Source organism: Lemur catta, chromosome 5 (genome assembly GCF_020740605.2).
Source record: "Lemur catta isolate mLemCat1 chromosome 5, mLemCat1.pri, whole genome shotgun sequence".
NCBI classification, from domain to species: Eukaryota; Metazoa; Chordata; class Mammalia; order Primates; family Lemuridae; genus Lemur; species Lemur catta.
Window position 1 is genome coordinate 83,936,229 of NC_059132.1, and position 1,153,433 is coordinate 85,089,661.

Below are 1,153,433 nucleotides of genomic sequence, written 5' to 3' on the forward strand. Positions count from 1 at the left end.
TCCCCGCGCGCTCCTCCTCCGCCGCCTCCCCCACCCGGGGCGCGCGGCGGGTTCTGGGCGGCCCGGCCCCTGGCCCGGATCCCTCCCTCTCCCGGCCCCTGGGCTCCCTTCTCCTCCCTCTCCTCCTCCCCTTCCCACGTTCGGGCCCGGCTCCGGTTTCTGCCCAGACTTTCTCTGAAACTCCGCCGGAGCGCTTCCAGCCAAAACAACAAGGGCTGGGGGAGGAGGAGACGGACGGAGGGAGGGAGCGAGGGAGGGACGGAGCGGGAGTCCGAGGGGCACCCTGGGATCTGTAGTTCGGGAAGCGGGAAGGGTCCTCCCGCGGCCCCCAGCCAGCTCCCTGCTCGGGAAGGCGGCGGAGGCCTTGGCCAGGGCAGCGCCGCCGGGGCTCGGGAGCGGGGAGGAGCGAGGGACGTTCGAATATTCAGTCCAGGATTTGCCATCTTGACTCAGCCTGGGCGTCAGTTCGGAGTTTGTACTGTGCACAAAATCAGGAGTTTCGGGGCCTTTCTCTGTTTTGACAGCCGGAACTGCAAAACGGCGTAGAGGGAGACCACGAACCCTCTGGTCCCGCTGCGCGAGACCGAAGGGCTGGGACCAGCAGGGCGCGGGCGCGGGGCAGCGCTATGGCGACCAGCCTGGAGGGAGGACACGGGGGACCCACTAGGGTTGGCGTGGGCTGGTCCCCGGAGCAGTCCTGCGAGAGTGGTGGCAGCGCATAGTGGGGCCAAAGGATGTGATTGGGTCTATCTCTGGGACATTTTAAAGTCTCACACTGCCTCTATTTGTTGCCTACTTCCTCCACTTCGTATTTGTTTAAAGTCTACCCTTGGGATGTTGGACTTAAAAGGGTAACTAACTGGATGCCCTAGTTCTATTTGGCTAGTCATGTGTTTTTCAATTATTATACCTGGTCCTGAGTTTTAACATGATTCTGTAATAGAAATAAATATCTTTTCCAATTTATTTATGAAAAACAAAGCCCCAAAATAAATTTTAGGAGATAATATAAACAATCAGATAAAAGTGCTAAAAATATGAGGAGATAAATGAGCATTTCTGGAAAAAATAACCTCAGGCATTTTCTTGCTGACACAACATTCATATTCTAGAGTTCCTCAGAGTTTGAAAATGTTACATAATTGTAGTATGAGATCTGATGCTGGGTGGTGACAAAACAAAGGTCCCTGAAAGCAGGGAGGTGGTGGTGGCATAGGATAGTAAGCAAAGAAAAGGTCAACAAAACTACAGATGGTGAGAAATGTGTGCCTTGAGGGAAATCAACACAGTGAGGTGAAAGAATAATTGGGGAGGAGGAGTAGGCTCTTCTTTGAGGAGGTATGTAGCCACAGCCTGGAAAGAGCTCGTAAAGCAAAAGAAGAGAATAAGACTTGTTTTGCCGATGGATAAAGGAAGTAACCATAAGAACTGAAAGTAAGAAGCAGCAAGAAGGTCCCTTCATGGTGAGCCCAAATAGAGACCCCTGGGAACCTGGAGGTAGTTAGGGAAGAGCCATTAGGAGAGTAGTGGGGGTTGCTGAATTGTGCATGCTCCAGTCCCTAAGTAAGGACATTGGTAAGAGACACTGCACTATTATGAATGGGCTTCATCATTCAGTACCTCTCCATTAGGTTACTATCTCCATTATTCTTGTCAGTGTCAGAGAATACCTTGAAAATAGAAGTAATTTATTTAAGTAACCCAGTAATTTATTATCACAAAATAAAGCTGGTAATCTAATGCTATCTTCAGCTTATGTAAAGAGCATCAGTAATAGAAAATACACCCTAAAAAGAAAAAAAAACCTGGCTCCCACTGGGGTTTAGAGACCTTCATCTTTTGGCAGGTATCACAAAGGCTGAGCTTCTTCCACATATGGATTCATTTCTCAGGTCATCGATTTAGTAGTTATGATCTTGGGCAAATAACACAATGTCTTTGAGTTACAGATTCCTGATGTGTGAAAGGGGAATGATAATACTGATTTTGCACAATTTTAATGAAAATTAGCAATGATAAAATTTCAAATGTCAGGCACATATAAGATGCTGGAGGATTTTGCTGTTCATTGTTTTCTTAATTTTTAAGGCTTTTTAGAAAATAAGCAAGTGTAATTTTTATGGCAGCTAACAATCCAAAGCAATTCTTTTTAAGTATGTGAACATAGATCATACCACAAGTCCTCCAAATGAAAATAAATCATCAAATTTGTTTTCCAGTTCTTCCATAGGCAGCGTGTGCCTACACTGAATCAAAGGTATTTATAATTACCATTAGTAAGACTAGTCCAGTGTTGAGGAGTTAACTGTTGACTTTAGCAAATTTACCACTCTGCACTCTTGTTATAAAGTCCTTTTGAAATGGAAAATTATCATATATCTTGTATTATTTTACTTTTGGAATTTTCAATAATTTTTTTCTTTATTTCAAATGAGGCATTAAGTTATCCATTTCTGTATAAGAAATCTTTAAGTATTTTTCTTAACTTCTGTGTTGTTTTAGACTTGTGTTTCTAGAGATCAAATCAAGGTCTTGAGGAGAGATTGAAGATAAATATATCTCCTTGTATATATTTTAGAAATGAAATTTGCCTTATTTTTACATTATATGTCATTTGTAGGCGATCTGTTAAATCGCATTTTATATCTTTATGCAGTAAAAGGCATGCTGCAAAAACCTATTATACATAAGTATCTTAAATTTTATTCATGTAATAAATATTTATGGAATGCCTAGTATATGCAAGTCCCTGAGGACTTGGGACACAATAGAGATGAAAGCCAGACCTGTTCCTGCAACATCTTTCCTGGAGAAAAACTTCTACATATAATTAACAACCCCATAACTTCTATAATACAGTTGATAAATGCTATGGAAGGAAAATATAGAGTCTTGTTTAGGTATATAATAGAAAATCAACCCCCTAGGAGTAGGGTGGGTAGGTTGGGAAAGACTTTCCTAAGGAAAAGACTTTAAACTAAGATCCTTAGGAAAAACAGAAGTTGGCCCAGCAGAAGTAGTGGAGAAGAGTATTCCAGACAAAAGAGAAGTTACTTGGTGTGCAGGTCCTCAGGCTGGAAGGAACTTCTAAGGAGTTGAATGAAAGCAATAGTGAGGTGAATATAGAGACTTGGCACTGGGTGAGGTTACAGAGGCAGGCAAGGGACAGATTGTGTGGGTCCATAGAGACCATCTTAGGGTTTAGACTTATTTTTAAAGAAAATGGCAATGTCATCTCCTGTGATCCTCAGATTACGTCAAACAATCACCCTTGTGGACTTTGTTATTCACTTCCAGCATCCCACTTTTGCCACACATATTCCAACTTGATCTTTCAAGTTCCCCCTATGTAATCATTCCTTCTTCTCAGCAGCTGTTCTAGTCTATTGATACCTCTGCTTTCTCATGCTCTATCAGACCTCTCCTTTCTTCACTCTCCCTGCCCCCTTTAAGTTTAAATTCTGTCATCCACATTTCCAATAAATGCTCCTGTCTCACAAACCTCCAAATCTGGACAAACCTGATTCTACTTTCTTCTGCACTGAAGCAGCCAAGTGCTATTGCAACAAGTCACACAACAGAATGAGTGACATCATTATAAAGTTGTGTCAGTAACCTCAAATAGATACTCAACTATCTGCAGGGGCAGATCTTGGTTTGCTAGGACTTGAAGTTTATACAGTCAGGGGAGTCCTTTTAAAGAAAAAACTATGCATTTATAAATACAAAATTAGGATGAGTGTATATTTAGAATGAATAACTAAATTGCCAACAAGTTGCTGAAGGCTTGGACGTGCAGATGCCTTTTTTCTAAGATTTATAGGTGATTTACCAGAATCCCAGTGTTCCCTCCCACTTGGGACACTCTACCTCTCCCAGCAGCTCCCTATTCTCATAAACGGCCTGTACAATGTGAGGCCCTGAGCTGAAGCTTCATTGGCCTCATGGATGTCTTTGCTACCAAATGTTTTAGTCTATTCAGGCTGCTATAACAAAATACCTCAGACTGGGTAATATATAAACAACAGACATTTATTGCTTACAGTTTGGGAGGCTGCAAAGCCCAAGGTCAAGGCACTAGTAGATTTGATGTCTGGTGACATAGATGGTGACTTCTTGCTATGTCTTCATGTGGCAGAGGGACAAATAAGCTCCCTCAGGCCTCTTTTATTAATATAAGGGCTATAATCCTATTCATGAGGGCAGAATCCTCATGATCTAATTATCCCCCAAAAGTCCTACCCCTTAATACCATCACCTTGAGGGTTAGGTTTCAAACATACGAATTTGGGGGGACACAAACATTCAGACCATAGTGTTCCACCCCTGATGCCCAAAATTCGTGTTTTTCACACATGCAAAATATATTCATTCCATCCCAATATCCCTAAAAGTCTTAACTTGTTCTAGCATCAACTTTAAAGTCTAATTCAAAGTCTTATCTAAATGTCATCTAAATCAAAGATGGGTGAGACTCAAGGTAGGATTCATTTTCAAGCAAATTTCCCTCCAGCTATAAGCCTATGAAATCAAAGTATGTACTTCCAAAATGCAATGGTGAGACAGGCATAGGATAGACATTCTCATTTCAAAAGGGAGCAACAAGAAAGAAGAAAGGAGCAAGTCCAAAATGCAACAGGGCAAAGAACATTAAATCTTAAGGCTTGAGAATAATCTCCTTTGACTCTGTGTCCCACCTCTAGACATACTGAGGTAGGGGTTGGGTCCCTAAGGCCCCTAATATTGTTGGGCACAGACCACACTGCCACTCTCATAGTTTTGGAGTCACATACCTTTTAGCTCTTCTGGGCTGGAATGGCATGCTGGTCACTCTACCATTCTAGGCCCTCAGGGGGTGGCTTCAATGCCACAGCTCTGCTAGGCAGTGCCCTAGTGAGGGCTATCTGAGGTGGTCCTGCTCCTGTGGCTGTTCTCTGCCTGGGCCCCAATGCTCCCTGGGGCATCGTTTGATATCCAGGGGAGACAGCCCTGCCCCCATAGCTCATGCACTCTGTGCACCCATGGAGAGGGCACTGCATGGATGCTGCCTAGGTTTACTGCCTGTACACTTTAGAGACATGGCCCATGCCACACCTGGGTTCACTTGAGCCACACCTGGGGCATCTGAAGAGTGCCAGAATGTGGGGAGTAGAGATTTGAGGTGGCTCAGGGCAGCAAGTACCAAGGTACCTCAGGTGCCAGAGGCCCTTCTTTTGACATCACTCTTGAGACTTTGAGCCAGTGATGAAAACAGCAGGGTCCATGATCTCCAAAATGCCTTTAGGGTCATTCTTCCATTATCTTGATGAGTAACATCTGGCTTCCTTCTACCCATACTAATCTCCTTATCAAATGTTCACTTGGCCACGCCCTTCATGTTCTCTCCTGAACACTCCTTTTCATTCTTTACAACATGGCCAGGCACAGAAATTTCCAAATTTTTAAGTTCTACTTCCCTTTTGTTTATAAGTTTCATCTTTAAATTGTTTCTGTCCTTGCATTTTACTATAAACAGCCAAGAGAAGCCATGGTGCTCCTTCAACACTTTGGTTAGAGATTTCTTCCATCAAATAGAGACAGTTCCAGACTTACAATGGTATGACTTACTATTTTCGACTTTACAATGGGTTTATTGGGATGTAATCCCATCATAAGTTGAGAAGCGTAAGTATCCTATTTCATCACTCACAATGTTCCTCCTTCTGCAAAACACTAGGATACAAATAGTTCAGCCAAGTTCTTTGCCACTTTATAACAGCTAGTTTGGGGAGCTTGGATGTCTCTCCAAGTTGAGAAGACAGATCAGGGGGTTTGGGAATGCTACTGCATCAGAGGGAGCAGGATAGATTAACAAACAGGAAAGAGCTACAGAGAGAGAGCTCTGGAGATCTCTGGAGATCTCTACTCAAATAGTCCCCAAGTCTTCAGTTGAATACTGATCAGCAGATGCAGGTGAAGAATCTACCTGATGCTAAAGAAAAAACCACTGGGAAGGATTAGGGAAAAAAACAGTGGGAATCACACAATGTGGAAATAGTTTCTCTTTTCCCTAGCCAGAGCAGAAAATACCATAATTCCCAGGGCATTGTAGAGTTCTCTGAAGGATTTTGTCTTAGTACAAGTGCAAAATTAGCCATAGACCAACTGCTACTGTGGTCTTGCCTAAGAAAACTTAACTGCAAAACCATATAAGATCAAACTGTTTCCAAGTAACTATGTCCCATAACAAAGCTCAATATGTTTATAGGAAAACAAAAGTACCCCACATCCAACAAGATAACATTTATAATGTGTGACATCTAATCGGAAATTACAAAGAAGCAGGTAAATATGGCTCAAAATGAAAGGATGAAATCAATAAATTGAAGCCAACCTAAAAATTACACAGATAAAAGTAGTGGACAAAAACATTAGAACAGTTGGAGTAGCTATGTCCCATATGTTCAGGAAGCTAGAGGAATGCTTTAGCATGTTAAATAGAGACATTGAAGATATAAAGACCCAAATCAAATTTCTAGAGATGAAGAATATAATGACTAACATGAAAAATGTGCTGCATTCAGTTAACAGTAGATTAGACATTGAAGAATAGTAGTTAATTTGAATACATAGCCATACGAAACATAGGAAAAAAGATTGAAAAAAAATGAACACAGCGTTAATAAAAATATGGCCACTTCTAGCAGCCTAATATATATGTAATTGGAGTTCTTAAAGGAGAAGGATGTTAAAAAATATTTGAAGAGATAATGGCCCTAAATTATCCAAGTTTATTGGCAACTGTAAACCCATAGATTCAAGAGACAACATTGCTGAAAGAAATTAAAGAGAACCTGAGTAAGATATACTGAGTTGATGAATCAAAAGTCAATGTTATTAAGTTGTAAATTTTCCTCCAGATCTAAAAATTTAAGACAATCTCAATCAATACCCCAGCATCCCAGCCTGCAACCTTTTTGGTTTTTGTTTTTGTGCAAAATTGACAAACTGATTATAAAATTCATTTGGAAATTCAAAGGAACTAGAATGGCTATAACAACTTTGAAAAATAGCAAACTTAGAGAATTTATACTACCTGACTTTAAGACTTATTATAAAGGCACAATAATGAAGACAGGCAAATGGATTAATGGAACAGAATAGAGAGTCAAGAAGTAGATCCACATACATATGATCAATTGATTTTTTGAGGAAGGTACACAGGCAATTCAAAAGACAAAGGACAGTTTTTTCAATAATTGATGCTGAAACAATTGGATGTCCAAATGCAAAAATAAACAAACCAAAACTTTGATCTAGATCTTGTAGCACATGCACAAATGTACTCACAATAGATCACAGACCTAAATGTAAAACCTGAGAAAAAAACTTCTAGAAGTAAACATAGGAGAAAATCTGTGTGACATTGTGCTATGGTTAAATGCGTTCCCCAAAGTCCATGTGTTTGAAATTTAATCCCCAATGCAATAGTGTTGAGAAGTGGGACTTTTAAGAGGTAATTAGATCATAAGGGCTCTGCCCTAATGCATGAATTAATGGTGTTATTGTGTGAATGGGTTAATGATTGCAAGAGCAGATTCGTGATAAAGGGCTGAGTTTAGCCCTCCTTCTCTCACTCTGGTTCTCTCTTGCCCTTATGCCTTCTACCATGAAGGCCCCCACCAGATGCTTGTGTCATGCTCTTGGACTTCCCAGCCTCCAGAACTGTGAGCCAAATAAATTTCTGTTTATTATAAATTACCCAGTCTGTGATATTCTGTTATAACAACACAAAATGGAAAAAGACACATTGAATTAGGTAAATATCTGTTAGATACGGCACTCAAAGCATAACTTATAAAAGGAAAAATGATAAAGTGGACTCTCTCAATATTAAGAATCTCTGCTCTTTGAAAAGACATTGTTGAGGGAATGAAAAAAAGTCACAAACAGTGAAAAAACATTTGCAAATCACATCTGATAAAGGACTTGTATCCAGAATATATAAAGAATTATAAACAATAATAAGAAAATAAACAGTCCAATTTAAAAATACGCATATTTGCACAGCCACTTAACCAAAAAAGGAATACAGATGACAAATAAGCACATCAAAAGATGGACCCCAAATCACTAGTCAATAAGAAAATGCAATTCAAATCACAATGAGTTGCCATCATACATATATAGAATGTCTAAAATTAAAAAGGAATGATTATATCAAGTGTTAGTGAGAGGACTGAGCAACTAAAACTCTCATACACTGTTTTTGGGAATGTAAAATGGAAGGCATTTCAGCAGTTCTTATAAAGGTAAACATACACCTATCATATGATCTAGATATTCTATCCTGAAATATTAAATATTTGCCCAAGATAAATTAAAGCATATGTCCATAAAAGGCTTGTGCACAATGTTCTGTTCCTAGCAGCTTTATTTAAAATCAGTCCAAACTGTAACCCAAATGCCCATTGACAGGTTAATGGATAAACAAAGTGTGGTATATCCATACAATGGAATGCTACTCAGTAATAAAAATGAATAAACTAGTATCACATGTCATAATATGAATGAATCTCAAAATCATTATGCTGAATGAAAGAAGCGTGACAAAAACAAGGACATACTGTAGGCTTCCATTTATTTAACATACTAGAAAATACAAACCAATCTGTAATGACAGAAGATAGATCAGTTTTTGCCTGGGGTTGAGAGGGATGGATATGTTCACTATATTGATTGTGGTGATGGTTTCATGGTATGTACATCTGCCAAAATGTATCAAATTGTACACTTTAAATACCTGCACTTTATTGCAGGTCAACTATCCCTCAATAAAGTTGCTTTAAAAAGTAAAAAGATAGTCAACCTAATTTTAAAAAAGCCCAAAAGGCAAAAGACTTAAACAGGAATTTTAGGGAAAGCTAATCTATGCGAGTCTGGAGAATGGTTACCTCAGTTACGTATGTGTGGAAGGGGGATTGCTTCTAGTAGGGTGGTAATGTTGATACCTTGATCTGGGTTCTGGTTACATGGATGTGTTTATTTTTGGAAATTCACACAGCTGAATACTTATAATTTGTGCACATTTCTGTATTTTTTATACTTTAATAAACAGCTTATTTATAATGAAAATAATTATCCTACATACATCTGTGATTATGGCGCAGAATTTCACAACACGTTGTCAGCTCTGTTTCAGGGTGAAGCCTCTGCCACTCCTGTTCTGGGAGATGAAGCCTCTCACTGTGCTTTTCCAGGTGGTAGAAAAATTTCTTCAGAAGTTTCTCAGAAAGCTGTTTATTATTTTTAAAGTGAAGGATGTGCCTATTTTAGCTTCAAAGAAATCAGCAACCTCTTCCAGACAGGAAATTGCTTGGGAAATGCAATTAGATTGTTCAGAATGTTAATGCAGTTAGATTCCAGAGGGGTGGTGCCTTGGCACGCTAGCCAGTTTGCTTTTTCAGCCCATATGTTTCTTCCCTGAGAACTGCCTCCTTTCCCAAGCCCACCAGGGTGGACTGTGTTAGTGGTTTCACTCTCTGATACTGCTGTCTCTGGTGACAGCTTATGATATCACGTGAAATATGGGAAAACAATTGATAAACTGTGCGGAGACAATCGGATTTGTTTTTTAAGAATTTAGAATTGGAACAGAAACTCTAGTGATAGGCCTGGGAGCTGAGAGGCAGCTGTCCAGTAGGGAGAAATGAGGTCCCTCTTTCTGAGGGAAAGCAATGAATGCTCACAAGGCAACAGAGAGACTAAGAAGCTATCCTGATTTCAGCCCCTCAAGGGACTTCATCGGAATTCCTGCCCTTAGAGTCCATGAGATTTCACGTGTTCAATTAGAACCTTTTTTTTTTTTTCACAATAGGGTTCACCTTTGTTGCCCCTGTCATCATAGCTCACAGCAGCCTCAAACTCCTGGTTTCACGCAATCCTCCTGGCTCAGCCTCCCGAGTAGCTGGGACTGCAGGTGTGCACCACCACACCTGGCTTATTTTTCTATTTTTCGTAGAGACAAAGTCTCAGGCTGGTCTCCAACTCCTGGCCTCAAGGGATCCTTCCACCTTGGTCTCCCAAAGTGCTAACAAAGTACTGGGATTACATAGCTGAGAGCCACCACACCTGGCCTAAAAACTCTTTTTATTTAATATGATCTGAGTGGTTTCTCTTCCTTGCACCCAAATATTTTCTATCTAAGACACTTGGCAAGTAATAAATCTAAGTAAGTAAAAATATGGGTGATGGTGGCAGAAGAGAAGAGTCCTATCTTAGATTTGCAATAAAACTTCAAATTCATTCAAACCAAATTTCTCCTCATTTCAGGAATTCCTTCTCTGTGAAAGCATCTCCTTCTCTGCTTGACAACTTCAGGTCTTCTTTCCCTCCCTCTTTCCTTTCCTCTGTTCTCCTCGCTTACCCTCCTTTTCTCTCTCCTTCCCTCCAACAAATGTCCATTCAGTGTTTACTATTAGTCAGGCACTGTGCTGGGTGCTTAGCCTTAAGCAAATCAGACAAAAAATTTAAAAAGACAAATCCTCTGCCTTCATGGGGCTTATACACAAATGAGGAGAAACAGATAATAAACAAGAGCATACAAAAGCTGTGTTCTTGTCAATTTCATCCACTGCTCTAAACTTTGTCTGAAGCAGTTGAAAATTTTTAATTACTTTTACATTTTAAAAAATATTTTATCTGATTATAAAAGTAACTGTATATGTTTCTAGTAGGATAACTGGAAAACACACAAAAAAGAATTATTTGTTATAATATGGCCAGAGAGAACTATAATACACTTTTATTTTTACATAACATTCTACTCTTTTTTACTATGCATACATTTACATATATTAATCCCCTTCCCCAATAATTTTTCAGCTATTTGACAGCATATAATATTTTCTCCCATAAGTATTTCAGTCTCTAGGTCAGGGTTTCTTATTCTGGGATCAATCGATACATTACAAGTTTCTAGGAACCTCTTGAAAGCATAAACAAAATTGTATTAATATGTGTGTGTGTTTGTGGAGAGGAAGGCATAAGGTTCTCTCACTTCTCAAAGGGGCCTATGACATCAAAGAAGATTAAGAAATGGATATAAAAAGTTTTAGGGTATTTGCCTACCACAGAATGATCACATTAAGTATTCCCTTCATTCTATCAGCCAAGTTTGTCTAAGATAATGCATCTACTTGGCCACAGTTGATAAGAGGCAGAGGTGGGTATTTGACTCATGCTACATCAAGCAAAATCCCTTCCTTTGGGAATTTACAACCAGGATTAGGAGAAAGTCAGTTTCTGACAAGTCTCCTAGGGTCTAGAGAAAGATGTTTCCCATGGACAAAGAAGAATGAAATGGGGTTGGGGTGTGCAAAGGGTGGGGGGAATAGAAGCAGAGAGTCAATACTGCCAGCCTTCCCAGTGACACCCCATTTCCTGGCTCTAGCCCTTACTAAAGCTCAGCTGTATTCCTACCCTTGGATTCTATGAGACACTCTTGTTTCCAGGGGTGATATTCAAAATATTTAAAACCAGTACTCTATGGGAACCAAAGAATCAGAGCAGATGCCAGAGATAAACAACTAGTTCAGCCAAACCTGTGCATCTCATCTGAATGGCAGCCCTGTCTATATCATTAGGATTCATAACTTCTCACTGCCTAAAACCATCTGAGTTTTATCTGTTGAACCAAAAGAGTTTTAATTAACATAGAGCCACTGCTCTGGCTAAACAGTTGTTCCAACAGTTCCTTGTGCAATGAAGAGCCTAGACCTCTCTTGTCCTGGTCTGCTTCCCCTGAGTTGCCTGTGCTTGTTAATGACCCTTGTGTAGAATGGAGGTCACATCTGAGTACTCAGCTGTTGCCTGACCAGTTCAAGGTGAGTATATTGAGATTATTGCCTTGCGTGATTTGGACACAATTCTATTAATGCAGCCCACAAGAGGATTAGCTTTTAGAGCAACTAAGTCACATCACACCGAACTTATGATCAACAAAAACATCCAGGTCTTTCCATATAAAATAGTCAAGCCATTTTTTCCATTCTGTGTATTTGAGATGGTATTTGGAACCCAAAGTCTCAGGGTTGTGAAATTTCATTCTGTTTGTTGCTCTTGAACCAGCCTTCCAAACTCTCAAAAGCTTTTAAAAGTCTCCATCACATTAGCCATCTCTTCTAGCTTCGTGTCATCCACAAATCTGAACACTTTGTTCTATTACACCCTCGCATTATTAGACCTGTTTGAAACCCAATCTGGGGTTATGCTCAGTCAGCGACTGAAGTCCCAACTGGGTATCAGATCTTATCCAACATCTGGAAGGCTAGGTTGTGGTCAGACAGCTGAGCTGGCAACAGGTATTCTTGTGAAAGGCACTGAAATGGGATTTAGGAGGTATCAGAAATATGTAGCAAGGAGCAAAACTGAATTGCAAACCAAATGGGGCGGTGGGTATTGGGGGCAATGGCAGATATAAATTTCAGTAGCCCAGGAGGAAGGATGGGGAACCTTATTATACTGATAGAGGTCTTGGCCCAGAACTGTTCTTGTCTACTTGAGTGGGTGACCTCTGTCACCTCACTGTCCTCAGTAACCTGGTCACCATGGCCAGAGCAACCCTCTCCTGGAGCATGGGGTGCACCCTCCTTGACCTTCCTCCAAGTCATTTGCTACAAATGCTGATCAGGACAGTGCCAAAGACAAAGCCACCAAAGACCTGGTTATTGCTGGACCTATAAATCTACGGAGTTAAGGTCAGGAAGCATGAGAGAAAATGAGATGTCCAATCTCAGTAGGAGTGAGAATCCAAAGGGCAGAATGAGAATGCGGAATGCCCACAGGAGATCCTGCCAGCATTTGCTGCGGTGGAGATGCTTGTGAGTGGCAGGTCTTTCACTTTAGACTTTCAAATCCTCCTGGTTTAAAAAGTATGGTTTCCTAAACCCAAAAAGTGTAGCTATGATTAATTCCTTATTTATTTATTTATTTATTTATTTACTTACTTACTTACTTACTTACTTACTTATTTTGACACAGAGTCTCACTCTGTTGCCCAGGCTAGAGTGCCATGGTATCAGCCTAGCTCACAGCAACCTCAAACTCCTGGACTTAAGCCATCCTCCTGCCTCAGCCTCCCAAGTAGCTGGGACTACAGCCATGTGCCACCATGCCCGGCTAATTTTTTCTATTTTTAGTAGAGATGGGATCTCACTCTTGCTCAGGCTGGTCTCAAACTCCTGACCTCAAGCAGTCCTCCTGCCTCGGCCTTCCAGAGTGCTAGGATTACAGGCGTGAGCCACCATGTCCAGCCAAGATGGTCTTTTTAAAGGAGTAACAAATAACCTATGGACAGATTAGACAGGCTCTATGCTAAGCACCTGAAATGCATTAACAATAATGAGTCAATCCTTATTATCTTCATCTTATAACTAAAGAAACAGAGACTATGGAACTTGCCTAAGGTTACACAGGCATTAAGTGGTGGAGCTGTGATTCCAGCTCAGTTCTATGGGACTGCAGAGCTCATGCTTTTAATCACCATAACCAGGGTATGCTAACTACGATTACCCTGATGACTCTATAAGTCATCCAGATCATAACATGGTTCACCTTGTCTCAATTCACTTTTATTTAGAGGCGGGCTACTTTTCTTTAGAGATGATCTGAGTATTTCAGTATGCTTGGCAATTATATTTCTTGTTGCAAACTAAGTAGGTCCCTTGATTAGTCATTTAGTTTCAAGATTATGCTTACCTGATCATGTCAAGTGTTTACTGTGTGGACCGCTGAGGTCCAGCCCCTGGATCTGTTGTGATCAAGCCAATGAACCACATCTGAGAAGTCCTGAGTTAAAGAAAAGGCCCCCCAGCCTTTCTTCTCTTTCTGCCCCTGAACTGTAACACCTAGATCTTCTTGCTGTTCTTTTGTATAGCCAGAGCACAAAGTAGTAGGCATAAGTCTAAATAGCAACCTAAACCCCAGGATTAAACATTATGATAGGGAAATGAAATGGAGAACATTTCTCTTCCAGAACTCCAGGAGCTTTCAGGAAGGCAGACAAGGTCCAGCCCACACCTCCCAGGAAGCTTCCTCTAGTGCGAGGTGTCCCTGGGGGTGGAGTGGGAGGGAGAGGCGGTGGGAAGGCAGAAGGCTGCAGTGTGGAGGTTGTGCAGTCACTGCCCTTGGTAATCCTAAGTAATAAGCTCGGGAGAGGCCTGACATGAACAGATTTCCTGGTGCCCCCTAGGCAGGGGTGGAGCTTTGAGCCCAGGCCAGTAGGGTACGTGTATTAGTTTCCTAGGGCTGCTGTAACAAGGTGCCGAAAACTAGATGCCTTAAAACAAGAGAAACGTATCGTCTCACAGCTCTGGAGGCTGGAAGCCTGAAATCAAGGTATTGGCTGGGCCATTCTTCCTTTGAAGATCCTAGGGAAAGATCTCTCTGAGCTTCTGATAACCTCAGGCATTCCTTGATTTATAGATGGCAGTCTTTTCCCTGTGTCTCTTCACTTATCTTCCCTCTGTGTGTATCTGTCTCTGTGTCCCAATTTCCCCTTTTGTAGGCACACCAGTCATTATAGATTAGGGCTCACCATAATAACTTCATCCTAATTGATCACTTCCAAATAACGTCACAGTAGGAGGTTCTGGGGGGCTAGGACTTTAATACACCTTTCTTGGAGGACACAATTCAATCCTTAATAGGACAAAACCCAGTTCACAGAAGCAGACACAGCAGCAAAGATAGCGGGAACCATGAAGTTTAAAGGCCAGGAATTCTTGGAAACATATAAAGGGACCCTGGACTCACACAAGCTGCCACTCTGGGAGTTCAAACCAAGTTTACCTAAATCTCGAAGGGTCAGGGAAGTTTTCAGATGAGATGTGGGCTGCAGAAGAACAGGAAGAGGCAGGGACAGTGCCTCCCGGAAAGGAACACCCTCTTTGATGGAGCTGTGAGAATCCTCACCCTGTGGGGTGGATTCTCTGTCCACAGGAAGCCCATCTCACAATGCATTTTCCAAGTGTTTTTAATACTGATATTAAGCTGCCTTTCCAGCTGCCACCAGGAAACAACCTAAAATATAATCTTGCATCATGTTACAACAACATCATTAAGGTACAGAATAGGCAAGAGGAGTGTAGCTGATGTATTTGTACTTACACAAATAGAAGGGAATCTTGAAAGAAGAGAGTTGAAATATAATTGGTTTTTCCTTGGTACTATCAAAGGTAGGGGGTGGTGATTCTAGAGCAACAGTCTCAATTACTTCCAAGTGGAAATAGTTTCTTCGGCAGCCTGGTGTTCATTCCCTGCCTGTACTGAACCCGGGGACTCTCAGATGAGCTGCTGGTGTCCCCACATGTGGCTCAGTTCCATCACTTGCCAAAACATTCCGACTTGGGGCGGAGATCGTTTCCATTGCTCTGGGTTCCCTTCAGACTGCTGAAGGCTTATTATTTAACTCTCTTACAGGTTTATCCCAAATATAATACACAAGCTCTGGCTCTGTGCTGCAAATCCGTATTGGCCACTAGGTTTCCCTGATTTGTAGTCTGTTCATCTGTGGTTCTCTCATCCTAATTATGGGGTTCTTGCCTACAGTTTTTGAATTTACATGCACAAACACACAGTCACCTTTGCCCATCCCCTTGTTCGGAAGCCCACTTGGAAGAACCGTGCACCTACCTTGGCTTTCATTTTGAGATCCCCTCCAGTTCGTCTGTTCACTCCTGTAATCCTGCTGTGAGTTCTGGGATCTAGCCTTGGCCGGGTGATTTCCTTCTTCCTAGTAGTTATGGCCATGTGAGTTCTCGGATGCCTGTGGCCTTGTGCCTAGATTTTAGTGCATATTTGTTTTTTTATCCCCTTGCTGGGTTGGCCCAGCTTAGGGATCAGAAAAGTTTTTCTGTGAAGGTCTAGACAGCAAGAATTTAGGCTTTGCAAGCCATATGGTCTCTGTTGTAGCACACAAGCAACCATAGACAATGCATAAACCAATGGGCATCAATATGTACCAATAGATCTTTATTTAAAAAAGGCAACAGGCTGGATTTGGCCCAAGGACTATAGTTTGCTGACCCCCTGGTCTAGACTGTAACCTCTCATTTTCCACTCACTTACGCCCATCTCCTCCAACTTCATGCCCTTCCCTTACATTGCTGAGAGTAAAGCACCATGCTTTAATATAAAATCCCAAGATAAGATACTAATAACCACTGGATAAACCAACAAAAATTAGTCTGTGTACTTGAGTAACAAGCCTAAATTTCAATGTCCATGGGGCTTCTTAGAAGATGCACACAGGTTATAGTCCAAGATGGTTAATCAGATGCTGTTTAGACAATTTACGCTGTTCCTTCCCTAGGAATTAGAACCCTGCCTTGACTCTTTGATAGATGTCGGGTATTAGTCACCCTTAGCTGCCTTATCCAATGCTATTTCTTCCTTATTCCTTGTGTAAGAACCCTGGCTTGTTCAGCTAGGGCAGCAGTGTGCACAGGGAAGACATAGCCCTCCCAAGTGCAGGGAATGAATTTTTGTCTGGAATTTGTATTGCATTATGTCTGGGACTCAGTTCTGGGAAATGGAATCTGGGGGAAGTCTCCTTGGGGCTTCTAGGAAAGAATTTTTCCCTGCGATAGGAAAGAGAAACATGAGAAGAAACCCTGGCACCTCTCTTTCTGCTCCTGATTGTCATCGAGTGAGAGCGATATTCCTGTCGCTCACATCCCCGACTTGGGACCATGAAGGGAGACATGATCAACACTTTAATATTGGCAGAAGGAAATAATGGAAAGTTCATTTAATAATGAGGTGCTGCCTCATTTTCTCTTTGGTGTAGAGTATATATGCCCCATACTAACTTTTTGAAAACCTGAGAGATTCCAAATTCTGAAACACATCTGGAATCAAGGATTTTGAAAAACAGACCTTGGACCTGTATTATAATTGATGTCTTGTGTTGGGTAATAAAATCCTACTTCTAGGGTGAATGGTACCCCATGCTCCAGGAAAGCATATTTTCCATATACCAACAAAGAGGCCATCCTATATCTAGCACCTCCCAGAGTCTCTGCCTCACTGAGTTCAGTCTACAGGTGAAAATAAATCATCAGCTACTACTTATGAGAATTCAGTGATAGTTTCTCCTTTGGTATACATTGTTTTTATAAAGAACACCCCATAAAAGGGTACAGCTAGCCCAGAGTCTTTTTCCTCCTTCAAAATACTGTGGTGGAATGCAATGAAGCAACATGGGGACACAGAGATCAATTCTCTGCTGTTGTGATCCCGTGTGCAAATGCACACTAAAATATGCCGTGATCATATGTGATTTATCATTTCTCATCTCACCAAACTTCCCCATTTTATAATAAAAACCACTCTGCTTGGCTGATAAAATCTGTTTTAATAAGGCCTATGTACTTTGGGTGGCCCACAAGGAACCTCCAAGGGCAGTAAATTGCATCTTGGAAATGCAGGCTTTTGGAAATGTGTCTGCATCAGGACTCTGGGGGATTTAAATGCAGAGGGATTTGCAAGGTTTGCATTTTTCATTCATTAAGGCAGTGCTGCTGCCAAACTTCTCTTCCTGTTAGTCATGCAGGGAGGCGGGCTCAACACAGCGGGCTGGTCATAAATTACCGTAAGCCTTAGAGCAGCCCGAATATATTATAATACCAAGGGAATCATAGATCTTGGCGCAAGTTTTGTGCACAGTTTCTGAGAAATCCAAATGTATTGAAAAATCACGTTTCCAGAGGAATGAAAAAAACTAAGCCTATCTTTAAGTTCCACAGGCCAAGAATAAAGTTTGTCCTTTATCTAAACCAGTGTGAGAAACCCAAAATTAGATGACTGTAAATAGTCTACTTTAGAAAAATTACTATAATTAAATGGCTCTTTAGTCTTGATCTGTGATTCTTAAACTTTTTAAAAAAAATCCTTTTGTGAATCTTAAGAAAGCTCTGAACCTTCAGACCAGAAATTGTCCACAAATACACACACAATTGCATATACAATTTCTGGAGGTTCATTTGTCCTCCAAGGTTCATCCACATCTACAATCCTCAGGTTGAGAATCTCCACTCTTCATACTAGAAGCTCCTTGATAGTAACAATTATGTCTAATCATCATGTCTAATTATGTCTAATCTGCATAGCATCACTCCTGTTTGTGCCTAATGCCCCATGACATACTTAGAAATTTTAGTTAGTGTTTCCTAACATGAACTTAAAGAAAAAAGTTCCTTTCAAAAAAGTCCAAGGTGTTTATTTGGTTACAAATGCAAGTTTCTGCTTTAATTAAGTTATGCAATGTATCATTAAACTTCCTTGATATAGTAAAAAATAATTGAAACAAGTTTTCTGCTCTCTTACTTCAGAATTGCCCTGAACCAAATTTCTGCTCAGGCATATTTGAAAAAGTAATGGCTGCCTCTGAGAATTGCCCACTAGCTGTCTAACTTCTACTTCATGTGGACTTTTAAAGGTCCTCATCTTTACTTACATCTTCCCAGAGCTGTGGGATAAAAGCTCCCTGCAGGTGTTGAGCTGAGCATTTCCAGGGGGCACCAGTAACACTTACAACCACCTGGACCTGAGTCTTCACGCAGTACTGGTAATGACTGCCATTGTGGAGTCCTTACTGTGCTAGAACATGTAGGGACACATATTATCTTCACGGTAGCTGGCAAGTTAGATGTTTTCTCCTTTCAGATGTTATTCACTTGAAGAAACGAAGGCCAAGAAAGCCTTCGTAAATATGCTCACAGCCATAAAACTAGTCAGTTACAGAGTCACAGTCTGAACTCAGACTTGTCCGACTTACAACCCTGCACTTAGCTACCACACTAACCCTGTTAATGTTGGGTTTGCAAATTTGGCAAATAAAGTCAGATTAGAGAAATGGGCAGAGAAGAGATCTATTAACCTTTCTCTTATGCCAGGGAAAAATTTTCAGGAGATATGTCTGAGGAGCTTCAGGGAATTGACATCACATCACATTAGCCAGTGTTCCCACTGAGGTGCGTGGGAGGGTACCTGGGTGCACAGCTTTTATTACTGGAGGAGAGTTGAAGATGAACTGGTGAGAAGTACGTAGCATGGCCCCAGGAGACACTGTGAAGCAGGCGGGCATTGTCTTGGGTTCCCTCCCCACCAAGCTTCTCTTTCTTCCTCTCACAAAAAAGTGGATGGTGCCACTTTTTTCACACGTGAGAGTACACAGATGTGCAGGGTTGGGTGTTTTCTCACTGACCTGTAAGAAAGTGGCAGCAGCTTGCTGTTTTGGCTTTCATTGCCAGGTCTCAAAGGGAGGGACATGTGAGAAAGGACATTGAGGCTGCGAAGTTCAGAATCTGATAAGGGTATGTGTGTATGATGGGGTGGGAGATGAAGGAGAGGCATGCGCAAGCTAGCTGGAAAGGAATCTCTTTTTCTTTCTTTCTTTTTTTTTTTTCGAAACAGGGTCTTGCTCTGTCACCCAGGCTGGAGCACAGTGGTGCAATCACAGATCACTGCAGCCTTAAACTCTTGTGCTCAAGGGATCCTCCCACTTCAGCTTTCAGAGTAGGTGGGACTACAGGTGCACGCCACCACCTGTGGCTAATTTTTTAAGAAAATTTTTTGTAGAGAAGGGGTCTCACTATATTGCCCATACTGGTCTTGAACTCCTGGTCTCCATCAGTTCTCCTGCCTAGACCTCCCAAAGTGCTAGGATTACATGTGAGCCACCTCACCCAATCCCTCTTTCTCTTTTCACAGGTCTGATTCAGCCAGGAGGTGTCCCCAAGGACTCCATATCATCTAGGTCTCCCAACTCTGCTCTTTGAGCCTCTAACTGGCCTGTTCCCAGGGAAACCAAGAGGTTGTAGGCAATGACAAAATCTAGACTGCATAGTGAAGAAGCCGAAGCTGAAGAAGAAACAGGTTCTATTCAGTCGTATACTTCCTAGCTAGACCTTAATATGGAAAACAGATTACTGAGACTACCCTGGAGTTTATCCCCTAACAAAAGAGGACTGCAAGAGAGTTAGCTGGCTGGAGCCAAGGTAGGCAGGGTGCACAGGGCGGGGGGTGGTGTAGGAAAGGAAGGGGAGGGAGGATATCTTGGAACACCCTGCCTGGCAATGTCCAAGGCAGAAGCACAGGAGCCCAGGGCAAGCCTTTCCTTCACCTCACACCACCCCTGGCAAGGAGTCAAAGTCTCCTGGAAACGGACCAAATGGACTCTCCTTGTCAGCAGTGCGGGCCACTTGGGAGCACTCTCCTTCTGTGCACAGAAGGCTGGGCCCCTGACCGCTGATGGGCAGTGTGGTGTGGACAAAAGGGCCTCAGCAGCAGTACTTGGACAAGGCTGGCTGGTGGGAAAAATACCCTTGCTATAGAGCAAACTACTAAGTTACTTAGTAAAATTCAAATGCCCCAATGGCATTTGCACAACATTTAAAAAGTTAGCATGGAGAGTCTTTCCTGATTGCTACCAAAACCCACTTTTTGATTGGGGTTAAAAAAATCAGTTGGTCTATGCCATTTCCCAGAGGGGACTGTGAAGCCCCAGGACACTGGACCCTGTTGTTGGCAGTCTCTCCAGATGTGAAAAAAGTCATAAACTAACTATAATTTTTTTGGACTAGATATAAAGCCTTAATATAGAGATTGACCTACAAAGCCACCAAGGAAGTCAGCGTGGGAGATGAATAAACAAGCCTGGGTGCCTGAGTTCTGGTGTCCTGTTACTTCTCTTTCTGCATGGTGAGCAATGAGCCTTTCTCATCCCGCTAGATGAGTATTCTCATCTCTGAGCAGGATCGCAACTAATTGAAGGGAAAGCATGAGAACAAGAAACTGAATTTCATATTCAAAGCAAAGCAGGGAGAAGTCCTGGAAGAGAAGAAGAATCTGAAAGTTTCCCTTCTCTCCCTTTTCCAAGGGAGAAAGAAGGGAATATTCTAGGATTATTTCTCTTCTCTACCCGTCTACAATTGTCCTCACATGTCCGTTGAAAAACATTTATCGAACATCTCCTGTCCTCAAGACACTGTACTCAGCCTCACTAAAAGCATAAGCATTGACAAGCCATGGTTCCTTCTCTGGTAGGAGGGGGAACGTGTTACAGGAAACAAATAACGATCACACAAGGCCCATTCAGTAATACAAAGCCAGAGCCTCAGTGGCTCTGACAAGGAGAAATGTGCTGCTCCTGGGAAGGATCCAGAACGATACCTTGAAGAAAGTAATGTTAGAAATGGGCCTTGAGAAATGAATGGCATTTAATCCATGGGAGAGAGATTGAGAGTCGGGTCAGTGCGTGCTTGGAGAAGGAAACGGCTTGAGCAAAGGCCCAGGGACAGAAGGGCCACGGGGATGACTGAGAAATAGCCAGGTGGCCCGTCGGCCTGAAATGACGGCTCCTAAGGAACAGCCTGTAATAATTAGCTCTTCTGTTATCACAGACATAGCCCATACCCTATAGCAGATGCCCTAAAAGTGGTGATTGGAAAGAATATAGATTAGGTTGTAATGAAGAGTTAACAGAGTTTTCAAGGCCTCACCTACTTTTTTCTTTTTTCTACTATTCATATTTCCCTCTCCTTCATCTATTTTAGGAAGTAAGGTTGGCCTTCCACACCAGTAAGGGATTCACTATCCACTCAGCTTTGGAAAATATAGCTTTGGATTTTTAAAGACACTGGAAAGTTTTTCCTTAATAATAAGTAAAAGACATTTTATGTAACGTTTTCTTTGAAAGTAAACATCACATTTAACATTTCAGTTTCTCAAAATTGCTATGGCTATAGCTGTATATACTCTGATGCTAAGCAAGACAGGACTTACCAGCTATTCAACAATTCTAAGCAACTAGCATGTCTGAACAAAGAATATTTTGACTACTGTGCATTAAAAATTTTTTTTAAGTTTTTCAGTATTAATATTTAATGACATAATTTTGGAGAAATTACACCATTCAGTTCTAGAATTTGTGCAAGTCACATGGGTCTTTGAACTCTGATGGGTTTTTTTTTTTTTTTGGCATTATTCCATTCCTAGGTGAAGATTATTTACAAAGACATTAAATCTCTTTATTTGGAAGAAACCACAGCAACAGAAAGGCTGACAAAGTCAAAACCTGATCATGTAAGATCAGACTTTGGCAAACTTTTACATGGAGGCACCAAGTCCCTGACTGCTACTTGATTGATTGGGGAATGAGAGTGATAAGTGATAGCGTAAGGAAGGAACACATTAGAGAAACCTCCCAGCTCATAAAAATTTCCACATACCATTCAAAATTCATTAAAAGCTCTTCCTCTAATATACAGATATCTCTTTGATTTGTTGAACCCATTTGTCATTCAAGTGGTGCAAATTACTTTACTCAGAGAGCATTTTACTCTCATTTCACAAATTGAGCCCAGCTCTGTGGAAGCATGGGATGTATTGATAAGAGGATGGTGGTAAGAGGGGAAGGCTTAATTTTTAAGCAAGGGGTGTTTGCCTCTAAGACTTATTATGAAATGGGTTTCTTCTTGTACAAAAGAGCTCTCCTCTGTATACGCTAGTACAATTGCTTGGTTTTTATGACATTGGGTGGGAGACCACATCAGGATTCTGGAAAACTCCTAGGTGCAAGAAGAAAGCTCTGATAGAGGGGATGATGTAGGCCTGGGGTGGTAGAAGGGTACAGAAGGAGTAGGAGAGGGAGGTTGGGAGATGGGAAGCTTGTAGACCCAACATCACCTACTTCACAATGTTGCAATGTTGCCCAGGGAACAGGTGGTGGGAATCACTCCTTTGCATTAGAAAAAATCTGCAAACTACTTATTCCCCACTTAGTGTCTGAATGGCTTAAAGTAAATAGTATAGAGCTCTTTTGAATTTTCTCCCTTACTGTAGTTAATTGGAGGAATCTGGTGAGAAGATGGTTACTTCGAAATGAAAAAGGCTCTGGTCCCTATCCTGGTCCTGCCACTAACATGTTATGTAATGTGGGGCATATGGCTTAACCTCCCTGATCACCCTCTTTTCTCCCATGTATTACAGAAGAAGCCATCATCCCTGTCTTGCAGGTTTAATGCGAGAACTAAATAAAATATTGTATGTTTAAAAAGCTCAGCAGGATACTTGCAGTCAGTACTTTCTTTTCCGTAATGCTTTATTCCATTTTGGAATTCTGGAAGGACAGGCTCACAGTGCAGCGTAGAACATCGGGCCATTCCTGACAAGGTCCTCTGGGTCTCCTCAGTAGCAGCCCACACCTCCAGGGCTCTGAAGCTGACTCATCCTCTCAGGGGATCTGGGAGCAGAAGAAGAAATGGACTTTGGTTTACTGCCAACTAGAGCAGAGCCCTTCCAGAGCTCTCCCAAGCCCAAGGCGTTTCCCTGGAACCAGACCAGCCATGGATGGAAGAGGCCTGGCTTCCCTTCCCTGTGTTTGGCTTGCTTTGGAGTTTCCAAAGAACCCTGCCAGGGTCCTGCCAGACGTGAGATACTGTTCCCTTTTTCCTCAACGCTGTTTATGTTAATTAATCCAGGCATTTTGGAGAAGAAAGTCTTCATGTAGTGGATGTTTCCCACAAATATTCCAGCCTGTAACATATCTTTCAAGCTAAAAATATTTTATGTGTTCTAACCCCTAAAACCTTATAAATTACCATTCAAGTTGTAAGCAGTGATGATTTGTAACATGTTCCATAATTGAATGTCATTTGAGGTGAAAAAAATCAATAGTTATCCCAGCAACCATCTAATGCATTATAAAATTAACTCCAGCCTCTCTAATTTGCATGGTTAAAAGCACTTTCAGAAACCATAGGTCTAAGGAGGAAAAATAATTGGGAATTTACTATGTACTGATGTGTGGATCACTTTTGTGAATGTTTCTCTAGAATGGTCAAATAAAATTTCTGTAATGATGTTTTTAGTGGATGTGTCAATTCCTTTATTCTATGGCAAATATTTTTGCCAAATGTAGTTCATCTGGCAAAGCATGTGACTATAAACCTTGTTAATGGCACATCTAAGCTTAACCCTACTCTTCCACGAAAAGGAAGATCAATCAATAACTAGGTCATCATGACAGGGAATGGAGTTTCTAGGGGAGGAGCAAGGAGGTTAACTTTTTTTTTTTTCCCCTACTGCTTGGAATACCCTTTAGAGGGAAGTGAGCCTTATTTTGCTTTTCAGATTGTCCTTTCAATTTTGTTTTTCTTTTTTTCCCTTGTGTCTGGTGCAATGAGAAATGAGCCTAAGGTAGCCTGTCAGTTGGGAGGGGCCCCGGACCTTTAGAAGTCCTAGGAGGATTCAAGTAGGGCTCTGGGAAAAGGAGGCATTGGCCAGCTGTTCTTCCCCTTGTGTAGAAGTGCTCTTACTTGTCTCCTCCTGTTTCTGGAGATATAGGACCCTGGGGACAAGTCCTGAGTGTGGGTGCATAACAGTGATTCTCTAAGTGTGGTCCGAAGACCAGCTACATCATGAGAAAACTTGTAAGAAATGCAAATTTTTGGGCCCCACCCTAGATCCACTGAATCAAAACCTCAGGGGATGGGGCTCAGCTGTCCAGGTTTTAACAACTCCTTGAGGCGATTCTAACGCAGGCTCAAGTTGGGGAGCCACTGGCCTAAGAAAATTCAGCCTACTTCTAGGCTAAGGCTTAAGTAGGCTGGAGGGGCTGTGTGTACCCAGCTCAACAGAGGAGGAGAAATTTAGGGTCAAAACCTCGGGGAAGAACAAAGTATGTGGGTGTGGGGATGACTCTGCATTGCCCTTTTGAGACCTGTAGCAAGTGTCTGACTGAGGAAATCAGGATTTTGACTCAATTTGTTTCTTGACGACCCAATTTAGACACTAGCCTTATCTTCTGAATAGATTTTTGTATTAGCAGCTGGGCACTCTGAGCTCTAATACCAGATTAACCACTGCTTTGTTAAAGGATCGTATACAAGCATTCTCCATGCATCAGCTGGGGCGTGCCCCCAGCCAGGACAAGCCTAGGTGATGCTCTTGGGCTTATCACTGAGACTGAGGCCGTTTTCTACTTCTCCAGTGCCCTCATGTTGCTACTAGTATCCTGAGACCTCTTTTGAATGTCTCTAAGGACTTTTTCTCCAAGTTAATTTGTTATTAAGCTCTCTATCCCAGCTTGCTGTCACATTTAACTAGTTATTCCGATTAGCTAACTGAAAGTATGACAATTTTGAGCACTGAATCCAGTGGCAAAGCTTTCTGGGTGCTGAATCGATTTGGATTTCTCAGTCTTGTGACTTTCCACCATCTAGTATTTATGAGGGACTGAGAAGTCATCATATGGAGAGTTATCCATACAAATAACTCTTTGCTGTAGATGTTAGTGAAGTAGGAAAACTGCAGGCTTGTAAGTGAGAAAAACCTAGGTTTGATTTTAGGTTCTAGCACTTACTAGGCCAGCGGCCTTGAGCAAGTTGCTTGGTTTTAGTTTTTTCAACTTGATATAGGAATAATAATTTCAACTTTCTAAATTAGAGCTAACATAGTAATTGCTTAATGGTAACCTTTATTGTTGATTTTAGTAAGATGATAGATCCAAACTTAGATCTGAAGTTGAAGTTTTTTGTTTGACTTGGAATGAACTGTACATGTTTTTTAAAAAATTAAATTAAATTAAATTTTATTTAGAGATGGGGTCTCACTATGTTGGGCCAAGCTGGACTGGAACTCCTGGGCTCAAAGGATCATCCTGCTGCAGCCTCCTGAGTAGCTGAGACTACAGGCACAGACCACTGTGCCTGACTCTTGAATCATGTATCTTGATATTGTTTTCGCACTTTGGTTTTATCTTTGCAATGCCATGTTGTCTGGGCTAATATTAATATTATTCTTTAGTCACTAAGCCCATATATTAATAGGGACCTGAAAGTTACTGGATATAAGCAAGAGGCCAGAATGAAATAAAACATTCACCATAGGTAGTTGACAAAATGTAAGGCTGGATAATTGAGCCAAAAATTTTAACTGCTTTTAATCATGCTTTTAAAGAGAAGGAGTGTTTTCCCTTCATTTCACCCTGCTGTTTGTTTTAGTGGGAGGGGAGTGCCTTATGAAAGGTGAATGAGGTTGAAGAGCCTCAGTTCTGGCACCTACGAGCTGTAAGGCCTGAGGCAAGTTGCTTAACCTCTGAGACTCATTTTCATCATCTATAAAAATAGACTAATACCTAGCTTTCAGCCGTGTTGTAAGGTTACAGATTCAGGTAACCCCAATTATCTGCCTTAATGGAGGAGAGTAAGAGATAATTCAAAGAGAAGGAGTTTCTCTTTGGCTTTGGAGACTCTTATGATTCCTTTTTTCCTACAGATTTATCTTGCTAATTCTTTGTGTAGGTGAAGATGAAAATTCCCTTACATTGGAGGAATTATTCCTCTGTAGTGTAGGAACTCACCTATGTGGCAGCAGTTTGCCAAGGAGATGTGCAAGCCTTTTGCAGATCATCAAGTTGATGGTGAAACATTGGTTGATTCAAAGGTCACAGGCTACTGGAAACACCTCCAGTGCTAGCTTCTGGCCCAGCTGGTGTTCCTTCTTTGTGCCAGGCGGATGGTGTGCAGAGAGATGTAGAGCAGACTGAGTGGGGAGCAAATCTGTGCTCAGGGAACAAAGCTGGACTAGTGGGACCAGAGAGGACACCATCTCATTGTGAAAGTGGCCAGTTCTCATAAAATAACACAAATGACTACTCCAGAGACACCTTGGGAAAAATAAAAGGGCCATTGCACCTCAATTTTCTCATCTGCAAAATAGTGATATAGCATATATCTCACATTATTGTCTTAAGGATTAAACGAGCTAGCTGAATGCAGCCAGCCCATAATAGATTATTTCATGAGGGAGTCTCTTTAAATCCTTTTTGGCCTTAAATACTTTCCATGACTCTATATCTCTATATTCTCTCCCAGAAAAGCAATGTTTTCAGTCTGTAGAGTATAAAAATCGATTATTTCCACCTGATAAGTTGCACTATGACCTGCCAAAAAGAAAATATCATTTCTTGAGGAGAGCTAGCTAATTCTTTTCTTTCCTTTCTATCCTGGATAGAGCTGTAGCCTGGTCTTTTCTTTCATTCTATTGTAAGAGAGGTGCTGCTTGTTCAAATGTGAACTCAGAGAAGCTCCTAAGGGTTTCAGGCCCTCAGTCTGCTCAAGTGTGGAAACTCGCCAGTTCAAAGAAAGGGTAGGACCTCTGTAAGCATCCTCATACCTATTTTTTGTCTCAAATTCTAAGTTACTTTGTCTCATTTTCTTAAGAATCCTACTGAAGAATACTTGTATTTGTTCTATTTTTTTATTCTTAAAATATGGCAAATCAATGCTATTTTTCTTGATGGTTCTTTTATCAATCTCCATATTAAATGGGTGCCATGTTAACTTGTTTATTCATAATTTTTTGTCCTTTTATGCAAAATTGAGACTATGGTGAAATGGTAGCATGGTGATACAGAAATTATGCATGCTTTTGAGGGCAATAGGTGTCAGTTCAATAGACTCAATAGAGTCTTGTTGAATGCTAGTTTGTAACTTCAGACAAATCACTTAACCTCCTGGGCAACAATGTCTTTATCTATAAAAGTGCAATAATGATGCCTATTTCATAGGATTATTGTGTAGGTTAAAGATAATATATTAAAAGACTGCACAAATAAGCAGGTAACAAAAAGTATAGCTATGATTGATTCTTTATTTTTTTATTTTATTTTATTTTTTGAGACAGAGTCTCACTCTGTTGCCCAGGCTAGAGTGCCATGGCATCAGCCTTGCTCACAGCAACCTCAAACTCCTGGACTCAAGCGATCCTCCTGCCTCAGCCTCCCAAAGTGCTGAGATTAAAGGTGTGAGCCACTGCACCTGGTCCCAGAGTTCAAGTTTTAAAAATAAGTTATTACACCTGTCTCTCTTCCCAAAATGCTTGAGGTGGTTCATTGCTCAGATGACTCTGTACCTGCCTTCACTGACTCATTTGGAGGGATCAACAAGTTCACACGATGATGTGGATAAAGAAGAGGGAAGGGACAGGCATTTTATAATTTATCAAGAGACAAGTACTGACATATCAAAAAATTTGTATGCAAAGGAGATGCTCTGTTTAAATAAATCAATTAACGAAAAGTATATGTTGCAACCATTTCCAAGAACTGCTCTGTGAAAATTAATGTAGTTAAGGGACTTACCAGGTAACAAAATCTAAAATTGTTCATCCTGTGGGCTCCTTGTCTCACCCCATTCTGCGCCACCAGCAGTCCTTTACTTAGTAAAGGCTTTAAGCTATAAATGATTCTACAGGTACAATCGCAAGGTTGCTTCTGGACTATTTCATGCTACACAGACTTGCCCCCTTTGAGAAAGAAGTTAGGGTCAGAATTCACTTAAGTGACCTCCTAGAGACTAATCCCAATCAAATATACTCAACACAGCCAACCATTCAGTGCAGTATGAAGGAAAATTTATATACTCACAACGAAGTCCTAGTGGATGTGTTTTCAGAACTAACTAACCTCAGGAATAAGTGAGTGACTCAGGGGTGGTCTGAGAGATGCCTTTCCACCAAGGTAGGGAGCAGTGGTAGTATGGGTCACATGCTTGGGCCTCGGGAGTTGTCATTTTCTTCTTCCAGTTTTGCCACTGCCTTTTGGCTGGACGTCATCGTATAATTCCATTGACTGCTCTGTGCCTCGGTGTGCGCATTTAGAACAGTGTCTCTCAACTGGGGGTAATTTCGCCCCCATCCCACCACCCCCCTGTGGGACACTAGCAATGTCTGGAGATATGTTTGTTTGTCACAACAAAGGAGGACGGTATGTGGGGAGGTGGTGCTGCAAGCGTCTAGTGAGTAGAGCTCAGGAATGCTGCTTAAACATCCTACGTTGCACAGGGCAGCCCCCACAACAAAGAATGGGGCTCAAAATGTCAGCAGTGCAGAGGAAGCCCCGATATAAAGAGACAGTGGTAATATCCTGAACCTAATCCCTCCAACAGAATGTTAGCTAATTTTACTTTTGTAGAATACTTTGCGGTCTTTGGCTAAAAGTTGCTGTGTAAGTCTGGAAAAAAAAAAAAAAAAGTCATGTTGCTACAAGTCCCCAGGTCTCAGGGAAGCTTGCTGACAGAGTCTGACTCAGCTCCTTCCCACATTTTTAAAGGGTTAGCTTTGCTCTCATTGGGGTTTGCCTTTTTTAAAAGCTTGTTTTTCTTTCTAAAGTATTTTGACTTTTAGAAGTTTTGGTCCAAACCACCTAATTATCTAAGTCATTTCTGGCATATTATTAAGATTCTTACATAAAACTTTCAGACTAGTCTTGGTTTTGGACTAGAGGGTACTCATTTTCCTGAGATCAAGGAATCAGGTGAGACTCTACAGTGATTCCATGGCTGGCCCATCTGACAGCTCGCTGATGTGAATAAGTTGTTAAGAGCAAACTGAGTTTTTCATTGGCCCTTCTTTTCCTTTAGCTCCTGGAAAATTCTCGTTAGTAGCCCTTTGGGATCACACAGAAAATGACAAAGAAGGGAAAAACAATTTCTAAAGTAGACACTCTCAAGAATCATATTTATTTTTTCTGGAACCATCTAGGAAAAAAATAACAACCACACAGACAAGACAATTTTAAATCAAGCCTGTTTCTGATTTAAGTCATTTCCTTTCTGCTAGCCTGTCAAAATTCAATGGCATCATATCTAGTTGGTCCAAAAACCAGATTGGTGCGTGTTGTATTTTAGAAACTCTTTTGACTTTGGCAGACCCTAGAAAATATCAAATGTGTTAGAAATTTGGGAGGCCAGGAGAATGGAGAAATGGAGTTTATTTTCATGGAAATCAGTTGTGTACTTAAGGTGGCCGGGAATATTTTCCCTATGAAAAGATGATTGCTGAAAAGAAAAATTAAACCACTGGAGATCATGCAAAGAAATAGAATTTCTATCTACGAAAATTTATTTTGGCTTAGAAACCTCTACCTCATTATCCACAGAAGAGCATTCTGCCAGCCCTATTAATAATATTTCATATTAGTTCCATGAATTCCTTTAGCGGATAGTAAAAGTCATAAAAAATATCACAAGCTCACTGGAAGGACCTGGAGGAATATCTAAGTAGGCTGTTCTGAGAGTTAGGAAGAAAGAGCTAGAGAAGAAACAGGCTACTCACAGTCATTGCGAATGGCAGCATTGCTCTCAGCCTTACCTTTGATGTCCCTGGGATGGACATTTCTCTAGAGTTTTCTTCCTTCCACTGTTTGAAGGGAATTATGCAAATACAATTGGCTCATAGTGATGACATTAGCATTATGAATAATGCTTGGGGGCTATACCCAAAATGCTGAGAACTGACTGTTGGATTCCCAGAACACTTGACATAATGATGTCTGGCATGCCAGGTCAGCACAATGACTGCAGAAATTCATTGGAAAGAGAGGTTAGAAACTAGATATTTAGACAGAGTTTTGCAATACCTTATTTTGTTTGCATTGTGGTGTGGTGGTGTTTACTTTGCCATAATTTTGTTATTCTTTATTCATAGAATTATATAGTTTGAAAAAGTATTCTTTTGCTGCTACTTGAGTGTGATCTTTCTCTTGGTTTCTTATGGTTCCTATAATCAGTCATGGCAGAAGTCTATGACTTATCAAGAAACCAACAGCCACATCTGTGTTCTGGTTTAGATTTTTCTCTTCCGTGGGGGTTAAGTGGAGGACTGCAATTAAGTTTAAGAAAATTGTAATGATCTGATTAGTGAAAACTTAAAGTAAGAATAAGATTTCTCTTATAGTTTAGAGGTGCAAACAGGGAGATTTAGCTTTTGTAGGAGAAACCTGAACAGATGGGGTTCAGGAGTGTATATCTAAAGTGGGAAAAGAAAGCCATTAAAGCTGGGATTTTTTTTTTAAATGATACTTTAAAAATTGCCACTATCAAATTAGGAGGCAAGGTGGCATAGAGCAGAGTTTGGCAAACTTTATCTTAAAAGGCCAAACAGTAAATATTGTAGGCTTGTGGGAACGTATGGTCTCTGCAGAAACTGCCCAAATCTGCTCTAGTAGTATGAAAGCAGCTGTAGATAGTATGAATGGGGGTGGCTGTATTCCAATAAAACTTTATGTATGGACACTGAAATCTGAATTTCATGTAGTTTGCACATGTCACAAAATAATTTCTTCTTTTGACTTTTTTCAACCATTTAAAAATGTGAGAACCAGCTGGGAATGGTGGCTCACTCCTGTAATCCCAGCACTTTGGGAGGCTGAGGTGGGAAGAAAGCTCGAGGCCAGGAGTTCAAGACTACCCTGGGCAACATAGTGAGACCACCCCCCCCACACACAAAATAAAACAACAACAAAACCACGTGATAACAAGATAATAAAAACTATTGTTATTAATGACACGTACCAAATTTCTGAGTCACCCACATCTGCAGTAGGAACATGTCATTATACGTTTCTTTGACAGGCAATTTAAAATCAGGTTTTCTCAGGTCTGTCATCTTTCAGTTTTATTTCACAAAGCTTTTCTTTATCCAAATGTGTTTCTGTAGTCTCCTGCTAGAGTCTACAGATCCAGACTCACAATGAATTCATGTCTATATATCCTTTCCCACATGAACAGATAAATGAACATTCGAAACGTGTTTTTACAAACCTTCTTACCCTGCTCCAGGGAGGAGCTTGTCAGGTTCAAATTGCAGTGTATACCTGGGAGCTGCTCTGACAAGAGTCTTGGGTGTCATCTCAGGGGCTTGTAACTGTGACGGAGCAAGAGATAATCACGAGAATAGTGCTTGTGCGGCTTAGATCATGTAAATGAGCACCCAGAAGAAAATTTATTCAGAATAAGCCTTCACATCTAATTCTTCAAGGTATAAGCATTTCTCCAACCTCATAATTTGTGAAAATATTAGTAGCTTCCCAAGAGATCTTCCAGCCTCAAAAATCTATATTTACCTGAACCCAGATCCTTAGTTGGACTTCCCATTTGAAAGAAATACCTCTATTTCTCCCTCACTTATTCTGACGATACAACATCAAATTTTGAAGAAAAGTATGATCAATGGGGCCAAGACTAGGGTGACGTAAGTGAGGCACTCACCTTGCCTGCAAAATTTAAGGGGCACCAAAAAACTCAGTGATCAAGATAAATGGTATTTTAATGGAATATCTTTAGAAATCAAAATTCATGCAAAAAAAATCCATGAAGAACAAAATTTCAAAATCTTAAATAAAGACAGGGTCAGTAACAGTCCTGGTCAAGGCAAATTGGAGCCTAAGGCAAAAGGCAAAATCAGTAATACTGATCAAATAGGTCTTACCTAGACTCCTTGGTAAACTACTTCTCCCTTGGAGGCTGTGCTTCCAATTGTTACTGTAATTAAGGACACTGGGTTAGAAATTGAGTTGGTTCAATTGCACTATTTCCCCCTCTTCATTGCTTGCTTTCTTTCCACATTCTCTTTGTTCTCTCCTTTTTTTTCTGTTATAACTTACATTTCTTTTTGCTACTTTCTTTCTGCACATCAGCTTTGACCCATTTGCGTTGCCTCACAGTTTGCAAGGAAAACGATCAAAGAGCTCTTTTATTTATGATAACTGAGTGGTTTCCTATAAGTCAATACTAACTCTAAGGCTTAAATGCCTTTAGTTGATGTTGGTTTATGTCCTCTTGGCTTGACGCCGACATAGTGACCTCTTCAACAATTCTCATGATTCCCTGAGCTATGGACGTCTCCAGTCTGGGAAACATCGCTCTACACGAAAGCTGATGAACCACACAGTAAGGTCTAGGGATTTCCCTTTAATCCGTCAGTGGCAATCTTAGAGTTAGTGCTCGTGAGTGTAGTGGGCCACTCCTCTGTGATTCCTGACAGTTACCAGCACATTCTTTAGAGAGGAGGGTTTGAAAACCAAATGTTTGAAGTAAGCACCGTTGGGATCTGCAGAGCTGTTAACGTGGTAGCATCTGGCATTTATAATCTGATCAAAAGCTCCCTTCCTCTTTCTTAATCTTTATCCCAGATGGGAGCATGGCTCAGTACCAAGAAAGTTTTCAGTTTTTCTTCCCAGGGAAAGCTAAGCCAGAAGTACAGAATGCCACAGGGAAACGACCATGGGAACAGGGGTCAGAGCTTTCATATATCCCGTGCAGCATCTAGAGCATCATGGGGACATAATTCTGATGAGCAATTTTTAAATGCAAGCAATTATATTAATGGTGATTAGATCCAACCCTGTGGTTCTATAGCAGATAATCAGGCAGAATCATGATTTGGGAGAATTTCTACTATTATCCGGTGTTTAAAAAAGGGGGTTGGCTCCTTTGATGCCAGAGAGTGCATCTATATTATAGTTCCTTTAGTGCAGAAGTTTAAGCTCTAAAATAGTAAAACAAACATGTCACATGTTTATTCACATACTGTCCAAACACACACCAAGTGCTTTTTGTGGTTGGTTTGAAGTTTTGATTTTGGTTTTCTGTATTTGTTTATTTTTCTCTTGACAGACAATGTGAATATCCTGTGTTGGGATAGGGTTCGAGTTGGGGGAGGTGGCTCTTTCCAGATGATGGGAGAAACTGAGGTTAGTTCCTCCAGGCTTGGAAAGCTTCCTGCATTAAGTAGAATTAGAAATGAGCTTGAACAAGATAAAAAAGACAGTTCTCTGAGGAGATGAGGTGAAGACTTTTTCAGGCAGATGGGAACTGTGGCTTTCTGAGATAAACCCAAGGTAAGTATAGAGCAGTGGTTCTCACACTTGAGTGTGCAGCGGAATCACCCTGAGGGCTTGTGAAAACAAGTTGCAGTGCTCACCCCCAGAGTTTTTGATTCAGTAGGTCAAGGGGTTGCTTGAACATTTGTGTTTTTTAAGAAGATCCCAGGTGATGTTGCTGCTGCCAGCATATAGACCATGCTTTGAGAAACACTGCTCGTGTTTTTTTTTTTTAATTTCTAACATTTTAATGAAAAATTTTGAACACACAGAAAAGTTGTAAGACTTTATTGTGAACATATATTTAAATTCACCACCTGGATTCTAATTCTTTTTTTTGTTGTTGCAGTAAGGCCATTTAACACATTTTTAAGTGTTCAGTACAGTATTATTAACTATAGGCATGATGTCTGGAAGATCTATAGAACTTATTTATTTTGCATAACTGAAACTTTATATCTGTTGAATAAGTAACTCTCCATTTCCACCTCCTGTAACCCCTGACAACCATCTCTGCTTCTATGAGTTTCACTATTTTAGATAGTGTTCTGGTTTCGATTTTTCTCTTCCTTGGGGGTTAAGTGGAGGACTGCAACTAAGTTAAAGAAAATTGTAACGATTTGATTAGTCAAAACTTAAAGTAAGAATAAGATTTCTCTTACAGTTTAGAGGTGCAAAGAGGAAGATTTAGCTCTTGTAGGAGAAACATGAACAGATGGAGTTCACGAGTGTGTATCTAAAGTGGGGGAAAAAAGCCATTAAAGCTGGGATTTTTTTTTTTTAAATGATACTTAAAAAATTGCCACTACCAAATTAGGAGGCAAGGTGGCATAGAGCAGAGTTTGGCAAACTTTATCTTAAAAGGCCAAATAGTAAATATTGTAGGCTTGTGGGAACGTATGACATCTCATCTTTGAAAAAGCAGACACTGGGGGAAAAAAATTCCCTATTCATCAAATGGTGCTGGAGAAATTGGATAGCCACATGCAGAAGAATGAAACAGGATCTGGACCTACCACCACTCACAAAAATTAACTCATGATGGATAACAGACTTAAACCTAAGGCATGAAACTATAAGAATTCTAGAAGAAGAGGTCGGAAAAGCTTTTCTAGATATTGGCCTACAGAAAGAATTTATGAAGACCCCAACGGTAATCACAGCAACAACAAAAATAAATAAATGGGATTTGATCAAATTAAAAAGTTTCTGCACAGCCAAGGAAACAAGCAATTGAATGAATAGACAACCTACAGCATGGGTGAAAATATTTGCATGGTATCTATCTGATAAAGGGCTGATAACAAGAATTTACAAAGAACTCAAGTAAATCAGCAAGATAAAAAAATCAAACGACCCCATTAAAAAGTGGGCAAAAGACATGAACAGAAATTTTTCAAAAGAAGATAAACTAAGGGCCAAGGAACATATGAAAAAATGGTCAATGTCTCTAACCATCAGGGAAATGCAAATCAAAGCCACAATGAGATATCACTTAACTCTAGTGAGAATGGCTTTTATCAGAAGGTCCCAAAACAACAAATGCTGGCATGGATATGGAGAGATAGGGACACTCATACACTGTTGGTGGGACTGCAAACTAGTATAACCTCTGTGGAAAGTAATATGGAGATACCTCAAAGAACTAAAAATAGAACTATCATTTGATCCAGTAATCGCGCTGCCGGGTATTTACATAAAGGAAAAAAATACTTTTTATAAAAAAGACACATGAACTTGAATGTTTATAGCAGCACAATACACAATTGCAAAGATTGTGGAAACAACCCAAGTGTCCATCAATACATGAGTGGATTAATAAAATGTGTTATATGTATATAACGGAATACTACTCAGCCTTAAAAAAAACTGGTGAACTAATACTTTTTGTATTAACCTGGATGGAACTGGAGACCATTCTTCTGAGTGAAGTATCACAAGAATGGAAAAACAGCATATGTACTCAGCATTAAATTGGAACTAATCATTCAATGCTTATGTGCACATACGGAAATAATACTCATCAGAAATCAAGCAGATGGGAGTGAGAAGCAGGGTATGGGGAAATTCACACCTAATGGGTACAATGCATACTATTTGGTTGATGGGCATGCTTATAACTTTGACTCAAATGCTACAACAGCAATTTATGTAACCAAAATGTTTGTATCCCCATAATATTCTGAAATAAAATTTTAAAAATTGCTATTGGAATTTCATTAGGGATTGCATTGAATCTGTAGATCACTTTGGGTAACATGGACATTTTAATAATATTGGGACTCCATCTGCACAGGATGCCTTTTCATTTATTTTTATTTTCTTTAGTTTCTTTCATTAATGTTTTATGCCTTCAGTGTATATCTTTCATTTCTTTTGTTAAATTTATTCCTAAATATTTTATTCTTTTTGATGCTATTATAAATGAAATTGTTTTCTTAATTTCCATTCTGGATGGTTCATTGTTAGTGTATAGAAACACAGCTGATTTTTGCATGTTGATTTTGTATAATGCACCTTTACCAAATTCTTTTATTGCTTATTTTTAATGTGTTTTTCATTTGCCCAATTTTCTCGTGTTCTCCCATTATTTATTAATTACATAGTGTTTTTATGTATTCCAAATATTAGCCTTTTGTGCTTTTATGCATTGAAATACCTCTTCACATTTTGTGGTTTGCCTTTTCACTCTTTTTCGTAATGGCTTTTGAGGAATTCTTAATTTTAATTAAACTGGATTTATCAACTTTTCCTTTAAAATTGTCAATGAAGAAAATTCCTTAAAAAAATCTTTCATTGCCTTCAAGGTCATGGAGATACTCTCCTTTGTTATATTCTTAAAGCTTTATTCTTTTGCCTTTCACATTTTTAGATCTTTACTAAGTGGTGCATTGAACTGAATAATTACTTTGCACTGAACTGCAATACCAACTTGGTCATTTATCAAATGGGTGTATGTGCATAGATCTTCATTCTCCTCCATAGCTTGTTTGTCTATTCATGCGCCAAAACGACATTATGTTAATTACAATAACTCTACAATAAATTTGACAACTGGTAGGGCAAGTTCCTACCTTCTTCTTTCTCAAGAGTGTCTTGGCTCTTATTGACCCCTTGCACTTTCATTACGTCTTAGAAATGCATTGTCAAGTACCATAAAAGCATTTTGGAATTTTTATTTGCATTGTACTAAATCTCTAGATAATTTTGAGAATTGACACTTTTACAATAAACAATTCTCTAATCTAGGAATATGATATATTAATAGATGTCCATTTATTTAGGCCTTCGTTATATGTTTCAAAATGCTTTATTATTTTCTCCCTGAAAGTTTTCCACATCTTTTGTTAGATTTATCTCAGGTACATATTTTTATATTACTGAAGATGGCCTTTAAAAAATTTATTTTATCTATTTGTTACTCATATATAAAAATGTAACTTATTTTTGAATGTTAACTTTATATCCAGCTATGTTACTAAACTCTTATTAATTTTAGTAATTTACCCATAGATTCTTTTGTATTTTCTGTGTATGCAGCCATGCCATCTGTAATAACGATAGTTTTGTTTCTCTCTTTTGAATCTCTATACTTTCATTTTTCTTTTTATATTATAACACTGACTAGAACTGTCAGTATAATGTTGAATACCAGTGGTGATAATGGGAATCCTCATCTCAATCCTAATCGCAAAGAAAGTATTTTCAGCATTTCACTGTTATATATGTTAAGCAGCTTACCTTCTGACCATCTTTCTGAGTTCTCCTTTGTTTGTCCCTCGTGTCTTTCCCCAGAGTTTATAGTTGAGAAGAAAAAAATGTCTCTAGGCAATTTTTTTCCAGATTGGAAATCTCTATGTGTTTATGTCTTCTGTTGTGTTTCTTTGAGAAGTTGGGCTGGGATATGAAGACAGAAAGCTGTTTGATGCAGCAGGCACACATTAGTTGAAATAATGGAAGAGGCCAGGCATGGTAGCTCATGCCTGTAATCCTAGTACTCTGGGAGGTCAAGGTGGGAGGATTGCTTGAGCCCAGGAGTTTGAGACCAGCCTGAGCAACATAGTGAGATCCTGTCTCTAAATAAATAAATAAGTACATAAATAAAATTAGCTGGGCATGGTGGTGCATGCCTCTGGTCCTAGCTACTTGGGAGACTGAGGCAGGAGGATTGGCTTGAGCCCAGAAGTTTCAGGTTACAGTGAGCTATGATGATGTCATTGCACTCCAGCCTAGGCAATAGCACAAGACCCTGTTTTCTCCCCCCATACCCCCAAAAAAGAAATAATGGAAGAATTATTTCTCATTGGCTTAGAATTTGATAATTCACTTCTTATAAGTTTATAACTTGAAGATTGCCACTTCATTTGTCTCAAAATGTTATTTTTCTCAACAACCCCTTTGGCTCTTGCACAGGTTTGTACAACTGGAAGAGTATTTTTTCCGCTCACTATATGCCAGATGTCCAGGATGTACCAAACAGTGAGAATTAACTTTTCTATCTTGTCCTTCTTCACCTTCACCTACAATTTATTCAAGCTGGAGGTAAAGTTTCAGTATTTACCGGATTTAACAATTCCCAAACTGTAACGTAACCACAGATATCGTAGTTGTAAATTCACATACCTGTAATAAGTCATCAGTAATCATCAGCTGAATGAATGAATCAATTGCCATTTATACTTTTATGTTCCTAGTATATCTGAATACCTGTCTTAGTCTGTTTGTGTTGCTATAAAGGATTCCTGAAGCTGGTAATTTATAAAGAAAGTTTTATTTGGGTCATGATTCGCTGGCTGGAAGTCTAGGCATCTGGTGAAAGCATCAGGCTGCTTCCACTCATGGTGGAAGGCAAAGTGTGTGCAGAGATCACGTGGTGAGAGAGGACATGAGAGACTTGGGGAGGTGTCAGGTTCTTTTTAACAACCAGCTGTCCCTCCAACCCCAGGGAGGGGATTAATCTATTCATGAGGAATCCATCCCCATAACCCAAACATCTCCCATTAGGCCCCACCTCCATAACTGGCAATCAAATTTCAACATGAGGTTTTGGGGGACAAATATCTAAACTATAGCACCCCCTTTTCTCAAGCTTAGATAATCTTTTATTCATAATTCACTTGAATGTGTGTTGAAACTAGGTTATGTGCTCTGCCTTTGTGTTTCCATAGTTTCCTGTACTCCCCTCCATGCAAGGGACATCTATAGGCACAGTTCGTTGAACTCTTCATGAATGATGAAGCTCACATAGGTGTTAGAATAAGCAGGCAATTGACTTTAGGACTATGTAGAAAGTCATTGATTAAAAGCAACAGTCAGCAAAGCTGGGGAGTTGGAGGAAGCTAGAGTTTCCTCCTCTCCACCCAAAGCCTCACATGATTCTTATCAAAGACTAGAAACTGACACCTAAACTTACGCAGCTTCCCAAGAATTCATATTCAACCTCAAACAGAATAGTATTGAACAAATGCATCACACTTCATTTTAGTTGTGGAATCCTGCCCTTGAGGCACTCAGTGTAGGCAGGCAATTGACATGAACCCTCACCAAACACGTTGACTCCTATCATAGCACATAGGGTATGTTGCTGTTATTGTTTATCTAATCATAATTCTTACCCATTCTAGACTATAGGCAAAAGGCAAAAAGAACTGTGCTAATTTTCCTATCCCTTCTCTCTCCAGCCCCTACCACAGTACTTGACACACAGTAGGAGTTATTATTTAATAATTAGCTTCCAGACACTGGTGAGGGTAAGGAGGAGTAAAAAATGCGAAAGAAAGGGTTGTTTCACCAAGAACTTACAACTTTGGTGAGGAAGATTAATGGGTAAATAACTACATATAAGGTAAATAAGTCATTCAAATAAATGCTAGGAAGATTCAAATTATCAGCCCCAGCAGTCTTCAACACAGAGAAGTTAACTGCTAATTTATGGGATCAAGGAAGGCTTTACTAAGGAAGAGATTTTCAGCTGCATGTGGAAATAATGCAGTCTAATATATGGGAAATAATTTCTCTAGAGTGCATTCCTCTTTTCTTGACTTCCATTCTTTTTTCCCCCAAAAAAGAAATGTTTACACAGTTTTCCTATTATGAATAGTAAGGGTCTGCTTCCTATGGAAAGTCCTGAATATCGTTTAATGATTTTAAAACAATAACCTCTATATGATAATAATGGATTCCAATCTGGGTACTTACATTGGGAAGAAAAATAATCAAATTTTCAGCCCAAATACTATTCCAGGGCTTTTGGGAGTCTCTTTGTTTTGGTTTAAGCAATTTGTTTTTGGCTCATAAGTAATCTCAGATGGTAGCAGCATTTCCAATTAGATCTTAGTACTGCTGACAGTAATTCATTTAAGGGTGTGAACAATTTTTAAAAAAAATTAGATTTCTAGTGTTATTGAATTCTCCAATGACCAAGAGAAATTATATAGGGCTCAGTGATTGGATTTTCCAACTGAAGAGCTATTAACTCTCTCAAAAAGGGAGAATATGTAACAAATCCATTTTTGCAATAGGACTGCACGTTTTTATAAAATATTTTGCAAAATACTACCAACATTTTCTCTTTTTAAATTTCAGAATATAATGGGGGTACAAACATTTTGGTTACGTATATTGCCTTTGCATGGCCCAAGCCAGAGCTACAAGCATGCCCATCTCCTAGACAGTGCGCTCCATACCCATTAGCTCTGAGTTTACCCACCCCCTCTAGTCCCCTCCCACCTGTCCGGCACCCAATGAATATTACTTCCATGTGTGCACCTAAGTGTTGGTCAGTTAGTACCAATTTGATGGTGAGTACATATGGTGCTTGTTTTTCCATTCTTGTGGTAGTTCACTTCAAAGAATGGGCTCTAGCTCCACTACCAAGTTTTTTTGGGGGATGATCTCACTAATCTTCCTTAGAAACCTGGTTGAAAAGGTGGAAAAGAGACTAATCATATTATTTTTCCTTAAATAATTTATTCAGTATGGAAAGTAACTTGTTTATCACCCAGCAGATGAGTAGCAAAATATTAACTGTATCCTATATTGTGTGCTTGTTTTGTGGCTATAAAAGAGGTTTGAAAACCTTTGCTACTAATACTAGTTAGATTTTTCATTAACCACTCTGAAAACGAGGGCATGGGGTGGGGATCAATGAGTTCAAATGAATGTCCTGAAAAAGGCAAGAGAAGGTTGGGAAGAGGAAAGTTGCCTGAGGGAAGAAGAATTTCTAAGCAACCTCTAAGCCCATATAGTTGGCCCACACCACCAAAATGGCCCACCTCAGCAGTGGCTATGACTGGGGCGTGTGGTGACTAAGAACAAGTTGTGGCACAGCTGATTATTCAAGGCTTTGTTGAATGGATTAAACATTGCCAGGCCTTTCCTGCACCTGAAACAGTTTATGTACCATTATCTTCAACGAAGCTTGTTAGGGTTGAGGCATTTATTGTCTGTACCTTACAATTAGCTCTCAAGCTCTCATCTACTCTTTGTGGTGTTATTACATCAGGCATCTTCTTAAGTAGATTATAGTCTCTTTAGGGGCAAGGACCGAAGCTTACAGGTTGTCAGGATTTGGTACAATTCTTTACACAAGTTAAGAAGTCAATAAATATCTTCTGATGGTATTTCACTTAACTTAAATGTAAGGGATGTCTGTTGTGTTTTTTCTCTGGCTCAAGATAATTCCCATGTTTTGAGGACTGATGCTGTTTCATTTCCCACACATGGGTCACCAGAGGAGGCACCGGAAGCCATGCCTCTACTTTGCGATTCTCCCTGATAGGCCATGCAGATCCAATAAGACTCTTTCTCTTAGACATTTGGAATTTTGACCTAAGAAAAAAGAGATTTGAGTCTGTTGCTCCTGAAAACCCACTAATAGAAGAGAGGAACCTCCCTGGTTCCATTTGTGGAACACTCTGTGGCTGCCTAACAAGAGGCATAGCCTCCATTCTTACTCACTATCAAACACCACACTTTCCATCTGGTAGAAGCTGAAGATTTCTTGATCTCATGGAAAATGGGCCCAACTTCTAGTCTAGGCATAGTCATAAAGCCACAACCCAGTTTTACCTAATGATAATCATAAACTAATGATTATCAGAAACCTGGTTCTTTTGTTTAATGCCTACATTTTTTTTTTTAAGAGTGAGACTCTGTTGCCCAGGCTGGAGTGCTGTGGTACGATCATAGCTCATTGCAGCCTCTAACTCCTGGGCTCAAGTTATCCTCCTGCCTTAGCCTCCCTAGTAGCTGAGATTACAGGCATGTGACACCACACCTGGCCTCAGTTCTATCTAAAGAGACATGATAGGAAGTCTGCTGAGGGTCTTCTAGGAAATATTTATTGCTCCTTGAAAAAAAAAGAGAGAAAAATAATGAGAACTTTCTCTCTGCCCTAGCCACTACCCCTCCTCCTTGTTTTCTACCGTTGAATAGGGTGCCTGGTGTTAAGGCAGCCATATTGTAGCCATGAGGACACCAACCACAAGAATGACTGACACACTGAGGCTGGTTAAATGAAAGGATGGAAAGAGTCTGGCTCCTTTGTGACATTGCTCAGTGGCAGAACCAGCCTTGGAATATCTGGAATGTTATTTTTCCAGATAATTAAATCTCTATTTGTCAGATTTTTTATTATTGGCAATAAAACATATCCTAAATGATAGACCATATGATCCAGGTCTTTTTCCTTATATTCTTTTAGGTTCACTAATATATTCTCTATAAATTATTTTTCCTCTTTGGGTAACTAGATTTCTATTTTGTGTAGCCACAGGATCATTAACTTATTCTTCTTTCTTCTTCCTTCTTCTTTCTTTCTTCTCCTCCTCCTCCTTCTCCTTCTTCTTCATTTTTTGAGATTGAGTCTTGCTCCATCTCCCCCAGTAGAGTGCAGTGGCATCATCACAGCTCACTGCAACCTCAACTTCCTGGGCTCAAGCAATTCTCCTGTCTCAGCCTCCTGAGTAGCTAGGACTACAGGTGTGTACCACTATGCCAGGCTAATTTTTCTATTTTTGGTAGAGGTGGAGTCTCAGTCTTGCTCAGGCTGGTCTCACACTCCTGACCTCAAGCAATCCTCCCGCCTGGGCCTTCCAAAGTGCTAGGACTATAGGCATGAGCCACTGTGACTGGCCATGTTAAACTTATTATATAGGCTTTTCATAAAATATTTGAGATTTTTTTCTTTATGACACAGGAGGAAGTCAAGCAAATATTTATCCAAATACAAAGAGTAAGTGATACTTTGTCTTACTTGAATATTTTCCTCTTCAATTGGACTTAACGGTAGATGAAGGCAATAATAATTCAAGAACTGCTGTTACACTCTCAGCTTTGCAAAAGAAATGCGAAAGAGAGATGAGAGAATTGGAGCATAGCTTAACCAAAGGAAGGTGCTCTTGCCAGTAACCAAAGAAATGCAATTCAGAGTTACCATTTTATGTTACCTGAGGTGAGGGTAAAACTTGAATACAATATGTAGCAAGGAGCATTTCAAATTGGCATATCCCCTTTTTAAAGGGATAAGATAACATTTAGCAGAAACTACAAAGACATTCATGTCCTTTGACCAAGTAACACTACTCTAGAGAATTTTTCCTAAGGAAATATTTTGACAGATGTAGGACAGATGTTTCTATCTGTAATAGAAAAAAAAATTGAAAGAGAAAAAATGTAAATATTCAAAAATAAGAGAATAACAGTAAATTGTAGCATATCAACAAGAGGGACTACAATACAACCATTAAATTTAATAATTATGTAAGCAAGTTTAAGAATATAGAAAATTTTTGTGATTTTTTTAAAAGCATAATACATAATGATATGTGAACTATGATTGCAATGTAGATAAGATCTGAAAGGTAAAGGAAAAAATAAAAAGTAGTTTTAAGATCTAAGTGGGATTGTGGGTGACTGTTTTTTTTTCATTTTTTGCAATGTCATTCTAATGTGTTTTGTTGCTCATACCAAGCATTGTGTTGTGCCAAGGTCATAACCTGTGCATTGAAAGAAACCAAGGTCATAACCTGTGCATAGAAAGAAAAGTCTTCTCTCTCTCCAAATATCATGTGGAATTAAGAATTTGCTTATTTTATGTTCTTACGCTGAATAATCTGAGTGATGGAAAATTCTTGAGGAGTAATAGCTGAAAACTGATAGGACCATTATCACAAGGGACACAAATATTCAAAACATAGCTGACCAAGGCCTTAGCAGGACCGATGAGATGTGGTCTAAGTGCATTAGGGTGGCCTACATTCTTCCTAATCCATGATTTCTCCCTGTTGTCTACTGGGTGGCTATTTATCTTGTCTTCTTGGAAAGATTCCTGAGCCTAAGAAGTCCTATTCTGGGCCTTCTGAAGTTGACCCAATGGATGGACACACCAGGTATATTGCCAGGAAAAGATCTGAATGAATAAAATTAGTTTCTCTCACTAGAATTAACAGTTCTTTTCTTGAGGAGAATTTAATTGGTACAATAGCAATGTCTGGAAAATACTTTCATTTGTACTTTCAGATGAGGAAGTGCTGGGATACCGGAAGGGGTGAACTGAGACAATCTGGCAGTGAACTTGTAGGTGAAGCAAACACACTGAATTCTACTTTTATATTGTTTGTATCCTAACCACCCCCCCCCAAAAAAAACCCCTAATAAAACAAAAAACCAAAAAAGAAGAAATAAACAAAAAAACCCATATTTGTTTGATAAAACACTAAATGGTTATATACCTTAAATGTATACAATTAAAAAAAAAAAAAAGCAAACACTAAATAGCAGTGTTCAGGTTTAATGGTAAGAATGGACCCAGCTTCAGAAGGAACCCTGCCTTGAACAGGGATGAACACATCCTTGGAAAAAAATCCGCATTATGAGTAAGAAATCTAGTGTCCCAGCCACAAGAAGTGTAAATTGCCTTCTGGGGCTTTGGGAGACAGCAGTTTTCCATACAGAAACATGCATTTGAGGTATAGTGGTTCTCAACTGCATGAATACCACCCCCCCATAGGCATTCGGGAGTTGTTACTCAATTTAGTGAGCAAGGGCCAGGAATGCTAAATTTGTACAATGTTGGAGACTGTCCTGAACAATGAAGAATCATCCTCTATAAAATTTCAATAGATCCTCTGTTGGAAAACATTATGTAGAAAATCAAAGCTGGGAAGAATCTTGAAATTATCATTAAAAATGGAAGAAATAGGGGACTGCAGAAGAAAAACCTATTTCTCTGAACGTGAACTTTTGTTTTGATGGTAATGATTCAACAGTTCAGAAATGCATCTGGTATATCAGGAAAGGCTTTATTGGAGACTCTTACATAACACTGTTCTGGGTAATTCTCAGGAAAACCCAGCTGTTTTGAAATTCTCTAGTTAGATGCATTCTGAAAGTGGTGACATTGAGATTTATTTAAGAGAGGAGATGTAAAAATATCAGGTCTCAGCGGGCGTGGTGGCTCACGCCTGTAATCCTAGCACTCTGGGAGGCCGAGGTGGGAGGACTGCTTGAGCTCAGGAGTTTGAGACCAGCCTGAGAAAGAGCGAGACCCCATCTCTACTAAAAATATAAAGAAATTAGCCAAACAACTAAAAAAATAGAAAAAAATTAGCCGGGCATGGTGGCACATACCTGTAGTCCCAGCTACTCAGGAGGCTGAGTCAGGAGGATTGCTTGAGCCCAGGAGTTTGAGGTTGCTGTGAGCTAGGCTGATGCCACTGCACTCTAGCCTGGGCAACAGAGTGAGACTCTGTCTCAAAAAAAAAAAAAAAAAGAAAAAGAAAAAGAAAGAAAAAAGAAAACTCATTAAAAGAAAAAAAAAATCAGTTCTCCAAAATATATCTGCTGGAATTTTTACTAGTCTTTGCCATTTTTTGAGGCTTCATAATTTCTTTTTTTTTTTTTTGTCAGTAGATTTAGGGGGCACAAGTAGATTTTTGATACATGGATGAATTGCATAGTGGTGAAGTTAGGGCTTTTAGAATAACTATCACTCAAATAGTTATATTTATTACTGTGAAGAAAGGCTAATATTATGCTTACTTCACTTAGGATAATGGTTTCCAGTTCCATCCAAATTGCTGTGAAAGACATTATTTCATTCTTTCTAATGGCGAGTAGGTAAATATCATTACTCCATGGTGTGTGTGTGTGTGTGTGTGTGTGTGTGTGTGTGTATAGTTTCTTTATCCACTCATCAGTTGCTGGGCTCTTAGATTGATTCCGTATCTTTGTAATTGTAAATCATGCTGTCCTAAACATACAAGAGTGGATGTGTCTTTTTGATATGACTTCTTTTCCTTTGGGTAGATACCTAGTAGTGGCATTGCTGGATTGAATGGTAGGTCTACCTTTAGTTCTTTGAAGAATCTCCATATTGTTTTCCATAGAGGTTGTACAAATTTACATTCCCACCCATAGTGAATAAGCATTCCCTTTTCACTGCATCCATGCCAACATATATTGTTTTTTGACTTATTTAATGGCCATTCTGACAGGGGTAAGTTGATATCTCATTGTGGTTTTAATTTACATTTCCCTGATGATTAGTGATGTTGAGCATTTTTTATACATTTTTTGGCCATTTGTACATCTTCTTTTGAAAAATGCCTGTTCATGTCTTTTGCCCACTTTTTAATGGGATTGTTATTTTTCTTGTTGATTTGATTGAATTCCTTATATATTCTGGATATCAGTCCTTTGTTGGACGTATAGTTTGCAAATATTTTCTCCCATTCTGTAGGTTGTCTGTTTACCATGTTGGTTTTTTCTTTTGCTGTGTAGAAACTTTTCACCTTAATTATGTTCCATTTATTTATTTTTGTTTTTATTGTATTTGCTTTTGGGATCTTAGTCATAAACTCTTTGCCTAGGCCAATGTATGGAAGAGGTTTTCCTATATTTTTTTCTAGCATTTTTATGGTGTTGGGTCTTACATTTAAGTCTTAACACACCTTGAGTTAATTTTTGTATATGGTGAGAGATAGAGATCCAGTTTGATTCTTTTGCATATGGCTATTCAATTTTCCCAGCACCATTTAAAGAACAGTGTTCTTTCTCCAGTGTATGTTTTTATCTACTTTGTCAAAAATCAGTTGGTTGTAGGTGTATGGTTTTATTTCTGGGTTCTCTATTCTGTTCATTGATCTATGTGCCTATTTTTATACAAGAACCATGCTATTTTGATTTTCATAGCTTTGTAGTATAATTTGAAATCGGATAATGTGATGCCTCCATATTTGGTTTTTGTGCTTAGGAATGTTTTGACTATTTGGGCTCTTTTTTATTTTATATGAAATTTAGCATTGTTTTTTCTAATTCTGTGAAAAATGATATTGGTATTTTGATGAGGACTGCATTGAATCTTGCAAACCATGAGCATGGGATGTTTTTCCATTTGTTTGTACCATTAATGATTTCTTTCATCAGTGTTTTCTAGTTCTCCTTGTAGAGATCTTTCACCTCCTTGGTTAAGTATATTCCTAGGTATTTTATTTTTTTTGCAGCTATTGTAAATGGTATTAACTTCTTGATTTGATTCTCATAGGGGGCTTCTGTTAGTGTACAGAAATGCTACTGATTTATGTACATTAATTTTACAAACTGAGACTCTGGTAAATTTATTTATCAATTCCAGGAGTCTTTTGGAGGAGTCTTTAGGGTTTTCCAGATGTAAGATCATATCATTGGGAAATAGGAATAGTTTGACCTCCTCTTTTCCAATTTGGATGTTAGACTTTATAATGTCATGTAGGCTTCTGGGATACTAAATGTGATGGCAGAGAGTACCAGTCAGTTAAAGAGATATAGAAACAATACTTCTTATTTACATTTATCATTTTTAGTCTAATTCTTACTTAAAATAACTCCATAGTTTTAGTTCTCATACATTTTTTTCCAATTTGGGGTAGTTGGGTTTATATTAATATAGTTAGCCACACAGCATGATAGACTTTTAGTGAAAACTATTGTGTGATGAACTGACCTGATATAAAAGAAGTCTCTGTAACACATACTCATTTATTAGATTCATGGAAAAGTATTCCTGCAGTCACGTAACTGTGGTTATGTTTGCTCAACCTGTAGTTTTAGTCTTTTAATTTTAATCCCCTTTTCCCTATGACCGATTATTCATTATTATAGAGGATTAATATAAGGGGAAGATTAGTCCAGTAATGGTCCTTCCTTAATTACATTCTACATTTATAATGGGAATAAGTGTAAATTGAAGTGTACCACTCTTCTGGCTGGGAAAATGAATACACTGAAAAGAGCAATGTAATCAACTTGTTTTCAGTCTTTTCCATATGCTGAATGTATCTGAAAGTGTATGCAACTCTAAATTTTCCTCATATTAGAGATTTTAGGTTTGCTTGAAAAACATTAAAGTTCTCCCCCCTCCACCTCCAACATCCTTGCCTTAACATAAGGATCCCAGTGCTGTGTCTCATTCTCAATGTGTTTTTGTTCTCCAAGTGTTTATCTTCACTTACCTCGAGAAAGGGAACTTAGTGAAGAAGCAGCAACTTAAAAATCTTAATGTACTTTCTCACCCCTTCGCTTCTCTCTCTGCACAACCTCTGCCATGTTGCTTTTGGCTAAGCCCTCTTCTGTTGGGGAGAAGGGGCCGTGGATTCTTGGGCTGGCCATGGGTCATCTTCCTAGGTGGCTTTTTGGAGCCTGAATTTCCATTGCACTTGCAGGCAAAAAACTCTCTAAGGACTGGAGAGAAAAAGATAAAAGAGTATTTTTCTTAGTTTAGAGATCAAAATAAGAACCTGATACTTGTTCTTGATTTGCAGCACTCCCTGTTTTCCCAAGGAAAACAGAAGAGGGAGGGCAGGGCACTTCTCTGCACATATGCGGCCATGATCCTGTTCCCAAAAGCATTCCCTCCAGAGTGGAACACTGCTCACAGCCTGGGTGGCCAGGCGAGCTCCCTCCTGGAAAGATGAACCCAGGGCAAGGGAGTGGCCAGAGCCTGAGAGGAGGTGAGGTGGTTTGTACTTACTCTTTCTTTACACTGCCCAGGGGTCCTCAATTGGGAGTCTCCAGTTGGGAGGGCTGATGGAAACTATTCCTTTGTTTTGTGTTGTTTTAAATGAGAGGAATATGACTACAGTGTATTATCCTACTCTCTGTCTTCTCTTTAGCCCTACTTCTAGAGTATGCCATCCAGTACACAACAGATGTCACCAACCAAAAAGAGGGTTTGTAATGAAGGTCTCTTAAGCAGATTCAGGAAAACATGTAAAGTTGCCCAGAGATACATTTCCCCCATTCTGTTAAATTCTAGTAGAGGCTTATCGCATGCTGTTTCCATTGCCTTGATTGCCACCTGCTGTCTTGTTTTTTTGGAAGATCTACTAAATTGTCAACCCAACTCTGTAAAACCTTCCCTGAGAATGTCCACTTTTTCCTCCTGAGGTTGTCATGCTCTCCCAGAACATTAAGCAACACACCCTGCTGGTACTAAAGCTTTATTAAAACACCATTCTCTAAGAAGTTCGCAGGCAAACTGCTTACTAGGTTTTGTCCATTCTGGAGCAAGAAAATGTAGTCAGTAGGGTCTGCCCAGTGCATATATCTTTCTGTGACGAGACCAGAGATATTCTTGAACATGAGTTTTAGGAAGACAACAACAACAAAACTACAAAAAGAGAATGAATGAGTCCATATGATGATGAAAAGCATTTACATTTGACTATAGACTTAATTTAAATCTTTGTGCTGGATATCTGTTGGGATCTTAGCAACAGTCCTACTCCCATCTATTAATATTTTCTCCCCAGATTGCAGGGTCTGGAAGCCTGGAAACTACATTTTCCAAACTGCTTTTTCACAAGGTTTCTAATTCAGGTTCCATGAATGGGGGGGCACTAGTTCAGATTTAGAATAGAACAAACAGAAGGCAAAAGAGGAGAAGCCATCATTGACTCAGCAGCTGTGGACAAGCATATAAACTTTGGCAAAGCGCAGACATGAGGTAGAGATTTTAGGTATCCTTCTGGAAATCATCCACTTTGGTGCTGCAGGAAGTTGAGATCATTGGCAGAGGTTTCTTCTGATCTTTGAACTTTCTGATTTATTGAAAGCTATGAGAGCTTCTCTAATTTTTATTCTCCTAGCCCATATAGTGGGCTTGTGTAACGTCTTTAATTCTCTGTATTAGATTCTTTCCTTCTTGAAATACCTAGAGTGGTTTGTGTTTTCTTGACCAAACCTTGACTAATACAACCTATATAACCAAGTAGAAAAAATATTAAGGGCTGAGGGGTAGATTTTTGATGTGAGCTTCTAGTTACTACTCATCAAGACCCAGATAGTTAAAACAAGGGTCATTTCTTTTTTCTTTGTGGCATCCAAACTCTGCTCATCCTCTTTTGTGTGTTTCAGTTCTGTTTTGCCTCATACTTGTGAGTTACTTTTCAGATCGGAGCACATACTCTTATATGTTACAATGGTCTGCACATGGTAGGTCCACAACACTTATTTGTTAAATTTTTTAAAAAACGTGAACTGTGCTTATGTTCTTGCTTTAAATACATTTTTGATTTAATATTTGGTAGCTGAATAGCACACAAAGGAGGTTATTACATTTCTAAAACATTTTGTAAAATGTTTGATACTTACAGGTACAAAGAAATAGTTCTGTCAGTGTGAATAATGTTGAGTCATTGCCTATTCATTCATGCATATAATCATCCATCCAATAAATATTTATTGATCACCTACTATGTTCAGGCAATGTTATAAGCACTCAGGACACGTCACTTGACAAAACATGCAAAAATCTCTGCCCTATTCATCTCGCTGCTTTGATTTGATCATGAAACCTGAGACTGGATGCAGTTTCCTTTGTTCCTTTGTGTTTCGTGCCTCACTGTTACTAAGGCAATTATTCTTAGTGGGAAAATAAGTATCCTGATTACAAATCCAAATGGAAAACTGATTGCCCTTATCAGGAAGAAGCATATGAGTCCAAGGCCCTGTCTATAGAATTCATCTTTCTGGGATGCTTAATATAAGGATGACACTCTCTGTCTTCCTTACTGCCTGATGTCACATATGGGCAACATTGTTTCCTGTGTGAAAATCCCAACTCCTTCCTCTTGATCAGTAACAGTAGCAGTTAGTCAGTTTCTCCCCAAGCCTTGGCAAGTTGTTGTTTTACTGTGATGGATGACATTTACTAGCACTCTCATTCAAGTTCCTTCTTGTCTACAGTTTATAATATTTCTCTTATTGTTTATATTTAGACATAAAATAGCCTGGAGTGGTTTCTTATTCTATATATTATTTTTGGCATATTTCCGTGAAGAAGGCCTCATTATCTTTGTTCATACAGCACCTCTTTGTGATTTCTGGGATGAGACTGACTCATCATTTATGACTAAGTTTGGTACATTTCCTTTTAAAAGGATAACCCTACAGTTAATCCTCATACATTATAAATATTCCAAAATATTAAGCAATATAGTTGTGGTAAACAATGGCAATATATTGCCCTCATGTATATATTTTGTCCTCCTTAGTAAATTAAATATGTGGGAAGGAGAATTCACTCAAATATCATTTAGGATAGTTTTGCTTCTATTCATGAATAAAGGAGGCTGAAGCAGTTTCAATACTCCTGATGGCCTTGAAGAATGGCCAGAAGGAAACCAGGGACCATTAGTGGTTCTGGTTGATGAAGAGTCAAAGCTCACCAAGATACTGCCTTGGTCTGTATTCCCCTGTTCAGGCTTTATTTCCTGCCTTAGACTCACAGAGAAGGGTAGAGCTGGGAGTGAGTGTGGGAAGATCTGCTGATCCGCACCAGAAGAGCAAGGATAATCCAGGCAATGGCGCTGTCCATGTCCAACCTAAAAGACTCTGCAGCAGCTGGGATTTGGCTCTATTCAAAGAACCTGTGATTAAAGTATAACACAGGACAACTGAATTCATTTAAAATATTTAGGCTAGTCAGTACAGCATGGATTTATTTTTGTTCAGAAGATGGAAAACCTATACTTTCAGATTTTTATTCTCTATGTCCAAGCATTAGATAGACAATAACAAGTCAGGCCAAATGTATTTTACAGTTTGTATCCCGTTGGCTGCCTGGATACAAAAGCAGACTGAGCTAAGTAGAAGAAAGGTCAAAAAATTGGAAAAAGAATCGGAAGGAAAAAAGTGAGCAAGGTAGTAGGGAGAATATTATCAGAAAAAAAAAAAAAAAAAAAACCAAAAAAAAAAACAAGGGAAAAAATACTGGGAGCTTAAATAATGCCTACAAATTGTCTTAAATTAGCAAAAACAAAACAAAACAAAACAAAACCTGGGAAAATGAAGAACTAATTTTAATATCTTTCCACCCAAGCCTGTTTAAAGTGTTTCAAGCCTGTGGCACAGCTGGGAGAAGCAGAAAGATGACACTTAATGGTTGCCCTCCCTTTTGTAGTCTATTTCCAATTTAATCCTATATAATGTCTATACCATTCTGTGAGGTGTTTATTTAAGTAGGGAAAGGAATGTAAATATATTCCGCGTAGAAAGACATAGCTGGAGATGTTCCAGGTTTGAATATGTGGCAGGTGACAAGCAGCGGAGCACCCCCAGGCAGCATGTTCCAGTTCTGCTGTCTTACCAAGGGGCAATACTGAAAAGGGACCCTGAGCAAATATTTTTTCAGTTAATGGGCGCAATTACTGAAATTTCACACAACACTTCAATCTTGCACTGCATGCAGTTCAATTTCCCTTCCACATTCAATATCCAACCTTTAAGAACACACATTAGCAGAGTAAAATTTGCTTTAGTAAGCTTTTAAAAGTCCTATGAATGGATGGAAACATGGTTTGGCTTGGTTCGGGCTGTGAATTTCTTCTCTTTTCCACTTCTTCCTCCCCTCCTTCCCACATTTTCCTATTCTAGCTTAGGGAGGGTGTTGACAGTAAGGAAGCAGGTGGTGTTTGGAGGCAGGAATAGGGAAGGAGGATTTATGTTTACTACTTGGTGTATCTTTTCTTAGGATGAGACCTCCTTAGGGGCAGCCACAACTTTTTACATGACAGTTGACATATATTTCCTTTAGTATCTGTACTCAATTATCTTCTTTATTTCTACCAAGAAAGATTTGAAGACATTATATTTAAAACCATATACAATAAATGGGATAATAAAACTGGGAGGTAAAATTAAAAGCCATGTCATGCAGGCAGAGAAAATACAATGGACTGTTAATTATATTCAGATCTTTATGGTAACCAAAAAAAGAAATCTAAGCATGTACTTACTGAGTGAAGTCTTACAGCTGTGTCCAGCTCTGTATTAGGACACAGAAAAGCTCTGGTAATAATGCATAAAAATGTCTAATTACAGCATCTTAGCATACTCCAAAGTTTGCCATGTTGGCATGCTGTGTACTTTGAACTAAAGGAGATTGGAAGGCCTCAGAAGAAGCCTCAGAATCAAGGCCTTTCTGACCTGTCCTGCCCTCCTGTTTCCCACCATGCTTTCTCCCTTGAAGTGAATCATACAAAGCAGAATTCCTCTTCCCCAAGGTAGATCACAGAAACTAGAACTTTTCTCTCCCAAATAAGCCATAAAACCTATAACTATTACTCTAACCTTCCTCCCCTTTCTGTGTAGGAGCTGGCCATAAAGAAAGTCCCTGACCTACTTTGTCTGATTGTAGGTGATAAGACCCTTGTTCCAGAAGCATTCTGCTCTGTACCCAGGACGAAAGAATGGAATGCTACACAGAGAAGTCAAGAAGAATCTGAACAGACAGGACTTGCTGGGTCTTTCCAGTCTATTGCCATTAGATCATACCCTTTCTGTTCCATCACGTTTCTACACGGCTGTCCATTCTTCATTGAACCTAAGCATAAAAATAGAAAGTTTTCCCTCGATCTTTGGGTCTTCATTTCTGAAGTCTCCCATGTCATGTAAAACTTTGAAATAAATTAGTTATGTTTTTCTCTTGCTGTAGGAGTATCAGCCAGGACCCTTAGGATGGGTGAGGCATTCCTAGTCCAAATACCTCCTTTCAGAGCTCTCTTTATCAAGGTGCTTTCCCCCACTGACTTAGCGTTCAATACTTTTCCACTCCTTGTCCCTGACCCTCCCCAATCCTACTAGGCAGTGAGACAACCCCCAATCTGCGTTGACACCTCTGCCCCTTGCCTGGAGCTGTTCTGTGGGGAACTGCAGCTTACGAAGGGCACTGATGCTTTTGCTGATGCTTTTTCTCATTTGTCCTCTTGCTTATACAATTGCAGTGAGGGAATAAAGGCATCATTGTTACTTTCAGTTTGGCTTGTCTTAATCGACCACATTAACACCTGTCTGCTCAGCTCTCTCCAACTCAGCTCTTGACAGTAATTAGTGGATTCAAGGTAGCATCATTGTTTGTCATAGTAAAATATTATAAATTACCTAAATGTTTATGAACAGAGGTCTGGTTAAATAAATTGTGATGCATGTTTACAACAGAATATTAGCTATCTATAAAAAACTGAGAAAGTTCTTTTTGTTTTAATATGAAAAAACCAACCAAACAAAACAGAGGTTTTGTAACAGAGGTTACAAAAATGTGTCATTCTAAAGGTCAAAGAATCCATGAATTAAATATTAATAAATACCAAAAAGAATCCACAGGAATTTAAACTAAAATTACTAAGCAAAATAATCTTCCCCTATGTTTTTTGACTCTGCTTTATAATTAAGTAGAATAAGGTGCAATTGAATAAAATATTTTTCTCTCAAAAACCTGATGCCTACTCTCCACAAATTGAAATTTTCACACATTACCTTATTCTGCCATTTCCAAGTGCTATAGCCTTAAAATTCCAATATATATTTCTTAAATTATTTGCTACCCACTTTGGGAATCAAAAACTATTAGAACTGATGGAGATTTCTTTCCAGAGTTTTTATTACATAATGAAAGAAAATACAAAAATGATCATTTAAAAAATCACAGGGTTATCATTGGGTTCCGAAAAGTCTCCCATCAAGAGCATACTCTGGGCCCCAAACATTTTTTTTTTCTCAAGGGAGGTATCCAAATATTTTGTTTTATGACCCTGCCTTAGTTTCACAAGTGCATTATCTTGCTAAATGACTCTCTCTCCTGCCCATGCTCTCTGTCTAGCATAAGGATACTATTAATACATCATCATAATAAATCTGCTGTCGTTCCATCATGTGCAATCTGCTTTGCAGCAGGGGCATTGCCTGCAGCCGACTCTGACGTGTCTCTAGTGCCAGTATGTGGTTTTATAGAAGGTCAATCTTAAATTTGTGTTTTCATTGACTTCATACAGTAGGGAGGTCACCACCAGGAGCAAGAGACCTAAAAGCACTCATGCTTGGCATTTGTATTAAGATGAAAATTCATTAAAACAAACTCTAATGCTGCCTTAAAAAAGAGAGGAAGACATAGAAGAGAAGCACAGACCAGGTGTCTCTGGAGTTAACCATACATATACCTGTACAAAGGGATTTTGAGAGCTTGTTACTCAACTTGGAGAAAGGGACAGGTGGGAAAAGCGGGATGAAGTGATTTTCTAAGAGGATTCCATGTATTTATATGATCCTCGTGTAATTTTTTTTTCTATTGCTAGCTGTGAGAGTAGCTGTTTAACTCTGGCCAACTTATTTTAATTCTCCTAGCCTCAATTATGTGGTATGTAAAATAGGAATAATGAAACCTATCTGTTAGGGTGATTCTGAGTGTTGTAAGATAATAAATGTAAACTAGCTAGCTGACTGTTTTAGTTAGAGTTCTCTTGGGGCAAAGATTAGAAACTCATTGAAATGATTTCAGAGAAAATAAAGGTTTATCAAAGAATACAAATATGTGGGAACCAAGGAAACACTGCACAATCAGCAAGGAGAGGAACTGACATGGCTACAAGGATTAACCGTTCTCTCCATATCTCTTTTGCTTGTTTTAAGCTCTGCCTCTCTCTACACTTCTGCTCTATTCTCTTTCTGTTGACCAGCTTCCTTATTTTACAAATTATTCAAATGGTCTCTCTAATCCCTGACCAACAGAGTCACCTGGAACCAGCACCTACCACTAGCAAATAATTCTCTATGTCTTTTTATTTAACTTGCTGAGATATTCCCTATTGTCCCAATTTAATTTTTAGAGCAAAGAAATTAGTCCCGGCTTGTAGGTCAGGCTCTGGATGGATTGTCCTAGAAGCCCACATTTTCTGATTCAGTAAGCAGGGGAAGGCCGGTACAGCTGTGCAGCATTTGGCGGGCTGCTTGCTAGAGAATGCTCTCTGAATGGGGCGGGCAGTGATAAGTAACTCTACATGGGTGTTCAGTTGGCACTCCCTAATGTTTGTTCTCCTTACTGCCCTGCCCTTTCCCTCTCCCCTGAGTCTCTTTCTTCCTAGCACCAAGGCCCTAAGGACGGAATTATAGGCTCAGGATTTCTGCTGACAGATGCCTGGGACATAGGCCCCGGTAGAGTACTTACGCTTCATTTTCTATGCCGGCAGAAGAGGCTGGTGGTAAAATGACGAGCAGTCATTATGCACTTTTTGCCACATGACAGCCAGAATGAATTTATCTCATTTTAGGTAATTTTTTGCAAAGTGGTAGGAAGCAGCTGTGACTAATACATTGAAAACAGAACATAAATATTACAAAAGATATCAAGTCACCATGACAAGATGTCTCTTGAAATCCAGTGAAATGTATAATTAACTTATTAGGCTTCTAGGACCCCTTCAGACGTTTGCTCTTGCCAGGCATAAGCGTAGCGCCTCACGTTCCTCCCATTACTGTTATTGCTGTTCTGATTATTTTCCTTCCCTGCCAGACTCTGCACTTCACAATGGGGGGCACTGGGCCCACTGTGTTCAACTTCATAACCTCAGCATAGTACCCGGCCCATATTAGATGCTAATAAATATTCTCTTAGTTATAAACAAACTTATGTAAGAGACTTCACAAGCAGCTGGTTTCCCTGAGAGAATCACTGAATCATTTATGCACTTACAAACTGTATTTTGCACTACAAAACACAAAGCTCATAATTACTATATTTGCCTTCCATAAACCTCAAGTAAGCACTACTGGGGTCTCTCCTGAGCTTCTCAATTTTGGGAACTGGCCCTTCAGAACAATAGTGTACATTGTATAAATTCTGCCCTAAGAACGGACACCCAGATGAAGGTGCTTGAGAAATTCAGCCCTTGGGAAATGCAATCTCGAGACCCATCAAGCCTACTGGTACAGACTTCATCAGCTCAGGGCAAGGGATGTTTGTTTCTGTTTAGTCTGTCCAAATGGGGTGGGTGCCTTTTTCTAATTGTCATACAGGCACTATCTGCACTAGGATGGCCTGGCCTACTGCACCATGATGATGAACTCTTGATAGCTGGGTTGCCTGGAAAATGGAGATATGGATTGTTTAGGGCACTTATTCTGAGTCATTAGCAGATCTAAGAAGAGAATGTATTTGACAAATGGCAGCCAATTTATTATTTTCTACTGTTTAACACAAACTTAGCTCTTTATGTAAGTGCCTAACCATGATGGCTTAATCATGATGTTCCAACAAGGGATAGTGGAATATTCAATAAACAGTTCCAGACAATTGCTGACTTGTTTGTTCTGGCAGGCAGTGTCCTCCCCGAAGACAAAACAGAGTATTCTGGGCGATCACTTCCCAAAGCAAGATTCTAAGTTTAGCTTGGAATGTTTCCTCTAGTCCAGGGCAGTGGAGACTGAGAGGCAAGGTTTGTATTATTATTATTATCATTATTTTACTTTTCGTTTTGTGTTCCTCTTAGCCGTGGGTGAGGGAAGGAACAAACTTGTGTGTGACTATTGGCTAATCTGCTTATACAATTGGTTCTGCTATTACTGAAAGCCAAGAGGGTGGAAATTATCCAAGGCAAGAAATTATTCAGCAGAGAACCTGCAGAGGTGTACCACTGATTTCAACAGCAAATTACTTTTCCACGTTCTGAGCCTAGATTTCAATATTTTCCTCATTAACTCTGAACCATGGTTTGAGAACAAACTGCTCCAAACAGAACCAAATTAAGGTCAAGTCTGTCTTTCACACCTGAAAATGAAGTTCTCTGGAAACATAAGCTGTTAAAAATACAGCATGAATAGTATTTATAAACATGTGTCTTGGACTTAGCCAAGTACAGAACATTCTGGAGAAATTAAATGTCAGTAGTGCTAGTGCTCTGTATTGGAATGTGATTTTGATATCAAGACCACAAAAACCACAAGACAGACATCCTGAAAAATATTCACCTCTGTTACTGTCCGCTGCAAGAAACTAGGGTCAGTGCTAGGAAATGGAGGACAGACTATAACCCAAGACCCAAGGAATAAAAATAAACTTAAAAAGAAGACAAGGCATTTTAACAGGGTCAAGCAAACATTATGAGCTATAGCTGTGGACAGATTGGTTAATAAGTTGTCAACAGCAGCAGCATTAAAAAATAAGTTTATTGGACTATTGCCTTAATCATGGGGAAAACACACCTCTTGTATTATCCTGGACAGAACTGGAGCCCATTCTACTAAGTGAAGTATTACAAGAATGGAAAAACAAGCACCACATGTACTCACCATCAAATTGGTATTGACTGATCAACACTTAAGTGCACATATAGTAGTAACATTCATCGGGTGTCGGGCAGATGGGAAGGGGAGGAGGGGATGGGTATATACATACCTAATGGGTACAGTGCGTACCGGCTGGGGGATGGACACGCTTGATGCTCTGACTCAGGTGGGGCAAAGGCAATATATGTAACCTAAACATTTGTACCCCTGTAATAAGCTGAAATAAAAAAAATAATGGGGAATACATTAATATTATTATAAGTTCCTTTATCAGAAGTCACATATGGTCCATTTTCTAAATAGAATTGAGCCTGAAATTTCCAGGAAGGTAGGAAATTTTTTTCTTATGCATGTTCATTTATTTCATAATTAGAGAATAGATATGTATTTAATTTTCTAAAGGGTACCCAGATAATGCATAAGATGGGAAGGAGGCATAAAATGACAAAATGTAGTTTGTTACCACTATGGTCCATCGCCATTATCTAGAGTTGTGTTGTCCATTATGGTGGCCATGAGCCACATGGACTATTGTCCACTTAAAAATAGATACTCAATTTGGATATATGGAAACAATCCATTTTCATCCTCTCCAATTAGGCCTATCACCCATCACTGGGGGTCCTGCAGCAGCTTAACGACTATCCTGCCTCTAGCCTATCACTCTGGGAGGCCACACTCAAAAGAACTGCCAGTTATAATTGAATGTTTGAACTTTTTTTAAAGTGTAAAAGACATACAGAAAAGAACAAAATTATAAGTATATACAGCTCCATTTATTATCACAAAATGAACACAACCCAGTTAGCAAAGAACTGGGTAAAAAATGCATTAATCACATCATAAAAGTTTTCTCATTCATGATCCCTTCTTCTCTTTTTTGGCTCCCTTTTCTCCAAAGGTAACATTATCCTTACTTCTAATACCACAAATTAGCTCTGCTTGTTTTGTATAAATGGAATCATTACCATGTGCATTCCTTTGTGTCTGGTTTGTTTCCCTCAATATTACGGTTGTGGAGTTCATCCATGTTGTGATGTGTTATCTGAAGTTCATTCCTTTTCACTGCTGTAAAGGAATTTAATATATGAATATCCACAATTTATTCTTCTGTTCTATTCTTCATGAACACTTTGGTTGTTTCAAGTGCTTTGAATATTTAAACAATGTGGTTTTGTGCACACATTAGACCCTGTCTCAAAAAAATGTATTTTGTGCACACATTTCTGTAGGATCTATTTCTAGCTATGGAGTTATTGGATAATACAGTATGTATATGTTCAGTTTTAGAAGACACTGCCAGACCATTTTCCAAAGTAGTTTTATCAACTCACACTCCTATAAATAGTATATGAGTTAACATTCTATATCCTCACCAATATTTGGTATTATCTTTTTAAGTTTACTTATTCTATGGATATTTAATGGTGTATCAGTGTGGTTTTATATAGAACTCTTGATATTAATGAAGTTCATCACCTTTTCGTATGTTCGTTAGAAATTTGTTGTCTTTTGAAGTGCCTGCTCAAGTCTTTTGCTCATTTTTCCATGAATTGTTTTTATTGATTTGCAGCAATTCTTTATATATTCACTTATATGCACTGCAAATATGTTCTACTCCATGGCTTTGTTTTTTATTCTTAATGGAGTCTTTGATCAACAGAAGTTTTTCATCTTAACATAGTCCATTTTATCAGTTTTCATGACCAAGGCTTTTTTGGTTCTGTTTAAGAAATCTTTCCATATCCCTAGATTTTGAGGTTACTCTATTAAGTAATCTCTTACAAGTGTTGTTTTGTCTTTCAATTTAGATTTACAACCAATTTAGATGTAGAATCCACGTGAAATATATTTTTTATATATAATGTGAGATAAGAGCTAAGTTTCTTTTATTTTACATGATTACCAGTTACATGATTTTCTATTAAAATTCATGGAAAAGACCATCCTTACCACACTGCTCTGAAGTGCAACCTTTGCCTAGGGTATTCAACTTATTGCAGTTTGCCTGGGACTTGCCTGATTTTAGCTCTGAAATTTCTATGTCCTGGAAACAGCCTCAGTCTCAAACAAACAGGGATGCATGGTCACCTTACTTTTGTCATAAATCACATGGTGTATGTATGTGTGTACATATGGACCTATTTCTGAATTCTCTTTTCTGAACAGAATAAGAAGCCTATGTGGTCTTAATTATTTTAGTTTTATAATAAGCCCTGTTATCCTGTAAAGAAATTTGTCCTTCATTTCCAAGAGTTTTAACCATTTTTGGAATTTTTCCATTTCCATTGTAGAATCAGCTCTTCAATTAATACCAAAAAAAATTCCAAAATTGGGATGGCATTGATTCTATAGATCAGTTTGAAGAAAAATTAGGTTATTTATAATATTGAGTCTTCTAAGCCATGATTTATTTACGACTTCTTTAATTTCTTAAATAATGTTTTGTAGTATTCTGTGTGGAGGTCTCATGCATCTTTTATTTCTAAAAAAAATTGGATTTCTAGATTTCTAAAAAGTTGACTTTTATATTAAATAATTTTTAAAATTTATATGTTAGTATTTGTCCTTGGTGTGTAGATACACCCTTAAATTTTGTGCATCGATTTTGTATTCAGGGAACTTGCTAAACTCACTTATTAATTTTAAAAATTGATAGGTAAGTTAAGCATTCTTATATTATTTTGGATTTTCTACATAATCAGGTGGCTGGCTCATAGGCTGTAGGTTGCCAACTCTTGCTTTCGTCCATGTTTACACTTTCCCAGGGAGTCTTTGTCTGTATAGAGTGAGCTCATGAGCTCCAGGCATCTGGCTACAACAGGAGGTCCAAATTGCTGCTCATGGGCACAGTATGAGTCTTGAGCTTTCCAAAGCTGTCCCTCCCTACCTGGATATCCTGTAAATTGAGTCAATGGTGCCAAATTCATTTCCAGCACTCTTCTTTTCTTTGTGTAGGTCCAAGTTTCCATCTGGATCCTTTTACTTCAGCCTGAAAAATTTTAACATTATCTTGTAGTGCAAATATTCAAGAAAAAAATTCTCTCAGTTTTTGTCTAAAAATACCTAATATATCACTGGATATATTGAATATTCACTAGGTTGACGGTTTCTATCCTCCTTCAACACTTTTCAGATGTCATTGCACTGTTTTCTAGCTTACGTATTTTCTGCTTTCTTTTCTCTGTATCAAGGGTCACAGACTTTTTCTGTAACGTTCTCTAGTAAATATTTTAGACTTTGCAGGCCATATGATCTCTGTCACAACTACTTACCTCTGCCATTGTAGTGTGAAAACAGCCATAGACAATATGTAAGTGTTTCAATAAAACTTTATGAAAAAAAGGACACAGGATAGATTTGGCCTATGCGCTGTATATAGTTCGTTGACCTTGTATTCTTTTCCTCTAGATGCTTTGAAGAGTTTCTCTCTTTATTACTGTTTTTAATAAATAATTTGATGATGATGTGCTGTGGTATAGTCTTCTTTGTTTATTCTGCTAGGGGTTGGTTCAACTCTTGAGTCTTCCACTTCTTACCTGTTCATGTTTTTCTTTACATTCCTTTTAACCTTATAGTTAGCAAATTCCTTTCTTTCCATACTTTCTGAATCTGTTTCTATTGACTGGTTTTTCTCCTGGATGTTATATTTTCTTCCTTCTTTGCATGTCTGATAATTTTTGATCGAATTCTAGATATTATAAGTTTTACCCTCTTAAATGCTGGGCTTATTGTACTCCTTTAAAGAGGATTGGACTTTGTTTTGTATGCAGTTAAGTTACTTACAGAATTTACCAGAATTTGATCTTTTCAAGGCTGCTTTTAATTTTGTTGGGGATAAACAATTAGACTTTAGGGCTAATCTGCTTCCACTACTAAGCCATGGCCTTTTCAAAGGGAAACACAAGATATAATCCAGGATAAAAGGGGAGACGGTTTGCGAGGTCGGTATGAGAAGAGTGAAAAGTGAGCAGAAATGAGTCAATTGAAAGCTGGAAGGAGTAAGTAGGAGAGGGGAATGATATGCTATACTGAGATGAGCACGAGCAAAGGTCTAGAAATGTCAAGTATATGATGTCTGAACAAAAAATGATGTAAGATCCACTATGATTGAGGGAGGATAGGAAGGCAAGAAGAAATGAGTATAGTAAACAGAGACTAGGCAAGCGTAGCAAATGCATGTGCTAAGAACCTCATTCCTCAACCCCTTAGATTACCACATACACACAGGTTTTAACAAAGCAGATCTTTTTTTTTTTTTTTTTTTAGGAATAATGTTTGGAGTGCAAAAGGATAAGTAAAATACACTATAGAAATTTTATTTTATAAAATTTATTGTAAGCCTTTAATATGTGCTTAAGCCTTTTGCTCACATTTTTCTCCTACTTGTTACTGTCCCTCCATTGGAGCACTGACTTTGGAGTTCTGAAGACTTGGGTTAAAAATCTCAGTTTCTGCATGATGTTGAACAAGTCCTTTAATCTGAGTCTTCATTTTATCCATAAAAGGGTGAGGGAGGACATGGGTATGAACCCACTTACGGTGTTGGTATAAGTTAAAAAGATGTTTAATATCTGACAGTGTCCAGGATATGCAGACATTCATTGGATTCCTTTGGAATAAAAGCTCCTTGCATAACCACGGGAAAAAAAATTCCTTTTCTAGCCCAGTTTTCAACCCAGGCTGCACAATAAAATCACATGAAAAACTTCACAAAATGTTGATGCCCGGCCCTCACATAATGTAATTGATCTGGGATGAGGCCTGAGCATGGTATTAATATTATTTTTTAAGTGCTATGTGATTTTAGCATGAATGCAAGGTTGAAAACTACTGATCTAGCCAGGAAAGGCTAACCATTTTATCCCTTTGAAATCTAGGTAGAGGTGTGAGTGTGCGTGTGTGTGTGTGTGTACCACACAAAGCAAAACATGAAAACATGAGATCTATTAAGAGAAAAACAACTGCAGGCCATAACAGACATTGAGGAGAGCTGGCAATACACTTGGCTGACTTCTTAGATTCTATTTTTAATGTTAAATCCACACTGGTTATGCAACATTGAGGCTAAAGGTTTTACATAACATCTTTTTGAATCTGTGAAACCTTGACCGCTGATTTTATAAAAATCTTGGTTCTCATTTCTTTAAAAATTATTTCTACATCAATTTCTTTTCATATGGGAAAGCTGCATTTTTTTAACAAGCTATTTTTTTTAAAGCCGTGTTTACTTTGAATTCATTTTGAGATTCACTCACTTCCAAAACAGGACTTGGTAAGAAAATTGACTCAAAACAAAATAAGGCTAACACTGAATATATATGATAGTTTGATAAATGTTTGAGAATATATATATATTTTAGAATTTTTTGAAGTTTCTTTGGGAAAAATGTTAATTCAAGTTTCCTTGCTGTTGCACTTTAACCTCTTAGTTTACAGGATCACATTAACCAAGAGTTAACCTTAGTCCTCCAGATGATGTTCCTGAGTTATTAATAATGATCAGGTAACATTTCCTAATACATTTTTATAAAACATGAATAACTTATCCTTCTCTACTTCAGAAATATTTAGTTTTAGAAATCTAAACTCATTAGAAAATACAGATGGTGAAAGGATATATAAAGTATACCATTCTTCTGAGAAAAGACACTATAAATAAATGTCTAGTATTTTTCCATTAAAATATCCATTTAAAAAGTGTTCTTCATATTGGGTGTATTATGTGATACACACAATCATAGGAAAAGATATACTTAGAATTAAGACCTGGAACAAAATACACAACATCAAAATGGCGATTTCCAGTAACTGGACAGACTATATCAATTATTTTTTTCCTAAACTGTGCTGGGCACACAAAAAGCATCCAACTTCCACTTACAAGAGAATAACTTTAAAGAAAAAGTATGTGAAAAGAAGACAACCACTTTTGTAAGTAACATTATCACAGAAAAAAACAGAACTAAATGAGAACAGCACATTATCGATTTGAGCTTAAGATTTAGATTTGAAATAGTTTTGTTCTTTCCAGATGAGTTCATAGGCTGTGAATCTGTCACAGGACTCCCAATATCTTCAGACATCATGAGGGATCTTTATCTTTACAAAGGATTCTATTGGCATCTTAAGGTATGGAGACAAAAGTCGGGGATCTCTAGTTCTCTACTGCCCTGCTTCTCTGATTATTCAGGTGGAAGAGAGGCAGTAGAAAGATACTCGAATGGATAATGAGCTAGAATTCTCCCTCCCACGTGAGATATGTTAATGTCACAAGTCAAGAGTTGCATAGGCCCCTGCTTTGTGGGCAGATAACGGGCTTGCGTGACCATACTTTTCTCAATGTTTCTACATCCCTTTTTTTTTTCCCAACATCCATCTTTGAAAGAAATAGACTCAGATTTCCAGTTTTTCACTTTTGATAGTAAGGAAGCCTAATGATTTTAAGCAGCAATGAGCAACTTCATTTAAACTGATTACCTTAGGCTGAACTAAAGACAAATAGCCATAGTACTCTGGTAAGTCTTCAGAGTCAGGCATCATAACATTTCCAAGAGGTGGAAGAAAGTACGAGGGTTAGGAGTATGGGAGAAAGGCAAGACCTCATATGACAGTTAAAAAAATCAGTAATTAAGTGAGATCTGTTAGGATCACAGCAATCCTAAATGTTATCTTATTTAAAATGTTTAGTTGGATAGGCTTTTGAATGAAGCTTTTGACTATTCTTATTCCAAATATATCAAATTCAGCAAATAATTAATATTACTATATTATTAATATTACTATATTCCAATCTTACAGTAAGTCTTCAAGTTTTTGGTAATGAAATGAAGTTATAATTTCAATAGTCTCACTATTGTTATCTTCCATTGGACATCTGTATCTGTGGGTTCTTCATCTGCAGATTCAAACAACTGCAGAAAGAATATATTAGAAAAAAAGCAATAACTATACAATACAAATAATACAAATAAAATACAGTATAGCAACTATTTACATAGCATTTACATTGTATTAGGTATTACAAATAATCTAGAGATGATTTCAAATATTTGGGATGTTGTACATAGGTTATATGCAAATACTATGCCATTTTATATAAGGGATTTAAGCATCTGCAGATTTTGGTGGGAGAGGCGTTCTGGAACCAGTCCTCTGCAGATACCGAGGGAAGACTATAACTAGAGTTTCATCTTTTGTTATCATTTTGAAAATTCAATACATATCTTAAAACATAAAATCCTTGAAAGACTTGATATTCATAGATAAAACTGTATAGGTCTAATTGCCTTTATGGAAGTTCCTAGAAGCTTCCTAGACCAAGATCAATGTACCAAATATTTAAATGACTTTACCAATTTCAATAAATGCCAAGACTGATACAATCTGATTATAATCGCTAGCTAGTGCATAACTGAACACATCAGGTAGCTCAAAAATTCACTAGTAGAATAAGAGGAAGACCACAGGAAAGCATGATAAAAATCTTTCTGGTTCATTCATTTATAATCTTGAGTAATTCTGCAAAGAATTTCCAGTTTTTAATCCAATATGTTTTCCTAATCTTCCTGGGGACTAAAAACAGGTTAGGAGTGGGAGGGAGTGGAAAGAAGATGAGGAGTTCTGTTTTTTAGCCACTGCCATAAAGCTCAGGAAAAAGAGAAACCCCAAATCACTAAAGAACATTATTTCCTTAAAATGTTTTCAAAATGAATATGAGACCAATCTTCAGAACAATGTACAACCATGGATAAGTTAAAACCTTTAGGAAGGGGGATAATTGGGATAACTCTTGAATACTGTATAATCAAGACCTAGGAGAATTGACATGTTTCCAGTTTGCTGGCAAAAGAAAATATGGGGAGGTTGGGACTGGCATTGTAACATTTTATATGAAACTATGAAATAGAAACAACTGTGCAAGACACATGACTCAGACAAACAAACACCCCAAATGTACAACTCTAAAAATATGTGATCAATGTTTAATATACTGAGTATTAAGTCACAAAATGAAGAAAGATTTTTTACTTAGCTATGTTCATTTCCTCTGAATTCTTCTAAGAATTAAAAATGAACTATCACATTTATTGATTTAGAACCATCATATTTTTACTTCTGGAAAATCTAATACCTTTCAAAAAGTTATATTTTTAATGTTAGCACAAAAATTACTTCCTAACATTTCATTTTTAAAAAAACTTTTTCGCAGCCAAAGATTCCTATTTTTGAATTACAGTACTGCAAGGCACATACAGAACTCACTTTCTTCAAAACACACAGAAGAGATACTCCCTGAAATAGACTTTTAAAATCCTTGAACAATTAGAAATACTATAAAGTTAGCAATTTTTAGGTAAAAATGTTGCTCCTACAGGATCATGCACCTTTCTTAAAATCAACTCAGCACATATGCATAAATAATCCTTTTTTAAAACATTTGTACTTGCAATGCAAATACAGTGATGCTGAAAACAGCACTAAACGAAATCCTGAAATCCTATAGCTTGATAAAATTTTATGTTATTGCCTTTATTAGAGACTGTATCATCTCTGGTATTTTCAAAGACTTGAATAATGGGGTAACTACATAGAAAATAAAGAATTTTTTGAAAACAATATTTTGTTTACCTCTACCATCAATTTTTTAAAATAAAGAATACTAAATGAATTATATTTTTATGTAGTAAAACTGAAGATAGACCATTGAAGTGCTTCTACCAAATTTAATGCAGCTTAATTAGGGACCAGGTACATATTTTCCTCTGAACATTTTTGGTCAAGCGTGTCTAACCATAAAAGCAAATAGAATTTTAAGAGGTAGATTTTTTTCCCCATGATGCATTTTGTTAATAAATGTATTGTCAAAGAAATAAAAATAAGGACTGAATGTGTTTTCTTAAAGTATAAGGGTCCAAAAGAAAAATAAAAGATAGATATGATATTTGTTACAGTCTGACATTTTAACAGTCATAGTATTGGATGCTTTGTGATCAGTGCATTTTGGACTCTCTCAGAATCAAAATACAAGTCTGCCAACTGTATTAAATCCTCCTCCGCCCCCTCCACCAGTTGGTCCACAGCTTCCTGGTGGGTCATTGTCATCAAATCCATTGGGCCGAAATGAACAGGAGGCAGATGCAGCTTGTAGGGCCCGGGCTCGAGCATTTAACTCCTGTTCCTAAAATTGAAAATAATTTTTATGAAATTAAAATGCTAAATATAATACACGGTATAGCATCTATACAAATATTTTAAAAGTATCTTAATCCTTAGCATCCTTGAAATCTCAATAACTTTAAAAATACTGACCACATCAAATCTTTATCAAACTCTTACCAAATGATATGAAGTACATAATCATCTTTGGAGCAAACTAGGCAGACAGCAAAGTCCTGGTGCAACTCCACAGAACAACAGATCCTAAAAGCCATTCATTCTGTTTCAATAGCTCACTTTACAAGAGAGGAAACTAACACCCCTAGGTCATAAAATTTCTCTACAGAAAACATTACAGCTCTTGCAACATTCTCTAATACACATTGGAATAGATTTTTTTCTAATATACAGAATGTAGAATTCAAAGGTTATCACAATGGATTATCCACTCTCTATCAACTGGAGCTATTCTGGAAGTGGGTGATTACAGTAAAAGGTATAACTATGGGAAGAAGCCTGAATTTTTTCTACCCCTTCCTTAAAACTATTTCTCAATAAATTTGTAAGACAGGTCTCAAAAACCAAAGATAAGTACAATGAAACCTATCTCCTTACATTAATACTTAAAACTTTTCTCTACCAGATTAACAGAACTTTCATCAGAAATCAGTCATATTCATCTAAATGTCAGGGACATATTAGACTATAACACTATTAGGCATTTAGCTTTAAATAGAGCAAATGAGAATAAATAACAGCAAATTCATTTGGCATGGTGTAAAACTGGATTCCAAAACTAGGGGCCCACAAACTCTTTGGAAGAATATGCAAAATATTCTGGTGCCCATTTTTCTGTGAGAGGGTCTATAGCTTTCAAGTGGGGTGGCTAACAATATGGTCTAAAAGCCACTGGTAACAGTATAACCCTTAATTTGTTAGCATAATCATCCTGAAGAACTTTTAAAATACAGTTACCAACAATAACAAAAACTGTATTATTTCCAATTTTTCAAATTAAATCACAATGACTTTGTTCCATCTGCCCAGGTAATACTATGTTATAATTTCTAGATAAATTTATTTAACTATTCTTTTCCCTTCACAAGATGCTCAATTTTTCACTATGAAGAAAAAAATCCAGGCTTACCCTGTTATCTATCCCTCACATTATAGACACCTTATTTCTCAGCAGCATACAGTGCCCGCTGTGTGACTCCCAATACACAAGAATCACATATTTTTAGGGCTGAAAGAGACCTTCAATAAGAAACTCCTGCAACAGAATGACCTAATTAACCTGTCTCTGAAAAAGCTTTTAAAATTTAATTTGCAGCATATCTTACAAACTTTTTGCATCTACTGTGTCATTTATGACATTTATAATTGCTGTCTCCTCTATATAATGTCTACCCACACAGTTATTTTTGAGGTGATACATATTAATTTATTCTTCAATCTGTAAAATTAAAGAATTACAAATGTTTTACAGATAGAAAATAAAAGCCATAGATAGATACAGCAGAAAAGGACACAAAAATAAAAACCAAAATCCTCCTTGCTCTAGCTCTATAACCAATTAAACTATGCAAACAAGCAATGAAACTATGACTCTGTATCTAAGAAATAACATTTGATTTCAGATATAGATATGTTCCCTAATGAGTTAAAACTGAATGAATATGTAAGGTAGAGTTCAAGAAGTTCTGTTCCCAAAAGACACAGCAAATTTTGCCTATACTTTGTTATAAAGTGATTCCCTCCCAGAAACTACGTGGAAGGACACATAAAACATAAAATTAATAACTCCAGTGCTTTCTGACATCTACAAAACCTATTATTTTATTTCAAGACACAGGTTCCCAAAAGAGTAGTATTTCTTTTTTGCTTTGTTATCTGTTTATATAAATATATGGCTGACTGAGAAAAATGTGTGATATTGTTTTCTGAAGATAAGCTTAAACAATGAATAGAAGTAGGAAAAACTGTCTTTCTTCTTACTTAATATAGATAAGAACACTGTGTACAATGTCAAAATTATGATTCTCATAGAATATATAATTTATGCCATAAATTTTATCAAGTATTAAAATTAATTCTAATTTCAATAGTGGACTACACATTTAGTCACAGAAAGTTATTATTGCTTTGGGACAAGTAACTTTCAGTATATTTAGATCTCTCATTCAAGTAAAATTGTTGACATTAAATTAATTCGTTTTTCTTTAAACTGTACACATATATTGTATACTCTTCTGTATATATGTTAAAAAAAATTAAGAAATTAAACTACCACCTCAACCAAAGAAACAAAGGAAAGAAACAAAGCAAGAGAAGACAGAAAGCTGTCTGTGGTGGACGTGGGACAGACGGGGTGGTAATCTTCACGATGCAACCGTGGTGGTACTTACACAATCTTTCTCTCACTGGATCCTAACCAAAGGCATAGTTTTTGTAATCTAGACACTAAAAAAATGCAGATATTCCAAATGGAAGTTGGACTGAAGGAAAAGAAATATATGAAGAGAAAAGCCTGTTCCAAAATTTACTTCGAGATCCACATTTGCATTATTTTCCTATGTGTCAGGCTTGCATACATAGAATACAAAATGGTTTGTCATGTAGGATTTTCTGCCTGGGCTTTTCAAAACCATTAATCCTGCCAATACTAGAAAGAGCAACATTTTTTTCTAACACTTGAAAATCTGGTGTAGCTAGATTTAAATTTAAATGGGGAATCCTAAAATTGAAAAATGAAATCCTAAAAAAAGTAAAATTATCATAAGGTGAGTTTTTAATGTGATTATGAACCCTGCTATGTACTAAAATGGTAAGTTCATTTGTAGTATTGCTTAAGAGCAAAGGAACTCAAAATGTTCACTCCACATCCTTACTTTTACGATTTAAGTTTTTACAGTTGTTTTATAAATCAGTTTAATACCATTTCTTAAAGTTAAAGTTGTGTTCTAATCGAGACATAGTAATCTATTATAAAGCATGACATTTTATAATATAAAGCATTAGCTATGAAATGGACATAAATTTTGAACCATACTTCAAAAATGGATGTAAAAAAAAAAATGGGAATAAGAACAAAAACCCACACATACATGCTCCATGTGTTCGAAATGATAGCTGAAAACTTCTGTATACAAAATCTCAACATGATTTCCCACTGCCTGGCATTTATGAGCATGTTTCATCAGTACAACAGAATAAACATAGAATCTCTTAACACAAATTTAAAATACCAGAATAATTTGGTTAAATGGTATGCTAAAGCTTAAAATTCAAGCCTTTATCAATCACATTACTGTACTTAAAAGTAAATAATCGCAATCTAAATATACTTAAGTTCCTAATTAAGAATGAATATTTATTACTGTGCTTTAAAAAGGCACTTGGATAATGAAGCTTTAATAGCCAGTCTTAATATAGGTAAATAAATACCTTATTGTAAAATTTTGCAATATTGTTTTTTGCATTAAACAACCTTCCAATAAGAAACTTAAGATGGAATTAAAAATGTAAAACACTGAAAAACTGAATTTACAAAATACATAAAGCTTTTTCTTTATACTAACATAAGAGCCTTAAAATAATAATGAAAACAATGACTCCTCATGCTCAAATACTGTATAATCAGAAAGTAATGAAGGAAATGGCAAGGTAGTTAAACTGGAAAATCATTTAGAGCTAGGTTGTAATGTAAGTAGCTGTTACGGCCATAAAAGCATTAGGCATTACAATCTCAGAAATTAGAGTAGTTTCTTATCTTTCGAAACCCACATTTCTCCTTTGATAAATATATTTCACCCAATCACTGATAACACAAACATTTCTAAAAGTCAAGATTGCACTAGGTCTTATTGTCTATATTTTACATTACAGAAATTTTCTATTTCAACTTAACCCTCTTCCCCTCATTCCACCTCTCTAATCTTCAAGAATCACAATTAATTACTAGTGCTTACAGGATATCCAGTAAGAAGGACATAGTTGAACACATTCTATTTTTATTACCTTAATCACAGGCCATCTGACTGGATGTCAGATGAGTCTTTGGTAGTGCATCAGTTCTAACAAATATTCTGAATTTCCATTTTTTTTCTGTAAAGTTTATTGTTTTTGTGTTACTCTATAATACTGCTGTACTTTTTTAAATAAAAATGTATCATGCATCATTATTTGAGTATTTTATAATGTATATTTGAAAGCTTTTGAGAAAATTTTCCTCTAAACATCAATACTATAGTGGCCCATTTCTTCTCTTATTCTATCTGTATCTTTTAGGAATTTTCCGACTTTCAAACACAAAATTTTTAGAAATTTACTCATTTAAACTCAAAATCACTTGGGACTACTCAATATACCTACAATTTCCCCCATAACTTACTACTGATCTTTTATGTTGAGAGCAAGTTGGCTGGTTTCAAAGAAAAAACTTTCAGAAAGACTTTTATTAACTTTAAAGTAATAAAATCACTAACTCCTTAAAAAAGTGTATTTATCAATAAATTCATCTCATGAAACTTTTATTCCATGGCTTTTATTAATTGTTCTGTTATCTCCTTGGTTTTACTGACCAGGTCCTCAAAAAATACAAATATCCTTTCTTTATACTACCTTTTAGTGTTCTTTATCTTATCCACTTGAATGTCAATAAATAGCCCTTAAAATATTTACACAAAGATCTTTCAGGAATAAATACCAAATTTAGCAGTTGTTTCTCCTCAGGTGAGACTAAGGGGAAGAAGGAGGATACTTCCATTCTATCAAACTTTGTATATTTCTGTGTGATATGATTTTATAATGAACACGTTTGTAAATAAAAATAAATAAGGTCTTCTATATTGCATCTAATTGCCACTTTTAATAATTAATTCACAATATTAGAAAGTAAGACAGTTTTATTATACAGGTTCAGCTCATTTCATATAAATCCAGACTCAAGTTTCAGAGTTCCTTGAAAACATTTAAGTTAGGTTTCAAAATTAGGGTACTCATTTAACCAACTGCCAATTATTTAATATTTTCCACAAATACTAAAGCTTGTATTTCCAACTTACCTGTAAATATAGTTTATTATCTTTCGTTATAGCATCCATAAGTTCTTTCTGTAGAGGTGGGTCTCCATTTATCCAGAGTCCACTGGTTGGATTATTACCACTTAACCCATTAGTGCTGTTCTGTTTTTTATACAAAAGAACATAAGCTGTGTCCTTTGGAAATCTACTCGTAATTTTCTGGACTGACTGAAATGAAGTAAATGTCACTCTACTGTCATTAAATAAAAACCATTCTTTTGACATTTCCTTATTTTCCAAATCCTGTTCAATAATTGCACTGGGACTATCTCTCCCTAGTAAATGACTCTGGGAGGATGCTAATGCCAGAGTTTCAGACTGATGGCACATCTGGTATGAAGACTCTGTACCTGTGACATTTCTGGCATAAGAATAGTAATGCCCACTTTCAGAGGATATACCAGAGTGAACGACAACAGAACTTAACAGATAGGGCACCAATTTTGGGCAGCAAGCTTCTTCAGTCCCAGAAGGCTTTAATTTTTTAGCTAGGTTCTCACTAATATCAGTGAAGCCAACATCTACAGACCAACGTTCTGACAATGAAGAGAAAGAAGTAGTTCTTTTAACTGGCAACTCCAAAACCAGTGGCAGTGACACGTTGTCTAAAATTTTTCTTCTCACATGATACTTCTGATCATAAGAAAATCTCAGGAGAGTAAGAATAAGGTATTCAGGTTCCTCCGTGATTTGCATAGTTTTCTCAGCATTCTGCAGAGAGGCACAGTTTTCACAATAATATTGGTTGTCACCAGTAAGAATCTCTGGAGCCAAAAAATAATTTAGTAAGTCAGTTACTGAAGGTGTGGTTTCACCTCCTGGTTTCTGAGGTACATCTTTATTAACAAGAATCTTGTTAGATTCATTAGGGACAGAAGTGTTTTCAGTACAGTAAAACTCATCAGGAGGACTGCCTATTGTTCTTTCATTCACAACCGAGTCACAGATAAAGGCAGCTGTTGCAGGATTATAAACTACTGGTTCTTCTGAAGGACCCGGTACAGTGGCTTGCATTAGACCACCATCTTGTGTATTGGGTGATGATGCTGGACCTTGGAAAGACAAGTTTTCCATAGAAGAGGAAGGACAAAAGGCAAGTGAGAGATCTGTAAAGGCTTCTACTTTTTGTGAGGTACTCCTGCAGTTCAAACAACATATGTGAGTCTGTAGTTTTCCTCCAAACATTTTTTCTATTAAAGTCTTCTCACCGTCACTTGTGCAAGGGGTCTCTGTTAGTACAGCTGCTTTATTATCGACTTCCTGTAAAGAAGTTTCACTGTATCCCAGACTTCCAGGAGGCTTATGTGAGGACTGAACTTTCAAGATCTTTTCTTCTTCATGGAGCCTGCAGGAGAATATATCATTATATAGCTACTTCATTTAAGTTTAAATGTCATTTCTATTTAAAAATATTGCTGGTTTATATAAATAGCCAAGTTATTTTCATTACATATAATGCTTAATTTAAAAAAATGAAGTTTTTCCTCTTTTAATCAAAAAGAGTGTTTAATAGTTCAAGAATGCAGAAGAGAAGTTAGGGGGCTATTACTACTCTATATTCTCATTAAACCTTCTTCATACTGCTATTTTATGGCACTTATTACATTATAGTTATTATATTTCTGTCTGCCTGGCATATCATAGTAAGTCTAGCACAAAGAAACCACCAAATAGATCCTGTGTTGAAAGGAAGGAAGGCTGCACATGGTGAGCCCAACTAACTTCACTAGTCATACAACAGAAGAGAGCAAAGACAGAGAGGTACAAGAAGATAATAGTTTTATTAACTAAGTGGTTAGGAGCCAGTAAAATATACCAAACCCATATAGCTATGTACTTGTCTAAAGGAATGACTTAACTTTTTTGGTCCCGGGACTCCTTTATACTCTTAAAAATAACTAAAAAAAACACAAGAACTTTATGTGGGTTATATCTATCAACATTTACTGTACTCAAAAACTGAGAATAAAACCAATAACATATTAACACATTTAGAAAAATAATGAATCCATTTCATGTTAATATAAATAACATTTTGAAAATGAAACATAGTTATATTTTCTAAAACCAAAAACAAATAAGAAGAATGGCAGTGTTTTACATTTTGCAAATATTTTAAGTATCTGGCTTAATTGGAGACAGCTAGATCCTCATATTTTCTCTGCATTCTATCTACTGTTATATGTTTTTTTGGATGAAGCATATAAAGGAAATCTGGCCTCACACAGATATTTAGTTGAAAAAGCGAAGGCCTCACAGACTCCTAAAAGTGTTTTGGGAATCCTTAGGGGTCCTTGTATCACACTTTGAGAACAGATGGATAAAGAAAGAAAACCCAAAACAGAAACCAAATAAAAAACAAAAGAAATCTTAAAAAACATACAATAAATACAGGAATATTTTAAAGATTAACACTTGAAATATGTTTTAAAAGGTAGAGACAATACTAAGCAGAAATAAACTGTTATGAAATGATACAATTCAAATCATAATTTTAAAAATACTTTTTACCTGTCTAGCAGAAACCTGAGGTATTCAGAACAATCTTGCTGTGACCTGGGAGTAAACCATGGAGGTCTGGAAGCCTCAAAGAATATCCGAGGTGCATATGCTTCTCTCTTTTGACAGCAGTAGAGAAAATACAAGATACACACCATGAAATAAGTAACTGAAATCTTAATATACAATGTTTAGTGAAGATCACTTAAAATTACATTGTACTCAGCCTTTACTAAAAAGTGCCAGACATGGCGGCAACTAAGGAGCAGATAAAATGAGTTAGAAATAAATTTAGTTAACCTTTGGTCCTAACTTCTCACTCTGAAGAGAATACAGAGCTAGAAAAATTATGTGACTTGTCCAAGGTCAGACAGCTACATGAATGGTACAGGGGATTACATTAGAACCTAAGTCACTAATACTTGATGTAATGTTCCTGTCATTATCCCTCTATGACACTCATGTGACTGAGTTCACAATTTTTAAAAAAATCAAATCAGAAAAAGATATGTTAAAGAATATATATCTTCAACAAAGTAATAAGGGGAATACTCTATAGAGTCATGCATATGTACTTGAGGTGAAAATTTCCTTGACGGGGGGGTACACGTCAGAAATGTGCAGAATGTAAGCACACCAGTTAGGGACCTTGCTGATTTTTTTTCTTTTAAGTAGAGAGGCAGTTTAGACTAGTAGTTGATCATATATTCTGGAGTAAGCTAGGTTCAAATCCTAAATTTTGCCATGACAAACGAAAAAAAAAGAAAACCTGAAAAGGTATCTGAAAAGATGTGATTATAATTTGAAACTTTGGATTTCTCCCAACCCTTTTTTTTTTTAAATTTCAGCATATTATGGGGGTACAAAAGTTTAGATTACGTATATCGCCCTTGCCCCCACCTCTCCCCCATCAGAGCTTTAAGCGTGTCCATCCCCTAGATGATGCGCATCACACTCATTATGTATGTATACACCCATCCCCTCCTCCTCCACATCTGCCCCACACCCAATTAATGTTATTCCTAAATGTGCTCTTAGGTGATGATCAGTGAAACCAATTTGATGGTGAGTACATGTGGTGCTTATTTTTCCATTTTTGGGATACTTCACTTAGTAGAATGTCTCCCAACACTTTGAATATTTATGGCATATGACAATGGAGTCCTCAGTTAAGGAAAATTTTACCCAAGTTAGGGGTGTTTATAGCATTTTGAAGAAAGTTTAGCATACTGGTTGAGCATGGGCTTCAGAGCCATTTGGTTCATATCCCAATCCTGCTACTTGTGTGCATGACCCTGAGCAGATAACTTAAGCCTAGTTTCTTCATTTGTAAAAGGGGGATATACCTTATAAATTGCCTGATAGCTTGGTTTTAAAGATTAAAAGATAAAAGACTTAGCAAAGGGGCTAAAAAATTTCAAATGCTCAACAAATGTTAGCTTTATTAATTATAAGAAAAAAAAGACTTTTCAATTATATAGGGAAATCTACCTACCTAAAATAATCCCTGTCAGTCTGTTACCAGAGAGGGTCTCAGTTGTGGCAGAACTTGAATTAGGCTCCTGTTAATGTCTATTCTTTTCTTGGGAGCAGGGAAACCTCCCCTAAGGTTTTATTCCTAGTAGCTCTGATTTAGTAAGTTAATATAGTTTGGATAGCTGTATAAATATATATAACATATGTATTATATAGTAAATACAAACCAGTGATAAAGCAAGTACAGAAATCAATTTACTAAGCAACAATGGGGGAGTGAGGAAAGGAGGTAGTTTTCACTGTTTTCATTTTCCTTGTTCCTAAAATGTTAAATTTAATTTGTGAACACATTTCCCCCCAGGTAAAGAATAATAAAATTATCTCTTTGAGTAAATTACTACTCATAAACCATCATTATCATCCCATATGTCAATCCTGGCTCAATTCTTTCCATTTAAGAAGTTGTACTTGAGGTATTTCTCAGCTTATGGATAGAAAACAAGGCATTCCCATCAACTGAATCCTGTCAATTCTGAATCTCTCTTCTCTTTTAGCCCTAACGACTGCTCATGTAGACCTCTGTGAGACAAAGGCAATCAGAATAAAACCAGAAAATAATAATAATATATATTATATATAAATGATATATAATATTCATGTGTATAGGCTCAAAACCTAACCCCTAAGTTCGCCGTACGTGAGGATTCCTCTTTGAATGTTTATCAAGAGACTACATAAAGTGTCTCTCAATAAATGTCTTTTGAGTGAATATTTACTATACGTGACCTTCTTTGCCCTTAGCATAAATTAATCTCCTTAGATTATTTTGTGGACATAAAAGATCACAAAATTTTAACCTCTATAACTTAAGATAAACGGAACTACAGAGATCTTTAGTCATAATGAAAGGGTATATACAAGAAAAGAGAGAAAAAGGAAGTCTAGGTACTACAAAATTATTTTAGTTACTCATTATTGCACAAATCTATTAATTTAGTATCTGTAAGCTATTAAAGATGCATTTAAAAAGAATTCTTCCTGAAGAAGCTTTATTTGTTGGATAGGAAATCAGATCTTATTTGCATTAATTTTTAGAACAATGGGTCTGAATAATATTCATCTATAAGAATGGGAAGCAGAGGGAAAAAATAAAAACTTAGGGCATATGCCGATATCTAGATATTTTAGGCAGCACCTCTTTAGCACTTCTAAGTAGATTTGTTGTGTTAGGTGAGATGTGTGATAGATATATTTGTTCATCAGTTAAAAAAGTTCAGTATAATGTAAAGTATAAAAAATATTACCAATGCAGTTAACATAAACATACTACACACATATATACTCACCTGTGTATGAGCCAAAAAGGCAAAAAGATGCTGTAATTTTTTCATTAATGAATTGCATCCATTTAAATTTAACGATAATACTTGTCTCCTGAAACTGAAAGAGAATAAAATATAATGATTTATGTATATATGTGTATACACACATGCATTTTTGAAAAGACTTTTTAAAAGCTAAAAGGAAGTTAGTTCAAGAACTTACTATCCTCCAAGTAAAACTTCACTTACTTGATGGCCCTTTACCTAATAAAGTTACCACCTATAATACAGTAAAGAAGGAAGCAGAGAACGACGATAAGTGAACACTTACTATATGGCCTGGCACTGGCCTATGTGCTGTCACATATTATGCCTATTTTCTAGCAAACAGAAATAGGTTAAGCTATTAATTTATAGCTTAAGTAACTTATAAATTCTTTCAAATCTGCATGAAATAAAAAATATGCTATCATAAAAAAGCACTATGAAGTTAAAGTGATTTAAAGAGTGTGACAGTAGTACAGCATGAGAAAAGGATAAATTATTCAAAAAATAGTAAAGGAACAATTGGGTATCCATTTGGGAAAAAATGGAGCTAGATAAGATTTTATGTCCTTATAGATGCCAAAGGAATAATTCACTAAATGTAAAACACAAAACTACTGAAGTATTTAAAATAAAAAAGAGGAAAAACTTTAGAGGGTGAAGGCTTTTTAAAATCCAGACACTGTAAATGAAAAGTGGCAGATTAAACTACATAAAATAAAAAATTATAAATAAAATACTCCATGAATTTGAGCCACATGACTAGAAGGAAGCATGTTAACAACAAAGGATTATCATCCAGAATATATATAAATCAACATGAAAATGAAAAAGACCCAACAAAAAGATGTACAAAGAAAAGGTTATTTAGAAGAGAAACACAAATCAATTAAACAAAAACAGAGAGGGAAAAACACTATAATGGTCAGCCATATGCAAATTAAAACAAAAAAACATTTTTCCCCAGATTAGGAAAAATTTAAAAGGTTGATTTGCTGGTAGAGATATGTGGTCATAGGTACAATAATATATTAGCATATGAGTTTAAAATGCTATAGCCTTTTTGGAAGGCAATTTGTGTCTAATCAAAGAAAATCCTCTATATCTGCATATGGGCAGAAGATTTTAATTACAAACAAAACAACCTATTATTCATCAACAGGAATATGATTAAATACATCATGGCATAACCATTTACTCAGAATGACACATCTATGTTGCCTTAAAATGGGAATATTTCCAGCACAAATTATTAAATGATAAAAGCAAGTAGCTAGAAAAGAATATAAAAATAAAATTCTCTGCAAATTTTTTTTTAAAAAGCAATGCATTTGTTTTTATATTAGGTACAAACTCATAACTGTACAAAAAAAAGATCTGGAACAATGAACACAAAACTGTTAAGAAATTACCTTTGAGAATGGGAGTGTCTGATTTTTATCCTATATACGTCTAAATTTAATTTTTTTAAAAACCATAAAAAATTCACATATTACTTAAGAAATAAAATATGCTGTCTTCTTATTTAATAATACTATGCTGTATTATTGGCCACTTTTCAGTAAGAAGTGCTCTTTTATTTGCTCTTGCCAGTTACAATTGCTTTGGGTCTCTGTTTTCTCTGTCATCTGTAAAATGAGATGTCTGGACTAGATGACCTCTGGTGATAAGATATGGATTCTTTCAGTCTTCTGCCTGGTATCACTTACATATAAGAGTATACACCTTTTCTTTAAAAAAAAAAAAAATTCCAAATACAAACAGACCAAAAAAGAAAACAAAACACTAAACCAAACCCAAACTACCTGAGTACTGATATTATAATCTAAGGCCAAAAAATAAAGCTAACTCTACATTTCATTGTTTATGATTCCTCTAGGCAGGCATGACAACTTGCAAAAGTTTATTATTTGTAAACAAACATCTTTGGGCAAGTTCCATGAATACTTTGTTGGTAATGAGAAAAAAATTCAACCATGTTTTTGGCTTTCAAGAAGTTTATCATTATTTTGTACCTTCACAAACAGCATTCACATAACTAACAACCTTTGATTCTCTGGTTGCAAAAAAAAAATGGATTTTAAAATAAATCCATAAGAAGGCAAAGAAACTTGCTGGTTTAGATATCTATTCAGTAACTATTGTCTTGGGGTGGGAAGCAGAGCTTAAATTTCTTAAATATCAAAAAAGAAGTTGTTTATCTGATAAACAACAAAACATCTACAAGCAGATAAAACTAAAAATGATCTCAAAAGATATATAGGTTAAAAAAAAAATACACTGTCCTATGGGATAACAGCAAAGTATTCCAGGATACTTAAACTTTTTGGAAGAGGCTTGCTTAATTCCTCTGTGACACTATTAAATATCAAGTCAGAGTAATTAAAAAATAGTGGGATTCTAAATGCAATGCACAATATAAATCGTGAAGAAGAATTTATATAAGTTAATATTTTAATAGTTTCTGAGCACTAAAAGCCATTTCATTTCTCAATAAGGCAATATAAGAAATGTTAACACATTTGTGCTACTGATAAGAAATAATGTGTAGATAATTCCACCATCATACATTTCATTAGTATGTATCAATTTCTACAGTTAAAATCAAAATACTCAAATTTAAACTTACTCTGTGGCCATAAACAATGCCTGTATAACACTGTTCATATAACATGTATTTCCTAGGTTAATTAAACCAGTTTTCCCAGTTTCAGATTTTCCAGAAAGTCTAGACAAGCAAGATGCCAAAGAATTGGATTGAGAAGTCCAGGCACTTTGATTGAGAATCAACTTAATCTTCTCTTCACTGGGCTTAGGGAAATCCTATAGATAATAAAGAGGAAAAACTGTTTAAAAGGTAAAAACTATTTTTATTATTAAATTAATTAACACCATAAAGAAGATTCTTATATTGACATTTGAACTTTCTTTTCTCCCACTTAGTTTTGAAATCACTAATAGTATTTGGCAAGTCATCAAAAAATCAAATTACACTGCATAGCAAAAATAAATATTTCCTAGTGGCAGAGTTTATCAAATTGAAGAACATTTAAAAATCAGGAATTCTAGTCATATCTGAACAATTTATGTTCCTTATTTGCCAGCAAAATGTTCACAAAATACAACTCAGAGATCAGAGAGTATACTGCAGTGCTATGCAAAGGCAGCTGAATAAAGACTTAAATTAGCACACAATTGAATAAGCTAAACAGTAAATAATTTACTTTCAAATTTTGTAATAAAAATGTCCCCTTTTCATTCATTATTTATATTTACTCAGGATTAACACTTAGGAATAAAAGCCCAAAGTAATTAGGGGATGAAAAATGAAAGCATCTAAGCACAATGACCTCTAACTTTGAAAAAGAAAATTCAATCTCATGTTTAACCATATAGAAAATTATTACAACATACAGATTCTTCTTATCCACTCTGTGAAGTATGAGATAAAATTTTAAGTGTAAATGATTTCAAGCATGAGTGGAGCACTGGAAAATAAGGAAAGCAGGCAAAATCATTAGTGCCTTTTTGGACTGCCATAACCATTTGGTCTTAGAAAACAAATATTTTCTGAAGTAATTTTAATCTAATTTTTTCTTTGTTTACAGCTAAGAGAAAGTGCTCTCCTCAGGCTAAGGGTGAGTCCTTTGCTTCTTCTGAGCCTATATAAGTTATCAGAATTTTCAACATGAAAAGCACTGAAAAGCTGAAGAATGGCAATCAATTCACAAGTGTAACAGCTCAGCTTTCTTCTGTGGGCAGTGACGCTATAGAAAGAGATTGACATTACTATCAAATCCATGACAGAATGCTCCTGTCCATAATTTACTTCTGAAGTGTCAAAGTGTCATACCAGTGGTACATACTGATTGTTTAACAGTCTTGTGTTCCAGGGTCAACCATAACCAGTTTGATTTAGATATACAGTAAAAAGATTTCTATTAATAATAACTCATGATTAAGTCTGGCTAAGTTCTCTAGTTCTTTTGTTATACCCTTATTATACAGTAAGTTTACTAAGAGGAAGGTGTGGTTACTGTGACCCTTTTTTTTTTTTTTTTGGAGACGGAGTCTCACTCTGTTGCCCAGGCTAGAGTGCCGTGGTGTCAGCCTAGCTCACAGCAACCTCAAACTCCTGGGCTCAAGCAATCCTCCTGCCTCAGCCTCCTGAGTAGCTGGGACTACAGGCATGCGCCACCATGCCTGGCTAATTTTTTCTATATATATTTTTAGTTGTCCATATAATTTCTTTCTATTTTTAGTAGAGATGGGGTCTCGCTCTTGCTCAGGCTGGTCTCGAACTCCTGTGCTCAAAGGATCCACCTGCCTCGGCCTCCCAGAGTGCTAGGATTACAGGCGTGAGCCACCGCGCCCGGCCATGTGACCCATTTTTTAACACAAACAGAATAAGTGCATTTTGGATCCACTGTCTATACAAAGTTGAAAAACAGGGCAACTCCACAAATAATTCAACTAAAGATTCTATGAAATATGGATATTCATAAACAGTCTATAGCAAAAATTAAAAATGGTAAGAAATCAAAGTCAAATCTTTTATTGAACTGTATTTCCTTGATTCTAAGATATGCTTTATATATTTTAACATGTCTGACATTGGCATGCAAATTTGATGTTTGTACTCATTTAATGTACCATTTCTTTTTAATAAAATTTCCCCAAAGCTGTTATAAATTTAAAGATATGCCTTATAATTGATGGTATTGTAGAAATGAAAAAATATGGTTATTAATTTACAATGATAGCAAGCAAGAAAGAACTCCCTAAACATGAATGAAACCTGATTCTAATTGTATTTCTCAAACAAAAACCATATTACCATAAAATGGTAAATTGGATAGATGGTTATAGGAATGTTTTACTATGTTCATCTATTACATCATAGTCTACAACTCCACAAATATTTAACTATCATCATACCTTTATTGCCTCCAGAATAGGTTCATAGAGATCTGGAAATCCAGAATAATGATACATCATACAGTGTATCAAATCGGTTAATTGTATTAAGAAGGCTGTACTGGAAGGCAGACCATCACTTTTGAAAGAATGAACCAAATTAACTACATGAGGAACAATCTAAAAAGAAAAAAAGACAAATAGTCCTTAATTTATACAAATTGGCAACAAATTTCTAGCCTACAAATAGAATGCAAATGTTATATTATCAGCAAATACTTTTCTCTATGTTCAGTCACAGACTTTTTCTTAAAAAGTTATGAAATTAAAAATTTCTAGAAGAGCAAGGTAAATCTATTACTAGTTTTCACAGTCACATATGATTGTAATGCCTTGGGTTGAAAAATGTTAGGGTTATTAAATTATATTTACCAGATCATTCAATAGGAACAAATTTTTGAAAAAATAAAGCTAGAATTAGCTAAAGAGCTCCATCTAGTGTGAATTTTAAATTTTCCACTTGAAAGAATTATACATTGCACATTAAAGTCTATTTCAAGAAAGTCTTTGAAATAACTTATCTATGTAACTAAAATTAAAGCTCAGGTAACAAGATTATGTTCAGGATAAGCACAGAGATATGTCTTATGTTAGAGTGGCTATCCTTACTCACAAACTCCATTTCCCATCTCCCCAAAAGAGGAGATGGTTCTAAAAATAAAAAGAATCAAAAACTTCTACTATTTTTAAGGAATTGGGGCTAAAAATAAAAGGAAAATATAAAATGCTCATTGCTCATAAACATGAAGAAAACTGTTAATATTGATAATCAACACAACATTCTTTCATTGTAAAATAAGAATAAAAAGTCAACTGATACAAAGCCAATCACATATATAAGAGGTTATTTAAAAAATAAAACAAATTCTATTTTACAGAAATGGCTCATTCCATTAGCACTATAGCGTATTAGCACATTCCATGGCACTATACTTTTTCCAATTAATTATAAACTATAACCTGATACTACATATTTATGCTTCTTATGGTATTATTAAAAGACATCTTATTATGTTCTATTTGTAGAACATTTTTTTGGTTGCTAACTCATGGTAAAAATGAAGTTACAGCTCTATTAGAATCATATCATCAAATAAGAATAACAGCAATTACAGTAATACCCTAATCAACTCCCTTTCCTTCCTGCAAAAACAACCATATTCTTAAATTAACACTGTTATTTTCATTCTGTTCCATCTAGCTTTACTTTTATGCTTGAGGTCTTAAAGCATCTTTTAGCTTTTACACTACCTTCTTTTTTTTTTTTTTTGAGACAGCGCCTCGCTTTCTTGCCTGGGCTAGAGTGAGTGCCGTGGCGTTAGCCTAGCTCACAGCAACCTCAAACTCCTGGGCTTAAGCGATCCTACTGCCTCAGCCTCGAGAGTAGCTGGGACTACAGGCATGCGCCACCATGCCCGGCTAATTTTTGCTATATATATTTTAGTTGGCCAGAAAATTTCTTTCCATTTCTTTCCATTTTTTTAGTAGAGATGGGGTCTCGCTCTTGCTCAGGCTGGTCTCGAACTCCTGACCTTGCGCGATCCACCCGCCTCGGCCTCCCAGAATGCTAGTATTACAGGCGTGAGCCACCGCGCCCAGCCTACACTACCTTCTTATAATCTTACCTCCGTCACAGGTATTGATGTGACCATGAAACTACCAGTTCCTAGTGAGTTCACTCTATTGCTATCATCTCTACATTTCTAAGTAAATCTAAATTATAACTGTCCCATAAAGCCACATCTATCAGATATTCTCCTGCTAAAATACTCAGAAATCCAAAATTAGTTTCCTCAGAGGTGAAGGGAGAGAAAGAGACAGAAGAAGAAAGAATTTTAGAAATGAGTAAATTTATAATTCCAAATCTACCAAAGGCTTTTCCAGTGTAGATTTGGTCTTTGCAATCAGGTTATATGGTTGTCTACTAAATGGTCAATATTATCCCTGACAGGGAAATAAGACTTAGTTCTTCACAGTTATATAGACACACTTCAGAGCAGGCTGTTACTTTCTAAATGCTTGCAAGTTGATTTTTTGAATAAGTGAAACTAAATGTTTCTAAACATTATGATAGTACTCACTAAACTTCAGTTACTTTTTGAGGAAGTATATAAAACATTAGAAGGTTTGATTTTTTTCTGTCTCCATTATTACTGTCTGCCATAGCATCTGTTTAAAATAAATTTTTCCATGTAGTAAAAAGCATATGAGAAGCTGCCTAAGCCATGACAACATATAATATCAATCTCAGTTTGCCCTAAAATATTTAAATATTTAATATAATGAATTATGATGATGTTGATTCCAGATTATTGCTCACTTAAACCCCTAAACCTGTGTCCTTTGCTGAGTTATTTAGAGTTATAGGTGATTCAACTACCACATGATCCACTACTACATGTCCAAGTTATTTTTAGTTGAGTAGAGAATCAGGCTTTACCACTCTTTAAGCAGTATTTAGGTCTTTGCTTTTAGGCTTTAGTAAGCCAGATCACAATTTTCAATTTAAGAGCTAACTATTTTTTAATAAATTATTGAATACTTGTTTATTTCAGTAAGCCAAATATTTCAAATTCAAATACTTGTTATTTCAACTACTTTTTCCAGAAAAAAAGCAATACAAGGTAAGAAGATATCTTCTGTCTTTTAAAAAACTGTAAGCACAGAAATAAGTTTAGAGTATAACATAAGTGACTGATCACAGAAATTAAGGAATGTCCTCAATGTGAAGATCAATAAACATTAGAATGAAAGATAAAGTTATGTTAGAAAATCTCTTTCCTAGAAACACTGAAAACAAAGCCTTTTCTCAAATGGCTAACACACAATTGTGCCTAAAAGACAGGTACAAATAATTCAAATAATTGATGTTTTTTGCCTTCAAAGACCTTGCTGGTACACTTGCTGTACTGGTTCAAGTTTGAGTTTTGTTTGTATAACAAACAGATATAAGGTTATTGCTTCATGATCAAACTGCCAAAATTAGAGCAATTAACTGCAAAAATCACTCATCCTAAGTGATAACGTATAATGTGGTAACCTGTTCGTAAGTTTTACATAGTACAAAGCCTGTGGATTTTCCTTTAGTGGAAATGAGGCACTAAGCAGCCTATGTGAGTATACGGTTTCCTGAGGCTAGTTATATTTCTAGCTAAAAATTAACAGTTGAAATTCTGCACTTATTCATTAGTCTCCTCTAAATTTTGTTATGGGGAATCAACATCCCTAAGATTTTTACACTGTGATTGTACTGACAGTAAGTTTCTAATTCTATAAAATTGAGAATCAGACTTTAGATAAAGTAGGTAACCAACACTAAGATTCTACTTTCCTGTGATGCCCTAGATAGGTAAATGGATAGGTTCCCGAAACAACATTTTGCCATTCCTCACCTGCAATAATTGATAATCAAATCAAATCAAATCAAATCAAAGCCAGTGATGTAGCTGGCTTACAGTGGTAGGATAGTAGATATATTTTAAAGGTGGAGTCAATAGGATTTGTAGGATATGGGCTGAGAGAGAACGAAAAGCCCTAATATTGGGTTTATGAGGCAAGGACTGGCTTTTCATGACTTTGAAATCCTAAAGCAGTCAATAGCTTTCAACCATTTTAATCCTTCTACACTGTTCATACGTGCAGCAGATAGCCATCAGTGACATCTCCCATGCAGAGGAGTAACTTTCAATTGCCAGTAGTTGTTCCACGTGAGGCAGTTTTGGTGAGAAACAAAACATTCTGAAAATACATTCCTTGAAGGGAAATCCCACAATCTCAATTTTCTAAATCATAAAGCAACATGAGAATTGTTAGATTTAGGACTAACCTACAATTTTTTCACTGTATACAAATGTGACTCAATGTTAACCTAAATTTTAAAAATGAGCTTTTTCTATGTAGAAAGCTGTATCATAACTTACCAAATGGAATGCCTCTGGAGAGTGCTGAAAACTAAGCAGCATGTGAGAAAGAACTGCAAGAGCACCAGGTCTCACAAGGGGAAACCAAAGTCGATTAAAAACCTTCAAAACAAGACAAGACACCCACCTTAAGAGTTTGTAGGAAAATAAGTAACCCAGTTAGTAGTTACTTTCCTAGGGCTAAATATTATTTATGTGAATGTCCCTCTTCCTGGAAAGTTCTACCATAATGTATGTTAATAATAAACTTTGGGAGAAGAAGAAAGCTAGCAAATAACAGCACGACAGAGATCAAGGGGAATGTAATAGCCTAAACAATTCATAAAACTCCCTGATCAAAAGAAAATCTGTCAAACTATGTTTACACAGTGACAGCTCCCTGGTCCACTATTCATTCAATTCACTCAACAATACTTGGTGAGCAACTACTATTGCTTGACACTGTTCTAGGCACTGGGGACAAAACAGTGGATCAAAAAAAAATCTCCATTTTACAGGGCTTACTGTCTAGAGGGTGGATACGACAATAAAAAGTAACACATGGTTATATGTGCTGCACAGAAATATAAAGCAGGGTATGATAAACAGGGAATGCTGGATTGCAAAGGGGTCCGTTATTTTATATACGGTATTAAAAAAATGCCTTGTGAAAAAGGTGACATCTGACTGTAAAGCTGAAGGGAATGAGATAAGCCTGGCAGATACCTGGGAGAAGAGCATTGTAAGCAGGGCCAAAACACTGCACAGGCCCCGAGGCCCATAGGCTAGTGTGCTACAGATATAGCAAGGACAGAGTAAGTAAAACAAGACCGAGGCAAGAGCAATGGGAGATGGGATTAGAGAAGCAGCAGTGGGGCAGATCATGTAGGACCTTGTGACACTTATAGGGACCAAGGGCAGGAGCAGGGAGGCTACTGCAATCAGTGCAGAGAGGATGATGAAGTTGGATAAAGGTGGTAGTGAAGTAACTCATTCAAAGTGGTAGGATTCTGAATATATTTTAAAGGTGGAGTTAGTAGGATTTATAGGATATGGGCTGAGAGAACAACATCTCAGAGATAAGGATAGCTTCAAAGTGTTTGGCCTGAACAAATGAAAGGATGGAGTAGCCATTTATTAAGATGGGGAAGACTAGATTTGAAAGGGAATAATCAGGAGTTAGATTGTGGATAAGGTGAATTTGAGATTTAAGTATAGACAGCTGGATACATGAATATGGAGTTCAAGGGAGAACAATGAACTAAAAATATAAATTTGGCAGTCATTAAATTAGAGATGTTATTTAAAACCATGGGACACCTATGCTATTAGTATAGATTGAGAAGAAAGTGGATCAAAGACTGAATTCTAAGGCACACTAAAAGTCAGAAAGAGCAATTATAGGAGATTGATATGCCAGTGAAGTTGGACAAAAACCAGGGGAGTATGTCCTAGAAACAAGAGGGCAAAATCAACTGTGTCAAATGCTTGTTGACAGGTCAAATGAGAAGAGGTCTGAGAAATGACCCCTGAGTTTAGCAACATTGCAAAGCACTGGTATCAAAGGTAATTTTGGTTGAGTAATGGTGGTAAAGCTTGATTAGTTGGATTCAAGAGAAAATGGGAGGAATATGTTTTCACACTGGATATTTGAAAACAATTATTTTCATTACCTATACTTAAATGGTATTTTTAAAATTTCTAAAGCCTATTCAAAATAAAAACAAGAACATATTCAAAATTAGATGCTTTCAAGGAGATAACCAAAGACAAAAATAGATTATATGAGGCTATACATTCCAATAGATTTATATACTCCCACTTACCAGTTCTATTTTCAGCAAAGTAACATCTATCAAAATAGTAAACTTCTGGACAGCTGCCAGTCCTTTTAGGAGTGCAATTACCCAGGTATCCACATGTTGAGCCAATGGCCAGGACAGCCAGTCAATCATTCTGAAAATCGAAGAAAAACAAAACTGTCAGTATTAAAAATATTTTCAACATTATTTAGTTAGGAATAACAAGAGTTACAGTAGATAAACACTCATTTTGTGAATAAATAAAATTTATGTTATATAGTGGTATAGGCTGACTATTCCTTATCCGAAATGTTTGGGACTAGAAGTGTTTTGGATTATTGATTTTTTTGGATTTTGGAATATTTGCATTATATACTCACTGGTTGCATACCCCAAATCTAAAAATATGAAATCTGAAATGCTCCAACAACCATTTCCTTTGTCAGTATCATGCTGACACTTAGAAAGTTTCAGATTTTGGAGCATTTCAGATTTGGGATGCTCAACCTATATCAAGAATTAATTAGGCAAATTAACTCTAAGAAGAGCAGTTGAAATGTTGATATCTTAACAAGACATATGGATATGAACCCAGATTTCTCCTTCCTGGTGAGTACAGTCTATAAAATACACTGCTAAAAAAGACTATTTTGAATTGTGAAATAGTTATCTTCATCCCTTCCAAAATCCTGCTATACGTAGACAACAAAGGGAAACTTAAAATACATATATAAGGGCACTGAGTGTGCAAATATCCTAATGGTCTCATTTTGCATTATGAATGCTTTTTTTCTTGAATACCAACACAGTTTAATGGAAAAAAGACAAAGTAATATAGGGTCTTATGGAGAAACTCCCTAAAGTTAGTCATCAAACATAATGAAGACTATATAACTCTGTAAAGCAACTGGACCAAATGTTTATATAATTTGACCCAGTAATCCAATTTGGGGTGGTTATATACTTAGGAAAAAGTAGAGGGGAAAAAGGGTTTTTGAAGTCAGTGACTGGTTTAGAAATCTCAATACCATTTATTAGCTGAGGGACCCTAAATATCTCATGTAAATTAATCTCTCTGTGTCTCAGTTTCCTCATCTGAAGATTACAGATAAAAATGCTTACTTTATAGAGCTGCTATGAAGGTTAAATGAATTAATATATAACAGTGGAAATATTCCTTGTGAATGCTTCTCTTCTACCACATATTAACACATGTGGCAATAAATAAAAAATACCTTGATTGTACAAATGTCAAATAAAAATACTAAGGACATAAATATGTAACTAAAAGAGCAAGTACCATGTCAAAAAGACTGACATCTAAATTGATAGTTATTTTCACAATAGCTGTTATATAACTATCTACATTAACACTGGAGTGTTATCTTTATTAAGGTTTTTGTTTTTAAAATTAAAATGTCCCATCAGATATTAAGAGTGGTCTCAAAGTCCAAATGCATGTTAACTACAAGTTATCTGTATATTTCGTCCATTAGCTACATAAATTTTATTTCCTTTCTTGTTTTTCTGGCTTTTTCCAACAGTGATGGTTATAAGTCATTAAAGTAGTCCTTGACAGCTATTCCACATTTTCCAACTACTGTTAGGCTGATTCTCATAAAATTTTGTGGACATTCTACAAATATGGAGTAGGAAAGCAGAAACATACTTACAGTTGGGTATAAAGAGGGTATTCACTATTGCACTGTTGTTTAAAAACCATTTTTGTTTACAAGAAAATCATATGAATATATATATGCAAATATGCACATAGAAAATGATGTAGTCTAGAGGCAGGGTATGTGTGAGCACATCTCCTTTGCTCTGTGGATTCTTTGCCTCATGGGAAGTCACATTCCCAGGGTAGAACCAGAAAGGGTTCTCTAAAATACAGGGTTCAAGGCCAGAACTCCCTTTAGCTCGGTCTAAGGAGAGTACTGGTAAAGTACTGGGGAGACTGGGTGGAGAGTAGAAAACTCCACTTGGCCTTAGCTTTTCATTATCCTAATTACTTAGTCAGCCTTTTTCTCTATCCTCCCCACTTCTGGCTTCCCATCTCATAAGCCTCTACTCTTTACCTTATCCTATGTGTACTAAGCTGGACATCCTGAAATAAACTTCACATTAGAAATTATACAAATTAGAAGCTGCTATAGTGTGAATTGTTTGTGTCTCTCCAAAACTCATGTGTTGAAATCTAATCCCCAGTGTGTTGGTATTAAGAGGTGGGAACTTTGGGAGGTGACTAGTCATGGGAGTGGGCCCTCATGAATGAGATTAGTGCCCTTATAAAAGAGGCTGAAGGGAGCATCCTTGCCTTTTCTGCCATATGAGACACATAGAAGGCACCAACTATGAGGTACAAGCCCTCACCAGACACTAAATCTGCTGATACCTTGATTTTGGACTTCCTAGCCTCCAGAACTATGAGAAGTAAATTTCCATTGTTTATAAATTGCCCAATCTAAGGTATTTTGTTATAGCAACCCAAAAGACTGAGAAAGATGCCATTCATGAAACACATTTGAGTGTGTATTATATAGCAGATACTGTGTTATGTACTGAGAATATAATATTAAGATGTGATGTATGTCTCCCAATTGGAAAGAAAAGTTGAGAAATATGTCAACAAAATTACACAATTATCAAATGATGGTGCTGGTATCTGAACTAAGCTCTGCTGGCATATAATGCAAATTTTTTTGCTCCATTTTAATGATACTCCAATTCTGCTTCAATTTGATTGGACTTGCATATGCCCAGATCTTCTCAGTATAGGCACTGTGGGATGAGTTATTTTTATGTTTAACTACAGTAATCTTATCCACCATGTATCAGTTACTACCAATTTGAATTCTAAGGATACTTTAACCTTGATACACTGATTTAATTTTTTACTATTTAAAGAACATTTAACTATAGTTGTCATTTACATACTCAAAAGTGTTGTCTTCTCTGTTAGACTGTGAGCTTGAGAGCAGTGATCTCAGTTTTTTTTTTTAATCATATATATCTTTGGATTCCCAGTACTTAGCACAATGCCTGGCACTGTGCTCAAATTAGTTAAATAAATGAAACCATTTCTTTCTATAGCTAAAAAAATAAATATAATTTTCAAACCTTAACATTAAAACTACTGATATTATAAAAGGGCAACAAACTACATTTAATCGTGATTTATGGAGAATAAATCCAACTTTCACCTTTACATGGCAGCTCAAGGGCTATTTCCAGCCTTCACTTTTATTTGTTCCAATGTTTTAAAAATTGAGAAACGTCACACAGAAAACTGGATTTCAGGCTTCTTTTGAAAAATCAGGTCAAGCAAGACTGGATTCAAATTTCCTTGTGGCAACAGACAACTGGAGTTGAAGATCAGCTCTCTCCTTTTAGAAGGTACTTGTGTACTCCATTCCCTGTCATTTCACTTACACCTGTCCTACTTCATACTTTAATGTTACCTGTCTGGTCCTAGTATGGTATTTGCACTTGCATTTCTCTGGATTATAGAAAATGTCTGTGAAGCATGATCCAGTTGGGGAAGTATAGAGCATGGGGAACTGTAAGATGGGAGAGTATGGTATAAACAAATATCAGTATTCATTTCTGTTAAATTTTCTATATAAGAATAATTATTTGGGGTAGATTATGGGTTAAATAGGATCATGTAGACAAAACTGGAGATGTAATACAAAAATTGGATGACTACTTCCCATAAAAACAAATACGTAAAAATTAATTTCTGAATACATTTTGAAAATAAAATAAATTCTTAAGTTGGGTACCGTGATTATTTTTGAAGAGGTTGAAAAATTAAGACTAAGAATACAGAATGCCCAGAAGTAGAATTTGCACTTGATTTAGTAAGTTGTGGAAGTCACTGTAGCATCTTGATTGGAAGGGAAAAATTGGTAAGTCTGGATGATTTAGAGAAGAAAAATGAGTCACTGCTGGAAAAAGACCAGCTAGAAGACTGTGCAATAAAGAAGGCCTGATTTCCTCAAGGTGGTGGGGATAGAAAAAGTGTGACTCTAAGAAATGTCCTAAAAAAAAAAAAAAAATCCAGAGGACTTATTAGTTATGCTAATCAAAAAGAATTAAAGTAAGGATGGAGTTGAAAATTGCTTATACGTTTGTGATCAGACACCTAGGACAATTAGTATCAATTGGAGTAAAAACAGAAAAAGAACAAAAATAAAAACCAACATCAGGCCATGATGATAGTTCTGCCTCTAACTGAATGGCCCTAAGTGAGAAACTTGACTATTCTGGGTTTGTTTCCTCATTGGTGACTATATAGTATGATAACTCTTGAGCAAGATATAAGTTCGAATACCAGACCCACCATTTATATATTTTCTGAGTGAGCTTGGGTAAATTATTTAGCCTCTCAGTGTTTTACACTATGATATGGGGCCAATAACAGTACCTAGCACAAAAGGTGATAGTGAACATTAAATAACTTATGTCATATAAAGAAAAATGCTGGCTATTATTACCTATATAATCAAAATGTTAAACCAACTAATGTCTAATTTCCCTTTTAGCTGTGAAATCTATAATTCTCTGAATCTTTCTATTTTACTAAGAAGATAATATAATTTGAGATATATTCATCCCAAAGAAAAAGAGATTTTAGTGCTGTTATAGTCACACTGACAAAGGCATGTTGCTTCTAAATAGGACACAGAAGGAGTTTCATTACACATATAAGGATGAGATAAGAGTGTTTCTTAAAAGTAAATGAACAATAAGAACTTTACAGAAAGACTTGGAAGTCAACCACATATAGGTCAGAATTGACAAAGTGGTAAGAATAAAGGAGGAAAATAAAAAGAACAGATAGAAGAAGAAATTTCTAACAGCATGGTGTCACAGGACTAGAATTTCAAGAACAATGAATATGCAGATATCAAGAAGATGAGGAAAAAAACATAGATTAAATATGGCAAGGGGGGGTCACCATAAATTAAAAGCAGTGGGGGTAGTAGTCATACAACAGGAACAATATTTACATAGACTTTTCTCAAATATACAAAGCAATTTCACAAACCTCTAAAAGTTAAAGAGAGAATGAGCAATAACAAATTGGAAGTAAAAGTTACAGATAAATCGATTCAATTACTTTTAAGAGCACAAGGAAGAAAGAATAAATGTTAGAAAAAAAAGGCCTTCTTAAACAATGGAATGAAAAGGGGGAGAAGGTAAGAAAATCAAAGTCCCCAGAGTTTGTGTTATAGAGAATGAGATTAGTACACATGTAGTTTTTTGAGAACTCATGAAATAATTGAATCTAATTGAACTGAACACAAATAATTCAGTTTATATGTTACCTCAGACTATAAATTTATAACAGGGCACAGAAACCGTTTTGTTCCAAATCTTTACATTCCATTTAAATATGCTAATACATACATATACACATATAGGAAAAAGTAGAAAAAAAAATTAAAAAAACAAAAATAGGCAGGTATAAAACAAGAACAAGCAGATAGAAACAGTTCAATTAGAAAAAAAGTCATTGAAATAAAGAAACTCAATAGCTGGAATAAACTCTACAGATGAGCACCTTTGAAGAGAACATTAGTGAACTGCAAGCGAGTACTGATACTTTTCCCCCTCAGATACCCACAAGTTTGCTTCCTTACTTCCCCACCTCAGTGAAACCTTCCTCATTTACCAATATCTTATTTAAAATTGCAAACCACTCCTCAACAACCTATCCCTGCTTCTTGTCTGCTTTTTTCCCCAAAACACTTACCACTATCTAACATCCTAAATTATTTTACTTCGTACATTTAATAAAATCTAAAACAAAATCAATTTTAAGATGCATAATTAGCTTATGTACCATTAAAGAAAGAAAAGTCATGCCAATTTAACTAGGACACCAATGAGTGGGCATTTCCACATTTGAATATCTTTGAAATTAAAAGGCATAGTGGAATCAGTGAAATATGTTATTAGTTTATTATCTACCTCCCCATTTAGCCAATGAAGGTAGATATTTTTATCAGTTTGTTATAGGATTTTTTGAACACTGCCTGGCACTCATGGTAAGGGCTGAAATAAATGTGATTTGAATAAATGAATGACTGAAGAAAAGAACAAAAGTTATACCTAGAAATATAAAACTGTAAGGCATTAAGGATAAAAACAGAAAAGTTACCAGAAAAGCCTGACTACTCAAAAAAGAATGACAATCAGAATGACAGATAAATTCTCATCAGTAAAAATAGATATTCAAAGACAATGCAGTATTATTTTCAAAATGCTAAGAGAAAACAGCCATCAAATTGCAGTTCTGTATCTTGCCAAATCATCTATTTAAGACTAGAAGACCAAAAAAAAAAAAAACTTCAAATAGACAAAGGTGAAGAGTGTATTACCCACTGTGCCTGGCTGAAAAAGAAAGTAAAGTATATACTTACTAAGAAAAAAAAAAACAAACAAAACTCAGAAAGAAGAAACGGGTTGCAGGAAACAATAATGAGCAAAGAAATTAGTAAAATACTGTACACTGATAATCAAACCAACTTCTGACTGTACAGTAAGTGTATATGTATGTATATTTTGGAAATTAAAAAAAAGTAAATGGCTTTGTGAATTACTGGTAGGCCTGTAGAGGCTATAAGGTAAATAATTCATTCCAATTAATTTGGAGAACACATATTTAATTCCATGACTTTAGTTTTAAACACATCTGTAATTTTTCATTACTCACAAAATACAACAAAATACTTCCTCTTCCCAAATCTACAATTACCATCTATAGTGTCATGAAGAAGTACCTGCAAAGGGCCTGGGTCATACTTGCATCTTTTACATTTGGATCCGTAGTAAGGCTCCTGATGAGAACTGTAATCATCTGAAGAGGAATATGCTGCACAAGGCTTGCCAATGCTACAGAAGGTTCAAATGACGCATCTATTTTTTTAATTAAAAAGAAAAAGGAATATGGCAAGAAGGTTCAAGTGAAGTATTTAAGGAGAACAACACTTTACCACAAAAAAAAAAAAAGGAATTGCAGCAAAGGTGTTAATCAGGAAGCAGTTGTTATGCTATACCTCATGGGCCTCTAATGTACAAGAAATGTTAAATTTCAGAAATGAAAGATTAAGCGTGAATAGCAATGATCACTCATTCTATAGACAGAATACTGAAATATAAAAACTGTTATTTACTATGGCCATATTTAGCCCATAAGTTACTTTAAGTTTTCACAATTTACTAATATCAAGTTATATAGTTGTGATAAAATAGTCATTCGAAAAGCCGTAGTTAGAGAAGAAACACAAGGTAGCATTTTGATTCAGATCTTCCAAAATAACTTAGCACTATTATAGGAGTCATTACATTGCTCTAAAGAAGATTTTAAAAATCTCGTAAAGAAGTAGAAATTAAGTGAATTTGGGGGGACATTGCTTAAAACTATATCAAAATTCATCAAGTCCAAGATGAGCACCTTTACTGCTACAGTTGAAAAAGTTGGAGGGAACCTAACAACTATGACAACACAGGCAGCACAGCTAAAATTACAATAAGGGAAAAAACCCAACTTAGATACTGCAAACATATAGTTGGTAATTCTTTCACAAATGTATTAAACGCATCAGAATGTATAGAGTTTGTTAAAACTCTACTCTTATTTCTGGTTCTTAAGATAAAAGGAGGACACCTCCTTCACAAGTTCAATTTCAAATAGCCAGAGTCCCCACTGCGGGTATAATTAGGGAGAATGGTTTCAAGTAGAGAGGAAGTAAACTCAGTTTTGAGCCTATTATCTCACAACCTACAGACTTCAAAGCTCCAAGGCACAACAAGGAATACAGAGGCACTAGTAAAATTCTTGGGCAAGAAAGCATTTTCTAGCCAAGTTATCTCTTGACCCTTCCCTGTTTTCTGAGGATGCAGTTCATGGGCATAAAAACATCTACATATTTAAGTCCTCACACTCTCCCTTCCCTCATTCTACCTGTAGCCCCTCTCACACACAGTATTGTAGACAGAAAATGCCAATATTTAGAAACTACATAGTTAACTCAGTAATAAATTCAGTAATAAAACAAACTGCACAATCCAAGAATTCAAAAATGGGGGTAAAACTCATTACAATAAAATGATAGGGACATGTACAACAACAACATGGTAAACATTATGATACCATTAGTCACTATTGAATAGAAGCTTTATATAGTAGCCGTCATCCTCAAAGCATTCCAAATAACTGGAGCAAAGGCTAGGTAATTAAGCAACTTGTTTGGTGCTAAAGGTCTTAGACCTAGACGTTCTCAACCTTTAAAATAGGAAAGCTGCCTGTTTTTAAGGTACAAAGTGACATCCTGAACAAGGCTGTGGATGTGAATAAATTTTGGATGAGGGTATTAGGATTTGCTCTCACTTAAGAATGTTTACAGAGCAGAAAGCAAACATGGTGTGTGTGTGAGAGGGAGAGAGAGACAGAGACACACACACACACATATTCGATTTCCATGAGATAGTTTCCTTAAATATAACGATCCTTACCCGTGGAAGAAATGCTTGCAAAAACTTCTTGCAGGGAAGGCAGCAGTGTGGCAGGCTCAGCCTTCCAGATGTTCTGAAGCAAGTTACTCACTTTTGTCACCTGAGAGACATATTCCCGCAGCTCTCTCTCCTGGGTGGACACGCACTGGAAGTGGCCTATGGTTCGAACCAGCTGTTGACAGAAAGTGATGGACAATTTCCCTTTGGGGATGCATTGCACGAAGTCGGTCAGAAGGTCGCTCAGTCGGGCACAGAGCTGCGGCTCCGGCCTCTCACATACAATGCGTAGCACCTCTACCTGCAGCAGGCTGAAGAGGTCCAGCACCGACGGACAGCTCATAATCAGCTTCAGGCCATTGTGAATGTAGTCCAGGATGGCTACGTCCCTTCTGTCCAGCGAGTGGTAGCCCTGCTGAAGGAGGCCCAACACGAAGGTCTTGTTGAAGAAGGCCTCGAACTCTGGCCGGTGGTACCGTGCGTAGGCTTCCAGCACTTGGTGCCCCACCTGCCGCTGGAAAGGGTCTTGGCCCTCCAGAATGAGCCGGGTCGTCAGGTCAAACATGGCCTCGCACTGCGCCTCGTCTAGCCAATGTTCCGCCGATTCCACCACCTTCCGCACAATCACCCGCTTTAGCGGCAGCGGATGCGAAGAACTCACCAGGCCCTCCAGGATCTTGTCCATTGTCGCCACGCTGCAAGGCTAGGGCCAGGGGGTGAGGAGCGGACGGCGGCAGCCCCCAGCTGGAGCAGGAGAGCCCCGGCGCGGAGATGAACTTGGAGCGCAGCAGCAGCGTGACCGGCCACCGCCACTGCCGCTTCAGCAGCCACATTTATCGGGTAGGAGGGCCCATCCAAGCCGGCGCGGGAGCTGGCGAGCCCGGGGAGCGTAAGAACCGACACCCCCCACGGCTGGCCTACGGCGCCTGAGGCCTGTATTCCGCCGCCGTCCCGGGCCCTCGATCCCTCTCAGCATCAGCGCCGAGGGGCCCGCGGGAGCACCTCCGGCAGCGTCTGCGGGCGCTTAGGGCCCGGGGCTGCGAGCCAGGAGGTGGAGGACGCGCGCCTTCGTGCTCCTGGGCAGCTGCGGGCGTCCAGGCTCCAGCAAGTCGTGAGAAGGAACCGGCCCTGGGCTGAGTCAGGAGGCGCTGTCACGAAGGGTGCGGGCTTTAGCCGGGGAGGAGAGACCGAAGCGAATACCCATGACCCGGATTCAGAAGCGCCGGGAAACAGGAAGTGAAGAGCATAGGAACCTCCCGGAAAGCCCGCCCCTTCCCGCTCCCTCCCTCCGTCCCTCCCTCCCTGCTCTTGCTCTTGCACCCGGCTGGGAGACTCCTTCCCCTCTGCGCTCGGACCCCGACTCCCGCCCGCCCTGCCCATTCGTGCCGGGCGCGGCCGCCTCCAGTCGAGCTGCGCGGTGACGCTGGCGTCACTGGAGAGCGTGTGTCGAGTCACAGGCGGCCTTCCCGACCGAGCGGCCCTCGGGGACGCCGTGCGGGTGGTTGGGACTCGAGGGTTCTTCCCTTCAGCTGATCTGCGTGGTTTTTGTCTGGGTCAGGTTACTCGTGAAAACTCGAGAAAGTGCTGTTTATGTAAAGTCCAGGGAAAAGGGCATTTGAGGAGAAAGAAAGGAAAACTCAAAATTTGGATTGAGAAGTCATTTAATGTCCTGGCTCGTTCTTCAAGAAATGCGCTAGAGTGCCTGCTTTTCTCCTGCGATGTGATTATTAAAGTAAGAACTGCACTGGCGGCGTCGACGTTTAGAGACGATCAATGTCAGTAGCAGGCCTCTAGCGGAGAACCAGTTAGTGAGCTTTGTTGTATCATATCGAAAGTTTATAAGCTGTCAAAAGAAATGGGAGGGAGGCAAGGAAAATGTCAGGTGAGAAAGAATGAAAGTATTTTTATGCCTGCATTGTATAAAGGAGTACTTTGAAAATAGCCAGGTGAAGATATCGAAATGTAATGTATGTGTATGCTAACATTGAAGATGGTTTACAACAAGGAAGAACAGATGCAGTCATTATACTCGTACTCTTTCATTAGAGAGTTAAATTCCAGATTCACAACAAGAATTTAAACTGTAATCAGGAGGTCTTTACACAGGAAAATATTGCGTAATTATGGCCTCATTTGGGCTTGGTTAATGTAGTTGTGAGATCAGATGTTAATGGCCTGTAGTACAGATACAACTTTAAAGAAATAGCTCATTTAAAATGTCCAATAGAAAAATGAGCAAAATTTTAAGTTGTTCGAGTTTACTAGTTTTTTTTTTTTTTACCAAGTTACAAACTTACCAATATATATAACACATTGATTAGGGTAATGGTAAGAAGAATAGCAATTCAGAGGAGATAGGAGCTAGGTAAAGGAGAAGTTGAGACTGAGTTGATTTGGAGAAAGGAATGAAGGTAAAAGAGAAGTAAGGTAATTGATGGATCTAAAAGATAGTCATGTTTGAGGACAGGAATGACTTTGGAACTTTCCTTTTTCAAATAGGTAGAAGGTAAAGCTACAGAGAAGTTTGACTTGGAATAGTGCAGCATTGGAAGACAAAAATAATGGAGAAGGTAAAGTATTAGAAAGGAATGGTAGGATTGTGGATTTGAGGTAGAGTGGAGAAGATTTGGAATTAGCCTTTGTGCTAGGGAACCAAGGATGAATAGAAATTGTTGAATAGTAGCAGTGGATTCCTCCAAAGCAGACAGAAAAAAATATTGGTTAGTTAAAAACTCAGTAGTTTACTTTGAATTATGCATAACATTTTCCCCTTTCTGCTAATGTTAGATCTTGAGAAATAGAATGCTGTAAAATAAGATGTCTGACAGAACATAATGTTCTCTTTTCAGTCTGTACAATACAGATAACATAATTTTATACTATTAGACTTCCACAGGTGCCATGATTCTGTATTTTTGAAGTACGTCTTGGGTGATAGATGCATGAAATAAAATAGTAGGTTTTTATGCCAAAGTATTCAAAGCATATTGCCATTGGTAAAAAAGTATATAATATGCTCTTCCATGCTTATGAGATTTCAATTGAAAGTGGCCAACTTTATATAATTTATTGTATAGCATAAATAAAAGTTTCAGAGGTCTTTGAAAGAGTTCTGTTGCATTGAGCCATGCCATTAATCATTGCATTAGTGAGTGCTATTGCTATGGGGTTTAAGATTTTTGTATATTTAGCCTAAGGCCCCTGCTGCTAATTAAATGGTTTTATAAATATTTTAGATCTGAGAATGGGAGCTGAGAATGGGATGAAAGAGAAAAGGCAAAAGATCGGAAATTATCATTTATTTAGCACCCCCAAAGTGTCTGAAACTCAACATATTATACTTTAAGTTCTCAAAACAGACTTTTGGAAGTAGATGTTAATAGCTGCATTTTATAAGACTAACTCCATGAGAGATTAAATAAATATTCAAGTCTGATTCTAGAGGCTCTATTAATTCCACCATGCCATTAAGATGGAAAGTGTGTTTGTGTGTTTGTGATAAGCAAAGAGAAAAGGCAGTTCCAACAGCAGTGGCTGGAGTTGGCCAACTGCAATAGCTTTATTATGAGGTTAACTTCCCCCTAGGAAATTTATATCACCTTATAGAATCACAAGCACACACATTGTATAGAGAGAGCTGTGATCAATAACCCATCATATGAAGTAATTGCAAATAATCGTTGCCTTTTATCTATGCAGTTTATGTACATATACATTTTTTTAAATTGTAAAGTAAAAAACTGCCAAGAAATACACCCAACAGCTTTGATACGGTGGGGTTTTTTTTGAATGACTTATAGTGAATACCATGCTAATCTCACTATCCTATTTTAAATCATCCAGCACTTCTCATTTTATTTAGAATAAAAAGCAAATGGCTACCACTGACTTTGAGGCCCTACATAAAGTTGCTCCTTTGTCTTTTCCTACCACTCTTCTCCTACAGGCCTTCTTACGGTTCCTTCTCAGGTCAGACTCTTTCAGATTTTAGGACTTTTGTACTTACTGAAACTTTCTTTTCTGACTCCTGAAATTTAAATATCTGCTCAGTACTTATCTCCTCTGGGGGTCAGTTCTAGACTATCTACCACTCTGTTAAGTTGTTCTGTTTATTTCTTTATAGTACTTAACCACTATATGAAATTTATTTATTTATTAATTAATTGCTTACAGCCTTTTTCTGTCCTCTAGAAGCTAAACTTCATGAGGTCAAAAAACTTAATTTTCTTTTTTTTTTTTTTTTTTTAGGATATGGTCTTATTTATTATTTAACTCAAAAAGTCTTAATTTTGGCTGGACTCAGACTTAGAAGTAGATGCTCTCAGAGAGGACAGCCTACGTCTCTTGGCAATCTGTTCCTGGTGCTTTTCTTTGTCCTCCTTCATTCTCTTGGCCAAAAGTTTAGCATATTCTGCAGCCTCTTCCTTATTTTTCTTAGTACGCTGCTTCTTCAGAGCAATACGCCAACGTTTATGTTGCAGGACGCGTGGAGTTACAAGTCGCTGAATCTTGGGTGCTTTGGTCCTAGGTTTCTTACCTTCTTTGTTTAAGGGCTTCCTTACAACATATTGGCGAACATCATCTTCTTTAGACAGATTGAAAAGTTTGCGGATTCTGCTAGCTCTTTTGGGCCCCAGACGACGAGGTACTGTAGTATCAGTCAGTCCAGGAATATCCTTCTCTCCTTTTTTTACAATAACCAAGTTGAGAATGCTCAGGTTGGCATCCACAATACAACCCCGAACAGATTTGCGTTTTCTTTCTCCAGTTCTCCTTGGTCTGTAACAGGAATGCCCCTTACTCAGTAGCAGGCGAACACGGCCATGGGTCAAGACACCCTGCTTCATGGGGAAACCTTGCTTGTCATTCCCACCACTGATTCGGACCACGTAACCCTTCCATTCTTCACCCAGAGCGTCGGCAGCAACTTCCGTGGCCATACGCTTCTCATAGAAAGTACAAAGTTTGCGTTCATCGTCCACTTCAATGAGTTTCTGGCAGCCAGTGGCTGGGAAGGAGATATTCAGCTTCATGTTGAAGCCGCTGATCACCTCTGAGGAGCCACGAAAAAAAGAAACTTAATTTTCTTAATCACTTACATTTCTAGCAATTAGAACACTATTTGACATACAATAAACTATTAATAACAATTTTTTGAATGAATGAACCTTTTTTTAAATGAAATGAAAAACGTTTAAAAAATCCCAAGGAATCTACAAAATAATTTCCAGAACTAATAAGTGAATTCAGCAAGGTCTCAGGATATAAGATAATAGACAAAAATCAATTGTACTTTTATATACTAGCAACAAATACATGAAAACCAAAATTAAAATTGGTAATTGCTTAAAATCAAAACTACTTAGGTGTAAATCTAACAGAACATGTACAGGATTCATGCTGAAAGTAACAAAACACTGATGAAAGAAATCAAAGAAGATCTAAATAAATGACCACGTTCATGGATTGGCAGACTCACTATATAGTAGAGATGTTAATTATCCCTGAATTGATACACAGGCTTAACACAATTTCTGCTAAAATCCCAGCAAAGTTTCTTTTTTTATTTTTATTTTTTTGTGAGAACTAAACCTCCAGCTGACTGAACTGACCCCTTCTTTGCCAAGGGGACCCCAGAGAAACCTTAAAAACTGAGTTCTTGGCCATGATGGGACAGGAGGTCAGACATGCTTCATTGTACTCCCTCTCTTTTATGATTAGACACAACAACTGACCAGTATTAATGTTAAAATAGAGATCATAAGACTGACAGAACATACTGTGTCAATAAGATACCAAATTACAAATAAGATCTAAGGTCATGTGAGGCAAGGGTTAAGTCATACACCTGTATAGGTAAAAAGAAACTATATTCTAGCTGCCACAAGGTTTTTCTTTTTTCTCTAGCAGCTAAACAAGCACTGGCCTCAAGATATGTAATATGAAAACAATTGCAGCTTATTCATGGTCTGCTGCTGATTAAGTAATCCCCTTATTTCACAAGCCATAACTATAGGTTCAAAGTTCAATAACTTTCTCCTGATCAGAGACCACTGACCATGGAGTGGTTCTGGCTGATTTATAGAAGCTGCACATTTGAGTAACTTCATTTCCCTGCTTGACCTTGTGATGTATAGGACTTAATTGTAATACATCAAAATATTAAGTCTCCACCCCAAAGTGAACACGGAATGTTTATTCAGTATGCATGTGGTAGGACCCCCATCATGAATATTCATAGCTCTTCCTGTAACCTGTTGAATGTGTATACTTGGCCAAGGCATTCAGTATAAATTCCTTTTCATCCTCCCCCTCTTGAAGTGCTTGCCTTTCAGTCTCTGCCATAGGCCTGTTTCTCAGCCTGTCAGAATGGCCACCTTGCAGGCTATAACCCTTTATAAGAAGCAAAACTTCCCTTTCTAAATTTATAGATCTCATGATTTTTAGTTGATGTTAGATACAGGCAAAATTATTCTAAAATTTATATGGAAAAACAAAGAAACCAGAATAGCTGCAACAATTTTGAAAAGGAAGAACTAAGTGGGAGGGATTGCTCTACCCAAATTTAATACTTCTTATATACCACAGGAATTAAGACAATGTGGTATTGGTAGAGAGATAGACAGGTAGATCAGTGAAGATTCAAGTACCCAGAAATAGACCCACGCAAATATATCCAGCTGTTTTTTGGCAAAGATGCAAAAGCCGTTCAATGGAGGAAGAGTATTCTTTTTAACAAATGGTGCTGGAGCAACTGGCTATCCATAGGGAAAAAAGAAACTTTGACATAAACCTCATATTGTTTGCAAAAACTCAAAATGGATCCTATATTTATCTATAAAACATAAAACCATGACACTTTAGAAGAAAACATAGGAAAAAATCTTTGCTACCTAGGGCTTGGAAAGAGTTCAACAAAAGCAAATGAATAAATTGGACTTCATCAAAATTAAAGACTTTGCTACTAAGAGAATGAAAAAACAAGATACAGACTGGGAGAAAATATTTGTAAACCATGTCTCTATCTGACAAAGGACTTGTATCTAGAATAAAGAACTCTCAAAACTCAAAAGCAAAAAAACAAAAACAAAAAGCCCCTTTGTACTTCAAAGCATAATGTCAAGAATGTGAAAAGACAATCCATAGAATGGGAGAAAATATCTGCAAAGCATATATCTAATATATCTGATAAAGGATTATACTAGATATGTAAGGAACTTCTACACCTCAACAACAAAAACCCAATTCAGAAATGAGCAAAGGACTTGAATAGACATTTCTTCAAAGAAGATATACATACCTCACAAATCTAGATCTTTGCAAAAAAAGAAAGAAAAAGAAACAAAAAACAAAGAAAATATACAAAGCACGTGAAAAGATATTCAACATCAAAACCGCAATGAGATACAACTTTACATGCATTAGGATGGCAATTATTAAAAAATAAAACAAAACACAAATAATAGAAAACAGCAAGTGTTGACAAGAATGTGGAAAAATCATGCATTGCTGATGGTTATGTAAAATTATGTAGCTGCTGTGGGAAACAGTTTAGTGGTTCATCAAAAAGTTAAACATAGAATTACCATATGATCTTGTAATTCCACTTCTAGGTATACATCTGAAAGAATTGAAAGCAGGGACTCAAACAGATATGTGTACACCAATGTTCACAGCAGTTATTATTCACAATAGCCAAAAGGTGGAAACAACCAAATTGTCCCAAAGAGATGAATGGATAAATAAAATGTGACATAGAAATATAAACGAATATTATTCATCCTCAAAAGAATAAAATTCTGATACATGCTACAACATGGATGAGCCTTAAAAACATTATGCTAAGTGAAATAAGCCATTCATAAGAGCACAAATATTATATGATTCCACTTATATGAGATGCCTAAAATAGTCAAATTAGAGGTTTCCAGAGGTTGGGGGGAAGACAAATGGGGAGTTGTTGTTTAACAGGTACAGAGTTTGTTTGGAAGGATGAAAATTGTTGGAAATGAGTAGTGGTGATGATTGCACAACAATGTGAATGTACTTAATGTCACTGAACTGTATGTTTTAAAATGGTAAATTTTGTGTTGTATCTGTTTTACCACAATAAAAAATTAAAATGAACAGTAAAAAAGTCATGCAATCCAATGGACTTTCAGAGACAAGATAATGTTGCAAGGCAGTGTTACTTGGGATTAGGAATAAGAACTCAACTGGGGAGTTAGATCACCTCGGTTTAAAATTCAGTGCCATAATTTATGAGTTATATAATCTTGGGAAAATTAAATAATCCACAGGCTTCAGGCTTCTCATATACAATGTTAATAACCATAGAACATACGGCTTTTGGATGATTAAATGAGATAATCCTTGGAAGGCACTTAGCATAAGTACCTGTCACATGATATTCACTCTATAAGTGAGTTCTTTTTGTTCCTTTGGATTATAATAATAGGTTAATAATAGCAATATTTAATGAGTACTTACTATGAGCTTGGCACTATTTTGAGCATTTTCCCAAGTATTAACTCATTTTGTCCTCAAACAATCCTCTGATCATAAATACACAAAGAATTCTATTGTCAAACAAGATACACAAAAATTAGAGATTTTTACCCTGTATCAAGCTTTGCTAATATTCAGTACAAGGAATCACAAGGTATAGGCTTGGTAGGGAGGGTTCCAGGACCACCAACACTGTTCCCCATGTCCTTTCTGGCTCTATCAGGATTCACTCTGGCACAGATTAACATATGCGGTCTTTAAATAAGTAATGCATCTGGCTACATTACTTATACAAAAGGGAGTTTTTTTCAGTAATAACACTTTCCATTTTATACTCAGATAATTACTAGTTTACATGATCCTAATCTTTCCATAGATTAGGATCTCTCCACCAGAAAATACAATCAATATGTTTGCCATTACAATGTTCATAAGGAGATTTAACTAGATCACCTTCTTTCTTTCTGGGGGGCCTCCCTCTTTTAAAGAGAGAGGATGGATTGCAGGCACACTGCTAAGCAGTTTCCTCCCAGGCAAGTACTAGTACTATTCACATTTTAAGGTTGAAGAAATTGGAACACAGAAAGGTTAAGTTAGTGGTGTAAAGTTAACTAGCTAGTAAATGGTGGAGCCTAGATAAAAAATATTACGGTTTATTGCATACCCACATACACTAAATTGCATAAAAAATCCTTAACTGGACTCACATTTAATCTCTCAATAACTTAACATTTGAAAGATGATATTCCAATAGATACGTAAAATATACGCATATATAGCAGTACATTGATAGAGAATATTATACAAACATTGTTTTCTTCTTGTGTTACCTTTTCAGGAATAGCACCACCATCTGGTTATGCAAACCAGAAATATAGGAGTTGGCCACGAAACTTTCCTCTTCTTCACCCCCATATCCAACACCCTGAGAAGAAATCCTGTCATTTCTATCTCCTAAATAACTCTGTAAGTGATTTATTTTTGCTTTACTTCTTCCCTATCCTCTAATCCAATTACTATCTTCTCTCTCTGGAACTACTGCAATAACAAATTTCCAGATTAGAAAAATAGCCTAAATGGCATATTCTTAAAATTTAATCACCATACCAATTGCAAAATGATCTCTTCAAAATGCAAGTCTGATCATGTCATTCTCCTATTTAAAAAATGTTAAGAATTCCCATTCTTAAGAGCAGAAACCTTTATCACAGTGTACAAGGCACAGTGTGGTCTAACTCCCAACTATATTTCTAGCCTTGATTCACACTATGCTCCCTCTTGTTCTCTGTACTCCAGCCACACTGGCCTTTTTGCAACCGTGGTAATTTCGGTGCTTTCTCTTTCCAAATGGCCTTTGCATATGCTGTTCCCTTTGCTTAGACATTTTTTCCTTTCTCTTTTGCCTGGTTGTTTATGTATGCTTCTGACTTCAGTTTAGTTATTTCAGTGAAGCGTTCCCTCACCTGTCTGACGAGGCCAACTTCCCCAGTTATAGGCTCTCAACACATTGGCTCTAGGTAATTTCACTGATAAATGGTTAACAGAGAGTCAATTCCATAAATGACCAATTTGCTGAAAACAAATTTGGCAGTAGATGATTTGCAGAAGATCATTTCATCCCTTGGTCTAGGATGGTTCTCTGCAGCTGTCTTTTTGGCAGTGGCAGAGATAGGCAGAAGCCTAAGTCTGAAGACAGTAAACTGCATTTAAGGAGAAGCCCACCACTTGCTTATGTTGAAGTTCGGGATCACTGGGCATTCGAGAAGGGCTTGGCATTTGGAATCTGAAAACACAGAATTGATATTAAGCCCAGACACAGTCAAATTTAGGGTTAAAGAGCTATCATGAAAGGCTTACGCATCAAAACTACTGGGAAATGAAGACTTCAAAAAAAATTCTCAATAATTCAGTGAATTGCTCATTTGGTGAAATGATGATTTGGCAGACTACTTTTCATCAAATTGATTTTCTAGAAATTGGCTTTTGGCAAACTAGCTTTCAGTGAATTGTCTGTTAGGGAATTCAGTGAATTAGTCATTTGGAAAATTGACTTTTGGCAAATTGACTTTCTGAAAATTGATTTTTGGTATATCGGCCTTCTTATAGCATCACATACCTCACCTTGTAGCATTTATTTTGGAGCTAATGTTTTCCATTTGTTTTATGATTATTGGATTGGGGGTGCTCTCTCCCACTGTATGTAAGCATCACAATGGGAGGGCTAATATCAGTTTTTATTCACCATTGTGTTCTCAGCTCTCAGCACAGTGTCTGCACATAGTAAGCACTTGGTAAATATTTGTAGAATGAATGAAGAAAATCACTTTGCTACAGATCAAAATGGAATAAAAATGGATTTGAGACATCACTGAGCAGGGCTTAGTTACCAAATATTTAGAGGACCTGATTATGAGGCAGTTGCTTATAGATAAGTAGCCTATATGAATGCTGCATATATGTAAGATGGTACCATTTTAACCTTAGTAATGATAATAATAGTTGACCTTTATATATCACGTACTTTGCACCAGTTATTTATTTTTTTTGAGAGAAAATCTCACTCCATTGCCCAGGCTAGAGTGCAGTGGCATGATCTAGCTCACTGCAGCCTTGAAGTCCTGGGCTTAGGTGATCCTCTCGCCTCAGCCCCCCAAGTAGCTTAGCCTGGCTAAGTTTTTTTTTTGTTGTTGTTGTTGTTATTGTTTTCATTTTTTAAACAGAGAAGGTCTTGCTATGTTTATTGCCCAGGCTGGTCTGGAACTCCAGGCCTCCAGTGATCCTCCTGTCTCAGCCTCCGGAGTCACTGGGATTACAGTCGTGAGCCACTACATCCGATTTATGCCAGGTATGAACTCTTTTAATCCTCACAACAATCCTATGGGGTAGATTACTACTGATATCCTCATTTTACAGATGAAGAAGCAGAGGTGCAAATGGGATAAGGAACTTGCCCCAGGTCATACAACTGCCTAAACACAAGCAGTCTGGCTCCAGCATTAACCAGTGTATGCAGCTCTGCTGATGCAAGAAAACTGAAATTTTGGCCAAAATTATGTGATGGGGAATGAGCAGTTTATAACTTTTAATTTCTCTTAGGGGAGATATTATAGAGGAGGAAATGGGCTATGAGAAAGGAAGAGCATAGGTATAGACACTGAGTAATCTCGGAATGTAGTTTTGAGAAGTGTGATGGTGTATAACGATCAATGATGGTCTAAAAAGATGCCTGGAGATGACCCAAAAGGGGGATTTTAAGGTCCTTTGTATCTCCATTAGCCTGCTGAAAAGCTACTCCCAAAACATACAATAAAGAAACAGGGTATTTGCTTTGTAAGCACAACATCAACGCAAAAGTTCCTCTATTTACACTGGAACTAAAAACAGTGCCCTTGCTGTGCAAATTCAGTGTTATGACAATCTTCCTAATGTCTCCCTACCAAATTGTTGCTCCAAATGCCTTCTGTATAGAAATTCTGGTGCTGACACTTGTTCTCGTAGGATCACCAGAAAGGGAATGAAAGTAAGAGAGGTGGGAAATATATCAGGGTAACTATGGATAGTGGAGTTTGACTACATAGCTTACTGGAGACTTGTTAGCATAATTAAAATAGTACCTTACTATGCAGAAAGATAGAGATCAAAAAGAGAAAACGAGAACTTATTGCTTTAATGTAAGCCTTTGTTTTATCATTTAACATTTACTTTCTATATGTACCACATCTAATTTTTACAACAACTTGCAAGTAGGTTGATTCTTCCTACTTCACAGGTAATGGAACAGACTCAGGGTAAGTGATTTCTCCATGGTCACATATCTAGTGAGTGATCTTGTGATTATAACCAAGATCTGTCTTATTTCAAAGCCTATGCAATTTTTACTACACCATACCCTTCTTGTTGGATATTGTAAATGGCAAGGACAATAATGACAGTGTTGAAAATTGGATGTTTGATCTCAAGCACATATTGCACAGAATGAGAAGAAAAGCACAGTTTGTACTAAGCAATGAGTGTTGGTGAATGATACAAAAAGACCTCTGGTATGACAAGATGTTATAGGCTTATCTTGCACTTTTCCTGCCCCACCTCTGGAAGTAGCTATTTCTCCAAATTTATCTTTGTTCTTTTTGTAAGAAGTAGTATTTAGTGACTACATTCTGGATATTACCAAATTTCCTTGTTTCTATTGTTTCTGGACCATTTCAAAGTCAGAGCTTTCTTCTTCTCTCTTTCTCTCTCAATAGATAAATATATTGATTTTTAAAAATAAAATCCATCATGAGTTTATACTTATATTTCCAATTCAGATTCAGAACTATAGGATTTTTATTTAACTTCACTGATCATAAATCTGCTTGTGTCCTTTCAAAGATTATAAACAATTGTCAACAATATAAACATAATTACTCATTTGACTATCATACAATACGTATAAAATAATCCCCCCCAAGCAATATAATGTATAGATTTGGGCTCCAAATACTTTAGGGAGAATCCAATGCATTATTCACTAACAAATATTTTTTTGAAATAAGATTTTTTTAAAAGGGAGGCAGGATTTTGAAAATTACCTTTCTTTTTAAAGTTTTCTGTAATCCTTATAGCCATTCAAAAAAATCTCTGAACAAATTCCATTCTCAATCCTCCAAAGGCACGCACACAATGACATAAATTTGTGACCAGGATTTGTTGTATGATAATATGGAAACTGTGCTTTTAGAGATCTTTTTGTGTAATAGTAGTAAAAGTTGTATATTTCCTTCCATTTCTGTATGAATAATGCTGCTTCATTGAGTTTTTGGTTTCATCTGTGAAGAAACTATTCTTGATCTTCCAATCTCTATCTTTTACAACTTTTTAATAAGGTAGTCCAAGATAAGATCATATGACAGACGAAATTACTTCCAAAGGAACTAGCAATAAAGACATTAGTTATTCCATAAGGTTTGGTATACTGCAGAATCATTTCAACCACAGAGCTGATTCAACTATGAAAAATAAGGTGTTCTTTTTCCTCTAGCTCTTTTGAGTTGATAATCAGTAAAGTAATATTGCTTCATTTGTTTTTTTAAAGGGTGAATAAAATTAATTTTTCTGTTTGACTAAAAATATGATTCAATAAATGGTTGAGAAAATGCTACTTCATGTAATTAATTTTTTTCAGAACATGATTAAAAGGTTGATAAAAATTTTTAGCCTGCTGAAAAGCTACTCCCAAAACATACACATTTTCAGGTTAATTCTTTTGCTTTCCCAAGCTCACTAAGCCATACTTTTCTTGGGGAGTTATTTTTCCAATCTGAGTAATTTAAAGAAGGACAGGTTGATTAAATTTCAGCCAAACCAAGATAAAGTTTACTGGCAGTAGACAATAAGAGGTAGATTAACATCTAATATGTCAGTATTTATGGGTATAAATAAAATTAGCTGGTTCCAGCCTATCAGGTTAAAAAGAATTCTTCCTTAACTCTTGCTGCAAGATTTCTCTCCTTTAGAATAAGAATATAGGATTCAGTGGTGTAATTTTTTGCTTTTTAACAGGTTTTCCATATAATATCAAATGATATTTATCAACATGATTTAACCTTACCAAGACTTTATGGTTGAGTTCTTACGTTAAAATAATAAATTATCAACTAAATCATCTTTTTATGCTACATCCCTTTCAACCCCCAAAGTTCTCCATGTTGTTGACAATTCAGAATTTTAAATATTTAAAAATTCAGTAATACCCAGCTATTCTTCCTAATAAACTTCCTTCAGTATTTATGATAGTTATAAACATTAATCTCCTTTATGTTGTGGACAGTCAACAAAGAAGCAGGAACTGAGGCCTTGTAATAATGATAATAAATGATTTTAACCACTTGCTTTGGTCAGGCCAGGCTTAATGGATATGAATAGCATCTGCTGTGGAAGAAGTTGGCCAATAGTTGGGAAATGTGATTTGTGTCTAAAAGTTGAATGTAGTTCTTTGACTTTACCACTGCCCTAATACCAATTTTTGGGTATATCCAAGTTGGGGGGAATACATTTTGCCTCCATGTGTGATTAATTAAGAGTCTATAAACTGTTAGCTTCATAGTGTGTTGCATTTCTATTTTATGTTAATGTGTTTTAGATCAGATTTTTGGGACAGTGATATGATGAATGGGCTGATGAAGGACAAGATTGGACACAAGAACACCAATTAGGATGGTAGCCAAGAAAGGACAGAGGCTTGAACTAGTATAATGTCAGTGGGGATTCTGTTCATGAAATAATGTATATTTATTCAATGCTTACTATGTGTTAGGCACAGTGCTATGTGCTATACATGGATTGTTCCATTTAATACTCATCACATCCCTCTATAATAGATTCCATCCCTATTTTACATAGAAGAAAAATGAGAACTAGAGACGATTAACAACTTATGTATAATGTTATACAGTTGCTTAATGTTAAGTAGTGTAGCTGAGATTTGACTCCACAGTCTGGGCACTCAACCGCCACATAACAGGCAGAAATATTTCAGGGTAGAATTTAGCACCTGATTAGAAGCAGGGATGAGAATGAAGAGCTCAGGCATGACTCTAAGATTCTGGTTTGGGCACCCTGGTGAATGATAATGCTTGTTTCTGGGTCAGGGAATACAGAATGAGGAATATGTTTGGAGTATTGGGGAGGAATACACTTAGTTCTGGATATCCCGAATTTGAGGTAAATGGATAGAGAAGTCAGATTATGTGGATCTGGCAGGAGAATGGGCCAGAGTGCTTGGCATGATGCCTGGCACAGAATAACTCTCAATGAATATTTGTTGGATGAAATGAGACATGGAGAGAAAGAAGGCAGGTGGGGAGAGAGAGAGAGAGTGAGAGAGAGAGAGAGAAGGAAAGAATTGGTAATTGGTGCTATGGGATTAGATAATATTTCCCAAAGACGGTATGTTAAATGAAAAGGGATGAGAACCCAGAGTAACTCTGGAGCACATCAGTACTTAAGAGTCAGTTAAAGGAAGAGGAACTTGAGGAGATAATAGAGACGTGCAAGACTTTAAGTGAATGCTATCACAGAAGCCAAGGGAATTGAAGGTTTCAAGGGGGACATTACTAACAATATTAAGTGCCATAGAAACAGATCCAATAAAATTATGATAATAGATAGCTAACATTCATATGGCACTTACTGTGTGTTAGGCAATGCTTTAAGTACTTTATATGTATTAGCTCTTCAAGACAAATCTGTGATATAGGTATTTTTATTCACTATGCTTTATGGATAAGAAAACACAGAGATGAAATAAATTGCCTAAGGTAAGTGGCAGAGCCGGGATTGTGAACTCAGAGAGACTACAAAGTTCATGTCTTTGAATGAGTGTTGTATACTTGCTCACAAAAGCAGAAGGCAAAATAGATCTATCAGGTGTGGCAGTGACTAGGTCGTTTGTGACTTGGAGCTTTGGTGGGATAGTGCAAGCTGAAGCAGAGTGCTGTGGGGGATGAGGAAGGCAAGAGTGCAGTAGGCTTCTCTTCCTGAGAGCTGGGCTGTAAAGGAGAAAAGAAAGGGTTTGCCAAAGGGATACTGGGGCGATAGGAATTATTTTTAGCATGGGAGATATTTTGGCACTTTTATATGGTGAGATAAAGATTCCTTGGGGAGAGGTTTTGGAAGATACTGGAGAGACGTGGTAAATGAAGAGATTGGCACTCTGAGGTGCTTTAGGAGATATTCCACCTGGGCAGGAGAGGGGAACATCTATTTTATAAAAGAGAGAAGAGCTATGCATGGGTAGAGATGCATATGGGTTTTTTTTTTGACTGAGTGAATAGTATGTTGATGGACTTCAGGCTTAATCTTCCTGCTTCCTCTATGAAGATTATAGTCATGTCGCTGAACGATGGGGATAAATTCTGCGAAATGCACCATTAGGCAATTTTGTTCTTGGGCTAACATCGTGGAATATGTACACAAACCTAGATGGTATAGCCTACTACACACCTAGGCTATAGTCTATTACTCCTGGGCTACACACCTGTACAGCATGCTACTGTCCGGAATACTTTAGGCAATTGTAACACATCCAGTAAGTATTTGTTTATCTAAACATAGAAAGGTACAGTAAAAATATGATATAAAAAGATAAAAAATGGTATACCTCTATAGGGCACTTACCGGGAATGGAACTGCAGGACTGGAAGTTGTTCTGGGTGAGTCAGTGAGTGAGCAGTGAGTGAATGTGTAGGCCAAGGACATTACTGTACACTATAGACTTTATAAACACTGTATGCTTAAGCTACACTAAATTTACAAAAAAGTTTTCTTCTTTCAATGATAAATTAACATTAGCTTACTGTAACTGTTTTGCTTTATAAACTTTTAAATTTTTTAAACATTTTTGACTCTTTTGCACTAACACTTAGCTTAACACACATTGTATAGCTGTTCAAAAATATTTTCTTTCTTTATATTCTTATTCTATAAGCTTTTTTCTGTTTAAAAAATTCTGTATTATTTTTTATTTTTTTATATTTTATTTTTTTACACTTTTTTAAAATTAAAAACTAAGACACGAGCACACACCTTAGCCTAGGCCTACACGGTGTCAAGATCATCAATATTACTGTCTTCCACCTCCATATCTTGTCCCACTGGAAGGTCTTCAGGGGCAGTAACACACATGAAGTTGTCATCTCCTATGTTAACAATGTCTTCTTCTGAAATACCTTCCTGAAGGACCTGCTTACTGTGAAGCCTTTTTTTTTCCTTATAAGTAGAAGAAGTATACTCTAAAATAACAATAAAAAGTATAAATAGTAAATATCAGGCAATAGGAATTTTTTAGTTTCGTTATAATCCTATGACTCATCGTTGACTGAAACATCATTATACGGTGCATAACTGTACTTGTTACTTTTTTTGTTCCTTCTGAGCAGCAACCCTTCCTTTGTTGGAGCAATTCCCATCCTACCCCACACTCATAGTAATTTTGTGAGTTTCTCCAATAATTAGATTTTGTTCCCTGCCCTCCATGCGACCAAAGCTAGACTAACCAGTTTTTATTCTTTAAACCTGTGTAAAGACTCAGAGGGACAGGAGGTGGTTGGAGCTGAGTAATTTGATGGTAATGATGTTATGAGCTGGTTGGGTTTTTGCTCTTTCTGAGATGCTACCTGTTCAGATTTTCCTTCAGTTTCAAGATCTCTAATAAATCCTCTTTTTTTTGTTCCAATAATGTCTCTTTTTCTTAAATCACTTGTAATAAATACTCTGGTAAAATCTCTTGAGAGAACTTGAGGAATGTGGCATGGAATAAAGAACTTAGAGTTCTGAGTTAGCACTGATGGAAAAACCAAAACAGGATCCAAATAGAGACAGATGAAAGGATTGCCTAGAAACACAGAGGCCCTACTGATGCAGAAAATCATTCCTTTCATTTGTAATTGCTTTTTAGTGATATTGTTCTTATCATTACAACCTACTATAGAACATAGGATGTAGGGAGTAAGGAGATGGCTCTTTAAAAATAATTATATAAGCTTTTTGGAATCATTGCATTTTAGTTAGGTGACCTAATTAAAAATAGTTTTTAAGGCAAGTTTCATCGTATTTATTTAAAAAAAAAACTTGTAAGAATTTTTAAGTTAAGAATTGCCAGAGGGCAAAATTAACAAAATTTGATTTATTTGGAATTATTTAAATGCCGAACAAAATCTTAACCTGCTGCCAAATTCTTCATCATAGATCATTCACACTCTTAAGGGCATTTCCCCAAGTAAATTTGTGAGTGCTAAATGTACTGTAGACATTCTCCATAATTTCACAATTAAATGACTAGCTTATCAAAAATAGAATCTGACCCCAGGACATATTGTATTCAGAATGATCATCAGTATGAAATGATCATTTGTTGTCTGCCGTTCCCTGTAAATAATTTTTTATGATTTTGTAGACTTTTACAGCTTATGCATCCTTTTGCTGTTGATAATTTTTCACATATTGGGAATGTGTAATTTATCTTATGATTGACACTAAATTATAGAACACTAATAAAAAATATGTTCATGGAATGAATAGCAAAGTAGAAATATGCTACCGAGAGATGGTTTAATGAATAACTCTTCCAATTTCACTTTGAACAAGATTAAATTTCAGAAGAAGGAATTTATATTAGACACTTAAAAAATTCTTTGACACCTAGAATTGGATTTTTCATATTCAAGAAAAATTGAATATCTTTTTTGATGCTGTGTGGGAGTAGAAAACATGTACAAAACTTCTTTTTACTCACAGTGTGCTCTTGAGTGAGTTATTTAACATGGTTTTCTCATCTGTAAAGTAGGATAGTGCTACGTCATAGTGTTATCATAAATGTAATCCAGGTGACCCCAAATAAAACATTCATACAAATTCACTTAAGCTTTTGTTTTCTACTGTAAGTGATCCAACACTTCGACCGATATTCTAAGAGATTCCCAGCAAGCTTTAAATAGTTTTAAAATTTTTTTCCTGTAAGTCCTCAGAGGTGTTTCAGGGGTTCTGCAAACATTTAATTTAAACATCAAATTCAAATCATCTTAAAATTAAGTTTTATTTATCACACACAAATGTGCACATTGGGCTTTTAACAGAAGTGGCAGTTCTGTTCTCCATTCTCCCTAATCCTAACCCTCTCCCAACCACTTTCAACTGTTTAGTTTGTTTCTTCTGTTATTTCTACCATATTTCTATATATTACTCTTTCTTGATTTTTAAATTTTTGGCTTTCTTTCTGTTAACTTCCTACTGTGGAAGATGAGGGTACAGCTCTCTCATCTCCCTCTCCTACCACTGCCTACCCATCCACAGACATACATATCACCTCTCCTTCTACGCTTCCCATACACCCAATCATAATTTTTGGTTAAATGAACAGTAATTGTGTATAGTTATAAATATGTAAATATTGTTCATAGCTAAGCCATGTTTACATTTCCTTTCATGTACAATGTTTGTTTTTCATGGAGTTAACAATTGCTTCATTTTAAAATTTCTTTGTTTTCTATATTCTTTTTATTAATTCATCACCCAAATTTCACATGGAGCTCTGAAATTCTTCTCAGTGTCGTCACACATTGGTAATTTGTCAGTTTTATGTTTTTCCTGAAGACAGCCCTCTCAGAGCCCATGTCGGTCCCCAATTGGGATTGACAGGTCTCTGGGCCTGTTGGGACTTGACCATCATCTGGAAATCTCTCTGCCTCTACCCGGTGTGGATTCTTCTGTGTCCTACTTTCCCTGTCTTCCTCTTTCTTGGTTTATCCCCTTAATTTGGTGGAGTAGGTTCTCCAGTAGCTACCTAAGAAATGATGAATTGAAGGTAAATTATTGAGACTTTATATATCATAAATTATCTTTTCTACCCTCGTCCTTACATCATAGAGGGGTTGGGTATAGCATTATAGGTAGAAAATAATTTTCTCTCAATTATTTGAAGAAATGTCTCTCATGCCTCTCTTGTCTTTTCACTTTAGTACACACTACTTCTCTCCGCAATGTATATGCTGAATGAAAAATGGACTTAGATTTAGTCGCATGCTTTCATGGAGCTCAAAGTCTAGGGTGGGTAAAATTTAGAAAAAAAGAATATTTGTATGTTTACCATATGTCAGGCAATGAGTAATATAATAAATGATTTAATTTTCTATGATATTTAATTTTATGGTAAAGCAACTGAGGCTTAGAAAACTTAGTAATGTGCCCAAGATCACCCAGATGGAGATTTAAATTCATGTATAGTAGACATTAAAGCCCATGTTTTTCCCATTCTCTAAGGCTACCATGCAACTGCACCAGTAATATCTTATTTTACTCCATTAAGCAGTTTGGTATAGTAGTGCTTAGGAGTGTGAATCCTCATTTCATATCTGCCTCTTTGTAGATGAATCATGAGTTAATGTGTGTAAAATTCTTAGGGAAGTATGGTAGGTACTGTATAATGTTAGCTGTTATAATTATTAAAATTGATTTGGCAAGTTGCTTCTTTTGGGTCCTGCTGTCCCTCTCTCCCACTCTATTTTCCTAGTAAACTTCTCATTTTTAAAGTCATTAGCTCCAGTTTCACTTCTCCAGTTAAGCCATCCCAACTAGATAAAGCCTTACCACTTCCAAAACTATGTAAGTTTTCACCCCGCTCTTACATTGTAAACTTACGGAACTCACTACTTTTCTTTCATATCACGATTAGTACTTATGTGTTTTTGAATTTGTTTCAAATCTATTTTCCCCATGGAAGACTAAGGTCTAGGCTGTTTTTGTCACTTTTATACCCACAGAACGTTAGCAAATACTTGGCATATAGGTATTATATAAAGTTATTGTTGAAATATTAGTTTAATAAATGAATATTGAGTGCAGGAAAATCTAAATATATGTCTTTCTTCTTACTGCAATGCTATACATTATTAGGAAGTTGATAACAAACAACTGTTACCATTTTTTCAGTGTTTTTTATGTATCTAAGTGCAGGGAAAAGGTGTTCTCCCTATATGCCTGCCTCAGCAAATGTTGTAGGTTGCGGGTCATTAGTGGGCTGTGAAATCATTTTAGGGAGTTGTGACCAGCTTTAAAAAAATGATATAAAATAGAAGAGAAGATATCAGAGTGCATCACATATGGTAAGGTATAAATATTATTTCATGAAACATTTGTTTCGGATTACATTGCTTAAAGTATATGTATGATTATGTGAGGAGGATCACATTATAAAGAATATTTTTTACTGTGAGTATAGTCAAAAAGTGTTGCCAAGCCAATTGCTCTAGGGCAGTGATTGGCAAACCTTTTCTGTAAAGAGCTAGATAGTAAATATTTTCCATTTTGTGGGCCATATGGTCTTTGTCACAGCTACTCAACTCTGCCATTCTAGCATGAAAGCAGCCATAGACAATAAATAAATGAATGGACATGGTTGTTTTCCAAAACAACTTTACAAAAACACAAGGCTGGGTAGATTTGACCCAAAGGCCACAGTTTGCTCACCTGTGCTGTAGGAAAACAGAGTTTTTAGCTGTGTATAATAAGAAGCTTTCATCTCTCTCTTTACCTTGTTAGTTGGAGGAGATAATGTGATTAGTTTTGGATCATCTGGTAATTCTGATTAACCTGATGGTTCTTGCTTAGTGGATGGGAGAATAAGGAAATAGGCCACTTCCTGAGTGGAGGTAGTTCAGACACTTATTCTTTTCATTTCCAGCACATTCTATAGGTTGAAAAAATTCAGAAGATCAGATCAGATTCAAGGAATTGGGAAAGAGACCCAACCTCTTGATGAAAGGAGCTAATATGAATTTGTGGCCATATTCAATCTACCATAGTCCACTCTCTGGCCATAGTTATTGTTGACCCATGAACAACATGGGTTTTAACTATGTGGGTCCACTAATATGTGGATTTTCTTTTGCTTCATCCACCCCTGAGACAGCAAAACCAATTCCTCCTCTTCCTCCTCCACCTTAGCCTACTCAACATGGAGATCATGAGGATGAAGACTTTTATGGTGATCTACTTCTACTTAATGAATTCTTAAATCCTGCTGTAAGAATTTTTTTTGCTGGGGAGGCTTGGGATAAGAAACAATTTTCTGTTCAAACTCAGTAAATCCTGGGCCCTCTAAATTTCGTGTATATTCTGTTTTCAAACTAAGAGATTCCTTCTTTATTTAATCTCTCTTGTCTCATACCTTCTTGTACACAGCTAAAGGAAGACAATTGACACCTTCAACATTCTGCCTGACAACTCATTAGCTGGATCCAAAAGTTCTTTAGGTATATTATCTAGCTTCCAAGTTACTTCAGGTAACAGTTTTACCAATTATTCTGCAACTACATACCTTGGGTTACCATTTTTCCAGATTCTAATAACAATCATCACTGCCTCTTAGGCCCACTAATGGTTTGTTCACCATACCTCTAGTCATCCTTGCTGCTCTTCCAGCAACTGCTCACTACATAGTCCCGAATCCAGTGACACATATTTTATGTTTCTGTTAAGTCAGCACCCCACTTTTAGGTATAAATTTCTTTATCAATTATTATTTTGCTGCATAACAAAGCACCCCAAAACTTACTAGCTTAAAACAACAACCCATTTGCTTCCTCATGATTGTGCCATTTGGTTGAGTTCATCTGGGTGGTTCTTCTGCTGGTCTTTGGTGAGGTTACATATGTGGCTGCAGTAATCTGGCTGCTGCACTGGGAGTATGTCTAGTTCAGGGGTTGGGAACCTACAGCCTCAAGGCTACATGTGGCCCTCCAGATCCCCAAGTGGGGCTCCTTGACTGAATCCACACTACAAAGAACAAATCACTTTATTTAAAAGGATTTGTTCTGTAAAATTTGGATCCAGTCAAAACAACTAGACTCTGGTTGTTAGCTGGGGCTATTGGATGGGAACTTTTCCTTATCTGTAGGTTGTCTCTTGCAGGATAATCTGTGTTTTTTTATATAAAGCAGAGCTTCAAAACTGTAAAAATAGAGTTCTAAAGGTTGAGTCCAACATTCAGAAATCACATAGCATTACTTTGACAGATTCTATTAGTCATAACACCAGCCCTGATTGGGAAATAGACTCTACCTCTTTTTTTTTTTTTTTTTTTTTTTTTTTTTTTTTTTTTTGAGACAGAGTCTCACTTTGTTGCCCGGGCTAGAGTGAGTGCCGTGGCGTCAGCCTAGCTCACAGCAACCTCAGACTCCTGGGCTCAAGCAATCCTCCTGCCTCAGCCTCCCGAGTAGCTGGGACTACAGGCATGAGCCACCATGCCCGGCTAATTTTTTTGTATATATATTTTTAGTTGGCCAGATAATTTCTTTCTATTTTTAGTAGAGACGGGGTCTCACTCTTGCTCAGGCTGGTCTCGAACTCCTGACCTCGAGCGATCCACCCGCCTCGGCCTCCCAGAGCTAGGATTACAGGCGTGAGCCACCGCGCCCGGCCGACTCTACCTCTTGATGAGAGAAACTTAAAAGAATTCATGGCCAAATTAAATTTGTACATTTAAAAATATTAAGTGCAAACTCTTTTTTGGTTAGCTCTCTTTTGATATCTTCTCCAGGCAATTCATATACATCTATTCCTTCATTAACTTCTTTACTCACTTATTCAATGTAAATTTAACAAATATTCATGGGGTACCTAATATGTATCAGACATTGTGACAAGCATTGGAGATTAAAAGATCTATACTTTAGACACTGATAAAATTGTAAAGCTCTTCTAAAATTGTAAAATTCTGAGAGCTTTATATAATTTTTTCCTTCTTGAGTTTAAAAAGTTTTATCATTGTGAAAAGCTTATAACTTATGATTCAATTGAGTTACTCAGTTACAAACAAAACCTATAAAAGCTGAATGAAATGTCCAGATGAACAATGCCTTTCTGTGAATGAATTTTTCTAACTTCATTTTCAGAATAGCTTGGTTTCAGACCATATAAATTATTAATAATAAAAAGAAAACAAGTATTTGTTTTTCTTAAAAAAAGATGGCGCTTTTTGTTTGTTTGCTTTGTTTTAAGGGGTGAACTTTCTTCTTTTTTCTTTTCTTAATGTTTAAGAAATGCCCTGTGGAAATCCAGGCACCTGTATCTGCTATAGAGCCAGCCTTGATGGGCCATGAATGGAGGTTTTATGTTTCTAGAGGGGGAATTCTCATCAAACAAAAGGACTCCAGGCTCAGCTCAAACATAATTTCCTTCAAAGGATTGCCTGGTCTTGTCCCCCCCTTACCCCCCAGGAGTTAGTTGCTCTCCCGTTGTGCATTATACCAAGTGGCATAGAACTCTGATATGTGATATGCATGGCATGTTGTGAACTATTTGTTTGGCATATATAACTTTCTTTAACTCTGATCTTCTCAAGAGTAGGGATTTATATTAGCATTCTCTGGATCTAACACAGTGCCTCACACGGTAGACATCTAATATCTTTGTTAAATACATGAATAAATGATATAGCTTAGTATGCATGAACCATGATACAGTTAGAAATTATTCCACTTGCTTTGTAAATTGCTGGAGCATCAGACCTACTTGTTAAAGCCATGAAAATTCAGAGTTAGAAAAGGCTTTTGAGTTAATCAGGTCAATATTTTTTCTTTTTTAAGTAAACAGAATCAGAGGATATAAGAGATTGCCTAAGGAGACATAACTAGTTAATTGTAAAATAAGCACAAAATCAGAGTATTTGATCCCCAATTAAGTGTTTTTTCACTATACTAATATGTTCTCTCGTCCCGGGATTTCTGAATTTTAAGTCTCTCATTTTTAATTGGGCAGGATCTTCTCCAGAGCTGCCTAGACTGACTGTAGCTGACCTGCTTAGAAGAACATGAATATGTTCTTGTCGCACAGACTGTCTCTAATTGATTAGTTAGCTCCCAAATCACCATCTCTGCTTTAGACACTCTGTTAAGTTTTTGGGGACAGAGGTCTAGTATTTCAGCGTGATATATCTCTCTCATTCTTAGCCTGCCGTAGTCTTGGTATAAAGCTAAACAAATATATTTTTCCAACTTTATATTTCTGAGGTATAACTAGATTTTAAAAAGCTAGGAGTAAAAGTGTGTAAGTGAGAAGGAACAGGCCTTATACACGTGATTGTCCAGGTTTGTAATGACGGAAAATAAGATTAGGAAGGTGCTTTGGACTGAATGTTTGTGTCCCCTCCAATTCATAAATTGAAGTCCTAACCCTCAATGTGGTGGTATTAGGAGGTGGGGCCTTTGAGAGGCAATTATGTTTAGATGAGGTCATGAGGGTGGAGGCTCTACAATGGTATTAGTACTCTTGTAAGAAGAGGAAGAGACCAAAACACTCTCTCTCTCTTATTGTCATAAGAGGATACAGTGAGAAGGCTGCCATCTGCAAGCCTGGAAGAGGGCCCTTGCCAAGAACCAAATCTGCTAGAACTTTAATCTTGGATTTCCCAGCCTCCAGGACTATGAGAAACACATGTTTGTGGTTAAAGCCACCCAGTCTATGATATTTTGTTACAGCAACCTGAGCTAAGACAAATGATATTTAGCCAGATTATGAAAAACATTGAATGAAGATAAAATTGTTAGAACATTGGATTGTTTTTACCTATTGTAAATGGTCATAGACTATTGGGCTTTTCGTGTTGGGTTAAAGAGAATGTAATTTTTTTTTTTTACAAGGGATTAGTATGAACAAAGTAATACATTACTAAGACTAATTTGTCAATGTTTAAAGAGATACGGATAGTCAGATACCAATACACACACACACACACACACACACACACACACACGATTTTATTGTAATAGTCTGAGTGTGGGGTCATGAAGATATAGTCTGAGATAGTAGTAAAAATGTAGGATAAAGCACAAATCTCAAATTAATTTAATTATTTTCCAGTTGTCCTACTGTTTTTTAGAAATACTTTATTTTTTTACTCAGTTTTTGCTTTGAAATACTAATTTCTGAGGGATGAATCTATGTAGGAAACTACGCCTATTCCAAAGTAGTAGAGGAAAAGTAGGTACTGAAACCCACATAGGCAAAATTGATTTATACTTGTTTTCATCATTGCTGAAATTTGTTCATCTTTTCTCTAATATTGGGCATATTGGGAGACTTTCTTAGTCTTTTTTTCACCCTGTGTGTCCAAAAAAGAAGAAAAGAAAAGAAGAATGAGAAAAGCAAAGGGTATGTATATGTTTGAGGAGTGGGGAATGGGCTTGGGGCTACACAAGCTCATGGAGGAGGACCAAAAATTATGGATATAGGTTAGATATTTTTTCATATTCACTTTTTACTTTTAATTTTTCCCTATTAGAGCTCAAGAGTCCTAGAGAGAGGAAGGGCTTTCATTGGATTATAGTGAGCATTCTTGTGTCCTGAATCACTTGACTCAGCACTCCAGGAAGTAGAATGTGTGGTTTTTTTGTGATCACATATCTATCTGTAGGTTTTCAGTCCTGAATAAACCACTCCCTGGAGAATATGGAAGGAAAGCCTTACTTTATCTGCTCTTAAATCTTCCATTTTTTTCTGTTCTCTCTGACAAGCCTGGAGCTGCCCTCCAATTGCCCTGTGATTTGGGCTACCTTTTTTTGCTCTCCAAGTGTATCATTCATGAAAATGATACATGAATGATATATTTAAGACTTTTCATTTATTTAGAAAATGAGAATGATTGGTTTGTAAACAGATTCTTCACTTGATGAAGGAATTAACCATTAGTTGACTGTAAGCATAAAGTCTCACAGTGCATTTAAAGTATCATATTAATACTTCTATTTATACTCTAGGTTATCCAAAGATGACATAGAATGCATAAGGGTTGGCAACTGATTCCCTCAGTGGCATGTTACCAGCTGGCAGCATCTCTATAGCTCACCACATTCAGCTTTGCTGGTCCAAAAATGGAATGCAGTTTGTTTACCTTGACGTGGTAAGCCTCATACTGACCCAGCTTACAAGAGGTTGATTTCTCCACTACTTCATTGAAACTGCTCATGTTGATGTCAGCATTTAGCCCCTTTTTCCAAAATCTGGTGGCTCATTTCTTCCCCTTATGTTATCCACATACTCAGCAATATTTGACTCAGCAATATTTGCTCTCTTCTTAAAATTTGCTATATTTGGCTTCTAGGACACTACAGTTCTCTAGCTTTCTTCAGACATCAGTGGCTTTTTTTCAGTCTCCTTTGCTTGCATACATTCTCTGCTTGATCTGTCTGTCTTAGGGTTTGCAGGGTTCAGTCCTCAGCCCACTATTTATGCTCTGCTCAGACAATCTAATCCAGTCCCATTACTTTAAGTACTGTCTATAAGTTGGTGACTCTCAACGTTTTTATCTACATTCCTGCCCTCTCCATGTGCTACAGACTTGTATATTTAACTGCCTGCTTGTTGCCTCAAATTTGATGTCAAATGAGCATCTCAAATTTAACCAGTCTGAAACTGAACATTTGATTTCCAGCATCTACCACCCCATTGCCAGATGGTTCTTCCCATCATCTTCCCCATCTCAATGAATTATTGATTCCTTTCTCTCCCTTGTCCCCCAGATCTAGTCCATCAGCAAGTCCTGTCAGCTCCACTTTCAAAATATACCCTAAATTCAAGTGATTCTCCTCTGTTCTCAGCTTCTTGGCTACCATCTAAATCTGAGGATGTTTTGTTAGGTACATTTACATTTACGATTTATGTCTTTTTTATTGTTCTTTTCCCCCATGTTATGTCTTTCTTTCCTCATTTTACATATATGTATATTCATACTGTGTATATTTAGGCATATGTATAATGTACACAGGTATTGTATACATATATGTATATATACCTAAATATATACATGTATATAACTTTTTTTTGCTGAAATTACATTTGTCACTAAAGGAAAAAGAGTGTTTCAGTACTCACAGCACTTCTGACACTAAATGTGTGGGCTTTCCACACATCACAATTTTCCAGTTGTCTGCAGACACCAGCTGGATATCCTATAATTTAACTCAGTTCTGACACTGATTACCCAGAGTTAGCGCAGACCCCACTGCCTAAGGGCTCAGTGCCATAAGACTACTCCCACTTTAGATGCCAACTGTAAGTAGTGGGTCCTCAGGTTATCCAACTTTGTCTGGCTTGACAGCCAATCAGAGGTTTCCACGACCCCCTTATCTATTCAGGACACAGTATTCAGTTTCCCCATAGATGTCTCCTGCGGATTTTGTGATTGCTGCTAATACATGGAATCTATGATTTGGGGTGAGAAAGCCAGCAGCCCATGCTAATTTCCCATATGGAAAAAGTATAATTTAAATTTGATGGGGTCAAAACCCATTTACTGTCATGCAAATCTTGAATAATCAAATCAATCTTTTTTTTTTTTTAAATGAGCTTTTTTTTATGCTTCTGTCTTTGACCTAAGGAATAGTTCATAGGGGACACAAAAACCCAGTGAAGCTTAAGATTTAGAAAAAAATTACTTACCAGCCTGTGAAACACTCCAACCTCTCTGTTTCATAGCTTTTATAAGGACAAATGTGGGTCTTTAAAAAATCATTACACCTTTCTTTATATACTAGATAGAAAACCAGATTTAATATCAAATACTGTGACTTTCTAGCTGTTTAAATTTGGACAGATCCCTTAAACTTCTAGAATAAAAATATCTTATCTAAAATTGAAACAGTTGGAGTTTATGACCCATGAGATCCCTTTCTGCTGTATAATTTTAAACTATAATTGTGTGGAGTTTTCGATAATTTATTTTAAAGGAATTTTCTAAAAAGTCTTACTGTGTGAAATTTTTGTCTATCATTGATGAAAAGTCACAAAATTTTGCAGGTAAATAGTATGTAGTGCTAAGAAAAGCAAACAGCCTGCTGGATTAGCTGTTGGCATACAAAGTCAAGTAATCTGTTACAAGTTTACTGCTAATCTGGAAGGCTAGTAGTTTTAGTGAATAGCTTTCAAACTTAGGTGCACATAGGAATCACAGGAAGTTTGAAAAAATATAAATGTATTTGAAAAATACATTGCTGCCTGGGCCTCATTTTGAATAATTAAATCAGAATCTCTAGGTGTGTGGACTAGGCCAAGATAGCTTTTAAAAGCTCCTCTGGGTTTTCTAATTTGCAAGGAAGGTTGAAAGTAATTAAAGGCTAATCGGCTAAAAATAATTGAAGTGGCAAAAGTGAAAGAGGTTCAGTTCAAACAAGGTCAAAATATACACAGCAATTTTGGAGCAAATATAAAACAAATTTGATAGCAACTCGACTGAATTCTGGAAATCCATAATTTGAAAATAATTTTTAAAAAGAAAATTACTACTAAAACATGAATTAAAGTCCCTCTTGTAGTTCAAGTTTTGACATATTTTAAAGAAGATATTGGATATAATGATTTTTGTTTCTCTTCAGACTTGTTTGGGAATCAAAGGAAACATCTTAAGTCTGAGGCATTTTTCTCATTTGATCTCTGAAATAATTTTATTTCTATTAATAAATACAGGTAAATGTACTCAAGCAAAGCTTCAGAAGGCAAGATGCTCATTGGACTAAAGTACATATAAGAGGTACTCATTATCTAAGGATTAGTAATGATTGATAATAGGTATATTAGTTTCCTAGGGCTACTCTGACAGGTTACCGCAAACATGGTGGCGTAAAACAACAGAAATTTATCCTCTCGCAGTTCTGGAGGACAGCTGTCAGCAGGGTCATCCTCCCTCTGAAGCCTCTAGGAGAGAATCCTTCCTTGCCTCTTCCGGTTTCTGGTGGCTCCTGGCATTCTTTGGTTTCTGGCAACGTAACTTCAATCTCTGCCTCTGTCTTTACGTGGCCGCCTCTGCGTGTCCTTTTCTGTCTTGTATAAAGACGTTTTATTGGATTTAGGGACCACCCTAATCCAGTGTAAGCTCATCCCCAGTGTAAGCTCATCCTGAATTACTTCTTCAAAGATCCTGTTTCCAAATAAGGTCACATTCGGAGGTTCTGGGTGGATGTGAATTTTCAGGGGCAGTATTCAGCCCACTACACCAGGCAAACCCCATCTCTGGTGGGTGTAGTAAATGTGGGGACCAAATTTTTATGGCAAATAGCATATGTATGTATGGGGGGAGGGGAAATTTAAGGGAATTTCCTTGAAAAACGAAATGAAAAGAAATTTTACATGATATTGGCTATAATTGCAAATGTGCTAATTCTTAGTATTTATGTGTGTGTATAGAAAGAGAGAGAGAAGAGAGAGTGCTTTATGGAGGCTCATATTTGCAGAAACATTGGTGAACTTCATTTATTTTTCAAAAGGCCTCTATTAATCATTTTTATATTCAAATCACTTCTAGTGCATTTCCTAATCACCTGTGTCTGTGGCAAGATTTTTCAGTGTTAGTTTGCAACTAATTTGCAATGCATTACCAGATGTTTAAAACTAGTCAATCCAATTCACCTGTCCATCATTGTGTCAGACAGATGCTAGACATCATGACACAGGGATGAGTAAGAGACTCTTTTTGTTATCAAGTAGCCCACAGTCCAGCTGACAAGGTGGGCACTTGAATAAGTTAGAACAGTGTAATGTGATTCATGTTGGTAAGAAATGCTCAGGCTGGTAACATACAGGAAGAAGTAATTAATGATTTAAGGGAAGTGGTGTCAGAGAAGGCTTCCCCAAGGAAATGATATATGAACTAATCTTGAAGATTGAGTAGGAATTTACCATTTAAAAAATTTAAATTGTAGATATAACATTTTCACTCTAGGAAATGCTCTTTCAATCTAGAATAAAGGCAATATCAGGAAGAGGTCACTCTACCTTTGTAAATAAAACACAAGACAAAAAAAAAAAAGAAAAAGAAAAGGTCATTCTAAGATGTGATTGAAATGTGTATGTGTAGCGAAGGAGACTTACTGATAAGGTGTTTATGACCTAATTAACTGTTTTTATGCTTTAATATTCTGCCATGATCAGAATAAGAAAATAAACAGCTAAGTACTAATATGATATAAAACTTAGGAGCTATATACTTCAGAGAAAGGAAATATTAGTGTGGTGTTGAATATTCTGACAGTCTCTAGAAGAAATGATACTTGAAACTCAGCTGTGAAGATGAGGAGTTGGGTAGAGAAAGTGTATTTATCACAATAGTGCCACATGTGCCCTGGAAGGAAAAACAGAATCAAATGTCACGGAACCTGTATTAGTCAGGGTTCTCCAGAGAAACAGACCCAGAGGACACATACACACCCTGCCCTCCCCCCACACATATGAGCTGGAGCACCAGGAAAGACCATGGGGTAATTTGGTCTGAGTCTGAAGGCCAGAGAATCAGAAACTCCGATGTCATGAAGGAGAAGAAGATGGAAGTCTCAGATCAAGAAGAGAGTGTGAATTTGTCCTTCCTCCACCTTTTTGTTCTATTTGAGCCCTCAGGAGGTTGAATACTTGCCCACATTGGTAAGAGGGATTTTTCTTTACCTAGGCCGTTGGTTCAAATGCTAATCTCTTCCATATTCAACATCACATACTCACTCAGAAATAACGTTTTACCAGCTATCTGGGCATCCCTTATTCCAGTCAAGGTGACATAAAATTAGCCATCACAGAGCCCAAATAGGAAAAGACTGAAACAAGACTAACCACTAGGAGAGCATTGGTGATGTTTCCAGAACAGGTTTGGGTTGAGGGAGTGGCTGCTCAGGATAAGCAGTATGCACTGAGTGAGAGAATGAATGGGGAGTATAGTGAGAGAGATACCCTGGGTCCTGCATTCGGATGCCTTGGCTTGTTTACTAGGGAGCAGTGGTTTTAAGTGATAGATTAAGGAATTATCAATGGCTGAACAATGAAAGGAAAAGAGCTTTTTTTCTCAATTGAATTTTTAAAATTTGAGAGGAAAGCTCATGATATGTCTGAGGCTCAAGATGCTTTCCCACAGCTGATGGAGAGTTTGACAAAGGATTTGAGCCACTTGGAGGTACTGGCATATCTACATTGGTGAATTTCAAAGCTTTTGACGGTGACCCTCAGTAATAAAGAGATTTTATATTGTGATCAGTACACGCACATATGCACAAATACGTATAACTGAAACAGAAGTTTCCAAAAACTATGCCACTTCTTTAACTACAAGGGAAACACTGATATTTCCTCTTCAATTTCATTTTGAATAATTGATAATCATGACTTCTGTTATGCAGTCAGCTTTGGCCTCTTTCAATTTGAGTTTTGGTTGCCTAAAATTGGTTTTTCACTGTTTAAAGGATTGTATATTTTAAAAATATTTTTAAATATTTTAGATATTTCTAAAACTTTTCTTAATTGTTTATTTAACTTACAACTTATGTTTTAAAGTTGCTAAGTCTCATAATTTTTATGTAAAATAAAAATAACCCTCTTTTAGAGGTCTTCTGATATATGGTCATTTAATCAAGCTGAATAGACTAAATTCGCTCCAGCAATAAATCCTATATACAAATTTAACAACATTTTCTGAAATATTTTAAACTACATTTAATAAATTTAATATGCTGTATTTTATTTTCCTTTTAAGTTCTGCAAATACCTGACTAGGCAAGCTACGACTTTAACCAGCGAAAGTCCCTTAAGTATTTACGTCTGGTAAGTCTAACAGATTAAACTTGGAGCAAATCTCAGGTTCTTCTAAACATGTTCATGATGTGAAAAGAATAATTCCCAAACTTAGTTATGTAGTCTACGAACCTCTCTGAAAAATAATTAATATTTCTGATTAAATGCTTGAGTAATTTACCTGATAGATTTAAGAGCCTCTTTTGGGAAACCTACTCTGATTGTGAATCATGGGAGGACTCCAACAACTTTTAACCAGTCTTGCAAAGAGTTTAATGACCTTTTAATTAGCTATTCTTTGTCCTATATCAAAATGACTACGTAACTACCCTTTTTTTTTTAATCCGATAAAATATCCTAACAGGACACTAATCTTTGAATTGGCTCTCTTAAAGAGTCTTCTCCATAGCAAATTTGAAATAAAATTTATAAAAAAGAATCTGTAACATGCTCATGTTAAAGGGTAATTTGTTCACAAGAGGCAAAATCAGGGCTCTTGTACAACATAAAATGAATATGTATTAGACATTTTATTCAATTAATAAGGAAACCAGTAATATGCAAAACAAAACCAAATAGCAATCAGGAATTCTGGAATGAAGTTGCTAGTAGATACAAAATAGAGTTCTTTCTTGGAGTAGGGGTGATAGTGGTAGTGAAATCAATTGTACCTCTGCTGGACAAAATTCATTTGTATCTCTATAGGTAAGAATTAGTTGCATTGCTATTAGTTTTTTATAGTTTACACAGTTGTATCATAGTTCAGCTAGAAATAATAAAAGGGAAAGACTCCTATGAATCACATAATCTGGAACCATGAACAAGACAATGCGTTATCATTCCACTGAAAGGATTAATTTTCTTTCCTCATTCTGAAGTCTTTTATAATTTTTTTCGTGCAATTTTCCCACCTGATAATTTTAAAAATTTCAAAGATTATTCTTAATCACACACAAAAAAATGGGCTGGTCTCATTGGATTTGGCCTAGTTATTTAAATAGGTACAGTATTAAGTGTTAATAATGTCTCCTTCAGTTTGCTTTGCAAATCTACTCATACCTCATATATCCAAAATATGAAACACTTATAAAGAAACAATTTTCTAAACACAGAACTACAATAAAATTTGCCACATCAATTCATTCTGTTCTAAGTAATTCTTGTTCTACTGGATCTTGAGTTAGGAATCTACTTTCATGAAGCCATTTGCTTCATGAAAAAAAGTCTTGGAAATCCTGACTCAGTCCGCTTGTAGTTGTCTAAGCAGTATCAGCTCAGAAACCTGTACTCAAGAGTCAACTGTTTGAAGTGTCAGTAGTTTAAAGTACCATTTAGAGCCCTTCCCCATGAGGCTCTGAGACTTTACTTCTTGTCAAAGAAGACCTGTAGCTCTGTTCTTCAGGTTTTTTCCTCTTAAATAATCAGAGATGTAATATAGCCAACATGATGCACAGAAATTATTATAGTAAGATACAGAAGTCTAGCACATTTAAAGTATTAAAAGTTCAATTTCCTTATTGTCTCAGAATTTTAGAAATATTTGATTTACATACAAGTGCTTATTTATCTCTGCAAGCTAATCAAAACAGAGATCCTTTAAGAGACTTTATATTAAATAATTTAATTTATCGGTACCCTCTAGAGATACAATCATTCAATGAGGAGTAAAATCTTTTGACCTAAGTTAAAGTCTCATATCTTTCAACTTTAAACTCACAAACTGCTTTTGCAGTTGTACGGGTATTTCTTCCTCAGCAACAGGTATGTCATATTCTATGTAAATAGGGCCCTGAAAGTCCACACACTTAGATGGGTCAGGTTTCACAAACTATTTCTCCTAGGTTAATGTTATAGCCTTATTAAACTCTTTCTTTTCATTTGAAAAGGAAAAAGTCTGCACACCTACCAAAGCTGCAGGTAACATCTTTTACATCTTGATGAGAATCTGCATTTCTGGAACTGTTATACAATATTTTAATGTATTAAATTATTTTATGATAATGTAATCTGCTCTAAAGATACTTTGTTGACATACCATTGGATCTTAATTATCTCACATACTTTTGGCTGAGATAACTTTAAAGTCATCCAATGATATCTCAACCTTACATATCCTGACATCTTGGTGCTTATACAAATAAAAACAAACACTAAAACCAAACCAGCTCAACCAACCAACTAAACAATAACAACAACAAAAAGCTGATTACAACCATTTATTCTTAAATGAACATATCCTTTGAGAGTCTCATGTCTCTCTCTCCAATCTGCTTTTTAGAATATCTATATGAGAAGACTTGTTGAACTAGCTCTGAGGAGGATAAAATTTTCTGTATGCCTTTACAGGGAAGAATTTTATTGCCTCTCTATCCCACTAAAATTACCAACAGAGTCTACTGAAAATGATACCCATTCCAAACATGATATAACTTTTAAATGAGAAAACTCAGAATAAAAACACATTATGTACAACTGAAATATGTACCTTCCTCTAACATTCTTAATTTTCTACATTTCTCTACCCTGATCAGAAAATAACCTTCTCCTCCACATAGACCCATTTTCTTTGTGTTTCTTCAACATACTAAGTCATACTAAGTCTATTCAAGTTCCATGTCCACCTCCACTCGTTCTCTCAGGAGCACTCTCCTTACCCAGAATCATCTCCCTGAGGATTTCCTGAACTCAAGCTATCCACTCAGGCTCAGTTCAAGTTCTCGAGTAAGACTTTTTGGATTATTCCATCCATCAGTGATCTCTCTCCCTCTCTCTCTCTGAAATCTTATGGCATAAATAATCCATTTCAACCAAATTGGCATAGTATTAAAAATATTAATTTCCATTTCCCCAACTAGAGTCAAATTTCTTTAGGTAAAGAACCTGGCATACCTGCTGATTACCAGCAGGGCTTAGCATAGTGCTAAGGACATAAAAGGATAGAAGCCCCATTGTAGTCAAGATCCTCAGGGGTAGGAAATGTATCTTTTACCACTTAGCCGCAGCACCTAGCAGGGGACTTGATGCTCTTTAATTGTTAGTTGAATGAAACAAATGATTCTCAGGAAATACTTTCTAATTAAAAGGTTATTATGGACAGTGCTTAAGTAAAAATATAAAGTGTATGTGTGTGTTGATGTTGAGTAGGGCAGGGAAGAGGGAGGAGGTGGAATGGATGGGGCAGAGACAGATATAGGTAAAGCTAATAGAGAGAGTAGAATAGGAAATACAATTAGTTTAGCTTTAGTGGATAACATTTACATGATTTGTAGTCGTTTCTACATGGTTATTGTTTGCTATCCTAGTGTAGGAATGGGATCTAAGAATAACCCTACCACCTGCCATGTCAACTAACCCACTGTTATGATATGAAGGTGCATGACCAGAGGTCTTTTGGTAATATATGTGTGTCTTATGAGACCAGGAATAGAAGTTACTAGTGGATAAGAAACAAGGAATAAATGGATGGAGTCAGAAGCTAGTCCATGGGAAAATTTTCCAAATCTTTCATTTTATAATGAAAGAAACTTGATAGAGATTTTTAAAATTTGACAACAATTCTAAAAATTTACAAGGCATTTCTTACAATGATTTGTAAAACTGAAAGACACTTTTCTAAACTAACAATAGTTAAAAAACCAAATTCCTTTTAATCATGCTAGAGGAAAGAATGAATTGTTTTTTATTCTCTTTATACAAAATATTACAAAATTTTTGTAATATTAAGAGGTGATCAAAGAGAATGAAGCCAAAAATATAGAAAAAACATTATAAAGGAGTGTCAGGTAGCTAATTAATAAACTTATTATTTTACTGGCTTTTGTGAATTTTGTAGTATTGATCAGCCTTTTAAAATTTGTAACTTGTGCTTTTTCTCATTCAAAATAATATTCATATATGAATTTGTAAGCATGATCTTTTTGGCAATCAAAATATTTATTGAGTAATAAATGAGCATGGAGCCTATGTACAACTCCTCCCAATGGCATTTGGAGATTGTTCACAAAATCATTTCTACTCCTGTTTTTCATATTGGTCGATGGCATCATCAAGTTGCCCAAGCCAGAAACCCAGCAAATGCCCTAAATTCCTCTCATTCCTTCCCTACTTTGTCACCAACTTACCTACTTATCTCCATTCTTACTGTCATCATCCTGAGCCAGGCCCCTTGGAAATTACAAACTTGCCTGGAATACTGTTATATTAATACCAACATATTCTCACAGCCTGACACACCTCTGTACGTTCTTCTGTATTCAATCCCTATACTACAGTGTGACCTTTTAAAAAGTCCTAGTCACCTATTTATACCTGTCAGTGGCTTTCTGTTGCGTTTAGAAATAAATCCAAACTCTGAAGCATAATTTATAATAGAGTCCTTCACAAATGACCTTTAGTTGACTAACTTCTCTTTACCCTTCAGGTCCCAGGTTTTCTATTACTTCCTCTGAGATCCTTCTCTGGTGCTCAAGTCTGGGTTAAGTCACCTTCAGATTTTCTCCTGAGGCATTGTGTAGTTTCTTGTTATAGAACAAAACACATTGCATTGTAATTGTTTGTTTAATTGTCTGTCTGAGCAGTCTAACACTGTGAGGGCAAGAACCATGTCTTCATTAACTGGAGACACACTGGGAGGGGAACATAGTTCCTGTTGTAAAGGTACTTGCAGCATGATGAGAGAAACTGACATTTTTCAAATAATGACTCAAATATAAGCGATAGGATCCTGTTTGGAGATTTTCAACTGAAGTTCTCTTCTACCCTTTGCTGAAATTATTGTTTGTGTCTTATAGTTCTTCATCCATTCGTTGATTTAGGAGGAAGGCAAAGACAGGCTAGAATAACGAGGTCACTGGTCAGTTTTGAATTTCATAATCCACAGTGAGACAACAATCTTGAACATCAGGCTGTCAGTTGCAAAAGTTAGTCAGCCCAAGGAGAAAAGAGTTTCCTGAATTCCAAAAGCTTTCCTTTAATAATCAATAGCTTGGAAGACTAGGGTAGACTTTCATGGTGAGCTTCAGAGTAAGGAGAATACAGGCTATGATACCTAGGGAGAAGACGAAAGCCTTCTTTGGTCTTGGCAGAGGAGCCTAGAACAAGAAGGAGAGGAGAACAAAAGAGTTCCCTTTCCTTCTTCCCTTTCCATAACTCAGGAAGGTGAGAGCCTCTTAGAGAAGCCCTGGGTTCATCATGATGCTGGTGCAACATGGCACCTTGATGGTTGATAGCAGTTGCTGAGGCAGGTGATGACGTGGATGGGCTTAATGCCAGGAGAGAAATCTAGGGTTCCATAGCCCTTTAGATAGGGAGGATTGATGGAAAAGAAATATGTTGTAGGAACTGACAGAAGATCTCGTTTATGACTGTATCTCAAGCATCTAGTACAATTTTACTGGCACATAGCAGCAGTTAATAAATGTTTGTTGAATAAATTGAATGAATGAGGAGTGGAATAACAGGGAAGAAAGTGAGTTTTTGTTTATTTAAAAGGAATTTGTGAAGGAAATTGTCATGCTGACATTTGACATAAAGCCTCTTAAATTGGGAATTGATCTTAATTCTTTAATAGGGAATTGTAGGGAGAGCAACCTTACTACAGAGTGATCTGAAGGAACTCAAAATCCTTGTGTTCTTGGTTCATCCCCACCTGGCTCCAGAATCCATTGACTGTCTTGATAAAACTATGACAGCTTACTTGATCTGATCTTTCTACAGCCTGTTTCATTTCTGATATTAATTTCTGGTACTACTGTTGCTGTCTGGTGCCTAGCACAGTGTGTGGTGCTTGGTCAATACCCAACACATATTCATTGACTGGATTGCTGAAGAATTCATCTAATCTCCAGATCTGAAAACTCTGGAGGAAAGAAATGTCCCCTCCTCTCTTAAATCATATTTGTACTAATTTTCTGCAAAGTATCTGGTGTAAGGTAGGTTCTCAAAAATGTTTGTTGAAGGCATTGAATGAATGAAGAGGAAAAGAAGAGGAAGAAAATTTTATCTCATCTTGCACACTTCTACCACAGAGATCTTTCCAAAGAACCTATGCCATGCTTAAAATATGCTCTCTCTCCATTGCCTTCAAGATTATTTTAAATTTGCTTTTGCCATGAAACCCTATGTTCAATCTTGTGGACATATAAATGTTATAAAAGGATATATTTTAAAACTAATTAGCTTTTTCCAATTTTTTTCTTTTATCCTGTTACAGGGGGATAGACTCTTAGGAATAAACTTTGTTTTGCTGAATGAGATATGTGGGGGCATAAGTTGTAGAAGCAAGTGAAGGCTGTAGTCTGTACTTAAGGGGTAGAGAGATGCAAGAACAGACCCAGCGTACATGGCATCTTTAGGTGTGGGCGGCTGCTATCTATTGAGGCATGCTTGATGTGTTCTAATTCTTGGATTCTACTAGAGTCCACTACAGACCTCTCTGATGGGTAAACTTGTGCTTTACTTTTTCTGAGCTTGGTCAAGATCTGATTCTGATTGCCCCTTCCTGTTAACTTGGCTTCTCTTTAGCCTTTCATAGCATCAAGACCCTTTTGAGTCCCTGCTACATCCTCCATTTGACCTTGGCCAAGAATGCTCACCCTGCAACAGAGGCAATAGAGGTTAGCTTTGCCCCTGCTATAGCAGACCCCACAATTGGCCTGTGGGTTCTCATCCCAGCATTTCTGTCACACAGGAATAGAGGGACAATGGCTTTCTCTGCCTATGGTTGACCATGCCTCTCCACTGTCTCAGCCATACTGGGTATGGCCATTTGTTGGTCAAGGGCCACTCTGCATAATGACATCCTCTCAGAGCCTCAGATGGAGACTGCTCCCCCAAGTCTCGTACAACCTCCTCTTCCCACAGAGCCTTGGAGCTAGGAGGTTGGGGCACACATCTGATTGCTTACCTCCCCATGTCTGTTCCCATTTTCTCCCTCAAACCATCAGGTTGGAAAAAATGGGCTTTCCCTTTCCTTTTCCCTTTCCCTTTCCCTTTCCTTTTCCATTTTCCCTTTTCCTTTTTGTGTCTTATTGAAATTTCTATTTTGTATCATTCACTTCCTTAAAAGACTTTTGTGTTTCCATTTCCTTAAAACTTTATTGGGAGTGGGCACAGGGAAAGAGATAACCTGCTTGCCAGGAGGGGACATACATAGGAAGCTACTTTAAAAATATTATTCTACTTGGTACACTCTGAGAACAGGTGATTCAGATGAAAGCAAGGCATACCTGGGTTTCTGGGGTTCACTAGGTTAAGAAAACCTGTACCACATCCTCATGAAGTGGCAGACCAGAAATTAATATTTAACCCAGCCTCAAATGATATATGATTTCTTTAGTGATCAGAGTTATTCCTGGAAGTGCAGAAATAGCAGTTGCATTCTGAGTTCTGGGGACACTTAACTCTGGTATAGTAACTTAGGTTCATACCTTTGTATAACAACACTTAACTATTTTATTGTAATATCTCTGCCTAAAAATCTGTCGCCTTTAGATTTACATGAATTCAGAGCAGGGACCTTGTTTTTTGGGTTTGGTTGTTTTTTAATTTTTTTTTATTACATTTTATTTCACTCCCAACAGTCAGCATAATACCTGGAACACAGTAGGACAATAAATGCTCAAAAGTTGTTTGTTGAATACAAAATACCGTTTAAACCTGTGGTTAACACGTTATATTTCACTTTAGAAGTGGCAATATTATAAAAGGCCACAAGGTGGGCTCATTACGCTGTGAAAGTTTGTGAACATTCTTGAATCATGACATTAACATTTCTTTCTGCAAAAAACAAGGAAGATCTGACATATATTTCTGTATCTTAAGGTGGAATTAAAACACTTTTGGTGACAAATCGTGGCAACATTCAGTGATTTCTTTATTCATCTAAAGAACTGTATTAAAAGAAAAATCATATCACTATTTAATTATCCTTCCCTCTTCTAGCTTTGGAAAACATCACAATTTTATCTTTATTGCTCTTCCCATATTTTCCTTACCATAAAACTGAAATATGAGTCTAGATGTTTATGGAACAACAAATTATATTTCTTGTTCTTAGATTTCAGAATGGTGGTTGCCACTTTTTTTTGCATCCAAAAGAGTCAGTTTCACTAAATCGAATAGCCCTTTTTACTAAACAAATGTCTTTTGAAACCTGACTCTATATCAGGAGAGTCTACATTGTTGTTATCTCACTTGATGTTTATGAATCAAATGAGGAAACTGAGGCTCAGAGTATAAGACTTACCAAAGTCACCTAAGTGTTCCACAGCAAAGATGGTACTTAAGCTCAGTTCTATTGACCACGGCTCTCAACAATTTCATTCCTTCAGCCAAACATTTAATGAGTGCCCTGCTGGTGCCTGTCACATGCCAGGGGCTCGAGACAGGAAACTGAGTAAGGTACTGTCTCTGCCTGGAGGGCCTCATGCTCTGGATTGCAGGAAACTCTCCCGCCACCCAGAGCATGCCAGGTGGTGTGTGTGATATCCCAGTAGGGGCTGAAAGAATACCTGTTGGGGTTGGGGGATGCAGGGGGAAGGACACTAGCTGGCTAGTAAGTCTGCTGTTCTGTCTGCCTGCTAGAGCTGGATTCCCCGGCCTTGCTCAGGTACTGTGACATTGTCTATTGAATGCGTCCCATCACCTTACCTTCGACATATTTATTCATTTATTGAACAGTATTTATTAAACATATGTTGTGAACATACACTATGTTCTAGAAATGGGACACAGAGGTGAAGAAGGAAGAAAAGGTCCCTTCTCTCAAAGGGCTAAACTTTAGTGCAAAGAATGATGATAAACAAACCAAAATGAACTATAGAAATGATCCTGAAAGTATAGTCTTTAAACAAACTAAAACAAAAGCAAACACCAAATCGAAGCAGCAAGAGAATATGAGCTAGTCATAAAACACAGTAATGAGATAAAGAGAGGTACTACTTTAGATTGGATGGCCTCTTTCAGGAGGTGACATTTGAGCTAAGCCAAAAATGATAAGAAGGAGCCAGCCTTGCAAAATTCTGGGAGAGAGCATTCCAAGCAAAGAGAACAGCTGGCACAAAGGCCCAAGGGGGGAAGAGGTTATTGCTCTCAGTTTGGAAAGAAGGAGACAGAAGCTGTGTGGCACTAAAAGATTCAAATGATATCACTATCATGTCATTGAAGCGGTGGATATTAGACATCTAATGTCTGGGCTTCCCTTGGAGATAAGCAGCTGCTGGTGTGTGTCTTTATAACACCCACAGGGATTCTTGCTCATTTTAAGCAACTGGCTTGCACTGCCAGGCAAAAGGAAGAAGTATTCTGGAATTGGCTGTTCTTCAGCTGAGGAAATTCAGAATCATATTCTCTTAGGATGACTTCAAGCCAAACAAGACATCCTGGGACCTGCTGAAGTCACCATAGAATTGGAATGCTCTTCATATATTCAATATGTTTGCATAAAGTGTCCACTGTCAGGCACTGAGTGTAAAGGAATGAACAAATAAAGTCCCTGCCCTCAAGGAGCTTGTATTTGATAACATCATGGCCAGGTGTGGCAGAATGGCTTATGTAATTTGCATACAGCTTACTTCAATTCTCTTTAGTTTGTCCACTGTTTGACATTTGACTCTATTTAGAACTTTTTTATTTGTTGGGTATTTGAACAAAGAAGGAAGTGGCACCAGTTTTTAGGATTGTTATTCTACCACAACATGTCCCAGTTGAGTTCTTTTAGAGTGGGAATTCTTCTCCTGACTATAGATTTGATTTCAATTATTCCTGCCTCCAATCATCGCATTAATTCTGGCATCATTGAAATCTGCAGAAAGAATGGCTTATTTCTACAGTTCTGGTCTATAATGCAGATGCAGACCCACACATTCCTCACCCTCTGCTTAGCTTCTGTCTCTCAGGTCAGGAAGGGAGACAGAAATTGTGTGGCGAACCCCCTTTCTTCATGGTTCCTGTCTCCGTAAATGTGTTTTATGAGAAACAGAGCCATATCACTCACTGGCTAAAATCTCCTAAAGCCAAGTGAAATCTTTCCTTAACATAGGCTACCTGGAAGAAAAAGGCAGGAAAGAAAAAAAACCAAACTACATCTGTATGCTGACCTTTTGACATAAGGCACTACATCACCTACTGTGAACATGGTGTAACTTATGCCCTCTCATCTCACTCATTCATTGGAAAATCCTCCGAATAGACTTCGAAAGCCCCCTAGCACACCTATTTTACAATTTTTACTCCTTATCGGAAGCCAATAATATTAACAGACTATGTGTTGTGTATGGTCTATTGTTCTTAATCAAATTTTGTAAATAGTTTCATATCACCTTATATTGGTTGTTTATTGCTGCAATAGCAAATTACTACAAACTTAGTGTGATAAAAAAACACACACTTATTAAAGCTAACAAGAACAGTTCTGTAGGCCAGAAGTCTGACAACAGGTCTCGCTGGGCTAAAGTTAAGATGTCAACAGGGCCAGGTTCCTTTGTAAGGCTCTGGGAAGAATCTGTTTCCTGGCCTTTTCCAGCTTCTAGTGGTCATCTGTACTGTTTAACTCCTGGTCCCTTTCTTTCATCTTCAGAGCAAGTAACATCACATCTCTATGACTTTTCTTCCATTAAGTCTCTCTTTAACCATAGCCAGGAGAGAGTCTCCACTTTTAATTATTGGGTCATTAGGTATGAAATGTCTGATTTCCTTAAGTACTAAGTTTGACAGTTGCTATCTTTGACATTTCACTTTGACACTTCTTGTTTAAATTTTATTATGAAGGTACATCCTCAGTCTTTCAAACACACATTTTGGCTTATGATTATCTTTCAGAATTTTTAGAACAATTTTTGTGAAACCATGAATTAGTAAAAAATTTGTGTTATTTGTGAATATGAGTTCCGTCATGGAACCAATGCTGGGCACATAGCTGAAAATATCAACTAAGTATTTGGGAAGGATATGGCTAATGAATGCACAGTACATCGATGGTTGGAGAAATTCCATCCTGGTGATTTTAATCTTGAAAATGAGCCACATGGGCGACTTGAGCCTAAAGTGGATACTAATGAGCTGAAAGTTGTAGTGGAAGAAAATCCATCTCAACCTATGTGTGAATTAGTAACAAGGTTTGATGTTACTATTTCAACAATCTTGGACCATTTGAAACAAATGAGCAAAGTAAAGAAGTTGGATAGATGGATTCTGCATGAATTAAATGAGTGTCAGCAGAGAAATCATCTCAAAGCTTGCCTTTCTTTGCTGTCATGACATAAAGGCAAACCATTTCTATACCATATTATGATGTATAATGAAAAATGGATTCTTTTTGATAATCACAAGCATTCGGCACAATGGTTGGATAAAGACGAAGTGCCAAAACACAGTCCTAAACCAAATATTCATCGAAAAAAGCTAATGGTGTCTGTTTGGTGGTCCAGCTCTGCTATTATCCACTACAGCTTCATGAAACCTGGTCAATCAATTATAGTGGCTGTCTACTGTGACCAACTGGATGAAATGATGAGGATGCTTGTGAAGAAGCAGCCAACATTGGTCAACAGAGACAGGCCAATCCTCTTGCAAGACAACGCTGGACTACATGTCCCACAAACAATGCTACTCAAACTACAGAAGCTGGACTTGGAAACTCTGTCATCCATCGTCACCAGACCTTGCACTGACTACTACTTTTCCAGGCTTTGGACCACTTCTTGCAAGGAAAAATATTCAATTTCCCACAAGCTGTGGAAAACTTATGTGAAAATTTATATCTTTATTTTCTATCACAAATAAAGTGAAGAAAAGTTGTGATTAAGTAATCTTGACTTCAAAACTCCACTCTTCTCTTCTGTTTGGGATGGATATAGAAAGTGAGATGAATATTTGTGCTTTTGTCTACATAGCTTCTCTTCTCCTCTTCCTGTAACAACAATGTCCACCTCTGAGCCTTTGGCAGGGGAAGTGAGGGTTCTTTTTTTCTTTTCTCCTGATATTCTGGTGGAGTTTCCAATCATAGTACTCCTCCATCTCCTTGCCTCGGGGCTGTGCACACAACCCAACCATATCTAATTAGATTATCATATCCCCTGGGCATTGTGATTGGTTCAGTACTGGACTTTTAACCCAAGCTGAGCCAATCAGAATAGTCTACTAAGATTTTTTTTTTTCCTAAATGGCTCTCTGGGGAAAAATTTATCTTTCATTGTTGCAAGAAAGCTGAAAGTATAAAATTCAGAGCTGCTGGTTCTATGCCTCTCCCCACTTGGAGAAACTGAGACTGAAGAGAGGCAAAGAGAGATGATCCTAGGAGTTACTCCTTGAGGTCTTCAAAAATCCTTTGTTTCTTCTTTGGTTTTACGAGTTATACAATTTTGTTTCCAATTAATCTCCCTTTTGGTTAACCTAGTTTGTGTTGAGAGTTACATCTTGCTAGTAAAAGAGCCCCCCAACTATATAGGTGGTTTTCCTCTCCTCATGCGTATTTTCCCTGACTTTGCTATTGATCCTGTTAATCCATTGGGTTTAAAAGCCAAATCTGAAGTCAGGGATTCTCTCTTGGAAAAAAAGATCAAGAAATAATTAGAGGAGATTCTAAAATGGGTCCACATGGCATTACTTATGCTAATTCTTAGGGCACGCTCTCTGGAAAAATTCACCCCCTATTTTACAAACCTATTTAGATTATGCAATTTAGCTAATTAGAGAGGATTATGTACAGATGCCAGTAATCCTATTAATACAATGCAGTAATATGAAAACTTGAAATATGAATACTTTCTGTTTCAATTATCAAGTTTTTACAGTGAAACTAAAATCCTTAAAATAAAATCTCCCTTCTCATTTCTTTTAATTTTGTTTCTGGAACTAATATATTCCCAACAAATCCTCAAAGGCAAATTATTCTAAACTCAAATCTCTCATGCATCCCTTTTTCTAAAGTTTTATAAGTTGCATAAGAACATTTCCACTGCAATTCCATACCCAGAACATTCTGATCCAAATATAAGAAATGCCAATTTTGCTATATAATTTGGATCTTCTCAACAGCATAGTTCTGAGACTCAAAAATGGCTGTCCTTTGGCATATGTTCCCTACATACAAGTCGAGGCCCAGCATATACTTCCCAATGCATTACAAAGTACAGTCACAGACAGGAATTGGTGATTAGAAGAATAGCTAACCAGGATATGAGGTCAAGCTACTCACTTCATGTTAAGTTGTACAATGACCAACAAGTAGAGTTGCTTAACTACATTTACTAAACAATACATCTTTTCTGTATACTGTTTAAGTATGAAAATAATTCTGAATCTCTAACCTAGGGAGACTACCATCACAAAACAAATTTAGCTTGGTTCTCAGAAGCGTATGGTAGCACTCGTACCTGCTGCTGAATTGAGGATTTGTCTCAGTTCCCCTGGATGAGTCACATTTCATGTAGTGAATCAGAACCAGAGCTGCCTATCCCCCCTGGTAAGTGTAGACAGTATATGTCAGCACAGACATTTTAATTAATTTATTTATGTGGTTGTTCACCATGTATTTGTTGAGCATAAACTAGGTACTTGATATATAAAGGTGAACAGAACAGACCTGATTCCTCTCATTGAGCTCATAGTCTAATGGGAGATACAGATGCCAAATAATTAATAAATAAAACTATAATTAAAAATTTTCCTACATACTATAGAGGAAAGGGACAGATTGCTATGAGAGAGAATAACAGTAGGGACATATTTTAAGTTGGGTAGCTAGAATGACCTCTAGAATGAGGTGACATTTAATATGAGATCTGAATTTCAAGGAAGAAAATGAACTAATCAAGAGAAAACTATAAAGAAGAGGCTTCTAGGCAGCAGGAGGAGCATCCAGTGAAGAAGAAATAACAATTATAGAGGTTCTTATGCAGTATATAAATTGCAGTTCTTGAAGAACCTTATGTATGCTGTGATCTGGAGGTTGGCAAGTGATGGAGAGAGAAGAAAGAATGTATATGTATTTGAAAAAGAGGTAGGGAGGACAGACAAATTATACAGGGCTTAGTTTGCCTTAAATCAGGTTAATAATTATGAATTTTATTCTAGGTATGAGGAGTTATTGAAGTATTTTGAAAATGGGAGAGTCATAATCTAATTAATATTTTAAAAAGATCACATATGCACCTGTTTGAAGAATGGCTTGGACCAGTCCTGGTCCAACTAAGGAGACTAGTTAGGAGACTATTACAATATGCTATACAGGAGATGAAGTGGCTTCCATTAGAGTCTTGGCAACAGAGATAGAGATAATCAAATGGATTTGAGATATATATTTGCAAATAGGTTCAACAGATTTTAATGACAGATTGGGTATGGGGAATGATGTCAAGATATCTGCTTTGAGTGACTGGATAGGTACGGGTGGCATTTAGTAATCTGGAAAAGACTTTTGAAAGAAGAGATTTTGAAGATAGGGCAAGAGTTCAATTTTAGAAATGTTAAGCTTGAAATGCCTATGATACATCTCAGTGGAGACATCAATCAGGCAGAAGGATAGAATAATACAGTCTAGTCTCCATTCTGCAAGAAGCTCTTACTGTTCCATAATTTTAATGAGAAAACTGAAGGGAGGATTTTTAGCCCCCTTGGATGGAGGAGCAGGCGTGGCCGTGCAGTCTGCTCCAGGTGTGTCCCTTCCCCCTACGCTGGTGATTGCTGGTTGCTTGGGAGCCTCTTCTCCATCCCTGTCTTGGGTCTTGAGTAGTAAATGACTCTATTCTCTCTTTCTTGGCTGAGGTTGTCTGAGGATGCTTTTAATCCGTGTGTGGAAGAAGGGAAATTGCCCTGACTAGTCTAGCCTTGTGGTTAAAAAAAAAATCTATAATAAAAATCAAGTTTTACCATGCTAAGGGTGATTGGTTCTTAGTAGTACCCCTGGCTGTTATTCTGTTAAAGGAGTCTCTATCTCTTTACTCCTATTTGCATTATATTACAAAAGGTCCCCTCTGCAATTCCTTGAGCACAGACCAGGTCTCTAAAGGAAGGTGCTGAGGGCTGATTAAAAACCCTGCAGTGCTGCATATGGTGTGCTCCGTGGTGTGTGGTGAGATACTTGGCACACAGTAATGACATCTTTGCTAGTGGTGGGTGCTTGTGGCAGGGCTGGCTGGTAACAGAGCTTCTCAACAATATCGCTACTGCCAGGATATTCCTTAACTTTGCAATTCTAGAAACAGGAATTTCTCAGTATATCCAGAGATCATTAGTTGCTCCATTGCAGACTCATGTTGACTAACTTCCTACAATTTTGATAGGTAAATCGGAGCACTATCTAATTAACTTATAATGGAGTATAACTGTTTGTAGTAGCTAGACTATTTGTAATTCCCTCTCCAAGACACCCTCCTTCCTAATATTGAGGAATCTGAAAAACTGAATTATTAATTGGAGTATACATGGAATCAAAACAAGAAATTTAGAGTCAATATTTGGGAGAAATATTTTATCTAAGCATTAGGAAATAAAAACAAAAAATATCAATAGCCTATTTCTTTACTGAAAGTTTCCTTACTGATTGCAGTTAATTAAGATAATTAGTGCCCATGTGAAAATTGGAAGCAGGAAGCAGATAAAGAGTGATTAAAGAGGAAGCTTACAACTGTGAGAAAAATCATAGCATGACAATTTTATTAGTGATTGAAATCCAGATATCCAAGACTTTTCTAAGAGCCCAAAGAAAAAGAATTATAAGTTAGCAATAGAATTTTGAAAAATTCTGCCTAGGTCTCAGATTTAAGATATGAAAAATGCTTATTCAAAGAAATATTGTGAATAGAAATAGTGTTACAAGAAACTGCTTAAGTATTAATATTACAAATGTGAAGAATTTTAAAAAGTGGTACAACCAAAAAAACATGACGTATAAAACTCTTTCATTACTTTTTTTTTTTTTTTACAAAAATAGGGACTATTGCAAATGAGCCTGTGCCAAATTTGTTTAAAACACCTACTTAAACAAGTAGGAATGCCAGAGTGCCTGTAATTACTGTCTCCGAATTTCCTGTGGAATCTATTTTTCAATACTTTGTTTGGAAGCCTTTTACCCCAGTTTGTGCAGAGATAAGGGAAAAAAGTAAATAGGCATAAAAAAGAAAAGAATTTAAAATGTAAGAATAAGGAATCTGAATTGCACAAACACCCAAGATTATTAACATATGTAAAAGTTCTGTGTCAAAGGAAGGTAACATCTGAGCAGGTAAATAATGCAATCATTTTCTTTTTTTGGTCTGAACATGAAATAATTATCTAGACATTTAGCCAAGCTGTAGATGAAAAAAGAAGGAGGTAAAGCAAGAAAAAAAAAATCAAAATAGGCACCATAATCTTGGGAAAGAGGAACTGTGTACACATCGACAAATTTGGATCTGCTATTACATTGGGTTTTTTAGATATTACGTATATTGAGTGAAATGTCTAGTTTCTTTGGTTCCTTGTCTATGAAAACGGGAATAAGCATATTTTTGGAATGTGGAGACTGTGTCATATTCCATATTGTATACTTAGCACCTAGAATGACATGTGGCACCAAACAGGCCTGCCATGAATATTTCTTAACTAAATGAAAAATTCTAGCAGTGAGTCTCACCTGACATCTTTAGAAGCATGTCAGGATCATTAAGCTATATATGCCCAGAAGGGTGTGCAATTATCAAAATTGTATGAAGGAATTTCAAATTTGCAAACAGCATGTAAATGAGGAGCTTTATTAGAGACAAGCTGTGGTTCAATGGGAAGGGAATTTGTCTATACACAGCAACGCTGGGCAGCGCAGGAACTGACCATGAGAAAAATGTCTAGGCAGAGAGGTCATTGGAAGCTCTTCACACACAAGTTGTAGGGAGACTAGATTTCTGTTCATACTGCACACATGTTTTAAGGACATGACAGTGATTTTTTTTTTTCTAGGAACAGAAATAGAAGTTAGCACTCACGATTTAAAAAAGCAAACAAACACCACCTCTGTATTCATGGTTGTCAAAGAGAAACTTATGCATGTTACAATATTAATGTTATTTTCATTGCTATAACATGGACAAAGCTTAGTACTGGTTTTGAAGTAGCAATATAACAAGAGCAAAGTGGTTTTATTTATTTATTTTTGGATGTATGCTAAGGATATTTTTATCCTTAGTCAGGGACTAATTTAAAAGCATATTATTTGGTATGAGGGTGGTATGAAATAAAGAGAAAACTAGAAGTTTCTATTCATTCAGTTAAACATTAGGGACAGACAAAAATATCATAGGTACTACAGTTATAGCTATTGGAAATTTAAGAAGAAAATAAATATCTAGGGAATGGATAGGAAGAAACTACATGAGAAGAAAGAAGGGGAATAAAAATGCTCACAGGGAGCAAACTTCCATCCTGAGTGGGCCTGGCACATAGCATCTGCAGTAGATCTGGCTGGCTGGAGGCTGAGGAGATGGGGCATGTGGCTCTGTCTAGAGTGATAGAAGCCACTCAATACCAGCTCTTTGTTCCCAAAGGTCCAGGGCCTTGTATTGCCACATCTTCAGTTTGTTTTCGAGAGGTACCTGAAATACGGAACGTTAAGTCTTCTTATTTCTAAATGTTGACATCTATTTTAGATTTTTAGAAACCAAGAGTACTCCATAGAAAATTATGTCTTGGAGGGTTGAATTCTTTAAGGCAAAGAGAGAATGATGGAGAAAGGCACAGGAATTTTGAGGTGAGAAGGGGAAGTGGAAGATAGCTGGGCAAGGAAAAGTAGACATGAGAAAGAGGGAGAGACTAGTGAGAAACAAAGGCCTTTATCTCTTGCCCACCCTTCCTAGTATCCATCTCAACACACCTACACAAAAACCCAGGCAGGATAAGCCCTGTCCAAAGCCTCAGCTCCTTAAATCAGCTCGAGCACCTGCTCATTTGGGGCATTTCCCTCTTCCTCACCAAGCTCTTGGGTGAAATTGGACACCATGACCTTTAAGTGATCCCACCAATTTACAGGTAGTGTCCTGAATTCTGCTAATGGTTTTGGACATTCTTTCCGAAGTTCCACCCAATTCTTTTTCAATCTGCCTGATTTCTGGTTTGTACCTGACCTGACATACTTCCTAGGTTTCCCTGCTCTTTTTGGTTGAGCTAGCTTTCTAATCTTTGGAAGATTCTTTTCTTTCCTCTTCTTTCCCTCCCTTTCTTTTTTCCCTTCCTTTCAACCTCCCTTCCTCCCTCCCTTCCATTCATTCATCCTTTCTTCTCCTACTTAAAACAATTTCTTTTAAAAACAGCTCTCTTAAATGGAAAAGTTTGCTTCCATATTCCATTAACCTTGCTTGGGAAAACACACACACACACACACACACGCACACACACACGCTTGGCATTTTAAATTTGACATGCATTTATCTTGCGTTGTCAATGAACTGTTCAGAGTGTTTTTCAGCTTCTTGTGGGTTATTGAATTTTTAAATACTATCATTCAATTTTTTTCGTAACTAATCTTTACAGATTTTTCAGTTTCTTTTTCTAAAATTGAATAACTGGGATGGATTTTTGTTTTATTTTGCTTCCTGTCTTCCACTGGTATCATGAATTTAATTGGCATCATCACAAATATTTATCTAGGGCTCACACTGTAATGCACTGTGCAAGGGAATGGAGATTCAAAGCATATGGTATGTTCTTGTTCTCAAGTTACTTATAATCAAGATGGGGACACACATGAAAGGCAAATGGTGACAGAAAGTCATGCGACCTTCACATTTTGCTCTATGTACTGTGTTATTTGAATTTTAATATAAAAGTTTATTATTTTATGAATAAAATAAGACAAAAATTGCTCACACTTTTTATAGGCTTGTTGTAAGGCTCAATTAATATAATAGTTATAAAGATTTTAAGGAGAAGTGCTAAATATGTATGAGATATTTTTATTATGGCAAACCTCTTCAAATATCTCTTGCTGAGATATTTGTTTAGATTTCTGACCAAGCTATAATTTTTTGTACCATAGGAACATCTTTCAAAGTGGTAGGTTGCTAGGCTGTCTCAGCTGCTTACTAAAGAATCACCGTGGTTACAATTTGAGATGCCTCTTGTCCTCTCATGATTTTTGCCTCACTTTTCTCCTCTCCCACTCAGTTCTCCTAGAGATCATATATTATTGGAGGGAGGCGAACTGTTCTCTTTCCGTTGAGAGTTGCACAGAAACTTTTCCCCAGTTACATAGAAAGATTCATAAATAGGATGAAGAGGTGCCCACGTGGTTTTTAGTTGTCAGCTTTGGAAAGAGAAGTAGTAAATGATGAGGATGTAGTGATGTCAGAAGAGCAACAGATATTTCTAGTTGACAGGGAGACGTGAAGGCAAATGGAGGTTGTCTCTTGAATGGGAATTAATTTAAAGGCATTTGGTAAGTACCCATAGTGTAGACATAAGTGAAAGTCTCCCATGAGGAGAATCCGGGGGAAGCAGCATGATCATGCATCAGGACTGGCCTGGGTGTGGATCTTGCTTTAGCTAATTACAGCATGTACTATTGGGTAGGATGAAATGTTTTTCAGCCTTACCTAGGACAGTGTCTGATGCCTGTGAGGCACTCCATTAATGATTTTTAAAAATAACTTTTAAGAACAGATTTTTGAAGAGCACTGCACATAAAAATTATTTTTTCTATCATTGCTCTGCTAAACAACTCAAATTGATGTTTTGTGAGTATTGTTCTATTGTGTAGCTAATTTTAGTTTGGAGGAAATCTTAGGATACGAGAGGAGGAGAAGGGAGCACTTGTGTCCCCAAGCAAGAGCTTTAGGTGAAGGTGAGTGGCAGGACAGCCAGTTCTAAGCTCTATACAAAAAGTGCAGCTCATTTCCCTCCCTTCTCAGATAGGTATTGTTTTTCTAGCTGGCCCAACCTAGGAATTTCAGCTCCTGGGTCTCTACGTCGCTGGATCTGTTAGGTAGATAGCAAGGGATTCTGGCCCCACTACAGATGAAAGTGGGTGCCTTGCCTTGGTGCTGCCTCAAGCAATTGCTCCACCTGGAAAGAAGGACAAGAGTGGGTCCCAGGGCCTGGGCTTGGTGCTGCCCCACGTTGATCCTGCCCCAAGCAACTGCTGCATGTGGGGAAGGAGGGAAGGCTCTACCAGTCTACCAATCAGAACTTAGCTCGCTAACTGCAGAAGAATTCAGTGGACTCTCTAGCCCATGGGCCAAGTGGCAGAGGTACAATAGAGCCTGGAAGGTGACTAAGGACAACCTAAGGCTGATTATCATGTCATTAGCTTAAATCTATGTTGCGGTTCACCCCTGAAATGGACTTTCAGAGAGGCTCACGGGAGAGCCGCCTGTGCAGAAAGACTCAGGTCACACAACTCCCAGTTGTCCATCAAACTGGTTCCATGGCGATGTTTGAACCATGGGGAAATCTGTATCCAGACACTATAGAACAAGACCTGGACCATAACCAAGGTCTCTTTTGCTACAACCAGGGGTTTGGTTGTCATCTGTGGTGTATGTAAACCTCTATCTTGCTCTTGCTCTATAATCCTGTCTTGCTCCCTCTTAATAAATTTCACCGTGTGCTTGCTTTACTTTGGTGTGTCTGGTTATTCTTTGGCCAAGAGCACACCAAGAACTGAAAACACAGAATGAGATTGCCAAACTCGACAGATCCACAGTCAGTGGCCACCAGCACCCACTCAGAGTTTAAAAAATTTTGAATGACAAAAGCAACACAAGCTACAAAAAATCTCTAGGACATAGCAAAAGCAATGCTAAGAGGTAAGTTCATAGCACTAAATGCCTATATCACAAAGATGGAAAGACCACAAATTTACAATCTAATGTCAAACCTCAAGGAACTAGAAAAAGAACAAATCAAACCCAAAGCTAGCAGAAGAAAAAGAATAACAATAAATGAAATAGAAAACAAACAAATAATACAAAAGACCAAAAATACAAAAAGTTGGTTCTGTGAAAAAATAAACAAAATTTATAGACCGCTAGCTAGATAAACCAGGAATAGAAGGGAAAGAATTCAAATAAGCTCAGTCAGAAATGAAAAAGGAGACATTGCAACTGATATAATAGAATACAAAATATCATCTGAGACTACTATGAAAATCTCTACACACACAAAGTAAAAAATTTAGAGGAATTGGATAAATTTTTGGAAACACACAACATCCAAAGCTTGAATCAGGAAGAAATTGAAATCCTGAACTGAATAATAATGATTAGCAAGATTGAATCAGTAATAAAAAATCTCCCCCTCAAAAATTGTCCATGACCAGATGGATTCACAGTCAAATTCTACCAGACCAAATATTAATAGTAGCAAATAGAATCAAACCACACATCAAAAAGATAATTTGCCACGATCAAGTGGGTTTCATCCCAGGGATGCAAAGATGGTTTAACATATGCAAATCCATAAATGTGATTCACCACATAAACAATTGAAAACAAAAACTGTATGATCATCTCAATAGATGCAGAAAAAGCATTCAATAAAATCTACACCCCATTATGATAAAAACCCTCAACAAATAGCATAAAAGGAACATAATTCAAAATAATAAGTGTCATATTTGACAAACCTATAGCCAACATCATCATGAACAGGGTATAGTTGAAAGCATTCCCCCTAAGTACAGGAACAAGACAAGGATGCTCACTGTCACCACTTCTATTCAACATAGAAAGATCTCTACAAGGAGAACTACAAAACACTGATGAAAGAAATCGTGGATGAAAAAACAAATGAAAAAATGTCTCAGGCTTATGGATTGGAAGAATCAATATTGTTAAAATGTCCACACTGCTGAAAGTGATCTACTGATTCAATGCAATTCGCATAAAAATACCAATGTCCTTTTTCACAGAACTAGAAAAAATAATCCTAAATTTCATACGGAATCAAAAAAGAGCCCAAATAGCCAAAACAATCCTAAGCAAAAAGAAATCTGAAAGCATCGTATTATCGGGCTTCACATTATACTATTAATACAAGGCTATAGTAACCAAAACAGCATTGTACTGGTATAAAGGTAGACACATATATGAATGGAACAGAATAGAGAACCCAGAAATAAAACCATATTGATTTAACCAATTGATCTTTGACGCAGCAGGCAAAAATATACACTGGGAAAGGAATGCCCTATGCAATAAATGGTGCTGGGAAAATTGGAGAGCCACATGCAGAAGAATGAAACTGGATCCCTATTTCTCAGTGTACACAAAAATTAACTGAAGATGGATTAAAAACTTAAATGTAAGACCTGACACCATAAAAATTCTAGAAAAAAAACACAGGAAAAACTCTTTTGGACATTGGCCAAGGCAAAGAATTTATGACTAAGTCCCTCAAAGCAAATAAGGCAATAATAAAAGTAAATAAATGGGACTTAATTAAACTAAAGTTTCTGTAAAGTAAAGGAAATAACCAACAGAGTAAATAGATAACCTACAGAATGGAAAAAAATATTTGCAAACCATACATCTGACAAAGGACTCATACTCAGAATATACCTAAAACTCAAACAAATCAGCAAGACAAAAACAACCCCAAGAAAAAGTGGACAAAAGACATGAACAGATTTTTTTCCAGAAGACGATAGACAAATGGCCAAGAAATATATGAAAAAAATACTCAACATCACTAATCATCAGGGAAATGCAAATTAACCCACAATGAGATACTCTCTTACCTCTGTGAGAATGGCCATTATTTATATAAGTCAAAAACAACAGATGTTGGCATGCATGTGATGAAAAGGGAACATATACATTTTTGGTGAGAATGTAAATTAACGGAACCTCTGTGGAAAACAGTATCAAGATTTCTCACAGAATTAACAGTAGACTTACCATTTGATCCAGCAATCACACTACTAAGTATCTACCCAAAGGAAAAGAAGTCATTATATCAAAAAGTCACATGCACTTATCTGTTTATCACAGCACAATTCATAATTGTAAAGATATGGAATCAATCTAAGTGCCTATCAACTGATCAATGGATAAGGAAAATGTGGTATGAAATATGAATGAAATGTCTTTTGCAGCAACTTGAATGGACCAGGAAGACATTATCCTAAGTGAAGTATCTTAGGAACAGAAAAACAAATATTGCATGTACTCACTTATAAGTGGGAGCTGAGTAATGGGTATACATGGTCATAGATAGTGGTATAATAAACTTTGGAGACTCGGAAATGGGGAGTTTGGGAGCAGGGTGAGGGATCTAAATTACCTATCGGGTATGATCTATACTATTTGGGTGATAGTACACTAAAAGCCCTGATATCACCACTATGCAATTCATCCATGTATCAAAAAGCCACTTGTATCCCCTAAATCTATTGCAGTAAAATATTAATAAATAAAAAACAAAAACAAGCAAAAGAAAACAATGGAGGAGAGAACAGGAAGAAGAGGGGTGGAGGAAGAAGAGGGTAGAATAATGTGAAGCAGGAAGGGAGGAGAAAGGTAAATGTGATTAAAGCCAGTTTTATTTGTGCCTTTAGAACACAGAAAAGGTTTTTTCCCAATGAGATAATAGGATTCAATTCTTTCCCTTTTTAATGTTAATTTTTTTAATGACAGCTTTTACTTCCACATTGTCTGATTAGTGATAACTTGTTCCCAGAAGTTATCTATCAGTAGTATTGTCTTTACTGCCACCTATTTTATTAAAAGCAAAATCTTTTATTGTCCAGGCATTGATACTGTAACCACATAGAAATATCTATGTATTAATATTTTGTGCTAGAAAGTTTAGAAAAGGTGTGGTTCAAACGTATTGATATATTGATAAGTAGAAATTAGTGAAATTATTAAAATATTAAATTTAAATTTGTACTGTTGGAGTTGCTAGTCACAGAATATACAGATCTTATGGATCAACTTGATTCTCCATGGTTTGTAATTTGTAGGTTGCATTGATTTTTTTTCTCTTTGTTTTATCAGTGCCCCCAAATATACAATGACTATTTGTGTGTATGTGTGTGTGTGTGTGTGTGTATTTCGTTAATAATAATAATTGTGACATTTACCATTGCTACTTTATGCATTTATGTATATTAATTAAATGTTCAAGAAATTTCTGTACGCTGCCCAACTTGATCTTGCAAGTGATGATTACTGGTAGATAGTAAAAGTCTGATTGTATAACTTATAAATTCTTTCCACATATGTAAGAGAAGTATACATAATTACTCTTCATTAGTTTAGTTAGAGTTAGAAATATTAATAATTATCACATTTAAAAATATTATAAATAAAAGACAATTTAAAGAAGTAAACCTGTAAGTTCAATTGGGGACCGTTCTTGGTGACCATCACTATGGGACACCATTTGGTGTGAAATTTAAATTTCTATCTTAGAGTCAAAAAATTTTCTTGATTAGAATGCATCTGCAGGGCCAATTAACATATTGTAGAATGAATAAACAAAAGGAAAATTATTACCACTGAGAGTGCCAGTTCTTTCCTTTGTAAAATAAGGGTCATAGTATGAGCCGTATCAGCACATAACGGTATTGAGAAGGTCAAGTAAGAAAATGTGTGTGAAAATACTTTGCAAATGTAAGGCATTATTATAAGAATTGATAAAACAGGGTGATGGAAGATATTTCTGATGGCCTATTGGCAACTCAGAAGCATTCTTTCTTCTAGAATCTTTCCTATATTGTGGATGCCTGGAAACTAAATTCTTAGAATCCTGGCCAGCCGGATTCTGGGTTAGATTCTGTCAATAAGAGGCACCTGTATTTGATTTGAAAGACTGAAAAGAAGCTTCTATTTTCTTGCTACTTCAGCAGCAGTGGGCAGATGCATGAGGAGCAATTTGAGATTTTTTCAGAGGCCTGTAGGTGTTTACTTGAAAATCACCCAGTATGGTGCAAGAGCAGCTGTGTTCATTGCTCTCTATATCCTGCGATGCTAATAACTTTATACATTTCTGAATGCCACTGGTGACTCTGTGAGTTAGTGTTGGCTTTTTCTTTATTCCACCAGTCCTTCCACTGATTTTGTAATAATTTAATTTACTGTATATAACATCCTATTGCTTGAAATGTGTAGAATGAGTTTTGCTTTTCTGACTGAATCCTGGTTGATTCTGGAAACAAGCTTTAAAATCAACTAAATAGCTATTTCATCATGTGCCCTCAAGCTCTGTTTCAAATGATAGTGCCCATCAACGCCTATCTACTTTCTAACTTCCAACATCAGCATATCAGTATAATGCAGGCAAAATGAGGTTCAACCATAGTCAAGCTTCATGGATATGATCTCGTTCCTCTTTCTTTCTTTCCAAGGAGAAGTGCCTTCCCCTTTTATACTTGGGGTGATTGACAGTGAATATATCAAATTACAGTCTTGCTTTTATATTTGGGAAGTTGAGAAATGGACCTCTTTTCTACTCTAAAATAGACAAAGTGGCAAGCAGTCAAGAATTCCTACGATGTAGTAGAATTATTGTAAACATTTAAATTTTTTTCCTATTAACTTTAAAACATTTATCATATCTAGAACTATTTCTATTGACTTTTTTTTTCTTCCTGGTTATGAGTCAATTTTCTCTCATCCTTGTACATCTAGTAATTTTTATTGTATGGTAGACATTGTAAAGGTCACGTTTTTCCTTACAAAGTGTTGATTTTTGTTTTGGTAGGAAGCTAATTGATGACTCCATTTAGTTCTTTTGAGGCATTGTTTTCAGCTTTGTTTGCATAGGTCTACAGTAGTCTCTATATTACAGCTAAGACATGCTCATTTCTAAGTTGGGACCTTTCTGGGGTCACATAGGGAAATGGTTAAGAAGATATTGAATGTCTAGAAAGTTGGATGAGGTTTATGGGTGGTCAGAATCCCAGTATCATGTGATCATTGGAATCTGCATTCAGTTTATAGACTCCTAGTAGTTGATCCTTGTCAGGCCTTGCAGAATTTCATCCTGTGCATGCACAACTAAGTGTCTGGCTGAAGACTCAAGATAACTTCTAATAGAGTTATGTGCTTCCTTTTTTGCATAGCTTCTTCCTCTCTGGTCAATCCTTACTATCTCAGCAATCCCAAACTCAAATATTTATATTATACACCCAGTAAGACTGATTCAGGCTATACCTCTCTCTGAGGTAGTTTGGAAGCGTGTATAGGACAAAAGCCAGGATAAAAGTAGAGCTTGTGTTATGTGTTTCTCTTCTCTCAAATATTACATTCCCATACTTTCTTTTTTCTAATGCTCAAAAACATCCACCTCATATATTTGTCCTGCTTTATGGCTATTTCTGCAGGAGAGTAATCTGATACCTACAACCCTTTATGGCTGAACTTCCAATTTCTAAAAGTAAATCATTACTTTTCCTTGTGCCATTCTCATGTGTGATACAGGAACTTCTGTACCTTGTTACTAGTGTGGAGGTAAAGAAAAAACCTGGAAGAGGTCAAGACCAAAAGAAATTGAGCTAAAATACTGGATCAAGACAACTTTGATGAACATCTTGTCTCCAGATTTCTAGTTATGTGAAGATATGTCTTCATTGTTAAATTTAATTTGAATTACATTTTCTGTTACTTGCAGGCAAATCATTTTCACTGATATAAGCCCACACATACATTTTCCAAATTATAAATTAAATCATGTTCTAATGCACTGTGAAAAAATATTCAGATTATTTTTTATACTGAGTTTTTTATGTGTCAAACATTATATGAAATAAATGCTCCATTGGCTGGGGCTGAATACGATAGAGATTTTTCATGAAGTCACATTTCCACTAATTAATTACTAAATGCTTTTAACATTCCATAAATACTTATTTAATACTCTGCTAAATGGTGAAAAAAAATCAAAATAATGCATGAGTTTGTGTCTGTAAGCACTTACACATATGCCTAGAGAAACATCTAAAAAGATTGAAAGAAAATGTCAAAAAGTTTGACATGGGTGGTAGGATTATATATTTTTACTTTTCTTTTTATAATTTTCTCTACTGTTTGAATTTTTAAAAAGCTGATACTTATAATACTTTGTATCCAGCAGTGTGAAAATGACACATATTAATTTTATTTTTTAATTTTCCCAACAAAAGATAGGAATTATATTATTCTTATTTTACTGATGATGAAATTAAAGCTTTGATGTTAAGTAAATAGTCCAAGATGAAACAGTGGTGGAGATATTATGTTTATAATTAGAAAACAATGGGAAAGTTAATTCTCCTTAAGAAAAAATAATGATGTAGGAATGCATTTAATGACATGGAAAGATGCTTATGATATGTTAAGTGACAAAAAGCTAGCTGCAATACAACTGCCTCAGAAGTTTCTCTTACTATCCTGGTTACAGACTGGGGAGATTTTTGACACTAGACATGTGACAAATCTTTCTTCTTCTGGGAAAAAACATGGGACCAATGAATTGACATCAGCTTTCCTAAGATCAGTATCACAATTGTTTAAGAGAACACACAGTGTTTAAAAGATCTGTATTAGAGCCCTTTCTTCTGGAACTAAGTTTTATATGAATAGTTCTTTTACTGATTTTATTAGGGAACAAAAAATCTGCTGCTTAATGTTTCAAAGGAGCCGAAGAAAAGAAGTTGTAATTGGATGGTGATATTATCCTACTTTGAAGAAATTTCCAGGTTGTACTCACAAAGCTGGGCTATAAGAAACCCCGTTTTTGCCCAAATATTTATCCTGGAAAGGGTCCCAGTGATTTGCATATTTGAAAGAGAAAATTTCATCAGCAGATCGTTGAGAAGCAATTTAGGTAACATCTGAACTATCCTTAGCATGATCTTGGGTAGAAAATAGATGAATAAATCTCAGATTGGGCTCTGTCTCTTAGTATCCTGAAACCTCTGTCTCATTGTTTTGAAAAGAAATTGGCAGAAAAGATAGCCCTGATTTTAGCAAAAATCATGTTATGTTGTTTCTGCCAATCTATGTTTGTAATTTTTCTCTAACGAATATAGATTACAATGTAATAAGAAAATGCATTATTTAAAAATTTTAAAGTTGTATTGAGTCTTTGAGTTCAAATGCTTTTTCCCTTTTACAGTTGAGTACACTGAAGCCAGTTGAGGGTAAATGTCTGTCTTTCATGGAAGTGTACTGATTAGCGGTGGTACTGATTAGCAGTGCTTTGCTAAAGGTTTTGGCTGATAAATTCTCTAAAAATTTGTTTATTTATTGCATAGCACTTTTTTTGCATCCTGATTGGAGAGCTTCTTTAGATTTCTTTTTTTAACATAGGAGGAATTTGAACAATTCGCAAGTGGGTGAGAAATCTTTAGGACTTGTAAAAGCATTTTCATTTTTTAAAACTGTATGGGATTTCACTGTCAGATATTTAATGTGAATATTTTGTATTATTTTTTTCTTGCTATTTAAAACATTGCTGCTATAATCTCTAGCCCATGCAGAGATAAACCTGGTGGCTTTTTCACTGTTGGAGATTGTACTGAAGTGTTCTTTCTATTCTCTTTTGTGAATGAGATCTTCCTAATGTAAGGACTGTTTCTTCTGAAAGGGAATTTGTCTGAGTGGTTTACAAACTCTTAAAAACTTTGCAGATATTCACTTATGAAGGTCAAGTACCCTTTGTGAAAATGGCATTTCATTAAATGAGACCTTTGTTAACTTTATTAAGTATTCCTTTTGTTTTTGATTCCTCTTAGCATCTTGATCATGATATACAGCATAGCTGTCTGCTTAGGAGGGTCTAATTTACAGCATTTGCCTGTGGATTCTTTTCTCCAAGAAGATTTTCTAAATTTAAAAAGTATTTGTTTCACTATCTAATTTTTCATCTTCTATATGTGTATTATTCAGGATTTTGTTTGATTGCAAGAAACAAAAAACCTGGTCAAGAGTTGCTTAAAATATGGGTTTATTTTTATCATATACAAGAAATCTGGAAGCAGTTGTCCACGTAAGTTCAATTACTACGGCATGATATCAAACATAATACTTTGGTCTTTCCTGTATTTTCACTTCACCAACATTAGTTGGTTGGCTTCTTCTTCATGGTTGCAGGATAATTGCTGAATAAACTCTATCTAAAACTGAGTGAAATTTTTGGATTTTTGATTCATTACTCCTTTAAGAAAACAACGAACATTCAATAAAGTGGTGGATAGATTTCAGAGGAGCCTGTTTTGAAAAGGTGTGTGAGGGGTTGTAGAGTTGGTGAGAACTTTCTCCTTTCTTCCATTCATCCTTTCACTTTTTGTTTCAATCCAAGCCTGACCTTTGGGCCCCAGCTCCCTGTCAGAAAGCAGGACACTAACCTCTGAAATATGGATGTCCACTGTAAGGCTGCAAATAGCAAGTTTGGACCTGAATCAAGCCATTAAAGGGGACATTTTGGGTCCAGACTGCGTAATAATGAATAAAATAAATACATCTCACAAAATCTTATAATATTCATGTTATCTGGAGTCCCCTACGCTTTAGAGATCTGGCTCAACATGTCCTGAACCCCAAGTTTTATAGCTTGTGAAAATCCTCCCTGATTTCTGTGAATTCCTGTGAATTCTTAATTTTACCTCTTTTTGCCTTCTTTGCTTCATTGCCCTTGAGTTTATGCTTCTGCTCTTTTTCTTTTAAACTTCAGATTTAAAGATGAAGTGAAATCTTTTATAGTTTTCAGAAAAAATCCAATTCAATGCTTTATGAGTTCAATATCTTTACCAAAGTTATTAGGGGCCCTAAAATGTGATTTTACAAAGTTGTTCTTTAAAGAGTTAACTATTTCATAAGACATAGCAAAGAGACAATGCGTTTTACCATGTGGAAGCCCTTTTCTTTTTTTGCTGTTGTTTTATTTTCACATTAGTTTTATTACAAAATTTTGCAGTCAGTGGTATAAAATATTTATAAATTCTTAAACCTTCCACTCCTTTTTTTAACTTGTAGAAAATTATGACATATTTGAATACAATTATGAATTATGTGTGTAGCACAATCAATTCTATTTCTATGTTATAAGTTTTTAATTTAGTAGGAACATTGTTTTGACTATGATGACAGTTTCCATCAAAATTTGTAATATATATTATTACTGGAAAACAAACTTTTTTTTCAATGACATTCACAATAATGTCAGCTGTTTTACTTCAGTGGAATGAATTCCCAAATTTTGATTCTGTAAGTTTCATGAAAAAATAAATGATTATTAGTATTAACTCATTTTCCAATTGAAGAATCTGATGACACAGATATGAAGCTGGCATAATGAACCCTGTGTGATGTTGTGCTTTTGCTAATGGAGCCAACATATTAGCTATCACTTCACTCTGCGTACAAGTCTAATAAAATGTGGAATAGAAAATAAGCTAAATTAATACGGACGCATTGTTATTTGATTTAAGAAAATAAACCAAGAATATCCTGGACAAACTGGAATATATGGTCACCTTACTTACCTTCTCAGAAACTGCAAAACTTCCTTGTATCTTTTGCCTATGTCCTCTTTCATCTTGCAACTTCCCATTATCAGGGACAATTATTAATACTTCACATTTTCTAACATTTTTATTTTCTTTTTGGAATTCACTGCTCTATTTTTAAATATGTGCAAACTGTTCTCATGATTTTTAACTTTTTAGACAGTGTCTATTGGCTTCTTGTCAGAGTAGATGAGATTTTTTTCCTCTATCCTTTTCCTGCTCTCTAATAAAGTAAATGTCACAATTTTTGTTAAATCCATTTCTAGCATTTTCATTATTATGAATGTGTGCGTGTGTATATGTGCATGTGTATGAATATATTTTCTTTTTCACTGCTGAGCTCAAGCACTGTAGCATAATTATAGTTTCTGGTCAGACCTTTTCCCTCTGGATTTGCTAATTGCTCTGCCCCCACCCCATTTACCTTGTTTTCTTTAAATCAAAAGCTTTCTATAACCTCTAACAGCTCTGTAAAATATCTCTGAATATACTTTTTGATGAACTTAAATTTCTCAGATAATCTAGTAACTTTATCACCGCCTTTTTTTTTTTTTATTTAATAAAAACATTCTTTCTGGAATCTTCCATGTTTCTGTTGCATGATGGTTTTCAGTGTAGGCTTCCTGTGTGGCTCTCAGCTTGAGATTTCTTTTTGACAAGTTCATACAAATTTCCTTCACCGCTTTCCTATGTTGAACCCCCTATTTCCTGGATTTCATGCTGTCTTTCTTCCTTCATTACTTCATTTTAGTGTAGCACACCTTTTAATCACTTTCTCAGAAATTGTGCCTGAAATGTTAAATTTTTGAGACACTGATTTTTCGTGTGAACTGTGAAGACATTGGACCATTTTTTCTAACATCCAGTGTTGCTGTTGGGAAATCCAATGCTGTTTATATTCCTGGATTGGTGGAAATTAGTAGTAAGCAACATTCTAATAACTATTTAACATGTGTACGTTGATACATATGTAGTCTAGGTATTACCTGGTCATGTTATAAATAAAAAGAGAGAAAGTTCTTGTGTTTTTGTTACAGACAGTAGTTTTTTTTTTCAGTAGGTTCAATAGTATGTAAATATTCCATCTTTACCTGTATGTTTTTAATCAAAGTACCCAGAGATATGCACAATATGCTTAAATTATCAAATGAGATTTGATTTCATGATGATTATACCTAACATTTTGTAGAAAGAAACTTTTGATTTTATTTGAGCTTAATTAGAATATTTTCTAAGTAGAAAACACATACTAGCAATGATCATCAAGAAATATATTGTTTGTGCCAACTTTATAATTGCAATATCTCTCAGTCCAGAACAAAAGTAAAATCATTGAAGATGACAAAATAATAACAAAATCTCACACAACTGAGTGGTATTGCAATAGTAAGAGTGAGTTATATTTAAAACCATAATTAAAACAATGAAAAGTACATTGCATTGATGTAAACACTCATAGGTGAAATATAATTAAAGGGAACAAACATTTTTTTCTTCACATCAGGTTGGCAGAGATAAGGACTCTTTGTGATTTCAAGTTATTAATATTAAAGTCAATATTATTTCAAAGAGCCTCAAATAAAGAAACCTTGCAATGAGAAGAAACGCTAGTTAGAATAGAGTTCTCAAAACTTGAGCTAGAAAATAATATGTACCCAAATATCTGCTTGTGATAAATTGAACTTCAATGACATTGCAAGAATATCTGAACACTAATTAATATACTGGTTGTTAAGACACCTTATCCTCACAATAACAGACGTTTGTCTTAAATATTTTAACAATAAAAATTCGCAGTTCTGCCCAAGGTTTTTAAATACTGTTAATCTTTTTAAGTGCAATGAGGGATTTCATAGAGTAAGTGGCATAGAAATTTCTGTGTTCTAGCAAATATCCCATATAGGATAATGTGTATAAATATGGATATAAAATAATGGCTTAAGTACATGTATATTACAGTGAGAACATTTAGCATTCCTTTATGCATATTAACCTATCAGGAATTATGAGAAAAATTAAAACTAATAATAATAATTCCTACTCCTTGAAGTAGCAAAGGACTTAGAATCTGACGAAGCCCAAGAAATAAATTTGAATCTGGTTGTTTTCAGTATAGGCAAATAATATGATATTAAGGGTAAGGGAATAAAGTCATTCATTTTATAAATGAATGTCATACATAACTATTCAAATCTCACTGCTGAATGGTATTTCTGGGAAGTATGTTCTGATTAGATTCTTAAAGAAATAATATTGGTTCACCATAACAACCTCTAGCTACTGTGGATAGTTATAGGATATTTCCTTCCCTCTTGGTCTTCCAAAGTACTCCATTCACTATAGTTATATTTTACAGGGAGTAATATTGCTGGCTGCAAAACTTATTTGCTGATTGTTAATGAATTTTGAATGCTTTATCATTTATAAATGCCACGCCAGTGTAAAAATCTTATTTGTTCATTCATTATAAGAAATATCAGCTCATTAAGAAATATTAAGCTCTTTTCAGCCAAATTTATAAAGTGTTTTCAGTACTTTTGTGAATGGAAAATATATTCACTTTATTAGGTCACTGGCTTTTTGTATTCTGGTGATCCATTCTGCACCCAATTCTCCAAATGGGAACAAAGAGACACCGTACCAGACAACATTATGCCCCATTTTGTTTGTGTATTTGTGTCTTCAGCTGAGAATATCCAAGTATCTCATTTTCTTTTCTTTATTGCTGATTTGCATGAGCTGAGCATTTCAGTTTTTTTTCTCACAATAACAGTCACGTCTTTTTCCTGTTCTGTGTTTGATGATAGTCCCAGTCAGAATGTCTCTACTGGCTTGATTTCTTCTTTCTGGACTAATTATTTTACAAGGCACACCAGCAAATAAAATGAACTGTTAGTCTAAACATTTACTGTAGGTTCTATTACCTTTTTTTCTTTTTCAATAAAAACAAATACAACATTTCCTTAACAACAAAATCTAACAGAAATTGTCAGATCACATTGCATATTTTCATGCTTGGAACACTTCAGACTATCTCTATATTAGCTATTTATTCTTTTTAGTGAAAACTTGTGGGATTGCTTGCCCCATAATTTGTCTTGGAGCACTCATGACCTCCCCCCCACCACTAAGTTAATCTACATTGTTATAGTGAGAATAACCATGTTCATACAACAGAATTAGCCTCCTCAGAGCCACTCTAGGAATTTGAAATTCATCTATTAAGTTTTGATCTTCTCTTGGTCTTTTGAATTTTGAAAATTTTTTTTTTTTTTTGAGACAGAGTCTCACTCTGTTGCCCAGGCTAGAGTGCCGTGGTGTCAGCCTAGCTCACAGCAACCTCAAACTCCTGGGCTCAAGCAATCCTTCTGCCTCAGCCTCCTGAGTTGCTGGGATTACAGGCATGTGTGGCTAATTTTTTCTGTATATATATATATTTTTAGTTATCCAGCTAATTTCTTTCTATTTTTAGTAGAGACAGGGTCTCACTCTTGCTCAGCCTGGTCTCGAACTCCTGAGCTCGAGCGATCCTCCCACCTTGGCCTCCCAGAGTGCTAGGATTATAGGCTTGAGCCACTGCACCCGGCCTTGAATTTTGAACTCTCAGGTTATTGTTGGCTATGTGCTCTACTGTATAGATTAGAAAAGCAGAGAAAGACTGGCTGCAGGGATATACAGAAGACTGGAGTTGACTTATACTAACGTGGAGTGGCAAAATATGGAGAAAGAATCATAATAGCCTTTGAACTCCTGGCAAAACATTTTGATTGTATTGTGATCCTCACTTTCTTTATAAGTCATAAAAATTTAAGCAGCCATATTAATTTTATTCCTTCTCTTCTTATTTAGTAGAATTCTAATTGAAACAACAATACTTTTCCAAAGGCTTTCAGGAAACATAAACCTTTTTATGTAATTAAAAAGAAGTTTCTTAGTGACATCACCAAAATGGCAGATTAGGAAGTCTCAGACCCTCCTTCCATCACAGAGGCACTGACTCAACAATACACGAACAATTTGTGAGATATCTACAAACCAGTTAAGCACCTCCTGTACTCCAGGTGACTGCAAAACCAGTTGCATCAAATCCAGTAGGAAAATTTGTGGCACTCATTTGCCATAGTCCCTCCTCTGGCTCAGTGTAGAACAATTAGGAGAAAACTTCCAGCTCCTGGTTTCTTTCTGGGTAGGGAAAAAGAAGACTAAAACATATAACCAATGTTTAGACATTTTAGGGCAGTTTCTAAAGGACCAGTTTCTGTCTTGCCTCAATCTAAGTGGTGACAAGAAAAGGTACCAGACTGAGTATTTCTGAGAACAGAAGCAATAGATTGGGCTACCATGTATTCACTTGCCATATTTCTTCCCCTCACTTAGTGTGAAATGATCTGGAGAAATGCCAATGCCTGGCTTCTCTATAATGAGAAAAAGAGTTGGAGAGTTCTTTCAATATTCTGACTTTTCAGGAGACTTTCCAAGGTATTAGTTTCTGTCTTACTTATCTGAGAATACTTATGAGACCTGGAATACTCTAGAAACCTGTGGGCTGCTGAAGGAAAAAGAGGGCTGGGAAGCTTGCAGCAGGTCAGGGAACCTGCAGAACCAAACACAAACATCAGAAGGAGCAAAAGATTATAAATTCTTGAAAAAAGAAACCAACATCTTTTCAATAGAGGTCGCATACACAGAAAAGGTTTGAGAGGCTCCCAAAATCTCTAGCCAGGGTGACTGGTGAAGGTCTTTCTCTGTACCAAATCAATCCATAAAACCTGGGAAGAGTAGCTGTTTTTTCAAATGCACTGATCCCAGCACAAAGTCACAAAACACATAAAGAAAAAGGAAACAAGATCTAATCAAAAGAGCAAAATAAATCTCCAGAAAGTGACCCTAAAGAAATGGAGGCATATGTATTACCTGACAAATAATTCAAAATAACATGCTAAAGATGCTCAATGAGTTCAGAAAAATGATGCATGAACAAAATGAGAGTATCAATATAGAGATGGAAAGTATAAAAAAGGAATCAAACAGAAATCAACCTTACTGTAAAAGAATACAATAATTTCACTAAAAAATAAGCTAGAGGGGATCAACAGTAGATCTTATCAAGCAGAAGAAAGAATTAGCTACCTTGAAGACAGACTACTTGAAAGTATCAAGTCAGTGGAACAAACAGAAAAAGGAATGAAAAAGAAAGAAGAAAGCCTAAAATACTTATGAGATACCCATCAAACAGACCAATATATGCATAACTGAAGTTATAAAAGGAGAAGAGAGTGAAAGAGAAGAAAATTTATTTGAAGAAATAATGACTGACAACTTCCTAAGTCTGGGGAAGCAAATGGATATTGAGACTCTTAAGCCCAATATATTTCAACTAGGATGAAACTAAAGAAGTCTATATTGAAACACATAATCAAATTGTCAAAAGTCTAAGACAAAAAGAATTCTGAAAGAAGCAAGAGAAAAGTGATCATAGTGTCCAAGGGAGCCTCCATAAGATGACAAGAAGAGTTCTCAGCTGACACCATGCAGGCCAGCAGGGATGGGGAAAATATATTCAAAATGCTGGAAGGAAAAAAAAAAACAAAAACCTGACAACCAAGAATGCTATACTCCACAAAATGATCCTTCAAAAATGAAAGAGAGATAAAGACATTCCCAAGCAAATAAAAGTTGAGAGAGTTTACCACTGGTAGATCTGCTGCATAAGAAAAGCTAAAGGGAGTCCTTTGAGTTGAAACAAAAGGACACCAGACAGCAGCACAAAAACATATGGAAGTGTAAAGCTCACTGGTAAAAGTAAATACATAGTCAAATACAGAATATTATAATACTGCAATGATGGTGAGTTAATAACTTTTAATTGTGATGTAGAAGTTAAAAGACAAAATTACTTAAAAAGCTATATTTATAAAATTATAATGGATTTATAATGTTAATGGATACACAATATACAAAGATGTAATTTGTGACATCAATAACATAAAGGGTGTGGGCGAGTAGTAAAAGGTATAGTTTTGTATGCAATTGAAGTTAAATTTTTATCAGCAAAAAATAACTATAAGGTGTTTTACATAAGTCTGATGGTAACCACAAAGAAAATACCTATTGAAGATACATGAAATAAAATGAGAAGAAATCAAAGCATATCCTATAAAAAATAAATGAACACAAAGGAAGACAGCAAGAGAGGAAAAGAGGGACAAAAAAGCCATAAGACATACAGTAAACCCTAGACAAAATTGCAATAGTAAGTATAATACTATTCTCTCAGTAGTTACTTTAAGTGGAAATGGATTAACTCTCAATCAAAAGACAGAGTGGGTGAATAAATTAAAAACAAAAAAGATCCACCTATATACTGTGTATAAGAAACTTAATTTAGACTTAAGAACACATAGAAACTGAAATTGAAAAGGTGGAAAAATACTCCAAAGAAATGGTAACTAATGGAGAGAAGGGGTGGCCATACTTATATTAGAAAAAATAAACTAAGTTAAAACTGTCAAATGATAAAGATGGACATTATACGATGATAAAAGGGTCAAATAACCAAGAATTTGTAACAATCATAAATGTATATGCACTCAACATCAGAGAAACCCAATATATGAAGCAAACATTGCCAGAACTGAAAAGAAAAATAGGCTGCAACACAATAATAGTAGGAGATTTTTCCATTTTCAATAATGGATAGAATTCAGAGAGATTAATCAGGAAACAGAGGACATCAACAATAATAGAGACTTAATGGACCTAACAGATACCGAACATTCAACCCAACAACAGCACAATACACATTTTTTTCAAGAGTACATGGAATATTCTCCAGGATAGATCACATTAGGTCAAAAAACAAATCTTAACAAATTTAAGAGGATTTAAATCATATCAAATGTCTTTTCATACCACAATGGAATGAAGCTAGAAATTAATAGCAGAAAAAACTGAAAATTAAAAATATGTGGAAATGAAACAACACACTCTGGAAAACCAGTGGGTCAAAGAAGTACTTAAAAGAGATATCAGAAATATTTTGAGATAAAAGTGAAAATACAGCATAACAAAACATGGGATGCAGCAAAAGCAGTACTAAGAGTAAAGTTTATAGTAATAAATGCCTACATTAAGAGAGAACAAAGGTCTCAAATACACAACCTAATTTTACACCTCAAAAATCCAGAAAAGAACAAACTAAGCTGAAAGTTGGCAGAAAGAAGGAAACAATAAAGATTAGAGCAAAAATAAATGAAATTGAGAATTAAAAAAATCAACAAAACTAAGAATTGTTTTTCAAAAAGATCAAAATTGACAAAATTTTAGCTAGGCTATTCATTCTTTGTTGTCTCAACTCCATCTCAGTTTGGGCGGTGGTTTTTCTATACTGTTCTGGGATTTTTCTGAAACACCTGTCAGCATCCAGATTAAGCCAGGCAGAAGTAAGTACCCCAGGCAAACCCCATAACTTTGGATGCGTGGTCCAGACCTTTCCTTGCATCCCCAAGGAAAAAACTGGGAACTGGGGGTTTCCTCCTGATCCTGTGGCACTGTGCTGGGGGAGAGGTCACAATGACAGGGAACCCTGAATTTTGCTTACCATTTTCAATGAGACTCATTTCCCTGTTGCCTGGGGTTCAGGAGCCTCTTAATTGGTTTCTGGATTTCTCATAAAGGGAATTGGTCCATGTAATGTTGTTGAAGCTGTGTGTCCATGGGGAAAAGAAGGTTAACAGCTTTATATTCTTCCATCTTTCTGATGTCACTTGTTTTGCGTTTATTTTTGCAAATACCTGCAAAATAATTGCATTTATTAATTTGCTACTGCATGCTAGAGATTGCACTAAACTCTGGCGATTCTGAGCTTAAGTTTCATCATACAAACTTACGTGGATGTTTTATTCTTGTAATTCTATTTTTTCCCTGTATTTATTGGTTTTCAGAATTATGCTTTGTTTCTTTAGCATTCTCCCATGGTGAAAATTGGTTCCTTTTCCTTTTGTTTTTTAAAGCACTGAAGACTTTAACATATTTGATGTGTTTCAAACTGTTAAAATCAATATCCATATTGATCTCCATTTATTCCATTTATGAGCAGTGGTACCCTTTTGAAGTTGGCTCTTAAATTCTTTTGAAACAATCCTAGTAGTTTTTGATAATTTCTTGTTTTTTAGACAAGAATGCTCCAAATTCATCTTGTACATTTCTTCCCCAGCCCTGGGGTCAGTCATTACTTCAAAAATTTCTGACTGAAGGAGCACCATGGCAAAAGGGAGACTATTGAAAAACTGATTGCAAAATCCAGGAAGAAGATGACAGTGGTTTGGACCAGGCCTTCTATTAGGTTCTGATCGTCTCTATTCCTCCTCTTTGAGGACATTTGTTTCAGAGCCCATGGCTTTCAAGTCACTCTCAGATATAAGAACAGGTAGGTGTGTTATTGGTAACTACTGCTACTATCTTCAGGCATTCAGTATGCTGCTCTAATTCTATATCAAATTCAAAGTTCTTCTCCCTCTGACCCTCTCCGCAGCCCAATCCTAGGGAGGACCTGGGGCTGGAGACTGGCAGCGAGCGCCACAGCACAGTCTGTTATTTTACTGCTCCCCACCCTGGCTTGTCCCCTTCCTCTCCCTCTGTCTGCTGTTCTTGGCTCCTGCAGGGTTGGGATGGGATGCAGAGGGACTAGAGGAGAGTGGCAAAAGTCTCACGACTTCACTGTTGTCACTGATGTCTTTGTGGACACCAGGCTACTGGTGTTAATTCTTTGGAGCACTGTGGGGACTTCTTTGCCACCCTGGCTATGCACCTGAAGTCTGTAACAGCGGGGTCCTCAGGCTGCCGTCTTGCAGCATCCCTTCACGGTCACAACACCTGCTCGAAATGGTCCAAGTGAAGGCACTCCTCTGCTGCTCTCCGTCCTTGTCCTGCTCTTGCCAACTGCTCAAGTCAGCTACAGGTAATACGTACCAGGTTCCGCCAAGAGCTCTCTTGCCGCAGTCTGCTCTGCACTGGGCAGGACCAAGGTCCATGTGTTCCAAACAGAGAAGAGAATGCCAGTCTCCTCTTCTTTTAGGCACTCTTGATCTCTATGACAGGTCCTCTTGGAGGCTTTCCTTAATTAGACTGAAGTGGAAAAATAGAGGGGGAAATCTGCAAACATGCTTCTCTGTAGTCTGAAAGCTCACATCTCAGATCCATTCTGCAGTACATTAACTTTCTTTAGCAATGCTTTCTTTTTAAAGAAGGTGGATGTGGGTAAATAGGGGGGAAGGGATCAGGTCTCATTCTGATTTCTTTTAATAAGCCCCAGAGTGGATATTTCGCAGTTCCTTGGTATTCCCTTTAAAGTGGAGTTTCTTTGTACGTTTATTCTAAATTCCCAGACCACAGAAAAGTCTAATTCAAATCCCTATTTCCTAAGTTTTCTATTTCTTTATTTAACTTTTAAAATATTTATTTTCTTAGAAAATTATGTATCATCTGAGTTTTTGATTCATAGTCATGTTAATTATTTAGTAGATCCAATATATTTTGGTTTCAGCTCTTCACAACTGGCCTCTAATAGCCATGACATAAGGAACTTGAAATTTTGCTGAGATAAGAATTTGGACTAAGCAAGCCTGGGTCTGAGTCCAGCGCTTTTATCTCTTTGTGGCTTTGTTGTTCTTCACTTGTCCACAGTAACTCTTTAAGTGATGAAATGTGTGTTTCTTTGAGCAAAATGGCCATTAAGTAAGAGAAAACTTTAGCACAGCTTGAAAAGGCAGTTAAATTGCTGGGTGAGGATGTGCTAGGAATCACATGGCTTTTTACTAAGGTGAGATTTAAAGGAAAGCTGAGCTAATATTTCAGTATTTATCATTTTGGAGATTGAGTCACACCTCATAATATTACTAGAGCAAAAGTTGATGCTCTATGCTGTACCATATATTCATTTATTTTTTAAAAGTTTCTCTGATGTTTGCTGTTATAGTCTCTTATAGTTGTATTTTTAGGGGCATGCTTTCTTATTTATTTCTTGCTAATATTTTTCAGAGGTGTGTACTCAACTTTCCCAAAGAATCAGCTCTCGGTTCACTGATTTACCAATATGTGCAGTTTTTTCATCAGTCTTCCACCAGACATTTGCTTGTCTTGCTCACTTGTTTCTTTCAAATCTCTTTCATATGTCACCTCTTCAGATAAGCCTTTTGTGACTATTTTATCTAAAACAGCATTTTATACTTCCCACCCATTTCAGTCTCTAACTCCTTATCTTACTATATTTTTCTCTATAGCATTGCTCTTTATATAACATTGTTATATAATTACTTGTTTATGTGTTTATTTATTTACTTATATATTGCTTACTAAAATGTAAGTTCCCTGTATCCCTGGTGCCTAGAACAGTGCCTGGAACACAATAGGCCTTTGTCAAAATATTTGTTGAATGAATGATTGAATAAAGAGTGAATGACTTTACTCATCTTGGTTTTTTTGGGGGGGGCGGGTAATAACACTAGGCAGAGAACTTTATTGCCCAATAAACATTTGTCCCAGGTATGTCATAAAGCACAGATATGAAGGCAACAATTCCCCCTAAATTGTCTGTTTTCCACAATTGTGTTCCTATTTTTCAACATTGAAAGTGATGAAGTTTTATATAATCCACTATTTGTATCTCTGGTCATAACAAACACTGAGATACCTTGCTAAAGTCTGAATGATTTCACTTCCCCAGGATATTTAATGTTAGGAAAGACTGATGAAGGGACCTAACATTTCTTGAGCACCTACTATGTAACTAGCTCTGTGAGAGCTGATGCATGTTAGAGGGAAGTGATGGCAAGGTAAGCTAACTTGGATTTGGTTCCTTGGTCACACAAGCTGTATGACTTTAGGCCATGTGTCCTCTCTCTCATTACCTCTTTTTTATATTCTCACTTGTAAATTGCAGATAATAATACAATCTGCCTTAAAGGATTTTGGAGACTTAGTATATGTAAAATCCTGGTGCAGAGATGTCAGCTATTATTTATTTGCAATATATTAACACAGGCCATCCTTAAAAGAGCTCTGTCAATTAGGTATGTTCCACCCAGATTTTATAAAAATCAAAAGTGAAACTGAAAAAAGTTAAGAAATGTGCTCAAGTGAGAAATATGGCAGGATTTGAGTAGGGTTTTTCTGGTGTCCCCATCTGGGCTCTTTTCATCTACTATGGAATTGTAGAATAATATTATTAATATAAAACATATACATATTATATGATATATGCTATATGACACGTTAATATAATACAAATGTTATATGTATATTTAATCCAGCACCTTTTATCTGAAAATATTAGCTTCACTTATGTCTTCCTTAAAGCCCAAGGTTTTGATGTTTAAGTGAACCAGTAATTTCTCTCTTAATTATGTTTATTTCTTTGTGAGAAGAATTCACACTACTCTGACGCTGTGAGAAAGGGTAAAAAGTTCAACAACCACCAATTTGGTTTATGTGTCAGACCTCATAGGGATCATTGTATTGTATGAACCAAAAGGTGAATCTTTGAAACAAATTGCAAAGAGCTGGCAAATTAATAAGGTACTCAGCTAGATGGCAAGTATTATTTGGATCAATTTTTGAGAAATTGATATAATATCTATAAAATTTTATCATTAGTATTAAATTTATGATTGTTTTATATTATTTCTTGCATGGCAAAATTGTAACCAGTTCTGAATAGCAATCAGTTTTCAAATATAAGAAAAATGTGGATTAGGTAAATTAATTTCACTAAAGAAATAAATTACATACTGAATTTTATGAAATAGAAAAAAATACAAAGTATTTATTTATTTATTTTTAAATCTTTATGTTCCTTTATTGGAGCAAGATTCCTGATTGGTATACAGTGATGTATTTACTAAACAGAGACCTGTGCAGAAATTACATACTATCCATCTAGACAGGTTTTTGTTACACTTTGCCTATTGATGGAATAGTTCCATTTATAAAGTTTTATACATCAAAAAGCTCTGAATTTGACCAGGCTGTCCATTAATTCACCTCTGAAAAAGTGGCATTTAATTTCAGCTACTATATTTTACAGCATTAAAAAGCTTATGCATTAGGGAGCTTCTCTGCACAATGGCATTGAGCAGACAGAGTCCATCACACCACCCAGATTCACAGTCAGAGAGCTTTATGCTGGAGAGAGCTGGGACTTACAAAGTGACTCCTAACCACCAACATGGCCTTCTTACTCTGACAGCCCATCTTCTTGACCACATTTTACAGGGCCAGTGAAGACATGCCAGTAACTGCCCCATGCATAACTTGGCATTAGAGCACCAGGTCTGTTTGATGGTGGTGGCAGGCACTATTTTATATCCAGCTAAAAGGCCCATTTTAAAAACTGTCAATTGGAGATAAAAATCAAGGGCACAACATATTCAGAACCAAGTTTTGAGCAATCTGGTAACCCAAATATTTTCAGAAACCAATGCGATTGTATCCACGTTGCCTAGCCATGGACACATTTAATACATTGATTCAAATCCCTTTACTCAATCCACATAGCCCTGAGGTCATCCTGCAAAGTGCGTATCAAAAAATATGAAGTTAGGGTGACAAAGTTTGACAATGATGCTATACAAGTCAAACTTGGAAGATCATAGACAGTACATCTATTCTGAGAGAAAAGCATCAAATCCTTTGTGTACACATTTAGTTTTATTGTAACAAAGCAACTTGTACACATTTAACGTTTAAAACTGAGCATCATCTTTCCTTTCCAGTGAAACAAAAAGAAAATTTAAAAATAAACAGGAACAAAATTACAATAGAGAATGTCAATTCCAAATAAGATCCTACAGGTTCTGCTGATTCTCCCATCAGGTGGCAGGGCTCAAGTCATCATTAGGAGAGAATTTATTTTAAAAGTGTCATCTTAAACTGCAAGGATGTCCGTTAAACATCACAATTAAACATGCCAAGGAGAAGCCATGTTGTCAAAATGCCGACTTAACCCACCCAAACATCTCAAATCCACCCTTTGCTGACCTTCTATAACCCCATTTTTTAAAGTTTTTTTTTCTTTTTTTAAACAAGAGAAAGTAGACAGATACATGTTGGTAAATGCTAACTGTCCATATTCACATAGAGACACAGTGTACTCTCTGAGCCCGATATACAGAGAAAGGAGGAAAAAAGCTAGAATTCTATGACACAGGGGCCTAGCACCCTCCAGCTTCCAGCAGAGCGAAGGGAGCAGGTTTTTCTTTTTTCCCACAGAGCTCGGTGGTGTTGATCCATACAGTTTGTGAGACAGGAAGGGATAAAAATGAATTTGGAACAGAAAGGGGTAGAGATTCTTTTCCCATTGTATTCTGCAAGGTATTTCCCCCCCAAATAAGTTGAGAACCATGGTGTAGAGAAAAGAGACCTGAAGAACAGGGCCACTGAGCACAAGAGGAAAAAAAAAAAAAAAGAGAAAAGAAAAAGAAAAAGACTGAAACTTGCTCCCAGGGACTGGAGAAAATTTTAAAAAAGGAAGGTTGAACTCCATCAGTGTTCTGTTAGTCATCTTCTCCTTCATCCTCCTCTCCTTCCTCCCGTTCATCATCGTCTTCATCTTCTTCACCTTCATCCTCATCCCCTTCTTCATCAATATCTTCCAAACCTTCTTCTTCCTCATCGTCATCGTCATCTTCTTCTCCTTCCCCCTCTTCATCATCCATATCGGGAACCAAGTAGTACTGTAATGGATTTGGCCAAATATCATCTTTGATGACTTCTCCTAATTCATCTGCACCTGCATCAGAATGGTCAGTAAACCAGGTAAAGAAGCTCTCTGGTTCCTCATGCTGCCTCTTCCTGCTGGTTTTATTCTGTGTTTGACTGGAACGTTTCGTTAAGTCCTTTCCAGATTTCCATTTGATTTCAGTGGATTTTGAAGACGGGTCACCACTCTCATTCAGATGAAATTCTTTGGAGAGAACTTTATTTTCAAAGTAAGGATTTTCATCAAAATAAAAATCTATTCTGTAACCTGATTTAATATCTTCAAATTCTGTCACTTCAACTCTGGTCAAATAATGCAGTGCCTCTTCGTCCTCCTCCCCAAGCAGTGTGGACACTTGTGGATGGTTGACGAATGTTGTTACCCAAAAATTTGGGATTTTGGCGATCAATTCTGACCTCTTCTGAAAAAATGGTTGGCGGAGTTTGTTGTATTTCTGTTCTACTTTCAAAATCTCCTCACTGGCTTGTTCATTAAGTCTGTCTATTTCATTTTGTGCTTCATCAATATGTTCAATTGCTTCCTGCTGCTCTTTTTCTTTCTTCTTCGGTAGGCCCGCAGAGGCCAAGGCGTCCTCTGGCCTCGGGGCAGTAGGCAGTCTTGGTTTCTTCTTCTGAGGTGGGGACGGAGACTGGCGTTTGGGGGCCATGCTGCCAGGAAACGTGGAGAAGCAGACCACTGTCTGCCTGCTGGGCTGGAGGAAGCTCAGAAAACTCCAAAGTATTTAAAAATATACTATCATATATGGGTCTTTGGGCTTTCTTAATTGGTAAAATAAAAAACTATTACTTATTTTTAAAGACAATTTCAAAAAATTGAAAAAAATTTTTTCACTTTTGAAATTGACTGCAAATTGAGTATAAGAATATCAGTTTTATTTAATTTCAATATTGTGCTTGAGAGAAAAAAATAAATGAATAGCACATGGAACACTGCCATATTTTGATTATGTAAATTAAAAATTTTGATGTAGAGTTATTAAGCAATTTCGTCAGATGCTAATGTTTAGCAGAGCAATGCTAATTTTATCTTGTTTTGACTAATTAATGCTACCTTTATGGAATTTTTAAAAGACTCTTGCTTAAACTTTAATGAAGCTAGTTAGTCCCCAGAAGAGTAATAAGATATGAGTTGTTGGAAGGTAAATAACATGATTAGTTATTTAAAAAAGGGAACCCATTTCTCATACATGGACACTAAAGATAGTGGAAAACCAACTTTTGAGGGTGGGGTGGGAAGGCAAGTTAATGTGTGAAAAAGATTTTTAAGGTGGTGACTAAGATTAAAAAGCAAAATCATATATATTGTAAATTTACCTACCTTGTGCAAATGCAATAAAATAAGAGCAATAATAAATGTTTATCTTTTTTTGCTTTCTAGAAAAAGCCCAATAAATTTCAATACTTCAAAAATTTTTTTCCAAAAAGGAAAGAATGGAACAGTTCATATAGTAGTTATATTTCCTATAAGAAAAAAATTATGTAAATTAAGTACACAAAATACAGGCATACTGACCTATTTTTGAAAAACAAAACAAAACAAAACCCACCACACTGGAATTATAAACCAGAAGTTAAAATATAAAACTATAGGAAGCAGGAGGAAGTAAAAATAATAATCCATCACAACCAAATGGGCTTCATCCCAGAGATGCAGGGATGGTTCAACATACACATATCTATAAATACAATTCACCACATAAATAGAAGCAAAAACAAAGACCATGTGATCCTCTCAATAGACACAGAAAAAACATTCGCCAAAATTCAGCACACTTTTGTAACAAGAACGCTTAACAAAATAGGCATAGACAGGATCTACCTCAAAAGGATAAAAGCCATATATGACAAACCCTCAACCAATATCATATTGAACAGGGAAAAATTGGAAGCATTCCCACTTGAAACTGGAACCAGACAAGGTTGCCCTCCATAACCACTTCTATCCAACATAGTGCTGGAAGTCCTAGCCAGAACAATCAGACAAGAGAAAGAAATCAAGAGTATCCAAAAGGGGGGGCAGAGATCAAACTATTTCTCTTTGCTGATGATATGGTTTTATATTTAGAAAACCCCAAAGATTCTGCCGAGAGACTACTGGAATTGATAATAAATTCAGCAAAGTTGCAGGTTACAAAATCAAGGTACACAAATCAGTAGCATTCCTATATGCCAACAACAGTCAAACTGAGAACCAAATCAAAGGCTCAATACCATTCACGATAACAACAAAGAAAATAAAATACCTAGGAATATATTTAACTAAGGAGGTAAAAGACCTCCATAGGGAGAATTATGAAATATTGAGGAAAGAAAGAGCACAGGATATAAACAGATGGAAAATCATACCATGCTCATCGATTGGTAGAATCAACATTGTTAAAATGTCTCTACTACCCAAAGTGATCTACAGATTCAATGCAATCCCTATTAAAATACCAACATCATATTTTGCAGATATAGAAAAAATAATTCTATACTTCATATGGAACCACAGAGACAACCCTGTATAGCCAAAACAACCTTAAGCAAAAATAAATTGAGAGGCATCAATTTACCAGACTTCAAGCTATACTATGAGGCTATAGTAACCAAAAACAGCATGCTACTGGCACAAGAACAGAGACATAGACCAATAGATCAGAACAGAGAACCCAGATATAAAATCATCCTTATGTTGCCATCTGATCTTTGACAAAGCAGACAAAAATATACACTGGGGGAAAGAATCCCTATTCAATAAATGGTGCTGGGAAAATTGGATAGCCACATGTAGAAGGCTGAAACAGGATCTGCACCTCTCAACTCTCACAAAAGTCAACTAAGGATGGTTAATAGACTTAAACCTAAGGGATGAAATCATAAGAATTCTATCAATAGAACAAAATGTTGGGAAAACTCTTAGCAGCCTAGGCAAAGAATTTATGAACAAGAGCCCAAAAGCAACCACAACAACAACAAAAATTAATAAATAAGACCTGATCATATTAAAAAGCCTCTATACAGCCAAGGAAACTATCGTTAGAGCAAATAGACAACTTACAGAATGGGAGAAAATATTTGCATGCTATATATCCAATAAGGTGCTGATAACTAGCATCTATATAGAACTCAAGCAAATCAGCAAGAAAAAAATCAAACAACCCCATTAAAAAGTGGGCCAAGGATATGAACAGAAACGTTTCAAAAGAAGATAGACTAATGGCCAGCAAACATATGAAAAAATGCTCAACATCTCTGATCACCAGGGAAATGCAAATCAAAACCACAATGAGATATCACTTAACTCCCATGAGAATGGCTTTTATCAAAAAGTCCCAAAACAACAAATGTTGGTGTGGATGTGGAGAGATAGGAAAACTCATCCACTGCTGGTGGGACTGCTAACTAGTACAACCTCTATGGAAAGTAGTATGGACATACCTCAAAGAACTAAAAGTAGAACTACCATTTGACTCAGCAATCCCACTACTTGGTATCTACTCAAACGAAAAAAGAAATTCTATAAAAAAGACATCTGCACTCAAATGTTTATAGCAGCACAATGCACAATTGTAAAGATACGGAAAAATCCAAGTGCCCATCAATACATGAGTGGATTAATAAAATGTGGTATATGTATACCATGGAGTACTACTCATCCATAAAAAATGGTGAACTACCTATTGTATTATCCTGGATGGAGCTGGAGCCCATTCTTCTAAGTGAAGTATCACAAAAAAGTATCACATGTGCTCAGCATTAAATTGGCACTAATTGATCAACACTAAGGTGCACATATGGGAAGTAACATCCATAGGGTATCAAGTAGGTGGGAGGTGGGAGGAGGGGATGGATAAATCCACACTTAACATATGCAGTGCACACTCTATGGGGGATGGGCACGTTTGTAGCTTTGACTTCGGTGGTGCAAAGTCAATTTATGTAACCAAAGCATTTGTACCCCCATAACACCCTGAAAAAAAATTGAATAGGAGAAAAGAAACTGACATTATTAAATGTACGCCCAGAGAAATTCTCTTTACTAGATGTATAGTATTCTTTTTAATCCTCTAAGCAACCCTGTAAGGTAAATATTATCTTTGATTTGTATGTGAAGAAGCTTATATTCACAGATTAATAAATCACCCAGGTTCACATGGGAAGTAAAAACAACAACAACAACAAAGAACAACTTGTGGAACTCTTATGAAACAAATCATGAGGACAGCATGAATACTGCTGGAAGAAATTTGAGGAGCATCAAATTTCTGTGAACTGATTCATGGTGGAGCTAGAAATTTACTGGTACACTTCACTAATATAATTATAATTACCTCTTTATTCAGAGATGAATATTATTTGGTCAAATTTTTTCTGTGCTGTGGCTTCCTTGTCTGGGCTCGTCTCCTCTTCCTTGTCTGCTCTGGTCTCCTCTTCTTCATCTGTTCTGGTCTCCTCTTCCTCGTCTGGTCCGGTCTCCTGTTTCTCACCTGGTCTGGTCTCCTGTTCCTCATCTGGTCTTCTCTCCTCTTCTACTCTAGTCTCCTCTTTTTCATTCGGTCTCATCTCCTGTTCTAGTCTGGTCTCCTCTTCCTCGTCCAGTCTCCTCTCCTCTTCTGGTCTTGTCTCCTCCTCCGGTCTGGTCTCCTTTTCCTCTTCCATTCTGGCCTCTTCTTCCTTGTCCTGTCAGGTCTCCTCCTCCTCATCTGGTCTCCTCTCCTGTTCACTCATCTTGTTTTCTTCAGATCTTTTCCTCTAATCATTTGGAGTTGAACTGTGAGTTCATTTACTTCTATTTTTATTTAATAACCAGAGCATTTAATTTAAAAAATACATTATGATTGCAGTTTTAATTTTTCCATTCATCCTGGAGTTATTAAGCCCTGGACATTTTTATATTTCCAAGTAATTTGGTTTTTTAAAAAAATTTTTGTTGTTGATTACCAGTTTTCATTTGCAGTTGGAGAATGTGAGCTGTATAACATATTGTTTCTTGGCATTTATTGAGATTATTTTCATAAACTACTATATAATAATATTTTTGCGAATGTTCTCTGTAAAATTAAGTTCACTTTGTCTAATAAAAACCTTAATAATTGTACTATTCAAACGCTTTTAAGGCCTTGGTCAGTCTTCCTTTTTTAAAAGAAAGAATTGTTTTAAATTCTTACAACAAAAATAATTTTCCATAAGTATTTGACTTTTACTTCCAGTATAGCAGTTCATGACTGTTTAATCTTTACTGTAAAGGAAGTTGATTATTAACACAAATGGCTATTTTTTAATGGTTTATGACATTCAATTTTATTTTGTTGTAATTTATACTACTAGTTGCTTTCCTTTGGTCTGATTTTGCCTAGTAAATCTTTCTGTTTCCTTTTGTTTTTAGCATTTATTTTGGCATCCTTTTGTTAGGTGTGAGTCTTGAAGTTGAACATTATTAAATTTCCTTTCATAGGAGAGTTCAGTTATTTTTTGTCTAAACTCTCTCAGGTAATCTTATTTATATCTTTCTGTTTTCATTTAAAATCTTTCTTTGCTATTGGAATTTTTTTTCTCTGCTTCTCCTTTTACTTTTTCTAGTGATTGAAAGATAAACATCTTTTAACTTCAAACAGAAATTAATCTTAAAAAAGCTTAAACCTAAATTTTCTCTAGTTAAATAGATTTAAGAATAAGAATTTTTGAATCTTTTATAAAATAAAGAATTCAGCATATTTTCTTTTTCATCACCTCATCTTGATTCTCTAATGTAATTTAGAGGTATAAACATTAATTATTTTTATTTGGTTACAGATTTCAACTTTATGTTTCTCTTTCATGCCTCAGTTTTGCTTTTTGCTTTTAATTTTGTAATCATATGTGGCAAAGACAGTAGTTAGCAAATTGAACTCCAGTATCTGTTATCGTCAGCTTGTTTTTTTTTTTTTAAAATAGGCCTCTCCCCCCACATACACACAAATGCAATCTGAGTTTTAATTAATCACATGTCCACTCAACTAGAGACTCTAGTTTCCAATCTTCCTGAGGCTAGGCGAGAGCTAGGTGGAGATCATGTGGCTAAGTGTTGCCCAATTGGATGTGAGCGAAGTGATGTGTCCAATTTCCAAGGAAACTGTTTGCTTTTTACGTCCTCTAATTTCCAGTTTTCGTGGCCTATAGACATGATTATCCATGCCAGCTCTCACCCTATACATGAAGAGAACACTTTAAGAGATGACAGGGCAATCAGGTAGGAGGAGTTTGGGTCCTTACATGACCTAATGGCCTGTTTGCCTCCCTACCAGAAACTACTCCCACCTCCCATCTCTCTCTAGACTCTTAGGAAACTGCAGGTTTTTTTTCCCTTTCATTTTTCCATCCCTTCCTTCCTTTTTCCCTGCCTCCATCCTTTCCTCCCCTCCGCTCCCCCCCTCTCTGTTCCCTTCCCCTCCCCTCCCCACCCCCCCCACCCCTCCCCTCCCCTTCCCTTCCCTTCCCTTCCTGTATTCCACGCTACAGAAACTGAAGTTTTGTTTCAGCTACTGTATTTTGCAGTCTTTTGTTTTAGCTTCTCAATCTGCTTCCTAACCAGTATACCATATCTGTAGGTATTTGATATTTTAAATTGCTTGACATAGTCCTTTTATACTTTTAGTTTCTCATTCTTTTCATCTTTCTCTCAATACTCTGAAGAAAATTTTTTGTTTAATTTTTCAGGTATATATATTTGGGTAATATATTCCCTGAGCCATTTGCTCAGGTTTTCTTGTCTGGGTATAAAATAATTACCACATCTTTTTTCTCCCCCAATTCTGAAGATAATTCCAGTGTTCTGGGTTCAATGAGACAGGCCTGACTTTTTTTATTCTCTAAAAGTAATCTATTTCTGTTGTCTGCCTGAATTTTTATAAAATATTGTATTGAAATTTTAAAATTTGTGTAGTTTATATTTAACTTTGCCTATTTAAAATTAATTTTGCTTAGAATTTGGAAAGTCTTTTTGATCTATCAATTTCTATGCTTTTATTTTTTTTCCACTTTAGGGCATTATTAGTTTTTCCTACTGATATATCTTTGATGATTACTCCTCATTTCTTCTGATTTCTTTCTCAGTGGTGGTGATTATTCACATGTTGAATTTTCTCTTTCACTGTATCATTTTTTTTAAGGAATTTTTCTAGGTAGTTACGGATGAAATTTTTGCAATCTTAAATCTGTCCTTTACAGTGCTCTAATGTATATTTTAACTATTCTATATTTTGTTGTACTTCTCTGGGGGTTTCTCTGTATTTTTTTCTTTGCTAGATCAATTTTCATCTTGTGTTTTATCTCTTACTTCACTGAGTGTATGATTAGTTATATTTCATTAAGAAAATCAAACCAGAAAGAATATAAACTTTTATTTCTTGAATAAATATTATTTAAAGGTAGAAATTTGTATTTGCAGGGTAATAGTGAAGTTTTTTCTTACGTATCACAGAGAGTTTTTTATTTTAAAGGTCCCCTTTTTCCCATTTCTTTCTGATATCTCAAACTTGAATGAGGAATTATTTCCCTGGGCCTGGTATTTGTCAAACAATGTGATAGTTTCATTCTTTTTGAGTTTATATATTATCTACACCTTTATTGCTAGAATTCCCATATCAGCTCTTAAGCTGGCAATCAACTTCATGAGCACAACCTCCAGCAAATTTCTGATGTATAGCAGACATTTATTTAGGATGGCTTTGTGGATAGAGTGAGAAATTTCTTGTGCTTTCAGGTTTTGGTTCTTAATGTGAGAAGTAAATTTATTTTGGGATATTTTGAAATTTGGATAATGTCTTATAGATGGCTCTTTAGTATAATCTCTAGAGAGCATGCTTCACTCTGCTCTTACTGAAGATTGAATTTCCCATTAAGAAGCAATGCACCACCACTTATTCTCTTCTTAGTATTTAGCACTAGAAGTTATTGCCTCCTGAATGAATGTAGAAAGACAGGTGAAGATGAATGTGATGGGACAATCTGCATTATTAAGTACCCAAGCGATATGTTATGGCCTTTTTCAATTCTTCCTCATAAAACTGAAATGCTGTTTCAGAGGTCCTGTCAATGATTATTTTATAAGCTGTGGAAACTATAATTAGGAGTAGACAACTGATCAATAATTGATTTTTTACATGTTTCTATTGCTCTTACAAATCTCATCACTTTTCTTTTTTCCTTTTCATGGGCAGATCAGAGAATGTCAGTTTCATTTAGTTAGCATCCTCATGACCTAAATCTTCTAATATTTCACCTCAGTTTTCTTTTAAGCCTTCTTATCCTTTAGGGAGAATAGTGGTTATTTATTTTTTTTTTGAACTAAACAAAAAATGAATAGATTTGAACTTCAAGTTCAAAACCATGTAGAATGGTCATTGACTTTTCCAAAGGTGTTGAATTGCCTGTGGGAAAGACTTTGATTTGAAAATCCTCTGAGTGTTCATAAAAATTTACAGAAGTCCATTTTGGATCTCACTCTGAGTAGTGGGACGGTTTCTCAGGCTTCTCCAGAATGTGTGGAAATGGTCATTTAGAGTGTTTTAAACAAAAGCAAAAATGCATTAGAAGCTTGTGAAGAATTCAAACATTTCTAGCAGTTTAGTGCGTATCCATTCTCTATCTCAAACTTTAAAATGCACAAATGTTCTCAGGCATAAACCTCCTACAGGATTTGCAGAGGGGTTTCCAGGGACTGAGAAGCTGTATTCATTCTGGCTTTGGATATCACATTTAACAAGATTAATCTATTTAGCATTTTTCAGATGGGAATTACCTTTGGTTTTTAGGTCCTGGGCTATCACCTTGTGGAACTGATTGTTCTAGAAGGAAATGTCAGAGGTGACCTCATTGGTCTGGTTCTAGTTTACTCCTTCTCATCTTGGTCTCTCATATTCTCATAGCTCCTAGTTTTCAATGTACTGGCTTGTCTTAATCTTTGGCAACTACATTCTCTATAATCCTTGATTATTTGTCTAGCTTTTGATCTCTAATTCCAATGCTGTTATCAGTTTCCAACCTTTTCCAGTACCTGACCTCTAACTTTTGTCCAAATCGTACCTTTGGTTGCCTGAATTTGGTTCCATTCTTAAATCTGTGATCTCCACTGCTGAAAGTCTTAAAATAACAAAACCACAGGCAAATTCACATTTGAAGTTTGTGTGTATTTAGGTGTATGAATGTGATTATATCACAATTTAACAAAGTGTAGATGTTGTAAAACTTCCTAAACTGTGTCTAAAAAATAATTGCCATTTAAATCAATAAAACAAAACAGGAGTAATTTTTCTGACATGCCCTCCTCTCTGTGACTTCCAAATAGTAAGTAAATTTTTTAAAGACATCAGGATTGCAAAAATAGAAGATTCTGCATTTCTGACTGTTTGGGTTCCCTCAGGATCTAACCCAAGACCACACAGTTATGTATCTCCTTCTTCAAGTTAGGGATAATTAAAGGATATTTTATCTTTGCTATATTATACCCCCCCATAATATATTGCCTGAGAAGTAATTAAAACTATCATGAAGTAGAAGGAGAAGGGTAGGAAAGAAAGGGATTAGCAGGTGTTAAATTTATTCTTGGGAAACTGATGTATTAAAGAAATTATGTTCTTACCTTGGTAAGCTTATCCCATTCTTTAAAATAAAAAGGTTAACCTAGCTTAGATGTCTCTGGGTACTAATGACAGGGCTTTTTTTAGATAACTTACTAATAATTTCTATCTTCATAACATTTTTTACTCCCATGAAAAAAATATATAAAATCATATTGTCCTTGCATAATATATATATTTTTGAAATGTTAATAATCTATTCTAGGGAGCAAATGAGTCATGAGGGTGCAGGTGTATGGCATTTAAAAATAGAGCAACTTTATCTTGCACAGTCAGCATTTATTATAAAACAAAAAGGTAAAAAAGGAAGAGTAGGGAATTTCTTAACCCAGGTAAGAGTAATAGTGACTAATGGCTAATGATGAGTCTAAAAGGTAACTGCTGCTGTAATTTAATTCAAATACACCTTAACATATTTACAGGGTAATTTTTAGACTCTTCTGCATTTTGCTTTAAATAAAATTCAAACTCTTCCTTTCTTTGTGTATATTAAAGCACTTCTATATTGTGCAGAATTTTTTTTAGCCAAAATATGGGAACAAGTTTATCTATTTATTTTTATAAAACCATTATGTTGAGAATGGAACAAAAAGATTATTAGTTATTATGCTAATGTGGCAATCTTCTAGACTTGAGATCTTTTAGACCTTTAGATCTTTTAAACATTATGAATGTGTTATTAGAACATCTTTCTGTCTTCATTGGTTCAAATCACATAGGTTTGGATATGCAGCTATAAAAGTATTTTGCAGAATCTTAAGTAAAAAGAACAAATTGTAAGGTATCAGTCTACGAGACTTCAAGCTGTACTACAAGGCTATAGTAACTAAAACAGTATGGTACTGGCACAAGAACAGGGATATAGACCTTTGGAACGGGACTGAGAATCCAGAGATGAAAACATCTGCATATGGTAATCTAATCTTTGACAAAGCAGACAAAAATATACACTGGGGAAAAGAATCTCTTTTCAATAAATGGTGCTGGATAGCTACATGCAGAAGATTGAAATTAGATCCCCACCTCTCACCTCTTACAAAAATCATTTCAAGATGGATGATAGACTTAAACCTAAGGCATGAAACCTTAAGAATCCTAGAAGAAGATGTAGGGAAGACCCTTTCAGACATTGGCCTAGGCAAAGAATTTTTGAAGAAGACCCCAAAGCAATCACAACAGCAACAAAAATAAATAAATGGGACCTGATCAAATTAAAAAGCTTTTTGCACAGCTAAGGAAACTATCATTAGAACAAATAGACAGCCTACAGAATGGGAGAAAATATTTGCTCTCTACACATCCGATAAAGGGCTGATAACAAGAATCTATCTAGAACTTAAAAAAATCAACAAGAAAAAATCAAACAACCCCATCAATAAATGGGCAAAGGACATGAACAGAAACTTTTCAAGAGAAGACGGTATAATGGCCAGCAAACATATAAAAAAATGCTCAACATCTCTAATTATTAGAGAAATGCAAATCAAAACCACAATGAGATATCACCTAACCACAGTGAGATTGGCCTGTATCAAAAAATCCCAAAACAACACATGCTGGCGAGGATGTGGAGAGACAGGAACACTCTTACACTGCTGATGGTACTGCAAATTAGTGCAACCTCTGTGGAAAAGAATTTGGAGATAGCTCAAAGAGCTAAAAACAGAAATACCATTCAATTCAGCAATAGCACTATTAGGCATCTACCCAAAAGACCAAAAGTCATTCTATAATAAAGATATCTGCACCCAAATGTTTATGGCAGCACAATTCACTATTGTAAGGATGTGGAAACAACCCAAGTGCCCATCAACTCATGAGTGGATTATTAGAATTTGGTATATGTATACAATGGAATATTACTCAATTATAAGACATGACGGTGATCTAGCACCTCTTACATTTTCCTGGATAGAGCTTGAGCCCATCCTCTGAAGTGAGGTATCACAAGAATGGAAGAATAGTCTCCACATGTACTCACCATCAAATTGGCACTAACTGATCAACACTATGGTGCTCACACAATAGTAATATTCTCCAGGGATTAAGGGGATGGGGGTGGGTAAACTCGCAACTAATGGATGCGGTGAGTGTTGTAGGGGGGAACAGGCACACCCCCAAATCATGGTTTGGGTGTGACAAAGTCATAACATTATCTAAAATGTTTGTACCCCCATAATATCCTGAAATAAATAAAAAAAAAGTATTTTGCAGAAATATTATTCTTCCTGGTCTATGTTTGGAACTTCTTGGTGTTTTATTTTAATAACTTAGCTAATTTCTGTTCCATCAGCTTTTAGTTATTTACATTATAAAATTATCATTTTGCTTTAGGGTTTTTTTTTCATTTTGTTTTTGCTTAGTTTGCCCTATTTTCTCAGTTATTGTAATTTTATCTTTTTATGTTTTATCTTTTCCCAGTTATTGTGATTTTATTCATTTAAATTAACTTATTGATCTCTTAACTTTATTACTGTCATTCATTATTATTATAGTGCTGTGGATACACCTTTGTACTCTGTATGGTTGTTAAATACAAATAAGATGGGTCATTGCTTGGGGTAGAGCTTTCTACCTCAGAATAGGAGATTTCCATAGTACCTGCGATACCTGAATAGCTAGGACAATTATGCAATGTCAAAGGTGAAACCTTTCATGGTAGACAGCAAGTATGATGAGGTCACAAAGTACCCATCTCATGCCCTGGTGATAAGAATACTGAGCCTAACAGTAATTATAGAGAAGAAGGGATATGCCTTCTAATATTTTAAAGTTTTATGTTAGTGTGCAATGGTAGGCACAGGGAAACATATTTATAAACTCATATATTTCCTCACCAAGTAATAGGGTGGTCAAAGGAAAAATCATTATAACTCAAAACCCTGGGGACAGCCAGTAAAAGAAACATAATATTCGATTTGCAGAAGGCGTCCAAGCTTGCTTCTGTGTACAGTAAAATGTTTTACTGAGCAAAGTAGATCAATAAGGATTAAGAAACAGAATGTGTGATAGAATACATATACTTAAAATTCTTTTTTTTTTTTCACATGTGGTTTATTGGCTGGTTAAGATGTTCTTCAGTATGTCACAGGATCAGACAAAACTAAAATGATCTAATTAGTATTACTCTCTATAATTTGTTTGAAAAAAATTAACAATTCAAATTTTAGTTCAGAATTGAATTAAGGTATCTATACATGGCTACAGTCTCAATATTCTCCTGAGAGAGCAAATAAAGTCACAAAATCAACCCACGGAGTCATCATGCAGCCAAGCTGTTGCCAAGCAATTTGGCTGAGACTTTCCCCTTCCTTAAGTAGCTGGAACTCTTATAATTTTAAATCTGAGATTTAAAAAAAAATAACATTTGGAACTCTTCCTACGGTGTGAAGTTTCTTGATTTCCCCGCCATTATCTCTGCCCAGTAATCCTAGAGTTTGCTACTGTAACCTTGGGGCATGGTGAGAGGAAGCCATTAAATCAAGGCCTAATCCTTGTTTTGTAGGGAAGGCTGGTCGGCAATCAGCTCAGGTCTAAAAGATCACCACATTAGCATAATAACTAATGATCTTTTTGTTCCATTCTCAACATAATGGTTTTAAATTTAATATATTCAACTCGTAGTCTCATTAGAGGCTGTTAGTATAACAGGGGTGTTTGCGGAGAATAATTAAACTCTGATTTAATCATAACATACTGTAATACATGCAGTAAGGGGTTGGGCACATTAAGTAGTTTCAGGAGCAAAAGAGAGACTTATAGAACCCTTAATTTTGTAAATTTAGGGAGCATTTTGGGGGCAAAGTTTTAAATTAATTCATTAATTTCCTAAATTCTAATTTCAGGCTCCAAGAGGCCCAGTTTTACTCCAGTCCTGAGCATCACGAAGATTGGTTGGTTTTTCCTGGGCACACCTGAGGCTGGCCACGGACACAGTTCTTCTTCCCTGGCTACTGGTGTGGTCTACTTCACATGCTTGAGGTACAAAGGTATTCATATCTATTTTATTTTTCAAATTGACACTGGCCTGAGCATTAATATACCCAAATTGCTAGAAAGTCCAGTATGTTATATTCAGAATTTCTTTTCCTTTCCATCAAATTAAAACCATCATAACCCTTGGGTTCTTACTCAGTTCAAAGTGATAGTCATACTTCTAAATGGTCATTGTCTTCTGCTGATTTTGTTTCTGTCACTGCCATACGTTGCTGCTAAAAACAGAAGGTCTTGCAATTTTCTCTGCCTTCAATTCGCTATCGTGATGCCATGACTGCATTCTTAGTAGTAGTTTTCCAATGCAAGGAGAGATTGTTCTAGAGGTTTCTCTCTATACTGTTAAGCTAGACCGTGTTCTTATTACACTGGACTCCCAATACTAAGAATGCTTTGAACCATGAGAGGTGGAGCAGATGCCTAGAGGCTGCAGAGGGCCTTCTAGAGAAGATAATCTCACTCCCTCACTCTGATGCTTTGCAAAGGTGCTCCACACTTGGGCTGCCAGGTCAACTCTGGTTCACACTCACATGTTCAGCTACATGGACACCCATCAGGGAGCTGACTCAGCAATGAAGTCCATCCACGGGCATTGCTCTGCTGCAGTCAGCCCTTCTACCATGAACATTGGTCTTGGCTCTGAGCAAACTCACCGGTCCAGATGCCTCTCCTCTAATGGTGAAGTACTCCTTGGGGACTATTGGAAGTCATTTTTGCATGTGGGACTATATTGATCAATAAGAAAGTTTATAATAACCATAATCTCAAAAAAGAGTCAAGATCTCAATGTCTGTATTCTCAGGGGCTTTTTAGTCTTTAACTCCTAAGTAATTGTGCTCAGTTCCTCCACAGAGAACAGCTCTCCACACCAAGGGTTATTATTAGTAGAAATGGCTTTCATCTGGTCACAAAACTGTTATGCTGCACCCTTCCCCCAAGGCTTGGAGTAACTACTTGCCTTGTATCTACATTACTAAGAAGTTCACTCAATAAACAAGATATGTTTCAAGTCCGTTTATATGTTTATTAAAAAGGAAATCCATGCACTGGATTCAACTTTCAGTGTCCAAAGGGGTTTACTTTGAAAAGTCAATCTTTTTCTCATCCTGTCCCCTGATCATCTAGTTCCCCTCTCCAGATGTATATATGTTTTTTAATAATTCTATATGCATATATATACATATACATATTTAGAAACATGCTACCACCTCTTACATAAGATTCTATACTATGTTCACTTTAAAATTTCAGGTCCAAATCAGTATATATGAAAAGTCGCCTTACTGTTTTTAAATGTAACATATATTCTATCATATGCTTGGAGTATAATTTATTTAGTCATACTTCTATTAATAGACATTTAAATTATTGCCAATCTTTTGCTGTTATAGATAATGCTGGAATGTGTATCTTTTACATGTATCATTTAGTACACGTATAACATATCTATAGGAAAAACTTCCAGACATGGAATGGTGGGCCAGAGAATAATTCAGTAATTGTGATTTGCAATTTTGTATACATAATGTGAAATCCTTCTCCATAGATGGTGAAGCAATTTACACTCCCTGCCACAATTTACAAGAGTGCCTGTCCCACCATACTTTTAGAAACTCTGTAGGTTAGGAATTTTTTGATCTTTACTAATTTTTCAGTGAAAAATGGAATCTAATTATAGTTTTTATTTGTGTTTCACTTATTAAGAGTGAAGTAGAGCATTTTTACATATGTTTAAGAATCATATTTCTTTTTCTGTGAACTATTTATAGTTTCCCACTTTTCAATCAAATTATTGGGCTTCAAATATTAATCATTTTCACCACCCACTCCCCAAAAAATATTCTGTGAAGACTGATAGCATGTAGCATAGTTCTGATGATTGTGTGCTCTAGGTCTAAGCATCTATGGACTTCCAGCATGGAAAGGAGCCCCTTGCTACATTCCGTGGGACAGCCTGAGAGACTTCAGGGAGAAAGGAGGTTGTGCTGGATCCCTGACGTTTATATCCTACGAGTGAAGACACATGCCTGTGGAGCTTGGTTTTACTCATTTTAGGTGAAAATTTTAGGGAATCCATTTTGGTTTGAGATATAAGAGATTGAGCCAAAATACTACTGGTCACCCTAGACTGTAGGACCCTAGAAACGACAAATTGAACCAGTTTAGAAAGTAGAAAATGGGTTATCTAAGTCACCTGTGTCTGTCTGGAGTCAACCTGAGAAAGAGATCTTACCTCTTTGATGTCCTTCATATTAAGGGTTACTCTGGAATAAATTGTGTCCCTCCTACCCCTAAATTCATATATTGAAACCCTAACCCCCAGTGTGATGGCATTTGGAGATGGGGCCTTTGGGAGGTAATTAGGTTCAGAGGAGGTCATTAGGGTGGGTCTCTCACGATGGGTTTAGTGCTCTTATAAGAGTTTTCCCTCTCTTTCTCTTCACTATGTGCTGATACAGCAAGAAGGAACTGTTAGACAGGAAGAGGGCCCTCACCAGAACCCGACCATGCTGGCACCCTAATCTTGGACGTCCAGCCTGCAGAACTGTGAGAAAGTAAATTTCCATTATATAAACCACCCAGTCTATGGCATTTTGTTATGGCAGACTCAGCAGACTAATATAAGGGTTAATTACAAGTTAAACAAACCTCTTGGAGAGGACCCTCAGCATTTCCTGATACAAATTCACAATTCACCCTGCCAAAGCCTAAACTGGCCTCTGAGTGGGCAATGAACAAACATTGTTTATTGACAGGTGCTAATGAGATAACAGAACTCTTCTAAATACATTTTAATTACTCTTTTGATAGTGAAGTTAACACCTCAGGTCCTGCAAAGTTTGATGAAAATGAGAGCTTTGATGTTTAGAGCTTTCATGGCTTGAGTTAAGGTAGCAGTTCAATAGTGAGGACACATTAAGGCAAGACTCTTATTTGTCTCTGTTAAATAAAATTATCTAGTCCAGTTCCCCCAAATTTACAGACACATTCCTGAATAGAAAAAAAAGATGAGAGAGCAAGAATAGGGGAGACAACAGAATGCACACTGTGGAGCTGTGAAGGAACACGGCACCCATGCTTCTCATATGTAAGAAATGCCAGGTATTTTTTAAGACAAAAATACTTGGGAAGCCCCAATGTTGGCTTCAATTACTATTTATATAATTTTACTTAGCTAAGTACACATATGTCTTATTTTTACCAAAATCAAAACTAAAAGTTTAAAAGTCTCTCAGAAAATCATTAGACTCATAGAAACATGCTCATTTATTCTCAGGGGTCTGTGGACTTCCATTTGAGAAATACTGGTTTAAAATAGAGCATTTGAATAAACGTTTAACAGGTGATATTTGACCTAGTAAAATTTTTGTTTATTATTATTTAAAAAAAAATAAATTATAGCCAGGTTTGCCATTCATGGTGCTACTCTCCTTACACTCCCTCAGACTTGCCACCTTAATTTTTGACCTTTCTGTTCCCTTCATTCACTCTGTCCTTTTCTTCTCCCTTTGTCTTTCCTCCCCCTCCCCCTTCCTCCCTCTCTGTCCTCTTCCTTCTCTCCTTTTCTCTCTCCTTCCTTCCTTCCTCTTAGATGCTATGTACCAGACACTATTCCAAGTGCTTTAATGGAGCTTTCATAGTAATGGGGTGATTTTGACAATAAACCAATAAATAAGCAAATAGAAAATGTGTCAGGTAGTGATTAACAATGAAGAAATACAAAGCAGGGTAAATGGGGGTAGGGAGTGCTAGGCATATCTTTTTATAAAAAATTATTTTATATATGATGGTCTGGGACAATGTCTTGGTTAAGGTAACATTAGACCAGAGACACAACTGAATAGGGTGAGCATAGTCGATATTCAGAAGAAGAATATTCCAAGTGTGAGTCAAGGTAGGAGCATACTTGGCATTTTAAGGAACAGCAGGGCTGGAGCTGAGTGGGTAGGGGATGAAACTAATAGAGAGCAGAGGGTAACACCATGTAGGAACTTGCAGGGCTGTACAGGAGTTTGGCTTTTACTATGAATGAGATGAGAAACTATTAGAGGGCTTTAAGCAGAGGAGTGATTGTTGGGACAACATTTTCTATGGGTCCTTCACATTTCTGCACATCTTCAAAGGCATTAGCAGATAATTTGCTCTGAACTTTCTTTTTAAGGATGTTTGCATAACAATCAGCCTTGGAAAACAGAGTTGTTTCCCTCTCTGGAGCAGATTTATTCACATTTCAGAGTAATACAGATAGAGATATCTCCATCTGGAAGAAAGGAAAGGCAGGTTTGTCAGCAGCTACTTACATAACATCAGGGCTTCCTCACATTGGTGCTCCTTTCCTGTAACACACCTGACTGCATGTGCTACAGTACCTGTCCCTACACTGTCCTGTGAGAATTGTGGCTTAGGGAACTGGCACAACAATGTTATACTGACTACTATTACTGTGAGTAATAAATTATCTTTTATCTCTGACTCAGTAGTCTTGTGTCTCCTGCCAGTATCTGTGAAACTGCAGCTGACTAACTTATTAGCTTGCTAGTAGGGCAAGTTCTCACAGCTCTCACAGTTCCTGTCCTGACAGTGATCTGATCTGAATTACATTTGAAGGCACCATCCTGGCTGACGTATGAAAAGTATGGTGTAGGAGGACAATGGTGGAAACTGGGAGACTGGTAGGTTCCTGCAGTAATCTTGGGGAGATAATGGTGGCTTGAACAAAATGCATTGGTTGAAGGGTACAAGAGAAATAGAAGCACTAAGGATGATTCCAAGGTTCTTGGTTGGAGCAACAGGAAGAATGGATGGGGAAGACTGCAGAAATCTTGGGGTAGGGGAATTAGGAAATCCATTTTGGTCATGCTAATTTTAAAATGACTGACATTCAGTTAAAATGTAAATATCCCATGTTTATATACATATTGCTAACCCAATAACAAACATGCAAGAAGGAATTGTGATGTATGGTGGTTGCACTTGTGGGTTTGGAGTTCAGAGGAAAGGTCTGGGGGAAAAGTAAGATACGTTTGGCAGTTACCCATGTTTAGATGATTTTTAAAACCACTGGACTAGATTTTGGAAGAGTAATAAAAGAGGGAAGGGGATCTGAACCCTGAGTCCCCATAATATTTATAGGCTGGTGTGGATGAAAAGAAAAAGTGAAAGAGACCCACAGTGAAGTAGAAGAAGAACCAAGAAGCAGTGGTATTCTGGAAGTCTTGTGAAGAAATGTTCAAAGGAGGAGTGATCAGTTGTGTCAGTTGCTGATGATCATCAAATGAGATGAGGACTAAGAATTTACTATTGCGTACAACAGTGATGTGGCAATTTCTGACCCTACAAGCACAGTCTCTGTTAAGTGGTAAAGGGAAAAGCCTCTGTGGAGTAGGTTAAAACAAGAATGACATTCAGCACAGAAAATTAGGTTTATCTGTAAAGTGGAATGAGGTAATAACTGAAGAAGAATATGGCAGCAAGGCAACATTTTTAAAAGATTGTATAATATGTTCGTATGCTAATGGTAATAATCTAGGAGAGAGGAATTATTACATAAAAAAAGAGGAGTGATCAACGTTGGAGTGATGTCTTTCAGTAGGTATAAGAGGGGATCAGATCTAGAGTACAAGAGAAGGGGTCAAACCTAGACAAGAGCACGAGTCATTGATTCCCAGTAACGAGAAGAGAGGCAGATATGAAGGTAAGTATGGCAACCAGAGTTTGAAATTTTCTCTTTTGATCTCACTGTCTTTTCAGAGAAATAGAATACAAGATCATGAGCTGAGGGGAGATGGTGTTGGAAATTTGAGGACAGAGAAGTCATGAAAGAATTATCTATGCAACTGGGAGAGTGAATGAACCAGGCAAACAGGCCCTCTTGAGGTTAGGGATTATGAAATCAAAGGGAGACAGGTGTGTGTGGCTGTTTGTTTTTTTTTTTGGCCCCATTCAGTTGTCCAGTTGTCCAGGTGCAAGGCTGGAGGGGGTGGAGAGTTGAGCTTAATGAGCACTAGAATTGAGCCAAGTGCGTCTAATGGAAGGACAGAGGGGTAAGGGAGTTGCGGGTGTGTGATAGGAGTGATTATAATGATGAACTCTGGAATTTAATTTGTGTAAGCAAGGAATTGAGGACATATGGAGATGAGGAACAATAAAAAAAGTTGTTGGGATCAATAGATTACAGGCAAAGGATTGATGGAATATCTAGAGTGAGAGAATAAAAGTTGGACATTTTGGTTGAAGAGTTTATGGAAGACAAGCAGATCTGAGTGCAAATCTGTTTTATTTAATCCATTTTGAATTCTATGTCCTCATCTTTTTACACACATAGCCCAATCTGGATGCTCAGTTGCCTCATGCCTGAATTCTTTTTATTGTCTTCTCTGATCTGGAAACTATGCTGCTCATATAGCAGTAAGAAGCATCTTTCTAAGGAATCCATTTGATTTTGCTACTCAAATTTTTGTAAAAGTCTATAATGATTCTGGTCCATTTTTAAATCAAATTTTAATGTACTTTACAAATAATATTCCCTATAATTTCTTCTTACTGTGGCCTTTTCTACTCCATTATAATTTTTTTCAATTTTGTACATATAAATACAGCATATTTCCCAGGAGCTCTCTAAATAAAAAAGGAACCATTTTTCCCCTTTATCTCTACAAATTTATTGTTTCAAGAAAAAAAGAGAAGCTTAGTCCTAATGTTTCTTTTTTGGTGTTCTATGACTGTAGTATCTTTTCACCACCTCTCCAGAGTAATTGCAATACAATCCCAGACCTTGATCTCTTAATTTTGATTTATTTCTTCCTGTGATATCTTATAGGCTGAAAGCATAGTCAGGTAGTTTTTTTATCCAAATATGTGGTAAGAGTCAGCAAGACAGGCTTCAGACACGGAATGGGCTCTGTCCTTTCCACTCCCTCTGGCGATCTGAGTGCTGGTGACCCACTTTGATGTCCTATCAAGTAGCTCCAGATGGATCCCTCAGCGCTGTGTTTGCTTTCATTACTGTACATTGCTCCAGGCTCAGTGTTCTAATTGGTGTCTTTCTTTCTAAAGAGACATGTATTAGGGCCTTAAGCTATTAGATTTTTTTTCTCTACCAACTGGTTATTCCAAGTGATTTGTTCTCATTCCCATTTGAATGACCTCTTCTGTGGAACATTGGGACTAATGGGACTTGGGTGATTTTTTTATATAATGAATTTTGAAGATGCTTTTTTCTCATGTCCGCTCCCCATCAGTTTTTCAGGGTTTTCAGATGAACCATTACTCTGTTTACAATGACAGTTTAAGAAATATTTTTTCCTGGTGTTTCCAGAGAGAGGTGAAGGCTCAACAAAGCTAAGTTCTGGTAGAAAATGGTACTTATGATTTTTGGATTATCCTTATGATGCCGAATATAGGAAGCATCCCTTAGTCACAGGACTTGGGTCCCTCATGTCCTTTTGGTGAGTGTACTAGTTTGCTAGGGCTGCCGTAGCAAAGCACCACATAAAACACCAGACATTTGTTCCCTCACAGTTCTGGAGGCCAGAAGCCCAAAATCAAGGTGTTCACAGAGCCATGCTCCCTTGGAAGTTTGTAGGGGAGGATTCTTCCTTGCCTCTTCCAGCTTCTGAGAGCCCCAGGTGTCCCTTGGCTTGTGATAACAGAACTTCCATCTCTGCCTCTGTCTTCACATGGCTGCCTTCCCTCCGTATCTGTGTCTGTGTCGGATTTTCTGTCTTTACCAGTTATATTGGGTGGGGGCCCACCCTAATCCAGTATGACTTCATCCTAACTGAGTACATCTGTAAAAACCCTATTTCCAAACAAGGTCAAATTCTGAAGCTCTGGCTGGACATGTATCTTGGGGGGACATCGTTCAACCTGGTATAGTGGTTGCAGAAAACAGACCTATACAAATTGTATTGTAATCTGTAGGAAGGTGAGTGCTTCCAAATGGCACTGTGCAATTTGGAACCCCTGTCACCACTACCGTCATCGCCACTTATTCCTTTTATGCATAGAGCTGACATTAAGGAGTAGACTCGTTTCAGTCATTTAGATGCTTTTCTGTGAAAATTTTCTCCAAGCACTAGAAAAATGAATGCTTTGAGGAGGAAAATTGACTTGGTAAAGTATTATTAAAGTGGAAACATGAAGAAATAATGTCCTTTACTGGATGAATGCCCTTTACCTGTGAAAGAAAAAAAAAACAAACTATGAACATCTTTTCAAGGCTTTAATTTTATCCATTTTGCCTCCCTTTAGTAGATGACCTAACTATTACTTTGCTAAAAAGCCGGCTTCAGTGAGCTCCTTCAGCATGCAGAGTTGCCTTTGGGCTCTTCCTTCCTCCATCCCCTTCCTCCTCTCTGTTTCTCTCATTTCCATCCCTGAGGAAAGTGCACGTATCCTCCTGGCAGAGGCTGATCTTTCCACCTATGCTCTTGATCTAAACCCTTTTCCTTCCACTGAGATTTTATTCTTTCAATTTTTCTCTTTTTCCCTTGTAAATTTAATCTTTCTTTCTACTAGCTCTCTCCTATATGTTAAACACATTTAGGCTTCTGTCTCCTGACAAACAGCATTTTCTTGACTCTGCTGCTAAAATCAATACTATTTTCTTCAGGTCTCAACTTTTGTTTATACTCTCAGAAGCATTTGACATCATGACCATCTCCTCTTTAATTCTCCCTTTCCCTCATCCTGCATTTCTTCTTATCTCACTAATATTTCCTTCTCTCTCCTTCTTTGGGTCCCCTTTCTCCTACTGTGTTTTAAAACGGAAGTATTTTCAAGGTTCTCTCCTCAAAACGTTTTTCTTTTCTTTTATGATTACATCAACTCTCCCATCTTCAGTTAATATCTTTCAAACTTCTACCTTTTGTTTCTAATTTATCAAGTGTCCGGGAGAAACAGCAGTAGCAACAATAACAGTATTAGCTACTGTTTTGTGTCTACTATGCGCTATCCATGGTGCTAGGTGCTTTTACTTTCTTTTTTTTTAAAAAATAGTACCTTATTTAATCCTCACATAAAGTCTATGAGTTGGATGATGATATTCCTATTTTCAGAGAAGAAAACAGGTTTAGAGACATGAGGCTATTTTTTCAAAGTCTTATAGTAAGTCAGTGATACCGAGAAAGCAAAGGTTCTCTGCATAAACTCCAGAAAATTCTCAATAAGCCTAGTGCATCCTCCTTACCTCCTATGTTTTGTTTACGATAACAGCTGACTCCCTACTGTGTTAATTTTAGGGCTCAGGTTCTAAACCTTAGGGCTCTCCACCATCTTTATTTCACAGGACTCTTCACACAATCACATAATTACTTGCCAAGTTCTTCATAATGTCTTAAATCCAGACTCTCTTTTGAAACAGTTTTCAGTCTCAATGCTGCCGCACTCGTTCAAGCCTCCATCTCACTTCTTATCTATTACAAAAATATACTCCCTTGTGCATCTTATATTGCACACTCCTACATGATTAGCCTTCCTGAAGTCCAGCTGGAGAGTGTCATTCACTTTTTTGTAGTTCTTCAAAACTTTCATTGACTGCTGAATTAGAGAATACACCTCAGACTAGAAATAGTATATGAAAGATTAGAATTTATTCTGAGGATAAACTGAGAAAGTACATATAAAGCACTTAGCACAATGCTTGCATATAGAAAGAGCTTAATAAATATTTTATAATTATGATAATTTGTTGCTCTTCACAGCATGGTCTAAACTTACTTATTCAGCTCGTGTGTTCCAAGGCCCTTCCCTGGTACCCTCTATTCTAACAGGACAAACTAACATGTATCCATTTTTCTGCTGTAGTGCTTTTTTTCATACTGTTTTCTTTCCTTAAGTGTCCCTGCTTTCCTGTCATTGTTTACTTCTGCCTTTGAAATCCTACCAGTTAAATGTCCTTCTCAAAGGCCATCTTCATGAAGATTTAGTTTACTGCATGAAGAATTCCTGGTCCAAGCTGATGGAATCATTTTCTCCTATAACTCCATAACACCTTGTTTATAACTCTCAGGTGACAAGCAATGTGGAGTATATAGTAATGTAATTATTTGGGTACTTGTCTCATATTTTTTGAATTATAAAGCTTCTAAGGGCAGAACTTGCTTCTAATTCATTCTGCATCTTTGTAGAGCCTAACCCAGTAACTTCACCCAATATTTGCACTCAATATAGGTTTGAGTTTAATTTCTATTATCTTCTTTAAATTTATTAAGATAATAGGAGGCTGCTACAACAAAAAAAAAAAAACCCCAAAAATTGCCGAGGCACCAATGGGTGAGAAGTTAATGGCCTTGAGGAAGGCGTGGATCCAGGGGAGGAAGGACACTATGCTCCCTCCACAAGCTGACCTGGAGATAGGACCCGGTTTCCTCTGTCTTTTGTTGGGTCATTTGCTTGGTTGTTGCCTCATCTCCATGGTAGAAGCTAGCGTACGTACTTCATAGTCTCAATACAGCTTGTGGGGAGACAAAGAAAAAGTGGAAGAAAAGCAATTTTCTTATAAGGAAGCACCACAGAAGTTACACAACAGATTTCCATTCACATTTCAGTGATGAGAGTTTAGTCACATGGCCCCACCGAGCTGCAAGGGAGGTAGGTGTATGCAGTCTCCCAGTGAACATGCAGTCACGTCCCCATATACTCAGGATATTTCTGTTTCCCCAAAGAGGTCCTGAAGAATGAAAACTGGAGGATAATTAGCAGTCTTCGCCACACCGCCTCGTAAAATGATTTGCTGTTATGTTGTTTTTACTTGCATTATCTTCTTAAAACAAGGTCACTTAAAGACTGAATCATTCTGAATAACTGAGGTTTTTTTTATTTTGTTTATTTCTTTTTGGGTTTTTCTGGGGGTGGAATTTGTATCCGTTAAGGCACCAAAACTTTTTATTCAGCTCTTTTGAACAGAAATCATCCAAAATATGTTTCTTCTTCAATTTAATTATTGAGCCTTTTAAAATCATTTCTTTAATAATCTGGGTCATCTTTATAAACATCAACTATTTTACTTAGCTGAAATAGTGTCATGTCCTTGAATGTGATGGTTCAGGTTCCTCTTTATAAACTTCCCCCACTCTATTGTGATGTAATAGAGTGATGCCTTTGTACAATCCCCAGGCTTCTGTTCCTATGCTCAATGTCCCCAATTCTTGTGTTTGTGTTTAAACAATGCCTCCCCTGCCCCCATGAGAATTGTAGTTGATACTGCTGGCTGGTGTCCCAGACATTGCCTATACAAACCCTACTCCCTCTTCTTTCTTGCCATTTACAGTATTTTAGGATCTTAGAAATCTAACAAAAACTATATGCCTGGCACCGTTATAGATGTCTTACATATTTTTTTTTAAATTTCAGAATTTTATGGGGGTACACACGTTTTGGTTACATAATTTGCTTTCGTACAGTTTGAGTCAAAGTTCTAAGTGTGCCCTTTACCCAGTTAGTGTGCATTGTACCCATTAGGTGTGAATTTACCCATCCCCCTCCTTTTCATTTTTACAAGCCTATAAAAGGTATTATTATTTTTCCCATCTTATGAACAATCCACCAGAGCACTGAGTTTAAGTAACTTGCCCCAGGTCACAGAGCTAGTAAACTGCAGAGCCAGGATTCAACTCAGTCTAACTCCAGAGCCTGTGCTCCTAATAATTACACCTCACTGCCTTTAGGCTTCTTTGAACTCAGTTCAAACTAAGAATAAATAGATTCTGAAAGAGAATGAGAGGCACCTTTATGTAAATGGCATTTTTGGCCCTCGGAGCACTCTCTCCTTGCTCTATTCTGCACAGATTGAATTGCAAGATAGACAAGTTCCACATAGGTCAGATGATCTGGCAACTTTAGTTGTTTGGGCAGTTATGTCAGAAAGCAGTGAGAGAGCTTATTCTGTGCTACGAAAAGTAGGTCAGTTACAAAGCAGAGGTGAAATCAATTGTGTCTTTTCTTCCACATTGGAGGTCGCTGCCATTGGAAGCTGATTTATTCTCTTTTTCACAGAGGCCGAAGAGTAGCTTGCTTGATGGCCCTTGATTTGAAACACACACTTGGACTGCTGTTGGTGGAGTAAATATTGACCATTCATGTCTTCAGCATGCCAGAAGGAAAGTTCCAGAAGAAGAAAAAGTCTAGGGAATGTCACCTGTGTTCTTCTTTGTTGCTGTAATATAGAAGCTTGTTTCCAAACATGACTTATTTAAAGAAAAAAAAGATTGTTTCTTGGTCAAGGAAAAAGGTGTGTACCTTATGTGGAAAGTTGGTACTCTGGAAGGAAATAGACTGAGAAATAATCCGAGAAATGCAACATAAAATGTCTGGACAGTGCTTCTAACTTAAAGTACAAATGTGGCACAGAACATGTTAGAGTGAGAAGACACTAGCTGGGAGCAATGCCAAAACCCAAGAAAATTAGTGAAGCGAAAAAATGTTCTGTAAATGCTGACTGTAGAGTAGGCGCTATCTAAGATTGTTATAATCTCCACAAGACTGATATTTTTCAAATGGCTTTGAGGCTTTGCTAGTTTATTTTGATGACTAACATCAGTTTTTGGAGTGTTTCTTGGGTATTTACTTATTTTTCTGCTTCAAAAAGGACCCAGAGCATTTTCTTTATAGCAGAGGTGACCGTTGCTGATTGAAAAGAAAGAATTCTCTTCTCTTAGTTATTGCTGTGAATGGTTTTATTTTAAGACAGCAGCACATCTTGGAGGTCCACAATTTGGTTTATTACAAAACAAGTGTGATAGTAGAACTTCGTATCAAATCACATACTTCTAGCATTTTGCAGTCCTGCACCTCATTAGCCTGTCAAAATGAGTAGTGACATTCATTTTTTTATATAACAACACATATAATTACAAGTTATAAAACTTGGACTGAAGTCTATAAAAGAAATAAACTGTCCTATACAGCATCAAAAGGAGTATGAAGGGTACAGTGGCCTAGTGGTAAGAAATTTTATATTTCTAAAACCTGATATTGGCAGACATTAATATTTCTACTTCAGACCGTTAGACATCCCTATCTCCTTCTACTGCTTCCTTTCTCAGCTATGAGAAGACAAGTGTACCTTAAGCAACATGGAGTCCCTTGGAAAAAAAGGAATATATTGAAGTTAATTGTTGGCCTATTGCCAAAGTGTCTGTTAGGTAATACAGACTTTCTTAAATTCCAGTGATATGGGCCAGCACCTATTTTCAAGGCTGTGCTTAGCTTCTGAGTATTTAAACCTTTTTAGAGATTACATCACTATTCTAAATGGATGTGAGAAGAGATTGACCAAGATCAAACCTGAATTGGTTGCATTCCTGTTAGAATTTTAAGTTGTTTTATTTAGCCTTGCCTCTTTGTATTTGGAAGAGAGTAATGTATATTGTATGGTCTTGAGCACTTGATTTTATAACTTTGGTTTTATCTTTTGGACAGGATTGTTGTTCCTCTGATCTGATCATCTGAATCAAATTACCTGGCAGAGGATGCGGTCCTGCTTCAGTTGTCATAGTCCTGTACGGGGAGGCTAAATGCTTTCCCTGCCACACGTGATTGTGACTATAAACCCAGATGCCAGCTGTTGCCTCGTGCTCTGGCTTTCATGCCTGCACATTTTGTCTAATTTTTCACCCCAGGTAAAGCTACATTTTAAATTCCATCATTTCACTGCATCTCAAGAACAAAAATATCCAGTCACACCAAGCTTTAACAAATTTCCTAGCACTTGATTGAAGATTTGAAAGTCATGGGGTGAGCGCATTGTCATGGGCCCGTTTGTCTCATTTTCTTTTTATTTCTTTCCGTGCCTCACTCTTTTTCTATTATTTTGCCTTGGAATTCTCCAAACTCTGTTTATCTATTGTATGGAGTATCTCTCTGCTCTCTCCAAGCTTTCATTGGTTTATATCTAGGCCCTGGGGAGCTTCACTTTTATTCTAAGTACCTCTCATAATACTTTTCCAGCAAAGAGTTTTCTCCTCAGAAGAATTACAAAGTCAGCTGTTATAACCTTTAAATGTCCTGTTGTAGGTAATAGCTCAATAACTTCATTGATTGCTTTCCTCCTTACAGCTCTCCCTTCCTGTTTCTTCTTCCTCCCTTTTCCTTTAATCATCTCTCTCTCTCTTCCTCCATTTCTTCCTTTCTTCTTTTCTTTTCTTCCTTCCTCCTTTGTGCACCTGATATGTCCTAGATACTCTTCTAGGTACAGAGATAAGGAGGATGTACAAGACATGTGTTTACTTTCAAGAAGCATCTGCATAGAAGGGAAGACAAAAAAAAATATACAATGTGGGAGGCAGAGAGGGAGGGGCAGATCTAAAGGTCATTTCATGGTTGCTAACTTGGAGGATCACTTCAGTGGAAATGCCATTCATAGAAAACACTAGAGAAGGAGAAGGATTTAGGCAGAAAAGATAAATTTGGTTTTCAACATGATGAAATTTTATGTGCCTGCAAGACAACTCTGAGAGAAATTTAGTTTGGAGCTCAGGAAAGAGATTAAAGCTGGACTATAATTTTAGGAGTCAGCAGTATATGTGGGTGAGATTGCCCAGGGAAGAAAAAGAGAATAAAAAGAAAAAGGCACCAAAAAGATATAATCTTTAAAAACACCCACATTTTATAGGTAGTAAGAAGATGCAGAGCCACTAAAAGTAAAAGCAAAAGTAAAAAATAAAAGGAAAAAAGATTACGTGGCTAGAGTTTGGAAATGGATCTTTCCCATCCATTTTCAAACTCTTGCCCTCTTATAACCTTGAGATCATGGACACCATGGATACAAAAAGAGTGATCGGGAAGGTAGGATAAGAACAGAGAGTCATACCTTAGAAGAGAGAAGAGGCTTTTCACCAACGAGGGAGTAATAGACTATGTACCATGTCTCAGAACATTGAGTTCACTGAAGACTGAAAAGGGGCACAGAGTGAGTCTCATGTCTTACATAACCCATTGTTGTAGACCATTCCTTCTTGTTCCATTTCCAGTGAAGATGGAGGGCAGACGTTTACCACCTTTGTCCCTTTTCTTGCCTACTATTTCTTCAATGTTTCCCATTCAGTTCCATTCCTTAAGTATTATTTTGTGAGCCTTCTCAGAAATATGTCTGTTTTTTACTTCTATGAAATCTCTATTGAACCTTTCTCTTGACAGAGTCCCACTAGTTGAATTGAGCTAATGCTCCATTTAACCTCTCTATGCTTTTATTAATTCATTCCTCAGTAGCATTTGCTTTTTTAGAAGCAGGCTGAATTCCTGGACTTGTATCCTGTGATCACTGGATTTCTTTTGTTTACATTTCTACATAGGCCAAAGTTAGTAGATCTTAGCATATCATAATAGCAACTGGTTTCAAATGATATGATTAGAGCAAACATGCAGGGTTTTTTTTGGCTGGGGGGATAGAGTCCAAGTAAATATAATTGAAAAGATAAGACAAAGACAATTATTAAAAAGATTTTTCAGTTAACAGAACTCATACTGAAGGTTTCTATAAGCATGGTCACTTATCAGTAGTCTTTTCAGATTGGCAATAATAAAATGGCTTTCCAGTCCCACAAGGGCACAGAAGTTGAAGAGATTAAATGCTTATAGATAGCAGAACGTTGTTTTTTCTTAAGTGATAAACTTCTTTGCATCTGACATCTCACAAAAAGTGATTTTATTCTTCTATTTTCTATAAAATATGTGATTGGTTTTATGGTCGTTTTACATTATTTTATTACTTTTATAAAGATCCTTGCAATAAATTTCAGTATATTTTTTTACAAGGAGAACAAAAAGATAAAATTGCAGTGAGGCTGAAATAATTCTTTCTTCTTAACATCTAAACATTCATGTATATGAGTTTATGTAAAACTCTGTGAACACAAGACCTAAACTTTGTGAGTACAAGTCTAAAGATTTATTTATATTCCATCTTTCTGGGGGTAAATATATTTCTATTCTTCTTAAAGTTGGATGCTAGGGTTCCTATGACCAAGACTCCAGTCCAACCCTGAACCAAGTTAGCGGTGACAGGGAGGAAGCTGCTGGGGACCCTTTCCCCAATACTTTAGCACCTGGAAGTTTTTCTTCAGACTCATCCTTCTGGAGAAGATGCACCTGGTAGTGAAGGGCTTATCAGGAAGGGTGGGTATGAGATGCTGGGTTTTTAAAAAAACATTTTATTATAATATTTTCCAAACATACAGCAAAGTTGAAAGAATTTTACAGAGAAAAATATATAACCACACTATAATTCTAGCATTTACATTGTCCTATAGGTGCTCTTTCACCTACCTATGTATTACTTTATTCATCCATTAATCCATTTTATCTTTGTCATGCATTTCAATGTAAATTTCAGACATCAGTGCACATCCCCATAAATATTTCAGTATGTATATTATTAACGAGAATTAAATATTAGCTTACTGTTTTTCTTTGTTGTAAAATATATGTATAATAAAATGTATAAATATTATCAGCACATTCACTGAGTTTTGACCAATGTATACACTTGTTGAAAGCAAGTCCATATGAAGATATAGAATATTATCTCACTCAGAAAAGTTTCCTCAGGGCCTTCCCCAGTCAAACCCTACCCCTATCCCCACAGGAAAATACCATCCTTATTTTTTCCACCATAGAAAATTAGTTTTTTCTATTCTAGAATGTCATATAACATAATAATAAAATATGTCGTCTTTTGTATCTGGCTTTTTTTCACTTAGTATAATGCTTCTGAGATCCATGCAAGTTGTGTGTATTGATAGTTCATTCCTTTCTATTACTGAATAGTATTCCATTGTATGGATATGCCACAGGTTGCTCATTCATTCTTTTATTGATGGGCCCCAGACTTTTCCAGTTTTGAGTCATTATGAATAAGTTTGCTATGAATATTGTTGAACAAGTCTTTTTTTTGTTGTTGTAAATATGCACAAATTCACAGAGAAATGGCATTCCCACAATTGGCTAGGGTGGAAGTCAGGACCTGACCAAAAGGCCAGGTCTCCAGGACTGGTCCTCACGGTCCCTTGGAAAAGATGGGATTGGTAATACAGGGGACTGGGGAGAGCATGGGCAGAAGATTTGCTGTGCTACTATTGATCACAGAATCCCTGGATGTTGCTAATTAAAAATGAAACATGTCACAGAAGGGCAGTGTAACTGATATTTACCATTTTTTGAAGTAACAGCTATAACCTTATCCATATACATATACAATATGTATAAGGTCATTTATTCATTCAACAAATATTTACCGATGGCCCACTATGTTCCAGGCAGTGTTCTAGGGGTTAGAGGTACATCAGTGAACAGAACAGAAAAAAGAAGAGCTTCCATTTTGATCGGTGGAGACAGAAAATGAAGAACATGAAGGGGCAATTGTTTAATGTGTTATGAGGTGATATGTGTTATGGAGAAAATAATACATGGTGTGGGTGAAATTTTAAAGCTTTTGAGCAAATATTTGAAAAAGGTAGGAAATAAACCATGTGGAAATCTGAGGTAAGAGTGTCACAGGCAGAGGGTCAAGTGCCCGGTGGGTGCACCGCAGGAGCGGCAAGGGGACAACAAATGAGGCTGAACAAAGCGAATGAAGCAGGGAGCAGGGAATGAGGGCAGAAAGGTGGTGGGGACCACATCCTACAGGACCCCTGTCTGCTGTTTTAAAGATTTTGGAACTTATTCTGAGTGAGCTATTGATTCTGTGGAGCCATTGGAGGAGTGACGTGATTGATTAGACATTTCTAGCATGGATCATTCTGGCTCTTGGTTGGGAATAAACCGAAGTGAAGCAAGAGAGTAAGTGCAGAGAGCAGTTGAGAGTATTTTTTAGTAGTCAAGGCTATAGATGAGTGTAGTTTGGGGAATTTATTCAAATTTTCTGAGCCTCAATTTCCCCACCTATGAAATTAGGCTAATATTAGCACTCTTTACCTAATAGGATTATGGGAATTTGGTGTGGAAGTTAGGTGAAACCATGCATGCAAATTGCTTATCATCGTGCATTTCTTATGGTAAGCACTGAACAAGGTCTCACCGTTTTATTAGTGGCTGAGGCTTCTGCAGGGGCTGAGATTGCTGCAAGAGCAGTAATATAATTGAAAATGAAATGCTATGTCATGACAACGTTCTTTTATGTTGGCTGAATTAAGATCAAGATAAAGTATTTTGAAAAAAATGTTGACATGTTGAGTTGGGGTGTGTGTGTGTGTGTGTGTGTGTGTGTGTGAGAGAGAGAGAGAGAGAGAGAGAGAGAGAGAGAGAGAGAGAGATACAGAGAGAGAGAGAGAGAGAGAGAGAGAGAGAGAGAGAGACTGGTATTTCATGTTGGAGGATGTTTGAATTTTATGGTTAGATCTGATTATACCTTGGCTCTAAATTTGAGCATGAATAAAACCTTTGGGGTATAGTATAGATGTAATGGGACAAAAGGGAAGCTACCCCGGAAAAGGGACAACTCAGAATTCTTTTGTGGAAAGACTATATAGTGTTTGTGCCTGCCACAGTTGTTAGTGGGTGTTTTCTGAGTCTTTCATGCTTTTATGCATTGTGAATTTATCTTTGCCCCTTGAAATTCTACTCTTTGAAGTTTTGTCTGTACTTCATAAGTAACTTTTCTTTCTTCAGTTATATCTGGTAGCTTATCTCAGTGAATATTTGCCCAACTGTCTCTGTATAAATATTGTAACTCTGCTCAAGGACAAAAGCTTCCCAGAAAACAAATAATAATGAACCCAGGAAGGTATTATGTTAGGAGCTCCTTCACAAGTAATGGGCTAGACAATCTCAGGAGTATCATATTTAGAAGAATATGAGTCAATAGAAATTAACTAAGTGTTTAAAATAGTAAATATTTTATGTCTATGACAAATTGGATTTTAAAAGTCATCAAGACCATGGAATTGAAGCAAATAATAAGGTGGTTCATTCTTTGCTATCAGAGTATAAGAAGAACATGAAGATTTCAGGAAAAATGAATTAGGTAGACAGGAAAAATTGCTCATTAGTGTTAGCTAATCCTGAGTTGTATTATATGAATAAAGATGATCAAACCAATAGGAACAGAAGCTCAAAGAAATTGTATAAGTATGAATTTAACTTTCCACAAATTTAGGAATTCAAAAATATGATTTTATTTTCCTACAACTGAAATTAATTTCTGTTCTGTCCCATTCTGTCTACTGGCACAAATTTAATTATTGTCAGTTTAAGATAAACTTAGTCAATTCAAGAATTTCTTGACCCATTCAGGACTTTGCCCTTCCCATCCTCCCTGAGAGTGTGTATATATTCTGGGGGCTTTTTCCAGTGCCCGGCACCAGAGGGGTAGGGTGTCTACCCCTCAGCCGTCAACTGTTCCTGCTGGTATCTCTTGCCACCTTACAGCAACTGATTCTCAGTTGTTGGTACCCATCCTCAGGGGAAAGCTAAAATATGACTTATTTGTTCGTTATATACTTTGTAATTCTTCTCCTGATGCAGCGTATGCTACTAACTTAGTATGAAGAATGTCTTGAAAATGATGGGGTATAATAGTACGTCTCTGAGATGGTTGGCATCACTTCCGTCCTTTCCTACACATGTGTACTATTTCCTTGTAAGCGATAGTCTATTTCACTCTCCTCCCGTTGGAGCTGGGTTGGCCCAGTTGGCTTTCTTGACCAATAGAATGAGCAATTCTGTGTTCTGAGACTTCCAAGCCTAGGTCATAGGAAATACCACAGCTTCTCCATGGACCTCTTGGAAGGCCGCTTTCTAGAACACTGTTAATTTTAGTTAAGTCTAATTTATCAATCTTTTCCTTTATACTTAGTGCTTTTCTGCATCCTAAAATCTTTGCCTACCCCAAAGTCATTGTTTTAGTTTTCTATTTGTTGCTGAATAAACTTACATCTATCTTTTCTTTACATTTGTATGTGAATACATATATTTGTGCTTGAATTAATAAACAATGAAAATTCCCTTGCATGTTACATATACTTTTGTTATTTTATTTGTGTAAAATTTTCTACAGTTAGTTATGTTCTCTTTGGATATAAACCTATAATGTACTAATTATATTTAATTTGACTTATTTTCAAATATATATAGGCACTATTAATCAGTATAAATAATTTGAATTATGGGAATTTTGCTATACATTTTTTGGTGTGTGGTGTTTTAGTATAATTGCATCCAGAATATAAAAAGTTGTGAACTCAAAAACTTGATCTGAAGTTTTTAAACATAAGGGGGACAGCTTTATTATTTTTTAAAGCATTATATTAATATATGTTTTAATTACATCTGAAGTTTTTAAACATAAGGGGGACAGCTTTATTATTTTTTAAAGCATTATATTAACATATGTTTTAATTACAGATCATAAAAAATAATTAGTAGGGGTAGAGAGAGTAGCTTCTGAAGCCCAGATGCACCCTTGGTAAAAAGAATGTGAATTGTAGTATATGGTTACGTGTTAGAACAGGCTATTATTTCCTAAGAATTTCTAAAACTTTTTGCCACCATTTTTGTCCAAGGAAACATATGGAGCAACCTATGTGTCTAGATTTATTTGGTTAGCTAAGGAATCAGGGATATGATTCATACTTTCTATTTTTAGAACTAATTATTTTAACTTTAGCACTTTCCTTGTCATATTGATAGGCATTTTACACAACATGAGCTATTAATGGCTACTATGGAAAAGAGAGGATTGGTGGTCAAATCAATGTGGGATTCTTTTGATACTATCTCCCTCTATTAGAGATTCACCACATGCATGAACATATTAAGGCTTCAGGAAGTCTGAAAGTTAAGAAATATGTTCATTTCTGGGTTAGGTTTCTTCCAAACTTTTGGGATGATGAAGCAGTTTGTTTCCCCTGTAGAACACTTATAGGATGAAGTACTCCCGTGTTCCAAGGAAAAAAACTTAGGGAACAGCTATTTAAATCCATAATTTATTACCCTATTGTTGCTCAGAATTGGCTCTTTCTGTTTCTGACATTTCTAATCAAGATAGTTGTATTTATTTCTATCATTTCTTATAGACTTCTAGAGCTGGTTTTCTACCTGGATAAGTTGGGGAAAGAAATTAATTTTTCTCTGTGTGTTTATTCTAGCTTAGTTGAAGACATTCTAGAAAAATTACACTTTGTATTTTTATCAGAAACTTAAAAAAGTGTGTTGACAGAAAAATGTATCATTTCAGGAAGTGTATTGATTTGTAGTGGCTTAGTTCATACTGCATAGACCTTTTCATGTTTATTGCTTTAAAATTTGTATAAGTAATCTATGATAATATGCTCATTACTAAAAAATTAAATAGCTATTTTTAGAATAAATAAAAATTTTCCATTCACTAAAGATAATTTCTGTTATGAGTTTGAATTCTTTAGGGGCCTTTTAAAAATGTATTTAAAAATATTTACTTCATGGCTTTTGAGTTTTATGACATATGTAGAAATGCTTCACTTATCCTATGGTTTTAAATAAAATAATCACATACTTTCACTTTAAAAAAGGTGGCCAGGAAGTCTAGAAGAACAAGTAAATGTGCATAATAAATGGCATATTGATATTATAATAAATATGTTCAATGACATTGCATGATATGTTCAATATGTTGTCCCTCATTAATGCCACATAGTTCAGTGCACTACCAAGTTGCAACAAATGTGTACATTGACATGGTGTTTCCATCAGTTCCTGAACATGCATCTGTAATGTGCTGACTTATGTCTCTGATTTTTAATGAATAAACCTGTGCCTTTAGTATATCTCAGAAGATAATTATCAAAGAGTTTCAATCTGTTTATCTATCTATCTATCATCTCCAAACTTTATAACACTATGTACTTTAGTAGAAAAACTTTTTTTTTAACATTGTTTTCTTTATCTAGAATTCAGTTTTGTACCTAGGATGAAGATAGAATCTACATTTACTTTTTTCCCAAATGAATGGTCAGTTGTTCTAATACCTTTTATGAAGCATTTCACGTAGTATCTGTGTAAGCCCATTTTAGGGTAGAAGATAAAGATTTTTGAGTCATCCTCAAAGAAATGAAAGTTGAAGATGTGAAGGAGGAAGAGAGTAGACACAGGGAGGGACAAAGCATGGTATACTGAACTTCAGGATATATCCACATTTTGAGGAGGAGAGCAAGAAAAGGAGTCATCCAAGAGATAGAAGAACCCAGAATGGTGCCATGGGAGTATGCATCAGGGAAGCTTTGAGAGTAGGTAGGGCAGCAGTAACCAGTGGGGAAGCAAGACTCTGGGCTGAAATGGGTAAAACAGAACATTTGACACATTAGTTGTGCAGTTAATGAGTTCTGTGGTACTACTGTGATATTACCAGCTTTTGGATTATTTTAGATTATCTACGATTTATTCCATTGTTTCCATCCACGGACATGAGTAATTTTGAGTTAACTCTGGATATGGTCTCTTTCTGGGTAGTAAAGTGAAATTTTCTGAGCAACACATTTTATTTATTTATTTATTTATTTTTAGCAGCCTGGGTCTCATTTATTCGGAGATTACAAACAAGAAATGAATACATTTTTGTAAGGCCATTTCTTAATCTGAGTATGTAAGCAACACAGAACATGTAATTTTATTAAATTTTTATTTATATGGTACATTTGAAAAATATTTTCAATGAAAACCAAGTGAACATACAGTGATACAATGTATATAAAAGAGCTTTCCAACTAAACAAACTATAACTGTAAAAGATGTGATTTGTATATGTAGATGTGGTGGCTAATTCCTTATCCACTTGGTTAAAATGCAGTGCACACTTGGGCAGCCCTCTTAGAATCAACATGTTTGTCGGCACCACAATAATGCTACGCAAGACGTTTTAAGCTTCCTAATTCTGTGTTTTCGTAAACTAGTCATTTCTAACGCTTATTCATGACTCACTTTTTCCTACCTCCCTCCTGAAAAGGAGGTTGAGGGGGTAGTGAATTCATCCTGATTTGGTTTGGACAAACTGTTTGATCAGCCTGTAGCCGTGCCACAAAGGTGATAATCACTGTATAAATACATAGCAACACAGCACCGCGCTGGCCCTTACCAGCTGTCCTGGAAGGCAGCCAGGCTGCAAACGGCGCCGCGTGTGCTGCTCTGCCCGGCTGCGCTGGCGGAGGACGGACGCTCAGGACCCCGGAGCAGCTGCCCGATGGCAAGATGTGCGAAGAAACCTCCACGGAGGCATTCACCGAGAAGCCCATCCGGAAATGTTGACATGACACGGAGGGGACTGCCACTGGTGATGAATGAGGGGGACTGTCATGGGCTGACACGGTGCACGGCAGTGCGACAGAGGTGGCTCATTTTGATACAAGGTATTGAGCAGCATGCGAGGCTAGGAAAATCAGCGACAGTCGCAGGCCCTGCATTGGTACATGCAGTCAGAAAGCCGGCTTGACCAGCTAAGCTCTGTTTGGAGCAGTTTGCAGATTTTTTTGTTTTTCTAAAGCTATATCCATAAATATGGAAAGTAACATTGCCAACATCGTTAAAATCATGTATGAAGGGAGATGAGGCATGCCCATAAATCAAACTAATAAATACTAGTTAATGGTTATGCACCGGATGCTGTCCTTAAATGTCTTCCAGTCAATCTCTATCCCCTAATCCTGATTTATTTTCTTCATAGCCTCATCTTTGCTAGATATTTTATTACATATATTTATTTTGTTAGAGGTTATTTCCTTCCTATCCCCTACCAAATGGAGGTTACGGGGGGTAGGGTCTTGAATAGTCTTGTTTCCTGCTGTGTCCCCAGCATCAGGAATAGTGCCTGAACATAGGAAGCCCTCAATATATATTTACTGAAAAAAAATTAAAAGTTTAGTATATTTCTAGTGATATCCCAAAATATTAGATGCTGAAAACACCAATTTAGAATTAAAAATGTGCTCATTTAATAATAATTTTCTTTAAAGAGATTCCTGAATAGCTGACTTTTATAGTATTCAAAATATATAATGCCCTATTGTATATAGCCATATTTCTGATGGATTTATCAGTTAGCATTAAAAATTTAGTCAATTAGTTGTTTTGTGTGTGCGCTGCCAAATAACAGGTTTTAACTAGATTTTCCTCCTCCCTGTCCATTCCTCCCATCTTGCCGTGGAGAGGATGTTGTCACAACACGAAAGCCTGCCTCCAAGTCGCTGTTAATACACTGATAGCAGGAACGGAGTTATCTACTTCTTTTCATAGATTGGGTATGTTTGTGCGCAAAAGATGAATGAGAAAAATATGTTTTTCTAGGTAGAGAAAATAAAATATTTAGTAGTTTGGGCTTGGCTGGGAGGTGTTCAAGCAGAGATGGGCTAAACTCTGTCAGGGAAAGTGAGGGTGGCAGCTGCTCCTAAGCAGGCCTGGGAATCGGCATCATCTGGGGAACATTAATAAACAAGCAAACAGCCTCCCCCACCAACACACAATATGGAGATACATAGAAAGAGATTTATTATGGGATCAGCTCACTCCATTAGGGGAGGCTGAGAAATCCCACAGTCTGCTGTCTGCAAGCTGAAGGCCCAGGAAAGCCTGTAGTTCCAGTCTAAGCCCAAAAACCTGAAAACGAGGGGAACCAATGGTGTAAATCCCAGTCTGAGCCTGAAGGACCAAGAACTAGGAGCATTGTTGTCTCAGGGAAAGAGAAGATTGATGTCCCAGCTGAAGAAGAGAGAGCAAATTTGTACTTCATTGACCCTTTTTCTGTTTGAGTCCTCAACGGATTGGATGATGTCTACTCACATTGGTGAGGGCAGATAGTCTTATCTCATTCTATCAATTCAAATGAATCTCTTCCGGAAACACCCTCTCAGACACGCCTCGTAATAATGTTTCACCAGCTTACTGGGCACCTCTTAGCCCAGTCACATTGACATAAAATGAACCATCACATCCCCTATTCTGGAGATTCTAACTGAGTACATCTGTGGAATAAGCACTGGATTCAATATTGAAAGCAAAATAAAATAATGCACCAGGTGATTTTGATGCACATAAAGTATTAGGAACCGTATAAGGCTGAGATTCAAACTTCAGATGGAAAGTTGGCCTAGATCAGCGTTTCTCAGGTATCACTTTTGAGAGCACTTGTAACTATTTGGTCAAGGTTTCTCCCATGGGGAATTCTATTTCGGGTTATTGAGTTGGGACCCCATAACCTCTGTCAGTTTATAATTTTTAAAAATTTTTAACAAGGTTCCAGATGATTCTGAGTTTCAGGCACATTTGAGAAACAGTAATCTAAAAGACTTTGAGATCTCATTCAGTCCTCAGATTCTATGATTATTCAAAAATTCTCTACCTTATCTGTGTGTAGACCAGCCTTTAAATGATTTTTTGAGGGGTATAGGGAGTCATATAACTAAATAGACAGTAGCTTATAAATTGGGCAGTTTATGCCTGGCTTAAAAACACATGAGCAAATAAAGAGTGCTCATTGCATGCAAACTTCACTGTGGAATGACATGCCCTATGGATCACTGGGCCCAGCAATGTTTTTCATTTGTTTTCGAGCACGCTCTATGGTCCTGCGGTCTGTGGTGTGCAAAGGTTAAACTCAACAGCTAGAAAAATGATGACAGTAACAAAGTTTAAATAACAAAAAAGCCTAGTGCATGAAAACCAATCTTCAAATCCTATAAAACTACCAGTGCCAATTCCTCATTATATTTTTAACTACATCATGATTATACAACTCGAACTACCCTGCAAGTTGAAAAACAAATAGCCAGAACTTAGGGCAGTGTTTTCCAACAACTGTTCTGCTTTGAATTTTCATCTTATTTATTTCTTTTTTTCTACGTATTTCAAGTGAATTAAATAGAGGATTTTAATTAAGAAAACAGTGTTCAGAGCCCTATTCGCTTCTCAGATGCTGTACTCCATGGTCTAGTAAGTACTTTAATGAGTTGTGACACTGCAAGATGTTTCCAGGTCCTTTACATCCCGGACTCAATCAGCATATATTTCTGCCAGACTTTCAAAATGGATTCCATTTCCCCAAAATTGATATTTTTAAAAAGAGCTTAGTGAAAGAGTTTATTCCTATTCTACTTTTTTAAAGTGCCTAATTTAAGGGATAAGCTATTCTTAACTCCAAGTAGGACTGAACTAATTTTTTCCCCAGCTATTTTACATAGATATTCATACTGCAGAAGTGTCTTTAGATAACTATTTTATCTTAATTTTAGGTTTCCAGATACTGCAGACAATAATTACAGGAATATGGAATTTTGGAATTTGAAAGGATTTTCAATGTAATTTATTATAGCATTCTCAATGTTCAGGTGTGAGAATGAGATTCTAAAGGACTGAGTGACTTTCTCAAGGCCATTTTGCTTCACGGGAAGCCAATGCTAGCACCTGGGAATTCAGAAGCCAGGCTCTAAGTTATTCCCCACTCATGTATTCACTTTAAGTACTTTCACCCTAGCAAGACCTGTTGCTTCTGAATTATTCTTTTAAACTATTCAAAAAGACCATTACCAGTTATTTTGGAAACAAGGTAATTTTGCTTATATGCTATGTGCAAATATATTTTTATGTACAGCATAGTAATAATATCCATCTCAACACTCATATGCATGTAGTAATAAAACAACTCTGCAGACCCAGGCTTAGGGATGATTTGCTTCAAGAAATATGTGCCTTTTGTGTTCTCTCTTTTCCATTTCCTCTCCAATTTTTATATCTCAGTTCAAGCGTCACTTCTTCAGGGAGTCTTTCTTTGAACTCTCTTAGCAGGTCAGGAATGATTGTTTTATGTTTGCATAGTACTTTTTAACCTTCCGTTGCAGCACTTCTAATGACTGATTTTATGTTTATTTGTGTTATTACTTAACTAATGCCTACCTCTACCCCAGTCTAGACCGACTCTAACCATGTGAGCGCTGGGCACCTGCTGTTGCCTACAGTTGCCACCCCGAGCCCCAATGCCTGGCTCAGCACCCAGAACTGTGCATTCTTAGCATATGTAGAATGAATGAAGAAATGAGTGAAATATCCTTTCTCTAAAATTGATGAGTGCTTCACATCATTTTTCTATTTCCTTCCTTCTTCTAGTATAACATTTATGAAAATTAATTTTGATTTGTAGTTCTTACTTCTCCCCCTCCAATCTGCTGCAAATAGGCTTTATTCTAAGCATTTTCAAGTGGTCCCTGGCTGGGACTCTCCTTAGTGGGGTGTGCCAGGGCAGGCTGATTTGCGGGAATACCAAAGTTTCCTGGTGTTCTGGAACTAAAGAGAAGGTGGGAGGGGACCACTCTTGATAGCAAGCGTGAGAAGCTCCACAATACTCCTAGCAGAACTTTAGCCAGTAATGAGAGCTCATCATTGCTCAGGATGGATCCTCAACATTTATTCCAGTCTGGAGGGGCTGTGCCCAACATTTAAAGATGAGAGTTCTTGAGGTTTTTCTTATGTACTCACAAAATGAAAATACTTGCCATTTTGTCTTGGCTTTGGGGAGATGACCATTTCCTCAGAGGGTTGGGGACACTCCACAGGAACTAATGAGATAAGTCACAGTGATCCCTTCAGCAGAGAGAGGTGGATGGGTCCCTGGAAAGGGACTGAGGAAGCCAGCCTGATAACTAGGTGAGTGAGGAAAGGTAGAGGGAAGGGCTGGTGCCACCTAATCAAGGGTTGGCAGATGATACTACTCTACACATTCTGGTCCCAAAGCAAGGACCAGAGGAAGGTGAGTAAAGAGCATCGTTAGAAACAGTAGGTGTCCCTTTTTGCTTGGGGAACTGAGAAACCTCTACCTGTCTGGCTGCATATGCACACTTCCTGGAATGTCAGGAAGAAATGCCACTCACTTTCCAGGTAGTGTTGCCTGTGAAATACCCTCTTGGGGCCCTGCCCTTAGTCCACATGTGCTTTGGATAAAAGACTGAGTTCCTACATTCCAGGAGAAGATTAATGGAGAGGGGTATCCATCTCTGCAAGGGATTGCAGAGATTTTACTGAGAAGATGAATCATGGGCTGGAGGGCAGGTATGACCCTTCTTCATTTTGGGGCTATGAAAGTTGGGCCTGGATTCCACAGCCTAGACCCACAAGCTGCCCCTGCCATGTGTAGACTGTGAAATCTTAGGAGGGATTTTGAACGCAAGGTGGCTTCCTGGGCCCTGAGGGCAGCTGCATCAGGAAATAAGTTATACTTTTGGTCTGTGTTAGACTGTTGGTCATCTACACACTCTCTGTGAAGCCTTGTGAGAGGTTATAGCCTGATAACTGTGCTGTGGAGAAGTAAAGGAAGGTCCACTTTCCTGACTGAGTAAGGTGGGGCGGGTAGCCCTGCCCCTTCCCCAGGGTTGGGGCAACAGCCACTTCAGTTGAGGTTTTTGGGACCCAGCAGCGTAGTCCCCAAAGGACGCTCACTGACAGCAGTGTTGGCATCATGAGGCCTGACCAGCACAAAAGCACTGAGAGATAACAGGGCACAGATGGGCTCCAGAAACGAGTCATTATGTGTGTATTAAGTAAGAATGTGACATCCTTGGGCTGACTGGCCAGTGAAGAATAGACATTCTACTTACACGTGAAAAGACTGAAGCTCAAGCCATATGAATTAATATATCTGACACACAGTGTCAAGAGCAGTGTGTCACACTTTATTTATAATAGTAACTAACATTAATTTAGCACCTACTAGGTGCCAGGCACTACTCTAATGGCTCCATTAAATTGCAATCTTCACAGATGGGTGCTTTTATAATGCCCACTCTGCAGATGGCACTCTCTTGCTCGAGTAAGTAAGTAAATACATCAGAATAGGAACCTAGGGGGTCTGACTCCAGCACGGTGCTCTCGGTCATTACCTATACTTCCTTTCTACATTGACCTGAATATGACAGCATGAGCCACTTCCACAGACATAGTGACAATCTCCGTTTTGGCTTGGGTGTTTATTTAAATAGCCCACTCAAAACCAGACCCTCTCTTTGACATGCTGGTACCATCTGGCACATATGGAAGAGTTTCCATCCTAGGCCACTCATCTCTCACTATGCTAATTGCTCAACAACTGTAAGCACAGCACAGCACAGCACTGGTCAACACCCACATGGGTACGGCATGCAGGTACACACCTGCCCACTCTCTCTTTTAAACACCTTGAAAATCCTCCTCACTCATTCTGTGTCCTTGTCTCTGTTTTCTCAGCCACTTTCACTCCCAAATGGTACCATTCTCTCTTGGAGTTCCTTATGTGGCTTTGCAGACTTTTATCAGTCTGTTTCATGGACTCCCTTCCCTCCTCCTCTTCCTGCCTTTCACATGTTGGTGTCCCAGGATTCTGTCCTCTTTCTACCTTTCTTGTCACTGTCTAAGCTCTCTTTTGGTGACCTCAGTCACTCCCATGGTTTCAGCTGTGACCAGGATGTCAAAAATCCCAGCTTTCTCTCTCCTCTCACACCTTTTTTCCTGTTCTGGGGTTTACTGAGATTTTACTAAAAAAGACATGTGAAATGTGATCTTTTCCCTCCAAGATATTTTAACTTAGTTGCTACAGATTCCATATATCAATGGGAAACAAATATTGCCCTTAGGTCTGTGTTTAACTGTTCAAAGTCTTTTGAATTTTGGTTGACTTTAGTAATAATAGTAATGTAGTAATGATAATAAATATTTTGTATTGTATTTAAATCATAATTATGTTAGATATTTAATGTGCACATTTAATTTTTATTGGTAATAAAAGTCATAATACTGAAGTAAGAATTAAAAGCCACTTCAGGGGATATAGAAATATTAATAATATTTTAGTTACTTATATTTAATAGAATTATTCTTTGAAATTACCTTGTCACAAAAATTAAAGCATGAAATGAACTTACAGATATGTAGCTTTTAAAGCACATTTATACATAGAAAAAATATAGCCATTTACATAGGCACAAACTTTGCTTATATGGAAAACAAATATTTCCTCAATAGCCATCTGTAAGTATAGTTACCAATGGAAAATGAAAAAACCGTCCTTTTTTTAGCCTCTAGACACATATAGAGGATTTTCTTTCTTTTTTAAAATATAAGTTAATGCTCCTCAGAATTTTGTTTCAATAGTTTACCCCTCTGAAGCTAAACTGTTAAAGTGACTATAGAATTATTCAGATAATTTAGGAAAATCTCATTTCCATACAAAATACTTAGTTTAAACCATACACATTTGGGCTTCATTTTTTCTCAGGGTTCAACCTTATTTTTTTTGTTTTTGTTTTTGTTATTTACAGATGATTGGGGCATAGAAGACAACCGAAGGACAAGGCCCAGGATATAAGCCAACCATTCCCACTTGGCATCACCATGTGCCAAAACGTAAGACTACAGGTCTTGAAACATTCAAGTCACGATCTATGGCGTCTTTATAAATTACAATAAATAAGACAACACTAAGCATTGCACAAATATGCAAAATAGCACCGTTCTGGCTTCCTGTAATCAGTGAGGCAAATCTGTTTTCGCTCCAGGCGTCCACATGATCACAGCAAGGGCCTTGCAAGCAGGTAGTGATGTGGCAGAGCCATCTGCGCAGCGCTGCAGACCAGCACAGAGGTCCGCCGAAAGGGAGGAGCCCGAGGCAAGCCCACCGCGCACGGACACAGCCGTAGCCCCAGCCATGCTTACTCTTTCTGAATCAAGACTTACTTCTATCTGACACATCTGGATGCCTTTCTCAGCCAAACCTACAGGAAAAGGATTTCGGAGATGTTTAGATGGCTCAGTTGTTCAGAGCGGCTGTGAAGTCAGCTGTGACCAAAGACATCTCAGAGCAGGTGCAAATATTGCTGAGAAAACGAGGCTCGACGGTAACAGTAAGTGGAATGTGATTGGCTGGTGTGCTTGACGGTAACAGTAAGTGGAATGTGATTGGCTGGTGTGCTTGACGGTAACAGTAAGTGGAATGTGATTGGCTGCTTTGCTCAGCAGTAACGGCAACTGTGATTGGTTGCATTGCTCACAGAAGTGTTGTCTTCATTGGCTGACGGGCTATACCAAGGCTAGGAAAGAAAAGAAGGAAGAAGAGAACAGGAAGAAAAAGCCAGAGAAAAGTAATCCTAGAAGAGGTGAAGAACCTCCGTCGAAAGGAGTTCTTAGAAGCTGCAAGAGTGGAAAGAAGAAACATTTCTAAAGCAGAGAAGTGAAGTGGTTATGAGCTTGGTGTACGAAGCTAGACCGCCTGGTTTCAAATTCCAGCCCGAGCACCCACTGGTTTATGACCTTGGGTAAGTTATTTATCCTGTCTTTGCCTCAGTTTCCTCATCTATAAAATGGTAATGATAATAGTCTTTACCTACTAAGGTTGTTGTGGGATTAAATGCTCTGAGGAAATCACCACATTTTTGTAGTATGTAAACTAGAAATTAGAAAGCTACATTTTTAATGTCAGAAAATCTAAATTTAACAGTTACAAATAAGAGTTTATAAACAGTGGAGCTTTGTTTCCTGTATCTGCTATTTTTAAAAATTTCTTTAATTTAATTATTATTATTATTTTTTAAAGAGATGAGGGCTTGCTTTGTTGCCCAGGCTGGTCTCAAACTCCTGGGCTCAAGCGAGTCTCTCACCTCAGTCTCCCAAAGTGCTGGGATTACAGGTGTGAGCCATCGCGCCCAGCTGTTTCCTGTATCTGAACTCCTCCCTTTCTTCCTGTTAATGGTAGGGTATGATAAACACCTTGCACCTGTCAACTAAAAGGAACTCAGTATCTTCTAACGTATAACAGCCTTTTTTTTGGTGAATATTCACTTAATTCAAAGCTCAAGCTTCCTATAAAAATTGCTCTCATCCTGTCAAAAGTTTTCCTCCCCCTCTGCTTCCCCAGACAGGAAGCTTGAGTATCCTCAGGGTGGTGAGGCAGCAGCTATTTTCCCTGATGACTACCTCTGGATGGGATATGTAGAGGGTCTTCCTCTTCGCATGACCAAGGTTAGTGCTTCCAGCTTGCGGAATGAGCCTCCTCCTTGTTCTCCTAATGTTGCTGACTTTCTGCGGCATGGTCAGGGATGTTATTTAATGTCTCAGCAGTTTGCCCAGAGCATCTGCCCTAGATTGCTTTATTCTTCAAAATGGGATCCCCCACCCTCACCCCCATAGCAAGAGTGCCAGTTAGCATCCTCAGTGATTTTCTTCCTCTTCCTCACAGTTGTGGAAAATTCTGCATCTATGATCCACCACTAGGATGGTGGGGGCTCTACAGGCACTCACCTCAGCTATTTCTACACTTTTGTTAGGAAGCCATGTTGGGAGCTGCACCATGAAGAAACTGGAGTGTTCCAAGAGGCTTATACAGCAGGGGAAGCAAAAATGCCTTGTGCTCTGGGAGGTCCCACAACTCGTGTATGTGTTTCCCTTCACACAAGGACTCCCTTCACACAAGGACTTTTTCTGCAGAGAGTGGGTTTGGTCCCCGTTGTAGGGGAGGAGGGCAGGAAGTCCCTTCAAAATTATTTCCCCTACATTTCTTTCTTTTCTCTCCCTTTTTGTTAAAGAGAAGCTTAGCCATTGGGGGAATTTTCCATAGTAATATCTTCTCTTCTGTGTTTGATAATCTACATAAAAATTCTCCAAACTTTGGTTCTTGATATTGGAAGAGAAGTTTTTGAAACTTAAGGGGCATGTGTATGTGTGTGTGTTTGTGCATGCATGTAGGGCTGGGGGTGTGGGTAGGGATGCTCTTGCTCAAGGAAACTAGGCTTTTAAGGCTATTTTCTCTCCATGAATTTAACAAATCTAATTTAACTCTCAAATATGAACAATTTCTTTTTTCTAGGTGTTATGGATTCTACGCAAAAGCAATGAAAATACTTGATTTACTGCCTGAGAGAGCCATAGGGAATTAAAAATACATGGTTATTATTTTCAAAATATTATAGTCGTTACATATATACCTAATTTAAAGTTACTTTCTGAGTAGATTTCCTTTTTGTGATCTTCAACTTTTGTAAAATTTTTCTTTAACTGTTTCAGTGTGATTTCAGCTATGATTTGGACCGCAGGGTTTGAATGATAGCATTAAATGGGGGAACAACAATATTTTCTACCTCAGCCCAGAATGGTGGTAGCCTTGGAATTAAGAAAAGGAGGAGGTGATTCCAGAGAGAACAGAGGATGGATGTGATGTCCAGCTGCTGTCCTTACATGAATCTTTTTCCAGTCCCAGCCATGAATATTCTGGGATTTATTTTGTTAATAAAGCAGGTGATTTGTATCCAGAAAGATTTAATATCTGGCAATACTTTTACTATTTTTCTGACTGCCAGTGTTCTCCCTGTGTGTTACACTGGCTGTGTAATGCAAAATATGCACTATTACACAGAATAGAGGATATTGTTATAGAGGAGATTTCATATGAAGGTTGATCTATCATGTAGACATTCTACAGGATTTTAAATCTTATTATATTGTTAAAGATGACATTTCATTGTGGCTTCTGCCTGGCATTCGGTTAAAAATCAAACATTAATGAGAACTTGGAGAAAATTGTAGCCTGTTATGTTTGCAGAAGTGTGTTTTTCTGTTGATGAAAGGAAATTTGGAGATCTTCGTGTAAGCTGTCTCCAAAATGCTATAGCTTGTGTCTTTGTGATAGTCTTCCTTACCCATACCCTCTCGTGCCTCATTTCCACTTGTCACCACTCCTGACCTAGTAGGGGAGGGGAAGGGTGTTGTTTTCCCTTTTCCCTTTGACTCAAATAGACACACACTGTTTTCCTGAATTCACCATAATGAAATTGTGAAAGAACATTTAGATAAGAATTTTCTATGGCCTAAGGCAGTAACTTGCTTTCAAGCTATGGCTTCCTTCTGTTCAGCCTGGCTTCTGAGTTTCCTTGTCTCATTTGCACACTAGAAATTAACTTAAGAAATCTTAAAATAGTCTTCCAATCTAATGAGAAAATGGGAAGAATTCATTGAAATGGATGGCAGCCAACCAGGACAGCTTCTGAGATATGTACTAGGACACACCCATTATTTCACTTTAGTTGCACTTTTAAGACTAATAGATGAGAAAGGGGATGAGAAAGGATATCAAGGAGAAGTGAGGTCAACATGACAAGGAATGGGGGTGTCAAAGAGGGAAGCTGGCGTGTAATGATCAAGAAAGTGAGCCAGTAAGTATAGTTCTGTATTTATAGTATACAAAAATTCTAAAACTTTCGTAATGTCCCTATGTTTATAAATTTTGTTAATCCCTATTGTCCAACATTAGTCTGTACCTTTAGATCAATTAAAACCACCATGTATCTAGAGCCAATAAGTGTAAACCCTGGGGCTTCTCCATATTGTTCATATTTAATGTTTCAGATTCTTTCTTTTAGAAGGTTCTCATATTTCTGTCCCATTCATATCCTGCTCCTACATTTATCTGGATACTACCTTATTTTTTGTTTTATTTCCTATGCTCTTCCATTGGACCTGACCAGTAGTTCAGCTTCTTGACTTCTGAACGTTGCGTTGCCTTTTCCAGTTTGCCTTTGTCCTTTTTCTGTAGTGACTTCTGTCTGTATAGTACCCAAGGTGCAATGATGGTCATTGGTGTGGATGCTGTAGCTAGACTGCCTAGTTTATTTACCAGCTTTGATTTGTTGGTGGGTAAACTCAAATATCTTTTAACTATCTCTAAGTGAATTAGAATTCTATCAGGAAAAGGTGGCACATTCAAATTGAGTAATTTGATGAATGTACTGGTTTGCAATGATGGTCTGAATTCTTCATTCTGCTCCCCTTATCCCCTATTATATGTGACTTTGCAGAGTTTTTCTTGCCATATATCCCCACTCCCTTCTTCTTTTGGTACTGGGTTCAACCCTGTGATTTTCTTTGGCCAATGCAAAATTGCAGAAGGAATACAAGAAGAAACCTAACATGGACTTGTGCATGGGGCTGCCTTTTTTGTGCCTCTTCCAACACCATGGGAGCATGCCTAGAATAACCTCCTGGAGGTTGAGAGGCATGGGGAACAGAGCTGAGGTGGTCTTAGAGCAGATATCAACTAAGTGTCAGACATAAATGAGTGAACTTGACCAAAGGTTGACTAGCTGACTGTCCAGCTGGTACCAAGACATTCAAGCAATAAATGCTTATTGTTAGAAGCTGTGTTAGTACTGAAGTTGTGTGAGTTTTGTTATATAGAATTGTGACTATAACATGAGAATTTAATTTGGGGACTTTTACAAAGGTATGTGGATAGAGTTTAGATAAGCCTGAGTGTAGGAGTAGTAATGGCAATATATACTTACCATGCCTATGTCTGCAGGGGCAAGGGGAAAAAGCAGTTACTGGAACTTGGAGAAAGAGAAATGTGTATGGAGACCAGAGCTGTAAACTTCAGTTAAGGGAGGGTGGGAGTTGGGGGAATAAATACCCTAATCTCATTCTCCCCACTGGGCCCACTGGATCAATTGTTAAAGGAACTTGGGCCAAGACTTCATAAAAGTCCTTTCTGAGCAGTGGTGGTATTTCAGTAATTAGCAGCAGATTATAATCAAGCTCTAATAAGCCTCAGAAGGTCCGAGTGTTTTCCTTTCCTTAGTGCACAGTCAACGTGGTAAAATGGCCACAGGTACCTCTGGGAAGGACTGGGTACACTCCAGCTGTGTCATATGGTCCTTCCTCAAGGGTCCCAGCTTCTCCCTCAGTCGAGGAAGGGCCTCTGAATTTGTGAATTGGATTAAGTCTGGTTGGGTAAGGGACCATAAATCCCTACTATGGTGATTTAAGTTTCTGATGACCAGATCTGGAATATTCCTGCCAATACATGTACAGAAATACTTTAATTTTTGGCCCATCTGCTTCATATCTAAGGGCTCCCTTGAACGATTCACCATCCCACAAATCTCTCTGGGCCCAAATAATCTGGCTTCATTTTTTTCCAGAGGCTTCTTGTTTAATTGCATGCACCTTATTGCTGATGGTTAGTGCCAACACCCAGCTTCTCCCTGCTGGGATCCCATTATTTTCACTGAGATCAGGAAAGCAAATTTTAATGCAGTATCATTATCTCTGACTTGCATAGGACAGCCAACAGAGAGTTTTTCAACCTCTTGGTGCCATTATCATCAATGCCTTGGTGACGGAAGCATTCTCTGGGCAGCCCATGGGCTATGGTTAGGGGTGGTGAGCAAATTACTTATAATCGCCTCATCGTAACCTCCCATTTACCACTGGGGCTTCTTCCTCTCTAATAACTCTTGAGTGTTCCAGTATTTTGACCTCAATGATGTAGATTAAGGGTCAGCAAACTTTTTCAGTAAAGGGCTGAACAGTAAATATCTTAGGCTATGAGAATTAAATGGTCTCTGTCTCAACTGCTCAACTTTGCCATTGCAGCTCAAAAGCAATCTCAGATAATATGGAAATAAGTGAATTTAGTTGTGTTCCTAAAAAACTTAAAACTTTATTTAGAAAAATAGATGGTGAAGCGGATTTGGCTAATGGGCCATAGCTGACCCCTGACCATTGACATAGATAACGTTTATATTTAGCTTCAGTTAGCCAACTTAGCAGACTGTTAACACCACTGTCATGTTTATGATCCAATACATTATTTCTGAATTTCTTGTTGATTAATTGAGCTGGGTCAAGCCTCATGGTTCATTCTTCTTGATCTAATATTCTTAGAATATACTTCTATTCATGCTTCCCTGTCCTGCCAGCATATGTTCTATCTCCTTTGATGGTGGATTATCTCCTTTGGTATTGGCCTTATATTATCCTGTCCGAACCACATAGGGCTCTGATTCTTGTTAGAGTCAATGAGAAGCGGCTGGGGTAGATCCTGAGAATAGGCATTATTTTGTGAGGAGGCAACTTTCCCTGCTCAGTCATTTAAAGCCTTTTATTCAAGATTAAGCTAGTTTCCTCGGAGAGTAGGTAGAAGGATGCTCTTGAATAAGAGAACTCCTGAACTCTGCGAAGTATGTTCAGAGGGTTGTGGGTTCAGAATGCTCAGCTTCATCTATAGCTGTTTCAAATGTCCTGTCCTATATCTTGAAGTCCTATTCATTTCCCTTACGTTAGGGCCTTGCTTTTAGAAGTGTTGATTATTTAATTGCCACCATGGTTCTGCAAACCTTAAGATCAGGTTTACAGTTGGGCAATTTAAAGAGCATTTAAAAAGGGATCGTTTAAGGATCGGGTAGGGTGTAGAGAAAACACTAAAGATAGCGCACCAATCCAAGGCTAATCCCAGAGGGGCATTTTTCCCATCCTAGGCCTAAAGTGCTCAGGAGACGGTGCAGAGAAAGCTATATAGCATGGCCACCTGTCAAGTGCTATGCCCTTTTGTTGAAAAGGCATCTAGTGCACAGCAAACCAGCAGGGAGGGCTTCAGGGGGATAAATACCACAACCCCATTCTCTTTTCCTTTCACCTCTTTATAGTGTTCTCCATTAACTGAAATCAATGTGGAGCCAGACAATAAGGAGATCATTGATGGAGTCCGTAATGTACCACCCAGTGCAAGTAGCAGGAAGGAGAAGGGTGGAGAATGGATTTGGAAGAAGAAATGCGAGACTTTATCCTCTTTATCCAGCACACTAAAGCTCAGTTTCCTGGGGCTATGTAATGAGGAGAATAACTGTCTACCTCATAGATTTGTTGTGGGAATAAATTTTTGATAACATGTAGAATATTTAGAACAGTGCTTTATCCCTCTTGATCTGTCCTTGGGCCCCATATCTTGCCCTAGTATAAGAGTGTGAGCTCAAGCTCCCATTTTTGTCTCATGGGGTTCCCTTTTGTATTTATCAATAATAATTTACAGATTCCCATTTCTTCGGTAAAAGAGGCTTTTGCATTAAGGAAGGGGAAGAGCTGGGGACACTTTGTCAATGGGGATAGTAACTCCATGAAATATGATGGCACTGAAGGAAAGAAGAAGAATGTAAGGAAGGAAAAGTAATATGAAAAGCTGACCTGACCTATATCTTATATATATTTATTATGGGCTTTTGAGGAATGGGGAGAGGAACTTGACCAACTGGGAAGTTGGAGATGGTGATTGGATGTAATCAGGCATGGGAAGAGATTGCTCTAAAGACATATATTCCAGAATTACAGAATCAAGTGCAAATTAATCAAAAGGAGAACATATGATTTTATATAATTTCAAACATTCAGGAAAGTTAGAAGAATTGTACAAGAAATAGCAGTATACCCTTAACCTTGACCCAGATTTGCCAGTTGTTAACTTTTAGCTCCATCTGTTCTATCATTCATTCTCTTTCTATCTCTCCCCATTCCTTATATATATATATGTATATTTTTTCTTTGTAAATTTTTTTCTGAAACATTTGAGAGTATATTGAGGGATTTTACCTCTTTATCCTTAAATAATTTAGTATATATTTCTTAAGAAAAAGAACATCATTATTATGAAAATTAGAAAATTTAATATTGACACTATATTACTATCTAATCTGCCTATTCAAATGTCATCAATTTTCCCATCAATGTCCTTGGTAGCTTTTTTGCCCTTGGTCTAAGGTCTAATCTAGGAGCATGATAAATTTTTATGTCTCTTTAGTTTCACTCCACCTACAACAGTTCCTCAGCCTGCCTTTGTTTTTCATGACTTTGACAATTTTGTTATTATTTGGTAGAATGACATTTAATTTGGGGTTACTTGGTATTTCCTTATTTTAGATATTTTTTGTATTTAGACAAGAAAGCAACCAATGAGATGCTGTCTACATCTTAGGCCATTGTACCCAGAGGCACATGATGTCAGTTTGCTCTAATATTAGTGGTACTGGTTTTTTTCCAATGTAACTTTACTATTTGTTGTAATTAATAAGTAACTTCTAGGAAGACATTATGTGAATACATAAAAATATCGTTCCTCAGCAAGCTTTCACTCCCTAGTTTCAGCATCCACTGATGATTTTTATCCTCCATCTTTTCTTTCTTTGTTAGTTGTTATACTATAAGGAAGAGATTTTCCTTTTCTCTCTTTAATTATTTATTTATTTGTGTCAGAATGAACTCATAGGTTATTATTTTATTCTATTATTCATTGGGTTATTGTCCATTACCATCATCAGTTTGCTGCTCAAACTGTCCCCGATTTGGCCAGTGTGACTCTGTTTAAGCTGGCTTTGACCTTGTGATGTGGCCCCATGATTCTGTCAACACTTCTTAACTTTCTGGAACAAGAAGATGTTTCAGGCTTGTCCTGTATTTTGTCTGAAGCAGTGCTGAAATCAGTCATTTCTGCAAAGGATCTCTGGCTTATTTTAGTAAAGAATGGTATTTAGAAAGCAAGAACTTGGCATGAGATTGCTCATTGCTACTATGAGTCACTGTTTTTAGACCCTCTCCGTAGACGGCGATAGGAAATACATGCATACTATATGTGCATAAATGTGTGTAGGGTCTTTAGCATCTTAGACATAGTTAAGGCAGTTATAGCAAATAATTTTCTATTTTGAAGGTAAACCTTGAGATGGTCGTCCCAGGTACTGGGGTAACTCTTAGGAGTGTTAGCTCCTACAGTTCATACAGACACACAAAGTTGATATGACTTGGTTTAAATAATAAAAAAAATATGCATCAGGAAACTACTATATTCTCTCTTCCAAGATTCAGTATTAATAAAAAAAATCACCTAGTGATCTTAAGATGGATGGAGAAGTACTGCAGAGAACACACGCACATGGTTGAGGTTCCAGAATACAGTTGAGGTGACCAGAGTAAATAATTTCTATCATATCTTTAAAGAAAACTCTCAAACCTAACATGAGATGTGAAGGTTTGCCTGAAAAGAATTTTATTTCTGTTTCACTTTAAAATTAAAAGACTTTTTTCTGCTTCTAGTTTTCATTCTTGAATTTTTCCTGTTGTATAATATTTTGTTGTCTGATTATATAACTTTATAAAAAATCCATTCTTTCAATAACATTGAGTTTATGGGTTTTTTTCTATTGTGAACAATATCACTGTGAATATTTATCTATGTATTTCCTGGAGTTTCTCTATGAGCTATATATACCTTACAAATACTTTAATGCCAAATTGTTTTCTAAGAACCATGTTTCCATTTATATCTTTACTACAAGTATATGTATAAGAATCCTCATTGCTAGTTTCTCCAACATGTATTATTATCAGACTTATTTATTTTGAGGCAAGGTCTCACTCTGTCGCCTGGGCTAGAGTGCAGTGGCATCATCATAGCTCACTGCAACCTCAAACTCCTGTGCTCAAGCAATCCTCCTGCCTCAGCCTTCCCAGTAGCTGGTTTCTCCAACATGTATTATTATCAGACTTATTTATTTATTTTGAGGCAGGGTCTCACTCTGTTGCCTGGGCTAGAGTGCAGTGACATCATCATAGCTCACAGCAACCTCAAACTCCTGTGCTCAAGCAATCCTCCTGCCTCAGCCTCCCCAGTAGCTGGGACTACAGGCACATGCCACCACACATGGCTAATTTTTAAATTTTTTGTAGAGACGGGGTCTCACTCTTTCTTAGGATGGTCTTGAACTCCTGGCCTCAAGCAATCCTCCCGCCTTGGCATCCCAAAGTGCTAGGATTACAGGCGTGAGCCACGACACCTGCCCCAGACTTATTTTTTTTAATTAATTAAGTTTTTGTTAAATCTGGAAGTTATGAAGTATTATTTCTTAGTGGCTTTAATTTATATTTCTTCCAGAGAGGTTTTTGTTTGTTCTGTTCAGTCTTTGGGAAGCTCTTGATGCGGAGCCACCAGAGCCCCTTTGTGGAGCCAAGCAGGACTCTGGCTCAGCTCTTCCACCTTGAGGACGCCTAAAACTAGATTCCTGACCCTGAGCTATTACAGATTTACACTGGCTTCAGAATAACATTGGCTCTGTGTTTGCTCGTTGCTGACATTTCTAACCTTATTTCACTTTTTTCCCCAATAGATTTCCCTTTCTTTCTTGCACTCCAATGAATTACAGTATTTTATCTGGCACCTAGTTATACTGTAGTAAAAGAGAGCTCAGAGAATCTAATCCATTTTATTTCCAGAAGCTGAAGATATGATGTACATTTTTTCTTAGCAATATACATAAAAATCACAAAACACTCCTTTCTCCTAGTCCAAACTTTCATAATCTGCTTTGAATTTCATCCCCTTCCAACTCAGAGCTGCATCTACTCATATTGAATGCTAGGAGAGTGGAGTAAACATTGTCAAGATAGACGAAGGAGATTTTGCTTGTTATTTCAGCCTTTGCTATTTGCTCAGAAGCTTCTGGCGTCTTGTGGCCTCTGGACTTGAGGATTGAAAGATTCAGGCTTTACTAGTCATCGTTAGATTACTCCCTCTTCAAGGTCAACAGGAAAATGTCCTGAATCACATTGTTCCGAAAGGGTAGGAGGTAGAGATAATTGGAGCAGGGGGGAGTGAGCTCTGTTGAAGGTATAAGAGAATTCAGGCTGCGTATTCCCTGGTGCACAGTAAGGGACTCTAGGATATTTTTCTATTTCTAATGAAGCCACCTTCACAAAGGAAGCCCAAATTGACTCCTTTGGCCTCATGTCCCACCCTGCCCCAAAGCACTCAATGCCTTTAACCACACTGAATCCTTTCTCTTCACCTGGTACAGAACACATTCCCCACCTTCTGTTCTGTTCTGCTCCTGCCCTTTGCATGGACGGCTCTCTCACTCTTTCTGGTAAATGCCAAATTTCCTTCCTGGTCCAAATTAGACTTGTTTTTCTTTAAAATCTTTTTCTTGCTTCCATGGCACTTTTAGTACATTGAATTATGTCTCCCTAGCTTGAAAGTACATCATAAAGCCTGGGAATGTGCCTTCTCAGTGCCCAACACAGCACTGAGTGCAAGGCAATCACTTGACAGATGTTAAATGAGTTAAAAAAAAAAGCAAAGGAACAAATAAATGGCCAGGTTCTTTCAGTTTCTGGAGGGGATTTTGAGGTCAGGTTGAAGCCCTCCAGAAGGATCAGAAGAATGAGGACCATCCTCAAAACTTCCTTAATGAGACCTTTGGAGTGAGGAGAATAAGCTTCTCTGGTTCTTCAACAGCCATGAGTCCAGCTGGACAGTGTCACTGTTTTGCAATCCAGAAAGTGAAGGGTTGAGAGCTAAGTGGGTGACTGCTCTGATGCAGCACAAGGATGCACATCCAGCAGGTTCGCCAGGGTACTCTCCCAGGAAACATGAACAAACACATAAGAGAGAGGGGCTGTGTTGCAGAGGGAACTCCAGGAACTGAAGTCCCCTGCTGGCAGGTGAGAAGAGTGACCTGCAACCCCTCCCACCTGCATCTGGTTAGGTCTTGTCCTTTACATTCAAACATTTTTCTGTGAGTTAGCTCCTACTCAGATTCAAAGACAAAGAATATTTAAGAACATTCCCCCAGAAATTTACCACTTATTTTCCAGAAGGAAACCGATGACCACTGTCTGTCTGAGTTTATGAGCAACATGTTTTGGATATCAGGGTCTCATCAACTTCCCATCAAATTTCAGTGACCCAGAACCTCTGTGCCCCTTTTATACGCTCATGCTGGAGCTTTTCCCACCCCTCTTTCAGAAACTCTGAGTGATGCCATCTTCACCATGGGGGTGGGTGGAAGTGAGGCCGGGAATGAGTCCTGTAGGTTGGCCCAGCTTCGCCTTCCTCTCACTGCTAGGCTCCTTCTGAGTCTGCCAGGAATGAGGAGGAGGGCATGGGGCAGAAGAAATGATTTAATAATTAGAACGCATACTGGCATCAGGCACTGGAAAGCTGCATTGGGTTTGTCTGTGTGTACTACCTGCATGGCTCTGCTGGGGAGGCCTTTGGTGTGAAAGTCAACAACTGAATTCTTCATCAAAAAATTTTTCTTGCTAGTTTGGCATGTTCTTAGCTGTTGTCTTAAATGTTTTCATGATGTTCTTCATTTCTTTAAGACAAAAGTTTTCCTTTCATGAACCAAAGGGAAAATTATTTTCATTCTTGAGTCCCTATGGCCAAAAATTAAGCTGAAATTCAACCACTTATGAAGTGCTAATACTGAGATGGATTCATCCCAGTTAGAAGGTGATATTCTGGTCATCAACTTAGTCAGCAAATATTTACAGATCATTATCCCTCCCTCCCTCCTTCCTTCCCTCTTTCTCTCCCCCACTTTCTTCCTCCGTCTCTTCCTCCTCTTCCTCCTCTCTCTCTCTCTCCTTTTCCTTTCCCTTCTCTTTCCTTCCCTTCCCTTCCCCCCTTCTCCCTTCCTCCCTTCCTCCCTTCTCTTGATCGAATGTTTAGTGAATTCCAGGTGATTAATGCAAACTTCCAAGTTATCACTGACAACTTAATTCTAACGGTGAGGTGGCTGGAAAGTACTTTCTGGGACCGGACATTCCATGCTACTGCAGATTGACTCTAGTTTCCTACGTTTTAAGATTTCAGTGTTTTAAATTTCTAGTGTGGATGCTACTAATATTTGTTAGAATTGAGTGATTTAGAAAATCCCTTCTTTCAGCCATGTTGGTTTCAGAGTTTGGGCATTCATCTCTCAAAAAAGAATAGTTCTTCACCAATGTTCTGTTTGGTACACTGAATAAAATCATAGGCTGTAAGTCTCATTATATGTTGTAGTATTGATCTGTGTTTCTCAAATGCATCAGAATGACCTGGAATGCTTAATAAAGCACAGATTTTTCAGACCTCACTACTAGAATTTCTGAATCAGTAGGTATTGTATTAAGTCCAAAAATTTTTATTTCTAACAAATTCCGAAATGTTGCTGATGTTGCTGGTTCTGGGAACATCCTTGGAAAACCACTGGCTTATGACCTTGAGACTTGTTTAATCCACCCTCTGTGTGATGATGTGATGCGTCATTAGGATACAGGCCACGCTGCTGCAACTAAAGGACCCCAAATACGCTAACTCAGTCAAAGGAGAAGTTTATTTCTTCTTAATGTAACCATCTATCGGTGAGTGGTTTATTGCTGATAGGAATGCTCTGACTTTCTCAGTCTGTGGCTTCCAGTGTTGTACAGTCATCTCCATGTCTAGGGAATGAATGATAAGTGGTAAGGAGAAGATACCAGGCAAGCAGCGTTCACTCTAAGGAGTTGACCTGCATGTGGCATATATCAGTTCAGCTCCTACCTCATCTGCCAAACTGTCACTAGCCACACCTCGCTTCAAGGAGGCTGGACATGTAGCTACTATCTGGCTAGTCATGCCAAGCAGAAATGTCATGGATTTTATTACCAAAAGGAAGAAAAGGGAGAACATATAGTGGCTGAAAATTTGTTGTTGCTTCCTTAAATTAGATGTTTTAGGTAGATATCTAGCAGGTAAGACCTGTAAGAACAGATGAAAGGTGTGTGATGATGGCATGGGACCCACAAATCTTGTATGCTTTGGGGAATTGATTTCTGGGCTGAATTTGGAAGTTGGTTCATGAATTCATTTGGTTTAGGATTTTGATGCGAATATTAGATAACCTAGATTCATTTGTTGATCAGAGAGAAATTATATAGTGAGTGCTATTCTTTGGTTTTTGAAACTCATTATGATGCTCGAAATGTATTTTTCTTAATATGGGTCTCTTGTCCAGTCATTATTTATTTTTGTGAGCTTATCTTACATTTCTACTAGCCTTTTCAATTAAGATTTTCACTGATGGAAAAACAAAAAGTCTAGAGGGCTTATTGGTATTTGACAACTGTATTTTACGTCACTCAATGTGGGTAACATTTTCAAGCTCTGAAAAGAACTTTGTTATGTACTTATTATAAAGGTCTCAAAGCCTCATATTTTTCCTTTAATCAGATAGTGGGGAAATATATTTACTGTCATTCATGCAAATCTAAATGCTGTTGGTGGTAATTCACAATAATTTGATAAGAATTTGAAATGAAGGCAATATTAAAAATACAGTGTGCGTGATAATAAAAAGTGCAATGGTGGTTTTGACATTACCATTTCTGGCTGATGTTAGAATTGGTGCCAAAAAGAGATTATTTTGACACTTGAAATATTATAAGAATGATGAATTACATCTACTTGACATTATCATTTCTGATGATGACTATCTCCCTTAATTTTAATTCTGAAGGGTAAGATAAAAGGTTAGTCTTTTTTAGAAGATGAAACCACATTTTTAATCTTATTTCCCTAGGCTAAGTAGATTGACGATGTGAGCAGTTACGTGGAAAAGTCAGCAATATTTTTAGATTACTTTATCATGGACATAGTGCTAACTTATTTACCTTTCATGTGGTATCTTGGGGCATCATTATTATTTTCCTTTCACAGAGGAATGAAGTGAAGTTCAGAAATATTAAGTACAGTAACTCATTCAATAGCAAACATTCACTTGGTAAAAAAACAAGGGGTAAAGCAACTTCTGTCCTCAACTCTCATGTACTTTCTGCTGCACCACATTGCCTGTCATTATAATGGACAGATAGATGTGATCATTTGTATTTTAAAATACACTCTATTATCTGGCAAACATCACCTTATTTTCTATTGTGTATTTCCAAAGAGTGAGCTTGGAATGCCTAACTTCTTAGATTTAGCTTCCTCTAATTGTTATTAAATGTGCTCATGCCCTGACCCATGTTGAATGCTGTCCATTGTGACTCTTGGGTTTCAGCTTTGGAAAAGATTAATGTGCTCAAGAGTTGCAGGTACAGCTGAGGCTGCTGCTCCAGGGATATTTCTCAAGTCGTAGTACCTGTGTTGACTTAGGGACCATTCAACATGAGAGACTAGAGCCCACCAATTTTTGGTAACTTAAAAAAAAAAACTCCATTAAAATTTTTTAAATTAAATTTAAAAAAAAAATTTTAAATTTTTTAAAAATCAAACTAAATATGAGACATATTTAGAATTTCTAAATTTATAATAGCTTCATCTCAGTGAGAAGATTATACTGCTTTTAGCTTTGCCTAGAATAACAACTTCTGATTCAGTGATGAATACTTTGAACCCCTGGTCAGGATTCACATCCATGTTCTTCTGCTTTGTTTCTTTAGAAAACCCGAACGTAGAGGGATTTGACAAACATGTTAACAGTTCTAGATTCCTGGAGAAAACGCATATCTAGTGATTTTATAGATTTTTCCTACTGAAGACAACATTCAGCACTTCATCAGATACAGTTATAGGCAGATCACATTCAGAAGCTGGAAGATCTAGTAAATGTCTTATTTTGGGAGATGAGATCATTGAACCTCTAAATTCACTTTGGAGTTTCATTTAACTCTGTTCTCTTTCAGAATTCACACATGATACTGAAATGTTTTGTAACATAAAATAATGTTGTCCGTTTCTGTTTCTTGATGTGAAGAAAATAAAGTGTTATAAAAGTTAGACTCTTAGAGATAAGCCATTTGTATTATAATTTTTTTTTTTTTAAAGAAACCCTGGTATCTTGTCTTTAACAATATGTGGCAGTGTAGTCTCCTGTTCTTGCTGACTGTTTCTTGATATAGCATGCTGAAAATAAAGTTCTCAGCCTCTCTGTGTTTTAGACATTGGTTACGTTTTGTCTTCCTAGCCCCCTGCTTTATGGCACTTGGATTTGATGAATGAAATATAATCTGGTGAGACTCTCATCAGGGTGGCCTTTTTGTCTATCCAAGGTGGAGTGTGTGAGTCTTGTGCAGAGGAAAAAGAGAGTTAAACAGGTGGCCTTCTATCTCATCCCAGTGGCAGGTTTCTATCACCTGATCCTGGAAAACACAATTGCCAGAGTTCCCAGTTCTTAGCCTTTAGAGCTGATTTCACTCCTACTCATTTCCAAGCCTGTTTCTCTGACTTGCCTTCAATTTTTGAGCCCTTGTTACCATTTTAATAAGTTTACTTTTATTTAAGTCAGTCAGAAATTTATTTGGTTATTTGTAACAAAAGAACTTTGACGTGATTATATTAAAAATGATTGCTATTTTCTGAAACATTGAATCAACCACAAATTGTTTTCTGTGAATAAAGCATGGTGTTTAACTGATATTTTGGTGCAAAAACTGACTTAGTAACACCCTTTCTTGCTGCACAGCTAGTGAGTGCTGCTTAAGTACTGACCCCAACACACCATTTCTAGACTACATCATGACTCAAAAAAATTGTAGTTAATAGCCTTTTCTGTGCTAAATGTGATAGGAAATCTCAGTGCTAAATGTGATAGGAAATCATCACTTTTCCCTCATACATCATTGATTTGTCTAATTTTTAATTTTTTAAATTTAATTTTGAAAAATTTGTAATTATAACTGAATTTTTAAACTTACCATATTATAAGAACTGATTTATAACATACATCAGTGGTTTCATCCAAATGGAAGATATGATACACATATGTTTGTAATTCTACATTTTGTGCTGTTGATCCTAGGTGACATCCAGGACGTTCATTTGATCAAAGGAATTTTGTCAATGGTGTGTTCTGTTTTCTTTTTGGCACAAAACTTATTAACTTTCGAGACTCTTGTCAATGATATGATTTCCATTTTTCCACTAGAAGGAGTACAATAATGAATAATGCTTCTGTAGTTTTGTCTCTTCTGCTTGTATAGTAATAAAACCAAATTTCTTCTTCAGAAACATTATTTTGTAATTGTTCTGGAAAAACATGATTGGTTTACAAGAGACCATGTGCTTTGTTCAAAAATAAAGCAGAAGGCTTGCCAGGGTTTCACTGAAACTGTCATGAGGACCAGAAATAAATGGACCTCAGGTCCAATAAAATTCACTATCAAGTTTTATGCAGATAACCACAGCTGCAGTTGCAATTGTTCCAGCCTATTCTGCATATCATGTGTTTTATGACATTATCTAAGTTGCACTATTTAGGTTAGTATTTTCTTTAGTACTACTGTGCTTCAATAAATCATCTCTAAACCATAATCTGTTTTCATGGTTTAGCAATTTGACATTAGACAAACATAGTGATAAAGTGCAATAGAAACAATGAAACACAAATATAGCAAATATAAGTAATAAGCACACAAATGATACAAAAATATGTTAGTTGAGATGAACTACACTTTGTTAACTCGATGTTAGCTATGATGAATAATCGATATAATCCTCATAGCATATATGCACACTTTAAGGGTATAGTGATTGGCAAGAGCTTAAAAGTATTACCATGGAATTAATAGACAGTATTGCATTTAATATTTGAGAAGTTTATGCAAATAGATTTGTCTTATTTTTCCTTGGAAATCACAAAATCACCTGTAGAACATATGGTAAACCACAAGGGCATTTTGAAGACATTGGTTTATAACAGTGTTTTCCATAGTTATACACCATTTTTAGTGAAATCTTATGTATTAATGATAGATTATATACATTTACTTCTCTCCCAAAATATGTCCATTTAAAGCCTACAAAAAGTGCAAGTTAACAAAGACAAATGAAATTATGTTTTAGTAATTTTTCATTAATGACACAAAATTATCTTCTAGTATTAATATTTATATATACTATTTTAGTAAAATCTTTGTTAAATATACTTCATTATTTTTGAAAACCATAGTCAACCCTTTGTGATGTAATGATTAAAGGGATCAGTTCTAATTATAGTTGTTTATTCATTTTTACATTATAATTTTATTTATTTTTTAAAATTAATAAAATATATATATTTATGATGTACAATATGATTTAATATATTTATATGTTGTGGAAGAGCTAAATCAAGCTATTTAACATATACATTACCTCATATATCTTTTTTCATGGTAATGATACTTAAAATCTACTTTCATAGCAATTTTTAATTATATAATACATTGTTATTAACTATAGTCCCCATGGTGTTCAATAGATCTCTTGAACTTATTCCTTCTGTATAACGAAAATTTTTTGTCCTTTGACCAACATCTCCCCAATCCCCTCAGCTCCCAACCTCTGATACTCAGTATTCTGCTCTCTACTTCTGTGAGTTCAACTTTTTTAGATTATGCATAAGTATTTATCTTTCTGTACCTGGCTTATTTCACAGGTTCATTCACATTCACAAATGACAAGATCTCCTCCTTTTTAAAGGCTGAATAGTATTTCATTGTGTATATGTACGTTTTCCTTATCTGTTCATCTGTTGATGGACATTTAGGTTGATCCCATATTTTGGCTCTTGTGGATAATGCTGCAGTGAGAAAAGGAGTGCTGATATCTCTTTGACGAACTGGTTTTCGTTTCTTTATTAATGTTACCTTTAATCTCTGGTTTTCTTGCAGGAATTTTCTCAAGATACTTGTTTTGTGAAGGTTAGTTTTTTTAGATTTATATAATCTGTGAAATCATTTAACCAGTCCCTCACGAATTGCAATACATTATGCAATACTTAATCCCTTCACTCTTATCTCAGAAGGTCATGTGATTCAAAATCAGTATGAAACCACATGTTAATTATCAGTAAAGCTTAGTTTCTTTTTATTTTTAGATGAACAAAAGAATGATTCTATTATATTCTTTATACACTATTATGTATCATTGTGCAAACTCCTGGCATATCCACACACTCATTTTGGAGACTACTTCCTTTATCTATACCTACTGCTGCATCCTGGGAGCCATTTAGGCCCTGGAACTAGCTGTCCATAGTAGCCAATGCTAGGTAAGTAGTAGGAGAAAAAGGTTATCAATTGTCAATTTTCCCTTCTTTTTTTATTAATAGAACCTAGCATGATTTTTAGCTGGACATGTGGTCCACCCATCTGCTTTGCAACAAGGTATGACTGTAAGAGTAAGATCTGGCCAATGAGAAGTAAGTGGAAGTGATATGTGCAACTTCAAGGTCATAGACTTAGGGAAAAAAGCCTCTTTGCACTCCACTTGTTTTTTTCCCCTTCCTCGTGAGTTGCAAATGGCAATATCAGAATATCTAATCTGGAGCAGGAGATGGGAATTACTTGTTAAAAATGGCAGAGCTACCCAGTGAAGGGCTGTTGTGTGAAAGAGAAATAAACTTCTGTTTTATTTGAGCCATTGTATTTTGGGTTTTCTTGTTGTAGCAGCTTAGCCTATTTACCCAAATGTGGATCCACATTTGTCTGGATAGCAGAAGAATTCCAAAGGGATATTGGTTGGTAGTTTTCTCACTAGCACCAAGAACAAAATGCAGGTGAATTTTAACTCACTTATTCTAACTTGACCACAGATGATAGAAGCAGAACAAAAGAGCAGCATATATTTAGATAATTTCAAAGCAATACAGTAATAGCTACTTCCATTCATCAAGTACTTATTAATGTTAGGCATTTTCAATATGTTCTTTTATTTTTAATACTTAAACAACTTTATGAATTTAGAATTATTTCTATTTCTAGGTAAAATGTGTTTGTCCAGGGAGTTTGAAGACAAAATCTAAGAATCCAAGTGTGATGGTTAATTTTTTTGTGTCGATTTAACTGGATTAAGGGATACCCAAATAGCTGGTGAAAGATTATTTCTGAATGTATCTATGAGGGTGTTTCTGGAAAAGATTAGAATCTGAATCAGTAGACCCAGGAAAGAAGATCTTCCCTCACCAATGTGGGCAGGCATCATCCAGTCCATTAAGGGCTTAGAGAGAACAAAAGGCAAAAGGGCGGCAAACTCACTCTCTTTGGGAGCTGGGACATTGGCTTCCTGGGTTGTCAGGCCTTCAGACTCAGGCTGAATTACACCACTGTCTTTCCTGCTTCTCTACCTTGCAGATGGCATATTGTGGGATTTCTTGGCCTCCACAATCCTGTGAGCCAATTCCCATGATAAATCTACACACACACACACACACACACACACACACACACACACACACACACACTGTATTTGGTTGGTTTCTCAGGAGAACCCTGACTACTAATACACCAAGGTCTCTGGTCTCTTCCCATTCTGACTCTGCCTTTCTAAGTTCTGTTTTAAAAGTACACAAAGCTATAGCTTGGTGGGTTGGAGGTACCCTAAGGTTACACCAAATATTTTAACAGAGGAGATTTCAGACATTTTGTAGATACTGGAACCATGGTTATGAATATACCCCACAAAGATATGGGAAGTCAGAATGGTTTGGCATATGTAGGCCATTTATTCCATCAAGAATCACTGTATTTGTCTCGATGTCCTTGTTTGATATGACCTGCTGTTGAGATCACCATCACAAATATGTCAGAAGAAGGAATACAAAAGGAAACTTGAATTTATGTCAACTGAATCAATTCTTACAGGATTGGATGATTAAAAGGACTCATGAGACTCTCCATGCTATACTCACTTAAGCTTAAATAAAGGGAAAGAATATAGTAGAGCAGGGGAAAGTAGGTGCAAATACCACAGAGGCACAAGACTTTCTGGCACAGCCCCCAGGCTCATTTGTTAGTCACATAGGACTTGCTTTGTCTTTGGATTGAGTCACCAATATCTATGCAAGTTGCCTTGATCTCTGGGAAACCAAATGCTATGTGAGAAGATATCTGTTATACACCTCTGGTCATATAGTCCAAACCAGGCTTTATGACAAGGATCAATAACAGAAACCAAGAGAGCAAACAGAAAACAGGTGCAAACCATCAATTTGTACTTTTTCTATAAACAATGCTGCTAAACTGGCACAGGTTGCCCCCTAGTCTGTCTTGGATCCTAGCTCAGGACGACATTCATAACTAGTTAGTACATTTCATTCAGATTTGGCCAAAAATCAGCACTATGACTCAAAACATCTCTGGAGATAAAGTTGCAATAGATCAGCTGGCACTACCCTGTGCTCATATCAATTCCCCTGACCCATAGTCAAACTTTCTTAATTAGAAATTGGTCATCATTCTTCTTTCTGCATTTTTTATGACATTTATAGAACAGCAAAATCAGGAAGATAAATGCCAAACTACTAATCATTTGTATTATTCAAGGAAGTATAGGTATTATTTTAAAAGTTTCAGCTTTTCAAAAATATTCCAGCATAAAATTGTTCATAATCACGTACAAGCTTGAAAACACTTTTTTTTGCCTCCACCAAAAAAAAAAAAAAACATTATGAGTAGAGTTATTAGACTATAGTGACTGGGGAAGTAGTGAGAAGGTCCAGGTTAGGGTATACAACAAATTTTACTGTGGGATTATCCTAGTTGATAAATGGAGCATGATGACGTGGAGTCTAAAAGAGGTAATGGGAAGAAAATCAACATTTGTTTGGCACAAGGAGGTGAGGAAGCAGGTGGGGAAAGTACTCAACCGGGGAACCAAAGTTCAGAAGCAGAGCTCTTATTGATAGGACCACTGCAGAGCAAGGCAGGACCTCAGGAAGTCAGGCATCATATCAAGACTCACTAACGTGAATTCAGTTACAAGAAGAGCTTGGTGCCTAGAGCTCAACAAGGACATCAGAGAATCCAACAGTTCTTTCACTTACTTGTTCATCCATTTTTACTCATTTAATATATATTTATTGATTACTCACTATGCATCAAAAATTAGCTACAAAATACATAGAGCTGAGCAAGACAGACAAAATTCCTGTTCTCAAAATTTATATTCTGGTTAGCAACTAAGGAAAAGGTTACCTTGATTTTAGGCTGGTGAGCTCCTGACGTAAAGCTGCTTTAATTCTTCTCAAATAGAAACAACATTGGTTTGAGGGTATAAGGCAGTAAGGATGCTGAAAGAGAAGGCTTAGCATTTTAAACTCTGGGCTTCGGAGAAATGTGCAGGTGAGACTCAAGCAGATCATTTCACTTCCTATCTCTTCAGAATAGGAGCTAAGAAATTAGAGTTTGTATTGAAACTCTAAATTCATGTAGGAAATTCAGGCTTCCAAATCTTCTTTTATTGCCATGATGTAATTGTGTCTGGATGTAACTAGCTGTTTCAACATTCCACTTGATGTTGTTATTATAGACCTGGACTAAAATGAAGTACAGACTGAGAAAATATATAAGCTTTTGCTCCATTGATGGCTGTTTTGAAAGTAGATGTTTAACAAAGGCTCTGTACAGGCATTGCAGATCTGGTATAATGGTCAAACTTTTAATATCATCCTTCGGCCTCATCATTCAATATGATAAGTACTATATTCAAGTTCTACAGGTTAAGAGAGTCAAATTTAAATATCTTCTATCAACTGCAGAAATGTAGCCTTCGTGTTATCCTGCTTCCTGTAGCTTTCAGAAGAAGATTTATTTATTTCACTTTACCTTACTTTTAATGCTAAAATAGTGAGCACCAATTCATGTAGTTACACTTGATAACAGTACAATCAGAAACTTCACTAGCCAATCAAACTTCTCATTGCTTAATGGTAAGGGGAAAAGCCTTTATTTCCATTTCATTAAAACGTTGACTGCTCCTTTACTCTCTTAAAGAAATAAAATAAATTTTCATGGAATTAGCTGGCAGTTTTTACGACTTATGCAAATTGGTAGCAGAGCTTAAGCAGTTATAAAAGAAGCTGATAACTATGGAAAATATGAAAAGCTGGAGTGCTTTTACTTATATACACATATGTGGCTGCATTTAAAGGTTTAACACAAACCAATAGCTTTGTTAGGAAAAAAATGAGGTTTCTGAAGTATGTGTAGTGAGCAGAATGAAATCAGAATATTTGAGAAGAAAATTTAAGTGGAGAAAAGGCCAAAGAAATATACTGGGTCCTTAGAAAAAAACTGTAACAATATGTTGTCATATAACAATCAGAATATGAAGAGTTAAAAAAAGGCATCAAGTGAGAAACAGCGTACCCATGACAACTTGGATTGTTACTGGTTTCCTTTGTTAGGGACAATGGATCTCCCCACCATGCTCGAATCTATAATAATAGCTCCTTGTCACAAGAAAGCCATTCTGGATTTGTATTCTGGTTTATATATTTATATGCCATTTGTCTTTTGATGAATGACCTATCTATATTTCAGAAATGTAGATCTTATTTTCAAAAACTATTCTTAAATAGTATTTCGAAAAGCAATAATATATTTTGAGGAAAAAAACACAAAAAACAAATCATGGCTTTGCTAACTTTAGAATTCTTGGCTCATTTTTTATTTGTTTCAATTATAGAATCTAATTAAACAATAATTCCTGCACATTTCATTATAAGAAAGACTATGTAGCAGATGCCAAGGTTAATTATTGGACAATTGAGTCTACCACTGAATCGAAATGTTGTAATTAGATTCGTATAAAAAAGTGTAAATTTGCACTTTTTGTGATGTGTGAAGCCATATCAGAAATGCATATGGCTACAAATAAACAATGAGGAGTGGAAAGTTCTGCATTCAGTATCTTTAGATGGGCTTGGCCTGCCAGTTGGTTCACAAGGAGAAAGTTTGGTTGGGATGTCTTAATGCTGGATTGAGGTCTATATTTAGGTGTGAACTCTCATTCCTCTCATTCCTAGGAAATTAGTATCCAGACAGTGAAGAAGAACCTACAATATAAAGCACAAATTTACCATAGGGAATAAGGAGAAGCCTGAATTTGAAATCAAATGAACCTGGCTTAGTTGTGTAAAGTTTGGTATGCTCTGCAATTTTTCTGGACCTTGGTTTCTATAAAATGGAGAAATTATGTTCAATGATCTATAGAGCTTTCCTTAACTCTAACTTGTCCAATGTGCTTCTAAATTCTTTCTGGCCAATTCTTTTAATTATGAAAGCAAAATCAGATTTAACTTTTGGTCACTGGTATTTAGTATGAGTTAGACAGATTTTGGATCCTGATACTACTGTATTTTGAGCATTTAACTTTAAACTTTGAAAGAATTGGTTCCATTTCTACTAATATTAAATTTCAATATCAGAGAGTGATGTCAGCAATATGGTAGAATAGAAGATCTTCTGGCATCACTCTGCCTAAAAAAATGCAACTAGAAACTATTCAAAGATAAGAATACCACCCTGCATATACCACAACTTAGGGGAGAAGTGAGGAAACCCCTGGGCCCACAAGATCAAGAGAAGCTGTGGCTGTTAAGAGAAACAGTAATTTCAGACTGTGCTACCCCCTTCCCCAAGACAGCATAATGCCATTCACAGAGAATTTTCCTAGACAACATGATTGCCCAAGTGAGAGGAGAGAATTGGATGTGGATGTTCAGTCTCCCCACTGGTCCCAGAGAAACCACTGGGAATGCAGAGAGGGCTGAACCACCTCAGGTGATTGGGAGCAAAAAGTGGGACACTGGTTGAGTGACTGGTGTGTGGATCTTGGTGGGTACTGTGATCAGCAGGGATGCCACAATGAAGAGACTGGCCAGTGCCGTAGTACTGCAGGGGGCACAATCCACAGGAAAGCTCAAATCCCTAGCCAGATTTTCCGTAAAGCCCAGGTGTTTGCAGAGAGCCTTCCCTTGGCCCAGAAACAACTAAAAGGTTGGGATTAGTGCCTGCTTGAATTCTCCCCAGACTGGGAGACAGCTTCTGGCCAGCAGTATAGTTATAGGTCAGTGTTTAAGCCCTACTGTTCACTCTGTCTTCCCCAGACCAGGAAACAATGACAGGGCAATAAGTTAGTTCCAGTGCAGTGTTTTAATTTGGGCGCTCACTATGAGTCCTCCCCCAAATGGGAAGCAACAATAGGCCAGTGTTTAAGTTTTGATACCAGCAAGTAAAGGTCTAACACCGCCAAAGAACACCTGCAAAAACTGGAAGAGTTGGTTGCCTCCTTAAATGTGCAGGCACCAATGTAAAATGCAAGAATTGTGAAAACTCAGGAAAATGTGACATCACCAAAAAAAACCCCAACAGTACTCCACCAGTAGACCTGGAAGAAATGAGGATCTATAAAATATATAGCAGAGAATTGAGAATAATTCTCTTAAATAAGTTCAGGGAATCACAAGAACATACAGATAGAAAATAAAACTAAATTTGGAAAATAATCCAGGAACAGACTAGCCTGAATAAGAGAGAGACCCCATCTCTACAAAAAAATAGAAAAATTAGCCAAGCTTGGTGGCACATGCAGTAGTCCCAGCTACTCAGGAGGCTGAGGCAGGAGGTTCAGTCGAGCCCAGGAATTGGAGGTTGCAGTGAGCTATGAAAACTGATGATGCCAATGCACTCTAGCTTGGGTGACAGAGCAAGACCGTGTCAAAAAAAAAGGAAAGGAAGAAGGAAATGGACACTAGTGGAGGTATAACATTCACTGGTAAGAGTAGGGAAACAGATATATTCAGAATACTCTAATACTATAATTGTAAGTAAGCCACTTATATCTTAAGTATGAAGATGAAAAGACAAAACTCTTAAAACCAACAATAACTACAACAATCAGTTAAGGGATAGGTGACATAAAAAGAGGCAAATGGAAACATGAAAAATTCAAAATGTTGGAAGGAGTGATGTTAAAATATGGAGTTTGTTTTTGATACTTTTCTTTGCAATCAAAGTTAGGCCATTATCAATTTAAAAATAAACTGTTATGACTATATTTTTTGTAAGCCTCACAGTGAGCACAAAACATAAATGTGTAATAGACTAAAAATAAATAGCATGGAATGAAAACACACTACTAGAGAAAATCACTTAACTGCAAAGGAAAATAGTAAGAGGGGAGAAAAAGGAAGAAAGGATCTACAAAATAACCAGAAAATGAGTAAAAAAATGGCAGTGCTAAACTCCCAGCCTGAACACCCATGTTTATTGACTATAGTCACAATATATTCACAATAGTCAAGATATGCAATCAACCTAAGTGTTCATCAATGGATGAATGAATAAAGAATGTGGTATTTATACATAATGGAATACTATTCAGCCAAAAAAAGTGAACTCTTGTCAGTTGCAGCAACATGGATAGAACTAGAGGTAATTATGTTAAATGAAATAAGCCAGGCACAGGAAGACAAATGTAACATGTTCTCATTCCTATGTGGGAGCTAAAAATGTTGATCTCATGGAGGTAGAAAGTAGAATGATAATTGGCAGAGGCTAGGAAGGGGAGGGAGTAGAGGGAAATGAAGAGAGGTTTGTTAATGGGTACAAAAATACAGTTAGATAGAAGTTCTAGTGTTTGATAGCACAGTAGGGTGACTATAGTTAACAGTAACTTATTGTGTATTTCAAAATAGCTAGAAGAGAAGATTTGGAATGTTCTCAACACAAAGAAATGATAAATGTTTGAAGTGATAAATATTTTAATTACTCTGATTTGATCATTACACATTGTATACATATATCAAAATATCACATATACTCCATAAATGTTTGATTATTATGTACCAATAAAAAAATTGAAAAAAATGTCCATATCGTCTGAGTATTTTGAAACAATACAATTTATCAATGTATAAATCATCTTCCTCATGCTGTGGGTTTCCTGAATAATGAGACATTGTAAACTACAGCATCATTTCAGGAGTACCTCTCGAGGGATCGCCACTCAATTATGATTTAATTAATGGTTACTTTAAGTAGCCAGAGTCTGACTTTGTAAGGAAGTTGAGTGCAACCCTTTAGAAAACAAAATAAAACAGATCAGAAGAGCAGCAACAGCAACAGCAACACAAAAACCGCAGCTCATTGAAACTATATATTTGATGGTCTTAAGATGTCCAGCTTGAATCATTTCCACCACTACTGAATTTCAATTAAGAAATGATTGTTGAATAGATAAATGTTGAAGGAATAATTTTATTGGCAACTAAAAAAATCATATACCTTTTCAAGAACATTTTATAAAGATATATATATTTAATTGAACTGCCACAGGGGACTGTGGGAGCATTTTTCCAGATAGAATGTGATGGGTATATGTATATATTTCCTGAATAAGTTAGAGTTTTTTTCTTGTTGTTTTACATTTGATGGCGAATCTAAAAGTAATAGTTATTTAAACAATATAGAAGTGGATTCCTCTTTTGGGTAAAATTCTATAGGAGACAGTGTGTATGGTAAGTTTTTTTTTTTTGGTCAGGCTTTATCTAGCTTTTTGTACTACCATACTGACTTCTATTCCAAGATCTATTCCTCTCCAAGATGGCTATTGCAGCTCCAGCAATTTTATTTGCATTATAGACAACAAGGAGGAGGAAAGGAGAAGACAAGTATATTTCCCTTCTAAGGACATTTCCTGGAAACTATGAACATCATCTCTACTTGCACTGGCCAGAATTTGGTCACTTGGCAATATCAAATTGCAGTCTGGGTTGAAAAATATCATTATTTGGGGTAGTCATGTACTCAGATAAAAATTAAGAGTGCTAGTAGGAAGGTACAGTGGCAGACTAGCTATTAGGGGACACTGCCTATTAACTAAATAAAAAGCAGAAACTACAAAATATGGAAAGTGAGTTTTTTTCTCAAGTTAGCTAGTAGCTTGACAAAAATTAACAAAGTGGATAGATAAACTGCTAGCTATCTTAAGAAAAAAAGTGAGAAAACACAAATGCACAAAATAAGAAATGGCAAAGTGAGAAAGCACAAATATGTAAAATAAGAAATGGCAAGATGGGATAACTTTTATAGGAGTAAAAAACAAAAAATGTAAGAGATTTCTTTGCAGATCTCTCAAAACATATTTGAAAACATAAATTAAACGATTAATTTTCTTTGAAAATATTTTTACTAATCATGTTCCCATTTAGATAGAAAGCGTAAATAGATCAATTTTTATGGACGAATTAGACTAAGTTGTAGAGGAATTGCCCCACAAGAAAACATTGGGCCCAGATGGTTTCACAGGGAAATTCTATCAAAATTTCAAAGACCAGATAGTTCTATTGCCATATAAATTATTTCAAAAGACAGAAATAGGTTAAAAATTTTGCATTCTTTTTTACAAGTAAAATATTGATATTTGACCCTAATAAAATAGTACAAAAGAAAAACATCACAGACTAATATCTCTGATGTTGATGCAAAAATCCTACTATTATTAGTGAAGTAAGTCCACAACACATTTAGAAAATAATGTTCCAGGGCCAAATGGGATTTATTCCAAGAATGCCAGGTAGATTCAAAATTAGAAGATCCATTAATATAATATGTCATATAGAGTTCTAAAAAGAAAAAAATCTTATGATTATTTCAATAGATGTTGAAAAACCTTTGACAAAGCTCAACCCCTATTCTAGATAAAAACAGAAAATTATAAAAATATAGGAATTAGTGGATTCTTATTTAACAAATTTATTTGTAATTATATATATTACCTTATGTGATATATAAATTATATACATGCAGTATATAGTTTTATATCTACCTATTGATTGATCAATTTTTTTTTTTTTTTTTTGAGACAGAGTCTCGCTCTGTTGCCCAGGCTAGAGTGAGTGCCGTGGTGTCAGCCTAGTTCACAGCAACCTCAAACTCCTGGGCTTAAGCGATCCTACTGCCTCAGCCTCCTGAGTAGCTGGGACTACAGGCATGTGCCACCATGCCTGGCTAATTTTTTCTATATATATATTTTTAGTTGGCCAGATAATTTCTTTCTATTTTTAGTAGAGACGGGGTCTTGCTCTTGCTCAGGCTGGTCTCGAACTCCTGACCTCGAGCAATCCACTGGCCTCGGCCTCCCAGAGTGCTTGGATTACAGGCCTGAGCCACTGTACCCGGCCTTGATTGATCAATTGATTCATCTATTGCTACATCTATTATTCCTAAAGCTAGTATCTTACCTCATGGTGAAGCACTAAAGGCATTTCCACTAAAAATATGAAGACAAGGATACCCACTATATCCATTATTATTTAACACTGTACTGGATATATTAGTCAATGTAATTAGATAAGAGAAATCAATTAGTGACATAAAAATTAGAAAAGTAAAACTATTAATATTTTATTTCTATTTGCACATAATATGGCAATATACCTGAAAAATAACTAGAGAATCAATGATAAAACTCAACTTTTGTGATAATGATCAATGATACCTAAATCAATCAAAAAATTCATAAATGTAGCAAGATATAAAATATGCATACAGAAATCAGTAGTTTTCACACACACCAATTATAACCAGTGTAGGATATAATGGTTGAGAAACCCTGTTCACAAAAAAGAACAAAAGAATAGTGAAGAATAAACCTTACAAGAATATGTAAAATTTATATGCAAAAAACTCTAAAACATTTTTGAAAGACACACTTGTATAAATGGGAAAACATTTTTTGTTTTAGGACAGGATGACTCAGCATCATTAAGATGTTATTTCTCCATAATTAATTTATTAATTTAATGTAATTCTAACCAAAAAACCCACCTTTTTTTTCTGAAGGTAGACGATGCCAAAGTTTCTGTAGAAAAATAAACATAGAAGAATAGTTAAGAAAATAACTGAAATAGAAAAGTTATGGAGGTGTGGGTCTAGACTTCTACTCCAGATACTAAAATATAAAATTATAAAGCTTCTATAATTAAAGAAGTAAATTACTGGCACATAAAGAGGTTGGCAGAATCAAACAGACAGCTCAGAATCACATACACATGGAAATAATGGATATGATAATGGTGGCATCTCAAATCACTGGAGCAAAAATGGACTTTTTAGCTAATGTTGCTGGGACAGCTGGATAGTCATCTGGGAAAAGATAAAGTTTGATTTATGTCACACCAGAAAAAACTCCAAGTGGATGGAAGATCTAAGTATTTTTAAAAAATGAAACCATGCAAACACTAAAAGAAAGCATGGGTGAATTCCTCTATAACCTGGGTATAAGAAAAGGCTAATTGTGGTTCAAAATTTAGATGCCATAGAGAAAAGATTGATACATTTTATTACCTAAAAACAAAAAGAAAATTTTGGCCTGGTAAAAAACATCATTAACAAAGTAAAGAAACAAATAATAAACAAGGAGATAATATTGAATAAGAACTAATATCTCTAATTTGAAAAAAATTTTAAATTTGAAAGAGACACTTTACATTTACTAGAATGACTATAACAAAAAAGACAGACAATAAAAAGTGTTGGTGTGGGTGTAGAGAAACTGGAATCCTCTTACATTGCTGGTGTGAATGTAAAATGGTACAGCACTTTAGAAAATTGTTTAGCACTTCTTTATGGTTTGACTGTCCCTTCCAAAACTTATGTTGAACTTAATCCCCAATATAACAGTATTAAGAGGTGGGGTCATTAACTGATGACTGGATCACAAGGGTTCTGCCCTCATGAGTGGAATAATCCATTTATTATGGGTTAATAAATTAATGTGTTATCATGAGAGAGGTCTGACATAAATGCCAGTTTGGCCGTCCCATGGCCCTCTTGCCATGTGATACCCTGCTTTGCCTTGAGACTCTGCAGAGAGTTCTCACCAGCATGAAGGCCCTCACAAGATGCAGCCCCTCAGCCTTGGACTTCCCAACCTCCAACCTGTAGGAAATAAATTTCTTTTCTTTATAAATTACCCAGTCTCAGGTATTTTGTTATAGCAACACCAACTGGACTAAGAGCAGTTCTTCAAAAAGTTCAACCACATGACCCAGCAATTTCACTCCTAGTTATATATTAGTTATATACTGTACAAAATTGGAAACATATGCCCATTGAAAACCTTGCAAACAAGTGTTCATTGCAGCATTATTCATTACAGCCAAAATGTGGAAACGGCCCACCCAAATGTTCATCAACTCATGAATGAATAAACAATGATATATCCAAACAATGTATAATATTTGGCAATAAAAGGATTAACTTACAATACATACCTACAACATGGATTAACTTTGAAAACATGCTCTGTGAAAGAAGCCACATACAAAAAGCCACATATTGTATGATGCCATTTCTATGACATTTCTGTGTCTTAGTGTTGTTTAGGCTGCTATAACAGAATGCCATAGATTGAATTGCTTATAAACAACAGAAATTTATTTCTCACAGTTTTAGAGCTGAAAAGTCCAAGGTCAGAGCACCAGCAGATTCAGTGTCTGGTGTGGGCTCATTTCCTGATACATCGACTGTCATCGTCTCACCATAACTTCACATGGCAGAAGGGGCAAGGGCACTGATCCCATTCATGAAGGATCTGTTCTCATAACCTGATCACTGCCTAAAGATTCCCATAATTACCTTGGGGGTTAGGATTCCAACATATGAATTTTAGGGGAAAATAAACATTCAGTCTACTGCATCCAGAATAAGCAAATCCAAACAGATAGAAAGTAAGTTCGTGGTTGCCAGGAGCTGGGAGGAGAGGGCTTTGGAGAGTAACTTCTAAGGCACAGGAATTTTTCAGAGTGACAAAAATTTGGAATTATGTTATCTATCTGGAGTTAGATAGTGGTGAAGTTTGCACAGTTTTGTGAACACTCTAAAAGCCACCAAATTGGACACTTTAAAAAAGGTGAATTTTATGGTATGTGAATTATAGCGCAACAACACCAAAAAAATTTAAATGAGGAGAAGCCCAAAAGCCAGATAACAAAATCTGCAAATAACACAAGATAATTCATTTTAAAAGGCAATTAACAATATTTTTCTCAATGCTAATAATCTGTTTAGATTTATTTATCTTTTGGAATTCATTTTGGATCCTTATATATTTCATTTTCTGGAAAAAGAGCTAAGTCATCCAGGTTTTCAAACTTATTTGAATAGGCTTGAGCTCCTATTTCTTCTGTGATATATTCTGAAATCTTTGGTTTTGTTTTTCCTCCTTGACTCAGGGTTAAGACTACCAACTCAAAGTTGGTCCTTAAACCAGAAGCAGATCTGGAATTTGGTTAGCAATGCAGAAGCCCAGACCCCACTTGCTATCTGTCTACTCCAGCTCTTAACTTTAATGTGATCTCCAGCATGTCTTCTCTGTGGCTCAGTATAGGTACGGTTTTATAAGTTTCCCTAGATATGTAGGAAGAGAGTGTTGACTCTTCAAATACTGTTGAATATTTGTCTATTAGAGCTATTTTATTTATAGTTATTTAGAGTCTGTACATCTTTACTTTTTTTTCTTCTTGATCTGGGATGGGAAAGTTAAAATCCTTCCATTCTGTTTCTAAATTTCTTGTGTTTTCTATAGTTTTTGCTGTATTACTTTTGGTGCTATATATATTTTTTGATGCACAAACTTATGATAGTTCATTGTTTATTGTACCTTTTATCATTGCAAACTGTCTACCATGCCTTGTTTAATACTATGTAGTCACACAAATTCAATATTCACATACAGTCCTTTTTCATTGGTTCCTCCATCCATCACGCGTTTGCTTGGATTTTATTATCAAGTAGTGTTTTCAGGAATGGGTCATGGTGCTATATTCCTCAAATTCTTTATGTTAAAATTATCTGCCTTTATAAAATTTTTGGTGTTATGTCTTATTTCTCTGTCAACTTGATTGAATGAATATAGAATCCCTATATTCAGCTATTACTGTTCCTATGAATAATTTTAAGGCCAATCTAATTTTCTCCCTTAAAAGTGAGTTGAGTCTTTTGCTTATATGCCTAGAAGTTTGCCATAGATAGTTGAACCTGCTGCCCTGGGATCCTGTCTGTTCTTTTTTCATTTGCCTTAGATTTCCTATTTTTTTAAATAAAGTATTTTATAAATAATTTCATTTCAATAAACCTGGATGAATTTTATAGACCTTCACTCTGTGCTTCCTGCCTGCACCTTGAAACTTTTGCATGTGCAGTGAGCAGAGTTAACATGCAAGTAAATCTGACAGCTGACAGGCAATAACCCATTTCACTTATCTTGACTCTTTCCATAGACAACTTAACAAAACACCTCCCTTTCATGTTCAGTATGTGGGGTGCGTGCTGAGTACACACAAACACAAACAGTAAGGATAGCTAACTCCATTGGTCTCTGGTGGTGGGAAAAATACTTTGCTGCTGCCTCTGCTTGTTTATTTGTTGTACCAGTCAGTTGTACTGTAGCCTGTGCCATTGCCTCTGAGCTATATAAACCAGCTTTGAGAAGTTCCTTGTTCTGGTAGCTCAGAGCAAAGGCAGAGGCTCTGCTGGATAAATTGAGATTACAGGCTGCGTTGCCCAGAACTCAAAGAGAAGCCTGAATGTCCCAGGTCTTTTACGTCATTGGCATTACTCTCCTCCAGCAGCTACATTCATGATTGCCATCTCCTTTCTCTCTCCCCTCCATCCTACCACATCTGCTTCCTGCAAATGTGGTATGGCTGTCTGGTTGCTTGCTTAGCTGTGCCTCTTCTGCCACTCTGGACTGTTGAATTGGGTTCAGGGATTTTCATGTAGTCTTCTCATATTCCTAGCTACAAGCAAGGGTCATTGGCTCACTTCTTTTTCATGGTTTGCCACTTAATTTTGGAGAGCTCCTTAGGCTGTCTGCAATTTGCATAGAAATATGTTGAAAAATTACCTCTGGGGTACAATGTACATTACTTGGGTAATGGATACACCAAAAGCCGAGACTCCACCACTGTACAATATATACATGTAACAAAATTCAACTTGTACCCTCTAAATCTATTAAAATAAAAAATAAAATTACATTGGAACTCAAAAATAAAAGAAATATGTTCCTTTTCAAAATCTTTTCTTGACTTGGTTTTAAATTAGTAGGTATTTTTAAACATATTATGAGTTGGGGCAGTGGTGTTTTCTGGTATCAACAAAAATTATTCTTCTCTCTGTTTTTAATCTTTGTTGTTTTTCTCCAGGTTTCAGTGAGTGAAAGGGAGAGAAAAGCACCTTTATAACTTTGTTTTAGCCCTGTTTCGGCCCTCCAGTGGCACTTTTGGTGACTGACTTCCGCTCCTGTATATAGAACTGGTCTAGCCTACTACCTTCTTTTCCTCTGGATTCATTTTCTCTGTTTCTCTGTCTCTGTCTCTTTCTCTGGCTAACATAGTATATGCGTACTCAGACATATGTACTCACTCTAGTCTGAGATCAGAGTAGAAAGTGTTTCTTGTTTAGTATGAGGTAAGTAGTAAGTACTTGCAGGTTAACAGTGAAGAACTCTGTGATTTGGTGGTGAAACAGAATAAGAGGAAATAAATGGCACAAAAAAATTGCTGAGATTGACTTAAATAATGCTTTTTGAACTCTGTCAGCTGAAGTAGGCTTTTTTCTTCTCTCTAAATCTCTGTTCCAGCTGATTACCTTGCAATTCTGCTGTTGCCTAAATAAGGAACAGATTCTAGGAGCCTGTATAAATGGACTCACAATATCCTTCAAAAGACACCGAACTATGATATCTCAAGGAATTCCTAAAATAGAATAGATCCATTTCTATTCAACTGCTCTGATATTGCCATTCAGAAAATATAAATTAAAAAGAAGATATACTGGATCTATGCTAAATGATTCTATGTTTATTGGCTTCTTTTTTAATGTGAGATAAATTTTTTAAAAAGTACTGTAAATACTAAACTCATAGGATGTGTTTTAAGACAGACCATATTTCACCCAAACCATATGGAGGATTATGAACCATTGGAAGGACTCTGACATTTAGTGTGAGTGAAATTGGGAGCAACTGTGGGGTTTTGATGAGTGACATGATCTGACCTAACAGGGTCACTCTCGTTGCTGTGTGCAGAAAAGACAGTGAGTGCCCAAACTGGGAGATCCATTAGGAGGCTACTGACATAACTCTGATGAGGAATGTTGCTGGCTTTGGCCAGCGTGGTGGTGGTGGGAGTGGTTAAGAAGCAGTAAAGTTAGGAACATATTTTGAAACAGGATTTGCTGATGGACAAGATGTGGGATGTGAGAAAGAGAGGGAAGTGAAAAATGAGACCGAGGTTTTTGTCCTGAGAAACTACAGGAGGGAAGTTACAGCTCTCTGACATAGGGAAGACTGTAGGAGGAGTGGATCATGAGGAAAATAATAGGAACTCACTTTTAGACATGTTTTATCTGAGATGTTTATTAGGCACCCAAATAGAGAGGTAAATAAGGCAGTAAGGACATAGGGATCTAGAGTTCAATGAAGAGGTTTGGATTGGAGGCATAATTTGGGCATCATTAGCATATAGATAGCATTTAAAGCCATGAGTCTGGGTGAGATCATAGCTATGGAGTGAATGTAGAAGGAACAGAAAAATTCTTGGGCACACCCACCTTTAGAGTTTGGTAGGTAAGGAGGAACCATCTAAGGAAATGAAGAAAGGCCAAGGCTAGGGGATGTGAGATCTTCCTTTAAGGAATAAAGAGTGATCAACTGTGTCAAATGCTGTTGATAGGTCAAGTAAGACAAAGACTGAGAATTAAGCATTAGATTTAAAAATGTGGAAATTCTTAGAGACCTCGAGAAAGAGCTGTTTATATGTGTGTATTTTTAATTAACTTCTGGAATATCCAAGTACCACAAAACAGACACTATATCTTCTTTGCTTACCAGAATATCCATCACTTAATGTAATAAGTATTTGTAAATATTTGTTAAGTAAATGAGTTCACTAAAAAAGATGACCAAATTTTAATCTTTGTCTTAGACCTACTTCTGAGCTTCTAAATCATATATTAAATATTCACAGGGAGTTCTTTCCCTGGATTTACCACAATCAAATTATTAAGTGACTACTGTGGGCCAAACTCTGAGCTTGCTCTTGGGGTTACAAAAAATAAATTAGATGAAATCACTCTCCTTAAGAAATTTGTCATCACTGGGGAGATGGACACATGAATGGACAATTAAAATGCCCTGGATAAATGTAGTATGAAAATGAGGGAACTTCGGGAAGATGTAGAAGGAGTGCCAGGTGGGCCTGGGGCTGAGGGGAATGGGAGTGTGGGAAGGTGAAGAATTCTCAGGGGCCATATCTTTGAGCCTGGTTAGTAGGTACCATCCAGGGGAAGGCATATGGGAAAGGCAAACCACAGAGAAGCATACGCCAGGTATGTGGGCGAGAGCAGACATATCCTACATACAAACAGATACATATATTAGTATTTCTTCCCTGCTTTTTTTGATATGAACCCCCTCCCATCCCCATGCCTCCCATCTTCTCTAACGCCATTCTAGGTTTTTTATTCCTGGACTGTTTTACTTCTTTTCTTTTGTTCCCTCCGTTCCACCTCCGTATTTGTGGCTGACCCTTCTGTCCAACATAGTGCTTTTTCTGATTTCCTATATAGAAATTTGCATCTTTGATTTAACCTTGAGTCCAGTCTGATCAGCTTCCTCCCTCTGCAGTCCTGAGTGGCACTGCCCGGACTCTTATTCTTTCTCCGTTTCTTCCTTTCACTCTAGAGGGACCTGAGACTCATATCCTTTCTCTTTTCCCCTCCTCAGAACCTTATTTTCCAGCAAAGCCCAATTACCTAAAGTTTCCTAAAGATACCATCCTATTTAACACCTCTGAAAGTCTCCTAATCCCACCCTGAGCTTCCTCCCCAGCACACACTGCCCTCCTCTGGTGACTTACTCGCATTTACTCTGCATGACAATTTACACATCATCTGGGTTGCAATGCATTATCAGGATAAGGCCAAGTTAGGCTACAGTAACAAACACTACCAAAATCTGTGACTTAACAAGACAGAAGTTTATTTCTTGCATTTGCAAGATCCTGCATGGGTCTGAGAGACCATCTGGGGATGCCGTCCTTTTTGTAGAAGCTCAGCATTGCTGGATCTTTCTATCTTGCAGCAACTCCACATCAACAATGGGAGCAGGTTCCCATGGGAGCAGGTAAAGACCATGGCCACTGGGACAGGTAAAGAGAGCATAGAGAACTGTGCATTGGTTGTTAAAAGCTTCCAGAAATGACACATGTCACTTCTGATTAGATTTCATTGGCAGGTGTCCATGCATGTGTTCAAAGAAGAATATGCCCCGAAGGGAAGGAGAACCAGAAATCTTGGTGATTACCAGTATGTCTACGTTGTGGGATATATTGGTAAATATTATTGCTGAGGACAGCAGAGGAAATCTTGCTGCTATGAGTTATATTCAGTAAATTATTTACTCCATATATTATGAACTTTCTTCTGCCTTTGTTTCCTCAGCTCTAAAATAGGGATAATAAGAGCATCTATCTTAAAAAGTTCATTGTGAAAGAACAGCACCTGGTGCAAATTAAGTTATCAATAAATCATTATCAAATTTTACTGTGAAGTCTTCCTTGAGATGCCTGCCTCATCTCCCCGCCTTGCAGAGTGGGGCTTTTTCTCCTCTCTGGGTTTAGTCTTCCTTCCTGCAGCCATAAATGGTTGCCTTTATCTCACAATTTATTATTTGTTTGCGATGAGATTGTGAGTTTCTTGAACTCACAAATTTTGCCTGTTCAACGTTGTACCCTGAAATCTAGCACAGTGCCTGCCGTATACTAGGCACTCAGTGTATTTCACATGTGTGAGTGAATAAATGAACAAAAGAATAAGCTATACACTGGGGAATGATAATGTCTAGTCTTGTAAATGCCTCCTGTCTTTTGCTCCTGGAGTTCCACTATTTGATGGTATTCTAACTCCTAAACTGTGTGTATACAGTATGCTGAAAGAATAAAAGTCCTTGGTGTGGATATTTTCATGCTTGCAGGTATGTTTTCCTCCTGAACATAGAACTCAACTATGCTACTGTGTGTGGTCTGCCAACTAGCAGTGTTAGCGTCACCTGGGTGCTTGTTAGAATAGAATCTGAGATCCCACCCCAGACATACGGAATCAGAATCTGCATTTTAACAAGATCCCAGATGATTCCTACACTGCAGTTCGAGAAGCACTGCTCTACAACACTTACTCAAGTTGCCAGAATGAGCTCACGTGCCACCCCATGCATGTAGCCATGAGCTAGGGATTGAGAGAATGCGGATATACTCAAGATTTTTTTGGTTGCCTTTGTTCATTCTGGTTGATTTATTACTGAAGGAAAAAATACTTGCTTCTAATAGACCTACTATGAGGAGAATATGTTTTATATGTTTAGTATTTGCAGTATTATGGATTTAGAAATGCTTTTTTTTTTTGGAAGTTAAAGGGTTTGCCAGTTAACTTAATTAGTGTAAATTGGCTTATTACTGTATTTTTTGTCACTGAACATAAAAAGCAGAGAATACCTGAGAGACTGGGGGGTAGGAAGTTATGGAAATGACAAGTGGCTTTTGCCAGATGGTTTTATGACATGTAAAGTTGAGCTGTTTCTTCTGTAAATTAGCTGATCCTCATATTGTAGAAGACATTATAAAGGTTCTCTTATCAATTAGCTGATCCTTATATTGTAGAAGACTTTATGTAGGTTCTTCTATAAATTAGTGTATCTTTATATAGGATCTGCGAAAGAACTCAAGCAGCTTGACTTCACGTACGTCCATAAAGTGAATAGTAATGTTTATCCTGAATAAAGACCTAAAAAACATTTTTAAAAAGTACTCACAAAGTTACCCCCTGCTGTAAGCATTTTTCATGTGAACGATTGATGGTGATGACTGATATCTGCAATGATTCAAGGCAGAGAAGGGACATGCCACAACTAGCTCACATACACGAGTGAGGAGCAATGGGGAAGGCAATAGAATCTAGTCAAGGAGTGATTTGGTGCTGTTTAAAAGTTTCCATTTTAGGAACTGTCAAATGACAAATTTTACCCAGAAAGTCTTACTTTATGGCCTGCCTTGAAACTCCATGTAGAAGGAAATCTCACATCATCTCTCATAATAAGTAATACAGTTCGGCATAGTAAATGTTAGTGGAGGGTTATGTGGGAAATTTCCTATGTGAAAAATAGCCAGAAAATTTCACACATCTTCAGGATGCTTTTGGTTATAGAAGGGAGTGCAGGATACTGATAGAGTTGTGAATAAATGTGGTTCGTAGTTTTTAATAACAGACTCTACCCAAGAATCATCACACTATGTTTCATTCCAAAAATTGCTATCTTGTTCTTAGTAGCTGTACAGTTCTGGGATGCTGAGATTGAGATACTCATTTTGTTTTTACACACAGATAAAAAAGCCATTAAAGATTTATTGGATAATATATTCATAAGCAAGTGGTAAATGTTCAATATTATCTATCAAATGAAAAAAACACATGCCGATTGTTATCGTAGTTTTTGTTGATTCCTTAGCATATTTCCTAGAAAATGTATGAAACATAAAAGAAACATATTTACCAAGAGATACTGCTGCATCTTTTTAGCAATCATAACAAACAGTTTGCACAGCTATTTTAACTTGTTTTGATGGATTAATTGGTACTTATGACAAAGATTTCTTATGTAGTTGAATATTTTGCAATGTTATTATGAATAATATATAAAAAACATCTTTGTGCTATGAGAAAGATCAGGAATTAATGATGAAATAACTGAATGGAGATATTTCTGCCCTAACATTTCATATGCACATGTTTATCAGAAATATTTCAATACTCTTTTTTCAATAACATGGGGTTGAATATATATAGTTTTTACAAAATCAAATTTGTCATGCTTACATATATTACTTTATGTACATTGTCATATCCCTGTAGTTACCAATCTATCATAGTGCCTCAAAAACAAAGTTCATATTTTATCTTCTATGTTGTTATGTGAACAACATAGTGCTTACATGACTTAAAAAATTGACAGGTAAGTTAACCTTCAAAAGCACTTACCTGTTTATGAACTAAATGTCAATGATAAGTGAATAAAACAACCAAGAATAGGCAAAACAATTTAAAAAATAACAAAGCTGAAGGATGCTTACTTTCTAATTTGAAAATTTACTATAAAGAAATCCTAACATGTCTACCATGTCTGGTTCTGATGCTTGCTCTGTGTCTACAAATTGTGTTTTTTGCTTTTTGTATGCCTTATAATCTTTTGTTGTAGCCAGATATGATGTGCCAGCTAAAAGGAACTGCTGTTCATAGGCCTTTAGTAATGTGGCATCAAGAAGTGGGGGGAAGGAAGCATCATTCTACAGTCCTGTGATTAGGTCTCAGTCTTAGAGCCTATGCCGCTGGACTTTGAACTTCATAGGTATTTCTCATTTTTTTCTTCCCCTTAGGTGAGAGAGGATGGCTAGAGGGGACTGGAGTTGGCTATTTCCCTTCTCATACATGGAAGAGCAGACTGGGTCCCCCTGTAGTATTTGGATCTCAGAGTTGTGCACACGTAGCCTTTAGCAATTCATCACTTACAGGTCAGGTTTTCCTACCCTGACGCTGGGTCCAGCAATGGTTTCTATACTTGAGTTTTTGCTCCAGTAAGTCACGACTTCCTGTATTCACCTGTCTATCTTTCCAATTTTGAGAGCTGCAGTTTGCCCTTTGCTCTCACTTCTTTTATGGAGCCTAGAACAGTTGCTGACTTTTCAGTCTGTTCACCCTTTTACTTATTGGTAAGACAGAATGGCAACTTCCAAGCTCCTCACATGCAGAACTGGACCAGAGAATTTTTTAATATAATTTTATTGAAGATTTTGCATATCCTATAATTCACCTATTTAAAGCATACAACCCAACGATTTTTTATTAAATATATAGAGTTGTGCAACCATTGCCATAAATCAGCTTTAGAACATTTCCATCAACCCGATAATATCTTTCACGTCCTTTGACTGTTAATCCTTGTCTTCATCTTACATACCTTGCCCTAGGCAACCACTAATCTTTCTGTTTCTATGGAATTTGTCCTTTCTGAACATTTCACAAAAATGGAATAATACAATATCGGATCTCTTATGTCTAGCTTCTTTCACTCATTGTAATGTTTGACAGTTGGCTGTTTAAGAACTAAATGTCAATGACAAGTGAATGAAAAGACCGAGAATATTCATGTCATAATATGTATCAGTGGCTCGTTCCTTTTTACTGCTAAATAGTATTCCATTGTATGGGTATACTATATTTTGTCTGTCTGTCAGTTGATGGACAATTAGATTGTTTAACAGTTTTGGCTATTATGAATAATACTGCTAAGAACATTCACATACAAATCTTCGTGTGGGTTTATTTGTTTATTTATTTTTGGATAGTAACCTAAGAGTGGAATTACTGGATCCTATAGTAAATTTATGCTTACCTTTATAAGAAACTGCCAAAATGTTTTCCAAAGTAGCTACACTATTTTGCATTCACATCACAATGTAGTAAGCTTCCTGATCTCCATATCCTGGCCAACACCTGTTACTGTCTATCTTTTTGAATATAACCATCCTAATTGGTATAAAAATGGTATCTCATTGGGGTTTTAAACTTGCATTTCCCTACTGTCTAGTGATGTTGAGCATCTCTTCATGGGATTATCAACCATTCATAAATTATTTTTTGTGAAGTGTGTATTCAGATCTTTTGTCCATGTTTTAATTGTTCATGTTTAATTGTTACCTATTCAAATCTTCTGTTCATGTTTTTGTTTAATGTCTATTCAAATGCTTATGTCTTATTGTTGAATTGTAAGGGTTCTTTATGTATTCTGGATGCACTTTTTAAAAAATCAAATGTGTTTTACTAATATTTTCTTCCTGTCTTTCATTTTCTCAATGGCATATTTTGAAACATAAAATTTTTAAATTTTGAGGAAATTCAACTTGTTAATTTTTTTGTGAAGCATACTTTTGGTGGTGTGCAGTATTTAAGAAATCTTTACCTAATCCAAGTTCTTGAATGTTTTCTCCTATGTTTTCTTCTAAAAGTTTTATTGTTTTAGCTTTTTAAATCTCACCCAATTTTTTGTTAATTTTTGTGTATAGTGTAAAGTAAGGGTCTAAGTTCATTTATTTTGCATTTGGATATCCATTTATCCAAGCATCACTTGTTTCAAAGGGAAATTTATCTATCTCTATATAAAGTCTATCTATAAAAAAGGTTTATCCTTATGCCAATAGCATGCTGTCTTGTTAACTGCAGTGTTATGTTTTGAAATTGAAAAGTCAAGTCTTCCCATTGTGCTCTTCTTTTCAAAATTGTTTTGTCTATTCTAGGTCTTTTGAAATTCCATACACATTTTAGAATCATCTTATCAACTTCTGCCAAAAAAAAGTATGCTGGTATTTTGCTAGATATCGTGTTGAATCTGTAGATCAGTTTGGAGAGAATTACCATCTTAACATCACTGAATATTCCAATTAATGTACATGGAATATCTTTCTGATAATTTAGAAATTAATTTTCCCCAGCAATGTTTGTAATTTTTGGTATACAAGTCTTTCACTACTATTATTAAATTTATTTCTGTATATTTTATATATATTATACATCTCACCTGAGCATTTTGGCATCTATTAATATCATGATCAGAGGTAGTTTTAAAACTGTACATCCAGATATTCACAGTAGTTATGTCTGACAATGTAATAATGGGTGTAATTTTATTTTTAAATTTTGTCTATATTTTTAAAAATTTCCAGAGAGTTTATAATTTTTTTAAGTTGATGACATCCTAAACATCATAAAGCACAAAAGCACAAAGCCTATAAAAAAGAAAATATATGAAAGGGAAAACCTTAACAATAATAATTAAAGCTATTACATATTGCACTCTTCTATGTACCAGCATTTTTTCCTAAACATTTACATGTTTTTCTTCACTTTAATCTCTCAGTGACCTCATGAATTAGGTCATTCATGAATTAGGTCACATTATAACCTTGTGTCCTATGATTAAAAATTGCTACCTCTCTAGCTGTTTTGCTCAGCAAAAGCATAGGGCATGGTGTCTTTTAGAGACATTGCTCCTGAGATGAGAATAAAAGATTTTGACCTTTTATTATAGCATTCATGAGTCAGAAGAACTTAATTTATTTTAGGTAAAGAGCAAATGGAGCATTGCCTATTTTCAGTAATTCAGGAGTGACTGGAGTCAACTACAACTTGCCAGTCAATACTGTTTTATGTTTTCCATTTAGAAGAACTATTGTTGCACTTGTCTTTAAAACATCAGCAGCCCTTAGCTAGGAATTTTAACATACACACCACACACACACACACACACACACACACACACACACGCACACACACGCGCGCGTGCACGCACACACACACACACACACACAACTATTTGACCATAGTTATTGGTGAACTATAGTCATAAAGAAATACTACCCTTCTGTATGAAAGTTTTCCTCCTCCACTAATGGATAGGACATATTCTTCAAAAATTGACTCAAATATAAAATCATTAGGGCCTCGGGGCTCCATCTAGTTTAATGTTTAAATGTGAAAAAAAAGGCTTAAGGTCTATGTCATATTAAATCAACTTTGTAAGCAAAATGATATAGGGTGACCCAACTTGCTCATATATAAAATTAAGTACATGTATAATCTCTGTACCTACTTTTATTTTAAAAGGAAAAGTTAGGACACTAATTGGAAACCTGTAAGAAAAGATTTTGTCAGTTCTACTTTAGTCTCCAAGACACATTTTAAAGCCTACGTAAGGGCTTAGAAAGCTATGTTCCCTCCAGGGTTGTTTGGACCACATGGAATTACAGATCTAAAAATGATATAAGTTCACAAGGTATATGAATTATTGTGTGTCTGTAATGGCCAAGAAGAAGCAAATCTTACCATGGCAAATTTAGTCACTAGGATTCACCACTGCCACTCTAAACAATCCATATAAATTGCTACATAATTAGCCCAGCTGCAATAATCCATTGATCATGAAGACAAGCTGCAGAGAACCAAAGCCATGGATTTCGCCTGCTGTGGCGCACTTTGTTAACTATGTGCAGACCTGGATTGAAACAGTGGGGAAAGTCGAGCCTGCCATGTGGCTTGCCTAGGCATTGGCAGACAGTGTGGCAGCAATTAAAAAGGGAATTCTGAACAAATAGAAATAATTGTTTTCAAAAGTCTGAAAGTACAGGGGTGGGCTTGGGAGTAGAGCTATGTGAGAGGGCCAGATTTCCTTTTACTATTGATTAGAAAGACAGTGTCAATGAACGGATCTCCTAGGCAGAACGCCCTTAAAAGAAAAAAAGCGTGATTTAGGAATGGTGGTGTTAGTGAGGGAGACAATGTGTTGATGTTAAACAGTAGCATGGACAGGGAAATACTGAGTGATATTAATAATTTGTGAGAATTATATAATCTCAGAAGGCTAACCTGGAAGCAATCCAAAATTTATTTTTAGAATCAAACACACCAGACACATTTAGACAAAACCAGAATTCTAATTTATTAAAGCTAGAAACCTTGGAACTGTATGCTGAACTTAATCTAAATATATATATAATGGTTGGTTTAGGACAGAGTACATATTTTATTGGTGGCAAAGAGTTTCCGTAGTGTAGTGGTTATCACATTCACCTCACATATTTTATTGGTGGCAAAAGTAACAATTCAGCAAAAATTTCAAATAGAAATATTAATAAAACAGAGCTTCTTACCTATACTATATTCAACTTGATATAAACTGTGCACAATATAAAGAATAAAATTCTATGATGGACCAGTTATTAGGAAGATTCAACATAGTTTGGCAAAGTTACCATTTTCTATAAGCTTTTTTAAAAAATGCTGCTTTGACCAGCACAGAAAGGTCATGGGGTATTGAGGGTAAATGTAATCTACCCTCAATGTGATTCATTGATAGAAAAAAAAAAAATCTTTGTGAAATCTAATTATGTGCAGAAAGAAGCTACATGATTCATTTTGTACTAGATTCTTCAGAAAAATCTTAAATTCAAACACAAAGCCTCCAGGGTCAAGGATTTTGAAAGAAAAGAGATTAGTTAATTAGGGTAAATCTGGTTAACTGAGGATGGATCAGCATAAGTAATATTCTTTTGGGAACAAGAAAAAATATTTGAATCAGAAAAAAATATAGTGTTTTGTACATGCACCTGATTTAAAAGGAGGGTTCAAAGATATTGTTTAGTCCATAAGTATGACTTGGTAACATTAATATTAATATATTGTTAGCAAGTTCATAAGAAAGGAAACAAGCCTCTTTGGGAATTTGGACTAGTCATCTACTTAGATTGATGTCATTAAAAATTTTTTACCAATATATCATGACATTTGTTGCAACATACCCAAGTTAAACTGCATTGGGTTTGCACAGGTTGGCAGGGCCCTAGATCTTTCTGTGGAGTAAGTGTTATGAAGACAGTAGCAGGGATAAAGAAAGGTTCGATTTAGTAAACAGAAAACTACATGCAGAGTATGACAAAAAGAAGCAGATATAAATGCTCCAGGAAAGTCATTCACATTGAGGAAGAGTCTTAATATCAAATAATGGGATGGAGGGATAATTGTCTAATGGATGGGGATGGACAGTCTGAGAACAATCAGTGTATGGACATGTGGCCAGACAGGTAGGTTGGCATCAGGAAATCCTGTCAGCAGGTAGCAGGGTTCCAGTCACAGGAAGCCTCCAGGAAGAGGCCTGTTGTGCATATGCAGATTGGCTTCCACAAAATCATTGCCCTCCTCTTTCTAGTGTGGCTTCCTATACTGCAGAGGCCAGTGAGCTAACATCTGTATTTCCCACATTTCTGCATGTGATTTATGCTCTGCCAACCAGATGGCCTCAAATAAGACTTAAATTCAGAAAGTGAAGGGAAACCCAATAACGAAAACCAAACAACCCTAATCAAAAGTGGGAAAGGGACTTGAACAGACATTTCTCCGAAGAGGATATACAAATGGCAGGTAAACACATGAAAAGATGCTCAACATCATTAATCAATAGGGAAATGCAAATCAAAACTACAATGGACTCACACCCATTAGGATAGCTATTATACTATTGAAAAAACAGAAAATAAGTGTTGGTGAGGATGTGGACAAATTAGAACCCTGTGTACCATTGGTGGGATGTAGAATGGTATAGCACTGTGAAAAACAGTATGTCAGTTCCTCAAAAAATTAAAAATAGAATTGCTATATGATCCAGAAATCCCACTTCTGGGTATGCATACAAAAGAGTTAAAAGCAGGGTCTTAAAGAGATATCTGTACACCCGGATATCATAACAGCTAAAACATGGAAGCAACACAGTGTCCACTAATGGATGAATGCTGCAAAATGTGGTATATACATATGACGGGATGTTATTCAGCCTTAAAAATGAAGGAAATTCTGACATATGCTAAAACATAGATGCACCTTGAAAACATTATGCTAAGTGAAATGAGCCAGTTACAAAAAGACATATACCTTATGATTCCATGTATATGAGGTACTTAGAGTAGTCAGTATCACAAGAGACAGACAGTTGAATGGTGGTTTCCAGGGGCTGGGGGGAGGGGGAAATGAATGGCAAGTTAGTGTTTAATGAGAGTTTCAGTTTTACAAGATGAAAAGAATCATACAGATGGATGGTGATGATGGTTATATAACAATGTTAATGTTATATAATACTACTGAACTGTACCCTTAAAAATGGTTAAGATGATATATTTTATTTTATGTGTATTTTACCTCAATAAAAATTGGAAAAATAAGAGTAGAGGGAAACATGGCATGAGGTACCTATTTTTGCTGGTGCAGATCAAAGTGAAAGTGCTTTGATCTTGAGCTAGCAGGCAGCTGTCGTCATGGCTCCTTGATTCATCGGACAGCTTCTTGATTATGACCATGGCAACAGCATCCTGAGTGGTCCTTTTCTGCATCATGATTTAAGAGATTTTTCTTGAAGATCAGTTTAAAGTCTCTTCAGTTTATAAACAATTTTATTAGCCATTTAATATGCCATAAAACAAATTCCTTTCTGTTGACATGATCTAGAGTGGGTTTTGTTCTCTGCAATTAAACTCTAATACAGCAATTGCTGGCTCTAGTGGTCGCAAGCAACAGACTCCCAGAGGAATGGGGCTCTGGGATGGGTTAGCGCTCACCAGTTTCAAGGGAAGGCAGCTAAGATTCCGCTCGCATCATAAAATAGACACTGGTACGTATTGGTGATATATTAAATCATCCCCTAGAGTGTTCAGGATAAGAAGCCCAGAAAGACAAAGTTTTGGGGCTTATGTAATGCTAGTTATTATCAGAAAAATAAGGAATGCAAGGATTGTTGCATATGTGTGGGAGGTGGATTTTTCCATCTGTTTCAGAGAACTTAAAGAAAAAAATGTTAAGGTGGGATCTAAAGCTTTCTGCTTAAAGCATGGTCGGATAATCAGGGAACTTCTGTGGTTACCTGCAGGACTCTCTTCTGTCTTGTAGATGCTGAACTGACAAAGGGGAAAAGAAGAACCAGAGTCTGATCCTTCAAGGTGCTGAGCTGCAAGGTAGGGTGGATTATCACACTTAACAGGTCTCTTAGGTGAGCATTAGGGTACTTCTTGGAAAGAATGGGACCAGGAAAACTGAAACAGGAACATTTGGTTGATTCTTATGTCCCTGAGTAACTTAAAAGCCCAAATTTCACTAAGTATTCCTTGAAAGCAGAAGCAAACTTATTTCCTGTTTTGTGAGGCTGTTCCTTTTTTGCCCGAAAGCCCTGCCGTAGCCTCACTTGAGGAAATTAACACACCAGGAGATGCCAATACTCTCCACATCCCCTACACTCCAGCATTAACTTCAGATCCATCATAGAATCAAATTCTGGCATGCTGGTGTGGCGGCAAACACGAAGTCAAAGCTGGAGGGTATTTACCCCACAAAAAGAATCACAAGATTTTGCTCATTTGCAATGGCAAAAGCCTAGAATGTGTGTGTGGGAATTGATTCTCATGGCTCCAAACCATAAAGGAAGAAGTGTAACTTTAGATTGGGTTGAATAGTTTGCGTTGGAATGCACTTGCCAGAGATTCTGGGTTCAATGTGTTTACTTGAGCAGCTTACGGAGTGTTTAATAGAAATGTGGGTGCAGTGGGCAGTCAATGCTCAAGTTCTGATGCCAGAAATTTTTTGGTATAATGTAGAGAAATGGATGCAAAGATAAGGAAATATTGGGGTATATTTATCACATGCAAATCACTCATCTACACCCAATTATGCCTCACAGGATGGCCCAGAGAGCACTTTCTTCATCAAGAAATACCTTGAAAAGTACCAGAGTGGCTGTCCTCTGTGGGCCAGACCTGACAGCAGGAACAGCTACTAAAGAAAAGGACTCTGATTTCTATGGTGGATGGGGTCCCACATGGCAAAATGCAAGGGACAGCACAATGACAGGTGTCAAAGGCAGAGGCAAAGCGGGTGTGGTTACTGTACCAGACAGCAGGGCTTGAGCAATGGTCATAGGGTTTGCTGTCAGGGATCGTTGGCAGTGGCCAACTAATCGAGAGGTTCCTAGAACTGACAGAGATGTACAGCCGTTATCATCCCCCTTGATCTATATAAGCTGAAACCAAAACAAAAGCAAAACCCTAAGTGATTTGAGGAACCGCAATTAAGAGTTATGGCCCGTTACCGGTTCATAGACCCACAGCCCACAAGTGAAGGGGAAGCTCCCTATGGCAGTGCCACAAGCACGTACTGTGCATCTTCCTCCTCATCTTCCCCTAAAAAGGGTTTGCAGTTATTTCTCAGGAAAACAAACCACCCAATCTTTGGGGGATTATGGACGCGAATTCTAGCTAATGTTAACTCCAGGGAACCTGGAATGCTACAGTAGTCCTGTACTCCAAGGAAGCATGTAGAGGTCAGGGAGTATAAATGGGGGTTTGGTCTGTGTGCCTCACAGGGGGCAAGTGTGGATCCATCAGTGAATTGTTTTGTGGTTACTTTCCCAGTTTCTGTACGTATGGTAGGAATAGACATACTTGTCAACATCTCCATGTTGGCTTCCTGCCCCATGGAGTGAAGGCTCTGAAAGGGCAAGAGGAAACCTCTGTGCTAAGGGTGCTGCCGAAACAGTGACCCCACAGCAATGCCACACAACTGGAGAGGTTGTAGAGGGGAGTGTTACTATCGAACAGTTGAAAGAAGCAGGGATCATAATTCCTATTACATCCCCCAGTTTCCCCACATCCTCATTATGCTCTGACACCCTCATTAAGCTCTCCTCTTTGACCAGTGACAAGATAGATGGGTCCTGGGAATAGTGGTGAATAGTAGCAATGGATTATCACAAACTTAATGAGGGAGAGATTCTAATTGAAGCTGCTGTTCCATATGTGGTTTATTTTCTGAAGCCAGCGGGCACAGACTCTGATGTCTGATATACACAGTTATCAAATTGTCAGATGCTTTTTTTAATACCCGGTAAGAAGAGACCACAGGAGCAGTTTCCTTTCAACTGTCAGGAGCAGCAATAGACTAAGGGCTACATCAACTCTCTGGCTCAGAGTGATAATTTAGTTCATGGATTGGCAAACTTTTCCTGTAAAGGGCCAAATAGTAAATATTTTAGGCTTTTCAGGCCACATGGTCTCTGTTGTGTATTCTTCTTCTTCCTCTTTTTCTTTTCAACAACCTTATGAAGTAAAAACCACTCTTAGCTGGCCAGATTTACAAAAACAGGCTGCAGGCCAGATTTGACCACCAGGCTGTAGTTTAGTGACCTCGGTTTAACTCACAGGGATGTTGGCCATCTCTCTAGTCTGCAGAACATCATGCTGCTCCATTGCTTTGATACCACCATGATTATGGGACCTGGACAGCAAAAAGTAGCATGTGCCCTGGAGGTTTTAGTAAGACATTTTGATGTCAAAGATGGAAGATAAATGCTGTGACAGTTCAGTGACCTGTTCAAGACACAAAGCCAATTTGCAGAAAGTTGTTTTTAATTTTGGGGTTCAGAAACAAGGAAGAACCCTGTCAGCAGAACTGGACACAGGCTCTGGGGAGCATGAGTAAGTGTGTCTTGAAGCTGGCTCCTCCAGCATGGTGTGGTTGTCCTCAAATCCTTCCCATCAAGGGCATTTGGAACTAAGAGGTGTTATATGGCTCAGCTGCCAGGAGAGGAGGAATGCAGTGGCCATGAACGAGGGGCCCTGATGAAATAGGTCCCTGTAATATTGATTTTGAGCCTCTTCACCAGTGAGCCATTTGGATTGGGAGCATTGTTTGACACTGAGATAGAAGCCAGTCAAAGTTTAACTTTAATTTTCTTCTTCAGATGCCCAGAAAAAAAATTCTACCTATAGGTAATATAAAAATAGCTCTATTCCAAGAAAACTTAAAAGAAACATTCAGAAATAGCTGAAAACCATGTGACTGTGTAATTGTGCAAGTAGAGATGACTTTCTTATTTATTCATTTTGAGAACAGTTTAAATTGGTTTGTGCATAATAAAAATTTAGCCTTTCATCAATACTTGGATAAATAAACTGCAGCCTCCCTGGAATATAGATTATCAAGAGACAATCAAGTTATGGTTTACTATTTCACGTAGTACGCTTTCTCGTTCAGAACTAATAAAAGTCACCACTGCCTGCTTTATTATAAAAAGCAGAGCAAAGACTGGGCAATGTTTTTCTTATTTTAGAAAGACAAAGCTCAACAGTGAATAACATATTAGGAGTTTGACCTAAACAGTAAGAAATTTGACTTCCCTGTGCCGTGTTGGCTTAACCCCATCTTTAAGTGTGGTCTGTCATGGTGACAAGTACTTTAACCCTTCTCTTTGAGTCCATGACCTTTAGCAGAAACATATTTTAATGCATGTGTGTATGTTTTCATCAAAGGCTACTCTCTTGTGCTCTTGAATGAGCTTTTGCTCATTAAGGACCTCCACCAGTCTGGTGCCTAATATCCCCCTCAAGCTGAAATCCGCCGCTCATTGCTCTCAGAACAAATGCCAGGCTGCCCTTTATATTCTCTAGAAAAGCAAATACACCTGATCCTAAGCTAGCCTACCTGTGCAAGGGTCAGCAACCTACCTGTGAGGTAGCCTGCTGCAAGAGGCTCTCTTTTCAACAGGAGAGATGTTCGCAACCTCCATCTAGATGCTATCCTTCGCAGTATAGACTGAGGAGAATGGGAAAGATCATTCAGTTAGTGGGAGGAGGAGAAAGGGGGAAGGAATCTCCAAATAGAAGCACAGGCAATGAAAGTTGTTGAGACATGTTAGTGATCAAAGGGAAGGATTCAGAAAAGAGCAAAACTGTGGTCCTGGATGGCAGAGTCCCCCAAGTGTTCTTCATTCCTCCACTCATAGCTGTCCAGTAGAGGGTGACCAGGGTCTCAGCAACAGCAATGCCAACAGCTTCTCTGACAGAGAAAATTGAGAGATATATAGAGAGGGGACCCACCAGACAGGCCTGAGTACCACAGAGTCCTGGTATTTCATGTTGGCCCAGCGTACCTCTGTTCCTTTTAACTGCCATTTAACTGCCTTTTAACTGCCAAATGTCTGCGACTTCTCAAGCCTTCGAGGATCACACCTCCCTTTAATAAACAATTGAGAATACTTGGAGCTGGCATCCCATTTTATTTTAGGAAGTCCAGTGTTTTCTTGATCCAAAAAATGCTTATATATTCCTCTTATTTGTTCTGGTTTGGAGAGTCCTTTCAACTAATCATCTTCTGGTTCCAGCCCCATGGCTAGCTTCTCCAGACAGCTGTTGCCCTCCTTATACGCCCTGGGAAGGAACAAAGTCACCAAGTCTCAGCTAAGACCCTGGGATTGATTTGTACTTTACACTTCACAGACGATGGTGAGTGCAGAAAGGAATGACAGTGAAGGCAGAACAAGCAAGCAAAGAACGGGTGGCTTCTTAGGACTTCTTCTAAAGTATAAAGTCCTTCCATGAGGGATAGTTGGGGTAGGGAGTGTTATGGACTGAAAATTTGTTTCTCCTGCACCCAATTTATATGTTGGAATCCTAATCCCCAATGTGATGGTGTTAGGAGGCAGGGACTTTGGCTAGTAGTTAGGTCATGAGAGTGGAGTCCTCAGGAATGGGATTAGTGTCCTTATAAGGAATGACATGGAGTGGTGATTACTCTGTCTAGGCCATGTGAGGATGATGGCCTGCCTGCAAACATAGCATCTTCAGAGATTTGATAGGGCCTGGAATGAAGGCAACCCTTTCATCGTTTTAGAAAGCTGTTTGCCTCCTCCCACTATTCTGGAACTCCCACGGCAGAATAGTATTCTTTTTGGCTTTACCATTACAAACACCCACCAAAGTACTTTTTGCCAAAATAAAAAACATTCTGACCGCATAGTTCAAGTTAAACCTCTATTTGGAGAACTTGATAAAATGTTAACAATTTTAAAATAGTGGTGTTTTCCTTGCCTTGTGTTTCCACTCACCCCGGCGTACCCCATCTATCAAGGTTTTAAAAAATACTGGAGTCTATTCTTAGCTAGAGTTTTTGGGTACAAAACCAGAAAAGGCTAACTAAGTCATACAGGAAGGTTTTTGTTTTTATATTATAGAAAACATAAAATGAATCACTTATTTGCTTTCATTATAACTTTCATGAAACTGAGATTTAGTCCTGTAAAATGTTATTTCATTTTAGACCAAATAAAATGGTTGTTTTTGGTTGTCTTTCCACATTGATGAATTTCTTCAACCTTTTCCTTAGGTTTCAAATGATCCCATTTGCCCCTAAGTGCTGTGTTTCAAAGGAAGAACATTTTTGAGCTATCTATAATGATTTCTCAGCATTTACCTGAGAGAATGTTGCTGTGTATTCTGTGTGAGAAGCTTATGTTCTATTTACAAAGAAAAATATCTATAACTTTATTTTTTTCTGGAATATGCTATCGACAAAAACACTCCAGTGTATTTTAAAAAAAGTTACTCTGGAATTTCAAAAGTTTTCAAGAAGTGAGTGATTCCACATGTGCACACACACATACTTATCTATATGTGTAATATGGGGCAATATTTTTGAAATATCCAAGACAAATTTTCCCCATGTAGTTATCCAATTTTTTTCTCTGTATCTATTCTGACATTATCGTCTCAAGAAGGCGAAGCACAATTGCCACCAGAGGAAGGGAGGGCATGACGTAGGGGCCTTGGTGACTAGGGTAGGAAAGTAGAATGCCGAAAGAGGAGAAAGGGCAGGAAATGAGAAAAAGGAAAGGGCAGGGGAGTTGTGATTGTCCTTCTTCCTCCTTAGAGGGTGATTGGCAGTGGGAGAGGGTAGGTACATTGAGATATATTTTCATGAACCGGAAACAGGACACACTTCAGAAAAGTCCCATACTCAGCATGGCATTGGCAGATGAGAGAGTCTGGGTGGATGTACCAGGTGGAAAGCTCCTGATGACCTTGTGGAGAATGCACAAGGCCTGAGAAAACCATGCTTCAGGACTAAGTAAACCCCCATCCAAGCAGGGGGTCTAAAACAGCTAAATAGGACCCTAAAAACTAACTAAGAGATTTTTCACCAAGTGCGATGAAAGGTTCAAATTGGATCTAATTTCTCAGAGTTTTCTGGGGACTTTGCATCTGTTACATAAAGCTAAATAAACCATGGTTTCTACTCCTAGGAGGAGCTTGTGACCCAGTGAAGAGACAGATGGGGTAAACGAATACAATGCAGTATGAGACACAACCACGGTAAGTGCACAGTGTTAGGGGAACACAGAAGAGGATTAGCCAGACAGTCTTCTCAGGGCAGATGATGTTCACGTCAGACCTGAAGGATGAGAGTTTTCACCAGGTGAACTTCACTCATCCCTGTACTGAATGTCTGCCACTTATGTTCCCTGACATCCTTCATATCTCAAATGCCATCTCCTTCATGAAGATATTTCTGATTCTTCCAACTAGATTTCATTTCTCCTCCCTCCCAATGTTTGTGGCACATTGGCCTACTCTATTGACATATAATCTCTCACTTCATTTGGTACCTATTTATACACTTGCCTTGTTCCTTTAACCAAATTATGTGCTCATTCCTGTGTCCTCACATCCCTGTACCTTGTGTGTACTAGAAACTTGTTAAACTAAAGAACAGAGAGAGGTTCTCTAAAAGAAAAAGATATCTATTTGAGAATAGAGCATTGCATTGGGAATGGATGTGCCATCGTAAACTATGTGCATATTCAGGGAGGTAAAGGAAGGAAAAGGTTTTTAATGAAAAATGAGGAGGATTACACAATTGTTTTGAAATGATTATACTTGGTTACAAAGATCAATAACAAGGGTGACACTGGCTAAGGTTGAACAGGCAGTTGCTGGGCAGATGTCTTTGCAGGAGTATTTTTTGTGTAAGATTGCAATGGTCTTTGTGCAAAGTTGTGGTTTTGTTGGAGTCTTTGTGACAGTTTTTGTTATCAGGCATGCTAGCATGAGAACCCTCTCTTCATGGCCTTTGCCAGCTCTATTTGTCAGGGTGTTTTTTTTTTTTTTTTTTCAACATTAGTGACTCCATTTTGATTCTGACAACTTTCACACACTCAATAAATGGAATGTCAAGTAAACCAAAAGGAAATAAAGTTTAGGAAAATCAACTGTAAGCCTACTAAATGATGAACACAAAATTTGTGCCATCGTCACCTTTTTACTCACAAAGCTAAGCACAATTTGTGGCAGATAGTAGGTGCTCAGTGAATACTTGTCAGAATTGAATTGAAAATGCAGGTAAGAGTATTGTAAATATAAACCGGGAATTAGAAGTGGTTCTGCAGAGAATCTCCATTAACAAACTCCAGAAAATTACTCTCTCGTATGGCAGCCTTTAGCCAGATTCTCCAGAGCTGTGTTATTTCTCACAGGTGATGACCAATATTTTCGGGACAAATGTGGGGTTGTAAGTAATGGTGAAATAGCCTACAACATGTAAATTAGAAGATTTCATGAGGAAACTCTATTTTGCCTCTTCCATGTCCATCTTTTTCAGTCTTGGCCAAGGGATATTGGGTAGAAAAGTAGCAAAAAATGGGTACCAGGTCATGTCCTTACAGAGTCTCAAAGGATTCTCACAGTCACTCTAGGAGGTAGGTACAATTATCCCCATTTTACAGACAATGAAACAGAGACTGAGAAGTTTTAAGGCACTTGTCAAAGGTCACACAGCCAGTGAACTTGAGCACCATAGATGGAGTCCTGTTTTTTCTGATTCCAAAGCACAAATTTTGCCTCGATGAACAAATAAAGTCTTGATGGAGAAAAGTCTCGGGAGATACCGTTTTAACCGAGATATCTAGTTTGGACCAATTTTTCTGAATTGCTCTATTGATCAAAGTTGGTTTATTTCAGCCAAAATCAGGTCACCAGGAGATGGCAGAGCTGGATTATACCAAGAAAATGAGACCCAAGATGGCAATTTGACAAGATGCTTAGATGTAGAGAAATTTTTGAAAATAGGGTGAGAAATATATTTATATGTTAAAGTGTGGAAGACAAGATAGAGACGTTGATGAATAAAATGTAACAAAATATTCAGAGACAGTGTGCTTATTTCTGGAAAGAACAAGTTGCTCTAATCAATCTCCCTGATTGCTACACATATTTCCTAAAATGTGTCTGATATATAAGTTCCTCCTCCATTTTAAGCCACTAGTGACATAATTAGATAATAAAAAAGTCTTTGGTTGAAAATGGGAACAGAAAGAAAAACTATTAATTCAGATGTTTTCTGTTTTGAAAACTTCTGTTAAAAAAAAGCTTTATACTTCTTGAAGGCAGCATAATACTGTCACCTTCGAGCTCTCTAATTTTGAACATAGCTATCTTTACCCAGTGATTGTCTATAATTTTTCTTTATGATTTTATTCTTTTTCTGGCATTTACTAAATAATCATGTAAGTTATTGTGCTGTAACTTATAGATACTACTCCCCTTAAGAAAATGGAATTTCAAATAATACATTAATGGAGAATTATATTTATCAGCAGGTATTTTTCAGTTAAAAATATTCTCCATACAAGTGGATTTAAACACTCAGATACTCTAGGGCAAATATTCTTAATCTGGAAATGTAGATTTTATTCAGGGGTATCTATAAGCTTCCTGAAAAGGCATTAAAAATGTAAAGTATAAAAGGATATTAGTGGAGTCTGTAAACCTCAGGTGTAAAGAGTGGAACATAATTTTCCTACCATAAAATTAATTTATAAGCCCCTGTTTGTACTCAGAAGCAGCAATTTTAATTTAGTTTTCTTAGTCATATCCAATAATCTAAACCAAGTGTATCCTGGTTTAAAACTTACCTGGTTTAATTCCTTCTTTCTTCTCTCTTCTTCATCCTCCCTCCTCTGTAGGGTAGCTTGTTGGTCCAGGGAAGCCTTATGAAGCATCATGACATTGGGGGACATGTCTGGGTGCTGATGACCCCTTTTTGTCATTTTCTGAAGAGTGGACTTGGCTTCTCTTCCCCAGGTGTGAGTGAGGTGTGGCCTTGCTCTAGAGCGTAGCCACTGACTGTTCTGAGGTCATCGCTCTGGCAGTTGTAGCCATATCTCTGGGTACCAGTAGACAAGCTATATCCCTTCTTTGGGGTTTAATCTGGTTGCCCTCCCAGGTGGCCTCTTGGTGTTTTCCTGTCCTGACGGCTCTCTCTCCTGACTAATCACAGGAACCACAGCTCCTTCCTCATCACGTAGGCAATATACCATTTATATTTCCACTTTATGCCCTTGCATTCTGGATGGTTCTACTAAGACTGAAATTTTCCAAATACTCCAACAGGAAAACTGAGTACAAATTTCTTTACTCTTAGGTCCTCTTTACATAATGGGGAAATCTATATCCCAACTCGATCCCTAGACTCTTTCTGGAGTTTGATGCAGTGCACATCTGTTATGGGCTGAATTGTGTCCTCTCAAAATTCTTTTGTTGAATCCCTAACCCCAGTACCTCAGAATGTGACTGTACTCAGAGATACGGCCTTTAAGAAATACTTAAGTGAAAATGAGGCCATTTGTGTGGGCCCTAATCTGACTGGTGTCCTTATAAGAAGGGGAAATTTAGACACACAAAGTGACAATGGGGTTGTGTATGCACAGAGGAAAGACACACAAGGACACAGTAAGAAGGCGGCACCTGTAAGCCAGGGATAGATAGAGCCCTAAGAAACCAAATATGCTGACTCCTTGATCTTGGACTTCCAGCCTCCAGACTGCAACAAATAAATTTCTGTTGTTTAAGCCATCCAATCTGTGGTATTTTGTTATAGCAGCCTTAGCTGACTAGAACAACATTCTTTCCCGCGTTACAACTCTCTCCCTTCCTTCTAGGAGCTCAATCTCTTTTCTGTCTATAGCTCATTTAGATTTCATTCAGGACAGGAATGGGTGGAGAGGGAGCTAGTTCCCTGGGTTCATATATGCCCTCGCCTCCAATTCATTTTTTGGCTTTTAGGTACTGTGCATTTTAAATGTTTTGTTCAAGAATTTGGAGTCTCTGTTTTGGGGAAGATAAAAGCAATGTGAAGTTTAAAGTTCTAGTTCTCAAATAAATATGTCATATAACATCCCACCATAAATGCACATACATATGTTCTTATTTTTCTGGGGAATGAGTCCACGGCTCTCTTTAAATTCTCAAATGGGTTTAGGACCACAAAAATGTTAAGATTCACCACTCTATTATATTTAAAATATGATTCATTTTCAAATATATGATTTATATACAATTTTAGAAATATAACTGTTATGTAAAGTGAGAGAACAGAATGTTTATCTGCAATAAAGGTAAAATTGTATCACTTCCATTTGCATTATTTAAAAAATCTCTTATTTAATTTGCCATAAAAAAAGCTAAAGTAAACTATTCCTAAAAATCCTGATTCCTTCCTCATGTTCATCCAGTCTCATGGCAAAAGATCATGACACCATACTGCTCCTTTCACTGGGACAAGCCATCTTAGAGCACTACTAACAGTAAGGGGCATTCTATATTCTTAATATTATAACATGCAAATGTATTCATACATCACAGACATTATTGTTCCTGGTGTTTCTCTTTCCTACCCCTTTTTGCCTTTTGTTCCGGTGCTCATGAAACCACAAGAAAAAGGAGATAGTGTTGGTCAGGAATGACTTGTGCTCCTTCCCTCATTGTGGGAATGTTTGTCCTTTTCCTCCTACATTGCCCACCACTACTATTGATCGGATTGCTATAGTAGCTGCTATGAAAATGTAACTTGACCACCCATCCCTGGCCATGGTTGTCTGGGCTGGAGTGTGGTAACTGGCACAATGACCACATACTTCTCGGAAAATTTGGAATTGGCACATAAATTATGAAGTTTAAGAGTTGCTGGCAACCATGAACCTTAGTGCACACCAGAGTAGCAGAGAAGGTCAGTCGATGTAGGGAGAGAGACAGAGAAGAGGTAGGGAGAGAAGGAACCTATCAGGTAGTGTAGTGAGGGAAAACAGATAGAGAAAGTTCTCATGGCACGTCTCTCTTGTCCCTAATGCCAGCTGCATTCCTGTTCTTGGATTCTCTGAGCTAGCCACATACCTTTACAACAATATACCCATTTTACTTAAGTTAGGTCAAATTTTATTTCTAACAACATCCTCCTTAGTTTAAACACACACATATACAGTGGGATAATCTTAGCAAATGAATAACAAAGTTTAACTCTTGCAATGTTTTTAAAAATTGGGATGAAAACAAGGACTTGCTTTACAAAGTTATCATTAAGATAAATGAACAACCATGGTAAAAAAAAAAAAACAACAACCCTGTGGCATACTTCATGCTGTATTTTAGAAGGGATTTTGAATGGTGAAAGATCATAAAAGTGTATAAAAGTGTAAATGCCAATTGTGTCATATCAATCTCATCTGAAATAAAAATCTACAGGAACAGTGAATCTATGGGGAGGGTGGGAACTGCTGCACCACGAGGAAGGGTGTTAACAGCAGTCCTGCAGATCCTGGCTTGATTTTATTGCTTTAGACAGCAAGGTAACTACTGAGAATAACCTTTGACTTCTGGCCCTACAAAGATATTTCAGAAGGAAATGAAAAATATTTTGTCCTTCATTGGAAAATGGAGTTATGTTTTGGGGGCACAAATAGCCGAAAGTTCAAGGTTTGTAAAAATGGATGCTGAATGAGTTTAATAAACCATATAGAAGCACTTGAATCCACCAGGCTTATTCAAAGAAAACATCACCAAATAACTAACAAAGGTAAATATCAGGTTGTTTGATGGATTTTAAAAAATGCCATGTTGTACATACATCTGATAGAGTCCTGATTTTCTCTCTCTCTCTCTCTCTCTGTCCCCTCTCTCCCCACCCCGAATTTAAACTTCCTATATGATGTGCACAGGTATGTCACATAGTCCTCAGCTGCCCTGGAAAGGGGCTTGGTCATGAGCTATGTCTGGATTTTAATTATAATATACTAGGGTTTTCTGCATTTTTCACTTTAAGTGTTCATTTCCATAGAGTCAGTAATTGCATTTATTTTACAACTGTGTCTTTTAGGAGGAGTGGTTTAGTACTTCTGGCATGGCTGCAGCAGTCGTCCTGAATAGACACACACAAACACACACACACACACTCACACACTCACACACTCTCTCTCTCTCTCTCTTTTCCATTTAAAGTTAGAGGACAGATATGTTGATGACATTTTCGATTTAGTGGCAAAGTTCTGGCACTCTGCTGTTCTGATATTCTTTTAATCTCTCTGTACTTAAAAAAAAAAAGGCTGAAACTGTTGCTTAGTGAGAAAGTTGTGTCATCTTTCCAGCAGATCTCTGTGAACAGGATTTACCCTTTGCTTGGAGATAGGTGTGTTCAGTACTCCCCATGGAGGAGAAATCTGTGTGCGATCTGATTGCTATAGTAGCTGCTATGACCTTACAGCAGAGAATAGCAGAGGAGTCACTAATGTTAAAGATAAGGAGAAATTTCAGAGGAGAATTTTCCAGAGAGTTTGTTATGGAGACTCTCTGAAGAACCAGTGTGATGGCTCCTCAAGGGTGCTCCACATCCTGACAGGGCCTGCATGCACTATTTGTCTGTCACCCTCCTGTTTCTCCTGCATTCAGCTCACCTGGATGGGGGCTGAATGCAGCAGAAATAGCTTGAAGAGAAGGAAAGGGAAGGCCCACAGGGACCAGACAGAGAATGGGCCAAGCACAGTTTCTGCCCCATAGCATTTATTAATTCATTCTATAAACATTTATTGAAACTACAGAATGTGAGCCATTGTCCCAGGCCCTGGGAGCAGAGTGTGAAAAAATAAATTAACCCCCCCCCCAAACCAAAAAACCAAAAAACCAAAGTCCTTGCCCTCATTGACAAAGCTTATAACGTAGTGGCAGTCAAATGTTCGTGGAGTGAATGCATGCCTAGACGCAGGCAGTGACAGCAGGGGTGACAGCTGGGGGTGCATACAGCTTCCAGCTTCGTGAAAATGTTAAGCACTGACTTAGACCAGATCGATTTCACCATCCTGACTTTGAGATTCCAGTCTCTTTGCGTGGCAAATGTAACGCTTGTGTACTCCATTCGCACGTGTGTTTTATTTAAAACGTGAATTTAAAGCGCCCTTAGGGAGGCGAAAGGCTGAGGGTGCCTTTATGGGCTGGCTCTGGGCACCGTTACCTTTGAGCAGCTCAGTCAAAACCTTTGCAAGAGAACCGCCAGGTGGCACCTGCAAGGCGCAGATGGGAAGAGTCATTTGCCCCACACCCTACACCCGGAATAACCGGGCTGCCTGCCTTCCCCTGCGGGCCTGTTGGCGGGGAAGTGGGGGAGTTTTAGTCTCCGTCCAGACTGCGTGATTTCGCACCCCGTTTTCCTGAAACCCCAAACACTCCGAGGGCGAATTTGTCCCCACGCGTCCAGGCTGTCAAAGGCATGTCACTCGCTTGTTGGGAGCACCTCGGCCTGAGCCACCTGCCGCGACGTCGGGACTAGCGGTGGGTGGCCGTGGGCTGCGCCGAGCTGGGGGCCGAGCCTGTGCCCGGGTCTCCTCCGCCAGACCCCCTCCCGGGCCAGTGGGGAGGAGGGGCGAGAGGGACGGGTCCCAGCGCGGTGTCAGGCACAAGTCCCGCGATCGTGGGACACCGCCCCAGCCCCCCCCGCCACAACCCCCCCTTCGGTGTGGGGACGGTGCTGCCAGAGGCCGGGGTCTAGGGCTCCTCATCCCGCGGCTTCTTTCTCTGTGGTATCTCCTGCCTCCTCCGCAGCGTGGCGGCGTCGGGTCACCCCTCATCACCGCAGCGGTGGCCCCACAGCCCGGGCAGGGGTGGCCGACCCCGAGCGCACACGGGCCCAGCCGAGGGTAGGGATGCTCGGTGTCAGCACGCGGAGCCAGAGTGTTTTGGTCATTTCGGGGCGGGGGACGGCAGGGCCACCAACTCTGCTCCATCAGTAGCGGGAAGCGAGCTGCGCCAGTTGCGCGATTGTCCCTGCCGCCGCTGCCTCTATTCGGTCGCTGGTGACATTGGGAGGAGACCGCTTGGAGCGAGCGGGGGTGGGGGGGGAGGAAGAGGAGCAGGGAGGGTGGGGGTGGGGAGAGAAAGTAGCAATCGTGCCCAGGGGGCGTGTGAGCAGCCGGAGAGGCAGCCGCGCCGGTGACAACTTCTCCTGGGCGCGCGCGGCGGGGCGGGCGGGGAGCGGGCGGGGAGCGCGGCGTAGCCGGGAGCCCGAGGGAGCCGCGGCCCGCGCCCTGCGCCGCCGCCGCCGCCCGCTAGTTTCCTCCGGGTTCTCAGCCCCGGGAGCTGAGGCTCGGGTCTATAAATAGCAGGTTACAGCGCCTTCTGGGCGCGCACACGCTCGCACGCGAACGCAGGAAAGTCGGGCTAAAAGTGTCTGCTGCCGCCGCCGCCCCCCGCTCCGCCTCCGGGAGAGGTAATTACCCGCCCGGGATCCGAGGGCTCGGTGGGGAACGTTGCAGGGTGGGGTGGGTGATGGTGGGTGATCCGGGAGGCAGGGGAGCGCGTCTGAGAGCGTGGCGGCGCGTCCTGGCGGGGAGAGCCTGTCTGTTTTGCATCAAGTTTCCCAGTCCCGGAGCCTCCATCGCCCCTCCAGCTCGGCCGCCTAAGGGCTGCGGGGTGTGTTGTCTCTCCCTGACTGCCGGGGTACCGCTGTCACCGCGCCTGCTCTCCCGCCGAGCGCCCCTTGGCCCGGCGCTCGCGCGTGTCCACGCTCCCCGGGGCCCGGGTAACTCGGAGCTCCAGCCTCGCCGACCTTCCAAGCCCGCGCCCACCTGCGCAGTCCCTCGGGGACGCTGAGGGGGCCGGGGCACTCCTCTCACCCGAATCCGAGCGCAAGCTGCTGCCGCCCGCCTCAGAAGTCCTTAAGGCGTAGAGGGGGAGATGGGGAGCGAGGTGACGGATGTTGGGGTCTCCGTTGCCCCATTTTTTGTTTTTTCCTAAAAAGACCCTCTCCATGATCACCTCCACCCCTAACCTCAACTACTCGTTCTGGCAAAGAAGCCTGGCATGTCTCCCCTTGGCCACCACGCATCCCCGAAGAGGTTTCATCAAGGGGTCAGCAAGCTAGGGCCTTAGCGTGGGGGCGTGGGGGCTGTGTGTGGGGGGTCGGGGAGGTTATCGTTTCGAGCCCAGAACTGTGCTGCAGGCGCCTCAAGCTCTGGCACCTCTGGCAGGGCCCCGAGCCGAGCCGGAGAATGTCTGGGAGCCTGGTTCTTGAATGTACTTCAGGCTTGGAGCTGGCACTGAGATGAGGATGCTAGAACTACACGTACCTGTTATTGTCCCTTCCCACGCCTCTGAGTTCTCTCTCCTGTGGGGCAGTGCTTTCTGCCCCCGAGGACGCAGTCAAGTGGAACCCAGCAGTTTCTGCTGGGCCACGAGGATGCGCATATTGATTAGGTTGTTGCTGCTGCTGCACTAAACTTACTGGACAAACTGAGTAGGGTTTTCTATTACTCTTGTTTTAACGAGAGAGATTCGCTTCTTTGCCTCTCTTTTCTTCTCCCAAACCAGGTTTCCTCTCTCTTTCCGAAATGTTATTTGAGGTCATTACATTTTATGACTCCAGGTGTTATTACATTTTGCATATTTCCTTCCTCTCGGTATGACAAACTTGTTCATAAAGGTGTGGCTCAATAAAGTAAGTAAAAGCCTAAAGACAGAAGATAAATTCATCTTCTCTCCCTCAAGTTGGGGCACGAGATAGCCGTTCTATAGGTGTATGCCTACATTTCAAAGACCTTGCTTGTAAAAGCAATTTTCTTAATGAGTTCTGGTCAATTTTCTTAATGAGAAATGGCAGTGATCTGACTCAATGCTAGAGCAGCACATAAGGTGTGAGGAATCATCAACAGGGCAGCTGGCTGATGGGGTGTAAGAAGTTGAGTAAGGAGAAGACTGGGCAAGTGGGTCGACGAGTGTCAGCTCACATAGTATATATAGAAATGCATTATCTCTTTTACGCATGAATGAACATAGCTGTATTATGTGTTCTTTTGCAATATACTCCAGTAAAGCATTGATATGAAATGATCAGTGACTTTGTGATAAGTGTATGAGCATTAAAGTTTGAATATCTTAGATTTGTAGTTAAAATGTTGCTGCAATGGAATGCTTTTTCAGTGTATTTTCTTAAAATGTGATTTAGAAGATTGTCCTTGAAAGGTTATGAAATGTGCATGTGAAGAGATGCTAGATGCACAGTGTTATTAGGAAACATATTTGCTGATTGAAATACTGCTCTTATTCTAGAAAATTATTCTCTTTGATTAGCCAAATCTATATTTATTTGTGATAAACTAATGACCAGTTAGGATGTGCACATTTTGCTTTTGACTCTTTTATGAAGTATAAGAACAATCAGATAGACCAACTTTAGTCTTGTCCCTCTACCTGTTTAAAGAATCATGCAAATATATATGCAGAAAATACTTTTAAAGTATTGGGTTTAAACTTAACTTTGAGGTTGAAAATTGGCTAAATAACTTCATTTCTAGTAAGATTTTTGTCAAAGTACTAAATGGCTCTAATATAGACTCATCAGTTACATTTGATTATAAAAATAGTGCTATTATATTTTAGTTGTATGAAATGGAAAATCATTAAGGTTGGTGAAAAGCCAGATATTTGTTCTAAATTGTACAAATTGAAAGTAATTTCTTTTCTAAAACCTTGAAGTATCTTCTAGTATAAGTAATGCAAATCTCCACATTAGCAACCTAGTTAACTTTCACTACCCTGAGTCAAAACCCAGGTGGGCAATTCTCTGAAAGACACAAAAAACTGCCAACTGATCTTGTATCTCTTCGCAACCAAATGGATGACTGTTTCCAGGTAAATATGTGATATCTGAGAATGCAAAGTTTTAAAAAAATGGAATCATAATTAGTGAGGAAAATGCTTACTGAATATCTATTATATTTTTTAATTTCATAGTGAGCAATGCACAGTAGTACTAACATTAGTACTACTAAATATCATAGCTAATCTGTATGGACTAAATTCTTGTCTTTCACAACCAGGGAGATTTTAATAGATAGAACTACCCTGTTTTAAATAATCTCAAGTTAAATGTTCAGTTGAAAGCTGTATCAGACTCTTCCATATTATGTACTTTACCTTTTTCAACCTGTCTTATCTATGTTTCTAAAGCCCTGAGGAATCTTCTCTGTAGGCCATTTTGTTACTACTTTTTTATGTTGAGTTAGAAATCCTGATTAGAGAGCTTCTTAGAGTACACTCATAATCATATATACTTTAACATTTAGGCTTAAGAAATGAGGTTATTAAACAAATACTTTTAAACATTTATATTTAGATAAATCCAAAGGATGATGCTATGATGGTATTTTCATGTGAAAGGTGCATATAATCTGTGTGCTAAAACTTTAGATGCAGTATGTACCTAGAAAAAATATAAGATATGTGGGAAAATTTTAAGGCCTCTTTCAGAGAGTTTGATATAATTTTCATTTGAATGAAGATGTGTGTGCTTATTCTCTTTATACATTATCACTACTTTGTAGGTTTACATAAGCATGTCAAATGTTTATGAAGTTTTAGGGATTATAGCCATATTGTATATATATTTGTAGTTGCAGCAGGACTTTTCTTATATAAGGCACAGCTGTACCCACTATCTCATTATAGATGGTGTACTATAAGGCCAGTAGACTATCTAGGAGCCATAACTTTCGAATTTTTCAATTGACTTTCTAATTTACCAAGCCCTGGCTATCATGATATACATCATTTCAACAACATGGTGTGAACTGGGTTTCAACATAGTGTGTATTCTTAATTCATGTTTTCCAAACTGAGTTTCTTGAGTTGCAACGTTTTGAGTAAGTTCTGTCTTCTGCGTTAGGCAGCTATATCAAATAGGTGTCCTGATTGCATGTTGGAGGCCTTAAAATAGCCCTCAGCTGAACTAAGTGAAACAGACTTGGCAGTAATTTGGTTAAACCGATTAAAGGAAATCTTGAGAAGTTTTCCAAGTTATGTGTCTTTGACTGAGATTCCTTTGGAAATTATCTAAATTAATGATTTTCAAGGGAATGAAGGCAACATCTCCATCAAAAGGAGAGGTTCTATCTATCCACACATCCATCCCTCTATCCATCTATCCATCCTTCTACCTGTCTGTTTTTACCTGTCCTTCTGGTTATGAAAACAAAGCAATGAATTGAACTTAGTGGTGAAATTATTCAGTGGTTTTCTCTGTTGTTTTCCAAGGATAGAAAAGTTTGTGAGATATACTGACAACTTTAATTGTCATGTTGATTTTGAATGATTGAAGTAACAATAGCAAAATATCTTCCAAGATCAAAAGGACAATATAATTTTTAGAAATCTCTGTTTTAGTTGTTTCACAGTCTCGCTCTGTGGCCCAGGGTAGAGTGCAATGGCATGAGCATATCTTATAGGAGTTTGCAACCTCAAACTCCTGGGCTTAGGCAATCCTCTTGCCTCAGCCTCCTGAGTAGCTGGGACTACAGGCATGCATCGCTACACCTGGCTTAGTTGTTTATAATACATTATTTGTTTTTAAATTTTAAATATCTTTAAAGGAGAACCTGAGATTTTAATGTTTCTCAAAAGGGAGTGTGAATTTTAAAAAGTTAAGCAACGATAATTTAAAGGGAATCCTGTTAATATTTTTCACTATGAAAAACTGGATTGATGGAAAGATGGGTCTTTCACCTTTCACCTTAGTTCTTAGACTGGATAGTTACAGTGCATTAAGAAGATCAGACTCGGAGACTACCATTTTTGAACATAGTGAATAAAATGTACTCCCTGACCAAAGCAAAGTCATCTACAGGAACCTTTTCTTTAGTCCCTTCAAAATGGTTCTCATTTCATTTTCATGGAGCTTTGCTTTTCTAGCCAAAAGATCAGAGATGAGTCCCAGCCATTAGAAGAACCAAAACATGAAAATTATTCAATGCTTGGAAAATAAAGTAGGGCCAAAAACCAGGGGCATCTTAAATTGAATTTATAACCTATAGGTGAAGGGAGATTATAGCTGTCTTCCAGAAAGCTTTAAAGCATCAGTAGTGATTATTTAACATTCTGTGATGCCTTTTTGAACATCTTCATATTGTCAAACTTGCTAGACAACCACATTCCACTTACAGATCAGCATACATCACGTTCATAATAAAATCTGTTGCATAGTTGATGTAGAGTATTTAAAAATCACCTTTTAAAAAAAGAAAACATTTCCTGTTTTCATTAACAAACTTGTAACTTTTTATATTTATGTATCTAATCAGATCTTTATGAGATATGGGTGATTTTATGGTATGTTTAATTTCATTTATTCCCACTAACCTTCTTCTCTTGAAGAAATTATGAATAATTATACTTCAGACCTTGCTTTCTGGATAAATTAGCTTTAAAATACAGCATTTCTACTTTTCTGAAGACATCCATTGTGCATTTAGTGTTAAAGAGACATTTAGCACTAGGTGGCAGTGTGCAATGCTTAGAAACCTTGAGTCATTTTAATTGCAATATATTCATTTTTAAGCTTTTCTTTTAAACATTATTTATTTATATCATGAGTTAATAAAATTAAAGTCAACAGGCACCTAAATCCTTAGTAGTATATTTAGAAGATCTATAATTTTTGATACTTTAAAGATTTGATTGTAACAGTTAACATACTCTACTTTTATGCAGGGTCTACTTATGTGAAAAACTGCTAGGAATTAATTGAATTAAATGATCCAGAATTCTGCTTATGCCTGGGTAAGAGAAAGGGAAAGAGAAAATTAAATGAACATTATAGAAAAAAAATCCTTATGGTCATTCCAAAATAGACATGGTATTAACCATCTGTATTTTAATCCTAATCCTTTCACAACATTGGCTGAGAGATTTTTTTTTCCTAAGAGTCAAAAAGTATAGTTATTATTTTTTCTCTATTTCATTGCTCTTGGGGCAGTGCAAAAAGAAAAGTGCAGATTACCTCACTGATGCTTCAGCAGATCATCTAATGTTCTCTGTAATACTTATGACCTGGCCACCACAATGACCAAATTGAATCAGCCATGTAGCATTAAAATTTATGGGTTATTATGACAGCTGAAAGTTATCTAAACCATTTCTTCTTGGTTAATCTGGATGTAGACCTCTCTGTCGTTGGCCGAATGATTAAATTATGGGTCATAGCAGAGTTAATCAATTTATTCCATCATCTGTGCACCAGAATGGGACGTCTGCATTGTCCAACCATCTGATTGGAGCATCCTCAAGGTCAATGTGGGAGGCACTGCAGTTATGTTCACTGGATGTGGCTATTGTAGGAATGGAGACCAAGGGGAAAAAGTTAATCAGCCTAAATTGGCATAATTAAGAAACATTTCTTTTTCTTTTCTTTTTTTTTTTTTTGAGACAGAGTCTCGCTTTGTTGCCCTGGCTAGAGCGCGTGCCCTGGCGTCAGCCTAGCTCACAGCAACCTCAAACTCCTGGGCTCAAGCGATCCTACTGCCTCAGCCTCCTGAGTAGCTGGGACTACAGGCATGCGCCACCATGCCCGGCTAATTTTTTCTATATATATTTTAGTTGTCCAGATCATTTCTTTCTATTTTTAGTAGAGACGGGGTCTCACTGTTGCTCAGGCTGGTCTCGAACTCCTGACCTCCAGCGATCCACCCGCCTCAGCCTCCCAAAGTGTTAGGATTACAGGCGTGAGCCACTGCGCCCGGCCAACATTTCTTTTTTTAAAAGAAACTTTTTAATTGTGTTATCATTTCAAAGATAAAAAAATAGAGTAGTGCAATGAACCCCCATGTACACATCAGCCAACTTCAATAATTGTCAAATCATGGTCATTATCATTTTATCTACAATCCTACTTACTTTTCTTCTCTTTTGAGTTTTTAGAAGAAAATCCTAGAAATTACATCAAAGGAAGTATACTTGTGAAATAGTTATTTACAAATAAGATACATGAAGGGCAACCTAAAAAATAATTACTATAGTAAAATCACCATATTTCACTTAAGTTAGAAATCTTGGCATTAGATAAATTAAGTGCTCAGATTTGTTTCTGAAAAATATGGTAGATTTTATGTAATTAAGGAATATTTCAATCTAGATTCTATGCCATATTTTTTTAATTACCAGAAGTATGCAATAATGTTCCTTGAACTTATTATAATACATACTTGATAAACTGATGAATGAATTAGGCTTCTTAAATTAAAACAAATATTCATATTAACTGCATGCCTTATCGCCACGGTTCTTACATAAAATTTTTATTTTATTAGAAGCAGACTTTGGAGATATAGCAGAACCTTGGAATGCAAAAACTGAGATTTGCATGAGTCAAAATTTTATCATCCATTTTAAAGGAACGTGATATGTAGTAATGTGGAATTTTACTGAGGTGTGAATTTAAATCACATAGTTCTAGAGACTGACCTTTCAGAGAGTGAGCCTAGCCAGTGGCCTAGCACATACCCCGGGTAACTTTATGCTATGGTTGACATGTGTCATCACTTTTTAGGGCTAATTATCTGTAGTGAGTATGTTTGAAAATTTGGAAATCTGAGAAATTGTTCAGTTCTCCCCTTTGAGAATGTCATGGATCTCTTGAAATATACCTTTTAGATTTTATATAGAGTTGAAGGTTTAAATTTGAATTTTTTTCTCATTTCAAAAAATTGACAGTAACCATTATGCATAAATCTTTGCAACATTATGTGTCTGAAAGCAAATATTAAATATAATTCCATTGTGGAGGAAACAAGTAATTTGTATCTTAAGTGTTTATGCCTTGCCATATTTTTCATGCTTATAAGTCATATAGGAAGCAAAGCACCTGTAGAATTTTTCTTCATATTACATGCACGTTTTTTTTGACTTTTTTGAATACCATAACATTTTCTTCACTGGGCTGTTTTAAAGACTCCCTCCCAATTAATTCATGCTATTTATATCCCCTTTCCCATTTTATATTTTTGGTAGGAATGAAGAACAGTTACTGTATGTACTCAGAATAATGTAATGAGAAATAATTGATCCAGTTGGCTTCTACCTGTTTTCTGGGAATCCTTTCTTTCTTTTTCTATTGAAAAAAAAATTGACAAATAGATAAAAGTCTAAAGGGGCAGAAAAACATTACTGAAAGACAATATTGTTAGCATTTTGTCATATTTCTTTCTAGGATTTTCTCTGATCCTTTTATAAAAGTTGAGATTATCATATATGTGTGTGTGTGAAAAACTGCTTTTTTTCACTTAGAATGCTATCGTTCAATTTAGTTTAGATATTGAGTGAGACCTGCTATTTGCCAGGTACTATGCTAAACTCTGTTCTGGGTCATGGTGATGATTATAAAAGAAAATCAGTTTTCCCGTGCCTGTAAGCACTTCTCTAACTTCTTGTTATTGCTGTCTGATAGTTAGGCTTATGGATCATTATCAGTTGTTTCAGCCATCCCACTCAATTGAGACTTTCAGATTATTAGGAATTTTTTTTTTTTTTTTTGCTGCTAACACACCATGATGGATATTTTCTGTATGACCTCATTTTCTGATATTCCTTGCCTACATTTTTTATTGCTTTTTTTTTGGAGTGATTCCTAGAGGTGGTATACTGGATAAAGGGTATGAACCTTTTAAAAGCTCCTTATTCATATTGCCAAATTGCATTCCAGAAAAATGCACCCATTTTATTCTTTCTGGAAGTATAGAAGTCATTTCACCATCCTTACCACATTTAGAGATTTTTCTTTAAAGTTTGTTAGCTGGAAAGGTGAAGGTGATTGTCACAACAGCTAACATTTATTGAGCACCTCCTACAGGCCATTCACCACGGAAAACCTTTATGTATATTATCTCATTTACTCTTTACAGCAACTGTATAAGGACAATATTATCACTCCTATTTAAAAGGTTAGAAAACTTATTTTTTAAGAGGTTAAGTGACTTACCCAAAGTCACACAATTGGTAAGTGATAGAATTGGGTCTTGGACCAAGATTGATTTTACTTTAAATTCTAGGCTTTAAAGTACTACGTTGTTCTTCTACTATGTTTCATTGAAATTGAACATTTTTGAAATGTCTATTTTCATTTGTACTTTGTTTTGTAATGCACATTTATATTTTTAGCCTGTTTGCATATAGAGACCTTAGTTTCCTTTTATCAAGTTTTAGGCGTCCTTTGTGTATTAGGGATACTGACCTTTTGTCATTTATATTATCTATTTTATTTAAAATATGAAAGTTGAAAATGTATTTGTGGTTAAGTTGAATGTCATATTTCTTTCATTTTTTTTTTGTGTGTGTGTGTAGAGAGTACTTTCTCATTCCCAGAACAGGTTTAAATTTATCTAAATTGTTTTTCCCTTAAAATAATTTTTATTTAATTCCTTAGTGATTTTTTTTCTCTCTAGTCCATTCAACATTCTTTTGTGAGTATGGTCTGAGATAAGGATTAAATTGATTTTTCTACTAAAAATAGGTAAGCATTTTCCAACAGTAGTTTTTGAATAATCAATCTATTTCCCACTTATTTGTGTTTCTACCACATTATATTATCTATATTTTATTTTAGAGGTACATGTACATGCATGCACACACTCCCATACTCCAATATAGTGGGTTTCTGGTTCTGGTGTATTTATTTAATTCTAGTGTTCTGTCAGTACTTTTATTAATATCACACAGGCTTAAATGTCATTGCTATTTCCTTAATATCTGGTAGGACTGATACCATTTTTCTGTTGCTTTTTCTGGTGTGTATGTGTGTGTAGCTTTTAAGACATTCTCACTGATATTTCTTCCATATTAATTTTAGAATAATTTTGTAAAGCTACTCCAAAATATTTTTTGATTTTAATTGAAATTTTATTGACTGAATAAATGGGATTTAGGAGAATTGGAAATTACAAGATTTAATCTCCTTATCTGGAAGCCTGGTATGTCTCTCAGAAAAGGTTTTATTTTGGAGTTTTTTCATGCTATATGTAAGGACCCATGCTAGACATCAGTCATTTTGCTTAAATGTTTTCCTTTTCTATGATTCCCTCTTTGAGCTGACCAAGGAATTATTCACCACGCCCTACTCACCTGGGACCCCCATCAGCTTTACTCATTCATGTGCGCATGTTTGGCCTAATGGTGTCACAAGGTTCTCTAAGGAGGGACACATGAAGCCTGAAAATGTCTCTTTTCCTATTACTAGGCTACAATTCTGCTCTCAATATATATTTGTTTTAAATTATTTTACTCAAATTAGCCTAAGAAGATACATTCAGTATAAATATTTAAACCATAAATATGAATAATAGTTTAATTTCTTAAACAGCTCACTAATGAGTTGTCATAACATTGCCAAAAATATGTATTACTTTGTGTAACAGCAAAGTACAATGCAACAAATGTTGATCAGTGTGATATTTTGTTTTCTGCTTCAAATCTGACAAAATTACTTCTAAGATAATCAATTTTGGCCCATTACGATGGAGTAGAAAATTTGGATATCTAGCCTGAAGCTCTAGCTTATTTATTTGGGTCTGTACTCTAGTTACAGAGATTTAAAAAAATGAAAATAGTCCAGAAATATTTTCATACACACAATTTGTTTATGTCTTTTATAAATGCTACATAGCCAAACACTCCAGTTCTCTTTCTGTGACCTTGTATATGAGAAAATTTGCTTATTGGAATCATGCAGGAGAGAAAGCCTTGCTTTTATTAACATAAGTCCTACACATTTTCCTGAAGCTGAGACTTGTTCAGCTCAGGCTAGTGGACCCTATATCTCCTGGTGTCCTGTCTGAGGAAGCTGGAAATAGAGAAGTAGAAGTGTTGTGTAGAGTGGTCTTCAAGCCTACTTATCCATTTCTCCAATTCCAGTATACATTATTTTCAAGGACAATTCTTCTGTGTAGTAGAATTGTGTGTATAAGTCATATATGAGCTACAAGTATTGGGGTATGGAAGAACCATGTTTTTCTCCCTGCCTAGAACTACAAGGGCTTCCACACGGGTGGGTTACTAAGTTAGAGTCTACTAACGTCCACTTTCCATTTCATAGGCTAGATAATTGAGCTCAACAACAAATGAAAATAGGTGAAAAGCTTACAAATTGCTTTTGTTAAGATTTTCTAATTTTCATGGTTAGGTTTATATGTTTCTTTTTGGTTGAATGCTTGAAACAACAGCAACAATGCACCCAGCAGTGATGAGAATCCTCTCAAAGCCTCAAGGGAGTTTTTCTGCCACTTCTTAAAATTTTCCTGTCAGGGTCTCTTGGGTGATGTGATTCTGAGAAAGAGTGTATGAGAGAGAAAAAGAGATCAGTATAGATACTGCAGAACAAAAAATAATTGCAATGGGATTCTAAATCATATCGAAGTTAACTTGGGATTCTAACTTATACAGACAAAGCTCTATGATATTTTCTGCTTCTAGCACATTGGTCCACATAAACATTAATTATAATAAAAATGATAAAGTTTTACTGAAAATGCAGTCTTAGTTTGAGAAGGCAATTTCAAAGACCTCTAGTCTAACTATTTCCATACTACATTTTAGGGTGACCGACATCTCAATTTGCTTGGCACTGAGGAATTTCAGTGCTAACACCAAGAGGGACCTGGGCAGATGGGATGATGGGCCACCTTATCTCCACAAGCATGTTTGAAAAGCATAGGGAGAGTAATGGGTAGCAGTTTGTACAAAAATCTACTGTAGTCAATAGGAAAGAGAGACAATTTTTAATATATGAAAGTGTTATCTGAACAGTCTACGAATAATAATCACCCTAGAGATATTACAAAATCTGGACTTGTCCTTTGTTGGCAGAAACTGGATATTTTTTATTTATGTACTTATCCTTACTTATTCATAATTTATTCCCTGCATACTTCCAAAAATAATCCAAGATAGCTTACAGTAAAACCATGTATAAAGATACTGAGTTTTCATAGCAGTTCAATGATAATGCAAAAGATATGTTTTGGAGCTTGGCTAAAAGGAGTATTCCTTTAAAATTAAATTTAGTAATATGAATACTAACCAGTGCAAAATCTGAGGTACTCCATGTAGAAAAATATATTGAGACATTTGAAATCACTACGCAGATTCTCATGATTTTAGATTAAAAAGGTAGCAATTATTTGAGTGATTATTTGGTGTTGTATAGTTCCCATCAGACAGTTTGAGTGAGCTATTAAGGTGGAGCTTGATAAAAAAGAGCTCTGGCCTCAGCCAAACAAGAATGACAGCTTTCATTCACATGAATATTTTAGATTCTGGCTCTGCACAGTCTAGCATTAGATATAATTGTTTTGCATTAAACAGATTGTTACATTTACTAAAAATACCTGGTGCAACTCTATTTTTCCAAATCTAGACTACAGTGATTTTGGTAAAGTCATTCTAATTTTACCTGGGCCTTTTTTTTCTTTTTTTCATCTACTAAGTAGAGATAATAACGTACAGATTTTTAGTGAGAATTAAGTGGGATTGTCTACCAAAATGACATATCCACAGCCATTAATATAATTATTATTCTGTTATATTTTATATTCAGAATGATAATTTAGGATTCAATTACAGCTTTAAATGTATCCGAGAAAACTATATTGAGTCATGTTGGGTGGGGATGGGCGGCCAAGAGTTTTAGAGAGATATACTTATTAAGGTTGGTGCAAAAGTAATTGCGGTTTTAGCATTGTTGAAATTTGCCATTTGATATTGGAATACATTCTTAAATAAATGTGGTTGTTATACATCATTTTAATCCACATTTCTCACTTTTTTTTTGCTCATGACTTATTACTTGGTGTTTATTTTATATTTATTTTAGACTATTGAAGTGATGTTAGACAAAAAGCAAATTTGAGTGATTTTCTTATTCAAGTTCAAAATGGGTTGTAAGGCAGCAGAGACAACTTGCAACATCAACAATGCATTTGGCCCAGAAACTGCTAATGAACACACAGTGCAGTGGTGGTTCAAGAAGTTTTTCAAAGGAGATGAGAGCCTTGAAGATGAGGAGCACAGTGGCGGGCCATCGGAAGTTGACAAACGATCAATTGAGAGCAATCATCGCAGCTGATCATTTTACTACTACACAAGAAGTTGCTGAAGAACTCAAGATTGACTATTCTATGGTCTTCTGGCCTTAGGAGCAAATTGGAAAGGTGAAAAACCTGGATAAGAGGGTGCTTCATGAGCTGACCGAAAATCAAAAAAATCATCATTTTGAAGTATCTTCTTCTCTTCTTGTATGCAACAACTACCCATTTCTCAACCAGATTGTTATGTGCAACGAAAAGTAGATTTTGTACGACAAGCAGTGATGACCAGATCAGTGGTTGGACTGAGAAGCTCCAAAGCACTTCCCAAAGGCAAACTTGCACCAAGTAAAGGTCATGGTCACTGTGTGGTGGTCTGCTGCTGGTCTGATCCACTACAGCTTTCTGTATCCCAGCGAAACCATTACATCTGAGAATTATGCTCAGCAAATGGATGAAATGCACCGAACACTGCAATGCCTGTAGCCGGCATTGGTCAACAGAAAGGGCCCAATTCTCCACAACACCCAACCACATGTCTCACAACCAATGCTTCAAAAGTTGAATGAATTGGGCTACAAAGTTTTGCCTCATCCGCCATATTCACCTGACCTCTCGCCAGCCGACTACCACTTCTTCAAGCATCTTGACAACTTTTTGCAGGGAAAATGCTTCCACAACCAGCAGGATGCAGAAAATTCTTTCGAAGAGTTCGTGGAATCCTGAAGCATGGATTTTTATGCTACAGGAATAAACAAACTTATTTCTTGTTAGCAAAAATGTGTTGATTGTACTGGTTCCTGTTTTGATTAATAAAGATGTGTCTGAGCTTCGTTATAATGATTTATTAATACAATTCACGGTCCAAAACTGCAATTACTTTTGCACCAACCTAATAATTTACCCATCAGTTAAAAGTTTGAATTACATATCCTTCTTGCCAGCGTGAGGCTGGGTGTTCTTCCCTTGAGTTTCATTCAGTCCATGGAAAAGGAAATAATTAGCCATCAGGTGGCTTTCAGCTGTGGCAGTGGGACAAGGTAGGCTTTCCCTGTTATGCTTGTGGAGGGCGAAGGTGACTGATCCAATCCAAGAGGGCTTAACACAATGTAAGTATATATGGGATCCTTCCTTTTGCCATTTTTCTCTTCTTTAAGTTGAAAAATGATTATTTAACTCTGACTGGATCAATCGATTGAATATATACGTAATATCTGGAGATCCTATGATAATTCTGAGCATAAAATTGCCCAGCAACTGGAAACCTTTAATCATGCACTTTGAACATTCTAGCCCAAATTTTTTTCATGGCCTAGAAAACATCATAGTTGGAAGGAAACATCTGCTGTGTTTTTAATGAGAGCTTTGGAATCCAATATGCTTCATTTACACAGTCATTTTATGTGCATTGGGCACATTTAAAAATTTTACTTGTCACTGAATTTTCTACTCAGAACATTCCACATAAGTAGAAATAAATGTTAACCTCTGTCAAATACACTGGCTAAAGCCACCTATAGAAGTTGGCAGTTAAGTGTAGAAAAACCACTGTACATGCTGGATTGTTTTTCCCTCCTGCTGGCTTAGAAGATATGTCTTCAGCACAAAATATATTTTAGTTTTAGGAAGGATTTGTTTATACCGTGTGGTGCCAATGCTGCTAAGGTTTATTTGCACCACAACTACTTATAGTACAGATACCATGGGAATTTATCTACACTGTAAGAACAATATATTGGAAAAAATGAGCACACCTTGGGTGACAACTCTTCATTAGGATAAGCATGGATTAAATCTCATTCTATGAAGAATGTTTTATCTCAGTGGAAGACTGTTGCAAACTAGCATCGCATGACTATTGCAGATCTGTTTGCTGATCTCGGTGGTGAAGTTCATTTGCAGATCACTCGACGTAGAGGCTTAAGCTTGGGAAGAGGAAAAAAGTGCTTTTTGAAAAACACAAGAAGAATTGGTGTTTTTAGCCTGATCATAATTCATTGAAAACACAAGGGGATCTGTACGTACCATGTTCTTTAAATTAATGGGTAGTGAGGAATCTTTCTTCACCCTTGTGAATCCTTGTAGACGACATTTGCAGAGAAATTACTGAAGCTGCTCCCCCGTGGGGAGATTAATGTTTTAATATGCAAAAGAAGACAAGTCACAATTCCTTTGCTCAATGGCACTCTGAGCTGCACAGTCTTAGTGCTTTATTTTCCCCGTATAGCTTGTCTTCCTAAAAACTTTTAGAGTCAAATAGAGCCAGTCAAATAGAGCCACTAAAGCAAAGCCATATCTAACCTACACTTCGGACTCTGCTACATGGAACCACCAAGCAAAGTGACCTAGATCCCGTAGATAAATACCAGTGTGACAGTATTGAGATTTTCTTGCTCATCTAGGCTTTTTGAATTTATTATTCGATTTACCAGCATCAAAGTTGGGTACCAGAAAATAGTGCGAGGGGAGGATGTATTGTCAGGCCTTCTCACTTCTTTGTTTCCAGAAGAAATAGAAGCCAAAAAAAGCAGTTCTTTTAATAACCCTCCACCCAATCTACTACACTCACACATCTTGTTATTCTCTTTTTCCTGCCTGGCTAGACTGAGCCGTGCAGCTCTGCACTGAATCCTGTTTCCTCCTGTAGTCTCAGGGATCTCCACGTGGCCATTATTCCTTGTCTCCTGTATCTTCACCTTTGCTCCTCTGTGTTCTTTCTTTGAGCAATGAACATACTCAAGATTTTCACATATTAAAAAGATTAAAACTCCCTTTCCACTCAGATTTTCACATATTAAAAAGATTAAAACTCCCTTTCCACTCCATATTACCCTATAGCTACCCTTCTTCCTCTTCCAAGGGAGAGAAGATCCTGTTCCAAAGATCTTGGCGCAGATGGTGGACATGTCCTAATCCTGCTCCTTTCATTGTAGTGTGGACTCCACCTACACATATATATGTGTGTGTGTTTATATATACACGTATATAAAATGTCTGTATATTATGAGAAAAAATAATCAAGTATGCTTGTCTGTCCCTCCCAAATATATCCCTCTCTTTGATTGGAATTGCACTAAGTCATTAGATCAGTTTGGGTAGATTTTTAAAAAAAAATTTTTGTAGAGACAAGGTCTCACTCTGTCACCCAGGCTGGAGTGTAGTGGTGTGATCGTAGCTCACTGCAGCCTCAAACTCCTGGGCTCAAGGAATCCTCCTGCCTCAGCCTCCCCAGTAGCTGGGACTATAGGCATCCACCTCCACACCCAACTAAATTTGGCTAGATTTGACCTTTTATGATGTTGATTATGATCCCTATATCCATGAACACAATGTATCTCTCTTCCTTAGTGTCTTTCAATATAGCTTAAACATTTGCTCTATAAAGGTCCTCTATATTCTGTTAGATTTATTCTGAGACACCTCATTTTTATTGTATTTATTTAAAATGGTATTTTTAAAAATTATATTTTATAACTATTTGTTAATGTTGTATGGAAAATTATTGATTTTAATGTATTGATCTTATCAGCCACTTCACTAAATTCTCTTATTCTAATTGTTTTCTGTAACGTTGCCATTAAGTATAACATTTATTGTAATAAAAGTCTATTGCTAGTAAATGTTTTTGATTCCTGTTTATCTTAAACTGTTATACAGAGCTTGCTATTGAATGATAATGTTATACAATTCCAACTTGACAGTTTTCCTCTCAGCACTTTGAAGATATTGCTCCACAGTTTTCTGCCTTCTATTGTTACTATTGAGAATTTTGCTGTCAGTGTAATTGCCATTTCTTTGTAGTGGTCTATCTTTTCTTTCTGGGTAAAGGCCAGCCACAAGGAGGAGTGCAGAGACTCAGGAATAGCAGCAACAGAACTCTCAGTGAGGGAGAGGTTGCTGGAAAGGAGGAAAGGGAGGGTATGTAGAACAGGCCACCCAGAGAGGAGCCATGTCCTTGTGTCAAGAGGCACAGCCAGGCTTCAGGACCTCACAGGGCATACACACCTGGACTCTCCCTCCCTCCTCCCTCCGATCTCCTGTCTGTCCTCTGCATTGGCCAAACCCCATGAGAAGCCAGGGGCCCTGGTGTGACCAGCGTGATGATCTGCACAGGTCAGCTTTCTGAGGGCAGAATGCATGGTGGGGGGGAGGCTGAGAAGAGTGGATCTGGGAGGATCAACAGAAAATATCCAGCCATTCTATTTTCTTTTCTTTTCTCTTCAAATATGTCTAGTCACTTTAGATACTTTCCTGCTCCTTTCTCAAATTTCAATTCCATCTCTTATTTTCTTTGGGCATCTCATGCATATTTATATTGTATCTGTGAAGCCTTGAGGTTCGATAGTTTTTGGTTGTTTCTGCTGGCTCTTGCTCACGATGGCTTGTTTTCTTGTTCGTTTTTCAATGTGAGCACATTTCTGGCTAAAATTAACCTGCGCTATTCTCAAGAGACCTGAGTGGAGGATACTTTTCTCTGAAGAGGATTTGCATTTGTTTCTGCAACGTATCATGGACCTCTCCCAGCCTACCCTGTATGAGCAGTGTCATTGAAACCCCAGACTCACGTAAAAGAATGCAATTTTCAGAGGTGATCAATTTTTTTTCCTGCTTGTAGCTATGATAGAGATAAACATTTCCTCATCTGTTCCCTTTGTTAATAGGTGGAAGTCTTCCAGCCCACCTTTGACAGACGGTACTTCACTTTTAAGTATTGCAGTTTATGAGGGGCTCAAGTCATCCATCCCATATGACACAGGTCCAAGGCCTTAACATCTATTCTTCTATACCTGGACCTTGAATTCCCCAAGGTCTAGTTTCCTGGTATTTGATATTTGTCCTGTCCTTTCTTGATTAATTGTTTATTTTTGCCATTGAGGGATTCTCTTTAAATTTTTGTGAACTCAGTATTGTATAAGTTATGGCAATTTCTCTGAAATCTAGGACCTTGGTGTGCAAGCAGATCACCTGTTCTCCTATTTATTCACCCCTTGTCTTGTCATCCTTTTCAATATCATTTCCTTGCCTGCCCTTTACATTTGAGGTGCTTCATAGTTCAGTTTTCTCTCTCTGCATCACTTTACACTTATAAATCAGTTATTACTTTAATTCACAACCTACTGTAATCTTCATGTGGGCAGGGATTGTGTTTTCCGTACCATTATCTTCCTAGCATTTAGCATAATGTCTAGCACATAATAAGTGCCCAGCTCATGCTGAGTGAGTGAATGGAAGGATTCGTGTGTCTCAATAGAAAATGATGATTGTAATGTAGGTGGGAGGGGTGGAACAGCAATGGCACAGTAATGGATAAATACTTTCATTTTACTTCAGTTTCCTGAAGTTTGCACTTCTCTTCAGGAAATATATTTTTGGCTACATTACACAGGGAATGTTAAGTATTTTTACCTTTTCCTTAAAAATATGTATGCCTGCAATGCATGTAGCCCTGTAGAATTCTAAATGGCTTCAGTTGGTGATGGGATTTTTCTTTCTGCCCAGGGAAATATTATTGCATCTCTTTTGGTGAATAATGACAAATTATTATTGGCTTTTTTTTTTCAATTAATATGAAAACCACCTAGTTGCCATGTGACTTTATTAAATTTGACGGTTCGACTTAAAGACTTAGCTTCAAGTGGAGCAGATAAAATAAAATTAACTTCTGCAAATATTCAGAGCATGCTATACCTGAATATGTGGAAGAGCACTTTAAGTGTATAAAGGGAGAAGAATAGGGTGAAATCTGACTTTATCAATATTGCATGTTCTTATGCTAACAGCACGGGGCTGGCTAGTGTGTTTAAGATTCTCCCCACAGAGGACAGGATGAAGAACGAGCTACTGCTGTACGGAGGCAAACCAAAGACCCTCAAAATAATAAAAAAAAAAAAACTTGTGGCTTTTCCAAACAAGAGGTGACAGGCTTCAAAAGTGAGTGACTATGAGATGCAGCATGGCAGGCTCTGATTTGCATTCAACAGTGAGGTGGGGAAGATGATTTGGGGAGTAACGGGGGCTACAGAAAGGCATCTGTAGGCCCGTGGACAAAGAGATGCTGCTCCAAGTTTCAGTAGCTGTGCAGGAAATGTATTTCAACAACAGTGATGAGTTTCCAAGAGCTTTTAAAGATGAAAATGTTTGTGGTACTTTATCTTGGTTATTTTAAAGAGCTTGCTGGGACATTCATTCTTTCTGTGTGTCAGAAGCTGGAGAGTTGAGTTTGTGAAGACCAAAGTTTAGAGAGCTCTTGACAAAATAAATGGAAATATAGGCTTAGCTGGCTGTGAGTTTCCACAGAGAAAGAACAGTTGAGAAGAGTGATATCCATGGGCAAAGACACTGCAACCAAAATATCAGAGAGGCAGAGCTTGTTCGGGAGGACAGATATACAATTTTAAGACATATGAGTGGGCAAATTTTTTGTTGTTGTGTTTTGGGTTTATTTGTTCGTGTTTGATTTTAGAACAAAATTTAGCATTAGAGGTATGGAAAACAGGACAGGACTCAGTGCCTAGTAGGACCAGAGATTTGGGGACAGCAGGTAAAATCTCCCAGAGCAAACCTAAAGGACATCTATTCAGGTAAAAGGCTGGAGCCAAAGCTATTGATTCTGGTGTGGTGGTGTCCTGAAGGATAAGAATATTCAAAGTGAAGATCTTGGCCCATGAAACTTAAAGTGTATATTAGCCCCATACTCCTGTGTAGCCAAATAAATTTACAAATTCAACTGAACCAATTAGAGCTTAGGGAGAGGATCTACCATCTCAAATTTTGGCTGTCAGAGCTGGAAACAAGAAAGATGTGATAATCGTTTCTCATATATATGTATATTTCACAGATGAATTTGTGGAGTAACTTCCACTCAAGCTATGTGCATTGAAATTACATTTGAGCTTGTCAGTGGAAAGAGGGAAATGTAATCAAATTAAACATAAGTAAATGTTTAGAACAGGGCACAGAAACAAAATAACACTTGAAAAGGGGCTTTTATTTTCCACATCTGTAAAAATAAGAGATAAGACAAAGGGTTGCTGAGATCCCTTCTCGCTTAAGCATTATATGACTCTGAGACTCTACATTTTGTATTTTATCTCTTATTTCTTCTTTGCTGTGCCCTACACTGCAGCCAAGTAAGACTCCTTAGTTTTTCCCAAACACATCTTCTATTTGTTTATATTTTATCCTTTCAGAGTTCTTTTCCATCTCTCTCAAAATTCTACCTATACTTTAAAGTCCAGCCCAGGTTATGTCATGTGCATCCCCAAGTTCCCCAGCTGAGAGATCTCTAGGTGTTGTGCACCAAAGCACTGTGGCTCTGTTATAATACCCTTCATGTGCTTCTGTGTAGTATGTCTATTTCTTTACATCCCCACTCTTAATAACTCTACTAGGTTATGAGTTTCCTTGGGTCAGGGATTCCACTGTTGGGTTCTCCGTGATATATAGCACAGTGCTTTGCACATAATAGGTACTTTCTATTTATATATTGAATTGAAATATGCATAAAGAAAACAATTTGCTGGTAGATTAAAGCTAGCCAGATTAACTTTATAGTAAAATCTTCAACCTATGTAATATATTTAGTGAAAATACTCAAATTTTGTGATGGAAAGTCTAAAACAAGTGAATGAGAGCTTTTCTGGACATCTCTGTTTCCAGATGATGATAAGTGAGACTATCAGTATTCACACGGAAGTAATTCTAGTAACCACATCCTCCTGGAAAAAGCACTAAGCCTTCTAGAAGTCAAAAGAAAGAAAATAACCTATTACATTCACAAACTGCAAATAGCCTGCCCTTTAAAATACGTTAAAAGGAGTATGGTTACTAAAAAAGTCTGATGCGTATTTTAGCTCATCAGAGAGAATTAGCACACAAATCCAAGGTTGCAGTGCTATTACACAAAATTGCCATAATTCCCCCCCCCTCCAGTATATTTCCTAGTTTAAATTCCTTGGTGCTAAAATGAAAAAGTTCTCAATACCCTGTCAAGAAAAGTATCTTCAAACCGAAAGATAATGATTTCCATTTTGGACTATGTATTTCTAATTTATATTATAAAAGTTAATGCATGATTTTTTTTTTTAGCTCTAGACTCTTTTTTTAAACAAAGAAAGGTTTCTCTTTGTTTAAAAACTTTATTTATATAAATTAGAAAAATGTTGAGGTGATCAAACTATCTTTTTGGGAGAGAGGACTTGAAATGCAGTATCTAAATAAAGGAATGGGGAAAATGAATCAGAGTTGAGATTGCCATGACAGCTCATAACCAAAGTAATTTACTCTTCTGATACTGTGCAGAGAAAGCTTTTGGATTGTGTCTTTCAAGGGGGTGATTCATACCTGAAAAGCCATAAATCTTGGAGTTAGAGTTATGGTTAACTTTCAGTTTTAAAGTAATTGTGTATTTAATTGAGTAAGTTCAAGGAAACACTTAACAAGTACTCTTAGCCTGTTTTACAGTGTTTTAAAGACAAGAGGGTTTAGAGAAAGGGTGGTTTAGGAAAAGAGCCCAAAGGACTGTGTTAGCCAGTGTTCTCTAGAGAAACAGAACCAACAGGAGGGATAGATAGGTAGATAGATAAGAGGTGATTTATTATGGAAATTGGCTCACATGATTACAGAAGCTGAGAAGTCCCATGATCTGCCACCTGCAAGCTGGAGACCGAGGAGAGCAGATGGTATAATTCAGTCTGAGTCCAAAGGCCTGAGAACACGGGGGCCGTGGTACCTGTCCCTGGAGTCTGAAGGCCTGGGAACCAGGAGCTCCAGTGTCCAAGGGTGGGAGAGGATGGATGTCCCAGTTCAAGGAGAGAGAGAGAATAAATTTGCTTTTCTTCTGCCCTGTTGTTCAATTTAGGTTCTCAATAGATTGGATGATGCCTGTCCACATTGCTGAGAGCAGATCTTCTTTACTTAGTGTACTAATTCAAATGCTAATCTCTTCTGGAATGGCCCTCATAGCCACACCCAGAAATAATGTTTTCTAGCTATCTGGGTATTCCGTAGCCAATCAAATTGACACATAAAATTAACCATCACAAGGACTGAGACTGACTGTTCTTGCATATTGTACCCTTTGCTTTTTCATGGGAGACTCTAAGGAGCAGAACAGCTTTTATCTTAAAACACTATCATTTCAACCGGAACAACCAAAAGTCTATTGTGTCCCAAAGACAGCATAATCTTTTGTGAATTAGTTTTGAAAATAGAGATTATTTGGAAGAGAAAATATTTAGTGATTTATGTGATCTGTAAACAATAAAGCACTTTAATGAAAAATGAATCTTTATTGTTTAACATTATCAAGATTAACAGAAACTCATTCTATCCTTTTAAAAAAAGACTACAGATTAAAATTGTGTCATTATCTCTACTCCAGTGGATTGTTTTGGGAGTGAATAGACACTATTATATTCTCATAGCATTTTACATCTTAATTGTTTTTATTCATGTCAGAAGAAACCCTGCAGTTTTGGAAGAGGTGTAAATACTGTGAAAGAGAAATAAAGGGACAATGTCATCACTATATTCTGCTACTACAAGAAGTTCACTCTTTCTTTAATATCTTGGGAAAAATATTTTGAGCAACTGAGATATCAGCTTTTGAATGAGAGAATGCTTGAAACTTTCTAGTGAAAACTTGGTAGTCAGTTCCATTCACCAAATACTTTTGGCTCTCTGCCTTCTGAGCTACCACATGATTGCATTAATACTTGCTAGCCTCTTTGTGGTTGGGTGGCCAAGTGACTAGTTCTGACTAGTGACTCGTGAGCAAAAGTTGCATTTGTGTCACTTCTTTACATGAGCATTTAATTGCCAGTATGCCACCCCCAAGAGTGTCCTTTTTCGTTTGCTATGGTCACCAACATCTTTTGAGATATTGTCTGCTCCATCATCCCAGATCCAATAGTTGGAGATACAGACAGATCTTGGAGCCAACCCATGATAAACATGCATAGTGAATGAGCAAGAAACCTGTGTGAGAAGACGGGAAGATTTTGGGATTGTTTGTTAACATAGCATAGCCTTGCATGTTGACTGATAGGGAAGGAATTCCAAACTGTAGGACCAGGTTAGGAGACTATATAAAAAAAGGATAGAATGTCCCCTGTTATTGTTGAGGGGACATGAGAGTCAGGTTCATCATGCTCTACAAGGCAGTATAACCTAATGGTTAAGGACTGCCAGGTCCTTTAAGGCAGCGTCTAGCCATTATTTCCTCATATATTAATGGGAATGATCATCTTGGCATTTTCCTCTTGAAGTTGTGATAATTAAATGTGATATTGCACTTAAAGTGCTTTCCACAGTCCTACATATTAAACACTGAGCCTTGGTTTTTGTTGTTTTTCATTCTTACAGTTGTAAGAAATCTTGAATTCTTCTAGTCAAACTTCTAAGCCACTTGAGAAATCACTTTTTTGATAGGTAGCTGTCCTGCTTTTGCTTAAAGTCTCCAGTGACAAGGAACTCCCTTCCTCATGAGGCAGTTAGGAATTCTTTCGTATGTGGAAATAAAGGCCATCTTCCCACAGCTTCCACCTATTTGGTCTCATCCTGGCCTTTGGGGATACAGAGAGTTAAAATCTATTTTTTCTTCCACAGATCAGTGCTAGTTCCTTTAGCCAGTCTTTCGATGATAAGTCTTCCCCTCACCCTCACTTCTTCTTTGGCGTGTCAGCCACCCGTGCACTATATCTACACATGGGACTGGTGTACCAGCAACACCTGTCATATAACAGTTGAGCTAGTACTTACTGAGCGCTCATTACCTACCAGGCTGTGTCCTCTCCACAATTCTATGAGATAATGTTTGTTATTATCTCCAATTTATGTTTAAGAAACTGAGAAAAATACAAGTTTCTCCTTCTGTTTATTAATAAGATTATAGTATATATAGTTATGACTGTAAGTTTACAGACTATACAGTAAAATAAAAATATATGAAATAAGACTCCATAGTCGATGGCAATTTGAAAAGAAAGAAAATATACTAATAATAGTATATTAATATTAATCAGGTAACCAATAATATAATGTAGGAAATGTGTATTTTTGTTCACATTTATTAGTAACATTTTGGATTACTCTAAGCAACAAAGAAAGAACATTGTCCTCCAAATAAGGTGTAGTCACCTTGTGATGTCATTTTAATTAAGGCATTATATATTTCTAACATAGTGTGTGAAAATAGAAAACTGACTAAAATATAAATCTAACTGCTCCATGAGAAAGTAGTATATAAATCAATTAAATAAATTCACTCAAGAGAATTTAGGCTCAAAAGAATGTAACATAATACTATATCTTCAGTGAAGTTTTTTATAATGTTATTACTAAAAAGTGTGAACTAAAAATAAAAAAGCAATTGGCCAAGTTCTCAGGAGGCATTATAATTGCTAAGAAAAATAACTGACCAGACAGAAGCAAGCCTGCATATTCTGAAGATAGTTCATACAGTTTGTTAATAAAATGCAGGAGACAGATTAAATTTTTAATGGACTATAGCCAATATAAAGTTATAATAGAAATCATGAGAAAGAGACCTCTTAAAATTCATCAAATACATAAGACCAACTTCATAGAACAAACAAAAAAATTGAAATTAGAATAAAAGTACTCTGACTTAGCTAAATAAATAATTTCCTTAAGATTTCAGAGTCAACTTTTCTACATTAAGAAATTAAAAACAAATAAAGGAAAGCAAACCAACCAAGTGTTCATACAGAAAAGGAGCAAAACAAGAAAGCATTAGAATATGTTGCAATCATGCATTTGAATAAAGCATACCCTGCCTATGGCCATACCACCCTGAACGTGCCAGATCTCGTCTGAATAAAGCATGACCATTTTTCCTCTCAACATTGTCACAGCATGGCTGGGCAATGAACTTGTCAGTTGAAATAGGAAAAGCTCTGTCTTTGCATATAATAGCTTTGTCATTCTAATAACTTACTCAAAATCTATTAAATTTGTGTGACCTTAAAATAATGTAGGACTTATTCCAATGTAATCTAGTTTAAGCCAAAATTATTTGGATTTTGAGTCAAGAGCCTAACCTGGAGGTGTACTGTTTTATGTTGAATTTTTAGGAGCAGAGCCTGTGACAGGGATTCATTAAGGGAATGCTCTTCAGGAAGAGGCTGTAAGGGAGGATGTTAGAGTGGAAAGCTTAGTTAGGTGCTCATGACGTGGCTGGAGAAAGATTTCTCAGGCAGAGATTAAGATATATAAAAGTAAAATTTATTTTATCTTCTTAGAGGAGAGAGAGAGAGAGTGTGAAGGGGTTGGGAGAAGAGAGCAGGGAGATGGCGTGGCATCCCAAAGAAAGAGAAGCAGATGCCAGCAGCTTGCTGATTTTAAGGGATGAAGAGAAGGAAAAAAAATAGCGATGGCTGTCAGTTGATAATAAAAGCAGCAGCAGGCAGATAACAAAAGCTGCAAGGATGTCAAAGTCCAAGAGTTGGTTTCCTGCCTTTCCTTAGAGAAGGGATTGTCACAGGAGCTGTGACTCTGTCCTTGAGAAATGGTTGAGGCTGTAGCTCGTTCTTCTGCTGTTTACTCAGGAACTCTGTAAACGCAGATTCTCAAAAAAACGATTTTAAAGAGAAAGATTTACAACTCTTTTCCGTCGTCCTTTCAGCTCTTTTCAGAAGTTGTGCAAAACAGAACTCCTGCAGGGTTCCTGTTAGTGAGAGAACTCATAGGATTGATTTTTAACTGTTACTGGAGAAATTGTGAGATTAGATATTTTCCTGTTATTTTTGCAAAGCTGCCCTTTCATAGGAGAAGATGAAGATAGGGGAGGGAGGGAGACTGAGGGGAATGTGGTTGCAGGTAAATTCTAGCCTTGGCTAGATATAGGTTTACTGTGGGGGGTGAGGGGAGGGACTGTGGAGGTATAAAACACACCATAAACCACACCACACTTTGAGTTGTCAGCCTAAGGTGTTAATCACTGGCTGTGAGCCGTGTGTGTGTGCATGTGTGTGTGTTTGTGTGCGTGTAACTTCCCTGGTGAAGTGACCCCTGTAGACATTCGTTTAGTTCAGTGAAGGGGATCTGGACAGGGCATCAATAATCAATATAGTCTCCGCCACATACACATTTGAATTTTAGTTTTACCAACTTACTAGGGCCTTCCAAAATACCTGTTCTATAAACCATGATAGAAGGAGAAGGAACACAGATAGCATTTGCAGCCTAAAAATTATGCTAGTGTTTCACCCAGCTTGGTCCATAGCTGTAGATTTAGGTGAAGTGGGTAAGTCTTCGTTTAGAACTCCAATTTCATAATCCCCTAAGACTCATTTTAAATTTTCTGGTTGCCATTTTAAGACTTCCCATTTTGTGTGCTCAGTTTCTTACCCTGTTGCTTGGTGACTCAAATGTGAATTAGAATCTTGTCCTGCTCTCAATGAGGGGCAAACTTTTAACAAGTTGCTTTGAAGACAGGGAGCAAACATCTCAGCACATTTCTGCAGGCCCTGGGATAAGGACAGGATAGGCACTAGGAGAGCCCTGGATACAGCCCTTTAGGCCTTTTGATCTTTGAAAGCAAAGTTGCTTATTCAAACTGCTAAAGCAGTTTGTTACTTTCATCAGTACATATTCCCTCCTCTATTCTTGATCTTTCTTCTAGCCCAAAGCATTTCCAGGGAGGCCGGGAATGAGTGTGTCTAGATTACTCTTCCTTCTAGAGAAAATGTACCAGAGTAATCCTAGCACACAATGTAGAACTGCAAGTCCTTCATTCCTGAACAAAGTTCAACATCTTGAGCTTATGGGAGTCAAATGTTCTTCTAGGTGCTGGGTATGCGGGGTATGTGCCAATGAACCAAATTGGCAAGTTGTTGTCCTCTTGGTATGATAGTGGACCAAAAATGCATAAGCAAATATAGTATCGGCAGGAGGGGTGCACTGTAAATAAAAATAAAACACGATGAAGAGTTAAGGAATGTTGGGTGGCTATTATTTTACATAGATTAGTGAGGGGAAGGTGACTCTTTGATATAGGAACAGTTGAGCAGTGACCAGACAGAGCTGTGGCAGTAGGGGGAGAAGAGAGTTCCAAGCAGCAGGACAGCACTCGAAAGTATAGAGGCAACTGTGGGCTGCAGGGATGAGGGCAGGAGATGACCCCCAGGAGCTCATCTAGCCACAAAGTCTTTTATTGCTAATGTTGAATCAATTTTATTTCTAAGTTGTCAATGAAATTTTTACAATAGATTTTAAGCATTCTGTTGACTTTATTCCAATTTTGATTCCTATAGTAATTGTAATTCTGCTATAATTTAGATGTAGATATAATTGGAAATACATACACGCACACATATTTAAATTGCCTTATTCTTTTTTTGTAGAAAAACCAAGCCTTCGAATAGCCTCTGAAAGAAAAAGCCATAGAAATTTTACTTTGATAAAATGCCAGTAATGGCATAAAAAGCTGCCCTCGTGTTATTTCTGGGAAAGCAGGCATGTTTCTCAATGAAGGAGTGATGGTTTTTGAAGTTTGAATGATATCAGAGAGGAAATGAAACACTGGCAAGGGAGGGGGCTGAGGGTGGACTCAGTAGCTGTGTAGTAAGCTGCACATAGTTCAAGGTGCTTCTGTCACACTTTTCCATACAATGCCAGGAGGAGCTGGTTTCTTATCATCTTTTCATCCTTTAACATTATTAGAGCTCCATTTCCTTACTATTTTTGACTACTTGATTTTTTTTTCCCCTATCCTGCTGCTTTCTTGATATTTAAGCATTCTCTCTCTCTCCCTTCCCCACTCCCTCTATTTTTCCCTTTTCCTCATTTTCACTATCTGTCTCTAGAAAGCTGGCTGTTTATTTTTCTAATTCTAGTGAAAGGAAAGCAAAACGTCACCCAGATAAGTTTATCTAAGGAGTCCCAATTTCCTGGTGTCTTTTGTTGCTATTTTGGCCTCATTTTTATGTCAATATATAGTAGTCATAAAATAGGTTTAGATGTTTTCATTTTTTTTTTAGTCCAAATACATCTGGAATATAAAGTGGCACAAAATGATGATGGAAGAGACCCAAGAAATGTTAATGTTATTTAAAACCGATTTAGTTCTACTTGAAAGCCGACTTCCTGGGTGATGTGCTGCCAGGGAGTCTTAATCCCTGGCTCTGTGGTTTGTGGTTTATGTGGGCTGGCATGCTAAGCATTTAATCGTTAGTCACCATTCTTTTCCAAGGCCTGTGGTGGCAGAGGCATTATCATCAGCCTGTCACTTACCTGGACATGCCCCTTGGAAAGGAGATGAATTGGATCCATGAAAAGTATGAAAGGGCTGGGAAAAGCCCGATGCAGCTGCATGTTCAAAGATTAAAGCCCTCCATGTGCAGTTTGACTTTGTAAGGACTGAATTGTCGAGGAGAAAGCAAAGGGAATGAAGATGCTTGTTGTAGGTTGCTTGCTTGGGTTTTGGAAACCCATCGGGTCGGTGACTGATAATTTCATTTCACACATCTTTAGTTTTATGTTGTGTTTTAGCCATGGCTGGCAACCTCACTAAAAAACTTTCATCCTACAGTCATAGTAATATGACTTGTTAAATGAATGAATGCAATGCAAGGTACAGGAACAGGCTTACAAACAACTGAGGGAATAATGAGATCCCATTTTCTCCCCGATACCCACCTTAATTGTTATGTGCTTTATAATTTTTCATCTAGGACAACCATTTGGATAGGGAAGGACTGGTGTGTTTCACACTTTAAAGAGTTCTACTTAAACTGAATTCATTCTTACAGAAATTCTTGTCTGTATATCCATCTATCTTGCCTGCTGTATTAGTTTTCTAGGGCTGCTGTGACAAAGTACCACAAATTTAATGACTTAGAACAGCAATTTATTTTCTCACTGTTCTCAGGACAGAAGTCTGAGGTCAAGGTGTTGGCAGGAACATGCTCTCTTCGAAGGCTCTAGGGGAGCATCCTTCCCCGCCCCTCTCTCAGCCTCTGGTGGGTGCCGGCAATCCTTGACATTCCTTGGTTTGTAGACGCATCACTCCAATCTGCCTCCACTGCACAGGGTGTTCTCTCTGTATCTCTGTGTCTCTGTTTTCTCTGCTCATAAGGGCAGAAGTCATTAGTTTAGGGCCTACCCTAATCTAGTATGACCTCATCTGAACTTTCCTAATTAAATCTGCAAAGACCTTATTCCCAAATAAGCTCACATTGTGAGGTCCAGGTAGACATGCAGTTTGGGGAGGTACTATTCAACCCAGTACACTCTGCCACAAAATTCTAAACTTATACTGAAAGACAATACTATACTTTATTTGTTTATTTTTATAGTACTTGGAACTCAGTAGTTGCTCAATAAATGATTGTTAAATGCCAGTTTTACTTTGCATATTGAAATGTACTAGAAAGAAAAGATGGCTGATACCTAAGAACATTTCTGTGAGGGAATAGTAATTGTCATTTACCATTACTGAATGTGCGTGTGTGTGTGTACATACAGGTATACACATATATAGGTATATTTTTATATATTTATGTATGATTTTCTAAATAAGTTAGGCACCATGGAATATTGTTACCATTTGGTTTTTCGAGATGGGAAATAATTTAATCCTGTTGCCTGAGGGAAATGACTACGTAGATTCTTTTCCCTTCTCCCACTAACTCTTAACGTTTTCTCTGACAGCATGTTTAACATAAGGGCATGGAAAGTATAAAAACATAACAACTTAAAATCAATACCATGGGAATGTTATTGATGAAATAATTTCTTGTGAAATGGAAATTAGCAACTTGGAGTTTAACCCGCTTGAATTTATTCTGAGAAATATTTCTTTTTCTAAATGTTACAACTGTAAGAGTAAAGAGTGATGAAATACCCCTTCAAATAAGATATCTATGCCTAAAGACTCAATTCTGGGTACGAAGGTGGTAGTGCTTCCCCAACAGGGCCCACCAGGAAGAGAAGCAAAGACATGTGGTTCTTTTCTGTCCCGGTGTCAGCCTGATCACTTTTTTGACATCAGTCTGTTGCCACAGAAACGCTGGCGGTGGCACAAATTTAGCATTATGATTTCACAATAGACAGAAGACCTTTATTTTCTTTTGCTTCTTGACACAGTAGGTGAACAAGATCTACTTTGAAAGGAAAAGGGAAAACATCTTGTTTGAGCACAAAGTGATCAATTCACAAAAGTGGAGATAAAATTAATAACTACCTATGGAAGAAAATATATGTTTTCTGCAGTAGGAAGACCCTTTATAAAGGGTTTTCACCTACCCTTTAAAGCAGGGCATCTTAATTTTTGAAATGTGCTTCTAAACAATGCGCTTGATTTGTGATAAAGAAAAATAGAGAGAGAATGAAGCACATGCATATAAAATATATGTGGAATTAAGCTAATGTTTTGTCAAGTAAGTCTCATTTGTCTTTATAAGGTTAAAAATGTAACGACAACTGAATCCCTGCAGAAAGACATAGTTTGGGATGTCAGATTTGATTTTCTTATCACACCTTACGTTTGATAGAATGAGTAACATGAAAGGTAATTGTTTTGTTAAACTGAAACACATGAGTGGCACAATAGAGTTATATTTGTATAGCTTTTGATAAACTTTTGTTTTAGAATAGTTTCAGATTTACAGAAAGCTTAAGGTAATACAGGGTTGTCATACACCCTCACACCCAGTTTCCCCATTAATAACATCTTACATTAGTATGGTATTTGTTACAATTAATGAACCAGTATCAATACATTATTAACTACAGCCTATACTTTATTCAGATTTCTTTCACTTTTCATATAATGTCTTTTTTCTGTTCCAGGATCCCACCCAGTGTTTCACATTATATTTCAGTTATTGTGTCTTCTGAGGCTCCTCTTGGCTATGACAGTTTCTCAGATTTTCCTTGTTTTTGATGACCTTGACAATTTGGCAGGAATACTCATCAGGTATATTGTAGGGTGCCGCTCTACTGGAATCTGATTTCTTTTCTCCTGATTTCACAGGGTTTATGTATTCTTAGGAGGAAGACCACAAAAGTAAATGCCATTCTCATTACAACATAGGAAGAGTACAAATTATCTACATTACTTTAACACTGTGGAGGTGAACCTTGATCACCTGGTGAGATAGTGTTTGTCGGGTGTCCTCACTATCACACTATAGCATCACTCTCCCCCTCCCTGTTTCCATATTGGATTCTTTGGAAGGGAGTTACTATGCCCAGCTACACTTAAGGAGGGGGTATGATTTATGCTGCATCTCCTTGAGAGTAGAGTGTCTACATACACTTCTTCACAGGAGATTTGCCTCTTCAATATTTATTCAATCATTTATTTATATCAGTGTGGACTCATGGATATTTATTGTATGCTTTGAGTTATAATCTTATACTACTTTATAAATTTTATTGCTCAAATTGTTCCAGATTTGGCCAATAGGAACTCCTTCAGTTGGCTCCTGAGTCCCATGTGTAGTTTTTAGTTTAGCCAAAATGAATTTACGTAGTCTATAACATCTCTTTCCCCCTTCACAAATAACTCTATAAAATAATTTTGGAGACAAGGACAAATTATTTGGCCATGGCAGCAGTAGGCAGCTCAGCTGGATAGAGATGTCTATTTTCTATCTTTGTTTTCATTTTTATTTTAGCAATTTGTTAATTTGTTCTGTGAATATATTTTTCTATTTCAAGAAAAATAGACCTATTTTGCAATTTATGTTAATATGGTTGCTGACATCTTGTTTTTGCTTGAAGATCTTGTGCTTAAATGCAACCTCTTCTGTAGAGGAGGAGGATGCATAATTCTCCTTTACCCCCTCTCCTGTCTTACCATTTCTCACGTTTTGTCTTTTGCACAATGATAGGAACACAGCCAGATAGGGCAAAGGTTGTGTCCCATTCTCCAGCCCCTGCTGGTTAAGCCACCCCTTCAGCCTGCAGCTTAAAGCACTTTCCAGTCAGTCCACATCTGGGGGAAAGTTGGAGACTTTTTCTATGACATTTTTCTCCTCTCAGGGTCAACACCAAATTGGAAGCTGTCTAAAAATTTGGAGCAGAGTGTTTTTAGCCTTTGATTAGAGAAACTGGTATCATGATTTTTAAAGTAGTTACCACTATGTTTTATTGAGTACCAGGATTTCAGTTCAGAATATAAATACTGCCCAAAGACACAAAATGTAGCATAATAAAAGGAAGTGAGAGATAAGAGGTGGAGTTCTTCAGTTACTTTGTTGTTTTGTGGTATATAAGACACCAATATATTGTAAATCATTGATTTAGTATTCATTTATTTTGTTGGTGGCACCATGATGTGCTAAAATGAAACTTTTTATTGCCTTGGATCTATAATCTGTATCATGAGAGAGCTTTGCCAACTTCTTTTATGTGATATTGTTTATTTCTTTGTCTTTTTATTGCCAGTGACAAGGTTTAGAGCAAAGCTCAATTGAATAACACAAAACACCATTCCATTGCTTAGTGACACAGGGATAAAGGAAAGACAGAAAGAAATTGATATTAGAGAAACATTGTATTATACTTATTTACTATATTAACCCAACTGACTCCTACAGGTAAACTCTGAGCTCTGTTCATCCAAGACTTGTAGCTCCATGTGATTTGTCTGGAGAGGTATTTTTCTGAAAGATTCGTTGGCATTTCTTTCTTTATCTTTTATCAAATAAACGGTGAAGAATGACAGAGCAGGTTGTTATAAGAATGTCCAGAATAAGATATTAGTTTCTATTCTGAAATGACATAATGTTTATGAAAGGGTTAGAAGGTTGTCAGATAGTGTTATTTTTACTTATTATTGGCTTGAGATATGAACAGTGTATGTGAGTCTCCTTGCTGTGCTTAGGAAGAGTTTATATAGCACTAGAATGGAGTGGAAGAAACTCCCTCTACAGTGAAACTGCTTTTAAATTTCATTTTCAACATTTTTAGGCATTAGCTCATGAGAACATGAGGAGAAGCTGAGGCAGGGCATATGGTACTAAATACCTGGATTGCCTTATGTTATGAATATAAATTTGATGTTGATCATAGTAAAGTCTTTTATTTTTTGGCATCTAAAGGGTAGATGAAAATCCCCCATCTGTGACTGGTAAGATGTTCCAGATGGGTGTTCTTCTAATAATTATAAAGGATTGTCATACTTTTACATATACAACCTGTCAAATCCACATAGATGAAGAAGGTGGGAATTCTATAAATCTAGAATCTCTGGATTCTAGAAGTCTTTATTGCTCAAAAATACCTCCCTAAAATCAAGTCTTCTGATATCATCTTATCTTGTTATAAATGAATATAAATAAACCACCAATAAGATAATAGAATTGTTTCTAGTTTTTCTTCTATGGTAGCTTAGACATTGTTAAGACCCTTTAAGCATCTATGCTGTTTACTTCTCAAAATAAATAGCATTTGCTCACACCTGTTAGCACACATTAGGCAAGAAGACCAGCATGTTGGCATGGATGAGATTCAACAGAATTTAGTGGAATTTATAAAACAACTAGATTTATTAACAACACATAATATTATTTTCTAACTTTAAAAGGGGGAAACAAAACCAAAAATTTGGTGATGAAACATCTATCATGATATGTAGAACCAGAAGCAAGTGCAATATCTCCATTTGAGAGCCACAGCTATGGGAGGGGCATGACTTCCGAGGCAATGTAGGAGAGTCACAAACTTGAAGACCCAAACCCTTCATTCACTATCAAGGCTAAAATACCACAGGTGTGTGGGCATGTGAATACTGCTAGGTATGTCATTTCCTAAAGGGCCTTCTGTCACTGAAGTACAGAATTTAGCAAAGAAGTGCACAATACATATCGGAGGTTTTCATTTTTATCAAGAAAATATCTCATTAGATTTTAAGCTGTTTGGGAGCAGGGGTTGGGTAACTGTTCATCTCCATACTTCCATAGAATTCTTACAATGCCTTATACTTAGTAGGTTCTCAGTAATTTTTTTTTTTTGTGACATTGAATTATTAACTTTGAATTTAGGAGGACTTGGGAAATAATAACTGATAATTGAGTAAATATTTATTTAATTATTTACTCATTTATTGCGTAATATTTTGAGGCCCACTCCATTGGTAGGACCATACTTTTTCTTTGGGGATACATTGGTAAGCAAACATAGATAAGACCTCATCCTCATGAAGTAGGGGGCTGTCACTCTGCTTGGGTCTCCCCACAGCAATGGCAGTGGCTGCTGGCTGTGGTTGTCTAGGTGGTGCCCATGGGTGTCAGGACTGTGGGCATTCACTCTAGCCAGGTCTAGGTATAATGGCGTTACAAGATGGTTGGTGGCTTGTGGCTGGTGGGTCCACAGTGGATCGCTGGACTGCAGGAATGGTGCCACACAGGGCCGCAGGGGCCAATCTGCCAGACAGCTGGGACTCTTTCCCCAGGCAGGTCCCACTGAGGCTGTTACCATGGGACCTCTTGATGGCATCAGTGCCTTCTCTGTTTGAATTCCCCAGTGGAGGGAGGTGCCTAGGTCCCAGTCATGGCCTGTGCAAGAGCATCTGCTTCTCCTGCTTCCTCCCTGGCTCAGCAGGGGCAATGTGAAGGCAGCTGCAAAGAAGCTGAATCCTGTGTATCCCAGGTGCTGTGGACCTGAGAGCTTAGAACAGTGTCAGTTGCAGTGACTCAGGAACAGAAGCTAGCAGCTCCCTGCTGAGCCTACTCTTCATTGCAATGTCAATGCACAATCTCCAAGAAGTTCCCTGACCAGTACGGAGGCCTGCAGTGGTGGTGGTGGTGGCTCTCATAGCTCGGGTCACAGTGTCTGTGGAGGGAGTGTGGAGCCCCAGGGTTCTCTCCTTTGTCCCTTCCCCACCTGTGGACACCCCCTCAGATACCTTCCACTCTCGGCAAGTGGATCTCCTCATCTCCCTCTCCTTAGCTCTGGGTGTCTCCTGTCACTTTTCCGATGATTTATAATGCTCTCTCCAAGAAGGTCCATCCATGGATGGGCATCTGCTTGTGGGCTGCTTCTAGTCTACCATCTTAGGCCCTCCTTCTTGATGTTTTGATAATAAATTCTTTATTTGTGGTAAAATATACATAACATAAAATTTATGATTTTAACTATTTTTAATTGTATAATTCATTGGTATAAAGTACATTCACATTGTTTTACAACTCGATAATAAATCTTAAGATTAAGGTCATATTATATCCTGTATGGTTTTTTCCTTCTTAAACGTGGAAAACCTAATCTTGTTCCAGAGTTCCTGACTACAGCTTGACTATGTCTTATTGACCCAGGGAAATCAGTCATAAGGAGGATACAGAATAAGAAAGAATACGGATAACCTATACACTGTTCACCACTTTGAAATAATCAAGTCCTAGTATATATTCTAGGATGTTCATAACATTTTTTTCCTTTGCATTTGAAACAGTACTTTTTCACATAATGACAGAATATTAATAATAATTTGTAAATGAGAATTCACTCTCTGAATACATCCTCAGTAATGTACATTTACATTGGTGGGAAGTGTGTGGTTCCTATTATTGTAGAGGTGCACAGAGATGCAGAAAGCATGAAATGTACCAAGGCATCAAATATTTATCTTGAATATAGTGTTGAAGGTGTTAGAGACTAATGGAATTCTGTGGTACTTCTTAGAACAGCTGGAGTTTTAGAAAACCTTTGTTTTTTTAAAGAGTGAAACAAACATTAATTACTAGGTATTAAGGCAATATGCAAAATCACAATTAAAATTTAGCACTGTTATTTACTCCTTTTAAATATATTTTCTTATATTACATAAATAAAAAATAGATGTGAAGGAATACAATTATGTTTTGGAATCTTGTTTTACATCTTTTTAATTGACTATTTTTCTTTTTCTTTTATTGACTTTAAAATTTATTTACCATATGCTAGATTCCAGAACACATTTTTTTTTTTTGAGACAGAGTCTCATGCTGCACCTCATCTTCAAGTCTCTGCATCCAGTCTGACCCCTGTCTCTTAGTCTCCTACTCTAACAAAACCATGTTGTTCCAGGGTCAGTGTAATTTTATATTCTGCTACCTTACTAAATTTCATGTTTATTTTGGTAGTTTTTCATTGGGCTTTCTTACTCTGGTTATATAATCCTCTTATCTACAAATAGTTATAGTTCTTATTCCATCCATTCTATTTATATTTATAATTTCTTTCTACTTCTATCTGACTCACCTAATACATCCCATAGAATGTTAAGAATTAGTGATTGTGAGCATCCTTTTACCTAACTGTAGTGGAATGCCTCCGATGTTTCCCTATTGAGAATGGTTTTGAGGTAAGTCATGTTGAGGATTTAGCCATCAATTTCAATTTAGTTGAGTATTTAGCATAAATTTATATTTATTTGTCAAATGGCTTTTTGGTATCTATAGAGAATATCTCGTGCTTTCTCTTCACATACATTAATATAATCATTTAGTCATTTATTTTAAAGAGTCGGTTGAATGTTGTATGCCAGTTACTATTGTAGGTATATGGAATACAGTGGTGAACAAAGCACATATAGAGTGCTGTACTCTTAGAGTTCATATTGTGGGAGAGAGACAGGAGGAAGAGACAATAAGTGAAAATCAGGACACATAAAATACTTTGAGTCAGTCAGTTCTAGAAGGTGACATTGAAATGCTATAGAAAGTTCTATAGAAAAATGAAAACACATAGAGTAGGGAGAGGGAATCAGAAATGCAACAGCTAGGGGTAGGACAATTGCAACTTTCAGCAGGGTGGTCAGCATAAGCCCTATCCTGAGGGTGACGTTTATGTGAAACGTTGAAGGAGTAGGGGAGTCAACCCTGCAGATGCTTGAGGGAAATATTCCAGACAAAGGGTACAACAGTGCAAAGACCATAATGCAGGAATGTTCCTGGATTGTTTGAGGAGCAGCAGAGTGTCTAATGTGACTTAGCAGAGAGAATAAGACACAGAGGCAACAGTTGCTAGATTATATAAACCCTTTAGGTTGGCATAAGAATTTTTGACAGTTACTCTGAGTGAAATGTGAAGTCTTTGGCAGGTTTAGACTAGAGAAGTGACGTTATCTGACTTCAATGTTAAAGTGATACATTTATTATAAATAATATCAGTATAGTGCCTAATATTGAATGATCTTAGAATAAGTCATATTTGGTCATGATGCACTACTCTTGTTTTTGAAGGCTTGATACATTTTGTATGCTGCTATTTTCTTTAGGATTTTTACTATGATAGTCATAAGTAAAATTGGTCTGAAGGGTTTTTGTTTTTGTTTTGTTTTGCTTTCTGAGTACTCTATTGATGATTAATGTCAGTGTTTTGCTCACTCCAAAAAAAGAATTGTGAGTTTTCTCTCATTTTTCTGTTTTGCAATGTTTAAAGAGACTTGGACAAGGGGTTGGCTTCTCTCTCTCTTTTTTTTTAAAGGTTTACTAGAATTCCCCTGGGAAACCAGAAACATATTTCTTATCTCTGTTCTTACATTAGACCACAGAAGGGAAGTCACTTTGTAGGTTTCTGTCTGTGTAGTAAAATTCAAATATGAAGTAGTAGAGACAGTTGTTTCTTTCTCTCTTTTACAGAAATATCTAAAGAACAGTCTTTGTGGAAGTTTTTTTTTTTCTTGTATGAAAAGGAAATAAAGAACTAAAATGATTTAACTGACAATTTTCAGCAATTTTCCTGTCTAATTCAATTGATAAAAAGTATTTGTTGAGCACCTACTGCCTGATTATTTAATGAATATATTCTTGAAATTATGCTATGCCTATTAATTAACTGATGGCTGTTGAAAAAGCCCATTTTATTGTATATGGTATGTTAAAGAACCAGTTCTTGACGTTTGCTATCTTACATCCTACCAGTCACTTTATTCAAATATATTATTTTGTACAGAAGATATGAAATAGTTAATACTATTCTTTAAATTATTATCTTTAAGATTAATTTTTTATTTTTAATTGTATGGATACCTAATAGTTGAATATATTTATAGGGTACATGTGATGTTTTAATGCAGGCATACAATGTGCAATAATCAAATAAGGGTAATTAAGGTATCCAACACCTCAAGCATTTATCATTTTTTTGTGTTAAGCACATTCCAAATCCACTCTTGTAGTTATTTTAAAGTATACCATAACTTATGTTGAGTATAGTCAGTTTGTTGTGCTATCAAATATTTTTCATTCTATCTATCTAACTATATTTTCGTGCCCGATAACCATCATCCACCTTTATCCACCTTTCCCATCCCGCTACACTTCCCAGCCTCTGGTAACCATCATTCTACTCCCAATATCCATTAAATTATTATTTTTTAAACAAAAACTGAAAGAGGGAAAAGAAACCCCCAGGCTAAAAGCTAGAGGTACTCAACCTTCAGACTGAGTTAATTGATGTCTTGGCTCACTCTTTCAAGGTACCTTCCAAATCATTTTAGTAGATCAGCTCTTTGAGGAAAATTCTGGAACCTATTGGGCTACTTTTAGCTTCAGGAAACAGGATTCTTGACTAAATGTGGAAAAAACAGTGGTGGATTTTTTATCTCCCATAACAAGTGAAGAGGTAGGTGATTCTGGGATTGGTTCAGCAATTCCACAATTCCAGACCTCTGGGAAGGCTTCTCTGTGATTCTTTTTCACCTTCCCTCATTCTCACAATGTGGCTGCCAAAATATCAAGCATACTGTCTTCTCACTATTTCTCAAATTTAAGAAGAAAAAGGTAAATTTTTCTTCTACTCTTTTTATCAAGAAGAAAATATTTCTCAGATCTATCTCCATTGGATATGAATAGGTCAAACGCCTACTAAACATTCTCTGGCAGAAGGAAGTGGGATTACTGTGACTTTCACGTACCAATCATGATTCATTCCCTGGGGCTTGGCACATTACTGCCCCAAACCTGAACCAAAGTAAGTTCCTATTGAATAGAAAAAAGGGGAATATCTTCTGGTTAGGCATTCAAGTGTCTGCCTCAATACCTGAAACCCAAACTCTAGTGACCTTCGTAAGAGGAAGATGGAATTGTTTGTGATCCTGCATTTCTACATTCTCAGATCCGTAAGTCACCAATTCCTATCAGTGATTTTCCTTCTGCCTTGCAGGATCTTTTTTAATCTATATGTTGATGACACCTAGGCCAATTTCTCCAGCCAAGCTCTATCTCCTGAGATCCAGATTCACGTCTCTAACTACGGGGTGTTTACCACTCGTATGCATCGTAATTACAAAAAGCTCAGTAGGTCCACAACTGAATTTGTTATCTTTTAGTCCATCCTGCTTCTCTTCTTGGATTCCCTATCTCAGAAAATGGCTGCATATCTCTTCCCAACTATTTTAAGCCCAAAATCCGGGAGTCACTGTGGCTTCTGCTTCTCCATTAAAACTCATATCCAGTCACTGAATTTTGTAATCTTTGCCTTCTAAATATCTCTCGGATTCATTCAGTTATATCCATCTGTACTAGTTTCCTAGACCTGCCATATAAAAATGCCACAGACTATGTGGCTTAAACAACAAAAATTTGTTTTTCATGGTTCTGGTGCCTGGAAGTCTAAGATCAAGGAGTTGGCATGTTTAGTTTCCACTGCCTCTCCTTGACTTGTAGATACTGCCTTCTCGCTGTGTCCTCGTGTGGTTTTTCCTCTGTGCATGCACAAGCCTGTCGTCTCTTTGTGTGTCTAAGTTTTCTTTTCTTATGATTCTAACCAGATTGGATTAGGGCCCACCCTAATGGCCTCATTTTTAACCTAATTACCATTTAAAGGCTCTATTTTCAAATGCAGTCACATTCTGAGGTACTGGAGGTTAGGGGTTCAACATTTGAATATTTTAGGGGGGAGGCAATTCAGTTTACAACACTGCCTCTATTCTACATTCTTAACTTTGGCTACTATGTCCTGCTTAGATTACTGCAACCACCTCTATTTTCCACTCTTGACACTATCCCTAATTCTTTACTTATTCTCCAGCTATGATGTTCTTTAGGTCTCATCTTGACACCCCATGTTTAAATATCTCCATTGATTTTTTTTACTATTAATACTTTAACCTGGTATGCAAGGCCCTTTGTGATCTGTCTGTGGTCAACCTTTCCATCTTCATCTCTGGACAATTCTTCCTCCAACCACACTTTCCATCAAATCCATTTTCCAGCCATATGGATCTATTTTCAGATCCTCTAAATGACTTTCTCTACAGATGGTGGACCCTCTGATAACCACTTTGTTTGTAACTTGCTTCCAAAGTGGAATAAAATATTGTCTTTTGTTTATCGTCTTGAGTCAAGACTATTGTCCAGTCACCTTTAATCACTTATGGGAACTTGAGAAGCTCCAAGCATAGTACTAAAAGGGACCTCCAACATTTATCACACAAGGAATTAACAAAAATCCCAGAAACAATAGTCAGTATCATACCGTCAACATCCTATGGTGTTTTTGGGGTTATACTCTAACTAACATAATAAAGTTAGTTAGTGTTTTGCTTTTAGACCTTAAAACATTAAGAGATCTATGGGAGTTGTTGATCAGGAATCTACATATAAACCTCAAGAAAATTTCAATTCTTAAATATCTCTTAAAAAATGATTTTGTAATATTTTTGGTGATCCAATTTCCATTTGATCAGACATACACCATTACCTTAACTTGATGGTAAACAAGAATCATTAGGGTCAGAGAGGAAGCATAATTTCTTAAAGCAACCCTTTTAACAGCCATGTAAATAAGCACTGGTGCTTTATAGTTGACTCAGAATCTTTACCTGCTCTACTGCTTCCAGAGAGATACACAAGCCATAAAAGGAATGAAACTAGCTGTGCTGTTTGTTTGCCTGGTATAAATTATTGCTTACTTTTGGGAGAAAGGAGATTGCTATATCTAAGGTCACTGTATGTACATTCAACCTAAAAGACATCATATTTTCTCACTGATTTTCAAAGCACTAGAAAAGAACTCTCACTTATCCTTTTGTTTTTTAATTTATGCAGTAACGTTTTACATAAGTCAAAGAGTCACCCGCCCTTTACTCAAATTATAATGCTTTTCAAATTATTATATTCACAATGTTCTTTTTACAGTCTAAGTTTATTGGATTCCTTTTAGATTCAGTATTTATACACCTAGAAAGTTAAGCTGTAAAAAGAATCCAAAAGAGGTAAAGATTTTATGCACAAATGTGTTCACTGGATAATTATTTATAATTTTAATAATTGAAATATTGGAAGAACACTACATAATTGTGGGACAAAAGTTAATTAAAATTTGATAAATAAAACACATAAAAGATATTTATGAAGAAATTTATATATGAGAGGAATACTTTTGTTATATTCAGTATAATAAAGCAGATAACAAATTTGCATATATAATATGTCAACCATTGAAAACACTATGTATACACAGACAAAATTTGGGAAGAAATATGTGACTATGTGACAATGTTAAAACTGAATATCTCTAAATTAAAGATTTGTGAAAGATTATTATTTTCTCTTCTATGTTCCTCTCTATTTTTTCACTTTTCTACATTTGTTATGTACTATGATGATATTTCCATGGACATTAATCCAAGTCTTTGAATCTAATGTTTTGTTTTTGAATTTCACTCATTCATTTTTTTAATTACCAGTGTATTATGTGCACATGGTAAAGTTCAGTACTACCAAAGTCTTCACTAGGAAAAAGACCAGTCTCTCACAGTTCCCATCCTACTGCTCCTACAAAGACTGTAACCATTAAACCATTTCTGATTTTGTTTTTTCTATCATTAATGCTATTTAACTAACACGCTTACATACTAATTGATTTATCAACTTTAGATGTTATCTCTACTTTTCTCTGTAAATATGGTGGTTTATTTCCATTATTCAATCTCCTCTACACAATTGCCTCTCCTTTTCAATTTTTAATAGTTATATTTTTCAGAAAAATTATTTAATTATATATCTATATAACTTTTGATGATACTCTTTAATTTCTACTCTTGTTCTCTAGTCTTAACATGGGGTCTCTTTATTCTTCACTATGTTTGGGAAGACTGTTAGTACCTCTTCTCTTCTCTTCCTGTTTATCCAACTCCATAAACTATAAATTTACTTGTATATTATCAAGGTAGGTAACATTCTCATTCTTTTCTGAATCCATAAGAAATTTTTTCATGCTTTAATGCTAAGTAAATTCTAAAGATGATGAGCTAACATTACTTTCCTTCTTCATGGGGCAAATTACCCACTTTGTATGCCTCTTGACCCTGTCATCAAGGTGAAATGAGTACTGTTGTTTTCTTACACTCACTAACTGCTCAAAATCATGCCACACTTTGATTTGCTTTATATAAGCAAAAACAGTTTTCTATTTTTCCTGATATTTCTGTTTCTCTCTCTCCCTCCGTTTCTTTGGTAAAGAAATATGTGTGTTTTCCACAATATCACCAATCTCATTTGACTTATTTTTTATGTTGATTGTAATATATGCCCTTTTTCATATTTAAGATTTTCTACTGGCTGACCAGTGTTTTCCTGTCCTAACTGAAACCAATTGCTTTTTAGGTTTACTGCATAGCTAAGATTTCTTTTCACTTTATTCTGGTTTATGTCTGTTGTTGTTATTTCTTACATCTTTCTCTTTCTGGATTTCCGTTCTTGTTTTGATGAGGCCATTCTCAAGCAGCTTCCTCAGAGGAGTATGTGAGAGGTAGATTTTCTGAATTCTTTCTTTCTTTTTTTTTTTTTTTTGAGACAGAGTCTTGCTTTGTTGCCTGGGTTAGAGTGAGTGCCTTGGCGTCAGCCTAGCTCACAGCAACCTCAAACTCCTGGGCTTAAGCGATCCTACTGCCTCAGCCTCCCGGGTAGCTGGAACTACCGGCATGTGCCACCATGCCTGGCTAATTTTTTCCATATATATTTTAGTTGGTCAGATAATTTCTTTCTATTTTTTTAGTAGAGACAGGGTCTCGCTCTTGCTCAGGCTGGTCTCGAACTCCTGACCTCGAGCGATCCACCCGCCTCGGCCTCCCAGAGTGCTAGGATTACAGGTGTGAGCCACTGCACCCAGCCTTGAATTCTTGAATATCTGAAAATATTTTACCTCACATCTGAAAATAGATGAACTAAGTTCAAAAATTTTTCCCATAAACTCTGAGGGCATTAGTATAATTTTTTTTTCTAGCATTTAATGATGACAATGGCAAAATTATTGTCATTTTTTTTGTTAGTGACCTTTATTATTTTCTTTCACTTTGGAATGATGCAGGATACTCTTTTTACTGAAAAGTCCGTTCTTTCCCCACTGCCCTTTTAAATGAGGCCTGTAATAAACCAAGTTTCCATGTGTCTTTGATTCTGGGCCCTATACTGCTCCTGTCTTATTTGTCTATTCCCAGCCTGCACCATCTGAAACTATACCCTGAGAGTCTTAAAACTTTATTTATGGCTTAAACATAGTAAATATTGACATCTGGCAAGACAGTTCCCCCCTATCTTGTTTTTCTTTCTCTTTAGGAGTACCTTGACTATTCTTGGTCATTTGTTCTTCCAGGAGAGATATTTTAGAATTATCTTGTGATAGATTTCTAGACAGATAGATAGATAGATAATACAACTACCATGAGCAAAAACAACCAATTGATTCTTTGGTTGTAATTGTATTGTTTCTAGAGATCAATTTGGGTAGAACTTATATCTTTACAATATACAATTGACCCTTGAACAACACAGGTTTGAACTGCATGAGTCCACTTTTCATGGATTTTATTTTGCCTCTGCCACTCCTGTAGACAGCAAGACCAACCCCTTCTTTTCCTTCTCCTCCTCTGCCTACTTAACGTAAAGATGTTGAGGATGAAGAGCTTTATGATGATCTACTTCTTAATGACTAATAAATATATTTCTCTTCCTTATGAGTTTATTAATAACATTTTCTTTTCTCTAGCTTTCCTTATCGTAAGAATATAGTATGTAATACACAGAACATACAAAATATTTGTTAATCAACTTTTTATGTTATCATTAAGGTTTCTTGTCAACAGTAGGCTACTAGTAGTTAAATTTTGGGGGAGTCAAAAGTTATTTGTGGATTTTCAACTGCATGGGGGTTGATACCCTTAACCTTTATATTATTCAAAAGTTAACTGTATAATCTTCCAATACATGAACATGGTATCTCTATCCATTTATTTAGTTTTCTTTGATGTTTTTAATGAGTCTTTAATATATTTAAAGGTATTGCATATTGTATTTTGTTAAATTTTTTTCCAACTCCTTTGTGTTTTTTATGTTCTTTTAAAGTAGTATCTATTATATTTTATGACTCCTTGTTGCTAGTGTTTAGAAATGCAATTGATTTTTATATATTGGTTCAGGTTTTAGCAACCTTTCTAAAATGTTTTATTAATTTTAGGAACAAACAAAATGTGCTTAGCACTGCACCTTGTTTATTTGTCTTTTCTGTTTGATATTTAGAATCACAGTTTTCTGTGCATAATAGATTAAAATTCTTGGTATTACTGACATTCTTTGACTAGGACTTTGAGGGCCTGGAAGAAAATCCTTACAGTTACATTTTTTTATTTTTTTACTTGCTGGGCTTAACAGCCCAGCTGCTGGAAAATGCACATCATTTGCTTTGTTTTGCCACTAATTCTTTTTGTTCTATTGATAACTGTATTGAAATATGCACCATGTTAATAGTTCTGTTTCGCTGTTCAGTTTAACATTAACCGAGTTTCTACTATGTCTAAATACTTGAGCAGACAATGGCTGGATGTTAGGGATACAAGAATGGTTAAGTCGATCCTGTCTTCTAGTAACTTACAGTTTAGTGCACTTTTGGGCAGATTTGTTCCAGATTAATTCTTCTATGTTGCTAAGGGTAATTTATTTTCTTCAGGAAATTCTATTTTTGCTGGGCAGTTACTAGAAGCACAACACTCTTTGTGGGTGTTTTATATTTTTTAATCTTTGGGATTAAACAATACACATGTGTGTGATGGCCCATCCCTGATTCTGAAGCACTTTTGCCATTCGCTCTTTACTTCAGGGGATATCTTGAGATAGTCAAAGGGTTAGAAATATTTTTCCAGAATAGAAATTGGGCTTTCCAGCTCCTGGGTTTGGTTACAGACTTCTGTCTGGTCATGGGAGCGTGAGTTCAAGGTTGAGGTATATAGAAAGCCTATATGGTCCAATCCATTTTGAGATTTACTTTTGGTAAATTTTTGTGTTTCTAAAAATATCTTAAGCACTTCGTTTTCAATTTTCAAAGTCAAAACAGTGTTTGAATTATGTCTGGTATTGTTTTCATATGAATCGTTTACCTATGATCTGGACAGAATCCTTTTCTTGATTGCTGTGTGTTTGGCCTGAAAAGGTTGCTGTGCTTAGATGTGTAGTGAATTTTCCATCTGAGATAACACTCAGGACATTTTCCATTCTGATGTTAATGAGAATGTGGCCAAAGGACCTGTTACTTTTTCTGAGCCCATGGTAATGCTTTCCATTTATTAAGCAGTGCCCTGTTTAACCTCACCCTAAAGCAGTTTCCATAAGCTAAGAGAAAAAGACTTTAGGGCAATGATTAAATAAACTATTGTACATTCTTATGATGGAAAATCATGCAGCATCTACAAATATTTTCAAAGAATTATTATCACAAGAAAATGTTCATGAAAAAATACTAAGCGAAATTAGCAAAACAAACCATTGCAGTGTGATCCCTATTATTAATATTCACTGAGAAATTAGATATGAGTCGTTCTTCTATTTTTTCCCCCTTGAATTCTCTAAAATTTGCATGTATTGTCTTGCCAATTGGAGGAATTTCTAAAACATATTAGAAGTCAGTTTTTTAAAAAGGAAATATCACATGTAAATACAACCAGTGGGATTAACTATGAGGCATTGTAAGACTATTTACTTGGGAAATTTAAGAATTTGAAATCAGCTTTCAACAATTCTCTCTTGGTTACTGCCATTTGAAGTTTGTTTTAGAGTTTCCTGTCAACCACACTTGGGCGCCAGGCTTGTTGGAGGGGGGCTACTGGCAACACAAGGCAATATGAGAACATCTGGGTCGGAAATCAGTGTTGGGAAGGATCCATTGACAGTACCATCTAGATGGCTGTCAGTGGGTGGGTAAGCACAGCCTGAGCCTCAGGGTCCGGACTTTCCTGGAGGGTCGTGGCTCTGGAAATAATTGCAGCCAAAAAAGAAGGCAGTTCTTAATCCCTGGGGAGGTAGCACAGGGAGGTAAGGTACTAATTAGGGCATTCTTCTATAGGAAGACATGGGTAAGATATTGAACTAGTCACTGAATTAAAGCTTAATCATCAAGAAGAAATCAAAAGGCTTGCTACTGATGGGCATAGTATAGGCTGATTTGGAGTCTTTGCTGCTGAGTGACCATATCCTGGGCTTCATCCTCAACCCTCCCCAACCTGTCTGGCCCCTGCCAGCAGCCCCTTACACACACCTTTGGTAAAATTCGTCCTGAAGTCTGAGCAGTGGACAGTATGTTAATGCTATAGGCAGAATCTCATCTTAATTGCTGCTGTTATAATCTCTGACCCTCAAGAATGAAGCCATTTCCTTTTCCTGGAGAATTGCTGAAAGCAAATGAAATGAAACAGAAGCCCTTACAGAGCAGCAGTATTTAACAGTCCCTCTCCATACCGCAGTAAATTTCTGAAATGAAGTCTTTGATGCTTTGAAATTAAACTTTGGTGATAAAACTAGTAAGTCATGCCCTTTCTTAGGCATCTTATCTTGGTTAGATCTCTTCAATATTCTTTCTATTGCTTTTCTATAAATTCATAATATGTTTTGTCCCAGCTTGAAATACAAAGTCAAGAGATAATAATGTATGTGAAAGCGCCAGGTAAACTGTAATGTTGTATATAAATGTTAGGTATTATCATTACTATTTAGTGTAGAACATTCTTAAATGTGGGAAGATTTCTAAAAAATGGTGATGGAGTTTGTGTTTGGTTTTAGAGAGTGGAAGTGGGAGGAAGTGTGGGTTCATTGACGGGTGCGCTCATTAGGGATGCTGGGCCTAGTACTTCTCCCTTTCAAGGTTTCAGAGGAGAAGGGAAAATGGGGCACTCCTGGAATCGGATTTATTTTTAATATACTACAAATGGATCTCAATCTAAAACAACATTTTATTCTACATCATATGGAAATAGATATGTATATAAATAAAATGTTAAATAATAAAGCAGTTTAATATCCAATCAAATTATAATAATTACAAGAGTTTCCCCCCTCACCCCAGTTTGTATTTCTTTCTCTTATATGGGGCCCTTGGCTTTGCAAATATGTCTCTCAGAACTTTTCCAGTTCCTCTAACCTTTTAAAGAACATTCAAGTGTTACCTAGTAGTTGACCCAGCACAACCAGGAGAAAAACCCTTTCCTATAAGACTCTGGAAACTCAAATCTTAGTTCCAGATTTACCTTAGAAAGCCCATCTTCTGTCTTTTAAATAGGCATTTTTAGCTCATACTAATACTTTTACTGCTTTCAATACTTTTAATGAAAAGTTAAGTGAAATTATATTTGAGAAATACCTTGAGCTCCTTGGAATAAAGATGCATTATTAAAATTATTAATATTTGTATTATTTTTTAAGTTAATATTTGCTCTAAATTTACCAAGTGTTTATTGGCTGGAATGTTATAATTGTTATACTCTCTGCTGCACGGGTGAGCATTTTTGGGACATTGCAGGTAGGGATAATAATGCCCATATTTCATAAGGGGGTCTCAAGACCCCACAATCAGAAGTGCTCCAGTTGCTCCTGTCTGAATGCCCAGGGCTTCTCTCCACTCCATCTGCATTACTCTATTCTCTGTACTCATCACATTTCTGCCCTCTTTCCCTTCCACCTTTTCAAATCTTGCACTAGTTTCTCTACAGCACATTTTCTGATTTATCATGTCTACAGCAACCTCTCTGAACTTATGTAGCATTTATATTTACTCAGTGCTTATTGAAAATTACTATTTGCCTTTTTATGTGTGTGTCCCCCTCTCCCCATCTTGACAGTAGATTTTTTTGGAGGGCAGTCACTGTCTCCTATAGGATTTTATATCCTTTAAACACCAATATAGTATTTTACTCAAAGCAGAGTTTGGATGTAGATTTGTAATTGATCTTTGTAATTCTTAACTATTGTTGCATAAACTGAAGCAGAGCTGATTGCTCAATGTCATAAAAATAAATTGTTAATATAAATAGGAATGAAATTCAAGATATAGGCGTCTTAATCTTTCTGTGCTACCATAACAAAATGCCAGAGACTGGGTAATTTATAAAGAAAATAAATAAATTTCTCACATTTGTAGAGGCTGTGCAGTATAATATAAAGGTGCCAGCATCTGGTGAGAGCTTTCTGGTTGTGTCATCCCATAGCTGAAGGCAAAGGCGAGACAGAGAGAAGGAGGCCAAATTTGTCCTTTTACAAGGAACCCACTCTTGCAGTTATGAACTTACTCTTGAGATAAGGAATCCCCTCCCGCAATAATGACATTAATCCATTGATGAAGGCAGTGCCCTCATGGCCTAATCCCCTCCACTAGGCCCCACCTGCCAGTCCTGTTGCTTTGGGGATTGTTTTCAACATATGTTTTTTGGGGGAGAAATTCAAACCATAGCTATAGGATTTCTAGTCATCCTGAACTTAACATTTATTTTAATACATTTTCTCTTTAAAACTATTTTTAGAACAAAATTGAGAAGATAGCACAGAGAGTTTCCATATCCCCTGCACACAATTTTCCCTATTTTTAATAACATTTGATATAATTAATGAGTAAATATTGATACATTATAATGAACTGAAGCCCATAATTTATTCAGATTTCCTTAGTTTTTACCTAATACCTTTTTTACTTTCCGGGATCCCATCCACATTATATTTAGTTGTCATTAGTTTCCTCTTTGACTGTGACAGTTTCTCCTCATTCTTGTTTTTGATGACATGGACAGTTTTGAGGATCACTGGTCAGATATTTTATAGAATGTCTCTCAATTTGGATTTGTTTGATGTATTTTCATGATTACACGGGGTTATGATTTTTTGGGAAGCGGAGGAATATAACAGAAGTGGAGTGCCATTTTTTTCCTATCACACTGCGGGCACATGCTATCAACATGATTTATCGCTGATGTTGGCCTTGATCACCTGGCTAAAGTCCTGTTTATCAGGTTTCTTGCTTGTAAAGTTACTGTATTTTTTCTTTCCCAATTTTCGGAAGGAAGTCACTGTGTTGAGTCCATAGTTAAGGAGTAGGGAGTTATGCTGCACATTCTTTAGGGTAGAGTGTCTACATGAATTATTTAGAATATGTCTCTTATCCCCCAATTATTAATTTATGCAGTCATTTATATCAATATGGACTTGTAGACACTTATTTTATACTTTGGGATATCATCAATGTAACTTTATTTGTTGCTTATATTGTTCCAGCTTTGGCCAAAGGGAGCTCTTTAGCTTGGCTCCTGTGCCCCTTTGGTATATTTCCATCAGTATAGAGTTCGGCATTTTGTTTTTGATCATGTTCTTACTTTCTGGTATTGCAAGATGCACTAGGCTAATCTTGTATTTTTATTGCCCTAGTACTAGAATCAACCATTTCTCTAAAAAGCCCAGGTTCCTTTTATTGGAGAATGGTATTAGAAACCAAGGTATGTGTGTTACAGAAGTTTGTTTTTAAAGGGATGTCATTTTGTTTGGGCCCTCTCAGTTGACAGAGCAAGGAAATACATGTCTGTACTAACTTGTGAGCATAGACATACACACACACACACACACACACACACACACACACACACACACACACTATCTTTATCTATTAAATATATTAAGCTAAACATAAGTTCTCACTGATGACTACAACTTTCATCCATTTCTACAAGGATCATTCAGGCCTCCTCCTCTTGCTTATCTTTAAATTCCCACTCCAAAAGTGAGGGACTGGCTGGCTTCCACCATTTGCTACCCATTTACTTCATTGTCTAGTTCCAGGATACATGTATAGCTTATTAGAATTGTTAACTTTTTCTCCTGTGAGAAATAATTTTATTAGCTAGAGTACAGTGCTTATGTGCAGTTCTCTTTGCCTTTAGTCTTACAGACTCAACTCATTGCCAAAGTCACGTAGGCCAGCACCTATTCCCCTACCCGCTTCTGTGAGTTTGTTTCATACATTTTTAATATATTTAGATGCTCTTGTTAAGGTCTATATTACTTCCTTAAATATCCTGACTTCCACAGTAATTATTAAAAAATTTGCATGCATTAACATTTGCTTTTCATGCTATATTCTTTATGGGTTGTGAAGAATGCATAATATAATAAATCCACAATTATAGTATAATAAAAAAGTATTTAATCACTCCAAAAATCCTATGTGCTTTACTTATTTATCCCTCCCTTTCTCCTCTGAGCCTCTGACAACCACAATTTTTTAAAATGTCTCTATAGTTTTGTCTTTTTCAGAATATAATATAACCGGAATCTTGTAGTATATAGCCTTTTCAGGCTGGTTTCTTTCACTTAGCAATATACACTTACTCTTTCTGCAGTCATGCCAGTCTACTTACTGGTTCATCAAAGGCATCCTTAATTTCTATCACAGTGTTTTTGATTTCTAGCATTTCTTTTGGATCCTTTCTTAGTGTTTCCATATTTCTATTCACACATGTAATCTACTTTTCTCCATTTAGACCCTTAACATATTAATCATAATTATTTTAAATCTACTATCTGATAATTCTAACATCCATGTCATATCTGAATCTTACCTGACACTTCTTTGTCTTTAGATTGTGTTTTTACTTGCCCTTTATCATGTCTTGTAATTTTTTCTTGAAAGCCAGACATGATGTATTTAATAATAGTAAATTAGGTAAATAGGCCTTTAGTGTGAGGTTCTGTATTTTTCTGACAAGGAACCAGGCTGTGTTTAATGTTTGCTATAGCTGTAGGTGCTAGAGGCTTAAGTTTCCTCTTATTTCTTTGTTTCTGTCTTTGTTGTCTTTGGGTTTCCCCAAGAACTTTCTTTTAAGTAGAATATGTGTCTTTCTGCTCTTCTGTATGTTTCCACTGTTATACTGGAGCCCTGTTGATATTGTGGTAAGTGTTGGGGTAGGGAGAGTATTCTGTGATCTTAGGATTAAATCTCAGTCTGTAAGTGGGCCTGTGGACTTGGGCTATGACCTCCACCAGTATTTCTTAGCTCATTTTTATTCTCACCATAGGCGAGACAGGAAGTCTAAAGGGGCTGGAGTTAAATAATTGTCCTACTCCTAGGTCAGGTAAGGCTCTGGTATAGTCTTTTCCAGAAGACTTTGTTATGAAGAATGATCTGGGTGCATATTTAAATGGTTATCCTATGCCATACCATCCTTGCTAGAAACATCTTTCTCAGATCTGTACTGTGAAGACCTGGTGGGTGGGGTTTCTGGAGGTGAAATCCACCAACAGTGGGGACCCTCTTAGATTTGGCCTCTGGAGGTTTCTTACTCTCAAGCTAGCCTATATTTAGCCTCCAGCAATGTATTGAAGTTATCATTTAAGTGTTTCTAGAAGTTTATGGCTCCAGCAGATTTTGCTCCAGGTAAGCTGTGCTTGGCTATGATTCTCTGTATTTGCCTGTCCTTCCAAATTTTGGGGTGGTGGTTGGCCCTGTGACCTCAATTCTCTGATTTGTCTGCAAAAGGTCTTGATTTTTGGTTTGGTTTAGCTTCAACTGTTTTCTTGCTGTCAGCAAGGGAGTGATGACTTCTAAGCTCTTTACATGCTGGATATGAAACCAAAAGTCCCTGGAATTTTCTTAGCCTTAGAAGTCTTAAAATTTCTTCTTCTTATAAAGCAATTTGTAACTTATTCTTTGTGGTCCAATGATGTACCTTTACCTGTTCTCAACCGTTCTGCTATTCCTCTTACCCTACTCTATGTTGACTATTTGGCATCCAGAACCTAGCACAGTAGGTGCTGAGCCCATCTCAATAATTGGTAAGAAAGAGGTGGGGAGGATTGAGAGAAAGCAGGTAATATGCTACATGAAGCATTATTACACTCTCTATTCTTTTTAATGCGTATTTCTGTCATTTTAATGTTTTGCAGAGTACACAGAGGATTCTAAATTTCTGTTTATCATAATCCCAGTGTAGCAAAATGTGGTATTTAATAAAATTAATCTTCCACAAGGGATACATAAAAATGAAACTGGGAACTAAAAACTAAGAGAGAAGAGGGAAAATGAAGCCAGGTCAATAAAAATTTTCTATGCATAGTGCTTTGGTACTCCCCATAACATAAATATTGCCAATATGGAGGGTACCCAATTTAATTTAAAATAACGTTGCTTTAAAAAAGGTTAGCAAGACAAAAAAGTAGGAATCAGTCATGCCAGCTGAACCAGTGACCAGCAAGTAAAGCAATGGCCTTTCTGTAGTAATTCTTTAAGGGCAGTAATTGAATTCTTAGTGTTAAATGCTTATTTTCTCATGTAAAGTACATTTTCATGGGGCTTTGTTTTTATTACTGTTGTATGACACATGTTTAATATTGTAATGTCAGTGGTGCACACCTTAAATGAAGACTCACATCCTAATTTATAAAGATTCATTCCCATTGAATCTATAAATTCTATTATCCTTTGCAAAATCTTCCATTCAATCTCTAATATTTTATCTTTGGTTTTTCTGTACTTCTCTAATTTCGTTAAATCACAGGTAGGGAATGTTCATCAAATTCAACCATAACTGTCCACTTCATATTTGTATCTTATCTGTGCCAATGAACAGCCTGGATGTTTTTGGTGGCAGGAAAATTACTATCTCCTAAGATGCCCCATTCCATCTTGAACAATCCTGTTATGAGGTCCCTCCATAGAGCGACTGAGAGCTGTCTCTTCCTATTTCTGTCTATACAGAGTGAGGGTCTGTTCTCAGCAGTACAGCCAGTGGGTGAGCCCTGACTATGGGAATGGGATCAACACTGCAAAGATGACTTATCAGCAGAAGCAACCTTGTGAAGGTCAGGCAAGCACAAGTGTCCTATGATTTGCAGGGAGAAATGCTCCCCAATAGGATGAATCCCTAAATAAAACACCTCATCCTTTCCCACTTTCCTAACAATCCCTCTTACACTGAAACCTAACCCCATTACTATCTTGTTGAAAATCTACCAAGTTTTAAGAATATCTCACTTGTTACCTAAAGCACCAAAGCAATGATACAGTGCATTGTTATAGCACTTTTTAGCTCACAAATTCAATGAGTATTATGAGATTGATTTCTCTAAAGCCTCCAAGGTCTTGAGATAAATGAGCTCATAGGCACTTTCCACATTCTCATTCATTTTATATTCACAACCAAAAAAGAAACAATCACCCAGCTTCTGACACCTTTATGAGAAGTACATTAAGTAAGATCAGATTCAGTCTAGACAGAATCGAATTTTGGTTTAAATTGAAAATTCTCTTCCTAGAGTTTATTAATGCCTTAATTTCTTAGTGCTAAATGTATGTGTCCTCAGCATGTATCAAGTTAAACATAACTGTGTTTTTCTGTCTTAGTTCCCTCACCATTTTGTATTTTGATTAAAGTCCTGTTGATTTTACTTCTGAAAATTCATTTGAATCTGTCCCCTTTTCTCAATTTCCTTTGATAATCAACCTTAGTTGAAATGCTCATGACCACTTTTCTGGGATTTTGTTGAAGGTCAAAGATGAGAAACCCTACTTGATTTTATCATATGTGAAGATACAGATATGGAATTGACATTAATGAACTGTGAAAATAATGTTCACTTTAAAGAAAAGATCTAATTCTTTCTAAATTGAACCTGAACTTATTTAAGCTATCATTAAGGTGCCAGAAGCTGCCCTATTCTTTCTTGACTATGAATATACAAGTAATGATATGTATTTAATAAATATGAGCTCATTTCTATGAAAAGAACTGTGAGTTTTGGACACCTCTTCTCAGACCTGCTGCAGGCTTATTTTCTCACCTCCTTTGAAGTTTAGCCTCTCATTCCTTTTCACTCCCTTTTGTGCTCTAAGTCACTTTGACACTCATGTACTACACGGTTCTAATTATATTCCTTTGGCTTTCTTTTCATCTTTCCTGCTTTTCTTCTTTCATTCCTTTCATCCCTTTCTTTATTTTTATTTCATTACTATTGAAAGTCGGGTTTTCTGTTCTTTAAAAGCCAAATATAGTGCTCTGAGCTCTTAGACAGAACATGGACCAATATCTCATGATTTCATCTACTACCTTTTATTCCATAAACATGGAATATAGGAAAAGAGATGAGAGATGCTGGGATGCTGTACCTGCACGAACCTCAGTATACCAGACTGGTAGGAAATAATGAATAATAATAATAGCTGGGATCATGAATTCGTAGAAAGAATGGGAGGAAAACTTTTCTGATAGGATAGTAAACATGTATTATTAATATGTCGTTGTCTTTTTTCATAACATTCTTTGGTCTGTACTCTTGATGGTTTTAAATGTCATAAATTCATGTAGGCCCCAAATTATGGGCAGGTTGTATTCCAAAACTTTGTTTATAAATGGCTAGCTTGGAACCTTATATAATTAAAACATTATCACCAATGTTGTTTAGGGTCCTAGGATAGTTCACAAAATACCATTCAATCCATTATAATGAATCTAAAATATACATTTAATGCTTTCAATACTTGCAACTGGCATTTATAATTGTCTCGGGGAAAAAAATCTCAGGATGCCAGGGAGATTTGGCTGTGATTCTGTTAGTAACTGTGTTGGGAGGCGCTGTAGCACTGGTCAACTAAAAATCAGGGGCATATTAACTGATGCATATGGAAAGTTACCTTTTCCATTTACATAAAAATATGTAAGCTAGTAATTCACCTTCCTCCCTTGCAGCTGCATTAGTTCTTACACTCAGGGAGCTGGGTAAGTATAAATGTTCTGAATTTAGATTCTTGATCACCTGTTTCTGTGTGTGAACTCATTTCATATCAAATATTAAGTCATATGTTGACCGCACAAAACTTGACATAATAGAAAAGGTCAGGGAATAGCAAGTCATGAAAAGCTGTAAACCCAGAAAAAAAATTAGAAAACAAAAGTAACCCTGTACATCCCTGGAAAAGAAACTGTATGGCATTCTTTCTAAAATAATGATTTCCAACAAAGTAGCAGTGGTGAGTTGTACTCTTGCCTTGTTGGAACCTGTCTACTTGAGCCTCTCCTTTCACGCAGACCGCTAGGACCACCAAACTTGGGATACACATTCATGAGCTATTAAAGAGGCAATGGAGAAACTCAGCCCCATCTGCACCTGTATCTGGTATATTTTTTGGTGAGTCAAAGCAACCTTGAACTGAGTTCCAGTCATCACTCATGATTATCTTCAAACCCAGGCCAGAATTCATGTCTGGACCAGCTCAGTAGTACTTGGATGATCTACAGTTTAATCCCAGTTTGTGTGACTCTGAATTTTATACTCTATACTGGGCTAGATCCAGGTCTTTAGGGGTCTGAAATTTATACAATTTGGGGGCCCATTTTGAGTAAGACAATATAAAGTTATAATTTAAAGCATTATATATAATTTGAGTATTTAAAATAAGAGAAGAAATCACAACTTGGAGATTTGGGTCTCTTTTTTCCTGAGATACTTAAATGCTTTGCCAGAAATGTTTATGTAGAGATGTTTCCTAATTGTATTATACCTTGGCTTTTTTGCATTCATCTAGAATATTCTATAGCTCCTGGATACTTCCAGTACCCAAGGGAGCTAGTACAAATGCACTCTGAAGCTTCATTAGCTTCCCAGAGAATGTGCCTCTACTTCCCACTATATCCTCACTATTCAACAAGTAGTCCATGGACCAATAGCAGTGTCACTTGTGGGAGCCTATTAAAATGCAGAATCTCTGGCCCCATCCACACCTGCTGAAGAAAAGCCTGCATTTCAGCAAGATCCTGGGTAATTATATGCACATTAGTGTTTGAGAAGCACCACCTTATACCACATACTGAGCAGCACTACTTCCTCTATGGGCTGTGTTCAACTTGTGTTTTCTTGGTCAGAATGAGTGGGTAATAGACCTTAGCCCACAGCTGGTAACAATCTTGACGAGAAATAGTGAGAGCAAATCAAACTGCTTTGAATTAGTACAAGTCTCTAGGGTCAGACAAATTACATCCTTGGGGTACAGAAAGAATTTATAGCTGTAATTAGAGAAGCACTGCCAGTAATCTGAAGAATTACAGGGAACCAGAAAGGTGACTTTTTTCCCCCCAATCAAAGGAAAAGATGAATTCTGAAAATTACTGGGTAGCAAGCCTGATAGCAATTTCCTACAAAATTCTAAAAAGAATTATTAAATAGATAACTTGTTATCTCTTAGAAATAGAAATGGTAATCACCAGGAATCATGCCAAATTAACCTCATTTGTTTTTTTTATGTGTTTCTCACAGTGGTAGGACCAGGCAAAGCTATAGGTATGCTGCTTTTGATTTTAGATAGACATTTACAAAACTTCTAGTGATATCCTTACAGATGATATACAGAAACGCGGTACAAATAATAACATAGCCAAATGAATTCATGGTTGGTTGAGTAATTATCTCCTATAAGTTGAATCACAAATAGTTTGAGGAAAGGAGTTTGAAGAAAGAAGTTTGAAATAGTTTGAGGAAAGGAGTGGGTCCCTGTATCAGTCAGAGTTCATTATAGAAGCAGAAGCCCTAGGAATGATATTAAATAAGGCATTGATTATAGAGATTTGACCACATACAATTGTGGGAGCTGGTTAAATGTAAGGCTATCGCTTTTGCATTTGGTGCTGGGCTTGAAGCGAGCATGGCAGGAAGTCAGGAAGAAAAGATGGATGTAAAGTGGGGAAGAGTAAGGACAGACTAGAATGTGTGAGGATGGTCTGGATCCTACTTTAGCCTCTTAATTTTCTAATTCCCATGATGCAGATATCTGGCAGGAGAATGAGAAGCTGAAGGAGCTGTGGTCCTAGCAGTTGCAGTGCGCCAGCGAGGTCAGCCAGCAGATGTGGGACAGATCTGTAGGAACTGCAACAGTGCTTGGCCCTAGGCCAAACTTCTCAATATAAATGTGGCTGCTGCTTCACTCTTGACTTCCGATGGCACATAAATTTCTCTTGCGGCCAATCCTAGCTCAGAACCATGAAGGAAAGGAATTGTGGGAAATGCAGTTCTGGCTTAGCTGAGTGTATGCACTTCAAAGCCAATATAGCTGACAGAGCTCTGTCCTTCGCCCTGACCTGCTGATTATGCTTAATAATGCAAAGCTGTGAATGATAAAACAGGCTGGATGGCAGGGTTCAAAAGAAAATCTCAATAAGCTGACTTCTCATTTTTCGAGTGTCACTTTAAATGTGAGAGTCCCTCCTTGACTAAACTCAGTAAACTAGCATCTCAGCCTATGATGTCCCCATATATTCCCAGATCTTAATCTATTTTTTCGTAGCACTCATTAGAGTCTGTTGTGTATAGTTTTTATTTATTTATGTTCTGTTACTTCCACCAGAATGCAAGCTCCATGAGAGCAAGGACATTGCCTATTTTGCTCAATGCTCAATTTCTAGTGTCTAGAATAGAATAGCACGCAGAAGGCTCACAGTAAATATTTGTTGAATGAATATATGATTAAATTTAATAAGAATAAATGTGACATCATATACTGAGGGATAAAAAACCAACTACATATGTAGAAAATAGAAGTTATCTAAATTAAGAATAATTCATGAAAGAAAATAATTTATAGTTTTGTCAATAGGCACAAATTTGAAATTAGGGTATTGGAAAATTAATGCATGTTTTCCATATATTAGTAGGAGCAAAGGTAATAATATTCACATCATACTCTATATAGAAAGACAAGGATATCATATTTAAAAGACAAAAGAGCCACCATATCACTAGGCCAAAGAAGTGGCATTGAATGATCATATCAATTGATACAGAAAAAGCATTTGACAAAATCCAATATGCGTTTATAATAAACACTCTCACCAAACTATGAATAGAGGGGAACTTCCTCAACTTGATAAAGAAAATCTACAAAAAGACCCTACAGTTAACATCATACTTAATGATGAGAAATGGGATGCTTTCCTCCTAAATAACATATCTGATAAAGGACTTCTATATAAAATATATAAAGAACTTTTAAAATACAAACAATCTAATTTTTAAAAAATGGGAAGAAGATCTAAATAGACATCTTACTAAAGAAGATATACAGATGGTAAATAAGCATATGAAAGAATGCTCAACATAATTTTTCATTAGGGAAATACAATTAAAATATCAGTGGGCACTTATTAGAATTACTAAAATCTGAAGAAGTCACAATACGAATTGCTAGTAAGGATACAGAGCAATAGGGACCCCAATTCATTGTTGGGGGAGGTGCAAAATGGTATAGCAATGTTAGAAGACAGTCTGGCAGTTTCAGACAAAGTGAAACATAGTCTTAACATATGACCTAGCAATTGTACTCCTAGGTATTTACTCCATTGAGACAAAAAAAATCTGCTTGTGAATGTTTATAGCAACTTTATTCATAATGACCAAATCATTGTAAGTAATTGAGATATCCTTGAATAGGAGAATGGATAAATAAATTGTGATACAGCTATACAATGGAATATTATTCATCAATAAAACGAAATGAGCTAGCAAGCCACAAAAAGAAATAGTTGAATCTTAAATACATATTCTAAGTGAAAGCAGCCAGTCTAAAAATACTACATGTTGTATGATTCCAATTATATAACAAAACTATAGAGATGTTAAAAAATATCAGTGGTTGCCAGGTGTTTAGGGGGAGCAGAAGAGAGTTGAATAGGTGATGCACAGGAGATATTTTAGAGTGATTAATCAATTCTGCATGATACTGTAATGGTGGATACATGACACTATGCATTTGTCAAAGTCCATAGAAATTTATTGCACAATGAGTGAATCTTAACATACGCGAATTAATAAGTCATTAGTATGTTGTGGGACTTCCAGGATAGAATGTAGAATTTAACAAAATGATAGAACTGTTTTATCAATGTATGAAACAATGTCACTGAATAGAATGGGGTGGGGGGAATGTACTGATCTATGTAAGGTTGTAACTGATTTGAGTCTGTAAAACTAAAGTTAAAAGAGGCCGAGCATAGTAGTGTATGCCTGTAGTCCCACCTACTGGGAAAGGTGAGGCAGGAGTGTCCCTTGATGCCAGGAGTTTGAGGCTTCAGTGTGCTATGATCATGCCTGTGAATAGTCACTGTGCTCCAACGTGGGCAATATGAGGCCCCATCTCTTAAAAAAAATTATGATATTGCTATACAAGTATATTAGAATTTAACAGTTAAGTAAATGGGTAGTGGATGGTAGCCAGGTTTCTCAATGTTGGAGGGGAAATTTATAGATAAACAATGGAGGAGGCTAGAATGATCCATGTGGTAATGGATTAGAGTTGAGGATGTTAGGATGACCTCATGTTTAGCGTGTATGTTTAGTTGTATATGCAATAGATGGTTACATATACAAATATTTTAGATACGTATATATACATGGGTTAGTACACACACACACACACACACACATATATAGTTTTTTCTCTGTCAGCTAAGAAGGCTTAAAAGCACTGTGCCCCAATAGCAATGAATATGCCTAACTCTCAGTTTTTGGTTTCTAATACCATTCTTCAATATACAAAAACCAGGGCATCTAGAAGAAATGGTTGATTTTAGACAGGGAGCAGGAAATATACAAGATGGACCTAGAGCATCTTGTAGTATCTGAAAGCGAGGAAGTATTTGAATAAGCAAATAAATAAAAACAAACAGACACAAACCCGTCAATGTCAGGGGTATTTCGAAGAAATGCAAAAGTCACCTCAAAGAGCTCCCAACAGACAAAGCTGGGACAATTTCAGAAACAAAATAAATAAAGTAGTACTGATTATAATCCAAAGTATAAAAAAAGTATCCATGGATCCATACAGATATCATTAAATAAATAAATGAGGATAAACACAAATATCTGATGTAAACAAATTCCAAATAATATATGCTGATACTCTACCCTCAAGGAGGTTGGACATAACTCTGCATTCTTTAAATACGGCCTCTGTATAAATGACATTCTTTCAAAGAGTACAATATAGAAAGGAGCAGTGGGGAGAATAACTTTACAGTGGAGAAACCTGAGAAACATTGTCTCACTACGTGGTCAAGGTCAGCGTCAACAGTGATAAGTAATGTTCATAATATGTATTAATATATTTGATATGGTGTGATAAATATGGCACTTTATGTCTGTGGTAAATCCTGTAACCCCAGTCTAATCATGAGAAAAACATCAGACAAATTCCAATTGAAGAACATTCTACAAAATACTTGGCCAGCAATTTTCAAAAGTATCAGGGTCATCAAAACCAAGAAAAGCCTGAGAAACTGTCACAGTCAAGAGGAGGCTAATGTAATATCTAGATGGAATCCTGGACATTAGTTAAAAACTAAGGAAATCTGATTAAAGTATGGACTTTAGTTAATAATGATGTATCAATATAGGTTCAGTAATTGTGACAAATGTATCATAAGATCGTAAGATGATAAGAGAAATTGTGTGTGCAAGGGTATATGGAAACTCTGTCCTATCTTTGCAATTTTTTTGTAAGTCTAAAACAGTTTTACAATAAAGAGTTCATTAAAAAAAGATAAACAGGATGTGCAGAAGACCAAATCAAAGAATAACTCTGGTAACCAGGTTATAAATGGAATGGTTGATTAAGAAAATGAAAGAGATAATATTCATCAAATACTTACAGTTGAAAAAGTGTTTATGAAGTCATTGTAATTGAAGTACTTATAACTGCTGCCCTCAAATATTTTAGATGTTGAATGTAAAGGGATCACACTCACTGTAGTTTCCAGTGGCAGGACAAGAACAAACTGACCAAAGTTACACGGAAGCAGAGTTCAACTGATTGAAGAAGAATTTTATGATTATTAGAGCTGTCCAAATATGACTAACCTGCCTTTGGAGAGAGGCGTAGCACTTCCTCTCACTGATCTTCAGACTGAGGCTGAAGAAATGTCAGAGCGAAGAGCAATCTGAGGAGAACAAGCCGGAAGGCGTCTTATTCTCAGATGCTGTGGTACGTGTGTGAGCCAACTCCCCTGCGATCGCATTGGTTCGGGTGGCTCTGGGCAGGCCTCAGAAACAAGTTATTTTCTTATGACAACCAGATAGCAAGTCTTTCTCTCATCATCTTGGAATTACACACTCCGGATAGAAAGGGAGAAATAATTGTTGAGCACTGTGAGGAGTGGATTAAAGGAAAGCCTCTGAGATTTTATTTATGTACATGCACTCTTCTTTTCTATTAAAAGCAAAACTAACACAAAGTTACAGAAAACAAAATAAAGACATAAAACAAAACCCCACAGTGGTTTTAATATTGGATATTATCATCTTGGTTTATAATACTGTCTGGTATAATGATGCTTGAGGCCAATTTCAGTGAATAGGAACAACTTTGGTAGGGCAGAATTACTACTGTTATCCGTGGGACCAGATGGCTCTTACCCTCTACAAATTTCATTCTCTTCTGGGGAAGCAGCAACAGCAGAAATTTTGGTCATTGCCCTTCTGATAAAACTGGTGAAATAGTGTTTTCTTGCTTGTGTTTCATGCCCAGGCATTTCTTCTTCACACATCTCTACTTTGTGACTTGTCATGCTCTAAAAAGTTACAGAACTTCTGGAATACAGAAATGAGTATGAAATTATGGCATCTTCTATCCTGCCTGCTCTCTATGACATGTATTACATTGAAGCTCAGCCTGTTTTAAATTTTAGCTCTTCCAGTAAAAAATAATTTAGCCAGTAGATCTCACTTCAAGAAATATCCTAGTACGTGTAATGTATGGAGAGCAATGAGTGCATGTGTACATTTGTGTGTGTGCATGTGTGTGTAGTGCCCGTGTTTTTAATAGTAAACTGGGTGTTCAATTAGAGAGTTCTGCCACTTTGAAATATAAGTACATAAGTACATGGTAAATAGAATATCTGTCATTTGTAGGCTCTGTATTTCTTGGCAATGGTTTGCATGCAATAATACATGTAAATAAGGTAATTTTTCAGTAAAAGACTTCCAACCTTTGGATTTTATGTCTACTCTTTTGCCACACTAGAGTTCTGGTTTCTTTGCTAATATTAATTATGGTCAGATTAATGCTGCGGAATATGACAAAATGCAAGAGATAGTGCAGACCTTTTCTTTATTGAGAATTTACAGGCATAACAGCCTAGTCTCTCTGACTCATCTCTCTTTTGTCTCTAGTCTAGGAGGATGCCCTTAATTTTTACTCTCTAGCGTCTATCTAAGTATCTAAGAGCATCCATTTCCTGGATTCTCTGTCTAAGAGCAGTTGTACTTCTTGATTGTGTCTTTAAAGCAACAACTTTCATCCTATCAATTTGGTTTCATACATCATCCACACTCTATGAGCCCTTTGGATAGCCACTTTCATTATTTGTGTGCTTGTTGGTCTCCTTATGTAGACTTAAAGCTCCTTTACTGCTGCAGACTGTGTTGTGTATGTTCATTCATTTCTTCTTGCTCCTTGATGGTATTTTGTATTTGCTTTTGCACCTGCCTGCTATTGCTCACACTGGACCTTCAGCCCCTTTCCCTTTCATCCACCTGCTGGTATCTACATGTCATTTAAGAGTCACCCAAAATGTCACAGCCTATGAGAATCAGATTGTTCAGTTGGAATTAATCACATCTTCGACTCCACTTTGCTTCACTCTGTTTTAAAGCTATTTTCTTCTGCTATGTATTTTATTTATTTATGCCCCACTCCCACCCCAGAGACACACACATCCACACATTCTGTTGTGAGCTTCCTAAGAGCAGGCATCCTGGTATCCCAGCACAGGATTGGTATCTGCCTTACACATTGCAGATACCTCATAAGTGTGAGTTTCAGAGCCTTGTTAAGATAGTTTCAAAACCATCTATTTCCTGATGTTGAGAATTCACAAGTTCACAACTTTATATCCCCAGCCTGGACCTTCCTTTACCTCTCTTGTACTTTATATCCAATTTTCTACTTAACCCCTTTGGCTTTCTAATTAGAATCTCAAACTTAACATGGCCAGAAAATTCTTGATTTTTTTTTTTCTTCCTAAGCCATCCTTATCTCAGTAAAAGTACCATTTATAGTGCTGCATTGCTGCTCAGGCCAAACCTGGGCATAAGCCTTGATTTCTCTTTTCTTCATATTCCACACTAAATTCATTAATAGGTCTTGTCAGTTCATTACCAAAATATATCCTGAGCCTTGTGCATGTCTACTGTCTTCTTTTCCATAGCCCTGGTCCAAGTCAGCATCAACACCTGGATTAGTGACCCCATATTCTTACCTGAACTGCAGCCAGAGCCTACTAATCAGTCTACCTTCCTCCATTATTGCTTCCCTAAAATTGGCTCGCCATACATTTGCCAGAGAAAACGCTTTAGGGTGTACATCAGACCACAGCATTCCTGTTTTCAAGCCTCTCCAATGGGCTTCTACTTAGAGTTAAATGTGAAGTTCTAACCACATCATCCAAAGGCCTCCATAATCTGACCCCTGAGTAACCTCTGGCTTTTCTTCTTTCTCTCTCCTCTTTGTTCACTATGCTGCAGTGACACTGACCCTTTTTCTGTCCCTCAAACATGTCAAGCTAATGTGTTCCTGCCTAGGAACTTTGTTTTTGCTGTACTTTCAGCTTGAAATGTTCTTCTCTCAGAGCTTCACGAGATCATCCCCTTCCCTGACCACCTTGGTGCTAATGAGCACCCTGTGATTTCATCTTCTTTGTGGCCCTTACTAGGTGCAGGACTCATTTGTTACCCCACTTTCCAACTAGGAAGTGATCTCTAGCATCTAAAAGAGTTTCTGCCTTGATATTATAAATATATAATATTTATTGACAGACTGACTTTTGGCAGTCTGCCATGCTTCTCCAGGCAGTCGGTTCCTTTTCCTGGGGTGAGAATTTTGCCCTGTCTTGTAGCTACCTGCGCATATGATAGCTCTTTCTTATGCTTGTCTGTGAGCCCCTTGGAAGAAGATACCACTGCCTCTCAGAGGACGGGGAACAGAGTAGTACTTGATAGATGAGTGCATGTGGTTTTCCTTTAATTCTGTAATCACTCTTTCTTCTCTCATTCTTTTTCTGGTGGAATTGCTTGTTAGATATAGGAAACTTAAATTCCTATTACAGCCTTTTAAAACTGAGATTGGGGAATTGATGAGGCCTATAATTGGTAAAAGAAACTCTGACCTAAGGTACTTGCCTAGTGAAAGAATGTGGTAGGAGGGCAGTGGGAACAGTTTCACTTAATAGAGGAGATGAAGATTTGATGTTGCTGGTACCAGTTTATTAGGCAGGAAGACCAGTGCTATTAATTCAGTGAAAAAATGATCTGTCAGAAAAGTTCATCCTCTCTACAAGCTCAGAACACTGGCTTAGGTCTCACAAATTACAGCCCTTGTACTTATATTAACATGATGTAGTAAAGCTTTATCTTTATTGTAAAATTTTAGACTATGCAACTTAATATTATAAACTGAACATTGACATCGGACCAAGGTTTCTAGCTTTACTCCAAACCAAGGGGCTATTTCAAGTTCCTTTATAAGAACAAACAAACAAACAAATAGACAACTGTTATCAGTATTCTAGAAGGATAACTCAGTTTGTTTTCAGTATAGTTTTTTCATATCACACACCATACCAGATTTTGTGGGCTGAGTTCAAAGAGCTAAAATAATGAAGTTGATCTTTAATGGTTTCCCATTTCCTATGATCCCCCCCCAACTCCTGTCCACTTTCTTTCCAGATAGGTGCTGGGCCCACTGATGATGATTTCTGATCCCAAAGAAAAATTAGAGTCTCTTTCCATTCTGTTCTCCCCCTCTGTGTTTCCAGTGAACCAATTCCTCCACCCCCACATCAAAGCTCCCACTCCCTTAGTGCTTTCCTTCCAACTAGATTAATGAAGAAAAACATGGATTTGCCAATGAGTAATAACACCTCAGTGTGTGGATCCAAAGGTATTTGCACTTTGAAGATAAGAACTCCTGAAGAGAGCAATATCTTAAGAGTAATAAATCATCAGTGATGGAATTTCAGACATAACATTAATCCATATCATATTGTAAAACGCCCATGTACCATGGCCCTAATATCCACTCTAATGATGATACAGTAAATTAGCAGAGTTAAAAAAATGGTTTTATGGAGCTTAGTTATATAACAGTTTACTAAAATATCACAGGTGTACTTGTTAAGGTCCAATTTCACTCTGGGGCCCAGAGAAGAACCGCAAAGTACCTTGCAGAGCAACACGGGGACCTCTCTGTGCCTTTCTGACCTCAGCACGAGTTTGGCTGAGTTTACTATGGAAATGAGCACAGTGGCTGTAGGCAGCGTGCCCTTGTTAGATCCCTCAAGGTCAGTAGATCCAAAGTGAGCTCGTTATTTTATTCTTTCTTTCTCTGAGATGTATGTCTCTTCTTTATTTCCTGTCTTGGTTGAAAACATTACCAAACCATTACTTAAGCCAGAAACCTGGAGGTCATCTTAGAAACATTATTCTTCCTCAACTTCCATGTATTTCCAGTTACCAAAACTTTTAAGTTCTACCTCTTATTTTCACTGCCACTCTTCTGGATTAGTTTAGGCCTTCCTCACCTTTACCGTGGACAATTACGGTAGCGTCCCATCCGATCCTTTCTGTCTCCAGTGTAGTTCCCCACCAACCCATCTTCCACATTTCCAACAAGTTCCTAAAACACAGATCCTCCCCTTGTTTCCCATCACTTGTAGAATTAATTACAAACAATGGCAAAAGCTGATTTTTGTCTTTTGTGACCATGTCTTTGCCTCTTCCAGCTTTATTTCCTGATACTCACCTGTGGAACTCAATGTTCTGGCCCCGTGACCTCCTTACTATTCATTAAAAGCTCCATGTTCTTTCTTGCTCCTGTTACTTGCTTCTGTATATGTTGCTCTCACTCCTTAAAATGGTTCCCCCACCTGAGGTCATTCCTGTGTGTCTGGCAAGATTCTGTGCAGACACCACATCCTCTGGGAAACCTTTCTGATTTCTATGATCTCTGGGCATAATGTGTCACTCTCTATTTTGTGGAGCAATTAGACCAAATGTATACCTTTATCTTACTGTGTACTGCTTTGGTTGACAAGAGCTTCTTTGCTGCCTCTAGTACACTGTAGAGATTGAGAGCAGAGCCCGTAGTATTTATTTATTCATTTCTTTACTTATTATTTTCATATCACATGGTATAGTATTGGGCATATGGGAGGCACTTAATAAACATTAAAAGAATAGTAATCACAACTAACACCCCTTCCTATATGCCAGGTTTTTTTTCATGAATTTATAAGAATTACTTTATTAAATACTTTCAGCAATGCTTTGAAGTAGGCAACACAGCCAATGCTTTCAGGTACTGTGGCACCGTCCCTTGACTCTGATTTCATACATCACCGTGGCAGATAGTTCTGTGTGAGCTCAGATTGTGCCGAGCATCTCACCTCAAGCACGAGTGTCAATCTGCTTTCTGTCTCAGGCCTTCTCCAAAGCTGCAGGATGTCACTAGATCTGTTTGTGAGCCTAGCACAAAATTGAAGGGGATTTAACATTCTCAGGGCAATGCTCAATCACAGGGGCACAAGAGCTGGTGGGTAAATTCCCCAGCCTCCCACCCTTTGGATGGAGGATTCTAAGAGGAATTCTGTACACTGTCAGAGGTTTCAGCTGAATCAAACTTCTGTTGGAAGAAACTTCTATAATTCACTCCTATGTACCTCTGTCCCACTCCTGTCATCCCTCACTCTTTCTAGAGGCATTTCCAAGTAAAATACCTGCATATAAGATCTTGCCAGGTTCTATTTTGGAGAAACCCAAATTGAGACAAGGGCTGCCGTTATCCCCGTTGTATTGGAAACAGAGGCACAGAAAGGCTGAGTATCTTGCCAAAGATCTTATACCTAGAACGTGAAGGAGACTGGGTTTGAACTAGCCTAGTGGTCTAGGTGGAGAGCCAGCCCATTTTCTTGACTGCCACTCCATACTGAATAAAGGTTATAACTGACATAGGTCTCAAATCATGTGATATAAGCCACCTACCCTTATTGTATTTAAAACTTGCCTTGTTTGAAAGATTAAATGTTCATATCCCTTCTGTAGGTTTAGAAGCAAGGGTATACTGCTTCTTTGGATTCTCCCTCCAAATAAATTCCCACTATTAATTTTAAAGTGTTTTTTCCAGAAGAATAGCAGTATAGAAGAGTGACAGAGGAAACATTAAAATGTTATAACTTCTCATTCTTAAATGCTCCGTTTTTAAGATTTCACATTGGAGACCTTTGAATAGAGGCAGCATGGAAAGTAGAATGAGCATTTAGATCATAATCCAGGACACCAGTGTCATCTGAACCACTAACTAGTGCTGTTACCTTAGATGACTCTATTCCCCAATCTGGGTCTCTATTTCCTGTTGTGGAGGATAAAGAGTGTGAGTTAAAGTAGGTGCTCTTATTTTTTTTTTAAGAGTCATTAAGAATCTGTTGAAATTTAGGCATGTCATCTCCCTTGTCCCTCCTCGCCACCCAAAATGCACATGCACACATACATGCACCATTCCTTGCATAATTTGGGGGGCTGGCATCATCTATGGGCTCTATGGGTTTAAGAACCCATGAACACAATCTCTAAATCCCATTCCAGCTCCAGTCTTCTATGGTCTTAGGTAAGGAAGCATTTGAGGAATTCATCCTGCTTAAGATTTTTCTATGAGAAAAGACTATGCCTTTTGCTAACTACCAGTATCACCATAAATGAATTATTTAATAAAAGTCTAGGTGATTTTTAAATAGACATTAGTGAGAAAAAAACATACATTTATATCTTACTTGCATCTTATTCTATCATTGTTCTATGTTTGAATATTTTTAAAGCCATGACAGTGGAATATGTAAATGATTGGTGGGCTATGCCCTTCAAATAATGTTTGTTGTACAATATGAATAAAATTAAAAGTAATACAAACATGATGGATAGGTATTCTAAAATATTTTATTACTGATTCCAATGTGTATGATTAGGATGTTTATGCAAATGTTTCACTGCTCTGGGCTTTTCTATAGAAGTTCATATTGATTCAATATCTCTATTTTCTTTAGAGAGAAAAATCTCATTAAGTGAGACTCTAATGGGCTGGAAAAGTCCAACTGACCAACCTTAGATGAGCTAATATGTTTATTGAAAAAATTATATAGCAGCTTGTTAGCTGGGAAAGAATAATATCTTTGACTTACATTGCACTGTATTTTGATAAAGCCAGTAGCTTTTTGTTGAGTTTCTTATATAATTTTTATGAGTTGGAATTCTAGCTTATAAAAGAGAGATCATCATGGTCAGAAAAATACTGCTGAATTTTAATTCAGGTTACATAAATAAAAGAAGTATGTTGGCATGTTATGCTGTTAATTGATTTAGCTGATGTTCTCTTAGGAATGATAGAAATTATAATGAAGTTAGCAATGAAAATCCTGTACAGTTTTCTGGATCTATTCAAAGTCAACTCTGTTTTGTTAATTTTGTTTTGAACCAAATTTGCTCTCAGGTGATTGATTGGAGGAGGGTGAGGAGATTCATCTATTTCTAATCACAAGGATTGCCTTCCACCTGTCTACTAATTTTCCATTATGACTCTCCCTCTAAATACAAAGTGCTTCATTCTGTCTGACTTTCTGTGCTGTGTTTGGAGAGAGTATTTTGGTGCAATCCACCAGTCAGTGTGCCTTAGGACTCAGAATATACTCAGGTGGCCACGACTCTTGTGTTTATTTCACAGAATTACAGATCTAGCCCTTCAGCTCCACCCCTAAACCTGCCCCCACCCATAAGGATCGTGTAGACCTCATTGCCTCTTTTGTGTTCTCCCAGACCCATGGTTAACCATTCAAAAATTTGAATATTTTCATTGTCTTGCTACTCTCTAATTTTGGGTTATCCTGTTATCAGCTTTTTCCACTATGAGGTAACCAAACTTTGTTGCAGAAAGCCATGAAATTTTTTGAAGTGAGGTGTGTGCAATATCATGCTCTCTCCTCTCTCTCCTTAGTGTGGCTTAATCTCCTCTTTATCTCTTACTGAGTTTCTAGAATATTTCTGAAAGCAGATGTACCAAATCTTTTTTGCTATTTTCAAACACTTGGTTACCCACTCACCCCCAGAGTAAATGACTTACTATACTTGAAGACAATAAATCTCATCTGTCCCTTGCCTTCATGAGTTTCATAGCTCCCTTTGTCCTTTCTAACCAAGTAAACTTGGTCTCATATTCAACTTTATGTTCTGGCCCTAACCTCTGTGCTCTGGCATGTGTATTCGAGGCTGTCCAGTCTGTTAAGTTTCTGGAAGGATCTCTTGTTTTCAGGGTAGATCCTGGTTATTATTAATGGCAAGAGGAGCGAGGGGCAGTGTAGAGGATGGATATGGATTCTGGGTGTTGAATAATCAAGAAACCCTCAGAGATCAAGGACGTTGTTCTCTCTCAGAAACATCTCTTGAGGAATAATGGCTGCTCTGAATTCTGATATGCTCCTTGGAGAACAGCTGTTTCCTCTTTGTTCTGGTCAAAATAAGATGGTTATGTTCACAGGGTGGGATCTCAGTGTCATCAGAGTCCCAACTAAGCTATGTTTTTATTTGAAAGTAACTATAACATCAACAACTTCTTTGATGTCAGCCCAGTATGGTGCTGTGCCAGCTATTTTCTGACAGTTGCCTTGAATTTTTTATCATTATATGAAGTAAGAAGTGACCTTTGAGGATTTCAGTATCTGTTTGATGTATGTGTTCATTCATATACTTTTTCAACAGCCATTTTAAAAGGGTCAAGAAATGAACCCAATAATTTTAGTGAGAAAAGAGCTTTTATTGTTGTTTTGGTTTGTGAGTTTTTACTTACAAAGTACAGATTAAATGCAGTTTATATTTTGGATGTAAATTATATATTTTTGTTGCATATACATGCATAATTTTGTCTGACACATTAAAAAAAGGAGGATACAAAATATCTTGAAGATGTGATAAAATTTTTTTTGAGGAAAAAAATTTATGTTCTCATAAATTAAGTAGTAAAATTAGCATCCTGTCATAACTTTTTGAACTTGAAATAAAACATCTTAACAATGAATAAGCTCAAGGAATTTTAAACAGCCCATAGAGCTTTTAGGCAGCTGTCAACGAATATGTTTAATCATTAATTTTCTACAGAATTTTTTCCTTATTATAAGAGCTTAGAGAATTTTACCTGTCTTGACTATTTACATTGCTTCTTTGCTAATTTTTTTCTTTTAACATTTCCTTTTTACTAAGTAAAATTTGTGTTCTTATCTTTAAAAAATGTCCTAGCTGCAGACAATTATAAGCATAACAATTGAAACTTAGTTAAATTTGGTGCAGGTATCACTTTTACTCTGGTGGTAAACCAGCACAGTGATTTGTGGCTACTAGTTTCCTACTTCCTTATAATATTCTTTATTCTTTGTTTAGAAAAGCAACAAGTTCAAGTTTAATATAGTCATGGCTTCTAAGGTCTTCCTTATGATGTGATATTATATTATATTGTAATTTCTCAAGCTCACTTTGTCTTCTTAATAGTGTGTCAATTTCTCTGTGAAATCCTTCCATCCTGTGTCTCCCAGAGCAATATCTTGCTGCTTTTTAATGTGTTCTGTTGTTTGTTTCTTGATGTTCCATGTTGTTATTCAGTGTTAAATCCAATCAATGGGGAAATTAATTAATATATATCAAAATATTATTTCTCTTAAATATGCCATTGTTATTTCATTAGTAAAATGTGTTAATGATTTTTACAAAATTATGAAAAGCTTGTATTAGTGTTGACAAGTTAACATACTTGGAAAAAGACTTAGAATATATTTAATTATAAATTTTTAAGCAACATTCACAATATTATTTAGGGTTAAAAGAAGATAGTGCAGCTATAAGCAGGTAGAAATTGATGCTTAGAGAATTTAAATGACTTCTCCAAGATGACTGTCTTAGTCCATTTCTACTGCTACAAGAGAAAACCTCCACTAGGTAATTTATAAACAACAGAAATGTATTGCTTACAGCTCTGGAGACTGGAAAGTCCAGGATCAAGGCATCAGCAGATTCAGTGTCTGGTGAGGACTGTTCTCTGCTTCCAGGATGGTGCCTTATTGCTGTGTTACCACATGGTGGAAGGTGGAAGGGCAAAAAGGACAAAAAGGATGAACAGCTCCCTCACAACTCTTTTATAAGATCATCAATTCCATTCATGAAGGCTCCATCCTCATGATAGAATTTACTCCTGAAGCCCTACCTGTCAATACTGTAACACTGGTAATTAAGTTTCAACATACAGATTTTGTGGGGACACGTTCAGACCATAGAAATGACACAGATGAAGGCCAAGATATTACTCTTGTTTTGATATTCCTTTTTCTGGTTCACATATATCCTGTTTAAATATATGGCACACACACCACACTGCATTTACATTGAATTCTACTTGCAGTGACTAAAGCATAGTTGTTCTCCTTATCTCTTAGAACAGTATGCAGCAGTAGGTTAGATCTATGCTAACCAGGCAGGGAAATTCATGGAAAAATTTGATCTGGCTTTCTGCAAAGTACTTCTGTAGGATTGCTTTCCTGCTCGGCAATATGCCATAAGCCAGCTTTATTCAAGGGGGGAATAGCTCACTCAGGACAGCTATTTTTACTATTGGATAAACTCACCTCACAGAATTATGGTGGCTTCCAGAGTTATACTGAGAATTTTTGTCACTAAGATGATCTTCCCAATGTTTTTCTTCTGAACGTTGAGAAAGTCTACATATGCGTTTGTGTGTGTCTGTTGGGGGCGAGAGGGTGGATGGGTGCAGTTGGAGAAGTGAATTGGGTGTGGTTGTGGGTTTTTATTTCTCCACTCTGGTAGTATCAACCAAAATGTTTCCAGGAGCCCTGCAGGCTCTAAAATGCTCCCAGAATGAGAGCCAGGGCACCTAACACAGACACATACTGTGCATCAAAATGTACAAATGACAAAAACTATAGGTGTATGTGTGTGCATTTGGCATGCTATCACAAACAGCTCTCTGTGCCTGAGAAAATAAAGGGCAATTAACACCTAAGCCATAGTCTCAAGTTATATAATGCATTTTTCTTTTAAATTCAATTGTGTCAAGATTTCATGTTGACTCTAGAAGATAAGAAATGATCCTTTTTGGCTAGCAAGCTGAATATGGCTAGCTCTCATGTCTACACACATGAGATTTTTGCTATAGTTTCAGATGGTTTGTTCCACCCTTGGCTGGAATTGTGTTATCTTGTCTTAACTGTCCGTAAGTGTGACTGATTCATATTTGAATGCACAAAAAGTCTGGGCTGCCCCAATGTTCCCTTTTAACAGAGAATTCCTGACGCAAGTCACTTAATGTAATATCTGACAAAAAGGGTTGGTGCAATCTCTCTCTCTGTCAGTGTGTGTAAAATAGAAACAATAAAATATCACATGTGCTTAGTCAACTTGATAGTGATTTTCAAGTGAGTTTTCCTGTTGGCTTTAAAGATCTCTCACCACAATGATTACAATGGTATCCACTGTGAATTTTTTTTTTAAATACAAAATTAGTAGACAAAATATGACCCAGTTATCTGACAAATGTTGCTGTGAGTACTAAAATGAATATATTTCTCAGTCTTGACTGTTGCTATTGTGTGTTTTTGTGTGGAAAGGCTTACATGGTAATGATTTAAAATAAATTACATGTTATACATTTTCTCTGTTCTCAAAGTCAATATGGAAAAATGTCAAAAAGGACCTATGCATAAAACTTCAATGGGTTTACCAATTTGCACAAGGCCTGAGGATTTCTGTTAGCATGGCTGAGAGGCAAAATGGAGAATGTTGCAGAATACAATTACAAATGTTCAAGAAGGTGTGAATATTTTTTGGGCAATAGCAAAAAACAGATTACTTCTTTTTGTATCAGTGTATTTATTCAAGCAAAATATGTTAGGTTCATACTGTGTTCAGTTACTGAATGCTATGCCCTGGCCTAGGAGGAGCTTCTGTGTGTGTGTGTGTGTGTGTGTGTGAGTGTGTGTGTGTGTGTGTGTGTGTGTGTGTGTGCATGCTTGTGTTGTGTACATGTGCATGCTGCAAGATGGGAGGAATACAAATAAATAAGAAATAACAAGATACTGTGGTTTATACTGTATTAGCAGGTAAGAGCAGGGTGCTAGGGGTAGTGTTCAATTTGGGGAGGAGAAACATAACCAGTTTTGGGGAAAATGTTCAGGGACGAATTCTTGAAGATAACAACTTGTCATTTGAAACTTAAACAATGAGTGCAATTTAGGCAAAGGAAAGGATTTGGGAGTGGAGAGGAATAATTGCCAATGATGTTTCTGGATGTGGTAACACCATTGCTAGGCCAAAGGCAAAAGAGAGCAAAGTTTGTTCAGGTAACACTTTCCTTCATAAAAAAATTTGATTTTCAGTGTTTTTATACAAAATTGATTACAAGAACACTTGGAATCATTAAAATGATCAGGTTCACTTTTATTTTTTGCAATTAGCAGTTTTATGTGTTGGGCTTTTTATAACATGACTATACCATTTCTTTTTTTTGAGTCAGTCATTAAAAGTATTTTCAGCATAATTTATTGCTCTTTAAGAGTATCTTGGCTCTTCAGCATAATTGATTTCCTCTCTGGAATTGGCTGTGAAGCCTTTTATAAATGTTGACAATAACTTCAAGTATACTGCTGGTCATTCATGTAAATTGTCCATTTGAATAAAACAAACTTTCACAATAATTTATATATTTTTTGCTATGTTTTTCTACCAAGTTCTCTGATTTTACGTTTTTCTGTGTGTATCTCTTTTGTTAGTTAAAAGATATTTTCGTTGTTTCCCTATGTGTGATATGGCAGAGAAGCTGTTAAAATGATGTATTGCTATTTTTTAATATGATGGCATAAGAACAGCATTTTCCAGATTTATTTGTTCTCAACTCCATGATACTATCTATTTAATTAGAAATGTAGGTTCCTGGATATTTGTGAACTTTGGCAGTTGTATATTTAGTGACTGCACTGACAGATCTTGGTTTGAGGTACTTGAGCTTTGGCTTTAATTATCTGAGGCAAAATATCACTCAAAAATATGACAACATTGTTCTGTCTTCTTTTGAAAAGTTTCTGTTCATGTCCTTTGCCCACTTTTTGATAGGGTTGTTTGATTTTTTTCTTGCTGATTATCCTGAGTTCTAAATAGATTCTAATTATCAGCCCTTTACTGGATATGTAGCATGCGAATATTTTCTCCCATTCTGTAGGTTGTCTGTTTGCTCTCGTGACAGTTTCTTTGGCTGTTCAGAAGCTTTTTAATTTGATCAGGTCCCATTTATTTATTTTTGTTGTTGCTGTGATTGCCTTTGGGGTCTTCTTCACAAATTCTTTGCCTAGGCCAATGTCTATAAGAGTTTTGCCAACATTTTCTTCTAGAATTCTAACACCTTGGGTTTAAGTCTGTTACCCACTGTGAGTTGATTTTTGTGAGAGGTGAAAGGTGTGGCAAACATATGAAAAAATGCTCAACATCTCTAATCATCAGGGAAATGCAAATCAAAAGCACAATGAGATATCACTTATCTCCAGTGAGAATGGCCTTTATCAAAAAGTCCCAAAGCAACAAATGTTGGCGTGGATGCGGAGAGACAGGAACACTCCTACACTGCTGGTGGGACTGCAAACTAGTGCAACCTCTATGGAAAGCAATATGGAGATACCTTAAAGAGCTACAAGTAGCTCTACCATTTGATCCAGCAATCCCATTACTGGGCATCTACCCAGAAGAACAAAAGACATTCTATAAAAAAGACACCTGCACTTGAATGTTTATAGCAGCACAATTCACAATGGCAAAGATGTGGAAACAATCCAAGTGTCCATCAATACATGAATGTATTAATAAAATGTGGTATATGTATACCATGGAGTACTACTTAGCTATAAGAAACAATGGTGACATAGCACCTCTTGTATTTTTCTGGATAGAGCTGGAACCCATTCTACTAAGTGAAGTATCCCAAGAATGGAAAAATAAGCACCACATGTACTCACCATCAAAGTGGTTTCACTGATCAACACCTAAGTGCACATATAGGAATAACATTTATCAGGTGTTGGGCAGATGGGAGGGGAAGAAGGGGATGGGTATATACATACATAATGAGTGCGATTCGCACACCATCTGGCGGATGGACACGCTTGAAGCTCTGGAGGGGGGATTTGAGGGGGGGCAAGGGCAATATACGTAACCTAAATATTTGTACCCCCATGATATGCTGAAATAAAAAAAAATATAACAACAAATAGTTTTTCTGGTTTTCTTCTCCTAGAGAAGAAAATCAGAGGATTTTTCCTAAATATTTTTTGCCCCCTTTTTTCCTGCCCCTTTTTGAGTTGAATCAATAGTCCACATGTTCTTTTTGTTTCTTGTTATCTGAGTGTATAGTATAATTGCTTCATTAATTTAAAAAATATTTAAAAAAATGAAAAAGATCTGAAGCAGGTTCTTGTTGAGATATAAATTATCTCTGTGATCCTGGACAAATCACTTAACTTTTTGTGGCTCAAAATTTTTCCCCCCATTCATTTATTTAATCAAAATATATTGACTACCATGTGCATAGTGTTATATTCAACTCTGGGGGAGAGTTGGGGGCAATTTTAGAATTTTGTAGGAGAAATGAGACACACACAAAAGTTATTAGGCAAACCATACACGCACATATAACCCATGCAAAGCAGAAAATACTAAGTACTGTAAGAGAGCTAGTATAAAACACACCAAGACTTCTCAGGATGGAGCATTTATTTTGAGTTGAATTCATCAAAGATCTGAGGAGGAAGGATTTAGACTGGTCCTTGAATAAGAGTTTGGGTTGAGGAAGACATGGAGAAAAGAAGAAATGGTGTTAGAATCAGAAGGAACACCTTTAATATAAGGCATGTTGCCAGGAAACTTTGAGTTTGGAAGGAAACAGCAAATAGTTAAATTTAGCTGGATCCAAAAGTGAATTAAGGGTAATCATGAAAACGGAGTTTGAAAATCTGAGTTGGTGACAGATCATAGAAGATCTTGAATACAAAGCAATAGGGTTAGTGTTATTTTGTAAAACTTCTTCGAAAAGTCATTAAGAGTTTGGCTTTGGCAAGATATTGGTTCAAATGCTCTCTTCTAATTATTAGTTACATGCTTAAATTAAGTCAAACCAGCTTCTGAGAAACTTGGTTTCCTCATCTATAAAATGAGAATAGCAATATGGATCTTTCTGGGATGCTATAAAAATTAGCGATAAGATGCATAAAGGGTTTGACACATAGTCATTGTTTACTTAATATGAGCAATTGTTATCCATACAATGAAGGCTTTAACAAGTGAATTCCAAGGTTGCTTTCTTTGTCCTGTTTCTGTGATCTCTATGTGATACATTTGCTCAGAAGATCATAGAATCTCAGAGTCGAAGGTAGCCTTAGAGATATTTTAGTCTACTTGGTCCACTCTTTATTAAGGGCAAATGTCACCGTTACATCCTTCCTGATTCTATTCCATACCATCATCTGGATTCTGGGGAAACTTGCAATTATGAGACAATTTACTCTTTCTCAAAAATAGTCCTTTTCATTACTGAACATTAAATGGCTTGAAAACTTTTCTATATATTGGTCTAAGAGATTTTGTTGCCTTTTAACTTCCACACATTAGTTCTCTAATTCTTTTTTTTTTCAGAGCTATGAAATATTAATAACAGCACCACTTCCACATGTCAAACTTTATTCAACACAGGTGTGTTCCTTTCATGGGTTCCTCCTAAGTCCTTTCACCTCTAGACCAAATATCCCTGGTTTTTCAACTACTTATCATGTGACATGATTACAAGATTCATTTTCATTGTTGGCCTCCTTTGGTTGAACTCTAATTCTTAAATTTTTTTTTGAAACTGTGCTTCCTAGAACTAAATAATATACCACTGATGAGGTCTACTCAGAGCCAAGTTCAGCAGATCTTACTTGATCTAGAATCTAGACCAAAGTCATTGCCTGTTGCTTATGGAATTTTACAGAATGCACAAATCCAAGCCCAATCCAAAAATATTCTGATGCACTAGGTCTGGACTTGGGCCCAGATGTTGGCATTTTTAAAAAGCTCTAAAGAAACAATAGGAACTCTCTCATTCATTGCTGGTAGAAATATAAGATTGTTAAAAATGCTTTGGAAGACAGTTAGGCAGTTTGTTAGAAAACTAAATATACTATTAACATAGGATCCAGCAATCATGCTCCTCGGTATATACCAAAATGAAATGAAAACTTATGTCCACACAAAAACTTGTACATGGATGTTTGTAGTAGATTTATTCATAGTTGCCAAAAGTCAGAAGCAACCAAAAAGCCCTTCAGTAGGTAAATAAGTAAACTGTGATAAATCCCAACAATGGAAAATTATTCAGTGTTAAAAAGAAATGAGCTATCAAGCTAGGAAAAGACATGGTGGAAACTTAAATAAATATTACTAAGTGAAAGAAGCCAACCTGAAAATGTTACATTCTGTATTATTCCAATTATATGGCATTCCGGAAAAAGCAAAACTATGGAGACAGTAAAAAGATTATTGGTTGCCAGGGGCTGGGGGAAGAGAGGGATGAACAGGTGGAGCACAGAGGATTTTTAGGGCAGTGAAATTATTCTGTACAATACTGCAGTGTTGGATACATATCATTTTATATGTCAAAACCCATAGAATGTACAATACTAAGAGTGGACCCCAATGTAAGCTATGAGGTTTGGGTGATAATGATGTGTCATTGTAGACATCTGTGGGAACAGATGCACCACTTTGGTGGAGACTTGATAGTGCAGGAGGTTGGACTGTTGATAATTTTGGAGGTTGTGCTGGATTGAGAGATGAGGCAACCTCCTCCAAAGCCACTGAAAGATTTGATACCTGGTAGAAATTAGGGTTTAATGAGTAATACCTGAACAAAATTGGGATTCTGTGAGCAATGAAGAAGGTGGTTTGGGGGGAATAAGTTCTCGGTGAGAAACCACCAGTGTTCATGATACTACTGAGGCTCAAAAACATTTCCTTTCTTTAGAGAGCAGATATTATTATGGTATTGAAAATGTTCTCAAAATAGGTGAGGTGCTGTGAGTAATGCAAGCAAACCTTTTATAGGGCAAAGTTAATAGGATAAATTACTCTGCTAATCACGTGTTAACATTTTATTTCTAAGGCAAATTAAATAACTCCTCCTTTTGAAAAATAGTTTGTGCATGGCTCCAGATTAATCCTATATCTGTGATTGTTGGTCCTATTTAGAAGTGGTCTGTCCTTGTACAGAAGGGAGGATAGAGGACCTTTGGCTCTTAGAAGTAAGAGCTCCTTTATTTTTAATTTTTTTTTCCTACAGTCTTACTGTCTTACAACAACTTTTTAAAAAGGAGTTAAATTTATAGCTTTGTGATTGGAAGTAATAGAAAAATAGAACTGAGATCACTGACCGACCCTCTGGGAGAGGAAATATATTATAATTTTCAGTGAGCTGGATAATTAAACAGAAATTAAAATTTTGTTTGAAAAAAGTTCATATAAAGTCAATATAATATTATTCCTGATTGATTCTAGTGAAAGCTAGACTCAGGAAATTGAGAGACATTGGTATAGACATAGGATGCAGTCCGAGGAGTTCATGTACTGTAAATTACTCAATGCCCTTCAGAAAGAAAACCCTACATGAGTGAAAGTCAGTGGCTATTATTAATTTCAGTGCTAACTTGAAAGAAAAGACTAACATATCTATGAGGATAGATAGAATAGAAATGTGTATTACTCATAGAAGAAAGTGGAATCAGTCATCAGAACAAGAGTTCCCATTTATTGTGACTTCAGTATGTGTGGAGGGCTTACCTGCCTTGTTTCATGTAATCCTTGCAACCCTTTGAGGCAGGTATAATCATAAAGAATTATGTAATTATCAATTGTAATGTTCCATGCAAATGTGGGGTATTTTTAGTCCATATTTTTCTGCACACATTTCAGTTTATTGCTGGGCACACTGGCTCTCATCAATTCTAAGGTAAATGTACAAAAAGCTCATGGGTCAGAGTTCAGCTGTATGGGAATCATTAGGCACTTTTACCTGATGCCCATTTTCAAAACCTTATCATAGTTAATAAATTCTTTAAAGCAGAAATGAGTTATAAATCAATTTTACTAGCCAAACCATACCTTGAGACTGACTCTTTTTCATGCTACAGATGTACATATATTTATTTTAGTTGGCAAATAGTACAAGAACAGCACCCCCCTCCCCGAGATAATAACTTTGAAGTTGTGTTTATATTTAATTTTGGGATTTGGGAAAGGACATATCTTGTTAAGCAGCATAGACTTGCATTTAAAATTCTACTGTAAGAATTTTTAAAGACTGGATATGGCATAACTTTGAAAAAAAGATAAAATGTGATTGTAAATATTGGTGTGGGCAGAGAAGAGATACAGAAGGAAAGAAAAAGCAGGTATATGCCACAAAGTGCATGGCTTATTCACATACAGACACACTATTTGGGTTCCAAGCAATTATTTTCATTCCTTGTCAGCACTCAGGGTCACTGTTGCTTCAGCTCAAATAAAGAAGCTCATTAGTGAAAGATGTCCTAGAGAACAGCATGACTCATTTACTTGAGAAATTGCAAAAGAAACCCCTAGCTAATAATATTTTGGAGTTATTTTTGAGAAAGAAGAGATGCATGGGAATTATTAAAGGTATAAAGGGAAATTCTGAATGAAAAATTCGTACTCATCTTCATTCCACATCAGCTAGTTTGGAAACCAGCAGGATTGGCACCCATGCCATTAAATATGACCTTATTTGGAATTGCACCATTGTTATTCTTCTGATATTTCAATTGCTGAAAGTGAAAATCAGTCACCAAGGTAATGCCTTCTAGGGTTTTTCAAAAAATCAGTAAGGCTTGGATTGGGTGTTTGTGTAAAAAGGCAGGAAATGAAGTAAAAGGAGAATTAATTATGTTTGGGATTTTAGGAAGGTGGTAACAAGCTATCTTTAGAGTTTTTCAATAAAAGTGTATATATATATATGTATATATTTAGCATATTAGCTTTTTGTAGCAATTTATACAAACAGAAAATGATACTGATATAATTCTTAAATATTTTCTGTGTCATAAACATACTGACATAAAATTCATCTTTTTTTTGTCTGTAGGAGGGGAAACAATTTATTTAAAATGTTTTATTTCCTATTTGAGAAGCATATTCTACTATAGATGAGGTTTCCACAGTACAATTCATCCTGAAAATAAATATGTGAAAGATTTGAGGTTAACTATATTTGATAAGACATATACTCCCAAGTATCCCTAGATCACAGTAAGCCTCAAATCTGGTCAAAAAGGTGAGAGGGGAATCATTATGCACATTTGTTCTGAGAGATTCTCCTAAGCTAACCTGGTCTTCATCATACCAGGTGGACTGCTCATGACAAGATGATAATCAGTAGGTTAACAGCAAATCAGTTTTGACTTCGTATGAAGTAGGTGCAAAAGCATGCGTAATCCAACACTCTCAGCTAGTTGCCAAGTATTGTTGGATATGCTTATATATTTTATGATAATGAGAATGACAAAGATATACTATAGCATGATTGTTGACCACTCCCTCAATGTACAGTTAGAAATTTAACCTTGAATAAGTAAGGATCTAAAATAAAATCTATATCACTTTATTAGAGCAAGATATAACCAATTGGTATAGGGCCAAATCTGATTGTTGTAAGTGTGTCTCATAAAACCATTGCTTTGAGTATTTTTGTAACCATTACATCTCAGTAAAAAGCTTATTCTTACTAAAAAGTTCTGATTCTGTCAGAATAAAGGCTTTATCACATGTCCCGAGGCTTAGAGCTCTCCTCTGCACAGAGCTGTTTCCGCCTAGGCAGGGTGTGCCAGGAATTATTTATACTCTTCTGAACCAGATCTATAGGTCCTCGCTCAGTGCCTGGCTCAAAGAGATACTTAGGAAGCGCTTCCTGGGTCACCGAATTCTAGTAACTATCTGTTAACACATGCTGTTCCTTCCCTTGTTCATAGTAAAAAGGAAAATTTGCTTTTCTTCAAAGACCTCTCAGGATGTGCAGGAAAATGTGACTGGTAAAGAAGACACATCTGTCCTCCTTTGTTGGGCAATTTATAGGAGATAGAGTCTCAGCTGTCAGGCTCTCAGTAACTGATAATGTAAAATATGATGTTATCTGAAGAATTACAGAGGATCTGTAAGACTCCTATACAACTCTTGCTGCCTGACAGCTGCATTCTGTGACTCTTCCAAGGACAAAAGAAAGGCTCATTAAGTCCAGAATTTCCCCAGCTAGTTGCTTAAAATCAAACAGCAAAGCTGAGAAAGAACAAAGCTTCCTTATTCTCTTCCAGCAACCAGCAGGGTGTTCACATCTGACACATGAAAGGTGAATAGTTCTAAAACTCAGGGATGGAAGTTGGGCAGAAATTCAGGCTGTGATTCTTGAGTCTAGAGAAGTTAGACTTGGAAAAGATCTGTAGATGGGGAAACTGAGGACTTGTGTGCACATGGACTGTCTTTACATATGAGGTATAATGTGATCTTTAGGAGAGGATTACCAGGACAGCTGCCTCCTGGACCAGAATTGCATTTCCCAGGCCTGACTCCTCCTGCCTATGAGGCAACTTTGGCCTTCTAAATCTCTGCTCTTCACCATGGAACGATTTAATTTTCTTTTTCAGCTGCATGTGATGTGAGTCACTGATCTTTACCTTATGTGGCTGGCTTCCATTCTATAGCTCTAAAAAAAAAAAAAAAAAAAAGTCTACTTCCTTAAGCAAGTCTTACAGAAATATGCGACTTTGATGACTCTAGGCTGGTAGTGTTTGCTTTTTAGCCGTATGTATTACAAGGCAGGAATAAAATAGAATTATACATCCTGAAAATGTTTAAAATTTAAACTTTTTTTTTGAAAAGCAGATGTATACAGGATATAATATACTTTGGAGAGAATGAAAAAATAACTTCAGAAATACATGGAAAAAATACTAACATGGAGACATGGAAAATAGAAAATATGCATAGTGAAGCAGCACCTAGGCTGGAAGTGAGGCAACCCAAAATTCTAACCAGTTGTCTCTTATGGACAATTCACCAGGCCTCAGGAACAGTTTTGTAGGAGGTTGTCTTTTCTCTACGTCTGAGTGATAGTGTTCAATGAGTTAAAAAAATTATGAAGTCAAATATGGAATAAGTGATGAGACCATATGTCCATCTCACCAGTGATTGTTAATGATAGCTTCCAGCTGACTGCAAGAGGGTTCCCTCTTTCCTCCTAGCTCTGTATAGTCCAGGCAGAAGCCATATGCTTAGAAGAGAATCTTATTAGATGGAGCAAGGTATAGAATCACAGACTCATGGTAGTAAAAGTATCTTGAGGAGGCCTTTAAGGAAGGTGAATTTATAAAGCACTTAGAGTGTTATTGCTTGAAGATTTCCAAGGATGCCTGTTACTTAGATTTTATCATGGAAATTGGGGTGAAAGAGAGAGAGGGGACAGAAGGTATGTGTTGGAAGATGCTTTATTACTCTAAGAGAAAATACATCTTGTTTGCATATTGAAGCCCATTTTGTATTGCACAGTCCTCCACAGATTTATTGCAGAAATCAACTAATCAGCATCTTCCTCCCAAATACTCTCTCTCTAAACTTGAGGTCAATTATCATTTCCAGGTTTGGTTTTTGTTCAGGTTTTTTTTTTTTTTTTTTTAACCTCTGTTAGCTCCATTACTTTGGCTCTTTTTAAAAACAAAAAAGCTTTCTATTTTTGCCGCTTAATTCACTAATCTGTCCTTATAAATCTCTTTTAACATTTGATGAATGAAACTACCCCTGCAAAGTTCTGATTATGTAGCATAAACATACACTGGCCACTTTTTGTCATATTCCTTCTCTATTTCCCAACATCATGGAACTTTTACAGCTGTACTCCAAATTTACTGTGTGGCTACAGGGTCTCTAGGTCTTTCTATAGTATTTGTACTTAGTTATTCTGCATACCGTATTGATTCCTGACACTTCTATTTTTAAGACTTTTCCTTATTAAGTTTTCTTATCTGATATTTTGCATTTAGTTTGTATGTTTGTAGCTTCTTCTATGTGTTTCACATTAAATTATTTAAAGACAGTGGTACTGGTCATAACCCTTCCCTTCTTGGGAACCTCTGCAGCTTTCCACTGCCTATAGGGATAAAGTTTAAATTCTTTAACTTGGCATCCAAGACTGCTCATCATCAGACCTAAGGGTTACTTAGCTCACTTCCAATTGAATCAGACCCATCTGCCCAGGACCTCTCATGAATGGACCCCTCAGCTCCTCCTCTGTGTCTGTGTGGCCTCAGCACTACCTGCCCTCAGACTTTTTCCATTGTATCCAGGTGATCTGAAGTCCACCCAACCTTTGGTTTGGTCCCAGCTTATGTACCACCTTCTTGGTGAGACCTCCTCTACATATCATGTATTCATATATATATATATATATATATCATGATAAACTCTGATGAGAGTTAATGGTGGACATAAGTGCTAGTTTTGGAGAAAGATTCATACTTCCTTATACTTGTCATTTACAAAAATCATGTATTTCATCAACTTGATAAATGATAATTTCTTTATTCTCCTTTCATTGGGCAGTTGGGTTATTTTTGACTACTTTCAATTATAATGGTGTTGTACACAGGATTTATACCCATGAGTTGATTTCTTTTCTGTATTGTTTAGTCTGTAAATCAATAGATCATCTGCTTTGTGACTTATCAGGGGAAATCTGGCCTGGTCACTTATAAATTCCCTAAATATTTTGCAAGATCATTTTTTTCCACATATGTACTGACATTCTGTATGTCATAGTTTTATATTTACTATATTACATTTTACTAAGCAATTTTACTATCTTATGTGTAACAATTATTCTCTGTAATAGTCAAAAGTTTTTGTCTCATTCTCAGATTGGATGAAAAATTCTATGATTTTTACATTAAAATTAGTTTTAGAATCTATAAAGAACTCAAGCAAATCAGCAGGAAAAAAAATCAAACAACTTCATTATAAAGTGGACAAAAGACATGAACAAAAACTTTTCAAAAGAAGATGGACTAATGACCAATTAACATATGAAAAAATGTTCAATATTTCTAATCATCAAGGAAATGCAAATCAAAACCACAATGAGATATCACTTAACTCCCATGAGAACGGCTTTTATCAAAAAGTCCCAAAACAACAAATGCTGGCATGGATGGGGAAGAGATAGAAACACTCATATACTATTGGTGGGACTGCAAATTAGTACTACCTCTATGGAAAGGAGTGTGGAGATACCTCAAAGAACTAAAAGTAGAACTACCATTTGACCCAGCAATCCCACTACTGGGTATTTACTCAAAGGAAAAAAAAGACATAAAAAAGACATCTCTACTCAAATGTCTTGAGTATCAAGACATCTCTACTCAAATGTTTATCTCTACTCAATTATATACATTTGAGTAGAGATTATATACATCTCTACTCAAATGTATATAATTATACTCAAATTATAGCAGCACAATTCACAATTGCAAAGATGTGGAAACAATCCAAGTGCCCATCAGTACATGAATACATGAATGGATTAATAAAATGTGATATATGTATACTATGGAGTATTTACTCAGCTATAAAAAAAATGGTGAACTAATACCTCTTGTATTAACCTGTATGGCACTGGAGACCATTCTTCTAAATAAAGTATCACAAGAATGGAAAAAAAAAACACCACATGTTCTCGCCATTAGATTGGAACTGATCGATCAACACTGATATGCACATATGGAAATAACATTCATTGGAAATCAAGCAGGTGGGGAAGGGAGAAGGAGATGAGTAAACTCACACCTAACAGGTACAGTGCACACTATCTAGGGTATGGGCATGCTTATAACTTTGATTCAAACTGTACAAAAACATTTTATGTAAATAAAACATTTATACCCCTGTAATATTCTGAAATAAAAAATAAAAAAAGAAAAATTTTCTTAATTATTTAATTATTTTGTTTTTTTGAAATTCATAGCCACGAAGTTGTGAATTATGAATTCATATAATTCTTTTCCACACTGATTTATTTATTAATAGTTAAGTAATGATTCTTTTATCTAGTGTTATGTTGTTCTAATCTGGCATTTGTCGAGATTTGCAATAGTTTGATTCCTTTGTTTAACAGTCTGTTCTATTCTAGTAATTTATTTGTCTGTGTTAAATACTTTATGGTTTCAGTAGTTTTCACTTTGCAATATAGGTTAACGTCTCATAAGTGTGTCAGGGACCTAATACTGTTCTTATATGATTTTATCTTGCTTATTCTTCCAAATGATAATACTCTGTGGGGAACTGAGATATGCCATTAAATATTTACCTAAGGATCAATGCACATTTTAAGTTAATAGTCTTAACTAGGGGCAAGACAAGTCTTTACATATATTTCTGTTTTCCTATATTTATTCTTTATGATTTTTTCAATAACTCTCGTGTAATGGACAGAAACAAGTATAGGCTTAATATATTGGGGTTGTAATGCTACAGGATAGATAGGCTCACTATCTGCAGATTCTAGATGAAACCACTAAAGCTCAGAGAGATTAAGTAAATTATTCAAGACCACATAACTGGTCCCTATTGGACCCAATATTCAAGCCCATGTCTGTGTGCCTCCCAAGTCAAAGTCTTTACACACTCTCTCTTAGGAGCACTTGTTGATATTTCTGATATACCTCATATATTACAACTTTTCTGAATTCAATTACAATTTGAGGGTAATATCTGAGTTTTCTATGTGTAAACTTTGTGAATTCAAATTTTCCTTAGTTTTTTAATCACATAATCTTTTTTGTTGAATAGGTGCCACCCACATTTCTTGTAATGTGTTAAATTGAAGTTGTGGTGAAGAAAGCTAATTTATTTCCTCTCTTTAAGAAATTTTTTGGAAATAATTTCAAACTTAAAGTTGCCAAAAAAAAGTTAAAAATAGGTATACATACTATGGTCTTTAACTTAGATTCACTTTCTTAAGGATTTTAATTTTAATTCAATTCTTAAAGCATTTTGCTACATTTGGTTTATTATTCCCCCTACACACATGCACACCACACTCACATATTTTATTTTCAGAACTGTTTGAGAGTAGGTTGCATACAGCATGGTCCTTTACTCTATAATGCTTCAATGGGTATTGCCTAAGAACAAGAATATTCTATTACATTTCTATAGTGTGTTATCAAATTCAGGGAATTTAGCATTGATATAATACTTTTTTTAATCTGCAGTTCTAATTCTAGTTGCACTAATTGTCCCAATAATGTCCTTTAAAGTATTTTTTTGCCATTTCTAGAACAAGATCCAAGTAAGAATTGCGCTTTATGTTTAATTTCACTTTCTCTTCAGTCTCCTTTAATTCTTGTGTCTTTTTACGTCGTTGATATTTTTTGAATAGTACAGACCAGTTCTTTTATAGAATGTCTTTTAATGTGACTTGTTTTGACGTTTTCTCACAACTAGATTTAGTTTATATATATATCTGACTATAACATATAAGTCATGTTTTGTTTGTTTCAGAATATCATATTTAGAGGCACATGATGTAATTTTGCCTCTTATTGGTGATAATTTTGGTTAAAGCATTTTCTGATTTCTCCACTGTATAGGTGTAGCCAATATTTTGATATTTTATATTCTGATGATTGATATTATTATTTTTCCTCAGTGTCACAAGTTGATTTTAAACATGTGATTAAATTTCCCCAAAATGTATTTTTTACTTAATTTATAAGGCAAGTATGATGTTAATCATCAGCTCTGATAAAAGAAACACTAACTCCTTATTTTAATTTTACTTTTGTTATATATTTACAGTTTTATTATCTTGAAGTCCAAAAATATGGTTTGTCAAATACCTAACTTTTTCTGTTTAATATACCCTTGTATCTCAGTATATGATCTGTTCTAATGAAAGATCCATGAACACCTGAAAAAATAGTACATTCTATTTTCCTATGATTTGTTTGTATTTATATCTAAAATTTCAAAATCATTCTTTATCTCTACATAATTCTTTATTATTGGTAATTTTTGTAGTATCTGAAATGTATTGTAATAAGGTGCCAATAAGAAATTCAGTGTTAAACCACATGGTCAAAGGATGAGTTTTTAAGTCATGGTACACAAATCAGTATATATAATTATTATGTCAATGTAAAAAAATAAGAAAATAAAATTTAAAATAACAAACAAAACCAAACAAAAGCAAAACAACACAAACAAATAAAAACTATTTTGGAGTGTTTCCTTAATTGCTTGAATGTCTTTGTGAATGATTTCAAATTTATTTTTATTATGATTAGAGGAGTATTCTGTAAGACTAGAACCTAACATTTATTCAATTTTGGTAAATGTTCTATGCAGACTTGAGAAAAATATGCTTTCACTTTTATTCGGTACAGGGTCCTACATATTTCTATTATTTGTGTTGTTCAAATCTTTAATATATTTATTTTTAAAATTTTCTTGTTACATCAAGTACTAAAAGAAATGTTTTAAAATATGTTATTATGTTTATATGTTGAATATGTGTTAAAAATTTCCCATTAGGATGGTGTAATGGTAAATATCTCATTTTTTTCATCCTATCAATTTTTATTTTATATAGTAAGGTAGACACAATTTCAGTATTGTTCACTGTTTTATTTTCAAGTGAATTGGATCTTTTATCATTGAGTGGCTACTTCTTTATCCCCAATCCTGCTTTTAGTCTTAAAAGAAATTTTGCCTGATATCAGGTATTAATATGGCTACACAACTTTCTTTTACTTCTTTTAACTTTGTTTATTCTTTTGATTCATCCTTTTATTTTTCTCTACTATATCATTCTACCATTTTCTGACATCCATCATTGCTTTCAGAATCTGTTGATGATCTATTTGTGATGTGCTTTTGGTAATTGTCTTAGTTTGTGCTTACTAGAGTCAAAGACAACATGGAGATTCTGTTTTGTTAGTTGAAATCAGAAAAAAAAAAAAATAGGAAAGTGAGGTAGGACAGGAAATGCAGCTAGTCAAAGGTGTGATTTAGTGGAAGATTAGCCTGATCCCACAAGAAGCTCTGCAACCTGAGGGTACCACAGAAATATCCCACATTGATACAAGGGGACTGGCCTTTGGTATCCTTTTATAAGTCATGCTTTTGGCTGTGGGCCATCCCCAGAGAAGTATGGAACTTTTGAAACATTTCCAGTGAGCTGAGAACAATTACCAAAAGGAGGATGAGTATGGGTCCACTCTCCCGGTATTGGGAATGTGGGTAGGACATCAAGAGTCTATCTTTTATTTCTGGCTATTTTTAAGATCTCTTTGTCTTTGGTATTCTACAGTTTTACCAATGTCTGTAGGTGAAAATTTCTTTTAATTTGTTCTTCTTGGAAAACTTTGTGTTTTTATGGATCTGAAAATTCAATTATGGAAAATTGAACCTTGTTTTTTGGTACTGCCTTTCCCAGGTGGCAAAGTTTAAGAATAAATGACTGCTTAAAGTTTTTGCCCTAGCTTCCTCTCTTGGCTCAACATTGGCCTGGCCCTGGCCTCTTCATTCTCTCTTAGCTCTTCTTAAGGGAATCTGATTTGGTAACATGTTATAACTTTCTATTTTTCCCTCCATCTTACATATGTTTCATCACTTTTTCTCTCTTTGTTGTATTTTATGTAATAAATCAAGCATATCTTTCAGTTCATTAGTTCTTTCTCTGAAGTTGTGTCTAATTTATCTTAAATGTCTCCATTAAGATTGTAATTTTATTTATTTTTTTCAATTTCTAGAAGTTACTTTTTGTTTTTTAATATTTGAATTGGCTTTTATATCTTATTGTTTTTTATGTTTTTAGTTATCTCTTTTATATATTTAGGGATTTTTAATATGTTCATTTTATGTTGTTTATATGACATTACCAAATCTGAATTCCTTGGCAATCTAATTCCACTGTTTATTGCTTCTTTGGATTCTCCTTTGAGAAGGCCTATTTTCTTGTGGGTTGTGTAATTTTGGATTGTGAGCTCACTATTGGTTTATTTAAAATTCTGGGAATCCTGTATAGTCTGAGATGAGGTTATATTCCTTTGGAAAGAATTTAATTTGGTCTTTAAATTAATTTCTCTGCTGGAAGTTTTTTTAGGTCTTATAATCAGTATAAAATAAAGCCCAAAAGCCATGGGGGATGAACTATTGTATATACATTTTTAGAAGATTTTCTTTTTCTGTACTCTAAGCTAGGAATCTCACAGATAATTTTCCCTTGTCATTTACCCCTGCTAGAAAAAAAATATTGCTCACCCTTTTAGACTTTTGGTTGTTCTAAATTCCAACAGCTCATCTTTTGCAAGCCTAAAATCTTTTTTCACTGTTTCCCATGAGCCTATTAACATCCAACCTCCAAGATTCCAGTATTATTATCACATCACAAGGGTATCCATAATTTTTGCACTTGAATGCTAACCATTGCTTCAACTCTGTTTTCATTTTGCCCTTGTGGGATCACCCTTACTTCTTGTGAGCTCAGTAGTACATTTTAAAGTATGTTTGTTGTATTTTATTAAGCATTTGTATGTGTTTTGAAGCAGAATGGCTTTTTAGAATTATTCGAGTCTGTATTGCCAGAAGAATAAATCCACTTATTGAGCACAATATAGTTTTTATTTTTCCCCCTTTTATGACATACTTTGATAGTGGAATATGGAAGTATTCAACTATAATCCTATTTTCTTAGATTGTTTGTCTTGCATGTAGATATTGTTTGGATTTTCTGTACATATATACGTTCAATATTGCAATATTTCTTTTTCTGAATTATTTTTTGTTGTTCATATCCTCCAACAAAATTGTTGGATTCTAGAAGAATGGGGGCAGAGAGTAAGAGTTAATTTTTTTTAATGTTAGGTTTTGACACACCTAAATTTGTGGACTAAGTTATATACTTGCCTTAGTGCATTGTGTACAGATACCACCTACTACTAAAACTTCTCTTCTCCTTGGGCCAAGCCAAAAATGTTATGAAAATGGGAAAAGTGTTCTTCATGTTTCTCTTAGTTATTTTAAAGATTAAGAGCAATCATATATATAAAAGATTATCATAGTGATTATCTTGAGCAAGGTGTCATTAAATGTGTTTATAGCATTTTTAAAATTTAATGTGTTATTCAGTGGCATTGTGAAAATTTTTAAAAATACATTTTTTCCATTGTTTTTAATCCAATCAACTAATGGCTTGTTTGAGCCTCCTGCATTGATGCTAAAATTTTTCTATTATTGATGTCTTTTCTAGGTTCCTAATATTCCTCTTTTTTTTTTTTTTTTGTAGGAGTGCTTCTGTTTTATTTCCTTTTTGCTGGTGGCAGTGTGCTCCAGTATGTTATATTGGCAACTTGTTTTTTTAAATTTCAGCCAGATTTACTTCAGAATAAGTCTCTAAAAGATAAAGATAGTCAAGCTACCCAACCACAATATGGTAATGACACCTGACACAATTAAAATTAACCCACTACCAGCTAACTATTACGATTTAATACCTAGTCTATACTCAGACATTCCTTATGTTCCTATTGACAAAATTCTAAAGAATTACATTGTTTGATACTATATGCTCAAGTAAAGTAACATTCTTATCCTAGTTAGCTCATACATTGGAAAATCATTTAAGAGTCAATTCAAAGAGATAAAATAATAAAGTTCATATTTTTTTCAAGATATGGGTACTGTTACTTCATCAAAACAGTGAAAAGCACTTAAATCAAAATAGGATTTCGTCTTATTTTTTAAATTGAAAATTTTTTGTGCATTAATTTACTGTATTTGAAGCTTATCTTGATGGTTTTCAATGTGGGTATTTCTCTTTGTTTGAGGGTTTTATTTAGTTGTTATGTTTGGTTTTGGTTGTTGTCGTCGATGGTAGTTGTTTTTGCCAGAAGCAAGAATCCTATATTACTACTAAGTTATCTTTCTGGAACTTCTTCAGGTCAACTTACACAAAAAGCAAGAAACCCCTAGGGCAACTCATAAGTGAATACCTTATAATTAATAAAACCTAAGAAAAATTCAAAGGAATTGAGATCAGCCTTGTGCATGCAGTGTATACCATAAAAACACAGAGGATTTTGAGAAAACAGTAGTTCCTCTGCTATTGATCTTTTAACTTAGGAACTCTCATAGACATTTAGAAGGCTACGCATGACAGCTAAAGTACGTCAGTGCCGCCTGTTTCCAACTGATAGCATTTGTACTCACATATAGGGAATATAGCACCTTGCAAACAACTAGCTTTGCTAACAGCCCTTGGAACCTACGTGTTTATAAGAAGAGAAGCTTTTGTGTTAAGTCCTCAATAATTAATTCAGTAAAATTTAGTAATACTGCAGGCAGGAAAACCAATAGGGATAGTAAAGCACTCAATAATTTTAACAGAGTAGATCACTTAGTAGTAAAAATGATAAGAGTATCCTTCACAGAAAGCAGGGAAATAGATTAGCTGAAGGAAGGATTAAGAAAGCCCTAATTTAGAGGAATATATCATCTAACGCAGGTGTCTTAAACTTTAATATGCCTTCAGATCATCTGGAGTTCTTGTTAAAATGAAGAATCTGACTCAGTTGGTCCGGGGTGGAGCCTAGAATTCTGTATTTCTAACAATCTCCCAGGTGGCGGTGACACTGCCAATTTATGCATCACCCTTTGAGTGTAAAGTTTCTAGAATCTGAGAATTTGACTTTGGCAATGGCATGAGATAGAAGGTAAGAAGATACCTTCCCTGAAGCCTGCCCGGCAGCTGAACTGGTCTCAGCAGGTGGAAGCTGAAGGTATCACTAGGGCTGTGCATGTAGTGAGTAATACAGTGAGACAGTCTGACCCACATCAGGGATGGGACAGATAAAAGATTTCCAGTGCATGGAGATGGGGGAGGGGGTTGCTGAAGAACCTGAGAAAGCACCCGCGGGGAGAGAATCAGCTTTAAACACGTGCCAGCCCCAGAGAGTGAGTCTTCTTAGCTCAGTGACCAGAAAGTAAATACTTTCCTTCTCCATTTATCTCTTCTTTCTGCACCTTGCCCTTTTCATTCCACTTTTGTATTCCAGAGGCATCAGAATCCAAAGCTAACTAGCTGGAAAAAGAAGGACCTGGGGAAAAATAGGGACCAAAATTCCTCTTCATTGCCTATTGGCTTCTACTTGCAGCAAATCCTAGCTATGGAATGGAGACTAAACTTAAAACCAGTTTGTCATATGTGTCTGGGTGTTCTGATTTCTAAATTGAGACTGCGTTTGGTGAATTAAAGTAACTATAAGATTTGTTTTAGCTCTGAGTGATCAGAGTCTAGGTAGAAGCCTGATTCTTGTTGGCTGAAAAGATATGTTTTTATTAGTTTCCTATGACTGCCATAACAAACTACCACAAACTGAGTGGCTTAGAACAAGAGAAATTTATTTACTCATGTTTCTGGAGGTTAGAAATCCAAAATCAAGGTGTTGACAGGGCCCTGCTCTCTCAGAAGTCTCTATAGGAGAAACTGTTCCATGCCTTTCTCTTAGTTTCTGGTGTTGTTGGCAATCCTTGGCATTCCTCAGCTTATAGATGCATCACTGCTATCTATGCCTCTCTTGTTGGCTGGCTGTGTGTGACTTTGTATTCACATGGCATTCTTGTCTCCCTGTGTGTCTATCTTTGTGTCTCATTTCTTATAAGACCAGTCATATCGGATTAAGGGCCCACCCTACTCAAGTATAACCTCATCTTAATTTACATCTTAATTGCACTTGCAAATATTCCATTTCCAAATAAATTCACATTCAGAGGTATCAAGGTAGGACTTCAGCATACCTTTGTGGGGGATATAATTTAACCCACAACAGATGTTATGCAGATTTTGGTCTATTTGATGCCTGCACCTGGAGTTAGGGACTGTTGTTGGTGTGAATCAAAATCGTTTTCTAGTTTCTTTATTTCTAAGACGTATATGCTATACCTCCTGTACTCTTTCAAAATGTATAGTATGAGGTTCTGAGTCTAAAACAGTGATTCTTAATCTGTCCCTTCGGGATTCCACTACCAGAAATGCCTCTTTATATTTTGCTCATTTCTCCCAGCGCTGTTACAAATGTTTCTTCTTTGACATCCTCTGAGCATTTTAAGAAGACATTGAGAAGATGAACAATGGGCACCATGAGTGCACCTCACGTTAATCTGGTCTCCGTATGTTTTTAAGCTTCCTATTCTTCCTCTGTGTTGTCCCATTTCCCTGGAAACGCATCCCCCTGCTTATCTGCCTACTAGACTTAGTCTTTCAAAGTCCTTATCTTTTGTGAAATTTTCTTAGACCCAATAGTACTGATTATCAGCCACATGCAACAGTTCCACTATTCTAATTGACTTCAGGATTGTGTTTTAAATCCCTGTTTCCTGACTGCAGAGTATTCTTTCAATACTTTCTGCCCCTTCTACATATTATATATTATTTTTAATGGTGGTATTTTCACCAATTACTTGAAATAATTGTCCACAGATGTGTTTTGTCCACTAAACTGTGCTTTTCTTGAGTCTCTATTTTATTTTATTTTATTTTTTAATTTCAGAATATTATGGTGGTATAAACAGTTTGGTTACATACAATGCCTTTGCCTTGCCCAAGCCATGGCTGCAAGTTTGCCCTTCTCCCATACAGTGCTCTCCACATCCATTAGTTTTGGGTTTACTCACCCCTATCACCCCCCTCCCACCTGATCGGCACCCAGTGAGTATTACTACCATGTAGGCACCTTAGTGTTGACCAGTTAGTACCAGTTTGATGGTGAGTACATGTGGTGCTTGTTTTTCCATTCTTTTAATACCTCGCTTCAAATGATGGGCTCAAACTCTATCCAGGATAATATAAGAGGTGCCAGTTCACCATTGTTTTTTGTAGATGAGTAGTATTCCATGGTATAAATATACCACATTTTATTAATCCACTCATGTAGATGGGCACTTGGGTTGTTTCCACATCTTTGCAGTTGTGAATTGTGCTGCCATAAACATTCTGGTACAGATGTCTTTATTATATAATGTCTTTTTTTCCTTTGGGTAGATGCCTAGGAGTGGGATTGCTGGATCAAATGGTATTTCTATTTTCAGTTCTTTGAGATATCTCCAAATCATTTTCCACAGGGGTTGTACTAATTTGCAGTCCCACCAGCAGTGTAAGAGTGTTCCAATCTCTCCACATCCACACTAGCATTTGTTGTTTTGGGAGTTTTTGATAAAGGCCATTCTGACTGGAGTTAGGTGATATCTCATGGTGGTTTTGATTTGCATTTCCCTAATGATTAGAGATGTTGAGCACTTTTTTATATGTTTGCTGGTCATTATTCTATCTTCTTTTGAAAAGTTTTTGTTCATGTTCTTTGCCCATTGATTTATGGGGTTGTTTGATTTTTTTCTTGCTGATTTTCCTGAGTTCTATATAGATTCTAGTTATCAGCCCTTTATCGGACGTGTAGCATGCAAATATTTAGTCCCATCCTGTAGGTTGTCTGTTTGCTTTCATGATAGTTTCCTTGGCTATGCAGAAGCTTTTTAATTTGATCATGTCCCATTTATTTATTTTTGTTGCTGCTGTGATGGCTTTGGAGGTCTTCTTCATAAGCTCTTTGCCTAAGGCCGATGTCTCTCTATTTGTTTATTGGTTTCCTAAGTCTGCCACAGACCTTGGCTTGTAGTAAGGGTTCACTAGGTGTTTTCTAAATTGGATTGAGTATTCAAGTGTTCACAGGAGTAGACAAGGGCCAGTAGCTTTAAGTGAATCTTGAAGTAGATCACAGTTTCTTGAAGGGCTTCTTCAAACTAAAATCTTCAGTGAAATCCAGGAAAGCCACTGCAGTGGAGCAGCTGACAGTTTACTAATCTTCCTGAATGAAATACTGTTCAATATTTTTCACCCACCTGCCCAAAGACCTAAAATGAGTCTTTATTTCCTTTGTTATTACAGAGTCTGATTAATAGACAAATTAGGTAGTATCTATTATGATGTGGTTTAATCACTTTACTATGTCTCTCACTAGGGTAGTGATTCTCAATACGGTAGGAAGACTTTTTGTTCTTTAAAGGAGAACAGTGGCAATAATAGTAATAATAATGATGTTGACAATTATATTGGCTAACATTTTTTCATGCTCAGCTCAGTACTATGCCATTTCTTTATGTGTATTTATCTCAATTATTATATCAGCTCCATGGAGTAGGAAGAATTATCATTCCCATATTACAGATGGAAAATGAAGGCTTACAGAGTTTTGTATACTTGCCCAAGATCACACAGCTGGTAAGATGTGGTGATTGCAGATATGACAATTTCTTCAGTGACTGCTATAGTCAATTAATCAATGTTGTTAATTGTTAACATTTCTCCAGTCAAATAACTTTCTAAAGGGTGAATTTAAAATTCTTACCTATCTATGTGACAGTCCTTTCTAGAAAGCTATTGCTCAGGCTTGAATTTCTTATCTTCCAATGTGAACATTCAGATAATGATGCAATAAAATCTTTTATGGGATACTCCTCAAGATTGTTATATGCTAAGGGAGGGAATAAGATATATTTTCATAACTTCTGACTTCTATAAAGTACTTTCCTCCTCGTTGCAGCATAGAAAAGCTCTGAAATTGCATCTCATAAGGAGGGTAATCTGCGATTATTTACAGAGTCATCCCACAATATCTCGTTTCATCACTTTATGGAAAGACCCAAACTTTCATGAATATTTTACAACTCATACTCACTAGGAGAGGAAGGAAAGTTAGTTTAGATAATTGCAAATTCCATTTCATTCCGTTGTATTTTGAGTAAATGTTCTCTCTTAACATGGCTTACATCTTGTTTTTTGAAATGATGGAAGCTAATGCCTTTCCTTACTCGAGTGCCAGTCTTGTTCACATGTGAGAAAAGAAAGAGAAACAAAGAAAACAAGGCTGAATATCTGCTGCAGTCACCCATGTTCACAGCTTCAGGGGAGAGAGAACCTTTGGGGAAGTTATTTGGCATTTAAAGCAAATGGTTCCAGAGGCAGCTGCTGAATGGAGCTGAATATTTTGTTAAATGATTTTCTTCTCTGACCTTTATTACTAATGAATCTTCTTTAGGAAGCATTTAAAGAGTAAAAAGAAAGCTTGTTTTTATTAATCTCCTTTTTCTTTGCCCACAGAACCCAAAGAAATGGTGTTACCTGGCAAGAGATCTGCTGTCTTTTATGAAAAATCAGACCAAGGTAATGCTGATTTTGAATTGGTATTTTTTCAGTCCGTTTAACTCTGATACATGAAACTAGTTAGCTTTCCTTGATAACTGGTTTTAGATATTGAATGACCTATCAAAAAAAGGAAATTATTATCAGAAAAGCAGAGGGAAGGGTTTATGATGATCACCGTATTTATAAAATGAGCAGTACTTTTAAAAAAAATAATAGCTTTTCAAAATACTGTGAATAATGGTTAATTTTCTGATAACACCTTTTCATTTATGTTAATATGTGAACAGGATCTTGACTTAGAAGATTGCATTCTCTTTAGAAATATCTCCAATTAATGCAACATTTAAAAATGATAGGCAGTAACAGAATTAGACTCTTTATAGAGTACAATAATAAGATTTTTTTTCTTTTATTTAGCATTAGTCAGTTAACTTTACATGTTATTTTTGGAATATGCAAAAAATTTCAGTATGAATTTCTAGAAAACTTTGAGTTTTATGAAGACAGCCTCATATAAAACACATATTTTCTTTGGAAAGATTGAATTATATCATACAGTTGATGAATAGCATGCCTGATTATGCTTAACAGATTGCATATCTAGTTGCTACATTTTCAAATTGCTGTGTGATTTATTTACATATGTTGTCCTAAGAATATGAAAACTCATGCAAATATTCTAATGACATATGCATGTAAACAAAATAGATGCAGATATATAATGTGTGTATGTTTTATGAATAAAACTACTATCACAAAATAGATTTTTTATAGACAAATTTCAGACAGGGAAATTTTTGAAGGGAACTGGACACGTATTGAGTACTATCTACTTATACAGCCATGAAGATATGATGACACTATATGTATATGAACATTTATAATATAATAACTAAGTGTACTACGTGATTGCAGACTAGTTGGAAGTGACTGGGTTTTATTTTTGGCAAATTATTGAATTCCTGAAAACAAACAAGTACTGAAACAAAGGTAGCATTTAAATTTAATGGGCATCAACAGAAAATTTGTTTTTTTTTTTTTATTTCAGCTCATCATGGGGGTACATAAGTTTTAGGTCATATACATTGTCCATGTCCTGCCCATCCCCCCGAGTCAGAGTCCCAAGCGCGTCTGTTCTCATTCTCCAGACAGTGCGCCTGGCACTCATCATGTAGTCATACCTCCATCCCCTCCCCCCCCCCCCACCTCCCCGGGTCTGCACCTTCAAGCATGAACATTCCCCAGAGGGTGCGCAACGCACTCGTCATGTAGGCATACACCCATCCCCTCCCCCCACCCCCCATCCCAGTCTGATATCCAATTGGTATCCTTCCCCGATGTATATTTAGGTGATGATCAGGGAAACCAGTTTTCTGGTGAGTACATGTGATGCTTGTTTTTCCATTCTTTGGATACTTCACTTAGTATAATGGGTTCCAGCTCTCTCCAGGAGAACCAAAGAGATGTCGTATCATTGTTATTTCTTATAGCTGAGTAGTACTCCATGGTATACATATACCACAGTTTACTAATCCATTCGTGGATTGATGGGCACTTGGGTTGTTTCCACATCTTTGCGATTGTGAATTGTGCTGCTATAAACATTCGGGTACAGGTGTCTTTGTTAAAGAATGACTTTTGTTTTTCTGGGTATATGCCCAATAATGGGATTGCTGGATCAAATGGTAGGTCTACTTGAATCTGTTTAAGGTATCTCCATATTGCTTTCCATAGGGGTCGCACTAGTTTGCATTCCCACCAGCAGTGTATGAGTGTTGCTGTCTCTCCGCATCCATGCCAACATATGTTGTTTTGGGATTTTTTGATAAAGGCCATTCTCACCGGAGTTAAGTGGTATCTCATTGTGGTTTTGATTTGCATTTCCCTGATGATTAGGGATGTTGAGCATTTTTTGATACGTTTTTTGGCCATTCTTATGTCTTCTTTTGAAAAATTTCTATTCATGTCCTTTGCCCATTTTTTGATAGGATTGTTTGATTTTTTCTTGCTGATTTTCCTGAGTTCTAAATAGATTCTTGTTATCAGTCTTTTATCTGATGTGTAGTATGTGAAAATTTTTTCCCATTCTGTAGGCTGTCTGTTTATTTTCGTGACTGTTTCTTTGGCTGTGCAGAAGCTTTTTAATTTAATCAGGTCCCATTCGTTTATTTTTTCAACAGAAAATTTGTTTCTGAACTTTGATTTGCAGTTGAGCAAAAATAAATTGTTAAACTGAATTACAAATCAAGATGTTTCTACTTATTCCTGGCTTTTAGTTAATTCTTCAGAGGAGATGTAAATCCCTTGAGAAAACAGCTTCTCTTCACTAAAAGGGATTTTGAATTATAGGCACTCTATCCAAGTTTTATATATACTAAAATGTTAATTAAAACTAAAATATTATTAAATGGTTAATGGAATCAACTTAGAGTTGCCTTTTACATAGAATTATTAGCAGTGACTCCCCAAAGAGGGATGGTATAATGAGAACTAATACCTCGACAATATGGGAAGAGGTTGAAGCTGAGCCATGTGATATAGGCATAGGGAGATAAGTGGTAGGAAAATGCCTGCAGAGGGGGATCAGTGGAAGATGACACAGGAAAGAGAGAAGGAGAAACACACTGGCTAAGATGAAGCCAATGAGGAGGATTAAGGATCCATGTGCTTTAGAATAAAAATAAAGAACGTAGGGATCATAGACTCTGCAGGGTGCGTTCATGTGAATTTTTCTTTTCTTGGAGCTATGTATAATATTAATATATACTAACATATTCAATTTATTAGGTTTTTACTTTATTCAAGATATGGATAAACTTACTTTGAGGTGAATGTAATAAAGGAAGACTTGGGGCAAGGGAAAGAGATTCCTGTTAACATGGTTGAATTTCCAGCATCAGTGTACCCAGAGTAACATAATTTGTTTCTTCTCATCATGAGAACAAAGGAACCATTCTGTGTAGTGCCAAAGACCAAGTGCTTTGGTGTGATAAAACTCCCAAAGAGATTATGATCTACAATGTGTGTGTGTGTGTGTGTGTGTGTGTGTGTGTGTGTGTGTGTGTGGAGGGTGGGAACAGGGTGTGGGGGAGTAGATGGGGTGGGAGGACTCATGCGGCCAGGAGAAACGGTGTTCCTGTCATCCTCTCTCCAGGTTGATCCTTTAGATTTATTGAAATAGGAGTGTTTGCAATTCTTATATTAAATAAAGTTCTTGTCAATGAGACAAAGTGTGCTAATGTATTAACATTCTGCCTTTATTATCTCAGCTGAGGTATGTGCATTTAAATTTCAGTGTTTAAATAGTGGAAGTTTAAGGTGTACTAGTAAAGGTGCTATTTTTAGACAAATGGGAGCATTCAGCTTTTCTTAGTTACACATGATGACTAATACACTATTTTGTATAAGATTAACTCTGGCAATGAGCTCAGAGTGCAATCTGTTGGATTAACAGGCACTTTTGTGTGTGCATACACCTGCAAGTTCTGCATTTGACTCTTATAAAAAGGGTATTTAAATAATTTTTCATGTAGTGTTTTAATGTGAAATTATTAGTGTTTGTTAGTCACAATATTCTTAATTTTGTCATCCAGAGATATAGGAAACTTCAATTAGTCGGGTCAAAATATCTTTCTATATACCTGGCAAGATTATATATCGACATAAAATAGAGACTGTTATTCTGTTCAATTTTTACATAGGTTTATATGTCCAGGAGATAGATTGAATTTCAATTAAGAAAATTTCATGTCTGTAATTTATTTTTATTATGTAGGAATATTAAATTTTATTCTCACATATATTTAATTTTTCTGTAGGAAATTGAAATGGGATATTAAGGATTCAGCAATTTTTTGATGTACTCTAGGTTGAAATCTAGGCTTCATAGAAACACAATTTTGAAAATTGAAAATAAACTGGATTATAAGGCTTGTGGATAGGGTTACTTATGTTCAAGGGCATTAAGAAATAAGTTATAAATATATTGTTTACAGCTTATTATTTGTAGTTTACTATTATTGGTATAGAAAATTTTATAATATACACATTGAGATTTAAAAGGATAAAAATCTTATAATATTTTAGGAGCTTATTATAAATTATATTTTATGTTGTTTATCACATATCTACTATAATAATAAAGTTAAAAGTAAAATATCAAAACTTACAGGTTGATTAAGTTAATGACCATGAATTTAAATGAGAAAAATAGTTCAAGTCTTGAGATGAAACCTGTGATGTAATTCTCACAATACCTGAATTAGATTCCATGTCTGGTATATACTGTACAATGCTTTACAGAAACATAATTATCATATCAAAAACAGTATGCTCCAAAAAGAGTATTTAAACTGAAAATCAGAGAGTAAATCATTGAACATTTTCATGGAGAAGTTATTAAAAAGTATTTTTTAAAGAGGAATTTACATGAGAAGGAATTATTATGATAGTTTTAAAGAATTTGGCTTTTGCGATTTCTATGACTTTTGTCATTTGCAAAAATTCTTGGTTGTATTGACTCTTCTATTAGTTTCTGTGGGATACTTCATCTTTTTGAAAGTTTTATAAAAGCTCTCGGTACTATCAACTATAGCATTGTCTATCAGCTCCTGCTAATATTCAGGTTCTTCCATCAATTCCCCATCTATGTTTCTTTGTTTTTTTCTTACTCCACTACTTACTGCAAACATTCTTTTCTTTGCTCAGGCTAAAGACTGAACTCTGAATGCACAGTCTTTTTTCTCCCTTATTCCAAAGCCTACCTAACTTTAAAACTTCTGTTTAAGAAGCTTTCTGAGACCCTCGTTATATTACAATTATCTCTCTCCCTTAGCCAGCCTACATTCACTCAGTAAAGTCACTTAGATGTCATATGTGTCACACTGTCATTTATTTGCATATATTGCTATAGTCTTTTATGTGTACATATGTATATATATGTACATATATATAATTTTATATCATATATAAAGGTACACAAATATGAATTTTTTTCTCAAATATCATTGTAAAAATATTCTTTCTGTCATCCACTTTCACTCCCACTTGTGAATACAGTAGACAAATTTTGAATGAATGAGCTCCTTGAACCTCCAGGATTTCCACTGAAGGAATATTTAAAGGGCTAAAAGATCTCTTTGTACTATAAGAGTTATATAATTTAGCTATGTCTTTTATTAATTAGGACTGTTTTGCAAACCAACTCTATTTCTATCATATCTTTTCAATAAAAATAAAATCTAAATTCAAATCAACTAATTTATAAAGCCACTGTAGAAACACACTCTCTTCACCAAGGGTAGATGGCCTAATTCTATCACCCATTGGCTTTGTGCCACTTTACACATGTCATTGGAGAGAAAGCTAACCTGACCTACCCAACAGAGGCACTTTTGCTTAAGACCAAAACTGCCTTATGAGAACACTACCTAATCCATAGAAATCTTACATCAGGATCAATAGAGGAGAAAAGCTACATTATGATTTACCGACTCATTCATTTATTATTTATTCATTCATTAATTCAGTGTTTACCTATTGTGATCCAAAGTGCTTTAGCTGGCGTGGAGATACATGCAGAACTAGGGAGTTTTTCTCTTTTTCTAGACACACACACACACACACACACACACACACACACACACACACACACACCATCCATTCATCCATCCATACATATAGAGGCTACACAGTCCATTTACAACTGGTAGAAATTATCTCTATGCTTCTTATCATTTTTCACATAATTTCAATTTTTTTAGGTTATCCTGTGCATCGCAGTTCATGTGGACAGTTGAAACCCTTAAAAACAGTCCTTGATAGCTATTTTTAAGTCTTCAATAGTTGTTGAATCTCATGCCTAGGAATTTTGTGGCAATTTTGAATGTGCATGTGTGTCTGTGGATATGCAGTCTGAAATAACATGTACCCAGCTCTGCAGTGGATTCTCTGTAGGTTAGGATCCTGAAAGTACATAAATGCTAGGTGTGGAAGCTGGAGTAGGATCATGGATCTCTGGAAGTTGAGATGAAATTAGGTCTATTGGGGTTGGAGGAGAGCTTCCAGGAATTGGGGCTCCCAGATAATTGGCAATTCCCAGGAAAGGACTGAGGACTTTGAGGGAATTGGTTCCTTAAAGGCTTTAGCAGATGTGCGATGTGCTAGTTTTCATTTCTTCAGTTTTGCAGTACAAGCATTACTTTGGAAAAGAAATCAAGTCAATGAAGGCAAAGTGGTCGGGGCCAAAACATAATCTGTAACATGGGATGTCCATTAGACTTTGCAAGTATACACTTGAATATATATGTATGTTTGTCCCTTTCTCTCTCTCTTTCTCTCTGTCTCCTCCAGTTGGCCCTCCACATACGCAGGTTCCCCGTCCGCATGTACAACCAATGGGAAAAAGTAAACAATAAAAAATAATACAAATAAAAAACTACAGTATCACAACTATTTACATAGCATTTGTATTGTATTAGGTACTATAAATAATTTAGGGATGATTTAAAGTATCTAGGAGGGCGTTCATAGGTTATATGCAAATACTATGCCATTCCATATAAGGGACTTCAGCACCCACAGATTTTGGTGTCCTGGGAAGAAGGGGTCCTGGAACCAATCCCCAGCAGATAAGGGGATATTTTTAATGTATTTATTTTTTAAAAAATTTTGCCACTAGATGTCAGCAGCAACCTCCTAGGGTCCCTGTGGCCTTAATTTGTAACAACACAAAATGGTACTTTATTAGAACATCTTATCTGAGAATAGTAAGGACTTATTTTGAAAGTTGAAGAACTATTTTTTGAAGTATGAAGAGTAGGATTACAAATACTATAAAATATTTTGAAATTATTTTCTAAACTGATTCCTGTTCACATGTAGCCAGTTACTTTTACTTACAGTATTCTCTGTACCAGTGATCTGGCATGAAGGATTGTGTGACTTGAGTAATTTGTTAGAAATTGTACCTGATTCCAAAAGTCTAAACTTCTGTTTCAATGCTTTATGATTCATTCATGCCATCATTGTATGAGTATTTGTGCTTTGGGTTTGTTTCATTCCGTTTTTACAAAAGCGTTTTTGGTGCTATAGCCCATCAGAAGATTACATGGTATTAATTTTTCAGCATCTACATCTGTGCCCTGTTTACTTAGTAATGTTTAAACTTTCCCAGATCTGTATTCTGTTGTTAAAAGATAGTCCACATTTTGATAGGTGCCACAGAGTATTACGGATATTTGCACATCAGTTGACAAATAATCTAGAAATAGGAAAAATGATATTTTCCATGAATTATAATACATATACTTTTTCAGCCCTTAAAAAAGTAGGTAAAAGTATCTTAAATCTTTTCCAAAAATTAATAAGAAAGTTATAGTATTGGCCAATGTTCAACATATATTAATAATGTTATTTTAAACAATACCTTTAATGTCTCATCAGATTAGATTTACATTAGCAGGAAGATTCAGTCTAATCTGTTGGATTTTAGGCATGAGTTAGAATGCAAGAGTAGGTGATTGCATGTGGATCCACCAAGTTCCCCGCAGATTTATAAGTGATAATGAAAACGGTAGAGTTGTTCCCATTTCTCTCCCTTGGGAAAAAAAAAATGCTTTAAATGCATTTAAAAGAAATCTTAAGAAAAGATGTAAAGAAAATTATGAAAACATTTCCTTTTCTGAAGTACATTCTACCAAGGAAAATACTAATGTAAATGTTACATCTTATTACTTTTAAGATTTCTTTTAATTGTTCTAGTTGGTATAGTGAGGTAGGGCTAACTGAAGTAGCACATAGGCTAAAGAAATAATTACTTCTATATTGAAGTTGTTATATTTGAGAATTATTGGCTTAACTTCATAAGATTAACACTGAGTTTCCTATATTTTGCATATGTACTTTAGAACTACTAGTAAAAAGGACTTACGAAGAGTTTTCCTAAGACCGTGTTTGTTATTTTTTGTATCTTTTTTTAAAATTTTTTTCATTTCAGCATATTACGGAGGTACAAATGTTTAGGTTACATATATTGCCTTTGCCCCATCCGATTCAGAGCTTCAAGCGTGTCCATCCCCCAGACGGTGTGCACCGCACCCATTAGGTGTATATATGCCCATCCCCTCCTTCCCCTTCCACCTGCCCAACACCTGATGAATGTTATTACTATATGTGCACTTAAGTGTTGAGTTATTCTTTAATTATGTTTATAGGTGATGAGGCAAACATTTGAAAAATCATGCTGCAGTTACTTGACTGATATAATTACCTCACATAGAGTGGGTGCAGTAGCAAGTGCTTTTAATAAATGGAAGGTACATTATTAGCTTGATGTTCAGTTAAGGCATCGCTACACGGAGCCTGGTGTGGAAGCACATGGCTGCCTGACCTGTGACAGTCTATGCTTCCCGTGTGTAACTCCCTAGAAGGGAGCAGGGCTAAGATTGGGGCATCTATATCTGTCTTTAGTCTGCCACTTTCTTCATCATTTATAAAGAGTTAAATGACAGGTGTTCAGGAGGTATCTTGAATAGACAGACTGCCAATTTTAAACCGTTCCAGCTCCACTTTAAGAAGCTAACTCCCATTTCTGTATGCATCAGTGCATTTCTTCTCAACATGTTCATTTGCCTGCACATTGGCATGGATTAAGTTAAAATACAGAGAGCATTGGGTTCCCTTTGGGCTATTTCATAAATTCAAACACTTCAGTCTGACATTCAAAGGCCATTTTTCCACTGCTGCAATCCAAATCTTCCCAACCTCATTTCCACTGGATTCTTCATCCAAATGTTGCCTTGTAGCCCACACAACCTGGTTGATGACTTACTTATTTCTACCTCGATGACTTTGCATTACCATTTTCTCTACCTAGAATTTGACTTTTTTCTCCCCTCTCCCAATTTCTTGATCTTCACTTGAGAGACAGCAGTGTGTAGAAGAAGGAGCACTTCTTGGGAGCCAGATGGTTTGGGTTCAAATCCCAGACTGGTAACATCTCACTGAAGACAAGCTACTTAACCCTCTGTGTCTCATAGCAGTTTCTTTCATGAAACCAGGAATGAAAAATACTTAAATAATTGAGTTAGTTAAGTGAGGACATTAATATTAACTTAGAATAGTTACTGGCAAATAGTAAATGCTTAATATATATTAGCCAATATTAATTCCATCAAGTTAGTCTCAGAATTCACCTTCATAAGATTTAGCCTCAAGATTTACTGTCCTTTATATAGCCACTAATCCCACTGGCCTGCATTGAAGCTCTATCTGCCCACCCTACTAGTGCTTTTACATTTGGTGATCTGTACATCTTACTTAATCTCTTGATGTATTAATTTCCTCATCAATAATGCAGAATAATAATGCTTGCCATGGCCATACCTAGGGCTCTGGTGAAAGCAAAACTAGAAAATAGAAATAATAACAGGATTGGTAATACCATTTATCCTGCTCTTGTTATGTGCAAGAAACTGAACAAGGAGCTTTACTTACATTAACCTATCACTTAACAGCTTGTCCTCATGGTGGTAGCAGGGTTCTAAGAAAAAGAAAGTGTAAGTGCTTAAGGGTTCTTGAGGCCAAAGGTTCAGAACTGGCATAAAGTACTGCATTCTATTGACCAAAGAAAATCTCAAGGCCAGCCTAGAATCAGGAAATAGGGAAATAGGCCAGGCACAGTGGCTCACACCTGTAACCCTAGCACTCTTGGAGACCGAAGTGGGAGAATTGCTTGAGGTCAGGAGTTCAAGACCAGCCTGAACAAGAGTGAGACCTTATCTCTACCAAGAATAGAAAAATTAGCCAGGCACAATGGTGTGCGCCTGTAGTTCCAGCTAGTCGGGAGGCTGAGGCAGGAGGATCATTTGAGCCCAGGAGTTTGAAGTTGCAGTGAGCTATGATGATGCTACCTGCACTCTAGCCCAGGGGGACAAAGTGAGACTCTGTCCCCCCACCAAAAAAAGGAAAGAAAGAAATAGGGAAATAGACTCCACTACTTGAGAGGAGCAATTGCAAAATCACATCACAATTTATTGGATAGAATAGGATGGAGAATTGAGGTCATTTTTGCAATCAGTATACCAGAATCTATATTCTGCACATAAGAAAAACTGAAATAAAATGAGATTAAACAATTTTTTGCTAGGGAACTTGGGACCTGTACCTGGCCTATTGTGAAACTTCATTTCCCAGGACCTAGTGATTCAACAAGGGGTGGACACGTGACCCAAACAGAATTATTCACAGCCTTAACATGAGATGTGCTGTACAAGACACAAGAGAAAGACTCTTCCTTTAGGATCAAAATTGTCAGGATGTTGACTTATAGTTACCAGGAATCATTTGTTCTGCCATTTGCGGAAGATAATGAGACAGTTAAAAATTTTTTAAAACATGAGAAGAGCAAGAAAAAGCCAAGATAACTGAATGAGTAAGTATGAGAAAGATGTGATTGTATCGTTTGAGCCACTAGATCCAGCTACGCTTGAAACCTTAAGCTTACTAATTTTTTACTACAATGCTTTTATATCTTTGTTGTTAGACTGGTTCAGTTAAGGTTTTGATCACTTGAAGCTTGAACAATGTTAAATAATGACAATGGATTATTTTGCAAAAATGACCACAGCAGTATTTCCAGTCCCACATGCCCTTCTAGAAACTCCTTGGCACCCCCCGATCAGGAGGTGAAGACTACTTTCCCTTCCTTTGAACCTGAGTGGGTTTGTGTCTACTCTGATAAGGAGAATACCATAGAAATGATGCTATGTGACTTCCAAAGCTAGGTCACAAAGATGATATGGAACCCGTTTGGTTCTCTCTCTCTTTTGGGACAGTTGTCACTGGAACCTGTTTATCATGTTGTGAGAAAGTCCAGGCCTGATGGAGTAGTGATTTGTAGGCTGTTCTGACTGACAGTCCCAGCTAAGGTCTCAGCCAATAGCCAGCAGCATCTACCAGCCATGTGAATGAACAAATCTTCAGATGGTCCCAGTTCCCAGCCGTGGGACAGCCCAGGTGATGGCGGGTGGAACAGAGACCAGCTACGCTGCCATGGGCCCAGGCTAACATGCAGATCTGTGAGCAAAACAAATGTCACTATTTCAAGCCACTCAACTTGGGGGTGATTTGTTAGGCAGTCACAGATATCTGCAGTGCTAACTTACACTGTAGCTCCTTCCTGGGGCTCTCTTCTGTTACTAAGACACCTGTCAACTCCAGCTTCCACCTGGTAACTGCCATTACATTACATTTCACTTTCACTTATGCTTTATTTAAACTTACTTTGTTTACCAGGTAGACATGGACATTTTGTACTGACTATTATTTTCTCCATGGGCTCTGTGGTATAGCTTTTCTTATGTGGAGATGGGGTTGGGGATTCTCATGGTGCTCTATGCCCCCTGTTAGAAGGCTAAGATCCTGATTTGACAAATTCTACTCTCACTCTATGGTGTATGCCATCTAATATAATAGCCATTAGGCACATATGATTATTTAAATTTCAATTAAATTAAAATGAAATAAAATTGGCAATTCAATTCTTTAGGTACACTTCAAGTGCTCAGTATTTATATGTGACTTCTGGCTAACATACTAGACAGTGCAAAATTATAGAGCATTTCCATCATCTCCCTGTTCTGTTGGACAGTGCTGCTCTGATTTGCAGTTCACACATGTGGTCCAAAGCTAAATCCTTTAAATACTGGGATTCAGTGGTAAAAATCTTTTGACCTAAAGCAGAGAGCTCTAAAGGATTTGGGCTCTGTTTCCTAGGTATGAGCTCTGGGAGAGGACAGAGATGAGAATCAGTGCTTCAGCTAATAGGGTTATGTTTCATTTACGCTTACGTGAAAGGGCTGCCTTTTGTGGCCTTACCTAGATTCTTTCCTAGCCCCTGGATGTGTTGGCTACATTAGTTTCCTTATGCAACTCTGCCTGAGTTTTAGAACAATTCGACTCACAGAAGTTATCCTAGTAACAAAAGATATCCCTCTGCAAATACTTGGGCCCCTGCTCTCCCAGCAGCCAGTTCTCATGAGCACACAGGGCTCCTGTTGATTTGAAAGTGAATTCTGGCTGTGGACTAGATATTACTCCCTTAAAAAAGAAAAAGAATAACTTCAAGGCAAAGGGGCCTTTATTCTCCCTGGGTGTAAGTTTCCTTGAAAGCTTGTTTATTGATTTTTCTTGTAACAACTGAGCTTGCAAGCTATAAAAGAAAATAAATAAATAAATAAATAGAAGCGGGGAAATATTATCAGCGATCAACAAGTTTATTCATCAGCTTTATCTCATTTGTAGTCAGTCACCACAGGGCTGTGAAATAAAAAGCACCACAAGCTTCAATCCCAGTTTTTATTATGGAATCCATAGACTTTAGTGGATCAAAAGGGAAAACAAACACTTAAGCTTTCAAGCGAGGGGCCATTCTCGTTACAAGTGATTGTGCCTGAATTTATGTCCATGTATAAGAAGAGTCCTGAAAGTGAACAGAAGAGAATGTGGCAGAGAGTGATGCCAGGCACAACTATAATGGTGCTAATTGTGATCTCTAATCAATCTGTCACATTACCCCAAATATCCTCTGCTAACATTGTTCGTATAGAAAGATATTTTCCTAAATTCATGACCCATAAGATGAAACCTCAAAAAAGTCCTCTCTAATCAGGTAGTTTTGGAAAATGCTGAATTTTATATCTCCCTCCTGTAGTTTGATGTTGCACATTAGAATATTAGTCTCTGAGAAATCCTGCTGTAAAGAAGCCTGTTTAACTTTGTTTAATCCAATATTTTCTAAAATCAGTGGACCATGAAACCTTTTATATTTTAATATGTATTTTCATGTAATACTCATTGCATCCAGTGGTACTAGATTGCAGTGAAGCACACTTTGTGGAATGCTGCTTTAGAATAAAACATGGTTTCCCGAGAGGTCTTGGGAAGGGTAACACTTTAATCCATTAGCATCCATTTAGATAGATTAGCTTTCCTAACTGAGAAGGGTCCTGAGACTCAGATGGTGTGGCAGAGGCCAACACGTGTTTCCTAAAAAGGACTGTTTCAGCAGGACTCCTGGGAAGCTCAAGGATGGCCAACCATATCGGGCAACATCTTTTCTGAGACGTGAGACTTTCAGAGCTATGTTTCTGGGAAGGTCAATATTAGAAGACACCAAATGGGAAATGATTAATGGAAGAAAATTTTAGTAGTGCTGCTGTCTGACTTCTAGAGAGTGTTCAATCACTTCCTTTTCCTTCTTAAATAACTATTGCTCATAAGAGTAGACTTCTCTTACTGTTTCTACTTTCTCACCAACCTTTCACTCTTTGATCCACAACAGTATTTCATGTGCTTTCTCATTCCAGTAGAGCTCCTCTTTCTCAGATAATCAGTTATTTTCTACTTGCCAAATGCAGTAGATGCTTTCTGGGTGAACTCACTGGCCACTATGACTTTGGATTCTACCTAATGGCTTTTGACTTCCTATTTCTACCTTGAGCCTAGGTCACATTTTGAGCTTCAAAATTGTATCCCCAGAGACATCTCAAATTTATGTTTAAAATTGATCTCAGTTGTACTCTGAGCCTCTTCCTCTTGTAGATCGTTTAAAGAACCATCAACTACCCAGTTACCGAAGACAGAAACCTGGGAGTCTTCCTTGATTTCTGTTTTATTCTTAGTGCATCACAATCAGTCACCAAGTCTTATTGATTCTGACATTTTTAAAAAATATTTCCTTTGTCCTACAGTCCCCATTTCTTTCCCTTTCTTAGTCTCCAGTAAACCGCTGGCCTCAGGGTCAAACCATAGCTCTTCCACCTGATATCTGGGTGACCTTGAGCATGTTTGTTATTCTCTTTATGCCTCATTTTCCTCATCTGGGAGATGAGGATAATAATGTCTAAGAGAGAAAGGTGTTATAATTTTGTGAAAATTAGATGGGAATAAAGTGGAGATGTGGAGAGAAGATTAAATTGTTTCCTTTTGTATCCCAAGGAGCAGGGTATGGGGGAATATTTGTTTATTATTAGGGGAAAAAATTTAGTGGGCTAATTGGCATTTAGATAGGAAGAAATACCCTTTTAAAATGCTAATGTCGTAAAGTTAAAAGAAAACCTAAGTTTGTGATTGATTGTAATGGGAAGATAATTTATTAATATTTTTCTCTTTCATTACATAATCATGGGGTATTGACAGGAAAATAAAAGAAGGAAATTGAACTATTTATACCACTCTTTAGGCCAGTGGAAATGATCATATGTGTGATGGAGTAGATAAAAAAGAAGGACCCAATGGCAGCATTCCTTGGACATTGGTGTTATCTGCTCATCCAAGCCAATATTTAGCTATCTGCATTTTGTAGGCTCAACCAGCAGGAACACTGCTAAGGTAGGATTTAGATGTCCTTATCCTTTAAGACATGACTATTAGTTTTAGTCAATTTCTTATCAATATCTCTTATATTTGCTTAATGGCTTTCTTAGTCCATTACTGCTGCTATAACAAAATAACTAAGCCCGGGTAATTTATAAATAATAAAAATTTATTTATCACCGTTCTGGAGGCTGGGAAGTCCAAGATCAAGGTACCAGTAGGTTCAGCGTCTGGTGAGGGCATGCACCTTCTTGCAGCATCCTGGCAAAAATGATGAACAGCTCTCGCATACCTCTTTTATAAGGTCATTAATTTCATTCATGAGGACTCTGCTATCATGAGTTAATCACCTCCTAAAGCCCCCACCTCTTAATACCATCACATTGCTGATTAAGTTGCAACGTATTTGGGGGGACAGATTCAGACCAAAGCAATGGCTAAACACCCTTTTAAAAACTGTATCACACTGAGAAAGAACAGCATACAGTACACATAGCCATGTGTACTCTCAGGCCTACCATCATAAGAAGAAGAATAAATGATTGATGATAGGCATTCATTGTTTTAAGAATTATTACTGACCTCCATTTATGGGTTTTTAATTCTAGATACTGGGAATATAGCAGCCTTCAAAACAGACAGATATTCCTGTCTTGTTGGATGTTATGACCCAGTAAGAGAAAATGTAGTGTAAGCAAAATAATTATATAGTATTCTATAAAAGAACCATGTACAAAAGTAAAGCTGGAAAAGGGTACAGAGCATCTTTAGGTGGGGGTAGAATTGTATGTTTAAATAAGGAGGCCTGAAAGACCTCACCAAGAAGATTCTATTTGAGCAAAGACCTGAAGGGGGTCATGGGACAATGAATGGTTCTGATTAAAAGAATGACATGGTCTTACTTTCCTTTTACCAGGCTCACTCCAGCCACCCTTTGAGAATCAACAGAAGGGAAGGCCAGTGATTAGGCTATTGCAGTAGATGGTAGTGGCTGGGGCCAGGATGGTCGTATTGGGGGTGATATGTTCCAGAGATAAAGTTCAGTATGAGTGTGTATGGCATCTCTAAGGCCCATGCTCTTTTCTGCAGAAATGCCAGGAGTTCAGGGGCAGACTGAGGGAGAGAGACCAGGGAACAAAATCTAGAGAGAAACACCAGGGAGATAGGAGAGGAATCTTTAGAAAGTGATATCACAGAAGCAAAGACAATGCAAGTTTTCAGGAGGTATGAACAATGTTCAGCACTGCAGAGAATTCAACTGTGAATGTATCTTAAGGGGGTACATCAAATTTGACAAATAAAAGGCCATTGGTTACATTATCAAGAGCAATTTTAGTGGGGTTTGCTGAAGCAGAAACAACAGCTTGATATTGGGAACTAAAGAGGATTAGACAGACCAGCCTGAGCAAGAATGAGAACCTGTCTCTACTAAAAATAGAAAAAATTAGCTGGGCAACTGAAAATAGAAAAAAATTAGCCAGACATGGTAGTGCATGCCTGTAGTCTCAGCTACTTGGGAAAGTGAAGCAGGAGGATTGCTTGAGCCCAGGAGGTTGGGGTTGTTGTTAGCTAGGCTAATGCCACAGCACTCTAGCCCAGGCAACAGAGGAAGACTCTGTCTCAAAAAAAAAAAAAAAAAAAAAAAAAAAAAATCAAAAAACCAAAACCAAAACCAAACATAAAAACCCCCAAAATCAAAAAAACAGAAAAAACAAACAAAAAAGAGATGTAGACAGAGAATATAGATTACTCTTTCATGAAGAAGCTTGATAGATATAGACAAGTGGCTTTAAAAAATTTTTTTTACCACAATCCACAGTATGAAATACATCTTATACTGTGATCTACTATACATGCACATACACCCCAAGATATATTGATGAAAATAATAATTTGTGACCTAATAACTACTTTTTATATGTACAATGCACTGTGGTCTTTTCCATTCTCTTTCATATAATTTCCTTTTAAAAAATGCTTGCCACATTCCAGTAAGTTAATCTTATAACCCACTGTAGGGTTTTGACTCACAATTTGAAAAACATGATCAGAGGCAGCAATCAGGATAGAAGATTACATCTTAGAACCATTGCCCACATTCTCTACCATGTCTTTCACTATTTTATCTTGGCTCTTGTGCTGAAATTTTCAGAAACATAATCTCTCCCTTACATATTGAATTTTTACCCTTTAATCTGTAGACACAAACTGAAAATCAATCGGAACGCCAATCCAAGCTTATTTTAATATCATTAAGACTCAGTGCACAGTTAAAGGCATTGGCTATGCTCATAGGTAAGTATTTCCTGCCAACAAAACAGTATGGGCAGGTTTCCCTTCTTTGATTTTATTCTGTCTGTGTAACTTCTGAGCTGGAGATCCATGACCTAGGCACAGGGGTGGTACCTGTGCTGGGGAGCTTTGACTTCTACTTGGGTTTAGAACGGATTTTTCTTGAGTAGTAGTTGGCATATACTAGAGGCTAGTAAACATTTATCAAATAAACAAATGGCATTGAGTAACTTATGTTTGAAAGAAAAGTAAATGTAGGCCAATAAAAATGATTGTTGCTTCCTGCAATGTAAATCTATACTAATACAGTAGTAAAGTTTGTAGAACACTATCACTAGTAAACATTGATCTAAAGAAAATGAGGGGTAGGCAGTAGGCAGAAGGGGTTGGAAGGTCAAAGGAGGACCTGCCCTTCAGGATGGGACTCTTAATAAGTTGGGTAGAAAAACATAGTTAAAGATCCGTGAAATAAAGAATACTTAATCAGGGCCACTGTATTAGGGGAAAAGGTGGGAGGATTCCTCTTAAAGAAGAGAAAGGCCACCTCTCCTATGAGGTTAGATGGTTCCAATTATAGTTAAATTTATAGATTAGGAATGGGAAGATGAGGAGGTTGTTTACTAATGTCACTGATTTTCTTTATGGATTAGAAATCAAGCCTTTTGCTGAGAGTGGGAGGGTGTATGTTAACAGAGTGTTTGAGGATGACACTGAAGTTTTGGGGCAGTAATTGAGTAGAAGATGCTGATTCAGTGTAAGGCATTGGTGTATATGACAGATTAGTGATTACCTATGAACAGTTTCCAATTTTGTCCTCTTTCTCATTGTTTTAAAACTAAGGTCATGAATTGATAAGTCACAGGAGCTGGATAGGGCCCACATATTTGTTTTATCTGTTTCCTGTTATTTTAATAAGCCAAGTTTAAAAATGAGGCGCTTCATATGCAAATTTTAGATTTCCAGTTTTAAAAAACCAGTCAGACAACTGGTAATAATTCAGTGGAGTTGAGAAATATCTAGTCTTTTTAGACAAGGCCTGTATTCTACTTTCAGCTCAGCCCCTGCCATTATGTGATATGCATCTACAGGGCACTCATATCACTCATTCGTGATGCTTGTCTGGCCCCTACAGATGTATGAATGTGAGATCCCTGCTTTAAACCTCAGCTGATGGGATTTGTCTTCGAAGTAAGTAGTAAAGCCAGGATTGCTTATTTAGCCTTAGCCTAGGATGATTGCAGCTTAATGGATTAATGGTTTTTAATGTCTAGTCATCAGTCCTGGTGTCTGAGCTCTAGGTATTGATTCATGCCAGCAAAACACACAGAGACAGAAATAGAAACACACACCCCTAACCAGACTAGACAATGAACAGGACACCCCTTTTCTGTGTGTGAAGGCCATTAAGGAGACTAAATTATTTAAATTATTTATTCATTTACTGATACAGTCTCTCAAAATTGTTATTAAGTACTAACCATGAGCCAAGAAGTCAGCCATTTTCTGGACTTACAAAAGTAAACAAGATATATATATATGTATATATATATATATATATGTGTGTGTGTGTGTGTGTGTGTATATATATATTCCACTCCCTTGTAGAGTTTAAAATCCAGATGGGGAGGCAGACGGCTTAACAATTAGAGCAGTGCTGTGCTCTGTGCATGCCAAAGTACTATGGTATTCACAGCCAAGGGAATAGCCTTGAAGGCTAGGGTCTAAGAGTGTTAGCCAGGCACAGAGGAGTGGGAAAAGATGTTCAAATGTGGAGAATTACATTTGTGAAGTTTGGAGATGTGAGAGCACGAGGGGTGGGGAAACCTTAAGGAAATCCCCCGTGACCATAACAGAAGACAGGAGTAAAGGTTGAGAGATAAGGCTGAGAGGAGGACAAAGACCAGTCCTGAAGGATCATGTGAGCCATCTTAATGGATTTGGATCTTATCCCATGTGCAACAGGAGCCACCAAATGGCTTTAATTTGGAAACTTTATTAGATTTCTATTCAGGAAGGTCACTCAATTTGCACTGTGGAGAGTATGTACCAAGGAGTAAAGCTGGAAGCATGGAGATACTATCTAACACAGCGAACTGAGTGCTTAGCTACTTACTGTCGTTGTGACAGGACCTTGTATGTTAGCTCATTTAGTTATTACAATAGTCCTATGTGGCTGGGGTTTATAATTATCCCAGTTGTGAAGATAACGAGATGAAAGCTTAGAGACATTAAGTAGCAAAACGAGTAAGTGGCAGAGGTAGAATTCAATCCTGCCTGAAAAACTCATGCTCTTAAACCATTAGTCTACATTGCCTCCTATTGCAGTTTTCCAGGAGTGACACATGGTGTAGGGTATGAAAATGGGCTGAAGAGAAGTAATCTGGCCTTGGAAGTAAGAAAAATAGGATTGATTTTGTGTGTGGCGGGGGGGGTGGGGTGGGGGTGGGGATGAGTAGGAGGCTTGGCAGGAAGAGAAGGATAATATTTAAGCTTTTTACCAGATCAACTAAATTGATGGCTTCTATCATTCACTGAGATACACAAATAGGCAGAATCAGTCTGTAGGAGGTGACAAATTCAGTGAATGTTTTGTATTTAAGTTCCATGGGCACACCTATAGGAGCTGCCCAGTGCAGACGCATGGTCTGGATTAGCAATAGAGAACTGACGGTGCTAAACACCAAGGTAGCCACCTCATTCAGAGCAATGTCAAACATTTCCCAGGACATATGTTTGGCTTGGGAACAAATGACCTGGAAGAAGCAGCAGTTTAAGAGAAGTCAGAGGAGGAAAGAGCCAGTGGAAGAGATTGAGAACAAGGATCAGAGAGACATGCAGGGGAGAGTGGTGATCTTCAAGAAGCAGATAATGGACAATAACAGTAAATATTTCTGGAGTGCTAAATAAGATAAAAACTGGGGATTTATTAGATTTAGTGAATAGTCAAGTGACAAAGTGATGGTCAAGTGACAACGGGATGGAAGGTAGGGGCAGAAGCCAGATTACCAAGGATCAAAGAATGAGGAGAGGTGAGAAGTTTATAAAGAATTGACATTTATTTCAAAAAGTTTGTGAACTGAGGGAATAAGTTAGGTGACCATCAGGAACAAGGACTTGAGGGACAGTTGTTCTTGTCATTTGTTCAGAAAACAGGAATCTTCAGCATGTTTATCTGGTGACAGAGAAAAGTGAATAGAGAAGAAGGTGAAAGATGCAGGGAAGAAGGACCTGCAAGTGACAGAGCTTCTTTACGGGAAGTCATAAACCTCATTGGTGGAAAATTAACTTTAAATTTAATTTTTACCCAGTACTAGAAGGAAAGAGGAAGAAAAAAGTATGTGTAGAAGCCTGCAAATGTGTAAGTTCTGTGGCAAGAATTTAAGGGAATTCTACGTGGTGGCGTCTGTTTGTTCTATGAAGTCGTGAAGGCCGTATATGTCTTGGTTATACAGGATTTAAATAAATGTCTCAAGGAGTAGTTTTTATCAAATTCTATATGTGATTCATATATCATTGCACTCACCATTATATAAGTAAACGCAATTAAATTTTTTATAGCAAAATTCTTACAGCAGAACTTCTCCAGTGATTTATTGGTGAAAATTCACTCTCTCAAAATGTTTTCAATGTGTTATTTTATCATCTCCACTCTGTACCTCCCCCTCCCCCATCATGTGTCAGCTTGTTTTGTTTTGTTCTTAAAAGTTTGCTTCATAGTGTTCTGGAACAAGTTCCTGTGGTTTGTCCATTATGACCTCCTTATGTTGCCATCCTGCGGCATCCTGTGTTGCTGGTGAGGCCTGGCTTTGTCTGCTCCGTGAAGCACAGCTCATTCTATCAGATATTCCTACAGACGCACCCTCACTGGCTTTGGAGGGTGGTACTAGGCTCCCTGTGTCCCAAGGTCAGTCCTTGCTCCTGGCTAGCTAAATGCCAGATTTTGGAGACACCATCTCCTACACAGTGAAGAAAATGTTCTCATATCGCGCTGCCCTGAATGGTACAGCTCCAGAAATTGGCCACTCTTCTGAGTCGCTTGTCTGGTATTACTGGAAAAAGGCAAAGACTGTGTGGTTCCCTTCGCTTCCAGCCTGAGATAGCTTCCTTTCACTACTGGACTGTGTCTGGTCTCCTTTATGCATCAGGGGATGGTGCCAATGCACTCTGTCCTCTGAGAGAGGAGCCCTTTTTTATTCCAGGATGAAACAATTGTTAGTAATGTTAATAACTGCAACACTCATTCTCTCAGGGATGATGGCACATGCTGTAGTAAGTTAAACTACCCCAGAGAAAACGAGCTATGTATTTATATACCGACAAACACCAAACCGTCTGCATCAGACCCTGTGCTGATTTGTTTAATGGGACTTGCTGGACTGATACTACATTTGGGAGCATTTTACTTCTGTTGTCCTGAAGCTCTGTTCTCCCTAGCCTTCCAGACACTCTGTTAAAGGCTGACCCTGCCATCTTTGCCCCTCATAAAGTCCCCCTAACAGTAAATCTGATCATAATAGTATTGTGGACTAAACATTTAATCCAACTAGCTGCAAAATGTAATATTATTATTGTAAGGTATTTGCTCATCTTTTTTAAAAACTGGAGAACTGTTTATTAATTAAAAATTCTAATATTTCAAATACAGATTTGTTGTTTGGAGAAAGTGGCTGTGTTTGGAAAGGCAAATATGACAGGGGCCCATTCATGAAACTGCTTGGATTTAAATTTAAACTGTCTCCAGCTGTAGAGTTTGTACGATCACTTCTGTCACAGTTTGGAAGTTGAGGACATTACAAACATCTCACCTATGTTAACTAAAGGATAGAAGTGGCCTTGAAAGTCTCATAAAGAGAGCAGGAGACAGAATAAGAAGCCTTGTACCAAGTTTTTTCCACAAGCTCTCCTTTTTAATCATTATATATTATTATCTCCCTTTTGCAGGTGAGAGAATCAACGCTAAAAAAATTAAGTAACTTTCTCAAAATGACATAGCTGACAAGTTTCTTAAGCCCATATTTTTATGATTCCAAAGCAAGTGTTCTGTCCAATTCAAGTGCTCTAGATATACTAGTGAACTAGTCCTTCTCCAACAAGAATAGACATTAGTACTTCTTGATAAAAAGACCTTCTTCAATGTCATCTTACTTTAGATGAAGTAAGTACCAAAGTCAGTAACTCTATGGGACCAAATAACAGGGATTTTTTTTTTGCAGATATCAATCTTTATCCAAAAAATATGATAGTTTGCCAATCCAAAGTAAATTCAAAGGCCATGTCTTTAAACCACCATCTATTGAAAATTTTCAATTATTATACATTTTAGAATAAATAATTTGGCTTTCTCGAATATGACATAATATGGTGTAAAGAAGAGTAGATCATTTTTACAATGGCCCCATCAGTAAGAATTCTGTGAACCACATACATAAAATAAACTCTACCCAATGCCTGTTTGGAGTCTCTCGTGTCTAACACAGAATAACTTTATTAAAAAAAAACTACTAAAGTTTAAAGAGGTCAAAGCTGTGGAAGAACAGAAAAGATGAAAGGTAATATATGTGGAGTTACAAGTTAGGAATACCTCGAATTGGTAGGACTGCTAATAAGTCTCTCAGACTCCTCACTTAGGCTTGACTTGGATAAGCTTCATTGTGAATAGGAACCTAACACTTTTCAATAATCTGATTTCATTTAGTTCATTTTTTATTGAATAATAATAGCTAGTACTTTTAATTAACTTTCTAGTACTATCATATTTATATACTGGTATATCTCATATGCTAATGTAGATATCAAAATATCTAGTATATTTGAGTAAATGCAAACATTCCTTGTATTTAGTCAAGTTGGAGGAACTGATGTAGTTCACTGTCAACTTATCTGTGTTTATTTGATAGATATTTAAAAGGGCAGGACCAGATTTTCAGCCTCTCCATAGATGACTCTGTTCTATGCACGTCAGGGTAGAGGTACTAAACCCTGACTCTTGGGAACTTTGAATATAAGCAATGATACAGGAAGGTATCTAGTAGGATAAATGGTAACTTTCCAACTTTTCCAACTGGAGTTCAAAACAAGATTCACAATTTCATATGTGTCAATATATACTTGATGAAACAGAAACAAGCCCAAACTGTCACCAAGCAAGGCAAATCCTTTTTCCTTTCCATGAAACCTTCCTTTTTTTTTTTTTTTCCATACTCAATGCATCTTGCTACCATTTTTCATTTTCAGAGTGTTTCTGATGATCATTTCAGCCTGACTGCCCCATGGCTGCCCTCTGTGTGATTGGATCTGTGTGGCATTCTTTTAAGGATGACCTAGAATTCACTTGCCTCATTTTCTTGGCTGTACCACATCACTTCCTCTCTCCCTTTTATGGCATCTCCTTCTGTGCACAGAAGGGTGGAAGGAGAGAGTGTCCACTAACCACTATGGAAGCGAATGATTGTGATATCCTCTCCTCTTGCCTTGGAACAGTCTGGGTTGATTATGACATAGCTTGGTTATCATCTGCATTTTCCTGACATGTCCATGTAGAAGCTGTGCCAGCAGTGGCATGCAGACCAGATTGTTCTTGCAGTGTGATCTTCTGTGATTCCTGCTACCTTCCTGGGGCTCCCTTTTTCCCACCAATTCTCAAGGACTGGATCTCTAGCCTCCCACCATCCTTTATATCTTCCCAATAAATTTCCTTCTGGCTTCAACAGAGCTAGAGCCGATTTCTCTTGTTTTCAATCTATAGCTCTAACTGATATATGATCTTAACTAGAGCAAGTTCTGAATGTTTAAATCACCTAAATAAGTGTAAAACATCAACATTTTGCAATATTTTAGACATAATATTAACTAAGTATTCTTGACCCAGATAGTAGTTGTATTAAAAACTGGCATGAAAATATAAATTCAAGATATTTCATCGATGCATAAACACAAAACCACACATACTTTCACAGAAAGATCATGTGACCAGCTTCTAAGAAAAGATTATAATCTGAGGTAAGAAAAGCACCTGCTGCAAGAATAAAAAAATTAGTTCCATGCAAATGAACCAGGGCAAAAACAAAAGAGTAAAAGTGTGAGCAAATCTATGATAACTAGCTGCTTTCTTAAAAAAGAGTGCTCTTATTTAAAAAAATAAAGAATGAAGGAGTTAATAGAATTTGGAACAGATACTTAGAAGAAGATAAGAAATTATCCTACTATGGGAAGAAATATAGAAATACAATTTGATAGGAATCAGACTGATTGATTCCATCATTGAAGATATAACTCTCTATGGGTTGAGTTGATACACCACAAAGAAGAGATATTAAAGCCACATTTAACTCAGTATTGCGCATTTATGGGAAAGAGAAGCCATAAAATCTGTCCAACTAATGCTCTTATTTTTTAAGTTAAAATTGATGCCTCTATTTTAAATAATAAAAGGTTATCATTACATACACCCATGGACACCCATTACATACACCCATTACATATACCAATTCCTACTGATTGAGCCTTGGGTTTTTTTTTTTTTTTTTTTTTTTTACCTTTCTTGTGGTTCTAGAAGTTACTGTGTGGCATCACCATGAGCACAAGCTAAAGGCATTCTCTGACCCTTGCATCCTGTCTTAGTGAGAGAGGTGAATCAGTATTCATTTGCTGGCAACTTTACTGACTGGTTAGCTGTTAGGTGATAGGTGCACGACCACCACTGGTTAGACAACAAGGATGCCATTGGTGATAAGAAAACAGACTTTTTGATAGAGTGAGGAGTGGAAAAGCTTGACTGGAGTGATTTCAAGAAAAAATTGGAAAAGAAAATTTGAGGACCAAGAGTACAGGCAAATCTAGCAAGATGTTTTGCTGTACAGGGAGGGAGAGGAAAAGGGTGATTGTTGAAAGTATTTTTTTGTCTTGTTTTTTTAAGACTGGAGGAATAAGAGTCTGTTTGCATACTGATAAAAAGGAACTAGTGGAGAGGGAGGGAAAAAGGGAAAAATGGTAAAATTATGCTCTTGAATAGGCAAGAGGGGTTGAAATCTAGTGTACAAGTAGAAGGGCTGGTTTTAGCCAAGAATGTATAGCGTTCAGTCATAATAATGAAGAGGCAGAATATATAGGTGCAGATGAAATTAAAAGGGTAGATATCATATACCATCTGATGAGAGCTTGCATACCTTCTGATTGCTTATATTTTCTTGTTGAAATAGGAAGCAAGGTTGTCAGAGAGACATAAGCATGGAGGAGGTTTCAAACATTTAATAGGAAACATAGATATGTAATAGTCCTGAGGCATGTGAAAGAATGAATGGACCAGCAATATATAGTATGATTGCCAGGCTTAAAAGCCATTGAGGATGGAGATCATGGATATAAAGTGACACCTGTCAGCATGGTTATATTGTCTCCAGATACATTCAACTGCACAGTAGAAGGGCAGAGTAGGGAGAGAATTGTTTTTACCAAGTGCATGATTTTCCCAAGTGAGTATGATGAAGTGCAAGAGAGTGAAGGTAGTCTGCGGTGTAATTAAGTGGCTGAATGCAATGAGCAGCCATGACATTTGAGTGGGGTAAGAATGGAAATGAGGACAGGAGGAGAAGAGGGTACGTTGAAAAGGTGATTGTACAAGGGATTGTAGATGTCAGGGACCAAGCTGAGCTGGAGAGGGCTAAGCTGAGCTGCCAGGTGTCAGATAGCTGACTAAGACAATAAGCTAACGTGAAAGTAACAGTCAAGCATTCACACACTCACTGTGATAGTGTAAGCAAGAGGCTAACCTAGAGAAACTGACCACTTTACCACCACCACACCCCTGCACCACAGAGGTCCATTTTCCTAATGAAACAGTGCTGGCTGAGGGTCAGGTAGATTAACACAGATGTTGGGAACCACTTGACTGCCAAGGGAGCCCCGAATAATAGGCTCCTTTAATTTCATGTACCGAGGACCCAGGAGAAAGGGTGAAAAAGAAAGGGTAGGAGTGAAAAACTACTATAGAGTCAGTGTAGAAAAGTCTCTTCAAGGTTCCTTTGCTACTCTACCAATAAGAAATTCTTAGCAGAGATTCCAGAAGGCCTTTGCCAAAAGTTCGTGAGAAAGAAGCCTCACGGGGGCCTGAGTCTCTGAGTGCAATGCCCTTCAGCAACGCACCAGCTGCACAAGTCTGGCATGGCCAGGGCAGCATAGACCTCTTAGGTAGTCTATATAACTGCATAAAGTTAAGCCTGAAAGATCACACCTAAGTTTTCAGCCGGAAGCTGGATTCCTCAGTAGATACTGATGCAGTCTAAAGATTGTTGGACACAGAGAGTGAGTTAGAAAAATTAGGAAGGTGAGATGCTTGCAATTAAGATCTGGAGAAAACCTGGATATTGGTAACAACAAGATTTAGGGTCTGGTAATGAAAATGAATAGTCCTAATAAGGTGGAAAAAAATCATTTTTAAGACACAAGACAGGATCATGTCCATGAAAATTGAAATTTCAAATAGTTATGACGAGTATAATGCTGGAAGGATAAATGGTGACCTATTCTTTCAGTGCTAAGGTTTAAAAATTTATATCATTTATCTTTTATTCCATGAAAAATAGTTTATGAAAACTTTATTGATTTCAAATTGATCAAAATGATGGATTTGTATCAGGAATTTTTTTTTTTTTTAAGTTGTAAGATCTGTAAATGCATTGTTTTCTTTTACTGGTAGGGCATGTTTATTCTCAGAGTAGCCCTTATAAGATGGCTATGGTTGCTGATCTTGATTAAAACCAAGATTCATTTTAGCCTGAGGTTTTAATAAACAGACCAGAATTTTAACAACTTGTCTTTATATGCTATTCTGCTTGTAAATTCAAGTATGTGTCACATTCTAAGAAGCTAGTCTTAAATTATATAGCCCTTTATTTTGTTAAATATTCAATGTTCTAGGAATTTGAAATTCTCAAATAGAATGTTTAAAATTCTGAGTTTATCTGATAAGGCTGTTATTACTGTTATTTGCATATGAATGCAGGAGCAAAAAGGGATTTAAGTAAGTCAGTACCTAGGAAGTGATTTGTAATGTCTTGTCTTGTCCCTATATAAGAACTTTTACCTATGCCAGATGATCTAAGACTTATTCTTAAGCCAATTTAGGGATCTGGATATGTTTAATACATGGTATTGGGAAATTTTCATGGATACATTGTCTTCTACTCCTTGCACATTGCTTACTTTTGTCTGCTGCTTTCTTCTAGGTTCTCAGTATATGCTCTGATCACATAAAGTAATGAAAAGCAATAAGCTTTTGTCTTTTAATCATACAGAAAAGCCCACTAAGAGTACATTGTCCAACCCTTTTTCAGTGAACATTGGTTGACAGTTTTATCTAATTGGATGAGATTTTTAAGAGAAGATTAATAGAACATTATCATGCATGTGATTAAAACCTACTTCCAGAAACAATAAACCTGCTTTACCTATTTTGACAGAATATTATTTTGATTTATTCACTCATGTATATAAATCACTTTCACAGTTGATACCAGAATCTTTCTTTTTAGTGATGGCAACTCAGTAAGTTTAGGTGGCTTTTCCAGGAGTAAGGTTGTGGCATTGGTATAAAATAGGGGAAGTTTAACAGTATCAAAGGGAAGGATGATATTAGGGTACTTGCCTTATGTTCAGTCACAAATGTGTTTTCATTAGAAATAGATTATTTAAATGTCTCCTTTTCCTGGAAAATATGAAGCATTGTACAATAGATAATTTAATAACAACTTAGGCTGCTTGCAATTGACATCAACATGCATAAGATGTGATTGCAAGAATTTTTTCAAATTCATCATTTGGATAATAAACTATAACTGACATATTTTCAAACTAACAGAAAGTGAAAGCTTGCCAACTCCCCCATTGTGTTTCTCTCTCTCTGACTTTCCATTCTTAGAATAAATGCATACAATGGAGTGTGCTGGGCTGCACACTGAGGTTTTATCTGCTTCTTTGTCGGGGGAAAGTACTTTTATAAAAACAAGTAAAACATGCAAAAGGAAGTAATATAATAAGTAATTTTACAATAAAAAAATGGAACTATAAACCTACTTTTTCTTGGACACCCTTAGTGTTATCCAATTTGCCTTCTTACTACGCCCCTCAACTGGGTGGCTGTAAAGGGTTGGTGAATTGAGAGGAACAGAAGTCTATGGCTCGTTTTGAAGTGTTCAGAGAGCTACATAAGTAGTAGTTGATGGCAAGGCAGAGGGATGCAGGTTGATAGGCACTGAAGATACCAAGGTAAGACAGTTTAAGTGGGTGTAAGCAGTGAAGGCAACAAAGTCAGAGAGGCACTGATGGTGCAGTTTGTGTAGGAGGCAGATGTCAGGGCTGGGGCAGGGAGAGTGTCCATGCCACAGGATTAGGCACTGGGTCAATTAGTGCTTTGCACTGATATGTGTGTATATTTTGTCCCCTCAGATAGATTTTATGCTCTTCAAGGGTAGTAGCCATGTTTTATAATTGTTCATATGAGCTGCTGGGCATAGTTAGGGAACAAAGTTGGTTCTTGCATGAGGATCTCTTGATAAGTTCTTCTGAGGCTTTCTGGCCTCTCCAGGATTCTGTAAGTGCTGGTAGGCTAGGCACACTCTCTGCCTTATCAGAGAACGTGGAAAAGGGCAGAGAGGAAATGATTTGTTTTAGGATCATAGTATGTCTCAGTTCATCTAATATGCTAGCGTCATCACCTGACTTCTCGGACCTTAAACACTGCCTTTCTACGCTCCCACTATCTGTCTAACCATTCTTCGTCTGACAACTCCATCAGTACTTAACATTTTCCTGCTCGACCCAGGGGCACCTATCTAATTCTCATAGTCCCAGCTGGATCTCTTGGAACTTGACCTCTCACCTGATCAATGTCTAGGTTTTCATTCCTTCTGGCCTGTCCTGTCCCTTGTGATATACCATCCTAATGAGAAACACTGCCTTGATCCCTATGCCCAATAACTAAGATTTAGTTCTAGATGACTTAGTGCTGTGCTGGACAGAGCATAGTTTCTGTCGTAATGAGTAGTATATAACTGATTTAAATTTTATGGCAGTTTATTAAATCATATCTGTTGGATAGGTTCCTGTCTTTGAGGCATGCTGCTAATAGCATAACATCTTATTTTTCTTTTATCCAATTACTTACACCATAGACCTGTACATAGTATTCTAAAAATAAACTAATAATTTATAAATATGTCAACCTTAAGTAATGAGATTCAGAAAAATGTTATTAAGTATAGAGTTTATTTGACCACAAAACTTGAAGATGGCTACCTGGAAACACTGACTCTAAATGAATGGGGTCAGTATTCCAAAGTGGAAAAGTTAAGGTTTCACTTATGTAGAAATTTTAGCAGAATTACAACATTTTCCACCCAAGACCAGTGCATACACCACAGAGCTTTAATAGGTTACAGATTGCTACATTCCAGGGAAGATTACTTTCTTACTCTGTGAGGAGGGGCAGTGATCTTGGGGGTCTTATCTTGGTGCCCTTTGGTCTTAATTATTTATAAGAAAAACCAAAAAGGAAGTAGCAGCTGCATGCTGTATGACTCATGCTGCATAGCCACATTCCTATCAAGGCTCAGAATACAGTTCCAATAGCTTTAAGTGTGGATTATTTTAAGTTTGAATTACTTAATTTTACAATTGCATCAGGAGAGTGATAGCTGCATTATACTTGATCCTTTGCTTATAAACCACTTTAAGAACTAAGAGACTTTTAGATCTTTTACATGGTAAAGAATGTCTTCAGCATTATTAAAATTTACTTCTATATATTAACTTTTTATAAAATTTATTTTTAGGGAAACAAAATAGCTATTCAATTTAGCAGAATTGTTTGTTTTGGGGTTCTGGCCAACAGAACCCAAGCTTCAACTTTGCCAGAGCTGTTCTAGTATTAGCTCCATATTCGGGACTTCTCAGTTCCTGGGTCATTGTTGGACCTCAGTTTTAGAACTTTGTGTCTTTGTGCAATCCTGAAATAGGGTCAGTGATTTTGATGTCTCCATAATGGAACTTATTTTGTCACATAATGCTTTGTACAATTTATACATAATTTTATAATTTTTACTACACAAGCATAGATGTTATTTAACACTCAAAGTGAATGATTAAAAAGGTGTCTAAGTACAATAACTTGTGTTCTAATTTTTGAAAATATCCTTAACTTTATAAATGTGAATAATATTCCTCCCCACTTCCCTATAAGAGCCTATTTTTTTTTTTACTGGACCAATAGTGAAATATAGTGTTTTTAAACAAGAAAGTGGCTTTTCTTAAGTTTTTGCTCCTAGTGTAGAAAATATTTTCCTGAAGGTCTTTAGTTGGTATCCTCCCTGTACATAGTATAAGTGAGTACATTTTTCAAGGATGTTAAAGGAAAGCCAATTTGATAAATTTAATCCAAGAATATTTTTAGGTTGACTGTAAATCTTGTCAGCAAATAGAAGGTAGAAAATTATAAAATAGTAGAGAGGATACTTCCTATTTATATTCTGTATTTTTTGGTCTTCAATATTTATTTCTGCTTCAGTATTTTTGTGTTTGTTTATTTCTAGCCATCTATTTAAAGTAACAATAAGGCAGGTGAGTGAAGGAGCACAAGGAACTTTACCCCAATTAATCTGCCTTTTGTCAGTCGATTTTTTAGCAAAACTTTAGAGGTCTAAGGGGAAATTTTCCCTTGGCCCCACAAGAGAACCCAATCTGATTGTTTTATCTGTGACTTCTGAATAGAAATCTTTAGTGGGAAAAAGAAATAATTTTACATGGCCCATAAGGTGTCTTTTTTTGTGTCAAGACCCAGTGTCAATCTGTTTTGAAAATACTCTGTAATTCTTCGTAGATTTTAAATTGGAATGGTTGAGGGGTGTCTCTAGTTCTCTAATTCATCCCCTTCCCTTCAGAAGAGACAAAGAGGCCCAGAAAATGAAGAACCCGCCTGACAATGATCAATGGCAGAGTCATAGTGGAACTCAAGCCTTTTGTTTCTCCCCCTACATTTTTGATGTGGAGGCTTCTGTAACAGAGTAGTCATCCCTCCTCCCATTGATACAGAAGAGAAATATTGACAGTGGGAATATGTAACAGAGGGAATGGCCTAGAGAAATGGCAAGCATACTTTTGTCTTTTTAAAACATCCTCCACTCTTTTTTGAGAAGTAAAACCTGCATCCCTGCTTTAGGCCAGTGGTAGGGAGAGGCAGGGGAATATCTTTTGTTCTTTGTGCTACAGGAGATGGCTCTACCTTGACCTGGCAGAGGGAGGTCCTGGGTGGAAGTCATGGGATTGTCTTCAGAGGAGATGGGAGGGAGATGGGACAATCAGAATCATCAACTGTAGTTGAACAGCAATTGCCTAAAGCTGAGAACCCACCTTTTAAAAGCTGTGTATTTCTGCTTATTATTAGGATGATGGCATTTCAGACAGGAGTCTCCATCCTCCTCCTTTGCCAGCAAATTAATAAAACTTCTCTTTCCTTCTCCTTAAACCATTTGTTCTCCTTCTTCTGATGTGGCCTTGAGGAAAAGTGCTGAGCTTTCAGTAACACTTCCAGGTATCCAAGAAGGGGAAGCAAGAACAAAGAAGTCCTTGTAATCCAGGGTCAATAATTTAGGGATTTTTGTAGCTGATAAGTATCTACCTCACGCTCTGTTTTCTGAGTTAGCCTGAGGAAATACAGAGAAGAGAGAAAGAAAGTAGATTAGTTAGTAGTCAGTGGATAAATTGAGGTTATCTGAGCCAGGTAACTAGGATTCTGAGTTTGTATTCTTTCTAAATCTGGATTGTTGCTGATAAGTAGGCTCCATTTATTAATGACTTTGAGACATAGGGCACATTTTCTTCAATGTTCTTCATTCCTTTGGTTGTTTCTTGTAAATGTGTGTCATGGTTTGACCATATATTAATCTGGGGAAGTTTTTCAAGTAGCGTATGTTTTCCAAACACAGGCCTTGTGGTATATGTCATATTTTGTGAGTCCTTAAAATTAAAAGAAAAACAGAAACAAAAACTTTGCCCTTCCAAGCATTTTTGGACCCACTGTTCTTTGCTTTTTTCCATAAGACTTCAAATTCACATTCAAGTGTCAGTGTAAGAAGGCCTATCATTACCCTCTGAGTTTTTTTTCACTGGGTTTTTAGAGTTTGCTAGAAAACATGATGACAGGAGCAGCTAAAAGATAGTGTTGTGATGAGAAGGAAAAAAACCCACTGGAGGGCTGAGATGTGCTTAGAGCTTCATGGTCTTGTGGTAGTAGATTTAAACAGATGGTTCCCACTGAGTTTTTAGCTCTGTGGAGGCCCGGAGGTCAGCTGGTCATCACAGGCTAGATCATACACTTTATTGGGAACTCAGAATTATATTCAGAACCTGAAACAGCAGTGTGAAAAACAGCAGAGTTGCTTTTTATAAACAGCTTCTGGGTGTGCTTTTCTAAAAATAATTGGAGGGAAAAGGTCTTGGACTCTGGTTTCCAGTTTCTGGAGGTGGGTGAGGAAGGAGGTGCTGGGAGTCCTCAGGACTTATTTCTAACCCCTGGCTGTGCTGTACAAAGAGGTCGATTTCACTATTCACTGGGATAGAAAAGTGGGCATTGGGAGCCATTTTAAAAGTCCAAATTGGCTTCTCTAAAGAAGTTGAAGGAGGCAGGGGAGGTGCTCTTGGAGGAATGGAAGACAACCATTTACAATTCCTTCTCTGGTTCTTTTTGCCAATTCTCCAGCAGTTCCCTGCAGGGGAGCCCAGGTTTCTTTCAAGATTGTTTCAGTGTTAAATGGACACCAAATCAAGAGCACAGTAAGCCCCAACCTAGTCTTTTTAAGTGAAGAAAATGTTGAAGGCAACCAGGTCTCCGGGGGAAGTGGGTGCAGAAGCAGTGAGGCAGCAGATAAAACCAGGGAAGAGGGTGGGAAGTAGAAATTAAAAGGCTTTCACATTTATTTCAAAATATGTCATCTGTCCTCACAGTTTTTTTTTCTTACTGCGTCCTCAAGCTTTATTTGTTTATATGATGAATACTTTCCCTAGTCCAAAATAACAAAAATTACCTTTGAAACATTTTTCTCCATGCTCTGTTCCTTTATCTACCTGTATGGCACCTTGTTGGCTCAAACTCTCAACCAGTGTCTTTGTGCTTTGCAGCACACCTTAGTCATATATTCATGGATCAATAAAAGATGCCCTATTGTGTTTTAAAAGGATGTTAAGAATCAGATCCTGACTTCAAGTCATGGTGCTGGTTGATGGTGACTAAATAATCTCTTTTTTTTTTCTTGTAAAATATAACTAAACATGTCACTTACTTGCTTAATAAAATGCCAGAACAATTTACAGGACAGTGCATCATTGTAAAGATTATTAAATGTACAAATGCCAATTTATTTTGTTTTATAGACAATAGTTGCCCTGTAGAGCTAGCTAGCTAGCTATCATTTTGCAGGTAAGGAAAGTTCATTTGACTTTTAAAATTGCATGAACCAGAATTTAGTATTTAGTGGTGAACTTAGTTCTATAGGAAAAGAGGAAGATAAATATCATTTTTAAAAGAATTAGTCAGTTGTACATGAATATATGCATTTATGTACTATGAATTTGTTTACTCACAAAAGTTTATCTCTAAGAAGTATGAGACTTTTTAATGCTTTAGAATGTGAAATGTATTTTGTGGCCATTCTATACGGTCAACTTAGGATACCTCTTTAAGGAGTTTAACATCACATATCTTAAAAAATAACATTCCTAGGTAGAGAAATACCACTAGCTCTTCAAATATTTTGTGGCTTTTTGTTCCAAAATGATTTGGAAACAAAGTTTTGGTAACTAACTCTGTTGAAAGCATCATAATTTTTTGTTTTAAACCTAACAAAATAGGTTATCGTAGGCAATTTAGCACTGCCTGTTGAAAACACTCTTAACATATTTTTTGAGTAGGACATTGCAATTTTAGAAAATTTCATTTATTTCAGAAATATTTATTGTCTGCCAGTGTGCTGAGACCTTCACGTGGTCCTGGGTACTAGTCCTGTTTCTAAGGAGTCCATAACAAATGAACATGTAAATTGACTGATATGAGAGATTCCTTTCTCTTTAGTGGATACACAAGCTGCAGCAGTGATGCAAAGGAGCTTCCTGACGTGGTTTCAGGAAGCATACAAGAAACACGGGCACTCTTAGCTGCATCTTGTAGGAAGAATGTTTTCCAGATAAAAATGTTATAGGAAGGAATTTCAGGAAAAAACATGTGCAAAGTCATGGAGGCAAGAAATATCATAGTGTATTTTGGGAGAACTATACATAGCCTCACAGTGTTTCCTGAAGATTGCTCTCATTTCAGTATTCATAAGGGAAACAAATCCTATTGCCTATAGCAGGTGAGATAGGAAGACAAGGAAATGGCCTTCAGTTAGCTACTAAGGAGGGTGGCTTCATATTGATTACGCAGTTGACTGTGGTGATGAAGTGAGTCTGGAAAGTGTTATGAAGACAAAATTAAAATAATAATACTACTATAAGATTAAAAAAGAAAACAGATGGTGTGGAAGGGACAGTCATCTGCAGGAGAAGGCGGAGTGCAGCTGTGGTATCTGTCCACAGACTGGGGATCATGGGAGAATGAGTAGGGAGAGTAGTGCTGTCGGGGGAAAGTTGCGTTTCTTTCAAGGCACAGAGTGAAGTTTAGTCAAGTCTGTCACAGTGGAACAAGGGTTGCATAGGACAGGGCAGAAAGGACTAGGTGAAAGAAGGAACACATCAAGGATGAGGGAGGGAGCGGGTGGAGGTTGGTATGAAGACAAGGACAGTGTCATCCTGGCAATGTAGGTGGTGCCTGAGCCTGACAGGGGTGAGAAGTTGGGCTTTGGGTAAGCATCGGATGATTGAGTCAGTCCCACAGCATCCATACTGCCTAGAGTGCTCAGCAAATATCTTCCATGCCATTCATAGTCACTGCAATTATGTCTTCTATTCCTGGCAACTTAAATGTGACAACCAACACCCGGTTGGGTGGGAGGCCCTGGTGTTCTCCAGGCCTCCCACCTACCTACTATTTCTGGCTGTCACCTCCCTGTCCGGCTTTGACCTGCAGAAACCTCATAACTCACAGGACTGGCCTAGCCCCAGGCTTTTGTTTTTCCTTCAAGGGTTTTCCTGAGGAAGGACGATTGGGTAAGACAAAGAATTAGCAGTCTCACTAACCCTGCATCCTTTTTTGCTTTGAATTCTAGAAAGATTAAAGCTAAATATGTTTCCTAGCTCAACAACTCTATAAGACCTTGTGCTATGTATTTCTTTGTGCAAATCCTAGACAGAAACTTATTTAATTACCTGGTTATTTTCACCTTTTCTTGATTTTCTCATTGCATAATTTTGGCCTTTCGTATTAGAGCTATTTTGAAAATTCTCTGAAACCCTTTTGGAATGAGTTGAAAATAAGTAAACATAATAAAAAGAAATCTTCTAATTCATGAGTCCTCAGGCATAATTTTCCCAGTTCTTGGAGCACATTCCTGATTTCTTGTCAGTGGGTCAATTTCATACGTTCTTTTGTCTGATGATCTTTCTTAATAACTCTTAGCACCCATAGCTTCTAAAAAAAAGTCCCCTATCTTATTAGAAACAAAGAAACTCTTTGTTTTTTCCCAGTTTTCTCAAGAATACCAAGATTTTCTTTTTTTTCTCCTGTAATTATCACTGTTTCCCGTACCAGAAAGAATACCTTGCCATTTTCCCCCAAATCTGTTTTATTCTTAAGAACAAGTCTTGGTCTTTATCCCCTATCTCCAGTGAAATGGACATTTTCTGCTGTTCATTTTTTCTTGGTTTGCATGGCCTGCTTTCTAATCTCTGGGGAGGGGAGGTAAAGGAGACACATAATCATATCTCTGTTGGGGTTTTTTTCTTTTAACAAAGGTTTAGTTTTTTCAAATTACAAATAGCATCTGAAACCCAAGAATAAATGAAGATTATAATTTATAATTAAAGCTGTTTTTCAGGTGTCACCTGATCTTTGAAATGCATTTTATACTATGGAAACTGTATAATATTTGAGGATGAAACTTAGCAGTGATGATAAAATATTTTGGGGATTGCCACTGACCTTTGCTTTGCATTAAAATGGTGTGATGAGGTTTTTGCCCTGTATTTTATTACTCAGTGGCCCTTTGATCCTTTGACGTTGTCTGTACTCCAGCCTCCATCAGGAATCCTGATCTCTGAGTGTCAGAGCAGCTCACACAGAAAGCCAATTGGACTGTTGGCCTGGCCTCTATTTGGGCTTTTTCTCTTGGCTTTGACTCAACATACTACTATATATTGCTTATCCAAATTGGCAGCCAAGGTTATTAGAATCAGCATTTCTCCCTACTCAGGATTCTTAACCTACAATTGATGAGTTTTTGGCTTTGTCATTCCCTGCCTAAGCTTGTCTTAACTTTCACTTTTAATTATCCGAGACCTCGACTATCAGCCTGTACCACTCTAGCATTTGAATTCTGGCATTATACAGAATTTCACAAATCATTATGGGTCTTCTAGGGAATAGAAACCATAGTCCTACTGTCTTTGAAACATTTCCAGTCCCAATTCCAACCTAGTTCTAGAACCTGGAAAATCTGGGTGATAGCTTAGGGTTCAGGTGTATCCAGCACTGCAAACAAGCCTTCTGGGCTTTGTGAGCTTTGTAGTTTGTTGTAAAATTCAAAAATCTAGTTTTCAAAATCATATTTGTTTTTTTTTTTTTTTAGAGACAGAGTCTTGCACTGTTGCCCAGGCTGTAGTACAGTGGTGCAATCACAGCTCACTGCAACCTCAAACTCCTGGGCTCAAGCGATCCTCCTGCCTCAACTTCTAGAGTAGCTGGGATTCCAGTCATGTGCCACCATGCCCAGCCACCAAATAAAATATTTATTTAAAGCACATATATTCTATTTAGTCAATTTTTTGATATTCATTATATAGCTATGAATAATTTTATAGACTTACCTATTTAAGTCAATTGTCTTGACACATTTAAAATGTGATGGGAAATAGGAACCTATTTGATTTTAGACTAAGTATAACTGGTTTGGAAATTTAAAAATGACTTTATCTGGAGAATGTCAAAGAAAAAAATAAAGATAACTTTAGGTTAGTAAAAAAAATTCTTGACCATTTGTATTTTTAGAAATGATTACAGGTAATGGAATTTCAGCAGATTGAAAGTAGATCATGTCAAAAACTATACTGCAAACCTTGCACCATGGAAGTCACTAAAATATTTATTGTTTATAAAATACTTTTTTCACCATTGAATAGTGTTTGAAATATTACTCGCTAAAAACGTCTCCCCAATGAAGGATTATTCTAAAGCGCAGTTGACTGTTTTTCCTCTTCTCTGTAGTCAGGGAGGATCTATAAAATGGTAAATATTCAAATGTTCTTCTTGTAAAGTACTATATATTTGCCTGTCTCAGGCAAGTATGGGACTGTGTTGGCAGAAGTCAGCTTCTGCTTATTAAGTAATATTGCTATGGCTTGTAAAATTGGGAAGCAGCGTATCTGAAGCTGCAGTACTCCTTTGATATATCACCGACTGTTATGCCTTTCAGAATTATTGAAGACATACTTAAGTCTGAATCAGGGAATAATGTCAGAGAAAATAAATATCCACTTTTTGGCAGCAGTTTAAAATATATTAAATTTTAGAAATGTTCAAAGTCACACATATGTTCTTTGATTTATTCCCTTTTATTAATATATAACCAGCATGCAGTGTTCAAACTGACCTTTTGAGGTTTGGATTATCACTCTGGCTAATTTTTTTGTAGTCTTTTGCCAATTTAGTCCAATTATAAGTTTGCCAAATAATTAGTAATGTGGAAGTGCCTTTTTTCTTATACAGGAATAATGTGACCAAGGCATATTTAATTAAATATATTTTGGCTCTTCATTTGAAATCTGAAATGGCTGTGGCTAACTATCAAAGATACCTTTTCAAAAATAATATCCCTGAATACTCAGGAAAATTGCAATTAAATATTAATGGCATGTACCATGTCGTAATTAAATTATTGACTTTTTATTTTAAATTATTAAATTACCTTACTCTCTTAAATTGTCATACCTTTCTTAGTTTTATGGCTGTTGAGCTATTTGGGACTTACTAGTAGTGGAGTTCTTTTGCCTCAGTAAGGGTGGGTGTTGGAGATAAGAGAAAATTTTATAGAAGACTTCATTCATATCATTAACTTAGACTGATCTCCAGTCTGAGAATATTGTCATACTCATTGCTCTGCAAACAAGCAACCATGAGCTTTTGGACAAGTTATATGAGCCTTTTTGACCTTGTTATCATGGGTCCCCACAAAGAGGTCATATCCATCCAGTCCGTTTTGGGAGAGCCAGTAAGGAAGGCTCAGGTTGCAATCTAAGAAAGTCTCATTTTGTCTTGTTTCATAAAACCCACCAAAAATCTTGGCAAACCTACCTACTGGGCAAACTTGTTGGCTGGTAGTAACTCTTTGACTTGCAGTCATCATGACCACAAAAATCCCAAACAAAGTTTTATTATGTATATAAATTGAAGGGGTTTACAATGAACAAATCCAAGTTATAGTTTCCAGACTTATTTTTTGTCACTTCATCTCCATATATACACTGTGCTTTAGCCTTCCCAAATAATGGTTAATGCTGGAACACACCATGTTCTTCATTGCCTTTGTGTGTTTTCCTTGAATGTCTGTCAATCCTGTTGCTGATAAATGTATACTCTCTTTTCCTGACTCGACTCAAACACTAGTTTCTCTGTGAAGTTCTCTCAAATTTCTATGTTTACCCAGCACAGAATTGTTTTGGTACTCCTTTTTTTTTTAAAAAAAATATCACCCTATATCTTATTTATTTATTTTTTTAGATTTTTTTTTATTTCAGCATATTATAGGGGTACAAAAGTTTAGGTTACGTATATTGTCCTTGCCCCCCCACCCTGAATCAGAGCTTCAAGCATGTCCATCCCCTAGACAGTGCACATCGCACTCATTATGTATATATACACCCATCCCCCCCCCGCCACATCTACCTGACACTCGATTAATGTTATTCCTAAATATGCTCTTAGGTGATGATCAGTGAAACCAATTTGATGGTGAGTACATGTGGTGCTTATTTTTACATTCTTGGGATACTTCACTTAGTAGAATGTGTTCTAGCTCTATCCAGGAAAATACAAGAGGTGCTGTGTCACCATTATTTCTTATAGCTGAGTAGTACTCCATGGTATACATATACCACATTTTATTAATCCACTCATGTATTGATGGGCACTTGGGTTGTTTCCACATCTTTGCAATTGTAAATTGTACAGCTATAAACATTTGAGTGCAGATGTCTTTAAAAATCACCCTATATTTATACATGTTACAGTATTTAACAGATTGCATTAAGATTTATTGGTTTGTTTACATGTATGATTCATATATCTTAAGGTCTTCCCCACCTAGAGGGTAAAACATGGGGTCACAATAACTTGACAAAAAGGTGTTTGCCTGGCCTCATTCTCAAAAGTTGGTAGTCATGGTGTTGTTTCATATGAACCTATTAAATAGTCCTGTTATTTTCCAAGTGGTGGATATAACAGCATTTTTATCTTCTACAGCATGTTTCTCTGATGCCCCTTGGAAGCTACCAAAGCCCAGTACCCTGTACTTTGTCTTTTCTCCTCCACGTGGAGGTCTGTCTGGCATTCTCTTAAATCACCCTGTTCATTCTGGGCACCAGTGTCCTCCTAAAGCCTCCATGATGGGGAAACTCTTTTCACTCTCTCTGGTACTGTGTTTATTCCACTGTCACCAAGAAGTCCTGTTTTGTGCTCTCAGTACCTTACAGAAATTTTTCTAAAATAACTGGTATAGTTCCTCTTCTGCAACAGAAATATAAAACACACTGAGAAAAGGTGTCCTTTTCTTCCAGGGCTACAGCATTTAATTATAGGAAGTTGTTTGTATATTTAATATGCATGTACTCTATTAAAGATGACTAAGGAGTTTAAGAACACTATGGCAGAGAAGCAAAAATGAATAAGAAAAGCTTTTGCTGAGCTAACCTTCACTTATCTAGAAAATTATCTATCCCAAATCTTAAGAGAGAAATTCTGAGACTTTTCATTCCATATATATATATATGCATGTACATATGCATAATATATAATTGTGCAGTGCACTTTTCTGTACAACATACTCTCCTTATTTTTCAAAAGCTAAAATATTCTTGTTTTAGGCTGCCTTTCATACTTACTGATTGATATCTTATAGTACTTTTTATTAAGTATTTTTTGTAATATAAAATTTCTGAAACGGAACACTCTTCTTTTTGAGGATGAAATTCCAGATGTCAATTCCTTGTCTTTCTCTCAAAATCCCATGGTAAGAGTCCCTGGAAAAATGATATTTTTAACCTCAGACACCAATACTCTGAGGGAATATTTTCTGCTTCCATGCAATAAAGAAAAAAACTTTGTTTTTGTTTTTCGAGAGATTATACTCTTTTGTTTAGATATTGGTTGTTATAATCACTAAGAAAACAAATTTAGACATTTTCAAAATTGATAAAATATGGATGCAAAAGGAGAGAATTGGCCTTATTCTAAATTGATAAAATTTATTCAAATTAATTTGAATCACTTGTAAAGAGTTAATAAAAGCTGCCAAAATTGGTGTGGGCAAGACAGCATTAGTAGATAAAGGAAGAATTATAAAAATCTAGCTTTATACTATATCAGATTATTTTAAAAGTATTTTCAAATTTTCCTTTTTGTGTTGGAAGTTCCAAGTGATTATTCCCTAGAAGGATTCACAGAACTTGGAAAAGCTGTTATAGTTACAGTTTACTACATTTTAAAAATGCAGATGAAAATCAGCAAAGATAAAAGGTACATAAAGCAGTGTATTAGGGTTTCCAGAGAAACAGAACCAATAGGAGATTTAGATCTGTCTCACTCTCTCTCTATCTATTGAGAAATTTATTATAGGAATTGGCTTATGTGATTATGGATGCTGAGAAGACTCACTATCTGCTGTCTGCAAGCCAGGGAATCAGGAAAGCCAGTGATATAATTCAGTCTGAAGGTCTGGAAACCAGGAGTGCTGATGTCTAAGGGCAAGAGAAGATGGATGTCGCAGCTCAAACAGAGTAAATTCACCCTTCCTCCACCTTTTTGTTCTGTTCTGGCCTTCAGCATTCAATGATGATCACTTGCCTTGGAGAAGATGCTCTTTACTCAGTCTACTGATTCAAATGCTAATCCCTTCAGGAAATACCCTTAGAGACACACCCAGAAATAATGTTTTACCAGCTATGTGGACATCGCTTAGCCTAGTCCAGTCCAGTTAACAGATAAAATTAACCATTACAGGCAGAGCCCAGGAGGGAGCAGGCATGAGCTGCAGTGGAAGCTTTCATAGTGGAGTTGCATGGCACTTAGTTCTCCCAGCAATGATTTGTGACATGTATGAAATATTGCAAGCTGGAGAACCTCACTTGAACCTCGGTGTCAAGAGATTTCACTGGGGGTTAGATATGTAGCATGAGAGAGGGTACATCTCTCTCAGAGGTCAAACTGATACAGTAAACAACACAGGCATTCACCATATAATATTGTTAACATAAACTACTTGGTATTGCCCAAGGTATACAAAGACAGTCTTATCAGCCAGAATGTTCCGATGGCTTATAAGCTATCTCCCAGGATCGGTTAAGAACCCATTCTTTCTTTGGATTTTGCAGGGTTTGAGCACCTAAACCCTGCTTAGTTAACCTTTTATTAAAGACTTCACTTTGGAGACACCCAACCTGAAATGATGCATTATAGTTGCATTTTATTTAAGAAAGACAGGTGATCGACCAGAGAAACTGTACTCAAAGAGAAGGCCCTTTTTCAACCTCAGAAGATAGGCAACTATGTATGCATGTTTATATTTTAAGTTAAAATAAACTGTTTAAAGCAGCGGATATCATTTTTATTCCTCCCTTTAACTGTTTTTTTTTTCAATTTTCTTACTACCTGTGCCAATCTCATCTGCTAAAAGACTTCTAATGAGCTTAAAATTCTCATATTCATGAAATGAAGCACAACATAAGAATGAGGTGAAGATAAAAATATATGAAGTAACCAAATTAGTCTCAGCAATCAAAAATAGACATGCTACACAAATCATCGTCATCATCCAACATGTTTAAATACCAATCAGCATCTGGTACTCTTCTTCACAGATGTGGCTCCAGGTTTCCATGTCAAACAAAATGTACCAAAGTAGATAGACGCGTACAGAAACAAATAACAGCATTTTAGAGTAGAGATGTAGAGGATCCTCTCCTCATCCTTGTACTCCAAAGCATATTACAGTGAAACTGACCTGTCTACACCCTGCCCAACCCTTCCCCATAGGCAGACGGGGGATGCTTACAACAAGTCCCTGGGATCAGATATTTTCATGCCCGCACACATTTTGCTTTATGCAACAGTATGTAACTTCTCTCTAAAGAATCCCTCTCTTCTACATATAAGTAAGGGCACTGCCAGAATTCTTAATACTGGAGGAAGCATCAGCAGGACTACTCTAAAGATGCTCAGCTGTGCAATATATCGTTAGGGCCACGGTACCGTGACTATTGTTCTTGGTCAGTGCCCAGACATGGAAGCCAAAGATTGCCAGTGAGTGAGCTATCGCTATTTTTATAGACGTTACTTATATTTTATTAAATCAGATATAGAGCAGGACTGACAAATTAAGAAGTTATTCATTTAGATTGTGCTGTACTGAGCTTCAAGATATCCTGATCATCGAATGCTCCATATTTAATCTTATAGAAAAATTATTCTCATGCATAATTCACAAATTCCATTACGGGCCTTTGCAAATATCTTTATAATGATGGTAAAAAGTATAAGATAAAAAATTTTAAATCAGCTTCACAATAATTTTAAGAAAAATGTGAAGAAAAACAGAAAAATATTAATAATCACACTTTTTATCCCTGAGGAAGGTAGACATATTGAGTAATGAATTATTGACTCAATATTGATGAACCTGAGTTTATCTTGAAATTGTACCTTGGACTGGGGAACAGCTAGAGCTTAATCTCTTTTTACTGATTATGAACCTGGGTGAGATTGCAACAGCTCCAAAAAATATTTTATTAATATTTCCTTGATAAGGATGTCTATGCATATAATTTAATTCATCCAACAAATATTTATTGTCATTTCTGTGCACAAGATAATACTGGGTGCTGCTGGAAGGAAAAAAATCAATATTGTATTGGTTAAATACATACAAGAGAATGGTGCTATGAAAGTAGACTTTATATAGAAGTAAGGCAATAAATTTTGTTTCCAAACAAATATTAAATATTTAAAATATACACAAAATTATAAGGCTGTGTTTTATGTGATAAGTCTGATTATTTCCTCTCCAATTAAAAATTGCCATGACATACAATTATCAACTTATACTTCTTCATATTTCATGCATTGCATGAAAACGGTATATTAGTATGCATTGATACAATATTTTATATGTTGAGAGTTTATTTAATCTCTCATATTTTGTTTTTTGCCTACATATCAAAATAGTTACTCCATGATAAGCCTAGGTGCTTATTTTGTCTGAATAAGCTTATAATAGCATAAATGGAAATTATTTTTATACAATTGTACATCAAACTAATTAAAAGTCCCGAATCAACTCTACTGATATGACCGTCTCATATCACGTAAAATTAGTGTTCATTTTCTTAATTAAGCCATTTTATCTTGATTAATATAACTTTATCTTATATTTAATAAATAGATTACTGATTTTGTCATGTAAATTATTGCATAGTTTACTTTTCACCTACCACTGAATCCTGGGTGAAGTTATTCATTCATATAAGTGATGTGCATGAAGATCTAAGGGTAATAACTCAATTATCTTGTTGCCTAAGTTGTTCTTGTGAGGCTTGCTGTGCAAGTCATCACAATGGTGCCTTTGCATGAGAGTGAACTGTTTTAGGTAGGAAATGTTATGGGTGAATTAGTGATGCTATTTTAATGAAAAACAATATTATAATTATTTTACCACTGATACAATTTAATTACTTTTGAGGATTGTAATTGTATTTGTAATATAGAAATATTGATTTTTTTCAAAGTTCATTTTTTATTGATATTAGAATATTCGAAAAAGAATATGATAATACACTTCAGATTTTTTAAGATGTCATTTTTTTGCATTCTTTGTTCAAGGTTAACTTGAGTAGGTATTGTTTTATAGCTGTAAGTGTGGGAGGAAGTGGGGAGAGAGAGAAAGACAGAGAGAAAGAGAGATTCTTGCCAAGTAATTGCATTAAATATTCTCTTGGTGGAAGGGGGAATGTCAAAAAACTAGAGAAATTGTGGAAATTGATAGAATAAATTAAGGTCTTGTAAAATCATTTTCCACATCATTAGAACATTTGTTTTCAAATGTCAGAAGCAGATGAAATAATTTTACTACAGATATTGCTTCAAGGATAAAGCTAAAGCTCACAGAGCATTAGAACAATGAAAGATGCAAAACATCCCAAAAGTGTACATTAAGATTAAAGTGCACATTGAACAGAAAAGTAGTGCTCTAAAATTGAACTTTTGAGTTGTTTCTGTATGGATTTAAGATAAGTATACATGCTGAAATATTGTAAAGCATAGACAGTAATATCTGTCAGCTGTATTTATTAAGATTGAATGCACTTTGGAGCATTAAAATGCCAAATGATACAATTTGTTATGTTGAATTTTAAGAAATTTCAGGCAGATTATTAGAACATTAGAACAAATCACCTGTGTTTATTTTCTGCTATCAATCTTCCCACTATTGTTTTTTTTCTCTTTCTCTCTCTCTTATCATTAACAATCTTCATTTCTTTGGCAGACATTCACCTTCTTGAAGGCTTTTCTTTTACCTTTCCTTTCCTTTTTTTCTTCTTTCTTCCTTCCCTTCTGCTTCCTCTCTCTCTTCCTTCCTCCTAACTTTTTCTCTTTCTCTCTCCCTCTATCCCTCCCTCCTTCCTTTCTCTCCCTCTTTTTTCCTTGATCTTCTATTATCCAGATATTTACTTTAATGCCAAAATGAATGCGACTTTTAAACTCATTCTTTCATTTTAAGCTTTAAACACCTGACCTTTCCTGCCTATTTAATCTCTTTTTTTTCTTCAGCTTTACCTGGTAGCCAAGGGCAGCTAATTAATTAGCATCCACAACAGAGGAGGAGAAATGGTTGTAACTGCTTGAAATGTCTTTTATTTCACTATTAAATTGTATTTAGAATTTTGTGAAGTCTGGTTTGGTTCAGCAGGCTTTTCTTTGTTTGTGAAGACCCTCAGTCTAGGCATCCTCAGGTTAAGTGGAATCGCTTGCTCTGAACAGGATAGTTTTCTTCTTTACGTGATAATAGCCATATAATGTCTATGCTAGGAAAGGACATTGACTTCAGATTCATGGCTCATTACAAGACTGTGCAGAGTTTTCAGAAAGGATGTAAACATAAAATGTGCGTGTTTTGGACTATTTAAAGGGGCATGTCATTACAATCAATAAGAATGTATACTGAGTAAAACTACAGGAAAGTCGAATTTTATATATGCAACCTGACATGACAGTGTAATTACATACATGGTATATGGACTTGAATGAAAACTAAGCCAGCCCAGCAGCCTTTTCCTATAAATGTATATAGCCTTGGGGCTAGGCAGGATTATTCCCCTTGGCTCCTGAGAAGGGCCTTCATCAAGAGAATTTACTAAAGAGGAGATGATACTTGGATTTTCTTACTCTCATGAATGGCTGGGAAGAGTGTCTGGCTCACTTTTGTGTTGTGGGTGTAAGTCAAAGCCAGTCTACTATGGCAGCAACTGGAGTACTAAAGTGAACCATGAATGAAAGGAAAGTACCACGGCCACCTCCATCAGCTCCAGTTTGTCCTGGAGGTCTAAGAACCTAAGCCTAAGCCCAGGTGTAAGATGCCTGGGAAATGGAAATAGGAAGACAGCTGGTCAAGAGGACATTTCTGGTATTGGAGCCCAATTCCAGAGTTGCATTTGATGCAACTAACACAGCTCTCATGAAAATAATTAGTACAAAAGGTGCTTTTAAAAAAAAAAGTGACTTCAGTTCCTAAATAGCATGCAGGTAACTTGTTAAATAAAGAGGCTTAAGTTATGCATTTGTTGGAAATGATTTCATGTCAAGTAGGAACCTTTGATTCTAGAATTTTCCATCTTTTTATTTTTCATGGTTATTTAGAGATGAATAGCCAGTTATAAATAAAGATTTGGGTTGTTTTGCAATAGATACTTTACGGGGGGAAGTAAATGATTTTTTAATTTGGAAGCAAACTTAAAATAAACGATCATGTTAGTTGGAGTGCTTCCCTTGGGCCATGTGATAGGTAAGAATGGGCAACGGGGTTTGGCATGGAGTAGGTAATTTTGGAATGCAGTGTAGCTAAGGAATATTTTGATTTGCTTTCCTGTTGATTTCTTGGCTGAGGTTCCTGGCACAAAGGGAGGAAATCAATTTAATAGAAATATGTGAAGTTTTAATATTTTATATTAAAATGTCATTTTCAAATGTAAAATGTAGTGACACAGGGAGTACTGTTGACGGATGTGCAGGTCTGTTATAGCCCACTTGACTGACAGAGGGAGAATGCTCTCTTCGTACAATGAGGTGATCACTAGTATCTCCTGGGTAAGCCCTGAATCCTACATAGATAGCCTGAAGAGTTCTCTCATAGAGCAGTGCTTTCTCTAGATGAGGGCTTGTCAACTCTTCATCTTCTAGATCTCAAACCTCTGTATGAGTGTGAGGTGTTGGTGGCACTGCGGAAGGGACTGCCTACGGTTAAACACATGCCAACCACATCACCCCTCTAATATTTATTTTAATCAGTGCTTCTCAACCTTTCTGTTAATATAAAAACTATTTTGGAAGACCTGCTCTACTACTGTAAAATAAAATTTAGAAGTAATACAACCTACCCTAACACACATAATTTAGAAAAAATCAATCAAATTCCCTAAATGGAAAATGAAAAAGAAAAGTAAGCCATCATAAAATAATGTGTTTGGCAATAGGTATATCCTTTACCAGAGGACCAAAAGTAGCCCCACAGTTTCCAAGAGACTTTTAGGGGAGTGTGCTAATCCCATTAGGATTCCTGCTTCAAAGAAAATGTACAAAGTATCTTGTCAAGCCCTGGGGTTCTAGATAGATGTTTTCCTGACTTGCTAAAGCAGCAGGATCCTCTCCCCCAAAGAAATCATTTGCAGGGGTGTAATATATTAATATAAACAGTATATAAAAACTTTCCCTTAGTTCCTGTGAATTGCAATGGTTTCTTTCTGAGGCATCTGTGGTCTAGGGGTCTGGATAGCTGATTGAATCAGTGGTATCTTGAGAGTTAAAAATAAGTTGAAGTAGATGAAAGGAAATCTGTTTTTATTAGTAAGGAAGTGACTTCTTCCTTGAACTTTCTTTTCCTTTTTTCTTAGAACAATAGAAAAATTTCCCCAGTGTTATTATTGAAAGGAATTTTTAAGGATTGGAGAAGATAAATTAACGTCTCTCGGGACGATGACTGAAGGAATGTTTTATACAATTAATTCTTCATTGCACATCTAAAGGAAATAGCAAATGTTTGAGCAGATGAGACATTTAACTTGCCAAATGCTCCGGGGTTGGTCTAACTTCAGATCACCTATTCATGTTGAAAATGAAGCCATTTGAGGACAGTCTTTCAACATTCTTTCTAGTTCAGAATACAGATTAAAAATTTGTCTCATATGGATGGATATGTTATACATACAATTTTTCACTCTAACCCTTTCTATATCTTACATTAAGCATCAGATCTCTCTTATAATTAGTCTTCTGTTTTGGAGCAACGTATCATTGGATCATAGTCTTTTAAAGCCAGAAGAAACTTAAGGGATATCTAGTTCAGAATCATAAGGGAATGAGGCCAAGAGATGTAACGTGATTTGCCCAAGATCACTCACAGTCATTTGTCTAACGGGGAACACATGCTGCCTATAGAGTATAAAACCATCTAATAAATCCCCTCCCAAAAGGAGCTTAAATATTTGTTACTACTTTGGACATTATCAGAGTCTGTGAAATGAATGTTTATTTTAGCAAAATGAGATTTGTTTTATTAACTGTTGGGAACCAGGAATGTTACAGGCTTAGAAGTCAACTGTGGTTGATCTCTTTGTGTATTTCTAATAGCCAGTTATTAAACTTATGGATATAATTCAGCAGCTCATCACCATAGTATTCTAATAAATAAGGTCATGATGTCTGCCTTTATATTTATATTTCTTCTGAAAAGATAAAAATTCATATTGTCAGCATTAATTGGTGGTCTCAACATGACAAGACTGTTTTTACATATACTCTATACCCTTAAAAGATATACATATATTTTTAAAGTTACTACCAAAACTTAGTCCATACACTGGTGGTTCTTGGTCAGGAGTGTACATTGTGAACAGCTGAGGAAGGTTTAAGACTATATAGGCCTAGATGGCACCTCAGAGTTAATCAGAGAGGAACTCTAGAGATGGGATGCATGCAGGTGCAAATTTGGACAGATCACCCAGGAAACAGATTCTGAACAGGTTCACATTCAGAAGGTTTATTGGAAAGTTCTCTTGGAAGTAGCCTGGTATGAAATTGGGAGAAGCAGTGTGGGTAGAGAGAAGTTGAACTGAAATGTAATTGCAATAGGGGCCTCAGAAATACCATGGGGAGAGCCTTGGAGTGCCCCTAGGGTGATCTGCCCATCAGACTGGTCCCAAAATCAGAGAAGGGAGCAGGGCTTCTAGGTTATACTCACCCTTGGCTGGAATCTCTGCTGGTCTAGGGGCTTACCTGGCAGACTGATCCAAATTTCTAAGGGATCTGAGCCCCTATTTCTATGTCCTGAGCAAGAGTGAGACCCCATATCTACTGAAAAAAAAAACTAGAAAATATTAGCTGAGTGCGGTGGCATGTACCTGTAGTCCCAGCTACTCTGGAGGCTGAGGCAAGAGGATTGCTTGAGCCCAGGAGTTTGAGGTTGATGACACCACTACACTCTAGCTGGGATAACAGAGTGAGAGTCTTGTCTCAAAAAAAATAAATAAATAAAAATAAATTGGACTATCAAATTTGGAATCTTCTCTTTGAAAGACATTGTTAAAAGAATAAAAAGGCCACAGATGGGAATAAAAATATGCAAAACACATCTGATAAAGGACTTGATTCAGCAACATATAAAGAACTTCCAAAACTCAATAAGAAAGCAAAATGACCAAATATACAGTAAAATATTTAAAGAGACACTTTGCTAAAGGAGATATACAGATGGAAAATAAGTACACGAAAAGAAGCTCAACATCATTAGTCATTAGGGGAAAGCAAGTGAAAACTGCAATGAGATACTACTAAATGTGTGAAAAAAAGAAAAAAAAAAGAACCTAGAGAGCTGGCAAGGATCCAGAACAGCTGGAAGTGTCAAATACTGCTGGTAGGAATGCAAAATGAAAAAAACAGCCACTGTCAAAAACAGTTTGGAAGTTTCTTATAAAGGTAAACATTCATTTGCTGTATGACCCAGCAATCCCTTTCCTAGGTATTTGCTCAAGAGAAATGAAGACTTATGTTCCCACATAGTACACAGAAATCTGTATGTGAATGTTTATAACACCTTTATTCATAATAGTCCCAAAAATGTAAACTATGCAAATGTTCTTCAGCTGGTTAATTGGTAAAAAAAAAAAAAAAAAGAATATGGAACATTCATATAATGGAATAGTACTCAGCACTAAAAAATGAACTGCTGATATATTTAACAACATACATTATACTAAGTGAAAGAAGCCAGACTGAAAAAGTTACGTGCTTTACAATTCCATTATGGAAAAGATAAAACTATAAAAACAGAAAACAAATCATTGGTTGCTAGGCATTGAGGTTGGAGTAGAAGTTGACCACAAAGGAGCATGAGGCAATATTTTGGGGTGATGGAATTGTTCTAAACCTTGATTTGGTGGTGTTTACTCAACTGTATGCACTTGACAAAACTCCCAGAATCGTACTCTAAAATGGGTAAAAGTTACAGTATGTAAATCATTGTATCCCCAGGTGGAAGTATTACCATCTAGGAACTGAGACCTTTAAACTTACAGAGCCTGAAATTATGAGGATGATAGGTACAAATTTCCCAAGTGTCACTAGCAATGACAGTAAGAGAGACCACTTCTTTCTTTGCTTGAATTCTGGATGCACACGTTTTACTCAGTTGGTGCTGCAGCATCATACAGTGAAACTCAATTTGGGATGGACCTTGAAGGGAACCAGTTGCAACAGGTTTATGAAGAGGGAGGAATTTCTGGGAAAAAGAAATTGTAGGAGCAAAAACTTGGAGGTAGGAAAATGCACAGTGTGTTCCAGAGTGTGTTTCACTGGAGCACTAACTATTAATATTATTAGCATATTAATAACTATTAATAAGAATATATCAGGAAAAAGGCTGAAATGGAAAGTTGGATCACATGATGATGTTGTGCTGAAAGATTATATGTAATTTTGTAATCCATTCAAGGGCTTGGAGAGGCAAATTGGCTCATGATCATGGCTGCACTTTAGGGAAACTGGTGAACCTGCATCCTTAGGATGATTTATATGGTTCAAGAGAAAAAGTGGTTATTATGCTCCTCTGATTTTCTCTCCGTATCATGTGCCTCCAACCCACAACACTTTGGTGTTTTTACCTACGTCTATATTCTCTTCCTTACCTGGTACTCTAGAAATTATTATCTTTCCTGCTGGGCAAAATTTAAGACCTAGTGCAGCATTTCAAGTAGGTTTACATTAAGGTAGTCTTACTTTTTTCCTGTCACTGACCTAATTATCTAAGCTTCTAGATTTTTGTCCCCCATTAAAAAAAATAAATTGACAGATAAAATTGTATTTATCTGTACAATTTTTATCTGTACAAAAGTTACCATGTACAACATGATGTTTTGAAGTATATATGAGGGCCATTGGAAAAGTATCCAGCCATGTAATATGTTCTTGTTATATTAACAATGGCTAGAGAGTTTCTGTGTATAGCCCTTGTGTGTACATATATATACATTGTGGAATGACTAAATCTAGCTAATTAGCATACACATTACTTCACATAGTTATCGTTTTGGTGGTGAGAATAATTTACATCGACTCTCTTCGCATCTTTCAGTAATGCAATGTACTTTTAGCTATAGTTAACCATGTTGTACAAGAGATCTCTTGAACTGATTTCTCCTATCTAACTGAAATTTTGCATCCTTTGACTGACATCTCCCCAATTCTCCCTCACCCCCACCCCAAACCACCTCAATTCCTGGTAACCATCATTCTACTCTCTACTTCTATGAGATCAACTTTTTTGGAATCTACATATGAGTGAGGTCATACAGTATCTGCCTTTCTGTGCCTGGCTTATTCCACTTAACATAATGTCCTACGGTTTCATCTGTGTTGTTGTAAATGACAGAATTTCCTTCTTTTTATGGATGACTAGTATTTCGTTGTGTATATGTATCATATTTTCTTTATCCGTCCCTTGATGGACACCTAGGTTGATTCCATATCTTGGCTGTCATGAATAGTGCTGTAATAAATATGGAAGTGCAGATAGCTCTTTGATATACTGATTTCATTTCCTTTAAATATATATCCAGTAGTGATATTGCTGGATCATATAGTAGTTCTACAATGGTCTCCCTTGATCTGCAGTGGATTAGTTCCAAGTCCTCCGATGTATGCCTGAAACCACAGATAGTACCAAACCTTATATATATTATGTTTTTTTGATTTGATAACTGGGATGGCTATTAAGTGACTAACAGGCAGTTAGAGTATGCAGGGGGTATGCTGGACAAAGGGAGGATTCATGTCCTGTATGAACACAGTGGGACAGCATGAGATTTCATCACTCTACTCATATGCTTTTTGTCCTTCATTCTGTTAATATGATGTATTACATTTATTGATTCACATATGTTGTACCATCTTTGCATCCCTGGGGTGAATCCCACCAGATCATGATGAATAATCTCCTTAATGTGCTGTTGAATTCAGTTTGCTAGTATTTTGCAGAGAATTTTTGCATCTATGTTCATCAGGGATATTAGTCTGTTGTTTTCTTCTTTTGTGTTTTCTTTGTTTGGCTTTGATATCAGGGTAATGCTGGCCTTGTGAAATGAACTTGGAAATATTCTTTCCTCTCCAGTTTGTTGGGGAGAATTTGAGAATAATTCATATTAGTTCTTCATTAAGTATTTGGTAGAATTTATTAATAGTAGTGAAGCCATCAGGTCCTGGGCTTTTCCTCTGTGAGAGACTTTTTATTACTAATTTTTATTACTCTTACTTGACTTCTAGATTTTCATATGATCAAGATTTAACCTTGAATCATCATCACAGAAGTTTAGTTCTTGAATTGTACTCCTATACCCGATTATTTCTACCCAATCATCTCCTCTGGGGCCTCCTTCTTAAACAGAGGGGCTGTGCTCTCTCATCATTCTTCATTCTCTTGAAGGACTCACATTCTTCATTATCCTCAGATATACTGCTCCTAGATCCCCTTACCAAGTGCTGACCCTATGCAAGCCTCCTTTGTGGAATCTCATTTAATTCTCAAAATAACCCTCTTGGAGATATTTTCTCAGATGTAGACACAGGTTTAGAGAAGTTAAGTGACTCATTTCTCTTCCCTCAATCTATAAGCAGTTGAGATAGGACTAGATATCAGTAGTTTGACTCCAGAACCTACACTCCTATATTCTCTAACGTCCAGGTAGCAGCCATATTCAGACAAGCCAATACAAGGCATTATAGTTATTGGGCTTGATGATCTGTACTTTGTGGATTCAGATTCTGTCAGCATCAAGAAGCACATGATGGTGGAAGCAGCCTTCAATATAAAAATATCAAGGTCCTAGACATTTGCATCAGGACTCTAAGGACACAAACTTGAGTATAGATCAGGAAACAAGAACAAAGCTAAGATATGAATATTGGATAAACACAACAGGGACAACAGTTGGTAGACACACTGATTTTGAGAGCTAGCCCCTGTCATTCCATTTAGGGAATAACTGTTACTTATGACGCCCTCTAATGGTGGTTCTGAACCTATTATGCTGTCAATATGGTCAACATTGCCCCAGAATTTAGGCTTTCAAGTGCCAGACCACAATGATTGATCCAGGCTAAGGAAGATAGATGTTGACAAATACATGTCATGTTTAATGGTTTCCTTTATTTATAAAGCCCATGCTTAAAAATATGGGTGGGTATTTTGTGTGTGATTTATAGCAACTGAACTCCAGCAGCCATTAAAATCTGACAGAACAGCATGAAAATAGTCTCGGGCTATGTTGACCTTCCTTTCATATAAAATGGCTTATTTATTGAGCAAATGAATATTAAGGGTTATTAGTCCTCCTTAAGGAATGTTAGAAAATTAAAGGGTTGATATATTACCCTTGTCTTTACCCTTTTGTTCCCAAGGCCAGTGCTGGTGATGTAGTTGGACATTAACAAATTGTAGGTGTTCAGTAGTAAGGTAAGTACACACACACATAGACACACACACAGATATACACACAGAATATTAATCCCATGTTAAAAATTTTTATTTTCAAGAGCTGAATCTTAGAACAACCTCAAAGGTGTTAGAAAAAGGAAATTCATGTATTCAGTTTTTTGGTTCTAAAAGTATCATTGTTCTCTATGTTTCTAGGTTCTGAGCAATGACACCAATGAATCCATTTTAAAGAAACAGAAGAAAAGCTTAATTTTATGAGTTACCTTTGCCTTACTTCCCTCTGCCAATCTTATGTCTTTTATATTACATAAAATTATTGGTTTCAATAACTGATTTATATTTTTAAATCTTTGATCTGGTTTAAAAAATAATACATTTGTATGTAAGTATGAAAATATGCTATGGACATCTTTAAAAAAATCACTTAGAACAAATCACTCAAGGAAATCAATATCAATTATCAATATTTTGCTATGTCTCTTACAGTGTTTTTTTCTTAAAGTGTATGTTATAATATATGTATTATGCACAATGTAATCATATATAACTTTGTTACATGTATATTCAATACATTATTTTAATGTAATATATATTGCATAGCTTATTAATTGTTCTTATACTATACATACTATTTAGTGTTTTATATGATTAATGTTGTATTATAAGATTTTTATTAAGAGAAAATTTGATTTTAATGGCAGTATAATATTGTTAAATAACTGTTTCTTAACTCATGTAACTTTATTTTTGTGACTTTATCCCTGATTACTTTTTATTTTAATTTACCTCTGAACTCTTTCTCATCTTTGTTTTTAAACTTTTAAAAATCATTTTCCTTTAGATGTAACTCTTGCAAATAGGTTTTTAAAATATTATAAAACTAACTTGAACTTATACACACATTTTTAACCTTTTGTTGCAAAAGTGTGTTTCTTGCTGAATGATTAGGATTAAACATTTAAAAATATAAAATATAAATCAGTTATTGAAACCAATAACTTGAGGTGAATCCCTCAAGTAAACAATTAAAGTCACCAGGCCAGACAGTTAGGTGCTTGACATTCCTTACATAGTGTCAAGTTACACTAATTGCCTCAAAGCACAGAAATAACTAAGCCATTTCTCTGATATATTTTGGTGCTTTGTCACATTTGGGGAATATCTGGAAATATTTTCCCAAGCTATAATTAGTTTATTTAAGCAAAAATTTTAAAAAATACTTTTCTTTTTTCACTTTCTTCTCACATTCCATACTCTTTAATTTTATCACAGTGAAAAGTCTTTTACTTATTGAAAGGTTTTCTGCATTTTTGAAGAGATTTGTCTGAAAATCTAAAAACTATGGTGACAGTTGCTATAGAAATTCTTAGAAACAGATCAAAACACAATTAAAATGGTCTTTTCTGCTTATAAATGAATACAAATCTATTAATTTTCCTTTATGAAAAATAATTTTTCCATTTAAAAATATTAAATATAATTATTTTAGCAACTTGGATAGATTGCAAAATACACAGCTAAGTGACTATGTTTTTAAAAGACTTCCTCCTTGTATTAAACAAAGAAAACCCTGTCTAAATATTCTTGTTCTCTAACAAAGATGTATTCCTTGCATTAAAATGAAAACTTAGTCAATTCTTAAATATATCACTTAATTCTCACCTCTTATTTTACTTCTAGACTTCTATATCCTATATTAGAATGTGTAATTATAAATTTCCTTGAACTTCCAGATCTAATCTGAAAGATAAATGAAATTAATTTAATCTTGTTATCCTTCAATATACAGACCTGTTCTAATTATTCTCATTTATTAGCAATGATATTGATTTACTTTTCTTAGTACTTGACAGTTTTTAAAGAGCTGTCATATCTTTTTTTCTGACTTGACCTTTTAACAGGTAAATAAGATAGGTATTAATCATTTGAAGAAGGAAACAGAGATGGAATAACTTGCCTGACTACTTCTGGTCTAGAAAAACAGCCATCATCCTTTGTACCTTTCTCTCCCTCTCATCTCCATCTAGGCTTTTAATGTCTTTCAGTTTCTCAGTTGTTAAATTGAATTTTTTCTTTATCCTGATAATTTATTTTGACAAGGGACCCCAACTTGTTTCAGTAACTTTTCACTCCTTACTAAAAAGATAACTGTTAATATTAATTAAATATTTTGGACTAATAAGATGCCTTTTGATAGTTAAAACTTTTCAATGATTAGAAGAGCCCGTGTATTTTAAGATTGTAATCATATATCTGACATTTCCACAATCAGGAATTTTTTAAAATTATATATATCAAATTTTCTTTTACTTTACGTTTGGATTTGGAGTTATAGGATTACTCTATCTTCTACAATTAATAAATGCTGAATTTTTATTTCTCAATTCTGTAAGAGTCCAATGTGGGTATTCCTGATTAATGTGCAGTTTTTCTCCATGCAGTCATTCAGGGAACTTGGGCTCTTTTCATCTTTTGATTGCACCATCCTCTGGTGCCTCTGAATTCTCTACCTTAGGTACATCTGCTTCTTTTTAAAAGTTTTAGCATGGAGGTGATGCAATCTCTTCTCTCATTCCTTTGGTGAGAACTGGTCACATGGGACACACATGAATCCAAGTCAGCTAGGAGGTCTATCTCTAATTGGGCAGCTACCTTCCAGAATCAACTCCATACTCTGAAATAGCGAGGGAAAATTTTTGGTGGACAATTAATCATCAATGCCATAGAAGATTAAAAATGTGAGTACATACCCCAATGATAACATATGTGATGCTCTTTAATAATCAGGCAATAATTAGGGAGCTTTAAGATTGTGCAGAAAAGTTTTCAACCTGGGTTCAACCTCTCTCACTCTACTGACTGGTTATGTTTTAGGATCCTGTTCATCTGGGTCCTTATTTGATCATTTTTGAAGACTTCAGCTCAAGGTAACATTTCCTGGGCTCCATATAGGTTATTCCCAACTATGCATCTGCTAATAGCTTCAGATAGACCATGTCCTGTGATCTATCTGAAGGGAAAGACTTCTAGCATCTGTAACTTCAGATGGAGAAAAGTCTTGTCTCACCCTTGCCTAGTCAGTAGCTGGTGCACTGAAGCTGAATGGGTTTGAAGGATTTCTGTTTTAAATGACCATCCTTAAGATCTCACAGAGAATGAAAGGAAGACTCAGCTGTATTTTAAATTGGTTTTTCAATTCTGAAAAAATTGCTAAGTTAAGAAGCCCACATTGATTATCACAAAAGATATAATATTGCAAGTGGAAAGACTCAAATATGATCTAGTATTCGGATTATAACCTATTTTTTCAAATTCTGCCACATCTTGTTGATATCCATTTTAAGAACTCAATATCAGGGACCCATACAGTGTCTGATTGAAATTCCTTCTACTATAATTATTAATTAAGTCCATTTCTCCTTGTGCTCTTCTTCTGCAAAATAGAGACAATAGCTGTTGATATTTGGCCCATTGAAAATTATTTTATCACTGCCCATATGTTTTTATTCCTTTATTGATAAATTTAAACCCTCCCTAGATTATGATTTAGTTTTGCCTTCAATCTGCAGTACTTATTTCACCTGTATCTTGCATTAAGAATTAATGATCAATCAAATATTCTATATATCATTGTCAATATATAAGAAATAATATTAGCTTTCTAACTGACAATAGGTCTTCTTTTAAAAACCAGCAAAAATGGAATAAGCTACTAAGAATACAAGGAAAAAAAACAGCAAAATTAGAGTATAATAGTTAGAAGCTCCCATGCCCTTCATATGGACTTTAAAGGAATAACACACATGAGACAAACCCAATTAAATTAAGTTAGTGATATACAGTATGTTGTCACAGATTCCCATTTTTTATGCTCATATAATTAACTGTGCCACTCATTAACTTTACAGAATCCTTTTAAGTCTTGTTACTTAACCATAGCCTCATGCTAGTTCATTATGGAAAATGTAAGGCAAAGTTTTTTTTTTATTTTAAATATAAATCATTCAGGTGCCTTAAAGCATTTAACATACAGGGTACACAAAATTAGCTGCACTTCTCAGATGGTTTTCAAGACAGATATTAAGAATGAGCGTGTGGAGGGTCCTTTTACTTACTTAGACTTGGGCCAAGTCTGAAAGAGTGTGTTTCGTTGAAATCATGGTTCATGGTGTGCTCCATAATACAAAAAAGATTCAGTGAGGACAGAAAATGTTAATCTGCTATTCCCTATAAATGAAAGTTTAGAAAATAAAATGACAAGAACTGTAGAACTGTGGAGATAATGGAGCTCGCCTGCTGAGCTGGACCACCAAGCGAGATGATTTTCATAAGTATCATTTTTACCAAGAAAATTGATGCCATACAGCAATGATAAAAGGATTCATAGAGGAGTTTTTATTGTTTTTTGAAGAGCATTAACTATTGAAACCATGCCTTAATGCAATGAATTCAAAGACAGAAACTCTGAATTCTAGATAAAATTTGTAACTTTTTGTCCCACATACTGTTGGTGTGAGAATTGAATGAGATAATATATCTGAAAGTGACTGATACATCTATTAGATTCAGGAATCCTTCTAATTATGTGCGATCTCCTTTTGGAAAGTATAGTAGATCATTTCCCCGACGGTCATGCAGGAATTGATCTGATGTGTGTTGTACTTACTTGGATATTGGTGTCACTTTGTGCTTTGAAAGATTATTTTGGGGACAGCGTCTCTACCTTACTCACCATTTTATTCACCTCATTGCTGAACATATTTCTTTTGAAACATCCCCAAAATATATTTATTGATTTTAATTGACTAATCAGGTTTCAAATGAAAATGAAACTGTAGGCCTAACTTTGTTTATTCCTTTGTAATGTTAGGTGGGAGAGACTATTTAGGGAATGAGGGAAGTCCAGATTTGAAAACAGGAACTTCAGAAAATTCAAAAGGACATGGAATAGGAAACAGTAAAACTGTGATTAAGCAGGCTTTTGATATTCCCTTGAAATGACAAAATGCTATCATAGTTTTGAATTTGTGGATCCCCTTAAGATCAATTGGTTATCATTGTATTTGCGTGGACCTGTATAGAGCAGAGAGGTAAGTGACCATTGCCCTTGGTGGTCTCATTCCTAACTCATTTTATGTATTTTTCTGCTAATCTGAGCCAATTCAGTTTCATAGCCTTGCGTTGAAGACAAATGTTGTAATTTAGCAGTTTATTAGGCAAAATACTCCAGAAAACACCTGTTTGTATAGGGGATGGTCAAGAGAAGCAGTGATATCCTCAAAATCAATTGGACGTTAAGTATTTTCATGGTAAGCCTTGAAGAAGGTGCAGGCTTGTTACCCACCAAACAATGAAGTCAGTGAGAAGAGCATTGAATAAGGAACTATCATTTATTTTTTTAAAAAAAAAATTGAAATATAGCAAAATACCGAAAAATACACAAAACAAAAACAATCTCCACAATGATTTATCACAGCGAACACCCCTGTAGTGTTCACATCATCATCAGGTCGAGATTAAAATATCGCCAGCATGTTAGAGGCTTTCTTTGTGTCCCCACGGAATTTCTCCCCTCCTCAAATGTGCTCACTAGCATTACTTTGATTTATTTACTTCATTTTTCTTTATAGTTTTACCACATAAATATGTACCCCTCACCATTCATGTAGCTGCTTCTATTTTGACCTTCACTTTATGCAAATAATGTGAAGCAGACGCTATTCTTGTTTATCTTCTGTTCCACTTTGTTTGCAGTATTCATTCATCATGTTTTTGTGAGAAGAATTAGTGTTTTTTTTCTTTTAATTTTTTAGGACTATATAGCATTTCCTTATATGAATAGACCACATTTTAGCTATCTATTATTGATGAATATTTGATATTTGAGTTGTTTCCAGTTGGAAACATTATGGATAATGCTGCTATAAACATTCTTGTGTATGTCTTTGGGGGCACATGTATGTGCATTTCTGATGGGAACATACCCAGGAGTACAGTTATTACATCTTAGTTGTGTTTATCTGCCACATTAGTAGATACCACCAGTTTTTGAAAGTTGTACTGATTTATATTCCTGCCAACAGTAAAAGAGAATTTCCACTACTTCATATCCTCACCAAGAAATGATGAGGAGTCTTTTTAATTTTAGCCAATCTGCTACCAGTGGCATCTCATTATAGTTTTTAATTAGCTTTCCCCTGATGATTAATGAGCTTGAGCACTCTTTCATATGATTATTGACAATTTTGTGTCTTCTTTTTGCAAAATGTTTTTTAAAGGCCTTTAACCCTTTTTCTATTGTGTTATCCTTTTCAATTGTTATAAATCCTTGATTGTATGTTTTGCAAATATCTTCTCCAGTTTTCTGAGTTGTCTCTTTATTCTATTGAAGTGAATTTTGATGAACAAAAGTTCTTAATTTTAGTGTAGTTCAATTTATCCCTCATGCCTTTTATGCTTAGTGCTTTTTAAATTCTTTTAAGAAATTTTTCTCTTTGCTGATGGGAAAATCAGCAGAATTGTTGTTGTTGATGTTGTATCCCTATATATTACATTGTAGAAGCTTTATTGTTTTACATTTAATATTTAGATCATTTTTTCATATAGGTATCCAACTGTCCTAGTACAAATTATTGAAAATAATCTTTACTTCACAGCTATGCTGTGTCAACTTTCTTATAATTCAACTATCTGTATATTAACTATTCATTCCATTTATCTATTTGTTAATCCATCACATAATTTTAATAACCATAGCTTTGTAATAAGTCTTAATTTCCAATAGAGCAAGTCTTCTCACCTTATTCTTCTTTGAGTGTCTTGATTATTTCTTTGGCATTTTTATATACATTTTTAAATTAGTTTTGCTAGGTACCACTGGAAAGCCTGTTGGTATTTTTATTAGGATCTCACAGAATTATAGAAATTATGACATTGTTTCTTAGTTTGCCTAGGAGAGTCACAGGTTATACCTATAGTCCTGGTATCCTATCTAATTTAGTATTTGTCTGGGGTTTTTCATCCTTCCGCTAATTATTCAAATCATTACTGAATCCTGGAAAGGGTTTGGCACACCTCTGCTTTGTAATTCTAGCTTATACATGGTCTCATTTAGAAATGGATGAGACATATCTTCAGTGATCAGATTTCTCACTTTTACATGTGGTTAAATCTGGGCAAATGACCAGCAATGATCCACCTCTATGTCAATCCTTTCAAGTCACAATGCTATAAAAACCTACCACTCAAAGATAACAAACAGGGTGCTCCTTGATAAAATGAAGTGAACTGGAAGAGCTAGGAGTAGCTAACTCATTCTGACCCAGGGTGGTAGTGGGAAAATAGTTGACTTTTCTGTCTCTGCTAGAAACGTGCTCGGCCTTTGGTATATTTGACATATTCTACCTTATGAAAACATTTGTCAAAATAAAAGGGCTCTGAAAAGAGGCAGAGTCAATACTTATGAAAATATGTGGGTGGATGCATTTTAATTAACCACTCTATACCCACAAATTTGATAACCTAGATAAAATGGACCAATTCCTTTAAAGACACAATCTACCAAAACTCACACAAGAAGAAATAGAAAATCTGAATAAGCCCATATAATCAATAATTAATAACCTTTCAAAAGAGAAAGTGCCAGGACCAGATGGGTCACTGGTGAATTCTTCTGAATATTTAAGAAAGCAATGATGCCAAGTTCTCTACAATCTCATTCAGATGACAGAAGCAGAGAGGGTACTTCCTAATTCATGCTATTAGGCCAGCACTATCTGAATATCAGAGCCAAACAAAAACGTTACAAAAAATGAAACTGCAGACCACTATCTCTCATGAACATAGATACAAAAATCCTCAACAAAATATTTACAAATCAAATCCAAAAATGTGTAAAAACAATTATATACCACAACTAAGTGGGATTTATTTCAGGTATACAAGACTGGCTCAACATTCAAAAATCAACCAACGTAATCCAACACACCAACAGGTAAGGGACCAAAACTATAAAACTCTTAGAAGATAGAGTAGGAGAAAACCTAGAACTTGAGTATGGTGATGACTTTTTAGATACCACATCAAAGGCACAATCCATGAAAGAAATAATTGGTAAGCTGGACTTTGTTCAAATTTAAATTTCTCCTATGTGAAGACAATGTCAAGAGAATGAAAAGATAAACTGCAGACTGGGAGAAAAAATTTGCAAAAGACAAATATGATGAAGGACTATTATCCAAAATGTATTTAGAAAACTCTTGAAATTTAACAATGAGAAGACCAACAAACTGACTAAAAAATGAGCAAAGGACTTGAAAATATACCTCACCAAAGAAGATATACAGATGGCAAGTAAGCATATAAAAAATGGTCAACATCATCTGATATTAGGGAATTGAAAAATGAAACAACCATGTAACACCACCACACACCTTTTTGAATGGCCCAAATCCAAAACTCTGATGACACCAAATGCTGTTGAGCATATGGAGCAACAGGAACTCTCCTTCACTGCTGTTAGGGATGCAAAATTATACAGCCACTTTGGAAGACAGCTTGGCAGTTTCCTACAAAACTAAAGATACTCATATGATAAGATCCAGCAGTCATGCTCCTTGCTATTTACCCAAATGAACTGAAAACTTATGTTCACACAAAAACCTGCACATGAATGTTTATAGCAGTTTTATTTATAATTGCCAAAACTTGGAAGTAACCAAGATGTCCTTCAGTAAGTCAGTAGATAAACTGTGATATATTCACAGACAATAGAATATTATGCAGTGCTAAAAAGAAATGAGCTATAAAGCCATGAAAAGACATGGAGGAAATTCAAATGCATATTACTAAATGAAAGAATGTAATCTAAAAAGGCTACATAATATCTGATTCTTACTATGTAACATTCTAAAAGGCAAAACTATGTAAACAATAAAAAGATCAGTGACTGACAGGGCTTGCAGGGTTAGGGAGGGCATAGAAGATTTGGGGGGCAGTGAAACTATTCTGGACCATACTACTATGCTGGATATCTTCATTATACATATGCCAAAACCCATAGAATATACACTAAGAGTGAACTCTGATGTAAACTGTGGACTCGGTAATAATGATGTGTCAACATAGGTTCATTGATTGTAACAAATATACCACTCTGGTGCAGGATGTGATAGTGGGAGAAGTTTTGTGTTTGGGGAGAGGTGGTATATGGGAGCTTTCTGTACTTTCTGCTCAATTTTGCTGTAAACTTAAAACTGCCTTAAAAAATAAAATTTAGGCCAGGTACAGTGGCACATGCCTGTAATCCTAGCACTTTGGGAAGCTGAGGCAGGAGGATTGCTTAAAGTCAGGAATTCAAGATCAGCCTGGGCAACATAGCAAGGCCCTGTCTTACAAAAAATTAAAAACAATTTGCTGGGCATGGTGGTGCACACCCATAGTCCCAGCTACTCAGAGGCTGAGATGGGAGGATCGCTTTAGCCCAGAAATTTGAGGTTGCAGTGAGCTGTGATCACACCACTGTACTCCAGCCTGGGTGACAATGCAAGACTTTGTCTCTTAAAAAAAAAAAAAAGAAAAGCTTTTACTAATAAATAAAAAATAGAATTTAGAATATGACCCGGTTAGCAGATTTTAATTAGAGTACTTTAGCCATATTTAAAGAGTATTTGCACAATTAAAATATAACCTACAGGAAGAGTCATTGAAGATGTCAACAATTTAAATATCTGTAACCACAACATAAAATTCTATAAATAATTGCAGGTAATTTTATGAAAATCTAGAAATAATAAGACCATATTCAATGAAAATAAAATGTTTTTTTGGAATTGCCAGAGAAATTGCATTAGAGATAGATAGTACTAAGAAATGGATTAAACTTTACAAATGTAGAGCAAAAATAATTCTGCTTATATGATTTTTATGGTTTAGATAATCCATATAAAAAGTTTTTTTCCTTAAATGTATACCATTTAAGGTTATTTTAATTTTTTAAAAAGAATATCATTTTTGAAGAAAGTTGACCAGAAATATAAGTCCACCACTATAATAAAACTCACATCTCTTGGTCAATATATCAATATTTGTAGCCTTCTTTCACTGGACTAACAATAATTGGAAAGAATTTGCGTCTTAATGATACTGAGATTTTGAATTCATGAAAATAATATTTCCCTCTATTTACATAGGTTTTCTTTAGTGTTTCTCAATATTTTATACATTATTTGTTATATTTATGTCTAGGTATTTAATTTTATTTCATTTTAATGTAAATAATATTTTCTAAAAAATTAGTTTTTTTTTACTTCTAATGTATGGAAATGCAAATATTTTTGCTGATTTTTATAAAAATCTTTCAATACTTATTCTAATAATGCATTGTACAATCTTTTGAATGTTCCAAGTACACAACCATATTTCTAGTAAATAATAATATTTTTATTTTTTCTTTCCAATTCTTATACGTTTTATTTCTTTTTTCTTTGCTATGGCACTGAATAGAACCTCCACTACAATACTGAGTAAAAGTGGTAATAGTGGTCATACTTTTTAAAATTCCCAATCTCAAAAAGAAAGCTTTCAGTATTTTACTATTAAAGGTGATATTTTATGTAATTTTTTCCATAGATCTCTTTTAACAGATTAATCATTTCTAAAAAAATTTAATTAGGAATAGTGAATTTTGTCAAAGTTTTCAACATATATTGAGATAATTATATGATTTTTATCCTATGTAGTCTGTTAATGTGATGAATTGCAGTGTTAAATTTTAGATGTTAATCTTACCTTGCATTCTTGGGTTGAATTGGTTGTGTTGTACTATAATTTTTATATGTTGTTGGATTTGATTTTTCCCACAATTTGTTTAGAGTTTTTGCATCTATGGTTATGAATTAATTAGACTATAATTTTGATTTCTCAAAATGTTCCTGTTTAGTTGGTCTTCAAGGTATTGCAAGATTTGAAAAATGAATTAGAAAGCACTTCCTCTTTTTCTATTCTCTGGCACTGTTTGTGAAAGGGGTTTTTTTGTCTAAAGTGTTTCATAGAATTATCAGGAAAGCCATGAAATCTGGGGTTTTCATTATAGATCTAATTTTGCTAATACTGAGTTTTTATTATGGATCTAATTTTGTTAAGAGTGGTAGGATTATTCAGATTTTCTGTTTATTCATGTGTCAGATTTGTTAACTTTTATTTTTAAGTAATTTGCATTCTTTTAAGTTATTGAATTTATTTGCTATTAAAATGTTTCTAATATACCCCTTTTATCTTTTAACATCCTTTAATCCACAGGCTCTTTAGTGATGCTCCTCTTTCAATTTATTTTATCTTATTTTATTTTATCATTCTCTACAGGTTGTTACCAATTTTATGTAATTTTACCTTTTTGATACTCTCTAATGTATGTTTTCTCCTTTATTAATGACTCTTTATCATTTCTTCCTTTTACTTTTAAATTTTTATTTTATTCTCCTTTCCCAGCTTTTTGATGAACAATTTGCTCATTGTTTTCAGCCTTTCTTCTGTTATAATATATCCATTTAGATCTATAAACTTCCCACTAATCATGAGCTTAGCTGCTTAATTACACTGTTGACACACACTATAGTTTGTATGATTGTAGTTCTTTTAAGTGTGCTGAGATGTCCAGCAAGTGTCTTCAGTATTTATTTATTTATTGGTTTGCTTATGTTTTTATAATGAGAAGAGTGTGTTAAAAGTTCAAACTGTTACTGAATAGTTTGTTTTTTATTTCTGCAAAGATTTTCTTTCTATAATTTGAAACTTTAGTATTAGGTGTTTACAAATTTTAGATAGTTTAATCCTAGTGAATTAAACCTTTTTTTTTTTTTTTACTTAGGATTGCTTTGCCCATAATTATATGTTTACACCAGCATTTTTTTTGGAAATTATTTATAGCTCATGTGTATTTCCCATTCTTTTGCTTTCAACCTTTCTTTGTCCACATAGTTTATACTTGTTTTTAATTACTGGGATATTTTAATTCAATTTATCTTCTTTTAATTTTAAGTTTTAAAATTTAATATATTTATGTTTATCATCATTTAAATTTTGATTTTAAACCTACCATCTTTCTGTGATCCTTTTGTCTTGTCTTTTCTGTCTTGGATTGATGAATTTTTTTCTATCACATTGGTAGGTGGTATATTGTACCATTTTAGAAGTTATTCTAGAGCTTATTTTTTTATCAAAATTTAATCTTAATTGATATTTTCTTCTCATCCCTGATAATGCAAGGACCTTTGAGCATTTTAACTCAATTTATTTTTGTCTTTAAGTACATGCTAGTGTTGTTGGGTATTTAATTCTTCATATATATTTAAACTAAAAAATTATTTCGTAGCATCAAAATTCATTTAGATATCTACATATTTATTATTTTCATTGTTCTTTATTTCTTCCTATATTTCTAACCTTTCATTTTAATTCATCTATATCAAGTACATAATGTAGCATTTTCTTTTTTTTAGCATCTTCAAGCACCTTTGATATTTTTTAATATTTTATTGCTACATAATAGATATATATACATTTTTAGGTTTGTATAATAATTTAATACATTTATATAATTTCTTTTGTCTTTATTTTGGACTGTGTTGTAAAATAGTATTTTTAAATTGGAGAAATAATTTGGGTCCTAGCATGATGTTATTTTTCTCCAGTGAGAATTTATGTTGGCTACTGCCAGGCACCTGTTGGCACTAGCAGTACAGGAGTGCCTCAATTCGATTCCAGTTATAATGGCTTGAAGCTAAACTGCAATTTCAGTGAAGGGATGTTCACTTTTGGTTCAATGCCAATCCTAAGATTAAGCCTTTTCATATCTCAACCCAAAGAGACAGATTTACCTACCTCTCCACCATAGTAGGAGCTGGACTCCAATCCCATTTTTCCTAGTGCTGCCAGGCTATGTAATTTGCTTCTTAGATGATCTTCCAGATTCCTAAGAAAAGTGGCCCCAAAGTCAGGCTTATCTTCCCGGACTTTTGCACTCCTCTACAGCTAGAACTGGTAATTTTTCACTCTCTTATTAGCTCTGCAAAGACATAAAATGCATTATTTTTTATAACACTTCATCCAGATTTTCTAGTTGCTCTTAGTAGCAGTACTGATTTGTATTAACCAGCCTGCCATTAGCAAAAGTAGAAGCCTTAGCGGAGCTTATTTAGTTTACCTGTTAAAAACCTGAATCCTGCCTCACCTCCCAAACAGAATAAAATATCACTAGTGTGCTTACAATTTAAAAATAAAGTACCTGAAATTTTTTAAACATTTAATTTGACAAAAACCAAAAAACACAAAATAGAATGCAGACTTACTGTTTTGGTTGTAAATAACAGAAATCCAATTTTAATTAGCTTGAATATGAAAGTGTTGGCTTATTTAACCAAATTATTGAAAAGAACTGTAACAGGAATGACAAAATCAAAAGAACAAAACACTATGAGAATGACACCTTCCTTGGTTTTCATGCCTCTTCTGTCCTTTAGGCATTGACTTCCCCCTTCTGTAGACAAGCTTTCTCATCATGGCAAGGAACATAGCTACTGATAGTACTATTGCACTTACATCTTTACGCCTTGCCACCAGAACAGGGAAAAGGGAGTCTTCCCCTCCACTTGTCCTCCCATCCACCAAAAGAATTCAATGAGAGGAATCCTAGGAAACGTCTAGAACATGCTTGGTTGTAGGTCCAATATCTATCTTTGGATCATCACTGTGGTCAGTTTCTGTTGCTTGACTTAGATCCTGTGTTCATTCATCTTTGGATCAATTTCTCTAGCAGGGGCTATTCTGATTGGCCACAGCAGGTGCTAACATTGGTATCAGGGTCTGTATATAGCAGAAAAGAAATGGAAGAGGAGGACAGTTGGACAGAGGAAAAGAATTACTCCTGTATTGTGCTACATAAAATCTTTCACGAACAAGTTCCATCCTACTTCCAACATCACATTTTACTATTGTCCCTTTCATTCCTTAATTCTTGTCCAGTAATCTGCCCATTCTTTCCCCCAAATGTGTCATGTCTTCTCATAACTTTATCTGTTTTTTTTTCTTTTTTGCCTAGAAATATGTTCTGTTACCCAACCTAGCATTGCCTAATCATTGTAAAGACTCAGCGTAAGTATCACCTCGGCGTGTTCTCTCTGCCGCCTCACTCGAATGCACACACACACTCTAGCATAGATTCACACACACTCTGGAGTTTTCTTCAGCTCATCTAGAAAATAATCCCTCCTTCCTGAAGCCGAAGCTCTGCATTTATCCTGTTGAACTAATGTCATGATCATTTATTTTCTTATACCAGACTGTGATCAACTCCAGTTCAAGTGACATTTCTTATCCTCAGATGTACTCTTATCCTTTTCTACATCAAAAAAACCCCGTAAACATTTGTTGAATGAGTAAATTAAAAGCAACATCCTTCAAGGTTTAGTGCTTGGCTCAATAATTAGTCAATACTGATTGACTGCCTATTCCCGGGGAAGCAGTTTTAATATATGCCCAATAATCTCTTCACTTTTCTAGCACACTTGGTCTGAGAGCAGAACCATTGGGCATGCTCTTTACCCATTAATTACCTCTGTGAATATCCTTAGCCCTGCAAGAGAACAGCATACTCTCATTTGTGCTGTGGATTTGCTTCCATAAAAAATGGACAGGAAGAGAGAGGAATAAACGAAATGTGAGAGAGGTAGATTTGCCTCCTATGGACATATTGTGATTATATTACTGTTGTGGATTATTTCTTCTCAAAGAAATGTTTTGTGTCACCTCTTTGATGCTCTGTGTGCCTCCCCAGCAAGCCTTCCTGGCGACACAGCCTGGGCACTTATTTGTGTTTCTTATTTACATGGGGTGGACTCCTTTGGAAGAATAAAGCTGTTATAGAGAATGAATATATCTTCTATGCAAAGAAACTAAACATTAGGAATTCCATACTATAGTGGTATCCTATCTTTTGAAATGCCTGTAAAAAAGGACGAATCAAAGAAAAATATAAAACAACCTGTGCACCCACAGAATAATCATGGCAGGAAAATGGTGCTATTGAAACTGACAATCAAGGAATAAGTCTTGAGAGTGGTGCAGTTGGCTGAAGGGCACTGATACTGCAAGAGAGGTACCAAGACTGAAGAATGTCATTTTAGGTAGTGTTTCAGTGTCACAGTGAAGGGCTCTTGTTTAAAATCTGGCAGCTGTGTATCAAAAACTTCAGCGGTAGCATGTATAGCTCTTACAAAAGTCTCCCAAGCAGGATCCTTTAATCATACCTAATTATTTGGGGCTTTCATTTGGATGAGAAACGCATTGAGGAAACTTAGATTTATAGGTATTTTTGGATAGAGATATAAAACAGGGAATGGGAGAAATATCTTATAACATCAAATGATATTTATTGGAGGAAATTTCACCACGTGTTAAGAACAATTAACTTATTCTGCTATTTGGGGGAGCTAGTTAGGATTTTTCAAGTAGAAAAAGACAGAGAGGATATATTAGGGCTTTTTTATTGTTGTATAACAAATTCTTAAAAACCTAGTGGCTTAAAACAATGCCCATTTATTTGTTCATGGTTCTGTAGGTCAGACATCTGGGCATGGTGTACCTGGGCTCTTTGTTCAGGGTCTTGTGGAGCTGAAATCAGGTGTGAGCTGGGCTGAATTCCTCTGGAGCTGAGGGTCCTTTTCCAAGTTCACATCATTGTTGGCAGAATCCAGTTACTCATGGTTATAGAACTGAGGCCACTGCTTTCTTGCTGGCCGTTGTCTGGGGTTTAGTCCCAGTCCCTCGTGGCTGCTCTCACATCCTTGCCATCTGGCTCCTATATCTTCAAAGTCAGCGCTGAAGAATCTTTGCTACGTCAAAGCTCTCTGCCTTTGAGAACAGTGCTGTCTCTTTTAAGGATTTGCCTGATTAGGTCAGACCCACCTAGGTAATTTCGCTTTCGAATAATTCAAAGTCAACTGATTATTAACCTAATCATGAGATGACGGTGCAGCATGTTCACGATTCTCCCATTCAAAAGGAGGGAATTATATAAGACATGTGTAACAGGGATGGGAATGTTCAGGGTCATCTCAGAATTCTGCTACCACAGTGGACCTCTGTTTTAGGAGGGTGACCCTGGCAAAGTATGAAGAATAGATTAGAAAGGTATGGAGATATAGCCAAGGTGTCAGTCATCTTGTGTGTCAACTCCAGTCACATGGTGGGGCTTTCTGGAGCATGGTGCTGTGCTGAGGATTCACCAAGCCAGGAAGATCCCTGTCATTAAGCAAAAGAGAGCGAAGTGTCAGCAAATGCACTAGGTATTTACCACCCTGGAATTTTAGGGAGTATCCTGGGAGTTCTGGAAATGGACAACATCAGCCTCAATTGAAGTAGGTACAACGGGAGTGGAGAAGATGCAGAAGATACACAGACTCTGAGGCTGTGACAGACCTTGGGTGAGGAAATCAGAGGGAGAAGTGAACCTGACTCTGCTCTGGAGCATCTATGTCCAGGATTCCCACAGGCAGTTGGGTGTATATGAGAACCTGGGATATGACGATATTTAGGAGCCTATAGGGCAGTCTCAAGGGCCAAAACATCCCTTTGGCAGAAATTGATTCCCACAGGCTTAACAGAAATTTTAATTGATTGTGGTGAAGGCTGCATGATACTGTGAGTACTCTTTTTGTATACTTTAAACAGGTGAGTTTTATGGTATATGAATTACATCTCAATAAAGCTGTTCCAAAAATATCTGTGGCACAGAACTCAAAATGTGTTCAGTGGCAGAAATATTTTTAACGATAACCGAATAAGGTTCTGAGATCTTGTGGTGTCTTCTCTTTTCTGCAGAGGCCGTGATTGGCTGTGCCAATGTAGTTCCTTCTCTTGCATCAACACTGATGCTCATTGATGTTTCTCCCCTTGCTTCCCTTGCCCACCCTCTTCTCTTGGTCAAGGGGTTTACCTGATGGGTCGGTCCTTTCTCCTCCACCCTCACAGTTTCATCATCTCTCTTCTTGCAGTAAGGTGATTCATTTACCAGAAGTGGACTGCAAAACCTCCCATTTTGCTGTTTATTTTATGCCCCATCTTGTTTATCTACCAAATTCCCTATTGCTCTAGCTGTTGTGAATATGTGTGACATGCACATTGAGGTGCTGGGAGTAGCTGGGCATCTGGGTCTGGGCTCAGGAAAGAGGTTAAGGGCTAGGGACTTTTTTTATTTTTTAGTGGAAGCCTTCACTTTTGATTAACATTGACATTAAAAAGAAATCTCTGACTTTGTCGAAGGGGAAAATGTAATGAAAAGTATCAGTGTTAGCAAAATGGTTTTATTTACATAATTAACATTTGTAGCCCTGGCCCACATTGAGCTTCATGGGAGTCCAGTGAGATTAATTTGCCATAAAAAACACAAAGCTACAGTTATAGCAGCAACCACTAATTGAGCATCTACTCTGTGCCAGGTCATTTATACATGAAGTAATAATGGTGAAGTTGTTTAAGCAGATGAACTTTGGAATGAGGATGTTTGGGTCCAAATCTTAATTTTCAATTCACTGACTGTATAACCTTCATTAAGTTACTTAATCTTCTGTATCTCAATTTTTCTATCTATAAAAGTAAGATAATAGCAGCAGTTGCCTCTATATTTTTTCTGCAAATAAATTATACTATTTACAGCATTTAGACTAGTGTCATGTACATGGCAAACACTAGATGTTCACTGTTATTATTTATATACATCATATTTTTGTTGATTACATATTTATGGAGTACATGTGATATTTTGTTTCATGCATAGAATGTGTCATTATATCATCATATTTTATCCACATAATTATCCAGCAAGGTAGGAAAGATTTTTATACTTAGTGAGAACATAGAGGTTCGGAGATGTTAAAAAAAGCATGTCAGGTACCTCAGAATGAGCAGAGACTGAAGAGGCAATTTGAATCCCATTGAGTAACTCTCGCAATCATGTCCTTTCCTCTTTGCCATGATCTTCTCTATTTATCTCGTATATTAGTATTAAATACAGATGACTGACATCCAAAACTATTTCTCTTTTTTCCTGAATGGTGGTTCTGGACTAGATGTAATTGACACCCATCTAATGCAGTTTCAAGTGCACAGGGACTTTATAAATGGTGGATAGTTGTAAGCATCATCTATTTTAACATGAGCTATTTAGGACTGGCCTAAATGGATATAATTTTCTAAGTCTTCTAGTAGATCCACATTGCTTACCCCTCTACTGGCGAGTTTTTCACAAATGATATATTTTTGGGGGGAGGAGGGAGAGATTTGGTCAATAAAACAGGGAGAAGAACTTACACTTCATTCTTATTTCTTTATTTTGTATTTATATTTGGTGGTAGAAAAAATTGCTTATGATAAAGTCGTAGGCGACTAAATAAAACAGAATCAGTGAATAACAGACAAAGGGGTTGAAACATAACTGCATTTTGTTTTTGATTTCCTATTTGGAAGTGACTAAGACATTACAGTGTGAAAAAGTCAGATAATAGATAAAATATTAGCTCCTTCAATAACATCAAAGGTTAATTTTTTGATGTTTTTCATTTACTTTTTGCAGTGTACAGTTCTATGAGTGTTAACAAATGCATGGACTTGTGTAACCACAAATGCAATCAGAACAGGGAGCAATTCCATCATCTTAAAATGCTCCCCCAAAGGTTATGTTTCAACTGAGTCTTTGGAAAAAAAAATACAAAAGTTAAATTCAGAGATACAGACAGTAATGTGGAAATAATGAAACAAATTAAAACATTGAACAAAATCTGAAAATCTGAGTTCTTCTCCTGATCTGTTGCTAATTAGCTGGGTAATTTTGTGGACATCCTTAACTTTTTAAAACCCAATTGCTTCATCATTTTTTTAAAAAAGGAGGTTAGGCTAAATGAGTCCTACTACTCTTACCTGGTTTCAAATTTTAGGACTATGATTCTGTGTTAAATCATGTGAGCCCAAACATTTCTGAAAGAATTATGACTTTAATTGCTAAATAAATATGTTTATTTCACTTCCTTTTCTTTCTTATGATCCACCCCTGAGATGTAGTCCTTAATCTCATGTTTATATCTATTTCTCTTTCTTATTATTGTGTTAAGAACACTTAACGTGAGATCTGCCCTCTTAATGAATTTCTAAGTGTATGATACAGTATTGTTAACTGTTGGCATAATGAGTCATCTTGTGTAACTTTATTAATAAAACTTTATGCCCATTGAATAACAATTCCACATATCCGCCTCCCTCCCATCCCCTGGCAACAACCATTATGCTCTCTGCTTCTATGTATAATATTTGACTCTTTTATATAACTCATCTAAGTCTGTGACCAGATTATTTCACTTAGCATAGTGTCCTCAAGGTTTCTCCATGTTGTTGCATATGGCAAGATTGCCTTCTTTAAGGCCAAATAATATTCCATTGTATGTGTATTACCACATTTTCTTTATCCCTTCATCTGTCAATGGACATTTACATTGTTTCCACATCTTGCCTATTGTGAATAATGCTGCAATGAACATGGGAGTGCAATTATCTCTTTGAGATCCTGATTTCAATTCTTTTGGGAAAACACCCAGAAGCAGAACTGTTGGATCATACGGTATTTCTATTTTTAATTATTTTGAGGAAACTCCATACTGTTTTCCAAAGCAGCTGTACCCTTTTACATTATCAAGAATGTTTGAGAAATCCACTTTCTTCACATCCATTCCAACACTTTGTTTTTGTAATAATCATTCCAACAGGTTTAAGGTGATATCTCACTGTGATGTTGGTTTGCATTTCCCTGATGATTAGTGATGTTGAGCATCTTTTCATATGCCTGTTGGCCATTTGTAAGTGGTCTTTGGAGAAATGTGTATTCAAGTCGTTTGACAATTTTTTATTGGGTTATTTGTGGGTTTTGTTTTTTGTTTGTTTGGTTGGTTTTTGCTATTCAATTATATGAGTACCTTATCTATTTCGCATAGTAATCCCTCACCAGATATATTATTTGCAAATATTTTCTCCCATTCCATACATTGTATGATGGTTGTTTGCTATGCAGAAGCTTTTTAGTTTCATATAGTCCCACTTGTCTACTTTTGCTTTTGTTGCCTGTGCTTTTGGTATCACATCCAAGAAATCGTTGTCAAGACCAATGTCATGAATCTTTTCCTCTGTGGGTTTTACATTTTTTAGGTTTTATATTTAAATCTATGATCCATTTTGTGTTGTTTTTTGTGTATGGTGTAAGAAAACAGTCCAATTGTGTTTTTTTGCACGTGCATACCTAATTTTTCCAACACCATTTGTTGAAGAGACTATCCTTCCCCATTGTGTGTTTTTGACACCCTTGTCAGAGATCAGTCGACCATATCTGTGTGAGTTTATTATTGGGTTTTCTATTCTGTTCCATTGATCTATATGTCTGTCATTATGCCAGTACCATACTGTTTTAATTACAGTAGCTTTGTAGTATATTTTGGTATCAGGAAGTGTGATGTCTCCCGCTTTGTTCTTCTTAAAATTGTTGTGGCTGTCAGGGTCCTTTGTGGTTCCATATGAATTTTAGAGTTCTGTTTTCTGTTTCTGTAGAAAATGCCATTGGGATTTTGATAGATATTGTATTGAATCTGTAAATCACTTCGAGTAGTATGGACATTTTAACAATATTAAGTCTTCCAATATGCATTTTTAATGTTACCCTATTGGAAATATTACTATAGTACATGAAGTATATAAATATAATTTCCCTTTATAAAATATGATTTTAATTACCATTCCATCGTTCTAATGACATTTTGCCATAATACTACCTGAATGTGATATTTTGATTGTTAAATTATAATAATTTGGAGTAGCCTATTTAAACAAAAGAAGATAAAAGCTGAAGAATGACAAGTGATATGAGAATCTCCAATTCCCATGCTATTTTCTCTGTTGTATTGCCTGGAAGTGTGTTAACCTGACCACCTTGGCAAGGCAAGGTGAAGGAAGGTAAATGTGTCCTTTAAGCCAGGGTTTTCTGTAGGATTTATGTTGTGGCTGACTATTTTAACAGATGATTTAATCAAGGTTATTTTCTTCATGTGTGCTATTTTCTCTGAACTTCAGGAGACATGTGCTTGGGAAGTAGACGCACAGTGCCTGGGATAGTGCCAGCTCTTCATTTATTGCTTGCAGGCTAACCTTTATGAAATTAATGGCAAAGCCTTCTCTCCCTATGTCACTGAAACTCATTTCCCCTAGTAGCTATTTAGCATCCACTATGGGTGTAAAGATCTGGCTAGAATGTGGCTCTTGAGCAGTGGACTACTTCCTCTTGATACCACGCTGGTCTTGCTGTGGGGAGGGGAGATTATATTCTGGTCAGCAAGCAGTGGTCCCTGCCCTTAGGCATTCCCTGTCCCAGCTGCCATCCCTGAGAGAAGGTGACCTGAGGGGGTTAGGGGGATGGATGCAGATGAGCTATGAATGTGTGCAAGTTGGAGTGAACGTATGTCAGCTATGTTCATATCTCCACAGCCAGGGAATGGGTGGGATCTGTCTTTTTTAGTGTCAGTTTGTCAGTAGAAACAGTGGCTTTAGCCACAGCCTTTTGGCAGGCTAGAAGCTGTTAGTATTCAAAGCTGCTGGGTAGAGTTAGGAGTGTGAGGGCTCTCAGCTTGAACATGCTTGGGTCAATTGAGGGCTTATTTTGATACCTATGTTCCACCCCTTTCATATAACCATCACTGCTAAGTTTAAATTTGAGTTTTTATTAAAACCAAGAATCTTACTGTAGCATGGTAGGATGCAGTGCAAGTCTGACTTCTAATATAACAAACCCTTGATATTTGTGGATTTGGCCTTGGAGGACTCAGCCATTTGCAAACAACCTTAAGGATCATGACATATGATTTTTTTACAATTTAATCAAGGTATGGATTTGAGCAATAGGCACCATGAGGCTGATGTGTAGGTCTAAGTTATTAATTAACAAGTGAATCTAGCCAAGCACTCAGCATCTAAATATTAATGCTTTTTACATTCTCCATTTGTTATTATATAGCTTTTTGTAAAGTAATTTAAACACTTTTTTTTGTAATGTGGTAGAAGAATATATTGAGGGAACATGAAACTCTGGACAGAAATTACATCTGTGAAAAGTAAGGGGTCTTTACAAAGATATATGTGTTGTGAATTTTAGATTTCCCAAGGCTCTGTGACCATAGATCCCCAAAATATTAAGAATTGACAGTAGTATAATTAGTGTATATGTAGATGGTAACTCATGAAATTCTATTGATTCAAAGTAGAGACGACCTTGGGCGTGGCATGTAACAGTCCTTTAACCCTGTGATCTCCAAGCTATTTTATTATACATCCTATGAAAAATAAAGAGCATGCATACATTATATTTATGTTAATATGTCTTATAAAATGCACTAATATGAAATCTATGTGTATCAGTTAAGCTTAGGTTCAACTGCATACAATAGAAAAATTATTTAAAACAAATAGCAGACTCTTAAAGTAGATGAAATTTTATTTCTCTTCCATGTGAAATCTTGATGTTGGCACCAAAGGACCCTTTGGTAGCTCCAGGAGATCATCAAGGGAAAATAAAAAAGCTCTTTTTTTAAAAAAAAACTTCTATTTTCAACATGGGTCTTCTCCCTGATGGTCCAAAGGAGCTGCTGCTGGGTCTCTAGCCATTACATTCACATTCTAACTAGCAGGAAGGAAGAAAGGAGAATAAAGGCCACATTTCCATTTGAGGAAGTTTTATGGATGGCACATTATTTCTTTTTTCTTTTTTTAATTTCAGAATATTATGGGGGTATAAAAGTTTTGGTTACATGGATTGCTTTTGGACTGCGTGAGTCAAAGTTATAAATATGCCCAGGATGCAGATAGTGTACGTTGTACCTACTATTATAAGGTATGATTTCATCCATCCCCTCCTCCTCCCTCCTGCCTGCTTGATTTCTGTTGAGTTTTACTTCCATATGTGCACGAGTGCTGTTTGGTTAGTTCCAGTTTAATAGTGAGTACGTGTGGTGTTTGTTTTCTGTTCTTGTGATACTTCACTTAGGAAAATTGTCTCCAGTTCCATCCAAGTTGTTACAAAGGTATTAGTTCATTTTTTTATGGCTGAGTAGTACTCTACGGTATACATATACTACATTTTATTAATCCACTCATGAATTGATGGGCCCTTGGGTTGATTCTACATCTTTGCAATTGTGAATTGTGCTGCAATAAACATTCCAGTGCAAGTGTCTTTTTGATAAAATGCCTTTTTTTCCTTTGGACAAATACCTAGTAGTGAGTTTGCTGGATCAAATGGTAAGTCTACTTTAGTTCTTTGAGGAATCTCCATACTATTTTCCATAGAGGTTGTACTAGTTTGCAGTCCCACCAAGAGTGTATAAGTATTCCTTTCTCTCCACATCCACACCAGCATCTGTTCTTTGGGACTTTTTGATAAAAGCCATTCTCTCTGGAGTTAGGTGATATCTCGTGGTTTTGATTTGCATTTCCCTGTTAATTAGAGATGCTGAGCACTTTTTCACAGGTTTATTGGCCATTAGTCTATTTTCTTTTGAAAAGCTTGTGTTCATGTCTTTTGCCCACTTTTTAATGGAGTTGTTTGATTTTTTTCTTGCTGATTTGCTTGAGTTCTTTGTAGATTCTGGTTATCAGCCCTGTATAGGATGTATAGCATGAAAATATTTTCTCCCATTTTGCAGGTTGTCTGTTTGGTCTGTTGATTGTTTCCCTGGCTGTGCAGAAGCTTTTTAATTTAATCAAGTCCCAGTTATTAATTTTTGTTGTTGCTGTGATTGCCCTTGGGCAAAGAAACCAACACACAGAAAATACAAAAACAATTTCTTCAAAAATTTTTGCCTAGGCTGATATCTAGAAGAGTTTTTCCAATATTTTCTTCTAGTATCCTTATAGTTTCATGTCTTAGGTTTAAGTCTGTTATCCATCTTGAATTAATTTTTATGACTGGTAAGAGATAAGGGTCCTGTTTCAATCTTCTACACCTCAGCATAGTGCCTTCCAATTCAAGCAAACAAGATGTGGCTGATTTGTACTCATAAGTACCACTCTCTATCTTAGAGGTAAAGCTGGGGGATGCAACCCAATTCACACTGCTGGGAAGAGGTGAAGACAGCAGGTCAGAGGCAACCTGAGAGGTTCATCAAACCTGCTTGAACACCCCATAGGCAACTTGGGACCAGTGCTTCTCTCCCTGCCAGAGTCAGGAATTGATCTTTGGGGACCCAGGGACAGGCCAGCAAGCCAAGCCTAATACCTGCAGGACTCAAATGAGAGGCCAGATGAGAAGGAATCAGCAAAAGAACTCCAGAGATATGAAAAATTAGAGCAAAAAGATACACCCAAAAGGAAACAATAACTCCTTACCAATGAATACCAACCAAAATGAAAATATTGAAATGACTGATAAAGAATTCCAAATATGTATTATATGGAAGCTCAACAAAATACAAGAGAAAATGGAAAACCAACACAAAGAAACCACAAAAACAATACAGGAAATGAAAAATTCACTAAAGAAATCAAATTATTTAAAAAAAAATCAAACAACTTCTGGAAATGAAAAATTCATTCAAGGAAATAAAAAACACAGTGGAAAGTTTTAAGAATAGACTAGATCAGGCAGAAGAAAGAATCTCAGAGCTTGAAGACAACACTTTTGAATTAAACAAGTCAGTCAAAGATAAAGAACAGAAAAGTAATAGGAATGAACAAAGCCTACAAGAAATATGGAATTATGTAAAGAAGCCTAATATAAGAATAATAGGCATCTCTGAGGGTGAAGAAGAAAATACACAAGGGCTGGAAAACCTATTTGAGGGAATAATTGAGGAAAACTTCCCTGGTCTTGCTAGAAATTTAGATATCCAGGTACAAAAAGCTCAACAAACTCCTGAGAAATTGATCATGAAGAGGCAATCACCATGGCACATAGTCAGACTGCCCAAAGTTAAAATGAAGGCGGAACTTCTGTGAGCTGTAAGGTGAAAACATCAGGTAAGTTACAAAGGAAAACCCATCAGGCTAACTGCAGACTTCTCAACTGAGACCTTACAAGCCAGAAAGGATTGGGGCTCCATACTCAATCTTCTCAAACAGAATAATGGCCAGCCTAGAATTCTATATTCTACAAAACTAAATTTCTTCTATCCGGGAGAAATAAAGACTTTCTCAGATAAGCAAACACTGAGGGAATTTGTCAAGAGCAGACTTGCCCTGCAGGAAATACTCAGATCTGCGTTATACATCTGTCACCACAACAGATACCCAGCAGACACCCACCAGTGTAAAATCACCCAAAAGCTAAAGCTCAGAGCCCATATACCATAATGCATCAAAGGTAGAACAAAGCAATAAGGTTCTACCCAACAGGATAAACACAAATCCACCACACTTATCGATTCTTTCAATAAATGTGCATGGCACATTACTTCTGATTACATCATAAGGTCCAAAACTTAGCTGAAAGCAAGTCCAGGAATGACAACTTTTATTCTAAATGGCAACATATAAAGCTATGAATCAGGGTTCCATTATTAAATGAAAAGGAGAGTGCTATAGACTGAATGTTTTTTCCTCTAAATCCATGTTAAATCCTAACACCTAGTGTGATAGTACTTGGAAATGGGACTGTTAGGAGGTGATTAGGTCTTGAGGGTGGAGCCCTCATGAACAGGATGAGTGCTCTTAAAAAAGAAGCCCGAGAGACTTCCTCACCCCTTCCACCAGGTGAGGTTATGGTGAAAAGATGTCTGTGAACTAGGAAGTAGGCTCTCACCAGACACCAAATCTGTTGGTACCTTGTTATTGGACTTCCTGGTCTCCAGAACAGTGACAAATCAATTTCTATTGTTTTTAAGCTGCTCAGTCTATGGTATTTTTGTTATAGTAGCCTAAAAAGACTAAGACAGAAAGAATGGATCTTGCAGTAGGCAAATAGTGTCTACATATCGTGTGTTAAATGTTTGTAAGGCCTAATTTTTCTCTTAGTTTTATATAAAAACTAGATATAAGTAAGAGTGTTAATATTATTTTCTTTCTGCATACAAATGCATCATTATACACACCTACCAGAATATGGCCCCCTCACTTTGGAGACAGAAGCATCAGGGAGTTTGAACTTGCTTTGCCAGCTCGTTCGCCATCCATAAGAATGGATCTTGCAGTAGGCAAATAGTGTCTACATATCGTGTGTTAAATGTTTGTAAGGCCTAATTTTTCTCTTAGTTTTATATAAAAACTAGATATAAGTAAGAGTGTTAATATTATTTTCTTTCTGCATACAAATGCATCATTATACACACCTACCAGAATATGGCCCCCTCACTTTGGAGACAGAAGCATCAGGGAGTTTGAACTTGCTTTGCCAGCTCGTTCGCCATTCATAAGAGAGGCCCAACCAGGAGACACTTTCCTCCTCTCATCATTCCTCCTCCTGAAGGTGGTTAGTTGAGCGGAAGTGCTGATCACGGCACCTGTGTGTGCAAATGATGTGTAACTCAGTGTGGGTTATACAATAGGCTACAGAAACTTGTCCTTTAAGAGGGACAGAAGGAAAATGAAGCATTTAAGAAGGCAATTTATTTTTTGTACACAAATAAAACATATTTTCACACGTGAAAAAATAAAAGATATTTATTTAAAAAATACCAGGACAGAGTGTTTAATTCATAGTTATTGTGTTATATGTTTGCCATTACTTGCTTTTCCTTGAAGCAAACAAAACAAAATAAACAAATCTGAACTATTACAGATAATTATTCATAAAATATCAGCATACTGTGGTGGTTCAGAAAAACTTTTGAACTAAAGTTTCAGCCTCAAGATCCTAGTAGATTCAAAAATTAGTGATTTTGAATCATATTTTTCTTTAATTATGCTTCCATAAATGTAACTTTCCAATTTGCAAACTGCTCAAACATATGTATATATTTTTCATTTGATTCTCAAAAATGTCCTCAAGGTAGTAACAGTAAGCATGAAGCTAATATAGAATCAAATAATTTCAGAGTTGGTGATTGATCACATGTTCTACACTTTTGAGGTCTAAAGAAATAAAGTAGTTTTCCTAATGCTGCACAACTAGTTAGAAATATGTAAACATACATCTTCTGACTTCTAAGGATTTTTCTGATCCATAGTCAGACATGTTATCCATTGTACAACTGGCCCCATGCTTAAGGATTTTTCTTGGTAAATATCTGTTTTTATTTATCCAGATATATGTCAACTACAAATATGAAAAGCATTTGCTATTAAAATAAATGTCATTTTATCCTAAATTTATTTATTTATCCTCTGTATTTTTAGTAAATACATAATCTTAACAGTTTAATTATATTGGAATTACACTGTCTGATGCGGTAGTCACCAGCCATGTATAGCTATTTAGAGTTAGCTAACATAAAAAACCAATTTCTTCAGTCCCACTAGCCACATTTCCAGTGCTCAATAGCCGGATATGGCTAGTGGCTACCATATCCACCAGTGAAAATTCTACATTTCCATCATCATAGAAAATGCTATGTTAGAAGGCTGTTAAAGTCACTGCTTCTGGGGGAATTATAATTACATTCTTATTTCAGCTGGTGCATGGGAGTGTTAGGAACAGTGAGCAAGCAAACTAGCAGTATCAAAAGGGCTTAGAAAATAGTTGACTCTTCAAGAAACAATTTTCCTATTCAAGAGAAAATAAGTATGCATGAAATTAGAATAATAAGTGCAACTAAGCAGATAAATGGTTTCTAGGAAGTCAGCACCATGGATATTTATAGATGGTACCCTAGATAAGCTTTTTTGGGAAAACATTTTGTATCATAATTTTTTATCAGCGATAAAGCCTTTTTGGGACAATGTTATAAGTGTTCACTTCAGGGCCCTATCAGCAAAGTTTTAAAGTTAATATGATATCCAACAATGCGAGGCTAAATATGATAATCCTTTGAGAAAAGAGAACAGAGAAGTAATCAGGGAGAAATCAGAGAGAAACCTGGGTATTTTCTCTTTTAAGATAAAAACATGTATTTACTTGTGCACACACAGTCACATACTTAAGGTCTTAATTGTAATTGCGCTGAAACATTCAAATTCATTTTTATAGCTTATACATGGCAATATTGTGCATTTGGCTGGACCTGGCTGGTGAATTAAATTAGCCTCTCAACGATTAGTGGGCAGCCTTAGTGAGCTCTGACCCTTCCACGTACAGCCTTGCAGCAGCCTGATGTTAATTACATTAAGACGCTGCCGGAAACTTATTGGGAGCTATGAGGGGGAATCTATAATAATTGCAGAAGCAAACCACAGAAAAACAATAAGATAATAAAGTAATAAGTATGAATTCAAAGAAAGAAAATCTCAATATAAAATAAGAAGAAAAACATTTCATGAAGCAAGATTTGAACCTCATTTGAGACATAAATAAGATTTTGAGAGGAGAGAAAGGAAGGTAGGCTCTTCTGAGTCAGGGATGAGCAGTCCCGAAGATTTCAATTTGCATGTAATTTGGCAAGGGTGAAGGCTGGGGAACAGACTCTGAGGAGGCTTGACGAGAACAGGAAGTGTGTGTTTGTAGTTAGTAATAACAGCTGATTCTGAGTGCAATGGGTGGAAGATTATAGAGTGTTAAGAAAGGAAAGAATAGTCTTTAAGGTATAGGAAACTTATAAATCTCTCATATTCCAGAATGTTGGCATCAAAAAAGAGATAGTTTTCTTTTATTACATTATTAATATTATCATGTTTGGTTTAATCCCTGTTTTCTCCAAATTCATTATAATGCCAAAGGTGTGATATTTTCATGAAGGTGAGAGAGGAACTGCGCTTTTATTGGCTTTTGCCGTATGCAAGAGGGTCAATGAAGGAAAGAAGTCCTGGTAATTCTGGCAGGAAACTCCAAAAGAAACCTCTGCCTTCATTTTTAGGAAATCATTAACTAATGGGCAGGTGCAGCTGTTTATAGTTGGAAGGCAAGAGGCCCTAGATGCTTCATTCATTTATTTAAGAAAAAGCAACTTCTTTAATGTTTTAATGTTTACCTTGTGCCTTGAGGATATAGCAATAAATATGTCAGATAATGGGAAATTATACTGGTGTTGACAGAGTGCCAGGGAAACATAGAACAAGGTTTGATGCTGGTGTCCTGGGAGAGTTTCATGGTGTCCTTGACTGTAGAGGAAGCCGTTACCATTTGTACCGTAGAGCAGGAGCATAATCATTCATGTTGAAAAACAGATTTATCAAGGAATTGAGGGTGATAGTGAAGGAGCCTTTTCTTTCCTTTATCCTTAACAGGCTATATGACTTCAACCCTCCTGATCCTAGAAGCTAATATGCATTCCTAAAAAAATGTGTATCTTGTGTATAAATTTGTGTATCTTCTCTATAATCATTCTGTAAAACAAAGCTAATGTCAATGTGCAAAAAAAAGAAAGTACTGTAAGTCTGTACATAAAGGCATGACATATTATTAGTTTTAAACTTATTTTATACACAGACATCTGAAAGTAAAACTCAAGACTTATATTTTCATCTTGGGTCAGAATGATAGACCCAAATCCAGTGTGCATCCTCTGGAGATCAAAAGGTTTGGATGGAGACCGATGCTGGTGTCAAGCTTTATGTCAGCCAGGACTGGAGCACTTTAAAAAATATGTGAAGCTACATCACATACACATAAACACACATGACAATTTATAAATGCTTTACATTACCTAAGTAGAGAATGCACAGAACATGTAGTAATAAAAAAAGCTACCACTATAGCCTTTAGTGTAGCTCATTTGTACATTCACATATATTCAATTTATTAGTTAGTTTTATATTGAAATAAAATGTTTACCTGCTTTGTGTATATTTTCAACATATCCAAGTAGTGAATAATTAAATGAATTATTGAATACCCATAGGTTGAAATTTATACAACACTAAAGTTTGACTTTTTTATTTTTATTGAAAGGTATGGGGATACACTTACGCAAAAATATTGAGAAACATATGTAAGATTGAAAACAGTATTACAAAATATAGGATGAACTAATAATCATGTTAATATAATATTATGTAGATTTATTTGTATTTGGGATTTGTTTATATTTTTAGATTTTCTAATTATTCTATGTTGATTATACAATCTCTTTTAATAAGAAAAGAGAAAAAAAATTTAAAATATTTGATCATAACTTTTCTTTGTGTCTTAAAGAATTTGGCTCTGATTTTCAAGTATTTAAAAGATACATGTGCCACACAGATGGCTGAAATTGTCTTTTTCAGTACTTCTCATTTTATAGTTTGATCAGAGTCCAAAGTAAACTGATTTCAGTATTTTTTCTCTAATGAAACAGAAATATTGCCAGCAGCTTCCTCATGGAATTTTAGTGCTTTCAAGGCCAGAATGTTGCATGTGAAAAGACTGAAAAATTCCTTTAGGCAAACATTCTTAAGATCCAAAATATTTGAAAATATGTATTTAAAGAGCTGTGATTTAATCTGATAATTTTAAATTGTTTAGCTCTTCTTGATGTAGGAAGAATGTCTTAGTTTTGATTTTTTTTTAACTAGAATAGTGATATTTCTAAAACAAATTTACTATAGAATTGGGGATACTTAGTTTTCAAATTGTAAATTCTTATTAATGAAAGGAAGGGAGTTAGCCTCCAGCTTTGTGGTATTTTAGTTGTACTTACAGATCTTGGTGTTCCAACAAAAGGCTCATTAGCCTTAAAGATAGATAAACAGTATTTACTATAGCAAAAACAATTGTTAATAAGTTACTACAGATTCTTATTTTTATTCAAAAATATTAATAATTCAGGGAGTGAAAGTGTTTTTGTTAAATGGATACCGAGTATAATGTTTAAGTCAGGGCTTTTGGTGTGCCTATCACCAGAATTCCCACCCTCTCCCTTTCTTGGTTTCTCATGTCCTTTATATGGCTTTGTGCCTGTGTGTAGCCATCCATTAGCTTCCACTTATTAGTGAGAACATAGGGTGTTTGTTTTTTCATTTCTGAGATACTTCACTTAGGATTATGGTCTCCACTTCCATCTAAGTTGCTGCAAAAGACATTATTTCGTTCCTTTTTATGTCTGAGTAGTACTCCATGATATACATATACAGCATTTTCTTTACCCACCCATGAATTGATGGGCACTTAGGTAAATTCCAATCTTTGTGATTGTGAGTTGTGCTGCAATAAACATTCAAGCGCAAGTGTCCTTTTGATAAAATTAGTTCATTTCCTTTGGGTAGATACACAGGAGTGGGACTGCTGGATGGAATGGTAGGTCTACTTTTAGCTCTTCGAGGATTTTCCATACTGTTTTCCATAGAGGTTGTACTAATTTGCAGTCCCACCAACAGTGTATAAGTGTTCCTTTCTCTCTGCCTCCATGCCAGCATCTATCGTTTTTCTTTTTAATAATGGCCATTCAGATAGGGGTAAGGTGGTATCTCATTGTGCTTTTAATTTGCATTTACCTAAAGATTAGTAATGTTGAGCATTTTTTATGTTTATTGGCCATTTGTCTATCTTCTCTTGAAAAATTTGTGTTCATATCTTTTGCCCACTTTTGACAGGATCATTTTTGTTTGTTTGTCTGTGTTTTTGTTTTTCTTGCTGATTTGTTTGATTTCTTTGTGGATTCTGGATAGTTGACCTTTGTTGGGTGTATAGTTTGCAAATATTTTCTCCCATTCTGTAGGTTGTCTATTCACTCTGTTGATTATTTCCGTTGCTGTGCAGAAGCCTTGTAGTTTAAGTCCCATTTATTTATTTTTGTTGTTGCTGTATTTCCCTTTGGCATCTTAGTCATAAACACTTTGCCTATGGTGATGTCTAGAAGAGCTTTTCCTATGTTTTCTTCTAGAATTTTTATGGTGCCCTGCCTTACATTTAAGTATTTTATCCATCTTGAATTAACTTTTACATATGGTGAGAGACAGGGATCTCATTTCACTTTTCTGCATGTGGCTATCCAATTTTCCCAGCACCATTTACTAAATAGAGCTTCCTTTCCCTAGTGTATGTTGTTGTCTGCTTTGTTGAAGATCAGTTGGTTGCAGGTAGATGGTTTTGTTTCTGGGTTCTCTACTCTGTTACATTGGTCTATGTCCCTACTTTTATACCAGCACCATGCTGTTTGGTTACTATAGCCTTGTAATATTAATATAATTTGAAGCCAGGAAATGTGATGCCTCCAGATTTGTTCTTTTTGATTAAAATTGCTTTGGCTATTCAGGCTCTTTTTTTTTTCCAAATGAAGTTTAGGATTAATTTTTGTAGTCTGTGGATTATGATGCTGGTATTTTGATGGGGATTGCATTGAATCTATAAATCACTTTGAGCTGCATGGATATTTTAACTATGTTGATTCTACAAATCTATGAACAAGGGATGTTTTTCCAATTTTTTGTGTCCTCTGTGATTTCTTCTATCAGTGTTTTGTAGTTTCCCTTGTAGAGATCTTTCTACAAGGAAAGTATATTCCTATGCATTTGATTCTCTATGTTGCTATTGTGAATGGAATTGAGTCCTTGATTTCACTCTCAGCTTTACTGTTATTAGTATACAGAAATGCTACTGATTTGTATACATTGATTTTGTAACCTAAGACTTTGCTGAATTTATTTCTCAGTTCCAGGAGTCTTATAGTGGCATCTTTAGGGTTTTCTAGATACAAGATCATATTGTCACCAAACAGGGATAGTTTGACCTCCTCTTTCCTGATTTGGATGCCCTTTATTTCTTTCTGTTGCCCGATTGCTCTGGCTAAGACTTCCAATACTAAGCTGAATAGAGGCAGTGACAGTGGGCACTATACTCTTGTTCCAGTTCTTAGGGGTAATGCTTTCAACTTTTCCCCATTCAGTATGATGTTGGCTGTGGGTTTGTCATATATGGTTTTTATATTAATAATTTTGAGGTATGTTCCTTCTATGTCCATTTTGCTGAGAATTGTTATCATGAGAGGGTGCTGGATTTTATCGAATGATTTTCTGCATCTCTTGAAATGATCATGTGATCTTTATTTTTGTTTCTGTGGTGTATAACATTCATTGATTTGCATATGTTAAACCATCTTTGCATTTCTGGGGTGAAACTCACTTGATCATGATGGATTATCTTTTGATGTGTTGTTGAATTGGTTTTGCTAGTATTTAGTTGAGGATTTCTGCATCTATGTTCATAGGGATATTGGCATGTAGTTTTCTTTTTTTGTGTTGTGTCTTTCCTGGCTTTGGTGTCAAGGTGATACTGGCTTCATAGAATAAGTTACGGAGCATTCCCTCTTCGTCAATGTTATAGAATAATTTCTGTAGAATAGCTACCAGTTCTTCTTTGCAGGTCTGATAGAATTCTGCTGTGAATCCCTCTGGTCTGGGGCTTTTTTTGATGGGAGATTTTAGTTAGTACTTCTTCAATCTAGCTGCTCATTATTGATCTGTTCAAGATTTCTATTTCTTCCTGATTCAGGGTTGGGAGGTGTGTGTTTCCAGGAATTTGTCCTTTTCATTTTCATTTTCTAGTTTGTGTGTGAAGAAGTTTTTATAGTATTCATGGATGATATTTTATATTTCTGTGGTATCAGTTGTAATGTCTCCTTTTTCATTTCTGATTGAGGTTATCTGAGTACTTTCTCTTTTATTTCTGGTTAATCTGGCTAGTGGTCTATCGATTTTGTTTACCTATTGAAAGAACCAACTTTTTGTTTCAGTGATCCTTTGTATTGATTTTTTGTTTCCATTTTGTTTAGTTCTGATCTGAGTTTTGTTATTTCTTTTCTTCTGCTGGCTTTGGCTTTGGTTCATTCTTTTTCTGGTTCCTTAAGATACGACATTAGGTTGTTAATTTGTGATCTTTCTGTCTTTTTGATATAGGCATTTAAGGTTATGTGTTTTCCCCTGAGGGATGCTTTTGCTGAGTCTCATAGATTTTGAAAGCTTGTGTCCCCTTGGTCATTCAGTTTTAGGACTCTATTGATTTCCATCTTAATTTCATCATTGACCCAATTTCATCATTGATCCAAATTTCCACGACTTTGTGTAGTTTTGAGTATTTCTCTAGGAATTGATTTGTAGTTTTATCCCACTGTGGTCTGAGAAGATACATAGTATGATTTCAATTTTTCTGAATTTGCTGAGACTTGTTTTGTTTTCTAAGATATGACCAATCTTGGAAAATGTCCCATCGAGTTATGAGAAAAATGTATATTCTGTAGTTTGGGGATAGAATATTCTGTAAATGTCTGTTAGGTTCATTTGTTCCAGAGTTCTGTTTAAATCCATTGTTTCTTTATACATTTTCTGCTTCAATGATCTGTCCAGTTCTGTCAGTGGAGTGTTGAAGTCCCCCGCAATTAAGATGCCAATGTTCATTTCTTTGCTTAGATGTAGAAAAATTTGCTTTATGAAACAGAGAGCTTGCTTCTGTGTTGGGTGCATATATATTTAGGATTATTATGTCTTCTTATTGAATAGCTCCCTTTACTATTTTATAATTACCATCTTTGTCTTTCTTTACCACTGTTGATTTAAAGTCTATTTTATCTGATATGTGAATTGCTACACTGCTCATTTTTGATTTCCATCTGCATGGAATATTTTTTCCAATCCTTCTTCTTGAGTCTGAGTGAGTTCATATGGTTTAATTTTTTTCTTAGAGACAGCAAATACATGGGTTTTGTTTTTTTATTCATTCATCCAGTCTGTGCCTTTTGATTGGGACATTCAGACCATTTGTGTTGAATGTTGGTATTGATATGTGGTGTGCTGTTCTGTTCACCGTGTTGGATGATACCTTATCATTTTGTTTTCCCTCTTGTGCTATTTTTTTATAAGAGCTGTGGCTATAACTTTTGAATTTTTTTACACTGGTGGGCATCTATTGTGCTGTGGCGTGTATAATGTACTTTTGAGCATTTCCTGTAGGACGGTTCTAGTAGTGACAAATTCCCTTAGTGGTTGCTTGTCTGGAAAAGTCTTTATTTCCCCATCATTCATGAAACTTAGTTTTGTAAGATACAATATTCTTGTCTGGCAGTTGTTCTATTTAAGAAGATTTAAAATGGGTCCCTAATCCCTCCTGTCTTATAAACTCTCTGCTGAGAATTCTACTATTAGCCTGATGGATTTTCCTTTGTAGTTTAGTTGTTGTTTTCATCTTGCAACTTGTAGAACTTTCTCCCTCATTTTGACTTTGGCCATGTTGATGACTGTGTGTTTTTAAGATGTCCTATTTTCTATGACTCTTCCCCAGTGCTCAATGACCATCTTGTGTCTGTATATCTGACTCTGGTGATACCATGGAAGTTCTCTCAATAATTGCCTTGAATAGGTTTTTCATGCTTTTTGCTTTTTCTTATTCTCCCTCTAGGATACCTATAATTCAGATATTGGCTCATTTCACATAGTCTCATATGTCTCTTAAAGATTATTCATTCTTCTTGATTCTTTTTTCTGGATCTTTGACTGACTGGGTTACTTTGAAAGCCTTGTCTGAAAGCTCTGAGATTCTGTCTTCTGCTAAGTCTTTCAGAAGCTTTCTGCTACATTTTCTAATTCCCTAAATGATTGTTTCATTTCTTTAAGTTCTGTTATATCCTTCTTACGTTGTCTATTGCTTTAGTGAGTTTTTCATTTTTTTCATTCATGTCCTGGAACATTTTTATGGCTTCTTTGTGTTGGTTTTCAGCTTTCTCTTCAATTCCATTCATCTCGTTTGCCATCCATATTCTGAATTCTATTTCTGACATTTTGACAATTTCCTTTTGGTTGGGGTCCATTGCTGTGGATAAATTGTGATCCTTTGGGGGTGTGTAAGTTGCTTGTTTTTTCACGTTGCTAGAATTTTTTTGCTGGTTTCTTCTCATTTGAAACCTCTTCTCTCAGCTTAGGGCTTATAGGTTTGCAGAGCACCTGTTCTCCTTTGCTGGGAACTCTCCCACTTTGTGAGAAGGAGGAGAGGTCCCTAGATAACGCATTTGTGCCCTATTCCTGGAGGATTGACCTGATAGGAGAGGAGCAGATGTACTGAGAACCTGTGAAACAGCTGTTCTCCTATGTCATCTCAATCCCCTGTAGTTGTCACAATCCAAGCTGATGCTGGGGGATATTCATTCAGATTGGTGTATTGGTCCCCAGGCTACTGTTGGAAGCTCAGGCAGGGGGCTGTGTACGTCCTTCTCCACAGAGGCAGGTGGTGTGACCTTGGCTGGTGCCTGGGTGGGTCTTGGGACCTTGACAGGTACCTGGGTGTGACCCAGACCTAGGCCAGTGCCTGGGCGGGCCAGGGGACTTGGGCCAGTGCTAGGGGATCTTTGTGTGGAGTGATGGATTGGTCCCTATGCCACTGTTGGAAGCTCAGGTAGGGGACTGCATGAGTCCCTCTCCACTGAGGTGGATGTTGCAAGAGATTGTTCTGCCCAGGTCTCCCAGTGGTGGTGGGAGTGGCTGTTTGGCGAGGCTATCTAGGTGGTGTGTGTAGGCTTCAGGGCTGCCAGCATTGGCTCCATCCAGGTCTAGGTGTAATGGCAGTACAGGCAGGGTGTGGCTTGTGGCTGGCTAGTATGTTTGTGGTGGAAAGCTTGACTACAAGCATGGTGTCATGGGGTGCTGTGGGGGCGAGGCCTGTTGGCCCAGTGCATAGGGCTGGGGGACTGTTCAGCTGGTTGGCTGCCTGGCATACTGAGCCAAGTGGTGTGGGCTGCCACATGGTTTGTGGGTCTGCAAGGGTGTGACCCACCATGTGGAGCAAGGGTGGGGGGCATGGCCTGCTGGCTGTCGCATAACCACAGGAGGAGACTTGGCCTCCCCCCGCCCCCGAGGCAGGTCTGCAGGGGCATGGCCTCTGTGCAGCATGCAGGGCAGGGGGCAAGCTACCACAGATTCTTAAATGATGCTTATCATGGTGTTCATTGAGTCTCCCCACATGGAAAGATTCTTAGAAATAAAAGAATTTATACACAGCAGCAAGTATGCTTTTCAAACCTGCTGACAACTGCCTTCTAGAAATTAATCTTATCTCAGAAAGGATTATCTAAGTTTAGGATAAAGAGGAGTTCCTAGTGATTAAAGGAGCCAAGTGAAAAATCACGTAGCCCTCAGTCATCTAAGGCCTATTTATCTCAATTATTATTTCTTCTGACATTGTCTGAAAAGCATAGACAATTTATTGAGAAATGTTTAAATACTAGCCTTAGCCTCATCTACATCCTACGCCCGGTGCATGGTGGCAACATTGATTCCCAGTTATGATGATTCTGTTCATTATTTTCCGTATGCAGAATCTTGAAATTTGCAGGTCTTATGGAAAGCCCCTTGAAATAAATCAGAACCCTCTTAATTTGGAAATTAAAGTAGATAAAGATCAGGAAATTTTGCAAGTTCTAATATAAGATAGTCGTTGAACTGGAGTCCTCTCAGTTACCATTTGGGGAAACCTGAGCAAAAAATTTATTTTCTCCAATGTCACATGCATTTTGGTGTTTTGAAGGTTGGATTATATAAATCCTCCAACCCAATTAATAGCAGCTTTAATGAATGATCAGTGGCTTTGGAGCCTAGGTGGGAAAAGATGTTGCTTGTTTGGGAATAACTGAGATAACATTAACTTTGGAGGCCAGAACAAAAAGCAGGAAATAAAGCCTTTTAATCTGTGCAGTTGTGAAGCCTAAGGAACATGAGAATGGTACCTGACTTGGTACAAACTAAGCCCTTTATTGGTTTTCATAAAGAACTGGCCAAGGCAAGGTTGCCACTTTAGCTGATAGCAGAGGCTATTTGCTAAGCATTGTGGTGGTTTTAAAACCTACAGTCTTTAAAACTTGGCATCTTGGATAAATCCCAAATGGCTTTATTGTTATTATTGAACTACAAGTATAGATGGGAGGAAAACATAATTTACTTTAACCATGTGTTTTTAGTTATCTTTTGTTGTATAACAAAGTGACCCCAAACTTACTGGCTTAAAACTAAATGGGATTCATTATTTCTCACAATTCTGTGGGTTTCCTGGATGGTTCTTCTGCTCACATTACCCAGGCTCAGTCATTCAGCTGCTGGTGAGTGGGGGCTGACCTCTGATAGGACAGGTAGGCCTGGCTGCTGAGAGTGTTCATCCTGAGCTTCTTCAGGATAAGATAACAGAGGAGGAGGCTGCAAAGTGCTTTGAGGCCTATACCCCAGACAGCATGTAAGACCACTTCCTCCACATGTTGTTGGTCAAGGCCAGTCCAAATTCAAGAGGAGGGAAAATGGACTCTGTCTTTACTGGAATAAGTAGCAGAATCACATGGCAAACAAGCACAGGAATAATTGTTGTGACTATTTTTTGGGAAAAAAATGTAGACTCTACCTCAGCATTTCATAAAGAAGTAAGGTGGATTTATACTTAGAAAAGTGATGTTATATGCCAACAATGTAGGAGAACTTGCTGATATAAAGAGTGAAAGCACAAAGCTCCCTCAAATGACTATGTAATCATTCATACATTGACAAGTTGATTCTTTGCCACAACTAGGATGACTATGTGTCCAGGTTTGCTCAGGGCAGTTCTGTTTCTGTCTGTTGGCCCAGAGTAAAAGAAAAAATAAATCCCACTTTCCTTCTCAAAATATCCAGTTAATAAATTTTATGTTCACATTCATATAGTTCAATTCTATATATTTTTTACCTTGAGATTCCATCATGCTGTGATAAAAATCACTTTGCCCAGCCTTTGCCCTTTGTGTACCACTGTGGACACTTTGGAGGAAAGGTGTATGGGCAGAGGGGAAATTAGAAAAAGTTCACCATCCCAGGGCCATCCGTCATTGACATATTAGTCTGTAGCTATAGAAACTATTAGCAAGAAGGTGTCTGTTGAGTGAGACTCATTATAGGAGCTGCCCAAGAGTACACTTCATCTAAGAGCAAGAATCAGGGAGAAGAGATACCACCAAGAGAGCAAAAACTCAATGTCTACCTCCTATCACTAAGAATTAGGTGATGTACCAAACTAATTTTAACTAATTATTGAAGAAAATATACCCAAACGGGCATTTTATTTAAAGGGAAATACAAATAAAGCAAAGTAATGACAATAATAAAAATATTGGAAAAGTCAGTGCAGGGAACAAAGAAATAAAAATGAAGTAACTTTGACATAGTATTTAATGCCATTAACACTCCCCTTTTATTGCCCTCCTCAGTTATAACATCTAAATGTTTGATATAGCATACCTAATTAGTCAATGAGAGAGGATAATTAAGCGGCCCAGCTCTAAGGTCAGACTGTCTGGATTTAAATCCAGCTCTACTTACTAGGCATGTAACGTTGGGCAAGTTGCTTTCTCCCTGTGTCTAAGTCTTCTCATCTGAATAAATAGGATTGACAATGATAATAGTATCCACCTTATATGATTTTTGTGAGGAAAAAAATGAGTTAATAGATATAAAGCACTTATAATAGTAACAGGTACAAAATAAACATTTGGAAAATATAAGCTATTATTTTGCAGCTATTGACATTGATACAACACTTTTTAAAATGCAAAATGGCAGTACCTGTCAAGCCCTATAAAAATGTTCTTCCCTTTGCCTCAGTAAACACATTTCTAAAAGTTTACCTCATGAAATAATTCAACAGAAGGAAAAAGATCTATACTGGGAAATCTTCAGGGCAATGTTATTTCTCTTTCATAACAAATACTAGCAATTGCTTTAATTCCCAGCATTGTTTACAATGCTTGAGTTACTTGGGACTATTAATATTTTTCTCTTCATGTTACAAATTAGAAAACTTGGATTCAGCCTCTGGTGAATTCCTAAATGTCACTAATCAGTGACTAGTTCAATTTATTATGGTATATCCATAAAACAGATGTTATATGTTTATTAAAAAGAATGAAGAAAATCTGGTTGTAGATACATGGAAAGATCTGAGATATAGTAAGCAAGAAAACAAATCATTCAATACTATGTAAAGTATGACCCCGTGTGTGTGTGTGTGTGTGTGTATGTCTACATGTGTATTCAAGCTAAGAACATGCTGGAAGAATATGTAATAACTATGGGAGGAGGAATAGAGTGAAAGGATGCTTTGACTTTGTATTTTATGTGCTGCTTATTTTTTTAAATAACATGGAATAGTTTAATGATAATTATTATTATTAGAAAAGGAGAAAAATAACTTTGATGGAGCAAGAGAGAGAGCTGAGGAATGGAAAGCGTGCTGTATTCTAGATCCTATTTTTGCTAAAGTCTTTTGATTTTTACTGGCAGCAGGCTGAAGGATGGTGACTTTTGCCAGCCATACACAGTGGCCTAGGGTCATTGCTTGATACAGAGTTAAAGTTTATGCCAGGAAGTTGAGATGAGAAAATTGAGAATATTGGCCAAAGAGTCATTGTAATGATGGGTCAGTCTGTGGATGGTAAGAATCAAAGACAAGTGAGGGCTGATAAGGAGAAAGAAAGGGACCAAGTATCTGTAAATCCTGAGAAAGTTAAAGAACATAAGCACAGGAGGTGACTGAGTGAGGAACTTGCAGAGGAGGAGGTTGGCTCTAGGCACAGGATCTTTGCAATAGTCCTTTCTAACTTCCCTCTGTTCTTTACCTCTGCAGTCCCCAACCACTGGGTTGCAGACCGGTACTGGTACCCGTCCTCCATGGCCTGTTAGGCACTGGCCCACACAGCAGGAGGTGAGTGGCAGGCAGTGGAGTGAAGCTTCATCTGTATTTACTGCTGCTCCCCATGGCTCACATCACTGCCTGACCCCCAGTCCATGGAAAAATTGTCTATTGTCTTCCAGGAAACTTAGGAACCCGCCACACAGCAGGAGATGAGCAGCAGGGCCAGGGAGCAGCAAAGCTTCATCTGCATTTGTTAGGTAGTTAGTGAGCGATTCTGGGTCTCCTAGGGACAAAAGTGGAAGTCTTGCCTTGGTGTAATTGCTCCACCTGGGAAGAAAGACAATGGTGGGCCCCAGGTCCCTGTCTTGGTCCTGCCCCACCTTAATCCTGTCCCAAGCTACTGCCATATCTGGTGTAGGTGGGAACACTCTACGATCTGCCAGTCAGAACTTAGCAGACCAACTCAAAAGAATGCAGAAGACTTTAGCCCCCACAGGCCAAGCAGCGTGTAAAATAAGAGTCTGGAAAGTGACCTGAAACAGCCAGCTTTCAGAGAGGCTCATTGGAGAGCCGCATGTATAGTAAGACTCAGGTCATATAACTCCCAATTATCCAATCACAGTGGTTCCTTGGTGATGTCTGAACCACAAGGGAAGTCTAATAAATATGTAAGTATATCTTATTGCTGTTTTAATTTGCAGTTTTATAATGATAAATGATGTTGAGCATCTTTTCATTTGCTATGTGACAACTGTATATGTTCTTTGATGAGGTGTCTGTTCAGATCTTTTGCCCATTTTTAAAATTAAGGGTTTTTTCTTATTCTTAATTTTAAGGAGTTCTTTGTATATTTTGGATTTAAGTTAGGTATGTGTTCTGCAAATATTTTCTTCTACCCGATGGCTTGTCTTTTGATACACTTAATAGTGTTTTTGCAGAGGAAGTTTTTGATTTTAACAAAGTCCAACTTACCAATTTTTTTTCATAGATTGTGCTTTTATTGTTATATTTAAAAACTCATCACCAAACCCAAGGTTATCTAGATTTTCTCCTATGCTTTGTTTTGAAAGTTTTGTAGTTGTGCATCCTACATTCAGATCTATGTTCCATTTTGTTAAAGGTGTAAGTATTGTAGCTAGGTTTTTTTATGTATATGGATGTCTATTTGTCCTGGCATATTGATGAAAAGACTATCTTTTCCCCATTAAAAATTGTTTCTTTGACAAAGATCCATTGACTATATTTGTGTAGGTCTATTTCTGGACTCTATTCTGTTTCATTCATCTATTTTTCTTTTCCTTTGCTATTTTAATACTCTGTTGATTGCTGTAGTTTTGAAGTAAGTCTTTGAAATTGGATATTATGAATCTTATAACTTTGTTCATTTTTAGTATTTTGTTGCCTATTTTGTAGTTTTTTGCCTTTCCATATAAGCTTCAGAATCAGTTTGTTAATGTCTACAAAATGGATTGTTGGGATTTTGATTGAGATTTTGTTGAAACTACAGATCAATATCTTTCCATTTATTTAAATCTTCTTGGATTTATTTCATCAGAATTTTGTAGTTTTCTGTATATAGATCCTGAACATATTTTGTTAGATTTATACCTATTTAATTTTTTGATTCTTTTATAATAATTACATATTATAAAATTATAAAAATTATATATTAGAAAGTTATAAAATTTTTAATTGAACTTCTAGTTGTTCAAATGCTGGTATATAGCAAAGAAATTGACTTTTTTATATCAACCTTGTATCTTGTACACTTACTATTCTCCCTAATTTGTCTCAGGAGTTTTGTACTGTTGTTGATTCTTTGTACTGTGGATGATGATTCTTGTTGATTTCTACATAGAAATCGTGTCATCTGCAACAAAAACAATGAGAAGAAAAGACAAATTTATTCCTTCTTTTCAGATCTGTATATTTTTTATTTCCATTGCCTGTCTTAATTTTCTAGGACTTCAAGAAAAAAGTTGAATAAGTGCTGTAAGTGAGGATATCTTTGCCTTTTTCCTGATCTTAGGGGGAAAGTGTCTACTTTCTTACAACTAAGTATGATGTTAGCTGAAGGTTGTTTGTAGACAAGTTAAGGAAGTTCTGCTCTATTTCCACTGTTCTGAGAGTTTTTGTCAGGAATACATGTTGGATTTTATCAAAATGCTTTTTTCTGTGTCACTTGATACAATCATATAAGTTTTCTTCTTTAACCTTTTGAGGTAATGGATTACATTGATTTTCTAATGTTGGACCAAACTTGCATAAAACTTTAATAAATCCTCATTTTCCATGGTGTATAGTTTTTCTACACATAGTTGGACATAGTTTGATAATATTTTGTTGAGGATTTTTGCATTTATATTCATGAGAGATATTGGTTTATGGTTTACCATTATTATAACGTCTTTATCTAATCTTTATATGAAAGTAATGCTGTCCTAATAGAATAAGAGGACATGTTCTTTCTCTTGTCATTTTTCTGAATGGAATTGTTTAGAATTGCTGTCATTTCTTTCTTAAATATTTGGTAGCATTCATCAGTGAGCTCATCTGGACCTGGTGCTTTCTTTCCAGAAGGTTATTAATTGCTGATTCAATTTCTTTAATAGAGATAGGACTATCCAGATAGTAAAGCTCATTTCTCTATGGGTTTTCTTTTTCACCACCATTTTGAAATCACTATACCCCAAGTAAGACCAGACGTCACAAGTGTACACATAGTGGCAACCACCAAAACTAGTGAGTTTTGTGGAAACCAGTGGTATAAAAAAACTATGACTTCTTAAAATGGATAGGGTATAATCTTACTTCTCTCATTTTCCCTCCTCACTACCCTCTTCCCATTGCAAGCTAAACCTCTGTGTTCCCCTATGGTTAAATTTACTTTTATTTAAAAAAAAAAACAGTTAATTCATAGTGGAAAAAGATTCCACCAACTCAATACAAATATATCCATAAACTTATTCATAGTTTACCATGTGATTCCCATCAAAGCCTCTCCATTTTGAAAATAGCATTTAAGGCCCCATATGCTCTCTGGCCTCAGTTCTCAATATACCTCTTCTCACATCCTACACTTCCACCATATTTCAGAATTCATAGTCTTACTAACAAGCACTGCCCTCCTTGACTTTCAGGATTTTGTGCATGCTATTTTTTACCTGTAACATGCACTTGCTTCTCTGCTGGTTGATTCTAAAACATTCTTCAGATCTCAGCCTAAATATCACTTCCCAGAAGTCTTCCTTATCTGCACATATCATCCAATTCCCTCCTAGCTCCTCACAAGGTAAAAAAAAAAAGTGTCTCTCCCATATTTTTTATCATTATTGTACATTAATCTCTATGACATAAAAATACTGAAGCTTCTTTCTTGCTAGCAGTACTTACTACGACTAGCCTACTTGTCTCTCACTTATCAACCCCACCACCTAACTCAAAACCTTGTGTGTTGCAGATGCTTATTAATGGAACAGAATGTGAAAATATGACACTTTACGTGTTTTCAAAATGCTGTTGACAATAATGGAGAAGGCAAGCAAGAATCTTTCACTTTTACAGAGAAGGGTTAGTCAATTTGTCTGGGATTTGGAAGGTATATAGTTCCAATCAGGTTCTAGGATCCTTTGTCCCTCACTTGCCTCCAGGTTACATAAGAGGAGACTTAAGGATTCTGTGGGAAGGTTTTTAGTGTAAATTTCTTTGGAGATAGTTGTAATATCCTCTCCCATCTCTTCTGCTTTCTGTCTGCCTCTCAACTCAAGAGTTTGACTTATGCTCCTAAAGTGTGGAGGACACAGAGAACACTGCCTGATTCATGCATTGTAGAGTCTTTCTGGAATTTTTTGTGACAGCAAAGAAAGAGGAGGGGGCCAGAGAGGAAACATGCTGTACTTCTTCCAATGGTTGAGCAAGAATATGTGAACGTGGATATGTCTGCTTCTTTTGTGGGCTTGAATAACTTTGAGAAGACCTCAGCCAAGAGGTTTGCTTTTCTGGATTAGATGATCCCACAGAAAGAGTTTGTTTGGGCTGTCCCACCAGAAGCAATATCTAAAGTCATAGGTGTTAAGCTAAGGGAACATCAACTGTGCTAGGACTGTGCAGTAGTAGGTTTTTAGGTACTTCTCTGAATAAATCATAAAAGCACTGCATAAGGAAAAAAGAATATCTTCCAAGAAGTGAGCATTCTACAGCCAAGAAAGAATCACAGACAGCATTAGATAATTAAAAAAAACAAAACAACAGATCTTGGTTTCTAATCCTATTCTTCTATAAAAGGACCCATGGAGAGTTGAGTCTAGGTTGAGTCTAGGGCTAAGACAGTGAATACAAAAACATGGGCCTGGATCATCTTGTGCTCCCAGAAGGTAAGAATTGCTGACACTAATAATACACAACACCACCACCATCCCTTTGCCCGCCCCCACCCACCACACATACAGTGCTGGGGATGTGTCAAAGGGATGCAGGAGCCAACTGAAAGAACTCTCAGTGGCCAAAGCTGGAACAATTTGAGCAACAAAATAAAGTAGTATCGGTTTATAACTCAAAGTTTAAAATAAATGCCCATGAGTTTATACAGATATAAATAAATAACTGAACATATAAATAAACAGGGGAGAGTAAATAAATCTCCCATGTAGAAGGATTCCAAATAATTTGTGAAGATAGTTTGCCCTCAAGGAGGTAGAGCATAACTCCTCCTCCTAGGTCTATGTGTGGTGGCTTCCTTCCAAAAACTACAGTAGGCAAAGGGGGAAAGAAGGAAGAGTAAGTTTACAATAGAGAAACCTAACACAAGTGCCTCATCCAGGTGATCAAGGTCAACATCAACACTGATAAATCATACTAACAATATGTGATGTGATGAGAATGACACTTCACCTCTGTGTATTTCCTCCCCAAATTCCAATTTAATCATGAGAAAAACATTAGACAAATTCCAATGGAAGGACATTCTACAAAATAGTTGACCAGTTTTCCCTAAAACTTGCCATCAAAAACTGGGAAAGTCTGAGAAAATGTCATAGGATAAAGGAACCTAAGGAAATATAATGCCTAAATGAAATACGGTCCACTGGATGGGATGCTAGAATAGAAAAAAAGACTTAAACAGAAATTAAGGAAATCTGAATAAAGTCTGAATTTTAGATAATAATGTATCAGTATTGGTTTATTAATTATAAAACATGCCATACTAATGTAAGATGTTAATAATAGTAGAAACTGGGTACGAAGTATATGGGAACTCTCTTCACTGTCTTAGCAATGTGTCAGATTATCTGTTCCAAAATTTTAAAACAAGTTTGTTTTTAAAAAGTTTGTTATAAAGAAAGCAAAGCAAAACTCTTATTATCTTTTCCTTTATCCTTTTTCCCTATCAGAAAAGTAGAGTACAAGGAATATAGAATAAGAAGGGCCAAGGACAGAGCAAACCCATCTGTGCTATAGGTTTCTAAGGCTGAGACAACAGCCAGAGAGAAATGAAGAGAAGCTTTAAACTTACTGAGAGATTAAAGTGTTCGTTTTGAGTGGAATGGAATTGTTTAATATCTAATAATACAACTGAAAAGGCTATGGGACTTTTCTGACATAGAATTCTGGGGAAGAAAGAGTTATCCAAAAGAGTGGATTTGAAAGCTACTTTATGAGGCAAATGATATTGTTTCTTGATTCCACTCTGCAAATCCATCTAGTTCAATAAACTTGTCAAATAAAATACTTGTTGGGTAAATGAACATCCACACACAAACAGGTATTTCAGCTTCATGTGCTGCTTGTATATCATGCCTGCCTTTCAGTTATCACTAGTATTTGTTTGGGCTCATATACTTGCTTAGGGGCTTGTGTTTGGAAACTGGAAAACCTTGATAATGGTTTTGTTTTAGGTAAGGAATGGGAGAAGACAGATGGTTGGAAAGCATAGGAAGGCATTTCTTTTCAGTTCCTTGGCCTGGGTTGATCTCCTATGGAAAGAGAGAAGGCTCAAAATAATTGCTCCAATGGTGGGGACAAGCTCCCTTTTCCTAGGAAGATTTGGGCAGTAGGAGTGGCAAGTGGGCTGGAAAGAAAAGGGACAATGACTGCAGTTGATAAAGTCCCTATTCTAGACTCTTAAAACATAATTGATAGAGTCTGTAAGAGGGCTGATTTCTTGCTTAGGCAGGTGAGGTCTCAAAAGGTATTGTAATTTTGACCTAAAAATAAATTTGATACCGTTCAAAATAAAAAAATTTCGCAAGGCTAGCAGCATCCAAGGTACATATACAGTGATCCTTGTTGGTAAGAGGTATATTTTTCTTACATCCATTTTTATGATAAAGGAAATGAGGCTCAGAAAAGTTCATATTTGCTTAAGGTCACACACCTAATAAACTAGTAAAACTGAGATTCAATCGTAATTTATTCTCTACATCATATAACGTAAAAGCCAATATAAGTAGTAATTAATCTCTGATTAGAAGAAATTATATATTGGTTGAGCATCAATAGCAGCACATGCACTAAGCAAAATGCCACACTTTTAAGGTGTTATGACTTGTTCATGGAGATGGTATTAATCACTTTGGTTTTATAGGGAACTTATGGGGGCAGCTGTTCTTTATTTATCCTCATTTTTGTTTAGCAATCACCAATCAACAAGGGTGGAAAATGCCAGATAAGGAAGTGTGTCATGCCTCCTGCATGTGGCCTGGCCCATGCCCATTTTATGAAGAGTCTGATTTCATACTCACCAAGCTCACTATCGAAATGCTTTTTACAAAAGACCTCCTTTCCTCTTTGGTTAGACCATTTTCTTTACAGATTGATTAAGCTACTATTAATAGTTACCACCATCCCCTTCATGAGTCACTGAATTCTTTTTGGAACACATCTAGTTTCAGGTGACATAAATTTCAATTTGCATCTTCTCTGCCCAACTTCTCCCACACATGGGAAAATATTGTGTGAGCATATTACTTAAAGCTTCATAGACCTCTGGTTACCTAGGTTTCTTCCCACCCACCTAGACAAGACCTAGGTAGAGCAAATGAAATTGTATATGCTCCTTTCTTGTCTCATATATTTTTGTGGCTTCACTTGACAGCTTTAATAAATGTAGGGCACAAATTCTAAGTCCAGTTTTGGGCCTTTAAAATCTAATTTATAATTTTGTAACATCTGCTTTTTCATAACATGAAGCCATTCATAAGTAGATTTATTTTCTTAACCATTAGCTGATTATGTTTTTAGCAAATTAGGGGAATGAGTGGAGAAAGTGTTCAAGACCACTAGGGCTTTTACAGTAAGAACAAGTTGGCAGCAGCAGGTGTAATGTGTTTGGGAAGAGAAGTGGCATGTACAGCATGGCGTGCCAAATTGCCAAATAATACAGCAGTTGCTGGCTCCTGCAATGCACAGTGGTAGCATATCTTATTTTTTTTAAGTAGGTTTTTCTCCCTTGGTGTGATTAATATTCTTTCATTTTAACACAATTGCAAGATACAGTGAGCCTCTCTCATGCCAGCCATTACCTCTAGTAATTTCTAAGTAGTATCCACTGCACTGTCCTCTGCCCCTGTAGATTCAGGATCAGATGGTACAGGAGTCTTATCATTGTAGAACTCTGGGATAATCTCATATAAAAACAATTTGCCTATACTGATGCCCAATTTGGAATAGCTGCAGTAGTCTGTTTTGTCATCAGGTAAACTGAAGGAAGATGAATTATTGGAAATAATGGTAATGGGCAGAAAATACAGCTCCCATCCATTTCTTGGTAACCCAGAGTTCATAGAGAATGGTTGTCTGCTGACCTTGATGATTTGAAAGATAGCATATCAGTCAATAACCTATTAATCCGACAGTAACTTGGGTAGACTCTGCTTGTCCTTGTTTTCCAACAGGACTTGGGAAGGTGGATCTGAGCAATAACAACTGTGCAGAAATACTTGTGGGCTTTGCTTGTGCAGCACAAAAGTTGAAGAAAAAGCCTTTAAAGCTCTTTGAGGAACATAAAATAGGTCCTTATTTTTGTCCTTCTGGATTTCATATCCTTTCTTCAAAGTGTAAACCAGAGTATATTTTTCTAAGCCTGATGAATTTTTCCCAGCTGTCTTTTCTTTGGTCTTGTTCTTTATACTACAAATAATGACAAGATACGCCACTCTCCTACATGTTCTAGTTCATAGTCCACACTTATTTTCAACATATTTCTTTTGAAAGTCTCACAATGATGAAGCAAGAGAAGAGTTCTAAATTATTCTTTGATCTAAGGATAAATCCTACCCATGTCGCACAAGTAGGAAATGTCTTGAACATGGAGGCAGATTCCACGTAATAAGATAAAGTTTCACATGAAGATGTTTGTATCAGGCCTGATGAATTATGAAACAGCACCTTGTAATCTGCCTCAGAAGCTGAAATTGTGTGGGAGGTGGATTAAATGATTTGGGCCCAATTTATTTAGTGTATCTGTCTCTCTCTGTTTTAACTTTATCCCATAAACGGAATAGATTCTGCCTTATCTAAGCCATCCAAATGTCTCAGGCATTTTGAGGGGGTAAAATGAAACCAGTGAGAAAAAGTTTGATATTCAATACATGTTTTTGTCTCTCTTTAATATGTGAACATAAAAGTGGTCCACATAAACACATTGTTACCTGCACTGGGATCACTTTTCTTAATAGAATTAACACCTAGGTTTTAACCACAGCTATCACATGAAGTCTTTCACTCTCAGTTCTCCCAGATTAACTGTATCTCTTAGTTAGAAATTCTTAATTCAGAAAAACTTTAACTATTAGAATTATCTCTTCAGCTGCATTTTAAAACAGGAAGTAAAATAAAGAGAGAAAATTGTGTGTTGGGCTTGTTTCATGTTAAGATTACTAATATTTGTTGGGCACAGACAATGTGCCAGATACTAAATACTTTACATTGTTTAACTCATGTAATCCTTGCAATGACCTAGAAATGCAATAACCCTTTTCTACTTTTAAAGTTAGAAAGTTTTATCTTAGTTAACAAAGCTAGTAAGTGGCAAGGGTGGGATTTGAACCCAAGCATTTCAACCACAGCCAAACACGTAGTGCCTGGGCCTGCCCGTCTTAACCACAGTGTGCTACTGGGTAATGCTTGTGTGTGTCAGTTACTAGACAGCATCAACAAAACCTGCCTCTTTTCATTCCACCCCTCTACTGCTTCTGTAGTATATTTTAAGGTCCTCAAACACACAAGTCTATCTGCCTTGCCTTGGGGGTCTTTGCATTTGCTGGTGTCTGTATAGTAGGGTTCTCCAAAGAAATGGAGGCAATAGGACACACACACACACACACACACACACACACACACACAGAGATATATGTGTGTGTACGTATATATAAATTGGCTCATGTGATTATGGAGCCTGCCAAGCCCCAAGATTGGCAGAATGAGTCAGCAAGCGAGAGACCCAAGTGAGCTCATGGTTTAGATCTAGACCAAAGGATGGTAGGCATGAGACCTGGAAGAGTCTATGTTTCAGTTCAAGTCTGAAGGCAGGGAAAAATCCAATGTCCCAGTTCAAAGGCAGTCAGGCAGGAAGAATCCCCTGTCACTCAAGGGTGAGTCAGTCATTCTACTTACTCCCTCAACTAATTGTATGAAGCCTAGTGACATTATGGAGGGCAACCTGCTTTACTGAGTCTACTGATTTAAATGTTAATCTTAATCCACAATTACTCTCATAGAAACACCCAGAATATGTTTGACCAAATATCTTGACACCTTGTGGCTCAGTCAAATAGACACATAAAATTAACCATCACAGTTTAATTTGGAACCACTCCTTCCTTCCCTCTTTGCACAGTTGGCTCTTTCTTATCCTTATGTCCCTGAGGGAGATGTCACCACCTCTGAGAGGCCATTCTTCCCCACCCTATGTAAAATAAGTTTCTTCTCCTCTCACCTACTGACATTATCCTCTTTGCAGAATTTATCATTTTTTTATAATTCACATTATGAATGTGATATGCATTTATTTGCTTGTTTGTTTAATGTGTGCTTCCCTCTTATCTTCCTTCAGTTAAATGTTGGCTCCACAAGTGTAGAGAACATGCAGACTTTGTTTTAGGCATTTAATAAATTTTATTAAATTAATGAAGGCAGATGTTCAATATAATGTCTAACAGTTTGGGTTTAGCAAAATTGCAGTTATCATCTGTGTGTGTGTGTTTGTCTCTTTTGGCAGGGATAGATCATAAAGCATGTTCACTTTTTAGTTACAGGAGGCCACATTAACAAATTCCCTGGGAACTTAAAGCTAAGAGGACTATGATTTATTTTGAGACTTAAAGTTTCCCATGAAAATGTAATGGATTACAGCCAAGATGGGTAAATCACTTTAAAGAGGTTGCAGTAAAGTGAGGCCCAATTGTAAGCTCATTGATGTTGTAACATTTCTAAAAGACAGCATCTGTTATGGGTTAAAAGTTGTCCCCCCCACTCCGCCCCAAATTCACATGTTGAAGCCCTAACCTCTAGTACTGCAGAGTGTGACTATATTAGGAGATAAGGCTTTTCAAGAGGTAAGTCAACAGGAAACCATTAGTGTGGGACTTAATCCAATCTGGCTGGTGTCTTTATAAGAACAGATTTGGACACACAAAGAGATGCTAGGGATGCCTGTGCTTGGAGAGAAAAGACCATGCAAGGACACAGAGAAAAGATGGCCATCTGTAAGCAAGAAGAGAAGTCTCAGGAGAAACCAAACCTGCCAACAACACCTTGATTATGGACTTCTAGCCTCCAGAACTGTGAAAAGATACATTTCTGTTGTTTAAGTCACCGTCCATCATATTGTGTTCGGCAGTCATAGCAAACTAATACAGCATCTAAGAATCAGGAGAACATTGGACAACCATGGAAAAAGAGATAAGATAGTCACACAGGCAGACCTCATCATAAGCTGTTTAAGTATTCCTCAAGGAAGAAAGGCCCATGAAATTTGTGTATTTCTATCTTGCTGAGAGGATTTTCTGTGATGGAGATGAGGTGAATTCATTAGCCTGCTTTATATCATTCACAAAACAAACATCATTAAGTGGTACGGCAAACAGACTTTTCAGGTGGCCCTGTGACCTCCAGCCCCTGGTGTTTACACCCTTGTGTGATTTTTCCTCTCCTAGAGAGTGGGTGAAACCTGTGGCTTTCTTATGACCAATACAATATGGCAAAAGGTGTCAGGATATACATGGTTACACATGTGTAACATGTAACATTATGTGTTTATGTTACATATGATTGCAGTGTCGGTCTTGCTGGAGTCTCCTTTGCTGGTTTTGAGAAAGTAGCACGCTGGGAACCCAGGGAACCAGGAACTCTAGGCGAGCTCTCACAGCTCAGGCCAACAGCCAGAAATTGGTGCCTTCCAAATAAAGTAAGAATGAAAAAGCCAACATTTATCAAGTTTAAGGCAAAATTCTACACTACACATAAAAGCAAACTCAATTCTAAAGATAGGTACCGATATTATGCCCATTTTACAGACAAGAAAAGCCAGTGCTAGAAACTAAAGTGATTTGAGTAAGCTGTCAGGACTGGTCAATGATAGAGCTGGGACTCAGTCTGATTGTGCTGACTTTCACATGTTAAAATGTCTTTGTCAATACAACCAGTCCCATCTTAACTCATGACTCCATGAATTACTTTCTTCTTTCTCTTCCCATTTGTGTTTTCTCTAATAGAAAAACTCTTCTAGGAAAGAAATTATGTAATGTGATTTTATATTGTCTGTAGAGATTAGCATAAGGTTAGACCTAAAAAATGAACTACATCTTTTGGACAGAAAAACTATACAATGGCATATTACTGAATATATCTTCCCAACTTTGCCTTCAATGATCTCATGTTGGTCACCTGAAATTAGCTACAACAGGAGTATTTTCACAACAGATAGCAAACACTGCACAGCAAGGCTTGGCTTACTGTTTTGTTGATTATCTAGACTTACAAAAATGATGGAGAGTATGCTAATTGTGCAGATTAAACTTAAAAGCGTTTAATGGCATAAAGAAAAGGTCACTTCATAGTTAAATTGGAGTCAGATTGATCACATACAAGAATAAGGGAAATTAGTGAAAACATTATTTAAGAACCCAATGGCTATATGGAATTTAATATACTGCATATTTTAATATTTGTAAATTATGTGCTACTTTTGTGTCTGTAAGATTTATAATAAATGTACACATATGTATGTGTATATAGACATATACATTTATTACTCTCATTACAAGTCTCCAGTTTTTATATATTTTTAAATATTAAATAAAATGTTTACAAATAGCATGAACCTTGCAACACGAAATATAGCACTGTTATGCTTGAATTGTTCTTTGGATGTGAAAACTTTAAGTTTAGATTTGACGTTTCTATGAGGTGGGTGTGGAGAGTGGGGTGACAGGTTGCAGTGCAAACTCTTGAGTGTCATCACAACCACAGATGTGCTTTAGGTGGTTTAACAAGTTTAAGGGCATGGGCGCTAAAAGTGACTTTTGTGCTTTTCTGTCCCTTGGAGACATGATTATATGCCTTCCTTTTAAGGGTTTGGCATTTCTACTTTAAGTTATTTATAATTATTATCTTCATTACTGATAGATTTTTCTCATATTATATTTTTTGATATTATTCTCATTTAGAATCCCTGGTACAAATAAGGAAGTTAAAAAGCATATCAGGAAAAAAAATTGGTCATAATGTAGAAAGCCATACCTAAGATCTTACCAGACAGATTGTGTAACGTCAAGGTAAAAGACATCTTTTTATTTAAAAAAATCTGTTTACTTCAAATGTAAGGGAAGCTTATACTTTGGGCTTAGTCGAAGACATTTCCAAAGAAATAAACACTTTTACTTCTGCCTTTATTATTTGAATCATTCCTCCACTAGAATGCAATTATAATAGGTCAGGGATTTTTGCCTGCTTGTTTCACTGCTATATCCCAGCACCAAGTAAATTCTTGGAGCATATTAGAAGCTCAATAAATATTTGTTAAAGAAATGAATTAGTCCCAGCTGGATAGTGAATGGAAATGCAGCTGTGTTACATGTAGACTATTGGGAGATCACAAAAGGTATACAGGCTAGTTAAGCATTTGAATGCCCATCTTACAACTTGGTATATTTGTAACAACTGTAAAAGGGCAGAGGTGGGAATTCAATCTCTTTAAATGTAACCTGGGAGCAGACAATATGTGGTTTGGCACACAGCACTTTGAGTTATTTGGATGACTAGATAGGTGATATACATGGTAGCCCTGGGGCCAAGGGTATAATAGTAGAATGTAGCTATCATAAGCTTCATTTTTTGTGACATGGGGTTGAATATGTCATATTGGTACTAGTTCTAGTTTTATGCCAGCTTTTCAGGAAGATCTATATTGACACAGGCATATAATTGAAGCAGATGATAGTAGCTAATAATGGTAATATTTATTGAGTGTTTCTAAGAAGCCATTTCTGCCCTGTGTACTCATCTCATTTATACTGACAAAGTCTCTTGTGAATTACCGATTCTGATCATTCCATTTTATTGATGAAGAATTAGGGACTCAGAGATGTTTATATTATTATAAGTATTAATTTTTTACTCTAGGACTTTTAAATTCATGATATAGCAGCAATAAAAATATATTAGAGAGGCTGTAAGGTATGATGGAGAAAGTAGATGGTTGGTAGAAAACCTTGGTTCACTTAATCAGTCTTGATCAACTCACAACCCACACCAGGCCTCAATACTTTCATCTGTAAAATTAGAATGGGTCTTCAAAATCCTCTGCAGTTTAAAAACATTTCTATAATTCTTATTTTAATTTTCTCCTTGAGTGGGGTCTACCTATTGTTTCTTTGAAATGGAAACTCTTCTTGTTCTTCTTTTTCCTCTTTTCTATTTTTTTTCCTTTTGTTTGGCCTCTCATCATTATTCTGTTGTACTATGGGTCAAATGGGATTTGGGGCTGAACTGAGAGCCAAATGACATGGCTAGCACTTCCTAAGGGAAGCCGTATTCCACAATAAATTTCTCTTCTTTTGACCTTATAAGAATTGAAAGTTGTTTCAGCCAAATTAACAGAGCTTCTGTTGGATAGCTTGAGACTCTCAGTGCTAACTAAATGTTATTAAGAGAAATTGTGTTCTGGTTTCCACTAAACCTATATTTTCTTTCATTCATTCATCCATTAATTCCTTCACTCAGCCACATGACAAACATTTAACGAAGCCTGGAGCTAATACCATAGTGGATCACTGTGAGTGTTACCTGCCTTACCTTCATGCAGGGAGCTCTGCAGCTGAAGGTAGGAGAGGCTGTATAAACAAATAAACTGAAGATTTAATAGCATATTGTAGTAAGCACTGTATAAGAAGCATATGCTAGTTATTATGGAGATGTAAGAAAACTTAATGAATTCAGACTCAAAGAGTCAGAGGAGTCTTTATTGAGGATAGGATATTTGAGTTGAATTCTGACAATTTTGAAAAGTATTCTGTTGAAAAATTGGTTATTTCCTATCTCTGGTGACACCACAACAGAAGGTGAAATGAGAACATATGTCTCAGGGGATAATCTTATTCTCTGAATTTCATGTAACTTTCTCTGGCCAGGGTAAGGCTGCCAGTGACTGTCGAGAAAGCATTTAGTGTCAGGACCTACTCATAATGCCCACATGAGACATAGAAAATAACTGCATAGAATTCTGAAGGAGGAGAGACTGTGCTAGACTGTGCAATGTAGGAAGGCTTGGAGAGAGGGTGGGATCTGAACTGGATCTTAAGCAGATAGCAGACTGGCAGAGATCCTAGGTTAAGAAACAGAGAATAAGGAGATTACATAGTATGAGGGAGGGAACCCGTCCCCTGCATGAGTCTAGAGTGAAAAGGTTAGCTGTAAACAGCTGGAAATAATGTTGGAAATGGATGAGTTCAGATTTTGTAATGTATTGAATGTGATATTGAGCCATTTGGTATTGATTGAAAACACCAGTCCAAGAGTTAAATGGTTTGAGTTAGAATTTTAGCCATGGTACTTTCTTTTATCTTTTGACCTCTGTAATGTGTCCTAAGTTCTTTGAACTTCACTTTACTCATTTTGAAAATGGGGATAACATCATATGCCCTGTAGGTTTGTTTCAGATAAATAAGTAAAAGAAGATATATAAAAGTAATGTGTAAATTATGAAATTCTATGCAAATAATAGGTACATAGTAGCCAAGAAATTTTAAGTAGAGAGACATGAGAAGATCGGAGAATGGAAACTGTCAGTGGAATTTGAGATGGATTTGATGAGGAAGAGATTAAAGTCAAGAAAACAGGTGGCAGTATCAGTAGTCCAATATGAGGGCCTGTTTTCAGGGATCTTTTATGGCTACACTCAAGCTACACTTGGTCAACATGTGATTTAGCACAAAAATCTATAATAGTGTGCTAAATTCCCCATCACAAACACACATCCTTTTCACCAAACAAGTATGGCCCAAGCCAGTGGTAATAGATAGAGGTTTTTTAAAAAATGGAATTTGAAGGTGAGAAGCTGACAGATATTCTTTTTTAACACAGTAAAATTTAGAAACAGGCTGATGGAGGTAACTTTTCTCTGAGCCAGGTATATGATTGATTTTTAGAATTTTTATCTACAGGCTAGAATAACTTGTTGCCTCAAGAACAAAATCCTCATCTTCCTCCTGTCCAATTTCAAGGAATAATGGGTTGCTGTCCATCCATGGTGGGGCCTTGAGGATGGAAGAGAGGGAAAGGTTTGCTAAAAAACAACAAAGAAACTGGGTAGCACAAAGTGAGCAGACTCAAGTGACAAAGATGTTTTCTGCTCGCAAAGATGGTGGCTATGCAGTGTGTCCTGAGAACACAGGCCGTTCTGAAAGCTGCTCAGAAATACTTTTCATATAGACCAAGGAAGGTACTTCTGAATCCCCATCCCCCTAAGGACTGTCTGTGGTTGGCTTATACTACTTTAACCTGATATATTAATAACAATTAATTATTCTTCAGGTTTCCATTTATGTGCTCAACTGACCATCTTGCAGGCCCCATCCCACTTCTTGTCACCAACACATAAATGTGTAGTTCTGTACTGTAGAAAGCAGTGGGTGCAGAGAGCCCTATAAGGAGAAAGTGCACTAGAGGAAGAATGAGTTCTTTTTTAATTTTACCTACCTAACGAGGACCCTCTTTTCCATGATAAAGAGCTTGGTACTGGAGTTGGTATTTCTGTTTTCTCTCCTTCTATAGTAATCAAAAGTCTTTTATATGTGGGTTGCAATCAGTGGAAGACAGTTGTAGGGGGAGAAGGATATATATTTATGTATTTATACATATATATAAATGCATATCTATTTACATTTTATTTATAAATGTATATACATTTTCACATATTATTTACACATGCATTTATTGAGTACCCGTTTAATGCATGTAAGTCATTGAATATTTACAGACTACCAACCATGATACTCATAAACATGGATGGTAAGTGTTATTTTTTCACATTTGTACAATAAGTTAAAGAGAGGTACAGGGAGTGTAAGAATCTAGTCTAAGATTATAGAGTTAGTAAGAGAGGGGCTGGAGCATTCTCGTCCACATAAAATGTTCCATACTCTTGAAAATCTCAAATCACTAAATCCTTGCTCATTTCTCTGTATCTATTCTAGTTCTGTAAGCTGAGAGGATCAGAGTAGTTTTCTGTAAATAATAATCACATGTAAATTTCTCACTGATTTGTGCTTTTTTTCTTTAAATATTTATTTCAGCATATTATGGGGGTACAAATGTTTAGGTTACATATATTGCCTTTGCCCTGCCCTACTCAGAGCTTCAAGTGTGTCCATACCCCAGATAGTGTGCACTGCACCCGTTAGGTGTGTATATACCCATCTCCTCCTCCCCCTCCCGTCTGCCTGACACCTGATGAATGTTACTACTATATGTGCACATAAGTGTTAATCAATTAATATCAATTTGATGATGAGTACATGTGGTGCTTGTTTTTCCATTCTTGTGATACTTCACTTAGTAGAATGGGCTCCAGCTCTATCCAGGATAATACAAGAGGTGATAGGTCACCATTGTTTTTTGTGGCTGAGTAGAACTCCATGGTATACATATACCACATTTTATTAATCTATTCATGTATTGGTGGGCACTTGGATTGTTTCAATATCTTTGCAATTGTGAATTGTGTTGCTATAAACATTTTAGCGCAGATGTCTTTATTATAGAATGTCTTTTTTTCCTTTGGGTAGATGCCTAGTAGTGGGATTGCTGGATCAAATGGTAGTTCTACTCTTAGCTCTTTGAGATATCGTCGTATTGCTTTCCACAGAGGTTGTACTAGTTTGCAGTCCCACCCTCAGTGTATGACTGTTTTTATCTCTCTGCATTGATGGCACCATTTATTGTTTTGGGACTTTTTGATAAAAGCCATTCTCACTGGAGTTAAGTGATATCTCATTGTGGTTTTGATTTTCACTTTCCTGATGATTAGAGATGTTGAGCATTTTTTCTTATGTTTGTTGGCCATTAGTCAGTCTTCTTTTGAAAAATTTCTGTTCATGTCCTTTGCCCACTTTTTAATGGGGTTGTTTGATTCTTTCTTGCTGATTTGCTTGAGTTCTTTATTGATTATAGTTATCAGCCCTTTATTGGGTATGTAGCATGTGAATATTTTCTCCCATTCTGTAGGTTGTCTGTCTGCTCTTGTGATCATTTCCTTGGCTGTGCAGAAGCTTTTTAATTTGATCAGGTCCCAATTATTTATTTTTATTGTTGCTGTGATTGCCTTTGGGGTCTTCTTTATAAATTCTTTCCCTTGGCCAATGTCTATAAGAGTTTTTCCAACATTTTCTTCTAGAATTCTTACAGTTTCATGCTTTAGGTTTAAGTCTGTTATCTACCATGAGTTGATTTTTGTGAGAGGTGAGAGGTGCAGATCCTGTTTCAGTCTTCTACATGTGGCTCTACAATTTTCCTAGAACCATTTATTGAATAAGGATTCTTTTCTCCTGTGTATGTTTTTGTCTGCTTTGTAAAAGTTTAGATGGCTATATGAGGATGGTTTTATATCTGGGTTCTCAGTTCTGTTCCATTGGTCTATGTCTCTGTTCTTGTGCCAGTACCATGTTGTTTTAGTTATTATAGGCTTGTAGTATAGCTAGAAGTCTAGTAAATTGATGCCTCCCAATTTGATTTGTGCTTTTATCAAAACAGTGTTTTGGTTGTGAGAAGCAGTGTTACATTTTGGTGTCTTTTCAAATTCCCACCTACTCTTCAGTATCCCTAAGAGATCACTACACCAGTATCAGTGTAATGTTTCTCTTATTACTCGAGGAACCTTCAGGAATGGAAATGCTCACAGCTATCTCCACAGGTAAGCCTTCCTCTCAGGCCTTCCTTGGGGGTGCACACATGTCAACATCCAGCACTTCTTAGGAGACTTGAAGCAAAATCATATCCTTGTAACTCTAGCTGTTGAGCAGACTTTCATTGTTTTATGTCCCAGTGATATAGAGCTTTTTAGACCTAATTGAATTCAACAATAGGGCAGTATAACAAGCAATCTTCCCAGACAGGAAGGGCTTGGAAAGAGAAAACAAAATTAATGGGACTTGCTACTGACAATCAAAGAAAATGAATCTTTAGTATTGACTGTCTGTGGAGCAGCAATAGACAAATGAAGAATGTAGAAAATGGTTAAATATTTACAAGTTATTTTAGTAGTCCTGGTATAAACTAGAAAAACAATTCATTCATTTATTCATTCATCCATTTATTCACTGATTAATTAGTAAATATTTACTGAGTGCTTTCTATGTATCAGGCAATATTAAGCATTATGTATCAACATAGTCTTTAAAAATGCACTTGGCTAAAATATAGATTTTTTTTAACTAATTGGTGTTTCTTTTACTTTTGGAATAATTTGATAGAAATTAACTCTTTGCCACCCCTTTGCCAAAACCCTCAAAGTATCATTTCATTTAATTCCATGACTATTAATTTACTACTTGCTGGGCCACGGTTTTCAATCTGTAGGCAGTTGCAAAATAATATTTCTTTGATTGTTTTTGCAAGAAGATTGTTATGCTACTTGTGCAAGAGCTTATAAAGATTGAGCACATATGATAAGAATAGAGTATTGTTATTAAATGAAACTTACAACAAAAATTCCCAGGCATTTATGATTATATATAATCATTATTGATTTACTTTAAACATAAGTGTTAATCATGATTTGCCAACTTTTTTCATGTAACCAAATTAAAAGGAAGGTGATGGATAGGTTAATTTGCTTGACTGTAGTAGTAACTTCACTATGTATATCAAAACATCAAGTTGTATGCCTTAAATATGTACACATTTTAAAAATTAAAAAAGTGTTCTCAGACTAACTAGGTTAGTAAGGCGAGAAGTCAAGGTGTGGTATCAAAATGAAAACTCAGTGGGAGGAAAAAAAGAGAGAAATTAAGAAGATGGGTGCTGGGTGGATGGGAAGCTTTTCTGAACGTATAAGGTAAGGTTTCCAGCTGGAAGTGCCAAGGCCCCATCCCCCACCTCCTGTCCCAATCTGTACTCTTCTATTTTGGGGAAACACCAAAGGACTGAGTGAGGACTCCTGGAAATCTTTGGGTAGGTGGGGTGGGGATAGTGAAAAGAGAATTTTTGATGGGAGCTAGGAAGAAAAATAGGAGGGTAATTATAAGATGCAACTTTAGGATAAAAAAGAAGTTCTGATGAGGGACTTTGGGTTTTTATAGAGGAAAAGTATATGTCTTCCTTTAGGAGCAGGGTAGGATTGATGAGATATAGAAGCAAGAAATTGGCCTGAAATGAAGGGAGAAGTAAAATTCATTAACAGTTAGGTTGGATGTGCTACACGTGTGCTATGAGTGGTGAAATCTATGATTCAGAGTTCATCTGAGGTCTGTAAGAGCATTTAGCTTTGTGCAACAATGTTGAAATGACTTAGACTATTTAAAGATTGATAATGTATTTTTTTTTTACTTCTTTAAATATGGTATAAAATGGCTTAATCATTGGACATCTTCTGCATGTTAGGTTTCCTATCACCCCAGATTCTGCCTTCATCCAACTTACAGTCAATTGCAGGGTACTGAGTCTTCTCCAAACTCAAATTAACTACAAATTATTTTTTACCATACTTTCAATTTATATTTTATCCCTCCCCCAAATTATAACATTTTAGAAACATTAGCCCTATCATTTCCTAATGAAAAAAATTGCAGTAAAGTATTACTTAATTTTCGTAATGTGCTGAAAATTTTCAGTGACTATAGAACAAGTGTAATGAGAGCTGTAAGTTAACTTTCAAATGAGTGTTCAGGGATTTTTTTTTTTTTAAAGAAGAATATGGGGCTCCTGGGATGTGGTTGTTTAGCAAGAGTACATATTATTAATGTCATTGAAAATCAGTTCATTATCTGGTATGAAACGAAATACATAAAGAAGCAATATTAGCTTATTTCTGTTGGTTCACAGACACTGAAAAATGATATGACTTCTTAAGTACATATTGTGGTTCTCTAAGGGGAGGCACAAACAAATTTTTCTCTTAGTTTTATTTATTTTCTACTTCCTACAGTTGTTTTGGAGGAGAGATTTTTATTGATTCTTGCACCTAGCCACTCAATCAAAACAATAAATCATATTGGAAAAGGGAGAGAAGAAAAATAATGTTGATTTTATTTTATTACCTATGTATTTCCTATATATAGAAAATTTATGTATGAGAAGTAGCATTTGTTCAGTGTATACATATTTTTCTAAAGTATCTAATCTCTATATTCTTTATCAGTGGTAGGATGAAAGCATCTCTCATATAGACTTCTGTTTTATATGAAAGCTTTTCAGAAAAGAAAGCACATATTCAATGAACTACTAGAATGTGAATTTAGATGTCAGTGATAACTTTGACATTGAAATGAATCTTCTTAGAACATAATCCTCAATTTTGAGTTACCTATATTTTAGAGAAATTTTTATGACTGCTTTGAAGAGAAAGGAACCAATGACCAGCATACCGTGGTATTAAGGGTAGAGATACTGTTACAGGCTGCCTGAGTTTCAATCCTGGCTCTTTAGCTAAGTTTCCCATCTGTATTTAAGTAGGAATGATAACAGTGTTCACCACATAAGGTTTTTTGTTAGGAAAATTCAGTGCTTTAATATTCATGAATCGCTTAGAAAAGATTTACCACACACATAGCTGTATGTAGTTGTTAATACACAAAAGTAAACAAATCACTCCTTGATGGGGTAGGAATATATTTAAACATAGAGAGGAATATATTGTTTTTCACCACAAAATCCATGCTTATTTGCAGTGGTAGGTATTTTTGCATGTTGATTTGGTGTTCATTTTTGTGTACCTGTTTCCAATATTGTGATCCTTTTACAGTTCTTAGGTGTTGATGCTGTCCCCACACCTTCTGATTCTACTTAATTTATTTTTGAGTTTGCTGCATGTTGTAAAACCTGAATATGGCACATGGTTTACAATGCCATATAAAAATTTTTTTTCTAATAATGTTTTCATTAGGAAAGTGGCTTTGCTGTGATGGGAATAAATGGTATAGCATTGCTAAGAAATTGATATTGCCTGTTGTAGAAGGCTATGAAATTGAACAAACACTGGCCAGAATTTATCCTGCACCTTTCCCAAATACAAGGTCAAAATTGAGATAAATAAAGGAAGGCTATGTTGTTTTCCCTTTCCTTCTTTCCATCCAGTGGCCATGTGGAATTTGTAAGACAAAGGGACAAAATGTGTACACGTGGGTGTAATCATGTATAATGCAGAAAATATTCTTCCCATTCATGCCTAAATACAGACTTAAAAATTATGTAGTATATTTAAATAATTCATTAATCTGATTTCTCATTTATCTAAAAAATTAGATAAATGTTACATTTAGTTTATTTTTAAACTCTAGTCTCAGCAAACAGTTATATTTGAAAAGGTCAAGTCTTATGACCTGTAAGTATTAATAATCCTTTTGCAATTACCATACAAATTTGTTCCATATGCCTATAAAATATGTCTCTGAGCTACTGAATTATCACCTACTGAGAAGTTAAAAAGTATCCATTTGATACTTTTTCCAGCTGAGAAGCAATTCTGCCTCAATCCCAAGTAGTGCTGAATTGTATATTGAAGTAGGTCCTATCAAATAATATTATCTTCAGTAGCTATTAATTATATATCTATGATTATCTAACAGGATTATTATGTATTTCTTCTTCTCTCAATATACCAGTGATAAGAAAGAGACCATTTGTTTTGAAAGTTGTCACTCTTTTAATCCATATATTTTTGGAAAAATGCATTAAATGCCCAGGCTTAGAAATGTACATGATATTAAGAAGAGAGAAAAGGAAATGGCGATGATAGCAATGAAGCCCAATATCCAAATCCTTTCTTTTTTTTTTTTTTTTTTTGAGACAGAGTCTCGCTCTGTTGCCCGGGCTAGAGTGAGTGCCATGGCGTCAGCCTAGCTCACAGCAACCTCAAACTCCTGGGCTTAAGCGATCCTCCTGCCTCAGCCTCCCGAGTAGCTGGGACTACAGGCACGCGCCACCATGCCCGGCTAATTTTTTCTGTATATATATTTTAGTTGGCCAGATAATTTCTTTCTATGTTTTTTAGTAGAGATGGGGTCTTGCTCTTGCTCAGGCTGGTCTTGAACTCCTGAGCTCAAACAATCCACCCGCCTTGGCCTCCCAGAGTGCTAGGATTACAGGCGTGAGCCACCGCGTCCGGCCCAAATCCTTTCTTTATTTCTTCATTTAGTTATTGCTTAAAGTGTCTGAATCCCATTTGTATACGAGGGAAAACAGGAAGACCTCCATGCCAGCATGCCAATTTCTGGATGAGTCAAGCATTCAGGTAGTTCTGTGGCAGACTTTGGACCTTGGTGATTAATCAGAAGTGATGAAGGTTCAGATCTTACAAAGGAAGGCCAGATTGGGGAACCAATTTAGAAGTGCAAGAAACGACTTTAGAAAAACAACTTTCTTGGTAAGATCAGACTGCTCTTTCTCCATATAATTTATAATATCCAACAGCAAATAGAAAGAAAGAAAGGTAAAGGGGAAAGAATAATCATAGCCAAGCTAAAATCAGACGCAAAGAATGCAGAGGGGAAAGGTTCAGCCCTGAGTTTATAGGCTCTCTCAGTTTAGCTCTGCAACGATAATCCTTCAACTGAAGCTTTGCTCTGTTCCCAAGCATTCAGCTGTTCCTAACAAATCTAATGGACTGTTTAAAAAATGTGATTGTTTGAGGCCAGCAGTGTCTTAAGTAAATTTGTGTTTTAATTGCAAGAAGCTAGAGTATGATTTGAGACTACCTGAATTAGAAGTGTCTTTTAATTTCCTTTCAGGAGCATAAATAAATAAACAGCAATAATGAAAAACCTTCCTTAGGGTAAGTAATGAGCTGTGATTAGAGAAGGATTTAAGAATGTGATTACTTTGGCTGTGGTCATTTAAGACAAGTGCTGTGTTTATATAAGGAATATGCCTTTTCATGTGTACTTTTTCCAATATGTATATATCTATTTTACTCTTATTATAGGTATTGGAAATAGGAAAAAGCATTTAGTGTGAATGTTTCAACATATATTTATTCAACCTTTTAATGTATTAGCAAAAATGAGAGATATTTGTCTTGTTCATTCTACCCTTTCTGCAGAGAGGCTGACCCTCTCCGCTTCTTTTAGCCTTATCATCTCCCATTGATGGAAGGCTGAAGTGGGAAATAGTGGGCTCAGAAAACAACTCTCGCCACCAGGAGGGAAGTGCTAGGAGAATGACAAGTTATAGTTAGTCATCAGCAACTTCTGCCTGGGCCGTCTCTGTCAAGGCTGTTATGCCCCAGGACCCAGTGCACTGAGTGATGGGTTTTCTGCCCATCCTCGGAGCTGACCTCAGTTGTATTGCTGCATATGGATTCAAACTTACCCGAAGAGTATCCAAAGATACTCTTGTACAATGTAGTTATTCTGGACATAACAGTTCCATCAATTTGTATGGGAATTGAGACCAAAAACTCTAGCTTCTGACTAGAGTTTTTGGCTTCAATTCAAATAGGCTGAGTCAGTGGTCCCCAACTTTTTGGCGCCAGGGACTGGTTTCATGGAAGACAATTTTTCCATGGACCTGGGGGTGCAGAATGGTTTTGGGATAAGCACATTACATTTATTGTGTCTCCAAACCTCTCTGCTAATGATAATCTGTACTTGCACTGCTCCCCAGGTCTAGCATCACCGCCTCAGCTCCACCTGAGATCATCAGGCATTAGATTCTCATCCCTCGCACACAGTTTACAGTAGGATACGTGCTTCTGTGAGAATCTAATGCCGCCACTGATCTGACAGGAGGCAGAGCTCAGGCAGAGATGCAAGTGATGGGGAGCAGGTGTAAATACAGATGAAGCTTTACTTACTGGCCTGTGCTCACTTCCTGCTGAGCCACCCGGTTCCTAACGGGCCAGTCTATGGCCTGAGGATTAGGGACTGCAGGGCTGAGAGATTTAGTGAACATTAAATTACTTATAACAGTATCTTTCCCATCTAGCCTATATATAAATATTTGAGCATGCAGGATCAGATTCCTGATCTGCAAAAGGATAGCGTTTGCATGGATGATCTCTGAGCTTGACTAGGCTCTGGCAGTCAATCAAGTGACTATCAAAAACCCCTGTGAGGCTCTGAGCGTGGTCCTCACTTCTGTATAAAGCCCAATGGAACTCACACGTGAAAAGGGAACTTCACTTACTCTTTTGCTTTTTCTAAAAAATGGGTTGTACATAAGTCTGATTGTTTTATACACTTAGAAACTGATAACTGCAGAGGTTTATAGTTCTTTTAAACCCCGTGGAGAGTCAAAATGTACACAGAACTTCATACAGGCCAAAGAAACATCTGAACTTAGGATAGTTGGATTTAAATACTGGTTCTGTTCCTTACTGGCTTTGTAACACTGGACAGGTTACATATTCTCTTTAAACTCGGTGTCATGTCAATGCAATTGTTCCTATGGGTTAGCCCACTTTCCCAGACAGCAATCGCACCTTTCCTGCTGCCTGATGTTTCCTTTAGAATATTCCTTTACAATAGATAATACCTCAAATATCTGTCTAAAACAGACCTTCCTTACCTCTCCTTCTATTGACTCACCTTCCGCCTAGACACCCGGGTGCCTAGTTTAGTAAATAAGGGCCTTTCTTTCCCTCTCTCTCCGTTCCCCTCACATTCAATGAGAGGAAAAGCCATTTTGATTATTCTTCATCTTATTTCTCTGCTCACTCTCCTCTTCGCTATTTCTGTGGCCATTACACTGGTTCAGATTATTATGACTATGTGCCTGAAGTAATGTAATAGATCACTTACAGGCATCAATGCCTTCCAGAGCTTTCATTTCCACCCCCTTCATTTTGTATCCTACCCTGTGCTGCCAGTTTAATCTCCTTGAGGCACAGCTCTCATCCTATAATTTTTCTTCTTAAAAGTCCTTAAATGAATCTCTTTGTGAACTGAACAAAGGCCAAACTGAAAGTGCATCTAACATACATGAGTGTACCCTAGTATGTCTAATACCAGGTTAACTAGGCTCTGACAACTGATACATTTTCTCTGATGTTTCCTCATATTTAAATTGTTTTGCATTTTTGGCAAGGATACCGAAAAGTGAGGTTGTGACCTTCTCAGCATATCATATCAGAAGGCACTTGATGTTGGTCGTTCCATTACTGAAAACGTTAACTTTGATCACTTAGCGAAAGTGCTGTCTGCCGGGTTTCTCCACTACAAAGGTACTGTATTTCCTTATACTTAATAAGTATCTTATGGGGAAATAATTTGAGGGTATTTAAATATCCTGATATTTATCACACCTTTACCACTAATTTTAAAAGCATCCATTAATGATTCTTGCCTGAAACAGTTATTACTGTGGCATTTGCCAAGTAGTCATTTTCTCTTTTAATCATTGTTTAATCTATAGATACTAATTGGAACTTTTTCGTAAGGAAAGGTTTTCTCTTCTTCTTTATTTATTCACTTATTTGTTTGTTCATTCACTTATTTATGTTAGTATAGACACACGTCCTTGTGTTACTCTGTGGGTTATAATCCGTTATAATTATGATTTACTTTGTTGTTCAGTGTTCCCAGTTTTGACCTTTAGGAGCCCATTCAGGTTGGCGCTCATGTCTTTTTGGAGTGTGCCTATTCACTTTTTTCTGTTTTATTTTTTTTAAGCATTTCTGTATTTTCTGGCCTAAGATATTTCAGGCTCATCTCATACTTTCTCTGCTCTAGCCCTATATTCAGCTATTTCTTCAAGGAGCTGTGCTTTTTTTTTATTGGAGAATAGTATCTAGAAACTAAGTTCTGTGCATTAGGTGGGCTCATTGGCCCTGGGATCTCACAATACTTGGCCAGTACTCATGAAAATTGTCAAGGTCATAAAACACAAAGAAAGACTGAGGAATGGTGTCATATTAAAGATGACTAAGGAAATTATAACTAAATGTGAAGTGTGTTTTTGAATAGGATCTTGGACCAAAAAGAGCATTAGAGGGAAAATTGAAGAAATTTGAATAAATTCTGTAGATTAAATAATACTATATTATAATTTTATACATTTTTTCCAGATTGCAGCCAGAAAAAAATCAGTCTTAAATGTTGACCTAAAAATAATATGAGAGTGCCTGAGTCACTCCCTTTTGAAAATCACTTTAGGAGACCTCCTGTTGCCTACAGTGATGTTTTCAAAAGTGTGGTCCATGAACAACCTGCATCAGACCTTCCAAGGTTACATGCAAAATTAAAAAATTTGCAGCCCAGAGTCTGGGCCCCATCAGAGAGTTACTGAATCAGAATTTATGGGTAATAGAGTCCTCAAAATTTCTATTCTTAACAAAAATACCAGATGATTTTCATGGACCCTAATGTTTGAGAACTCCTGGCTTGTGCCTATATTAATATACTTCTATCCAAGGTATTTATAGGAGCATCTGAGGCCTTTCATGGTCTGGTTCTTACTAATTTCTTGAGTCTCGTTTCTTGCCATCTGACTAAAACATTAAATTTTACTACTCTAAATTCCTACACCTCTCTGCTTATACCCTGCTATTCCACTTCTTCATACCTCTACCATTCTCTTTGCCTGACATACCTCTCCTACCTTACTTCACCCTGGTCCACTCCTAAATCACTCAGGTATCCTCTAGTCCAAGCCTTCTTGGTAAACTGTGTGCCCCACATTGTACACCAGGAAGTTCTGTCTCCCCAAACCACTAGAATTACGAAGCTTTGTTAGCATGCTTGCATATAGTTCATGTTCGGTAACTCTTCAGCAAATGGACTTGTAAGAAGCTTGTGAGAATATATGGATTCTATACATTGTCATTTGTTGAACAAATCACTACTGAATTTTGTGGCTTTAAAATAACAGCTACTTGTTTTGTTTATAGTTCTGTGGGTTGGCCATTTGGTCTGGGATCACCTGGGCAGTTCTTCTGCTGATACAACTGGGCTAACTCGTGTCTGTGGTCAGCCGCTGGTCAGCCAGGAGGCTCTGCTTCTGGGGATTGCTGATTGTTGGGTAGAACAATAGCAATAGCTGTGCCATGACTCATCATCTGGAAGGCTAGACTGGGCTTGGGGCTTGTTCAAATGGAGGTGACAGATTCTGAGAAAGAGAGAGAGGGAGAAGCAGGGTAGAAACTGCAAGTTCTTTTCACACTTCTACTCAGAACTGTCACGATATCATTTCTGCCACTCTCTGTTAGCCAAAGTAAGTCAGAGCAACAGCCCAAATTCAAGGATGGGCAAAAAGACTCGACTTTTTGATTGGAGGCACTAAAATATATTATGACTATTTTTGCAATGTACTCCGTGGGTCTGATGTATATGAATCGATTATTGTCATTTGCAATGTAACTATAAACTGGATTCTAATTTTCTATTACTATCACTAGTTGCTACCTTATACATAGGCCTCATTTCATTTTAATCTTCAAACCATTCCATTGCCAAATGTTGCTGTTTCTTTTCCAGCTCTGTCGTCTTATTCCTCTTCAATTAGCCTATTCTGGAGAACCCTTTGCATCTATTTATGAGAAATACAGATAATGATGTACTATTCAATTAATTACTTGGGTTTAGTTAAGTCTTAAAAAGAAGCCAACATTCCCAGGCACAGCAAACTGTAGGCTCTAAGTATAATACTGGATATGTTGCCAATAAGAAAACACACCATTTTTGTATTCTTGAATTTTACCTTTCATTTTCAACTTTACTGCCTTAAAAATTGACAAAACCCTGCTTTCATTCTGTCATATCAGTTGACCTATTTTCTTTTTAAAAGCGGTATTCATCTTTCTGCCTACTAGAGGGACTCTTCATTGCTAAACAGAGCTTTCTTTAAAGGCAAAGGCATCCTAGGGGCTTGTCCCTTGGCCTCCTTCCTAGTAAGGTGAGGGATACTTTGACTTAGAGCTTGCACATTGGACCCTAGCATTTATTATCTGAACCTTCTTATCCTGATTTCCATGGTCAGTCTGGAAACTTCAACTACATTGGCATTTATTTAACATTTTCATAAGGCCTTAGAAGGAAATACAGCAGTATCTAATATTTTTGAAAATAACATGAGAAGAGAGAGTGTCATGAAAATTAAGTAGATTTTTGGGTTTTCGACCCTCTAGCCTTTTTTTTTTTTGCCTTATTGCCTGTCTAATTTTCCTCCTCATAGATTCTGAATAAAACTCTCAGAAATCCTAGCTTTTTTTTTTTTTTCTTTAACACAAAATGGATTTTATGCAAGCAGTTGAGGACTGGACAATTTTTTTTTCAAAAGCAATGGGATTTCTTTCTTATTTCCAAGGGCACCTTGGTCACAAGTATTTCCCTGCTCCTGGTCTCCTTGAAGCTTGGCATCCAATCCTGGTATTCACTGAGGGGAAAAAGCCCTAGAATTTGCTCTGTGACCTGGGATATATGGGATGTAAGCGTATGCTGCAAAACATAATGCATAAAGCTGCTACTTTTGATACAGTCTGGCTCATGGAGAGATGGGGTTTAGCTGCTTGTAATGAGAATTTGATGTGACTGGAAATTGAACAGAAGCATCTTTTTATTGAAGGTGCCGAGGCTTATAACAATCATTCAGTGGCAGAAGTTATTGTTTTTCACATTACTTTTCAACTATAAAACCTTTCAGAGCCTCATAAGAAAATCCCTATTTTTGTTCAAGCAACAAAAACCTTGGTAACTTTTCCTTTACATCCACTTAAAGCAAAATGATGTGGTGACTCCCTCCCCTCCTCCCACCTTAAAGATGCATTTCAGTTTTTCTCTATCTTAAAAGACCTCTTTTCCTCTTTCTTTCCTCTTTCTAGGGCAGAACTGTGGCTTTATGAGATTTCAGTTTTCTTCTTTTTTCCTCCGTGAGAAGTGAGAATCTTAAGCCAAAAAAAAAAAAGAAAAGAAAAAGAAAAGAAAAGAAAAAAAGGAAAAGAGAAGGAAAAAATAAATCTAGACATGATACTGGAGGCTTGAATTGACCATAGAAACTCTTCACAAAAAAAATGTTTTTGAACCTTTAGTTAGAACCTTTCTTACAATATGCACATAAATAAACATTTCAGTATTTACAGATTTTTAGAAGAAGATGAGTACCTAAAAGATCTTGAATCAGGTAGTTGAAATGATGTAGAAGGAAAACATTCTGTTTTTTGCTCCATTCACAAATCAACTTTAGAAACTTGAACAAGTCACGTTATCTTTCTCCTTCCGTGTTTCTATTTATGACATGGATATCTATTCAAGTAAAGGAATTTTGTGAATTGATTTTTGCTTTGGAAGTATATTTTCATCTCATCTCAATTCTCTTTTTAAGCAGTATTATATTTTAAACTTCCCTTACAGTGAATATATCCAAAAAAATTCAGTGAATAGAGAATATTATAATATTTAATTTTGATCTTCCACCATGTTGAATAATTAAAAAAAAAAGTTCTGATCTCTTGTAAATTTGGGGAGTATCCTATTAGTGAGTTTAGCTCCAACATGTATTTTTTTGTTAAATTTAAGTGCTGTCTTATGAAATGCCTTTTTGGGGAATTTATAATGTGGATTTGGCAAGTATTCCAAGTAGAAAAATGAATAATATTAAAAGGATCACTTCAGGCCAGGCCCACTGGCTCACACCTGTAATCCTAGCACTCTGGGAGGCCAAGGTGGGAGGATCGCTTGAGCTTAGGAGTTCAAGGCAAGCCTGAGCAAGAGCCCATCTCTACTAAAAATAGAAAAAATGAGCCAGGCATGGTGGCATGAGCCTGTAGACCCAGCTACTTGGGAGGCTGAGGCAGGAGGATTGCTTGAGCCCAAGAGTTTGAGGATGCTGTGAGCTACAGTGATGCTACTGCACTCTATCCAGGGCAACAGAGCAAGACTCTGTCTCAAAAAAAAAAAAGGGGGGGGGGGTCACTTCAGTTTTCACCAAAATCACATTCAAGATTTTATCAACCTATGTGAGACTGATTTTGTTAAAATCAATAGTAGCATTTGGGAGCTTTCAGGATTAAGAAATACCTTGCATTCCTCAGACAGGGCTGATTGCCTTGTGCCTGTGCACTCTGAGAGCTGCAGAAGAGAGGACCATGGCAAGGCTGCCTCTCTCCTGGCTTCAGCGTGCTTAGAGGAGGCCCATGGTGCAGCAGAGAAGGGCTTCAGGTGTCTCACAAACCGCAGGCTTCTGGTGTTGAGGATTAGATCTTTCTACTTCACTTCTGTAGAATCTCAACAGAGAAAACAGTGCTCAATAAACCCCCTTCTGTGACATTAAAGAGGAACTATTTGTTTATTTTTATTTCCTGGTGCTTATCTGATGTAGTGTCAGGAGATAGGATGAGGCTTTCAGAGATACCCGTCCTGCCATACCACTCAAATGGCTCTAGGCAAGGGAGATGGACAGAGTGGCATGGACTCGATTCTTGCTGTGCATTTTTAAAGTGTGTAAAACTTTAACTCAGGTTCATGAGTTAAATGTAAATACATAACCGAAAACTTTTTTCTGCATATAATCCAAGGAAGAAGAGCAAGCTAGAATAAAGGGAAATTCAACAGCTTTCTCTTCTCATTATTTTTAGTGTACTCTTGGCAGAATGATCAATTTATATACTGAGAGTTTAAAGTATTTTAATGCCAGGTCTAGTTAAACTAGTGGCATAATTTTTATATATGCAAATTATATATATAAAGTATATATATGTGTATATATATAGCAATCGTGGGTTTGTGTGTAAAGGGCTGTGATTATAAGTTAAATATATGTAGAAGTGTGGGTGATACTCTAGAATTAAATTACAATATTGATAAAAACTGATGCATATGATTTCACTATTTGCAAACCTGCTGTCATATTAAAATAATAAAAGTTGCTTTTAAAAAGACATCCTTGCTATTTTATGCTTTTTAATATTATATGCCATTGCACATAAAAATGAGAGGTTAAATGCTCCATTTTACCTCTCACTTTTTCAATGCATTGCAAGTGAATCTCAAATTAATCTCGTTTCATATTTTTAATGAATTTTAATTCATTAAATACAATGTACACTTTAGGAACTAACATTAAATAAAAATGAAAGAAACAAAAACAAAACAGTGAAATTAACTTGCAGCAGCACCACCACTTTCTGATAACCTTAGGTTCTCTCACCTTTTAATGTATGTGCTATCATTTCATCATCCTACTAGTTCATATTAATTCTCTTTTTTTATTATATTTTTTATTTCAGAATAATACAGGGGTACAAATGTTTAGGTTACGTATATTACCTTTGCACCGCCCAAGTCAGAGCTTCAAGCATGTCCATGCCCCGGACGGTGTGCACCGCACCCATTAGGTGTGAATATGCCCATCCCCTCCTCCCAACTCCCACCTGCCTGACACCCAATGAATGTTATTACTATATGTGCACATAAGTGTTGATCAATTAATATCAATTTGATGGTGAGTTCATGTGGTGCTTGTTTTTTCATTCATGTGATACTTCACTTAGTAGAAAGGGCTCCAGTTCCATCCAGGATAATACAAGAGGTGCTAGATCACCATTGTTTTTTGTGGTTGAGTAGCAATCCATGGTATACATATAACACGTTTTCTCAATCTACTCATGTATGGATGGGCACAATTGTGAATTGTGATGCTGTAAACATTTGAGTACAGATGTCTTTTTTATAGAATGTCTTTTTTTCCTTTGGGTAGATTCCTAGTAATGAGATTGTTGGATCAAATGGTAGGTCTACTCTTAGTGCTTTGAGGTATCTCCATACTGCTTTCCACAGAGGTTGTACTGGTTTTCAGTCCCACCAGCAGTGTATGAGTGTTCCTATCTCTCCACATCCACACCAACATTTGTTGTTTTGGGACGTTTTGATAAAAACCATTCTCACTGGAGTGAGGTGATATCTCATTGTGGTTTTGATTTTCATTTCCCTGATGATTAGAGATGTTGAGCATTTTTTCATATATTAGTTGGCCATTAGTCTGTCTTCTTTTGAAAAGTTTCTGTTCATGTCTTTTGCCCACTTTTTAATGGGGTTGTTTGATTTTTTTCTTGTTGATTTTCCTGAGTTCTGTATAGATTCTAGTTATCATCCCTTTATCAGATGTGTAGCATGCAAATATTTTCTCCCATTCTGTAAGTTGTTTGTTTGCTCTCATGATAGTTTTCTGGGCTGTGCAGAAGATTTCCACACTTACTGCAAATCACTTTGTTTACTGCCAACTATATAAAAATGAGAAGTATTGTAAGGACTGAGAATGCATTAGTCCTTTAAAACAATTGTAAAACTTAGGGAGCCACATCAACTGAAATAATTGTGCTAATAATTATTAGCATTCCCAACCTATAGTTCTCCTCCCCTTTTTGGCTACGTAGAGAAGTTGAGCTTCTCAGAGCCCTAACAGATGGACAGGACCCTATGTCCATTTTAGGTAATAAGCAGGAGAGAAAGTGAAACGTGTTAGCTCCAGGCTGAGGCAGCAAAAGCTCTCATGTGACTTCAGTCTGTCTACCTGCCAGGTAATTGAGAAGGACACGTGCTTGATGAAGAAGCTGCAAGAAGTTGTGACCTCCTTTAACCCAGGTCCCTGGTTCCTACATAGAGTAGATTCTCTTCCACCTTCCAACACCCATTGAATATATACCAAGAAGGAGAAATAAACTTATCTTGTGTTAATCAATTAAAATTTCTAGGTTATTTTGTTAACAGTGGCAAAACATAGCCTACCCTGAATAATACCTAGGGATTGTAGAATTTCCTCCCCTTTGGTCTTCATATTTAGATGTATTATTAATAACTATTTCTAAAAGAAACTGTATTTCTTACCTTTCATTTTTTATCTTTCTTCTTTCCTTGTTTTGTGCTGCCAAAACCAAATTTTCATGATCACTATCTTATTTGGGACCAGATGGTGAGATTTGTGAGATAACAGGGTAGTAAGGAATGGGGTTCAGGACAAATAAATGCCATGAATGCAGAGGACTGAGGAGGATCAGACTGGATATCAAGCCACAAGAGGCAAATGGACAATAAGTGGGCTGAGTATAAAGGCTGAACTTGGAATTTGGGGGTCAATGTTTTGAAAACGGCTTGGACAGGAATGGTGTCATGATTAGAGAGAACCTGTGGGTCCTCAAGAAGATTGAAATGGTGGTTACAGTATGGAATTCAGAGTAAAAGATTGGGACCGGTATGTCAGGGTGGAAATGGGCAAGTAGGGTTGTCTTGGCTGGCACCAGAGATACAGGTCAAAAGCTGTTAAGGAAGTAGAGCTTTGGGTATAGAAGAACTAGGCAGTGAAGTCAAAACTGAGCTCCAAACCCACCATGCTTCAAACACAGAGGTTAGAAACATAGTTGACCTTGTTGCTGGGCAGCTTGTTTCTAAGTAGAAGTTCCTTGTGGTTCTGGGGGCCAAGACCAGAACCTAGAAGGGGTCATGGGCAACTGAACCCATTGATGAGACTAGAAGCTCTGCAAGAAAAGACATTAGAGATCACTGGAGTGGGGGAACCCTACCATCTATGATGGACTTATTTTGGGGGTCTCAATTTCATTGTATATGGAAAATAAATTATCTCAATTTCATCTTATATTTTATCACAGATATTCCTTATTTGTTGCCTCTAAAATCTATTCTACTATTTATCAGATACCTCTAATGACTCCTGACAATTTGGGTGTTAATATTTGCCATGACCACTTCTGGAGCAGGTTTTGTGATGTAGTGTGGAGCTATTTCTGGACACCTGGGACACATGTCTGCAATCCTCAGTGTGTTCCCAGAGTCTGACACCAACACTTGTCCACCAAATCCCATCTGGGCATGCGGCCTCTCTGGCCCCAGTCTCTTCTTTGTGGAGGTTGTGTGTCTATGTGTGAGTGGCAGGTGGGGGATGGTGGACTAGGTGAACCTCAAGGCCTTCATGTCTCTCTGATTCTCTGAAGTAATTCTCTGCAGTGAGCCTGACTTTCACAGAAGTTCCATTTCTGGGAAGTAAAGGAGCTTTTACACACTCCTTTTGTTCTTCTCTTACCCACGTTGATCTTAACATCTGAACCTCAATTCAGCTCCAGCTTTTATCCATTCCTTCTATTCTTCTCTCCACAACCCTTTACAACATTTCCTGTCAGCAGCCCTACAGTGGAACACTGCCAGCCTTCCTTCCTTCAGCCACGTCAGCAGTGTGAGTCCTTACCAAGATTCTCAACCTTGCACCCGCAAACCTCTCCAGGCAGCCTCTTTGAATGCATCTCTTAGGTGCAACTGTGTGAAAACCTGACTTGGGGTGTGAAATTGGAGGTTCGCTGCTGGGCCTCCGGTGGTCACAGCAGGGCAGCTGTGAGGAGCAGGTTTGTGCTGTATCAGTTTTGATGCATCAGAAAAAGAGAAGAAAGAGGCCCTTTCAGCCTTCTGTCTTCTATTTTCTTGCCTGAATATGTGAGGAGTTAGTGCAGGTTTCCCAGGTATCAGCTTAGGTGATAAAAACTGCAATCAATACTTTCCCCTGCAATTTGTGCACCTCTTTCAGGCCCTTATCCCTCCTACTGTAACCACTAAGCTTGTCTTTCTGACTCACAGTGAATATAAAACTGTCTTAGGTGATGTAAAACATTTTCCCTAAATAACACATCAGCAGGAAATCACATGCATATCTCACCCTCTTTTCAAAGTTAACTTATCCCAGACTGAACTAATAGTCTTTTTCCCTGTGACCTGGGTGACCTCTTCTTCTCAGGTGACCCCATTTGGGTCATTGGTACCCACTTTCTTCCCAGTCTCGAAGTCTTAGATTTTTCCTTTATATCTCTTTCTCCTTTGTCTTATACCTACTCAGATATTAAGTTTTTTCACTTTTTCCCAAACTGCCTTTTCTCCTATTTAGATTACTATAACCCGAATCCATACCCTCATTTTAAAAAGTCACTATTTTTCTCCACTTCCATATAATTAGAACTCCCATCTGGAGTCTGGAACCCAGCAATGATCTGCCTTAGCTACCAAGGGGTGATGTGCTGGTGTCCCCACACAGTTGGTGATGGTGGGAACAGAGCGTACTTGGGCTGGAGAACTTTCTTGGCCTTGCTGGTATGGAAAGAGCAGACTCTCGTGAATCATGCTTAGGAACCGCACCTCTGACCATGCATGCTATAGTAGACAAAGTCTCCCTCTAGCTGGCTGAAGACCTGGTGTCTGATTGCACCTTTTGTTCTCATTTTGTACTACAATGAAGCTCTGAGTCTCTCTTTCGTACGTACCAAGTAAAAGGTTCAAATTTATCTCATCTCTGCAATCCTGCCTCTGCATCCAGCTGAATAGGGAAAAAAAATATATATATATATATATATATATATCTCTATATATACATACACATACACATACACACACACACACTCACACACAGACACACACTTTCTGCTAGTAGGCAGAAACATAGGAATGCTTTTTCCATTTTTTTTCAACTAGCCTCAAGGTCCTCACCCTATTAAAAGTTGGCTCAGGAGTCTATATAAATCAGCCGTAAAATTGCCATTTACAACTATTTAGAGTCTAATAAACACATGAGATAGACTGCATTGTAATCAAATCTTATAGATTACCCCTCCTTAACATTTTCCAGGTTTGCCCCTCCTCTCCAACCCTATAAAATTCCTATCTTTACAGATATGTTTACCATCTCTCACGTGGCCTGCTGAACTAGCTGTCTAAACAGGATGTCTTTGCCGTACCAGTTTCAACCTCTGATTTGCCCTTCACAGTGTGCCAGAGTGTCCTGTAGAAGCCCCAGTGGCTACTCTCTGATGGCATGAGGACCTTCTGCAGGTTCAGCTTCCTGCCCCCTCCCCCGGCCCATCTCCTTTGCCTTGCTGTGGTTTGGAGCCACTCTGCAGCCTGGTGTTTGGCTTCTTCATGGTTTTTACTTTCAATCTTCCCCAATTGTTGAATTCTCTTCAGGTACATTGGGTGCTGCCTGGGGGCCAGTCTTTTAGATCCTGATTCCATCTACCCGCTACCCCTTTAGGACCCCAGCATGGATGCAGTTGATATTAGGAGAGTATACAGGAATTCCTCGGCAAAGAGTTTGGGGCAGAGCTTTCCAGGAAGAAAGAATAGCATCTGTGGAAGCTCAGTGGCAGGAGAGAACATGGTATGTTTAAGGAATTATTTTCCAAACTCCTTTGACTTTGATCTTTGATTACAAATATAATTTTCATCGTGATGGAGTACAAATATATTTGAAAGAAAAGTTCTAGCAAATTATACTCTGGTATTTTTTTTTCACTCATTTCTTTAAAATCGAATTCTGACTTTGAACAACTAAATTGTTTTCACACCTCACTAAAATCCATTAGTGAGGCTGAAAAAACAAGAACACTAGCTCAAGGTTCAGAGTGGGTGGAGCCCAGGGTGTGAGGGGTAGTTTGATGCAAGATGAAGCTGGGAAGGAAAACAAAAACAAATCCCACAGTGCCTTGTCCGCTAGTTCAGCTAGCTTATCACAAGCCTGAAAGCCACCGAAGGGTTTAAATGCAAGGTGCTTGGGGAATGTGGTGTGAGCAGAGTTGCATTATATTTTTGCTGAGTTGAGGGGGTCAAGAGTATAGGAGACCAGTGAGAGGCATCTTTTACTATTGCAGGTGAGAAAAGGATAGTAACTGGACTAGGGGATTGGTGGAGGATATGGAGAAGTGGGTGATTTGAAGCTATTTCATGGACAGAACTTGGAGGACTTGGTGATGGTGGATCTGGAGTGAAAGGGAGTAGAAGAGGTGAGGGATGACTCTGGGTTTTCAGCCAGTGGAATTAGACTGATAGTACCCCCATTCACTGAGAAGGGAACGCTTAAGAAAATCAGAGGGAAGATATGTCTTGGTCTTCTCTAGAAGCAGACCACAAGACAGGGTTAAGGGCATGTGGCTTATTTGGGAGTTGATCCCAGGAAACATCAATGGGTGAGGGAGGAAGTGAGATGGAGAAGGGGAGACCAGCAATAAAAGGTACCTTTCTGAGGAATTTACCACTGTGAAGTACAGTAGGTTATGCCTGTTGGGGAACTCTAGAAGCCATCATGGAATATGTACCTCAGAGTTATCCCGCCTGAAGGGAAGGGGAACTGGAGAATTTATGCCCCAGCTCCTCTCCTGTCAATCATTAGCTAATTAGTGGCTATCGATTCTCTAGCACTTCACCTTGCCCTGTCGGGTAAGCAAAGTGGATTCCAACAGCCAGGGAAAACCTTCAGGCAGAGATACAAGTCCTGGCAGTTGGAAGTTGGGGGTACGAAGCGAAATAATAAAGCCAAGGGAACAGGCCATAGAAAGCAACGTCTGCTGCGAGGTATGTTGTGGAGGGTGAAGAAGGAAGCAGCAATCTTGAGCTTAGTTCTAGATTTATTGCGTTTGACCTAACTTTTCAGGCATGCAAGTCAGATACATGAATCTGGATTTCAAAAGAGAATGGGTATGTGGAGTCTTCTTAGAGGTGATAATCAAAGCAGTATTTAATATTGTCTATTGGAAGAAAGAAAACAAGAGTGCCTCTGACTTAGTCTTAAGGAATTCCGACATTTAGTTGCCAGGTAAGGAAGAATGGTACTGAAAAGAAAACTGAGATGAATTCTAGAAACATAGAACAGAAACTAGGAGAGTTCAAGCCCTAAAAACCAGGGAAGGATGATAAGATATTATTACTTAGAGAAGGAAGGAAAGGCTTGCAGCGTCCAGTGTTGTTTAGAGGACCAAAAATGCCTATTGCATTATTATCTTGCATTATGGAAATTTATTGGACTCCGAATCAAAAGCTTTTTGGTGGTGCAATGAAAACAGGAAATGGAGAAAGCATAGTGACTATGAGTGTGGACGGTAGAGCAGGACTGCCTGTGTTCCAGCGCCGGTCCAAGGCTGTGTGACTTTGGGCAAAGGAACTTGGCCCCTCTGAGCCATAGTTTCCTCATCTCTAATATAGAGATAACACTTGCTCCTACCTCATAGAGTTGCTGTGATAGTAAGAATTAATGTGATAGAATACTTAAAACAGTGCCTGACAGATTTATTTTTTATTTTCTGTTTATATCTGAGAGTCAGTGCTTCCTCCTCCTCTGGATTCTCCCTAGTCCTTGGAATTGCACTTTCCAAGACTATCCCTGGTTTTTGGTAATATGTGACACCTACTAAAGACTCAAAAGCCTGCCTCATCACCGGTGTGCTATAAAAATCTAATTTCTTTGAGCCTGTGCTCAGATAGGTAGTTCAATAAGTTCCTTCCTTCCTTCCTTCCTTCCTTCCTTCCTTCCTTCCTTCCTTCCTTCCTTCCTTCCTTCCTTCCTTCCTTCCTTCCTTCCTTCCTTCCTTCCTTCCTTCCTTCCTTCCTTCCTTCCTTCCTTCCTTCCTTCCTTCCTTCCTTCCTTCCTTCCTTCCTTCCTTCCTTCCTTCCTTCCTTCCTTCCTTCCTTCCTTCCTTCCTTCCTTCCTTCCTTCCTTCCTTCCTTCCTTCCTTCCTTCCTTCCTTCCTTCCTTCCTTCCTTCCTTCCTTCCTTCCTTCCTTCCTTCCTTCCTTCCTTCCTTCCTTCCTTCCTTCCTTCCTTCCTTCCTTCCTTCCTTCCTTCCTTCCTTCCTTCCTTCCTTCCTTCCTTCCTTCCTTCCTTCCTTCCTTCCTTCCTTCCTTCCTTCCTTCCTTCGTCTGTCATCCTTGGTAGAGTGCAGTGGCATATTCATAGCTCACTGCAACCTCAAATTCCTGAGCTCAACCCATCCTCTTGCCTCGGACTCCCCAGTAGCTGGGACTACAGTCACACACCACGACACCTGGCTAATTTTCTATTTTTAGTAGAGACGGAGTCTCATTCTTACTCAGGCTTGTCTCAAACTCCTGAACTCAAGCAATCCTCCTGCCTCACCCTCCCAGAGTGTTGGGATTACAGGTGTGAGCCACTGTGCCCAGCCTTCTTTTTTCTTCCAAGAAGACTCCACGTTTTAAGGAATTCTATATATGATGAGGTTAGTTTATTTAATAAGTTTCGAGGTCCTACATTGCTGAGATTCCCAACCCCCAGGCTGCAGACTGATACCAGTTCATGGCCTGTTAGGAACCGGGCTGCACAGCAGGAGGTGAGCAATGAGCAAGTGAAGCTTCATCTGTATTTACAGCCACTTCCCATTGTTTGCATCACCACGTGAGCTCCGCCTCCTGTCAGATCTGCAGTGGTATCAGATTCTCCAGAGCGTGAACCCTGCTATAAACTGTGCAGGTGAGGGACCTAGGCTGTGTGATCCTCAGAGAATCTCATGCCTGATGATCTGAAGTGGAGCTGAGGGAGTGATACTAGTGCTGGGGAGCGGCTGCAAATACAGATTATCATTAGCAGAGAGGTTTGACTGCACAGAGACCATAATAAATCAATTGCTTGCAGACTCATATCAAAACCCTATCAGTGAGTGGCAAGTGACAATGTAATAACAGTAGAAATAGAGTGCACAAGAAATGTAATGCATTTGAATCATCCTGAAACCATTCCCCCTGCTCCTCGACCCCAGTCAGTGAAAAAATTGTCTTCCATGAAACCCATCCCTGATGCCAAAATGTTTGGAGGCTGCTGGATTATTTCATGAGAGACTTTAGCCTTGTGATTCTAAGTGTGGACCCCAGGCCAACAACCTCTGCATCTTTGGGGAGCTGGTTAGAAATGCAGAATCTCAGGTTCTACCTCGGACCTACTAGTCCAAATCTGCACTTTAACAAGAATTCTAGTTGATTTACATGCACATCAGAATTTAAGAAGCACTGCTCTTGAGAGCTCATTTGGCATTTCATAGTCTCAGTTTTCTGCTGCAAGGATTCAATCGCAAATAGTTGCCTTACCCAAATTCTGTAAGAGTGATATCAGAGTGCTTTCCACAGCATTCCTGTGACTTTTTTTTTTTTTTTTGAGACAGTCTCACTCTGTTGCCCAGGCTAGAGTGCCGTGGCATCAGCCTAGCTCACAGCAACCTCAAACTCCTGGGCTTGAGCAATCCTCCTGCCTCAGCCTCCTGAGTAGCTGCGACTACAGGCATGTACCACCATGCCCGGCTAATTTTTTCTATGTATATATATATATATATATACACACATATATATATATATATATATATATATATATATATATATATATGTTTTTTAGCTGTCCGTATAATTTCTTTTCTATTTTTAGTAGAGACGGGGTCTCGCTCTTGCTCAGGCTGGTCTCGAACCCCTCAGCTCAAATGATCCGCCCGCCTCGGCCTCCCAGAGTGCTAGGATTACAGGCGTGAACCACCTCACCCGGCCAGCATTCCTGTGACTTTGTGGCAGAAATTCTATGACTGTGGTTGATGCCGAGTCAATCGGACCCCTCTGAAATAGGCCCCCCACAGTTTGGCACTAATGCTTCCGGTTCAGAAACAGGGCAGGGATTTAAAGAGCGTACAACTGTCTATCACATCAGAGTTACAGTGGAGCTGAACAGAACCTAAAACAAAGCCCCAGGATTATAGGGCATCCCTTCCTTCAAAACTAGGTAAAATTGACTCAAATTATGATTTTATACCCTAGGAAAGTCTTGCGCCCTCTCACCATCCAACTTTCTGAAGTTTCCTATATGTCATTGACACTCTCTTGGCCATATGTCACTCTGAGCCTCTGCTGCCACCGCGCTGGTTTAGCTCATGGATCAGGCTGCCAATCCTAGCGTGCTGTTACAGTTCCGCTCTGTGACAACACAGACACGGAGTGCAACACTTGTCTCACTTTGCAGAAAAACAAATAAACAGAAACACTCACACAGGACCTTTGTGTGTGTAACACATTATAGCAGGTTTGAGAAGATGGAAAGCACTTACATCACTGAAATACAAACAACTTAATAGTAAAATATTACTCAGTCCTTGCCTTCAAATGCCCCCTTGGACATTTTTACAACTTGGGACCCAAGTTCCCGCCTTGTCTTTCCACCCTCCCTCTCTCCTTCCTCCTACTTCTGTGCAGTCTCAGAAAGGAAATCACAAAATGAAAAGGCCACCACTAATTCTTTTCATTGTTTAGTGCACTTGAATTTAGTATTTGGGCTCCCTATGTAAGCCCAGACTCCGCTGAAGCTTTGAAAAGGCTACTAGCCATGCCATGGAACCAAAAATGGAGTCAACTCCCTCAGAAACACATGGGCTGAGTGTCGGGAACAGGTGCCTTGTCCAAGGAAATTGGAGGCTGTTGCCAAAGAAAGGATGTGTGCTTGCTGGGCAGCCATAAAACAACAAATGTCCCCTTCATAAAACAACAAATGTCCACTTCATAAAGCAACAAATGTCCACTTCTTCTGGGCAGAGCCGCCTCCCCTTTCCTTTGTTTCTATGACTATTCTTTCTTGGTTAGAATACTTACTAGTTTGTGTTATCACTTCCTATGTTGTCTTAAGTATCTAATATGTGCCAAGCATACTACTCAGTGATTTATATACTGTGACTCTTTCATATTCATAACACCATTGTCAAGATAAGTATTATTATTGTCATCTTACATTTGAAGAGACTGGAATTATGGAATTTAAGTTTTACCCATAGTGACACAGCCAGATAATTATCTATGTAATTTATTTGCATTTCTGTCTCCCCAACTAGACTGGACTTTGTGAAAGCAAGAACCGCATGTTAACATGAGGCTTTGAAGTACTTGGTCCCCTAGTACGTTGCAGGGCCTCAATAATTGTTTGAATTGAATGAACACTTCAAAGTGCTCAGGATGAGAGAAAAACCTAGCTTCATGGTGTAAAATTAAAAAAATTATATATATATATTCATATATATTTTTTTCATGATGGAAGTGAGAGGTAGGGGAGAAAAAACTTGAAAAGAATTTCTATTCTGGGCACATTCCCTATCTCAGAGACGTTGAACTCTCCTACCTCAAAGAGATTAAAATAAAGAGTAAGGTATGGCTGCCCTCTTGAGTCACTCCTCCACCAAGATTACTAACATCCTGGTTTGCTCATTTGGAGTTCACAGACCTTAATTATGTACCACACAGCATGAATCATCCTCTCTGTTCTTACAGGGAATACCAATTTGTCTTCCAGACTATGCAGCAAAGCGAAACTTCCTTCTGGCCCTACGGGAAAGAGGGAGGAAGACAGCACGACAGAATCTCCTTTGCCCACTGTGTGGGGAACGTTTTCCTCCCTGAGATGACAATAACCTGACCTATGAGCACCACTTGGATCACTGGGCTCTGATACTTGATCGTTTAATCAGAGGCAGTAGTCTTGCCACTGTTTCACCCTGGACAGGTCATTTACCCCCTGGGAGCCTCAGTCATCTCATTTTAAACAAAAGGGCAATTCTTTCTGAGAGTGAAAACTCACCATCCTGCTAGAACAGGCTCAAATGCACCTGACCTTTAAAATGCCATTGCCCCCTCTTCCTAATACATTGGGTTGTTGCCTTATCTGTTTATTGACATGGAAACCAAAGCATAAAGTAACACCTCACCTACCTGGAGTTTAATTGTTCTAAAATCTCAGAGAGGTCTGGACAAAGCCAGGAAGAACTATTTACCAGAGAGTAAGCAAATAAGACTAATGAACTGCCACAGGCTCCCTGCCTCATAACCAATGCCTATTGTCCATAGTTAAGCCTGTCAAGTTACTCACCCAGATCTCCATGACACTCCTGTCCAACCATCCAAGGAATGAGTTCTTTTCTAATCCAGCTTCAAATTAGAATCGTTGAGGGGCTATAAAAAAAGCAAGCACCATCCCTCCCTTCCAGTGTGCTTATTTTCAATGCATAATCAACCTGGAGTGAGGTTAAAAGATGGCACAGACATCTCAGTCATTGGAATTCACCCAGACCACTTTCCCTGGCTTGCTTCTTCCAATACCTCCTGCTTGGTATTTTGGTTTCTGTGCTTCCTTCTTACTTTGGCTTTATACCTTCCACCCCAACCTTTGGTTAGATCCGTTGACTGAGCTCCCGGGTTAGAATACTCTTTAAATTTTGGCTCATTCTACTAAATTTTATCTGGACACTCCCTAAGAAGCTGACTTCCAGCCATCACCTTATGATGCCCACGGGCTCCCCACACTCTCCCACACACCAGAACCACCCCACCCATCACTACAGTGCACAGTTATGGGAGGAGGACATTGTATCACCAACAACTGTGAGGCGGGTGAGCATAGAACGTGACCAGGGAAAACAGAGAAAAACTGCAAAAACGCAGGAAGAGTGAATGAAAGCATAGGTTGTGGTGTTGTGCAGTGTGGGTTAAATGAAAAGGCTCTGGATAAGAAGTTGGCATCCTGGGGTGGATCACCGTTTGTGTCCCCTTAATTAAATCACATCACTCTTCTCTTGACATTAGTGTTCTCATCTGTAATTGAGAAGGCAAGACAAGCTCTCTAGTCCTGTTTAATTCTGACATTCTATAATTCTAAGGGCAGTAGAGTATACATTTTGGAGGGGCTCACAGGCATAATTTTATTACTGCACAGTATAATAATTAATATTCACGATGATGACTTTGGGTCATCAAGGAAAATCACATTATACCCAATGTGCTTTTAAGGAAACCTCATAAACTTTAATACATTTTAGAATGATTTTCTGTCATAATGTTAAATGAAGATATATATATGTATCTTCATTCATATTTTTAAGCACCAACACAGTGTGTTGAGATATCAGCACACTGTACTGGTACTTAAAAAGGTAACCCCTGCGTTATTCTGAAAACAAGTCATCTTGAATGACTCACATCTCAAGGATTCTGTAGAGTGAAGATTTGGTGTATCTATAAAGCATTTGATCAAAATGACTGCTTCATACTAAGGTGTTTACCAGTACCAGAAAAATGTACCAAATTAAATCATTTAGATGGGTTGTTATAGAAACAATTAAGTTTGCTTCCTCAATTATGTGCATTTTAAGTTTTAATATGGTAACTGCATGTCATTTTTTCCCTCTCTGTAAGACAGGACCACTTGAATTGGCCTCTTCTTTTACTAATTTATTTATTGATCTTTTCATTGACATTTCAGGAAGTAGACTTTTCCTTTGGTGACCTTTATTGTTTCTCCATTTGGTATTTATATTCTTTGAAATACAGTTCCGTTATTGATAGGACAGCTTAAAACACTCAGGTCACTACTTAAAATTTCCACATGTTTACCATCAAAGCCATGAATCTCTCCATGTTCAATCATGCTGAAAACATTGCTCTGTAGTGACTGGTACTGGGCATCTTGGTTCTTCTACCTTTTAAGCATTCTAAGATTTCTGTCTCCATTGTAGAGAAGTTTGAGTGATTTGTTTGCCTTTCAAAGTTGTTCTTTTGGGCATCTCTCCAAGCTTAACAGTGACCAAAGTCACAGCCTGTTTCCCCCCTCATGTGTGACCTATGTTAGTAACAATCCTTAGCTTATAGCTCTCTCTGAGAACACTGAAGAATGTTTCAGCCTTTCTCTCAATCTTTACAAATTCAGATTCTTAAATAAAACATGATGGCAATAAATTCATGAAGGTAGATTTTTTTACTTGAATATTGCAAGACCAATGATTTGTTATGGATTCCCATATTATATTTTATTTTCTTAATAGTATTTAATATTTTATTTTATTTTATTTTATTTTATTTTATTTTTTTCTTCTGCAGATTTTATTTTATTTTATTAGTATTATTTTTTTTTATTTCAGCTCATCATGGGGGTACATAAGTTCAGGTCATATACATTGTCCATGTCCCGCCCATCCCCCATATTATATTTTAGTCTCAAGAAGAGACCAGATAGGATATATTGTTTTCAAAACTGGTCCCTAAATTTGTTCTCCCTCCTCAGGTAAGGAAATCACAATACAATAGAAAGTGAGGAGTCATTTTGTTCAATGTAAATTATCAGAGATGAAATTTTCCTTTCAGGAAATGTAAAAGTGGTATTTTTTCTGCAAGCCAGACTTTGAGCCTCGCTCAGCACGCTGTCACGTCAGCCAAGTCACTTAACCTTCATGGTCTTTAGTTTTTCTGAGATATAAAATGGGGCATAAACTCAATGACCTCCAATGGCCCATTTGGCTCTTTTCCTCTCTGATTTGCTAGTGATCCACAAGATGAAGGACACTTCTTTTGCCAAATGTTGCTAATTGGGTTGCAGAAAATTAGTGCAGAGTTTTGGAGCCACTCATAAGTATTTAATGCTTAGCTATTGCCCAGGCAATCCTGCAAGGACCTAGGGGTTTGAAAGCTGAAGCATCCTTCTTTACATCTGAGAGATCCCCAGAGTGTGGTGAGAGGGTTAGGGCATACTCACTAATTAGTCAGATGTTTTATTATTAAAAAGGATCTGGACTGCATTCTTAGAGACCTCTGAGACTCTAGAAATACTACTTACACACAAAATACTGATTTGGAGGTAAGTACTCTGAATGTGCAGGATATAACTGTCTAGCTTTTTGAGGGCTATTTACTGCCCTGGCTGCCTTGGGAAAGTACATAAAAAACACTAGGATCAGAAAGAGGGGGATAAAGAACATATGTATTGCTATACAATGGGAAATGTACAGAATCAAAAGTATGATTTTAAAGAATCTTTTACATGAAATAAATGCTCAAAACATTAAATTAAGTGAAATAATCTAGACAAAATGATTTATCATACCTTAATTTTGAAAAAGAGCATAAAATATTAATAGTGTTTACATCAGGATGGTAAAATTATTGGTAATTTCTGTATTCTTTATATTTATCTGTATTAATATTATTCAAAAGATATGTATTACTTTTATAAACTGGAAAATTAATTACATTAGAAATTCAGCATCCCCCTAGACCACTTCTATGTTCTCAAGGATGTATTTTGTCCAGGTTGCGTTACTGTTGAATGGTGTAGACTTTTATTTAAAAATTAACAAAGAATATGAAGACTCTATTTTGAAATATTGCTTGAGGACTACCATATGCCTAGTTAACAGCTTTTAAACACTAAACAGCTTTTAAACACTTCCACTTTCACTATCCAGTTTGACTCTTTGAACATCTCTGTGTTGACATGTTTTCACAATAACTCATAAATGACATATCAAGACAGAGGACCTGGGCTTCTGACATCTGTCCTTCACTATGCTACCTAAGGCTCCTAGGTTTCTCAGTCTTGGACGTATTCTCTGATCAGAAGTACTTCATCCGTGGCATTTTACTCTATCAAATAAACAATTTCTAGATAAACTGATTTCGAAAGATGAATGTCTTGGTCATTTTTCCTGAAATTTGCATCCTCAATTATTTGGACTATAGACTATTTTGTTTATCTGTATTAAATCTAGTATGTCTTGTTCTTTGCACAAAGAATAGTATGTGAAAATTGAATGTAATTCCTTATAAAGGAGGCTTTGTGTGAACTAGAGGATGGTTAAGTAATTATACACATATGGGATTGCCTTTTAGGTAGGAAGAAGAGTTGTGTGATGGACTTGGAATCTTTTGCTCTTTACTGGTTGAGAGTTTTGTCTCTGGGTCCATCTCTGTCACTTTAGTGCTAGTTTAGTGATCTAGAGTGAGTTACTCAGCCACCTTTTATGTGTCTCAGTTACCTTCTCTTCACAATGGAGATGATAGCATTACCTACTTCATACAGTTAGTGAGCACATGGTGGAAATTCTCCCTAAAAAGTGCTCAGGAAAATGTTTGGCATGAAATAAGTGCATAGCACATATTAAATGTTGTTATTATTATCTTTAAGTTTGAAACTGCTGCTTAGCAGCTACATTGAATCTCTACCTCATTTTGTCTTAAATTAGTGTAAGTTCTGTTTTCCTTGATGCATTTTATTCTAATATTGCATACCTTTACTCTCTGAGCGTTAATACAGATAAATTTACATAAATCTGTTATTTCTGTTTTTTTCCTACACACCTATAGTCAGGATCCCTCAGATTCAAAATGTAGATTTTTATAAACAATATAAGTAACTGAACAAGTACAACTCCTAGAATGTAACCATAAAATTTACATGATTTTGTTTTCCAGTGTCCATGTAAAACATGTTTAGTGGGAGAAGTTTTTCCCATTACTGAATGAAAACTTCAACAGGTTCATTACTCTTGCGTAATGGAAAGTTCTAAGGTCACTTTCTACAAAGAATGCAGTCTCGATTCAGAAAATAGGTTGTCTAGTCCAATCTATTAGTCCACACTCAATCTTCATTCAGTACCCTCCTCTGGCGGGGGCAGAGTTTCAGCTGGCCCTCTCTTTGCCAGGAGTCCCGGTATGGTCACCTTCCTCTGTCTCCACACTGGCCTCTCTCTCCCTCCTGTTCTTGCTGAGCTGTTCCTTCCAAACCTACCGGAGTCAAAATATCATGGTAGGGAAGGAATATAAGGGCATGAAGGTCATTTTTTCTTGAGTGCTAAGATCATAATCTGCTTTAGTATTTCTTGTCCTAGCAAGGATTTTTAAAAGATGTTTTGTTTGATGGATACTTCTATCAGTTCTTTGGAAAGTCCTCTCTGATGGCATTTCCTGTGACCTGGGAAAAGCCTTTTGTCCATCCGGCAGCAGCAAGCTGCTCAGTCTGTGGTAGGCTCTTGTACGTGGGCTCTTCCCATTCTCTTTGCTCCATTTATTTTTTTATTTTTCCTTTTAAGAAGAAGCATCTTTAGGCCGGTTTGCTCTCTTATGGGTTCCCATGTCTGATCCTCAAAGAGAACACAAATTTGTTCTGATGGACATTGAGAGCCAGGCTGATTTTAACACAATAGTAATGCTTCTGGTTATGTTGCCAAAGCAGTTAGTCATGCATCTCTCACTCTGTAGACTTTACAGGAAGAAGTCACACCTCAGTCCACTGCGTTCCTACACACACACACACACACACACACACACACACACACACACACTCACACACACTCACACACACTCTGAAGTAGTTGCACATTACACTTTGAGTAGATTCCATAAGGAGCCGCTCCCTAGGTTTCAATTACAAGGCACAGAATTCTCCAAAGAAAACTTCTGCACAAACTTCTCTTCGTAAAAAAATCCACTCCTGCCTTTTTCTACCTACATGTAGGGTGGGGTCTGTCATAGCCACGCAGCAGGCTCTTGGGATCTGTCCTCCTGGGAGGACACTCCCACACTTACTTTGATATCTATTTTCTAGTTAGCATCTTGGCACCTCAATTGAAACGTCAGATTTAAAATCTAGTTTTGAGGAACAGATAAGATTTTTTTTTAATTTCAGAATATTACAGAGGTCCAAATATTTTGATTATGCAATTTACTTTTGTGCAGTTTGAGTCAAAGTTGTAAGTGTGTCCATCACAGAGAGAGCGTGCACTGTACCCATCAGGTGTGGATTTGCCGTTCCCCTCCTCTCCCTCCCACCTGCTTGGTTTCCGTTGAGTTTTACTACCATATGTGCACATGAGTGTTGATCGGTTACTTCCAATTTAATAATGAGTACATGTGGTATTTGTTTTTAATACAGTTAAAAATTTATCAGAAACATATCAGTGATTATACATAGCATATAGTCTATTCAATTCCAGATTAAAAATAACTAAGGTCATATAGAATCTTATGCAATTTAAACATTGGGTAATAGCTGAAGATTTAAAGAGGAAAAAATGCTGTGCAATGAAGGAGAGCAAACATTACTGAGCAGCATTAGGAGGATTTTTTGTTTTTAAAAATGTTGACTCTACAATTAAATTCTAAGATTAAGAAAAAAAAACACTTATATTACAATGAAGTAAAATGACCTTTTAGCTGCACAGTTTGAAGTTTCACTAATGGATTTAGCTCTATCAGAAAAAAAATTCCATTTCATTTTCTGCCTATTATCCACAAATATAAAAGATTATAATGCTAACAGGGAATTAATCCTGTGACAGTGGAAATGAGTTTGCGTAAAATTCATTTACTTGAAAATAGAAGAATTCATATTTACCAAATTTGCAGTTAGCTAAGAAGTGGCATGGTAACAGCAGAGTTAAACCATAGTTAGGAAAAGTGCACTTCTCAATTGGAAACAGCATTTATTTAGTGATTAAATTGGAAAGATTAAAAATGTGAACAACAGTAATGTAATGTTTTCTCTTGGGATTAATTCACTTAAATGTAAGAATATTATGTTTTAATTTGTATGTGTAAACAAGATGCATTTTAAGTTGTGCACACACATCAGTACTCTGAGAAATGGGCTTCCTATTACTGTTAATGTAATTTTTAGACCCCGGAAGTATGATATTTTCAGAGTATTTTTTCCCCATAATAATGAGAAAGATGCTATTTTAAGCACATAAATATGCATTTTTTTCCTTTCTTTGAACATCTGCTACCTTTTTTATTATACAATCAAACCAGTTGATGCTCATTTTGGACAAGGAAGATTTACACTGCTTACACTATGAAAAAAACTAATTCATTCAGTGAATTTTCATTGGTATATGTGGCATCCTGTTTAATCTTACTGAGTTATGTGTATTAGAGATGACAATCTAGTTATTGATTTGGCAAAATGGCTTTATTGCTTTACAGTGTTTCTAATGTTAGAGGGAAATGAGTTTCATATGAAGTTGGTTATTGAAAAAATGAGTATCAAAGAGTTGTGGCCCTGGACACAAAGATTAATTTGTAGCCCAAGAAGAGAAAACTATTTCATAACATTTTATTCTTTAATATTCAATTCCATAGTCCTGAAATATGTTTAAGATACTATTTTAAGCAATTGTTTCATGTGTATTAATTAAGACAAGAAAAATTGTATTTAAAGATTAGCAAAAACTTAAATTTTTATCGGACATGAGATTCAATGAATTTGCTAGTTTTTCTTAGCCAGTTTCATATAATGACTTTTCTTTATATGAAATGCCATATTTTCCTATAATATGGGAAAATTTTTTTGATTATTTTATCAGTGACGGTCTAGTTAGGAGGTAGAACCACACATTAACTTGAACAGAGAAAGTTTAATGCAAGAATTATCAACTAGAAGAGGAGATTATAGTAACAAATAGAGAAGACTCCAAGTAATATTAATATATATGGAGCAACCACTATTATCCAATAATAGATATAAGGACACAGAGCATCCAAGGAGGGTTTCCTCTCTCCTGCCTCCCCGTCAAGGGAAGCTAATGGGTGATGAGTGGTAGTGGCCATCATGATCTTCAGGAGCTGGGCACTGGAGAAGCAGCCAGGAAGCAGTTCCTGGTCACTTGAGAAACTGCCTGAGATGCAGGAGCTGGGGTCTGGGGAAGCCACATACATTGCAGAAGCTGGAGCTGAGGACACTACATGTGCTGCAAGAACCGGGTGCTGGGGAAGCCATGCATGTTGTAGGAGTTGAGTGAGTGAGAAGCCAGCTACTGCAAAGATTAGCATCTTCCTCACTGCTTCATTTTTGCAAAATGGGCATTAAAATCTGGATTTGGAGCTGTGAGGCAGTGTATTGATAACTGGTACAAAAAAAAATTAAAGAGAAGTGCCCGCAGTCTTTTGGCCCTGAATTATACTAGCTGTGCTATTCTCTAGGCACCTGTGCCTTGGGGCAAATCTGCTGTCCTGGCCCCTGTCTTTTCTGGGCTCCTGCCTAAACTTCTATTCAATTCAAAGTATATTAAATTGGAGAGTTAGCCCAGAGTGATAGCCAACCACAACCCCTGTAGATATTTGGGATTTCATAACATCTTCCTTTTGAGGAGATATTCATGAAAAAAGTAAAAACAAACAAACAACCTACAGCTAATATAATACTTAATGGTAAGAATCTCAAAGCTTTCTTGCTAAGCTCAGGAACAAGGCAAGTATGTCCCTTCTTACCACTGCTTTTCAGCATTGGACTAGAAGTCCTGGCTAATGCAATAAGACAAGAAACGAAATAACCTGTCTCTCTATGAAGTGTGCTCTGGGTAGTTTCTTCTATGTACTTCTCTCTTCAGCTGTATGTGATCAGTTTTTAAACCTATTTATTGAGTTTTAAATATTTGTTATCATAATTTTTATTTCTAGAAGTTTTATTTCACACCTTTCAAATCTGCCTTGCCAATTTTCATGTTCTCTTTGAGTATATATGCACAAACTTTAAAAAAAAAAATCTTTTAACGCAGAAAGAATAGTTGTTTTCTAATCTGTGTCTGATATTTCCTGCACATTTCCAATATATTAAGTGTTTTGGGATCTATTCCAGCTTCCAAATTTTTTCTTGCTAATTCTCTTATACCTTTTCTCTTTGTGTGTATGTTTGTTCTTTACTAGTCCTGCTTATTGTACTTGAAAAAAATTATTTGTAGGGAATCTTTAATACCTAGAATAAAAGTGATGACTTTCAGATACAAATCCTATTTGCTCCTCCACAAGCCTAGGGAAACTACAAGTCTGGGTCTGTTTCAAAATGACTGCATTACTCTACTCCAGGATTTTTGAAAAACCCAGTTGATATAAATTTGTATGGCAAAACTGCCCATGAGCCATCTAATTATGACTAATTCTCAAGGACTTATTTTCCTTTCTGTCCTGTTTAGGTAACATTTTTTTGTAGACCCATGGGTACAGGGTATGGGGGTTCATTGTTACCCAATTCCTTTTGAAAATCTATAGATAAGCCAGTGCGGAGTGTCAAAGATTAGCAAACACTTTTGACTACGGACAAGTTGGGTTCCAAAGTAATAAAGACAACATTTTGATCTTAAAAAGATAAATGGGCAGATACACATCTATTATAATGGCAAAAATCTAAAACACTGTCAACACCAAATACTGGTGAGGATGTGGTTCAAAGAGAACTCTCATTTCTTGCTGGTGGAAATACAGAATGGTACAGCCACTTTGGAAGTCAGTTTGGCAGTATCTTTAAAACTAAACATCCTTTTACTTTAGGATCCATCAATCACATTTTTTGGTATTTACTAAAATAAATTGAAAACTTAAATCCACACAAAAATCTACACACAATGCTTATAGCCACTTTATTTATAAGTGTCAAAACTTGGAAGCAAACAAGATGCCCTTCAGTAAGTAAATAGATAAACAAACTGTAGTACATCTAGACAATGCAATATTACTCAGCGCTAAAAAGAAATGAGCTGTCAAGCTATTAAAAGAAATGGAAGAAACCTAAATGCATATTACTAAATGAAAGAAGCCCATCTGAAAAGATGATACAGTGTGTAAATCCAATGTGGCATTCTGAAAAAGGCAAAACTATGGAGACAGTTAAAAGATCAGTGGTTGCCAGGGGTTAGGGTGAGGAAGGGATGCATAAGAAGAAAGAGCCTAGGGGCTTTGGGGGGTAGTGGTGGATACATGTATTCAAACCCATAGAATGTCCAACACCAAGAGAACTCGGATGTAAGCTGTGGACTTGGGAGCTAATAATGCGTCAGTGTGGGTTCATTAATTATGACAAACGTAGCACTCTGATGCAGGAGGTCCATAGTTGAGGCAAAAAGGGGAATGGTGTTTTGGGAAGGACAGGGGATGTATGGAAACTGCCTGTACTTTTCATTCAACTTTGCTCTGAACCTAAAAATTGTTCTAAAATATAAAGTTTACTAATTAAAACAGTAAAGGGCAAAAATCTGCTTGCTTTCAAGTAGTAGATCTAAATTTACAAGTCCTCAAATTTAGGAGTGCAGAAATGTAGCTTCGTATTTCTATGCTCAATTATTTTAAGCCCCTATTCTGCCTTATGGCAGTAAACATTATCATTGTCAGTTCTATGTAAATTCTGTTCTAGTGTAGACTTAATCACTTTAGGATTACCCCCTTCTTCTCTACTTGAGGCAGCACTTCAGTCCTGGTGAGCTTATGTTACATTTAGGAAAGTCGAATAGGGAGGACATGGGGACTGTTCTTCACTTAACCTCTGATCTGACCATGTCCAAATCACAGGGTCCTAGTTCCCAAGCTTCATTCCGTCATCTTCTGATTATTTTTCTGCCTGGCCCTTGTCACTTTCTGTTGCAGTATTCATTGTCATGGTCCAAAATCCCTTTTTAGGCTCACTAGCATCTCCTACTTAATTTGTGGGGCGTGGAAATATTTTACTATTCTCCCACACCATTCTCTGCTGTTGGAGGCTTTTTTGGGTAGAGTAGACCTCAAACAACTTTTTTCTTGGTATGCCTGAAAATCTTCTCCACCCGTGCCAGTATAGTATGGGCCTCCCCCGAGCACCTGTCACCCTCCCACACAAAGATTCTAGATAAGATGCTGGCACAATTGTCTTCTATTTCCAGTTTACTAAATGTATCTGGAGCTGGGATTGGGCACGGTCAATGCCTTTTCTCTCCAAATCTTCTCTTATTTATTTTCCCAACCCTTTGTTTTTTATCCTCAGATCAGTAATCAAAAAATAAAAAGTAAATACAAACATTATATGGCTTTTCTTTTGGCTTTGTCACAGTAACTCCTCCCGGAGGCAAGAGAGTTTTTAAGCCAACCTATTAAATATATTATAAACACTCTATCCTCCTCACTCTTAATCATTTTCCTTAATCCTAAGTATTAGGTTTCCAGCATGTCTCTAAAATCCACCCCACTGAAGCAAAGCAAATACTTCAGATATAGTTGGGAAGATGCAGAATCGAATGAATCTAATTGACCATGATTTGGAGAGTACACATTTATTAATATAACCAAATATTGCATTAATATGAGTAACTGCATCAAATATGGCTCATTAAAATTTTGGAGAACTATCACCTATACATGTTTCTATATAAATTACTCCCTATTCATACACATGCTATTGCATATTAGAACGAAAGCATGGAACAGGATTTTAATTAAGTTGTCCACCATGATATCTTTTAAAAGATATCTTGCAAAATGTAACTCAGTCATTTAATGCCTGTAACATCTTCTTGGCAGAAACCAAATTGCATCCAGAACATTATAGCAAGGGCGTTGAGAAAGTTAGATTTTTGCTTTCCATGTTAGCAATTCTGGCAAGGAGTAGAGCATAGAAAGGCAGTGGAAGTGGATCCAATAGCTGGCATAAACATTTTATTTTCATATTTACTGCTTTTTTTCTAGAATTGGACATTTCATTAAAAGTTTAGTAAATATTTTTCTTCTACATATTGTTAGTATTTCTAAAGGTCATTAAAATATACTAACTAGTATATTAAAATATACTAATTTAACATAAATATATAGCCCAGCTCTCCCTGACAGTTTTTCCTTCTCCCAAGGAACCCTTTAGTCAAATGATATCTTAAACAAAAGCACAAAATATAGAACAGATTCAAAAGGAAAATTTAACATCAGAGCTGGGGAATAATGTGGGAGTGTTTTCCATTTGGCCAGTCTCCTACTCAACAGGTTCTCACAGGCTGTCTTGGGGAACCAGGGAAGAAACTGTGAGACTCACAGGTCTATATTAAATAATGAAAGTTTTGTTCTCACAACAGCAAGACTCTGTGCAAATGAATAAATTAAGTCAAAGAGAAGGGGACAGCAGTACCTTAAATTGTGTTCTTTACCAAGACTACTGATCAAATATTTAGATGGAACCGTCTGACCGGTTCAGTCAATGCAGCTGAGTTCAAGTGATGTGACTTCCACAGAGTTGATCCGCTGTTAAAATTGACCTCATTGATGGGTTGGTTGACTTAACAGAGAAAAATCTTTTTTTTTTCTTTTAAAAACTAGGAAATATTTGGAGGTTGAACACAGATAAATCTTTAAAGACAAATAGTTCCGCCTGGTGAAATTCTTCAGTATACTTTGAAACATGTTCTGCTTCAGTAGGGAAGATTTTTGTTGTTGTTATATTGTCATGTAGATGTGCAAAATAAATGCCATCCGGCTATTTTGTGACTTTACCAGACATTCAGGTATCTGTGTGACAAATATAGGAAATACCTAGCAGTTGGTATGAACAGCCTGCAGCAGGTCTGGTATTTTCAACTTGGAGATCATCCAGAGTTTCTGGGTTGAGAATGAAGGAACAATTCTGGTCCACATTCGCTATCTGGGAGCCATGATTAATAAGTGAATGTCTCCTCAGGGTGATGCGTGTGTGTGTGTGTGTGTGTGTGTGTGTGTGTTAGTGTGTAGTTTGGTTTTGCTTTAATACAGTACACAAAAAGGGGCTTGAACACGGCCAGGATCAAGTTTATATAATCATTTTTGAGTTGTCTTATAAAAATATTTGGAGTTTATTTTTAGCTTTATTGAGGTGTAATAGATATGATTTCTAGCCTCAGCATTGTCACTGATTTTCTCTTGTTTTCCTTTTATTTTTGTAAAGTGTTTCTCTTTTTTCTCCTTTATTAGAAAAAGAATATATGGTTCATAACTATTGTCTTTCTGCAGTATCTAAGTTGAAGGAAGTCTTATTTCAATATTGAAATTGTTTTGTTAAACCAATTCTGGGGAAAATAGTTTTACTTAACCTTCATGTTCATGCTTATGATGTGAGCATGTGAATAGACACTACTAATCTTGGAAACAGAATTTCAAGGTGGTTTGTTCACCAAGGTGCAATTTATGTACTTCTCAGTGTTTATAGTAGGAGAACCCTTCAAATTAGTTAAGGTGATATTTAGCATGGATTGTATTTTTTCAACTGGCATATATATTCAAGGTATCCTTTTATGATATCACAAAGAATTATGATACCCAGTGTTACGGGCATATAGGAAAAATACATATGAATTTGCTTAAAAGATTATAGGTTGAGTATTAAGCTTCATGTTTATGTGAATTTCTGTTATCACATCTGTTTTAATATGTACGTATACTCACATACCTATAATCCTGATGAATTTAGTAGATCATAGTTAGAATGTTAACGTTACTTTTGTAAATTTCTTCCCTGTCACAGAATTTGTACAAAATTATTTGTAATATATGACCACTTTTAACACACTCCACATTTTTAGCTGCACTTCTTGCCATGTGGATTTAGCCAATTTAGCAGTCAGTGTTGAATACATTCAGTGTTTATAATTTAATACTTACAAAGAAGGAATATGGGAAGCCATTTACAGAAGGACTTAGGTGGATTTTTAGCAATCAAAACCGAGTTGTGCTCTTTAGTGCCTACCCTATAAAGGTCATACATAATGATCATGATTGTTTTCCAAAATCATCAGGTTTAGGTGAGGGCTTTGGTGGTGGTGGTGGTATTTTTTTAAAGTTGGAAAACAAGAAGTTTTCCAACATTGTTTTAAAGTTAAAGCATTGAGAATGATAAATTTTCTTGAGACAAGAATTTCATATCCTGAATTCTAGTTTGCTTCAGTTTCCCATTGTGTCCCCTTTCAAACCAAGGTTTGAAAAATTCTAGGTATTAATAAATTTTAGCATAATTGTTAAATATTTCTGGGGTGCATGTGGTAAGATGCTTTTCCTCTCGCTCTCTCTCTCTCTCTCTCTCTCTTTCTATATATATATATATATATATATATATAAATGTATGTATATGTACAACCTTTAAACACACCATTTTTTTCATCATCAACATTAAAAGGAAATGAGGCTGAACAAAATGATGTTATTCAAGGACCAGTTGCACATCATTTCACTTTAAGTTGCAATTTCCAAGAACCTATCAAGGACTTGAGGACTTACTGTGTGTGTGTCTGTGTGTGTGTGTGTATAAAATCTCTGGTCTCTGAGGGCCGGTTTTTCTTCTGTTCTATTCATTTAGGCAACATCTTAGACACAGGGACTCAGCCTCTATCTCAGGTATATACTTTGTTCTCACTTTAAGATCCTCGTCCATCCACTCTCACATTTTACGCAGGTCATATTTCTTTTACTCCCTGATTCCATCTCGACAAGTCTACCTTTACTGGCCGCCCAGGACTCAGCAGCTTTCAGTTTGAATATATACTGCCCAAGTTTCCCTTGCTGCCTGTATGAATCGTGCTCATTGTCCTGTGAAGCACAATTGCCCTGATCATCCCTTGGCTGCTTTGCCTGCTTAGAGGCAAGTTCATTGGGCTATCAGGGAAGTTTCCAGCCCTCCACGTGCTGAGATGACACTTTCCCATCTTTCATGTCATTGCCTAGATTCCTGAAGTTCTGATAGGAGCTGTTTGGTGAAGTGCAGAAAGAGACAACTTGAGCTCTAAAAATGCCAAGGCACTTCACTCTATGTGCAGCTGCCACTTCTTCTTTGAGAAAATAACACTTTTGTTACTTAGAGGGAAATATTCTAAATTGTAGAAAGGCAGAAAATGATGATGATATAGTCTTTTGTTGATTTTCAGGTGGTTAATTATCAGCTGAATTAATGGTCATTTATCTTTTCCATTCGTAGAAATTTTTCAGTTCTAATTCTTAGAAGTAAAATCAGAAACGCTTTCTGAAGTAGAAAATGGAGAGGAGGAGGACAGCTAATTATCAAGGTATACACAGAAAAGAAAGATTTAGCAAATCAGCCAGTATTGTTTATAGAAATATTAAATATAAGACTGTTAGATTTCATGAATCAAGTATTGAATATTTTAATTCTTATACAGATAGTTGGGAAATTTAGTTTTACACCATTAACCTATAATAATTTTACTTACCCTTGAAACAATTGCAACATAACTATATAGTGATGAGGTTGCTTGGTGCTGCAGAATCTTGCTCTGTGGGGAGAGTGTGATCAAAGAAAGGCAAGAACAGAGACCTCTAAATAGGGCCCTAATGCAAGTGCCCTACTCATGTAAGTCTAAGGCCAGTGCTGGGTTGGGGATATCATATGAGACATAGACATAAGGAGTTTGAGAAAGTAATGGGACATCCAGTTAGTAATGTCCTAGAGAGAATTAAAAATACCAGTCTGGAAATTAGGGGCAAGCATGTAAATTTAGGAATCTTATTTTTGAGTTGATAATCAAAGACTGAAGACCAGATGAGATTTCCACGGAAGAGAGTATGGAGTGGAAAAAAGAAGATAATTGAGGATTGAACTTGGGAAATAGCCACACACATATTATTTATGAATTTAGATAATAATTGTTATCAAAATAACAATTACAGTTTATTGAGCCACTGCCACATGCCAGACAGTTTGTATGGATTAGTTCATCTAATCATCACAGTCCCTGGAGGTAAGTGATAATATTACTCTTGTATTACAAGTGAGGGATCTGCTATAACTCAATTACTTTTCTTACATTTGTTCTTAATAAATCAAGAATAGTAGCTGTTGCAAAGCAACTGCCCACTTTTGCTACACTGCCATAGAGTATATCTCTCATGTACATACAGAGCCTCCCAAGAAGAGTCTAAAGATCTCCCATGGGGACACAATTAGGTAGCAGGTTGCCCATATTAAATCTATGTTTGGAATTTTGTTTTTGTGTGAGGTTATAAAAATTGTTGACATTTATCTGGAAGCAAGAAAAACATATGTACCCAGCTCCATGTAGGTGGATGAACTAAATTCTGTCTCAGCTTTTCTCTCTCTGAGTTGTTGCTTAACTCAGGGGACATCATCAAACAAAGGATGTGTTTCTGGATGCTCAGGGACTTTTGTTGAATCATCACTTGACTCATGAAATTTCTAACGTTTGACATTGCTGAGAAAATTGTGCATAAATATAGTCATTTGTACAGTCGCACAAAAATGATGTGTACTTCTGTTGATAATGTATGATAATTGATGTTCTTTTATATTGTTATTATGAATGTTAGACTGGAAAATGCTACAGAATGAATCCTTACTTCCCCAAGAAACAAGGAAACACATTTTAATAACCAATGGTATGGTTTTTAGTAACAAGTAAATTGTGTTATACCTGTGAAAAAGGGTATAACAAATGTTCTGTTTACTCTTAGATAATTATAGAAATACATAAAGTTTTTCTCTCTTAGGTCAAAGAGCTTAAAAAAATTCAGAGCAATGTAGAGTAAAAAATGCTAATGAATTGAAATCTGATGAGATTTTACAATCTTTGAATCACTGGTCTCTTTTATTCTATCTATTCTATTTGTTCTATTTATTATAATTATATAATAAGTAATTTATTAAATAATTTATACCTTAAATATATGGGCATATATCTTAGTCCATTTGTGCTGCTATAACAGAATGCCACAGACTAGGTAATTTTTAAAGAACAGAAACTTATTTCTCACAGTTCTGGATGCTAAGTCCAAGATCAAGGCATCAGCAGGTCTCTGGTGAGGGCTGCTCTCTCTTTCCAAGATGGTGCCTTGTTATGTCCTCACATGGCAGAAAGTGCAAGGCCAAAAAAGTGCTCTCTTCAACCTTGTACCCTTTTATAAGGGTATTAATTCCATTCATGGGGGCTCTGCCCTCCTGACTTAATCACCCCCAAAGGCCACACCTCTTAATAGTGTTACATGGGGGGTTAAGTTTCAACATGAATTTCAGAGGTGACACCATCATTCAAGCCACAACAGAATCATAGAACAGAAATTAAAATAATATTTCATGAATTGAGGTTGCAAATATATATCATTCAGGATGGGCTAGGTTATGCTAAAATGAACACCTTCAACTTTTTTTTTTTTTTTTTTTTTGAGACAGAGTCTCGCTTTGTTGTCCAGGCTAGAATGAGTGCCGTGGCATCAGCCTAGCTCACAGCAACCTCAGACTCCTCAGCTTAAGCGATCCTCCTGCCTCAGCCTCCCGAGTAGCTGGGACTACAGGCATGCGCCACTATGCCCGGCTAATTTTTTTTTCTATATATATTTTTAGTTGTCCATATAATTTCTTTCTATTTTTAGTAGAGACAGGGTCTCCCTCTTGCTCAGGCTGGTCTCAAACTCCTGACCTCGAGCAATCCAGCTGCCTCGGCTTCCCAGAGTGCTAGGATTACAGGCGTGAGCCACCGCGCCTGGCCAACAACTTCAACTTTTAGAAGCATAAAATAGGAAAGATATATTTCTCAATCAAGATATATATCCATAGTCTATTGGCTGGGACTTTAATCCATGTATTTAAAATTAGAGACCTAGGATCAAGGAGTTTTTGCCATCTGCAGCAATGCCAATGCAGTGGCAGTGGGAAAGGAACTTGGCAAATTGTGCCCAAGCTGTTAATGCTTCTACCCCAAAGTGACACCTATCAATTCTAGTAACATTACATTGGCCAAAGCAAGTTTGGCAATGCCATTCTAATAAATGCAATCACATTGCACCCTGTGCCCAGAACTTGCACTGATGACTATCACACTAGCCCTCCTAACTACAAAGTGAGCCCTCCTAACTCTTTGAAGACGCAAATGTGGGATTTGGATTTGGATGTTCATGAGTTGCCTTAACAACTTCTAAAGGGTGGTCATATTTCAATGAACACACTTTTTCATTTATTTAAGCATTTGGCTGATGCAGTCAAAGTAAAATTTTTATTACGTTTTTGCCCTGGTTTATCTAACTTTGTTCCTGAAACTCAAACTGTGCTTCTTGGTCTAGTCTTTTATAAAGTATGTTTTGGTAATTGGAAAAAGTGGTTTAGAATAGATTTACTCCTTTGTAAAAATATCAACAACAATTCTTACTACGTTCACAGGGAGTTTTGGGGTCATCTTGTATGATAAAGCTTAACATTATTCTTATATGATTTTTAAAAAATATATATTTTTGTGCACTTTAGAATCTAAGGCAACATTGATTTCTATTTGTTAAAAATCAAAACAAAGGGTTGAAAGTTTATTGTTCCAGTGCTTCAGAACAGGTAAAGAGCAGATGAAGAGCCACCATACAATCTCCCTAGAAAAAGGCACCGATTTTTCCACACTGATGTCAGAGCAAACTGTCTTTTAAGCAGCACTTTGTGATTGCTACAGAACAGTAGAACATTTGTCTCATGCATATATTCATACAATTGAGATTGAGCTCATCCAAACTGATATATTTATAATACATTTTGGACGTTGACCTCCAAAACCAAATGAATGACATAATGACTTTTCAGACATGTAATTTTGGGCACCGTAGTACTGAAATGTTTTTCTGATTCACTTATTTTGTCTTGAGGCTATGTTTTGGACATGTGTTTCATTTGCTTCCTAATACATTAATTATTGGCATCTGAATCTCTTTCTTAGCATTTATATTTTAAAAATCTAATACTTGCCATTGTGGTTTATAGTTGCTAACAGAAAGCAACACAAAATCTTAAGGTTTTCTGAAAGTCCACGAGGCAGCAGGTCAATAGATCAATGGCCTTTGAATGAAAATGTTTTTTCTATTTTAATTTCATTCAATTTTAAAACATTAACAAATCAGTAAACAAATGGTACCAAGGGGTATTTTGAAAAATAAACAAAATAAATTAATAAATAAATACACAAAATTTAAAAATATGAATTTACCATGTTTCTTTTCCTACAATTATCCATTTCACTATTATAGTTTATTACTTAAATTTCCAGATGTTGAGTGTATCTTTTAGTTTTACTTAAGTATTTACACATAATCCAATTTTATACTTATTCTTCTTGTATTAAATGTTCCTCTTATTCTGTTTGGTGAATAATTTATATATGTACATTTATTATTCATCAAGTAGTTACTGAGGTCCTATCTTACTCTGTGGCAGGTCAATGAGCTCTAACTGATGTGGGTTCCTCCCTGTTGAAGCTTGAGGGCTGGCTAGTGGGAGAGATAACTCTTAAGTAAAACAATCACACAAATTAGTTTAAAGTTGCTACCTTGATAAGTGCTATCAACTGGAGAAGCATGGGGTGATTAGAGCATAGAACAGGGAGAATTGACCTCATTGGGGTGGGCTAGGGCGGTTAGGAAAATGGTCCCCGGAAGAATAAAGTAGAATGGCCAGAGACCTGAAGGGTAAAGATTACCTAAGAGGGGGTGAGAGTAAATTGTGTCCTGGCAGGAGAACTGCCTGTGCAAGGACCCTGGGCTGGGAGGGAGCAGCGCTAGTCCTAGAAAGGCCATGGGGAAGAGTAATGGGAACAGGCTTCTGCTGGGGAAGCCAACGGAGAGGCCAACCACAGGCGTGGGCAGGCCTTCAAGTGCCCGAAAGCTTTGAAAGTTTTTAAGGAGAGGAAAATGTTATCTGATTTGAGTTTCTAAGAGGCTCATTCCTGCTGCTCTGCAGAGAAGCATCAGTGTGAGGTAGAGTGAATGCAGAGATCAGGTTGGAAAATAATCACTGCAGCCTGGGCTAGGGATGACTATATGGACCAGAATGGTGGTGGTGAAGAATGGGAGAAGTCAATATATTTTAATCGTCATTAGAAAATAAAATTAACATGGTGATGAATTGAAAATAGAAATTGGATATCTATAACAAAAATTTTTGATGTCTGTTCTCAGTGCAGCCTCTTAGGATTTAATGTCTGGCTGCTAAAACAAAAGTAAATTAAAACCACAATATTGCTCATGTAAAATGTTCTCCTGCACTAAAAAGTGGATGAATAATGCATATGTTGATCAGTTATATTCAGCTTAATAAATGATTTAATATTACTATTTTGGAAGAAACTGAAAACTGGCCTTTGTAGATGGCATTGGCAAATTCTGGCGCTTTTTTTGAGAAACCATCCACCCGACTGGTCTCCTGGTTTATTTGGTGGGTCTCTCCCCTTTGTCTGAGACTGTGGAATTGACAACAAATATGACCTTCATGCAGGCTTGTTAAAAAATCTACTCAAGAGAAATTTTATTATCTTTCATTCAGAGAAGGACAGTGCCATTTTACTCAAGTGTGGATTAGATAACAATAAATCAGGTTGTAATAATGCTGAGGGCCATATCATCAGCTTGGACTAGTAAAAGAAAAATCACTGCTCATAACACCATTTCGAGGGTTCGATGGCAGATAAGCATGTTTTGCTTATGTAGGATTCATCGTTCTTCTAACTGATATAAAAAGATTTCCCTAATTCACAGAAATAATTTTCCAGGAAAACCTACTTATTCTGATACAGAAATCTTTTAACTGAAAAGCTGAGCATAGACTCTTTCTTTCCTCCCTCTTTCCTTCCTTTTTTCCTTCTGCCCTTTTTTTAATCTCTCCTCCTTCTTCCTATTTTGAAGACCGGTTGGTAATGACTCTTTCACACCCACATCATCTAATCTATCAGTATATCTATTGGCTTTGTTTTCAGACTGTATCCAGAATCCAGACAGTTCTCATCACTTCTAACTTAGAGTTCTCGTTCAAACCAACATCATCTTCTTCCTATATTATTGCATTTACCTTCTGACTACTCTTCTGGCTGGCTTTTACTCTGGCCCCTGGGATTATAGTCCCCCCACAGCAGTCAGTAACCCTTTAAAAATGTAACCTATATGATTTGTTTTAAGTAAATGGCCTGTGGTGTGGCTACCCATCTCAGAGTAAAGGCCATTGCAATCCTTGTAGCTGTGTCTCTGACCTCATGCCCTCCTCTCCTCTCCAGCCGCATGCTGGCCTCTTTGCTCTTTCTCGGATGGTCCAGGCATACTCCCACATGAAGACCTCTTCAGATGCTGTTTTCATTGCCTGAGTGTTCTTCCTCCAAATATCTTGATGTATTTTTTAATTTAATCAGGGATCTACTCATGCATAGTATGCTCAGAGACCTTCACTGACCACCTTATCTAAAATAGCACCCCTCATATCATTCTCGATTGCTTTTTCCTGCCTTAACTTTGTTATTTGTGTGTGTATATGTATATATATGTTTATCACTCTCCTAATATATATATATGTTTGTTTGCTTGTTTTATTTCTCCTTCCCCTAGAATGTAAGTTCTATGACAATTAGGCCTTTGACTTTTTATTTAGCACACTATCCACACAGCATTTAGAATAGTGTCTAACACCTAACAGGTGCTCAATTAATGTTGGTTTAAAGAATGAATATGGTGACAATTGATGTTTTCTATAAGCTGGAAAAGGCAGGAAACTGATTCTCTCCTAGGTCCTGAAGAAGGAAGGCAGCCCCACCAACACCTTGATTTAGGATATCTGACTTTCCGATTATAAGATGAAACATTTGGGTTGTTCAAAACAAGACATTTGTGGCAATTTGTTTCAGTAGCAACAAAAGCTAACATACCTCCTGAGCTAAGTTGCAGCCTCAGAATACTTTTCAACTCAGTGGTTCAGCTCGCTATGCACTGGACTTAGCATATGTAATAGTCATTAGTATCATTCACTAAATATTTCTGGTTTTCCTTTATTGCTTGTTCCTGCCCCCTGGAAGTTAGGTATGGCTATGTGGCTTTCTTAGGACAATAAGTAGTGCGTAGAAGTAGCATATGTAACTTCTAGATAAAGCTTTATAACCTTCACACATTTTATCATACCACTGTATTTCTTGTTTTTGTGAGTGTAGAAACTGGATGAGATGTAGTGTCCATGTTCCTGGCTTCCTGAAAAAACAGGAAACACATTTTCTCAGCCAGCACCAGAGTGGACATATGTTGTGAATGAGAAATAAATCCATTTGTTCAAGCTGCTGAGATTCTGGGGTTGTTTGGGGGGTTACTCTATTAAATTAGGAACATCTACCCAGTAGTTCTCAAATATTTTAATCTTAGAATTCTTTTATACTCTTAAAATCCATTGAGGACCCCCCAAAAGCTTTTGTATGTGGGGATTATGTCCACCAATATTTATCATGCTAGGGATTAAAATAATTTTTTAAAATAATAGGGCCGGGCGCGGTGGCTCACGCCTGTAATCCTAGCACTCTGGGAGGCCGAGGCGGGTGGATTGCTCGAGGTCAGGAGTTCAAGACCAGCCTCAGCAAGAGCGAGACCCCGTCTCTACTAAAAAAAAATAGAAAGAAATTATCTGGCCAACTAAAAATATACATATAGAAAAAATTAGCCGGGCATGGTGGCACATGCCTGTAGTCCCAGCTACTCGGGAGGCTGAAGCAGGAGGATCGCTTAAAGCCCAGGAGTTTGAGGTTGCTGTGAGCTAGGCTGACGCCATGGCACTCACTCTAGCCCGGGCAACAAAGTGAGACTCTGTCTCAAAAAAAAAAAAATAAATAATAAATGCATTTCATGTTCACTTAGATGTATATTTTATGAAAATAACTATATTTTCCAAAACAAAAACATAGTTTTAGAAGAAGAATGCTGATTTTACACATATTTATAAATATCTTTAATGTTGAGTTAATAGAAGATAGCTGGATTATTATATCTGCTTCTGCTACAATCAGTTGTAATTTGTTGCTGTGGCTAAAATATATGTAAAAGATCCAGCCTCATATAGTTATACAGTTAAAAATGAAGAGGACTTCTAGGAGGCAGGAACATGCAATAAAGGAAAACCAAAAATATTTGGTGGATAATACTAATGACCTTTTTAGATAATTGTGGATATTCTCCTTTGATACTATACTAGAGTTCTTTAAGTGATAGTTCCACAAAGGTTATTTGCAACATAGAATCTGAAACCACATCAACAAACTTTTCATACTGTTACATCAGATCCATTGGTCTTGCACTTTAAATGGATGCAGGAATGATTCTGTCACAGCATTCATTGGTCATTTGGAAAACATTGGCTCACTGAAGTTCACAGATCTTTCAAATGTTAACATTTCATTTTACAACATCACAACCTGACATTCTTTATTTTGCTTCCAGTCTCTTTAGACAAAGCTTTTTCTGTTGAGAAATTGTTAAAACACTGTTGCCAGATACAGGTTTTCCAAAATGCTAACATTCATTTGAATACTCAAATTCTATCCTTGGCAACAAACACTGCCCATTGTTTTCCTTGAAGTGACTAAACTCACTTTGTTCATTTTCAACAAATACTCAATTCTGCAAATATCTGCAAAATACCCAAGCCTGAACAACTATAGTTTGTTTGTCAATTATTCTTTCAATTGAAAACAGAGTTTAATGAAAAGAGCGGCTAGTTCAATTTGCAGCATGGTCCCACAAATGCTTTGCTTAAAGAGAACTATTGTTGGAGGCATATTCTGACTTGGTCTTACTGATTCTGGCTCCTTGGAATTCGTGCTCTTATGTAATTCCTTCCCCTTGACTGTGGGCTGGGCCTAGTGACCTGCTGCTATCAAGTAGAATATGGCAAAAGCGAGAAGTTGTCCCCTCTGTGATTAGGTTATAATAGACTGTGATTTCTGTCCTGCTGGACTTCTCTCCCTACCTCTTCTCTCATTCTTGCCTGGGTAGAGAGGCCAACCTGGCAAGGAATGGAGAGTGGTCTCCAGCCAACAGCCACCAGGGAACTAAGGTCCTCAGTCCAAAAACCCTCAAGGAAACGAATCTAACAACAACCCCATGAGTAGATTAGAAGTGGCTCCCTCCCCCATTGGGCCTTCTGGCAATTGTGACCGCCAGCTAACACCTTTATTATGGCCTTGGAAGAACCTGAGCCAGCTAAGTAGTGCATGAGTTCCTGATCCACAGAAACCGAGATAATACATGTATGCTATTTTAAGCTGCTAAATTTGGGGGTAATTTGTTACACAGTAATAGATAATACAGCCCTCTGCTTCACCATGTAGAAGTATTTTATACATACTTTTAATTCTTGTCTCATAGAATATTAAAATGTGTATGCAAGAGCCAAGACAATAAAATTAATAATTTTACTGCTTCATCAAAGATAATTTCAAGTGAGGATAACATTTTAGTGCATGATAGTGAAGCCTACTAGTACATCTTGGTTTTATTGCCTTGGTTTTTTTTTTAAGCACCAGTAATTTTACCCATCAGTGTATTTGTTCCATTGGTGAAAATGCCAATATAGTGAAAGAGAATGCATGCTAACACAGTAAAAAAATAAATAAAAATTTAAAAAGGCAAACAGTAAAAAAGACAAATAATGTAGTGAAAATTGCTTTGACCTCACAGAAAAGTGTCCTGGGACCCCTATGGATCCAAGGATCATGCTTTTAGAACCCCATACTTTTAGATTACCCCAACTGTTACATCAGATGAAGTGTTAATTTGCTATCCCTACTCTGCATGTTACAACATAGTAAAGTTGTTCTAAGGAAAAGCAATCCACAATTCTCTTCTTTTAAAAAAGAAAAATAGGTTTTATAAAATTTTTAAATATTTTGTATAGAGTACATGCACATGATAGACTCTGCTTATGGATTCAAGACTATTGAAAAGTTGCTTCACCTCAGTGTTCACTACTCAGTAGTCCAATATCAAACATAAAGAGAACAGTTTTTACTGTCTCACTGTATTTGGTACTACTGCTTCCTGAATCTTCTTTCTTAACTATTGAGAAACACATTGTAAATGTTTTTTTGGTGTATATGTATGTATGCATGTACATGTTTGGTTTTGATTTTGTATGAATTCTATAAATAGGATTCTGGTACAAGTTTGGATAACATATATATTTCCAATGATATATTTCATTTATATCTTATTAACATTGGTGCTATAATGAATAATAATAATGACAGTAAATTTAAAAAATAGATATTTATAAATGAAAAGATTATACAATTACACATTATCTTTCCACCAAGATAAAATCATTCATTACTAGCAGTTTTGTGTGTTTTCTTTCTTTTCATGAACTTGAAATTTGTATGGGCCATATTTTAAATTTTCTTTAACAAAATTAATGGGTCATTTCAACCCTATAACTTGCTTTAAAACTTCTAATTGTGGTTGTAGATGAATTAAATATCCAAGTAAATTGATTTTATTGGAAAGAATCATAATTTTACATCACAAAGGCAGCAGTATCCAACTATCCAAAATATTGCAAACTTTAAAGCTTTTTCACTGTAGGCTAATTTTGTCTATATTGCTAAACATGTTACCTAAAGTGATAATAAAAATGTTTTATTCGTCTACTTTTTACATGCTATCCTACATATTTTATAGATTTCTAAGTTCACATGTATGCATGCATGTGATACAGAAATTATAAAGCAAAAGGAAAACACTCTGGTACTCCAGAATTATCTTGTATATAAAAATAATAGGAGTAACATGTTTCAAGTTTCTGAAGATTGGTTTTGTTTTATTAAACAAAGATTCACTGATGTTACAAAGGAGTCAGCAGTAGTTTAAAATCCAGATGGTACATCCTGTTTCAGAGCGTGTCATGGTTGATTTTCTCAGTTGTCTGTACAATTGATCCTTATAGCCATGGCTGAACTGATCCTTTGCAGCTGGAATTGACACATTCTGGTCAAAATTAGCACACTGGTCAGCTCTCTGACAGGTGATTGAAAAAAGATCTCTCATTGTTTACCTGCCTTCATTTCCACCACAGACTCACTAAAACTCCTAAAAATATATATAATGGAGAAATTTGAAAATATGAAATATTTTCTGTGGCTGGCTACTGCTCTACTCTTTGTGCACACTTAGACCTATTGGATACAAGATGAAATTTGTTTTTAAGATAAAAGTGCTCTTAAATAGTACACATACAGCATGTTCTTTGCAGACTGATGTCTTTTGGGTGCCAGACAGGGGAGTTACTAGATAGATACATATTGATAACTGTTTTATATTTAATGGCCAGGGATTCCTACTATCAAATGCTGAGTTCTAGGCTATTGCTACCCTCATTTATTATTGATAAAGCTCTGTAAGTGTACATGCTATTTAATGTTACATGAAATCATGCCAAATTGCCTTCCCTGTGGAGCCTCCAAGCCGAAGGCAGGAGGAGAAAAACACAGGAGGGTGACGTGGGAAGAGTGGAGACTGATTAAGGGTTATAAACGTGGCATTGTTTTGCCGCGTAGGTGGATTGCAAGGAGAATTTAAAAGCTGAGAGATGATTCCAAGATCGGGAAGCTGTTCACTAAAATAAAACCAATAACTGAAAGCAAGTAAAGGCATCAGAAAAGAAGAATTGTTGCCCTTTATGTGACAAGTCTGCATCTTTAGCTGTGACAGTCCTCTTACATCATGTTCACCTTGTATCTCAGCACACCTCTCACTCATGCTGCAAACCAGTGGTTCTCAAACTTGAGCGTGCATCAGAATCACCTGGGTCCTAGGTGAAATGCAGAGGGCTGTTCCACACATCAGAGTTTCTGATTCAGTGGGTCTGGGGGCCTGAATTTGCATTTCTATAAAGTTCTCAGTAATTTCTGCTGCTGCTAATCCTGGAACAACTTTGAGAACCTCTGTCCTAAACCAATACCATCAGTTCTTCCTAAATTTGCTCTCCAACCCACAGCTTGGAGTCATCTCTAATTCTCATCTTTCTAGTCAGGAAATACCCCAGTTTTTCCTTTTCTTTCCTAGGAATTTCTTTCAGATTTGTTTTATCTTTTCTTTTCAAACAAACAGCTACTAATCAGATAGTACTCCTCCTCCTGCTACTGCTGTTAGCAACAAGAATTAAAATTACTTACAGTGCTTATAACTTTTTTGAATGCCTACTATATGCAAGGTGGTATGGTAACCACTTTAAAATATGCTATCTTGTTAAATAATACTATTAGACAAGTTGTATTATTCCCCTTGACAGGTGAAGAAATTCATTTGCAGCAAGATTAATTTACTTGCAGTGAGTTTTACAGAAGGGTTAGAAATGAAGGTCAGGCTGGCATGAAAATCCATGCCCTTATTGTCTCCAACCTATATTCAGACCCCAGCTGAAGGACACTTCTTTCATGCAGCCCTCTTGCATGATTAAGCCAGTGAAATAGTAAACCCTCTCCCTTCTCTCAGCTACTAACGATCTCCTCTGTATTATACACTTAGTGTATGATGAGGTAGGATTAGAAATCAGTACTGAACGGATACATTATTTAAGAAATGTTACTGGAAAAGCCACGTGTGGTGACACATGCCTATAATCTCAGCTACTTGGGAGGCTGGGGTGACAGGATCGCTTGAGGCAAGAAATTCAAGGCCATAGGTGCAGTAAACCATGATCATGCCTGCAAATAGCCACTTCAGCCTGGACAACATAGTGAGACCCTGTCTCCAAAGGAAAAAAAATGAAATGTCACTGGGACAATCAAATGCCTACATGACACAATACACAATAGCAGATGGAATTATATTCTCAATGCAAAAATATAAAACTTTAAACATTTTAGTAGAAAATAATAAGACATTACAGTACAAACTTTAAAAATTGATTAACAGTCTGAATGAAGGGGAAATTCCTCAAAGAACTAAAAGTACACCTACCATTTGATCCAGCAATCCCACTATTGGGTATTTACCCAAAGGAAAAAAAGTCATTTTATCAAAAAGACATTTATAGTAGAATGTTTATTGCAGCACAATTCATAATCACAAAAAAGTGGAATCAACCCAAGTGGCCATGAATTCATAAGTGGATTAATAAAATATGGTATATGTATACCATGGAATAATACTCAGACATAAGAAAATGAATTAATACCTTTTGTAACAACCTGGATGGAACTAGAGACCATTATCCTAAGTGAAGTATTGCAAGAATGAAAAAACAAACACTACATGTAGTCACTATTAAATTGGAACTAAACAAGCAGCACTCATGTCCACAGATGGAAGTAAAACTCAATGAAAATCATGCAGGGAGGAGGGGATGGGTGAAATCATACCTGACAGGTACAATGCACACTATCTGGATGATGGGCACACTTACAACTTTGATTCAAGCAGTACAAAAGCAATTCATGTAACCAAAACATTTATACCCCCATAATACTTTGAAATAAAATTAATTATTTAATTAATTAATTAAAATTAAAATTGATTAACATAAAATCTTATAAAATACAATAAAAATTATCAACAAAATCAAAGGTAAATCATAAATTAAAAAAAGTTGACAGTATTATCAATTTTTTTACATATGGGGGTTCTGAGTCTAGCAGAGGAGAAATAACTTGCATAGCCAGTCAAGAGGCAGAGCAAGATTCTAATCCTCCTTTATTATTATATAGATATTATAAAGAAGAATATTTTAGTTAATTCGCCACTCTCAGTTTTAAAACTATTTCTCAATAACAAACTGATTAACTCATATTTTGTGTGTCCTATTTATCCAAAGAATACAAATACTCAGTTTAAACAGATGAACTATTAATAAATCCATATGAATTATCATAGATATAGCTCATAAACATAATATTGAATAAATCCAGTAAATCACAATGTATACAAAAATGATATTATTTTTGTAAATTTAAAATAGACAGGAATCCTCTGAATTATTTGTGGACACAAACATATGAATCAAAAGTATAAAATCATGGACAAGAAGAATACATACAAATTTCAGGATGTCAGTAACCTCTAGAGAAGAGAGGGGAAAAAAGGGTCAGAGTGGCCTTAATTGCATATGTGATATACTTATTTAGATTATAAAACCTGAAGAAAATATGGAAAAATGCTAATGCCTATTAAAATAATGTGGCAAGTACTTGCCTTATTTTTTTCTCTTCACTTGTCTGCATTTTTTAAATTTTTCATGATTAAAAAGACAATTTTCAAAAACATTTTTGGATATTCTGGGCTAAAGTATAGTCATTTTCTTTGGTACAAAACTTTTCATTTATTAGTATGCTAATGGAAATGTGAATTGCCAAGAGGGTAATGACTTATAAAATATTTCCCAAACTTATTTGACCATGGTAGCTTTTTATTTTTTTTTAATGAAACGTCTATTAACATCTCATGGATATTTTGGGAAATGCTGTTATACATCATAGCACTTAATTTTCCCTAATTGTTTTGTGTAATTTAACTTAATTTTGCTGATTATATTTTCCATCTCCCTAATGTCTGGACCTAAGTCTTATTCCTTTTAGGCAGGCATATAATGGGCACACAAGCAATACTTTGATGGTTTGTTTGATTTTTCTGAGGAATTATTGTATAGGTCATTATATGACATGTAGGCTTTGGGTCAGGGGGAGGTAGTTTTATATGGCACTAAAAAGCAAATCTGAAAAGCACAAAAATCAACATAAGGATAATAGTATTTTTTCAAGCAAATGGAATGTATTTGTGCCAAAATATTGCCAGGACCAATTTCTGGAGGCTTTTTTCTTTCCTTTATTTATTCATTTCATTCATCAAATATTTTGAAATAACTGAGAAGTGATACTTTCATAATGTATGGATAGTAGATAAAATCCAATGCATCAGATTTCTCAGAGTTACATTATCATTGGCTTCTCAGAGTAAAATAATTCTGCCCTTTTGAAATTATAATAAGCCTAAGTCCAATTCACAATTTTATTTCAAGAACCAATTCATTTAAAGATTTGTGAATACTACACACATCTTAAATTCCTTGGTTAATACGGGTATAATTTTGATTCAGTAATAAGTAAGATAAATAGAATTGATTAAGGACAACTTATTGACTTGATACTTTATTTCTCCTTAAAATTTTTGTTTTTTTATTTGAAAATATTAAGGGGGTACAAAAGTTTTTGTTACATGGATACACTCTATAATGCTGAAGTCAGGGATTTCAGTGTGGCTACCACCAGGACAGAGTTCATGGTACAGAATAGGTAAGTTTTTATCACTCATTCCCCTCTCAGCCTCCCCTCTTCTTAGTTTCCAAAGTCCTTTATGTCCTTTTGTGTACATATGCACCCATAATTTAGCTCACACTTATTAGTGAGAACATGTGGAGTTTGTTTTTTCATTCCTGAGATATTGATCTCCAGTTCCACCCAGGTTGCTTCAAATGATATTATTTCATTCCTTTGTATGTATAGCTGAGTAGTACTCCATGGCGTATGTATATGCATGTGTTTTTTTGATAAAATGTTTTCTTTTCCTTTGAGTAGACCCTGGTAGTAGGATTTCTGGATTGAATGGTAGGTCTACTTTTAGCTATTTGAGGTATCTCTATACTGTTTTCTATAGAGGTTGCACAAATTGGCAGTTCTGCCAACAATGTATAAGCATAACTTTTTCTCTGCATTCATGCCAGCATCAGTTGTTTTTTGACTTTTGAATAATTCTGACAGGGGAAAGATGATATCTCATTGTGGTTTTAATTTTCATTTCCCTGATGATTAATGATATTGAACATTGTTTCAGATGTCTGTTGGCCATTTGTCTGTCTTCTTTCCAAAAAATTCTGTTCATGTCTTTTACCCACTTTGTGATGAGGTTGTTTGGTTTTTTCTTGTTGTTTAATTTGACTTCTTTTTTTAAATTTCAGAATATTATGGGAGTACAAACATTTTGGTTACATATAATGCCTTTGCCTCACCCAAGCCAGGGCTATAAGCATGCCCTTCCCCTATACAGTGCGCTCTGCATCCATTAGGTGTGAGTTTACCTGCTCCCACAACCCCCCTCCCACCTGACCGGCACCCAGTGAATATTACTTACATGTGAGCACCTTAGTGTTGGTCAGTTAGTACCAATTTGATGACGAGTACATATGGTGCTTGTTTTTCCATTCTTGTGATACCTCACTTTGAAGGATGGGCTCAAGCTCCAACCAGGATAACATAAGATGTGGCTAGTTCACCATTGTTTACTTCTTTGCAGACTTCTGAAAATTAGTACTTTGTTGAATGTATACTTTGTGAATATTTTCTCCCATTTTGTAGGTTGCCTGTTTACTCTGTTAATCATTTCCTTTGCTGGCAGAAGCTTTTTAATTTAATTAAGTCCCATTTATTTATTTTTGTTGCTGCTGTATTTGCCTTTGGGGCTTAGTCATAAATTCTTTGCCTAAGCCTGTGTTTAGAAGAGTTTTTTCAGTGTTTTCTTCTAGAATTTTTATGTGTCCTGCCTTACATTTAAATCTTTAATCCATCTTGAATTAATTTGTGTATATGGCAAGAGATACGGGTCATGTTTCATTCTTCTGCATGTGGCTAATTTTCCCAGCACTGTTTATTGAATAGGGCATTCTTTCCCTAGTATATGTTTTTAATCTCCTTTGTTGAAGATCAGCTGGTCATATATGGTTTTCATTCTGGGTTCTCCATTCTGTTCCATTGGTCTATATCTTAAGTTTTGTACAAGTATCATGATGTTTTGGTTACCACAGGCTTGTAGTAAAATTTGAAGTCAGGTAATGTGATGCCTCCAGATTGCTTCTTTTTGCTTAAGATTGCTTTGACTATTCAGGCCCTTTTTTGGTTCCAAACGAAGCATAGAATTATTTTTTCTAGACCTGTGAAGTAAGACATTGATATTTTGATGGGAATTACATTGAATCTATAAATTGCTTTGAATAGAATAGAAATTTTAATGATGTTGATTCTACCAATCTATGAGCATGGAATGCTTTTTCCAATTGTTTGTGTCATCTGCGATTTCTTTCATCAGTGTTTTGTAGTTCTCCTTGTAGAGATATTTCACCTCCCTGGTTAAATATATTCCTAAGCATTTTATTTTTTTCATTGCTATTGTAAAAGGTATTGATTTCTTTATTTGACTCTCAGCTTTACTGTTATTTGTATTATTCATATACAGAAATGCTACTGATTTGTGTACATTGATTTTGTAACCTACGATTTTGCTGAATTTATCAATTTCAGGAGTGTTTTGGTGGAGTCGTTAGGGTTTTCTAGATACAAGATCATGTTATCAGCAAACAGGGATAGTTTGACTTCCTCTTTCCTGATTTGGATGTCCTTTATTTCTTTCTCTTGCCTGATTGCTCTGGCTAGGACTTCCAGTACTATGTTGAATAGAAGTGGTTATAGTGGGCACCCTTGTCTTGTTCCAGTTCTTAATGGGAATGCTTTCAACTTTTTCCCATTCAGTATGATGATGGCTGTGGATTTGTTGTATATGGTTTCTATAATTATGAGGTGTGTTCCTTCTATGCCTAGTTTGTTGAGGGCTTTCATCATGAAAGTGTGCTGGATTTTATCGAATGCTTTTTCTACATCCATTAAGACAATCAGTGGTCTTTGTTTTTTGAAACATCCTTGCATCCCTGGGATAAAATCCATGTAATCATGGTGAATTATCTTCTTGATGTGCTTCTGAATTTGGCTTGCTAGTGTCTTGTTGAGGATTTTTGCATCAATGTTCGTAAGGGATATTGGTCTGTAGTTTTGGTTGTTGCTGTGTCCTTACCTGGCTTTGGTATGTAGATGTTACTGGCTTCATAGTATGTATACATTAGGGAGGATTCCCTCCTACTTGATGTTATGGAATAATTTCTGTAAACGAAGTGTCATCTCTTCATTGTAGGTCTGATAGAATTTGGCTGTGAATCATTCTGCTTCAGGGCCTTTTTTGCAGGGGAGGGGGGAGAATTTTTTATTACTGCCTCAATATTGCTGGTAGGTATTGATCTGATCAGGGTTTCTATTTCTTCCCAATTCAGGCTTAGGAGCTTGTGTGTTTTCAGTAATTTGTCCATTTCCTCCAGATTTTTTAGTTTGTATACATAGAGATTTTTGTATTATTCATGGATGATATTGTGTATTTCTATGGTATCAGTTATAATAGCTCCTTTTCATTTCTGCTTGAGGTTATTTGAGTCCTTTCTCTTATATTTCTGGTTAATCTGGATAATGTTCTATCAATTTTATTTATCTTACCAGAGAAACAACTTTTTGTTTTATTGACACTTTGTGTTGTTTTCTTGGTTTCCATTTCATTTAGTTCTACTCTGAGCTTTGTTATTTCTTCTGCCGGTTTTGAATTTGGTTTGCTCTTCTTTTGCTAGTTCCTTGAGATGTGACATCAGGATGATAATTTGTGAACTTTCTTGTTTTTGATGTAGGCATTTAGGGCTATTAATTTTCCCCTTGGGACTGCTTTTACTGTATCCCATCTCTATTATCTCTTTTAAAACTCACAATATTGTTATTGTGATAAGGAAACTGAGATTGGCATACTTAGCTTTGGTAAGATCTTACCATTGGCACCTATCCACAACCACAAGTGAATAAGTGGTTATCTTAACCACAACACTGAACCACTTGTACAAATGTGAACATATTTTAGCTCCACAAATTGTCACAAACAACAATAACAGCATCACAAATTTGAAATGTCACGAATCAGCAAATTTATGGGAAAAGTTTATGGTGAAAATAAAAGGCAGTGCATATTTTAATAAGATTATGTTGTATATTCTAATTACATCTTTGGTTAGAAGTTTAGGGAGGAATTTTGTCATATCAGTTCTCATTGTGATTGGTGAGTGATGTCACAAAGGCATCGGCCTCAAAGTGGCTTTTGAGGAAAGGGTGAATTAAGAATGAGGAGTGCCTTGACAGAAGCCATGTGAGGACTGGTGAAGAAGGGGCATTTTGAAGGCTTGCTTACTCTTCGCCTATATCTTCATGAAGATACTGTTCCAGGTAACTGAGAATTTACAGGAAGGTAGCATTATTCTACTCTTCTCATATTTACATATACTTGGGAGTTTCATATGGCCAATTCCTACTTACCATTCAAATCTCAGATCAAACATTACCTACTTGGAGATGGACATCTCCCTGAGCACACCCTTTATAACTAGCTCCTTTCAAGGTGTCAGAATCCCATGACTATTTGTCTTTCTTCAAAACAAGAATCACTATCTGAAATTATGTTGTTTGGGTTTTTTAAAAAAAAAAATTTTAGAGACAGGGTCTCACTATGTTGCCCAGGCTGGCCTTGAACTCCTGGAACCAAGAGCTCCTCCAGCCTCAGCCTCCTGAGTAGCTAAGACCACAGGTGTACAACATCTTGCCCAGATTTATTTATTTTTTTCTTGTCTGATTCTCCCCACTATAATATAGACTCCCCAAAGCAATAATCTTGTTATTATGGTCTAAATGTTTGTGCTTCCCCCAAATTTATATGTTTAAATCCTAACACCAAAGGCGATGGTATTAGGAGTTGGGGCCTTTGGAAAGTCATTAGATGATGAGGGCAGAGCCCTCGTGAATGAGATTAGTGCCCTTATAAGAGAGGCCTCAGGGAGCTGCCCTGCTTCTCCTACCATGTGAGGACATAGCAAAAAGACAGCCATCTATGAGCAGGGAAAAGTGCCCTCACCAGACTCCTAGTCTCTTGATTCCTTGATCTTGGACTTCCCAGCTCCCCCCAGAACAGTGAGAAATTAATCAATTAATTTTTGTTGTTTATAAGCTACCAAGTCGATAATATTTTGTTATAGTAGCCCAAAAGGCTGACTGAGACACTAGTCTTTGTTTCTTTCTATGTCCTCAAAAATCTAGATTAGCATCCAGTACATAGAAGGCAGTGGGTACATTATTTGTTCATTCAGTTAATATTATGAAGCTCTTGAAGTGCCCTGTCATTAAGAATTTCAGCCACCGCAGCTACTCGGGAGGCTGAGGCAGTAGGATCGCTTAAGCCCAGGAGTTTGAGGTTGCTGTGAGCTAGGCTGACGCCACGGCACTCACTCTAGCCCGGGCAACACAGCGAGACTCTGTCTCAAAAAAAAAAAAAAAAAAGAATTTCAGCCACCCATATACCATTTCAAATGAAGGGATTTTATTTTGTTTTGTTTTGTTTTGCTTGAGACGGGGCCTTGCTCTATTGCCCAGGCTGGAGTGCGTGGTGTGATCATAGCTCACTGCAGCCTGCAGCCTCAAACTCTTAGACTTAAGTGATCCTTCTGCCTCAGCCTCTTGAGTAGCTGGGACTAGAGGCATGAAACCCCCATGCCCAGCTAATTTTACTTATTTTTTGTATAGACAGGGTCTTACTATGTTGCCTAGGCTGGTCTCAAACTCCTGGGCTCCAACGATCCTCCTTCCCTGGCCTCCCGAAGTGCTGGGATTATAGTTGTGAGCCACTGCACCTGGCTTAAGTGAGGTTTATAAAGAATTCTAAATGACATTTTAAAATTCTTAACATGAGATGCGAAGAGAAAAAGCTGTTTATAGAATTTTAAATTCAATATAACTTTGTGTAAAAGTTTGATAGAGAGTTTGATAAAAAATATAGTTGCTATGGTGGTGGGCTATCAGTAATTTTCTCTTGTACTTTCACTGTGGTACATTCAGCACAAATTATTAATATTTTTATGAGGAAAATATAAAATAATCAAGAACTGAATAAATTTTAAAATAGATTAACAATTTGCTAATGCCATAGTTTTTGCTTTCGGACACCTTTCTGACTGTGACAATTACAGTAATAAGATGATGATGATGATGATGACTAAAATTAGGGTCAGTAAACGAAAGCAAGAAAGGAACAGAAAATTTTGAGAGGTGAGGATATGAGAGTCAGCTACCCTATATTTTTTACAAGCCTGAACAAACTTAAGCAGTCATGTTTACATTATCAGTCATTTCTTGCTCTTTTTAGAAGATGGGGTGTAGAAAAAGGCACAAGAAAACATCGACCAAGATAATCTGAAAATGTTATGTTATAGGGACAAATGGTAATTCGTTTGGAACTTGATATATAACTAATGTTTTAATAATATCTTGGGTTTACAGGGAGTGCATAGATGGGATCATGATCTGTTGCCTGACGTACAGATCATGAGCTGGCCTGCAGGCTGATGAGGGCAAGAGTTGTGCCTTTTCAGTTACTGCTGTATCCTCAGGGCCTAGCGTGGAGCCACACCCCAAAAAGGTGCTCAGCGATTTTTTAATTAATAAGTTAATAAACTGGCTGTGGTATTTTATTATAAGATATGAAGCCAGAAGGTTTTTTCTACTATAATATTCTTATGCCAGACTTTATACTACTGTCTTGCTTTTGAGGAAGTAAAATAGAATAAAGAGTGACTGATTGTTCTGTTTCACCTAGAGTCAATTGAATGAATTAGCAATATTTACCTTCATATTTTAGAGTCTTATAAATGGCTATGGCACATCAAATTGCCCCAACTTAGATATACACACGTGGAAAAGATCTCACAGTTTTGCTGGAGTATTGTAAGAAAAGCATACAAATTTAAAAATCTATTTCAGTAGCAGCTTTAAACCTCATTTTAAATGCTATAGGTAGGGGTGAAGGAATTTGGTTTATTCTCGCCATCAGTCATGAAAATATATCCAATTATTCCTTTTTACTCTACGTTATGGTGGCAATTTTTATGAAAATCTCCCATCTCTTTAAAGCATTGGTTCTCAACCTTGGTTGCACATTGGAATCACCTGGGAGAGCACTTAAAAAAAAACTGATGCCTGGGTCCCAGCCTAGATTTTCTGATTTAATTAATCTGGGGGCAGTCCAGGCACTGGAGTGTTTAAAAGCTCCGCAGGTGATTCTAATGTTCAGCCAAATGTGAGAACCATGTATTTAAACTGTTTAATACTCTATGTATTTAGCTTATAGTATTGTTTTCCAAATAAACTAATATACTGACTTCTGTTAACTCAGGCTCTACAACTGGTACTGATTTATAGAAAAGGTCCGACAAACAATGTCTATAGAGGATTTTTAGATGATAACATTTTTCTCTTTTAGATAGAATGTCAGACAGATCATTTTCCTTCTTGTTAGGGTTATTGTAAAGGGTAATTCTGTGGCTCGCTCTTTATAGTTCTTTTTTTTTTTTTTAAATTCTTCTTATCATTATGTCCTGATCTGTACCTCATTGAAGTTACACCTAATGTCCCCCTTTTCAAAGTACATTAAGGAGGATTAGCACTTTAGAGATTTTATTCTTTGACTTGAAATTTTAGGACAAAATTGAAAAATGAATGTAGAAGAAAGTTAAAGTAGGAATAGCATATTGAACTAACCAAAATGCACCCTGTGGAACTCATAAAAAGGGAAAGAAATTTGAAAATTTTAATACAACTCTGCTTTACAGAGGAATAAAAAATGAGGTTAGACATACTTCATTTCCCAGGATTTCAGAAACCCGAGTCATATTCAATTTGGAACTGACAAGTCTATCTGAAGAAATAATTAGTTTAGAAAATTTAGCAGTAAAATAGTATTGTATTTGAACTTTAAGTTTCTTTTAGTTTGGTGGTTTAAAAACATGCTTTAGGTATTGATTTAGTAATGGATTATTGAGTGGAAACTGAAGGGATTTCATGCTTTTACTTCTCATATGCTAATGTATTTTAAAATTTAAACTACAACTCCTGAGGAAACTAAGGTAATCTTGAGCATATTGTCAAGAAGGCATAAGACAGATATAAATAACAGAAGCTCTAAATGCAGGACAAATACAAATAAGGCACGATACTTAAGGTTTATTACTCAATATGTAGTTGATGAAAATGCACTGGAGACTTACATTACAAAATAAGCCAAATTCATTCGCACCCAAGCTACATAAAAATTACTTTAGGCTAGTTTTTCCTAATATGGATTTTCAAGCTGTGTGCAAAAGGAGAGAAGTGTTTAATTCTTTTATTGTGCACTTGCCAAATAAAATGAGATCAATGTGCCACAGGTGAATTAAATTTGTTTGTTCCTTATTATTGCTACAATAACTGCTTTTTGAGTAAATGAAAAGGAAATCAGGTAACTTGCTTAAGTTAACTTGCCAGCTACTGAGAGAACATCTGCAAATGTAATTTCTCTAAGGTGGGTAGGGACTAACTGAAAAGCCATTCCTTTGTCAGTGAAATAGGATAGAGGGGATGACATTTTATGTTGGATTAATCATAGTTATTATTGTGTAAATAAAGGGACTGAGATGAACCTCTAAAGCAGATAATGACAGAGTGGCAGCTCATTAGTCTATATAGACTAATTAAGCATCTAATTAGATTCCTACTAGGAAATACCTTCATGTAGATTATGAATCCGAAGTGACTCAACAAACCCACAAATTGGATTATCTGGATCTTAAATTCTCATAAAAATAATGGTGTTAGAAGAGTGAGCTTGGTCTCAAAATATTAAATGATAAACTTAGGGATTAATTAGATGTCCTTTATTTCCTCATTGTTTATTACGTAGTTAATTCTTAGATTTTCTATTTTCCCTTCTTATTGCAGTTTTTAAAAGCATTATCATAGATTTAGTGCTTACTATAAGCCACATACTAGGTTAAGCGTGTGTCCTGTTGTTGAATCGTTACAGCTGCATTATGAAGCAGGGACCATCATTCCTCCTTTATAATCATGAGAACATTGAGTATGAGATTTAAATAACTGGTCCACGTCGCCACAGTTAGAAAGTGACAGAGCCTGCAAGCTGTCAGCAAGTGGACCCCTCCTGCACCAATGCAAAATACAGATTCTTTTGGTGTTAACATAATATTAATAATTCAATATTCTATATATTTTATTGGTTCTACTCATGTTTCTCAATGGTATTCTCTTCAAGAGCAATTTACAATTATTTCTCAGTTGCCTGCTTTTCTTGTGTTTTAGCAACTATAATTTATTTTGGTGTGGGCTTTTTGGCACAACCTAATTTCCTTGACCAGGCTGAGACCTACGGGAAAAGTGCTCTTAGGATTATTTATAGTAGGGCTTCCCAACTATAGCATTATTAATATTTGAACCAAATTATTCTTTGTTTGGAGGGGCTGCCCTGTGAATTGTAAAATATTTGGCAGTATCCTTGGCCTTTACCCAACTAGATGCCAATAGCAAACTCCCTTCTTTTTCTTCCAGTTGTGACAAACAGGAGTGTCTTCAGACTTTGCTAAATGTCCCCGGAGGGGTAAAATTTGCCTTGGTTAAAAAAGCCACTGGTTTATAATATCAAAAAAAGCTATTGGATAATTTTTACTAATTACAACTGTTACTACTACCACTATGCCATGGTTGAAATGCTATAGAGGGTTGTCAAAGAATAATTGCATGGATAGAGTTAAACAGGCAAGGAAGACTTTTATAAAGACTCTTGCAGTAGGAAGGAGAGATTGAACTCAACTCTGCTGAAACAAAAGGCAGAAGAGTTTTAAAAACACTGGAAAAAGCTAGTGGAAAGCACTGGAGGATTTTTAGGGGCAAGGTTGGTCAATGTGATTAGGCCATCTGTATTTACTAATTGGTGCTTATGGAAGTTAGTAAAGTTAAAAGCTCCTACTTGATATTTCATTTTAAAAAGATGGCCTCCAGGTCCTTAAGGAAAACACTCCTGCGTTGTAAAACTGGCAAGAAGCTGGGATGTGTACATCTCAAAGAGGTAGCGAAACAGTTTACAATCTTAAATTTTCTAAAGTCAATGCTTTGAGAAAAGGGAAATCAGGGTGTATAGTCTATAAGCAACCTGTCTGAACTTCAGTCAAAACAAACTGAGGACAAAGTTAAAGTCATCTTGGGTTACCATAATATTTATACACTAAGGGTGAATCTAGGATGTGTCATTACTACGTCAGTGGTTGAGTTGGAATTTATGCCACTCTCACACACTCTCTGCAAAGGATATCTGTGGAGGGGTCTGGTGTTGGAGCCAAGGCCTGCTCTATTTCCCTCAGACTATTCCTACGTCAGTTTTTGTATCTCTATCTTGTATAGTTATCAGCTTGCATCCAGAGTTTCACCAACTCCAAGTTCAAGCTCCTGGTGCTCTCAGCAAATTATGATCATGCATTTTCCAAACTGAGATATAAAACAGTTGTAAACTGTTTAAAGGAATAGGATGGGTGCTTTGTCTTCTTTATTTTTCATTTGAAAGGCCTGACCCATAGTAGGAATTTAATAGTTGTTTGCTTCATACACAGGTAACACGTAGGTGCCAATTTTCCTGGGCATTTAGCTGTGTCAGAGTTACCTTGACTCTTACCTTTTAAGACCACAGGAAAGTGGAAACAGCATTCTGTTGCCTGGGGGAACGTTTTATCCTCTAGATACATTGGGACAAAGCAGACATAACAAGGTCCTGGAATTTGTGACTGCTTTCCATCATCAATTCACTCCACAACAATTGAATCAGCTAGTACGGAGTATGTAGCTTGAGCAAAAATATTGTGCTAAGCTGTGGAAATAAAAGACAAGTAAGACATGATGTCCATCCTAAAGGATCTCACTGTATTAGAGGAGTGTGACTATACTTGTGGCTGCAATTCTGTATGATTGATGGGCTTTAGGGGCTCTGGGAACATAGAAGAAAAGATTAATTCATCTGAAGACATTATGAAAGACATTATGGAAACAGGGTCATGGAGGGTGAGAGTAGAATGCTGGGAAGAATTTCAAGGGAGAGCAATGTATGTGAACAATGTCAGCCAAAGCAGAGGGGAGAAGTAATGGTTTCTTATTTCATCAGTCAGTAAGGGATAATCAAGAAATAGGCTCATCCTCTTTCCCATCACTGTACTCCAACAAGCTTTGTTGGGTCTCCCTTCCTTGCCCCTGGGGAATAGCTCAGAAAGATCCCAGGACTTTTCCAGAAATAATATTAGAATAGTCATGGGACATTAGGACTATCATTTTCTAATATTAAAAGTATATACAGTCATGTATCATAACTTTCACCCCTAATTCAATTTAAGGCATCTCCCTATCTTTCCAACTCAGTTTTGACACAAAAATTCCTGAGACCCATGGTGTAATCTAGCAGTGTTCTGTTTCAGATGCCCAATTGTTGATCTTTCTGTAATGGGATGCTTCCTGAACATAGTCTGAAAACGAGGAGGTGAAAAGCCCAACCCTGCCCTCTTCTAGGCTAACAAGTTCTCTAAAAAGCTCCATTACCTAATCAACTTTATATTCATTACATAGTTGGTGGTAGGTGACAAAGAAGGTAAGGACATGTTTAGATTTATCTCAGCAGGTCTGGGTAGGAATGTCTGGCACCTCTCTTTAGAATGTGTGAACATTTATCACCTGCTGTCCTCAATTTTAGGAGCTCAGCCAAGACTCTTAAGGCAACAGAAACTTCCCATTAAATATCAACTGCTACATTTGGATTTGTTGAATATTTGTAGAATATTTATAGAACATTTATATACATGGATGGCAACAAGCTATATGAGAACAAATCTGAGGTTTGAAACTAAACATACCCAACATCAAAAGAAAGTTTGACACTCATTAAACTATGACAGTATTAGTTCCTTTGTCTTCAAAAGGGGGAAAAATAGAACATACTTTTTAGTGTTACTGCTTCTAGCACAGAGGCTGGCATGTAGAAGGTGATCAAAAAATGTTAGTAAATCTCTTCACTTACATAATGACAACTCTTGGAGTAGGTACGGGAGGAATTGTTTGGAAAATTAATAGAATCTCTGAGTATAGGAGAATTGTTGAAATTAGATTAAAGACAGACTTGGAGGATCTTGAATGCCACACTAAGAGGTTTTAACTTTTCTTTGATACCCAATTGAAACCTAGGGAGGAAAATTTAAATATAGCAGCATGAGTCCCAGCCACACGTGAACCTCAAAATCATCTTGCTGTCCACCTCTCCATCTCCTCTTCTCTAACCAGGACCCAAATCTGGCTGATTTGCAATAACTATAATAAGAACAATAGTATTAATAGCTGATATTTATTGACCACTTACTATGTACTAAGTAGTGTGCAAAGCCACTACTTAGCTTATGTCCCCAACCTTTTTGGCACCAGGAACCAGTTTCATGGAAGATAATTTTTTCACGGACCGGGAGAGGGTGGATGGTTTTGGGATGATTCAAACACATTACATTTATTGTGCACTTTGTTTCTATTATTATTACATCGTAATATATAATAAAATAATTATGCAGCTCACCATAATGCAGAATCAGTGGGAGCCCTGAGCTTGTTTTCCTGCAGCTAATACCACCACTGATCTGACAGGAGGTGGAACTCAGGGGGTGATGAGAGTGATGGAGAGCAGCTGTACATACGGATAAAGCTTTTCTCACTTGCTGGCTACTCACCTCCTGCTGTGCGGCCCAGTTCCTAACAGGGACCAGTACCAGTCCGTGGGGTTGGGGACCACAGTGCTAAGCAGTTTAATTATTAATACATTGCTGCATTTTATTCTCACAACATCACTTCATAGATAAGGAAATTTTTAGCTTATACAAGGGGCAAATGCACTGGGAGTCTTACCCCCATTTGGCGACAGAACTTGAGATATGAACTCTGGGCGTCTAACACCAAAGTCTGTGGCCCAATGGCTCCCTGTTATTTCCTAAATGTATCCAGAGAAACTTTCCTAGTCACTGAGAAATAGACTTTAAAAGCATAGAGTGATCACCATTTATAATGGTGAAAAAATTATCTTCTTATATGTAATGTTGCATATTTGTACAGTTTTCAGTCCTTTGATACAGTCTTTTTCTTATTTCTTTTTTGCCTGATTCTTCCCTGTTCTCCATCTTCAACACAAATCCTGTACTAATCACCTCCACAAGCAGGGTAATAATTAGCGACCTCATATTTACTCTAGCATGTCTCTTTCCATTTCATATAATACTATAATAATATAAATATATTTGTGTGATTTGTAATTTATATGTATATGGCTATTTGTAAACATTTACATTGCACATATAGGTGATGTTTTACACATTTTTCTGTATCTTCTTTTTTTAAATTTAACAATACAATATGAAAATATTTCCTGATCAACTGGTAAAGCTCTAATTAATTATCTTTAATGGCTGAGTAATCTTCTGTTGTGTGATATATCATCACTTGTTCAGCCATTCTTTAATATATGGTCATTTACTTAACAAGGTTTTATTGTGTATTTATTTTTGGTCAAAACAAACAGAAGAACAGTAATCATCCCATATGTAAGTGTTAGTACATGGGGGCTTTTATTCTGTGGGCTGTAGGGGCCAAGAGAAAACTTCCCCTTCACCCAGTGAAGATTCACTGAAAATCACTGAAAAGAGACAGATTAATAGGAGAAAAGGCATACAAATTTATTGACATGTACATGGGAGCCTTCAGAATGAAGACCCGAAGATAAAAGGGAAATAGTTTATTTTCATGTTTAGGTTTAACAAAGTATGAACAGCTGTTTAGACATATGATTGGGCAAAAAGGGTATGATCTAATGCTAATAGACTGAGTGGGAAACTGAGCAAGTCCTGCCTAGATTCTTCTTGGCCTCTCTGAGCATGCATTTCTTCCTTCTGGGTATGGGGCAGAACCCTCTCTGGAATGGGAGCTTTATGACCTACAGTCAAACAAGGTAGGTCAGATAATTTATTTATGACCAGTTTTTACACAGAAAGGTGGAGGGAAATTTAGAGTAATATTTTTAGGTTTCATATCTGGCTTTGGGGAAAAGAGGTTCTGGTTTCTATGATCTTCCTTGGGAAAGAGGGGTTCTAGTTTCGATGGCTAGCCTTGGGGGACAATGCGACTGAGAGGCAAGAGAGCAGAAGTTCAGAGAAAAACTTTTGCTTTGAGGCTGCTTCTAAATGCTTCATTTCTGAGTATTGTTTTCAGGTCCCAACATTATTTCCTATTCCCTGGAGGGAGATTTCTTTGTAGAAAAGTATATAGATTTATAATTCTAATAGATGTTGCTAGATTGCTTTGCAAAAAGGCTGTAATACTTCACACTCCCAGAAAGGTATTAGAGATCCCTTTCCTCCCACATCGCTGCCATTATGTAGTATTAGAGCTCTTTTTAGTTTTTGGAAGCCTGATAGGCATAAAGTGATATTTCATGGTGTTTTATTTTCAACTCACCAACTATTGGTAAATTTAAACATTTTTTTCCTCTGTGAACTGTGCTTTCATAGTCTTTTGCCCATATTTCTATTGAGATTTTTGTGTTTTTCTTAATTGTAATCCTATTTTATGAATTATAGATAATTAACCATTAGTCTACCATTTGCTTGGCAAATATATTTTTCTAACTCTATCATTTGTCTATTGACTGGTTTGTCTCAAACTGGGTCTTCATGTAATTGTAATATATATATAACTTGTAAGATTCCAATTTTGTGTAGATTTTCCTGCCCCTTGACCATAGATGTTGTTTTTTGTTTTGTTCTGTTTATAATTAAATCTATAACTAATATGGAATTTGTTTTTTGCAGATGGTAAAAGATGGGGATAAATCTTTATATCTTTAGATAGCTAGTTGTACCAGCATATTTATTTAGTAATCTGTTCTTTCTCTACTCACATACAGTGAGATTAATTTCCAGGCTTGCTCTCATTACATTGATCTGTTTATTTCTGTACCAGTACATATTGATTTTTTAATAATACAGTGCCTTTATCATAAGTTTTTAAGTACTTCCTCATTGTTTTTCTATCATATGATTTTATTAGCTATCGTTTGGCACCTATTCCTATAAATCCCAAATTTTATGTTATCCAATTCTACTTAAAATCCTGTTGGTATTTTATTTGCAATTTCATTAAATGAAAGTGCTAATTTTGGGGAAAATTATCATTTTTATGCTGTTATGTTTTCCCTCCTAAGGATCTTCCTATTTGGTTCAGATCTTGTTTAGTAACTTTCAGCACAACTGTATGGTTTTCTTCATATATGATATGTACCATGCCATTTTTATTGAATTGTTGAGTATTTTGTAACATTTACAAGTATTATAAATGGTATATTTTCTCATCTTTTTTAAAGTTTATTACTGCTAAAGAAATAAAGAATATTTTTATTTTTTTATATTTTTATCTTGTTTCAAAGATACTTTGCCTTCATCTGTTCTTTTTTTTTCTCTTTTTGAAATTTCTATTATTTGGATAGTAGATATATTTTATTTGTTCTCCAAATCTTTTACTGTATTCTTCCATTTCATTAACTATTACTTTTATTGTTCCAGCTTGCATAATCTGGAGGTACATATGACCCAACTATTTCAGCCAGTAACTAGTATTTACTTGACTCGTCTTCCCTCATCTTGAAATTTCTGATCTGATTGTTTGGTTAATGTATTTTTCCAAGTTTTTCCCTTATTCACAATACATGGGTGGTACCCTATATACTGTTGCATATTCTTAAATATTATTCTTTTTCCCTGATGTGTGATAGATATCTTGGCTGATAAAACTATTCTAGTTTTGCCAGGCTTGTCTCTCAATTAGTTCTAAATTTTATTCCATTGTCTTATATTTTGCAGGGTTTCGTATGAGAAATCCAATCTGGTTTTCTTTTCTCTTAGGTAATTTTTTTCTTTGTGTTTTTAATCTCATACACTACTTTCACTGTTTTCAGACTTCTGGAATTTTAATTGTACAGGTCTAGGAATATGTCTTTTCTTATCAATTAAATCTGGAACTTGGTAAGACATTTCAAATGCTTATTTAGATTTTCTTCTTAACCTCAGGAAAATTCTCTTCTACTATTGTTCAGTGGTCACTTTGCCTTTCTCTGTTTTTTTTTTCTCTTTTTGTAATTTCTATTATCTGGATATTAGATCTATTTTATTTTTTCTCCAAATCTTTTATCTTTATCCTCATATTTTCATCTCAACAAAGCTACTGTTTTGGTTTCTTGTGATAATTCACTCCTTCAGTTAATTTAATGAAATCTGTAATTTGGAAATCAAGTTTATTACCTTCATTTGTGTGTGTGTATGCCTGTGTGTGCACTGAACTGAAGTTCAAATATAATAGATAGTGTTCAAATATCCATTTGTCTTTTCCAGAAATTCTATTTCTCTGGGCAGATTGTTCTTTCAAATTATCCTTTTATCTCTGGCTGCTAATCAGCTAAAATGGATTGTAAGTGTTCTTTGTTAATCCATTGTGGCTCAGGTCTTGTTATTAGGATATTCCACAAAGTATTAAAGGCGCTGGTTTCTGCATTTGTTAGCCTGTTACATAGGAGCCAGCAGCGGTCAGTCTCCTGATGATCTAGTGAACATTAGTAAAAGTTGCTCAATGTGATTAGGCCAGCCATGTTCACTAATTAGTACTTATGGAAGTTAGGCTCCTACCCTTCTTCAGAGACTGGGAGATTGGGGCATTATCTTTCTATTATTATTTATTGTGGTTATATATGTTTATATGAAACATGAGATCTACTCTCTTAACAATTTTTTAAGTGTTGTACATGGGCATGCTAGACAAACAGGGAGGCCGCAAACATTCATATGAGGCTTTTTAGGATAACCAAAGTGAGGCAAAAAACAAAAGCAAGCAACTAAAACGAACCCCCCTCCAAACAAAAAAGGAACAATTGCACCATCTCATTAACTAGAGATCCATCTTCCTCTGATTATATAGCTTGAAACAACTTTTATACAGATATTCCTCCCTTTTTCCCTTCTTTTTATTTTTGCTATTTACCAGTTTGTAATTCTATCTGCCCAAAAAGTGAGAGTGAATCCATGTTATTCCTAACTTGCTTTATAAATACCAGTCTTAAAGTGATATTTCACATCATTACATTGAATATTGGCAAGCAAATCTGTTGATAAGGAATTCGTTGTTGTGATAAAGTTAAAGCTTAATCATCTACTCTAAATAACTGAAGCAGAGAGGTGAATGATTCAAAGTATGAGTAATGCAAAGTCATTACTTATTATGTTTGGCATAGCTGGAGTTAAAACACAAAGAACAGAATATATTGGAATATATTTGCTGCAAATATGATAGAATTAATATCTTTATTACATAAAAGATTGATCTAAAACAATACAAAAACAACACCCTAATAAAGAAGTGGCAATAAGTCTTAGAGAAAATACAGCAAATTGAATATATACAAGTGAAAATTCTCATACACTAATGGTGGAAATGTAAATAGAAACCACCATTTTGGAAACCTGTTTGACAACAATTAAAGATGAGCATATGTGTACCCCTTGAGAAAATATTCCTGACAAAAAATACATTTGAGAAAAGATTGTATCTAGTATATAATAAGAAGTCATATCATACAATATTAGAAAGATAAATGTCCCAATTCAAAACGAAAAAAGATCTGAATATCTAGTTCTCATATGAAGATGTAACAAATGAATTATCAGCATAATGAAAATACTTAAAATTACAAATCATCAGGAAAAAACAAATTAAAGCCACAATTATGACTACATGGAGGCAGAATATCTAATATTAAGAAGTCTGGCCAGGCACACTGTCTCATACCTATAGTCCCAGCACTTTGGGAGGCCGAGGTGAAGAAATCTCTTGAGGCCAGGAGTTCAAGGCTGCAGTGAGCTAGGATCAGGCCACTGCACTCCAGCCCTGGTGACACAGTGAGAGCCTGTCTCTAAAAATTAAAAAAAAAAAAAAAAGAGAGAGAGATCTAACAACTCTAAATGGTGGGGAGAACATGGAGAATATGTAGCAACTAGAATTCTCATACTTTGCTGGTGAGAGTATGAAATGGTACAACCACTTTGGAAATTCCAAAATCTTAAAAGCTAGCTTATTAGAATAAAAGTTTATTTCTTGCCTATTTAAATTCTAATCTGGCTATCGCTGTTAGACAGAAGGCGGCCTTCTATATGGTCATACAGGGATCCAGGATCCTTTCCTCTTGTGGATCTGCACTCCTGCGATGTCTGCCTCATTCGATTAGTTGGAGAGGGAAGGGGAATATGGAGGACAGTATAGAAGATTTTGTGGGTCAGATCTGGAATAAGTAAACATGACATCTGTCCGCACTCATCAGCCAGATCTCAGTCATCTAACTGTGCAAAAGGCTGGGGAGCGTTGTCTAGGTAGATGTGTGTACAGGAGCAAAGAGAAAAGGGTTGTGTGAATGTCTAGCCAGTTTCAGCCTTATTCATAGTGCTATTTAGTGATGGACAGATGTGAGAGGCAATTTGTATAAAAAGAATACTAGTTTTGAAGTGTGATTGCCAGTTCTGGTAGTAAATGCATGCTACCTTGGACAAGAAATTAAAAATATTGCGAGTTAAGAGTGTAGGCTTAGAATCAGATTTGTTCAATTCCCAATTCTTAACTTAGACCCTAATTAAGCCAGTTTGTGCAGTGGAGCTTATGGGGAGCTATTGATGTATTTTCTAGTTCTTAGAGATTGAGTTTTTACTTTTGTAAAATAGAAATCATGGTACGTGCTCTTATTCATGCTAGATTTTTGCCGAAGATCAAATTTGATAGTATCTCTGAACTATCTGAACTGTATTATGAAAAATAAATTATTTGCCTTCTCAGACAACAAAGGAGTATTGATCTATATGTGATGTTTACATAAACTCAGATTTTGGAAAACAGAGCTCTTGTTGAGTAAGTACCATTACTTATTGCTTTTTGTGGCTCAGAGATAAAGACTATCAGCCTAGAAGCTAAATACCTAAAGTTGGTTTGTTTGTTTTTTATGAGAAAATTTCCACTCCAATGAGGTGTTACTAAAAGCGTTTAAATAACCATTGAGACTATGTCTGGATTCTGACTGCTTTGTTCTCTTCTCTTAGCTTTCTGGCTTAATATCAAAGTTTCCTCTATCTGAGTAACTTTATATCTCCCTTAGTGTCAGGTTAAAAGAATTATCAGCACATGCCTTCTCTGAAGGCTATTTTCAGTCCCTAGAAAGGAGCAAACTAATCTCTTAAAATGCCAGACAGAACAAGGACTCTGATGAGTGGTCAGATATCTCTGTTTTCATGCCCCAAATGACAAATTAACATTCTGATAACTTCAGTTTCCTCTTGTTTGTATAGATATTTTAAAAATATAGACCATCATTAATCAAAAACTAAATCCAGGATCCCTAATTGCAATTATTTTCCTAATGTCTCAACAAAGAAATCTTTTCTGGAAAATCCATTAATTTATGAATGTTTTATTTCATAAAATTATATATCAGCTGTTGTTTAAAGTGACTTTTGCCAAGTGTTCTTGAATTTTTTTTTAATTGATAATACACCAAGGCTCTTCTAATTCTAAGGTTTGATTGCCATTGAAAGGGATGGTTATTGGAGATTGTGGCTTTCAATCCTAAAGCTAGGTTATATCCGAGGTTTCCCTTAATAACTGTCTATAACTTAATTTTTCAGAAATTAAACAAATTTTTGTCAGATGTGTATGTATTTTCAGGATGTATTTGTAATTGGTGTTGATAAAATACTGGTAATCTTACTTTCTCAAATCATATTGCTTTGTCCTGACACTTTAAGATTTGTTGAACAAATCTGTATTAAATTGGCAAGTTATGTTGATTTTTAAGTTGCTCATTTTTATGTTGATGTTGTTCCTCAGCTTCTGTTTCCAAGTTGTCAAAGTCATACCATTTGATCTGGCTGCAAATGACAGTCCTCGTATTTCATTCACCTAATGGTCTTAGGTGCTATTTTCTGGACTTTCTTAAATTTTAAATCTTTTTCTTAAGATACTGTGATAAGAACTGTACATGATATCTCAGGACAGGAAAAGTCTTCTGGTATTTTTACAGTAACCCTCTCATGATGCACAACGGTCTCTAGTCCTTATCAGTTACTCCGTCACCAAGATCCATGTTCCCAAGCAGCAGTCTCAAAATTCCCAGGTTCCAACCACTTCTTTCTAATTAATTCAGAGCCCTGGATTCTATGAATATGCCATCTTTCCAGTATCACAATTTTTCTTTAATAGCCAAGTAACAATAACATTGCAACCTCATTCTATACAATGGCAAGAATTCCAGGTCCCTCCCTAAGAATTTCTCAGAATCTCCAATGAGTGTTTTTGAATCCCACAAATCTACTCTACTTGCTACTTATCACTTTAGGTCCGGCATCTTCCCAGCTTCCTCTAATCATATAGCTGCATTCATCTTGTCTTAGCTTCCTGCCTTCCAGTTTGATCCAAAATATGCACACAGGCTCTACGTGAGTCCATAAGGCACACAGTTTCAAATTTACAAAATTAACTAAGACCTGCAGAAACTGTGATGCAAAAAGGAAAACCTAAAACTGAACATCAGCTATCACTATTCCTTAAGTTCATTAGTAATATCCACTCAGAGTTCTCATTGGCCTTTGCTTTACCAGTATAAAAACACCATGAGGGGGAGCTATTACGGCAACGTGGTAAAGATCTTGGCTATATAAACTGTTCCTGTTCTGACAGTTTTAAAAGTATTAATACTTTTTCTAGAGTGCTCAGCATAATGTTTGAGTATAATTACACTCAACAAATGGAGGCTGCTGCTGTGATCTGAGCACCATGATTATGCACTTTGAATTATCTAACCAGCCCTATTGGGAGACCCTAGACATTCACCAATAGAATGCAAGCGAAAGCATAGCCTGGGTCCAGTCATTATTATTGATTCCTATCATTAGGACCATTTTTAGTTTTGTATTCCTGGGGACTCTTACACTCCTCCGAATAAGAGTTTTTTGGCAGAAACTTTATTCTTGGTGACTACACTTAAAAAAGAAGCCAAAAAAACAACTTTGTATCACGATCTTTGTTTATACTAAAGACAATCGTTTATGTCATTAAATGAAATATTGCATTATTTATTTATCAAGCATCTTATGTATGCCGTCATTATTCCAAATTCTGGAAATAAAATTATTTAAAAATGTACTCGTTTTCTTCTCCTTATGGAGCTTACAATACAGTGGGCATTGTAAGCTCTTTATTAATGAATCACACAAATAAATATATGCTGTGCCAGAAAGGAGAAGTACTAGATGCTATGAGAGCAAATAATGGATAATTGGACCAAGTCAAAAAGGTCAAGAAAGGCTTTTATCTCAGTATGAAGAACTTGCGTATGACTTACTCCTCTGGTTCACAGCTGATACAAACTGATACACACAGAGCCTGTATTATACGTCAAAAGGTATTAATCAAATAGTGTCTCTCAGAAAAAAGGGAGTCCACCACAAATGCAAATTTTACCTTTTATTTTTGAAGTCATTAAATCATCAGAAATACTTAGAGTTGAAGATCTGAGGAGGAGTGGTGGTCAATAAATTGTTTTCCTTTCTCCTTCATGTTTTGGAAGCAACTGACTAGTAGCCACAGAATTCAGGCAAATGGAGGTCTGCATAAGAGCTTTATTTACTGATAAAAGCTTGATCAGATGATGTGACATACTTGATGCCAGATTGAGTTTCCTAATATTAATAGTTCATTCTGGAATTAACCTACCTAGTGAGACAGGCTTCCTGCATGGGACAGAGCTCACTATTAAAAGCTTATCATAGGTAGGAAGCAAAACAAAAAAACAAACAGTTTCTTCAGATTCAAAACAGACTAGCCAAATGGATAAGCAGGGAGGAGAAGAGCAGGAGTGTGCTCCAGTGCAATTCCATTAGAAATAAGTCTCGAGGAATGGAAAGACCGCCCCCCGCAGCCATGTTTCCTTTCTCCTCTTAACCCATTTAGATTTAGCAGGCAACCCTGCAGCTCACCAGAGTTAAGCCTGGCCCCTGTGGTGGAAGAGATTGTTGTTTTCTAAGAAGTCCTGCGCACTTCTCATAAAGTTGAAAATAGCACTGGTCCTTTGTACATCTGGTGGGAAGTTTAGTTTTTACTTCTACAGCTGTGTTGTCCAATAGAGTAGCCTCAGCCACATATCACTGCTTAAATTCAAATGAATTTACAAGCAAATGAAATAAAAATTCAGTTCTCTGGTCAGACTAGGCACACTTCGTAGCTAGGGGATACCAGAACAGAACGGACTGCATCGTCACAGAGCCATCTTTTGGACAGCACTATACAGAGGACACTGGAATAAGTTAGAATAGTATATTAATGGACTCCAAGACCTTACTGTACCCTAAGCCCAAAATCCATTCTTTTATATTTTATTCCAAAGTATGCCTAGTCACATATCCAATACGTTTCATCAGAATTTATGCAATAACAACACATGACAAAAATGCTCCAACAATACAATGCCAATAAATTATTTTTTAAATGTTATAAAACCCCTAATAAGGAGAAATTATATCCAAAGATAAAGCCAAAAGAAATGGAAATTCCAAACTTTCCTTCCCTCGATTTCTCATTCTGTTCAATCTCAGCTAGAGGGATCTACTCAGAAGCTTGGGTAGAGCTGGGGTCTTCAGTAGACATAGGGGCTGTCTGTTCTTGCAGCAGTCTAGTGAGGACGGTATGTACTGCCTGATAATTTTTCCAGTCTCCTTTTTCACATTTTTCAGGCCTTAAGTAACTTTTATCACTCTAGGGATGGTGGAAATATTTTCTTCTGCCTCATGTTTTTCTAAAGAATGACTTGCCTCTCATGTTCATTCCCCTGCTGTTCTCTCACGTTGGGGGAAGGCTCAGGAGAGGATTAAACAATTTAATCTGCTTCTTAAATTGGCTTCTTATTTTTTCTCTGCTTCATGTAGTACAGGTGCTGTTTGTTGTATCTGGGTACCTTCTTTATTTTTGATTTCGGCCCAGGAAATTGTTTTTTCTAACATATTCTTCTGAATTTTTTATTATAGGAGCTCCTGGAGTGAGAGATATAAAAATCATCCATTTCTGATCTACCAAAAGCGTCTAATATTTATACAAATTTTATTTATCTTCACCTCCCTGAATTGGAAAACATTATCTCAGAGGTATTTTGTCATCAAGACAACATCTAATCTAGGCCTAGACGGGCTCTATCATTATCCTCCTTGGACTTTCTTTACTGTCTCTCCTGAAATCCTTCCTTATTTTCGTGTCATAGCTCTACAAATGTCTTGAACATGTCCCTTCAGGGCAGTGGTGTGCTGGCAAACTGGATCTCTAGGAAACAAAACAGAAAGTCCTGATTTGAACTGTTTGCACATTTTCCAGGTAATACTTGCACCATGGCTGATTTCAACTTGTAACAGCATGTCTCCCAGTGCAGACTTGAAGGGGCTGTGGCTGCCATGGGCTGGATCAGCTGCTACAGCACTGCAGTGCTTCACGGAACTGCAATGCCAGCCTTCCATCTGCGATTACAGAGCCTTGAAACTAACCCAATAGCATCCTGAGATTTTGACACCAATCTTTGTACCTTTGCTCCTTAAACATAAGCCTGGTTTCTGAAATCCCTTTCTTGAGCCATCTGGATTTTCCAGGCATGACCCTGGAAGAGCATGTACCGTATATCAGTAGCTTCCTGGGTCCATCTCCCTAAAGAGAAATCATTCTGGTGTGTTCTTAGTTCTTAACCCTTTTCTTTTGGCCTTGATATTTTGGGCCTCAATCAGCCTTTCTAGTGGAAACAACTAAAACAAGAATGATAATGAGATTCTGATTTTAGGAATAGGACCTGAATATAATAAATTCTCAAAAAAAGCAAACTACGATTTTAGGAGGTAATTTATGGTGTACCTTAAAATCCTTCAGTTTAAAAAGAGCAGCCTTTCAGACATAGTCTGTCTTTTTCTTCCTAAGGTCATAAGTCCCAAGTGTCCTCTTTGACCAGTCATCATCCTGGGGTTCACCGAGTCTCTAGCTGCCTCCTTTCCTTTGATATTTTAAGGGAAAAAACATGTTTTTATTTGCTTTCACACTTCTTGAAAGGTAGTCTGACAAGTCGTTTTTGGGGAGAACATTGTTCCTAAATAACTGTCTATAGGCTTTTTTGAGGGCTTCCCTGTCATCGTTATTCTGCCTGACCTTCCATGTTTTGAAAGACGGTTTTTAACAGGTGACAATTTAGGGTATTTGATTGGTAGTATGTACTGCTGGTGCAAGAAGCTACTGGAAAGAGCAAAATTCCAAAGCTATATTATCTCAAAATTGATAAAGCTGGTTGCACTTTAAACAAAGAAAAAAATTGCCTTTCCCCTTACAATGATATCTTTGTCTTCCTTTATTGGCCGTGCCTATAGTTTTGATCCTCAATGCATTTTTTTCCCTGGGTGTATAGTAAGGGATTTTGTAAACAAGCATGAGGATTCTTGTAGGCTATTGACTTTTTCTATTTTAATTTAACATGAATTCTCAGCCAATACCCACATATTGCTGCCATATGTCTTTTTCTCTAGTATTTAACTTTTTCTTTTGTTTCCTCACTCTCATGAGGACACTAAAGGTGATGTTGCTGTGATGATTATTACTCTGCAGCTCACCCACAGTCATCTCTTTTACCACTTCCTGTGTACTAGACCAGACAGAATGGAATACATCCTCCTTTCTTGAGAAGTTTAGCTACTTGTTCTAGGAAATAGATCTCAATCCTATATAAACTTTCCATTGCTAAATCATATGCCTATCAATTTCTGCTTGGGTGATTAAAACCACTGTCCTTATGGTTTTGTCTGAAATGTGATCTAGTAGTTTTACCTCAGATACAGTAGGATTAGTCATCTATTTTTTTCCCAAAGCTCACAAAAGCAAATCATCTGAGAGTTTTTTAGAAATGCAGCATACCCCAATTATACTGACTGAGAATCTAGTCCCCAAGTAATTCTGGTATGCAACATGCTTAAAAACTACTAGTTTAATGTATAAATTTGCTTTTACTTTTCCAATCATTCACTCAATAAACATTTTCATCTCTTACTATATGCAAAGAGATAAGATAGTGTAAACAGCCAAAAATAAAGTAGATTTGAGCTGAGTGCTGTGTGGCACTCGCATGTAGTCCCAGCTACTCAGGAGGCTGAGGTGGGAGGATCACTTAAACCCAGGAGTTTGATGCTAGCCTGTGCAACATTGCGAGACCCCGTCTCAAAAAGAGAATGTAGATTTTTATAACAATATACAAATAAACACATAACAAGCCACCATAATATGCATAATGTGGGAATCCCAAGGGGGGAGAACATTCTTCCTGGCATATGGAAGGAGCCTCTGTTGGGTTGGTAAAGTTCCAGCAGGCAGCAACCTGATAAAATCTGTCTACAGAAAGAGGAAATCTGCAGAGGCCACAAAACAAGACAAAATGCATGTAGCACTAGTAAAGTAGAGAACTGGAAAGGAGAATATTTTAAATGTCCTGAATGTACTTTTGAGGAGTATTTTAACCTTTTATTATGTGACTATGAAAATAACACCCTCAAAAATTCCCTTTTCTGACCTTTGCCCCAAAGATATTTCTGCTGTTGCTCATTTAGAGTGACTTTCCTCCTGGACCCCTATTGTCTATGTTCCCCGAAGCACTTGCTGCTTATAATCCCATTTTCCTGATTATCCTCTTGTCTTCAACTATTTCAGATGCCAATTTTACCAAAGCTTTGATTCATCACCAAGTCATTCACTTTGCCCTCCTCATTATTTATTTGTCTAGCATTGGTATAGACAAATGCATGCTACCTGCCTGGGACCAGCTGAGCCTCATAAAATCTTTAACTGTAGTGGGCTGTGATGGAGATGGCCAGCTGTCCATCGGAGAGCCTGTTCTCTTCCCAGGTGTAAAGTTACGGCTTCCCAGTCCCCCTATACCCAGCTGAGTCATGGGACACTTCCAGACCTGGCCTATAAAAGTGCTCACCCTCTCCCTTTCCTAGTCTCTGTGCTGGATGTCCATCTTCAGGGTGACCAAGGGACCTTCCCACAATATGGTGGGGTCTCTCTGTCTGGGTTCCTGAAGGACTTCATAAAGCAGAGCTCCCACCCCACCTTCCTGTCTTGATCAGCTAAAATTTAGATCAATGAGCTAATAACTTAAATCTAAGTGACTGAGATTTCACAGCTAGCTACTGCAAAAACAAATATTTCCATAACATATCAGAACCCAATGAATATTTTTTTGAATGAGTGAATCAGGAGAAATCATTTTTAGCTAGTATTTAATATAAGCACAGGTTTTGCCCTTATTTATGCCTATATAATCTTTCTCTATTTTTTTAAGGTGGGGGCAACTCTGGTCTGTAAGTGTGGGACATATAGATCTGTTGATTTCCAAGAGCAGAAAAAATAAATATCTATAATGTCAATCAGAAAGATAATTAATGACAGTGTACTTTTGATTTCAACCCCACTTAATACTTTCCCTGTTCGTTGGTTAAAAGAAAATGTTAAATACAAGTGGAATGACATTGATCAACAGTTTTATTAATTTTACTTTTTCATATAGCTAATGACTTAAGGGATCTTATACTTTATTAGAAATCAAGTCATCAAATGTTAATGATCTAAATTACATTTATTATCTAAATTATCTGAGGGACCTTGATTTTATAGGTCATAACAGTTAGTAGCAGAATCAGGAATGAGAATTGGTATTTCCAGATTCCCAGTTTTGTGCAGTTTTGTCTAGCTATTTCAAGAAAAAATGTAAAAGTAGAAAAATTTTCCTCCCCAAAACACAAATGTCTGCATTTTGTATTAGACTCCAAATTTCTTTTTAAACTATGGCCTAGTGTGACTTTCTATGCTTCTGTTGGGAGTCAAAGAAATGATGAGTTTGTGATCTGAAGAGATCGAATAGACAGTGCCTCTGATTTAGCAATTCACATCCCTCCTTTGGAGCAACAAGTTACCTCGGGAAATCAGAGAGTGATACAGAATCAAAGGAACCAGTGTGTGAAGTAGATATAAAGGCCTTTTGAGTTGGATAGCTAGACAATGATTCCGAGGCACTGATACTGGGTATCTAAAATGGGAGCTTAAAGAATACTCAGATGTTTGGAGATACAGTTGGGAGAAAAAAGAACGTTTCAGCAATATATATTTTGACTCAGTATTAAAGGAGAACTTTTTAACAGTCTACCAGGAGATAGACTCTGTGATATTCTTCCTGAAACAGTGACTTACTGAGCGCAGTATCACTGAAGGTGACAACTTGTTCAGGGTATGGGGTAAAGGTGATTCAAATGGCAGATGGATGGTTGAACACAATGACATTTTTTCCACAGTGATCTTTGCAGGACCTTTTTAGCTGGAGATTCTGATAGATGCATGGTTTTTTTATTTGATGCTATAAGCTACATTAATTTGTCAGATTTTTCTTCTTTTTCCTCATAAATGTATTCTTTTCCCTTTAATAAGTAATACATACTTTTTCAAAGAAGTTGAGAATTCCTAAAAAGTTAAACAAAGTAAAAATTTCATTGTTGTTTTGCCTTCTGTACAATCAGGTTTCTTAGCTGCAAAAATAGAATATACTCTAGCTAGTTTAAAGAGAAAAGGAATTCATTTGAAAACATTTAGCAGGGTGGACTTAGCCAGTAGGCACAGTAGGTACAATGCCAAGGCCCATGTGCTTTTAAAATCTGAAAAAAAAAAAAGAATTTTTAGATTAAAAAATTGTATTATATAATATTAATATAGCTATCTTTATATTAATGCAGTCATAGAGGATGATTATATACAGATACCGCTGTGTGTGTTGTGTGTGTGTGTGTGTGTGTGTGTGTGTATGTGTGTGTGTGTGTGTGTGTGTGTATGCATATGCTATAGAGGAAGGGGCTATCGAAAGCAAAAGTTACCTAGGGTGCACTAAAAATCTTGAAGAACAGAGGCTCGGGCTTGGAGGCCCCCTCTCAGCAGCTCCAACTTCAACCAAATACCCGGGAGCACTGCTCTTGGAAAAACTCACCGCTGCTGCTGCTGGCACAGGCGTCTCCACCCACACTGCTGATGCCAGGCCTGAGGGCAGAGCCTTTGTCCCCACTGCCTCTGAGAGCTAGCAGAGAGAGGTCTCAGCTCTCTGCATGGATGGCCAGATGGATTCTGTGTTTCTGAGCTGAAGCCTTGTACAATGGCATCAGAAAAGCACAGGCCACATACTTGCACCCCGTGTGTAAGGAAGACTGAAATTTCTGGCATCTATCTTCGTGATGTGTGAACTTGTGAAGTGGGACATTTTCCAGACATAAAAGAGGCAGCCCAAAGGCTCTGGACAGCCAAATTCACCACACAAATACAGATACTGCCAACTCGTTCATACGTCATCATCCAGATTTTCTGGTGTGCATAGGTTTTGTTTTTGTTGAATAGTTTTAAAAAAGTTATAACTACAGCTACTGAATATTTACTAGGCGGCAGGTACTGTTAATACTGAATTATCTAATTTGATTATTAAAGTAACAGCATTTTAGGATAGGAAGTATTGTTACTACTTTCCCATTTTATAAATGAGAAAACAGGCTTAAGGAGGCTGAGTAACTTGTTCATTGAGATAAAGTTAAAGAGTAGCAAAGACAGGATTTTAAGACGGGATTTTATGTGGAATTTTACCTGCTACACTGCACCATAATTGTAAATGAAGTATCCAAATTTAAATACTGCTTTTTAACATTTAACATTTTGATATAAGCCATTTTAAATGTGAAGTTTAAACTCGTTGGGAACATCTTTTTACTAGTGACCTAATATTCCATCAAATTTATAGGACACAATTTATTCAAAATTTGTTGATATTTAGGATGTTTGTATTTTTTTCTACTTAAGTCATGTGGTAGTAATTCTTTGTGTACGAAACTCCTTTCTGTATTTAGGATACTCCCTTAGACTGGAAACTCAGAATTAGAATTACTAGATCAAAGGGTATGAAAACATATTTTTGAGACGCTAATGCCACACTTTTGTTTATTTTAATGAGGCAGAAACAAGTTCATTAAATCATCTATTCAACATTCCACACATTTATTGCATGTTTCCCACATGCCGGCTATGGTACCTGTAATGCTATGATGAATATTTAGTAGTCATTTGCCTAAAGAATGTTATGGTTTAGTGGGTGTTAAAGTAGGATGTGCCTGAAATGAGTGTCTTGTGCTAACTACATATGGTGAGGATGCTTCCTAGATTTTCTGGGACAGGATAGGAACACTTTTAGAGAGTTCTTAGAAAATACTCTTGCGGATGTAGGAGAGTGGCATTCAAAGCTATCCCAAAATAGCATCAAGTATGGACATTTTTTTCTTCTTTGCCAATTTGTTAGATGAAATATTGTCGACCATTGTTTCTAATGGTTTTTTCCTTGAGTATCAATGAGGTTGAACATTTTTCCATATGTTTGTTAATGAACTGTTTCTTATGAAGTATCCTTTGAATGTTTCTCATTTGGTATTTAGCATTTGTATAAAATAGATTTTGATGTACTGCAAATCATTTCATGTCTGATTTTATTACTATTATTTTTTAACCTAGGGAAGTATTTTACACAGTCCAATCTGCCTGGCATTTTCTTTGTAATTTCTTCTAGCACTTCTGAGCTTCAGAAGTAGAACTGACCTCTTCAAAAAAGTGTTTAAATAATAAATTCCATTTTTTATGTTGTATTTTATTTGCATTTACTTCCATAATACATTTGGAATTTATATCTATATCCAATAGGACATATTTGGTCTTCTTCCAAAAAGCTAGGTAGTTTTCTCAACACTTACTAAAGAATTTCTTTTTTATTAATTTGTGGTGCTCATTTTATTATACGCTGAATTTAGTTTCCTTTCTATATGTATCCATAGAGTCCTATGCTCATTTATATCAATTTCTACTGTAATTAAAATGTCTGTCTGTTAACTTCTGGAGCAGTAATTATATTGTCCCTTTAATAACTAGCACAGTGCTTGGCATATGACAGGCATTACATGTTTGTTGAATTAATGAATACATAAAATTGGATGTTTCTGGGACTCCCATATTTTCCTACTAGTCTATACATCTATTTCTGAGCCATTTTTGCTCTGTGTTAAATGTTGGGTCACAATAATATATTTTATTATTAAAGCAAAACCTCTCATTAATATTAATATTCAGAATTTTCTTTGTGATCCACAACTTTTTTTTTCAAATGAACTTCATAAAATTTTAACAGGTTCCACAATTACTCCACATGAGAATTTTTGTTGAAATTATACTAAAAATATAAATTAATTTGGAAGAGTTAATATTTATATTGTAAATGCTTTCTCATTTACATATATTATAGTCTCTTATTTGTCTATAGATTTTCATAATTTTTTACAGAGTTATTCATAATTACTTTATTGATTTTGTTATGATTACACCGATGGATTATTATTGCTGCTATTAGGAGTTATGTTCATTCATTTTGAAAATTTTATTTTCCATTGTTATTATACAGAAAAGTTATTGCTGCAAATTTGCCTTGCATCCTAGGACGTTGCTTGGGTTATTTTATTAATTCTAATAGAAAATTTTTAATAGTTGCCCAGGTTACCTGAAGAATATTCAGAATAATGCCATTGTCAGCTAAATTCTATTGTACTTTGCCTTTGCCATAAAGGATGGGAATTGGGCAACAAAAGTAAGATTTTTAAAGCCTGCTTTTAGAGATCATATTGAATTTTTATATCTATCTTAGAAACAGTTTCTTATAATAGCCAGTAACTATATGTAAATAATATATGAGGCAAGTATTTAAGTGCTAGACCATTTAGGGGACAAAAGTGTGGATTTTTCAGAACACACGAGGAGCACCATATTGCATAATTCTCTGACTTATCATACTTTCTTCCTGTTCTCTTCTCAACTCCACCCCATTTGGCTCCTGCCCTTGGCTTAATATTCCTAAACCTCTCACTGATGAGGCTCTTGACCTGGAGTCCCCCAGGCTGTGTGGGGTCATCACAAGGCATCGCAAGCCCAGCTTTCTTCCACGGGCAACATGGAAAAGGCAAATAGTCAGCTTTGACTTTAGCTATATCCTCATCACACCAGGACTCTAGGGTAGGAGGACAGACAGGATGTGATGAAAGCCCTATTCAGGGCCACAAAGGGATGGGTACAGGAAGCAAAGGTGGCACTGGCCTATATATCATAAGGTGGAAGCCAAATTGGATCCACTCCAGTTTTTTTTTTTTTTTAGAATGTTCCACATTGTAATCCTAATCAATAATGTTAATTCAGTTTAAAATCCAGAAGTTGTTTAAAGTAGAATCTTGTATTTTCTACTTGAAGAAAACCTTAAGGACCATATCTTATTTGGTCATTTATTGTAAAGGTAATGACAAGTGTTAAATAAGGCTTTTTGTTTGCCTTAACTCTGTGGGATGTGTATTTACGGTGACCATACACCTCAGCGGGTTTGAGTAAATATTGGTTCTTACGACATGATGGGAGCTGACAAGTAATGAATAACACTATTATGGGGACAAAACAAATCTGAAAGACTCAGGCTCACATAACACGATTGATCTTTCTACATCATAAATTTTGTCCTTTGAACTTGCACAATTATCCAGTTTATATTTGATGTATTTAGTCTTCACTATATGAAGTGTTGCCCTCTCTCAGTATATTTTACTGAGTGGTTTAAAAAAATTATTCAAGGGCTTGTTTAGAGACCTTGGACCATGTGAGACTATGTTGACCTCGGTACATTCACACTGTATTTTCAGGGTAGACTCATCACCTTTGCAGATGTAATGACACCTCAAAATATCAAGAGGAAGTGTGCATCTGTTCTGGTGACAAGAACAGGACACTGCCGTCTGCTGTATGCACATTGGAGCATAATGCTTAGCTTTGGGTGGATTTGAAAAAAAGATAAAAGATAAATTACAATTTTGTTCAAGTGTTAGACTAAAGCTACTATCTCAGATGCCTAATGACCATGGCTAATTATTAGACTAAAGTGTCTTTTGCAAAATCCACCTGAATGAAAGCTTGATATAGCAAACATGACTTCACTATGTAACTGGTATATTTCTGTTTTGTGTTTAGCAATCAGTAGATAGTTTGCATTTTCTTTAGTTGTAGCTAAGTGATTAGTTTCATGCTTTCTCTTATGAAAATTTCCTTTTCTAACATTTATCTTAAAAGCAACTCTGGATCTATCAGAGTCAAAAAAAGTAAAAAAATCTTAAGAAAAATTGGGATAAGGTATTTTGTTTTTCCCAAATTAAATGAAGCCTGGTGTGATTTCAAGCTTACTTTTTATAGTTTCATCTTCCTATATTAAAAACAATATATGATAAAGAGCAATATATGATAATGTGAATGAGAAAATCTTATGTCACATCTGCATTATTGACATTACTAGAGGAAATTTTGTTTTGAATAAGGTACAGTAGTTAAAGAACTTTGGCCCAATAAGTTATTATTCTTTTGAGAGATAAAATGAAATCTTGGTAATTGGTAGTAAATTTACAATTTGAAAATTATCATTCCTGGTAACGAAATAGGAAAAAGGATTAGGTGGCATTTTTGATACACTTACTGTATAACATACAATAACAAATGTTTTGATAAACAACATGGCATAGTGGTAAAATGCCCGAACTCTGGAACCACATCATTGGGTTCAATTTCAAATATTGATACATAAACTATTAATAGCTGTGGGGCTCTTACTGAGTTGCCTCACCCGTCTTTGCCAAATGCTCTGTCTATACAATGTGTATGATAATAGTACTCACTTCACGGGTGGTGGTTTCAGGGGTCCCCATGACTACTTTCAGGCTCAAATGATTCACTAGAAGAACTCACAAGACTCGGAAAAGTTGTATAATCACAGTCATGCTTCATTACGGTGAAAGGATACGGATTAAAGCTCATGAGGCAAAGTTCCAGGAATAAACTTCCAGGTATCCCCTTCCCACTGGAGTCACAAAGGGATAATCTTAAAGCTTCCAGCAACAAATGTCTGACATGTGTGAAGTGTGGTGAACCAGGGAAGCTTAGCCAACGTTGATCTCTAGAGTCACAAGAGCATGCAGCACTGGATGATGGACCTCAGTTTCCCAGACTCCAGACTTTCCTCCCCTCAAGCAAAAATGAATGTTCACCCTAAATCACATTTTAGAATAAATTTATCTGATCACACTGGAACAGCATAGCCCAAGCCCTCGTGTATACAAAAACACTCTTATCAGGCAGTGCCAGAGCTCAGAGGTGATCTCCTAGGGGGAGGGTTTGAGTAACCCAGGCCTGCTGAGTTAACCCTTTCTTGCCCAGTGGTTATGAGGAATAAGTGAATTAATCCATGTAATTTAGAATAGTGCCTAGTGTAGAATAGTGTTTGGCTCATATAAGCAGTAAATAAGGAGCAGCTATAATTTCTTCTAGTGGAATTCTGTGAGTTCAATAATGCTGATTAATTTGCAATAGAAAGAAGAAATAGTTATAGTCCATGAATCTTGTACTGATGATAAGTCCCCAAGTTGGTAATGATTGGCGTTATAAGCGTGTTAAATATTTGAACTATGGGTGCTTTAGTGAAAAAGTTTCCAGTGAAACACTATGTCCTAACATTTTGTACTTTGGTCCTTTGCAGAGCCCTGAAACCACAAAAACAATAATCAAAGGGAAGAACTGTTGAGGAATACAACATAAATCAGGTACAAGAGTCATTTTCAACACATAATATTCATTTAAACTGATGATTAATTTAAAGCTTACTAACAAAATATTTTGTGATAATGCCAGTTTGGTGTCTTCAGATATGTGTGTGACTGTATGTTATAGGTGGCTTGCCACATCCTAAAGAGAAATTAATTTCTATGTGTACATTAAACTAATTTTGAGGGTTTTAGTTAGCCCATACCTATACAGAAATGTAAAGAAATTAACAAATTATTATTACCTCTTATTAAATCAATACATATTCATTAAGGCCTGTTATATGGGCAACACTCATCTATAAGGCAATTTTACAGAAGTGGGCAAAGCAGACATGATCCTTCCTGCTTCATGTCACTTACAGGCCAGGAAAGGAGACATAAAATAAATAAGCAGATACAATATGTGAGCAAAGACTTTGATAAATGCTATGAAGAAAAATAGCAGAGTTCTATGGGAGGAAATATTGGAAGACAAGGGAATCTACTGTGGATCGGGTAAACAGAGAGTATTTCTCTGGAAGATGCCATTTAAATAAGACTAGAAATGTGTGAGGATAGAATCCCAAGCAGATGGAACAACAGTGAATAAAGAAAATAATTGAGGGAAAAAAAGTAAACAAAAAAATAATTAAAAGAAGGATGGTGTGGCTACAACAAAGGCACAGAGGTGAAGCGAGACATGGATGAACCTGGGTTGAATATAGGATGAAAATGGGTATGAGAACTGGCCCAGTCCCACAGGGCTTTCATGTCCACGGTAAGGTGACTTTGGACCAGCTCTGCTTGGCCACTTTCTGTCCTTGGCATTTCAGTGATGTCGTTTGGTCTGACTCCAGCCGTACTACTGTGTCTCCTGACACAGTACAGTGTCAATGGGTTATTACTGTGCACAGAGGTTCTCAGTAAGTTCATTCCTCTGAATACCAGTTTCAGGATATATATGTTCTGCATAAAATGGTTTGGGGTTAAGAAAGTTTCAAAATATCTGAAGACTGTAATATTCTCAGGAGCTTTAAGCGCACATCTTAACATATTATAGGTTTGAGGAGTTCTACGGTGAAAAAGCAAAACCAAACCAAACCTATACACACACAAACTCATATGTGTGTGTACCTTTACTTAACTTAATATTTCCCAAAGCTATTTCTAGGATTATATTGGGAAATGTTTCAAAAGTTTCTCTCTCAGAAATATGCATTTTAAGAGGTTTCTTGTACCCCTGAGACTGGCCAGCTTTTAGGTAACTTGACCTATTTTATGGCTATGCACATTAAACTATATTAGATAATTTTCTAGGATCCAGATAATTCAAGCCAGAAAAAAAAAATCTGTTTGCTTCAATGGTTTAGTTTTTTTCTAGCAGCAGGTTTTTCTTGACCTGAATTGTATGGTTAATTGCTTCAAATCCTGATTATACTTTACACGTGAAAATATACTAATAAGGAAAACTGGAGTAAGAGCTTATTAAATAATTTTCAGTATCACCATATTAGTAATATTGGTTCTCTTAAGTCAAACAGAAAAACCACAAAAAATACTGTTTGTACCTCGGCTAATCTGAATCATAGGCCTTTCCATTGAAAAGCTTATTCTCCTTGACTTGTAAAATTTTCATAATTTAAGCTCCCAAAAAAGCCTTAAAGTGAGGAAAATGTCTTGGGATAGTGCATACTTTAGTACTTCCAAGAAGAATTTGATCTGATAGAAAATGTGGGGATTTTGTATTTGCAGCAATAAAAGCTCAAGGACCCAGAGTATTAGAGTTGACCTATGCTTATTCCAGAGGAGAGGTTTCAGCATACATATTAGAAAGGGCATTGACTTTTCTAGATATATTCAGCATCTCTCAAATAAGTTTGCTGTTACTAAAAAAGAAGAAAAAAAATCACAAAAAAAATTTCCTAGGATTTCATAACTTAGAGACAAAAAGCCTTGTTTCATCCTCAGAAAGACAAGACAGCTGCTTTCTAATTACTGCTCTCACCATTTGCTTTCTGCAAGAGATGTGTCTCAAACTTGGAATTTAATTAGAAATCTTAATTGAAAATGGATTTTTCAAAAAGTTAAAGGAAGAAAACAAGATCAACATGGAAGCATAAAAGTAGGGAGAAAAACAGAAATGATAATATTCCAGCCAGATTGAATAATCACCCATCTGAAAATGACTTAGCCTCTGGGGAACATGTTATCTGGCACCAAAGTGAACTTTATTGCTTCTTTTTTCAAGAGGAATTTTCCCAACCAAATGAGGAGTCTTTTAATCAGCATACATGGTAATTTTCAGAGGTTATGTTTTTCTCAATGTAAAACAATGGTTTTGAAGTTTTGAAGCTTGGATTCAATCCCAACTCCCTTACCTGTTCCCTGTGTGATCCTGGACAAATTTTGAAACTATTTTTTAATCTCAGTTTACCCAACTCTAAAATATGACATTTTCAAATTCCATTTTTCAACCTGGTTTCTATCTTGTTTTTTTCCTGACTTACACAGCAACTGGTATGTAATAGCAGTTTTGAAATTTCTTTTCTAACAAAAACATTCAAAATTTCCCTGTAAGCACTACTTTAGCTGCATCCCATAAATTAGATATACGAGTCTGTTGCCTAGTTCCCAAATATTTGTATTTTCCAGATATGTTCCTGTTATTTTATTCCAGTTTAATACATGGTTTAAGAACATGGTTTAAGAACCATGGTATAAGAACATGGTTTAAGAACATACTTTGTATGATTCCAATTCTTTTAAATTTGTCATTGTCTGTGTTATGGCCCATATCAAAAAAAAATGAAGATTGTCCTCTGATAAAAACCATGAGAAAAATGGAGGAGAAAAATGAAAAACTTACCCTTATAATGTTAACTTCTCCAAATTTCAATTCTTTATAATAATTTTCCTGCTTTTATTTTTTAGAATCCTTAGGTAGCTTATTTTTTGTATTTACTCTTAATCAGTGGGAGAAATAGTCTTTAGTTGTCTTGTTTCATCTTGGCTAGAAATAAAACACCTAAAAACTTGGAATATATTAATTTATTTAAATCTCTCCACAGTTTATTAGACAGGTATTAACATTTTCCCAATTTTTGATAAGGAATCTAAGGAACAGTATGGTTAAGTAATTGCTCAGGGTCCCAGAGTAAATGGAAGGGCCTAGGCAGGTTGGATCCACAATCAGTCCTTAGCGACTTTGCTGTACCTCTCTCATGCTGAATTACTATAATGGTCAATGCCATGTGAGAGAGATTCAGGTGTGCATACTAGACTAACATAGCATTGAAGACTACAAGAAAGACTCTAAAACATCAATAAGAAAGAGTCAAACGAAGTTAAATGTATTAACTTGCCAGACAAGGGAACACAAACTGGTGACGAAATCCTCAGTGTAGTTCATTAAGGAGAAAAGAATCAGGGAGTTTTAAATGGTAAAAAGCACAGGGGTTGAGGTGTGTGGGGTGGGGTGCAGAGGTGGGTGTTATGTTGGTTATTCTAATTAAGGATTGAAACTAGTACTCAGGCAAGGGCAGAATGTAAAAGGAAACTTCTGTTTATGACAGTACACTGTATATAGTAGGTGCTCAATAAATACATGTCCTGTAAATTAAGGATTATGGCATTTCCTCACTTTTCCTTACATGGAGAGTCCAAGTGATCCTAAAAGCTGGAGATCTTCCACTTGAGATTAAGAAGCTGGGAAAGGAAGAAGGAAGGTCTACACATTTTTTTACTCAGTATTCAGGCGTACATTAATGACATACTTTCATATAAAATTTGACTCCCTGTCCTTCTGCTCCCTCAGTGGTAATCCTTCATGTACTCCAGCTGATCACAGAAGATTAGCTCATGTTATACAGGGGCTCTGTCAAATCAGTCTGTGATTTTCCTCTCATTCCATGAGATGTGCAGAGAAATGCTAGATGAATTTGCAGGTGGAGCAATGGCTTAGAACTTCACTGCTTGCCCTAGTTCTTTTTGTAGATATTCCACCCAGTTCAAGCTTAGCAATTGAATATTCTTTCTCATTGTTTGCTCTTAGTCTTATTGCAGTGATGTTTTACTGAATAAATATTTTAAGGTAGACTATGTGGTTGTGTACATATTGATTGGAAAGTGAGGAAAATCCTTGTAGTGAAAGGAATTAAGATGCATTATGTGTATGTAGTAGGCAGGAGGAATGAGAAAACTTAGTCATGCTATATTATTAATATATTCTTTGCTGATAACCTCAGGCACTCTATGAACTTCACTGGAGAGCTAAAGTGAAATTATAATCATCACGTATATACATTTATTCTTGCCTGCCATAATAAAAAGCAGAAGATAAAATTTTAATTAAATCCGTTATCTGTCTTACTTTGAAATGTTAAATTTCAAAAGAAAATGAGTAATTCATCATCAGAAACTATGGGTAATTTAGTCAATACTAATTTGAACCTGAAATGTATCATCATAAGGAATTCAATCAGCTCCAGGAATTAATAACTTGTGATGATGTCTGTATTAGAAATGCCCTGAGGATACAATCAAAGTTTCAGTTTTAGTTTTGCTTGAGCACATGGAATTTAACTGGTCCTTGGTATCTGTGTGACCACCATGTTTGTAAGGATTTTGAAACATGTGGCACTGCTGAGGCCACACTTCCTCAGGGTCCTCTTCTTTAGTCCATGTCAAAAAAGGGTCAATCTCCAGTGAAACTAAAATTTTCTCCATACATTTCTACTTCTTGAGAAAGGCTGGAGATGAACTGCTGGGAATCATTATATTTGGAATATGAAGTTTTTGTTTCTGAATTAAAGTATCAGAAAAAAAAGAAAACCTGTCATCTTAAGTGTGGACAATAAACTCCTATCTTTTACTTAGGTTTTCAGAGGATGACAGAGAAAGGCATTTAAAAGTCCTTATCCATCCAGAGAACTGTTATATAACCCCTGGGTTTCTTTATTTTAAACCTTTGCCGTGTGATAGCAGTTTTTTTTTTTCAAACCTCAAGGTTTTCAAATTTTTGTTAAGTAAGCAAAATTCCACATGTGACATGAAGTATTTATAGAAGAAAAAGTTGCTGTGAAATTTCAGTCTTTTCAGAAACAGCCAGTGAAAGTTCATATCCTTTAGATGACATGTGAGAAGCAACCAAGAGTGTCACATGGAAGAGAAGGATAAAAAGGTTACCTTAAGACAAAAATACCTTTTTAATCCCTGTGTGGCCACTAGCCAGCTGGATACACAGAGCACTTCTAGTCTGTCTCTGGGAGTTGGTGTTTTCATCCCTTAAGTGATATGACCACTAGTTTGTTTAAGGCTCTTCGATTTTATGTTCTGTTGAAACATTTTATCCCAGTATTTTATAGAGTGGTGATAGGTGTACATATTTAAACAAACTGTTTCAAGGGATTCAGATTAAATCAAGCGTGTGTCCACCTTTCCTTTGTAATTCTTCAGGACACTTTCAATTTTGCTGGTAGACACAGACAAAATTGTACCTCATAAGTACATAAAATTATTATTTGTCACTTAAAAAAGGATGAAATGTGGGCTGTTGGTGAGTACGTCAATTGCAGAGATATTTTGTTAGTTAAGTATCAAGAGTTTTAAAATATATATATATATATATCCTCTTTTTTCCAGAAGTTCTATCCCTAGGAATTATGTCCATCAAAATAAACATATGTGTGCTAAAATTTGTGTACAAGGTTATTCATCACAGTGTTATTCATAAAGGTAAATCATGGAGAATATTAGATATATCCATCAATAAATTATTATGTATCAGTAGAACACTGTGAAACCATTAAAATGGCAGTGAGAACAATATTTAATAATGGGAAATATTCATAATATATTAACTGAATAAATAAAGTTATAGAACATGTGCAATATATTTCCAAATTTGCAAAAAGTATATGCGCATATATACTTTTTAAATAAAAAACATCGAAACTCTTTTATGATTATTTCTGCATGTTGGGATCAACATTAATTCTGTATATATGCTTTTGTATTTTCCAAAGTTTTCAGTAATAAATTTGTATATTTTTTAATTAAAAAAAATCCTAACCACTCAAATGGCTGACTCCCTGTATTCCCAAAGATGACCCATGTGTTCCCCATCAGGACATCGGGACATTATTGGAAACTCTTTAAATTCTAGTTCAAATCTTATGCCCTATGAGTTCTTGGGATTAAGGCCGTCTTATCACAGAGATTGATAGAGCCTCCCTTTTTATTTTGTATATAGTAGAGACCGACATGCTCTTATCCTAACAAGTAACAGAGTGACCTGTGATTTACAGTGAACCAGAGGGACAGTGCCTCTGTACGCTGAGCCTAGGTGTCTTCATTGCTCCCTCCTCTGCTGTCCTTTTAAATGCCAAGATTTTGCTAGTTTCAATGATCGTTCCTTACCCGTGATTTAGAATTATTTCTTGACTGGAATCGTGACCTCCAAAAGGGAGGCCTATAATTCAAAGAATCAATAAAAGGAAATATTATCTCTTTTTTAAATAACTAGAATGCTAGACCTGGACAATTGGATGTATTCAAAAATTAGATTATATTTTCAAACTTCAATGGTTTTGAATTTTTCTTCTTGATTTTTTTTCATGCTGGCTTGTCTACAAAAAGTACATTCACAACAAGACCCCTTAAAATAACCAGAGATGAGTATGTCTCCAACAGACAGGATATTACAAATGGGATCCTAAAAATATCTAACATGTCCTGATTTTCTTTTCTGCCTGTGAGTTGTGGTACTTGAACTCTAAATGCTACTTTGATAGGTTATAGGCTTTTCAGCAGTTTTTATTTTTAAGAATAAGAATAATATAAATAAAAAACGGCAAATATAAGGTAAATATCTTCTAGGCCTCTCTTTTTTCTCTCTACACCTCTGCTCTAATTTCTTTCTCAAGGCACCATAAAAGTTTGAAAATTTTTGTATATTAAAACTGACAGGTAGTTGGCACATAGAATAGTGAAAGGGCTTTAGAATTGGAGACTCAAGTTTACAACCTGGTTTCTCCAATTAGTAGGTGGGTCCTAGAACAAATTACTTTTTAAACTTCAATTTTTCACTTGTAAAGCTGGAATTACTTTATAAATTTGTTATGAAGATTAATTTAATGCATATAAAATGATAACACAGAGCATGACACATAAACTTACTCAGACAATTATGACTACTGTGGCTAAAATGAATTTCAAAAAGAGTAGTAGAGACAGGAAGGACTCTGCAGATTATGGATGGATAGCAGTAGGGCCTCCTTTGATTTGGTATTTCCAAACAGGAGAGAAAAGGGTGACAGTCTCATCAATTGTATTTTATGAAATTGATTGTCTCTCTGGTCTTCCTCTCTCTCTCCCTCCGTGTTTCCATGTGTCACAATAGTTTGAACTGCTATGTGCCCTAAAACCCACAGTCCAGACATTTTCAGTGAATTGCCAGATTCTGGATGCTCTTGCTTTGGTGACATTAAGACACTAGTTCTTATTGTGAGCTGCTCTCTGTCCTTGCCAACCTCCAACACATTCCAAAGTTTGGCATGCCATGAACTGGCTCTGTTTAGCCCCAGGGGCACCCTGGTCTGTCCCTGCCAGGAGCTGAGTGGGCTGCCAAGAGTCTGGCAGCAGAGCTGATGCTGAGGAGAGCAAAGATGAAAGGGAGTAAGAGCTGTGGACAGAATCTAGGCTGACTCAGGCCTGGTCAATGGCAAGAGTCCATCACAAAGAGGTAGGTAAGAGGGTAGGCAGGTGTCCAGTACCCTATACAGAGAACCAAGATTATGAGATCCAGGACAGCCCAGAAGCACTCATGGTAGAACGTGAATCAATGGCTGGAGAGACTGAATCCCAGGCCAGAATCTGTGACAGCTCCTGGCAACAGTTTAGAAAGTCTAGTTAAGTAACATGAGCCTTTATCCTACAATGGCTCTTTATCTGGCAGAATTCCCTATTCACCTCTGCCAATGTATGAGCTGGAATCTGGGAGGTCTACTACGCCTTGATGTGGTGTTTCTCAAATGTGCATAAGAATCGCCTTTGCTGAAATGCACATTCTAATTTAGTTGATCCAGAGTGTGGCTCAAAGTTCTGCATTTCTAACAAGCTTCTAGGTAGTGCAGATGCTGCTGGTCCAGGGACCATGTTCTGAGTGACAAAACCGTTAAAGACTGTTACTGTTGGGTCTTGCTAGATCCATGTGTCTTCTCAATCTCATGTCAGCGCTGCTTCCCCGTGGGACACATGAGGAAAACATCGCTAGCTAGTTGCAATGCTAGTCTTCACCTGAACTGGTTGCCTTCCAGATTTTTGATAAAACTGGAGCCCTGACAACTCTCATCTTTATTCTTCTTGCGACAAAGCAGGTCTTTACTGAATTTCATATTGGTAGCAAAACCATACTGACAGCCTGGAGAATTCAACTGTCTCCTGATGCAATTGATTTTCCTGGGCGGAAACATTGTCCTACCCACGCTCATCCACTTCTCTGACAGGAGTTATCCTCTGCCTAGTCAGGGGCCCCCAGGAGAAGCCAGCAGTGCCTTTGACCCTTAATACATTCTTGATTTTTTTTTTTTTTCGGGTAAAATGGAGAATTGACAATTTATGCCATTTTCCTCAAAGGGGACATTTTTCCTGAAACCTTGGGTTTTTTTATTCTACTATTGCTTTTTGATAATGTCAAATCAGAATAAATGCCTGTTATCGAGGACAAGAGGCTGGTTGCAAAACTCTGAGTGTAGTTGCCCTACGATGATGGTAGCCTTCAAAGTAGTGTTTCCCACGTTTCGCGTGAGGGGAAGGGAGTAGAGGAGGCAGAGGCCAATCCCCATCTGGATCATATTAATATTTCTCATTTTACCTCTTGTTGACATTATTCAGCATTGGGCTGATCCTTAGTAGCCCTGCACATCCACACTCTACCTTGCAAATTCCAAATGTTTATAAGGTTTTTAAGGGACTTGGCGTAGTGAAATATATCTGGTTTTCCAGAATGAAGCCCCAGCTCCAGCAGTTTTGAGGCATTACTGTAAAGTGAACAAGTTTAGCCACCGAAAGGCACATCATCAGCATAACAGAGACTTGCTATTCTGTTTCTTTTTGAGATCAATAGGAAATAATAATTCATTCAGCACTTCATATCTAAGCACTGTGTGGAAACCAAAACAAAAACACAGGTATGTAGCATCATCAAGCCTCCAGACTCCCTGCCTGGGCCTCAGCTTGCACAGGCCAGGAAACATCTTTAAGCAGAGGTGCACTGAGCACACAAGAACAGCTAATCACAGTATGCCTCATGTCCCTGTCATCTCAGGAGACCACCTAAGCACAGCACCTTCTGTCATTGTCCTTGCCTGCCACATCATCATCCCCCTTTTGCCATGGGCTTAGTTGACTGTGACTCAATCTTCCCTTGATCTTGTCACTTTTAAAATATTGCATACTGTCCACGGGGCCTTCCGTTTCTGTGAAAAACAATCTCTTTCACCTCCCACCTCTTTGGAGAACATTTCCTTTGTCTCTTAGTCTTACTGGGAACCTGGCTTTCTCACAAGGCTAATGTCCGCAGGCCTTACACCACAGAGCCCAGGAGCAGGGCCACTGTTTTCCTAATGCCACGAGATGCCTCTTAAATTTTGTGACCTCATTTACCATTACAGAGGCCAGGCTATACCACACTTGCACTCCTATTTATCATGCTTGTTGTCCAAACTCCTGATGCCTGCAGACTTTTCTTCTAGGCACATACTCTTCCCCTGATTCGCAGGCCCTGACTGTGATCCTTTGGGGTGATTTCAGTTTCCACAGAAGTAACTCATCTAACACCCTCAATGCATAGTTTCTTTGTCTTGCAGCTCTAGTGACTATCAGCACCACTCCATTTCAGCCACCCATTTATCCCATGCCTATACCCTGGACTTTAAATCACTTAGATATGAATACTCCTTTCATGTCCCAATATAATACATCTTTCTTTTTTCATGATTTCCCAGTCCAGCCTAAAGGTGCATTCCAGGCTGCACCCTTTTCTCACTGCACTAGCAGACAAATCCCGACACTGTGTCCACTACACTATCCTTCTTCTCCAGGCTGCTGGGTACTGCTGGAAAAGCCACACAGCTAGTCAGACTGAGACCCCCACAAATCTGTGGCCTCCAGGCCCAGCTGGACCCACACAGCTGCCCTCACATGTGCTTGTTCTTTACCCAGTATCAATAAAGGTCAGCTCAGAACTCCGCCTTTCTTCTCAAAGTTCCTATTATCTTTCCATCCCAGTTCTTTTCAACATATGACTCTACCTTTTTTTAGTTTAATTCATAATGAAAATTTAAGACATAATAAAGGTATAAAGAAAAACATATTTTGTTCCTGTTACCCAGTTTGAGAAATAAAACTTTCCCAATACGATTGAAGACCACCTGTTCCCTCCCTTGGCCCTCCTCCTTCCCGAACATCACGACTATTCAGGGTTTATGGTGCATTTCTCTATAATGCACGTCATGTGTACGCCAAACAGTATAGAACTATACAGTATTGTCTACATGGTTTATGATTTAATGCATGATTTAGCTTTTTTTTGATATTATTGTGGGAGTGATTCCTTATATCTTTATATATCCTAAATGGAAACCAGAACCTTCTATTTTACGAATATATTTTCCCAGTACATGCTTTGTTTTTTCACTTTGTATGATATCTTTGCTCATAGAACATTTTAAAGTAGCCAGATTTATTAATCTATTTCTTTATGGTCTGTGGTTTTGAAGTTGCATTGAAAGACCTTTCCCTATACTGAGTTCATAAATATGCCTTCTTCTTGAAAAGAAAAAAAAAATAGGCCATTGGGGAGAAGATTCTCAACTTCCTATCATGCCTCATGTTCTACTCACTTCCCTTCCTTTCATTACAGTGGATTGTGTCATCTGGATTTTTCCTACACCATCATTCTTCTCCCTTTCTCCTTAATCTTAAGTTTTTTTCTCTCTTTCCCTCTGATTCTGGCTAGGTCACTTCAGCATTTAAATTTATTTAAAAAAAAGACTCATGAAGTTCTCAAATTGAATTTTAAGAAGGTGTTTCAGGAAATTCATGAGAAGAAAGAATACTCACTATAGAAATTTCATTTCCTTTGGCTTAAGGTAATTATTTTTTAAAATTGTACCTGATGTGCTCTTTTTTCTTTAGAACATTTTCTAAATATTTAAAATAAATTTCTTTTATTTTAAAGGGAGAATGATGTTGGGAATTTTTAAATATACCACAAAAAATTATTTTAATCAGAAGAAAACATTTTAACTTGTAGGAGGCATGGCAAGTTTCACTCATTGAAAGGACCTTCTTTTTTTTTTAACTCCATAATTTGGTCTATAATAAGCACTCACTAGCTTAGAGGAGATAAACAAAACAAATATAAATGAATATCATCTTTCAAATTTTGGTCCACTATTATTTAAATCTTCATTTGATGAAATAATTTAAGCCACATTAGAAAAAATTTGTGTTTAAGTATTTCTCTGCTAACCTCCCCTGTCCCTTCCTTCCTTCTCTTCCTAAGATAGTGTCATATGTGTAAGGAAAAGGGTCTCACATGACTATATGACATTGGACAAATAGAACTCCCTCGTCTCATGCTGCTACTGGGTGGATACTTCTTATTTTCCACTGAGGCATGGCAGTCTGGCCCAATCACCCACCTGCCTTGAGTAACCTGTAGACTGTCCTCTCTCACCCTGGTCAGTGCTTTCTGACTAACTGGGACTCATCTTGGCTCTCGATGGCACAGAAAACCTACTGAGTTTGGGCCAGATCCTCCATCTGCTTCTTGACCTGTGAAGCTAATGCCAGAACCTCTGCTTCAGGGTCACCATATCCTTCGGTCAGGTATCCCAAGATTGACCTGCTAGGTCTCAGCTCAGCTTCCTCGCTATCTCCACTTTGAGATCCAGTAGTCATTTCTTCTTCTTCTTGTGTGATTTTATGTGCCTGTCAGATTGTCCTTTAAAATGTGAAGTATGGCCAGGTGTGGTAGCTCACACCTGTAATCCTTGCATTCTGGGAGGCTGAGGTGGGAGGATCACTTGAGGCCAGGAGTTTGAGACCAGCCTGAGCAAGAGCAACACACCATCTCTACGAAAAATAGAAAAAAAAAATTAGCCAAGTGTGGCGCACACCTGTAGTCCCAGCTACTTGGCAGGGGGTGCTAAGGCAGTAGGATTGCTTCAGTCCAGGAATTTGAGGTCGAGGTGAGCTATGATCATACCACTGCACACTAGCCCAGGTAACAGAATAAGACTCTGTCTCAAAAACAAAATAAAATAAAATAAATAAATAATAAAAATAAAATGTGAAGTGTACAAAACATTAACAAATATCTATGATTGCAGTGGTGAGTGAGAAATATTGTTCAATTAAACATATTAACTGTAACTACCAATCACCTCTTGTCCCTGGGTAAGGGGAAGAGAACCAAAAGTATTTGCTGAATATCATGACCATTGGCTTTCAGCTGTTCTGTGTGAAACAAAAGATGTGAGAACTGGACTAATTTGCACCATGCTTAAAAGCTGTCTCTTTCAATACACTTGTGGTATGCAGCAACCACAATCTATTCTTGTGCGTGATCGCCAAACCAAAAAATTTCCAAACAGACATAGAAAAGGAACTGTTGTACCTAACCATAACCTTAGGTAAAGTCTATATTTACAGTGAGAAATGCAGTTGTTTTCTGGAGCTTTGTCATTGATTCCTTCTGAAGCATTTGCTTTGGTAACAAGTACCAAATCTTAAATTTGTCTTCAGTGAAGCAAAGATAGAATGGATATGAGTAGAATCTCAAGAGGTTGTCACATAATCCTTGTTTTGTATCGTTGGCTCCATTGTCTTTACAATCGGAGTTATTTTCAGTTAGTGAACTAGTTTTGAATGGGGCAGTATGCTTAAAATGGGATGATGTTAATGGCTCTTTGTAAACATCTTACCTCAGTCTTCTCCTCTCACCCCCAAATTACACAAATGCACCCACCCCTACACAGAGTTAACTTTTATTTCATTAATCATTCACCATTAATGAGCTGAACAGTTATTTTGCTAGGATTCATTCATACTGCCTCACTGAGGTCTCCTTTTCAGTTTTTAAGATGACTGACCAGGATTGTGGATTGAGTCTTTGGTCAAGAAATAAAATTAACAAGTTATCTAGTCCTTATGTTCAAGTCACACATGCGTTGTAGTCTGCTACAAATGTTATCTCACTGTTAGCGTTTGTCCTCGGGAGAATGTGGTGTAATGAATATGTATGACCTTATCAAAAAAGACTTCTAAATTTAATAATCAAAAAAACTCAGAAGCATTAACTTATCTTAATTCAAAACATAATTTTCAAATTGATGGATTTGGTCTAACTGATGGTGCAATCGCCCTTTACCCCCAGAAGTATTCTTGGTTGTATCCTTAGAAACCAATGTGTATTTACCCACCACTTTATTATAGCATTTTCTAAAGATTCAAGATGATTTCTGGATTTAATTTTTGCCAGATGATTTTTTAAAACTAGAGCTGAATTATAAATGAAGCCACTTTGCTAAGAACAGCAGAGAATGTAGCTGCTGATTTGTGAAGTTTGAGACAGTATCAGTATTCCAAACCCAATTCAACTGCTGCTCTCTCATTAAACAGCATTGGGCAGACATTTAAAGATTTTTATACACTTTAATTCAACTGGTAACTTGATTTAAACAACATTTATTTTTTAAAAATTCATTCTTGGTCATGTATATCATTATAAATATCAAAATGAATTTGTAACTATTTGAGGCTGTCTATATAACTGGGTATTAAATTCTTGGAGAGACTTTCTTTCCTCATGCTGATTTTCATCAACTTGCTATTGCTTTCATCATCCCTTGAGATTTAGCTTTTTAGAATAATTATTCATTCTTTTCACCATATACCCCGATCATTAAAGAATTAAACCTTTATCAGGCAGAGCAGCGAGAGACTCCATGGATAATAATGAGGTTGGAAATTCCTCGGTACAACCTGTTGGCTCATCTTGGAAGAAGAGTGTCATGCCAGATTATTTTTATGTGGTCAGGAATAATGTTCTAACAAGGATGGATGAAGAATTGAGCATAAAGGGCAATTTTAATGGAAGGAATGAATAGTAATATTCACTTGGCAAAACGTACTAATGGCTTCACAAGATGCTATATGCTCTTGCTGCTAAATTAGGTGCATATTAAGTTAGCAGCTCCGGTAGCTATCTGCTATCTTATAGAGTGAACTAGAGGAGAAAGAATATACCTTTCAGGATTTAGAAGTCCTTCATATGACCATATAATAATTGCTTGGAGAATACCTATTTAACCCAGAGTTTATGGTGCATTAACTGTATGAATTGGTCCTGAAAGTATGTGTGGAATAGGCAAGAAGTAATTTTATTCAAACGTAGTTGTAGTCTCTACCTACCTTTAATTCTTAGCTTTATACTGAAATCCTAAGTAACTGACATCTTTACTCTTGATGGTTCTTTCCTAAGCACAGAATTTCAGAGTGGGATATCAGGTCTTTAGTGTGAAGCCACGTCTACATTAAACCAGAAATCACTGGAAGTGACATTTGGAAAAGAAAACTTGGAAGTTAAACAACTGTGAACGTTGATCATGGAAATCAAAGAGGAAGGGGCATCAGAGGAAGGCCAGCACTTTCTCCCTACAGCCCAGGCAAATGATACTGGGGACCCCCAGTTCACAAGTAAGTATGTGTGTGACCCTCCCTCTGACTCTCTGAAGATGCAGATTGTGTCAACTAAACACACATATACATGTGGATTCACAGAAACATGGGTTCTAACAAATGGTGTGAGATTGCCTAAATAGATTTCCTTTGTACTATGTACTTTGGTGTACGATATGCCTCTTATCTTTTACCTTGGGTGAGACAGATGATAGTGCATGAAATGGTTAAATATCAAAGATTAGAATCAAAGTTTTTGAATATATACTAAGATACTAACAAATACTTTTTAAGTACACCTAGACACTGATACTTTTAAAGAACATTGTCTACTTGGCATTTATATAATCATATGTGGGATTATTTTTTGGACCATAGAACTTTCCTCTGTAAAGCCAAAAGGTATTAAGTTGAAAGCATTAGGAAAAAATAGTTACACAAAAAGCTCAGACTGCCACTGCCATTCTAGAGAGCGTTAAGTCACATTTATTGAGCGAGCATGGAGTTTTTGCCAAGATTTGCATTTGAACATAGAATTAGTTTTTGTGCTTCTCAAGCCATTAAAATCATTAGAAAAATTGTATGTTTTCTCTCATGCTTAAAATTCTCGGGTTTGGGTTTTATTGTTTGGCATGAATTATGTCTTTTCTTTTCAGACAATTCCTATTGTCCAATTATTTCATACTGGCAAATATACGCCTAACCTTCTCATTTAATTTACATTATAAAAACAATCCTTAGAAAATGGCATTGGTTGGATGCATTTTTGAGAACTTTGGTTGTCAGAGCTTACAGCAGAGTTAATTGTTAATAACCTTTTTAAAAAATCCAGACATCTGAAGTTCACAAAGACCTACCTAATGATTGTCACTCTAACCTCTCTTGGAAAATCAGAAATTGTTAACCATAACATTGTTAAATGTCAGTAGGAGAAAAAATATACAGTAATTGTGCAAAAAAATGCTAACACTGTAAATAAAAAAAGATGATTTTTATTCAACAAGGTGGTTCTAAAAATATATTAGTGACCAAATGACAGTAAATTTAAATAATATCTGATGAATATACCAGCAAAAATAAGCAAGGATAGCATTTTTATAATATGCTTTAATTTATTGCCAAATGGCTAACTTTTCCATTCATTTTCTTTTGACTTCTTTTGGCCACCCCTGAGTTGTAACAAGGTGACATTCCATTCATGCACCCAGTGCACCCATCTACCACATTATCACTTACTACAACCTGATCATTCTACCTTCTAACCACTAAATGTTTCCATTTCCATACCTTTGTTCTCAGACTCATTTTACCTTTCACTTCATCTTAAATAATTTACTCATGTTGTCATAATTTTTAAACATTAGTAACAAAAGGAATGGAAACAATGTAACTGTTGGTTTGAGCTATCAATAAATTGTCAGAGAAACTAGCACCATAACCTAGCCAGTGATATCACTGTGGTTAATAATTTACTATTTGCAGCAGGTCAGAGTGGCTTGAAAGAAAAATCCATTTAAAGGGAGTATTTTGGTGAGGTGGTTCTTTCAAAAGGTCCCACCTCTGTCTACATGCATCCAAAAGAAACAACCGTAGTTGAAATGTATGTTTTATATTTGTCATGGGTTACAAAAACATTTTTTCTTGGCTTCTTTATGGCCAAGAAGCTAAAAAGACCAATCAAATCTTGTTACATCTAGTTCTGCTATATTTATATAGCACAATGCTATATAAATTTATATAGCAGATGCCCTGCCCTGAGAACTTAGTCCTTATAAGCCTGATTAACCAAGTTTATCCATTCTACCAAATAATGTATTTATTCATTCTTGTCAGAGTGAAGCATAGTAATATATATTGTCATATTCTTGATAATGATTTAAATTTTTTTAAACCTGAGTGTGTACCTCTTATTTCTAGGTATTCAGAAGACTCCAAATGAACCACAGTTGGAATTCATCCTTGGTAAGAAATTCCATCTTATTCGGATCAATCAGTATAAGAATTTGTTCAATAGTTTGCAAGTTGTAGATACATTTTTTATATTGTTACATGTTTTACAAACTTTTGTGAGCAATGTTCTATTAAAAAAATTGTTCTATAAGGTAGGTGTTATTTTCCCCAGTTTATAAATTGAAAAATCAGAGTTGCTGCATAGATCAGTCGCTGCCTAAGGATTTAGGGTTCGATGATGATAGAGTTTTGTCTTTCAACCAGGTCTGCTGACCACAGATTTTATTCCCAGCATAAAAAAAGTCATTCTAACATGGTGGCTGCATTTTGTTGCTAACCAAATTTTCTGAAAATCTGTTTGTCTAATTTTCTACTCCTGGGGGTGGATTCTGGACTCAGGTTGTTTCCCACTGTGTTCCTTCATGGCATTTACAGGATTCTCTCTCCTTTTTGTCTTACTCAGAAATATCCTCTGACTCTTCCATGTTGATTTTGTGGACAGATCCTTGCCATTTGAGAATTTAAGTTGAAATCCAAGCTTTGACTGGCTTAAGCAACTCTAACAATCTGTCACATGTAGAAATTTGTAACTTTGTCCAAGGATGCTTTCAAAATGTCCACTCTGAGACTGGTCCACTACTTAGTGAGTGGAAACTGCTTTGTATTTGAATCAAGTATGACTGCAAAAATACTATTAGGAAATTAGTTTGCAAAAAGAAATTTAAAGAGGATAAAAATATGGTTCATTTGAACTATATAAAGAGATCTTTTTTTTCTCTCATAGTTCTGAAATATTTTGAAGGGGCAGATATATCTTTACATTTTATTATTAACTAGGTTTTATCAACTAACATATGCATATATTCAATTTTATATACAAAGATCAGGTATATTTTAGTGTCAATCTTTACATATTAATATACATATTTTCTAAAGTTTTAGGGGCAAATTGAAATATATACATACATTATATCGCGTTTTAGTGGTTGGAATTTCCAATTTTCTTAGGAATATACATTTTTATTAAATATGCTTCAAATTTATATCCTTTGCTCAAAATATTTCATTTTGAAGTATAACTTATTGTGAGAATAATTGTGTGTAATTTATATTTTGGGCATTTTATTTTTATTATAAATGTAGCTAAAATATTCTATAAATTAAATATTCTAGATTTTTTAATTTTCCCAGATATTGAGAAATAGGCATAAATGTGATAACTCAAGAAACTTTTGTGGTAACACCAATAAAGCTATTCTTTCTATTTCTAGAGAGTTTTCAGATGGTATCAGACATATTAACAGAAAGCACTTGTTTTCAGAAAGAGAGCTGAGGGGTGAAGGGGAAGCCTAGGCACCTTTTGACTCACTGACTATAACTTTGATACTTGAGACTTCATCTATCCATCTTTCATTTTTAGGAGAAGAAACTCATTTTTTACCTTTTGAAGTGTAAAAGTGAATATCTTCTAGAGTGCATTGGTATATTTCAAAGCATAAATAAAACTTTCTTGTTTGTATGCGGGAGAAAGAGGAATCCAATGGAGACAGAAGCAATTGGAGTAGAGATTATTAGGTAAACATGGTGGCCAGCTTTCAAGAGATAGGCCAAATACCCATCTTCTATTTCAATTAAAGTCATCTGCCTGAGACCACCAGAGTGCTAGCTGTCCTCCATTCAGACTCTTTTTCTTCCCTGCCCCTCCCCCACCCACAGCTGACAAGAGAGGATTGAGCCAGGCCTCTCGGGAGAGGCTGCTTCCCTTCTGTTGATGCACACACCCACATCGAGGCTTCCACAGAGAGTGGGGCTCAAACCTTTCCTCTCAGCAACATGTAGTGAGCGCAGGGATGCTTGGACTGTGATCTGCCTGCTCACTGGCCAACCCCAGTGCTGCTTTCCCAGCTGCTCCATCAGGGCAGTGCACACCCTGAAGTGGAGGGACATCAAACCTGCTTGAGCACCCCGTAGGCAACTTGGGAACAGCACACTTCTCCCTGGCATGGTCAGGGGTTGATCTCTGGGGACTCAGGGACAGGCTCACAGGCCAGATCCTGTACCCCCAGGACTTGATCATGTTGCTTGGGGGCACAGAGGGGAGATTTGTGAACTAATCTAGGAAGGCAAGGGAGCCCACGTGGGCAGAACTGAGAGGACAGTGCAATGTGGATCTGAGCTGCAACACATTGTGGAGCACCCTTCCGCCACTGGAAGGCCATACTCTAGGCCTGGGGTGGGATGCTGGATGGGGAGTTTGGCTGGTGTGGGCTCCTGTAAACTGGCAGACACTAGATAGAACACTGCCGAGAAGGGGGGCGGGGAGGAGAATGAAACACACACCTGACAGCCAGATTGTGAATCTCTGATGGTCCCATCCCCAGAAGCAGACTTCCTGGCTTGGTGGGGCATTTCAGCCCCTCCTTGGTGGCCTGGAAGAAGTTGTAGTCAGTTGGGGCAAGGCCTGGTGAATACAGTGGATGACAGAGAATTTCCAAGTCCAGCTTCTGTAGTTTGAGCAGTGTTGTTTGTGTGACGTATGGTTAAGCATTGTTTTGCAAGAGGATTGGTCTGTCTCTGTCAACCCATCTCAGCTGCTTAATCACAAGCATCCTCATCATTTCATCCAACTGGATGCAGCAGACATCCAGTGTAATCGACTGACCAAGTTTCCTGAAGCTGTAGTGGATAATACCAGCACTGGACCACCAAACAGACATTAGCTTTTTTGGATGAATATTAGGTTTTGGGACTGTGTTTCAACACTTCATCTTTATCCAGCCATTGTGCTGAACATTTGCGATTGTCAAAAAGAATCCATTTTTCATCACACGTAACAATACAATGTAGAAATAGTTTTCCTTTATGTTGTGACAGCAAAGAAAGGCAAGCTTCGAGAAGATTTCTCTTCTGATGCTCATTTAATTCATGCGGTACCCATCTATCCAGCTTATATACCTTGCCCATTTGTTTCCAACTGTCGAACATTGTTGGAATAGTAACGTCAAACCTTGCTGCTAATTCATGCATAGGTTGAGATGGATTTGCTTCCACGACAGCTTTCAGCTCATTATTATCCACCTTGGTCTCAGGTCGCCCACATGACTCATTTTCAAGATTAAAATCACCAGAATGGAACTTCTCAAACCATCAGTGTACTGTGTGTTCATTAGCCACATCCTTCCCAAACACTTCATTGATATTTCCAGCTGCCTGCGCTACATTGCTTCCACGACAGAACTCATATTAAAAAATAACACGAATTTTGACTTAACCATGTTTTCACAAAAATTGCTCTTAAAAGTTTGAAAGATAATCACAAGCCAAACTGTGCGTTTGAAAGAATGAGGGTATACCTTCACAATAAAAACAAAACAAGAAGTGTCAAAGTGAAATGTCAGAGATAGCAACTATCAAACTTAGTACTTAAGGAAATCAGACATTTCATACTTAATAATCTAATATAGATCTGATAAAGGGCTAATAACCAGAATCTGCAAAGAACTCAAGCAAACCAGCAAGAAAAAAACAACCCCTTTAAAAAGTGGGCAAAAGATAGGAACAGAAGATTGTCCAAAGAAGATAGAAAATGGCCAATAAATACATGAAAAAATGCTCAATATCACTAATTATCAGGGAAATGCAAATTAAAACCACAGTGAGCTGTCACCTTACCCCAGTTAGAATGGCTTTTATCAAAAAGTCCAAAAAGAGCAGATGCTGGCGTGGATGCAGAGAGAAAGGAACGCTTATGTACTGTTGGTGGGACTGCAAGTTAATACAATCTCTATGGAAAACAGTGTGGAGATTCCTCGAAAAGCTAAGAGTAGATCTCATTCCTGAGTATCTACCCAAAGGAAAAAAAGTCATTTTATCAAAAAGACACCTGCACTTGAATGTTTATTATACCACAATTCACAATTGCAAAGATTTGGAATCAACCCAAGTGCCAATCAGTTCATGAGTGGATTAACAAAATGTGGTATACGTATACCATGAAATAAAAAAATTAAAATCTGTCTTGTTCAAAGACCTAACTAGGCTCTTTGTTTTGAAAGCCTCATCGAGCTCAGTAGCGATGCTGTTGTTATCACTCATATTTCTGGTTTTTATTCATAGATGTAAGAGATTAGCCGCTTTGAGAATTTATTCGTAATAATGTTCCTCCAGTTTAAGAAAGCCTCAATTTTATTTCTTCTATTTTTATTCCAAAAACACACTAGAATTCTTAACAGATAATTTCATCTTATCAATTGGTAAGAAATGCCTGAGGAGTGAACAAAAGTTTACTAAAGAGAGTTATTTAGAGTCTTCAGGGAATTGTATTGTTGATCGTAGAAGACACATTCCCTAAACCGTTATCCTTCTTAGCACTTTAGGATCCTCAACTGTACTATTTCTTGAAGAGTTTTTTTTTTAAACTACTCTTTCAAGGACATTACAGCTACACCCTTGCAGGTGTATATTTTTGGCATTTTTTTCTTTGGGTTTTTTTAATCCCACAAGTGCTTCAACCTCACGTATTGTATGAGTAATTTCGATTTACTTCATAACAAATAATGAAAGAATAATAGATTCTTAAATACTTTTATCATTGCTTAAGAATGTGCATATTTATTAATCAGAAGTAAAACTAGAACAAATTCTAGCAAAAAAAAAATATGACAAGGCAGGGGGCTTTTTCCACCTAATTTCCCAATTAAATTTTTGGTGTTTTGACTTTCTACTGTTTACCAAAGTATTAAAATAGTTTGGTAATTTCAATGGGCTTGAATTTTAAACTGGGAAAACAGCCACAGTAATCATTTTGCTAGGTGTCACGTTGCTTTGCTTTTTTCATTGAGGATTTGCTTGTCTTGTCTGTGTGCTGCTATAAAATCATTACATCTTGCTGAGGTCCTCTGCTACATCTTTATTTAAGTAAATGAGGTAGGAGATGCTTAGTCAATTGAGCAAGCTAATTGGCTAAAAATGTCTTGATAACACAAGATAAGCATGTACTGAAAAAATGAGTATCTTATGTCCATTGTTAACTATATTTCTAATGGTTGACTGCATTTAAATTAAATAAGTCACTTTTATAACTGCAATTCTGCTTCCACAATTTTTGTTTCTTTGAGTGCATTAATATCCTTTTTACTTTCACAAAGAAAGAAATAATTAAAAACCTAAGAGAACACCGATTTTGTTTATGAAACAATAAAATTGTTTTCATTTCAACCAAGCTGGCATTTAAGAAGAGAGATCATTTCTTAAGATCTGGGTACATTTCTTTATGGAAACTGTTATGGATAATGAATAAAGGCTAATCTTGACAAAGATATCTAATAAATTTCTATAAACTATTTTGACTTTATTCCCGATTATGTTTATAATGTTGATCACCACATGCCTTCATTTGTTATCTCTAGAGTCAATAGTATGTTTATAAGACTATGTTTTCATATTTTTGTATGTATAGCACATATATCATAAATCCAAAACAATAGGTACAAATAGCTATTAAATACATAGGAGACAATGGCATGTGTGTGTTTGCATGCAATCCTTAGGTTCTTTATTTGACACCGAGAAGTCATGTTCTTGAAATTAATTTATACATTGATGGCTGATGCTCAAAGGAAGCCAAATGATCAGACACAGAGTACAACAAAAGACACATTTTGTACATGTCAACAAGCCTTGAGGTTGATTATGTTAGGAATGGGGACACAGAAGCTAGAGTGAAATCTTTAACAAGCACGAGCAATTTATTCAGACAATGTATATTGGCAGAGGCATAGAAAACCTATAAATAAAATAATTCCAGATACTGTTAAGTTCTATGTAGACAGAAAAACATTGAGCATGCTTGAGGGAGAGGTAGTTAGCTTGGGGGGGTAAAAGGGGAAGAAGGACTGTTTTAGATACAGATTTCAAGGAAGGCCTCCAGGTGCTTACGCAGGGTGTGTAGATACTGATTTGGAAATTGTTTAGAGTGAACCTAAGCCCCAGGTGACTTTCTAAGGAGGAAGAGGCAAGCTATAGTAGATATTTAAACAGCAGATAAGAGTCCTGGGAATACTGGTGTTCAAGGGTAGCGAATTAGGTTGCTGGTTTGACCAGGCATGAGACCAGGTTACAGGTTGGTCTAGTCTTGAGGTAAAAAGAGCCACAGGGGAAATGGCAGGCCAGTGAAGGACTATTAGCTGGGCTGCTGGAATGCCAAGGTCGGAGCAGAACAGCTGCAGGATAGACTAGAAGCTGAGCCAGCGAGACCTTACTCCTGCCTCCCGTGTTCCCCCATCGCTTTCAGCCTCACCTGGGCCCCAGCTCTCTGGCTAACAGGATCAGGTCTGGTGATTGAGGCTGCTGAACCTGTATTGAGAAAGGAAGAAAGAGACTTGGGATTGGAAGCCAACTGATTTTTAGATCTTTTTCTTTTTGTGAAGATGTTTTATCTTTTAAGAATCAGTGTATTACTGGAATAATTTTCTTCCAGAGACTTTTTTCCTTTTGAATTTAAAATATACTGAGTCCTCCCCTGTGGGTTTTATTAGTACATAAAACAGGAGTAATCTGAGATTCAAATTATTTAACAGAGCCTTTATTTTTCAGTTTTCTCTAAAATGGATATAAATCTATGTTAACTGCTATAATTTTATGCTAATATAGCAAAAATTATCACAAATAAAACCAATAGTAGGCAATGTACAAATACATCAGAGTTATCTCTAGAATATGATCGTATATCATATGTTTTCCAACATAATTAACCGTCTTTATTCCTGTTTCATCATCTCATTTCTTAGCTTTTCTCCTAATACATCAAATTCAGGAGGGATGAAGGAACGTATAAGCCATTGTACTTCATCCCCAGCTCAAAGTGGATAAGCACAAGCTATTTAATTTCTAGAGTGAAACATACATTCTTAAGATGCAATACTAGGCTGTCATTAACAATCATTTGTCAAAAGGGTGTTTCATCATGCCAGAGAATATAAAAGATTTTAAAGCAGGATAACAAACTAGGTGCACAACATGGCCCTCATTTAACTATGTGTTTGTGCAAAAGAACAAGATTGGAAGATAGGAGTGTCTTTAATTGCATTTCTCACAGATTGGTAAAATTTTCATTTCCTTTGTAATGCTTTCCTCTGTCTTCCAAAGTTTCTGGAATGTACCCATATAGATTTCATAATCGGTGTTGTTTTTAATAAATGACCTGAATATGATGAACAAGAAAAGCAGCATATCTGAAGAAGTAAAATTCTGCTCTTTCCTTAAGTTCGTTCATGGTAGAATTAGAAAGTATAACTATGACTCCTGAAATCATTAAAAGACAGTTAAAGGCTAAGCTATTTCTTAGGGTCTCTCAGAATATTATGGATTTCATAAAGGATAAAAATTGTATGAGGAGTAGTCAGTGAGGCTTACTAGAGAAGACTGACTAAAAGCATTTTTAAGGGAAGAAAACAGAATTGGAATATGTAGATAAAAAGGAGAATCACAATCTAGAGCAGGAGAGCAATGTAAGCAGACTCCAAATTCAGAACACACACAGACACACAATAAATACTTATCTATTAATACACAAGCTATGTTTATAAAGGCCAGCCATCTTATCTTTCTAGAAGGAAAATGAAAATAGTTGTCTTCTCAAATAGGATTCTTGATTCATCTACTTCCTGGTCCTTTGGGAATAGTAGTATGTATAGAAAAATTACTGATTCCTTGTGCTTTACAGGAAATTAACTACACATTCACTCTGTAAGCCATATTAGTCCTCCCATACATAAGGTGACTAAACAGACAAAATGAAGTGCAACACTTGTAGAAGCTCTGTTTTATCTATGGAAGTGGAGGATTAAAACAAAATGTCTGGTAGATATGTAACTCCCTATATACCTGTACCACATAAATAGTGTGTACCATCCTAGAATTCAATGATTAAAATTCAGTTTTATCACATTATGTCCTGGTACAATGAGAAGATGTCCTTAGGGAGGTTACTTCACATATTACAGCAGATGTAAATTAGAAGTGACTGTCCTCTTTGGTTGTTAAGGCTTTGTCCAGGAGTGTGCTGATTCTAAATACTTTGTTCTTGTGTTGGAGCATGTATTAAATGATGTGTACTGATTCCGGAATTCATAGATCAAGCCACTATACGGCTCGGTTAGAAAAAAGATTATGAAATCATGTGATGGGTTTTCTGTGTCACTATTTAAAAGTGGATAGAAATTTGCCCAAATTGGCAAGCTGCACAAGAAAGTCTCATTTCTTTACAGACACAGCATTTATAGCTGGCAAGGTCCTTCCTTAACCTATAGGTCAAGTTCATTCATACTTTATGAATTGCTACAAATCAGACATTGTTTTACACATTTTGCTAAAAGAAAAAACAAATCTTAGGAGGCCCAACTTACCAATTCTCTTCTGTATTCCCACTTCTACTCTTTTGCTGGTCTGTGTTCTATAAATGATTATAAAGCTCTGACTTTTTAAAAACTCCAGGGGGAGGATAGAGAATTTCAGTACATCTTTCTTAGTATTTTTACCTTCTACATGGTATGCTGAGCCAGCTGAGGGAATACCAAACACACAGGTATATTTTTGCACTTACTATATTGATAAAAATATGACTTCATGTAAGACACAGGATGATCTTCAAAGCAACAAGATTAGCAACTGCTAAGAATTGGACAAGGCCTGTGCTTGCTTTATTTTGTTGCCTCATTATAAATGATTACCATTTTCTTTATTCTAACAGTAAAATACATCCCTTATAAAACATTGCCTTCCACTGAACAACCATTTTCTGGGCACCTTCTAAAGACAAGGCATTATTGTCTGAAGAATGTGAGATCCCAGGAACAACTACCATTTTTCTAATATTTACTATATGCTTAGTTTAACTCTATAAACAGATGTCATGTATTCTTCACTACAACTCTATAGGATAATAATGTTAAAAATGACTAACATTGAGTGCATAGTTGTTTGCCATATGCTGGTCTAAATAATTTGCATAGATTACTTGAATTCTTATGAATTTATTATGAGTAATTGCTCTATTATCATCTTTGTTCTACAGGTAAGGAAACTTAGACAGAATAGGTAAAGTAATGAGCCCAACATTTGAACCCAAGAGTCTGAGTCTAGAGCATGCTCTCCCATATTATCCTCAGTGGAGAGGTGAAGAATCTTAGATTCCCAAAGGTCAATTTTCTAAAGAAGTTGAGTGATAGAATCCAAGTTCAGTTTTGCCTGATTCTAAAGCTCCTGCTTTTGAGCATCATGCTGCACCCCCTTTCTGATTGATTCCTACTGCCCAGGAATTTCCAGGAGGTAGAGAGGATAAACACCTATTAGAATTCCAGGCAGATTCTATTAAGGGCAAAAGGAAGGCATTAAGCCAAGAACTAGGGAAGCACTGAGCAAGTATAGATTAAATATAATGTGGCATCAGAAACAGCATCTCAGAGGAAGAAGTATTTGGACCAGGACTTGAAGAATGAGCAGGATTTCAGTTGGTTAAGAAGAAACACAAGAAACAATTCAGGACAAGGAAATAGAAAAATACATGAAATCTTAGAGCTCATTTTCCAAGGTGATGCATTTAATGTTCGTTAACATTTCCCTCTTTACTACTTATAATCCCACTCTAAAATAAATTAAAGCTCTAGAAATCTTCTTGCAATATTTTACAATTGTTGCATATATGTTAGGAACTTGTTTTAAAATTCTAAATGAACACGTCTTTAAACATTCTTTGATTGCTAACAAATTATATTTAGTATCATGAAGAATTGAGTCTGACTGACTCCAAGGCTATGCTAGATGAAACTTAGAGAAGGCTCAGGCTATGTGGAGCTAGACAGAGGGACTCTGTAGGTAGGCTGTGCCCCTAACAATTGTCTACCTGTGTAGAGTTTGCATAGACAAGAGTTTTCCCAATGAATCTTTCTCTGAGCTATTTCAATTTTGACAAAAGCAGATAAATAGCAGTACTTTTGAGGGTTTTCTTTCAGAATGACCATTTACTAACAGCACAACAACAAAATAAAGGCAATTAATATAAATGGATTTGCATTCTAGGCTAAAGTTGAGCCTGAGTGTGGAGACAATATAGCTCGCTACTAAGAGTTGGGAGTGTGATACCTACTTGCTAGTGTTTGAATCCTGTCTTTGCTACTGTCTAGCTATGTGACCTCAGAGAAATTGTACAATGTCTCTGAATCTCTGTTTCCTGGTCTGTAAAATGGGAAGGGTATCACGATTTACCCTATAAGGTTCTTGTAAGGATTAAATGAATTAATATATGTAATGCACTTAAACTGGTAACTGACATATACTAAATGATTGATTAACCTATATTATTATGACTTATTTCCTTGAGTAAATCACTTTATCACATTCCATCAATACTTCTTCGACCAGGCGGTCTTGGCACTGTACTTTTGTGCATAATATTATGAGATCTAATATTATGACATCATAATATTAAGAGATCTAACAGAGTGAATGCAAGATTAAGTAAAAATCCCCTTACATTTCCATTGTACAGAAGACTCTTTTCCCAAATGCTTCTTATTTGAGCTTTGGTCTTTTGAAGCCGGAAAAGGTAATATTAATAATTGCTATCACTTGTTGAACACCTTCTAAGTTCCATGTGTTAGGCTGCACACTTTTCACATTTTCTCTCTGCTCATACAACAGGCTGAACAGGTGCTTCTTACTATTTATGTTTCACAGGCAAGTTGAGTCAATTGCACAGGGGCATAAAGCTAGAATGTGGAGGAATCTAGATTTCAACACCAAGGGTCATGTTCTTTGTGGTCAATTTTTAAAAGTACAGGAATGGGAAAAGGAAGAGCAATAAAAGGTTATTTAAGGCCTGTATAATGTTTTGTACTGCTGAAATAGAGATTTAATTGAAAGAAGAGAAAATGAGCCAATTAGAGTTTCTTTACAGGTCTATTGGGTGGGTAGTGGTTTCTGGCAACCCAAGATTTAGTGTGCTCTACAGTTGGATTGTAGCCTGTTCTTATTGACACCGGTCTAAATTCTAGCTTGGTGCACTCTGCAGATGTTGAAATATGAGACATCAATTAATAAATGAGAAGTAGATGAGAGATCAAACTTCTCTCCCACTTCCACTTGCCACGACTATGTCATTTAACTGAATTGTGTTGCCATAAAATATATCTATTCTTCTTGTCACGTTTCTTTCTAAGTAATATAGTGTAAGAGCTTTTAATTAAGGGATGTCGTTGACCAAAGTTAACTCCACAGGCTTGAATTGATTGTTCCACATGGATTAAGCATGCTAGTTATTAGAGTTTGTTTTTTTTCTAAATGTTTCCTTGCTACGTTTTTTTATTTGTGTCTTTCATCTGTGATCAACATACCCTATATGGTTTATTTCTCCTTCTGTGTGGTTTACCGAATTACTTTCTTCCCTCCATTGTCTTAATTACTGAGAGCTCTGGTCACTGGAACAGGTCTACCTTCGCAGTACCTGTTGCTACTCACAGGTAATTGAGGAATCCAGACTACCTTGGGGCTTTGTTTATTAGATGCATTTCTTTGTGTAAAACTGAAAGTCACCAAGGGTTGTGAGGGAGCGAGGTCCAGAGATGCTGCTGTGTGGTTAAAATTTGTCAGTCAGTCATCTTGTCAAGCATACAGTATCCAAATTTATCCTAGGCCCCCTGGGATCCATGCCATGGGGAAGCAAAGAGATCTAACAGAGTGAACACAAGATTAAAGAAAAATCCCCTTACGTTTCCATTGTACAGAAGAGTCTTTTCCAAAATGCTTCTTATTTGAGCTTTGACCTTTTGCAGCTGGCAAAAGCAGTATTGTCTCCATTTTACAATGGAAGAAACCGAGTCTCAGAGAGGTTAAGTGACTTGCCTGTGGTGACATTACTGCTAGATGAAAGCCCAAAGCTTTTCAAGTGCTCTGTCCCTTCCTCCTCTATCACCTCTGCATACCAATGACAAAGATTGTTCTAGGCTGTTATTCACAGTGATGAGGGTGGCAGAAGTCAGTTTGTTCATACAGGGTATTCCCAGATCAAAAATTGTTCAAATTCAAAATGTCAGTTTTATCCCAGAGCAAAACTTAAACACCCTTTCTCTCTTAAATAATTTCAAGGCGTATGGTTTTAAATAATATTTATCAATCTTTGTTTCCCAAACTTGTACCTCTTCCTCTCACTTTTCCATGGAATTTTCTCTGTTCATATTCAACTGGCTACTGGATGTCTCCTCTTGCTTTTCTAGGAGGTATTTTCAATTAAAATTGTTTCGGGAGCAAATGGAAAACTTCCCCTTCACCCTAGAAAGGTTTGCTGAAAAATCAACTCACAATAAACCAGATTAATAAGATAAATGCTGCACAAATTTATTTTAACATGTATGCACTGGAGCCTTGAGAATGAAGATTCAACTCTTCAATGAGGTACAGAAGTTTTTAAAGAATAGGGGCTTAAAAGCAGAAAAACAAGTTTTGAGGGACCCGGGGTGGGGGCAGGCTTAAGTATTAAGTAGCTAGCAAAGGTGTGGTCTTTTATGCAAATGAAAATTTATTTACAGGTAGCAGCCCTTAGAGATAATAGATGGTAAATGTTGCTTTTCAGGCCTTTAAAGGTGTCAGACTCTCAGTTAATCTTTCCTAGATCAGGAAAGATTACGCTTATAGAGCTGGCTACATTCATGCAGATTCTCTACAAATGTAAATTTCTCCCCACAAAAGACAGGTTTGCAGTGTTACTTCTATCTGTGAGACTCATGGCAGCCATCTAAAAATATGTCAAGGAAATATATTTTGGGGTAAAACGTTTCTTCTTTCCTTCAGTGTCTAAAACCTGATTTTTTGATTCTCACTCTTGTCCCCACCAATTTTTTTATTTCCCTTTGATGTCCATCTTCATAAAGTATACCACCATTCCCTCAATTACTCAAATCCCTGAACTACAACTCCTTCATTCTTCATTCTTCATTCTTCTTTAACCTCACATCCACTCCATCATCAAGTCCTTTAAGTTCTTTGTTGAAAATGTGTTCTGAATTTGGCCACTTCTCCACACCACACCACCATCCTTAGAGTCCAAGGCACTGTGAGCTCTCATCTGGGTCCTGCAGGAGAGTCCTAGTGGGTCTCCATCTGTTCTTGCCCCTGTCTTCCTGGCAGAATAGCCCATCCTTTAAAAACATACATGTGATTTCCATACTCCCCTAGTTAAAATCCTCCAATGGCTTCCCTTTCACTTAGAATAAAATCAATGTATCTTAAAAGTCTTAAGGAGCAGACGATTCTCACCTTACCTTGTGCTACTTTACTAGCTCCCTCTCCATCAACAGCGTTGATCTTCCTGCTTGTTAAAGGGTCCAAACATTGGAGTTCTTGCAACTATTGTCCTCCCTCAGCTGGTTCCTTGGTATGTTTTAGGTCACAGCTCAAATGTCTCCTCACCAGAGGAGCTTTTCCTGATCCACCATCCTGCAACACTCTCAATTTTATAATCCTGTTTAGAACTCTCACTAATTTTCTTTTTTAACGTTTTGTCACATTAGACTATAAGCACTATAAAAATAGGGAACTTGCTTTCTTGTTCATTCTTGTGATACTGTCACCTAGAATGGTGCTGGCACATTTAGACATTCAATAAATATGCATGGACTGAATGCATGCATGAATTCCATTGGTTTATCCTCATGCATTTCTTCATAAAATAAATCGATGCCCTTGAAATGTTTTATAATTATTGCCAACATAATTATCTGTAAAAAGTAATACATTTTAAAATTCCAAATGAATGTAATTATTTAACCATTAAATATTTCATTGTTTGTGTTAGGGTACTTGTACTGCAGACTGACAAAAAAAGTTCTTGACTCGAAGATTAAGATAGGTTTTAAAGCAAGAAGTTTATTTTACTTTCCAAGGGAGAAAAGGGTAAACAGCATGAAAGGAAGAAAGAATACTGGCCCTGAGGATGAGTGGCTTGGGCTTTTTATTGGGGTTTAGAAAGCAGAGCCGTAGTTGTTGTCAAATGATAAGAAAAGGTGGTTGTTTTCCAGAGCATTTGTTGATGTGAAATGATGATGGAAGGTGGTCCTTTTCCAGAGCAGTTGTTTTCTGTTGGGCTGGTCTTACCTGACCTCTTGGAATGCAGCCTGGCAGGTGCTGAGGAGGGGGGCTACATGCCCTTTTCTGTTTGTTCAGTAATTTTCCAATTCTGCAAAATAAACTCATAAAAAGCAAGTTAAGTCCCAGGTGGTAAAGCAAGAAGCAAACACTGGGGCCAGCACACCATTGTCTGCAGTGATGTTTTTCTGTTAGATGACTTACTAGTAAGGCTGTCCTTTCAGTTTGCAAGTTATATTTTGAAGGAATAGAGTCATACTGGCCTTGGGGTTCTTGTAGAGAGAACTGATAAAAAGAATCAGTTACAGCTGAGCTCAACAAGTTGTGTTCCGTAACTAGACCATATATCTGATGATTGCTCACCTGTGTAGAATTTGGTGCCCAAAATTCTTCACAAAGTAACTTTGAGATTCCTGTACTGTGACAACATCAAGAAGCAAGCAATCTTCTTGTAGAGATGCTCTTATAAACAGATATATACAAATAATAACAAGAATAATAATGGGCAACTGGAATAATAGAAATGGACTGACATTAGGAGACTTGAGCATAAATTTTAGCTTGCAACATGTAATCCAAAGGGAAGGCAGTGCCAAGGTGGCGTTGGAGAGCCTGGGCTGGGCTGCCAGCTGGAGAGAGCCTGTGAATCCTGACCCTGCCAGTGACTACCTGTGTGACTCTGAAATACTCATCTTTCCTGGGGCATTTTGCAGACTACACGAGACAGCATACCTAAAGCACTAAAAGTGGTACTACATGTAAAAGTGATAGCTTATTGGTATTCTTCTAATTATTATCTTGGATTAATCCATTGCCTTCTCTGAAACTCTGATTTCTTATCTGTAAATTGTAGATAATAATTCCTATTTCAGAGTTGTTTGAGCTAATGTACATGAAAGTGAGAAGTACATTATTAATGCATTAGGAATTTAATACTTTTTTTCGCACACATTTTATTTAATAATTGGATCCTCACAGGCATCCAGTGAGAATAAATATAATTATCGTCCCCATTTCCAGATGTGGATACTGAGACTCTGTGACAAATCCTAAGTCACACAGTCAGGACTGCAATCTAGGACCCTCAATTTGTGGCTATTTAGAATGCAGAGCATGTAAGGACCGCCAAGAAGACCTTAAACAAAAGGTGCCTCATATTCTTTCCTTACCTAGGCTACCACCTGTCCTGGAAGAGCTGAGAAGGCGGTTCTTTTTAATTTAATTTGAGTAGTGTAAACTACTTGTCTTTTGTTTTGAAACTTCCTGTAGGCCTAGGGCTCTAAAGCATTCTACATTCAGCTAGCAGGATAAGCTTTGGTTTGAATGACTGTCCTTGGAGATCTCAAATATTCTGAAAAGTATACTCTATGTTTCCTTCAAACTCTGATTCTCTTAGAACCACTCTTTCTCACTTTTAAGTTGTTTGATCTAAGTTGTTTCCATAAACTGTTGGCATTGTTAACAGAGAAAAAACCCAGACTCTGTAAAATAATTTAAAGAGGTTTATTCTGAGACTGATATGTGTGCCCAACGTCCCGAGGGACATAGTCTCAAAACATCCTGAGAAAATGCACCGGAGGCAGCTGGGTTACAGTTTGGTTTTATACATTCATGGAGATGGGAATTACAGGTAGAATCATAAATCAATACATGGAAGGTATACATTGGCTTGACCAAGTGCAGGGACTTACAGGTTATAGGTGGGTTCAGAGATTCTTTGATTTGTAATTGGTTTAAGCTTTGTCTAAAGACTTGGAATGTTTTAAGTTAAGGGAATCTGTTAATTAGAGACAAGCCACAATATACAGACTCAAGTGATGTGTTAAGCAAATTGATATCCTGAAGGTGTGATTTAACCTTTGCTTTGCATGGCCTTATGTCCTGTTCACAATTTAGTGTCTTGTTGTCACAAAAAGTCTATTTTGTCAGTCTTATAATCTCTGTTTTAACATTAATGCTGGTCAATTGTAGTACTTAAACTCCAAAAGGGAGTGGGTATAACCAAGCATGTCAGACTTCCCTTCCCTTCATGGATGGGTAGGTTTTCCTGGCATCCTTTGGGCCTAGAGAGAGTTTGTTCAGTTGGCAGGGAGGTTTAGGATTTTATTTTTAGTTTACAAAATGCTAGATTTTGCTCTAAAGAGTAATTAGACCCTTTTGCCCTCAAGCTAGCCTATTTTGCTTCCTCCCCTACAGACTCTTCCTTCTGCTGTTTCTTATACACCAAATCATTAGTCATTTCTAGCTTCATCTTATCTGCACAAACCTTGTTTTATTTCCTGTGAGTCAGCTGTCTTATGACAAAAGAGTTAACACTCTCAAATCCCCATTATTCAACATGAATATTGAAACTTTCTTTTGTCTATATAGAATCACACATGTGATTGAAGACTGAGGTGAAATGGGGCATTATCTTCTTCAATTTCTTCAAAACTTATCCTCCTCCCAAAGGATGATCTTGATGGAAACAATAAAATGAGAAGCTAATTATCCCTCTAGAGCCATTTATTTTTCCCATTCTTCCCTTTTCCCTTATTTCCTAACCTATCTTTTTGTATGTCTTTGATTTAATATTTTAATTCTACTCATAAAATATTTGGCATTAGAGCAACAGCAATTTCCTAAAAACTATTATATTAGCTTCACATATAACTAGTAAGCCCAATACATCTATGGGAAGAACATAATATTACTGAAATAAATTTTGTTTACCTTCATTGAGACACCACCCCCTAAAATAGAAGCTCTTAAGTGCAATATGTACAACACAATTCTTCTAAAACATTTTGGTTTGGGAGAGCATGTTTGGGATTTGGTGAAACCCAGACCATGAGTCAGTATGTTGTATGTGAAATCATCCGGATTGAACAGCTGCTTCCCAGACTGCTTGTGACTTCCTGCCCAAACAAATGGACCTCAGATTCCCTCAGGAGACTGTCAACCCCTCAAGGCAACATTCCAGGCCCCTATTTCTTTTATTTCTTCCTCAGACTCCAAAATACTTGCTACACATCATTTTGTGTCCTCACTTGGGGTCTAATAACCTTGAGTACACCCCCTCAGCCATCCACCTGTGGTGCCTGAAGCCCTGATTTTCCTGCCACCCTTCCTGTAACCTTCTGTCCCCACCAGCCACACCGGCCTTAACTTCTGGTGCAGAGGTAGATCAGGGAAGCATTTCTTCCCCAATAACCCACATGCAGTGCTGGATCCACTACTGGGCCATACGCATGCCTTGGATGGAAATCCTATTGATTCCCATGTCAAGGTAGTTGTTCCAGAAACATGCTGCCATCTCGGCTCCTGGGGAAGTAGGGTAAAAAAGGCTTAATGAAGGTTGTTCCCTGTGTTTCTTCTTCCTCTTACTTCTTTGATCCTAGTCCTAACACTACAGATCTCCATTCACTGACTCACAATATTTCTTTCAGTATTCAGGGGGACCTGTTCCCCTTCTTGAAATAACATTTTCATCCTTTCTTAAGCAGCACATATGTTCTCACTGAAAAGAGCAGCAGAAAGCTACAGGCACTGGTTGTTTCCAAAGTGGAACGTGGATTTGGAGTGTGCAGAGAAAGAGCCAAGTGTGAATGCAATGTTAGGCGGTGCTAGGCCAGCATGGGGTTTATGGCATGAAGCGTGGGATATCCAAATCAAAAGAAGAAACACGGGCACAGACTTGTTTTTAATTCAATTGCTTGAGAATGGAGTCTCAGCCACGTAGGTAATATTCATGGAAATAGGATTTTCTAAGGATTGACACAAGAGAAGCTGAGGGAGTGGGGGATAAGCGCAAGAATGGGAGTCTTCTGGTACTGACAACAGTGATTTGAACAAAATTTGTTCTTTTTATATGCAAATGAGCTGTCTGCTGTACAGCTGGTGTCTTCACTGCTCCTAGCGCAGACCATCCAGGAGCATTTCCCGAGAGCACCATTGTTCCAGGCAGAGGTTGCATCGTTTTTCTTTCCCTCCCGACTCTTCAATGATGCTTAAATTGAGAACTGGTACTGGGTGTGAAGTTTATTTTAGTATCAATAATGTTCCCAACTAAAGAAGTAAATTTCATCTTCTCAGCCAATTTTTTTTCCTTTCAAAAGGCCAACATGGTTCTATTTAATACAGAGACACACATGAGATATGGTGGCATATTTTAATATTGTGCTCTATGGGAAAAAGTAACAAATTTTATTTCAGGGCTTATTTCCCAACAATCTGAACCTAGCCTTTTATACCAAGGAAATCAGTTTAATTTATAAGTGAATCAGTTGTAATGAAATTTAGGAGCAGTGGTGCTCAAATCTCAATGTAGCAAGAATTCTAAAGCAATATTTCTATAACAAAATCTCTTAAATTCCCTCTCGCAAATTATTACCTATATTCCTCAATAATTCTGTCATCTGTTTCCTCCCTATGGTATTAGACTCATCCTTTCTTGGAGTTTTATTTGGATTCTATTGCAGAGTGTTGAGAGTCTTAAAATTCTCATTACAAAGCTAAATCACCATTGACTATGCAGACTGAGCAGAATGATGTTATTGAAAAGAAAATTAATTCAGACTGCTAAATCCTGAGCTATTGGTCAAATAAAAAAATAATTTTTATCTTTGAGCCATACACTGTAATCTACAAATATTGACTGACTGATTAGTAAAAAATATGAATATGGAATTAATGGAACCATGAGGCAGCAATAGATATATTATTGTTCTGGACATGAGCTAACACCAGCAAAGGGTCTAACATGAGTGTGGCGGCCTGGCACATAGTAAGGGTTTAGTAAATTATGCTTCCTGCCACCCCCACCTTCTTTGCCTGTTTCGTGTATTATCTAAATGAGAACAACCTTAAAATATGGATGATATTAGCATTTTATGGTTGCAGTATAGGAGCAAAATTATCTAGCGTTATTTCAAATATGCCTAAGGGATTCTTGCATTAGGATAGCTTTATTTGATAGCTTTCTTTATTTGTTGGTTTGTGTGTTCATTCATTCATTTTATTTTATGATTTTGTTTTATGTCTTTGGTTTCTTTTTTTTTTTTTTTGGTTTTATTTTGGAGACAGGGTTGCCTGGGCATGAGGGCAGTGGCCTTATCATAAACTCACTGCAACCTCAAACTCCTGCCTCAGCCTCCGAAATAGCTAGGACTACAGGTGTGAGCTGCCATGCTGGGCTAATTTTTCTATTTTTTGCAGAGACAGAGTCTCACTATGTTGCTCAGGATGATCTCAAATTCCTCGGTCTCAAGTGATCCTCCTGCTTCAGCCTCCCAAAGTGTTTGGATTACAGGCATGAGCCACGATGCTCGGCCTGATTCATTTTATTCATTCATTCATTTAGTATGTGTGTTGATTCCTTAGGTTGATTTTTTATCTTTCAACCTGAAACATTGAACTCCTTTTTTCTCTTGATCCTATAGAAACCTAAAATTTATCCTATGGTTTCAAGTTATGTGAATATTGTCCTTCTTAGAAAGGTAGGCCCTGACTTTGAATTTGGGACATTAATTTTTTGAACTCTCCCTTAAAAGACAAAAGAAAAGGCCGGGCGCGGTGGCTCACGCCTGTAATCCTAGCACTCTGGGAGGCCGAGGCGGGTGGATCGCTCGAGGTCAGGAGTTCGAGACCAGCCTGAGCAAGAGTGAGACCCCGTCTCTACTAAAAATAGAAAGAAATTATCTGGCCAACTAAAAATATATATACAAAAAAAAAAAAAAAATTAGCCGGGCATGGTGGCTCATGCCTGTAGTCCCAGCTACTCGGGAGGCTGAGGCAGTAGGATCGCTTAAGCCCAGGAGTCTGAGGTTGCTGTGAGCTAGGCTGACGCCACGGCACTCACTCTAGCCCGGGCAACAGAGCGAGACTCTGTCTCAAAAAAAAAAAAAAAAAAAAAGACAAAAGAAAATAAACAAAAAAAGAAAAAGGAAAACATTCCAAATTTTCTAATCACTTTTTTCACACCAACTTTTATACATTTCTTCTTATTTTTCCAACAAATATTGCTTATGTTGGCAGCGACACATGGTTCACACACTCTTTAGGGAAGTGTGTGTTAATTAAAATCTCCCACACAACAGTTAAGGAGAAAATAACACATTTTTGTTTTATTCCTATAAAGACTTTAAAAATAGTTAACTGAGGGGAGAAGCTGTGGTTTGTTAAGAGCCATGAGTTCTTGACCCTGTGGTCACAGGTCTTGTAAATTTATGAGTGGTGACTGCAATAAGCTCATCTTTCAGAGTGATGAGAGAAACGTAGTTTAGAGAGGAAATTTGGGAGGGCAGGGAAAAGAACAGAAAGGAATAGCCTCAAATGAGAAAAATTACAGAAAGCAGGCTTGCTCAATTGAAAATAAGCTAAAATGAACAGGGAGGGCAAGATGAGAAACTACACTCAATGAATTAAAGACTTGAGGATTTTACAGAGATTATAGAATAAACGTGGAAGATATATATTAATGCCAATGGCCATAAATCAGCTCAGGATGATATAGAGCCACGTTCTTCTAAGAAGTAGCCTTAAGCAGGTATTTATTAATAATAGTGAATAGAGTATTCCCAACCACTTATGCAATTCTCATGGTGTGGATATTAGTATGAGGCAGGAACACAGTACATTCTGCCATTTTACTACACACAAATGAATTATCATGGAACGTGGTGCACTCAGGCCTAGAAAATATTGTTTTCTGAATCTACTCAGTGGATCTGACTTATAGGCGTTTACATCCTAGGCTTCATAAAATTGCTGTCTTCTTAAAATTCCTAAGGGGGAGGAAGAATGAAGAGCAGAAAGGCAGAGGAGACTAAAAGTAGGAAAGCATATTATGCTAGCAAAGTAATTAGAGAAAAGGGCTATTAGGCTTTTTAAGTGTTTCGTATATCTTTTAATGTATGATGTAAATTGATTTAATCTAGATGTAATCACTGGTATAGAATGGTAACTGTGAAACCATATAATGTAATCCAGTAATTTATTGGACTGGAAACATAACCTAAATTGGCTTATCAGTTGATTAATGGAATCTAATTTTCTGGAGTATAAGGAGGAAGGATATATATGTGACATTTTTGAGAAATCTGAGCAAATATTAAGAATTTGAGAAGCGAATAAAGAACTATACTCCAGGCTGGAAAAGTCTTACCCACGTCTTCAGGGAAGTCGCTGATTCTCTTAGCGGTAGTGGTAAGATGAGAACTGTGCTATTGAGAAAGGCTACAAGCCAGACAGATGGTTATTTCCCTAAAGCCCCGTCTGTATGAGGCCACTTTTCTATTTTAGGATGCCCCCCGTCCTCTGTATGCTGGCCTTTTCTGCCCTTAACAGGCATGGATTTATCTCTTCCATTTTCCCTATGAAGTGTGTAGAGAGGATACAAGAGGTGAGTTGTCGTCAGAGCCACAGGCATCCTTCCATCAGGCTCTATTGGGTTCTAGTTATAACATTTAGTTTTAATTCCAAGAAAAAAAGAAGCTTTATTAGCATTCACAGTCTTCCTTTTTGATGAAGAAAATGTACAGAGCAGAGAAGCAGGTCTGGCCATGACCTCTTGGGGCATCTCAGTTGTTAAGCTAATGCTCCCGTGTGGCCCATCAGCCTCTGAATAAAGGAACATTAACCTTCTACTTAAACCTGCCTAGAGGCTGAGTTGACCATTTACATGTAGCCTGTCCACTGGGAGACAGAAAATATAGAAAGTAAAGCCTTCTTTTTCTATTGCTGTCTTCTCCTTTGGAAGTGCCTGGTCAGAGGTGAAATAAACCAGTGTAAGTGTACACATCTGGTTTCACAGAAAGAGATACATTAACGTTGCTTCTGATTTTCAGAATTAACACATGATCCAGTAAAGAGATTTTTAAATGTGTATTTAGCTATATGAAAGCAAGAAGGTACCAAAAAATAGCATATATATTTAATAGATGCTTTTATTCAAAAAGAATAACTTTACACAAAATCAGGACGAACCTGGACTATCTTGATCATATAATTAGCATAAAAATATGGGGTAGATAAAATCCACTTTTGTGTTAATGTAAAGTATAACTATATTCATATTAATGTCAATAATAATTTAAAGGATCTCATATGCCTAGCATTCTATATGCATTATCTCATGTAATCTTTATAGAAAATTGTTACTGAAAGCTCTGCACTTGTCCACAAGGCCAAATCAGAAGAATGAGGACAAGTGGTTTGAGAAGGAGGAAAGAGAAATTTTATTACTCTGCCAACAAAGCAGGAAGATGGAGACATCTGTCTGAACTGCCATCATCTTCATAATAAGCAGAAATACAGAGCTTTTAAAGGATTGGTTCTCAGCTTCAGGGAATTACTGTTCAACTACAGTTGATGACTCTGATTGTCCCATCTCTGCTGAAGACAATCTTGTGACCTCTGCCCAGGACCTCCCTTTACCAGGTCTGGGCTGGGCCTCCTGTAGCACAAATTACAAAAGACTTACCCTGCCCCTCCCAACCACTGGCCTGAGGCAGGGGTGAGGGGTTTAGTTCTAAAAAGGAGTGGAGGATGTGTGAACGAGAAAAAATATTTCTGCCATTTTATTATTTGTTTTTTCAGACCATTTCCTCTGTTCCATATTCTCTACTCTCAATATTTCCTTCCATATCTATGGGAGGAGGGGTGACTACTCTGTTACAAAATCTCTGAAGTCTGTTTTTTCACCTTCATTTTACAGATAATGAAATACGGACTCAAAGAGATTGAGTAATTCATCCCAAGTCACATAACTGTTTAGGCTAGAACCAGGTATCAGGTACAGTTTTATCTTGAGTCAAGAAAACATTCCTTTATCCTCTATATGCTATGCTGTGTGTTTTCTCCTCTAAACCTAAATCTCCTTTGGCTAATTTTGAGTATAGAATTGTAGAGATGTGGAAATTCTTGTCATAACCCTCCCCCACCCCTGACCCTGACACACTCACCTGTGGCCACTGCTTTATTCTGGAGGAAGAAGAATAAACCTTATTAGATGTCACTAACACTGAATGGCAAGAATAGAGATGAAATGGGGCAAACCAAGAAAAAATGACCTGATTTTACAGAAGAAAAAGTTCTTAGGGGGAGAGACAGCCGCTGGGGTGACCATGAACCTGCAGTTCCCCGGTGGTCCCTGCTGAGCTCTCGGGAAGCCTGTGGCAGGCGCCTGCTTATTTACGCACTCCACATACAATCCAGGGCAGGTTTTAAAACTGCTTGAATTCAGGCCGTGCTGCTGAATTCAAAAGCACCTGAACGAACAGTTGCGTTCTACTTCAAATTGATTATTACTGAGACTGAGCTCTCTGATATGAGTCAAGAGACATTTTTAGGCTTCCAGCCAAAGCTGGCTGGAATGATGGAAAGGCTCTATGGACTCAACAGCCTTGACATGATTTAGAAAGCATGGATAACTGAAACAAAAACAGATATTTTATTTAAAAAATCTGTATTTTGAGGTAGACAGAATCTTTGACTCAACAAAAACCCTAAAGAGCCCTGCCCTTTAGCTTCGGTGCTCTCAAATATTAGACCGACTACGGCAGCGGAAGACAATCTCCACCTTCTTCCTAGAGTCCAGATAATAGCTGTAGGCATCAAGACCAGAGGTTGGCAACTTCCAGCCCTCAGCAAAACTTCTGGCCAAATCTAGCAACAAATGTATTTTGGGTGGCTCTTCCAATGTTAGCCTGCGTAGCAGGGATCTCAAGCTTTGAACAAATCCTAAATTGCTTTAGGCAATGAACTTGGACAGAAGTCCTCTATTTTGCTCAGTAGCTAGTCCTCCCTGGAGATATTGAGGCTCCATTTGTTTTTATAATTCTACTTCCACTGAGGACTCCCTTCTAGTAGAATGAAAGCTGCTTGGCTTCTGCACATATATGGTGGGGGGGATGCCTGCAGGCATCTCAGCTACAGCCACTCATAGTGGAAAGTGAACCCTCACGTTGCTGGTTACTATAGTAAAGTTAATCAGAAAAACAGTCACTCAGGGCTCTTTTATTTTCTAATGAAATGGTTCAAATTATTATTATGATTGTTTTTTAAATTACCCATTACTTTTTAGTGGTGTGATCATAGCTCACTGTGGCCTCTAACTCCTGGCCTCAAATGATTCTCCCGCCTCAGCCTCCCAAATTGCTGGGATTATAGGGGAGAGCCACCTGGCTTTACCCATTGCTTTTATATTGTTGTTTATCCTCTTTTCAATAAAAAGTCAGTTCAGTGGACACAAGCACATTTGAAGCCCAACTTACAGACATTTTGTGTATTTAAACTCTTCTGAGTTCTGAGAATACTTTTAAATAGCTCAACCCAAAACAAAGCCACTAAAAAAGCAGAAATAAAAGCAAAAATCTATTGATGAATAATGATTGCAGAGTAGCATTTGTTTTTTTTACTACCCATTTGATTCAAGTGGGTAGAATCCTTAAGTAAACAAAATGAAACAGTCGCAAAATCCCAAAACATTGTGTTCTTTTAGTCTTAGAAATTGAGGAAGGCCATTTATGCAGGCCACTCCTGGAGCAGAATTTTATTTAGGTCATGAGCAGTGGTAAGTATGGCTGGAAGACTCATAAAACATTTTTTGATTTCTGAAAACAGATTTTTCAGGATTCTGTGAATAATTCCCATGCACATTAGATTTTATACTGATCAAATCAGTAATATCTTAATGAAGCAAACCAATCATTCATCATCTATCACTCCTCCAATGGGATAGTTTCAGTATTTATAGATCCATGATGTGTATAGATTTCACCCTATGGAATGCAATGACTTATGTACTGGTATGGTCTTTACAATGAAATATTAGACCTGGTGACAGCTTTTAAGAAGGTGTCTGAATGTGACTGAGTCAATGAAAACCATTTTACATAATAATGAAATGCCAAGTATTGATAAATGGTGGCATTAATATTGACAAATGTTAATATTAGTAAACTTTTTTTGCATGGAAAAGTCTATTTATAAAAAGGCCTAATTTCTTATTTACCTCCACCCTGAGAAGTGGGTAGACAGATGAGGCAACTGAGTGTCTGAGAGCCTGTGTGACTTAATCCCACAGAACTATTATAGAAAGCAGGAAATCTGGGACTACAGCTCAGGAATTTTGCCTGATCTCAGGGTCTCTCCATGACATTTTGCTACATAAGCCCTAGAGTGCTCTGGGCTATTAGGAAGAAAAGAAATAAGAACAGTCCACTATATATAACTATTGTTATATATGTTCTATGATTGTTTTTAGATACAGAATATAATGAGACACAAAATGCCATTATTACTGTGTTTTTTTCCATCAATATTGGGGGATCTGCAGTTTGGGTTGGACAGAGACAAAGTTTCTGTGTTTTTATGGGGAGCAAGTCTAAGTGTTTCTCTGATGAAATAGAGAGCAGCTGCTCACTTCTGGGAAATAACCACAGCCCACAATCAAGTCTGATAAGAACACAGAAAAGAAGTGACTTATTCTGAGCAAAGGTGTCATGAGCTCACAAGATGGAGATGAGGCTACAGAAAACAGTGGGCAAGATGCATGTGTTTGAAATAGAGTGTCCCCGGCTTTCAAATACAAAGACAGGTATATGTCAACATCAGTAAATGGAGAGAGAGCTGTTCACTGTGAGCAGAAAACCAGGAAAATGAGCAATAAAACATCTTCATAAGGCAAGTGGAGGAAATGATCAAAATAACCACCAGAGACAGTAAAAATCTAAATCTAGCCTTTTCTTTCCTTCCGGTGATATGTTGATGTTTTTGAAACTTTGCATCAGTACTTTTTAAACTGTAGATCTCTTGGGTTGAGCAATAAAGAATCGTGGCAATGGGTCTTCCAAAGAGAGGTGCCATTTGTGTAGGAAAGCAAGTCAGTTTTCCAGGAAAAGAAATAGACTAGTGGGGTATGATATAAGCAAGCTACCAGAGAAGTCTAGTAATGTAGATGTAAGCATTTAATGTTTCTAAACCACTGGTTCTTAATATGTAAAACCAAAATAATAATTCAAAGCATTATTTTGAGGAATAAAGAGATAATCAGCACAATGCCTTGGAAACAGTAAGGGTTAAATAAGCTGTTGGTATTATTTTTTTCCCGTATATACTCTCGTAAGCTCTCCTGTATTGCTAGAGGCATGTGGTTTAAATAAGAAAACGTTATGACAAAATGCCACACAGGCATAACAGGATCCCAAGGTCTGGCAAGAAGAAGTAAAGCAGTTAAATAATTTTCCTTGCATTGCTGAGCTGTTTTAACTGGACTACAACCAGGCTCCTTTGATTTGAAATCTCATGCTTTTTCCATCTTGTTGTACTTCTATAAAAGAGACGATCTGTAAGTGATTGGAAGGTGATAATTGCATCTATAATTTCCTTTGCTCTCCAGTTTCAGATTTAAGCCTCATTACCTCTGTGCTAGTGAAGGCCCTGGAGACCCTGGCAGTGCCACAATATAACTTAAATATACGGGGCTGTCTCTTCTTTCCAGCTCTGGTCAGAGGAGCTGGGTAGGGATGGCATAGAACCCTCCACATCCTTATGGTGAAATCCAGAACCTGGGGCTACTTCTCAGTTCTCAGATCCATAGCTCCAGCCTGCAGCAAGCCACCAGACGCACTACACTTGAACCCCCTCTCCTGAGGGCATTTTGCATCTCAGCAACCCAACTTAAGGGAGTGAAACTAATATTTCAAACCAGCGGGGGAAACATAGTGAGGAGAGGAGACGTTGCACTTGCTGAAAAGGAATAAGTTTCTTAATTTTTCTTCTGCAAATTAAGGGAATGATATGTGAGAGGAGAAAATATTCAAGTAAATATGGTATGGTGGTGAGAGTCTGTAATATGAGCCTGGTGTCTCAGAGGAAAGTTCTTAACATTTGTGGCCCCTGGGCGAGAATTAACCCGTCTCTCCCAGGCTTGGCTTGAATTACAAGACTGCAGAGCCCTGGGCTTTTTCAATCCCTCCTCTGCTTCCTCCTCCCCTGCTCCTGTGCTGCAGTGGTGGGGTAACCACTCTCCCTGCCTTTGTTGGTGTGCGTGACTTGTGGGAGGCCAGTTCTAGTGAACAGGCAGGTAAGGGCCACGTGTGCATCCAAACATTTGAACAAATCCAACCAGGCTCACTAAAGAACAGCATAGTTTTTCATATATGGCCCAAATCAGCTTACTTCCTCAAGGAGTGTGAATTAAAGCCCAGGGTTTAATAACTAATAAAAAAAGTCCCTGAAGTCCCAGAGCAGTGTGTGCATAGTCACACGTTAGAGCTCGGATCTGAGAGCAGTTACGACTTGCATGGCTACAAACGTGGTCAGTGGAAATGAACTCTCAATTCAGCTCCGCAGCACGTGACTTCCTATTTCTGTAAGGTACTTCCAAGGGACTTCCTCTGTAAAACCAGCCTGAGTCCCAAGAGATTTCCTTCAGCGCTGTAGCTAAGTTTACTTTCAACCCCGGACAGACGTTTTCCCTGAGATGTGGTGTTAGTTTCTTTTCTTTCTCTTTCCTCTGCCATTGCCAGCATGCAAGGACCTTGTGGCTCCTGTCCGTGATCGGAAACTGAATACACTGGTGCAGATCTCCGTAATCCACCCCGCCGAGCAGAGTCTGACAAGATACTCTAGCACCGAAATTGTGCAGGTGAGCATGCCGCGTGCCTGCATTATCTCTCTCTCTCTCTCTCTCTCTCTCTCTCTCTCTCTCTCACACACACACACTCGCCCTCTCTCCCTCCCCCCAGCTCCCGCCCCCTCTCTGGATTTGAGCGAACAGCTGAACTAAGTTAGTTCATGGTCCATTACTATGTTATACTATGTTACTGTCTTCTGTCATTAGGAACTGCATACCTGAAGTTATTAAGCATGTATTGGTAACTTACCAGAATAAACAAATGGAAATACTTTCTTTTTTCATAAAAAGACCTTATTTTTCTCTCATAGAAAGAAAAGTTCCCACTTAAATTCTCAAAGAGAGAGCATAGAATAGAGAGAGGAAAAAAAAAAAAAAGACGACATACGGATTTTAAATTCAATGAAATAAATATTTATTGTGAGAAAAAAAGAAAGTTGTAAAGTACCCAGAGACGTTTTAAACGTGTTGAGTAGTTTGGCCCTTTTTATGCTTTTCCTGTATTCTTCAGTCTGTCAGTGGAAACTTTACATTCTCTGCTGTTTGCGCGTCTTTCAAAATATGCTGTTTTTCAAGGAAAGGTAGGTGATTAATTTCAGAAACTGTAATGTTGCTAGTCAGAAGGTGTACATATTACTCATCAGACGAGAGCCTTCCTATTTACATTTATTGTTGCTAATGTAACATTCAAAATGTGTCAGGAGGAAACTTGTTATTGTGTTGGATCAGATTCAAAAGAGGAAGTGCTTCCCTTTTGATTATTTTGTTCTGATCACACATTTCACAGCCTCAGTGAATGACAGATACTCGCTTAAACATCTGGGGCTGGAGAAAGTAGACTCTAAACTCCTTAAGATTTGCTTATTTTTCTTGGACTTGGGGGCTGTGTCTGTTTTGAATGAAGTTTCTCTGTAGAACCTAAGTAGCCTGTCCTAGACCTGGCTTGCTCAGTGCTGACCGCCTGCTTTGATGTAGTGGTGGGATAAATGATTCAGACTGAGCTGGAATCATTCTATAATGGGAATGACCCAGATACTGCGTGTAGCCCTGAATCTGCCCTTTGGAAACTTTACATTCCAGTGGTGGTATTTTATAATGCTATAGTTGAAGTAACAAAAATAATGTTACTCATGTAAAGACAACTTGACTACAATTGTAAAATTGTTCATTTTGTATAAAAAAATTCAAGTGTTATTCTGTTTATTTTTTTAAATGTTGCCAAAATTAATTTATTTACTTATTTTTTCATTTACTTGAATTTTCCCTTTTCTTCCCTTTTTATTGTGATAAAATACACATACGAAATTTATGATCTTAACTCTAAGAAATGATTTATTTTGAAAAATTTCAAAATTTTATATTTGAACAAGTTTTGCTATTTTGGGTTGTTTCATTCACTGCCTGCTCCCCAGTGTTTGGTGCAGTGCCAAGCAAAAAGTATCTGTTGAATAAAAGAATGAATGAGTAAATGAACGAATAACTTGGGCTTTTAGAAACTTCCATTGACTATTGGTGTATAGAAGTCTAGCAAACATCCCTATGATATTTGGCTATATATATATCTATATATATAATTTAATGTTGGATGTCAGCTCTCTAAAAATGAATTCTGAGGCATTGAAATATCCTGTGCACTGCATCCTGAGCTAGTAATTTTGTAGCCCCAAATCCATAATATTTAGAGTTTTTTTCATTAGTTTTTAAGTCAGTCTGGGGGAAAAAAGTCACAGCTGAACATCTAAAAACAAATGGACATTATCAGAGCGTGGCTTTCAATTGAATCATTCTAGAGAGGAAATAAATGGACAGCATAAGATTACCAAATGGTTCTTTATGAGAAAATAGCTTCATTTTAATTTGATCAGTCAATATCTTAGATTATTTGCATAAATTACTGGTTATTTCTGTTAAATGTGTTTTAAATGAACTGACAACTGACCCTAAGGAAGAGCCCTGCACGTAATGCCATAAACTGGTTTTCAAGACTCACCACTGGCAGCTCTGACAATGAAGGGGGACCATTTACTATGGACAGCTATATTAGTACTTTGGGGCCCTGGGCCATGTTGTCCATGAGAAGCATTTGACAATTCAGATCTCTTTTCTAATTGAACTATTTCCTAGAAAAACAGACTCAGGCACACACTCTGCATTCTCATGTGTCACTCGCATGCTGCCAACTGCAGTTGCTGCTTTATTGAATCAAGGTTGTCTGCTTGTGCTGTTCCAGGGAACAAGAGACCCCCTGTTTTTGACTGGTGTCACATTCCCATCTGAGTATCCCATCTATGAGGAGACCAAAATAAAACTCACAGTCTATGATGTCAAGGATAAGTCTCATGACACTGTAAGTACTTGCACTTATTTCTTTCTTTGGGAAAAGAAGGAGTTATGCTTTTTCAAACTGTTGGAGTTTTGATGTGACTGACATGTTTCAAAGAGGATATTTGTGCTGTGTTTATGCTCGTCTTATGTTTTTAGTTTACTGGGTTTTTTTTTTTTTTTCCTAAATTCATTTGGCTTAGTGCCAATTTGGCAACTGGTTAGGAGCAAAAGCTTTCAGAACAGATTTTTCTCTTTGTCAGGAAGGCTGACTTGATCTCTTGGTTTACATTTGTTGTAGTTGTTGTCATGTTGTTTTAAGCTGAAGGGGTAATATTATGGGCAGACAACAAATGGAGAAGATTAAATAATATTTCAAAACTTTTATATTATAATTATTCTAAAGCAGGGGATCAAAATAGTGCTCTATTCTTACAATTTATTCTTTTGCATACTGTATTGAGAGAAACTCTCCCTATTTTTCCTGACATTGTCACTGGCCCCAAAACAAACAGAGAAGGCAATTGGAAGCACTGGGCAGAAGCTTTAATTGATCTCTTTACGTGAAGGCCATGCAAAGTTTTGTCCTAGATTCTTCAGTCTTCCTATCTGGTCTGAATATTTCTCCAACTGAATCCTCCCTCCTGGTTAGACAGTTAAGTACTCTGGCACTGTCTCTAGAGGATACTCTTAAAAGTCTTGTACAGGAGAGGATACTGTAAGGGAAGTTTTGAGAAGGGGGAGGTGGCTCTCTCCTTTAAATCTCTCCCACTAGCGTGAATTTGTGTGTTTTCAAGGCAGGAGCTGTGGGAATCTCGGTCAATAGCAGAGCATGAGGCAATAAACTCTTGCTTGGCTGGCGGTTGGGCCAGGGGTTTCCAGGAGAGTTCTGGTTGAAGCTAAGCGATTCTACTGGACCTGGAGAATCACACAGTGCCTTGTATAGAGAAAATGTAGCTTTAAATTCTGCCCTCACTTAGGCATTTCTGGTTTGCTCATGACTCTCTTCTTTCCATTCTTCACTGCAACCTAAATGACATAGAAAAAGGAACTTATATTTAGTCTGGTGGTGGGAGTATTTAATGGAGAAAAATGTTCTATATCTAAGGGATTTGTTTCTATACCTCTTAGCCCCAGAAAAGTTCATTTCTTTAAAATTGTAGAACAAATACCCAATTGAATACACAGCCTATGCATGGAACACACACACGTGTGGCAGTCTGGTACAGTTATTAAGAAGGCAGGTTCTAGAGCCAGACTGTCTGGTTCCGTACCACTTACTAGCTTTGTGATTCTGGGAGAGTGAATTCGTGGTGCCTGTGTTTATTCCTTTATAGTATTTACCTGGCAGAGTTGTAAGGATTAAATAAGTTAATAAATGTGAAGTGTAACTAACTGCTACAGAGTAATTAATAAGGTTAATTGTTGCTATTATTGCTGTTTTTGTTTTGGCTGCTGTTTTGTGGTCCCTCATAAATATTAAAAACCAAATAAGGGAACTTTAACCCAAATATTTTTCTATATTTACTAACTTTGTTTTTTCCCCAAATGGTCCTACATTTGTTGTTTCTGATTTCTTTGGAAAAGAGGTAAAAATCTGGGTTAAAATTGGCACCTGAAAAATATTTACTTGGGAGTTTTGTCTTTTCCCTTCCATTTTTCTTGATTTTTGAGGTTACTTGTGAAAAAGGAGTAGATTGGGACTAGGACATATGGACCAGGTTTGATAGACTGTGCACAAAGTTCCCACCCAGCATTTGGTGGGTTTTTTGTTTGTCTGTTTAAACTTCTTCCAGCAAAGAAAGAGAAATGGAGAGAAAGGAGGAAGAATCATAAATTAGGGAGGTGGGAGATATGGTTCAAGTAGATGGTGGGAGGGAGTGATGCAACTGCAAAAGTAATAAGCACAGAAATGATCAGGATGAAAGGGAAAGCAAAGTGGAAACTAAGGGATTTTATGTTCTGCAAAGCACATGTTTAAATCCAATCCTCCAACAGTCCCAAGGAATAGACAGGGCAGACAGTATGGAAGCGGCAGAGTTACAGGAACACTAAGCTATAAAAATGAAAATGTCACAGCTAAACACTTGGGTTTGTGAAGTATTTAGAAATATCAGAGTTAGAAATATTAAATACCAAAAGTGTTTCTATCCCCTTCAAACTCCTTCATTTAAAATATGCGTGTATGTTAATACTCTAGAGATAGACAGTTAACTTATTAATTATGCTTTTTGTTGACTTCAGTTCTGGAAACTAATTATTTAGGGTCTTTTAAAGACTTTTTTCCTTGATCAGAGGTGTTATCACATAAAAGTATAGGGTGAACTGGAACCCCTGCTGTGAAGTAAGATGTGAAATTTGAACGTACTTAAGAAATGCAACCAGCTTTCATTTACCAAATGCTATTAATTAAGGCATAACCTCTTCCTTAAAATAGCTAACAATTAGCTCTGGTGATGGAAGTGTAAATAGAAACGCAGTTCATTAATATGCTAACAGTCCCCATGGACATATAGTCTTTATCCTTGCCCCTTTGCTCTCATTTCTTAAGTTTGTCTTTGGAGTGAGTGGTGGTAGGAGGCAGCAAGTGGTTTAAAGTAGGGCTTATCATTAAAAGCACGTAACAATCTAAATATTTTAAGATCATAATATTTTTAAGGCATAAGAAATGAGATTATGAATATTTATATGTTTTGGAAGATGAATGAATTATGTACATGTATTTAAAAGCAGCTTAAATATTTGGTCCTAGCAAACCATTGATCATAGTATACTGACCCAAGACAAGCAGATCTTCAAGACTGGTTGAATACTTATGGGTTGAGTCAGATGTCTTAGTTGCTTATGTTTTCCTATTGAGCTTATTATTACTTAGAGTTAACAAGTCAAATAAATATGTTACTTGGCCATTTCATATTCATTTGCATACAGATTGGTATTGTATATTTTTAAAGATAAATGACCTATCTTGTGTGCCCTTGGTGCAGCTATTACCTCACCAACTAGTTGTTGTTCTTGCACTCCTCCAAACAACTGGACCTAAGATTGATTATCTTAGTAACTTCAGCAGAAATGCAATTAATCATCATAACAAATGAGAAGAGTCTAACTGTTGATTCAGAATAGCTACTGTTTCCTTCTATGTCCTTCATCCTTCCCATTCATTGCAAAAAGTCTCCGTCTGTGGCCCACTGATACATAATGCTTGGCAGGTGGGGGAAGGAGTGAGTTATAAGGAGAGTGGGGTCCTTATTAGGATTAGATTGACCTTTTGGTTACTTCCCTTATTTTGAGGAAACTATTTTCTCAGAATGGGCTACTCTAACATCCAACTGTTTGATGGGGACTTTAAAGCCTGACATTGAAACCCTCGGTTAGGATATGAGAGCTCAAGTCCAACAGTGAAGTTGATTTCTTCGGGATGTAGACTGGTTATACGCCCCGTTTTAAAACTTCTGGAAACTGAAACATAGACAAGTGTTTTAAGGACATTATTTATAGTGTTCAGCCCTAGGGAGTCAAGCTGGGATTCTGAGCCTTTCATATGTTACAGCAGAAACTTCAAAGCAAGGAGAAATTCAGGAAGGCAAAGAACATCACCATCAAATTTTGTCTCTCTTTTTCCTTCCTTCCACACAACTTGGTAATTTGGAAGGTAATGAACAAGGTTCTTTCGACATCCCTCTGAGGACAGCCATCAAATCTGCAAACATATTATTAGGTCACAAAATGGTTTTTGCCCATGGTAGAAATTTGAATTTCTGCTCTATTTTGCAGAAATGAACATTGGCCCCGTTCTTTTTGTTCTGGGGGTAAATAAATGTTTACTATATCCTTGACTTGTTAAATGTTCAGCCTATAGGACAGAATCTGGTGTCCAGCAGACACTGAACAGTTCTCAGGGGTTTGTCCTAAGACATATTTTCCTATTGATTACTAGCAACCCCATTTGAAACTTTCAGAATAAATGACCTTATCAAGATTAGATGTAAATCTATCATATCATGTGTGTTATATGGCCAAAGCAGTTTAGTTCTAGTACAATTCTCTAGACAAAAGTATCCAGTTTACTTTTTATGTTTTTCTATGGAAGATAAAAACATTTTGCATTCAGTATACTTTGACTTCACTTGCTTTTCTAAATTGGCTTCTTACGAAGTTTAAATCTAAACATTCCTGTTGAGATACTAACTTTGTTAGATGGCGTTCCTCTTTATTTGTAAGATATGGTGCCATGAGTAAGGAAAAAGGAATCAAAATTTTTGATCACTAAGTACATACCAACCCCTAGGTTTAATGTGTTACATATGGTTTCCTCTTTAATCTCCAGAAAACTCCTATTATTATGCCCATTTTAAAGATGAAGAAATTGGTATTCTGAGAACTTAAGTAGGCAAAGCAGAGATCCTTTATTTTCTTCCAGGCTATGTTATGGTACATACATTGTCCATAGGATTTCTGTGACTTTCCCCCACAGTATGGCATTTTTACTTCAACTGATATTTTAAAAGCACTCTTCATTTGGAGCTTCAGAGTTGATTGAGGAAAAAAAGGTCAGTATTCAAATACTGGAGAAAAATCGCTATCCAAATTTTCAAGCACTTAAATTAAGCATTTATAACTAATTGCATGTGTCCAAATAAACTTTATAATGAAGTGGCCAACTACTATTCATAGAAAAAAATAGCTATGGTTACCTATTGTGAAATGGCCGAACTTATGTCTCAAACTTTTGCTTTTGTCTCATAGGCCTTTTTTTCCTTTTACTTTTCTGTGTACTTCATGGTTCTCTCAACCTGTTTATTCACTCAGCCTTTGCCTTTTGAAATAACTCCTGTGTACATTGTGACATAGTTTGCAAGGGGAGTTATAGGTTCCACATAGAAGGAGCTCAGGGTTCTAAAATGTTGCTACTCTTTATAATTAAGTTCACTTCCTTTCTACTTGTTGATAAGTAGTATATATTTACAAAGAACATATTAATTTTTTTATTGAGGTATAATTTGCATATAATAGACCACTCCTAAGTGTTCAGTTTGATGAATTTATATGCATATGCCCTTGTAACATTCACTCAAGGTAAAATATAGACCATTTCCATTATTTCAGAAAGTTCCCTTGTGCCTTTTTCCAGTCAATTGCCACCCCGCACAACTGGAGACAACCATTTTCCCGTAGATTTGTTTTGCTTGTTGAAATTTATGTGAATGAAACCATCTAGTATGTGCTCTCTTGTATCTATTGTTTTTTGCTCAACATGTGTTTTAGATCAATTCATGTGCTGTATAAATCAATAGCTTATTCCTTTTTATTATATTCTGTTATAGTGATATCGCACAATTTGTTTATTTTCTTAGTGATGGATATTTAGGTTGCTTACAGTTTTTGACATTGAATGAATGTCTAAGAACATTTGGGTACAAATATTTGTATGAATATGGGCTTTTATTCTTTTAGTAAATACTGAGGAGTATAATTGTTAGGTCATAAGGCAGCTTTATGTTTAACTTTCCTAGAAACTGTCAACTATTTTTCAGAATTATTATATGACTTTATACTATTAATGCTACTCCTAGTAATGTATCAGAGTTCCAGTTACTCCTCCACCGCATGATATTGTCAATCTTTTTCATTTAGCTATTTTAGTGGGTATAAAGTGGTATCTCATTGCGATTTTAATTTGTATTTTCCTGATGACTAATTATGCTGAACACCATTCTTATTGGCCATTCATCTATCTCTTTTTAAAAATAAAGTGCCAAAGTCTTTTGCCTATTTAAAAAAAAAAGTTTTCTTTTTGATTTCTAAGAGTTCTTCATGTACAGTGGATACAAATGCTTTGGTTGAATAGATACATTACAAGTTTTTTCAATTTTTGGCTTGCCTAATAATTTACTTAATAATGTATTTCATTGATAAAAAAATTTTAATTCTGATTAAGTGCAAAAATTTGTTAATTTTTTTCTCTCATGGTTAGTGCTTTTTAAAAAAATTGTTGTAAGAAAACTTAACATGAGATCTACCCTCTTAACAAAATCTCAAGAGTACCCTGCAGTATTTTTAACTGTAGGGACAATGCTATACAGCAGATCTCTAGGACTTATTCATCTTGCATAATTGGGATTTTATGCCCATTAATCAGCAATTCGTCATTCCTCCGTACACCCTAGCCCCTGGAAACTACAATTCTACTCTCAGATTCTATGAGTTGGACAATTTTAGATACTGTCTGTAAATGGAAGCATGCAGTGTTAATCCTGGGATCAGCTTGTTTCACTCAGCATAATGTCCTCAAGTTTCGCCTGTGTAATCAGATATTGCAGAATTTTCTTTTTTAAGGCTGAATAATATTCCATTGTATGTATATACCACTTTTTCTTTATCTGTACATTCATTGATGGACAGTTAGGTTGTTTCTGCATCTTGGCTATTATAAATTGTGCTGCAATGAACATTGGAGTGCTAGTATCTCTTAGAGATCCTAATTTCAGTTATTTTGGATAAATACCCAGAAATGGGATTGCTGGATGATATTGTAGCCCCATCTTTAAGCTTTTTGAATAAAGGTCTAGGAAGGGTCTTTCAACTCTCTAGATTTCATTTTATTTTGGCTTATTTACATCCTCAGGTTTCTGATGAGTTTAACAAAAGCTATGATTTTGTAGCGTGTCTGACTTCTCAGTGTTACAACGGGGATGACAGTCTATTGCAATTTTGTATATCTTAACCAGAAGTGGAAGTACTACGTATTTAAGTTCTTTCCTTGAGCACTTTTGCTCCTCTGCATACATCTGCATTTGCATCTCTGTCTCTGTATTTCCTCTTCTCTGCAATTTACATATGGAGTGCATTCTACTCTATGCTGTTCCTTATATTGTTTCTGCTTTTCTCTCATATTTCTATTTTTTCTTTGTCTTACTATTATCTGCGCTTTCACAGTACTTGTTCTATATCGTCTCTCAGGGATTTTGTTTGTTTTCTGTTTTCATTTTTGTTTTGGACTCTCACAATAGAGGAAAGAGTATTCATTGATACCACCTCCCTTTCCACAAGAAAGCAGTGGTGTTCGCATCGAGAAAGACTGGCTCGACAGTGGAATAAGAAAATGAGTTTAACCTTGAATTTATTAAAAAATCATTTGGCCCTGAAACTATAAAAAACTGCTAGAAGAAAACAAACACTGGGGAAAAGCTCTGTGACATTGGTCTAGGCAAAGATTTAAAAAGATGAGTATCATTCCCATTACTTCCACACAAGATATATCGTCCTGAGAAGAGTGTCCCTTTCACATCATGAAGATTCAGTAGGTGGGAGAGATGACTGTGAGCAAGTGTCAGCCTAGAGGAGTGCGGGTGGTGGGTGTGGGTAGGGGCATCAGTGCCTAGGGACGTGTGAGGGACGTACAGTCAGTGATCATCTGTAGGGAATAAAGGGAGCAGCTGAAAATATCACCAAGGTGGATCAGAGCAGAAGAGGAAGAGAATGACAATTATTTACAATACTTGATGAATATTGAGAACTCCCTGAAACAACTAGGAGGTACTTCATAAAGTAACTTTAGTATCTGCAATAACCAAGTAGAAGCATCGTCTTGGGCGATGTTATAGTCAAAAAACTGCAGAATTAATTCATGCTTCAAAGTAGTTCTAGGAGCGTTTGTCTTTTTACATGCTAACACCAATCAAATGATCTGATAACTGACCACTGAGGTTTGGGAGTGAAACTGGGACCCTGAACTGAGAGTTTATCTCTGCTTCAAGTTATTTCCCTAGACTCTTGGATATTTACCTTGTCCTTATAGTTTGCAAGCACTCTGCAGTTGTTACTATTTGACAAGTGGCTTAGGCCTTTAGCGTCTGGCTGGCCAGTTCTGTCTCCGTCTGTCTTCCCCAGCAGTGTTCTTGGCACAGCTGTAAGTGCAGGTGGATGCTTAGTGAACACTCTATCTGATGGTGGCCATCCCTTAAGCAGACTGGTGTGGGCGTGGAGGACACTTGACTTGCACTGGCTTCCTGTTACTGCTTGGTTTTGCAAAGCTGAAATGTGATGAATTGCCAAAATATTTCTTTTGACTAGAAAACAGCAGAAACTAGTTATTTAAAAGGTTAGTCTGCTCAGGCTAGGAATAGCTTTTAATTACCGTAAGTTTATATACGCTGCACAGCAGGAACAAAAGGAAATTCTAAAGAAACATAGGCTCTCCTTGGAGTCATTTGATTGGAATGATAATTGCAACTAGGTTGGGGCTGGTATTTAAATTCATGTGAAAATTATTTTTAAACTTACTGAGAAAAGTCGTGTGTACCACACCAGAAGGTGATGTAACATGCTGAAAAATGCTAAGGGACATCTGCTTCCACATCGCAAAGATTTTCTTTTTATATTGCTGTGAGCCAGGTTACTTAGGTTTCATGGCAATAAGTCAAGCTGTCTTTGAAGATGTGCTCACTGAGGATGGAGCTAAATGCTGAGGTGGCAGCTGCTCCTTATACCCTGTCCTAAGGAATTCAGTGTGTGAATCCACAAAAATAATGATCTTTCATGCAAAGTTGAGTAATGGTTTTCAATCCTGATAGAGAGAGCAGCTTTTGGAAGGCACCATGTAGATTTGTCTAATTAATATGGGGCGTATCGTGATATTTAAATTTTATATACTCTACTGATACTTTTTAAATTGTCATTTGGGTTTTTTGAAAAGGGCACTGATAGACATCTTAGCATTTTGGAATGTGAGAAGGCAGTTTCCCTAGAAAATATTAATTGTATAGGATTTAAGTATAAGCAAGAGCTCACTCACCACAACCCCCACTCCCACCCCCACTCAGGGAATTTGAAACATATGTTATAGCTAGTACATTTGTTTTTCATTCTTGAATTTAAGTTGAGACATATTGAAATGTGCATAGCTGCTTGCTCTGACCTCAGAGCAACAAAAAAGTGGAAACTCACATCCAAAACTCTAGACATGTGGTTATGTATTCACACATACACACAATCTTAAATATGAGTATGTACACCAATATTCACAAAGTTTTATACATATGTGTGTGTATTAGATAAAACTTTAAACTTTAAATCTTAGGCTCAAGTTCATTTGTAGGCTAAAAAATGCCAAAAATATCCTTAGGGCAAGGTTACTATTAAGAGAAATTTTCTCCTCTCTATACAGAGAAACTTTCCCCTTAGTGGAGACTTAGTGGCAGAAGCATGCCTTTCAGATTCTGTTTTATTGCCTCCCCATTCTGCTTCTCCCAGTATACATGTGGAATAAATACTTGCTTGACTTTGAACTTGCAATCTGAGCAAGTATCTGAGAAAAGATAATACCGAACTAGAAATGAACTATTATAATAGACTGTAAGGGGCATTTGAAAATTCCGCCAATGGATGCAAGAACAAAGTTTCTGAATACCATTGTGGGAAAATCAGGTACACATAGTGTTGGAAACAACTGTACCTAGGACATTTTCAAACTTGGGATCAAGGATACATCTCTGTCCCCTCATAGATTTCTTCTCAATCTTGATGGCATATTGAGAGCAGAGAACATAAAATTCAGAGCCAGAAGCTCTCGCCTAAGATCTACTACTTACTTACTGTGTGACTTTGGACAAGTTGTCTTTTTGGGGTCTCAGTTTCCCCAGATCTAAAATGGAGACTTTAATATTTGCTTGGTCTACTACTGGAAGGAAAATAAGAAACATGTGAAAGCATGTTGGAAACTGAAAGTGAGATAGAAACACAGGTATCAGTATCATTTACTGCAGATATTTTTCTTGCACTCAGGGGTTCTTTCCTGAGTGACACTGTGGATTTCCAAGAGAAGGATAAGTGGTCTGATAATATCAGACTCCACAGGGCTGACTGTATTTCCTGTGTATCGATCAGTCTGGATATCTCGTCTGTGTTCTTGTTGGGTGATTTGTGGCTGGGTACGGAGCCTATGCTGGTGCACCAGAGATGTTTTCAGTTTGAAACATATGAAGAGAATTGAATAAGAACCTATTTTCTCTGTTTTTATTTTAGTATTTCATTACTCTGGTACTCTGTATTCTTATACTCCAACATTCATTTCTTGAGTGAGTATTTCATTCCAAAAGAGGAGAAAAACTGTAAAACATGATTACTGTATAGGCATGCTCATACTTTCCATTGTAATAAAGTCATTTTGATACCCAATTCTCATTTCTGTCTTGGGTTACAAATAACAGTGTGTCTGTGGGTCTGTCTTCTGGAACCACACATGAGAAAAAATAAGAGAAGCCAACCCTTCTTATTTCAGATTCACTTTTCAAATCATACTTATATCTGATGGGCTGACCAGCAAGTCACTCTGTCCCTCTTTTTCACTCTTTTGACTTTAAGTCATCATCCAGTTTGATATTTGAAACATCATTCAAGCTGCTCCAGATGAAAGGCTTTTGTAGGATTCTTTGACCTTGAACATGGCAGAAAGTGAAACCAGTGGATAAAGAATTTTTTTCTACCTTCCTCACATTCATACTTTGCTTTCTTAAAGACATCTGTCAGGAAAAAGATTAGCAGAATTTTTCTTCTTTAGCCTGCCCTCATGAAATTCATGAATGTTTAACCAGGTCAGATTGTTTGGAGGAACTTCTGAGACCACAGCCACCTAAATATTGTGAAAGGAGGGTTTTTTTTGTTGTTGTTTGTTTGTTTGTTTGTTTGTTTTCCTATGGGGAAGATGGTTTAACCAGTTAGAGTGTCAGGAAAATCAAAGATGAAATAGAAGTAAGACTCAAGTGCCATTACTAAAACATCCAGCCAGAGCACAAGTAATGTTAATTCATAGCAGACTAAAGGAGAGGGTAACCTTACGTTATAGCTATACATTATCACTTCACCCTTTATAGCAGTGCCATTCTATTTGTGACATTAAAGAAAATAAAGAACAAATAAATGGCATAAAATTCATTAATTACAAGGAATTTGCATGTATAATGCCACATTTGAACCTCATAGGGACCCTGTTGTATCACTATGTAGATCAGGGAGCTAGAAACTGAATTTAAATAACTTGCTGAAGGTCACATTGAAATGTGGGCCAAAATCTAGGTCTTCTGCTACTGAACTCATTTGACTATAAGAAGTTTCTCAGGAACAGTATTAAGTACCTAACTCTATTAATAATTTGAGTTTGGTGATGACTTTCACTCAGTTCACTTCTGAAGATAACCATACTTGTAGATGTGGCTAAGAGCTTCCTCTTTAAGTTGAATTTCTTCAGGAGGAGAGGAAAGGAATTTACTGTTTGAAGGCTCTGTAGATGTCTAGAATAACTGCCTTAGATGGTGCATAATGCTCAGAGTCAGTGGATCTGAGTACACATGCTAAAATGCAATGATGGCCTTCAATTGTTCATTTCAGTTTTGATAACCCTACCTTACATTGATCTATGCCATAGCTATGATAATTATAAGAAAATCAATATCTTTTGGTGCCTTTCTTGGGTTACCCAAGTTACAGAGGTGAGACTTTGGTATAGAAGAACTGACATCTGAGAGGAGCTAAGCCATGTTGTCAAATCATCACGAGATCCCATACCAGGATGCTGATAATGTCAGGATAAAAATAGTTAAGTAGGGAAAGGAACTATATATCTTAATGCTGTTTCCTCTAATTGGAAGTTCCTAGAGATTATATTTGTTACACTATGACTTGGTTGTGTCACAATTTATTGATTCATTTAAATACTTTTATACTTATTTTCTAAAACATGCTGCTATGTATTAAGAAAGTATAAAAAGATGACATATACGCAGACCTCTTCGTATCATTTTGATTTTCATTATGATAAATTTGACATGCAGATGGGATATCCATGTGGAGATATCTAAGCGATCATTTGGAAGTAGGTGCATGGACTTAAGGGATAGTGACAAAATTTATATAGTCTAGAAACATCTAACAGTAGCTTAAGTAATTAGGCCTTAATTTTTTCTTCTCACACAGCAAAAAGTCAACATGTAGGCAATTGCTGATATTGGTTCAGATGCCTAATGATGTTATCAAAGGCCTAGGATTTTTCTTTCTTTGTAGTTTACTACCCTAATCCTCATGACCTTTAGTGCACATGCTTGTCTCTCACTGCATGGTTGCAAGATAAATGCAGAAGTTCCAAGGTCTTATGTTTGCTTTCTAAGCCAGGAAGCAAAGGAGAAAGGAGTAGTACCTCTGATTTTGTCCATTTTATTCAGGAAAATGAACGTGTCCCAGACTTGTTCTCAAATTTCACTGGCTAAATTTGTGTCCCATAGATACCGATAATAGCAAGGGAAGCTGGTCTGTCCTTCCAAACCCTGTGTATTGGGATGTGCAAAAAAGAAACACATTGGAAATGAATTTTGGATAAGGCAAGTAACCACAGGGTTTGGAATAAAAATTTGGAAGGCAGCCTTACAGAAGTGATCTTTGAAAAATGATAGAATAAAAAAAGAAAAGTTGAAGGGGTAAACGATCAAAGTTAGAACCTTGCAAAATACTGACATGTAGAGAATAAAACATGATCGGCTTTCTGTAAAGAGATAAAGAGTGGTAAGAAAACAAAATGCAGGAAAACAGGTAATGCAATGTCCTGGAAACCAAATTATGGGGGAGTTCTGAGATGGAAAGGAAGATCAGTATCATGTATTTCCTAGCTCTAGAGAGATATCAAGGAAGATGAAAAAAAATGGACTTGTAGATTAGGAGGTCACTGGCCTTTCAGAAAGTAGTCAGGTGCTGAGCAGAGGCTAGAATTTGAGGAATTAAGAAGTGAGTGGTGAAACCTCACAGGCTGGGTAGCAAAAAGAAGGAAGAGAAAGGAGTGTGAGTGGACACACAGAAAGGTTGTTTCAGTTTAGAGTGTGTTTGAACACATTAGTAGATAAACTTGACGCTACCTAAGCAGACAGTGGTGAGTCTCTGGGAATTCTGAGGGAGTGGGCAGGTGGGAATTCCGGAACAGAGAGCTGGAGATTTCTTGGTAATTGGTCTTCCCTTTACTAGAAATCTCTGATTTTACTTTATTGTTTTTACTTTTAAAATTTCTTCTGCAATATTACTTAGGTTACAGTTTCTTCCTTGGATCAGTTTACCAAATGAAAAATAATAAAAAGCCTGTCTTGGACCTGCCTCGTTTGGGTAACAAGGGGAATTGGGAGTTGTTTTTCATGATGTGTTTGGAGATTCTGGTGGAAAGTAAACTGTGCACAGTAACGTGACTTCCACAAGGCACATGAGGAGATTAGTGGTGTCTAGTCATTTCTTAATAATTATAATAATATGTATAAAAAGATTATTTTTGTGTAATTTAACAAAACTCAGGGATCCAAAATAAATGTAATAAAAGAAAATCATGTGAAACAGTGAGAATGAGAGAAAGAATATATTTGAAATCATATTCAGTAATAGCTTGTGTGACGTTTCCCCATGCCATTTCAAAAACACTGCAATATGGAAAGTTCTCTCTCCTTCCCTCCTCCTCCCTTTTTTTAAAATCTTCTTTATTCTGCATCTTCTAAAATATTTATCCAAATTAGTTTTGCTAAGCAATCCAGATTATTGAAAAAAGTTATAACATAAAAATGTTAGCATGAAAAGTACATCTTTGCTTAGAACAGGGTCTCTCACATTATAGTTAAGATTGTGAACTGTGGCTCACCTAAACAAAGATTTATATCCAGACCCCAACACTTATTAGTTCTGTAAGCATGGGCCAGTTACTTCACCACCATGGGCCTCAGTTTACTCATCAATAAAATGGGGGATAAGAGTGCCTATTATATAAGGTGGTTGTAAGGACAAAATGAGCTAATTGTTGTAAACCTTCTATCAGAGTGTCTGTCATACAGTGCTGCTTAACGCATGCTAGTTGCTATTGCTGCTGTTTTTAATATTATTATATGATCTTTATTTATATTTTAGTACTATAATACTTCAGTACTAAACTTTGAAAAAGTTTTTTTTTTGTTTTAACGATAACCACAGAAAACTTTTCAACTGAGAATTGATCAAAGATAGTATTTCCTAAATGACTCTTGACCTTACATATGTATGTTCAAATATGTTTTACTTTTATTTTAAATATATACTCATTCTCATCTTTGCCATTGTAAGGGCAAACTTTAACAGCACTGTTCCATATCATACACTGTTCTTTAGGTTTTACGTATTTGCTCATTTAGTCTTCAGAAGACTACTAAAACGTAGATACTATGAGTATCATTGCCATTTTCTAGATTTCTTCAATTGCAGGAAATTGAGGCACAGAGAGGTGAAGTAGCTTTCCCAAAGTCACAAAACTATTAAGTAGAAGTTCTCGGATTTGAACCAGGCCATTCAGCTCCAGAGTCTGTGTTCTTCTTAATCACCACACTCTAAAATGACGACAAATAACATGGTAGATAATTATTGTTCAGATACCAATTATATTTTGCCACAAGAGTGTTTTTACTTGTATATTTCAAGTCTCAAAGCAATTCCAACAATTTCACTAAAATACATTTTTCTCTAAGTATTTGAGATTTATGATCTTAGGTTTTCAGAATCTTAAAAGGTCAAATGTTGTTACTCTATTCATCCTCTCAAACACTTTCTGCATTATGAAAGGGCACCAATCTATTCAATATAGATGCAAAAATAGAATTTATGACACATACAGAACTTGGCTCTTCAATCAGAGCTCTTTCCACTGTGCTGCATAACATAGAGTCAGATTTTCAAAATCGTAATTGTTAGAGCCTACAGCTATTTGAGCCTGATTCCCATTCTGGCAAAGAAAATAAATGATTCAGTTGAAAATCCTCTATATTTCAAGTCCAGAAGAGAAGCACACTTCATGCCTTTGTATGTGTGTATGTATGCATGTATTTTGTAGGCAGGTACAGAGGGTAAGTCCTTGGTTTAGGGCCTAAATTGAGGAAAATCTACTTAAGCAATCATGTGAGATACTATTTGTGATGATATCAAGGCAGCAGGAGTCAGTGTAGTAAAGATACTCGGGTTTCATTTCCAGTACTAGAAGACTGAGCTAATTACTCCTGCCTGGAGAGGAAACACTTCTGCTGATGATAGAAGTGGAAAGGATGTCATCACACTTATTTTTTATCCTCGAGAGTGTGCCAAGCTGCTCCTTCAGAGGCACATATTTCTACCAGCTGTCAAAAGTCATACTGGAAACTAAGTAAGGACGTGGGAAGGAGACCTGCCCATCATTGAAATGCCTCCCAACACTCCCTACCCTTCCCATTGCAGAACCAAATGCATATAATATTTTCTGCCTTTATTATTATCTTTTTTATTGATGCATAATAATTATACATATTTATTGGGTACATGTGATATTTTGTTACATGTATACAATGTGTAATAATCAAATCGGGGTATTTAAGATATCCATCACCTCAAACATTTATCATTTCTTTGTGTTGGAAATGTTTCAAATCTTCTCTTTTAGCTATTTTGAAATATACAATAAATTTCTGCTAACTATAGTCACTTTACTGTGCTATCAAACACTAGAACTTATTCCATTAACTGTATGTTTGTACCAATTAATCAACCACTCTTCATCTCCCCCGTCCCCCCCGCCCCACATGCTCCCCAGCCTCTGGTAACCATCTTTCTACTCCCTACCCCCATGAGATCCACTTTTATAGCTCCCGCATATGAGTAAGAACATGTGATATTTGTCTTTCTGTGCATGGCTTATTTCACTTAACATGATGACCTCTAGTTCATCCATGTTGCTGCAAATGACAGGATTTCGTTCTTTTTTTATGACTGATAGTATTCCATTGTGATACATATCACATTTTCTTTATCTGTTTATCCATTGATGGACACTTAGGTTGATACCATATCTTGACAATTTTGAATTGTGCTACAACAAACATGGAAGTGCAAGTATCCTATTCATGTAGTTTTTTTTTCCTTTGCATAAATATTTAGTAGTGGGATTGCTGTATTGTATAGTAGATCTACTTTTAGTTTTTTCAGAAATCTCCATACTGGTTTTCATAATGGCTGTGTTAATTTACATTCTCATCAATAGTGTATAAAAGTTTCCTTTTCTGTACACCCTCACCAGCATTTGTTACTTTTGGTAATATCCATTTGTTACTTTTGGTAATATCCACTCTAACTGGGATGAAATAATATCTCATTGTGGTCTTGATTTGCATATCCCTGATGATTAATGATGTTGGACATTTTTTGATATACCTGTTGGCCATTTGTATGTCTTCTTCTGAGAAATATATATTCATGTCGTTTGCCCACTTTTTAGTGGGACTATTTTTTTTTAACTGTTCAGTTGTTTGAGATCCTTGTATATTCTCTATACTAGTCCCTGTCAGGTGAATAGTTTGCAAATATTTTCTCCCTTGATACAGATTTTCTCTTCACTGAGTTGATTGTTTTCTTTCCTATGCGGAAGCTTTTAACATAGTTCCTTTCGTCTATTTTTGTTTTTGTTGGCTGTGCTTTTGAAGTCTTAGCCATAAAATCTTTGCCTACACTAATATCCTGAAATGTTGCCCATATTTTTTTTTACTAGTTTCATAGTTTTGAGCCTATGTTTAAGCCTTTAGTCCATTTTGAATGGATTTTTATATATGATGAGAGATAGGGATCTAGTTTCATTCTTCTGCATATGAAAATACAGTTTTCCCAGCACCATTTATTGAAGAGGGTGTCCTTTCCCCAGTGTATGTTCTTGGTGCCTTTGTCAAAAATTAATTAACTTTTGGTTCAGTATTGCTTTAACTATTTGAGGTCTTTTGTGGTTCCATACACATTTTAGGATTGTTTTTTCTATTCCCATGAAGAATGCCATTAGTATTTTGATAGGGATTGTATTGAATCTGTAAATTGCTTTGGGTAATGTGATCATTTTAACAATATTAATTCTTACAATTCATGAACATGGGATGCCCTTACATTTGTTTATATCATCAGAGTTTTCAATTTCTTTCATCAGGGTTTTGTAGTCTTCATTGTAGAGGTCTTTCACCTCCTTGGTTAAATTTATTCAGTTTTTTTTTTTGGTAGCTATTATAAATGGTATTGATTTCTTTATTTTTCAGCTAGTTATTGGTGTATAGAAATGCTACTGATTATTGTATGTTTTTGTATCCTGCAACTTTACCGATTTATCAATTCTAAGAGTTTTTTTGGTGGAGTCTATAGGTTTTTCTATATATGTCTTTTCAAGAGCATGTTGTCTGCAAAGAGGAACAATTTGACATCTTCTTTTCTAATTTTAGTGCCTTTTATTTCTTCTTAATCTTTCTTTTCTTCAATGCACAGCATTAAATTATATGCTAATAGATAAAAGATTTGAGGAATCTATTCAGAGTCTGAGCTACTTTTATCAGGATGCTTTATTTTAAAGGAAAATCTAAAAGAGTTTTAGAACTCTAGACACATTCTGTGGGGGTTCATTTTGCAGTGTTTAGTGTGTTTCATGAGAGTAATTTTTTAATCTATACTGCTGGACATTGGCCCAGGCTAGTTATTGACTATTATGAAGGCATTTATTTATATCTGGAAGACAGACATTAGGATGAATAGACTGGGTTTTAAGTATTTATTGGCTATCTATGACCTTGAGTATTTAACTTCCCTGGCTATCAAGTTTTCTCAGAAAGAGTGGTATAAATGAGAGAATGAATACAAACTCCAATATTATTTAAGCAATCAATATGTCTGTAACTATTGGTATATCAACATGTTCTGTTGTAAGTTTCCTAAGCTTGTGACCTAAGCTAGAACAATGAGACACTATCTCTGATCTACCAGGATATTTTTTTCTCCTGGCCATACTGGGGGAAGAAGCCTTCCTTAGGATATGAGGTGAGACTCTCGGCAGTTACTTTGTTGTGCCTTGGGAAGAATCTGAGAACATGGCCAAGAGAAAAATCAAAACCCCAAGAGTTTAGCTGATGTTTAAGCACCTGGGTCTGTGTTTGTCCAAACAAGAGTAACCCAGCTTACTTTAGATAAGCTGAGAAATTTCAGTATTGCCTAGTTTTCCAACATTTCTTCTTTCCTTCTTTTTCTCATTTCTCCAACACGTCCTCCCACCCTTTTCCTGTTTTTATTTTAGTATTTCATTACTCTGGCTCTTCTCTTGGCTCCCCTTCCTCCTCCTCTCTCACCGTCACCGGTGGAGAAATGTCCATGTGCCTTAGCCTGGCATGCAAGTGTTTTCTTGAAGTGGCCCAGGCTTACCTTGACAAGTGTCTGTTTGTACTCTATCACTCTTTTGCACTTACTCAGACTACTATATTTCCCTCAAATGCTAGTTTTACCTACATTTTTGGCATCCTATTATGCCTCTATTTCTTTGCAGTCACTTTTCTTTCTTTCACTAATTGTCTTACAATCATCTGCCTGTTGTTTCCTGTGTAATTCCTTTGGGAAGTGTTCCTTGATGTCTTTTTCCATTAATTTAGGTCATCATTTTCTCTGATTCTATAACAGTTTGTACAAACATACATTTCAGCAATTAGTATTGGATAGTTTGAACATTCTGTTTCCTTGCATGCCTCCCTAACTAGATTATATGTCTTTTGAGTCACAGGTAGTATCTTTTACTGCTCTACAGCTTCTGTGTCTCTTGAATTAATTGGTTTTTTGAAAGAACAAATAAATGGATAAGTGCAACTTTTTTCTTCTTTTCACAAATGGTTACATGCTATATAGATATGTTATTATGCAGATCAGGAAAAAATGTATTATTACTAATTTTCATGACTGGGGGAATAAGGATGCTATTGTCCAAAATATTGAATATTAGAAGAAAAGGAAATTATTATTTGGTTTTGAAGACACTGAATTTAAGTTGATGGTTCTATTGAAAATACCAGAATTTAACTCAATGTTTTTAAATATAGATACAGAAAAGAATCATCATTTGACACCAAACCATTTATTATTATAATATAATTATGATTTTATTTTACAGTATTAGTTTAAAGGCATATTAGGAAAGAAGCCATTTTAATTCCAGTAACAAGGACAGTGATCTTTGTTTTAATGAGTTATTTTGTATTAGTAAATTATTTCTACTGTTTGGTCTTGGGGAGCTTACATGGTTACAAAGGCAGCGTAGCTTAGTAGAAAAGTTACTTTAGACAACAGTGAGCTTTTTGCATATTTGTGTATCTTAACACAGAAGGACAGGAAATACACAGGGTGGTGGGCTTCTTGTGTGTTCATTTAAAAGATTTAGCATGTCATATTTCTAACTCTACATTTTCTGTTTCCAACTTACTGTCTTTGGCCCAAGATTAAATTTATAAGGAAAATCATAATTCTTCCATCTCTGAGAACTCATTAGAAACTGGCCAAATACATAAACTGCATAAAATTGCATAGCAGGGGTAGGTCTCTAACCCTATTCTAGTGACAAAGCCATGAACCTAGCACAAATTCTCAAACTTTGAGTCTAGCATCCCTTGTGTGACTTGGTCAGATTGGTTATTCCTGTGTTCATTGGGTCAATAGACCATGATGTTAAGAACACATATCCTTGGCTCTGAGTTACTAACCATGTGACTTAGGGCGAATTAACACCACTAAAGCTTTAGTTTCCTCTTCAGTGAAATGGAGACCAGAATAGTACCCTCCAGATAGACTGTTAGTAATCTGTAGTAATAAATAAATTATATTGCACCCTTAGTAGAGTTCACAGCACACCAAGAGTTCCACATGTAATTGTTTTTATTACTACTGCACAGCATCTGTTAGAAATTGTATATAAAATTTGAGTTAAGGAATTAGGGTGAGTTCTAGGGAATTGTGTCCTAAAGGAAGTTCACTCCTCCGTCTTTAAACTACTTCAACCAAAGGGTAATGGAGTCAAATTCGACTTCCTTTAATGACTGGCAAATATATTTAGACACTCACAAATTATATATATGTATACACACTATTTATAGCCCCCACCCCTTTCTGAGATTCTGCTATTGGCCGTCGTCCTTTCCTGCCACAGCCCCTGCCTGGACCTGAAGTCCTGCTCCTGGTCCCCCGTCTCAGCAGGTCCTCAGTAGACCTGGTTCCTCCGTTCTTCCCTCACTAGGGGTGGGGAGAACTGACCACATTCTTTGGCAGCATTCTTTGGTGTTTCTCCAGTCCTTCTTACATCCCTTGACCTTCCTACACCTCCATAAATGGTCCTTTCCTTTAATCCTCTTCAGTTAAACCATTGTGAGCGTACCATCTGTTTCTCATCAGGCCCTGACTGATAGTGCAAATACAACTTCCATTTAGCCAGTAAACATATTAGTTTGTTACATAGCATTTTGCTAATGGTGATACTTTCAAACTTCTGCTCTTTCCTCCTCATATACTATAGCTTATTTATCTTTGCATTTCTAAAGCTAGAGCAATCCTCAGTATATTGTATCCCTATAAGGTGCTGTAAAGAACTCTTTGTTCAGCTGAACTCAATTAAATTCACACTGAATTCTCTTATTTCCATTGCATCAGGCATCATAAGTTATGCTGCTAAGCTGCATGTGGATTACTGAATGACAATTTGCCTACATAAACTAAAATAGTCGTTTATAAAATCACATTTTACTTTATTTCTCCTTTTTCATTTATGCTATTTATCTTAGTTATTCTCATGCTGAAACTTAATTAATGAGTTTCAAATTAGAAATTACTGCCTATAATAATATTTTATTAGAGCCATTTATTATTTAATATTTTATGCAAAATTTATGGTTATCAGTTTATAATACGGGAAAACACTTTTAAAAATTATTTTTGAATTAAGGTAATTATAGGGTCAATTTGTACAATCAGGAGGAAAGACCAAGTGAAAGTTACCCTGAGTAAGTGAGGAAAAAAAAAATTGGTTATTTTGACTAGCATCAATAATTTGGAAAAGAAAACCATTGTAAAAATTTAATACTTTTAAAAAATAGTGGTGTATGATCTATAATGATGCTTTGTGGTTTTATGCCTCACTGAATCTTGGCTGCTTTTGCAAGGCACATGCATTATAATGAGCTGCAGTGTGGAATGACTAATGTTGTGAATACACATCGCATTTAATTGATGTAGCCACATGTCTGAAATAAATGTTCCTTGTAGTGTCAAGTGTAAACCTCTCTAGATTCTTCAGCATGCCCTGCCCACATCTGAGTGTAAAAGAAGGAATCTGAAAACTGCAAGTACTGCTGTGAGAGAGGGCTGCAAATGTTCGCTTCTTTGTGTTTCTTCCCTCTATTACTTACGGGCTGTTCTTCATTTCTGTGGAGGAGCATAAATAATATTCTTCTCGCACTGCTAAAGCCTGCCCTTCCTCCTCCATGGTCTCAGTTGATTTTTGCATCTGTGTGTATCTGCTTTATGGAGAAGGCTTAGCTCAGTGGGGAACAAACATGAAATGATTTTATTTTTCACCAGTCCTTGCTCCCCTGTTGTGTTATGTCAAATTCCTCTCCCCTGCTGAGTAGGAGATACCCCCCCAACACACACTAACAACATCCTAGGCAGAATCCATGACTTTCAAGTCATTTCCCATTACTCAAATTCTGCCCAGTTGAAAACACCAATTTCATCTCTTTACAAAACTTTCCAACACCATGGGCCAGGCGTGGGCTCCTTGATCCATGGGAAAGGTGTGTGGCTGGCTTGTCTACTCCTACCATTAACTTACTTGGGAGCCCAGGGTAAGATTGGTTGGCTGACCTTTAAAGATGCCTTCTTCTCCATTTTTTTTTTTTTTTTTTTTTTTGCGTGATGAGTATGAAGAAAGAAAAAAAGAGAACAGCGGTCTCTTACATGACCGGTGCTGCAATAATTTTCTTTATTGGTTACTGGTGCTTCCCAGGCTGTTGCTGGCCAGTTGCACACCTGGCTGTCTCATGGGGAGCATACATGAGTCTGTTGGAGGGCTCTGTTGAGGGGCTTCATTCTCAGCCTTAATCCTTTGACACACCCCATAGCATCTTGCTACTTGAGTCTCCTCTCCTAGTGAGCAGTCCTTTTCTGTGGGGTCCTGTAAAGTGATCCAATCCTGCTTTCTTTCAAGATGCCCTCTGAACGGTGAAAACCAAATACTGAGAGTACAGGTTGCAATACTGAAATCAGCTTCCTCTGTCTTCTGTTGTGTTTTTCTTTTTCTAATCTGCCTCCCCTTGGCTCAGATAAACATAGGGCAGATCAGGAACACCCTGCATGAATGGAAATCAGTGAGTGCTGGAACCCCAATATCTATTAGGGATTCACTTAGATCCCTCTTAATTAGCATGTTGGACAGGAAGTAGGTTTTATTTCCCATGAGGCCAAGAATCTATGGCAAGAGTCTGTGGCTTTTTATGACCTCTACGTGTCTCCTTTCCCATTTTTAAAAGTGCACAGGGAAGGAAAGTCAGGAGGCCGAAGTGACATTAAATCTCTGAACATGAGGAACCCTGTTGTTTGCAGTTCTCTTTAGAATATGGGGTACTTAAGTTCTTTTTGTTTTTAGCATTAACTGTTAGTCACCAATTTGGAGCAAAAGGGAAAGTTCTACTGAAGATTCTGTTCACCTGTTTTCTCACATTCCTATCGGCAGAAGCACCAGAGAGAGCTGTTAGAAAGGGCAGTGAAATAACAGAGCTATATCTCATTTCTGAAATCCCCCCCAGTCTCACTCTCCCGCGCCCCACCAAGTGCACTTACACAGTTCGGTTTCCCAGGTCAGTGGAAAGAGCGCAAGGACGGAAGCCGTGGCCTGAGTTCCAGTCTGATCGCTGCCTGAGCTCAGCGCTCACTGTGACTTCACCCTTCCTTGCCTCAGATAATCCATCTTGGGAAATGCAGATGAACCTACCTGCCCCCTACTTATCTTTCAGGGATGTTGGAAGACAAATGAGATAATATCGGAAAACCCTGTGGAAGAAATGTGATGTATAAATCTAGGGCGACATTATGTATGAGACAACACCTTAATCATTCTTTCACCTGCTGTAAGAGGCGATGTCTTTGTGCTGTTCTAAATGTAATAGAGGGATCGCTGGACTCAATGAATTTTGAAATTTTGGTTCCACTTGGCTTTGGGCACTAACTGACTCTATTTCTTTAGACAAATGACATCATTTATTTATGTTTACTTCCATATCTAAAAAATATGCAGCAAAATATTATTATTATTTGAACTTTGAGGTTCAAATAGCACAAGGGATAAGGGAAGTCTGTGAAATGTATAATACGTTTAGAAATATATCTGAGCATATGTATGTATGAATATGATTACACATAAAATAATACAGCTCTATGTAATTACATGTACATATATCCTTATACCTTTCCACATACATACATACATACATATATCCCTTTCATTTGTCTTAATTGCATGGCACAATTGGAGGAACAGCCCTTGAAGTTTCCTAAATTAACATATATACAAATGAAATAGACAATTCATTACAACTCATTTTTCATAACAATTTGAAAACTTGCCCTGTACTTGTGTGTGGTGTATTAATCAGACTCTCACAGGTAACTAAAACTGGATTCTTAGCTCCAGCTTTTTCTATATCTTCCCTCAGGTGGCGGTGCTTTTGCCACAGTTGAGACAAAAGTCATTTTGAGAATAAAAGTACAGGGAGATCACAGACTGCATTCAGAGATAAATTACTTTTACCCCTCATGCTTTCTGTAAACTGTACTTCCTTCATTTCTCTCCTGTTTTGCCTTTCTGCTAAACAGCTAATCATCTGTGCTCTTACCCTAAGAACTGATTCTTTTACTTTTTATCTATCAATTCTCAATTTGGAGATATATAAGTTTTAGTAGTGTTAACTTCCCTACCCCATCCTCCTGAAGATTTGGTAGAATTTGTGTAGGACATCTTATCCTGTTTCCTTTCTCTCCCTTTCTCTCTTCCATCTCTGTATTGTGCGTTCTTAAATCAGCCTTTTTAAAGCACAGTTATCACCAGGTGATACCTCAAGGTAAGGGGTTATAGAAAGCGAACAAAGAGAGATGATATACTTGTTTGCACCTTTTTTTTTGGTTAGACCACCTTCTGTGCCTCACACACAACCTGAACTTTCCTGCAGTGCCTTTTGAGTGTCCGCATCTGAGCTGCTTTACTCCCACCCAGCCACTCTCACCTACTACCTCCCTTAATACTGAACCTTATTAATTAGTCTAGACAACCATTCTCCCACACTCTCTTACCAATACTCCAGTAAGTAGGAATTTCTCTCTTTGCTGAACTCCTTTAGCATCTATACCATGCTTATGACATCTGCCATCCATTAAGCTTGTTTGTGCCCATGTTTTTCGTTTGCACTAATCTGTGTCATTCTTAAGGGAACCAGCCATATCATATTTATAGTTATATCTCCTACATCACAAAAAAATGATACCTTAAACAAATAAACGTGTGACAAATTTTTGATGGACATATTGGTTTATAATATAACTTATAGTGTTTGATCATTACTTATAAAATGAATTATTTTACTCATTCTATTATCCATTAACATTTATTTAATACTACTTAATACTACTACCATAAGAAGTGACAATATCCAGCTTTAAATAATGCAGAAATGGTCATTACATAACTTGCAGAGGAGTTGGAGAGATACAAACCAACCAAAAAAAATACATGATATAATTACAAATTGTGATCAATGCTATGATGAAACAAGGTTTCATGACAGAGATTAACAGTAGGAGATTTAACTTTATATAGGATGATTAGGGAAAGCCTTGTTGAGCAGTAACATTTCAATCAGAAACTTGAAAGAACTCCCTCAACATTTATATTCATTTATATATCATTGCCTGAAATATAGTAGCCAAATGTAACTGCAAGACAAACTGGGAAAATTTCAAATTCTTACAAAATTGGGATTATGGCAGTAAGGGAGAAGTGGCAAATTGACAAAAAGTAGACAAATATCAATGGCCTGTCCTACCTACCAAAATCAGTCCATGCTCTTTTTAGAGATTAGGGTAGCGATACAGGTAGGGCAAGCCCATGCAGGGTTTTCAAGACATTTTCATTTCATTTTATCTGACTTGGGAAACCAATGAATGAATGGCTTTAAATAGGAATTGGACATAAACCCAGTTTTACTTTTAAATGATCACACTAGCCACTATGTGGAATATGGATTAAACAGGATGGAAAGAACAGGTAGAATAGATGATGATGGCCGGACCAGTATGATGGCCGGACCAGTGCATTGGCAGTAGAATGGAGGAAAGTGGTTGGATTTAGGATATACTTAGTGAAAAATAGGATAGAGTAGCTGAGGTGAAGAGAAAGCATCAAGAGTGATACCCAAAGAGCAAATAATAATGCTATAACAAACTATATAAAAAACTATATAAAACTATATAAAATAACAAGTACATAGATACATATATATAAATATCTGCCCTTGGTGAAACTCAGCTCTTACAACAAAAGTACTGATACAGAGTTTGAGTCGCTTTATTAGATTTTTCAAACTGCTGTATTAGCATGACAGTTGGAATGTACTTTTTCCACCTAACAGTTTATAAGTGATAATCACTTTTTTTTGTGAGTTGACATAATTAAATGGTATTACATCATTGTAGGCACCATAATCATCATCTTGGACTGTTATCTAAAATTACGTTTTCCTTTCCTGCAGCATGTGGATCTCTGACCTGGATCCTGTGGGATTTGCTGAATTAACATAGACATTATCCTATCCCTGAAATGACCTAAATTCTTCACAGCCTAGAGAGAGATTTTACCATTAATTATTTTCAGTGTATCAGTAACTACACTTGGCTTTGTAAAATGAAGTTGTCCTTGGAAATTAAAATGGTGCAGATGTATTTTCAGGGCTGCTTTCTGTGAATTTCCCAGGTCTCCACCATGTTTGCTTCTAGAGTAATGACTTTGAAACACCTCGACTGTTGACATCTTTCTATCCAGCGCTAAAGTCCAGATGGTTTTAGATAACCAGCTGTTCCTCAGGGATAAGACAAAGTACTAAGTAATGTTAAAAATCATAAGTGAATAAGTTTTATAATATGACCCTGTTTTTATATCTGCTAGATTGGCTACTCATTTACCCTTCTAGACAGAGGTCTCTGAAATGATTTATCATAATTACTGGTTGTGTGTGTATTATGTTTATATTAACATTAGGTTCAGAATTCATATAGATGTTATCAGAATCAGGGTCTATAATAGGTTCCACTTTATGGTTAAAATTACCTCAAATAACATTTCTCTTAGTATTGCTTTAAAAGCCATTCTTATATATGAAATTTAATTCAAAAGGAAACATATTGTAAAATTCTAGTATAATTTTTAAAGCTTTGAAGTTCTTTCTACAATGAATACTATGTAATAGTTTTCACAAGTCCCATTTTTTTTTAATGGGCACAAAAAAACAGACCTAGAGAAAATGGGATTAAAGTTCAGCATGACTGAATAAACTTTTTGACATGAAAAAGAATTTCCTGCCCCAAAAGGTTATTTTAACTCTACAATAAGTTATTAAAGTAGGTTTTGGGATACCGAGACCTAGAAATCCTTGAAAAAATTGAATCCAAATAACATAAAGCATTAAACTAAAGTCAGTCAATGTATTATTTTTGAATTAATATCTCTGAATATTGTTTATTGATGATAAGAAGGAGAGAAAATACACTTAATATATATTAGAAAATATACAGAATTTGTTATCTAATAAACAATTTGGTAATTTTACCACTTTGTTTTTCCTTTGCTATAATCAATGAGAATAAAAGAATAGGAATTTATGTGGGTAAAAATTCTAGGAAGAATTCTAGGGAGAATTCTAGATGGTAACAATGCAAGAATACCTGAATAACAGGAGAATTAGGAAGTGTAAATTGTAGTAGTAATTCTAATAAACTAATCTTTATTAAGCACTTAAATTGTGGGGATTTATAATTATTTATTTCATCTTCATGATAGTGACATGATGGTGGGTATTATTGTTATCATAACTAGTTTTATAACTGAAGGAACTTAGGTGTGGTTAGATTAAGTGTGTTGCCCAAGATTGCAAGGTTAGTTGCTAATGGAACCAGGATTTACCCAGGCAGTCTGGCTCCAGAACCTGGTTGTGTTTTTTTTCCCCCCCTTAACCAGTGTTCTTTACAGCCTCCTAAAGAAAGATAAGAAAGAATTCTATGGCTAGAATCTCAAAGGTTATTTCCTGGCACAGTTGGACAATATGCCATGTGCAGGTGGATTGCATAACAATGCCAGCGAACAGCTGCCATATGAAACCCCTCAGAAGGCTGAGATCCTTTTCTGATGGTTTTTGAATTTCTCCAATTCCAGTCAGACCCACCATTGCAGTACCTGGGGCAGAATAACCACTGAGACACATAAGTTATCCAGAAAGGCAAGATTACTTCCTTAGATTGATTGCTCCAACAAATAAGGATTTTCAAGTGGCTCTAAAGTAGCCCTCTCACCACTGTTCAGTTGAGACACGGCAATTTTACTTCTAGATATATAACTGAGGCATTGCTAAGCATACAGCCTTCCCAGCCCCGCACTATAGAGTTTGGGGCCTGGGAATATGCATTTGTGACAGATGTTCTAGGTGATTCTCATAATCAGGGGAGTTGGGGAGATAACTGCTCAACATCATTCTCAACCTGGGCTGCATGTTGGAATCACCTGGGAAGTTTTGCAAAACACTGATGCTTTGATCCTACTGCCAGATATTCTAATTTAATCAGTCTGGGCTGTAGCCTGGGCATAGCAGATTTTTAAGTTTCCTAGCAGATTCTAATATACAAGCCAAATTTGTGAATCTTTGCTGTAGAGAAGAGCTGCTCAGCCAGTGTTCCTGGAACATTGTTGGGCTAGAAATTGAGAAGAGTTTTCAATCTGGTAAGATTTGATTCTTTCCAGCCTTTGGGAGGTGGCTGGGTGTGCTTGGTGAGGCAGAAGTGGTGGTCCTCTTTCATGATCTATGGGTAAACTCTTCCTTTTACCCCAATGCATCCAATAAACATTATCATTTTCTAGGTCTGCCATAATGTGAAACAAAATGGCATGCACATCTTTAAGATAAGGAGTCTAGATTTTTAAAAAATCTCCCAGGTAATTGTGATGTTCAGGCAGTGTTGCCACATCTATTTTAGTTTCTGTGAAACACGCCTATGCTTACTTCTGTCCCCACTGCTATGATTGTGTGTTTAGTAAGTACCAGTTATGATGTAAACATTGTGTTAAAGCATAGCATTGGCATCGTTTCTGTTTGCTGGAATTCAAAATAATGAATTATCTGAAAAAATAAATCAATGACCTCTAGGGTGACTTCTATCCTTAAGTATATTATTCTACTAAAAAAAGAAAAGAAACCAAATCTGCATTTCATTCAACCTCCTGACTTCTCTCTTTTGTCTGAATGTGATAGATTAAATATGCCCACAAATTCTTTGCAGGTCTCCCTATAAAGCATGGAGTCCTTTTGCCTACCCTTTCAATCTGGTCTGTCCTTGTGACTTGCTCTGATAGGGAGAATGTAACAGTGATATAATGTGACTTCTGAACTTCTATTTTAAGAGGACTTGCAGCTTTTACTTTTGCCCTCTTGGAATACTTCCAGCATCATGCATAAAGCCAGATGAAAGGTTCCATGGACAGAGGGAATTCCAGATGTCACAGCCATTCCAGCCATCCTCCTATAGCCCCAGGCCTGTGAGTGAGGTTATCTTAGAGAATCGAGACCCGCTGGAGCCACTAGCTGACTGAGCACCACGAATGAGCCCAGAGGAGACAAGCAGAATGCCCAGTCAACTCAAAGAACGATGGAGAATAATAAATCACCATTAAGCCACTAAGTGTCAGGTTGCATTGTTATACAGAAATAGGTAACTGATACAGTAGCCATATGTCAGTTAGGTGTAGTTAGCTTGATTCTCTAAAGTCTAGAGTGTGGAAAAGCAGAATTTTCCCATTCACGTTTCTCCTTTATGGCAGAACACATAATAGCATCTAAAATAAGCTGAACATAAAGATCATTCCAATGAAAAATTGGACATCTCTAAGTTTCAGTTTTCTAATTTGTAAAGTAAGGATATTGTGTTAAATGCAATTTAAGATTCTCTTTGTGCCACCTTCCATAATACTAGCTCATTTTGGTAGTTGAATCCTCTGGAAGAATTGGAATTAATGATTCTAATTTTTTTTCTTTGTCCTCTACCTGAATTGTTCTGGCCAGTTCATTCCTTAAGTGCCCAAGATAGATAAAAGATGCTGAATGGAAATGAATGAGAGCTTAAAGTATGTGGGGGAACAAGAATCTTCCTACTCTGCTTTTCCTGTGAAAATTCTGTTCTTCCTACACATAATTGGGCTGTGCTCATCCAAACCTGTATCTGAATTGCCACATAGTTGTGGAAGGAAAACTGGTTGGCACAGTTAGGAAGATGATCTGTGCAAGGTGCTGTGCATCCACTGAATTTCTAGGTGTAAAAGTTAGTGTGCACATTTGCTGAGCCCACGTCCCAAGGCTCCAAGAAGGGTCTTCACACATTGCAAAAGGCAAATTGTGACTTTGCTGTTAAGGTTTGTCTGCTCAGGTGGTTTTGGCTGTTGCATTTGAGGTCTCTGGGGCTGACTGGTCATACGCTTGAGTTCTTATATGCTGGCTGGCTAGATGTTTTACGTTTTGCTCTAAGACTTTGGGCGTCATTATGTCAATTAAATCACATGGTAGAGAAATGACTTAGAATGCCAAGAGTTATTGAAGAAACTTTCATTTAGCATTGGGAAAAAATTGGTGAAGAGAACAATGCATAGAATTTTGAGGTCAGAAAATACTTTAGAAATCATATACTGAGGAAAGTGGGACTCCTACAGGGAGGATATATGCCCAAAGTCACTAAGCTAGTTAATGGTATTCAATGCAATTTTGAAATAAAGAAACTCTATACTATTCTTGCATACTATTAGAAATAAGAGAAGGATATTAGGCTCTGGTATTATGGCCGGTATACCAGGAATGCCAAATATTCCTTTGTACAATATTTACCTTCAAGGACATGGACACGGGTAGCTGAGCAAAGGCAGTAGTCAGATAATCCTACATGCATATATATGATATGTGTATATACATGCATACATGAGGGGGGAGGAAAGAATTTGCCAGGGCAGTGATGTAGCCTAGTCGCCACATGGAAGGCATGGAGAGCATGAGGAGAGAAGTAATTGCTTATGCTGACCTTTCCCCTGAAAGTTTCAGACCTACAAAACATGACCCAATCAATGTCTTGGAATCTGACCAGTCAGATCCTTCCCTTGTAGGGGGATGGAATTTTCTCCTCTTTTCCTGACTTAGCTTTTAGGAAATCTAAGGGGAAGAGCCTAGAGTTCCCCCTAGAGGCTAATACTTATGCTTGCAACTTAAGAAACATGCAATATAAGGATGTTGGTATTTTTAAAGCCTGGACAATTTCCTAATGAATATTAGCATGATCTCTATGCATTACCTTTAGAAATTTTAACAGGATGGAAGTAGAATATTCACAGTGGTACCTCGTTAATAAAAGATTGAAAACAGATTTTTTTATGATGGACATTTAAAAAATATATACATTTAGTAACTTTTCACCTTTTAATGTGTGCTCCGTGGTAGCACATTGGGCTTCCATGATCCAAAGTACAAATAATCTCCAAAATTGGGAGATAGGGGTTTAATTATTTGGGTAGTGAGCTGGGAAAACACCTTATATTTCTAAGTGACTGTATTCGTAACTAGATAGGACTGAATAGGCCACGTGTCATCAGCTAAAGCTTCCGTGGATAACATGGCGCGTGACTGTTATGGGATGTTACCTCTAGTGCAGCAGGCTATATTCAGAAACAAGCAGAGGCAACTTGGATGCTGTCATTTACCATTAGTTTTGCAATAGCAAATCTTGATAATCTTGGACTTATAAATATGAGGAGATTGCTCTTTCATAGGTGTTTAACAAAAAGTAATTAGAGAGGTGGAAGAGTTTCTTTTCTCATTTCTTACTTTGTCCTTTGTTAGTGCTGTGCCATAAACCACCAAAAGGGAGTTAAAGTATGATCCTATTAAAGTCGCAAGTGAGTTTTGTTAAATTCTTGGTGAGCCATACAGACATATGAGTTGGGAATGTTTTATAGTGTAGGAATGTAATCTATATATATGTTGCTTTCAAATTACGAGTTTAATTTTCCTATCATATGAAATATATATTTAAATATATTTATATAGCATAGTTACTATAGATGCAATCATACTTTTAATCTATTTTTCCTGTGTTCCAGTCCTGAGAATTTAGAAACAAATGAGGAAAGAAGAACAAAAGTTGATATATTGCTTTTGTAGCCTCTGTTTTCACTTTCTTTTGTTGTCTTAATGCTGCTATTGTGGAAGAAAGCCGTTTGGGAAGTATTGGAGGTGTTTTCTTCAACTTGATTACGCTTTGCTGCCTGGGCCTCCAGTTGTACTGTAAAGGAATTCCTGTAATTTACAGGAACACAAAGCAGTCTTTAGAAACACATTCACTGAGCAGACAGGAGGGAAAAACCACACTATTTGGCCAACCAGAATAAGAAAGCTCATGTCTGGAAAATTTTACTAAACACCCCATCAGGAAATATTCATTACTTTTATTCTAAATAGCAGTTTCCAAGATCTGTTTTTATATTTATAGACTATCTGGCAGCAAGCAAATGTAAAAGAGAGCTACATTTTATTTAGTATTTTACTTTTGCTTTCTAAATTCCACTTTTAAATCTATATAGGAAATAATGAGCTCACGAGAAAGGTTTTGGCATTCTTTCAATGTGTTCACATTTACTGGATGGTGACTGTTTATTATGCTACAAGAATAAGAATACATCTTAAACTCTTAAAACTATTAGGAATTATTGAAATTGAAGAACCTTAATGTGAAAATTAACCTGGGGCTTTGTACAAAAAATCTGACTTTGGCCATGTTCATCTGGACCACCTTATTTACTTTCTACTTATGTTTTTTGATTGCATATGTAGAGTTATCTATGAGAAGTACTTTATTCAGGTTATAAGTGGAAGGAAAGCATGCTAGAATTAGACTTTGAGAACTGAGTTCAAGTTCCAGGTTTTCCTCTTACCAATCAAGTGATCAACAAAAATGTTGCTTAACCCTTTGGGAAAGGTAGGCAATAATGCTTGGCCCTCACTGCCCCCAGGGGTTACTGAATCAATCAGGCTCAGTCAGGAGACAGAAACCACACCAGTGGTTTGAACATAGATATTAAATACAAATAATTTTTAACTAGGCACAACATAGTTGTTAATGAGATAAATGAAAGGGTCAGAAGAGAACTCCAAATAATCGTAAAGGTAGCAACTGTAGGAGGCAGCTACCATCTGTAGAGCAGGAGGAACAAAGGGAAGAACTTGGAATTATTAAAACTTAGAACCTTGGAGGAAAGGACCAGTAGAGCTAAAATTTATCCCTCCGATGATGAGCTTAGGAAAGTCCAGTAGGCCCAAGATTCACTCTGCAGAGGGAATGAAGTAAACCTAGGGTAAGGGGAAGTATGATGAGAATTTCAATTATGTCAGTATTGGTGACGTATAAGAGAAACTGATTTAGGTTTTAGGTTTTTGTTTGTTTTGTTCCAAAGAGCATGCTTGGAAGAAAGGTCACCAAGAAGAAAGATGGTGAATGCTATGCATTATGTGCTCTGATTTATCTTTAAATTATCTTATAGAAATGGCAATTGAAACACAGATGCCAATTATTGAACAGAGAATGTGACAGTAATGATTCCACTTTGATTATTTTGCTTAAATAGAGTAAGGGCTTACTATGTGTTCTTGAGGTAGCATTACAGATCGTATCCCCAAACGCTCAGAGAAAAACTAATAGCACGGGCTGTTTTTAACAGTGGAAAGCAACATAAAACCCAAGTTCTTTACCCTCACATCTCATGGTAATTTTCTTTCTATGGATTATTGCATCTAAGAGCATAAAATATACCTTTGATTGTGATGATAATAATGTCTCCTACAGAATGATTTTTTTTTTTAGAGCAAATGGAATATCTTTTTAAAAAACCCTGTATCTCTATAATACATGGAGGAGGATAAACAGACACTCAGTGATCAGATAGTGGTGATTATGATGGATTTTTCTTTTTTGTGACTTCTCTGACAATATTGATTTCAGGATGATCTGGAGTTATTTGAATATAAAATTCTTGGTTTGTATTTTTCAAATTATAGCTTAAAGTAAAAAAGTGTTTTGTGAACCCTTGATTCCTCGGAGGGGTGGAGAAGTATCTAAAGATGTGCTTTTTATGAAGGACAATTCTTGATATTATATTCAGATAGAGTGATTAATATTTTTCCTTTTTTTCTCACAAAATTTCTGCCTCAAAGGGTATTTTGTCATTATATAAGGAATATTTATAAAATATTTTAATTTTCATAAATTATTGATGTTGAAGGGCCCATATTTTATATTTTCAGTAAAATATTCTTATGCCACTGCAAGAAACTGCAAAAGCTGACCCGTGAGATTGTCCATGTGTCCAAATCATTCTCCGGTTTTAAACTGTTTACGGAGAGTGGTTTGACTTTCATTCTCTTAGAGGACCATTTAGTGCTAAGCTGCTATAAGAAAGTAGATGCTTTTTCCCAAGAATTTAACTTACAAAGAGAGAGTACCAACAGACAATACCAAAAAAGCATTCATGTTACGTTTTCTTTCTTTTCCCCCCTCATTTGGAAAGTGATTCACAATGTTTCTTTTATCTCTTGTGTATCAGTTGTTCTTGTTCTCTGGAGGAAATAAAAAGAGGTATGCTGGGAATGGCCTATCTTTCTCAAAGTTTATATAGTATCTAAATTAAGATACACTGCTGATAATTGGCTCAAGTTAATTTATTTTAACTGAGAGTGTAAATAAATGGCTGTCACCATGATGATCTTGGCTACTAAACAGAGTATGTAGCAATAGCTAATAAACAGCCAAATGTGATAGAAATTTGGAAGAGGAACAAGAAATCTTTCTTCCTAAAGGAGTGTAAAAACACTAGAAAACTAACATCTGCTCTACCATCGTTCCTCATTGGTGCTGGCAAGGCTGAGCTGTAAATACCAGCTTCCCATAGTAGCATCCTCCAGCTCCCAGTGCTGAGCTGGCTGTGAAGTGCCTGAAATCACTCTTCCCTCTAGCAGCACAGCTCTTGGGAGTAGGCACTCACTGAAGTTGACATCTGGGGAGCCTTATGAAAGATAAGGCTTTGCTCTGGTAACCTTATGTGGCTGCAGAGAGGACTCTTCCTTCAAAGTGTTCACTAGGGACATTTTAGACAATCATTGCTCTAAGTTGAGCCAGTTCTAGTTTGCAGCGTTGGAGCAATGTTACTTTAGATTAATGTGTCACCACGCTCCTATTGAGAAGGAAGTTCTTTTACTTCCTTATATCCCGGATTTGCAATTGACTATTGTGAGGATGAAGATTAGAGGAAAAAGAAAGGGCCTCCCAAATGCTGACGATTTCCAGTGTTTCTGTGATTATCGTCATAGTCAATGTTGGGAAGAATTGGAGGGGCAGGAGGGGGTTGTCACTGGCGCTCAGGAATTAACCTAATTAGTGATTCTTTGTCTAAGGTAAAATATTCCAGAAATAAAATATTTTCTTTAAACAAGACCAAATACTAAAGTGACTGAATGGGGAATACCTTTAAACTTCATTAAAATGACAAAAGTTTACCCCATTTCTTTTCCCCTGCCAGGAGAATTAATAATAGAGGGGTTGACTTAGGGGCTGATGGAAACAAAGGCTCCTTGGTGACCTCTTTGCAGTAGCAGAGTTAGGGGCGGGCTCTAAAATACCCCCTGCTCAGATCTCATGCCCTTGTCGACACCCCACTATGTCATAAGCAATGGCTTCAGGATGGAAGGATATTATTCGCTAAAAGATAAGCTCGCAGACAGCATGGTCTGTCATGTTTCTGACAGTTATAATTCCCTGTCTCCTCACCCCTTTAGGTGAGGAATAACAGAAAAGTGTTACTATAGAATGGGAATATTTCACCTCAAGGGGGGAGCATCATGACTCTATGTCTACTCTTTATGGGAGCTTATCACCCTTTTCTGAACCACCTCTGCTGTTATAGATGCGCCTAATTTTAGAAGAAGATATTCACCTAGTGCAATCTGTCCCCATCTCATAAATGCTTTTATATTTCATTTTCAGTCTTCTGTATCATGTAGAGAGAGGTTTTGGGAGAAAAGTTTATATAGAAATTATTTGCTCAGATAGTTTCATTAAAGGATATTTAAAATAAATGTTTTTATTGACATTTAATATTTTTCATTTTGATATTTTCACTTTGGAAATTAAATGAAAATTGCAGCATCTTTTCTGATACAGCTAAGGATGAGTAAATTAATTTCATTGTGAATTTTTTGAGCCCTAAGGCAGATGCTCAAACCAATATTTACTTGGCTTTTCCCAGTCTTCATTTTGTATGTCAGCTGTGATGCATACTTTAGTGCTTCATAATGATAAGGCATGTACCTTGCCCCCAGACCACTGGCCAAATGATAAGCAGGTAATTGGAATGTATGTAGCACTTCCATCTAAAAAACTAATTCATACTGGCCCTGACTCTTTAAGATTCTCCTTATGTTATCCTTATTGAGCAATTAGTTGAAGAATTTTGCTCCCGGTGGCTGGAACATAGTAGATATTAAACAGATATTTGTTGTGTATCTATTAAAGTGGAAATTAAAGTGACATTGATCTTTTGTTTAAGCCTCACTGGGTTAATTTGAAAAAATTATTTACTGTATAAACTTACAGTAGAATGGCATTAAATGTGATGAAACCCAATGAAATCAAATATCAGGACGACATTATTTTTCTCATCATTTTAGAGATATGGTTGGTTATCTAGACGTTTCAAGACAACATAGTAGCTAACAGAGAGGTTGTTTTAACATTCTTCCCAGGCAAAACTGGGCTATATCTACACAAAGCAAAATGGGAAATTAAAGCCACTATAGAATTTCAGTAAGCCTGGCATCTTTACCTATAAAATCTGGATTAGTCATGAAATTGAGCCGGGTCAAAGGTGGCTAGCAGTACCAACCCTTAACTCCTCTGTCATCATGGAACTTGCTCTACCTCTTAGAATGTCATTGTTCAACATTTTTATGCTACTCAATATTGCACCTTTATATACAAATGTTGAAAGATTCTGATTTTAGTTATCTAGATAATATAGGCTTGTGTTACTTAATTATTTGTCTAATTTGGTCTATTTTGGTGGGTTGCTAAAGCCATAATTTTATTTACGAAAATTTAGTTTGTTTAAGCAGCTACCAACCTCTGTTTTTTTAAAAATATTCTTTATTCCTCTTTATTCTTGGCTATAATTTATACTTAGTTACTCTTCCTGTTTACTTGGGTGCTAATTTGGTTTGTGAAAGAGACTTATATCCTTTTCCACATTATCAATATGTCATTTTTTTCTAGTCTCATTTCATCTTCTATTATTTCATGTTATTGCATGTTTGAAAATATGTTGCCTTTTTGATTCCCTCTCTAAGCCTTCTTTTTCCCAAAGTCTCTTTAAATTATGGAGTGATCCAGGGCAAGAGTCAAAAAGAAGAAAAGTGAAATGAAATAAAGCTAATGACCAGTTTATCTTAGAGCTCTACTTGGATTTAATTACAAAGCTCACAGGGCAGAGCCTTCTTGGAAAGGAACGAGAATGTGTTGTTGATGTTTTAATTCATAAATTCCTAGGCTACAGAGTCCATGTCTATTTAAATTAAGTGCTCAGCTCAGCACCATATAAGATGATGATAATGATGTGTGATAAATTAGAGCTACTTCTACTGCTCTGTGTTCCTTTCTACAATGCCATTTTCATGTTGTTGTGACTATATATGCATGACTTAATGAGAAGGATTTGCAACTGTATGTTTACACCAGCACACTGAGGTGGACAGCCCAAATGAAAAACAGTTTATCCAAACTGCCACAATTACATAATTTAAAAAAAAAAAAGAAACTATAAGCCATTTTCCCAAAGGTTCACCTAATTGGTTAGGTACATACACTGAAGAGGGTGAGTATTAGTAATCAGAGAAAATGGGCAAGTATCATTCCTACATTCATGTAAGCATAAACCCTCTGTTTTCTTTGATTATTCTGGTTCTTTTGATCATTGTTAAAATAAGTCCAGTGTGAATTACTGTGGTTCTGTTTTTTCCCTATTAAGACTTTTGGAATTTTTGGGAATTAAACTATTTAAGTTTGACTTGAATAAATGAATTGATTATGTACCTCTGCTCAGATTCTACCCTTTCTAATTAATGTGGCCATTACCCAGGTTTTGGTGTCCCACCAAGTGTGTGTCTATGTGCGTGTGTACTATTCCCAGTCCAAAAGGCCATGCCCATTGAGTGATGTAACTCAATGTTTATCCACATCTGGAATTTGAAATCCTTCTTTCATACCTCTCCAAATGAATGGTCTACATTTTTCTATATTTTTTTTGGTCTCTGTCTTTCAAATGCTTTATTTTTCAATGCTATTTTCCCCCTATGACTTTTTTTAAATCAAGAAATAATTATCTGATAGCAAAGATAGATTCTTTTCATCAAGAAATGCCTTCTTTGTCTAGAGTTCTGTCACCTTTTCTGTGTCTTGTAATAGAATTTAATTAGTTATTAATATATCTGCTGCTATATAATGTCTCTTCTCCACTAAAGAATACTATTATGCCCTTGTAATGCATAGATTCTTCTGAAAGATCTTTTTATTGTGCATGGTTCCCCAAATATGAGTGAGTTAGGTACACTTCAATGTTACTAGGTTATAAATTTGAGATTGCATAGAAATAAGCAGAACCAAGCAAAGCTAGCTTAGAGTAATTTGAGGAGAGCTTATGTAGCACTTTTATACAAATCAAATGAGATGATAGACAACCAAGAGAACAATGTGTTATTTTAAAATACTCACCTAGAGAAAATATTGTTTTGTACTAACTGAATGACACAGAATGGCAAAAAAGTGGAAATTAAGGATTATTTTATACCTTTATATTTTAGAGAAAAACTATCAGTATTTTAAGTGGTAAGCCTTAATCATATTGTCAAACAAAGTTATGTCCTTGTTTCTTGGATGACTGATGGGTGTATAGCTAGAAAAGGAGTTGATCTTGTTGCTGCGTCTGATATAGTTTCCCATTTATGTAAATTTACACCTTGTAGAAGCTATATGATTGTGAACTCTATGATTGTGTTGAGCTACTTGATAACAGGTGTGATGGAAATAGGAAAACTCACCACACATACATTTCCCATTATAATGTTGTCCTCTGAGTTACTCGTGGTTTGGCTAAAAGGACTTTAAAAACACTTTACATTAAAATATATACATAATATATAATTTTATTTAAAAATGTATTTATGTCACTGGCTTCCCTTGTTTTATAGCCTGCATCTGGCTAGAGTACTTTACTGTGAAAGAAATTAATGCTCTCTTTTGCATGTGCAAAGATTTCTCTTATTTCCATGGTTATTTCTCTTTAAATGCATGCTATACTTTGGGGACTATTTTTGATGGTGTGAATGGATTAAAACTAATTTATAGCCATTATTAGATAACCAAAATATACTCAATATTAAAAGCAGCTAAATGGTGACATCTTGAATGCACAGGAAATCTCATTGATAATAGATGTTATTAAATTTCAGCTTATTACTTAGCAAAAGTGATACTCAATGAGCTATTTACAGGCCAGAATTGATAACATTAATATTTATGGTAATTTTATGTTGAATTTGTATAGTGCCTTCCTATTTTCAATGTGCTTTCACATAGATTATTGCTTCTGAGTGTCCAAACAAAGGAAAAATGTGAAGAAAACAGTTTCTCTCTTTTACTAGAGACAAACAAAGCATCAAAGAGACTAAGTGGTTTGATGAAATTTACAATTAGTGACTCAAATATCACTAATAGCCAACTATTGTACTTCATTAGCATTCCAGTTGATGAGGAGGTAAATAAATCAGAATATAGGGTAAATAAAAGTTGTAAAAGGCATTTGGGCTGATTTGGAGCTATTGACCATTTTTCCATCAGATCAGCTAGGAATTCTGATTATGGAATTTATATAAAAAGAAAAAACAGGCAAAACTCCAATTCTCCAGTTGAGCAAAAAATCAACTAACATTAGTTTGATTTATTATAAACTCTTAGGGTTTTTTAAGCTTTTACAAGTATAGAAATTTATGTGAACTCACAAGCAAAGGATATTCATATAATCCATTAGATAAATGTCCTATATCTGTCTATTTCCTCCTCTCTAGAACATTAATATCTTTTTCACTACAAAATACAAAATCCACCTCTTAGAGTGGACTGTATAGTCTACGTGGCTCTTGAGATTCCTGATTAATTTACCAGTCAGAATATCAATTTCAGTGGTTCCTGTTTAAATAGTTATATTGTAAAACATCCTCTTTGCTGCATGTGAATCAACTGAGACCAACTGAGACCACAGAATTGTTTCACATCAGCTTCTATGCAGCTAATGTTCAAACATCTTCTATTCACATGTTTGAACTGACAGGATATAGATGGAATCTTTTATCTTCTTATTGATGATTCTTCTTATAAGGAAATTGAGGGATGGATGAAATTTTAGTTTTTAGTTAATGATGTTGATCTCTACCTGACACACTTAAAGTACTAGTCACCCTTTGCTTTGCATTTCCCGACTAATAACAGAGTTTCTATCCAAATTTCTTTATGATAGCATTTGCTTATAAAAATGGTTTATAGAATCTTTGGAATGAGGCCGCTAACTATTCTAACTTTAGAAATACCACATAAGTAATAATCTATTCAGTGTTGGTACTTGCTTTTTATTGGTAATTAAAATGATCTGAAATCAAAATGAGAGTAATAAATAAAGCTCAGTTTCAGAAATTAAGGCAGTAAACAAGATAGTTCAAACTGCCATTAAGGAACATGAATGCTTTTTCGGCAAAATTTTTCTATACAAAATGTATGAAGTCTATTTTCAAATTGTTATATATTATGGAAATGTTCACATCTTTATAAATATTTCCCTCTAATTTTAATTTAACTCCTTGTGAAAACATGCAACAATTCTTATATTCTGGCAGAAGAGACAATTGTGTTTCTGGTGTGGCTCAAACAATTATAAGAAATTACTGAATTTAAAAATAAATTTTAACAACCTCATGAAAAAAAAAATTCTCTACTTGAAAATGATTCCCTGATCTTCAACATACACAGCTACTAAGAGAAACTGAGTACCTAAGCACTGAAAGATTGTGGGAAGGAGGAAGAGATGGCCGGCAAGGATAAGGGGAGGGTGTTCAAGACTAATTTATTTCTCAATTTTGTTTAGGACTGTTCCAAAACTCACATGTAATAAAATTAAATTTTGTCTGGATTAATCAGTACCCTGGATTAATCAATACTTTGATTGCATCTTCACAATTAACATTAATAAAACTCACCTTTTTCTAAAGCAATTATATTTACTCTTCTGAGATTTAACTTTGTAGTATAGTACTGTACTATAATAATGTTACTACCACCTTTTCCATGAATCGGGTTTTGAGCTGTGTGTAATGAAAACAGTATCCCATGTAAATGCTCACAACTACTCTGCAAGGTTCTAACATTTTTAATTTTACATGTAAGGAATCTGAGGATTAGAGAAATGTATAATAAATTACCACAAATTTAGCAGCTTAACACAATGTTTATTTATTATATCATAGTTTCCCTGGGTCAGGACTTGACCTTTTTCCTTGATCATTTCCATTGTTGGCAGAATTCAGTTCCTTTTGGCTATATGACTGCGGGCCTCACCTTTTGCCTAGCTTTTGACTTGAGGTCATCTCAAGTCCTAGAGGCTACCTGTAATTTCTTGACATATAAGCATCTCCAATATGGCCACTTACTACATCAAATTCACAAGAAGGGTCTCTAGCATCAGTCTGCTGAAACAGAAGCTTAGATAATGGAATATAACTGCAGGATGACGTCCCATCAAATTTGCCATGTAACGTAGCTATCACAAGAGTAGCATCCTATCACCTTTGCCATATTCCAGGTTAGAAGCAAATCACAGGTCCTGCCCACTCTCAAGGCACGGGAATTATATAAGACAATAACACTGGGAGTGGAGTGGGGTGGGGTGGGGAGCCCAAGGTCTGTGTGCTGCATTAAGTAAATTAACTAAGGTCACACAGCTACTGAGATTCACAGATAAATGTTACTGGCAAATGCCCATGTATTAACCACTGCATTTTCCCCTCTCTGTAGAATACAAATGGAGTAAACTGCAACTATATGAGGTTATGTCTGTAGTACTTTGATAGGTTTTTAAAAGTATAACTTAAGTGATATAACTCCTACATTTGGGGACCTTCTGCATCCTAACTTACCCCTAATAATAAAAGATATACATGTTGTATCACATCTGTTTGGAAACATAATAATTGGTATAATGCTGAATTAGACATCAAATAGCATCAACATTAAGAGACTTTTGCTTTCGGTGAAGTGATGAGTGGGGTCAAAGGAGAGAGGAAAGTGGCTATTCCAATCAAATATGTATATTTATATATTCACTGTATAATTAATATGTAAATGCAGTAGAAGCTAAGCAGTGTTTTTTGTTAAAAAGTGTAACGTATTTTTTATCATCATAATTTCCAGTAGAATAATGGTAAATGCATTGTGAACTGCACTTTAAGTTCCTGGACTATGATGATGTGGCTATGACGTTTTAGCTGTCTAGGTCCTTTTTCAGAACAGAAGGTGATTAAACAATAGAGCTGCAGTTTTCTTTTCCTCCAGGTGGTGCTTAAAGACCTAATAGAGGCCAGGCGCGGTGGCTCACGCCTGTAATCCTAGCACTCTGGGAGGCCAAGGCAGGCGGATTGTTGGAGCTCAGGAGTTCGAGACCAGCCTGAGCAAGAGCGAGACCCCGTCTCTACTAAAAATAGAAAGAAATTATCTGGACAACTAAAAATATATACAGAAAAAATTAGCCAGGTATGGTGGCACATGCCTGTAGTCCCAGCTACTTGGGAGGCTGAGGCAGAAGGATTGCTTGAGCCCAGGAGTTTGAGGTTGCTGTGAGGTAGGCTGACGCCATGGCACTCTAGCCCGGGGAACAGAGTGAGACTCTGTCTCAAAAAAAAAAAAAAAAAAAAGACCTAATAGAAAAATCTCCTTTATGATTTTGTGCCTGCATTAGGGGCCTTCAGGTCACTTCCTGTTTAGCCATATCACTGATTACTGACGGAGGGGAGGGCATAGGGCAGAGGGTCCTCCCTGCTGGCAGGCTGAAGAGAAGGACCCCGCATGGCATCATCCTTTTTAAAAAGGGGACTATCAGTACATGGAGGGAAGGGGGGATTGTGGCTGACTCTCATCTCCACTGTTGCCTCCCCAACCTGCTACAGCGTCTAGTAAGCTGGGGAGTAAGAGATCCTCAAACTAAGCTGTCTTGACTTTTTCCTGTGGAAATTAGGCCACCTTTGCTATAGATGAACAGATGGGGGAGGCCCCACTGCTGTTCCCCTCACCAGATACACCTTCTGTATTTCCTGTTGGTAATCTCTCTCCATTTGACGTGCTTTTGGTGGTATTAAATAAACCTAGTTTGGCAGGGTCTTCATTTCTGTGGTATATAAACAGTGAAGCTTTTCCTTAAGAAGACAGTCTTGTAGCTGAGAAATAAAACTGTTTCTTTGTAGCATCCTAAGGTATATTTATTCATGTTGTTAATTACAATTGGTTCTTTTTATCGAGTTTAATAATTGCTATTTAGTTTTTCATGAACTACAAAAAAGAGGACTTTTAAAAATTTTTCAATACTATATCAAAGCATGAGAAAATAAGAGACCTGCACAATGAGGAATAGATGAGTGATGAATAAGCATCAAAACTGCCTATAATTATTACTTCTTTTTTTTAGGGAGAGAGATAAAAACAATAAGGGAGAAAAATTCTGAGTAAAGTTCAGAGTCAGGATTTATTGGGTCACTTGAAACATATTTCACTTTCCATCACTAAAAGAGTTCCCTTTCAGTTTTACAGTGTGGTAGCCAGAATGAATGAGTTAATAAGAGGGTGTTAAGAATTGTGTGAGGGAAGTGCCTTCCACCAGACCCCTGAATGCTATTCAGCTGGCAGACAAAGACTGGGGTCCACAACCTAGTTTTGGTGAAAAAAAAACCCGTCCTTCCAAAGGGAAGAATAATTTTCTTCTTCATTATTTATTATATTCCCAGGGTCTAACATAATTTTTGTGCTCCGTGATTATTGTCTGAGCTCTATAGAAAAGAGTACTGGTGCTTCTATGTGCTTTATATACAAGCCTAGGAAGGCAGCCCTTACAGTAATCTACCTTAATGCTTTGTTTTGCTTCTCTTTTTGCACACAAGCATGGCTATTAAGTCTGTATCAGTCAGAGTCCCAATAGCAAACAGATGGCACTTGCAAATTAGGATAATTCCAGGAGGGTTTATTTACAAAGGGACTATTTGCAAAGTAGAACCACAAGAATAGTGCAGTCACCTGGTTTAATAATGGTACAGCTATTATCATTCTTAGATTTAAGAGGGAAGGGAGGGAACAGTTTTCAGAAAACAGAAAGAGTGAATCAAATAGAGAAGGCCAACTTGGTCAAGCCACACAGCTGGCCAGAAGCTACCCAGCAGGAAGAGAGTGAAGCGCAGGTATATTCTGACCTCCCTTCCCCCCCCCACCAAACCGTCTATTCTCTTACCAGGGCCCACCACATTGTAGACACCCCAAGTGAAAGCCAGAGGATCAGGAAGCCCTTTGATGTAGTTCATAGAGCTTGTTCATGACTTGTGATGATCATAATAAAATAGCAAGTATTTAGTACTTACAAGGAGTTTAGGCTTTGAAAGCTCTGCTTAATTGAGTTTGAAAAGCAGGAAAAACAACATCCAACTCACTCCTTAGTTAGGCTTATATCAAGGCATACGAGCAGATTTCCATATGCAGGCTTTATTATGTTGTTTAAAAGTTGGCTTTAATTTTAAACTGCTAGGGCAATTGGATGGCTAGTCTCATGTGGCACTTAATCACATGATTTTTTTTAAGTCAATTTGTTAGTGATAGGTTAGTATGTAGGTGTTAGGTTCCGTTGGAAGGGAAAGTTTCAGACACCTGTGGTGACTCTTAAAAGCATTTGCAAAGCAACACATGAGAAATTCTGGGTTGGTATAGTTGAAATCAGATATATAACTGCTGACAGATCACTTCTAGAATGCAAAATTGGAGATAATGACAATGGATACATTTTCAAGAATTAATTAGTCTTTTAAAGGTATACAATTATGTACTCCTTTTTTCCCTCACCTTGTCATCATGCTTTTTCAACTATGAACATCTAAGAGAGTCAAGTGAAAAAGACACCATAAAAAGAATGAAAAGACAAGTTGTAGAACAGGTGAAGACATTTCCAACACATAAAAATCACAAAGGACTAAGATCTATTGCATATAAAAATGTATAAAGGACCCCTACAAATCAACAGAAATAAGATAAATAACTTTGGAAAAAAAGAACAAAAGATCCAAAGCAGCATTTTGAAGAGAAAACTCAATGGCCAGTAGACATTTGGGAATCAGCCTCATTAGTAATCAGAAAAATGTTAATTAAAACTACAATGAAATATAACTGCATATATAATATAAATATAATCAACAGTTGGCAAAAAATTAAAAAGTCTAAGAATTTCAAGTATAGATAAGGATGTAAAATTTTTGTATGGTTCAAGGGTAAATAGTAATACCATTGTGAAAAACAGTTCAGCATTCTAGTCCAGTTGAAGATGTGATCTCTACCCAGCAGTTATTCTCCTGGGCCTGTACCCTCAAAAGTGATTTACACATGTGCAGGAATTTTATAGCAGTTCATTCCAGCTCATTTCAGCCAATACATGGAAGTAACCCAAATATCTATCAAGAGGAATAAGGATAAATAAATTATGGTATAGTCATACAATAAATTGCTATCTGACAATGAAAATAAATGAAACTCAGGTATATGCAGCAACATGAATACATCTCAAAAAGGTGTTGAGTAAACAAAGCAAGACAAAGGAATGCATACAGTATTTATGTATTTTATACAAAGTGGAGAAGTAGGCAAAAAGGGAACCCACACTCTTCTGTTTAGGAGGGCATTCTTTGGTGGTAATACTCTAAGAAATGAAATTGTTCCAAAAGGACGATGATTATCTCTAGTAGAAAAGGATGGGGTTGGATTGGTAGAAAGGCTCAAAAAGGGGGTTTTCTAGGTTACTGGCCAAGTTGCATTTTTTCCACAGGTAGTGGTTACACACTGGTGTTGCTTTGTAATTATTCATTAAACTGTACATGTGTGATATTGCAGGTTTCTTTCTGATAAAAATAGATCACGTACTTTTAAAAAGTCAATCGATTCTCCTTTCCTCCATGGTCTGCTGTTTGATGATCGACTCTGTCTCCTAGGGTGTTTAGTGGCACTGTTTTTAAATTTCAGATTGCATTTTAGTGTCTGAGAATTTAAACATGAGTAGCTTAACAGGAAATCTGAATATGCGGTAGGTATTCATTAAACTTGCACCATTATTTCTTTCCTTCCAGCACTTGGAAAGCAAAGGTATCTTTAAAGTATACATGGGAAGTTTTGGGTTATGAGGAATAAAATTGATGATGGTATTAATGGCTAAATTCTAAAGGATAGGATAATTGAGGGAATATGGTGAGAAGTAAACCCAAGGTAGTTTGGACTAGAAAAATAACAGGATCAGAGCTAAAGCTAGGGAAGAAAGGCATCCTGTACCCCCCAAAAATGTTAGGAACCAGTTCATGAGATTTTTTGTTTTTATTATCGAAAGGTTTAATCTGAGTCACTATTAATAAAGAAAATGGGAGAAGTGAAGAAGCTCCCATGGAAATGGTGAAATGCCTTTCTTTTTATAACTCCTCCAGCTGCTTTGGGAATTTGTGGATACTCAGAGAGATTTGTACTTTTTTTTTTCCCTCTGCATTTTTCTCAGGAAGTAGCAGACAGGGCTTTAGCCAGCCTTCCTGAGTTATAGGCTTCATTCTTGGAAGGTCTTAGAAGGCCAGAATTCTAGCTGGTTTTCAGGGGAGTATTTACCATGGGGGTGGTTGCTTCCTAAAGAATTTATCCATTTGGTATTTAAAGGCAGTTCATCATCAACAAAATGAAAAGGCAACCTATGGAATTACAGAAAATATTTGCAAACCATGTATCTGATAAGAGGTTAATGTCCAAAATATGTAAGGAACTCACAACTGAATAGCAAAAACACAGATGATCCAATTTTGAAAGGGGCAGAGGGGCTGGGGGTGTGGCTCACGCCTGTAATCCCAGCACTTTAGGAGGCTGGGCAGGAGGATCACTTCAGGCCAGGAGTTTGAGACCAGCCTAAGCAGTAGAGGGAGATTTCATCTCTATAGAAATAGAAAAATTAGCCAGGGCATGGTGGCTCACACCTGTAGTCCCAGCTCTTCTGAAGGCTGAGATAGGAGGATCACTTGAGCCCTGAAGTTTGAGGATGCAGTGAGCTATGATGATATCACTGTTTCAAGAAAATGATAAAAAATGATAAAAAAGAAATAAAATGGGCAGAGGACCTGATGAGACATTTATCTGAAAAAGACATACAAATGGCCAACAGGTACAGAAAAAGGTGTCCAGCTTCACTAATCATCAGGGAAATGCAAATTAAAACCACTATGAGATATCATCTCACACTTCTTAAAATGGCCATTACCAAAAAGCCAGAAATAAGTATAGGCAAGGACGTGGAGAAAAGGGAACCCTTGTGTACTCTGATTGGAAATATAAATTGATACAGCCAATATGGAAAACAGTATGGAAGTTCCTCAAAAAATTAAAAACAGAACTACTGTATGATCCAGCAGTTCCATTTTGGGGTATCCAAAGGAACCAAAATCAGTATCTTAAAGAGATATCTGCATGCCCATGTTCATTGCAGCATTATTCACAATCCCCAAGATGCGGAAAGGTCCTTTGATGGATGAATGGATAAAGAAACTGTGAGATATATGTAGTTTACCTACTCATTTCCCAAGGTCATTAAGAAACATTTTTGTTTTGTTTTAAAAAATTTATAGGGGTCAAGGGGAAAACTTCCTCTTCACCCTATGAAGGTTCACTGAGAAATCAACTCACAAAAGGCAGGTGAATTGGAAGAAAGGCACACAAATGTATTAATGGATAGACAGGGAGCACCACACAGTGATCACCCCACCCCCAGTGGGGTGCAGAAGCTTTCATACCATCCTGAGGTTACAGAAAGGGGGCTTGGATTGAGGCCAGACAGACTCTGGGAGGGAGGGAAGAGCAAAACTGTCTTGTTATGGAGATGAAACCTCACAGGTAGCAGCTCTCAGAAAGAATAGATAGTAAATGTTTCTCCAGACTTTTAAAGGTGTCAGACTCTCAGTTAATCTTTCCTAGATCTGGACAAGGGAAGGCCTGGCTGCATCAGGGCAGATTCTCTACAGATGCAAATTTTCCCCCCAAAAAGACAGCTTTGCAGGGCTGCTCCTGATTTGCTGGCTATCTGACAGCCATTTCAAAATATGTCAAAGAAATACATTGCGGAATAAAATATTTTTATTTCCTTCAATAGCATTTAATACTTTTCTGTTCCATTGCTCTTTTCATGGCTACTGATATGTTCATGAAGGTTACTAATCTAACTGTACTAAAACCTGTACTAAATGTCTAGCCGTAGTTTTTTTTTTTATTGTAAAGTTAAAAAAAATGAAGAGTCTCATTATGCTGTTGTAAATTTCTTTCCTTTTTGTTTTTTTTAAGTACAATCAGTTGAGGTCCCTGAAACATGGTGTAGTATAAGCACAGACTGTCATATTAGGTAGCATGGTTTGGAATAAGCTTTAAAATTAAAGTTATACAAGACAGCTGCACTAAAAATTAGCTTTTTCTGAAGGAGGCAACGTTGTCTGCATTGTTAATACAGTTAAAGAAGCCTCTGTTGACTTAATTGGAGCAAATTTTTAAGATTCCTTAATGGAAGATTTTCTGAGTTTAGACTGTAATCTAGAGTCCTGGTTATGAGCCTATTTATGGGCTAGAGGATGCACCAACAACCTCAGGTTTTTTCCCAGCTTTGTGGTACATTCTGTAAGAGTACTTTTGTAAACACTGATGCATGACATGATCTGTGGCCTATGAGGATGACAGTCATAAGCTCCAAAGATAGAGAAAATTTTGAAGTATCCAGTACTAGCTGCCAGGGCACTTAAAACTGACCCTGGAGCCCAGATAAGTCATGAGACCAATTCTGGTAAGCCAGATTCTTGGTGTGCGTATGATTCTTTCCCATGGCCAAAGTTTCCATTGGTTTTAAAAGAATTCCTCAGCAACTACTGGGAATCTGATTGACTAGATAGTGCCGGTCACCTCCTAGACAGACACTTAAATTCTATTGAGTTTAAGCCTAATTACAATAATTGGTTCAGGGCTGGGCACGATGGCTCTCACCTGTAGCCCTCCCTACCAAGGAGGCTGAGGCAGAAGGGTTGTTTCTCTTGAGCCCAGGAATTTGAGGCTGCAGTGAGCTATGATACAATGATTGTGCCATTGTACTCCAGCCTGGGCCTGTCTCAGAAAAAAAAAAAAAAAAAAGAAAAGGAAAAAAAATCATTGGTTTAAGAGACATGGTCTTTTATCCTCTGGCATGTGATACTACAGGTGATTTTATCTTTAAATTATTGATTAGAATATAGTGGTGTGAACTAAAATAAAATTCCAAGGCTCCCCCTGCCCAACTAAATGGACCCCTTCATTGTGGCCAAGGGGGAACCCCCAAGAAACCTTAAAACTGAGTTCCCAGCCATGAGGGGATGGGAGGTCAGAAATACCTCATTATACCCCCTCCCTTGATAACAGCCATCAAGCTTTCTTCCCTAAGGGAGAAACAGAAACCAATCTCATGATTGTGATCTGCTCCTCCCCTTGTATGGATTTGGCATTACAGCTGAGCGCTCTTTCCTGGCAAGAGACCACCAACCATGGAGTGGTTCCAACCAGTCTATGGAGTATGCGCAGAGTGGGTTTTTGTGTACTCTGCTTCACCTTTTGACATCAGAGGGCCAAAAAATTCACCCTTGGATCATGCTAAGACCACCACTTTCTGACATGGACCCCATGAAGGGACTTGGAGCTTAATTGCACGCACCTATGTTTCTCCTTTCATAATTATTCATGACTCCTCCTATAGTTTGCTAAATATGTTTCAGCCACCCGCTCAACATAAATTTCTGTTCCCTGTACTATTCCTTTGAAATACAGATTTTTAACTTCTGGCCAGAGCCTCTGCTTCTCAGTTTATCAGAATGGCCACCTACAGGCTGCCTCCTTTTATAAGAAATAAAGCTCTCCTTTCCAAATTTCTGAACCTTGTCATTTCTTCAGCTGACAGTAGTGTACTAAGTTCTTTCTGGAATAGGTGCCTGTGCTACCTGCAGCCAGGCTCACGATATTCCAAGACCTGAAGTAGACCTGGGTCTCAAACATCTCTGCTGAAGCACTTCTCCAGCGTGATCTGGTGGTGGTGTGCTGGAGCCTGCTGCCCCAGCCCTGGAGAGCTGATCCCACACATCTCTTCCCATCTCCTTGGTCAGTGGTCCCAAGTCAGTAGCTGGCAATGGGCCTGGGTGGGAGTATGTACACCACAGAAACTAGCACACACCATAAATGATAGCTCGTCCCATCCCCATCCTCTAAGAAGCAATTGTTAGATAATTACCTGCTTACCACTCTCCTTAAAGGCAGAATCCCATTCCACATAATTAGATTAAACCCTTGAATTTCCTTCACCTGTGGTTTCATCTGGTCAGTGCAAATCAGGAGCACCTTTAAAGTTTATTCCTTATAGCATCAAAGAAAAATTCACTTTAGGAAGTGGGAAATATAAATCCCAACTTTTGATAGGACAAATTTATGAAAATGTTTCTTGTTTCTCCTGTCCCTGTGAGTGGACATTGCTTAGTGCAGTTAGTTTAGTTTTGTTTTTTTTTTTCTTCGAGAAAGAGTTTCACTCTGTCACCATGGGGTCATTGTAGCTCACTACAACCCCAAACTCCTGGGTGCAAACGATCCTTCTGCCTCAGCCTTCAGAGCAGCTGGGACTACAGGCTTGCTCCACCACGCCCAGCTAATTTGTCTATTTTTAGTAGAGACGAGGTCTCGCTCTTGCTCAGGCTGGTCTTGAACTCCTGAGCTCAAGTGATCCTCCTGCTTTGGCCTCCCAGAGTGCTAGGATTACTGACGCGAGCCCCTGTGTCTGGCCACTAGTTTTAAATAGTTTCCTTTAAGGTGCCTGTATCTCCATGCCAAGGTTGAGACTTATAAAAAATAACTAAATAAAATAAAATGCCTGGACCGATTAGCTCCAATTTCGTCCTCTCTTTAAGCACTGAGACAAGAAGAATATGGAAAGTCCACTTTAAGCATAAAATATGCATTATGAATGACAAAGATACTCCACCTGTTAAGAATTTTAAATGCTAAAATTCTAGATTTCAAATATAGTTTCCTTGAGACACTAAAGTCCTTGAACATCTGACAAGGTATATTTTAAAAGTTTTTGAATGGTTTAAGGGAATACGAATATTTTGGCATTTATTAAATAGTTATAGTTTAATAGAATTGCATTGCTTCATTGAATGTGTGTGTGTGTGTGTGTGTGTGTGTGTGTGTGTGTGTATCCCTGGTTCTGACTGCCAGTATACTTTGTAAAACAGACAGGAAAATTTTGATTCTAAAATAAAAGACCCATCTCATAGGCAGCGACTGCTCGAGTGCAGATGAAGAGTGTTTCGCAACTTTAAGCACCCAGAGATGGATTTCCCAGATGCATTTTAGTCCAGGCCAAATGATGTGCAGACTTGTGCCCGTGTGGAAAGATGCTTTTCAGAAGTCCTGTTAATAGGCCTCTGGTGGTAGAAAGTAGGAGGTTGGTTTAAAAAGTGAAGGCTCTGTTTTTCCATTTCATACTCTTCTATACATGCATCATTATTTGCCATTTCTGGATCTTTGAATCATTGCTTACTGATATGGTTCAAATGCAGAAAAGTAACAATGAATATATTTTCTATGTACTGCTGCCATAGGTACCTTCCAGAAGGACTGAGCTGAATCCAGCCATACGCAATCTTATTCATAGAGCTTTCATTATAATTTTGTTATTATCACTCAGTTTACTCATAAATTTTTTCTAGATAATTGAATTCCCTCATCCTTTATGTTAGTGTGCCTCTTCTGAATTTTCTTTGATTTCAAAAGCTGTGCTATTCTTTAATATTTACAAGGCAGATAGTAAAACATGTATTATTTAGCACTAAATTTATTTAAATAATTATTAGTCCATAAATATCCTCATGACCAGTTGAACATTATTATCCTCATAGATGAATGTAATTATACTTAGAGGGAATTTATTTATACACTGACTTTATTTCTTTGTCAGTATCAAAGTGCTTTCTATAAATATTTGGAAACAACTCATGGCTACCCAATGACTATTCTTCTAAAACCTACATGTTTAGCTTGATCCTGACTCTACAAAAAGGAGAGTAATGGTTTAAATAGTAGAGTAAGGGTAATAGAAGTCTAATTTATAAATGGCTCCTCATTGCTTATCCTTCCACTCTTGACCTTTTGCAGTCTGTCCCCACATATCAGAGTACTATTTTTAAAGCAAAGCGTGAAAAGGATCACATCACTTTTTGGCTCAAAGTTTTGGCTCCAGTTTCCCATTGTAATTACAATATGAATTCCATGTTACAAGAGCCCTGCCTTTCTTCAACTAGACCTCCCACTTCTTTCTCTTTGGTTTTCCAGCTACTCTGGCCTCAGGGCCTTTGTACTTGGTGCTGCCTTGGTCTATGATACTATTCTCTATTTTTCTCTGAGCTGGCTCCTTCGTAATGCAGGTCGTAAGCAAAGTCACCTGCTCAGAGAAACCCACCCTCACCACTGTAAGTAAAGTAATCCCACCTATTTACACTTTATTTCATGACCCTATTTTAATGTTTTACCCACTTTATCCATTTTTATATTTTCTATCTTTTCTTAATGCTAGAATATAGTCCATGAAGTGATTATTCCTTATTCATGACCATATCCTTTGCACTTAAAAGGACAACTCAGCACATGCAAAGGCACAGAGGGAGGAGAGAGCAAGGAGAGTTCAGGGAACCATAGTGGTTCAGGGTAGCTGGATTATTGGGTGCTTGTAGGAAACATCATATCCACCTCTGAAAGAACCTCCGAGGCAGTAGCCTTCTTAGTTAGAAAGGGTAAGATTGGCCCAATGTTGAGGCCCACCTATAGCAGTATTTCTCAAACCTTTGTTCTCAGGACCTGTTAACATTCTTAAAATTTATCAAGAATGCTAAAGAGCTTCTGTTTATATGGTTTATGGGAACTACAGATATTTCCCACATTAGGAATTAAAACTCAGAAATTTTAAAATTCATTTAAAATGACAAATAATAAACTAAATACATGTTAAATGATGCATGTTTTTCAAAATTGTGTTTTGGAAAACCAAAAAAAAAAAAGAATATACCAAGAAAGTGGCATTGCTTTACATCTTTGCAAATCTCTTTGATGTCTGACCAACAGGAGAGACTTGCATTGTCATGTCTGCTTTTATATGCAATCTATTGTGATATCACATGTCTTGTGGTCTCTGGAAAAGTCCACTGTGCACTGGTGAAAGAATAAGAGTGGAAAAGAAAAATACCATTTGAGTATTACTATGAAAATAGTTTTGACCTTGCAGAGCTTGGCTTGAAAAAAACAGCAAAAATGTTTTGTGTCTCTTTAAAACATCCCCACTCCTTTTGGAGAACTAGGACCTATATCTCTGCCTCAGGCCAGTGGTCAGGAGGGACAGAGGAATGTCTTTTGTTCTTTGTGCCACAGGAGATGGTTTAAGGGAATTGTCTGGGCAGAAGCCAATGAGATCATCTTAGCCAAAGATGAGATTAATCCGGGTGGAAGTCACAGGATTTTCTTAACAGAAGATGGAATGAATCTGAGTGGAGGTCATGAGATTGTCTTAGCCAAAAAAATGGGATTAATTAGAACTTTTAAAAGCTCTGTACTTCTGCTCAGAAGGAGGATGTTGGTACTTTGAGACAGGAGTCTGCCAGCCTCCTCATTTTGCTGGCAGATTAATAAACCTTTCTTTCCTTCTCTTCAAACCACTTGTCCTCGTTCTTCTGATGCACCTTGGGGACAGGTGCTGAACTTTTGATAACAGCATGAGCATTTTTTAAAGTGTCTTCGAGTAATTCTAATATGCAGCCAATGTTGAGAACCATTGATCAAACTATTAGATGCTCTGGTAGAATTTCATAGAGAAAGAAAGTATTGTGAGGTAGAATAGAGCCTCTACAGTTATCCCACTTTTGCCTGGAGACAAACAGAACACGTCATTGGATAGCTACATTGAAAGCCCTTCCACTCCACATCCCCATATACCTTTATTTTTTACACTTCATTAAACAATATACTTCATAGATTGATTATATAAATAAATTGCTTTTGTGGGGGGCATGGTGATCTTCTTTTGACTACAGTTACCAAAGTCCAGGTTGTAAATGATCTACTAGAATCGTTAGCAGTATCACAAAGGTTTTGTTTTAAAGCTACCTAGAAATTATTTAGCCTTCTATTTTCAGGACTAATGATTTTCAGTGAGCAACAGATTAATAGACGTGTGCTTCTGTTGATATTACTGTTTTCTGTCTAATGGCTTGTTCATTAACTCATGACTGTGGTCTTAATTGGGGGCTGTTAATACCTAACGATGGTGTTTTTGAGTCTGGCATTGTGATAAATTGTGTCTGTTTCTATTCCCCAAGGCTAATAGATTTTTGCGTTTTAACACTCTCATTAAGCAGCCCTAGGGAAGACAATTAAAGTCACTGTCAGTCTGGGCTCTGCAGAGGCACGCTGCTACAGAAGGGGCACAGACTTTGGAAGCAGACTGTTTAGTGTCTAATCTGCAACTTGCACTTGGTTAGAAGTGACCCTGGACAATTACTTCCAATATTTTTGCCCAATTTTCTCATCTGTAAAATGGGCGAAGCAAAAAAATAATACAACACAGTAGAACTATAAGAATTAAATGAGATAATACAAGTAACAAAAGAGTAACACATGTATCCCTGAAAGAACCCAAATGTTCAGTATAGTTAATTATTTCCTTGCTTCCATTATTCTTACTTATCAACTATAAGCTTTATAGTATTTCTTTCTAGGGTACAAAGTTTCCAGGGTAGCAGTTATTCCATCCAGGTCTAGTGCTGAGGATAATGGATCAGCCCTAATACCATTTTCCACTTGTCAGAATGATGGTATAACTATTTTTGTATAGTGAGGCTGTAGAAAAGGAGAGGAAGGGAGATAGAGGCAGTTCTGGAGGTTTGACCTGATAACAAATTGTTAATGTAGAATACATAAGATCTTAATTGAGCTCTCTCTATATTTCATATGTTAATCACATACTCATATGAGGCTTTGGGAGTCAGCAGGAATGGAATTCTCAGCTTATATAGTTTGTTTAGCAAGTTCTCAGTTATTGTCTTTAGTGCCTATAAAACACACTTTTAGATTGTGTTTTTGCAGTGCAAAGAGATTTTTTTATTTCCATTTTAAAAATACCTAAGCATCTCTTAACACTTGAAGGAAATCTGTTGTCTGTCTTGAATTGTACAGCTCTTTAGAGGTTTGTCCTTTTTGCTTTTGGTAAATGCACGGGATGGGAAATGCACTTGGCTCATACGCATGGTGCAAGGAAACTAATGGGGTCTGCTTAATGCTAGTTTCCCAGCCTCTACTGTTCCTTTTTGGGAAGATCCAGAAGTAAACAGCATGTAGGGCAGAATAGTTTACTCTCAGAACAGCTGTAGTGAGACCTCTTTGATTTCCATGAAAACCAAACCTCAGTCTTGGCATCTCTTATTTTCAGTAGAATGTGTATCTTTCAGCAACTCTCTGACAAAGGAAGGGAATCTCTATAGATATTTTTCTGCTCAATATTCTTTCACCTGTTTGTAATAGATATCTGTAATAGTTGGAAAGGGAAAAGGAATGAAATGTGGGTAACGGCAGGGATTCTCAGAGTTATGTGACTCTGGAGCCACATTTGCAGTCACCATTAACCCAAAGAACCACATGACTCCTGTATGACTGGTATAATGGCACATTCATATAGAGAAATTAGAAGTGTTAAAAAGCCACCAATTAAACATAAAGGGACCCATGTGACCAGAGGGCTGTGGTGTGAACATCACTGCCTTGGAGAAATAGAAAACAGGTTCGAGCACCCAAACTGAAAGAGTGCTTATATTTGTCTTAACTATTATTTGTTTTTGACTTGGGAGTCTATAGAATGTCCTTGTGTATGTAATTTAGTATAGCATGCTTTAACATTTGAAAGATGATCACATTTGCCTAGTAAAGACCAAAACAGTATATCACACTCAATATTGTTGAATCGTTTCTGGATGATGTTTAGGCTTCTGGGTAAACTCTACTTTTGCCAAAAGAACCACCTGTAGTTATGCATTTGTAACTGTTTTATCAAAGACTTAAATCAATAGACAGACCAACATGTAAGGGCATTCTTTCCTCTCCAATCACATTTATCTATGCTCTGTTGAATATAAGTTTTCATCCCTTAACCACATGTTTGGAAGATTCCTTATCTTTCCAATAACTTTTGGATACTAAGAAGGTCAGTTTGGGTAGGATGCGGTAGGCAGGGCAAGCCATGCTCCCTCTGACAACACCTAAGGAAAAAAACAGACAGATTATAAAATCATGTGTTTGAAAGCACTGTCAAGCTTTGGAAGCAAAAACAACTAGATAGACTACATTTCCAGAGAAAGGAGGACCTTTCAATGTTGAGCTATCATGAACTATGATTTTTTTGTCTGGGGGAATTTGCTGACTCTGAGAGTGGGCTGAGGAATAGGCCTTTGCCTAGAAAAAACAGGGTTGCTCCAACAGGCTGGTTAGAGAAAGAGAAATCAGCAAAGCTTTCAGTAGTTGTGTTGGACGAAGTGAGAAATGGAGACTTCAGGGGCCTTAAGTATGTTGCCATTTTTTTCTCAGAAGGGACTTGCTGAAGTCTCACGCTTTCCAGGATGCTAAAGAACCAGGCCAAAAGCTTATAAAACCCAGAGTGAAAACTCCTGCAGTTTCACGGTATTTAGGAAATCAGAGAGAGAGAAACTGAAAGCGGGCAAGAGATGCCCTAGAGGGAGTGCTGAGTTGACACTGAGGAACTAAAAAGCCATTTTTCACCTCTGGACACTCACAGAGACTCTCTGTAGCAAGAAGTCTGAGTATCAAGGCTTTGCCAGACAGAAGGCAGCAGCTGGCAGAGGGAGAACTCAGAAGAGTTTCTGGTTTTCATGTGTCACTGGAATGACAGATTTGGAGACCAAAGGCGACTCAAACTCATGACTGGTCTCCTTGTAAAGACATGTGTCAGATTTTGAGGCTGTGTAGGGCACAATGCTAAAGAGCTATACTGAAACCTCGGAGAATCTCCTACGCTCTGTCAGGGCTGAGAAGCAAAGACCAGCCACGTTCTTGGCTGAAAGTCCTGGAGGGCCACATCCTACAACACAGGTAGACTGAGTTTCTTAGTTGACTGGGGCTGCCCATAACAGATATCCTGGACTGGGTGGCTTACACAACAGAAAGTCGTTTTGTCAGGTTTTAGTCTGAAATGTCAGTTCTTGATGTGCTCAAGGCCGAAGAATGACCAGATGCACCAAAGTAAGGCAAGCATAAAAATGAGATTTATTGAGGAGAGAAAGATAGGATTATAGGGTGAGAGCAAGATACAGGTTAACAGAGCACAATACATATGCCACAGATGACGACTGGACTCGTCGCAGCAAAGGTAGAGCGAAAGGAAGGGTAGAAAAGTGGTTGCTTATGGTCTGCATCTTGTTTTATAATGCCTGGATTGGGACTTCCCTAGTGGCTCAGACGTCGCTGTGGAACCACTTTGATTGGACAGCTGAGAGCTGCATGACCTGAGTCTTACTGCACCCGCAGATCTTCCATGAGCCTCTCTGAAAGCCCATGCGGGGGTGAAACACAGCAGCACCCACTTTTGTCCCGAGAAGACCCAGAATCCCTCGCTGTCTACCTAACAGTTTTATCACAGTTCTGGAGTCTGGAAGTCCAAGATCAAGGTGCTGGCAGTGTTGGCTTCCTCTGAGGTCCCTCCCCTTGGCTTGCAGAGGGCCACCCTCTTGCTGTCTTCTTCACATGGTCTTCCCTTTGGGCATGAGCTTTCCTGGTGTCTCCGCCCCTTCTTATATAGACACCAATTATGTTGGGTTAGGGACTGTAGTATTGCGTACATACATTGACGTTTCTGCTCAGTTCCTGGCTCATACCTCCCATACCGCTTGTTAGTTCTTTTCATACAATGTTGGGCATGTTAGGCCTTGGGAGCAGGTGTCAGGAAACAGTCTCTCTGGCATCCCCCACCTTTCTGATTGTAGGTCATAAGACCCTTATTCCAGAGAGAGTCCTGCCCCATTCACTGAAGGCTAATCACATTTCAGACAGTTGTTCATAAAAACCCAAGAGGACAGGTTTAGAGAGCTTTCTGACAGGCAAACACGTGGAGGTTGCTGGAGGGTGGCATGTTACAGGAGAGCATGGAAGCTCTGCACCCCTTCCCCCATACCTTGCCCTATGCACCTCTTCAGCTGTATCCTGTGTGATGTCCTTTATAATAAACCGGTAAACGTGTTTCCCTGATTTTTGTGAGCTACTCCAGAAAATTAATGGAATTCAAACAGGGAGGGAATTGTGGGACCCCCAACTTGGAACTGAGTCAGCCGGAAGTTCCAGAGGTCTGGACCTGCAACTGGTTTCTAAGGGTGGAAGGTAATTTGGGGGACTTAGCCCTCGCCCTGTGGGATCTGACATATCTCCAAGTAGGTAGTGTAGAAATTGAATTATAGAATACCCGGCTGCTGTAGAGAATACGCTGCTCGGTGTGTGGAGAAAACCCCCCACGTTTGGTCATGGAAACGTTTTTCTGTGTTGATGACTGTTATGTTGACGTGGAATTTAGAGGAATGCACAGTTTGAGAGTTTTGCCAAAGCAGGGCCCCACACCAAGCTCATGTTAACTTAATCACCTCTCTAAAGGCCCTGCCTCCAAATACAGCACATTCTGAGGTGCTTGGGAGTTAGGGCTTCAACATGAATTTTGGGGAAACATAATCCAGCCCACCACACTGAGTCTTACCAAAATTCCAGCCTGGCGTTGTCCCAGATCAGTCTCTGACTTGATTGACGAGTACAACCTCCTTCCACTCCACCCACTGTTTGCCTCGCAAAGGAAAGGGGGCACCTCTCTGCTGGAAGATACCATCTGGAGCTTTTACAGGTGCTTGACCCTGGAAAAAAATACTAAATATCTTCAGAATCAGAATAATAAAGCTCATTCCTTGAATATCTACCATTCTCATCAGTGACCCATTTCATTCACAAGCATTCTTCTAAACCAGAGCTTCTCAAACATTAACATACATACAAATGAATTGGGAACCTGATCAAAATGAAGACTGGTTCAGTGTGTCGGAAGTCAGCCTGAGATCCTGCATTTCCTACCAGCTCCTAGGGGAAGATCTGGAGTGATGAGCACGCACTCTAAAGTTAGGATGTTTAGGAATATCGCCTAAAAATGGCTATGATCCCTTTCAGCTCTGAGATTCTGTTAACTTTTTTGTGTGTCTTTTTCAAAGGGAGCTTTATTTCAAGTCTTAACCATTGTACAATATATTTTTGAGACTTCTCATAGGATTTAGAGCTAGTGTATGAGGCTCACACTTACAAAAAAAAATCTCATGTATTTTAGAGCAGATACCTGGGGTCCTCCCCTCAGAAATTCTGATTTAGTTTTTCTAGGGTGTGGCCTTTGAATTGGCATTAAAAACAAACACAGGAACAAAAACATATTCCAGGTGATTCTAATGTGTTGTCAAGATTAAAAGAACTGTTTTAGGGTAGCACTTTTTTTGTTGTTTTTTTTTAGTAAAATGGTAGTACGCTTACTTTGACCCACCCACCTTGTTAAGCAAACATATTTCTGATAAAATATCAGTGAATACTAATAATAGTCCATCTACAAAAGAATTAGGATTTACCCATTATTGATATTTGATGAAATCCTTCTCAGGATTTTTTCAATCATTTGGAACTAGATATTTGCCAATCCTTTTAGACTGGGAATGTGATTTGCATTTTGCCAGAGTCCTCTCCTCTCCCTATGGTCTCACTCACCCAGCCCACTTCTTTCATTAACTTAACCTAGCTGGAGCCTTTGGGTATGTGAGTTTGTAACAGTACCTCTACAATACTGATTTGTGAGATAGTAAACTAGAAGTTAAACATGTCCAAGAAGAAATTTTAAATGTACCTCCCAGGGATATTTCAAATAAAATTTTCATATTGCATAGGTAGCTTTTTGTAGGTTAACTCTAAGATTCCTTCTATCTCTAAGATTCTATGGTTTAAATCATTTAGGTTTGCACATGTATCATTTTCTCCATGCAAAACAACAAAAATTAAACAATTGGAAAATCCTTTTTTTTTTTTTCCGAGAGAGAGTTTTGTTCTGTTGCTTGGGCTAGAATGCAGTGGCATCATCTTAGCTCATTGTAGCCTCCAACTCCTGGGCTCAAGAAATTCTCCTGCCTCAGCCTCCTGAGTAGCTGGGAATACAGATACATGCCACTATGCCCAGCTAAATGTTTAAAAAAAATTTTTTTGTAGAGATGAGGTCTCACTATTGCCCAGGGTGGTCTTGAACTCCTGGCTCAAGTGATCCTCAATCCTCCCCCATCAGCCTCCCAAAGTGCTAGGATTACAGTTGTGAGCTACCGCACCCAGCCTGGAAAATCTTTAAGACTAGCTGAAAGGTTTTAGGCAGTTCCAGATTCTTAGCCATTATTCTTAGATATTTTGATTCTTACCATGTCATTGCTATTGCCTCTGGGCAAAAAATACCTTGTCTTCTTAATCTCTTACTCTCTGAGATTGCCAGTGCTTATAATAGTGGCTGAATCATAATAAGTGCTTAATGCATGTTTGCTGGCCTTAAAATAGTGACTTAGACTTAATGGTAGCTATTTTGCTTTATTTCCTCATAACCATGCACTAAATCCAAAATTTCATTTAAAATAAATGAAAGGTCTAAATTATGTTAGCTGCTAAATGTAAGCACCCAAATTTCAGTGTCTTAGCACAAGGGAAATTTATTTCTTGATCATTGTGGTAGGCAGAATTCTAAGATGGTACCTGAAATTACCACTCCATGGTGCACATCCCTGCATATTCCCCGGGCCTGTGAGATGGTGGCAGTCTCACTCCCGTGATTAGATTATATTGTATGGCTCAGTTGACTATAAGACAGGGAGATCATCAGAGGAAAGCTGGATCTAATCAGGTAAGCTTTTAAAAAAGAGTGGGTTCTTCCTGAAAACAGAAGTGCAAGACAGATTTGATGCCAAGAAGATTCTGCATTGCTGGATCTGATGATGGACGAGACTGCCTGGCAAAGGATGCAGGTGTGTGGCCTCTAGCAGTTTAGAGCAGCCTCCCGGGGACAGCCATCCAGAAAATGAGGACCTCAGTTCTGGAGCTGCAAGAAACTGAATTCTGAGAACAGCCTAAGGGAGCTTGGAATCGCATCTTTCTCTAGCAAAGCCTCTGAATGAGGACACAGCCAGATGACACCTTGATTTCGAACTTGTGAGACCTGAGTGGAGAACACAGACATACCAGGCCTGGTGAATGAATAAGTGGGTGTTATTATAACAGCTAAGTTTGTGGTAATTTCTTGCACACCAGTAGCAAACTAACACAAGCATTTAATGGTTTAATACTGGTAGCGATGGTTGGCAGACATCTTTCTGTTATGTGGTCATTTTGGGACCCAGGTACAGCTCTTCCATCACCTAAGGGCTGGACTCCTCTACTTCTGGCCATTGGAAGAAGAAAGAGACGTTGGAGAGGGCACACTGTATCCATTTCTGGAAAATCCAGCTTGGATGCCGCAAACATCACTTGCACATACATTTCATTGGCAAGAACTAGTTACATGGCTACACTTGGGTGCAAGGAGTCCTAGGATATATAATCCTGACTGAGCAGCTTCCTTTCAGAAAATTCATATCATAGAAGGGGGCTAAACATTTCTGTCCCAGTCAGGTTTTCGTATGTTTGAATATTAAGGCAGTTATGTGTCTCATTCCAAGTAGAATAAGAAAATGTGATGATATTATATATTCTAATTTGAGATACATAGAGAAGTAGAGCAACCTTTGTATTAGGAAAAAGAGAATGTGCTTTAATGACACAGTCATTATCAGAGACGTTGCCAGATGCGACAATATACTTGGAAGAGAATCTGGGCTGTCTCCTCGCCTAGAAGTATTCCTACGTATAACCAACTCCTTTCCCTCTGCCTTCCAGCTGAGACTGTGGGAGGCTCCTCCTTCCTCACTTACCGAGAGCAGATGCGCTTGCATGAGGTCCAGGCACTGCCAGCCCCGTGTGCAGACTCAGGGCAGCGTGGCCTTTCTCCTTCTCTGGTCTGGATCCCCAACAAAGTCTTAGTGTGTCAGGCAGCCCCACTGCCTCATTCTCAGATACTTGCTTATAAAAAATGCAGCTATCCCCACCTTCAGGACAGCAACACCTGTGCTCTTTGTAACAAGACTGACTCATCTGAGGAGTGTTTCTTCCCTAGATTTGAGCATTAAAGTACGATATTCAGCCACTGCAGTGGGAGCCCAAGCAGCCTCTTGCTGGGGAACAATTAAGGGTTGTGAAGTAGTCTATAGGGATTCGATGAAAGAATGAGTATAATTCACTATATATTACTTGGTTTTGTTTTGTTTTTCAGGTAAGTTTAGTTAGTAAAATTTTGAACTTCTCAGGTTGATAAAGAAGGAAATCCATTTTACATGAGCCTTAAGAAACATTCAAGATGGAATATGGAACGTGATCTTCTACATAGTCACTGCTATCAATTGCTCTGCCTTGCTTTATTTGGTATGATAAAAGTCTAGACAAAAGGAAGCTATAAGAACTTTAAGTTTATAGTAAGGCAGACATTCTTATGTTCCAGAAAGTGACAGGGAGGGGGATAGTGAAGAAAAATAGGGAGAAGAATTGCTGATAAGACCAAAAAAGGGAAAATGAATTCCTAAGGAAGGCTAGTAATTCTCAGGAGACATGACATTGTCCATGAACTGGAACATTTGAAATGCTACAATGACAGCCGTTTCTTCATCCTCTCCTCATCAAGAGGTCTTATCTAAATCTGTTCAGAGTTTATTATTTTTCAGTGACTTATTACTCCCTTTCTCCCTGCCTCCCTGTCTCTCTGTCCCTGTCTTCCTCTGTCTTCCCTTCTTTCTTTTCTCTTTCCTTTTATTCTCCTCTTCCCTCCTCATTTTCTCTCTTCATCTCTCCCACTCTCCCTCTCATTTTCCCTCTCCTTCCCTCTCTGGGTTAGGTGCTGTTCCGCATGCTGAAAAGGATGTAATACCACAACCTATGGGCTCTGTTATTAACCCCATGTTAAATTACTGACACAAAGGCTGAAAGGTGGCTTGAGAAGGGTAAATGACTCCCCCGAGCTGACTCAGAGGCAGAATTGGAATTATTGAAGGGGCTCTGATCATGTCATTCCTCTATTCAAATGCTTTCTCTGATTTCTTGTTGCAGGAATAAATAAATGAAATCAAACTTCAATTCTATTAACATGATAGCTAGCCCTCTACAGCAAATGGTCCCAACCTATTCCTCCAAACATACGTAACTCCAGCCACCTCCCTGCAGAGCCTGAATAGCATCATCAGAATATTCACTCTTTCTTAAACACAACTCATCTCTTACAACTCTAGGAAACATGTTTGTTATGTAATACCCTGCTTGCTTTATCATTTCCTTCCTTGCCTAAAACTCCTACTCATCCTTCAAAACCCAGACTACCTCTTTTATGAAGCCTTTCCTGACATTCACAGGCTGTATTGACCTCATACATAAAAGTGTTAGAACTATACATATATACTGATTAAATAGATGTTTCATAGGAAAATCTAACTTTACAGAATTTAGAATTAAAATCTAACTTTATAGAATATAGAATTTGGAATTGTATTTCAGTTTTTGTAAATCAGGAGCTCTGCTAGTGGCTTAAACATGCCTCAATATAGGAAAATGTGACATACATGTACTTGTATTATATAAAGTGAAAGTGAAGTTTATTTTTTCTCCCACTGCCTTTCATTTTCTCTCCTTCACACATACACACACAGGCACACACATACACTGAATACGGCAAACTAGTCCATGAATATCTTTAGGTTTTTTTTCTTGTATACAACTTTGGGATAAAAAAATCTTCTTTTTCCTCTGTAGTTAATTCATATTTATAAGAAATAACTGTTCTACTTATAAAATTAAAATAAATTTAGTTGAATGGACCATGGTACAGGAATTGTCAGAATTTTCCTACTTTTGTCCAACATTAAATCACATAGTTTTATATTTATATATGTACATGTATATATAATCCTAATCAAGTATTTCATATAGTTGTATATATGTTGAGCCTTACCAATTTCTGACTGTTTTTAAGACTTTGCTTGTAAATTCAAGCATATCTTTTTGGAAAATGTTATTAGGCTGTCAAATATTTTCTTAAAATAATGTATATATGCACACACATATGTGTGTATGTGTTGCATGTGTGTGGATATTTATTCACTATATGTCTATATGTATGGAGAGAGAGAGAATTCATATTTATATACACTGTATATATAGTCCACATATATACTGACTATATGGTCTACTGTAGCCTACTATTTATATGTGGTATCTTCATCCTTTGAGGCCAGCTAATGACTTTCAGATAATGAGACTGAATGGTACATCTGGGCCAAAGAACGTTAATGAAGCTACCAAACTGCAAATGCTCTTAGCTAGTGAGCACTCTGTCATGCAATCCTGAGTTGATCGTGTTCTACAAATTGTGTTGTTTTCTCTGTTGGGATCTCTCCTGTCATTTATGTTGTACTCTGGCGAACAATTTCAAGTTATAATGACTGACAAATTGTGCAAGAGAGATAGTGCTAGATCTATCATAAAGAAACAAAGAGAGTTAAGGTAGAAGTTAAAATGCACATTTTATTATGGCTCAAAGCTTTTTTTTCAAGGAAATGGAAATTGTGTTAAAGATTAGCAGACCCATTAGGGGCTGGATCAAGTCTCTTGCCATTATTAGGATATTATAAGCAGCCCTTCCACCTGGGAGAATTGCCCTGGTCTAGTCAGGTATGTCAGGACTGAAGGGATTTTAAGAGAAGTATAATTTGCTGCTGTGCCCCCGAAGGGATTTTTGTTAAAATGACCCCTTAAAATGTTGGTCCATTGTGTGCTTCTGGGCTGCTGTTCCCACATTCCTCCCTTCTCGCCCCGATGCTCTCCAGTTAAACAGGGTGTGCTTGTATATTGCTCTGTATTCATCTAACTTGTTTATCTCATGTTTAAAAGTAAGACATACTCGATTTACATTTGATGTTTTTTCTTGCTTTTACTACCTTTTCCTGAAGTGAAAAAGATAATCGTAGTTTTCTTTTTCATTTGAAACATTTTTTCTTAAGACAATCATAGAACCAGTAGCTGTGCATTAGAATCAGAATATCTGGGGGCAGGGAGGATCACCAAAAGTTTGAAAAGGTCCCCGGGTGATTCTAATGCACAGCCAGGATTGAGAATCACCACTCAGTAGAAGATATATGTCTACTGATTACCTAAGGAGTCGATATTTCACTTGGAACACTTCATATGAAAAGCTTCCCCCGATGACCGGTTGTTTTATACTATCTCCCTTCCCCCAGTTGATAATTGTTTTTCAAATGAATTCAAATGATGGTATCCGGCAATTTGGCCCAAAATTTTCAAGTGGGAGGGGTATCCTATAAGGAGTGTGGGTTTGGACGCTCATTCAGAGAATAAATATTTATTGAGCATGCATGGAATTACTTTCCTTGCACCAACTCTTTCCTTTCCTTTGAATGTTGAATGAAGATTGCTTTTTTGGGAGACTAAAAGTGATCTTCCTAAATCCAGTATAGCTCTGTATTTGATAAGGAAGCTATGGGGTGAGGATCCAGGCAACTCTGCCTCCTTAGAGAAATCAGGAAGTTTAGGAATAATAATACAGCGTCATTGTGGGCAGCAGGTGTTGCACAGGTAACTTTATTAATGATTAACACAGAGTCTGGATGGACGCCAGAAGAATGAAATTGAAACCGAGCACCTGTGTGAAGCTTCTACACTAATTTCTATTCCAAAGTCATATAGAAAATGTTTTTTTTTTCTCCATAGGTTCGAACCAGTGTCCTACCTGAACATAAGGATCCCCCGCCAGAAGGTGGGGTAAGTGTTTCATGTGTTTCCAAAAGACACATGCATTGCTTCTAAGTTAAGACTTTGGATTTTCTCTGGCCTCCTGCCTGGTAGCTGACAAATGAAATTGAGTTAAATTAACAGGGTGTGACTATTTGAGGAGGCACTGTCATGTATTTTCTGAATTGCATGGAATTCATTCCTTGTCTCCTGAAAAATCATCCTCAGATGAATTCATAGTTAGTTCAGCTTGCTAGAGAGGAGCCTAGACATTACCCTGCAGGTAGCTGAATTACAATTCAGAGCCAACATTTCTGGACCAACAGGAAGCTAGGGAAATTACAGATGTGATCTCTACCGCTTCAGGAAAGGGGAAGAGAACCAGCCATAGGACTGTGATGTCTTCTGCTTCCTGCCGCTTAAATACTGTAATGAAGGTCAAAAGAGAGGCTGCCACCACTGTTCAGGCCATTGGTGGAAAATCCTTCTGAGGTTTTCCTGCTGCATCTGAACATCGCATTTCCAGCCTTCAGAAGTTGGAAGAAGAGCAAGAGGGTACTAGGTGCTTTCTGCTTAGACAAGGCTAGGGTAGCCGGTGGCAGCTCCTAAAAGATATAGCTCAGCAGGCTGAATCCCTGAAATCTGTGTGTTCAGAGAGGTGGAAAAAGTCTGGAAGTAAATTGGGTCTAGGAAGCCCTGGGGCTGAGCCAACTGAAAGCGCTATTTGAAATATCCCTGAAAGCCTACAGGGCACTTGACAACCTTCTTCCAGTGCGTGTGTGGAGCCCTACCCTAGGTACTGCTCATTTTCTCATTGACAGCAGCCACTTCCCAAACCTGCAGAGGGAGTGCTCCAAAAATATGCACCGAAGTGTGCGTTGAGTCGACTGAGCAGAATGTCGGCTAGCTCTGCATTTGGTGGTGCAGAAGGAGAAGCGTAGTGTATGCTTGCTCTCATGCCCAACACAAACTTCCTGTCTCTTCCTGGGGAGAGATTAAGTAACTGCTTTGATACAAGAGAACCTTTACACTTTGTTTTCTGCCTGGCCCTTCCACCTCTTGTGCCGCTGTCACTTCCACTACCAATGTCAGTGCTCAGACTCCTCAGGCCTTCAGAGGGCTCAGCAGGTCCTCCCCAGCCTCAGGCCTGCACAGACACCGCACAAGCCCGCTCTTGGCCTGGGCTGCTGCTCCCCGCTGGCTCCCTCCCCTGCTCAGCACTCAGCTCTCTGCTGGCATCCTCTGCTTCCACCTCATGCACCCCTGCACACTAGATTCTTGTCCTCCAGGGCACGTGCTCATCACACCCTTTAAACTGCCTCGTGAAACGCTGAGACCCTTTAAAATGTGCAGCCATTAATATGGCTAATACATTATTTTACCAAGCTGTTCTGTTTATCTATTGAGACTCAAGAAGGATGAGCTGGTTTAATTTTTTCTCCTCTAAGTTCCATTCTCCCAGCTACTCCTGTGTTGAATCCCCCTTGCCTGAAGCTTTAATGGTATCTTGGCCTGTGTAAATCTCTCTAAAAACAAAAACAAAACTCACAGGTTCTTGGGAATCCATTTTACTCATTTTAAACCTTGAGTCTCTTTGATTTTATTTTCTGTCACCTCTTCCTCCCACCATTTCCCACTACTGGCTAGACTTTCTGTGAGTCTAGCAACATGCAGTCGTGGGGGAAGAAACATGATCTGAGTCCCACGCGTGTCCTGCCGTTTTCTCTTCTTGTTACTCAGCTGCTGTGGCGAGGAGGAAGAGAGGCAGACAGAGGTGCATTCTGTGTTTGCCCACGGAGAGAGGGCGAGGTTTCTTTTCTCCTGGATTTGATGCTTCTCAGGCTAATGCCGCCTACCAGAGTGCTGTGTGTGGCAGATGCAGGAATGTTGGGTCTCTTGTGGGGCACATGTGGAGATATTTTTGGGGGCTTGTCAGGTCTTCCCCAAGGCATATTTCCCTATGGGGGTTCTGGTTCTGGACCATTGCCCACCTGCACCCTACATACACGCTGTTGCTGTGAAATCCACTGTTCAAGCATATGACTCCAGCCACTTTCTGTGCTATCTCCTTGTTGCATGTGAAACTCACATGTATTTGCCATGCCATGTAGAAGAAATGCAGGCTGCCGCACTGTGTGTGCTTCCTCTCTCAGCTCAGCTGTCTCTCTGCTGTAAGCCCCAGCAGCCTCAGGAACTAGGTAGCAATCACTGGTTCTCAGAGAAGAAACAATCATCAGACCCTAGTGGAGGGAAAGATGGTTTGGATACCTCCAAGCTTTATAAGTGAGTCTTTGGTAACTGACCCCTTGGCTTTGGCTTTGAGGATAAAGGTGTATTCCTGGGGGATGATTAAGAGAGAGCTAGTATACCTCCCAGAATGCTGACCTCCCCTCTCTTCTAGCCTTACCTTTATATTAGCTGGGTGGGGTGTGTCATGTTTACTTATGGGCCAGCATCTCTCAACTGGCTTCTCGTTAAGCATCATAGTGAGGTTGCTGGCCCCAAACACGGGCAGTTCCCTGAACTCATAGTGGGGTGCATTTAGTATATTGTGTCCTTATCTTGATAAAGACTCACCTATAATTCCTGGACCAAAAGAGGAATCTCAGTTGACATCCCATGACATGCCTATTGTAGCAATTAGGAATGCATTTAGAGGCAAGTAACCTGACAAACTGTGGCTTAAAAGTAATTAAAGAAGTTTGTTTGTTTGTTTGCTTTTCATGTTATAAGAAGGCCTAGGAAAATTGTTCAGGGCTGCAGCTACTCAAAAATGACTTCAAGCAGCGAGACTCTGTCCATCTTCCCGCTCCTCCTCGCTTAGAGTATTGCACGGTCTGGCCATTGCATCTCCAGATATCATATTCCAGGTCAAGTGAAGAGTAAAGGGCAAGAAGCTCAGATTAGCTGACCTGTTCCTTAAATTCTAGAAAACAATAACTTTCTGGGAAATCTTGGTTAACTGCCACTCACATGTCACCGGGAAGAGCTGAGCCCCTGGCTAGTGAGGATTCCCCATTTAAACAAAATCAACGTGCTATTAGCAATGAAAATAGGGCAGAATGGGTGTTTGGTAGGCAATTAGCAATGTCTCCACACTCCTGCTTGATGTTACACTCCATGATAGCCAAGCCCTGTTTATTTCGTTCACTCTAATATTCCTAGCTTTGTGCCTGGAAATGAGCAAATATGTGATATATGCATTGAATGAATCAAGAAGCATGCCATGATTTTGTCTTGCCAATTGTTTTATATTTTTTAGAACCACCAGAAAAAAAAAAGTAGCAGAAGTCTAGAAATTATTATATTAATATGATAATAATATAGTAAAAATCTAGCACATTTTATGACCCATCAGAACTCAGTAAAATTGCAAATGTGACTTTAGAACTAAATTTCAAGCATAGTATGAGTGAGTCTAAAAGGAAACAAGTCAGCATGTCTTGGCTTCCTAATATCCTCAGATTATATGTTACTTTTGATAGGGAAGAGTTAACACATCTTGAGCACTTATGAAGTACCACTGGTTAATATATATACTATTAGTTAATCCTCACAATATTTCTTTGGACACTGCAAAATAGGTCTGAGAGTTTAAGCTCTTGGCCAAGGACATATAGCTAGCAGTGGCTCTATCATTACAACATGCTAAGGACTCTAGTCTTTAAGTACTCTAATTAAAAAAAAAAAAAAAAAAGACCTGAAATGTTTTTGCTTGAATCTTTCAAATATCTTACATATGTTTGTATACATTCTTAAATAGCATTTACTGGATACATTCAAATATATTCTTGATGACTTAGTCAAGCAGATACCAATATGTGCTCTTAGACCTTTTGAGCTACATTCGCAGTAAAGATACAATTTTATAATAAATAACTTTCCCTTAAAGTGCTTTTTAATGTTTTCTTGGGCTACTCACAAACTTTTTATAGATTTCCTCACAATTATTTTTTTCTTTTTGATGTCATTTTTAATGTTGATAGTTCATGTATTCTCTTTCTCTTCCTATGCGGTGGGAAACAATGTAACCATATCTGTTATGGTTGACTGTGTAAAAAGGCCTGCCTATAAGTTATATGCATGAGATGTTGTGTATCAGCTTATGATATGAACTTCAACTGTCCAAAGACCTTCTGAAATTTCCATCATAGTTCCTGTATATAGTTTTATGAGAATGGCCCCACTTTTCCCCACTCTGTTTGCTGTTACTCTCCAGCCAGGTGAGTGATTGAAATCGTGCATCAAGCCATTTAATGATCATCTGCTTTGCGGTTCTTGCACCAGAATAATAACTGTGAGTGTTCCCTTGTCATGAGCAGGCAAGAAAGGTTAGAGCTGCATGTTGTGCAAGCAGAAAAGCTGTCAGAAGGAAAGAATTGCCACCTGTCCTGGAAATGAGGCACAGCGTGGTGGGGATGAAAGAACGCTGGACAGAGAAACAAGAAACCTGGGCTCTAATTTGGCCTCTGCATACTAACTAGTTCTGTGACATGTGTAATCTACTTCACTCTCAGGGGCCCCAATTTCTTCATGTACAGATTAGCAATGCCTTAACAATCCTTAAGGTTCTTCGACATTCCACATGATCTAATACAAGTTTGTGCTATAAGGAATCATAGGTAACATTTTCTCCATAATAACAACTATATAGAACTTAAAAACCTTTGTATCTTTTTTTATATTTTATTTAGAATTTCTTCTAATTTGTGTTTTCCCTAAATCTGATTTTTATTTTTAAATGAATATTTTTCTTTTTGTATTGCTAGCATTTCTCATAGACTTCTTCTTCTTTTTCTTATTTTTTAATACTTTGCCTTTTCCAAAGAGTATTTAATGTGTATATCAGATACATTTAAGGATCTGACTTGTGAGTGTATCACCTTAATCACTATGCAAGCTAATATTTATGGCGTGATTTCCTATTTTCACGTCAATGTACTAGATGATTTGCCTGGATTACTTTGATTATTATAACAGTAACTATGAGAAAGGTACAGTTATCATATGTAATTTTTTTTCAGGCAGAAACTAAGACTTAGAGTAGGGGAGTGATTGTCCAAGAGCACAGACTTCATAAGAGAGAAGACAGGGAAACAAGAGCTGACCAGGCCTATCAGTGGGGGGTGAGCCTGGGGGCTGGGAAATTGTCCAGGTTTCCATTTTTGGACAGAATAATTCAGGACCACATTCAGACCTCTGAGCTCCAATTCTATTGAGGCTTTACTTTTTTTGTTTGTATTTATTTCCTCCAATAGAAACAGTACCAGAGAAGATATGGAAACTTTGCCCCTTGAATTATATTTGAAATACAAAAAAGGAAAAATTTAAAGAAGTTCTTTTAAATTCTATGGTTATGATTACAGTGACAGCAAAGATAAAATAGATGCATATGAAGGTATTCTTTTACATTAGCATCATGTACTATAGAGAAGACTTTTATAATTCATTCTGTCACTCTGTGTTCAATGAATATCCACATAGATAGATTATTTGTTTTCTACCTTCATGGGTTGGAAGACCCTATTTTTATTTATACTGAGGTAAACAAATAAAAACCTGCTAGAAAATAAACATATAGGAAATTCCATTGTTTGGTGTTGCAGGGTAAAACAAATATAGGTTGTCTTTAAATGTTTGGATTTTATTAATGCACTTTATGCAACATGTAGTCCCAATGTACAATTACTTTAGAATAAATAACATTTATACTTAAATAACACCTCTTCTGCTTTGACAAGATTTCATAATGTAATGCTTTGGTGCCATTACCAAAATTGATTTTCAGCAGATTGTATTATTTCTGTAAGTGCTCTCATCATCCTTTGAGATCAAGCATGTGGCTGACAGTCGTGATGGCAAAACCTGACTCATGGGCATTGTTCTTGGCACACTGCGTGCACTCACAGTGGAGCCTGTTGTGCCAGACACTGGGCCTGGCCAGGAAATGGACAAGCCAAGGTCCTGCTTCCACAGGAGTTCCTGCTCTGGTGGACAGAAGAAGCATTCAGTAGCTTGTGGTCATAAATTTTACTTGCAGCTGTGCCTTATGGTGTGTCTGTAGCTTATGTCCGAAAATAGTGACTCCACCTGTCTCTAGTTGCCACAGTGTAGTCTCGGGTGTTTGCTGCTTTTATTGATGACGAGACTGCCATAATCTCATGACACTGTAGTTTGTTTTATTAATTCTAAAATCATCCATGTCTAAAAACATCTCAAAAGGCAAATAGAAAATAATTTGGAATTTTAAGGCATCGTGAAATTTATGATTGGTTAAGAGGTTTTTTTTTTTTTTTGAGTGCAAGTAATGAGTGAGAGGTGGGAATTTAAATTAAAAACACTGATTATCAGTGAAAGGGAAAGTGAGATAGACAGCTCTTTAAAATATAAAGTGCTAAACTGGAATTCACTACAACAGTATGCAATGTGCACACCAGAAAATTGTTCTGATTTTCTACATTTCAGTGAATTACAATAGTTTATAAATAACTGCAGAAGGAGCATTTCTCCTATATCTGTAATAATAGAATAACTTACTTGAAAGCTAGTGTCTATGCCATTCATTTGTTCATTGTCAGTCTGTATTTATCATGTGCCTACTGTGTGCTAGGTAGTGGGGAGTTATCAGAAAACAAAATAAAGCTCCTGTGGGGCTTCAATTCTCTATTGTTCTTTTTAAAGGGCTACAAAACAATTAAATATATAATATATCAGGTGGTAAGTGCCAGTGGAGAAAAATAATAAAACAGGGTAAAGAATAGAGAATAACAGAATGTCTGTGTGGGAAGGGAGTAGTCTTGTATAGAGGGATGTTCTAGAGGCATCTCTGATGAGGTGACATAAGTGCTTTTGTTCAGTGGGTTCTCTCCTGGGCTCTCTCTGTCCCTTGGTGAAAAGTCACCCTAATTTCTATATGCCCTGTTCACACAGCTGCTGAATTTCCTTCTCTGCTTTGATCCATTCTCACTTCATCACTCATGGATATAGCATCAGAGCTTGTTTTCACACATCCTCTATTTTTGTCTAATGTTCTTCACCTAATAATTTAATCTCAGATTTTTCGGACTTTGGTAACTTCATGTCTAAACTAGCTCTTTGAGTTTCAAGTTGATTTGGGGTTTATCATTAATAATGTAGAAGCATCTCCAACTTTAGAACGGAATTGTATTTTCAAATGTTTGACTTTAACCTTTTAGAACCAGCTCTTCTAAATTAGAGTTTTGAAAAGAGAGAGAAAAATTCTGACCTGAAGCTTTTTTCCCCCCTATGCCTAAAATTACTCAGTGTGGAACAATTTCCTATTTACTTCTAAAAAGATCCAATTGACCTCAGACTCCTTAAGTCCAGCCCCTCATTCTAGTGCAGCCCAGCAGCAGACCTGTGATGAGAGAATGTTCTGGAAGAAGTTTCATTGACTTCTTGTGGAGTACTACATTGTGTTAGACAGCAGAGGCCTAGGTAATAATAGGTGTTCGATATTTTCATGTTTATTCCTTGACCTTAAAGTAAGTAAATGAAAAATCCTATTTATATTATTTATACCATGGTATTGTGACTTTTAGATCAAAAGTATCCAGGGATATTAAAAAGAGATGAAAGAATTTTTTTTATCTTAGAAAAGAAAAAAAAAACAATTTGGTGTATTATTCTTTACACTGAGTCAAAAAAAAAAAGTAGAAAGCAGATATTCATAGTCAACACCCAGTATAATAGGCTAAAAAAGCAATTTTAGAAAATGTAACTGAATAAGTACCACTCATTTTTGTGTATTGGAATGAAATTGCCCTATGCTAGTAAAGAAATAACAAAGGAAACAAATGCTTTTAAATGTTGCCGTGATGGGGGAGAAATATAGCATTTCTATTTATAACTTGTACAGAGTCCCACATAAAAATAGCTCTAACTAACAGATTTGCTCATATCTGGAATACAAATTGTGGCTGCCAGTGATTTGAGGAATTCTGATAAGAAAAACGACAGCGTTGGTAAATATCAAAAATTTATCATTTTTTTCTTTTACCTCAGTTTTCATATGTGGAGAAAATTATAGTTAGTGGCAAAGTCCTGGCTGTTGTCATTTTACATCTTGTTATTTTCTAGGCTATTGGTCGCTTTGTTTTTAATGAGCATGATACATTTTCACCTCTCAACCCTAGCCCAGGAGGTGGATATATTAGGAAGAATTGTATCTCTGTCAGTGAAATATTTGTCAGGCTAATAGATTTAATATTTCATTTTTCAACAAATGTATTAAGATCCTCAGAAAGTTAATGAAAACCGTTCTTTTTTCTCTCATTTTCAGAGAAGCTTCTTGGGCTATGCCAGTTTTAAAGTGGGGGAGCTACTGAAGTCAAAGGAGCAACTGCTGGCCCTGAGCCTAAGGTGGGTCTCTTGGTTTGCAGAAACTGTTAAAGTTAATAAGCCATGATATTTATTGATGGCCAGGGTGGTTGAAAGTCACAATTATTGCAGATGTTAGACGTCAACTCTCAAATATCTTATGTTCTCCACTGCAACAAGTTATAGTGAAACAGCAGTTATTCAAGTTCATGTTCAAGTTCAGGTTTCAGCTTATGAAATGTTATTAGTCCTTGTAGGAAAAACAATATTACATTTATCATTAAAGTGATGAAATTCTTTGAAAGTAAGAAAGGAAATATGAATTATGATCATGCTATTAAATAATTTTTCTATTAGTTATCAAAATACTTTTTAAATCAAGTAAGTTTCTAGGTTGGAAATATGCTAGAGGCAATATGGTAGCTTTATGATGATAGAAAGTAAGGAGCTTATTCTTTTTTCAGCCTATTTTGTTTTAAGCATAAAACACTTATAAGTTAAAACAGACTCACTGAAACAGACAATAGATCACAGCTAATTCTGAGATGAGTACAATTTGTTTTGATATAGGTGGTGAAACAACAATCTTTAGGATGTTACAGAGTATTTTAATACTGAAAAGGGTATTAAATAGGATAAATATTTCTTTTTAAATTCATAATAAATTTGAAGACAATACTCTGCTGTTTTATGTATAACTTGTATAATTATATATACATAGGGAATACTACCTTGCAATATTTGATATGAATGAATGAATATGTATATGTATGTATATGAATATGTATGAATGAATATAAAAATTATATAGAACACTATTTGTAAATATTAAGAAGGTCTAATTTTGATGAAACATAGAGACCACTTTCAGGAAACCAGACAATGTCTCCAGTTTGTCCAGTTTCTCTCCAAGGACCCACTTATAGCCAACAATTTATTTTAGTAAAGATACTGTGGCTTATGCTAGAATTTGTACTCCTGGCTTTCTCTTTTTCTGATTTTTCTTGATCCTTACAGCTCTGCATTTGATTTGATAGTATAGGATAATTTAACATAAGCAACACTCCAAGCAGAGAAACGAGTGTTGGTGGGTTCTAATGAGGCTGCCATCTCCTCCCCAGCTTTGTTTAGGTCCTGCCTCTTAAACATCTGGTGTTGGTTTTGATGCATTTTGTTTGGGAAAACATATAAAAATCTTTAGAGTTTTGTGATGTTATTCCCAATAAAATTTTGCTGCTGTTATTTTCAGTTTGAAGTGTAAAAGGGCCAGCTGAAAAGGCTGGCTATCCGTGTCACTGATCCCCTAGAAAACATCATCATTCCAGCATGATCCATTGGATCTAACCTACATGTCCTGGATTCATGATATGAGATGTTAAACATTGAACTAACTTAGGGCTACTGGCAGTCCACATGTTTTCTAGGTCAGATGCAGAGCACTTTCTTCCTCATCTTGCTGACTCACAAACCACAGTATCGATTATATCATAATGGTCGTTAACATCAGCAGTATACTACACAGCGGTGCAACATTTAGAGATTGGTTTGAAACAGAAATCAGAGGACCAGAAAGTCTTAGTGAACTGAAAATTAGTAAACACACAGAGCACCTTAGAGAGAGTATAAAAACAGAGAAGGATCAAGCTTAGAGTACTACCACTGTTGGAAGGAAAAAGGAATATATAAATCTCTGATTTAGATAACAGCAAGACAAATTGCTACTTTTAATTTGAATACCCCTGATTCCTAGTCATTTGATCTTGATTGTATAAAAGGAGAAAAAAATTAACAAAATATTTGAGTTTTCTCAAAAAATAATTTTAGAAAACAGTTTTGAGATGGCTAGGTTATGATTTTTCCCCTTTTTGTGCTTTGCCAAATGTGTAGTTTTCTCACCCTATGAACCAGACAGATTATAGATTTATCATAGCCTTTTGCTTTCTGGTACATGTTGTTTTTTATTTCTGATGTAATTTATCTTCCTTCCACTGACTGTCTCTGAGGTATTGAGTTGGAAGAACATTAGGTCAGGGGTAAGAAGCATTTTTGTTTTATTTTGTTTTGTTTAATATTCCTATGCACTGATTATTTCTGACTTTTTTGCCTTTTGTATTCTAGTTGTTAATTTTAAAGCAATTTAATTTTCAGATTTCTGTAAAACAAATTAGCAGGAAAAAAAGATCATATGCATAGGCACACTCTTTGATGGGGAAGTTTCTTTTCTTCATGGTGAATTTTAGCTTCCCCCAAATCTTATGATTCTGCTTGTGCTCACTACCCCTTTGGGGGCTTCTTAGCAGATGATTCCAATTTTAAACTCTCAAACTGGCTCCACAGAGCACCATGGTTTAATGTGGTTTCTGTGTCATATGTGCTTTGAACTGGAGATCAAGTGCATGAGATATTTTTTTCCTACAGAAAATTTAAAGGGGCAAGAAGTGCACATCTAATTTATAGATGTAGGCTCAAATTCCCAATTTATGATAATGACTTCCTTATATTTTTGTGGATGCTAAATGTAAACCTGCTAGCAAGAATTTATTTCTGGATGGAATCAATCTGAATTAGCAGTAAATATGATATTGTGTGTTTTTGAAGATGTAAAATTTGTTTGCATATGTTGGGGAAAATGCACGCAATGTATAAAGTGGTTTCTACTCATATAATATAAACTCATTGAAATGCCTGGTTTCCTATGTTTATGAGTGTTCTAGCATCCCAGATGGATTAGGTATCTTTATTTAGTATTAATCCCTTTACCTTTATATTACATCCACTTTGTTTTCCTACATTACCTTTGGTAGTTCCTAAGACCACTGCCTTTTTTTTTAAGACTGAATGGGTCTGTGGAAACTTCTGACTTCTTTTATATCTCATATTTTCTGTTTTTGTTCTCTAACATATTACTGTATAATCCTGACTTCTATACTATAATGTAAACAAGGCAGAGCTCTTATAGAGTATTATAATTTTAGGAATGAAAGATACTGGGTAATTTTAGAATAATGATGGTTATGATAAGAAGAAGAAAAGGATGAGGAAGAGGAAGCGGAAGAAGAAACCACTGTGTGCTTTATACTCTAAGTATATTAGAGATGTCTCATTGACCCTTACCAAACTAGCTTATGATGTTGTTATTATTTTATCCATTTCATAAAACAAAAACAGAGGTATTGAAAGTAGCAGTTAAATAATTTGTGCAAAGTTATAATGCTCTTAGATGGGAAAGGCAAAGTGTGACACCGCCCCACATTTTTTACTGCAAAGCCCCAGATTTTAACGATCCACATCTTGTCTCCTTCAAGAAAGGGGAAAGCTGAGAACCAGTTGAAATGCACGCTACAATGTCATGTAACTTACTCAGGGCAGAGCAAAGCCAGGACTCACGTCCAGGACCACTTGTTCACAGTTTCTTTCGTGTTTGATCTCACCACAGTGCCTGGTCTTATTACGGTAGATGATGACTAAATGGCTGTTAACATGCCATGGGGAACTCAGGAATGTCAATCATGAGGGCAGAAGGTGGGAAACAGCCTATTAGTTTAAGGAGTATTAGAGACAGAGAAACCTATGGAGTATGTTCTCACCCTGGAATCATGATGTTATCAGGACTTGGACCTGGCTTGCTGCCCAAGCACCTGGCACTATTTGCTCTACCAACCTGACATGAATCTCTTGGGACCACATAAACGGAACTTTGGAACATCGTAATACTATCTTATGACTTAATGATTTAATAACAGAATGGAAAAGTTAGATCTGTCTCTGGGAATGGTGCTAGCAGTCAGGGAAAAACAATTACATTGCTCTTAAAGTATGTAAACAATTACAAATGTAAAGCAACAAGAAGCAACAAAAAAAGTAAAACTTCTTTCCTGGGAGATCCTTCCCAGAGAGACAGAGACAGATGGAAGTGTCTTGTCTGGGATTTGCTGCATGCCCCCTCACAGTGTAAGGGCTCATTCGGTGCTCATTCATTCAGCAAGCCTTTGCTAAGAATTTTTCATATGCTGAGTACAGGAGTAGTGTCTTCAGAAAATTTAAAAAATGGCAACAGAGTTAATATTTTGCAGTTGATGTTATCAATAACATATTTAATGAAAAGTCTCATTTATTGTGCATTTATGAGAATGCAAGGACTATGTTAGGCACCTTGTATGCATTATCTTATTTAATCCATGCAGCAGAATCATTTTTTGTTTTATAGCAGCTTGACTAGGATCCTACAGCTGGTGATTGTACAAGTAGGATTAGAGCTTAGTTTGGTCTGACTCCAAAGCCTGTTCTGTTTTTATTCTACTACCTAGTAGAAAGCTCAAGATGTAAGAAAATCTTTACTTCCTTCTCTGTTTTATAGTCTACCCTTTGGAGAGTTTTAGGGGTCTCAGTTATTTTTTCTTAATGCTTTACTTTAAAATTCAATTTCATATGCCTACAACATAGTAGAGGTCCAATAATTATTTGTTGGGATTTTGATTTACCACGATAGCTTCTTTATATTTTTATGGATACTAAATGTAAACCTGGTACCAAGAATTTATTTCTGGGTGTAATCATCTAAATTAGTAAATATAATGCAGCCTAAGCATTAAAATATATTTGAGACAAGTAACTTTCAGAGCAATGGTGGGTGATAGGTTTTCTGCTTGAAAAGCTGAAAACCTTATTTAGAATTTGCAATTATTTCATACAGGCCGCTTTACCTTGAGCTTTTACCTTGTCACAGAAACTTTCAGCTCATCTTAACAAGTGCTCTATTATTTCTTTTGTGTCCTTCTACACTTAAACACCTGCAATTAAGCAAACACTTATATCATTTTACCAGGGTTGGATATGATAAAATGTTTTCTCAAAAACAGATGTGCAAGCATTTATTCATACCAGGAAAATTTGTTTTCTTTCCATTTATTACTTATGCCATGTTTGCAATAGTGCTTTTATGGAACAAACAACATAAGACACTGATTGACCTTAAATGGACATATGCTGTTATGTTTTATAATATACAGATGTATGGGAAAGGCTAAGAAAGAGAAAACATTCAACTTCTGTTTATTTTTAAATTTTTCCTATTTTATGTAGCATTTGTATGTGTACATATGCATGCATATACACACATATATATCATCCATTGTGTAGATGGATATGTGTGTGTACCTTATTTTGCTTTCTCACAAACATGAATACTTATTTTCAATTTTTGTTAAATGTTTGTGCTTAGAAGAAGGTGAGATCCAAATTGTGAGTGTTTTAAGTTTTAATTTTTGGTGATTTGCTTAATTTAATCTCCTTAGACACACACACACACATGCACATAGAGTTCTATTTTGTTGTTTTTGTAAAAAAAAAAAAAAAAAGAAAGAAAGAAAGAAAGAAAGAAAGAGACCTACAATTTTAAACTTAATCTCCCAAAGGAATGTTCTTGAGAGCTGAAAAAAGATGAAATTGTTAGTAGCATCTCACAGGTTGGGGTGCCAGACATGTTCTATATGCCATGGGGCAGTGCACCAGAATGTTTGTTCCCAGAATCCTACAAGTAGGTCTGAATCCCCAAAATGACCTGAGAACAACCCTGGCCATAAATTGACAATAGGGTTTTTTTTTTAAATTTATTTTTATTTTTTTGAGACAGAGTCTTGCTTTGTTGCTTGGGCTAGAGTGCCGTGGCGTCAGCCCAGCTCATAGCAACCTCAAACCCCTGGGCTTAAGCAATCCTTCTGCCTCAGCCTCCCAAGTAGCTGGGACTACAGGCATGTGCCACCATACCCGGCTAATTTTTTTCTCTATATATATTTTTAGCTGTCCAGATAATTTCTTTCTATTTTTAGTAGAGATGGGGTCTTGTTCTTGCTCAGGCTCGTCTCGAATTCTGACCTCAAGTGATCCTCCTGCCTCAGCCTCCAAGAGTGCTAGGATTACGAGAGTGAGCCACTGCTCCCATCTGATAATAGAGTTTTAAATAATAAATGTCTTTTTCCTTTCAAATGAAATTACACATTCTTAGATTTTTAATTTTCTATTGCTACTCTTTTCTTGCACACAGATAAAGGTTATATAGCTCTTCTTACTTTAAGCACAGGATCTATTTTTTAAAATTGTGTGTATGGTGAATACTTCTATAATGATATGTTTTCTTATGTCTACTTGAACTTCATAGATGATTTTAAAAATCATAGCAAGCATCTTACTGGTTATGTATATTTTGCATATATTTCATTTTCTTTTAATAGTCTTCCAGTTAGCTTCTATTTAGGTACTAGGAAACTAGGATTATGGCAGAAAATTCTGATGGTCTCCACAAAATATTATACATGTCTAAAACATTTTCTATATTAAATAAGGTCAATAGAAATTGACTGATGGCCAACAACCCCTTTTGGGAGAGAGTAGCACATTTGTGAATAGTTCTGAAACAGAATAGTGTTGTGCTTTATTGAAAGCATCAATGTAAAACTTAGAGGATGAGAATGGTGCATAAATAGCTAACTTACTTGATGCTTTTGCAAGAAGAAACGAAAAATTTATATCATAAGCTCTAAAAGCAATGCATCAAAACATTGCATTTTTCTCCTCGGGAGTAAACGAGCAGGAAAACATGCGAGTCAATGGCAAATGCACGCTCAGGAGTGATCCAGATGCACAGGCACAGGAAAGAGCTCCCACCCCCGGAGTGCTTGTGTCACTGTGTGTTTGGCAGGATTGAAATGAAGGTGACAGGTAGCTCCTCCGGTGACAGCACTGACACTGACTTGGACCTCAGACATGTAGGACGAGGAAGCGAATACTATTTGATGTTTCTGATATGTTACGCATTTCCAACATTTTATCTTATTTTATTGTCTAACCACCTTAATCTTCTAATGGCCTGGAAGATATTATTCCTGTTTTACTAATAAGCAAACTGAGAAACAGCAGTTTGGCTTCCTAAGATCACAAGGCTGGGATGGGATGGAGAATGGAGATTGTTAGGGAAGAAGGGTCTTCAATATCAACGATTTTTCAGAGACTTTGTGTTTTGTTTAGAATCGTACAATTAAATTATTTTAGAGACCAGAAAAAGATCTTGAAACCAGCACTTCTTCTTGGACCCCTTTAGTGAGAGGGGACTCACACTCACAATTTTTTCCCCCATTTTCAGACAGGTCTAGTGTTAGAAAAGTATTCCTATTAATATTTTATCCCAAATTTTATCTCCTTACCGTGGTTCCAGCTCTTCTTTGTGGAGTTAAGTAGGACACATACCATGCTTTAGCTCTATGACCGCATTGAAAGCACCTCTTTTATCCAACTTTAAAATCTCTCCCATTTTTCTCAGGAAGAAATGTGAGGTGGTAGAACTAGGACTTTGATGCCAGACTTGGGTGTGTAGTCCCAGCTGGGTCACCACCTGTGTCACCCAGGTGTATTGTCTACTTTCTTTAACATCTGTTAATAGAAGTAGTAATGACTTCTCTCCCAGGGTGGTTCTGAACAATTAATATATGCAGTGAAGTTCCAAACCCCGCTTTGTGTTAGAGAAAAACAGTCCATAAATATCATTTCCCTTGCTTCTTGAGTGAAGCTTACTAATTCCCTCAACCATCTCTTAAACTTTTGCCTAGCTTGCTTGCTGAGTTTGTTGAAATTCTTTTTTTAAACGTGATGGCCACATTCTCTACACTTGGTCAGTGGAATTGTGGTTGATTTAACCCTTGATTTAGATATAACATTTCTATTATTTAAGAAGGAAAAGCTTACCTGAAACCTAAATTCTAGTTTTCATCACTCTGATGTCATGTTTGGCTTATTACCAGGGTGCAGATACCAGCAAAAGGCGTATGGAGAGCAGTTTGGTTGAAGCAGGCAGCATACCAATAGACTTGAGGGGAAAATAAAACTTGTTTTGACTAAAAATATTAGTAACATAACACTGAAATCAGGACAGAAATTCATAAATGTAACACAGGGTATCAATTGCTTTTAGAGTTTACTGATGCATTTTATTGCTGACTATATCAAAAACTGTCCAAAGAAGTAAATTCAAGTGGCACTTCTCGGGGCCGGACTGTGAGAATGAAGGGAAACATCAAACACCAAAATTGGGGCATTTGCTTATAAAACTGATTATGGTCTTTTATGTAACCGTGTTAAAGGCCCTTAGGGACACAGTTGCCTAACAATTTTCAAAGGGTGCTAACATGAGCCATTTTGTAACAACTGGTAAAAATGCCATCAATTTATAAAATTGGAGTAGAATGCAAAGCATAGCAATATGAAACTAGGACAGTGAAGATGCAGAAAGAGCACATGGTTTGGAGATATACCCATGCCCAAATCCTGGCTCTTCTATTGCTAGCAGGATGACTGATTGCTCTAAGACTTGTTTTTCTTACCTGTGAAATGGGGATGAGGGTGGTGCCTACTTCACATTGTTTGATGTGAGAATCACCAGTTACTAACATGAAATGCTTACAACAGTGTCTGACACATAGTAAGTGCTTGATAAATGTTAACTATTATTTTTATAATTTTTATTTATTGATTAGCTTCTCTATTTTGGGTTTTTTTTTTTCCAGGAGAGGATTAGACATACTGTACACAACCTGAAATGGTATCTCATGCAAAGCAGGTGCTCATCATATTAGCTATTAGACTATCATCATCAGTATCATTATTTTCCATTTCATTCATCTAGACTTTCTTTCATTTATAATTTAAATGGCTATGCAGTTTCATAGTCTATATTTTTCTTTATGTTCCTAATCTATTTGCATAAAGCTGTAGATATGACAATAGAAACCAATTAGCACTTTCTTAGTTTGCATTATTCAAAAGATGTCTGATTGGTTAGATTGCAAATTGGTTTAGAGTTCCCAGTAACTGAAGGGACAACACATACTTAAAAGTACACTTCAATAGCTCCTCTGTTTGTATAGAAAAGCCTGAAACCTCCTCTCTTAAAATGCAAATCACATAAAGTTAATATCTGTACACAAAGACCTACCTGCTTAAGAAGTTTGAGAGCTAATTTAGCTTTGAAGACAATTTGCAGAAACGATTAGGCCTGAAAGAAATTATATTTGGCCTGAAAATTCTGTATTGGATTTGCCCATATTTACCAAAGTCACTTTCATCATTATCACTGCGTTTCTGCTGCGCTGGACACATTTATATCAGCTTTTTCCAAATAATGTGTTTTGTAACACCACTATCCCTCTGGTTATTAGATTCTGTTCTTTGAATAAAGGAATTCTGCAGTGAAATAAGTTTGAGAAGCCCCTTTTTAAAAAAAGTGAAGTGGGTTTTCTTGCTGTATGGATTCTCAGAGCCTCCATTAGCCCTTCAAGGCCCTTTGGGACTCTCGGAGGACACATCGCCTGCAGCTTTTCTTAAATTAATTTGAGCACAAGAAGCTCTCTTCATGGAACACTTATTAACAGTTTATTAGACACTGTGTTCCAAGAAACACAGTTACGTAGTTTAGGAAATGCTGATTTAGAAGAACAACAAAACTATATTTTCCAGAGAAATATATGAGTGACTGCCTGTGTGTATTTATGCACTTTTTTCTACATCAGCAAATTGTCTAACATACACTCTGTAGGCAGGTTTGCAGTTTTCACCCAAGTGGCACTTACACCCCCCACCCCTGCCCCCACATTATTCCCCTGTCCACATGCAGGTGTCCACCCCCAGGTGTCTCCCACACTGCCCACCCACAGTCACTGACAGACCTGTGGCATTTTATATTCATGCTCGTGGCCTTTATAAACAATAATTCATGACATTTGCACAAAATATGTGGGAAAAGAATGGCAAAATATACAATGTCTCTTTGATATTCATTGACAGATTCATTTTGAGCTAGGATAAGTGAACACATACTTATCATCATGTGATAGTTTAACTGCCCCCAAATGAACTTAGCTCTTCCTCTGAAAACTCTGCCTTTTGGTATTTGTTTTCTTTTTTTGGTTAAAACTAAGGTACTTAAATTCACCTTAAATGTAGCCCGAGCTAGAAACGGCAGCATTGTTTTCAAATTGTCCTTTCTAAAATTCTTAACTGGTTATGTTCTTTTCCTTTTTGAAACTTTATATGTCCTCTTCCCCTTCCCTGCACTACCCCTCTGTCTTCAGTGAGCGTGAACATGAACATATGTATGAAAAGTCCTCAGCCAAGGTATACAAGTTCTCCATCTATGGCCTCGTTTAAGTCTCATCTGTAGCACACACACATTACTCTTGACACTGACTGACCATCACTTCCTCCCTCACTTATAGTGGCTTATGGATACTTAATGTGTTTTGAGGGTGAAGTCAGAGTTCCTCTTCTCCTGTTCTTTGAGCTCAGTTTCAACTTCAACAAGCAAGAGAGCACAGGTTTGTATGTGCAGATGGTTTACCTTAGATTCTTCCCTACCCTGATGTCCATTTTTTCCCTCCATTTTTTGATATCCCTTGCATAAGGAATATGTCTTTTCCATCTAGAAGACCCTGGTAGTCTCCAAATTTATTAGGAACTGAGAGGTAACAGTCTCCAGGCACATCAGTGAAGTCTAGTCACCATCTGCCACCACAGCTTACCATTTGCTCCTCAATTTCCTAAGACCAATGACTGTCTTTCTGTTATCAGGCTTTTAGGTACTGGAAAAAGCAGGTCAGAGCATGCCATTCCTGCTCTAGCTAAGAGGCTTATGATCATTAGAAGCTCACCATTTTTTAACTGTTTCCAGTGAGGTTTTCTTTTGCTTTTCTGTTTATATATAATGTGAGTTCTCCTTAGTATATATGTGTGAGCTACACTAAAGTCACCATCCCTGAAGGGATATAGAAACTCACCCGCCCCTTGGTAATGTATTACCCTTCATAGCATGCTCTGGCCCAGGACTTTCTACCCTAATCTATTAAGTGAAATTCACTGATGTCTGTTGTGAATAGCACAGCTGGCATAGCATAGCTATTTCATAGTACAACTGTGGCTAAGAGAGATTGTTTGCAATGGTGCTTCAGTAGATAAAGAATTGAGTCAGGGAAAGAAAGAAGAATACAGTTTAATTCATGGAAGATAGGGAAACATAGAAAATACATGTAAAATAATATAATAAATAAGATTTTAAGAAGGCAGAAGAGAAGGATGAGATCTAAGAGAAAAGACAAAAACATGTAGAATAAGAGAGAAGAAAGAGAGAATAAGCAAGTTTATTTTGCTCCACTTAAATACATCTAGTACCAATATAAACAGATTGCTTTTCTTAATGCTGTGCTACAATAAGGAATGGTTGCTTTGGGCCCAACCTACGGTTTGATGGTTGATCCACTGGGTTCCCTGATCAATGTACTTAAGCTTATTAGAATTAGATAGAAAACAATAGGTAATTAAGGTTTCTTTTTTATAACATTATGTTGCACCAATGAGTTTGTTGCATTATAGGGCAATTTTACCATCTGGTACAGAAAATAATGCTTTAAAATTAACCAAAATTATAAGAAGGTTTAATTTAACCTGACTTAAGTGTTACTGGGCATATATTACATTATATAAGAAAATCAAATGACCAAATTCCCTTGTAGATACATGCTGAATTAGTATTTCCTTCTGATATTCACATATGTAATTTGGGAAGCAAACAAACACATTCCTTTAGAACTTAATATAAAAATTTATTGATAAAAACAAATTTAGGATGTCATAATAAACATAGTCTAATCTTCATCCATCCATCAAAGACCAGAGTATATAACTTGAATTTTATTTCATTTTTTAAATCTTCCCTAATATTTTTCTGATGTAATCTGTCATTGAAAACAGGTTTAAAAGTTTCAATCCTAAACTTATACATGGTATATAGTGGAGATTATTTTTCTACTGTCTAGAATCAAATTGAAGATTTTCCTGGGACTCATACAGTAAATAGGAGAGACGGTCTCTAGGGTTCTTGGGTTTGCTTGTTTGTTGGGCAAACTGCCAACTAACACTAAATTTCTTGGCTATTAAGACTTGCCTCTAGTACCAGTAAAAATGAATTGCTTCTATGCTCAAGTGATATAGCCTTTTAAGCACTTTAAGGATAGGCCTGTGATTGTAACATTGACGGAAGTTAGAGTTCCATTATTGTCACTAGGAGTTAATTACTTTGCTTGAATTTCCAAATCTGTCTAGTAGTGATAATAATACCACTGAGATGACTTTAAATTATAGGTTCATAAGCCATATTTAAAGAAAAGTATCCCCTTATACTTTAATAGAAAAAGAAACAGTTTTCTACCTAATTTTTCTCCCATGCCATCTCTCCTTTCTCTGAACCCCCACTAGTCCTTGAAACAAGTGCTGTTTGAGTGATGTTATCTTTCCCACTAAGTTTATTTGAAAAATATATTGAGACAACAAAATATGTGTGAAGGGTCCAGAGAGGAGAAATGGTAAAAACACATTTAACTTGTTTTATGATATTTGTTATGAAATCATATTATTTTCTTAGAGATTGTTTTTGTAATGTCTTTAAATTCCTTGAGTCCAAAGATAATAGTCATGGATATGAAATAATGCAGCAACATTTTCTTTCTGTTTCAGGGCTAAGGTGAATAAAAAGTGGAAATACATTTATTTTCTGGAGAGTATTTTTCCTTTTTCATACTTCCCAGAGCCATTCCTCAATGAGAGCTTTATAAACTTTCCACCTGATGCCTTCCCTACAGAGAGGTAGAGCCAGAAAAGAAGGCTAATGATTTTCCAAGTGATAAGGAGGTTTTGCTTCTGGAACTAATTTTAAGAATAGGATTCTAGGCAACTACGAAGCTAGAAGAGAGGCTGAGAGCAGAAAACAAACAGCATTTTATAATAGAACATGAGTAGTCAGTTTCCCCTTCTATTTTTGAGTCATACGTATTAGTAATCACCGTATAAAGCTGACATATGAGGCCAGTGCAGGCTGTAGGATGGTCATGTACCTAACCTATGATGTCAGCAGGGACTGGAAACCAAGTCAAGTCACTCCTAAGAATTGTGCACTAGGTTCTGCCATTAACTATTAATAGAACATGACTTCAAGAAGTAGATTTTTTGTGCTTCAATTTTATCATCCTTAAAATGAAGAGTTTGAATTGGATGAGTTTTAAATCTCTAGCGTTAGTTGTATGATGATTGTCTCCATCTATGACTTGCTGGCAAGAGATGGGAGGAGGGGAGAGAAGAATAAAAATTACTTAGAGGATCTGATTAGTGAATTATACAAAGAAAGGTTTTGGCCTTTATTAGATAATCTCTGTGTTTCTGGAAAACAGCCCTTCCAGGATTAGGTTTAAAGAAGTCTGGAGACACAGGCACTGACTAGAGCTCTGAGGACATCTCACAGTCCTCATCTATAATTGGGAATAATAGTAGTATAGTCCTCAAGGTTGATTTGAGACTTTTTTTTTAAAGTAATAAATGCAATGCAATTGAAATTGTGCCTGGTACTTAACCCCCAAGAAATATTAATCATCATTACCATTATCATCATCAACCTGAATGTCTCAGAACACTGAGCCCTTCAGTGTTCTTTGAAAATGAGCGTCCACCTCTGGAGTGTTTGGTGTCTACCTGTCTTTGGTCATATGCTCTCCCTGCGTATGGCCAGCCTGGTCCAGTGGCTGATCAGTGCCAGTCATACTGGGAAGGTGACATTTGAGCAAAAACTTGAAGGAGAAAATAGCCGTGCAGATACCATTTGGGAATTGGGATGGTGGTGGTGGTGTTTCAAGTAAAAGGAAGTGGTAGTGCAGAGGCCCTAAAGGAGGAGCTTCCTTGGTGTATTCAGGGAACAGTAAAAAGTCTCATGAGGCATGAGTTCAATGAACAGAGTCAGGAGGAGAGTCAAAGAAATAAGGCTAAGGAGGTAATAAGGTCGAGGAGGTATAGGGGTGAAAGCCATTGTGCCTGCTTCATCCTTTACTCTGAGTAAAGCTGGGAGCCATGGTAGGGTTCTGAGCAGAGGAGCTGCGTCATCTGACTTACGCTGCATTGGGAATAGGCAGATTGTGGGAAGGAAGAGTGGCAACAGGGAGACTCCGGCTGGGGAGTGATGATAGCTTGCCCCAGGGAAGTAGTTTGGAAGTGGTGGGACATGGTCACATTCTGGATACATTTTGAAAAAAAAAACAAAACAGATAGGATTTGGTGACCTCATGGATGTGAGACTTGAGAGGAAGAGAGGAAACAAAAATGACTCCAAGGATTTCGGTCTAGACTTTGGGAATGAGGGAGTTCCACTGAGTAGGGGAAAGCTACAGTGAAGCAGATTTTAAGAGAATGGTTGGGAGCTCAGTTTTGAACATTAGTAAGTTTATATAAGTTAAATTTGTAAGAATGAATCAAGGAACTAATAAAGAAAATAATGAAACAACTCTAGGAAGCCTGTAAGAGTATCTTAAATTATACCAAGAGAAGCACATTTCTGAATTAGTAGATAGAGAAAAATCATCACCATAGTTTTAAAATTCGTTGATGAAAGGGTATTTTAGAGAGTGTGTGTTTGATGCTATCAATAAGTCCCATAAAACATCAATTTATTACACAAAAACAGGATGAAGAGGAGAGAGTGTGCTAATCTCAAGACTTCCAGCCTCTAGAACTATGAGAAAATAAATTTCTACTTTATAAGTCATCCATTACATGGTATTTTGTTTTATGGTATTTGTCTTAAGCACACTAAGACAAAGAGTTGCTAGATTCAGATAGAGTTTTTGAATGGACTGGATTCTGATAGAGTTCTTTGAATAGACTTTTAAGATCATATTCTTATTAGACCTTATTTTCTTATTGTTACCTGTAAGAATTAAATTATAAAAAGTTACCAGTATCGTTGTAAGTATGTGGTAAGCCATGGGCTGAGGGTTTCTGTTCCACAGGGTGGGCTGTGTTAGGGTTGGTAAGAATAGGGCCTTCTTGAAGAGATAGCAAGTGAGATTTAGAAAAAAGCAGGAAGATAAACTGATTACTATGCTTGGAAAGGCTTAGTAAGCCAGAATAAAAATAATACATCACACCCAAATACAGAACGGCATTTTGTGTGACCAACAGAGTGATCATTTTTCTGATTTCTTATGCCTGTAAAAAAGGGGATATTATAGTTTGTGCAGTTCATGTTTATGAACTCCTAAAGCATGGTGTGAAGGTGTTTGTATTTGTAGAGATGAGGTCTCGCTATGTTATGCAGGCTGGTTACAAATTCCTGGTCTCAAGCAATAATACTGCCTTGGTCTCCCAGAGTACTGGGATTACAGGCATGAGCCACTACACCTGGCGGTATTTTGTATTTGGATGCAGTTTTTGCCAGAACTGTAACTGAAAATAAGGTTTTGGGGATTCTGAAGGGAGCTAGGGATAGAAGCCTGTCCAATCCTCATAGTACCAAATGATTCCCTCAGTATAATTCAGAAAGCAAGGAATTCAGTGCAGAAGTACTTAGGCAGCACATGATGGATCAGAACAGATTCATTGCAGATCCTAAGTGTAATCTAGTGGAAGAAGACGGAGATGCTTGTAAAGTACAATTATTTTAATGCATACATAAAAATGGGACCTCAGATGTGGAAGAGATATATAAGAAAGTTCATGCTGCTATACTGAGAATCCATTCCATAAGAAGAAGCATAAGAAAAATTTAAAAGAGGTAGAACAATCTAAAAATGTCTCTTGCCCCAAAGAAAGATCAGGTAGCTCAGACAGAGGCAGGTTTCCTCATAGCTTAGTCAGCTGTGGAGAGCTAAACCAAATCATCACAGCTAAAACAAAAAGAAAAAGACAAGTAAGTTACTACCACGTTATGTCTTGGTTTTCAGAAATAAATTTTAAAAATTTAGATGCAGCCTTCTGATTTCTACTGTTCTTGGATAAACCCCAGGGCTGCTGATGATTTGTAAGGTGGCCTTAAGCCTTTCACTTAACCTCTCTGGGCCTCGGCTTCTACAAAATGTATTGGATGATACTGAAAGTTACCCTGTTCCCTAAGCATTCTCTGAATTTAGTCAATCCTAATACTAAAAGTTCTGAGGAGTTTATCTCAGAATAAGAGAGATAAACAGCTAAATCCAAGGTTATTTGAAACTAGTGAACCCTTTCTTTGGAACACAAATTTTATTTCAATTCTCAAAAATTTATAAAAATATATAGCAATCCTTCCTGAATGGAAAATTTTAATCCCATGACTCTGAATATGTACTGTCTTTCTACTTCCTATAAGAACCTGTGCCAAATACCAAAACCTATTCTTTTTCTTATATGGATTCTTTTTAAGAAATATAATAAAGACCTTTTAGTTACTAATAGATATATTCTGTTATCATCAGAAATCTTGAAATAATGTTTTAAAAGGGAGATAGAAAAAATGTAGATGGATTTCTCACATACTTTATGTTGAAAAATGGATACAGGGCATTTGATTTATTCCCGCTGATCTTCAAGATCTACTTAGCATGAATAAAAGCAGAACACTGTTTCTGTGTAGCAGAGAATTTTGAACTTTGCTTTAATTACTTTTCTCCCTTTTAACAAAAAAAAAAAGTTCTGTAGGAATCTTTATTGTTCTATATAGATTGCATTAACTGTGAATCAGTCGCGTTTTGACCTCTAAAATAATTACCAGATGATTTAGCAATGCGGAGTTGCGACTGTAGAGCAGAACAAGTTAAAATCAGAAAATGGGAACTTTCAGGTCTTTATATAGTATTTTAAAATTAATGCCACCCTGCCTGCCCTTGCATATTTTGCCTGGCTAAACTGAGTTCCTTTATTGTGGCTGTAATTGTTACTCGTTATCAGAAGCCCTGGATCCCCAGGTCATCCTGCATCTGCACGGCCACCCATCCTTCTACCTCTTTGTCCACACCCCTACTCTGGCTCTAGTAGCCTCTGCTCCCTAATCCTATTCTGATACCCAAGGTCCATCTCAGCCCTGTGATCTCTCCTCCATCATTTCCCTTTATTTAACTGGAAGCTGGCTCTCTCCTCTGCAGCCCTGCCATGTGGCTGCCTCTCATAACTGGTGTGGGACAGGCTTCCTCTGAAATCACTTCTGCATTGAGGCTGATGGCCTGAGACATGCTGATTCCCCACTTTGCTGAGGTCACCCTCAGGTGTCACCTCCTCTCATTTTATGAGATTTTTTTACTTGGGGTGCACTGTCTCTCTCTTGAGCACTACTCCACTCCAGCTTCTTGTGATCAGTAGCCACATGGATCCAGTTCATTGGCCTCTCAGGCTTTTCTCCACTCGACTTCAGTAACCCGCTGCCATGCTCGTCCCCTAGATTTCGTCATTCATCCCACCGCCCCAGAGTCTCAATTTTAAGCATCCTATTTTCTGACTTCCATCTCCTGTCTTTCCAGCACACTCCTTCTAGTTGCTCTTTGACCTTACTGAGTCCACTCTTCTTTCTTATCCAGGTGAGAAAATCACAAAATAATTCCCTTGCATATACCTTCAATTCCTGTGCTCTTCTTTCGTGTTGCTCTACTCTCTGAGCAAAATATAAATTGATTAACTAATTCATGAATTTAAAATAAAAACTACAACAAAAACTGTGGTTAAAGCCCAACATTTTGCACTTCTACTCCACACCTGCATCCCCGCAGCTGAACGGGCTGGGGAAACCTGACTGCCACACTTGCAGGTTTCATTTGGTACCTACAAGACCCTTAACTTGAGGGTGCCTTGAGCAACAATCGATAGCCCCACTACGTTTCCCTGGGCATGTACACCCTCCCACTCACTGGGACCGTTTTTTTACGCCCCCTCATTCCTAAAACCTCCACCATAGCCCTTTCTTCTCTCTTTCTCAGCTGATTTATCTGGTTTCTGTTTCCCCGAGAAGAAGAATCTGACAATTTTCCACTCCGTTTTTACCAGCCTATCAGCTGATTTGCCTAGTTTCTGTTTCCCTGAGAAGAGGAGTTTGACAATTTCTCATGCCATATTTACAAACTTACCTGCATCTACTCTGCCTTCCCTCCTGTTATTAAACTCCTGCTTCTGGTCGAAAGTCAACCATTCCACTAGTGTTTCAGATTTCATCTCTTCTCACCTATTCAGGAACATTATTCCAACAATTATCTCCTTTGTCTCTAGCATCATAAATTATTTTTTTTCTGCTAGATATATCTATCAGTGTAAAAAATGCTGTTGAAGCTTCCACATCTTCTAACTTAGGCTCCACTTCTCTGCTCCTGTTTGTAGCAGAATTGTAGTAAAAGCCGTCTCTACTTTGCCTCCTCTGATTGTCTTTCGAACTCATTCTCATCAGGTTTTCATTCCTTAAACAGCATTTGTCATGATCACCAATGGCTCCATGTTGCTAAATCCAGTGGATGATCCTCAGTGCTCCTCTTACTTGGCATATCTGCACAGTGGATCATTCGCTCACTCCTTAAAACATATTCTTTGCTTAGTGTCTGGGACACCAGACTTTCTCTTTACCTATGGCCATTCTTTCTGTGTTTCTTTTGCTGGTTGCTCCTCATCACCTTGACCTCTGCATGTACAAGTGTCTTATACCTAAATTTAGGGTAGAAGCTCTTCTCTTTTCACTCTCTTCCATCCAGTCTCAAATCTTAATATCCTTTAGATTCTAATGATACCTATAGAGTCATGTGCCATCTATTGATGTTTCAGTCAACAACAGACTGCCTATACGATGGTGGTCCTATGAGATTATAATGCCGTATTTGTACTGTACCTTTCTTTACTTAGATATGTTTAAATACACAAATACTTATTATTGTGTTACAATTGCTTACAGTATTCGGTACAGTAACATTCTGTACAGATTTGTAGCCTAGGAGCAGACGGCCATACATACGGCCCAGGTATGTAGTAAACTAGCTCACCTAGGTTTATGTAAGTACATTATGATGTTTGCACAATGACAAAATCACTGTAGCAATGCATTTCTCAAAATATATCCCTGTTGTTAAGCGACATGTGACAGTATTTATAACTGTAACCTTGGCCAATTGTTTAAACTCTTGGCTCTCACATCTGACCACCCAAAGATAACTGAACATTCAATAAGTGTCACAAAATGTTCAAAACTGAGCTCCCCATTTCTGCTTACTGCCCACCATTCCCCCCAAAATCCTGTTTATCCTCAGTATCTCTTTATCTCAGGATATTGCAATTCTCCCCCTCTCATTGTTCAGGCCTACATCCTTATAGTTCCTGATTCCTCTCTCTCAGATTCTCTATATCCAACCAATCACAATGTCTTATTAGCTCTACCTTCAAAGTAAAACTAAAACCTGACACATCTGACCTTTATCCTAATTTCTCCTAACTCACCTTCATGATCCTCTTTTTGCACCCCTCCCCTACAGTTTATTTTCTACACGGCAGCCCAAGTTCTCATTTTAAAACTTATGTCCATTCAAAATCTTCTACTGATCATTCTACCTCACTCAAAGGAAAAGGCAAAGTTCTTACAGTGGTCTATAAAGCTCTAGATTATTTCAACTCCTCCTGCTTGTGGTAGGCAGAACGCTAAGATGTTCTGTAAGATTCCCAGCCGCTGGTGTACATGCACTGCATGATACCCTCCCCTTGACGGCAGGCAGGACCTGTGACTAGGATGGGATCGTCAGTCCCTTCATCAGGTTACCTGATATGCCACCTGTCATTACACATAGGTGGCTGGAGTGACTGTGTGTAAGACACTGTCTTAGCAGACTGGAGATGGAAATTCTCCTCTCGTCCTCGAAGAAGCAAACCCCTGTGTTGTGAACTGCCAACAGAGAGGGTCTCATGGCAAGAACCTAAGGATGGCTTTGGAGCCAAACCTTACCCCCGGTGATCCCTAGCGAGGAAATAGGGACCTCAGTCATAAAGCCACAAGGAAGTGAGTTCTACCAACAACCTGAATGAGCTAGGATGCGGATTTTTCCCTAGAGCTTTCATGTGAGAATGCAGCCCAGCCTACATCTCGATTTCAACCTTGTGAGACCTTGAATAGAAGATTCTTACTGGACTTCTGATCTACAGAAATGGTGAGATAATAAGTCCAGAGTTTAGGTCACTGGGTTTATGGTGATTTGTTATGCAGCAACAGAAAAGGAATATCTATGTGCCTGAGTGGGTCTAATAGTCCTCTCTTCCCCATCTGCCTAGCTTTAGCCACATTGGCGTCTTTGCTGTTCCTTCAGTCTGGGAACCATGATTCATTTGAAGGCTCTTGGACCATCTGCTTTTTTCTGAAAAGATCTTTCCCCAGGAAAGATGTATGGCTCACTTTCTTATCACTTTAGGCGTTTGTTAAAATGTCATCTTATTAAAAAAGGTCTTTCCCAACCACTGAATATAAAGCAGCAGCCCCAACCCAGCACTTATCCACCTTTTCACTTTGCTTAATTTTCTCCATAGCACTTACCATATTTTAACATATCATTTATTTGTTTACCACTAGAATGCAAGTTCCATAAAGGCAGGGATTTTTGTTTTGTTCTCTGTTGTATCGTTGTGCATGGAATAGTGCTTAAAAGTGCAAGTAACTACTTAATACATGTTTGTAAATCAATTAGGGTTCTTTTTTGTACCTTTGACCTTATTTTCATATTTCTGTGGATTTTTATGTATTTTGGAAATGGTTTTGGTCACAAATGTCAGATTAAAGGAGAAAAAAAAAGGATGTAAAAATTATAAGATTATGTAACTGAATTATAGAAAAATTTAAAATAAATCCAAATGTAATTAAGCATAAAAATATAGGCAGTAAGAATTGCTCAGTTTCAGAGTACATGCCTTACTGTGTAATTTAAAGCTCAGAGAGTTTCTGACTGCACAGGTTTGAAATATATTATACTGTAAAATTACATTCATACACTGTATAATTTTGACCTTTCAATACTAGCATTTTAAAGATATTTCTTTGCACTGTTTCCTACTATTAAAAAACTGACATAAATCCAAAAGCATAAAACCTTTGATAAAATATATGTAAATCAAAATTTGAATATTAAATATCCCATCACTAGTATTTAATACTGATTATTTAATAATTAGATCCTCCAATTTTCCATGCCTGTTATCTATGGAATGTTTTCAAAGTGTCTAAAACCATTTTGATTGGTTTTGTGACATTTGCAAATCATTTGTGTAAAAAGTTTTTGTTGAAGGAGGCCAGGTGCAGTTGCTCACACCTATAATCCTAGCATTTTGGGAGGCTGAGGTGGGAGGATTGCTTGAAGCTAGAAGTTTGAGACCAGTCTTGGCAACATAGTGAGACCCCATCTCTAAAAAAGAAAAGAAAAAATTAGTTGACATGGTGGTATTTGTCTATAATCCTAACTCCTTGGGAAGCTGAGGCTGGAATTCAAGGTTACAGTGAGCTATGACTGTACCACTGCATGCTAGCCTGGGTGACAGAGCAAGACTCTGTCTCTAAAAATAATAAAAAATTTAAAAACATTTTTTAAAAAAGTTTTTATTGAAGGAGCAAAAAAAAAATTGCTTAGCTAACTATCAAGATTGTGTGCACCTGTAATTAAAAATGTATATATTTTCTGCTTTTAAAAATTTCTGCATTGTCAGTTTTCCTCATCCTCCCTGTAAAACCTCATACAATTCCTTTCTTGCTACTATTTCCTTCTTCTTTCAGTAGTCTTTGCTTAATATGTACAGCACTCTTTTCCTCTAATCTTTCTCATTCTCTTACTTAAAAATTCAAGCAAATTAATATAATAAAATAAATTAACCTGACAAAAAGCCTAGCAACAGTTTCTATTCTGTAGGTCTAAATGGGATAATTTTAGATGATAGATCACCAGCTCATTTATACCGTGAACAGGAGTCTTTGGCTTGGTAAACTTATAGTACATCCTGAGTGAACATTTTCTATCAATCTGTGATGAAATGTTTCCCATTATTTGGGTAGAATTTCTTTCTTTCCTATGTGGAATTTCTAGTGTCCTTAGATATTTTGAATGTATGGTGCGTGGGATAAAATCCACACTTTGACTCTAGCATCCCAAGTAAATGTCAGAAATTTGATTTGGTTGACGTGCAAGAGAATAACCTTTGAATAATATATGGCTTTGGTATTCCTAGACTAAATGGCTGGGGTTTTTTTGCTTTTAATAATCCAAAAAAAATGGCTGTGTCCTTTCTTATTTATTCTATTTTGTCAATTCACAGAGTAAAATTGACTTTTAATTGTTGTACAATTCTAGGAATTTTAACACGTATAAATTCTTGAAACCACTACCACACTCAAGATACAGAACTATTCCGTTACCACAAAGAAACCCCCTCCTGATGAGTGGATGATTTATATCTCCATCCATGCTAATTCCTGGCAACCACTGATCCGTTCTTATCACAATAGGTTTTTTTTTTTTTTAAGAAAGACATTGAATAAATTGAATCATACTATAGATCACCTTTTGAAACTAGCTCCATTAATTCCATATAATGGCTTTGCAATTCATGTAAGTTGTGTGTATCACCAGTTTCTAAGTTTCTTTTTATTGCCGAGTAATATTCCATGGTGTGGATATACCATAGTTTCTTTAATCATTTGCATTAAAACATATTTTAGTTGTTTCCAGTTTTTGGTGATTATGAATGAATCTGCTAAAATTTTCATGTGTAGGTTTTTATGTGATCCTAAGTTTTCACTCGTCTAGGGTAAATATCTAGGATTGGGATTGCTGGATCATATGGTAAATGTGTGTTTAAATTTATAAGAAACTGCTGAGCTATTTTTCCTTCCAAGAATGTATGAGAGTTTCAGTCAATCTTAATCTATCAAGATTAAACCATTCTAAGGTGTTAGAGTGGCATCTCATAGTGGTTTTAATTTTCATTAAAATGTAATGGCCAATGATGTTGAACATCTTTTCACGTGTTATTTGTCATACATATATCCTCCTTTGAAACATGTCTGTTCAAGCGTCTTGCACATTAATTAGGTTGTTTTCTCACTGTAGAGTTTTGAAAGCTCTTTATATATATATATTGGATACAAGTTCTTTGTCAGATATGTGATTTGTGTTAATAAATATTTTCTCTTGGTCAATAGCTTGTGTTTTCATTCCTGTAACAATGTCCTTCACAGAGCAAAAGTTGTCAATTTCAGTGAAGTTTAGTTTATTGATTTTTTTTTCTTTTATAGAGCATGATTTTCACGTCATAATTAAGAACGCTTTACCTAAGCCCAGTTCACAAAGATTTTTTTTTCCTGTAATCGTTTTTTAAAAAGTTTTATATTTTTATGTTTTACATTTAGGACTATGAACCAATCAATTTAAGTTTTGTTTATGTTGTGAAGTTTAAACAGAGTTTCCTTTTTACAAATTAATGTCTAATTGTTATAATACCATTTGTTGAAAAGACTGTTTTCTCTATCGAATTGCCTGTAATTTTGTCAGAAACCAATTGGTTATATTGCTTTTTTATATCATTTATTAATATGTCTATTCTTTCTCAAAACCACAGAGGTTGTTTACTTTTTTATTTTATTTTTTGAGACAGTCTCACTCTGTCACTCCAGCTAGAGTGCAATGTCATTATCATAGCTCACTGAAACCTCAAATTCCTGGGCTCAAGTGATCCTCCTGCCTCAGCCTCCCAAGTAGCTGGGACTACAGGTGTGTGCCATGATGCCCAGCTAAGTTTTCTATTTTTTAGTAGAGACAGAATCTTGCTCCTGCTCAGGCTGGTCTCAAACTCCTGACCTCAAGTGATCCTCCCACCTCATCCTCCCAGAGTGCTAGGATTACAGGTGTGAGCCATTGCACCCAGCCCACATAGTTTTGATTACTGTAGATTTACAGTACATCTTAAAATCAGTTAGTGCAATTCCTCCATTTTTGTTTTTCTTTCTCAAAATTGTTTTGGCTATTCTGTTTCCTTTGTCTTTTCTTATAACTTTTCAAATCAGCTTGTCAATATCTGCAAAAAATGTTGCTGGAATTTTGATAGGTATTACTTTATATCTATAGATCAATTTGTGAAGAAATGACATATTTATAACGTGTGTCTTCCAATCCATGATCAAAATATGTCTATTTATTTCTATCTTCTTTGATTTTATTCATTAGCATTTATAGTTTTCAGCATCAAAACTTTGGATAATTTTTGTTAGAGTTATTTCTAAACATTTTATTTGTTTTGGACCTACTGTAAATTTTTTTTTAATTTCAGTTTTTAATTGTTCAATGCTAGATTTTTTGTGTTAACCTTGTGTCCTATGAAATTTGTGGTTTCTATCTCACTTCTGTTTCCAGACACTTTGTAGTGTTACTCAGGCGGGTTCCTCAGGTTTGTCACCCAGGTGACAGCCTGGGACCTTCATGGTATTCTGGTCCATAGATCATTTCTCAAATTTTCTGATATGCTTTTTAGTATCAGATCCATGCATGCACAGCTTGGGGTGAGCCCACAAGTTCATGAACAACATTAAGAATTCTCTCTTTCCTAGCTTCTTCCTCTCCACAATCTCCCAGGCACTTCCTGTTTCCTGTGGCTTCCCTTTTTGATCTGTTAGCCAGAAAGCTTGGGTTTTATTTACACACTCTCCTGTGCAACTCCACCTTCTTTCTGGGCCCACGTGGCAAGAGAACACAGAGAGAAAAGATAAAGGATATTTGCCCCATACTCGGGATCACAGCTTCTCCACTCGGAGAGTAAACCTTCCCCCTCTCCTAGTTTTAGGCTCCTGGGAGCCCTGGTTGCTGCCACTTTGCTTGCTGCCAACACCACAAAGATTACTTGGGGGCTGGGTCATGAGAGAGTGGAGAGAAGAAAAGAGATCTCTTATTCTTCTGATCGTTAGGAGACCTCTTTCTTGCTCCTTGAACCAGAACTAGAAGGGTTCTCCTAGAACTCTCTTTGTCTACACTAACGCCCACCTCTGGATTTGGGGCTGTTTTGAGTAAGTCTAGGTTGGGACGTACCAGAGGGGAAGAAATGGTAGACTCACTGCTGGTTCAGTGGTATTTAAGATTCTGATCTTCTTCCCTGATTTGCCTAGTGCTATTTACTTTCAGAGTCTTCAAATAGCTTCTCTATGCACTCTGTCCAGGTTTTATAGTTCTATTTAGCAGGTGCAATAGGGTAGAGTGTGATTACTCCATCTTTCCTGCAACTGGAATCCAATGTTCATATTGTCATATTAATTTTAGTCTAATTTTGGTTGCTTCAGAATCCTGACAAAGATATTTATAAGATGCCAACCTTGTTTTCTCACTTACTGATAGGATATTTCTTTATTCAAGAAGATAATTTATATTTCACATTTAGCATTAAAACAAGTTTCCAAATATAACTTGTTATATATTTTTGAAATAGAGTCGTGAGGAGGGCAAAATTTGCCTTAGCTTATACGCATTTGTGGAATTCCTTATATTTGGGCAGTATAATGTTTAACAGTAAGAGGAATCTAAAGCCAATTAGTCTGGAAAACTGATGGTCAGCATTTCCATGATGTGCTCTTGAGGCTTTGTGGCTCAGGCTATATAACTAAAGTACTCATTTCCATGTACTAAAGCGTTTTTTATATTTAAGCCTAAGATCTTTTATTTTTAGTCACATAAATCTTGCGAGATAAGTAGGATGGTTTACAGTCTTTATATTTTATAGCTGGAACATCTTTATAGAGGCTGAGTTGCCTGCTCACAATCACACAGCTGTTTACTGTGAGAGCTGGCACCGTAACCAAGGACTTGGTTACTCAAAGTTCACTGCACTTTCTCCTAAACCATACTTCATTATTTAACAGTGCATGATGAGGGTAGATTAGTTTGAGCCAAAAATACTGAGCTGTCCACAAACTTTGACAGATCCTGATATATAAGGCCTTGAAAGACAGGCTGTATAGTTCAGCCTGTCTGAGTAGGTGCTGGGCAATGTCTAAGGACTTTTAACAGGGAAAAGAAAGTGAAATAGTGAAAGCAGGGCTTTAAGAAGAAAAGCTGGTATGGAAGGAATGGAAGAGAAAGATACTGAAGGATGGGAGGTAGGTTCTTTAAGTATAACATAAGAGAAGTGATGAAACTAATTGGGATGGGACACATGTGAAAGACATTAGGGAGGAAGAATCAGTAGGGCTTAGTGACCCATGAGAGGGTAAGGCTAAGGCCAAGGTAGAGATGCAGTATTCTTTTCATTTTTGGAGAATGGCATGCTATTGATATGAGTGGGTTCAGATTTGAGAAAATTTAGGGTTAGGTTTCAAGCTTGTAGAATGTAAAATGGTAAGATCAGGATAAAGGAATTTGGAGTTCTGGATCAGAAAATCAGGAGCAATTGGGAATATAAAATTGTGGCAGATCTTCATAAAAGGCTAATTGAATCCCATGATAATGGATAGAATTTCTGAAGGCCAGCTTATTGTGAGAAAAGAGCGGAAAACTGAGGACTAAACCTTAGTATGTATAAGCTATTGATACTAAGAACTACCGAAAAGCTTTATTTTACTATAGGGTTGAAAGTGTTTTATGGCTTCTGTCATTTGTGAATTTCAGCTAGAATAGAGGTGTGTTTAGTTATACATGCTTAAATAGAACTCTAAGTTCTGTGAGCCCTAAATAAATGTAGCATTGCTGTATAATTGTATTAACCGGAAAGATCATCAGAGTGCACTCACTCACATACTGACAACATGTGTTTACTTATGGCCCTTGTTTATTTTCCTGTCTGGGTGAGATTTTCATCTCCTAGTTGTATATCCAGATGGTTTAAATGCAAGCATGTCTTGCAGCTGAAGACTCCCGTGCATAGCACCAGGACTACTTTATATTCACAAAGACTGACATTGCTAATGACGGTTTTTCCCTGGATATTTACAGAGTCATTTGTTGGTTTGTAGCTCTGTGGCATTTCCAAAATAGAGGAGTTATTTATACTTTGCTGTTTAACATTTCCAGAGGTGGTTTTTTTCCCCCTCTATTAAGGATGGCAAAATAGGTGGGAAAGAAGTTTAGGGAAAGGGTGTCGTTAAATTGTTCTTTGTTAGAAGACTATTTTACATTCCTTTTCCTTCAGTCTTCTAAAAATATTTGTATGTTTCACCATGTGGGATTGAATATTTTATTAGGAAGCATTAGGAGAATTATTTTAAAAGCAGATTTTAAAGAACTTTAATCACCAATGTATTATGTATGCTGAAAACCTAGGTAAGAAAGGAGTGTAAATTTGTGTTGTTGAAATTTCTCCCTTCTTTGTCTTCCATATCTTGTTGGCATGGTTAAACATTAATCTATCTGCTGAGGGAGGGAAGAACTTGATGTTGTGATTGAAATACTGCAGTGGCCATGAACTATCCATCTTTTACTTCTCTCTCAGTAATCTGCATTAAACAGCGGTAATGACCTGGCAATAGACTGTCTGAAATGGCATAGCTGTTTTCTTCTTGTGGAGATTGATATATTCATTACTGCAAGCCCCATCTTATTGCCACTTAAATTGGTAGGAAAGGGTATGAACACCATTTCTGTTTTGGGTTCTGTAAAATTTGTATCCTTATAAAAATACCAACATGCAGTTCTATAATGGCCATATATATAAAATATATGTAACATATGATATAAGATAAGCTAGTTTTTTGTTTGACTATAAATGTTGTTACTTCTCAGGTTTGCCATGCATTTGATTTGTCTTGGGGAAAAGTAGGATGGGAAGGTGTGGAGTGAGGAGGAGATGCTAGAGTGTGCCTGAGATTTTTCTTGAGTCTATGTCAACCTGTAATAGCTTATGAAGCCTTTGTTGGAATCGTAGGTGTGATTAGAGCATGGGGTTTGAGTGCTAATACTATGGCACAGCTGTTAGAGACCAACTCTTTGTTTTGCAGTAAAGGAGACTGAAATCCAGAGAACTGAAGTGATATGTGCTTGGTCACATAGCTAGTTAGTACCTGAGTTGGCAGGAGACCCTGGGTTTCTTGATTCCTAGCCCAGAACTCTCTTCAATGTATCTTCTGTGCAGATGTGATGAATTTCCATTAGATAAAATGTGGTAGAGTTTTGGTGATGAACAATGGTTAAGCTATTATTACTCACTTCCACAACCTGATGGGTGGTAAATTGAAAGCATAATTAAGCATTTAAGAATGAATTTCTTTTTTCTAAATATCTATGAAGTAATTTTTGAAAGGACCTTTGGGAACATGAAATAGATAAGTCATTTGTGATTCTCCTGACTGAAGAGAGGTGTTGATATCTGTACTCTTTGTGTGGTAAATTATTACATAATAAATAAGAATTGACTTCTACATTTTACTTTCAAGATCAATGACGGGGTGAACCATGCTTTTGAGTATCTTGGGTTCAGTTCTTTAGTTTATAACCTGGACTCACCATTTGGTTTCCTACAAATCTCAGACAAGGAGACAGACTTTAAGGTTCTCAAAAGAGTTGCTTATCTAAAATAGTTTGGGGGAAAAATTGGTACTAGAATACTATAGTGTCATAAGATTAAGCAAGCTCCTTGCTTAGATTCTACTCAGCAACTAAGTGGAATCTTGCTTGGATTCTACTCAGGGAGATAAAGAGAACTGGGAAACCTAAAAGGCATAAAAATCATTGAAAAAGTAGCCAGATAACTTTTATAAAGGGAATGGGTAGAGCTATAGTTGGGAAATTTACTCCCATAGTACATTGCTTATTCATCTACTTTAGTATTTTTGAAAGATTCACTTGCATTGCAATTAGTAAATTTGTGTTCTCTGGAGTAGTAGGAATGTAAGCTTCATAACATCATCTGTTATTATGAAGTCTTTGTATTTCCAATGCGTATTTAATCACTGTTGAGATGTATATACCATGAAATATTAATAATCTTTTACTGTAAACTTGAATAGCTATTGCAGTAAAATTTCTAGAGAGAATCAAATTGAATATAATTTAATACATTAATGACTATAGCAGTTCTGTTTTTGCTGCTGCTACTCTTGCTCCAGTACTGCTACTAGGACGATTGTGGGGAGGGGAGCAATTATCTTTTGTAAGGCACTGTGCTGATGAGCATTTTACTTTAATCATCTCTCGTAATCTAATTATTAAAACAAGGTTATTATCTCCATTTTACAAATGAGAAAACAAAGTTTCATGTGGTTAAGTGACTTGCCCAAAGTCATGCAGCTAGCAGATAACTCAAAACTCTTGAGTTTACACTTTTAACCATTATGGCATATATCAGTTTATTACACAGCTGTGAAAAATCTACCTACTCTTTCACACCATTTGGTGCATTATTGGATTAGTTCAGTGAAAAAATTTATAATATTATACCATAGGTTTTGCATTCCTAGCAATTAAGCTAGCTTGTTTGCTCAAGCAAAAAAAAAATCTAAACAATTCTTTTGAGAAGAAAAAAATCTTTACTTTTATAAATAATCAGTTTTTGGGGAAAAAAGTCTGAACATCTCTAGAAAAAATTATTAGTAGTACCAATGAGTATTCTTATTAAATTATTTATTTAACTACTAGGTACTAGAGAATTATACAGAGATATACCACATCATGACTGTGACAAGTTATGTCATATTCAAATAAAAATGGTATAATGAATTACTTAAAACAATCCCAGAGTTGGAGCTAATATAGTTTTCTATAATATTACAGATCAATCATATTGTTGCCTGTATACATACCTTCTTTGTGATGAATCTTTAAGTTTTCTATATTAATTTCAAATAATTGAATCAATATTATTATTTCCATTTATTTTAAAATCTCCAAGAACCATTTTACTTTATATTTTAGTAAGACATCTTAATATAATATAATAAATCACTTTTCTTTTTCTATGTATATCATTTTATTGCCCTATGACATCAGCTGTGTAAATAACGCCAGAATTATCCTATTTCAATTTACTTAAAAACATAATTCAAAAAGTGTGTTTTAATTTGTACCTTATCTAATAACATAATCAGGTTTCCTTTTCACTTAATGAATTTATTATTTTAATTAGAATTTTGTAAACCATTTATATTCATTTTCCTACTCCTCTTTTCTGACACCTCTAATAATAAAATAGCAGCATTTTGAAGGACTTGATTGAAAGAAAGATCTCATTGGTATTCACATTAAAGTTAAAAACATATTTCATAACAGAACATGAGTAATGAAGAAAATGAATTGTCATACGACCACTGTTATTCAGTCAATTCTGCTTAGATGGAAGTTATAGCAACACAGCATACCTATGGGGTAGCTTGCCACCTATTTTCACAACAAGACTCAAGGGAAAAATATCATTATGTGTCACGGTGCTTTCATAGTATAATGGCATTATTAATTCCGTAGATTTTCTTCCCCAGAAAAAGCAACTAGAGAATCTTAAAATGTGATGGTTCTTAATTTTACTTTTAACTTTCATTATTATTGCCAACCATAAAATTTTTATGCTGATAAAAATAATGATGAAAATCTTAGTAATAAAGTTATTATCATCATTAAATATGGAAGAGTTGTCAGTGGTCAAAAGACTCGAAAAAGACAGAAACCTGGGTTTGCCACTTTGTTACCTTGGAAGACGTTTTTCGTCTTTTTGAGTCTCAGTTTCTTTCTTTGAAAAAGTAAAGGGTTATACTAAATGAGCTCTAGGGTTATAGTCTGCTTTCTCGCGTACCTTATGTTTGCTAGGAGAGAGTCTTCTTTAATCTCTTAGAAAAATGTTAGGGAAAGGGCACAGAGTCAGATTTTGTAGCCAATGGCCCAGTCATAATGGAATATAGGAGTGTTTGTACTCCTTTCCATGTCATGCAGCCACAGTTTGTGCAATAGACATATGCAATATCTCACGCAGTTGGTATAGATGGTCTGTCGTTCACGTGGTCATAGAGATTTGATGGTTGCTAGTAGGGCATTGACCCATGACACAATGTTTTTTCCTCGAGGTTACTCCTGAGAGTCTAGAGGAAGTTTCATCTTCATGAGGTAGTTTTTGACAGTTCATGGTCTGACCTCACAAATCCATAGTTAATTTTCATTTGAAATTTAAAACACCAATGTTGTTAACATGTTTTGCTGTGTGTCATGCAGAGCTGTTTAATTAAATGAAGCAAATAGCTGTGCTAGTGGTTTTCAGAAACAAATGTGTTTTGGACATGTTTTGAGGAGAGAGAAGATTCTTACTATCTCATTTCCTTTATTTCTGATTGCAGAACTTCAGATGGTGGCAAAGTGGTTGGCACCATAGAAGTCAGTGTCGTGAAGATGGGGGAGATTGAGGATGGGGAAGCCGACCACATCACAACAGATGTGCAGGGACAAAAGGTAGGATCTTGGTCAGCTCATTGCACAGATTAAATTAGAGATGATCAGCCTTGCCAGATGCCTGCATCACCAACACCTCTGTGGGGTTTAAAATCTCATTATTCAAGAGTTAAATGAGAAATCATCTCTGGAATTGGAGTACAATATGTGTGTTTCATCCTCTGAACCAGAGGGTGCATTTGTATGGAACTATGCAAAGCAGTGTTCCATTCAGAAGCACCTTCCTCTCCAATGCCAGCTCTCTTGTTGACACAGCCTCTTCTCAGTTGGAACAGCGGTATTGATCATTGTTGCATTCTACCGTAATTAACCCTGCGTGAGATGCACAGAAGATTCTAGGAGGGTTATTGTCAAAAATAACTTGTTCTCTACTCCCCAAACCCTCTTTGGAAAGAGATGAAATTTTGATTCGGATTCCATTTTTATGTGAGGGAGGGCAGATTTAACAGGAACTTTGTGCCTTATGAAATTGCTGAGAGAAGCAGGAAATTGTATACGGCAAAATGAACAGCTCTGGAGGACAAACAATGCCAGCTGGAGGAGAAGCCGCTTCCTTGAAGCCCAGAATAAAGGCTTGATGTATATAAATATGTGTCCAGGATTTTGTCTTTCTTTCTGTTCCTTTTCTCTAGGAAAGAGAAACTCAGTATAAATATTAGTCTTAATTCTGTTCTTAGAAAAACGATTGCCTATTTTATTGAGGCAATGGAAACACATGGGACAGATTTAAAAACTGCTAATAGATTCTTTTAGGAAAATGAATTTTCTTATATGCTATAATTTCTACCTTTTCAAAGGTGAGCATTTTAAAAACATTTAATGTCATTTTTAATTGACAAATAAAATTATATATATTTACGGGGTACAATGTGCCATTTTGTTGTATATTTACATTGTGGAATGATTAAATCAGGCTAACTAACATATCCCTCACCACACATACTTATTTTGTTGTTATAAAAACATTTAAAATCTACTCCTTTAGCAATTTGGAAATATGCAATGCCCTATTATTTATTACAGGCACCATTCCGTGCAATAGATAACTAAAACTTATCCCTCCTGTTTAACTGCCAGTTATACCCTTCGATCAACATCTCCCCTTTCCCCATCCGCTCTCCTCTCCCAGCCCCTGGTAACCATCATTCTGCTCCCGACTTCTATGAGTTTGACCTTTTCATATTCCACATCTAAGTGAGATTATACAGTATTTGTCTTTCTGTGCCTGGCTTATTTCACTTAGTATAATGTCATCTGGGTTTATCCATGTTGTCTAGATACAAATGACAGAATGTCCCCCTTCTTTAAGGCCGAATAATTTTCCATTGTGAGTGTATATATATATATACCACATTTTTTAATCCATTCATCTGATGATGGACACCTAGGCTGCTTCCATATCTCAGCTGTTGTGAATAATGCTGCAATGAACATGAGAGTGCATATATTTCTTCAGCATATTGTTCTCAATTGCTTTGGATACATACCCAGAGTGGGATTGCTGTGTCATATGATAATTCTAGTTTTAGTTTTCTGAGGAAGCTCCATACTATTTTCCATAATAGATGTATTGATTTACATTCTCACCAGCAGTGCATAAGGGTTCCGTTTATTCCACACTGCGCCTAGCACTTGTTATCTTTCATCTTTTTGATAATAGCCATTCGAACAGGTGTGAAGTCATAGTTCATTATGGTTTTAATTTACATTTTCCTGATAATCAGTAATGATGAGCATTTTTTATATGTCTATTGGCCACCTGTATGTTTTCTTTTGAGAAGTGTTTATTTAGGTCCTTTGCTCATTTTTTGATTGAGTTGTTTTCTTGCTATTGAGTTGTTTGAGTTTCTTATATATTTTGGATATTGGCCCCTTATCAGATGTATGGTTTGCAAATATTTTCTCCAGTTCCATAGGATTTTTTTATTGTTTTTTTTTTTTTTTTTGCTACATAGCACCTTTTTAGTTTGATACAATTCCATTTATTTAGTTTTGCTTTTGTTCCTCTGCATCTGGGGTCATGTCCAAGAAATCTTTGCCTAGACTACTATCATAGAACATTTCCTTTATGTTTTCTTTTAATAGTTTTACAGTTTTAGAGCTTACATTTATTTAATTCATTTTGATTTTTGTACATGGTGTGAGATAAGGGTCCAGTTTTATTCTTCTGCATGTTTATGTCTAGTTTCCCCAATACCATTTTGTCAAGAGACTGCCCTTTCTCCATTGTGTGTTCTTGACACCTTTGTCAAAAATCAATTGGCAGTATATGCATGGATTTATTACTTGGCTCTCTGTACTTTTCCATTGGTCAATGTGTCCATTTTCATGCTAGTACTATTAGTATGCTATTTTGATTACTATAGCTTTGTATTAATAATAGATTTTGAAGTCAGGTAATGTGATGCTTCCAGCTTTATTTTTTTACTCAAGATTGCTTTGGCTATTAGAAGTCTTTTGTGGTTCCATTCACATTTTATGGTTTTTTAAAAAACTTCTGTGAAAAATGACATTGGAATTTTGATACATTGAATTTATTACATTGAATCTTTAGATTAGACAGTATAGGCATTTTAACACTATTAATTCTTCTAATCCATAAACCTAAGATACTTTTCCATTTATTTGTGTCATCTGCAATTTCTTTCATCAATGTTTTATAGTTTTCAGTATACAGATCTTTCACCTCCTTGGTTAAATTTACTTCTAAGTATTTTTTTGATGGTATTGTGAATGTGATTGATTTTTTAATTTCTTTTTTAGATAGTTTGCTGTTAGTGTAAAGACATGCTACTGATTTTTGTGTGTTGATTTTGTACCCTGAAACTTTACTGAATTTGATTATCAGTTTTAGCAGGTTTTTGGTGGGGTCTTTAGTGTGTGTGTTTTTTTTTTTTTTTTTTTTTTTTTTTTTACATATAAGGTCATGTTATCAGCAAATAGAGACAATTTCACTTCTCTTTTTCTTATTTGGATGCCTTTTATTTGTTTTTCTTGTGTAATTGTTGAATAGAAGTGGTGAGAGAGGTCATCCTTGTCTTGTTCCTGATTGTAGAGGAAATTTTTTATAAGTGAATAATTTTTAAATGACAAAGGCAGTTGTGACTTATTTTCTGGTTTACTGTCTCTTATCTTGGAGCATGTTTGATTTTTGGTACTTAGGAAACATCTACATGGGAGAAGGTATTTATCCAACAGTTAAAAAAATAATTAACTTTACAAAAAATAAGATTTCCTTTAAAAATTTTTTTCTTCCCCAGAATAGGCTAGGGTCTTCTCTGCTGCCCCAAACCCTGTTCTTCTCTGTTCTTTCTGTTCTACTTTTCTCTTGTAACATATCCCACATTATGAAGAAATTGTAAGGAGGCCCAAAGTTTAATTCAGGTTATGTGAGTACTGCGGTGAAGTTTTGGCACAGATCCTCTTTGGCTTTGTATATTCAAGACCTCTGTCTTGGGGCTGGGTCCTTTCATTCCCTTTAGATTTCTGTATAAGATTTTGTCTTTGTCACTACCACTTGAATAATTGTATCAAGATCAAGGAGAGGGATTTGGAGGCTAAGCTGGGGAATGAGAGCAGAAATAGGCAGATAATCATGCCTGGACCTGTAGCAATGTACCAGGAAACCAAGAGCAGGAACATTTCCCATTTTAAAATAGAGCTCCCCCTTTCCCTGACTCTGACTCTATTACTAGTCACCTTTCCATTCTCCTCAAAGCTTGCCTTCCCCTCACTCCAGACTGTTTGACTACAGTGTATTATAAGGTAGTGCAAATTGAATCATGCTGTTTTCATAAGTGGAGAACTTGATACCTAGGAATATTCCCCACCAAAGTCCCATGTAATATTTCTGGCTTAGCAATGTGAACTTAAAAAAGAGCTATTCTAGAAATAGGAGGTGGCAATGGCAGTACACACCGTGTGTGAGTCATAAGCTAACTAAAATGGTAAACACACCAAACATTGTTAGCATCAGCTCCACCCTGTCTGGATTCTTTGTAAACCTTGACCTTTTGCAAACTTTTAATAAAGTGACTATATGCTCCCTTGGCATTCCCTAAGAATATTCATGACTGAGATTTATAGTAAGGCCCAATATGCATGATATTTACTGTGTCAATAACTTTATCTCAGTGTTTTTCAAAGTGTGGTCAGAATCATCTGGAGTATTTTTTGGAACTGCAAATGCATGGACCCTTCTGTATATCTGCTAAATCAAAATGCATATAAAGTGTATTAACCCAATCTGTTAATAATGATTAAAGTCCTAAATGACTAACATGGATGGAAAGAGAAAGTCACTGAAATAGAGGTTATTTCTTTTAAAAGGAAAAATTATTAAAATATGGCCACCACCCCTCCCAGGCCAACCCTCCTCAACCCCTTTTTTATTTATTTTATTTTATTGTATCTTAAATTTTTTAAATTTATTTTTTAAATAGAGATTATTCCTAAAATAACCTCCCTCTCACTGGTTTGCATGAGTTAGGGAAAAGGAATGAATTTCTGTTAGCAACTATAGTCATGTGCTATGAGAGTGACATGTTATCTCTCATGTAGACTGAAGCAGATATTAAAAGAATGATACTTGTATTATTCAGCTTGGGCTGTCATAACAAAATACCATAGTTTGTGTGGCTTAAACAACAGGAATTCATTTTCTCATGGTTCTGAAGGCTAGGATGTCCCAGATCAAGGTACCAACCAATTCAGTTCCTGGTGAGGCCTCTTTTCTTGGCTTGCAGATGGCCTTTCCTCTCTATGCACATAGGAAATGAGAGAAAGAGAGGGAGAGGGAGAGAGAGTGAGAGAGAGAGAGCGCCTGTGCATATGCTCTGGATCTTCTCCTTTTCTTATAAGATTACCAGCCCTGTAGGATTAAGGCCCCCCTTTGTGTGCTCATTTAACCTTAATTACCTTCATAAAGGTATATATCTCCAAATAAAGTCACATTGGAGGTTGGGGCTTCAACATATGAATTTTGGAGAACACAATTCAACTCATAACAATACCTTTAATATAAAATACTACATTTTAATTTTGAATCTTACATAAATTTCAGAGCATAGAATAAAATATAATAAAAATATAAACTCTTAACTCCCACTTGTTTCCACAAAATTATTAGTAACTATTTCTCATCCAGCAAAGACTGTTCAAAGGGTCATGCATTATATTAGACTGGTTCAAACTTTGATGTATACATAGAAATAGAAGATAAAGTGTTAAAATCACATATATAGTAGTAGAAAGAAAAATTTATAGAAGAAAACTAAAATTGTCTTTTTGCAAAGCTATTAAATATAACTGTAGAGTGTCTTTGACTCTGTTCTTCCTTTCATACTCACAGTTAATATGTTAGCAAATTTTAGGCCGGGTGCGGTTGCTCACACCTGTAATCCTAGCACTTTGGAAGGCTGAAGTGGAGGATTGCTTGAGGGCAGGAGTTCAGGACTAGCCTGAGTGAGAGCCAGATCCTGTCTCCATAAAAAATAGAAAAATTAGCCGGGCATGGTGGTGCATGCCTGTAGTCCCAGCTACTCGGGAGGCTGAGGCAGGAGGATCGCTTGAGCCCAGGAGTTTGAGGTTGCAGTGAGCTATGATGATGCCACTGCACTTTAGCCTGGGTGACAGAGTGAGACTCTGTCTTAAAAAAAAAAAAAAAAGAAAGAAAAGAAAAGAAAAATTCTGTTGACTCTACTTTTGAAATACATCCAGAATTCGACAACTTGTGACCACTTCATTGCCACCAACATTTTCTGTTACCTAGATTTTTACAGTAGGCTCTTAAAAGTCTCTCTGATTTCTTTCTTCCTCTTTCCCTGATCACCCACTGTACCTCCTACATCATAGTCTATTCTCAACAGAGCAACCCAAATAAGCCTATTAACATGTAACTTAGAATATGCCATTGCTCCAACAATTTCTCAGCTCTCTGAAAATATAAACTCAAATAAAAAAAAAAATCCCTTCAGTGACCTAACTTACAAGGTTTTACAAGAGTTAGCCTCCTGCTATTTCCTCAGCCTCATCCCGACTCCTCTTTTTTGCTCACTGCAATCTAGCCATGTTGTCTTCCTTATTGTTACTTGAACATTTCAGGTACATTCCCAACTCAAGGTCCTTACACTTTGTTTTGCAATCCACCTTTGAAGTGTTTTCCCCTGGTAATTGTGTGATTCATTCCCTTATTTCCTTCTGGTCTTTATGCAAAATGTTACCTTCTCACGGAAGCCTTCCCTGGCCACTGTATCTAAAATTGCAATGTCTACCCCAAAACTTCTTATCTTCCTTCTCTGCATTATTTTTGTCTTTAATATTTGTCATTGTCCAATGTCACATATATTTTACTTATTTGTTTCATTTATAATCTATTTTCCTCACTAGAATTAAACTTCATGGGACAAATAGACTTGTCTATTTTGTTCTCTCTTTTATCCTCAAAACAGTCTGACACATAGAAAAAAAATGAATGAATGAAGTCAATTTTCCTATAAAGAAGTAAAATCCAAGATTGTTTGATGGAAGGGAAAATATTTAGCTGCATATAATGCTGTACCAACTGATGGATCAATAGATAAAGATAGGATGTAATGATGAGGAATGTAGGCTTGTGAAGGAAAGAGGAAGAAACTGAAAAAACAACCTTTGAAGTAGTCAAGAAAAATGCTATTAGAGAAAGGAGGACTAGGAAGCAAAATCATCAAATCAGGTGAAAAATGAGAAAACCCAAATAAGTAACAGCAAACAGGATCGACTAAGACAGGCCAAGTCTTCCCCTTGAGGATGTCTTTGCCTGCAGCAGAGATGCCTCAGCATCTTGGCAGGGGGGGTACCACGAGGAGCATCCTTCAGTGAGGCTCTGGAGGACCTGAGTTTAGTTCAGCTCCTGCCCTGTCTCCCTTGTTTGTTAAATATTGTGTTTGAATGTGGCATAGTGCTGGTAATCAAAGTGATTGTCATGTCTACAAAAGGAAGGAAAATGCATTACTTATTTATGATACTGGCTAGGATGGGATAAGTGAAGTCATAATACATCTCCTTTTGACTATGAACCTAATTTAATTAGTATTTTCATGACGTTCAGTTTTTTAAGGTTATCTTGCCCTTGTTTTTTGAAGCTTTCAGTGGACTTTTATCAGCAATGGTCAGGAAAACAGTGTAGTCTTTGGGTAGATAATGACCAGTCTCTGAAGGTCCCATCCCCTTATTCTCTCCAAATATAAAACTTAAAATAATAAAACCAGCCTTACTTACCTTATAGAGAATATCTGAAGGCATATAATAGTCATCACTCATTTATCAAACAATACTGCCTTCTATGTTCTAGGCATTCTAATAGGTTCTGGGGATTCAGCAATGAACCAAATAGATGCAGATGCTACCTTCAGGGGAAGTAGTTAAAAATTAACATGTATTATTTATTGATAGTATTGATCAAATGGGTGTATGCTATAGAAAAAATAAGACAAGGTAAAAGGAATAGGGGAGTGCTGGTTGTGGTCATTTATACTGGAGGGGCAAGGAAAGATTCACTGATAATGTGATGTTGATGCTGAAACTTGCAGGAAATCAGGGAGTGAGACATGTGGACACATGACAGGAACAAGGACTACAGGTAGAGTGAATGGCAAGAGCGAAGGGTCTGAGATGGCAATATGCTTGTGTTAAAGGAACAGCAAGGAGGCCAGTGTGACTGAAGCCCAGGAGTCAAAGAGGAGAGCAGTTGGGGTTTCGGGCAGTTCTTGGAGCAGGGAAGATAGATCATGTACTCCATTGTGGGCCATTAGACTCTGAGCTAAATGTAAATCCAATGGGGGATTTTTGAGGATAGTTGTGAAATGATCTGTTTTTTAAAGAGGATCATTTTGGCTTCTGTATTGAGAATGGCCCAGAAAGAAAGAAGTTAGTACAGAAGAATGAAGCCTGGTTCAGAAGTTATTGCAAAAATTTAGGTTAGAAATGAAGATGAGTTGGAATAGGATAATATTGATGGAGCAAGTGAAATGCATCAGACTCTAAGTGCACAGGACAGCCAAAGAATAGAATTACCATTTGTTGCCATAAAGAAAATTATAAAAAGCAAGTAAAGGAACACAGGAAATTCTGAGATGTTAAGTTTCATATTCTTCTTAGACATTCAAGTACAGATGTAGGTAAGCAGTTGGAGGTTTATGTCTGGAATTCAGGGGAGATGTCCAATCTAGAATGATATATTTGTGAGTAATCAGATGGTATTTGGGTGATATTAAAAGTCATGAGCCTGAATGAGATCACGTAAGGACAGCAATTCTCCTGTTTTATATTCAAAATTTATATTTATGTGAATTTCATCTATTGATATTTACTGTATTAGATATTTTACTTATTTGGACTATATAGACATTTATTATATTAGAAATTAAAACAAGGATGTTTGAAACAGAAGATACGCAAGCACACTTTTAATTGGCCATAAAATGATTATGTCATATAGCCTCTAGAAGATTCTACTAGATGCTTACAGGAGAAAGAGAAGAAATAAGACAAATAATGTTTTAGTATTATTGTGAAAATAGTTTTGTCTTTGCTCTGTGCATGATGCAAACTTATCAGGGTCTTCCAGGGAACTCTGGACCAACTTTGAGAATCACAGCTTAAGGAATAAAATATAAAAGTGCTTTGCCAAGTACTGGTCTTTGATGGATTCATGCAGAGCTTTATGATCATTTTTTTCTTAAAACTTAGCTAGTTTTCTAACTCAATGCATGGCAAATTGATATGACATTCAAAATTACTAAGCTCCAAGAGTTTTACATATCTTATGTTTCCTTGGGCTCTTACTATCAAATGACAGTTTTTTTTTCAGTATTCATTGAAATCAAGAGGCTTATGGTGCTATGTATGACACAAAGAGCATATGACATTTACTATTCCTGCTCAGAATCACAAATGTGAAGTTATTACATTAAGAGCACACACCATATAAGTATATAAGTAACACTGCAAATATCCATCATAATAATAGTAAATAACAGTATATACAGCTTGAGCCTCTTTAAGATTCCACATCATTTTTCTCTTTTCATCCTCTGTAGCATCTGGCACAGCATGAAAATGAATCTATAGTTGGTTGTAAAAAATTAAATAAAATAAGCAAAAGAAATAGGATTATGATTCTTGGCTTCAAAAAATATTCCGTCTAAATAAAGACACAGAGGTCATGCAATATAAGTTACTATAATTGAAGAAAATAATTACTGAGTCCAAATAGGAAAATGTTAATTATTTTCATAAATATTTATTGGCTATTTTTAGTTTATGTGCCATGATTCTAACTCTTGAGAATATTCTGAATACTAGGATTTTAAAATACAATACAGCTGCAAAATAATACTTCTGTTAGGTTCAAATTGTCGTAAATATCTGCCTTCCGGTTTGGATGGAAGATATGAGTCTGTGAAAGTCATATTTCTGTGTCCATTTGGTAAGATAATACAGACCTGTTAGGAAACATAAAGTTATCTTTGATTACAGGAGGCAGGGCTGCCTCCATGCGAAAGCAGTGTCTCAGAATAATGGCATGGTCTTTATGACTTATGGACGTCTTCACTAAGAAGGTTTAATCAAAACCATTCCTGTAAGTTATGTTGTAGATGATGATATTCTTTTGGAAAGGAGGATGTCTCATAGCTGTACACTTAATTATTAGGTGGAAGGATGTCAGGGACAAATTATGAAAGGATTTACAGACCAGCCTGAAAATACCGGATTTGATTGGACAATAAGTAGTCATTACACATGCTAGAGTGGAACACTGATGAGTATAATGTTTATGAGAGACTATTTTAACAGCCCTATATAGGCTGAAAGAAGTAGAGGAAATATTGGAAATAGGGGAAATAAAGAATTTCAAGTATGTCCAGGCATCATTGCACATCACTTTAGTGATTTGGAAAGTGCATTTCCAAACTAGCTGTGGATTAAAGGAAGAGACCACCTCTGACTTCTGGTATTTAGGAAAATGAATTAGAGAACATCAAATTTTAAGAGCTCTTTGCAGTCATTCATTCTTTCAGTAAACTAGGACCTCAGTAAAGAAATTATGAAAGCACATTGTTCCCCATCAAGAAACTTACTAATGTGATGAATGTTGTGATGGAGGAATAAGTAGTGGACTACAAGAATACAGAAAGTAATTTAGATCAATGTTTTGAATGATTTGTCTTCCTCTTCAAAATGTTTAAGGAACATACATATTCCATCATTAACAGCGACCTCAGTGTCCATGATTCTCAAAGGGGAGCAGTTAGAGCAGTTGAGAAGTGGCTCATGTAGTTCTGACGCAACCTGGGGGGCTTGGTCTGAGCCCTCGGAGTCCCCTGAGAAGAGCCATGCAGAATCTACAAAAGGATGGCTGCTCCCCTTAGAACTCCTTACCAAAAGAATTTTCTCAGCCATAAAAAAGAATGAAATAATGTCTTTTGCAGCAACTTGAGTGGAACTGGAGACCGTTAAGTAACGCAGGAATGGAAAATAAAATATTCATGTTCTGACTTACAAGTTGGGTGTGGGTGGCCATGCAGAGTGGAATAGAAGATACTGGAGACTCCAAATGTGGGAGGGTGGCAGGAGGGTGAAGGATGAAAAATTACCTAATGGGTATAATGTACACTATTTGGGTGATGGGTACACTAAAAGCCGAGGCTTCACCGCTATACAATATATTCATGTAACAAAACTGCACTTGTGCTCCCTAAATCTATTGAAATGCTATTATAAAAAATGTTCTGGGTTTTGTTTTGTTTTGCATTTACTTGTTTATATCTGATATATTTACTCTGAAAATGCACTCTTCCTTCTCCTGTGCATGTTTATTTTTGTTTTGTTTTTGGCTAGAGATAGAAGGAAACTCATTTGAAGAAACAAATTATAGAGTGTGCTTATGTGAAAATAGGTCTCTTGTCAAGCTCCTGGGGCCAGAAGAGTTTTGTTTCCTCTCTCAGTTACACTTTTATAGGAAGCTGAGGGAAAGTAACAACAGTTGGTGATGTATTGTTTGGTACATTTTCTGCCATCCTGGCTCATTCACTGGGAACATGTCAATGTGCTCTTCTATGTCTTTTTGCTCTTTCTGTCCAGAGAATGTCAGTTCCGTAAAGGTCATGGGCTTAATCAATTAATTACAAACTCTAGAGATCAGCTTATTTATAAATGGTCCCCATACTTTATAAACAAGTGTTTATATTGTTTTGCCAGAAACAAAAATATTCTTTTGTCCTATGTAATTAGTTTCTTCAACATATTTTATCTTTTATTTAAAGTTGCCATTACTTATACTCTAGAAAATAATTTGCTTTCTATTGATCTGAAATAACCCAGGTGAAAGAAATACAAAATGATTCAGCTTGTCAAATATGATTTACTGTACTAACAGCATATCTCTAGCATGTTGAGAACAATCATTTTCCTCTTTTTACTTTCTTTCCTAAGTAGCCTTTAACTAAAACTGAAACGTAGTCTATAATTATATAACACAAAACATATTATATATAAATATAAGTAAATCACACGTTAAATACTCTTCACAGTAAAGATAGGTTGGAAATAGTTTGACAAAAATGTTTTGTTTATAATGTCTTGAAACCATGTACATAGCCTCATGTTTTGCAAACAAAAGATTATTTATCATTTTGATTATTTTTAAATGTTTTTTTTTTTAACTTCTTTCCTAGTGTGCACTGGTATGTGAATGTACAGCCCCAGAAAATGTGAGCGGAAAAGATAACTTCCCTTTTTTGAATGCAGGTATGTGACTAAGTTTTGTATACTTATATTATTTGCACATGAAAATAAAGTTTTACTTCCTTTGAACTCAGTGCTGAACCTTAGCAGAATTCTCACAGTGTCATTTGTGAAACTTAGGAAATGAGCTAGTAAATCATTGGGATGCAGCAGAATGAGGGCAGACTCTACAATTCTATAGGAAGGTGGTATACATAAGTCACCTATATGGCCAAATACAGTCACACACCACTTCATGATGTTTTGGTCAACGACAAAGCACATATAAGACAGTGGTCCCATAAAATTATAATGGGAAAATATTCCTATCATCTAGGGACATCTTGGTGATCTTGACCCTTTGTAGGCCTAGGCTAATATGTATGTTTTTGTCTTTTTAACAAAGAAGTTTTAAAAATAAAAAATAAATAGAAATTTTAAAACCAGAAAAAAGCTTATAGAATATGGATATAAGAAAGAAAATATTTTTGTACAGCTGTACAGTGTGTTTTAAACTAAGAGTTATTACAAAAGTCAAAACGTTTAAAAAAATTAAAAGGTTTATAAAGTAAAAAAAAAAGTTACAGTGAGCAAAATTAATTTATTATTGAGAAAGAAAATTTTTCAATATAAATTTAGTGTAGCCTAAGTGTACAGTGTTTATAAAGTCTACAGTAGTGCACAGTAATGCCCTATGCCTTCACATTCACTCACCACTCACTCACCCAGAGCAACTTCCGGTCCTGCAAGCTAAATCATATAGCCAGGCGTATAATAGGCTGCACCATCTAGGTTTGCTTTGCATAAGTACACTCTATGATGTTCGCACAATGACAAAATTGCCTAATGATATATTTCTCAGAGGATATCCCCGTCGTTAAGTGATGCATGACTGGAAATTTCTTTTAGCTATAGAATTATGTATTATCTGAAACAGACTAAGTAATAGAAATATGAGGCTCTTATTTAGCTCGACTTCCTAATTATATAACTCATAAAATAAAGTTGTTAAAACAATTAGATATATGAATTTAGTAGGAGAAATTCTTAATCACATTTGTACTTTCCTGCGTGTGTATGTGTGTACTGTGTTACTCATAGTAATATATTTGAATTCCAACAAGGTACTAAATAAAGCATACATTAAATGTTTTTATTAGTAAAATTTGACACATATGATACAGTTAAAATTAATGTGATAATATGAATATGTAAAATTCTGTAATTAATTTTAAATGATAATGTAAATTATGTACCATTAATAATAGTAAATAATGACTGCTACAGTAACAGACAATATTCTAAATGCCTCCCGTGACTCCCCTTAGCCAATCCTTTAACATGTGCTGTAAGGAAGGTACTATCATTATCCACACTTTGTAGATGAGGAAATTGTTCACGGTCATCTACCTAGTAAATAGTGGATCCAGATTTTAAACTCAGTTTTGATTCCAAGGCTCCCAAGTACTGAGCTGTGGTGTTATTATTACTAAGAAGCTGTTAATCAACAAGTTGGTGTCTCAGTAAAATGCCTTACTATTTTTTCTAGCTCTGCCATGTTGTACATTTAAGCAGTGACATAGAAATCATGACAATCAGATTAATGAATAATACAGAACTTCAAACGCTTACTCATACATTAAGTTATTAGCAGTTTTTTCCTGCAGGAGACAGCTAATAGTAGGGAATGAAGAGGGGAAGGCACCCCTTAGGCTGTATTTATACACACAGAAAAGTCAAATAAAATTTAATTGAGAAGCATGTTTAAAAAAGAAATCAACTCTACTTACACAGAATGAGGGATTATACCAAAGAACAGCTGCTTCTCAACCTATGACCAAATGGCATGGGATTTTTGTTTGTTTTTATAAAGATTTAATATTGGGAGGTATGTGCATTAAACAGTTGTGAAGGGTCTACCCAGACAGCTGGATCAGCCATACAGCATAAAAGTACTTGATGAGTTATTAATATAGTGAAACTTTCTAAAGTATTATCAAAGGGTCCTCCTTGCATTTTTTTTCCACCTGAAAGTTGACTAAACCTCAGTTCTTTAATATATTCAGATAATCTATTTACTAAATGTCAAATTGTGAAAATAAATTTGAGTGTGATAGATATTAAATTCATGTTAAATACAGTCTGACTCAGGTTATCCTCCTGTCAGCAAACTCAGGTTATCCTCCTGTCAGCAAAATTATCTATATCAGTGGTCTCCAACCTTTTTAGCACCAGGGAGTGGTTCCATGGAAGATAATTTTTCTACGGATGGTGGGTGAGGGAGGGCAGGATGGTTTTGGGGTGATTCGAGTGCATTACATTTATTGTGCAGTCAAACCTCTCTGCTAGTGATAATCTGTATTTGCAGCTACTTCCCAAAGCTAGCATCACCGCCTCAGCTTCACCTCAGGTCGTCAGGCATTAGATTCTCATAAGAAGCCTGCACTCTAGATCCCTCACATGTGCAGTCTACAGTAGGGTTTGTGCCCCTATGAGAATCTAATGCCACCACTGATCTGACAGGAGGCGGAGCTCAGGCAGTGATGCAAGCGATGGGGGAGTGGCTGTAAATACAAGTGGAGCTTCGCTGCCACTCACCTCCTGCTGTGCAGCCTGGTTACTAACAGGCCAGGAACTGGTACCAGTCCATGGTCTGGGGGTTGGGCACCACAGATCTATACTATAGTTTTAATACTTAATGATTCACTTATGTGAACCTTGTAACTTTTTACACACACAAATATGCCATTTTAAGATACTGTTTGGTTAAGTACAAATTTCAAAGAGAAATAAAAAACATTATTCTTGAAATAGGCAAATGTATTATTTAAGGAAAAAGAGACAGAAAGAACATATTGAGAAATAAATCTACCTCCTGGTACCTGTGCCATGAAATCTGTAAGGTGTGATCTTGGAAGCCATACTAACTCTTCCAGACTACTAGAGTACTGTCATGTGCAAGCAGTAATATGACAGAACAACTCACATTAAATTGATGTGAGCAGCAGCATTCTGCAATTTGAATACATTTAATGGGGTGAAGGATAATTCATTACCACTTTTCTCCTTTCAGGGAGGTAGCAGTTTTGGTGGTGATAGTTCACTTAGTTCTGAAGATATTTCTAAATGTCCTGAGTCCAGGAAAATGAGGAGGGTGGGGGCAGGGTGGTAGAATTTACAGCCCAGGGTGGCGCACAGAACTCAGGATATTTGCCAGAAATATTTCTTTGAATCATCTTATATTAGGGGGAGATTAGACTGAATGAAAGTCAAATGTTATAAAGTCTAGATTTTTAAAGAAGTTTTAAAAATACAACTAAATGCTATTCATAAAATATATCTGTTCAAAATATAAAAAGCACATTGCACAGGTATAGAATATGTATGGCTTGGCCCGAGTGTACCTTATCTTTTGTTCTATTTATCTATCTAAACTCAGCAACTTTGGAATTAATCCATTATATTCCCATGTGGTATTTTTTTAAAAAAAATCTGTGGGCAAAGGGAGCTATTGGCATTCTTCTCCAGTCTTTATATTAATGTATTATATGGAAGTTGCCAGTCTCGAGTGAGTTATGAAGTACTTATTGAGTGAGTAGGAGAGAATGTCATATCTCATATCAGCTCCTCACTATTCTATTTACATCTCTAGAGGTTTCCTTTATAAATCAGTTAATTCACTTATCTATTGTAAAACTGAGAAGAAAAAGCACTTTCTCCTAAGGTCTCACCCTTTTCAGGGCCTTGCATGTTGAATATGTATGTTGGGAGTCTGAGGAATTGAGGGTGGATGGAGAGAAAAAATGAGAAAGAAGAGGAGGAATTTATAATTTCTTAAACAAGCTATGTAAGTGCCTTAACTATATGAGAAAACAAGGTCCACTAGAAGACATAGTGAAGCACTGGATATGTGAAGCTTTTAATTCGACTTTCTAATCATGTAACTCATAAGATAAAGTTGTTGAAACAGTAGATGTAACCTCTTTAGTTATTTGCTCATTTATTTAAGCAAAATAGTACTAAGAAGACTTTAAACTATTGATATTTGATATTGGGAGTGAGGGGGGAGTAGGGGAATTTTGACTATAAAGAAGTGTTGATGGTCAAGTCTCTCACATGGTCATGGAGTTGGGTGTTCTTGCTAAGTCACGTTAACTGAGGCACCATGTCTGCAACTGAATGGTAATAAACGATCTCCTGTGGTATTAATAGAAGAGCACTGGACGGGCTTTCAGAAGAACTAGCGTCAAAGCCTAGGTGTGTCAACCAGCAGTCAGCAGTGTGACCCGGGCAGACAGTTCAGCTTCTTTGCATGTCACTTCTTTTAAAATGATCAGCTTGACCTGAATAATTTTTGACTTCCTTCTTGGCTTTCAAATGTTTGAAGTTGATCTAGCATAGTCTAGCTTTTGCTATGTTTTTCTTCTTTTTAGAAACATTTCATGAACATATTCATTTTCATCAGTTTCACGTGTGTTTGTCATTGACACTTTCCTTTCTCAGGAGTTATCCCTTACGGTAAAAACCCTGACCAGAGATAAAACTTTTTAAAATTTTTGTAAAGACAATTGTCTCTAGATTTCTCAATTCTCCCAAAATTTTTTTGGTAACATTTATCATTCTACCGAGTACTTCAGCCCATGGACCCTTATATTATCATACCCTGTCTAAGGACCTAATGGGCCCTGTCACAACATGTCCTATTATTGTCCCATTTTGAGTGAGTTTCCTCCTGTCAGCAAGCATCAGATACGATAGAGCATTTTCTTTTGTTGAATTCTATACTTCTTGAGTCATGAAATTATCCTTCATATTCTTTGCAGACCACTCTCGTGCTCCATATTAATATGTTAATGTTAATTCACATTCCGAGAGGGTGTACCTGACAGCAGTGATTTCCATGACTGTGAGAGCTGGAGTCTAAACACAGATGAGGGGACTGTGCTATCCCATAAATACGCGCAGTTCGCCCTATTGGAAGAATTTAGTGGTGTTTGTACTTCTTATTTCACAAATGAGGCGTACCTGTTCTCAAAATAGGCCACCATAGCTTTGATTCTTTTACCCAAAATAGGATTAAACCATCTACTATTTTTACTTTGCAGAATATGCTAGATTGTAAGCTACTTAAGAAGAAAGAACATTGCTTTTCTTTTTTTTCCTATTCACAGTATACATTTTATTTTAACAAGCACTGAACCCTTAAATCTTATAAATTGAATTCCACATCATTTAGCATGCATCCTTTCCTGTTGATCTAGTAAAAATCTCCCCTCATTTAGAACTTGGCTGATAATTTATTGATAAAATAAATATTTTTCATTATTAAGGAATAGAAATGTTCAGCCCTGCTATAAGTACGCCTGAGATTTCAGGAGAAGCAGACAAGACAGCCAATTCCCCCACATGACCCTTTAGATAAAGGCCATTCCCTAAGCTTAAACACACACACACACACACACACACACACACACACACACACACACGGGGTTTTTCTTTCTTAAATCTCATGGGAAACAGGCTCTAAAAATCGAGGGACTTGAAGTCTAGATGTAGGTATAATCCAATCACTGGCACCCTCTTAAAAAAATAAAATGCCCAGAGCTAACTTGACCTTGGGGTGGGCATGGTCATCAGCCAGCCAGGCATCTTTCTGGTGATGTACAACATAAACACCTCCTGGAAGCAGAAGGTGCCTGGAGCAGCCCGGAGCTCAGGAGGCCGGAGCGCAGGTGCAGAGATGGCTCAGAGTGGCGCTGTCTTCCTTACTCCTGAACACACTGAGGATCTCTCATATTGGAATACAATTATGCTTTGTCAAATGGCAGACAACAGGTGCATCTAATTTGACTTTATGCTTCAGGAAACAGAAAATTGCATTGTTATTCTTTGCATGAGAAAGATGGTCAGATTTAATTATTTAGGTTTGGAACAAAAGAATTTATTACTTTCCTTAAAAATTACTAGCAAATTCTCATTGAAAAATTTTATTCTGCCTCATATAGCACCATAGATTTTAATTGCCTCTTGCAATACCACACAACTGATCTAAATGCTGAGATAACTTTCTCCTTTCTACCACCCTCATCCAAAGGAATACATGATTCAAAATATTTTTGAGGCTGTCAAAATTATTTCTCTTCATAGTCATTCTGAGTCCTGATGAATTCCAGCCAAAAAGCAAATCCATAGTTCCCCCCCCCCGCTTTTTTTTAACCCATGTGGTACTAAATCTACCACTTTGTCAAATGTCAGATGAAAATCATTTCATGTTAACAGAGATCTTTTCTCCATATAACTTAAATGGATTTTCCCCTTGTGCTTATAACTCTGATATATAAAATTTGCACTCATTTTGGCTTATAATATTGGCCCTTGATCCCTTTTACTTCCTCACTGGATTTATTTGTCCTTTGCTCTTTTAACAAATGTGATATGATCAATCCACTTTGCGTTTTTAGAATTTCTATATATTTTCATTACTGTGTGCTCACAGATTTAGGATGTTAAGTAGCTTCAAATGGAAGAGTGAATTTCACTATCTAATAATCAATGGAACCATCTCTTAAATGCCTCCAAATATTTCAATTGTTTTTATGTCGTAAGTCCGTTTATCTCCTCCCCTGTCCAGCTCAGATAAACTGGAAGAAAAATAATAAAGACAAGGAAATGAAATAGTCAAAAATTTAATATTTTGTGGAAGAATTTAAGGAGGTCTTTCAACTATGTATGGTTAATCTCTCATTCTGATGTCTGTGCTCTTCCTTGAAATGGAAGAAGTCCTTTCCTCCAAGGAAATGTCCTTTCCTCTTGCATTTTCCCCTCTCAATTTACATAATTGTTGCTGCCATGCCTGTTCTCTTCATGGAGCAAGTAATGATGGGAAACATCTGAGCTGTAAGGTCTAAACTCCCTTCTGTGGAATGTTTGCATTTGCTGGGCATTGGGCTAGGCTTGGGAGAAAAAGAGTGAGCAAAGGACACAGCACACTCCCCTCCCTTTCACAAAGCTCACACTCTCGTGTGGACATGGACCACCAAACAGATTACTGTGGTAGAGTTGGTAAGAACCCTGACAGAGATGGGGGTGTGAAGTGGATAGGAGAGACACCTATAGGCAGCAAGGTGATGGAGGCTAAGGAAGGCTTCCTGGAGGAGGTGATAGCTGAGCTCAGTTGAGAGGATGATTATATGTGGTTAGGAAAGAGGGGACTTTCTGTGAGGCACAGGGAAGTCTTTGAGCAGAGACATATTGGCAAGAAACAGCTTGAGTACAGTGGACTACGGGTAGTCCCAGGTTGCTCAACATGAAATGTGAGCCAGCTTCTAGCTTTTCTAGTTGTGTCCTTTCCAGACAGAAACAGAATGGACAGAGTTAAAGCAAATTCTTTTTCTGACTGCCCAAAATCTAACTTCCACATTCTACAGGAGTATATTCACCAACTGTCACCAATTGGAGACAAATATTACTTTTATGTTTTATTATGACATCTGTTATAGTTTTTCTTATCTTGGCCTTAATTTTCAGATGGAAGGCCAAGAGTGTGTAGGTTTGACTGGATTAAAGATCTCTCTTTGCTGTATTTTCTGAATGTGTCTCATGTTTTTCTTAACCTCCCTTTTCTGTAGCCATGCTCATGATAGTGTTTCTGTGATCTCTGTTTAGGTTTTTCAGTTCTTGTCCAATCTTAAAAGAGCTAATTTACATTTATTATGTATATAAATCTAAGATGTTTTCAAATACAAATGAGGGTATGTCAGTATCTTATTGGATTACAAAGACTTATTCTTAGTAAATATACTGTAGCATGTGAAGAACAGGCAATATAGGTACATTCAGCTGAATAATTAAACAATTAAATGACTTCATAATGAAAACTACAGAATGAATGGATACTCTGCAATAATCTGCTGTATATTAAAATAATGATTTTGTAAGGCCTCGGAGCCAATGGAGTCAGATTCCTTGAAATATGTAACTTCTACCACATTTTGAAAACAAGAAAGTGTGTGAAGATAATCACGGATTAGCTTCCTCTGAAGAAATATATAAAATAAGCTGTCTGAGCTTTTTGATTATCTCCTGGACTCTGAATCTATATTTCTAAAATTCCTTGTCCAATCAACCCGCTGATATCCTTAGCACACCTTTGTTTACAGAAACATAAAAGAAGAAACCATCGCTATAATATCTCTGTTTTATCTTTTCTGCCCCAGGTTGCTTAAAAAGCAGTCTTTTTTATATTTTATCTGTGTTGGCTTTGTTGAACATTTCCTTGGCATCCTTACTTTGGATAATTCAGAATTGCAGCAGCTTGGCTTTCACAATTGCTGAATCCCAAGAACAAGCAGGTGGCATGCTACCTTGTTAAATGTCCGTTACGGAGTCTGGGAGAAACAATATAGAAATTTGAGCTGTGCTGCAATTTCAAAGGGAAGAAAAAAGTCTGTCGTTTACTTTCTTTCCTTGTGTTCTTCTCAGGGGGTGAACCTCAAGGGGACTGTATCAGTCAAGATCTGGACGAGTTTAGAACTTTATCCTTATTAAGTCATCACAACACCATGCTGTGGTCCAAAATATTTCAGCAACTTTTCTCTTGGTAGCATCTGTCACATGATATTTTCAGAAATTGTTTTGGCAAAAGCAGTGAAAAAAATGAGCATGTGAATACTCACAGGGCTTTCTTTAAAAGGAATTTATTATGGGTGTTACATAGTTATTGTTATTGGTAGAAGTCTATTGTATGGTCAGAAAAGCATCTCCTACCTGAATAAACACTTGGCAACAGTGGAGAGCCAGAACTGAAAGTCATTTACACAGTCATCCGCTCATTTACACAGCTGGAGTGTGTGTGAGCAGAGTGTATATCTCTGCTATAGGGAAAAAAGCATTTTTAAAAAATTGGCAAAAGCATTTATATTTTGTGATCCATTGTTCAATATTTGATACATGGGTACCATGCCTTTCTTTTATTTGAGGATGACACAACCTCTCCACCATCAGCCCAGCAAGAATTTTGAGTTGAAAACAACTTTCTTGTGTTTTCTCTAACAAGTATGACAAATTTGCATGGTAGCTAAAGTTCAGACCATATTTCTTCATTTTTAAAATCATGCTCCATGGTGCTATATTTTATGATCCACAGTAAGTGTTCTTGCTTAAGACATAATAGGTGTTCAATAAGCAGTGCTGATGGATCAAACTGGGTTGCAAAGTGGATCCCACTGTATCTGCATTGAGATCCTGATAAATATAATACTATATATGTAATTTAACATTAATGTTTGGAGACCTATGAGGCTCAAAAGATCAGAACCAATAACATAAAAGTTAGACAGGAGACATTATTGGGAATTTTTTCTTTGTGTGATCAAGTTGCCTGATTTTTAAATTATTTGCCCCAAGTGTTTCCTTCAAAAATAGTAGTGTTCCTAAGGAGTCCTTGGATGATGTGTACTTGGTGGCCAGAAGAGTATTCTGGAGCTTATTAATCAAACCACCCTTGATTTCTGCTTGAGCTGTTATAACAAAGGTTTGTATTTAGAACACATTGAAGAGCATTAAAATGAAAATAATAAAATCAAAAGTTGAAGGACTTGTTTTGGGATCAACAGAGAAAATGAAGAATTACCTGTTGTGACATAATTCATTCAAAATACAACTTTTCTAAAATATAATTATTGATGTATAATAGCAAGAAAAATCCAAGGATTTTTAACCATCCTTTGGGAGATACAAAGATTCTGTATAATCTTGGAAAAAAAATAGAAATTAAAAAGCAGCACATATACTGAGTATAGATAAACCAAGTAATTGAATATTTACATATGTAACTAAGAAACAACGACATTTCAGAGATTGAGAATCTGTTTTACCATAAGATGATGCATTCATATTCATAATCATTTTAAATACTTTAGAATTCATGAGAGCCCATGTTTGGTGTATGGACAGTATATCAAATTCAATATATACTTAAAAAATTTTTCCTACAATAGAGATGATAATAGAGGCAGTAGTAAAATTCTTGTATCTTTGAAATATTGTCACTTTAAAAATGAATGAAATCTTATATTTTCTTTCATTGACTGGCTGAGGTTTTATATTTCAGGTTAAAGAAAATAAATATAACGAACTCCTTGTTTATATCTGTGATATAATCTAATTGACAAAGCTTAAAGATAGTGCTTACATTCAAAGAATGATCTTCTGGGGCATACAACTCTAGTTTTTAAAATACAGTATTTCTCTTAACATACTGGAAATAGTCTACTTTCTTTTGGCTTTCATTGGTGCTGTTGAAAAGGGAGCACTCTATTTCTTGGCAGGGGGGATGTAAGTGTGCTGGAAGATTTGAATGTGCTGACTGAAGAATGGTTTGTTTGAAAACAAGGTTTCCGGGCCGGGCGCGGTGGCTCACGCCTGTAATCCTAGCTCTGGGAGGCCGAGGCGGGTGGATCGCTCGAGGTCAGGAGTTCGAGACCAGCCTGAGCAAGAGTGAGACCCCGTCTCTACTAAAAATAGAAAGAAATTATCTGGCCAACTAAAAAATATATATACAAAAAAATTAGCCGGGCATGGTGGCTCATGCCTGTAGTCCCAGCTACTAGGGAGGCTGAGGCAGTAGGATCGCTTAAGCCCAGGAGTTTGAGGTTGCTGTGAGCTAGGCTGATGCCACGGCACTCACTCTAGCCCGGGCAACAAAGTGACACTCTGTCTCAAAAAAAAAAAAAAAAAAAAAAAAGAAAACAAGGTTTCCGGTATGGTACCAATTTTGATAAAGATAATATCCAGAGTTTATCTTTGAGAATGGATGATTGAAGAGGTATGGATGACTAGATCCTCATTTCAATGTTCAGAAAGATATTATATGTTTGCCCAAGCAGTGACTAAGATATGGTGGTCTTATAGACCCTAAAAGTTTGAGAGGCATTTTTCCCTGCACATCGAGAAGACCTGGCCCACATACCATGCTCAGTATTATCTGAAGCCTCACGTCCACTTCACTAACAACTGTTGTTTTTAATCAGCCTTATTGGTAAACTGGTGCCAACTAATCATAGGTTTTTGACTGGTGATTGACTTGATATTTTATTGCCCATAAAACTTTGGTATATTAGTGTAACAAAGGCATTCACTGCCTAGCAGCAATGGAAATAAAATTCTGACCTGAAATAGATGGCTTGGAAGAGTGCTATGAGTGTGAACTTTCCAGATAAGTATTAAGTATTATCTTAATATCTGACCTATATTCTTTTTATGTCTTTTAAAATCTTTGGTTGCATGACCTTGTTACTTCTCCCCTAATCACTACCCACTCACCTTAAATACAGTTTCTTCACAGTCTCTCTGCCTTGCCTCTGATAATATGTGGATTCAGGAAAATGTGTTATTTACTCATTGGTCCTTAAGTATATGAATTTTAATAGGTCTTCAGCTAGAAAAAATGAACCTTTCTGAAATTTAAGAAATAAATAATTTTTAGTAGTAGGACCTTTTGCAACATCTGAAATAATGTGTCAGTTTGTCACCTACAATATAAGTAGGTAAAGTTGGCTAAAAATGATCAGAAGATATTCAGAAATACATTTGTTCAGAGCATATATTATTCATATATGCTTATTTTTATCCATATTTATAGATACATATGTTCTATAAAAACTTCAGAAGAGCAAAGAATCAATAGGTAATAAGAGAAACACAGTAGCCACACAAATTGCAGTTGAATGTATAATTTTTTTAAATTTAACAAAGGCTTTCTGTCCCAGAAGGTACTGAAAAGATAAGATGTAAAAATAAAATTCTTAAAAATTCAAATACACTAATAGATTCTAATAAAAACCAAATTTTTGATCAGATGTATAATTAGAATGCTACCTTGATTAATGAGTTTGTTAATGGAGATTCACCTGATATGTGTTTGCTTCTAATTTAACTATTGCCATTTTATTTTTTCTTTCTTTCCAGTGTTAAAGAACCCAGTGTGTAAATTATATAGATTTCCCACATCTGACAATAAGTGGATGCGAATCCGAGAGCAGATGTCAGAGAGTATACTTTCTTTTCATATTCCTAAGGAATTGATTTCCCTTCACATAAAAGAAGATTTGTGTAGGTAAGAGAAAATGATTTATTGTTGTGTCTCACATTATTTATTTCTATGTCATTTAAAAAATTTTTAATTGACAAATAAAAAATTATATCCATCTCATGTACAACATGTTGTTTTGAAACATGTATACATTCCAAAATGGCTAAATTGAGTTAGTTAACATATGCCTTACCTCAGGTACTTATGATTATTCATTTTTTCTCCAAAACACTTTTTCTTAAGGTATGATGATAACATAAAAATCTAAACCTGCACTGTCCACTGTGGTGACCACTAGACCTATGTGGCTGTTGATCACTTAAAATATCACTAGTCCAGATTAAGATGTTCTATAAGTGTAAGATACACACCAGATCTTGAATTCTTAGCACACACATACACACACAGAGAGATGATTTAATAATGGAAAGTTAAGATTTTGGATATATTGGGGTTAAATAAAATACATTATTAAAGTTAAGCTCACCTGCTTTTGTTTTTTACTTTTTAAATATGGCTACTAGAAAATTTAAAATTACGTATGTGATTTTCATTTGTGGCTTGAGCTATATTCCTTGTGGGCAGCTTGGTATCTGGCCAATACCACAAGCTTTGACCTTATAATAATTCTTGTGTCTTTACCTCATCTGCTCACGGTTACTGTTTCTCTGTAAGGAATCCCTGTTTGATTCTTCTTTGGGCTTCTCATTTGTAGCAAAGACTTGAGATATTTGTTGGTCTAAAAACTATTTGAGATGACTGATAAAATGTGCTATGCTAATGGACAGTATTGTACAAAAAATTAAATCAGTTGCTATAATAAAGCAAAAGGATTTGAGAGCTGGTTCAGTGATAGGAATATCTTTGAACCATGACCAATCAAACAATTTGTTTCTCTGCCTTTCAAACAAACCTCTAATGACTTTGAAAATGCTGACTACTACATTGTCCTAAATGCTGTTAAGGCCCTAAATCTCACAAAATGAACAACCTTTACAATAGTTAACATTGTATATTTGCTAAAATATATAGCAGAATGTGAAATGTCCAGCAGTTTGATTTTTAGCGTATGTTCACATTAGTACACATAGTTATTTAATGGTGTTCTCCTTTAGTAGACTCTAAAGCCCCCAAGGATTCCATATTGAATGAAGCCAGTCAGGGCACCAGGGACGGGGCAGATCAAATCTGGCAGGTATTAACAAAATTGGTTAGATAGAAATGACTGCACAAATACTGTATGTATAAGTGAGGAGAAAAGAAAAAAGAAAAGATAACAGATCCCAAATTTGGGGGGAAATCAGACATAAAAATGGATTATAAGAAAATGATCTGGACCTAGGGAAATAAAGATGGAAAGGGAGACAGGGAAGTGGGTATTTAAGAGTAGTAGAGTGAGAATAATGAGACCACGGAAATCAGACGAGTATTGACTCAGGCCAAGAGAAGCTGTAATATGTCCACAAATCTAAGTGGACTACATAAGAGCCAGCAGCAACAATGAGTTAATAAGCCAATGTCTTCTGAAATGGATTTGCAATTATTTTCCCTACCTAGAGCTAGTACTATGAGTAGACAATGGGCAAAACAAAGCCCCTGGAAAGATAGAGCAAGCTTATACATCAGAGTATAGGAGCATGGAGTTTGGATATTTGAGGTTATCATCCTCAACATGGTTGTATTCTAGACCATTGGACACTAAGAACAAATCCTACTAGAGCCATGTAAAGATCATTTCATACTGAGGGGTTGTCCTCACAGGAGTTAAGTGCAATAAGGAAGGACTCTCAGTAGACCAACATGAGTTACAGGTGCCAGGCAGGACCTAGCACCTTCATTCAGCTGAGAAACACAGAAGAGAAGTTGCCAGATGAAGCAGATTTATTAAGTTTTACCCAATAAATGGCACCTGAATAGCTACATCTAACTTAACCAATCATAAATTTCTAATTATGGTTAATCATAATTTACTATATATTTTAAAATACCTAGAAAAGGATGTTCCCACCACAAAAAAAGATAAATGTTTTAAGTGATAGATATCCCAATTACGCTGACTTTATCATTATGCATTGTATACATATCAAAATATCACATGTACCCCAAAAGTATATACAGCCGTGATAGATCAATAAAAAGTAAAAAATAAAATGTCAAGAAGACATAGAAAATGAAAAATAATGACATCATAAAACACTGAAATCTATTAACATAATACCATATTATTATATAATGTACTATTTTTAACATAATTAATTTTAGGCTAATATTTTGAGATTGAAAATCTTTAATGGACCATAAGTGCTATTTCATTAAAAAATACAACAAGCTAGGTGAGAGAGAAAGAGAAAGATCCCTACTGGTGCCTCCATCTGTGATTTGCAGCTTTTTATTGCATATCTGCTACTTTGTTTTCCCACCCTTTCAATGACTGACACATATCTGCTACTTTTGAGTCCTCCGTAGTGCTGTCTCCAACCCGTACCTCCACTACCACTCCCATTAATGTCCCTCTATCTCTATCCATTTGTTGATAGTAAATCCAAGCTGGAAATACGAGGAGGAAATTAAGAGAAAGAGACTATTAAGCTGTTGAATTTTTATAGGCATAGCCAGGGTCATTATCTTAACACATCAAAGTGTTGTTCACCTGCTCTGTCCTTATGCCTTTCCCTGTATCTCTTTTTTCCTGTATTTAGTCATAACAAAAAATTTGCTACACATGGAAGGGGCTGGTGGGCAGTTTTGATGGAGACAGAAAGAAGAACGGTGCCTCTAAGTAAGAAGTTTCATTTCCAGAGACAGAAGTAGGAACTGGGATTGTTCGAAGAAGAAAATCACATTTTAATCCTACAAAATCAAACTATATAAAGACCTGATAGATTCTGAAAATTGCCTAGGGACTGTGATATCTAAACTGTTTACTTTTGGCTGTTTTCAACACCTTTTCTGTATAAATCTCCCATTATTAGAATTTATTTAAAAAATTCAACCATGAATCTCTAAAATTTTATAAAGAAATAGAGATTTAAAAGAAATTCCTGAAGACTCAAAAGGGAAGTAGGACAATTTTGCAGGAAAATTTACCAGCTGTCTCAGTAGAGTTTCAGAAGATATTGTTATTATGAAACAGAATCAGAAATCCATATGAAAATAACCGTCTAAAAGAGAAAGCCAAGACAAAAAGGATAATAGAGGAAATAATGAGATTTTAAAATCCAGTAGTTAAATGAAATCCACAGATCCAGCAGAAAGGAGTTGACATTTAGAAATTATTAATATATCAGTAATGTAGAAGACAAACGTGGTAAGCTCTTCCCAAAGCTAAACAAAGGTGAAAAAAATCAAACAGATGAGAGAGAAGATGTTAGATGTTCAGGTCAGAAAGGTGGAAATGACTAAATAATTTTAAATGTTCTTAGGGAAGAATAGTGCAGAAGTTTGAAAGAAAACTGAAAAGTCACCGAGTCTACAGTTTTGTTTTGTCCTAGCCTTATATTTCTTTGTAGAACTAAATGGCAGAATCCAGTAGAACAATATCTACTGATTTCTGAGAAGAAAAGGCTGTGACCTTACATTATTATATAGGGTTAGGTTATAAATATTTTATGAATGAAAGCAGACATACTTACATATGAAGGAGCTCAGAAAATGTCATCCACAAAACTTTCTTGAAAAATCTACTTGAAGATATATGCCATCCAACTGAGAAAATAGTTTAAATTAAGAATTATATGTATAATGTAAATTAATATAATAAAAATTACATTATAATATGAAATTAATATAACATAATGTAAAACAATAAAGAATATAAGAATGGGAAGTTGTCCTGCAAAATAACTTGAAACCTTTTTCTTGGTTGGGTGTAATCTCCAGCCTGGACAAAATTTTACTCTGGATTTTTTTTCTCAGCTGCTCTTCCACTAGGCTTCCTCAGATCGCAGAAAGTGCTGTAATTGCACCCACTTGCTTCCCAACCCCATGATGGTCTCTCTTACTTTGTTTAAGGAAAATGACAGGTACCATAATACTGTCCTCTTTCAGTACTTGCAAACAGTATGAACATTTCATTTAAATGCTCGGATCTATCCTGGGAGAATTAATAAACAAAAAGCTTGATGGTTTTTATCTTCAGAAAAAAAAAGGTGCCTGGGCAACTTTATATTATGGTCGTTTGTATTACTAAGGAAGCTAAATTACTATTTTCTGAACTTTTAACATAAATATTAACTAAATTATATGATTATATATTTTATGAAGAGTAACAAGATAGTAAGTAGCAAGTATAAACTGTCACTAAGTCTCTTTCATATTCTGTTCTGTGTGGGACCTGTGGAGAGACATACACACACACACACACACACACACACTTCAGAAATATTGCAGGTTCTATTCCAGACCACTCCAATGAAGAGAATAATGTAGTAAAGAGAGTCACATAAATGTTTTGGTTTCCCAGTGCATTTAAAAATTATGCTTATACTATACTGTAGTCTATTAATATGCAATAGCATGATGTCTAAAGAAACAATGTGCATACCTTAATTAAAATATTTTATTTCTAACAATGCTAACAATAATCTGAGCCTTCAGAAAGTCATAATCTTGTTGCTGGTGGAGATTCTGGCCTCAATATTGATGGCTGCTGATTGATCAGGGTGGTGGTTGCTGAAGGTTGGGATTGCTGTAGCAATTTCTTAAAATAAGACAACAATGAAGTTTACTGCACAATTGACTTTTCCTTTCACAAAATATTTCTCTGTAGCATGTGTCTGATAGCATTTTACCCACAATAGAACTTCTTTCAAAATTGGAGTCACTCCTCTCAAACCTTGCCACAGCTTTATCAACTAATTTGACGTAATATAAATCTTGTGTTGTCACTTTAACAATGTTCACAGCATCTGCACCAGGAGTAGATTTCATCTCAGAAAACCACTTTCTTTGCTCATCCATAAGAAGCAATTCATCCATTAAAGTTTGATCATGAGTTGCAGCAATTTAGTTACATTTTCGGGTTCCACTTCTCATTCTACTTCTCTTCCTACTTCTACCACCTGTGAAATTGCATCCTTCACTGCAGTCCTAAACCCCTTAAAGTCATCTATGAAGATTGAAATCACCTTCTTACAAACTCCTCCTAACGGTCATATTTTGGCCTCCTCCCATGAAGCAGGAATATTCTTAATGGCATCTAAAAGAGTAAATCCTTTCCAGAAGGTTTTCAACTTACTTTGCCCAGATCCATCAGAGGAATCACCATGTAAGGCAGCTATAGCCTTATGAAATGTATTTCTTAAATAATAAGACTTGAATGTCAAAATTACTCCTTGACCCATGGGCTTCAGAATGGATATTGTGTTAGCAGTCATGAAAATAACATTAATCTCCTTGTACATTTCCATCAGAGCCCTTGGGTGACCAGGTGCATTGTCAATGAGCAGTAACATTTTGAAAGGAATCTTTCTGAGCAGTAGGTCTTAACAGTCAGCTTAGAACATTCAGTAAACCATGCTGTAAACAGATGTGCTATCATTCAGACTTAGTTGTTCCATTTCTAGAGCACAGGCAGAGTGGATTTAGCATAACTCTTAAGGGCCCTTGGATTTTCAGAATGGTAAATGAGCATCGGCTTCAATTTAAAGTCACCAGCTGAATTAGCCCTTAACAAAAGAGTCAGTTTGTCTTTTGAAGCTTTGAAGGTAGGCATTGATTTCTCTTCTCTAGCTGTGAAAGTCCTAGACAGCATCTTCTTCTAATATAAGGCTAGTTCATCTACATGGGGACTCTGCTGTTTAATGTAGCCACCTTCAATTATCTTAGCTCAATCTTTTGGATTACTTGCTGCAGCTTCTACATCAGCACTTGCTGCTTCACCTTGCACTTTTATGTTATGGAGATGGTTTCTTTCTTTAAACCTCATGAACCAACCTCTGTTAGTGTCTAACTTTTCTTCTGCAGTTTCCTCACATCTCTTAGTCTTTGTAGATTTAGAGAGTTAGGACCTTGTTCTAGATTAGCTTTTTGGTTTTGGGAATGTTGTGGCTGGTTTGATCTTCTATTATGACCACTAAAACTTTCTCCATATCAGCAATAAGGCTGTTTCACTTTCTTATCATTCATGTGTTCACTGGAGTAGCACTTTAAATTTCCTTCCAGAACTTTTCCTTTGCATTCGCAACTTGACTAACTGTTTGGCACAAAAGGCCTAGCTTTTGGCTTATCTGGGCTGTTGACATGCCTTCCTCATTAAAATAAATCATTTCTAGGTTTTGATTTAAAGTGAGAGATGTGTGACTTTTCCTTTTAACACTTAGAGGCCATTGTAAGGTTATTAATTGGCCTAATTTCAATACTGTTGTGTCTCAGGAAATAGAGAAGCCGGAGGAGAGGAAGAGAGATGGGGGGAACAGGGGAAACAGCTGATGAGTAGAGCTATCAGAACACACACATCTATTGATTTAAGTTGGCAGGCTTCTATGGGTGTGGTTCTTGGTGCCCCCAAACAATTATAATAGTAACGACAAAGGTCACTGATCACAGATCGCTATAACAAATATAATAACATTGAAAACATTTGAAATAGTGCAAGAATTACCAAAATGTGATAGAAGAGACAGAAAGTGAGCACATGCTGTTGGAAAAATGGCACCAATAAACTTGGTTAACTCAGGGTTGCCACAAACCTTCAATTTGTACAAAATACATTATCTGTGAAGTACAATAAAGCTAAGCACCGTAAAACAAAGTATGTCTGTATGTGTGTGTATATATACATGTATATGATTTTTAATGAAAATTCAGTAAATATAGTATGAACTTAGTCATGGCTCCCATCAGGAGTCAGCAAAAAACTTTTTCTTAAAGGGCCAGATGAGTAAATATTTTTGTCTTTGCAAGGCATATGATCTCTGTCCTACTACTTAGCTCTGCCACTGTAGCACAAAAGCAGTCATAGGCAGTGTTTGAACAATTGTAGCTGTATTTCAACAAACTTTATTGACAAAAAGCAAACTTTTCTTCTTAATTACCAAGATGATACATTTGCAAGTACAGTCAGTCCTCGACTTCTATGAAGTCAGGGTTTTGAAAATCCTATACTTTCTTTCATGATAAAGGGACTCTCTCACTTCCCGTTTTCACACTGGTTTTGAACTTTTCTATAAGCTGATAACTAAAGAGCATCAAAAATTAAAAAGACTGCTATGGTATCAGTCTTACAAGGTCACAGATAGAGGTTTCCTAAAGTTTGACTATGGATTTAATTGTGAAGGAAAATAGCAGTTAAGGAATAGAATTAAGGGAATGTTAGGGGCGTGTGTGTGTGTATGTGTGTGTGTGTGTGTATACATATAATATGTATTTTTTATATATATATAGGAAAAACTGTCTTAAAGACAAGATATTATTAGTGACTTCATAATGTTTTTTTAAATGCAGTGAGAATGAAATCTCACTCATAACATTCCAGTATATTATTAACTTTCACACATCTCAAGTTGGTGTATACTTGACAGAATAAGTCAGTGTGAGTTTGCAGGGACCATGTGTGTGCATTCTTTGCTTGTTTGTACAAAGCATACATGTAAGTGTAAATAAGGGAAACATTATCCTTTGCAGCCAGTCCTGACATGGAGTGTAAATGCTGGCAGGGACATAGCAGTACAGCAGCTGCTTCCCCGTCACTTGCACGCAGTGTCTGTCCTTGCCTGCAGTTGCCATCTGAAAGCACTCTTGCTATTAGTCTTAGTCTCAAAGTGTGACATTTGGGCTCAACGTGAACTGCTTTTATTGAATTCGAGATTGTACATACACAAAGTCTTAGGGTTGTGATAGACTTTAAATCCTTTGGGGGCTTCCTCCAATTGGCCTAAGCATTAACACCTTCTGAGTTCAAGTTTAGATACATACTAGCTTTTGAATTGCCAGTGAAGTGTTCTCATAACACTACAGTTTTTACATTATGCCTTAGTTCCAAAACATTCACAGGCAGGAAATCTTAGACATCACTCAAGTTATGTTTACTGCTGTGAAGAAAAGCTTATATTGTGCTTAGTAATTTCCTGATTCTTTGCTCCTAGAGCCATAGGTTAGAAATATATAAAATATATGTTGAATTTTTACTATAAAAATAATACATACTCACTATAGAAAATAGTAAAAATAGAGAATATATAAAAAAGCAAAAGTAAAATCACTCTAAAGCCACCACTGAGAAGGAAAATGGTGTCTTCATTGTTTCCATCTCCTCTCGTCTTTGTAGGCATCACTGTGGTGAGCCGAATTTTGCCAGCCTGACCATCACTCCCTGCCTATCATGCTTAATTTTTCCATGTCTGAGTTGTATTCTGAATACATCTGTGATTCTACTGTAGGATGTTAAATAAAAATGTAGGATACTAATCAGTTAAAAATATTTTATCTTAATTTTGATCGATACATTTAAAAAGACTAGAAGGAAGTATACTAACATAATAACAATAGTTGTTTCTGGGTGGTGAATTTAGAATGGTAGTTTGTTTTTCAGCAAGATAAAACTAATATGCTAACCCTTACAAGTAACATAACATACCTAGACTTGCCAGTTAACAGTCCCTTGGTTTCTTCTAGTATAAACAGCTTAGTTTCAACCTAAATATCAAAGTCTATTCAAAATTTAGCTTCCCCTCAGCCTTGGTTTAAAAAAGTTTGGATGACTATTTTTTTAGAAAAATCACTTGTCTTTTGGAATTTTACTTTCCCCCTCCCCTACCCCAAGAAAATATGTAGGTAAATGAGGCAGGCTTACTGTGTCTTCATAGCATCAGGGACAAAGCGATTCTTGGTTCCTGGCAGTATACTTTGGATACCTCTCAGTTTCTACTGGGGATGACTGGTAATCACTGACATGCCATGGACTTTATCTGGCTTTTGGGGGAATATCCTGGCATTGCTATTGGTGTTCCTTTGCCTCTGATCTTGAAGTGCCTACCCGTGGTAGTATCTTGGTCCTCATCATATACGTCTACCAAAACATTGGCATTTTCAGCACTTCCACAAGCCCTCAATAAGATATGTGGAATCTTTCAGATTTCTGATACACCACACAATGACCATGGGGGAGAAAACGCAACATTCTTCTATCTGCCATCTTTCCACCATCAGTTCCACGGCATGGCTTATATACCATGTTGAATAAGGCATCATTGTCAAGGCTGTAGTTCATGTAGTTCTGTATATACTCCTATATGCTTGTTGAAAATTATACCATACTGCACGTATCATTTTGTAACCTCACTTTCTCCTGTATATCGTGAATATTTTCAAGCCTTCACAAATGTTTTCCTAAAGTATAGTTTGTAATAATTACATGATGTTCTGTCATAGAACTGTTCAATAAGAACAATATAAATTGTTTAAATGTATATATATAATAAAGTTATATCATATATAATATAAATAATTTTAATGTAAAAATCTCATAAATGTATATTTTTATACATCTTCAGCATGTTTTAGGTTTAATTACTAGAAGTAAAATTGCAGACAAAGTGCACATGTGTCTTTAGGACTTGGTGTCATATTTTCAGTTTGCCTCCAGAAAATTTGTGTCAGTTTCACTTCCATTAATTACGTAGGCAAAACTACAACTCATTAGTTTTTTAACCTGTATTTTTTGATTCCCTGTGTGGTTGAACATTTACCTATATTTTTGTTACAAATACACATACACACCTATGTGGAAACTGAGATTTGTAGCTAGATGTGGTGGCATGCATCTATAGTCCCAGCTACTCAGGAGGTTGAGGTGGGAGGATTGTCTGATCCCAGGAGTTCGAGGCTGCAGTGAGCTATGATGATGCCACTGCACTCCAGCCTGGGCAACAGAGCAAGGCCCTGTCTCTAAAAGATTAAAAAATTAAAAAAAAAGAAACTGTGAGACATTCATATTTTTCCTTTTGATTTGCAAGATGCTTATATATTTGGTATATATTCAGTATATATTTTATGACACCTATTTTTCAAATATTATTCCTAATTTTTTATCTTAAATTTTATTATTTTTATTGTAAAATTTCATGTATGTCTTTTCCATGGTACTTAGTTTGTCTCTGTTTATTTTACATTTTAAAATTTAGTTATCTGGAATTCATTAGTTAACATGTTATAAAATGAGATGCCCGATTATCCACATTTCTGAAAATTTAGTCAATTTTCATTTCTTTCTCACTTCTTGTGGTACTGCCAAGCCTCCATGACTCCCCACTGTCATCACCATAGTAATTAAGAAAATTAAACAGTGACAGCAACAATAACAAAATTACTTTCAAAGGAACTGATATCTTTGGACTATTCACTCTTTACATTCAGGAATGTGGTCTACTCTAGACTTCTTTTATATATACAAATACACTTTTATAGTTTTCTTCATTTAGTTTTTGTATATTTCTTATAAGATTTAATATATATAATTTTTATTGGTCTTTTTAAAAATAATTTTTATGGGTTTATTAATTCTACTCTTCCTATTGTCTCAATCAAATCAATTATTTCTTCTTTTGTCTTTATTGCCTTCTTTTTTTTTTTTTTTCCCGAACAGACTTCTTGCATGGACTGCATGCTGCTTTTATGTCTATTCTGTCTATTTACATGATGAAACTATTAAAAAACTATGAATTTCTGATGAATAGATCTTATACCACATACATAAATCCAGACATGTATGTTGCCATTTTTAGTATTTTTGAAAGTCTTTAATATCAGTTTTGTTTCATTCTTGACCAAATGTTACTTAGAAAATTTTATTCCTTAAAGATGTGAGAGGACTTGTTTTTGTTTTTTGTTTTTGTCTTCCTTGGTTTAAACTTCCTAAGTATTTTCTAGTTTTATATTTAGATTTTTTGTAATGTACTGTATAATTTTTTCAAATGCTTTATGAACACATGAAAATAAATGGCATTCTATATCTGAGATGTAGAAAGCTGTAATGATTTTTATTAACTTAAAATCATCAGTGTCACTGTTTTACTTGTATTCTCATCCTTCTTTCTCAGTCTCTCTCTTTTTGTTATTTGATCCATCAAGTGTTAAAAGAGCCATATGATAAAATCTCCCAATGACAGATTTGTCACGAAATCCAGTGAACAAGGTTTATTCTTCGTATTTTTGGCCTCGCAGCATTCCGCTGCTGCTAGGACAGTCTTCCATCAGCTGCTGTGGCCGCCCACTCCCCTGATAGTCAGTGGACCTCCCCTGCTGTGCTTTCTGTGTCTCCGTCCTAGGCTCTTCTTTTTCTATCCATCTCTCACAGACTGGTGTTTCTTAATGCTTGGTTCTAAATCTCCTTGCTCTCTCATTGTATTTGTTCTTCTGATCAGTAATCTCTACTCCTTTGGAGTCCATCCTCATTTACATGCAATTGTTTTCTAAATTCTCCAACTCTCACTTTTGTCTTCTGAGCTCCATATATCTCTACCCAATTGCCTGCATCTTGCAGTTACCTCAGACTCAACATGCCTAAAGCTTAACTCATCTCTCCTTTCAAAATCATTCTTCATCAATTAGTTCCTATTTCAGTCAACGATACTACCCTCTGCTCACTCAGCAGTTCAGTGCAGAAATGTAGACCATACCTTTTTGTCTTACTTCACTACATTGACCCACCTTCAACTTCAAGTATCAATTTCTGATCATTCTAATTCCACAATTTCTCCCAGACCCATTTAATTTTTATATCATGGTCCCCCTGCTCTAATTAAACCACCATCATTTCTCTCCTGAGATAGTGCAACAGTTGACTAATGGTTTTTCTGCCTACAATTTTGTTTTTTTCCAAAATTCATGACTCATGTTTCAGGCTCACACAATCTAATTGCAAATATCATAAAATGCAGAAGTGCAGTAGGAGTTTTCTGGAGACAGTATTGTTGTTTAACCTCTTGAGAATTATACTGGAATTACGGGAGGGGAAGAGAGGCAAATAGTTCTGTTTACAAATACTCAGCATACCATCTTCTTTTTGAGAAGTTTCATAAATTTTTCCACAATCATGATACATAGGGATTTGGTATTGAAAAGCAAACTACTTCTTTGATCTAGCATAATTGAGGGATAGGGGAAATGGCACCTGGTTTATTATGGAGTAATTGCAGTGAAAAGAGAGAGTGACATGTAGAGAACAGCTCAGAGATCCTGTTTATATTTAAGGTTTTTGTGTGTTTATGTTTATTTGTGAGTGTGTTTGCTTGTGTTTATAGTGCTTCAAGCTTTACAGTCCTTCAAGCTTGGGTTGAATGCAGACAAGTTATGTAGGTCTTGCCAAACTACCACCGGTAAAATTTTTACAGTTTGTTTTAATGTTGACATATATTTTGTTTATGTGGAGTATTTTCTTCAAATTTTGTACTATTTCAAAGGTTTTCTGTACTCAGTCTACATTGAAATATGTTAGTTACTAGATGAAATGATGGTGCCTGTATAACTTAAGCACAATGACAGCTAAAAATGTGGTATTATATTATGGTATGCACATGTATATGTTTAGATTAGAGATTCTAGTTGCCATATAGTATTGGCTTTATCAAAAAAGTATACATTTCTAAGTCCATAAAAGGTACAAAGTGTTTTAAAGAAGCACCTAGAAATATTTCCGTGAAAATGAACCTTATTATCAATAATTTTTCCCCAGGAAAAAATTAATTTCATTTATATCACATTTTATTTTTCTCTTTTTCTCCTGCTTCCTTCCATTTTTATACACAATTTTTATCATTAAAAACATTAATTTTTATCATTAAGGGATGAGGAGGGGGAGAGAATTTCTAGCATATAATGTTGGGAGTTTAGAGGAAAGAATAAGAATATTTCATATTCTTAAGTTAAAGCCTTTTTAAAATTCCATATAAAACAGATAGATATATTTGTGTGTATTGTGCAAAAGAAAAAGTCTTATAAACAAAATATATTAAAAAATGAACCAAATAGTATAAAATATGGTAGAGTTTGGGAGATACAAACTTTAAAGTTTTATGGGCCACTTCTTCGAAGGAATATACATGCTTTGTCTTGCATATCATAATCTTAAAATATTGAGCATATACTAAACTCATGGTGAGAAAATATTTTGTGTCAATGATAGTCATATGTATCTTGTTCATCTCTAAATATTTCAAATATTCTATATTCTATGTTTTAGAACTATGACAATTGTATCTATATAGATATGTATCTGTATCCTAAATCTATTTTTCAAACATATTAATAGTATATTATTATACATGAAAAAAATGGCCAGTAAGATTTTTTTAAATCCCAGCTTTGAAATCATAGTTGCCACACAAGCGAGTATGTTAGAGAGACATATTCTACACATTTACTTAAATATTTTCCTGTACTATTGAATTGGTTTTCTAAGCAGAAAAGCTATTCCGAGAGACAGAAGATATTTAATTTTCTGGCTTTGTACCTTATCTTAAAGCATTTTATGGTTATTATTTAATATATGGTTCTTTCTTTAAATATTTTGAAATATTTATTTCAAGATGACAGCACTTCAAGAACTCCTTTTAAAAATATTTAAAGTATATGTTAAAAATTCTACAGTCAGGTATATCCAGGTAAATTCTATTTCAAAAACATCCTCCCTATGCAAAAAGATATACAGTAGGATTTTACTGTATAGTGACTTAGCCTACCCATTTAACATGACTCGACATTCTAAGATGTGGTTTTTGTACTTTTTTCAAAATGTACTTATTACCAGACAGAGTTTTCTCTTCCCCTGGCCTATAAGGCAAGCATGATCTTATGTCTAACTAATTTTCCAGCTTCATCTTAGGCCTTGTTTTCTTTGGCATGGCTAAAGCACATGCCTTTTGGGATGTCTGTTGATATTCGAATACTTGGATAAAACAAAGGCACACTGAAAATCTTTACTGACTTTAAAAAACATTGATTAGTGGGAAAAGCAATAGAGAGCCAGCTACTCTGTTTAATCTCACATATATCAAATAAACCTCATAGATGTTTTTGTAGTTTTCTGTCTCTTTCTCTGTTTCTCTTTGTGTTTCTTTCTCTCTCTCGTTTGCTGTCTCTGAGAGTAATCTAGTTTTAAGCATCTGAAAAGATGCATAAAAAATGTAACATCAGGACTCTACTGTTGACTCATACCTGATTAGTGTTATTTTTTCTATTCATTTTTTCTTTATGCAGTGTTGTTGCACAATAAGAATACCATGTGGTACGGTGTTTGTCACGTAAAGTGAATTTGCTCTACCAACTCCTAGTATTGAGGCAGATGCTGTGTGCTGTTAAGTTCATTGTTATGGATTCTTGGTATCACTTAATGAGAGATCTTGCAGAGCACTTAGTATCACACTGGCAGTAGGAATATGCGTTTTATTTTACTTTTGGGGTATTAAAATATCCTCACAGGAAAGAAGAATGCAAAACTCGTTCAGAAGCACACTTCTTTCTATTGTGCCAAAATTGTTTATTTCAAATGGATCGAGTAGGGAAGAGTGTGTTATAATGATAAAAGCACAGAATTGGAATCCTTATAGACCTCAGCTCAGAATCTATATCTACCACATGATACACACTTAAAATTTATAGAAAATTACTTAATCTCTTAATTTCCTGATTTTTTAAAATACTTTTTTGATTATAACATCATCATTTATCTTTCAGGGCTACTGTAGTAATTAAATGAGCAACCATGAGGATTTATTAGCACTAAGATTATAGGGTTTTGGGGGGTGGTGTGTGTGTGGTGCAGCCCTAGGTTTGAAACCTGGCTCCACCAACCCCAGTTAATAGCTCTGTGACACGGCATAATGTACCTAACTGCTCTAATCTTCCATTTCTTCAACTGTAAAAAAGGGACTAAATAATACATATACATGGTTATTGTGAGATTTAAAATGAACTATTGAGGAAAAACATCTGGTGCATAGACATATATACCTTTAATATGTGGAAATCATTCTTAGCATTTATGTAAAGAATCATGTACACAGTAAACACTCAATATATCAGAGCCATTATTATTGTCATTTCTCATCTCAGCTGAGAGCTGGCAGCATCTCAGATACAAATCTGAATCTGTAATTTATTTTAATCTCCTTTGTCTTACTCACTTAGCACACCTCATACGTTTGTTCACTCTCCTGTGCCACAAATTCCCAATGGACAGAAACGCAGGCAAGGCAAAGGCATGTCTTCTGTCCACAGAGCTGGTGGGTTTGGAGCTGAGACATTGCTTTTGGAATTATAGGCAGGCTCCAGATTAGTTAGAGCCTTCTGGGCAGCATAAATGGAAAAACTTGTCAATTGTGTTGTTTGTATTATTCCTAGAATTTAGCACAATACCTAGCATATAACAAGCACTCAATACTGCAATATTTCCCCTAAGAACAACTGAAATTTTGGGCAACATGATTCCATTTAGGAAATGGTAGAAAGTGTGGAGGGAAAAGCGTTGTGGTTGCCTGGGCTTATGATGAGGGTGGTGGTGGAGGAAATGGAAAAATGTACAAAAATATGAGCTTTTTAAAGGAGCTAAATCAACAGGACTTGGTGGTGGTTTACCTTTAGAGGTAAGGTATCAGGAAGACTCAGGCATTCTGGCCTACCTAACTGAATAGATCAGTATAAGTCCTTAGTATAGAAAACAGTGAGTAAGCACCAGTTTTAAAAGAGAAAAGAAAACTTCATTGGCTCTTAGTTGAACTATCTAGGACTGTGTTTTCCAATACCATAGTCACTTAGTACATGTGGCTATCTAAACGTGTTTAAATTTGTTAAAATTAAGTGACATTAAAAATTCAGTTTCTCATTCACCCTGGTTACATTTCAAGTACCAAATAGCTACATGTGCCTAGCAGCTATCATATTAGATAGCACAGATATAGAACATCTCCAAATTCACAGGGAGTTCTCTTGGACAGGGCTGATCTAAAATAAATAGCAGTGGCATTCATAACTTTAAAAAGAAGAGCTATAAGAACATAAAAACCTCCTGTCTTTTGACCCATTAGAATTTAATGTGGAAAATGAAAAGACTGACATCAAACTTTCCACTTTACCCTTACGGACAAGATAGAAGTTTGGTGCTTGTTTTGCTTTGTGTTTTCCCCAAGTTGGTAGTGTCAAGATATATGTTCTACGCTGAGGTTTCTAGTGGCAGAGAGATTGTGTTATGTTTCTAATAGAGCATCCACATAGCATAGCAGTTTAAAGCCTGGGCTCTATTTTGGGCTGAATTATGCCCTCTTGCCTCCGAGTCATATGTCAAAGCCCTAACCCCAGTACTACAGGATGTGACTGTATTTGGAGCTAGGACCTTTAAAGAGATGATTACATTTAAAAGAGGCCTTCAGAGTGGGCCCTCATCCAGTCTGGCTGATGTTCATATAAAACAGGAAATTTGGACACACAGAGAGACAGGGAGGAGACATGGGGATGTACACAGAGGAAAGACAATGTGAGGACGGTGAATAGGTGGTTATCTGCAAGCCAAGGAGAGAGGCCTCAGACAAAACCAAACTTGCTAACACCTTGATCTTAAATTTACAGCCTCCAGAACTCTTTGAAAATAAATTTCTGTTATTTAAGCCACCAACTTCGTCTGTGATATTTTGTTATGGCAGTCTTAGCAAACTTATACAGGCTCCAAAGCCAAAATGCCTGGGCTTAATGCCAGCTCTGCTACTCACTGGGTGGGTGACCATGCATGCATTTCTTAACTTCTCTGCACCTCAGTTTCCTTGTGTATAAAATAAGGATGATCTTAATTGTTCCTACTTCAATGAGTTGCTATGAATAGTGAATGAGTGGATATTTGTAAAGTGCTCAGAACAGTACCTGACATAGAATAAGCACTACATAAATATTTGTTAAATAGATAGAAAATAAATATAAATTTTGTTATGTCAATTGACATTCCAGCAGTTGGTATAGCCAAGACTGTCTGTCTAATGCATACTCCAGGAAAAGATTTGAGCTAATTCTCTTGAACTGGATGGAAGTTATTAATACCTTCAGATGAATCCCTCAGGTAGAGACTCCAATATTGTCCTCCTTATTCAGGGATGCTTTCTTAGGAGAAACTGACTTATTAAGAATGAAAATAAAAAAAGATAAGATTTGCATTCACAAAACCTGGGTACAAGTTTTGATTCTGCCATTTGCTAGCAATGTGGTATTGAATAAGTCACTTCATTTCTTAGTCATATTCTTCTCATTTGTCTAGAGCAATATTGTCCAATAGAACTTTCCATGATGATGAAAATGTTCTATACTGCACTGCCCCATATGATAGCCACATGGTGATTGAGCATTTGAAATGTGCCTAGTGTGACTGAATTTTTTATTTTGTTTAGTGCAGCTCTGGAACAATGATCTCTGAGGACTGTTGTGAAAGTCAAATGAAGAGATATATTCTATGCAAAATTAACCCTGATTATCAAAAGAGAGAGATAAGAATTGACACCTGGAAAGTTTTATGCTGGCCAACAACCAGATAAATATGATATAGAATATCCAATGGGGCCTCCTGAATTCCATCTATCTATGCGACTTAACTGGGCAACATCCTCCCTGTAGGTCCAGGGATAGGAATTTGAAGGGATAATATACACAAATATTTGCAATTTCTGAAAGTGTGGGCATGAATAATAATTTTTTTTTAAAAAGGTGGTGAGAGTGCTAGCACACTCTCAGTTCTTACTGTACCAGCCTTTCAAGTACAGGTCATAATTTTCTTGGCTACTTCGAATGAAAAGGCATGTAGTTAATACATGTGGATTTGGAAGAAATCTTCACACAATGCAGTGTACCCCTGCTTTATACGTAAATGGAGGACTGAGGTTTAAAATATTAAAAAATACTGCCCTTGTTTCATAACTTTAAAACAAACTACCAAAGGTAAGCAAGATGTTATTTAGAAATAAATAAACACCAATTCAATTTTATCAGAAACAGCAAATAGGCTCCTAGTCTTAGACATACTTATTGTTCCTCATTTTTTCTAATGCAGTTACATAAAATTAAATTATGGAATTTGGCTGTTTATCAGATACAAACAGATTCTGTGATTACGACTAAAACCTGTAATAACTGTGTTCCAATTCTTAGTCCTTGCATGTAAGTTGAAGCTTTATTGAGTGTGTAGTATAATAAGCACTTATTTTAACTTCAAGTGAAAATCAGAGTGAATGACCACTCAGAATATCCATTTGTTTTTCAGTGAAATAGTGGCTCGTGGATTGCAACATTAACTACATTGTCATTTATAAAAATAAATTTTAAAAAAGATAGGCTTGCGATTTATGAATGCGTTTTATAACCCAGGTATGGGTTAAAGCGCAGGCATTTTGAATTGTGACCTGAAAATACTGTGAAACTTGACATCCAGTTGAACTTTGCTCAGTTTTATGGTGTCACCCAACCACTTTATGAAATTGAAGCCACCCACTAGTCATTTACGGGGTCTATTCTTCACTGACAATTTAGTATTTAATTTTTCCCCTAGTGGATAAATTTTTTATGACTTCTTTTAAGTTTGATTTAAGCTCTAATTTTGCTTAATGAATAAAAGCAGCTTGGCTGTTAAACTTTCCACCCGTGCACACCACGTGTAGTTTTACTGTGTGATAACTACCAAGAGGCTCTATTTAAATTGTGTAGCTATTTTTATTCTATAAAATGGTATTACAGAGCTCATTTTGGGAAAATAGTTCTATTTACTTAAATTATAACAATCTCAAATAACATTTTATATCTTTCTTATTGAGCCATATCCTTTGGTATATAAATTTTTATCAGGCTATTTGGTCTGACTATATTTTTATAAATGAATTAACTATTATTCTCATGTACTCTTTATTACAATAATTACTTTTCATAATTTCAGAAATGTGTGAATTTATATACCCAGATTTTTAAGGTTTATTATTCTGGGTTCTCACTTCTAATAAAATAAGTGCTTACATGTAGAGCTTTGGTCTCAGAACTAAGAAGATTTCTTGAGTGTGTCCCTTAGACAAGTTGAACATCTTTACAGTCATTTTTCTTTTGAAAAAGTCAGAAGAGTATTTGTAAGATGGGGTGGGAGGAATTAAAGGCCACGAAAGAGCCTAAACTGTATTTCAGATGTTTCCTTCCTTCCCCCTCTCACTACCACCTCCCCTCTTCTACCCCTGGCTTCTTATGCACCAAGCAGAGAGAAATCTTCACAATGGGATTCCTCCATAGTTTGTGTATTAGTCAGGGTTCCACAGAAAAACAGAATGTGTGTGTGTGTGTGTGTGTGTGTGTGTGTGTGTGTATATGTATACATATGTGTGGGTATATGTGTGTATATATATATTTTATGATTTATTATAGGGAATTGGCTCATGTGATTTTTTGGAAGCTGACATATCCCACGATCTGTAAGATGAGCTGGCAAGCTGGAGACCCAGTGGAGCCAGTGGTGTAGTTCTTGTCCAAAGACCAGCAGGTTTGAGACCCAGGAAGAGCCAATGTTTCAGTCTGAGTCCAAAGGCAGGAAAAAGCCAAAATCTCAGTTCAAAAGCAGTCAAGTAGGAGAATTCTCTCTTCCTTGGAGAAGGGTTAGCCTTTTTGTTCCACTCAGGCTTCCACCGGATTGAATGAGGCCCACCCCAATTAGAGAGGCAACCTGCTTAACTTAGCTCACCAATGCAAATGTTAGTCTTGTTCAAAAACACCCTCACTTTGCAAACATCCAAAATAATGTTTGACCAAATATCTGGCCACCCTGTGGCCCAGCTGAGTTGACCTATAAAATTAACCGTTACAGTATTAAATGCCCTATGAAGATAAACTTCATAGGGATATAGTCCCCTTCTATGGTTTGTGTTTCAAACATGTTATGTGATTAGTAGGCTGTTCCCCTACATTGTGCAAAGTTCAGAGGATCATAATAACCTCTGGGAACTTGGCAATTGTATGGCAAAGACAAAGCATGTGTTTTGAAACATTTAAAGAAAGTAAGAAAAAACAAGTCGTATAGATAAAAAGTACTTCATAAGGTTATTTCCGGAGATCTGTATGAATATTTCATTAAGATCAAGAATGTCATACTTTGCATTTGGAATGCCAAGATCTATAGAGTACTAGATATTTCTCAATTAGGCCCTAGCAATTATCTGTCTCCTTTGGAGATTTATTTTATATGATTTGTCTTTTATTTTTTTTTTGTAGGTAGCAAAGGGAAATGGGACAGATGGTAATATGTGACAAAAAGTGTGTAATGTGTTAAGAGGCCTAACCTTATTAATATTTCAGTAGTCAGTCATTTCTTCCTAACTTACCATGTCTACCTGTGAACTCTTGGAGAATTGGGAGGAGTTGGAGACAAGCTAAAAGATTTGTTTTAGAGACAGAATTGTAGTGAGAATAAAGCAGTGAATTTATGAGATTGTATGTGTTTAGCAGAAGGGTAGGCTTTGCAGGAAGAATTATTTTGTTGTTGCAAAGTAGTGATTGAAAGAGTTTTTGAAACAGAAGCTATTGTTACTGGGAGTAAAATAAGAATGTTTATAAATGGGGAAGGAGTATTTTAAAAACCATTTTTCTCTGAAATAAATAAAAATGCATTTAGGCAGGTAATAACCTCCTTTGCCATTCACTGCAAAGGCTTAGTAAAGATATGTAACTATTTAAATATAACACTAATGCCAGATTGCTGTTTATGTCAGTGAGGCAACATGCAGAGACTGGACCACAGGGGAGGGTGGAGGCAACTTCCGTATACTTTGTGTCTGGCTGTTCACTGAAGGCCGCCTAGGTGGGGACGGGAAACCACCCTTACCTTTTCACAGGGCTCCAAGCCTCTCTGGGTTTGATCTTCTCTATCTTCTTCTTTCTCAGCTTCACAGCTTTCCTCCGTGGGGTCCCCTGATGTCTTTGTTGTCTTTCTCTGTGATCCACACCTAAGCTGCAACTCCTCTCTGCTTTCCTCAGTCCAATATTCTACCTTCTAGCCAGGACGGTCCAATAAGCAATGTCTCTAATCGGCCAACTTTCTGACCACATTTTGCCAAACTTCTCTAAGGCAAGGAGCTGTACACCACCCCAGTGTCCCACAGCATAGTCAGGGGCTTCACTGTCACCCTTCCTCCCTTCCCTTATCATCCCTCTTTTAATTATTGTTTCTGATAAAGATTTAGAGACAATATAAATTGTAAACCCATGGTGCACCCATTAGTATTAAACAGGAATACTTAGCTAATATTTTCATCATAACTGTATAAGAAAATCCTGAGACTTTACATATTAAGTTGACCTATCATACTTGTTGTCTAACTCAGATTTGACCTAACAGCTCAGGTTCTTCTAGACTTGGCTAGATCAAGCTTTTGAAATTGTTTACTTCAGTGGTCGTTGGGTTTTTTCTCCAAATTTGAATATCCTGCCGTTTGAGTGCAGAGAATTCAACTCCCCAATTCTTCAGCCTTCTCTCTTTCTCCCCTTTGGTCATTAACTCCTTTTACTCTCATTGTCTACTGCTTAATTACTTTTTCTCTCATGAATGTTGTGTCACGAAAGCTAATTTTTGGAAAAATTAATAATAAGATTAGTGTTCACAAAAATTTTAAAGACATCAGATATAGCAATACTATGTTGCATTCCTATTGAAGCAAAACAAAGGCAGCTGCAAACATTTGAAAACAAGTCACATTTTCGCACACCATTCATTATTCTTGCATTTAATAAAATGTTAAAGATTCTACATCTTCTGGATTTATTAGCTTGGTATTTAGCATGTTTCACTGCCAAAATAGCAAAGAAGGTTCATTATTACTGGTTAAATTAGCCTCATGAAAATGTTGTTGGTAAAAGGTTACAGAAATGAATAAGAGATCTAACCAAGCAGCATATTGGACCATTTATCACTATAATTTTAAAAAGGCATTCTGATGATTTAAATTAACTTGGCTAAAGGGTAGAGATTTGGGTAAAAGTTAATAATTAAAACCTAAATGGCATGATAAGCTCTTCCTTTTGATAAAGAGGGGACAGCACTTATGCATATAGTATTTACTTAAATTGTCCTCATGGGAGGAGAAACTGCAGCCAATAAAACCATATCTGACAATATCCTTTATTTAGTATTTAGGCTTTAGGTTGTTTTTTTTTTTAATTACAGCTATAATGCATATAAATTGAGTTACCTGAGTATCTCTTGTTTCCATCAGACATAGTCAGCCCTTCTCACATTTTTTGATTTTGGATAGTTGAAGCCTAGAACTTAGCCATATTTTTCTTGAGATTTTAGTATTTGCTTTTTAACTGAATGTCCTCTCTGGATATTAAGGATAAGTCTGCCATCTTTGTGCAAATTTTATCAGGAAATTTAACTTTTTTTTTTTTTTGCCCATTGACATAATGGTTTTTGGTTGTGTGGTATAAATACTCATATTTTTCCTTTGTATTAATGATATTTTTTTCATTTTAACCTAATAACCTCATAAAGCTTTCCTGAGAAGGACAGTGAAACTTTTTTTTCTTAACTTGGCAACCTTGATTAAGGATTCTGTGTCTATGGATTTAAGGTAAAAATAGTTTCTTCTCTTTTCTTAACAGAAACCAGGAGCTAAAAGAACTTGGTGAACTTTCTCCACACTGGGACAATCTACGAAAAAATGTCCTGACTCACTGTGATCAAATGGTCAACATGTACCAAGATATTCTGACAGAACTTAGTAAGGAAACAGGTGAGAAAAGCAACTTTACTCACTCAAACTGAATTGCATTTCATGCATGTGGTGTGAAAATGATAAACATTATTTTATGGCGATAGGGAAGCCAAAGTTCAAAAATAATTTTTAAAAACCCTATTTCTCACTCTAGTATCTTGAAACAAGGGAAAAAACTGTCCTCTTCTAGCACATGGTATTATTGTAAGAATAACGGATATAAATTTTTTAAAAAATTGAATTTTATTAGTCCACTCATCAATACATGAGTGGATTAATAAAATGTGGTATATGTATACCATAGAGTTCTATTCAGCCACAAAAAACAATGGTGATCTAGCACCTCTTGTATTATCCTAGACAAAGCTGGAACCCATTCTACTAAGTGAAGTACCACAAGAATGGAGAAACAAGCACCACATGTACTCACCATCAAGTTGGTTTTAACTGATTAACACTTAAGTGTACATATAGTAGTAACATTCATTAGGTGTCAGGCAGATGGGAGAGGGAAGGAGGGGATGGGTATATTTACACCTAATGGGTGTGGTGCCCACCGTCTGGGGGATGGACACACTTGAAGCTCTGACTCGGGTGGGACAAGGGCAATATACGTAACCTAAACATTTGTACCCCCATAATATGCTGAAATAAAAAAGATAAAAAAAATTGAGTTTCTGAGAGGAAAAGAAGGTCATATAAACACACGATATGTTTTTCTTTCTGAAATTTTTGTAACTCTTTTGTCAAATATATCCTTCAACACACACAATTTGTGTATTTACTAATAATGTTCAATCTTTTTTTTTTTTTTGATCTAGGGTCCTCTTTCAAATCCAGCAGCAGCAAAGGAGAAAAAACATTAGAATTTGTTCCAATAAATCTACATCTGCAAAGAATGCATGTACACAGCCCTCACTTGAAAGGTATCATTATATATTATTCTTTTATAAATGGCAAATTATGTTAGAGTGAGTACTTCTTTAGGAAGCTTGACTATCGGGAGAATTCAAAACTTTAACTATTATATAAAGATGTAGATGAAACAATTGAAGCTGGTAATGACCCTAAATACTAAAAGAGAGACGATGATGTTTTTGTTGCTGTATTTTTGGGCAATTTTTTATGAAGGTAGTGCCTGGATTGATTTAGAAATGAAAATGCAAAATAAATATCAGCTCCCTTAAGTAATATTGATGGCTAATAGTTAACAATTATGCTACTGTTTGAAATAGAAAAAAGTAGAGGTAAAAAACCTGGTTCATTTTTTACCTATCTTAAGAAACCAAAGCGCAAGGTAGACTGATACATTGTTTCTCTGACTTACTGGTGACTGTCAACAGAAATACCCCCTTTGCTAGGTGATGTAGTAAGATTTGTTAGGTAGAAGGTGGTAGAGTATTTTGATATACTCAGTTGTGAGAAACATTTGTCAAGGAAAAATGTATACGTTTTTATAAACATACCTCAATAAGGTCCCCACTGACCAATATGGTGTCATATTGATTACCATTCTACATAATCCCTTGCCATTTCTCAACAAAATATGTTTTTAAACACTCTTGTCAATTCCCCTTTTGTTTAATTTATTGCTATAGCAATTTTCATGCATATCTTGCATAACCATATGACCTGGTTTACCAGCAGAAGTCCCCGATTGTGCCTGTTGTCTCAGCATCATGGTTAATGGTGCCTCCCACTCCCTTCTCAGAAGTCTCCCTGTTTGAATGACAAATGCTGTGATCATTCTCCTAGGACCCATCTTCCAGAGGACTGAGGGTTACTGTACAGCATCAGATCCTTTATGTTAAGTACATTAACATACATATAAACATATGTACCCAGAGATATGTAAAGACTCATTCTGACACCCTGTTTTGTAGCCATTGTCACAACATAGTAGCTACAGGGTTAGAAAACTTGAAATGCAAGGACTCTTGTACACTGTTGATGGAAATGTAAATTGGTACAGGCACTCTGGAAAAAAGCACGGAGGTTCGTCAAAAAATTTAAAATAGAAGTACCATATGATCCAACATTCCGACTTCTGAGTATGTGTCTAAAATTATTAAAATCAGGATTTCGAAGAGGTGTTTGCGCTTCCACATTCATTGCAGCATTATTACCAGTATCCAAGACCTAGAAGCAACCTAAATGTCCATTAATGGATGAATGGATAAAGAAATTGTGCTATGTATAAAGAATGGAATATTATTCACCCTTATAAAGAAGAAAATCCTGCCGTTTGAGACAACATAAATGAACCTAGAGGACATTATGCTAAGAAAAATGAGCCAGACACAGAAGGACATGTACTACAGGGTACTAGTCAAACTCATGGAGGCAGAGAGTATAATGGTGGTTGCTAAGAGTTTTAGGAAGGAGGAAAAAGGGAGGTGTTAGTTAAAGGGTACAAAGTTTCAGTTGTGCAAGGTGAGTAAGTCCTAGGGGTCTACTGGACAGTATAGTACCTATAGTTAACAATACTGTAATGCATACTTAAAATTTCCTGACAGGGTAAATCTTTTATTGTGTTCTTATCACACCTACATAAATAATGATAATACATAAACAGGGTGAGAAGAAACTTTTGGAGCTGATGGATAGGTGTATGCCATAGACTGTGGTAATGATTTCAGAAGTATATATTTATCTCCAAACTCGTCAAGTTGTATATATATGCAACTTTTTGTAGGTTAATTATACCTCAATAAAGTGGTTTAAAAAGAATTAAAATGAAATCTCTATTCTGCTTTAAACTGTCTGAAATTTTATAATCAGAAAAATTAAACTGTATTATTTTCTAGTTTGTGCATACCAATCATATATACACAACCAGCTGATGTGCAAGTTTAAGGGTGATTATAATTATTTCATGTATAATTTCATTGCATTTGAATACCCTTATCAAATACCTGAAATTTTAATTTAGGTCGTATTCACCACAAATTATGCCAAATGAAAGAACTGAAAAAAAATTGAGCTGGATTGGCCAACGCATTTAGAAACTGCTATGGTCTGAATGAGTTCCCCAAAATTCATGTATGGAAACTTAATACCCAGTGTAACAGGCTGAGCGCGATGGCTCACGCCTATAATCCTAGCACTCTGGGAGGCCAAGGCTGGTGGATCCTTTGAGCTCAAGGGTTCAAGACCGGCCTGAGAAAGAGTGAGACCCCCATCTCTACTAAAAATAGAAAGAAATTAGCTGGACAACTAAAAATATATAGAAAAAATTAGCCGAGCATGGTGGCACATGCCTGTAGTCTCAGCTACTCGGGAGGCTGAGGCAGGAGGATCGCTTGAGCCCAGGAGTTTGAGGTTGCTGTGAGCTAGGCTGATGCCACGGCACTCTAGCTTGGGCAACAGAGTGAGACTCTGTCTCAAAAATATAAATAAAATACCCAGTGTAACAGTGTTGGGAGGTGCGGCCTAATGGGCCTAATGAGAAGTATTCAGGCAATGAGAGCTCTATCCTTTTGAATGGATTAATGCTATTATAAAAAGGGCTTTCAGGAGTGAGTTTGTCCTCTTTTGCTCTTCTGCCATGTGAGGACACAAGACTCGTCCGTCCTCTCTTGCCCTTTTAACTTCTGCCATATGAGGATGCAGCACGAAGGCTCTCATCTGATACCAGTGCCTTGATCGTGGACGTCCCAGCCTCCAGAACTGGGAGGCAATAAATTTCTGTTTTTTGTAAATGACCCAGTCTGTAGTATCCTGTTAATGCATCATAAAACATGTTAAGACAGTGGCTCGCTCTTGATTACTGAGTGTCTGTCAATAGTTTGAATATAACAATATGTAATGATTTTAAAAATCATCAAAATTGAAGTGTCAACAAGTAATAAAAGAAGCTAAAATACTTAAGAGCTCTCTGACAATCAACATTTTTTTTCTAATAAATAGCCAAAATAAAAAGACTTTTATGATGTAGTGAAAACTATATATTTTTGAGGGTAACAGACCTGGCTTTGATTTGCAGCTCTACCACTTTTTATGTATGCCTTACATCTGTTATTTAATCTTTGTAAAGCAATTTTTTCTCATTCCTGATTAAGTAAATTAGAGTAGTAGAACACTTAGAATGCTACAATAATAGTAGTTTTAGTATACATATGGCATTTGCCATCACTGGAACAAAATGAATCTTTCAGCTTTATTAGGGCTGATACAATTGGAGAAAAATGATCAAGTTAAGAGCCTGTTAAGAGACAATTAAGTCTTAAACTAAGGAAATAGCCACCCACGTATATAGTAAGGATGATTTGGGGAGGCATTTTGGAGAAATCATCACGTGCAAGTACTTAACGACTGGGGGAATAAGGCAGTGAGGGAAAAGCATAATTTGGGTTATAGCCAGGGGTTATCAAACCAGTGTCAACAAACCAAGCAGACTGTTTGGGGCCAGATTGATATGAATTTATATTTAATTATGCATTAAAATATTTGGTGGTTTATTAAAATACTTCCACCAAAGAGAAATTATTATCTAAGTGGAACTTCATGCTTCTTTCTTAAAAATGAAAGAACTTTCTACAGTATACTGTTTTCCAAGTTTCTATATGAAAAAATAGACTAGAATAAGCTATGATGAAGACAATGTATTTAGTTTCCGATTCTCTGATTTGAAAGAAAAAAACTGGCAACTAAAAGAAATTTAGAAAAGCAAACAAAAGGAGTTTCTTTTATTTGTTTTTGGTTTTTTCTAACTCGTTTCGTTTGGAATATGTATCAGTTTCCTGGGGCTGCCATAACAAAATACTGCAAACTAGATTCTTTAAATAATCCAAATTATTGTCTCACAGTTTTGGAGGCTAGAAATGTGAAATCAAAATGTCATTAGAGTTATGCACCCTCTGAAACCTACAGGGGAATCTTGCTTTGCCTCCTGGTTTCTGGCAATCCTTGGCTTTCTTTGGCTTGCTGATGCATCACACCACTCCTCCATCTTCCTATGGTGTTCTCCTGTGTGTTTTCAGTTGTCTTCCCTCTGTGTGCCACTGTTTCTGTGTCCAAATGTCCCCTTTAAGGACACCAGTCATAGTAACTTGATCACATTATTTCCAAATAAGGTCACATTCTGAGGTATCTTTCTTGGGGGTACACAAATAAACCCACAACAAGATCTAGAAAGAAATTTCTTATTTGTAATGAAAAAATACCAAGCAATACAGAGACAAGAAAGATTTTAATATTACAGATCTAGGGGACAAACCCATCAACTAGAGGATTTTTGACAAAGCAGTTAGCAGAAAGACTGGTTCTTCTCATTGAAGACCTAGGAAGAAAATATAGGAAAGGACTAAATATCCTAACTGCCAAGTTAATGGGAAGGGTATTGAATTGTAGTGCATACTGATATTTTTCCAGAGCTGTTCATGTATATCATACATAAATGATCTATATGACATCATGATATGTGTGTATATCATATATCGCACATAGCATGTTAAATTATCAAGCTTATGTTTCTAAAAATATTTGTGTAAGTTTAAAAGTTATTTAAAACTGGAGCTCGATAAATTAGGTGCTATATAGATTAGATCAACTACGTGTTATAGTAGAGATTGAAAATGCCACTGAAATTTTGGGGCCCTACCCCTGACTGCTTCAACTTTGACCAAGTTATATGACCTCTCTTGATTTCAATTTTCTTATTTGCAAAATAAAAAGGTTAAAAGTTGTGATGGGTGGTAATGAACCAAATGTTTTATTTGCTTATATAAATTATAGTTAACAGATTTTAAATTGCTGTTAAATTTAATTACGATTTATGCTTACGGATTTGAATATTTAGCTGAATTACAGAGAACATTTTGCGAGGTAATGGTGCAGATAAGATTGGCCAAACCTTAGTGTTTCACTGGTGAGTTATTTGGATAAACTACTTTTTTTTTTCTTCATTTTTACCATTAGTAAATTGTGTCTACACACATGTGATTAATAAGCCTGCTACATTTGGAGAGGAAGCTTTGCAAACAATAGCAGGCAAATTCACCAAATGCAAGGCTAACGTCTAGCTCTTGAAACAAGTAACTGAGCAGAACTAATGTTGTCATGTCTCATACTGACAGATGAAATAACCTCCAGTTAACTTCAGGTATCCCCAGACTCATTAAGTTAATTTTTCTCCCTTATTCATTACTTAAATTAAATGCAACAAAAAGAATACCACAATAGAGATCTTAGCAGTGACAACAATAATAAATACAAAACTCCACAAATTAAAATAAAAGGTTTTACTCTGATATAATTCAATAAAATTTTATTTTCATAGATCAGTTGTGAATATTATAAAATATAAATTATTATAACATTATATTCTGGGGTTTTTTTTGTTTTGTTTTGTTTTGTTTTTATTTCAGCTCATCATGGGGGTACATAAGTTCAGGCTATATACATTGTCCATGTCCCGCCCATCCCCCTGAGTCAGAGCCTCAAGCGTGTCCATTCTCCAGAGATATTCTGTTTTAATTATTTTATATGTTGTAAATATACTATAGCAAACTATTACATTTTGTCTTAAAATTTAATGAATTCAAACTAAAGCAATTGGTTTTTTCAGAGACTAGACATAGTTTATGGACCTGTCATAATTTATAAAACTAAAATTCTCCTTTATGTAACTATGCATTATCAATGCATGGTTGACTTTAAACAGGAATGCTTTGTATATATGAGCTATATGGCCATGATTTTACTTTGGGAGCCTAGTCCCCTTAGACACAGCTGATTGAATGGTCACAGTGCCTGACACATAGCATGTGCTCCAGAGAAACAGAGAGGTGGGTGAACAATTGACCCAAGCTGTATCAATTGAGTTTCACTTGTGGGTTCAGTTGGGGGATTCAGAGACAATCTCCGCTCATGAATTTAACTCTAATTATGTTCTAGGAAACAACAACTTGTCATCTTTTCCATGGGGAAGAAAAATCAGACATACAATGACGCAGGCCACAAGAAAAGAGAAAAGATAGAGATAGCCTCTGATGGTGTTTCAGCTCCTGACTTGAGCCCACAGGGAGCAGGCCTGCCCTTAGCTCGTCTGAGTGAAACACACCTGCCAAGCACAACCCCTATTGATAATTTCCTTTGTTTTACAAGTATCTCAGGTAGGGTTCTGTTAAGTTGCTATGCAAAGAACCTTAGCTAAGGCTTGTTTAAAAACAAAACAAAACTATTCTGTACAATAAAGTTGCAGTTGGAGTCAGGCACGACATTGGCCAGAGTTTACCCTGTAACTGTGGCTGAGTTAGGAGCCTCTGGTCCTTCCTCTAATCACCACACTGAGGGCAGGAGCCAACACGAGGAGGGATTATAGAGTTCCCTGACTTCTGTATCGCAAGAGTTTGGGATATCGCCTCATCAATGAAGCATAATTGCCTTTAGTTATGTTTAATGATGAAGCCAAATTGTTTGGATTATTTTGAAATAGATTTCCCTTAAAAATCCCTAAAGCCTTGTGATTCCTGTCAAAGGCATTTTGCATGCCCTTTTAGAATCAGGGATGATGTTTAAATTGTTCCTTGACAGGAGATTAGTGGGCATACATTTTTGTCATCAGCATTTTTATAGTTATAGGAATTTTAAAGAGATCTTCTGGGGGGGAAATAGAGTTATTATCTCATTTCTATTATTAAGTGGCTTTTAAAAGGCTGGAAGGCAGCCCTATTATTAGATCTCAAACCAACCTGGTCTCTTTGGCTTGATGAGACTCAACAACTTAAATTCCACTTCCCTATTACATTGAATACTCTGCCATTTTCACAAAGCCAAAGGCAATTTTGAAGATACTATAAAATGTCAAAGAAACAAGACACACATATTTTTAAGAAAGAAAAAAAACCTTAATTTTTTTGCTTAAATTGCCTGTAAAAAATTCCCTTTTAGATTTTTATAATTGTCTCTTGATACCAAAGATCTGAAGGCTTTTGTTATACACATCTAAGGGCTATTTAAATCATGAACACACATCATTAAAAAACAGGGTAAAATAAAGGGATTTTAAAAATAATAATACAAATTTTACTGATCAGATTGTTACTTTAGAATTTTAATTTTGTTTTCTTATTGATTCTTTTTTTTTTTTTGTATATTCTCTCTTGGAGGAAAAGAATCAATTCTAGTGAATTCTAAATTTAAAGGAGTACAACTGCCCTAGCTAAGAATGAACAATGGTGTTTTAAATGTATACCATTCTTCATCAAATGAAGAAGCCTGGGAAAAAACCACATAGTACATGTAGATTAATCTGCTGTTTTCATAGTAATTGCAAGTGAAATTCAAAGCTGAAGGGGCCAGAGGAATTAAACATATCTGTTCTAACATTTAGATATTTGTGACTGATAATTATAAAATGACAATTGTAAAACATTAAGAAGATTCCCTAAGATAACAAATTTGTAATTTTCATGGAAAGTGTTTGTATTGTAAAAATTTGAGTGATCAGTTTTAAGTGTGACAGAAACTATCTCAGTTAAGGCTAAAGATTACACAACTGTATACAATGTGTTCTTATTTGCGACCACATGACAAACTGAACATACCTGTAGCTGAAGAGCAAAGCTGTTTCTTTTGGCTTAAATTCATGTCAATTCTGAGAACAGCATTCAGTAGCTACTTTCCAATTGTTTACTTCAAGTCACTCTCTGGCTATCAAAATTCGAAGTTTAAAACTTCAAATCAACTTTTTGAAGACCTAAAATGTACAAAGGCTATTTAAGCTCAAGCTCTTTGAACTTCTACAAAATATGCACATAAAGATTCAAGCTTTTTGAGGAATGGTTCTGATCAATATAGGTAGAATCAGAAAGCAGTTAGAGAGAGGGAGGGGAGAGGCCTTGTTTGCTTTTTCAATATTCAGACATACACCCTACATAAGTGTCTCTATAGACAAGACCTGTTGATATTAATAGAATATGATGGTTAGGTTGGGAGGTGAGGAAATAAGTGCAGTGCCTTTCTAAAATATAGATAAGGAGCTACACTTATGCCAGCTATGCAAGTTTGTCAATTTGAAATTTATTCTATGAAGTTCAAAAGGGAGGAATGTTTGGGGGACTTTTCTATTTTTTGCTTCTTAGCATCTTCACCCTTGAGAACATGTAACTGTGTCTATTTTTTCAAATCCTGTTTGTTTTGCTACTTATAATTATGTAAGTCTTCCCTAAAATTTCATATCCCCAACTTGCTGTATTTTTAACTTAGTTTTATTGTGTTGTTTAAAATGACAATAAATGATCAATAAAATTATAAAAATGATAATTTAATGAAAAGAATGAACAATAATGGATAGGGATAGATGATGAAACTAAGTACAGACGTGTGTATGCACTAGTTAATGTATGTACATATATTTTCTAGCTCTAGCCACTGAAAGGGATGGAAAGCAGTGACAGCCCTGTAGCAATGAGCATAACTAGTCTCCAGTGCTTGATTTCTAAATATAATACTATTCTCCATTAAAAGGCTCAGGGTTCCTTGGAAAGCTGGTGTATTGCAAGATTGGAGCAAGGAAACTACAAGATGAGTCTGGAGTATCTTGTGGCTCTAGAAAGTAAGAATGTGCTAAAAAATAAAAATTTAGAAAAATAGAAGGGGCATATTTGAAGGGCACAGGAGCCCATCTAAAGGAGCTCCCTATAGACAAAGCTGGCCCAACTTGCACAACATAAATATAGTATTGGATCATACACCAAAGAACAAAGTATCAGAGAGTCAGCTGTAGGAAGTGGCAGATACCCCAATGCATCAAAGTTACCCTCAAAATAATACATAAACATATTCTCTGATACAATGCTCTGAGGACATGTCGCCTCCGTAGTGTTCTGCTCCATATCGCAGAACCTCAATCTAATCACGAAAACACATAAGACAAACCCAAACTGAGGAACATTCTGTAAAATAACTGATCAGTATGATTCAAAACTGTCAAGATCATAAAAGACTGAGGAATTATGGACTGGAGGATAGAACGGCTGAATGAAATGAGGGATTCTAGAAGGGAAAAGGGGTGTTGGTGGAAAAACCAATCTAAATACATTATTTATTTATTAACATTGTACCAGGATTAATTTCTCAGTTTTGATAATTAATCTGCGGTTATGAAAGATATTAACATAGGGGAACTGGGTGAAAGGTATAGATGAACTCTTCCAATTTTTCAACTTTTCTGGAAGCTTAAAGTTATCTTAAAAATAAAAATTTTGAAAAGCATTCAATTAACAATAAAGACTTTCTAAAAAGATCCTATACATGTATATACACATACATTCCCTGAAGGGGTGTGTGTGTATTATATCTCCAGATTCTCATAATTTTTCTTGATAGTGTATCTAGATTTTTTCTTCTTCAATTAAGATTAGTAATCTCTGTATGATCTAAAGACAAACAAGACAAACTGAATTGAACTTCATAATATTTACATTTATTTACTTATTGACATTTTTGAGCACCTACTACATGTATATTAATAGTATTTGTGTTTGAGGGAAGACAGAGACATTAAACACACAATGCCTGTGTTTAAATTGTCTAAATCTTAGAGAAGAAAGTAATTATCGAAATTATTTTATGCAATATGAAAAGTAATTAAAGCTATGATAAAAATAGGGATCTAGGACTATGATAGCACAGAAGAAGAAATAAGTATTTTCTGCTAGACAAATCACACAAAGTTCTCTATGCAGGAACTAATGTAGGATCTAGACCTAAATGTGAAATTACAAGCGTGGATTGTTTGATCTCAATAAATGTTTAGTCTTCTTTTTTATGTGATCAAAAGATACTTCTGTTATAGAAATAAATATCTAAAATGTTAATGCAAACAAACTTTATTGAGCATCCAGTATATATGCACATCATTGCTCCAGCTAATGGATAATCTAAGCATGACTAAGACACTGAAAATTGTTCATAACATAAATTTGTTTGTTTAGTGAGTCAGACGTTGGAAAATATGTCAAATCTGAAACTTACTAGCATAAGAATAGAGAAATTATTAATACTCAATCTTGAGAATAAGTTTCCTTACTTCTAAAGCTTGGAAAATGATTTTTATTTTATAGGATTATTTTGAAAATTAAGTGAGATCCTGAATGTAGACTACCTAGTAGGATCTAATGGCACATGTAGGCACTCAATAAATGTTGGCTGTTGTCATCATTCATTCATTTAATAATTTTTACTGTGCTCTTACAATAGTCCAGGCATCATTATTATTAGGATTGTTATTATTTATTAAGTAAATATGGTTCATAGCTGCAAACAACATAAATACAATGGATAAAACAGCTCTCAAAACAATTATAAAAATTTTATGGCCATAGTCATTATTTTACTTGGATATAGAAACTATCATAAGGAAGAAATGAATAAATCTTCAAGGTGAAGACAAAGCAATGTGGAAATATAGATAAAAGGAGCTGTTATTTCTGACTGGAATATTCAGGAAGGCTTCAAAGAGAAGGTGATAATTGAGCTTGATTATAAATGAGGAGGGGATTTAGTAGCCAGTAAAAAAAAAAAAAGAGAGGAGAGTAAAGATGGGAAAAAAATCTGAGAACACAAGGACAAAGATATAAAGGCTTCAAAGTATATATGATATTTAAGAAATATAGAATTATTGTAACTAGGCAGCAGTCAATCATGCAGTACATGACGAGTATTTCCAATATGCCCAGCACTGAGTATATTCCTTTGAATTTGACTACAATCATTTCCACTTTTATGGTGCTTATAAGACACTGGATGACGTGACCAAGTAGAAATTGGAACCAGATCATAGATGTACAAAATGTGGCCTTGAGATGTCTGAATGTCCTTCTATCAATATTTACAATTTTTGAGGAGGGATCAAGTAAAAAAGCCTGTGTTTCAGGCAGAGTGACTGACTGGCCACCTCTGTAGGAGAAGTGAACCACAACATCCGGGGGCAGAGAGGCTGACATTGAAGAGGTGATAGTGATCCCAACAAGAAATGAGGAAGTTCAGCACTAATGTAAAGATCCTTAACATGGACAAGAAAGAATTAAGATTTTGGTAGCAGAGTTGTTAGAACTGATCAGATATAAGGATGAGAAAGAGGAATTGAAAATGATCTTGAGGACTTTTACTGTGGGAGGCTTAATAAAAATGAGTTGTCTGTATTGGTCACAGGGATCCAGGGAAGGCTGGGGTCAAGAGTTAGGACAAGGTAAGCTTAATAGGCTGGTTGGCACTCGGAGATGTCCATAGGGAAGCTAGGAATTAGATTGTTTTGTTTGGAAGCGGTCAGAACTAGGCAGGAGATTGTATAGGCCTTGGTAAAAATATGATGTGAAAACCCTAAAAGGAATGAGCTTGTAAATAGAAAATAGAATGGAAAGAAGTTAAAGTCAGGATTTATGGAACAGCTTGTCCACAACTTTAGAAGTTATACTATAGAAGGTACTGTAGACACACAGACTTCTTCACTGAGATTTAAAAATAAATAATCAGCTCTTTATTTATGAGGAGAGGAGACAATTCCAGCAACTTGCATCCTTCCTTTATCTGCTACTTCAGAGTCTTTTGGATTCTTCATAGATGACTAGAATTCCCATGATTGGTGAGGTGGACAGATAGAAAAAGGTTCTGTTCCTAGAAAGTAGCTTTAGAGGATGCTGAAATTATGGATCGATTGAAGAGACAGATTCACCAGGAAGCTAAGACAGCTGAAATTTCAGGGCCCTTCATTTGCATGGCCTTCCACAGGGAGCACCAGCAAAATGTTTGTGGTCAAATGCTTTTGCACATTTGGCAGAGGTAAGTTATGTAAACCTCCATCAGTTAAGAGTTCTGTCTCTTTCTACTCAGATGTCCCTTCCGCCATTCTTCTCCTCGTGGGTGGTATGGAAGGGGCCACCAGCTTTATCAAATCCAGTGGAGAGGCTACAGGCTATTTTTATGGAAGTTGAAGTGAGAGTACATTTAATTTGGGCTTAGTAGGACATATGTACACATGAAAAAAAAAAGCTTTATTGAAATAAAATTGATATGCAAAAACCTGCATATATTTAATGTACACAATTTGATGAATTTGGCATATGCCTGTGAAACTATCACTGCAATCAAGGTAATAGACATATCCATAACCTCTAAAAGTTTTCCTGTAGCCCTTTGTGGTTTTTTTGTTGTGGTTGTTATTGTTTTCAGAACACTTAACATGAGATATACCCTCTTAAATTTTTATGTGCACAGTACAGTGTTGTTAAATATAGGCACTATTTTGTATAGCAGATCTCTATAACTTTTTTATCTTGTGTAATTGAAACTTGTACCCATTGAATAACAACTCCCCATTTCCCCCTCCCTCATTTCCTAACAGCCACCATTATATTCTCTGCTTCTGTGAGTTTGACTATTTTGGATACTGCATATAAGTGGAGTGTTTGTCCTTCTGTAACTGGCTTATTTCACGTAGTGTAGTGTCCTCCAGGTTTATCCATATTGTTACAGATGGCAGTATTTCCTTCTTTTTTAAGGCTGAATACTATTTTTAGTCACTCTGCGTATTATTGGTATTATTGGTCACCCAAATTTGGCAGAAATCCAGCAATTTGTATTGCATTGTCATCATGATTTGTTGCTTTGCGCTTGGTTTAAATTAAAACAGGAGCTGATCTATTTAGAAAACTGAGCCTTGGCATCACTTTCTTTTTCAAACTGGAAAGTTTATTTTTATGGGGAAATAAACAACAGTTAAAATATCACCTTTCTTTGTTTAATTGGTGGGATTGCTCCTTATAAGGGAAAATAACAATCATTGATAATATTTACTGAATGCTTATCACTTGTAACTACTTTCAATTCCATTTTATAGCTGACAAAACTGAGATATAGAGAAATTAAATAATTTTCCCAATGCCACACACTTACAAGTGGCAGACTTGGGATCCAAAGCTAGGGACCAAGGTTCCTATCAGTTACTTAATCTTCCAGGGAATATTGGTTCTCTGTCCCTGGCTGAGATGTCAGAAGACCCTGGGTATAAAGTATTTGGGGCCTTTGACAAATCAGTTAACTTCTTATGATCCTCAGGTTTTTCATGAGATAATTGAAGGTGGACTGGAATTTAGTGTTGGTAACTTGGGATAATCTCATGACCCTTTGAGTAAGCTGTTAAGCTGTGTCCTCTCTCCATGGTGGACAATAGATGGACAGATATCCATGGACACCCTGAAACCCACTTCTTGCCCTAGGTTAAAATCCTCTGGCATAGAAAATAGTTAAATTTCTTACAAATCTAATATTCTGCTATCTTAAGAAAAGCTGACTTCAAGTTTATTAGTCACTTTTTGAAAGGGTAAGAGTTTACCACCACAGTGACCTATTTAAGTGATTGCTTAGTATGTGCCTTATTTATAGGTTGGTTTGGGTTGTATTCTTTCTTATGACCTTGCATTTTCTGAATGCTGCTGAAGTCTTTCAGTTTGAGGACATTTTTTATTAAAAGAAAACTTTTGGGTGCTTCTGGATTGAACTACTCTGAAGAAGTTATGGTGTTTACCTGAAGCTAATAAAATAATTTATGTTTTCCCAGTAAATGAGATCTGAAAAAACAACCAATGTGTCAATACCAAAATCAGTTTGAAAAGGATCTACTATGAAATTACATTCCTCAAATAAAATGTAGTTTAACAAGAAGGCATTATTCACTCTGTCTTCCTTCTTATGGTGATAGTTTTCATTAGAATGTAGAAATGATGGCATGTTTGGAAGCCATAAACTTAATATGTATCAAACTTGATGGCTTTCAAGATCAAAGGACTGAGTTTCAATTTAAATGTATGGATTTTTTATTATAAAAACGAAATATCTTGCTAGAAAATAGATCGAGACATTTTGTGTATTCTCTCTCTGTCACCTAAGGAAATTGCAAAAGCATGTGTTCAAAATTGTGTAAGATTTGGTATACACAGCAGGAAAGTACTCTGTATAGATTTTTTTTTAAATGCACTAGTACTGTTCTGCCCTTGAGCTAAAATGCATTAATATTTTGATTCTTTTCTATGTAAAATTTGGTTGAAAGATTGTTCATTATTGTTGAATTTCAATATGATTGCAAATTAAATGATGCAAAACCCAATAAAGTAAAATACACAAAAGAGCAATTAACATGTTATCTCAGTAAGTATATAGATGAATGAAAGAACATACTGTTCTACACTACAGCATATAATTAAGATGTAGTCATCAATCAGGGAAATATTATATCTTGTTTAGGTGCACAGGTGGCTTTTAGAAAGATTGATTAGCTCTACTTGCCCCCATGAGAAGTAAGTTTGTAGTTATTCCTGCAAAAATTAAACAGAATAATTTCTCATACTTCCCGCAGCATGTATGCTTCAATGCAAATAGCATGCCGCCAGAGATAAATGGAAAGTGTTCATCTCCTTGTCTGTTCTATTCCAGATGCTCTCTACGATGTCATCACTGTGGGAGCCCCAGCTGCCCATTTTCAGGGATTTAAGAATGGTGGTCTTCGGAAACTGCTTCATAGGTTTGAAACAGAAAGAAGAAAGTAAGTAAAGACAGGAGGAAAGCACACAGTCCATTAACATTATCTTTCCTTTGGGAAGTCTATATACAAGGTTAGGATAAAGATGGTTGGCCCATGCAATGAATAGTTGTTGACATCTCCAACCCATTCTGTAACATAATGTTGTTGAATTTCTCAAAACTACTTGAGAAGAAATTAAATTAGAGTAACCAAAATGCTTGAGTGTGTTGCTTATTGAGTAGCCCTGTGCTGGCAGGAATTTTCCTAGAAGCCATGCTACCAAGAAACAGGTAATAGTCTAGTATCAACCACTGCTCACTCAAAGGAATGATGTTCATGCAGATAGAGATTCTGCTGGAAACATAGTCTAATTTTACTGTGGAGCTCAAGGTACTTAATGGAGAGCATGGGTCTTAATTTTTGACTCTTACCCTATTCTTGATTTCCACTGTGGCCTGGGACCCTGCACGTAACTGCCCTGTCATTTAATTGTTCCCTTTGAAAAAGACATCAGTACAGAATTCTATGTTAAGTGACGAAATTAAATGAGAATTATTCCTTAGGAAAAAGACATGACACAAAACACAAAGTATTATCATTGTTATTATAATCTTAATATGCCCTTTCTCCAGTTTTTGATTTTAGCTGCTTTTAAAGATTGCCCTATTAAGCTTTTGCATCAGTAGTTTATCCCCCTCCCCCAAGTAACATCTAGCTGAGCTTATCCTGTAATATTCTCTGGCTATGCCTACACTCATATAAACCATAAAGGGCATTGGCTAGGTATGAGGAATAACTTTCCTTTTCAAATAATAACTCTTCTTGGATTACAAACCCAAATTTTAAAGGTTAGCAAAAAACAGTCATCCCTTAGGTAGGGGTAAGAGGAAACTTCCCCTTTCTCCCAAAAGTTCACTGAAAGATCAACTCACAATTAAGGCAGATTAATAAGAGAAAAGGTTTATTTACTGTGTGCAGGGGGAGAATCACAGAGTGATTACCCAATATCTCAGTGGGATCCAGATATTTTTATGTCATCCTCTTAGCAGGGAGGGTGAGATGAGGAGTATACTAATTCTGTTTAGGGGCAATAAATGGTTGCTAGGGAGGATGCCTAGATACTTGGGAGAATGAATGGGTTGGGGGGAAACAGATTAACTTGTAAATTAACCTGAAAGACAGGTATTATGTTTAAAATGATTTCGGACAGGTCTGGTTGCATTCTTGATCTTTTTCCTGCAATATATTGATATAACAGGGAGCAGAAGGGAAGTCAATTGTTCTTTTGATGGGTCCGTCTGGTTATGCAGATATAGGGGAAGCCCCTTCCAAGGGCCTGTTGATCCATAAGGGCCTTTAATTCAAAATATTCTTTATACCAAGGAGTGGTATATTTGGGGGTGAAAGTTCCTGAGCTCCTTCATTCATCACAGCTAACCAGTTTGGTGATAGAACTAGAAAATCTGTTTCAGTGGCAAAACCAGAATTTTTTTAAAAATTTTTTATCACATTTATAACATATAAAATTTGGTTTTTGATGCCCAGAGGTTCAGGAAGAAAACAATTAAAGGAAATTAGAGTTAAGTAATTGATATGTTGTTACATAAGTATATAAACTTACCAATGCATATACAATTTTCTTTTTTTTTTTAAGGAATTGACTTGGTATAATATTATTAACTCAGCTATAGCTCTTGTTCTGATTTCTCCAGTTTTGGAGGAGTTTTTTGTTTGGTTTTTGGTGGGGAGAGTTTGTAGTTCTATGTTCTATTCCATGTGTAGCTTAGAGTAACCATCACCATAATCCCATATAGAACTCTTGCATCTTTTGTTTATAGGTCCTCAATATTAACCTTAACAAATATCATAAATTATATAGTCATGGTTCTTCTAGGTGTTAGATTATAAAAAGAAAGAAAGAAAGAAATATATAGACCATTTTTTTTCTGAGTTCAGTAAGATTTAGAAATAAACATCAAATTAAAAAAAAAAGAACTCTTGCATCACCACAAAGAAACTCCCTTAGATTACCCCTTAATATTCACACCCTTCCTCCAAACCTTTCTGCTGTAGAAAGTGGTTCTATTGCCTTATTATTGCAGTGAGGAGTGGAAGTCAGAGTTCCAGCCACAGGCTCTGCAGGGAAGGGGCATCTCCTATTTACTTTATGGGAGTTAGAAGTCCATTCAAACCACCGAACCCATAGGGAAGGAATGCCATCTCTTTACTGAAGTGGGGATGGAGTGGAAGACACAAGCTGTCCATAGACTCTACAGAGTGGAGCACGAGGGTGTTTCTCACTGACCCCTTAAGGCATCATCCTTTGAGTGGGGGAGGAGCACAACTTTTTTTGTGGTATTCATTTCTAGAGCTATTTAGTGTACTTAAAAAGTTTGTGTTATGTTAGGCCACCTTTTTTCCAGTTCTTTGACTTTCCTTCAGTGCTATTTTTGGGGGCATTATGCTGCATTGAAGGCTTCTCTGGCACCCAGGCTTAGACATATAGGAGGTTAGAAAAAACCCATGGAACTCACTGTCATGTCATTCCTTAAGTCCTGAGGCCCCTAACCAGTATATCTTTTTTCCTCTGTCTCTTAGAGTCATTTGTTAGGTGACATATATGTTTTGTCTGGAGTGTTTTATTGTGATTAGCAGGAGAAGTTAAATAGATTGTGTTTGTTCCATCTTGTCTGGAATTGTTAAGTTTCTGCCTTGAGAATTGACTTAATCTATTTTTTCTCAATTAAATTTTAAATTGCATAACATAATTAGAAGACTCAAAACTCTCCACGGGGCACCCAGAATCTAGTTGAGCATATAAAGCATCAGTATGTGAAACATGGAACCTAACCCTATAATTTTATAAAATATCACTATATGCTACTGGTAAAGAAAAATGTTGAGTAATATTTCCCTGAGTAATATTTCTTTCTTTCTTTTTTTTTTTTTTGAGACAAGATCTTTCTTTGTTGCCTGAGCTAGAGTGCAGTGGCATCATCATAGCTCACTGCAACCTCAAACTCCTGGGCTCAAGTGATCCTCCTGCCTCGGCCTACCAAGCATCTGGTACTACAAGCATGTGTTACCACCCCTCACCAATTTTTCTACTTTTTGTAGAAATGGGGCCTCACTATTGCCCAGGCTGGTCTTGAACTCCTGGGCTCAAGTGATCCTCCTGCTTCGGCCTCCCAAGGTACTAGGATTACAGGCATGAGCCACCGTGCCCAGCCCTGAGTAATATTTCTTAAGTTTTAAATATCTGTATGAATATATGAATCCTTCTCTATTCATCACTTCTCACTGGGATACTACACATCAACACACACACACACACACACACACACACACACACGCACACAGACAGCTATTAGATCAAATTTAAAATAAAAGAGAAAAGTGTGTTCAAGGCTTGTAAACGTTGAATGCTTTAGATTTTTCATATGTTATATATCCTACTATTTTATTAATGTTAACATGATGAAAAATGTAAAAGAAATAAAAAAACAATTTATTGTGGAACTTAAAAGAACTTAAAAGAACCATAGGACATATTTGTATATACAGGTGAACACGGTATTAGCCTCTCCATTAAGAGCTGACCTGTGCATAGACATAATGCCTAAAGAGATAACATACCACGCCAATACTTTTTCTGCAGGCTCTTCCATTAACAAATACTGCGTTTGTCAGTCAATGGCAATGTAAATCTGACTATGTGAAATTAGTAACTTGGACTTTAGGTCTTCAAAATGTAATTGTTCATTACATTTTTCATTCATTTCATTACAAATGAACAATTACATTTTGCAGGACAGAAAATCACCTTAAGTGAAGGAAATTCTCTCTGCCTCTTCTTTCTTTTGGTATTCTCCCAAAAGACAGCCAAGTCTATTAGGCCAGGTTTTGCGGGGAACTACCACAACCATTGTACTATTTCACCTTCAGTTTTTTGTCAGCTAAGCCAATGAAATCTTGTTATGTTAGAATAGATGCAATTTATGTTTCTGTTCCTTGATGATCTATTTCTTGATGAATACATTGACCACATAATGAAAAGGATTTTAGCATAAGAAAACCTTGCTTATAGTATTTATATAATGCAATTCAGATCACACGAAAACATATTCTTTAAAAGGTACAAGATAATTAGGAAAAGAGTGATCTTTTTAAAGCACAATATCTGAACACATTTTACTCATATGCTCAGAAACTTTGAAGAAAACTTATTCATTATGCATTCAAAACCTTCATGGTTTTACCCCAACAAATTTCTACCTTCATCACCCACTTCTCCTGTACTTGTTTGTTTCTTCAATGCCGTATGAACTATTTCCTAAATGGGCTTCACACATTTCCACCCTTTTACTTTTCCTCATTCTGTTCTCTTTTACAAGGAATTCTGTTCTCCTCCTCCCTCTACTATTTTCTATTTCTTTCTGTCAAAAACCATCTATACAATCCTATCAACATTTCATTCATTCCTGCAATGTCTGAGGAAAAGAAAAAAACCTCCAAAATTCTACATATGGTCCATCCTAAGAGTCCACCCTTATAATTATGCCTTCCTCATTTCTCAAGTCAATTTGACTCTCCCCTCTAATATTTTATTTTTACTTCCCTTGTAGCCTTATTAGGTCAGAGTAATGGTGTATTAGAGTTTTTTCTTTTCTGCTATTTCCATAACAAGTTGTGCTCTCCTTGAGTAAGAGATGGTGCTCTTGAATTTTGGATTGTTTGGAGTGTCCCACTGAGTACTTTTTGTATATAAGTGTTCCATAGATCAAATACAATAGGCATTGGAATTCATATATAAATCACACATAGACTCTGACTTAAAGCACTAAAAACTCCAGTGGGAGAAAAAGATTCACAAATAATCATAATGCAAAAAGATCAATAATATATAGAACAGGGGCTCTCAACCTTGTCTGTACATCAGAATCACCTTTGAAGCTTTAAAACATTTTATATATGACAGGACATCAAATTAAATAAATTAAATAAAAGTCTTTGGTAATGGCCACCGCCCCCCCACCCCGGCATCGGTATATTTTGAAGACTTCCCAGGTGAGCCTAATGAGTAGCCAGGCTTGAGAACCACCAATATAGCTATAAGTGAATAGTGCTGTGGGAAGACAGATGAGGGGTGTGGAGAATAGAAACAGAAATAGCTACACAGATGAGTTTGAACTTGAAAACACTGTAGAACCTCAAATAGTATGTATCAGGAGAAAAGAAAATCAAAGTAAATAAATATTTGTTGAGGTAAAGAAAAGTATTATTTTTATGTCATTCTAGTTTTATTCTACAGAAAACTGTTGAGTGTCAACCCATCCATCCTTTATCGTCTATTCTAACTAGCATACACTGCACAGGTTTTTGAAGCTTTATTTTGCCCCTAAGCAATATATACTTTTGCCTCATCATTGTAATGTCTTTTAAAGAAAAGCATTACAACTCACTTACTGGAAATTTTTGTTTGGAGAATCCTAAACTCATTAGACAGTTGCAAAATGGAACCAAATGTGAGAGTAAAGCTGTAAGAATTTTATCTGGGACAATTTGAGCTTGAATCACATGCAAACAAATCGAATATTTTATAGAAGTTTTTATGCTGCAAACTTAGTTCTTCTAGCAAAGTCTCAACACCGTAATTATACATATTTTTTAAAGACCAAAATCAAGGTGTTTGTAACCCAGGTATTCACTTGAAACATCAAACATCTACTTGTACCTGATGTCAGTGATTTACCTAGATATTATGTGACAACTTGTCTTCCTCAAAATATAAATCCATTTTTTTACTTTCAGTATTGTTTAAAAGAAAGTCAAAAATTATCCCTACAACATATATTTTGCTCCCTTTAAACATTTCTAATGTTGTCAAGAACATCGGATTCACTAAGTAGGATCATGACCTCAAGGTCTAATCCTTTCATTAAGATAAAAAAGGACCTCATGAAAACCAAGAGCCTCTATAAAGAAGAAAAACAGCTAATGAGGGCTGTATTAGCTCCTTGAGAATTTTAATTCCTTATGTCTGTTCATTTGAAACAAACTCTCAGGACTAATGCGCTGCAAGTGGTCCTAATGCCAAACACCTGTCTCAGTGATTACCCAACTTACCCACCCTCATCCCCACAATCTACTCCAGATGCCCATCATGAACGCTTGCTTCCCCATAATTTCAATCTGAAGAGGGAAAAAAATCATTAAGGAAATTCTTAAAGACAAGGAACTAAAATTTTACGGATTAGAATGTTGTAGACTATACTTGGGCCTATAACAACTATAGCCTATGTTCGAATCTGGAAGAATTTTCTGAAAAAAAGTAAAAAGAAAGTATTAGTTCATCCTGCTGCTATAACAAAATACCTTAGATTAGGTAATTTATAAACTATTGAAATTTATTGTTTACAGTTCTAGAGGCAGTGAAGTACAAGATCAAGGCACCTGCAGATTCAGCGTCTGCTGAGGGCCCATTCCTCATAGATGGTGCCTTCTAGCTGTGCCCTTACATGGGTGAAGACAGTTTTTGGGAGTCTCTCTGTTAAGGGCACAAATCCCATTCCCCTAAACACCCGCCAAAGGCTCCATCTTCTCATATCATCACCTTGATGATTAGGTTTCAACAGACGAGTTTGGCAGGGGATACAAATATTCAGACCACAGCAAACAGCAACACAAAGAGTTAAACCAATTTTACCTTCTGTGAGGTTAATGGTCATATAACCTCATGGCAAAAACTCTGAAACTGAGGAAAGCTTCGTTTCTATTGTAAGAAGAAATACAAGTAGATATTTCTTCATTCTCAGTTATAAATAGGAGGCTTCTTGCATAAAAGGGAAAAAGATAATATCAGGGAAAGAAACTGGCTATAGCCTATAGTGTAGCAGGCATCTAATAAACTAGAAATAAGAGGACTGGATGCAAAACCTCATACCACTATCTTTGAAATGTATTTTTCTGATAGAATCTCTAACCACTACTTAATTTAGGGGAGAGAAAACATAAATTAACAATTTTAGTTAGTGGTATAAAAATGGGATATCTAAACAAAACTTTCAGGAAGTTTTTCAGTTCTTCCCTTTCTATGCCTTCTCCAGTAACAAGTGAGCAGACTAAGCAGTAGTTACAAAAATATTTGTTTTGAAATCCTTCACTACCATGTTTAAGACTGAAGATTTTAATTTTTTTTTTTTTTATAAAAGAGAATGAGTGATTCAGAAGCATTCAGGGAAAGCAAGAAGATTGTATCCATGATTTGATTATGGGTGATAATTTTTTCCTTCCTACTTGGAGCTCCTTTTCTGTCTCTAGCATGATCTCAGGATTTCTTTCAGACATTTGTCTTCTCTCTTATTGACAGAGCAATTTATAGTCTGACATCTTAATTCTGCTTAGTATTTTGTATGAACCAATAGATATGTCATATTTAAGTAGAAATATTTTTGATCTTTCAATGACATGTATTTTAATAAATAATGTTATTGATATTTTTCCAATTTTGCAAAGAAATATGCTTATTGGAAAACATAGAAAAATCAAAGAAAGAGATTAAAAACACCCATAATATCCCTCTCCAACAAGATAGCTACTGGTAACATACTGGAAGCCTCTCGTTCAGTCTTTTTTTCCACATATTATCTACATCTTTACATTGTTTTCTATTAAAAATTCAAATATGCATAACTGTCTAAAATGACTTATTCTTAAAAATCATATATTATATTTAATATAAATATAGTGCTTTTTATTTTAAAACAAGTGAAATGTTTGTGTTTCTTTGGAAGTCATGCCCAATAGTCCCAGACTAATCTATTTAAAAATATCAGTCTCAGAGGCTATTGCTAAAATTCATCTCCCATTTATTTTCAAATATAGCTTTTTTTTTTTCTTTTGGAAAGAACAATTTCAATAACAAAATTTTCTTTTAAAAAGTAAAGTAAAATTACACAGGCACTATGGAAATAAGAATAAGTTAAATAAAAGCTTCCATCAATCCCTTTGTTTTTCATTTGAACTGTGTTCAGTAGCTGACAGTGTGTTATTTTGAAGGAGATGGTAATTAAATTTTTGTGTTGATTATAATTTAATCCTTTGGGAGTATATTTTCTTCCTCTTTTGAGTTAGTGCCATGTTGGCTACTCTCAGCTCTCAGCTTAGTTCATATTTTAGCAAGTACAAAGCTAGGTCTGCAAAACTGCACTAGGTTTTTCTTTTTCAAGCATACTTCCCTATATACAGCCTCTCGTGCATAACACCAAATCTTCAAGAAGTAATGAATTTTATATATGTCTATAGTTTGGGATAGGAAGAAAATAAAGTGCTTTTAATTAAATAGTCACAATGAGGTTTTTTGTGTTGTTTTGTTTTGTTTGAGACAGGGTCTCACTCTGTCACTTGGGCTAGAGTGCAGTGGCTTCATCACAGCTCACTGCAACTTCAAACTCCAGGGCTCAGGCGATTGTCCTGCCTCAGCCTCCCAAGTAGCTGGGACTACAGGCATGCATCACCACACCTGCCTGATTTTATTTATTTATTTATTTACTTATTTATGTTTGTTTGTAGAGACAGTGTCTTGCTATGTTGCTCAGGCTGTTTTCAAAATCCTGGGCTCAAGTGATCCTCCCATCTCAGCCTCCCTAGTAGCTGAGACTACAGGCACCTACCACCACACCTGCCATGGTTTTAACATAATGTGCAAAGTAACTGATGAGGCTTGCAAAGCATTGAATTAAATGTGGTCCAAGTGAATGGAAGGATTTTTGCTAAATTGCATTTGATCCAAGATGAATTTGTAATGAAGTTTTTTTCCTTCTTTATTCTTATTTTAGCTGTATACAAAAATAAAATTTGTAGCCCACAAATTCAAAGTGTAAAGAAACATATATAGTTGAAAGCCTCTCTTTTCCGATTCTCTCCCCTAGAATAAACCAGTCTGAGCATTTTATTATGAGTATTTTGCTACAAGATTTCTTCTAGGCTTGTCAAATTATTTAAGTTTTTAGCTGTTATTACTTTTAGTCTGAAAACTCAAGTCATGAGAATGAAATGTTCTTGACTTTTCTATCTCTATTTAATTTTTCTGGTCCCCATTCTGGGCCAAGAAGAAACTTTCGTCTCACAGAATTCATAGACTTTGCTCCCTGCATGGATTTGAAGCCTGGTTCTAATATTTACTGTCTTTGTGACATAACTCAGATTACCTCACCTATGTGTACCTTAGCTTCTTCTTTTGTAAGGTAGAAATCATATTGCTTACCCCATAGTGTTGTTCTGAAAATTTGATGAGTTACTATATACCGAGCATTTATGTTAATAACTGTGCTTGGTACATGGTGAGGACTTGATATTAGCTATAATTTATGTAAAACATATAAACAAGTATATTTTCACTCAAAAATGTTTTGACAACTTCTCAATTCAGTACATGTAGATTTTTATTTTTCTAAAAGCTGAGTAGGATTTTATTGATTGGAGGTAGCATAATTATTTAACCAATACACTACCAGTGGTCATTTAGATTGTTTCTAAGCTTTTGGGTCATAACCATCTGTACTTGCATGGTACCATACATTCTTATTCATACATCTCTGCAAATTTATGAGTGTTTCTCCTTGACAAATTTATGAATGTTTCTTCTTGACCAATTCCTATACTTAACTAACTGTGATTACATTTAGTTAAGAAGAATTCCTAAAATTAAAAATTTTTATTAAGAAAATGGAATTTCTTAGTTAAGAGTTGGTTAAATTTTAGAGATGCTGCCATAGTGCCTTCCAAAAAAGTTGTATTAATATGTATAATATGCCTAATTTCCCACTCAGTCTTGAACACTGTACTTCAGACACCATCCCTGTGTTAAGTCCATGTACGGCTCATGAGGTCCAGATATATTTTTATAACCATCTAGCAGGTAGTTCCATCTTACTGTTATCTTCCACATACCTCAAGGGGAACATATTAAGTCATTTTATACCTCTGTGACCCTCAAACTTGCTTCTTAGTTTTTTGTTTTTTTTCCTTATGGCACTACCATCCACTCAGCTATTCAACATAGAAACCTGGAAATCCTTGACAACTCTTCCTCTCCTGCTTCTACTTAAAAAAAAAAAATTAGTTCTGTCAGTTCTGCCATCTTATTTCTTTGGAAGTCATTCATTTCAATAATGAAGTATGGGTTAGGATGATCTTAACCCATAGAACCCCTATGGGTTAAATATTCCACTGCTGAACCTTTAAATCACTCTCCTGCCTTCCATGCTGGCTCTCACTCAATCTATTTTTCTCGTCTTTGTTGGAACATTTCTAAAAGGCACATATTTAATGTTTTCATTTCATAGTTAAAGCATTTCTTAGCTGCTTCTTAACCCGGAGGAAAATGTCCTCAGTGCATAATATGTTCATGTGTGGTCTGGCTCTGCTTTCTTGTCCAGCTTCAACTCACACCATGATGTTGTCATGTTTCCCTCTCATATCCCCCTCTGTAGTGAACCAAAGGGAACTTCCTCACCACCACAGACCTTAGCCGAAAATCACTCCTGCCTGGAGGAAGCCTTCTCTGACTCCTGGCCTGGCCATGTCTGCTTTAAGCCTCTACTGTACAGACATCCCTCTAGACTGTATATGCTCTGAGAGCATGGACTGTGTCTCTCTGGTTTAACCATAGTATCCCCAGGAACTAACTTGATAAGTGTTTGCTGAATGAATAAATATGTGAGGGAGTGAATGAATGAAGTGAAAGGATTGCCTGCCCTAGTAGTAAAGGGAAAAACACAGTATTCTGCTTGAAGAGAGCAGTATGCCTGAATTAGGTAACAGACATAGGAACTTTCTGTGGAACTGGGAAACAGACAGCAGTGTAGGGGCACTTGTGGAAAATGTCTTGTAGGTTCTAAAAACAACCATTTGGCAGGTAGTAGAATGCTAGTGTTTACTTACACCTCACTAGGAAGGGAAAATATACTTTTATGTCTTCTGAAAGAAGAAAGGCAACAATTTTTTACGAAAATAACCAACTTAAAACCTGATTCAATGTTAGTAATGCAATGGTGACTTTCACATTTACAAGTTGCAGACATTCTTCCAAGAACCTACCCAAAAGCTTGTGAGGCAAAGTATGATCTGATGTTTAGGCAAGAAGCATTGTGCATAAGATGACAGTTCAGAATTTTTGAAAATTAAATCTTTCTTTTAAAGAAAATGACTTGTTTATTTGTAAATGACAGTATGTTTGCTAAGCGATCCCAAAATTTTAATAATAAATTCGGTGAAGAGAGCAGTGCCTGAAAATGGCAAAACATTCAACCAGGCTTCTTGTGAGATTTCAGAAAGCTATTGAACTTCTCACCCTTTGATTTTCTTATTTGCTCTGTAGATGTAGCTATATGTAACAGATATATCAGAAGAAAAATGTCAATAGGAGGATTAGGACTTAAAGGTTAAAATGTTAAATCTACTAAGCAAATTACAGAAAAAACCTTTTGTTCTGTTTACTTAAAAAACTAAATACAAAAAGATAATATGATTTGAGGATTTACTTTCTATAAGTCAGAAGTTACATTTCTCCTTCACTGTAACCTGAAACAGTATTTTAAACTATGACACAGTAGGTTACCTCAACTAGTATGCATCGACTCCAAGGAAGAACTTCTGTACTCAACTTAAACACTGAGTGATTTCCAGAATATTTTTAAAGCTCCCTACTAGTCTAGAATTTAATATCCATCATTCCAAAGGCAGCACACACTGGAAAATAAAGTCACCTCCAAATGAATTGCCAGAAAAGTAAAAGTACCATATTTTTCAAAGCTTTAAAAACTAACTGTAGAACGTATCAATTTTTTTGCAGGATTACTAATGAAAATACTATATGCATGAGAGTTATGTCATGGAAAAATCAGACAAATGGCTTGTGTGACATGAGATAAATAGCATTATTGCAAAATCTTTATTAGATGGAACTTTGCCTGAATGATTCCAATGTCCCCTTTCCTGACATGAGGCTTGCATTAAGTAGTTATGGCGGTGACTCCATTAGAGGAGGAAGATGGCTTGGCTTAGGGTGTCAGCACAGATGGAGAGAAGGAGATTGATTACAGAGGTATTTAGGAGGGCTTGGCAATTGTTTGGGTTGTATGTATGTATGTTTGGAATGGGAGGTAAGAATCCGGAGTTATCAAGGACAACTCCCACACACACCTGGGATATGGTGGTGCCGTTCACTGCATCTTGGCTTATAAACTCCAGCAGCAAGAGCAGCTGGTTGAGTGTGTGTGAGTGGGAAAGGATATAAAGCTGGGCAGGGAACAGGGGCTAAATCCTAAGGACACTTATTTGCTATATCAGATCCTGACAGTTCACCCTATAGGCCAGGGGACTCCACTGACAGGTTTTTAGTGAAGATTGACATGACCATATGTGCAGTTTTAGTGACAGTGTGGAGAGAACTGAAGAAAGGCAAACAATTGTATTATTATAATAGTGATAGTGACAGAAAACAGGTAGCTGTGGAATTGAAGATGTTAAGCAAACATTTAATGGAATTTAAATCCAACTGGATGAGGGCTTAAAGGGAGACTGGACAAGGTTGAAGGACTCTTATGTTTCTGGTTTATATAACTGGGTAAATGCCAACTTAGCTGGGAAAGGGAATACAGGAAGTAAACCATTAGTTTCCATTGCTTACTTAATAAGGTCAGTCATCTATATTCAATATGAAGAGACATTTTGGGAAATAAGGAAATAATTTTGTCAAGTCTGTGCTTTTTTGCATTAAAGAATCTTGTTAAATCTTAGGACTTACAAAGCATCTCAGAGACCATGAATTTCCCTGTTTATTTTATTAATGGGAATATTGAGGACTAAAGATTGAATCACCCACACAGCTAATAACAGAGTGAGAGCTAGAAAATTAGACTTCTGTCCTCTGTCTCAAGTTCTTCCACAATCATTCACTCTCATGCAGTCAGAAGATGTTCAACATAAAACATATCCTCTTAATAAATGAGCAGTGTCAGCTTATGGATGACCTTTCTAGGAACTGATTTTTCTACCCATCAGAGAAATAAGATATAGTTGGTCCATTCAACTCCTTCTGAGTCTTCATGACAATATAATTTTAAAAGGAAATTACTTTATTGATGTATTAAGAAAAACGTGAATTGATGTGGTGATTTGCACTCAGTCAGTTACTATTTTAAAATTGCTCCATAGTCAGTAAAAATATTTTTAAGACTTTAGCCTTTCCAGTTTTCTATATACAGCCCTCTCAAATATACCCTTGGAACACCACTTTTTTAGGAACATGGCCCACAATAAAAATAAAAGAAGTAAATTTTTCAGAGATGTTCATAGATTATAATTCATAATAGTAAAATATTATGAACATCTAGAATGGGTAAGCAAACTATTCTGCATCACTAAAGTAGAACACTAAATAGAAATCATTTCAATTCTTATATAGATTATGAGGTATGTAAATATGTGTGTAAAAAATGTAGCTAAAAGAAAACATGAAATTGTATATATACAGAAGACATCAATCTAAACATACCAGTGAATGTCTTAGAAAAGTTAATAAGTTTACTTACATAAATATACAGAGTTCTATTCCTTTTAGAATAGTTTTGTTGTCTTTCTCTCCTCTTCTCTCTCTCTCTCTCTCTCTCTCTCTCTCTTTCTCTCTCTTTCCTTTGGTTGTAAAGTAAGAGAAATGTCTTCATAAAAACCCTTTTGCAACTTCTACTTCCAGGAAATATGGAAACTAATATGAAAAAAATGTCTGTAACTACAAAGTACTTAGAAAAGTTAGATGCAATGTGATATCCTTTTACGTTTCTTACATCCACTCTGTACTGGGTAAGGAGTCTAGTACAGAGTAGCTGGTAAGAAAGCCCAGGAACTACTACTATTTACATACATCAAGAATATAGAGCCTTAAATTTGCAAGGTCTTATGGGAAGAAGACTCAGACAAAAAGGTTTTTCCCTTTTTCTTCTTTCTTGCTGCCAGCTCTGTATGTGGCATTTAGTGAGCTGGAATCATCACATGGAATCCACTGGAATCCACTGATTATCTTGTTAACTGGCTACCTCTAGCTTTTCACTTTCCTTTTTCATTGACCGAGTAGCAGTCATTAAGTATTTGTTGAAAGTAATTTACTATGAAATGATGCTCAAATTATTTCTTTAGTCTAATCTGTTATAAAATAGAGTCATACATCTTCTCTAATGAGCTTTGTTTTAATTAGAAGATGAGAACTTTTCAATTTTAATGTTTATAAGCTATACTCATCATTATGTTATTAAATTAAAGATGTTTCCCCTATTAGTTATGGCTTTATAATTTTTCCAAATTTAAAATGGGTCAATACTATGTTCAAGAGATAGGAAAACATAATTAGTAGTTCAAACTGTGCAGTAATAAACACCTGGTTTTGAACCTGGTTCTATCATCTACACTAGTTGTGTGATCCAAGCCAAGTGACTTAACCTACCCAGGCTTCAATTTCTACACCTGCAAAATGGATTAACATTTGTTCTTCAGAGGGATGTTATCAAGATTAAATATTAAAATCCCTGAAAGTATTTACCATAATGCTAGACCCATAGTATATACCCAATAATTATTAGCTAGTATATTGACATAGAGGGAGATTTGATAATTAGTATAAATTATACAGTATAAAGTATTAGCTTTATTAGGGATCCTCTTAAAATATTATCAAATTTAACACAGGAAAAAAATAAAATGACTCATAAATGTGCCTTCTGTTTTCCTGAATTCTTATTGCAAAACCATAGTCATTAACACTAAACACTTGCCTTTTTAAAAAAAGATTTATTGTAGTGTAGTTTGTATAGCATAAAAATGACCAACTGTAAGTGTACAATGATTTAATGATTTTTGGTAATTTGCAGATTTGTATAGTCATCATCACAATCCTAATTTAGGACATTTTTATCACCCCAAAAGGTCTCTCACACCTGTTTGCAGTCAAAGTAACATTTGCATTTCCTGCATATTTGGGAATGTTTTCTACTCTTGTACCTTTCTTACTCTACACTTTGATTAGGTACGTAAGTGGATAAGGTTCAGGATGGCATTGAGAAGTTTTTGAGGTTGGAGGGAATCAAGGGACCTGTTATGGGCATTATTCCATCACACTTTGGCAGAGGAGTGAGCATGAAAATTCCAGAAGCCAAACTAGGCAGTGAAAGAACTGACCAGACTTGAAAGCTGGCAAAGGAAATCAGGGCAAGTGAATTCAGGGAGAAGTGGGAATAGGCCATGGAAGGAAATGAAAACATATTGGACTTTATTTAAAGATCATACGGTAGTACCTGAAAAATTTTTATTAAGGCAAGAATAGGGCTAAAGAAAGGATATACATAATAGAGAGGTCTTAATGATCAAGAAAGTGCAGGCAAGAACTTGCAAACTGAAAATTAACATAGTAGAAGCCACTGTGATCAGATCCAATAAACAAATTTCCTTAGAGGTGGCATATTGAACAGAAATGAATGTTAGGTTTTTTCCCACTTAATTAGCATCTCTTGTCACAGAACTAATAAATGGCAGAATCATATTTTGATCAGAACACCCTCCAATTCTAAAGTTTTCATGAAACCAAGATTTGTTTTCAGCAAGAGTAGTTTTAAAGGTAAATATCAATTTAAGCATATATTATATACTTCAATTATATAAGTGAAATTCACAGGAGGTTTTTTTAAAAAGTATCATTTTCCTTCTAATTCTTTTCTCCAAACCCTGCTTCCAGCAGAAAATGGAAAAGGGTGCATTAGGGAAGGCAGAGAGGTACGTTTTACCTTCTACAATACCATGAAGCGTGTTAAGCCCTGTGAAACCAGAAGGGTATATTTAAGTGCACTAAGGTGTAAATTTTCTTTTGTTATCCACATGGTTTTCTTCTCAGTTAGAACTGCCAGCATTTCTATCCCTCCCTCTGGATTCAAGAGACCAGTTTTTTATTTTTTTATGAGTAGTGTTTAAGTTGTGAAAAAATAAGTGGAAATAGTTTTCAGATTTTCTTTTCCTCTGGAGATTTAATTCGGCCACAGGAGAAGAGACACACTACTCTAAAGCATTTTTTCCTGAACTCATTAATCCCAATCCCCTTCTGGCCACACCACCTCCCATATCTTTTCCTTCCCTTTTCCCTCCTTGCCAATTGATCACCTCTCAGCTATATTTTTCCATAACTCCATTGCCCAAGATGGTAGCTTGGTTGAGCAAACAGGTTAAGGAGTAGAGGTAACAATGGAGCAGGGAAGTGACAAAGCAAATTCCCAGGACATGGACTCGTGGTCAGGGAGCTAAAGAAGAGTTGCTTTATTGCTCTCTTCTTGCCTGCCTCCTACCTTCTTCAAACCCTAAGCATAAGTCAAGGATTTCAATATCTTAGATAGAGTATTATTTACCTGTCAATAGATAAGTGTGACAACACAGCTATGACAATAATCCTGGCAGCAGAAAATGATGGTGGTTTACACCAAGGTGGTTGCAGTGAATGTAGGAATATGTGGTTGGACTCTGGGTGTATTTTGAAGGGAAAAGGCAGAATTTTCTGAAAAATTAGGCAAAAAGTAGCAGAAGAAGAGAAGAGTCATAGACCACATCAAAGGTACTTGCCATAAACTAAGATGGGGAAGGGTGCAGAAGGAGCTGGCTGTGGAGAATGGGGAGTAGATCAAGAACTCAGGTTGGGACATGTGAAATTGGAGCTGTCAAGAGGCCAGCTCTTGTTTTAATTGCAGTTCAGGGAAAAGGTCTAGGCTAGAGATGTAAATTTTGGAATCATTAGCACAACAGGGGTATGTAAACCATGAGATTAAATGAGAATCCTTAGGAGTCACAAGTAGATAAAAAAGGAAGAGCATGCCAACACTAGAGGTTGGGGAAATTAGGAGGACTAGCAAAAAGGGACTGAGGCAGAATATATAGCTGGGAATATACAAGTCCTTGTTGTAATTGTATTTTGTTAGCAGAGTTTATGAATATGAATGTAACTTCACTATGTGCTTTATCTTCTTTTACATCTTCAAAATACGACATGCCTGGTGACAATATATACATACCCACATATGAAGATGGATATTTGTGTGTGTGCCTTTGAAATAAATTGATATTAAATATAATAAATTAAATTACTGTAATAAATATATATTAAATTAAAGTGTATATATGTATATATCCATATGTACATTTTAATTCACTGTCTAATCAATGGAAAAGTATTATGAAACTGATTTCAATCTTCCTTTTCTATGATTTGCAGTATTGTTTATATCCTATAAAATATTTTTTGTTCAAGCAAATATTTTGTCTTTCTTCCAGTTTTGTCTGATTGATAGTTGACTCAAGTGTTTGGATTCGGTTTAAACTTCACACCACTATAAAATAGAGTTTGGCTATATTCTTTTTATCTAGATAATTAAATTATACTTATAACTTTCCATTTAAGAAGCTATAACTGTTAAAATATATGACATGTTTAAAGAGTAAGGGACTGAAGAGGTAGATGAAATTTATGTATACTTAAAATTATTTTGTGGCTGGTGATATTTTTTCTGCATACCATACTATTTCATCCTGGACACCAACATTGGTTTTTATTGTGGAAAATGAATCTTTCAACCTCACTAGGTAAGATGCTCATCGTTAAAAGACTTCATCAGAAGAACCAACGTCTGCTACATAACTCTGCTCCAAAAAAGATTGACTTAGGAGCAAGCAGCAGGAGTTAGGGTTACATCCCATGATGGTGATTGAAGAGTGTTTTGGGGAGGGATGGGAGTAAACTGGGAGGGCAAAGATGAAAGAATGATGAAAAAGGTTAGGACAGGAAACACTGGCAATGACAAGGAAACCAAAACAACTTGTGCTGTATATAAAAATGGAATATGAAAATAGATTTGTAAAAGGTACTAAGAAAATTAGAGTAAATTATGGAGGAACTTTGATCAGAGTCATTGTGTAGCATGATCAAAGGGTTAGAGGGGATCCCAGAGTCAAAACAATGGCAGCAGGTGTCTTTAAAGATGCTCAGTTGTCCACCTGCATCAGGACCTCCTGAGGTGCTTATTACAAATGCTGCACGGCTGGGCACAGTGGCTCACGCCTGTAATCCTAGCACTCTGGGAGGCCGAGGCGGGTGGATCGCTTGAGGTCAGGAGTTCGAGACCAGCCTGAGCAAGAGCGAGACCCCATCTCTACTAAAAATAGAAAGAAATTATCTGGCCAACTAAAATATATATATAGAAAAAATTAGCCGGGCATGGTGGTGCATGCCTGTGTCCCAGCTACACGGGAGGCTGAGGCAGTAGGATCGTTTGCGCCCTGGAGTTTGAGGTTGCTGTGAGCTAGGCTGACCTGACGCCACGGCACTCACTCTAGCTCAGGCAACAGAGTGAGACTCTGTCTCAAAAAAAAAAAAAACAAAAACAAATGCTGCAACCTGGTGAAACAGAATCTCTTGGTGTTTACCAAGGAGGCTGCATTTTTTCATTGAACATCCTACACCCTCTCCTCATACCCGACTGAATCTAATGACTGCTAAAATCTGAGCACCATTAAACTAGTTATAAGTAAACAACATGTGAAAAATAAGTTTTGCAAATATATATATTAGAACCAAATGGAGTGGAGACTCTAAGGGAATTTGCAGAATAAGAAATGCATAAAAAAGACAATGGATATAAGTAATATTTGGAAATAAAGTAACAGTGAGCTGCCAGGGAAGAATAATCTGAGCAAAGAAGGAAGGCAGGAGTGACAGCAGGAGAAAAGAATGAATGGGAGTGACTGTATGAGAGGCTCAGAAAGAGGAGTCATGTGAAGAGAAAGATGAAGACCACACATGGCCATCAGCAACTAGCTTTCCAAGGGATAAGCTGTAGGCCTGCCAGTACCCCTAAGATGACACCAGGAAGCAAACTCCACTGGCAGAAGAGCAGACCTGTGAAGAGGGATCCTGGAGCAGCTTCCACACACCGTGTCCTGGGTTGGGTTTGCAGTAGGCCCTGCTCTCTGCTCGCAGAGCTGCTGAGTATCAATCATTGTCCCCACCCTAGTGACCCAGCTGTATCTTTAGTCATTTTCTTTGCAAAATAACACAGAGTTGTTTGATTCATTAAGGCCTTAGTACACTCCTGCATGAGATCTTCAGTCTCACCCACACAGTGAAGCCAGAAGGGGACATAAGTAATTGGCACAATTGTTTTCTTTTTCCTCCTCTCAGTTGTTATTTTTCATTTGCTAAAATATATGTAATAAGTAGTTAAGGTATGTTTTATTTGAAGGCCTCATTTCTGATGTTTAAAAGTCTACAAGAAATTGAAAGGAAATTCTTGTAAAGGTATCACAAACTTCAAACTAGCAATGTATTTCTTAGCCTTTATAAACCAACCCTCATTGACTTCTTGTCCTATCTTCTGAATAGCCCAAGCATCCAAGGGCATTTCTTTTAATCGTTTTGCAAAATCAATCAGTCAATAGAATAGAAAGAATAGAATAGAATATTCATTACATGTTTTCGAAAGAGTATTGTCTCCTTAGAGATTCTGATAATTTCCCCTGAAAAATAATTAGGGTAACAGCAAGAGGACAGAGAATGCTTCCTAGATATTCATTTTTCTTATCGGTTTCCGACTTTTCAAAATGAGACATGGAATTATGTAGAGGGGATAGTCAATAAATACTCAACATAGGCTGCAAGGCTTTATGAAAAAGTGCGTCAGCAATTGAGTGTACTGGGAAACAAGCAAGCGTGCACCAAGCTGTGCATGCACCAAGACCTCCCTCTTCTCTTCTTCTGGCTGATGTTTTGCTGTTTGACTGCTTTCCCTGCTAGAATGCCTCCTTCATCTCTCCTAATGAAACTGGCCAAAGATTCCTTCATTCCAGGAATCCCTATTCCCATAATGTGCTTGATCCGTTCCTAGATGATGATTCCAAAAGTCAATAATGCTTCAATTAATAAGAAGTTAGATGGAAAACCACAAGGAACAAAAAGGGCAGTGATAAAATAACATAATAGAATTTTTATATTATAAATGTCCTTTTTTATCCAATAAAATTGTCTATATGCCCACTTAGCAATAATTCATTTTCTCCTCATTTCTCAGCTATTAGAATTTACTCCCTCTCACTCTCTGTTCAGTGTCACGGGGGAAACTCTAGGTAGCAGGTATTCAGTGCTTCCTCCTGCCAAGCACTGTCTTAGGCACTTCAGATGAATGATCTCTAATCTTACGCACCCCATAGAATTGTTTGGATAATTATTTCCACTTTTCTGATGAGGAAGCAGAGGCTGCCTGCAGTTGTCAAGGTAGCAAGTGGAAAACCAGGATTTAAACTGAGATTGGCTTGAATATAAAAGCTGACACTTTTCCCTCTGAACTATGTGGCCTCAAGTTCATTGGAAATTAATATTAGTGCTAATTTGTTTTGAATATTATTACTTGAAATACAATCATAAAGAATCTTCCTAGTGGCTGAGCTTTACTTAGTCTTAAAATGTGTCTTCGTCATCTTACTTAAAAATTGCTGGGGCATCATAAAGATCTCTTAGGACAGTTCTTATCTGTTTGATAGGATATAGTGATACATGGAATTCTCTTTATCATTTGCCATCTGATATTAAGGGCTGCAAATTCTTTCTGCTCTTTGTGTAACTTACCTTTATCTTTGTTGTTGCAGTACTGGATACCAGTTTATTTACTATTCACCTGAAAACACAGCCAAAGCAAAAGAAGTCCTCAGCAACATCAATCAACTACAACCTCTTATAGCAACCCATGCAGACCTACTGCTTAATTCTGCAAGCCAGCATTCTCCAGACAGCTTGAAGAATTCTTTAAAGATGCTTTCGGAAAAAGTAAGATCCAAATCATCACTACAGTCAGGGAAAATGAAATACTCAAATCCCCATTGGTGTTGCTTTCTGCATACATTGCTTTTCATAGCATCTGGAAATGTAAAATAGACCAGGTTAGAAAGTAGGCTTCAAAGTATTGCCATAGGATCAAAATGAATTGGCCTCATTCTCTTTTCAAATCTTATTGAGCACTAATTTTTTTTTCTTAGTCGAAAATGAAACCTTTTATTGGTTGGTGTATATCTTCTCTTTTCCTTGGCATCTTTTACTTTCTTTGGTTTATGATTTTATTAAATGAATTAAATTAGATTTTGAAAATTATTTTCCTCTAGTTATCACCTAATTTTTATGCATATAAAGCTATACATTTGAACAGGAATGTCACTTCATTAGAAAGCAGGACTTTGATATGGATTTATCAGTGTCCTGGGTTACTTCCTCTGCCCCAGTTTGCTTTCTATAACATTATCTACTGGGAGAAGGTTCTAAAAATTTCTAAAAGTATTAGTTATTTAAAACGTGGTGGAATCTAAGCCTTAGTTTTTCCAAAGGTGACTTGCTCCTGTATCTGCGGAAGGGAAAGGCAGTCTGGCATGGGCTAGGTACTCAGTATCACCTTCCAGAACTGATTAGGGTAGCCATAGGATATGGAGAGAACCAGGAGAGAAAAAGACAGATTACAGCTTGATTTTAAATGTAAAACTAGGTATCCCGGAGTCCAGTTCCAATGTGCTCATCCTTCTCCTATACCTTCTAAGGACATCTTGTAATTTATTGTGACACACTTCCAATAAATATGCCCTTGAAGAAACCTACAAAAGAAAATTCTATATAATAATTCTAGAATAAGACAGCAGTGTAATTCCCCTCACCTTTCTGAAGAACAGATTCATACAACCTGGATCTTATGTATGTCTATACTTTTTATTCAGCTGTGTTAATTTATATTATAATAATGATACCTTATACTTAATATTTTAGTTTAAATTGTACATTTTAGTACATTTTTATAGGAGAAAACTAATATCCATTTCCATTACAAATGAGCTAATATCTACTCAGAAAGGTCAAGTGAATTGTCTAGTAAATTAAAAAGTGAAAAATCAAAACTCGAGAGTTCCAGTTCAAAATGCAGCATTCCTTCCATGCCTGAACAGGTGCCTCCATCATGAAAAGAAAGAAAATATTGACTCCAAGTACGTACTTTGTGCCAGTTTACAGGTACCTACTTGGTGTCAAATAAGGCAAGGGACTTCATGCCTTATGTCATTTCATTCAATCTTTGCAATTGTGAGGGACATGTTATCTCTATTTCACATAGGAAAAAACTAAAGCTCAGAGAATTTTTTAAAATATGCAAAGTCAAACAGCAAGAGTCAAACCCAGGATTCAAACAAAACTAGAGTCCAAAACCTGTCTGGGTGACTCTAGGATGGAAGCTCTTTCTGGTATCTTCCATCTAATATATAGGTTTTGACATTTCCTTATTTAAATTTTTTTTAAAAACAATTTTGTCAGACTGCCTTCTCAGCAACGCTTAAATATTTCTTTAAGGCTGGGGAAAAAGGAAAAAAAAAGAGGAGGTTGTCACAATATAGTAAAACAATATAATTTCATTTCGGTTCATTTCTTTTTCAGAGTTATAGATGAGGTAAGATTTTTCTGGGTTCACCTACACTGAAAATTTTAGCAAATAGCACAGCACTGCAGTGATTACAGAGCAGTATTTATATTCTTCCTGTGAACTGGGCAGGGATTTGTCATTTCATACATCATTTACAACCTGCTGCAGTGATTTGGGGGAGAGGGCAGATATTTTCTTCTTTAATCCAGCATTGCTCCAACCTTTCCCCCTCTGTTTTCTACTGAGTAGACAAGCTTTGTCTGCTAATCACTCTCTCAGCCCTTAAAATTAGGAGAATCATTTTTAAGTTAAGTTTGCAATTCTTAAAGTTTCCTTTAAGAATTCATGCCTGAAATGTCAAAGAATTATCAAAGTTAACAGTTTTGTGTAGTCCATGAAAACTGTTAGTAGCTCATGGTTTGGAATAAAGTACAATCCATGAATTCAGCATGAAAGAGAAATAGTTTTAGTGGCATCTTCAATTTAAATATAATTTAATATTAGCAGGACTCAAGCTCTGAAAGTTTTGTTTTTAACTTTCAGGGGTCTTGTATACCATGAGCTAAAGAATAAAAATCCATTCTTCATTGATAGCACCTTGTTTCTTTTATTGATTCTGAACTAGTATGTTTGGAAAATTAATACTTAGAGTTGTTTCCTTAGGGATTCACCCATATAGTGTATTCCAGACACAATAGGAATTGTCTATATTTATGTGTATGAGGGACTAATGAAGGTTGTATAGGCTTTGAGCACCTGAATGTGGGAGAGTTCACTGTGGTAAGCTGGTGTGGTGGGGGAATGCTGTGAGGAAAGCCCAGGTGTGTTGAGGAAAGAGGCATTCGATTTTGTGATGAGATGGCATCTCTCCTCTTAAACATGGCCTTGCATCTGGAGATGATAGCAATGAAATCATTATCAATTAAACATATACTCAGAGTCTGGGAGAAAAACAAGGGCAAGATAGAAACCCTACTTGCTAATAGGGCATATTCAGGGAGTCTCAGAATGGGCAATATTTGTAGATCCAAAGGCGATTCACATCATCTCTACTGCCCCTGAGAACCAGGCCACATGGCTAGGGCTCCCCAGCAAAATTCCATCCATCTAAACACCCACTGATCGAAACAACAAACACAATTTATAAGAAGTAAAAATAATTCCTGAATTCATACTATTTGCCAGACACTGTGTCTGACTGAAAGGGTACAATATGGAAAAAATAAGACAAAGGCCTGTTCTTAGCAAGAAATTCAAGATCCTTGGGGTAATAGTTGTGACGATAATGAAGATGACAGTAATAGCTAGCAATTACCAGAGGCTTAATAACTGTAAGGTAGAGTTATAAGATCTTCAATTTTCACAATTCCATGAGGTGGATACTATTATTTTCAGCATTTATTCTTCTTAATCCTATGAAGTAAGGATTGTTAATATTCCCATTTTACACAGTTAAGGAAACTGAGGTACAGAAATATTAAATAATGTGCTCACAATCACACGCCTTATGTTTCTGGCTCCAGATTCTGTGAGCTTAATCACTATACCATATTTTCAAATGTATCATAAGTGTAATGATGGATGCTTGTTCATAGGACTAAGGAAACATGTGGTACAGGACGAGAGTATAGCTGATATTTCACAAGAATGAAATTATATTTTTATAAATTTTTTATGTTCTAATGTGCACAGTTAAATTATACTGTAATTTTTAAATTCTTAGTATGCCTTCTGATAGATGATTGGGTTTGGTTGCTATATTAGTTCATGAAAATATTAAAGAAATAATTTAATCTTATAATGTCATATACAAAAGGTAAGCTCTGAGTTTATCTGAATAATTCCAACAGAGAAGACAAAGGATAGGCCAACATTTTAACATAAGACAGAAAAGGTTAATAATAGAGTGAGTTAAAAATGCATTTTTCTTGTCCTTGAACTAGAAGTATGCAATTCTATGAAAGAGAAAAAAATAGTGAAAAAGGTAAAGAAATTCAAACTGAAAAAATAAGAGAAATAAGGGCCTAGATACAGGCAGTGTGTGGGTATCTCTCACAGCTCAGAAATATGGGTGACATTAGCTTTCTAATGCCCATCACTTTCTCCATTTCACTGAGATTGATAGACCTTGTTTAGAAAGTCATTATAATCCTGCTCATCAAAAAGCACTATTGAGCACTTAATTGTGTGTGATATTGTACTTGATGCTATCTGACAAATACTACATAGATATGGCCCTTAACTTTTACAACCTAAGAATTTAAAAGAATGAGGGGTGTTTTACAATATTACCGTTGTTAAATGGTTAAAAATGGGTTTTGTTGCAAATAGAGGCTATGCTCACAGTATATTTGAAAAATTCTCACAGCTTCTAATTCCTACTATCCTTTCACTCTCAATATACTATACCAAAGAATTCTGTTGTATTCAAAGAAAAATAAAAATCATTTTATTCTCAAACTTTACTCAGGATTTTCTTAAGAAATGTTCTGTTTCCTGTAATAGCAATGACAGGAAGCTAGTATACTTAGAAGTTGAAGTACAGATAATATAGAGAAGAATATTAATTATGTTGATTAGAAACTGAGAAGGAATTTTTTGTTTAATCACTTTAATCACTCCTAGGTCTATATCAATCCAAACTGAAGGAAAGAACTTAATAAGTAGAGGTTTTCTTCATTTGTTTTTTATGTTTGGTGAAAATATATTTTAGTTGCCTAAAGGAACTTAAGAATTACTGGTTGAGATGAAAATGAAATGTCTGTATTAGAACTTATGTTTCTGTTTTTCCACAATCCCCTTAAAATGGTAAATATTTAATTGGTGAAATAAGTAATATTATACAATAAACAAAATTTCTGTTCTTTAGAAAATTAGAGAATAGGAAAAATAAAGATAAGAAAGTAAAATAACGTTAAGAATGAGACTTGCATATGAAATGTATGGAATCAGAATTTCTGCTGTGTTCATGATGGAGTAAGATGGATTCTCCTACTTTAACAAAAATAATGGTTCTTAGGCATTGGAAAATAGCACACAAATATAACAAACTGTGTGATCCTTACCATTATCTAAATTACTTAGAGCAGTTCCAAGGCTGTAGCAAAGGGAGGGGAAACACAAAGTATCTTTTCCTGTTGAGGAGACAGAGATTAGAGTTTGGGAGGGCCAAGAGAGCTAGATAGAATTCACAGAGCAGAGGAGAGGAGGAAGGCTTGGAGGTATATAAATGAGTGCCTTTGAACTTGTTACCTGAGTACTGATCTATGCATGCACAAGAATAAACTATTCAGCTCCAGGGACAAAAATATCAGAAATAAGCAGATAACAATTCCTGGTGGTCACACAGGGCTGGTAATAGTTTATCTCCTTACCTGCAGAGTGATAGACCTTGTCATACACAGGGAATTGATTAGAGCCCTCGGAAGTGTATGGCCCCAGTAGTGGGGCTAAATTAGTCCCACAGTAAAGGCTGCTCTTGACCTACTCTAAAAAGTCTTTAAAGTTAGGTTTGAAAGGATCCCAGAGATTCCAAGTAACTTTACAACAGAAAATCTTCCATTATTTAAAAGAATACAACAAAATCTGGCAACCAAGAATGTAAAATCAAAATGCCTGCCATCCAATAAACATATACCAAACAAGCAATGAACTAGGAAAATATGACCCATATCCAGAAGAAAAAAATCAAGGGCTATAAACAAACCCAGAAATGACAGAGAAAATTAAATTAGCAGACAAGGATTTTAAAATAACATTTGTAAATATACTTCATATAGTTAAGAAATTAGAGGAAAACATGGCCAGGATGAAGTGAATAATGGAAGATTTTTAAAATAATTAAATAGAGCTCATGGAATTGTAAAATATAACTTCTGAAATAAAAATATTCTGGGTAGAATTAACAATACAAGACTAGATATTGAACATGCAAACACAGCATTTGAAACTATCCAAGTGAAGCACAGAGAGAAAAAAACTAAAAAACATGACCAGGACATGAATGACATATAGAGCAATACCAAGGTGTCTAACCATGTGCAATTGAAATCCCAGGGGAAAGAGAGAGAGAGAGAGAGAGAGAGAGAGGGAAGCAGAAAAATATTGACAAAAATGATGGTCAAGTTTTTCAAAATTTGATGAAACAACGAAACTACAGACCCAAGAAGCTCAACATACTCCAAGCAGAGTAAATATAGAAAAAGAATCTCAGGTACATCATCATCACATTGCTGAGAAACAGAGATAAAGAGAAAATTGTGAAAGCAACCAGAAAAGGAAACAAAAAAAAAAAGTACATTATGTGCCGAGGAACACCAATGAGCAGCACAGCACACTTCCTATTAGACACTGTGCAAGCCAGAGTCAATGAAGTACCATCTTCAAAGTACTGACAACAACAAAAAAGATAACTTACAATTTCATACCCAGAGAAGATGTCTCTCAAAAATAAAGGTGAAATAAAGACCATTTCAGACAAACAAAAAAGCTGAGTGATTTCACAGCAGGCTCGCGCTACAACAAATATTAAAGGAAAGTCTTCAGGAAAGAAGGAAGTGATACCAGGAGAAATTTGGTTCTACACAAAAGAATAGAGAATGCTGGAAATAGTAAATATATGAAAATATATATATTTTTAAAAAGTCAAAGATTTAATTGGCTTAAATGTATTTAGTCATCAAACAAAAATAATACCAACATATTGTGTGGTTTGCAGCATATTAGCATAGCATAGGCATTGAGATCAATGGAACACAATAATCTAGAAATAGTCCCACACATATATGTTCAAATAACTAAACAAAAGCACAAAATAATTAGAAAAAGGATACCTTTCAATATATTGTGCAGGAACAATCAGATATCCATATGCAAAAAAATGAATATTTATCTTTACCTCATATATATACAAAATTGGATCATAAACTTTAAAATGTAATCTGAAAGAAAACAAAAGCAAACAAAACTTTTATAACATAGGAGAAAATTCTTGTCAACTTGGGTTAGGCAAAGATTTCTTGGAACATACAAAGCATGAGTCAAGAAAAGGAGAAAAAATGATACATAAGACTTTATCAAAATTAAAACCTTTCAGCCCTCAGAAGACACTGTTAAGAAATCGCAAAAGCAAGTCATGAATTGGGAGGAAGTATTGTAAAATACGTATCTGTCAAAGAACTTGTATCAGAATATAAAAAGTATTCTTACAACTTAATACTAAGACAAACAACTCAATTAAAAATGGCAAAAGAATTAAAAATACACTTTACCAGAGAAGATATATGGATGGCAAATAAGCACTTTCCAAGGTGCTCAACATCATGTGTTTTATGGAAATGCAAATTTAAACTACAACAAGATGCCACTAACCACCTGTTATAATAGCTGAAATCAAAAAGGCTGAACATATACAGTAGAGTTGGGAAGTATATGGAACTGGATGGAAGTTTCATGCATCACTGATGGATACACAATTACTTGCACACTTTGGAAATGTGAAAGTTTTAGCAGTTTTTCATAAATTAAAAAGATAAAAATACTGTTGCATCTAGACATCCAAGTCCTAGTGATTGACTCAAGATAAAGTTTATTCTGTAGGCACTGAGAAGGCTGTTGCGGAAGGATTGGATGTGTGCATTGTGAAGATCATCCTAATAGCAATATACAGGCTGAGTTAGGACAGTGGAATTAAATTCTTTGGACAGTATTGAGCAACACCAAATGTCAGCAGTGCTCCTGGGGAAGCATGCTAAAAATAAAAGTACCAATTTGTGTATGTTTTGTAGTCCAAGGCTGTGATGCAAGAATCTATATTCTAGTATTGGTGGCCCTTGGATAACAACCTGAAAGAAAAAGAAAAGCTGGTTTGAGACAATTAAACCAGCCAGTAATGAGACTATACAAAGGATCCACATGAAATGTAGAAAGAATCTTAATTGGGACTAGCTATGGGAATGTAAAGTAAAGGTCAGTGTTTGAAATTATTGGAAAGGTATAACCAGAAGAAACTGATGACTTATCCAGCAAATAGATGTTACTGAGGATGATTCAGAAGTTCGGACTCTGAGTTGCTAAATATTAATAATTATGACACAACTCAGATGGAAAATATGGGAAGAACCAATATACTATTAATAAAACAAAACAAAGCAAAACAAAAAATTTGAGTTCAAACTGGGGCTTCTAAACTCAGCGGACTTCCAATGGAAACGGTCAATAGAGCTAGTTCAAGAGATAGATAGAGATGGGTTTTAGAGACCTCTGCATAAAGATGATACTTGAAGCTCTGGGGAAACGGGTTACCTCACTAATGAAATGAATTGCGTCTGAGGAAGTGAAAGTCCCCTGGGGCCCACTTATCACATTTTGGGTGACCAAAGGATGATGAGTCAAAAATAAAAGTCAGTCAAGAAAGAGGAGGATTAAGAAGAGTGAACTTCAGAGTTTATGTAATGTATTCCCACGGGAGTGTCACATGGAGGCACTGTAATTTTGTACATACTGGGAAAAGTGGCTACATAATTTATCCCAGGTCAAGTGGATAACATATTTGAGTTACCTAGATGTCAAATAACCTCCTGGCTCTTAGTCTAATACTCTTTTCTTTAGGGAATGTTGAACACATATCAAGGCACTAATGACAGAGTATAGCACTATTTCTCTTATCAAATAATTAAAATGTATCAAATATCAAAATAAGCAGGATTCTTTCTTGCTACATACATGATTACTAAAATAATAATCACTTGCTTATGCCATTGGCTACTTCTGCATTATAGGTGGAATTAGGCATTGCTTTAAATTTTTTTTCAGTGAAAATAAGGAGATTCTAAATAGAATAGGACTTTGCTACATTTGTTGAGATCTCTAGTTGAAAAGAGTGGTTTTAAATGAACATATCCTAGCTATTCCTCTGCCATTAATATTCAGAAAACTAGGAAACTCTCTTCATTCATCCCCAGGAGAAGTAATTTTTAGTCGTTTTATACTTACAGATAATTCTGTGTGTTGCTTTGAAGAATAGTTATATGGGGATATGAACTGGAAAAATGTCAGTAAGGCTAGAAAACATATCATTTTTAAGATATCATTTCTCTTTCATTTTCTAATATCAAAAAGTGAAATAGATCTGCCTTAAGTTCAGAGTGTCTTCTTTTTTTTTTTACAATATTAAGCTGATATTTTAAATAATTATTTTGCCTACCCTTATGATGACATTTAGAAAGCCTTTCTTTTTTCATTTAACGTAGTGCAAGCTGGATCAGAAAAAGAAAACGGTTTTCAGAACAGTCGATAGCAACTTGGAGACATGGCCACATCCTTTCCATGATCTCAACTTCCCTAGTATCATCCCAGTTGCAAGAATAGCAATGCAGTAGTACCCCCTTAGCACCAGGGTATATGTCCCAAGACCCCCAGTGGATGTCTGAAACCCCTGGCAGCACCAAGCCCTATGTACACATTTTTTTTTCTTATAAATACATACCTATTATATAGTTTAATTTATAAATTAGGCAGAGAAAGAGACTAACAACAAGAACTAATAATAATAAAATAGAACAATTATGATAATATACTGTATAATAGTTATGTGAATGTGGCTTCTCTCCCTCAAAACATCTTATTGTGTTGTACTCACCCTTCTTCTTGTGATGACGTGTGACGATACCATGTCTGCTGGGATGAGATGAAGTGAAGTAAATGACATAGGCATTGTGATGTGGCACTGTGATATAGAATCAAGCTACTGTGTAGGGGTGACTTGAACACAAGCACTGCAATACTGCGACATCCATTTGGAAACTGAGATAGCTACTAAGTGACTAACGAATGGGTAGTGTACACAACATGGATACACTGGAAAAAGGGAGGATTCATGCTCCAGGTGGGATGAAGCAGGACTGTGCACAATTTCATCATTCTACTTAGAGCAGAACACAATTTAAGACTTAGGAATTGTTTATTTCTGGAATATTCCATTTAATATTTTCAAACTGAGGTTGACTGAGGGTAACTGAAACTATGGAAAGCAAAACTATAAGTAAGGTGGGACTGCTGTATACAGCTGTGTTGGGATTAAATGACTACATTGATCTCCTCAAGCTGATTTATTTTGGCTGTAAGACATCTAGGGTTTATACTGGCCTACATTACTAAGTGGTGTTCATCAAAAAGAGTAAGATTTTTTTTTTAGGTCACATGGATATTGCAATGGAATATTTAGGTATTTTCTAGCAAATTATCATTCTATACGCTGGATACTGTGATACAAGGAGTTCCCAAGGAGTGAACTTTTGTCAGTACAGACACGAAGTGAAATTTCAGTTAATATTTAAGATTTTGTGTCTTGTTTTCTGTTATCCAAAGAAATTCTGGGTTGTAAAACTGCAAGAATCTACTGTATCATCTCCTTTGCCTTTGGTGGTAAATGAACTCAAATGATATTTGAATAAATGAAATGGAATCTCTGTATGTGCATTCTGTGGGAAGAAAATGATGGTGATTACAAGTACTGGAGAAGATTTCATTGGGTATGAATAGATATTTAGCTACATAGTAATTATGTGAGTATTGTGAAGACCGGAGCTGTAGTAGCAGGAATTCAAAGAAGGCAAGCTGTTTTGCTCTAAAAATAAATCAAAAGAATTTATTGAAACCATCAACAGAGAAATAGTTTAGTTAAGCTGAATGAAAGTAGATTCACATTTTTAATATTTAAATTCACAGTGATGGGCACATTCATGCTGTATGACAAATTATGTAAATAACATGTTTCCTCATTTTGCTATGACTACACTGACTTGTTTGAGTACCGTCTCGCCAATTTTTCCATCAGCATTTTCTTATATTTCCCATTCTCATTTTAACATTTCATTGTGAACATCAATGAATGCTTCTTTCTGTGCTTTCCCAGTGTAAGCTGCCTTTTTATTTTGTTTTCCTAATTTATTGAAAATATTTTCCAATCTTTTATTCTTATATATTCTGTTTTTCATATGTCTTGTTTTCTCGTCTTCAAAGTGGCATCAATATGACTTATAAATCACCAGAATGTTTAAAATATCCAACAAAATTGAGCTATAAAGATGTACACGGGCAATTGTGGGCACATTTAATTATGAACTGGTAGTTGTTCAAAACACTTGGATGGTTGGGGTTAGGGAAGACGAGGAGGAAGGACAGAAACATTAGTTGACGGTGGGTGGTGAGTAGTATGGAAAAAGGAGAAAAGCTAGTGACTTTGTTAAGAAAACTTTGGATCTATTCTATTAGTGCTGCCAATAAGCTATATGCTCTAAAACAGATCACCGCATTTCTTTCTTAGTTTTCTTATCTGGTTAATGAAGAGGTCAACTTTAAGAGCCCTATCAGCTCTAGAAAATTATGCTGTTGCAAAGAGGTAACTATGCAGATGTGGCAAAGTCTTACTAGCACTGTTTTACATGTGGTTTAACTGGTTTTCCTCAATTGCTGATGCTCACAACAGGAAGATTTAGAGATAATTTAGTAACCACTAGTTAGGTGTGGAAATGCACCAAGAAATAATTATCTTGAGTTGTAGCAATGGTGAAGTCAGCATTATATCCAAGGGTGTCTCATTAAATGGTGGTTATATCAGTTATTATTCAGTATAAGGCTATGAGTTAAAGGGTCTCTTCCTAACAAATTACAGAGCATGAATATAGGAACAACATGGGTCATTGCTTGACCTACTTCTTTATTCTGAACAGATTGTTAGGCCACATGCATGTTAAGTGTACTATGATACAGAAAATCAGTTACTGCACCCTTCAGTCTATTGTGGGGTGAAGCTATTAAACATTTCATTAGGAAATTGCAAAGTACATCTGTGAAGTTCTTTATTGTTTGGAAGCTTTCATTACTATAGCACTTACTAGATATTTGCTACCAGCTTGTAAAATCTACCATGCCAAGCTTCACGGTAACCTTGTTAAACAATTGGGTGGAAGAGACCATTTAGGGGGTGATGATAAGGAATAAAAGCCAAATGTCTTCAAGAGGAAGACTGCCTATGTCATCTCTCCATAATGCTAAACGAATAAAGTTTCCTGACTATTTTTTCAAAAGATATATCTTTCTTTCTTTAGCCTTTGACTCTGTTTAAAGTATAAAATATACATAGTCTGATCCCATTTTCTTTTGAAGTGTGTTTGGAATTACTTGAAAGGTGCAGCAGGTAAATTGATGTTGTTCAAGTGATAATTCCCAGTGAAATACATCTCCAAAGACAGGATTTGAAGCTAAAAGAAATGAGGTTGGGGAGACAGATGGTGTTTATAGTGCATTTAAAACCTCAGCATTAACTTTAAAACAGGAGGACTTAAGGCCTTGGCGGCGTCCCAAAACCAAACTATTTTCCATTGATTGGTATGAATCATTTTCTCTCTTTGGTGTCTGTACTTTTTCGTCCATACACACCACTTAAATACCAACAAATCTGCAATTGACCTTTTCATAGCTCTAGACTGAGAGGCCTACCATGGTGTTTCTAATCCTTATCAATTTCTTTCCAGACAGAGCTTTTTGTACATGCCTTCAAGGATCAGCTGGTCAGGAGTGCTCTTTTAGCACTCTACACTGCAAGGCCAGGAGGCATCCTTAAGAAGCCGCCCTCTCCTAAGAGCAGCACAGAGGAGAGCAGTCCCCAGGACCAACCCTCGCCCATGAGAAGGCAGGACTCCATACCGCATCATTCAGACTACGACGAGGAAGAGTGGGTAAGGCTCATGCACATCACTTGCTTCTCAATGTTTTACCGTGAAAAATAAAGCAAGAATGGTAAGAAAGCACTGTGTTTTTAATAAGATGAAAACCATCATTATACAGATTGTGGATAAACAGGTCAAATTGTCTTTAGGGGCACATAATATTTGGAAGTTGTATTCCTAATCAAATGTATTTGATATAAAATTTATTTTTGATCAAATAAATCACATATATAACCAAGAATATGACATCAAAACAAAGATGCCACGATTACAAGACAGTTTTTCTTTGTTTATTGCCAAGCTATATAAAACATTAAAATTGTTCTTTAGAAAAATAGTGAAAAATCATCCACATTACCACTACTTGCAAGCAACAAGTACTTTCACTGTTGCAATCCAATGCTTTAGTTCTGGGCATACTTTTAAAAAGTATTTACATTTAAATAACAGTGAACATAGATATCTCATAAATCCCCCCTGCTTGTGATTCTATGATTAAATAGAAGATATTGATCAAGGTGCTCTAAAATTGACAGAAGAATGGCCACATAAAAAGATATGAAAAAATAGCTAGTAAAGACAAATAAACAAATGAAATAAACATGCAGAGAGGAATTCTAGTTGGGCAGAATAGGATGGGAGGAACACAAAGATACAGGTTGGTGGTGGGGCAGTGTTCTATTATGGAATCAATACACAGAAATTATCTGAGTCCTCCAAAGTATATGCTCATTACACACACACACACACACACACACACACACACACACACACACGAAACCCTTGACTGTATCATATGTTTAGCCAAAAAAAAAAAAAAAAATAGTGTGCTAGCTGTATTAGATGTTAAGCTTTTAGTTAACAATTGCTTTTCTTGCCACTCTAGAATCTCAGAGTGTTTGTGGAGTAAATTACTTGAAAGGCCAAGGTCTCTCAAAAAAATTTCTATCTAAAGGGTTGTGAGGTGTGATGCCTGCTCTTCCTTTTGGTAAAATTTCTACTGCAGGAAGGACAGAGCTGGGCTCCAAGAGGTAAATGCTGAATAAGTGCTTGTTGTTGCTGATTAAGATTACATTTCTCCCCGCTGAAACATTTTCAAAAGAGCAAATCTAATATTTCTCCTTTTCACCTTCTTCCTCAATTTTTTAACAGCTTCAAGGTGTGCACACCTCTTAACCTCTCTGAAGTTCCATTTTCTCAACTGTAAAATGAAAATAACAGGACTTGTTCTGCTTAGCTTTTAGGTAGTCTGGAGATAAATCATTTAGCTATGTGATGATGACCCATTACCAGAATGGCCTAGGCATATACATTAGATTACTTTAATATCATTGTCATATGTTTCCTTTTTTAAGAAATGTGAATTATATAATATTTTTATGAGGAGCAATATTATCCCTTGAGAACAGGGAAACTGGATATATCATAAAATGTGGGGTACAAATTTTAAAGAGTTGGGTGTATGAAGAAGTTGTATTTATTTAATTAAACATACAATACAGTGTTAACCTTTTGAGAAATAATTACCATTTTGTATTAAGTCAACTGAGAATTTTGGAATTGGGTATCTTTTGTCTTCATCATTTTCACCTAACTGTGTTATGCAAATCTCACACCTAGAGCTTCTCCTCCTGTTCAAAATTGTCCCTCCCTCTCCTTCCCTCCTTGTTTCCTTTTCTTTAGTTAATTTTTGAGACCTTCAATCTAGTAGGTGCTCCAAATGCGAAGGTAAGCATGCTAGATGCTTACTACTTGGAGCTCAGCGTCTAGTAGTAGATAAAAATACGTTAATAAATAGTTTATAAAATGTTGCGACAAAGGTTGGCAGACACAGATAATAGAAGATAGCTTCTGCTAATATGACTACAACTCAATATTTTCAATACATAAGATGGGTAAGGAAGGAAGGCAGTGGGAAATGTATCATTAGTTAAAAGTTTTACAGAGAATTGTTCCTCAGGGCCTCCGTGACTCCACAGCCTATTTAGGGCTTTGGAAAGACAAGTGACAGTTACAGTGCAGCCTTAGGGGAGTATGTGGTATACAGCAGGAATGTGGCAGTAATGCTGGGACTCCCAGAAGTAATTCTGGAGATATAAACACGAGTAGAGTTTAGCCATTCAAGAAAGAGGGTGGAATGGCCTTTTAGACAGGACCACAATAGCTGACATACAGAGGGAGGTAGTTGGTGTGTGTGTTTGTGTGTGTGTTATTATTATTAATTACTTGTTTTATTTTAAAGTTGGTGAAACATGAGCATGTTTGCATTCCAAAGGCCATTTGAGAGGCACAGACCTGGTAACTGATGGAGCAAGGTCCTTGCAAGGGAAGGAGGAGAATCAATGCTAGTATGCAAGTGGAAGGACGAGTCTTAGTTAGGCAGAAGTGCTCTCTTTTGTTGTGACTGGAGAGGCTGTGAAGATGGATTTGACTTTTGTGAGAGTGAGTGGGGCTAAGATGGCTGCTTTATCTGTAAAGTAGAATCATCTGTAAAGAAGAATATGGGAGGACAGGAGGAAGAGAGTGCTGAAAGTTTCAAATAGGCATCAAAGCAATAGGTAGCTGAGCTTATCAACATTTGAAAAAATTGAGAAGCATTTCCTTGTGAAGGGCCACGCAAGGTTTAAATATCAGTCTGTGTGGTTGTTGGCTCAGCCTTGATCATTCTCTTGGGAATACTTTACTAGTCTTCACGCTAGGAAAAAAATGTCTTCCTGATTTCTTTTTTCCATTTGATGGAGTGGCATCTCAGTTTCTCTTGCTTTCTTTCAAAGGCAAAAAGAGTAGGGCAATAATGAGAGTGGTCTTCTTTCTCTGCATCTCCTTTCCTCATTTCTGAGGAAATTTCCATATCATTTCTGAATCTCCTCCAGAATCTATTGTTTCTAGAAAGCATATGAATGCTTTATCTAAACTTACGACAATTATGAGGGAAATTTTTCCCGTTCAGAAAAGTTACTTCTTATACTCTCCTTTTAATGTAATTCTACTCTTTTTTGCGAATAATAAAACTTGATAATCAAACAAGTTTGATTGTTATATGACATTTCATTGTTTTTCCTTAGCAACCACTTTCTATTAAAAAGATTCCTTCATCAACGGAGGCAAATCCCTTATAAAAAGACAGAAAAAAATATTTCACCAGAGTCATAACCATTTAACGTTTTTTTCAAAGCTTTGTCTAACTTTGACAAATTGAGTAAATCCAAAGAAAATGTAGCTAATTGAAGATGCCTTTAGAGACTGTGCTATTAAATGAATCGGAAACATAACTTCATGTATCCCTTTTTTTAATTAGTTGTTAGAAAAGTTTCAGTGCTGATTACAAGTCTAGTCAACTTCTGGAAGTAATTCAGTGTTTTAAATTAATTTAATTTGGTTTCTTTGATATCATATGAACATATTCCCTGATCACTTATGTTGGGTGATGCTTGCAAATAAGTTTATATTAATAGTAACTCTTATGTTTTAAAAGTCTGTTTTGCTTAATTTCTGATAGTGAATAACAGTTACCTAACTTGAACAACTGCATTTACCTTCTTATAATAAATATTTGGGAAGCGAATATATGTTAGTAAATTTCTCTTCAATCCTATTCAACTGATACATGTAACTTTCTTCTGAGGTCAAGAAGGAGAATCTCTGTTCACTCTAAGTTAGTATGAGGCTGTTCTTTTTCTTTTCAACTTGTTTTCCTGAGAGAATTCATAACACATGAATCTGGATAATAATTATCTAGTCAATATGGTAAATATTGAAATGAAAATGAATGCTTACAAAAATTATTTGCTGAATTTTACTTATTAAATAATTAAACGCTTTAAGGATTTATTTTCCTGAAAAGTTAGTAAATAATAAAACCCCAAAGGAATATTTGGGATTTTATGACAATCTGTGCCAAGAAATAGACTAACATAGGATTCTTCATCTTTTAGCCAGTAGAGATGACATATTGCTGTTCTTTCTCTACATCTCTACAACAGATGCTTTCAGCAGCTGGGATTCCAAGATTAGTTTGTCCAAAATATGAAAGCATGTCGTCTAACCAAACTATTAAGTTGACCTAGTTTTCGTGGCTTCCAGTAATTGAACTATTCTCTAGAACACTGTGATTTAATTTTAACATTACTATACTGATTGGTTTAGGGCTAAATCTGCCTACCCCTCTTCAAATAAATTATTAAAAACTAAACTTATGATCCTTTATATTCTGATCCATTTTAGCAAAGTGCAGAACTAGAAGAACTATTCTTATTATTGAGGCATATCCCAAACCCATTTTTAATTGAACTATATTTCTATATCAGGCAACATTTCAGCACCCAAATTACTGAATTAATTCCCTTCTTCATGTTGCAAACATAAGTCAAATTTTAAATTTTAGTCTTCATTCTTAAGCTAGAAGAACACTTGCTATTTCTTATTATGGTAAATGTGTTTATGTCACCTAAGTAAAATGGATGAGCCACGTTAATCCATAATTTTTCAATAATTTTATAGGTTTTAGAAAAAATAGCACAAATTCATAGTAATACTAATATTTATGTCAAACATCCCATTAATAAAGTCCATATATAAGCTAAAAAAATTTTAGCTATTCTGTAACTCAATAATACCAAATTGTGTTTTGGAATAAGATTTATATGAACCACCTTTTGATATGTTATTTACCAAAATCATGCAGCTCATTTTGTGCTATACCTTTCTCTAATGATGACTAGAGCTAATATGAGTGCTTAAGTTTGACAGGAGTATTGAAGAACTATTTATATTGCCATAATTGGTAACAGGGAGCATAAGATAGTTGCAAAACATTGCCAACTATTAAGGACAAAACATATTTAGCCAGGTACCTCCTCAGGCAATCTGTAGTGATCTGTCTTCTCACCTTTTCTTGCACACTGCTGGGTCCATCTTAGACCTTACTTCCAGGGAAAAAACATTCATGCCATGCACACTGCAGAGGTACTTATGAAAATTGCCATTCAAAAGAAATTTTGTTCAGTTTTCTGCGTGGCCAGAATTATGTTATATGAAACCACTGACCTTATTTTAATAGGAAGGAAATAAATCATTCTCATTCTTTAGAGGTAATTAATTCTTAACCACTGCTTGATACTAACCTAGGATTAAACTTTTCCAAAGCAACACCTTATTGCTTAGTTACCTAAATGAGTAGTATGTCTACTAAAACATGGCTATTAATTTCCAAATGTAAATGATAGATAGATGTACATATATATATATATTCAACTCCAAATAGTTTTGTATAATAAAACAGTATTCTTGCATTCCATGGAACTCACAGCCTAATAAACACTGAATTATAATCAGATGCTCATATGTGTTTCTTCCATGTGTTTATGAACTTTATGAGCTCCTATAGAAAAAGCCAAAGTCTTGCTCACTGTTGTATCCCCACAGTTAGTGGAGCACTTGTACACAAAAGGTACTCAGTACACATTTATAGAATAAATCAATGACTTTGAAGTTTGTCCCAAAATTGTTTCTCTTATTTGTCTTCTTATTTTGAAACACAGAATATTTAAATTTAATATAATTCTGTACTATGTCTGGTAACTTTTTCCCCCACTAGAATTCATGATTTATTTTGAAGATTTTTGTTTCTCCTTTCCAGGGAAAAGTACCCAGTTATTTCCCTCTCTTCTTATTTCCTATTTCCCAGTATCTTAATCAACTCAAAGTTGACTGTTATAACCATCTTCAAAATACCCACTCCTTAGTGCATGTTTCTCAGTGTGTTAATCAACTCTGCAGTGAATATTCAAGTTATCTTCAAAATATCCCTAAACATAGGAAGTGGTAAAACTCAGGAGGGACACAGAGCATTAGTGATGACCAAAGCTAAAAGCATGACTAATTAAGACTTCCGAAGCCTCCAGAATCCCAATGGTGGCAATTTTAACTTCATTTGATTATTCATGTGCACATTACAAAGGTCTTAGTTACACAGAAATAATGTCTTTAGATGTTTCCCAGGAAGTGTAAATTGAAAGCAACTGTTTTCCTCTTGTCTCAGTTTTTTTCTTTCTTTATACCTAAGTCACACCTATTAGAGTTGCCTGGATTTGTTAATATTACAAAGAGGAGAGGACATTCAAAGCATTCATTCTCCTCATCAGAAAGGACAGGCAAAGGTAGGCAGAACTGGGCCAGCTGCTTCCTATATGGCAACGGGATGTGTTCTATCATCTGTTTTCTTGATGAATAGGAGACATTCCTGAACTTCTCCAGTCCATTTCACCCAAGAGAAATGTGCTTTGAATACTTACACAATATTGAAGTCCACAAAAGGTGATTAAGCAAAGTTCATGACTGTCCATTAAAATGCACAAATGTTCTATTAAAGAAAAGAAACCCCAAATGAGATCTTTATGTGCATGCATATTCATGAAATCCTGCCAATTTCTAGATTTTCCCACATGCAGTTAATACTTTCACCTTCAGTTCCCTGTTTTATAACATCCAACGCAGTGTTTCATACATTCTAGTTCAATGTGTTTTTCAGAGTTACCGTAGGAACAAGTGCGAATGGATGAATTTGCTGAATCAGCAGCTCACCCTCCAACTCAAACCTGTATTTTTAATAGAGATATTTTATTTCTATTCATGTAATGAAATAATGTAATGATTATGTAAAATAATGTAATGGGTTTCCTGTGGTTTTATATTGAATGCCATCATCTCCCTTGGATACTTTCCAGACTTTTTAAATGCCTGTTTCAATGTCAGATATTTTCATGTGCCTGTGTATAATGAATGTGCAAACCTGCATACACACTTTGGAAATTTATGATACATTTAAATCAAGTGCCCTCAAGGTTTAATATATTCTATTGTGAATAATGAGATATTATTTTCTACATAGAAATTTTTGAAACTCCCAGATTTAGTGAATAAGTAAAGGAAATGCTATGTACATATAGGTAGACTATTGATTTCATATATCAGGGAACATACAGTTAAAAAGAATCATCTTTGAAAGTGGTTGTATGCAGGACACTAGCTGATAATATCATACAATTCAACCAGTTGTGCAATTATTAAATGGTGTGCAGATAACATCCAATTACCAATTTAAAATTAAAAGCATTAGTCAGTGGAATTTTCCCCCTAATTATTAAACAAATGCTTTATTTAATATTTTCACTGAACTGAAAGCTTTAATATGATGTGGCATTTATTAGGGTGAACTCAGCCATTCAGTGTATGAACTTGGTTCTAACCTCAATGTGAAGATGCTTGTAATAAGAACTTCTTGTAGTTGTACCATAATTTTTTTTAACTTCTAAATAGAAGGTTATTAAGTCAATCAACAGATGCTCATTAAGCATAAATAGTGTGCAGCAGCGCTATAGACACTTATATGAAACCTGACCTTAAAAGCCATATTGTCCAATTCAAGTAAGATGACTAGCAGTCATAAAATAAGCAGAGATATTTAAAGATATTTCAAGAATGCAGGTGGTTGTGTGATACATGTTACAAATGCCAAAAATATTTAGAAAGAAGTTATGTGACAGTTGGAAAAGATTCAGGAATCATCCCTTTGTTCTTTTATTTATTCATGTATTCATTTTTCTCTTATTTATCAATCACCTCTTGAGGACAGTAAAAAGGATTAATAAATAATAGTCATTTCCCTCCTAGAGCTCACTGTCTATTAGAAAGAAAAAGTATGTTAAGCAGAGAAAGTAACATGAACAATTCTTGGAAATGGTGACACTTGAAAGGGTGAGAATTTATGTTAATAGAAGGGAGAAGGTATTCTAGGCATAAAAGTCAGCATGTGTCAAGGTATCAGAAATACTAGTTCCTCCAAAGTTTCCTTTATATCTTTGGTGTTTATCACTGAACAGGCGTATAGCAGATGCCTAGTAAATAGGTGCTGATTTAATTTAGAGGCATGTTTCTAGGACAGCAAGAATACTGATCTGGATGAAAATTTCATTTGGAAGACTAACGAGAAATAAGAATAATTACCTGGATCTATCCAACAGTAAATGTGCCTCCAGGCTGAGAGAAGGATGTAATACTGGTTGTAGTACTAAGCCTGCTTTTGATTAGGAGTAATGAAATAAGCATAGTGATCGATGAGGATGAATGTGGTACTTGTGGATAAACTTGATTGTGTGATAGCTAAGAATATAGATCTGGGCAAGATCCAGACCAGAGGAAGATGGAGAGGGCAATACTGGAGAAACAGTAGCTAACTATCTGAATCAATCTGCTTGTGTGACCAGGGACTGAATTTCAGGGTGAGGCCAGGACTGAATTTTAAACTAAGTGTAGTTATTAGGACACGAAGATCAGGGATTTTACATGAGGAAGTAGGTGAAATTAAAGCAGAAGTATCAATGGAAAGCCAAGATTAGGGAATCTCACTTACTTCTGATGGATACCGCAGGTCTGGTTATTTTTAGTGGATGTGTGCGTGTGTGTGTGTGTGTGTGTGTGTGTGTTATTTGTGTGTTATATAACTTGGACTAAATACATGCCAGTTTGAACCATAGAGTATCTTAAATTCATCTCAATTTACCTAACACTCCAGATAAAGTTAGGATTCAGAGAGAAGAGCTATCAAGCTGTTGAAGGAATAAAGGTTTGCTTTATTAAGGAACTTGGCCAATGTAGAGCACATTGCTGTCAATGAACTTAAGGATAAAGTGAAGCTTCTTTTCTAAGATGGGATTGGCCTTGTTCATTCACTGCCTTTCTAATCAAAGTCCTCAGAAATTGGTAATGACAAGAGGGAAATTATTCATGGAAACATAGATATGACAGGGCTATTTTATACCTCCGTATCAGGTCTGGTTTAGTCTTCACATTCTTGCTGATGAAAAAATTGGCCTTAGAAAAGATGATCAACTAAGCATTACTAAATATTTTTTTTAAGTTTACTACTGATCCAAAGCAGTCAGAATTCCTCTTTATCCTACTAGGCTCATAAATGTGTGGCATGCTGAGTAGGCATTTTGCCCCCTCCCCTCATGGCTCACTCTGCCAGGTGTAATGTTCCCCTGGCTGCATCCATCCGATTTTTGCATCCACTGCCACAGAGCTTGATCTGCATGTTAGCTTAGGTCCTAACCCAGAAATCAATAAGGACCAATCAAGCATCTGACTCAGAATGAAATAAATATTGCTGCTAGTTTCCCACTGACTTTGTGATTTTATTGACCAGAAAAAGTTTATAGCCCCTTCTCCTACAAGGAAGAGGGTTCTTGTAAAGGCTACAATGTGGTTATTTTGTCAATTAAATAAAGATAAGACTTTAACCCACTGATTTCCCATTACTGCCCTCATATAGCAGGAGACCTAGCAAAATATGGCTGCTACTTCTGGGGAAAAGGCCCAGCAATCTGTTTTTCTGATTGTTTTTAAACCTTCTCATGTGCCAGGGGAGCTAAACAAGATCTGGAGGCTGTTCACACACCCCTGGCCTGAGCCGGGGAGGGACTAGGAGCCCCGTGTACTGCAGACATGTTCTTGTGCTTCCATTTTGTTCCCACTAATCAGCCTGCCTTCATCAAGGGAACAGTCTGAAACTAATTGTGTGATTTTAGTAGAGAAGAAAGAAGAGCAGGCCCCAGCCATACTAGCAATCTAAGTAAAAAGAATTTCCTCTGTGGACTGGCATAGTGAGTAAAAATTGTCAGAATGAGAATTCATTCTGGCTGGTAATCTTCGTCTGTGCATGTTTTCCACAGAGGTTTGATGGAAGGGAGCTTATTTAAAAAAGACTCAAATATTCAAGGCTCCCTTTCAAGAATCTTGCCTTCCCTTCTGTAGCATCCTAGTTTCAAAATAATTGACAACCTTGTACTTTAGTGTCCTAGTAATTGAATTATCATCTTTCCTCTTTGTAACCCACACCCTGCTTTATACTGTGGTCACACAAATGGACTTTGGACCTTGATCTTAACACTTCCCTCTATTAATGCAGGCCCCTTATGTCCTTTGACCCAAGCTGATCGGCCCTTTAACCAAGTGACTGCTCCCTCCCTGCTTATATGACACTTTTAATCTCAGACCTAAGGATATATGTGACCAGCCAGTCCTTTCTATAGAGTCATCTCTTTGTCCAAGATCTTCCACTGGACTCATCTGCAAGTCTCAGATGACTAAAACCTAATCTTGCTCCTATGAGGAGGCAGAAACCTCTACCTTATCCTTCTGGGCTCCTTCTCCTGACTTCCCTCAGTCTAGTTTTTGGTTCTTTGTACCACAATTCTGTGGGAGATCATAGTGGAAGAATCAAGTCTTCGGAGACAAACAGAATGGAATTTTTGGTCCATTTATACAATTTTTTTAAACCTTTTTAATTAAAACAAAGATTTTTTTAAAGCCTGGTCAAGTGAAGCAGTGGGAGGGGAGAAGGAACAAAGGAGTCTGTAACTGGTTGTGATCAATTAGTTAGGAACCACTGCACTTGGACCAGCCCCAATTATACCATTTTAATGTTGAATGTTATTCAATATCTCTTGCCTGAGGTCTCTTCATCTCTAAAAACTGAGTTGATAATAATAATCTTATTTGGTGGTTTTTGAAGGTTAAGTTAGCTAAAGTGAATATACTGAGTGAATATAAATGCCAGCCTTCAATCTGTCTGTGGGTTGGAGAGCCCTTTCCTCCTCCCTCCCTTGCTTCCTCCCTCTTTCTCTGCCTTTCTTTCTTCCTTTCTTTCAACAAAAATCACTGAGGGCTAGGCGTCCCATGCTACATAGTGAGGACACTGCTCTCAAATAACTCATAGTCTGTGTTAAGAGACAGAGGCACAGATCAATAACTTTACTCTGCAAAGGCCATAAAAGTGAAGGAGGGAGAGACCAGCAAGGCTCTGAGTTCTCTCTCCAGCAGCTAGGCAGGGTCTACTCTGCAAAAGATAAAGAAAGAGTAGGATGAGTTTTCTCAGGGTCTGCTGAGTGGCCCTTCAAGAAAATATTTGATTTTGCATAAATTTTGTATTCATATTACATAAGGGACTGCTCAATTTCTCACCCCCCAAACAAACATCCTCCTAGGTCCTGTGTACTCTAAGCATTAATGACTAAATGTTTTTCTTCTGTTTACTGTGTAACCCTTTACTGCGTGGCTGTTGGTTTTAGTCAATGAACATGCTTCACTGTGCTTCTCAGGCCAATATAGAACTCTCTACTGGCTGCAAAGGTTACCTGTCTGCCGGAAGCCAATAACCCAAGGTATCTGTAAAGGAAGAACAATATAAAGGTGTGAATTTCAAGTCAAATTATCTTTTAAATACCTTTATCTTCAGGCTCTTCTCAGATGTGATTAAGAGTAGTCGATCTATCCTTATATTCTTCATCTAAGAAAGGCAGCATGCAATACCACTTGATCTCTGACCAAAATATAAAGTTTCTTCCAAAATGGACAACAGGAAGAGAGTTGAAAACTCATGAACAAGGCTAAACTGGATAATTGAGAAGAACTGCTCTCTTTTTATTCCTTAGCAGAGTTTATTCCCAGTATTAGCTGGAGAGTGTCATTCTTCAATTTAATTGCCTTAAAGATGCAGTGGTAGTGACTAAGGCATATTCAGAATAGAGGGCATTCAGTTTGTTACTGTGTTCTGAAATGTAAGCTCCTCACCAAATCCCAGTGGGAGTGATGCCAGGACCTTCAGGCTACTTGCTTTTCTCCAGCACTGCCCCCCGCATTAGGTGAGCTTCCTTAGTAGTCCTGCCTCATGATTCAGAGGTGCATCTCCCTCATTTTTTCAAAGAATAGAAGACGATATACTGATACACTGTATGAATGTGATTGGTGTCTTAAATTTCCTTAGAGGGGAAGTGCTTTCAGTTCTTTGGGGAAAAGATCTACCTTTAGAGAAAAGATTGGTATAATTATTTGTGATAAATAGGATACTTCACGCTCACGAATCCAAGGTGAGGGAAAGCTTGATTCATCTAGAAAGGCCTGTAAGTACTGGATGTGATTTTGCCAAATTATAATAATTTTATAATACCAATCGCTTTAATAGAAACCACAGCATTTGGCTCCCACTGCAGCATTCTGAGGTGGGTATGGCAAGAATTATCATTCCCAGTGATACAACTGGGGTTCTCCAGGGAGTAGGTGCTTTCTCCAAGGTCTCATAGGTAGTGGTAGATAATTCTGAAGTCTTTTCTAACTCTCACTGTACTGCTTTTCTACAAAACCCTATTACTTCCTCAGCTAAGGTATGCATGTATGTATACTTTGTCTTTACATACAACCGTCACATAACCTACATTCAACTAGTGTTTATTCTTTAATTTATCCTCCCAATAAATTAGTTCATATGCTTATAAATTAGCAAAATTAACTTAGGCACAAAATATACATTTGGAGAAAAATATAGAAACCACTAAGGACATACTATAATTGAGTATGGTCTTTACCCTAAGTGGTACTCCAGGTGCCTGAAATAGCTCTGCTACAGAGAAAGTGCCTACTGTAAGGTTGCTGTACAGCATGATGTAGGGAAAACACCATAAAACCATTTAGTTCTTGTGCCCGGAGAGAGGGATGGAGAGTCAGTGCCATCATCTAAATAATGTAGGAGGAGCAAGAAGGGAAGCCCAGTGATGACAGGCTTCCGTCATGATAACCATATTTAAAATTTTTATTTAAAAAAATTAATGGTCATTTTTATAAACCAAAGAATTCAATTTCATGCATTTCCCTAAACAAAAATGGGTGCTAGTCAGAACTGAGATTAGTGCCAAAGAGGCCGCTTAGTGGTATAGGCTGCTTCCTAGGAAATAAATCACTCAAAATGATTTATTATGTAGCTGTAGCATATAATATTGAGTAGAGGTTCTAAGACTTAGTATGGTCGGAAGCACCTGAGGAGCTTGTCAAAATTTCAGTTTAGAGTGCCTTGACTTGGTGGGACCCAGGGAGCTGCATATTAATGCTCTAGGCTGTTGAAGACAATGCTTTCAGAACTTCTAGTAAGCAGAGTGGTCAGAATCACAGAAACAGAAAGTAGAATGAAGGTTTTCAGGAGCTGGGAGAAGAAAAAATGGGAGGCTCATGTGTAAGGGACACAGAGTTTCAGCCTGGGAAGATGAAAAAGTTCTGGAAGTGGATGGTGGTGATTGTTGCAGAACAGTATAAATTTACTTAATGATGCTGAACTATACTCTTAAAAGTGGTTAAAATGGTGAACATTGTTATGTATATGTTATGACAATTAAAAAAAAACAAGAATTTCTAATGCAAGTAGTGGCCATTCTTTAAAAATATTGATGAGTCTTTGCTTTCTTACTAAGTGTTGATAAAGAAAATAGATATCCGCAGCTTAAAATGTCATAATTTGTAATCAATTATGGATTAATATTGCATGGTAGTTTATCATTTCTTTATGACAGAGCAAAAATAATAGACCAACTAAAAGGATTGATAACGCTTAATTTTTGCTTTATTAATGGAAAATAGATTCCTTGTCTATCCAATAGTCTGAGCAAATTGATGGGAGGATTAGAAGTAGTCACTCAATCTGCATTGCAACGATTGTTGCTCCAACTCCTTTTCTAAAATAGATTCATCTGATTTTGCCTTGTTTTTGCAATAAAAATGTGCAGTGATACTCATGCTCTTTTCAGGATAGGGTGTGGGCCAATGTGGGGAAGAGCCTGAACTGCATTATTGCTATGGTGGATAAACTGATTGAAAGAGAGGCTGGTAGTGAAGGCAGCAGTGGCAGCCAAGATGGGGAAAAGGACCCTTCATTGGCAGACTCCATCACGTCTCCCCCAAGAGGTAAGGAATCATTTTCTCCCAATCATTGACTGAGTAAACAAAATGAGAAAGTCATGATAAAATGAGATAGAAAAAGAGGAGTCAACAGTGTCTTTGATGAAAATGCTGATAGCATACTTTTCCACTGCTCTGGCTTAGATGATGGAAAGCTATTTATCAAATTGCATCTCAGTTGTATTTTCAGAACTGCTTGCAATGCTTATTTTTTTTCCCCCGCTTACTACATAAAAACATTCTTGAAAGGAGGACTGTGTTTTCTTTTAAAAAGTCTGACATAGTTTAATTTACTTTTACACATTCCCCAAAAGCCTTACTAGGAGGAGAAACAAGCATTTACTTTTAACCCTTAGAAACACTGAGAAATATCAAGACTGAGTATCTCATAATGTTCCTGAACAAAGAACAATATGATAGAATGATTTTTGCCTTATTCTGAGAAATATTTTTGTGAATTATCCGAAAAACATAGAAGAAGGTTTGATTGTGAGGAATATGTTAGTACATTACTCCAAAAATATATGACGAGGCTAGCTTTTCATGAATACATGCATGCACACAAATGCACATACATGCATACACATGTGAGTATATACATGTGTTTATGAAAAGATAGGTAGATAGGTATGTAGGTAGATAGATAGAGATTTTAAATGTATGTCTTGTTAGAAGGCTGGCTAGCAAATACAAACAAAATTTTAACTACAGATGTGTTCCTATAAGTAACTTTTTAATTTTTTTAATTTGATTAAAGTTTACACAAACACAAAGACAAATGTTTGCATTTCTGGTAGTAGAAATTGCTAGTAGGGTGGTCCCACACTTTTGCTAGGTATATTAAGTGTTTGGAGAGAATAAACAATATTCTCTACTCTCCTCTTCTGAAATCTGTTCTTTTACTTTAAGAAAATAAGTCATAAAAAATATGAACATTTTTAAAAATTAGATTTATGCTTTTCCAATTTGTTTTCCTGATTTTGCATAACTCATATTTTCATCAGGAGTTTAATTATGCAAAACATCAATCAGTTGATTAATGGTAAAACCATTTCTAAATCATATTTGTAAACTATGGCTTTCTAAAGTTTTCTTGTTATAGATGGTTCCTCTTCCTTTATTATATAATTACATAGGTGAAAAGTCTACACTAATGTTCTTTATGTTCACACCTACTTGGTCTAGCTGTATATGAGCATTTTCTTACTTAATAATATTAGTTTTATTAGTCAATAAATCTAGTCCAGTTTCATAACTTTACATGGATCAAAATGAAAGCTTGTCATAGCTGTGTCATAAAGAAAGGGTATACTTCAATTTTCTTTAATTGAACATACACTGACTATCAACTATGGGTCAGACGTTGATGTGCTCTGGAAAATGAGGCAAGTAAGAAGAATTAATTTTAGTGACATAATTTTCATTGATAACTTTTCAAGACATTAGTTTTAAGCAGATATGATATAAGAGATAGTGGACTTTGCTATATTTATCATGTAGCTATGTTATCATATAGATGGTACTTAACGGCATGAGCCTGAATGATAAAAACAAGGGATTAAACGTAGAGAGAAAAGGTAAATAACCTGTAGATCTGTGGTCCCCAGACCAGTCAGCAGACTGTTAGGGACCAGGCTGCAGAGCTCCACGGTGCACCCACCCCCATCTCCATCCATGGAAAGATTGTCTTCCATGAAACCGGTCCCTGGTGGCAAAAAGGTTTGGGACTGTTGCTATAGATTATGGCTGAGGACATTCCAGTGTTGATAAATTAGAAGGAACTAGAGGAACCAGCAGCAAAGTTGGTTAAGAAATGACCAGTGAGGTAGGAGGACTATCAAAACGATGATACGACATCTCTTTGGTTCTCCTGGAGAGAGCTGGAACCCATTATACTAAGTGAAGTATCCAAAGAATGGAAAAACAAGCATCACATGTACTCACCAGAAAACTGGTTTCCCTGATCATCACCTAAATGTACATCGGGGAAGGATACCAATTGGATATCAGACTGGGATGGGGGGGTGGGGGGAGGGGATGGGTGTATGCCTACATGACGAGTGCATTGCGCACCCTCTGGGGAATGGTCATGCTTGAAGGTGCAGACCCGGGGAGGTGGGGGGGGAGGGGATGGAGGTATGACTACATGATGAGTGCCAGGCGCACTGTCTGGAGAATGAGAACGGACGCGCTTGGGACTCTGACTCGGGGGGATGGGCGGGACATGGACAATGTATATGACCTGAACTTATGTACCCCCATGATGAGCTTAAATTAAAAAAAAAAAAAAAAAAAAAAAGAGGGTATGATATCCTAACAGCCAGAGTGAGAAAATAGGTCTAGTAAAATGAGGACTGAGGGGTGGCTTTGGATTCAGTAGTGTGGAAATCTTTGGTGACGTTGACAAATGTAGCGTTACTACAATGGGTAGGGATGAAGTAAAGTGAGTTAAGAGAAAGAAGAAAAGGGACTGGAGACAGCATGTATAGAAACGCTTTTGAGAAGCTTTACTGTAAAAGGAAACAGAAATAGGGTAGAAGCTATTAATATAAAGGGAGCAGGATCAAGACTGAGATATATTTTTAAAGATGGAGAGATAATCGCGTGTTCTTTTGCTGATGGGAATGATCCAGTAAAAAAAAGCAAATATTGCTAATGTGATAGGAAAAGAAAAGAATTGCTAGAGTGATTCTCTTAAGTAGGTAAGAGGGTTTGAGCTGGAGAACAAAGTTTATTCTCAGAAATAGGATAAAAGTAAGAGCATAGAGAATAAATGCTGGTAGGTGGGCAGATGAGGGCATTATGTAGAAATTATTTTATTTCCATTGTTTTAACATAGAAGCTAACATTTATGGGTTGATTAATATGTGCTAAAAACTGTTTTAAAAATATTGCCTGCATTAACTCATCTAATTCTCCTGACATTCATAGAAATAATTCTGCACAATTAATGTATGAAGAAGCAGAGCTGAAGTAACCTGTGCGCACTCGCATCCCCAGGACAGTGGCAGAGCCTGGGTTCTGGCTCCAGAGCCTGTCCTCATAACTGCTATGTTGCCTCTGTTCTCTCCGGGAAAAAAAAGCTTCTCTAACCTTATTCTGTACAAAAACTTTTTTTTTTGCTATCACCCTTTTAGCAGAATGTTAAGTTGTACCAGGCACAAATTTAAAATATTATATGATAACTTCATAAAAATCTATCCCATAGGTAGCTCTTAAAGGTTTACTGTGGAATTGTATGCAGAAATTAAGAATTAATAATTATACTTAAAAAATTGTTTAACTTTCTCATAAATTTGGTGATACACCCACAGAGAAGCTGGGATAAACAGAGGAAAAGCGAGATGATAATTCCCATCTGGGGACCCTAGGGCATAGGATTATTCAATGGGATGAGAAATGTACTGTGTACATTGTTAGTTACTTGCCTGCTTACTCAGCATCTATAAATTAAATCTATATATAATGCATGAAGCCCTATTACATTTCTAGAAATAAAAAAATAAACTAATGCACTATATTCTACAGCCTTGAACATTACTGGAAAACTACTAGATTCAGCTCATTTACCTTGGGGTAGAAATGTAGCACCCATTCCCTCCTCTGACACTTGAACTCCGATCATGCTTCATCAACTCAGCATCCAATACCTCTCCCTTCTCAACCTTAGATGCTGGACGATATTTAAATGACAAGAGCTCTCTGATGCAGATGTAGTGGTGATTTCAAGTTGCCCAATGACCTCTGACCTATGCAGCTTGTTCTTAAATACCTAGCTTGTTTGAGGGCCAGAGTCCTGAGGTTACCATTTATTTAAGGCCAACAAGAAAAATAAGCCCAGTGAATGTGAGTGTGTGACTCCTCCAGTCCACACATAACCTAAATTTAAAACTTTTGTGCTACAACAAATACAGGGCTTGTTTGATTAATGGATTTGGTTCCTGGAAACTGTCTTAGCAGAATTTACTTAAGGCTTTCAACTTTGTCCTACGAAATGAGAAGTTTAACCAGGATATCAGTTGATGCATTTCCTTTGCTATTTTTCTAAGAGCAAGACTGGAAAGTTTTATGACACTATGTTCTCAAGCTGGCAGGGTTTAAACAAACAAGGTTCCCTTGACATGAAAAAAGGTTGCCTTTGTTCTTCTTGTAGCAGTTTGTCTTGGGTTGAACAGTCTACTCGTTTCTAATACATCTGGAAGATGCCAAGATCAGTCATTTACCTTGCATCGTAGTTTAGTGGGTGCTACAATGATCGCATTTTAAGACACGTGTGTGTTTGTGTCTGTGTGTGTGTGTGTGTGTGTGTGTGTGTGTGTGTGTGTGTGTGTGTGAATACCCGAGGACCTTTCAGGCCATTCTGTTATAGAGACAAAGGAAGGGACAGCATTCATGTGCTACCTCCCGCCCAGGGTTACCACAAACCTTGCTTCATTTTCCCTGCCTGATACCCACTGTTTCTAGATTTGGCCTTGCTTCTTAGCTTTTGGATACTCTGCACCATCCTGTTTTTCTCCCCACCCCTACCTACCTCCATCCCTTATCCCTGCAATGGTGACTGCCCACAACTAGTTTTTTATTGGTTTTATCCCACAGCTTCAGGCTCAACATTCACTTCCACTTTATTCCTGCCTACCCTGAGTCATTCAGTCTTCTCAGCCATTTGCCTCCTCCCTCCAGCACTCCTCCTTATTGCTCCCTTGCTCAGTTTATGGCACCTCTTTATGGGAATTGGCATTACCAAACCAAACACCCCTCCCAGACTCTATTTCTACAAACCTTGCTTTGTGGGTGTTCACTACCTGTGGCCATGCAACCTTCCCTGAACTTTCTTCACATAGGACTTTTTTCAAGCGTTCAGCAAATGCCACAACCATGAGTGAATACAGTCTTCTTACCAGACATGAACTCTTTTGTCTCTAAACTCTTATTCTTCTAAACTTGTCTTGTCACTGTCCCAACTGTTACAGCACTTACCATACCACCTTATACTGTAGGTATTCCTTTACATCTCCTACCTTCCCTTCTATATATATATATATATATATTTTTTTTTTTTTTTTTTTTTTTGAGACAGAGTCTCTTTGTTGCCCGGGCTAGAGTGAGTGCCGTGGCATCAGCCTAGCTCACAGCAACCTCAAACTCCTGGGCTTAAACAATCCTACTGCCTCAGCCTCCCGAGTAGCTGGGACTACAGGCATGCGCCACCATGCCCGGCTACTTTTTTCTATATATATTTTTAGTTGTCCAGGTAATTTTTATTTCTATTTTTAGTAGAGACGGGGTCTCACTCAGGCTAGTCTCGAACTCCTGACCTCGAGCGATCCACCCGCTTCGGCCTCCCAGAGGGCTAGGATTACAGGCGTGAGCCACTGCGCCCGGCCCCCTTCTATATTTTAAGCTCTTTGAGAGTAGGGGCCATGAGCTTTAAATATTAGCATCCCCCATAGGACCTCATATAGAAGACATCTTATTTGTCCAGCCAATGAGTATCCTTCTCATGATGTCAGTGAAAAAGGAGGAGGGTGGTGATACAAAGAAGACAAGTTAGCATTTGTTAAAATAAGATAAATTCCAGTTGACTTTTCAGTTCCTGGGCCAGAAATAGGCAGTGGATCCTGACAACATGGAAAGGGTCTGAAAGGCTTGGGCAAGGACATTGTGAGTGGACAGGGAAAACCTTGGGGCAGCCGAGCCTCAGCAGGTGCTCTTCTTTCCCTGATTACTCATCTGTTGTCTGGAATTAGTCTAGTTTCTTTGCCGCATATCCCTGGGATGTGTCCAGGTATTTAGGGGCCTCCTATGCACAGGTATCTAGGGTCTATGACCAAAGTTGTCCACATGTATTATACTCATACAAAGGAGTTTCCTGACAAAGTATCTGCAGAGAAAGCCCCATTATTAATTGACCCTGACGTTGTGATGTTCACACTGTAAAATTGTACCTGAAAAACAAGGACTTCACTCAGAAGGGGCACATAGATAGCCATATCTGGGTTGGTGTAGGGCATAGGCCCTTCAGGGCCAACAAGAATTCTCTGAGCAGAATATCAATATCCCTCACTAACAATGCCCCAGCCATGAACCCATTGCCATTTCTGTGCTACCCACAGTTTAGGCATAGCATAGAAGCCCTTCTGGCTGTGGGTTTGGATTGTGTTCACTTCCCAACCTTGGGAATTTTCTTGCCTTCCTTAAAGGCCATTCTAATTGCTTGGCTTCATGGTTGATCATCTTCTTACCTTGGGTAAATCTTTCTTCTCTTATCTTTGCATATAGTTTAATGGATGTGCAATCTTTTAGCTTTTCTTTTTTCTATGTCTGAAACGTTGTGATAACAAAAATAACAATGGCTACAATTAACTTTTGTGAAGTTAATTATTTTAAATGAGCAAAGAAGACCAAACACCTGAGAAGAAAATGGCTCAGAAATTGGAAAGCAAGCATTACGCGCTGCTACAGTTGGTTGATATTTGGCTCTTTTATTTTTCTCCTGAGTAACATAAGAGCCATTGAGCTCAGAAGGACGTGAACATCCTGTACAGGAAATAGATGGCGTGTGGACGAGGTGAAGGGGGCGCCCAGCAGTTGTTCTCTGAATCCTTCAGTGAGCTTCACTTGAATATTTTGGAGACGCAAGAAAGGGGCTGAAAAACACAGGCTCTGCTTGGATGGCTTCCAGCACACTTCACAAAGCTCAGGAAAAGCTAGGCTAAGCCACATGCATTTTATGTTTTCCTGAAGAAAGACTCTGCTTGTTGGTCTGAGGGTTAAGGAGTCTCAGCAAGTTTTTTATAGAGACACTAAAACATTCTCTTCATATTTTCCTCTGTCACTGAGAGAAGCCCAGGGGACAAAATCACACTTATGTGCCTGCTAGGCCAGTTAGCTTCTGTGAGAGGTGTTGGGGTTGTATCCTGGCACACCCTTAGTGCTCCAGCTTCCTGGGTATATTGCAAATACGTGCGTCTGTGTGTGTGTGTGTGTGTGTGTGTGTGTGTGTGTGTGTGTGTGTGTGTTTGCACCTATATGCGCGCTCATATATATATATATACTTCAGTTGACAATTGAAGACACTAAACTCAGAAAAGTGAATGGGTGCATTTCAGGATTTCTTACTTTGACTAGATAATGCAGAATGCACACCGCACTCTTTTCATCCTTATCAGTAAATTACTAACTTTATCAGGAGGACAAAATAAACCCCATGCTAATCGAGAAGTATGGAGAGACACTAAGGTAAGGGGCAAGTAACAACAGTCCCCAGGCTATCAGGAGGTAGATCTTTTTTGCTTTGCTCAGAAACATTTTTTAAAGAGAAAACTAAAGCATTTGCTGTACTTTTGTAAGAATGATTTGGGATGTTCATTGGAGCAAAAAGGCCATTTATGAACCGACTTCAGCCTTGCTGTGGCCTGTCATAGCCCACTGTGTTTATCTCAGAACCCGAGATTTACGCTGACTGAATAATAACAGAGAAGAAAACCTGTAGTCATTGCAATTTGCATTTGCCATTGCAATTTTTCTTTATCTGCTGAATTTAAATTAATTGTTTCTTTTCTAGAAAAATACATTTATTTTTAGCTTTCATGCTTATGTTTCTTCATAGAAGGCTCACTACTACCTTTAAGACATTTCACCTTGCTCACAAATTTGTAATTTTCTCATTCATAATTAATGCTTACCTATATTGTCATTTTCCTTAAATTTCAGCCATAAAAAGCACATATAATTATACTAAATGGAGACACTGGAATATTGTTATATCAGAAGTATCTAACAGCTTTACTAGATTTAGAATGTCAGAATATTCCTTTTTTTCCAAGTTTCCATTTCTATTCTTGTAGGAATGGACATCAGACTCTTTCGGTTTTATTTTTGGTTATCTAATTGTAATTTATGATTAAGTTAAGAATCAACTGGTTAGATGAGCATGAGGATAGATTCAGAAGTGAATAATGAAATTATTCTTATGCCAGTAAGCAAAATCTGCAAAGTGTCCTCTTTTAAAGACCTTCAAGGAAAACCTAGTATTTCATTTGAATTGTCACTTAAAATCTTTCAAGAAAAGAATGCGGAGGAGACCTAAGTTAATTTTTTATTTTCTAACTGAACAGAGCATATCACATTCATGACGAAGTTATTGACCACTTGATGCAGGATGCTCTTTGGGAACTATGCAAATGTGTAAAAAAGTAAAAATCAGTTGCTTTCGTGCACATCAATGACAGTGTTGATTCTACTCAGCCTGATGAAGCAGCGCCACCTACTGCACACAAGCTTTATTTTATGTTAGGGAATTCTTTAGCAGAAACTTCACAGAGCTAAGCACAAAACACAGTCAGGTTTCAGTCTGTTATCTTTCAAGATCTACGTCTGGGTCAATTTACTGAATTTTTTTTCCTGGTGTTTTTCTGTGTGTGTGTGTGCATTAGTAGACTCATTCATATTTAGAACAACAATTCAATAAGAGAGAGAGAACGGGAGATAAAAATATGCAAATATGAAAAAATATAGGAATATAGGATATTCATTCTTGGTACCTATGTCTGTATTTTTTATTGTGAAAGTGAGTCCAAAGTACCTCTGTTTACCCTTCTACATATATCAAGGACATAAGAACTAACAGTTAACCAATGCTTGTTTACATAGAGCCATCGTGCACATTTTATCGTAGCTACTTATAAGTATATTCTTTACTAAATTATTATAGATTAATAGGCCTTCATTGAATTCTCCTTTCTCTAATGTTTTTTATTCCTATAATAGCACTTAAGTCCACAATAGTTTCAAAATAATAATTCCTGGTGTTACTAGTGTACTTTACAGTATAGCATTACATAGGCATTTACATAGTATATTAATAAGAGTGTCTTTTTATTACATTGGGGTCATTAATTATCCTTTCAACCATTTAGGTTTATTTCATCTAGTCTATTACACCACAACATAAAATAAATAAGTGACAGTATGCATGGTACAATAGTGATTAGGATTCTTTTTATTGTTCCCTATTACTCCTTCAAGGTCTTAACTGGTTACTGACCACTCACATCACTCACAATGATGCCTACACTTTCATGCTGAGAAGATTATATCATTTCAGATCCTGCTTCATAATTAATTTTGCAATGTGCACTCATTCATATTAAATCATATTTGCCATCCTATGTTAATTTATTTATATATTAATGGGATTTTACACAGTCCAGAATTTATACTTGACATTTGCCAGGATTTTTATCTCCAAATAAACTGAAATAGAATATGAATTGTGTCTATATCATACCAATGTCATAATTCTATAATTGATTTATGTTAGAAATCTAGACATATAACTAGCACAGATGGTTTTAATTTTGCATCTCCATTTGGAGAAAAGTTATTTGAATCCCAGATAATGTCAAAAATTTGACTTTCTTATACTTGTCTACATCTTTAAAAATTTTTGTTGTATTTACCATAACTTTGCTAATTCAATTAAAGTTTATCCACTCGGTGCTGGGCACTATGCTAGGTTCTGGGGATTCAGTGATTAAAAATTAAATTCCTTGCCCTCAGTGAGCTCCCTTTCTTGCAGAGGAAAACAGTGTATGAATAGGCCTATTGCAGTAAGGACAAAAAGCTATGGGCACAAAAGGAAGTCACCTCAACCCAAACTTCAGGGAACAGGGAAGGGAAGTAAGGGAGAAATCAGTGAAGACTTCCCAAGGAAGAGAAATCCTGATTTGAATTTGCAGAGAAGATAAAATGTTTATCAGTAAGATAAATAGAGAAAAAAGACTGTTCTAGGAGAGGAGATAGGATTTGCAAAGACTGAGATGAGAGGGCAGGATGAGTTTGGGAAAATACATGTTGTTCAATTTACTGAGACTCAAGACTGCAAATGAAGTTCTGAAAAAATGAGATTGGACAAATAGGTAGAGGTTAGATAATTGAGAATCTTTCATGAGTTTGGACTTTAGTGGTTTTATAAAAACACAGAAGGAATTGAGAAGTGAGTGATGCAACTGGAGTCAAACTGATTAGTAAGCTCCTTTTAGCCATACTATTGAGAAGGTATTTCAGCAGAGTATACCTGGAGGAAAGGAGTGGGCTAAGAGATGATCCAGGGGACAGCAATAAATAGTGATGGGAATGGGCAAAGGGGAAGATCAATGTTTAATGGATTATTACAATAGTAGAGCTATTTTAATGACCAAATTAATGTGAAAGCTATAGAAGGAAAAGCCCAGTCAAACTTCCGTTTCTAGTATGAGAAGAGTTTGGTGGCACCAGCCACTAAGATACAGGCTGTCCACAGATTAGAGATGAGCAGAGAGGACAGGCGATCTACTATAAATATGTTAAATGCATCCATGTGGGGAGATCCAATGGGCAGCTTCAAATCTAATTTTTGTGAATCCTTAAGTGTATGCATAACTTCACTGCAAGAATAAATAAACTGGTTCTGTATTCCAAGACTTCATCTATCCCACTGTTCTCACACCCTCTTCCCCCAGAGGACTGGTATGAACAGTTATACCCCCTCATCCTTACTCTGAAGGACTGCATGGGAGAAGTGGTGAACAGAGCCAAGCAGTCCCTGACATTTGTGCTCCTGCAGGAACTTGCATACAGCCTGCCCCAGTGTTTGATGCTGACGCTAAGAAGAGATATCGTCTTCAGTCAAGCAGTAGGTACCTGTTGTCGTTGTTAGTACAGAACAGTGCTGAATTGTTAACATTCTACCCTTGATGAGAATAGAGAGCTTATTTAGGCAGTTTTATTTTTAAAAAGATCCTTTTCTTAAAGTTTTGGTACCCTATTTTTCTTATTCATAATAAATAGGAACTAAATATCACATGGAAACTGTTTATGAGACCTTAAGTACTTGTTTTTGAAAAGGGATGGCCAAGTCTCCCGAATGTACATTCTGTTTCACAGTCCATGGAGTCTGTGAAGAAAAGAGTTGCCCATCCCTGTATTATGCCCTGCTGTCTATATGCAGCCTAAGGGAAGGGGCTGCTGCCTTGCCCTGCAGGTGATGAGCTAGGACTTGGCAAAGGGGATCTGTTTGCAACCCCTTATTTATCAGTTCACCCATGAATCCTGGGACAAGGTTTCACAGTGCTCTCTTATTTTGTTTATAATATAAGTTTTCAGGGACTTAAGGCTTGAATGGCCTTTGCCTACACCTAACACTACTTATAATGCCAAGACGGCCAGCCTTCATCACAGTGGCTGTGCCAGTGCCTTCCTTCTCCCTACCCGATCCTCTCCCCTATGGTTGAGTTTTATAGGCAGAGCACATGGAGGGAAAGAGACAGAAGCCCTCTCTTTGTAAACATTCCAGGCATAGGGAATGTTTTAACCAAACTGTTCCTTTCTTGTACTACTTCATGGATGGTCCAGTGGCAAATGGAGCTAACCAGGTGTCAGGCATCATCTCTGCCTTATACATATGTGTTTCTTCATTGTGTCCTCTTAATGAACCCATGAAATGAGTACTATTATCTCTATTGTACATGTGCAAAAAAATAGTGATAATAAGACTTGGAAGTGCTAAATAACTTTTTATGGTTTCATTGTTAGAAATGGTAGACACAAGACTTGAAGACAATCAACCCGACTCTAAAATCCACATTCTTTCCCCTTTTGCAATATTGCCAGGGCTTTTATACACAGAGATGCTAGATCAAATACTGTCAACTTGTTTTAATATGTATATATAAATAGTAGTAGTTTTGTTACATATGCTTGAGAATATAATCTGTGATGTCTCAAAAGTCTTAAAATATTTTTAAATTAAACTAATAAGTTTACTGACCACAGTAAATTTCTTCAATCCTTTTTCTTAAGCTTGCTGGATTGGTTTGTGGTTTTATCATCAAATTACAGACAAGTTTGCATGACCCCGGCTTCCTACAGCAGCTTCACACTGTGGGGCTAATAGTGCAGTATGAAGGACTGCTAAGTACATACAGTGAGTATTGCTTTAGCACGTGTTAAAATCACGTTCCTATTTGTAGGATACTTAACCCGTACATTTTTCAGGTAAACATAAAAATGAGAAGTAAACCTTTGTTTCATCAAGTATTACAAAACTAATGTAACTTTGACTTTTTTGCATTCATTCACCTTGTAACTTCTTTTTGCCTCCCATTATGTTTTGAAAATGGAATTATGGATTATTTCAGAGTGGACTCCTGAGCAGCCATCTGGCTTTTTTTTTAATATAAAAGGCTCTTTGCCAACATATTTTCAGTGACTAGATTTTAAAGTCTCAGCCCTGTAATATCTAGAACTGCACTGTTCAATACAGTAGGCTCTTGGGACTATTGAGTACTTGAAATGTGTCTAGTCCAAATCAATATGTGCTAGACATTTGCACCAGATTTCAAAGACTAGTAAAAACTTATATTAATAAATAATATTTTTATATTGATTTGCAGTTGAAATGGCATTTGGATACATTGGGTTAAATAAAAGACACTATTAAAATTAATTTCACCTTTTTTAGTTTATGCTTTTAAAAATAAGACTACCAAGAAATTTGAAATTCCATATATGGCTCACATTATATTTCTATTGGAAAGTGCTGCTCTAAAATCTTAATTATCTCCTTCTCCGGCTTTAGTTGTCAGTATATGCAGACACAGAACTAACATGAACCTGGATCAGTGATCATCAATTCAGCCATCTCTATTATTTCTAGAAATAAATACCAGTCCTGCCAATGGAAAGAAATCTGCCCAATGCTTTGTTTCATAAAGGGGTTAAAACCTCTCTCCAGCCTCTCAGCAAATGTGTACATTCTTCCTTCCCTCAGAGGGTACATTGACTTCTGAAGTCCATTGAAATGGTTCTTATTTCACTGATGAAAACCTTCGGCCTCCTAGGAAAAGCATTTAGAATGGATTCACTTCATTCAGAAACTCATTCACTCAAATGCTAGAACAAATTCCAGCAGAGAAGTATATAGTATAGCTAGTGACATTTTCCTCAAATAGTATGTTTGTAACTGGGCGCTTTTTCCATTGTTTAGGTGATGAAATTGGAATGCTAGAGGACATGGCTGTTGGCATTTCTGATTTGAAGAAAGTAGCATTTAAAATAATTGAAGCCAAATCCAACGATGTCTTGCCTGTTATAACTGGAAGACGGTAAGTGGTGTCCATTGTCCAAAGACCAAGCTTTGTTAGACATGTTGTATTAACTTCTGTCAAAGGAACCAAGGAGAATTCAGACTTGGTTTCGGAATTTTTCTTTTGTTCTTTTTGTTTTTGGTAGGAAATAAGCATAGGTTATATGGTAGGGAAATACCTTGAAAAACTGCTCGAATTCTTATGAATGTTTGTAAATTGTAGTGAGGTGAGTATAGCAATGGTCTCCCATGAACTATGAGAAATTCAAAATAATACCTGCATGAGAAGAATATTTTTCTCTTTATTACTATCTAGTCTAAAGCTCTGGATGTTTTTACTTTTGCGGGAATCGTTCAGTTAATAGCGTCATAATTCTTGAGATGACTTTAAATTAAATTCAGTTAAAAGCAGCAACATTTTAGAAAAGATATATTTCTATATCAGGGGAATATACCTCCATTTTTCTTAATTATTTTTGACAATTCACTCTTAGACTGAGAGTTCCGAGAAGAGTTTTAAATAAATAGCTTTGAAGGTCAGTGTATGATAAGCAAAATACCAGAAATCATTAAGAAAAATGATGGTGTGTAGAATAGACCTCCAATAGAAGAATTATACCCTATAGTAAGTTTTTTTCAACCAGAAGTTTTCCAAATTTCAACCATTCTGGTGTTAACACTTTTACATGCTATATGAGGATATTTATAAATTGAAACATTCTCAGGTCACAGTGAAAGCACATGAATATACAAAGAGAGAGTACTTTTCATGCTAGAGAGAGAAGACAGTAAGTACAAATGTTCAAAGTAAACTTATTTTCCTGTCTATAGTAAACAATTATTTTAAATTTTATGTGAAGGATGCCCAGTGCCACGTGGTTCAATGAGTGGTATAATAACTGTTTCTTACACACAAAGAAAAACTATATTCTCATAAAACTAAATATTGTGACCTGAGAATGTTGCATGCAGGTATTAGTACAAGACCAGCCAGGAACACCAGAAGCTTCACGAATGGAGGGGGGCTGGCATGACCTGGATTGGAGAGTAGGAAAACACGCTGCTGAAAGTTGTCAGAAATAGTGGTAACTTATAATAGATAGCAAGTCCATTCAAAATAGCATCAGAAAGAATAAATAGTTAGGAATAAATTTAACAAAGTTAGTCTAAGAATTCTGTACACAAAATATTGCTGAGAGAACTTGAGAAGATACAATAAATAGAGAGACAGTCTGTGTCCATGGATTAGAAGACTCAGTATTATTTAGGTAAGAATTTTCCATAAATTGATCTACAGAATCAATGCAATCACTATCAAAATCTCAGTAGTCTTTTTTTTTTTTTTGCAGAAATAGGCAAGCTAAACTTAAAATTTATATGTAAATGCAATAATACCCAAATACCCAGAATAACCAAAATAGAAAATAAGACTTCATCAAAATTATAAACTTATAAGCACCAAAAGATAGCATTAAGCAAATGAAAGGACAACCACAGATTAGAAGAAAGCATTTGCAAATCATATACGTAGAAAAGGATTTTTATCCAGTTTATCATAGTGCTTATCAATGATGCTGTATTAGGAGACGTTATACTATACTTCTTTTCCCAGTACGTGTATTACAATCCCACCGCTTTATATAGTCCTGGAAACACATGGATTTTCCTAACTTCTGGGAAAAACTCTTTACTATACTCAATTCACACTGCATCAGAAGATGTCAAATTTCAAAATATATAAACGGCTAGTCTCATTGACCATATTTTATGAATCCTCATTTAAATTTTCAACAGTAAACATTAGGAGTAATTTTTTAATAGAAATTTTCAATGAAAAATGCTCCTGTGATATACTAATGTTTCAAAATGACCATGACCCCCCCAAAATTAACACCTTAAATTATTAAACTATTACATTTCTATCGGCCTATCATAAACAGGGAGATTCACCAATAATGATGACAATCAGACCATGTTAAAAAATGTTCTGAATGATTTGGTTTATTAGGCTTCACTATATTGAAACATCCATCATTAAATTACTTTTCTTATTCTTGGGACTGATTGAATTTTAAAAATAATTAAAACAAGAAAAAATATGGAGACTATGTACATATCCCTGGCTACACAAAAATAACCTAAGCATTCATCCTTTCATAAAGCACCTCAGAGTAAGGTAGAGAAATCATTTATATAAACAAATTCTTATCATATTTTATGCCAAGTAACTTAAAAAAATGAGTGAATGGGGAATGAACGAATGAGGAAAATAAGCATATGAAAGCCCAAAATCTAAATCAGTGTTATATATTCTAACTCTATTATTGTTTCTTTCCAATGAATCCAAAGTAACATAAAACAAATGCAATAAGTAATGCTTCTTCCCTTTTTCCTCTGCTTTCTTCAGTGAACATTATGTGGTAGAGGTCAAGCTTCCAGCTAGAATGTTTGAGTCGCTACCTCTGCAGATTAAAGAAGGACAGTTGCTTTATGTGTATCCAGTACTTTTTAATGTTGGCATCAATGAACAGCAAACTCTAGCTGAGAGGTAAGCTTCAAGTATAAGATTGTACTTCAGTTTTTCTTTTTTCTTTTTTAGGGCATGCTGAGAAATCCCACGTTTCTGCATATAGAACTTAGATAGATTTATGAGTCCTCATCTTCTGGACCCCTGTCTCTCCAAGCTGTCATGGGTACAGTGGAAGATTGGTCAGATTGAAAAAAAGAGAGAGAGCAGAAGGGTCTGTTATATATGCAAAGATGCATCCCTGCAGAGGAAGTGCAGCATAGGGTGGGGAAACTAACATTAACTGAGTCATCAATTTTGTACAAGCACAGGGACTGGTGTTTTACGTATGGTATTTCACTTAAGTTCATGTTTGATGATTGTGAGGATATTTTGGTGTGTCATATGTGAATGGTGGAATCAAGGCCAGTGAAAACTGGAATAGGTTTGAAATCACCATTGTGTAAGGTAGCTTAAAAAATGAAAGACACTCCTTCCTTAGAAAACTATTGCCATCTATTTAAAACAGAAAGGTAAAAAGTGTTACTTTCTGGTGTTATTTTATAACCCATAACAGTTTCCTTTTTTCTATTTTTAGGTTTGGAGATGTCTCTTTGCAAGAAAGTATTAATCAAGAAAATTTTGAACTTCTAAAAGAGTATTACAAGATATTTATGGAAAAGATGCCTCCTGATTGTAAGTATGCAAGTCACAGAAAACAACAATAATTTCTTGATTATAAATCTTCACAAGGGGTCAGACATAGAGACCAATGGAGTAAAGGAGCACAGGGTGGGGATGTGAGAGTGATTTTGAGATTATCTGAACCAAAAAACTGATTGCTAAGGTGGCATGGCCAACACCTGCCTCGTTATCTTGATTGCACTCTTGAATGTGTCCTGCTGTTCATTCTCAGATGTTAATTTCAGTGCCATTGGAAAATGTCAAATATTAAAAATATGAAACTTATAATTAGAAATTTCAATTAAGTCAATAAAAATGTATAATTCTTAACCATATAAAAGACTTTAATAAAGATTTAAGTCTCCATTTACAAGATACATCAGACAAATCATATATATATAAGGAGAAAATCAAGTAGAATAAAAGTTATACAAAGTAATATTAAGTAATATAAATGAAGGAACCAATTTTTTAAAATATACTTATTGCAATATTTTATGCAAAAAAATTAAGGCCTAGAGAAATGTGTTTTACACTTTCAAAATATTTTTTTTTGCCATTGTTCAGTTCTGCTTTCCTTTTCGCAACAATATTAAGCACATGACATTTGAGCGGTCGAAAATCTGAGAATTAGGAATGTATGTGGAGTTCTATAAATAGTATAAATATGTTGAAATATTTAGGTATTCATAATGATAAGAAACTAGGTTTTTATAAAATAGGAAATACTTTAATATTTTAAATCAAAAGTTATAATCAAGGTCTACTTGTTACTACTTGTTATCTAATCATGGGTAATTTGCTCTCTGGTTTATACTATGATACTTAGTTTGACATATCTTAGGTGGCAGAGTATTTAGGTCTTTTCATAACCTAGTGAATGTTGTATCAAAACACTATAATGGCAGATGTGTGCATGTATGGATAATTAGAAAATGTTACCTGCAGTTTTTAAATTAAGTTTTATATTATTTTAATGCACACCAAATATTATTTTTTGCCAAAAAGAAATTAAGTATATGGAGATTCTTTAGCTGTCAGCATACTTTGAATTTTAAATTTTTTAATTACCTGAAAAGTTAATAATATAAGCAAAACTATTTTCTTGGTAATTAATGAAAAGGAGCTCATTATAACTTGGATGTTGGTGGTTTTTTTTTTAACAAGTTACTTATAATTTGGCAGTGTGAAAGTCATTAGTGCTTTTCTTTCTTCCTGCTCTGATTTTCCCATTGGGTTTGACAACCTCAGATGTTTTCAAGTCTCCTTTCATGTCCACCTGAAGCATTAAGACACTTAAATTTTGTGTTAGAAATAAAACAAAATGAAATAGCACATCTGTAAATCACTGGTACAAACTGCTCTGTGTTTTAAAGTTGCCATCACATTTCGTACGTGATTTGGGGCTCCTGACTTTGGTAGAAAGAGTGAGCAAATGTTTTTCTCTCCCCACTAAGGGAGGAGGGACCAACCGTCAATGTATTACATGTAAACTCTCTGTCCTTTATTTAATAATAATGCCCATATCTTTTATATTTTATTCAAAACAAAGGAGAAGGATATTGCCGTACTGGTCTATTGGAGTAGTATCACTTACTGAGTCCTTTGTTAGCGCTATAAAGGTGGGTTGTCTAGCACTGTGTGCTAAGAAGGAAAAGCAAGTGGGGCTTCTTTTACTGTTCAAAACTCTTTCTACAATATTTGACATCCCTGTGTTATGTATAGTATTTCATCAAGTACAGCAATAAAAAGCGCATGCAAAATACTTTTTAGAAAAAAAATGTTAGGTTTGTAATGAAGATAAGCAGAATGTTGTCTGTTCGTATATGTGTGTGTGTGCACTTTTTACTGGAAGCCTCACATTCAATTTATCAGACATTGGTGGAGAACATACTATGTGTAAAATTCTGTGCTAATCACAATGGATAAAGAAAGATGAGTAAGATATGGACTATACCCCTAGTAGCTTACAATTTAATGGCTCAATGTAATCATAGAATAATCTACATTAACTCTAAATATCTTTCCAGAATAATAGTTGCTATTTTGGAGTGTTGATCGTTTTTCTGAATAATTTAGTGTTCTTGTTGATGTTGTTCAAAAAGTTTTACTTTCTTACTTGATCATTTGTGATGTTCGTTGTGTGGTTATGCATTGTCACAGATTTTATTTCGGCACTAGGAAAAATAAGACATCTTATGCATTCTTCCCATTTGCGAAAATAGGATAAGAATCTAATATTTTATGGACCATCAATTTAAAAGGAACTATTTGAATAGTTTTCTATGTAGTCCACACGGAAAATATACATTATAGGTGAAGAATGTCCATAAATATAAGGAAAGGATGACTAAGGAACCCACAAAAAATAAGGAGAAATTATTCAAGATTGAGGCAAACAAGGTAAATGAGAAGAATCCTGTCCAGGGGGAGGTGAGCAAGAATATCAAATGTGCTGATGAAGAAAGAAGAATGAAGATTAAAGAGAAGCTGTTTGATTTGGTGGTTATAAATAATTGATGACATTTGATGGAGTCATTTTAATTAAAAGCATGGAATGAAATCATATTACAGGCATTTGAGGACAGAATATGTGTTATATAATTAGAGAGACAAAATGAAAGCCACTCCCTTAGGAAACTTAACAGTGAATACAAAGAGAGAAATGAAAAAGAAAAGAAAAAATAGGCCAAAGGCAACTGAATCAAGTGAGAGAGTTCTTCCCTGATTCTCTTTACTTTTCCTAGGTGGGAGGTCAATGCCTTGTTAAAGACTGCTGGAGATTTCAGGTGGCCGCTGTGCATGTAGGACCTACTCTTGAGCCTGCTGAAAGGTTCCAGAGAAGGTAACAATGATCAGCCTCCTGGAATGAGCTAGAAAGCCAATAAGGAGCCCCAAGAAAGAGCAGAGGACCAGGCCTCCCATATGATTCAGAGATTGAACCTTATTTGACAGAGGGAAGAATAGTATTCTGCCTTGTAGGAAAAAAACAAACAAACAAAAAAAAAACCAAAGCCCACCATGCCTGGTTGAGGTCCCTTTAACACCTGGAGAATTCTGGCAAAATGTCACGCATAACTCTTTAAGGTTGATTAAAGGTTTTCAAAGTGTCCAAGGGTAGTTTGGGGTTGGCCTTCAGACCCCTGCTGGTCCAACACTGTCTCGCACATCTCAGAGGACTCCAGAGGAAAAAGCTCCAAAAAAAGATTTCATTCACATCCTTTTTACTTTAAAAATCAGATCAATCATGATTTTCCCTGATAGCCTGTTAAATTATTTTAGCATAATTATTAAAATATAATTCTTAAATATAATGCATAAAGGCTGTGCATGTGTGTCAAGAACGCTGGTATTTAGTTGTACCAAACTAACATTTAGCTAACCGGGTGCAATTTATTTAAACTAAAGTATTCTGTGTCCGTGAACTTATATTTTCAGTTAGCATTTCCCATTTTTAGTGTTTCAATTTATCTTAAGTCTCATTTAAAAGTAAATTAATGGAGCAAGGCTGGTTCAATTCAGTATAAAATAATGAAAATTATAATAAACACTGAAACTCAAAATAATGTGAAATTTATAAAAAGTAAAAGGACTCCACCAGGACAAGTAAACCTGAGAATGACAGAATTTCCCAGACAGGTGAAAAAGAAGAGTTTAACTATAAATACAATGTGGAATATCTAAAATTGGATTTTGTTAGATCAGAGAGGGTCAACTTACCCCTAGTATCTAATACTTTATCTTTTTAAAATATTGCCAACCATTGAAAGTGCAGCAAATTTTTCAAACATAGGACAGAACTCTCTAGTAAATCATGATTTTCCCAAAACAAGTATGTGATAATGCTTTCCTGAATGAAATTATTGGATATTGCTTTCAAAAGGAATGAAAAGAACAGAAGCTACCAAGGTATCCTACAGAATTATATTCCATGTATGATAAACAGATTGATACACATGAGAGTATTGCTGAGAAAGAGAAAATCAGCTACAACAGTTATCACACATTGTGCTCTGGAAGAAATCAGAACTAGGTCTTGGCAAACTTCTTTAGCACAGTGCCCTGTTGGACGCTCCACACTGTTCAATGCCATGGAGTGTGGAGAAGCGGTCACTATCGCATGTTAATAGGTATGTTTTAGTACAAAAGGATAAAGTCATCGAGGAAGAGAATATAAATTGGTATATAGTTGGTGCATACATCAGAGAGAAAAGCTGCACATTTTCTCTGTTTAACAATAAAAATTAAAGCTACTTAATTGGATATTTCCTTCAGCTAGTGATTATTCTATGAGCTCTGTCACAGACCAGAAAATACGCAGTGGAATCAGTACAGAGAGCACGAGCTCTGTGTGCCGCATGGACAGGCAGCGCTCCAGAAACTAAAAGGGTGTCTCTGAAACCGTCCACTTACCACTGTTTACCTGATATTGGAATCCTTGCCTGTCGACACTCACAGCGTTGCTTACTGCTGCCCCAGGTCTAAATGTGCTGCTTTCACTTTCTCAGAATGTGGCTTGGTGGCTATTTCTTGTCCCTACTTTTCAGAGACCTTTATTTTTAGAAACTACCACCTATCCTAAGCCTGATTTCACAAACTTGAACAAGCTCTAGAAATGACCTGAACTTATAAAATGAGGAAATGAAGTGAGGCAAATAAACCAAGGGGCATGATAGATTTGTCACATACACCACACACACACACACACACACACACACACACACACACACACACACACACACACACACACACACACACACACACACCCCATCCCACAAAAGATCTTCAAACAATCTAAGTATTTCTGATTAGCAAACAGACTTTCTGATAGAGGTTAAATATCTCCCAGTTTGCATAGTAAATTTCCAAGTGATTATTTTCCTACACATGGTAATACCAGATTTCCTCTGAACAGTTCACATTTACATAGAGAGACCCTTTCTGAATGTTAGGAGAGCCTCTCGGCATTACAGATCAGTGACACCAAAGGCTATCATTTTGTTCTCTCAACTAAGGTTCAGCAGTGGGTGACAGAAAGCACTGTTAAACTTGCCCCCTTGTCACCTTACTCTCTTTTCCAAATATTTCTTCTTGTCCCTCTACATCCTTTTCACTGTCTATAAACTTTAGGGAGGAGGTCAGGCTATGCCAGAAGGGATTAACCTGCCAACATGATCAGGTGGAGAAGGGCAACTGAGTTAGACAGAACATGCTAGCCTAGGCTAGACTGTGCAAAAACAAAAAATAATACCAAATTCTTAGTGGCTATGTATTCATCAGGCCCCAGTCAGAAACACAAGAATTCTAGGAATTTACAAATTAAGCAGGGGTTGAAGAAGCCAGCCAGAGTTTAGCAATAGCAAGAAGTTGATACTAATTCAGGTGCTACAGGGACATAGGTCAGCGGTAGTGCCATCAGAGTACAAAAGCTGGGCTCACCCAGATGTATCTAGATTCTTGGTGGGAACTGTGGCAGGAGCTGGGACCACGGTTGGAGGGGTTGCCCAGTGGGAGCTGGAGCCATGAAGACACAACACTTCGGGAGACGTGTAAGAAACAGAAAGATGGTGAAAGGAGTATGCTGGCTTCTGGCTTCCTCCTTCCCTTTACTCTCCCTCTGCTTCCTCATTGCCTGAACTTAATTGTTAGTCAGAAGGCACAAACCTGGGAAATGAGGTTTCCTGAGATAAAGAGCAGAATGGGGAAAGGCGCAGGTGGATATGAGAGCCAATCAGCAGGTGATCAGCACTATCTACCCCTTTGCTGCTCAGCACCTCTCCTTACCTGTTACCCACTCAAGAGTCATTTCACACAAATCCGTATCTGGACACGGAATCAGCATTTTGTGCTTTAACAAGCCCTCCAGTTGTTTCTGCTGCCCGGTAAGATTTGGGAACCACTGGCTTACACTTGTAAGATGTTACAGAGTTAGCTATCAAATTGTGAACTTAAGATTCTGCGTTTCATTTATACTCTAGGCATGACTATAAAAGAAGGTGAAATCGCCCAGAGTATTGAAACAGTTTATCTTTTATTTATTTGTTGTTGAACAAACATTTATAGTTGATTGACCTAAGTGAAATGTGTGTGTGTAAAGCAACTCAGATGTAATAATGATTCTGGTCAATGTGAGATTGCCTCGGTTTATTGTTAAGCTAAGTAAGTGTGTCTCAGTTTCCTAAACACAAAGCATAATCTGAATATTACAGAATTTTTTTGGTATTTTAAGCAAACTTTAAGGATTTGAAAATATAAGAAGATACAAGGATTTTCTTAAACTAACACATGAATATCCTTCCAACAGGAACTATAAATTGGACTAAATACATAATTAATTTACTAATAATTTTTGTTTTATAGACATCTCAACTTTCATACTATGTAGACAAGTGAAAAATCCAGTCAGTCATCTAAGTATTTTGCTTATTTTAGTTCAACATATGAATATTCAGAAACATTGAGATGGCTGAGGAATTCTTCACATATTATCCATATGTTTGGGATTGCATAGACATACAAGAAATGCGTGAAAGAGACTGGCAGAATATTATATTATGTTATGCTGCAGGACAAGCTTAAGGTGGAAAATATCCCAGAAGGAGCAGATAAAAGTAGGATTCGAAGATTACTGGCTATCTTCAATTTTTCTCCACCCATTTTTCTCCTCAATCCATCCCAGTAAATCTTTTGTCCATGTAACTTCACTGAAACTGTTACTGTCTGGATTCTACATTGTTAAACCCAAAGCTTAGTTTTCTGGCCTCATCTTACTTAATCAAGCAGTAAGTTCAGCATGATTACTTACAATTAATACCTCTTTCATCACTTAGCTTCCAAACCACCACACTGTTATGGGATTTCTGCCACTCTCTGGCTGCTGCATTTCACCTCCATCACTGATTCCTCATTATCTTTCTGACCTATAATGTTGCAGTGATCCAGGACTCAGTCCGTGGGTGTCTACTCTGCTCCCTTACTGAAGACCCCTGCTTTGAATACCCTCCATCAACTACCTACCTTCACCTGTACCTCCGCAGCCCACCTCTCATTCCTGAGCTCTTGTATCCTGCTCAGCACTTGAATCGTCGTTCCTGATATGCCCTTAAAAGGTTCCTGCAGTCTTTCCCCCCTAAGTTTATATCAATTCCAATCTTTTAGTTGCTTTGGAAAAAAAAAAAATAGAATCACCCTTGACTCTCCTCTTTCTCGCATACCCCATTTCCAGTCCATCTAACTGGCTGCACTTTCAAAATATATGTCACCAGGTCTCACCACTGCATTGTGACCACTGACCACCGGATGCAAACCCTTCTTATCTCTCTTTCTGATGATGGCAACAGCCTCCCTGTAGCGTCTTTCTTTCCTCTGTCACCCTTCCTTCAATCTATTCTCACAGCAGCTAAACTGACCGTTTTAAAACGAAAGTCTAATCATGTGTCTTCTCAAACTCTTCCAATAGTGCCCCAGTGTTTTGTTTTTCAGAATAAAAACCCATGTTGTGGCCTCTAAAGCCCTGCACAGTCTGGCCCCTGTTGAACCTCTGAGCCCTCTGCTACCTCTGTCTCCCTCACTTGTCTCATTCTGCCTCACATTGGCCTCTTTGCTGCCTCTTGGAGATTTTTTAATGGCTGTTTCCTCTGCCTTAAGTGCTTTTCTCACTTAGGGATGACTCAGCCACCTCCTCTAAGTCTTTACCCAAATGTCACTTTCTCAGTAAGGATGTTCTTGACCACCCTCTTTAAAATTACGATCTCCCCCTTCACTTTTTTCCGTAGCCTCTATCATCATCTAGCATGCATGACGATGTCATTTACCTCACTTGATAATGCCTCCTCACCGGAGTGTAAGCTCCAAGAGGACAAGCATCCTTGTCTATTTCTTTTCTTTTATTATTTCAGCATATTATGGGGGTACAAATGTTTAGGTTATACTCAGGTGCCTTTGCCCCACCTGAGTCAGAGATTCAAGCATGTCCATCTCCCAGACAGTGCACATCACACCCATTAGGTGTGTATATACCCATCCCCTCCTCCCCACTCCTACCTGCCCAACACTCAATGAATGTTACTACTATATGTGCACTTAAGTGTTGATCAGTTAATACCAATTTGATGGTGAGTACATGTGATGCTCGTTTTTCCATTCTTGTGCTACTTCACTTAGCAGAATGGGCTCCAGCTCTATCTTATGCAAACTACCAAAACCAATTTCTGTTCTATAAATATTTGTTAAATGCATGAATGAATGAGATAAATTGGATCATTTAGTTGGATATTTTAAAGAATCAGAGAACAGTAGAAAGCTATTATATCTTGGAGCTAATCTAACCTAGACTATGACAGGCAACACTATTTCTGTTAATAAATATTGAGTGATAAAAGGATTATGTATTCTAATTATTTTGAAGTTCACCATCATCACCTTGACAGTTTTGAGTAGGTCTATAGCATGGTTGGAAAAATTTTTCTGTAAAGGGCCAGGAAGTAAAATAATTCAGGCTTTGTGGACCATATGATCTCAATCATAGCCATTCAACTTTGCCACTGTAGTGCAGAATGAACCATAGACAATATGTAAATCAATGGACATGGTTGAATTCTAATAAAACCGTATTTATGAAAACATGGAACTTGGTGGGTTTAGCCTGTAGGCCATAGTTTGCTGACCCAGGTCTGTAGTGTTTAAAACTAATTTTGTTTAAAATACCATTTTTTTCATCATGGGGGCACAAAAATTTATATGACATGCCAACTAGCATTTTGCTAAATAAGGGCTTCTCAGAATGTCATTTAAGAAATACTGACCTAGTCCAACCCTGTATTTTGCTATGAGGAACGTAGGGTCTAGGATAGTTTTTAGGTTCACACACCCAGTCAGTAGGAGAACAGGGGCTAAATTCCATATTCTCTGACTCTCAGTTGAGTATTCTTTTTACTTTTGTGCTGCTATTCTACCATTGCTGTCTAAGGGCTTCTGGACCAAAGATTCAGATGTTTATATATTAGAATATTTCCAGAACCATAGTTTTATTTATGTATGTGTGTGTGTGTGTGTGTATGTGTGTGTATATGTGTGTGTGTATATTTGCATGCTTGTAATTCCAAATTTATTTTTAACTTATTGCCAAAGAAACTCTGATACACTGACCTTTTGAAATTTTGAATGCACTTTTAGCATTAAAAAGATTGAGAGAATTTTTTTTTTGTCTGCTGTCTTTGGAAGCACTTCGGTTTCTTTTTGAAAGGAAGAGTGAGACAAAATAATACTTAATTTTAATCTTCTCAGTGCATGTAAAACCACAGACAAAGACTTTTAGTGTCCATTAAATACAAACAGCACCACAAGTAATAAAGATAGAAACACGTACACACGTACAAATGTCTACCTGTCTGGCCAACTAGGCCTTGATCTCTGCAACTTCTGTTACTTGGTAGTCTTCACAAATTAGATCCATCAAATCTTTTAGTTAGCCCTATTCCATTATAATATAAGTAGGTACAACCTTAAATTTCTTGCCCTCAATCATCTTTACATTTTATTCATTCTTTCCTTCTCACTGGGGCTCTTACCCTTTTAGAATGTCTAAGTTTGCATTCCAGATTTCTCTGCTCATTGAACATTGGCTGGCCTCCCAGTATACCAGTCTAGTTAGACAGCACATAATGGCATGAAATCAAAAGACATGAATTCAATTGAAAGCTCACTTAGGTGAGTCACTTGATGTTTTGAATGCCTGCATTTCATTGTCAGCCAAGGGAGAATAATTAATATGTATATACCTTGTACTTCAAAGTACATTCTACCATTATCTCACCAGGGAAAGGAAGTTAAGATTTCCACTGTCAATTTCTGTGATGAAAAGGTGTCACATTGCACTTACGAATGTTAGAAAGATGGTTAAGATAATGATTGTAGTATACTTTGAGTTTCTCAAGAGAGTTATATTTCTCCTGTGTACAAACAAGTCAACTTATCGACCTAGTTAAATTTGATTGCAAAGGTCTTCCTACAGTTTGAACCAACATACATCTCTTCTCTATTTAATAGCCTCTTTCTTCCTCCATCTTATCTGTAATCTTTCAAATCCATATTGACTTTTCTGAATTTTTTCATAAAATCACTGATTCTCTAATAAGCTTTTAAAAAAGGCATACTTTTTCTTCTTGGAATACTCCATAGATGAGCTCCTGAAATTATCACTGTTAGAATAAGTTCCATGATCCCACAGTGCAAGTAAGATGGATGCTAAAAATCTTAAGACTCATGATCTCTTTTGGAAATAAATATCTGAATTTGACCTGAATTGATTCCAGGGTCTCCTGTAATTTAGCTTCATCATAGTATCATGTCCAATAAACAGACCAACACTTAAAAGTGACTACAAATTAGTTCCAACCTTCAATTAAACATCAAAGCAAAGACAACTGACAACTGTGACTTCTCTTTTTAAATCCTTTTTTCCAACTCTCTAATTCACTCAGCTGTGTAGCATAGCACTCTCCCAAGCATTCATTCTTTATTTTCCATTCTACTCCATCCCAAACCACAGCTGCAAGGCTCTTGTTTTCAGTTCACTTTTCTTCCATCTTATTTCTTCATTCTTCCAGTTCTGCATCACAAAACTTCCAATAAAGTAAAACTTTCCTTGAAAGCCAGGTAAGGAGGAGAAATTGAAGACTCAAAGATAAAATTATCTTTATCAGGTGGGTGAGAAAAGAGCAGTCTGAAAACATTAACAGAGTCATAAACTTTGTTGCTGTTAATAAACTGTAAATATAGGAGTTTCTCCAATTACCAAACTAAAGACCACTTCAAGTCAAAAAAGGAGCCATGTGAGTGAAATAAACTTAGGCTTTATATTCTCATTACTTCTTTCCTTTTCATTTTGGAAACTTCCAAAGCAGCATTATTTTCATAATCTTCTTCCTCTATTTTGCTTCATTTCTGTCTTTGCTAATACTTCAGGAGTTACTTATTTTATTCCACATAGTAAGAAACATTTAAGATCTCATTTTTGCCTGCCTCGAGGAGCCTGAAGAGATTAGCCAGAGACTGTGACTGCTGGAAAAGGGCCCAGTCTTCTCAACCAACTCCCTTTTTCTCTGACTGTCATTCTTGCAGTTTGGCAGTCAGTTCCTAGCACATTATCAGAAATGAGGAGGGGCGTGGAAGAGGTGAGCTCTTCTTTTCTGGAGATGGTCTTGTTGTGTCTCTGCCTCCCTGGGCTGCCATTCACCCTTGGTGCATTTCACTGGGAGTCTGGCTCTCGGATGGGCAAGGAGATCAAGCATAGAAATCACCCCAAAAGCTGCTTTCCTTCTCTGCTTAAACTTCGAGAAATCTGTTCTTACCCTGGTTTTCAAACTTTTATGTGGAGTATGCTCTCAAAGGTCCTCTTCTTACTGGTGCTATTGTTTGGGTAAAATGCAGGGACTTGGAAGTTGGCCTGGGTAAAAAGAAGGACACCGTCCAACTCCCATAGGTGCCAGGACCCAGGCTGCTTGCGCACGGGCAAAAGTAGCTGTCCACACAGTTCAGTCTGGCTGATGCGAAGGACAGACTATGTGAACCTCTTCTCACACTCAAGTTTTCTTTCCCACGCAACTCTTGTTTGTGCATCAAACTATCTTGGGCATCTTGAGGAGACAAGAATTTAGATGTTGAAGAGCCACTTAACTACAAATCATCTTTCAACCTTTGACATGACTTTAAATTGTTTAGAGATTTTGAAATCAAATTTTGAATGCTTTCTTTAAAAAAAAACAAAAGCAGGGGAAAAATTAATATAATTCTATTCCTCTCCCTGCACACCACATCCCATGGCCCCCTGATGTCAGTTGAGGAAATTTCAAAGGATTTTTAAATACATTGCTTTGAATATATTTTATCAATTGTTTTTAAAGTTTGTTTTTTTTCCTTTTGTTATGGATGATGTGACCTTGAAATTCATTTAAGAGGAAACACTGAAAGTGTGTAGGTCAAAAATATCCACCTCTGACCAGTTTGGAATTTTGATATTGGATTTGTTGCATTGCCTTCTTCACAAATTGGAAATACAATTTAAATAAAGCCGGTTTCAGTGCAGCTTTGTCTTTTTATATTTTTCAAGATTTTCTATCATCTAAAAAAACATAATTTCCAATTTTAAGATATCTCATGGCTTTTCCCTCATTGCATTTGTTTGCTCACTGGTAGCATTAACTATAAGTGCTAACCAGAGGGGACTTTGAAAACATCATTCTTCATATCTTAATTTGTTCACACTTGAAACAGACCATTCTAAGTTGTTTTTATTGTAGTTGCTCTTTATATTTGTTGTCAGATAACAAACTATCCCAAGTTTGCTGATGTAAAATGAGAATTATTTCATCTCTGCTCACAGATTCTGTGAGTTCTATGTTCAGACGGGGAAAGTGGGGAAGCTTTGTCTCTGCCCCCATGCCATCTGTGACCTCAGATGGAAAGAAGAACATCTGGGGGTCACTGGACTGGCTGAGAACTGGATGGATCTGGAGGTTTCTGTGCTCACGTGCTGGCACCTGGGCCAGCTTGACTCAGAGGCTAGGCTCAGCTGTGACTGTTAACTAAGGCACCTAAACAAGACCCTCCATGTGGCTTTGGCTCTTCCAGCACAGTGGCTGAGTTCTTACAGGGAGCATCTAAAAAGAAGGATACAGAAAGCAAAATTCCAAGGGAATAATCAGGCAGGAGCTGCAGAGTCAATTAAGACCTGTTCTCTGAAGCTATATAGCATCACCTGTGCCATATTCTGTCAGGCAAGACAGTCACAAGCCCACCCTGTGAGGGGGATAGATTCCCCCTCTCAATAGAAGGAGTGCAAAGAATGTGGGACCATGTTTTAAAACCATCACTTAGACATGATTAATTTGCTGCTCTCCAGAAATACGTATTTGTCCTTTCATCACTGTAACTCAACTTTAAATATAGGCAATATGGCTGGTCAATGTTAACAATGCACATATCACAATTTATTTACCTTAGAATGCCTTTAGTTGCAAGTGGCAAAAACCCTAACTCAAACTGGCTTAAACAATAAAGAAAATTTATTGATTAACATAACAGAAAATTCTGGCTGGGAGGAAGGCTTCAAGAGAGGATCGGTTCAGTGACTCAGCAGTGTTATTATAAAAATATATCTTTCCCTCTGCTGCTCTTAGTATGTTGACTTTATCCTGCATCCAGTCCCCTCGTGACTCAAAGGTGGCTGTCATGAACTCACCCATACTCAATCTAAGGGCTAAAGAGAGCTTTCTTCCCTCTTCATGAGCTCCACTGGACTGCAGCAGCATAGGATACTTGCAAACCCTTAAAACAATTGCTGAGGTCAGAGTTAAGTTCTGATTGACTTAGATCATGCTCATCTCTGAACTCGTTGTGATTTCAAGGAGTATGGATTATACCACTTGATTTCAGAGTGGAGGTGTAACTGATCCCAGGGAAGTTTTGTCTGCTCCTCAGCAGGAAATGAGTGGATTAGGAGGTGCTGGGAAGGCAGGTGCAATTTCCATTTCATCTTGGAACACTTTCTGGCAGCATAAAGTCATTTGACCATAAGGGAATGAAGCCACTGCCTTCGTATCATTGGCATCACAGTTCAATCAAATGAAAGGTTGTAGTCCTTTTCCTGTTTACTGGTCAGCAACCTGCCTTTGATTCAGGCCAATGTCATATTTATAACTCTTTTTGAAGAAACCCCACTTGATGACACAAGGAGAAAACAGGTCCTAAAAAGTGACTCTTATCTTGGCTATTCTGTTGCACTGGGGAGTGGTGGGAGAGCGGTCACTAGGGTTGTGCGTGTTTGTGATGGATATATGTCCCTTGTGTGCAAGGAGACTGTTTTCTTGGATAAATTCCAACTTTCTCCTGAGAAAGTAGGCTTCCCATCTCAGGCTGTGAACTTTTTGAAGTGCTGCTAATACTTTCCTCTGTTTTTCAGAGTTGACACAGAATTTAATAAGGTAGCTTCTTCTGCCAAGACTTTTATTAATTGTTTTCCACTACAAGTCAATGAAGCATGACAAGGTTATTGTCCTCATTTTGCAGTTGAGAAAATAGGGACAGAGGGTTAAGCAACTCGCCCAAGACTACACATCAAAGCAGGGGTAGAATTGGCATTAAAAATCATTTTCCTGGAATCTTGGCTTAGTGCTTTCTTTCAAAAGAATTATGAAAGTTTCAAGCAAACAGAAAGAACAAATCATGAATAATAGACACTTGGGAACCCATTACTGAGTCTCATAATTTTTGCAAGAAACAAATATTTATAGATAATGTGAAAGCTCCCTTTGTACCCCTCCAGGTTCCTACGCCTGACCCTCTCCTTCTATGAGAAAATCAGTGCCCTGAATTTGATGTTTTACATGCTCATATACATTTTTACTCTGTATGTATCCATAAAAATATGATACAGTTTTACATATTTAATTATATTATTGCTGTTACCTTATATGAATTCTCCCACAATTTGCATTTTTGTTCAACATAATTTTTGCAATATATCCATGCTGACACATAGCGTGTTTATTCATTTTACATATTATTTGATATTGCATTGCATGAATATGTAACAATTTATCCATTATCTTTATGAACATTTAAATGGGATTTTACTGTTTAATATTATAAACAATAATGCAATGAACATTATTGTAACTTTTACCTCTGATTACTTTCTTGAACCACATTTGAAAAAAAAGAATACTCTTATGGAGATACGCATACAGATTCAATTGCCTCATCTAAATTTGGTGTGAGAGTAATGCTGGAGTAAGTAGCAAAACCAAAACTCATTGGCTATATTTACACTTGAGGAGACACAGTCTAAGCCTAAAACCAATCCATGTTCTGTGTATACCATGATTTTCAGTTGATACATCAGGATCTATCCTTACATCTTGACACCTCACCTGTTAACAAATCATTACGAATTAATCTCCTTTTCTGAACCAGACCTGAATGTCTGTGGCCTGCAGTATTGGGTTGACAGGGATGTGCTCTGAATAAAGCAAGTTTCGTTATTATAGAAATAGATGTAGTGGCCTGAAAATTTAAACATCAAAATGACTTCCTTCTAAGAATCATGCCATGGGAGAAGGTGTGAAATTTCTATGAGACATCTTTTCTGTCTATTCTAAAGCACCATCTTGATTGGGAAGGAATGGGCAAAGGATGCCCCATGGCTTTATTTACATTTAGGAGCCTTATAATCTGTTTAGAATGGCTTACTAAAAAATTTTCTGTGTCAACAATGAAAATAAATCATTTTGATAAATCATTATGCTTTGTTCTGGAGTCCCAGCATTCTAAAGCAGTTGGTCTATTGTGTTAATACCAGAGCTGTTTTTCAGAACCATCAGTTGCGAAGACACCAGCACAGATTTGGAAGAAATTACTGGCACAGGAGTTGGGAGACTAGGTGTTAGGCTTGACACTTCTGACTATAAACCTTGTGAAACAGTCACTTAAGCACCTTGGGCATGGAGTTGCTCAAAATCAGTGCTTTGCAATTTTTTAGGCTGACCCTCAGGATTGTTAAATAAATTTGGTGTGTTGGGACCAGAAATTTTTTAGAGAATATGAAATAGAACAAAAAACATTTAGTGCATAATGTATACACTAAAGGTAAATATTATTTTATAAAATTTTTGTTACAGGGGTGTGTGTGTGTGTGTGTGAGTACTATAGGATGTCGTGTACTTTTTTCTTTCCTTAAATTAAGGTATATTTGACAATTAAAGATTGTATATATTTAAGGTATACAATTTGATGATTTAATATACATATATTATGAAATAATCACCATAATCAAACTAATTAATATATCCATCAACGCAGATAATGATCACTTTCTCTGTGTGTGTGTGTGTGTGTGTGTGTGTGTGTGGTGAGAACACTTACGATCTACACTCTTAGCAAATTTCAGATATACAATAAAGTATTGTTAATTATAGTCACATTGTTGTACATTACCTCTCCAAAACAGTTCATCCTGCATTAAGGAAACTTTGTATTCTGTATTGCTTTCAAAATGTTTGAGAGCCATTTGTACAAGCTGACATCAGGAAGAAGCTCAGGGACCTTACAGATACGGTTAACTCCATATTTAAAACTCACCAGGTGTTCCCATTTTGCCCAGATCGCCCAGCATAGCAGAACAGACCCTTCATGAATCCTGCCCCTGGGACTATCCACTCCCAGGATGTTGTGAGCTGCACATTCCCTGTTTCAACAGTAGTGCCTCCTGTTTCCATGTCGCTGCTGTTTTCTCCTTACCCTCAAATGCTCTCAGTACCCACAAAGCATTGACTTTGCTAGACACCCTTCCACACCCGCCTAGTCTTATAGAATTGCCTATTCCTTCCCTTGAACCCACGTGTCTTTACTGGCTTATGTCATAGTCCACAGTACACTTTTTTGCACTTAATAGTTTAAATATCTATCCCACCCTACTAGACTGTGGAAATTTTGAAGTTGGGTCTTTGTATGATATCATAATAATTTAGATTCTTTCTTTTTCTCATACATGTATTCTGTTCTCCATTGCTCTTAACTGATTTAAAAGCAATACATGCTCATTCTAAGTGATGTAAAAAGGTATTTGAAAAATTATACCAAATCCTACATCCTAAAGATGACCACTGCTAATATCTAAACCAATATCTTGCTCTGCCTGTATACCTATACAGAGAGAGGTCAACATATGCACAGGTGTACACACACACACACACACACACACAGACACGCAAAATGTTATATGAATAAATTCTTTCATTAATGAGACCAATTTTTCCTTTCAACAATGTCAAGGACACTTACTATGTCAGTGATATACCTGCACATAATTTTTAATGGCTGCTTATAATTCTAATTTATGGATTACCCTGGGTTTGTTTGTGTTGCCATTTATCAACATTAAAAGCAGTGATGGTGTACTTGACTTCTTATTCCTTGTATGCCATGACTATAAATTAAAAAGCACCATTATTGTCCTCACCTTCTTTGATTAGCCACAGAGTCCCGAGCTGGTTTCAAAACTCCCTTCATGGCATTCTGCATTCAGCCGCCTTCTCTTTATTTGTAGACTGTGTCCTGTTAAAATTTCTGTATATTAGAGAGTCTTCTGCCCAGCAATGTGATAGTTTTATCAAACTTTCTCTTTACTGTGTAAATCATCTGTGGTTACAAAGTAAGTGTTTGGCTTTTGACAGCTTTCCCTTTTAGGAACTAAGACAGTGGAGTTATGCATACATTTTATATGAATATTTTGAATCTCACCTCACTAACATAGGGTATATATCTGAATTGCACCCAACCTTCCTCTAGTCTGAGGTCATAAAATCCAAGGTGATGTATGATTATTTTCAATGGAAGTTTCCACTTTACCCACAACTTCTGCTCTTTAATAGATAGAGTACGTTGTGATACTTCCTTTCTTCTCTGGAGCTAACATCAAGAACTACTCAGATATGTTGTTTTGCTAAAATGAAACATCTGGTACAAATTTGGAAAGCATAAAGCCTCATTACTACTAAAGCTCATTTGTGTCAGTTTTTGTGTTCTGAGTCAGGAATATGTCATCTATTTCTTCAGTGTAACTGGGTATTTACCTAAGTATAGTCTGTGGTTCTTATTTATTATCTTTTCTTTTTAAAACCTCATTTTAAAGTCTCAGTTTGAGCCTAAGTCAAAGCTCTCAGGAATTCCTCCCTCAGTTTGTGGATTTACATTAGAATGTATTTTCATACTATACAGCACTAACTCAACCTCTCACTCAGGACACCTTTTTGTTTCTATCACTATATTCTAACCTTTAATCCCATCTCACCAAGTCTCGGGAAAGTTTGTGTCATAATGTGCATGGCCTCAGGTTTTCATATAAAATGTATGCTATTTATTACCCATGCTTTAGGTCTTAGTATGTAGATATTTGAACAACCAGTGCTCCCTACCCATTTACCTCATTGCCTCATGTTGTTCCTCTTTCCATATCATACCTGTGCTCCTCAGTGGTTCTCAACCAGGATAGATTTTTTTCATCAACGGACATTTGGCAATGTCTGAAGACATTTTTTGTTGTCACAGTGGGAAAGATTCTACTGACATGTAAATGGTAGAGGTCGGGATTGCTGCTAAACATCCTGTAATGCACAGTATAATTCTCCCACCGCCCCCCCCAACAAAATGTTAAATGATTCAAAACGTCGGTAATGCTGAGGTTGAAGAAACTTGCTATATGAAAACTGACTTCATGTTTTTTTTATTTGAACTTTCATATTTCTCCCTTTGCCCCCAAGATGTTCAATTTAATATATTCCCTTGATTCAGACTAGCCACTCGGTGAAAAAAAATGGAAGGTTATATCTCATGACATCTATGTCTTATGCTTTGGTTAATGTGAGGAAGCAACCATCATCTTCATCAAAAATGTTTTCGTTGTTAGTAAAATAGTACTATATGACCAGTTGACATCACCACCAGTATACAGAATAGGGAATGGGGAAACTTAAGCATGTTTCCAAGTAATGGATAAAATTAGAGGAATTAATGAGTATGATTATCTTCAGGTATTCTTTGCTCCAAATGATAGTTGTTGTTATAAAAGTTGTATTTGCAAATACATTGAAGAAAACTCCATGGGCAGTTTAATATTAACATTGTTTCATTTTTTTCCCCTTCCTTTTCCTTTCTTGTTCCCTTCAGACATTTCACATTTTCAAGAACAAAATGATTTAAAAGGATTACTAGAAAATCTCCATCAAAATATTCAAGCCAAAAAGAGGAAGAATGTGGAAATTATGTGGCTGGCTGCAACGGTGAGCACTCTCATGTCAGATCTTATTTCCTGCCACATCGTGACCAGCAAGCATTATCAGCTCTCTGCCCTGCAGGGTCCAACCTCTGCATTTCGGGTTACCAAGTGTCATCCTCCATTACCCAGGGGATTAGGCATTTTCACTCTTGTTGGTAGCTCTGTCAATAGACCAGAACATAAGATGGAACGAAGTGCACTCAACAAGAAAAAATTTCACTCATCAGCTATTCTTATAAACCCTGGATGTGTTTGGCACTCTGAGGTTACAATGAAGTGTCTGTGATTTTCTTGATATTTCAGGTTGCAATGTCTGTTGCCCATATCAACCAGGATTTTTAACTGCTGTTCTAGAGACATATGGCTTCAACAGTATGTGGTTATCAGATCTCTTACTCACAGCTTCAGTAAGGCTCCTGGACATATTGTTCAGTTAATGAGCTTATAAATGTGTTTGTTAATTTAGATATTGGCATTGAATTTATTACTGATGGATTTTTCTTGGGGTAATGGGCCGTATTTTGTATAGTTCTTTCTCATTTGATGGCACCCTTAGGGTGGAAGATCTTCCTGCCTTCCCACCCTGGGTTTCTACAAGAGTTAGAGAAAGAGAAATGCCTGTATTTTTTTTTTTTTTAGCTCTTGTCTGGCAACCATTGAAGCATAGCTCATATGAAATGTGTGAATTTTGTTACACATTCAGATCCAACGATCTTTTTATTAGGAAAGCATCCTTTCATCAGGAAGAAAACACACTGAAGGTCTTTATGATAAACACCATGTTTATAGTTTGCTCAGTGTTACTCTTATAATTTGGAGTTCAGGTTAACCAAGCTTCTAGCATACTCTGTTCTCTACCAATAGCATTTAAAACAAAACCTTTCCCTTACTGCCAGTGCTTCAATTATAATTCAATATTACTTACTCTCTTTTGGGAAAAAAGAATAGATAATTTACCATGAGACTATATAAAATAATTTATCGTGAGCAAGGCAGAAGAAAGCTGCTTTGGTTTCTGTTAATGCCTTCCTAAAGCCCCAGGGAAGAATGTCAAAGGTAACAATATGAAATGTTGCTTTCAGGCAGCTCATTTACACTGGTCCCAGTTAGCACCATACTGCATTACAGAAAGGTTGTTTTTAAAAGTTCTTTCCCATTCTGGCTTCTCTTTGTCTCTCCAAAGACTACTGTGGTTGTTAATTCTAATAAAAATTTCACAGTAGTAAGTCATAAATTATGTTTTATATTTTACTGATAAGATAATAGCATAAAGGTAGTTTGATCTTTTATCAAGGCATCTGACCATTTAGGAATACATAAATATGTGATTATATACATATTGCAAAGCTATATAAATAGACAAATTAAGGGTACACGTGTGCAAACACACATGCACATTTTCTGTTTGTGTATGTAATTTTCTATTCACATATATGAAATAGTTTTCCTGCAACTCTCATACACTTCCAAAATATTTTTTCTGAAATATATATACTGACTAAATATAGCTTACTCACAACTTACCATTGAATGGACGATTAGTAGAATTTCTGTAGGCTGATACCTCAGTTTCAGTATCCTATTTTTAAACCAAAACCTTAACAATACCCTTAAAGTGAAGAAATTTAGAAACTCTTTTTGACATTTCCCAAAAATCTTTTATTTGTGTTTCTATTTTGTTTTCTCTCTTCTTTAAATCTATTTAATGAAATACTGCTTATGTTAATGTTTTATATTCTAAATGAAAAATATAAAGTTATTTGGTTTTCTCCTGGTTGAATGTAAATAGTACAAATAAGAACTTAAAGAGGCCAAATACCATTCAGACATGTAAAATCAAACCCATATAATTCAAGAGGAAATTCAGAAATCAAGACCCAGCCTGTCTATTCTGATGAAATCGGCCTGTCTCCACTTGACTTTAAACTTAGAATACTAAATTATCTAAGTAGGATAGGTGCATATAATATTAATAGTAACAATACATTTTAAAGAATATTAATTGCTTTTAAAAATTATACCTGTAAGTAGACATTCTGGTCTGTTTTATTACTATGAATACAGTCAAGATTTTTTAAAAAATGAAATATTGTTTATTTGAAAGGGTTAGAATTTTCTAAATGTAAAATGATTGTATGGTGAAATCATGCTCTCACATTCCTCTACTCACTTATGTTGGAAATAGAAAGTGCCAAAGTTCTAAATTAATAAAGGGATGTATCGATCTTGGTTTAAGTATCAGAATCACAATTAAATCATGGTAAAAGTCCTTAATAAACTGTATTATTATATTTTCTCCCCAAATTGGGCAACTTTTAAGGCCTTCCTTAGTGACAAATAATAAAGTAGGCCTTTGTTGTATCACATCAGATTCATTTTAAATGTATACTGATTAGCATTGTGATGCTGAGGTTGATTATTGGTATCTCACATCAGAACCCTGCCATGGGATAGAAGAGAAAGGAATGAAGTGATTCACCTGTTAGCCATAAGGCAATGAGATGAGAGAATATTGCTGCTCAGTGATTCTTCTCTGACTTAAATCAGAATAACAAAAAGAAAAAATTAGAGCGAGAAACAGAACATAACAGAAGTTAAAAGACTTGGTCCTTGAACTTACGCGGATCTGTATTTGCATCCTGGTTCTGCTCTGTTGTGTACAAATTACTTAATCTACCTAAACCTCAGTTTCCTTACCTATGGAATGAGAATAATCATACCTTCCTCTAGGGTTCCTGTGAAGTTTATTAAAAGAGAAAATCTATGAAATGTCTTAGCCTTGTACCTGGTACACAGTAGATGTGCAATAAACAGTGGCCATTTTTAGTTTTCTCATTCTTCATGTTGATGAGCGATCCCCTCACCTGTTGTGAGGCACCATGTGGACATTGAAAATCTCATAATACAAAACCAAGACTAGCAAAGGTTTTGTAATTGTAAAATAGGAATATCAGCTATTGAGGATTCAAAGCAAGTGTCTGATCTAGTGAATATAGGATTTTTCCCCCTTTACAATTAAGTTGTTACTCCTAAACTGTTGTTATCATCATCATCTGCTGCAGACCAGGCACCCTCTTGGGTAGCACTGCTCCTTCTGCTGCATATTTGACACCTCTCATGACTTCAACAGTCCCACGCATCATGTATAAAGAACTAAGTAAAACAGATCTATTCCACTGGTTTTAGAAATGAAAAGGTAATGTTCTTACATTGATGGGGCAGATTGAACCAACTGACTGTAATTAACATAAACCAAGTCATATTTGGTGTGTTTAGCTTAGAAGTGTCTGGAGGAGGCCAACACTTTATAGTGATCTACAAATGAGCAATAACCGTTTCAACATGTGTGTTACAGATTTGCCGCAAACTAAACGGTATTCGTTTCACCTGTTGCAAAAGTGCCAAAGACAGGACTTCGATGTCGGTGACGCTTGAGCAGTGCTCCATCTTGAGAGATGAGCACCAGTTGCACAAGGACTTCTTTATCCGAGCATTGGATTGCATGAGAAGGTATTGCATAATTCCATACGTCTTTACATTTTTTTTCTTTTAAGGTCATTTTGAGTTTTGTTTTTTTTTTTTCAAAAATATCTATTTTACTGGAAGACTAAATATTTAGTAACTTTGCTGTATTTCCATGGCTTATAGCTCATGAGGTGAGGGGTAAAATACTTTTATCTCTACCTGTACAATAATTTTATTTCTATCTATATTCTTCCACTCATTTTTAGGCAATAAAAGAAAATGTGCCCGTGCACACATTTGATGATATACGTGATTATATATGATATTTCATTAGCTCATTATCTCAAGTTAAAGGGCCCTGAACATGCCATATATAACACCTGAAGGGCAAATTTTCTTGACATATAAGTAGTTACAAGTACACACAAAATAAATCCAAGTCATTTTCCAAACATAGCCTTTCCAGATTCAACTAAGGGGTGATCTTCCCCATGGCCTGGGAAGGGTCTCTGGGTCAGTAACCTCTCTCCTAAAATCATTGTCATATCACTCAGTGTAAAGATGGAATGATACTGATACTTTGAAATAGAGAATTAACATTGCTACTCTGCCGACATTTAAAATGCTATGCCCGAAGTTATGCTTCTTGATTCATTTCCACAGTAATTAACTCTAAAGTCTAAGCCATAATGGGAAGGAAAAGTTGCCTCATTCACAATGTCTATCAGCAAGGACACACGTTAATTAAAAAGTTAAGCAAAATCGTCTCTTTGCTACAAAGACTAGCTCAGGAGCACACCAGGCAGTGTGGGACAGGTTCCAGGTTTCCTGAAAGGAATGTCATGTGATGCTCTAGAGAGGGCAGCTTCTTACTGGCATGCTGTTAGCTTGTGTGCTTGCACTTTTCTGTTAACTGCTGCAGTCTTTCAGTGGAGACATTGACATTTGCCTGCGCTTGTTCTATGCCTGTATGTTTTCTCACTAATGAGAGGTTTCCCAAGTCCTCTATTTTATCCCATTTCATGTCTCTTGGCATTTTCATTGTTCGGTGGAGTTCTACCATAATTTTTTGATAAGTTTATGAGGATGTCTTGGAGGCCTGACATGAACATCTCAGCCATATAAAACACATTCAGTTGATATAAAAAACTTTCAAAAATAATCTCTCAGCGCTAATAGAGAAAATGCAGAATCTGGGTATAAAACCTTCTAATGTTCAGAAAAAGAATTCAAATGTCACTATGGATACAAACACAAAGGTGTTTGGTGAGGAAAGCAAGAGTGCATGATATTATAGGCTAGGTGCAACATGGGACTAAAGCAATTTATCTAACTAATATTCTGGAAGGCGAGATTGGTGCCTGTTTGTTTAAGGTAGAGAGAGGAGAGGACCATTAAATTAGAAAGATAATCCTTCAAACAGGTAAATAAGGGACATATCTGTCCTACATATGTTAAACTATAAAATGACTTATTTTGGTATTGCATAAGGTTGTGTGGAATTGATGTTATATATGAAACACATTTGCTCATGGCAACATTTATGTCTTATTTTTGACTTGTTAAAGTAAGGCATTAGAAATTTAATCTAAAAACACCTAAAGGTCTTAACTTCCATATCCCGGCTACTCTGTTGATTGCTGTCTTCTGATTTTGTGTATATGTATGCATGTATTTTTGTATTAACTGCCTTCATTTCCCTCCTTGAGTATTCAGTCTTATAGCACAAGCTCATAAGTTTATAAGCTCTGGTAACATAGCAGAGTAGATAAGAGAATGGGGCTTGGGAGTCCAGGTTATGTGCCACACACTGCACACAAGCAAGTTACTCTCTGACTGCCTCTTAGTTCTTGGGACCTCAGTTTCCTTATCTGTAAAACAGACATGATAATAGTAGCCACTTTTTATGAGTGTCTTGAGGATTAAATGAATTGATATGTGTAAAGTGGTAAGAACAATGTTTGGCACATAGTAATTACTATATAACATTTATTAAGTAAATAAAAAATAAATATCAAGGGTCATGATGTTAACATTCTAATCTTCCAGATACTATAAAATTTAGCTATTTATGATTCTTGTAGTTTTTTTTTTTAATTTCAAAATACTGTGGGGGTACAAACGTTGAGGTTACATAAATTGCCTTTGCACTGCCTGAGTCAGAGCTACAAGCATGCCCATCCCCAGACATTGCGTGCTGCACCCATTAGGTGTGAATTTACCCATCCCTTTCTCCCCGCTCCCTGATCTCATAGTTTTATGTTTATAAATATATTATGATATAAGTTGGACTCTAATACTGCATATTAAAATAAAGTGTCCTGGCCCTGGCAAGTCTTATAAATAAGGTTTATTTATAAGAAGCATAAATATAAGAATATATATATATTCTTATATATTCTTATATATATATAAATATATATAAGAAATATAATTTTTCACCCATTTAAAAAAACAAGCTCTTTAAATAGTGCTTTAAAAATGTGTTTGTGTTTACAAATGCCGTACTAATTATGAAAGCACTGAATTCATTAAAGCTAGCTCGAATGGGCTTTTTTTATAAACACTTTTTGACGTTAATATGTATCATTTGTATGTCCTTACAAATAATCATGAAATTTAAGATCAAGAAGTCACCTTTAGAAATTTTACTTTATAAATAATGAAACTGAGCTCTGGAAGGTGTTTTGTCAGAGCCTACTCAGATAGGAAATATTAGAGCCAGCACTAGAACATAGGTCTCCTACTTATATTTTTATGGCATTTTTTGTACCAAATAGAATAAAATACTGTCACTTAAAATTATTTCTATTTGCTTCAAACCTGTTAGATAAAATATTAAAGTAAGTCATATAAAAATATATACTTTTATAAGTTCAAGACTGTTTGCAAAACCAGAGTGGTCTGCCCAAATCCTGACACCTTGAAGAGTCAACTCTAGCTCTAGGATACAAACTCTTTAATTTCAACCTTATCTATTATGTTAACTATTATAACCAGGCATGAAGCACAGTGTCTGTTCCATAGTTAAGTAAATATAAATAGTGGTTGAATAAATGAATAAAAATCTACATAGGAATTCATTCTGTGTTGCCTTCTGCTTTTCAGAACCATGTAGCAACTTCATTTTTTTTTAATTATATTTTAAATTATGATCTGCAACAGTGATTTGTAGCCCATGTGCCAGTGTATCTTAGTGGTCAGTCAGTGATGGTCAGAGTGTGTGCTCAAACAACTCAGTCTGGTAAGGTTTCCAGGGTCTGCCGATGTGTGTGTTTGTGGGTTGGGTGCACATTCAAAGTTCAGGTCCCATTTGTTTATTTTTGTTGTTGCTGTGATTGGTCTGGGGGATGGACATGCTTGTAGTTCTGACTTGGGTGGTGCAAAGGCACTTTATGTACCCAAAGCATTTGTACCCCCGTAATATTCTGAAATTAAATAAATAAATAAATAAAAATTAAAAAAAAAAACCAAAAAAGTTCAGGAATTTGCAAGTCTGCCCTGCCTTTTATTTCCACCAGGTCTGTTAGGTCTCCTGGGTCAGCCAGGATTATGTGGAAGCTTCTCAAGGCCCTGGTAAATTTCTAACTTGTCCACTCCTCTGGAAAGTGGCCCAAATGGGACGGAAAGCTCAGGCTAGCTATGAAATTAGCTGTCAGCCTTTGCCACCAAGAACACTAATGTTTCTGACAGTGCATGGAAGTGGGGTTTTTCCACTCTGTATTTCAAATCCATTTAACCCCCTCAGGCAGGCAGCCCTGCCCTGGTAGAACTTGACCGGGAGTGGCAGGGGTGAGAGCAGCTCCAGTTAGGACCACCACAGACGCCCCCCTATGCTTACCCCCCATGCTGCAGTTTTTCATGAATAAACAGTTCTCAAGTTGTTGTTTGACTCTGGTTGATTATCCGGGACCTGAAATGATGGGTTTGAGAATATTTTACAATTTGTCAGTTTTTTGAGGGGAAGAGGATTTGCCTCGCGCCTCTCTCTGCCCTCCGGGGAGTCCCAACCTCCAGACAGTAGCTTTGAAATGAACATCAGAAGCACTTCTGGAACTTCTTACCACTGCGTACTTTTGGATCCCACATGAATTATAATTGAGAAGATTTGAGGTAGATCCAGGGATCTAAATATTTTAAGAACATTATGAATATTCTGGGGCAGAACCCTGGATTTAAAAAAATCAGTTTTAAAGGAGTTTGAATTTATGTTTTAGAACTTATTGCAATTTTTAATTTTATTTAACATGAGTTGCAGTTTATTTTACCTTTGAATTATTCTAACTACCTTTCAGGCTATTTTCTCTAGATTTCTTAGAAGTTCACCCAAGTTTTAATATCACTCTTCTCCTAGTTTTATTTTTTCTTCATCGCATTTTCCCTTGTGTTTATCTCTGTAACAGTTTCAAATTATTTATGAATGAGCAAGAGGTTATAGATAAAAATAAATAAATAAAACTTCATCTAGCTGCTTATTCAGAAACCCCCTCACCAGAATAAGCTCCATGGAGACAGGGATTTGTGTTTTCCTTTGTTCACTGCTATATTCCCAATACCTAGAACAATGCCTCGTGACCGTAGGTTCTCAATAAATAATGAATGAATGAAAAATGAATAAATGAAGGACACAGGTTTCTGTATATTTGACAGTTTTGTGCATACATAGGCATTTGGAATTTAGCATATGAAATTATCAATCAATTGTGATATATTTATAAGCAAAAGTTCCAGAGGGTGAAAGTAAAAGTTTTGGAGAGGTTATAATCCTAATTGAAATCAAATAGGCAATAAACGAACAACTTTAACTCATAGTCTGAATCCACCCTTTGTACAGTTTTCAAAAATTCCAGGCTCTCTTTTTTCCTATGTATCCAGTATTACTTTCAGCTGCACACTGCCAACACGGCCTCAGTTGCAACCTGGTTAAAATGCAGAAGCAGAAGAGCCTCTTCAGATTAGAAGTTAAGATGTCTGAGGGGATCTGACTCTGTAAGGATCTCTTAGTGATGGTCTATATCATAAGACCAAGATAGTGATTCTCAACATTCATTGCCCATTAGAAACCTAGAAAACTTGAAGGAAAGAAAAAAAAAAAAAAAAGGCAGGAGTCCTGTCACCAGAGCCAGGGTTGACAACCACTTGACTAAAGTCTGCTTTATTTAAACCAGCTTTAATTTTAATCAGTAATTAATTCTAATGGATTTATGATAAGACTGCAACCCTGGTATATCTGTCCTGTCTTTGAGTTTTGAGTATGTCTATTGCCAGATTCTTCCTTGATCATCTACAGCTGGTTTACAACAACAGTGGCTGAATAATTAGCTGTTTGTTTGTTTTAAGAAAAGGCGAATACATTATTAGCACTCAGTTTTCAGTTATGGACTCTCCATTGAATGCTAAGAGCCATCTTGTCCCAATGCCTTTGCAGAAAGTATTTTTAGTAGGGACTTTCAAACTTCCATTTGATTAATAGATGATTAGGATTAGACATTTCAAAACACAATAAATTCGACTGGATTAAAAAAATGTCATGTTTAAGCCAAAAAAAAAAATTGTGCTGGGAAATTTGATTGCCACTATAAAGTAAATTAAAACAAAAATGCCATTTCACTGTTAGTTCCCTTAATAGGAACTCTGGGATTATGTGCATATATAAAGTAACAATGTGAAACCATATTGCTTAATTGTCTGTCTGTCTTTTATTTATCTTATGTTACATTACTCTCTCAATCTATCATTCTATAATGGCTCCATAAAATTGGGATAGTTGATATGCCATTAGTAAGATGAAGGAGGATAAGTTTCAGTATACAACCTATTTATCACCCTTAAGATATAGAGCTTTAATCATTCTGTTTTAGTAACTAATTTACGAGAGAGAGATTAAAGGGCCCATCACCCTTATTGAGTTTTATTATCTTACTGAATGTCACATTCTCAACATGTTGCACCTGCAGTTTACCTGTTGGGGTAACATAATCTATGAAATGTTCTGCTTTATAATTAAGTGACCCTTAACCAAAAGATGTCAGTAAAGGTTGTATTTATTTATGGCTTATTCCCTTGTACGGTTCACTTTTGAGTATTGTGGTTCATTTGTGGTTGAAATAGAAAAGTTTCTTCCTTCTTTCCTTAGTCTTGTTTCCACTTGAGCTTATTTACCTTTATCTTTGTTTGATTGTACTAGCAGGAGAAAAGCTGCTATTATTTCATATTATATCCTATTTCAAATATTAGAGAGGATTATAAGCAATTTAGACATAGATAATTGAAGTTTATAGCTATTTCCTGACTGCTGGAAAGGGATGTGTTTGTGGAGAATAGCATAATTGGGAACAGTTTCTCCAAGTACTGTCTCTCCCCTTGAGAATTTCAGTGGTGTGTTTTCTATATTGCTTCAGTTCATATCTGCAGCAAATAATAGGAATAAGCCCAGATGGGATCACCTTCATCTTAGGGTTGTTAAGAGTAACATGAAAATTGACCTTGTTTAGGATGTTTTTGCTTCAGCTGAAGGTAAGGTGAAAGATACTGCAAAGAATACACATCCTTAGAAGTCATGTCGAAGCAAGTATGTCTTATGTCTTATTACATCCACCGATAAACCACCAAAAGAGAATTGATCTTACTGGAGAAATCAAAGAATGGTCTACAAAGAACTTGCTACTTCCTGAACAAAATGTAGGTCCTAATTTTAGGGAATCTTCTTCCTATATTAAGGTGTAACAAGATACATTGTCATATTATTCTATTAGAAAAGCAGTGGTTTTGAGGTTTATGTCTTTTCCCTAATTTGTTTTGTAGATAGTATTTGTTTTCTAGTCCCAGTGACATGAGACCTTGTGAGAGTGAAGCTCTTCATCCGGGGCAGCCACCAGCTTTATACACACCTTTCCAAGTCAGTCAATGCTTTCAACCCTTGAAATTATTAATATTAACTAGGGGCCCAGATATAAGTATATGAAACATATGGTTTTCTTTAAAAATTTAATGAAATAAAATAAAATATGAATGAATCTAATTGAAACAAATAAATTTAACTTCTAATACAAGCTTTTAAATTCAGAAAGACCTGGGCTTAAATCCTTATTTTAGCAATTACCTGTGCAGTGTTGGAAAAGTTAATTAATCTCAAGGCTTCAGTTTCCTAATGTGTAAACTAAGGGTGATACTCCACCTCTTTTGTATAGGTGTTGTGTTCCATGAGATCACTTATTTAAAGTCTATGCACCCAGGGGGTATGAGGTATTCTGCTTGATCCCTGTTACTCCGGCGCTCTACACTCTCCCCATCCCTATCTACCCTGTTCTTCCCTATCCTGTACTTCTCTAAAAGTGCCTCCTTGGATATTCCTAGGATTAGGGGACTTCCCTGGTCTTCAAGGTCTTAGAAGAAAAGTCTCAGGATTAAGACTTAGTTTCTGAAAGGCTTAAACTGTCTCTCAGTGACCTTGGGCTAGGTTGGGAAACCTTGCTAAAGCCCTGCTTGTGGCATCCGGGAATCTAGGAGCAGGTAAGCATGGAATAGGGGTTAGTGCTGCTCATTGCGGTCCCCAGAGAGCCGTCCTCAGCACTCAGCGGGTGGAACTTGTGAATGTTTAACTCTTGAATGCCACAGCCTTTATAGCAAGTTAGGACATCTTGTAAATAATGTGTCAGGACTCACTGAGCTAATAGATCATTATTAGAAATATGTCATCGTCATTTTCATAGTCAAAAGTAAACATCCTTTTGAGTATCTACTATGGGAGAGCACTGTGCTAAACAAAGGGAGAAAAAATTGTAATAATAGTAGCAGCTCACAGTCAATGAGTACTTACCATGCACTATGAATAAGCATTCTATGGGAGGAATCTTTGTTAATCCCCACAAAGATAGTATGAGACAGATGAGGCCACAAGTGTAGGAAGTGTTAGTTATTAGAATGGTTCAGAGGATAACAGGAATCACTGTGGCCTAGCAGTATCCTGGGGGAGGTAGGATTTGAACTGTACCTTGAGGATGAATAGGATTTAGGTAAGTAACAAGGAGGAGTCAGGACGATCTGACTAGGACTAAGTGTTAAGCCTAGGAGTAGTGCTCATTCATTCATCCCACTTGTCAAGTGTTTCTGTTCACATAAATGATATCATAGTATGTGTCACATTGAACAACTTATTTTCTTTAGTTGGATATCATGTTTTTGAAATGTGTTTTTTATATAAGGTCTAATTATCTCCTTTACACAATTGTGTAATAGTCCCTTGTATGAACAGAACACAGTTATTCTATTCTCTTTGTTTCTGGTATTTTGCAGTTATGAACAATAGTGTAATAGACATTCTCACGTGTATATATCCATGAATACAAATATGAGAGTCTCTCCAGTATACAAACTAAGAAGCAAAATGGGTGGTAAGGTATTTGTATTTTTAATTTTACTAGATGCTGCCAGATTGGTTTTCCAAATAGCTATGCTAATTTATATTCCAGAAGCCAGGCACTTGTGTTCCCATTTCTCTACATGTCCCAACACTTACAAGAGTTTTTACCAATCTGATGGGAGAAAAGTGACATCTTGGTTTTATTTGTATTTTTCCAGTAACATAAAGTGAGAGAGAACATCAGTTCAAATATTGATTTGCCACCCAGATTTCCACTCATCTCATCTTTAATGTTTCCTACATTGGAGTTTTGCATGTAATTGTAAGTTAAGAAAGGATTCCAGCATTTTTAAACCACTGGTCTATTGTGTTTAAGTTTAGAAGAGAGTGTTTTCCGGAATGGTAGATTTTTAAAAATAATTTTTATTTGTTTTATTTTTTTTAAAAAAGGAAAGCACATTGGAATAAGACAGGAGGATCCCTTAGGTCTCGTTAGAGAAATGTACCATGTTGTGACAGAAGCTTATGACATGATGTGAGACTATTGGGCAGAAAGGGGCAGAGCTCCATTTTAGACAGGGGAAGGAAACTTCCAGCTGAGAAACAAATAAAGTTGATTAGGGAGATGATTGATGCCTTTGCACTTGGAGAATGAGGTGTAGCAGGAACTAGTCATAGAAAGGGCTCATTCTCATCAAAGGCGGCCGAGATGCAGGCAGCCCAAGCCTGAATGATCTATGCAGAGCAGTTATGTCACAACCTAGAAAGTCAGTTTATGCCTCTGGAAGGCTGAGACAAGGAAGTAATTCCCACAGCTCATTCATTTAACCACCTAATGATTTTTTCTACAAATGCCACCTGAGAAATTATTTATTTTAGTTTTGTCCTAGGCAATGATAGCCATGAATTTATATACTGGATGTGCCTGTTATGTTTGTCATCACACATGTAAAAATAAATCTAAAACTATTCAATCCATGCATTGTCAGTGTACTGCCTGAACATTCTTGCCTTCCATCAGAATGCTTACCGTGGTCTGGTACACATGTCATAGAAGGGTTCCAACCCTCCTCTGACTTAAATTTTGGTTATAGTGCTCCAGTTTCTGGTCCACTGTACTGGAAGGCAACAGTGTTTACGGAAAAGCAGCCAAAATATTGCATGCTTTTCTCCGGATCTGTCACAGATGACAGAGTTCAAATGCGGCATAATACATTTATGCCCAAAGGATAATGGCCTAAAGCCCTGGGGGCAAAAATGTGTTACACACAATTATACCTCCATTCTCTTCTATTCAGTGAGCATATCAGAATTCATATGAGTGTGAATGACATCATTATAGGGAGCAAGAGTGTAATTTATAAAGAATATCATTTGCAAAATGGGTAGTTTATTAGTAGTAGCAAATCACATGTGATATCTCTCAAGTATCCCAGCATTTTTGGGGGGCAATCACTGCTCTGAATACTCTAAACTCTAACAATTAAGCCAGCTCAGCTGACAGCAGATCACCTCAGTATTTATTGCACATACGGTGAGGATAGTGCAGTGGTTAAGAAGGACTTTGGAGTTAGAGTGCCTGGTTTCTCCACTTCTTAGCAGCGGGAATGGAATTCGGAGAGCCCTTAGGGTCTTTGCCTGTAAAATGAAACAATGTGTACAAAGAAATCGGTAACTGGGTATAGTTAGTAAACACTTGCTAAATTTAAGCTATTATTTTAATAATTTCGCAATCATCCTCGTCTAATAGGGTTGTTAGGAGGGCTAAAAGAAATAATGATCGTGGAAGCACTTTGTGCTTGCTACATAGTGAGGGTCAGTAAATATTATTATGAATGTTACTATAGCTGTTACTGATATGTGATGGTTATTGCTGCTGATATTATTGCTATTATTACTTGTTTGTCACACTGGCTTCCTATCAAATTGTTTGTACTAAACTCTGAATTGACATGATGTCCTCAAACTATATTGAGGAAAGTAAAAGAAACAGTCCCTTCAATTATTCATATTGTCTATTGCATTGGTCCTCAAAGTGTGGTTCCCAAGCAAGCAGCATCAGCATCACTCGAGAACTTGTTAGAAATGCACATTCTCAGGCCTGACTCCAGACATACTGGATCAGAAATTCTGGGAGTGGGGTCCTGAAACCAGTGTTTTAATGAGCTCCCCAGGTGATTCTAATGCACACTTCAGTTTGCTAACTACTGGTCTACTCTAAAGGTATTACATTTTTTGACAGCATTTTTGTATCACATTCATTTATCAGATCATAGATACACCCACCCATATAAAGTATGAAATTTGATTTGTTATATACAGAGTTGTGCAACTATCACCACAGTAATTTTAGTACCTGCTTATCACCCCCAAAAGAAACCCTATTTCCATTACCAGTGTCTCCTCAAAGCCAACCCCCCCCAGCCCTTGGCAACTGCTAATTTTGCATATTCTGGACATTTCATATACGCAGAATCATATAATTTGCAGTCTTTTGTGAATCACTTCTTTCCCTTACCATAATATTTTCAAGGTGTCCATGTTGTCAGACATTTTTCATTCCCTTGTAAAGTTCCGTCTTTGTGAGTATTCTCTGCGATCTTTTCCAGAACATTAACGTTAGGCTAGTTTACAATTTTATACAACAAAACAGGTGATTTGTATATGTGTGGGGAGTGAGAGCTATGTCACTGTGTGTGTGAGAATACGTATTTTAATTTTGTGATTTCCTTTCTGTAGACACTACTACTAGGCTTAAGGCCAATTTCGTGATTGATCTACTTCAAATGTGTAGCATTCTTTAATGGGCTTAAAAATATAAGTATAGTGGCCTCATTCTTAGTTCCATTTCCTGACATTACCCTTGCATTTGCTGTTTCTTTCTCACTTCTCATTCTTGATATCTTACTGCATTTGATCCCTGTAAACTGCCTTAAATTCTTTTTAGAACAAGGCAGGCTGTAAATACTTAAATAATAATAAAGTCACGTAAAGCATTCACTATATCCTATGTTCAAGATTCTTTCTAAATCTGCTCTTAGCATTCTTCAATCCAAGCTGAATAATACTAATTTATATTTTTTTCAACTGTAAAATATTTAGTCTCTTACATTTGAATTTGTGTTTTCAAAATATCTGTCTTCTCAACTATCTGAGGAAATAATGCCATTATATTTTATATGCTTTCGAGTTTGCAAATCACGTTGACTGCTCTTTTTCTCCTGAAAATAGAAATACAATAGCATATCATCTTTTGTTCAGTTTCTGTTTCATAATTTAATTTTATAACATAAATTCACACATAGAATTTTTGTGACACAGTTGTATTTGATTTTGTGATAAAGGTTTTTTTCCTCTTGAAGAGACTAGAACAAAAGTGAGTAAAAGGCATATTAGAGCTGTCAAGAGATATTATTTTTGCCAGAAAAGGAGGAAAATGCCTTCCTCTTCACAAGAATGAACTGATTTTACAGAAGCTGCTCTTGAAATAGATTTATTGAAAACTAGTATCTCTAGTCACTATAGAAAAACAAAAAAAATCTTTCTTATAAGGTAATAAAAATCTCACATGCATATATGCAAGGTACATGTAATCAAATGTTGGTCATAAAGTCAAATGCCAATGGAGGCCCTTGTGTAGACCTGCCATGGGTTAAGCTTGACCACATGAGAAATGTGTGGTTGACAGGCTGTGCGTAGCTCATATTCCAACAAGCATCTGATGAGTTTCATCTTTTCTTTCTCTGTGGTTTGACTCCATACATACACTTTTATTGTGTATGTTAATAACTTAAAAGTTGCTAATGTATTGTGTGGTCCCTAAACAGAGAATTGAGCTGATTTTCTTTGATAAACCTAAGGATCAATAAAAGATATGATGCTTTGGAAGAAAGTAGAGATAATCTGATGCCATATAATTTTACCTTACAACAACTTTGTAGCAAGGATTTAGTCTTGAAAGTTGCATTCTTACAGTATATAGTCACTGTCCATAATTAGAAATTACCTCTAAATCATGGGACATTATTTGGAGATTAAAAAACTTGATTTTTCCAAAAATTACACAGTTTGATATTTATGTAGTCAGTTATAAACTTCCCATAACTCAATCCTTCAAGTTCTTATATAAATTAAAATTTTATGTTGCAGAGGCTATGGTCTCAAACCATAACAGAAAATGGAAACTTTGTTCCATTTCTATTTATGATAAGGTAAAAGAAAGCCATGTTTCTTTGCAGTCTGCTTTACAGTTTTATGATAAATGTGTGTATGTTTATTTTGCTACTTTTGCCCACATCTCTTGAAGAATAACAACAACAAATACACTAAAAACCTTGGTACAGGTGCCGAGATTAAAAGAAAATAAAAAATACTCCATTTTTTAAAAAAGCCTTAAGAATTTTGGGATGTCAGCATATTAGTGCTAGTGAAAATGAATTTATGTGTGTGCATTTTTTAAATTTTAAGTTCAATTTGAAAGTTAGTTGCCTTTTGATTATCCTTATCTTCAACTAAATTTTAAAATAATATTAGCACGTTTTGCCAATATTTTGCTGAACTTAGCTAATTTCCTCCTAGCGTTTGATAAGTAATAGAAGCAACATTTTGATTTAACTAATTGATCATAATCAAGGGAAAAACAAACTAAAAGAATCTTGGAAGAATCTGGACCTATGTGTGTGGACAGTAGAGGAGAAAAAGGAGCTTTCCAATTTATTTAGGGTTTGATGGGGTAAGAGCATGTGTGAACTTCTTTCTCTAATTCTCATGGCGGACACCCCTTGGCTAGGGCAGACCGTATGGGTTCCAGACAGGCAGGGCTTTCCTCTCCTGCAGAGGCAACATTTCTGCTCCAGCAGATCATTGGACTAAATGCTTTCACCAGCAGCTAAAAGAAAAAGTTGCTACAAGGAAGGTGTCTGCACTGCTGCCCATGGTTGTTGATTTTTCCTCTGAGGAAAATGTTTGGCCATCTGATATTTTTGCCATACTCCTGAACAAAATAACTGTTAAAAGAAAAATCCTGTGGGGTCCTTTCTTTGGGCACAGAGAGATACCTTCATGAAAAACATATAATAGAAGATGACGGTCCACCCGATGTGCAGAGCGGGACAGTGAACGGGCACATCAGAGCCTGAAGTAGCTGAACTTTATGCCATTGGTGGGGTGGAGCCATGTGCCCCTCAAGGGTCTAGCTACCACCACAAAAGGCCAATTTACAGCATGATGGTGACCTATTTCTGCGCTCTGTGTCTTTCTGCAGCATACAGCCTACATAGGCTGATCTTGGTTGATTTGGTTGACTATAAATTTCTTCTACAAAAAGTATTTTATTTTATTCTTGGTTATTATTCCACTAGACTAGAAGCCATTTACCATAAACAGTAGATGTTTCTGAGCACTCTCTTGTATCAAAGAAATAAACGATATTTGAGTGCAGATTTATTAAGAATTATGATTCATGTTGGAGACGCGTATATGAATATGTTGTGTTCCTTTGCCTGAAAAAGCTATTTATTATAAAAACCTATTGGGAGATAATCAAGAATTTCATACAATTAAATAATGGTAGATTAAGTCTTTTATGGTATTGTGTACAAACTGCTTTTGGAAACAGAGATAAGGGAACAATTAAGGGAGTGGGTGGATGAAATATTATGGGGCACTGTCAGGGGGACAGAGAGAAGGTAAACATTAAGCTGGCATCATTGCCAGATAGGTAAATTGAGAAAGGACACCTTCCACCCATGGGAGATATTGACGATTCTTATTCTTAAAGCTATTGCTTACTCTTGAAATTTCAGCATGTTTTACTAGATGCCTAAGTTTGAGATACACTGACAATAAATATTAAAAGTAGATTACTTTATCAAGTTACTTCTCTGAGTAAGTACCTTAAAAACTAGAAAAGGGACTATTACACATGTCCAGGTTTAGGAGCACTTATCCCTCCACAAATTGTTTTTTTTTTTCGGTGACTTCTACCTGCCTGCACTTTCTCCCTCTGTTTTAATAGCCAGTTTCATCAGACTGAGGCAGGAAAAATAGTTATTCAGGCTAGAAATCTGTGAAACAAACAAAAACCTAATCTTTACCATTAGTTACAATTTTAGTTGACGTCCTCTCAATCCTTGTAAACACTGTTATTGCTCAGCCCAAACTAACCTCTAGCCTTTATTCTTAGACTTGAGGAAAGCTGGTTAAAGCCAGATATCTTGCAACAGATAATCATAAGTTGATTTTGTCCAAGAAACCCCTCACTAGTTTTAATATTGGATTAAAAACTGTTAGTGATATTAATATTACTTCTTCAAAACAAAATTTTATTTTATCTTCTCTATTTTGTTCTTAAGAGTCTCAAACCCTTTGTTTCTGAACGTTTCATTTGTAATTGTTAGGTGAGAGTGGTATGTGAATTCTTCAGTGCCTTAAGTGTAATATTGAACTGGAGGGTATCTAACCTCTTATACTAATGTAGGCCGTTGGAACAGAGAACAGATTGAGCCTAAAATAGCTTCCTCAAAGATGCTCTAAGGGAATAAAACTAACAACAGTCTGAGAAATAATAGTAATATTGTATGTTTATTTTAAAACCATTTGTGAAAATTAGGGATTGTTTTTATTTGAGTAAGTCCAAGATATCAGAATTAGAATTAATCCTCATTTTCAAGCTTTTCTGATAGTATGAACTGATTAAAAGATCAAATCAGTATAAAATATCAAATAACTATTACTCTCAATTTCAGTGTTGTGCTCATGACCTTCTGGTATTTACTAAGGCATAATCACTTTTTGCAAATGCATTTATTTGGTTACTGAGTAACTAGCATATACATGGTCCAAGCACAGGATACCATCCAAGAGAGTAGCACGTGGCTCCCTTGGAGGATCTTGACTCATGCGGCATGTTTCTATACCATTCTTTAGCATATAGCATATGATAAAATATGTTCCTTGCCCTAAACTAGCTCCAGTGTAGTAGGGGAGACAAGACGCACACAAAGGGAGAAAACGCAGGGCTGCGTGTGGTGAGTGCCATCTGGTTGAATCCAGAAAGAGCTCACAGGAGGAGGTGACATCCTCCGATGCTTTCTTTGCCTGGATCATTTGACTTGGGTCTTGAAGAATAATAGACTGACTGAAAAATGGTATTTTTTATTTTTACTAAATCGTAGGCACTGTGGATTCTAGAAATGTTAAAAAGGAAGCAGAAAGAGCACTGCACAAAGAAGGAATGGGTTTGCAGAAAGTTTTAGGGAACAAGGAAGCAAATTTGATATAATTTGAGCATGAGTAGCCCAAGGAAATAGAATATTACCAGTTCTGGATTTTATGGCTTCATCTTGCCTGTGGGTATGTAAGAATTTCCATAATCTTTATACACAGGCAAATTTATTTCTGGTTTAGCCTATAGGTCTTTGTTAATGTTCATGCCAATACTGACTAACCTCTTAATTTCAAGTCCAGCATTGGGGAGGTATGTGTCAGACTGTCTTTTACATTTGGAGTACCTACTGAGACTTTCTCTTTTTTGAATCTTAAGTAGAAATAGATAAATTCAGTTACTTATCTGAATGAAGCTTTGCTTCATTCTCCCCTTTGAGCTCTATAATCACTATAATCAAATAAAGAATTTGATTATAGATTGTTTCTGCAACTTTAGAATAAAATAAACTGATAAAATAATGCAGACAGAAAAAGCTTATAATTGATTTCTAACATCCTCATATTAAAATGGGATATTTCATCATTACAAATTTCATGTGAAATGAGCTACATTTCCTAATTATTGATTTATCATGGGATAATGTATTCATAAGTCCCCATCTTTTCCCAGTGTAATTACTTATTTCCATGGTGCCTGTCATTCTAGAACATGGGTATCCTGACATCACAAAGAGGACCGTATAATACAATTTAAGAGAAAAATGTGTCTCCTTAGCATTTTTCACCACTCGATCATTTGTATGTTTGACAAGTAAAGGGTGAAAATTCTGATCAGAGCCTTCAAAGTTCCCAGGCAACCAGGACAAGAGAAAATGGTAGATTTCAGCTGCAAAATGCAGTTCAAGGTTGACGTGTCTCCTGAATTTCCTTTTGTCACTAGTATTGTTCAGATTTCCAAAGGCGACTAGAGGACAGTAGACTTCCAACTTAATCAGTGTATCCTATTATAACCATGGACATAAAGTATTAATGTTACCAACCCTTTCCAGATTTAGATTTTCCAATTTAGCACTTGAGGCTGTTCATTTCCTTGTGAAAAATGTGCAGCTTTTTAGGCTTAGCTGCTTCCAGACATTTTTGGCACTGTGATAGTGACCAAAACTTCCAAAAAGTAGCTTCTTTCTGGGGCCTGGAGCTTAGGTTGTCCTGGAAATCAAAAGTCCTTGAAGCTCCCTTTCTTTATCTTCCTATCACTTTATCTTCCTTAGTGAGATTAAATTTTTATAGATACCACATCATCTTGTTCTGTTTATATAGTATCTGTTCTATAAACCATGTGCCTAATTTCCTAGTCAAAGGTTTCCCTGACAGTTTAACATTTTGGAATAGGGAGATACCATTTAGCATTTTATCTTCTGTAGCTTAAATTCCTATTAAAGTCAAGTTTACTTAGGGTAGTAGTGTTCAGAGAGTTTAAGAGTCTCACACACACAAAAGCATTTCAAACTCACAACCTATTAAAATGCTAATTGCTTTTGTTGTTGCTATCTTGATTTGGTTAAAGGAGCCTTTTACATTTCACAGAATAAAACTTTCTATAAAAATGAAATATTTTGTAGCAAATTAAATAAGATTATACAATTTTGAACAAATGCTATTACAACACAAGATTTAAAGTGACCACTTTATTATTACAAATTCTGATGGCCTGGGATATGATGTATATAACAAAGTCCTTTGAGTTAACTCAAACATCAATGTAATTCCATTTTTGTACGATTTTTAAGAATTTAATGGGCATTATCTCCTCTAGCCTTAAAGTGTATATCAGAATAAGATAAAAGAAAATAACTTTCCTATTTTATAGAGACCTGCTTTACTTTATGAATTTGGGGTTTATGGTTGTATTTACCATGGCCTATTCTGTGCAAAAAGTTCAAAGTCCATCTGTATCTCAAAATCATGTATATCATTGTAAATGATAAGAAAAATGCAGAGTTTGAGTCTCTGTTTAGGTGCTTTTTGGAAATCGGTGATTGCCAGTATTAATAGCAGTTTATTTAACCATCAAACCAACTTTATTGTACTATGCTACTGAAAATGGTGTTCTTGACATGGTGTTCTTGTCCATCCATATTAATTACCTCCATAGTTAATGGACAAAGTAGGTCCACAAAAAAAATATTAAGTTAATGAGACAAAGTCAAGAATCTCAAGGTTTCAAACTAGTGCATGGGGTCACACACACACAAACACACATATACACACAAACATACATACATACGTACCTACTTGGTCACATTATTTTTATTTCAGAATACTACAGGGGTACAAATGTTTTGGTTACATGGATTGCTTTTGTACTGCTTGAGTCAGTGTTATAAGTGTGCCCATCACCTGGATAGTGTACATTGTACCCATTAGGTATGATTTCACCCACCTCTTCTCCCTGTTCCCACCTGCATGATTTCTGTTGAGTTTTACTTCTGTATGTGCTCATGAGTGCTGACTGGTTAGTTCCAATTTAATAGTGAATACATGTGGTGTTTTTTTTTCCATTCTTGCAATACTTCGTTTAGAAAGATGGTCTCCAGTTCCATCCAGATTGTTGCAAAAGGTATTAATTCACTTTTTATGTCTGAGTAGCACTCCATGGTATACATATACCACATTTTATTAATCCATTCATGAATTGATGGGCACTTGGGTTGATTCCACATCTTCGCAATTGTGAATTGTGCTGCAATAAACATACCAGTATAAGTGTCTTTTTGATAAAATGACTTATTTTCCTTTGGTTAAATACCCAGTAGTGGGATTGCTGGATCAAATGGTAGGTCTACTTTTAATTCTTTGAGGACCTCCATCCTATTTTTCATAGAAGTTGCACTAGTTTGCAGTCTCACCAACAGTATCTAAGTGTTCCTTTCTCTCCACATCCATGCCAGCATTTGTTGTTCAAGGACTTTTTGATAAAAGCCATTCTCACTGGGGTTAGGTGATATCTTGTTTTGATTTGCATTTCTCTGATGATTAGTGATATTGAGCATTTTTTAAATATGATTATTGGCCATTAGTCTATCTTCTTTTGAAAAGTGTCTGTTCATGTCTTTTGCTCACCTTTTAATGGGGTTATTTGATTTTTTTCCTGCTAATTTGCTTGAGTTCTTTGTAGATTCTGATTATTAGCCCCTTATCAGATGTGTAGCATGCAAATATTTCCTCTCATTCTACAGGTTGTCTATTTGCTCTTTTGATTGTTTCCTTGGCTATACAGAAGTGTGTTAATTTAATCAAGTCTGATTTATTTATTTTTCTTGTTGCTGTGATTGCCCTTGTGGGCTTCTTCATAAATTCTTTGCCTAGACTGACATCTTGAAGAGCTTTTCCAACATTTTCTTCTAGAATGCTTATGGTTTCATGTCTTATATTTAAGTCTGTTATCCATATTGAATTAATTTTTGTAAGTGGTGAGAGATATGGATCAATCTTCTGCATGTTGCTATCCAATTTCCCCAGCACCATTTATTTATTCATTTATTTATTCTTGAGACAATCTTGCTCTGTCACCCAGGCTAGAGTGCCATGGTGTCAGCCTAGCTCATAGCAGCCTCAAACTCCTGGACTTAAGCGATCCTCCTGCTACAGCTTCCCAAGTAGCTGGAACCACAGGCACATACCACCACACCCGGCTATTTTTTTCTATTTTTAGTAGAGATAGGCTCTGACTCTTGCTCAGGGCTCAGACTGGTCTTGAACTACTGAGCTCAAGTGATCCTCCCACCTCGGCCTCCCAGAGTGCTAGGATTACAGAGATTCTTTTCCCAGTGTATATTGCTATCTAATTCATCAGAGATCAGATAGAAAATGTGGATGGTTTTATATCTATGTTCTCTGTTCTGTTCCATTGGTCTATGACTCTATTTTTATGCCAGTACATGCTGTTTTGGTTACTATAGCCTTGTAGTATAGCTTAAAGTCTGGTAAAGTGATGCTTCTCGATTAGTTCCTTTTGCTTGTGGTTGCTTTGGCTATTCAGGCTCTTTTCTGGTTGCAAACAAAGTGTAGAAATATTTTTTCTAGATCTATAAAAGATGATGTTGGCATTTTGATGGGGATTGCATTGAATCTATAAATCACTGTGGGTAGTATAGGCATTTTAACAATGTTGATTCTGCTGATCCATGAGCATTATTTGGTTACTTTTATATCACTTAGTAGGTGATGTTTAGCTAATGATTTTAGCTGAAATTGCCTGGTTTTAAAGAATCCATACAAGCTCAGTAGAACAGATCATTCTGAATAAGGTAACACAGGTATAGGGACCTTCATCTATTCTGCTTTCATGGAGAGTACAAAATATAGATTGTGTGCCTTATGTACATTGTTACCTGCATCTCCTAAATACTGGATGCCCAACAATGTCATTATCTGTCAGTGGAGGTATTTAAGCATGCCATAGGAATATTTTTTGACTATCCAGTCTCTTATAATCACAGCACTAGTTTTAGTAATGGATCAGAAAATATTAAAATAAATGTTGCAAATCCAATCAAGCAGACACCCATGATTAAGTAAGTTCTCAAAAGAAAAAAATAGGACCCTCTGGACTATCTGTAGAATTATCTTATTTTTAGATTAGTGTGTGGGGGGTGAACTATCTCAAACTCTGTTTTCACCCCCAGAAGCAATCACTCTCCCTATCACCATGAAGCATCTTTCTCTAAGCAGCACAATAGGGATAACAAAACCCATTTCAGTCTCAATTTAAGTTTTAATTCCCCGTTGGAACTTGAAATGAGGCTGTAATGACCTTGAACTTGCAACAGTGATTATCTCATACGTGCATATAAAAGTGTTCAGATATAGTAGTGCTGTTCCCTGGTATTATTCTGAAGGCCACTCAGTTCTTCAGAAACAGATGAAAAACAGAGCATTATGGTTGAGCATATTATTACATTGAACATGGGGCAGCCAGTCGGTTTTTGTTTTATTTTACTTTATACTGAATAGTATAAAGTAAGAACAACATATAGCATGATCAGAGAATTTTTAAGTAAGCTCTATAAAAATATTTCCATCAGAAGTTTCTAAATTAATTCATAAAACATCAGCAGTGTTATCCTAAGAAAATACATGAAAGTGAGGGTTGATTAGAATTATTAAATATTTCAAAGAAACCAAGCAGATCTCACCAGCCTCCTAAGAACTCCCTAAAACCATCTGGGCTTTTAGGGAGTTGTATTCATTCCTTCAGCTGTCCTGTTTTACTGATAAAGTACTAAATTATATTCTGTGGACATGAATGATGATTGTGCCTACTTATGCATTTTATAGGCCAGAATTTAAGTGAGAATAAATTAGGCCTCCAGTGGATTAGAGAATGATTGCTGAGGTCTAGGTCACAGGTAAAAATCAGCCTACCAAAATCAAGAAAGAACTGAATTTGAGTTCTTACTGTAACATCCTTGTTCTCTGGTAGAGGTCAGCAATTAGTAACTCACTACTCTCACCCAAATTCTAGGTCTAGGTTATCTTTCCATGGTTTCCTAGAGAGAACTTGGGGTATTCATATTAATTCTGAATTAAACACTCAAGTGTATCCAGAGTTATTTTCTGAGAGGCTAGGCCATGGCTACCGGCACAATTTTTAACTTTTTTCTATGCGAGAATGTGGTGGCCACCCTTAGGACAAAGAATGTAAGTCAGGATGTCCATTTTTTCCCAACAAAATATCAACATGTGCCCCAAAATCACTAGCATCTAAAATATATATACATCCTTCCTGTTAATGACACAGAATGTCAGATACACTTCTCGTTTTCCTTAACTCAGATCTGACCGTCTCTCACCAGATTCCCCCTCCCAGCTGCTCTCTGTGCCCCCTCTGTGTTAGCTGCCCAAATTCATGTTCTAGAAAACATATCTGATCCAGGCACTATCTGCTTAAGAACAGTCTATCTTCCTGGACTTTTCCATCTCCACAATTTTTCTCCTCTCAGACAGCCCTCCAGGTCCTTGAAGCCATTGTCCTTGGCACACGCTGTCCCTGTCTCCTGTGCCCTTGATTATTTCAGTATTCTTCCCACTGGCTTTTCTGCTTCCAATCTCTCTACTGCAATCTACACTGCACAGTATTTTCAAGTCAATATTTTAAATGCAAGTATACCATGGAGAATCATATGATCTTGCAGTGGCTTTTCTGCGCCTGGCTCTCAAGCTCCTTTTGCCTTTGCTGGTCACCTGCCTCGTCTCCTCATCCCTTTGTCAGACCACCCCTTCACTGTGTCTCTCTCCCACTCATCTTTCACTCTCCTTTCACATAAATCCCTGCCACCCTCACTCACACAGCAAACATGTAACACACAGACATAACAAACACCACGAATCCTTGCCTCTGTCTTGTTTCCTTTTCTTCTTTCTTCGTGCAGTACTCTTCCACTAGATGTCCTCTACCATCCCTCCATGTCAGTCCTGCTGGGGCAACAGGCATGAACCAGGCCTGCTGCAGGTCACTGTAAGCCTAAGCCCATGCTGATAGCCTTTTAAATTCTAAACCTTTATTTCATTTAGAAAGAATACTACATAATTTTTTGTAATTATTTGGGGTATATTGAGCTCTCCTGGATATTCTGTAGGGCTATGTAGACAAGGATTATAATCTACATAGTTCCTTGCACAATGCAGAGTGTAGACAAAGTACAGCACAGTTGTTAACAGCAGAGACTTAGGAGTCATAAGGAACCAGACTCAAATTTTATCTCTACTTCTTATTAACGGTGTGAGTCTGAGTATGTGAGCTAATATCTCTGAGTTCTCCCCTCTGCAAAATGGATCTTTGTACCTACCTCATGGGAGTGGTATGAAGGCTAAAGGAGATCACTGGGGTGATGTGATCAGTACTTGTGAAAGTCAATAATACTCAATACACAGTAATTTTATTATTGACATTTTAGGAATTTAGTTGATGCTTTATGAATAAGTGTTAATTTCCTTTCTTCTATGTCCTGTGATTTTCCATGGCTTATATGTTGGTGCAATAGGAGCTGCAGTGGCAGGTTCAGAAACACTAATTTCTCGACATAATTACTTCGGAAGAGGAAGGAAAATGCCATGGAGATTGCTGAAGAACAGAGAGATCTCGTGTCATATGGGCATGGTCTCTATCTCCGCTCCCTTCCTGGGAGCATTTCCTTGTAATATATAAAACCTGAAAAGCGAGAAAGGGACTCCTTTCTCTGTTAGAGATGGGGCATGGGAGGAGAGATTCTGCTTCATTGTGTGGGAGCCGAAGAGTATCATTAATCTAATTGTTCTGCACACAATCCCAACTCTACACCCCATAATGAGAGTTTGGGCCTCCTCTGGAGGCCTCAGCTTTCTCATCTGAAAAATGAAGGGGTTGGACCAGGTGATCTCTAAGGGTCCCTCTAACTCCAACAAGCTGAGTTGAAGAAAAGCTTTAAGCAATTTAGACAGAGCCTAAACAAAAGAGAAAAGTAGGAAAAAAATACTCCTTTTCTAAGCTCCGTGTCTTTGTGTCTTAGTCAATTGAGCAGAACAGTCGATACAGAATGTGATTTCTGACTGATGTGCAACAAAGCACAAACCAAATGGATTGAAAAAGAAACTGTAGTGCCCTTATAATTCTCTTGGTTCTACTAGAGTGAAACTACTGAAAAACTCTTTATTTTTATCAAAAAAGTTAACACTGAGCAATTACCACTATTGGCTCCGAGTGATATTTTGCACTTTCCCTAATAGCCATTTTCTTGGCAAACAACACAGCTATTTCAAGAATTATTGCAGAGAATTGTTGCAAGTGTCAGAAATGATGGCTCTGTTAGACTCAGTCTGATTATCTGCTTCATGTAGTTACAAAAAGAGATAGAAAAGGAAAAAAATGTATCTGAGATGAAATACTGTCTTGGAGTTTATAATTGCTCCCTCGTCTATAATCCTTATAAGATGAGTCCTCCACAGCATTGATTCACCTACCCCCATCTTTCAGATATATGGTCTCTCGCTCATTTCTGTTTGTCTTGCTTTACTCCCAACCTTTATGATTTTTCACCTGGACCACTGCAGTGTTCTCTTAATTGTTTTAATTTCTCTAATCCTTTCCCTTTCAATCTACTTTACACATTTCCCACAAAGAGTTTTTCCTGAAGTTCAACAATGATCAAGTCTCTCCCCACTACATGCAGAGCAATGGTAAAATTGCCTGGAATTGTCATTTCAAGATCAATCAACTTTTTCTACCTTATTAATTCCTTTCTCTTTCTTATCACTCTAGACTGTACTAAGTTTGGACTCATCACAATTCCCTGCAGATGTCTTTAATTTTTCCTTTTCAATGCCTTGTTTGTGCTTTCCTTCTCCTAAGTGGTTTATCCCCCTCCTTCAACTCTACCACCTCCATATTAGGCACCACCTTGGCTTCCACAAGAGCCTGTGAAGATGCTCAGGGCCAAACTAATCACTCTCTCCTCTGGGCGAGCACTTGGTTTTGGTGCTCTCATCACTATCTTCCATCGGAGCTGATTTTAATTTTGATGAGAGTCTAAAACATCTTATATACTCAACAAATACCATTTCTAAAATTAAACTGGCATTCCAGGCCATCTTGTCAAGCTTGTTCCTTAGCTTATGATAGAAGTTTAAGCTGCCATAAATCATACTTGTTCTCATTATTAAATGATTATTACTAGAACCAGATTTGGAAAGGTAGGGGAGCATTGTAGATTGGCCTTTCTCAAAGTTTGTTTTGTAGGATATTGTTCTAGAGATTTTTATTATTATTATTATTAATGAAAAAAAAAGTTGTAGAGTAAAATTAGTTCTGGAAATGCTCCTCCTCTGGGTCTTATTTTTCCTCAGGGATTCTATTATTACCTAAAATAATATATTTATTTGTTTACTTATTACCTGCCTCTTTGACTAGAATATAAGTTTCATGAAAGTAGGAAATTTATCTTCTTTATTTTTGTAACCATGTTACTTGAAGCTTAGCACAATCCCAGTACTCAATAATTCTTGGATAAGTACATTAGAAATCCTGTTTGAGGTTTTTAACCCAGCATTTTCCCACCTTATTTAATCACACATATCTTGAGAAATATTTTTCATTTTGTATTCTTAGATAGGCTGACAGCTACAGATCAAAAATGGAAATAAATTAATCTAGACCCATGGTCAAGCAACTATAACTTACAATGCAACAGTACCAATTTAAAAAAAGAAAAGAAATACTCAGCATTAAACAGAAAAACATAAGGAAGTAGCATCTGGAAAGTAGACGGACATCTTTTAAGATCATTCATTAACTCTGAGTAGATAATGAAGTCTGGAAGGCAATTTTAAGCCTTTCCCAATAGCCATGATCAGAAATAGTATGTTGAATACAAAATGTAGTGCCAGATAATTAAAGGTCATTAGTGGTTATTAGAAATTAAAAGAGCAGTACAACAATGCGTTTTGGCATAGTCATTTTGATAATCATTTGTGTTGATAAAATGCTTCTAATTAGTAGTGTTGTGTTTATATGTTCACTGGAAGGCTTTAAACCACATAACCACATGAAGAAGAAATCAGTACAGGAAATATATACACTGAATTGAAATTGTATGTGTACGTACACCCTTGGGACCTACATAACATTGGGCTTTAAAATTATATGCAAAGATACTACTTCAAACCCACTATCGGCAGTATAGATGTTCTAATTTATTTTGACATTAATGGTTAAGTGCTCAGAAATTCAATCTTGGCTTTTTATTTTTTTAACTAAACCACCGAGAATATATTGCAAAAATTTCTGATGGTGTCATAAACGGAAAGAGGTGAGTTTTCTAATTAGGTCACTTTCCTACATTCCCCTCTCCCCACCCCCTGGACACCTTTCTCCTCCGTTTTATGTTGAGATGAATGAGGGTATGGTTTGAGGTTGTGAACTCTGACTTCTAAGGATTTTTTGATAAACATTGAAACCTCCCTATTTTATGGCTAATTCTCAACCCAAAGAATATCTTCGTTTTTATTCCTGAAAAAGAAAAAAGATGACATCCCGTATTCTTCTTGTATCTTCCTTATTTACTCTTTTTCTCTGTGCCTCCAAGCACACTCACCTCACGTACCCTAGAACAATTGTATCAATCCCATTGGCCCTTTGAGGCTCTGCGCTTTTTTCTTCCTTTCACTCTCAATGCTCTGAACATAGTAACTTAAATAGAATAGAATCCTGCCTCCCATTCTTCCATACTCATTCATCAGCTACTTGTAACTGATGATTACTTGTAACTGGTTCCCTTTCCTAAAATTATACTGAAAGTCAAAGGCTACAAGTCACATAATCATTGAGTCCAGCAACCTTTGGACCCTTGCTCCAACTGCGGTATCTGGCACATGGATGACACCCAATTTCTTTGAATCTGTGACTGTTTTCTACATCATTGTCTACGCTGGGCTCCTTCTTCTCTAGCCTTACAAATGCAGGCATCTCCCCAGAGTTTTGCCCTGAGCCCACGTCTGGGTATCGTCATATCCGTGATTTTATCTGATTAGCCCACTTCTTGCATGAAACTTCCCAATTTAGGGTATAGAACTATAGCATACATCCTGTCCCAACCTACCTTCTTATAATCCATATCTTACTAAAGTCACACATCAAACTTAACATGTTTAAATGTAATGCATTTTCCCCCCAAAACCTAACATTTTGTAAACTTTTTTTCTCTTCCTGATCTTCCCCTATCTAAAATCTTCACATACACTCTATTTTTAAATTGCTTCTGTTTTACAATTTGTAACTTCTTCACTCTTCCCCTTCACTCCCAGCTCAAATCCTCACCATTTCGTGCCTTTGCTATTGTAACAGCATCCTATTCAGTCTCCCTGTCTCTAGGTTATCCCAGCCCTGTGAGCAATACCCGCTCAGGATACCCCTACTTACTGTTCCCAGATGCCATCCTGCAGCACATAGCTAAGCACCCCACTTCACTGCCCATGAAGCCTCCGTGTTTGCCCGCCCTCCGTCTAGAGAACAAAATCTAAGGTTTTATCTTCAACCACAAACCTTTACAACATAGCCCCTTCTCATTTTAAAACAAGGTAGTTGACTTTCTTACTGCAAAATATATTTGGCTTAGAAATTGTATAAAATAGATAAACAACAAAAAAGAAATATCCTAACATTTAATTTTCCTGCCTTCACTGCTTTCTTTGCTGCTCCATCATTATAACCAAGGCAGACCATGGATCATTCCCAAATACCTCTACCCTTTTCCTATTTCCATACCTTTCCATGTTATTTACAACTCCCTCAACCTCACCCAATTTTTAGTCACTGAAACTCTCTTCAGCCTTCGCTATGCATCACAAAACTCTATTTCTCTAAGAAAACTTCCTGGATCTTTGAATTCCTATAGCAGAGATTAATGATGATATATGTAAAGTACTTTGAGCTACACCTCGGGAGTTATTCCTCTCTGGTATATTTTATATTTTGTATTCTGCCTTTTTCATAGTTATGCAATTGCTTATGTTTTTAGCCATGTACTTATTATATCTAAAAACTACACCTTAATATTCTCAAATGTATCTTATTCACTTTCCTTAGGATTTGCATCAGCCATAGGTTGTCCAGAAGTTGATAACATAAATTGTAGCACCATGCTGTTTGCATGGTATGCTGGGATTAAACAGAAAAGTTAGGAAATAGAAATGGGAAAAGAATAAAGGCAGGGGAGAGAGACAGACCCTATCCTTCTAGGGAAGATGATTAATACTATAATAGTCCCAGGGACAAAAATGCTAAGTTGATTCTTTTGGAGAGTCCAATTCAAAGAGTGGATCAAGATGAATGTTTGAGAATATACAGCGCTGGGAACAGTGGTGTTCAGCTGAGTTAGTTCATACTCAGCTCCATCCATTTCAGATGCAGCAAGGAAAAGCAGGATTCGATCACTGAGAGAAGCTGGTAGGATTCATCTAGTAGCCTGTAGTACCTTAGAAGTGGCAATGGTAGGAGGGGATTGAAAACTTTGGAAACCCACGAGATTGTGCAGCAAGAGGACGTAGATCAACTTCCTCCTTGAGATTCAAGAGCTTTCATCTCTTTGTGCTGAGCAGTTGAAAATATTTCCACTTCCCTGCAGATGGATAAGCACCACTGCTATTTTGACAAGCTTGGGTCCCTGTGGACAGCTGGGATGCAGCTGAATTTTCATTCCATAAAAGCTCTTCAGGAAATATTTTTATAATGCCACTAGCATAGTGCATTGCTTGCCTTCCCATGTGTCTAAATGGATGTATTAGGACTTAGTGAAACTTACTAGAGAGGCAAATGTGTTAAAGACAGGAAAACAGCTTCTGATCATAGAAGAACAAGGTGACAGTAGGTTACAGTCAGGATGGTGCCAAGTAGAATAACTTGTTGATGGATGGATATGAAGTATAAAAAATACAGAAGAATTGGGAGGACAGAGGTGTTTAAAAGGAATGTCTGAGAGTGGGTGAGTGTCATTTCTTGTGACGGGAAGTAAGGGAGGAGCTGATTTGAGGAGGCAGCAGAGTATATGGGACTTAAGTTATGGTTTAGCCTTACTACCTTACAATGTCTGTTCATGCAAGATGTGTCTGTAATTCAGAGCAAAGGTCTAAACTAGAGAGATAAATTTAAGATACATCAACGGAAAATGACATTAAAATCGTGAAACTCTTTGAACTAGAGGAAGTACATGTAGCATGGGAAAATAAAGTGCTGTCCTAAATCCTAGGGCACTTCAAGATTAGAGAGAAAGGGAAGAAAAAGCCAGAACTGAGCAGCTGCACATCTGGTCAAGGTATTCACTGTCTGCATATGAACTGACATTTAGCAAAGGAAGGGAAACAAAGAGGATTCTTAAAATTTATTTACTTATTTTTACTAATGAGGGTGTGTTGAGTGCCTGTACACAATTCTCACAATAATCCAATGGGAGAGATGTTAAGATTTTCATTTTAAAGGGAAGAAGTTGAGACTTAATTAAGTTACATAACAGGCAGCTGAGCTGATTTGCTTTCATGTTACTCATGTCTAAATTTTTATTTGGTGTTATTGATTCCTGCTATATTTCCCAAGCTACTGTTGGAACAACATAGGCTATAATCTCAGGGTATATATGGACTTTTACTTTTATTTGGTAGTTTAAGAACATCCCTGAAGTCAGGTTGCCTGCCCTGCTAGGTTTCCTGCTCCAGTAAGGAAGGTGTGGTGATGGATTTATCTCTTTGTTCTCTAGTGTTATCAAGAATGGAATTAGAATTCTTATGTTGTACATTTACATGTTAATACTCTCAACTGGGGAGTAAAAGATGTCCCAAACTCCAGGAGAGTGACAGACTAAAGGAATGACACATGGTTGTTTACCTTTTTAAATATTTTAGCAAAACACACTTACAGAATGTTCTGACTTTGAAGCAATTAAAACTAAGTCATCTTGTAAAAAGAAAAGCACAAACTACATTATATGGGAACTAGAAAATTAGTTATAGGGGTATATCTACACCTGTGTACCTATTTCTTTGTAGAAATCCCCTATTGATCAATGAACTAAGATATATAAGATGTGATGTGTTTTTATTTTGTTTTGTTTCTTTTTGAAGATTTTCTTTAGGAGATTCATTCCACATTTCAGCTCCCATACAGCCAGGCTAGGGGAAAGTCAATCTCTATTAATCTGTGCTGTCCTCCCTCCCCAAGTCTTACCTTGCACTGAAGCTTTGAGACTTGTCCGCATCAGTTATCAGCCATGATGTGCCCATTTCCTATTCATCGCGGTACCATCAAACCCCTTTGTTTCCCTGTATCCCAGCCAAACTCAAGATAAGAATCTTTGGTAATGCTAACCAATGACTGAGGGCAGCCTCCCCCATGCATCCTGCAGACCCCCTCTGGTGGTTCGTCCCCAGGCACCGAGAACAATGAGCAACCTTCAACCTCCTGGCACCTAACTTCATCCCTTTGTCTTCTCCCCAGTCACTGCTCTCCTTGTCTGTCTTTCTCCGCTTCCTCCCTCTTCTCTCTCCCCTCCTCTTTATTCTCTCTCCCCTTCTCTTTCTCTCTCAACCCTCAAAGATCCTTTTACTCTCATTACCCTTCCCAGTGGACACCTCCAACTGTCTCTGTCGTGAAAGAAGAGCAAATTTAGTTCCTTCAGGCAGCTCTTGCTTTCAGCGCTGCTAAAATCCCTAGAGCACATGCTCTCAACTACAGCCAAAAAACTAAGAGGAAGAAGAGAAAACAGAGAACAAAACACAAATCGATATATCAAAAATCATTTTACCACATGTCTTAATATGTTTAAATATAGCTATCATGTCACATCATTAGCCTTCTTTTATCCAAATGAAACTCACCTTAAACATTTCCTCGTAATATTTTTTCCTCAGTCCTTTAATCATTCATGATATTTCTTTCTGAACCTGATCCACGTATTTTCCTTTCTAAAACTCAAAGATCAAAACCGGAATCAGTTTTCTGATAAGGATCTGACAGAAGCAATTATACTTTCAACTCATTATCTCTCATTTGTCTTTCCCTTTTTTCTTGTTGTTGTTTAAGGAAACGCTTTTTAATTTCATACCAGGTCACTTTCCTAACTATTCTTGAGTTATAATTCTGGTCATATGTACTTTCTTTCTCTTCAAAGTAATATTTAGATACCATCTGAAAATGTCATTACTTAGAGCCTTGCTTCTTCTGATGAGAAGATATTCTTATTTTCTAGGAACTTTATAAGACTAAAACATGGGAGTGGAACAAAGAGTGCAAAAAAGTGATACCAGAAATTAAATTAATACAGTTAAATATACGTTTTTTCTTTTGTTTTCATTCTCAATATTGATTGTAAAAATAGGTACAAATGAGCAGTGACAACTTTAGAGACCAGATAAAATGTCAACATGCTTTGCATTCTGTGAATTTGCCCCCAACTCCAACTATTTTTTATTGAACAGGCAACTATTCCATTAGTAGAAAAAATATGTATCTCTGGAGTACTGCAATTATGTTTTCATGGGATCAAAGAATCACAGGGAAGTAGAGATGAAAGTAATTTTAGAGGTCACCAAATCTAATCTTACAGCTGGCAAGTAACCACATCTGCCTGCTTCTGAGAAGTAACAGGAAACCTGCGCTTAAGGGATGTCAGTCACAAAGTGAAAGGAACATGGTTTTTTCATTAGACAGTCAGGAATAAAAGCCCTGATCTGCTACCTGATTAAGTTTTGAAACCCTTTTGAGCCCATGGAGACAGTAATACTGATCAGTTTGACTGTTTATAATAAATGAATAAAATGACATCTAAAAAGCAGATGTTACATGACAGGATGGGATATATAGGCAATCTCTCTCTACTTCACACACTTCCACTACAGGCCTTAGTTTGGGATATCATTTACTCCCCAGTTGAGAGGATACACAACATTTGACTATGTGGAATACATAACCACCTATTCATAAATTTTCCTCTTCTCCAATGACTTCTACTCATTTGTAAAGTCTTCAGTCTTTTCTGACATGCCGGGTTCTCAAACCCCACTAATATCATCCTGGTTACCAGGCTCTGGCATCTTCTGGTTCACAGCCACCTTCCACTTAGAAGGCCGTGTCTGGAAACGCATGCAGTGCACCAGGCGTGGGACTCACACCCCCTCTGAGGAGGCGTTTTGCCTAATGATGCCCAGGACTGCTCTTTATTTTGTAATAAACTTGTCCATAGTCATTAGAAACAGTCTGTGATCTAGAAGTTAAAAACAGTGACATTGTCTTATGTCTTCTGAGTAACCTCTTCATTTTGGAGTTTTTCCTGTGGTTGGCACAATGTATTCTAAATTAGATTCTAAAATCCACTTAGAAAGAAGAGAGCATTTTAACTGTGGGCAGTGGGAGTTATCTCTCTCTTGATATCCTTTTATTAAAATTTCTCCTATATTTAAATACAGGGCGTCCCAAAAGTCACCACACAGAAGACAAATGGGAACTTGTAGCTACATGTACCTCCATTTACAAAATACTCATTTATAAAATTTCACAGTTTTTTTCCTTTGTGTGGAGACTTTTGGGACACCCTATAGTTATAGTTTTTGAAAAGTCCTGGAAATATATTTTCAATATTCTAATTATAATCTTTGGAAGGTTTGGGTAGATAATTTATCATCTAAGAGTATTTTGAGTTATTTAATTTCATGGACCTTGATCTAAACTGAAAAAAAATCCGTCTCCATTTATCTTATCAGAGTACGATACAAGCAAACTGTGAACAGAAAAACCACATTTTCATGATTCTATACTTGCTACTTGTTGCTATAGAAGCATAGGGAAGACTTTTAAATTTATTTCCTCAACTATAAAATGTGTACATTCAACTTGAAAATTTTTAAAGTCACTTTTGCATCTGAGAATCTATAATCCTATGATTTTGTATTCTACTCCCAAAGCTGTTATTGATACCAGACCTGCATTATATTCAGTTTTACACAAATCTGTTGGGTTTAAATCTCATACAATTCAGCAGTCCAGGGCCTGAAACATGGTGCTCTATTAATATCAATTCATCAGATGCACATTGAGTCAAAGCTCTGTAAGATATTGGCTCTTAAATCTTGGCTCATAATTTTAAGATGGTGTCTCCATCCCTCCGACCTTGAAGCATGTAATTAAATGTGAAATGGTCTCATTTAGCATGGGAGGAAATCAGGTTGGTGGTCAGAAGCAGAGATTTTCCAATTCACTTTTAATTGGTAATTTTCCTTTGGGGTACTTGAAGAGCTATAGTGGTTAAAGGAATAAAATATCAAGTAGGAAAACTATTAATGAATAATTACCCAGCAAAGAAGATAGGAAGATTCTAACTTTTATTTTTAGAGGTCTGAATGATTTGAGAGGCTATCTGCAATGGGTGACTGTGATGTAGGATACAGCACAGTAACTGACAGAAAAGAAGGGAAATAAGCAAATATCGTCAAGTCACGCACGTTGGGTTTTATTTAAGGAAATGTCTCCTCATGTAGGCAGTGATGTGCTTAACAGTGAGACATTTCTTTTTACTCGTTTCTATTTTAAGTGATTGCTTTGACAGGTCTTTGAAGAAAAGATCATTTTCTATCCTGCAGATTCAGTTACTGCCCTTAAATGTCCGATCTTGTCACAGTTTCAGTGGAGACAACATTGTGATTGGCTTCTTAGGTGATCTACCAGTCAGCGATGGCTAAAACTGATGACATTGGAATGTCAGGGTACCTTGAAAGCCACTGATTAGTTATTTGTCATAATCTCCCAGTAAGAAAATTACTATTATTATGACTTAACATATCTTCTGCATTGTATACTCGCAGAATACTTAAAAACTTATGGGTGGCCATGAAGAAATGACCATGTGTGTTACTCTTAGAAGGAAGCAAGGAAGCAGTCCCAAGATTATCTGTGTCTACTCTGTGGCACAGTCATGGGCCTCAAGCTTTATGATCAATGGCTGCCTCCTAGGCCACGTTGCTTTAATTCCAGCCGAATATTAGGAGAATTATATGGGAGGCATTTTTAATGTATCATTCTAATCTCCAGAGATGAAAGTAAATAACAAATTAATTCAATTATAAAACTGCCCATCCAAAACAAAAACAAAAACCTTTTCATTTAATGATTTTCACTTGAAAGGCATATTCACGTAGACGAGAAAATTTTAAATGTGCTCTGGCAGTTATAGCAAAAAAGCCTTCAGGTATAAATTAGCCCCCTGTATTTGGAGTAAGGACGATTATTACAAGATACTTTCAACTTACTTTTCAGCCTAAGTACTCTACCCCTCAGCCAGGGCCTATCTGTAAGGTGGTCCCACTGGGAAAGAGAGCACTTCTGTACTATTATACTGGTAGATTATAGCCAATATTTTAACCTAAATTTGTAAACAGCATGTAATTTTTATACTATGATTGATAGATAGATAGATAGATAGATAGATGACTGCATACATCTCTCCTAAGATAGATGGATGACTGCATACATCTCTCCTAACATTGGAACATTGGAGAGGAGCCAAGATTTTGCTAAAAGTAAGATATGCTACAGGTAATCTTCACTTTAAAACTGTACAGATGAAGAGGGAGAGTTAGTGAGGATAACATTAATGATAATAATAATTACAATAGCTAACATTTATCCAAGCCTTATTTCATGCCTGGTACTATGCTGGATTTTTCATACGTCATCTTATTTAATCTTTTCAACAACCCTACTGGTCATATGTGTATGGAGAAATTGTAATGGAAAGAGGTTGAGTATTTGCTGAAGTTTATACAGCAGCTAGTAGGTGCTAGAGATGTAGTTGGAAAAAAGGCAAGCATTACTTCAAAGCATCTCTGTTGATTTTGTACATCTGAAACTACAAGGAGACCTTAAAGTCATCCACCCAGACTCCCTGGGCCCTTTATCCCAGCCCCTCCCTCTCCCCCCATTCCATCCCTGCCCATGCCTGCTTTGGCCAGACCCTCTCAGCTGGCTGTGGGTGGAACTGACTTCTTTGAAAAGTGTGTTTCCTCATTCCCAGAATTATTCAAGCATGAGGTAGATCGGTTATTTTCAACTATTGTTTTCAACCAGACCACAGCATGGTTGGCTTGGTATTTTAAGTTAATTCAGATTACTATGTGGCCTGTTTGAAATAATTATGACTATTGTTTGCTTGAATGTGGCTTGGGGTAGTGTACCAATAAATTCCTCTGTAGAGGCATTAACAAATGATATGGGTACAATCAGACTGCTCCTCCACCCACCCCTCAGCACACCCACTTTTGAGCACCAGTGGGGCTAAACCTTTGATTATATATCCCTACAGTTAAAAAGGTTCTAGAGAAATAGATTCGAAAAGGTAGCAATGTAGGCGCACAGAAAGCACTGGCTCAGAAAGTCCCAGACGAGGGTCTCCGAGCCCATGCCAGCGTGAGTGGGCTTCACTTGATTTGTACATCAGGCCCCCACTGGGCATCGCACACAAGGGGAGCAGAGCTGAGTTTGCTTTACGGACAGACCTCGCATGTGAAATTTGACTTTTCCCCTCTCTGCTGACTTGGCCACTTTCACAGTGGTCACCCCTGGATCACAAGAAGCACATTTTTGCTACAAAGTCTCTTTAGAGACCTGCATAGCCCTCAAATGAGCAATAATCCAGATTTCTTATATTTTTTTCCTTTCCATAAGAGTGCTTTTCTGCCAAAAGACATATTTTAAGAATTTTTTTTTTTTGATTGTTCCCAGGGCGAGAAGCTCTAGGGCCTAGTGATACGTGTATATACATATATATTTTTTTTTACTATGCATCAAGGAGGGGAATCTAGAGCCTTTGGTTGGGGGTGGGGGGAGGCGAAGGAAAAGCCCAGTAGTTAAAATGATTCTAGTTATGCTACCAAGATGTGTATACTTATTGATACACAAATGATATAGCAATAACTGTTACTGAATGCTTGGCATGTGCATTCTCTGTGCTAAGAACTTTATAAGTATTGACTTATGTGCTACTTCATAGCGGTTCTATAATGTAGGAATTATTGCTATTATCACCATTTTACAGATAAGGAAGTTAAGACATGACATGGTGAAAAACTTGCATAAGGCCACTGAACTAGCAAGTGACCGAACTGAGCTTGAAGCAGGTGGTCTGACTCCAGAGTCTGGGCTCTGCCCTAGTGTATCACAGCTGCTTCTACGTGTGTTAAGCTACTAATAGATTATAGGATTTGGGGGATATATGAAAAATAGAAATTTAAAATGAGACACATATTGGTAACACTGATGTTCTCATACTTTTGTCTTCTGCCCCAATTAGTCACCTAGAACCATCTCTGAGATGCATGTGCCCCCTCCTTTGGAGACTGCCTTAGGGAGCTCTTATAGGGAGAATTCAGAACACTGCCCTCAGGGGCCTTAACGTCCTTTTCTGTCTTTGGATTCTGTGACAAAAGTGGGGTCCATAAATGTGGAGTCTCCCCTCCAATTTGGTCTGTCATCCATTGGTTCAGGCCACTTCCCTCCCTACCTCCCTGCTTCCCCTGGTAGGTCTGGGCTTTCCCACTGAGACCCAGCCAGGATGAACAAAGCCTCCCATCATTCCTTCATGTTCTTTTGTCCTCTAGACTAAATTTGCCAGTCCTAGTATTAGGCCATTAAATATGAAATGTCCGATTTCGAATCAAAAGTGTAGTTTATTATATCTCACACAAGAAGTGGTACAATTAATCAAAGTATGCACCGAACTATCAACATGGTTTTTGCTTTCTTATGAGTGTCTTGTTTATGCCAGCAGCAAAGAAGCCTGGAGAGTGAGTGGCGATGAAATTGTGAAAGGAATTTTCCACAGCCTGTTGAGAATTGAATATTTTTCTTTGCAAGAAGTGGCCCAAAGCCTGGAAGAAGTGGTAGTCAGTTGGTGCAAGGTCTGCTGAATACAGTGGATGACAGAGAGTGTCCAAATCCAGCTGCTATAGCTTCAGCAGCATTGTTTGTGTGACATGTGGTCGAATGTTGTCTTACAAGAGGATTAGCCTGTCTTTATTGATCAATCTCAGCTGCTTAATCACAAGCATCCTCATGATTTCTTCCACTTGGTTGCAGTAGACATCCACTGTAATCGACTGACCAGGTTTCATGAAGCTGTAGTGGATAATACCAATGCTGGGCCACCAAACAGACACCAGGTTTTTTTGGATGAATATTCGGTTTTGGACTGTGTTTTAGCACTTCATCTTTATCCAACCATTGTGTCAAATGCTTGCAATTGTCAAAAATCATCCATTTTCATCACACGTAACAATGCGGTATAGAAATGGTTCTCCTTTATGTCATGACAACAAAGAAAAGCAAGCTTCGAGACGATTTCTCTGCTGATGCTCATTTAATTCATGTGGAACCCATCTGTCCAGCTTCTTCACCTTGCTGATTTGTTTCAAGTGGTCCAATATTGTTGGAATAGTAATGTCAAACCTTGCTGCTAATTCGCACGTAGGTTGAGATGGATTCGCTTCCACTACAGCTTCCAGCTTATCACTATCCATTTTGGTCTCAGGTCACTACATGGCTCATTTTCAAGATTAAAATCACCAGAATGGAACTTCTCAAACCATCCATGTACTGTGCGTTCATTAGCCACATCCTTCCCCAAACACCTCATTGATATTTCAAGCTACCTGTGCAGCATTGGTTCCACAACGGAACTCATATTCGAAAATAACATGAATTTTTGACTTACCTATGGTTTCACAAAAATTTCTTAAAAAACTTTGAAAGATAATCACAAGCCAAAATGTGTGTTTGAAAGACCGAGAATGTACCTTCACGATAAAAATAAAATAGGAAGTATCAAAGTGAAATGTCAGAGATATCAACTGTCAAACTTAGTAGTTAAGAAAATTGGACATTTCATATTTAATAACCTACTATATCAGGAAGCTGCTATAGGTAATGCACTAGCACAATGGAAAAATTAATTTGAGCATCCACATGTCTGCCCCCCTTTCTATCTTCAGTCTGTGATCAAATGCCACCTTTTTGAGAGAGCTTCTCTAACCACTCTATATTTAAAATTCACACACACACACACACACACCTCTCCTTTCCTGCTTTACTTTTCTCCACAGTGCTTTTGCCAGATGTTATTCTTATTTTTCTATCCCCCTCGTCCAATTCAAAAGTAAACTTCATGAAGTCCACTGTATTCCCAGTGCCTATAGCAGCCACTGGGTCATAGCAGACCCTAAAGAATTTTGGTTGAACAAATGAATAAACTATTTTTCTGGGATTAGCAATGTAGGGATTTCAAGCAAATAGAAGAAACAATATAAGGCAAGGGAGTTTTTCTTAATCACATTCAAAAGTATCAATGCCTTAAATGCTGCACCTTTTCCACCTCGTGTGCAAGAGAAAGTTGAACAAGTAACCAAGTTATGTGTACAATTGACAATAGGAATTATGCAGTCCAAAATAAACCCCCTTTTGCTCAATAAACCACTTGTTTTCCACACAAACGTCGGCACAGATTGCATAGTCCTTAAGTGTCTTACCAAACAACAAGGAAGCACCAGAGCATAGCACAGCATGGTTGATTTGGTGTTTTAAACTAACTCAGATTACTGTTTGAAATAATTATGCCTGTTGTTTGTCCAAATGTGGCCACTGCTGTGGTCAATGACTGTCAAAATTTTTCATATAGGAAGTGTTCAGGGACTACAAACATGTGGAAAGGGACCATGGCTAAGGAGCTTTTTTAGAAGTTTCCTTTGCATGGAATTTTTCATAAGACTGAGCAACAATCAGTTTTCTGCCTCAAAATGTATTAATAGAAGAGATAATAGAGATTATACCACCTTTTAACCATTGAATGTGACTGAAATTCTAACTACTCTGAATACTGATGAAATAGGACATGTAAAAGAATTTTCAATTTATATCAGTATGGTATATTTTTCAGATTTTCCATAATTGGAGCTACTTTTAAGAGAATTAGAAAAGCTTGTGTTTCACTTACAAAAACAATACACAACCTGAAAACTTAAATCTTTTGTTTTCTGAATAAAATTATCTTTAAATGTGTATCTTTCAGAGCAGGTATCCGTGGGACATAGATTTGTCCCTGCCTAAGTAAGATGAGCAGGAGACAATGTAATTTATGGGTTGGACTAACAGAAGGGCGCTGAGTCGGGTTTTGTTAAACTAATATTAGGGCTGGCAAGGATGACATGTCAGATGTTTCATTCATTTTAAAGACCAAGCCATTTCAGTAAATCACTTTTATACTTTAAGTACATTATATAAGTACAATACCAGTAGAGGGTGTGTTTAAATGTGCCAGACACATTCGTTTGCTTCACTACATCCTGTGTTTCTCATTTCATTTTTCGAAGATGTAGTTCGCAGATTATTTTCGTGAGAGCTGATCCATATTTTAGTTTTGCACATTGAGTCTTGTTTATTGCTGCTGTCATGCTTATTTTATTCTTCTTGTATATACATATTCAACCCTCATGAATATCATCATAGTCTTTCTCTCTTCCTTCTTGCACAGTGAAAAGAATCTTTTTTAAAAATACCTTTGTCAATATAGTACAATGAAAACAATACATGAGCTGCACTCGGGGCTGTTTAGCATAAAAACTTTGTCTGAAACAGCTGTATTGGATGAGATAATGCAGAATCTGTATTTCAGAATATTTAAGGTTGCATTTCTTTCCTGTGTGAACGCTATACTATTTTCTTTTCTTCCCTAACCCCCCCGTTTAACAGCAGACAAACCCAGGAAGCACTGAATGAATCCGATGATCCTGAAACAGGCTGTCTAACTGATAACAAGCCAACTTCTCGACACTTCTATCCTGTCGCCTTGCTGCTTGTCAGCTCGCACCTGCTAGTTGTGTGGCTTATTTTAAGTCTTGCGTTACTACTAGCCAAATACCAATAAGTCTTATGTTGTATTCCTTTCTTTTCTACAAATGACAATGGGCTTTAAATCATGGGGACAATGCTGTAATATTTCTACATTTTCAGATTCACAGAATTGTGTTTTTGTTTGTTTTTCCTAAAATCTAAAAAACGAAAAGTACTATGCATTAAGTGAATTATTTTGCTCTTTTGTTCATGGAAAAGTGTTTCCCACTGTTAACTAGCTCAAGAAGAATTTTTAAATTACTGTCTTTCGAATAAGACAAAAAGAACAGAATCCTGAAAGCTTGAAGTTCTGAACCTCCTATTCCTCTTCCCCTTCAATTTATTAAAGAAATTAAGACTGAATTTGCACAACACACTGAAACCCTGAGACAAGTTCTAGAGATGAGGGAGGTTGCAGACTTGATTTCCACTGTGCTAATATCATAGTTGTCATCAGCAGATAGGAATTTCTGTTTGTTTGTGTTTTTTTTAACCTGTTATTTTATTTCTTTGCTGCAATTAACCCTTTGCTGTCAAGTAACTTTATGGAGAGAATGGCTATTTATGTTTTGTAATTAAATTTACCTGTTTTGTAACTATTGTTTGGGTTGATTTGCCTTTCAGAGTACTTTTCTATTCTTTTTAACAAGGTCTCATTTGTGTCTTGATGCACCATTTCCAGCACTTGTGACTTTTGTACCGTCTGTGGACAAGCACTCTTCCTTTATAAAGCTGAGACTTGGACCAGGCTGTTCGGGAAGCCATTTTCTCTCTTTGTTGCACAGCTAAAATAATGAAGTAAAAATAGAGATAAGACTTTTCTTTAAAAATCTATAGGGCCAGACTTAATAAAATGCCTTATTCCTAGAACCTGCATCCTTAGGGCTACATATAGATTTTAATGTGTTTTAAAGAGACTGCAAAATTAATTTGTGGAAAAGTTATAAAAAGGCAGATATATTTATGAAATGAAAGTGAAGCTGTATTGTGGAGCAAATTATATTTAAAGAGTTTATTAAACCTTAAATGTCTGTTAAGAGTAAAGAGACTTTAATCATCTCTTTCCGAGGGCAATAATGGTATTGGGCCTGGCCTAGGATTTAATTTTGTAAGATGTATCATCATTTGTGGAAAAAAAAAATGTAGAGTTGAATCTTTGTTATTTTTACTTGGACTGTTGCTGCAACTCTGCATTGAACAAATAAAGCATATTTATTTATTCTGTGTTTCATGAAGTTGTACTTTTTCCCCTTTCACCAGAGAAGGATGCCGCATAGAAAATGTACTGAAGAATATCAAATGCAGAAAGTACGCTTTCAACATGCTACAGCTGATGGCTTTCCCCAAGTACTACAGACCTCCAGAGGGGACTTATGGAAAAGCTGACACCTAAGTTTACCAACCTGTAAATAAACAGGAACACAAATATGTTTCAGTTGGATACTTTCCATCTTGGTCTTTTTTATTTTATTTTATTTTTTTGTCATGAATTTGTGGGGAGAGATGATCGCAGATGTTTGCCCAAATCTAGGGCTTACTTGAATTAGTTATCAGTGTATTAAAAGAAATCCATTTTTTAAAACCTTACATAATACAGTATTGCTGTTTCTAGTTCTAAGCTTCTTCTATGTTTGACCCTAACTGATTGAGATGATTGGTTCAGAAAATTTACATTTCATTCATGGAGTATTTCAATGAAAAATGGTCTGAGAAAACATAGATTGCTTCGGTAGGAGCAGAGGTGATTCAGAGAGGGCCACTTTCCATCCAAAATGAGGAGAAGGGAGGGGGAACAGGGAGAGAGACTTTCTATGATACTACTTCATAGTCTATGAGAACACAAATTTAAAACATATTTTTCTAGTGAGTCAAAATCAGGTAGAATTAACTCATGATCTCGACTGCTAAAACCGTTTGCAGGTGTGGGGGTAAAGACCTTTGCTCTCTAGTGGAGATGTGACTTCTCCTACTACACAGGTATATGAACAATTAGCAAAGCAGTCAACAGACCTTTCAAAACCACGGCATCCTTTCAAAACTTTGACTTGGGGTTTGTAACCTAGCTGTAGAGTGTCAATATAGAAAGTTTAATAGCATAATAAGCAAAACACTGCAAGGAACTAAAATTGCAAGGAAATTAAAGATGAGCAACTTGTTGATATGCAAAATGAAAATCCTCATCAGCCAGAACTTCATGTTGTGAAGGTCGTGAATGTCAGTCAGTGAAACATCTTTGGGATGTTTTCTAGCAGTCACCTTAGTGTAATTATGCAGGGTGGCATAGGTTAGTATATGTAAATACTTTAAAACATATGCAACCATAGGTAATGATAAACTGAATTTCAAATTTCTGCTTAGTAAAATAACAACATTCATTAAGTGTTCCAAAATGTCAGTGTAAAACTTTCCTTAGAGATCACCTTGTATAACATCCCACTACTCAAAAATGGGTAAGCTAAGGCCAATCATCCCCAACCACCCAATGAGATAATTGCAGGATTATGATTATAATTTCTTTTACCTTCTTATTCTCCTTAACTTCCTAGCCTGTGGCTTGTAAATTGCTATGCTAGTTAGTTAGTTAAAAAGAAATAGGATTTATCACTGGAATTGAAGCTTAGAGTACGAAAGTTGGCACAAGTGAAACCCATTTTCTCCAAATTTTAAGAATTTCCTCTTTTTTCCTTTTTCATCAGAGGAGCATGCCAATGAAAGTGTAAATCTCCCTTGAAAATGCCAGAGGCTTATTACATAGACCTCTCTTAGCTATGACTACATTTAATAGATGATCATTATGAGGCTTTCCAAACCTTGTGCGCTAGCTCCTTGCCTAAGATTCCCATTGAAAGGATTCCAAACAGATTTCTAGCCGCATGTTGAGTTTTTAAAATTACTGCAAATTTTAGATGCCCTTTGGGGATTTTCACACTAGAATTATCAATTTATTACTTTAGCTAATAACCGGTGGCATTAGAATTGACGCATTAACCAAAATATTTACAGCCTTTGTAATGAAAGAATGCTGAGTGCTCTGAATCTATTTGTGAACAAAATTACCTTGATGTTCTCTGTTTTACCTCATTCTTCATTTCAGTGATTAAATATAATCTCTGAATTGTCCAATTTCATTTGAAAATGGTAGGTAGGTGGTTATTACCATTATCCCATTGGATTTGAGATAAAGAGACTAGGGTGACAGAAGTCTCCTTGAATAGCTATGAAACCTTATTCAATATATCAAATGGTAGTCTGAGTCTTGAGAGACTAAGTAATTTATCACTCTATAAATATTCTAACAAACAGTAATTCTTGTTTATATTTTAAAAAATCAAACCTCTTGACCCAAATATAGAAAATGGTTTTTAACTAGAAAGCCAATAGCAGGGTTTCCTGGGTTTTCTATATTTAGAAGACATTTCAAAGATTGTTTAAAGTAAATACTAGTATAGAAGTCTCAAAGGGTAGAACTTACTGTCATACAGATGCATATGAGTTTTTATTTATTAGCATAGTCATCTGTATTTCTTTATAGGAAGCCTATATTTGTGCAAACTTCTAAAAGTAGATTTCATCAAGAAATTTATGTTTTGTATTACCAACGATATTGCTTTTTTCCTGAGAGATAGTCCAAATATCCTTGAACCACCACTTTACTATTTCTTAAGTTACTAAGGCTTTCTAAATCAAAGAACAAATGTTAAACAAAAGAGTTTTTAAATCTCCCTTGCACAAACACAGCTGCAGTCACGCTATTCTATCTATATTTTCATTTAAAAGATACACCAGCAAACCTATTTTAGGAGATCACATTGAACCAAAAAAAATGAACCAAGAAAATGACATTTTCAAATAACATTTTTTTTTGGCTTGAAAAGATGTTTCCTTTCTAATGTCATCAAATGCAGATATTGATTCTGGATCAGCTATTTACTGAGCCCTTGGAAAAACATAACAACAAGGAAAGGTGGAACTCTGTTCATAGTTGAACCAGTGACAAAAGATCCACAGTCTGAAAAATGTTCCACAAAACACCAAAACACTCTTGGACTTTGAAAGTTTAAAATATTTGATTGAAGCAGACCCACGCTTAGATGCATTCATTCATTAATACCTCTTATATGGTTGGGTTTTTTTCTTGTAAATATTGCCTTGAATTTTGTCTGCACTCTGCTAAAACACCTCTTTTGGTCAGTTCAATAACTCAATGAGGCAGAGAAGCCATTTGATCCAGATGATAAATTGTACTACAATGACAAACTGCCCCGTTAGGGCAGTACTCCCGATAACTAACCTTCAACCCTGACTTTATAAGACTAACACCTCTTCTAAAAACTGTGAAGCCTTAAAAGCTAGCATTTGAATGGAAGAGAACTTCCTTTTGTTCCTTCAACTACATATGTTATTTCACATAAAATAAGAGTCAGAGGGAAAAAGGAAAACACTGTGATTTGTATAGAGTAATGCTTTTCTTCCCAAGCAAATCAAACCTCTCCCTACATAAAGGTTGATAGGTGCCGGTTCTAGCATACCAGTGGTGTGCTAGAACTGGGTCGTACTGACGCATGAAAGTTGGTCGTTAAACTATCAGAAATTTTGTAAGCAGGTTGTTAAACACAACCATTATTAAATATTAAAATATAAAATACAATTGAATATATTTTATTAAAAACAAAGGTAATAATCAAAACTTACCACTTCCTAATTATTTTACATTTTATTATTTATCTGTGCTCTTGAGGCTATTTAGGTCTATTGTATCTTTACAGTGAAAATACTGTATGATAGTTTTCTACTGTGCATCTCTTCCTGACTCTAGATCCAGTAACATCATCTTGGTAGCTTGACACTGTCCACAGTATTTACACCATAGAAACTGGCAAATGCTACAAGCTAGAGTTTTTAATTCCCGGAAAGGCAGTTATTAAACATTCACCAGCACAAAACTGAATGCCACCATCCCTTTTTCCAATAATAAATTATTGGAACCAGCATAAAATTATTAAAATGGTATTAAATACAATCACTCCTCTTCAGATGGCTATAATTTTGTTTTGGTTTTTACCCTCTTTAAAGACTCCTATGAGGCTAAAAATTATATTTGGGCTGATATTTTATTCACAATTAAATGATTAGATCATAGACATGAGTTTAAAGACTTATCTCTTGATAATATTCTGCAAGGGAAATCGTAGCAATGCAGCTTTAGTGTAAACATTATCTCAGGGCTAAATTCAGGGAATTATTAAACTAAGAAGAGTATTACTGAAAATGTGCTTCAGTATCAATTTTTTAGTTTATAATTTTGGCATTTGCTAAAAGTAGGAAAAATAGTAACAGATCACTGTGCCCAGATTCTAATAAATATAACTCAATTGAAACCTAAACTGTTAGATTAAGCAAATTAAACTCTGGCACTATGTTAAATCACCACAGATGTTTTAGGTGTTTGATTTTCAAGTAGGATGGTATATCATTTGTTTCAATATACAGGGCATCTTTTGTAGTCTTTTAGGAAATAAATTAACTTTTATCACAGATTTAAAAAACTGATCTTAGAAAAACTGTGATCAGCAGTTACAGGCAGCAGCAAACATATTGAACACAAAGCATCCCTAATAGCCAGAGGCTTTACAAATTATATGCTATTGAAGAATGATTTGCTGAGAGTTGTGTAGTTGATTGACAATTTTGGTGTGAATTCACATTCATTTAGCCCAGCTGCAATCTGCATAAGCTATGCTTCCCCCCCCCCATATTTATGTTTCTTAGTTTTATAAAGAAAATCCCAATATATCTTTTGTTTCTTTGGCAGCTTTAAGTTAGAACTTAGCTTCCAAAGAGATGCTACCTACAGCAAAAACTGTCTTTAAGAACAAGAAAATAAAATTAATGTTTTAGATAAAATATTGTAATCCATTAGGTTTGGAGTTAAGTTATGCAAATTTGCATTTTTTTTCTTTCTGAGTCATGGTGCACGTTAATCACTGTTTGGATTTTACTTCTAAGAAAGGGAAAGAAAATCTAAAACATTTCTGATTTAAAAGAAACAAATCATGTCTAGCTGTTAGTAACCAGGAGATAGGAAAAACTAGTAAGGTAATATTAAGAAAAAAAATGTACATGAAATCAGCTTTCCTGAGTTGGAATTTTTATAGATTGTATGTATACTTAGAATTTTATATTTAAAGGAAAGCTCACAAGTATGGTAGTGAGAGAGTAAATATCAAGGGGAAGAAGTGATGTTGCCTGATAAACAAATGTTACCAATAAAATATAGCTTTTAGTAAATACAGTTCTTTAAGAAGATGTTGCCCTTTCATATTTGTAGTATAAATACCTTCACAATATTTCTAAAATTATCTAAATTACTACCAGGTCATAAAAGGACACGATACAACAGCACATCTTTAATGATGACCTTGTGTAATTTTATTTACTAACAGGCAACATCGATTCAAATTTTGGCAAGATTGCTTTATTATCTATATAATTATTGTGATGCTTTCTATCACTATCCAACTATTAAAAATAGTTCATGTTAAGTAACTTTCAGACTTTCAAAAGTTGGAGTGAATACTTCTCTAACTGTATAGACACTCTCATTTCACCGCATACATATAGTAGTTTGAACACATACTTTTCATATGGGTATTTTATTTTATTTAATCTAACATATAACTTTTAGATTTTTGTGGTACTTATCTGAAAGGTTGGCATTTTTTATGTTTTTTATATATATATATATGCTAGATGCACCAATAATGTATTTCTAGGAAATGAGGCAAAAATAGATCAGATCATTTTATATTTGCATTTAAAGAAATATCATTTTTGTTTTATTATTCTGTGTAAACCATATTCATTGTACACTGTGTGTATATTTTCGTTTGAATAAATGTGATTTTTATTTTTTATGTTTCTGTCTTTTTCTCCCTATTATACATTTTTTTCATTTTCATCAGTGTAGACATGTTTAAACAAACATTAATTAAAACATAAGATGTGTAGACTAAACAATATTTTAAAGAGAGTAGGCTAATTTTCTACTGAACCACTAACCTACAGTGAAATTTCACATGGATACTAAGTCTCATTTGCACTAGCAGGATTCCACTTCTCAGGGTTGCTAGTCTGTGGAGGCAGGATCAACCAAAACATTTAAAAAGGTTCAAGAACCAAGGCCGGGCACAGTGGCTCACGCCTGTAATCCTAGCACTCTGGGAGGCCGAGGCCGGTGGATCACTTGAGGTCAGGAGTTCGAGACCAGCTCTGAGCAAGAGCGAGACCCCATCTCTACTAAAAAAAAAAAAAAAAAATTGAAAGAAATTATCTGGCCAACTAAAAATATATATAGAAAAAATTAGCTGGGCATGGTGGCACATGCCTGTAGTCCCAGCTACTCGGGAGGCTGAGGCAGTAGGATCACTTAAGCCCAGGAGTTTGAGGTTGCTGCAAGCTAGGCTGATGCCATGGCACTCACTCTAGCCTGGGCAACAGAGCGAGACTCTGTCTCAAAAAAAAAAAAAAAAAATACAGATTGAACTCCTTGTTCTACTACTTTCCCCCGCCTCACTACTGCACTTGACTAGTCTTAAGGAAAAAAAAAAAAAAAAAAAGGTTCAAGAACCAGGTGTTACTGGTTTAAGATTGAGCTAATCATTGATCTTTGTTGTCAAGATTACATGTAAAGTCATTTGAACACACCAGGATAACTTGCCCTTATAGACTATTTGAATCTGATCATTTATAATTCATTATAGCAGTTGATAATACAAAGCAAATTCCAAAAAGTTATAATTAGATCTTGTTACAAAGGAATTAGCCAAATGAGGCCCTGTTTGCAGGCAAAGAAAGAATGAAATTTTGCCACCTGGAGAATTTCAAGGACCTATCTGATCTTGCAGCAAGAAACATTCCTATGCTATAATGTCTTCGCCGTTGGTAAATGTTTGGACTAATGTGTCTTTCTGTATCTGAGCAGGAACCAAGCTGGAGGTAGCCCCATGGTGAAACAATGCGTGGTGAATTCTAGCAAAATGCTGCCTGCTATGAAGCCAGAAGGGTAGCCTGAACGAAGTAATAGCACTGTTATCCTAAACATCCATGGAAAGGCTCCTTGAGTATTATAAGAGAATGACATACCACGCAAAATTAGCGTACAACAAGGGACTCAGAAAATTTGTCCCAGGGCTTTATTTTGGATTTACCAGAGAGTGGAATCAGGAGGGAGGGAGGCTGTAGTGGGATCTTGTCAACCCACAGCTTGTTCTAAGCCAGATTAGCCACAGGGCACGGTTCTGTAGTTCTGTGCCTCTAACAGCAAACACAGTTCTCTGTTCTCTCAAAGGTTCTAATGAATAAAGGTGATTCAGGAACCTAAGTCTTTTGATAAACTTTAAGTGAAAAGGGAAAAAGATGGGGGAAAGCATGTTTGGGTAGAACACCAGAAATGTGGTACTCAAGCGTGAAAAGCTATCTTCTATCTCTTCATCCACATGACTTTGTTTTACATCATAGCCCTTAGTTTCAGAATTAAACAATAACAGTGACAATAATGACCTGGCTTTTGTCTAGTATGATGGTTTCTCTGTTCTTTAACCAACTGACCATAAACTACCACCTCCTTTGTGATCATTCACCTCCTCTGACTTTAAGTGCATACTTCTAGCACTCTCTAGTCTCAGCTACCGGCTTCTGCTTCCTTCACCTGTTTCTTGCATTTAGGAATGGCCCAAAACTCTAAATTCAAATATTCTTCCTTGCACAGTTGACATGCTCTTTCCTAAAATCACAGCTACTATTTCAAAGAAGAAAACTCCAACAGAAGGCTGAGGAATGTGGGCTTTTGAGTTAGAATGCCTGGATACAGATTTTGGTTCCCCCACTTATTAGATGTGGGCCTATATGTCACGTTATTTAGTGTTTCCATGTCTTCACATTTTTATCTATAAAATGAGGGTAGAAATAATATGTCTATTTCTTTGTGAGAAAATATCTGTACGGCCCTTTGCACAATGCCCATTGTGCTGCATCTTCTCTGCCAGCACCCGGCATCCGTTCCCAATATATTTTATGTCCCTGCAGTCACGCCATCTGAAACATAGACTGGAAGACTAAAAACTATGTTTCCCCCACACACTTACCACGAGTCTTCATGATATTCTGTAGGTTCTGGCAATGAGATTCATTTACACCATATTTGGATGGCAGAAAGGAATGGGAGGCAGTTTATATTGTTTACACCAGTGTGGGCAGACAGGCATATTGCAGTAGAGTGTAAGCAGCAATTGGACTCCTTTATCTATTGTCAACTCACCAGCTTGCCAGTTGGGGTGGCTGTCACTTCAGCAGTGGTAGAAGCCACAGAAACAGCATTTTTTTGACCTCTAGCTGCCAGTACTACTTCCTAACAACCGGATCAGAGGTATTTGAAGCCAGAAGCCTAATAAGGGTCCACTTATGACATAAGTTTCCTCTAGGTTTTCCAATGATCATACAAACATCTAATTCCCTATATTAAATGTACTAAATTATCTGCTGCTATAAATAACTGGACTGGATTTTATTTCCATAACTGAACTCTCTGATATGCTTAACACAGAGTACATACTCAATAAATTTACTTTTTTAATATTTGTTGCCAATTAACCTGTTTATCTTTGATCTTTTAGCTGGGCTCCAGCACTGCCTTCCCAAGTAACTGCTGGCTATTTGTGAATGAATATGTTTTAGGATATTCATAATTCCATGGCCCTCCTCCCAAGTCATGCAACCTTCTCATTCCATTAACAGCCTCCTCTGTTAACGGAATCCATATCCTTGTCACACAGGGTCACAAGTTTGAATCAGCTTTAAGACTTCCATCTCTGTTGGCACATGATATTCTGTTTGTCACTAAGGTTTGTAAATTTTAGCACTACTTCACCTCATAACTGTTACCTCCTCTTTCATTGCCAAAGGAATTTCCTTTCTATGAGTCTTTTTCTTTTTTTTTTTTTTAGAGAGAGTCTCGTTCTGTTGCCGGGCTAGAGTGCCGTGGCATCAGCCTAGCAATCCTCCTGCCTCAGTCTCCTGAGTAGCTGGGACTACAGGCATGCGCCACCATGCCCAGCTAGTTTTTCTACATATATATTTTAGGTGTCCATATAATTTCTTTCCATTTTTAGTAGAGACGGGGTCTCGCTCTTGCTCAGTCTGGTCTCAAACTCCTGAGCTCAAACAATCTGCCCGCCTCAGCCTCCCACAGTGCTAGGATTACAGGCGTGAGCCACCGCACCCGGCCTCTATGAGTCTTTTATTACTCCTTTAACTGTTGTTGAATCCAAACTGAATGAAGTCTGGTAGTCAATGATATCTCCAATTTCATCTCACCTTCCCTACTAAAGCTTGTTTTCCATCCCCTGTGGTTCTGTCCTCCACACACATCCACACTAGGAGTCTGTGTGCGTGACGCATGTCCCTTACACACACACACACACACACACACACACACACACACATACACACAATCTCATACACACAGGCAAACTCTCTCTTCTAAATTTCCTCTAAGGCTATTTCCTTTATTTTCACCATTCTCAGAGCTCTTGCTCGAGGATTAATACATATGCCTCTTAATCAAAAGCAATCTTTCCATATCAGTCTAAATGGAATTATTCACCTTTGTTCTAATTCTTCTATATCATACCTGTATGATTCACTTACTCATTCATACATTCGTTTGTATATTCTTTCATTCAGCAGGGACTTTTGAGTACCTGTGTAGCTGGCACTAAGTTAGACACAGGGTATTTAGTGGTAGGAAAGAGATATGATTCTTCCATTCATGAAATGTACAGTCCAGTTTTGTGAGGGAAGCAGACAAAAAGAAAACCAAATAAATGACAAATAATTATTAGTCATCATGTATGATATGAAGTTAATGACCCAAAGAGCTTTGATGGAGAATCATGATGTGGGTCAGGAGTTACTTGTTTTAGAAACAGTGGTCAGAGTTGATCTTCCTGCCAAGATGTGACTTAGAGTGAGCTACAAAGGAGGAGAATCACCTACCCAGAAGAAGTGGGTGGCAAACAGAGGGGCAGTGTGTGTGCAGCCAGTGTATGGGCCACACAGTAGGGGCCAGGGGAGAGATGAGATTAGAGTTACCAAAGGTCTTTTAGACCATGAGAGGGAATTCAAGAATTACTTTATGTACAATGGGAAGTAAGTACAAGCTTCCAAGCAGAAGATTAAAGTGACCTAGTTTGTATGTTTAAAATATTATTCTGGGTGCTGTGCAGATTATGGATTATAGGGAATCAAGACTGAGTGGTGAGGCAGCTGGATGGATCTCGCAACACCGTGAGAGACAGCCTTGGCTTGGACTGACACGGAGACGGTAAAAATGAAGGGAAGTATAACATTTGTGGAGTAGAGTGGCAGGTCTTATTGATGGTTTGGAGTTGGAGAGGAGCCAGAGGAAGCAGGTAATTAAGGTGAGTTTCAGCTTTCTGACTTGAGCGACTGAGAAATGGTGAGAACTTACTTAGATGCAGAAGTGTGAAGCAGGAATGGAGTTTGCTGGGAAACCAAGAGTTTGGCTTCAAACATGGTGGGTTCAGCTGCCTCTGAGTCGTCTAATCCAAACAGAAAATCGAGCATATTCACAGAAATGAATCTAGAGTTTGGAGGGGAGTCTAAAGTGGGAATAAAGTGGACATGTAATAGTGTAAGCTGTCCTCATATAAAATGTATAAAAACACTTAAAATGGGAGTCAGCATTTATTGTTTGAAAGTGACCCCAAAAAAACTTAGCTGGCTTAAACCCAAAGGCAATGTGTTGACTCAAACGGAAAAAGAGCAGGGGTTGAGCTTTAGGCACATCTGCTGTCTGATGTTTAAATGATGATAGCAGTTCTGTCTACCTGCCTCCTGTGCGTGCTCGCTTGTTCTCTCGCACTATATATACATAAGCTATTTATATCTGAGATATATATAAACACACACACACACACACACACACACACATAGTGTTGCATGAGGTTTAGGTTTTGACCACACTTTCCTCTCTCAGTGTCATTTTTTTGGAAAATCCTTGCCCGATCTAGGCTTACATGGTACTTTCAGCTTATGTTCTACAAGAAAAAAGACATTCTTTCCCTGTTAGAAACTATATCAATCCTTAAAATAACTCTTCTCAGTCATGTGTCCTGGGAGAGACTCTGAGGGGGCCAGCTCGGGCTGCCTCTCCACCTCTGTGGCAGGTGAGGTGGGGCACTTTGAACGACAGCTCCACCACATCACATGGCACTAACCAGGAGAAATTGCCAGAGGAAAGGACGAGAAAAACAGGCATCCACTTCATATGAGGAGTGAGTGTAGTGAGAAAAAAGCCTGAGACCAAACCCCCAGGAGCTCCAACATTAAGAGGCTGGATTATAGCAAAAGCAGCCTGCTGTTGATAAGTATTACTTTACTGTAAATTTGCATTTTATTTAGAGTTAGATTCTAAAGTGACTAGTAAGATAAAAATAAAAAGCAATTTCACTGAGAAATAAATGTAACTAAGGAAATAATTATAATACTACAGTGAGAGGCAAGAAGTCTAACTGAGTCTTGTTTTGCCATTAACCCTCAATGAGTCAGTTTACTGTTATTTTCCATTTTCCAATATGTAAACTAAAGATAATGTAACTTTATCTATGCCTGCCCCTTGATAGCTTCATGAATGACTAGTGAATTCACTAGAATTCAAGAATTCTCTGAAACATGCATTGCCTCTAAAATATGGATTGATTTGAGAGGTCTTTGACTTGCTTCTAGAGGGAAGGATAGACTTGAATTTTATTTTTAGAGAGAAAAAAGAAATATAATGGTTAATATCCTTTCATCTTTGTTTCATGTTTTTATGTGAGAAACGTTCTATTGGATAATATTTATGGTCTTTCCTGACATATTATACAACTTGCCATTCACTTGGGGACTTAATTGATTGGCAAATATGGGAGGAGGAACTGAACATGCATGGTTTACCCACCGTCTTGCTTTCTTTCTTTTTGTCTATTTACTTACCTATAGAGATATTTTCTTTTAGAAAATTGCATAGGAAAGAATATTTCCCAACTCATTTGATGAGGCCAGTATTACCCTGACAGACAACACTGCAAGGAGAGAAAACTGCCAACCAATGTCATTTGTGAAAAGGTGCAAATTTCTAAACAAACTTTAGCAAATCAAATTCAACAAGTGGGGTTTATCACAGGAATAATATGGTTTAACATTCAAAAATCAATAAACATCATGTATCATATTAACAAACTAGAAAATGAAAACTGTCTGATCATTTTTGTAGATGCTTAAAAAGCATTTCACAGAGCCCAGAATTCATTTGTGAAAAAACTAAGAAAATTTAAAGTAAAAGGGAAATTCCTCAACAGATAAAGGGCATCCTCTGTGGTCAGCGGTGAACATTTTGCTTAATTTACTTTCAACAGTTCTTTTCCCTCTGAGATCAGGAACAAGACAAAGATCTCTACTCTCACTACTTTTGTTTGACATTGTACTGAAGGTTCTAGCCAGATTAATAATGCAAGAAAAATAGGTAGAAGGCACACATACTCAAAAGGAAGATGTAAAACCATCATTATTTGTGGATAACATGGTCAACTATGTAGAAAATCCCAGAATCTACATAAAAGCTAAAATAATTTATGATTTAAACAAGGTTGCAGAACACAAGGCCAACAGACAAAAATTGTGTTTTTATATTTCTAACAATAAGCAATTTAAATGAAATAAAAGGTGCAATGGTGCAAAGGTAAGTCAATGAAAAAACAATTTCTTATCTCATGGTATCAGTATAATCAGGTGTTCATCTACAAAAAATAAGCTTTCATTAATACCTCAAACCTTATACAAATATAAAACGTAATACAATAAAACTTCTACAAGAAAACATAGGGAAAATATTTTTGACCTTGGGTTAGACAAAGAGTTCTTAGATATAGCATAAAGCAGAAGCATAAATCATAAAAGAATTGACAAATTGAACTTTATTGAAATTAGGAACTTTTTCTCCAAATTTAACATTGTTAAGAGAAGGAAAAGCCATAGACTGGAATAAAATATGTGCAAATCACGTACTGGAAAATAAATTTGTATCTACAAATATAAGTAACTCTCAATATTTGACAATAAGAAAATAAACTTCCCAATTTAAAAAAATCATGAGCAAAGATTTGAAAAAACACATTACCAAAGGAGATATACAGTTAGTGAAGAAACACATGAAAAGACGTTCACCATTATTAATCATTAAAGAAACAGAAAGAAAAACCTCAATGAGATCCCATATGAGCATACAGAACAACTGGAACTCTCACACTGCTGCTTGTGGGAATACAAACTGGTATAGCCACTTCGGAGAATAGTTTAACAGTTTCATAAAATTAAACATATTTCCCATAAGATCCAGACATCTCACTCTTACTGTATTTACCCAAGAGAAATGAAAATTTATGTTCATATGGAAACCTGTGTGTGAATGTTTAGGTCAGCTGTATTTATAATTGCCAAAACCTGGGAATATTTCAAATATCCTCCAATCACTGAATGGATAAAGAAATTGTGGTACATCTATACTTTGGAATACTACTCAGCAACACAAAAGAATGAACTATTTCTATTCAAAACAATATTTATGAATCTCCAATTCACTTTTGTTAAGTGAAAGAAGACAGACCCTAAAGGCTACTGTATATAACATTCTGGAAAAGGAAAACTATAAGGACAAAGTACAGGTCAGTGGTTGCCAAAAATTGAAGGTGAGAAGATTGCTTGACTGCAAAGGGATCTGGGGGTGATTGAACTATACTATGTCTTTACTGTGGTGGTGTATACAGTACTCTATTACTTGTCAGAATTCAGAATTCACGTAAAATGAGTAGATTTTACTGCATCAATTGTCTAGATTGTATGTCAAATTTTAAATTAATTAAATTTTTAAAATATTAAAATGTTTAAAATAAAAATTTTTTAATAAAAAATAATTTAAAAATACATATTAAAACCATAAAGAAATACCATTATACACCCGAAACAATCTCTAAAGTTGAAAAGATTTCACCAACTGTTGACAAGAACATGGATGAATCTCAAAATATTTATGTCTCATTAGAGAAGCCAGACAAAATAGGAGTTCATACTATATGATTATATTTATAGAAATTATAGACTTATAATGAGCTTATGTCCTGATAAACTCATTATAAGGTCAAAAAATCATTAGCCAACCCATTGTAAGTTGGGGATTATCTGTAATTTTGTTCTATACATACAGAATGGTAGAGGAAATTTAATTCTGTGTGTTTGATACACACACACACACACACACACACACATACTTGGATTTCTTTTTCTGCCTTTACATTTTTTTCACATTCATGTCTTTGCTAGCATGGGTTTTTCAACATTTAAAGAATGTGATTCTTCAACATTTACAACTGAAAGAATTTTGAAATCTTTTCTGTATAAATTAATTTAAATTTCATAAATGTTGCATATAAAATGGATTAAAATCTTTAGATCATCTTGGACCGAATGCTAAAAAATGTTCTGGACAAGAAAAGAGCATTTAGATAAATGTAAGCAAATGAACATACTATCTGACTCTTAATACCTTGGAACCAGAAACCAATATGAGACTATCAAAAAAAAACTTAAAAAATATTTTAAGATGCATAATAAATTTTCAAAAAGAGAAAAAGAGAACCTGCCTGGAATATGGAATTGATTTCTCTAACAGATGCTGTGCTAGAATAACACAGAAAGGTGATATAGTAAATCATCAACAAAGCTAAAAGGCACCTGCTGCTGTACCAAGGTGATTTCCACTTCCATTAAATCCAGAGGCAGGAGATGAGCAAAGAGAGATTACTTATTTAGATAATACAAGTTTAACTACCTAGAAAATGTGAACTTCCATGTAAATTTTAATATATGATAGACATTCAGTGACTGCTTATTGAGTTGAATTGATCATTGATTAGAGAAGGCTGTGTTAGTGGCTAAGATATAGAATAAAACATATTTCTTCTCTAATAGAATAGCATTTAATATTATTAGGAGAAGAAAGTAATAAGTAAGCTACTATACCCTTTTCTGATGAGAACTATGTATTACACTGCAACTATCTGTGAAGTTTCTTTTTTTCAATATGGAAGTTTATAGAACATTTTTTTCTTTGTTTCTTTTTTTAAATTCTTTGACAGCTAATATCTGCCTAAAATAATTCAGGTTTTATTTTACCTAAAGTGGTAATGATCCCTTGGAGTCCCTTTTGCCCTAACTATTCTTTGTTCTCAGTGTAATTTTAAAATAAACATATTAGAGTAATGACATCAGCAAGATGGCAAAGTAGAATGTCTCAAGCTTCACTACCCCCCACAGAAAGTTCAACTAGCAACTATCCACAGCTCTTAACATCTTTGTGAATACCCAATACTTGGAAACATGCCTAAAACATAATGTGGTCCACAGAATTAACCAAAAACTGAACTCAAAGGTTAAGCAGAATGGTCCTCCTCCCCCAGGTTGGCATGGCACCAAACAGAGTGGATTCCCCAGGGATCCATGGTTTATACAGGGGGAAAGGAGAAGTGAAAGCAGTCATCCAGCTGCCCTAGCATTATGAGTTACCTTCCAGGAAGCCCTTTCCAGGCTTATTTCACAGGGAATACCGGGATAGTGGCATGTTTAGAACATCCGGGGTCAGGTAGAAACATAGAAAAGAAGTAAAGCTCACAATGACCAGCCCAGGGACCTTGGTAGTGCCTCTGTTACTGATACCTGTAGCACCTACTGGAGATACCAGCCAACTGCATACCCCACCCACACAACTGAGCTGGTTGCTTTCAGAAGCATGGTGGGAAATTCAAGCGGGCATGAATCCCAAAATGACCAGTGTCCATGCCCAGCCTCAGAGCTCACCTCAAAGCCCCACACAGGCAAGGAGACAACTGTCTACATGCATTTTGGAGAAGCATAGAGACTAGAACATCTTCACTCAAGAAGCTACACAGCAGCTTAGCTTAGCAAAAATACCCTCCCCAAGTTCTCACTCAGAGAGTGAGGCAATTCTCAATGGTGTATTCTAGAGAGCATAGCCTCTTGTCCTGCCCTAGCAGGGACTCTACGTAACCTCAGAGCCCATTCACAATAACTGTTAAAAAGTTATTGTGAATAAAGAAATATATTTGTCTAAGGAAGTAAAATACATGTATACTGAAACCTATAAAACATTGATGAAAGAAATTGAAGACACAAATAAATGGAAAAATATCCCATGTGCATGGATTGTAATAATTAATATTGTTAACATTTTCATACTATCCAAAGTGATCTACAAATACTATGCAATCCTCACCAACATTCCAATGTCATTTTCCATAGAAATAGAAAAAATCCTAAAATTCATATGGTACCACAAAAACAAAAAAACAACAACTAGCCAAGGCAATCATGGGCAAAAAGAACAAAGCTGAAGGCATGACACTATCTGATTTCAAAATTTACTACAAAGCTATAGTAATCAAAACAGCAAGGCACTGGCACAAAAGTAGACAACCTATGGAACAGAATGGAGAAATAAGAAATGAACACACATATATACGCTATTGATTTTTGACAAAGGCTTCAAGAATGTACAGTGAGACTCGGGGAGATGGGGGGTGGGGGAAGGGGATGGAGGTATGACTACATGGTGAGTGCCAGGTGCACTGTCTGGAAAATGGACACGCTTGAGGCTCTGACTCAGGGGGATGGGCGGGACATGGACAATGTATATAACCTGAGCTTTTGTACCCCCATGAAGATCTGAAATAAAAAAAAAAAAAACAATGTACAGTGAAAAAAGGAAAGTCTTTTCAATAAATGGTGTTTAAAAAATTAGATATCCTTATGCAGATAAAATTGGACCCTTACCTCACATCATATACAAAAATCATCACAAAATGGATTAAAGTCTTAAATGTAAAACCTAAAACTGTATAACTGCAAGAAAAAAACAGGGGAAAAGCTTCTATGCAACTGGTCTGGGCAATGATTTTTCAGATGTGACCCTGAAATCATTGGCAATGAAAGCAAAAATAGACAAGTGGGATTACATCAAGCTAAAAAGCTTTTACACAACAAGGAAACAATTAACAGAGTGAAGAGACAACCCATGGATTGGGAAAAAAACTTGCAAACCATAGACCCTATAAGAGGTTAATATTCAAAATATATCAGAAACTCTAATAAGTCAGTATCAAAAAAATAACCTGATTTAAAAAGGAGAAAAGGACCAAAGTATATATTTCTCAAAAGAAGGCACATGAATGGCCAACAGACGTGAAAAACTGTTCAGTAACACTAATCATTATAGAAATGGAAATTATGAGATATCCCCTCATGCCCATCAGAACGTACAAACTAAAAATAGAATTAGCATATTATAGAGCAATCCCACTACTGGGTATTTATTTGCCCAAAAGATTTGAAATCAGTTTGTCAATGAGACATGGGCTTCAGAATGGATGTTGTGTTAGCAGCCATGAAAACATTAATCTCCTTGTACATCTCCAATAGAGCTCTTTGCTGACTAGGTGCATTATCAGTGAGATATCTGCACTTCCGCGATCATTGTAACACTATTAATAATTGCCAAGTTATGGAATCAACCTAAGAATCCATCACCACATGAATGACCAAAGAAAATTTGGTATACATACACAATGAAATGCTATACAGTCTTTAGGAGGAAGAATATTCTGTCATTTGTGGCAACATTGGTGGAATTAGAGATTACGCTAAGTGAAATAAATCAGGCATAAAGAGACAAATACCACATGTTCTCACTCATATATGGAATCCATAAACAATCGAACTCATAGAAGTAGAATGGTTGTTACCAGAGACTGGGGATGGGGAGAAATGGAAGATGCTGGTTAAAGGGTACAAAGTCTTAGACAGGAAGAATAAAGATCTAATTTTGAGATCTATATTCACAGCATAGTGAATATAGTTAATAATACTGTATTGACATTCAAAATTGCTAAGAGTATAAATTTCCAATGTTCTCAGCATAAAAAAAATGATAAGCATTTGAGTTGATGAATATGTCAATTATCTTGATTTGATTATTCCACACAATACAGGCATGATTCAGAGATATTGCAGATTAGGTTCAAGATTACCACAATAAAGCAAATATTGCAATAAAGAGAGTCACATTTAATTTTTGTTTTCCAGCATATATAAAAGTTATTTTTACATTAAACTATAGTCTTTTAAGTGTGCAATAGCATTATGTCTAAAAAAAATCACAATGTACGTATCATAATTTAAAACTATTTTATTGCTAAAAAATGATAATCATCTGAACCTTCAGAGAGTGGTAATCTTTTTGCTGGTGGAAAGTCCTGCCTCCATGTTGATGGTTCCTAATGATCAGGGTGGTGATTGCTGAGGTTGGGAGTGGCTATGACAATTTCTTAAGATAGGACAATATAGTTTGCTGAATTGATTGACCCTTTCATGAAAGATTTCTCTGTAGCATATTTTGCTATTTTACGGTATTTTAGCCACACAAAAACTTTTTTCAAAATTAGAGTCAATCCTCTCAAACCCTGCAACTGCTATATCAACTAAATTTATGTAATATTCTAAATTCTTTGTTCACAGCATCTTTACCAGGAGTAGATTTCATCTCAAGAAACTACTTTCTTTGCTCATCCATAAGAAGCAACTCCTCATCCATTCAAGTTCTATCATGATATTGCAGCAGTTTAGTCACATCTTCAGGTTCCACTTCTAATTCTAGTTCTCTTGCTATGTCTGCCAAATCTGCAACAACTTCCTCCTCTGTTCTTAAAACACTTAAAATTCATGCATGAGAGTTGAAATCAACTTCTACCAATCTCCTGTTAATGTTGATATTTTGACTTTCTTCCGTGAATCCTGAATGTTCTTAATGGCATTTAGAATGGTGAATCCTTCCCAGATGATTTTTAATTTACTTCATCCAGATACATCAGAGGAATCACTATCTATGGCAGCTATATCCTTATGAAATGTATTTCTTAAATTATAAGACTTGAAAGTCAAAACTACTTAGGAAAAACTAAGCAAAAAAGATCATACCTTTTTGACAGGAACACTGATAAGGAAAATTAACCATTTTATGTTTGTACTATGTCTATCTCCAGAGTTCACTTCTCTAATGTGTTTGTGATTATTTATTTTTTTAAAAAATGTTATTGTAAACTGACCAATCATAATATGTTTATGGGGTACAAAATGATGTTATGATTTATGACTATACACATGTCTTATTTTATTGACCTTTGCTTTACCTTTGCAGATAATGTGTTTTTTACAAATTGAAGTTTTGTGGTAACTCTGTTTTGAGCAAGTCTATTGGCACCATTTTTCCACCTAGCATGTGTTCACTTCATATCTCTGTGTCATATTTGGTAATTCTAGCAATATTTCAAACTCTTTCATTATTATTGTATCTGTTATGGTGATCTGGCCTCAGTGACTTTTAATGTTGCTATTATAATTGTTTTGGGGCACTATGAACCATGCTCATATAAGATGGCAAACTCCATCCAAAAATGTTGCGTGTGTTCTGACTGCTCCACAGTCCAGCTGTTCTCTGCCTCTCCCCATCTCCTTAGCCCTCCATATTCCCTGAGACACAACAATATTGAAATTAGGCCAATGAATAACTCTAAAAGTCCTCTAAGTATTCTAATTTCCTTCAGCCAAAGCCTAATCCAAAGCAAGGCCCTAACTTTGTTCAATTCTGTGAGGGCTGAGAGAGGTTAGGGAGCTAAAGAAGAGAAGTTTGAAGGTATCAGGTGTTAGGTCGTGAGGTTTGAGAAAGGAAGCCGTCTCTATAACTTAGAAGTGCAAGGTGAAACTGTCAACATTGATGGAAATATGATATTTGCCCCCAAGTCTGAGTCCAAAGCCCATTTTGCTCCCAAGTACTCAACAGCCTACTTCGTAACTTCCTTGCATGTTAGGAGTTGTGAAGTCATGAGCAACCTTGGAAATGAAGTAGTCCCTCTCAGACAGTATATGTGAGTAGGAAAATGAAAAGTTACAGGTATTTTTCATTTAAGCAGTGTTTTACAAACATTTCCAGTGCATATTAATTGGCATTCATCACTACAAACTGCTTAAACTCACGGAAACCTAAGAACTGATTTTCTCTCCTGGCCTTTGTACAACTAGGGTAGTATCTGCCTTTAGGAAGCACATCATTAGATTTTAGAAATTTGAAAATAAAAGTAAAGAAAAGTCATATTACTTAAAATAAAGAATATGTCTGATGTTAATTATTTTGTCAAACATCACTCAAACTAGAGAAATCTCATCTGTAAAGAAGTAGTATAGTACACATTTACCAAATGTTATTTCCTGTAGTGTTAGGCCAATCTGTTTTAGCCCTAGTGATGGTAAAACTGCTCACATTGTTGATTCCATAGAGCCCAGAGCCCCCACCTCACTGGCTAGGCCTATCAGTCTAGCTCTAGTTCTAATCACAAGAGGTCATAGGTCATTTCTCTCTCCACCACCATGGGGCAGCAAATGGGGGAGTACTTTTCTAGATCTAATAACCACACACTCTTGGAAACCCTATGAGCCACCTTTAAAATATTATTGAGAGACTGTATCTGCCTATTTTTGTGAGGCTCTGCCACCAATCTTGAATACTTTGACAGGGTAATTCCTGAGTCTTTCTAGTGTTCAAATCTGGATGGGATGCTTATTCTAGGAGGATAACAGTTTTTTGGGCCAGTTTGAGTCCTGGCTCTATAAGTTACACAGATGGAAGTATCCTCAGGCACCCTGGTAACCTGCCAATCTCTCCAGAGACCCATTGGAAGTCCAGGTGCATCCAAAAACGAGTTTAGAATTGATACAAGAGTACCATGCCTGACTTCTAGCATGCCCTTTTGGTGATGTAAATGTGGTAATGGTGAAGGGGTAACAATTGTCCCAAGGTAACCATAAAGCTGATGATCATATTAATATAATGCATGGACCTGAATAATGCTTGTCTTGAATTGTCTGAAGATAATTTGGCTACCTACAGCTACTAGATTCTTTGTGACAATAGTTAGAAGTAGATGGAAATTCAGATCTTCCGCTTCCTGGACGGTTAAATGAAAGCAAGTTTCAGACTGAATTCTGTCACACATGCAGATATTTAGTAGCAAGCAGATATGAAACAGGCACACAAGCCTTTCTGTATGCATGAACAGTCCCTTGAGTGTTCTGACAAACACTGAATAAAAATTCACCTCAGAGCAAAGGTGACACTCTTAACTATGTTAATCCAAGTCATGTGACCAAAAATCTATTCAAATCACTGGCTTAACATAAGACCATTTAGGAATGAGATCCAAGTAGTCAATTCTATGATGAGGGATGAAGAGCTCATTCTAGATTTTTATATCCTATTCATGCAGCTTTCTCTACATTTCAGCCCATTGGCAGATCTTCAACACCATTTGTTTCACCGAAGAAAGATAATCTCTAATACTTATTGCACAAATTTAAGAAAATGTGATGTTGGAGAGACATCAAGATAGTTGAAACTTGTGATAGCCACATCTGGAACATGTTCTTTTAATTAAATGCTAGCTAACCTGTCCTGGAGTGTATAGAGCATTTGACCACTCCTAGCATATAGACTTAAACCAACATTATTAAATGAAAAAAATTTGATAATACAAAAGAATACCAAATATTTGGAGATGTTTTTGTTTGTTTATTTAAAATTCAATATAGCCTGTTTAGTAAGCTTTTCCTAGATTTTATTTTTCAAATACAGTCTAAGGTCTTAATTCGTATAACTAAAAACTTTCAATTATGAGCAAACAACATAGTCACTTTTTAAGAGTTGAAATAGAGTTAAACGTCTAGCTAATTGTTTACTATATCTCATCTAACTTCTTAAGTTAGAAAGACTGTAGTATAGAGGAAAGAACATAAACTTTAAAGTTAGTCTTAAAATCAAATCCCAATTTTTCTACTTACTATATAAACTTGAACAGCTTGACAAAGCAAAATTTCAGTTCCCTCATCTGTTAAATGGGTATATGTTATGAAAAAGCTGTGCAGATTAAATGGCATAACAAAAAATAGGTTCTTGGCACATGAGAGATAGTCACTAAGTAGGAATTATCATTGTATCTATTACCAGGAATGTTTTGAAAATAAAAACAAAATAAACTATTGGTAGTTTTTATTTAAATAGGTGAAAGAGTATGATCTACAGTTCAAAAGGCTTAACAATCCCAAACTGTTCTTTGTTCTGAGTGTGGACATTAGTGTTCCATGTTTGTAAAGGGAAGGGAGGCAGAAAAGCTATTCATGCTCTGACTGTAGAATATTCATGTTCTCAGCTTTTTTCCCCCTTCTCTAACTGCCTTCTTTCTAAAAATACTGTAATTGTTCATTAGCATTTTACCTATCAGAACTGTAGTATAATTATACTGACAAGAAAGGAGGGGTTATGTAATGTAGGAAATAAGGAATTTTGTTGTCGTAGTTTGTGGTTTTATTTATTCCATTTTGTTCCTTTTTGATAGGAGCAAAAAAAGAAATGTAGGCCTTATGGCCAAAGTTTTAGGCCCTATTTCTTCTCTTAATAAATAGATCAATACTACACTCCTCCACTCTGCAGGTATTAAAAAAAAAACACATCCCTAAGAGTCGTTTCTTGAGAACAGCTTTTCAATACTCTTGGAGTGAAAGACAGAAAGTAAAATTGTTAAGCTATTGATTTACCAGCAGGGCTTAAAGGACCATGTCTAACAAAAGTTTTCTTTAAAAGGCTGTAATAATCTCATGAGGAAGCTCAGGAACTAATCTGTTAAAACCATTTTTGTATCTTCAGAAAGGGGACATAGTTGCTACCGATTCCTATTAGCCTGATAGGGAATATGTTGACTTTGGGCTTTTGTTTTAACTGGAGCTACCAGCACGCTTTAGTACAAAACAGTTAGGAAGGTCATTAAAGGAGTGAATGAAATAATTACTAATATCTGTATTGCAATTTACAATTTATAAAAAAGTACATAAGCAGAATATATAGCTGCTATGTTATAGATTGGTTGCAAATATTTTGAAGGTTATGTTGATTTTTCTTCATTAAAGAAGTACGAATGAAGTGATTACATAATTGAATTTGACAGCAGAATGGAACTGCATTTTTTTCCACGTGAATTTATCTGAAGGTAATGAAAAATGATCAGGAATGATGCTTTCTTTATCCAGGAACTAAAAACGAGTTTGCCATTTTGTGAGATTGTTTGTGGTGGTCAGCCATGTCTTAAAATTACACCCTATGCAATTACATTCTTAAAGACAAGAGTACAAGTAGGGGTGGGATTGCTAAATTACTCAGCTGTCACCTGCTAGCTCCAGCTGGGAATTACTCATAGAACCATGCACTCTCAGGGAAGATCTTAAAGATGTTCACCTAGTCTAGACTCAAGTTTGCTATTTAAATTTTCTCTGTAGCATAACTTTCAAATTATCCTCCAACTTCTTTTCAACATCTGTAATGGTAAAGAAGATACTACTGGGTGAGGTACCACCATGCCCTTGAAAAATAACATGATGCCGTGCAAAGAGTGCCAGACACAGGAATCAAAAGATCTGGAGTAGAATGTTGACTGGTCCTTACAAGCTTAGGTAGCCTTTGAACTTAACTTTCCTTTCCTTCTCCATAAAATGAGAAAGTTGTGCTAAGATACATTGTGAAGAAACTCTTTACTTCAGTTTAAATAGTCAAATAATATCAGTATCTTCAAAACCTCATTGTTCTAAATTTTCTCCAAGCAAAGGTGAAGGCACTGCCATATCTTGCTCAGTTTCACAATAAGAGTTTTCTAGACTCTGTCATTATCTAGCTGCTGCTTCTAGCCTTTGTAATTACAAATCAAGAACTGGAACTACTTTTTAGGTGATTGATATATAAGTAACACTTATATATTAATACATTATATCACATCAGAAAACTTACTTTCTAGTTGACCAACCATTAGTGTTACTAAGATTAAACACTGCACTAAGGGGCTGAAAAACTGATTGTTACATAATAAGGTTATTTTTTTTCCCATTTGCAAGTCAAAGATATTCAGAAAGGGGTTATATTTGCAGTATTCCATGTTTCCCATCAATCATTCACCTAGTTGTTTTAGGTGATTATTCTTAACTGGATAAGTATTATCATTAAGGTTTCCACAATGATGATTACCTAATCCCGTAATTTCTACATTTTTAGTTGGCCTTATTCACTGTTACTCCTTTACCAAGCCTGGTAAATTTTCTATGGGATCTAGTCCATTACATCTACTATAACTTTGCTTGTTTGTAAAACAGTATCATAGTGCCTATACACATATTGATATTTGACCTGTAGTGACTCCAAGATTTCTTTATTGTAGTTAGACTCAGCTAATCATATCACAGTATTTTCCGTTGCTTCATTTTTGCTCCAGCCCAGTTTAATCAATGAACATAAGTCCATTACATTACATTTCATTGATTGCTTTTACTAGGCAGCACAAGTGTTCAAAGTATATAGAGAACTTTATCCTAAGTCTCAGTGCCCAAAATGAGGTTGCCATTTAGTGCATGAGATAATTTATTTGCTAAATTATATGCCCGTGGATTTTTTGTAACAATAGCCATCCCTAAATTAGAAATTATCTCTCACCTGGTAATCTCTCTGGACTTGTGGATCACACGTTCATTCATAGGCCACAAATTTTTGTTTTTGTTTTTCAATCAAATTACATCTATTTTAGACATTAAGTTACCTACTTAGTATCTTTCCTTTCAACAGACATGTTTTATACCATAATGGACTTTTAAGAAAGACTTCAGGGCATATGTTAATGTAAAATTTTAAAGTCAATTTTATTATCTCTGTAATTCATTTGACTAGTTACCTAATCAAATAAAAATATGTTAAGTAGTTACACAATGCACAGCTTATTTCATTAGTATCCAGGCAAATTTTTATATGACAATGACTTTTTTATGCAGACCTAATTATTTTCAATTACATGGAAGGTTTAAGACACCAGTATATTCAAAAGACCTTCAATATAGAGCAAGTCTCATTTTTCTTGGCTTCAAGTGCGCATAGGTTGTTTTTATTTCCATTAAAATAGTTAACAAGGTTAACCAGAGTTAATAAGAAATTTTTAAGTGTTCTAAATGTTGATTTTTTTTGACAAATGGTCTCTCAATGTAAACTGCTAAGACTTTATAATCATACAAAAGCAACTTCAGCCTTTTCAATTGCACAGACGAGTTTCTTCCCTTTTCAAATCATGTTTAATATTTTTCATGGAAGTATTTTAACAAAAATTATCCCTTTTACTATTTGTTCTTTGGAAAGAAGAACAAATTGCTAAGAAGGTGAAATATTAAATTATAGAGACACTTGGGGTAAGAGACTGAATTTATGTGGGGTCTAAGGAACTAAAGTTTGCAACAGAGAATGTTCTCTTCCCTTAAAGCCACAGTGGAAAAATATTAAGTTATAATTGGTATTCCAAAAACATTTTTGTGAAATTTCAAAAACACGATAGCATGCTTTATCTAAGAAGCTGGATTTCTTATTGGGAACATTTTAATTATCCCAAATGAGTTAGCGAGCATTTAAATTAAAAACAGTTGACAAGGGAGGCTTTCACAGTTTATGGTAATTATTTTTAAAAGGAAATAAATAATGATAATTTTGAAAATGTCTTAAGGATTGATATTCTCATAACTGTTTTTGAAGGCCAAGATAATTGGCTTCAGTAGAAATAATACCATATATAAGCATTTCCATATTTCTGATTTAATGAGAATAGATGATGACAATGTGACCCATTCTTACCACAGTTTAAATACTATCTTCTCAATTTGATGACCATTCTCAGTTCCCATTGGCTATAAAAAATGGATAATCTGTTGAGTTTTATAGTGGGCATTTTACAAGACTATCAGAACTACATAATTGTAAGGAAGGTTATGTTTGGGAATTTTGAAATATTTGAGCTGAAAGTAAATTTCATCAACAAAAATAAATATATTCTTCTAAATTTCATTGATCATAAGATGGTAAGGGCATATGCATAGCTATAATGCCATTTAAAATGCCATAATGCCACTCCTCCAAGAAATGGTGCAGTATTGATTTTTTTTTAAATAATAAGAGTTCAAAAAATGAGATGAGTATCTTAAAGGCAAAACTCAAATATTCTTATACTCTGCCCACCTGTGTCGTAGGAAGTGTCAAGAAACTCATATAATCTTTAAGAGGGATATCTATGACTTTGGCAGCAGCAATTGCAATGGAGGTAAACTTACTGCCATATAATATTAATATTAATAGAAAGTGTATGGCTTTGGAGTTAGCCAGATGTGATTCAAGTCAAAATTCCTACCTACAACTTCAGAAAAGTTACTCATTTCTTTATCTAAATCTGTGACATCACCGTTATTACATCTACCTCACTAAATCTTCTGAAAACCAAATGAACTGATATTTGCAGAGCAAATAAAGAAACTATGTATGGGCTGGCATATATAGTTTGAATAAGGAAATACCGACACCTAGAATAAACTTCTAGCTTTAGAAGTGGAGAAAATGATAAAACTGTAAGAATGCTCAAAGATATAAAAAAAAAACAGAAAAATATATAATCAACACGATGTGAAAAGAAAGGTGATGAATAGTATTCAACTATTAGAATCTCCAATGAATGAAAGATGCTTAATTTTCCATTTCCACCTTCTTTTTGTGCCAATGCGAAGAATTAAGTAGATAAGATGAGTGGATTTGTCTTTGCAATAAAGAGCTGAGTTGTGGCAGAAATATTCTTGGATCAACCTTATCAAAAGACATTTTGTAACACCTGCTAAATTTGAAAACATCTCGCACCATCACATCTGAACTTACTAATGTTTGTAAAAGCAAATAAATGAAACACTGTGTTATTACAACATTTTCTTATAAACCTTGTATCCAATGGTTTATTATATCAGAATGAATTGATCTAGTTATCTTCATTTTATAATTTTCTAGACTTATTAAAATATACATTTGGCCCTTGAACAACATGGGTTTGAACTGCACAAATCCACTTACACATGGATTTTTTTCAGTAAATATATTAAAAAAATCTTTGGAGATATGTGACAATTTGAAAAAACTCACAGATGAAACACATAGCCCAGAAATATTGAAAAAATTAAGAAAAATTTAGGTATGTCATGAATTCATAAAATATATGTAGATACTAGTCCATTTTGTCATTTACTACCATGAAAATATATACAAACATATTATTAAAAGTTAAAATTTATTAAAACGTACACACACTTATAGACCATATATAGCACCATTTGTAGTCTAGCAAAATGTAAACAAAAGTAAATATGCGGTGTTAAATCAAAATTGCATAAAACTAACTGTAGCTTATACTGTACTACTGTAATTAATTTCAAACCACCTCCCATTGCTGTTGCGGTGAGCTCAAGTGTTGTATCTACTTAAAATGCCCTGTCATGATAATTATATGCACGTAGCAGTTCATCGCTCTAGTAAATTGCATATTGCAGTAAACACTGATCTCTTGCAGTTCCTGTATATTTTTCATCACGTTTAGTGCAATATCATAAACCTTGAATAACACCATAGGACCTATACAAAGTGCCAGTAGTGCTGCTGTGGGAAGCACTCCCAAGAAGCAGAGAAAAGTCATGACATTACAAGAAAAAGTTGAATTGCTTGATGTGTACCATAGATTGAGGTATGTGGTTGCAGTTGTCCACTATTTGAAGATAAATGAATTCAGCGTAAGATAAGAAAATTTGTGAAGTCATCATTGCAACTATGCCAAGAGGTGCAAAAACCTTGCACTTTTTGTGAAATACCATTTTAACTCATATTGAAAATGTAGCTTTTATGTGGGTGCAGGATTGCTGTAAGAAAGTCACACCTATAGTCTCTAATATAATTCAAGAAAAAGCAAAGTTCTTCTATGACAACTTAAAGCAAAAGGAGGGCAAAGGATTTAAAGCTGGAGAATTTAATGCCAACAAAGAATGGTTTGATAATTTTAAAAAGAGGTTTGGCTGAAAAATGTCAAGAAAACAGGAGAAGCAGCTTCTGCCAACCAAAAGACAGCAGACAAGTTCCCAGATGCCATTAAGAAATGCATTGAGAAGACAGGATATCTGCCTGAACAGGTTTTTAATGCAGACAAAAGTGCTCTGTTCTGGAAAGAAATGCCACAAAACACATTTATTAGTAAGAAAAAAAAAAGTTGAGCACCAGGGTTTAAGGCAGAAAATGATAGGCTAACTCTACTCTTCTGTGCAAATGCAGTCAGGTTTGTGATTAGGAATGCCCTTATCCATAAAGCTACTAATCCTGAGCATTGGAGGGAAGAAATGCACACCAGCTGCCAGTCTTTTGTTCATACAAGAAGAAGACTTGGAAAGATTATACTGTTGAAGATGCCATTGTTGCTATAGGAAAAGGCGTATAAGCCATCGAGCCCCAAACAATAAATTCCTGCTGGAGAAAACTGTGTCCAGATGCTGTGCATGACATCACAAGATTTACAACAGAGCTAATCAAGGAAATCATGAAGGAGACTGGAATATGGCAAAAATGGTGGGGTGGGATGAAGGGTTTCAAGATCTAGATCTTGGAAAAATTCAAGAGCTAATTCCACCACATTCCAGAGCAATTAACAGAAGATGACTTTATGGAGATGAATGCTTCTGAACCAGTGCCAGATGATGAGGAAGAAGATGTAGAAGCAGTGCCAGAACAGAAGAGTTTTGATCATTCCAGACTGCTTCTGACTTATTTTACAGCATGGACCCTTCTATGACATCGGCACTGAAACTAAAGCAAAAACAGTGGAAGAAGGATTGGTGCCGTATAGAACATTTTTAGAGAAATGAAAAAGCAGAAAATTCAGACAGAAATCATCACATATTTCCTTAAAGTTACAGTGAATGTGCCTACCCTGCCTTCCTCCCCTTCCGCCTCTGCTACCACTGAGACAGGACGAGCAACCCCTCCTCTTCTTCCTCTTCCTCAGCCTCCAATGTGAAGATGATGAGGATGAGCAACTTTATGATAATCCACTTTCACCTAATGGATAGTAAATATATTGTCTCTTCTTTATGATTTTCTTAATAAGATTTTCTTTTCGCTAGCTAACTTTAAGAATACAGTATCTAATACATATAACATGCAAAATATATGTTAGTCGACTGTGAATGTTATCACTAAGGCTTCTCGTCAACAGTAGGCTATTAGTAGCTAAGTTTTGGTGAGTCAAAAGTTATACATGAATTTTCAACTGTGCGGAGTTGGACGGAGGTTGGTGTCCTTGACCACCACCTTGTTCAAGGGTCCACTGTACTTAGGTGGTAAAAATTGTCAATGCTAGGCCTACATATCTTTGGTAAGCAATGTCTGGAAAAAGACAGTTTGACATTATAATCTTTATATATGAAACTTTTAAAAAGTATTTTTGGGAGTAGCCAATATATAAGTACTTTAAGCATTTGATAATGTAAAAATCTAGTCCATTTTTTTTCCTTTTGAGAACAAGTATATTAGAGAAAAAGCAGTTTTATTCTTTCATATTTTATATAAATCTTATTTTATTATTAAATTTTATTATATATTAATGTTTATCAATCTTAAGATACTTTATTCCCAAAAAGCAACCCCAACATATAATAATGGTAATTCCATCCAAATTTACTTTATGTTTTTAATAGATTATGAGCTATCTATTGAGAAAAAATTCCTTTGAATCTCTTTCTTTCTGCTTCTTTGGCCTCTCTTCCGAATGACCCACTGGCTTGTCACACCTGATAAAAGATAAAGGATAAAGTCCTTTCTCTGCTCTTGTTTGGTGAAAATGGGAACATCAAGTGCTTTCTTGCCTGTTGTCTCTAAAGATCACACTCCACAAAACAATAGAGATTTTGTTTAATGATGAGCTCCAGGGTCTTATTTATTGGTCTTGGTTCCTTATTTTTTGCTAATTCTTAATTATGCCTTAATTTTATTATTTATTATTTAATGTCCTTTGCATAACAGTTGGAAGTAGGCAATTTATAGTCACAGACAGCACCCAGCAAATATGTATCCCTGGGAGTTTTGGAAATGTTATATGATTTTCAATAAAAACAAATTAAGCAACCCAATTAACGCCAACATTAAGAACATTATGAGGCCTACAATACTTCTTTAGAGAGTGCTGCCTAAATGCGCTTTATTTTGATATCGTTTTGTAATATTAAAATTTTTATATCATATGATCCCAGGTCCACATTGTTTATTCATTACTCAGCAGGCATTGGATTGTTAGACATAGTTATATCTTTGGGTTATTATTTTGATGAATTCTTAATTTCTGCAGATCCTTTTCTTTTCTTCCTCCCTCCTTCCTTTCCTTCCTTTTTATCCCATATAATTTCCCCAGTTAAGCAACTTATTGGTGTTCTTCTTTAGGGAGCCTCAGCCTGGGGCCATTCCCTGCTCCAGCAGGGTAAGGAACAGCTAGATACATAAATTCATCAGAAGACAAAACATACTGACCAACTGACCTTTTAGTTCAGACTTCAACTTTTTTTGCAAATGTCTGCATCATTATCATTCCTGAATTAATTGCTTGGTTGTATAACTCTTACTTGGCTCTAAATCTCTAAAACAGAATTTTATTTGTCAAGAGGATGTCTTCACATGTCTTCGCTCTCCTACTAGTAGATTAAATTCAGTATGGCTCAAACCAGATTCATCATCCCTCTCCCATTAAACCAATTATTAAAACTATTAATATATTCCCCACTGTTATTAGTGGGATCATCGTACTGTCAGCTGTAAAAGCTAAACCTGAAGAACATCATCTTAAATTCCACCCTTTCTCCTGCCTTTGCATGTCTCCTCCAGCCATAAGCAAAACCAGCAGAAATGCAAAAAGCCCTGAATGTGCCTCAGGCAGTGTGTTAAGTATATTATGTAATCATTTCATAACATGCTTATAAAGCAGGAATTACCCCTAATTCTGAGAAGAAATTAAATCTAAAGAGATTACAGGTTTTTTTGCTCACAATCAGTCAGATAGAAAGAGCTCAATTTTTAATTCAAATCCATCTGGCCATAAATCCATACTCTACCTCCCAGTTATCTATTTTTCCTGTATATTTCTATTGCCTAATATCTAGTCCAGCCCAAATCAAGATTCATTTGAAATGAATATGAAAAAAATAGTCTTTTAATTTTTCTCTGTGCCATCAGGCCCTTATACCTCCAGTTCATTCTTTATGTTAATATTATTCTGTGGATCATGACACTGACGGACAGGGTGGGATAGGTAGTTGGATGGTGGTAAAGCCTAGGATTAAACTGTGGCTCTATCACTCAGTAGGTAGATCTGTAGGTATGGGTCATCGTAGATGATGTCTAATCCCAGTCCTCTCATCTGTAAAGTAGGTACAATAGTAGTACCTATCTCTCACAGCTGTTGTGAGGGGTGAATAAACTAATACTAGCAAAGAGTGTAGCTGTATCTCCATGACTTCATAAGCCCTCGTTAAATGGTAACTATTACAAGGTAAAAGAAACTAGACACAAAATACCATACAGTAAATGATTCCATGTATATAAAATGTCCAGAAAAGTCAAACCTATAAAGGCAGAAGGGAAAGGACTGCAAATGGTCATGAGGGATTTTTTGGGGGGTAATGAAACTGTTATAAAATTGGATATACAACTCTATAAATTTGCTAAAAATTATTGAACTGTGTAGTATGTAAATTATATCTCAATACATCTATAAAAAGTGAACTATTATAATATTTTTATTTCTCCTATAAAATCTCGACTTCATAAATAAAATAATAAATTTTGAACTTTTAAGTCGAAGTTCCTTAGTCCAAACTCCTTCCTCCAGTATCCTCTATAATTAGACCTCAAACTGTCTTTCTGACCTTCTCTCCCCCCGTTCCTGCTCACATACAGTACTACAGCCACCCAAGACTGTTGTCCATTATTTTCAAATTTCCCTCACACGGAAAAATAATTAATCCACATGTCACTGGCTGTTGAATTCCTTGGTTCTTGTCTTCTCGTGCTTGAAGCATGAAAGCAAGAGACAGTTTTGAAGCGGCAAGCAGCAAAGTGAACTTTAAAGCAAAAGTTCACTCTTACAGGGGTTAAGAGCAGGCACACGTCCAAGCGGACCATGGCACTGGGGTTTCTGTGTCATTCCTTTTTCTCCCATCCGGCCTCTCCTCCTTCCTGATGTTGTCTCTTTGCCTTTTTTCTTGACCAGTCAGGATGCTGTCTCCTTCCTGTCATTGGGTGGGAGGGATTTTCGTCTTATACGGTTAGGCTGGGATGTGTTGTGGTGCCCAAAGCCCACTGGGGTGGGGAGGCAAACTGCAATGTGTAATGTGCCCCGTGTTGTTTCTGTTGTTTCTTGTGGTAGCTGTGGTTATCCTGACCTTGTCATTGTTACAGTATGTTCTCTTACTCAGCGTCCCGTTTGTTCCCACTGCCCATTCCCTACTTCCTCTGCTCATGTCCTACTTTCCTACCTACGCTTAACACCCATTCTAAAGGAACCAAGAGGACTATGACATTCTTCTGAAGATAATCCCAAACCAAGAACTTCGGATCATGGAAATCCAAGGCAAATACTCACAAAGAGGTCAGAGAGAGATTTGGACAGACCAACTCTAAAGGGCAACATCTGTGTCACAAATGAAGGAAGAAGTTATGAGTCAGCAACTGGAGAAAAAAGTGGATAAAAGTTGGTGCAGATCAGTGACAAGCAAGGTCAGCGCAAAATTATTAGGGAGCATTTTGAGGTATCTCTGACTTGCTCACACAGGCCAACAGATGGGTGCTGTCTGAAGTCGGGGGGCGGGTCTCAAGCTGGCATTAAGATAAAACATCTAGGGCTCAAACTTCAGATCAACATTGCATTTTCTCTGCCAGGCTGTTCTTTCAGTATCAAATATTCTTCTTCTTTTTCGATCAAATATTCTGCTTTTTTTCACAGTTCATGTGTTAGGTAGAATAATACCCCTCCAAAAATAGATGTTGCCCTATTTCCTAGAACAAGTGAAAATAATGTGTGACGTGGCAAGGGTAAATTATGGTTATAAATGGAATTACAGTTACTAATCAGCTGACCTTAATATAAGGAAATGATCCTAGTTTATACAAGTGGGCCCGATGTTATCACAAGCGTCTTTGTAAGTCTTACAGAAAGGGAGGCAAAGGGAAAGGAGAGGACAGGAGAGAAGAGGGGAGGGGAGGGGAGAGAAGGGGAGTGGGGAGGGGAGGAGAGGGGAGAGGAAGATTCAAAGATACTGCATTGCCAGCTTAGAAGATGGAGCAAGGGAACACAAGCCCAAGGATGCAAGCTGCCTCTAGAAGCCGGACAGATAAGAACGTGGATTTTCCCTGTATTAGTCTCCTCGAGTTGCTGCAACAAATTACCACAAAGTTGGTAGCTTAAAACAACAGAAAGTTGTTCTCTCCCAGTTCTGCTGGCTATAATTCCAAAACCAAAGTGTCGGCAGGGCCACCCTCTCTCTGAAAGTTTTCCCTTGTTTATTCCAGTATTTGGGGACTCCAGGTGTCCCTTGCCTTGGGGCTGCAGGACTCCTATCTCTGCCTTCATCTTCACGTGGTTTTCCCTTCTTCTTTGTGTCTTCTCCTCTTCCATCTCTCATAAGGACCACCATCATTAGACTCAGGGCCCATCTGGATAATCCAAGATGAGCTCATCTTGAGATCTTTAATTTAATTACATCTGAAATGACCCCATTTGGAAATAAGGTCCCATTCACAGGTTTCAGGGTTTAGGATGTGAACATATCTTTTTGGGGGGTCACCATGAAACCCACTACACTTCTCTAGAGCCTCTAGAAGGAATGCAGCCCTGCTGACATCTTGATTTTAGCCCAGTGATACCCGTTTTAGACTTACGAACTCCACAGATCTAAGACAATACATTTGCATTATTTTAAGCAAGTTTATGGTAATTTGTACAGCAGCAATAAGAAACTATTAGAGTTCATCTCAAATTTTGTTCCCTCCAGCCAAGCGTCTTTTGCTAAAGCTGCTGAGTAAAAAGAACTTTATGTCTCCTGAGATTACTAAAATGAAAGAGTATGAGTCAGGAACCTCTTTGCTAACTCTTATGTAATTTTTGCCAGAGAATGATGCTAACAGTGAGCACAGAAGTCATTAAGCTATTCATTATATAGTTCCAGTTTTGCTCCATTCTGGGAAAATAGCAGGACTGTACTTCTAGTCCCCGCTCCTTAAGGATAGGTGTGAAAATATGACTTGCTAAGGAAATGTGAGCACTACTAACGGATAGCACTTCTAGGCAGATGTCTTAGGAACCAGTGGTGGTGACTCGCCATGTCCTCCAAGTTGATTTTAGGAGAATGCAACAAGATGGAGCCTCCGTCATTTGGGGGCACCAAGTAACCATAACTTGCACTGGGCATGTAGCATGATCAACAGGCTAGCCAATTATGGGGGGCTAAGGAGAGCCACACAGAAAGGTGGTGAGATGTTGGGAGTGGGCAGGGGGATACATGACAGCAGAGAGAGATTGCCTATCAGTGTCTTTCAAGTATTTGGATTCACTAGGCTTTTCAGTTATGTGAATGATTCAACTCCCCATTTCAGACAAAATAATTTTGAGTTGGATTTTTCTCACTTGTAGCCAAGCAGTGCTGACTAATGCCAAATATTAATAGTGCTGACCAATACAACTACTTTCTGCTAAATTATTTATTTGTTTGATTAGTATTAATTAATTAATTTTATAAAGTTTTATGTGAGCAAGTATGTTCTAGGCATTATACAAAATATTAAGGATACAGCAAGTGCTATGACATTGTCTATAAACCGTGTTATCTAAACAGTAGCTACTAGCCATGTATGCTTGTCGAGCACTTGGAATGTGACTAATGTGAAGTGAGACGTGTTGTAATTATAAAGTACACACCAGAACCCAGAGACTTTGTATGGAAAAGAAGAATGCAAACTATCTCATTAATAATTTTAAAATCAATTGCAAGTTGGGATGTAATATTTTGGAAATATAAGGTAAAATATTATATATTAATTTCATCTTTTACTTTTTTAAAAACATGGCTCTTAGATAACTTGAAATTACACATATGGATTATTTTATGTCTATTGGACAGTGCTGGTTTATATCCTTGACTTGAATTCTTAGAAGAAAAGGGACTAATCTAAGTAGATAGCAATAGCAAGGGACATTCATTTATTTCTGTTCCAATTTCCTATACTGCTTCCTATATTTTCAAATGAATTAGGTAATAGAGATAAAACTGCCCCAATGGGCAGTGACTTTCTCTTTATAGACTCAGCATTATTGATTTAGAACTCAATAAATATACAATTAATAAATGAACAAATATATTGAATGAATATATTGAGCAAAACCTATATCATGCATTTAAACATTTATTATTATCACTGATGAGCAATTATTATACTGTTTTGGGTGTGTGTATACATATATATATTCCATAATCTTGTGAATATATAAATAGTAAAAAAAATCGTTTTTATTTAGGGAAGACATCACTCTAGCCTAGTGCAAAAATACTCTAACAATATCAGAAATTACATACATCATAAACTATTCTCTCAGTTTGTGTTAGTCATTCACAGCTTCTTTCTTACTTGTTTACAAACAAGTCAACTGAGATAATACTACCTGTCAGCAACTTTGAATTTGAAGAAGTTCTCTAGATCTTCTAACATTCAGAATTCATATAAATATTTATCACATAATTATATGTATGAAAAGTCCATATGACAAGCAGGACATAACTAACATTTATCAATTTAACAAATTTTTAGGTACACATTCCATGTATCAGCCACTGTGCTAGTTAATTTATATGAATAATTTCACCCAATGTTTAGAATATTCCCATAAATCCTGCAGTTATTTTCACATTTTACTGATGAAGAAACTCAGAGTTTAACTAACTTGTCCATAGCAGCATATCTAGTGGGTATGGTAGCCAGGATGCAGTCTTAATGTTTATTCTAAGGCTCCTGTTCTACCAGAAAAAATTTTGTATATGCATTTAATTATTTATATAATTTAAATACATTTTTGATAATCATTTCCTCAGGAAGCAATGTCATATTCAAAGTAAATGTTTAAAATATGCAAGAATCACTGTGTGTCTTAGCAAGCGGCTTCATGAGCAGTTGCAGAAGTTGTTGCAATGATTGGATGGCTAGAGAGGACGTTAAACACATTCCTCTGAAGGACATCTGTGGTTTCTATCAGCAGCCCTTTTCCACTCTTTGTGTATTTGGTGTTTTTGTTTGTTTTTATAACATTCCCTGGAATTTCCTTTGGAAACCATACCCATTATGTTTGCTCTTAGGATATGAGAATTTGTGCTTCAAGCCACTGAGTCTTTGCAGGCTAGAAAAATATTACGCAATGGAAAAAGAACCTTAGCTAGGAAAAGAGGATCCTTTAATTTTAATCCAGGCTCTGCCACTAACTGATTGTAAGACATTGAGAAATTCACCTAAGTTATCTGGGTCTCTCCCCCTGCAAAATAAGGAGGTGAGTCTCCAACTAATCTCTGAGAGGAAAAGTTCAGCATTGATTCTGTGTCCGTTCTTCATGGAAAGCTTAAAGATTTGACCCTCACTGAATTGTTGAAGTTTATCTAGATCAGACTCAAGATGATTGAGAATTCAGACCAAGCACCTGTACCTCATTTTTTAAATTGTTTATTGGATAGCGTGCAATCAATATTGATCTGATGAATAGCAATTCATGAGAGAGCATAGAAAAGAGAAGATGGCAAAATATCAAAGAATCATTCAAAGGAATTTGGTGGAGTTGAAGTATATAAATCTTCAGATTGAAAGCACATTCAGGTGCCAAAAAAATGCATGAAAAAGTCCCACTCCTAGACAAGGTTTTGTGTAATTTTAGAACCAAAGGAATCAAGACAAGGTCCTAATAGTTTTCAGAGAGAAATGGATAGGTCATCAACAGAGGAATTATCAGACTGGTACCAACCTGCTCATCAACACTGGCTGCTTGCTAGTCATGGAGCAAAGCTTTCAGAGGTGTGAAATACATACATAGATTTTTGAACTAAAATTCTACCTCTAGCAAAACTATCATTCAAATGTTTGGAATAAACACATCTTTAGACATACAAAGGTAAATAAATAATTCCTAAAATTTAAAAATATAAAAAATGACAGACGAGATAGAATTCAGGGGTGTGTAAAGAACAACAAAAAGAATCTTCTAAAAGAATTATTTTTTTTTTTCTCCAAGATGGTGGATTGGAGGCTTTGTTAGCATGCCTTATCCACTTGGAAATATCAAAATAATGTTTAGAGATTCACACTGTGAACTTTTATACAAAAACGAACACAGGAGCTCAACAGAAAAGCAAAAGAAACTTTGAATACTCCGAAAGGAGCAGCAGGCAGTAGCCTGCACCAGTGGGTCTGGTGGAAAACTGTGAGTCTTTCGAGCACGAACGTGGATAGAGACTGTCTCTGCAACACACATCCCCACTGGGGAGCCGGACAATCCAAGCCACAGGGGAGCTCCTTAAACCTACCCAGAGCTGGATCTGACTTGGCGAGCAGTGGGGAGCATGGCCCGATAAAGAAAGGCCATTCCTGACCCTAACTCTTAGGGGACCTCACAGAAATCTGCCAGCCAACATGGGTAGTAGTCACAGCTTGGAAGAGGCTCCAAACTGAGATTTACAACCAAATCTCAAGCAGAGATGAGCCCCTACAGTCAGAACTGAGAGGTGAATGTGAGGTGGGCTCATGCCACAGCTGTGGAAGTTGGGCACCCCTCCCCTCGCGGGACCAGGTGTGGATGGGTGTGGCCTGGGAGCCACTGTTTCTGTCCCAGACAGGGAGTCTTAAGGCCCAGGGCAATTTCCTGATCTAACACAGACTGCTTGGGACTCAGCTGGCTGTTTGGGCTTGCTGCAAGGGGCAGCCTGCAGGAGGAATACCCCCCAGGTCAAGGGTGTGGGAGCTAGGTGGGTCCCACTACCTCCTGCTAAGCTGTGGAGCCTGGACTGCCCCTCTCTCCCCATGTGGGCTCTTTGGTGCAGTGGGGGAGGTTATACTCCTTCCTGGAACATCACCCCAGCAGATAGATAACTGTCTTTCAGTCCTCACTGGGGCCCCTACTTGTACCTGCCACCGAGGAGCCTGACCATGGGCCTTGCCGGGCCCAGCCCCACCTGGCTTTGAGCCCCTTCACCTGCCGCAGTGGCAGAACATGGGAGAGGGACTCCTGGGAATTCCATCACCTGGAACATCCCAGTATTCCTCCTGGTTAAAAAAGGCCAAGCGTAAATCCCACGGCCACTACCACAGCTGGCTTTCTCCTCTAAGTGCCACCTACTGGGTCAGAAGGTCAACCTGCACAGCCCGTTACAACCTCTGCTGGCACAATTGGACAGCATTTGGGAAGGAGTCAAGCTTTATACCACCCCCTTCCCCCCTCCCCCTGTAACCACTGGCCACACCACACTGGCTACTGGGGAGGCCTTGAGGCTATTCACCCACCCAGTACGTCACTACTATAGCTGGCATTTAAGAAAGCCACCACACTAAGGCTATTTAAAACCAAATAAATATTACAGGGTATATACCATTCACCTGCCACCTCCGGGGTACTTGTGCCTGCCTTTGGGGGACCTTAGGGTGGACCAGCCCAGTCCAATCTTGCCCCACTCTGGGCTGAGAGCAGAGGTCAGGCTACTGTGCATTCCACAGACCAGTCCATGGTCTGAGGCACCAGAAGCTTCTACAGGTAAACAAAGATCAAGCATATACCTACTGCTGCCAGCTCTTACCCACAAGCATTACCTACTACTGGCCTAAAGTTCGAACTGCAGAACCGAATACAAAGTTTGCTGACACAAGGACACAGCACTTGGGGGTGGGATAAACTTCTCCCTTTCCACACTACCCCCAGAGGGGCCCACACGGCGCTGTTCTGGATTCCCGTCGTAACTTAAAGGGAAACTTTCACAGTGTCCAGAGCCCTTGATGTTCCGCAAATGAATGAAGAGGATGTCCTCAAATTCCTTGCAGCAGGAACCCACTTAGGTTGCACCAACCTTGACTTCCAAATGGAACAGTACACCTACAAAGGGCAAAGTGATGGCATCTACATCATAAATCTGAAGAGGACCTGGGAGAAGCTTCTGTTGGCAGCTCGTGCCATTGTTGCCATCGAAAACCCTGCTGATGTCAGTGTCATATCCTCCAGGAACACTGGCCAGCAAGCTGTGCTGAAGTTTGCTGCTGCCACTGGAGCCACTGCTATTGCTGGCCGCTCCACTCTGGGAGGGGTGGCAGCAGCGGGTGGGTGAGTCAGAGCCAAGGACCTGCCAAAGAGCAGACTCTATGCCCTGGGGCTCTGTGAAATCAAGGGGCCTCAACCCCTGAGAACCAGGTTCTAGCTGGAAAGGGAACTAGATACCCAGACCTCCTGCAGAGGGGTCCAGGTCAGACTTTTGCTTGCCAGCAAACTTTGAGAAGCTCTGGGACAGACTTCACCCTTTATCTTTCACTCACAGAAAAATATATAATTAAAGCTTTACATTACTAGGTTAAATTTTTTTTAAATGTGCTTTTAAAAAATGAAATATGTTACAAAAAATAAAAGAAGAGTCTTTAAGCTTTAGTCACTAAGAATTTTTAACTTTGTTTGGTCACTGCCGTTTGCTGTGATTCTGACCCCAGATGACTTTCCTTAGAGACAGGGCCAAAGGCATGGACCTATAGCCAGCACAGATGGCCTCTGAGTGCAGATTGCTGCAGTTTAACCTTGAATTTGTAGTTCAAGGCAAGGGCCTCAGCAAAGGCAGTGTCTGTGGCAGGTGCTAAGGCCTCAGGCTGCAAACAGGCTGCAGTTTCTTATGATGTAGGCACAGCTTGGCCTGGTCTCACTGGCTAGGCTAAAGTGGTATTATTACCTGCGTGTTCACAACAAGACAGCAAAGTTCAACATGAGCCACAGAAGAGTAGGGGGCTTCTAGGGTTTTCTTGCCTCAGGTGGCAGTAGGTGGCCCTCCATTCTGCATTCAGGGCACAGGCTGGAGCTACGGAGCACTGTTCTTAAATTACATGTCTGGATCGATTATTATTGGTCCAAGGGCTCAAAACTGCAGTAGAAAATACTAAAGAATGTTGGAGTGAGTTTCAAAATGATAATTATTGTAGCTGCACATGTGGGTTTCACAATGCCCAAGAAATTTATGGGATGGAAAAGAAGGCAATTTTCTAGGACCACATGGCTGAAGCACTGGCCTCCCTGGGACACCCGCCTCAACAGCCTCCCTAGCAGCTTCAGTGCAGAAGTTTTCTGAGAGTGATTCTTGAGATGAAATAAATGCTACTGTAAGGTGAAATCTTTTTCTAAAAGGCAGGACTTTTTTTAAGGTCCCATCAATTCTACTCCAAGAGACAAAGGAAGGGTACTGCTGTACACAGGCACAAAAGTGCTTGCTCAAAGAATACCTTGGCGTCAGTACCAGTCGGCAGAGAACTCATCCTCAGGACTGAAGTGCTCAAAGCGAAATGGAAGTCAAGAGGTTTAGAAGAGATTCGGTGACAAAGAAAAGGTTCTCAAATAACACCTGGTGAAGGGGCCGCTGCCATTGCACAGAAAGATGACAGAGTTGTCCCAATGCTGCCCTCTGCAGGAGGAGATGGTCTAATGGAGGAGACAGACGGAGGCCGCGCCTGGATTCTTCCCCCAGCAACACACAGAGGTTACATGGTGACAGCATTTATCATGCCCCCTAGCAGGGGGCTCCTACCAATTATTTCACAGGGTGTGTGTTCCAAAAACGTAAATAGACTGGCTGGCAAACCAGCTGAGCTGAAGTCAAGATTTTCACCATCTACTATCTATCTGCCTTTCCTATGCAACACCGGTAAGATGGCCTTTGACAATAGCTCTACACTGGGTTGGGGAGCAGGATTGTTACTGTGGATCTTTGCTCTACGGGTTAGGGTTTGTCTTACATCCTAAATTTTGTGGGTGTGGGTTTTGAGTTCTATTTAAAAAGTTCAGTTGGAGTGTCAATGAGTCTTGATATTTAACTAAAAATTTCTGAGGCCCTGAAAGGTCCACACCCTTCCCAGGCTGCAGTTGCTGAAGGAACCCCAACTCTACTCAGGTATGGTGAGTTCCTCCGCATGAACTAAGCAAGATAAAATAATTAGGAAGGATGACTTTTGGACTCTAACTCATTTTAAAAAGTCAAGGCAATTTTGAACCTTCTTTGGATTTAACTGGCAAAAGTATTTGTTCTTTAAACTTTGATTTCTCCCTAAAACTTTAATACTGGAAGAGGGCTTAATATGTAAAATTAGGGCATCTTTATTGTTGAAATTTCATAAATAAAGTGTCTTTATGCGTTTTATGATTGGTGTATCATAATGTTGCTATCTAACTGCATTGCAAAACTTCCGATATCCTGCATATAGACATAGTTTGGTTTGAAAATTAAAATCATACTGATTTCTTAAGAATTTACTTTTTACTATGTTGAATCTGTACAGCATCATATATTTTTGTCATTACATATATGTTCAGAATATTATATGTAGTATAATTACATATATATTACATAATAATTACATATATATGCAAATTCATATAGACTAAACTTGGTATACTTGTCTTGCCTCCTACTCTTCTCTTTAGGAGCCAACCTACCTACCGAGAGCCCAAGTTCCCCTTTGCTTCTCCAGGCGCAGGTTGTGTGATTATGGAGCTTGGTCTCCCCAGTTCCAGAATTGCCTATGGCTGGGTGGGTACTCAGCTGAGTTTTCAGTTTCTCACACAAAGCTATGTTCTCCAACTTAGTCTTTATCAATAACAAAGATGTTGTTATAGCCTTCATCTTCTATTCTTTATTTCTCTATTGATTAAGAACCTGAGCAGGTAAGAGAGGTATCATTATTTAGTTCCTTTCAGATATTGCAATAGTGTATGTTCATGTGTAATGCATTAATTTATGTACATATATAAATAATTGAATATATATGTATACATACTACACAAACAGATGTATTTAAACATACTATATATGTTCATATATGTATATACACACATATAATGCGATATATATACACTTGTATATATCATATATACACAGATATCTAGCATATACTATTCACACACATATACACACACATATGTCTAAGTTGTTAAAATCAAAATGGAGTCACTAATATTAAACAAAAACCCTGACAAATAAAGCCAAGGAAGGCCATGAAGAGATGATTCTTATGCTTATATGCCTAATAACAAAAACTATCACAAAAGACTGCAAAATCCACAAACTTACACAAAAAGTACTTCTGTGAAGATATCTGCTCAGCAACTGCCTGTCCAACCTGGGACTGGCATTCCCTTGTTATTAATCTTTTATAATTATTTGGGAACAGTGTGTAATCCTCCTTATTTTTTCCCTTAAAAACCTTTGTCTTCCCTTATCTCCCTGAATATGCACATACTTTACTATGGCAGATGTATTCCCATTACAATGGTTTATTCCCAAATAGATATCTTTTTTTAAAGAGCATCTCTGTATTATTTATATTGACACATACATACATATACACATACACATTTATGTTTTGTCTGGATTACGAGGTTACTAGTGATATTTTATTTATCTTTATATATTTATGCCTTTCCACACTTCCACTTTTTTTCTATGTATATTCATTAATTAGTAAAGCATTAAAGGGTTAAAGTGACCAAGTTCAGTTGTCATTATCAATTGTGTCCTTTCTCTTTCTTTCCATATGTTGCCCTTTATTTTCATAAAATTAATGAGAACTTATTTCAATGCATTTTTGACTATTTTACTCTTTGTTCACTCCCATTAGAGTGTGACTCACTTCAGAGGAACAGTCATATCTTAACTCAAGTTTTTTATCCTGTGCACATAACAGCATACCTTGCATACAGTGAGCACTTAAATAAGGGTTGATTCTACCTGACGAAAACCTATTTCTAGTAATTGTGTTGTACTGCCTTGAAATGATTGCAGAAAATAGGGGAAAAACAACACACCCAGATACACGCAATAAGGTAATTCCACACAGTGGCCATGCAGTAGTTCAATAAGGTTGTTAAGAAAAGGCCTAAAAAATAAAACCAAATTCTGTGAAGCAGTCGATGGAGACCAGGTCCTGGTGTACCACATCCAATTTAAGGTAAAATAAGGGGAGCATGTTTGAAATGAAGCCTATGCAAAATGATTATGGAAACATAGTGAGACTGAGATGTGCTTAATATTGCCTTGAGGGCCATAACTACTTCTCTTACAAATCAACAAAGCCTATTATTATGTCCCTTGAGAGACTAGATGATTATATAACAGGCTAGAGATGTGAAACCTTTGAACTTGTTTTCCGTTTGAGGAGCAAATCAGGCACCTGCATAATGTGATGTGCTGCTCCAATCTCTGCAAGGCCCTCAGAGGGGCGGCCGTCAACCCTGGGAGCACATCGGAATCACCTGGAAGCTCTAAGGGCTATTAGTCCTGATTCTACCACCAGAGCTTCTGATTTAATTGACCTAGTATGCAGCCTGAGCATCCAGCGGTTTAAAAACTCCTCAGGTGATTCTAAAATGCAGCCAAGATGGAAAATCACCACTTGCGGGTCTTTTGGAGGTTTTAATGCATTTTTTCTCTAGCTGTAGGTTGTCCCAAACAGACATATCTGCTTCCTGCAGACTCAAGCAAAATCACACAGGTTGGTCATAGTTGGCCTGAAATTGTGAAGGGAACGTCTTTTTCACCTTAGGGCTTTCATACCCAGTTTAAAGGTGTTCTCTGAGGCACCACCTCCCAAGAAAAATGTGCTTTTATTGCAGAGATCGTTAACCTGTTCCATGATGTGAAGGAATTGGGGATGAACCGTGTGCTAAAAATTACAAAGAAAAACATTACCTTTGAGTATGGAGATTCCATTTTTCTTTTCTCACATGAAATATTAATAGTTGAATAGAGATCTATAACAGCTGGATTTTAAAATTATGGAAAAGCATCATGTCAAAAGATATTATAAATTGTAAAAGCTATAAAAAGCAAAGTGCATTTATGAATCTAAGTAAGAGAGGCATTCTTTGGAAAGGAAATGTGATGTCTCATTTTAATTATTTAGCACACAGAAAATGTTTAGTGCACTTGAGAATTTGCTATTCTTCACGATAGCTCTGTGTCTCCTCCAGGGTTCATTGCCCAAAGACTGGGGTGACTGTTTTATAGCTTCAGCATATGGCAATAGTTTGCTTTGTCCGTCTCACCACTTCTGAGACATTTATCACCATATTCTCTGGCCCATGGTGTTTGAACGTCTAGAAGGTCATCCTGATAACTGCTCTTGGATACCAGAGCTACTTAGTCAGGCATCACAGCTCACTCTTTTTTTTTTTTTTTTTTTTTTTTAAATACTGCTGATGGACCCTTCACTGATCAGTTTTTATGTTTGGCGCAGGAACAGTAAAAGTGATATGCTGAAAGTGGTTGATCCTTTGCTATTCTTTCTAACTATAAACCATGTCAGTAATGTTACATTTCCTGTTGGCCGTAAGGGAGCTAGAGAACTATAAGAGCAGTCATTTATGTAATGAAATATAACTATATTGTTGAGTAAACTACAGCTATGGGAAGTTGAATAAACCTACAGTGTGTTGAATCAACCTACAGCTTGAAAGAGGTTTGCTTGTTAATCTAAAGAGCTGATCAAATCTGTGATGCTGCTGAAAATCAAGGGCAAATTGCCATATGAAAGGTTTGAAAGCAGAGAAATCACCCTTCCTTTAAATGCACATTAATTATGGACATATGGAAGTTGCCCTGATTCCATACGGATATTCTATCTTTGTTATACCTCTTATTATCGTCATCCTTCTCTCTCCATGAAGACTATGCATATTTACCATTGGGTAATGTATAATTAATTTCCAATCAATAGTTAATGGTACATAATTCTTATTTTTGTGTAGTTTTTTTAGCTTACAATATAGAGCATAACCATACAGTATCTCAATTTCTTAAACGGTCCCAGTAAATAATCTCTACTCCTGCAGTTCCAATGACCACATACATTTTATATTCTTACTAGCCCTAGGAAAATCCCATTTTCCAAGCAAAATTGTTCTTAAAAATCTTATCTTCCACACATTATAGTACCACTAAGGCTATTCTCTGTTCTAGCCTTTATGGAACCCTGAATTCTTTCATTTTCTCTACTCCCATGGACTTTTTGAAGTTATGTTTATATAATGGAGATTAAGACATTATAACATAAGAGTTATAAAACTAATCTAAGATGGTAAGAACTTTGGAATATTCAGAAGCCCTTGTAGCTTCTGATTTGCATTTGTTATACTCTACTTGCATGTGGTAATTAGCAATGAATGAATAAGCACTGTGATATGAATGAAGGGGAATGCTTTTATACTGTTGTTGGAAATGTAAACTGATACAGCCACTGTAGAAAACAGAATGGAGGTTCTGCCAAAAATTAAAAATATAATTACCATATTATCCAGCAAGACCACTTCTGGGAATATACCCAAAGGAAATGAAATCATTATTTTGAAGAGATATCTGCACTCTCATGTTCATGAGCATTATTCACAATAGCCTAGATATGAAAACAACCTAAATGTCCATCAACAGATGAATGGATAATGTGGTATATATACACAATGGAATACTATTAAGTTTTTAAAAAGAAGGAAATCCTGACATTTTCAGCAACACAGATGAACCTGGAGGACATTAAGCTAAGTAAAATAAACCAGACATAGAAATATAAATACTTCATGATCTCACTTATATGTGGAATCTAGAAAGGTTTAATTCATAAAAGCAGAGAGTAGAATGGTGGTGGCCAGGGGCTGGGAGGGGTGGAAAGGGGAGATATTGATCAAACGGTACAAAGTCTCAGTTATTCAGGATGAATAAATTCTGGAAATCTAATGCAGTGCATGGTGATTATAGTTAATAACACTGTATTGTACACTTGAAGTTTGCTGAGAATAGATCTTAAGTGTTCTCACCACACACACACAGACACACATATACACACAATGGTAGCTATGTGGGGTGACATATGTTAATTAGCTTGACTGTGATAATATTGTATATGTATATCAAAACATTATGTTGTATACCATAAATAGATACAATTTTAATTTGTCAATTATACATCAATAAAGACAGAAACATTTTTGAAAAATTATAAACCCCAGATATTCAGTGTTGCATTGCATAAAATTATAAATGAAACCATAGGCATAAGTTTCAAAGGTATTTAAGAGAAAATTTAAGTGAAGAAATTATCACAAGTGACTTTGAGAGTGTAAAGCACTGAATTAGCACTTATTTGGATTAAAAAGAAAATAGAGACATTTAGAAAATATTTATACACTTTTATCTCAAAAGTTTCAAGTTACATCTATGTTTATGTATAGCCATTTTTGGTCAAATTTTTTATGGTTAAAGAGAAACTCTTTTTCAGCCCTACTAATATGTCCTTTTACGTAGAGGGAGCAAATTGGTATAACTCCTGGGCTCTCTGCCTTTACACTGACCCCACCCTGGCCAAGGTTACTGACCAGTCATTTGGGAAGAACAAACTTCTCTTTATTCCTCTTGGAAGCAAGCCTGCATCCAAGTTCTCTTATGTACCCCTATACCATGAAACTTACCCAGAATAATTAAATGCTGATTGTGACTTCATTGAACTTATCGTAATTTATTCGGTAAGTTTTTAAAAGGGTAGGTTTTCATTTCATCTTCAAAAGTACCTGATACTCTTCCTTGTATATTTTATTTTATTTTTAGTTAAAATGAATAATTCCGCCAATCTTATTTTAAGGCCCCCGGCATAGAATGTATTTCTCCCACAGCAGGAAAACCTTAAAAATGTAGAATACTGATGTGACCATAAGGAGACGGTAGTAACTGGAGCTGGGCTGACTCTCTAGAGTCAGGCATGTGCTAAAAGCCATCCAGAGGGCAGAGTGTGCAGTGGAATCTCTAAAGTCCAGCAAGCCTGTGTTTGGGGAAGCAGAGAGCACCTAGTTCTCATCCGGTCCTAACCCTAAGAAGTCTATCTGATACTTTGTCATGTGGAATAGGTTTCCAGAGCAGAGCCTAATTTCTGGAAGGACTGAGAGAGAAAACAGGGCACTATAGAGCAACTGAGATTTAGGGCCATTGGATAGGGACAAAAAACAGGGACCAAGTTATTAGAACTGGAATTTATTGCAGGAGTGTGTATGTCACAGTATTGTACAAGGTAATTATAGCCACTGTAATAGCAACAAATATTGGTGGTTTTTATTTTTTTTTAAATGTTATTTTTCGCTCAAGTTTAAAATTAGTGTTTCTGATTGATGAGCGTCTCTCCTTTAAGCAGTGATTCAGAAACCTACACTCTTTGCATACTAAGATTCTGTCAGTTTTATCATGGGAGTTTCAAGGTTGTCATGCCCCTATGCACACAGCAGCCAAGAGAGGGGAAATCAAATGAAGGGATCACGAGTAAGAGATTTTCATGGGCCAGGGATGAAAGTGGCATACATAACTTCAACCACACTCCACTGGACAGAACTCAGTGGCATGGCTAAAGCTAACTGGGAAATGGGACATTAGCCATTCCATGGGTAATGGGGCCTGTGGTATAGCTGTGTGCTCTCAGAGACGACAACAGGGGTTTGATGAGCAGTTAGTCAAACTGACACATTCAGAAACTATTATAGAATTAGGGAAAGAATCCAAGAGGCTTGGTAATGACTTTAAAGAGTGCTGTGGTCTGAATGTTGGCATCGCCCCCAAATTCATGTTGGAATCTAATTTTCCAAGGTGGTAGTATAAATAGATGGGACCTTCTGGGACTTGATTACATCATAAGAGTTTCCTGCTCATGAAAGGGATTTGTACGCTTACAAAGGAGGTCAAGGGTGCTTCCTTGTCCTGTCCACCGTGGGAGGATGCAGCAACAAGGTGCCATCTACGATCAGACAGTGAGTCCTCATCAGGCATAGAATCCACCAGCACCCTGATTGTGGACTTTCTGGCCTCCAGAACTATGAGCAATAAATTTCTGTTGTTAAATACATAAATAAATAAATTTCCCCCTTTAAGGCATTTTGTTATTGTAGCCCAATGGACTAAGACGAAGAACTCCTGACTTTGACATTCTTTGTTTCCTCTTTGTTTACAGGGAAGAATAGTCCCAGAATCTTGGGAAGGGCTAAATCAACAAGGAGACTTAGTGACCAAGTCTTATTGCTTATGAAGGCAAAAAACAAAAAGAAAAACCAGAAAGAGATGTTGCATCTACAAATCTAATGTTGACTAAAACTAACTCTACTAGTCAAAAGGATGTGAATGACAGATGACCTAGAGAGTCTAGAAAGGATCAAGAGTATTGCTGAAGAAGCATGTATTGGAGGATACAGCCTCAGAGATATTCTCAACAACAATAAAAGAAATGGCTGCTAATGGAAGCAATGCCATATTCATAAAAAAATGAAATTTGGTGGGGGCTTTCTTATGGAAACTATAAAATAATTTCTTCTTACTAAAACTTTTCCACTTCGTTAATTTTCCTACTGAGGGTGTATACAAGGCTGGTTGACTTAGAGACACTTATATCACTTTGACTACTAACATTTGCCCTAATTTTGCCATCAGCAGAATAAAAAGCCACCATTGAAATCTTCAATTTCATTCTATAAACTTTAAGAGTTAAGCAATAGCTTTCTCTATAGCTTTTCCTTTTTGTGCTTTTAAGCATACATGCATTTTTATTTTTGTTTCAAGATTACTCTATTTCTTAGATTTAAGACACCAAAACCTTTCTACATTCACTTGTCATTTGCTTTGGAATATAAAATCCTTGTAACTTGGGCTGATTTCGGAGTACAGGAGGCACAACAGGACCACAGGCAGTGGGACAGCAGGAGCATCAAGGTCCCTGTAATAGTACCAAGCAGGATCCTCACATCTCTGGGCAGGATGTGAAAACTCACTTCTGTACCTCCCTTTATAAGACTGATAAATCTGTGGATTGCTAGCATGAAGGAGCAATATAGAGAGACATATTCCTTTTGAGACATCCAAAATGCCAGCTGGTTATTTCCTTAACCAGTGTTCATCTGATCCATTTCCTGGGCATTGTGACTCTGTAGCAATCCATGAAGGGGAAATGGTTGCTTAATTGCCCAGAAGAATTTCCTAGAAATGCTTCAGTTGTGACAACTTGTGTTCCTCTGCCCATGATCCATGAATATCAAAACAATTGAAAATGAAAGTTGAATTGAAAATATTACAATGCTGTCTCAAGTCAAAATAAAGCAGAGCATTAAAATAATTATTTGAATAAATCACGCATCTTTCCCCCCAAATACTCATCATTTTCATAACTCAGTTTGAAGCTCTCTAGTACTTGAGAATAAAATATAATTTAATTATTTTCTTTACTTCATCATGTGTGAACATATTCAGCCAAAGGGAATAAAATGCCAGGAATATCTTGCTTGCTCCCCTCATTCATCTCTCGCCCAAGTCTGTGGATCATTGTCCTTAGAGGCACCTGCCCACCACGAAAGCAGTCCTGGATTAAAGGCCAGCCTGCTCGGGTTCACACAGCCCCTCTGTCCTTAGCTATCACTCAGCTTATGGATAAGTCACTCCATTTCTCTGGATCTCACATATAAAGTGGGGAAGATGGGATAGCCCAGGGTTTCAACTAATTGTGTGATTCTATACTTCTGTTTGGTCCTGTTAAAAAGAAAGTTTCTAAGAGTGTGTTTCAATGCAGCATGCAGAATGTGAGTCTTCATTTGAAAACCTAGGTTGTTGATATTTAATTCCCTTTGGCTGAGTCTGACCAGAATACCTTTAAAAAAATCTGTTTTCCTTTGAATTATTATATAACAATATATAGAAAGGTAGGCCTTTCTAAAATCTGTCATCTGCCTATACCCACTCATTTTCCCCCTGTATATAGCTAACTATTTGGGTACTGCAGACTAAACAAGCAAGTTTTACTATAATTCAGTTAATGTTTATTCCTAATTTTTTTTCTCTTTGAGATTATTAACATGCCAACACTTTGCAAGGTTTAAAAAGTATCATACAGTATTCAGTTTCATTGACTGCTTTAGCATTCTATGATTTAGACCAAGTCAACTGACGCTCAAGTGTGACAATAATCCGTGCTTTCTTATTCCATTCTGTTTTCAAACTAAACCTTCCGTCTCTTTCCCTCCAGGGTCTGTTCACATTATTTCTAGAAGCATAAATTTATACTCTTCCAGAGGAACTCAAAACTGGTCTCCTTGAGCACATTCTTAATGGTGGCCAGAAGAAATCAAGCTTATATATCTAGACTGGAATGATCAGGGTATAAACATGAATTGAAATGAGGAAATTTAAATTTTCAGAATGCATAGATATGTTTTAATTTATTCCAGAATAAATTTTATTATTACCAAGGCATTACTTGACTTTAACAAAGATAATACCCCCTAAAATGAACACATTGCCTGTCATTTTTTTGTGATCTACAATGAGGAAAGTAAGCTGCTTCGGTGATAAATGCGTATTTAACAATAAGTGACAGCAGTATTCTCTCTCTTATTGTGTGCTAATGAGGTCACCTTTCAGATGTTTCACAATCATGAGCTCCACATGTCCATTCAATCTTGGCTTCTCCGTGAAGAAAGTTAAACTAATAGAGTTTTTCCACAGTTTCAAAGGTATAAAATGGTCATGGTAATAGCAGCTACATTTGACAGAAATTATGTTTTGAACACTTAAACTTCAGTTTCCTCAGGAAGTAAGAGCTCCTAAGTTCCCAGCATGGTAGTAGATGGTGTGTGTGTGTGTGTGTATGTATGTGTGAGATAATTTCTAATCTTTAAAAAATGGTTTAAGGTATAAATTATTCCTATTTCACAGTTGTAGGAACTAGTACTTGAAATGTTTAAATTTCTTCAATGTCTCACACTTAGCAAATGTTGAACCAGGATTTGTATCTAGAACTGTCTGACTCTAAAACCTTTCAACCTATCCGCTGTGCTATTCACAATGGCAGGGACCAGCCATATTTTGAGCAATTGAAATGTGACTTGTCCAAATTGAGATTTTGAAGACTTAGTACAAAAAAAATTTGGATTAATTCAAGTGAATCATTTTTATGTTAATTGCATGCTGAAATAATATTAGGGTTAAATAAAATATATTATTAAAATGAATTTTATCTTGTTTTAATGTGGCTACTGATAGTTTAAAATGGCATAGTGGCATTTGCAGTTCACATTATATTGCTCTGAGCAGCACTGCTGAATACATTATCTTTTCTAAAGATTCATAACAGAGATCATATCCTCACCAAAATTAATGTTAAAAACATTTATTGAAATTAGCAATTTATTCTTAAGAACATAAGTTAATAATAGGCTTTTACTTAATTCAGGGAATGAAAAATAACTTAAGAAATCTAGTTATTACTTTTTAAATTACCTCAAGGCAAGGATCTAAAACTATTACTCATTAATGTTAATTTCTAAATAATTTGATTCACATTGGTAAATTAAATATAATTTAAAAAGATGGTATCTCTATTCCTTGAGGACTTTCTCCAAAAAAAAAAAAAAAAGAAAGAAAAGAAAAAACAATAATGCTGGCTGATGGAGAAATTGTCCAAGATCCATGGAGGTTTCAAGTCAATGAACCTATAGCAAATGTGTTGTTGGGTTTGAGGACGATATTAATCAATAGTTCTTAGAATAGTATCCATGAAAAAATTTAGCCCAAAATAAAAGATGACTCTTCCTGACTGGGATAGAAACTAATCCAAAAGATTCTCATGATGGAAGCAATGTCATAGAAATCCTTACCAACATTTCTCATCTTCCTGCATTACTCTAACATTGTGAAAGAAAACACCCCTCACAAGCTTTGTTTCTTGATCTGTCTTGTTGCCCCTATGTAAGTCCCATCTCTGCCAGTCTAGGCGGCTGCTTTTTATGCGAGCTTGGGATTTGAGCATCAGAACCGGACTCACAGCTTACATCATTGCATGGTTGGTTCCCCCGCTCACATACACCTATTTGTTCATTTGGAATCATATTTTGAGGATTTGTTTGTGTGTCTGGTACTGTTCTAGGTGCTTGGGATAGATCAGTAAATAAATTAATCTCCCCACCCTTCAGAAGTTTTAAAAGTTACATTGTAAGAACTTCTGGTCTGGGTTATATACACTATGAAAGGTTCCAAAGTCCCAGGACTAGTAGAAGAAGAATCAGAGTCATAAAATAATTGCATTGACATATAATCAGCTGTATTTATATCTGTTTCACAGGCACTGAGTTAAGCCCTTGACATTTATTATCTCATGTAATATAATTGATGTTAGGTGATGTGTACTGAAAAAAAGTCACAAAGATTTAATTTGAAATGTTTTTTCCCCCAAAAGTCTCATTCTGTAGAATTACAGGACAAGTTTGTGTAAGATATTAATATAAAGTTGCAACCAGCATCAGATTCTTTGAATAACAGACATCACAGTTAGCCAGTGGTCTTAGACAGGAAAGAGAAATGGCCAAACTGGGGGAGAGGAACACACTGGCCTGAAACACTGTCCCCGCACTTTAAACCTCCGCTTTATTAGACCTGTATTCAATTTAATGTCATGTGTAACATGCACATCATTGCCTGGTGATCTGGAAAATTGAGGGAAAGACATTGTCCTTGCCGCACGGTAAATATTACTAGGCTAGTGATGCAATTGAATGAGCTATAGTCGGAAGCTCTGGCAAGATCTTGTCTTGGCACCGACTAGAAGCATGACCTCCAAAGAATGTCTTGTGCTCTGCATGTCTGAGCTCTCACCTGTGAAATAAAGGTGTTGACGTGATCTCTAACATTCTGCACTGCTAATCATGCGCATGAGGGATTCACTGAGAATAGTTCTTAAGTTTGAAAACAAAATGTTTTTCCAGTCTCACTCTCTCCTTCAGTAAAATCCTACCCTAAAGAATCAAAGATTTTAAGACTAGTTCTTTACCTCAGAGGAATCCAACTTTGGGAAAAGAGTTCTTTTGGTCATATTTTACAAAGCAGATAAATATACACTTTTTTAATAGGGCTCCTTTCATCAGCCTTGTATAAGAGCTAGAGAAAACATTGTTTCCCAATTTTAATGAAAATATATATGTAATATATATGCGTACATATGATGTATACAATACATGTACATATGTATATATGATGTATATAATACATGCATGTATGTATGTATATATGTGTCAACTATCCTGGGAAAAATTTAAAGTTATGAAGATAGTACTTTTCTGGCTTTTCTGAGTCTCTCTGAATCCTTTATTCTTTGTGTGTGTCATGATAACTTTGTACCAATTCCCCAGTGAAAAAGCCATCATAGAATTGAAAGGACATTTGGTTGGTTTTCTGAGATGCTCACGCAGTCCCTAGGAAGTCACCTGCCAGAGGAGACAGTGATTCATTTGAACATTCGCCACCTTAATCTGGGATTTCATCTTCATTTTAATAATTTTTCATGTCACTGTTATTGTTGGCTTCTTTAAATTTGCTTCATGAACATTTATATGTGCAACACATTGCTATATCTCTTAAGAAAAAGAGTCTGTCCATTTGCTACCCTTCACTTGCTAACTAACTTTTCTTTGAAAAATAATTTTGCTATTCTTAGTTTAACTCAGTGCTTTGATTTGCTTATATTTGGATATTTACATACGTTTGAAAAAATCTACATAGAATTTCATCTGAAACAGAAAATTAGAGCTACTTAAAACTCCTAGCACAACATCCCTGTCATTTTGGTTGTCTGTCAACAGTTACTGATATAAGTGTCTGGTGAATGTAGATAAGCACTATATGAAATGCCAGGTGGAAGTCTCATCAACCCCTCACGGCCTACTGCAGTCAACAGTGATTGATGCCAAGGAGAGCTACTTAGCTTTGTTTAAAGTCATATTTATTGTCTTTTTCTAATCATAAAAAAACACATGATCTAAGTAGGCCATTTGGAGAATACAAAAACTTATTGCCAAATTGCTTTATAGAAACTTAAAGAAAATTAACTTTGCCAGCAGCATTATATAAAAATACTCTTTTAGAGTACTCTCTCCAACACTGAGAACTCTCTTCCATTAATTGACAATTTAATAAGGCTTTGTGCTTGTAAATGTGTTTATTTTTTATTACTTCTAAATTTAAATGTTATTTAATATATTTACTTTTTCTTTTGGGAATTTTTAACTCAGCCTCTTCTAAATTTTCTCTGGGGGAAATTTTTGCCAGTTGGCATGAGCTCTTGAAGACTATTTTTAATGGACAATATTTAGAAGCTAGTAAAGCACATCATTTTCATTCTCAGAGATCCCTACTTCCATGTCACACCCCAGCTCCCAGTTAGAGAGATACAACTGAAGGATGTAGAACAAGAGTTTATTCAGTGGACTTTGGAGAGAATCCCCTCTTTCAATATGAAGTGTAATGCAGGTTTGTGGCCATAGCATAGAAGGATATGACAATGAGGATAGAAAAATCTTCCATTCTTGGACAAGAGATGTGTGGAAAGGCAGGGATAGATTGGTAAGGAAGGAAAAGTATAATCCTAAGTGGTGTATCTCTCACTCCAAACCCTCAGTGATTCATTTTCCAGAAGAGGAATGTTTTAGTATCTAGAAATATATAGATAGGCAACACCTGTAGTTAGACCAGAAATTTGCTCTTGTTACAGGTATAAGAAGAGATTGTAAGCCCCTATTTTATGTACAAATACTCTGATCTTCACAATCCATTTTCTTTTCTATGCTCTTTACTGTCTCTGTTTCCTAGGATCTTACAACATCCGAGAGGATAGGGTCCTCAGATTGGCCCTGACATCTCAGGATCAGCCCAAGTATGGTTGAGCTATTGATTTCCTGGACTTCTGAGTGTGACTGAAGCTGCTTCAGCAGTTTGAGCTTAACATGCTGGCACTCTTCACTGGAGTCCCTGATTTTGGCCATTCACCTCTGGTTGTTACATCCTTGCCCACTCTGGCATCTTCACCCAGATTCAAGTACCACTCTGCCCCTTTAATAGGTACAGGGGCACCTCTGGGTTCTTTGCGTTATATGCACAGATTGGTGGAAACTGGGAACACTTCCTGAGAGTCCATCTCACCATGAAATGACTCCTCTGCGCCAACACTCCAGTACCACGACAGATACCACATCAGTCTTCTGGAACTTCACCTTACTGGCCCTCCATCAGTGTATGGGGAAGCAAGCCCCTCTCCAGATGGTTTATTCCATAACTTTGGGGTGTTCTTAAAACCAGTCCCTCAGAAAGTATGCTCAAAGGATATGAAGATAGAGTGGGAGACAGTGATCAATAATTCAAGTCTACCATTCTCTTCTACTTGCATCTTTTTTCTCATCCTTGCAATTCCTGGAGCCAGAAGGGATTTACATATCTTTTCTCTATAGCGTATTTCCCGTCTACTCCCTAGAACTTTAAGATTCATGGTTCAGTACTTAGGTGATGTGCCAACCAATTGGAAATAGGAATTAATAAAGATAAAAATAACATCTCCATTATATAATTAAGGATAAAAACCACATCCATCATGTTTATAACAAATATTTTCTTAAGATTGCTTTTTTTATTTTGTTCATAAGTGTTTTTATGAACATAAACGTTTTATGTTGACATAAAATATAAGGAATTTTCCTTTACTTATTTATTCATTTTTTACTATATATTGTATGTTTGGGATATCCTTCTCCCTTCAGAAGTCAAAAGAATATTTATATAAATTATAAGTAGCACTTCAAAATTTTATTTTTGATATTAACTTTTAGCATATCTAAAATTTTATTGATATGATGTGAACCAAAAATTAAACTTTAAAATTTTCTAAATAATCCTCTATTGCCCCTTCTTATTATATATGATGACTAGTCCTCCCATTCTTTAATATTAGTTGATGTATCCTTTGATGATACAGGAAAGTGGGCCCCAAAACTAAGGTCCGTTTGAAGGCCAAGTGGGTTCTTGGCTTCATGACTCAAACAACAGAAATTTATTTCTCACAGTTCTAGAGGCTAAAAGTTCAAGATCAAGGTGCCAACAAGGTAGGTTTCATCCTGAGGTCTTTTCTCAGGGCTTGTAGGTGGCAACTTTCTCACTGTTGTTACCACCCAACTGGATTCCTTGCCTGCTGCCTGGGGTAAAGCCAACACACTGAAACAGCAGGGTTTGCTGTAGAGAAAGATTTGAGTATCATAGGGCACCAAGTGAGGAAATAGGAGAAATTTCTCAAATCCATCTCCTGAGAATTTGGGAGCTAGGGTTTTTAAAGGCAGTTTGGTGAACAAAGGACTAGGGAATTAATTGGCTCTGCTGATTGAACTCATAGGGCTGGGAAGCAGAAATTGTCTTCTTGGCTGAGGCAGTTCCAGGGCAGAGCATCTCAGGAACTACTGAGTCAGTTCCTATGCATGGTCACTGGCCTGACTGGCAGCAGTAGGTACCTCTGAATGCAGAGTCTAGAACATATCTCAAAGACCAGTCTTAGGTTTTACAATGGTGATGTTATCTATAGCAGTGCTTGGGGATGTCACAAATCTTACACCAGTCAAAGATGCTTGACTTAAGCAGTGAGCAGTTACAGGAAGGCAAGCCAGGAAACAATGGCAGGTTAACATTTAGCTATGTCTATACTTCTATAGAAATCAGAGTTTTACCACAGTTCTTGCCTTATGTCCTTACATTACTTTAACATAGGTGATTTCACTGTGTGCCACACAACCTCTTTCTGTGCTGAAGGAGGGTGAGATTTCCCCCTTCTTTTTTCTTCTCATAAAGCCACCAATGCTATCGAATCTGGACCCTGCTTATGACCTCATTTAACCTTAATTACCTCCTACGGGCTTTACATTAAAATACAGTCACATTGTGAATTAGGGTTTCAAAATATAAATTTTGAGAGGGGCATCATTCAGTCCACACCACCCCATATTTTTGATAAGTCGGTTTTGATCCCTTTCTAGTAAACGCTGCTTTATTAAATAAAACAGAGCGCCCATTTTCCTTAATGGTAGAATACATTTGGTAATGTCATATGAAGAATAATTCCAATATAAAATAATAAAGTTATCTATTGATAATCTGAAGTCAGTCAATTTATCAAGAGACAAGGAGAGAAGGAGTACAAATAACTTTTATGGTTTATGGTCTGAAAAGTATACATAGAACTTGAGAAATTAATGAAAATTCCACCAATATTCTGGGTAGTATATCTTAATTTTAAGGGAAAGATCTATTCTTTCTTCTGGAAAACTCTAAGGACCAAGAGCTGATTCTATTTAGAAGACCACTGAAGTGTTCATGAAGTATTATGAAGTATTGTAGATTGGCAGATACTTGCACCATTGTACAAAAAACATGACTAATAAAATTTTTAAATTGATGTTTGAATCAAAATTGTAGTAAAATCTAGCTTTTTGTTGAATTTTTATAATAAAATTAAATTATACTTTTTAAAATTCCTTTTTAGTTTATTTTGTTAAATTCTGCCTCTTGTTGATTAATTCTTTAGTTGGCTCGGTACTCACGTTCTCATTAGTTATTAAAGATTATAATTTGGTCATTTTCAGATGGATTCTAAGTTTTCTTTTGTATTTTTCCTTTTTTTTAAATGTTATTTCCATCTAGCCTTTTCTTTGTTGTAAAACCCATTTTTAGTGACACAAATAATAAATGAACATATTCTCCCTGGAGAGGTGGGGAACCTACAGCCTTAAGGCCACATGTGGCCTTTTGATTGAATCTAAATTTTACAGAACAAATGCTTTTATTAAAAGGGGTACGGCAGAGAACGATGAAGATTTTCTTGCCTCCTTTGATGCTTAAAAAAGAACAATCTTGAAATCAGAAGACCGTAGGTTCCCCTCTATTCATTGTGCATAGTCAGCTAGGTTTCATGCATGAAGTGAGCAACTTCCGTGTGGACAGAAGAATTTTATATCTTGGATTCATGCTTCTAATGCCTAGTATAACATGCACAACAAACTTAAGAATTTTACTATTACCCTTCATATTGAAACTATATATATATTTTTTGATACTAATTTTGCAAAAAGAAAAAAGAAGCCAAATTGTGATTGCCATGTGTTAGTACCAAAACTCCCGAGGGCAAATAGTTGTAGGAGCACTTTAAATCACATAAGCAAGGAAACGAAAGCTTGTTAAACAAAGTCATTAAGGCAAATGCCCACTCAAAGCAGAGTGAGCCCTATAATAACTCTGCTAAATGTTATCTATAAAGAAAGTTGCATTCATTGTGCTTAATTTATCTCAAATGCTTTTAAGAATAAACTCCCTTGTACTGAGTTTATGGAATGTGGAAGGTAAATAGTCCTTGGAGAGCATATTGCAAGTTGTTATAAGAGACACATATCATTTTAAACTAAACCTTCAGCATCTGTTTCAGCCTCTGATTACAAATGATGAAACTGACAATAATTCACACTTACTCCATAAAAAGGAAAGGTGGTGATTAAGGAGGATGTGTGATCTTTATTCAATACAAAGTACATCTGCTGGGTTTTCTCTGGTACCTGGCTATCTGGGAGAAAAGTTTCTCCTTTCCAGCATAAAAGGAAGGGGGTTCTTATGCCCTTGTAGTGTGTAACTTAGCTTCCATTGCTTTCCTTCCTTGCATTCCAAACCTGATACATTTTTTCATCCTAAACCCAATAAATAAACTCTCTAATATAAAGAGTTTTTCATTAGTGTGGTTTAAAAATTATCTCCTGTCATAACCCATATATGGATTATAAGAAATATTTCAACCTCTTGAGGGATGATATCAAGCTATTCTAATACGATACTGCCACCACCATAGGCTTTCAACATCTCCCTCACCCCCTAAGTCCAGGGTTTTGAATTTAAGCCAGTTTCAGTAACAGCAGTGAGATACAAACTTTACCTAGCAATCATCTGAGGAGTTCAAAAATAATACTAAGGCTTGGGCCACATCTTCAGGGTCTAATATAATTTTTCTAGGATGCAGTCTGAATATGTTTAAAAAAAAATAGCTAAGTTTGAAAACCACTCCATGAACAGCAAATCCCTGAGTGACTTCACTTCTTGCTCATCTGAAATGTCGGAATATTTTAATCACTCAACTAATGTACTATAACCCACCTTCAGCCCACTATTTTTCTTCCTTCTTTTTATTCACACTCACCTAGATTTTGTTAGGTATAAGTCTTATAACATCAGATACTTTTATTTACCTGTTGATTGTCTACATTAGATCTATTTGTCTGAATAACAGATATATGCAAGCTTATTGATTGTACAAGCATTTACTATTTACAAATGGTCTGGTAGAATCAAATTGCCACAGGATGTTAGTCTCAGCTTTAGTTAGGTTTTGGTTTTCAAAACACATAATATTTCAAATTCTGGATGAATACAGTCAGAAATTTGGCTGAGAAAAAAGCATAGAAACTATTTTGCGAAGATTCCAATTGATTGCAAAAAAAATCAAAGCAGGGAAAGAATGCTGACTCACTGACAAGCTGGTTCAATGAAATAACCTACAAGTTGGTTCATTGAGTCTTCTGAAAATGACTTTATTATGAATCACCTCTTTGTGCCTTGATAAGACTGAAAGAGTCCACTAATATAGAACATATACTCTCATACTATTTCTGTATATAATTTACTCATTGAACAGATATTTTTAATTGTCATATATATATAAAAGGCCTATTTCTAGCCACTCATTGGATATGTATGAATGAATGCATTGAATCCCACAGGGACTCAAAATTTATCAGGAAGTGTGTGTTATGTGTGTGTGTGTGTCTCTGTGTGTACGTGTACACACAGTCATGTGTGTAAGTCTAGCAGGGATTGTAAAGTTAAGTAAAAGATATCTAACAGAATATGTTAGAGGAAGGAAAAGATGTGTGTAGATGTTAAAAAAAGCATATTCAATGTTGTATTCCACTATATGCATAGACTTTTTAAAAATTTTTAAATCAGTTCAACAAAATCTTTATGGCATTGATAGGTTGCAAATACTAAAAGGCCAAGCAACATGGCTATAATGCAAGATAAGTTATAATGATTCATTTAACGGGATAAAACCACAATAGGATATGGAGTAGAAGTAGAGTGCATCCATTTGGGATACTCAGGGAAGGCCCCAACTAAGATGGTATTGCAAACTCACCTTAGACACTTTGGCCAATCAATGAAGTTTGGTTTCTTGGGCAAATATCTAGTAGCTGTTTGTGACTAGTGATGTGTAGGAGTATAACTCCCTTCTCTCTCTACCATTATACCAGGTGGCATATTATGATGAAAGCAAATCTTAGACTAAATTCTGTTGAATGTGTGTACCTTATTGACAAGCAGGCACAAAATGGTAATAGAGCTTGTGCTTGGAGCTTGGGAAAGTCCCATTCTCTGTTCTTGGCATTGCAAGAAAGTTTCACTCTGAAGGTTGATACAAGTATCTTCTAATGGCCAGACGGGCCAGGCTTTGAAAATTGGAGGGGCATAAGACCAACTGGGCTCTGAAACTTAAGTGCCACATCAATGATATTAGTCTAGTCTATGGATGTGCCAATTGTTTTATTCCATACTACATTTGTGTAAATGCAGTATAGCCATTAGAAATTGTCCTAATTCTCCACCTTTCTTGAAAAGCATTGCTTTCAAAAACACAAATTCTACTATCCTTTATGATGATTTATATACTGCCTTGTATAGATAGATTCAATACCAATAAATGAAGTGTTAAATACCTATCTCTAGATTGTCAAATATTATTAGGGTACTTCAAAATGCTAACTAACCATCCCTATGGTATAGATTAGAAACAACTTAGACAAACACAAATATCTCACTTTTATAGAAAATGTATTATCCTATGTGCAAGAAAGTAGACAAAATGTTTGAATTGAAACTTGAAGGGTGACTAGGAGCCTGCCAGTTACACTAGGGTAGAGAGAGCATTCTGTGTAGAATAAATGGCATGCTGAGATGTAGAACAGAGGAAAAGCAAGCTGCAAGTGGCTTGGTATACTTGAAACCAGGGTAAATTTGTAGGAGGGATTGCATGGGTAGTACTAGCTAAGCCATAAAAGCCTCATACACTGGTGCTAAGGTTTCCCAGTCTTTGGTTCTATGAAGAGAAGTTGGTTTAGACTAGATGAATAAGTTCAATGTGAATTCCCCTCATTAGTGATCCACCTTACCATCATGGGAATTAGAGTTGATAGGAATGGTCTTTTTGAAAAAGAGGCAGTATGGTATAGGGGTTAAAAACACGGGTTTGGCAGCCAACTAGACCTGAGTTTGAATCCCAGCTTTGTTACTTACTAGCTGAGTTACTTTACTTCTTTTAAGCTTCATTTTGTCATCATGAAATGAGAATAACCATATTTTCCACAGATAATTAAATCATTCTACTTTACAACTGCTCCAGGTTAGTTATGAAACTGGTTACATTAGTTCTATGTGCTAAGGAAGGTCACATACTACTTCTTGAGTAATCATTCTCAAGAATCACATAATCATTCTCATACCTAGAAATACTGCCTTGGCCCGCCTCAGAAGAGGGCTTTGAGCATGTTTCATTGTTAAGCTACTTAACTTTTACAACAGAATGGCAATCCTACCCCATACTCAAGGGTTATTAAAGTCTGTCTGCATACACTTTGACAACATCATACAAGAATTGCACTCCAGTTATTTATCTGGGTACAACCTAGAATTTATTGCTGCCTCATATTTACCTAAAGCTCAACAGAGAGAGACAATATTTATAGCTGCTGGGTTAGAATTTAATAAATTTTATTTAACTCATGCCCCACTCCTAGTAAATTTTGTAAAGCTCTACTTTAGACAGTTTAAAATTTATCCCTTGATTAATTCAAAGTTAAGAAAAACATACCATCTCATCAAGGCATTTATAGAACTGTACTTCATTGTCAGGCTCTGTACTGCTGACCGACATGTAAGAAGAACACATGAAATAGGCCTAGGAAACCTACTGTTGTATTATTATAAGGACATTTTTCATTATATTGCAAGGTGTCTACTTTTCAGGACCCCCACAGAACACATTCTCTTGGTCTCTGTATCAAGATGGTGATAGATCACTCCCACCTTTCCAAAATTCTGACTGGCTTAGCCAATGATGTCTGTCTTTTTGAATTTTCTGTTAGGCCACTTAGAACTAAACATGGGGCCCATGCACAGAAATTATGAATTGCACGTGAATTCTGGGTACTACTCTCACTCTTGGCTTCATCTTATTTTTCCTACTTATGTTTTTCTCTGTAAAGATTTCCATATCCATCATTTCTTTAATATTTTATAGCATATCTACTTTTATAATTTGCCTTATGTATTTTCTGAAAAAAGATCCAACCAACATACGTATACACAAAGATATCTGCTATTGCTAGCAAAGAGCATGGGCTTGTTCTGTAAGGCGCTGGGGCACTAGCAACTGATTTTTGGAGGAGACTGACATGGTCAGGTTTGCACTGTAGAACGAGTGCTCTGGCAGCACAGAACGAATGGAGAGAGGGAGATAAATTTACAACTGTTCATCAAAATGTGGTTTGGATCCCATTCCCAGCAATCCATTGCATCTTTGGGGATTAGATCCAGGAATCTGCTCTTCAAATGACAGTTTTGTTTGCACTTGAGTTTGAGCCCCACTGGAAGAGTCCTAGAGATCCATTAGGAGACCCTTTCACTAAGCCAAGCAAACAGTGACAGGAGTCTGAGTGAAGAAAGTGACAGTGAAAGTCACAGACACATTCCATTTGAGAAATACCGAATTCTAAACTAATTGTTTTACCAAATTCTCAGCCTTATCCCTATCAAAATAAATTTTGAGGTCTATAGAATTTCTTAAAATACTATGGCTACATACAATGGCATTTCTAAGCAACAAAAGTGATATCTGAAAGGAAACAGGTTAGCGCACTTTGCTCACTAAGGTCTTATCACTGCAGGATGGAGCCCTTTGGCCTTTGATCTAGAAGCTTAGTGGATACAGTTGGCTCAGGGAAGCTGCTAAGATGCAAGAGACTAAGCTTTCCCGACAAGCAGCTGACACCCAAAGACTTTGGTTTCCATAGGAAACAAGTTGATATTATCGGCATTGAACTTAACCGAATCTTACCCCTGAAGCAACAGGAGATCCTCAGGCAGTGGATGAGTGAATTGTTTGCTTATCAGTCTCAGATTTTGGGGGAGATGAAAGCAGGATTGGGAAAGGACCTGCCAATTTGAATCCTAAGAGATTTCAGGTTTCCACAGGAAAGAACTTGATATTATCAGCATTGAACTCAACCAAGTCTTACCCCTGAAGCAACAGGAGATGCCTCAGGCAGTGGATGAGTGAATTGTTTGCTTATCAGTCTCAGACTTTGGGGGAGATGAAAGCAGGATTCGGAAAAGACTTGCCAATTTGAATCCTGAGAGATCTCAGGTGCTTGCTCTTCAAAACCAGCAAGAAAGTTGAGAGATCACTGTCAACTTATGCCAGGGGTACAGGGAGATCCCTGAGGGAATGTTCTTTGTGAGTGACAGGCTTATTAGGAATGACGTTTTCTTTTTTCCTTGGCTGTCCTTTCACAAGAAAACATGTCTGAAATCTGAATTACAGATAAAATAAGCTTGTGACACTCTCACCCTTTTCCTTTCTTTTTTTTTTTTCCTTATTTTATATATGTGCTGCCTACTCATCTGGTTTGTGATGAAATTAGTCTCATTCTTATACTTCAAAAGATTGAATAAATACCTGAATGAAATAAAGGATATAATTTCTTCTTTCATCTTAAAATCTTTAAAACTGTGGCGGGGATGGGAGAGGGATGACAGGCAGAGCACAGAGGATGTTTAGGGCAGTGGAAATACTCCATATGATATTAATATTATAACTGTGGATACATGTCATAAAATTTGCCCAAGCCCATAGAATGTACAGTGAACCCCAATGTCAAGTATGGGCTCTTGGTGATTACGATGTGTCAGTGTGTGTTCACATCAGTTATAACCGATGTCCCATTCTGGTGAGGGACGTTGACAGTGGAGGAGTCTGCGCATGTGTGGGGGCCGGGGACATAAGGGATAGTCTCTGTACCTCTCAACTTTGCTATCAACCTAAAACTACTCTTTAAAAAAAAAAAAAAAAAAACCCAAAACCTGTGCTTGGGGCACTTGGGCGCTTGGGGAGAAAGAGAGTGGTCAGAAGAAGGAAGATTGGTAGAACAAAAGTAGTGCTTTCTTGTTAAGACTTGACGAAACTTCATATATATAACAATTTGTTCATCTACTTTCCTTTCCTCTATAGTTTCTTAAGGAGAAACATCCAGTTTGAAGACTACAACAATTAAAAGTACAGATGAAAAAAATGGTGAAGTCAATTATGTTTTCTGTCAGCCAGATCTGGTGTTTGGGAGGCGGAAAAGGTCTCCATCCTCGAAAACATTGAATGTTGAGTGAAAAGGTCTCCATCCTCGAAAACATTGAATGTTGAGTGACACCCAGACAAACACATGGCCTGTCACCATTGGTATTAGGCAAGCTGGGAAGTGAAACGTTCAAAGGGCTAAATCCTGTCCCATCATGAGGCTCAGGAGACTGGAGATGCCCCAGCCCCATGCGACCAGCCGGTGGAGTGTGAGAGCTTCTTCTTCCTGCTCGCTTGCCAGGGCTTCTCCAGCCTTTCTGTAAGAGGCAACGGAATGTGACCTGAGAAAGCCCTAAATTTTTCTTCTTCTACAACAGAAATGTACCCCTAAGTGCCTTTTAATTATTTTCTACATTTTCATAAAAAACAAGTCCCAAGAGGTAAAGACCATTCCTGTGACAGGAGAATTCTGGTTTACTGCCCAAAGAGATGACTTCATGGGCAGAGGCCAGGCAACTCTAATGGAATTTGTGAAAACAGTTTTAAACAGTGATTAGATTTCCTTCTTCAGACTCCGTTGTCTTCCTTATAAGGATCTCTGGATTCTTGCAGTCTGTGTGATTGTCACTTATAAACTCCTTTGTGAAATAATGGCCTCCCATCTTGTTGGCTTAACTCAAAGATTCTAACCCTGGGATCCATAAAGGAGACAAGGAGATTCTCTGGGTGATTTTCAATGACAATGCTACTACCTACCATTCTGGAGTACCTACCATGCTTGTTGCTTCGTGTGCACTTTTCATTTATTCTATATGATAAACCCTAGAAATTTGGTGGTTTCTCCTCTACTTCAGTGGTTCTCAAACCTGAGCATGCATCACAATCACCCAAAGAGCTTTTCAAACCCAGACTGTTGAGTTTCTAACTCAGTAGGTCTGGAATAAGGCCGGAAAATTTTATTTCTAACAAGTTTCAGGTGACAATGATGATGCTGATGTTGCTTACCTGGTCCACAATTTGAGGACCACTGCATCCTTATATGGGTTATGTAAATTGTATACCTTGAACACAATCCCACAGCCAAAAACTGGTGGAGGGCATTCTAATACAAGGCTGTGTGATGTAAAGCTGAAAAAAACAAGATTTGTATTTATCTATCATGGAGGTACCATAGGGTTGGTTAACCAAAATGCAGTGTTCCTTTCATTTTGATGGGGGAAAAAAGGAGTATTTCAGTAGATAACTGGTTAGGTAAGGTTAACCAAAAGATCCTTTATGAATTACATTTGAGAAGTAAGCTTTTATTTAATACATATTCCATAAGAAATTTAAAACCTGAGGTCTAAGAAAGAAAAAATAAAAATAGAAAGTTTGGTAGTGACAACATTAGAAGGTTAGAAACCTCTGTGCCTGGAGGCAAAGTGTGGGCCTGTTACCCTATAAAAAGTCCCTTTCAGCTGGAAACTTATGTATTTCCCAAGCTGAAATGTTAGGCAATAAATCATTTTGTAAGGAGGTTAGTGTTGCCTAGAGACACTCTAAGAAAAGATACCAGATTAATCAAAATTTAATTATGTCCTTCAGCTATCTTCACTTCTTGTTTTATTTTGTAGTTGACTAGATCTTGGGTTCAAATCTAAGACTCTAGTGATTTATAAACATCTCTTACCCAGGAATAGGTAAGCCAAAAAGTATCTGCCTATTAAACTCAAAAGGATATTTTTGCAAAGCACAAATCTGCCAGTTCAAGGTACTTCCAACTCTTTATATGTGTCTGGACAAAGACAAAAAGTGAACACAAAAATGGAAACAGACATGCTTGGCTGGAAGGGGAAGGTGTTATTTTTCCAATTGCTCCTCCGCAGCAGGAGAGATGTGAGGCTTGAATTTCAGATTAGTTTTAATGTCTTAAGGCAAATATCAGCACACAGTTCTGGCCAAGGAAAAACAGGGACCTAATGTTACTTGGGTGCCTAATGACACCCACCACACAGGGCTGTGGGTCTTATATATTTTTATAGCAATCCTGTGAGATGGGTATTAATATTTCCTTTTCACCGACAGGAAACTGAACCTCTGAAGGCTAGTGACTGGTTGGTGTTACCTGGAAAAAAGTGGCAGTGGAGTGATTTGGGTCCAAATCTGTGTGGCTATACATTCCCTACTCGTGCCACCATACCCCAGGGCCAGGGTCTATCAAAAGTTCTATCCATTGCCCCTCAAGAAGCAGGGCTGAAATGTACAAGAAGTAGACTGCTCAAGGACAGCTACAGCAACTCACCCTGCCTTGCCTTCTCCCTTAGACACCCCTCCTTCTCCTGGCCACATGTCCTTGTCTTCGTGGATTTGGGGGATTCTACAGAGTTTACCTCTTTTTGACCTAACTTCTTCACTGACTTCTTCCCTCAGACTTTGGCTTTTGTTTTTGCAACAAATGCAATAAAATATTTTTGTTTAAATATCACCAAAGTTAAATGCAAAATAAAAGTGGCTTTTATAGGAATTCTTAAATTATTTTTTTTAAAGCTATGAACCCTGAAATACAGAGTTAGCTCAATGTCAGGAATAAAATCAACTAACTAAAATACTTAAGGATTGCCCTTTAAAGGGCAAAATGTAATTTTAAGATTTTTAAAATTTTATGCTCCTTATAAAGAACAAAGTATTAAATATGGGTTGAAATTAAAAGACAGTTAAAGAAATATTATTTACCACACACACACACACACACACACACACACACACACACCTATAGTAGCTATATTAATATCATACAGGGAAGAGTTTAAGTTTAAATTCTCTTACCAGATTGAAAATGGACATTATTTAATTAATTATGAAAATAAAAATTTATGGAAAAAAACCATAAATCTGAATGAGCCCTATGCATAAGTAAAATAAAAACTATTTAAAAGCAAAGAGAACTTATTAAAATGGTAGATTTCAATATATATCTGTAAGAATAAAACAGATTTTATAAATAAGAAATAAGCATGAAGTACAAATTTGTTAAAGATATATAAAACTTTAAATAACTTGAACAAAAAAGTATTTTGTGTATGTTCATTGAGCCTCTAAAAATTCTGTTTACAAGCCTAGACACAAAAAAAAACCTTAAATTTAAAAAAGTATAAATATTACAACCCAATTCTCTAGAATTAGCTAGATATAAGGTTTTGGAGGTACTTTTATTACCTAGAAATTAGAAAATTAACTTTGAGATAGTGGTCAAATCAAAGAGTAATTTAAAACCTAAGATTATTATCCTAAAAATAATGAAAAGGAGAAATGGTTATACAGGAATCTATTGGACATATCACAAGCTCTTCTCAGAGACAAATATATAGTCTCAGACTTAAATACTTATATTATTAAAGATAAAAGATTACAGATAGAAATTTTACTTATATTATTACAGATAAAAGATAAATCTTACTTATATTATTACAGATAAAAGATTAAATATTACAACAATACTGGTACTTGTATCAGTTAATATTTTTAGTGCAAATCAAAAAATTCATAGAAGGCCAGGCGTGGTGGCACATGCTAATAGTCCCAGCAACTCAGGAGGCTGAGGCAGGAGGATCACTTGAGTCCAGGAGTTTGAGGTGGCTATGAGCTAGGCTGATGCTACAGCACATTAGCTGGGTGACAGAGGGAGACTCTGTCTCAAAAAAAAAAAAAGAAAAAAGAAAAAAGAAAAAAATTCCCAGAAACTAATCTATCTAGAAAATAAATTTATGAAAGGATGTGTGATGATTAATTTTGTATGTCAATTTGACTGGACCACAGGTGCCTAGATATTTGGTCAAACACTCTAGGTGTTTCTGTGGAAGTGGTTTTGGATGACATTGACATTTAAATCAGTAGACTAAGTAGAGCAGGCTGCCTCATCCAACAAGTAAAAGACCTCAGTTGAACCAAAAAGGCCAACCCCTCCCTGAGTAAGACAGATTCCATCTGGCTGAGATAGTCTTTAATCTGGAACATGGATTTTCCCACTTTCAAACTCAAACTGAAAGATTGCCTTTCCAGGGTCTTGAGCCTGCTAACCTTTGGACAAGAACTACGCCATCTGATCCCCTAGGTCTTCACCTTGTTGATTCACTCAGGTCTTGGAACTCGTTCCTCTCCATAATCAAGGGAATCAATTCCTTATAATATACATGGAGTGAAACAGAGAAAGAGGAGAGATTAATTTCCTTTTCCTCCCTCTTTCATGTTTTTCATATGTGTGTGTGTGTGTGTGTGTGTGTGTGTGTATCTATCTCAAATACACAGTAAAATGTAAGGAATAAAATCAAGTAAAGTATGTAAGTACTGCCCTTTAAAGGGCAGAATATAACATTAATATTAAAATTCTATCTATGTTCTATTGGTTCTGTTTCTCTGTAGACTCCTGACTAATACATGTCTGAGAATCTCTAGGAGGCTGAGAGATGCAACGTTAGACGGCACACAATCTGACTTCAAAATTACACCACTGGACTCTTCCAGGGAAAACCCTCCCTGCTCACTCTGCCAAGGGACAGAAGCACCCAACTTTGAACCCGAAATCTTCAACTTGTCACTGCTGTGTCAAATAGCTGATGACTCAGATAGCTGAGTATAACATATCTCACCAGTGCTATCTGGATCCAGTTTTGAACTTGTGGCTAAAAATTCTGAATTCCCCTTGTTAGGCAGTTTGCTAAGCCCTCACCCCAGCCACTTCCCTTGTAAAACTCCCCTACTCAGGGGCCCCTAGACACGCACACCAATTGCCTCCCTTACTGAGGCCCAACAGCACTATTTGCTGAACTGAATTCTCATTTAGGTCATTCTAATCAGTAATGACTATGTCACTATACTAGCTGCCTACACCCTTGTAGTAAGGGAGGCTGGACAAATAAGTTAAGATTTCTATCTGTAATTTGAAGTATCTTCTAAACTTAGGGATTCCCCAAATATAAGAATGGTACCCATGGGGCTAGGCAAAAATTAGAATGATAAATTTTTGTCTGGCTACGCACTTTAAAAATTTTAGTGAGATAAAGTACAAGATAATAAAGCAAAAGATGGCAGAAGAAGAAATTAATATATAAAATTTAAAATTAATAAAACAAGAAAATGTTATGGATAATAATATAGGAAATTGAGAGAATGAGATAATGCTCCATGGAACTCCATAACAACAAATTTGAAAATGTAGATAAAATAAATAGTTTCTTAGTAAAATTTAAGTTATCTGACTTAAAACAAGTATATTAATTACCACAGACAAGAGTGAAAATGTCATTACGGATATGCTAATAAAAGAGGCCCCAGACCAAGTGGCTTTATACCTGTTTTCTATCTAAGGTTTAATTAATATATTATTCTATTATTATTTAAGTTATCCCAACTCATTAAAAGGATGTAAACATCACTAAAAAAATTTATTAAATCAGAATTACTTCAATATCAAAAGCTGATCGCCAAGAACATACATTAATCTTACTATTTAATATAGACACAAGAATTCTAAGTAAATATTAGCAGAGAGACTCCAGCAATGTATCAAAATAGTACTGCACAAAGAGCAAATGCTTATTTCAGGAATGCAAGAGAGTTATAATTACCATGAAATCTCTTAATGGAACTTATTACATCAATAAGTTCAGGGAAAAAATTATGTGATCATATCAGTAGATGCTATAAAAATATCTGATAAAATTTACTAGTCATTCTTAATAAAAACTCTGGTAAGGACAGAATGTCACTTAAATACTGTAAAGACTTACCAAAAACTAACATCAAATCATTCTAAAAAGCAAACCTAAAACCATTTCAGTAAAAACTATAAACCATGCAGCGGGAGTGCCTGCTATTACCATTGTCTCAGAGGTACTAACAAATGAAATAAGATTTTTTAAAATGTATAAACATTGGAAAAGAAGAGTTAAATTATTTTATTATTCCTTTTTTTTTTTTACAGATGTGATTATGTAGCAGTTAAGAGGTGCACAAAAATTTCTAGGATTTTTAGAAGTACATAGGTGGCTATTACAAGGTAAATATGGTACACAAAATTAAATAGCTTTTCTCTATTTTTGGCAGAAACTCCTAGAAGTAGAAATGCAAATAACACTCACACTAACAATAAAACCATATAAATCTTAGGAATAAGTTTAATAAGAACATGCGAGACCTATAAAAATAAAACTATAAAATATTACTGATAAACATAAAAGCAAGATCTGAATAATTGGAAAAGCATTCCATGTTCTTAAATAGGAATATTTGACATCATAAAATACCAAACTTCCCAAAATTAATACATAAATGTAGTATGAATCAAATTAGAATGCCAACTAGATGGTGGGTATTAGGGGGGAATTAGATCTAAGGAAGTCTAAATGCCAGAGAGAAACCAGTGAAAGCATGAAAAAGAGGCATAGCAGAGGCAGAAGTCTTGCCTTATCTGGTATTAGACCATATAATAGAGTCACTTTAATCACATTAATATAATATTGGCATGAGAATAGAGAAATCAATGGAAAAGAACAGAAAAATCTGTAAATCAGCTGTATATACTTGAAAATTTAATGTTCATATTATGCTTACAAAAGGTAAGTTTAAGCCCTTACACTTTTTACATCATTTGAGTAAGAAGAATGAGGGTTTATTTAATAGATGCCGTTGGCACAAGTGTTATCAAGATCAAAGGAAGTGACATTGAATGTCTTTTTTACATGATGTACAGTAACTCCATCTGGGCTCAAAACATATAATAAACTAATAAAGTGGATTCGAACAAAGAAAGAAGATTTTAATGCTAAATCCAGTCTGGATATCAGATTAATATCTAGGAATAAACATTATATTTGTCTAATTGAGTCTACATTTGAGAAACTTAAAGTGACCTTAGTTCTCAGCCAGGGGCAATGAAAGATTAACGTCCCTAAATAAATGTTAAAAGAAGTGTGACAGACAAGAGACAAAAAGCAAAGCTTGTTTGATTAGGTCATTAATCATACTTGGTCAATATGCTGATTATATCTGAATAAACACAGTAGAAAAAAATGGTAGCATCATAACATGCACAATTGTCAATGTAATGAACACAGTATAGTTTTAATTAAGTAAAGGTAAACACAAAAAAGTCATCCCATATTTGCATGTATGCTTGTATGCATATATACAAACATGCGGAGAGTTATAGAAAAATGTTATTAGCATGGATTACCTGGTGGAGTTTGGGGTGTGGAATAAAGAGAGGTATCTTATTTTGACTCTATAAACCTTTGTTTACAATTATATCACTTGTTATAACGAGCACATATTTGAGACACAGCAAATAAAACGTTTGGAGGCAGAAGTTAAGTAATATCCGAGAGTTTCTCAGCAATGTGCAATCTTCTAAGAACCCACAAAAGTACCCCACAAAGAAAAGTATTGGCAAATTGTGGATCTGTCATAGTCGTTATCAAATTGGCCCCGATGGAAAATTATAACCATAAGTAATTTTATATTCTCTTACCTCACATTCTGCCTATGCATCAGATTCTTACGGCCACAACCAGCGATTGATTAGTAGGGGAGGGGTGGGAGTAAAAACTAGAGAAGCTGCCCACGCCTTCCTTTTCCATTACAGTGTTCTGTTTAAGGTAAGCCCAGGCAGAGAGGAAAAAAGCTTTAAACTAGATGAGAGTTTGGATTTCTAATTCACTCTTCCATTCAACAAATATTTATTGAGTGCCTACAACGTGCTAGCCACTGTTTTACGGTCAAAGAAAAAATCAGCATGCACGCACACACACACACCCCCAACACAGAAAAAGAAAAAACCCTTTTGCCCTCAAGGATCTTACTAGCAATGGAAGATACAAAATAAATAGAATCAGGAAATTATTTTTTAAAAGGCAGAAAAGTACACTTGATGGATGTGATAGTTACCCTGACTAGACTTTCTAGTACCTAAAAAAAAAAAAAAAGAGAGAGAGAGAGCGAGGTTATACTTTATCATCTGAGAATGATAGAGAAAGCTACGGGATTTACTTGAATTTTGATCAAAAGGCAGGAAAGAACATTCCATAGACTGAATTTAGTAGAGCCTGGCAAGAAACACTAAATATCCTATTGAGTACAAACTGGCTCACTTTAATAAAGTGATTATATATAATTTAAGGACAAGAACATCCAGAATTAAATTCCACAACTGCTAACATTCTATATACTTAAAATGTGCTTATTTGATATTCCATCTGCACTCAGGAAAAAAGAAAGTCTCTACTTGCAGGGTCCAATCTAAAGACCTCTGAAGCTTCCTCTATAGCTCTTCTCACAATTGAACGCTTTTGTAGTCCAAGAATAGCCTCACAATTTTCAGGAGGGAGATGTGGCTATTATTTGAGTTAAGAGTGTAGGTTGTCTCTGTGGTTTGTAGGTAAGAGTGCACTTTTCAGAGTGGATGCCTGGAGGACTGCTTTTCTATAAATTCATTGTGTTCCTAAAGGTCAGAGATTTTTTTCTTGTTTCCTTCAGATATAGCATTAGTTTTATGAGATAGGCCTCTCACTTCATATTCATATTAATAATTCATCAGCTCACAGAGTGAATGAAGACTGGAATTGTTCTGTTTCACTTGGTATTTTGTCAATTCAGAATATTAATGTGCTCACAATCATAAATAAAGAATTTAATGCTACTTTTCCCAATCTCACGATCCATCCCACGTCTTGATAAATAACAATGCTATAGGCTGTTATAAGGTGTCTGAAGCTTATCCATTGGTGGAGTGACCCTAAGTGTAATTTTATTGTGGGGCCTACAATTTTATAAATGATTAGATAGTTTACCCATATTCACAACTAGAATGAAAGCTCTGTGCGGGCTAACACTTTGTCTTATTTACTGTTGTTGGAAAAAAGAAAGGAATGAGTAATTCAATGTATCTTAAAATTTTAAAATAATAATGCATATAATTAAATGGATTCATCTACATCAGAAATAAAATGTGTCATTTGTAACCTAAGTGCATAGTCTGATACCATGATACTTTTCAGAACCAGATTAACATGGGAAAGCAGTACAAGGACACACGGAAAAGGAAATAATGATTAAACATTATTGTTTCCAAGTGTCTCATTTGCATTATTTTACTTACATAACACAACCATTTTATTTATAGTAATACTATTATCCTAATTTAACAGACAAGAAAACTGGGGCTTAAAGAGCTCAAGTAACTTACCCAAAGTTATGCAGCCAGTAACTTACAGAGTAGATATTCAAACCCAGATCTGTGAGCCCCCAAACCTCAACTTTATCAGAGCTGCTGGGTGCTACCAAAGTCTGAATTATTTTGACAAAAAGAGGCCATCATCAATGTCACCTATAGCTTTTTTAAAAAAGATATTTCAACTGTCAGGGCTCTTTGCTTGCTAGGAAAGTTTGCACTGACAAAACTTGAGCCCTACAATTCCACTTCCTGTGTCCTGGACTGAAAGGTATCTAGTCTTGTGTTTTTAGGATAATTTGCAATAAATGATTCAAATATTATAAAAAGTAGATACTTAAGAGATCATGTTGAAATAAAGCCTCAATTCAAAAAAAATCACTGAGGTCAGTGCAATATTATGAAAATGATTTTCTTCTTTTTGTTTGTACAACCAGGGCAAGTGGCTTGCCCTAAGTCTTTCACTAAATTTATGTACCTTGAAGTAGGACATGTTCTATAAATCTGGATAGTCCTTGCAATACATATCAGTAGGGATCCTAGCAGGAAACACAGGAAACAAATAAATGAGTTAAGAGATCGGGAGTTTTAAAATGGTCAAAGGATCTGAATAGGTATTTCTCTGAAAAACAAAGGCAGATAGTCAATAAGTACGTGAAAAGGTGTTCAACATCATTAGCCATCAGGAAAATGTAAATCAAAACCTCAGTGAGATACCACTTCATACCCATTTAGATGACTATAATTAAAAAGACAGATAAGAACTGTTGGCGAGAATGTGGAAAATTGGAACCTTCATATATCGCTGGTGAGAATGTATTAATAAAATGGTACAGTCACTTTGCAAAACAGTCTGGTAGTTTCCCAAAAGGTTAAACACAGAGTTGTTATATAACCCAGCAATCTTGCTCATAGATATATATGTAAAAATATAAATCCATGCAAAAACTTATACACATATTTTCATACATTATTCGTAATAGTCAAAAACTGGAAATGGCCCAATGTCTATGAACTAATAAATGGATAAATAAAAGATGGCTTATCCATAAAATAAAACAGTATTTAACAATAAATAGGGATGAAATATTAATACATGCTATGACATCAATGAACCTTAAAAGGATTATGTTAAGCGGGGGGAAAAAAGCCAGTCATGGAAAGACCACATATTGTATGATTCCATTTATATGAAATGTCACATCAAGCAAATCCAAACAGATAGAAAGTAGATTAGTGGTTGTTTAGGACTGGGAGGATGAAGGAAATGGGGAGATGACTGTTAAGTGCTACGGAGTTTCTTTTTAGAGTGATGACAGTATTCTAAAATTGACTATGGTGATGGTTCTACAACTCTGAGATGTACTAAAAACCATTGAATTGTACACTTTAAATTAGTGGATTGTATGGTATGTAATTATATCTCAGTAATGGAGAGAGAGAGAGAGCTTGATTGCTTGGGGAGACCATTATTTCCAAAGGTGGGGCAGAGTTAAGGAACTCAGAAGGGATGATTGAACATACAGGGGCTGGCAACATAGGAAGCTATTAGCACCTCTAGGGCTGAAGGGGCAACAGGAGGGCACAGTGGCTGGAAGTAGAGAGAACTGTAGCTTTGTTGTAGCTAAGAAGAGAGTTGTCCAGTAGGTGTGTGTGGTCTTTGGTAGAGGAATGCAGCCATTACTAATTCACGGTTTTGCAGGGAGAGAGCCAGAAAAATACTTGCCCTGAGTTCTCTCCAATTCCACGCTATGGTCTCCAGCTAGCCAAATTCAGTCAGCCCACAAAGGGGCTGAGGTGGTGCTATTCAGAGAGGTCAGCCTTCCGGTACACAGAGGAGGTGGAGAAGAGTGAGAGAAGATCTGGAAGAAGATCTCATTTTCCTCCCTGCCTGCCTGGAGAGTTCTCAATTCAAGAATCTCCACTTGGAAGGCTTCCAAACCATTCAGTCAGGGAAAACTGATTATTTCCTTTATTGTGCTTACTGATTTGTAGGTCTGGCTCACCATGTCATATGGGGTTGCAATAGATGGTTGTGAGCTGTGGTCCCAGCTCTGCCACTTACTAAATGCTTGATTTTGAGGAAGTCAGTCTCTCAAAGCCCAAATTTCTTCATCCGTACAATGGGGATAATAGTCAAATTACTTCAAAATGCCACTGTGAGAATTGATTAAGTAGATTTTTATAAAGCACATAACACTTGCCTCACAGGTATGTGCCATACAATAACCACTCATTAAGTGTTAGTTGCTTTGGGGACAATGAGTGAATGTAATTAGACAGTGTGGTCCTTGGTGATGTAACTCTACCTGACTCTTCTTTATATTGTAGTGTATAATATTACCTGGGCACATCCTAGGTACTGATCAGATATTTAAACAAATGAACACATGAGTGAATGCTGTTACTCCTTGTACTGACCATTAAATTACCTCATCTCCTAATAACCCTGAGCCTGTGATCTAAATTGTGAAGAACTAGAATTGTTCCACCCCAACCCACCCCATTCACTTTATCCCGTGACATTTTTATGTTGGTGACTACACACCCTCCTCTCTATCCTCATGTCTTGTCTGGACCATCATTAAAGCTTGTAAATAATCTTCCAGCCTGTTTCTTCACTCCTCTCCATTCATTTTCCATGCTAAGGACTGAATGATCTTTCAAAGCCAATCTGATAAAGTCACTTCTCCCCTGCTTCAACTCTTCATTGGCTCTCCATTGCCTTCCAGATAAAACTGCATTCAGTGTCCTTCAGTATATGGTCCTGCCTGCTTCTCCAACATAATTTTGCAGCACGCTTCTGTGGTCCAGTCCTATGAAATAGTTGTAATGCCCCAAGAGTTCACATTCACTGTGAACATTGTCTTTGTTCTTTTTCATGTGTCCTTGTCTTCCACTTGGAGTTCCCTTTTATCTAACTCCCTTCCACTGTGTACACTCAGAGTACGTCTCTACACTATCCTGGATAATTCTTGTACTTGCTTCAACATTGAGCTCATGTCACCTCCTCCAGGAAGATTTTTTTAAAAAAAAAATCTTACTTACAGACAAATTTGTATGTCATATCTTATGCTTCATGTTTCAGCCACACTGGTTCTGTTAACCAAAATTTTTGAGTACTTTCCCACCTTAAGATTTTCACTCTGTCTCTGTAGTCCCCAATCCCTGGTCATGGACAGGTCAATGGCCTGTTAGAAACTGGCTGCACAGCAGGAGGTGAGCTGCAGAGCTTCATCTGTATTTACAGCAGCTCCTCATCACTCATATCACTGCCTGAGCTCCACCTCCTGTCAGATCAGTCACTGTATCCCATCACCACCAGATGGGACCATCTAGTTACAGGAAAACAAGCTCAGGGCTCCCATTGGTTCTGCATTACAGTGAGTTGTATAATTATTTCATATATATTACAATGTAATAATAATAATAGAAATAAAGTGCACAATAAATGTAATGTGCTTGAATTATCCAGAAACCATCCTCACCAACCACCCCTACCAAGTCCCTGGAAAAAGCGTCTTCTATGAAACAGGTCCCTGGTGAGAAAAAAGTTGGGGACCACTGTACTATCTCATTGATCTCCTTGGAAATATTGTTTGTTTAGCTCTCTTATTTCTCCAAGTTTTTGCTCTACTCTCTCCTCAGCAAGGCCTTACCAGACCACTTACTCAATACTACAATCTGATTCCCCCTCACCATCTCCCATATTCTTGAACCCTCTTACTGGTTCTACTTTTTCTTACCCTTTTTTCCCCACAGAACGTATCACCTTATAATATCCTCTTTAATATATTTACTTATAACGTTTATTGCTTATTGTTTTCTATGGTGGAGGGATCTTTGTCTGATTTAGTGACTGATAAATTTCAAGTGCCTAGGACAGTGCACAGCAAATAGCAAACATTCCAGAATTATTTTTTGAGTGAAGGAAGCTTACAAAGAACCCATAACTTTAGCCTTGTATAATTGTGTTCTGTAATTGTGCTTAGTTTTCTATTTCCTTTGTGAAGCCATGCTTTTTGTTTTTGAGAACTAGGACTGTGTTTTATTTTTGTATGCAACTCTAATATGTAACCTAGTAATTGGCACATACTAGATGTACCAGTTATCTATGCCTACGTAATAAATTACCCCCAAACTTAGTGCCTTGAAACAACCACCCCTTATTATATTACTTGTGAGTTCTTGGGTCAGTTGGATGATTCTTCTGTTCTCAGCTACACTCACTCATTTGCTTCCAGTTGGCTGTAGTTTGAGCAGCATGTTGCTGATCTTGGCTGGGCTCCATTACATCTCTGGGGCCAGCTGGCTGACTGGCCTGGTCCACGTGGTCTCTCATTTTCCAGCAGGCTAGAATGGGCTTGTTCATAGAGTGGAAGTACACAAAGCCTCTTGAAGTCTAGGCTCAGAGCTAGCACAATTTCACTTCTGCTACCACATTTGATTGATCAGAACAGTTGACAAGACTATCCTCATTTCAAGTACAGGGGAAACAGGCTCTCGTGGGAGTTGCTGCAAAGCCACATGGCACAGAGGCTTGGTACAAGGAGGAGAATAATGGCAACATTTCTTTTCTAAATAATTTATCACAGTAGGCAAGCAAAAAATGTTTGTCATGTGAGATAGTAATAATCATAACTAATATTATATCAGACTCTGTTCCAAGTCCTATATTAAGTGTTTTATAATCATTAGTTTATTGTATTCTTTAAAAATCTCTCTGAGGTAGGTATTATTAATATTGTCTCCATATTTCAATAAAAAAAGACAGGTTAAGAAATAGAGGTATACTAAGTAAATATAACAGATTAATGCATACTACCTTCTTCTTTTGAGTTTACCGGAGACTTCAAATAAATCTTATAGAGAACAATAAAAACAATCCCCAAAGACTATAATTTTAAATTGCTACACTTTGGAACTAGGTAGAACAATGTTCCCTAAACTTGTGCAATCATAAATTTGCCCTAGGAGCACAAGTTAAAAAATACGGACTACCCCAGACCACTCAAATTAGAAACTCTAGGGAAAGGTTGGGAATCTGTACTTTTAACTAGCACTTAGGTGACTCTTATGTTGATCAAGTTTGGGAACTACTGAGCTAGAACACTTTCTTTCTAAATAACACCAGACAGTCAGAAGAGGGGAAGAATATTCAGACTCTGAGTTCCCTATGTGTAGAAAGAGCAATGACATGAGCTCCTGGTGCTCCACCCATCACTCTTCCTAGGTCAGAGTCCATCGATTTTTTTTGTATACATACACATATACATACAGATTTGTGTTAAAGCCCCAGACACATCCAGCCCCCACCCTCCCACCACCCCGCAACAATGTGAGACTGCTTCTGATCTTTGGATCCAACACAGAACAGGACACTTACAAGCAGTGGTATGAGCCAATGTTCACATTACCATAATTGGGCTACCAGAGAAAGTCAGAGCTACTGAACCATGTAATGCATTAATTGGGTGGAAAATAAGGAAGTGTGCCAGAGTTTAGATTTAACACAAATTAAAGATATGGAAATTCAAGCTAAAATCTTTCTATAGTCCCCACAAAAAGAGGTCTGCTCTTTGGGGAGCTTAAGAACCTTGCCTAATGATGAGATGAGAACATACTGCTGGCAAAGGCTGAAGGAAGATGGTGCACATCATAACCTAGCTTTGCTAGACTGCTCAGCACCAGGTCAAGTCTATTTTTTTGAGTGTTTGTGTTTAATAACTCCTGATTTTTTCAAGTTTCATTTTTCTGTGTATGAGGCAAAATGCATGGGCAAATTAAACTCTGACAGTGAGTGACTCCCAGCAGGAGGTCTGTGGGTGCACTGTGAATGGGGGCCTCTGACTCCCCATGCTGGCCGTTCTTTGTCACAGTGAATTACATGCGGGCTCTGGACAGAAATAGAGTTATAATTAACCATTAATCAGGCTGCACTTTGGCCCACTTCCTTGTAACTGAAAGTCGCTAGATACCATTTGCATCAGCTTTGTTCCTATAGATAGGATTTCTGAGGTTAGAATCATAAAGCTTTTGTTTAAGAATTGCTTAAGATATTTTTTCAGATCCTGAATTCCAGCCCAACAGCTGCTGCCAGACAGTCTGAAGACCCCCACAGAGGAAGCGAATCAGCATGAAGAATGCTGTTTCTTCATCTCCCTGTCCCATGACGTAACCCTGCATTCTTCCCCAATCAACTGTCCTCACACCTTGGCCCACTAGTTGTCTAAACGCTTTAACATCCCTAACCTCAGACTCTCAGGAGGTTGAATTTGAGGTTTCCTCCTGTTTCCTGGAGCCCATTCTTTGAAGTGAAGTATCGCAAGAACGGAAAAAACAAGCACATGTATTCGCGATTAAATTGGTGCTCATTGATCAACACTTATGTGCACATATGGAAGTGACATTCATAGTATGTCAGGCAGGTGGGAAGCGGTAGGAGGGGATGGGTCAATTCACACCTAATGGGTACGGTGCGCGATCCCTGGGGGTTGAGCATGCTTGCAGCTTCCACTTGGGGGGTGCAAAGGCAATATATGTAACCAAAACACTTGTACCCCCGTAATATTCTGAATAAATAAATAAATATTTAAAGAAAGAACGCATGTCTGATATTTCACCATGTTATGGCTGAGAACTCAGTTTTTAAGGTTTATCTGGAATCCCCGTGGCCACGAGCAGGTTCATTCAGTTGACTGGGAGGCTTAGGATTTTATTTTTGTTTTTCAAGATATTAAAGACTTACCAAAACTTTGTTTATTTATAATATTCTAGTCTCTACCCTTTTCATCAGCACTTTAAAAGAGTATTTTTTTCTCTCCTAACAACCATTTTTATGCTGAAAAAATTGCTATCAACCCTATTCTTATTCCTTTATATGTGATCTTTTGTTTCCATAAGGTTTTAAATGTTTTTCTTTTTCTTTGACATTCAAACATATTATTTTAGTGTGGCTAGGCATTGATTTTCCCTAAATTCTCTTCTTTGACCTTCCAGGGGTCTTTCACTCTGAGATCTTTCATATTTGTTCAATTCTTTGAAGTTTATTTCCCTATGACTCTATTGCACTTATTTAATTTTTCATAACTAATATAGCTTGATTTTTAATTTTTTTTGTACATTTTTCATATTGCTAGTATCTTCCATTACCTCTTTTCCTATGTTAATCAGACCAATTTTACATTCCTTGTCCTTTTGTTCTAGTACTGTTGCTCTAATAGAATCGTTAATAAAGTGTGTTGTATTTCTTTTGAAATATTTGGACTCTGCAAAATCTCACTATTTTGATCTTTGAGCTCATATCCCATGAGGGCACTGGCTGCACTGTCAGTGGGTGTGGGAGGACAGAAATCTCTAGTCCAGTTAGCCCCAGTGAGCTCATGGGATGAAGGGTGATGAGCTCTAGGACAGAGAGCCTCAGAGACTAAAAGATAAACAAAATAATAAAAACGGTCCTGACTCCCCAAAATAATTCCTCCATTTCCTAGAGAGAAGTATATTAGGGTAACCTTTTTAAATTAGAATTTACCAGCCCTTGGGTAATTTGGAAGGGGAGGTATTAGAAACGATTGCTCAAAAGTAATCCTAACTTTTTAATATCTAGTTCTCACAGCTACCAAACTTCATATCAGGTATGAATTTACTTCTGATGATTTTCTTACATTTGTTTGAAGTATAAAGTCCAGTGTTTTTAGTTGTACTGAGTGGGAAGAACAGGGAAAAATATGTCTACTCCACCTTCCCAGAAGTGGAAGACTTGCTCACTGATTTTAATACCTCAATTTATTGAAAAGTTTAGCTACCAATTTCACATAAAAAAATCTTTGAGTAATAGTTGTTTACTAATCTGGCCACTAAAAAATTGAGAGTGAACCTCTTTTGCCCTTTTCTTTATGAAGCTTTAACACCTACTTGCACAAGATATTCCACTGATTTTTAAAGATGGTCTTCAATATGAGAAGTACTGAAGCTACAGGGGTTGTCATTTTGGGTCATAGGAAATTTCGTTATTTCATGGAAGAAATAGAAATTTGCCCTGGGTTTTCTAAGAGGCTGAACAGTGTTCCATTTTATGTATTCACCATGTTTTCTTTATTCACTCATCTGTCGATAAACATTGTTAAAATAATTAAATAGGTGGTGGGCATTAGACTGAGGCAGCCCCAGGGCCATGGGTTCCTAGGAAAGCCAGCCAAAGCCTAACTTGAATGCATTTCTTGTAAGTAACTAACTTAGAAGAAAATGAAACTTATGCTTAATCAGTCAGAAAGCACCAACTAACCTCTAATTACATAACCAGGGATTTCCACCTGGATAATCTAAATAAGACAACTTAATAACTGTAACCAATTAATTGCTTTGCTTTCTCATTCGCCTTATAAAAGCCTTTACTTCAAACCCACTCCCCTGCAGTAGAGCCCCAAACACAAACCGCAGTTGGATGTTATCCAATTCCTGAATTGTTATTAGTTCAAACTCTAAAATTATTAATGTGATTCAGTTTAATTTTTAACAACATTTAGGTTATTTTTACATTTTGTCTATTATTACGAATAATGGTGCAATGAACATTAAGAATGCTAATTTCTCTTTAAGATCCTGATTTCAATTCTTGTGGCTAAATACCAAAAGTGGGATTGCTGGATCACATTGTAGTCCTATTTTTAATTTTTGGAGGAACCTCTGTATGCTGTTTTCCATAATGACTGCACCATTTTGCATTCCCAGCAACAGCGCACAAAGATTCCAATTTCTCCATATCTTTGCTGACATTTGTTATTTTCTGTTTTTGTTTTGTTTTTATTTAGAATGGCCATCTTAACAGGTATAAGGTAAAATCTCATTATGGTTTTGACTTTCATTTCTCTGATGCTTAGGGAAATGAAGGTAGGAGTTATTCCCCCAAAGGGGTAAATCTTTGCCTAAGGAGAACAACCGCATGGAATCTCAGGTTTCGCCATTCAGTGCTGATCACCAGGGAAACCTGGAGAAGGACTCACATCAAAAGGACTATGGAAGATGAGGTTGTGTTCTCTACACTGACACAAATACTGGCATTGTGTTACAAGGGAAGGGAGGATAGGAGCAGTTTCCCCAAATCTAAAGAAATAGAGGGTTTTCATGTTATAATATATCTCCTATTCTCTATAATGTAGTTTTAGCATCTTTGCAACTTGGACCATATCTTATTTCTATTAACCAGCCATAGCAGCTCCCAGAAAACTACAAGCCCTTTTCAAAGGTCACAGCATTGACGTAGCTGTCATTTCCCCTACTGAGTATCTAAGAGCAAGAAAGAATTCTAATTGCAAATGGCCAGCTATTTTTAAAGATTCTTTTCATCTTTTTTTCCCCTAAAGAGTGAGTTTATTCCCCTGAAAATTCCCCTCCCTCCTACGCAGCCCAGCACAGGGACACAGGCTGGGGCAGAGATGGGGCTCCAGTGGCTGAGGGCCTTTGAGAAACAAGGAAGGGCCCTGGGTCTTTAGACCATGCTGTGTTCTGTGTTCTGGCTCCCCCAGCCTGGCTGAGTCCACCGCACCTCCCTGCCCTGTGCTGAGGAGCAGGGGGAGGGGCACCGGCTCCTGAGTAGTTCCAAAGTGGAGAGTGAAAATAATAATAAAATATATATATTTATATGCAGTGGGATTAAAACAGATTTTTTTTTTTTTGGTCGCAGTCCTAGTTTTCTGCTCTTCCCTTGACCTTTGGCTTTCTGCTGAATATTTTTTACCTGTTGGCTTTCCATTAAACAGTTCCTAGGTTTGTGGTTTTTTGTGCTACTTTTTCAAATATGCTGGCCTGATAATATACTGGAATTACGAGAAAAGCAACCTGTAATCATTATCAATGTAAGGGGTCTCTGAGAAGTGCTCATTGCTTACCTGTGAAATGTGGGAGGTGGTACTTGTGCTGGAATATATGTAGAAAATAAGAGGAGGATTATGGATCTCCTTGCAAGATGTAGACACGTGATGAATGCTTCATTTCGCAGGCATCGTTCTCTGTTTCCTGGTTCAAGGAAAGTCAAAGATCCTTTCGTTAGTTTATTAAACTTCAATTCAGTTTCTAGAGATTTGATGAAATAGCCAAGGTCATAAATGATAATCCACTCATTTTAAGTAGTTTTTTCCATAACACATTGGTACACAGCCTTTTTTTTTTTGAGACAGAGTCTCACTCTGTTGCCCAGGCTAGAGTGCCATGGCATCAGCCTAGCCCACAGCAACCTCAAACTCTTGGGCTCAAGTGATTCTCCTGCCTCAGCCTCCTGAGTAGCTGGGACCACAGGCATGCACCACCATGCCCGGCTAATTTTTTCTATATATTTTTAGTTGTCCAGCTAATTTCTATTTTTTTTTTTTTTTTAAGTAGAGATGGGGTCTCACTCTTGCTCAGGCTGGTTGCAAACTCCTGAGCTCAAATGATCTGTCCACCTTGGCCTTCCGGAGTGCTAGGATTACAGGCATGAGCCACCGCACAAGGCCTAAAACAAGGCAATTCATTGACCTCTACTGCTTTCTTCTATGCCATCCAATCTTACCTTATTTTATCACTACCTGAAAGAAGTTTTTATTTTTGAGGAATCATATGGCAGCGGGACATAGGCATTACAGATTACATTGTCAATTGAGAATAGCATATAGTAACTGTCTCCATGTCTCTTTGGGCTGCTGTATAACAAAGTACCATAGACTAGGTGGCTCATAAACAAGAGAAATTTATTTCTCATAGTTCTGGAAGCTGGAAATAGGAGATCAGGGTGCCAGCATGGTAGAGTTCTGGTAAGCGCCTTCTTCTGGAATGCAGACTGTCAAATTCTCATTGTATCCTCACATGGTGAGAAGAGGACAATCTGGCTCTTTGGCTTCTTTTCGTAAGAGCATTAATTCCATTCACAGGGCTCTACTGTCGTGGCCTAATTACCTCCCAAGGACCCACATCTAAATAACATCACACTGGGGACTAGACTTCAACATATAAATTTTGATGAGACACAAATATTATTCATTGCATCACTATTTTGCAGAAAGCAAATTTTATGAGGCTATAATTCTTATCTTATTGGAGAATCCTTTCTCATTACAGTTCATTACCTCAAAGTGGCACATATCTCTTACATTGCCTTTAATAACAAAGAATACAGTGTGATATGTTCCCCCTGAAAAATATATTACTCATTTTATTTCAGTGCTAATAATTTATCTATATGGCATAATCTTTTAATAATATAACTGATTTATTAGAAAGAACCAAATGATCTTTTGTCATAAGTTATCAATATTCGAATATGCTTATATAAGTAAATTTTATTTCTTATTCAAATCTGCTTTTTCAATTCTGTCCATATATACTTATCAGTATACAATGAAGTATACAATTATTTATTACAGGTATATTTGCTATCACTTTGATAAGAAAAATTATTCAAAACTTCAAAATAGAGCAAAAGGATGCCTCAGTATAATACTGTATCTGCAGTATTATACTGGGGCATTGCCTAACAGATCTGCTTAAGAATTATATACTTCCTCATGTTGTACCTCTGAGTCACTATGTAACACTGATTAAGGTCCATATTCTGTAGAGTTACATATTAATTTTTGTCTGGAAGAGATACTAATGATTTCTGTCAGCTGGAAGAGACAACTCCAAAGGTTATGGTTTTATTGTCCTGTAGCACATTAACTAGTTTCGTTTCTCGCTTAGAAAACTTATTTGAATGTTCTTCTCTATTGATTATATAAACCTCTGTTCTTCAAGTGCTCCTTGAAGCAACTTTATCTGTTCTTTAGTTTGCTCTTCCAGACTGAATAAAAAGTGGCAATAGCAATTTACTTTTGCTAATTGATTTTTTCCCTGACTCTGCTATTTTGTTTTTTGTTTCTGGTTCATGACCAACTTTGGTTCTGGTTCTGGTTTGTATAAAAGCAATAAGTCATTCTTTATTAGCAGCAACAATATTTAGGAATCTAGTTTTGCCAATCTCTATTGAAATTCCGGGCATCTGTTTTAAGAGTGAAAGACTATAGGAAATCTGATTTGTAGTCTTTTGTTTGTATGTGTTTTCTGTGACTTCCAATCACCCACACGTTCAGTGGTTCACTGGAAGTTCTCACAGGACTCCAGTGGCCTTAATTGTACTCATGGCTATAGTTTATTACACTGAAGAGACAAAACAGAATGAGCAAAGAAGAAAGCCCCATTAGAAGAGCTATGGAGGGATCCAGATACAACTTCAATTTCTCCATCAGGGGGGTACATAAAACATGCTTCTTCCTCCAGCAATGAACTGTGGCAAGTGTTTCTGTCCAGGGAAGCCTGCTTAAGACACAGAGCTGAAGGCGTTTATTGGAAGTTGTTCACGCAGGTATTCTGTACCTGTACTATCAGCTACAATTACCAAAAGCCCAGACTCCCAGAAGGAAAGCAGGTGTTCATCATAAATCACATTGTTTGTACAAATAGTCTAGACAAGCTGGTATGGCAGGGTTCAGTGCCCCAGGCATGCAAAACAACTGTATTAATTAGTCATGAAGGGAATATTGCAAAAGCCAAATTCCTCGATGTCAGCCAAGGTCAGCCCTACAAGCAGGTCCTTCTACAGAAATGTGTGAATTGGGAAACATCAGACCTGCCATGCTAACTCTTTCCTGCATAGCATGTTTGCCTATATGTAAACTGAATTCAATTGAGAAAGTACGTCAGGCTAACTGGATATAGCTTTTGAGATCTGGACTTTGGGATCTGGAGTAGCAAGATTTTGTGCCCTGTGTTTACTTTTTGTTGTTGTTGTTGCTTTAGAGGTGCTTTAATCTGCACTTTGGACTTCCCTTTAGACAAGCTGGGAGGAAGAATATTAACTCGGGTGAAGGAAAAAGAGAGCAAGTATTAAAATATGTAGAAAATGAGAAAGCTGTGCCAAAGGCTGATAGCAGGTCAAGTGCAATGAGGATTAAGAACAGACCATTGGATTTAGCAATAGAGCATTTCACTGAATTTACTTTTGATCCATGGCTGAGGTCATTGAGCTGAAGCTGCATGTTGTCTGCTATGGACTGAATTGTGTTTCCCTCAAATTAATATGTTGAAGCCCTGTCTGCCAATGTGACAATGTTTGGAGATGGGAACTTTGGGAGGCATTTCGGTTAGATGAGGTCATGAGGGTATGACCTTTACGATGAGATTAGAAGAGAAACTAGAGAACTCGCTTGTCCTCCACCATGGGAGAAAACAGGGAGGAGGTGGGTGGCCATCCAGAAGCCAGGAAGCAGGCCCTCAACAGAATCCTGTCATGCTGGCACCCAGATCTTATACTTCCAGCCTCCAGGATTGTGAGAAAAATAAAGTTCTGTTGCTTATTTGTTTTAGCCACCCAGACTACTGTATTTTGTTATGGCAGCCTGAGCTGGGTAAACATGAGTGTCCATGTGCCAATAGTTAAGGAAAGCCTTTACTTCTTATCATGTGAGTTCCAAATATTTTCCTACTTTCAAAGTATATTCATAAGTAGAATTATAAATTATCTTAAATTAAGGATTTCTGATTCTGATTAGTTTATAGCAACTAACAAAGTGTAATATCTTGACCCCATTTTGAGGCCCTGTTTGGAGGTGGGTCAGTTCCCTTTCTTAATTAGCTGATTCAGTTGCTCAGCCACTTCTCCTGCCAGGCTCTCAAACTCCAGCCATCACATACCCTCCTCAATCACCCTGGGGTACCAGAAAACTAGGGATATCCCCTAAACCCCAGAGCCCACCAAAATTATTCAAATTAGCCAATCCACAGACCTGTGAAACCTAGCTAACCCCGCCAGGCTTGCTATACATGAGCTGCCCCTTATAGCTCCAGCTTGCTGTCACCTGTCCCAGGGTACAACCACCTTCATGGCCATGCCTGGCAGGCTTTTCTTTTTGGAACTGTAAATAACAAAGAGATCTACCTTTCATCTATCCAAGTGTCATTGTGTTGAAAAGGATATTAGCAAACATTGGGATTCTAATACCCAGAAAGTATGAGGCTGAAAAGAAGCTATGAAAAGTATTGGTGCAGTTTTGATGAGTTTGTTCATACGAGGAAAAAAGGTTTGTGAATCCTCTATTGTAAAAGATCATATTATTGCAACACTAGAACTTGGATTTTCTCTCTGTCAAAATGACAAAATAGTTTAAAAAACATAAGAAAACACAAGAATCCCCAGGAAAAAAAAGAGGGGGGAAGTTCTATTACTTGGTATATGTACTTATTGGTTTCTCCCCCTCCACCAGGGAATTAAGCCCTAATTTCCTAAGACATTCTTTGTATATAATTAATTAATTTCTCTCTGATGCATCTATAACAGTAATAGTTCTGTATCATCCTAGGGAGAAATGAGAAAATAGTTATTCAAATTATTTTTTGTGTTCTGTGTTTCAAACGAGGAATCCCAGTTGAGAAAAACCATGTAGGCTTTTAAGGGAAAAGAGATTTCTCTTAGAACTATTATCTCAGAAGTATTTTTATATAACAAATCACATTCATATGCTCAAAATGAATCCTTCGAAAAATGAGATTGGCTGATAATATTGAGTTTTAAAAACAGCTATATGTCTTTTTCCTTTTTATCAATGTAAAATATTTTTTTTAAAAGATTTGGGTTTGTTTTCTCATGAAGAAACTGCTAATGTGAATGTCCAAAAATTCTGTTGGTTTATTGCTCAGATGAACTAACATTCTTGCATATAAATTTTAAGATTATAAAAACTTAAAATTATGTGTTCAAGTAATCAAATTATAATTCTGACAAACTTTTAGGCATCAATAGTGGTTGTGTTATGCTTTTGTTTGTCAATCTAAACAAAGTCTCCAAGATCCTGAGTTAAATTTAAGACCTGGAGTAATATCAGAGTTAATCAATGCATAATCTTTGGAAGCACAGATAATTTCTAAGGAACATAGTATACTGACAATTTGGTCACCAAACACAGTTTTGTATTTTAAAATGTTACAGAGCATTACTATACCTCTGAGAAATGTTTGTGAACATCATTATTTTTGCCACTTTAAGAGTATAGAAAGAATGTGATTTTAGAGGTTATACAATGTACACTCTTGAGGTCCTCTGGTCTGACAACATAGTTGGGCAAGACAGATAGTTCCCAATTAGCTGCCTGCCATTTTTTGCTGTGAAGCAGAACTTAGTACTTTGATTAAAAGTTGAAATTAGCATGGGTAGATGAGATTCTACATGGAAAAATAGTGGCAAATAAATACAATTGTGTATGAAAGGTAATGGAATGTGTTTTTGTTTTTTAAAGGAAAAAGGTAATAGTTTGTCCTAAAATAATGTATCAGTTTGTTCTAGAATATGGAAGACTATAGCGAACAACAGAATTTGAGTGGTATAGAACATTGCATAAGGAAAATAAAATTTCTTTGTCTGGGATTCTTATACCCAAAAAGTATGAGGCTGAAAAGAAGCTATGAAAAGTATTGGTGCAGTTTTGATGAGTTTTGTTCATAAGGGGAAAAAAGGTTTGTGAATCCTCTATTGTAAAAGATCATATTATTGCAACGCTAGAACTTGGATTTTCTCTCCGTTAAAATGACAAATTAGTCTTAGAGTATTTAGCGCCTCTGAATGAGAAATAATGAAAGGTGACTTTTTAGCTTTTGTGTAATTGTGCACACAACAGAGATTCTGCATTTCATCAGAATAACTTCTTGTGCATTTTCCTTGCTTTGATTATTTGCCCTTGATTATTTTTTTAAAAGTTACTTCTGAAAGAGCTGAGGTCTCTTATAATTAGTTTACCTTTTGCTATATATCTACTTTAAAATAATCTTTTGACATTATGATTAATAGGTAGCCAGGCTACAACCATTTATTTTCTTAGGCACCTACGCTCCTCTCTTAATCAAGGATCTAATCTCCTCTGATAATTCCTTTGATTTTGCCTTCCTAAGATCAGATCCTACATTCAAAAAAATATTTTTTTTCAAGATATCTTTTATACCTAAATAACGTTTGGGGATTTCCAGAAGTCCCTGGATAACTACAAAGATTCTTCTTTTATCTTATTAAAGGAGGAATATTAGTAACAATTGGGTTGTTTCATAGGCTCGAGGTTTCTTAATGAGCTCTATCCTATTGTAAGAACTGCTTGGGAAGAGCTGTCAAATCAAGAGAATCTTGGCCTTCACTAAATTAATTTCATACAGGAAAATACTATTAATATAAATATGTTTCAGAGATTATCCCCATTACAGAAATAATTGGGAGGCTCCAGGATTGAGGCAATGCCCTTATTCATAGTATGTTTTACCTTCAAAAGAAATATGGAGCAAATCTTTACGATATCATTATGTTTTATAACCCACACAGAGAATAGTACTCCCATTGAATCTTATAATGTTGCTTAATGTAATAAATTAATCACTGCCATTTAGTCTTATCATCAACAGATGGATTATTTCATATTTGCCGAAAGACTTATTATAAGCTACAACTTAGAAATTTGGTCCTCAACAAAGAAGCATGTTCTCAGGCCCTCATAGAAAAGCCTGTACCAGATACTTCAAGGTGTAGACTCTTGGGCACAAGCTTCTAAGCTGACATCACTTCGACAGCTATCAGACTTTACCAGGGAATTGATTTGAGAGTTCCAAAACTCTTTTTAGTGAAAACCAGATAACTTCATGAAAGCTTCGGTCACTGCTGACCCAAGATCTAATGGAACAAGAATTGATTAAATAGAACTGAAGGAACTGATGAGGAAAATCTAAATGTGGTTATTAAATTTGGAGTAAGAATGATTACATTTATCACTGCACTATTTTCTGATGGATAAATGAGCAAGCCTTCTCTATTTCTTAGTAGAATATACTTCTGCAAACTGAAATGATACTTTTTAAGAGTATCTTTTTCTCACTGAAATCTCAGCAGAGAGGAACAATTGCTGAGACTCTGCTTTTCATGGCAACATATTAATAGTTATTTTCATAGGTTCACTAATATTATGTCCTCCTTTTCCCCAAAAATAGAATTAGACAAATCAATTGTGTGATCAAGAACATAGTGAGAATAAATTTCACTTATTCACGTAAGAAAAGTCCACAATTCAGGGTTTATACTTCATGTATGGGATCAGTGTCTAAAAAGCCCTTCCAGAATACTGATGAATAACAGGGGGTTCCTGCCTTACAGATATTAAGGAAGATCATTTTTTGACAGATCAGGAATCCAGCAGATTTTGAAGACCTCAAGGAGAGGAGTTCACCAACAATATATACACTGCAAGCAAAACTAGTGGAAATGAATTTCTTGTCTGGTTCCTAAACTTGAGAAAGAAGAGCAAATCATAGAGGTTTTTAAAAGTTCAATCTTGGCCTGGCACAGTGGCTTACACCTGTAATCCCAACACTGTGAGAGGCCAAGGCAGGAGGATTGCTTGAGGCCAGGAGTTTGAGACCAGCCTGAGCAACATAGCAAGACTTCATCTCTACAAAAACAAACAAACAAACAAAAAATTAGCTTGGCATGGTGGCACATCCTGTGGTCCTAGCTACTGGGCTGAAGCAGGAGCATCACTTGACCTCAGGAGTTTGATGGTACAGTGAACTATAATGATGCCACTGCACTCTAGCCCAGGCAACAGAGTGAAACCCTGTCCTAAAAAAAAAACAAAACGAAAAATCAATCCTATATTCTTGATGAAACTTCCACACAGAATTTAATTCTATGGGCTTAGTAGTTTTCACCTTGTGTAACTCTAGATTTGGTGGCCATTCAGAAAGGACAAGTATGCGTGTTACTCAATACCTTTTGCTGGACTATATAAATGAATCGAACCAAAACACAATGAGACCAGCCTTTTTTGTGATAAATGAAATAATCTCTGACAACTTTTTATGACCACAGGAAGGTCTGTTAAAAAGTATCCCAAAATTTATAAGTAAAAATGATGACTGCATTCCTTTTCAATATCATACTGAAATCTTGTCTAGTAGACAAAGATTATTTCTCTATATGATGTGCTTTAGGTTGATTCACTACTGTCGATTAAGCCCAGACTCTGTTCAATTATATGTTTACTTTAACAAGACTTTACCTGTCAGAGATGCAAATGATTTTCTGTCTAATAGAAAAGGTTACTATTTTACTGCTCTGTGGGACATTAGTCACTTTTGTTGTCTGACAAACTTTTTCCAGCAAGCCTTTCTAAGTTGACTATATAAATCTCTTTGACGTTTTTTGAAGTAGCTTAAACATTCTGTTGGTATCTTCATTAATGACTTAAACATAGTTTTGATGGGTTCTCACTATACATTTATGTGATTGATGATTTTACATTTCTAAAAATTACATTTGGATAGTATGCTAGCTTATAAGACTAAACGTCCAGGCATAGCTATTAGCTCCTAAATACCATGTTTGCTATTTAAGTAAAGTGCCATATAGTGTTCGGGAAAGGTAGAACTTGATTATTTTATATTTAAATGCTTGTAAATACATAGATATGTGTATCTTTATTGAAGTAGCCAAACAAAATGTTCACAAATATATTTGGGATTTAAATAAAGATAAACACCTACTAAGAATTACTCTGATGACCTGTTATAAGTCCCTTCTTTCTTTGGTTCATTACTGACATCATCATGAAATAAATAACTGTGCAACATTTATTTTATCATATACCTCTAATGAGAAATTATTCTCCACAAATATTTGCTTTAGCATATTCACTCTCCTGTAAAAAGACCTGGTGCTATTTTTGCTTCTGTTCTGTTGTTTGCCTTTCCAGATGTTATCTATTCTTCAGAACTCAACTCACAGCCCTGGATCTACGAAACCTCTTTGTAATCCTTTTAATAAAGTTATCTGCTTCTGTAGCTCTATTCATATGCCTTTGTTTTATTGGTTAGCATTTCTGTTGCAATTTTGTGTTCCTATGTTTTTTCATTTGATATTGTGTATCAGGAGCAAAGTGACTGTGTCTAATGACGGAATGAAATTTGACCTGTGCCACAAAGCCTACTAAATTGAATCAATCCCTTCCTCTTCCAAGTATCCTATAACATTCAAGCCTCACTGATTATATTATTAAACAGGCACTACTTAGGACAGCTATAAGATTTTTGTCTTTAACTATATTTTAAATTACATATAGTTATTTAGAATTTGGTTTTATTTTTCTTTTTTCTTCACATGGACTTCGAACTCATCGAAGACTGAATCTGTGACATATTGTGTACTATTTGTATTCTACAAGGACTTCTTTGCACATTGCCTTTCATAATAGTAGATACTCTGTAAATAGTTGTTGACCTGATGATTTTGACTCTTAGGCACTGCTAAACTTTGATTTTTACTCATATTTGAGTTAAAAAAAACTTTCTAAATTTCTCACAATTGTCAGAGATTTTTTTTTTAATTTGTTTTCTTTATTTGTTTTATGGGACATGCACAATGTGCCAAATATAAGGCCAGTTTTCTCAGTATTTTCTAGAAGTATGCCAATATGCCAGTATTCCCCCCTGCAGGCTGTAACTCAACCTGGGGAAATTTAAAATTGATGCTTCGAGACAAGCCTAGCAGGTAAATTTTTTTCCATGTTCCATACTAATATTAGACTCTGCTTCATGCCATAGCATAAAAGCAGAAATTTCAGGCCAATAGATGTCAACAGTATAAATTTCAGTAATTACTGTTTTGTTTGTTTTTCTTGTCAGCAGTTTTACATCTGTTCCAACTCCTTTTACATCAGATTTCTAGCTGGTAGATGGCTAGTAATTAATACGCATCACATATAATGACTGTTGATTATTTATTTTCCCACTTAATAATTTTGTTACCTTCTTTACTTTTAAAATATTTGATTTAATAAGTAGTTATCAGAAATATTGTTTAAAATTTCACATCTCTTTTGAATTTTTTTCATCCTTACTAATCTACCAAAGTTGTTTTTGGCAAAGTCACCAGTTTCTTACAATGTGCTGAATCCAATGATGAGTTTGTCATCCTTGTTATCTTTAACCAACTAGCAGCATTTGACAGTTGATCACTTCCTCCTTTTCTGTGATTTCTTCGCTTTCAGGACATCTCACCTGTTCTCTATCATCAACTCTGCCCCTGTCTGCACTGATGTTTCTCCCCTATTTCTCTGATCTCTTACTGCTTTGATGTCCCAGGGACATAGTTGTTTTCACCTACTCATTGTCTATGCAATTTCATCTAATCTTGTTCAGTATCACAGTTTTAAAATATCATTATGGACCAAAATTTTGTTTTTCTCCCTGAGCTTCTTTCATCTACTTGACTATCTTTTAAGCATCTTCAATTTAAAATACCTAAACTAAACTTGAGATCTTCCTTCTAAATACATTCCTTATGGAGTCTTCCCTATCTCCATTTTTGGCAATGTCACCCTTCCAGTTGCTTGATTTCCTTTCCTCTCATACGTTACATGTAACCCATCAGCAATTCCATTTCAGAATATATTCTGACCATATTTTAGCACATTTGCTGCTGTCATTCTGGCCCAACTCCAGATCATTATTGTAATGACTGAAATAATTCTCAACTGTTCTCTTTTCTGCTTCCCCTGCACCACCTCTTTGTTTGTTCTCATGCAGCACTTAGGACACTCCTTAAAAAAAAAAAATGTCAGATTATGTCACTCTCCTTTTCAAAACCCCCACCCTCAGGGCTTTTGCGTTTACTGTTCTCTCTGCCTGAAACACTCTTCCTCTGTATATCCATGACTTACTTCCTCATCTGCTTCTGGGTTCTAACACATCCTTCTGAAGGCCTTCCTTCACCATCTTGCTAAAATTATAATAATATCCCTCGCCGACACACATAGACTTCTTATTGTCCTTCCAGGCCTTTTTCATCCTCTATTATATTATATTCCATATCTTTCTTTAAAAAAATTATTAACCTCATCCCCTCCCTACCATGTAAGCGTCATGAAGGTGGGCACATTTGAGTGATTTCTTCCCTGCTATATTTCCAGTATAGAGAGAAGTACCTGGCATATAGAGGGGGCCAATAAATATGTACTGGATTACTTAGGACCAGAACACAATAAGCGTTGAAATAACACATATGTATTTTTCTTCTGATATAGTGACAGTTGAAAATCAGAAGCCACTAAAATCAATGTATATTATAGTATTTGGATGTAGCATCCTGTTTAACCAAGAATATGTTTTAACATTTTTATTTATATCTGCTCCAGTTCACAAAGGATTTGCAACAGCTGTTTCTATCTGGATGTTGACAGGTATTTGACAATTATGGATGAGTCAATCAGCCCATCCTCTAAACTTTCATAACCACCCAGGAAACATCCTATCAGAACATCTATTCCAGTTTCAGATTATCTATTCAGAAAACTCTCTCTACACTGACACTCACTTCAATGTCATTAGTCTTCCAGAAAATGTTTTTCAGACACTAAATTGAAATTTTCAATGGTTTGCCAACAGTTATTTTCCCTTGTCCTGGAACATTAAGGAAGAACAACTAATCATTCTCATCTTAAGGTAGTCAATGATTATTAATAAATGTATTATTGTTCTACTTAAATCTTATATATGTATATACACATGCATCGATATATGCACATATATTCATATTTGGTATTTAAACCTTCAAAATTATCAAACGTCCTTCAAAAATCCTCCTCTAAGCACTGCTCTTACATTTAGAAAAGGCATTAATACAAAAAAAAATTACTAAATGATGCCTGTGTAAAATATAGAGGAATAAATAAACTCAGTTTCTTCCACTAGAGCCTCATAACTTGCTTCTGTCACCATACATGTGGGGATTTCTCCCTACCAGCAAACAAGCTCTCAATTCTGCAGCGGATACCAGCTGGGTGTCCTCTAATTTAATTCAATTCTGACACTATCTGTCTGGAGATAGTATTAGATCCCACAGCTTGAGAGCTCAGTCATACAAGACTGCCCTTCTCCACTTCCAACATGAATTGCAAGCCCCAGATTGTTCTACCTATACTTCCGACTGACCAGGAATAAATCAAGGGTCTCACGACCCCCTCCTTGGGCTTTATTAATTTCCTAGAGAGGCTCACAGAACTCAGGGAAACTCATTCATTTAGCAGTCTCATATAAAGGATATTACAAAGGACACAGAATGAAGAGATGCATAGGGCAAGACATGTGGGAAGGGGCATGTAGTTTCCATGCCCTCTCTGGTACACCACTCTTCAGGAGCCTCCACATGTTCACCTATGAGGAAGCTCTCTGAAGCCAGTACTTTTGGGTTTTTATGGAAGTTTCATTATGTAGGCATGATTGATTAAACCACTGGCCACTGGTCATCAACTTAACCTTTAGCCCTTCTCCTGTCCCAGATGGTTGGGCAGTGGTACAAAAAGTCTCAATCCTTTCATCAGTCTTGCCTTGGTCTTTCCTGTGACCAACCGCCATCCTATAGCCACCTCAGGGCTGCCAGCCTTAGTTAACCCATTACCATAAAGAAGACTCTTATCACTTTGAAGATTGCAAGGATTTTGGGAGTTATATGCCAGAAAATAGGGACAAAGACTAAATATATATTTCACAATATCAGAACACCTGAGAATATTAGACCCATTCATTAATGGACGTAAGAATCTGTTTTCCTAATTGTGACATTAATTATTATTGCCTGAAAAATAACCCCAATTGCTAACACAAGGACATAAAATCTAATGAATCCTTTCCCAATATTACCTTCTTCGGCAGAAGTCACAGAATCTCAGAGTTGTAAGGTAACTTAAAGTTACATAATTCAATATTTGATTATTTGAATTGTATGGATTAAGTGATTCTGTCAGTTTGTTCCAAGCTGACACAAAGGAAAGTGACAACTGGAAAGGAATGTCACACACATAACTTATCCTTGGAGAAAAGCTATCATGCCCTGAATATTCCTTTTATGTTTTGCCCTTGTCTGAGAGTAGAAAGAAAAAACTCGAACAAAAATTCACATTACCTTGTGTTACTATCAGAAGGATACCTTTGTCCCTTGATACTTTAAAGCAACCTGAGTATTTGTATTGTACTTGATTTTCTTTTTCTCTTAGAAATATCAGGTCTTGCCGGGTGCGGTGGCTCACGCCTGTAATCCTAGCACTCTGGGAGGCTGAGGCGGGTGGATCGCTCGAGGTCAGGAGTTCGAGACCAGCCTGAGCGAGACCCCATCTCTACTAAAAAAATGGAAAGAAATTATCTGGCCAACTAAAAATATATATACAAAAAATTAGCCGGGCATGGTGGCGCATGCCTGTAGTCCCAGCTACTCGGGAGGCTGAGGCAGTAGGATCGCTTAAGCCCAGGAGTTTGAGGTTGCTGTGAGCTAGGCTGACGCCACGGCACTCACTCTAGCCGGGGCAACAGAGCGAGACTCTGTCTCAAAAAAAAAAAAAAGAAAAGAAAAGAAATATCAGGTCTCAAAGCAACAGCAGAGGAAAAACAGGGTAGTGACTGCACAGAAGAACATAGGAGATCACAGCACACATGTTTTTGGCTCATGCCTCTTGGGCTTATACGAATCTCGCTTGTGAAAGGTGCTGGAGCCTGAGAAGTAAGGGAAACCATCGCAACTTTAAAGACACCAGGGAAGATACCACATGCAATATTCTCATGTTCAAGTTTACATTTCACAACCTACTTGATGATGAGGATGAATTGAGTGCTTATTTTCTGCCAGACGCCATTCTAAGTACTCTCCAGCATTAACCCATTAGTGCTTCCAACACTCTTATGAAATGCTACATTTATTCCCATTTCATAGATAAGAAAACTCAAGCACAGGAAGATTAGGAACTTGTTTAAGATTAAATGATTCCGATGCTGGCTTACATAGCATTTTTCTGATGTGAGCAGACAGAATACCTCTTTTTAGGATGTCAGTAACACAGAGATATGAATTGATATGATTCACTGGCTACTTATTACTCTCTTTTAGTTATCAAGTACATATTTCTTAATCAAACAGTGAAGTTGTTCTATGGACCAAAGACTGTGGCTAGGGTCTCTTCTGCCTCTAAGCAGACAGATATTATCCCAAAATTAATTTTCTTTTTAAAATAAACTTTATCTAAAATAGTTTTAGACTTACAGAAAAATTTCAAGGATAATACAGAGAGTTCCCACCTACTCCACACCCAATCTTCCCTACTAGTAACATCTTACATTAGTATAGTACATTCAATATAGTTGATGAACTGATATTGGTATTCACTAAAGTCTGTACTTTATTCCAATTTTTTAGTTGTTACTTAATGTTCCTTTTATGTCCCAGAATCCCATCCAAGATATCACATTTAGTCATCATGTCTCCTTAGGCTTCTCTTGGCTGTGACAGTGTCTCAGATATTCCTAGTTTTTCATTATACTGAGAGTTTTGAGGAGTTTGAGTCAGGTCTTTTGTAGAGTGCCCCTCAAATTGGATTTGTCTGGTGTGTTTCTCATGATTAGACTGGACTTATGATTTTTTGAAAGGAAGAATACAAAGGTAAAGTGACATTTTCATCATATATCATAACCAATGTATACACTACCAACATGACTTTTCACTGTTAATATTGACTCAGTGACCTGGTTGAAATCAGATAGTGTGAATCTTCCAACTACGTTCTTATTCTCTAGTATTGTGTTTGCTTTTCCACATAAACTTTTAAATTAGTTTGTCTGTATCTACATAACTTCCTGAAGTTTTAATTGGGATTGCATTTAATCTATAGATCAAGATGAGAAGAACAAATACCTTTAAATTATTGAATCTTCCAATTCATGAACATAGACTCTCTCTCCATTTATTTAGAGCTTTGATTTCTTTCATCAGAATTTTGTAGTTTTCTAAACAGAGACCCTACACATATTTTGTTGGATTTATGCCCCTTCCTTTCCTCCTTCCTTCCTTCCTTCCTTCCTTTTTTGGTGCTATTATAAATGGTATTTTTAAAATTTCAAATTCCAATTGTTCATGAAAAGCAATCATTTTTTTCTACAGTAACTTAGTAGCTATGCTGCAACCTTGCTATACTTGTTTATTATAGTTCTAGGAGATTTTTTTGTTTTTTGTTTTTCTTCATTCTTTGAGAGCTTCCACATCAACAATCATGTTATCTGCAAAGAAAGACAGTTTTATTTATTCTTTCCCAACCTATATACCTTTTATTTTCTTTCCTTGTCATATTGACCTAGCTAAAAATATTGAATAGCTATGGTAAAAGGATATCCTTACTTAGTTTCCAATCTTAGGAGAAAGAGCCAAGTTTTTCACCATTGAGTATGATATCAGCTGCAGATAATTTGTAGATATTATTGGTCAAGTTAAGAATTTCTCTTTTTTCTTAGTTTCCTCAAAGTTTTTATTATAAATGGATGCTAGATATTGTCAAATGCCTTTTTTTACATCTATTGATATAACCATATGACTTCTTTTATAGCCTGTCGATGTGGTAGATTACGTTGTTTAATTTGCAAAAGTTAAGCCTTGCCTTCCTAATGGAAAGTTTAAACCCGCCTTGGCCTCAGTGTCAGCCACCATGCCCTGACACAAAGTTAACCATTTTAAAGTGAAAAATTCAGTGGCATTTAATATATCCATAATGTTGTACAACCACCACCTCTTTCTAGCCCCAAAACGTTTTCATACTCTAAAAGGAAATATCATACCCGTTGTTCATAATTCCTCACTCATGTCTTCCTCCAGCTCTTGGAAACCACCAATCTGCTTTCTGTCTCTATAGATTTCCTTCTTCTAGATGTTTCATATAAGTGGAATCATATAATATATAGCCTCTTATGTCTGGCTTATTTCATTTAGCGTAATGTTTTTGAGGTTCTTACATCTTGTAACATGTGTCTGTACTTTATTCCTTTGATAGCTGAATAATATTCCTTTATACCCATATACCACAATTTGTTTATCCACTCATCCACTGACGGACATTGGGGTTGTTTCCACCTTTTGGCTAATGTAAATAGTGCTACTCCACCCCTTCACTTTTAACTTAAGTCTGTATATTTTATATTATATATTTATTTATTTTTATTTCAAGATACTAAGAGGGTACAAGTGTTTCTGTTACATGGATATCTTGTGTAATGCTTAAATAGGGCTTTTTGTGTGCCCATCACCAAAATAATGTTCATTGTACCCAACAGGTAAGTTTTTATCCTACACCCCCTCTCCCACCCTACCTGCTTCTTGGTTTCTCATATCCTGAGATACTAAACTTAGGGTAATGGTTCCATCCAAGTTGCTACAAATTTCATTATTTCGTTCCTTTTTATGGTTGAGTAGTACTCCAAGGTATATATATACACCATACTTTCATAATCTACTCAGGAATTGAAATGCACTTAGGTTGATTCCTGATACTAGCACTGGGACGTGGCTGCAAATACAGATGGTCATTAGTAGGGAGGTTTGACTGCACAATAAATGTAATGCATTTGAATCATCCCGAAACCATCTGCCTCCCCTTGGTCCATGGAAAAATCATCTTCCATGAAACCTGTCCCTGCTGCCAAAAAAATTGGGGACTGCTGTCCTAGACTATGCAATATGCATATTTAGTAATCTATGTCTGCCCTCAAATAACACTATACCATTTCACAAGTAGTGCAAGTATTAATACTTTGTAACAGAGTATTCCCAATTCCTTCCCCCTGTCCCTTAAGGTATCACTGCCATTCAATTTACTCGTTCATATAATCACCCAGGACATTATTATTATTTTTGCTTTAAACCAACAAATGTTTTAGAGCAATTATGAATAACAAAAATAAAAGATTTTAGTTTACTTTCATTTATTTATTTCTTCTCTGATATTCTCCCTTCTGTATGTAGATCCAAATTTCTGATCTATAGGCCTTTCTTTTTCCCTTTTGGGGCCAGGTGTGGTGCACTCTGGGAGGCTGAGGCAGGAGGATTGCTTGAGCTCAGGAGTTCGAGACCAGCCTAAGCAAGAGCAAAATCCCATCTCTGCTAAAAATAGAAAAATTAGCCAGGCATCATTGTGCATGCCTGTCACACCAGATACTCAGGAGACTGAGGCAGGAGAATTGCTTGAGCCCAGGAGTTTGAGGTTGTAGTCAGCTACAATGATGCCATTGCCCTCCACCTGGGGTGGCAGAGTGAACTGTGTCTCAAGATACTAAAGTAAATGTGGCTTCCTCTTGAACTTGGTGTCCTCCACAATGTGATTAACCTCAGCTTTTTAATCTCTCCTTCTTTCTGTCCTCACATTCCCATGGTTCATTCACAGTGAACTGATATAGATACTATCTCATAGTTCCCAGCCAGAATGTTCATTCTATTCTATTTTTGAAGGTCTCTTTTGGCTTTTCAAATCTTTCTTCTTCCTCAACATCCATCTCACATTTTCAATTAACTATGTTCTTATATTTTATCCTTTTCTTCATCCTCAGAGTGATGACAATCCTGTTTCCTTGAGCCCCTATAAAATAGTTATAACTCTGAAGTTATCATTTTCTTCCTTGCTTTAATTATATATTTCAGTGTTATCTTTCCCTTTCTCAACTACTGTTTATAAGTTCCTGAGAACAGAGATAGAATAATATTCATATTATTTTTAAGGTCCCTGTACACTTTATAACACTCAACAATTATTTAAAATGAGTATATTTGAATTGAATTAATATACATTTCACCCTCTTCTTTCTTAGTTATGCAGAATATACATTCAGGGTGATAATTAAAGAAAGACAGGCTCTAAACATAAAATGCTTGTTTTAGTTTCACCTTAGAAAACCAGAGTTTGACAACTTTGCAATGAGTTAAATAACAAGTCCTGATCATGAGGACTATCTGATAAGAGCAGGTGGTGGCGGGGTATCAAAACGCCCAGAGTCTCAGCAGCTAGCAAATTCATGTTTGGGTTTGCCCAACGGTAGGTCTTAACACCAGAATTTCAATTGATAATTACATATACTGAGACTGCTGAAAATTTGTTGCTTGTTTCAAGACTAACACTGCCAGCTCTGACTCCAATTTACTAAAAAGCATTTTCTCTTTCTTATAATGAAAATTGTCTTGGTGCCAATTAAATTCTCATGTGATCGATGCTGGAATGCAGAGCTCTGTTAGCCTTAGGAACCACTATTGCCAGGACTCAGACTTGAATACTTGTAAAATCACTGATGCCTGAAAAGTACCTTCAAAGTGGAAAGAGAAACAGGTGAAAGAAGTGCACTGCATAAAGCCAAATTATGACTCAAGGAAAGCTAACCATCTTCTTGCCTCCTGCCAAATAGTATTTGTACCCATCTGTATTTTTACTTTTCAGCTGACATATCTAATAGCTTTCTTCAGTCTGAAAATTTTCACTGTTAAAGAAAAAATGTGAAGTCCGTGATTTTGCTTTTCTTGTGTCTTGTATTTGCATTCATGCTGTTACTCACACTCCAGGGTAGTAGCTTCTTTATTAACAGTGAATACTTTAGTGATCAGAAATTTCATGTTTTCTTTTATTTTGCTTTTGTTTTTTTGAATCTTTTCATAGTCAGTCATCTTTGAATACTGGTGTGAAAGAAAAAACTTTTTCACCCTAGGGTAAGTAAACCTAGGTGAAATAAACATTTTTTCCTACTGTTTTATTAAATTTGTGGGATTCTTTGCATTTCTTCTTTTCTTGCTGCATTGGTTCATGCTATTAGCCACTCATATAAAATATTTTTGTGCCAGGTACATACAAAGATGAATTATTTTCTTGGCCCATAATAAAATTATAACCTACTAGGAAAAAGCCATATAGATAAACAGAATAATCTGTTATGAGCTGATCTAAGTAACTGTTCAGTACAGAGAAGGTCAAAAGGAAGTACTGATCAGTTTTACCTGAATTGAGGTCAGAAAATCTTTGCAGAGAGAGTGACATATGAGTTGCATCTTACATGTTGGACACATGTTTATTGAGCAGACTGATAGGTAAAAGTCATTCTGGGTTGAGGAAGCAATGTGATCAATAGCTTGGCCATGCCAACGTGGTATATCAAGGGCATCACATATCATAACATATGACAAGGGTACAAGAGGGCTATGTCAGGGAATAAGTCTAGACTGCTCATGTGTGATGAATTTCCTTACATTACTCTTAAGAGCCAACTTGTCTTTTCTCATTGGTTTTAAGCCTCTCTCGTTTTTTTTTTCATTCCAATAATAGTATTATGAAGGTTTTCTCTAACCATCAATTAACTCTCCAGCTTGCCCACACACCTTTTCCTTTGCTTTTTAACCCCTACTTGCTCTAATTCTGTTACCTATGGCTTGTCTTGTTCTGCAGTTATTTATCCCCAGACATCTTTAGATAATATATGAAGTGTCAAAAGAAATTTTTAAATCTATATTCCAGAGCTACATTATTCTTGAATATTAGTGACATCAAGCACAAATTAGTATTGTCATATATTATTAATAGTTAGAGACAGGGAGAGGAACAAGCATCAGTGTCTATAATTATCATTTACACATATAAAGGAAATGAATATTACATCCACCTATTTATATGTTACTATATTCCTGGAAAATGACTGAATGCGTTTTCACTAAATTTGGCCTGACCTAAAGTATAGAATACAAGGTACCATAGCGTCAGTCATGGGGGAAGGGAGAGGAATCACAATGATAGGCTTTCTTCTTCTCACTGAAATAAGATTTAATGGGAGCCCCATGTGATAATAATGAGGAGAAATCTGCCACAGTGTTAAAACAAAGTATACAGAGGAAACAAATAGGGCTTCATATCATAAGTCATGAGAAAAGGTGCTTTGAATCCGAAACAGTGATTTTTCAATTAAACTATTTCTCACATGGGAAATTCCAATTAATCGCTCTAGAGTAAGTTGAATACAAATGTATTTTACTTATTTATTTATGCTTCCTTGACCATCTGTCTGTCAAAGGCTATGATTCTCCCAATAGAAAAAATACTGGACAGAATTTCTACCCAATAGAAATTCTATTTATTGCTTACCATGACATTTTGGGCATGGCATATAGGTCCTATAGTTAACATTGTGTGTTTTTCATCTGGTTATTTCTATGGCCTGTGCATTAGGTTATGCCATTCCCATTTTATAGAATATAAAACAAGACTGAAAAAAATAAACAACGTAGCCTAAGCCACATTGTATGGTTAGTAAGCAGATTTGGTATCTGGCTGCACACCCCACGCTTATAATTACATCGATTTCTATTATAGTTAGTGAGCTAGATGAAGTTCTGTTTAGAAGAGAGTTGAAGCATGATATTATTATTTTTACATATTAGATATAATCCATTCTGACTCTGAAGACAGTCTTGGGAAAATAGGACTTTGATTCTGGCACTATGAGTTAGCCAGCCTGTAGCCAGCCAGTTGCACTGATACACACAAGAGCCTCTGCCTCAGCAGAAGCTTGTTGATACTCCTGTCCCCCTGAATACAAGATGCCACCACTCGGGAAGGATTGGGTAGTGGACTGTTCTTAGGAGAAGTCTCATTTCTCTACTTTTCCCCCCTCACTTGCTGTGTAACCAACTTAATCTAATATTCCCCCAGTCATCCTATTGAACTTAAATTTTACTAAAACTTTGAAGTAATATTTGTGGCCATCTGAATAATTTCTAAAGGCTTTTGACATAATCTAATAAAATGTTTAATACAATCACCTAAAGCTATAGTTCTTTATATCAGATACCACAAGAAAATATCCTGGAGTATTATAGCTTCTAGTCTCTAATATATTTTCTCAAATATAATATTTTTATTTCTATTTCTCAGAAAATTCAACTCAAAAGTTCTTCTCGAGGGAAAATAATTCAGTCAGAACTCCAAACGTTTTTATTGGAGCACTCCATAAACTAGTGGTATTTCTGAGAAAATAACTGTTTCATTAGACAACTGTTCTAAAACTAAAAGCCACCACAATATCCAATTTAAGCAGAGTACAGTACGCTATTACGGAAATAACTAATTTAACTGTAGAATCAACAATAGTGCCTTATTCACAAGATTACAATCTACATAAAGCTTTCTCAGAATTCATAATGCTGTTTTTGAGTTCTTCTAGAGGTTAGCTAAGGTGGTATCAAATAATAAAAAGATACAACTTCAGATTTTAATCTCAAAAGTCTAGGTGAAAAGTGGAGTGAGTTTCCTTTTAATTATACGCTGTGTATTGGGAGGTCCCCAAGACCATCCCCAGGTTTGATGATTTATTAAGAGGACTCACAGGACCCAGCATATAGTTACAACTGTGACTTATTACAGCACAAGGACACAGGCAAAATCAGCAAAGAATAAGGCACATGGAGCCAAGTCTAGAGGAAACCAGGTATAAGCTTCCAAAAATCCTCTCCCAATAGACTTATGTACAGTGCACTTAATCTCTCCAGCAACACATGAGATGTTGTCTACCAGGAAAGCTCATTAGAGACCCAGTGCCCAAGGTTTTTACTGGGGGCTCATCACACAAGCACTCTCTGCCTGACATGTACCAAATTTCCAGACTCCCAGAAGGAAGTAGGCATTCAGCATGGATCACATTACTTGTACAAACACTTTAGGGACAGTGAGTCACTCATCAGTTCTTGGAAGGGTAGGAAACTTCCCAAAATTCAAGGTTCCAGGTATCTGCTAGGGGCCAAACTTGCAAGCAGGTCTAACGCTGCTACCCTAAGGACAACAGCCTCAGGCCTGCTGTGTTAACTTGGCATACTTGGCTAGCTTGCAAAAACTCCATTTTTGGTCCGTATGGCTCACTCATTTGCCCAAACAACCTAGACGAATAAACTGAAATTTGTTGGGGAAGAGAGGAGAAGAAAAGCAGGCTCATGCAAGAAACATCTTGTGGTGATGATTATTGAGCTATATTCTCTCAGGGGGAGGCTTGAGCCTCCACTGAGCTACTCCAATTTCACAAGGCGTTTGAATCTACTGCTATACTTAATGATGAGAGCTTAAAAGGGGTACTGACCTTTCTCGAGTGCATTTGCTCTCAGAAATAATAATTAATAATAAAAGATTCAGATCACAGAGCTGATGTCATTTGGCATATAATTACCACTCTCCCTATCAGGACCTGAGTGATAGTTATTGTTTTTTATTCCTCAGGAGGAACAACTAGGCACCTTCACTGCCTGGCTCTACTGTTCTCCACCAGCTCAGGCTCTAAGAGCAGCCAGGATAAATTCCAATTGGCCGACCTGAGACTATGGAGCAGGGATAATAGGAGCTAATTTAGTTCTTCATGATGATATGCTAATGCTCCTTCTCAAGGGTATGAAATGGAAATCAGCTCCCTTGTGAGACACCAAGAGGGAGGAAATCACAGAACTGGAAAATAAGTTTGGCTTTTTGAGGCTAAATTTTGCTCTTTTTCTGTAAACCCTAAAACTGTATTAGCATAAGGCTTGGATAAGAAGTCAGCAGGAAAAAGTAAAGGAAAAAGAATGCCTGCAATTACCACTGTGACAGTCCTCCATTTTCCCCCGGGGGCCAGTGTGTAAGAAGAAGAAAATGGATGACAATTTGCTAATTGTTCTGAAGTGTTTCAGACAGGTCTGATTTTACGCTAAGGAACACAATTAAATTCTCTGAAATACCCTCTCCAACACAAAAACTTCTCCCCAGGGAGCCTAGGAAGCCAAGAGAAAGATTTAAGAATGAGTTTCTACAAATTGTTCTTATGATCTCCAATCCTCCCTGATAGGCTTTGAAAAAAGCAGAAGATAATTTTGGGAAAAATCAAAACATGCATCAGTAGATGGCTTCTCAAGTACTTTATAGAGACTTTAACCTTGCTATTTTAGATAAGATTCTGATTTATATTCAAGATATCTTGCTGTCTTTGTCTTTCATCTCAAGCAATAAAACAAATACATTTTATATAGCTCTCCCACAATTTCAAAATTTCATATGCTCATGTATTCATAAAAAATGTAAAATATCAAAGGAATATTTGTTCATTAAACAACATTGGGGGAATTTTTATGTTTACATTATTTTGTGATTTTAAAGACGGAATTTCTGAAAAGGATCATTATCCTACTGACCAATCACATCATTAGTCTGCTAATTCATGGCTGCTACAGTTTTTCTTTAGAGCCTGACACCATTGCTGGTGCCATCCCTTGGACTTATTTCCATGTTCTTGACGGCACCTTTCCTTAAAAGGAAATATTTCATTTCTGGCGACCGCACTAGGTACCGTTTATGTGTAAAAATCTTTCCACTGAAATCTCTAAAAAAATACAGTTGGCTAGATTTTTATGAAAATATAATAAAACAGTATTTTGAATTTAACTAAAGATTTATATTTAATTTTTTTCATAATTGTTGCTGTAAACAGAGAAAGTAAAGTGTAAAGTGCAGAGGAAAATGGATTCAGGTCACTTCGCATTAATCTGTGGTGTTGGAACACACATACAAAACTAAGCGATTTAGACAGCCTTTGCCTTAGAGAAGCTAAACAAAGGATATTGAAAAACCAAGAGAGACAGCTGGGTGACAGCGCACACTAAAGCATTAGGTACAGACTGTGGCCAGACATGAACTAAGCCTGGACCAGACTCTATCTAAAAAACTTTAGGTTGAAAATGTTTACAAAGTGCCAGCTATCCAGACATTTACTTAACATCCTTTCACCTGCCATGCCTTCTACCGGGGGTTGAAAGGGGAAATTTCATTTTGTACCTTATCCAAATCTAGGTCCAATCCAGAATTCTCCATCCTACTTCCTTACTCTGTATTGGCAGATTATTAAATTTTTCTCCTCTTAGAAATGGAAGTCAAGAAGACATACTGACAAGTTTATACGTGGGATAAGAGAATGTTTTAATTTAAAATGAAAAGTGGATTTTTTTCTTTTGTACTGGTCAACACAGCCTGGCCAGGAAATGATTATAAGTTTTAACTGTGTGACCTTTCTTGTGAAAGATAAAGAAGGTATTCCAGTAGTAATTAGATCACTTCTTCCCCTGACCCCTGAACAATTATCCTTTCTTTGACTATTTTTTTAGGAAGAAATAAACCAATGAGGCTGACCTCCAATCCTACTGCCACCATGTAATATTTCCACAAGGGGTGAAGCCAGATAAGTGAAAAACTATTTCAAACAGATAGGAACTGAGAAGGAAGGGACCAGAGGAAGGGTTGCAGTCATGACTGACTATTTAATTTGTGGGGCTCAGTGCAAAATGGAAGTTCAGATCTCCTGTTCAAAAATTGTTAAGAAGTGTAAGATAGTGATGGCAGAGCATTACAAAAAGGGTGGGACTCTTTTGAGTGTAGGTCCCTGAGTGACAGCACAGGTTGCATACCCATGAAGCTGGCCTTGGCTGCAGTATCAGATATGCATATCTGGCACCAATCTTTGTAATTCAGCTTAGGGCCTATGATAGGGTCTGTCTGTGCATAACAGATTTCCTTCTGCCCTCATGGAGTTCTCTTTTTCAGAATCCTCTATGGGCCCCTCTGTAACTTGGTTGTTATTGGATAAAGATGCCATGCAACCAAACATTTAAGATGTGCCTATGTTTAAAACAAAATCCACGTTTTTATTTTTTTCTAACCACAGGAGCCTCTCCACCTTCTGCGTATCCATGAATGGAAGTAGCTATGAAGGGATATGGACATGAAAACCATGTGCTAGGATCACTGACAACCTACTGTAGGGTAGGGTACATTGAGAAAGAAAGGCATTGTCTAACTCATCTCAATATAACTGTTAGGTAGTTAGTGAGGGATTCTGGGTCTCCTAGGGACAAAAGTGGGTGCTGCTGTGAGTCACCATCCCCCAAAATGGGCTTTCAGTGAGGCTCATGGGAGTTCTGCACGCACAGTAAGACTCAGGTCATGTATCTCCCAACTGTCCGATCAAAGGTTCCATGGTGGTATTTGAACCACGGGGAGGTCCCGATCCAGGCACTATAAAACAAGACCCAGAACATAACCAGGCCCTTTCTTGGTGCCCTTCCTTTTGCTCTCCCTTGCTGCGACAGTGGGTCCGGTCATCATCGTGGCATATGTATCATGCTCTGTAAACCTGTATCTTGCTCTATAATCCTGTCTTTCTCTCCTCAATAAACTTCATTTTCATGCTTGCCTTACTGTGGTGTGTCTGGTCATTCTTCGGTCATGATCGCACTAAGAACTGACATTTCAGACTAAAACCTGACATAACTACCCCCTCACACCCACCCTTGCACTTCCCTAGACTTGCCGTACAAGAAGCCTTAATACATATTTAGCATCTTTAAAGCAGATTTGCTCATGAGACTCAGAAATCCAGTAAGTTTGGAATCAATGACTAAAGCAAATACTGTTCTGTTTTGCTCAGTGCCTTTATGTCAAAGAGATGTGCTTTAGCCCACCGTTTCCTCTCCTTGCTACCAATCTACATCATTTTCTACTCCTTCTATGCCTAATTGCTTGGTCAGGCCTCAATTTGTTAAGAATTAAGCGCACCTGTTCACATGCAAATTTTCAGTGCCTCTCCAAATTCACTCCTCAGCCAACACAGTGGAAATTGGTGCTCAGCCCACACGCCTGGATCTGTTTGTTCCCCAGCGTGTCTTTTCAGAATAACCCCACGCTGAGTCATAAAGGAGTAATTCAGAAATTTCAGCTCCTCTTCCTTTCAAAAGTCCAATCAAAGCGGGAAGAATAAATTCTGCCTGACTGACTGATAAAGACGGGGGGAGGGTGGAATATTGAGCAGGGAGATGGCGCTTTACTCAGCATCTCAAGTTAAACCCCCTTCATAGTGGCAATCAAATTTGTTCTCACATTTCTCAAAAATGTAATTAGAATGCAGGGAGAAGTATATGAGAAGGGATGGGATTATTTATAAAAGTTTTAGAATAAATCTCTCTGAGTCAGGAGATTTGCCCAGTGGCAAGACTTTAATACCTGAGCATAATTCCTTAGAGAACTCCTGCTCGAGGGATTTTTTTTTTTTTTCCCTCCAACCAGCGGGAACCTGAGGAAATGAAAAAGTTTAAAGAAATGTAAGAACTGGATGGGCAAAACCCAATTTGAACTCTACTCTAATGGTATTACTCCATTTTTGCATTAAAGAATAATATCCGTAATGTGAAGATTATGCCAAGTACTCTATAAAAGAATACAAACCTAGAGGCAGTCATCCCTGACTTGCTTCCAATTGTACTTGGAATGACACACACACAAAGCTATGCCACAAAATGCAGCGTCAGCAGAGCATTTGGGACTGGCAGTTTAAAGCGGTAGAAAGCTGAGCCCCATCCCCTAAAAAGGAAATCAGTTATATAGGAGAGAAAAATATAGTTCAGAGGTTGAAGAGTTTGTCTGCCAAATGACTATACTGAAAGTATGAAATAATCACAAATTTGGTTTTTTTTGGTTGAAAAAAAAGTGCATGCGTAAATATACAGTTATGTGTTACTTAATGATGGGGATATGTTCTAAGATAAGCATCATTAGGCAATTTTGTCCTTGTGCTAATATCAGAGAGTGTACTCACAAGCCTAGATGGTATGGCCTACTACACGTCTGGGCTCTATGGTGTAACCTATTGCTCCTACGGTACAAACCTGTACAGCATGTTACTGTACTGAATGCTGCAGGCAATTGTAGCGCAATGGTAAGTATTTTTATATCAAAATATATTTTGACATAGAAAAGGTACAGTAAACATATGACATAAAAGATTTTATATATATATATATATATATATATATATATATATATACACACACACACATATATACACACACACCCCTGTATAGGGCACTGGCCATAAATGGAGCTTGTAGAATGTTGAGCCTAAGAATACTGAGTTAGAGAAATGCCCCCTGTATTACTGGAGACAAGATTTGATTTCAGAAGTCACATAAGGCTTTGCCTTAAAGAAAAAAGAAATGTGTTAGTTTGAAAGCTGCCTCCTCTCAGGAGGGCGTCTCCTTGGTCAGTAAAAGCTGCACTTCAAAGAGACAGCTGTAAACTGGGCCTATGGTTCTCACCTGCTTTGAAAGACAAGGCAGGCCTCTTCCTAGAGCCCTGGGTTGCCAGAGCTGGCAAGGACCTCTGGAGATGAGAGCTGATCAGAGAGATATGCTAATGCCCAAGCCGGGCCCAGAAGGAGCCATGCGGTTAAAGTAATTAACACAAAGCACAGCTCATGTTGACTTATGAAATCATCTCTGTCTCCAAGAACACAATCACAGGAGCCAAGATGTCTCTGTTTTTTGCTAAAGTAATAGCCTTATCAGAAAACTTAGAAGTTTGTCCCAAGAAGATTTTGCAACTCATTGTTCCCCTAGTTAGAGTTAAAGGATCTGTAGTAGCCTTTTAGAAGACTTTGACCCTAAAGCAAACTGCCTGTTAGTATGTAAATCCCGTTGCCAAGTACCTACCCTATATAATACCTGTGTGGATATTAAGTTTTGGAGATATTTCTAGCGGGAGGAAATATCCCCATCCGGATACCCTGCTTTTATCTGTTTTCATAAACCTTAACTTTATAAACTATATCTTTGGCTCTGTGCATTATTATTATTTCTGTTTCCTACTATTTTTTCATCCTTTGCGATGACCCCTGCCTGAGAGACCCGATCGGAAGAAAAAACCTCTTTGCTGGGAGCGTAGCTAACTCCCTGCAAACTGGCGTGGTCAACTTAGAGACCTGATCCAAAGAAAGAGACAAAATCCCTTTGCGGGAGCGTAGCTAACTCCCCGCAGTAGAACGAGCAATTGCTCTGGGTGAGTCAGTGAGTGGAAGGTGAATGTGAAGGCCTAGGGCGTGCCTGTCTGCTACTATAGACTAAAAACACTGTGCACTTAGGCTACACTAAATGTATTAAACCATTTTTATTTAATAATAAATTAACCTTAGGTTACAGTAACGTTTTTACTTTATAAACTTTTAATTTTTTTTAACTTTTTAACTCTTATAACAGTTTAAAAAACAACCATATTACACAGCTGCACAATATTTTCTTTATATCCTTATTCTATACGTTTTTTCCTGTTTTTAAAGTTTTTAAAAACTTTTTTGTTAAAATCTAAGACATAGCTGGGCATGGTAGCATGGGCCTATAGTTCCAGCTACTTGGGAGGCTGAGGCAAGAGGACCACTTGAGCCCAAGGAATTCAAGGCTGTCGCATGCTATGATCACCCTGTGAATAGCCACTGCACTCCAGTCTGGGCAACAGAGACCCCATCTCTAAAAAAAAAAAAAAAAAAAAAGCCTAAGAAACACACACATTAGCCCAGGCTTACACAGGTCAGGGTCATCCGTATCACTGCCTGTCTTCCACCTCCACTTCTTGTCCCACTGGAAGGTCTTTAGGGGCAATAACACACATGGAACTGTAATCCCTATGACAACAATGCCTTCCTCTGGGTAGCTCCTGAAGGACCTTCCTGAGGCTGTTTTACAGCTAACGTTTTTTAATAAGTAGGAGTGCACTTTAAAATATTAATAACAATGAAAAGTATAGCAGAGTAAATAAACTATAAACAAGTAACATAGTCATGCACTGTCATTATTAAGCATTATATACTGTACATAATTGTAAATGCTATACTTTTATACGACTGGCAGCTCAGGAGGTTTGTTTATACCAGCATCACCAACGAGAATAAAAGTAAAATCCTAAATGCACCTACCCCACCAACTGCAGGGACACTTCTCTTGGCCAAGAGGACTCCGGAGAAACCTTAAAACTGAGTTCCCAGCCATGATGGGACGAGAGGTCGGATATGCCTTGTTAGGCCGCCATTAGGCTTTCTTCCCCAAGGGCTAAACAGAAACAGCCTTTGGAAAGACTTGCTCCACCTCTGATTTCAATCAACTGCCTAATGCTGCTCCTCCCTTTTGTAGTCTCGGCACATCTGACCAGCATTCTTTCTTGATAAGGGACCACCAACCATGGAGTGGTTCTAACCAGACTACAGAGTATGAGTAGTAAGGGTTTCTGTGCCCTCTGCTTTTCACCTTTTGACATCAGAAGACCAAAAACTCCACCCTGGGATTATGCTAATGCAGCCATTTTTTGTACATGTGACCTATGAAAGGGCATAAAGTTCAATTGTGCAAGCACATGTTTCTCCTTTCATAGATATTCATGACTCTTCCCATAGCTTGTTAAATATGTATATTTGGCTACTACACTCAGCATAAATTTCTATTCCCATTGTCCCTTCTCAAAGTGGTACAACCTGTTGGCTTCTACCCAAGGCTGTTGCTTCCCAGCCTGTCTCGTGGCCACCCTGCAGGCTGTAACCCTATGAGAAATCATGCTTTCCTTTCCAAATTTATGAACCTTATCACTTTCTTCAGTTGACACCACAAACATGTTATGCCTTGTACTGTGATGTTAAAATGGTTATGATGTCACTAGGTGATAGGAATTTTTCAGTTGCTTATTATAATCTTTTAGGGCCATGGTAAATGTGGTCTGCTATTGACCAAATCATTATGTGGAACACGACTATATACATACATACATAAATATATATTCCGCACAGTGTATTTATATTGTGAGAGGATTTATATAGAGTCAATGAAATGTGCTGATATCTAGCAAAGCATTTGTATATGAAGCCAAAATTTCACTTTTGTTACATTTCATGCTGACCTATATATCTCTGCTCCCGTCCTTAGAGAAAGATCAGAAATCTAATCAGAAATAGCAGGTTTTATCTCACTTGCCAAATCTATCATATTGGCTTCCTGTAGAGTTGTGTTGAGGAGAATTATGTGTCTGTGTCTGGGATCAGCAGAAAAGATTGCACTGATTGATTAGTGATGTCTATCATGGCGCAGAAGGGAAAACATTACTGTAAATTTTTTATCTTTGTTCTGGACTTAACCAAGATTGGAAAATAGACGGAGGGGGTGGGAGTGGATATATGGTACAGGTGTGCTGGACGTGGTATGGCAATCATGGAGGTACATAACCTCCCTTCACAAGTGACCCAGCTGCTGCACCTTTGGTACCTGCTGAAGCATTCACGCTGAGGCCATGAGCCACCTGGCTGCTTCCAGCTAATGACCGAGTGTGGTGGGATTAGTGTAGCCAGGTGATTTCTATTTGATATGAAACTCTTCTAAAGAACAATCTTTGCTCCAAGGCTCTTCATTGGCCTAGCCTAGATTTTCTTAGAGAGGTACTGCTGTATGAGGCGTTTCTTACTCAATCCTCCGTCCTTTTCTCTCTCTTTTCACAAGTGTCATACCTGAATGTCATCTGAAGGCTCTCCTTGCCTGCTTCTGCTTTCCGTACCTCTCTCTCTGTCCTACATCTTTCACAGTTGTTTCACCAATTAATATCCTGTACTTCTAATTGCCTATAGTGTCTTATTCCCAAAAAACAGGAATTGATACACATGGGATCAAATTACTCCCACATTTGGTAGAGTACCTCAACAAAATGAAATTTATTTCCTACCTCCCTCCCCTATTTCATAAAATTTAAGTAATATTGATATTAATTGATGCATTGCTGAATTTAGACACTCCCCTGTTAAGGTAAAACCTTAACAGAAATAAAGCTATTTGACACAGCAATAATGTATCATTGGCATCTACCACTAATAGCCCAATTGTGGAGAATGACTTTGAGTTTAAGGATCATGGGTTTGCATATACCTTACCCGGCCTGATTGTTTGTAAGTAGTGAAGATTGTCTGATGATTAGACAAAGTGCAAAGAAATGAAAGAGATTCTATCCTTCGCACTGATTCTGTTTTTAAGGTTAAGCTTGAATTTTACCTACATTTACTGTGACAGAAGTGATTTCTGTATCTCTTATTCTTGGCTCAGAGGGCCTCCATTTTGAATCTGATAAAGTATCTTGCATTTTTTTTAAAGCATGAAACGAAGTTTATTGAGGAAGCATGAAATGTTTATTGAGGAAGAACAAGGCAGGTTTACTGAGCAAGAGCAAGATATAGGTTTACAGAGTTAAGAGCAAGATTCGTTCGCCACAGACAGCGAACAGACCCCTCTGTTGTAACAAAAGGACAGTATCTTCCATTTTTAAAGCATTGTTTATACCTGGGTATATATTACATAAATCTAGTTCTTTAATCACTTAAAATCAATGCATTGCACCAAGTCTAAGCAACCCCAAATTATCAATTTAACATTAGCTCAATGGATGGCACAGAAGTTGTCGTATCCCCCTTTATTTCCTATGCTCAAGCCTCTCAAGTCCTGGCTTTGTGTATATGGGGCTGGCTGAAGAGGAGGGGGAATTTCCCATGTGGATTATTTTTCCCACTGTGACATGCCTTCTTGGGCTTGGCCTCTATGCAATTCTGTTCTCACCCTTCCTTCAGGGTGAAACTTCAGGCCCTGGCACTTACTCCCCCCAACAATGTCAACCTACGTGACTGTTCTGATTTCACCAGCAGCTGTGTTTCTATATGTACAAGCATGGCTGTGAAATGACAACCAGACCTATAGTGTTCAGTCAGCTCTGATAACTCTGAGTTCATAGTGTTGGAAAAGATCTTTTGCAGAGCACAATTATTTTATAAAAGAATTTTCATTGTATTTGATATATGATATATATTTTTATCTAAATATTCATGAGCATCATGGAGTCTCTTTCTTTAAACTTTGCCCTCAATTGTTTAAATTTATAATCTTATAAATCTCAAGTAAGGAAAATCTCAAGTAAGGAGACTGAAGGAGAAGCACCCGAAGAAAGAAGCTTGCAAACAATATCGAGAGAGAAAGCTTAGATCCTTCTACACTTGAACAGAAATACATCAGATCCTCCGAATAATAAAATAAAATGAAATGTCTAACTTAGGCAAATGTGCTATAGGCAAACGAATGAATCACTTCTCATAGTGGAACACAGAATGATTCATTTCTTAGGTAGCAGCAGGATATTTTCCTGTTAGAATTTTAAAAGCCTGGTTTTTTTCTCTTTCTGGTGAATGACTTACTTATTTTTTCATTCCTTCTATATTATTCCAGTTCACTGAAGATGCTTCTAAAATTCTTTTCATAGGATTAAATTTCATTCTGCTTCTGGTGAAGCCTGCTAAGAATCAGAAAAAAAATGAAAGACAGTAGGTTTGGTTTCAGATCATATTTTTGATTCATCACTAATGTAAGAAATGATGCTTAGAGATTAAAAGAAACCAAACAGATTCTTGGCCAAGGGTTAACTCTGCTTTATAAATAAAGTATAGATAATAATTTCTATAGAAAAAATCCTGGAAACCTTGTTCACTATCCAATACACTACTAGAATTTTGGTTTATCTATCCATAATCCTTTGATGAGGAACCAATTTGAAGATAGATATATCATTTTTTAGACCACATTATTGGACATTTTTACTTAATTTTCACCACAGAAATTTAACTATTAAGCAGGTTGAAATGCACTGTTGAAATCTATAGTTACTATTTCTTTAAGTTCATTGGCAGAAGTTTAATACTAGAGGGGAAAAATATCTCTAGGATTTCTATGCTTAAAAATAAAATCAGTGAGTTAAGTCTGAGAGATGGGTCCTTAAAGCTCTTGGTTTGATATACATGGTCATCCATTAAACCAATTATTAAAGTTACCTTAATGCCTAATAATTAAAGTTACCTTCATGTTTCAGCTATTGACATTATGCAAAACCTTTTCTTAAAGAAATAAATGATAAAGTGAATTCTTTAATATTACTCTGTAGTTGCTAGGGGTATATAGAGCCTGTGAGGTCCCCTATACAGAGAAGAATGGCTAGAGGGTCAAAGGCTGATTTTTTTTTCTTTACAGAGCATTGAAACTGCCAATCTCAAAAGTAACTCTGTGGCCACCTTCTTTTTGGGCTGCAGCTTATTCAGGGTTTTAGTTTCTCATTTTTGATTCTCTGTTTTGGGCTCACATGCTCACATCCACCTTCATCCATCTGCCAGTTATGTGATCTTGAGTGTCTACTTCACCTCTATAAGCTTAAGATTCCCTGTCCCTAAATGAGGTTAAAATGCAACCTCAGATATAGGAGTAGTGCTATGGTCTGAATGTGTCTCCCCAAATTCGTGTGATACAAACTTAATCCCCAATGCAATAGTGTCGAGAGGTGGAGCTTTTTGAGGTGTGTTTCGGTGACAAGGGCTACGCACTCACGAATGGATTAATGGAATGGATTAATGTCACTAGAAAAAGGGCTTGCGCGGAGGGAATTAATTCTCTCTTGTGCCTCTGCCTTCTGCCTTGTAAAGATGCAGCAAGAAGGTTCACACGAGGTGCTGGTGACTTGATCTTGGACTTCTCAGATACCAGAACTGTAAGAAATGAACTTCTATGCTTTATAAAAATTATCCAATCTGTGGCATTCTGTTACAGCAGCACAAACAGACTAAGGTAGTGGGTATGTTTAAAAAATTGTATATAAAGTGTTTAGCAAAGTATGTAGCAAGAATAAAAAATAACCATTATGTTTAGACTTTTTAAGCACACTAACCCAGATTTTAGATACTACCCTAAAGAGGTAATCTAACATATAGACAAGACCATATGCACAAAGATGTTCAGTAGCGATATTAACAGAAAGCCAAAACTGGAAACAATGCATAACACTAGAGAATTGTCATGGATTGGTAAATAAAAAAATATTTTATGCAATCATGGAAAATGATAGCTATAGATTAAAATATATAAAAAAACAAGGCATAAAAATAAACTTACTATGTGGTTAAAATATCTAAGACTATGAATGTCCAGAAAAATATACCAAAATTATATCATTGATTCTCTTAAGGTGATAGATTATGGATAAATCAAAAGATGTTGTTTCCTTTGTTTTTCAGAATTTCTTTAATGTGGTTGTGTTCCTTTTACAAATAAAATTTTATGAAGAACCTCATTATCATTATGTGAGGCTTGGAAGCCTGGGGTGGTAAAAAGAGAAAGTTCTCTTTTCTGAGCTGGCTTTACAGTTTTGGAAGTTACTGGGGTAAAGCCTCTTCAATATCAAGGTAGTGGAGGGAGGGAGGCCACATTAACTGAGAAGGCTGGGGGTGAGGTGAAGTTTTAATCTTGTAACAGGCAGGCCAGGACAGAAGAGTTCTTTCATATTATTTCTACTTCTGGTGAAAAAAAAATTTGGAGTGCTAGAGATTTTAGGCTCATTTATTTCACAAAATATATTTTTTAGTACTCACCGCTGATTTATGAAGAACCCCAGACCAAGTTTAAAAATGGAGGTTATAGTTCCTTTCCTGCTATCAACCAACTTTTGGGGGCAAATCACATCACTTCTCTGAATTATAGTTTCCCACTCCTAACATGTGAGTAATAGTACTTTTCTTACTCATCTCATGGAGTTATCATGTAGAAGTGATAAGTAAATATGTACTAAAATATCACGTTGTCATTGCTGTATAAATATGAGACAATATATCTATTGGTAATAGTGTTGATAATAATTAAAATGTTCCAATTTACTAGTTTCTTATATCAGAGCTTCAAGATATTAAATGTTATAGGAATTAGTTAAAGGCCCACAGGAAAATGTCTCCCGTGTTTTCAAAGAATACACTATTGTATAAGCACAGTATTTCCTTCATAAGTAAAATATTTTTGAAAATGCTAAAACTCCTGAAATCCCTAGGGTGCCTCATCTTCAGAGGATCTTGTTTAAAATAGATAATTTGTATTACAGGTGTAAATTGTGTGACAGCTATGATTGGCCACATCTTCCACTTTCTGCAGGCGGTACTTTTTTTTCTTCCCTACGTACAATTATATCAAGAAAGGAGAATGTTGCTTGTTTAAGTGAGAGGATGCACACAGGTGAGCCAGGGCCCGTGGTCGTCAATTTAAGGGCACGCTTTCATTTTCAATGCAATTAACTGTCTAATTGAGCATCCAAATTTAGCAGTGCATTTGCATGTGCAATTAATTATGATTTAAAAACACTCTGCATTAATGGTTTCTTTTCCATTACCTACAAATGTAATTACTGAAGGATGGATTGAGTTTTGAAATCATTTGGGAAAACATTTTCTGCATCCCTGGAGCCTAATGCCGTATGTGGTAACAGTGAAATCAAAATACCACACCCAGGGCATAAGGCTGAAAAGTGAGTTATTTTGGGGAAAGAGCCAGAATTGATGATTCAAGTATATTACGGTCATCTTTTTCCTGCTTTTTGGGGTTATTTTAAATTATAGTCACCATATGATTTCACTCAAATAGACCAGAAATAAACCCTAGACTTCAAAAAGTAGATTTTAGAGGGGAAAACTCACAGTTTTAAAAAATCCTAAAAGGAGACAGTAGTGTTAGTAATTTTCCATAAATTATAAAATCAATATTTAGTTGAGACTGAGAGTATTGGCACAGTTTTCTTGATTAAAGAAAGGATAAAAACCTTTAAAAAGACTGAGATAAAATTCAAATTAGGAGCCAGTAATAATTAACATAGAATAGACTGAAAACTTAGTCATTGGAGAGAATATAAACATTTTGAACAAGCAGACTGTGTCTTTTCCGTTGGTGAACAATTGAAAAACTCTACTATTGTATCCTGAGGAAAAACATGAAGCATTTTGCCCAACCATAATGCTCATAGTTTTGCTGTGAAAGAGGGAGTTCAAGAACTGTCACAGATTTTGAGCTCTTCTACTCCTGTCCAGAAGGAGTACAAAAACTGGAGAGATACTTGCTTGAATTTATCTCCACAGGCTTGGTTAGTAGGGAGCTTGATTTTCTCTCCGGGAGCTGCTGAGAGGAAAGTGGTCAGTAAGAAATCACGTGGCACTTCAGAGGGAAGTGAAGAAAGCTCAGGCAGATGGTGTGAAAAAAAAAATCATCCCTTAATTATTACTTTATTAAAGTTTTAATTGTTTAAAATAGTTTTTCATTTGAAAAGCTTCTGTTCATGTGTTTTGCCCACTTTTTAATGGGATGGTTTGGTTTTTTTCTTGCTGATTTGCTTCAGTTCTTTGTAGATTCTGGTTATTAGCCCTTTATCAGCTGTATAGCTTGGGAATGTTTTCTCCCATTCTGTTGGTTGTCTATTTGCTCTGTTGTTTATTTTCTTAGCTGTGCCGAAGCTTTTTAATTTAACCAAGTCCCATTTATTTATTTTGTGTTACTAATTATGAACTAAATACTGCATGTTTTATGGAAGTATAGATATTCACTTTTTGTCTAATAATTTATTTAACTGTTATTGAAAAGGGTTGTGTATGTTCAAAAGGTTTCTCTGGGGTTGAAGGTAGGGTTATGTTCCTCTATATTTGTTTATCCTATGGACATTTATTGAGTGCTATTATGTGCTAAGCTCTGTCCTGGGCTATGAAGAAAAAATCAACAAAATTGACACTATTCCTGCTCTCATTATAATTGATATTCTATGGAGAAGACAACCAAAAAATAAACAAGTGTATTTTTAGTGATAGTGTCCACGAAGAAAAATAAAGCAATGTGAGGGGATGACAAGTGACAGAGGTGCTGGTCTTAATAGGGTAGACAGGGAGAGTTTCTTCAGATCTGATGTTGGCAAGAGACCTGAATGCAATTATAGAAGGAGCTTGTGGAAATCTTGGGGAAAACCATTCCAGAAAGAAGTAACAAGTTATTAAATATAGCTCATCAGTTATGTAGTTATGTCATTTCAATCTTTTTTCTCTTTACTAATATTTTTTCTAATTTCCTCAGAAAGATATTTAAAAATTTTTAAGATGTCTATTATAATCAGACTTTATAAATTTTACATATATTTCAAAACAAAAATAAAGATCTAGCTATGAAATATTTGCACTGATATTTTGCTAGTTCTCAGAGTGTTTACCTCAAAGAAGTTGAATAAATGGCCTGGAGAGTGTTGGCTTGTGTTATTAATGCAATTCTCTTCAGCATAAAGCTCTTCTAATTCTAGTAAACAGTTAAATCCTCGCCCAAGTACCCCAAAGTGAAGTCAGTCAGTTGACAAGGTCAGGTGCACCATCTCCTGAAGATTCTTCCCATTTAAGAGAAAGACAAAATGAGGGAACCACACCACCCAGACAGCAGTGGAGAAAGCCCCTAAGAGTTATCAAGAAAAATAAATCTAGCGCACAATTCTTAGGTATAAAAGGACAATCAAATATAACCATACGTTAAAAAAAAAATGTCATAAAAGAGAAGACCAGGATATACAAAGGGAAGAAATGAGCCTTAAATAGTATAGGAAAAGCAAAAGAACTTAAATCTTCTAATTATTATTCTCAGAGAAATCTGCAGAGATATTGCAGAGCAACAAAAGTTAAAAATACAATTGCTAAAATTCAAATGTCAATAGAACAGCTAGAAAATACTAGATTAGCTAGAAGATAAAGTCAAAGACATTCTGGAGAATTCAAAGGAAAAGGTAAATACAGAATGCAATACATATGAGGAAGAATACTAGAGACCAAGGACATGTATTGCTGCACCAATATCCAACCAATAATCATGCTGGAAGAAAAAAAAAAAAAAAAACAGAAAAAATTGGAGGAAATATAAATAATAAGAGAAGAAAATTTTTTTAGAAAAATACATTTACTTATCTATATTATAGGGCCTTGTATTCCATGCTAAAGAATTTGGAATTAATTACATAGAATTGTAGACACTAGAGTTTACAATTAGGCTATAATTACATGTAACCAACGAAACGTTTTAAGCATGTAAGTAACATAATCAATATTTCAAAACTATTTTCTATCAGCAATGTGGATTGTAGACAGGTAATAAAAATAGTTAAGTGTTTTAGGAGTTTACATTTTACCAAATCCCTTCATACATATTTTCTTTATACAATAATTATATGGAGCTTAGGTGTTATTATTTCTATCAGAGGGGTGCCCATATGTGGCAGATCTGAGACTAAAGTTCAGTTTTTCAGATTCCAATATTGTGTTCTCATCCCTCTCAAGTATTCTTTGTCTCTGTTGACATTCCATGTATACATAGCACCATTTCTGTAATAACACTTTGTCTTAACTCATGTGGAAAGTTGATCTTTAATAAATCTAAATACATGTCAGAGACTTGCTTGCTATTCAATAAACCTATTTTTCTCTTATTCCTGGGAACACAGCTAGATAACATTTTCTAGATCTCTTGCAGTTAGATGTTGCTGTGAGCTAACCACTGAAATTTGAGAGGTGTTTGTTCCACCTCTTCCAAACCTGGCACCTAAAAACCTTCTGCCCCCTTGAAGTGTCTGAGGGACACCTTGGAAGCTAAGTGCTGAAAATGGTAGATCAATAAGATGGTAGATTATTAAGAAGCCTGACAATTTTCCATCACTTGGGGGAAATTATAATTGCACATATTATAATTATGTATATGTGTGTATGTGTGTGTGTGTATTTGTGTTTGTGTGTATGGCAGCTAACTAAAACAAAAGAAAACCTGGAATCTACATGTCAAGATATTTAATATTTTCATTGTCAAACAAGTGCCTAAAGTAAAAAAGTCCAGTGTTCCCCCAAATCTATAGTGAATCACAAATATATCTCTATTTAGTCAAGTTCATTATCTTATCTTGCCTAAATTAGATTAAAACTTTAATTTTCTAAAACAAATGAAGTATAAACCTACAAATTGAAAAAAAAATCCATACCTTAATAAGGTATATCTCATTTGGATGTTCTTTCATTTCCTATTTACTCCCCAGGCTTCTTAGAATACAGCCAAATTGGAATCCTTAATTGTAAGTAGCCATTTGGAATTGCTTAATCAATGCTGACTTACCACCAAATGCACAGACAAACATTATCACAGATACTTTCTAAATACCTGCCTAAGTATATACGTTTCAGTGTATCACGTAATTTTCTTTTTGATTTCTCTAGATAATAAAAATTAAATTGATTAGAAGTAGATCTAAGTACCTAAAATATACAGACATATTTTCTTATAAGGAGAAGAGGATTTATTTCTATCAAAATATTTACCATAGATGTGTCCAAGCTCTTCACCCGCTCTTCACAGAGCCCCAGAAGTGAGGGTTGCAAGGGTATAAAGGTGCCAGTATTATGGTACTATCATTCTAGATAATCATGTCTTAAAAAAAAAAAAAAAACCTTAAAATGATTTTGTAATGAAAAGATCTAGAGGAATTTCTAACCAAGCAACAGTGGAGAAAACATTTGTGTGGTTTGATGGTGGTCTTGGTACCTTGCCAGGTTTATTGCCTCTAAATAGAGTTATCTGTCAGGTGTTCAACAGCGCTATCCTAGTTGGATTAGGCTCCCACGTGTTTACCTGAGTGAAAAAGAATGTGTTTGTTCATTCAGAGGTTTTTTTTCCTTTATAAAAATAAAACCTTATATTTAATACTGCTTAAATTAGGCCAAACAAGATTGTTCAGATGTGCTTATTTAATAATTAGGGAGCTCATTTATTTAACTTATGTCCCTGGTCTTGAGAAGAACCACAGTCCCTAAATCTTTGCATGTGTAATGAAAACCTTCTTAAAACATATGCATCTTGTACCTTTCATTGATACTTCAGAACAGTCCCAGTATCAAATTTCTTTCAGGCAGTGTCTTTTTTTAAATTTCAGAATATCATGGGGGTACAAATGTTTAGATTACGTATATTGCCTCTGCCCCACCCAATTGTTCATTGTATTATATTTATCAGTGACACACAAATAGATTACTCTGCAGATAGTTGCTTTAAAAATACAGAGACTCAAACGAAGGTTAAAGGCTTTATTCAGGTGCTAAGCATCAGGGAGCACCTGAAGATGTGATTCTCTGAGTGAAAGCAGGTTGGAATTTGGGAAGGGAAGAGTTTTGACTCATGAGGCAGTTTTCATCTTTTAATGGCTGTGCCCCTTGCAGTTGGAGGTTTTCTAGTTTTTGTGCCTCTTGCTCAGGATTATTAGTTCAATTCCATCCTTATATCTGTCAGACTAGTACTTTTCAGGAATGGTTTTTTAAGCCCTGTGGTTTGTTGGTTAAGTAAAGTGTGAGGGATAGCGTATGAAAGTAGCCAAAAACAAGAAGCAGAAAATAAAAGAAAGAAAGAAAGAAAGAAGAAAAAAGAAAGAGAGACAAGGAGACAATTAGGGACTTTCTACCATGTCTATTTTAGTCCTTTTAGATAGTACAGAAAAGAAATATGCCTCGTATTCCATATATGCTTTTTCTTTCATACTTTCCCTTATTTTTTGATCCACAGCATCAAGGAGAAAAGATCTTTACCATGTAACATGCCTACATTTTTACACTACGAAAAATCATGATTACTTTCTATCTAGGATACCACAGTTTCCTATTTTATCATTCCTGTAAACAAACGACCTTTTTGTTTGTTTCTGAAATCGCTTTTCTGCCTTCTGCTTAAAGTTATTGCCATAGTTCACATTCCATGCCGGTTTACAAATTCAGTTCTTCCATTAACAACATTGCTAATACCTTGAAACTTTCATAATCTCCCTTTTGACCTAGAATACTTTCTTAAAGACCTTGCAATTATAAAATCTTGGTAATATTAGAGCATGGCTTTAAAATGCACATTTAAATAAAACACACATTTTTAAACAGAAAACATTATATTCCCTACACATAGTAAAAATTGTAAAATCTACACTGGTAGTATTAGGGATACTAAGGTAGCATTCCTTTAAAGCTTTCAGCTGTAATTGGGCTATCTAAATTTAGAAATTAATTTTTTTTAACGCAGCATACTTTGCATACAATGAAATAGTCACTGCCTTATAGGAGTTCAAATATACAAATACTACCTTGGAAATACTGATTAGTTTATTGTCTCTCCTTATTTCATTCTCCTTCCCAGAAAAATATGAATAACATGCATGGAACCAAAAGTGGAGGAAAGATAATAATATAAATATTATTGCTCTTCTTAGGATTCATAATTTATTGGAACTTTCTATGCTTCTTAAAAACAAAAATTTCTCAGAACAGATATTTTGGTAATTTTTAAACTTCTTATAGCAACTAAGATGCACATATCACCATTGACTTGTACTTAATTTATAACGTCAACTATTAAAGTATTTTATAATATTAATTTTAGGTATAAGTCATTTTACTCTATACTCTAGGACAAGCATGTCTAGACCATCAAGCAGATGGGCCTAGCACTTTGCTGAAGTCCAATAACTTAATCTGCCCAAGAAGGCTATAAAATATCACAATAGACTGTCCATTTATATGTCTTATTTTAAGGATGCCTTGGCATTTACCTGCCTGAAGTAGAGAGAGAAGCAGACTTTTGGTAACTGGATAGTGAACCTCACACATAAAACAACTATTCATTAGGTCAGCAATATGCATCAGGTTCGAGCAACCAAAGTCCATTATTTGCAGAGTTTTGTTCCCCTTCTTCCACTGTTTATGGCTTGAACCTCTTGTGCTTCCATCCGTTGAATTTCCATAAATGGAACTGAATCATGCTGTTATTGCTATCAAGGACTGGTGTGGAGAACCTGAGCAATGCAGGTGGTTGATGGGTGTGTAGAATGCGGGGTATATGCTCTCAGGGAGAATAAAACTGTCTGCTATCAATTGGATCCTAAGTACTTGCAATAATTAAATAGTGTTTTGTGACCATTTCAGTTTTAGCTAACATTTTCCATACTCCAACTTACGACTGCACATTCATTCTGCCTAAATATGTTCCTGACGCCTAATGGTTTGGGGTCCTGTTATTTTGAATTATGACACTGAACAGTGAAGAAAGGAAGAAAAAGTTTCTATTTCATTAGAGGGCACTGGTTATACGACAACTGACATAAAAATAAACTACTTCTCAGTACTTTAGAACTAGAACATAGTAAATAATGCCATCAATGTGATTTATGTCCAGACCTTCGAAGATGGGGATTTCTACTAGAAGCCTTAAAGTTTTAAGGTTTATCTCAGTTTTAGTGAGAAGTGAAATTTTTTAGATCATTAGGTTGGAACTGTTTTAAAGGCCTCATAATTTGCCAAGTATCATCAAATAGCAGTAGGATAACTTAGTGGTCTCTAACCACTTGGGAAGGAAGGACAGAGGGACTTATGGGCAGACAAAATAAAAGATTAAAGGAAGGATGAGAGGAAGGGAGGAAGGAAGAAAGGAAAACAAGAAGGAAGGGAACTTGCACTAAACAAGTACAGTTTAGTTCAGTGATGGGGCCAAAATGACCTCATCTGCATCTGGTTGACTCTTACAAGGTTCAGAAGGGAAGATGGGATCAATTAATTCCATCCATTTTTAATTTCTTTTGGGGAATGGGGGATGGCTAAAATTGGAGAGTAAAGATTAGTACTCAGGGAAATTAAATGTGTGCCGAATGTAATTAATAAATGTGGTCAAAGGAAGCTTAATGTTAACCTGAGGAGCTCATATGGGCTTTGGGGGATCAATGAGGAGTTGAGTTTATGAAAATTTTTATGAAATGTTTTCTCCCTTCCAAAATTTCATTATATTTGAAAGTTAACAGCCTAAAACTGTTGCACATTTCAAGCTGTTTACTGAGTCTGGAAGCTCTGCAATTCAGATTAATCCCGTGGTGGCTGCCTCCACCCCCATTGTTTTCTTTATTAGGAAGCAAAGAGTCCCATATGTTGCCATGTAAGACAGAATGACTCAGCCATTTTATATTTAACGCACCCTTGGATAGCTGCTTTAGATTTTGTATGCTGGTACATCGACTGTGACACAGTCTGTTGATGAAATGAAGAAAATGGCTCTGGAGACAGAAAGTTTTATGGTTTGGTTGAAAAATGCAGAAAATCTGAATCTGTTCAATGCTATTATCTGCCAATATGTCTCAGATGGACTCTTGGATGCAGCATTTAGTCTAATCAAATAATAAAAGCATTGAGATTGCCTTGATTAATATAGAGGTCAGGTGCAAGATGCTTATCCCCTCATGCTCCTGCGCAACCTGTAACCTATTTACAAGAGTTCATGGTGGGTACTGAAAGAGAGAGCTATGTAAGAGGACTTCTGTTTTTCTCAAGATGAAGTCTGCTAACACTGCCTACTACCACATTTTTTTTCTCTACAAACTGTGCCTTCAATACATGTAGGGGAATGTTGTCTGAGGTACAGAGTTTGTAGGGGACTCCAAAAAGTTGGAATGAGAAAAAATGTACTTACCCACCTCCATTTTCATGCATACTACTTTTAATTCTCTTCATCCGTGAGTTTTAACATCATTCATCCAGTCAAAAGTTTTGATTTTTACCAAAAACCTAAAAATCACTCCTCATTCTTATCTTTAAAAATTCATGGTCACCAAGTCCTCTAGACTCTACCCTCTAAATATTTGTTATTTCTGCCTCTTCCTGCACTAGTTTCTTAATTTAGTTGCAATGGCTTTGCCTTCATTATGGTAATAGATTCATAATTAATCATCTGCACCCAATGCCCCTCTCACTTATCTATTACCTATAAAACCATTGTCCTAACCTATGTCAAAGTAAAAAATTTCACTGGACAAAGTTAAACAGGCTTTTAACTTTATTCAAGTCTATTTATTCAAGGCTGTTCAAGACTATCTACAACTATTATTGATTCAAGACTATTGCAATAAGGAAGAGACTGAACTCAAATTCACTGAAACAAAGGGAAGGTTTTAAGAGCTAGAATGGGGGCAATTGTATATACCACCTGTGTTTGCTAATTGGCCTTACCCAAAGGAAAAGTAAACTTTCTCCTGTCTTTATGACAGAAAGTAGTTCTACAACTTGGAGCAAGGAGCCACTGCTGTTAGGCTCCCTTGGACAGGGGTGCTATCTTCCTAGATGATTATATCTCAAAGACATGGCTCCAAGGTCCTTGAGAAAGACATTCCTTGGGTTATAAAACCAACAGGCAAGAAGGTTTTAAGGAGATTTTCATACATTCCAAAGAGGCAGAGAAAGAATTTGCAATTAATGGTTTTCTAAAGTAAATGCCCTAAGAAAAGGAAGCTCAGGAAGCCTGTAGTCAGGAAGAAATCTGTGGGAGTGAGCAGAAGTTGTATTTTTTCATGTTATCTTCCTAGCACCCATCATAGTGCCAGTTACCTTGAAAATACTCCTTTAATATTTTTCAACTAAATTAAAGATTCAGTTCTTTCAAAAAATACAAGGGCCTACAAATAGAGTTCTTAAATGTTCTCAATGGCAGTAAATCACCATCTTTTGAGGGTAGATTTAAAAACTAATAATCACGTGTAATTTGGAATTATTTTTGAAAAAAGAATAAGATTAAACCAATTCTAAAAAACCTGTAGCAAGTATATTTAGGTGATTTTTAAAATTAGCTCTTAAGCTTTTAAGCAAAATGCTAATCATTTAAGTAAGGATCTAGTTCCAAGGACCTCCATGGACAACTGATTTAGGTAGAAGAGATTGATATGTTTGTTAACAAATTAGTCTCAATATTCCATTGGTGTTTGCAAAGCACCTCTGAGTAGGGCTATGTCCTCTGTAAGTTCTTAATAAATATATGTTGACAAAATATTTTGGAATATTCCCATAATTTCAGGCATCATTACAAAATAGGGATGTCCCCTGGCTTAACCAGTTTAACACATTTATAGCACTGTAAAATCCTGCTCCACAATGACAGTGAATCCGTTAGTCAGCCTTCTTGTAATGTTCAGACTCTTCCTCACTAAATGACTGCTTTACACCTGGTAGCGAATGCATTACATTCACTAAGTGTGCTCAGTTCAATTTAAAGTAGAGTTTATATCTGCAAACATGAATTATTTAAATCCCCAAAGTCTTTGGTGGAAAAAAGACATTCTTCAAAAATTCTTTCAAAGATAACTGAAATCTGGCTACATTAAGTTAATTCCACAGAGGGGGAAACATCAGGTCATGACTACTGGATAAAAAATAAGATTGAAAAACTTCAAAAAAATTTTTTGAATATAATTTACATAGAGTAAAATACAAAAAATCCTAAGTGTATATGTCAAAGGTTTTGGAAAATGTATACATTTAGTATAATCTGCGCCACTGTCAGAGTTCAGAATATTTTCATCACCATAGCAATTTCCTTTATACCCCTTCCCAGTTAAAACCCCACCCAAAGCAAACACTCTAGATTTGTTTTGCTTATTCTAGAACTTCATACAAATGGAATCTTACAATATGTACTTTTTTGGGTCTCTCTTCTTTCACTTAGCTTAGTGGTTTTGATGAATTTCCCAATGGTAAATCTCAAAGTTCACCCATATTGTTGCACATATTGCATTTTTTCCCTTTGTATTACTGACTGGTATGTAATTATATGACTATACCATGTTTTGTTAATCCATTCTCTTGTTGGTAGATAACTAGGATGTTTCTAGTTTGGGGGCTATTATGAATAAAGCTGCTATAACAATCATTGTGCCTGTGAGTGCAATTGCTGAGTTGTATGGTAAGTATATGCTTAACTTCATAAGAAGTCGCCAAACTCTTTTCCAAAGTTGTTATACTATTTGATCAAATTATTTCAAAATCAAAATAAAACCAATAACCTACGTGGAGGAAAGATGTATGGATTTAAATTTGGGCTGAGAGAAACATTTCCAAGTAAGATATCAAGGGCTGGAGCCATAAAGGAACCATTTGATAGATTTGAACACAACTACTGCTTGGATGTTAAAAAAATATCTTGTCAAAAACATGACAAATGTATGGGATAATAGGCTCTGAGTCATTTTCATGTCCACAGCCTTTTTTGAAGGAAGTAGTCATGTATATATGTATTATACTCACCCATCCTCTACTCTAGTTTTCACCAGTGAGAGAGGATGAACAAAGAAATGATGGAGAAGTAAAGTGCTGGTCCAGGTAATATTGGCCAGGGCTCAATACCACTCCTACCTCCATCCTCCTCACATAAACACTGACACACTGGAACAAGCTGAGAACACGGCTCAGGCCAGGAGTCTTAAGTAAGGCTTCTTATCTCTGATTCCCTAATCTTTGAACTTGAGTTCACTTACCCACCCAACCACAAGAATTTGGAGCCCAGAAAGAGATTTGTGTGTTCAGTTTACTCACACACTCAGTCATACATAATAAGAACAAAGAACAGTAGAAGTACGGCCAGTCTAGGGAAAGCTAGATGGAAGGTCGGCTGCCTGAGCCAGGTAGGACTGAAATATAGGAATGTGGACATATGCGACAAGGCAGGAGGCCATGCTGCACTCAAATCTGACTTTTAATGTAAAGATCTTAACAATTAGTGGACAGAGCCCCTGTGAATGTGCCCTCTGACCAATTCAGTTAGCCACTCTTCCTCCTGGAACAAAGTAGAGAATAGGATGTAGGAAAATCAGATAGAGCTCCTTGACTACTTCCCTGAATGTGAAATCTGGGGGCATGTTATGCCGTAGGCAGAAATGTAAGAAAGGGAGAAAAGTACAACTCAACACTAATGTGGCCTTAAAAAAAAAAACATATTGTTAAAGGAATAATTAGACATATGCAAAAAGATTTATTTCAAGGATACTCAGAGATGTAACAATGAAAGAATATAACTAAGGTGCATCAATAGAATAAAAGACTTTTAGTAAGAAAGTATATATACGACAGACTGCTATAGGCCATTGAAATGAGGTTTATGATAACTTAGGAAAAAATAACTTACAAAATATATGCAATATAAACTTATTTTTATATTTAAGAAATGTTCATACAAAACAGTGGAAGGTTATCAAAAAACTATTCACAGTGATTATCTTTAAGTGGTAGTACTATGGGTGATTTAGGGTTTTTTTTATTAAAATATGAATTATCTAATTTTTCCATAACAAACATGTAAGGTTTATATAAGTTAAGAAAATATTTAATGCAACAAAGCGACTGATTGAGTCAATTATGATGAAAGGCACAGCTGTGTCAGAAGTCGGGGAACAACATAAGTACCTGGCTTATGCACGAACCACTCCCCAACAACTCAGTAACTGGTTTAGAAAGCTTATTTGGGGCCTCATATTAGGAATTGTTATGGTTTCTCTAAAATAGGTTTCTTCTAAACTAAATATTATCTGGTTTTATCTTTTCCTTTTTGATCCTACATTATTCACTGTCACCTTCAAATGAACTACTTTTGGAGATCAGTAGATTCATTCATCTAGTCATCTAGTCATAAACATTTGCAAGTGGAATGAATACATGATTGACTAGTGCCCCGGGGATGCCAAAAAGAAAAAGATTTCTCCTGATAAATCTACCAAAAGCTTGATGGCTATTTTGGAAAACAAAGCATGAAATGCTTGAAATACCTTGATCACACTCACCAGATAATATGATAATGTGGCACAATGCATAGATTTTTGCTGAGGACTAGAAAGAGTGAAACAGATCTCGATGACCTAGGGGACCATGGTTAAAGATTCTTGGGGATGATGTGGCTTACGCTTAGCCTTACTAACTAATGGCATTTGGCTTTGCAAAAAGGTGGGACTGGCACAGCTAATGAGGATAAGGGGAGAGAAAGTTTTAGGGAAGTAAAGAGAGATGAGGTTGGAAAACTAAAGTGAGGCCGTTTGATGGAAAGTTTCAGAATCCAAATGGAGGAGGTCAGTATTTTATTTTAAAAAAAAAATAAGAAATTTTTTGAACTTGTTTTCATAATTCAAGCCTTTATAATTCTTCCAAAATTTTTTCTATGGAGCCCATTATGGGGCACTCTAGGGGGACTCAAGGCTGCTGCTTTTCCACTTTCCCACTCCTGGGTAATATCATCCCTAAACATCAAGACCCCTCCAGGACCACTGAGCAGAGCTGTGCAAGCTGGACTCTAAGCACCTCTCCCCAGCTACACAAAAACACCCTGTAAACCCCAAATTGCAGCATGGTTAGGCTCAAAGAAGTTCTGCGGGACTCTTGTCCTAACAAGGACTGGTAGGTTTATGTGATGGGGAAGGGTTAGAGGTCTGAGTCAGTGTGTGTGTGTGTGTGTGTGTGTGTGTGTGTGTATTGGGGGGTGGGTACAGAATCTCCTTTTATTTGGGGGCTCTCCTCTTCTCATGGAGCTGTTAATATAAGCTGTGTAGCCAGGCTAACTCTTCCCTCTTCAAGAATTAAGGAAATGCTCTATCCTTTGTTTGTTTTTCCTCACTGATGTGTTTTTTTGCTCTGTTGGCCTTAGTGCTGAGCATTGAGAGATTCAAACGATTTGCCTACAGCATCAAAGGCAAGAGGGACTACAGTGCCATCATCCAACATAGCTCACAAAGATTCCACACTGGGGCTTGGAGGTGCTAAAACCCACCCTATTGTTAACTGCTTATACAAGTTCCTCTGTCTACTTTCTTCTTGTACATATCTCTTTCTCAGAAATCTCTGCGTAAAAATGGCATTGGCAGCCAGGATTTGTGCCCTGAATCCAGGGTTTCTGAGATAACCTCTTAAAGTAAAATGTAAGTGGCATGAACTTTCAGTGGTTATACAATAAAGTAGCTACAGGGATCAGGGAGTTACACAAATGTGAAAAACAGGCAGGTGCAGTGGGACCTGTGACTTTCCCATTGACATAAGAAACACCAGACTAAGCTGAGTATTTTAAAGAAACACAAAGTGACTTCAAAAAGTTATCAAAATCTTTCAGAAATGTCTGAAAATGTCACAAACACAAAAGAATTTAAGTCATTTTTAAAGACTGCCTGAAAAGCCAGAGGTCATGTACTCTTGATAATCCTTCCCGGAACATAGCAGCCTCTGTGTGGCATGAGCCACCAGAATTCCCCGGCAGATTGCTTAGGACCAGTCTATCTGGGGACCCTGCCTTCTTTCTCAAACACCAATCATCTTCTCTGTTTGATTGATTTTCCTCTGTGCAATTGCTATGACCTTGAAGCAAAATCATCTGGAGTAACAATTTTGTTCTTAAGTTATTTGGGGAAAGAGCCATACTGAAAAGATCAGATCACTAGCTCTGGAGGAAAGTGATGGTGGGAAGAACAAGAAAAATTTTGTTCGTGCTCTAACAGAGAACAATTTGTGTAGCACTTAAGGGCAAAAAAGTCATAAGAACTTTACTCCAAGATGAGGCCAGAATGATGAGACTGATGCACTCAACGGGGTGCTTGCCTTCGTCCACTCTTCTGTAGGAGGGAGGATGATTGAGACCGTCACAGAGGCAAGGAGACAGTACCCAGGAGGTAAAAGTGATAAGGACAAAGTGGCAACAGCAAAAAACCCAGAGGTCAGAGTAAAGGTATTGGAATATTCTTTTCTACACACTTTTGTGGGTAAAGTTTTACTCATCGTTTAAATTTTTGAGGTCACCTCCTTCAAGAGACGTGCTGTCACCTCCATCAGACTCCTTTCAAGAGTCAGCCCTCTAGCACTCCCAAGAATATGTCAAACAGTGTGCTTCCACCGTGTGGTCTGCTGGGTTAGAGACAGACATTAGCTCAAATTCTTACAATGACATTTCATAATATATGACCTTGGAGATACTGGGTTTCTGTTCTCTCGGAATGTAAGTTTTAATTTGGCAAGGAGGAAGAATATTGAACAGGGCAGATATTGACAATAAAGTGATGAATGTTCAAAAGGAAAGTGTTCTAAACAGATGTAGACTAGACCAGTATTTCTCAATAGCAGCATCAACATCATTTTGTTCGAAATGCAATTTTTTTCTCTGTTCCCTACTCCCAGACCCTCTGAAGCAGAAATTCTGAGCTTGCAGTTCAGTTCAGCAATCTGTGTGCTCATAAGCCCTTTAGGTAAATCCACTGTGTGCAAAACTTTTAGAATCACTGTCATAGATAAAGGGAATCTTATAAAAGAGGCAGCCCAAACACAGTATGATGCCTAAAAGGAGTAGCAAAAACTGGGGCAGGGTCCCATACCAGCCCGTCTAGTGCAGGAGTCCTCAGTCCCCTTACCAGGTGGGCCCTGCAATTGCGACTCTACCTTCTTTCCCCTCAGCCCGTGCTCTTTGATCTCTGGCCAATTTAGTTCTTAAAGATGGAAAACTCAATCATGACACTCAAAATTGTGCAGTACACATTATAGACACAAAAGGAGAAATGCAGCAGTAGATTTGCATTTGCAAAGCTTTCTCAATGGTAAGTTACCAATAAGATGGTAAATGTGTTGTGGGAATTTCTTGGCCGTTCAACAAAGTCTGCTAGACATCCTAACAATGGTTTCCATACACCTCAGTTACTTCGACAATCAAGGAATATTTCACTGCCCCAATAATTCCTAATGAGCAATCATCAGGTTCATTCTTGTCATCAAATGGCATAGTCAACATTTACATTCTTGTTTTGTGAATGAATTATTGACTAAAAAGTCATAGGGTTTTTATATAAGCGGTTTCATTCCTAGAGATTTGTTCTTCAGACAACCTCTTTGAAGTTCTATCGGTGACTTTTACAATGTTGTGCTTTCTTGTCTCTAGCTGCCAATGGCCAACCACAAATACATATTAAGTCAATGCGGTGTTACAGATACTAGTGCAGATTTCTTTAATTACTGTCTGAGCAGTCAAGCATTTGGGGAGTTCTTCTCATGGGGGTACCCTAGTCTCTGAAGGTAGCCATAAGCCTTGGGGGACATCAAAACACCCTGTACTGCAGAGTAACACTTGGAGTTGAGTAGATAACTCCCATTTTAAACAGAAACCCTAAAATCAAACCACAGTGTTAGAAACCAGACACAGTTTATTTCCTGGATCGGCACCCAGAACCTCCTTTGGAAAGGGGGAGAAGAACACTCTTATTGAAAAAAGGAAGTCACCTTCTTTTTAGATGGTATCCATCAATTAAGGGCTGTAGTTTCCACGGAGAGCTCAGAGGCAACACACATTGTCCCTGATGTACTTGCTAACTCAGGGGTCCCTGTGGAAGGGTATTTATTTTGTAGCTAATGTAAATTACAGTACCTGTCTGTATTTCAGTGATTTCAAGTGACATTCTATTAAAGGTGTTCCTGACATAAACAGGATTAGGTGGTAATAGAAGAATTAAACAAGAATTATGCTTGGCTAGTAACCTTGAGCCTAATAGACTTCAAGATTAACACAAACAGTCTTTCTTTCTCTCCATTTTTTGCACTGTGATCTATGCATACAAGTGGCAACTTTGAGAATTGAAAAATTATCATTTAGTATCTCTGTTTTCCACCACATTTGTTTACTACCATCTACTTAGAGTCTTTGTCAATGATGAGACTCTGATAGATAATAGGTCAAATTAATGTAAGTTCCATGTTAATCATGACCTTGACATTTTGCCAATGATAAAAAAGTAGTGACCAAATTGTTCTACCTTTGTAGTTTAATGATGAGAACAAAAAATCATTCATTAGCAAGGGCAGTGAACTAAACCATAAGAAAGAATAACAAGGACCTATTCCAAAGCATTTAGGCCCCCAGCTCCACCTGACACTTAAGTGTTGTAATGCAATGCAATCTACATGTATTTGATTCTTGACTAAATCTGAGGACAAATGAGAAGATGAGTAACCAAGGTCATATATCAAATCAATAACTAACATAAATAATGTAAGAAGTTACATCCAGCAGCAGTAATAGGAAAAACATTGAAGTTTTTCTTGTAGTGAGATAGGTGAAATCTAGCAGACAGAATAGCTTGAAAATGACTTGGGGAGGGAGTATAGGAATTTGGGAATATTGCAGTATTCACTGTAGAAGGTGCAAATAAGTAAAGTTGGAATAAGGGTGAAAGGGGACAGTGGTCAGGTTGGTTTAATGGCAGCATCTCCCAAGGCAACCAGGAGCTAAACCAAAAAGCACAGCAAATAGAAAATTTGTCTTGGCAGATTACTGGTGATGGGTAGAAAAGCTAGAATTTTAATTCTGCTCATACCAGGAGCTATTAAATGGAGATAACTTTTCCAAGGAAATTCTGGGCATATGTAGTACTGTACTTGTTTTCAACCTGAGGCTATCCTCAGTTATGCTGATTCTAACTCCTAAGTAATCACCTCACTAGAGTAAAAGAAAAACTAAAAAGTGCTTCAGAGAAGAGGGTAGGGAGGGAAGTTATTTTGTACCTACTCTGTACCAAGAGCTGGAGTTGACATCTAATTTAATTACAACAATCCTCGTGGTCAATAATATAGTTATTGCCTTTGTGGACACAAGAATATAGGATTAGAGTGTTTAAGTGACTTGCTCAGGATCAGGTAAGTAAGACCACATCTAGTCCCATGTCTCTCTGGATGGCATCCATCCCGTATTGACTACGGCTTTCTGAAAGAGCTCAGAGGCAAAAGCCCCCTAATGTGAAACTTTATTAGTTTTACACCCATGTTGCTCAGAGTGTGATCCCTAGACCAACAGGATCATGCCTCCTGGGAGCTACTAAGTCAGAATCTGAACTTTAACCCAAGATACTAAGATGCATATTGAACTAATGCATATGCAAGTTTTACAAGGTACAACGCTGCCTGACCCTTTGACTTGATAGGGAAAATGAGAAATTCTTAAAGAGGCAAACTTTTCTGACTCATGGAACACTCTAAGAATCTGATGAAAATTATGAACCTTCTCCTGAAAAAAAAAAAAAAACATGCGCCTTGGTACACATGTATGGACAAACTAGTTTTCTGTAGACTCTAGGTTAAAACTGCCTTTGACAGGTGAATAAGGTAATGGAGAAATCAAAATCAGTTAAAAAAAAGTTTGGAAAATGATAAACCATAGTGAAAGAAAAAAATGAACTCTTTCCACTAGCAACACCGTACAGCATGCACCATAACAATGTTTCAGTCAACAATGAACCACATAGACGATGGTGGTGCCATGAGATTATAATGGCTACCCTGTACATGTGTACTATTTTTCATCTTTTATACCTCATTTTTACTGTACTTTTCTATGTTTAGATACACAATACTTACCATTGTGTTACAATTGCCTACAGTAATTGTTCAGTACGGTAACAAGCTCTACAGGTTTATAGCCTAGGAACAATATAGACTACACCATAGAGCCTAAGGACATAGTAGTCTATACCATCTAGGTGTGTGCACACTTTATGATGTTTGCACAAGGACAAAATTGCCTAACAGCACATTTCTCAGAACATATCCCCGTCGTTAAGTGACCATGACTGTAATTACACAAGCTCAGCCATATATGCATTCCTAGAAACGGCAGAACGTTTTCTTCAATTCATTTATGTAGACACAATATCTTTTCCTGTAAATTTTCTCTTTATTTATTTCTCTCATTCATTTCTTCTCGATGGGCTTTATCAATAGTTATCTGGAGTTCCAGTCATGATGCCAAGATCTTCCTTATTGATAAACATATTTTTCTAAAATAATGTTTGGATACCTCATTCTTAGTGACTTTTGGGTATAATTTCAACTATGTCTTTTTTAAACTTTTGTTATTCTCTGTGACCACTTAGAAGTTTAATCTCTTTTTCAGTTTCAAATGTTAAACATAAGATTCTAAGTGGTCACAGAGAAGTCTGTTAAAACACAAGAGCATGCAGGACCAGATCAATAAAAATGGTGCCAACCATGCACGAAGCCAGTGTGAACAAGTCTGAACTCTTTAGAAGTGACTGTCAACTGAGTTTATTAGGGTGGAATGACAGCCAATTACTAAGGCCTGCAAATGAATTTCCATGTGCGAATTAGCAGACTACATGCATGTTATTAAAAACAACTCTAACCTGTGCAATTGTTTAAAATTTAAATTAAAATTTTAAGGAAGAATATTTTACCACTGGCATTGTTTATACATAGTAATTACTGACAGTCATCATAAAAGTAGACAGACTTTTACTCAGTTTTATTATTGTTTCTAAATTCTCTACAAACAATGAATTTCCTTGAAGCCTGGGAGTTCTGTTACCCTTGGTGCCACCACTTGCAAATATGAGCAAGTGTTTGGTGTTGTTAAGTAAAATGAAGATGACTAACAAATAAAAGGAATCCTTAGAAACAAGTTGGTTCTACTGAGAAACAATGTGGCTTCATGAAAAACCAAGTCCTTTCAAGCAGGGAAAATCTAAAGCCCAATCATCTAGATGCCCTGCAGAATTGGGATCTCATCATGGTGACAAAGGGTTACACTTCATCTTACCTTTTCTGGCTTAGAGTTTAGAAGACCTCTCTGTGAGGGAAAACGGTTCCTCTGCTTTGCAAAACACTGTCTTTTACCAAGCCCCCCCCCCAAATTTATTCTACAATGGCTCTATCATCTATCAAAAAGCCATTCAGCTGAGAAGCAGGGAATGACGTCACTGTGGCCATTGTCATAAAGTCTATATAGCTGCATATTAACTTTCTGTTCTCAGGGACAGAGGCTTTGCTGATCTCCGCTCTTAACATGTGAAGTACTGAAGAATCAGGGACAAATGACCAGCAAAGACAACAACCCTTTAAAAGAGTACTGGCATATGTTTGCTACTTTGAATTGAGTGTCTCATGGAAAGCATGATGTTTTTCTTGTTAAGCTGCAATGTGGATAACGGGTTTGTGGTTTTCACTCTTTAATAAAGAACTTGCATTATATTGAAAAGAGTGGATTTCTTTTCAGATGAGATATTTAAAGCAATGCTATTAATAATGCTGTGTATAACAGCTGCCTTTATTTATTCATAAATACAATACAAACATCTTATTTGTCAAAAGGAGAGGATTTTCTTTTACTATAAAAAGATAATTAATTCAGGCTGGATAAACTTAATGGTGCATTTGCCATCTGGGCAAAGCAAACAAAACACCAGAATAGAATGGTGTGAAGAAAAAATAATCAAAATATGGAATAAAATACATTCTTAAACTTTATTTTGATTCCTTGAACAACTAATAATTTTCCATCCTAAGTATTATACTTATGCTCATTTGAAAAGAAATGCAAAAGGCAATAAGGCATAAAAAATACACAGCTGATCTTGGATAAAATTTTAGGTGGTTTCTTCTTTTGTGTGTTTTTATTTTTATACTTCAGTGATATAAGAAAAATATTTCTCAGGTTCTGTATCTCTTCTTGTCTGTAGTGATGAGGGACAGAAACCCTTACCAAATAAAATAGTGTAGATAAAAGTACATTGTGAATGTTAAAGAACCATAAAAGTATGAAAAGATTATTATTATTACCATCAGCCTGGTGTGTCCTGAGAGAGCAGAATTGATAGACACATTTGGGGGCTTTGTCTTGATTAAAAACTGAACTTGGCTGATGACCATGATCTTTAAAACCCTGGAAAAGATGGTGCTTGTCATGTAGAACTATCACATTGACATTCTATTTTCACCTTTAGGCTCTTAGCTATCACTTACTCAGAAACGTTGCTTCTTTCTTTTCTTTTCCTTAAATACATCAGCTTTTATCTCTTCCAAGCTACAGTACAGCCTGACTTCATGAGTTCCTGATTATATAATATGTAGTACAATTGTGCTTCCAAAGCTTTTCTCCATCCAGCCACACCTGGTTTGCCTCCTCCTATTTCTCATGTTTTAACTGTGCCCTGTCAACACTCAGCAGAGTACTATCAGCATGCTTCTGTGCCTTCCTTTACCCCATTTTTCTTGATGAGAATGATTGGCTTCCTTTATGTCAAACAGTTCTCACTAAAAACCCTAAATAGCCAAAGTAATCTTGAGCAGGAAGAACAAAACTAGAGGAATCACACTGACTTCAAAATATACCTCAAAGGTACAATAAGTAAAGCATGGAACAGAGTAAACAGCCCAGAAATAAATCCACATATTTACAGCCAGAAGATTTTTGACAAAGGTGTCAAGAACACAGAATAGAGAAAGGATAGTTTCTTCAATAAATGATGTTGGGAAAACTGATAATCCACACCCAGAAAAATGAAATTAGACTCATTTCACACCATATACAAAAATCAACTCAAAATGGATTAAAGCCTTAAATGAAATACTTGAAACTATAAAACTACTAGAAGAAAACATGGGATAAAAATTCCATGACATTAGTCTGGGCAATGATTTTTTTGTATATGATCCCCAAAACATAGGCAACTTCAGCAAAAATAGACAAATGGAATGACATCAAGCTAAAAAGCTTCTTCAAAACAAAGGAAACAATCACTAGAGTGAAGAGACAACCTACAGAATAGGACAAAATATTTGCAAACTATACATGTGATAAGAGGTTAATATACAAAATATTATTATTATTATTATTTTTATTTTTTTTTTTTTTGAGACAGAGTCTCACTTTGTTGCCCAGGCTAGAGTGAGTGCCGTGGCATCAGCCTAGCTCACAGCAACAAAATATTATTAAAAACTCAAAAAACTTAACAGCAAGAAAACAAATAGCCTGATTAGAAAATGGGCAAAGAACCTGAATAGGTATCCCTAATCCTCAGGGCAATGGAAATTGAAACCAAAATAAGATATAACTTCACATCTGTTAGAATGGCTATTATCAAAAAGACAAAAGATAACAAGAGTTGCAAGGATGTAGAGAAAAGGGAACCCTTGCATGTTGTTGGTGGGGATGTCAACTAGTATAGCTAGTATGAAAACTTTATGGAGGTTCCTCAAAGAACTAAAAATAGAACTATTACACTTCAGCAATCCCACTTCTGGATACATATGCAAAGGAAATTAAATCAGTACGTCAAAGAATAGCTGCACTCCCATGGTTATTGAAACATTATTCACAATAGTCAAGATATAAAATCAACATAACAGTCCATTAACAGATGAATGGATAAGAAAAATACGATACTTATACACAATGGAATGCTATTCAGCCATAATAAAAGAAGACCCTGTCATTTGCAACAACATGGATGAACCTGGAAGACATTATGTTAAAGGGAAATGAATGATCTCACTCACATGTGGAATCTAAAAATGTTGATCTCATAGAAGTGAAGAGTAGAATAGTGGTTACCAGGGTTAGGGCAGTGGTGTGGGAAGGGGTTGGGAAGATAGATATTGATCAAAGTTTACACAATTTCAGTTAGGTAGAAAAAAATACCTTCAAGAGATCCGTTGTAAACATAGTGACTATAGTTAATAAAAATATATTGTATTTTTGAAAAATGAGAAGAGAGTACATTATAAGTGTTGTCACCACAAAAGTGACAATTCTGTGAGGTAATGTATATATTGATGGTTTGGATTGGCCATTTGGCTATATATATGTGTTCTGGAGTCTCATGTTTTACATGATAAGTATATACAATTTTATCTGTAAATTAAAAACAAAAAATAGTCCTTACTTAAAAGTAATTTAGAAAGTCCCAAAGGAAAAAAAGACATTCTATAAAAATGACACCTGCACTCAAATGTTTATAGCAGCACAATTCACAATTGCAAAGATGTGGAAACAACCCAAGGACCCATCAATACATGAGTGGATTAATAAAATGTGGTATATGTATACCATGGAGTACTACTCAGCCATAAAAAATGGTGAACTAATACCTCTTGTATTAACCTGGATGGAACTAGAGACCATTCTTCTAAGTGAAGTATCACAAGAATGGGAAAACAAACACCACATGTAGTCACCATTAGACTGTAATTAATCAATCAACACTTATGTACACATAAGGAAATAACATTAATCAGAAATCAAGCAGGTGGGGGGAAAAAGGGAATGGGAAAATTCACACCTAATGGGCACAATGCACCTAGGGGATGGGCACACTTATAACTTTGACTCAAATGGTACAAAAACAATTTAAGTAACAAAATGTTTGTACCCCCATAATATTCTGAAATAAAAAAAATATTAAAAAAGTAAATAAAAGTGAAAAAAAGAAAGTCCTTTCAAGAAGGCTTCCTTGTGTTAAGATTTTGATGATGGATCAATTCTGACTGTTTTCAGAGCTCAACACTGGATTTATTTTTTTAAAGATCTATTTATTTATTTTGACATAAATATATAAAAATATATGCATTTTTGGTGTACAACGTGATGTTTTGAACTATATACATTGTGTAATGGTTAAATCTAGTTAACACATACATTACCTTAAATAGGTATCATTTCTGTGATGAGAACACTTACCCATTCTCTTAGCATTTTTCAAGAATACAGTATATTTTCATTAACCATAGTCACCATGTTGTATGATAGATATTTTGACCTTATTTCTCCTATCCAACTATATACATATGTGTCTCTTTGATCAACATCTCCCCAACCCTCCTTCCCACCCTAAACACTCTAGCCTCTGGTAACTGCCATTCTACTCTCTACTTCTTGAGATCAACATTTTTAGATTCCACATATGAATGAAATCATGAGGTATTTGTCTTTCTGTGCCTGGCTTATTTCACCTAACATGGTAACTTCCAGGTTCATCCATGTTGTCACAAATGACAGTATCATTTGAAAAATTGATACGAGTTGTTTATTACATGTTTGGTAGAATACAGCAGTGAAACCATCAGGCCCTGGACGTTTGTTTGATGGGAGACTTTTTATTGCTGTTTCAGTCTTTTTACTCATCATTGTTCTGTTGAGATTTTCTATTTTCTATGTCTTCATAATATAATCTTGGTAGGTTTTATGTGTCTAGGAATTTATCCATTTTTCTATATTATCCAATTTATTGGTGTAAAATTATTCATAAGCCTCTTATGATGCTTTTATTTCTGTGGTATCAGTTGTATGTCTCCTTTTTCATCTCTGATTTTATTTGAGTCTGCTTTTTGTCCATAGTCTATCTAAAGGCTTGTCAATTTTGTTTACTTTTTAAAAAAAATCAACTCTTCATTTGCTGATCTTTTCTGTTGTTTTTCTAGTCTCTATTTCATTTATTTGTGCTCTATCTTTATTATTTCCTTTCTTTTGATTAATTTTGGGTTTTGTTTTTTCTTATTTCTCTAGTTCCTTGAGGGTTCAACATTAGTGTCTTTACTTGAGATCTTTCTCTTTTTTTGATGTAGGTATTTATTGATATAAACTTCTCTCTTAGAAATGCATTTCTGTATCTCAAAACTTATGTTGTGTTTCTATGTTTATTTGTCTCAAGAAAATTTTTAATTTCCTTTTATTTATTTATTGACCCTTTAGTTATTTAGGAGCATGTTGTTTGATTTCCATGTATTTGTAAATTTTCCAAAGTTTGTTTGGTTATTAATTTCTTGTTTTATACTACTGTGGTCAGACAAGATACTTGCTATGATTTCAATTTTCTTAAATTTAAGACTTGTTTAATGGCCTAACATATAATCAGTCCTGCAGAATGTGCCCTTTGCAGTTGAGAAGAATTTGTATTCTGCAGCTGTTTCATGGAATGTTCTGTGTATGTCTGTTAGGTCCATTTAGTCTAGAGTGTGGTTTAAGACTGATGTTTCCTTTCTGATTCTCTGTCTGGATGATCTGTCCATTGCTAGAGTGCTGAATATTAATGTATTTCAGTCTCCTCTCCCTTCAGATCTATTAATAATTACTTCCTATATTTAGTTGTCCTGCTGTTAAGTGCCTATATAATTAAAATTGTTGTATCCTTTTCCTGAATTGATCCCTTTATCATTATATAATGACCTTCTCTGCTCTTTTTACAATTTTTGACTTAAACTCTGTATTATCTGATGTAAGTGCAGCCACCACTGCTGTCTTTTGGTTTCCATTTGTATTCTCTGATGACAATATTCTGAAAGTGTTGACACTTTGTAAATACTAAATGCAGAATTTTCAATTCTGTTTCTGTCTAACAATTTCCTCTTCAGTTCCTCTAATAGTTATTTTGAAATCCAGAGTTGAAGTAGTAAAATGTAGGACAAAATCATGATTCTTTTTTAATCACTCATTACTTTTTCTTCTAATTTGCAACAGTAATTATACAATTATAATTAGGGGACTTTTGAATACAGCTAAAGTTTACCTTGCAAAATAAATTCCTTAATAAAGACACATTCAGTCATTGGTACATTCAAAAACATTGAATCAAATCTCTGCGGAAATGGAATTTCCTATGGGCAAAATATTTGTAAAAGGAATGCACATGTCAACCATGACTCATATGAGTGCAGAGAACTTGCACTAAGCCTGACATAACACAGATGAAGGAAGAAAATGCATTCTCTAGTATCTCTGTGTCGGGTGAGGGGAGAGGAGAAGGAAAAATCACATCACTTGATTTTTATACTGTATATGTTGTGAATTATTGAATTTGATGGCTATAAACAGTAATATCAAAACACACAAGCCACCCTTAACAACAGCAACAGCAAAACAAAATAATTCCGCAATTCACTCTTCTAAGATAAAGAATGAGAGTATCTAAAACTAGTCTTGTGATTGGTTTTTTAAATTATCTGGGCTCAAAAATTATATTAACGTAATATATTGGTTCTGTTTGCATTTGTATGTCCTCTGCCTTCCAGCCCTTTTTGTTTACTGCTAAGGAGAAAGTAGAGATAATATTCTCTCCTTTATCTTTTTCTTTCCTAAAATTAAGAAGAGGCAAGAATCTAATTCATCAATATGACTTTGCCAGAAACCTAATTTTTATTAGGCTTAACTTTATTATTTGAGTTTCTAGGCATATGGTTCGGTGCTTTATTGTATGTAATATATGGCAAATATTTTCAGCATTTAGAGCAGTAGGTGAGGCATAGACACAGTATTCTCCAGGCAAATGACATCGGACTGGTTAATTGAGGAAGTCAGTTCAAGATGGTTAGAGTTTAAAACACAAACAAAAGACTGAGTTTGTTAAGAGTAATAGCATGAAAAACAAATGTGCATTGTTATACATGATTATTTTGTTTCTTCAGTTAACTAAGTATTTTCAAGAAGTTGCAGATCTATGCCTTGAGTTTCTTAAGATCAACTGAAGTGATCCATATTAAGTAACTAATATGAGAAGAATTCTAAACTTAAGCTCTGGAAAATTCCAAATTTTAAACTCATTTGTGTGCTTATATAATCACAATGAACTATTGCTCACTATAGAATATTATTTGTAAAGTGCCTGGCATTATGATTTTTCCCCCTATCCCAACAAATACTGGAAAGGGACTAACCTTTGTCTAAGGATTGGATTGGAAACTTAGAGTTTAAAATGGTGCATTTTTCCTACTCTCCATCAATAGAAATCTAGAAAAAAAAAACAAAATAAAAGGTAGATTAAAAAACAATTCCATCTCAAATGAAATTAAAAACAACAACAACAACAACAACTGCCAGAATCCCAACCCATAAACTTTAAAGTGTTGTTGCCAAATACCATTTGCTTGGACTGAGATCAGGAAACAAGCCGAGAGCCAATACCTGACTCCTTATAAGTCAAACAGGATACAGATTTCTCCAAAACAATCTCGAGAGATATTTATAAGCCCAGTTTGACTAAAGGAATGAGACACATGGATGGGGCACTGCATGATAAAATTATTTCAAGAGAGAACCAGTTTGTGCTGTGTGGAATGGAGAGAAACAGAATTTTCAGGAGAGCATTTCCTATGCCACAGTCATTCGGTGAAGACTAACAGGAATGAATCGCAGTAAAAGAAATTGTAATGAAACAAGAATATTTCATCTTACTCATAGTTCCATTAGAAGAGAACTTGCTAATTTTAGACAGTGTAGTGCAAAAAATTATAAACAATTATTTTATGTCAGATAACACTGGCTCCAACAAATCAAGTTTTCTTTTCTTCTACAAATATGGCAAAAGGAATGTGAAAATAAAATATCTGTACTTAGGAAAGCATGAAATATAAACATCATCACCATTAGTTTTCTATACACCATTCTACCCATCAAGTGAAGTTTATTATTGTCCCAACCACCATCTATGATTTACAGATGCACATTATATGCCAGGTATCGCAATTTCTTGAAACAGGTGCTTTATATATCAATGACTAAATTACAGCGTCAAGCACAGAGTTCACACATAGTTCCTATTTTTCTTGTTGGTAGCCAATTCTTTTTCTGGATGCTACACCTAATGAAGAAGTGAATGAGGTCTGCTAGTCAGTGGCTTCATACTGGCAGGACCACACCAGTACAGCTGTTGACCTGCACCTTGGGTACCCGGCCCCACCAGACTATAGATAGACTATTATCCCTTAAGCAAATCCCCCCTATTTTCCTATGTAACAGGTATATATGAATGCAACTTCAAATGATAAAATATGTATACACATTTATTCAACATTTTATATTATGCTACAAATATGTACAATTTCAATAATAAATTAAAAATAAATGAGCAAAATAAGTCTGAGAGAGGTTCATAGTCAATTATGTTACTCAGTGACATTTTTCTGTCTTCACGGCTAAGAAGTCATCTGATCCAAGATCCTGATCATCTTCTCGCTAGAAAAACTTGTTTAGGCAGCACTTTGGAAATGCAGTGTTTTGTTGCCTCTAAGCAGCAGGAAGGTGTTTGTTAATAATAGAAACACTGAAAAGGATCAATTACAATCAAGAAGGGTTGATGAACATTTGTACAATATGTACAAAACTCTGCAAAAAGTCTTTAATATTTTTTTCCTCCAGTTCCTCACATTCTTTGCATCCTGATTCTGTCACATTCTGCAAAATAAAAAGAAAGGAGTAGATTGGCAAATCTAATATACTTCCTTTTATGAGAGTATCACATCCTTTGAACCATATAGTGAGTTCTTGAGACATGAAAATTTTGGCAAATTAATATCACATTAGAAAGAACTGGCAGATTTGATATGGGTTTATTTTTCCTATAATGGATTAAGGACATTGAAAAAATAAACCATGTCTATCTGACCATGGAATTCCTGCTTAGAACCCTACAATAGTTTCTTATCATCTACCTCTAGCTTAAAGTCAGTGCCTCCCTGCACAGAACACGGGCCCTCAATGTGATGTTCCTTATCTATTTCTTTCACCATTCCCCACTATCTCAACGTCATGCCCTAGGAGCCCTGAGTGAGCCCCTGCCTTTCCTTACCATGCACAGCATGCTATCAGATGCCTCTCTTCCTTTGCTTTTCCTTCTGTGACAGTCTTCCTATTTTAGCTGCTGCTACTCACACTTAAGATTATTCAGGTGCTGCCCCCTTCAGGAAGGCTTCTCTGAACCCCTGAGCTCCCAGGGCTGGGCTGTATCTCAGAACCCCTTGTTTAGACCTCATTCACAGTACCTCGTGTATTACATTTATATTATGAGTTTTACCTTTTTTATACTACTATTCTCTAAGCTGTCTTTCAGGAAAGCAAAGCCATATATTTTTGTTTTTCTAGTACTTAGCATAGGGCCTCGCACATAGTAATTACCCAATCTTTGGTTAAATTTAACCATCTGGGGGTATCACAAATTGCTGTCATTTAAACACAGTGTCATGGATAACTGGAATATTCCAAATGTAGCAATCATGAATCAACTTTTTAGAGATCATCTGAACCGTGAAGGCTGTGCCAGCAAAAATCAAAATTAGATTTTACATCCATTAAGCGTTTGGAATTCAGATTCACCAATATGTATGAAGCACATTCTCTATGCCAAGCACTGTCATAGTCCAGATAATGCTATCCTGTTTGATCCTGAAAATAATCATGTCAGATAAGGAGGGAGAAATATTAAATGACTCATCTCAGTTGACATAATCAACTGAAATGCTTCACATCCAGGTCTTCTGACTGTGCAGTCCTGCCCACTCATTTCTGTACATATGCCTCACTATGTCACAATGAGGCTATCAACATTCATATTAAGGAGTTCGTCATTGATATTGCCATGAGTTATCTGATGCATGGCTCACTCTTTCCATCAATAAGATGGAAATAATATCACAGAAGTATTTTAGACATTAATTAAATCCATTTCATAAATATACCAAGTATTCAGGATATGCAAGGCATTGTTCTGGAAATTGGGATACAGCACTGACAAAACAAAACACAAACACCTGCCCCTTTGAAGATGACATTCTAGTAGCAAGAAACACAATACCCATTATGTAAAATACATAGTATGCCAGACAGTGGGGGATGCAGAGAAGGGAACAGGAAGTGTCAAGTGGGGAAGGCATCACAATCGTAATCAGGTAATGTCACTGAAAGGTGACATCAGGCCAAGATCTGAAGCAGACTGGCATTTGTAGGGAGAAGTCAAGGAGTCCAGCCACACGAGCTCCGGATCTTTGCGCTTTCAGCTGCCTCTGCCTGAACATGTTTCCCTAGGTATCCTTAAGGGTCGTGCCCTCACATCTTTGTCAAATGTCAGTTTATTAGTTAAACTTTCTCTTGAACTAGAGTTTCAGACCTCTTTACCTGCCTAATTTCTCACCATTGGACTTAATAAATAACGAATTTATTATTCATTTGCTGAAAAGATTGGCTTATTTCTGTTTCCTCCCTTCTTAAGAGCAAGGATTGTGGGTGTTTTTTTCATACTGTGTCCTGACGGGGCTAAAAAGTATTCATCGAATGAACTGATTTTATTACGTCTTCTTTGTTTATGAAACTGTTTTCTCTTCACCCTGCTTTGGCCACGTGGTTTGCCATGAAAGCCACAATTCTTTGCACGTCAGGGCCTTTGCACAGCTGGTCTTCCAGCCTACCACGGGAGCACCCTAGGACTTGTCCTTCTAGAACTTTCTACTGCTTATGTTGCCTTGGATGTCCTGGATTATACTCAAATTACTAATATTTGTATTGTGATCATTTTTCAGCATTTATCTCATCAGGAGGTAAGAGGACAGACTGTAGTGAGACTGCTTGGGTAAACACAGTGGCTACCCATTTTACTAGCTGCATGAATTGGAGAAAGTGCTTCAGTCTCTCAGTACTCCAATTTCTTCAACCCTCACATCGAAATAAGGATAACTGTCTCACAGATTTCTTGTGAAGATTAAATGAATTATCAATTTAAAGCTCAGAGAATAGTGTCTGGTATACAGTCGTAACCCAACAAATGTGAGTTACTATTATTGATGTTTTTTTTATTTTTATTTTTATTTATTTTTTATTTTTTTATTTTTTATTTATTTATTTTTTTTTTGAGACAGAGTGTCACTTTGTTGCCCGGGCTAGTGTGAGTGCCGTGGCGTCAGCCTCGCTCACAGCAACCTCAGACTCCTGGGCTCAAGCGATCCTCCTGCCTCAGCCTCCCGAGTAGCTGGGACTACAGGCATGCGCCACCATGCCCAGCTAATTTTTATGTATATATATTTTTAGTTGGCCAGATAATTTATTTCTATTTTTAGTAGAGACCGGGTCTCACTCTTGCTCAGGCTGGTCTCGAACTCCTGAGCTCAAACGATCCGCCGGCCTCGGCCTCCCAGAGTGCTAGGATTACAGGCGTGAGCCACCGCACCCAGCCTTATTATTGATGTTAAACACTTAATTATATCATTAGATTAATGTCTGTCCTTTGCACCTTATGTGAACACCTTAAGGTCAGTGACCTGTTTGGCTCACAACTGTCACTCTAGCACTGAAGCACACTGCCTGGCATTATTCTGTTAATGTTTGTTAACTTAATAAATCAGTGAACAGTTTAGGACTGTCTGCATGCCAGAGATGATGCCACTTTTGAATGGCACTCCACTAGAACTGAACTCTCTCTCCTAACTGCCTCTTAGGATGATCTGCTTGTCCATGAATGACTGCTCCAAATCAAACCAAAAACATCAGATGCAGCTCTCTCCGACTGTTGGACAACTCACCCCATTAGAAGACAAACTGCTGTTTGCTAGGATGATAAGGTTTTCTACCGTTTCATGAATGTGTGTACTTCCGGACTCGTGTGAAATAACTTGTAACTCCAGGAGAAAGCACTTCATTGCTGTTACTTTGCAATTAGGCTAAAAATAAGAGTTACAAAGAACAATTTTGGAAAAATAATCATTTTCTCATTACCCATTTTCACATTGATGTAATTTTGATTTTTTAAAAGTCAATCCAAATATTTTATAATGGCACACAATAGCGTTAAGAGATTTTACAAAGAAAACAACTTAATATTTTTTTTCATTTAGCTTCAAAATCAAAACTAAAACAAACCAACAAAACACAATCAAGAAAGATGGCAATATTGTACAGAAGACAAGACATAAAACTAGAAAATCTGGAAATACTGGGTCACTTTTTCTCACTGAGCATATTTCTCCTATGGAAAGGGAGATAATACTGGCCCCAGACTTTTAAGACATCAGTACAGAGAGTGGATTTGTAAGAATTTTTAGAATGAGATTGTATTGTTAACATTTTACATAGTGGTAGCTGCGTAAATTGCAGGAATTATACTATTCCTGCAAGTTCTGAAGTTCCAGAGGGAAAAGTGATTCCAAGAAATGTATTAGCAAAATCAAAGCAGGAGTAGTGCCTAATCACAGCCTGGCCAAATCAGAAGGCGATCTCCTTAGCTACCACAAAAACACATTTTCCACAACAGTTACTTTAACATTCCCCTAAGTTCCAAAGACAGTAAACACTTAATGAACATCTGGGGATTTGACCATGACTTGTTTGACTTTGTGTCCCCAATGCACAGTGCCTGGGACCCTGCAGGCACTTAATAAATGCTTACTGAATGGATAAAGAAATGAAGGAACACGCTCATGGGCTGGACACTGGCAATATTCCTTGCCAGTGCAGCAAGGACGGCAGCTGCTTCAGATTGAAAGGTAAATGCTGTCACTATGTTAGCAATAATAAAACCAAGGTCCAGAAATGTTTAGTGATTTCTAAGGTAACACAAGTAGAAAGTGATTGAGTCAGTGTTTAAATCTAAATTTCAATCTCTGGTTCATTTTATAATCCATGAGTTTATAAGCTTATCTTCTTGCAAAAAAGCAATCTCAGGATGCTGAATGCTGGTGGTTAATTGACTGCTTTTGGCTTTGAAAAAAATGCAAAGAAAATGGAAAACATGCTGAAGCAGAGAGGGAACAATTTCTAAGTGCAGAAGCACTACCCAACTGGTAGATGAATGTTTTTTTCTAGTTTCTGGATATGACTTCTTCCCAATGCTTAGAAAGTCACCTATGTCAGACAAATTCTCATTGAGAAATAACAGAGAGAGGACATAGTTTGTTTTCTAAGAGGTGAAGTTAGAGATGCGTTTCTTAGTTTTAGTAACAATCCACACCAAAATCCTATAGGTCTCAAGAAAGGCCAATGTATTAATAAAACAAGTTCAAGATCATTTTTGAATTGTGATAAGTTTTATCGATTATATTTCCTTTTTCATGTAGAGAATCACTAGAATATTTTTCAGACAAACACAGATATTCATGAAATATGGAGAACATGGATGCCTTTAAGCAATTGATAGAAAATATGACTGGAGATGCTGATACATTACAGCACTGGAAATAACTAATATGTAATAACTAAATGTAATCAGTTGACCTGATTTGTGCATCTAATTGCATCATGATCCAACTGCATCACAAGAAGGTATGATGTATTTTGTTTGACATTGATAGAAAAAGCTTTTTTAAATTTTGATTTGGCACCATAACAAAAAGAGCATTTATGTAGTTCTCTGTCCTATAACCTCAACAAACACTTATAAAATTCATTGACATTATATTATAGGAACACACCACCAAAAGTTAGATTTAAAAACTATAGATATTTCAGTTAAGTTATGAAAATATATCTCTTAAACTTTTGAAAACTGGCAAAATAATAATTTATAGAAAACACTATACTCACATGAACATCACTTTCAGTATATAAAGTAGCATCAATATGTATAGACTGCAAGGAAACAAAATTAGATAACATGAAAAACTGTGCCCTGCTTTAGATATATATATATATATATATATATATATATATATATATATATATATATATATAATGACAACAACCTGCTGGAAACATTAAATTAGGTTATTTAAATTAAATTTTTTATTTTGAGATGATTTTAGATTCATTTGAAATTGTTAAAGAAAAACACAGAGGGATCCTGTGCATTCTTTACCAAGTTTACCAGAATAGTAATATCTTGCTTAATCATAGTACAATATAACAACCAGGAAATTGACATTAATGCAATCCAACCACCTTGTTCAGATTTCCACAGTTTTATGTGCATTAGTATGTATGCACACGAGCACACATGCAGTTTTATGCAATCTCATCACGTGTAGATTTGCATCACCACCACCCCAGTTAAAATATAAAATATTCATAGTTCCAGCCCCACAAGGATTCCCCTGCTCTTCTTTCATAGTCAAATCCACCTTCCTATCCACATATCACCCCCCATCACCACCCAATCTCTCTAACCTCTGGCAACCACTTCTCTGTTCTCCCTTCCTATAATTTTGTCATTTTGTGAATACTATATAAATGCAATCATATAGCATGCAACATTTTAAAATGAACTTTTTTAGTTTTTAGAACTTTTGTGGTGCTATTTTGGTATGCTTGGTGCCCTTGTGGCTCCCATTGATCCTTTTGGTGTCACCTACTGGGGCAGGCACCAGGACACCTGGTTTCTCTAGGTAGATGATGGGAGACTCTGGTCCCCAGGAATAGAGTGTACCTCTCTAGGCCACTGTTTTGAGTGAGGGTTCTGCTCTCTTACCTCTGTCATTTCTATTAGTTCACCTGGTAACTCTAGGTGGGGGCAGAGAGTCTCTAGTCCACAGGCAAAAGAACTCTTCCCTGGGTTAAGTCATTCCCCCTTCAGGTCCCACCAAGCTCCCTGGTTTCTCTAGATAGAGGAAGAGATTCTCTGACCTGTGCAGACTAGAGTTCTTCAGGGTGGCCCACTTATAAATTAAGTTTTAAAGATAATTAGAATCTTAAAGCAGTAAGGAAAAAATATTTCTTTTGAGGCTATATAAGGTTCATAAATGTCTGCAAAAATATTATTGTTCTAAGTGAGATTTCATTGAGACTGACAGAAAAAGCAGAGAGAGAGAGATGTTCTCTGTGACAATTATACCAGCTGCTTTGTGGAAAATGAGTACTCACTTGAATAAGATCTTCAATTCTTTTCAGATCACTTATTACATGCTGCCAGTTGGCCTCTGTTTTAGGAAGACCTGCGCTGATACAGCTGAAAGAAGAACCAGAGAGCAAAGCATTCTGAATGAGCATAATATTGTCTTGATGAATACCATAAGCAAAAGAGCAATCAATGATTTTTTATTCTGACCAGTGAAAAGATCTATGTTATCCTTGCCTCTGCATATTCAACAGCCTTGAACATGCATAAACATAAGCATTGAACATACAGTACAACCTCGATGCTTTAGGACAGACAGCTTGAGGATTGACCACCATAGATTAGAGAAAAGCCTAATTGGAGGCCTAACTCATAAATAACCTAAAATAAACCCATTTTATTTTACAATTTTATGCTTTATTTCACAATGAAATAAAAACAGTGCTCAATAAACATTTTTGGGTGAATTACCAGATTTTTTTAAGTAGAGGTTCCATCAGACTTTTAAGTCTAACAAATAGGTAAAATTCCTAAAATAAGTAATAATCATTTTTATGTAACGGTTTTGATAGTAAATGTTCTTTACAGTATGTTAAACGTGCTCCTTCCATGCTGTCCACACGATTACTGCAGTGCAAACAGCTTTCTTCATGAACATTACAGACTTTTGCCCAATCTAGGCTGATACCATATACACTCACTTTGGTAAAATTCAAAATTTAATATTCAGACAAAAGACACTTACACTGACCAAGTGATTACAGAATGATTCTTAGAGCTTCAGGAAAACATAGTCACTCTCTGATGGGTCTTGCACAGAAGCATGATAGGCATACTAATCTGTCTTATGATGAAGATTTACCTGCACAAATCTATGGTTCCCAATACTATGAAGGCATTAGCAGAGTAAAACTGTACTGGGAGTCAGATTATATAACTATAGGTTGGGTGCTTTGGGCCAACTGGGTGTATTAGCTGCATCTGAGAGAGAAGAAAAAAGTTAATAGACATGGAAAAATATGAATGTTTATTAGAAGGAAAAAGAAAAGGCTTAAATGAAGAAAGAAAGGAACTAGAATAGGGATAAAGGATAGGAAGAGTCAGGGATGGATAAAAAAGTCATATTAGCAAATCCTAAACAGCTAATTTGTATTGCTGTGAAAAGCATGCAGGGCATCAAGTTTAGTTCATTATCAAGGGGCCCAATTTATTCGGGAGATATAATGCTCATCTAGAATAGTACCAGAATATAGAAATGCTCAGTTAAGTGTTTATCAAACCTCCTCTGAATCTTCACAATCTGCCCTCTATCATATCCCAAACACTGAATACCCAGCAATATAAGCAAATTGAACATAAACCAATTTAGAGAAGACATACAAAGACAATCATCATGTCCATTAACAGGATGATATCTATGCCTAAAGATAAAATTACCCCAAAATGAAGACATGAATGCCAGCCTCTGTTAAAAAATGACTGTTTAGAAGTAAACACAAGTAGCACTGGATGGAAGTACTTCTCAAATATGGTTTCTGAAAAATATAATCATAGACAAAATGGTTAATTTTTTTTAGTTGAAAAGTTTAAAATAACATTGTATCATATTTTAGGTCCCAAAATGTAAATTTACCATAATTTCACAATTAATGTTCCTCATCAAAAATAACGAAAGTAGAATTTATTTATTTTTCCTTTTTTCTTATTTCTAATTCTTATGCACAAAATTCTTTAATAGGTATTTCTCCAGGTATATGCTAATGACAATAATTTAACAAAGTTTACAAATCTAATAATTTACATATATACTGTCATCACTTAATGTTTTATATAATCTTTGACCTCCCCTTCATCCTTCTCTCCTTTTTAAGAGGCCAACATTCTTTATACAGCACAGATGAATAACATCCTTTAATAACATAGATGTGCTAGTTATAGTAATTCATGTAAATACATGAAAATTATATATTAATATCATTTGGAGAAAAACTGGTTAAAAATGAAACCATCTAAATATATTCTATCCTATCTTGAGGGCTACCATATAATAATTTTTCTTGCTAACATAGGAAAATTGTTTATCTTAGAACTTCCCAGAGTCTTGATACTTTGCCTACCTCTTTGATGTTGTCAAAGCATTTACAGTTTCAGAAAGCAGCGAAACTGCCACCTGAGTCACTGAGAGTCTGTGCTTCATTTAGTCCACGCTAAAGAGACAAATGATATGCAGACCCTGCCCTCAAAGACTACACAATTTACAAGTAGACAGACATTTAAAAAACAAAATAGAGTGGGACAAGTGAAATATATTTACAATGACATGAAAAGTATAGCTAGACTGTTAATTGAGATTTTGGAAATCTATTTTATATATTCTCAAAATAAAAATGAACAATCCAGATGTGGCAGACAGCTGGAACAGCCCCAGATCTTTAGAGAATAACCACATACCATACTATGAAGTATCTGAGATTCAAATAACCCTTAGAGAAAAGCCCATATGCTATTTTCTTCTATTTTTTCTTACCGAAATTCTCATTACTCAACGCCAGGGTAAGTCCTTAAGTATTGAAGAAGAGCTGGCTATGGCAGTGGGGTTCCAGCAGCCATCCATCCACGATACATCCTACAACACAATCCAGGATAAAGTGTGGTCGATTAAAACTAGTAGGGGAAAGAAAGGGAGGGAATTAATATTCATTGAGCATCTATTTTTTCAATGGGCACTCTATTAGTTACTTAATGTATGCAATGGACACTCTATTAGTTACTTAATATATGTATCACATTTAATCCTCACAATAATTCTGTGGGGAAGATTAGCAGCATTTAAATAAGCTGCCCTGGCCCCATAGCAAGTATATAACAGCCAGGATTTGAGACCAAGTCTGTTGATTACAAAGGCCAAACTCTTCTTATTATATTATGTCCCTGAATAGACAAATTCTAGAGCCATATTAGTGAAAAGTAGAAGCAACCAAATACACAGATTCATGTAACCACTGATTGTTAATCTAATTTACAACAGCAGTGGTTACTTCTACCGACATTGAATAGATGTTGCCAGTCTTTGAAAGAAATCATTGTTAATTTAAACATCATTTGAAAATTTCAGGCCGGATGTGGTGGCTCACGCCTATAATCATAGCACTCTGGAAGGCCAAGGAGGGAGGATCACTTGAGGTCAATAGTTTGAGATCAGCCTGAGCAAGAGGCTGATTTTCTATCCTGAAAATAAAAAAATCAGCTAGGTGTGATGGCATGCACCTGTAGTCCCAGCTACTCAGGAGGCTGAGTCAGGAGGATTGCTTGAGTGCAGAAGTTTGAGGTTGCTGTGAGCTAAGCTGACACCACAGAACTCTAGCCAGAGTGACAGAGTGAGACTCTGTCTCCAAAAACAAAACAAAACAAAACAAAACAAAAGGGGGGGGGAAGAAAATTTCATAAGTAACAAAACTTTATTTTTTCTAATTCAAATCAGGTGAAGAATGTGAAGATTATACATTCCTATATTCAGCTTTTATGTCATTAAAACAATTTACAAACAAAATATATAGAAATATAAATAATTATTTTTTCAGCCCTTTAAAAAAATAATATGTATTTGTTGAGCTCCCCCATAGAAAAATCAAAATCTGCCACATCTCCTAAGTATTCACAGCAATTAAGTTTCATAAACTCAAAGAAATTATTATACCTTTCAGATGTTTCTGAAATATAAAAATGATTACTTCAAAATACATTAGTATAACTCTTACAAAGAAAATCAGTAGCAGTTAGCTATGTAAGGGCATAGCCAATAGGAATAGGAATACCTTTTTTCCACAAAAACATATTAATCTAATCTTCCTTTTAAATATGATCTAAATCACCCATTGCTTGGTTTATCTGAAGCACACTCTCCTTCTTGCTCTCATTTTATGATTATTCCCTTTGTCTATATTATTGCAATCCTTCAAGTGTTTTTACAAAACTTCATAATTATCTTTGCAATTACATCCAAATCCTCCTCTAAATTCTCTGTATCTTTTTTAGTTGTGGTATCCCAAATTCCACATTATTCAAAAAACAGTATTTATTGACTTAGGATTGAATAATGCAAAAGGTGATATAATTCCTACTAAGGCCTCAGAAAACTGCTTTAGTAAACAACAGAGATTTTACTCCTGAGCTCTTGCAGCAGTGAGACTCCACACTGTCACAACGGACTTTTACTGCCCTGCCCAACTACCTTCTGCTGGCATATGTAAAAGAGGACTAAGTGCTGTAGCCAGGAGTCCCCACAATAAAATATGGTTGATAAACATGGAGGAATGCAGTAGGAAATGTCCTCCAAAACTTCTAACAAAATGGTGATAACAGAAGCCAGTGTAGCTGAAAAGAAACATAGCTTTCATTGCCATCTTAGTCCATTATCTGCTCCTGTAACAGAGTACCACTGGCTGGGTAATTTATAAGGAACCCAAGTGTATTTGGCTCATGGTTCTAGAGACTGAAAAGTCCAAGAGCATGGCAGTGATATTTGGCAAGGGTCATCCCATGGCAGACTGGCAGAAGGCAGAAGCAAGCACAGGAGACAGAGAGAGGAAACTGAAGCAAACTCCCCCTTTTATCAGGAGCCCATTCACACAATAACTGCATTAATTCCCTTAATAACTGCATTAATCCATTCAAGAGGGCTCTGCCTAATGAAGGCCACTAAAGAGATGCCTAATCACCTTTCAACACTGATAGAATGGCAATTAAATTTCACATGACTTTTGGTTCAAACTATAGCATTCCACCCCTTGGTCCCCAAAATTCATGTCCTTCACACAATGCAAAATACATTCATTCCATCCTAATAGGTCCAGCATTAGCTCAAAAGTCCAAAGTCCAGAGTCTCCTCTAACTCAGATATGGGTGAGACTTAAAGCACAGTTAATCCTGAGGGAAATTCCCCATAGCTGTAAGCTTGTGCAATCAAAACAAGTTATCTACTTCTGAAATACAATGGTGAGACAGGCATAAGATAGACATTCTCATTCCAAAAAGGCGAAATAGGCAAGAAAAGATGTATAACTAGTCCCAGATAAGTCCAAAACCCAACAGGGTATAAACAACATTAAATCATAAAACTGGAGAATAATCTCCCTTCACTCCATGTTCCAAATCCTGAGTTCACTGTGATTGTTGGGCCCCCAAAGCTTCAGGCAGCCCCATCCCCATGGCTGTGCTAGTCTCAGCCCACACTGCAGCTGTCTTGGGTTGGAGTCTCACGCCTGCACCTTTTCTAGGTTAGAGTTGTACACTAGTAGCTCTACAGTTCTTGGGTTTTGGTGACAACTTGACTTCCATGGCTCCACTAAGCAATGCCTTAGTGGGAGCTTTCTGTGGTGGCTCTGTCCCACAACAAATCTCTGCCTGGGCCCCAAGTGATCCACAAAATCCTTTGAAATCAAGGTGGAAGAAACCATGCCCCCATAGCTGTTGCATTCTGTGAGCCTGCAAAATGAACACCACATGGATGCCAGCAAGGCTTACTCCTTATACTTTCTGGAGTAACTGGGAGAGGTAACTGGGAGAAGGAATAGATGTAAGTGCAGTATGACAGCCCAGCCTATTAAAATATCACGGTCCTGTAGGGTCATCGAGTGAGATTCATCAGTATGCTTGCATGTGTTTTCTCCAGCCACAGTAAGCTGCAAGGTATAAATAGCCTGGGATAGGGAGGGAGAGAATTGGATTTAAACCTGTTGTGTGTATGGCAAGCAAGTACAAGCAAGAGATGGGCAACGGATGTTAGAGTATATGTAAGGATGTAAGGGAGCAATTGAGAAATCTTTCTGGGAAACTGAACTTCATTTCTTTATTACAAGGCTTCATGGAAGAAGTGTTACTTGAACCATACCTTGAAAAATGGATAGATTTTAGGCATAAGGAAAAGGAGAAAAACAGCACCTGTGAGCAAAGACATATGCAAATAAGGATAGCGTGTTTGCAGAGAACAGTGAGTCATTTTCCTAACAATGTGCAAGTGACGGTCAGTAAGAGTGTACAAAACTTTTACCATTGTAAAAAGCAGAAATTGGTAAACACTTCCTGTAAAGGGCCAGATGATAAATATTTCAGCCTTTGCATATCTTGTAATCTTTGTTGCAACTACTTAAATCTACTTAATTCAGCTGTTATAGTGTGAAAGCAGCTACAGACAATGCATAAATGAATGGCTGTGTTCCAATACAACTTTATTTATAAAAACAAGTAGTTGATGGATTTGACTCACCAACCACCTGCTTTAATAAATAAATAATCTGTTTTGAAAGACAGATAGTTTGCCGATTCTTGACCCCTGTAGATCTTGCAGTCAGTCCTAATTGGAGTATAGCTGAGAAACAGACATCTTTAAATATCTCCAATCTTCCCGTCAATAATTGTACTGGTATTTTTTCAGTTAATTCTTTAAAGCTATTTTCAATTAACACCAATATGAGATTTTCAAATAAGAAATTTCCTCAAACACGATCTGTGTTCAATATTAAGGTTAAATAAATCCCAATATAGACTATGTTAACGTAGGTTACTAATGTGATTTTTAAAAATTAATTCATACAAATGTAATAACTGATGTTGGTATTTAATTTTCTTATAAGGCCATATGACATGTTTTAGGGCATATAAATCTCATAGTTTATCAAAACAAAAATAAATGATTAGGTAAGATGTTTCATCTTTTAAAAAATATCATTTCATATAAGGTGTATAATATACATACATTTTTAAAAATGAAACAACTTTAAGTTCTTGGGAATGCTTAAAATAAGACAAATTGCTTAATTATACTGAAATGCTTCCAAAGCAAACCATAATCCAATTAAATGCCATCTGAACTGCCAAGGACAGAGGTAGCAGTAAGATTTGGACACCTTAGTTGCTATCACTATCCAAAAAGCATTAATTAAATAGATGGTGTTATATAAAATAAATATAGAAATACTTCAGGTAGTTTATCATCTAAGATACACAAGGAAGATGCATTCATGCAGCTGGAGGGCATATATATTATTAATAGATGTTCTTACCACTCTCTGATCATAGTTCTATGTAGCAATACATTCATGTGCTTTTTTTGGTCATTTGGTGCAAATGTTTTTGAAAAATGTTTTAAGTGGTCTTGAAAAATCCTAGCTAGTATAATTCTCTAAGCAGGAATGATAAACAGCTTCCTCAGGGCAGCACAGATGTGATATTTAACGTATTGTCCAGGAACAATTAATTTATATCTGTTCCTCTAGCCAGTTTCCAAAAATATTTCATTCAAACACTAACTAAGGGTGAAAAAATTCTCCCAAATCCCAGTACAAAAGGACAAAAAGTTGAAAATTATGAGATAGGTCTATAAATTCTAACCTAGTATCCAAAAGGAGTTCCAGAAAGAGAGAGCAAAGAAAATAGAATGAAATAATAAAAAAAATCATAAAAGAAAATTTAACAGAGCTGAAGAAAAGCACAAGCTTTATTATTAAAGGGACATAAAAAGGATAAATTAAAAACATACCACTTTTAAATTAAATTTCCTAATTCCAGGATAAAGAAAGACATGCTAATAGCAAGTTATTATCCTTATTTAAGGATAAGAATCAGAATGACCTGATCGTGGTACTTACAAGACAATAGAACTCATCTTCAAAGTTCTAAGGGAAAATGAGTTTGAATCTAGAAACCTATTAGTGTTTGAGGAAGAGGGCAAAACATAGTTTTTCATATGAGACCTTAGAAAGTATAAGACCAACAGAATATCGGTGAAATAATTATGTGAAAATACATTCTAGGAAAATAAAAAAGTAATCCCGAAAAGATGTGGGAGATAAAAAAGAACAGAGCATAAAACAAGTAACATTTATACTTGGGTCTAAATAACTAATGACAATGTTTTTAAAGTATATTTTTATAGCATTCATCCATTTTGTAAAAATGTGAAATTTTTGTGCTCAGAAACTCTTGTTTATCTTATTCACTACTATGTATCAAACACCTAAAAGCATGATGGGTACATAAGAAGCACATATTACATGTTTGTTGGATTTGACTTTTCATTTGTTTATAATTACATTGTTTTCATTTTCACAGCTATCAGCTCCCTAACTGCACTTGCCTCCCTACCCAGCAGGTGTCCCTCTCAGTTACTGTCTTGAATATTAATAGCACACACACTGTCTCCTACACATTTCATCTATTTGCTACATTCATTTTGTCGTTTTCAAATTTCACACTGCCAAGTATTTCTGGAAAACACAATGACATTATAATGTCATGAGGTGTAACATCTAATGGGCCTTCTCTACATTCTGGTAGTTATTTCTTACTCTTTCTGACATCCTTGACCACACTTTTTAAATCAACTTTATTGAGGTTCAATTTCAAGATAATTATATACACTTGTTTTAAGAATACAGTATGGAATTTTGACAATTGCGTACACTCATGAAATTACCACCACAACCAAGATATAGAATATATTTATAATCACAAAAAAATTCCCTCATACCCCTGTGCAGTCACTCCATCTCAACCCCAATGCTAGGCAACTACTGATTTAACCATGTACTTGCCTAAATAGCAATGTAGAAGGAAAATTGCGGATAATCTCCATGTGGAAAATGGTATAGGAAAAGGAACAAGAGGAAGTAGACTCATACTATGATTATTATTTTATTTGGGGGATTTGAAAGATATTCATGCTAATTTATTACAAAAATCAAGAGAAAATTTAACTGCAGAAGAAAAATTAAAAAACAAGCCAGATATGTATAATTTCTAACTGAAAAAAGGAAAACAAGGCAAAGAAAATTTGAGCAATCTAACAGAAGGTGGTGTTGGTGATGGGGCAGGCAGAAATAAAAGAAAAAAAAAATCCCACAGAAATCACAGCTCTCTCTCTCTATATATATAGATATATCTCAGTGTGGCAGTAGAAAGTCTAAACACACTAGTAATCATTCACCCATATCTATAAATACATGAGAAAAATTATATTTGTTTACTAAAAGACAGATATTAACATTGGTTTAAATTGAGACAGAGATAAATTTTAAAATCTCTTTATAAGAAATGAAACAAAAATTAAATGATACTGAAAGCTCAGAAATCAAAAAACAGAAAACTATATGCTAAGTAAATATAAGTGTAGTAATAGTAATAACAAAAATATAATTGAAGTGAGAAGTGCTAAGTAATACAACAGATAGTGCACATGGATAGAAGTGAAAACCCTTTAACAAGTTATAACAGTTATGAATATTCATGTACCTATGGTATAACTTTAAATTACATAGAAAAAAAGAAGTTAGGAAACATTTCAACATATTTTCCAGATATTTAAACATAATTAAAAATCAGTAGGGCTAGCAGTGGTATGCCAATAAACCAACTCTTCTAAAAAAGAAAAAAAAAGCCTCCTTTGTTGTATTTGCCAATTTCTGTTGTGTAAACACTTCACCATATTGATTTCAAGGTATCAATAATTTAAAAGCAAGCTCATAAAATTCCTGATTATTTAATCAGTAGCTCTAAAGAGTCAATTAGAGCTGGCTTTAGCACAAGACTACCTAGGGTAAATATTTGAAACAATGAACAATTTTTTTTATGTAGTACATATTAGATTAAATAGGCATAAATAGATGATATTCTACTCTACATAGATAGCACATTAAATAATAAAGTACACATATAGAACATTTATAAATGGTTGTCTGTGACCAAAACCTAAAATGTCTATGTCCTAAACCTAAAATAAAGTCTCAAAAAATTACAAAATCAGAAATCATACCTGCTATATTACGTCATCACAAAACAATAATATCAGTAATATTTAACTACTACATTGAATAATATTGAATTACAATAATTTTAATAATATTAACTTATAAATAATTAATAAAAGAATAGCAAATAAAAAATCTTATTCACTTATATATGTAAAATGATCTTTTTAAGCAATCTTGGAATAAAAGAGGAGGTCAATCTGGAGATTATACAATTAAAAAATACCTGTGTGGGTGATGTCAGAAAGATGGCTGACTAGAGCTACCTGGTGCTTGTCTCCCCAACTAAAGGAACCAAAACAATAAATAAACATGTATAATTTGGCTAGAGTGACTGAGGAAGTACATTGGAGGGCATCAGAGAAGTAATGAAATCCCTGCAGAGTACAGAAGTCCAGAATAGCACCACAGAGAGGGGAGCAAGGCATCCTGCCTCTGCCACAATGTCTCCTCTGCCTGAATCAGCTCAGAGTCAGGGGAGTCATCTTCTTATGGGGAAAAGGTAAGCTGGAGATCTCCAGTGGTCCCCATTGCTGCTACAAATGCCATCAATCATTGCTAAAGGAGAATCCCCAAGTCCTCACAGGCCCCAAATCCAGTTTAGAGAGTATCCAGTAGTTTGCATAGCTGTATTGCCTCAGATTAAGAGCCCACCTTGACCACTCTCTACCCCCACAACCTCAGCTGTTACAGCTTGGCACCATATTGAAACCAGACCTACTACTAGAGTGCCTCCTGCCCTGGGAGCCAACAGCAACTGACTGACTCTCATCATTCCTGAGGCCCTGTGGTTGTTCTACCCTATTCACATGAGTGCCTGCCACACTGCAACCATCGACTGCCTGGTAGAGTGACCATGACCTCAGCATCCAAACCCATGCACATACCACACCTTGCCCAGGAAATGAGTGGACCAGTACAGTGGAGAAGCTGCCCAATAGCCAGCCAGGCACCTTGCCCATGCAAATGCTACAACTGGAAATGAAAGGGTGATAATTACTATAATAAAACACATAAAAGTATAAAACTCACCAGTAGAGATAAATACATAAATCAAACTCAGAATATCTCTCAGTCCTCTAGTATGAAGGTTTAAAGTCAAAATTATAAAAAATAACAACAGCTACAATTAGTGGCTAGGGAATCCAAAATAGATAAAGAAGTAGATTAAGGCAATGAAAATATAAATTATGAAGAGGAGGGAAAAAGTCTAAAGCATTTTTATGCAACTGAAGTTAAGATGCCTTCAGCTTACAACAGTCTGTTATAACTATAAGACTCTCTATGTTATCCCCACAGAAACCACAAAGAAAGGTATTACAGCAGATTCACGAGCAAGAAAAAGAAGGAAAACCAAGCTTAGCACCACAGGAAACCACCAAACCACAAAGGTAAACAATGAAAGAGGAAGAAAAAAACAACAGATCTACAAAACAACTAGAAAACAACTAAAGTGGCAGGAGTATATTATTATCTAACAATACTAACCTTGAATGGAAACAGACTAAATTCTCCAATTAAAAGATATAGAGTGGCTAAATGAATGAACAAAAAACCCCTACAATATGCTGCCAACAAGATAATCACCTAGCACAAACTGAAAGTGAAGGGATAGAAAATGGTGTTCCACGTAAACAAAAAACAAAAGTAGGCAAGAGTAATCATATTTATATCATATTAAGTAGACTTCAAGTCAAAAACTATAAAATGAGACAAAGAAGGTCATTATATAATGATAATGATAAAGGAATCAATTCGACAAGAGGATATAACAACTGTAAATGCATATGCACCCAACACCAGAGCACCCAGATACAGAAAGCAAGTATTATTAGACCTAACAAGAGAGATAAACTTCAATACAATAATAGTAAAGGATCTCAACAACCAATGTTCAACAATGGACAGATCATCTAGACAAAAATTCAACACAGAAACATTGGACTTAAACTGTACCATAGACCAAATGGATACAACAAACATCTGCAGAACATTCCACCCAACAACTGAAGAATATACATTCTTCTCAAGTGCACATGCAACATTCTCCAGGATAGATCACATTAGGCCACAAAACAAGTCTAAATAATTTTAAGAAGCTAGAGATCATACAAGTATCTTTTCTAACCACAATGGTATAAAACTAGAAATTAATAACAAGAAAAACTTGCAATCATTACAAATATATAGAAACCAAACAACTTGCTCCCAAACAACTAATGAGTCAATGAAGAAATTAAAGGGAAATTAAAAATTTCCTTGAGACAAATGAGAATGGAAACACATTATACCAAAATCTACGAGACACAGTAAAAGCAGTTAAGAGGAAGTTTATATCAATGCATGCTCACATCAAAAAAGAAGAAATATTTTTAATAAAAACTTAATGCACCTCAAGAAACTAGAAAAACAAGAAAAAACTAAACGCCAAATTACTAAAAGGATATAAAATTCAGAGCAGAAATAAATGAAATGGAGACTACAAAATTTAATTCAAAAACCAAAAAAATGAAGTTTTTTTTTCTTAAAAAAAGATAAAATTGACAAATTTTTAGAGTACCTAAAAAAAAACAGAAAGAAGACCCAAATAAATAAAATCAGAGATGAAAAAGGAGAGGAGACATTAAAACTGATATCACAGAAATGCAAAGGATTCTAATGCACTGATATGAATAACTATATGTCAATAAATTTGATAACATAGAAAAAATGAATAAATTCCTAGACATATACAACCTACCAAGACTAAATTATGAAGAAATAGAAAATCTTAACAGACCAATAAAGAATAAGGAGATTGAATCAGTAAATAAAAAATCATCCATCAGAGAAAAGCCCAGGACCGGATGACTTTACTGTTGAATTCTACCAAACATTTAAAGAACTAATTACCACTTCTCTTCAAACTATCAGAAAAAATTAAAGAAGGGGAGAATACCTCCAAATTCATTTTATAAGGTCAGCATTACCCTGATTCCAAAATCAGACAATGACACAACACAAAAATAAAACTATAGGCCAATATGCCTCATGAACATATACGCATACATTTTCAGTAAGATATTAGCAAACTGAATCCAACAGCACATTGACAAGATCATTCCATATGATCAGGTAGGATTCATCCCAGGGATACAAAGATGGGTTAACATAAGCAAATCAATAAATGTGATACACCACATTAACAACATGAGAGACAAAAATTATGATCATTTCAATAGAGGCAGAAAAAGCATTTGACAAAATTCAACATCCCTTCATGATAAAAATTCTCAATAAATTAGGTATAGAATGTATGTACTGCAACACAATGAAGACCATGTATGACAAAGCCACAGCTCACATACCGAACAGGGAAGACTTGGAAGCTTTTCCTCTAAGATGAAGAAGAAGACAACTGTTCAACACAGTACTAGAAGTTCCAGCCAGAGCAATTAATCAACAAAAAGAAATAAAATGCATCCAAATTGGAAAGGAGGAAGTCAAATTGTCCCTGTTTGCAGATGGTATAATCTTACACATAGAAAACTCTGAAGGACTCCACCAAAAATTTTGTTACTAATAAATAAAATCAGTAACATTGCAGATACAAAATCAGCATATAAAATTGAGTAGCATTTCTATACTCTAATAGTGAACTATCTGGAAAATTTTTTAAAATTTCATTTACAATAGCTACAAAAAATTAAGATACCCAGGAATAAACTTATCCAAGGAGGTTAAAAATCTCTACACTTTAAAAGAATTTGAAGACACAAATATTAGATTATTAAGTATGAAATGTCTGATTTCCTTAAGTACTAAGTTTGACGGTTGATAGCTCTGACATTTCACTTTGACACTTCTTGTTTTATTTTTATTGTGAAAGTATGCCCTCAGTCTTTCAAATGCATGGTTTGACTGGTGATTACTGTGCAAAAAATTTTTCTTAGAGCAATTTTTGTAAAACCATGGATAAGTCAAAAATTCATGTTATTTTTGAATATGAGTTCTGTCGTGGAACCAATGCAGAGCAGACAGCTCGAAATATCAATGAAGCATTTGGGAAGGATGTGGCTAATGAACGCACAGTAACGTCAATAGTTTGAGAAGTTCCATTTTGGTGATTTTAATCTTGAAAATAAGCCATGTGGGCGACCTGAGACCAAGGCGAATAATGATGAGCTGAAAGCTGTAGTGGAAGTGAATCCATCTCAACCTACGCGTGAATTAGCAGCAAGGTTTGACGTTACTATTCCAACAATATTGAACCACTGGAAACAAATGGGCAAGATAAAGAAGCTGGATAGACGGGTTTCGCATGAATTAAATATGTGTCAGAAGACACATCATCTCTTTGCTGTCACAACATAAAGGTGAACCATTTCTATACCTTATTGTTGTGTGTGATGAAAAGTAAGCGTTCGGCACAATAGTTGGATAAAGATGAAGTTCTGAAACACAGTCCAAAACCGAATATTCATCAAAAAAAGCTAACAGTGTCTGTTTGGTGGTCCAGCACTGGTATTATCTATGACAGCTTCATGAAACCTGGTCAATAGATTACAGTGGATGTCTACTGCAACCAATTGGATGAAATGATGAGGATGCTTGTGATTAAACAGACGAGACTGGTCAATAAAGACAGTCCAATCCTCTTGCAAGACAAGGCTCAACCACATGTCGCACAAACAACGCTGCTCAAACTACAGAGGCTGGACTTGGAAACTCTCTGTCATCCACTGTACTCACAAGACCTTGCACCAACTGACTACTGACTACCGCTTCTTCCAGGCTTTGGACCACTTCTTGCAAAGAAAAATATTCAATTCTCAACAAGTTGTGGAAAATGCCTTTTGTGATTTCACTGGATTTCATTGCAACTCACTCTCCAGGCTTTTTCTCTGCTGGCATAAACAAGCTACCGTTAAGATGGCAAAACTGTGTCAATACTTTAGGCACATACTTAGATTAATTGTACTGCTTCTTATTTGAGATATAATAAACAACCTTTTGATTTGAAATCAGACATTTCATATTTAATGACCTAATAAATGGATAGATATCCCATAACGTGTATTGAAAGAATTAGTATTGTTAACATGGCCACGTTACTCAGAGTGATCTACAGATTTAATGCAATAGCTATCAAAAGAACAATGATATTTTTCACAGAAATAGAAGAAACTATCCTAAAATTCATATGGAACCACATAAGACCCAACACAACCAAAGCAATCCTGAGCAAAATGAATACAGTTGGGAGCATCATACTATCTGACTTCAAAATATGGTACAAAGCTATAGTAACAAAACAGCATGGTACTGGCATAATAACAGACACATGGACCAACTGGAGAAAACAGAGACCTCAGAAACAAATTTACACATTTATAATCAACTGAGTTTTACAAGGATGCCAAGAACACATACTAGGTAAAAAACAGTCTCTTCAATAAATGATGCTGGGAAAATTAGATATCCACATGCACAAGAATGAGAATAAACCATATACAAAAATCAACTCAAAATGGATTAAATACTTAAATGTAAAACCCAAAACTATGAAACTAACGAAGAAACAAACATAGAGGAAATGCTTCATGACTTCTGGGCTGAGGAAAGATTTTTTAAATAAAGCCTCAAATGCACAGGCAGCAAACGCAAAAATAGACAAATTGGATTGTATCAAAATAAAAGCCTTTGCACAGCAAAAGAAAAAATATTGAAACTATTAATATTAACAGAGTGAAGAGAAAACCTACAAAATAAGAGGAAATATTTTCAAACTGTACATCTAACAAGGGGTTCACATCCAGAACATATATGGAAGTTAAACAACTCAATAGCATAGAGTTGTTTGATTTTTTCTTGCTGATTCTCCTGAGTTCTAAATAGATTCTAGTTATCAGTCCTTCATCGGATGTGTAGCATGCAAAATTTTTTCCCATTCTGTAGGTTGTCTGCGCTCGTGACAGTTTCTTTGGCTGTGCAGAAGCCCTGTCTCCTTCGCTTCACTGAGACTACCTGATGAAACCTCAGTCCCGGTTAAGTGCACCTCTCTGCCTCCTATGACCATATATCCCTGCATTGGACTGTGGCTAGAGAAATAGCACCATGTTGGCTGGTGAAAAAATTCACTTTTAATTCATGACCTCTAACCTCGAGAAAACCAACACTTAATGATGCCCAGCTATTTTATCATGTTTCCCACCCTAACACACAGATGATCACTTGCTTCTTACTGCACTGAGAGAACAGAACCCACCAGAGAACTTCCACATCTTCCACCTCCCTGTGTCTGTGCCCACATGCTCTGTTTTCCCTTTAGAACCATAGATAAACTGTGCCATTATCTAAGGTAAAACCATCCACATGTGCATGAAATCTGTTCCCTTTTCACTTTCTTAAGGTCTTTGTTCCAGCGATTGAACCCATTGTCTTCCCTATCAATTTTTCCGACCCTGCTGGATCATTCATATCAGTTACACCTGTACAATATTATTTCTGTCATCTTATGTAAGAAAACTCTTGGCCTTGCCATTTTCTCCAACTACTGCCTAAGTTTTCTGTCCTCTGTATAACAAAAATATTCTTAAAAATATTTTCTATGTGCAGCCTCCAATTCTCCTTCTCCCAGAATTTTCTTCCTTCCAGAATAGTACCTGCAACATAGTATGTGTTCACTGATTCTTTTGTTTTGAATAACTTATGAAATTTTCTTATTTATCCAATAGATATAACATGTATCTAAATAATTTAATACTAATTTATTTCTATATTCTCAATATCTAGAAGTTTCTTTCACATAATTGACACTCAATACATAATTACTGCATAAATGAATTATAAAATCATTAAGTTTCCCAGAAAAATTCATGGGAATATTGATAATATACCAAATAAGGAATAAATCAGTATACGCAAAGGAATCCAGGGCCCTATTGGTCTTAACTATTCAGTTCTGTTCAGTAGACGTTTACTGAGCATCCCCTGTGTGTCAGGCACGAGGGTTACAAAGGTGAATAAGCATGGTTCCTGCCTTTTAGGAATAAGAGAAACACAACACATATTTCCGTTATAGTATTATAAGATTTTTAGGTTGCAAGAAACATCCTAGAGGAGAAGATACAAATAAATTATCACAGAGGATGATTAAAGTTAGTTAATCTAAGAAAGAAGAAAAGGGCTTTCCGGGCAGAGGAAAAATAATGAGCAAAGGCACAGAGGCATGAAACAACATGAAGCACACAGGTTAGACTCTAAGCAGTTCAATTTTACTAGCACATAAAGTTAGAGAAAGGGAGTGGTAGTGGTATGGCAAATGACAAATGGTAGTAAGTCACAGAGACCCATACTTGATAGGAGAAGTTGCTGTTCATGAGTGCAATGGCATGATAACTTTGCATTGGACAGAGATCATCTGAACCCCTGTGCAGAGGGTTCCTTCCTTAAATAAAGGAAGCAAGACTGAAGGTAGGAAATGAGTCAATTATTATTGCAGTAGTCCACATGGGGACCTAAAAACTGAGGAAGTAGTAATAAGAATTGCAAAGAGGGGACTGATTGAAATAATACTTCATAGGAAAATTGGCAGGTCTTGTTGGCTGTCTGGTTATGCAGGGTAAACGGGGAGGAGTCGTCTAGGATGACTAATAGGTTTTATGGTTTGGAATGTCAGGATAGTGGCTGTGACCTTGGGCAAGAAAAGTTTGTCCCAGAGAGGACTGTCATCTGCGGAGTAGCAAGCAGAACTCCCAGCAACTGGGATAACAAATTCTTTATTCCTGAAGGAGTCTAAGGCCACAGAATGACATCAACTACAAATGATAATTAAGAATGGAAGAAATATGGCATTTTTATCTCACTATGATTAGATCTTAATAGTATCATGAAGTATGAAACAAATTTACTCTGTTACAATCCACTTCAAAGTCTACTTTAGTAAAAGGTTATCTAGAATCCTACCCTGTTTGGAATAAAGTGGATCACAACAATTACATCTGGAAATAAAAAAAATTATATAAGATCAAAAAAGACATTCACTGCAAAATTCCTAGGGATTTACTAAAAAATTTTTGGCAATGAAATAATGAAACAATAAGGGTAAAATAATAAGTGCTAACTTACTGAGCACTTAGAATCAGATTTGCCATGGAATTGGTGGAGCTTAGGCTTCAGTGCCCTTCCCCTGCACCGCCCCAGGCCTGTAGTGGAAGCATGGAGGGTGGCCCCAACTTGGTGTTCACTTTCTACCTCCTGAAAGCCATCTGGGTTTGCAGGAGGTATTGTCAGCAGATAGGCTGCCAGAATTTCCTTCATTCTATCTGGATTCTAATGACAACCTAACCCCAGTAGACCTCAGGGAAAATCTGGACCTTACCTGTGACCCTAAGAACATACATACAAGCTTTGAAGCCACTTTCTCCCAGGGTCTTGGCTACTTTCCACTTCCTTCCCTCACTTATCACAGCAAGACCTGCCCACAGGGGTGAAGATGGAGAATCAGGAGGGAGTTGGCCAGGATGGGGCAGCTGCCAAGGCCCTGGCCTGTCTGAGACCATGTCACATGAGCCCCCAAAGTTGGACTTCTCTGAGCCTTCCTTCCAAACAAGAACTGCCTGAACAAGTAGCTGGGGAGGAAGTTAGAAATGTGGCATTTCCAGTCATGCATTATGAAGGTAAAATGAATACTTCCTAAACCACCAACAATAAAAAGCTAATTTCAATTCACTTTGCTTGAGGGGGCAAAAAAAAAAAAGAATTTTCTTTCTGTTCACTCTATAGAAAATATTAAAAATTGTTATATGAAAAAGGAAATCTGAATGTATGCATCTAAAAACTTGTAGGAAACAGTATTATAAAAATGAACCAGGAAATTAATTAATGATAATATTTTGCAGTGAGTACAGTATTTTTCAGATTTTTGATATCTATAATTTGTGATTTCTTTTCCCACTCTAAAGAAACACCTTAAACATGTTCTAATTAACTAATTTTGCATTCATAATTTGGAATTCTTTTTCTTAAAGGGGATCCAGACCCTGTAAAACTTTGAGGCCCCACAAACCTGGATTCTCCCTTGCTTATGATGTGCTAGGCGCTCCGCCAAGCATTTAATTACTTTAATCTTCACAATAACCTTACTACAAGGTAGACACAGTCATTATCCCACTTTACAGAGGAGGAAGCTGAGAATAACAAATTTAAGGAACTTGTCAAAGGTGACTTATATGGAACAAGGCGATGTCAGGATTTGAACATGCAGTCTCATGCCCGGGCCCAAGCTCTTTCACTTCTGTGCTATGTTGAAATAAGCAATCCGTTGATTATTTTGATGCACTTTGACAGGCTGCCTTTCATTTGTCATTCAATTTGCTAAGCCCCTTTTGATTAAGGGAATGTGCTAGGTTCTGAACGCTATCAAGCAGGTTTAAGAGAATTCCCACCCCCACAAAGCACAGAGACTAATGAGGAGACCCAAATGGCTATAATAGCAAGAATAACAAATACAAAGATATTTAAAAATACTATGAAGGAATAAAAGAGAAATGATGAATTAAATATTTTGATCTGCCAAGTAAAAGATTATGAACAATGGTATATAGACATCTGATAAATCTTCTTTCCATTCACAGAACATCAGGAAGCTAATGCTAAAATATTCTAAAATTTCAACTCAATAGATATATTTGAGGAAACAAATTTTTAAAGCTTCATTTCAGGATTTGCTAATTAACAGATGTTTTCTGAGTACCTATGATATGACTGGCATTTTGATGGGCATCTGGTGATTGAATCAAGAAATAAACTTAGCACTGGAAAAAAACAGCAGAGATCTTATAATCTACCCTGTTTTTCCATGAGGTAGCTGAGTCCAAAAGATGCATGGCATCAGTTCCAAGAGTCATCTCTTTCAAGAAGCCTTCCCTTAAACAACTACAGTTAGATATCATTTTACCTTTTCCTAAACCCAGCTTAGGATATTGTTGCTCTTCTACAACTCTTTTTCTTTAGTTGTGGACTTGTTTTATTGAGATCATATTGAGATCATGAGCTTTTTAATCTTTTTAAAAATTTATCAACAACATCCTTAACATCTAAAAGCTATGAATTCTTTTCTCAGAAAAATGCACATAAGCACATATCTAAACTTTAGATAAAATTCTCTAAAGCTAAAATACTGAGTTCTCTGAGTCTCAAGATCCCAGGTAGAGCATTTCTCTTCAATTACTAGATTATTGACTCCATAAAATGATTTATCTGTGTTTCTCCTATAGTGTCTAACATTGCAATGTGCATGAAAGAATCTTAAAAATAATGTCCATTGGTTTGAATTATTCAATGACTAAGTAGTAGCCAAGAAAAGACACAAAACCAGCCTTATAACTCCCTGCCTGGTCTTGTCTTATATTATTTAATGACCTCTCTTTAAAAAAAAAATGGTCATAATCACTGCCACTGTGGGTTCAATTTTATATAGATATAAAATAAACATTAAACTATGAACTCAGTATACTACTTGGTTATGACTCTACATGCAATAATAATTCATATTTAGGAAAGGATAGCACCTGTAACATAGAAGTTACTCAATAAATATTTATTGAGTGGTTGTGAATATAAGAATAAATGAATAATAAATAATATTGAATAAGTGCTGCTGCAAATGGAGAAGGCTTTTGGATTGGATAGCAATTGAGGTTAGTTTTGAAGAGTGGATAAACTTTGAACAGGAAGAAGGAGGATATTCCAAGCTTATATAGACCCAGCATAAATAAAACCACCACAGTATGAGAAAACCTGAGAAGAACCACTGACTGAAAAGTGTTGAAAGAAGTCAAAGGAAATATAGGTGGGTAGACAGGTTGGAGCCTGATTGCATGTGACCTGCAAAGCCAAACTGACTAATCTGATTTGATTTGCTAGGCAATGGGATACCGGTTTAGATTCTTAGAGAGGGCTGCTACCTAACAACTGTACTTGTCAGGGATTATTCAGTAATTAAATGCATAACGAGAGAGAATAAAAACATCTGTGCATTATTTTTTAACATCAGCTAGTATAGAATCTCAGACCAGCTCTTTAACGTCAAACTATGACCTTAATTTGATAAACAGTCCTTCTACTTGAATAAATTAGTTTATGATTTCTGGTCATCAATGGTCATTCTTTTATCAGAAAAAGAGATACTGCTGATTATTGAAGAGTGAGAATTTATAGTTGATTGCATGCTGAACTTACATGTTAATTATTAGCTGCTTATGTACAGTATTGGGTCATAATTAGCTGAGATCATAGCAGGAAATGTCCCAGTTTCCCCAACCCACATGCCCAACAGGAGCTTCCTCTTGGATTGGGGCACTTTGTTACTGTTGCTTCCATAAGTGTATTTTTTGTAAAATCTGCCAAAGCTAAATCAAGTATTCACATTGTTTGTGAATTTTGGCCTGGCTACTAAAGCTGGTCATTATTTAATCTCTATAAAAATCCATTCACAATGTGTTTGGGTTATAGCTTTCTTTAAAACTCTCACTGTAGATAAAAGTAAAAAGTGAGCAATGATTTTTTTTTCCTAGACAATTTGTACCACTGTCCCAGCTAAAGCTCTCTTCTATGCCTTTAGCATCACCTTCTCCATCTTCAAACAACTATTATTCTAATAACTAAATGGGAAATATATTTGGGAATGTTATCCTAATATATGGACAAGATAAAAGTGAGCCAGAAGTCATAATATGACATGACTTGTTCCAGGTTCCCACCGTGCAGTTAGAAGAACCACCAATAGGAGGCTCCAAGTTCACTGCTGTTTCTCTTACACCACGTTGTCTCTCCCCTTTCCCTAACTGTCCAGAGAAATTTCCAATGTTGGCTTTCCAGTCTGTGTGCATGTCCCACTGTTGAAAACAAAATCCCTGCTCTTACAGAGCTCCTATATTTTCAATGATACTGCATATGTAGACATTATGTATGTGTGTCATGGACATGCAGAGAGAGCTAAATAGCAATGACTTTCTGACAGGTATATTCTAGATAGTACTTTATACCTTAAATAGTTTTGATCAAAAGTTTGACAGGGAAAAATATGTAACTCTAGAAAAAATTACTTTTATTTGTGGAATTCACTTATCAATATTTTCCAAGGTTAGACTCAGCAAAGAAAATTCAGATTTAGCCATTGTTAAGTTTTGCTAGTATTCAAATTTTCTTGAAACAAATGCAGATGTCAATTTAAGAAGAGAGAGATACATATATGCAGAAAGCAAAGATGGGTATTTGTTTATTAACCATTTATATGCAAAGATAATAGTTAAACTTTCCTTTGTTGTTAACTCTGAACAAATGTTCAGGAAAAAACACACAGCTCAACAAAAATTATTTCAGAAGGGGGAAAGGTACCCTACAAGAACAAAGTCTTACATTAATGATCTATATAGTGGAGTATACCAGTTCAAATGTTGTGTCTAATCTTGATTCTTAATGAAGAAATTTGAACAACTGTCTAGAAAAATCACTTCTCAGTAGAAATTACTTCAACTTTAGCTATAAGTTTGTGAATTAAGTTAAAGTCCACAGTATGCTGCCAAAAGAAAATAATGATTCTTGGTCTCAGGAACAACAAAATGGGTCATTTAATGTCTGGGAGTTATACACAACCAATGGAGAAAATAAGCTTTCTTCACGAACAACCCCTTAGTCAAGCCAATTAATGACTTAACTTGAGCACCTGAAGCAATACTGTGGGTTATTAACTTAAACAAAGAAACTCTTATAATTGGGTAAAAAGCTCTTGCAGAGTAATTGCCTTTGGGACAGAATGTTTTCTCAGTTTCCAGTAGAAATATATGAAACATAAATTATATGGGAATGAAAAATATGTTAAGAATCCTGTTATTTCACTTTAATTCCCCCAGGCCCCCATTATCATGCTAGAACTGAATATTTACATTAAGTTAATAACATTGCAGAAAAGAAGATGAAAAAAAAATTTCCTCACTTATAGTATTTGAACATCTGGGCTACCATGAGGCATCACAGCATAACTAAAAAACCTGTCAGGGGACTGCAAACTAGTACAGCTTCTTCAGTGTAGAGATTCCTCAAAGAACTAAAAGTAGACCTACCGTTAGATTCAGCAATCCCACTACTGGGTATTTACACAAAGGAAAAAAAAGTCATTTTATCAAAAAGATGACTGCATTCGAATGTTTATTGCAGCACAATTCACAATCACAAAGATGTGGAATCAACTCAAGTGCCCATCAATTCATGAGTGGATTAATAAAATGTGGTATATGTACACCATGGAGTACTACTCAGCCTTTAAAAAGATAAATTAATACCTTTTGCAACAATTTGGATGGAATTGGAGACCATCTTCTCAATGAAATATTGCAAGAATGGAAAAACAAACACCACATGCACTCATTATTAAATTGGGACTAACTGATGAGCACACAAATGCACAGAGGGAAGTAAAACCTAGTGGAAAGCAACCAGGGGAAGGAGGGAGGAGGGGTCAATAAACCATCCTAATGGGTACTATGAACACTATTTGGGTGATGGGCTCACCTATAGCCAGGACTCAAGCACCACAAAAACAATCCAGGTAACCTAAAACATTTATAGCCCCTTAATATTTTGAAATAAAAAAAGCCTGTCGATACTACCACTTACCTATTTATTCATTTTTTAAGAAAAATGTGAAGAAATGTATGTATAGTTGAGACTCCGTTTGGACACTGAGCAACCTGTTTCCGAGCAAAGCAAAAATTTGCTATGACTTCTATTACCCTTTTTAAAAATTTCTTCTCCTTTTTACTCAAGTTAAGTGTTTTATAGTGCATCTCATGTAAGAGTTCAGAGCAATAATCAAAAGCTGTGGAAAGAAGAAAAATCTGCAATAATGGAAGACAAGCACCCTGCCAGACTCTGCTTTAAGGTAAAACAGGACCACCAATAAGTCACAGAACTATACGGAGACTACAGCTGTGTACTAGCTGAACTGAGTATCATAGATATCAGCTGATAAGGACACAAAGCCAGGGTGACATGGCCACAAAATGCAAGTGGAGAAGAAGAAGTTTTAATAAGGAAGAACTGGCATTAAAGCATGTTCATTGCAATAAAAAAACTCCCCAAAATATTCAATTAATATTTATTGAAGATTCCTTGGTGTGAAGCACTTCTTGGGAGCTATGCCTGGGGTAATAAAAGAGGTGAATTGTTGAACATAAATAATGTGTGGTCCTTGACATTGCAAATATCCAAAGAAGACACTCAGAAATCTTCTTTCTAGCGTACAGCAAGGATGGGTAGAACATGACTATTTGAGACCCAGAAGGGAGACTGGTAGGAGAGATGTTCTGTAGGAAGAAACTGGTAAGATGAAGGATACGTCCAAATATACAAGGCAAACACAGGTCTGAGTTAAAAATAACACTCAGGTTCTGAGCTTTTAATAGCACACAGGATGACAACTCATAAAGACAATTTCCGATCAAATTTTATGGAACTTTATAGCCAAGACATAAAGCTGTCTCCGTGAAGAAAGCTTTACAACAAGGCTTTCCATCAAGTGTTCGACAGAAACAGAACCATCTGACAAGTCTTTGATATTCAAACAAAAAAATGAAAACAGTGGCACAATACTCAGTCAGTGCAAGGAAACACATAAAGCACAGGAGATAGCTCACTTCTGGACATGGTATTGGTGACATTCACCTCCCTGCCTGTAACAAACAGTCACACTCTCCCTCCAGCTATAATAAAATATTGCCATCAAGCTAGAAAATCAGCACATTGGCTTCCAAAGCACATGGACTTGGTTGTTTCCCTATCAGAATGCTACAGCTTTATGAAGCCACGTACTGACAGAATGGCAATGTGAAAAGAAAATAAAAACAAAAGGAAAACAGATCAACAGCTGTTTCCCCCTGCACTAACACATCATTGCAAATATCTAGTAGTAGAGGTTCTTACAGAGTGGAAACTCTTTTTGCTCTCTATATACTGAATGACAACATGAATACTTTTGTTCTGTTTTGGTTGCTATTTTCCAAACTTTATTACTAGAAAAATCATTCCCTATGTGTATGTTGCCCGTAATATCCTCCCTTCTAGGAAGAAACGTTAATTTAACTGTTCATTTAATTTTCTTTAACACTTTAAAACATCATGGGGATGCTTTGACTTGTCAAAACTGGGCCATCAATTTTCGGGAGAACCCATCAAAACGACAACATCAGTATTTTACACAATATATTTCACGAATGAAGGCACAACTAACTTTTCCAAGACAGTGTGTAGCTATGCTGGCCATAATCTGCAATCATCATGTCTGTTTTTAATATTTTGTTAATTTATCCCAGATGGAAGAAATATTTGTCTCTTTTAAAGTAAGCACAATCATGCATAAATTATGACAAATAACATTCAAAATAAAAGATATTTGTGGTTCAACAAAAGAAAGAGGAAAAAATAAAACACCTCTTTGAGAACACAAAAGTATGTAAAAACTTAGAACCCAAGAGTTTTATTGTGTGAAGAAAGAAAAACAATCCTATAACTTGATTAAGTATGGCAAGCCTCATGCACATTCAAATCAATTTTTCTATAACATTCACACACATTCATCTGTAAAATTTTTCCATATGTTTTTATGAGATCCAGAAAACACATTTCTCATCTGCCAAACCACAATAAATTAAGTATTTACAGCCACTTGGATACTGACCAAAGCATATCATGGCAGATGTCATTTAAAATAATAGAATTTCGGAACTGCTTATTTTTATAATTGAGAACAATGAGGTCTAAAGATACCTAGTGACTTGTCCTACATTACTTATTTATTGAGTAGACCAGGATTGGATTTTGTTTCACACACAATCCACACTGTTCCTCATACAACTGAACTGGTTGGAATCTGAAGCTCTGTCTAATTTGGTGCATGAGGGTGGGAAAGCTGATCCCTGTTATTATCTTGATGGGGGCAAGCAAAGAAGATTCAAAAGCTGTCAAAAAAGAAATGAAAGCTATCTCAAAAAACGTCACATACTCAACAGCCTAAGAAATATATGGCATATATTTATATTATTTGAAATCAACAAAAAATTTTAATCTGTTTTTTTTCATTGTGTGTACCAGATCAAATATGCTGCTTCATAAAAATCCATGTGGTCCGAGGTGAAATAACAGCTTTATATGACCAAGGATGTGGTTTTTCTTGGTTGACTTTGTGTGTTTTGCAGCTCCCTTAGCATATCACTAGGGGAATTATGGTCACTCAATGCAATTACGTTTGAAAAGGATTTAAGGAAGTAGAAAAATTTATGACTACAAATTTCCAAAGGAAACTTCAATGAGCATGACTCTTAGTTAACCAAGTTTGTAAAGTGTGTTCATAAGATAAGCAGAGACAGGGCATAGAGTACAAATCAAAGCTAAAATGGGGAAGACTAAATTAATAAACGTAAGTGCAAATCACAAAAATATTGTGGAGCATAACAAAACCTAATTTATGCAATTTTTGACCAACTGTATCTCCTATTTTACAGGACCAGGACTTGTGCAGGAACCCTCTGAGGCAATACATTTATAGCAGTATATGGGACCAACACAGTTTGGCTATATAAAGAATAAGACTGATTTTCATCATTACCAGGATAAAATGAGGTCCTCTGAGGAATGGGGTGTAGCAACAAAGCTCTGGACTTCAACCAAACCCAGGCTTGACCTTTAACTCTGCCAATTACTGTTTTGAATAATAGTGTGGGATAAGCACAATTATGCTTTTTCCCCTCAAAAATATCCCCCCTTAACTGTGTATATTATACCACTCTGGCGCTTGTGTCATGTTATATAACATTGTTGACCTTAAGATAGGAAGATTTTAGAGGGATAAAGTGGCTAATCTAATCACACAAGCCTTTAAAGGCAGAGAACTATTTAATATACATGGCTGGTGGGTGAAGGGGAAGCCAGAGAGTCTCAGACCATAGGACAGATTCCATGTGCCATTGCTGGTTAGAAAACCAAACAAGCCACATGAGAAGGAATGCAGGCACTAGTGGTGAGCAGCCCCTGCTGGCAGCCAACAAGGAAACAGCGATTTTACTCCTACAACTTTAAGAACAGCTGACCACCGAACAACTCAAAGGTTAGGGGCACCAACCCCCTTAAACACAGTCAAAAATCCACATATAACTTTTGAGTCCCCAAAACTTAACTAATATTACAATAGCCTACTGATGATCAGAAGCCTTACCGATAACATAAATATTCAATTAACAAATATTTTGTATGTTCCCTGTATCATATACTGTATTCTTACAATAAACTAAGCTGGAGGAAAGGAAGTGTTATTAAGAAAATCATAAGAGAAAATATATTTACTATTTATTAAGTGGAAATGGATCATCATACAAGTCTTCATTCTTGTCACCTTCACGTTGAGCAGGCTGAGGAGGAGGAGGAGGAAGAGGGGCTGGTCTTGCTGTCTCAGGGGTGGCAGAGGCAGAAGAGGTAGAGGAGGTAGAAGGGGAGGCAGGAGAGGCAGACACACTAGGTGGAACTTTGTGGAAATACATCATATTATAATTTCCCTCTTTTTTGATTTTTCATTTCTCTAAAAATGTTTCTATATAGTACCAATCCTTCTTCCACCATTTGCTTTCATTTTTCAGTGCTCATTTCATAGAATGGTCCAAGTTGCAAAAGAAATCAAAAGCAGTCTGGAATAATCAGAACCCTTCTGCCAGATTGTCTAATGTCAATTTGTTTCCTGCACTGCTTCTTCTAAGTGTTATACCTCATGGTCGGGCACTGGTCCAGAAGCCCTCATCTCCATCAGTCATCTTCTGTTAATTCCTCTGCTGTGGTGTCTATTAGCTCTTGAATTTCTCCAAGATCCATATCTTGAAAGCCTTCACCCTCCACATTTTTTTCCATATTCGCAATCTCTAGTGTGATTTCCTTGATTTGCTCTGTCATAAATCCTAGAAAGCCATGCCCAACATCTGGACAGTGTCCTCCACCCAGTATTCTTTACCCACATAAAAGCTGCATTTGCAACATGAGATAAAAAGGTATTTCACAAAAAATGCAACGTTTTGTTTTGTTTCTACTGTTGTATCTGCTGCTACAGCTTCACAAATTTTTTCTTTTTCTTTTTTCTTTCTTTTTTTTTTTCCCAATAGTCCTTATGTTGTATTCACTTATTTTGAAATGGTGGGCAATCAAAGCTGCAGACCTCAATCTATGGTATATATCAAGCAATTGAACTTTTTCTTGTAATGTCATGACTTTTCTCTATTTCTTGGGAGCACTTCCAGCATCACTAGTGGTACGTCATATGGGTCCCTTGGTGTTATTCAAGGTCTATGGTATTGCACTAAACATGGTAACAAATATCAGACAACTGTAAAAGATCACTTTTTACTTTGGTATGCAGTTTACTGGAGAGACAAATTGCTCACATGGAGATGATTAGCCTCACATGGCTTTTAAGAGGATACTCACTGAATAGCAACAGTAGATGGCTACAGAATTGTCACAGTAGTACAGTATGAACTGCAGTTAACTTTATGCATATTTACATTCATTTACATTTCTCTCAACTGTGTGTGCAGAAGCTTCGATAAATTTTAACTTTTTAATAATAGATTTGTGTATATTTTATGACAGTAAATGATAAAATAGAACAGTATCTACATAAATTTTATGCATTTATGACATGCCTAAATTTTCCTTAATTTTTTAGATATTTCTAGGCTACACAGTTAGTGTGGCAGTTTTTTCAAATTGTTGTAACTCTCCAAAAAATTTTCCCATGTATTTATTGAAAAAAAATTGGGCATAAGTGGACCCACGCAATTCGAAACCCGTGTTGTACAAGGTTGAACTGTAACTGCATTTGGCCAACGACCTGAATGGGTTTGGTACTAGATCATTTCCACCCTCCAGAGAAGAGCCCAGCCTGCCTGACACCTTGATTTCTACTTTGAGAGACCCGGACTGAGTAGAGTATCTGGTCAAGCCTGTTGGACTTCTGATCTACAGAACCGTGGTATAATTAATGGTGTCTCTAAGTTTGTGGTGATTTGTTACACAGCAAACAGAAAGCTAATATATAGGGCAATTTATGTAACTTCCAGAGTTTCTGTAAAAAAAGACAATAATACAAACCATAAATGGTTGTAAGGAGGAGCAATGAGATTATGTATGCAATGTGTCCAGTACAGTATTTTGCATACAGTAAGAATTTAACATGCAATTACTGTACTTTTAAAACTTTATTTTATGAAACTGCAGAGATTTCTGACACATTTTATAAGTCAACTTTTCTGAAATCCTCTGCAAAATTGTTAGCGTGTTACTTCTACCTAGGTCTCCCCGTACCTTCAACAGATTCACAGGTTTGTATAAGTTAAAATTAAGTCTCATATGAAATATCACAAAAATAATCACATGACTCCAAAAAGCACACAGAAAAATCAGTCCAGTTAATCTGTGTTTGTATCCCATATATGCTGCACTTCATTTGAGCATAAAAAAGCAAAAACTAAAAACAAAAAGGAAATAATAATCCCAGTCAGACATCATTAAAAAGGACTAAGATCCTAGTAAGTAAACAAAAGTCCTAAGTGCTGTAGGCCTGCAGTCTCCAACCCCCAAGCCATGGACCGGCAGCTGGCCGCAGCCCCCCAGGAACTGGGTGGCACAGCAGGCCAGTCGCAGGCAAGCAAGCAAAGCCCCACCTGTACCCACAGCCATTCCCCATCACTCACATGACTGCCTGAGCCCCAGCCCCCGTGAGATCAGCGGTGGCATCAGAACCCCACTGCAGACTGGGCAAGTAAGGGATCCAGGTTGCCCGCTCCCCATGAGAATCCAACACCTGATGATCTGAGGTGGAGCCAATGTGGTTGACGCCTTTCCCCCACCCCTGCGCCATCCGTGGAAAAACCGTCTTCCACGAAACCACTGCCTGGTGTCAAAAAGGTTGGGGACTGCTGTTCTAGGCTGTGGTTAGCTATTTCAATAAAGATCAACCGAAGAAGTACGTGAAACTTCTGCAAATTTACAATTCTAACGTCAACTCTAGCTGAACTTTCTAAATTTCACAACCCAGACAGGAAGGACCAAATTCTTTGTGAATGTTCAATTTGCTTCCACTGTCTAGCTGGTCCAAATAATTCATAGTTATTATGAAAGTACAAATGTGGATTGAAGAAAATGGTAGATCGTTAATTATGCTGGAATATTAGGAATGGGATAAAAGAACTAGAATGCTTGTGTTTGGAGGGAATAAAGCATATCATGACATTTAAAAGGGAGTGAAATCTACGCTACTTCTGTCAGAATGAATAAACCAGTTTTATACATATGAGATAAATGCACAGAAGTTAGGGAAAGGTGACAAACTACAGAATGTGAATCAAAATATACTGCAAGATGGTAATAAACACATTATCTCATGTGTGTTGCAAGAGGCAGACATAGTCAAAGAACTTGGATGTAATAGTGAAGAGCTCTGAGGATAGTGGGGCAACGAGGTTATTGTTCTAGTGCTGTGGTCCCCAACCCCTGGACTGTGGACTGGTACTTGTCCGTCGCCTGTTAGGAGCTGGGCTGCACAGCAGGAGAGGAGCTGTAGGTGAGCGAGCAAGTGAAGCTTCATCTGTATTTACATCCACTCCCCATCACTGGCATCACCACCTAAGCTCCGCCCCCTGTCAGATCAGTGGCAGCATTAGTTGCAGGGAAACAAGCTCAGGGCTCCCACTGATTCTGCATTATGGTGAGCTGTATAAGTATTTCATTATGTATTACAATGTAATAATAATAGAATAAAGTGCACAATAAATGTAATACACTTAAATCATCCCAAAACCATCATGGAAAAATTGTCTTCCATGAAACCGGTCCCTGGTGGCAAAAAGGTTGAGGAGTACTGTCGTAGAGGGTAAAAAGAAACCCCAGAAACTGTAGTAAGCAGAATTATGATCAAAGTAGATAATATAGAAATGAGGCATTATACCAAAGGCATAATTGAGGTATTTGATGTGGGTGACCTTAATTCTCACAGTAATGTGCCAGGGAACTGCAAAAGATACAAAATAAATCAAGAAAAATCATATCCTTGATCATATAAAATTACCATTTAAGGAGAGACCATGCGGATACTTACAAAGCAGAATGTTCACTCTGTTGTACACAATGAAAAGATAAATCATTGCCTGCTTTTTCTGTTTCAATGCCAAACTATTGGTCCTGATACAGAAAAGAGGGTTTCTATTGAATTTTCATTTGAATGAAAAATACATAAAAGAAGGAGGAGAATTTTATTATAGACTATCCCAAAGTAATTCATTCAGCAAATATCTATTACCCACTATTTCTAACTGCTATGTGAAGAAGTGAAGATACACCATGAATAGGGTCAATGTCATGCCTGCCCTCATTTAGTTCATAGTCTAGTGAGGAAGACAGACAAGCCCACAGCAACTGTATAAAAGTGGGAAGTATTAGAGGAGGGTGCTATGCAAACATGCATGAGAGGTGTCTGGCCAAGAGAAGACTTTCTGGAGGAAATGACATTGAAATCGGGACCTACAGGGAAAGGAGACATTCACAGAGAGAAGAGTCTGGAATGTTCCCAGCTGAGGGGGCAGCATATCTAAGGCCAAGAGATAAGAAATTTTGTTGCAGTGTCAAGAAATTGAAAGACGTTCCCTATAGCTAGAGACTATTATCAATATACATATTTGTCTATAAACTGATATATTTCTCTTTATTATCACTACCTTATGTATTTAAAGTCTACAGTTCTATCTCAATATTGTAAATATTTTTCAATGTAGAATTCTTGCTACACTCAAATGTTTGAAATTCCCTATTTTTACCAAAATGGACAAGTTTGTGTTTTCACTTTTGTCATACATACCCTCAAGAGATTGTAGTATATAAATTTGAAAGTCACTGAGACTACAAAACAACAAACACAGATCAGTGCAATAAAATAATATTTTGCTGCAAGGCATTTGAAAAGTAAGAATACTATATAGTTAGAAATTACATTGAAACTACTAGATAAAAAGAAAAAAGAAAATAATTCCATACTCCAAATCTATGGTTTCTAACCCTTGGTTATGCATTGAGATAAGAGGAACACTGAATTAAAATATTTATGCCCTTGTCATGAAGGAATAAAAATGACAGATATTAAGAGACAGAATTTACCTCTTATTTCTGAAACATTGCAGATAGTGTAATGGTAAAGTGACAAGATTTGAGAATGCTCAAACTACTAGATTTTCTCATAGACACAGACAAATCTTTCACTCATACCACATGGGCTAGAATTTGCTGCAATATGTCTTTAATCAAAAACAATAATTACCATGAACTATATAAGAGTACTTAAACTATGTGTTTTTTTATACTATTATTTGCTTGCTAATAATAATTATTGAAATATAAAAGCAAACAAATAAATATAGCTGTTAACCATTATATATAGAAAAATAAATTATTTACATTTTACGAAACAGGAAATTAAAACTCACCATGTGTATATCTGCTAGATTATTTGCAAAGATGACCACAACAATCCCTTCCACCCCATGTATCCTTTTGCAATGTGACTTTGCCAGCTCTCCCATCAAGAGGTGGAGTCTAATTGCTGTCCCCTGGAATCTACACAGGTACTACTCCTGTTACTAGCTATGACAAAGAACATATAGCATATCAAATAATGTGTGAATTCCAAGGCTAAGACTTAAAAGACCTTGCCCCTCTGTTTGTTCCATTTTTGAATACTTCTACTGTCATGCAAGAAATCCAGCTAGACTACTGAATGAAGAAACTACATGATAAAGGAAGCTCAGAGCACAGCCATCCCCAAGGCCCCCGACATGAGTGAGAAAATCTTGGATGAGCCCAAACAAGACCAGCAAAAAAATCACTGTCAATTAATAAAATCATAAGAAATAATAAAGTGTTGTGGTTTTAAGACACTAAGTTTTGGATGGTTTGTCACACAACAACAGATAACTGATTCACTCTAAACTTTTAAAGCAGAAGATTTAGAAAATATGAGTTAGTAATCTCTTGTCAAGGAATCCTTCAGTTTAGGATATAAAGTCATGTAACACTCTATAGCATTTTGTAGTACTTCCCGCAGCCTTATTTGCCACCTAGGGATAACCTGATGAACTAGAGAGTATTATTATTCAGACTTGTAGAGGAGGAACATTAGTTTATCTAGCTGACAAGTGTACCCACAACACTGTGAAACTCCCCATTAATTTATGAGCTTCTTTAGGTGAGTGTTATATTACTCATCTTTGTTTTGCTGGTGTACACATAATGACTAGCATAGAGAAGGCTATTTTTAAAAGGATGAATAGATGGATAAAATGTTAGATTAATGAATCCACTCCTTCATCTGCTATTTCAAATATTTAAGACAACTGTAATATACACACAGCCACCCCCATGTGCAACCTACCCCAAAGCCTTCAAGGTCTTTCAGCTACTTTTTGCTTGAATTTGTACATAGATATGTTATATTCCTGCTTGTGCTTGTCTAAGTAAAATCCAATTTGTCAATACTTCTTTCAAGCACTTCAGGTACGAAAGTACTTGAAACTAGACATAATGTTGAATTTAAAACTACTTTCTGTAATCTGAACTCTACATTTACATACAAGAAAGGAACACTCTGCAGGTATCACAAGTTTATCTGAATAAAAGCTATTTTAACTGGGGTAATAAGGTATCATCTTAAATAAGAGAGATAAAATAATTCCTAGATTGTATGGGGAAAAAAATGAATCTCTATTTCTATAAATCTGTTGTGAAAAGCAAAATGTGTTGGCTAAACTTACAATCAATAAAACTCCATTAGGAAAATACACTAAAACTCTAGTGATCTACTCGAATTAAGGGAATTAATGGAATCATTAATTATGGCTAGTTTAAGAGGCTTCTTCAAATTGTGCCATTGATTTTGGTTAATTTGGATGAAATTAGAGACCTCAAATTGTTTTTAAGTTCTATCTGTAATGTATTTATTTTCATCAATTTTTTTTAAAAAAAACTCCCGCTAATTCCATAGTTAAGGCAGAAATAGCCCAATTCCTTAATGCCAAACGCAGCTTGCTACAATTCATAGGGCCTGTTTCATTCCACCAAGTATCATGATACTCCCATAAACCAAAGATTGCTTTTTGTCTCCGTGATATCCAGTAAGTCAAATGTATTTTATTTTGCAATGCATTATATATTGCATTTATAATGCAATAATTATTTTGCATTAATTTCCATAGAATTATGAAATTGGGAATTTGCTGAAACTATTATTTTAAATTCTAATTAATATATTTTTTAAAATCTATATTAATTGTATTTACTTTTAAATCTAGTTGGTGGAAGTCCTTAGAAAGTAACTTTACAACGCTTAGAATAAGTAGGACATGATTTTATAAAATCTATTTTGGAGCGAAAACTCTTTCAATTTAAATATTTATATAATTAACAATAGATTTTTCTCCAAGACAGCTGATTAGAGATATCAGTCATCAGTTCTCCTTAGAAAAAAGAATCAAGGTTACAGGTAAATAAGCAATGGCCCAAGTGGAATGCTGAGGGAAGAGTGTCAAAATCTACCAGAAAACCCACAGAAAGAAGCGCCAATATAAAATAAGAAGGAAGCAAGAATTTGGCAGTGATTGATCCCTGAAAAATTTGGAGTCCTCTGGAAAGGGTGGGTCGGGGCATTTTTTTTTTTCTCCCCTCACCTCTGCAGCAGACTGCTGGTTCCAGAACTGTCAGAGAGCCTCTCCACCCTCACCAGCCCAAGCACCGTTGTGGATGGGGATTTAGGAATTTCTTAAGGGAAGAGCACCGGGCTGCTACCCTGTGCATGGTCGCTTGCGCTACCCCTAGACCTGAGCTGAGGCGGCAGGTGCCATACTGCCCATGCACCCACTGTGGGCATCTGTCCTGCCCAAGGAGTCTCAGCCCCTCTGTCTCCACATCGCTGGATCCCCTGAAAACATTCCCCAGGGCTCACTTGGTCTGCAGCAGCCACAAGGTTCTGGCAGATGCCAGTGAAACTGTACAATTCTTAAAGTTCTAATACTCAGAGCAGGTTGTCCCTAAGGGAAAGGAGAGTGCAGCACCGAAGTGAACCTTGGCAAAGGAAGCCAGAGCATATGCCCTCCCCTGCATGGGAGCTACACTCTTATAAGCCAAAGGTGTTTGTGCTCCTCCAAGCAGAGACACAGGTGTGGAATTGTGTCCTGTAGAAGAAAAGAGTGGGTCCACTCCAGAGGCCAAGTGGCACCGGAGCATGGGAATAGACATGGAGACAGGGACTTCTCCACTCACCGCCCACTGCTGTAGACGCAGCTGTGGCTGATTCTGTGGGGAGTTGGCACAGGTGCGCTGGGGGATGGTCATTTGGGGAAGCTGCACCCCTACTGATGGTGTGCCCACCGTGCCCAGGCTTGCACGGAGAGTGGGGCCCACGCCCCTCCCTTCAAGGACTGCCAGTGTTTCCATAGCTGTCTTGCCCAGGGAATTTCAGGCCTGTGTCTCCACCTCACTGGATCCCCAGCAAAAATTCCCCAGCACCCACTCAGACTGCAGCAGTCACAGGGTGCCGGCAAGTCCCAGGGAAACTGCAGGACTCCCGGAGTTCTAACATTCAGGGCAGGCTGCCCCTAGGGGAGAGGAAAACTGCAGCATGCTGGGGTGCCCCTTGGGACAAAGGAGAATAGAGCACCCACTTTCCTTCATTTGAGAGTTTCATCCCAGTGAGCAGAGTGTCTGCTCTACTCCTAGTGGAGCTGCAGGTGCAATGCTTGATCTGTCCGGGAGAAGAGCAGTTCTGCCCCAGCGATCAGGCATCACTGGTGCATGGACTTCTCCTCCTCCCCAGCATCCACTGCAGATGCAGCTGCTCCTGTGGGGGCTTGGCACCGGTGCACAGCAGGTGGTCATTCCAGGGCATCAGGAGTGGCTACGCCCTCACTGAAAGCATGCCCACCAGAAGGCAGGGCTTATGCTCCTCCCTTTCAGGAGTGGCAGCTTCCTGCAGTGGGGTATAGGCAGGCCACAAAGCTGGCTGTTTCAGGCTGAGGAAAGAAGTTTCACTATGAGGCCATCTTGGCAGAGAGTGGCTGGATTCAGTCTTCAGTTACGTTATGGCCGGAAAGAAAACAACAGCGTCTGTCTGAACTGAAAGTCACAAGCCCCAGGACAGTGGTGAGATAGAGAGGCAGATCGTATCTGCTTACCCACCATGGAGCTGGTGCAAGGTAGGTCAGAGAATTTCTTTATGGCCAGCTCCAAGACAGAAAAGGGAGAAGATTGGAGTATATTTTTACTTTCTATGGCCTGCCTTGGAAACCAAAGGGAGCAAGTGAAAAGAGGGCAGGAGAAGGTGTGAGAGAGATTGATTCTCCTTTCTGAGGCCTGCTTCTGAGGCCTAAAGCGCCCAACATTATAACAAAAGACTGTCTTTAACCTTTATTACTCTGAAGCTTTTCGGAAGCTGCTTCAGAAACCAAGAATGCTTTAACGAAAGATGTGCTTATTGCTTTAATCACTTAGGAAATAATAAGGGCTATAGAAGTTATGAGCCAGGAACCATGTACAAAAACTAAAGAATATATATCATAATATCACAGGTGTTCAAACATAGGGTGGACAGATGGGTGTTCTTTCTAGGATGAGCCACTGTTCCCTGAGATTCCAGTCAGATTTGCTTTGCTCAAATTCTTTCATCTTAAGTTGTCCCATAGAAAAATCATGTCATCATCTCAACTGATGACAATAATTGCTATTGCTTATGGAGTACCCACTATAATATATTCCAAGTGCCACGCAAAACACATTAAAGGCTGTAGCTCACATGTCATTTATAGAACCCCAGTGAGGCAGATATGATTACCATCTCATTTTTACATGTGCTGAAAAATGGTAAAACCCAAAGCACAAGCAGGTCACCTGAACTTGTCACACAACACTGCTACATGGTGGAGTCATGGTCAGCCCAATCCTCTAAACACGAAACCAACAACGGTCTAACAGGGCATGTGATGACACAATTCAGCACCCATTCTTTTTTGAAAAAAGTGATAAATTCTTAATCAAAGGAATAGAATGATAGCTTTTAATATAATTAAATCTTCCTCAAATTAATGACAACTTCAAATCTACTAGTAAATCACTATACATATCCCCGTTGTATTCAGGAATAAGAATAAGATACCTGGGTTCCCATTCTTTGGCAAATAAGGCAGAAAAATAAGAAATTGTACTTACAACTATTCAAAAGGAGAAAACAAAATGAACATTACTTACTTGTGGATTCTCTAATTATAAACAAAGCTAAATTATAACAAAGCTAAACAAATTATTAATACCAGGGAGGACACAAGAATTAAAATACCAAGTTCTGTGAGAGGATGTGGAACAAAATAAATAATAAATACTAAATAAAAATATAATAATCAACAACTTTCACATGCACCATTCTATATCTAAGCATATGTAGGGGACATTGTCTAATTCACACTAGCAACAAAATTATACGATACTTAGGAATGAGTATGATAGGAATGTACTGGAAAGAAATCAATAAAACTAGATTGAAAAGCAAAAGGACAGTTAAATAATTTGAGAAGCACACTTCATTTGTGGATAGAAACTCTATATATTAACAGAGATAATATTTTCTTGCAAATTATTTCACAAGAAAAACAACTGGAAGTGAAATTGACATGTAAGAATTGACACAGGGAAAAATGTTAACACCAGGACCTTCAAGTTCAGCTGGAAAAAAACCACTGGTGAAATTAGTTTTTAAATAGAAAAGGAATAAAGAGGAACTATATCTAGTAGATGGTAAAATTTACCACAAAATAAAAATAACTTTGGCCTACCAATTCTGACGTATTCATACATTACTCAGTGAAGTACTATAGCTCTGAATCTTGAAGCAGCAGGTAAGAGAAGAGTCATTACTGAACAAAGATTCTGTGAAGCTCTTTAGGAGATCTATATTCTCATCTCACATCATTTGACAAATAAATCCCAGCTTTTTTTTAAAAAAAAAAAGACATGTAGAAAAAAGTAAATATTTATCTGATTTCTGATCAGACTTTAATATTTTTGAAAGGTTAACAAAGAAAGATTGATGGATTTGACAAAATAAAAATTATTAAGTTCTGCAAGTTAATGTATAATAAACAAAATGATAAGATGAACAGACTAAAAAAGAGTGAAATAAACATGTTAGAATGTACTGGTTCCTTAATACATTAAGGGATTATAAAATTTGGTAAGAAAAAAAAACTCTCTCTAAATATAAAGAACTTGAACAGGTAATTTCAAGGAATGAAAATACAAATAGCAAATGAACACTTTAAATAACTCAACTTATACAGTAATTAAGAGAGATGAAATTTCTCACTTTACAAAAATTTGCAAATTTGCATTTTGTTATTTTTTTCTGTACAGGTAATATATTCACATGATTGAGAAACAAAACAATATGAAAATTCATTCATGTAGAAACCATGCTCCACTTCCTGCTCTATTAACCATATTTTCCCTCCATCCTCATCTCTTTAGGCAACAATTTCTACTAGTCCTTGTGCATCCTTGAAAGTGTCTTTATGAAATGCAAGCAAATTTAGCAATATATACTTACATTGCCTCACTTCTTAAATAACAATAAATAACAACTAGCATCTTATATGGGGCTGAATATCTTTTTCCGAATTAAAGTGCTATTTGAATTTCTTTTTATACAAACTGTCTATTCATGCTCTTTGCCCACTTGCCCACTGCTATATTGCTTTGTACTTCCCCACGTCCCCACAATTTCTAAAATCTCTTAATATATATTAAGGAGAAAAGCTTGATGATTTGAGAAGTAAATATTTTTCCCAGTTTCTCAATCTTTTTAAATTCCCCAGAATTTTTTAATGAGTCAGATTTATCTTTTTTCCCTATTTTAGATGTCAGAATTGAGTAATGGTTAGAAATTTTCTGTTAGATTCTTTTGGGATTTCTAAATGTTAAGTCATAAAAACATAACAGTTTTACTTTCACGTTTATGTTTCAGAGCTCAAATTTCCTCCTCTTGTCACTTTTGTTGGCTAATTAATATCTCTGCTACAGCCTAGTAGGGTTGAGAGCTGTCCATACTGATCTCATTGTACTTTTAGCAGAAATAGTAGAAATGCCTCTAGTGTTTTGCCAACAATTATGACACTACTGTCTTCGGGCTGAGATTGTGTGTGTCTGTGTATGTGTCTGTGTGTGTGTGTATGTGTGCAATGCTGAAGCTCAGAATATGACACGCCAAAAGGAAGGCCTCAGAAGCAAAATTTTTCTCTGACCTTATCCTGCTCTCTTGTCTCTCAATCTCATTCTCCCTTGAGCCAAGCCATAGTAACTAGAATCCCACTTCCCCAAGGCAAGTCATAGAAACCAGAACTCCTTTCCCCAAAGCCAGCCATAAAATCCAGAAATATTACTCTAACCTTCCCTCACCTGGCTATAAGTACATTAAGGCCCTCATTCCAGAGGGGTCACACTCCATACCAGGGAGGAAGAAAGGCTGCACAGAGAGGCCCCCCAAAATCTAAACAGATAGGCCTTGCTGGATCATATGCTCTTGGTCTAAGCACAGATCCACATGGCTGTTCATGTTTCAATCACACCTAGCCAATGAAGTCTCCTCCCTAAAAGATAGGCATAAGAATGGATAGTTCATCCTGATCTTTGGGTCTTCATTTCTGAAGGTTCTCATGTCACAAAAATCTATGATCAAATAAATTTGTTATGTTTTTTTCTTGTTAACCTGTCTTTTATTATAAAGGTCTGCTGTGACCCTTATGGTAGGGAGGAAAGGGACCACCCTCTTTCTGCCCCTACTACATAGTTTGCCAGTTTACCCTGATTATAAAATGTTTAACTCTTACTTTATTGAGGTGTATTTTTTCCAAACATCCACAATGACTGTTGAATTTTGTCAAATAAATATTCAGAATCTACAGAAATTAACATATGATTTTCCTCTTACATCAATTAATACAGTGAATTATTTTAATAGAGTTCATAATCTTTCATTCCTGAAATGAACTCTACTTTGTCATGATATACTACTTTTGTAATGAGTTGCTAAATTTTTCCGCTAATAATTTACTGAAGAATTTTGCACTGATATTCATAAATGAAACTGAGAAATAGTTTTATTGTGAAATTTTGACCAAGCGGAGACATCAATGACATTCTGATGTCATGAAAACAATTTGAAGTTTTTATCCATCTTGAAGAGCTTAAATCAAATTCCAATGATTTCTTCTTTTAAAAAAAAAATATTAGAAAGAATGTAATATACAAAGTATGCATGTTGTAATATCCAACTAACAACAAGAAAGGAATAAAAAGAAGGGTCAAACAGAAAAAAAAAATAGGAGGATGAATACAAACACCACTATATCAGTGATGATAATGAACTAAATACTCAGGAAAAGGCTAAGATTGTTGGGCTGAAGTGAAAACAAAAACATAAGACACAGCTACATGCTGTTTACAAGAGACATGTGTGTAACTTAAAGACAAATTAAGACTGAAAGTAAATAGTAAATACAAAGGGAAATATGTATCACGCAAACACTAAATGAAATATGCAAGGGTAGCTATATTAATATCAAAGAGGCTTTACAGCAAATATTCTTATTATAAATATGAGTGGGGGCATTTCTTAACCATGAAAAATCACAATGGGATATCACAATCTAAAATCTATAGTCTCCTAAAATCATAGCTTTAAATTTTATAGGTAAATTCACCATCATTGTGGGTGATTTTAAATCATCTCTTACAAAAGCTGACAGAACAAACAGTAAAAGAAAAATTCGGGAAGGATTGAGTAGGTCTGGTAAAGCAATAAACTTGATCTATCTGGTAAGTAGGCTGCATTGTATTCAATAACGGAAAAACTCGCACATTTTTCCAAGTCTTCTTAGAAAATTTGTCAAAATTACCATATCTTAGGCCGTAAAGCAAGTCATTACAAAATTAAAAAGACTGAAATTATTCGATGTTTTACTCTCTGACAGAATTCTGGCTGTGAAATCGATAAACAAAAACACAACTGATCCCAAGTTGCTTGAAAATTAAGTAATACATTTTTTAAACAACACGTGGATCAGAGAAGAAACCCCAGGAAATCAGAAAAACAAAAGGTATGACATCATCATTAGGCACAGAAAAGTATTTTTTATTAAGGAGCGCAATTCCAGGAAAGCAGGAGGAAGTGCTACACAGCTGGCCATTTCTAAATGCATGGAGATACACAAACTGCACCTTAAGGAGTCGTGCCCAGGCAGAGAAAAGGGGACAGTGTGTTTCAAACTTCTGTATCCCACTGGTCAAAGATAAGCCACACAGGATGTTAAATTGTCCACATTTCCACGTGGGCAGAAAAACCCCAGACAAGAAGTGCACAATGCAGGCAGGAATCTGACTCTACCTGTCAGGATGCACCCTGTGAAGTCCACCAGCATTAACACGGGATGTCATATGCACCAGTTGAGCTCCTCCAACTTCCTCCCTGGAAGCTGCCACCAAGAGATAAAACCCCTTCCTTCCAATGCATTTCCGGCCTTTTCTAAAGGTGTGCATTCTGAGATCTGCCACCTAGGGGGACAAAGGCATCATTCTCCATTTCTCCCAGCAATGACTCTGAGTTTAGTTCCCACTCAGAACTGAGCTCTTTCCTTCTTGGAATACTTCACTGCTGATGATCACTGCCATCTGCCATCACTGTGTCCCCTCCAAAGTGCCATTCTTCTCTGCAGTCCGAGCAGCATCTCCTGCACAAATACTGCCAGCCTCAGTTCCTTTTGCCTACACTGACATGTTCTGAATTTTATGTTTTTCCACTGTCTCTCGATTTTGCTAGACTTAGTGTGTGGGTCTCCCTCCCATGCTATTCTCCTTGTTTTCTGTATGGTTTCTAAAAGAATTACGTTTAGCATAAAATACTGCCCTATTCCTCATAGAACCAGAAAGGATTGTTAAATGTCAGCACTGGTGGATGCAATGTCACCAAGGGTCACATAGAGATATGAATGTGCAGAGATGACAAAGGTATAAATTTGTACATATTTTTTGGAATATGTGTTGAGCACCATTAAAACATTTGTAACTTTAGACATTTTAATTCCCCTCCTAGGAAATTTTCCTAACGAAATGGTCAGAAGTCTGGACAAAAATGTATTCATGAATATATTCACTGAAATATTATTTTTAATAACTCAAATTAGAAAAATTAATGATAGATTAGGATACATTTTGAATTGGAATATTATATACACACTACAATAATATTTCCTTCCCTTAATAATGTTACAGGGAAATGTCAGAATTTACTGTTAAACAAGCAATGCCACAAGGCCAATTTTCAATCTTTTTTATATCAACCATGTAGACAACATAACCCTGGAAAGAATCAGGTAATAAGTTGTCTCTTAGTAACTGCATAACTGGTGATATTTCCCCCCTTTAAACTTTTCTGTGGTTTTCTCTCTTACTGTAATGAACACACATCACTTTGATAATTAGAAAGATAATAAGAAATAAAATCAAAAGCTTTAACCAAATTGAGTTAAAGATGGTAACCGAAGGTCATCCAAGCGTGTAGGTGGTATCTCTGGCTAAAATATTAAAAGAGAAGGGGCTCTGAGTTAAAGCAAACACAAATGAGATCTCTATTAACCTACTCTATACCCAAATGCCTTTTTATAAATACATTTGTTCTCAGAATGTAAGAAACACAATAAAGAATAATGATAAACACTACAAGTGAGATTTGGTTAGTATAAATGTCATCACAGCCAAGGTTTCTTTACCATGGAGCCTCTTATGCTTCCCAATTGATTATCCAAAATAAAAGCTACCTTCAAGGGAACATCCTATATACAAATGGTGCCTTTCTGGGTCCCTGTTACAGTAACAGAGGGCCTCACCAAGGAACAAATTACACTTGATTGCCTGCCTGCTTTTACTATGCAAACTGCAAGACTTACTGTGAGGTCTTTACTTCTGCCTACCCTAAATTCTCAGCCTTCTCACACATCAGACATGAACAGCTACCCTTGGCCAGAAAAAAGTAACCAATCAAAATGCCTCTATTTTAAAGTATCACAACAAAAAAATCTAAAACTAAAAAAATCAAGGAATCAAAGAGAATTAATAAAAAGAAAAACAGAAAGCACATGACACTTTTCTTATGACTTCAAAGTACATTTACTGCTGAGACACTGGGGGAGATTCCTGTTTAAATTTCTTACGTGTTTCAAGCACGATTTCATTTAAAGAAAATTCCCCTGCCATAGCTTATTTGCCCCAGAATTGACCATAATGGAATTTTTTAAAAATAATCTTTCTTCATTTTCATTAATACCTCAGTGACAAGATGGTTCAGAGTTACATGGCTATTGCTGAAGATGTCCCAAATTCTATCCCTCAACATCCAAAATTCCTTCCTTCTTCTTCTCTGAGCTTGCAATGGTAGCAATGTCTAATACAAGTATATCCATAAGATGCCAATAAACTGCCTCTTGATTTGGGGGGATTTCCTAATAAAAATTCTAGGAAACAGAATAATTTCAAGGAAGCATACAAAGTTAAGGGGTAAGTTTCAGTTTACAGGTAATCACTCCCAAAGGACATGCTCTTCATACTTTTTCTTTCAATTCATATTTCCACCATAAAATAATGGTGCCAAAAATGACCAAACAAGACAGAAACTAGCTTTTTCCTTTTAAGTTTCCTGTCAAGAGTTTCAGTTTCCATAAACCCCTTTACTTACTCTGCTGTATATCTTCATCTATATACATGCTACAGAATTATGTCTGAAAAAGTTAAATGGAAATTATAACTGACAGTAAAAATGAAATGTATGTATTCACTTTACCAATAAGAAGCCAGGTGCTTGGATTTGTTTACATTTCTGTGACTGTAAAGGTCATGCACCCCGTGCGTAAGGTCATGTGCCCCATAATGATATACAGTACATGGTCAACAACACGTGTACAGAGTGTGGTCCCATAAGATTATAAGAGGGCTTAAAAATTCCTATCTCCTAGTGACACTGTAGCTGCCATAACGTTGTGATACACCCCAGTATGTGTAATGGTGGGATAAACAAACCTACTGCACTGCCGGTCATATAAAAGTATAGTACTAATATATACAATTATGTACAGTATATACTTGATAACAAAATCACCTAATGACACATTTCTCAGAACATATCCCCATCATTAAGTGACACATAACTGTATTTTGTTTAGTTCTTAAGACTGAACTTGATCTTATATTGTTCTCTAATATTCTTCAAAAGTTCAAATTGGTAATTAAAAATCTAATCTATATTATTCTCTAATTTCCTTACATTAATAAACTCATTCAGAAATTAGATAGTTGGATTAGATTTATTATTTAAAAGTACCTCAGTTCTTTCAAAATTAACCTAGTAATATACCAGAAAGTGAGATGCAGGATTTTGTCACCTTATGTGCCCAGGATTGGCAAACTATGACCCATAGAACAGACCTCACTTGCCACCTGTTTTTGTAAATAAAGTTCTGTTGGGACACAGCCACACCCATTCCTGTCAATAGCTGCTTTCTAGCATTAGGGCCGAGTTGACTAGTTGCAACAGAGATCATTTGGCTCACAAAGCCAAAAATATTGGCTGGCCATGGTGGCTCAAGCCTGTAATCCTAGCACTGTAGGAGGCTGAGGCAGCAGGATGACTTGAGGTCAGGAGTTCAAGACTAGCCTGAGCAAGAGCAAGATCCTGACTCTACTAAAAACAGAAAAAATTAGCTGGGTATGGTGGTGAGAACTTGTAGTCCCAGCTACTTGGGAGGCTGAGGCAGTAGGATCGCTTCAGCCCAGGAGTTTGAAGTTGCTGTGAGCTAGGCTGATGCCAGAGCACTCTAGCTCAGACAATAGAGCCAGACTCTGTTTCAAAAAAGAAAAGAAAAGAAAAGAAAAGGAAAAGCCTACAATATTTACTATCTGGCTCTTTTCTGAAAAACATTCACCCACCTCTGCTATGTGTAATATACAATGTCCTCAGAAAATGGTTTAAAACCTTGTATAACAAATGACATAATTTTAAAATGAAGATGCTCATTTAAAAAATTCTGAGTAGCCATAACTTCACCTGCCTTGCCACATTTTCAGTATTATTAATTACATTGTTACATAAAATATCTATATTGCTTGATAAAATTTTAAAACCTTACTTACACAACCTTCTGTAGGCTGTCTATCTGCTATTATTGGCTTCTGTGTCCCATGTAGCATCACCAGCATGGAGCATGATGGAACATTGCTTCAAAGAGCCAAGTGGCCATATATTGGAATGAATTCTGTAGGAGTCAAAGGTAGGGATAAAAATATTAGAAATGATGCATTGAATAATCCTTCCTTTCTCAGACTTATGGCTACATACACACCTCATCATGCTAGAAAAGAAAGGAATGCTCGTGTAGAAAAAACTCAGAAGTCAAGACTGACCTTTTTGGGTTAATCTTTTCTAAAATCTTCAGAATTTCCCATAATTTAAATTGTGTCTATGTCAACTGTAGCTACTTCATTTTGGAGGACAAATACTCATTTGTCATTTCAAACAAACTATCATGTTTCCTACAGTTCTGTAGTAAAATGGTTTTCACTTAGCATATGTAATGTCAAATGTATTTGTGGCCATGATGTTAAATTACTGATCAAGTTTGAAGATGTTGAAATTAAGTTGTAAACATCTATTCCAAGAGCAAAGTGCCAAAATCTCCACTCAGATACTCAGTAGTAAAACACAATATTATAACATCATAATTCAAGATGCATGTGATTTTGAAGGGATATAAATATGTCAACAGACTATACCATTGGAAAACCTTGAGATACTATAACTTATAGTAAAAAAAATAGGTAGTCTGACTTATTATATCATTTGAAAAAGTAGTGTAACTTCTGTTTTATAAAATAAATTAAGAAACATCTTAATCCAATTTCAGTATGATGCATAATACAAAGGATATTTATATTAATAATAATAATTTTATCTTAGATAATCTTATTGATGACCACTACTGAGTTAAAGCATAACATATTTGTATACACAAAGTCCTTTCTATATGCATGCCAGCAAACTGGATTCTTCCTAAATTATTTATTAAAAAATATTTACCCAAAACTTACTATGTATAGGGACCAATGCTAGCTGTTAAAATAATTAGTTTTTATTCTTAAGGAACTCACCAACCAGTAGAAAGAAGCCAATGTAAATATAGTATACAAGGCAATGAATTCTATGAGGATGAGGAAGATGAGGGATTTGGAGAGACTTCAGTGAGAAGGTGACATCTGAGGTGGCCTTGAAGAATGAGTAGCTTTAGCCTAGCAAAGGAATGCTATCTTACAGAGGCTCAGAATTCAAGAGAGTGGGTGAGGAATGATATTTTAATAGGATTTTGAATGTGGATGTACTCTTGCTCTACAATGAGTGACTAGAACCCAATGTTGGTGATAAAAAAAGCAATCAGTTGCTCCACATACTAAAGCGAATATTGTAGCTGAGTCCAGACATCTGTTCCAAGGCTAATCAGAGGTAGGCAAACCCCTACTACTACCTCCAATCACCAACCCAACCCTAAGACCCCATCTCTGGCCCATACATAGAAGACTAAAATACTATACCATGGAGGGGAGCAAGAAGTGATGATTAGGCAGTCAGGGGCATGATGGGAAGTGCCATGGGACTGGACACAAAACAGACCATGCTATGGACTGAACTATGATCCCCTAAATTCTTATGTTCAATCCCCAACCCTTAATGTGATGGTATTTAGAGATGGGCCTTGGGGAAGTAACTAGGCTTAAATTAGGTCATGATGGTGGTGCATTCATGATGGGTTTAGTGCCCTTATAAGATGAGACACCAAAGAGTTTGTCTCTCCTCCCCCCACCCCCCCCTCTCTCTCTCTGTCTCTCTCTCTCTCTGCCATGTAAGGACACAGCCAAAAGCCAGAAGGTAGCCATCTGCAAGCCTGAATCAGCTGGCTGCTTGCTGCTGGACTTCTCAGCTTCCAGAATTGTGGGAAATAAATCCCTACTGTTTAGTCGATGGTGTTTTGTGATGGTAGCCTGGCTGACTAATACAGACTGATATCTCATCCCCTGGCTGGAAATCACATCAGCATAGGATAGTTGATTTTCCATTTAACTTACCTGCTCCAGAAAAAAAAAACAGAGAGAAGTACAGACTGTTTCCAGTGTTGGACCTAGCAAAGCTGTGTGAATTTCCCATGAATCAAGGCTACATTCCTTACAAGGGGGCTAAGATAACCAGATCTGGTAGACTATACCACAAAGAGTCAGAACTGAGAGGGTAGGAAGAGGTTATGTCTAATCACCCATACAGGGCTGGAGTGGAAACTACATTATAGGTGTGTGAAATAATACTTGCACATGTCCCAAATTTGGAAGTCCTATCTGATTTCCCAAAGGAAGGTCCCTGAGAATTGGTATGGCTATTTGTGTATACCTGTGTACTGCCTGAGCTTCTAAAGGGTGGATAAATAAGAGCTATTAAGATTGCTTTAAAACCAGTTGGGCTCCTCCTTTTTGTACCCCATGCCAATCTGATCCTTTAATTATTAGCAATATGAGCTAATGTTCCTAGGAAAATGTAGGCTAGCTTCTTCAGCAAACACCTGACAAGAGGTAGCCAAAATATTTCATAAACAAAAAACTGTTACCCAGCTTTTATGGCATTTTGTCCCAAGAGTCTGCCCCAAGTTAAGTGACATACATTTGAAAGCACTTTCTCCATAACTGCACAGTAGTAATACTAAAAAATTAGGGCTGATCTATGTACATCATCGATTTCTGTGGCCAAGTATGTGTTTGGGAAAACTTATCACTGACCCTGGAATTTGATTAGTACATATTTAAATGGAACTAGAAACAAAGAATTTTAGAAATGCTAAAGAACTTTCAGCTCAGCATCCATATTTCATAGAGCAAGAAACTGTGTCCCAAAGAGACCAGGTGACTTGCTCTGACCACCAAGACTACCTACGAACTGATAAGCATTTCCTTAAAAACTTGAAAATGGCCAGGCATGGTGGCTCACACCTGTAATCCCAGGACTTTGGGAGACTGAGATGGGAGGATCACTAGAGGCCAGAAGTTCAAGATCAGCCTGGGCAACATAGCAAGACCCTGTCTCTACAAAATTTTTTTTTTTTTTAATTAGCCAGGCTTAGTAGTGTGTGCCTGCAGTCCTAGCTACTCGGGAGGCTGAAGCAAGAGGATCGCTTGAACCCAGGAGTTTGAGGCTTCAGTGAGCTATGATTATGCCACTGCACTCCAGCCTGGGTGACAAAGTGAGATCCAGACTCAAAAAAAAAAAAAAAATAGGCATGAAGATGCTATTCAGAGTCAGAGTTGCAGTGAACAACGAGGTACTCATTATATCAGCGGACGGCTCATAGCTGAGTGCCTTCTCAGAAATGCTGTCAGTGGAAGAAAGCTACCATCATCACTCTCCGCCCCCAGAAGTCTGGCCTCCTTCCTTGGACTTACAACATGGGAGAAATGCCATCCCAGCTGCAGAGCACTCTCCATGGGATCCACTGAGGCCTCTGTTGCAACTGCATTACAGTTCAAATTCTCCTTCTGCCCACCTTGTTTTCATCTGCCCTCATTTCCATCAGGTGTTGTTCCTGAGAACACACCTCTTGCATGTACATTTCTATCTCATAGCCTGCCTCTGAGGAAACCTGACCTACAAAAATCACGTATTCTATTACTTAAAAAACCATTAGCTTGGGAAACACTTGGATTAAACTGGAACAGATCATCACAGGACTTCCTTTAATTTGACAATGTGTACTATGGACTTCCAACACATATCCAGAGGAACCCAACATTATTTAGCCATAGAATACTTTTTTATATCGAACATCTCATGAGATTTTTGTTCTGTGGAATATGCTTGGGAAACAAGAATGTAGTCCACTCTAGTTTACTTTAGAATGTAATTACTGAAGTTACTCCTGTCAACATTTCCTGTAATAGCAAAAGAATGAAAACCACCTAAATGTCCATCCACAGGGGACTGCGTAAATAAATTTTAATATATCCACACAACGGAATATTATGCATACACAGAAAATAATGAGAAGGTTTTTTTAAATACTAGCCTAAAAAAGTACCCCAGCTATATATATATATATTTTTTTTTTTTTTTTTTTTTTTTTTTTTTGAGACAGAGTGTCACTCTGTTGCCCGGGCTAGAGTGAGTGCCGTGGCGTCAGCCTAGCTCACAGCAACCTCAAACTCCTGGGCTTAAGCGATCCTACTGCCTCAGCCTCCCAAGTTGCTGGGACTACAGGCATGTGCCATCATGCCCGGCTAATTTTTTTCTATATATATATTTTTAGCTGTCCATATAGTTTTCTTTCTATTTTTAGTAGAGACGGGGTCTCGCTCTTGCTCAGGCTGGTCTCGAACTCCTGAGCTCACACAATCCGCCCGCCTCGGCCTCCCAAGTGCTAGGATTACAGGCTTGAGCCACCGCGCCCGGCCATCCCAGCTATATTTTTTGAAAAGAGCAAGGTTACTTAACAGTGTGTATTTGTTTTCAAAAAGGAGAAGGGTTAAATATATATGTGCATTTTCTTGTGTGTGTACAAAACACGCATAAGGGCACATGCTAGAAAATGACAGCACTGGGTGCATCTATAGAAGGGAATCAGAAAGCACTTTGTACCTGCTGAAATTTAGGCCATGAGAATATGTTACCTATTCAAAAAATTAAAATATTAAAAATTAAAAGCAAAATACTGTGAAGTATTAGGTAGCAGAGATTTAAATACTTGCCTAATCATATATGAAGAAACTCTTGGAAAAAATGTATAACATCCTTTACACAGTTACTTAGACTATGAACTCACTGGAGACAGGAACCATTCACTTGGCATGTGCAAAGCCTAGGGCAGTACTTGAACCAGAGGAGACTGTAAATAATTTCTTTTTAAAAAAAATTATATCCTATTGCTTCCAATACAGTAGGAGATTTAAAGTAGCCTTTTATTTTGTTTTAAATGTCAGGGAAACTGTAGAAATGTAGAAAGAATAGCACCCTCTATAAATATATTTTTCTGGTCTAGTTTTCCTTAAGAACTATAGACCAGGGCCTCCAATCAGCAATATTTTAAAAGTATCCACAGCAGTGCTGTCGAATATAGTAGCCCCTATCCACATGTCGCTGTTTAAATTCAAATGTAAATTAATTAAAATAAAATAAAACTAGAAATTCATTTCCTCAGTTGAGCCAGTCACATTTCAAGTGCTCAAAAGCTATATGTGGTTAATGGCTACCACGTTGAACACAGCAAATAAAGAACATTTTCACCATTGCAGAAAGTTCTATTGGACAGCACCAATCCCGGTATAGCACAGATTTTGGGTTTAGACAGATCTGGGTTTGAAATGTGACTTACCCACTTACTAACGGTAAAATTTGGGGCAAGTAAATTAATTTCTCAGGACCTCATTTTTTTTTCATCTGTAGAATGGGGAAAATGTCATACCTACTTCACAGGAGAAATTGAGAGGTTTAAGCGAGCTCATTCATACCAACTGCATAGAACAGGCCTTGACAGACTGTGAACACTCAAAAATGTTAGCTCTTATTAGCAATTGTCACCACTGTGAATGTAACACCTCACCATGAACTAGTCACCTCATCCCTCACAATCAGTCAATTCCATGCCTCCCACAGGACTGGTGAAAAGAAAGGTGTCCATTAACATCCTTACAGTCTAGTTCAGTATTGTTAAAGTGCCAGTTTGTAATAAAAAAAGCCCATTCTAATTCCTTCCTCAGGAAAAGTCTTGCTGTCAGAAAAAAGTCAGGTTAACTAAACATGAGCTAGTGATGTGATTGATTCATTTCCTGGTATAAGCTCTTTATTGGGTCAAAGCCCAGTAACACTTTTTTATACTTTGATCGCCATAGTCTAGTTGGAAAGACATACCCCATGATACGATTTTAAAATTCTAACAAAAACGAAAGCTGTCAAACTTGGCCATGAGCAAGGCAAAGGCTAGCACAGCAGAACTGAAGTGGCAGAGACAAGCTGGTAGACAACGTAAGGTTTATTTGTTGGTAAATCTGAGCTAAATTCTGAAGACATAAAAACTATGATGGGGGAAGAGAGAGAAGTGAAGAAGAATGACAAAGGAATAATTGCAAGAGAAAGCAAAGAGAAAGAAGGGAAAGAAGCCTTGGAACTGTAGCCCTTCAAGAAGAAAGAAATATTTTCCATTCATTCCGTAAGCCAAGCCATTCCCTTGTTCACTTGTGGTTTCCAACAACAGAAAACCAGATAGGCCTATTATAAATTTAGTAGTGACCGGTTTTGACCTCTTAGTTCCACTCTTATATCATAGAAAATATAATTTTAAACTCTAAAAATACATAGGAAAAGCTATTTTGATGGCTTTCTGACACTTCAAGCACTTGCAGTTAAAGATAAATGAACCAAATAACCCCAAAAAGTTCCCAGGTATGTGTTTAAAATAAATGTTCTTCTTTTTAACTCTTCAGGTATTTATGTAAGAATATCTGTATAAAGATTATTCTTCATCATGAAAATCAGCCAATTATTGCTAAACAATTTTCCAGGACTGCCTCTATAGGTAATTGTTTAACTGTTAAAATGTACGTCGTGATTTATAACAGCCATAATGACACCAATCTCCATGTGATCACTCAGTGCTGCCACAGAAGACACACCTCATCCGTTGTAGCCCGGAGCACCATACGACAATTTGTAATAATGCACATTTCTTATTACCTGCCGATGATAACCTATCGGTGTAAACGGCAGCTTAATGATATAGCACCTCTCCCGCTGGCAAATCACTGGATTCAAATATTTCTATTGTTTCTCACCAATCCCTTACAGAAGCAAAGAGACGCGATGACCACAAGCCTCAGCAGCAACATCTACAATTAAATTTAAAAATCGAAGGCACAGCTGATTCTTTACTAAACACAGATGTACTTTAAGACCACATAATCCTTCAGTAGCCTGTTTCCAGACAGTTTCACCAGAACTGGCTGTTGTACCAATCTTTTATTACTCTTGCTGATTAGACCTCTGGCATCTCTTATTCCAAATGCCTGGCTTTTAATGGAATGTATCCAGCGACTGACCATGAACATTGGCTCTCTGAATCAACACAGTGGGCCACACATTTGCTCTAATCATCCCAAATGTCTGGTATCAAAAGCATTGCTTGCTGAGCTCCTTCCTGACAAGTAAACTGAACTTCTCAAGTCTGTGTAACAAAGTGGTAGCGCTTATAAAACCGCTAACAGGCAGGCTGTCTCTATTAATAAAGTTTATTTGGCAACTGGCAGAGTGTTTGGACTCCTGAGCTCTAGTGTGGTCCATGTGGCTGCTTGTCTTTTTCTCCCTGGGTTGGACAGCAGAACTTGTTTATCTTTTATAACACTACCACTTCTTCCTTGTCCACCGGGGCTGGCTGTAATTACCTGAGACAGAGCTAACAGAGGGGTTGTCCTCAAGATAAGGGACTTAGTCAGTTTTAGTACTTTACTACTTCTTTCACTGGCCTCATTAAATATTTTTACTTAAATAGTAGTTACCAAAACTATTACTATAAAGAGATTACCATTCCTGTCTTCTTTCTAGTTTTTGCTCTTAATTTTCTTTACTGTGTATCACTTCTCCTATGCTCCTCAGCCTTTGTGCAAAGAAAATGGGCTTTACAGGTATCATCAAACACTTGATGTGCCCCATTCCTTCTGGGGGATTACACGTTTGTTACAGTCTTTAAGATTTTAACGCTTTCTGCTGGGTGTACTTGTTACAGAACACATAAGACAGCTGAATTTTTATAGTCTCAGACATCAGATTTCATTTGAGGACTTTTTCTTTTTCTTTTCAATTTTTTTGAGGGGGCATGGAAGGGTATAGGAGGTAGAAGTGGGTAAAACTTGCTGCTTGCACCAGAGTGATCCCTAAAGAGCTAAGGTTGCCCTATTAACTTAAATGACCATATTAATGATAAGAAGATTCTTTGACAACCATGTGAGAACACAGGAAACTGGAAACTCTTATAGAATATAGACCATATAGGTTAGAATAGAACAGAGAACTTTATCTCCATTCAGTTATAAAACAGTTCTAGGCACCAAGCATTAAATGTTGTCCATATGTTGGTACCACAAACATTCATTTCTATAGATATAGAATCTCAATCTTTGGATGTGTGGTGGAAACAATGGTGGATGGGTTCACCATCTATTCTTTTACTATACTCCATACAGACTACCATCTTTCCAATGTATTCATCACTAAAATGTTGCAGTTCCCAAAACTCTTGTTCACGTGATATTGAGATTGAAGACTCCTTGATGAAATTTGCGGTTTCCCTAATCTTACCAGAACCATGGAATGAACTGGAATCTAGAGAATTGCGTCCTAGTCCTGGTTCTATCTTTAGATAGCTATGTGAAACCAACGAGGTACTTCTCGTCTCTAAGCCTTAGTTATCTTATTTTTAAAATAAAGAAGTTAAATTGTCTAAAGTCCCTTTTAGTGTCTAAGTAACATCTATAAAGGCCACAGGTTGATTATCTTAGCATATGATCGAATCCATCCATTAGTTCTCAGAGCCACCAGATTTAACACCTGAGGGAATTTCTCTGGTCTAACTACCTTAATTTTCCAGAAGAGAAAAAAATCAAAATTAAATGTATTATCCAATTTTAAATCAAGGTGTAAAATAGGGGTTTAACAACGTGTTTTGGATCCCCAGTTTAATTCTTCACTAGGAGTCCGTTTGGTTAATGAGGAGCAGAATGCTTATGTTACACATTATGCTGCTTCTACATGTTAACTTCAATTTCTAAATGGGCCTACTTTATCCCAAAAATCTAGGATTACAACAGGTTTGGCGCTTGCAACTGCATTTGTATTGACTATATCTAAAGAGCAGTTATTAGCAGATTTTGTTTTTCATTTCACATCTTAGCTCTAACTATGCTACCTCATCACTACCACCAGCAAAATTCTACTATGGTACAATTTGCTCCGCTCCACTAATTTCCAAACAGCTACTTTCTGGGTCAAATATCCCACCTACAACTTCTCTGGAACAACTGTGTTTCATCCTAGCTCACTGTAGTTCAACAATCACCCTTCTACCTTGGAGGAGTGGAAGATGGAAGTTTCATGACTTCCTTTACATCAATAGCTAATCCACCACACTTCTGTTTTCGTACTGGTTGGTACATAGTAAATACTCAATAAAAATGAGCTGTTATTACCATCTTTGACTTCAGTACTCTACTGAATAGTTGTGCTATTAAAATTAAAGGAAATGCTTTTTAAAGTTCTATATTAAATTTGATGTTTACTAGAGATTTTTTCTTAGATATACTTCATCTGATTTTGGACGATCCCATCTATTTTTATTCTTCTCAGAACTTGATATTAACTTTTCCTGCATGAGTAAGATTATATTGATAGACTTTCTCATATTGATCCAACCAAACAATATTCAAGCAAACTGTATTTCACTGTGGTGAGTGTGTTCCTGCTGCAAGAGGTTGTGTTATTTATTTTATTGTTGTGTTATTTTAGCAATATTTTGTTAAATATTGAAAAATGCTATTGATTTCTTTTAATCTTCTGTCTGGCAACCTTGCTGAACTCTCTCATTAGTTTTAGTAGTTTGTTAATTTGCACAGCTTTCATCTATGAATAATAGTAATTTTATCTTCTGTCTTTTAATGGTTACACTTACTAACTACCAGTGAGGTACTACGCTCTATGTGAAGTTTACAAGCTCTAGGGAGAGATCTGAGTTCAAGCCCCAGTTCTAGCACTTTCTAATGTTTGACCCTCGTCTCACCTTTTGGTGCTTCCCTTTTCCTTATCTGAAAAGCAGGAAGGAAAGTACCTCATGAGTTTGGTAGCGTTAAATAAATTAAAGTGTTTGGCACTATGGATGACAATAAATGTTAACTGTTAAAATATTTACTGAATAAAGTTAAAAATGAAAGATATCTAACTAACCCAATCCTGGAGGTTTAGGAAAATATTCCCAGAGACATTGTTATCAAACTGAGACCCCTGAACCAGGTAAGTGAGTTAGGAGAAAGGAAGAGATTGGATAAAATAGTGCACTCCCAATGTGGGGAGCATGTCCAAATGTTTAGCTATGCAAGAAAGCACATTGTGTTTAGAGAACAGGCAGCAGTTCAATATACTGCATACTCCTCTCTTTATATACAAATATTAATTGCTCCACTAGACAATAAATTCCATGTCTGCTTCATCTTTTTATCCCTCACAGCACTTGGCAGAGAGCCAAGTACAGAGAAAGTGATCAATAAATATCTGTGCTGTTTAGGAGAATTTCTCGTCTGTTGTTAGCCTACTTGGATTAAGAACCTTAGCCTGGAAGTTTTGCTTTATAAATTGCAGTGGCTTAGAGTAATGAGGCTTGAATTAAAAAAGGTCAAGGTTTAGAAGATAAATACTTCAATATCAAGTCAAATAAGCCATCAACAAACACACGTCTCAAGTTTTCAAGGTCTTTCTCAAGGATCTGCTTTCCAGGGGTAAAATCTAAAGATGCAAAATATAGAATTTTAAAATCTGATATTTGGGGTTACTAAAAATTTTAATATGGCATGATAATGTTGTTAGCACTGTATATTTGTTCTCTTGGATTCTCAGGAGAGGAAGCACAAAATAAATTAAATGTCAACAATACTATTATTTTTACACAATTTCCCTCATCTTTTTTGTACTATTGAAACACCCTCTTTCAAAATACTCGGCAAACACATTTAAGAAAATGAAAGGATTTCTGTTTAAAGGAATTTAGAGAATAGGGTATTCCTTGTTTCCATTTTCTTTCAGTGATTAAAGCATTTACTTTGCAATTTATAAAATTATTCCCTCTATAATATTAATAAAACCAGCACAAAATATTAAACAGGCCTATTTGTTTTCAGTTCTAAAAAGCTCATACTCTTAATAATAAACACAAATATTCTATTTGTTACCTGGCCCAAATTACACTGTCAGGAATTTTTCTTTTTAAATTTCAGGATATTGTGGGGGTACAAACATTTTGGTTACATGTTGTGACTGTGCCTCACCCAAGCCAGGATTGGGGGCATGCCCTTTCCCCCATACAATGCTCACTGTGTCCATTAGTTATAAGTTTACCCACTCCCTTCCCCCCCAATGAATATTACTACTGTGTGAGCACCTTAGTGTTGATCAGTTAGTGCCAATTTGATGGTGAGTACATGTGGTGCTTATTCTTCCATTCTTGTGATACCTCGCTTTGGAATATGGGGTCAAGCTCTATCCAGGAAAATATAAGAGGTGCTAGGTGAAAGGTGAGAATCCAGTTTCAATCTTCTGCATGTAGCTATCCAGTTTTCTCAGGACCATTTATTGAAAAGAGATTATTTTCCCCAGTGTATATTTTTGTCTGCTTGACTCAATTAGAAATGAAAAAGGAGAGGTCACAACAGACACCACGGAAATACAAAACATTATCTTTGAATACTATAAAAACCTATATGCCCCAAAACTGCATAATGTGGAGAAAATGGACAAATTCCTGGAAACATACAAACTCCCTAAGTTCAACCAGGAGGAAACAGAATTCCTGAACAGATCAATATCAAGCACAGAAATCTGAGCAGCAATTAAAAACCTTCCAAAAAGGAAATGTCCCGGACCAGATGGGTTCACTCCTGAATTTTACCGAACATACAAAGAACTCATACCTACACACCAGAAATTATACCACATTGAGAAAGATGGTATCCTCCCCAACTCATTCTACAAAGCCAATATCACCTTAATACCAAAGCCAGGAAAGGACACAATAAAAAAAGAAAACTACAGAGCAATATCCCTCATGAATATAGATGCAAAAATCCTCAACAAAATTTTAGCAAATCGAATCCAACAGCATATCAAAAAAATAATTCACCATGACCAGGTAGGCTTTATCCCAGAGATGCAAGGCTGGTCCAACATACGCAAATCTATAAATGCAATATACCACATAAATAAAAGCAAGAACAACGACCATATGATTCTCTCAATACATGCAGAAAAAGCATTTGACAAAGTCCAGCACACCTTTATGATAAAAACGTTTAACAAAATAGGCATAGATGGGATATACCTTAAAATTATAAAGGCCATTTATGATAAATCCACAGCCAATATCATACTGAATGGGGAAAAATTAAAACCATTCCCATTTAGAACTGGAACCAGACAAGGTTGCCCACTATCTCCACTTCTATTCAACATAGTGCTGGAAGTCCTTGCTAGAGCAATTAGACAAGAGAGGGGAAATATGGGTATCCAAATGGGAGAAGAAGAGATCAAACTCTCACTCTTTGCCAATGATATGATATTATATCTAGAAAATGCCAAGGATTCAACCAAGAGACTCCTGGAATTGATCAATGAATTCAGTAAAATCTCAGGATACAAAATCAATACATATAAATCAGAGGCATTCATATACACCAATAACAGTCAAACCAAAAATCAAATAAAAAATGCAGCACCTTATACAATAGCCTCAAAGAAAATTAAATATCTAGGAATATATTTAACAAAAGAGGTGAGAGATACATACAGGGAGAACTAGGAAACATTAAGAAAAGAAATTGTAGAAGATGTAAACAGATGGAAAAATCTACCTTGCTCATAGATTGGCAGAATCAATATTGTTAAAATGTCCATACTACCCAAAGTGATCTACAGAATTAATGCAATCCCTATCAAAGTACCATAATCATTCTTTACAGATCTAGAAAAAATAACTCTACACTTTGTATGGAACCAGAGAAGACCTTGTATAGCCAAAGCAACCTTAAGCCAACAGAACAAGCTGGGAGGTACCAGTCTACCAGACTTCAAGCTTTACTACAAGGCTATAGTAACTAAAACAGCATTGTACTGGCACAAGAACAGAGATACAGACCTTTGGAACAGGACTGAGAACCCAGAAATGAAACCGTCCGCATATAGTCAGGAAATTTTATTTCCCTTTCTGACCTTGCCAATAGGGAAGATGCTAGGGATAGTTTCCCAACAGCTATGTCATTACCAGTAACTTACTTTGAGTCCAACCCCTTTTGTTAGAATCTTATCTTCCTTGACCTCTCAGCAACACATTAGGATGAATCATTGACAACAAAAATGACATTCTTATAGGTCAACCATGTGCCAGGGAAGGTGCAAGGCACATAAGAACACAGTTTTTCCAGAACTTCAGCCCTTCCAACTGGACCATCACAATTCTTGTCACCTACTACCCTTATCATTTATGGAGGGGAGAGTCAATATGAACACAAGTTCAATATGATCAAATATTGCAGAAATTATTAGAGAAGAATCTGTCAGGTGGAGAGAAGGGGGTACAGTTGGATTTTCCCAGGAAAACATCATACAGAGAGTAACTCTTTATTTATTTATTTATTTTTTTTTTGAGACAGAGTCTCGCTTTCTCGCCCAGGCTAGAGTGAGTGCCGTGGCATCAGCCTAGCTCACAGCAACCTCAAACTCCTGGGCTTAAGCGATCCTACTGCCTCAGCCTCCCGAGTAGCTGGGACTACAGGCATGTGCCACCATGCCCGGCTAATTTTTTCTATATAGATTTTTAGCTGTCCAAATCATTTCTTTCTATTTTTGGTAGAGACGGGGTCTCACTCTTGCTCAGGCTGGTCTCGAACTCCTGACCTCGAGCGATCCACCCGCCTCGGCCTCCCAGAGTGCTAGGATTACAGGAGTGAGCCACCGCGCCCGGCCAGGGAGTAACTCTTTAAAGATAAATGTGTAAAAGTAAACATATGGGGGATGTAAAATCCCTTAAGAGAGTAACAAGCAGAGTAAGTGACAGGCAAGCCAGGGTGTAAAAAGCCTACCATTCTCTTTTGAAGTCCCAAGAGCTGGCCACCACTTTCTTGAAAGCCTTTCCTAAACATCTCTCCTCTTTCAGGGTGGCTAGCTTAGTTGACAGTTCCTTTGGTCATCTTAGGTGACCCCAAATCTTTATATATACATTTGCCTCCTGGGGAAATATTCTGACCATTTGTTTTAATCAATAATGCTTTACTTGTTAACTCACAATCCAAAATCTCTTGTACCAATAGCTAACTCAATCTTCGGCCCAGCACTCCTAAGGACTTACTGGACATTTTCTGTTGTATGTTCTAGTTTTGTCTCACTAATTTTTAATTTTTTTTTAATTATTATGGGTAGATAATAGTTATATGTGTCTCAATCTTGATATTTTCAAAATCAAGTTCATCCAGTCTCCCACCCCGCCCCAAGTCTATCTGTCCGTATCTGTTCCTGGTATGTTCTCCTTTCCTGCCTATCACAAATGAAATCTCAAAGTCCCCTGATTCCTCCCTGCATTCTGCCCTTCCCACTAAATCAAGGCCAGTCAAGTGATTAGAAAATGCCTGGCCCATATTAGACACTCAAAATTATTGCTGCTAAAGGATATAAATCAATTCAATGAATAAATAAAATGTATTAATAAATTATGTCTTCTTTGAAAATAGCTTGTCTTTTTATTCTTCATTACTTTAAACAGCACCCTATTCCTTAGCATCCCTCCATCCAACTATCAGTCCATTCACTCAGCACATGTTTATTGAGAGACTACCACATGCTTGGCAGTAACAGATGATGGGGATATGGCAATGAACAAAATAACAAAAACACACGATTTCCTGTAGTTCATATTCCAATGGAGCAAGGAAGGTGTTAATAAACAAATAATTAAATAAAACATCGACAAGTCAATAGTCCTGAGCTCTAAAAACTAAAAATTTCTCCTTAATTGATTGTTTAACACGACATGAATCAAACTGATATAAGACTATGTATTTATTTCTCTTTTGGGAGGTGTCTGAATAAGCTTGATTGTTATATGATATGTCATAAAGGCACTATATTACTTTCCAAAATCTGAAAAAAAAAATCTGAATTCCAAAACACATTTTATCTTTAGAGTTTTGGATATGGTACTACAAACCTGGTTTTACGCCAGATAGTGATGGGTGTATAGACAGAGCTGAAGCAGGGGGTGTCGGGTGGGAGTGCGATTTGAAGTACACTGGTCAGGAACAGCTTCATTGAAGAGGGGATATTTGAGTCAAGTCTCAAAAGATGTATGGGGGAGTGGGCCAATCTGAGAGAACAGCATTCTAGGCAGATGGAACAGCAAGGTAAAAGACCCCTAGACAAGAACATAGCAGTGTGGCTGATGAATAGAAAAGTTGTCAGTGTGACTGAATCTGTCAGCCAAGGCAAGAGTGTAGATGAAATAACAGGGGTACAAATCACTTAGGGACTTGATGACCACTGTAACAGAATTTGGCTTTTATTGAAGTGAGATGAGAGAGTTTAGAGGGTTTTAAATAGAGCAGTAGCATGACCTGATCAATATTTTAAAGAGATTGCCATCTGTGGTGGATAATCCTCAAAGATAGCTGCCATAAATCAATGCCTTCCCCCATGAACATGCATGATACCACTTATCAAGAAGTAGAATCTATGTCCTCTTCCTTTTGATCCGGGATGGCCTCCTGACTTACTTTTTCCAATAGAATAAGACCAATGTTACAGTCTGGGAATTCCATATTTAAGCCTTAAGAGCTATAAGCTCTTAAGAGACTATTATACTGCAAGGAAGCCCCAGCCTAGCCATGTGAAAAGGCCAAATGGAGGAGAAACAAGGAACCCAGCCAAGAGCCAAAACTGAGGCTCCATAAATACCCCCTAATGTCTTGAGCCATCTCAGACATCCCTTGACCATTTGAGTTACACCAGCTGAGGCCACAGACATAGTGAGTAGAGACAAGTCATCCCCACTGTGTCTTGCCCAAATGTTTAACCTTGAAAAGAATAAAGTATGGTTCTTATTTTACACCACTAAGTTTTAGTGTACTTTATTACATAGCAATGAATAACTAACATCAAAACTGCTATGAGACCAGGTTGGGGGTAGACACCTGGAGAGAGGCCAGGACACTGTTAGTGAAGGCTAGAAAGGCAGTGATGAAATTGTTACTGGAGGCTGGAGAGAGGGTAACTCATGTTATATGTCTGGTAACATATAACAAGATGTTTGGTAACACTATCGCCTACAATAATAGGAAGTGATAATTCTTAGTAGTTTCATTTAGCTGCCTACAATTAAGTACAGAAAGAAAAATATAACTAAAGAATTATTCAAGCAGGATTTAGAAGAAATAGTCCAACCCCAGACTTGCTAAGTTGGAAAATGAAATTTATTTTCATTCTTGCTTTTCCAGCCAGCAAAAGATTCTGAAGTAAATAAGTGGTTTAGGGCAAAGATCAAATCCAGGGTCTACTAATACCGTGTTCTCTCAGGTTAAAGATCAAACAAGTATGTAGCTAGACAACCCTTCATTAAGAACTCTGAAAGACTTAACGTGGTGCCTTATAGACCTTGTCAGCTAGTCAAAGCTTCTAAAATCCTTAAGCACTTCTACAGGATCCTGATTTACAAAATAAGCCTGTTTCAAGAGTTCTGTGGGCATGTCTTTTATCTAACAGGAGAGTGAACCTCAACAAAAGTCATAGGATGACCCCAAGGTTTTAAAGAAAACTGAACTTAAAAAGAAAAAAACACCAATGGTTAAACAAAAGTGAGTACACAAAAGGTCTCTGGATCATTAATTCTCTAACAGCAGGAAGCAGGCTACTCAACTGCAAAGAATAATAACTATCAATTGTTATTGATCAATTATTTCTGACAGAAAAGGAGGAAAGAATCAGATGAGGGGCCCAAAGTCCAAAAGGTGAAGTTAAATGCCATAGAGAACCATTCCTAGGGAAAAAATTTGAGCCTTAATCAAGAACACTTCTTGCTTCCAGAGCAAGGAGAACTGGGGCCATATGCCTGGCTGTATTTAGAATTGCTATGGACTAATGATTATTATACAGCTTCTATTTTCTCCTTTTTAAGTGATATTTTTCTATTGCAATTGTCTTTGTCTTACCACTGTATGCCAGGGCAAGGAGAAGGTGGCAGACAAACTGTCTTTTTAGTTCACAGGTCTGTGCACTCAAGAAACTGCACCAGAGAAATCCAATCTACATCTTGAGATCTAATTTAGAGACTTTTAAGTCTGAGCTTGATGCCATAATGAGATAAGCTATGGGGGGTCTTGGAAGTCAGTCATCATTTAAGTACAACTATCTGAGACCAACATGATGTGAAGAAGCACAAGTTAGCCATGCGGAGGGGCCACATAGCCAGAGACGTATGCCTGGCCAGCAGTTAGCTTTCCAGTTTTCCTTGCTGAGGGTCCAGACATGTGAAGGAAGAAGCCTTCTTGAATGTTTCATCCCAGCATCCTCCTAAGAGGAGTCAACCAGCACAATGCGGTCTAGATTGCAGCATTATGATAAATAACAAATTACTATTTTTTAAGCCATTGAGTTCTGGGATGTTGTTTTGATTTGGTCTTGTTTTGTGGTTGTCAATCTTTTGAATGCGGGAACAGATCACTGAAACATTGTGGCTGCTGTGTTGAGAACAGACTGGGGTGGAGATGGCAGGGGCAAGTGTAGCAGCAATTCTGCAATTGTACTGTGAGACATGATAATAGCCGCTTGAACTTAGGTGAAAAAAAATAATGGTGCTTATTTTACACCATGAAGTTTGGGGGTACTTTATTACATAGTAATGAGTAACTTACACTAAAACTGCTAGAAGACCAGGTGGCGGGCAAACACCTGGATAGAGGCAAGGACACTGTTAGTGAAGGCTAGAAGTGAAGATGGTGAGAAGAGGTCAGATGTGGGGTATATTTTGAAGGCATAGGTAGCTAAATGATTTGGTGGCAGATTCAATGTGGGGCATGAGAAAAAGAGAAGTTAAGGACAATTCCAAGATTGAGTGCTTGATTATCCATGCAACTAAAAGAACAGAATTGCCATCAAGTAAGATGCGGAAGACTGTGGGAGAAGCAGATAAGGGAGTAACGTCAGGATTCCAATGGGTATCTCATCCAATCAGAGATCCTGAACAGACTGTTGAATGAGCTTAGAGTCCAGGGGACAGGTCATAGCTGGATATATAAATATATGAATCATCAGTACATGAAGGCATTTAAAGCCATAAGACTAGGTGAGATCACCAAGGGAGTGAGTATATATAATAGATAGAGAAAAGGCACCTGACGACTGAGCCCTCAGACTTTCTTATATTTTACAGGTTAGGGAAGTGAGGAACCAGCCAAAGAGACTGAAATTATTGCCGGTGAGGTGAAAGGAAAATAAGGAAAAGGGGGTGGTTTGGAAGCCAAGTGAAGAATTTTCAGGTCTTGTTGCAAGAGTACACAGGAAGAGAACCGAGAACTAACCACTGGATTTAGCAACATGGAGGTTCTTGGTACCTTTCACAAGGGCACTTCCAGTGGAGCAGCAGGGATGACAGTCTGGCCAGTGGAGAGAAAATGTGGAGAAAGAAACTGGAGACAGAGACTATAGTTAACATTGAAAGTTTTCCTGTAAAAATGTGGGCAGAAAAACCAGGTATAAGTGAAAGGAAACATGAAGAGAAAAACAGGAGGCTTTTTTTTTAATGGGAGAAATTTTAACATGGCTACATGGTGATGGGAAAGACATTAGAAACATCAGGGACAAAGAAAAAAAAATGTTGATGGAGAGAAAGCAAGAATTACTAAAGCTATGTCCTTGAGCAGATAATGGGAACGAAACAACATTTCCGAATTAACTGTGATGGATTTCTAGCTGGTTGCCTTGTATCTCATTCATCTTTTCTTCCATAAATTCCACCCAAACTAATTTTCCTAAAACATTGTTTTTATTACATTATGCCAACATTGTTTTTACTATATTACTTATGTCTCCTATCTACTTAGCTGTCAAATTTTTGAGTGATACAATTCACTCTCACTGAAGTCAATACAAATCCACTATGTGACCAGCCCTGTGCTAGGCATGTGGAGCACACCATCTTGTCTTTACTCAAAATGCAAGTGTAAAGCCAGAAATATGACAAAATGAATTTACAGACATTAAAGCTATTATAGGGGAATGCAAATGGCACCAAATGGATTCACGTAAGGGAGAAAATAATTCTGCCTGGCCAGGAGATGGAGACAGCAAAGGCTATAGAGGGTCGGCATTTTGAGCAGGACCATGAAAGCTGACAAGGAAGGACAAGGAATGGGCAAGTGTGTCTGGAACACAGAGGCAGTGTGACTGGAGCTGTGGCTAGAAGAGGGGACTAGGCTGCAGAGGCTATCCAAGCCCTGTTAGAATCTATTTCCCACTACCGCCCAGTGGGAAGCCTAGACAGAAGCCAGACTAGGCTCCTTACTGCTCTGCCCCCAACGCCCATACTTTGCTTTAAGCACGGTGAGCCATGGTAAGCCAAGCGGACAGCTTGGGGGATAAGGCTGAAAAGATCAGATACCTCCCAACTGAAGAACATGCACCCCTGGGGTATCCTACAACCTTCCAAGGGATATGGGGGCACAGAGAGCTCAAAAAGAACCAATTTCAAAATCAACTGCTTCATTAGGAAACTCTTTTAATAAGTGAGATGCCTGATATGTGCCCAAGGCAAGAAAATTTGCAGCAAGTTTCCTTTCTCACTTCCCCTTTCCCTTCCCTTCCCACTTCAGAAAAGAAAAGCTTATCTCTCCCTATCCAGAATCTTATCACGTACCTTGCTTTGCTAGGGTGCCAAATAAAGGGGCAATTTGAAAAGCTAATATAACAGGAATCTTCTTTAATCAAAGCATTGATATCCACCATATCTGCTTCTATGATATATATTTCCAATATAATTTTAGTTTTATGCATAAGAATTACCGAAGGTTAATGGGTTCTTTTGATTAACTGTGGACTGATAATATTTAAAATAACATAACCAAGAATAATTTTTAACAATAAAATCCTTTAATTAAAAATTAAATTTCAATTTACATACTTATTTTTATTGCAGATGAGTAAAGAGAGCAAAGAAATTGGAAAATATATTGCAAAATCTCTAACTGTGAGATATTCAATTAGGGAATAATTATTTGAAAATTTTAGAGGTCAGTGCTAACAGCATGAAAGAAACTTTGTTTCTCAAATTGCAATTAAAAGGCACATGAGCAAAATACCCAGCAAGGAGAAGTATAATTCAGTGACATAAGGAATTTAAGACACTCCTTTTGCATGTTACAATGGTAAGTAGAACTTCTCCCCCATCAACCAGATAACCACCACATTTTCCTCTTCTAGGACCATTTTCAGTTTCAATTCCTTTATTTGACAAAATAATTTGTCACTTTCCTGATCTTGTGTGCATCCTGTCAGCACATGGAAGAACTATCTGGAGAAGAACCAACTATGTATTGCATTCAGACTTTTTTTGTCCATTTTATGTGGTTTCTATAGAGTCCTCTGCCCCTGCTGTGAGATGAAACACTGTAAAATATATGCATACAAACCCCCTGCCTCCAGATGTAAAATGTGCACAAATAATACTGTTGAAATGAATTGAGATCTAAGATCCTCTTATTTCCTATTTCTGATTCCAACACTAAACAACTTTAAAAAAAAGGGACAACATTCTTTGACATAAGGCAAAGTAATAAATAGCATTAAATTACCCCAATAATGGCCAACATCTATTTCAAGGTGAAGATATGGGCATTTTATTTTTCATTATACTGAACACCTGACTTTTGCTAGAAGAGAAAGCATATATTCAATTAACGAGCATTAACTTTGGAATCAAGATAAATCTCAGTGAAGTGTCTTACTAGCTGTGTCCTCATCCAAGTACATTTTTTCTTTTCTTTTCCTTTCTTTTTCTTGCTTTCTTTCCTTCTTCCCTTCCTTCCTTCTGTTCTTCCTTTTGTAAAGTGAGGGTAAAAATGCAGGGTTATTACAATTCAATGAGGTCATGAAATGCCAGTGTGGTGCCTGAAACATCAGAGAGGCTTCCTTTTCGTAACTGACTTTCAAATTCACATGAGGTTCCTACTAGAATGACACTATTAATAACAATACTTTGTACTTTAGTCTCTCTGTCAAGATTTCGTAGTTACTCCTATTCCCCAAACAATTAACTATACCACCTCCAGTTGTGATATTACGGGAAAGTCTTCTGCTCTAATCTCTCCATGAACCTTAGCCTTCTACTTGGATGTATGGATAGACAGATAGACAGAGACAGATACAGAGATTAATCCACATTTGTCTATTATTTGTCATGTTCCATCAGCAGAAACTGATACGAATTAGACAAATATTTTCATTCAAGGACCATAAAAGAAATTTCTCCAAAGAACCAAACACATATTTTAATAGATATTCATGTGAATATTATTTGATTATAAAGATAATCTTTAAATATAATTAATAATATCAATTATACAAGTACCATACAAGCATTACTTTAAAACCAACATCCTATCATTATAACACTGCCTCTAAAAGAAATAGTGATTATCACCATCAAATTGCAGGAAATATTTTTTATGGAAATAATATCATCCTTCATAAATACTAGCAATCTTACACCTGTCTGGGTTGGAATCCCAACTCTACCACTGTCTAGCTCCATGACCTTGGGAAAGATATACTCTATACTTCAATTTCCTCAGCTATAAAATACAGTCCCTACCACATAAGTTTATTATGATGATTTTGTTAAATGTATACTTAGAACAATGTCTGGTACATAATAAGAACTCAATAGTGTTAACTATTTATTCATATTATTTCTCATAATTTAAGTTGTGGGTCTGATGACAATACTCTCTGTACTATCATTAATTAAACTTCCAAAGAAAGGTTACACAACAAACCAAACTTAACAGTAGCTCCAGGGGACATGAGAAAAAAGGACAGTCTTCTAAGTTTTCAAAAGTTTTAAAATTTTTTTGGGTCAGAGACCCATTTAAAAAGCTGATTAGAGTCATGGATATTTTCCTCAGAAAAATCCACATATGTACAGCATTTCAGAGTCCCTTTTACAGCCTTCCTGAACTCCATCAGAGGCAGCGAATCTGAGATGGAGAAACTAGGGTTAAAATCTTCAAAATTCAAATTCTATTTCAATAAACTTTAAACCATTGTTTTTCTCTATCCCCCCAACAGTATATAAACATAAATTTCATCAACAAACACTGTGTCCTGCAATATAGCTGATGACATTTATTATATCAATTTCACAGATTAAAACAAAAAGCTTCATATTATTCAACACACCAGTAATTTGCAGGAGAATTCCAACCAGAACTACAGCTTCAAATCAAGTTCTAGAAAGCAGTGAAACCAAAAGTATGGGAACACCCTGCCTATCAGACGTTCCTGACCAGTGATCAACCTGATCACTCTCTGTCACTGTTGCAGAGCAGATGATCCTACACCAGAGGCCCTTTGGAATCTGAACAAAACTTTCAGAGGAGAAAACAGAGAAACATAAGCACAACATTAAGACACAATCGTAACCAACCTTAAGAACTTTCTGACACTTCAAGTAAAAGTTTAGCTTTTCCTTCACTTTTCAAATTGAAAATAGCTCTTGCTTTGTCTTCAGGCCTTCTCTTTAAGTATCTTTATGTTCCTTCCTTTATACCTCCTGCCTTCGTCTACCATGCCCACCACACTGTGTGTTAAGAAAACGACAATAGTTTAAAATTCAGCATGTATTATTTCTCCAGCTTTCAGTAGAATGGTTCAGCCTTGTGGCCTCTACGTGGCAAGATGCAGTGACCATTTCTGTTTATTCTGTATTATCAGCGCAAGAACTCAATCAAGTCAAGAAGGCTTCTTTCGCCACACTGACAAGAATGACAATCTCTTACAAGCAGTGGCCGCTGTCAGTGTTATGACATTAGAAAGTAGTTTTAAAATATATAATGGAAAAGAGTTGGTGACAATCACTTTACTTCCAGTTTTGAAACTTCTGACTCATCCATTTAAGAATCTGTTATAAGCATCATTTCAGAATTACCTTGGTTTACACATACTTTGAAGTTAATATAATTTCAAATGCATGCAAGTACATAAATTCAAATGAATTGTATACCCTTGCAACAGACAGTCTCAACAATGCTGGGAAAAAAATAGCTAGATTTTCATTCAAAGCCACCTTGAATGAGGATTTTATTTCAGGCCAATACGTGGGCATTTCTTTCACGTTGTCCTGGCATTCCAGATACAATTCTGCTTTTCTAAGGGGTAAGTGGCTTATGCAGAGTTGGAACTAACGCTAGACCCAGGCCTGACTGCGAGCAGTGACCATTCCTGCAAATTTCTCTTCCTAGAAGGCTGTCTGTCCGATCAAAGGGAAAGACGGACGCGCGCACACAGACGCGCCGGCCAGCAGAGAGGTGGGGAGGGGCAGGGAGGAAGCAGGGATCTGCGGTACCTTTTTTTGACCTTTTTGTGCTCAATTAGGTGCAGAACTCAGCGCTCAGGACTGCAGGACTTTTGTCTTCCCAGAAATCGGCAGCTTGGCGGGGGCAGCCAGACGCAGGTCCGTCACCCTCCCAGCGGCGCGCAGAGTGCCCGGCGCCTCCTTTCGCTCGCCGCGCGCCGGGGACAGCGACAGAACGCGGTGCAACTGCGGTGCCACGCGCGGGGGGCAAAGGGACGTGCGGTCTGCGCTCCTCCGGAAGCGGGAGGATGGCGAGGAGAACTCACGAGAGAAATAAAGGGTCATTAGGGGAAAAACCAAAAATTGAAGTCGCAGTCAAAAGTTCCCCAAGAGAGGGCGGGGCTGCGGCCGGTCGGGGGACACCCGAGGGTAGCTCCGCCGTAGCCGGGAGGGGTCGGCGCGCCGGGAGGGGTCGGGGCGTAGGCTTTCGGGGAAAATTCTGTCGCCCTTTCTATCGCCACCACCTTCCCTTCCAAAGCGGAGAAGCAAAGCTCTGTACCTCCCTGGAGCCCCGGCTGCAGGGCGGGCGTGGGACTTGGAAGGCAGCGAGTGAGTCAGCGGGGATTCTCCCGGGGGCCCTCCACCCGGGGAGCCCCGGCCCCCAGCGAAAAGAAAAGTGAAAGAGAAAGAGCCTGGATCAGAGGCGAAGATACACACCCCTGGCGGAGGCTGGGGGAGGGGTGGGGCGGCAGCGGGCTCCTGGAAGACTGTCCCAGGTGTCGCCGCTCCCCGTGAGCCTGGCATGTTTCTTTCCGTCAGCGCCGGGCTCTAGGGCGCAGAACCTGGAGGCGAGCGAGAGGACGTCGAGGAGCACCGGCCCCGCCTTACAGGGACACGGGTCACCGGCTTCCTGCTCAGCTCCTGGGCACCTGCAGAGAAGGCACAAGGAGACTGTCCTCACAGGCCGCACCCAAGGTTACTGGCAGCGGGAACGTGGCTTCCCCAGCAAAGCCTGAAGACCAGGCGCGGCGGGCGGCCCTCCCGGTCGCCCAAAGGACCAGAAGAAAGGGGAAAAGGTGTCAGGACCCAGATAGGCGGCTACTCCGGACCAGCCGCTTTGGCCCGCCGCACAGGCTGGAACAAGGAAGCTCAGAAGTCTTAGAAAACGGTGGAAAACACCAGGGTGACCGTTTTGTGCAAGGCGGTTGGCAAGGAAAGGGAACTTCCAGTCTAATGTGTAGTCTAGTGTAAAACATTACACATGGTCCCCATTTGATGGAACCGTGAGGTGATGTAGTTGTAAGATTCTAAAGTTGGAGGAAGGGACTGAGTTTTTTGAGGGTGAGTCATCTGCATGGCACACAGTCAACTGCCAAGTCCTCATGCTCAGTTTTGAAAGCACTTTGGAAAACTTTGCACACGTGCAAATCACTAAAAATCCCTAGTGGTTGGTGCTTCCCAGAACTTCTCAGAGTCAGGCACAGAGAAAACGATAAGGCTCCCTGGAACTTAGTTTAACTCAGTTTAAAATTTAACTATGTTTTTTTTGTATTACATAAATATGGTAAAAATCAAATAGGAAAAATATTAGAAATTATTCAATTTAAATGTAAAGTTCCACATAAAATCACTTCATATTTTTATGAAAGTTTAACATTCACTCAACTTTTTTATATCGTGTTATATTTGAAATATTTACTGATAGACTTTTTGATGATAATCACTTGAAATTCTAGTCTCCATCAAAATAAGACGTAAAAATGTAGAAAGTTTTCTGAAACCATTCAGAATTTCACCATAGTTGGAAACTGTATTTAAAAATACAGTCATTCTTTTCTGTCCATGACAATATAATGTTGTATTTTCTTGTGCTAATGGCAATGCATTTTAAGCCCAAGCAGACTTTTTCATAGCCATGTGTTGAAGCTCTGATGTGCAGAATGGACATGCATTGTGAGAGCAAGCCTGCGGCTGGATTGTAGACCACTGCAAGGACATGGCAGCCACGGAAAGATGAAGTATGCTGGAAGGATGAAGTATCATATGTGTGAAGATACAGATGAGGGATGAACAACAGGACCTTGTATCCCCCATCCCAGCCTCAATTTGGACTGCTGCAGAGCTTCTTGGACTCCCGCAATGGTGAACTCCTCTAGCACCTCCTTCAGGCCTGTGCTCTGCAACTGGTGGCGGAAGCAGATGTCCAGACAGTAAGACACCTCTTGGGCCACACTCCACCACCTAGTAGAGCCAAAAACGCTACTGCCAGAGGACGCATCATCACATCTCAGATACTGCTTCTCCACAGAAAGTTGCTCTCGGCAGGTGCCCACTAGCCTGTGGGCCTTAGACCTTGTTGGGTGTCCCCAGGACTGAAGGACATCAGTGTCTGACAGCATACTTTTAACACATTGCAACCATCAAGAATAGTTTGAGCTACTGGAGGGTTTTCACCACACTCCATGAAACTTATGGGAACTTCCTGCATAGGCTGAGCTTTAAAGTACAATCTGAGTACATAACCGTAATAAAATTAGTCTACAACTATTGCCTGAGCTTCTATATAATAAATTCTGGAATAAGATGGGCTGAGTGATATATAAAATATTTAGCCAGGTTAGGAAGATAAAATGACATCACAATAAAGTGAAATTGAAAATTATTATAGCCATAAAATGTGCTTTGCCCTACTACTTGCCTCCCACATATGTAGGTCAAATTTGTTTTCTTAAATGCAGATTTTAAAAAGTATTTTGAGATTAGTTATGAGTGCCTGCAGTTCAGTGAAGTTGGGTTTGCAGCATTTGTTTTTGTTGCATTACACTCAAACAGGAAAGTCTAATATATGCAACTTGTATTTCTAGTTGCCACAGGCTGTTTGGCAAGATATTGAAAATTACTCACACCAATGAACAAGTAAATTCCACTGCATAAATTAAAAGCAAAGACCAAGATTGATGAAATAATTTGAAACTGCCTTAAGATAACTAATACAATTATAATGTGGGAAGGAGTAAAAATTAACTAAACCTCACAGAAGTAACCAGAATAATAATCTCCTTGAATTCAAAGAATAAACAATAAAATTATAGTTTAATTAAATTGTATTGTATGATTTTTTTCCAAAGACAATGTTTGCCAATTGGGCAGTTGTCTTTAAAGTAAATTTCTAATACATGTTTTCTATGGCTTTTGAGACAACATGGAAGAAGTTAAAAGTTAGCTTAGCTGATTCAGTGTTCAAAGTCCATGACTATGGCCTTATTTGTGGTTTGCCTGAGATTAAATCCCCTGCCATGAACAAGTTGATACTCTGGTCTTTGGAAAATGTGGCCCACGAGAGACCCCTGAAATTTCCATTTTGGGTAAAATGTGCCTGAAATGCAGTTTTACCTCAAGGTTGCAGTTCACCTTTTTTTGCTTGTTTGCTTTGGTGGTCCTGACAATAGAGGAATACTCTTACTCTTAAAGATTACTTAAGTTTTCAAAAGCTTCTCAAGTTGCTGCTTTTTAAGAGATGCAGAGATGTTAGCTATTACTTCTCTAGTTCCTACAATGTGTCCCCAGTGCTGTGCTAGTAAGCGTGAATGTTAACTTACTGAATCCACACAGCAACGCTATTAGATATGAGCTATTATTATCTCCAAAACTGAGGGCTGGAGAGGTTATGCAGCTTGCCTAAGGTGGCATGGCAATTGATTGGCCCATCAAGGATTTGAAGTCAGGTAGTCTGGCTTGAATACACACTTCTACCCTTTGCTGCCTCTAAATTGGCAACCACACTCCATTGCTTCTAAAACAAGAGTTCAGAAGGGAAGCAGTCATTGACTCTCAGGCAATACCTCTCAGTTAATTTTGTTTGTTTCCGGGTAATTGTAGCCACCACCAGGGAGGATTTCTGCTTTCTGATCTTCCTGCATTTCTGTAATGAACCTGCTGTGGGTATGGCAGCTACAAGCATAGATTATTGGAATAAAGTGACTGACAAAAGGCTGGCAGGGCATTGCTGCAGGTTTGAAACAGCAGAACTAGTATCCCACAGATTTTGACTGGTTCCCAATAGGGAGGGGTGCCTTTGTTAAAACTGAAGTGTCAGTGCACCTGTGGCAAAGAAGGAGAAAGGAAACCTAGTTTCAAGCTGGAGATGAATTAAGAACAATGATAACATACTTAATTTTTAATATGTTTAAAAGTGCATGTAATCTTAAACATTGGTACTTAGTAGGGGGCAAAAGGGGTTTACATAGAACCAAGAGATAAGTTCATGTGCTAGTAATATTACCTCCTTAACAGTCTTTTAAGGTTGACCTTGTGAATGAAAATCTAGTTCAAAAAATCTTTAATAAACTTACTTAGATTTATAATCTGAGAGTATGTTATAAATGTGTACAATATGAATGGATTTTGTCAGCATTTATTTCAATGACAAATTGTAAAAGGGGCTTTACAATGCTTTTCTTCACATACTTGCTGACACATGGTAAACACACATTTTTTGAATTAATTCTATGATGAACACATGTATTTTTACAACATGTAGTAACTTAAACAAAAGGGTGTAAACCAATAGTATGTCTATGTCAATAGTAAAAGTTAAGTTGGCATTGATTTTGACTTTATGGCTAGCAAATAGTAGGCCCTCAATAAATGTTTGTTGAATTTATCTTGGTCAAAAATAATTTTACCTGACATTTCATGGTTTTAAATTCTTGCTAGTATCAAAATCTGTGAACTTACAGATATGTGTGTATATATGTATATACATACATTATTAGTACACATATACATGTACATGAAAGCTCTTCTCAAGGATCATGAAATAATTTGATAATTTATATAACTTTATTCTGTGGTTTATATGTGTATTTAATCCTACGATCACTTTCTATTGGATTTTTAACTAAACTTTTCTTCAAAATATTTATCAAAATTAGTTTTCAGAAGCACTCTGACATATATCAACTATACCAATAGATGGCTCTAATCATTGGTTAAAATATCATTGGTTTTGTTATTATGGTAATTGCCTTGATGAGATGGTAGCCTTTAATTACTATCCTAGAAGTTTCAGAACATAAATGTTTACAGACCAAATTAAGGTACTCATATAATATGGGTTATTAAATCAATTTAAAACAGTAAGAAACAAAAGAAAAGAGATGGGATGCCAAGTCGACACACAGAATAGGATACAAGCACGTGAAAGGGTCTCACCACCCAAATCTTGGATTATAATGTTCAGATAACACACCTGTCTCCCTCTCTATCTCTCTTCACCTGTTTCTGCCACATCAACTTTCTTTGCTGATGCTGTGGTGATGAGGACCAAAGCTGAGGTTTGGATAGGGATGAAATGCATAGACGGAAGTTACCCAGGGCCAGAACACACACTTGCTCTATCAGAGAGATACAGGAGTCAAGCAGTATGTTTCCAATTAGCATCCTCAACAGCTATGGGTTTTATCTACATTTCAGGGACACAGAACATATGAGGTTAGAATATGACCACAGTGAATGTCATCAATGAATGGTGAACTTAAAGATGATATATAAAAATGTCTGCTGAGAAAGGCATGATCATAACTATGACTACCCCTTTTTATCTATAAGTAATATCTTTGTTCTGATATGTATTTCATTTAATATATGTTTAACAAGTTGTTCAGGTTACTAATTTACCATCTATTTAACACATCTTATGAATTTTGTCAGTGCCTCATAAGCCACTCACTTATACATTACCTATTTTTAACATGCCTTTTATGATTTTTGCCCGTATTTCAAAACTACTAGTTTACTTACTATCTAGAATTAACAATTCATAGGAGCTTAGTCCATTCCATGGTTTTCTTGTCCTCTGTAGAAAAATAGAATATTCTCTAATAATACAATAGAGTCATATTACAGTACTTCTTTATGATGATTTATTTATTGGTTGATAATTGTATGCCTTTTGACTCTAGCACGTTTTTAAGTTTTTGTTCTGTATCAAGCTGGATTCCTCAACCAAAGGCTCTCCTTACCTGTAGCATAATGGCTATTCTGATTCTGAAACTATATCCTTCACAATTATGCCACTCCCTCAGATGTGACTCTATATTGGGGCTCAATAAATCCCTGGAATAAAGCCAAATCTACTATATCGGTATGAAGGGAATACACACACACACACACACACACACACACACACATATAGTATATGTGTGTATATATATGTGTGTATATATAGTATATGTTTATGTATCTGTGTATGTATGTGTATATATGTATAGACACACACACACACACACACACACACACACACACACACTCTCTCTCTCATTGACTCACTCCTGAGGCTATTCTTCACCCATGCTTTTTATTCCAAGCATGCCTTTTATGTTCTAGGTGTGAATAAGAATAGTGTTTGATAATTTCCCTAAGTATTTTCTGGCAAGTTTCCAAATTAAACAACAAGCTTCTGTCAAATAAACCGTGGATCAAAGAAGAAATCACAAGAGAAATTATAAAATACTTTGAACTGGATTATAATGAAAACAAAACATATCAAAATTTGAGATGCAGCTAATAGTTCTTAGAAATTTATAGTTAAACATATTACAAACAGAAAAGATCAAAATCAGTAAAATAAATTTCTACCTTAAGAAACTAGAAAAAATAAGGAAAATATAGACAAAGTAAATGGGAAGAAATAATAAAGAGCTGAGATAGAAGAGAAAATAAATGAAAACATGCTATTTATTTCAAAGATCAATAAAATTATTAAATCTCTGGCTAAACTGATCAAGAAAAAAAGGGGGGAAATATAAATTACCAATATCAGCAATGAAGGAGTAGATGTTACAATATAGAATTAGAATATACTATAGACATAAAAGAATAAGAAATGTTAAGAACAATTTTGTGGCAATAAATTTGACCACTTATAAGAAAGAGACAAACTCTTTGAAAGCCACAAGTTATAAAAGCTGGCACAAAAAGAAATAGAATGCATAAGTTGATATATATCTACTATAGAAATTAAATCCAAAATTAAAAATCCTACCACAGAGAAAACTCCAAGCCCAGATGGCTTCGTTTGCAAATCCTCTTAAACAATTAAGCAAAAAATAATACCAGTCTTACACAAATTCTTTAAGAAAATATTGTAGGAGAAAACACTTCTCAACTTATTTTACAAGGCCAGAATTATCTTGTCAAAATCAAAGATAGTATATGAAAAGAAATTTATACATGAATAGTTTTTGAACATTGCATTAAAAGTCATAACAAAATATTAGCAAATCTGATCCAATAGTGTATAAAAAGGAACAGGAACAGATGATGATCTTTCATGTAATGCAAAGCTGATTTAACATTTGAAAGCCAGTCAATGAAATTTGTCTCCTTTATTAATTGAATAAAGGAGAAAACTATCTGATAAAATTCAGCATTCAGCCATGATAAAACCTTTCAGCAAACTGTAATAGAAAGAAAGTCTCCCAACCTGATAAAGGGTAGCTACAAAAAGTCTGTAGCTAATTTTCCTGTACAATGAAAGATGAGTGCTTTATCCCTAAAGTTAGCTATAAGCAAAGAAGTCTACTCGTATCACTCCTGTTTAACTTCTACTGGAGATCCTAGACAATGCAATAAAACAAAATTAAATAAATAATGATTGGAAAGAAATAGGTAAACTGTCTTTATTTGCAAACAATAGGTTTCTGAGGAACCTAATAAAAAAAAATTCCTAGAACTATAAGTGCATGTAGCAGGATCCCAGGATACAAGATAAATTTATGAACATAAATTATAATTTTGTATATAAGATGTTAATAATCAGAAATCAAAATTTAGAAATATACAATTTACAAAAGCACCCAACATAAAATGCTTAAAAATAATGCTAGCAACATGTACTCTGAGAACTACAAAATACAGTAGTCTCCCCTTATTTGTGGTTTTACTTTCTGAGGTTTCAGTTACCCATTGTCAACTGAAGTTCAAAAATAGGTGAGTACAGTACAATAAGATATTTTGAGACAGAGAAAGAAACAGAGAAAGAGGGAGAGTGAGACCACAGTCACATAACATTTATTATAACATACTGCTATAATTCTTCTACTTTATTATTAGCTATTGTTAATCTCTTACTGTGCCTAATTTGTAAATTAAACTTTAATCGTAGGTAGTATGTATAGGAACAAACAGTATGCATAGGGTTTGGTACTATCTTCAGTTTCAGGCATACACTGGGAGGTCTTAGAACATATCCCCCACAGATAAGGAGGGACTACTGCATTGATAAGAGAAACTGAATTGAAGAAGATCTAAATTGGAGGTTGGCTAACTATGGCCTGCAGCCTGTGTCCTGTTTTTGTTTTTAGAACACATCCACTCCCATTTATTTATGTATGGCTAGGACTGCTTTTGTCGAGAAGTTGCAACAGAGACCATATAATTTACCAAAATTTAAAGTATTTCATGCTTTGCCCTTTACAGAAAAAGTTTCCCAACTCTTTATCTTAAATGCTTGGAGAGATATACCATGTTCATGAATTGGAAAATTCAATGTTGTTAAGATGTCAATTGTCTTCAAGTGTATTTATAGATTCAACGTAATCTCATCAGGCTTTCTTGTACAACATGAAGGGCTAATCCTAAAATTTATATGCAAATGTGAAGAACCTAGCAAATAAAGGTTTGGTATGCTACTGAATATTAAGACTTAATATAAAGCTATAATAATTAAAGTGTGTGTTAATGGCATAAGGATAGGCAGACAAATCAATGGAACAAGAAATAAACACATACATACATGCCAATTGATTTTGACAATTGTGCCTATGTAAGAGAGTGAAAGGATGATCTTTTCAACAAATGATGGAAAAACAACTGGGTATTTTAGTAGAAAAAAATTGTTATCAATTTCCTAACTTACATGATACATAAAAGGTAACTTAAAATGATTCATATACCTAAATGTGAAAGGTGAAAATGACAAAACTTCTAAAAGAAAACACAAGAGAAAATCTTCACAATCTTGAGGTAGGCAAAGATTTCTTGGACAGGACCCCAAAAAAGTACTAAACATGAAAAAAATGATATAATCAGATTTTATCACCATATAAACTAGTCCGAAATGACTACTAATGTATTAAAAGTTCTGTGGTATTCTGTAGTAAAAAAAAATATTTAATATTGTTTTGACTTATTTCTCAAACATATTTGTCTAAGAACACTTTTTAAAGTAAAACATCAATTAATCTTTTATAGAACTTGTGTTGCATTTTGCAAAGTGCTACTGAAGACACATTGGAATTATTTCTCTTGGAATAAACTCCATTATCAATGCAAATTGAGAAAGAAGAGCAATAACAGCCAAATAACTATTTTTGCCACAGAATGTGTTTGGTGTTTGATTCACTTACATTTGTTTCTAATATTTGGGAGTTATAAACATTTCTCTATAGCAATAAATGTTCTTTTAAAACAACATTTTGTAATAGCTGTACAGCTTAACTATTCCCTTAACACTTGTAATAGGTATTTACAACTTGATTTATTTTTTATTCAAATTAAGAAGTAAGTCTTCATATAAAATTTAGCTGGAATATCTGAAATTTAAACTTAGTCATATTCCCTAGTTAAAGTAGTCTAAGAAACATTACCAGGAAGAAGCCTTAGTCCTAGCCGTTCTACAAAGAAACTTATTCTGTATTTCTACTTTATTTTGAGAATAACCGTGGCACAGAGAAACTAGGTAATTTACATCTAATGATAAATCCAAGTAATGGCAGGACCCAGAACACACGCCTTAAGACGTGACTGGAATATCACTAAAGGTCTTCAGCTGTAGATATTAAATTAAAAGAGGCAGTAATGATTAAGTTCCAAAATAGCCCCAATATGGATTCATCAAAAACCAACAATAGTTCAATGTAAGAAAGAATTTTCAATAAACAGAATACTAATAAAATAAACCACAGAAGTAACCACTCTCAAGCACTTGAGATAGCAAAAAAAAATTGTGGGTGGGTATAATATTTGGGGTCTTATCCAAAACACAGAAAATGTTCTATATTCTGAGAAATCATTTAAAGGTTTACTATTGATTGCATAAAGTCAGAAACTCACACAAACACTGAAAGGTCATTTCCTTGAATAATAGCTTTCAAAGGCGAGGGTTGCCATTTTTGTTCTATTTGAAACACGAATAAGAAATGAGATTATTGAGCAGGCAAAGGCAAATCATAAATTCTGCAATGTTTATTTTTATGCTCAAACATAGTGAAAATAGAAAAAGTTTTGGAAATAGTCAGACATGGTCTTTGAGTATACTTTCATCCATACATAAATAATTAATTACAGGTATGTAAGTTGTGTTGGAAACCTTGCTGTTTCCGTTTCAGAAGGCAAAGATTTGTGGATTAGAAGTAGGCTTTTGACAGACCCCAAACTAATCTTATGAAATCGTCCTTTCACTAACATCTATTGATTGCTAACTCTGCACTCAGAATCTACTACATGCCACAGAAAATACAGAAGTAATATGAAGTATAATTCCTCGTTTCCAAAGGGACAATATATGACATCATTGGTACTAAAAAGAAGTTTCTAATGTATTGCGGTTGATTTTTGTAGGTGCAATAGAACTACAAATAGTGATTTAGAGTAGTCCAATACAAAAAGCTTTGCTGGAATTTTCCATCACAATTGCTTTGAAGTAATATCACAACATCATTTTAATTGGCTAGGTTTTTCTCTGTGATTGTGGAAACTTTCACACCAGATGTGTGCTAATTCTTGTGCACTCAAAATTTGAGAAAAAAAGGAATCCTGCAATTAAAGGCCTAAAGATTTTAATCTACTCAAACAAGTACCATGAGTCATACAAACTTGTCTTGCAGGTGTAGATCCACTAAGATAAGATGTTTTTTCTGTGGTATCAGCATGAGGTAAAAAGAAAATATAAAATTGTGAAACACTATAAGATGCACCCATTTTTTAAATCTATCTAGCCACAGTGGGTGCTTTATCAATTTAGAAACTGAGGATCAGAGATAAACTTGTCCAAGATCACACAGAAACTAAGTGGTAAATCCCGTATTTGAACCCACCCCTAATGATAAGGCTCATCTTCCCTCCTATATTGTGAGCTCACTGTGGATTGGTCCATATATTATTAACAATTGCTGTAAACTCATTCCCACCCTATGACCTTGGGGTTTCATATGCATTACTATTAATCCTAAATCTAAACTTTATGTGGTAGGGATTGTTATTTTTAATTTACATGTGATAAAACTGGGGTTCAAAGAGATTAAATAAGGCGCCAAAGAACATATAGCTATAGGACTTCATAGTTCTTTTCTTATCATTTAGAAATTTTCATTGCCTATCATAGTGTCATACATGTACTGACATTCAATAAACTTTTATCAAATTATCAGATGAATTAATAAATGTGTGCTTGAAAGTGGTGTGAAGTATCATTTCCTTAATTCCTCAAGTTTCAATAAAACAAACATACATATTTTCATACATTTTCTTAAAGATTGAATCAATAAACAATCATAGAAAAAAAGCCAATTAAAATGATGCTCTTTTGATATTACTTCAAAGTAATTGTGAAATGTATGTGGTTTTTTTCCTGGGAACCTATGGATCATTCAGCATTAGAACTGAACTATCTGATTTTTGTATAGTCTGAATTTAATAGTCTTTAATATGTAAAAAGAAGTCATGTCTGCATCTAAAGTTTCAATAAAATGTACCCAAATAAGCAGTAAAACATAGATTTTATTTAGTAGTTTTTAAAATTAATATAGAAAGAAATAAATGATAAAGTGCTATTTTGATTTGCAAAGGAAAAGAAAAGATCAAACACCAACTTCATATACTGGATGTAAATCATAGCTACTACCTAACTACTTATGAAAGAAACTACCATAAGGTTCTTCTTTTGGTCTAGGGGGTGCCATAAAAAAAAATTGTTGAGACACTAAGAATGCTGGCAACAACAACAAAAAAAAATTAGAGAATTTCTGATCTAGTTCAATATCCCATACAATGCATGAGGTAGACCCTTTGAATATATTCAAAGACTTATAGATGAGACAGACCTGTAACAAAGACAAAAGTAAACTAAAACATGTAAAAATCAAATGATGTAGGTATTATAGTACCTCAAAATCATGATTTTGTTTAAAATTGTTAAACATAGCATATATCAAAGCCTTTATGGCTTCTTAAATTTACCTTGCCATATTTGCTTACCTCAGCATTAGACCATTTTACTCTTCTCCTAACATCAAGAAAAATTTCTGATTTGTTTTGATCTCCTATTTGGTCCCAAAGCCCATGTACAAGAAGCTTTAAAGAAGCCGTGGAGATGAAAAGTACATTTATATAAGAAATATTGAAGAAGTCCTTTTATAAGTCAGTCAGTAACTGTGTGTGTGTGTGTATGTGTGTGTGTGTGTATCATTGTCATCATTGTTATCCATATGATCTCTAATAGTCTATAAATACTAAGAGCTTATTAATTAATTCAATAATATTTGAGTTACTGTATGCCAGTCATGCATTATATTAAACCAGTATTAAGTATTTATTAATTGTAGATTTTTAAAGGCATATATGATAATCAAATTCAACTCTATCATTTAAAAAATACATTTTAGATGAGTTTAAAAGTAAAGTTTAATTTGTATTGACTTAATCAACTCATACATCAACATGTCTTAAAAAATTAGAGGACTGGTAATTTTCAGATTAAATTATAATTATATTTTTATTAAATATTTACTGTTTTGTTTTTCATTATGAATTCATAACAGTTGTCCATATTTATAGGGTACATGTGATATATTGATATAGGTATATACTGTATAATGATCAAATTAGGGTAATTGGAGTATCTATCACCTCGAGCATTTATCATTTCTTCAAGTTAAGAACATTCCAATTCTACTCTTTTAGTTGTTTTACAATATACAATAAATTGTTGTTAACTGTAGTCATGCTATTATACTACTGACTACTAAATGTTATTCATTTTATCTAACGGTGTTTTTATACTCATTAACCACCCTTACTTTATCCACCCTTCCCCACTACACTTCCCAGCCTTTGGTAACCATCATTCTACTTTTTGTCTCCATGAGTTCACTGTTTTTTTGCTCCCATGTATAAATGAGAGCATGCCATATTTGTCTTTCTTTGCCTGGCTTATTTCACTTAACATATTGTCCTCCAGGTCCACCCATGTTATAGCAAATGTCAGGGTCTCCTTTTTTTCTTTTTGAGACAGTGTCTCACTCTGTTGCCCGGGATAGAGTGCTGTGGTGTCAGCCTAGCTCACAGCAACCTCAAACTCCTGGGCTCAAGCAATTCTTCTGCCTCAGCCTGCCGAGTAGCTGGGACTACAGGCATGTGCCACCATGTCTGGCTAATTTTTTCTATATATTTTTAGTTGTCCAGCTAATTTCTTTCTGTTTTTAGTAGAGACGGGGTCTCGCTCTTGCTCAGGCTGGTGTCAAACTCCTGAGCTCAAACAATGCTCCCGCCTCGGACTCCCAGAGCACTAGGATTACAGGTGTGAGCCACAGTGCCTGGCCCAGAATCTCCTTTTTTAAGGCTGGATAATATTCCATTCTGTGTGTGTATATATCACATTTTCTTTATCCATTTGCAGTGCTGCAATAAATATGGGAATACAGATATCTCTTTGATATACTGATTCCTTTCTTTTGGCTATATTACCAGTAGGATTGCTGGATCATATGGTAGTTCAATTTTTAGTTTTTTGAGGAACCTCCATAGTGTTCTTCATAGTGGATATATTAAATTACATTCCTGCTAACAGTACATGAGGGTTCCCCTTTCTTTACATCCTTGTCAGCATTTGTTATTGCTTGTCTTTTGAATAAAAGCCATTTTAACGAGTACAAGATGATATCTCATTGTAGTCTTAATTTGCATTTCTCTGATGATTAGTGATGTTGACCATTTTTTCATATACTTATTGGCCATTTGTATGTCTTCTTTTAAGAAATATCTATCAGATAATTTGCCCATTTTTATTAGATTATTTGATTTTTTCCTACTGAGTTGTTTGGATTTCTTGTATATTCTGGTTATTAATCCCTTGTCCAATAGGTAGTTGGTAAATATTTTCTACCATTCTATGGATTGTCTCTCCATTTTGTTGATTGTTTCCTTTGCTGTGCAGAAGCTTTTTATTTTCCTGTGATTCCATTTGTCCATTTTTGCTTCGGTTGTCTGTGTTTTTGAGGTCTTATTCAAGAAATCTTTGCACAGGCCAATGTCCTAGAGTGTTTCACCAAGGTTTTCTTCTAGTAGTTTCAGAGTTTCAGATCTTTAAGTCTTTAATCTGTTTTATTTAATTTTTTTGTGAAGTAAGAGTTAGGATTTCATTTTTCTATATATGGACATCCAGTTTTCCCAGCACCATTTATTGAAGAGACTCTCCTTGGATTTTTGGATTTATTTTCAAGAGGGATATTGCTCTATAAATTTGTTTTCTTATAATTACCTTCATTGGTTTGGGTACTAACATGCTGGTCTCACAGAGTGAGTTGGGAAGTGTTCTATCTTCCTTTATTTTCTGAAGGAATTTGTGTACTGTTAGTATTATTTCTTTCTTTAGTGTTTGAGAGAATTCACTAGTGAAGAAATTTGTTCCTGGGGTTTTCTTTGCAGTAAGTTTTTAAATTAAGATTTCACTTTCTTTAACAGATACAAAACAATTGCAATTATCTATTTCCTCTTTTAGAGGAAATTTTAATGCTAATTTTAGCAAGGTATTTCTTTCAAAAAAATTATCTTTTATTGTAATTGTTTTGTATTATGCTCCCTAAAAGAAACTGACTTAGGTAAAAGCAACAGCAATTAAATTTATATTAATAATAACAGGATTCATTTTCTTCTTCAAGATACTATAAATTACTCATATTAGTAACTTTATTTACATCATAAAGAATTTTATCAAGATATTAGTAATTCTCATAATATCTCTTATATTGCTAGGACACTCTTACTTGTAAGGGACAGAATACCCATCTAAAAATGTCTTAAGCAAAAAGACTTTTATTATCTGACATGTGTCTGGAGGTATAGAGCAGGAGAGTTCTAGGACTGGAGCAGCAGTATAACCATGCTGTTGTCTTGGCAAGTTTGGACTGCTATAAACAACAGAAATTTATTTCTTATAGTTCTGCAGGCTGGAAGTCTAAGACCAGGGTACCAGCATCTTTGAGGCCTGGTGAAGGCCCTCTTCTAAGTTGCAGATTGCATTGTATTTTCACATGGCCAAATGAGAGCTGGCTGGTTCTTTGGCCTTTTCTAATAAAGTGATCAATCCAATTCATGAGGACTTCACCCTCATGACCTAATTATTTCCCAAAGGCCCCACCTCCTAATACCGTCACATTGGAATGAGTTTTCAACATATAAATTTTGAAAGGACACAAACATTCACTCTATAACAGTCATCAAGGGCCCTAAGCCTTTCATTTTTGCACCTTGCCACACTCAGCAATTTAGATTTTATCCCCAGCCTTGCCTACTCATGCTTACAGGATGGCTGTTAAAGTTCAACTCATCACGTCTTCACACAACATTCAAAGACAGAAAAAGGCAGTTTTTAAGCTGTTCGTGTGTATTTCTTTTTCTTAGAGAGAAAAAAAATTCCAGAATTTCTCTACAGGATTCTGCTGGCCAGGACTGAGAAATATTCCCGTGTGCCAAATGCAAGGGAAGTAAGGAAAACAACTACCTAGAATTATTTGGACTATTCATTCACTTTCTACTGTGGGAAGCAGGCTATTCCAGACAAGAAATCGAGTGCCTGGGACCAGAGTAGGATACAGGTGACTGTTGGTTTGGCAATAAATATATCATTTGCAAATCAAAGTCCTAGAAAGACAATATAGGCATATAAGGATGATTATCCTGATTTTTGAGGTGGGAAACTAAGATGCAGCACTTATTATACTTAAATGCCATGACCATTAAAAAATAAAGTACCTTTCAGCCACTGAGCAAAATATCAGCCTGGATAGCTCCCAATGGGCTTCTTAGGGCTATTTATTACTTTGGTCAGACTACAGAGATTTGAATCTATCTCTTAGTGACAGGATCTATCTCTCAGTTCCATTAATGGAACACTCAAAACT

At 36.7% G+C, this 1,153,433-nt stretch overlaps 6 protein-coding genes and 2 long non-coding RNA genes across 15 annotated transcripts; 4 read left to right on the top strand and 4 right to left on the bottom strand.

The window, feature by feature from the left end:
- Positions 1–66,260: 66,260 nt before the first annotated feature.
- USP38 (ubiquitin specific peptidase 38) lies at positions 66,261–98,309 on the bottom strand. 2 transcript variants are annotated; one of them, XM_045552208.1, is made up of 10 exons: positions 97,093–98,309; positions 95,358–95,493; positions 88,591–88,720; positions 86,786–86,887; positions 82,827–82,985; positions 80,518–80,711; positions 77,868–77,961; positions 75,058–75,164; positions 72,529–73,891; positions 66,261–67,484 (listed from the first exon to the last, which is right to left on the bottom strand). In XM_045552208.1, the coding sequence occupies exons 1-10, from the start codon at positions 97,772–97,774 to the stop codon at positions 67,323–67,325; spliced, it is 3,129 nt and encodes a 1,042-aa protein (XP_045408164.1). In that variant the 5' UTR covers positions 97,775–98,309; the 3' UTR covers positions 66,261–67,322. The 2 variants fall into 2 exon arrangements, with proteins under 2 accessions (XP_045408164.1, XP_045408165.1); XM_045552209.1 differs by lacking the exon at positions 95,358–95,493 and having other exon boundaries at positions 97,093–97,175.
- Positions 74,968–81,513, top strand: LOC123638538. Its single transcript, XR_006735386.1, has 3 exons — positions 74,968–75,148; positions 80,597–80,745; positions 81,497–81,513. It is a non-coding gene; the product is annotated as an uncharacterized LOC123638538 (long non-coding RNA).
- Positions 98,310–101,317: 3,008 nt separating the features above from the next.
- LOC123637699 (40S ribosomal protein S6-like) lies at positions 101,318–102,160 on the bottom strand. The gene has a single exon (XM_045550687.1). The coding sequence runs from the start codon at positions 102,120–102,122 to the stop codon at positions 101,373–101,375; it is 750 nt and encodes a 249-aa protein (XP_045406643.1). The 5' UTR covers positions 102,123–102,160; the 3' UTR covers positions 101,318–101,372.
- Positions 102,161–171,961: 69,801 nt separating this feature from the next.
- LOC123638539 (protein SET-like) lies at positions 171,962–174,612 on the bottom strand. Its single transcript, XM_045552210.1, has one exon. It carries the CDS (start codon positions 174,550–174,552, stop codon positions 173,680–173,682), a length of 873 nt encoding a protein of 290 aa, XP_045408166.1. The 5' UTR covers positions 174,553–174,612; the 3' UTR covers positions 171,962–173,679.
- A 105,155-nt stretch (positions 174,613–279,767) lies between these two features.
- LOC123638541 lies at positions 279,768–591,095 on the top strand. The gene is made up of 4 exons (XR_006735387.1): positions 279,768–279,852; positions 376,100–376,162; positions 576,459–576,522; positions 591,058–591,095. It is a non-coding gene; the product is annotated as an uncharacterized LOC123638541 (long non-coding RNA).
- INPP4B (inositol polyphosphate-4-phosphatase type II B) lies at positions 591,095–916,759 on the top strand. 3 transcript variants are annotated; one of them, XM_045552212.1, is made up of 23 exons: positions 591,095–591,267; positions 593,167–593,211; positions 620,847–620,965; positions 623,184–623,300; positions 688,877–688,927; positions 697,200–697,279; positions 728,349–728,460; positions 740,175–740,247; positions 752,191–752,338; positions 774,908–775,038; positions 775,842–775,946; positions 790,456–790,564; positions 811,268–811,445; positions 823,605–823,808; positions 837,431–837,587; positions 848,084–848,256; positions 849,423–849,546; positions 850,609–850,726; positions 853,115–853,255; positions 853,812–853,909; positions 872,621–872,733; positions 876,085–876,239; positions 915,032–916,391. In XM_045552212.1, exons 1-23 carry the CDS (start codon positions 591,177–591,179, stop codon positions 915,204–915,206), a joined length of 2,817 nt encoding a protein of 938 aa, XP_045408168.1. In that variant the 5' UTR covers positions 591,095–591,176; the 3' UTR covers positions 915,207–916,391. The 3 variants fall into 3 exon arrangements, with proteins under 3 accessions (XP_045408168.1, XP_045408169.1, XP_045408167.1); XM_045552213.1 differs by lacking the exon at positions 915,032–916,391 and adding an exon at positions 916,433–916,759 and having other exon boundaries at positions 591,097–591,267; XM_045552211.1 differs by lacking the exons at positions 591,095–591,267; positions 593,167–593,211; positions 620,847–620,965; positions 623,184–623,300; positions 688,877–688,927 and adding an exon at positions 696,831–696,882.
- Positions 916,760–955,302: 38,543 nt separating this feature from the next.
- On the top strand, positions 955,303–955,714 carry LOC123638819 (40S ribosomal protein SA-like). Its single transcript, XM_045552636.1, has one exon. It carries the CDS (start codon positions 955,400–955,402, stop codon positions 955,712–955,714), a length of 315 nt encoding a protein of 104 aa, XP_045408592.1. The 5' UTR covers positions 955,303–955,399.
- Positions 955,715–1,061,887: 106,173 nt separating this feature from the next.
- IL15 (interleukin 15) lies at positions 1,061,888–1,138,238 on the bottom strand. Of its 5 annotated transcripts, none has more exons than XM_045552215.1 (8): positions 1,137,304–1,138,238; positions 1,114,007–1,114,128; positions 1,071,391–1,071,489; positions 1,070,301–1,070,398; positions 1,068,890–1,068,974; positions 1,067,618–1,067,662; positions 1,065,622–1,065,759; positions 1,061,888–1,062,508 (listed from the first exon to the last, which is right to left on the bottom strand). In XM_045552215.1, exons 3-8 carry the CDS (start codon positions 1,071,400–1,071,402, stop codon positions 1,062,398–1,062,400), a joined length of 489 nt encoding a protein of 162 aa, XP_045408171.1. In that variant the 5' UTR covers positions 1,071,403–1,071,489; positions 1,114,007–1,114,128; positions 1,137,304–1,138,238; the 3' UTR covers positions 1,061,888–1,062,397. The 5 variants fall into 5 exon arrangements, with proteins under 5 accessions (XP_045408171.1, XP_045408173.1, XP_045408174.1 ...); XM_045552217.1 differs by having other exon boundaries at positions 1,071,391–1,071,527; XM_045552218.1 differs by lacking the exon at positions 1,114,007–1,114,128 and adding an exon at positions 1,136,386–1,136,538.
- Between the last annotated feature and the right edge of the window lie 15,195 nt (positions 1,138,239–1,153,433).

Excerpts from the sequence above, each read along its gene's own strand:
- USP38 (XM_045552208.1), bottom strand. The coding sequence starts at position 97,774 with ATGGACAAGATCCTGGAGGGCCTGGTGAGTTCTTCGCATCCGCTGCCG. Across the intron at positions 82,986-86,785 it reads CTCCAGAGGCATTCCATTTG|ATTGTTCCTCATGTAGTTAA; the intron begins GTAAGTTATGAT and ends TTTTCTTTTTAG. Across the intron at positions 75,165-77,867 it reads CCTTTTTGGCTCATACACAG|AGAGAAGCATATGCACCTCG; the intron begins GTGAGTATATAT and ends TGCTGTCAAAAG.
- LOC123637699 (XM_045550687.1), bottom strand. The coding sequence starts at position 102,122 with ATGAAGCTGAATATCTCCTTCCCAGCCACTGGCTGCCAGAAACTCATT.
- LOC123638539 (XM_045552210.1), bottom strand. The coding sequence starts at position 174,552 with ATGGCCCCCAAACGCCAGTCTCCGTCCCCACCTCAGAAGAAGAAACCA.
- INPP4B (XM_045552212.1), top strand. The coding sequence starts at position 591,177 with ATGGAAATCAAAGAGGAAGGGGCATCAGAGGAAGGCCAGCACTTTCTC. Across the intron at positions 752,339-774,907 it reads ATAAAAGAAGATTTGTGTAG|AAACCAGGAGCTAAAAGAAC; the intron begins GTAAGAGAAAAT and ends TTTTCTTAACAG. Across the intron at positions 849,547-850,608 it reads AGGACTGCTAAGTACATACA|GTGATGAAATTGGAATGCTA; the intron begins GTGAGTATTGCT and ends TCCATTGTTTAG.
- LOC123638819 (XM_045552636.1), top strand. The coding sequence starts at position 955,400 with ATGAATGAAGAGGATGTCCTCAAATTCCTTGCAGCAGGAACCCACTTA.
- IL15 (XM_045552216.1), bottom strand. Across the intron at positions 1,065,760-1,067,617 it reads ATACTGAAAGTGATGTTCAT|CCTAATTGCAAAGTAACAGC; the intron begins GTGAGTATAGTG and ends TCTTATTTTTAG. Across the intron at positions 1,062,509-1,065,621 it reads GCAGTTTGTCTTCTAATGGG|AATGTGACAGAATCAGGATG; the intron begins GTGAGTTGTCCA and ends TTTATTTTGCAG.